The following is a 1153433-nucleotide window of genomic DNA, read 5'->3' on the forward strand; positions in this document are numbered from 1 at the left end:
AGAGGGTGGGAATGGGATTAAAAATAGGCCCTGGCATTTAAAGTACGCAGGCCCACCATGGTGACAAAAGTGAAGGATGTAGTTTTGCGCGCGCCTAAGGCGCGCTCCGGAAAATGTGGTGTGGCCACTCAACAGGGGGCATGTCCTTGAGTGTAGTGTACAACACCATATACAACTCTACACATTATGCAACAAAATACTAGACCCCATTATACTTGACCCTTACACATGATGCCAAATGGAATGAGCTAAAATTCACATAATGCCACACGGATTGAGCCAAAATTCAAATAAGGCCACATGGATTGTGTCAAAATTCACATCAAGCCACACGGATTGAGCCAAAATTCACATAATGCCACATGGATTGAGCCAAAATCCAAATAGTGCCACATGGATTGTGTCAAAATTCACATAATGCCACACGGATTGAGCCAAAAGTTACATAATAACACACGGATTGAGCCAAAATTCACATAATGCCAAATGGATTGAGCCAAAATAAACATAATGCCACACGGATTGAGCCAAAATTCACATAATGCCACACGGATTGAGCCAACATTCACATAATGCCACACGGATTGAGACAAAATTCACATAATGCCACACGTATTGAGCCAAAATTCACATAATGCCACACGGATTGTGACAAAATTCACATAATCCACACAGATTGAGCCAAAATTCACATAATGCCACACGGACTGAGCCAAAATTCACTTAATGCCACACAGATTAAGCCAAAATTCACAATACGTTTCATAAACAGGGACATTGTCCACCAAAGGCTCGCATTAAACATTTACACCATAATGTCCATTACATGTTAAGTTACACGCCATTATATCCATTATGTATTATGTCAAACACCATAATGCCTATTAAAAATTATGCTACATAAGTGCTGCTTATCTACATGCTCATTGCCAGGGGTTCCATGCTCATTGCCAGAGGTTCCATGCTCATTGCCATGTGGGATTACATGCTCATTGCCAAGGGGAATACATGCTCGCGGTAAATGGGGGACAGCCGCCAGGCAGAAGTGATAGCCACTGACAGTGGCAGAGCCTGGATGTATTCAGAGCACTGCAGGTCCAGGTTATTTGAAATAATACCCCTTTCACACCAGAAAATGCATTCCCAGGTTGGCCCCTTTTACACCAGCCTAGTCCCTGCATTTTCTTGTGTGAGGGGGAGAGAAAACCACCCCTCCCCCCTTTAACCAGTTATCTTATTTAACCTGCTATATCTTCAGAACCAGCTGATCCATTTACATGAAACAAGTATCATATTGAAGAACTTTTGAGTGGGCGTTGAATGATTTTGGTCCAGTGAAACTGGAACGTTTGGGTCCAGAGTAATCTGCCCTCAAAGAACATGAACAGCCATGAAATTACATTTCAAAAATAAAAAAATTTGTTTACACGTAATATCTCTGGAAGCGATTGACCGATATGGACCAGCCTGGTATCATATTAAAGGCCCAGCGATTTGGAATTGAATGAGATCAACCACAAGCTTTTGTGATGCCAGGGGGGGAACTGGCAGCCGTCGGAACCGGGTGGGGGTCGGAATTGACGGGCCCCATATTATCCTATGGGGAAAAAACGTTACAGCTTTGCCAGGCGATATCTCTGGTTCCCGGAGGGCTAGAGACACGGGGCTGGGCTCGTTGGAAAGCCCTGGTCCTCAGCTACAAATGAAATGACAGGGGGGGCACGTGCCCAGGTGCCCCCCCCCTGAATCCGCCACTGTTTGTAATACATGACCACAATGGTACATAACAATGACATCAGCCGCTCCCTAATAGCTAATAACAATGATGGCTGCTTATTAGCACACATTAGTAATACATATGACAGTACATACAAAGTTGTGGGAAACATGCTGTACATGGTTCAGTGACTGTGTAATGCCACACATGGCAATGTCACACAATACAAGTGTATCAGCAGCACACACCCTGCTATATGTATCCAGTAGCTCAGCTGAAAACAAAACCCCCACAGAGGCGCATTGGGAGTGTTCTGATAACGCAGGACTGTGAATAGCCCTTGTTGACTTGTTGATGCTCAGCGATAAGGGGAAACACTTGATTGATACCACAAACGGCTGAGAGCACAGCACGGCAGCACCTGGATCCTCACAGTCCGGACTCTGGGTGGGCACGATGGGGTCCCTGTATCTCGGGAGCTTGGTGGTGTTGGTGTGGAGCCTCACAGGTAAGCAGGGACAGGGCGGCGGCGCCCAGTGATCGCTGCTGGTGTCTCAGGCTAGACTCGTCTGGTGTATAACTATACTGCTGACTATAGCTGCACCGGATCGGAGTACAATGGAACTGGTCCCCAGTATGTGTGACACTAGTCTCTCGCAGGAAGCAGAGCACTCTCCCAGCAGCAGCAGGACCTGTATATCACTGACAGTGACTACATGGGGTGTTACATCATGTGCTCATTAATTCATCATTCTCATAGGTTTTATACTGTGTGTGTTCCCCATATGGTGACACTGTAATGCCGCCTGCTAATGCCCCCTGTATGTACTGTATATGGGACCGCTCGCCGATGCTGACAAGTGATTTCCCTTGATGTCACGTGCCGGGTCACACTGCTGCTGTGGGGGCTCCCTGCCCGCTGCCCTCTGCCTGATCACAGTGGGGAATGGATCACAGGCAGTCAAAGTGGGCAGTGCTGTGCTACTTGGGACTGTAGCCGGGACAGGAAGATCTATGCTATTTGTGAGTGTGGGGTTCCTGCATTGTCCCTCACTAGTCTAGGTGACATGTGATGTGACCACCTCTTGCAGTACATGCCACCACCCATTTGCAACAATAATACTAATTTCATATGTACTTACATATCTGTCCCAACTGCCCCCATTATATAGTGGGACAGTCCTGCTATTGATGGACTGGCCCGCTGGCCACGGTGTCATGTGGGCAGACAGGAGGTTCAGGGATTTGAGCAAAAGCGCCAGTGGCAGTTGTGAGTGGACACTGCATACATGTACACGGTGTCCATTCATTGCAGATTACAGTCTGGGGGCAGCCCTTTTTCTGCCAGAGTGCTTGTCTCACTCCTAGTCCTAGTCCTAGTGTGTGAGACAAAATGGGTGGGAGTCAGGCGGGTACTCCACCAAAGTATCAGGACTCGGGCCTGCAGTGGACAAAACCGTGCCCCCTATTTAGGCACATTGCATTGCAGGGGTCTTGTCTCAATCAAAAATGTTGTTAAGTATGTGATTAGTAACGCAAAGGGCAGCTCTCTTGATAATTGCTGCTCTTTGCGGTGACTGCCAGTCCCTGGCCTGAATGACCGCGTTTGTAACCTGCTAGTCCCTCTGCATCATATGCATACAGTGATGACGCAGGGGATGCTGGGAGGGATCCCTCGCACAACGCAATGCAGAGAAAAGCCCATAGGCTTCTATACGGGAATGCAAACTTTTGCTGGTGTTACGCTCCACATTGTATAAACCGCAAATGGATCCCGCACAGCATGCACAGATGGTCATAAACCAAGAAGTCCAGGGACCTGAACACATCGTAAAGGGCAGCTCTTATTGGGAAAGCTGTCCTCTACAATAATAATTATATATGTTAGTACATATCTGATAAGTATTGATGCGATGTGTGGTGGGATGTACACAACAAGGTTATTTAATTTGGGCGATGCATGTCAGCGATCACACTAGTGCTGATGCGCAACGTCTTCTCCCACTGGCTCCAGTGTGCATGCACGTGATCTCACAACTATCGCAAGATCTCCCATGCGCAGCTAGGAGCTTCAGCAGCCACTACAGTGGCTGCCAATAGGGCAACGACACCTGCAACTGTTGAAATCTATAACTACACGTGTTATAAGGGTCATTGCTACTGATCGTTCATACAGTGCCCTGCATATCAACGTGCTATCTTACAGAAAGCAGATTTAATAATGACAGGGATGCTAACGCCCTTGTCACTTTCCACACTTCTCCTACTTCATACATGGGGCGCAGTATTAGTGTAGATAACAGCGCTTATGCCACTTCTCCCCCCATATCGAACCTCCATACATGTACCCCTATATACATTTACCTACTGTATGCACTGACTATATACTGTATACACCTACCAGCTGTATAGTCTCACTATATACTGTATATAGCAGGTAGGTGTATACAGGTATGAGTCACTTGGGGTCTGACATCTAGAGTAGGGGAACTACTGTGTAGCATAAAGTGCTATAAAGGGTATTACTACTGTGTTGTATATTGTGTATAATGAATAATAAGCACTTCAGTGTCGGAACTTACGAGTGGTTGGCCCAGGTGCAAAACTACATTTTTGGGCCCTCCTATTCCCTTCCAACCCAAGTTCACAATATGCCACCCAGCAGTGGGTGTCAGAAATGGGCCCGATGCAATGCACCTGCTGCACCAAAGGTAGTTCCGCCTCTGAAGCACTTCTGTTTGACGGAATTGAATTTTTTTGGAGGGAGAAAGTGGAAGGCGAGAAATTACGGCCTTGTCCCTGGTGAGGAAATTCCTAGTTTCTGCCATGGTTTCCCAGCTCACTGTGGTCACATAGATACAATTTTGCAGTTTCATGTGACTTTTAATATTTCTCAGACATCCGTAGTGGATGTGAGAGAGCTGAATGGAAAATGCACGGACTTCGAGAAAACTATTTATTAACTTGTTACTTATATAGCGCACACATATTCCGCAGCGCTTTACACGTCATTCCCTGCCCCAGTGGAGATTACAATGTACTGTATGTTCCCTACCACATGTGCACGCACACATTCACTCTTGGGTTAGATTTGTTGAAAGCCCATTAACCTACCAGTATATTTTGGGATTGTGGGAGGAAACCAGAGCACCTGGACGAAACCCACGGAAGCACCGGGAGAATATACAAACTCCACACAGTTAGGGCCATGGTGGTAATCAAACCCATGACCTCAGTGCTGTGAGCCCCTGCTGCCCAACTAACATGTGCTATCTCTATTTTTAGGGTCCTTCCACTGTGCTGCTCAGGTGACAGTGCAAAACCCAGTCATTAATGTGACCGCTGGTCAAAGTGCCACTCTCTATTGCGCTTACAACTTTCCTGACTCCACAACAAACAACCTGAATATCCAATGGAGTCTTATAGAAGCTCAGTCACAGCAGCCGGTTGTTGTGAGTATACAAAAACTCCCCAGCTAATTGTTCTCTTTAGTTACAAATACATACAGCAGTATATAATCTGAATATAAAATTGGGGGAATTTATTTTGTGTTGTTACTATTCATGATATCGGTAATCTTTTATGTATGTGATTATATAAAGCAGGCATGTCCAAATTATGGCCCTCCAGCTGTGGTGAAACTACAAGCCCCATCATGCCTTACCACAGTTTTGCTATTAGGGAATGCTAAAACTATGGCAAGTCATGCTGGGATGTGTAGTTTCACAACAGCTGGAGGGCCATAGTTTGGACATGCATTGTTTTGACCACTCAAGGTCGACATGGCTTAGGTCCACATGAAATAGGTTGCCATGCCTACAAGGTACAGACGGGAGACATTCTTCACAGGAAGAGGAGCAACAGAACACGAGGACATGCACTGAAACTAGAGGGAGGAAGATTCCGGGGAAATTTGAGGAGGATTTACTTCACAGAAAGAGTAGTAGATAAGTGGCATAACCTCCCATCAGTGGTGGTAGAGGTAAATACAATATAGCAAATTAAACATGCTTGGGATAGGCATATTGATATCCTTACCAAAAAATAAGGATCAAATATGGTATGAGGTAACATGATTAAACAAGGGGCAGACTAGATGGGCCAAGTGGTTCTTATCTGCCATCAAATTCTATGTTTCTAGGGCTAAGGTCAACAGGGTTGGAAGGTCGACAAGCATTAGGTCGACAATGGCTAGGTCGAAAGGCAAAAAGTCGACAAAAGTTTTCAGTTTTTTGTTGCGTGACTTCCATTTTTTATTTATTTATTTTCTAAATATGCTGGTCCGAAATTGTGCCACTAATATAACATAACAACACCGATGAAAAGAAAAGTTCCATGCCATAAGGAAGTTACATTGATGATATAGCCACAGTAATTTGCCAAATTTATATAATGGCCTGATGATATTGAAGATTAATCTTGACACCATTTATATATTACACTGAAGCAGGGAATTCTATCGGTTTATGTTTTATCTGTATAATGTATATTTGGATTAATAGGTATATTTAGCAAAATTAGCTTTCCCCTAAAAATAAAGAAAAACTGACCAGCTCAGACGCATAACGGTTAACAATGTTTTGATTGACTACAGCAGTGGTTCTCAAACTTGGTCCTCAGGACCCCGCATAGTTCACATTATCCAGGTCACCCGACAGGTGCACTCATTACTCATTGACACATTTTAAATGAGCCACAGGTGGAGCTAATTACTTCACTTGCGATTCTGGGAGGAAACCTGCTAAACATGCACTGTGTGGGGTCCTGAGGACCGAGTTTGTGAACCTGTGGACTACAGTATGGGAAGACACCATGCACAATCGGTCAGTTATTTTTTCCTAAAACCTTTATTCATTTATAGGATACTTTTTATAGCATATTTTTTTCTATGCTATTTCTCAGCTACATGCTATTATTTTTCATAGGACTTGACTGAAAATCATTCAGAAATAATAGACCAGACCGTTCTAAAAATGTAATGAAGCATAGTTATTTATTTTTATTAAATTGGCGTTTAATACCTATTCTGCATTAATAAAAGATGACAAGATTTTTTGAACTATAAATGCAACACAATAGAAAACAAAGACTGTTGTGATTTTAATGTGTGTTTTTACATAGAAAATAGACAACTCGTATAAGTGATTTCCAATTCTCAGCTGGTTCAATCACATGATACTGAGAAGTCTATTTTAAAGTGAATGTTGAGCTGCTGGTACTGCATTACATCCTACATGGGTCATGTATAGGGGTTGGGTGGGGCGAGAGGACTTTGGACTTCAGTTTGCTCTAATTTAAGTTTGTATGCGCCCAGTGATGCAGAGGTTTTTGTTATTTACACAGTGTATTCAAATATAGCGTGGCGCCCTGTTAGCCGCCGCAACATAGAAGGGAGAGTACAGTGCATTAAAAAAAAAAAAAAATTAAAGGTGGTACAGGTTGAGTATCCCCTATCCGAAATGCTCGGGACCACGAGCATTCCGGATAGGGGAATTTTCCGGTTTTTGGAATAAATTTGTGTAGCCATACTTACCTGTCCCCTGAAGGTGTCCGGTGGTCCCTCGGTGTCCGCGCAGTCCCCGGGCGTCCACAGCAGGCCTCTGGCATCTTCTCCTGGTCTCCAGCGGTCCCAGGAATGCATTGCGCGAGTGTGCGCGCGCACCGGTGACGTCACCGGCGCGCGCGCACACTCGCGCAATGCATTCCTGGGACCGCTGGAGACCCTGGAGAAGATGCCGGAGGCCTGCTGTGGACGCCCTGGGACTTGGTAAGTATGAAAAGAGGGTTAGGGGGGGTTAAAAAAAAAAAAAAAAAATTCGAATGATTCCAAAAACCACGGTTTTTGGAATAATTCGGATAGGGGATGCACGGATAGGGGATACTCAACCTGTATTCTATAAGCAGCCAGACAAAGGAATCTTAATCCTTTGAATGCCAACATCTCTGTGAGAGACGTGCAAAATATCAGTTAAAAAAATGTGTCACTCACATTTGTTATATAAATTCAAATTACAAATGTGTAAAAAAAGATTGTATTTTCTATATAAGGTAAACATTACAGATCATTATGATGAATAAAATTGTTTGTTTGGCAATTTTCACACCAATTTCGACAAATTCACTTGGCATTCAAAGGGTTAAGGACATATTTATTATAGAGTGGTAAGGAATGTTCAAAGCATTACGAAGTGTAATTAAAAGTGATTGTTATCACTTGGAAACAACAGTGTTTAATGGTTTTGATTTAGTCATTTTGAAAAAAAAAAAAATTTTTTGTAAACAATATTGTTTTCTTATCCATCCACTGTGTAACGGAAAACCCAAGTTTGTCAAGCATGAACCAGCTACCTGGGGCCTGCACATGTAGTAATTTATGGGCATTTTTGTGAGCGATCTCACTAGAAAATTATCCCAATTAAGTGTGTAGGGGCATAGCTATAGCGATGCGCAGCTCCTCGCGATGCTATCGCCGGGTGACTAATATCCAGCATGCTGGATAAATCTAGTTAATTGCTGTGGTCGGGGCCAGTGTTCTCACTAGAGAACACTGGCCCTGACAGATCACTCGACACACAGCACTGACACATCGCTGTGTGCTGAGTGATCTTGCTGATCATTCTGAGCGATCTAGCAATCGCTCAGAACACTGTGTGTAGGCCCTTAAATTGGGATTTATCATAGCATACAAAGAAATAAAAAACTAACCAGTTAGCTACTAATTCTCATTTTACAGACTGAAAATGACAGTTGGGGGCTAATTGGTTGGTGCTTTATTTCTCTCCACTTTATCTCTTTATATTTGATATAAAGCAAAACAGTGCTACAGTATAAGTGAGTATCCATGAGGCAGCTGAATATCTCTCTGCTGCCTTGGCAAAGTTTTAGTGATGAATTGCAGCAATTGCAGGTTTTCTGCTGCTGTCATTGGCAGAGATAAAAATAATCTCTTTTCACTGCATATTTTAGATAGGCCCTTAGGGTCAGATGTATTAAGCTTCAAAAAGTGATAAAGTGGAGAGTGATAAATAGCCAGCCAATCAGCTCCTAATTGTCATGCTACAGGTTGGGTTTCATAAATGACAGATAGGAGCTGATTGGCTGGCAGTTTATCACTGCACTTTATCACTTTTTGAAGCTTTAAGATGCAATTTATCACAATACACATTTCTATTGCAGATGTGGTAAATATAACTCACTGGCAACATGAAAATGAATATTTACTAATTGTTTCTTGTCAGTAGAGAGGCTCCTGGTAAAGCGCTGGAAGCTGTGTGAGAGCATAACGCAATAACCCTGGTTTAGTACCTTGGTGGAAGAATTTCCCAGTTATAGTCAATCAGGATAATGCATCTGGAGATGGGGCCCAGCTCGGAAAATATGGCAGCATAGCAGCCCCTATAGAAAACTATGCTAACTGTATTAATGAACAAAGATGGCAGAATCACAGCAGATATTGATGTCTCCAACAATCCCCCATAGTACATATTGGGGATTATTATTATTTTTCATTTTTATTCATAAGACGCCACAATTTTTTTTTCTTCTATCGATATAAGTATTTGTAAATACCTCCCAGACTTCCTGAACCTATTTTTTCAGAAAAATAGTACCGAATACAGGGTACACAGGACTAAACATAACAGTAACTGAAGAACAAAAACACAGCACATGTAACAAGTAGCAGCACTATTCTTAGTAGACCAGTGGTTCCCAAACTGTGTGCCGCGGCACCCTGGGGTGCCTTGGGGAACTTGCAGGGGTGCCCTGGGTTGATGGTCCAGGGCCAATTCAAGTTATTTATATCTAATATAATAGTCAAATTATGGACAAATAGAAGTACATTTCGTCCATTACCACATAACTGATCCTAAAGATGAGATATAAACACAATTTATTTAATTTAATATTTGTTTCTGACTTTATCAATGAGAAACCTTTAGCCTAGGGGTGCCGCGAAAAAAATTCTGATGCTTTGGGGTGCCGTGAGTGAAAAAAGTTTGGGAAGCCCTGTAGTAGACAATACAGATGAGATGTAGGAAAGCAAGGGCGCAGTCTGCGTGTTACCAGGGGTAAGTGGTCAGTGGTAGAAATGAATGAACACAAGTGAGAAGAGATGCGGGTATAGCAGACTTGCCTACTTTTGAAAACTAGGGTACTTGTGGAGTATCACGGCTCCCATCGTATGCCATATGTAGTGGCATACAATGGCATACCATGGTATACGATTTGATGCGATTTTTACTGATTTTTGAGCATTTCTGGTCAAAAATCGTATGCGATCGCATCGGATGCCATACGATGGCATCCGATGCAATGCGATGGCATACGTTTTTAATCTTAAATGCATCCAAATGCATTAAAAATAGTATGAAACATGTTAATTGGCCCCAACTGTCATTTTTCACTGTGTACCCCCCCCCCCGAAGCGTGGCGAGCGGACGCGGATACCTGTGAAGCCCGCGAGGGGACGCGTATAGCTGTGAAGGTATCCGCGTCCGCTCGCCTCGCTGCGCTCGCCACACTTTCTATTCTCAACTCCGCGCCGACGTGGATAGTGGGGGTATGAAAAGGTCGTAGGATGCGTACCGCCACGCTTCGGGTTGACGTTGATAGTGGGGGTGGTACACTATGAAAAATGGCATTTGGGGGCATTTCACAAGTTTACTACACATTTCAATGCATTTTGATGCATTTCAGTGCAAAATCGGGTGCAATCGCATCGCATCGCATGCGATTTGATCGTATGCGATGCAATGCGATTTTTTAGCATACGATCAAGGTCGTGGGAGCCGTGATACTCCACAAGTACCAAAACTAGTTTCAGGGAGATTATAGTTGGTAGTAGAATTTTATACAGCGCCCCATTGAGGGGGCGTGTCATGCTCCACCCACAGGGCGTGTCCAGTTCCATATATGGAGAGATTGAGAAAAGAGATTGTGAACATGGCACCTAGAAGCGTGGGTGTGTACTGCTACATCTGAGAGGAATCTTTCAAAATGACTTATATATAAATGTAGATGAGCCCCAAAGCAGTTAGTAAGAGCTACTATACTTGCTACAGTGCTGGGAAATGGTGCTGATGCTTCAATGTAAATCATACTTGCCTACTTTTGAAAATCATTTTCAGGGAGATTTGAGCGGATCGAATCTTCCACAGCAGATGGGGGACATGGGGTAGCGGGCCGTGGACGCGGCCATGGGAACGCCCTGTGTTTCATGGGCGTTCCCATGGTAATTCACTGGCGATGTGGGTGGCGAGCAGCTGACATTGGCACCCACCCACGTCTCGCTGGCTCGCTGGCTGCAGGGGTCCACTGCAGGAGAAAACAGATCAGCAACATGGAGCAGCAGCTCAGCTTAACACAGCACCTGGCCTCCTGCCGCTGGTAAATTTGCCGACAGCCTGCACACACAAATCATTCCACTCCCATATGCTGTGGCAACAGCTACTCAGAACCTAGCAGTGGCAGTCATGACCCCAGCGCATGACATTGCCCATGCAGGCACCACTCCCCCCTCCCCAGGCATTCTGGACTTCTGCATCCACAAGTCCGTATTTTAGGGGAGCAATACACTAAAACTAAAGTGCGGGCAGCAGGTGGCTCATTCACAAATTTTAGGCAATGCTGACATACACCATTATATTAGACACAGCCCCCCAGATTACACACCACTATATTACACTACACAGCACCCCCATTACAATACACTCAGTCCCCCATATTACTCTTAGCACACACACAAAACCATATAAAATAGCACACAGCACCCCCCATATTACAATACACATAGCCCCCCATATTACTCTCAGTACAAACACCACTATATACCATTTGAACACAGCCCTCCCCATATTACACCGTACATACAGCTCCCCCCCCCCCCCCCCATATTACAGCCTGTACACACCACTATATTACACACAGCCCCCCTTACATTAAGCAGAACCCTCCCTCCCCCAGTCTATACCTTTCTGTATTGCTCTGTCTTCTTAGGAGGTGCAGGGACCCGGCAGCATGGTGAGGGAGGCAGCTGAGCAGGGAGAGGAGCAGGGAGAATAGAGCAGGGCAGGCCTGATCTGCAGATGCATGGAGCCAGAGCCTGCTCTGTGTGTGTGGTGGGCGGGGCCCCGGCTGCCGGCTCTCTCCAGCTCCTCTGTCAGTGTCCTGATGCAGCAGAGACTTCCTGTGCGTGCACACACAGCAGCACGGCCTCCGCTACCCGGCTGTGACCTCACGCCGACCCCTGCCATTTGCATACATGCGCGCATGCGCAGTCTGGATGGCCATGGAGGGGTCACAAAAACCGGGAGGGTTGAGGGGGTTTGCGGGGCAGCGGGAGGCTCAGGCAAAAGTCGGGAGCCTCCCACTGAATGCGGGAGGGTAGGCAAGCATGATGTAAATGTATCTATCTCTCATTCCTTTTCCCCCCCAAAATATTTACAGTGTAATGTGGGCTAGGTGACATGAGGGAGATTGCTGGACTAATGAGGAAGTGAGGGAGATTGCTGCTAGGAAGTTTCCTGCAGAATGCAGGAGGGGAGGCAACTATGGGGTATAGATGGAAGCTTGGTAAGAGAGCTGTAATTGATGTGCGAGAGAAGCGGGCCCTGCTCCAAGGAGCTTACAGTCTAGAGCAGGCATGTCCAAACTATGGCTATCCAGCTGTTGTAAAGGCTCATCATGCCTTGCAACAGTTTTGCTATTAGGGAATGCTTAGTCTAGAGGGAGGGATCCTTAATATTTGCAGGTGCCCCCTGAAAACATCCGTATTCAGGTAATATCCCACTAATACCCCATTCACATCAGAAATGCAGGGACAAACCCGGGAATTCAGTTCCCGGGACAAGCAGGGACATTCCCGGGTTTGGACCCATTCACACCAGAAATGACCCTGCATTTTCTGGTGTGAGAAGGGGGCGGAAAGGAGGCCGGCAGGAGGTGGGGAGGAGGCGGGCATGAGGTGGGCAGTCGGCGGGATGGCGGCGGAGGTGGGGAGAATACTCACCCCGGTTGCTGGTCCTCCGGGCAGGCCAGGGATCCACACAGGCGGCGGCGCAAATGACAGGACAGGCTGCGGATGAAGATGACGCAGCTCTCCGGCGTCCTCACTGCCGCCGGAGAGCTGCGTCATCATCATCCACCGGCTGTCTCGTCATTTGCGCCCGCCGCCTGCATGAATTCCCTACGGACAGGACACGGAGGACACGGCAACCCGGGTAAGTAAACCCTGTACCTTTCACACCAGCCAGGTCCCCGGGTTGAACCCGGGAACAACACTGGTACCTAGCCGGGTTGAAATTTGCCCGGGATTTTGTCCCGGGAACCTTTCACACCAGCGCTAGTACCGGGTTGTTCCCGGATTCAACCCGGGAATTTAGGCTGGTGTGAATGGGGTATAATATTTCATTATAAATAATCCTCTAATTATGTTCCAATGTTATTGGTAGGTTTTAAATTACGTTTGTTATTTTATTTGAAAAAAATACTTTTTATTCTGTCTGTGATACTGTAGTTTATTTCCTAATAAAGGAAATTCAGAAATTAATGTCAGAGCTTGGGATGAGCCTGATGGTCAGTGCTGTGGAGAAGTTTGCTTTACTCCAGACATGAAGTACAGCAGCCCCTCTTCCAAGCTGTGCTGAGTGGGCTATGGAGAGTGAAGTAACAGCAGAAGCCAGTCTCCTCTCTCGCTCTTTGATGTGCGTTGGCGGAGGGAGAGAGATCACACAAACTGAACACCCCTCTGATCTGCGCCCCTGCCCACCTTTGCGGCACCCCTCACATAGGGCCCGATTCAGACCTGTTTGCTCTTATGCGAATGCAGCACGAGCGATTATCGTATGGCCACTCATGCACACAGTACATTGTACGCATGCACGCGCCATCTGTACAAAGACAACCAGTGAAGGGTAGCCTTCGCTGCTCACAGGCTGATTGACACCCTGTGGCCATTTGCAGTGGTAACATACGATTTACGCAGCAATGAGTACGTCTAGACTTAGGAAAACCATTTGATTACGTCTAGACTTAGGAAAACACATTTGCAGCTGTGCACATAGGTGGGATTTCACTCGGGTGGGGCGGCCTTTACCTGCTTGTTGGGCTCCGAAAACTCACAGCCAGCAAGCAGTTCTGAATCAGGCACATAGTTTTTTTTTTTTTTTGCAGAGAGGGAGCCTGGCCATACTTCCCTGAGTTGGTCCATGTCCTCTCACAGTGAACCTTATTCTGTTCCACACGTAAAGCTGTGAAATTAGCAGGTTTACACATGGCTTAAATGCTGCCGCCCCCCTTCGCCCAAGTTCCCCTGCACGCAAGTGAATGGATGTTTAGTATAAACATACATACACAGCTTGCTAGCGGGGAGGAAATCAGTGGTGGCAGATGTAAGACACCTCTCTGGTGTCATACTTCTGCTAGTGCCCTGTACGGGAAGCGGGCGGGCAGCTGACATCAGATGCCCTCCCTCGGCATCGGCACATTAGCATGGGAACACCCAGTGTTTTCATGGGAAGGCACATGAAATGATGGGCATTTCCATTGGCGCAACCCCTCGCCACCCCCCCACGCTCCCCGCCCGCACTGCTTGTTCGCTGCCCATTCGCACCAAGCGGCTGCACATGCGCATAAATGCTTATGCACAATCGCTAAACATCGCTCCCCTGAATTAGAATAACCTCCAGTATCGGGGTCAGCAAAGCTGTTGGTGACCTGCTGATGGTGTCCTGTGTAATTGCTGATGTTGCATGTTGTTGGGATATACAAGGATAGAAAAATGACTTGATACCAGCACCGTTCATTCACTTTGGCTTTTGTCCTTCTGGTTTCTATATTAAGCGGAAGTGGAATTGGTTAAGTTCTTAGATACTTTCTACTTCACAACAGCATTCCCCGTGCTACAGTATGAAGGAAGGTTCAGTGAATCAGTGTATACAGACGGCGATTGGCAGAGATGCACGGGGAAGGTGTAGCTGGAAATTCCAGGTAAGCTCAGAATAGTAAATGCAAATAGAAGTAAGACTACAGTAATGATCAGTATGCCTGCCATATTTTGTATCATAACTGCAGAAGGACAATTTACCACATTGTATGTGAACATAAAATAAAAATAATCAACTATGAAGATTGTTTCCATAATTCTATGTTTTAGAATTAATATTCATCGACTCAATCGCACCTCATTTATAAAGTACATTTTATGCAAAACACGTTAGTAAGGTCTACTTGGTGCACATCATAAATCCCATTTATGAACCATTTTGTATTCAATAATAAATCAATAAAAGTTATATTTTAATGATTAAATTAAACAAGAGTGCCCCACAAAAGGAGTCTGCCTTCTCCTGTTTTGCAATAAATTTGTCTCTTCACTAATGCTGTGTCTCTATATTTAGCATAGATCCTCACCTGTTTCCCGTGAGGGGAAGCACAATCTGGCACCTCCCACCCCAATGTGTGAGGCGGTGCAGCGGCAGTACAGAAAAACTATGTCTGCTGTTATTGTAGAAAGGCAAAACATATTTTTGTTCTTGGAGAGGAGTGTGCATCTGTGCTGTCTCTTCCTCTTTGTCAGTGACACCTGGAGGATGATGTCACTGCACATTCACTTACCCACACACACAATGCTCTATTTTGAGTGCCAAGGTGCTGCACAGCTCTGCAGCACTTTGTGACTAGTGCCACTGTGCCGCCTAATATGCAGGTGCTATGACCATTGCTGTATGTCTCCAATACTGATGTGTATTTACTGTTGTGACATAATAAATCTGTAAGCTTGGTTATGGATCACTATGTGGCTTAAACACCATTTCCCTTTCTGCTGGTGCCTAGTACAAATTACCCAGGTTCTACACCAAAAGGCACCCCAGTACCCGAACTGTGATGTATACAGCGAAGTGAAGTCCCACATTTTGTTAGCTCTACAGGTAGTACATACTGTATTGTACCAAATTGAGTGCATGCAGGGACATGAATGCATACATAGAAATTTGCTGTTCATATCTCAGCAATTGATTTTTGTATAACATCTAAATAGATGGTGAGGAAGTGGTGGCAGCGATGCTGCAGAATAAAAAGTCTGAATTTGATTCCTTGGTTGTAGCTTTAGAATCCCGGCTAACCTGTATACAGAGATTGTGAGGGTTGAACTATTGCAGTTCCCGGAATGCTGACCATCGCCAAATCCCGGCTTCATGTCAATCGCATTGCGAACGTCCAACAATTAAATAAAGTAGCAGGCTTTCTTTGCAGGATGGCCATACACCTGTGCAGTCTATTAATCACCCAGCCTGCTAATTCACAGCCATATGATCTGAATGAGGCCCAAGATCCTTACAGCCACAAAAGACAGAACAATCACAGTACACATAGGAATAAAATGTGAAACCATAGTCAAGATCTGTTATTCAACCAGATATGGGGACTAACCTCATTGTGTTTAGTATCCTAGAGATGAAGGGTTGTTCAAGGCCAAGTTTGCAGAGGGCTAGCGTGTTGTGCAGAATAAATAAGAGACTGTGATGTCAACAATAACCTGGTGCCAACAACTATACGTCTTAGATACAGAGGAGTGTGGTGCGCTGCTGGCCAGTAATTCACCATCTCATAGATCTGTGGCACAGACAGCTAGGCCACCTGGGATATGATAATGTCTTCTTGGTGGAATGAAGAGATATATGAGAATAGATGCGAGTATTACAGAGAAACCGGTGTGTGAAAGCTGTATAATGGGTAAGCAAACCCGTTGTCCCTTTGCAAAGTCAGCAACCAGAAGTCAGCTACAGAGACGTGTGTTGCCTAATAGAGGTGAAATTGATAACTTATACAAATACTTCCTGACATTCAGGAAAAAAGCACATGTTCAAAATTCAAGAGACTGGTGAAAACTAATAAGAAGTCAAAAATCTTGAGATCTTTAATGACAGAGAATCCAAAAATATAATTTGTCGACCTCTTTATAAAGAAATATGGAATTAAAGATTTTATTGACACTTAGACATTTCATTAAAAAACACATTTATAGCTGTTTTAAAATGACACAGTGGGGGAAAGATGGGAGTTGTATTGCACATGGGATGTTGCTATGGCAGTGGTTCCCAAACTGTGTACCTAGGCACCCTGGGGTGCCTCATGACACCTGCAGGGGTGCCTTGGGTTGGTGGACTAGGATCAATTCATATTATTTATGGTCAATGTACCAGGTAAAACACGTACTGTTAGTTGCAAATCATAGTATATGTTGACAAATAGAAGCAAATCCTGTCCATTACCACATAATTGTGACATATAAACACAATTTACTACATTTAATATTTCTTTTCTGAATTTCATTTGACCTAGGGGCGCCTTGAAAACATTTTGATGTTCTAGGGTACCGTTATTCAAAAAAGTTTGGGAATCACTGTGCTATGGGAAACCAATCAGAATCTACTTCTGATATATTTAGCACCTTCTAGAGCAGTGATTTTCAACCTTTTACCTTACGGCACACTAAATAGGACTTTAAAATTGCCAAGGCACACCCTAAGATCCCCACAGGGCAAAACACATTGGCCACCACAGGAAAAAAAAAAAAAACCTATTGACCCCCACATTAAAAACAATCACAATGATACCCGCAGGTAGCAAAAATAAAATACATTGGCCCTTTACATGAAAAGAAGAGACCAGTAAATAACATTTGAACTGGTGGTGGCTGTAAATGGGTTTGGGCATCTCTAGATGTGGTGGCACACTTGAGAACAGCTCAAGGCACACTTAATGTGCCACTTCACACTGGTTGAAAAACACTGCTCTAGAGGATAAGACAGCTTGTGAAGTCGTGCTCATTCTGCCGAGATCCCCTGTTCAATGCTGTCGGGATAAACAGTATTGAATAGGGCCCCGCAGCCATCTACCCCGTCAGGAGATGGCTGTGGGTTATTGAATACCCACCTAAAACATTTTTATATGATCCTCCCATACAATTTAATTGATATCCTGTATTACATACAAGGCATTTTTGGAATACAGATGACTCCTGTCTTTCTTCCTCTTCTCTTTCTTCCTTTCCTCTCTTCTTTCTTTTCTTTTTCTTCTTCCAATATATATATGTTTTGCATCTATTTGATTTTACAATTGTGAATGGCAGAATGGTGTCAGTGAGCATGTCAACCACACAATTGTGGTTAAAGGGCCTAATTCAGTAAGGATTGCTAAGCAGAATCTTTTTCTAATGGGCAAAACCATGGTTCAATGCAGGTAGGGCAAATGGAAGCAGTATGAAATCCCGGCGGTTGAGATCCCGGCGTTCAAAATCCCGACGCCGGAATCCCGACCGCCGAAATCCCGTCAAGGGGGGGGACGTGGATCGCCCCCCCTTGCGGGCTCGCCACGCACCGGGCCCGGTGCCTCGCTACGCTCGGCACACAAATTTATTCTCCCTCCAGGGGTGTCGTGGACACCCCAGGAGGGAGAAAGTGTCGGGATTTCGGCGGCCGGGATCCCGACCGCCGGGATTTTAACTGCATCCCGGGCAAATGTAACATACAGAGAGATTTAGATTTGGATGGGGTGTGTTGAAACTGAAATCTAAGTTGCAGTGTAAAAATAAAGCAGACAGTATTTATCCTGCACAGAAACAAAATATCTCACCTAAATGTAACTCTACCTGCGCGTTACATTTCCCTGTGGTATGGTTTTGCCCATTGGGAAAACTTTTGCTTTGTGACCCTTACTGAATCAGGCTCAGAGCATGGACTATTATAAGTGACGCAGGTACACAGCTATGTGCAGGGGTGGGGAGCTGGCAGCGGCTGGATCTGGGAGGTGGGGCGCTTGTAGCTGCATTTGCTGGGTTTTGGGGCACGAAGTATCTGCTGAATTTAAAAAAAACATATTTTAAAGAGATTGTCCGGCCGCTGAATGGCCGAGAGAATTCTCTCAGCCAATCAGTTGGGAGGTCGCTGATTAGCTGAGATAATTCTCTCAGCCAATATCCACCCGGCAAATGCCGCTACCTGCTGGGCTAAAAGAAGGGATAATCCTGGGTCGGACCCAGGTTGCTGTGCAGTGTGAACGGGTAACCTGGATCGAGCAACTCGGGTCTCGTTCACACTATAGGGAGCTCCAAGTGCCGCCTCCTCCCCCACCCCTGATGATACACTACTGCTCTGCCCCCTTTCTGACATTAGCGAACTGGACGAACCCGTGTCCAAATCCTGGTTGCAACCCTTTCACACCTTGCAACCTGGGAATTTGCTAGGTAAAGCAAGATGGCAAATTCCAGGGTTGGAAACCCCAGACTTTAACACGGGTAATTTTCTTTTGCACATACAGAAAACCCGGGTCCATGTGTGTTCACGTACAAAAACCCTGGTTTTAGATGTACTGTATGTGTGAAAGTGGTGTGTGTGTTCCCTTTGTAGCAAGTGTAGATAATACTGCTGATATGTTAACAAAGGGACTTACGTCATATTTGCTAAAAGTGTTCCTGAGAAAATGTGAACTGTAATGTTTCTAATATGTTGATGTGTTTACACTGTGATTGAGCGCTGATCCGGCTACAATCCAAAATGCAGCTGTTTCTCCTGGTATACCTTAGATATTAGACCAAAAAAAAAAAAAAAAAAATTGAAACAGCGTTTCTTGGATTGAATTTTTTTTTTTGCAATTGTATTAATAAAACACAGTACAACTAAATATTGGCCGATATCATATATTAAATATAAAATTAATTCATAAAAAAATTTCATACACTTAAGATTCTAGTCTGCTATATAAAGCCCCGTACACACAGGAGAGATATATTGCTCAGCAATATATTGCTAGCAAAATATTGCTGAGCAATATATTGCTCTGTGTCTCCTGTTCATCAGCGACCAGAGATGGTCGCTGATGAAAAAGAAACTGCGGGGGGAGCCCGGCAGTGGAAATCAGCTGGTCGCAGGAGCATGTTCCTGCGACCAGCGATCACTACAGGGGTAAAACGGGAGCGCGCACCCGGCGATATATCGCTGGTGCACACTCCCATCGCGGGCAATATGGTCGCTCAGCGACCATATTGCCCGCGATATTACACAAAATCCCCCCATGTGTACACGGCTTAAGACTATCCTTGAAGGGTCCAAATGCTGTCACCCTACTCTGCTGGAACCGCTGTCAGAGTATAAAGTCTCTGTATACATCAGATCAGCAATGAGATAAACTTTTCTCTAGTTAGTAGGTTATACTTGTAATGCTTTTTTTGGGGGGGCACTTGTTAGTAGATGTTCATTAGCAGTCATTATTTGCATATTAGTATTTGTTATAAATTAGTCATTAGAATATTATAAAATAGATACTTCACACATGGACAGCGATGTGACAGTGCTATGGGCCTTATTCTAGTTAATTCTTTCTGACAAAATCCTTCTTAGATGGACAAAACCATGTGCACTGCAGGGGGGCAGTTGTAAAATGTGCAGAGATAATTAGATTCCGGTGAGTTATTTTGTTTCTGTGCAGGGTAAATACTGGCTGCTTTATTTTTACACTGCAATATAGATCTCACTTTGAAGTAAAACCCCACCCAAATCTATTTTTCTCTGCACATTTTACATCTGCCCCCCTGCAGTGCACATGGTTTTGTCCATCTAAAAGCCTGTACACACGTACAGATTTTCTGTCTGATCTATCTGGTGGGAACAAAAACCTGGAAATGAGTGGGAGCCACTGACAATCATAAAATTGTTCCCAAACACTTGAAAACAGACAATGATTAGTCAGACAAATTGTTTAATTGTTCTGAAATAACAAATTTATCAAAGCATATATATTTTTTCTGTTTTCCTGCATTTGGGTGGAAATTTTTGATTACCATATGCTCCTATACATTTCCAGGTTTTTGTTCCCACCAGATAGATCAGACAGAAAATCTGTACGTGTGTACGCACCTTAAGAAGGATTTTGTCAGAAAGAATTAACTAGAATAAGGCCCTATGTGCTGAGCAATCTGTCGGAGACAGTGTTCTCCAGTGAGAACACTGGCCCTGACTGGCAATTAACTAGATTTATCCAGTATGCTGGATATTATTCGCCTGGTCAGATTGCTTAGAAAATCCCCAGGGTTTGCTATGTGTGTATGCCCCATAACACCTTATACTCTGACAGCGGTTCCAGCAGAGTAGGGTGAGGGCATTTGGACCCTTCAAGGATAGTGTTATATAACATACCAGAATCTAATTAAGTGTATGACATTTTTTTTTTTCGAATGAATTTTATATTTAATGTATGATATTGGCCAATATTTTGCTGTAGTGTGTTTTATTAATAAAATTGTAATAACATGATTTCAATCCGTGCTGTTTACATTTTTGGTTTTGTTGATGTATTTCACTGTTTATTTTATTATATAATTTTGGTTAAAAAAAGACTTTGACAAAAGTGTAAAGTGTGTTTTATGTGACCGGTGACAGCCCTGGACTAAAGGATAGAAATATACTCCTGCACTGTCTCCTTCTCCTCAGTGTCAGTCACCCCTGCTGGGATGATGTCACTGCACACAACTCACTGTGTTAAGTGTCACTGTACCAACCAATATACTGATATTAACACAGCAGTATGTCTCCTATACTGCTGTTACTGCTGATCACTGTGCGGCCCAAACTCTATTGTACATTCTGCTGGTGCGTATTGCAAACCACTCAGGTTCTAAACATACTTTTGTGTACTCTTCTCCGGGAGAAGCCCGAAGAGGAGACCCAATATTAGCATGTCAGGGGGATGGGGCGGGACATATGTAATCAAGCCCCGCCCCCATGATCATCAAACAATGCAATTCACGGGTCCGCAAATTGGGGGAGGGGCTAAAATGACGCGATTCGCGTCATTTTAGCCCCGCCCCTGGCAGCAGACCCACGAAAACCGGCATTTTGTGCAGCAATGAAGGGGGCTGCGGGGGGCTGCCTGGGCAATGCGGGAGGATTGCGCACCTTCCCGGGGGGCCAGGAGGGGGACCCGATTTTCGGAAGCCTCCCGGCAATTCCGGGAGGGTAGGCAAGCAACGATTTTCTGGCACCTGAAGGTCGGTAACCTTTTTAAAATCTTGACACATCAGGTGCTGGGGGAATTTAGGCTAAAGGAGGGTTTGGGGCTGCAAGAGAGTTTTAAAGAGCAGCAGGAGGGGGAGGGAGCTTAGCTGCCTGCGGGGGAGCTGTGCTGCAGAGGTACAGGGGACACGAAACCAAGGTCATACAGATGGACCAGAAGGGATGAGGCAGCAACATCAGCCTTATTAGGGCTACCAGGACCACACACCACACTGGTGTACTCCATGAAAGCCGCAGCACACCACAAAACTCGGAGGCCAGCTGGTCAGGTAGAGAGTTTGCATCATCAAACCATTTTAAATGTAAAAAATAAATACATCATTGGTATAACAGTATGAGGCGCCCCCTTTGTCTATCTTTTTTTTATATCTATCAATCGATCGATATATATACTAATATAGATATATAATATTATATCTATTTATCACTGCACTTATATAAATAATCAGCATCTGGTATTTCATAATTGAGGCATAGGACCTGATTTCGAGATATCGCTACTGTGCAAAGTTGCAGATGACCAAAAGAAGATAGGCGCCACCCAGACAGACAGAAAACCCGTCCTGTGTAAATTTGCGAGCGGATCACTAATCGCAATCCACCTGCAAATCCATACGCAATGCCTAAACCAATCAGTGGTTTTTGCAGTGTGTGCAAATGTGAGTAGGTCTGACTACCATTAATCTGCAACTGAGACAGGCTGGAAGTGGTCATTGCTGATATCACAGACCCTCCTCAAATCTGCCTGGGTGCAACAGCACTTTTTCTGACACTCCCACCTCTGCAAATGCCACTGGCAAGGAAGTCCAGGAACAGAGATTTGTCCCTCTGGAATGGGTCCTGTTGGGAGGTATCTTGCATGGAGAACTGCTCAGCAGCTGCTCAGGTCATATACTCTGTATCCTTTGCTTTCTTAACAATATCAAAGTATAATCAATATGATCCAGCCAAAAATGCACAGAGTTTATTACAGGTGGTGTTCTGTATATTGAGGCAGAGTGGTGGCAGTGGAGTATTTAGTTTAACTCATGGTGATGACACAGTGGCATTACTTGCAGTGGCATCTAGGGGGGGCGGGTACTTTTTACCTGAGCCAGGTCTGATGGAGGGTCCCGGGCAGGGCCGGATTAACAATGGGCCTGATGGAGCTACAGCTCCAGGCCCACTCCCCAAATAGGCCCATTTTGTAGCTGAAGGCCAGGGCTTTCTAACGAACCCAGCTCCGCGTTGCTAGCCCCCCGGGAACCAGAGATACCGCTAGGCAAACCTGGAACGTTTTCCCCACTGGATAACATGGGACCCCCTAATTCTGACCTCCACCCGGTTCCAACGGCTGCCATTTTCCCCTCCAGCATCACAGAAGCATGAGGTTGAATCTCAGTCTAACCCAAATCGCTGGGCCTTCAATCTGATACCTGGTCCATATGGGTTCATTGGTTCTAGAGATATTGCAGGTAAAACAATTTTTTTTCATTTCTGAAATGTATTTTCATGGCTGTTCATGTTGTTTGAGGACAGATTTCTCTGGAACCAAACAGCCCAGTTTCACTGGACCAAAATTATTCGAAGCCTACATGTAAATGGATCAGTTGGTTCCGAAGATATAGCTGGTTGTTTAAAGGGAGGCGGGGCTGGTTTTCTCTCCCCCTCACACCAGAAAATGCAGGGACTAGGCTGGTGTAAAAGGGGCCAGTCCGGGAATGTCCCTGCATGATCCTGGGACCACATACCCTCCAACATGACCCATTGCATTCGGTACACAATGTTCTGTTCCTGGACGTCCCTGGTAATGTATGATTGTCATAACCTGTGTTGAAACACCATTCTTATCATTTACCTAGCTCCACACAGGTGATGGCAATCATACAATACCAGGGAAGTCCAGGAGCAGAGCATTGTGTACCGAATGCAATGGGTCATGTTGGAGGGTATGGGACCATATTACCGGGTAAGACCCTGCATTTTCTGGTATGAAAGGGATATTATTTCAAATAGCCGGGACATGCAGTGCTCTGAATACAGCCAGGCAGCCCCCTGCTCTCTGCCCGGCTGTCAATGGCTGTCATTTCTGCCCGGCGGCGTATGTCCCCCAGTTACAGCGAGCATGTATTCCCCCTTGGCAATGAGCATGTAATCCCACATGGCAATGAGCATGGAACCCCTGGCAATGAACATGGAACCCCTGACAATGAACATGTAGCTAAGCAGCACTTATGTAGCATACTTTTTAATAGGCATTATGGTATTTGGCATAATACATAATGGAGATTATGGTGTGAGGCTTAACATGTAATGGCCATTATGGTGTAAATTTTGAATGTGCTCCATTTGCGCGCAATGCCCCTATTTATGAAGCATATTGTGCATTACTGCTCAATCTGTTTGGTATAGTGCAGGCATGTACAAACTATGGCCCTCCAGTCGTTGCGAAACTTCAAGTCCCATCATGCAATGCCAATGCTAAAACTATGTCAAGGCATGCTGGGATGTGTAGTTTCACAACAGCTGTTTGGACATGCCTGGTATAGTGTGAATTTTGACTTAATCTGTGTGAATTTTGGCTCATTCCATGTGGCATAATGTGTAAGAGGCAAGTACAGTATAAGGGGGTTACTATTGTGTTGCATGATTTGTATAAGGGGTACTGTATATGGTGTGGTAAACTTAGGTGACCACATAAATGGTGCTGAAATGTTGTCTGCCAACTTTTGGCTTTCAGTATTTTTTTTATGACTGTTATGCCGCCTCACCCCACAAGTATCTTAGGACATTGGCGTCCTGCGGGTGCACCTATGGAGGGCACCCGCCAATATATCTCCCTGCATTTTTCCTATGACAGCCCCCTGCCTTTTCCAGGCATATATAAATAGTTGAAAGTATTTACACAATAGAGACACACCCATGAGCTGACCAACCAACTAGAACACTGGTAACACCCCCACATTATTAGGTGCTGGCCACAACCCCTATTATTGAGCATAATAGGCCCTTGATTATTTTCAGCTCCAGGCCCATTTAGACCTTAATCTGGCTCTGGTCCCGGGTCCCACACCCCCTCCCCTGCTGCAGTGTCGGGCAGAGGGAGTAGAGAGGACAGGCTGCCACTACAGCACAGCCTCTCTTCCCAGCTCAGCACATGCTGCTCAGTGCCTTGTGGTGATCTGGGGAAAAGACAGCTGCAGTAGCAGCCTGCCCTCTCTCTCCCTGAGTGGGTGTCCCACCCACTGGACAGTCAGCTGCCCACACACAGCCTGCATCCCCAAGGAGAGGCAATAAATCACTGCCTGGTAAAAAAAAAAGTCCTTTCACAATGGGGACTGGAGCGCAGTGGCACATCTTGGTTGGCTGGGATGGAGACTCCAGCAGTATGGGGTTTTGAGGCGAAAGAGAACTCCAACAGAGAAATACACATGGATATTATACTGTGTTTATGCACACCCAATGCTGTGTTGGGTAGTATGCCATTTAAATGTTTCAGACTCCTGTCAGGTGAAAGAGACAGTGGTAATATTTTTATTTCTATAGCACTCTAGCTCAAACAGGACTTTCCTTGCAAACTATCAGTTGGATAAACAGGGAGCTGAATACAGAAGAGTAGAGTTACAATAAGGGACCAAATGGAACTAGTTAAATAGGCAGCCCCATTTTATGTCATGCAGTCTTTGGGGTATATTCAATGCTCTTTAGCGAGCTGTGATGGCGAGCAGCACGGGTCAGTATTCAACTGACCCACCTGCACCCACTGTAACCACCTCGCTGGGTTTTTACAGCAAGTTTACAGCGAGGTGGAAACGGCGTGTGTGGCTGCCAAAACGGCGAGGCTCGCCGGTAACCTCATTTGGGGGAATCCTCGCAGTTCTCTGACAGCGAGGATTCCCCTGGAATGTTGAATAGAGTGAGCGGGTTAAACGGTGGGGATGGCTTGTTTTCGGCGATCCTCCTTGAAAACAAGCCATCCTCGCCGGCCACATTGTGTCATCATTCAGCATGTTGGCATTCACAATGTTGGTTCACAATGTTCACAAGGTCAATATTGATGACATTGACATGGTTAAAATGCCAACATCATGTAGTCAGAAATGTTGACATTGTCAAAATGTCAACATATGTTATGTTATTGTTATGTTGCATCCTGAAGGAAGCTTAAGAATGTGGCCAAACCTCCGGGTTGTCTTAGTGCAGGGGTGGCCAAACTGGTCCTCATGGTCTATCAACGGTCCACATTTTCCAAATAACCTAACTGGTGCACATCTGCAGTCATACATTGCCCATTAAGCTGCCTTGCTGCTTCACCAGCCCAGGGCTAGTGTTGTACTATTACCACTGAAGAGATACCGCTAGCCCATCATGGTGGTTCCACAACAGTGTTGTGTCGGTGTTCCCCTCCAGAATCTCCTGAAGAGCAATTTCATAAAGTAGTTTAGTGCAAGTGCACAAGCCTGTCAGATCTATGACCACTGTGAGCAGCAGTCCACGTTTTAAAAATGTAAAAACAGGAGATTACAAATGAGTAAAGCTGGTACACGCTAGCCAATACATTGTCCGTTTTATAGCAAGGCTGTTAATGACGTTGCTGTAAATGCTTGGGCATATTGGATATATTGTGACAGCCGATATGTCTTCAAATATGGGCGGTCCATACACTTTATGTGGGGGGGGGGGGGGGGGGGGGGCTGATGTCACAGCTCGGAAAAAGGAACTGAAATGCCTGACAAGCTGGGTGTCCTGACCACTAAGCAGGTGAAGAAGTTCATGCTCCAGGAGCTAGGCTTTGCTGGAAGCCACCTAGGGTGCATAGTTGTGTCCTCCCTATTTAGGCTTCAGGGTAGGGAAGCAGCATAACAGTTACTGCTCAGAAGACTTCCTGCTCATATGATTAGCTCATGTGACTGAAATCTTACTACCCAGAGGGCTGCTGGTTTTCCAGCCAGGTTCAAATTATGACAGCAGTGCACTACTCTGGTGGTGTGCACTGGTGGCATGTTGGTGACCAGACGGAGATTGTGGGATTTTTGGGTGAGTAAGAGGGGGGCATGTTATGATGCAGATGGGGGGCATGTTTGTGTGCAGAAGGGTGCATGTTGTTGTTGTGCAGCAATGGGTCATATTGTGCAGGGGGGGGTATCATGTTTTGTGAAGGGTGTCAGACTCATGTTGTGCAGGGAGAGGTCCTGTTGTGCAGAAGAGAATGGGCCTAATTCGGTAAAAATCAGTCCCCAGCGTATTTGCTCCAGGGACCAACATTTTGGCCCTGTGCATTTGTATATGCAAATATCCGCATGTGCGGGGACTCTGTGCGAACGCCTTTTGTGACTTTCACAGTCGCCAAGGCGTTCGCACAGGGGGGCAGGATGGAGGTGGTCAGAAGAATGTCCAGCATTCGGATGGGGATGTCCAGCGTTTTCTGTGCGTTCCCACACTGGGCGTCCCAATCTGAACGCAGGTGTGCCAAAACCTACACGGGGTGGGCGCCTGATATCACATGACGCCAGCGCCCGCCCCGTTCTTCACCATGTTCTTTGAAAATAAAAGTCAGCCTTTATTTACGGGCAGATCAAAAATCATTTGATGGTCGGCGACCATCGAATAAACTTTGGCCGTATGCTCCCATGTGTTCACGAAACATACATTCGCATTGCGGCGGGATGTACATGCGGCAGCGGTGGACAGGCATTCGCTCGCCCGGTGGGCAGCGTTAAAGGGCTCACTAAGCAGAGAATCTTAGCTGCTTGGCGAGCCTTACTGAATTAGGCCCAATATGAAGGGGGTATGTTGGTGAGCATAGTTGTGCATGTTGGTGTGCATGTTCAAAAATGTTTAAAAAAACTTGTAGCACTAAGGGTTGCTAATTTAAATGGTACCAAAGTGGATTGGGTCGCTGTAGCATACACTTGTGTCAGGCACTATGGCTCCCTGCTACACCTCTGATCGCATCCTCTCACAGGGCTACTGAGGGTCTTCTAATGGGCCAAATCCAGGTTCAATAATTCCAGCACTGCTGCTGGGCACAAATGAGATTGGGGACTCCCACCGTTATTAGTAGAAGCTTTTCATATAAAATACTACTAAATCTGGGGATCCGGACGGGTTCCCGACAGTCGGGATCCCGACGTCGGGATAATGACTGTAGGGATCCCGACTGTCGGAGTCCCATACCACACCCCTAAATCTGTACTATACATATAGAAAGTGGCAGGTGCTCAATTAGTTTAGTAATACCATTCAGGTGCATGGAAAGAAGGGGGTAATACAGAGTAAGTAAAAATCCATGGTTTCTCCCAGCTCACTGAATGGTATTAGTAACAGTCTAGAACACTGCATGATAATAGAATTCAGAGATATTAGTTACATATATTTGCGCAAATTTATGTGTAAGCCCCAAGCCATCATCAAGGCTTCTCTGTATATTGGGGGTCCCTAGTGCTATATCTAGGTGCACGGTGCAGCACCCCCAAAAAACAGCATAAGCTAGAAAGCCCAGTCGTCACCTGGGGGTGTGGCATGGAATCAGCGCATCATCTGGGGCGGAGGAGGAGGCAACGCTTAGAGCTGGCGCTGCTCCAAGCATTGCCTCCTCCATAGTGGCAACGGGAAATGGGTCACCTGACCCGTTTAACCTGTTCACACTGCCAAGCAACAAGGCAACGAACTGGTAAGAACCCTGCTTTTTACCGGTTCGTATTGCCATTTTGCTACCTGTTTACGGGACATGGTAACCCCTTTCACATTGCACTAATTGTCGGGTCAAACCGGCTTGTACCCAGTAATTAGTTGCGATGTGAAAGGGGTATAAGTAACAATCCATGGTTTCCCCCAGCTCACTGAATGGTATTAGTAACAGTCTAGGACACTGCATGATAATAGAATTCAGAGATATTGGTTACATATATTTGCGCAAATTTATGTGTAAGCCCCCAAGCCATCATCAAGGCTTCTCTGTATATTGGGGGTCACTAAACATCCATAATATATCTGACATTATGAATTATGACAGAGAGGAAACATTTACACCTTGCACTTCTGTGTGTATGACTATTTTTATAAGAATGTTCATTGTGTTTCAAGTTGTATCTTCTTAAACTACTGCTTAGTTTTGTATTCAGGATTTACTTACTGCCATGTCTCTGTTTTTGGACAGCTTGTTTCCTATAGACCTAATTTGAATTCTAAATCACACCTACAGCCATTTCCTTTAAAATAGTTTCAAATTACCACGTGCACCTGCAATAGTGTGGTGACACTATAGGCCAATAAACACAAAGTGCGATTTCAGCGCTATTTGTAAGCACTGTATGTGTGTACCCGAGTGGCGGCTGTGCGTTGCCATCACCTGATTAAGGGCTAGATTCTATAAGCTTCAAAAGTGATAAAATGGAGAGTGATAAACAGCCAGCCAATCAGCTCCTATCTGCCATGTCACAGACTGTGTTTGAAAAATGTCAGGTAGGAGCTGATTGGCTGGCTGTTTATCACTCTTCATTTTATCACTTTTGAAGCTTAAAGAATCTGGCCCTAGATCTTGACTGCATGCAGTCAAAATCTAGTCAGATTGCCAGTGTTGTCACCAGAGAACAGTGGTCAGCACAGGTCGCACAGCACACATCGCTGGTGCATTGCATGTGTGTCAGCAATGTGTGCTTAAGTACATCGCTCTGCACAGGGCTGCAGTTACCCCATATGTATAGGGATATACACACACTTCATGGTTAAGGGCAGATGTATCAAGCTTCAAAAAAGTGATAAAGTGGAGAGTGATAAACCACCAGCCAATCAGCTCCAACCTGTCATTTTTCAAACTCAGTCTGGCAGGTAGGAGCTGATTGGCTGGCTGTTTATCACTCTCCATTGTACCACTTTTTGATGCTTGATACATCTGGCCCTTAGTGAGGACAAGTTGACTGGTGGGATGTGGAACATCAGCTCAAATAAAGAATGGACAGGTGTGAGGTGTGAATGGGAGCTTTTATAGGAAGTATGTACAAGCATATATCTGCCCAATGATCACAGATTATCTCATGATGTCTTCTAATAGGATCCCAACTATTAAAGACGATTTGATTATGACCAGAGAGACAATGAGTGAAAAGTGCAGGTTACGTAATGTGTCCGTAACCTGCTTACCCTTTATACCTAACTACGTGCGAACAAAACGTAGCGCAGCGTAGCGTACCTTTTATTGTGTATTTTGCACCAAGAACCAATACCTTAATACGAGATCCTTTCGCAGTACTTTGTCTCTAATCTGTGAATATACCTTAAAGGACAGAGTCCGCAATATACCTTATCGCTATTATGCGAATAAACAGACACGACCACTGAATAGGAATAAGGAGATTAGAACTCCGTAAAAGGTTTGTATTTAAGTCCCTAATGGACAAAAGGGGGTTACAGAAATAAGAATAAACAGGTATAACAGGTGATACAATATACTAACAATGAATACTAAACAGACTTTACTAAGGGGAAAGAATACAGTTACAAGACACAACCAGCCAACAATACTTTAAGAATAAATACCGTAAAATGCAACCGTTTACCCGTCTCATCAAGTATGCAAAGCGCAGTCCGGTCAGAGCTCACTATCGTTCAGGAATGAACTATAGTCCGGTAGGAAGGTCCAGGGAAAGTAGATGTGCCGAAGAGAGCGAGCCTGCTCCGGGTCGCCTATCTTATAGGGTCAGAAGGGGGAGGTCAAAGGCCATTCTCATTGGTCAGAGATCATATGTCCGGTCCACTGTGATTGGAGGTTAGACGCTGTACCTGGTCTGACCAGGTGCAGGGGAGTGAACTTTAAGAGTCCTTTGTTTGGTGGTTTCGGCGTCAGCAAGGATAAGAACCGGTTTGAGCTAGTTTCCTTTGTTAACTACTTACAACAGAAACTGTCTCTGGAATATGGATTATGTCCATAACTATCGGGCAATGTACATTGCGACATATTCGCAATGACCGGAATACTTCGCATAATGAACTGAGCGGAACGGTACTAAACACGATACAGACAGGTGTGTGCAGGGCTAACTAAGCTATGTGTGGCGTTCTAAACCTTTTAACTATATTTCATTTCGTGTAAGTGTGTTATTATGAATTTATGTGTGATAGTATGTCTACTCTTCTGGTCCACATTGTCACACATACTCGGGTATGGAAACTTTATTTGCGCAACTCTGCGAACCAAAATGGCGGCCATACTATCACAAAATGGCGTGTGTGCACCTAGACTTTCACACAACATTCCTACATAAAATAATAATAGTACTTTCCTGCAAGTCTAACGTTAGTGGACTCCTAATAAAACTCATTTGCAGACTATGGATTAAGACATCCTTAACGCAAAATAGGGTAAAGGGCATGGTTCTACCACGCCAGTAGTTCTAAGGTGCTTCTAAAAACAGACATGCATGCCAGAAACACCCTTTTACCATGTTAATGTCCCCGCTGCAATGGTAGGTAATAGCCTACTCTGAACTACCTGCAATAAACTCGCCATCGGGTATCCCCAGGTCCACACTTTACAATTTAACTAATAAAACCTTAACTTGATATCCCTGTATTGGTCACATTTCTGTGGAAAACTGCTATGTACCAACCATTTGCCATTCCTTTATATTGTACGCAGCTGTGACTTAAACTACTCCACTACATCAATCAGCAAGGTGCTACATAATAATCTTTTACAGATATTGTATCTAACTGCGTTTCAATCCGTTACTAGCTACCAGCCATTGAATTTCTGAGTGCATGTTTAAGCTCCTATAATCTTCGGTGAGAGACTTATATACTTATACCTATACCTACATTTTACTAAGTGTGTATATATATATTTTTTCTGCCCCAACTTTTTTGGGTTCAACATCCATAATTTATGGTGATATTAAGCAGTTAACCTAAGCTGTCGGGTCGTGACCCAACTCACAACGAGTGTACCACCATACCTCACTGGAGTGCCCAAACCCATTTCGAACTTGGAAGCCAAGCAGTGAAGGGCCAGGGCAGTATCCAGGTGGGTGACCCCTGGAGAAGTCCAGGTGTGGTATTTTGTTTTAGGTATCCAAGTCAACTGACTGACAGCACAGGAGCCGCCTACTGCTTCATTTCATATTTGTTTGCCAATTCAGGCAGCAACTGTTTCAGTATATATGCCAACCTAGGCAGTAATTTTTGATTAGATTTACCTAGTAACGTGGGGTCACTGAAACCCCATCTGTTTCCACAGTTGGGGACCTATAACTCATTTTTGCCACCTTTGGTCACTCAGGTCACAATACCTTTGATGACTATATGCAATGAATGACAAATTATTGTGTGGCCATCTTTTTCAAATCATTGAGATATAATTTAATATCTTAAAGTACCACACAACAAAAACTAAACGAATCGCACATGCAGAACGATGTTTATTGTACTGATGCGCCATGCTGTCATATTTTAACAAGTCCACAATAAAAGTTATGTTTTAATAAAATCATCTATACATTTATCTAAAGAGTGCGCCCAAAAAGCGTTTGCTTTCTTTGTTTTGCTTCTTGCAAACAAAACAAACCCACCCTCAGTTAAAACCTTAACTTAACCTTAACAACTAACTTATCTAATAAAAAAGACACGGACACAAAGTGCTGGTGTTTCAAAAATGAATGTCAAATTTATTTTTGACAATTAACTATAACTATAAATGGTGGCGGCACCAAAGAACGGTCACTATAGGAAAGTGAGGGTTAAAGATGACTACACATACAAACCATCGCTGGTGATCACTCTCCCTGGTCATCCACCCAGGCTGGTGGTGGCCATCCCTCGGACAGAAGCATGGCCCATGACAATCAATGTCAAGAGAGAGCGCACCCCACTATCTACACACACACAGAGATCTTACAAGGATGACCGTTCTTTACCGCCGCCGAAGAGAAAAAATAGGGATGGGTGGGTGGGGCTTCGCAGGACAGAGAAGCTTCACATCTAGCATGTGACTTTTCTTACCCTGTCTACATCCCTCCCCCTGCTCTGATAGGCCTTGTGCCCATCCTAATTACAATATCCAAGTGTAACCTGGAGAACCCATCAGCGGTTTATGCTCTCTCACTGCTTACTCAGCCTTCGTGATTCTGTCTGGACATACAATGGGCCTTATTCTGATCGGAGCGGCCAAACGTGCGTACGTTCACAATTACCGCACGCTAGCCGTACGCGGCCGTTAGGGTTAAGTCCGCCCACAAATCGGCCGCTTGCGTACGGGCAGAAATAACGTAGAAGGGGAGTGGTGTACAAATGAGCGTACGGCAACGTACGCGGTCGGCCCAGCCCTTACTCTCCGTCGACTAGCGTACGACTGAGCGTACGGCGCCGTCTACGGCCGTCTTTCCTCCGTCTCCCCACCGCCTTCTTGCGGCGATCTGAGCGTACGCCAGCTTGCACGGACGGGTCCCTATTGTTTTCAATGGAAAACTCAGCTTATGTCACCGCTCGTGAGAGTGAGCGTACGTCCGTGCACGCTGGCATACCCTTCACATATATGGACCTGCAAATCTTGCCTCTCAACTACTAATCTGACAATTGATTAATTAATCTATTTGTTATTCACTTATTGTTTTCTATTAACTCAATTGTCTACCTTAATAAAGACCTAATAAAACTACATTTTAAACCACATTACATGTATATTTGTTATGTTCTAATGTGGCATTTTAATCACTATCTATGTGTCCCCATATTGCTGTTACTTTTAAATCAAGTTATGTTGGTGTTTCTGTATATGTACTAAATTATGTCCATAATTAGTTTGTCCAAAATGTGTAACATGTATACCTACCCTGATGTTATGTGTGATGTTTTAATCGAAAAACATTAAACATTCATGCATTTTCACTATGTGTTATTTTACTCAAAAACACACACATTTACACATCAATCATTACCCCTCACCTCAAATTACTAATATAACTTACATTACACATCTGTATGTACCTACCCTTACAAGCCCTCTAACATATTTATTATTAAAAACACAGGCAATTTATGATACAATATCAACTTTTATTTCTTACAAACATAATAAGGGGGGGGGGGGGATAAAAAAAAATTAAATGCGGGCCTCCAGTAGGCCAAAAAGAAGTTGAAAATAAAAAAGGGTCAGGAAGATCTCCCGAATAAGGGCTGCCACCTCCTCCTGCTGCTGTTCAGTGTCTGTAGTGAAGGGATAAAAAAAAAAATTAATATATAACATAAACAAATGTTTGTTGTATTTGTACATAATAAAAAGTTGTGAGTTATGTGTGAAGGGCACATACATTTTTAAACTACATTGAAGATGGGTCTGCTGTAAACACAGTACTAAAAAAAAATATGTTAACACACACATACTGTACATAGTAAATAACATTAATTCAATTACTCCTTCATCAATGAATGTATGCTGTATCCCAATTGGTACTTTGTTTTTGGGGGACTGTCCTCTAACCTCACAATTAGCCTGTGCTATTTAAGGGTTATGACATTGTTGTGGCTTAAGCACTCCTTACTATTTTAAATTTAGGACATTGCTGTACAAATTATAGGCCTACAGCTGTAGGCCTATAATTTGTACAGCAATGTCCTAAATTTAAAATAGTTTGTAAAGCATGCATCCGCATGGCCTCACACACTATTACCAAAACAATCTCGACATTTAAGTTGCACCAGTGGCAGATTAAGCCTTTGGGGGGCCCGGGGTACTTTAGAGCGGGGGGCCCCCTTGCACTTGTCATTACTGGCCGCACACTGCATGGCCGAATATTATACTGTCAAAACATAGAGTAAAGGCAGAATAAACTTGGTCAATGGTTACCTGCAGGGGATATATATATATATATATATATATATATATATATATATATATATATATAGACAGGGGGTTGGCGGCACTCGGAATAATAATAGACACCATATATATATATATATATATATATATATATATACACACACCACATGAAAAGCCTGTGTTTGTCCCTCTGCCCCTTACTCTGGAGGAGACCTCACAGTCCTAGTGCTGCCTCTGATTAAAAACCCTCCTATGACTAAGCTGCTGCTGCTGTTCTCCATGGACCTGAGAAGTATGTAATGAGCTCCACCAATCAGAGCTCAGCACAAACTTCTCAGCCTCTGTCCTCTGGTGCAAAGTGTCATGGGACTTAGTCAACTCCCAGAAAAGCACTGCACACTTGTGCAATCAGTGTGCCTTGCCTCCCGATGCTCAGCACCATAAATCATTGTCACATTGGCAGATAGGTGAAGCTGCAGCACTACCCCACCCATGCACAAAACATTTAGCAACAAAAAAAAAACATAACTTAAACATTGTCTTTTTAAAAAAAAAAAAATGACAACCACAGGGGGCCCATAGCTAGAGGGGGTCCCAGGGGCACTGACCCCTTGCGCCTCCATTATAATCTGGCCCTGTGTTGCACATCATGCTGGGAACTGGAGTTACCCAACACCACATAACTACCACACCACTAATGTCGGATATCTCATTGGATGTACTGTTATGTCAATTATTCAAGGGGTGAGGCATGGCCACACTCAAAAAAACCACCAAGGGGACCCTTGTTCCTGGAGAAGGACAGGACACACCTCATGGTCGCCCTGCAGTGATATGTTGCAACTAATGTTGATGTTGGATACACATATGTGGTTGTTGTGATTGCTTATGTGTAGAAATGTGTAGGTCAACATTAGACACATTATTTACTTACGGCTACTTGAGCCATCCTGGGCGCCGCTGGTTGGCTGTGGAGTGGTTGGGGAAGGCAGGAGCAAGGAGGATGGTCCTGGTCTTTGGCCCGAGGTACTGGGTGTTACTGGGGAGTGGAGAGGTTTGGGGGTGGGTGGTGGAGAGGTGTAGGGGGGTTGGAAATGGGGTGGGGAGGGGGGGGGGTGGGGGTTGTGGAGGGGGTGTGGGTTGTGGAGGGGGGGGGGGTTGTGGAGGGGGGGGGGGTTGTGGAGGGGGGGGGGGGTTGTGGAGGGGGGGGGGGTTGTGGAGGGGGTGGGGGTTGTGGAGGGGGTGGGGGATGGGGAAATTGTGTGGGTGAAAACTGCACCCTGGGTCTCCTCTTCTTCCTCCTCCTCTTCTTCCTCCTCCTCCTCTTCCTCCTCCTCCTCCTCCTCTTCTTCCTCCTCCTCCTCTTCCTCCTCCTCTTTCTTCTCCTCCTCCTCCTCCTCCTCCTCCTCCTCTTCTTCCTCCTCCTCTTCCTCCTCTTCCTCCTCCTCCTCCTCGGCTGCCTGGTCCCGGGCTGCCTGGTCCCGGGCTGCCTGCTCCCGGGCTTCAATGCGTGCCCTTGCCCGTGCTGAAATGTTCATGTTGATGGCATAGAAATCGAAGATTGGGTTTCATAAAAAAGGGGGAAAGAAAAATTCACATTAGTCATGCTCATAACCTTCAAAATTATCATTGCTGTGAAATTTCAGACATTTATCATGCAAACTATTTGATATCCTACACCCAAAAACTGATCAACTACTTAAACCCCCCTATACACCCCCATATACACCCCCTATACACCCCATATACACCCCCTATACACCCCCATATACACCCATATACACCCCCTATACACCCATATACACCCCCTATACACCCCCTATACACCCATATACACCCCCTATACACCCCCATATACACCCATATACACCCCCTATACACCCATATACACCCCCTATACACCCCCATATACACCCATATACACCCCCTATACACCCATATACACCCCCTATACACCCCCATATACACCCATATACACCCCCTATACACCCATATACACCCCCTATACACCCCCTATACACCCATATACACCCCCTATACACCCCCTATACACCCATATACACCCCCTATACACCCCCTATACACCCATATACACCCCCTATACACCCCCATATACACCCATATACACCCCCATATACACCCCCTATACACCCCCTATACACCCCATATACACCCCCATACTCAGGAACATATTTATAAAAAGTACACCAAACATTGCTAAAAAACGCTGACATACTAGTAATCAAAACTTACATCGGGCAATATGGCGGCGAAGGCTGCTGAGTAGAACCGGCTGCCGCCGGCGCAGGTCGGACCAGCGCCGCTCAACCTGTCCCAGGCTTCTGCGGACGCCGGTTGTTGAAAATATCAGGCGGCGGGCAGCATTATACGCCCGCCGCTTGTCCGCATTAGATACATATGGGCCCCTGGGCCCCAGGTGACGATCCATCACTTCCACCAGGGCCAAAAGCTCACATGTAGAAAAGGGCCTGGCTCTTGTAGAAGTCATATTGGCAATGGCGCAGTTATTAATTGCAGGTACATATATCACTTTTGGTGCTTGCTGATTGGTCGAAAAAATTGTTTGTTTGGTATTAACTTTATTAATCCCTCTTATATTAACAAACTGGATGCGAATAGAAACTTACGCGGACCGTTCCGATATACACACCACAACCAACAGCATGCATTCAATGAAGAGAGAAGTACTGTATTTACAGTGTGCGGAAAATAATACACGCACCCCGTCTACTCCTAACTACGCTGCTTAAAGGGGGCTCAATACACCAATTGCCATGAAGAGAAGTACTGTATATATATATAGTAAGCGGAAATTAATACACGCAACCGTCTACTTATAACTACGCTGCTTAAAGGGGGCTCAATACACCAATTGCCATGAAGAGAAGTACTGTATATATATATAGTAAGCGGAAATTAATACACGCAACCGTCTACTTATAACTACGCTGCTTAAAGGGGGCACGATACAGCGATATGCATGGGGAGGAGTACTGTATATACAGTAGGCGGAAAATGATACACGCAACACTCTACTTATAACTACGCTGCCTAAAGGGCCACAATGCAACATGTTGCTGTATGACAATTTCATACACATTACATATGTAAGGAAAGCATTATAACGTGATGTTTTGAAATGTGACTCACAAAGCATACACGAACTCCAACAGATACCAGCTGACAACACTCATCATTGGAATGACAGGTGCACACATTTCACGATGTAGCCCACAATGCTCCACAACCTGAGTAGATACATATACGGGTGATTGATCAGGTGCATTGAGACCTGCGTAATTTAAGCGGCAATTATCGGCGGGAAATATCGGCGTAAATTTGCATATACCTTGCGGGGAAAAATATACGCCCCCTTGTTCGTGGCGGGAGATTAACATATAAATATTCAGTCAGATGCAGGCCACAATTGCTGCAAACATGTCTGACTCTGACGATTCAGCAGCAGAGGACGCTCTGCAGAGAGCACAAGCCGAATCCATGCTTCAAGCATTACAGAAGAGGGAAGAGGAGCGGAGAAGGAGGGCCCAAGAGAGGAGTCGCCTGCAAGATCAAGCGGGCCCCTCAGTAACAGGCCCTGGTGAACCTCCACCAGCTCCACAAGGGCCAAGCAGCCAGCCAGAACAAGAGGTTGCATCTCTCCAAACAGGTGTGACCCAGCAGGTGCATGGTGAGAGAGCTGGGGCCACCAGAAAACGTGCTGCAACATCTAGGGTGATGACTGAGCAGGATACCACCACCAGAAGGAGAAACCCTGCATTTGTAGAGGCCGAAATGCGAATTCTCGTGCCCAGGGCACGCGAATGGATTGAATTGGCAACCAGGAAGCCAGGTGCCAGTGCAAGGAGAAACCTTTGGGACAAGATCACAGAGGAAGTGAACCAGGTGTCACCAGTGGTCAGAACTTGGGACGCGGTGAAGAAAAGGTTAGTGTGTTTGTCAGGGCAATTTGTTCAGCAGTCTCCAACAGGAACTGAGGCCCTTATTCTAGTTCTCTCTTTCTGGCCAAATATTTCTTAGATGGACAAAACCATGTGCACTGCAGGTGAGGCAGGTGTTACTTGTGCAGAGATAATCAGATTTGGATGGGGTTTTACACCTGCCTCACCTGCAGTGCACATGGTTTGGTCCATCAAAGAAATATTTGGCCACACATGGCACAAAAGATCACCCACACTAGGAAATGTCACGTAGCTAGGGGTACCACCTAGTCCCTTTAATTCCGGACACATATTAATTACACAGGTTCTGTGGCTGGCTGACTTCAAGACTCCACTTCACCTAATTTTAAACTGCCACAGAACCTGTGTAAGTAACATGTGTCCAGAATTAAAGGGACTAGGTGGTAACCCTACACGTAGCACAGTGGTGCACATATCTCATGGTGATATTTGTATTTTTAAACTTGTAGGTGGACTGACTTCAAAAGTGCCCTGAAGAGGAAGATGACTGACCGGTACAACCACAGCATGTCCACCGGGAGCGGTCCTATGCCTGACCATTTGGAGTTTACCCCCCTGGAGCTGGACTCCTGTGACGTGATCGATGTGGGGGAGATCAGGGGGATCTCCAATATGGACAGTGAGCTCCCGGTGGAGGTCTTTGCTGCTGCTTTTGATGGTAAGTCACAGTAATGCATTGTATTTAGAAAGATATTTTTTATTGCGTATGTGATGGTGACATTGTTTTCAATTCTTATCCTAGCAGAAGCAGAAAGTCAGGATGTACCGGCAGCATCGGCCTCTGCAGAGCCACAGGTGGAGCAGGTGGTCCAGCCTCCATCAAGACGTCGCCCCCAGCCCCAGCCACAGGAGACATTGAGTGAGAGCCTGTTGGTGACGCTGGACAGGATCGAGCAGCAAGGGGTGGATGCTGCGATCCGTCAGCAGCAGGTGGCGGATTTTCTGGCGGAGTGGAAGGCCACAAACCAGCTGCAGGTTGAGGCGTTGAACCGCATTAATGAAACTCTGGCGGCTGGCATGCTAAGCATTGGCCAACACCTCAGCCGCCAGAATGAACTTCTTGCGGAGCAGCTGTCCACCGCCAGGTCCCTAAGGGACAATCCCCCATCTGCTGCCCCACCCCAAGCTGCTCCCCAACCTTCCACCTCGGCTGACCCTCCTGTGGCGACTAGGGGAAGACGCCGAAAGCCAGCTGACCCAAAGGCCCCTGTCCCCAAGGCCCCATCTAAAAGGGGCAAAAAAGGGCCCAAATGAGACCTGGGTCACTTCCTCTGTGGTTGGAGGCCAAAGGTTTAAATTGCACTGGACATCCGCTTCCTGAGTTGCCCATCGATCCATTTGCGTGCCATGGGCATGAAAGTTCGTATTTTGACCTCTACAAATGCAGGTTTTTTTTTTTGGTGGTGTGTATCTTGCTTAGTAGTCACCCTGGTTGTTGCAGTACGTATTCTGGTGTCCCCATTTCTTTCACCATTGCATTTGCAGGGTAACACATGTTTGGAGATATGCAACCTCTTGTTCTGGCTGTTTTATTATTTGTGTGTATATTTTTTTTTTTTTTTTTGATTTCTCACATTAAAGTGTCAAGCTGTGATGCTGAACAGCAAATAAATTAATTTTACAAATTAAATCTAAATGGTGGTATGTGTAATTTCTTGTGTGAAACAAATACTAGATTTATGTGTACTTACTGACCAGGGTATTTTTGAACATTTGTTGAAGTGTGGTGGAAGTTTCCCATGTGTAACCCTCTCCATGGCCATTCCCATGTTCCTATCCAACTTTTCCCTGCTAATTAGTTTGTGTCAGCACATGTGCAGAGCAACTTAATAGGTGAGAAAGCAGTTTGTGTGCAGGTGAGGTAGCTCCTACAGTAGTAGGTAAAAGCAGGTCCAGAACAATGCTTTCCTCATGGAGTGGGTGAGGCAGACAAACAAGGGTGAAAAGGTACATTTGTGTAGGAATTCATATGTGTCCTCCCTAAAAAAAGATGTGTGAATGGGCCAAACATGATAAATTAGCTTGTGAACAAACATGCATAACTTTTAAAATATATATGATTTGACAGTGTCATAAGCAGATGTAGGAATCCTTTGTTAGAGAGATGAGAGTGCAATAATGTGATTGGTGGCATCTTACATCCAGAGTGTAGTGAAATCCAAATCATAGCAGATGAGATAGTGGTACAGGTCATAATTTGGGGTACTATACAAAGATTGTGTTGAAAATAGTGGTCATGTGCTTCAAACATTGCAGAAACATCGTTTGTAGGTGTTAGATGTGGTTTATGTTATTGTATCCTAAATACAAAACCTATGTTAGTATTAGAGTGAACACGTTGACACATGTCGACTTGTGTAGATTGAGTGTGCTACTGCGTAAAGTCTATGAAAGCAGGTAGTGAATGTGTCTGTTTATCAAATACCTACCTTAGCGTATAAAAAGATTCTTACCTTAAATTAAACAAACCTTTAAATGTGGAGAAGTATAGAAACATAAGCTTCCAATGTGTTTGCGTGCTGCATGTGTGGCTTGCAGGCAGTGAAATCATGGTTTGGAGTTAATAGACTGCAGCATTGCTTATTACATTCAGGTGTATGTGTTTGAGTACTAATCAGCGTTAATTAGCCAACTCAGGCGCACGCTGGCAAACGGTATCTGTAGGAGTGGTTTTAGCTGTCGGTTGGCGGCCGCCTGTTTGGTGTCCGAAACGAACGGTGCCTTAGTCGATCGTGCGGTAGTAGCACCGCTCATTTCTGGTGCACACCCCCGTGTACGCCCATATTTACGCCCATTTTCCCTCATTATTTCGGCCGCTCCCATCAACACGCCCCTATGCCGCCCCATTACCCGTACGCTCGCGTACAGGTTTTTTCGCACGTTGAGACACCGGCCGTAAGCGTTGTGGCGTGCTCGCGCCGGCGCATTAGCGTATCTGCACATGCGCAGATCGTAAAAAAAACCGGGACGTACGCGTACGGCCCGGACGCTCCAACCAGAATAAGGCCCATGTGTGCCAACTTATGAGACACTGGGAGAGTCCTGTCTTGCCTGAATGGGGACAGCTGGGAGGTATCGGTTAGAGTTGAAAGTTAATTAAAGATTAGGTTACAGTTGTAAAAGTACAGACTTAGTTATGCAACCTGTACACTGGAAAAAATATTTTATAGCGTTCTTTCAACTAATGATTCTGGGGATTTGTATACTGTAATTAAATCAGTCTATTTGTGTTTTGTGCTGTAGGTGTATGTTTATGCAAATGGAGTATCATATTCTATGGGAAGGTTTCAGAACAGAGTGACGGCGTCCAACGCTACCGGAAATGCTACAATAACTATATCCAACATGCAGCCACAGGATACTGGATTCTACTCCTGCGAGGTGTCCAAATTACCGCAGTTGGGACAAGCACATCTTCGGCTGGTTGTACTGGGTATTTACAGCATAGTGTATCCACCTTTATGTGCAATTCTTAGAAATATATGTATGGTACACATGTGCTATAGACAACTGTATATGAGACTTTAAATGGGGATAATTACAATATCCCGGCTGTCAAAGGACCCACCGTAGCATCTCGATATGGAAAATCACGACAGGTTCTCTGTAAGGGACTTAACCCTCTCCCTCTAATCCTTCTTGCTTACAGCCTAACTCTAACCCCCCCTGCTGCAGTCTGATATTACCCCCCATACCCCACAGCCCAAACTTAATCTTAACCCCCACACTCCACAGCTTAACCGCCCCCCCCCCCTTTAAACCTAACCTTCCCTACCCACAGCCTTAAAGTGCCCACACACTAGAACGATTTTTGGGCCGATTTTCGATAAATCGGCCGATATATCGTCCAATGTTTACCGATAATCCGTCGAAAATCGTCCGATTTTGTCCGATGCGCGCACCCGTGGATCTTTTGTTAAATGTTCTGATCTCACGTGCTGCACAAAACATCAGAAGATTTAACAAAAGATCCATAGGAACGCACACAGGATCTTAAGAAAAATCTTTGGTAAAGATGTGCGCTTGCCTGAAATCTTTTGTCCAGGACGGGCAAAAGATTTAAAGGCTAATTTATGCGCACATCTTATGATCGCAGATCTTTCTAGTGTGTGGGCCGGATGCCGACTGTTAGTATTCCGGTGTCAGCATCTTCATCCACTTGTAAGTTCTGGCGCCAGTGTTCTGACCGCAATCATTCTAGCATTGGGATTCTGGAACCCAGCATCCAGGATTATAACTGAATCCCCTTGAATGTTTCATATGTGCCAGGCTTTCATCAACCCCTAGTTGGTCATATCCTGTAATCAACTGAGTAAAAAATCCTCTATAGCTTTAATATTTTGTTCTGCCATTGACTTTTAATGTAAGATAACTCTGGGAAGAGAAATAAATGCAGAATTTCATCAGTAGGGGGAGGCATGCAACTTTTGACCTTGAAAGAACGTGTAGTTTGCAGACTTTGTCATTTTGCTAACACAGTACATATTTAAATATAGAAACTGGTGTAATGGAAGGTGGGAATAAGTAAATCCTGATGCAGGCAGTGTGCTACTAGCTTCTGTACATCTCTGCATGTGTAAAAACACTACAGTATCTACGGTATGTATATGAGCACGTGTCATTTGTGTAATATACCGCCACTTCCTACTCAACATCGGCCCGTTTGTTCTTCATTCTAAATAGACAAATCCATTCCCTTGTGAAAATCTTTATCCCGCTGATAAATACCCAAGGACCTTTATTACGATTTGGCCACTTTTCACCTGATTCTGATGGATTGGACCGAGAAATTGGGTGAAAAGTGGCCAAATCGCATGTGTTTGACATCCAAAGCATGGTCCAGCGTGCATTGAGACGGAGACGGGCCTGCCGCACGTCCGATCTTTGACTTGGACAGCCTCCCATCAGTAGGGAATGGGATCGCATATGATATATTGTATGCAGAAGGACCACATACGATCATTTATATATAGGGATTAATCCCTGGACACCAGTTGTGCTCTCGTTGAGGGGCTCCACATTTTGACCTGAACCTGCAGGAAGAAGTGGCAAGACTATCCAGCTGACCCTTCCCACAGATCACAATATTTTTGGGCCTTAGTTCCACTTTAAATGGTAATACGAGTGTCTTCAATAGGAATTACAATTTTCTGGGGTGTCTGCAATGTCTTACACCAAACCTAACTCTCTCTGCACAGGTTACATCTGCCCCACCTGCAGTGCACATGATTTTTCCCATTAGCAAACCAAATGTTCTTTGCAAGTGAACCAGAATCAGATCCAATGTTTTATCTATGAAATGAGCCATATTGTTAAAACGTTTTAATAATAGTAAATAATATGTATTATTTATTAACAGTTATATAGCGCAAACATATTCTGCAGTGCTTTGCAGAGACTATTAAGACATATATGTATGTAATACTTTAATCATCCAGCGCTGTTCATTCTTTTCTATTTTTGTTGAAATTTGACATCGTCCCTCAAGAACATATGCTAAGACACTGCCCCAGGATACCACATCATGCAATTTGTCTCACGTTATCCTCACACAATCAAGCATTTTCACATCTACTGTACCGTAGTATTATATATGTACATTGTCTTTATTCTAGCACATATTGCCCTGCATGAGGCAATAGAGAGGCGTCAGTAGTTTACAAAGTTTTTCTTAGATGTTTGATCTCATGCCATTTCCAATTTATCTTACAGCCCCGCCCTCTACTCCGCACTGCAGTATTGAAGGACACGCAGCGATTGGACACTCTGTTACGCTGCTGTGTAATTCCTTAGTGGGGATGCCTCTTCCAAACTACACCTGGAACATATTAGCCAATGGGGTTCTGAAGCCACTAAACTTGGGTGAGTAAAACTGACAGGATTGGATGTTATATGATGATAGCCCTCATGCACCACTGACTGATAAAGGTGGTGCCGGTGTAGCTGGGAAGATTGGACTGTGGGAACAGCAGCTGCTCATGCAGTAGTATGTGGCTGTCAACCAGTAGTAAATATTAGACCAATATTTGCATGACCATTATTAAATAGCCTAATGCAGCAATCCTCTAAAAACTGTTTTCAGAGTAGTGACAGAAAATGAGTAAATGGATGTCCACCGCTCTCTTCAGCCGCCCGCCTGTCTGCCACTTGGAAATCGGGAGCAGATTGCCAATCCCAATTGATTGGACGTGCAACACGTCAGATCAGAGGACCAATTCTCCAACCCCCGGGGCCGGCAATGCACGATTGTGTGCACACGGATTCGGTATGAAATCCTGACGGTCAAAATCCCGACAGAGTTGAACATCCTGGATGGGTCAAAATACTGACAAGGACAAAATCCCGACATGGACAAAATCCCGACATTTAAAATCCCGATGTCCCATTTGACCCATTCGTGATTTTGACCCTGTTTGGATTTTGACTGCATCCCGTGCACACGATGTGCAAACAATCTGCATACAATCTATCATACAATCCCTTGAGATTGTTTGATTGGATACAATGTCTGAATAGGGTTTAGGAGTCCTCTATGGTCAGTCAGGCTCCATGCCACTTGGAGGAGTTGGCTTAATCTGGGTGCACACCTGACCGGCATGTTGGCAGACCTGTCATTACGCAGAATGAACGGCCAATGTCGGTCAGATGCTCATTGTGTTGGTGAGAACACTCAGCTTGGTGGGCATTTCAGTTTGCCCAGCTGTGACGTCAGTGTCACTCAGCAAGTGTATGTACAGTCTGCAAACTGTCCTTACACATAGCTGGATGCGCTGATATACTATAGCTAAAGCTGCCCATACACATCCCGATTCCGGCGCCGCGATGTGTGCTTTGAGATGCGCCCTCCCACGGCATCTCATCGCACAGTACAAAAAGTATGTGCTGCACAAACTTTTTGTACTTGCTTTTTATCGCATTGCATGCACAACGCATGCAACGCGATGCAATGCTATTTAAGCCCAGAACACACACTGGGATCGGGACGTGTATGGGCAGCTTAAAGCTGATTTGGCCTTATGTTATGCTGCACAGCCCTATGCCATATGTCTGTTAATTACATCATTCCTTGATATATCGGGTTCTCAGTGTACATCCAACTTTAGCACATCTGAAGCACATGCTACGCTCCAGCGTGATATGACCATATATCCCCAGTGCATGACCCTACCCTATTTATTGAGGTGCATTGTTGGAATGTGCAGTCATTGAAGGATTATATTGCTGTTTTACAAAAGTAGGCTGATACTTAATCAAGTGTGAGGCAAGGTAAGCGCCCCTTAGTTTTTAAGAAAGGAAACTTGGCTTGCAGACTGGGATCCATATAAGGGGAATTAGGAATGTGAGGGGTGGAGAAGATGTTACCTGCAGGGCTGGCAGCCAATTAGAGAAAGGGAGGTAGAAGGGTCTGAGGATATACTTAGAGGTGTGGGAGGGGGAGATTTCTTTTGTTCCTGTGATCCAGCAAAGTGGATGGGGGGAGGCAGTGGCGGAACTTGTGAGTGGTGGGCCCAGGTGCAAAAGTATCATTTGGGCTCCACTCCAGTGGGTGGCAGGGGTACAAGCTGCTGGTCTGGGCAGCAGTGGGCCCCTTAGTACTCAGGGGCCCCGGTGCTATGCACCTGCTGCGCCAATGGTAGTTCCGCCTCTGGGGGGAGGCAAGGAGCTATGAGAGTATCGCCAGCTTCGTCCCGGGCTGGCCGCTACTGAATATATGAATTCTGCCTTAATACATACCACAAATATCTATTCTAATCATTGTGTGTTGGGTTGTGTAAGAATAACAAAGCAGCTCACAATAAAAAGGAACAATAAATATATATAGGTAAGCGTGGTATGGTTACTGCAAACAATACTTTATAAATGATTTAATGGTACTTATGTAGTATCTGGGCTGCCGATTTTTTGATTGTATGCCTTAAGTTAAGGCATACAATCAGATGCGATGCGATGCGATATCGCATCGCATCGCATACGATGTGATGCGATGCGATGCGATGCGATGGACCCGATTTTTCCATAGGATTCAATGTTAAAATGGACTGAGTCCATTTTAACATGGAATTCAATGGGAAAAAGGGGTCCTTTTCATACCCCTACTATCCAAGTGGGCATGGAGTTGGATATAAACCTGTGGCGAGCGTAGCGAGCCACCGAGCCCGAAGCGTGGCGAGCGAAGCGAGCCCCGCGAGGGGACGGTATTCTGCGTCCCCTCGCGGGGCTCGCTACGCTCGCCACGCTTCGGGCTCGGTGGCTCGCTACGCTCGCCACAGGTTTATATCCAACTCCATGCCCACTTGGATAGTAGGGGTATGAAAAGGACCCCTTTTTCCCATTGAATTCCATGTTAAAATGGACTCAGTCCATTTTAACAATGAATCCTATGGAAAAATCGGGTCCATCGCATCGCATCGCATCGCATCGCATGCGATATGGTCGGGTGCGATGCGATGCGATGGACCCGATTTCAAAATCGGCAGCCCAGTTACTACATAAGTACCAAAGACTATAAAACACTAAAGACTATTGTGTTACCAATTTTATTATAGTCATTTAGAAAGTTTTATTTGCAGTGTCCATACAGCGCTTACTAATATACTGTATACTCTACAGCAGTGATTTTCAACCTTTTTACCTTGCGGCACACTAAATAAGATTTTAAAATTGCCAAGACACACCATGAGATCCCCACATGGCAAAACACGTAGGCCCCCACAGGAAAAAAACAAACCGATTGCCCCCATATAAAAAACAATCACACTGGTCCCCACAGGTAACACAAATAAAATACATTGGCCCTTTACATGAAAAGAAGAGACCAGTAAATAACACTTGAACTGGTGGTGGCTGTAAACTAGTTTAGGCATCTCTAGGTCTGGGGGCACACTTGAGAACAGCTCAAGGCACACTAGTGTGCCACGGCACAGTGGTTGAAAAACACTGCTCTACAGATACCTTATACTTTGAACGGAAGGCCCCTGGTTGGCCCTAGATGTCAGGGGTGAGATTTAATAGGATGAGAGATTCAGAAAGTGAGAGATTTGGGAAGAAATCTCCAGGTTTTTTAAAGCGGCAATCATTTACACTGCAAAATCAGTTTGATTTTGCAGTGTAAATGATTGCCGCTTTAAAAAAACTGGAGATTTCTTCCCAAGTCTCTCACTTTCTGAATCTCTCATCCTATTAAATCTCACCACAGATTTTCAAAATCAGCCAAATAGTGACGACTTTGACTGATGTTTTTAAAATGCCAGCAGAAATCGATGTTAAGCAAGCCTGCTTTACCACTGATTCATGTTGCTGACGATGATCAGCATCTTTAAAAACCAACATATTTTAATAAGTCTACTCCTATGCCTTGGCTTGGGTACCACATGTACGTATAACTGTTCCCTTAACATGCCAGAGGGTATGCAGTCATTAGATCTACAGTCAAAAGGTCAACAACTATTGGTCGACAATCAAAAGGTTGAGAGACACAAAAAAACATGAAAACTTTGTCAACCTTTTCTTTGTTGATTTTTTGAACGTCGAACTTGTGTCTGTGTCGACCTTTTGAATTTCAACCCTTTGACCATGTCGACCTTATGACTGTCAAACTTTTGACCCTGTCGACCAATAGTGGTCGACATTTTGACTGTAGACCTAGACATTGTAGCTGTAATATACCGTAACAATGTCTTCGGGGTCCATGGCATTCCATGTACATTGTGGACGCAACATTTTGTTTTGCCTTGCAAGTCATTTATTCATATGTGAAATTCGTTGACAGTGCATGAGAACGGAGCTGTGACTATAGGCAACATGACTAAGGTTGAAGATGGATATTACCAATGTACAGCGAGCAACAGCCTGGGCAATGCAACCTGTCAGCTGGATCTGCATACAGGTGCTACAGCATTTGTGTCATGTTAATGTTCTTTATGTTTCACTTACTTATAAGCTCTCACTAGCAGGGCCCTCTTCCCTCATGTGCTTTTCCTACTCTTATTTAAACTAGCTTCTGCTCCATATTCCCTTCGGGGGCATTAAACCCCTCGGTTCCTGCCACCCTGATACGTATTTCAGTGTTGCCCTACTGATGTAACTTTATATACCCTGTACCTGTCCTACATTCTCTTATACTGTAACTCACTGCTATTTGGTTCTTCCTATTTGTTTATATACTCTGTAATTGGGCCTGTGGATCCCTTGTGGTAGCATAAAAAGGATAATAATATTATTAATAAACTAATACTACTTTTCCTACTACTGATATTATAATTAATACTAATAATAATACTAATAATACAAATATAATAATAATAATAATAAAAAAATAACTCAGTGCTTTTACTTTACTAGATCCAACATCCGATCTTCACCACAAAGGCAGGTTTTTTTTCTTTTGTGTGTGGCGTGGGGATGGGGGGGGGGGTTTGGTTTAGGGTTAACGAGACACTTAGGGGTTTATATATTTGACCAGTCAGGCTGTAAATATTCTCCTGTTTATGCATAAAACCTCAATACATTTGCTAACCATGTCATCCTAGTAAATTTTACTATATCAATCACAAAAAGCCTGAGAACACAAGTACATTGCTGTGTGAGTGTGTAGACCACACAGCAATTTAAATGTTAGGCCCTGCCGCTGTGAATCTGGCGGCGATTAATAACCTGCACGCAGGGTATTAATCGGCCCAGTGTTCTCAATGGAAAACACTGACCCTGACACCTCGCTCAGCACCCAGCGCTCTGCGGCGCTATGTGTTGAGAGAGACCGAGCGTTCTGAGCCAAGCAACATCGCTCAGAACACTCGTCGGCCCTTGTGTGGGGCCCATTACACTCACAAACTACACAGCTCAGTTAGTACATTCATTAATATTCTACAATGCTAGGTAGCACTATGCTGATCCAGTGTTTTCCTGCAGCACTATCAGCCATGCTGAACCATATGGTGTGCTGACATAGATTGGCTGGGTGGGGGATGATTTGGAGTGATTACCATAATGGGCGCACCTTTTATTGGACCCGGTGTCAGATTTTGTCTTTGTCTTACATTTCTTTCATGGAATCCCTGTCTTTGCAGCATGTCTCTGTCATCGTTACAAACATTTGATGAATCTCTGAGGTAAATGTAACAGATTGTGACCTACAGGCGTCGCTTGGTGCCACGCTAGGCTGGTCGGTGTTTTATAGTGGAAATCATTTAAATTGCAAAACTTGCCTGTAGTTCACAGTCTATTGCAGTCATTCAATTAACTGACATGGTCATTATCACACACTCCAATTACATTTTTTTTGGAAGAGAAATGTCTTATTTTCAGGCGATAACACATGGGATCCCGGATAAGTACAGTATCCAGATCTCATGTATTATTGGGACTCAGAGGGCGGCTTTTATGCGTAACCCTGATAAGTGCCAGCATCTGGGCTATTTGATAGCCCCCGGCAAATTTAGTGGTGATAAATGATATATTCTGTACAATTTACATGCCATACTTTTATTTGCTATATCTGTTTTAATACATTAATTTCATCTATCAGTCATAATTTTATAGAAACTTAAGCCCCATACAGAGCCTCCGCCACCACCGATATTGGCGGGAAAAGCGAGCAATGATCATGCTGCGACTGAATGGGCTCCCTCATCTAAACATGTTCAAACAAGGGAAGGGGTCGTTAATGATGCACCGGAGCACGCATTGGTAACGATGTGGAGTGTACACACCTTAAGTGATATTGTAAACAATATCGCTCAGAAAGCCCTTTCTAGCCTATTGTGTATGGGGTCTTATCACACATAAGGTCGCTTTTGTACCCTATGCTTTGTTTTATCCTTTTCCCCTATTTCAGTGGTTCCCAAACTTTTCACAGCGCCCCAGAGTATCAGAATTTTTTAACAGCACCCCTAGCCCAAAATATTTTTAGAAACAAAAATGAAATGAAGTAAATTGTGTTTATATGTCCTTAGGTTTAGAAATGTGTTGGGGGACATGATCTGCTTCTGTTTCTCCACATATTTTATAATTGTCGGCCACTAGCACTGGTTTTGGTTTTTTACATTGACCATAAATAATATGAATTTGGTCCTGTATCACCAACCCAAGGCACCGCTGCAAGTGTCCAGAGGCATCTCACTGTGCCACGGCACAGGGAACCACTGCCCTATATGCTTATGTAGTTTCTGGATTGGCACACAGTGCACGGCTCCAGATTACAATTTCTTGCTTTTGTATTATTTTTCAGGTGGTGCAGGAGGGATCATCGTCGCAGGAATTGTTGGAGCAGTTGTATTGGCAACAGTTATTTGTGTCACCATCTGGTTCCTTATTGCAAAAAAGAAGAGCAAAAAACATATAGCAAGTAGTGAAATGAAGTAAGAAACGTGATAAATGAATGACTTTGTCTGACACAGAATATACATTACTTTAAAGTAGAGGAAATAAATTCCTGAAAAGTGCTATCACCTACTGTAGTGCCCTTTGAGTTCAGGCTACTTACAAAGGCTATATGTCACAGTATGGTACATTATTGGGTAGTACTGTTGCTAGCACCAGCCAGTTGCAACCTCTTACTATGACTACACTGTTTCAGACTGACTGAAATGATACCCGAAAACAGCTGCTATTCAATGTACAGTACATAGTAACCATTTAGTTCCAAATGATTCTTTCGATTCCAAATACATATACTAAGCACCGTATGAACGATACCAAAATATTGGAACCAGCACAGCAAGGGCCAAATGTAAAAAAGGGTGTGAGGATCAGAAAGTGAGAGCCTATCACCCCTATCCCTCCTCCTCCTAACCTCCTTCGCTCCTCCTATCCTGCCTACCCTACCTCTCCATCTGTTCCCATCCATTCCCACTTATCCTATTGTTTTTTTGTTCGTTCACCCACCTCCTTTTAGTCTGTTAACTCTTATGAGTAGGGCCCTCCTTCCTCATGTACTCACCCTACCTCACCTGTGCTCCTGCCCTATTCTTCCCTTCCTCTACTTCATCTTCAGTCTCCTCGACAATTTCGACACCTACTTCAGAACTGATGCTGATTTTAGTTCCACCACCCTGTACGTTACCTTGTAATTTGTTTTTTTTGTTTGCTATCTATGGCGTTGCGGACACTTTGTGGCACCTTATAAATAAATGTACTACTACTACTAGAGTCTTCCTATTTTTTTCTTTTTAAAGCGGCAATCAATTACATGGCAAACTCAACCTGGTTTTGCAGTGTAAATGATTGCCGCTTTAAAAAAAATGGGAAAACTCTTCCAAAATCTCTCACTTTCTGATTCTCACACCCTGTTACATTTGGCCCCATGTGTGTCAGGAGACGATCCATCAGGTTTTAGGGCTGACAGTTGGGGCCTGATGCTGCGCACACACTACTCAATTATCAGCCCTGACAGATATCGCCATGTTGGACTGGGATTTGCATAGTGAGCCTAATTCATGATTGTACAAAAAATGCCATCGTGATTTTCTAGGCAATGGAGCTGCTACTGTTAGCAAGTGAACCTTGGGCCCAGGAATGAACAGAGATGTCCACCGGAGTCATATAAAACTCATTCACAATGACGTACACATTTGTTGAGGTTAAGGGTAGCCCTATGACTATGCAGACTGGACAGTAGCAGTAGCAACACATGAACCTTGTATTTGTACCTATGAGCTCACAGGTGATGGCAGATACCTGCCTTATGATAATGACGCACCTGCATTTGCCAGCCAATCCCCATAAATTTCTAATTGACACATCCAAATGGTCACTTCCTGTCATTCACTTTTTGCGTGTGGGGATTGCAGTAATAGTAATGGGGGGGGGGGGGCTTTTGGGGTTTCAGCAGGGCGAGTCACCAGAATCAGGCCCCAAATGTGCTCTGCAAACCAACCTGAATAACCCCTATATTTTACTGTGCACCCAGCAATAGTTTAGGAGCAGTAATAAAATTAGGAGAAATCTTAAATAATTTTTTTATACTGGATGTAGAATTCATCTTCACAGCAAAGTTTTAATAGATTTGAAGTACAATGTACAGATGTTTGTTATTGGACTGGTGTTAGTTATTGGACCGGAGGGGAAAGTAAATAAACATTTGTTTTATCTACAGAAAAGCTTCAGGCCAGTCGCGCCCAGAGGCAGATGAGCCAGTCCGTCAGACCCTGGTGGTTTCCGAGCCCCCAGAGGCCAAGGAATATAGAGACCAACCTGAAAATGTGCCTGCTGCCAATGGAGAAGCAGAAGATCCAGCGGTGTAAAAGGCTTTTTCTAGCCATGAGATGCAGATTTCTCAGTGCAAGTACAGATGCGCTGTACAATGGAGGCATAAACCCAGGGTGTGATTAAATGCCCCCTCTCATTGGAGAAATCTATTTTTTCAACTATTTTTTTTATATTTTTGGGATTGTTTATTGTTTAAACCAGTGGTCGAAGTGGGGCGGTATACGGGGGTATGGCATACCCCCACTTTAATCTGAAGATAAAAAAAAAAAGTTTTTTTTCCAGGATGCTCTCTGATCACTCAGCAGCACATATTGTGCTTTTGTAATACCCCTGTACAACGGGGCAGTCTGGCAGGGGACGTTGATGGACAGGGGGGTGTCCGAAGGTGCGCACTATATTCACTCTTTACTTTTCCATACCCCCACTTCAAAATTTCCATACCCCCACTTCAAAATTTCCACTTCGACCACTGGTTTAAACCTTGTATAAATAGTAGCATTTGTAGTGGTAGTAAGTATTGAAAAATGCCTTGTATGCCTAGCACCTCAGTCTCAAACATTGAGGTTGTAAAAAGCTATGAAATCAGATCGACGTAGTGTGTTTATATTCTGGCTGGAAATGGTCATGTTCTCACAAGCATTTCAGAAAATGAAGGTTTTACATTCGATTTCACCCCAAGCACTATAGGAGTTACAGGGAATCCAGGTTTCCATACGTTTAAATCTTTCAAAGCAATGTGGCTCTCGGATTAGACATCTAAGAGGTTCTAAACTGCTCATTCGCCATTGCTCTTCAGAAGCATAGTACAATATGTGCAAATAAATGAGTTAAATACATAGTACTGTGGTGTATCTATCAGTGGTGTAATACTGATAGAGTGTGGGTGGAATACGGTCATATTGTCTACAGCAACTAGGTCGACAAGCACTAGGTCGACATGCAGGTAGATCAACATGGATATAGATCTACATGGGTCTAGGTTGACAGGTCATTAGGTTGACACAAGCATGGGGTTTTTCACTGTTTTTTGAGCAGACATGTGCAGACAGGTGGTATTTCATGCCCTACCATCCACTAGGGTGTGGTGGGATAATAAAACCATGCCCGAAGCTTTGGGGGCACAGCGAGTGATGCGAGGGGATGCGGTGCACATTAAAATGTGTCCATGTCGACAGTGTCGACATTCAGGTCAAAAACCAGTGAAAAAACCCATGTTGACTTTGCCCATGGATGCATTGCTGCTTTCGTGGATTACGCTTCTCTTGCCGGAGGCAGGCAACACAAATCCCTGATAAGCCGCCGGCACCTGTCAGCGTAACGGGGCTACTAGGATAGCTCCTGAATAGACTATTAACCACAATCAGAACCGCAAGTATTAGGATAACACCCTTTGTATTACCTATGCATTTCCTGCCCCCACTATACAACATCCTCTCTTCTTACCTTGTTACTTATTGTGTACTTTTTAGCAGTAACACTACACCTAGGCAGATAACATTTTTAATTAAGCAAATGTTCAGAGAAAAACAACTCAAACAAGCATTTTCTCTTTAAAGAATACCAGGTATTGTAGAACATGTGAGGACTGACTCATTTCTAATACTCCTGTATAGAATATGCTGGAGTAAAAAAAAATAAAAAATAAAAACTATTACAACTTAAAAAAAAAAAAAAAGGCTGAGGCTTGTATTATAACCACTAAGAGTTTCTTCCAGAAATTAGATTCATGCACCTCTGTACCTCAGGCTTCAGTGTTACTGCAAGACATAAAACGTGGGCATCTACAGTATATACACATTCCTATTGGCTGGCCTTTGGGCACACACAACTGTAAGACCGATCAGTGCTGCAGTAACTACTTTGAAGAGGTTAGATAAAATGTGCATGTAAATGCGATATAAAAGCCACATCAGCGTGTAACCCGCTATTACTTCAGGATTAACCCATCAGTTATTATTTTTGTTCAGCTCCAAAAGTATATATCATTTGGTCCAGCTTTATTTTCTTTGTATATTATTCATCTGTGTATTACAGGTGCCACATTTGACATCTGTCTTTGATGGGTTTTCTTATGTTACTCATAGGGAACCTAGAAATGTATTTTCTTACAAAAGAGCAACTAAAAAGTTCACCATTAGCAGTATGGGAATGTGACTGCTTTCAGCCGGAGAAACAACCACAGGCACACTCACACGCCTATTCCACTGTTAGCTATAAAACTCCATGAGCATCCAAATATTCAAACTGGATGGCACAAAACTGGATGAGGGTTTTTTAAAAGCCAGAGCAGAACATAACAAAAGACCAGTTGCACTGTGCTTTCCTTATTAGTTCATTAAACATTGGCTGAGCCCACAAAATTGTTGCCGCCTTCGGACCTTCTTTGTAAGTCATTCTCGATTGTGTAACATAATACCAGTGAACAACTGGCAACCACGGAATTACAGCCACTAACTTGCCTGTAGCTGAATAGGGCCCAGAAATGCCAGGTCCTGTCCACAGACCTCTTCTGACCACATCCGCACTGAAGACGCACTTGGAGCATGCAGGCTCATAAGGAGCATCTATATTCTTAGAACAGTAGTGTGGTATAATCTGGTGTTACACAAACAATTTACTCTGGGGCCTGTGATGCAGTTTACAGCTCCTGTGGTAAACAAGGTCAATGCCTATTCTCTTTTCTTAAGAGATGATTCTTCAAAACAATAGGTCACCTCAGCGGATGGAGAGCTTATAAATCTGAAGATGGGTTTAAAGACCCATACACACTAGGCGACTTTCAGCTGAAAGTCGCTCAAAACAGCATGTTTAAGCGGCTTTCACCTCAAAGCCACCCATGTGTATGCCCCAGCGATGAGAGGTAAGCGCTGCTGCGCGCTCCATCATCATCGCGGGAAAGCCGTTCATCTGCTGGTATTTCAGCAGATGAGCAGCTTTGAGGACAGCTTTGCATAGCTCTGCGCTATGCAAAGCCGTCCTCCCCCCTCCGTCAGCACCGGGCAGGGGGAAAACCGCTCAGTGTGTATGGACTGAGCAGCTTTCCCCCCAGCAATGATAGTGATCATCGCTGTCGGAACAACTTTATGCAACTTACATCACCACTTTAATTCACATTTCTGTCCGAGTCTCAGCCATTTAGTACTTTGTATCGTATTGTAAGATTACAATTTCAACAACAGATGTCACTGAAGTCATTGTACCCAGAAAAACAAAGAAAACTGCAAATGTGAACAGGCCATAAATGTTTTTGTAATACAAAGTATATCTCCTTCCTAGAATGTCAGAAATGTCCCCATCTTTTATTTGATGTGTATTTATATATAAAAGTTTCCCTACCACATATTTTTAATTTGTATATATGTGACTAAATTGTACTGATGATTGTGACATTGTGAATTAAATAATTACAGTTCAAAATTTTGTTGGTCATTTTAGGAAGATGATGTGTTAAGATTCAATGTTACAATCAAATAAAGACTGTAGCTCAGCTGACCTACATACAGTACTGAAAGTACAGTACAGAGGCACTTGTGTTACATATTGTGCATTACAGAGGCACTTGCAAGAACAGAAGCGCTTGTGTTACACTGTGCATTACAGAGCCACCTGCAAGAACAAAGACGCTTGTGTTACACATTGTGCATTACAGAGGCACTTGCAAGAACAGAGGCGCTTGTGTTACACATTGTGCATTACAGAGGCACTTGCAAGAACAGAGGCGCTTGTGTTACACATTGTGCATTACAGAGGCACTTGCAAGAACAGAGGCGCTTGTGTTACACATTGTGCATTACAGAGGCACTTGCAAGAACAGAGGCGCTTGTGTTACATATTGTGCATTACAGAGGCACATGTATGAACAGAGTGGCTTGTGTTACTCATTGTGCATTCCAGAGGTGCATGTGTTAAGTTATGTGCATGTACAGAGGGGTTTGTGTTACATATTGTGCACTGCAGATCCACCTGCAAGAACAGAGGCGCTTTTGTTACACACTGTGCATTACATAGGCACTTGCAAGAACAGAGGCGCTTGTGTTACACATTGTGCATTACAGAGGCACATGTATGAACAGAGTGGCTTGTGTTACACATTGTGCATTAGAGGCACTTGTATGTATAGAGGTGCTTGTGTTAATCAATGCGCATTCCAGAGGTGCATGTGTTAAGTTATGTGCATGTATAGAGGCTTTTGTGCTATATATTGTGCATTAGAGAGCCACCTGCAAGAACAGAGGCACACGGTGCACACGGTGCATTACAGAGGCACTTGCAAGAACAGAGGCGCTTGTGTTACACATTGTGCATTACAGAGGCACATTTATGAACAGAGTGGCTTGTGTTAAACATTGTACATTGGAGGCACTTGTATGAACAGAGTGGCTTGTGTTACACATTGTGCATTACAGAGGCACTTGCACGAACAGAGGCGCTTGTTTTACACATTGTGCATTACAGAGGCACATGTATGAACAGAGTGGCTTGTGTTACTCATTGTGCATTACAGAGGTGCATGTGTTTAGTTATGTGCACCTACAGTTGCGTTTGTGTTACATATTGTGCATGACAGAGCCACCTGCAAGAACAGAGGCGCTTGTGTTACACACTGTGTATTACAGAGGCATTTGCAAGAACAGAGATGCTTGTGTTACACATTGTGCATTACAGAGGCATTTGCAAGAACAGAGACGCTTGTGTTACACATTGTGCATTACAGAGGCACATGTATGAATAGAGTGGCTTGTGTTACACATTGTGCATTGGAGGCACTTGTATGTACAGAGGTGCTTGTGTTAATCAATGCGCATTCCAGAGGTGCATGTGTTAAGTTATGTGCATGTATAGCGGCTTTTGTGTTACATATTGTGCATTAGAGAGCCACCTGCAAGAACAGAGGCACTTGTGTTACACACGGTGCATTACAGAGGCACTTGCAAGAACAAAGACGCTTGTGTTACACATTGTGCATTACAGAGGCATTTGCAAGAACGGAGACGATTGTGTTACACATTGTGCATTACAGAGGCACATGTATGAACAGAGTGGCTTGTGTTACTTATTGTGCATTACAGACGTGAATGTGTTAAGTTATGTGAATGTACAGAGGGTTTTGTGTTACATATTGTGCACTGCAGATCCACCTGCAAGAACAGAGGCGCTTGTGTTACACACTGTGCATTACAGAGGCACTTGCAAGAACAGAGGCACTTGTGTTACACATTGTGCATTACAGAGGCACATGTATGAACAGAGTGGCTTGTGTTACTCATTGTGCATTAGAGGCACTTGTATGTACAGAGTTACTTGTGTTACTCATTGTGCATTAGAGAGCAGCATGTGTTAAACTATGTGAATATCCATGTATATCAGGAGCTCAACAGGACTAGAACTTATATCTAGCCTGTAAATTATCAGTTCTAGTCCTGTTGAGCTGCTGATATATATGGATATTCACATAGTTTAACACATGCTCCTCTCTAATCCACAATGAGTAACACAAGTACCTCTGTACATACAAGTATGGAGCTCAACAGGACTAGAACTGATAATGTTCTATGTATGTGGCTTGTGTTACATATTGTGCATTACAGAGGCACTTGTATGTACAGAGGTACTTGTGTTACTCATTGTGCATTAGAAAGGAGCATGTGTTAAACTATGTGAATATCCATGTATATCAGGAGCTCAACAGGACTAGAACTGATACTTTACAGGCTAGACATAAGTTCTAGTCCTGTTGAGCTCCTGATATACATAGATATTCACATAGTTTAACACATGCTCCTCTCTAATGCACAATGAGTAACACAAGTACCTCTGTACATACAAGTGCCTCTGTAATGCACAATATGTAACACAAGCCACTCTGTTCATACATGTGCCTCTGTAATGCACAATGTGTAACACAAGCGTCTCTGTTCTTGCAAATGCCTCTGTAACATGTATGAACAGAGTGGCTTGTGTTACATATTGTGCATTACAGAGGCACTTGTATGTACAGAGGTACTTGTGTTACTCATTGTGCATTAGAGAGGAGCACGTGTTAAACTATGTGAATATCCATGTATATCAGGAGCTCAACAGGACCAGAACTTATGTCTAGCCTGTAAATTATCAGTTCTAGTCCTGTTGAGCTCCTGATATACATGGATATTCACATAGTTTAACACATGCTCCTCTCTAATGCACAATGAGTAACACAAGTACCTCTGTACATACAAGTATGGAGATCAACAGGACTAGAACTGATAATGTTCTATGTATGTGGCTTGTGTTACATATTGTGCATTACAGAGGCACTTGTATGTACAGAGGTACTTGGGTTACTCATTGTGCATTAGAGAGGAACATGTGTTAAACTATGTGAATATCCATGTATATCAGGAGCTCAACAGGACTAGAACTGATAATTTACAGGCTAGACATAAGTTCTAGTCCTGTTGAGCTCCTGATATACATGGATATTCACATAGTTTAACACATGCTCCTCTCTAATGCACAATGAGTAACACAAGTACCTCTGTACATACAAGTGCCTCTGTAATGCACAATATGTAACACAAGCCACATACATAGAACATTATCAGTTCTAGTCATGTTGAGCTCCATACTTATATGTACAGAGGTACTTGTGTTACTCATTGTGCATTAGAGAGGAGCATGTGTTAAACTATGTGAATATCCATATATATCAGGAGCTCAACAGGACTAGAACTGATCATTTACAGGCTAGACATAAGTTCTAGTCCTGTTGAGCTCCTGATATACATGGATATTCACATAGTTTAACACATGCTCCTCTCTAATGCACAATGAGTAACACAAGTACCTCTGTACATACAAGTGCCTCTGTAATGCACAATATGTAACACAAGCCACTCTGTTCATACATGTTACAGAGGCATTTGCAAGAACAGAGACGCTTGTGTTACACATTGTGCATTACAGAGGCACATGTATGAACAGAGTGGCTTGTGTTACATATTGTGCATTACAGAGGTACTTGTGTTACTCATTGTGCATTAGAGTGGAGCATGTGTTAAACTATGTGAATATCCATGTATATCAGGAGCTCAACAGGACTAGAACTTATGTCTAGCCTGTAAATTATCAGTTCTAGTCCTGTTGAGCTCCTGATATAGATGGATATTCACATAGTTTAACACATGCTCCTCTCTAATGCACAATGAGTAACACAAGTACCTCTGTACATACAAGTGCCTCTGTAATGCACAATATGTAACACAAGCCACATACATAGAACATTATCAGTTCTAGTCCTGTTGAGCTCCATACTTGTATGTACAGAGGTACTTGTGTTACTCATTGTGCATTAGAGAGGAGCATGTGTTAAACTATGTGAATATCCATATATATCAGGAGCTCAGCTGGACTAGAACTGATAATTTACAGGCTAGACATAAGTTCTAGTCCTGTTGAGCTCCTGATATACGTGGATATTCACATAGTTTAACACATGCTCCTCTCTAATGCACAATGAGTAACACAAGTACCTCTGTACATACAAGTGCCTCTGTAATGCACAATATGTAACACAAGCCACTCTGTTCATACATGTTACAGAGGCATTTGCAAGAACAGAGACGCTTGTGTTACACATTGTGCATTATTATATTGTGTGTGTGTGTCAGAATCATCTTTATTGGGCAGGTATACTTGCGTATGCTTGGAATTTTTTGTGGTAACAGTGCAGCATCAAACAGGGAACACAAGGGGGGAGGGAAGAGAGGCATAAACATACATCACATATATTTCACATATATCTAGAACAGTTCGAGTTAGTATTTAGTACGTTCAATACTGTTTAGTTGGTGGACAGCTATTGGGAAAAAGCCTTTTGTAGTTCTTGTCGTCTTTGCTGGGATAGACCAAAAACGTCTGCCTGACGGAAAGGGTTCAAACAGGTTGTGGCCAGGGTGTAGCTTGTCCACCAAGATCTTTCCTGCACGCTTATTGACCCTGGCTAGGTATAGTTCTTGGACAGTTGGGAGCTCCACCCAATGATCTTTTCTGCCATTCTCACCACTCTTTGCAACCTTCGTCTGTCATTCTCGTTTGCTCCTCCGAACCAGATTGTGATCGAGGAGCAAAGGACAGACTCTACTATGGCAGTGTAGAAGATGAGCAGCAGCTCCTTCGGGATGTTGAATTTCTTGAGCTGCCACAGGAAGAACAACCGATGCTGAGCCTTCTTGACAGTTGTAATGATGTTGGGACCCCATTTGAGGTCGCAGGAAATCTTTGTTCCTAGGAATTTGAAGGAGTCGACCCTCGACACTACTCTGTCAGATATTATGAGTGGGTGCATGGCATTTGGTTTCCTTCTGAAGTCCACCACCATCTCCACTGTTTTGAGGGGGTTGAGGTCAAGATTGTTTCCGCTACACCATTTAGTTAGCCAATCCACCTCCCGTCTGTATGCCGACTCGTTTCCATCCATGATTAGGCCGATAACCGTTGTGTCGTCTGCAAATTTTATAATTTTTACTGACTGTTCTGCTGAGGTGCAGTCGTTTGTGTAGAGGGAGAAGAGCAGGGGGGAGAGGACACATCCTTGAGGGGCACCGATGCTAATTGTGCATGTGTTTGACATGAATGCGCCTGCTTTCACCGCCTGTTTCCTTTCAGTCAGGAAATCAGTGATCCAGGAGCATGTAGGTTATGGGACTCCTAGTTAATGGAGTTTTGACTCCAGGATGTGGGGGATGATAGTGTTGAATGCCGAGCTGAAATCAACAAATAGTATCCTTGCATAGGTGCCTGGACTGTCCAGGTGCTGTAGAATGTGGTGCAGCCCTAAGTTGACTGCATCCTCAACACTTCTGTTTGCTCGGTAGGCAAACTGCAGGGGATCGAGGTGAGCATTTGTCACAACTCTCAGGTGGTTCAGCACCATACGTTCAAGCACTTTCATGACCACCGATGTTAGTGCAATCGGCCTGTAGTCATTGAGGTCTTTCGCAGTTGAGCTCTTGGGAACCGGGACGATAATTGAGCCTTTGAAGCAGGTGGGGACCTTGCACATTTCTAGTGAAATGTTGAAAATCCTGGTAAAGATAGGGGCGAGCTGTGTTGCACAGGTCTTGAGGGCAGATGGAGACACTCCGTCTGGGCCTCCAGCTTTCCTAGGGTTGACTCTCTTGAACATTCCTTCTACCTCTGTTTGGTCCACCCGGAGAGTCTGGGGGTGGTAGTTTTGGAAGGAGGGTGGGCAAGTCGTTTTGATGCAGGTAGCTTCCTTCTCGAACCTGCAGTAGAAATCATTCAGCTCGTTCACTAGTTTCTGGTGCATGGTGGAGGGGGTTCGAGAGATCTTGTAGTTGGTTATAGCTTGCATGCCTCTCCAAGCTGACGCGGGGTTGTTGGTTGACAGGTTGTCCGCCAGCTTGTCTGAGCATCTTTTTTTTGCCAGCTTGATTTCCTGTGTTAGGGAGTTCCTGGCCTGTTTGTACAGGACAATATCACCACTGAGATAGGCTTCTTCCTTTGCCCGACGGAGCTTTCTGAGTTGACCGCTGAACCATGGCTTGTTGTTGTTGAAGGTGCGTGCGGTTTTGATTGGCACGCACAGGTCCTCGCAGAAGCTGATGTAGGCTGTCACTGTGTCGGTCAGATCGTCTAGGTTTGTAGCGGAGGATTCAAAGACTCCCCAGTCTGTGCATTCGAGACAGGCCTGAAGCTTCATTTTTGCCTCGTTTGTCCAGCTTTTGACTGATCTGACCACTGGTTTAGCTGACCTTAGCTTCTGGGTGTAAGTTGGTAGAAGGTGGACTATGCAATGGCCAGAGAGGCCCAGAGCTACCCAGGGGATAGCCCAGTAAGTAGACTTGATAGTGGTGTAGCAGTGGTCTAAGGTACGTCCTTCCCTGGTGTGGCATCTGACTTGCTGTCTGTACTTCGGTAGCTCTTGGGACAGGCTGGCACTGTTGAAGTCACCCATCACTATAAGCAGTGCTTCCGGATATTTGAGTTCTGTGTCTATTATCCTGGTGGCCAGTTGGAGTTGGGCTTCTTTCGCATTTCCTTGGGGAGGTATATACACCCCCACCAGGACTATTGAGGCAAATTCCCGGGGGGAGTAGAATGGGTTGCATTTAATAATGAGTGTCTCCAGTTGGGGGCTGCTTGATTTACTCAGAGTTTTTACGTCGGTGCACCACCCTTCATGGTGTTTGTAAACCACTGGAGAAGTGCCATAGACTAATTTGGGGTCAAATTCACTCTTTTCAGAACTCCATCATACCCAAGTTATCCCATTGATTTACCTATATATTGAATTAATTAAGAAACCAGGTTATTACGATACTGTTTAGGATCAAAGTTCATATGCTATTCATATTCACAATTGATGATTTAATCTCTGTTCATTCAAAGATGTACCCTGATGAAGTCTTGGCAAGAGACAAAACGCACTGGGATTTTCTTACAATTGTGATCCCTGGTCTTCATAATGAAGTGGTGTGAAATATTTCTATCCCAAAAACAGACACTGTCCATGATGTATATGATTTTATGTGTAAAGGACTTTTAATAAATATGTTAAATTGGAACTTTTAATAGTTGTCTACTTGAATTCCAAGGATTAATGGTTAACAGGCTTTAGGTGACCAATACGTTCTGGTCTTAACCCTTTGCAGTCCAAATTAATTTTTATGCAATTCAAACAGTCTGATATAAAAGGTTTAAATATATAAAATTGTATTAATTTTTTTATTCAAAAATGGTCTACATTGAATGCTGAACGATTATTGTTTTTATTTGAAAGTGGCTCACCAATGGATCTGCAACTAGCGCTAGGGCTGTTGAGCCTGACTAGATGTTGGACCTGAAAGGGTTAATATATTGTATACCTCACTATTGTTGTGTATAATTATATAGAAGATCGATAGAAGAAATGTCACTAAACATAGAAAATAAACCACATTTATTGACTAAGCCATTGAAATAACATGAGGACTGTGTGGAGTTAGGAGTGTCCTGCTAAAACCAGCACAATTACAACTTTTTTTTTTTTTACTGCATGACATGCACATGTTTATGGTGATTACATATAACAGGGATGCGACAAGAAACAAATACAAACTAGTGCTAACGTTAGCATCTACTGAACTGTGCATAATACAGATCTGTCAGTTGCTGTGAAAGCGCAAATACCTACTGATATTACCACCAGACACTGCTTGGAATTGATTGAATGGAATTGAGCCGGATAATGGGCCTTATTTTGGTTCATTCTTTCTGACAAAATCTTTCTTAGATGGACAAAACCATGTGCACTGCAGGGGGGGGGGCAGATGTAACTTGTGCAGAGATAATTAGATTTGGGAGAGTAATTTTGTTTCTGTGCAGGGAAAATACTGGCTGCTTTATTTTTACACTGCAATATAGATCTCACTTTGAAGTAAGACCCCACCCAAATCGAATTCTCTCTGCACAAGTAACACCTGCCCCACCTGCAGTGCACATGGTTTTGTCCATCTAAGAAGGATTTTGTCAGAAAGAATGAACCAAAATAAGGCCCTAAGTCGGCACTGTGAAATGGTCGAGGTGACCAAGGTTGACAATGACAAAAGGTCAGCACAAGCTTAAGGTCGACCGGAATACGGTTGGCTTGAGTTTTTCACAGTTTTTGTTGTATGACAACATGGACGCCGTATCTGTGTACTGCTGTGCTCGCCATGTTTCGGTCATTGTTATTACCCACTTGGATAGTACATTATGAAAAACCACTTTAAAAAAAAAATGTATAAAAAAAAACTCATGTTAACCATCCGATTGTTACGACTTTTTGGCAATGTCGACATTGGGTATGTCTACCCAGTGACTGCATACCCATTACATCAGGCATTGGCCAAAGATTCTGCATGAAGGAGTTGCTTATATATACTGTACAGTGCACTGTATTCGGTAAGAAGCCTCCCTTACTGATTGCAGCATACACATCATATGGAATAAAGAGAACTGATCCTTGAGGAGCAGACCACACAGCAATCCCATTGAACACAGAAAGGAGAATAGTGATGAATGATCCCTATGTCACGTGTACTGCACTCAGCAAGTAGCTGAATAGAGCGGAGACTACATTTACTAAGATGGGAGTTCTATTAAAGATGGAACGTTGCCCATAGCAAACAATCAAATTTGACTTATTTATTTAGCACCTTCTAGAAGATAAAAGATGGGATCTGATTGGTTGCTATGATCAATATTCCATCTTAGTACATTTACCCCCCCGAATGTCCAATGGACATAAACACACAATAAGTACATAAACCACTATAGCTACTCTGTCTCATGGTTAATCTCTTGAAAATGTCCCAGTCACATACAAAGACCACAATATGTCATTCAAAACTCCTAAAAGGGTATTTGACCAGGCTGGAACATTTTCAGTAGACCTCTGCGACAATTATTTTCAACATGGCGTTGTCCTATTTTAATGAAAAATACTTCTTAACCCTCCACTATTCTCCTTAGCACTATGCCCAGCCCTCCTCTAGCTACTTGCAGGGGTGTCTTCTCCTCTTTGTTTTCTATATAAATGCTTGCTCCATGTTCAACCAAGTATTTGGCCTCTTCTATTCGCTCTTCATCACAAGCGAGATGGCTGAAAGAAACACACATACCATGATAGTGGGCAGTGCCGTTAACAATGAATCCTATTTATAAAGTTTCCCCACAATCAGACAGAACCTTATGTATGGGTGACAATGTATACTACAGTAACACAAAAACAAAAACTGCAATGAAACAAAGTGTAACTAACAACTAAGGGTAGTAAAGTTAGCCATGGGAATCAGTAAATGATTGCTTTGCTCATTGGGGTGTGAAGAGATGGCTGATCAGCGCTAAATCTCCCTGGTACTGGGGCAGATGCATTAAGCCTGGTGAAGAGATAAAGTGGAAGGAGATAACGCACCAGCCAATCCACGACAAACTTTGATTTTTCAAACACGGTTGATTGGCTGGTGCATTATCGCCTTCCACGTTATCTCATCACCAAGCTTAATACATCTGCCCCACTGTATCAGGTAAGGGAGGAACAGCTAGGTAACAGGAGAATGTAACAACTGTTTTATACAGATTTACAATTAGGCACTGAGTGGTTAGGATTAGGCACTAAGAAAGTGTTGGACCCTCAGCATCGTGATGCCACAGTCGGTCTCCTGACCGCTTGTAACCTTAGAGAAGGGATCTCGTGTACAATCCACATTATGAGGAAATAGCTGCAAAACATCTTCCATAAATATAAGATGTAGCCAGTACTTCTAAAACAGGGATGGGGAACCTTTGGTCCCCCAGATGTTGTTGAACTATACACCCCAGCATCCCCTGCTACAATTTTGCTATCTGGCTATGCTAAAACAGTTGCAGTGAATGCCGGATTATGTAGTTCAATAACAGCTGGAGGGCCAAAGGTTGCCAATCCCTCTTCTAAAAGCAAAAGAATAGCACAGGCCTGCAATATATACTGTGATGGCATGCCTAGTATTCAAAATCATTGATTTTGACATGAATTGAGATCGAAAGCAGGGTCTGACATTATACTTTGCTTTGAAACTCATACTGGAGCAGAGAAAAGGGTCTGGACATAGAGGGTTATTCTTGTTCACTCTCAGATGAACAAAACCATATGCACTGCAGGTGAGGCCGATGTAACATGTGCAGAGAGAGTTAGATTTAAGTAAGGTGTCTACTTCAAACGGATATCTGTATTGATATGTATATTGCAGTGTAAGAATAAAGCGCCAGTATTTACCCTGCACAGAAACAAAATAAGTCACCCAAATCTAACTCTCTCTGCACATGTTACATCTGCCCCCCTGCAGTGCACATGGTTTTGTCCATCTGAGAGTGAATTTGCCTTTGCGAGTGAACCAGAATAATCCCCATAGTATCCTCTTTCTACATCCTTTTCACTGCTTCCAAAGATGCTGTTCACCTCTGAATCAGGTCCAAAGTATACTAAACTGCTACATGATTGTAATGTAGCTCCTCCCCTTATTAACCCCTCCTTAAAATAGCTCCTTTATTCTTTTCTGTCAAAGTCTTCAGGAAATGCGATACTCTGATTCTGGGTTGGGAGTAAAGCAAGAAAGATCCAGTAACTGTGCACCTTTGCACAGCAGGTGGGGCAGATGTAACATGAGGAGAGATTTCTTGAAAATGGGCGTGAGCAAACTGAAATTGGAATCGCAGTGTTAAAACAAGGCTGTACAGCATGTGTGGGCTCCATGCAAATACAGCAGGTATTTACCTTGGAAAAAAAAAAAAAAACTTATTTGTATCCCTGAACCTACAACACAGTTTGTCATATGTACGGAGTATAGGTAGAGCAGGTGGGGCAGTTGCCCAGGGGCACCACACTGCAGCAAACATTTCCCTAGCCCATCCTACCCTGCACCCTACCTGGCTGGCTTCCAGCAGCAGTGTAATGCCATTACTTGTAGATGTAAGGGGAGTGCCCATCCACATCAGTAACTTGTGCTGTAGCATGTAACAGGTAGTCTCTCTTCCTCGTTCGACCCCCCCCCCCCCCCCCGCCATCTTTCGCTCCCTAACACTCTCCTGTTTGCTCCCCCTCTCTCCCTGACCATCTTTATCCTTCTTGCTTGATCCCCTTTCTCCCTCTCTGACATTCTCACTCTCTCTCTACTCCAGGCCTGGCCAACCTGTGGCTCTCCAGATGTTGTCAAACTACAAATCCCATCATGCCTAGCAACAGTTTTGCTATAAGGGAGTGTTAAAACTATGGCAAGGCAGGCTGGGATTTGTAGTTTCACATCTGGAGAGCCACAGGTTGGCCTGTCCTGCTCTACTCCCTGACATACTCTCTCTTGCTTCTATTGCGCCCCTTACCAAACACCATATCTCTATCCAATCCCCCCCCCCACTCCCTGACACCCTCTCTTTGTGTCTTTTCCCCTCTCCCTCTCCTTGCTTTCCTTTCTCACTATCTCTCAGACACCCTGTCCTTTTGTGCCTGATCACCTCCCTTTTGGTTGCGCCCCCCCTATTTTCTCACTGACATACCTGTGGTCTTTCTCTCAATCCCCTCACTCTCTCTCTCTCGTCAGCACCGCTAAGGGACTTAGTAGTGACAGCAGTGGGGGAGTCAATTTTAGTGGTGGGCCCCCACATCCTTGTTGCCCTGGGCCCCAATTAGCCTTAATCCAGCCCGGTTTGTCCAGGGGAACAGTCATTTTCTAGTTTGTTGCCAAATGAGAATCAGGCCCAGAGACAGAATGCTGGTGAAACATCATCTGCAGCCACGCCTGACTAAATTGTCTGTGGCTGCCTAATTTGGCCAATCATGGAGGGGATGCTATACGGTACCACTTTGTGAAATGGACAGCTATTTATATTTACATGGACACCATATAAGTGTACTGCGCTTGCCATGCTGTGGGCAATATTCTATTTTGCCTCTATGCCAAAAGGGATGGTAAAATATGAACAATATGGTAAAAAAAAAAGTTGGTTGTCGGGATATTAAGTGTGTCAGCCTGTCTAACATAAGGCATGTGGAACACTGTCCGTCAGCTGCCTGGAACCCAGATGTAGCACAGGGATTATTTAAACCTTTGAGTGCCAACATTTCTGTGAGCGATGTACAAAATATCCACAAAAAAATGGCAGCATTGCTCACATTTGTTATATAAATGCAAATAAAAATTGTGTGTGTAAAAAATATATATATATTTCCTATATAAGGTAAACATTAGAGGTCATTCTGATGAATAAAAATGTTTGCTTGGCAATTTTCACACCTATTTTGACAAATTCACTTGGCACTCAAAGGGATAACATGGAAACCTGTTGATATATGTGTAATATTTGTATGCCTCAAGATCTCCTGAATACTTACAGGGGTGTATTCCCTTCAGAGTCTTGGATGTTAGTGGACGCTTTGTGCTTTAGCAGGATTTCTATGATCTTTAGGTTGCCTTTAGATGCAGCACGATGCAGTGGAGTGGACTCCAGCTTGTCCTTGGCGTCGGGGGAGGCACCATTTTCCAGTAGCAACAGAGCAATCTGCAATGTAGAGACAGTGAAATAATATCTTCGATCATGTCAAAATAGGATCCAGACTATGGATCAATGTATATTTGGTCAACAGTCAATAGGTTGACCACTACCGATCGACATGGACTATATTTTGACACGCGCGATCGACATGGTAATGCTATTCACGTGAAAAGGTTGACATGAGTTTTATATGATTTCAATTTTTTTTTTCAAGATTTTCCCATCCAAGTGGGATACGACTGGGAGTGGTAAAGTGTGGCGATCACAGTGGTAGCGGAGCAGAGCATCTGGCGGGTGTACATGGAACAATAACTGGGGAGCCACATATTTAGAAATGTAGAGATGTCCCTGATGGTTTTGGGACTGTGCACGGTCTATTATGCGCATGTGCAGTCCCCCAGGCATCGGGTGGGACGGGGACAGACGGGGTGTGCGCACGGGGACACCCAGCGTTTTCTGGACATTCCCACAAAAACGGTGGGTGCACCCAGAAAAATGCTGTTGGAAAAAAATGGATGTTTATGCAAAACATCCATTGGCCCAGCGGCGGGGAGATTCACACGGTGGGAGGGGCGTTCGGACGAGCAGTGGTAAGCTCTTTGCAGTCAACCAGAATCATCTTTAAACAGGGGGAATTCATAGTTACAGCAAATATAGTAGTATTCAAATAAATGCATCAAATGTAGAAGTGCTGTCTGCAGCCACAGATATCAGTGGGTTACAAAATCTGTGCGTGTTACGAGGAGGCCCCTCCCAAAATATGGAATACAGTAATTTTCATTGCTATTATTAACAATACCTCGTACTTGTTCTTGGAAGCGGCATAGTGCAGAGGGGTGCAGCCATTCTGATTTGAAACATTCACTTGAGCTCCTTTTCCAATTAAGGCTCTCACAATATCAGTGCGCCCAGCAGAGGCAGCAATGTGAAGAGGAGTCCAACCTACCTGAGAAAGAAAAACACCCAGGGTATATTTATTAAGTGGCAGCAAACCAGCAGGCACACCTAACCAGCGACATAGCGGTTATACACTGGTTTCACTGCTGATCATCAATGTCCTGCCAAGAAGTCACCAAATCTTCGGACCGGAGTATTTTACAGAGTGGAAGATACAGAGACAATTTAATTTGTTCCTTGACCATAAAGTACCACTAGACAGGTATTTTGTAGGTGTAGATGTTCTTAAGTGTAACTGTAAGTGCAGTGTGAGCCATTGCAATGGGGCCTGAAGGCTTAGAGGGCCGGACTCAAAAAGTTTTAGTTATGCCCTTAGTAATCAGGCTTCCATTCTAGATTATGAATCACATGAGAAATCATTTGACTAAATGGTTCTTTTCACACTTTTGTACAAGCAATAAAGTGTGGAAACACCATTACTTGTACCAAATAAATCACAGGCTTATAGGCGGTATTCAATCTCCCGCCGCTATTCCAGACAGGGGAAATAGCGGCGGGACCCTATTCAATGCTGTCTTCCCCAACAGCATTGAACAGGGATCTCAGCGGAACGTGCCCGACTTTGCAAGCAGTCGGCATGTTCTGCCGAGAATTGTCGAGCTCTGCAATTTCTCGGCGCTCGGCAGGCAGGACATTGAATCCCGCCTGCCAAATCAGTGTCGAGTCGGCCGAGAATGGGACAGGGTGACGGCTGTCCAGGCTGCCTGACAGTCGTGACCTTGCATTGAATATCCCCCACAGAGTTATATTATCATATATATGTTTTAATCTAAAAGTTTCATCTTTTATATGACCTACTGCAGACTGAAGTGCATAAGTCTGCATCTGACCTGTCCATACAAGAATGATAGTGACATCACAGTGAGCTGCACATTGCAACATTTGCTGTGGCTAAAGCGGGCATACATCATCGCCATAGTTCTCTCATACCGGACAGTAGATATCGATGATCGGCAATCTGTCCGGGAATCTGAGAAAATGAGTATACTAAAAATTCACAACTCACAAACCCTATTAAATCTCTGGAATCAGCAAACCAGAAATTTCCAACATGTTAGATTCCCCCGATTACCTGAACCAATTGCAGGTGTGAGCATCCATGACAACACATTTTTCTGATGCTAATGCTAGTCACTGTCAGCAACTGATATCCCTTGGATAATACAGAGACGACAAAAACACTGTATAATGATAATGAGATAAGAAAGGTAACATCAACTTGCATCATCTTTGTCGTTAACAGCCACTCCTAGCCGCAGCAAATAATCAGCAATGTCCGTATGTCCTGCAGAACACGCCCAGTGCAGAGGTGTCCTGTCATCCTGGACCAGGAGAGAAACAGGAGAAAAAACACGTTACTAAAAAGTGCAGCAGCTATTGGTAACAATCAGCTAATAAAATTCCACAAGTACATTATGTTACAGGAAAGGTTAATAAAGGCAACTAAAATAATATAGAAAATAAATGAACCACTAGTATGGCCAAAGCTGCTGTATACGGAGTGTGTAAATCTCCCAAATTTGTTCAAGCCTCTAACACAGGGGTGGCCAAACCTGTCCTCAAGATCTACCAATGGTGCATGTTTTCCAGGCAACCTGTGGATCTATAGTAGGAATGAATGCAGCATGTTTTAAAATGTGACAGTTAGTAATGACTATAGCAGGCATGTCCAACCTGCGGGCCTCCAGATGTGCTAAAACTACACATCCCAGCATGCCTTGCCACAATTTGGCTATTAGGGAATGCTAGAATGATGGCAATGCATGCTGGGATGTGTAGTTTTAGCACATCTGGAGGGCCGCAGGTTGGACATGCCTGGACTATAGCTATGCACCAGCTAGGTAACCTGGAAAACGTGGACCGTTGGTAGATCTCGAGGATCGGTTTGGCCACCCCTGCTCTAACAGAACCCATTCATTAATTGATTTTAATATTGTTTGTTATGAGAATTCTCATTAATTATGCTATTATATTTGTATAATTTATAAATGTACATCTTTTTACCAGTGGTAGTGTGTATCTTTCAGTTAAACCCAAGCGCTGTAATATATATATATATATATATATAGGGACATGGATGCTTAGCAGCACCTTTCCTATAGGTAATTTATGGTGGCGTGGACACAGGGAGGTGGCGTGGACCCAGGGTGGTGGTGCGCAAAGATTTCTGACCGGATACTCGTAGTGGCCAACTAACTAGCAGGTGGGCACGCCCACCATTTTTTGTGGGCATGCTCTCATGAAAAACCAAGGGTCTACCCCTGAATGCCCCTGCCTGTCAGTCACCCGGTGTATGCAAGGGGAGCCCCAGCATGCGTGGTTTAACGCTGTTCGGATGGGCTGTGCAATCGAGCCCTAAGTTCAACAAAGACGCCTCTTTCACAATCATCCTTCATTTGGTGATAGACCCAGGTGCACCTCCAGATTCTGAAGCCCCTAGGCAGCTGCCTAATGGTAGAGCCAGCCCTGTCCATGCAAGTTACAACTTTTGACTTTTAGATTAAGACTGGCCTAATGGGCTACCTATGCATTCCGCCACCAAAACCTTTTCTGGAAGGACAGCGCCAAAACCAAGACATCAGTTTGCAAGGGGTTTGGAGGTGCTTGAACAAGTCGAGACATCTCCCACCTGCTGCATGCCATGAAAGCAGGAGCTTAAATAGAGAGGATTGGTTGGAAACCGTAACCGGACTGGACAGGCTCTACGTTTGTACTTCGAGCCAAACAAAAAATTAATTGGTACTTCCTTATCTTTGCGGCCACAGCTTTTGCTACAGAACTTACGTAGCGTATGGCGAGCCGCGAGGCTTATTTTCGGGGTCCACGCCACCCTCCTGTGTCCACGCCTCCATCTATTACCTTCAGTAAAGATGTGGTGAGCGAATCGGAGCGAGCCACCAAGCCCAAAGCGTGGCGAGCACAGCAAACCTGTGAGGGCATAATCGCGATCCACGTAGTGACTAACGTAACTGGCGTTGCAGTAGCGTAAAGATGAGGAAGTACCAATTCATTTCTCATTAATAAATACTTCTTCTGAGACCCTCAGTGTAGGGAGGTATTGCTTATGTCAGATGCTTTATAAGCCTAGATACGGCTCTCCGTGTAAAGCAAAGCTAGGGAGAAAAGGGGGTTTTCCAGCGCTCAGTTACCTGTTGAGCGAAGGGGCTGCACAGTAATGAGTTGTCCAGACCCACAGAGAATTAGTGGCAAATAAAGTAAACTATGCGCTCTCCTTCTGACAGAGTTCTGCCTGTGCTGTGTGCAGAAGTCTGCCCTGTGGTATAGCCGTGTGACACGGGACTACGTAAAAACCGGACCGGACTAAACTCCGGACCGCCGGACAGGACATCAAAATCTGCAGTCCGGAGCTTGTAGGGTCCGGTCCGGGGGTGTCCTCTCCGGGGGTGTCTTGTCCGGGGGGCTCCCTGTTATAGCTATCACCAGGGACATGGTGGAGGGGAGATTACAGCCTCCCCGTGTGGTCCGGACCGTCCGGTTTTTGCTACTTGCCCGGACCATACAGGGAGGGTTTATTCTACCCCCTCCTCCTCTTGTTGGTGACAGGTGACACAGGCAGCCCTCCGGACAGGACACCCCCCGGAACGGAGGCTACAAGCTCCAAAATGCAGAGTTTGTTGTCTGGTCCGGCGGTCCGGGGGTTTTGTCCTGGTCCGGTTTTCACCCATACCCGTGTGACACTACGTGCTGAAAGCTATTGGCTTAATGTAATGGAGGGTGGTGACCAAGTAATGATGGGTCAGGAGGCAGTATTTTGCAAAATACTGCCTCCGTCCTGACCTATCATTACTTGGTCACCACCCTCCATTACATTAAGCCGATAGCTTTCAGTAAAGCAAAGCTAGTCAATCTTTGGGAGCATGGCATGCTGATACTTGTAGTTCCAAACTTAGAGCTGGAGATCCAACGGCTGCATAAGGCAGTAGTCCTGTGATTGAAAGCACTTATAGACGTGTTGCACTGACCTGGTCTGTCCTGGTGGCCTCGGACTTATCTGCTAGGATCCTGTTCCTTATCTCCTCCAGTTCCCCCTTGTAAGCCAGGTTACACACCTCCACATCAGAGACTCTTAATTCCTCCATGCTGACTCAGGGTAAGAAGCCGCCTGGCACAGACGACCAATGACCACGTCCCGAAGATCCGACGTGAGAACATGGGTTAGACAATAGCGCGCTGAATGACGGGAAATGTGGTGCCTGCTTGGCGTGACGAAATCTGTTACAGCCCGGCTAACCTAAAGCCTGGACTACATTTCCCAGGGAGCATTGCGCTAACTGTTGTTGTGGATGAGGCTGCGCCGGTCCTTGGGTGACAGGGCAGGATGGAGGCCGGTAAGTAACCCGGTCAGGAAGGTGATCACATAGCCATTAACTCACACTATGTGGAGTAAAAGTGACACATATTACAGTCTGACAGTCAGGACCGAAAGATTGCCAGCTCTTGGGCCTAATGTGCCCTGCTGCCTTGTGTTGTAATCTAATGTATACAGTAAGTCCAGCCTCGTCCTATCTTTTATGATGTGGGCGATGCATGTAGTGTATCTATGTGAGAGCAGAAAGTGGTAATGAGATAATCAAGACTGAGGCCAGAACGTACCTAGTGCCCTAGTTTCAGGTCACAATACATAGGCAAGTGTCACTAGCAGTGAGAAAGCCCAGTGTTTGCAGCAATTGCAATAAGGAAGGTGGCAGAGGAGTTGGCCATTAAATCATTATGTTCTACCTTTGTCTGTGTGAGTGAGCATACCTGGTGAGCGAGTGAGCCCTGTAAATAAACTTGCTTTTTTCACTGTACCTTATTTACAGGACTGTTTTTTACTAGGGACTGGGACGGGCTAAATGGGCTTGTAGAGGTGGAAAAAGTATGGAAAGGGCATGGTGCAGATTGCATCAAGAATGGCCACCAAGTAGATGCGATTTGTCTGCCTGGATCCTTCAGAGAAATGACTTGTGGGCACTGAAACCCTGGTGTAAAAGTTGCAAACTAATGATGACAGATACAGTCTATATTTGATTGCCCATTGATAAGCCATTTATGCTACTTTAATTCATTTAAATGCTCATTTTACATAAAGCATGCTGCCATACCTGGTTTGTTTAGTGCTTCAGATACTCCTAGTCACTTGGGTGCTTATTGTCTGCACTATACTATATCGTTGCACACTTGTGTGTGTGTGTGTGTGTGTGTGGATGTCATTTATGGACTTCTAAACAGGGATTTTGCACTTTATGAAACCAATTGACAGCCCTTTCTTATTGTGCACATTGTTACACCCGTCTGACCGGGACCTGAACCCTTTATGGACCCATTGTTTGTACCATGGCCCTTATTCTGATTGAGTCGGACAGCTGCGTGTTCGGTCGGACGTCCGATGGTTGGTGTTTGCGCAATGTGCAGAGGCGTTTCTGCACATGTGCGTATGCCGCACACGTCCGAATACGGCGTGAATTCCGTACAGAAAACGATCGGTCTGAACAATCCGATCAGGGGGTGGAGAGGGGCGTGAAGGGCTGATTTTGCTCATTACCATATGCGTACGCCCCACGTTTCATGGGCGTTCCCATGAAAACGCTGGGCATACGTATGGTAATGCGGCCATGACTCAGGTGTGGGGGGCGGACATATGACATAGCCGGATGCCAGCTGCCCAACCATATCCCTGCTTTTGCGCAGAGAAAGTCCGAGTGGTCTGGAGCACTCGGAGCTGTCTGACCACTCGGTCCATCATTTGATGGTCGGCGACCATCGGAGGATGGGGGAGGTTCCCACAGATGGGGGAGTTGTTCGCATGAAACATCCACTCGCGGTCCGTTCGCTTAGCGTCTTACCGCATTCGGACGGTGTGAGCGATCCATACGGTAGGCAGGGCTAAGAAGACTCGGTGGCTACCTGAAAATACACATCCATCCAATTCAACTAGAATAAGGACCTTTGTGAAGTTTTCATCCAGAAGGCCCAGAGCAGGCTCACTGATTCAAAGTGCCTGGAGAACTCTTAATGGGAAATCCAACCAGTAACTCAACACCTAGTACGGACCTGGCCAACCTGTGGCTCATCAGCTGTTGTGAAACTACACATCCCAGCATGCCTTGCCACAGTTTTAGCACTCCCTAATAGCATAACTGTGGCAAAGCATGCTGGGACTTGTAGTTTCACAACAGCCGGAGAGCCACATGTTTGCCAGTCCTGGGGCCAGATGCACTAAGCTTCAAAAGAGATAAAATGGAGAGTGAAAAACAACCAGCCAATGAGCTCCTGCCTGACATTTTTCAAACACAGCCTGTGACATGGCAGGTAGGAGCTGATTGGCTGGTTGTTTATCATTCTCCATTTTATAACTTTTGAAGCTCAGTGCATCTGGCCCCTGGTATGTATTCTTTGATTCAATATTACCACAAGTTTTGGTATAATTCAATCCAGTGGATTGCTCAGAACAGACTCCCTGTGTCAAAGTTCTGCCGACCCTAAACTGACTGGAGGTATGACCAGGACCCTAACCACCCTAAAACCAGGCCAGGATTCAACTGGACCACTTCACTTTGGTTTTTTCCCAATAGGTGTAGGGGTGTCAAAAAGCACAACTGGACAGGCAAACAAACCAACAGACCAATGTAATTTCTGTATAGGATAATTGTCACCACAATCTCACGATAAATATCAGCCGCCTACAAACATCCGCTTGTATCGCATGCTTGATAATAGCCTTATATACTAAAGGTAATACTCCCATTAATGAGGGGCTATAAATACTGTAGAAAAAGAAGTAGGGTGTCACCCATATACCAAAGTCTGACTGTGATGTATGGTGTGAATAGTGTATATTCAATAACATCCACATCTGGACTTAAATATAATGTTTTGGTCAGTACTGCTATACCTGTATAATGAAATGATGGTGAATAATAAGCAGACCCAGTGGCTGTGAATGCCAGTAAGATAACTCAGGGTCACTGCAATGGGAACGCTGCTCCTGTACTGGTGAATTTGCGGCTTAAACTCCCCACAGGTTAAGCAGGTAACTCATTGCATGCTGTGGTATGCAAATAATGTGACACCATCTACATAAATCCCAATCAGGTGCAAGCACTTATGGTGCGTTGTTAGTACAGCACTTATAAGCAAGTTCCCTGTGGGTAGTCTCCCTACACTAAGATGTTATTGTTAAATAGTTGTTCCTAAAGTGGCAACTGTGGCTTTTTAAACAGGCAGACTTACGTGTAAGCACTTACTCATAGGTGATAACATGTAATGATTTACTTCTAGGTGCTTTTTATGTAATCCACACACGTGTTAAAATCAGCTGAACATTAGAACATACTTGCCTACTTTTGAAAACTAATTTCAGGGAGATTTGAGCTGCTAAAAGAACGCAACGTGTCGCTGAGAGGGTGTGTCATGCTCCGCCCAGTGGGCGTGTCTAACTTCACCTATGGGCGCACCTATGGCCACTATGGGGTTTTCGTGCAGTGGCAGAAGAAAACTTTGGACCACTTTGGGCCTGATTCAGTTACGGATGTTGCTTCTTTGTCACACTGCACTAAACATGTGAAAGACAACTTCTGCCTCTTTTGCTGCCTATACATATATAAGTATGCATTACATCCATCTACCCCACAACCCTCCCCTCATATTGCAGTCAGTACACACCACTATATTACATTACACACATTCCCCCACATTACACCCAGTACATACATGCTATTACATTACACCAGGGCTTGGCAAATGTTTAAAAATGTAGGAGCCAGGATAAAAGTGTGGGAACTAAACAAGGAAAAGACTGTGATAGTGCGCGCCGAAGGCGCGCAAAAAATTACACCGCAATGCCTATTATACATGCTACACACCCATTACATATTATACCACTTGCTTGATGCCAGGGGTAACATGCTCTTTGCCAGGGGTTGCATACTCTTTGCCAGGGGTAACATGCTATTTGCCATGAGGGATTACCCCTCCTCCTCTTCCCTCTCTCTTCCTCCCCTCCGTTACAATGTGCGGTAATGACAAAAGCCGGGCAGAGTAGGGGACAATCCACCTGGCTCCGGCTGTATTAGATCAGGTCTGCGTTGTGGCTATTTCAAAACTTTAGGGCCAATTGGAGCTTGTGGTCCTACAGCCAGTCAGGAGCCACCACTGTAGCTCCTGCTTGGCTCCCGAAGTGCGAGCTCCGATTGGTCGCAAGCCGTCTCCACACTGCGGACTTGATCTGACACAGCCGGAGCCAGGTGGAATCAGGTGGATTGTCACCCACTCTGCCCGGCTGTGGCATTAACACAAACCACCACTCTGCCCAGCGTAATCAGATGCCTGGCAAATCTGGTCACCAGCAGGGTCTGGTCGCCATGGCGACTTGACCCGGGGTTTGTCTAGCCCTGCATTACGCACAGCTCCCCCATACACACACTGCCACATAACACACATAATATTCAATTATACACAGCACCACATTATTACACTCACACCACACCATTACACAGTAATACATTATACACCCCCCCCCCCCCCCCCCAAAAAAAAATATCATATTAAAGCCATTAAAACCTCTGTTTTAAATTACACACAGCCAACTCCTAAATAACACACACGCACACCTTTTATACAGCCCACCCTTTGCCCCAGGAGAAACAGCTCTCACCTGGCTGTGTTCTCCCTCCTGTGGAAGTGCAGGGACCCGGCAGTGTAGTGGAGCAGGCAGCTGAGCTCTCCGAAGGCAGATATAGGAGCAGGAAGGAAGAGGCAGGAGCAGGGCTTGCTCCTGATACACGGAGCCTGGCTGCTGCTGCTGCTCTGAGTGTGGTGGGCGGGGCCAGCCTCAGCCGTGCAGAGTCCTGGCTGCTGTCAGTCTCACTCTCTCCTACTCCCGCTGATCAGCCGCACTAGACTGACTACCTCTCAGCTCGGCCACCGTTACTCGCGGTGACCGGCTGTGATGCGCGCATGCGCAGTCTGTCTCTCTAGGGAGGGGGTCCCAAAAACCGGGAGGATAGAGCCGGCTTGCGGGGCAGCGGGAGGCTCCTGTAAAATCCGGGAGCCTCCCGCTAAAAGCGGGAGGGTAGGCAAGTATGCATTAAAATACAGTAAATGTGCCTGGATGTATCTGGTACATCATGTGAGGCTGAAAGACATGTTGCTTCTTGCTACTTCTTGATACCTGACACAATATCAGATAACGTGCTTTAAATAGGCTAGAGTCGGTACAGATAGAAGATTTTAGAATACAGTTTGATCACTTTATGGGGCTGACACTGCTTAATGCATGTTAATAAATGTTCTGTGTAAAGTTATTGGACAACTGTAATTTGTTATCTTCGTGTATAATAAGTATCTCATTATGTGTTTTACTTTTTAATGTTCCATCAGATTCCTTTGAACTTGAAGAACTGCCAGACACAGATGAGCCACTTTATATTCTAGGAAGGCAATATGACATTAAAACAGGTTGGTAGGATCTCTTAAATGCTGCATATGAAAAACATGTCATTACCTAATTCTCATGTGGGAGCAAAGCAAAAAACACAGTGCACCAGGAGAGACCATATTGCAATGCAAGGGCTGCAAATATATACATTTTGTTGGACAGATGTATAGTTACCCTGCACGTTAAATTTAGGTTTGGACATCTGAATTTTTCTGCACATTATATACTGTACTTGACTTACCTGCAGTGCAACTTGGTTTTGTTGAGGTGCAAAGTAACGTGCCGCTTTTTTGCTTTACACCAAACTTACACCTTACCTGTGATTTCTCATGCTACGGACTTGCAGCACCCAGAAAACATAAGAGACATCGTAGACGCAGAAAGGGGAACTCTTTGAATGAGTCTATGGCCACTGCATTAGTGATGCCGGCAGCGCATTTCTCTGTGTGCACCATCGCAGCTAAAGCCAGAACTACACGTCCCTTTCTGTCAATCACTCTGCGGTTAACTACTCAATGCGAACAGCATTACAACGGTGCCTTGGCATAAGCAAGTGCTATCTATTGATGATTGGCCAGTTGTGTGAACATTGACATTGCATACAAATAACAATCAGGCCCTAGATCTGCCCTAATGGTTCTGAGATGCACTTAGGAATTTATTCAGGTTGACTCGCAAGTCTGCGAATTTCGCAGGCTTGCAAGTCCACCAGTCCCCGCACGCGCAGCCGACTGCCCCCCCCTCCTTGCATGGCGCAATTACCCCCAGGCATGCGAATGGATGATTTGCATACTCATCCTCGCGTGCAGGCACAAAATCATTTGATGGTCGCGGACTATCGAATGATTCTTCAAGCGTTCGCAAATGTAAGACACCTCTTTGGTGTCTTACATGGGCGAATCCCCTGGCCCACAACCCCCCTGCCGGCACTGATGTATGTGAGCGCCAGCGAATAATCTATTCGCTGTGGCCGCTTCCAGTTTTCAATGTCCCGATTCACCGTTTTTTTCGGCGAATCAGGCTGTTTTTTAATCTGATTCACCCTATTCAATGTTCACTGTTCGCCAAAAGCGACCAGTGAATGCCGGCCAGTTCTCCGTTTCATGCTCGCTGCAATTCACTGGTGTACTGTATTTCAATGGGGTTTTCACTGGGATTCGCCGAGAGTGTATTCAATGCTAGGATGGCGAATTGCTTTTCCCTGATTTTTGCCATGATTCACCGTTTTGCATTCGACATCTTTTTAAGGTGAACTGGAAAGTGATCTTTGAAAATAAAGGTTTTTTTCTTTGGTGTCAAAGAATCAGATTTTTTTTCTGAAAAGGGGCATGCTATTTTTATTCATGTGCTTGAAGCACATTAATATATATTTAATTTTTATTTAAAAAAAAAAAATTCTTACACATTCGCCAGCAGGGGGCCAGGAGGCGGGAGCCTCTCATTAGATATTCATACATTCACTGCACACTGGTCCCGGCTTCTTATGAGCGGGATCAGTGAAGCAGCTCCCTACCCCTGTCCCCTGCCTGTGTCCCCAGGAGCCCTCTCCCACAAATTGTGGGTCAGGCAGGGAGGCTTCCATCTCCCTGCCTGCCTCCGTCCCCCGGCTCCCTGCAGCATTAAACAGGATTCGCTGCACATGTAGAAAAAAAAACATTGAATGGTCAGAGGCTGCACATTCACATAACTGACTATGCGCATTCGCAGTTGCAAAACATCGCTCCCCTCTGCGAACACGCAGGGGAGCGAATGGATCTGAATAAGGGCCCTAATAAGTCCAGACGTGTGCAGCCAGGGGAAACTGGAAACTTAAAGTGGCGGTGGAAATATTGTCAAGGACAAAATAACTGTAGGTTGAACCAACACAAAAGTAGGCCAAGTTATAACACAGTTATCCCTGTCCTTATACAAAGGTATATTAGGTGACAATAAGGACTGACCTAAAACACAAGCTAATATACTGTACTGTACAAATAACTGTCTCTTATATGCCTTTATATACCTTTGCTGCAAGACAATCAGCAATCACTAGGGTGCTTGCATATTGTGAACTTGGCTTGAGGTTTAGGAAGGGCCCCAAATGATATTTTTGCACCCACAAGTTCCGTTACTGGTTCACTAATAAAAATATTTAACATCTTCTATTAGTACTGCTAGTACCCAATACCTGAGCATAGATGTTATACCTCCTTTATCTGTTTAACTGGACTGAAAGCATTCTGGACTATTTCCAGCATTTGTCTTACTAAATAATAAATTCTCAGCAAAACGCCTTTTGATTTATAGATTAAAATACTTGGAACTCATTCTTAGTTATTAGGAATGGTAATATTGATTTGTATTTTAAAGAATATCTCTTGTAATCTGCAAACATACTTTAACTTGCTTGAAAGATATTTTCTGGAGACATTTCTGGAAATGATTGATCTGTCTTTAATTACAGAAAAATGTGATTTGCTCTCTGATGTTACCTCCCGCATGTGGTTTACATACAGAAAGAAATTTTCTCCTATTGGTATGTATACAACGGCTCCTAGTCTAGTCCAAAGTAATTATCTCTGTTTAGGACCTTACTGGTTTTGTGTAGTAATGAGTGTACTGACCCAGCCATGAAATATTGTCCCCAGACCTCCTTTGCTGCTTGGAAATAAAAAATACAGTGCATATGTTTTCCAAGCAAACCACACATGGTGATCCTCACAGACCTGCAGAGACTTGCACTATGGTGCCAGAGCCTAAAACCCCATACATCTAGACAATTTGCCACAATTTCCCAATCCCTCCAACACCCGTGTCATGGAATCGGGAATAGTCAACAAGCTTAAAAATCTAATTTCCCTGTTTTGGGCCGTGATTGTCAAATTGGTTGTTTTTAACATGAAAACTATCCCTGATTCACTGTCAAATCATCTTACCATTGATGGCCACGGCTCGCTGGTTCCAATTAGCTCAAGAAATGGAGGTACAGTAGATGTACAATATGGAGGCCTTTAACCAGGCACCTCCAACAATGAAAATTCAAGATACAGTAAACCAACTCTCCATACAGGTGTTAGATGAGGTTCTGAACTGTCTCTTCTCAGGTGCAGGACCTCTGCTGTATATTTTTCAAGCTTTCCAGTGTTAAGTCAGCACAAGAGCTTTCATTTAGACAGGCTGCTACCCTGGTCAAACATCCATTTCTTATGAAGATCCGTAGGTACAATCTTAAGTATAGAGGTTAATGCTTCATAAGGAAGCAACATGATAGAAGCTGATTCAGGGGCATCTGCAGCATGCCGAGCTCCAGAGTCCTCCAGTCAGGCCAACATAGTAAAGTTTATTGATGTGAACCACCACAGTACAGTATGTTACTTAAAACAGGTAGGTGATACCTATCCTCTAGTTTGTGAGAATATTATCGTTTTGTCTTCACAATGAAAATGTTACTGTTCTATTAAAGTTATGAAAAATGTCACTTGATTTATAGTAATAACTGCCCTATTTGTGTGTCTGGAACAGGAGGAACTGGGCCATCCTCTGATACTGGCTGGGGGTGTATGCTGAGGTGCGGACAAATGATGCTGGCGCAGGCCTTAGTCTGCCAGCATTTAGGCAGAGGTAAGTCCAGATGTTATTTCTGCTATGAGGTATTACCCGATACAGTGCTGATCTAACGCAGTGGCGTAAAGATGGCTAAGAGGGTATTCAATCTTGGCCGTTATTTCCACGGACAGAAATAGTGGCCATCGCCTATTCAATGCTGTTTTTTCTGACAGCATTGGAGGCAGATTCCATCAGCTGCATCTGTTTTGTCGGAAAAGGCAGCGGATTGTCGAATTCTAAGCCATTTTTGACAACCCGCGGGCTTTTTCACCAAACCTTGGCCTTTCCGACACTTGACAGAACATTGAATTCACGTTGCAGATGAGAGAACCTAAAACGGCCCAGATTGAACCCCTTAAATGTTAATTTTAAGTGATTCATGTGATTCAAAGAACTTGCTTATCCCATTGAACATTTGATCAGAACTAATCAGATGTCACATGATTGGTGAGACGGAAGTTAACAGCAATGTGACTGTGCAACCACTCTAATTGGGCCCCGGCATTTCTGATTATGTAGCCCAAGCATCTTGATGTGTTACATGTGAACAGACTACAAAAAGATCCCATGTACATGCACTAGGAGTATACATAGCCATGGGGATGTCTGACGCAGCAACTGAGATCCAACACAAACCTGGCAACAACATGAGTATATTAGGAGGTGCATCATACACAATACATATTGTAATATACCGCTAATATGAATATTGCTGCCGCTGATAATCGCACAGCTTACATCACTCCATCTGTTGGGTTATTCTATAGCAGTGATTTTCAACCATTTTTCCTTGCGTCACACTAAATAAGATTTTAAAATTGCCAAGGCACACCATGAGATCCCCACATAGCAAAACACATATAAAAAAACAATCACACTGGTCCCTACAGGTAACAAAAATAAAATACATTGGCCCTTACATGAAAAGAAGAGACCAGTAAATAACAGTTGAACTGGTGGTGGCTGTAAACTGGTTTGGGCATCTCTAGACCTGGGGGCACACATGAGAACAGCTTAAGGCACACTAGTGTGCCATGGCACAGTGGTTGAAAAACGCTGTTCTATAGTGTAAAGAACATGAGGATGGCAGGTTACAGACGACTGGACAGTTACATGAAGTAGAAGCCTAGCCATCATATGTATTGGAAGACCAGAGCATAGATCATATATCCTTGCTAGAAGATTCTAGAATCTCTCATAGTTACAGCTGATGAAACTTCATTATGAACGTGTTTAGATTTGGGCACCATTTTATAGACTTACAATGGAATGAAGTGTGTTGTGGTAACAAGGCCGTGGTGTAGTTCTCCAGAATATAGTACGATGAATAAACTCAAATCGGTTCATTAGAAACAGACTCGCCCAGTTCCTCATCGTGCTCTTTACTGTAATCACATGAAATGAAGGATTCTAAACAAATGCACTATCCCTTCTTTTCTGCATTGTTCATTCATTTTTTGATATACAGTATATACTGTAGATGTGCAGTCATCCCAAACATCCTGTCTCAGTGCACCAGGTCCCGTGCAACTCAGCTGAGGCCAAGCGTCTTTTGACTGAAATGCACGTGTTCATTGCAGTGCGATGCAACAAACCTGCTTCACAAGGCTAGGCTGATTCAATTGATATATAACCGACTGAGTTCAGCCGGCGCCCCGCACAGCCACCAGACTCGAACCACAATATCCATCCAGATATACAAGTGTCACATGTATGTAATGGTTTTGTCGCATCACATTGCAACTAAGCTGCACATTTGAACAAAAAACTACAGTATATTAATGATTCACATACAGTATGCAACTATTATTTTACAGAATAGGTAGATAATTATATCAATAGAAAATAATAACAGACACTGCGCTAAAATAGCAAAGAAAGATTTAATATTCAGTTCAAACTTATAATATAATAATAAAATCTATGTATACACAATATAAAACAAGATGGATATTACGGATAAATCCTCCAAAGCAGAATATTAATATTAGTGCAGGCAAGATCCTCAGAGGTTATAGTACCACTTAGTGATGATCTAGTGATGCATGAGTCCCAGAAGATGGAATTGTTAATGATTTGTTAGATCATACCAAGTAAGAAGCAGTCCATGCAATAGCTCAGATATTAAGCAAACAAACAGATATACTGTAGCTGTTAGTTGTTAGTCAGGCCCACTGGGCTATAGCAGCGGCAGCTTTGAGTTGATATGAAGCATGTAGATATATATTATAGTTACCACTCCTTTTGGTGTAATTTGCAGTCACATCCAAGTTGTTTCTGCTCACTATCCACTACGCATGGAGTTGACTTTATATAGTGTGGCAAGCGCAGTGAGCCACCGAGCCCTAAGCGTGGCGAGCAGACGCGGATTACTGCCCTCGCCACACTATATAAAATTAACTCCATGCGTAGTGGATAGTGGGGTTATGAACAGGTAAAAAAATCGCATTGGATCGCATCCGATATATCGGCCGCCGTGAAACAAAACAAGTACCTGTAATTATTATTAATTATAATTGAAACAAGCATAAAAACCTTTTTTTATCCAAAGTTATATAAGAGAGCCCCTTTTATAGATATGTCATAGTTTTGTAATATTATGAGCATAATATTATGTAATATTATGAGCTGACTAGAAGCGAATCACCTGTAGAATACAGGACAGCCCAGTGTTCCAGGGCAGATTGTACACACAAGGAAGACATTTTCATTCTTCTGTTGTTTCTATTGTGGTTTATCTGCAGTCGAACAAAACTGTTCTCACACAGCTGATACACTGATACCATTATTTTTATATATGTAATGTAACATCTCTATTTACTATTTACCTTGTCCTTTAGAATGGCGATGGGAAACGCACATCAAACAGCCAGAAGAATATTACCAAATTCTACAGTGTTTTTTGGATAGAAAAAATAGTTGTTATTCAATTCACCAGATGGGTAAGCACAATTCTCCAGTGATAATGTTAATGTATCTCACATCTAATGCAGTAGCCAGGTGTAATTAAAGTATGTTTGTGTGTGTGTGTGTTTGTGTGTGTGTGTGTGTGTGTGTGTGTGTGTGTCTACATGAAAGAGAATTTTACAGATATCATTTGTGTGTCCTCCACTAGTGCTCAATTACATATCACCTCAGGTATGGAATACCTCCATACTGTTTGAGCAGAGCACTGGTGGATAGATACCGTGCACATGCACACAATGTCTATTCTCAGAGAAAGGGGCTGGGGGCATGGACAGCTGCTCACAGAGCGCTGGCCATGCTCCAACAGTGGTGATAAACGGAGGGCATGGCCTTGCGGGAGCGATGCGATTTCTAGGTCACGCCCCTGGCAGACCACACCCCCATATTCATGCATGCGCAAACCCCTAACATCGTACGGGGGAGCGAATTTGGCCCGCAACGAGTGGGTCTGAATTGTCCCCCAAATGTAAATGTTCTCCCATATACAGAGTTGTACACTATCCTGGATGCAAAGAATACATCTAAAAACAGACATAATAACAGTATGCTTCCAATCAACCAATCAAAGTCCACAATTCATTTGACCCTCCCTCATTGCAAACTGCCTACAAGAGAACCCACAGTTATGCCCCTTCATACACTAATGGAGGTGCAACTATGACTGCACCACATGCACTTCCCACACTTGTTCTGTAGTATATGCAGCGGGAAAACGCACAATATACACTTCGTAAGCGGGTGTACGTGTAACTCTGCATCATACCCACGGGATTTCAGTTGTAAACATAAATAATGTACATTTAAAGTTTTAGTTACAGACCAAATGTAACGGTCTGTTTCTGCTTCTCTCTGGTGTAATAAATCAGCACAGATGGGCGTAGGAGAAGGAAAGTCTATAGGAGAGTGGTTTGGACCAAATACTGTGGCTCAGGTTTTAAAGTAAGTAAAACATTTATCTTGTTGCTTCCATCTTTACCTCCGTTCTAGAGCAGCGGGTATTGCAAACGTTATATAAACCAAAGCATATTATTTGTTATTCATATTCCAGAAAACTTGCTTTATTTGATGAGTGGAATTCATTAGCCGTTTATGTTTCAATGGATAACACAGTCGTCATTGAGGATATAAGTAAGTTATACTATTTACTCCTCTGTATAGTATAAGGTGATTACAGTAAAGGAGTTGCAAACTTGTTACAAACTGCCTTCTTTTACTAACTACTCCCACAAGGGTAGCATACTATAAGCAGGGTTCCTCAACCACACCTGATACCATACTATACAGATTCACAGGAGGAGGAATCATTGCGCTCAGTGGGAGGTTCAGATGTCTGCATACTGGAAGCATGAAGTGAATATGGCATCTAATTGGCCAGGACTTCCAGCTAACCAAATAGGTTAAAGCATCTCCTTTCCTAGATGTCTAGGGTGTGTTAAATCCTGCACTCCTGAGTGGTATCAACTCCTTTCATCCAGTGAATTCTGTATGGTTGCTGATATCAGGTAAGCAGGGCCATAACTGGGTGTGTGTCTGCAGGGCCTTGCCTACAGCGCATCTGCACTGTGGGTGCACCGCTGGCACCCACCTAGTCTGCAGAGCATGGAGACTCTGGGCAGTACAGGCGCACTCCCCGCTCTGCTTAGTGCTGCTGTGTGGAGAGCAGCAGGCGCAGAGGAGCAGTACCGGCTGGGAACATGCTGCAGCAGTGGCAGGAGATTTCAAAAGTCACATTGAATCAATGGGAGGCCGCTGATTTCTGCTGTTGATTAGCTTTCAGCTAATCCACAGCATGCCTATTGATTTCAATGGAAAAGCCCATTGGCTGAGAGCCATGACAGACGATTCAGCAGCCACCCATTGACTCAATAGGACTTTTCAAATCTCTTGCTCTCCCGCCACTGCCGCAGCATGTTCCCAGATGGTGCTCCTCCTCTCCCCACAGCAAGATGGTAATACTGGCACCCTTGCACTGCCGACACAGTTACACACAGCACAAATACCACCGTTGGCGCTCCTAAACTGCCGACACCATTATTTCCCTCGAACTGAGTACACCACCAGCACACCTGTACTGCCGACATAGCCAGCTCTCCTGCACTGCTGACACCCCGCTCTAAGGAGAGGGACACTCCATGTCACAGTAAGTGTGCTATGGGTGTATCTGACCCATACTTTATCCATCCAGCACTGTATGCAACAAACACTGTATCCCGCACATGTATCCAACCTGCTCTATATCCCGCACTCTATCCAACTCACACAGTATCCAACCTGCACTGTATCCAGCACACGCTATATCCCGCACTGTATCCAACCTGCTCTATATGTGACCCTCACTGTATCTGACAGACCCTGTATCCAACCTGCACTGTATTGAACACACTATGCCCCACACTGTGTCTGATTCACACTGTATCTGACCCGCACGGTATCCGACCCACACTATATTCCGCACTGTATCTGACAGACAATGTATCTAACCTGTATTGTATCTGACCCACACTATGGGCCTTATTTTGGTTCACTTGCAAAAGAAAATTCTCTCTCTAATGGACAAAACCATGCCTCGCTGCAGGTGGGGCAGATGTAACATGTGCAGAGAGAATTAGATTTGGGTGGGGTTTGTATTTCAAACTGATATCTGTATTGCAGTGTAAAAGTAAAGCAGTACAAAATTTACTCTGCACAGAAACAAAATAAGTCACCCAAACGTAACTCTCTCTGCACATGTTACCTCTGCCCCACCTGCAGTGCACATGGTTTTATCCATTAGAGAGAGAATTTCAACCAGGATCGGGACCTATATCCCATGCCCTGTGTGCACCTGCAATAGAAGGTGGACAAGTGGCACTGTGTCCAGTAATGTGAATAACAGACACTACTGTACTGTGTGGTGCAATGTGAATTGGTACTGATATGTGGCCACGCCCCTTCACATTAAAGCCACGCCTCTAAATTTTATCTGCACGCCTTTGTCGCACACTGTCCATATTTTTCGAATGGGGCGGGACACCAATTCCCTTTCTGGAACACAGCTCCAAAATGTCTAGTTACGGCACTATAGGTAAGTGATAGATTTTCGACAGGACTCAACATTCTTACATTTGGCCCTCTATCAAAGGAATCGGTGTTATCTTTACTGAAACCTATACCAAGTCAGTAAACTGATTTGAAGCATTTGATTGGTTCATTCAGAATATAGCAGATGAACATTGAAGTGCACATAAAGAGATCAGTTTCTTGAGAACAGCGAATCCCCAACACAGCCCTGTTTTCAAATAAAGGGGCAGATGTATTAAGCCTTAACAAGAGATAAATGCAAGGGTGATAAGGAGAGATAAACGTCCAGCCAATCACCTGCTAACTGCCATGTTACAGGCTGTGTTTGAAAAAATTCAGTAAGGAGCTGATTGGCTGGACGTTTAGCTCTCTTTATCACCCTTGCATTTATCTCTTGTTAAGGCTTAATACATCTGCCCCAAAATGTTCAAGATTTTTTTTATTTTCAGGTGACCTAATAGGATAACATGAAATAATATATTGCAGAAACATCAGGATAAATCGCAAAAACCCAACATTTTTCTCTCCCAATTTTTTTTCTTCACAAATTAAATTCCTCCTTTAATATATTTATTAGACCAATGTGTGCTTATGGTGCACTGACATCATATAACCATATATTTTATTATTTTACCCACTGTAAAAAATATATGTACCGGTATATTAGAAGTGACTGACTTGTCTGACAATCTAAAAAGAATTATCTGTGGGCTGCTTGCTGTTATATAGGAAATGAGACTTGTATATTTATTATTTGTTTTCTTAATGAACCCTGTAGTCATGATATCACATATCACTAAATCCATACAATGATATCGGTATTTACATTTTATATAGATATTATCTACAAGAGTTTATACATATCCAAACATCATTTTGTATTGCTATTGTGTTCAGAATATTAAATGTTCCTTTTTTAGGAAGAACATAGGGTAAATTACAGCTTTATTTGAATAAACAAAACTATCGGAATTCTGGTTTCTATCATTTAAACAAATGATTATTTCTTGTGGGACTCGAGCATTCGGTCGGGTGAAGGGTGCAAGAAGGGGTGCAGTTGCCAGTGTTAAATGCTGCAGCAATGACAATTTGCACCCTTCGCCTGTAATTGAATTTCCCCACATAACTGTTCCAAGTCTGAGGCTTTATCATCCGTTTAGCCGTCTCTTACACCATATTGTACTGTAATTAAGCTTTGTATACAATATTTGACATGAGTACTGACTACTGTGGTTGTTTTATTGGTGTAGGGAAAATGTGCCGCTGTTCTCCTTCCAGCTGGAATGTGTCACGTGATGGATCTCACTCACACCAAAGTGCTTGGAGCAGATGCAGAGACACATCTGAGCAGTGCTCAGCGTGGAAGCCGCTTCTGCTCATAGTTCCTCTTCGTCTAGGAATAAACCAGATTAATCCTGTTTATATTGATGCTTTCAAGGTGCGTTCGCTTGCAACAACGTTCAGTGTAAAACTTGGATCAGCTTGAATAAAAGAAAGGCCAAAATATGTCCATCTCCTCTAATATACCTGCTGTCTGCCCGTATACAGGATTTTATATTTAGACACACACGGTAATACAATCTGTTTCAGTAATCTCTTTATAAACAAAGTTCATTAACCACACACAATAAACCAGTTCTCAGCTAGCTCCATTGTCTGTTTTCTCCTGCTTTTCCCTACATAAAGGTCCATACACACTGGGCGATTTTGCCCAGCGTGTACGGTGAGAGATGATGATGGGGAAAATCGGCCGTTTAAGCGATTTCTCAGGGGTCGAAGTCTTATCATAGTAGGATGCTATGGAAAACAGTCCACCCCATCTCTCATCTGCTGGTAATACCATGAGCCGATGAGCGTCGGCCACCAGCCATGATCAGCACTCACCTCTCATCGTTGGCCCATATACACTGCGCTGCTTCTGATCTGAAAGGACAAAGCTTAGCTGCTTTTAGCTCAGAATCGCCCAGTATGTATGGGCCTTAAGTCTTCAGCTGTAGGCTAAAGGGGCCTACACACCTAGAGATTTCCTGAGCGATGCTAGATCACTCAGAACGCTCAGCACACAGCGATGTGTCAGCACTGTGTGCTGTGCGATCTCTCAGGGCCAGTGTTCTGGCCGATTAATTTGTGACCGATTAATTTCCAGCATGCTCCGTGCACCGCTATCGCTATGGCCCCTACACATGAGCATTTCGTAAGCGATCTACCGAGATTGCTTAGAAAATCCCTCTAAATAGTTACGTGTGTAGGCTCCATAAGTAATACACCTTTTATACCAAACTATCCTGTGGTATTCATATAAAGACCTACAAGGTTACTGTCTCAGCTGGAAATAAATGCTACAAGTCATTGGTACAATGGGTGGACCTCATATTATGAAGTCCACCCATCGTATTTGGTCCATCCGTATTTAGTTTTGTTTGCTCAACTGCAAATCACCAGGCAGGATTCAATGTCTCGCCTGCCGATCGCCTGTGGATTGTCGAGGTTCGTCCATGATCGTGACAATTCAAGGCCGTTCTCGGCAAAACAGGCCTGACCGCTTTTAAAGTCGGGCCTGTTCTGTCGATCTGCCTCTTCAATGCTGTCGGGCAAGACCGCATTAATTAGGCGCCCGCTGCTATTTCCCCCGCCGGGGATTGAATTCCCCCATAAATGTGTAAACCTGGTCAAAACCTTAATCACAACATGTAGGAAACTGATAATACATGATTTCACTGTAGGTATTTAACATGTTATCTTTCTCATCTTTATAGGAATGTTTTAAGATGCCACAATCATTAGGAGCTTTAGGTGGAAAACCAAATCATGCCTATTATTTCATAGGTTTTTCAGGTAGGTTTCTGACCTTAAAACTATGGTACTGTACTTGATTCCAGTTTATTTACACAACTGTGTTATTGTTCACTGTATGGTGGCAGAGCAAATGACAAACATTTCCATGTTAGCATCTGCTGTGAAAGGCTGATTTGGTAATATTAGAGTGAAAGTATATGGAAATGTTTTACCCTCTGAGTTATATGTCGACATTGACCGGCACTCCAGGGATATAGATAAGTCAACTACCGGGGTGCATCACTCGGAGGGAAATGCAGAGATAAGAAGAAGAGGCACTCGCTCGGATTTCATAAATTAACAGGACAACAGGAGTTGTGACCGACGTTTCGGAGTTTAATTCGTTATCAAGGCAGAGAACACAGAATGGCATTACAGTACTTACATATGTAGCCTCGGTCCAGTACCTGACCTCGCGCTGCTCCCCCGTCACTCACTCTTCACCGTGCGACGCTTCCGGGTTGAACACGTGATTCAGAGCTAGACTCTGACATCAGCCTGGACTCCCTGGTTAGCGTCCATTGCTGGGCGACAGTGGCGCTTGGTGAGAGACAGCGGCTGAAAAAACATCTACGAAAACAGTGGCAAACAGTTATAAAAATACAGGTGGTGCAGGAGATCCAGTAGGAAGGAAGCGAGGGGAGACAAAAGAGTGGAAAGGAGCATGATACTGTAGATCAGGCATATAACGTGAGAATCAACAGCGGCATGAAATGGCAACAGTTTATGATTGCAGTACACAGTGGGCTCCGGATGAGGGTCAGGTGGGTATGCGGGATAGAGCATTACAGGAACATGTTGAATTTGTTGTTTGTTGTTGTAATTGTTCATTTAATCCTCTGGGATTGACAGTGTCCAATTTGTATATCCATTGGGTCTCAATTTGTAACAAGCGTTTACCCCTATCTCCGCCTCGCAAATCATCGGGTACGTGGTCTATTATGATGTATCGTAAGCTGGCCAGACTGTGTTTAGCAGTCACGAAATGTTTCGCAACTGGTTGGTCCATAGGCTTGAGGGCTAAGGCGGCTCGGATGGCGGTGCGGTGGAGTGCAATACGCTCTTTAAATGTTCTGATCGTCTTCCCCACGTACCCAAGACCACACGGGCAAGTTATAAGATATACAACGTAGGATGTAGAACAAGTGAGGACGTGTCGGATGGGGATCCTCCACCCCGTGTGTGGGTGATTGAAGGATTTGCTGGCAATCAGTGCGCTGCACGTAGTGCAGCCCGTGCAGCGGTAGCACCCTGCTGCTTTACATTGGGTACCAGGTGGTGTTCTTTTGGAGATGTCGGTGCGAACCACCCAGTCTCTAATATTTCTCCCTCTTGTAAAGCAGGACATCAATCTGGTATTTTTAAGGGATTTCAGTTCTTTATCCTGTTGGATAACAGGCCACAGTGATTTGGTTGTGTCTTTGATCTCATTGTCAGCTGTGTTGAAGGAGCGTACCCATCCCATGGTGTCAATAGGGAAAGCGTCACAACGTTTTTTCTTGAGAGAGTCATCTCTGGAGATCTGGTCAACTTTACTTCTTGCGGCTGCAAGTGTTGACGGTGAGTAGCCCCTGGCTAGGAATTTGGCTTCCATCTTGTCTAAATCTTGTGTCAGTCTTTCCTTAGAGCTGGTGATACGTTTCACTCGTAATAATTGAGAGAAGGGAAGGCCCCTTTTGAGAGCTGGTGGATCCAACAGGATAAAGAACTGAAATCCCTTAAAAATACCAGCAAATCCTTCAATCACCCACACACGGGGCGGAGGATCCCCATCCGACACGTCCTCACTTGTTCTACATCCTATGTTGTATATCTTATAACTTGCCCGTGTGGTCTTGGGTACGTGGGGAAGACGATCAGAACATTTAAAGAGCGTATTGCACTCCACCGCACCGCCATCCAAGCCACCTTAGCCCTCAAGCCTATGGACCAACCAGTCGCGAAACATTTCGTGACTGCTAAACACAGTCTGGCCAGCTTACGATACATCATAATAGACCACGTACCCGATGATTTGCGAGGTGGAGATAGGGGTAAACGCTTGTTACAAATTGAGACCCAATGGATATACAAATTGGACACTGTCAATCCCAGAGGATTAAATGAACAATTATCATTCAACATGTTCCTGTAATGCTCTATCCCGCATACCCACCTGACCCTCATCCGGAGCCCACTGTGTACTGCAATCATAAACTGTTGCCATTTCATGCCGCTGTTGATTCTCACGTTATATGCCTGATCTACAGTATCATGCTCCTTTCCACTCTTTGGTCTCCTCTCGCTTCCTTCCTACTGGATCTCCTGCACCACCTGTATTTTTATAACTGTTTGCCACTGTTTTTGTAGATGTTCTTCAACTGTGACCGGCCAGCGGCTGTCTCTCACCAAGCTCCACTGTCGCCCAGCAACGGACGCTAACCAGGGAGTCCCGGCTGACGTCAGAGTCTAGCTCTGAATCACGTGTTCAACCCGGAAGCGCCGCGCGGCGAAGAGTGAGTGACGGGGGAGCAGCGCGAGGTCAGGTACCGGACCGATGCTACATTTGTAAGTACTGTAATGCCATTTTGTGTTCTCTGCCTTGATAACGGATTAAACTCCGAAAAGTCGGTCACAACTCCTGTTGTCCTGTTAATTTATGAAATCCGAGCAAGTGCCTCTTCTTCTCATCTCTCTCTCTCTCTCTCTCTCTCTCTCTCTCTCTCTCTCTCTCTCTCTCTCCACTCGCAGCATAAGAAGACAACTTGCAATGCTTTAGTTAGCAAGTTGTCTTCTTATGCTGCGGGTGCCGCTCTCACCCCTGCGAAGTACCTTTTGTTTGTGCAGGAACCCAGCTGCTACTCAGCTTATTGCCGTGGAGTGTGCCGGTCTCTTGGACATTTATTTTTATATATATATATATATATATATATATATATATATATATATTCCATATAACAATGTATATAGTTCATGTTTGCCATAGTATTAGTGTTTGTATCTTTGTGAAGGGGATGAGCTCATTTACCTGGATCCTCACACAACACAGACCTTTGTGGACACAGAGGATGTCGGCATAATGCAGGACCAGACTTATCACTGCCAAAAAAATCCCTACAGGATGAAGATCTTAAATCTGGATCCCTCGGTAGCATTAGTAAGTAGAGCAAAATGTAATCCCAAAATCCTCGACTACTTTCATACATGCAGCACACAGGTGCAATAGTGTTTATTTGTACCTTTGATTTACATTACAGTTTTATTTAATGGTAAATTATAATGAAATATTGAACTCCCAACCTATAACAAACAGAATCCTGATACTAGAACCTGCTGCAGTGACATCCAGTGTCCCCCATACTCAAAAAAAACATTAAGGGCCCGGTGTTACATCTCTGACATTACAACAGACTCTGTATCAGGCACTAGATGGTGGTGCATTCCCTTTTCAGCATAATGCCTGATACATGGAACATTCAGCGGATGTACATTCTCATTCCAGAATAGTGTATATTAAACACTATGGTTGGAACAGATGATTGGCTACACCATATCACTACGTGTAACCAGTCAACTCTACAGAAGACTAAACTTGATACTTAATTATAAGCTGGTTATACCAGCAGATGAATGGCTTTCAGGATGGCTTTGCATAACTCTGCACTATGCAAAGCCATCCTCCCCCCTCCGTTGGTGCTGGGCAGGGGGAAAGTCGCTCAGTGTGTATGGACCTTAAGAGTAAAACAAAGATACTGTATGATATATTTAACCCAATGTCACAATGTTGTATCTTTCCCCCCAGGGATTCTTTTGCAAGGAAGAAGCAGAATTTGATAAATGGTGCACTACGGTAGAACAGGTAAGTGCTGTAAGTGTCATTGTTGGTGGGCTCTAGATTATGAGATAAGGAAGATATCCACCGTGGCGTTGCCCACGGCTGATGAGCTGTCAGTGCGGGAGGTAGATTTATTTTACATACTGTATCTCGCAGTATGTAGTGCTGGTGCGCGGACCCCTATTCCCTCCCCCCCCCCCTAATCTCTCCACCTCCTCTTCACTTACCGCCCAACTCAGCAGTCCCAAAGCACAGCCTGGCTTCTTCAATGCAGGATGCCGGCATCCAATTAAAATGCAGCACCGGCTGGTGAGCCAATCAACGGTACACAAGCTCTGATTGGCTCAAAAGCCAGTGCAGCATTTTAATTGTCCGTCGGTGTCCTGCATTAAAGAATCCTGCGCTTCGGGACCTGCTGAGTCCCGAGCGCAGAGCAGGCAGCACAACGGAGGGTTGCGGTGGGCAAAAGTAGCTGCCCGTGCCCTTTCAGAGGCCGGGGCCCAGGACAGCTGTACCCACAGCTACCCCCTGTCGGCAGGCCTGCTTGTTTCTAATTCTTTCTTGTCGCACCTGGTCCTGTGATACCTCGCTTTCAGTCAGGGATTACAGGGATGTCGCTTTTTTCACACCAAGTTGTGCTTCATACAAATATGTCCTCATACATCTAGCCTCAGTACTCCATGCATATCAAGCTTCATGGTGTGAGTGAGCAGTCTGGTCCCAGACAACTCAATGCGTCGACAGGAAAAGATGTCTAGCGCTAGCAGAGTCTTGCAGTACCTAGCCTGCTGTAAAGGGGCTGTTTGGCTTTTCTGCAGAACTAATATGAGGAGACCTGTACAGTATATACAGATTCAGACTCCGCTATACTTCGCTGCAATGCATATGAAATTAATCAGTGCAGTCTCCTGAAGTGGTTTTGTTGGGTTGCGATTAAGACACATCTGCATGAAAAAGATCCGGCCCTGCTTAGTGCACCTCACTGGTGCTGCATGGTGTATGGAAGCTACAGTACACATAGGAGGATAGATCTGTTTGTTGTGGAATGTGGCAACACTCTGAGCTTTAGTTCTGCACAGGCTCATGCTAGATGTCAGAGGGTGGATGGGGCACAAAGTGTCCCTTGAGGGCGCCTATAAATGGGTGGCTTTGCTAGAGCTGCGGTTACGTGAGTAAGGGAGTCAAGCCCTTACAAAAAGTGTGCAAGAAAAAAGGAGGGTGGAACCGCGCTTATACCTACTAACATGCAACAGGTGTGGAAAATATAAAATACATTTATTAAAAATACAATTTAAATATTTCATGGAATGGCTGGTACTGACATTAATAAAGATAAAAAATGGAGACCAAGATAGTCACCCAATTTTCCAAGGGTTAAAGTCTCAGTGTCCGTTCCTATAAAGCACTTCCTGGTATTGGTCCCAATGGATGTATGCCGATATTGGTAGGACAGTTGGGAGTGATGTTGACCTCCAACCTAGGGAGCCCCTGATGGTGTAGGGCTTGACCTGGTTTGTAAGTGCAGTGTCCTGATTTTGTGCGGCTGCTGGGATTACTCTGGAAACTGGTCCGGTCACAGAGGGAAGGCTGAGTCTGGATTCAAATAGTGGGTGTCTGGGCTCCACCACACCGACGCGTTTCGCTCTTAGGGCTTTTTCAAGGTGATGTCTAGTGTACCTTGTACCAACATATTTATACCCCAGGTATTAAGGGGGATGGTTTACACCTGTTGCATGTGTACATCAATTATTTAGGACATTCTTAGAAATAAATTTCGGCTTATATGTAGTGGAATAGGAGACAGAGCTATACATAATTCTGATATTTTCATCTGAAAACGAGCAGTGTAAATTAATAAAAAACACTTTTTGTTATTCCGGTTTGGTCATATCCGGTTCTCTTGAACCGAATATGCGTTCCACTCAGATTGATAATAGGGCGCTGTATTCAGGCTTCCCATGCCCTTACACAAAATGGCGATTTCCGTACTTCCGGGTTCCGGAAGACGGCGCTTCTATGGATTATCTATTGTGGAGTGCTGTGTTACGATTTGGAGCTTCCCTTTGTCAGAACCCTTGTATATAGGTTCCTCCTTCATATACACATGGGGATATTTCTGAGTGGTGCGCATGTGCGGCTCAGTTACTGGCTGCAGTGCAAAGATCATATAACATTTGTACATAATAGTAAAAAGAGTGTATATACAAAAATGGTGCAGAAAGGTAATGTTATACAGATTTATACAAAATAAAAAATAATAAATAAGAATATAGATACAGTATATATATATATAACGGCAGAGACTGGTCCTTATGAGGATAATAGTAATGATGATACTAGGATACAAATAATTTGATAAAGGGCTACAGTGGATATAGCTGTTTTCGTTTATATAGATTCAAAACAGTAACATAATCAATAGACAGAATATGGGTAATAACTGCTGTATTAAAAAATGGCATAGGCAGAGAAAATATGGACTTATATGAATAAAGGTAGGTATATCAACAGAATATTATAGACGTAATTTGTTACAGTGAAGATATGGCAGTTGGAGGCTGCAATAAATGAGTTCACTTTGTTCTAATCAGTTCAGAAAGAAATATATTACATATAATAACGACATAATATCGAGAGTACATATAAGACATACAGAGAATGATTTACTTTGTGTTAAATTGACACAGTACAGTGAATGCGTTTTTTTTGTTTATATGGTACTTCTGAGTTCTAACCAGACATATATCTCCAATGTACAGTGTTCCCTTGACAGTATAGACACAGCTTCAATAGACTGGTAGTTGTCTGTCGCTTCGTTTTTAGTTTGATACATACATTCATTGTATATTTGGTAATAAAATACACTCAAAGAGAATATATTAGACCAGAAGTGACACAAACCACCAAATCCTTAGGGGCACGCCCCAAAGACAATGCTTCGCAACCACTAAGGGATCAGGGACCCAGGCACACGGAGGTTTTTTTAGAGAAGAGACCCTATCTGAGGGAAGAGTACACAATAAATCATCTCAGAGATCACGAGACATCAAAAAGGGGGAGAAGCATAGATTCAGAGGAAGAAGAGGGGGGAAAAAGGCAAAACAGAAGAGTTTAAAGAAACAGGATACCCTTAAACAGAAGGAAATTAAGCGAACAGTGTACAATCTATCTTCCAAAGAACTGTCAAACTCAGACATTTCACTTATTAACAAGGGACTAAAATATGCACCCGTCTCTACACCTAACATCTTTAACCTATTTGTGGAGCTAAATAGGTTTATTAGAAGCCTGTGACGCAAGAGATATTTTGCCAAACAGGTCCTTAACAAAAACAAAAATGAGGCTGCAGCCATCATCCTAGATCAAGGTGATTTGCCGGCCCTCAACGCCTTAACCGAACTCTTGGAAGAATTTGAAACCGAAACCCCAGAGTCCAAGAAAATCTTTGATATCTCACGAGATAAGTTCCGAGCCAGATCGGAATTTTTTCCTATCAAATCAAAGGGCTCTTGTGTAGAAACATTCTACAAAACAACTCTTGATGATTTTAAAGATCTCTGCAAAAAAATCGAACAGAATCCACAACAACAAAAAAAGAGGCCAAATTTGAATAAAAAAGAAATTCAAGCTCTTAGGAGGCGCACCAAGGATACCACCTAGGTCTTAAAAGAAGCAGACAAGGGGGGAGGGATTGTCATCCAGGACAGACTGGAATACGTGAAGGAGGCACAGAAATATGGCCTCATATTGTTAAAACTACTAAGAGAGGCAGAACTAGATGGAGTCATTTCCAGGGAGGAACTCCGTTTCCTATACAATGAACACCCCACCACCCCCATCTATTATCATTTACCTAAAATACACAAGACCCTCACTTCACCCCCCCCCAGGCGACCTATATTTTCTGGTATACTCTCACTTTCATCCAACCTATCCTTTTATGTTGATTCACACCTTCATCCACGTGTCTCTACCCTCAGGTCCCATGTAAAGGATACAATACACTTCCTGGAACTAATAAATAACATCCAGTGGAAGGATACATATTCCTTCTTAACCTTAGACATCTCAAGACTCTATTCAAATATCCCCCACAATATGGGGATACAAGTGATTATACAGAGGCTATTAGAAGACGGAGACCTGGGGGAGAGACACCAACGTTTTATCACCGATTCCATTTCATACATAGTACATCACAAATATTTTCTTTTTCAGGACACGTTTTATTTGCAGGTGATGGGGACGGCCATGGGGACCAGGTTCGCACCGAGCTACGCGAACCTATATATGGGGGAGCTAGAAAAGAGGTACATCTGGGGTGGCGAGTTCGAGGCGAATCTGGTCCTCTATGGCCGTTACATAGACAATTTGGGGGAAATTTACTAAAGAAAATTTGTAAAAAAATAGGTGTATTTGTATCCAGAAATACACTTATTTTTGACATTTACTATCCCGAAAATACATCAATCCGTAGTCGTGTTGATGTGCTATCAATACGAATACGAATTGCCGTATTTTCGGGATAGTAAATGTAAAAAATAAGTGTATTTCTGGATACAAATACACCTGTTTTTTACAAATTTCCTTTAGTAAATTTCCCCCTTTATTTATTATTTGGGATGGGGACCTCTTCTGCACTTTCATTTGTTGACCACCTTAACTCCAACACTCTTAATTTACAGTTTACACACCACCTGGATAGGGAACGGAATACCTTCCTGGACCTGACTCTAGAGGCACAGGGGTCCATGATAACTACGTCTAATTTCATAAAAGAGGTCGACACGAATGCCTACCTTCACTACGACAGCGCCCACTACCCCCCTTGGAAAAAGGGCATCCCCAAAGGGCAACTATTGCGGCTATACCGCAATTGCTCAAATAGGGACACCTTTGAGAAACAAGCAGAGGATATGTTCGCATCATTTTCACAGAGAGGATACCCGGAAAAAATTACAACAAAATCTTATAAAGTAGTAGTATCCCTTGATAGAAATACACTATTACAAAATAAACAGAAACAACCCAATAACAAAAGTCAGCAGATCATTTACATTTCCACATACAATAGCCACTCAGATGAGATCAGAAAGATAATAGGGAGAAACTATAGGATACTGAAGCAGGATCATCTTTTGGCTAACGTGATCCCAGCCAAACCACTATTTGTATTAAAAAAAAATAGAACTATAAAGAATTCCTTAGCCCCAAGCTTCCTCAAAACCATCACACCTACTATTGGGGGTGGGGACTCCATCACATGCTTGGGGGGCAACCCAATGGCTTCTTTAGGTGCGGTGCTACCAGATGCATCACATGTGAACACATTCAAGCGAGGGGGCGCCACTCCTTAGAAGATAAAGAAGGTACCAGTATTAAGATTAATAGTTTTATAAATTGCAATACCAGCTATACAATATATATGCTGAGTTGTGAATGCAAACTATACTATATAGGACGGACAACCAGGAAGATCATAGTCCGTTTCCTTGAACATAGACAAAATATAATGAAACCCATACAGACACATAGTGTCTCCAGGCATTTTCATGAGTACCATGCAGGAGATCCGAGGAGCCTAAAACTGATAGGACTAGAACATATCAAGAGAACACCAGGTGGTGGGGATAGGTATAAAACCTTATGCAGACAAGAGGACTACTGGATGTATAGGATGGATTCTATACATCCAGGGGGACTAAATGAAGCCGACGAGCTAAATACAGTTATATAGCCCCCCCGATATGTCCTAGAAACCACTCATTTCACAGACCACTACTTGCACCCTCCTGTTTCCCACCGGTTCCGCAGCCCACAACTCCCCCCCCCCCTTTTTTTTCTGACTTTTATTACCAAATATAAAATGAATGTATGTATCAAACTAAAAATGAAGCGACAGACAACTCCCAGTCTATTGAAGCTCTGTCTATACTGTCGGTACTCTTTACCTAGAACGGCGCCAGCGATTGAAATCGCGGTCGTCGTGGGTAAAAATCGCGGGCATCGCGGGTAAATCGGGATGACCGCGATGACCGCGATCACCGCGATTTTCCCATAGGGAACAATGTTAAAACGGCAGATTGACCGCGATTTTACTGTTAAATGCCTCAATGGACCCGATTTGGGGCCAAAAAGGCCAAATTAACCCTTAAATGTCCCCCCAAATTTTTAACGCCACCCCACGATCCACGCCAACCCGAAGCGTGGCGAGCGCAGCGAGCCCGCGAGGGGCGGCGGTACGCGTCCTCCGACCTTTTCATGCCCTACTATCCACTAGGGCGTGGTGTGAGAATATAATAGTGTGGCGAGCCACCGAGCCCGAAGCGTGGCGAGCGCAGCGAGCCCCGCGAGGGGACGCGGATACCTTCACAGGTAGACGCGTCCCCTCGCGGGCTTCACAGGTGTCCGCCTCGCCACGGACACCTGTGAAGCCCGCGAGGGGACGCGCATAACTGTGAAGGTATCCGCGTCCCCTCGCGGGGCTCGCTGCGCTCGCCACGCTTTGGGCTCGGTGGCTCGCTGCGCTCGCCACACTATTATATTCTCACACCACACCCTAGTGGATAGTAGGGCATGAAAAGGTCGGAGGACGCGTACCGCCGCCCCTCGCGGGCTCGCTGCGCTCGCCACGCTTCGGGTTGGCGTGGATCGTGGGGTGGCGTAAAAAATTTGGGGGGACATTTAAGGGTTAATGGGCTCTGTGGCCCATTTAACATTGATTCCTATGGCCAAATCGGGTGGATTGAGGCATTTAACAGTAAAATCGGGTCCATCGCGCCTTTTAACATTGATTCCTATGGGAAATCGGGAGCATCGCGTCGCGGGCATCGCGGGTACATTTATGGCCGGCCGCGACGCGACCGACACGATTTTCATGTTTAACATTGGTTTCAATGGGAAATCGCGGGCATCGCGTCGGTCGCGTCGCGGCCATACATAAATGTACCCGCGATGCCCGCGACGGGCGCCCTTCTAGGTAAAGAGTACCATACTGTCAAGGGAACACTGTATATTGGAGACATATGTCTGGTTAGAACTCAGAAGTACCATATAAACAAAAAAAAACGCATTCACTGTACTGTGTCAATTTAACAAAAAGTAAATCATTCTCTGTATGTCTTATATGTACTCTCGATATTATGTCGTTATTATACGTAATATATTTCTTTCTGAACTGATTAGAACAAAGAGAACTCATTTATTGCAGCCTCCAGCTGCCATATCCATATCTTCACTGTAACAAATTACGTCTATAATCTTCTGTTGATATTCCTACCTTTATTCATATAAGTCCATATTTTCTCTACCTATGCCATTTTTTAATACAGCAATTATTACCCATATTCTGTCTATTGATTATGTTACTGTTTTGAATCTATATAAAGGAAACAGCTATATCCACTTTAGCCCTTTATCAAATTATTTTTATCCCAGTATCATCATTACTATTATCCTCATAAGGACCAGTCTCTGCCGTTATATACATATACTGTATCTATATTCTTATTTCTTATTTTTTATTTTGTATACATCTGTATAACATTACCTTTCTGCACCATTTTTGTATATACACTCTTTTTACTATTATGTACAAATGTTATATGATCTTTGCACTGCAGCCAGTAACTGAGCCGCACATGCGCACCACTCAGAAATATCCCCATGTGTATATGAAGAAGGAACCTATATACAAGGGTTCTGACAAAGGGAAGCTCCAAATCGTAACACAGCACTCCACAATAGATAATCCATAGAAGCGCCGTCTTCCGTAACCCGGAAGTACGGAAATTTTGTGTAAGGGCATGGGAAGCCTGAATACAGCGCCCTATTATCAATCTGAGTGGAACGCATATGCTGTTCAAGAGAACCGGATATGACCAAACCGGAAGTCCGGAAACGGACTGTTTATATCCTTAATAACAAAAAGTGTTTTTTATTCATTTACACTGCTCGTTTTCAGGTGAAAATATATCAGAATTATGTATAGCTCTGTCTCCTATTCTACTACATATAAGCCGATATTTATTTCTAAGAATGTCCTAAATAATTGATGTACACATGCAACAGGTGTAAACCATCCCCCTTAATACCTGGGGAATAAATATGCTGGTACAAGGTACACTAGACATCACCTTGAAAAAGCCCTAAGAGCGAAACGCGTCGGTGTGGTGGAGCCCAGACACCCACTATTTGAATCCAGACTCAGCCTTCCCTCTGTGACCGGACCATCTTCCAGAGTAATCCCAGCAGCCGCACAAAATCAGGACACTGCACTTACAAACCAGGTCAAGCCCTACACCATCAGGGGCTCCCTAGGTTGGAGGTCAACATCACTCCCAACTGTCCTACCAATATCGGCATACATCCATTGGGACCAATACCAGAAAGTGCTTTATAGGAACGGACACTGAGACTTTAACCCTTGGAAAATTGGGTGACTATCTTGGTCTCCCTTTTTTATCTTTATTAATGTCAGTACCAGGCATTCCATGAAATATTTAAATTGTATTTTTAATAAATGTATTTATATTTTCCACACCTGTTGCATGTTAGTAGGTATAAGCGCGGTTCCACCCTCCTTTTTTCTTTCATGCTAGATATCGGAGGGAAACCCACCAAAGTTTCTGGATGGCTGATGACTTACCTATTTATGGTCAATAGGTTGATGCAAGCAAAATGTCGACATGGCTGTAGTCAATACATTAAAAGATTGACATGAATTTTGTTGAACTTTTCACACTTTACCATCCACGTGTACTCAGATTGGGGGCAGTGGACCAATGCATGGCGCGCAAAGCAGTAGACTAATTGGGGGTCTACATGCTCAGGTGTCAACATTAACACCAAAAACCATGAGAAACTTATGTTGACCTATTCTGTGTTGACTTTTGATTGTGTCTTTCTTTTCCTATTGTCCTTGTGCATGTCGACCTAGACCAGTGGTTCTCAAACTCGGTCCTCAGGACTCCACACAGTTCACGTTTTCCAGGTCACCCGGCAGGTGCGCTCATTACTAACTGACACATTTTAAAAGATTTAGAGGTGGAGCTAATTATTTCACTTGTGATTCTGTGAGGAGACCTGCAAAACATGCACTGTTTGGCCTCCCGAAGACCGAGTTTGAGAACCTTTGATCTATACATTGTCTACCTAATGAACCACACCCCTTTTTTATCACTAGGAAATCTTAAAGCATCAGAGTTTGCGGATGTTCGAACTGGTACCAAAGCACCCGCCTCACTGGCCTCCTTTCATACCACCAACAAAACCAGAGGTCACCACTACAGGCGCAGGTTAGTCAGATTTAACCAGTGAAAAGTGACTGACAGTTATACAAATTTCAGTTTATCACACCTTATATTTTATCAAGAAAACATGCCGGTTGTGCGCCATAAATTTTTTTATCAATAATCTATATTTGGGATTCCAAAAATACAGAAGAACAAGTCTTAGGAGTAGGCTAGTACAATAAGTATAAGGATGGTGAGCCTAATAAGAAGATTAATGAACACATAAAAAAGGTATTAAACAAATTTTCATGCATAGCCATTATATTGAGGAAAGAAAATGGAGAGGTTAGGAGAGAGGGGAAATGGAGGCCAAACTCTGCAAAAGGAGCTCACAAATGGCCTAATTCAGACCTGTTTGCAGCCTAGCGAACAGGTCAGTGTTGCCAGCCAACCCGCCGAACGTCTGAGAACACATCTCCTCCACGACCATCGTATGATTTATCTCCCCTTTAGTAAAAAAAAGTCACTGAAAACGGACTTTTATTTCCATCGGAGATTGGCGAAAAGGGGACGGGGCCTGACGTCATGTCATGTGACATCATCTGCCCTCCCCGAGGAGGGAACACCACGCCTGTATTACCAGGGTGACGCCCAGCGTTTTCATGGGGATGCCGATAAAACACTGGGTGTTCCCCTGATGCTGATCCCCCTCCCTCCCCTACCCATGCAAACACCTTGGTGACTGTGATATTCGCCTAATGCTTTCGTACAGGCGGTCTGCATATGTGCAGACCCCCTACCACAGGACAGGGCCGAATTAGGCTCCTTCCGATCGGGCTTGAATGAGGCCCAAAGTACAGAATAATCAGGAGTAATAAATGTCAAAATTAAACCAGTTATTGTAGCTCGTCAAAGTAGACCTGGAGAGAATATGTATAGTCAACCAGATACAAACTTATTGAAAACAATACTAGGGTTCCATAATGTAAATATAAGACTAGGCATTAAAGTAGAACTACAGTATATAAACCTAGTAATAGTCAAAGAAACTCAGATAAATCTCAGAGATGGGGAGCAGAGCATAAACAAAATGAATCCGTGGGTCCCAAACCTGATTAAACCTGTCCACTTTATTCTGAAGAGGAAAAAAGTCATTTTCTCCATAGTAGCAATAAACAAAATGTTGGCTTTAACCCTTTCTGTACCAAGTTAATTTGTCAAAATAGGTGTGGAAATTGCCAAGCAAACATTTTAATTCATCAAAATGACTTGTAATGTTTACCTTATATAGGAAATATAATCTTTTGTTTACACAACATTTTTATTTGAATTTATATAACAAACGTGAGCGACGCTGGCATTTTTAGCGGATATTTTGAACATCTCTCACAGAGATGTTGGGTGCATGGGTGGAGGGGGAAAACTGTTTCCAAACCTTTGCTAAGGAGCATCTTGTAGCATGGAGCACATGAAGAATAGGTTTACTAGAAGAATTACTAAACTGGGAGTGCCGGCGAAGCCGTCAAGAAATTGGGGGAACTGATGTTGGTAGATTATCTCCCTATGTACAGTATTCCATCCCAAAGGTTCTGAACCTATACCAGTAACCCTAGGACAAGTCCACCAAATGTAAGCATGGTCACCCACCTGACCACACTCATGCCAACACAGTGGAGAGGAGGAGGGGGAAGTGTTATGAAGCCTGGTTGGAACCAGGTATCATACAGTATTAATTCTCATTATTTTACCTGCTACATTCTGTCTATTGATAATCTATGACTCCTGACCAGGGGCAGATCTGATTTCCATTCATGATTGAGCCATAGGAATGAATGTGGTTGTATATGACTGAAATAATACCTTTTTCCTGCATTTACCGTTTTCATTGTGGCCTCATACAATGTTGCTTACAGTGTGCCCTGGATACAAAATGAGTATTTTTGTCACAAAGGAATTGAAATAAACTCCGGGATAAAGCATAACAATAGGTGGTATGAGGCATGAGTCACACACAGACGCACATGAAATGCCAGCGCCAGTACTACCCTTGCAATATACTATTGTTGCATCAGTGATACAAATGAGAAGCATATATTAATGAAATAGTCTCTGGCAGCATGTTTGCCAGGCTGAACTGCAAAGTCCATGTTGCTTCAAAGGCAGTGGCGTAACTATTGTCCCGCAACCCCCGCGGTGGCGGAGAGGCACTGAGAGTGTGTGGGCGCCGGGGGGGCTGCGGGACTATAGTTACACCACTGTTCAGCGGGTGGTAAGGAGGTTGGGGGACATGGGGGCCGTTACCTGCCGCTGGCGCTCCTGTCTGCGTGGGTCCCGGCTACTGATGCTTATGAGAGGTGACACTCATTTTCTGAGTGTCACCTCTCATCAACAGTAGCCGGGACCCCCGCAGACAGGAGCGCCGGACTCAGAGGTAACGGGGGGGGGTTTGTGTACCCTGGGGGGTTGTGCACAGGGGGGTGGTGCACAGGGGGACGGGTTTGTGTGCCAAATTATTAGTTACGCCACTGTTCAAAGGGGGTTATTTGGCTTGTAAAACTGGTGTACAGATGTAGCCATGTTCAGCAAGTAGTCACGCCAAGCATGCCCACAGATGGTTAGGTGTGTGTGTATGCATGCGCACAGCCCTAATAATGAATGAAGAGATCACCGTTCCATGCACAAAATAGACAGAAGGAAGAGTATTTGGTTGCTCTACAATGATCCCAGTAGTTCAGGGATCTTGAGAGATATTCCTGAAGTGGGGCGTTGTACAGACACCTGTGAGTTGTTCTTCTTTCAGGGTCTCGTTAAGAGATGTAAGCAGTGCCGATATTTATGGTTATTGGCCAGCCAAGCATGTATCACCCTCGGACTGCGCACGCACCAAGGTACCTTTAGATATACCACTCGCAGTAAGGAATTCTTTACAAAGTAATTAACAGTCAAGGACCATTTGGGGAGGAAACGTGGAGTGGGAGCAAAAACATAGGCGTGTCATAACCATTTTTAGGACGTGTTTCATTGTACAACTGCGATTCTGCACAAAGAAAACTTGCTGAACAGCTGCAATGTTAATGCACTAATGCACAGGTTCTACTAAACAGAATACTGTTGTTCTTTTGGATGTATAAACTAGAAAAAAACTGTGTTCGTCTTATTCCATTGAAATGCAATTAAAAAAAAAGTTGTCTTTTGGGTACACGTCATATTTACACCTCAGCAAAAACTTACCGTAGGTGCTTTTTCCTCCTCCAAAATGGTTGACTATTGGATGTTTAATGTTTTCTTTTTCTTTCTGTAGAACTCATTGAATCTACTGATAAACTATTTGATATGGAAGAAGAGTTTGAAATCCTTAGTGTGTAATGGGGTACGCCAGTCTCTGCACTACCGATGGACTTATAATAGTACAAGCTTTGCTAACCAGAAAGTGCCTCAAACATCACCTCAGAGTACAGAGCACAATACTTGCAGCAATGGACTCTTGGCAGGACTGCCTGCTCTGTTTGGAAATGTCAAATGACAATTGCGCCTGTTCCCTGCAAGCTCCTATCTCTCAGACACACAGCAGAGTGTTTATAGTCTCACTCAGTGTGTCTCGTATTGAATGAAGGCATTGCCAATGTACTTTGCAGTATAATAGTAGCAACAGAACGGTTAAGTATCTAGTTTTTGCAATACCTTGACCTGTACCATTTTATGTATTTGTTTTGTCTTAACACTTCCATGCTGGGAAAAAGAAGACTGTATTTTTCTTGCAAGAATTTTAACACAAATGTGTTTATATGTGTATATATTATTGACCCTTTTTTCACTGAGGGCGACCTGTGGTCTTCCCTCTCTGGTAAGGAGTAATTCTATAAGCGTATATGTTAAGATCCAGCCAGCATTCTGTATTATATTTTTTATGTTGCAGTGTCTGAGAAATGTCTAATAGTCATTTTTTTCATGATTGGTAAGTAATGGTCTTTTTATAACTGTAACAGTTTGCATAACTTACTGACAATCACTTACTGCACTTGTGCCAAGCCTTTTACACAAACCCATTGCAACATGACACATGGGCATACACAAAGACAGACATTTCGTATGCAACAAATCAAAATGCACCAAATGCCTTTTACTTTTTCCATTTTCTGTTAAGCAGCAAAAGAGACAAAGGGCAGGGGCGAGCGGCTGGTGAGGGGTTAAATGGCAGGGATTGCAGAAAACCAGCGATCCTCGCTGGTTAACCCCCACACCGGCCACTCACTCTATTTATTTAATGTTCCAGTGGAATCCTCACTGTCACAGGACAGCGAGGATTCCCCCAAACAGGGAGCCTGCTGCTTTTAGCTGCGAGTCTTGCTGCTCCTGTTCCAAAATACGCTGATTCCCCCTCGATCCAAAAAACGGAGCGAGGGGGAATCGGCGTATGCTGGGGGTCAGTTGAATACTGATGGGGCGAGCGGTGACAGCGAGCAGGCAGCACTGCTCGCTGTCACCTCTCGACCCCAGTATTGAATTCTGCCCAAAGACTAGCTTTTTGTTCTGCTTTTATATATTTACATATTTATGTAAAATGCCCCTGTCTCCTACGTAGCGTAGGCAACCATTTTGTGAGTAGATGCAATATTATTACCTCCCATGTAATTGATAGGCTGCATTGGCATGAATATAAGATGACATCACAAAATGGCTGCCTCCAATATGTGTAGGTGATAAGTAAATTTTTTAGAGCTTGTTTTCTGCAAAGAGCAGTATAGTTAGCATGATTATTTATTGTGCAATATGATCTGTTTTCAACAGACTAGGACTTTTTCTCTTATAGCTACTTTGTAAAGCGTTGTGTTTATGACTGTATTGAGAGGAGACGGATTGGCGCTATGTGGAGGAGTGTAATGATGCTGTGGTTACATTTTATTTTTTACTACACAATAACATTTTCTGCACTCAGGTTTGGTATCGTATGTATGTATGTATGTATGTATAAATAAATAATTATTGCTCACAAGACACCTGTACATTACTGTGCAAAAAATGGCTGCAATAATATGAACAGTTAAGGTGCATACACACTGCGATTTTCGCTAGTCTGAACGATTTTCCCAGGGGTGGTAATACTAGCTTATGAGCGTCAGCGTCCGGCGATGATGCGGGAGAGCACATCGGTTCTCACCACTCATCACCAGGCCATACACCCTGGTCGGCTTTTGTGCTAAAAGCAGCTCAAACGGCAAACTGAGCTGCTTTTAGCTCAAAAATCCCCCAGTGTGTATGGGCATTAAGTCTGGTAAATGAGGCAGTAGAAAAGTAACGAAGCATTTGTAACACTTTATTATTCTATCACTGAGAGGTATACTCCTATGTCAGATTAACCACAAGACCTATTCCAGCAGCTTTACACTATGGGCCAGATTCTGAAGTAAAGCATAAAAAAGCAAGTAACTGCTTCTGGGCAAAACCATGTGCACTGCAGGAGGGGTGAAGTGACGTTTGCAGCTAGATTTAGATTTGGGTGGGGTATGTCCAAACTGAAATGTTACAATGCAGTGTACAAGTAAAGCAGTGTACACAATAGAATGTGGACAATAATGACAAATCACGTCAATTACCCACTGTGTATGTTCTTACACGATACCGATGTGCTTTCCCATTGGCCGTTTGTCGCTTTTACTGATCTTTTACACGTGCAGGGAGATTTTATGTATTGTTACTGGCAGCATACACCTGGGTGTGGCCACTTATTTCACAATGTGTATGCCCTATATCGTTTATCGCTGATGACTTTGCATGTCCAAGCTGTCTTTTGTTGGCTATATTACATGCAAAAGCAGCCAGTATTTACCCTGCATAGAGAAAATAGAAATTTATTTGCTCCTCATGCTTTGCAACATGGTTTGTTCCAGATACAAAGTTACTTGTTTTTGTTTTTTTATTTACTTTCAAATTAGAATCAGACCCTGTGAGTGATCCTGGCATGATGTAATGATGTCAGTAAGGATGGTATAGATATCCCTGACTGTCACTATCCTGACGGATAAAACTATCCCCAGTACTAAGGGATGCCGCCAACGATATTCTGATACGTGGGATGGTGAATTCTGGAATATTCACTACATCCCCACCAGTGCAGCATTCATAGGGGAAATACGTTTAGCAGCTGTTGAACTTTTGATACTTCTTTCGATTGAAATTGACAAATAACATTTTTCCTATGGAATCCGCTCCACAATATCCCATGCATTGCCACATTGTCAGCTCTAAAGCCCCATATACACGGTGCAATTTCAGCCATTATCGCATGGGGCCTTATTCTGGTTCACTCTTAGAGGCAAATTCCTTCTCAAATGGACAAAACCATGTGCACTGCAGGTGGGGCAGATATAACATGTGCAGAGAGAGTTAGATTTGGGTGGGGTTTTTCTTCAAAGTGAGATCGATATTGCAGTGTAGAAATAAAGCAGCCAGTATTTTCCCTGCACAGAAACAAAATAACTCACCCAAATCTAATTCCCTATGCACATTACATCTGCCCTACCTGCAGTGCACATGGTTTTATCCATTTGAGAAGGAATTTGCCTCTAAGAGTGAACCAGAATAAAGCCCATGGTCTCTGAGCGACCATATACCCGTGTATATGGGGCAACTGACGCCGGGAGCGCGCTCCCCCGACCAGCCCTGGGGTGGTTGCTGGTCGCAGGAGCATGCTCCCGCAACCAGCGGCTTCCCCCTGCAATCAGCTCTTTCCCTGTCTGGCTTCCCCAGGCAGAGTCTCCTTTCATCAGTGACCATCTTTGGTCGCTGATGAAAACGGGACACTGAGCAATATATTGCTCCGTGTGTACGGAGCCTAAAAGCCAGTGCTGGAAACATTTTTTATAGGCTTAAATCCCTAGTTCAGCAATTCCTAAACTCAGTCCTCAAGGCATCCTAAAGGCCCATACACACTGGTCGACTTTGAGCTGAAAGCCGCTCAAAACAGCCTGTTTGTGCGGCTTTTAGCTCTGTGCTATGCAACGCCGTCCTCCCCCCTCCGTCTGCGCCGGGCAGGGGGAAAGCCGTTCAATGTGTATGCACTGAGTCACTTTCCCCGCAGCGATGATTGACATCATCGCTGTCCATACACGCTGGGCATAGTCGCCCAGTGTGTATGGACCTTTACAGTCCAGGTTTTACAAAAAAAGCCATGCTTGATTACAGGATTTTGGAACCGCTGCCTTAGGGCTATTTCACACACTCCGGCTCCTGCCAGGCGGCGAAAACCCGCACGGCCAGGAAGCTGTGCCACACTCAGTAGTTTAGAATGGTGGGGATGGTCACAGCCCTGCAGCCGTCCCTTTCAGTGGTGGGATCCGGCTGCAGCCGGGCCGTGGCTGTACCATGTGAATGAACACAATAGTGTCCATTAACAACTACTGTGCACAGCACGGCTTTTGGCCGTGCGGGATTTCGCCGCCCGGCAGGAGCCGGAGTGTTTGTGAAATAGCCCTTAGGAGATTCAGTTGCTGTTGATTAGGCTGGTTCACATTTGATAGTCAAGCCTGACTATGCTGCACCCATAGGGGAGCTTAAAGAGTGCAGTCAATTTTCATACGCTGCTGTCCATATGTCCACATTTTAGGGCACGATTCTGATCTGGAAATAAAACCACAAAAGCGGCTTTGTATCTGGAACAAACCATACTGCAATGCAAGGGGTGCAATACAGTTATATATTTTTTTCTCTGTAGGGTAAATACTGACTGCCTTTGCATGTAGGCCACAAATGTTAGACCGCTTTATTTTAGATTTCAGCTTGGACATACCTCACCCAAATCCACATCTTTTTACACGTTACATCTGCCCACCTACAGTGTAACATGGTTTAGCCCATGTGGACAGTTACTATGTTACTATTTATTTGCAGTTTATTTTATAGCGCAGAATATTCCGCTGCACTTTACATTTGGAAACAACAACAATAAAACAAACTGGGTAATAACAGACCAATATAGAGGTAGGAGGGCCCTGCTCGAAAGCTTACAAATTTGATATTTTTGCTTTACATCCCTTAATCAGGCACTTGGGGTGTATTTTGCCCATTTAACCCTTGAAAAGACTCCATAAAAGTACAGTTAGCCTTTAAAGACACCATTTTAATTAGGGATCAGTTTTATTGAACATTTACACAGTGCATTAGAGCGCACCAGACTTTCCAGCACAATATTCCCTTATATGGCATTACTGTTCCTGTCATTAGACATTCCATGTGTTTGATGCTATTGTATAGTCATAGAGTACAACAGCGGTTCACCCAGTAGTCCTGCATGTGGACCTGTATTCAGAGGAATATATCTGCTATAATGCAAAACAATACAAATGGTTCTGGAATAAAAGCTCTATAAAGTAAATACTAACTACAGTAGGAGACAAATCTTAACTAAAATGTACATACAATATGGTATTATTTTTAGCTTGTACAGTGATCTCTGTGAATGAAAATGTATATTACTACAAAATAAATGCACCAAGGCTACCTCATAAAGACGGGGTTTTAGTGGTCAACAAAATGTAACAAAAATATATATCGTTGCAGGACAATGTTATATCAACTATAACTGCATATATGGAGAAAATGCTAATGTAACATCAGCTATGAACTGGCAGCAGAAGAGTCAATGACAACCATTTTAGGAGTTTTCTTATGGAACATTGATCATAAATGCATGTAACACTTCCTCATACTGTATATGGGCTCTGAAGGGGGGTAAGTGATGAGGTGTGACTTGGCTGACTGAATGTGCAGCACAGATACAATACAGTAGGCATCCAACATACCAGCAATATGCTGGAACTGCAATGCCTGCTGTTATGTGACAGGCATTCAGGCAGCACTGATATCCAGGGCACCATGTGACAAAGCCCTAAAGTACATTTCTACAACAATATAATGTGATGATTTGCTGTGCAACAATATATTGCTAGAAATTCTATTCATGTTTAAAGCAAATAATTTAATATAGTGTAAATATACTGTCGTCCTCAATACCAAGTACTATCACAACTCGGTCTCTTCAATTAAACGTAACTGCTTATGTAAGTAATGGGCGTGAGAAATGGTGGCAATGTTCTACCTTGAGGCTGCCCTTGAGCAGTCATGTAAGTGAATAGGATACTAGTTATCAGCCAGTCAAAATGGAGCAGCATAACAGTAATGTCTGCACCAGCGGCTGTGCGGGCTCAAATGGTGCAACACTTGAATTGCTACTGGCTGCCACCCACACACACACACACCACCCCCCTTTGAGGTCAGAACAATATATAGAAAAAGTGATCCAGGCAAAAGCCATATTCAAGTTCACTGGCATTTCGGCGCCAGATACTCCAAGCATAGCAGAATATCAATGTGAACATAGATGTGAAAATACAAGAGGCCTTTCTGAGGTAGCCATGAATATTATATCACTGGAAGACAAACAATAAATCTAAAAGGTTAGCACCATTTTTCTTTTAAAATATTTACTTTCCAAAATGTAACCTGTCCATACTTCATCATTGTACAGCGTTTCACTCATTCATTCAATGAGTTTACATAAAATATTTGTGTTATTCCCTAAGAAAGTGCCTTGCTGTCATCTCCAATCTCCGAGACAAACTTGCTGCAGGTTGGACAGCCTGGTAGCCATTTCTATACACCGACCAAGGCTGGAAATTTGGTAATGACGGAGTTCTTGGTAAGGCAAGAGTGCTACAAGTTCTTCATGCACACCTGACAGCGGCTCACGCGTGTTCTAAGCTGCCCAGCTTTCAGTGTTTCAGGTGGCGGAGCTCCACCAAACTGCTGTGTTTCTTCCACTGTAGTGAGCCAGAAACTGTACTTGTTTGCAAAGTAGTGGCAGGTTCCTCTAGCTCCATTACATTCAATGAATGGAGTGGCCCGAAAATCTTCAAGGCATGATCCAGGGGACACCAAGGACTGACCACCTCCCTCTGCACCGGCAGCTGTGTGCTATGGAAGTGAGAAATAATAACTGTAGTCAACATAGGCTTTAAATAGGAAACTAAAGCAAAACATAGTTTATGAGCAATAATTGAGATAGAAGTCTATACACAAGTGTAGGGTTATATACATATTTTGTTGTACATCCATTGGCTTCTAATTACCAAACTACCTTCCCATTTCTCAGCCCTCATGCCCCTACAAGCTACTTGGGAGAATTGCCTACTCTCGCCTCACAAACTATCTTAAATTGCACAATTTATTGGAGCCACTTCAGTCAGGCGTTTCCCAATGCTCCATAGAGAAGGGAGGATGGCTTTGTGCTATGCAAAGCCATCCTCCCCCCGCAGGCAGTGGTGGGCAGGGGGAAAGCGGCACAGTGTGTAAAAAAATGAACCATACTGTACATTTCCAACCAATCATTTTTCAAACACAGCTTGTGACATGGCAGTTAGGCTTGATTGGCTCGATGTTTATCACTCTCCATTTTATTACTTTTCAAGCTTAGTACATCTGGCACTTTGTCAGCAGTCACATTATCAATAAATACAATTTAACCAGTTTCATATGCAGCCATACATGCCCACGCCATGACGCTACCACCGCCATGCTTCACTGATGAGGTGGCATGTTTTGGATCATGAGCAGTTCCTTTCCTTCTCCATACTCTTCTCTTCCCATCACTCTGGTACAAGTTCATCTTTGGCTCATCTGTCCATAGGATGTTGTTCCAGAACTGAAAAGGCGTTTTTAGATGTTGTTTGGCAAACTCTAATCTGGTCTTCCTGTTGTTGACCTTTAGATCCAGGAAAGTCCACTTTTTTGACAAGTGATGTTGATCCTCACTATTTATCACGGAATAATGTAGGCCGTTTGGAGGAAAAAATGAACCATAGGCTTCCGCTTTTCTGCTGGTATTTTGCCCTAGTGGACTATATTGGGTTGTAGTCACCAGGGTAGTCCAGGATGCGGTGTCCGCCAGGAGATGGAATGTCACTGGAAAACGGCTTCTGCTCACACGGTCTTCCCACTATGTTGGCTGGATGAAATATGCTACTGGGGGACTTGAGGAACAGTGTCCGCCACACAATTGTAGTTTGCTATCAAACTACAATTGAAGGGCCGCGCCCCCTCACTGAGGCCACAGACCCTTTTTAGGTATAACAGCCACTGCCCCTGCTCACCCCGCATCCTAGCAGGATAGATAGTAATCCCAAATTGTTTTATGTACCATTCTACTAAGCAGATGGAGGGTATTTACGGTAGTTTGGAGATTGATAAAATTGTGAAATATAAAGTACCAACCAATTGGCTTCTAATTGTCATTTATAAAATAAAGGGCCTAATATGTAAGGTAGAAGAGATTATTTCTCACAATTGTATCATTCTCTGAGCTCTGAGAAATAACCCCCTATATAACATGCTGCATACGATCACTGTTTACCAATATAAAAAAGTACTGAGTATATCACGGAACGACCAATATATTTACCATTAGAAAAGAGTATCCTATCCAGAGACTTCTCCAGCCTTCAGGGCATTGTGGGATTGTGTTATCTTGGCTGTGAACAGCCACAGCCTGAGAAGGAGCCTCACACACAGAGCAGCGACTGATGTAGTCTCTAATTTGCGAGCTGGACACTGGCATCATAGGGATTGGAGCCGAGGTAGAGAGCCAGTAAGACTTGTCATTCCTGCTGGCGTAGTAGCACACCTCATTGATGTTGCAATAAATAAAAGGCATGGTGCTAAACCGGGGTAAACAGGAGCCGGCAAGACCTAAAACAGGAAACAGGGAAAGTCTGACCACCAAGAGCATTTTATACAACATGCATCTAGTTCAAAATGCATGCAATGCGATCTAGTTATAAAAGTACACGCAGCACATACTTTTAATGCTTAGCTATGTGCGATGCGCAGGAACCTGCATCGCTTCGCAAAGCAGGATCGCACCGTGTATGTGTACCTTAATGCCTTAAGCTCATCTGTGCAAAACTCTAGCACTGGCCCCAGCTCTGACTAATGGGGGGAGGAGAGGGGGAGGAATTAGGTGGCAGAGGGGAATGCATCCCAACACTTATCCAGGACCACTTTAAGCCCTGCATGTGTCTGGGCACAATACTTACATTCTCTGGGAAATAGTGTGCCCTTCTGTCTGCCCCCTGCTATCTGCATACTGCATATCGGGCTGTGAATACTCCTTTCATGCTGGAGGAGGAGATAGTGCACCCGCCTCTGTCTGCCCCCTGCTACCTGCACTTTACATGAATGCCGCATATTTGACAGTGCATAGTCTTTGCTAACATACTGGAGGAGATAGTGCTTCTCCTTCTGTCTGCGCTCTTTTCTCTCTTTCTACTGTGTGGCATAATGTGTACAGGGGGATTTCTACTGTGTGACATAATGTGTATGGAGCATTACTTATGTTGCCATGTGAAAGGGGCATTTCTACTCTGTGGTAACAATGGCCCTCATTCTAGTTGAATCGGACGGATGCGTATTTTCGGACGGCCACCGAGTGTTCTTAGCCCCGCCTACCATACGGATCGCTCACACCGTCCGAATGCGGTAAAACGCAGAGCGAACGGACCACGAGCGGATGTTTCATGTGAACACCTCCTCCATCTGTGGAAACCTCCCCCATCCTCTGATGGTCGCCGACCATCGAATGATGGACCGAGTGGTCAGGCAGCACCGAGTGCTCCAGACCACACAGACATTTTTCCGAATGAAAGCAGGGATATGGACAGGCAGCTGACATCCGGCTAGGTCAGTTGTCCGCCCCCCACACGTGCGTCACGGCCGCATTACCATACGTACGCCCAGCATTTTCGTGGGAATGCCCATGAAACGCAGGGAGTACGCATATGGTAATGAGCCTAAACAGCCCTTCACGCCCCTCTCCACCCACATCGGTTGGTTCCGTATGATCATTTTCTGTACGGAACTCACGCCGTGTTCGTACGTGTGAGGCGTTTGCACATGCGCAGATACGCCTCTACACAAGCGCAAACACCAACCATCGGCCATCCGTTCGCATTCGGAGCCATCCGACTCAACCAGAATAAGGCCCAATGTGTACTTCTGTCTGGTGTAATGTAAAGTGGGGGTACTGTAGTTTGGCCTTGGCCCTTCCCCGCTAGACCATGTACCACAAGACTGTCCCTTTACAATATTGGGGGGAGGCACCAATGCTCTTTCTGGAACAGGACACCATAATGAGTAGTTAGGGCACTTCTTCCCCTTGCCATTGCTTTACTCCAGGGTCTAACACTTCAGGTACAGTCACTCCTACAACAAATATGCGCCTTATTATGCCAGACACACCAAACTCTATCTGTGAAATAAAGTGAATGTTAAGCGTAGCTGAGGAATACATTGCCCTCAGTGTCTGGTCATTTACTCACCCAGATCTTGGTTGTGAGCCTTCTCCTGCCCTTCTACATACAGCAAACTGTATCCATCCCAAAGTTTGTTCATTCCAATAGGACACGGAGGAATCTGCTCAGCCTGGCTGTGTTTTACTAGAGTGTAACCAACACTCACACTCCGCCCAGGCATACCAGGTAATCCGGCAGTGCCCTGCTTTCCCGGGGAACCTGCAGCCATTAAACACACATGTATTGATGTAGAATTAATACAGTACTAAATATATAGCTATGATTTAATGCTACACATGAACGAAATCTTCGGGATTTAGGTTTGCTACTATCCAAACATGTCATACAGTACATCTAACATATGACATAGACGAACAGCAACAATGGCCAGTGTCTCCCCTTCTGTGCAGTGCAGCATCTGATCATCATAGAAATCAGAGATGTACAGCTGTAGCCACGCCCATCGCTGCCACGCCAATCACCCCGCATGACTTCCGTGGAGATTTAGACCTTTTGGCCATGTCGATCTAGCGCAGGTCCACCTTTTTCAGGTGTCGACCTTTTGCCTGTCGACCAGTGGTAGTCGACCTATTGACTGTTGACCTAATAACTGTCGACCATTTGCTTATTTATTTGTCAATTCTAATTATGCTTATACGCTGTATCAGTGGTTTATACGTATTCTTTTACTTGTATTTCTTTTATTTATAATGTAGGAATTATATTAATATTATATTAATATTATTATATTATACATACATTTATATTTTAAATAGTCAACTTCAAATCGACTTTGATCGTCTAAGTTGTATTGCCTCTATCATAGTCACGTGGCATTAAGCTGGAACAGTGACATTCCCAAACATCAGACCCATGTGGTAGTGACATCAAATTTCACAGTCGCCGAGCCGTTCACTCCAGAGGGGGCGGGCGGAGGCCGACGGGGCTGGAGCAGGGGAACACCCAGAATGTTATGGGCATCCCCATGAAAACACTGGGCGTTCCCCTGGGAACGCAGGTGTCCTAATGCCTGCTCGGGGCAGCTGGCTGATGTCACATGACATCAGAGCCCGCCCCCATTTGGGCCACCTCTATCTGAAATAAACGTCAGTCTTCACTGACTTTTATTTCCAAAAGGGGAGAAAAATCATTTGATGTTTGGTGACCATAAAATGATTTCTCTTCCCTTCAGCTGCATGTAAGCAGATGAGTTCTCATACACATCCCCATGCATGCTAGCCAGGGGATGCGGGTGGCGTGGGCGTCAGGGGCTGACCTATTCGCTAGGCTGCGAGTATATGCAGACTAGTGAACAGGTCTGAATAAAGCCATTAATCTGCAGTGACGTATGAGTCAGAGACCCCACCGCACCCAAGGCTTACCTGCTGCATGGGACACAGCCCTCACCCTGTCTACAACTGTCAGCAAAGTTCAAACTCACACATGACCGAATCCTGCAGGTGACCTTTGTCAGGCTACAAATCCCAGTATGGTTATGAGCATATTCCATTACATTTACATATATTAGATCAGATAAGGCTGACAAAACTTAAAATGTAATGTTCAGTAGACTGCTGCTCAAGACATTGGAATCTAGTAGTAACATTAATACTACTGATACCCAACAGTGAGCATCTTCAGACATACGCCCCAGACATGGAGCCCTCATATAAAAAAAAGCTTACCTTCAAATCCAGGGAGTCCAAAAGTGCCAGGATCACCAGGATCACCAATAAAGCCAGGGGCACCTGGTGACCCATTCCTTCCCATTTGACCCGGTCTGCCAGAAAAACCTTTTCCACCTAATGTAAAGAATAGCATGCATTATAATCGCCATATGCCACATGGAAAGGAGACAGTATTAGACAGGTCCTGTACAATACAGCAGACGGACATGGACTGATAAATATCCAGCAAGACACTTTGCATATTGCTGATGAGACTCTGCATATAGCATGAGAATGGCCATATTGCAATGATGCGTCTGTTCAAGAGCCATGCTGAGTGGTATGAATACCTGAAGACTAAGGGAAGTCTTCAATCCTGGGCGCTATTTCCGACAATGCTGTAATTTCCAACAGAATTGAAGGCGGATCTTGACAAAACAGATCCGACTTTAAAACCAGTCGGATCTGTTTTGTCAGAAACGGATGTGAATTGTCGAAGTTTCTCGACAATCCATGGACGTTTTCATCGGGATGTTCCCTTTTCACCACTCCACAGGCGGAAATTTGAATTCTGCCTGTCAAGAAACTGTTAAGCCATGCGAAAGTTGAGCCATTCCAACAGTTGGAATCTGACATTCGATACCGCCTAAGTCTGTTTGCTTTTCCACGTTGAGGCATGACCCCTAAAATATCATCATCCATCATCATTTTAAATAATACTTAACAAATCTGATTTTGTTAATGTACCATGAACCAATATCCAATAGTTGACTTGATTGCTCAACCAAAATTTAGCAGCATATAGGCAAGCGTTAGGCTTAATGTACATGTAAATAACGCAATGTTTAAATGTTACTCAGCATTCCATATCCTTACCAACTGGTCCTTTTGTTCCTTGTAAGCCACGGTCTCCTGCCCCACCATCAAAACCATTAATTCCAGGCAGACCTGGAGTTCCAATAGGAACCTGGAAATCGTCAAGTGGAGGTAGACCTGGAAGTCCTTCTGGGCCTGGTAAACCTATGAGAAAAACACAGCAAGAATTTAGGGAATGACCATTTCTCTTTATTATTTGATGGTCAATAAGATATATGAAGACTGAACATTACATGTATGAATTAAGTGCCTTTGTTCTCTGCTTACGCAATACATATTGTAAAGCTTTTGTATTCAAAAAAGAAAAAAAACAAGTGCGAAGTAAATAAAAATTATAGCTCGGAAAGATACAAATAGCAACCTTTATTTTATGTATAAAAATTGTTTTAAAAAAGCTCCAGTTCCATTAATTTCATTAATTTAAAAAATTGTATTACGTTTTACAATGATTTTGTTAGGTGATGTTATAATACCAACCTGGGTTCCCCTTTTCTCCTTTCGGTCCAGGAAATCCCATATCTCCTACAGGACCGTCCCTACCAGGACCTCCAATGAATCCAGGATCACCCCTAAGACCTAATCATGGCAAGAAAATGTAGTAAATGGTAAACTTCTGGCAGATACATAAATAAAATAATGTGATTACCCATTAGCTAATACTATATTTCCATTTTCCTTTATCCTGAAAACCGGCTGATAGTAAGGAGTCTCATTTTCTCCATCAGCCCCTGAAATTCAGTGTTATTCAAATCTCCTCATAGTCTGACGAGTATACGCTGAATAACAGGTTTTCAGATGAAAGCCCCCATTGTAAATTAGACACACATTATTTATTTCTATCCAATAACTCAACGTTGTCTTTATATGACAGCAATTGAACATGTTATTTCACCTATTGAATCCATAACAACAGTATTCCCTGCACTAAACTGATATTTCAAGCTCTTCACACTTTACTTATAATACAAAAAACATCTACAACAGGATGTTGATATAGACTAGACTGCAATATATATAACATGATGGTAGGAAGATTAATGACATGCAGGGACATGGACCTTGTACACATGCACTCACACTTACACACATTTTATACATACTTGTGTATACACATGCTGCACACACACCTTTTACTCCCGGGGCCCCAGAGCTTCCAGGACTTCCCGAAAACCCTTGTTCTCCATTTGCACCGGGTCTTCCGGGTGATCCAGGTATTCCGGAATCTCCCGTATCTCCTTGATTGGTAGCTGGACCAGACGGACCACGAGGACCAGGAAGGCCAGGCAATCCTGAAAACATGCCAACATTTACGAAATCAGTTATACATAATATTTTGTGGCAATTAGTCTTTTCAAATATATATATATATATATATATATATATATATATATATATATCCACTTCACACCTGTTGTGTTTATACTATATTGACATGAGTGATGCTTATATACATAATGAACAATAAAAGCACACATACAGTACATTAGCTGACAGTATATTGAAGCATACTATTCCTTGTATGGCTGGAATCCACCTTGGGCAGGAAATAGTACCCAGTCAGTGGTGGGACAGTGTCCGCGTACCAGCCTTAGCTACTTAAGATCTTCCTGTTATGCCTCTATGTGTGCCGTAGCACCCTGGGGTACCTTTGGGCAGAGCCGAATTTCCCATTAGGCACGTGAGGCACGTGCCTAGGGGCGGCACAAGTTTGGGGGCAGCACTTGGATGTCTGTGATGGTACTGTCAGCCCAAAATGTACCAATAACTGCAAAATATCCACTGTACTGTACTATATTCCATCTCAAATAGAGTGTAAATGGATAGCACTTGCAGATACTGCCCCTGTAAACTGTCCTACTTAGTAACTATGTATTCATAATAAAAGATCATGTCACAGTTAGTGGCTTTTTTTTATAAATCCGTTATATTGGCTATTATCAAATGAGGGCTTATAAGTAATCAATAAAAAAATATATACTTAGACAGGGGGTGGGGGGCGGCGTTATTGTTGTGCCTAGGGGCGCCGTCATCCCTAAATCCGCCCCTGCCTTTGGGGACTTGCAGGGGTGTCCTGGTTTGGTGGTGCATGACCAATTCAAATTATTTATGGCCAATATAATAGGCAAATTGTGGTTAAACCTCTGGAATCATTATGATTGTGGCCCCTTCATGATGTTCCTATGGGGCCAACAAAGTTCTGGCTAAGCCTCTGACTATATCCAAGTACTTTATGTACTCTAACAGTTTGTATTTTCCTATATTGTGCTATAAAAAAAATGTTCAAATTATAATTAGATACTTTTATAGCAAAAACAATAGGATCTCCATATTAATCAGTTGGATGGATGTATGATGTAGCTGATGATCAGGTGCTACACGTACCTGACTCCCCATCTCGCCCAGCAGGTCCAGGATCTCCAGGTAACCCAGGGATGACATTGGTGGTTCCTGGTGGCCCGGGGGTTCCAGGAGGCCCAGGAATACCAGGTAAGCCTAAAAAATACATGGTTTTGGTATTACTGTTAGATACAGACAGAAAATAATGGTACCACACAAAGTTTCACATCATTTATAATCATCATACATCAGGCCTGTGATAATTATAGACCCTATAATATATATATTTGTCCACAACTTTAAATATATATAACAATATTCAACATATCAAGCCAATGGGAACTAAGGGTTCTTGATGAAGTCTAATAGATGAAACGCATTGGGTTCTGCCTGCTGACTCCTCCACTAGATAAGTTATGTTATTACATTTTTAAAGTAACATATTTTTATATTTTTCTTATATAGTGATTTATTATATAAAGGTCATATATATGTTATCTCTCCTTTTTCTATGTAAAAGTTTCACTGTCTGTACCATTAAAAATTCTGTGTAGTGCTACTGTGCACATTTGTAATAAATATTTTTTTTTACAAAAAACACTGTTTCCTGCACATTTATATTTATTCGCTGAACCTCTATCCCTTGTTCTCTTCATATATAATAGTAGCAAGTATATCAATAATTTCCCATAATGCTCTAAGTGTAGAATAAAAGCAGCATGATGATGTTACAGCACTATTGGACCACAGTTCCCAGGAATGTTGTCTTACCTGAATCTCCACTGACGCCTTTCGGACCATTATACCCTGGTTGTCCGGGTACTGTGTTGGGAGTGCCTCTTTCTCCTTTAGGACCTGAAAGTCCAGGTGAGCCGGGCCGTCCTGCTTCACTTAACCCTTTGTTTATAAAATGACACGGTTATACAAGTAACAATGTACACAAAATGAGTGCATTCAGATTCACCACAAGCGGTACGCGTCCCCCGACCTTTTCATACCCCCACTATCCATGTCGGCGTGGAGTCGATTTTATATAGTGTGGCGAGCGCAGCGAGCCACCGAGCCCGAAGCGTAGCGAGCGCAGCGAGCCCTGCGAGGGGACGCGTAATACTTTACATGTCCCCTTTACATGTCCCCATGGCTGCTTATGGTGAATCTGCAGCTTGACGTCACACATATTCCCTTAAAACACCTGGCACGCGTGCCTTTTCCCTGACACTCCCCGAAAACAGCTTGTTGCCTCCCCCAAACTTTACATGTCCCCATGGCTGCTTATGGTGAATCTGCAGCTTGACGTCACACATATTCCCTTAAAACACCTGGCACGCGTGCCTTTTCCCTGACACTCCCCGAAAACAGCTTGTTGCCTCCCCCAAATGCCAGCTTTCTGCCAAATCAACTTGCCCATGGCCAGCAATCAGAAAAGTTGCCGGATTTTATCACAGGATGGCTTTGCACATGTATACTACATTTCATTAAGACCACTTTATTAACTGCAGTATATGCATATTTCCCTTTTTTTATACTTATTTTGTAGACAGCACCCTGCATGGATAATGAGTTCCGATGTATAGATAGACAGTGTCTAGATAGAGCATATAGTCCACATGCATTGGGTGGTCATGGTCAAAAGGTTGACAGGTAAAAAGGTACTTAGGGCCAGATGCACTAAGCTTCAAAAGTGATAAAATAGAGAGTGATAAACAACCAACCAATCAGCTCCTACCTGGTAGGAACTGATTGGTTGGTTGTTTATCACTCTCCATTTTATCACTTTTTGAAGCTTAGTGCATCTGGGCCAAAATTTTATAATTTTTTTTTATATTTTTTAACTTTTTGCTTGATTTACCATCCATGTATGCTACAATTGTGAATAGTATCCTGTGCCCAGCATAGCAGTAGCAGAGCGAGCCACCTTGTTCGAAGTGTGGTGAGCAAACCGAGCCCGTGATGGTATATGTTTGCGATATTTGTGGTCACATAGGATGAAACATAGAAAATGGCACATAATATAAACTTTTTTGTGTTGATCATTTCCACCTTTTGACCGTTGTACCTGTTGATCTTTTCCATGAAGACCTTTTGACCCTGTCAACCTTGTGGAAAACGTCCTTATGAGATTGACATAATGACTATTTATTTACTGTAGCTCTTCTATTCCACGCCCTATACAATAACCCCCTTACCTGCAGCCTTATCTGTACACATTTAGCTCAAAATTTTTGGTACTTGTGTATTATCACGGCTCCCACGATTTCCATCTTATGGGATCTTATACAATTTAAAATTGTATACCATAGTATATGGCATACAATGGCATACGATGAGATGAGATTTTAAATTGTATAAGCACACTAATGGGTGCTTTCAAGGTCAAAAAGAGGGGGGGTGAACAATCGCACTGGCAGTGTTTATAAGGTAACCCCTTGTTTCAATCAATATTCATAGACTTTATTATGTGGGGTGTGCTGTCACTTCAACAGTAATTTGAGCAATAACAAGGGAAGAGAAGAAAGACTGTTATGTACGTGACGCACTGTTAGGACAAGAAAAATTAATAAAATGTAACCTTTAATTGTTTATTTTAAGATTTGCGACATATAATTGCCAAGGAGGCAAAGAGGAAGAAACAAAGTGTTTTTAAAAAAAGGGGATATAGATCCTCTGAAATTGAACCCCAATGTCCTGTTCCCAGTGTAATTGCTAGATTAGGTGCGTGTTGCTGTATATCTTACAGTGTGTACCCACTCATGAAATGAACAAATCTGTGCAGTCTTTCTTCTCTTCCCTTGTTATTGCTTTCAAGGTCAATTGGCCCCCTATAAGATTTTTAATTGTATAAGCACCCTAATGGGTGCTTACAATGTTAAATGCACCCCCACGCCACCCCCACTATCAACGTCAACCCGAAGCGTGGCGAGCTCAGCGAGCCCGCGAGGGGCGGCGGTACGCGTCCTCCGACCTTTTCATACCCCCACTATCCATGTCGGCGTGGAGTTGATTTTACATAGTGTGGCGAGCGCAGCGAGCCACTGAGCCAGAAGCGTAGCAAGCGCAGCGAGCCCCGCGAGGGGACGCGTAATACTTTACATGTATTACGCGTCCCCTCGCGGGGCTCGCTACGCTCGTCACGCTTCGGACTCGGTGGCTCGCTGCGCTCGCCACACTATATAAAATCAACTCCACGCCGACATGGATAGTGGGGGTATGAAAAGGTCGGAGGACGCGTACCACCGCTCCTCGCGGGCTCGCTGCGCTCGCCACGCTTCGGGTTGACGTTGATAGTGGGGGTGGCGTGGGGGTGCATTTAACATTGTAAGCACCCATTAGGGTGCTTGTACAATTCAAAATCTTATAGGGGGGCCATTTGACCTTCAAAGCACCCATTAGTGTGCTTATCCAATTTAAAATCTCATCTCATCTCATGTCATTGTATGCCATATACAATGGTATACAATTTTAAATTGTATAAGATCAGGTCCCATCGCAGCACATCTCATCTCATTGCATACCATCTTAAGCCTTATGGTATGCAATGAGATGGGATGAGATGGGAGCCGTGATAATACACAAGTACCACATTTTTAATCAATATAAAGTTTGAACTTCCAGTAAAACACGGTGAAACGCTTTAAAAAACAATGCAGGCATGTGCGCTTGTGTGAGCAATAAATGATTGCATTGCAGACTGAATACATAGAATAAATACATAGAATAAATACATGAACAAATAGATCTACTGTAATAAGCAGTAATTACCAGGTGTTCCAGGTAACCCCCTGGTGCCAGGCAAGCCATTCAATCCATTCAATCCCCTAGATCCAGAAAAACCTGGGAAAGAAAAGTAAAAAAAAAACAGGATTACTTCCTTACTAACGCTATCTTAATAACAGGGGGGGGGGGAAACACAGAAAAACAAAACATAAATAAGAAATTATAACACGTTACATGTAGGCCAGAAGTGTTTGTGCAAGGGACACCTCTGAGCCATGAGTTCTCCAGTTATAGACCAACAGCAAAACATTTGTCAACTTTTACATAAATTACCTAAACTAACATATATGCAGGGGTGGATCCAGGATAAAATGACAGGGGGGGGCACCATGATAAAAGAGGGTGTAGGTGGGGGAGGCGCGGTGTTAGTGGTGCCAGTGTACATGCTTAGAGAGTGGCAGAGAGAGAGTGGGAATGGGATTAAAAATAGGCCCTGGCATTTAAAATACGCAGGCCCACCATGGAGACAAAAGTGAAGGATGTCGTTGTGCGCGCGCCGAAGGCGCTCCGGAAAAGGGGGTGTGGCCACTCAACAGGGGGCATGTCCTTGAGTGTAGTGTACAACACCATATACAACTTCTACTCATTATGCAACAAAATACTAGACCCCATTATACTTGCCCCTTACACATGATGCCAAATGGAGTGAGTCAAAATTCACATAATGCCACATGGATTGTGTCAAACATCACATAATGCCACACGGATTGAGCCAAAATTCACATAATAACACACGGATTGAGCCAAAATTCACATAATGCCAACAGGGCCATCTTAACAGCAGTGTGGGCCCCTGGGCAAAGCAATGCACTGGGGCCCTTACCCATTCTCCCCTCCTAGGGGTGGGGGGTGCTATCAGCAGCAGCTTTGATGTCCCACGGGTGGCAGGGGGTGCTCTATCTTCCACTCAACATGTAGGACCTGGAGCAGTAACTTCTGCTAATTACTCCTTTACTGCACAGGTGGTGGGAGGGAGAACACTAACGTGTGGAAGGTGGCACTGAGCTGAATGAAGGGTCCCTTGTAAATTACTTCCAGGGAGGTAAGGGGTGTTTTATACGCAGGGGAGGGTTGGATATTGGAGTGGGCTTAATATTCGTCATTGTCCGGTGGAAGGACAGCTTGTTTGACTGCAGATATCTCCATTATCTGGAAATAGATTACTTAGCCTTCAATAGTAGCCTTCAATAGTATAAAAACCTAGAGTCCCACCTTTCAGGAGGTGCTTGGGGCTTCGGGATCAGAGATCAGGACTGAGCCAAAGCAATCCATTGACAAAAATATAAAACTGTACACCAGACATTTGAGCTGGAGCAGGGACCGGCTGCTGGAAGGCTGATCTCTCTGGTTCTGGGCATGATAGAGACAAGCCGCTAGTGTCAACATAAAGGGAAGAGTCCCAGCTTTTGGAAAATACTCTCAGAAAAACTCTAAGTCAGAGAGAACCTGAGAAATATGACTGAGAAGTGCAATTAAGAGGTTGGATGTGGACTGCTGCTTTGAAGTTGGATATCTCCAGTTCCCCAAGGCCGATTTTTTAAATTCTGGTATCCCTGGAAAAAGGGGATCCTCAGCTATCAACATAGGGCCTTTATACACCTGAGGCCCCTGGGCAAGTGCCCATTAAGCCCATACGAAAAGACAGCCCTGAATGCCAAATGGATTGAGCCAAAATTCACATAATGCCACATGGATTCTGTCAAAATTCACATAATGCCACACAGATTGAGACAAATTCAAAAAATGCCATATGGATTGAACCAAAATTCACATAATGCCACATGGATTGAGCCAAAATTCACATAATGCCACACAGATTGAGCCAAAATTCACATAATGCCACACGGATTGAGCCAAAATTCACATAATGCCACACGGATTGAGCCAAAATTCACATAATGCCACACGGATTGAGCCAGAATTCACATAATGCCACACAGATTAAGCTAAAATTCACAATACACTTCATAAACAGGGACATTGTCCACCAAAGGCTTGCATTAAACATTTACACCATAATGTCCATTACACGTTAAGTTACATGCCATTATGTCCATTATGTATTATGCCAAACACCATAATGCCTATTAAAAATTATGCTACATAAATGCTGCTTATCTACATGCTCATTGCCAAGGGTTCCATGCTCATTGCCAGAGGTTCCATGCTCGTTGCCATGTGGGATTACATGCTCATTGCCAAGGGGGAATACATGCTCGCGATAAATGGGGGACAGCCGCCGCCAGGCAGAAGTGATAGCCACTGACAACACCCCCCCCCCCCCTTTAACCAGTTATCTCATAACCGGCTATATCTTCGGAACCAACTGACCCATTTACAAGTATCATATTGAAGAACTTTTGAGTGGACTTTGATTGATTTTGGTCCAGTGAAACTGGAACATTTGGTTCCAGAGTAATCTGCCCTCAAAGAACATGAACAGCCATGAAATTACATTTCAAAAATAAAAAAAAACGGTTTACACGCAATATCTCTGGAACCGATTGACCGATATGGACGAGCCTGGTATCTTATTGAAGGCCCAGCAATCAACCACAAGCTTCTGTGATGCCAGGGGGGGAACTGGCAGCCATTCGAACTGGGTGGGGGTCGGAATTAACGGTTCCATATTATTCTATGGGGAAAAACGTTACAGCTTTGCGAGGCGATATCTCCAGTTCCCGTGGGGCTAGAGACACGGGGTTGAGCTTGTTGAAAAGCCCTGGTCCTGGTCCTCAGGGAAATGTGTCTGCCCCCCCCCCCCCACCCCAGTGCCCCCTGAATCCGCATATGCATATATGTAAAGTACAAAATATCCATTCCCATATTAAAATGAGGTGAACAACTGTTGGAGAAACATCCCAGAGAGGGGACTTCTGTGTCCACCATGTGTTTAGTTAAAAAGGAAACTAGTGTCAACACTTGAAAGGAAGAAACTCGGTTATTGGGGCAGCCACCTTATAATGGATAGAAGATTGGTTTAATAACCCTATGTTCTCAGATCATTTATTTAAAAAAAAAAATCACTTTAGGAGTTGCTGGCTCTATAAGGAAGGTAAAACACTGTATACATTATACTGATATTGACTTAGTGTAACTGTAAACAAGATGATTGGATGTACTTTACCTTTTACACCAGGACTTCCTGCAGGTCCAGGGAATCCTGGAGATCCTGGGACACCTGAGAGTCCGACAAGCCCAGGGTTTCCTCTAAATCCCTGCATCCCCGGAGAACCTGAAAATGACCAAATAGGGGCTGATTACCATTCTGTATTGTTCACCTGCACTCTCAGGGGTGAATTTACTAAAGCTTCTGAAAATGAAAAGAGGTGACGTTGCCCATAGCAACCAATAAGATTATGTATATAATTTCTCTATTGTATCCTAGAAAATGATAGACAGAATCTAATTGGTTGCAATGGACAAGATCACCTCTCTTTATTTTTAGAAGCTTTAGTAAATTTAACCCTGTGTCATAAAGTCATTTTTTGAGAAGATTCCTCCCCAGTGAGCCCAAACAGCCCACCTAGTTACATAGTAGGTAGGGTTGAAAAAAGACTTGCGTCCATCAAATTCAACCTAGGTTTTAATAGCTTATCCCTTGCTGTATAGTATGTTGCTAAAGACAGATTATGATTACAAATTGTACCCATGGATGTTATTTACCAATAAATGTTTATCCAACCTTAATTTGAATGTATTTATTGTCTCCGCTCACACCACCTCCCCAGGAAGATCGTTCCAAAGTTTGACTGCTCTGACCGAAAATAAGTTTTTTCTTCTAAGGGAACAAAATCTTTTTTCTTCTAATCTAAAGTTGTGCCCTGGAGTCCTAGATTCTTTTCTAGCAGTAAAAAGGGTGTTTGACAGTTCCTTATATTGGCCCCTGATATCGTTGTACATGTTGAGCATGTCCCCCCTTAAACGTCTCTTCTCTAGTGTAAATAGTCCCAAATTGCTCAATCTCTCCTCGTAGCTTAAATTCTCCATTCCCCTACGTAGTTTTGTTGCTCTTCTTTGGATTTTTTTCACATCCAAACTGGCACTCCGTGTAACAGTTCAGTGAGGACCCATAATGCTGCAGCTTCAGGCACAGTTTTCCAAGCACCTCATTACATGGTTATTGGTGCTGCCTGCACATATAAATTAGTAAGGCAGTATACCTGGCTCTCCTGGGCGGCCATATTCTCCAGCTAGACCTTTTGGTCCCTGGTTTCCTGGATTTCCTATTCTCCCAACATCTCCTGGAAACCCATCAAATCCTCTTGCACCTGTAAATGGAGAATTAAATTATTTAAAAAAATGAAGCAAATTCTCTCCAGCCATATTCTTTTTGGATATGTATGTAACTTAAATTATGAAAGCTCCTTTCACACAGCACTTTCAACCCAGGGTTACTGCTGGGTTGCTGACGTCACCACTTGGGTCGAGGTGCGGTGTGAAAGGACCAAACCTTATAAACTGGGTCCTGCAGCCTGACAATTCGACCCGGGTTATAAGAAGGGTTAAACCTCGGTTGCCCTCTGTATAATGGGCGACCTGGGTTTAATCTAAAAGCGCCGGACAGAGTTGGATCCGGGATTACAATGTGAAAGGGGTATTAGAGAGGTTGGCAATCTTGTGATATAGAGATCAGAATGGTTCAAGTCCTTTAGCTTTTGATAGTTTTGAATTAAAGAAGGGCATTAAGATCCATTCAAATTGTCCAGTGTGTATGTACTACTGCACGCTCCCTTTGGGTCATTAATGACCACATTGGCTGTTGCTCAATGTGCGACGGTGGACTGTGGGTGATTAAACTACAATTGCCCAGCAACGGCATGCCGTAATCGGCTAGCCAGGCTGAGCAATGCCGATAGACGCTGACTGCTTTCACAGGCTTGTTTTAGGGAAAGGACCCTGCAGCTATATAAGGTAATTTTGTTCAATTGGTTCTTTTTATTTGCACTTTTAGCACTTGTGCTTTGCTTCACTGCCAATCCTAAGGAAAAGGCTTCAGCCTTGACATGTCGCTGTTACTATGTTGGTATGAGACCCTGGAAACAGCCAGAGATTTACACAAAGTAGGTGTTTCTAATTGGATTAGAGCTGATTGAGCTGATTGGATCGGGGCTTACTGACCTGATTTTGCATGTGTAAATGTTAGCAGGTATGGAGCTGATAGTAATTCATTCATTAGCATTGTGGCTTTTCAGATGACCTATTTGTGAGTTCCACTATGGTTAAGATACTCATTTTATATATAAAGTGGTAAATTACAGAGTGATGGCTGTTTGTTTTTTTATTACATTTTAGATGGAAAATGTAGCTGTCAAAGTATTATTCTCTCTCTTTTGTGTAGGACAAGACATATCTTTATATTGTATAAGAATAGATCATTGAAGCTTTCACGGGAACTAATAACACTGCAAAGATGGGTTATTGGCATCTATGCATGTGTACGCCTTATGGCGGATGCTGAAAACATTTCGGACTTATCTAGTGCCCAGACATGGGGAGATGAGTGCTAGGTGTGATGTAAGCTACACAATGTGTGCTATGCGATTTGAACTTTATACACTGTGCTATATGAACTACATGATTTGGCCTAGACTACAATATGTAATTTAAATATGTAAAGTACTGTAAGTACATTGCATGCTATTTGCTACACAGAGTGAGATATGGACTAGACCCGATGTGATACACAAATACAATGCCCACCACATTGTATTTGTGTATTGATATTGTATTGACAGGAAGATAACCCCTGTAGGTGGGCAGGCTGCTATTTTGTTTGCGCAATAGAAAACTTTTCCTCATTTTTGTAGTAGACCCGATGTGATGTAGTACACAAATACCTGCCTGCACGTACCATTTTGCCTTGCGATATGTTCTACACGGGAGCGCATCGCATCTCAAGGCAAATTAAACATGGTGCGATATGAACTAGAGGCGATGCGATTTGAACTTAAAAGTTGAAATCGCATGCGAGAATTGCACCGTGCGTGGGCACCTAGGATTCCAAATTTGTCTTCTTACTGTAGTTCATTCAGCACAGATATCGCAAATTCTGGCTCATGCAATGTTTTATCAGTGGGAATACACAGCAATAGTACCTGGCCTTCCTGGCTCTCCCCGTTCTCCCCTACGTCCTGCAGGACCAGGCTGCCCCAAGGACTCCCCGCGGTCACCTTTAATGAACAATGAAAAATTATTAGATCTACTAATAACTAAACCACAGGACAGAACAACACTGCCATTCTGATAATTTACATGGTAAAAATACACATACATAATAGATTTTCAAGGGGCTTTATGCATTATAGAATTCATATTTAGAATACACTATAGGGTTTATTTACAAAAATGGGAGTTCTACTGAAGATGGGATGATAGCAACCAATCAGAATAGATTTCTTATTTATGTAGCACCTTCTAGAACAGGGGTGGGGAACCTCAGGCCCGGGGGCCGTATGTGCCCCCCATAGCCGGTCTGAGTGGCCCGCCAACCCACCCAGTGGCTTTGCCGGGAGTCAAGTACAGGGGAATTCTCGCGAGAAGTCGGTAGTTCTCGTGAGATTCCTCTTAATCAACAGCAGCCGGAGACTGTCAGTCCTATTCAGTGGCAGCCGCTGGAGTGTGGGACGGCTGCAGCAGGACAATTTGTAAGAGAAATTTTTACATATGGCCCCCGAAGGATTTTTTCCCCATACAAATGGCCCTTGCCACAAAAAAGGTTCCCCACCCCTGTTCTAGAAGATAATAGATAGAATGTGATTTGTTGCCCATAGCAACATCCCATCTTCAATAGAACTTCCATCTTCCTGACGGCACCAACCCCCCAGGACTAATTAAGTATTTGGAAGTTTATAGCACTTAGGAGGAATCTGCAGCAGTGGTTAGTGAACCTTCTAACACCGCCCACCAAGCCTGCGATTGCCCTCCCTCCGCCACCCAGCAAATATCCCCACAGCACTGTGAATGAATGTTTTGAATATACCTCCATTAGGAGGGTAGCGTGTGGGCCTGAAATCATTTCTGACAGGCTTGCGGGATCCGGTTCCAAAAACCGGGTGGGTGGCTGAGGTCCTGTGATGTCAGTTGCCCACCTGGGACAAGCAGGTTCCAACCTGTGTTCGCATGGGGATGCCCAGCATTTTCATGGGTACACCCAGGAAACACAGGGCATTCGCATGCTCCACGGGATGCCAGCATCGGCATTCTGAATGCCAGCATCCCAACCCCCCCGTCATCTGTATGTACTCTGATGGGGAATGAACAGAAAACCTTGTCCTACTACTCTGCATTCTGCCAACTCCCCTGGAATGTCTCCAGAAAGAGTGGCCAGTCTCCTGCATGCTGCCTGTAAGTTTGATGATGTAATTTGCATTTAATGCTTTATGGTGCCCACCACCATCACCACCACCACCGTAAAATGGCATGTCTCAGTTAATAAAATATCCCAATTTTAAATACGACTTTAAATGCCTTGTTCATATACATAGGGATTAATTCAATTAGCAGCGATATAGTAGCATCCATAAGTGCAGTAGTGGGTTTCTGTCTGCAGGGAGTGAGTACAAGTCTAGGATTAGTTTGGGCAACGAGGGTGAGGATTTCAGCTGCCATTGTTGCAACAGCAACACCCCGCCCTTGTATGTAATTGCATTGACCCCATAATACCAATAGTGTTGATTAAGATTGCAAAATATGAGATGTCAACATCAATGTCAACAGCATTCCAAAACAGAGCGATGAGGTTGCTGGAATCTTCAGTCGTCCTCTTTTAGGCTTTATCATCATTAGGATGATATTAAAGTTAAATGTGTTACAGTTATGTTTTTAGGCGCCACTTAAAGTTGGTTCCACATTTGTGTAATTCAGCAATGAATTTATGGTTCAAGTTACTTTTTCTTTTTTTTTTAAACCATCTAAGTTTCATTATTATAGAAGTTAATAGTATGAGCTTAAAACGAATTCCCAAAAGAGTAATTAATATCCAACTACATAGTTCAATAACAAACAAAAAATGTATTGTATGAACCATGAGGTTTCCATTTTTATGACAACCTTTTTCATTTCATAGTCACCTTTACTGCCAGGTCGACCACTTGGGCCAGGGTAACCCGATATTCCCGGTAATCCTTCTGCACCCTGTGAATGACACATTCAATGAAGTCTTGGGTATAAATGTGTAACTGTGATGCTTGGTGACAACATAATATGGGCCAGATGCACTAAGCTTCAAAAGTGATAAAACTGAGACTGATTAACCGGCAGCCAATCAGCTCCTACCTGCCATGTCACAGACTGTGTTTGAAAAATGTCAGGCAGGAGCTGATTGGTTGGTTGTTTATCACTCTTCATTGCATCACTTTTGAAGTTTAGTGCATATGGCTCTATGACAGATATCTTTACATGGACACAAATGGCGAGTTTTAACATATGCAGATTTGAAATGATACATTTTGCCGGATCTATCTTTCTGTGAAATGGTCTTTTCAGTATGGGAATTAGGAGGCGACAATGCAATGCGTACAGAGAAGGGAAGCCTGACAGACTGCTGCAAGTACCAAAAAACTAATAATGGCTGTTGCTGCTGTGGATAGAGCAACTACTTGCCGTACACGCAGCCTCACATTAGCCCTGTGGAAACTAACACAAGGTAGAAAGTCAGGCTGACTATCCGAAAGTGATTCCAGCAAGTATATCCACTTTGCAATTGGCACAGAACCTCCAAGCTACAAAGAAGGAGAATCCATTCCATAAATAAATTAAATAATGAGAAAACATATTATTCCAGGTTAATGCTGCATCACGCACTAAACAACTCACATGCATACAAATGTAAAGACAGTAGCAACCATACAATGGGGATGTATAGGTTTTGATTACATGCCCTTCAATGTCCCTCAGGACTCTGGAATTGTCCTTTCCCCTGACAGGAGAATGCTTTTGACAGCATCCTTCTAACCAACGCCCCTCTTCTGACTGATAGTTTCTACTAAAACCTCGTTTTATCAACAATGAATTAGACAAGAGTGTCCTATTTTTCTCCTTAAAAATAAAATGATAGGGTGATAACATTTCTTGCATTTATGATTGCTTGTATTCTGAGAATTTCCCAGCAGTCTTTTACTGAAGCAAATCTGACCTAATTTCTTGAAACCTTTTTTATATATTGTAAATCATTGCAATTAACATGGATATCCCCTATAAACTTCTTTACCACTTTCGAACCCTCCTGGACAAGATTCTATACTGTGCACTCTATTACTGCCATCTGTAGATGAAGGACTTTTAGCCATGCGGCACCGCCTCTATGGAACTCACTTCTCCACACAGGCCCCCACACTAGAATCCTTCAAAAACTCACTCAAGACTTTCCTCTTTACTCAAGCATTTCCGTAATTCCCATCTCCTCACTGCCCTCCCGTGTTCCCATCTCCCTCCCCTCCAATCTCTCCTCAACAATGCAGCTAGACTTCCTCTCCCGCTACTACACATCCACCACTACCCTCTTCAAAAACCTGCACTGCCTCCCATTCTCCTACAGAATGTTCTTCAAACTCCTCATACTAACATACAAGGCCCTCTGTAAGGGGTACATTTATTAAGATGGGAGTTCTATTGAAGATGGGATGTTGCCGTAGCAACCAATCACATTCTATCTATTATCTTCCAGATGGTGCTAAAAAATAAGTAGAAGCTCTTCAAAGCATACTGTTCTACCAAATGACTTGTCACTAGGTTGCTCACCCCACCCAACTACCCTGGCTATCTCTTCCTCATCTACTTCCTACCCTCAGATTCCTATCCACAAGCTCATGCCTCATGTCCTCTGTCTTCCATCTGGACCATGTCCTCTGTGTTCTTTCAGGGCTAGATAGTAAGCTCCTAAGTGCAGGGTCCTCTTACTATACAATGCATATGATAATTAGTTGTGGGGATGCCAGCGGTCAGAATATGAACACCGAGATCTTGACAGTAGTCAGGTAAGACCCCCCACCACAGCCGAACCCTCCTGACTAGTGCATAACCCTAACCCCTGTATCCTGCTGTGTTAACCTAAACTACTTTTAAGTACCTAACCCTAATCCTAAGAATTAGCCCTCTGTCCTCTAGATGAAAAGCATTCCCCTTCAAACACACACTACCTCATCCAGTTCACTTAGAACACATGTAGGCAGCAGTGATTGACAGTCTGCTGCCATTGGAAGGTGAGTAGGGGGATGGAAGAGGCCAGGGATCTCTATTGTTGCACTGAGATTTATTGGCCTGTGCAAGTGAGTGATCCAATGCCTGTATCCTGGAATGCTGCATGGATCATTACGGCAGCAGGAGGCGTACAGTATGCTTGTAATAGATGCCTCCTGCTGCATCACCATACAGACCACTTACAAGGAAGCAGCAATGTCCATAACTCAAACCACATCTGAATCAGCCCCAGAGTATTCTGTGGCAACTTGTCTGTTCAGTCCATTTCTATCTCTCTGCTTTCTCTCCAACTCATACCATTTACCCCCTCTTTACCTTGGGTTTTCACTTGGTTGTCATATTGTTTATATGAATATTATAATTTTGAATTTAGACTCAATGTTCTTTCTAACTTTGTGCTTTTCTGAATTGCATTAAATTGTTTTTTGAGTTTTAAATAAGTAAAAAAAAATATGTATAACCCAATATGTATAATATGTATAACCCAATGCTGTATGCCTTTCATATGTGAAACACACACTCACTGAACAGCAATTAAATTAATAAAAACTTACAGTTGGTCCTGGCATACCAGGAAATCCGATGATCCCGGGTGCTCCCTTCAGCCCAGGAGCACCTGGCCTCCCAAATGATCCCGGCAAACCAGGATTGCCACGTGAACCCTTTTCTCTTCCAGGAGACCCTGGCAAACCAGGGAGCCCAGGTGAACCGGGATAACCAGAAAGGCCTTTATCACCTGTGAAAATTAAAATTGTTCACGCTTTACAGTGTATAAAATGAGGCTGTTTAAATATAGATTAACACCAGGGGAGGCTCCAGAGGTTGGCCTGCAGCACCATTCAAAATTCAAATAGGGGACCCACACCAACTGCCACCACCTGCCATTGCAAATTGACTCACTGGCAGTGGGTGTGAATTTTGAACCTCTGTAGCCTGCTCTGATGAACATATAATAAAATAAAGGGCAAAAGCCCTGCATATCAGAGTTTACACTAAGCTTATGTACAGGCTTTCATATGAATTCAGTGTTTAATGAAATGACGTTTCTAATTCAAGATACATCTCTTAAAATAGCAATGGAATTTAAAATAATTGCACCAATTAAACTATGGGGATCATTTTGAGTTGAGAGCAAAATATAAAACTGGGCATCATGTCAACAGTACTGAAATTGGGCCAGATGTAGCAGCGTTCCCACTGGCCAGTGGCGTAACAATAGTGCCGCAGAACCTGCAGTGGCGGGGAGGCGCTGAGTAAGTGTGGGCACCGGGGTCTGCGGGGGCTATTGTTACGCTATCGCTATCACGCTATCGCATTGTGTGTTGTCAGCTGCCTGCCCACATTACTGGGCAATTTCCATGGGAAGATCCAGCATTTTCATGGGAATGCCCATTATATGCTGGGCATTCCCATGGGCGAGTCCCCCGGCCAGCTGCCCCAAGAAACCCCACGCCCCCACCCGCAATGTTGGGTGTGTGCACCATGCGAACAGTCTGTTCGCCGTGGCCGCACGTACACCGTCTTATGCACACGTGCAGAAATGCGCATACACCCATCATTGGTCCCCCATGCAAAAGCACGGGGTATGTGAATGGACCTGAATAAGGTCCTTAGTGTAGTGCTTAATGTGCACCTGCATTTTCTTCTTCTTTGCTGTGTGGCACTACAAGTATCATCTAGTTGCACATTCTACCTAGGGCTAGAAACTCTCCCACCTGCCCTTAGCAGCTTTTAATTGCTAAGTATCCTTGTATTTGCAGTCTACATATTAGAATTGGCACTTAAAAAGGTAAGACCTGGATAAATGTATGTAGTATGTCAGTATTAGGGATGGTAGGTGAGATCACCTAGTCATGGTAGGTGGGCCCACATTTTTGGCAAAAAATTGTGCTAAGAACCTCAGAACCTTATACTGTATATAAGGTTTATATATAAACAAACTTCTAGACATTAAGTACTAAATACATGCACACATAACACGCTTACACATTTCTTATAGAAACCAAGCAGTGCTCAACAAACCGGCCTTGACAGAGCAGTAAGGAGCGCAATGTCTGACCTGACTGACCAAAGACAGCAATATAGGGAGCCATGCCCAAAATGCTCTCAGGAGAAGGGCTGAGGCAGATATCTAAAATGGCTGTCCAGCATGTCTATGAGGCTGTGCTGCTATCTGCTGTGCCCTGGGTGTCCTTTGTGTAGACACTAAACAGCATCACCACTGGTAGTCTACACTGGTGATAAACAGCTGAGACCTGTGAGTATGTAGCTCCCTGTAGGCAGGGAGCTACTATTTCTTGTCTCAACGTGTCTGGCTGCGGGACCTATTTGTGTGACAACCTTCTCAAAAACCCACGGCAGAAGTCTCCAACGCAGTAGCCGGTGATGCCTCCACTGGCACTGGGTGTTGGAGCGGCTGTGAAGACTTCCCATTGGACACCTTACATAGACTGCACTACCAAAAATTAAAATTAATTAAACTAAATTAATTAAACTAAATTACCACTTAATAGCAGCTACCCACAAATGGTGCATGCCCCTGGGGTATAGTGTAGAGAGAGTCCAGGACTGATAGGTAAACAGAAGTACCTGTTTGGTGCCCAGACTCTCTCCTCACTCCCCTAGTGAAGAAATAAGAAATGTTTTAATATTTTTTAAGAATACCAATTCTGTGTGTGGCCATGCTCCTTGTCCCTCTTACGAGACCTATGGCTTATTGCCTATCCCACTCAATGAAATAATATGTACAATTCAGATATTGATCACACAAATAAAGAAATGCAGCAAGTTGTTAATGCTACAAATGTTAGTGTTACCTCTAGGGCCAGGGAACCCAGGTTGTCCATTTCTTCCTGGAATGCCAACATCTCCTTTGAACTGACCTAGATCCACAGGTATTAGAGGACCAGGTGGTCCTATATCACCTCTATTGCCTAGAAATCACAAGATACATTTCCGTCACCCTAATATATATACAGAACATTTTCACTCATTCTTACTTAGAGCCATTTGAAGGCTAAAAAAATGGTTCTAACCTAAAATAGAACATTTTACTTCAATGTCTTTAGGTAATTTCCCCTACTACAAAAATATTGACCACATAAAATGTTATTTTCAAAAATACAAGGAATGTTTTATCGATTACCCCTAAAGCATATCCTTCTACACAGCAATGCCCCTTATACACAATACTCACAGTAGTGTTTGTTATATGATGTATATAATGTCCACAGTAGTAATGCCACACATAATGCCCACAGTAGTAGTACCCATTTTACACAGTGGCCACAGTAGTAGTGTCAACAGTATTAGTGACTACATAATGCCCACAACAGTAGTGCCCCTTACATAAATGTTCACAGGAGGGGAGGATAGAGAGAAGGGAGAGCAGTACAAACATGGGAGATCAGCAGTGGATGGACTGGGGAGTAAAAAGCCACTTCACGCGGCCAATGCTGCTGAAGTTATGCAGACATTGGGGAGGAGAGAGGTAAAGAGGTGACATCGGAAGTGTCACGCTTCAAGCTGCCGGCACTGCTGCTGGTCATACAGTAGTAGATCTGAGAGAACACCTCTCCAGCCCTGCGTCTCCCTGCTTTGCATATTCTGCCTAGGGGGCTGCATCGGCCATGCTAAATATAACTGTACGCAGTGCTTATACAGTGTCATGAATTTGTGTCATAGCTAAAGGAAATGAAATAAAACAACAAAACAAGCAGTAGTAGTGGGAGAGTCCCTGCTACGCGAGAACTTCAACTTTCAGAAAGCAAATCGCCTGGTGAGGTGTTTTATGGATATATTTTATAATGACATGATTATGTACTAAACATAACACAAACAGGAAGATAAAGAAAAACATTTAGTATAAGATGGAGGAAGAAACGTAGGTAGTAAAATACCCAATTACTTTAGCCATAATGATGAGGGCATCTCCTTTGCTGCCATCTCAGATTCACTTACAAATTGCTACCTGTCTACTGTATTTATGTGTGACACCAGCTGGGGTTCAGTATGAAGGGCAGCAGTGTTGGGACAATTACAATTAATCTCAATGCCATTGAAGCATTATAATTTTTATATACCATAATGAGATATCTTGGGGATGGGACCCAAAGAGGGTATGGGTCATAGGGTCGGCACTATGAAGGTCGACATACATTAGGTCCACCATTAAAGGTCGACAGGTCTTAAGTCAACACATAATATAGGTCAACATGGCTCCGTTCGACAGGGTCGGAAGATCGACACATGCATTAGGTCGACAATGGGATGGGCAACGGTGAAAATCCCATTATGAGTGTGTGTCATGAAGTTATTTTTCAATTTAACTGGAGAACCCTATTACCTATTGGGAAAAAATTGTTTGCATAGACATAGCCAGATTAAGGGGGGGGGGGGGGGGGGGGGATACAGGTGATATTGTACACCGGGCCCTCCTCTATCTGAGCACAGTGACATCACTAGTTCTCCCGTCCCCTGTCCCAGTGGAGGGGGGGGGGGATACAGGTGATATTGTACACCGGGCCCTCCTCTATCTGAGCACAGTGGCATCACTAGTTCTCCCGTCCCCTGTCCCAGTGGGGGGGGATACAGGTGATATTGTACACCGGGCCCTCCTCTATCTGAGCACAGTGACATCACTAGTTCTCCCGTCCCCTGTCCCAGTGGGGGGGGATACAGGTGATATTGTACACCGGGCCCTCCTCTATCTGAGCACAGTGACATCACTAGCTCTCCCGGTTCCTGTCCCAGGGGGGGGGGGGGGAATACAGGTGATATTGTACACCGGGCCCTCCTCTATCTGAGCACAGTGACATCACTAGCTCTCCCGGTTCCTGTCCCAGTGTGTAAGTAGACAAGTGGCTGCTGCTATTCATGCATGTGAGACTGACAAGGGGGATGATACAGAACATTTTATTTATCTGTGCATTTATTCATTACCAATCTCTTATATAGCGCACACATATTTCTTAGCACATCTATATTCCCTACCACATGTACACGCACACACAGAGATTCTAGGGTTAATTTTGTTGGGAGCCAATTGACCTACCAGTATATTTTTGGATTGAGGGAGGACACCGGAGTATCCGGAGTACACGCAAGTGCGGGGAGAATATACAAACTCCACACAGTTGGGGCCATGGTGGGAATTGAACCCATGACCTCAGTGCTGTGAGGCGTTGATGCTAACCATTACACCGCCCGTGCTTCCCTCCGGCTGTTTAAGCCTTGTCTTTGTTCCACAAGAAGAAAACTTTAGAAAATGGATCTATTACTCCAAACGTATAAATAATACCCAGCCATTATTCAACAATTAGTTTAAATCTAATATGCATAAGGCAATCACATAATATATATACCCCTTTTACCCGGTCCCCTATCTTAAGTGCCCCAGGCCCCCCAAGCCTTAATGCATATGTATTTTGTATATGGCACTCACCTTGTTCCCCTTTTCTGCCATCAAATCCAGGAGACCCATCTCTTCCATCAAGTCCATCAAATCCTTTAAATCCATTGGCACCGGGGGACCCTGGTGAGCCAGGCATACCGGGAAACCCAAGCAAGCCTGAAGAGCCTTTATCACCTGGAAAGTGTTATAGTAAGAGTATGTGGATTATGTTACGCAGTACACAGCCATTATTAAATGCATCATTTACCAATTTAAATAAAATTGTATAAAAGTAACAACCTTTAACTCCTGGGAAACCTGACTGGCCATCACGACCACTTGGCCCTGGAGGCCCGGGAGGTCCTAAGTCTCCAGGACGACCTGCATCTCCTTTAGGACCAGCAACACCCTTCGCTCCTGCTCGGCTGGGTAAACCTCTATCACCAGAAATACCCTTTGCTCCTGGGAAACCTGCAATGAGAGAAAGTTATTGGAACCAAAAAAGCAGAACAAGCAAAATACTTCCATCAATTCTGGAGGACAATGGAATGACAAGATCTAAAGAATCCTCCAGACCTGATAGATAGAAGGTGGACAGCAGAACACATTTTGAAAAAATAACAACTAACAAATAAGTCTCATATTTCACTAGCAGGAGGGACATTAGCTGCAAAAGCATTAGTTTTCTAACAACAGAATACCTATTGCAAGGGTTACTGCCAAGGACGTAACTAGCATAGTAGCAGAGGGTGAGGCTGCTACAGGGCCCAACGTTAAAGGGGGCACCTCCCTGTAAAAGCTCCATGCATATAAGTATTTTTATTCACCCCATGGGAATTACATGGAAGCCCTTGCCAAATTTTGTTATTGGCCCACAAATGTCTAGTTACGCCCCTGGTTCCGGCCTAAACACTACAACTGACTGCAGTGAAACCCCTTATAATGTTGCATGTTCCATATTGATGGGAAGATGAATTATGCCCCCCCCCCCCCAAACAAAAAAAGTTATTCTCTCTCTCTCTATATATATATATATATATATATATATATATATATATATATATATATATATATATATATATATATATATTACTTGAACCATTGTCAGAAGGGTGACACACATACTGTAAATTGAAGATTATATGTGCAATCTAGTACCTGAGAAACATGAGCAGTATTTCATACTCTGGGCAGAGTATAATCAGACCTGCATGTACTGTACAAGATGACATCACAGTAAAAGTAAACTATGCATATGATGCGACTACTGTACTTCAATAAGGAAACATACTGTACGGATGGTGCCTCTATTTTGGCTTATACAGTATGTGAAGGCAGAGACTTTGGGCCTGTCTGAGTCGCATATATTGCAATCACAATCTCTTGCAATCATAAGCCCCCTATGTAACTGCGCTTGCCGATGGGTGTGCAATTGTCATGGCTATTACTACAACTATTATCGCCATTTGCATTTATATATTTTTAATTTATCGTTGGAGCCCTTTTTTTCTGGACCCTGGATCTGCTTGTAGTTTTGTACAATATGGTAAATACACCAATGTGAAATGTCTGTGACTCCCTTGATGTCCTAAGCACATGATTATTTTCCTTAATGGTGATTCCACCCCTTTCTATTGGCATCATCATTGATCTGATTGATCTGAAAGATCTCTGTATATGCTCAAATCATAATAGGAGGCAACTCTGCGTACATGCCTAGTACATGCCCCGCTGCCATCCGGTAATGGCCATCCAGCAACTACTGTAATGACAAGCGCCCGAGGTATATAGGCATCGGTTGTACTGTATGATACATTTGCAACACATGGGTAGTGTGCTAATAATCTGGCAATCCATCTACATTCAGAATTGCAGTCACATTAGAATCAGGGGTATGGTATATTTGATTGACAATGTCTAGTTCAACACCAAATGGTGGACATGCACAAGGTAGACACTGGAAAAAGGTTGTCACAAGCAAAATGATGACATGAGATTTTCACAGTATTTTGGTGTCATTGTCGACAACTGAGCTGACATAATGTACAAGATTTATGTACTGGAATTGTAGAGTGAGCATGGGGTTAGTTAATGTTTTTCCAGGACAAAGCGGTATTATTCTATAAAAAATACTTAATATTATCGAAGCAAAAGTTACCCATCTGCCTGTACCATACATACTGATGGCGCTTGCCAATTAGAAAGGTAGACTACTGAAATGCCGGTGTTCCTATGTATAAAGCTTTTTTATTGAACTGGTTATGTTCCCTCCTGAAATTCAGACTGTGCACATAATTAAGAGACCATTAATAAAGCTCCCTTTATACCATCTAAGCTAGTGCCTTATAGCTGTGAAATTCTTACATTTGACATAAGGCGTAACCCTGATGAACTCTCTAAAGACGAAACGCGTTGGTTATTGCTTCTGTTATCTTGATCCTCAACAAATACAACACTGTATGCGCTGTAAGGAATTCAAACTCATTTAAGGATGTATCCTACCATCTTTACTATATGTTTAAGGACTTTTAACCCTTTGAGTGCCAAGTGAATTTGACAAAAGTGGTGTGAAAATTGCCAAACATTTTTATTCATCATAATGACCAGCAATGTTTACGTTATATAGGACATATAATCTATTTTTACACAATCATTTGTATTTGAATTTATGTAACAAATGTGAGCGATGCTGACATCTTTAGTGGATATCTTACACATCTATCACAGAGATGTTGGCACTGAAAGGGTTAAGGATAATAAAAATTGTTCTGAATTTGAAAAACAACACCAAACTTGGCGCTGATGTCACAAACCCTCCTATTAAACTCCTGGCCAGTCTGTATTTTTTCTGACACTCCCAGACAACGGCCGGTTACCACCACCAAACACCGGCTTATTGCAAGTCAACCTCCAACCACATTGCATTTACGATCCATACACATTTTCTGTTGCAACCTTACATAACACATGTTGCAGTCGTTTGATTATCAATCGATAAGCAAATTTGCTGATTAGGGATCAACTCTGAATCACGCCCTAAGCCTGGAAATGCTGGGCTTTGGTGTGGGGTGGGGTTACCCTATAGAAGCCTATGGGCTTCTTTCTGCAGTAGGCTCTAGAAGGATCCAATCAAATCCCTCCTACAACCCCTGCAGCCACTGCTGCCCTCTGTGCACCCTGCAGGAGGACTTCCGGGGCTGTAACCCGGAACTGCCGGAATGGTGCCTAAAAAATAAAGCTGACTTTGAAGAACCCATGCAATTAGTGTCCTGTAAAGTAGTAACATAGGTGAAACACTGCAGTCTGCCGCTGATACCATGTATAATCTCATCATTACCCATAAACTCATCTATTTAGGGCAGTTTCAGTCCCTCTCGTAGTGGCCCGAATTCGGTCTCTTTCCCGATGTTTGGGGTTTCGTATATGCTCATGTGCAAACCCCGAGAGGAAACGGCATCAGTGAGTTTCACACTTGCCGAGAAGCAACACACCAGAACGATGTGGCCACAATTCCCCCAACTTCAATACAATCTCGACCGATTGTATAAAAATTGGTCATATTATGGCATGTTTTAGATCAGATTCCAATCCAACACGCGTCCCCGCTGATCATTTTGGAGATCCTACATTCTGCAGTCAGGATTTGTCATTGATCCCTTCTCCTGGGTAGAGATCATGAGCAGATCATCTACAGATCATCTATAGATCGTGTGCTCCATACAGATCGTGTGACCATTGTACGATTGTCTCACAATCTGCTTACGATCATGATCATTCTGGTGTTTACCCTACATTCAGTGGCGTAAGTTCGTTGCAGTTGCCAGGAGGCAAGATAAATATTGGTGTCGTCCCCCCCCCCCCCACACACACCACCTTATAGAAATATATGAATGCATGTGTATATGTATATGTTTAGAATAAAGAGATTGTGAAGTGTCTATGGTCCTGCTAGGAAGGGGAATCAGCCACAGAAGTGACATTCAATTAACTGATTCAAACTCACAGGGGAGGAAAGGTGCCCCTTGGGAGCAGGAGCCCAGCGGCAGATGACTCCATTGCCTCCCAGAGTTACGCCTCTGTCTACATTAGAGACACTATTTATTTTCCACTAATATATTATACTTTCTAGCACTTCACTTTTTAACCTCTAGCTTCTGCTATTTTCTTATTAATACACCTTTAGCTTAGTTTTTCACCTGTGTGCTGCCCTGGGGTGACTGGCCTATGCCAAACTTTTTCGGGGTTCCGCGCCCCAGATTCAAACTTAGTATTAGGGACCCACCAGAAATGAGGCCACCGTGAAGCTGGTTGGTGGGCAAATATTTCTTGGCCAATTATTATACCAAGAGCCTCTATTATTGATTAATAATATAATGTGCATGTGCACCATGTGTTTTTCTTTGCAGAACTACAAGTCCCAGCATGATAGCACCTCATGTATCTTGGGTGTGCATTCTAAGATTCCCCCCCTCATCTGTATTAGTCAGATATTCACTTATTAAGGGGTGTATTCAATGCTGATGGCGAGCTGTGACAGCGAGCACTGCTGCCTGTTCACTGTCATAGCGAGCAGGGTCACTGATCCCCCTGCATACGCCGATTCCCCCTCACTCCATTTTTGGAGCGAGGGGGAATTGACGTGTGCGGCCGCTGAAACAGCGAGACTTGTGGCTTAATACAGCGGGCTCCCTGCAGTAGCCTCGCTGTTTGGGGGAATCCTTGCCGTCCTGTGACAGTGAGGAGTCCTCTGGAACATTTAATACGGTGAGCGGCCGGCGGCGGGGGGTTAAACAGCGAATATCGCTTGTTTTCTGCGATCCCCGCCCTTTAAGCCCCTTGCCGGGCCACAGTGAATACGGGCCGCCTAAGAATCACCCTCTAAATGAGCTACATTCTCCTTTTACAAAATGATTACCTACAGTATAGCTGGTAAAAACTCTGATGTCACACTGGCTATCAGTATGGCCGCCTACGCATTAGTACTGTATATGGCCATCGAGAATGGCTGCTTAATAATTGTCATGCCAAAGTGTGAATTACTGCTTTGTTTCAAGAGCAACAATTAATTTGTAGTAGTCATTGTATATGAATAATGCTCGTATAGGTCACATTGGTATTAATACTTTATTGTAGATGTGTTTGTCTTTAATAATTGCAGAGCACCCTTCACACAATGGTTCTTGTTAAGCCTTTAACAAAATATAAGGGGTGTCACTTATGGTCAACCGAATGCCCGCAGCATGAAAAGCTGGGCTGTTAGTCCATTTGCTTTTATGCTACAGAGCACTTTCTCACCTTGGCAGCCTATGTGCAGAAGTCGAAACCATAGAGCATGACATCGAAATATGGAGGATTGGTGGTATGTGGAATATAGGCATGATGAAGGAAAAACAGACAAAACGTATGAAAGATAGCTGACGGTGAAATGGAAACTGCCGACCAAGAGATACAATAAAACAAGTGGAATCAATTTACCGCGAGAACACCCCATGAAAGTTAGGTGATGGTGACAGCAGAAGGTTGGTTTTATAGAGAGGAAAGTGTGCTACATGAGCTGGAATGAGATTCAGCCACTTGATTGAGGTTTGGTTAATGATCACAGTTAGAAAATCATTACAAATCAGAAGCAGAAATGTCGATGTACAGAGTAAGAGATGAGGGGCGGAATCCTCCTCATTATCATGCACCTTGGACTTCCCTCAGCTTCAACAAGACCATTAAGAGACAACTGTAATTGACTTTCACATTATTGTCCTGATTGTCTTGTGATAGCTGCAATGATGCTCAGTCAGACAGGGTGGTTACACATTTATATCTAAGTGAAGCTTTTTATATAATAAAAGGTGACCTTCATCTTCAAAGCATTTTGTATCTGATGACTCTCTGCATCTATGCATGGAACAGCAAACCCAGAAGCTGTCCCACCACGGTCCTTAACCCTTTGAGTGCCAGCATCTCTGTGCGAGATGTGCAAAATATCCGCTAACATTGCCAGCGACCCTCTCATTTGTTATATAAATCCATATAAAAAATGTGTCAAAAAGATTATATTTCCTACATAAACATTACAAGTTTACAGGTATTATGATTATTAAAAGAGTTTGCGTGGCAATTTTCACACCTATTTTGGCAAATTCAATTAGCACTCAAAGGGTTAACCTAAATGGCAAGCACCTTACTGTAGAACAATATAGCCAGTAGTATATGACATATCTGCTAGTACAATTATATAATAGCAGTTGTCGTACATGGGTCCTAACTCTGAAGATTGTGTAAACAGTAAAGTTAACCATAGCGACCAACCAGCTTCTTCCTATCATTTTATAGAATGTACAAGATAAATGCTACCTTAAAGCTTATAGGTTGTGTTGCAACCACTTTCGTATACACATTCCTGTAAGGTTTACAATACATGACATTAGAGTAGGTCATGTGATTGATAGGTGTACTTACCAAGCAGATATGTTATCGCACCTGAGATACAGATATATACAGTTTATTGTAACACATGCCACACTTCAGGCTACAGCACTGAATTTATAACTTGTTAAAATGTTCTCATTAAGGCTCAAAATCAGTTACCGTAAAAAGAAAAAGCTGCATTATTCTTTCTCCCCAGCCAATACTGTATATCAGCAGGTTGGTCATCATTTATCCCAGATTGGTTTCACTGCAGAATACCGTATGTGATAAATCTGGTTGTCTGACGATAACAATGTACTTCCTGCATATCTTGTATAATCGCTAAACATGCAAATTACTCACTGTTTTATAAATGTTGCTTTACATACCTGGTGTCCCTGGCAGTCCAGTGTCACCCACGGGTCCTTGCCTCCCTTTAATGCCAAGTGCGCCTCCAAATCCAGGTTGCCCCCTGGGACCGGGGCTACCAGGGTAACCTGAATTACCCTTATCGCCTTTAGCCCCCATTAGCCCTGGTCGTCCTTCTAAACCTATAAGAGAAGGAGGGGAATTTGCCATCACAGAAGCAAATTACAAAGGATTGATCATCATCAACTGGGAAGTAAGCTCTGCTACAGCGGTCACAGGCATAACATGCACTTCATAACAAATCTCTGTTAACTTTTACTGCTATCTGAATACCATGTAAATACATGCAATGACTTTCTAGCATTAATGTTTTTATTACCTCTCTGTCCATCAAATCCAGGGTCTCCTCGAGGTCCCTTATCTCCTATCACTCCAGGTCTTCCAGGTTCACCAGGGGCACCAGGCTCAGCACCTAGAACCTCACCACGTGCTCCTTTCTGACCAGGGAAGCCAGGGATACCCCTTTTTCCTGCAGACCCATCATTGCCATCCAAACCGGGATATCCAGAAGGACCTTCCTCTCCACGGGGACCTGTAAATCCTGCAACAACATAAGCCACGGGTCTATGAGGAAAGAAAGGGCAACTATTTACACTTTTGTGGAAAAAGATATTGGAATAAATATACCCGCCTCTGTGTAAGTCTGCATCTGTTTGGCATTATGCCTAAAAAATCCCATAATGCAATTGAACTACATTAGTTTGCTCCTTCTCTCCGTCATCTCCAGGCACAAGAGAGACCACGGGGGGGTATTCAATCCCCCTGCCGCAATTTCCGACGGGGTAAATATTCAATGCTGTCTTCTCAACAGCTTTGAAGAGGCATCTTGGCAAACGAGACCAACTTTAAAAGCAGATTTATTGAGCTCAAGGCCGGATCTCGATGATCCACGCCCTTTTCTCGCGACCACCTTTTCGGCGCTTGACGGGTGGGACATTGAATCGCTCCTGCCGATTATCAGTGAGGCAGTCTGAGAACGGGACAGGGTCGCGGCTGTCGGGACGTCCACACAGTCGTGACCCGGGATTGAATATCCCCCCAAGTGTCCAATACATGCACTTACATATATCTTTGCGGCCTCTTTTCTGGGGAACTGCAGAAAGATTTTTAATATCTTATGCTGCTTAAACAGACATTTGTTCCTTTCAGCATGATCCTCATAGCGCCTTCATACCTGGTGGTCCTGGAAATCCACCAAATCCTGGACTGCCTGGCTGTCCTTTGGAACCATCAAATCCCCGTAGTCCTGGAATTCCTGGAAACCCTTTTTCACCCCTGGGACCTAAAAGGTTATATAATTTAATGTATTACACGCCACTTTATCAAAGATATTGAATGACTATACAACGCAGATTAGTGATGTTGCAAAACATTATACTATACAGACATAAAGAGCAATATCTCCATGAAAAATGAACAATTTCTTGACATACCTGTAATACCAGAATTGCCCGGGATTCCGGGATCACCTGGATCCCCAGCTATTACGCACGGCAGGGTCAGGCCTGGCAAGAGACACCTCAGTTAATATTAGAAAAATAACATATGTTACAGTAGGCACGTACATTTTGGATGCAGAGATGAAACAACATGCATTGGATGGATGATGCAAAAGCTACTGTAATGTCGGTGAAGACTGTGATTCAACGGAACATTGATGAATATGGACAAAGCTGGTCAGTCTTGTGATCACACTGGCTAGTCTTGCGGTCCATCCACTAATAAATGCACAAGCACTGCCAACTGCATACACATTCCTGATGGTGATCTATGTGCACAAGTTACAAAAAAATGGCACGTTTCTCTCTGTTAGTATTATAGGGCCTATTGAGTATTCAATATTTGCAGAATAACACCCATTTTCAGGGGATACCTACAAATATTAAGTATTGTTGAGACGTATGCAGGACTGGCTGCGGCAGATATCTCCTGAAGTCCCTCCTTTTTTCAAATGCAGCCACAGCACCCATAGGTTTCTATGTGGCTGCAAAGTTGTCAAATTAATAAGCTTTCGTGAGTTTGGCCCTGGCAGTTAATGCCATCTGAAGATGACATTATCCATTGTAGTCGGTTCCTACAATCTGCAAAAATTACTCAGCGACGGTTCCTCAGGAACCACCCCCAGCAATGGCTGCCACACGTGTGGTCAGTAGACCACTCACGTGCTGTAGCGCTGCAGGTTTCTGGTATACAACAGACATGATGTCTAATGTGATCAATTCCCTTATACACAGGTACAAGCTCCTATTGGAGCCCCTGCCCCTGCACGTGTTATTTGTTACATTCAGGCAAATGCTAATTTCTTATTGATCTTATCTTATCTTAATTGATACATATGCCCCAAAATAACATAACTCAGCTCTATGTGGCTGATGTACAGTAAAGTTATTAATATATTTATCTTAGTTTAGATACTTAATAGTACTGTATGTTTCATATATTATTTTTTCAGATGTTCTAGTGTCCTGGTGCATCCTAGTTGTCCAGCGTTGGGATTAAGACACATTTTTGGAAACAAAATGATGCCCGACGCAGTATCTCACTGGACCTGACATTCCAACAGGGACTATTTTGCATGACCGCAATAAAGATGTATGAGGACACATCTGTATCCCGACTCAATATGATTTACAGAATGCATTACATTATATAAATTTCAGTACAAAAAGTTATACTTTGAACAACTGCAGTGCCATCTTGTGTATACTAAAGGGTACTGCAGATTGTGGTTAAAATTCTAATATTATATATTAAAGTACCTGGAATATGAAAAGGAAAAGAAATGCTTTCTATTTAACTCAAGTTTTTTGTGTGTGTAGCTTTCTATGAGGTATGGACTAATGAGTTCATGAGTATGGACTAATGTCTAACTGATTTTGATTTAGAAAGTCATGTTTTAGCATAATGTGCACTAATCTGGAATAATTAGAAGGCTGTACGACACACCGGGTGACATTTACAAAGCTACAACAAAAGAAACTGTGCAAAAATTGTATTGGTTTTTATTTGCGAAACTGCACCAGGAAAGCTACAGGTTGTTACTGACATTATTGCACAGTTACCTTGTGTACATACTATATAAATGTCTCCCAATGTGTTTTATTGACTATGTTAGTCAATGTCTAATCACCTTTACACGCAACACCTGGCTCGTCCTTAGCAGCAATGATAACATGACTTATGCTAATAAATGACTTGTGCACATGTTAGCAAGCAGGCTGAAAGAACATGTCATTATCATGGTTCTAATCCTTTATCAATGGTGACAGTACTGAGCAACCTCATACACATAATGCTGCATGCATCTCTTTGACAGAATTATTTTCATACAGAATCTTCCAATAATTTGGAAATAAAATGAATGATTTGCAAACTATAATATGTTTCAGTGGCTATAAGGTTGCTCAAAACTGTAGACAAGATTTAACAATGGGTACCATGCTATGATGTCACCAACCAAATATCACATGCATGCAAATTAAGAATGCATCCAGCAAGAGGAGATCACATGGATCCTACAGTCTGCTGTCTTTGATCTCTAGGATCCAACCTCTCACCTCCCTCTGTGACTAAGTCTCCATTACCAACATTGTCCCCGCAGCAGCAGTCACCTATACCAGTTAAGCAAAGGAGGAAAGGTTAGACACAGTTGAGAGAAACCCACAAGAAAGAAAGCATTTGGCAGCACAAATATATTCACACTTTCACTATGATGATGGTGACACTGGGGGTTATTCAGACCTGATCGCACAGCTGCAAATTCGCAGGCAACGACTGCTCATGTGTACGGCTCGTAGTACGCATGCTCAAGGCCATCCTGCGATAAAATCCTGCTACTTTTTTTATTGCTGCCTGTATGCAAGTTGATTGACAGAAAGCCTGCGTTTGGGCGTGGTAACCGCCCGTTTACTGGTAGTGTCATGGAAAAAAGGAAGGCGTGCCCAGGCGTTTAAAGGCGTGAAGTCATGTGACGTTAGCTCCGGCTCCAATCAGCCTGTTTCTATTGCACTAAAAAAGTAATGCTGGCCACACATCAGACCAACTTTCCTCCAACCATCCAACTAGTTGGTTGGTTGGACTGAAAATCTGGTACTGTATGGGGGCAAATGCCAATAAGCAATGTGTTCACAAACTCAGGAGAATGGACAAAAACATTCAGTGAAATTGTTTAAATCAAATAGGTCCTACTACAGTACATTGTCTGAGTGACAGTTGTTGTCCATTTTCCGATTTGGGAAACAAATTACTTAATTACAAATTACATTTGCTCCTATCCAGTACCAGGTTTTTATTCCATCCAACCAACTAGTTGGTTGGTTGGAGGAAAGTTGGTCTGATGTGTGGCCAGCATAAGTCCCGGCCAACTCGAGTTGCAAATAGATCTGCAGCGTAATTTTCACAAGCCTTGCGCAGCAATTTGCAGGCTTGCACAGGGCAGGATTTCACTCTGGCTGGGCGGCGATTACCTGATCACAGGGCTCTGCAAATTAGCAGCTGTGTAATCAGGTCTGAATAATCCCCACTATTGTAAAGACTTAAACAATTCTCAAAGACAACGATCTCGATCTCCTATTAAAGGAAGCTTTGCAATATCTCCTATACTGTTTAATTACCTGCTGGGATTGGCTTGCTGAAGGGTATATACCTAATTTATAATATGGTAGCAAAGCTAGTATTGTCTAGTTATTGTCATGTTATTTATCTAAATGTGCAAGGTTGTCTCTTTAGATAAACACATTGTAGTTTTTACTTTCATATTTATTTTACTTCGCTTCAGTTTTGCCGTAAATGAGGTCATATTATTGCATCGCCCTATTAGTGAATATATTTTGCTGTTTTCATATGTTAAATAAGCAAAAAAGCAGAAATAAGAAAATAATTGATTAAACAAGCAAAAGCAGGAAGAATATGCAATATTAAAACATCTTAATAATTTGTAAAAAATATAGTAATTGCAAGATTGAAAAAGCAAGAGACCACAGCAGCCCCTCTGCAGCATATGTTGGAATGGATCCCATATCAACCAGGCTCACATATGTCACCACAATATTTGTGCTGCTTCACCACTGACAACCAGGATATAAAGATATAATACATATAATTAAAAAGAGATAAACAGTTCACAATTAATACATATATTTCAACAAAATGGTGTAAACTTGGATAATTTGACATAACTAAGCAGAAAACACCAGGAATCTTTTTCATAATCTCTCCTATTTCTTTCCAGTTTTTCACTCTTTAAATAAATAAATAAATATATATATATATATATATATATATATATGTATTTATATATAAGTACATTTGATGTCTGCTAGTAATTTTTTAACACAATATAATAAACTATATAAAGTAGCAAGATATTCAAGCATTAGTTCAGAAGAATATAAGGCTGAATCAATAAAATGCGAGATTCGGTGATGTGCAGTATTCACAGGAGAGAGAATAGAATTTTAAGATGTCCAATTAGGAATAAAAGTTGCTAGTTATGACACAGCTGTAAATCAACACTTGGATACAAACACTAAGCAATAAAATCCTAATAAGATAATACATGTTTCCCATACAAACACTATAATGTATATTTACTAAGTATCGGGTTGTAAAAGTTAGTGCTTCTAATTGTGTTTGTGCCCAAAATGTAAGCGTAATACTTTTAAAACCAAGTCTTCTTTATGCATAAACACAATCAGAAACACTGGCTTTTAGTTCCCAACCCTTATTAAATAAAATTTTAGCACTTAGTTAAAGTCACTGCATTCCCCCAGGACCACAGCTGGACGGATTTGTTAGATTGCAGCGCTCAGCGCCTGTCTCCGCATACACTGCTTAGTGTAAGACTTACAGTCTTCCTTTTCCCCCTTGCAGCCAACGTAGTTAAGCGTCACCCTGAGTGACAGGTCGCTTAAGCGAATAGCAGGGCAGAGACCCCTGACCCTGCTGGCAGCGTTACCTTTTCCTGTGAGGAAGTCCCCGCGTTAGAGTGTGCCTCAGATCGTGTGTGACTCCGTCCATGCTGTTTGTAGCTCCACGTGCACCGGAGCGCATAGGAGCAAGTCCCCGCTGTAAACCCGTTACCAGCGTGACCTTTTGCACAGGGAGATCAGTCATCATTGGCAGCAGCGAGACTGGGAGAGATACCGCAGCGTAAACCAGCAGACTGTCATTTACCCTGCACGCGCCAAAACGCTACAGCTAAGTAACAACCAGAGACTGTCGTTACCAAATGTACAAGTTGTATTACTGCTTGAAGTTAACTAATGAAGTACTGTTGTAACCTACAAGCCTGCCACTTGAATAAACCCTTCAAACTGGTTATATCTTCTAAGTGTGAGGTCTAACAACCACACTGCACGTACTTATATACACTCTGCCAATAGGTTATGGGCCCAGCACGTCACGTGCGCGAAGATTAACCCCCTGAAGACAAAGTGCTAGCGCAGTACATAAAAGAACACAAAGGAATTATTTCTAAATTGCCATTTGTGGAAGAGTTAACGAGAATGCACAGTACAGGGCATAGCATGAACTTTCCAAAGCTCAAAGGCTCAGAGAATTACACTACATGGAAGTTCGCTATGGAAATGCAGCTTAAGAGGGAGAAGCTATGGAAAGTCACAATAGCCCCAGGAGAAAGTCCAAACCCAGAAGAGGTAGACAAGGCCATTGGCACAATAGGCCTGGCTGTGGAGCAGCATGTTTACTCTACTATCTGTGGGAAGGAGTCCGCTAAGGACATGTGGACAACTCTACAAGGTGCTTATGAAAATAAAGGCTTAATGAGAAGGATAAGTCTGAGACGCACACTGTATGGAACAAAATTGAATGCATGCAAGGACATGAACGATTATATTGATAAAATACTATCGATAGCTCAGCAATTGGCGTGTGTAGGAGCAAAAGTGGATGAGGAAGAAGTAGCAATGGTAATGCTGCAGAATTTGACAGAGGAATTTGACTTTCTGGTTGTCGCACTAGAGTCAAATGAGACCAAGCTTACAACTGAAGTTGTGAGAGCCAAACTACTACAGTTCCAAGAGAGAATCCACAAGGATGCCATAGCTGAAGGTTCTGCCTTAGTAGCAAAGGGTGCGAAACCCAAGAAATGCACATTCAAATGTTATGTGTGCCACAAAGTAGGGCACAAGGCTTCAGAATGCAGGCTGAAGAACACTAGTGGCATGCACAAGCTGCATGATAAAAAGAACGAGTCAGCACTGAATGTAACAGACAAGCCAAGGAGGGATCTCTGGTACATGGACTCGGGAGCCTCTAGACACTTCAGCTGCAACAAGGAGTGGTTCAATTCTTTAACACAGTGTAACCCCACAACAGTTACCGGGATTGGTGAAAAGATCCTTACTGCTTCAAGTGTTGGGACAATCACAGTGAGACTAAGAATTGAGGGACAGACAGTAGTCACAGATATCCAAGACGTCCTGTATGTACCAGAATTGGGAAGTAACCTCATCGCTATCAGCGTACTCGAGGCAAAAGGCTACAGAGTCCAGTTTGCAAAGGGCAAGTGCATGGTGCATAATGAAAGAGGGACTGTAATTGCTTCAGCAACCCGATGCAACCAACTATACGTCCTAGACACAGATGAATGTGTAGCTTTGGCAGCCTCTGCTGAAAATGAGTCCATGGAGCTCTGGCACAGACCTTTGGGACACTTAGGATATGATAATGTCCAGAAACTAGCTGATGGGATGGCAACAGGAATCACAGTGAAAGACACCGGAAGACCTGTGTGCGAGAGTTGCATAAAAGGCAAGCAGACCCGCAACCCATTTCCCAAGTCAGCAGGCAGAGCAGAAACGCAATTAGCTCTGGTACACACAGATGTGTGCGGACCAATGGAAGAGGAGTCAACCAGTGGTTACAAATACTTCATGACTCTCATCGATGACGCCACAAGAATGACACACGTATACTTCATAAAGAAGAAAAGTGAGGTGGTCAAGAAAATTGTGGAGTACAAGAACCTAGTGGAAACTCAGACGGGCCTAAAACTAAAGGTCCTGAGATCCGACAATGGGGGAGAGTACGAAAATGAAGTACTAACCGACTTCCTAAAAAGGCATGGCATAAAGCATCAGCTGACGATGGCCTACACGCCTGAACAGAATGGCGTAAGTGAAAGGGCGAACAGAACAATCGTTGAAAGAGCACGAGCGATGGTGAACGATGCTGGCCTGGAGAAGAGTTTTTGGGCAGAAGCTGTATCTACTGCAGTATACCTGAAAAACAGAACACCTACAGTGGCCGTGAAGGGAAAAACCCCCTTAGAGGCCTGGTCTGGGAAGAAGCCAGACATCAGTCACCTCCGTGTCTTTGGGAGCAGAGCTTATGCACATATACCAAAGGAGAAAAGGAAGAAACTTGACCCAAAATCAAGACAGTGCATATTGCTAGGCTATTGTGAGGAGAGCAAAGGGTACAGGCTCTGGGATGCAGAGAACAGACGTCTCCTGAAATCAAGAGATGTGATATTTCAAGAAACAGCATCACCCACAAAAGCAAAAGAGCAAGAAAAGCAAGCACTAGTAGAGGTATGTGAAATAGAAAGCATACCTGCAACAGAAAATACTGAAGAAGGAAGCGAACCAACTAAAAGAGCTTCTGTGAGAAGAAACAAGGGCATACCAGCCAGAAGATATGAGGAAGAATATGCGAATATTGCTTTCAGTGAACCTCAGAGTATTCAAGAAGCGAAAGCGTGCAGTGATTGGGCGAAATGGAAATCTGCAATTGACACAGAGTTATCAGCACTGAGAGAGAACGATACTTGGACCATAGTAAATAGGCCAAGCAACCGCAAGACAGTCAAGAACAAGTGGGTCTTCTGCAAGAAGTTAAATTCAGACGGAGAAGTTGCCCGTTACAAAGCCCGTCTTGTTGCTAAGGGATACACACAGAGATCCGGAATTGACTATGGGGAGATATACTCACCTGTTGCGAGGTATAACACTCTCAGATTAGTAATTGCAGTCGCCACTTTACAAGACTTACTGCTATACCAATTAGACTTCGATTCAGCGTTTCTAAATGGAGAACTACTTGAAGAGATCTATATGGAATCACCAGATCATTATGATGAGAATGAACTTCAGACAGAGAAAGTGTGTCTTCTGAAGAAATCCATATATGGCCTAAAGCAGAGTGGTCGTTGCTGGTACATAAAATTGGACACAGTACTGCTTGAAATGAATTTTATTAGATCAGAGACTGACCACTGCCTTTATCACAAAACTCTGGGAGAAAAGTTGTTCATCATAGCAGTCTATGTGGATGATATACTTATAGCAGGTCACGAAGATCACATCACAAGTGTGAGAGATCAACTGAAACAGAGATTCAAGTTGAAAGACTTAGGTCCAGCCAATCATCTGTTGGGCATGAGGATTGTTCAAAACTTGCAAAAGGGAACAGTCACAGTCGACCAACAAATGTACATCGAGGCAACAATCTTGAAGTATGGGATGGCAGACTCCAAGTCAGTGAATACACCAATTGACAAAAGCGTCAAGATTACAAAAAGTATGTCACCAACCACACAAGAAGAAATAGAGGAAATGCAAGATGTCCCTTACAAGAACGTGGTTGGAAGTCTTATGTATGCAAGCATTGGAACTCGTCCAGACATCACTCATGCAGTCAGTCGGGTGAGCCAATTTGCAATAAATCCTGGAAGACAACACTGGATCGCAGTGAAGAGGATTCTGAGATACCTAAAAGGTACAAGTTCCTTGAAATTAAAATTCGCCAAAACAAGCAATTCAAATTTGAAAGTCTTCTGCGATGCCGACTGGGGAGCAGATGAAGATGATCGTCGTTCCCACACCGGTTACCTGTTCACACTGGCCGGAGCAGCAGTTAGTTGGGCGAGTAGAAAACAACCGACCGTTGCTCTCTCAACAACCGAGGCCGAATACATGGCTCTTACAGAGACATCAAAAGAAGCACTCTGGATCAAAGAGACTTTGTGTGAGTTAGGTCTACTTTATGAAGAAGAGACTATCAGTATCGCATGTGATAACAGGGGAGCAATAGATCTTTCCTGTACTACCAAGCACCATGGAAGGTCAAAGCACATCGCGATAAGACATCACTTCATCAGAGAACTAGTGGAGAACAAGTCCATCGATGTTGAATACATTGCAAGTGAACAGAATGTCGCTGACATGCTTACTAAAGGACTGTCGAGAAACTTGCTTACTAAGTTCGTGAAGGACTGTGGACTTGTCTAAGTTCAAAAATGTTGATTTGAAGTTTTTGATGTTCTGAATGTCTTTTTTCTCTCTAACCATATTTTCGGTTACAGGTATTACAAAAGGACAAAGCATTGTATTGAGTTCTTTTATGTAGCCGAAGACAGCCTTAAGCGAGGGGGAGTGTTAGATTGCAGCGCTCAGCGCCTGTCTCCGCATACACTGCTTAGTGTAAGACTTACAGTCTTCCTTTTCCCCCTTGCAGCCAACGTAGTTAAGCGTCACCCTGAGTGACAGGTCGCTTAAGCGAATAGCAGGGCAGAGACCCCTGACCCTGCTGGCAGCGTTACCTTTTCCTGTGAGGAAGTCCCCGCGTTAGAGTGTGCCTCAGATCGTGTGTGACTCCGTCCATGCTGTTTGTAGCTCCACGTGCACCGGAGCGCATAGGAGCAAGTCCCCGCTGTAAACCCGTTACCAGCGTGACCTTTTGCACAGGGAGATCAGTCATCATTGGCAGCAGCGAGACTGGGAGAGATACCGCAGCGTAAACCAGCAGACTGTCATTTACCCTGCACGCGCCAAAACGCTACAGCTAAGTAACAACCAGAGACTGTCGTTACCAAATGTACAAGTTGTATTACTGCTTGAAGTTAACTAATGAAGTACTGTTGTAACCTACAAGCCTGCCACTTGAATAAACCCTTCAAACTGGTTATATCTTCTAAGTGTGAGGTCTAACAACCACACTGCACGTACTTATATACACTCTGCCAATAGGATTTTCATCAGGTAATGGGCAGAATATGAAAATAACTACACCAGCATCCATGTACTTAGTGTAGTGCACTGCAGCAAAGTAGTCCCAGTGTGTAAGTTCTCTTAATTGTATAGCATCAACACTTATGGAAACACATATACATATATATATACTGTAGCTATGAATACCATCTCAGGAAAACAGTTGTTGTCAGGAAAACAGTTTACTACTCTGTCTTCTGCAATGATAAATATTTATATTGACAAGACATTATACAAAATGTAGGAATCAAAGTTTCCGTCTTGTAGAAGAAATGAATAACTGATATAATTAAATGTCACAGTGATCTCTCATATTTGTAAACACATACCAGGAGCTCCAGGTTCTCCAGGTCGCCCATCTTGTCCTGCTTGTCCTGGGTCACCAGGAAGCCCGCGAGATCCAGGTGAGCCTGGATAACCAATACCTGGAAGACCAGGTTCACCACGACTTCCCTTTTGTCCATACTGCCCTGGGAAACCTTTCTCACCAGGATAACCAACTCCACCATCCCCCTGACATTGATAATAGAAAACAGTGGTAATACAAAACATTAACATGCATCATTTCATGGATCCAATTACCTTTGTAAAACCAAATTTTTTTTTGATATTGTGTGTAACTGACTAAAGGCCATCTTGTGTCCTTGTAAATTCCAGTTAGAGAAGTTTGCAAGGAGCATGGCCAGGGGGTCTTTGACCAATTTTAGCTTACATACATCGTTGATAAATCCCATCACCTTGTCCCAATTCGCATGCGATTTATCGCATGTAAAAATTCTCCCAGGGAGCTGGCGGGGAGTTTATGGGAAATGTATGTTATGTGCATCACATCCGACCTCTTACTCCGACCCATTGCGCACAGGACCGCCCATCGGGTCAATATGGATATCAAACACATTTGGCACGATTTTACCAGATTTGTCGCCCCGATCCATTGGAATTGGGAGAATAGAGGCCAAATCGCATTAGTTTATGGGGGCTTTAGGTATCAGAAAGAAAGCAATCATCTAAAGCAATGTCATGTACATATACTTGTATTCAGTCACGTGAGGTTCCAATGACTCTGTCCGTTCTCTGCTTACGGCCCATCACACGGCATGACTGGCAAAGGTATTTTAAAAATCTTTAGCTCTAATGTGTTAAGCTGGCCATACATCTAGAGATTAAGGGGGAAATTTACTAAAGGAAATTTGTAAAAAAAATAGGCGTATTTGTATCCAGAAATACACTCATTTTTGACACGTATTTTCGGGATAGTAAATGTCAAAAATAAGTGTATTTCTGGATACAAATACACCTATTTTTTACAAATTTCCTTTAGTAAATTTCCCCCTAATTGTCAGATCTGGCTGGTTGGAAAAAGAATCTGGTAATATCTGAATTACCGTTTTTAGTAGTTTTCCAGCATTTCAAAGCAAACGGTCAACTGTCATTTGCTCTCATCCATTACCAGGTTTTTGTTGCAACCAGCCAAATCAGACAATAAATCTGTAGATGTATGGCCAGCTTTAAACACATTCCTACACATATTAAACTGTTTTACTACTTCCCAAAAATAGGACATGGCTGAAGCGGTGAACAAAATATGATTAGATAATAAAGTATGCGTAAACACCTAGGTAGTTGGGTAGCTTCACAAATGTCAGCCAGTGGTGTAGAACATAGGCTGACTTCAAACCAGAGAAGATTTACTATATTTGGATAGTACAGAAGATATTGTACAGAATAAAATCTGCAGTGCAAACAGTGCAGGAAAAACTTACAGATGGCCCTTTACGCCCGGGCCGCCCCAGAAGTCCATCTCTTCCTGGGCTTCCTGGAAATCCTGGGGCACCTCTAGGTCCAACGGATCCAGGGTCTCCGCGGGCTCCTCGCCCTGATGGGAAGAATGATTCTCCTTTTTCCCCTTTTGGTCCTGGAAAACCGGGTTGTCCAGAGAAGCCCTAGCATGAAGAAAAATTTGTGGAAACAACAAAACTTTACTCAAAGCTTGTTGTAGTCTATGGCTGAATCAGTAAAATAATATGTCTGTTTAAACTTTTTTTCCCTATCTGACTGACAAAGAACTTGGGGCCTTATTCTGATCGGTGCGGCCCGATCAGAATATGCGGCCGCAACCGTGCAGGCGAATCCCCGCCTTCCATACGGATCGCCACCTGCCGTCCGTACGCGGATATGTGGCGATCCGCATGAAATTGGACGGGGATACGCCTCCTCCGTCTTGGGAGCAGCCCCTGCATTCGATGGTCGCCGAACATCGAATGCAGGGCCGCACGCTCCACCAGGTCCCGCAACACAAGACCACACGGACACTTGTCCGTGTGAAATCATGTATGGGGGCGGGCAGCTGACATCCGGCGATGTCAGATGCCCGCCCCGTACCCACGCGTCACGGCCTCATTACCATGCATACGCCCCGCGTTTGCATGGGAACGCCCATGAAACGCGGGGCGTATGCATAGGGTAATGAGGCTAAGTAGCCCCTCACGCCCCTCTACGCCCCCTGTGCGGCGTATAAAGAATCCGTGCGGCGAAATCGCCTGCACATGCGCAGAGTGACCTCTGCACATGCGCAGACGATCAACATCGGCGGGACGAACGCATGCGGAGAAATCCGCACCGATCAGAATAAGGCCCTTGGTTTGAGGTATCTGCCCTAGCAAATGGCAATGTAACTTCTAAATACCAACAATAGAACAATATGACAAGTATCTTGTAACACGTATTATCATACAATTCTGGAAGAAGAGATATAAGGAATGACTCAATAACCATAATGGTCATGGCGCATTGTTTACCAAGGTATATATTGAAATTCATGCAATTATAGTACAGTACAATGGTCACAAAGCAGTAATGGGTGTAACGTCTATGGCAGTGATAGCTAACCTGGACACTCCAGCTGTTTTTTAACTACACATACCAGCAAGCCCTGCATCTGTTTTAGCATGACCAAACAGTAGAACTGTCCTGCTGAGAGCGGTGGTCGGCCACGGTGGAAGGCGGAGCGGCAGGTAGGGTGGAAGCCAGGAAAGAGCTCTCTGGCTGTCTGTGTGAGGACGCTTAGTGACCCGCCCCATGGGCGATTCATGGGGCGGGTCACTGAGCGTCCTCACACAGACAGCCGAGGAGAGAAGTCTGCATCCATATATTTTTAATGGCTGTTGCTGCAGATGGGACTGTCATTCCTTAGTACATCCCCTGCAGACTCCTGGTGTGGCATCTGACAGCCTCCGTGACCCTGCGCCCCTGTGGCGCCTGCTCCCCCCCACCACCGCTGGGGCTGCGGAGCGGTAGCTACGCCACTGACCATAAGGAAAACATACAAAATGTAGAACAAGCAGCACTATGGGCCCGATTCACACCTGATCACTGCTGTGTGAATTCGCGATTGGGTGATTATCGATATGCTACGTATGTGTATGGGCTGAAAATGTGAGTGCGCGACACCTGCTAGTGAAGAAATCCTGCTTCTTTTTTCCTTTGTTAGCTGTTTGCAAGGTGATTGACAGGAAGCTGGTGTTGGGGTGGTAACCAGTCATTCAATGGGATCACAGGCTTGCTAGAAGAAATGCTATGGATGTCTAGAAAATGTAGGCGTGCCTGTTTTAGGGGAGGGTGTGTGACTTCAGCTCCGGGCGGGTGAGCCAGTATTCATCACAGTCACCGATTAAGTCCCTGGCTACTCTGAACTTGTGATGACTGGTGACCAGTGGAGAAATCATTGGAAGTTGAGCATCTAGCAAATGGATTTTGACATATTCGCTCAGTTGTTAGCCATACACATCTATTCGTACAGCGTACACATTAATTCACAAGTTGGAATTTCAGTAGTAAAAGATTTCACCAAATATAATCTGTTACACTAATTTAGACAGTAGACCGTCTTGCCACAAAGTTAATGTCTACAAGTAATATTTTCACACTCTGTATAGTTGCTTACAGAAGGTCCAGGTAAGCCGTCTGATCCTCTTCTGCCTGGTTCACCAGGTTGTCCTTGCAGCCCAGAATAACCACTACTGCCTGGTATACCCGGTGGCCCTGGAGGTCCAACTCTACCGGTGCCACCACCCTCGCAAGCACAGTCACCAGAGTCACCTAAAATGCAGATTTATTGCACATTTATATATATATATTATCTCCATAATTACAATACAGTATACGTAACCTTGAGAAAAAAAAGAAAGAGTCACCTTGATATCCTTTGGAACCAAACCTTCCTGGAGGCCCTTGTGCTCCGTTTTGTCCTGGGTCTCCAGGTTCTCCATCTTGAAGACTACCAAAGGGAAAACCTGGGCATTTTAAAGAATGAAATTGAATATACATACTGTATACAAACTTCCTTACAAATGTTACAGTCTGGCTGCTCAACCAATGGTCTCTTCCTTTAATGTACAAAAGGGGTATGAAAGATAGTACTCTTTCTTCCCATTGCATTTAAAGAAGTAAACTAAAGTGACTCCACAGGGGTATCTTTTTTCATAATCTTTTTTTTTCCTATAGAAAATATGCCTATCGGCCCTCATTCTGGTTGGCTCTCTAAGCAGCATTAGTTTGCGGCCTTGTAAGCCTTGTAACACCGCCTGTCATGTGGATGAACACCCGCCCCCGCTAATCGTCGATTTTCCCTGCAGCGTGCAAATCGATGTTTTGCATAAACATCCATTCGCTGCCTTGCGTGGGTGCCCCAAATCATTCGATGGTCGCCAACAATCAAATGATTTTTGAAGAACTCACTAATCTAAATCACTCTCCAGTGGCTTAAATTAGCGGCGCCCTGCTCCGTGAACAGGGCGGGCATCTGACATGCGGTGACATCAGCTGCCCACCCACGAAAGCCTGGTAGCCACATCTGTTCACATGGGGATGCCCAGCGCACCCAGCGTTGCCTCCTGTACGCCTCCCCCTGAGCGCCACGGAGACTATTCTCCAAGGGCTCCCGCAGTGAAGACCTGCACATGCTCATAAGCGATCATGTGCAGGTAGTAAACATCGGTCACTGTTTTGAATTTGCAATGTAGCGAGCAGACCAGAATGAGGGTCATCAGTTGCAATGGCTGCCACTCTGTGTGCACAGAAGTTTATGCATATATTCACCCATATGCAGAGGTTGTGCATCTCTGCACCTTGAATGCCCCTGTACCAGCCAGTTACCAACTATCCCATCATGCCTTGCCACAGTTTTGCTATTAGGGAATGCTAAAACTATGGCAAAGCATACTGGGATGTGTAGTTTCACAACAGCTGGAGGGCCACAGTTTGGCCATGCCTGCTGTAGAGCATGTGCACTACACGAACAAGCACCCTACAGAACACAATTGTTGGCAGCTCTGCAATAGTCCTTTAACTCAGAACATGCCAGCAACTTAAGGTCCCCTAAAAATACATATAGGCCCTCCTTTTGGTTGATTCGGTCCCCGGTATGTTCACACTGGGGACCAATGTTTATTTCCTGTGCATGAGCATATTCGCAGGACTTGCATAGGTCTCCCTGTCACTCGCACAGGGGGAAGCAGGATGGAGACAGGCAAAGGGTGTATGCTGCGTTTCCTGGGCATACCCACCAAAATGCTGGGTGTAATAATGCAAGTGCGAGCGGGCACTTGGCTTTTGGGGGTGTCAACCACCCGCACAGTTCTCGGACCAGGACGCCGCAAGTCTAGATTTGGGAGCACTATAGAAATAATTCGATGGTTGGCGACCATTAAATGATTTCAGGTTCGAAAGCTACCCTGTGGGTAGATGCTTATGCAAAACATCCATTCACAGTGCGGCAAGGATATTCGCTAGGTGGCGGGGATGGACATTCGCATGTCGGACGGGTGGCCTTTGAAGGCTCGCTAAGCAGTGAACTACCGCTGCTTTGAGAGTCAACCAGAATGACCCCCATAGTGCAAGAACTGCTTTATATATCTTATTGTCAATCATATTATGGGTACAGAACATGTTTGATAAAGAATACATACATTATTTGTCACATTAGTGTGATGCCATGAACACACTTGTTTGTTTCTAAACTTGCACATGCACAGAGTAATCAACAGCTGCTGGGAGGGATCCTATCTCACTGTGGAAAGGAGCCCACAGGCTTCTACGGGGTAACGCCAGCTTCTTCCACACCAAAGCTAGGCTTTGCCGGGCCTAATATATTTGGTAAAATGGGCAGAATTTACTCTTTAGTACATTCCACCCACAGGGAATGAAGCGGCAAAGGAAGTCATTTGGGGGGGCATACTTCAAAGGAAGTTTGCACAAAAAATATGCATATATTTAACCCTATGGAGCATCTGCGTTTGCATCTGTATTACTATTGGTTAGCACCATCATTGACTGCTTGCACCTAGTCTATACTAGCTGCAACAACAAAAAAGCCCTATACAGCCCACATTTGCAAAACTATGCCCTTACTTAACTTTATTACAATACTGCAGGTATGCACTGGCACAAACCAGGTAAGACTTTTTGGTTGTAAGTAGTAGCATATACAGTGCTGTGAAGCTCAGCTCTGAATCAGACCGCTTCTCATTGATCACTTTATACTAGCAAATCATACTAACAAATACTAACATCTATCCACTGTTTCAACTAATATTCCCACTTTACAATATTTTTTAACCACTTGCATGAAAAGTCACAACCCCCCCCAAGCTGTATATCAGTGGTTCCCAAACTATGGGCCCTAATTCTGTCTGCAGATGAAAAATGTGCAGAGAGAATTAGATTTGGGTGAGTTATTTTGTTTCTGTGCAGGGTAAATACTGACTGCTTTATTTTTACACTGAAATATAGATCTCACTTTGAAGTAAAACCCCACCCAAATCTATCTATCTCTGCACAAGTTACATCTGCCCCACCTGCAGTGCACATGGTTTTGTCCATCTAAGAAGGATTTTGTCAGAAAGAGTGAACTAGAATAAGGCCCTATGTGCCGTGACTCCCTGGGGTGCCTCAGGACACTTGCAGGGGTGCCATGGTTGGTGGTCTAGGACTAATTCAAATTATTTATGATCAATTATTTAAGAACAAAACCAGTGCTGGTGGCTGTCAATCATAAAATACGTGTAAAATCAGAAGCAAATCCTGCCCTTTAACACATAACTGAACCTTAGAAGCACATATAAACACAATCTACTTATTTGTATATAAATATTTTTGAGCCATGGGGTGCCTTGGAAAAATTCTGATACTCTAGGGTGCCGCGATTCGAAAAAGATTGGGAACCCCTGCTGTATATTTTCAGACATGGCTGCAAATGATGCGGCCAGTTAGAAATGTAGAGTGGGGGGGGGGCTGTCACAAGATAATCTACTAGCAGCAGCCAACCACAGATTAATATACCGGCCACTTTGCATCCCCACCCGACTACAGTGTCTGGTGATCATTACTCACTAGTCAGCCCATCAGGACCCCACATCAAGCTGCAGAGAGGAGCAGAGGTAATGTAAATTAACCCCTCTCAGCCCCCCAGTGTGTACCTGGTGATTGCTCAAGTGAGCAGACAGTGGGGAAATAAAGATTGCGATAGTCGTAATATGATGATGATCAGTGTTTCAATATTTTACAAAAGTAAAAAAAAAAATGTTGTTAATAAATAGTTTCTGATAAGTTGTAAATAGATTTTTTTCTTGACTTTTAAGCATAAAAAACTATTGCCAGTTAAGGTTGGCAAATGAGCAGATTACTGGCAACAAAAAAAGTGAACATTTTGGCAAACTGGATACAAATTATGCATCCTATCTAGGAGTGTTTTACCTTCCCTGACATTTATACACACACACACACAGTATGTAGGTTCTTTATATATATGAAGACAGATTGTTGTGCTTCTTGCCTTTTCCAAATACATCTAAAAAGAAACAGAAGGTTACCAGAAGGTCCAGGTAGTCCGATGGAGCCAGGTGGCCCTGGAAGACCAGCATTGCCTGGAAGTCCTTTTGGTCCATATACTGTTCTTCCATTATCTCCCCTGTCCCCCTTAGATCCCAGAATTCCTGGAAATCCTGGCGTACCCGGAAAACCTGCCAAATGTATAATGACACATTTACATGTTGTTTGCAATATGGTTATACAAGATACAGTATGTTAATAAACTTCATTCAAATGTAAATACATGCTGACCACAGGGGGCCCTAGATAGAGGGGGGTCCAGTAATAATGACCCCCTAAACCCCCCCTTAATCTGGCTCTGTATGCATGAGAACTGAAGAAAATATTCATAACTTTGGAGGTAAATCCACAATCAGCTAATAATGCTATCCAAAACGTAATCGTCAGTAGCGTGTATTCGTACCAGGCTATAGAAAGCCTAGGTTAGGTGTGGCTCACAAGCCAGCCCTAGTCTGGATATTAGCACTGTACCTGACAGGTGAGTGCATTTCACTGCAGTATACTATAGAGGTGCGTTAAACAAATACGCTAGTGTCTGAAAATGAAGAGATTGGGGTCATGTAATGCAAGCTTAAATGTATGATCAATGTATAATACAATCTCCAAGCTTTTATTTGCTAGATACTGTACATACACATTTGCAATACTAATGATACAGGCCACAACAAATATCTGTTTTGTATTCGATTCAGCCCTCGGACCCTTATAAGTATCATGGATTTTGACAGGCATATCTTCATCTCTAAAAGTCCTTGCCAAATCATGTGGGACACCAGGCCTCCTGTAAACTATACTCTTGAAACTTAGTATAACTAATGGGGTCTAATCCAAAACTTGATTTTCAGTCTTTGCTTAGATGATACAACACAGTTCCTCAAGCTATAGTACATGTGCCCAACATCAGTACTTTAAACAATTGGTACATATCCTTATGTGCAAAAGTCTCCACATATGCCACTGAAGAAAGAAAATTTCTTACCTCTTCCAAATGCTGGTAACCCTGGTGAACCAGGACGACCAGGTGGACCACTGGGTCCATCATCACCTGGCATACCTTGAAATCCTGGAGGACCTGGATCACCTGGTGGGCCTAGAATACAAAAAAGTGTCAGTTGTCAACAGAAAACTCTCCATAATCAATGCAGTTAAATTATAATTAAGATGCAAAGGTGGCCAATCAAGAGGAATTGATGGATATTGCCATGCACAAAGCCAAATGGCTTTATCACTAAGGGGGTATTCAATCCTGGATGAAATTTGGGGGGGATTCGGTTTGCCTATTCAATCCCACTGGTGATTTTTTGTCTGGGTGAAAAATCCAGAATTGGAGAAAAGTGTATCTATCAGTGACATTTCTGCGAATTCACATGGTTTCGGCAAATTCGCGGCCATTTTCACCCATTTCTGCAGCCGTTTTCTCCATGCCATTCCGCCCCCCAAAAAAGTGAAAAAGGCATGGTAGAAACTGTACTAAAAAACAGGCGAAAATGCCTGTGATTGAATACAGAAAACGCAAATCTCGGTCTGTTTTTTTAGCATTAACATTTACATTCGACCTATTCAATCCAAGTGGTAATTTTCCGACTGTCAGAAAAATTGGCAAGGTTGGAAAACATGTGGATTGGCAAATTACTCGCCGATCCACATGTTTTATTTGAATATGCTGCCGTTTTCGACTATTTTCCAGACCAGCATTGACAAAAAAGCCTGGCGAAAACAGCCGCATTGAATTGGTATGTCAGAATTTTTCGACTACCCGAAAAATCTGGACAACATTGAATAGCCCCTAACTAAGGGCCTTATTCTGATCGGTGTGGCCGGATCTGAATATGCGGCCAGGACCGTGCGTGCGAAACCCCGCCTTCCATACGGATCGTCAACTCCGTCCGTATGCGGTAAGAAGCTGGCCGAACGGACCGCACGTGTATTTTTCATGGAATACGCCTCCTCCATCTCAGGGAACCTTCCCCATCATTCGATGGTCGCAGACCATCGAATGCAGGACCGAGTGGTCCACCAGCTCTCGCAACCTCAGACCACACGGGCATTTTTCCGTGCAAAAGCAGGGATCTGGGCGGGCAGCTGACATCCGGCGATGTCATATGTCCGCCCCCTACACGTGCGTCACGACTGCATTACCATGCATGGGAACGCCCATGAAACGCGGGGCGTATGCAAATGGTAATGAGCCCAAATAGCCCTTCACGCCCCTCTCCACCGGCCGTACGCCCCGCTCGCACATGCGCAGAGACGCCTCTGCACATGCGCAGACACAAAACATCGGCGGCACGAACGCACGCGGATATTACCGCACCAACCAGAATAAGGGCCTACTGTAAGTCCTGCTAATGCAGTCAGAAGATATGGCAAACACAGGCCAAGAGTTCTCATCTTACAGCCAGATTTTTCATTGTGCCTAATATTCAGCCCAATGATTTTGATGGGAATATCATAAGGCCCATGTAGGTTTTTATAAAGCTGAAATGTATATGGGGTTTATTTACGAAGATGGAAGTTTTATTGAAATTTTATTTATTGAAATATTGGGGGCATTTTCCTGGCATCAACTTAAAGACATTTACAACACTTATGAAATGACCAGCCTATATACAGGTCTTCACAAATCTTTGCTGCAGTCATGCCAAACAGCCCATCTTGGCATGCCAGGTCTCTTGAGAATGTAATGCCACGAGGACACACCAGGAGACTGTGCTGATTTATTTTCATATATGACACATGTATATATGTTTGTGATTGAGTCTTTCAGGGGTATCCAATTTCACGCCCACCCCCAAAAAAAAAACATTGGGTTTCCCAATGTTTCTGCAAAATTTATTTATGGAATATCCAATTTGGTAGCCTGAAGAAAAACATTCAGTGGAACCTGTGTCTTCGCTGCTTTCAGGGATTTGCCTGAGGCACGTGAAAAAAACCTCAGACAAGCTGGCTTATCCGGGCTAATTGGATAGTCCCAGACTGTCGCAGTACTTGGATACCCCTCTGAATCTGTACACAAAGTGCAACATTTTGCACAGTCTCATCGTGCATCCTAGACCCAAATATGTCTGACATTAGCAGACCTACATGGGACATGGTGGCACACTCATGCCAGACATCACAAGTTGTATGGCATATTGCAGCTAGATGTACTACATTAGACACATCCAGCAGGAGTGAGAAGTGAAAATACCTGTAGTACTATACAAAAAGCGGATGTAGGTTTCTTGTACTAACTGCACCAGGGCTTGGTGACAAGATGGGAAATGCTGGACAGTTGGGTATCTCATAGGATGTGCAGCTGGTCATCATTGCGTGCTGGGTAGCAAAATGTGACATACTTATGTATATATGGGGTCTACATCCAGTACCTCCAGATTCTGGGGGCCTGTTCCGCCGTCTCTTGATTTGGATGTCTTACTATGATGCTATTATGCCCGCCAGTCCAATGCTGAGAGGGATGTTTCTCTGTTGTAAGCTGGGTAGTTTATACTGTATTATGTAGTGGAAGGTTATGGGAATATGTTATGGGCTAGAAGATTGGGACATAGGGCCAGATGTATCAAGCTTCAAAAGTGATACAATGGAGAGTGATAAACAGCCAGCCAATCATCTCCTAACTGCCATGTCACAGGCTGAGTTTGAAAAATGACAGGTAGCAGCTGGTTGCTTATCACTCTCCACGTTATCACTTTTTGAAGCTTGATACATCTGGCCCTAACATTCTACACAGAGGACTAGATGGCTCTATCCACGCCAATACTGTAGACCATGCAGAGCTAATAACTCAAATACTGTACAAATGGCTAGGGCAGCCAACAACCACTACGTATGAACTGTCAAGAAGATTTTGTATTGTTAGACATTGTCATATTTATGAAGTGAAAAGGATTTAGCAACACCTGCGATGAGTAATAAAGTCTTTCAAATGTTGGCTGTCAACCTCAAACTCTTCATCTCCTGGTTAAATGACTTAAGGTTATGGGTTATGTACCCTGGTAAATATGCAGGTGACATTTATGGTGAAATTATATGAGAAAATAATAGTTAATAGTTTCTCTTTGCACATCTAGACTAAGCATAACACAAAAATATTACCTGGAACTGCCAAATCACCGTTATTTATATAAACAGGAGCACCAGGAAAACCGACATTGCCTTGTTCCCCCTAAAACATAAGCAAAGCAAAATTAAATAAAGGTACTAATACTTCTATGGTGCTACCTTTTGGGCCCCCTTCAGATGCAGCAAGAACCCAAACTCAATACCTGTTGCCGGCAGCGCCAATGGACAGCAAAGCTTCTGGTCTGCTGCATGACATAGCAAAGAGTCTTTTCTGAGTACAGTGGGGCAGATCTATTAAGCCTTAACAAGAGATAAATGCATGGGTAATAAAGAGAGATAAATGTCCAGCCAATCAGCTCCTAACTACCATGTGTTTGAAAATAGTCAGTAAGGAGCTGATTGGCTGGATGTTTATCTCTCTTTATCACCCTTGCATTTATCTCTTGTTAAGGCATTGGGGCAGATTTATTAAGATTGGAGAAGAGATAAACTGGAGATAAAGCGGAGAAAAGGTAAAAGGAGATAAAGCACCAGCCAATCAGCTGTGTTTGAAAAAGACAGTTGGGAGTTGATTGGCTGGTGCTTTATCTCCTTTTACCTTTTCTCCGCTTTATCTCCAGTTTATCTCTTCTCCAAGCTTAAAAAATCTGCCCCTTAATCCATTATATTAATACATCTACCCCAGCGTGTGGTGCGGGGGCCTTTTTCCCACTGAGCCCATGTGGAACGCACACCCTACACCCATTGTAGATATGCCACTGCATTAGCTCCTCTGTATATACTGTACCACTCTCTGCTCATTTCACATTGCATAATCTGAAATACCAAAAGTTAGGCACCTGAAGAGACACGTGGATCTAATAAAAGACCTGTTTCAAAACGCCTATATAGTATTCAAGGAGGTTTGTAGTGATCGCTTTAGGTAAAATAATCAACTACACTTGTGTGAGTTTATGCATCACATAAAAATATTCAAAGTTAATGTGCACAAAAGTTAGACCCTGCTATAAAGCTGGCCACTCTTCTCTTTTTTGGTCTGTAAGTTTGGTACTTTTTGACACAATTGTCATCTATTTTGCATGTGTGGCCCGTTCTTGATGAAATGGTTTAGGGAGGATACAGTTCAGGCCTCCATTGCTATCTGTGTGTGAAACTGCCTATTTAAGAGTGGAGGTGAGATCCAGGCAGGCAGATACACATCGTGACCCAGTTTTGCAACTAAACAGACCGTGGACAATATGCACTAATACTAAAATGCGGTAAAAAAACCAGTTATCCGGGTTTTTACTGCATTTCCGTATGCTGTAAACCTCCTCCGCCTGGTCAACACTATGGGCTTCTATCCGCAGCGCTGTGTGAGGGAACCGTCACAGATCCCTCCCAGCATGCCACACAGACCCGGAAGTCCAGCAATGGAGCTGCAGGGGCAAACGCAGGATTTTCAGAAGGGGGTTTCCAGAGGGGCGGAGCAAAGCACGGAGATGGACACTTAGGTGATCCAGTATATGCCAGGTCAGTTAAAGTATTATAGATAGACCAAATGTATATAAATAATAATAATAATAATTAAAAAAAAAAAAAAATATATATATACACACACACACACACACATATATATATATATATAAATAAACATACATATATATACATACAGGGGCATCAACAGCAGTGTAGACCCCTGGGCATAGCAATGAATTGGGGCAGCTACCGATCCTCCAGCGGTAGGGGTGGGGGAAGCTTTGATGGTGGGAGATGGGGTGGGAGAAGGGGGCATTGGGCTGAATGAAGGGGCCCTGACACATAAATTCCAGGGTGGTAGAGGATGTTTAATATGCAGAGGAGGGGTGTATAGTGGAGTGCGCTTATTATTCATAATTTTCTGGTGGGAGGACAGCTTGCTTGACCGCAGATATCTCCAGTTCCTGGAAATAGATTTATTAGATTTTAATGGAATTAAAAACTAGATAATCCCACCTACCAAATGGTATTGGGGACTAGGGGATTAGAGTTCAGGAGGCAGAGCAATCTGCCAACGAGTATATAAAACTACATACCAGGTGTGTGGAGCTGGAGCAGTAACCAGCAGCTGGAAGGCTGATATCTCTGGTTCTGGGAACAGTAGAGACAAGCTACTAGTGTCTATCAAAGGGGGGATAGTCCCAGCTTTTGGAATATACCCTCAGAAAAACTCTAAATCAGACAGAACCTGAAATATCTGACTGGGAAGAGCAATTATCAGGCTTGGATGGGGACCACTGGTTTGTCAGATATCTCCGGTTCCCAAGGGCCGATTTTTAAAACTCTTGTACCAATGGAAAGAGGGGACTCTCAGCTTTAAGCTGAGGACCCATAGACTCCTGGGGGGGTTTCTGGGTACTCAGAAACCCCCCTGCGTGCGCTACTGAGCTGTATCGCAAGGGACAGCTCTTATCGCAAGAGCTGTCCCTTGCGTTATTAATCGCATATGTTAGTGCATATACGATTAGAAAGAATGTGGTAGCCATCGGAGGGGGCAAAAATGGGCAGTGGATGTTAGTGCATCCAGTACCATGTGCAATATGACAACATACTGTACATATGCAGCAGAACTGCTTATAGATGTCTTCCTCAAATAATTGGAAGTGGTATTTATATATATATATATATATATATATATATATATGTACTGGATCTTCTTAAAAGTTATCAAATGGCAAAAAGCATTAAAAAGCAGTATTAAAAGTATAAAAAGCACATTAATTTAGCTTAGTTTCAAATGACTTACATGAAAAAAAAATAACAAACAAATTAGAGGTCATTTGAGGCCACTTTAAAAAATTGAACCCAAATTATAGCAAACTTATTTTTTTACAAAAAATATGTATTTTAATTAAGTTTGGGTTACATAAAAAAGCATACAAGTTTATTATAGGGTCATTTTGGCCCAATTAAAACTTTAAATTGCCTAATTAGTGATTAGGGGGTGTGCAAAGGGTCCTGAAGCAAATCCTGACATTTTTACCTTAAAATAAAAGTGTAATATTACCTTTTCACACCCAGGGCCGGTGCAAGGCACCGGAGCGCCCCAGGCGAGTCGGGGTGGGGGCGCCCCGGTGCCGGGGTGGGGGGGGGGGGTGGTACCTGTGAAGAATCTTGCATCCCCAGCGTCCCTGCTGAGTGATGGTGCATGCAGGGGTGTCCGGCGCTGTTATTGTGTATATAAGCTTGTCGCGGCTGGCGGGGTCCCTACAGTGAATAGGAAATAACTAGCGCTTCCCGCGCCGCCGCGCTCATAGCGCTAGTTATTTTCTATTCACTGTAGGGACCCCGCCGGCCGCGACAAGCTTATATACACAATAACAGCGCCGCAGGTTCCACCGGCGGCACGGACACCCCTGCACGCACCAGCACTCAGCAGGGACTCCGGGGACGCAAGATTCTTCACAGGTACCACAGTGCTGGGGGTGAGGGGCGAACTGCCGCCCTCCAGGTGCCGGCGCCCTAGGCAAATGCCTAGAGCTGCCTAGTGGTGGCGCCGGCCCTGTTCACACCTTCAAGGACAGGCATTTCCAAACTGTGGCCCTTCAGCTGTTGTGAAACTATGGCAAGGCATGATGGGACATGTAGTTTCACAACAGCTGGAGGGCCATAGTTTGGACTTGGGGATGTACATTAAAAAAAGCATTTTTTGTTTCTGAAAATGCTTAGCAATTTTGGAAGTGGATTGCAAACAATGGGCCTGATTCAAACTTGCGTACCGTATGCATCACAAAGTCATTCGTGACTGCATGTTACATTTGCCCCACCTGCAATGCACATAACTTTGCCTATTTGAGAGAGATTTTTCTTTTGCGATCAACTCTATATGCAGGACTTTCATTTGTGAGACCTAAGTACATGATTTAGTGTACTAAAAGTCAGATGTCAATCTCTTAGCCAGACCTAAGCTAACTAACCCACCAATCTGAATAAATCATCTTTTGCAAATGATTGGTGAGTGCCCTCCTCAGTGGTTCTATTTGAATACTGGACTGTGTTGCTATATATATATATATATATATATATATATATATAGTGTCCTTTTGTGTGTTTCCGACGAAGCACTGCCATCGGTTGGCAGCGAGTGAATCTACATCTCTCTCTCCCTCACACTAGCTTACATGTTTCAGATAATTTATCAATTTTCAAAGTAGAACTTTGCCTTCCCACTGTGATCTTTTATGTTAGTAACCCAGTAAAAAAAATATCTATTACATTTGTTTAACATGAACTCTCCCAAATAAATTTGTTTTGGTTGCTCTCAGATACAGCCTATCTTCATTTATTACCTTCACTCCCTTGAAGCCATCAAGTCCAATGAGACCAGGAAGGCCGGAAAGTCCCTGTGCCAGACAACAATAAGAAATATGAGTTGTGTACACAGTATAGACATCTGTCATAAAGTTGTGGTTCTAGTGTACTGTATACACATGTTGTTATGATAAACCTTTTAATGATTATTTTGATGGTGTTATTGCAGTAAGTAGATAGAGAATGACTATGGACCTAATTCATGTTTGCACGGAATGGCCGATGTTCATGCAACGGAGCGGTTATCGGCAGACTGTGCTTGTGCTGTGATCACACTGCGCATGCAACAACGGACCACTGCAGTCCCATGGAAAAGGGATTGACAGGAAGTTACTGTTTGGAGGCATTAACGGGGAGTGGCAACAAAAATGCAGGTGTCTCTATTGAAATATAATGCTGTTTTCATGTAGAAGCCGAGGCTTCAAACTGACTTTTGGAGCACGGGTTGGATCCTAGTAAAGATGAAATTCCGGGGGAAGTACTGTGTAAACTGCAGGGACATCTGGCTCAACCCAGGTCTTTACTCTGTGAGTCAACCGGGGTCCTTGACCCTGATTGCCACCAGAGGCGAAGACCCAGCATTTTCCGGAGCCCGAGTGGTGCTTCAACACGCAGTGCAGTGACCTAAACTGTGCATAGGGGGCGTACGTACGTATGGACCCTCTCCCGAAGGAGAAGGGCCCCGTTACTCCCCTAACCCATCTCAACCATAAGGCCCAAGAGGGGAAAATAGGGATAATTGGCTACATAAATCAGGTTCCAGTGAGGGATGTTATAAAGTGACAAGTGTATTTCTACAGAGGACTGGGTGCCTGCAGAATGTTACAGTGCTGCCAAAGAAAGGCCTTATGGGAAAATAGCTCCAATGTATAATCTGGGCAGACAAATCTAGGCATTTGAATATGCAGATACATGGAGAGTGACTACAGCACACAGACCATGCACAACCCAATGTTTTACTGTCCACTGAAAGGAAAAACGCAATTGCTTTACTTTACATTTACTCTACGTATGAATCAAATTGAGATGTTTAGCACACAGTACCGTATCACCAGGGATCCCATCAAGTCCATCTGGCCCGGGAAAGCCCTAGAAAAATAAAAAAGTTCATGAATAGAATCACAGTCCTATGTTTATACCAGATTTCCACAGGTGAAAAGTTAAAAGACTCTTTTATAAAGGAATAATTGATCTATTTAATATGATGGACTAAATGTAACAGCCAACGAGTTGCCTGAGGTGCAGGACTTTCTGGCAATCTGTCCGGTTTTTAAAGTAGCAATCATTTACAAGGCAAAACCAACCTGTTTTTTTCATGTAAATGATGCTACTTTAATAACCACCTACTACCTGGACTACTACCTGGACTTAAGGTGCCCATACACTAGTAAGATTTATCTTCAGATCTGGATGGTTGGAACAAAAACATGATTATGGATGAGTGACAGTTTGTCAGTTTTCCAGCATTTCCAAGCAAATGGTCAACTGTCATTTGCTCTCATCCATAACCAGGTTTTTGTTCCAACCAGACAGATCTTAAGAAAAATCTGCATGGACTTCCGGTGGGCGGGGCGCCTGGAGCGGCCGCATTTTACAAAGGCTCCCAGCTATACCACAGAAAATCCTCATCCATCGACCCTCAAGTGTCCCCTAAGAGGCATAAAACCTCTCCTATTGTGTTCCTTACATCGAGAGGAGTGCGGGGGACACTTTCTGGAGCCAAAAATTGCACAGACCACCGGAGTCCGGCTTTCGGCGCTGAAGGCCTGCATGACCGCCCAAACCCTGGGCGCGAAACCAGAACCCACCCCGGCGACACTTCGCTGACCGGCACCCCTACTAACAAACCTTCGGTCTGAAGGGGGACGACTGGGCTGGAGACGCGGAAACCTCTGCCAACGCGGGGAGCTGCCCGGGAGAGGACGCGGCGAGAGTTCCAGGCCGGAAGAGAAGGCGGAGAACGGACAAGGACCGCGCCGCGTGCTGCGCTTGGAGTCCCGTCACGGCGCACGGCTCAGCATCCGGGGCTCACGACCCTCCCAGCACACAGCCCGGGACGGAGAGACGACAGCCGGCGGTGGTCGAGGGATAGGAGGGTCCACCCTCCCCCGCCCCAACTTCGCCAGACCGAGCTGATACCCGACGGCATTGAGACCAGTCGAGGGAGCCGACAGCACGCGAGACCACCGGGCGCATCAGACGCCCCGCGTGAGTAACAGTCCCCCTCCCTCTACACATATTGGGAAGCCTGAGCCCCTGTCCGTGCCGTGTGGTGACACCGGGGAGGTACGAGATACCCAGCCCTACCCTGCCTATTAAAGAGACCTGACTGCCCGCACAAAGGTCCAGCCCAGAGGCCTGGGAACTGCCCAAGCAGGCCACACAGCCCACGTTTATAAGACCACTATCACCCCTGATCGGCTCGCTGTTAGAGACGACTCTGAGAGCAGGGCCCCGCAAGGCCACCTCAATTGACACGTGACTTGGAGACTCTTCACCCTGCCCTACAATCTCACAATTTCACAGTCAGGGAGTCTCCTGCCCCCCCCTCCTTTTTTCCCCTGCTACAAATCTGGACCCAGGGGTCACCCTGAGCCCCAGTAGGGAGCATTTGTCCTAGCCACTTCCAAGGCAGATATAAGCAGGAGGACCATTAAGGAGCACACCACCCTCCTTTACACCGGCCAGTGTCATTTCTGACTGCCTCCCCAGGCCTAGACTGAACTACCCTGCAAGGATATCTAAGGGAACCCCAAGACCCAGTGAACGGGTGCTTATGGACTGGGAGACCTGAGGCACCCAACACCTCATTAAGCCTGAATGAACTGCTCCCTGCCAAATACGGGGGATCATCTGACAGTAGTCACATTCACTACAACAGCCCAGCCGAGGGGACCCTGTCTTCGATTGAGTTGGATTAAAAGTTTTCCCTTGGGTTTTTTCCTGTTCACAAAACCCCCCTGCCTGGGAAAACCCCAATAGTGCTTCAGAATTATTACAGCGTTTTAGCTACTGTTTAGCTTGTAAGCCATATTCGTTTAAGCAACTCTGATCTAGATCTGGAGAGGGGTGAATCTCTATCCTGGACCAGAGGCGCCATCTAGAGTCAAGTCTGGTTATAGCAAAGAATTGGTTAATAGTGTGTTCTGAACTGTAATTTCCTGTGTACTGACATCAGTACGCCATCTAGGGTTCTGTATTGGAATTGCATTAAGGTGAACATTTCACCTAGACCTTGTTGATTTCTCACATTGATAACACCCTGCCTGACGGTTTTGAATGCTAGCACAGTGATCACCCACACGATTCTCTGAATGATTCAAGAGCATAACAACTAAGTGTCATTTTTGGTCTCAGTTAGTTACATAGATTTGGTGCACAGCTGTAAGGCTACTCTAACTCCAGAGATGTAAAGGGATAATGTGAGCCCACAAGGGGTAACTAGGCCCTCAGAACTTCTCTAGACTATCCAATAGGTTTACCATTCTTACCTGAACACTGGTTTTTGTCTATCGTTAGACACAAAACATAGTGACAATTGAGCTGCCTTGAGGGGTATGGACAAATTCCTTGAGAGGAATTCCCTTACTCAGCCCTCAAGTTCCTCTCAGGACTCCGAAATGAAAAAGAACCGCCAAAAGACAACACAAAATGCCTCCCCCCCCTCCCCCCTACTATTCCCCTCCAATACCCAGACAGGGAACCACTCCAGCTGTCCATCCCACTCACAGTCCATACCCTCCCCTGAGGACAATGCAAAGGTCACTATACAAATGCTGATGCCCTTGCTAGACAAGAAATTTGAAGACCTACATACTAGGCTGGAGGCCTCTCTAGCTAAAATTGACTCCAATACGGCCAGAATAGCCACAGCAGAACAACGCATCAGCGATGTAGAGGACTCAGCCCAGAGTATGCGGGCATTATTAGATAGGAGGGAACAGACCATAACCACTCTCGCAGCCAAAGTAGATGAGATGGAAAATAGAGACAGAAGGTGCAACCTCCGATTTATTGGGATACCAGAGTTGGTTAGGGGTCAACAACTGGAGGAATTCATAACTGTGAAGATAGCTCAAGCCTTAGGGATCTATGATGCCACTAAAATGCTACAAATAGAGAGAGTGCATCGAATAGGGCCAGAGAGGCAGGATCAGGCAGATAGACCTAGACCCACAATTGCTAAATTTCTAGACTTTAGAGCAAAGGAGAAAATGCTCCTGGCCTACAGAGCAGCTCAAACCCTGTCAATAGATGACCAGAGAATCCTGATTTTCCAGGACTTCTCGGCCATAGTGTCACAGAAACGAAAAGAATTTTCCCCGGTGTGCAAAATACTGATAGAGAGGAATCAGAGGTTCGCTTTAATGTACCCGGCTAAACTAAGAATTATGGAGAATGGGCGCCCCAGATTCTTTACTGACCCTAATACTGCCAGGGCCTTCCTGGAAAGAGGCCCCTCTCGTTCTCCTGATAGACAGCCAGATTAATAAATGATGGATAGTCAAATTCACTTCTCCTGTTTATTAAACTTTTGAGGGCCAGTTGCCCCTATAGATGGTTAAAATTTTGCTACTGTAATTTAGTCTGTTTAGGCTACCAGAGCACCTCATATGAAAAATTATGAGGTCCTCAGCTGGTTCAAAGAGTGGATCCCACTCTTTTTGGTTCAATATATTCAAAAACAAGAAACACCACTCCAATGTATGGTTTTATGTAACGTTGTTGTATTTCTTAATTTACAGGTTAATATGTGCAGCTGTATTGTCTTGGTATATCGTCCCAGGGCTGTCCCTCGGACACACAGTCTTCTTTGTTTTGATCGGCAATCTAATATGTGCTTTTTTCTCTGATAGTGCGTTGGCACCTCCCCCCCACAGCGTTGATCCATGTCTGCAGGGCTAGATAGTCGGCAACCGCAGCAAGCCCCTCCTCAACTGCACTTGCTATCATGGAATGTTAACGGCCTCAACACGCCCATTAAGCGTAAAAAGGTAACCTCCCACATCAAAAAATTTAGACCAGACATCACTATGCTCCAGGAGACCCACTGGAAGGGGGACAGTGATTCTACACTAAGGGCGCGTTGGATAGGGGACTGCATAGCTGCCTCTTACAGGACTAAATGCAGAGGGGTAGCGATCCTTCTCCACAGAAACCTCAGATACCAAATACATGATTCTTTAGCTGATCGGGAGGGACGATACTTGCTCTTAGATGTGGAGATCGAAGGAGCATATTTCACCCTACTGAATCTCTACGCCCCAAATGCCTCTCCCGAGCAATTCCTGTCTGGGGTCTCCCAGATCCTGGCGGGACGTACTGTTCATAAACTGATTATTGGGGGGGATTTTAACTCGGTGGATAGCCCCACATTAGACAAATCCCCACCCTTCCTGGGCCGCCCCCCGGCCTCATGGACCTATATCCAGGCTTTAAAAACTGACTTCCAACTCTGTGACCCCTGGCGCTTGCTCCATGACACAGAAAAATCATTCACCCACTTGTCCAGAGCACATCAAACGCTGTCTAGAATAGACTATTTTTTGATCCACAACAGCCTCATGTCAGAAGTGGGGAGGGCGGAGATACACGAGATTTTGGTGTCGGATCATGCCCCGGTATCTTTGAGCCTGCAGCTGAGGGCCGGGGAGGGGGCAGATCGACTTTGGCGTTTTCCAGATTACCTTGCTAAATCAGAACAATTTAAGAACTTCCTCAAACAGTCTTGGCATAATTACCATGATGACAATATAGAACATTGGGAGGACTCGGTTCTGTTCTGGAGAACGTCAAAGGCAGTAATGAGGGGATTGATAATGCAGTTCATATCAAAACGTAAAAAAGAAACAGCACAACAATACAGGGACTTACACAATGAGGTGTCCCGGTCATTTAGGGCATACCAGGCCTCTGGAGCCCCCCCTGACTTGGAGACTTACCTAAATAATAGGAAACTACTCGAATCCTTCCTCACAGCCCAGGCAAGACTCAAAATAGATTACACAAAACAAATGTACTACAAATGGGGCAATAGGTCAGGACGCTTATTATCCCTCATGTCAAAACCCTTTAAAAAGAGGTCCTTCATTACCTCCATAAGAGATCCAGTCAGTAATAGAAATCTGTTCACCACTAAAGAGATACTGACGCACTTTGAGGACTATTATAGAAATCTGTACAAAGACTTCCCAGTTAACAAGGAAAAACAGGAATCCCTGCTGACCGAGGCCAATCTACCCCCCTTATCTCAGACTCAAAGGGACGCTCTCATACGGGATATTACTCCGGAAGAGTTGCATACAGTAATAGCGGGTCTTCAATCGCATAAATCACCGGGCCCAGATGGCTTCTCAGGAAGCTATTATAGGCTGTTGGAAACAGAATTGACCCCCACATTAATAGAGTTATATAACAATATCCTTAAATCTAAACCCCTATTCCCATCATTCTCTGAGGCGTATACCACACTTATTCCCAAGCCGGGTAAGGACCCACAACTTGCGGACTCATACCGCCCAATTTCCCTCTTAAATGTTGATTTTAAAATTTTGACGAAGATAATTGCCAATAGACTGCAGCTGATAGCCGATGATTTGTTTACCAGCCACCAGATGGGATTCATACGAGGCCGTCATTCGGTGAGAGCCATAAGGATGGCCATCTCGGCTGTGATGGCGGAATCCTATAAGAAAACCCCTCAGAGTATGTTACTGAGTTTGGACACGAACAAAGCCTTTGACTCAGTAGCTTGGCCACACCTTTACTCGATCCTAGAGCGCAGGCAGTTCGACAACTCCTTCATAGATCTAATAAGATATTTCTACACTTTACCCACCACCTCATTGCTGATAAATGGGCGAAGGGGCACAAACATTCAAATGTCTAGGGGCACACGCCAAGGCTGCCCACTTTCCCCTTTACTGTTCAACTTATGCATAGACCCACTATTCCGAATTTTGCAATCTTGGCCAGAGTTTGGGGGAATTAAGATAGGGAACTCAGAATTAAAGCTCTCGGCTTTTGCGGACGATGTCCTGTTATATATAGGTAACCCGGGGCAGTCACTAGGGAAAATCCTGAAAAAATTGGACGACTATGGAGAAATTTCAGGTTATACAATAAATGTCTCCAAGTCCTCGGGGCTATTCTTGCACCCTCAGATACACATTCCCACCTGGGGTAGGGGCTTCCCGATCCGTTGGGAGAGGGCTTACATTGATTACCTGGGCATACACCTCCCAAAACGGGCCACGGACCTTTATAGAATTAATATAACAGAGGCGATCCAGACGACATCTAGAGAACTAGAGGGGTGGAAACATTTGAAACTTTCCTATGTGGGTAGGGCCAACCTGATTAAGATGGTGACTTTCCCGCGCCTGCTGTACTTGCTTCAAGCCCTCCCATTGTTACTACCGCAGAGAGATCTGCGACTGTTAGACTCACTGTTCAGGAAATTTATATGGGGAACTAAACGTCCCCGTATAGGACTATATAAACTGCAGCAGCCGGTTTTTAATGGAGGAATTAATTTCCCAAACATTCTACACTACAATCACTCATCTATACTCCGCTTTTTAAGGGATTGGCTACATAGCCGGGAGGTTTACGCTAATACCAGGGTTGAAGGGGAGTTTTTGGTCAACTGTGATCTGGTGGGCTTTCTCCACATGCAAGACGAGGAGGTGGATGAACAAATTAAACTTAACCCACTTCTATGGTCCACACGCAAGGTATGGCATATTCTTAGACATAGACTAAATCTCAATGCCCACAAATCTTTATTCTTACCCTTTATACACAATCCAGAATTCCAGGGAGGCCAGGCGGGCCAACCATTTGGGAGTCTGAGGTCTGAGGGTTTGTCCACTGTCAGAGCCCTGATTGACATTGACTCGAAAAAACCTATGTCTTTTATCAAAGCGTCAGAGAAATTTCCAACATTTGGAAGACACCCCCTGGCTTATATGCAAGCTACACACTATGCATCGCAAGTGATACGCTACTTCTCAGGGGCGGATTGGACAAACGCTCTAGACACGATGCTCCTATCTGGGGTGGCCGAAAGACGGGCTATATCTATTCACTATAATTTTCTCCGGCAAATTATAGACCATGACACTATCACCACAGGAATGAAAGCCTGGACACAGGCGATGCCAGACCTGACATGCCCGGTGCTAACCAAGGCACTGTGGGGCTCCAGGAAACTACTACCCGCCATACAATACCAAGAAATGTTTCTCAACATTTTCCATAAGGCATATTTCTCCCCTCGCAGACAATTCCTCGCTGGAATGGCCCCCACAGCGGCATGCCCGAGGTGCCAGGCCAGTGAGGCAAACCTATACCATTACTTCTGGGATTGCCCCATAATTAAACGATTTTGGCTTCAGGTTAGGAAGTTCGCACAGGACCACCTGGTGAACTATGTCCCTTTTAATGATCAATGGGCTATCTTTGGTATACTGCCTGAGGACCAAAGAATAACCAGAGGGTGTAGGCGGCTATTGGTGATTGTCAGCGCGGTCGCACGCAAGGCCATTCTGCAGACATGGATCGACGCTGTTCCCCCTTCTATGCAGTTATTTAAGACAAAACTGTTCCACGTATTTAACATGGAATGGATTGAGGGACTCTTAGATAAAGAACACCACACTAAGAAAATATTCGATACTTGGGAAAGCTATATAACTGTGCTCTCACCTGAAATCAGAACAAAACTCCATAATTCATTTAAAGACACCCAGTGGTACCTGATGAGACTTGTCTCAGGGGACCCCCCTATAACCATAGATACCTAAAAGTGAGGTGCTTTTACCAATCAGATTGACAGCCCTGGGACACCAAGGGCCAATGGACAGGTTGGATACACCTGAGGGGGGGGAGGAAGGGACGACTTAGACACAGGATATATTTTGCCGAGATCTTTAATATTGGAGGACAGTGCCTGATAAAGGAGATAATACTGCTCAATGACTGTTTCTTTCAAATGTCTGTTACCTGTATGGAAATTGTTATTCATACATTCAATCTGTAACATTGTGTTTTCTGGTGTTTCAATAAAAACATGTTAAAAAAAAAAAAAAAAGAAAAATCTGCATGTGTATGGCCACCTTAACAGTGCACAATGCTCCAATGATACCTTGTGCTGAGGTGAATTTGCTGCCAATAAGCTTCAACGGATCAGGGACTGATGTGAATACTTCACTGTAAAGTGCTACAGTATATAAATTCATAACACTGATCATATTTCTATACAACTTAAAACAAAATACAGAGTTCATTGGAACATGAGATTTTACAAACATCCGATATGGGAGATCTGCACATTTGGGAGAACTGTACCTGGACCACACTTGCCTACCCGCCTGGAATGGCCAGGAGGGTCCCGCAAATCTGGTCCCCCTCCCGGCCCCCAGGGAAGGTGGGCAAGACTCCTGCATCACCGCCACAGACCTACTCCCCCATTCCCCGCTGTATAAAATCCTGAATTTAGCGGGTCCGTGGGGAGGAGCTAAAATTATGCGAAGTGCGCCATTTCCAGATAGGAGTCATAAAAAGTAGGCAAATATGACCTGGGCTGCACTGCTTCCAGTATGTATAGATATTGCTAGACACATATGTAGAGTGGAATGTCTGGCTTCTTACATGATACACCTCCAATACTATCGAAGTAAACAGAAAACCTGCTTCTCTGCATAAGGATCAGTATCTCTTTGCACACTACATTACCTAAATGTTGCCCTCTAAGAGCCCTGCCAATGAGACAAATGAAACTCACCCTTAACCCAGGAAGTCCAGGAACTCCTTTCTCCCCTTTCTCTCCCAGGCCTCCGAATCCCTTACAAAAGACAAAACAGTACAGGTGATATAATATTTACACACACACAGCTATAAAAAAAAACGGTACTTATGTTATATCTGGGCTCCCGTTTTTCTTATGAGACCGCGTCCCCTCGCGGGGCTCGCTGCGCTCGCCACGCTTCAGGCACGGTGGCTCGCTGCGCTCGCCACACTATATAAAATCAACTCCATGCGTAGTTGGATAGTAGGGGTATGAAAAAATGGGGTGCATTTAACATGGGAGCCCAGATAATACATAAGTACCAAAAAAACATACATGGTTAAATTAAGAACTGATTAATCTCACCGGTAGACCAGGCAATCCAGGGTTCCCAGGAAATCCAAGTCGACCAATATCACCCTAAGTAGACACGATACAATATCAATGAAACATTTATCTTAATGAATAACATAAAAACATGCAGCAATCTGGGTGGGGTCATGCTACTGCTGATCCAGATTAATGTGTACATACTGCAAACCTCCCAAATGCCCTGGTGCAGTGGGACTGCCTTATGAACCAATCACAGATGGAAGATGTGTTGCGATCACCATGATCAGCACATTCTGCCTGTGTGAATGGGAGGGGGCTTTTGGTTCTTATTAAAACCCACTAGGATATTACTCAGCTTTAGCTAAAGACTCAGATTTCAACAGAGCCAGCAGGACCTATCTGACTCAGAGGCCGACTCCAGTGGCACAGCTGTATGCTGAATGCTGCAGCTGTGCAAAATTATGCAAATAAAAAGATGCACGCTGACAGCTTCTGTGATCAGCTGCTGTGTCCCAAGACACTGTGTGAACAACAAACATCTACTCCGGCCAGAGAAGCTGTGACCAAGGACATGACCACTGTTTTTAATACAACTAGAAAACAGGGTTGACACCCGTCCCCTCCCCATTTTCTGGATCACTCCCCATTGCCACCACAAGACACCAGGATGTTATTCATGTTCTGGTTTTTGGGGCACTGCGACCAACGAGTGCTTTCACTCATCCCTTAACTCACAGTCACATGGCATGCTCAATAGAGGTACATACTGGATCGCCTATGAAGCCTTTCAGAAGATATTGCTCCATTACTCCGGTAGATGCTGGGGGTCCTGGATCTCCTTGGCGACCAGTGTCTCCCTGTTTTAAATCACAATATGTGTATTTACACAGAGGAATGCAGTCGCCATGCATGGCAATAGTATGCAGAGTAAAATATAGTATCACTTAATGTAGTGTCTTAGATTTGCAATATAATTGGCACCTCTATAAGTGGTAACTTAAACTGGCACTCCATTACATTTTCCCTTGAATATCAGAGGGTTCTCAGAGGAATACATTAATGCAAAATGCTGCCATTTACTAGAAAAAAAAACCCAGAGATTTATGTCTTACTTGTAAAATCTCTTTCTTCGAGGACATCAGGGGCCACAGGCTTAACGCTGGGTAGTGGTGTGGTGAGAGAGAGCATTCCAGCACCATAAATGTTAGACTTCTTGCTGCCTCCCAGACTTCCAGGCTCCTCCCCTCCTCTACCCCGCCTCCAGGCCAGTAAGCTCCGTTTTTAACAAGCCAAGGCAGGAGACGAGAGAAGGAAGAGAAACACCATAGAGAAACACATTGTTAACATATGTGAGTTCACTCAACAGAGGAACCATTAACTTTAATATGTGTGAGTTCACTCAATGGAGGAACTATTAACTTGAACAAAACTAAAGCAGGCGGGGCAGGGAGGGATCCCTGTGGCCCCTGACATCCTCAAAGAAAGAGATTTAACAGATATGACAAATCTTGTTCTATTCTTTGGGACACGTCAGGCGCCACAGGCTTAATGCTGGGACTTAAAGGGTGGGGATGTGTCTGTGCTGGAGCCAGTACACTCTAGCCAAAAGCCAAGACCTGGGAGACAAACTTATCAAATGCGTAAAAGCGCAAGAAAGTATTGGGGGGCGACCAAGTTGCCGCTCCTCAAATTTGCTCAGCTGTTGCACCGCCCTGAACAGCCCAAGATGCCTCCACAGACCTAGTGGAATGTGCCCATACCCCCGCAGGAACTGGGAGGGAGGCACCCAAGTATGTCTAATGGATGACTGTGTGAATCCAGCGGGTAATCGTCTGCTTAGTAGCTGGCCAACCTCTCTAAAGAAACCCAAAAAGAGAGTCTCTGCGAAAAGACTTAGGGCCTTATTCTAGTTCACTCTTTCTGACAAAATCCTTCTTAGATGGACAAAACCATGTGCACTGCAGGTGGGGCAGATGTAACTTGTGCAGAGGGAATTGGATTTGGGTGGGGTTTTACTTCAAAGTGAGATTTATATTGCAGTGTAAAAATAAAGCAGACAGTTTTTACCCTGCCCAGAAACAAAATAACTCACCCAAATATAATTCTCTCTGCACATTTTACATGTGCCCCCCTGCAGTGCACATGGTTTTGTCCATCTAAGAAGGATTTTGTCAGAAAGAGTGAACTACAATAAGGCCCTTAGTGCGGTGCACGTAGATGGGCAATGCACAGAGGACAATCAAGGAGGACCGTTCAGGAGAAGTATGTTGCCCTCAACAGTCTGGAACCACAGTCTCCCGGTTGACGTGAAACCTGCATACCACCGCAAGGAGGTGAGAAGGAACAGTTCGAAGCATAGCCCGATCTTGGAGTATAGTTACCCACAGGACAGGGCTGACAGGTCAGACACCCTCCTGGCCAAAGCAATCTCCAACAGGAAAACTGTCAACAAAGGTCCACTAAAAGGAAGAGCTCAAATGGTGGGGCCTGAAGAGCAGTGAGTACCCGGGAAAGGTCCCACAGGATGACCTGGGGAACAAAGGGAGGCTGGCTATGTAGGAACATGCGGACAACCGGCAACAGTGCCAACTTCCGATGGAACAAGATGGACAAAGCCGAAACCTGTACCTTCCAAGTAGAGAAGCGCAACCCAGTCTCCAGGCCTTTTTGTAAGAAGGACAAAATCCTGGCCAGGCGGTACATCCTGGGATTGAAATGGCGAGCTTGACACCAGTAAAAGTAAGCCCGCCAGATGTGATGAAAGCACCTGCCGCAGAAGGTTTGTAGGTCCTGAGCAATGTTGAGATTACTCGTGTGTTAAAGCCTCTGGTCCGTAACAGGGAGGTCTCAACAGCCACACAGTCAAAGCCAGATGCTGTGACCTGGGTGTAAACATGGTCAGTGAGAGTGCAGATCTGAACGTAGAGGAAGACGGAACGGAGGGGCCATTGGCAGGGCCTGTAGTTCCCGCCTCCAACTTCCGGACTACTCGCCGCCCTTCGCCTCCAACTTGCGGACTACTCGCAAGAGGAGCAAAGTTGGGGGCAAGGCGTACAAGAGAGCAATTTGGCCCTAGGGCTGACAGGAAATCCACCATGCAAGCCCTTGGGGTCACGAGATCTGGGCCAGTACAAGTTGACCTTGAGGTTGTGGCACGATGCCATCAAGTCCGTCTCCGGGTCTGCCGCAATGACGAATCAGCATCTGGAACACCGCCGGATGGAGGGCCCATTCACCGGCATCCAGAGCCTGATGGCTTAGGAAGTCTGCTTCCCAACTGAGGATTCCCTGGAAAAAGATTGCTGAGAGAGCAGGGATCTTTATCTCCACACTGACAGATGCGGAATGTCTGCGCCATGGCAGCTGGACTGCGAGCGCCACCTGGCGGTTGATATAATTTACCGCTGTCGCAAGTCCGACTGGACCAGCAGAGTGGGACCTCCCAGCCAGGGGTCCGTTGGTGGATCCAAATAGGTCTCCTCACTTGCTGGGTCAGGCTTAGAAGCCACCAGTAAAGCAAGAGACGTACAGCCAGTGTTTAAGGCTATCATTTGTGACTGGATGTTGTGGTAGGATCCCGACCACTTGGTGAGGATCACCCATTGGGCATATTTCACTATGCTGGAGGTCAATACCATTGAATCTAGGACCCTCGTGCCGGTATGCACTGACACCCGGACAAGGTAGAGTAGACTCGAACGTGGTACTGCAGTGTCCCGCGGCGTTCCTCTGGCAGATAGATACTTTGATGTGTTTTATCTAAACGGGCTCCCAGATGGCTCATAGACTGAGCTGGAAGCATGGATGACTTGGACCAATTGATGATCTGGGACACAAATGTGGGCATATGGTCCTGGGGAACTTCTGCTGGGTGTGCCAGAAACAACAGGTAGTCCAGATACGGAAGTAGCTGGACTCCCTAGGTGTGAAGCCTGCTGCCCATCACTGCCATGACCCTCATACACACCTAAGAGGCGGCAGGTAGTCCCAAACGCAAAGCCTGAAAATGAAAGTCATGGTCTTGCAGTGCAAACTGCAGAAAACGATGATGTTCCGGCCCTATGGGGATAAGCAGATATGCATCCTGGATGTCCAGAAAAGCCATACAGTCTCCTGGTCATAGGTCCAAGACTATGGCTCACAAAGTTTCCATTCTAAACCTCAGGACAAACTTGTTGAGTCGTATTAAGTTAAGAATTTGCCGGCATGATCCGCTGGGCTCCCTACCCAGAAAAAAAAGCTGGTGTAGAATCCTGAGCCTCCTTGAGCCGAAGGGACATGTGTTATGACACCCTACCGTAGGAGCTTCTGGATGGAGTGTTTCAGAGCTCTGAACTTTTCCCAGTCCTTTGGAGAACCCATGGAAAAGAAAAAGTTGGGTGGGAAACGCAGAAAGGTTAGGGAGTAGCCTCGGGGACAACATCCCGAACCCATGAGTCAGTTGTGGTTTCCAGCTAGACGGCTGAGAACACCAACACACCTGGCCCGGAGAACTTGGCAGACTGGGACCGGCTTCTTGGAAAGGAATGTCCCCTAACACGTGGATGGGGAGTGGGTGGTAGGAAGCTGCCTTGGAAGCTGCTACCGTAGCCACAATTTTATCCAGTTCAGCCCCAAACAAGAGGGAACCCTCAAAGGGAATCACTTCTGAGGATTTCTCAGAGGCCTGGTCCTCCCTCTAAAAGCGCAGCCATGGGGATCTCTGTGCTGCAACAGGCTAAGCAGACATGCGGGAGGTTAGGGGATCAGTGTCAAGAACTGCCTCCCCCAAGTAGGGTGTGGCCTGCACACTGCAGATTAGTCAGTTTTGTACTATTGATTAATAGGTCAGAACTGACTAATCTGCAGTGTGACTTGTAAAGAATGTAAACCTGTCTGACTGAATCTTTCTGCTGTGAGAAATTTATATACCTATATCATGTATGCTAGCTTATATGAAGCACTGAAATTTACTGTATGTGTATATATAACGTCTCTCTCTAAGCCCGGATCCGAGGTTCAGAGGCAATTTCAGCCATAAGGGAATCTATATAATTCAAACGTACTTTTCAGAAAAATTACGAATATTTAATTTGTTTTTTTAAATTAGTAGATGGTATTGGGGGATTTGAACAGAGCCATTACAGTCGCACATCTGGATGGCTGCCTGTCATTTGTCTATTACCATCTATTTTGCTTTTTGTTTGTGTGTATCTTTGCTCATTATCAATATTGACCTTTTAAACGGATATTAATAAAAGTTATATTTTACTTTTTTTTGAGCGCACGTTACCAAAACATATCAGAGAACCCTAAAATACCTAAAAATAAGAGTGCCCCCAAAAAGAGTCATCTTTTCTCCTTGCACAAACATTCTACTATGATCTTAGCCACCCAGGCTGATGCCAGGGCATACCTAGCTATTGCATTTAAAGTGGTGCAAATAAGTTTTAGGAAGTTTTCCAACTTCTGATCTGCAGGGGCGCAGGTGGAATGGGCAGCGGAGATGATCAGACTAGCTTACCGACATGAGCGTCTACAGTCTACAGTAGGAGTAGGGCCAGAGGCTGTGGGTCAGCAGGGTCCTCTAAATTAAGGGCCTCTTTTAAAGCTGTGACTAAGGGTGCCACAGTGATGTGTAAAAGGGCAGCCCTAATGGTACCCCCTCATCAGCATTGGCATTGTTGTACCTAATCCTGTTCATCCTCCCAATCCATTGCTGAAGGAGGGGTTCCCTGACTGTAGCCCTGTTCTGTAAGGATTATGTAGATCCTGAACGGAAACAGAAAATGAGCTCACCCACGGTGGCTCCAACACCTGTGGGGGGATGGCGTAACAGGCTGTAGGGACGGTGCAGATGAGAGCCCACCTACTAGCTGCGCCATCATCTGAGTAAGTAACGTTGCCCAAGCAGGTTCCTGAGAGGAGGCTGAAGTTGTGCATAAACCATCCTGGACATAGTCCTGGGGGATTGGCCAGCATTACAGTACAAACCAGCAATGCTGGGGCCCCTGTCTTATTGGATTTATCCTTAGAAGACATTACCATTTATTTATTTAAAATTCCCCCCTTTTTTTTTTTATACCCTTTTCCCATTTTTTTTAAATGTTTATATAATGTTATATGTTTATATGTTTAGAAAAACTTAACAAATAATTTAATACGTAAAAAAAAAGAAGACACTACCAGGCTCTGTATGCATTAAAACAGTGAAATAGACAGGCAGCCTATATTGTACAGCTAACACAGTATACTCATACTTGCTGACTTTTCTGTTGTCCTCTCCAGGAGAAGCCGATAATGGTATGTCAGGGGGGCGGGGAGAGGCTAACGTCAGCAAGCCCCTACCCCCAAAGCAGTCAAAGAAAGCAATTTGCGGGTCCGCGAATTGGGGGAGGGGCTAAAATGACGCGAAATGCTGCGATTTGCGTCATTTTAGCCCCACCCCTTGCCGCGGACCCGCAAAAACCAGGTATTTTACTAATTTTAGTACAGCATGGAAGGGGGATGCGGGAGGGTTGCCCACCTTCCCGGAGAGGGTAGGCAAGCCTGAGTATACTTCTGACAGGCAGTAATAGTGTTAAAGCAGTACACAGTACACATACAGTGTTGCAATGAAACATGGCACTAGGCCAGTGGTTCCCAAACTGTGCGCCTAGGCTCCCCGGGGTGCCTCAGGTCACTTGCAGAGGGGCCTCGGGTTGGTCATCCAGCACCAATTCAAATTATTTATGGTCAATTATTTCTGGACAAAACCAGTGCTGGTGGCTGGCAATCATAAAATGTGTACAATCAGAACCAAATGCTGCCCTTTACCACATAACTGAACCTAAGAAGTACATATAAACACAATCTACTTAATTTGATATATATTTTTTGGGGCCTAGGGGTGCCGTGGAAAAATTATGATACTCTCTAGGGTGCCGTGATAAGAAAAAGATTGGGAACCCTTGCACTAGGCTCCTTAAGCAGCTATGGCTGACTGCACAATCTCTGTAACCTAACTCCTTAGAGGAAAGGTACAGGGAGGACTGTCTCTGGTAGTGAAGGAGTGGATCATTGGGTGGCTGATAAGCTCTCTGTGTCCCTCTACATGTGCTGCCAGGCAGGAAAAGATCAGTGGCGGGAACCTTTCTGGGCATGCCTTACTACTGTCCCCAGGGGAGGGGCTGTGTGAGGGGAGCGGTAAAATGGCAGGGATCTGATGCGCGTCAGGCGGCCCACTTACCGGCGCCGCTGCCCACACACTGTATCCCTGGTTGGTGCCCGGTCGCGGCTGTGGTCTCCTGAGTGCCCGGGGCCAGCTGCGGTCACTCACCCGTGAGTGTTGTTCAGCTGCTGGGCCCGGATGATGGTGGAGCAGCGCGGGTGACTAATAGACCCCCCAGCACTGCTGCCCTGTCACTGACACACAGTGTAAAAAATAGAATTAAAAAATAAAGATTTAAAAGAAGGCTGCATAATGCGCTGCCCCTCTCTAAGGTGCATGTTGGCTCCTGCCAGCACCGAACTTCCTGGCCCAGAGGCAGGGTAGACTAGGGGAGGAGCCTGGCTGTCTGGGAGGCAGCAGGAAGTTTAACCTGTCTGTGCTGGAACGCTCTCTCACCCCTCCACTACCCAGCATTAAGCCTGTGGCCCCTGAAGTGTCCAGAAGAATAAAAACACACTAAGGGCCACATTTAAAAGGGTGTGAGAATCAGAAAGTGAGAAATTTTGGAAGATTTTTCCCTTTTGTTTTTAAAGCGGCAATCATTTACACTGAAAAAAAAAAAAAAACAGGTTGATTTTGACATGTAAATGAAAACTCTCCCAAAATCTCTCACTTTCTGTTTCTCTCACCCTATTACATTTGGCCCTAAATCTGCCCTGGAAAAAAAGGCAACTAAATGGGCAAAATGAAAAACTCTTTCAATGAGAATTAATCTTTGTTTTCTGCTAAGCCCTATCAGGATTACGTTTTCTTTGGAGAAATGTTTTTTTTTTTTTATTTTATTTCTCAGTCCCCCTATCTGTAGCATCAGGGTCGTAGAAATGGGAATTTCACTTTTAAAAAATGACTATAATTCTTGTATGTAAATATAGCTAAAAAGTTGCTGCTCTTAATGGTCAGTGTCTAAACTAAAAAAGTTGACGAGGGAGTCTTTGAAGTCCCTTCTTCAGGCAGAGTCACGGTTAAACTGTACTACCATCAAGAAAGATCTTTTCATATTAAGGGACAGCGAGCATAATTGTGTATATTGTGGCTGCCGTAAAGTGCACCTGCTGTCGTCATGATTTTGGAGGTGCAAATCATCACGGCAGCAGGTGCACTTTACGGCAGCCGGAATTTGCACAAATGTGCTTGCTGCCCATAGTGCAGCGAAAAAATGTATGCGAATTCTGTCTGAAACCAGCCCGTGAATGGTTCAGGATCAGGTGCTGTTGCCAGCATTGAAACGCAATGGCAATGGCACATCACACCCTATGCAGTTAATAGGATCGACTGGATTGTCATAATGATATTGCATAGATGTCAAAATAATGGTAAATACCTTGTCACCTTTCTCTCCTGAATGATCTAAAGCGCTACCCTGCAAATGAAGACATAGATAGGAATTTCTTATACTAGGCAGCGGAAAGTGCTTTTAAAATAAACCTCTTCCGTGCACAAGAACGAGTTGGTGGGCAACGCCGAAAGGTTAGGGAGTAGCCTCGTGGGTCAACATCCCGAACCCATGCGTCAGTTGTGGATTCCAGCTAGACAGCTGAGAACCCCAACAGGTGGCCTCCCACCTAGGGAACCCCCAGGTGGAGGTCCGTTACGTCATTTGGAGGGTTTGCCCTCTGGCTGAGAGTCAGGGAGCCCATGTCCGAGGGACGCTTACACCTGGCCCGGGGGACTTGGCAGGCTGGGGAAAAGGAATGTCCCTTAACATGGGGACAGGGAGTAGGAGTGGGTGGTAGGAAGCTGCATTGGAAGCTGCTACCGTAGCCACAATTTAATCCAGTTCAGACCCAAACAAGAGGGAGCCCTCAAAGGGAAGCGCTTCTGAGGTTTTCTCAGAGGCCGGGTCCATCCTCCAAAAGCGCAGCCACAGGGATAACGTGCTGCAACACATGGGAGGTTAGGGGACCAGTGTCAGCCATGAGAGTAGTTTCCCATTCTAGCATGACCATAGCCACACAGATTGATGCCAGGGTTTACCTAGCTACCGCCTTTAAAGTGGGGCAAATAAGTTTTTGGAAGTTTTCCAACTTCTGATCTGCAGGGGCGCAGGTGGAGGGACATTTGAAAAAAGGCCCAGAGGCTCTGGGTCAGCAGGATCCTCTAAATTAAGGGCCTCTTTTACCGCTGTGGCTAAGGGTGCCACAGTAATGGGTGACAGGGCAGCCCTTCACCTGAGATGTCCCCCTCGCCAGCATTGGCATCCCTGTGCCTACTCATCATCCTGTTCATCCTCCCAATCCGTTGCTGTAGGAGGGGTTGGGATGAAGAGGGCTCCTTGACTGTAGCCCAGCTCTGTACGGATTATGTAGACCCTGAACAGAGGCAGAAAATGAGCTCACCCAAGGTGGCTCCAACGTCTGGGGGGGGGGGGGGGGGGTTGTTTGATGGCGAAACAGGCTGTAGTGACGGTGCAGATGAGAGCCCACCTACTAGCTGCACCATCATCTGAGTAAGTGACGTTATCCAAGCAGAGGAGGCTGGAGCTGTGGGCAGCACTTGTGCATTGTAGCAGCTTGCGCATAAGCCGTCCCGGACATAGTCCTGGGGGGATAGGCCAGCATTACAGTACAACCCAGCAATGCTGGGGCCCCTGTCTTATTGGATTTATCCTTAGAAGACATTACCAGGCTCTGTATGCACTGAAACAATGAAATAGACAGACAGCCTATATGTTACAGCTAACACAGTATACTTCTGACAGGCAGTGATAGTGTTAAAGCAGTACGCAGAACACAGCAAGCTTTTACAAGGCGTACAATGCAGTTTACAAGGCATACAATGCAGTGAAATAGACAGACAGCCTATATGGTACAGCCAACACAGTATACTTCTGACAAGCAGTGATAGTGTTAAAGCAGTACACATACAGTGTTGCAATGAAACATGGCACTAGGCTCCTTAAGCAGCTATGGCTGTCTGGAGCACAAACTCTTACCTGTCTCCTTGAAGCAGAGGTACAGGGAGGACTGTCTCTGGCAGTGAAGGAGTGGATCCCCGGTTGGCTAATAAGCTCTCCGTGTCCCTCCACACATGCAGTAGGCAGGCAGGAAAGGAGCAGTGGTTGGAACCGAACCTGTATAGGTATGCCTTCCTACTGTCCCCGGGGGAGGGGCTGTGTGAGGGGAGCCCACTCCCCCTGCTAACAAATGGCCACCAGGGAAGATGACTTCATGCAGCACAGGTAAAATGGCAGGGATCCGGTGCGGGCCAGGTGACCCTACTTACCAGGGCTGCTGCCCACACACTGTATCCCTGGTGGTCCAGCAGGAGCGGGTGGCGTGCTCGCCGCTGGGCTGTTACATTCACGCACGCTCCCAGCAGTGAGCATTAATGTTGGTGCCCAGTCACGGCTGTGGTCTCCCGAGTGCCCGAAGCCAGCTACTGTTACTCACCCATGAGTGGTGTGCAGCTGCCAGGCCCGGGTGATAGAGCAGCAGCGCGGGTGTCAAATAGACCCCCAGTGCTGCTGCCCTGTCACTGACACACAGTCAGTGTAAAAAATAGAATAAAAAAATTAAGATTTAAAAGAAGTAAGGCTGCATAATGCTCTATAAGGTGCATGTTGGCTCCTGCCAGCACAAAAAACTGAGCTTCCTGGCCTGGAGGCGGAGTAGAGGAGGGGAGGAGCCTGGCTGTCTGGGAGGCAGCAGGAAGTTTAACCTTGTTTGGTGCTGGAATGCTCGCTCACCACACCCAACCCATGTCAACCTAGTCCCTTGTCGACCTAGACACCTGTCGACTTTGACCCTTGTCGACCTAGATCCCTGTCGAACTTCCCGTTTGCTGACCTAACGTGTTGACCTAATGATTGTTGACCATCCTATGGTCGACCAAACAATCCCAACCCTATAGCTTAAATCTGTAGTATCAGGGTGGTAGAAATGGAAATTTCACTTTAAAAAAATGACTTCTATGATATTCTTTGTAAATATAGCTTAAGAGTTGCTGCTCTTAATAGTCAGAGTCTAAACTAAAAAAGTTGACGATATATATTATTACAAGATTCATAGTCCATTCAGCAGTACCTAAAGAGTCTTTAAAGTCCCTTCTTCAGGCAGAGTCACGGGTAAACTGTACCATCAAGAAAGATCTTTTCATGTTAAGGGGCAGCGAGCATATTTGTGTATATTGTGGCTGCCGGAAAGTGCACCTGCTGCTGTGATGATTTCGCAGGTACAAATCATCACAGCAACAGGTGCACTTTATGGCAGCCAGAAATTGCAGAAATGTGCTTGCTGCCCATAGTGCAGTGAAAAAATTTGTGCGAATTCTGTCTGAAACCAGCCCGTGAGTGGTTCAGGATCAGGTGCTGTTGCCGGCATTGAAACGCAATGGCAATGGCACATCGCACCCTTTGCAGTTAATAGGATCGACTGGATTGTCATAATGATATTGCATAGATGTCAAAATAATGGTAAATACCTTGTCACCTTTCTCTCCTGAAGCATCAAAAGTGCTAACCTACAAATGAAGACATAGATAGGAACTTCTTATAGTAGGCAGCGGAAAGTGCTTTTTGAATAAACATCTTCCGTGCACGAGAACGAGTTAAGCGGGCAATGCCGAAAGGTTAGGGAGTAGCCTCGTGGGACAGCATCCTGAACCCATGTGTCAGTTGTGAACCCAAACAGGTGTCCTCCCACCTATGGAACCCCCAGGTGGAGGTACGCTCCATCATGTGGAGGATTTGCTGAGAGTCAGGGTGCCCGGTGGTCCAGGGACGCTTACACCTGGCCCGGAGGACTTGGCAGGCTGGGGCCGGTTTCTTGAAAATAAATGTCCCCTTACATGGGGACGGGGTGTAGGCGTGGGTGGTAGGAAAGCTGCCTTGGAAGCTGCTACCATAGCCACAATTTTATCCAGTTCGGACCCAAACAAGGGGGACCCCTCAAAGGGAAGCACTTCTGAGGTTTTCTCAGAGGCCGGGTCCATCCTCCAAAAGCGCAGCCACAGGGATCTCTGTGTTGCAACAGGCTAAACAGACACCTGGGAGGTTAGGGGATCAGTGTCAAGAACTGCCTCCCTCAAGTATGGTGTGGCCTGATGTACCCTCTCAACAGGTACAGGTTCTCCGCAGGCACACCCTCGGCAGTGTCAGCCGCAAGAGTAGTCTACCATGACCTTAGCTACCCAGGCTGATGACAGGGCAAATAAGTTTTGGAAGTTTTCCAACTTTTGATCTGCAGTGACGCAGGTGGAATGGGCAGCGGAGATGATCACACTAGCTTACCGACAGGAGCGTCTACAGTAGGAGAAGTTTCCCAGCTGACCCTGTCCTCTTGAGGGAGGTCCTCTAAATTAAGGGCCTCTTTTACCGCTGTGACTAAGGCTGCCACAGTAATGCGTGACAGGGCGGCCCTTTACCTGAGGTTTCCCCCTCGTCAGCATTGGCATCCCTGTGCCTACTCATCATCCTGTTCATCCTCCCAATCCGTTGCTGATGGAGGGGTTGGGATGAAGAGGGCTCAGACTGTAGCCCAGCTCTGTAAGGATTATGTAGACCCTGAACAGAGGCAGAAAATAAGCTCACCCAAGGTGGCTCCAACACCTGGGGGGGGGGGGGGGGATGGTTTAACAGGCTGTAGTGACGGTGCAGATGAGAGCCCACCTACTAGCTGCGCCATCATCTGAGTAAGTGACGTTATCCAAGCAGAGGAGGCTGGAGCTGTGGGCAGCACTTGTGCATTGTAGCAGCTTGCGCATAAGCCATCCTGGAAATAGTCCTGGGGGGATAGGCCAGCATTACAGTACAAAACAGCAATGCTGGGGCCCCTGTCTTATTGGATTTATCCCTAGAAGACATTACCAGGCTCTGTATGCACTGAAACAATGAAATAGACAGGCAGCCTATATGGTACAGCTAACACAGTATACTTCTGACAGGCAATGATAGTGTTAAAGCAGTACACAGGAAGCTTTTACAAGGCACACAATGCAGTGAAATAGACAGACAGTCTATATGGTACAGCTAACACAGTATAATTCTCACAGGCAGTGATAGTGTTAAAGCAGTACACAGTACACAGCAAGCTTTTACAAGGCACACAATGCAGTGGCATAGACAGACAGCCTATATACAGTAGTACAGCTAACACAGTATACTTCTGACAGGCAGTGATAGTTTTAAAGCAGTACACAGTACACATACAGTGTTGCAATGAAACATGGCACTAGGCTCCTTAAGCAGTTATGTCTGACTGGAGCACAAACTATTACCTGTCTTCTTGGAGCACAGTTACAGGGAGGACTTTCTCTGGCAGAGAAGGAGTGGATCACTGGGTGGTTTATAGGCTCTCCGTGTCCCACCACATGTGCTGCCAGGCAGGAAAGGATCAGTGGTGGGAACCTGTATAGGTATGCCTTCCTACTGTCCCCGGGGGGGAAGGGGCTGTGTGAGGGGAGCACACTCCCCCTGCTAACAAATGGCTGCCAGGGAAGATGACCTCATGCAGCGCTGGCAAAATGGCAGGGATCTGGTGTGTGCCAGATGGCCCCACTTACCAGGGCTGCTGCGCACACACTGTATCCCCGGTGGTCCAGCAGGAGTGGGTGGCCTGCTCCCCCGCTGGGCTGTTACAGACGCTAACTGCGCGTGCACATTCGCACGTGCTCCCAGCGGAGATCGCGATAACTGATGTTGGTGCCCGGTCATGGCTGTGGTCTCCCGAGTGCCCGGGGCCAGCTGCAGTCACTCACCTGTGAGTGGTGTGCAGCTGCCGTGCCCGGGCGATGGAGCAGCAGCACGGGTGTCTAATAGACCGCTAGCGCTGCTGCCCTGTCACTGACACACAGTCAGTGTAAAAAATAAAATAAAAAAATCAAGAATTAAAAGAAGTAAGGCTGCATAATGCAGCCCCTCTCTAAGGTTTAACCTTTTTTGGTGCTGAAATTCTCTCTCACCACTCCACTACCCAGTGTTAAGCCTGTGGCCCCTGACATGTCCCGAAGAATAAAAACAAACTAAGGGCCAAATGTAAAAGGATGTGAGAATCAGAAAGTTAGATATTTTGGGAGAGTTTTCCCATTTTTTTATGCTGCAATCATTTACACTGAAAAACCAGGTTGATTTTGCCATGTAATTGATTGCCTCTTTAAAAAAAAAAGTGAAAACTCTCCCAAAATCTCTCACTTTCTGTTTCTCTCCCCCTATTATATTTGGCCCTAAATCTGACCTGAAAAAAGGCAACAAAATAAGCAAAATGAAAAACTCTTTCAAAGAGAATTAGGTGTAAATATACTAAGCCAAATACGGCTAAAAAAATCGTATTTGTATAATAAAATACGATTTTTTTGAGGCGTATTCATATTTCAGGATTTACTATCTCCTTCAGGCAGAATCACGGGTCAACTGTAATACCTTCAAGATAGATCTTTTTATGTTAAGGGGCAGCGAGCATATTTGTGTGAATTGCGGCTGCCGTAAAGTGCGCCTGCTGCCGTGATGATTTTGAAGGTGAAAATCATCACGGCAGCAGTTGCACTTTACGGCATCGAATTCTGTCTGAAACAAGCCCGTGAATGGTGCAAGATCAGGTGCTGTTGCCGGCGTCGAAATGCAATGGAATGGCACATTGCACCCTTTGCAGTTAATAGGATCGACTGCATTGTTATAATGATATTGTATATCAAAATAATGGTAAATACCTTGTCACCTTTCTCTCCTAAAGGATCTAAAGTGCTACCCTGCAAATGAAGACATAAAAAGAAACTTCTTATAGTAGGCAGTGGAAAGTGCTTTTTGAATACACATCTGTTTTCTGAACAATAATGTTGAACATACATATATTATAATAAATGTGCAGAAAAATTATAAAAATAGCAACTTACTTCTGGACCAGGAAGACCAGGTGGTCCGGGTAAACCCTAAAGTAAAGAGACATTCAGATATTTTGAGAATTTACAATGAGTGAATTTTGCGGAACTTATTTAGTATGAACACTATTATCTACTCATTCGGCCTTATTCACATGTGTACACAAATATGCTTATAAAACTCTTGGTCCTCTCCAGCTGTGTACAAATTCTTATGCTGCCCATACACTTGTGCAATTGGATTCGATGCGACATTGCAGTGCGATGTCCATCGAACCCGATCACATCTTGTGGTGCTAAAGTGCCCCCTTTGCAGCACCCAATGTCGCATGCCATCTTGAGATGGCACATCAGGTGCTGAAAGAGGGCGGGCAGAGGGCGGCGTTATGTAGGGCAAGAAGTAGCGCTAGTGGGCGGCGGGGGTCAGTCAGTGGTGGTGGCAGAATTGTTTAAACACTGGGCAGCCCTCTGATTGGCTGAGATAGCTCAGCCAATCAGAGGGCTGCCCAGTGTTTAAACAATTCTGCCGCCACAGTAGCACTATAGCAGGCGGCGGCAGTCAGCGGTGGCGGCTGAAGTGTTTAAACACTGGGCAGCCCGCTGATTGGCTGAGCTATCTCAGTCAATCAGAGGGCTGCCCAGTGTTTTAAACACTTCAGCCACCACTGCTTACTGACCCCCACCGCCAGCTAGCGCTACTTCTTGCGCTACATAACGCTGCCCTCTGCCCTCCGTCTTCCACGCCGCCAGCGGTCCCTCTGGCCCCCTCTCACCATCCCCAAGCCCCTGAAAAAGTGTTCCCTTTGCCCCCCACCAGCGGATTGCATTCGAGCATCGCATGTGGTTAAAAACCACATGCGATTCCTCCTGCAATTCGATAAATATTATGTGCAACACATAAGATCTTGAGACCCGACATTCAACCAGCGTGCCCGCACAACGCGTCGAATGTCCTCTTAAAAATGCATACAATCATTCGATTTATCGGCCAGATGTGGTCGAAATGGAATGATTGCATGCAATATCTCACAAGTGTATGGGAAGAATTAGTGTAAGACTGTGGCACACCTGCTGCCTCCCCCAAATGCTGACTGCCGGCACTTTGAATTTAAATCCTCTGTGTGTGCTACGCTTATAATCCCTTTCCATGTGTGAGCACTATGGTTTCGACAAGTGAGCAGTAGCAAAACATCACTTCACAGCATCTGCAATTGATGGGGCAACACGGACGTTGTAATGATTAGCATTACTGCCTCATAGCACTGAGGTCATGGGTTCGATTCCCACCATGGCCCTAACTGTGTACGGGGTTTGTATATTCTCCCTGCGCTTGCGTGGGTTTCCTCTGGGTGCTCCGGTTTACTGGTAGGTTAATTGGCTCCCAACAAAATTAACCCTAGAATGAATGTGTTTGTCTGTATAGCTTGTAAGCTCCACTGGGGCAGAGACGGATGTAAATGTTCAAATATTCTTACTAATACTACGAATAATAAATTGTGTGCAGCTCTGAATTATTGAGAGATGTAACCCTGGTGTCAGTAAGACTACCAACCTCACACTTGGCCTTGGAGAATAGCCCTTATCAGCTACAGTCTATATTTACAGCCAGTGTACATTCTGGTGGTCATTCTGGTTGACTCGCAAAGTTGAAAATTTCGCAGCTTTGTGAACTGACTAAACCCCACCCACATGAATGCCCTCCCCCCTCGCACGGCGAATGTCCCCACATGCAGACGAATGGATGTTTAGCATAAACATCCATTCGCAGCCTAGCCTGCGGGGCTGAATTCATTTGATGGTGACTCAGATCTGCGGTGCCCTGCTACAAGAACAGGGCGGGCAGCTGACATCCAGTGATGTCATCTGCCTGCCCCCGGCATGGAAACACCCAGTGTTTGCATGTGAACACCCATGTAATGATGGGTGTTCCCATGGGTGTGACCCATGCCCGCCGCCCCATGCCCCCTTGCCCACACTGCTCCCTGCAAATGGGCCAGAGACTTCTGTCCATTCGCAAACATAGACTACATATGTGCATAAATGGTTATGAGCATGCGCAGTAGCAAAATATCGCGCCCCCCCGTGCAAAATTGTGGGGGAGCAAGTAGTACAGAATGACCTCCTATATGTAATACACAACTGTATCTGTAGCTCTTCCCTGCATTTTACATTGCGGTACCTGGAGAGGTGGTAGACTCATTTCCCCTGCTCCCCCCCACCCCACCATTGGGTGGAAACCGGCCCCAGAGTTCAGCACCCCATGCTAACTATAAATTTGTGCCCTATCTCCCATACTTTATAAAGGTTCTGTGGTCTCACAATGAAGGAGTGCGGACACACAATAGAACCCCAAATTTAAATTATACACAATCATATTCACATTACACCACATGTAGTGCCCCTGATCCCTACAGTATTACACCACATAGTAGTGCCTCGTAATCACGTTATAACACACAGTAGTACCCCTTATTCATTTTACTGTACTATGTATTTACTTAGCCACACAGTAATGAAGCTTATACACAATGTCCACAGTAGTATTGCCTCTTGAACAAAATTTCCAAAGTAAGTGCCAATTACATATAATGCCCAAAGTAGCATTGCAGCTTATAAACATAATGCCCACAGCAGTAGTATCCCTTCCACATTATGCCCACGGTAGTGCCACTTATACACATAACAACCACAGTAGTGCCTCTTATACACATATTTGCCTCAATCTCTCCAGTAGCTGCAATACCCTGTGCCCCTCCTCTCCACCCCCCTTTCTCCTTGTCTTTAGCATGCACAGAGTCTGCTCCACTTAGTGCCTCTTCTTCATTCAGTGGCGGTGATAGGATGAAATCACATACCCTATGCCAGGAAAGGAAGCCACGGGGACAACCACCCCGTTCCCCCACACTTTAAACCCTGGGTACCTCATTACCTAGATAACCCCATGACTACTCAGTTGTATGAAAATATACCCCCCTTTCTTGCTATACAAATAATGGTCTATGAATAAAAGCAGTGACTCTTATCTGTAATATGGGAAAAAGGTGAATTTATATTCCAAAAGTGTCATTGTGTTAGTGATCTACTTACTTGTAATCCGGGTGGTCCTGCGGGTCCTGTAAGACCAGGAGGGCCAGGTGGCCCCCGTGCTCCCTATAATTTTAAACAAAGCAATGATTAAGTCAACAGTATCCTGTGTCATTGCAGCTAATGACAAATTCACCCACAAAGCTGAAAAACTTTTCATTAACCAATAGACTTTTTGAGTCTTCATAAAACTAATAGGGAAAAGGTTGACCACAGAAGAATGTTGGGTACTTCTTTACTTTCACGGCGCCAGCATGGCGCCGTGCTACTTCCGGGTTACGCTCGCCACAAACTAAGTAAAATAAACAAAGTTAACGCCATGCCAACATGGATAGTTCATACCTCCACTATCCATGTTGGCATGGAGTTGATTTTAATTAGCGTGGCGAGCGTAGCGAGCCACCGAGCCCGCAGCGTGGGCGAGCGAAGCGTGCCCCGCAAGGGGACTCTGACGCGCGGCGCCATGCTGGCGCCGTGAAATAAAAGAAGTACCGAATGTTGTTTTCATGTGTATAATGGAAAATAATGGCCATTATATAATAGAAACGGATTTAAAAATAAAAAATGTTCAAAGCTTGTCAACTGTTTATAATACAATCATTTGTGGTACATTAGCATGTTGGGAACATTATTCCATTAAACTACATGGATATTATTCATGTGACCTTGCACAGAATTATTTAGGTATATTTACTTAAATATAATTATCAGGTGAAATATAAGCACTAGCAACGTTTTCTATATCTCGCCTTTAACAAAGGCTGAACTTTGTAACCGAAGGTCTTTGTGACCCTTCTACGTAAATCTGAACAAAACTCATACATACATATTATGTAAATCTGAATGAAAGACAATATACATACAGGACGACCATCGGCTCCATTGCGTCCATCATCCCCCTAAGAACAATGCATAACACACAGTTGTAAGATTGTAGGGACATCCAGTCAGACTGACATTTTCTAAGAGAACGCAGAATCTTTATAGAGGAGCATCATGTAATAAAAGCTCATTTATTTAAATGGTATCCTAGAAACCAATTAGGTTCATCAGACGTGAGCTCTAGTCATTTGGCAGGGACTGTTGTGCCAGTGCCAGACTGCTGCACTGTTTCTGCATGTTCTGAAGACACATCAGCGGAAATGGTACAGTAAAAGAGTCAGAGAGAGACGCATGGTATTCAGAAGGAGTTGTAGGACAGTGAAGTGCAAACAGCCTACTCCAGAAGCCACCTACCCACACAGACACTTTCTGGGAAGGAAATGTCCACTAAACTCTGGCCAAAAATGCCCAACAGGAGTAAGTACCATAAAATATGTATAGGGCTTATGAGGTAGTAAGGGGCTTAAGATGCTCTCTGGGAGGATATGAGTTATATTAGGCCCAGACTAACTCTCTTAATACATCTAGTACAGTGGTTCTGGAACTCGGTCCTCAGGACCTCGCACAGTTCCTATTTTCCAGGTCACCACGCAGGTGCACAGGTGCATTCATTATTCACTGACACATTTGATAATATCCTCAGGTGGAGCAAATTATTACACTTGATTCTGTGAGGAGACCTACAAGACATGCACTGCGTGGCGTCCTGAGGACCGACTTTGAGAACCTGTGATCTAGAAAATGCCAGAAGGGCTGTCTCCCCTCATTGCATAGTCTGCCCATTATAAGCACACTTTGTTTGTGCTGCCATGGCAAATTGTTATCTACATTTCCTCTTACCTTTGGTCCTTTAATTTCCCCTGATACATAAGAAGGTTCACCTTTCTGCCCTTTATAGCCTGGGATACCCTAGAACCAGAAAATACACAGTCCTCTTACATACAGTATAAATTAACTTTTAATAACATTGTTCAGAAAAAAACACGTTAAAGTCATGTGTGGCTAGTATAAGCATTCCGAGCTATCTAGAAATTTATGGGTGACATTTAATAGGATGAGAGATTCAGAAAGTGAGAGATTGGGTAAGAAACCTCCAGTTTTTGTTTAAAGCGGCAATTATTTACACTGCAAACTCAAACTGGTTTTGCAGTATAAATGATTGCCGCTTTAAAAAAATATATATATTTCTTACAAAATCTCTCCCTTTCTGAATATCTTATCTGATTAAATTTCCCCCCACACAACACAATTAATTTTCTAAACAATAATATGTGTCTTATTAGACATTTTAGTAGTCGACAACAAATAATCTGTGAGTAGAACAGTTCTTCTTTATAAGCAACATACAGTGTGAGGATTTTACATGGAAGAGGACAGCTCATGCTGTATGCGGAAGCTATCCGATCCAGCACCCATATGTGGAACCTATCCGATCCAGCACCCATATGTGGTAGCTATCCGATTCAGCACCCATGTGCAAGCTATCTGATTCATGACCCGTATGTGGAAGCTCTTTGTAGAGTGCATGATCATGCCTTCAGCATCACTGGTATTAATAGCAAATAACTTGCTCTCCTATGGGTAAATGAGTGCTGAAAAAATAGTATCATTATGGAAAAAAGCCACTAGATGGCAGGCAAAATCAATGTGTCTCAGCTGGCAATAAAAAAGGTATAACTGTATAGTAACGGAAATTTCTGAAAACGTAAATCACACATCTCCTGCAGTGCCTATTATGTATCTACCTATAAGCGCATGAATGTCTAGCGGTTCTCAAACTGTGGGTCCTGACCCCAAAGTGGGTCCCGACCACCTCAGCATGGGGTCATGACTCTATGTTGCTGACCATCAGATTAATGTGTCTGTGGAGGGGGGGACAGGGGATAACACATTAAGTAAACACCCTCCGCTTCCCTCTTTCATCCCCCTTTTCCCATCCCCTTATTACCCACTGCATTCCTGTCACAATAGCGGTCACTTCACCGGCCATTCTGTCATAACCTGCTGGGGTCCTGTAATAATTTTTATGGTCTGATGGGGTCCCAGAGCAAAATAGTTTGAGAAGCCTGGTCTAAAGGATGGACTAGATCTTTCCCTCGCCAGCTTATACTTTTAATGAAAAATGCACTTCTTGGTGTGTTTTAGCCAATGTCAAAAAGTTCTGAAATGTAAAAATGTTATCCCTGGTGTCAGGAGGAGATGAGACTAAAGAGGTAGTAGTAATGACTTTGAAGTGACATTTTGTGGGAAATTTACAAAGGTCGGTACTTGTGTAGTTTCACGCTGTGGGCTCGGTGGTTGGCTCGCTGGGCTCGCCACGCTATCTAAAATCAACTCCATGCCAACGTGGATAGTGGGGGTATGGACTATCCACGTTGGCATGGAGTTAAGTTACTTTATTTTAGATAGTTTGGGGCCGTGAAACTACACAAGAACCCAAAGGTCGTGTTATTTCATCTCTTCTGGCACCCCATATCATTGGAAACTAGGGGAAATGTTCAAATAAAGTGCAACTACTTGTGCACTTACTATGTTATTGACTGTATAACAGTATCAAGACCCCACCTGATTGGATGACTGGCTGATAAGTGTGGGTGGGTGGGGGGGGGGGGGGGAGGCTCATTGAAAATGAACAGGTGGGAAGCTGCCTCTTCTGTACAAGGAGGAGTATTTTTAATATTTACATTGAAAGAAGAAAAAATGGATAACTATCAATTGTGGAAGCAACTTCTTACCTATTATTCATGGGAAAACTAGCCAATAACACACAATAAGATAAAACTTATGTGACACTTGGAGTAATGCTACCCATACACTTATGCGGTTGGATTTGATGAAACATCGAAGTGCAATGTCCATTGAATCTGATTGCATCTTAAGGTGTAAAACTTGCCCCCTTTCAGCACCTGATGTTGCATGCCATCTTGAGATGGCATATCAGGTGCTGGAAGAGGGTGGGCAAAGGCTGGAGGAGTAGCGTATCGCTAGAAGTAGGGCTAGCGGGCGGTAGGGTCAGCGGTGGCAGCGGAATTGTTTAAAACACTGGGCAGCCCTCTGATTTGCTGGGTAGTATAAGAACTGTATGAGGTAAAAGGTTACAATTTACAGGTAAATATTAGGAGGTGTGATATGGTTAATGGTGTTACTCTAAACCTGGTGTGTGTAGCTCTTAACAGGGAGAACATTTCTCTGGCAACTTGTAATACAGTTCAAATTACAATTAGCACAGACATTAATTACATTTGCTCCTCAATAGTATTTACTTAGCTGGAATGTTTCTTGATGACCTTTTCCCAACTGTAAAGCTTAGAAGTAGTATCAGAATTTACCATAACACTTTGTGTATGCAATATACATTAACACAAGACATTACAGAATGTACAGTATTGTTAATCGCCGACAATTGTATCAAACTAATAAATGCAAGGAAATACATAAATACATAGCTTAACTAATGGGGCCCAGTCGTAAGAGCTATAAAAGCAGATGTATTATAGCAGAGCTTATCGCTTATCATTACCGAGGCGAAGCAGGAAGGTACACCAACAAGATCTATTAACATATTGTCCACCGAAGTGGGGAAGCACAAACTCCCCCCTGGGAATGTCCCTTTGAGCAGACAGAGCTGGCTCTTCTGAGCATGCGCAAGATCTCGATACTCACGTAAGATCTCCAGCGCAGCCCAGAGCTGGCAGCAGGGACAAAGTCGATAGGTACATTTGTCCTGCATATCAGCTGCTATGTGCCCCTGTCATTTACTGCTCCCCGGTCCCATCATATATGGGGGAGAAGCGATATCAGCGCACATAACATTCACTGAAACCACTTCTCCCCAATTCCGACACTTTATACATCTGCCTCATGGCTCCTTATCCAGTGGTCCCAGTTTTGAAAGCTCCCAGTATTATATAAAACATGTAGACTAGACTAGACTAGACTGACTGTGTGACATATAAAGAGCAAAACTTGAAATACATAGTAACATAGTGTTCAGCTCACAGTCAGACAGCCCTGCTATCATAGGAGTGCGCAGCACATTTTATTAGGGGTGCACGTCAAAGGGGTGTGCCTAGACCCACTTATAGGGCATCTCTAAAACACCTCCCATTGGGTGTGTCTTATACAGCCAATCAGGCATGTCTACCATCATCTATTGGCACTGGCTACAATATAAAACGTCTCTCAGCCACACCATAATCTCCTGCCTATTTCAGTTTTAAGGCCCATACACACTTGAAGATTTTCATTTCAAAAGACTTTGCCAAAATCTTTGATAGATATATCTGTCACCAAAGTAGTGCGTACACACTGATCTATTTTCCCAAAAGAGCAAGAGATGTTCAGGAGGTGAAAGACTTTGCTGAAAATCTTTCATGTAAAAGGCTAATTACATAATGGGCTGGGTTTGATTTCCAAGGGTGGGAGAAGGGGCCATATTATTCTGTGCATTTCAGTTTTTGGGTCCTGATTCAGAATTGATCGCTGGGCGGAGTATATTCGGAGAAATGCGATTTTGCATGCGATATCAAACGCAATTTAATACCTCTTTATTTCCCGACTATCCACTACGGCGTGGAGTCGAAATTATATAGTGTGGCGAGCGCAGCGAGCCACTGAACCCGAAGCGTGGCGAGCGGACACGGATTATGGTACTTGTGTCGGTTGACGGCGACACCTGATATCGCATTCCTTGTCCCCTTGCGGCGCTCGCTACGCTCGCCACGTTTCGGGCTCGGTGTCTCGCTGCGCTCGCCACACTATATAAAATCAACTCCGCGCCACAGCGGATAGTGGGGATATGAACAGGTATTAAATCGCATGTGATATCGCATGCGATTTAGTGGCGCCGTGAAACTACACAAGTACCCGCCGGTCTATTGGATTATGTGTGTACGCAGCACGGGCTGAAAGATTAGCCACTTTCAGCCCGCATGCCGCCCCGCCGCCTCCCCCTGCTCCCTCCCCCCTCCCCCAACATGCACCTAAATTCCGGCTACAGTGCCCCTCCGAATGGCCACAATTTCGTCAGGCTGCTGGGCACCCCTCCGCCCGCAGGTCCTTCCGGCCACACGCCCACCTGACATGTCTGCCTGGCTGCCCCCGCACCCCCGCAGCAGCTTCCAGGGTCCCCAGCTGCCTCCTCATATGTTAAAAAAAAAGCAGTTGTTAAAACTTTTATAAAATGAGACCACTGCCACCAATGTGAGATTGCCCACAAGTGTATTTATATTATATATATATTTATGTATTTATATATATATAGATATATATATATAGATATCTATATATATATATATATATATATATAGATATCTATATATATATATATATATATATATATAATATATCTATATATATATATATCTATATATATATCTATATATATATATATAAAATATATCTATATATATATATATATTTATTATCTATAAATATAATATATATATATATATAATATTTATAGATAATAAATATATATATATATATATATATATATATATAGATATAGATATATTATATATAGATACAGTATATATATATATATATATATCTATAATATAAATACACTTGTGGGCAATCTCACATTGGTGGCAGTGGTCTCATTTTATAAACGTTTTAACAACTGCTTTTTTTTTAACATATGAGGAGGCAGCTGTGGACCCTAGAAGCTGCTGCGGGGGCAGCCAGGCAGACATGATGGTGGAAGAACGGGAGGACCTGCCGGCGGAGGGGTGCCCAGCAGCCAGACGAAATTGCGGGCATTAGGAGGAGTACTGCAGCCGCCCGGAATACAGGTGCGTGCTGGGGGAGGGGGGAGGGAGCAGGGGGAGGCGGCGGGGCGGCGGGGCGGTACGCAGACTCAAAGTGGCTAATCTAAACCGGCGTACACACACAGAGATGATGGCTGAATAAATCAGCCATCATCTCTGGCATGCTGGTAAAACCAGCAGATTAGAGACTTTGACAGCGATGATGCGGGAGCGCGCATCATCGCTAGTCTGCAATCTGGGAGGCATACACACTAGGCGATTTTCAGCGGAAAATCGCTCAAAACTGCTGTTTTGGCCGATTTTCAGGTGAAAATCGTCAAGTGTGTATGGGCCTTTAGTCTTCTAATTACTCTGTGTAACAGTACATGCAAATAAAGTCAAAAACATGCATGGATGACGCAGGTATTTAGTGATATGACAATGGCCTAGTACAATTAACTGCTTCTTTTAATGGAATACAGTTCTAAAACGCAAAAGTCTTTGGTAAAAGGTATTGCTGGTATTGCTAGCGGCAGGGAGGTGTTCATGAGGTTGATGGGCACAGCATTAGGGGGTGCCTGTGCACCCCTAACAATCAATGTGAGCATGCCTATGCCTGCTACCTTGTACAGTACAGTACCTGCAATTTTTCACAATACATATCCATGGCCCTTATTCTGAATCGTGCGGTACGGCCCGCGTGCGGCCGTACCGCCGATGTTTTCAGTCTGCACATGCGCAGAGGTCAATCTGCGCATGTGCAGCCCAATTCGCCGCAGACGTAGTTCGTCCGCCGCAAAGGGGGCGTATAGGGGCGTGAGGGGCTTCATACCCTCATTTCCCTATGCATACGCCCCGCGTTTCATGGGCGTTCCCATGCAAACGCGGGGCGTATGCATGCTAATGAGGGTATGACGCCAGTGATGGGGGCGGGAAGCTGACGTCGCCGGATGTCAGCTCTCAGCCCCCATACAAGCTATCACACGGACGATTGTCCGTGTGGTCTCAGCTTGCGGGACCTGGTGGGGCGTGCGGCCCTGCCTTCGATGGTCGCCGACCATCGAATGCAGGGGGCAGCTCCCACCATGGTGGAGGCGTACGCCCCACCATTTTCTTGCGGATCGCCAGCCGTCCGTGTACGGACGGCCGTGGCGATCCGTATCGTGGGCGGGGATTGGTTTGTGCGGCCGGAGCACCGTGTGCGGCTCCGGCCGCACAGATCTGAATAAGGGCCCATGTGATGAAATTCTTCTTGTGTGTTTTGCGCCTTATAGTATTGATGTAGAGAAAGAAATGTTAGCACCAAAAAGGTGAATGATGATTATTCTTACCTGAAATCCAGGAGTTCCTGGAAAGCCAGAGGGCCCAGAATATCCCTCATCTCCAGTAGTACCATTACAACCATCCAGTCCCGGCAAACCGCGGTTACCCGGCTGTCCGCTATGGCCCTAAAACACAAAGAAAAATGACTTGTCAATGGTTATGTAATGCTGCATAAGGACAAGAATAATGGCTCTATGAAGGGTGTCCTATACTGAACCTGAAGTGTACCTGTAACTTACTAATATGGCCATTATGGGACTTACCAATATTTATGGATGCCGCCTATCTGTCCCCGACTGGCTGTATTATCAGTACAGCATGAGAGACCATGTCGGCTTTTACTTTGTTGTGAGTCTCATGATAAATTGGTAAGAGTTAATACCATCTACATCTAAATAAAATCTATGTGGCGCACTGACACTAGACTTACTGTTATGTGCTCTTCATGGGAAGTTAATCATGGAATCAGCTGTGTAACTATCAGGGACCATAGCGATGTGGAGGAAAATCAGAGAACTGAATCTTCTCAGGCACTTTGCCTCACCCAGGATTTATTAGTTTTATCACACTCTCCATTTTTGCAGGCTCGTCTACTCCCCCATTATTCCTTTCAATTGCCTTTGAGGTTCGTATCTCAAAACTCATACAGTATAACCAAAAAATTGTAATCTGACAAAATAAGGCTCAGCCTACTGACTATGTCCATTAGATATTCCACAATTCAGGCCTCACGATGCCCCCCTTCCAACTCCCTTTGGACCAGATTCTCTAAGCTTCAAAAGTGATAAAATGGAGAGTGACAAACAGCCAGCCAATCAGCTCCTACCTGCCATGTCGCATGCTGTGTTTGAAAAATGTCAGGCAGGAGATGATTGGCTGGCTGTTTATCACTCTCTGGGGTAGATTTATTATAGCGTCGCCTATCGCACCACTATAACAGTTCCTGCTTCGCCTCATTAGCGAGGCGAAGCAGGAGGGGACACCGACAAGATCTATTAAGATCTTGCCGCCGGAGTGGGGGAGCGCTAACTCCCCCCTCCGGCGATGTCCCTCCTGGAGACAGCGCATCAGTTAATACTGATGCGCCGTCTCCTTCCCCCCCGGCCGGCTCACTGCGCATGCCCGGGATCTCGCTAGTCTCGCGAGATCCCAGCGCAGCTTAGCGCCAGCAGCAGGGACAGCGCTGTCCCTGCTGTTAGGTATAGGGCATCGCCGCCTGCAGCTGGCGAAGTCGACATAAATCTGGCAGGAGGCAGGGGCGCAGTGCAAAATATCGCCAATGCGCTATGCCTTCTGCCCCACACCGCCGGCGTTAGAGTAAACGCTCGGCGGGAGTGATAGATCAGGGGAAGCGCTATCCCCTGCTATAACGCACGGGGATAGCGCAGATTCCCCTGATCGCCTAGTAATAAATCTACCCCTCTATTTTATAACTTTTGAAGCTTAGAGAATCTGACCCTTTATCTTATAAGTGTTACTGAGCAAAAAAAAACATATAAAAAAAAACAATTGTGTTGAATCTGAGTATTACAGTTGATGCATAGAAACCAGAGACAGTAGTAGTGCTCTGCACTCCAATGTACATATATGATTTTTCACTAAAGGCAACAAATTGGGATATGCTAAGTAATATGACTACATAGAATAACTTTTTTTAATCCTTTATTTACATGAAATAAAACAGAATTTGTTACATATTTATCTACAGTAAGTGTTGCCCCACTTTGGCCTCCCGCAGTTGCAGAGGAGATCTGCAGGCAGAAAACGCGCTCACTGCGGAAGGACTTTCCAAACTCCCTCTATAGTTGAATATAATAGGAATGTTGGCTAAAAATCCAAATGAAAAATAATTATTAAAAAGTAGTATATATACATAGACCTAGTCCGTAGTGTTGGATAGAAGCAAGTATACTAGCTACAGACTTGGAAAACACGCAACACAACTTACTGGGATACCGTCGCCACCTTGGAACCCTGAAACTCCCATAGGACCCTGTGGAAAAGGAGAAAGGATATTCGGTTTAGATTACCAACGACAAAAGGAAACAGCATCAAATCAATCAATTATTTATTTTTTTTCAATTTAAAGAATGAAAAAACTAAATAATAAAGTTTATTTTTTTTCTTTTTCTTTACAGAACATAAGCCCTTGAAATGTAATCTCATTAGATGATCTTTGGAAAATCCCTGAAAATGTGATAATTTATGAGTTGAATTATAGGATAGCTCAGTTTGTATTTCCATCTAAAACCTTCGCCTATTTTGTCTTATTATGGGACTCATTTACTAATATTTATGCTGCAATTTTAAAACAGAATCCTATCCATGCAAAGGTGATGGTATAATGAAGAGTAATTCACCAATGAGCTTCTATTCGTGACTGCATATCTGTGAGTTTTGTATGAACTAAGCCTTGGATGGACTAAGCCTTGGAGAGTGATAAAGTGGAGAGAGATAAAGTACCTGGCAATCAGCTCCTAACTGCTATGTTGCATTTGCCCCCACCCCTAGGCTTAATGTTGCTATCCCACCCCTCCCACTGTTCCAACTCCCCTGTCTGCTCCCCACCCGGACACAAGCAGGGTTCTCTTTTCCCCTTTTGCTGTTACCTCCTTCACTTAAGGTCCATACACACTGGGCGACTATGCCCAGCGTGTATGGACAGCGATGATGAAAATCACCGCTGCGGGGAAAGCCGCTCAGTGCATATACACTGAGCGGCTTTCCCCCTGCTCGGCACAGACGGAGGGGGGAGGACGGCGTTGCATAGCGAAGCGTTATGCAAAGCCGGCCTGAAAGCCGCTCGTCTGCTGGTATAACCAGCAGATGAGCGGCTTTCCCGGCGATGTTACGGGAGAGCACAGCAGTGGCCATACACACTGGGCGGCTTTGAGCTGAAACCTGCTGTTTTCAGTGACTTTTAACTCAAAGCCGCCCAGTGTGTATGGGCCTTATGACCATCATCTCCTCACACTGCCAACAACAGCACCAAAACTGCATTCTGAGAGTCAGCTCTCCTTTTGTGGGTATTATGATTGCATATGCAACAATGTATATGCAGCTTGTATCCCATGCTATAGGACAGTGTTTTTCAACCACTGTGCCGTGGCACACTAGTGTGCTTTGAGCTGTTCTCAAGTGTGCCCCCAGATCTAGAGATGCCCAAACCAGTTTACAGCCACCACCAGTTCCACTGTTATTTACTGGTCTCTTCTTTTCATTTAAAGGGCCAATGTATTTTATTCGTGTTACATGTGGGGACCAGTGTGATTGTTTTTTATATGGGGGGCAATAGGTTTGTTTTTTTTCCTGTGGGGGCCAATGTGTTTTGCCCTGTGGGGATCTCATGGTGTGCCTTGGCAATTTTAAAATCTTATTTAGTGTGCCGCAAGGTAAAAAGGTTGAAAATCTCTGCTATCGGATAATTGGTACTTTAACCCCTTCCCGACATTTGACGTACATTTACGTCATGGCCGGGATGTACTTCCCGACACATGGCATAAATGTACGTCATGACTTTAAACTGTCACTGCGTCTAGAGACGCAGTGACAGAGGGACGATGTCTGCTGTCCCTGACAGCAGACATGTCCCTGCATGCCCAGGGGGGGCTGCGATGCCACCCGCCCGTCGGCGATCGCTGTGATTGGCTGTTCAGTGTGAACAGCCATTCACAACGTTTTCCTGTGTTACCAGCGAATCAGACGCTCGGTAACACAGGTGTCAATCACCGCCGGGCGTCAGGGGGCATGAGGGGGTCATCGGTGACGATGACACCTCACCCCACCCTCACCCCACCTGCCCCCAAGGCTGTGATTGGTCCGTGGGACCCACGGACCAATCACAGCCAAGGCGCGACATTTAAACTAACGGTGACTGCGCTGCAGACGCCATTCCGGTCTGGAATAGCGTGCAGAGCGGTCACCGTGCCTATCTGCCGTGATACTGACCTGATCCTTGCTAATACTTACCTGATCCTTGCAAATACCTTACCTGATCACTGCTTGTAGCGTGCTGGACGCTTCCTGGATCTGACTTCTTGGGACTTCCTGCTGCTGCTGCAGTGTGATAGAGAGATAGAGAGATAGAGAGAGAGATAGAGAGAGATAGAGAGATAGTGACAGAGAGAGCTATATTTTGTGTCTGCTACCCCCCCTTTTTGGGGGTGCAGGTTTTTTTTATATATAAATAACTGTCAGTGCTGCTGCTGCAGTGTCATAGAGTGATAGATAGTGATAGATAGTGATAGATAGTGAGAGATAGAGAGATAGAGAGATTTGTGTCTGCTACCCCTCCTTTTTGGGGGTGCAGTTTTTTTTTTTATATATATATAACTGTCAGTGCTGCTGCTGCAGTGTCATAGAGTGATAGATAGTGATAGATAGTGAGAGATAGAGAGATAGAGAGAGATAGTGACAGAGAGTGATAGAGAGTGTATATTTTGTGTCTGCTACCCCCCCTTTTTGGGGGTGCAGGTTTTTTTTTATACATATAACTGTCAGTGCTGCTGCTGCAGTGTCCTAGAGTGATAGATAGTGATAGATAGTGAGAGATAGAGAGAGATAGTGACAGAGAGTGATAGAGAGTGTATATTTTGTGTCTGCTACCCCCCCTTTTGTGCTGATCAGTATATCTGTGCTGATCAGCAACTTTTTGGGGGCGCAGGGTTTTTTTTTTATATATACCTGTCAGTTGCTGCCAGTTGCACTGTCAGTTGCACCAAAGGTTGTGCACCTGCTGCCCCTCACTGGTAATCAGTGTCGCATCACTGATCACCTTTTTTTTTTTTGAGGGTGCTGTGGGGTCTTTTTTTTATTTTTTTTTACACACACTGTGATTTTGTGGGTGTCCTGTGGCCACTGTGCGCTGATCAGTGACGTACATCACTGATCAGCTTTTTCGGCACAGGGTTGATCTATTTTTTTTTTTTTTTGATCAAATTCCTGTTGCCTTTGAGCGCTGTTCAGTGACGGACGTTACTGACCAACATCTGTGCTCAATTTTTGGCGCAGGACCTTTTTTTTTTTTTTTTTTAACCCCTTCAATTTTTTTTTTTAACCCCTTCAATTTTTTTTTTTTTAACCCCTTCAATTTTTTTTTTTTTATAAAGTATTTTTGGTACTCTTTACCTAGAACGGCGCCCGCGATCAGAATCGCGGGCGTCGGGGGTAAAAAATCGCGGTAATCGCGGGTAAATCGCGGGTACATCAAAATCGGGTACCCGCGATTACCGCGATTTTCCCATAGGGAACAATGTTAAAAAGTCAGATTGATCGCGATTTTGCATTCAATGCCTCAATGCCCGCGATTTTCCCATAGGAATCAATGTTAAATGTGCTACAGAGCCCAAATAGCCCCAATTAACCCTTAAATGTCCCCCAAATTTTTGTACGCCACCCCACGATCCACGCCAACCCGAAGCGTGGCGAGCGCAGCGAGCCCGCGAGGGGCGGCGGTACGCGTCCTCCGACCTTTTCATGCCCTACTATCCACGTCGGCGTGGAGTTGAGAATAGAATAGTGTGGCGAGCGCAGCGAGCCACCGAGCCCGAAGCGTGGCGAGCGCAGCGAGCCCCGCGAGGGGACGCGGATACCTTCACAGGTAAACGCGTCCCTTCGCGGGCTTCACAGGTGTCGGCGTCGCCACGGACACCTGTGAAGTCCGCGAGGGGACGCGTATAACTGTGAAGGTATCCGCGTCCCCTCGCGGGGCTCGCTGCGCTCGCCACGCTTCGGGCTCGGTGGCTCGCTGCGCTCGCCACACTATTCTATTCTCAACTCCACGCCGACGTGGATAGTAGGGCATGAAAAGGTCGGAGGACGCGTACCGCCGCCCCTCGCGGGCTCGCTGCGCTCGCCACGCTTCGGGTTGGCGTGGATCGTGGGGTGGCGTACAAAAATTTGGGGGACATTTAAGGGTTAATTGGGGCTATTTGGGCTCTGTAGCCCATTTAACATTGATTCCTATGGGAAAATCGCGGGCATTGAGGCATTGAATGCAAAATCGCGATCAATCTGACTTTTTAACATTGTTCCCTATGGGAAAATCGCGGTAATCGCGGGCATCGCGTCGCGGCCGTTTATGTGCTGCCCGCGATGTCGCGATCACCGCGATGGGCGCCGTTCTAGGTAAAGAGTACCGTATTTTTTTTTTCTGCACTACATACACACTACACACTACATACCCCCCGGGTTGAAATAAAGTTTGTACCCCCCCCTACACTATACACGTGTTGAAACATTTCACTACCAGTAACACAAAAATAAAAATGGCATCCCAAATGTCATCCCAAATGTCATCCCAAATGTCATCCCAGTCATCCAGAAGAATGTATTCAGCGGAGGAGGCATATGCCATGCTTGCCTCTGACTCTGACACAGCCAGTGATGCAAGCGGGGAATTTGAAGGATTTGTCTTAAGCTCCTCTTCCTCCTCTGGTGATGAGGGACCCCCTCAAAGACGCCCCCGTAGAGCAGCTGAGACCCCCCCCAATAATTGATCTCGTATGGACCCCACCACCAGACAATTTTGAGCCCCAGGTTCCTGAGTTTTTGGCCATGCCAGGAATCCAATTTGATTCCACAGGTCTCAGAGAAATTGACTTTTTCAAATTATTTTTCTCTGATGATTTTATAAATTTAATGGTGGACCAAACTAATTTATATGCCCAGCAGTTTATTGCTCAAAACCCCACGTCATCATTTGCTAGGTGGACCCCTGTAGATGCAGTAGAGATGATGACGTTTTGGGGTCTGGTGTTTCATATGGGCATAGTAAAAAAGCCAGAAATTAGGCAATATTGGAGTACAGATGTTCTGTACAGCACCCCATTTTACCGTATGGCCATGCCCCGGGCTCGATTTGAGACGATCCTTAAATTTTTGCATTACAACGATAATGCACAGTGCCCTCCCAGAGATGATCCCACCTTTGACCGGCTATTCAAAGTCAGGCCGGTCATTGATCATTTCAGTGCCAAATTTGCAGAGATGTACATCCCTGAAAAATTTATTTGTATTGACGAGTCCCTTATACATTTTAAAGGAAGGGTTAAATTCCGCCAGTACCTTCCCAGTAAGAGGGCAAGGTATGGCATAAAAATGTATAAGCTGTGTGAAAGCACCTCAGGGTACACCCACATGTTTAGGGTATATGAAGGGAAGGATTCAAGAATTGAACCGCCAGAATGCCCCCCCTCCCTCGTAGGTGTTAGTGGAAAAATTGTCTGGGATTTAGTGCACCCCTTCCTGGATAAAGGCTATCACCTCTATGTGGATAACTTTTACACTAGCATCCCCCTGTTTAAGGCCCTTGGTTCAAGAGGTACAGCAGCTTGCGGTACTGTGCGCAAGAACCAAAGAGGCCTCCCAAAAACGCACATTGCCCAAGTAATGAGAAGGGGTGAAAGCAGGGGAATATGCACCGAAAATATGTTGTTGGTCAAATATAAGGACAAGAGGGATGTCCTTATACTGACAACAATTCACGGAGACAGTACCACCTCCGTCCCTGTACGAGGTACCAGTACCCACACCTCCAAACATAATTGTATCCTGGATTACAATAAGTACATGGGCGGAGTGGATCTTTCAGATCAGGTACTGAAGCCGTACAGTGCCCTGCGGAAAACAAAAATCTGGTACAAGAAGCTGGCCGTGTATATCATCCAGATGGCACTGTATAACGCTTACGTGCTATTCCGTTCTACCGGCCAGAGGGGGACATTTATGCACTTTCAAGAGGAAGTCATAAAGGGCCTAATATTTGGGAACCAGCAGGCAGAGGGCCCCAGTACTTCTAGTACTGGCCCCCGTATTGTACCAGGGCAGCATTTTCCTGATGAAATCCCCTCCACTGGAAAAAAGGGCAGGACACAAAAAAGGTGCAAAGTTTGCTATAAAAAGGGAATAAGAAAGCAAACTATTTTCCAGTGTGACACTTGCCCCGACAAACCCGGCCTATGTATAAAGGAGTGTTTTAAAATATACCACACATCTATGGATTATTAGGTTCATAATTTCACCGTGCTTCGGGGGTCTTGCTAATGCCACATAGCACCCACCATTCATTCCACCAGAATCTGAGCCGCAAAATCCAAAAATCACTCCTTCCCTTCTGAGTCCTGCCATGCACCCAACTGGTATTTTTCGGTCACATGTGAGGCATTGCCGTACTCGGGAGAAATTGGGGCACAGATTTTGGGGTGCTTTTTCTCCTTCATACCTTCTGAAAATGAAAAATTTTGAGCCAGAACTGCATTTTTGTGTAAAAAAATGTAATTTTTCATTTTCACTGCCCAGTTGTACCACAATTGGTGAAACCCCTGGGGGTTTGAAATGTACACTATACCCCTAGATGAATTCCCTGAGGGGTGTAGTTTGCAAAATGGGGTCACTTGTGGGGGGGTTCCACTGTATTGGTGCTTGGGGGGTCTTGCTAATGCGACATAGCACCCACCAACATTCCACCAGAATTTGTGCTGCAAAATCCAAATATCACTCCTTCCCTTCTGAGTCCTGCCACTTTTTGGTCACACATGAGGCATTGCCGTACTCGGGAGAAATTGGGGCACAGATTTTGGGGTGCTTTTTCTCCTTCATACCTTCTGAAAATGAAAAATTTTGAGCCAGAACTGCATTTTTGTGTAAAAAAATGTAATTTTTCATTTTCACTGCCCAGTTGTATCAAAATTTGTGAAACCCCTGGGGGTTTGAAATGTACACTATACCCCTAGATGAATTCCCTGAGGGGTGTAGTTTGCAAAATGGGGTCACTTGTGGGGTCGTTCCACTGTATTGGTGCTTTGGGGGTCTTGCTAATGCGACATAGCACCCACCAACATTCCACCAGAATTTGTGCTGCAAAATCCAAATATCACTCCTTCCCTTCTGAGTCCTGCCACTTTTTGGTCACACATGAGGCATTGCCGTACTCGGGAGAAATTGGGGCACAGATTTTGGGGTGCTTTTTCTCCTTCATACCTTCTGAAAATGAAAAATGTTGAGCCAGAACTGCATTTTTGTGTAAAAAAATGTAATTTTTCATTTTCACTGCCCAGTTGTATCAAAATTGGTGAAACCCCTGGGGGTTTGAAATGTACACTATACCCCTAGATGAATTCCCTGAGGGGTGTAGTTTGCAAAATGGGGTCACTTGTGGGGGGGTTCCACTGTATTGGTGGTTTGGGGGTCTTGCTAATGCGACATAGCACCCACCAACATTCCACCACCAAAAATCACTCCTTCCCTTCTGAGTCCTGCCATGCACCCAACTGGTATTTTTTGGTCACATATGAGGCATTGCCATACTCAGGAGAAATTGGGGCACAGATTTTGGGGTGCTTTTTCTCCTTCATACCTTATGAAAATGAAAAATTTTGAGCCAGAACTGCATTTTTGTGTAAAAAAATGTAATTTTTCATTTTCACTGCCCAGTTGTATCAAAATTGGTGAAACCCCTGGGGGTTTGAAATGTACACTATACCCCTAGATGAATTCCCTGAGGGGTGTAGTTTGCAAAATGGGGTCACTTGTGGGGGGGTTCCACTGTATTGGTGCTTGGGGGGTCTTGCTAATGCAACATAGCACCCACCAACATTCCACCAGAATCTGAGCTGCAAAATCCAAAAATCACTCCTTCCTTTCTGAGTCCTGCCATGCACCCAAATGGTATTTTTTGGTCACATGTGAGGCATTGCCGTACTCGGGAGAAATTGGGGCACAGATTTTGGGGTGCTTTGTCTCCTTCATTCCTTGTGAAAATGAAAAAATTTTGAGCCAGAACTGCATTTTTGTGTAAAAAATGTAATTTTGCATTTGCACAGCCCAGTTGTATCAAAATTGTTGAAACCCCTGGGGGTTTGAAATGTACACTATACCCCTAGATGAATTCCCTGAGGGGTGTAGTTTGCAAAATGGGGTCACTTGTGGGGGGGTTCCACTGCATTGGTGCTTGGGGGGTCTTGCTAATGCGACATAGCACCCACCAAAATTCCACCAGAATCTGAGCTGCAAAATCCAAAAATCACTCCTTCCCTTCTGAGTCCTGCCATGCACCCAAATGGTATTTTTTGGTCACATGTGAGGCATTGCCGTACTCGGGAGAAATTGGGGCACAGATATTGGGGGGCTTTTTCTCCTTCATACCTTCTGAAAATGAAAAATTTTGAGCCAGAACTGCATTTTTGTGTAAAAAAATGTAATTTTTCATTTTCACTGCCCAGTTGTATCAAAATTGGTGAAACCCCTGGGGCTTTGAAATGTACACTATACCCCTAGATGAATTCCCTGAGGGGTTTAGTTTGCAAAATGGGGTCACTTGTGGGGGGGTTCCACTGTATTGGTGCTTTGGGGGTCTTGCTAATGCGACATAGCACCCACCAACATTCCACCACCAAAAATCACTCCTTCCCTTCTGAGTCCTGCCATGCACCCAACTGGTATTTTTTGGTCACATATGAGGCATTGCCATACTCGGGAGAAATTAGGGCACAGATTTTGGGGTGCTTTTTCTCCTTCATACCTTATGAAAATGAAAAATTTTGAGCCAGAACTGCATTTTTGTGTAAAAAAATGTAATTTTTCATTTTCACTGCCCAGTTGTATCAAAATTGGTGAAACCCCTGGGGGTTTGAAATGTACACTATACCCCTAGATGAATTCCCTGAGGGGTGTAGTTTGCAAAATGGGGTCACTTGTGGGGGGTTCTACTGTATTGGTGCTTGGGGGGTCTTGCTAATGCAACATAGCACCCACCAACATTCCACCAGAATCTGAGCTGCAAAATCCAAAAATCACTCCTTCCCTTCTGAGTCCTGCCATGCACCCAAATGGTATTTTTTGGTCACATGTGAGGCATTGCCGTACTCGGGAGAAATTGGGGCACAGATTTTGGGGTGCTTTTTCTCCTTCATACCTTCTGAAAATGAAAAATTTTGAGCCAGAACTGCATTTTTGTGTAAAAAAATGTAATTTTTCATTTTCACTGCCCAGTTGTATCAAAATTGGTGAAACCCCTGGGGGTTTGAAATGTACACTATACCCCTAGATGAATTCCCTGAGGGGTTTAGTTTGCAAAATGGGGTCACTTGTGGGGGGGTTCCACTGTATTGGTGCTTTGGGGGTCTTGCTAATGCGACATAGCACCCACCAACATTCCACCACCAAAAATCACTCCTTCCCTTCTGAGTCCTGCCATGCACCCAACTGGTATTTTTTGGTCACATATGAGGCATTGCCATACTCGGGAGAAATTGGGGCACAGATTTTGGGTTGCTTTTTCTCCTTCATACCTTATGAAAATGAAAAATTTTGAGCCAGAACTGCATTTTTGTGTAAAAAAATGTAATTTTTCATTTTCACTGCCCAGTTGTATCAAAATTGGTGAAACCCCTGGGGGTTTGAAATGTACACTATACCCCTAGATGAATTCCCTGAGGGGTGTAGTTTGCAAAATGGGGTCACTTGTGGGGGGGTTCCACTGTATTGGTGCTTGGGGGGTCTTGCTAATGCAACATAGCACCCACCAACATTCCACCAGAATCTGAGCTGCAAAATCCAAAAATCACTCCTTCCCTTCTGAGTCCTGCCATGCACCCAAATGGTATTTTTTGGTCACATGTGAGGCATTGCCGTACTCGGGAGAAATTGGGGCACAGATTTTGGGGTGCTTTTTCTCCTTCATACCTTCTGAAAATGAAAAATTTTGAGCCAGAACTGCATTTTTGTGTAAAAAAATGTAATTTTTCATTTTCACTGCCCAGTTGTATCAAAATTGGTGAAACCCCTGGGGGTTTGAAATGTACACTATACCCCTAGATGAATTCCCTGAGGGGTTTAGTTTGCAAAATGGGGTCACTTGTGGGGGGGTTCCACTGTATTGGTGCTTTGGGGGTCTTGCTAATGCGACATAGCACCCACCAACATTCCACCACCAAAAATCACTCCTTCCCTTCTGAGTCCTGCCATGCACCCAACTGGTATTTTTTGGTCACATATGAGGCATTGCCATACTCGGGAGAAATTGGGGCACAGATTTTGGGTTGCTTTTTCTCCTTCATACCTTATGAAAATGAAAAATTTTGAGCCAGAACTGCATTTTTGTGTAAAAAAATGTAATTTTTCATTTTCACTGCCCAGTTGTATCAAAATTGGTGAAACCCCTGGGGGTTTGAAATGTACACTATACCCCTAGATGAATTCCCTGAGGGGTGTAGTTTGCAAAATGGGGTCACTTGTGGGGGGGTTCCACTGTATTGGTGCTTGGGGGGTCTTGCTAATGCAACATAGCACCCACCAACATTCCACCAGAATCTGAGCTGCAAAATCCAAAAATCACTCCTTCCTTTCTGAGTCCTGCCATGCACCCAAATGGTATTTTTTGGTCACATGTGAGGCATTGCCGTACTCGGGAGAAATTGGGGCACAGATTTTGGGGTGCTTGGTCTCCTTCATTCCTTGTGAAAATGACAAATTTGGAGCCAGAACTGCATTTTTGTGTAAAAAATGTAATTTTTCATTTTCACTGCCCAGTTGTACCACAATTGGTGAAACCCCTGGGGGTTTGAAATGTACACTATACCCCTAGATGAATTCCCTGAGGGGTGTAGTTTGCAAAATGGGGTCACTTGTGGGGGGGTTCCTAACTTTTAACATCTTATGGTGCCTAGAAACCTACATGGTGCCTAAAAAATAATCTCATAAAAAGGAGGCTCCAAAATCAAGTAGGTGCTCCTTCTATTATGAAGCCTGTGGTTTGGTCAACGTGCACACTAGGGCCACATATAGGATATTTATGAAAACAAAAGAATTGGGGGAATCAATTTTTAGTCACATTTCTCTAGTAAAATGTACTGTGTTCCTTAGAAAAATGTATTAAAATTGCAAATCTGCAAAAAAATATGAAATTTTGAAATTTCACCTACAATTTGTTTTAATTCCTGTGAAACACCTAAAGGGTTAACAAACGTCCAAAATGCTGTTTTGAATACTGTGAGGGGTGCAGTTTTTGAAATGGTATCATTTATGGGGGTGTCTCACATACAAGTCCCTCAAAGTCACATCAGAACTGAACTAGTCCCTAAAAAAATCAGTGTTTGAAATTTTCTTGAAAATTTGAGAATTTGCTATTCATATTGTAAGCCTCCTAGTGTCCAAAAAAATTAAAAGGAAGTTGAAATAATGATGGAAACATAAAGTAGACATATGGTCTATGTTAGTTATTAACTATTTTGAGTGGTATGATTATTTGTCTCACAAGCAGAAAATTTAACATTTTGCAAATTGCTAAATTTTCCATTTTTTTACGACATTTTGGTATTTTTCACAAAAAAACACAGACTGTATCGACCCAAATTTACCACTAATTTGAAGTACAATGTGTCACGAAAAAACAATCTCAAAATCACTGGGATAAGTAAAAGCAAAAAAAAGTGAGGGGGTGATACATGTCAGATTTGAAAAAAAGGGCTCTGTCAGGAACGCAAAAACTGGCTCTGTCAGGAAGGGGTTAAGCTATTTGCACTTTTTTCTTGTTTTATGTTCTCTATTTCTACTTAAGTATTTTGTAAGGTGTTGCAGACCCCTTGTTCTGCTATATAAAAGCGTATATTATGAATAATAATAATAATAATAATAATAATAATAATAATGATAATAATAATGATAATAACAACATACATTTAAGGATACTTTATTGTCTATAACTATAACTCTGAGTAACCAGGCAGAGCACCTGTGATTAGCAGGGGAAGTGATTAATTTGGCTTTTTTGGATTTATTTAAATCTCACCTGGATTTATTTGGATCTACTTGGATCTATTTCTCACCACCAGAATAACCAAATTGGAATTACAGTAGATTCTGTACAGAATCATTTCCCTATAGATTGTAAGCTTGCGAGCAGGGCCCTTCTACCTTTTGACTGTCTATAAATACCCAGTTTGTTGTATCACTGTCTCCTTTTTAAAGCGCAACGGAATATGCTGCGCTATATAAGAAACTGTTAATAAATAAATTATCTCTAAAGACATATATACAGGGCCAGTGGAAGGTTTCTCAGTACCCTATGCAAAACATGAGCTTACTGCTCCCACCACGGCCCACATACCATTACTGACTTTCCAGAACCTGAAGTTAAAGTGTGGAGGTGGCGTATTTTAGAAGAAACACCTGCCGTTTGCATTAAGTTTAACAAGGCTGTCTGGCTGAGTTATCGTTAATTTTGTGATAATCAGAATTAGGGCCACACCCAGATTCTTGACCCCCTAGGAATCTGTCTACTGGTAGATCTGGTCCTGACATATATATATAGGGTATTGAGAACCAGTATGTATTTCTTCTTAAACCAATTGCTGTACTAGAAATCTCTTTTGATGCGTTTGATTTAAACATAATGACATTTAAAGAAGAATAAACCGGGGGATGTCACTAATTTCTTTCCCATGTAAAAATACAATTTAATTTAGTATAGAAAAGGCTTAATTGGCACTAATTACCTGAGATTCTGGTACCTTTCTCAGGTTCAGTTATGCCATACAGATTTCCATGTTTACATTTACATAGTCTCCAATTTACTGGATTTCAGTCAATCCCTCTAAAGGCTGACAGAAAATTTAGGACTAATATGTCTAAATTGGAGGGATATGGGTCTTTTACCTCACAGCTAAACCTACAGTGGGTCTGTTTTTCTTGGTTGAATGAGATATACAGTTATTCATAGAAAACGAACAATAGTTTATATTTCTGAATTAAAGCGATAAAACCGAACAAACCTGGTCCCCCTTTGGTCCAGACGGTCCTGATAATCCTTGAGATCCTCTTTCACCCTTTGATCCAGCAATTCCTTCTGGCCCTTGGAATCCTGGGGGACCTGCTCGACCCTGCATTCCAAGTTGACCGGGACGACCCTATAAAACAAATACACAGATATATAAAAAATATTTGGAAAAAAAAATACATTGATTCCAGCAATTAAAGTGAAATTTACCTTACTGAGAACGTAAAGGATTTACAACTTTACAATTCTATATAACAATAAAATACAAAAACATTAAGTAGAATAGTTACAGCAACAAAACTGATGTTATAGCAGTAACATTTATGCTGCTACGCGATAATAATATTGTCAGTGATATTTCTGTGCATATAGTCTAGTGTGTACGCACTATATCGTTAACGATGTGCACTCCCATGAGTCTTTGACGACCCCCTTTGCCGTCTGTATATGTAATAAAACCCTGACAGCTCTGAAATTGTGAGTCCTAACGCCAAAGTGGGTCGCATCCATATCACCATGGCCGTGGCGTAGCTACATATGTGGCAGACCCCGCAGCAGCTTGGGGGAGCAGCGCTAAAAGGGGTCTGTGGTGGGCGCCGCTGGCTGAACTGACAGGTGACCTAGCCAGCAGTGTGTGCTGAGCTGGTTCCGCACTGTACATATCTAATGAGCAGGGACCCAGCGCAGTGCATATTGAAGGAGCGGGTCCCCACCCTGTGCATAGGTAATGAGCAGGTTCTGCTCACTACCTATGCACAGGACGGGGACCCTCTCAATAAATATGCACTGTGCTGGGTCCCTGCTCATTAGATATGCACGGAGTGCCTGGGTCTGGTTCGCCTGTCAGCTCAGCCAGTGGCACCCATAGTCCATCACCTCGCCCCTTTATGGGGGGAAAGGGGGGGCGCCGGCATTTTTTTTGGGAGCGGGGAGAAAAATATCTGGCTACGCCACTGCACCATGGAGTCACAATTCCATGTTGCAACAGTCAGGTTGAGAGAGATTTCTAATATCTCAGTCAGTGATTCAAGGAGTCTGAAAAATCAGTTGAATTGTAAGTTACTTTAGGCTCCTCACCTCATTTGGGGGGAACTTTACTAAGATGTGTATTCTACTTCACATGTGATGTTGCTATAACCAATCAGATCCTTTCTACTATTTTCTAGAGGGTACTAAAAAAGTAAGAAGTAGATTCTGATTGGTTTTCCCCTAAGTGCCTCTGCAATAACTACTGTGCATATGCACTCTGATGCATAGGCAAGTGCAGGGGGGTTTCTGGTTGCCCGGAAACCCTCTCCTCTTGGCAAGTGCCTTAAATTATGACAATAGCACTGGTATATAATATGATCAACAGAGCTGCCACCACATCAGTGTAATGGACAAAGCAGAGCTGCGCAGCTTCTTCTACCAAGTTTGCTGTGTGTGTGTGTGTGTGTGTGTGTGTGGATCTGAGCCCTCAAACATTGCAATAGATCAGAGAGTAGCTGCCAGGAGGAAGAGACAGGAGCCTTAACATGAGGTGGGAGAATGTGAGCTTACAAAGTACTGGTTCTATTATGTCTGTGTATTTATTTATTATGGCATGTGTAACCTTTCCCTGGTCACTTATTTTATTTAAATGTTTGACACAGCCTATATTAAGACCATCTGTACTGTTAAATATTAATACTGTATTCCATACTGTATCCAGTGTATAAAAAGACAATTTTTTAGGGCTGTTACCACTCCCCCAGACTCCTGTACTTAATCCAATGTGTTGCAGAGTGGGAGACTATGGATTAAATCTGGAAACCCCCTCTAAAAATCCTGCGTTTGCCACTGTGATGACCACACATGGTGGGCATTCTGTGGTAACTTGCTGGAGTACTGTAATAATTTCTATTGTCTGCTGGGTCTCAAGGCAAAAAAGTTTGAGAACCCCAGCACTAGACGATTCGCTCCATAAGCGATAGATATCCTCAATGATTTTCATTTAACTCCCGGAAAAAAATTATATAGTTTATACACCATGAACACTACCATTCAGTGATGTCATCGGGTCCCTGTTCCGTACATGCAGTCATTGACAATATGGTCGTATTGAGCTGCATGTACAGAAGATGGTGAGGTCATTAACAACACGCAGAAGCGTGGATTGTTCATCTTACATAACGCACAAAGTAAGTGATATTTTAAATTGTCAGTCAAAAGGGCCTAAGGGGGAGATTTATTAAGCTCGGTGAAGTGACAACGTGTCTGTTTTTTTATCACCAGCCAATCAGCTCCTAACTGTGAAGTTACAGGCTTGGTTTGAAAAATGACAGGTAGGAGCTGATTGGCTGGTGATAAAGACCAGACACTTTATCACTTCACCACGCTTAGTAAATCTACCCCTGAATGAGCGATACCATTCAAGGGAAATTGTCCCGCGGCTCCTGTGCTGGCGAGTAACATACAATCCTGCCAGCTTCACAAGGAAGCAGGCAGGATGCGAGAGAGTTGCAGACTCTTCCGAAGCTGTGAGGGAGTACCCCAAAAATCAGGAGCCTACCGTGGGGAAGGTGACCAAGTATGATATCACATACTTGAAATGAAAGACTTGCTCATTTCTTACTTAAATTACCATTATATTGACATTGATTTACAGGAAAATATGTTGTGGTTGTTGTAATCGAGAATCCTAGGGCCTGTATTAAATGCGGCCGGCGAGGGGGTTAAACGGTGGGGATTGCAGAAAACCGGCGATCCTAGCTGTTTAACCCCCTCGTCGGCCACTCACCCTATTCTTTGTTCCGGGAAATCCTTGTTGTCACAGGACAGCGAGGATTCCCCCAAACAGCGAGGCTCGCAGCTAATGCAGGGAGCCCGCTGCGTTTAGCCGTGAGTCTAGCTGCTTCTGTGGCCGTATATGCCGATTTCCCCTTGCTCCAAAAACGGAGCAAGGGAGAATCAGCGTATGTGGGGGCATTGAATACACCCCTAAGGGCCTGATTCATACCTGTTAAGGTCCACATACACTAGTATGCCCTGTAGAGACCCCTGGCAGCTCCCGGGAGGCTGCTTACAATTTGCCACTTGATGTTCCAAATTATACATGCAATAAATCGCATGCGATTTATTGCATGTATATCACCGGGGAGCTGGCAGGGGCAGGCAGGGGGGTCTGTACGGCGCAGGGGTTCCTGCAGCATTGTGCATTGGTCCGGGCAGCGGTGGCTGGTAAGCAGCGTCCATGCGGGCAGCGGGGTCCCTGCAGCACTGTGCATTAAGTCGGCGGGGTCCGCGCGGTGACTTGGAAATAACTAGCGCTATTTGCCGGGGCGGTAACGCGAGAAGCGCTGCTGAGTTTGAAAACACTGGGCAACATTTTTAAATCAATATTGGCTGCCTTATTATTACACTGCAATTAGGTTTCAGTTTCAACACACCTCACCCAAATCTAACTCTCTCTGCACATGTTACATCAGCCCCACCTGCAGTGCAGCATGGTTTTGTTCATCTGCAAAAACTGCAGCCTTGCTAAGAGGCCCTAATTCACTAGAATGTATTTTGTTCGTATAAAACTACAAATAATATAGGGGGAAAAAAAGTTTGGAAATTGGGCGCAATGTCATGTAATGATTCAGCAGAGGGAGCTAAACTCTTTACCAAGCCAGGAGCCAAGGCAGATTGTAGGAGGTTACGCTGACAGATGTTCTCACTTCGGCTTACAGTATTAGAAGAAACCACTACACTTGTAGGAACCTGCCAAGTTACACTGTATTTATTCATTTCCTAGAAAATCTTCTGTAACTGGAAAGCTAAATGTACATTAGCGAGTGAAGGTATTTGTACTATAGATGGAACACCTGGACCTGAGCAGCACAGCGTGATGTCACACAGTAAATAGAACAGAATGTCACCTATCACCCATGTAATCTGAAATAACATTACCAAATATCGGGCCTAATTCAGACTCAGATCTCAGGACTAATTTGTTCTCAAAATGGGCAAAACCATGCTGCACTGCAGGTGGGGCAGATGTTACATGTGCATAGGGAGCTACATTTGGGTGTTTTGTTTCTGTGCAGGGTACCGGATGCTTTATTTTAACACTGTAATTTAGATTTCAGTTTGATCACACCCCACCCACTCTCTCTGCACATGTTACATCTGCCCCACCTGCAGTGCAGCATGGTTTTCCTGATATCAGGTCTGAATTAGGCCGATAGTTTCCAAGAGCAGTATGAAGGTTTTTAAAATAATTCCTTAACTAATATGTGGTTACAAATCTCGTCACACCACTGCGTCTTTCTACAGAGCGCTACTGCAAAATTATGCTAATGCAACAGTCAAAGGAGTTTGCACAGAGGCGTCCACCTGCAGCATATCTAATTCGGCGCTTGCAGACAAAGACCATCGGTTGCACCATCGAACATCTACCTTAAATGCACACTGCCTCTGAATCACTCTGTGCACAAGCTTTCACTGTGACTGGAATTGGTTATTCACATTGAGACTCATGCATACCTCCCAACTTCTGACCTGTAGAAAAGGGGGCGGGGCGTATGCAAATGAGGTTGTGGCTTATGCTAATTAGCCGCGACCTCATTTTCATACGAGAATAGACGCTGTGCGCATGCGCACAGCGTCTATTCTACTAGATTGGGGGGTCTCCCAACTGCCACCCCCCGCAGCGGGACAATGCCTGCCGCGGGTGGGACAGCGGGACAGGACCCGAAAATCGGGACTGTCCCGCTGTAATCGTGACAGTTGGGAGGTATGCTCATGCACATTACAAAATAAAATCAGTGAACTGTGCAAACATCAGCATAGTATCCACCTCTGCTTCAGGCACTGAGGGCCAAATGTACTAAGCTTGAAAAGAGGTTAAATGGAGAGTGATAAAATCACAAGCCAATCAGCTCCTACCTGCCATGCCACAGGCTATGTTTGAAATATAAGCAAAGGGTTTTGTTGAGTCCGCACACAATCTTATGAGGGTATTCTGTGATTGTTAGACCAACATTGTTATCATCAAAGGATGATCTATGGTATAGCCTGTTGGTGGTGCTCCCAGAACAAGTTTCAGAGAACTTCACTGGAAAGGGAGGGGTCTTACAACATACAACATACATCAAATTAAAGTGTGCCCCAGGTAAGACTGAATCAGTCTTTTCTTGCATCTTACCGCAAGACCCCTCCCTTATGTTTGAAATATGACATGTAGGAGTTGATTGGCTGGTGGCTTATCACTCTCCATTGTACCACTTTTCAATGCTTAGTACATCCCGCCCCGAAACTCTAAGCAAAAAAATATCACAACCTCTGCAGAGTATAGACATGACATATTTCTGTATATGTTCTAGCAAAACTCATTTTACTTGTTGGATTTAAGATGAAATAAATCAAAATGGCGACTGTGGCATGGTATTTCTGACTCTCCCAGATCTTGCATTGACTTCAAAAACTCCCTTTAACTTCTATTTCTATTCTGACCATGGAAATTCCTTAGAATATCTTTGTAGCTTTCCTCTGCTTTGTAGAAGTCAATTATGTGTATTGCTAAGTCATCAACCTATTGAGGATCCCATGATTGTTAAGAGTAGGAACATCATCCTGAGAGGTTAGAAGGGTCACAGAATATTTCTTCTGCTCCTAGGTTTATGTCTCCTTTTATGGATAGGAAGAACTATTATTATTTTTATTTATTTCCCGTTATTTATATAGCTCACACATATTCTGCAGCGCTTTACAGAGAACATTTGGCCATTCACATCAGTGGAGCTTACAATCTATATTCCCTACCACATGTACACGAGAATACATTCATTCTAGTGTTTCATTTTGTTGGGAGCCAATGAACCTACCAGTATATTTTTGGTTTGTGGGAGGAAATCGGGGTACCCGCAAGCACGGGAAGAATATACAAACTCCGCACAGTTAGGGCCATGGTTTGTATCATACCCATGACCTCAGTGCTGTGAGGCAGTAATATTAACCATTACACCATCTGTGTATCTATCTCATATTTTATAGAAAATTGCCATGGTCAATCCATTAATTTGCTCGGTAGTAGACATTGTTAGCGGTGGATACCGCCATCTAACATAGACCTCTAATCATGTAAAGAAATTACCAAATTTAAGAACCACCAAAACTAAGGTTATCAGAGTTGGCCCCTTCTTCACATAGCATGGGCACCAGTGGAAAAGCACAGATGACAGAGCTTTATTATTTTCAAATGCATTAAAAAGCAGTGAAAGTTATGGCGCTTGCCACCTCTTGTGCTAAGGGTGAAGGATTCTGATGCCTCACTATCCCTATTTAGTGTATCTGATACTATATACTATATGTTGAAACCAGAGTTGGTCCTCAGAGATACCACTAGTAGACTCTCCTCCGATACTGTTAAAAAATACGGAGCAGACTTTGAGAACCGTCCATTCATCTATTTGGCAAGAAATTCACATTAAGATCATTGGTCATAAATTTTGATTTCAGGCCGTTTTTATCAGCAGAAAACGGATTGCACCTATTTGGATACCCCCATAACACGGAGGGGGCAGAGGGCATTGCGTGGGATCAGATTAGGTTCACAACTACTTATACCCCAATCCCAACACCGCTGTGGGCCCAAAAAGGGGTCTCCCCACTACACAAAGTGGGTCAGGTAATTTGCATAACATAGGGGGTAAAGGACATTGATTGGGTCCACATTAGGTTCACAGCCACTAAGGCCCACAATCCCGACACCGCCAGGGTCCCGGGGCCCAAAAAGTGGTCCGGCCACTACAGAATGTGGGTCAGGGATGCAAGAAATGACAGGGTTGCATACCATAAAAGGGATAGAGGACACCACAGACAGGTGTATGCCGGTCTCACCATGCACATAAAAAAAGAACTGACTGTGGATTAATCTCACATGGATTTCACAACAATATCTAGAGTGTTTGAGTCACCGATCACTCTGCCAATGAGTCGCTTATTAATATCAGTTTGTCAAAAGTTTTGTAAAGTGAAAATGTTAGGCCTTTAAGGGTCCACTTAAGGGAGTCTGTTTATTGTGTTGTATTCAGAAAGTCATAAGCTTTCCAACGACATATCCCAATGCCTGAAAATAACAGAAATAGCATGTACTCTTATGACAGCACCCTTAAAGGCTTGTCCGATTTAGTTATTTGGTTCTTGTGTAGTTTCACGGCAGCAGTTTCGTTGTCAGAGTAGCGTCCCTGTCAGAATCAACGTAGTGTTCCCGCGGCCAGCGCAGTTAGTGTAGTCAGTCAGAAGTAGCGTAGTGTTCCTGCGGCTGCTTAGCGTGGTTAGCGTAGTCAGCGTAGTCAGTCAGAAGTAGCGTAGTGTTCCCACGGCCACTTAGCGTAGTCAGTGTCCCTGTCAGAAGTAGCCTAGTGTATGATATGGCAGGTGTGAATGTTTCTTTAAACACCTCTACTATCCACGGTAGCCTGAAGCGTGGCGAGTGCAGCGAGCTACGCGTCCTCCCGACTTGTTCATACCCCACTATCCACATTGACGTGGAGTTTATCTTATGAAGTGTGGCGAGCGCAGCGAGCCACCGAGCCCAGAACTTGGTGAGCACAGCAAACCCCGCGAGGAGCCGCAGAATACATGTAAAGTAACCCACATGCCCTTGCCTCCTCAGTGGCTCGCTGCGCTCGCCACATTTTATTAAATCAAATCCACGCGGACGTGGATAGTGCGGGTATGAACAAGTCTGGGGGGCGCTTAACACGTCCGCTCGCCACACTTCGGGCTGGCGTGGATAGTGGGGGTTTCAAATGGAGGCATTTGCCAGTATGTAACATGGAGCACTGGCAAATGCCTCCTTTATTGTGCATGAGACGCTCCTGCGTCTCAGACAGTTGGAGCACCTCTCCGCCTGCATGATCCCCTCTCCGCCGGCGTCCGCCAGCGGAGAAGGGATCATGCTGGCGCTGTGTGAGAGGCGCTCACTAGGCTTGTCAGGGATGATAGGGACAGAGCTGCAGCTCCCGGGGACAGTACGGTGACTTTGCTAACTACGCGGGGCTGCCGCAGAGACACTACGCTTGCTACGCTAGGCAGCCGTTGGGCTGCACTGACAACGTATCTTATGCTGCCGCCGTGAAACACAAGTACCATTTATTTATTTATTTACAGTTTATTATATAGCGCAGCATATTCCGTTGCGCTTCACAATTGGAAACAACAGTGATTAAACAAACTGGGTAGATACAAACCGACATGGAGGTGTTAAACCCATCTTCAAACTTAGGCCCTTATTCTGCATCGTGCGGTACGGCCCGCGTGCGGCCGTACCGCCGATGTTTTTAGTCTGCACATGCGCAGAGGTCAATCTGCGCATGTGCAGCCCCATTCGCCGCAGACGTATTTCGTCCGCCGCAAAGGGGGCGTATAGGGGCGTGAGGGGCTTCATACCCTCATTTCCCTATGTATACGCCCCGCGTTTCATGGGCGTTCCCATGCAAACGCGGGGCGTATGCATGGTAATGAGGCTATGACGCCACTGATGGGGGCGGAAAGCTGACGTCGCCGGATGTCAGCTCTCAGCCCCCATACAAGCTATCACACGGACGATTGTCCGTGTGGTCTCAGCTTGCGGGAGCTGCTGTGGCGTGCGGCCCTGCCTTCGATGGTCGACGACCATCGAATGCAGGGGGCAGCTCCCACCATGGTGGAGGCGTACGCCCCACCATTTTTATGCGGATCGCCAGCCGTCCGTGTACGGACGGCCGTGGCGATCCGTCTCGTGGGCGGGGATTGGTTTGTGCGGCCGGAGCACCGTGTGCGGCTCCGGCCGCACCAACCAGAATAAGGGCCTTAGATGGTCCCTTAAGATGAGAAGGTAGAGTGCAAAGTTTGAAGATGATTAGTTAAAGCATTCAAGAGCTACAACACAAACATTGTTCAATTATACTTACAGTATATGTAGATATATTGATACATGTAATTCAGTCTATTTGGCATCTGCAGAGAAGAGTCTTTGGACAGTTGAATCTGAGATAAAGCCGCACACCTGATCTAAGGGAGCTCAGATTTGGCCTATTTTCTTCATATACCTGTAGGTCTCAGGTAGAAAACAGGCCAAATCTGACTAGTGGATGGGCACCAGAGTTGTGTGTTTTCATTTTATCTGTGCTGGATTGTATTTCATTCATACCGGTTTTCCATTTTTATAATCATTATTATTATTATTATTATTATTATTATTATTATTATTTTTTGCTGTATCTGGAAAAAGTGCACTCCTAAATTGAGAGGAAATATAGAAGTTCAGCTATATAGAAGTCTATTACGTCAGCTGGTATGTACAGTATGTACAGTACAAGGCCTATGGAGACTTGTCTTGGCATGGGTGGGTTCGTTTGTGCACTATTTGTACAAAACATAAAGAAAAAGCTCTGTTTATTTAACATCACACACATGGTTGAGTGTTGAGAGATTTTGCTGCATTTCTCGTAAATAGACTAGTCAATGCAAGCCTCATTCAACCAAATAGTGCATGGAATCGCCATTTATCTTTTATAGAGTCTCCGACATTTAACAATGCTGAAAAACTCATCGCTGGCAAAGGGACTAGGGGCGTGCCAGCAGCTCACAGAGCACTGGGCATGCCCCCGCAGTGACAGCACATGGAAGGCGTGGTTTATAGGAGCGTCATCCCGTGAAGCCATGCCCCCTTTTTCTAAAATCATGCCCCTGTTTGGGGCCCACCGATTTTCACAATCATTGCTGCCCATACACGCTGGGCAAAATCGCTCAGTGTGTATGGACCTTTAGCCACCTACCAGATACTCTCCAGTGCGGTGACTGAGCAGTCAGATCAAGAAACACACACACACACACACACTGCAGTCTTGGTAGGAAAATATGCTGCCACTGGGCATGTGCTACTCCATTCCACCTTTTATACTGCATGTAGAGGGCGCTGGCCAGGCTGTGGGGAAGGATTTATTCCAGACAATTGGTACCCCCCCTCTGCATGCTCCACTTCCTATGAGGTTTAATACATCTCTGATGTTCAGGAAAAAGGCGTATTTAAGCTTCTGTCCAATACTATCCCGCAGTAATGTCAACATGCCCTCATCTCTATTTTCAGCTACATGCCATAAATCAGATCATTATCAATGTAGAGTTTGTATGTGCTCTCTGTGCTTGTTTGCATTGGATTCTTTCAGATGCTCAGATGCTACCGGACTGTGGGAAGTCTATTTGAAACACGTTATTATGCATCATTTGTACTTAAGTATCTGTATTGTCTGTATTACACTGCAAATTATATGGAGCCACACAATAAACAATAATTATCATGAAGTTAGACTGTTTCACTCAGGTAAAGACTGATGCGAATCATTGGGCATTCTTTCTAAAACATTGCATGATATTTTGGCACTATCTAAAATTATGCTTATTTACTAAAAAGACATGTTCAGATCAAATATTCAGAGCGGCACCTGTCTTCTGTATATGTGCTAGGTTCTAAGCATCCAGCGGACTACACAACCCCTATCCTATAAAATATGAAATGCTCTGATTTCACTAATTGCCAATCAAACTAAACCTAAGTTTCCACAGATTTCTATTGTTATTCTTTTCCCTTGGCTGTATTATGCTGCTAACGGGGCCCTTTAAATTCTGCATGTCCTTTCATTGAGAATCTGGCTTCCACTGTCAAACTCTATAAATATAGAATTCAAAGACCGTATAAGGCAGCAGTGTTTGGTGAGAGGGCAGAGGTTGGCAACTGCTTATTAATAAGTGCTGGGAAGAGGCAGAATGGGTGAAAATGGAAATGTAGTCATAAAAGGAACAATTAAAATGTCTGTCAGTTGCGATTTGTAACATACTCAGTGCAAGTTGCATACACTGAGTATTATAAAACTGCAACACATTTTTAGAACATGTCAATGCAGTGACGGGGATCAGTAATTTAATGTCAACTATGATTTATTAATTGAAGAGGTTAAATTAAACATATACACGGTAAATATATATTACCTTTATTTCATTAAAGAATGGGATTTATTTTATATGAAAATGTAACTATTATATTAGATATGTTATTGATTTAACAATTTGGGGGATGAATCAGGTTGGATTGCATAGCTTAGCTGGCGTTTCTGGAAATGGGGGCACTTTGCCCCATTTTCTGGGAGTGGGCAGGTGAAGGACTGTGCTGCGAGGTGCAGTTTCCTTGGCTTCGGAAGATGCCCTGGGACAGGCAGCCTGAGTAAGGTCAGACGCAGGGCCAGATGTACTAAGCTTGAAAAGTGATAAAAAAAATTGAGGGATAAGCCACCAGCCAATCAGCTCCTACCTGCCATGTCGCAGGTTGGGTTTTAAAAATAAGAGGTAGGTGCTGATTGGTTAGAGGTTTTTCACTCTCCATTTTATCACTTTTCAAGGCTTAGTACATCTCACCCTCAGGCTGCAGTTGCAGAGGGGTATCGCATTGCAGTTTAATGTGATCACAAATGCAGGTAGTGGGTGGTAAGCCCCTCCTTCTACATTTGCAGTGCTAAGGATCACATAGGCTAAGCTACTGCAAGCAGCTTATCATATTGATCCATGCGGAATTAGACCCTTAGCACACATTTTTAGTCCCTAACCAGTAAAAGGCCTTGTTTGGAAGGGTCCACCTGTACAATAGCAGTTAATAGCATTTTCGTACGTGAGCTATATAGTTAAGATGATAAAAATAACACACACACACACACACACACACAGCTGAATTGTTATTGGCTGCATGACCAAAGACATCTGGGTACCTGTTATCACTTGTTTGCTATTAAGACAGGAAAAGGAAGTCTGTGGCCAGATATTACTACAATATAATGTGAATATCAAGTGATAAAACAGACAGCCTTGGCCATTTAGTAAGCTGGATGTAGAAATGTCACCATCCAATATAGAATTGGAGTGAGATCTAATACCAGTAAAAGGCTTCACAAAGACACCTCAATGGGACGATTGTTTGCCCCATTGCAAGACTGTCCCGAAATGTCATGGGTGACCTCTTGTGGGGTTAGGGCAAGAAAGGGTTATCACAGCTGCTGTCCTCAATGAAGAGGTCATGAGGCCAGAGGGAAGTTTTATCTTCCCAAATGATGCCATGAAAGGCATTACAATACAGAGTAGAAGAATGGTGGGCAATAAAGGCTGTAAAAACATCAGGGTCCAATCAACAACCCATCAACTCTTTTACAAGTTTTTATATATCTATGGAAAGAACCATATACTCCTAAATTGGCGAGAAATTAACCCTAAATTAGCATCGTTGCATCGCTCAATGCCCACATCTAATGACAAAGATTCACTGGGAGGTTGTAGACGGACAATAAATCTTCTGAATTTCTCATGGTAACGACATACACTTGTACCAGGGGGTACAGCTCTGGGAGGAATGAGCATGTGACACATTCAAATTGATTATTGTGAGCGTCATCTCTTTATATGGCTAGTACAACTAGAAAAAGAGATACAAGATATGAAATATAATGCAGTAATTCTTAGGTACAGTATACGTCTGTTCTATATTACCCCATTTATGTGTTATGCTGCCAGATATTTCAGCAAAGGAAAGACAAGTTGTTGCTTTTTTTGTTGTTGCATTTCTTCCTCATTGGAACCTGCCCTGGATAGTCCTCTACAGGGGTGGTTACAGAGTGAGGGGGAGGAGTAGGAGACAAATTGCTTGGCTTTTGTTGGGGAGACAGTAAATTCTTCACACTAGTCACACATCACTCTGCATGAGACAGGTGAATCTGAACATCCCAGCACAGTTTAGGAAGGTCTCACTGCTGGAAAACAAGAGCCCCTGCTCCAAAAATCATTTCCATTTCAATGGCAAAGAAAAACCCTCTATAGGGATTTTAATCATCCAACTCCATACTGTGATGCTTCAAAGGGGGGAAAGTTTGCCCTCCCAAATCACTTTTCAGTCTCGATTATCACGGGCAAACATGACAACAAAAACAGTCTTCTGCTTGATCTTCTTGTTTTGTGCTACTTGCTGGAGTATTAATAGGGCGTAAGATTAGCATGTCATGGCGGCAGCGCCTACAGAAAGACGTTCTTATTCCCAGACATACATCTTATTAGTGGTGTGAACAGTTTTTCTTCAGCGAGTGAGCATTGATAACTTTGAGGATTTAAAAAAAAAAAAACAGATACCAGTGACATCGTTCTTCAATGTATATATATACATGTAAGTCACTTTTTACATAATAGAAAAATAGTGTCGGCCCAGTTAAAGGGCCAGATGCACTAAGCTTCAAAAGTGATAAAATGGAGAGTGATAAACAACCAACCAATCAGCTCATATACCGATATGCTGGGAATTTAACCGGTACCACTCTCAGGTCACCAGATGAGGCCCTGACGATTTGACCATCAATGGTGGTAACTATAGTTAATCTATTGGCCCAATGAACATCCTTTACTTTCCTTCCGGAGCCATGTGCATGCACTGACTGTTTTTTAAAGGCCCCCTCCTCTTTTTTATCCATTGCGCAATTTTTTCATTAGATATATATATTTTTTTTTTATATTATATTTTTTTCTTATAGAGAATTCTCTTTACTGTTCTCTTAAATGTTGTGTAATGAAATAAATGCATTTGTACTTTATGATATAATTGTGTTTGGTCATCATTCAGACTAACCCAAGCGCTGTATACTCCTTCTTTTGTTCATTTATTCACGGGGAGCCTTACACACTCCTATATACAGCAGCTTTAACTGGTTTCGAGGTTCACCTTTTTCTCTCTTTAACCAATCAGCTCCTGCCTGACATTTTTCAAAAACAGTCTGGGACATGTCAGGTAGGAGCTGATTCGCTGGCTGTTTATCACTCTCCATTCTATCACTTTTGAGGCTTAGTGCATCTGGCTCATAATCTGTAAAATGGAACAAACTGTGGATTTTGAAATATGTATGCACCAGTACCAGATGGAACAGGAAATGGCAGAATAACGTCATACCTGTCTACCTAAACCTGGTGCGAGCAGAGAATGAAATCTCTGATTTTGTTTTCAAATATTTGAAGCATTAGCATGTGTTTTTGCAAGTTTATTAGGGTGTAGGTCATAGGGTCGACAGTATGAAAGTTGACATACATTAGGTCGACCATAAAGATCAACAAGTCGACACATGAAATAGGTCAACAAGTCTAAGGTAGCCAGAGTCAGAAGGTCGGATCAAGCATTAGGGCAACAATGAGAAAGTCGGCAGTCAAAAGATCGACATTAGTTTTCCACGGTTTTTGTCCCGAATGTCGGCGTAAGTCGGCATGGACACTGTATCAGTGTACCGGGTCCCCTCGCATATCGCCTGTTTATTTTTTGTTTTTTTTTAAGTAAAACTCTTCATACTGTTGACCTAGCGACCTTATCCCGTTTATAAAAGGTTTTTCCTAGAGAGACGCAAATGACAAAGGTAGGAAAAGTCAGAAATGAAGCATTATACTTCTGTGCCATACACAACCGTTTAGAAAGCAGCTGCTCTGAGTTACTATGCAGTTTACCTCATATATGCACAACATCGCTGCATCTGTGCAGTTCCTGTTTAACACAGATACACTCATTAGCAGACATGATAAAAGGTAGGCTGCCGTAAGCATGAAATGTAACATTAATGACGGTGATAATTTAAACAGTTTATCAGACTTGTAAAGCAACTCTGGCAGGCAAAATGTGCTGTATTTGTACTTGGCTGCGTCGCATACACAGTCTGAGCACGCTTCCACTGCAAAACAGGAAAAGATGCATAACGAATGCTAGAAAACACGGAATATTACAGATACCATCTTATGAGATGAGATCAAGTAGTCTACCTTCAGCAGAGATGTCCCTGTTTCTTGGAGAAAAAAAAATGTGAATGCGATGCACAAAAATTATTGGGGACATGGGGGTCTGCTCCATAGCTAGACATTTCCAGAAGTGAACTATTAACCCACATAAATTTTTCATTGGCTTAAGCGCATAGAATAAACGATTAAGTCCGATGTTGCTTATCATCACTTAGATTGTGTGTTTAAGTCCATGGACAGTATTACGCGGCTATGTTAACACTCCACAAGGCCACAATCATTTGTTGGTATAAACTACACTTCCAGTCTGCTTAATCTTTGATGGACAGGTCCCATTGACTCTCAAATCTCTCTCCAAACAATACAACAAAGACTTAAATGACTATGTGGGTTGGTGAATCTACCCATGGTGCTTTGTGTTTCCTGCCAATGTATCCCTGGAATTCATGACCATGCAGATCACCAAATGGCACAAAGGGCCAGGGATTAAGCGTGGCTTTTTGTATGGGAGAATCTGAGGTCTGGAGGAAGATTTTACCTGTCAGGGTTTGTGTTCATTAGGCCTTGATGAGAGGCAGAAGGAAGCAGCACTGTAGAAGATCACAAACACTAGGGTGTGATAGTCACTGATCTGGACATGATAGCCTAATTCCAGCTGTCCTGGACACATGTCTAAAAAGCTTGAAATTATGGACAAATGTCTGCACTTTCTCTTCACCTGCTTAAGACACTTAAACCATGCAAAGTGTTTTCTTCAACATGACTGGAGGGAGAGGGACATATTTTATCTAAGATACTTCTAGAGACAATAAGCAACCATTTTATCCTTATACTTGGGGTTGTTTCAAAAATGTTTTGTCCGGGAAATATTATTACACAGAACACTTGAATAAATGTGAAAAGCAGTTGAAAAGATGTTATAGAAAGAACAGTACATTCCAGAATTTAAACGTAATTCCACTAAGTACCACTAGAGGGAACTGAATGCTAAAAAGATATCCATACACCAATCACAAGACACTAACTATTAAACACCTGTGGGGAAATATAACAGGGTGAGAGAATCAGAAAGTGAGAGTTTGGGTAAGAAATCTCCAGGGGTTTTTAAAGCGACAATAATTTACAATGCAAAACCAGTTTAATTTCTTACAAAAACTCTCACTTTCTGATTCTCTAACCCTAATACACCCCCACACACACCCCCACACACACCCCCACACACACACACACACACACACACACACAGTTGTTTGACCTCTGTTGTTGGCGATCCTTAATATAAAACCTCAAGGGAACCCTAAAAACACATATTATTACATTTATTTATGCAATGGTAACATATTAGGGAATGCCTTACAATCAGAGTTTGTTTATTCATTCATCTAGGTGCCTACACAAGTGGTGTTTACAATGTAATTCCCACTAGAGCCAACTTCAACAGAATCCAGGATTTCTGGGCTGTGGTAGAAAACCATAGGAAACCCATACAGACAGAAGGGAACACCGCAGAAACTCCATACAGATATGTCACAACCATTGATGAATTAAACAGAAGTTTCTTTATCTGAGCCATTCTGATTCATAGATAAATAAAAGATTTAAGAGTTGTGATGAGGATTTATCACAGCTCCAAGCAAAGTACTTATGAATGTCCACAGTTTGTAATATGCATTGATTTACAGTTAAATATATAATTGTGCGAACTAGACAAACAGATCATCAGTGAAACTCAGCTCAAAACTGAAGGGGTGAAAATCAGGGCAAGGGCTGAGTGCGGACACTTGGCTGCTCCTTTTCCTATGAGCAGTGATTAAGTGTTTACATAGTTATTGATGAAGAAGCCCATGTCCAAAAATGGCGAAACACCTGTCCAGACTCTTTCATTGGGACTGAGGACACAAATCACTTTTCTTGAAGGTATTTTCCTATCTCCTGAACAAATCACTACTTCAAAGTGACATAGTGCACTCCAGACATTTACAGAAAGGCGCCAATATCAAGTAAAAAAGAATTGGCTAAAGTCCTTCCAGAGGTTCAGCCATAAAACATGGTTATCGAAATATAAAATATCTGATGAATTGTACATTCTGGTTCAGCGGAGCCAAGCACCTTGCCCGATGCGTGACCAGCACAGCGAGCCATGTGAGGAGAAGCAGTATAGTAATTAGGGGTCCACGTGCTTGTGAGATTTTTCCAGTGTTGATCTTGTGCTTGTTGACCTTTTGGGGTTGACTATTACTACCGACAACATGCAGTTGTGCTGAGAGAGGGTGCAAGGGTGCACTAATTAGCTGGCCCAGGTCTGATAGAGGGGTCCAATGGAGTCCCCATTACCTGACAGCAGCAGCTGCTGCATTTCTTCTCAACCCAGCAGAGGCTGCTGTGTGCTGGACAGTAATGTACCAAAGGGGACCACAGCAAGACTCTCCAATCCCCTCTGCATCGCTGGCGGCCGCATCCCTCTTAGGTTTCTATGGGGGAAATGCAAAGCTGCCCAATGTATCAACATCTGGCAGACCGGCTTCGCATTCCTGGGCTATCGCCAGATGGCGAGAGACCATTGTAGCCTATCGGGCTCCTGATCCTACTGCCGCCGGGGCAGTGCGGTCAGCAGGGTTGGCGGGGTGTTGGCACTAACTCTGCATGTAAAGACCACCCGGCTTCCGGCATCGTAGGGACGGGCTTCTTTTGGAGCCTTGTTCCTGTGAGCAGGGGATGATACATCCCACTGTTAGGGCGGTAATAGTCCACCCAGATCGCATTGTAAATGCAATCAATGATAAATAGGGCCCTAAGTGTGCACAGCCAAGCCTCCCATAATTATCCCACACCCCCTGAAAAGTACCTGGGCCTGGCCAGGCTCTCTACTGCCATGATCCACACCCAAATATACAGATTGCAGCAGTTGCTCTTTAACAACACAATTTGCATAATAAGCAAGAACTCTCCAACAACTGTTTTATTGAAACTCTTCATACAAAATGCCATATGAGTGAGTAGGTGGCAGAAATGCTGGGTGTTGTAGTCCTGATGCAGATGGAAGCTGTACGGTAAGGGATTTTCATCTGTTTCTCAGCAACTGAACTTGGTAAGAAGACCCCAGCTAAAGTTCGCTGCCTAATATGTTAATACAGAACTACAAGCTGGAGAATTATTAACTATATTGGTCCGTTTCATGCAATTAATCTTACAGTTCTATTCATTGCATGCTGGTAAATCTAGTCTGCAAAAAGTGCCTATATAAACAAGTAGATCCAATCAAGATGACAAGAAAATGTTTAATTTAAACACAAAAACTAAAGGTACAGATGGAGCCCCTCTCATGCTTGCCAGAACGTCCTCGCTGGCGAGCACCAGTGGAGAGGGCCTCCATCAGACTGGGACGCGTGTGCGTCTCACGTGCACTCAAAATGGGTCCGGCCACTGCACAAAGAGAGTCAGGGAAGCAACATATGTCAAAGTTGCATAACATAGAGGGGGTAGAAGACATGGGGTTTAACCCCTTCCTGACAGAGCCAGTTTTTGCGTTCCTGACAGAGCCCTTTTTTTCAAATCTGACATGTCTCACTTAAGTGGGGATAACTTTTTTTTGCTTTTACTTATCCCAGTGATTTTGAGATTGTTTTTTCGTGACACATTGTACTTCAAATTAGTGGTAAATTTGGGTCGATACAGTCTGTGTTTTTTTGTGAAAAATACCAAAATATCGTGAAAAAATGGAAAATTTAGCGATTTGCAAAATGTTAAATTTTCTGCTTGTGAGACAAATAATCTTACCACTCAAAATAGTGAATAACTAACATAGACCATATGTCTACTTTATGTTGACATCATTATTTCAACTTCCTTTTAATTTTTTGGGACACTAGGAGGCTTACAATATGAATAGCAAATTCTCAAATTTTCAAGAAAATTTCAAACACTGATTTTTTTAGGGACCAGTTCAGTTCTGATGTGACTTTGAGGGACTTGTATGTGAGACACCCCCATAAATGATGCCATTTCAAAAACTGCACCCCTCACAGTATTCAAAACAGCATTTTGGAAGTTTGTTAACCCTTTAGGTGTTTCACAGGAATTAAAACAAAGTGTAGGTGAAATTTCAAAATTTCTTTTTTTTTGCAGATTTGCAATTTTAATACATTTTTCTAAGGAACACAGTACATTTTACTAGAGAAATGTGACTGAAAATTGATTCCCCCAATTCTTTTGTTTTCATAAATATCCTATATGTGGCCCTAGTGTGCACGGTGACCAAACCACAGGCTTCATAATAGAAGGAGCACCTACTTGATTTTGGAGCCTCCTTTTTATGAGATTATTTTTTAGGCACCATGTAGGTTTCTAGGCACCATAAGATGCTAAAAGTTAGGAACCCCCCCACAAGTGACCCCATTTTGCAAACTACACCCCTCAGGGAATTCATCTAGGGGTATAGTGTACATTTCAAACCCCCAGGGGTTTCACCAATTGTGGTACAACTGGGCAGTGAAAATGAAAAATTATTTTTTTTACACAAAAATACAGTTCTGGCTCCAAATTTGTCATTTTCAGAAGGTATGAAGGAGACAAAGCACCCCAAAATCTGTGCCCCAATTTCTCCCGAGTACGGCAATGCCTCACATGTGACCAAAAAATACCAGTTGGGTGCATGGCAGGACTCAGAAGGGAAGGAGTGATTTTTGGATTTTGCAGCTCAGATTCTGGTGGAATTTTGGTGGGTGCTATGTCGCATTAGCAAGACCCCCAAAGCACCAATACAGTGGAACCCCCCCACAAGTCACCCCATTTTGAAAACTACACCCCTCAGGGAATTCATCTAGGGGTATAGTGTACATTTCAAACCCCCAGGGGTTTCACCAATTTTGATACAAGTGGGCAGTGAAAATGAAAAATTACATTTTTTTACACAAAAATGCAGTTCTGGCTCAAAATTTTTCATTTTCAGAAGGTATGAAGGAGAAAAAGCACCCGAAAATCTGTGCCCCAATTTCTCCCGAGTACGGCAATGCCTCACATGTGACCAAAAAATACCAGTTGGGTGCATGGCAGGACTCAGAAGGGAAGGAGTGATTTTTGGATTTTGCAGCACAGATTCTGGTGGAATGAATGGTGGGTGCTATGTTGCACCAATACAGTGGAACCCCCCCACAAGTCACCCCATTTTGCAAAGCACACCCCTCAGGGAATTCATCTAGGGGTATAGTGTACATTTCAAACCCCCAGGGGTTTCACCAATTTTGATACAAGTGGGCAGTGAAAATGAAAAATTACATTTTTTTACACAAAAATGCAGTTCTGGCTCAAAATTTTTCATTTTCAGAAGGTATGAAGGAGACAAAGCACCCCAAAATATGTGCCCCAATTTCTCCCGAGTACGGAAATGCCTCACATGTGACCAAAAAATACCAGTTGGGTGCATGGCAGGACTCAGAACGGAAGGAGTGATTTTTGGATTTTGCGGCTCAGATTCTGGTGGAATTTTGGTGGGTGCTATGTCGCATTAGCAAGACCCCCCAAGCACCAATACAGTGGAACCCCCCCACAAGTCACCCCATTTTGAAAACTACACCCCTCAGGGAATTCATCTAGGGGTATAGTGTACATTTCAAACCCCCAGGGGTTTCACCAATTTTGATACAAGTGGGCAGTGAAAATGAAAAATTAAATTTTTTACACAAAAATGCAGTTCTGGCTCGAAATTTTTCATTTTCAGAAGGTATGAAGGAGAAAAAGCACCCCAAAATCTGTGCCCCAATTTCTCCCGAGTACGGCAATGCCTCACATGTGACCAAAAAATACCAGTTGGGTGCATGGCAGGACTCAGAACGGAAGGAGTGATTTTTGGATTTTGCAGCTCAGATTCTGGTGGAATTTTGGTGGGTGCTATGTCGCATTAGCAAGACCCCCCAAGCACCAATACAGTGGAACCCCCCCACAAGTCACCCCATTTTGAAAACTACACCCCTCAGGGAATTCATCTAGGGGTATAGTGTACATTTCAAACCCCCAGGGGTTTCACCAATTTTGATACAAGTGGGCAGTGAAAATGAAAAATTACATTTTTTTACACAAAAATGCAGTTCTGGCTCAAAATTTTTCATTTTCAGAAGGTATGAAGGAGAAAAAGCACCCCAAAATCTGTGCCCCAATTTCTCCCGAGTACGGAAATGCCTCACATGTGACCAAAAAATACCAGTTGGGTGCATGGCAGGACTCAGAACGGAAGGAGTGATTTTTGGATTTTGCAGCACAGATTTTGGTGGAATGAATGGTGGGTGCTATGTTGCACCAATACAGTGGAACCCCCCACAAGTCACCCCATTTTGCAAAGTACACCTCTCAGGGAATTCATCTAGGGGTATAGTGTACATTTCAAACCCCCAGGGGTTTCACCAATTTTGATACAAGTGGGCAGTGAAAATGAAAAATTACATTTTTTTACACAAAAATGCAGTTCTGGCTCAAAATTTTTCATTTTCAGAAGGTATGAAGGAGACAAAGCACCCCAAAATCTGTGCCCCAATTTCTCCCGAGTACGGCAATGCCTCACATGTGACCAAAAAATACCATTTGGGTGCATGGCAGGACTCAGAAGGGAAGGAGTGATTTTTGGATTTTGCAGCTCAGATTCTGGTGGAATTTTGGTGGGTGCTATGTCGCATTAGCAAGACCCCCCAAGCACCAATACAGTGGAACCCCCCCACAAGTCACCCCATTTTGCAAACTACACCCCTCAGGGAATTCATCTAGGGGTATAGTGTACATTTCAAACCCCCAGGGGTTTCACCAATTTTGATACAAGTGGGCAGTGAACATGAAAAATTACATTTTTTACACAAAAATGCAGTTCTGGCTCAAAATTTTTCATTTTCAGAAGGTATGAAGGAGAAAAAGCACCCCAAAATCTGTGCCCCAATTTCTCCCGAGTACGGCAATGCCTCACATGTGACCAAAAAATACCAGTTGGGTGCATGGCAGGACTCAAAAGGGAAGGAGTGATTTTTGGATTTTGCAGCTCAGATTCTGGTGGAATTTTGGTGGGTGCTATGTCGCATTAGCAAGACCCCCCAAGCACCAATACAGTGGAACCCCCCCACAAGTGACCCCATTTTGCAAACTACACCCCTCAGGGAATTCATCTAGGGGTATAGTGTACATTTCAAACCCCCAGGGGTTTCACCAATTTTGATACAAGTGGGCAGTGAACATGAAAAATTACATTTTTTACACAAAAATGCAGTTCTGGCTCAAAATTTTTCATTTTCAGAAGGTATGAAGGAGAAAAAGCACCCCAAAATCTGTGCCCCAATTTCTCCCGAGTACGGCAATGCCTCACATGTGACCAAAAAATACCAGTTGGGTGCATGGCAGGACTCAGAAGGGAAGGAGTGATTTTTGGATTTTGCAGCACAGATTCTGGTGGAATGAATGGTGGGTGCTATGTTGCACCAATACAGTGGAACCCCCCCACAAGTCACCCCATTTTGCAAACTACACCCCTCAGGGAATTCATCTAGGGGTATAGTGTACATTTCAAACCCCCAGGGGTTTCACCAATTTTGATACAAGTGGGCAGTGAAAATGAAAAATTACATTTTTTACACAAAAATGCAGTTCTGGCTCAAAATTTTTCATTTTCAGAAGGAATGAAGGAGACAAAGCACCCCAAAATCTGTGCCCCAATTTCTCCCGAGTACGGCAATGCCTCATGTGTGACCAAAAAGTGGCAGGACTCAGAAGGGAAGGAGTGATATTTGGATTTTGCAGCACAAATTCTGGTGGAATGATGGTGGGTGCTATGTCGCATTAGCAAGACCCCCAAAGCACCAATACAGTGGAACCCCCCCACAAGTGACCCCATTTTGCAAACTACACCCCTCAGGGAATTCATCTAGGGGTATAGTGTACATTTCAAACCCCCAGGGGTTTCACCAATTTTGATAAAACTGGGCAGTGAACATGAAAAATTACATTTTTTTACACAAAAATGCAGTTCTGGCTCAAAATTTTTCATTTTCACAAGGAATGAAGGAGACAAAGCACCCCAAAATCTGTGCCCCAATTTCTCCCGAGTACGGCAATGCCTCACATGTGACCAAAAAATACCAGTTGGGTGCATGGCAGGACTCAGAAGGGAAGGAGTGATTTTTGGATTTTGCGGCTCAGATTCTGGTGGAATGAATGGTGGGTGCTATGTGGCATTAGCAAGACCCCCGAAGCACGGTGAAATTATGAACCTAATATTCCATAGATGTGTGGTATATTTTAAAACACTCCTTTATACATAGGCCGGGTTTGTCGGGGCAAGTGTCACACTGGAAAATAGTTTGCTTTCTTATTCCCTTTTTATAGCAAACTTTGCACCTTTTTTGTGTCCTGCCCTTTTTTCCAGTGGAGGGGATTTCATCAGGAAAATGCTGCCCTGGTACAATACGGGGGCCAGTACTAGAAGTACTGGGGCCCTCTGCCTGCTGGTTCCCAAATATTAGGCCCTTTATGACTTCCTCTTGAAAGTGCATAAATGTCCCCCTCTGGCCGGTAGAACGGAATAGCACGTAAGCGTTATACAGTGCCATCTGGATGATATACACGGCCACCTTCTTGTACCAGATTTTTGTTTTCCGCAGGGCACTGTACGGCTTCAGTACCTGATCTGAAAGATCCACTCCGCCCATGTACCTATTGTAATCCAGGATACAATTAGGTTTGGAGGTGTGGGTACTGGTACCTCGTACAGGGACGGAGGTGGTACTGTCTCCGTGAATTGTTGTCAGTATAAGGACATCCCTCTTGTCCTTATATTTGACCAACAACATATTTTCGTTGCATATTCCCCTGCTTTCACCCCTTCTCATTACTTGGGCAATGTGCGTTTTTGGGAGGCCTCTTTGGTTCTTGCGCACAGTACCGCAAGCTGCTGTACCTCTTGAACCAAGGGCCTTAAACAGGGGGATGCTAGTGTAAAAGTTATCCACATAGAGGTGATAACCTTTATCCAGGAAGGGGTGCACTAAATCCCAGACAATTTTCCCACTAACACCTACGAGGGAGGGGGGGCATTCTGGCGGTTGAATTCTTGAATCCTTCCCTTCATAAACCCTAAACCTGTGGGTGTACCCTGAGGTGCTTTCACACAGTTTATACATTTTTATGCCATACCTTGCCCTCTTACTGGGAAGGTACTGGCGGAATTTAACCCTTCCTTTAAAATGTATAAGGGACTCGTCGATACAAATAAATTTTTCAGGGATGTACACCTCTTCAAATTTGGCACTGAAATGATCAATGACCGGCCTGACTTTGAATAGCCGGTCAAAGGTGGGATCATCTCTGGGTGGGCACTGTGCATTATTGGTGTAATGTATAAATTTAAGAATTGTCTCAAATCGAGTCCGGGGCATGGCCATACGGTAAAATGGAGTACTGTACAGAACATCTGTACTCCAATATTGCCTAATTTCTGGCTTTTTTACTATGCCCATATGAAACACCAGACCCCAAAACGTCATCATCTCTACTGCATCTACAGGGGTCCACCTAGCAAATGATGACGTGGGGTTTTGAGCAATAAACTGCTGGGCATATAAATTAGTTTGGTCCACCATTAAATTTATAAAATCATCAGAGAAAAATAATTTGAAAAAGTCAATTTCTCTGAGACCTGTGGAATCAAATTGGATTCCTGGCATGGCCAAAAACTCAGGAACCTGGGGCTCAAAATTGTCTGGTGGTGGGGTCCATACTAGATCAATTATTGGGGGGGGAATCTCAGCTGATCTACGGGGGCGTCTTTGAGGGGGTCCCTCATCACCAGAGGAGGAAGAGGAGCTTAAGACGAATCCTTCAAATTCCCCGCTTGCATCACTGCCTGTGTCAGAGTCAGAGGCAAGCATGGCATATGCCTCCTCCACTGAATACATTCTCCTGGATGACTGGGAGGACATTTGGGAGGACATTTGGGAGGACATTTGGGATGCCATTTTTATTTTTGTGTTACTGGTAGTGAAATGTTTCAACACGTGTATAGTGTAGGGGGGGGTACAAACTTTATTTCAATCCGGGGGGTATGTAGTGTGTATGTGGTGCAGAAAAAAAAAAATACTTTATACCAATAAAAAAAAAAAAAATGAAGGGGTTAAAAATAAAAAATTGAAGGGGTTAAAAAAAAAAAAAAAAGGTCCTGCGCCAAAAATTGAGCACAGATGTTGGTCAGTAACGTCTGTCACTGAACAGCGCTCAAAGGCAACAGGAATCTGATCAAAAAAAAATTGATCAACCCTGTGCCGAAAAAGCTGATCAGTGATGTACGTCACTGATCGGCGCACAGTGGCCACAGGACACCCACAAAATCAGTGTGTGTAAAAAAAAAATTAAAAAAAGACCCCACAGCACTCACAAAAAAAAAAAAAGGTGATCAGTGATGCGACACTGATTACCAGTGAGGGACAGCAGGTGCACAACCTTTGGTGCAACTGACAGTGCAACTGGCAGCAACTGACAGGTATATATATAAAAAAAAAACCTCTGCGCCCCCAAAAAGTTGCTGATCAGCACAGATATACTGATCAGCACAAAAGGGGGGGTAGCAGACACAAAATATACACTCTCTATCACTCTCTGTCACTATCTCTCTCTATCTCTCTATCTCTCACTATCTCTCACTATCTATCACTCTAGGACACTGCAGCAGCAGCACTGACAGTTATATGTATAAAAAAAAACTGCACCCCCAAAAAGGGGGGGTAGCAGACACAAAATATACACTCTCTATCACTCTCTGTCACTATCTCTCTCTATCTCTCTATCTCTCACTATCTATCACTATCTATCACTCTATGACACTGCAGCAGCAGCACTGACAGTTATATATATAAAATAAAACCCCTGCACCCCCAAAAAGGGGGGGTAGCAGACACAAATCTCTCTATCTCTCTACCTCTCACTATCTCTCACTATCTATCACTATCTATCACTGTATGACACTGCAGCAGCAGCACTGACAGTTATATATATATAGAAAACCCCTGCACCCCCAAAAAGGGGGGGTAGCAGACACAAAATATAGCTCTCTCTGTCACTATCTCTCTATCTCTCTCTATCTCTCTCTATCTCTCTCTCTATCTCTCTATCTCTCTATCACACTGCAGCAGCAGCAGGAAGTCTCAGGAAGTCAGATCCAGGAAGCGTCCAGCACGCTACAAGCAGTGATAAGGTGATCAGGTAAGGTATTTGCAAGGATCAGGTAAGTATTAGCAAGGATCAGGTCGGTATTCACGGCAGGCAGGCACGGTGACCGTTCTGCACGCTATTCCAGACCGGAATGGCGTCTGCAGCGCAGTCACCGTCAGTTTAAATGTCGCGCCTTGGCTGTGATTGGTCCGTGGGTCCCACGGACCAATCACAGCCTTGGGGGCAGGTGGGGTGAGGGTGGGGTGAGGTGTCATCGTCACCGATGACCCCCTCATGCCCCCTGACGCCCGGCGGTGATTGACACCTGTGTTACCGAGCGTCCGATTCGCTGGTAACACAGGAAAACGCTGTGAATGGCTGTTCACACTGAACAGCCAATCACAGCGATCGCCGACGGGGGGGCGACATCGCAGCCCCCCCTGGGCATGCAGGGACATGTCTGCTGTCAGGGACAGCAGACATCGTCCCTCTGTCACTGCGTCTCGAGACGCAGTGACAGTTTAAACTTATGACGTACATTTATGCCATGTGTCGGGAAGTACATCCCGGCCATGACGTAAATGTACGTCAAATGTCGGGAAGGGGTTAAGAAACAAAATTGTGCTCAGATCCGGAAGCCTAACACAGACAGGCGTATGCTGGTCACACCATGGGCATGAGGAGCGGTTAAGCTTTAAACGAAGCTAAAAAGTTCAAAATAAAGTTCTAGTAATGGCAATTGCACATCCAAACCTGGGCATTGCCAGGCACCTCAGCTAGTATGTATATATATATATATATATATATATATATATATATATATATATATATATATATATTATATATATATATGCACAATATATATATATATATACATACACACACACACACACACACACACAGTATATATATATATATATATATATATATATATATAATTTTAATTATCCATCTTCCTCATACATGTAATTATACACATATCCAGATGTACTGCATCCTTAAAGCAAATGTATTAGCTTTTAAGGACCAGAGTTGAAGTCTATAATTGTTATATAAATATTTAAACACACAATATACATTTCAAACCAAATCCATTGCTACAGGCATTTAGTCTGAAAGGACGTGGATTCATCATGTCACAGCTCTAGGAAAAAATGCTTGTATGCCCTAAACATGTGCAGCAAACACAGCATTAATTGTAAACAATAATGTGACAAGTGACCAGGTGGTCTGGGGCCACAGTGGTGGAGGGGATACATCAGCAGTGTGTTTACAAGTAATTATGATTCAGGGATTTGCAGATCGCATTGACACGACAGAATATCGTTAAAGCTGCTAACATTTGTAATGTCTATTTTAAAGGCCAACTTGTATTATGTCTATCTGACAGTTCAGTCTTATTAATAACCTAACTCTTACAGAACCAAATGGAACTACAAAACTGCAGAGCATTGGGCTACATCACTCCGCATAACTGCTAGGAGACTGGTAGAATATGACAGATCAAGTAGAAAGTCAATAGAACCAGATATTAGAATGTTTTATTGGAGTGCTAAAGCTGGGTACACACAGATTTATCTGCCCAATCTATCTGGAGGGAACAAAAATATGGTAATGTATGGGAGCAGGTGACAGTCCCAAATGCTGGAAAATGGATAGAAAAATTGTTCTGAGAAAATTGTTAAATCAAATGGCTTTATCCAATCTCTCTGAATGTCCACTGTCTTGCACTTGGGAGTAAATGGTTGCTTGTCATTGCTCCCATACATTACCAGATTTTTCATCCCACCACAGAGATTGGACAGATAAATCTTTAGGTGTGCAACCAGCTTTACACCAAGTTACTTAGATAATTGCACCTGGAATATAGCTTAAAATTGAGTTTCGTTGAATCTTCCCTTTGTCTGGGATGCTATGGTTATAAACCTGGTAAGACATTCTAACCCAGTGCTGATCAACATTTCATAGTTGTAGATGAGGTACCATTACCTTTGTGGTACAGATTACATGAGAAAACTACACATGTGAATAAGGATTCCATGCAACTCAAAGAGTTGGTAGGTTATGTCCTTAAGCATGTGAGAATGTATCTCATTCCAATTGTGCTCACACCTCTTACACACCATTGTGGCACTAGGCTAGGAAGAGGATTACTGTGGTGGGAAAAGTGCCTCATGCATGAAGACCGTGTGTGAGCTCACTGACATAACCACCATGGGTGTGGTATGCGCCTCTGACAGTGGGGATCCTGACAGTCAGTATCCCGGCGTCAGATACCGACTGCTGGTGCTCCGACAGGGGGGCGAGCGCAAAGAAGCCCCTTGCGGGCCCGATTGCTCGCTACGCTCGCCACAGGTTTTATTCCACCTCTATGGGGGTCATAAACCCCCACAAGGGAGAATAGCCCCTGTGATTTGGGAACCCCCTGTCAGAGCACCGGCAGTTGGGATCCCAACGTATCACTGTTGAGTGGCAGATGACATCCCAAAGGCTCAAGCTTTTGGCAGGTGCCATCAATAATGAATTAGTTAATTGATTAATTTGCCCAATTTGTTCTCACAACCTACATTACATGTCACTGTTTATGAATGTGCTAATATCTGTAGCATACAGAAAGTGTTGCACAGCTGGGAATGTACAGTCACATATGCATCTTCTGTGGGAGCCTGAATATACTGTATATGGGTTCTTTAAATATTTGTGTCACTTGATGAAGTATGTGTCAAACTTTCTGGTGGGGATCACTTGTGCATACAAATATATATTAGGGGTCTTACTTGAGAAATGTCTACTAGCAAATTGTGGGAGGTCTTATACTTTATTTAACCTTATAAACAAATAGACTTCCTCCATAAATCTACAGACTATTCCTGATTTTCCTTGCTCCCTTAATAAACCTGCCTGCGAGATCAATGTCCCAAAGGCAGGAAGCAGGATGGGCAGATAAGTGGAAATGTAGCATATGGTCCTCCTGGCATTCTTCCAGAAGAAAGCGGGCTAGGTTTTGAGTTCTTACTTTTCTGGGGCCACCATGAATTACTACATGCTCAGTTGCACTCTCAGCACCCCCTGGCTCAATGCAACTAGCAGAGACTTTAGATGGTACTGATATTATTTGGTAGCTAAACTTAAAAATGTTCCCAATATACCTAGTGAATCCATCTGCACAGATTTTTATAGCTATCCCAGCATGGGCGGGTTCATATATTTGGGTTTTCAGGAGAGAAATAGCACAAACTGGGGGAAAAATTAAGGAAGATAATATGGTCTGAGGAATTGGCCTTCACTATGCTCTTGACACACAGGCAACTATGCTAAAGCCCAGGGTGATTGTTTCCAACATTAAACATGGATGTATAATCTTGTATAGTTTATTTCCCTAACCTGGATTTGATGCAATCATTCCCTTAGATCAGGCATGTCCAAACTATGGTCCTCCAGCTGTTGTGAAACTTCAATTCCCATCATGTCTTGCCACACTTTTGCTATTAGGGAATGCTAAAACTATGGCAAGGCATGCTGGGATTTTTAGGTTTGCAACAGCTGGAGGGTCATAGGGCCTTATTCTAGTTCACTCTTTCTGACAAAATCCTTCTTAGATGGACAAAACCATGTGCACTGCAGGGGGGCAGATGTTACTTGTGCAGAGAGAATTAGATGTGGGTGAGTTATTTTGTTTCTGTGCAGGGTAAATACTGGCTGCTTAATTTTTACACTGCAATATAGATCTCACTTTGAAGTAAAACCCCTCCCAAATCTAATTCTCTCTGCACAAGTAACATCTCCCCCCCCTGCAGTGCACATGGTTTTGTCCATCTAAGAAGGAATTTGTCAGAAAGAGTGAACTAGAATAACCCCCACAGTATGGACATGCCTGCCTTAGAATGTGGGGTCAATGCCAACTAGTAGTACTGAGCAATTGCCTTCATCCCATGTTGCAGCATTTCTTTCCTGCCTCGATAGAAGGCATCTTTCATGATGACAAATTCCTTATTCACATACATAAAGTAGTTATCCTACCGTTTGATGGGCATTACACCAAAGTTATTTATGCCATATGTCAATCACTCATACAGTATCTTGTCCTAATCACACATTTATGGGCACAATACTAGGGACGGCAATGCATTTGCATCATTGTAGCAACACATACCGCTGAATGGGGACATAGCTATGATGAGGTTATATAGTACGAATCATGTCATCAGTTCCCCCAGACTGGCCATTTTACAGACAGCTGCAGAGGTAGGGGCAGATGCAGTGGAATATGGGCAGCGAAGGCCGGATCTGGGAGACTTACCCACTTTCCTGGGGGCAGAGAGCACCATCCTATTGTGGCACCTTCCTGGCCATCCCCGGAGAGTAGGCATGTATGGATGTATATAATACAGTCGACTGCTGATGAAAAATATGTAATCCCACTGGGACAGTTGGTCTGATTTCTGCCCTCCCCTGACTGTGCCAGTGATGCAAAGGAGAAAGTGCAGGGCGATAGCAAGAGAAGGTGGAGAGAAGGAGACGTGTTGAAAATGTGTTGGGAATGGGGAAGAAATAGAGAATAGGGGGCTAGAAAGGAGCGAGGTAGGGAGAGAGTGTCAAAGAGAGTGGGGTGGTAGGAAGAAAGTAAGATAAATAGGAATAGGGGTGGATACAGAGTTAAGAAAAGGATGGGAAAAATTGCATTACATTGGTCATGTATATCTATATCTTTACACTGTGGATACTTTCTCTCTATGCTCACCTTAGAAAGAGCCTAATTCAGGATTGCTAATTAGTGAAAAAGCAGTTGCCTGTGATCACAAAGTTGCTGCTTAGAAGAAACGATAAATGCCCCTTGTAAAATTGTGAATGCATCGCAAATACTGATGATCGGAGATCCATTTGCAAAAAATCAAACCATCCAACAGTTGTTTTCCATCTGAGTGAGTCTAGGGCTACCACTTATCTGCTAAAGAGCCAGGCTGGAAGTGGTAATCGCTGGCGTCAGAGACTCACCCAAAAAAATACCAGATCACGCCTGCATTTTGACAAAAACACCCAGAAAATGCCTTGTTTCGGCCCCTGTGGCTGCTCTGTGACTGCTCTGTGTATGGATATTAACTGTGGCGGTGCATGTGCACTGTGAATGTTGCGCACATGCAGTCCTTCAATAATCAACCGGATTGCAAATTTTCTAAGTAGCTATCCATGCTAAATTAGGCCCCACAGGATTTAAAGTTACTTTATATTACATTCAGAACACTCCTGATTTAGAATTTAATATGATCGCCCGGTACTTATGTATTATCTGGGCTCCCATGTTAAATGCACCCCATTTTTTCATACTCCTACTATCCAACTATGCATGGAGTTGACTTTATATAGTGTGGCAAGCGCAGCGAGCCACCGTGCCCGAAGCGTGGCGAGCGCAGCGAGCCCCGCGCGGGGACGCGGTCTCATAAGAAAAACGGGAGCATAGATATTACATAAGTACCGATCGCCCTTTTAAGGGGGTATTCAATCCCCACTGCTATTTCCGACAGGGTGAAAGCTGTTTTTCCCAACAGCATTTAAGAGGCAGATTGTCAGAACAGTCTGGCCCATTTTGTCGATAACGGACGTGAACTGTCGCGCTCATGTGGGAATCTCGACAATACCCGGCCGTTTACGCAGACCCGCCCCCCTTTTCGACGATCACCAGGTGGGACATTGAATCTCGCCTGGTGATTTTCAGTCGCACAAATTGAAAATAGGCCTGGGTCACGGGATGGATCAACAGTCGAGACCTGGGATTGAATATCCCCCTTTAAACCTATGGGCAGAACTGTGGCTTCAAAGCCGGAGCTTAGCAAATGTACACGGTAGTGTTCAGTAAAAAGTGGAGCAGATAAAAATAAGTTCACAATCGGAAAGTTTATGCAGCATCTCCTGCAAGCATGGAAAGTGTGTGTCTTGTCTCAGGACACATTTGTTTCTCCTTAACATCTATCCCAAGTTTATGTAGCAGTGATTTAAACAGATTATAGTGGTTCTGTGACATGTGATATTAAGCAGATACCGTCTATGGTTCTGCTGGCAGATTTGCAGCACCTCTCTTAAACTGCAAAACAAAAACCATGACAGAAAATGTTTGTGGGGAGATCTGTTAAACGCAGAGTAAATTGTTTGTGCAGGAAGGCTTAGGAATGGCACACTGGGTCTTCCTTATTCAGTGCAAAGCCGTTTCTGCAATGTTATAGAAATCATTCTACATTCAGTTTTCTGTTTCGATTTGTTTGGTTAATGAGCTCCTATGTGGTTCTTGTGGTTTCCCTTTATTATCAAATTGGCTAGGTAAAATATAAAAAAAATGTATGTGCTAAGTATTAATCTGACAGAAATATTGGTTCTTCTGCCCAAAATATCAAACCTCAAACCTTTTTTTTTTTAGTATTAATAGTTCTACAGTATTCTAAATATTCACTTGCAGGATCACACGAGCTTGCAAGTTGTCAAAAGCGTGCAGGATCACACATGCATGCAGGGTCACACAAGCATGCATGAATGATACCACAAGTGTTCAGGATCACACAATCATGCAAGATCACACATGCATGCAGGATCACACAAGCGTGAAGGATCACACAAGCATGCATGAATTATAACAGTTCAGGATCATACAAATCATGCAGGATCACACAGGAGTGCAAGAACACACATGCCTGCAGGATCACACAAGCGTGAAGAATCGCACAAGCAAGCATGAATGATACCACAAGTGTTCAGGGTCACACAATCATGCAGGATCACACAAGGGTGCAAGATCACACATGCATGCAGGATCACACAAGCATGCATGAATTATAACAGTTCAGGATCACACAAATCATGCAGGATCACACAAACGTGAAGGATCACACAAGCATGCATGAATTATAACAGTTCAGGATCACACAAATCATGCAGGATCACACAAGAGTGCAAGAACACACATGCATGCAGGATCACACAAGCGTGAAGAATCACACAAGCATGCATGAATGATACCACAAGTGTTCAGGATCCCACAATCATGCAGGATCACACAAGGGTGCAAGATCACACATGCATGCAGGATCCCACAAGCATGCATGAATTATAACAGTTCAGGATCACACAAATCATGCAGGATCACACAAGAGTGCAAGAACACAAATGCATGCAGGATCACACAAGCGTTAAGGATCACACAAGCATGCATGAATGATAACACAAGTGTTCAGGATCACACAAAAGTGCTGGATCACACAAGCATGCATGGACGATAACACAGGTATTCAGGATCACAGAAGTGTGCAGGATCACGCAAGCATGCATGGATGAAATCCCAGGTCCGACACAGCAATGTGATGTAAAAGCAGTATCACTGTTGACTATATAGTCAACGATGCATGTACAGAGTGGGGGTCCCGCTAACGTCACTAGTCAATATCGTTAATGATATTGGTCAATGTGTATGCATTATGTAATTCACCCAGGGGCACTACCGGTACAGTCAACTGCTTGAGAGTTCCATCATCTCCCACATTAGATGGTGTATGTGTAGGCATTATATTCAGCCAGCCAGTATCTCCATACCACACACCCAAGCCGCTCCCAGACCACAACCAGAGGTACAGTAGATGCACAAAAATCACCCAATGTGACAAAGTACAGTCCATTCTATCAGCCAGCTCTAGAACAGCGGTTCTCAAACTGTGGGTCCTGACCCCAAAGTGGGTCCCGAGCTGCTCAGCATGGGGTCACGACTCCATGTTGCTGACCATCAGGCTGATGACTTTTCTAATCTCAGTCAGTGATTCAAGTAGTCTGAAAAGTCTGTTGAATTGTCTGTTGTTTTAGACTCCTCACATATCTTTGTGCCTCCACAATGCTGCCATGTATGTGCTGTCTGCTGGCATCACATGTGATGTGATGACCTTCTGCAGTAACTTGCTGGTGTCCTGTCATTATTCTTATTGTCTGATGGGGTCCCAGTGCAAAATAGTTTGAGGACCCCTGCTCTAGAACAATCTTCCATATGGAAACAGTTTCCTCACCTGCACAATGCAGTCCCTAATTCCCTGCCAACATCACTAGTACATGGACCAGATGATTCAAGATAAAGGATGATGGCAGGTCGCTGATTTACAACATCTCAAACTGTTAAGGTTCAATACATTAGTCAAATTGCGTAAGACACGTACAGCCACAAAAATAGCATTCCTCAAATTATTTTATGAGCTCCCTAAAGCTAAAAAAAAAAAACAATAGAGGGAGACTGCTCCAAGTCAGACATTGACACATGTTTGAACAGGTCACCCCGTCTAACTACTCAATTTCCTTTATATTTTAGTGAAGAATACTGTACACCTGTATGGGCAAAAAAAAAAAAAAAACTAACTTTAAAAATGTTGTAGAAGTCAGTGACAGGCATTGTTTCAGAACTTGTAATGCAAATGTTTGGAAAGTGCTAAAATAATTTGGCCAAGTAAAGCCATGTAAGTAGGGCAATGAGAGCGGAGATGTAGAGATTCCTTCAGATGTCGTAGAATGTGAAATGTTAATCCGCTTATAATGCACAAGATGGAGGGTGTTTTACATGTGCTTAATGAAGTCATACTTTTATCATTATAATTCAAAGTACATGGTCTACATTTGACATGAGGGCTTAATCATGTTTGTGTGCAATGGCTGATTATCATGCAATGAAGTGATTGGCAAACTGCACATGTGCTTTTATAGCAGTGTGCATACGCGAAGGGCATCATCCATAAAGGAGGAATCAAAGTAGCCAAATATAATGTAAAGTAAAATAAAGGAACAATGTATATTATCATGTTGAAATAAAATGTATCTTGTCTTACACTACCAGTGTCAAACCCAGGATTTTTAGAGGGGGATTTCCAAATGTAATCCAAAATCTCCCACTCTGCAGCACATTGGAGTAAGAACAGGGATCTGGGGGAATGGTAAAAGCCCTAAAAATTGGTCTTTTTATACATGATACTGTATGGACTAGAGTATTAATATTTAACAGTACAGATGGTCTACTCCAAAGCATAGGGAAGGCTGTTTCAAACATTTAAATAAAATAAGTGGTCAGGAAAAGGTTAAACATATCATAATAAATAAATACACAAACATATAACCAGTACTGCACTTTCTAAGCTCACAATCTCCCACTTCATGGTAAGGCTCCTGTCTCTTCCTCCTGGCAGCTGCTCTCTGGTCCAGTGCAATATTTGAGGGCTCAGATACACACATTTGGTAAATGTGGTAGAAGAAGCTGGTACACTAGACATGTGCAGCAGCTCTGCTCTGTCCCGTACGCTGCATGATGTGGTGGCAGCTCTATTTATCATATTATATGCCAGTGCTATTGTCATAATTTAAGGCACTTGCCAAGAGGAGGGGGGTTTCCGGGCAACCAGAAAGCTGCTTTGCCTATGATTACTGTCCTGCCCTAACCTGCTATCACATCTGCTACCATGATGGCTATTATGGCTTACATCCAGGGGTGGATCTACTATGAAAGTAATGCAACATAAACTCCAGGTCCCCTAATCCTGAGGGCAACTGTTTTAAATTAGGTAATTTTTCAAGAAAATCAATGTAATTTTTAAGTGTGTTTTATGAATATAAGGATATTTTTATAGAATCATCACTTGTCTTGCTTGTGCTTTTTAACACCAAACATCAGATTTTCACCTCTTGTTTTCATGTACTGTATGGTTATAGCCGGTCACCAATAAGTCAGACTTCTAGTACAGCATAGTTGATATTACAGCTTGGATGCTCGCTGCTTAGTACAGTAGGAGCTACTGGGAGTTGTAGTCCAGCTGTGATTTGCGATCTGTGAATATTATGAAACGTGTATCCATTTTAAACAACAATCTCCACAGCCTGCAGAACTACTCTGTGATATTCCCAGAAATGGCGGCGGTTGAGAGGGATCAGCCCTAGGAAGAAGGCTGAGACCAATGAAAGCCTTCCATTTAATGGTGAGAAGGAGCCCGAGACAAGGAGGTGTCTAATATGGCAATTTTGCTGACGCTAACCAGTGTGCATTCAGGTGCTTATAGAAGAGATGGTGAGAAAAAGAGTGCTTTGAGTGGGGGATCTTTGAGGTGATTACTGTAGGGCAGTGGTGCCAAACTCATGGCCCTCCAGCTGCTGTGGAACTACACATCCCAGCATGCCGTGCCACAGTTATAGCAACCCATTATATAAAATCTGTGGCACAAGTTTCTTGTGCTTGGCTGGGCCTGGCGCACTAATGCTCCATGCACACTACCTGTGGGAGAGCACATTGGGCCTAATTCATGTTGGCTTGGTAAGCAGAGAATATCGCTGCTTACTGAGCGCTAAACGCAGAAAGCCCGCACCCCCACCGCCAAATCCCTCCGGTACCATGCAAGGGGATGTGTTTGCTAACACATCTGCTCGCAAGCCTCCACTAGTAGGTGAAATCTTTTGATGGTCGCCTACCATTGAATGATTTCTCCTGCTTCCGGAAATAAAAGAGGGGGCAGGCATAGGACCACTTGTGTTCCCATGGGAATACCCACCGTTCCTGCCCCCGTCCTCCCCCAGACCTCTCTCCCTGCAATGAAGAGCCCAGCCAGTGTGTAACTCGCCAGAGCTGTTCGTTGCCAGGGTTTGCAGATGCCCTGTTCTGTATCACCCCCATTGTTTACGATATTGAGTGTACACACTAGACGAAGGGTCCTTTTGAGCGATATCTTTTACTATTTCTTCTAGTGTGTAGTAGTATTAGTAGTACGTTTATTTATAAGGCGCCACAAAGTGTCCGCAGCGCCGTACATAGCAAACAAAAAACAAATTACATAGCTACAGTATATCTGGCCAAAGTTCTGATATTCAGATCTAAGACATCCCACAAATATAGTGACTAGCAGTCAGCCTCTCTTTCACTCTCTTTCTCTTTGATTGTCTGTTAGCTGGAAGCCAGTGTAGTGAGTATATGCATAGGCCGAGCAGATACGGCAAGTGTGGTAGAGAAATTCCCTTGCTTTATTAATGAGCTGCACAATTGTGGATAAATGATAAACAACATTGTATATTCCTATTTTGTGCATCACATAGAAGGAAGGTCTCATGGTAAAACTGGTCGATCATTGCAGCCAGAGACAGAACTCTAGGAGGCAATAGGGTCAACTGCCACCGGGCTCCTGCTCCCAAAGGGGCACCTCTCCTCCCCTGCAAGTTTAAATCCATTAATGGAAAGCCAGCGACATCACTTCTGTGGCTAAGTTCTGAAATATATATGTGTTCTCTCTCTCTCACTCTATGTAGCAATATATTTCAGAACAGACACACATATATATATATATATATATATATATATATATATATATATATATATATATGTATATATATATATATATATATATACTGTACATAAGGTTGTGGGGGGCACAAATATATATCTTGCCTCCGGGCAACTGGGAGGAACTTATGCCACTGGTTGCAGCCCATCTTACATGGTCATAGCAATACAATCAGATAGCATCATTGCAATAAAATCAGATGACATCATTGGAGTCTCGGGGGATTTGTGCAATACGGCTTCCATCGTGTGCACAATCCGGACGCACTTAACCAATTTGATGAGACTGCAATGTGTGAAGCCAGCATAAATGTCAGGGCTGCTGAGACTGCTGACATTGCAGGATCATGTCATTTTATTATTTTAATTCAAACCTAACATGATTTTAGTCAGCCGACATATTACATGACAGCCCGGTGGATGGAGGATATTATTGTGATAAATATTGCCAATGCAAATAATGAACTAGAAATATCCCATTTCATGCAAGTACATTCCTTTCAGTGAATTACTATTCAACTTCTGAATAAAGGCTAACAAAATAATAGCTTTATACAATGGTGTCAGTCTTGCTGTGTTGACCTTAGGAGAAATATGTCGGGTCTTTCTTCTAGTTGCCTGGACATGTTAGCTGGTGTCTGTCCTAAAAAAAATCAGTATTCAGGGGTAAATCAAACACCATGAGGATCAGAAATATGCTGTGAAGAATTTGAGAGCACAGAAAGGAATATCTTGTACCTGTCTTGCCTACAGCTTCGGGATTCCTATAGCATACTGACGTGTATTCCTTTTACAGGCAGTGTTCTGGCTCGTTCAATATTGTGAAAAATAAATGTACTGCACACTACAAATATATCTTTAATGTATGGCTGGAATGTAATTTTTTTTTCTTAAAAAGCTTTAGAATCCCTGGCAGGGTTTCTTCATTACTTATGTATAGCAGGGAAGCAGCAATAGCTTTAGAGTGGTGGTCAACAAACCGTGGGTCCTGGCCCCAAAGGGGATAGCGACCATGTAAGCATGGAGTCACGACTCCATATTGCTGATTGTCAGGTTGATTACTTCATTAGTCCCTCAGTCGGTGATCCGAGTCTGAAAAATCAGTTGAAGTACAGTATCTTTTAATTCAGACTCCTCACATCATATTGTGCCTCTAATGCTGGCGTGCATTTGCAGTGCACATGGTTTTGTCCATTTTGAGAACAAATATGTCATGCGATCAGGTCTGAGTTAGGCCCTTTGGGACCGATTTACACCTGATAGCATGGCTGCGAATTCGCACGATGGCCAATTAACAATTAACTGCGCACGTGTATGGCCGCAATGCACTTGTTCGATGCCCGCCAGCACTGAACTCCTGACATTCACACGATCACTGACTGGTGGTGGGAACCGGGTGTTTAGTGGGAGCGCTAACAAAAACACAGGCATGTCAGAAAAAAGCTCTGGGGGTGACAGGTAAACCGCAGGAGTGCCTAGAAAAACGCTAGGTGCGGCAAAGCCTGTAAGGGGAGTGTTTGTGCCGTCAGTTCCAGCAAGGATATGCTCTTCTGCATAGCACTGCTGAGTAAGTTCCTGGCTACGTGGCATCTGCAGTGACTTGTGCCCACTATAAAAATCATTAGATGGTGAGCAGCTTGCGACAGGATTTGAACTCATTCGCACGGGTGCGAATGGATTCCCAGCTGTGCACATCCATTCACACAGTGAGGACATTAATCTGCAAAACGGGATTACACTGATCACTGGCCTCTGCACATTCACAGCCGTGCGATCAGGCCTGAATCAGGTTCAGATGCGGGATTGTGGAGTAGAGAATCAGGGGAGTATGCAATCCCGGATCACGGCTGTCGATCCCTCCTGACAGCTGTGATCCTGGCCCGTTTACAGTTTGCCCGACAGCAAATCGGCAGATGGGATTCAATGTCCCGCCTGCCGATTGGCCACAAAAACGGCAGTGGATTGTCGATGTAGGTCCGGAATCGCGACAATCCACGGCTGTTATCGGCAGAACAGCTTTTAAAGTCGAGCTCGTTCTGCCGTGATCCCCCTTCAATGTTGTCGGTAAAGACAACATTGAATAGGGCCTCGCCGCTGTTTCCCCCTTTGGAAATAGCGGCGGACAATTGCATACCCCCCTAACTTGGTTTATTGAGCACACGTTTTTGGGACTTCAGAACATGACTGACTACACGCAACAAGATTGTGACATCATATAACAAATATTAAGACCCATTTATTATAGCAAGAAAACCTATTTTGGTCAGAGATCTGCCTACCAAGCCCTCCCTGCTGATAAAATCTACCAACTACAGAAGTTTTCGTCAGGGCTCTCAGAAGAAGGCTGCACTTGGCTATGTACCATGGACAGCGGCGGTATAAGCTGCTGTTCTTCTACTGCCATTGCAATTTTGGGCTATTTTAGGCTATTGTCATGGGATCAGTACCACATAAAATGCTTTCTTTGATTAACTAGAGCATTATACCTTTTCTTATATGGCACACAAAAAAATAATGGTTTTATACTGTTATTGTATTGTTACATTGTTTCCTGTGTACATGGCTCATCGTACCATGACATTGAAGGACTGTAAAATTGCATGTATGGACTATAACTAGCTGCAAGAGGCCATTATAGCCCTTTTCAGAAAATCTTCTTTTCCTGAAAAAATCCAGCACAGAGGGGGTTAATTATATAGGAATTCTGCCCTAGGCATATACCAAAATCGCTGTTGCCACGTGTTAAGGACAGAATTAAGTGTAGCCGGAAACTGACATGGTAGAAGAGGGCTACATCGGTATGTATGGGATGGGCTACATCGGTATGTATGGGATGGGCCAGGAAGCTCCTTAAAGTCGTATGCTGCTCCTGCTCCCCCCCCCCCCCCCCCCCTGGAGTGTAGACTAGCCCTCCCTGGAAGATGTCCTTAAAACTAGACGGTAGAGGGAGGTCAATGACATGACTTGCACCTTCGTAGCCCTTCTCCTGCTTTACAGTTCTATCAATCTGTAATTGAATAATGGGGGGGGGGGGGGATGCAAACATGTGTCCCCGTCCCACATAAACTACCCTTGTGAGTCCGCACCCCTTGTGATGACATAAAAATACACCCATGCCCTCCTTGAGATGTCATGGCCCTTGTTACACCGACCCATCTGCCCCCTCCCACAAGGGAGAGCCAGAAAGTCGGTAACTATGGTATCAGTATGCAACAAGATCTGCAGAGTAGCTTTCTGGAACTTGGACGCGTGGGCTAATGCCGTTAACTGCAATGGGGGCAGCCCTGCTTGTGAGGTATACTGTTGTCCCTCTCTGCTTGGCTGGATGTTTTTGCTTTGCACATGTGCAGCAGGATGGCTTGTTGGAGCCACGATATCGGAAACGAATTCGGCCCACACACTCCGTGTGTAGGGGCCACAGTGATAGCGGTGCCCAGCGATTAATATCCAGCATGCTGGATACATATAGTTAATCTGCGGTCAGGGCCAGTGGTATAACCAGAGAACACTGGGCCTGACAGATCGCTCAGCACACATTGCTGACACATCGCTGTGTGCTGAGCGATCTTGCTGAGCGTTCTGAGTGATCTAGCATCTCTCAGAACTCTCAGCAAATCTCCCCATTTGTAGCCCCCTTTAGATTGATTCATGGACTGGGTGCATTGGTTGGCACTGTCAGACTGGAACACGGAAAGTTTTATTGTATTATAATTGCTCTACACTGATGCTGCTTTCACATTGCCTAAACATTTGAGACTCTGTATTTTTAAACAGTATTTAAAACGGTATATTACCGTTTTAAACCCCTTTCACACTGCACATAAATACCGGGTCTCAAGCAGGTTTGCAGTGTGAAAGCAGGACAGACAGTAGCTATAAGAAAGCGTAGTACATATGTAATGAGCCGTTTATTACATATGCACATATGTAATGAGCGCAGTGCATATGAATGAGCTGTTCATTGCATATGTGCATATGTAATGAGTGGCTCATTACATATGCACTGTGCTCATTATATGCGTATATGTAATGAGCAGCTCATTACATATGCACTGCGCTCTCATAGCTACTGCCTGAGTCCTATATACCGGTTCAGAGCCGTTCACACTGCATAAAAAATGTCTCTGAACCGTGTAGGACTCTGCTTTTTACCCGTTTGCAAATACTGGTTATTTGTAACCGGTGAATGCAGACTGGTGCTTTCACACTGCAGCTCTAACCGTTTTAAAAGGCTAAAAAAAAATCGGCAATATACCGGTTAAGAGCTGCAGTGTGAAAGGGGTATGATATGAATGAGCTACAACAATTTTAGTTACTGTTTTTTTTTTTTTTCTAAGTGATATATTGACTAAATATGATAAAGATCAGTAAGTTCTATATATATATATATATATATATATATATATATATATATATATATATATATATATATATATATATATATATATATATATATGTATGTCACAGCAAATTGAGTATAATCTTAACATAGAATTTTCAATCATTTTCTTGAAGGGAGATTATAGATAAACAGATATCCAGTTTCCTTTTCACAAACTTCAAGTCAGTAGATAGTATGAGACATTACATAACATATTCAGTATATTGTAGGACAGTGGTGTCAAACTCATGGTCCTCCATCTGTTGTGGAACTATACATCCCAGCATGCCCTGCCACATATTTTATATAATGTATTGCTAAAACTGTTGCAGGGCATGCTGGGACATGTAGTTCCACAGCAGATATAGGGCCATGTATTTGACAGCATAATCTTTGCTTTTACATCTTTGTGTAACTTGTCTATCCTGCATGTTGCTATTTTATTTACCGTTTGTGCTTATTTCCCAATATCTAGTGATACTGAGCACTATTACAAATCAACAAAATATTCCAACACTCAGGGGGCTTCGTAACGCCTCTTAAACCAGACTGTCAGATCAGCAAGTGACCCTCTTTACTTGAACTGGAAAACTGGAAATCATCGATGGTTCATGGCCGATGTCGAATACTTTTGCCATCGATGGGGGAGAACCAGATGGTTTCCCTCTATCGATGGAATAGCAAAACAATGTTTTGCTTTATTTTATTTTTTGAAAGTGCCGGGACACTGAGCATAGCTCCGCCCCGGCCCCTGTGTTTTGATTGGCCCAAAGGCAAATTAATCAAACACAATGGATGAACATCGATATTTACAAATATTGATGGTCATCCATTGCATTGTTAAGCACTATCGATGGCCAGTTGCAGAATTGCCATCGATGGCAACCATCGATAGCAATGGCAACTGAGTTTGAGAACCACCGTTCTAGCCACAGCATCTGATTCATTCTCTCCTTTTGTTCTTCAATAACAGTGTTTCCCAACTCCAGTTCTCAGGGACCACTATAACGTAACAGTGCAGGTTTTACAGATTTTAGTTTCACAATTAAAAGAATTAGTTTTTAAAATGTGTCAGCCAGTCAGTGGCGTAAGTTCATCCAAGTTGCCCGGAGGCAAGATAAGTATTGGTGCCCCCCCAAATAGCTCAATAAGTAAGGTGTCTGTCTCCAGTAAGGTCATGGGATCTAATACAGGGTGTGATACTTGCAAAAATGATGTGAGAAGGGAGAGTCAGCCACATTAACAATATCAACTGCTTTCAATTAATTGATTCAAACTTGATGGGGAGGAGAGGTGCCCCCTTGGGAGCAGGAGCCCGGCGGCAGATGACTCCATTGCCTCCCAGAGTTCTGCCTCTGCAGCCAGTAATGAATGCAAGTGCTGTTAGGGGTCTCTGGAGTTGGTAAACACTGGCCGGTACTCTTTACCTAGAAGGGCGCCCGCGATTGGAATCGCGGGCGTCGGGGGTAAAAAATCGCGGGCATCGCGGGTAAATCGCGGGTACATTAAAAACGGGTGCCCGCGATGACCGCGATTTTACCATAGGGATCAATGTTAAAAACGGTGATTGACCTTGATTTTAATGTTAAATGCCTCAATGCCCGCGATTTGGCCATAGGAATCAATGTTAAATGGGCCACAGAGCCCTAATAGTCACCGTGAACTCTTAAATGGCCCCCACAATTGTTAACGCCACCCCACGATCAACGTGAACCCGAAGCGTGGCGAGCGCAGCGAGCCCGCGAGGGGCGGCGGTACGCGTCCTCCGACCTTTTCATGCCCTACTATCCACGTCGGCGTGGAGTTGAGAATAGAATAGTGTGGCGAGCGCAGCGAGCCACCGAGCCCGAAGCGTGGCGAGCACAGCGAGCCCCGCGAGGGGACGCGGATACCTTCACAGGTAAACGCGTCCCCTCGCGGGCTTCACAGGTGTCCGCTTTTCGCCACGGACACCTGTGAAGCCCGCGAGGGGACGCGTATAACTGTGAAGGTATCCGCGTCCGCTCGCTGCGCTCGCCACGCTTCGGGCCTCGGTGGCTCGCTGCGCTCGCCACACTATTCTATTCTCAACTCCACGCCGACGTGGATAGTAGGGCATGAAAAGGTCGGAGGAGGCGTACCGCCGCCCCTCGCGGGCTCGCTGCGCTCGCCACGCTTCGGGTTCACGTTGATCGTGGGGTGGCGTTAACAATTGTGGGGGCTATTTCAGAGTTCACGGTGACTATTAGGGCTCTGTGGCCCATTTAACATTGTTTCCTATGTAAAAATCGCGGGCATTGAGGCATTGAACACTAAAATCGGGTCCAATCTCATTTTTAACATTGGTCCCTATGGGAAATCGCGGCCATCGCGGGCATCGCGTCGCACCCGATTTTTAGTGCATTCGATGGTCGCGATGGTCGCGATGGGCGCCCTTCTAGGTAAAGAGTACCCACTGGCCCTTATTCTGGTTGGTGCGGATATTTCCGCGTGCGTTCGTTCCGCCGATGTTTTGTGTCAGCGCATGTGCGGAGGCATATCTGCGCATGTGCGAAAGGGACATACGTCCAAATTCCGCATGAATTGTTTACACTACGAACAGGGGGAGGAGAGGGGCGTGAAGGGCTGTTTGGCCTCATTAACATATGCATACGCCCCGCGTTTCATGGGCGTTCGCATGAAAACGCTGGGCGTACGTATGGTAATGCGGCCGTGACGCATGTGTAGGGGGCGGACATATGACATTGCCGGATGTCAGCTGCCCTCCAAGATCCCTGCTTTTGCACGGAGAAATGCCCGAGTGGTCTGTGCTCGCGGGAGCTGCCTGACCACTCGGTCCTGCATTCGATGGTATGTGACCATCGAATGATGGGGGAGGTTCCCAGAGATGGAGGAGGTGTATACATGAGAAATCCACTCGTGCTCCGTGCGGTCAGCGGCTTACCGCATTCGGACGGAGTGAGCGATCCGTACGGAAGGCGGGGTTTAGGACGCACGGTCCTGGCCACATATTCGGCTCGGGCCGCACAGACCAGAATAAGGCCCACTGTGCTATAGTATACCTCCCAACGTTTGAAACGTTGCCAGCGGGACTCCTGCACACGCCCGAAATTGTAGTTCTAGTGACTAGGGGGCATGACCTACAAATCGCGTCACTCCTGCAAGGTCACGCTCCCATTTTCACTGCTGAGGGAGCATGGGTGGGATGCAGGACTTTCCCAAAACATATGGAAAACTCAGATTCCAGAATTCATTTTCTGGAAGAAACAATTGATACATACACGCTGCATAGTGTCTATGAAGTGCTCAGTCAGCTTTGCCATGCTCCAGTAAGTACAGCTGCATAGCCCATAACCGACAGGCATAAAGTGTGCAACATTATGATTCACTTTATCCTGCGTGTGACATGCAGTATTTGCCATTGTAAGTTATCACTATAAGATTAATTCAATTTACATGAATACTGGCTAAACACTTTGGTTGAAGTCTAAATACCAGGAGGTTAGTTACAAGATAAGGCTTGTGATGATACCCTAAAGGGATGATAGCAGATTGAAATGTTCGTGCTCATACATGTTCTGTCATTTAAAAGTCATGTATTATATTGAGTATAAATCACAATCTACACATTTCATTCACATTTATTGAAAGTAATTATCTTTTGTACTTAATCATTTTTACATTTTCAGTTAAAAACAGAAGCACCAAGGAGGAAAAATATTTTAGGATTATTGCGAAAATTCATAAACCAGGCATGGCCAAACTACAAGTCCCATCATGCATTGCCACAGTTTTGCCATTAGGGAATACTAAAGCTATGGCACGGCATGCTGGGATGTGTAGTTTTACAACAGCTGGAGGGCAAGAAACATATTGATATTTATATATATATCTATCACCAGGAGATGTAGTAGTGTATGTTTTTTTTTTACTATTATTTTGTTTTTAAAGCTGAAAATGCATCCAAAACAGAATTCTACATAAAAGAAGCCTATATATGTATTTTCGCATTCTTCCGCGAAGGATCCAATTGGAGCTGCTGGTATACCTCCTGTCCCTCTCTCTCAATGAATAGATGATGTACGCATGTGTATGTCCTGTGAATAGATGCTGTGCCCATGTCCTGTGTGTGGTCACATGCCCTACCATCGGAGAAGTACGCAGACCATGGAAACCTTGGGACCATTTATGGAATATATTCATTTAGTCCTGCACAACAGCGACCCATGCAACAGCGTCAGTGACCCAGCTGAGTTCAACTCAGCATCAGCCCTTTAGTGACTCAATGACTCTGTCAGGTTATAGAGAAAATACAGGCACCAGATGTGGGCTGGAGGTAGGGAGGACAAAAATCTGTTCTTCCTCAGATCTCACGCCAAACTGATTTATAAATTAGGTACAATGTTCCCCCCAGAGGTTTACATCAACTATTTAGTCTGAGCTGCTTTCTCTAAACTACTCTCTCTTGTAATACAAACGCATAATAATGTGATGAATGTCTAACACGCTGGTGGATGTTTTACTATCTGTAGTGCATTTGATATTATCTAGTGAACATACTAGTACGGTGTCTTTACAGTAATAACTGAGGTTTGCACAACAATCCTCTTACTGTTTTCTAATACTCAGCGGCATCTGCCATTATTTGTCTGTGCTTGCTTATTATATCTGGCATTGATACTGTTACCTGATGTACAGCATCACTGTTCATTGTTTTTACACGTACAGGCCTCTCCTGGAAACAAAACAAAACACAGACCTTTCCTTTGTCATCCTACCTGCGGCAGCAGGTATTCGTGGCATATTAACTGTGATTAGTGTGCCCGCTGCTTGCGTGTACACTGGGTATGCGCTCATAATCCATAGGAACGTATGGTACGTACAACCTTGCCGTGGGCAGACGCCTGTAATAGCATGGAGGTGTATAGATGAGAGTGAACACACCTGCAGTTGTTACTAATAATGTTGATTTTTAAATCTGTTAATCAAATTACATTATATTGTTTTAAATGGAAGTAATATTACTGTAACATTCCATAGTCAGGTCTTATCCAGTGGAAACCCCTTAAACAAATAATAATAATAATAATAATAATAATAATAATAATAATAATAATAATAATAAATAACCATAAACAATGACAATTATAAAAAGTGTTGTTGTTTTTTTTTATGCATCAACATGTACTTTAAAAACTCTGTGGCCTAGTTGTATCATTGTGCACATACAGGGCCAGATGCACTAAACTTCAAAAGTGATAAAATGGAGAGTGATAAACAGCCAGCCAATCAGCTCCTACCTGACATGTCACAGACTGTGTTTAAAAAATGGCAGGCAGAAGCTGATTGGTTGGCTGTTTATCACTCTCTAGTTTATCACTTTTGAAGCTTAGGGCATCTGGCCCAGAGTATCTGTTCAGCTCAGCCACAATCAGGCTGTAAGGTATTCCCATAACAGAGGTTCATAGCGTTTGATAGGCTGGGACACACTGGATAATCACTGGATAATTGCTAGACTCAGAGATGAATTGTGGGGCTGGCAGCATTGCTTAATACAATTGTAAATAATAAATTTGTCCCTTTTGAGAGGATTCTCCTACTCAAGGATGGTAATGGGTAACCATGGCTATGAACACTGTATTGAAAATGTTAAACTACCTTGTATAACTTTACATTACACTCGAACCACCGAATGACGGTGCGCGTCCTCCGACCTTTTTATTCCCCTACTATCAACGTTGGCGTGGAGTTGAGAATATAAAGTGTGGCGAGCGAAGCGAGCCACCGAGCCCGAAGCGTGGCGAGCGTAGCGTGGCCCGCGAGGGGCCGCGTATTACCTTACAGGTATACGCGTCCCCTCGCGGGGCTCACTGTGCTCGCCACGCTTCGGGCTCGGTGGCTCGCTGCGCTCGACACACTTTATATTCACAACTCCACGCCGACGTGGATAGTAGGGGAATGAAAAGGTCGGAGGACGCGCACCGCCGCCCCTCGCAGGCTCGCTGCGCTCGCAACACTTCGGGTTCACGTCAATCCTGGGGTAACGACGGGGCCATATACAATATGAAATGGGTCATATTGGCCCATTTCACATTGTTTCCTATGTGAGATGGACTTAATCAAGTCCATCTCATCTTGTGCCATTATAATGGCACAAGACCGACGCGATGCTCCCGATTTCAATGTTAAAAATTATTTGCAAAATCGCGGGCATCGCGTCGGTCGCGTCTAGGGCCATGTTAATGGCCGCGACCGACGCGATGCCCGCGATTTTTCCTTTGCCGGCAAAATGGACCTGATTTCAAAGGAAATCGGGTCCATCGCGGGCATCGTGTACCTTAACTTTAAGGTACACGATGCCCGCGATTGTGGCCGTGCTAGGAAACAAGTACCATATGTATATATATATATATATATATATATATATATATAGTATAGGGTAAAAAAGTGGCACTCCTGCTATTGTATGCAGCGGTGCGGTGCAGGGTCCAAAAGTCAATTAATAGCAACACTTGTCTCCCTTAATTAGGAAAAAAGAACAAGCACTCATGGTTTTGTAGAAAGATAGGGTATATTTCAAGGACACATCATGTTCATATGTCTGTTGGCTGACCCAACAGCTGTTTCAACTGGCTTACTTGCATTCCTGCATGGGCCTCTCTGACAGGGAACAGGCCCTTACAGTACTCTCCCGGTTTGAGAATGGAGCATTACCCTCATGATGACTTTCCAGCCCTAAAAAGGGTATGTTCTAAACAGTGGTGGCATAGGGGGTGCGGGCCGTTGCTAGGAGTCACCCTCTGAGGGGTGACATCAAAATGCCAGATGCTCCTCAGTGACAGGAGGTGAGTGCTGCAGATCACCAAAACAACATATTACAAACTAAAGGGCCCTAAAGTGACAATTTTAATATAGAGTTGATAATATCACGGACCTATTTAATGATCAGCTATCCCGGGTTTCCAGCCTGCCGGATTCCAAGGATTTTGTATTTTAACTTTGATGGTTGTTTGATGATTACACTTTGATGTCAGACCATTTTTAACTAATAACAAATAAAGCAGCCAAATAGTTTGTAGCATGCAAGGGCAGTTTTACGGGTGTAGGAAATCATTAACAGGGAAAAGGGGACGAGGATAGTTTTCCATTTTATATTACTCATGAGTAAGTGACTTATTAAGTCTTGGTCTAAAGAATTGCATGCATAAGATGCCTTAAGAACACTTTGATTGTCTCTAGAAGGTAAGTATTGACCATCTTCTCCCTTTTTGTGATGTTAACACCCCCCTTACTACAGTACAAGGTATAACAGATCATACTTGCCTACTTTTGAAAAGGAGTTTCAGGGAGATTATATTTGGTAATAGAATATTGCAAAGCTGCCCCATTGAGGGGGCGTGTCATGCTCCATACAAAGGGCGTGTCTACTTCCATATATGGAGAGATTATGAAAATAGATTGTGAACATGGCACCTAGAAGCGTGGGTGTATACTGCTACATCTGAGAGGAATCTGGTAAAATGACGTATATCCAAATGTAGATGAGCCCCAAAGCAGTTAGCAAGATTTACTATAATTGGTAAAGTGCTGGGAAATGGTGCTGCTAATTCAATGAAACTGTATCTATATCTCATTCCTTTTTTCACCAAAGAATGTAACAGTGTTATGTGGGCTAGGTGGAATAAGGGAGATTGCTAGACTAATGAGGGAGGGAGATTGCTGCTATTTCAGGGAGTCTCCTGCAGAATGCAGGAGTGAAGGCAACTTTGTAACATACCCTTAAGGGGCCTACACACGAAACGATGTTGAAGCGTTGTAAGTGATACAAGATTGCTCAGAACGCTTCAGCATAATCGCTCAGCAGACAGCAATGTGTCATCTCTGTTTGCTGAGTGATCTGTCAGGGCCAGTGTTCTCCGGTGAGAACCCTGGCCCTGACCGATCAATTATCAGCGTGCTGGATATTAATCGCCGGGCGATAACGATGCACGGGACATGGAGCGATGTAGGGGCATTTTGTAATTGATCTAGTGAGATCGCTTAGAAAATACCTGTATATCGCTACGTGTGTAGGCCCCATTATTCTTTCAGGTGATTAGGATATAGATTTCCTCCAGCCCTGTAGATCTCAATCACTTACCATTAACTTATATTGATGTATTTAGCTGTCAACAGAACTGCAGTTGAGGAACAGATAAGAAGACTAGAGATCACAGAAAGGGTAAAAGTCATAAGCGCTGACATCTCCAGAAAAGTAACGGGTAAACTAGAGACCCAGGTGTTGATGTAACTAGCTAGAGTATTCCCCAGACCTCATCATTTATCACACTAGCTGCAGAGAACTCCAGGTGTTTTTCCCGCAAACAATGTAACATGCCACTAGCTCAAAAGAGATTATAATTAGAACAAAACACACTCTTGTAATACAGATTGGAAAATTTGCAGACCTGTTATTTTGGTCAGCTGAAGGAGATTAATCAATCCCACATGTTTGTCATTATTCAAATAAAGCTTGCATTTTGAAGCTATTCAACCATACTGAGGAGGAAATTTATCAAAGCTTGGAAAAAGTCAGGCGATAGATATACCACCAACCAATCTAATCCTAACTGTAATTTTTCAAACACAAGGTGTGATCCTCAAAGGTTCCAAAAGTGGCCAAACCTCCAAAAATGCAGTTTTTCAAAGCCCTGGAATATTATAGATTCCAGTGCTTGGATGAGGTGGACATTGCCATGTTTAGATAGTGTCAAGGGCGTACTTTACCCACCAGACACTTGGTACAGCTGCCGCTAAACAAGAAGTGTGGCTTTGAAGGAGGGGAATGGCTAAACATCTTGTTTCCATCACTCTTCTCCTGGATCTGGGAGATGAGGGCTGCCTCACCAGGAGAGAGCTTTGTCCACAGTCCTGGCTTCTAAATGGTGACAGTGGCCAGGTGCTGCATGTATTGGTCCAGTATAGAACCTGCTTTTGTCAATTATCAGGAGAAATCGCCACACATGCAGACCAGGTTCTGACAGGCGAATTTGCCAGAACCATGCACAGATCATTGAGATCTGTGCATGGTCCTGTCTTAAAAAAATGTGTAAAAGTTAATAAAACATTTTAAAAAATGGCGTGAAGAACCCCCTCCTGAGCATAACCAGCCCCGGGCTCAATGAGCCGGACCTGGTTCCAAAAATACGGGGGACAAAAAGAGTAGGGGTTCCCCATATTTATATATATAAAACATACCAAAGGGGGGGTGGCACTCCACTGAATAATGCAGCAGTCATGAAGGGTTCAAGCCAATGTTTCAAATTTATTTATAACATTTTTCATCAGGGTGTGATGAAAACTGTTATAAATACATTTGAAACGTTGGCTTGAACCCTTTGTGACTGCTGCATTATTCCGTGGAGTGCCACCCCCCCTTTGATATGTTGTGTATTATGGAGCAGGCTTTATCTCTCCTGGGAGGGCACTCAGATATTTATTCACAGTAAATGATGTGCCAGCCACCACCCGTGACTTGTTTATATATATATATATATATATATATACACCCTGGGTTCCACTGGTGTGGTTCCAAAAACGGCACTGCAGGGACTTCATAAAAGCATAACCTTTATTGCCTTATTGCCTCTTCATCTCTACGTTTCAGGGAACAACCTCCCCGTCGTCAGGAGGAGCACATACCTACGCGTATTACTTTAAATGTATTTCGTGTCCCCTCGTGGGGCTCGCTGCGCTCGCCACACTTTGGGCTCGGTGGCTCGCTGCGCTCGCCACACTATATATGATCAACTCCACACCGACGTGGATAGTGTGGGTATGAAAAGGTCAGAGGACGTGTACCGCCGCCCCTCGTGGGCTCGCTGCGCTCGCCACGCTTCAGGTTGGCGTTGATAGTGGGGGTGGCGTTGGGGGTGCTTTTAACATACTAAGCACCCATTACGGTTAATTATCTTATAGGGTGCACATTTAACTTTGTAAACACCCATTAGGGTGCTTATACAATTCGTATACCATTGTATATGGCATACAATGGCATACAATGCAATGGCATACAATTTAAAATTGTATAACATCGGCTGCCATCGCGTAACATCACATCGCATCGCATACCATCGTATACCTTATGGTCTGCGATGCGATGGGCGCCATGCTAGGAAACAAGTACCATGGGTTGTACAGTGAGGTTTGGTATGATTTACCTACAATCAAAATCCTGGCGGTCAAAATACTGTCAGCAATTGACCGACGGTCAAAATACCGACATGGTCAAAATACCTACATTTAAAATATAGACAGGTCAAAAATTAGACACATGTTTTTCATATTTTTTTGGGTCGACATGAACCCAGTGCTTTGGGCACGGTTCCTCACTGCGCTCGGCACACTATTATATCCCCCCTCCATGTCCACTGGGATGGTAAAGTATGTACAAGTCGGTATTTTGACCTTGTCGGTATTGTGACCATCGGTCAATGGTTGTCGGTATTTTGACCATCGGGATTTTGATTGTAGGTAAATTGACCACATTCCGTACAGTGGGCTGTGCTGTAAATTGTGCCGACATATTGTCTGTACATCCGGTTGGCCATATACACTGCACGATTGGCACCTAATCGCATGCAGCATCCAGAGGCAGATTTAGACCTCATAGGGCCCGAGGCAATATTCCACTTTGGGGTCCTCCTCCCTCCAACAATCCATAGCACTATATTTTTGCAGCTGATTGCAGGCGGCATCGCTAGAATAGCTTGGCACATTCACAGTCTACCGATACATGCTCAGCAGCGTGAACATCAGCATTGTGTACAAATCTAAATCAGGCTCTAGGCTTTTGGAAGTAGGTGTAATAGTCACATTTAAAGTAAACTGACTGCACACATACAGTGGATGAAATAATTTGTGTGTCCAAAAATGTTATTATCCTATCACAGTGACTTGGGGAGTGTGGGCGGGGCTATGTGATGTCATTATGTCGTGCATTAGTCACGCAATGCCCCTCTGGGAACACTTTGGATGACCAAGCTATCTTTATGGGTCCCCTAGACCGGCACCTAGGTTGCTGTGGTGAAAATCCACCTATGACAACATCCTCTGGTCAGTCATGCAGCACCAGAGGATGTCGCATACAACCCGTAGGAGACAGTAATTGTGCATACACACTAGAAGATGTAGACAATTGGTCAATGTGAGAACACTGGCCAGTGACTGGTGATCTGCCTAGATTTGTCCTGCATGCATGATCTTAGGGCAGGGGTGGGCAATAAGCGGCCCTCCAGCTGTTGATGAACTACACATCCCAGCATGCTTTGCCTTACTTTTGCTATTTGACCATGCTGGAACTGATGCAAGGCATGCTGGGATGTGTAGTTCCTCAACAGCTTTAGATGTCCTGGGCCGCCACCCCATGCCCCCGCCTGCAAACTTGGGTGCGCCCACCCAGCGAACACCTTGTTCGCCATGGGCGCACGTACCTGGCACGCAGAAATGACCCTGTACATGCGCATAAGCCCACCATCGGACCACTTGCGAATGAAGAGGTCCGAATGAACGGACCTGAATAAGGTCCTTAATCTCCCGATGATAGCGACGCACGGGGCCGTGCACTGCTATCACTACGGTCCCTACACACGGAGCGATGTAGGGTCATTTTCAAAGTGATCTAGTCTGAGCACTGAGAAAATGGGCTGAATATCGCCCTGTGTGTAGGCCCCATTAGTATTTGAAATTACACTGGAATATCAGTCACTGTAAGCTCTCTGTACTTATCACATTCTTAATCATGTTTAGATTGTTTCCTAACCAGACTGCAAGATCCAGAACCACTTAACTTTTTTCTGTTTAAATACTATTCTAACCTATCCAGCGCACTGCTCACATAGGAGACCACACAGGAGGTTGAAACACATCCTTTGTTAACTTTTGAAAAGCACAATTAAAGAGCGGTTATGTACAACCACTGTCTTCTCTCAAACACTCCGAAAATCAACTTGTATACAAAATCCTATACAACATTGTTCATTTGTTGGAAAAGATGGACAGCTTCCTCGATACTGAAATCTGAAAAGCAAAATCTGCAAATGGATGGGGGGTAGGGCTTTGTGCAATCATTGCATTGTCTTTAGTACTTTCATCTAGAAAAGTCTCTAACTGATGGATTTGACTACAGTCTATGAATGACACTCAAGCTTATAGACACATTTGCATGTCAAAAACGCACACATTTTGTTACTATACAGTACAGTACCTGTCACAAACTTGGGGTGCACTACCACTCGGGGATTGGCTAGACCTGACACAGGGGCGCGGAGTCTAACCGTGCCGGGGGTTTTCTGCCAGTGACCCCTCCAAGCGGGATATGGGCTTTTGCGGCACCCGACACGTCGGTCGCGGCCCCCTGGTCAGGTTCCCCGTATGAGTGGCGGTAGCTTGTGAAATATGGAAGCGTGGTTGTCTAGCCGAGTTGGTATCAGTGCGGGCAAGTAGGAACACAAGGGAAAGGCAAAGGAGTATCCAAGGACAGGCCGGGTCATACACTGGAAGGCACAGGATGCGGTACACAGGGAGCAGGCAGGAGGATGGTCACAGAACAAGCCAAGGTCATACACAGGAATCACTGGACACGGTACCAAAGGATCAGGCAGGAGAATAGTCAGGAAACAAGCCGGGGTCAAATACAATAATCAGAAGTCTGGAATAGTACAAGGCACTGGAACGCTGGAGCTGGTGTGAACCTATACTCTGGCAGCTTCTGTCTCCCAGAGGCTGCCCTTTATAGGAAGCACAGGGAACCCACAGGTGAACTAATCAGTGGGCTGAGCATGCTCAGTTTACACTGAACTCTCCTGCAGGAGAGTTACCCAGGTGTAACTAATTAGCTGAGCTCAGATCTCACAGCACAGTTCAACTATACAAAGCTGTCAGCAGCAAGGACTCCTCCAGGTGCTGTAATTAGCAAAGCTCAGGCCACACAGACTTTCCTTGCAGCATGGAGCAGGCTGAACAGACAGGAGAAGCCACAAACCAGGTAAGAAACAATACAATAACTGAATGTTGTGACATTACCCTCCCCTCTAGGGGTGGGCTCCGAACACCCCACATGGATACTTTCAAGGTCGCCTGTGGTGCTTCTTCTTTTTCTTAGAAGAACACTTAGATCCCTTCAAGGCTGGTGACGCCTCTGGCTCTTCAAAGTGGGCTCTGGCCAACACTAGACCACCCAAAAAAGGAGCAGCATCGTGTTCAGAATCATAATCTGAGTTGGAGTCTAGTTCTGGGGTGCAAATCAAAGATTTTTTAGCGGATGATTCTTTGAGACCATGAAGTGCTAAAGAGCCGACACGGATGCCCCTAACTATTGAGTTCTTCGATTCAGATTTTGGAAAAAAATTTTTTGCAGAAGCTCTAGTACTCTCGGTATGCCGTCTAGATGACCCATGGTTTTGAAGAGGCATAGGCAGACTTTTAGCCAGGGAGGATGAAGGAGTCTTAGATTCAAATTTCTCGATCACAGCCCTGGAGAATGATATCAGATCTTGCAGTCGAGGATCATTGGCTTCAACAAGTGGATTGACCCATTTTAGTGCTTCTCCCCGGAAGGATAAGATCATAAATCTTACAATATTTGCCATATTGACACTGGAAGATGGATCATGATTCATGGCATCTAAGTAGTGATCCGCTAAAGCCTGGTAATGGGCAAGGTTCCCATCAAAACAAATATCTTCAGAAGACTCTTCAGCTGGCTTTTGTGTACTAGCCAACTCTGGTGGGACCTTAGACACAATGGACGTCTCTTGAACTTGAGGCACTGCTGAAGCCTTATGGATGTCCAGTACAGTAGGCATCGGTACTCTAGAAATTTTTTCTTGGCTGATATGTTTAGGCCCAGGGGTCATGGAAGCAGCCCTGGAGACCGCAGAGGTAATGGAGACAGGCCCGGAGGCAACGGATGCACACCTGGAGACCATGGAGGCAGGCCCGGAGACCACGGAGGTAGGCCTGGAGGCCACGGAGACTGGCCCGGAGGCTGGCCCGGAGGCTGTGGAGACTGGCCCGGAGGCTGTGGAGACTGGCCCGGAGGCTGTGGAGACTGGCCCGGAGGCTGTGGAGACTGGCCCGGAGGCCGCGGAGACTGGCCCGGAGGCCACGGAGACAGGCCCGGAGGCCACGACACACAAGTCCACATGCCCGGGGGCAAGGGCAGATGGGTCCTCATGCCCGGAGGCAAGGGCAGATGGGTCCTCATGCCCGAAGGCAAGGGCAGATGGGACCTCATGCCCGAAGGCAAGGGCAGATGGATCTCTAATGGGAGTGACAGACTTGGAACCCCCACCTGGGGTGAGTGACTTGGAACCCCCACCTGGGGTAAATGACTCGGAACCCCCACCTGGGGTAAATGACTCGGAACCCCCACCTGGGGTGACTGACTCGGAACCCCCACCTGGGGTGACGGACTCGGAACCCCCACCTGGGGTGACGGACTCGGAACCCCCACCTGGGGTGACGGACTCGGAACCCCCACCTGGGGTGACGGACTCGGAACCCCCACCTGGGGTGACGGACTCGGAACCCCCACTTGGGGTGATGGACTCGGAACCCCCACTTGGGGTGACGGACTCGGAACCCCCTTCTGGGGCGATTGACTCGGAGCCCCCTTCTGGGGCGATTGACTCGGAACCCCCTTCTGGGGCGATTGACTCGGAACCCCCTTCTGGGGCGATGGAAGCCCCTTCTTGAGGCAAAGTGCTCAGTGGCCCTCTCAGAGACCCTTCCTGGGGTGTGGCTACCAGAGGATCCTTTTGGGGTGCAACTCTCGGAGATTCCTCTTGGGGTAGTGTACTCAGAGGCCCTTTTTGGGGTACCACTTTCAGAGACCCCTCTTGGGGTGCAGTGCTCGGGAAACCCTCCTGGGGCGCAATGCTCAGAGACCCTGTTTGGGGTGTGGTACATTGAGACCCTGCTTGGAGTCTGACAGTCTGAGACCCCTCCTGATGCACGACACTCTGAACCCCGTTCTGCGGCTTGAGAATTTGAGAACCCTCCTGGGAAATTACCCTCCGAGACCCCTTCTGAGGAAAAAGACTCTGTACCCCTTCTTGGGGTTTGCCATTCTGAGGCCTCTCTCGGAACTTCACACTGTGAGAGTCCACTTGGGGTGAAACACTTTGATGCCCCTCTTCGGGCAAGACACTAGGAAGCCCTTCCTTGGGCAAGACACTAGGAAGCTCCTCCTGGAGCACAATAATCGGAAGCCCCTCCTTGGGCAGGACACTAGGAAGCTCCTCCTGGAGCACAATACTCGGAAGCCCCTCCTTGGGCTGGACTAACAGAACCCCCTTCTGGGGCTGGCTGGACAGAACCCCATCTTTGGGTTTGATACTTGGACTTTCATCTCGGGTCTTGATACTCGGATTCCCCTCCTGGGGCTTGTGACATTCTGAAACGCCCCCTCCTGGGGCTGGAAATGAAGACTGTGGACCCTTACTCGGGGCCTGGATCAAAATTTTACTTGTTTTAGGTAAAAAGATCTTGGTTCTTGGACCCCAGTGATAGCCATGAAACTCTTCCTGAGTGGGCACAGAAGCAATAACCTTATTCCTGGCCTCTCGGAAGGAGCAATCCCCAATCAAATGGTCCTGACCTCCACAATAAAAACATAAATTTAAGGACCTGCGTCGCTGGCGTTCCTCATCTGACAACTGGGGACGAGGCCGACTCACGTACTTGTCCTTAAAGGGCACAGATGTATTTGCCAATGGGGTACCCGGAGTTGAATCTGAGGGTCTTGCAGGCACCAAGCCCACAGTAGACTCGCCGAGCAGTTTGGTGACAAGGGTGAGGACGTTAGACAGCAGCTCCTGTAACTGCTGTATTAGCAGGCGAGGCACCCTAATAGACTCCGGATCAGAAATCACTGGTGTTGGAGAGGGTGGAGCGAGATCCAATTGCTGCTGCAGAGTTTGCAAGCTTTGCATAATCAGAGCTTGGTACTGTCCTTGCTTGTCAACCCGGACCAGCAGGTGTTCCAGGAGTTCTTTATGAGACATGCCACTAACAGCATCCATATTCCAGTTTGGCCAGAGTATTCTGTCACAAACTTGGGGTGCACTACCACTCGGGGATTGGCTAGACCTGACACAGGGGCGCGGAGTCTAACCGTGCCGGGGGTTTTCTGCCAGTGACCCCTCCAAGCGGGATATGGGCTTTTGCGGCACCCGACACGTCGGTCGCGGCCCCCTGGTCAGGTTCCCCGTATGAGTGGCGGTAGCTTGTGAAATATGGAAGCGTGGTTGTCTAGCCGAGTTGGTATCAGTGCGGGCAAGTAGGAACACAAGGGAAAGGCAAAGGAGTATCCAAGGACAGGCCGGGTCATACACTGGAAGGCACAGGATGCGGTACACAGGGAGCAGGCAGGAGGATGGTCACAGAACAAGCCAAGGTCATACACAGGAATCACTGGACACGGTACCAAAGGATCAGGCAGGAGAATAGTCAGGAAACAAGCCGGGGTCAAATACAATAATCAGAAGTCTGGAATAGTACAAGGCACTGGAACGCTGGAGCTGGTGTGAACCTATACTCTGGCAGCTTCTGTCTCCCAGAGGCTGCCCTTTATAGGAAGCACAGGGAACCCACAGGTGAACTAATCAGTGGGCTGAGCATGCTCAGTTTACACTGAACTCTCCTGCAGGAGAGTTACCCAGGTGTAACTAATTAGCTGAGCTCAGATCTCACAGCACAGTTCAACTATACAAAGCTGTCAGCAGCAAGGACTCCTCCAGGTGCTGTAATTAGCAAAGCTCAGGCCACACAGACTTTCCTTGCAGCATGGAGCAGGCTGAACAGACAGGAGAAGCCACAAACCAGGTAAGAAACAATACAATAACTGAATGTTGTGACAGTACCATTCATTGAGGTGGCTAATAAAGGCTGTAAATAGGGGTTCTGTCCCTAAAGATTACATGTATTTGCCAGGGGTGCTTTAAGAGGGGAGGAGGTCCATGTGCAGCATCCTACATTTGGGCCCCCTCTGCTCTGCAGGCGAAGCGTTGCGCCGCCTAGCGCAATGGAGTACTTTGCACTAGAGCACTCAGACTCTAGCGCATGTGCAGACTTAAAAAAAAAATGCAGCTGACATTTTTCTGGTGATTCCGTCAGCACTGCTTTCTTCATTGCGGGACTCTGGAGGGTAAGACCAGATGCAGTGTGTGAGATGTGGACTTCAGGGTCCCGGGTGCACCATTCACATTGAACCCATTATAAATGGGTTTTTGCCCTCCTAGGTACTAAACATATTTTGCTAACTGTGACAGAATATATAGGAGTAGTAGTGGTAGTGATAACAATAATAAATATTATAATAATAAAAATAAATTATTATTATTATTATTATTATTATTATTAAAAGTGGTACTTTGTCCAACCATTGAACCTTCCTAACGTGATCAGGAGATGCCGCCAGAGATCTTTGACAACCATTTATTCTAAAGTACATGTAAATTATGGCAGATCTATACTCTTTAATAAAGTTCATTTGAATGCACATAACTCTCTTCATGTGGCCTTCTTACACAACCCAGACTTTCAAGAAGGCATGGATTCTTACCCCTTTACAATGTAGAGAGGTGAGGTTGATATCTCAACTAAGCCACCTCCCACATATAGAGTATTGATGCCTAAGACAAACGTGAGGTTTTAAGACCTTACTCTATCTCTTTCTTGCAAGTTCAACATTATGTGGGTCCAGGGGCGTAACTAACTATTTTGCGCCCCCCCCCCCCGCACATTTTTTCGCCGCCCCCCCCCCACCCCCGCACACACCTAACCTCCCCCCCCCTTCTTACCCGTACCTGCACCCGCGGTCTGCGTCTCGCCCGGCTCTCTGCCGGGACCTGCCTGGCCGTCACGGTCCCGGCCGGCTCCTGCTGCTACAATGAAAACTGACTCTTAGAAAATGGCTGCCCCCATACTGCAGACAGAAAACTGTCTGCAGTATGGGGGCAGCCATTTTCTAATTGTCAGTTTTCATTGCAGCAGGAGCCGGCCGGGACCGTGATGGTCAGGCAGGTCCCGGCAGAGAGCCGGGCGAGACGCAGACAGCTGGTAACTATAGCGCAGCCCCCAATTTCTCTGCGGAGCTATAGTTACGCCACTGTGTGGGTCATACCATTAGGGATTTATTAAAATGGGATTGGGATAATTCCCATGAATTTCTTTTGAGATAATCTCCATCTATGTGTACATACCTCGCCATTCATCATACATTCACTCATCAGAACTGGTATATCAGATAGGTTACAATACTATTCCTCTCTATTAATTCCTCAATTGATTCTTACTTTCCATTCCTCATGTAGCATTTCACCATCTACAGTAGTATGATTATTAAATTGTTACTTAACACTCTAGTCTACACCATCCCTATATTTCCACTGGAAGGTGCTAGTTGGTGGGGCTGACTGATTTTCACCAATGTCCAAAATGCTCAAATGAGGCTGAACTCTTCCATAATTTGTGGGAGTGTCCCTTGGTCAGACTTTTTTGTTTGCGGGTCTGTAATTATGTTGAAAACCAGCTGGTGAAATAAGTTTCTATGCTAAATGGGCTGTATTGGGGCTTCTTCCTGATAATCAGAGAATTACCAGGGACTGTGAGAAGCTACTGTTGGTCATTGGTACAGCAGGTAGAATAAAACCTTCTCACTGTCCCAGACAGATCGCTCAGCGGCATATCGCTGTGCAGTGCTGTGTGCGGAGTGATCCAGCATTGCTCAGAATAATGCTCATCGCTACGTGTGTAGGCCACATAGGATTAATCATAACTTTCTCTTTTGCATTACTACCATGGAACTGTGCAGACATAGGGCCAGATGCTCTAAGCTTCAAAAGTGATAAAATGGAGAGCGATAAACAGACAGCTCCTAGCTGCCATGTCACAGACTGTGTTTGAAAAAAATATCAAGCAGGAGCTGATTGGTTGGTTGTTTATCACTCTCCATTTTATCACTTTTGAAGCTTAGTGCATCTGACCGATACTCTGATGCACTGTGATTGAACCTACTGTACTGCCTCCTTTGCAAACTAACCAATAATTTCCCTGACACACAATTACAATGGGAATGGGGATAATTGGTAGTTATTCCTTTTCTTTTTTCTTTTCCCTCCAAATGAGCACTTTTGTAACATGAAACAAATTCCTTTCATTTTTTTTTCTTTCTATGGAATGGTAAATCTGTAAACTCAGACTGGTGCTAATCAGATTAAAGGGGTTTAGGGGAGTGAATCTTTGCTGAATGTATAATATTTACAATTCTGCAACAGTTCTTATATATTTACAGTCATGTGAACCTTTTTATGTAGGTGCCTAGGCTGTGGCGATCGCAGTACTTCAGAAATGATTGTGTGGAATCTCTCAACCAAAGCCTACTTCCCATGAGATCATTTGCTGGGGCTTACAATCAGTTTTACAGTGGATTAAGGTTAAGCAGTCAGTTAGAATTCCTGTAACAAGATGGAAGGTGGCTGTAAATGTGTCATACTGCATAAGCAAAATAAAATGTCTCTTAAGGTGCCCATACACGCTGTGATAATTGCATGCGTTTTTGTTCCCGATCGCATTGCAAGCAAATTGCATGCAATGCGATCGGGACTTACTGTAGTTCAAAAAGTATGTGCAGCACATACTTTTTTGATCTGTGTGCTGGGATGTGCGCAGGAGCACGCATCGCACCATTAAATCACAGCACGTATGGGCACCTATAGGACTTCAGACAACACAAAGCTCAAACAAACATGGGAGAATCACTATGGTTACCAGCACTGCTGTAACTAGTCATGTGGGGGACCCATCCCAACATATATTAGTACCAAGTGACAAAAAAAATCACATATACCCCTTTCAGATTGAAAACATGGGTCGCATACAGGTTCCTGATCCCGAGTCTGACACGGCTCTGACCCGGAACCAGCCCATTCACATTAAACCTGGGTTCCCCTCTATACAGAGGGTCGAATTGCTGGGTTGCTTGACCCGGAATATAAGGTTTAGTGCTTTCACATCGCAACTCGATCCGGGTCATTACGTCAGCAACCCAGAAATATCCTGGGTGTGAGGTGCAGTGAAAAAGGGGCCATAGAAACATAAACATGATAAGGAAGGCAGGCCAGCCCTCAGCAATGGGCCCCTTAACAGCTGCACACGCTGCACCTATGGCAATTACACCCTAGGTTACCAATGTCCTATGAACAGTGGCGGTTTTAACCTATGGGTGATTGAGACTAGAAGGTGGCAGGGGTGGTGGCGGGGACTGGTGTAGACCAGCAGTGGAGGGGGCGGCATCGTGGCAGCCCCTTTCCTCCGTCGAGGTAAGAGCTGCCACTGGTTGTTCTCAGGTTGAACCCACAAAAAAAAAGAAAAAAGAAAAGAAACAGACCAAACCTTGTGAGATAAGCCAACAGCTTCTAATGGATTTTCAACACCTCTAAAGCTAGTTCGAATATCCCTGCCAAGGCAAGCGATGAGAAAAGGGCAGATATAGATGTTCCTTATCTATCTCCGTCATGGGCAACAGCTGTGTGAGCTTTCACATCAATTCAAGCTGCCCTTACATTGTTTTAGGGTAATAAAGACATATTCATTCACTTGATACACATTTAGATGATAATATGCAGCTTAATTAATGTGAGCTTTCAATGTTAATAAATTGGACACAGAGCAGCTGGTACAAATATCTCTTAACTCAGAAATATTTTTCCATTTTGCTTGTATCCCAATAGGGGTTTAATACTCACACATGTGATGAATATAAAGTAGAAAACAAGTGGTGCAATGCCGGGTTTTCACTGCGGGGGGCGTATTACCAGCAAAATCCCCACAGCCCCAGCGACCAGCATCATCTTCCGCAGCTGGGTAAGGGAGGGAGGGGGAGCCACTCGAGAGCCGCCGGGGACCCGCTGCACATCGCTGGTTCATCGCAAAAGAAAGCTCTTAATGCCTGAGCTGTCCTTTGCAATAATCATTGCATATGTTAGTACATATGCGATAATTATCCCTGCGGTAGCCGTCGATGTGCAGTGAAGAGGGGGCGCGGATGTTAGTGCATCCCGTCCATAGTCTGGTGATGAGACTGATTGTCACTATTTAGACCAATGCTGGCCATACATTAGAATGATTTCAGGTCCGAATGCACGATTTGGACGGCTTGTACGGTGCATTGTGTAAGCATTTTGTGCACCTCGTGACGTGTTTTGGTATGATTACAATACGACGCACGGGCCCGCAAGTCATGAAATGGATCTTATGATGCTGCACACGCGATCTGAAGATGCTGCTAAGGACCAGTATGCTGGGAGTTGCAGATCTTACGATAGATCTTACGTGAAATTACACATATAATACCTATTGTGTGTCTTGGAAGCTGCTGGGGAGTTAAAGGTAAACCAAAGATTATCCCTGATTCTGATCTGCAATGCATCATGTTCTGACTAGATCATGCCAATAACTTAGGCACAATGGGGGGTATTCAATCCCCGACAGCATTGAAGAGGCAGATCGACAGAATGGGCCCGACTTTGAAAACTGTCAGACCTGTTTTGACGATTACGGCAGTGAATTGTCGCGATCAATCTCGGCAATCCACGCCCCCCTTTATCATTGATCGGCGATATGCTGTCGAGCAAACTGAAAATGGGCCAGGGTCAGGGCTGTCGGGACAGATTGACAGTCGTGACCAGGGATTGAATACCTCCCCTAAGGGCAGATGCAAAGTTCAGATGGTTTTGCAGATATATTGTGCATGTTTGTATACTGCACATTCTCCGCAGCCAAGCATATGCAACTACGGTTAGCAGTGAGTCATACTGTAGATAACTAAGCTGCAGCTGCACCTATTGCCAATGGTGCATAACTGATCATTTACATGAAGGCCAAGGGCAGATAGGGTGCATCAATGGAAATGTGGGTGCATTACATGCTTATACATGACTGTCTCCAGGTGGCTCTATCAGGAATAAAGCTGGTAATGATGATAGCTATGTAACCAAGTGTGGAAGCCTAGGTACACACACGCCATTTTGTGATAGTATGGCCGCCATTTTGGTTCGCAGAGTTGCGCAAATAAAGTTTCCATACCCGAGTATGTGTGACAATGTGGACCAGAAGAGTAGACATACTATCACACATAAATTCATAATAACACACTTACACGAAATGATATATAGTTAAAAGGTTTAGAACGCCACACATAGCTTAGTTAGCCCTGCACACATCTGTCTATATCGTGTTTAGTACCGTTCCGCTCAGTTCATTATGCGAAGTATTCCGGTCATTGCGAATATGTCGCAATGTACATTGCCCGAGAGATATGGACATAATCCATATTCCAGAGACAGTTTCTGTTGTAAGTAGTTAACAAAGGAAACTAGCTCAAACCGGTTCTTATCCTTGCTGACGCCGAAACCACCAAACAAAGGACTCTTAAAGTTCACTCCCCTGCACCTGGTCAGACCAGGTACAGCGTCTAACCTCCAATCACAGTGGACCGGACATATGATCTCTGGCCAATGAGAATGGCCTTTGACCTCCCCCTTCTGACCCTATAAGATAGGCGACCCAGAGCAGCCAGGGTCTCTTCGGCACATCTACTTTCCCTGGACCTTCCTACCGGACTATCGCTCATTCCTGAACGATAGTGAGCTCTGACCGGACTGCGCTTCGCATACTAGATGACCACGGTAAACGGTTGCATTTCACGGTATTTATTCTTAAAGTATTGTTGGCTGATTGTGTCTTGTATCTGTTTTCTCTCCCCTTAGCAGAGTCTGTTTAGTATTCATTGTTAGTATATTGTATCACCTGTTATACCTGTTTATTCTTATTTCTGTAACCCCCTTCTGTCCATTAGGGACTTAAATACAAACCTTTTACGGAGTTCTAATCTCCTTATTCCTATTCAGTGGTCGTGTCTGTTTATTCGCATAATAGCGATAAGGTATATTGCGGACACAGTCCGATAAGGTATATTCGCAGATTAGAGACAAAGTACTGCGAAGGAATCTCTGAATAAGGTATTGGTTCTTGATATACATAATACAATAAAAGGTACGCTACGCTGCGCTACGCTTTGTTCTCACGTAGCTAGGTATAAAGGGTACGTTGGTTGCGGACTTATTACGTAACCAACGCTTTTCACTTATTGTCACTCTGGTTATATTTTAATCACCATTAACAATTTGGGGGCATCGTCCGTCCGCTCCACATTCCAGAACTCAGTACCAGACGTGCGACCCGACCTATACCAGCAAAAGGGTGGAAGTATTTATTTGTTTCCATTGCTGGATAGGCCGAGTCCGCGGCGGTGCGGGGTTCGGGAAGTGCTAGCGCTGAACCCGGAGTACAATAAGTGAAAGCCACGTGTTTTAAAGCATATCATACCTAAGTGTTTAGTAAACTGTACTTCTGCCTGCCACAAGTAGTTTAACGGGGTATAGTGTCTTGGGCTGCTTGTTTATTATAGTATATGTACCACGTGCGATAAGGTTCGCACACGTGGAGTCTGTGTTTATTATAGTACATAGAGGATCCCCTCTGTGCAAAGCTATAACATTTTGTTAGTTACTGCAAAACCAGGGACTCAGCCACGTGGCGACAAGTCCTGGGCCTTTTGCAGTAACGTAAAGCGTCTATTGTGTATTACGCAAGGTGCGCGCGCACGTGCCCATATCGGGAAATTTTCGCATCTTTGTACGAGATTTACGGATTAAGTGCGGGATTTATTTCGCATCTTGATACGTAACTTTCGGACGGAGTTAAGGGATTTATTCCACATTTAGGCGCAATTACTGCGTATAGCGAAACCCGAGTGCAACCTTGCAAATACACTATAGAACACGTGGGTGGCCGATTCATCGGCGGCCTGTGAACAGTGCATGTACACACGTGGCTGTTCATTGGTACTGCACATGCAGCACACATAGGAACTCAAAGGTGAACAGTATTGAACCACTAGCTTTATTTAAACAGTATAGCAATATACTGCGAATAAGGCGGTGATTAATAAAAGAAAATAAGTTTTTTCTTTTTGTTCATTTTTTTTTAAACAAGCAACTCAAGCATTATTTTAATAGATTCCTATAGAGTATTATAAGGGATTTATACCTGCATAAGTATCTAGTGAAAAGCTACCAGCCTGGGAAGAATTTTCTGTACAGAAATATTTCAAATATATGCATAAGACCAAGGTGTAACCAGCGCCCAGTGTGAAAAATAACTGAGGCGAACGGGTGTGTGACGACACGACTCAAGCGCAGTGTAGCCAGTGTAGGACAGACCAGTTAGGACCGGGTTCACGTGACGACGTGCCCATAGGAACTGCCCCTTCCGTGGAACTACCTATTTTGATCCACTGGGAGGGTACAAGAGGCTAAATCGGAACCCAGTGATCCGATCAGCTACTTTAGAAATACCAGTTTTTGGGGGTACAGGAAAAACAAGTTTTGCTGTGCCCTGGAAAAACTGCCGCACCTTGCAAGTTGGCTAGCAGTTCGCTACTAGTTGAAAGACTTGGTGATTGAGTACATTACCTCGCATAGTGGGCTTCACGCTTGATTGCGGAATAGTGCCATTTTGTGGAGAAGGAGTGATTTGGGAGTGACTCACTGATAAACGGCCCTCCGGTTTCTGCTAGCTGTGAACGTTTATTCCTGTAATTATGGGTAATAGCGGTTCACACAGGGATACCGAGTCAGTTAGGGAGGAATCTAGTCGACCCAAAGGGTCGGCGGCTTTCATTATGTGCAGGAAGCACGGTGAACTCGCAGTTGTTTATCAAAATAAATGGAGAAGAATGACACAAGGCAGCAAGTTAGAATTTCCCAGTGTTGGTAGCTTTGATCCAGAAATCTTATCTGCAGTAAAGGATGAAATATGTCTACTCTCCAGTCGTAAGAAGAGAGTGAAGTACATGGAAATTCTTAAATTGTGGCAGAAGGAAGGGCAGGAACAATGGGGAATCAAATGTTTGGCAGTGCCAGATACAATCAGCCACAATAAAAATGCAACCGTAGCCGCAACCGCTCCCCCACCCCCATATGTGCCGAAGGGGTTAATGACTAATAAGCGAGACCTGAGTAGTAATTTACCTGTTGCTAACTTGTACCCTGTCTTATCCCCTTATAAGGAAACCCGAGAGGAAAACGAGCAGCTGTTGGCACTGGCCGTCTCCCATGCAATTAATATGATTAAGGGAAAAGCTCAACCCGCTGTTGAGGCTCTAGCACAGGAAGAGGAGACGGCTGATGCCAACAGCATAGTCTTGGACCCAGGTAAGAAGGCACTACACAGCACGGACACAGACGACTCCCAAGCAGGTCCCAGTAATGCGGATGTGGTACAAACATATCCTATGCGCACACTGGAAGTTCCCTATGGTAAGGCAGACAGAGAGGGTGTGATACCTACCAGAAAGATGACCATGCTAAACCCATGGACACGGGTAGAGCTGCGGTCCATCATTTTAGATTTCCCTGATCCTAGGAAAGATCTGACATTATGTCAGAAATTTGTAAGGGATCTGGGAAACTCTGATGAGCCCACCAACAAGGATTGGAGAATCATGTTGAGGGCCTGTCTCCCCACTCACATCGATATCCCGAAATTCATTCAGGATAGTGGATTGAAGGTGGACAAGGAGATAAATGATGAGATCAACCAGGAAAATATACGCCTAATCAACTTGCAGTTGGGAGTGTATTTTCCTGCAGCAGTGGAATATAGCAAGATATTCACTATCAAACAAAAAGATAGTGAATCAGCTAGCGAATATTTCAACCGGTGTTTGATGACGGTATCAAAACACACTGGTGTCGCCGATCTTAAGGGTAACCCACACCTGAGGGAGATGGTTGTCTCTGTGTTAGTGGAGGGGCTGAGAGAGAAATTGAAGAACAGGGTCCAAACATCGTTCCCAAATTGGCGAGGAATGACAGTAGATGCCCTACGGGAATCTGCCGTAGCCCACGACAAAAACATATCAAAGCACAGGGAACTGAAAACTGACAAACTGATGATGGTTAACATCCAAGCCCTTACTAATGCCCCAAACAAAACTGCATACCAACGAAACACCAGGGACACAGGTAGAAAACCAATTATCTGTTACAACTGCAATAGGGAAGGTCACTACTCAGCTCATTGTAGGTTAGGAAACCCCAGGAATTATCAGACACATAAGCGAGAATGGGAATCTCACAAAGGTGAGACACGGAGATACCCAGCCCCTAGACAATGAGAGGAGACAGACAGGTCACGCAACATGCCTCCTCCCCATCTGATGGCTGACACTGTGCTAAGGGCAACCCAGGTCAGACAATAGGAAACAGGTCATACCTGTATCCTACAGCCAGTTAGATTAACTCAACACCTTAGAGAGGAACCTCAGGTGAGGGTTGATATAGCTGGAGTAAGGCAAACCTTTTGGTTGATACAGGGGCGGCCAGATCTGTTCTCAACACTCCTCTTCACTTGGGTTTCACTGACAAACCCGTTAACAACATTCCCTCCTGATCTAGGTTGTGCCAAGCAATTAGTAGCAGCAATTGGGGTAACAGGAAAAATACAACATTACCCACTGACGAAACCAGCGAAGGTTACAATCGGGCCTCTGCATACCAAACACTCTTTTCTGTTGGCTGCAGCGGCCCCGACTAACCTCCCGAGTAGAGATTTACTATGTAAAATGGGATGTGTCATCTATTGCACCCCTAATGGGGTATTTCTGGACACTCCTAGAAATCTTACACAAGAAGTGCAAGATATGCTGGACAGTCCTCAGAGGCTAATGTTGTATTCCACTGTTATAGAGTCAAATCCATCTAAGGTAGCTAAAAACTACAGCACAAATACCGAGTTCCCTTTGAACTAAAGATGGGAATGACACAGGATCAATGGCAACCATAGCTTCGATAGAAACCCTGTTAAAAACAGAAAGTATAGCGCCCCAAAGTACAGCCTCACCATTCGAAATCTGAGGTTGAGCTGGAAAAATACCCAGTGAAATAACAAGGTTCCCAAAGGAGAACTTTTAGCTAAATACCCCTAGACACAGCCCATAGTCACAACCACACTGGGAAACAGAAAGAAAGGGAGGGCTTTACAAATCAGAACAGGAGTTGAAAAGGGTAAGAACCAAATAGTTGAGAGCCAATTCCCCCATAGTGCTAAATCCTGGTGTCATCAAAATAAAAGAAAAATTTTCGGTTGAAAATAAATGTACACATTACTGTCATTAATATTTTCTACCCTTTTTGAGTTTTTCTCTCTCTTTTTCCAATTTTTTCTCCTTTCCCTACTTTTCTGTTCCAGAAACCTCAGAAAGCCACCAAGCCCCTCCCCCGGGTTTTGCAAGATCGCACACTGTCCTTACGGCCCACAAATGGGTAAATACCAATACAATGGGTTAATGATCTATTGTTATGTCCTTTCCTCATCCACAGCACCAGCAGTTGGCGATAGACAACCTCTGGTGTATCCTCCTGAGGCAGGACATAAGGTATCTCAGGACGGATTGCGGTTGCGCCTGAACAAGGGGGGGAGGGGGAGGGAAATCTGGGACACATTAGTAACCATAAACCCACAAATCATAGAAAAATAGTTTGAAAAATCTGTCGTACTCCCAGCAGAGAAAAATACCCATTGTGAATATGCGATACCCCATAAAGCGAGTAGTCACAATAGAGATACTTTTCAGTAAATCTTGAACAAAGTCTCAATAACTTTAAGCATTACTCCTAACGTTACCCAGGGCAACCACAGCCACCATCTTGTGAAAAGCAGTCCAAGTAATGCACAAAGCATTCCCCCTCTACAAAGAATGAAAAGGGTTGTAAAACGCATTTACATATAAATAGGTGCAACCACAATACCCATGTCTTCACAAACAGGCCTGATTACAGCTTTTGGCCATGGGTAAAACTGACACAAGAGACCATGTGATTTAGAATATTAGACCTGCTGAGGGGGCGACAGATATAGTGACGTAAGAAACCTGGTGATGCCAGCCTGACCAATGTCGTACTGCAGTGTGCAATTAAACCCTATTACTTAAGCACTTCATACTTGTCTACACAGTGTAGTTGCCATAGCACTACTGGTAAACAAAACTGAGAATGTGGTGTTGGGGTGTGTTTTAACTGTTTATGCTCTTCATATAGTCTGGACACTCCTAAAATTCTGCCTAAACATGTGAAAGATATTCATCAGCCAAGTTCACTAAATGGGAACTTGCATTGATGTTACCATGTAAAATGGGTAATATTGTAAACCCAGCAACACTCTTACCAGGTGTGCCCGCCAAAGGCACAAAGGGTGGAGTGGTGCTTTGGTGCTGAGGTTGCTGGAATGGTGGAATTTAGTGGGAGCCGAGACGAATATGATTACATGACATGTTTGAGTCAGACCTTTTGCAGCATGCCCCCAAAGGGTGGTAACAACCCATTGGAAGAGGTAATTCATTTTTTTTTCCGTTCTTTCCACAACACCGAGAGGAAAAATTGTACACTGGCTATACCGTAATAGATGGAAAAGGCATAGTAGAGGCTGAACCCATTGGACGTCTCACTCAGCAACAGCAGTCTCATTAATAGTACTGCGAACTGAGAGAAAAACAGCCAATATTCATGCCGACTCCAAGTATGTTTGTTGGGGTAATACAGAAGATCTTAGGCCCTATGGCGCCTCAGATGTTTTGTTTCAGTAGCTGGCACTCCAGTGGCGCAAGCGTTGTAAGTTTAAAAGATTCTTGACAGTCACACAGCTGCCGGACAGAGTGGCTGTTATCAAGTGTAAAAACCACATCTTCAATGAGGATTCAGTGTCACTTGATGATGAACATGCTGGCAAGGCAGCTGGGTGAGCCATGCGCTCTGCGGATAATGTTTGTGTTCCCCCTATAAATGTCAGTATATTCACATAGTAATACAAGATTTGTGTCCCCTGCAGGAGAAGCAGTCTGGAAGCCGAAGGGATGTGGACAGGAATAGAAAGATGGACAAGGTAAACCAGTGACTCTAAGAACATGCCAAACTGTCAGGACAGAGATAGCCCATGGCCTGACTTGTCTTGACAGGGAAGGTATGTGGAAAAATTAGTCCAAAATTACTGGTGTGCCCACAGACAGGTAAGACGACAGAATCATGCCTTACTTGTCTGGGGGAAACAAACTGCAACGGCTGTTCCCACAGAGCCATCTCCACATCCCTCCTCCAGCAGGATCCTCTGCAGGTAATACAAAATTGGCTTTGTACAGTCCACTCTAGAAGCATTTAAGTTATTTATTTATTTTTATATATATATATATATATATATATATGTTGACGTTTGTGTGTATAGATATGGCAGCCCAGAAACACCCTTGAGTATGCAAATATATATAAAAGGTTTAAGTCATGTGTTAACCTTCAGGGACTGATGGTACACCCCATAATCTCTTTTTGTAGTAGTAAAATCACTCTCAGAACTCCACCTCATTGGTCCCCATCGAAACATTGCTTGGCGGGCAGCCACAGGTTATGGTAATCCCACAAGGAGATCCTAGACCACAAATGCAAGTGATGTATCCACACCTGGAAAACTGCAGCAAAAGGACTTTGTTGACACCTGTTGTGAACTGTCATAACCATGAACCAGGAGATGTTGTTGTTGTTTCCCCTGCTTTGCCATATACAGGTTGCTTGATAGACCTTTGGAAAGGACCACCCCAGATCTTGTTGACCAGCACTACCTCAATAACAAAGTCGCAGAGAGAGATTCGGGTACGTTCGTCCTACTGCCGAAAGAACTGAAAACCGGAAGGTCCCTACACTCGAGGGCGAAAGAAAGAAATCGCTAAGAGGCACCATTTCGGGAGGACTGGAGAGCAGCTAAGGTCAAGCAACCTGTACAAGCTACAAAAAGGGACTGTGACACACCCCACTGGTAACAGGTTGAAAGGATCACTAACAAAATTTTTCCTTTCTCAGTTTTCTCTATTGTTGTGGGTCCTATTCTTGTCTCCCCCCCCACTATCCGTTCTTATCCTCAGAAGCAAGGATACCGCTGCCGCCCTGCTGCCAGGCATTGGACGGACGATACAGAGTTCTGAGAGTGTGTTACCCGTCCCAGCTTAGGTTAAGGTAGAATCTATAAACTTGACACCTTACCCAGGATCGGATGTTTTAATACCATCATACTTAAAAGCATACCAAAAAGAGAGACAACAAAGAGTTCAAGGGTCTGTTGTCACAAACAATACCTACCAAAGGATGCCATATTTGTGAATGTGTATATGTTGTAACCACCCCTGTTTTTATTTTTATCCCAAAATTGTACATTATCCTTCGTGACCCTGAGTAGATTGTTCGATAAATGCGGCCCATCGTTTATCCATGATCCTGGATCGGCCGAGAGCAGATGGTTTACTCCCCTTATATGTTTATTTCATGGATCCCAATTTCTTTGTTAGGATTATGAATTTCTGTATTGTCGTGTGAAAATGTTTTTGTATTGTAACAGTTTTATATTTACTGTTAAAGGGTGGACTGTGGAAGCCTAGGTACACACACGCCATTTTGTGATAGTATGGCCGCCATTTTGGTTCGCAGAGTTGCGCAAATAAAGTTTCCATACCCGAGTATGTGTGACAATGTGGACCAGAAGAGTAGACATACTATCACACATAAATTCATAATAACACACTTACACGAAATGATATATAGTTAAAAGGTTTAGAACGCCACACATAGCTTAGTTAGCCCTGCACACATCTGTCTATATCGTGTTTAGTACCGTTCCGCTCAGTTCATTATGCGAAGTATTCCGGTCATTGCGAATATGTCGCAATGTACATTGCCCGAGAGATATGGACATAATCCATATTCCAGAGACAGTTTCTGTTGTAAGTAGTTAACAAAGGAAACTAGCTCAAACCGGTTCTTATCCTTGCTGACGCCGAAACCACCAAACAAAGGACTCTTAAAGTTCACTCCCCTGCACCTGGTCAGACCAGGTACAGCGTCTAACCTCCAATCACAGTGGACCGGACATATGATCTCTGGCCAATGAGAATGGCCTTTGACCTCCCCCTTCTGACCCTATAAGATAGGCGACCCAGAGCAGCCAGGGTCTCTTCGGCACATCTACTTTCCCTGGACCTTCCTACCGGACTATCGCTCATTCCTGAACGATAGTGAGCTCTGACCGGACTGCGCTTCGCATACTAGATGACCACGGTAAACGGTTGCATTTCACGGTATTTATTCTTAAAGTATTGTTGGCTGATTGTGTCTTGTATCTGTTTTCTCTCCCCTTAGCAGAGTCTGTTTAGTATTCATTGTTAGTATATTGTATCACCTGTTATACCTGTTTATTCTTATTTCTGTAACCCCCTTCTGTCCATTAGGGACTTAAATACAAACCTTTTACGGAGTTCTAATCTCCTTATTCCTATTCAGTGGTCGTGTCTGTTTATTCGCATAATAGCGATAAGGTATATTGCGGACACAGTCCGATAAGGTATATTCGCAGATTAGAGACAAAGTACTGCGAAGGAATCTCTGAATAAGGTATTGGTTCTTGATATACATAATACAATAAAAGGTACGCTACGCTGCGCTACGCTTTGTTCTCACGTAGCTAGGTATAAAGGGTACGTTGGTTGCGGACTTATTACGTAACCAACGCTTTTCACTTATTGTCACTCTGGTTATATTTTAATCACCATTAACACAAGCATACAGAAAGAGGAGGCCCACTGCAGACCTGTGTACAACTTTGTATACAGGCAAATAAACACATTTAGGGGAGGATTTTTTATGACATTTACCTGGTCGGCGATAACGCGCCCGCCAATCAGCTCCTAACTGGTATTTTCCAAAGCCAGCATGTATCTTGACAGAAGCTGACTGACTGGTGCGTTTTCAGCGGTTTCTTTAACACTTGACAAGGCTTAATAAATCTGCATGGCCAGAATGGTGCTATACTCCATATATATATATATTCCATGTTTATCAATATTTAGTCATAGCTCATCAACTATACTGCTGCCACGGTAAACCATGATAACTCGTCTATAGTCAGGAAGGTTTGTTTAAACAACAATAAAATCCTCATTTGGCAACCGACTCAACAATGGAACTTAAAGGCTCTTGGAAAAAACAGTCATAATTAAACATGTGTCCAGCAACAAGACATGTACAAAGGAGGGTGACACAAGCCAATGTCTTCCAGATCCCCTCTCAGGTCAGTAGACCACATGAAGACACAGCTGTTCCCCATCTCTTGCACAGATGCAGAATGTTTCTGGACTCATGTTACTCCAGATGTACTTTGTGGAAAAAGAAACTTAGAGATAAGAGTTGTTGCAAATGTTTCTATTCAATATGGGAAAAAAAAAAAAACACTTACCCGAGCTCCTTTCTCTGGAAAGCATTTGCAGCCCCCGCTGCAATCTCGTCCTGCACACGGCCCCTGATAGGTCTTCTTTCCTCCCTGGGAAAAGAAAAACATAAATATGAGATCATTTATGGCTCCCACAAACCTTGGATAAATAGATTACCAGCTACATTAATAACTGTTTCTCTTCATTCTGACAGTGATGTCCTGGGCTGTAAGCGCCTCTGACAAGTGTTTGGTAACGTATGACATAAGGATATACAGAAAGCAGCCTCCCAAGAAGGCCCTTCACGGAATGTTTCCTCCTCCTTAATGTATATATAAATGGATGACCTTCGGGCACTGACTATCCGCTAATCTTATAATTCAATAGATGGAACACACTTCTTTCTCCAGCTGGATGGGAGGTGAATGATGTCACACTGTAGTAAAAGCCGTGTCATGCAGGACTGTGTATCCGCTCCTCAGCTTAAACAGGTGTCTATTGTCATTTGTATAAGAAGTGAATATCCGGTACTCAGCCAGCCAATGGAATGCTGGTGTTATTCCTCAAATGTAGTATCACCAGCTTACACGCATAACAAACGCAAGCACTGTGTAATAATACTATATAGGGTTATCTCTTGGCTCAGTACCAGGTTGGTATCATGGCTCAGAATGTACAGGATGGTGAAAGTGAAGGGCACACACACAATGATTAGGATTGGTTGCTCAAAGCAACACCCCATCTTCAATAGAACTCTGATCTTAGCAAATTCCCCCCTTAGACTTGTATGTATCAATGCTTGTATGTAACTACCAATGCGATTGCCTTATAGCCGGCCCACATGACACTTTTACTATAAATATATGCATAAACACACTCCCTAAAGCTCCAATCACACAGTGCTGCAAAGATGGATAGCGAGCCCCCCCCCCCCAAAAAAAATAATTCTCATAAGGTAGACAAGTAGGGCTCCCATCTTTGCTCAAAAAGGTCTCTTATCGGCATATAGATGCTAAATCAGAAGTAGTTGGAGTGGCTATCCTGCTGCATGTATAGCCCTGTATATAAATGCAGCAGGAAGAGTCTAGTATAAATAGAAGCCTCCTGCTGCATTAGTGATCTAGGCCGTGTCCTATGCGCAGCATCGGTACCACAAGCCACCTCTTGCAGATCCTCAAAAGAGGTCAGGAAACCTCCATCCAACAACAGAGATCCTGATCTCACCCCTCCCCCTAAATGGCAGTGACAAGCCTATGGTTTTAGAAACAGAGGCCAGAACGCCCTTCCCAGCCCCAAATGGCATCAAAATGTTGGCATCAGACTGATGATGCCGGAGCTGATCACACAGGAGCGGATCAGAGTCCTGTGCATGCACACAGTACCGAACTTTGATACTCAGCGCATCAGGATGCAGATCCTTCAGGATCTGAATGAGCCCCATAGGTTGCAGAATCACAAATCAAAATGTAATAACTTTACACCTGAATGTAAACATGGTAAAACTCCGTATTAGTGCTACAGTAGGTTAAGCTTCCATTATGCTTTACCCTTGGGTTTAGCTAATATGTCTGATAGATAGGAGGAATACATTGGAGTGTGCAATGAATAGGTGACCATGCGGCTTTCTGCTATAAGCTGTAATTGTCTGACATAACAAGAATGGAAGCTCCTTTGTCCTGTCATGTCTTGCTGGCTCTTTGCCTTTAGGCACCTAAGATTACTAAGCAGATGACTGATGATGTATTGCACACATTCTTTTATTTTTACCTTAAGGGAAATTATATACATTTTATTATAAAATAAATAGAAACTCTACTATCATTCAATAAATGTTACATCATAATAAGAATTATAATAAGAATAATTATTATAATAATAATAGCAGCAACAACAAGAAACAAAATGGTTACGGCTTATAGATATCAAAGCATTTATTTCAGTCTGACGAAGTTGAAGGACTTAGGACCAGTGTTCCCTCTAAGCTGTGCGCACGTGCGCGCGCACACAACTCGAGGAGCGTGCGCACAGACATTACAACAGAGTGCACAAAGCAGCAGTGGTCCCTTTTTGCAGTTGTGGACTCAATTAATGTGTGTTTCACCCATTAACTACATTGTGTGCTGTGTTTTGAATGTTTAAGTGTTTATTATCATTTTGAAGTAAAGTTAACACAAATTTAACACAAATGCTGAACATCATTTTGCAGTTATATATAAGTGACGCACAAAAATGTAAATTTCCTTCCAAAGTTGCACAGCCAAAATATTTTGCCGCACACAGCCTTCGTAAAATTAGAGGGAACATTGCTTAGGACCTAATGCAGCATTAGTTACAGTTTGGCTAAAATAGCAAAACCGCAACGGGAAACGTTCGCATGCTAGGCAGAACGGAGCAAGGCCGCCCAGCATGAAAACACACACCTTGGTCTGTAATCGCAATATAATTGTGATCGCATCACAGAAATCGCCACAATTGCAGTGATTAGTGTTGCAGCACCATCATTTTGTATTTCGCAACAACTGTGTATGATGTAACACAGCCTCCTCTTAAATGCCACCCCTCAACACCCGCCACAGGAAGCCAACACACATTTCCAGGCTTCCCGCATGCCGGCTGTGCTAAGTGGAAGTTGCCTATCTGGGATTTTTGGAACAATACACAGGAATACAAACTATAAAAGGTAAGAAACCAATAATATGATCCTCATCGTTTACATATTCATGGCTATTTGCTTTCATTGGCAGCCATTTATTTCCTATGTACAACTCATTTCCATGCATACATACAACTGTACAACTGTATGGTATGGCAGTGGTGTGTCTGGATGGTCTACCCAAATCACTTTAATTTACAGTATACACCTATACTCTACATCCCGGACACTGCGCTGCTTTAAACTATACATTTCAATGCAATAATCACAAGTTGCAAGGCCTGATTAAGAAATAGACATAATTAATACAGCAGCTGAGTCTTTGAAGGCAGCACCAGCGCTAAATGCCACAGGTGGCATCTTGTAGAAATAAGCACCTCCTGACAGCTTCTGTGATCCGCTGTGGTATTCGAAGACACAGCATCGTGAATCATTCTGTGTGGACATCGGTCGTCTGAGTAACATTCAGCTTTATTGAGGACAGCCAGTATTTTACATATGGCCTAATTCAGATCTGTTTGCAATGCTGCAATTTTTACAGATGGACAAAACCATGCTGCACTGCAGGTGGGGCTGATGTAACATGTGCAGAGAGAGTTATATTTGGGTGAGGTGTTTTGAAACTGAAATCTAAATTGCAGTGTAATAATAAGGCAGCCAATGTTGATTAAAAAATGTGAGCCTCGCAGGCATTCACATAAGGGGATACAGTTGCTCAGAACGCCTGCACAAGTGGACTGCTGCCTTATGGGAACAGTTGCCTAAATGCTTCTCGCAACACGAACGGATGATACTGACCCGTTATTCCCTTACCTATTTCTTTTCTTCACTGCTGACTTCACACAAGTTGGGCACTTTAAATGACATGGAGCCCTAACTTCACCTAACTATATGTACCAACCATTTAAAAAAGGTTAATTTTAACATAGGTTGCTGTTTTCATATAAATGGCCAAACTGTAAATTTATTTTTACCTGCATGTCATTAAATACATTTTTTTTGTGTCAATCATGTTCCAAAATTCCAGATTGTAAATCAACTATTATTAATGTTATTATTCAACCAGCATTCTGTGTTCTTCAATAGAATTTCGTTTAGTTAACAAGATACATAAGCCTTGAGCCAGAGCGTAACAATAACTTTGTGGGATCCTTAGCAACATTTTTAAGGTGCCCCTGTCCCAGTGCTTCAAAAAAGAGACACATCTCTGCAGCAATTGTTAATGTTATGCCCCACAATAGTGCCCTAGTTACTTTATAACCTGTAGTAGTGCCTTAGTTAATGATATGCATGTGTGCCATCTCTGGCAGTCATGCCCCAATGCCACCTTTTTTGCTGCATCATGTCCCTACTACCACTTTTTTTTACCAAGCCATGTCCCTAACCAGCTGTGTTGACTTGGGAGCCACCTCCTAAAGTATCCCTGTTCATATTATGTCAACTACAGTGCCCACAGTTCATATTATGCCACACTATAGAGCAGGGGTGGCCAAACCTGTCCTGAAGATCTACCAACAGTTCATGTATTTCAGGCAACCTGTGTCTCTATAGTAGGAATGAATGCAGCAGGTTTGAAAATGTGACAGTTACTACTAATGACAACAGCTGTGCACCAGCTAGGTAATTTGGAAAACATGGACCATTGTTAGATCTCGAGGACCAGTTTGGCCACCCCTGCATTAGAGCATCCACTTCATATTGTGCCGCATTAGTTCTCCAGTTCATATTATGTAACATTAAAATGCCATTTTAATGATCGGGTCCAGTTTGTAAGGGCTTCTATGTATCACCCAATGGTGACCAATAACACATGTAACTTTAACAGGGATGGTGGACGCCTTTCAGCTCTAGGCCCCATAGTAGCTGCACTCTGTTCAGGTATGACAGCTACACCCTTCCCTGGGGCCCAATCAATGACAAGATTTACATTTACACTTTGGATAAATATTGTTTCCATATTATCAAACACGCCAACCTGTCATAGGTAGCACGCTATCGTCACCATCGTACATAAATATGTCAACATGTCATCATTTTTATAGAATTTTAAGCCCACATTTTTAATGTCAAACATATAATAAGAAATAAGTTTAAAAGTTCATTACTCTGCAAACATTCTCTGCTGAATGTTTGAGATACAGTCAAATGTTTGTATATTAACTTGGGTGTTCACACCAAAAATCCCTTTATAAATGTATAGGAATGCTATCCCATACATTTTGTCTTCTTTTCCTGTCACAACATGATGGTGTATTCTTTGTACTAAAGAAATATGATGGGTTATCATTTATAAGCACTTTCCATACACCAGAGGTATTTTATCAGTATAATCATTTCAACCTACACGGACCAACAGTTTGCTATATACAGGTTGGTACCAGGGGCGTAACTATAGCACCGCAGCCCCCGCCACTGTGGGGGGGCGCTGTGCATGTGGGGGCGCCGGGGGCTGCGGTGCTATAGTTAAACCCCCCCCCCAATCCCCCGCAGACTGTCACTTACCTATCGCGCTGGTCCCGGCGGCTCCGTTCTTCTGCTGAGGACCACCACAAAATGGCCACCCCCATATAGCACACAGTTCTCTGAAACTGTCTGCTGTATGGGGGCGGCCATTCTCTGGTGGTCCTCAGCAGAAGAACGGAGCCGCCGGGACCAGCGCAAAAGGTAAGGCTGTGGGGGATTGAGGGGGGGTTTGCATGGGCGGCGGGGTAGGGGTGCTCGGCGGGGCGGCGACGGGGGGGCGCCCCCCCCTAACGGCAGGGGGGCGCCCAAAACGTAGCTACGCCACTGGTTGGTACCATCCATTATTTTCTAGATAGCCTGTTTATTAGATTTGCTTATAAACCTACCAACCACAGCAAATTGAAAATTTCCTAATATTATGTTCAATAAATAAATTCAGTATTTGACCTTAGTTAAAGGATGTCATAATAAAATGCAGCCAATTTATCTTGTAATAAGGAAGAGCTCTCCAATATTATAGATGATTTTGCAGTACTCTGTGAAATAAACATCTATTATTATTATTATTATTACTATTATCTGGGGCCTATGTACTTTGCTTTGGAGAGAGAAACAAATGGACAGAGATAACGTACCAGCCAATACACTCCTAACTGCCATGCTACATGCTGTGTTTAAAAAATGATGGTTGGGATTCAATTTATTGCCCAATCTGGCTGGTTGGAAAAAAAACCTGGTAATGGATGAGAGCAAATGACAGTTGACCAATAGCTTTTAAATGCTTGAAAACCGTCAAACTCTCATTCAGATATTACCAGGTTTTTTGTTCCAACCAGCCAGATCTGACAATAAATCTGTTCATACAGTATATGGCCAGCTTTAGGGTGGCATCCCATTAACTTCAGTGACTTACCGTAGAGAATGGATTTACCAGGGTCTGTCCAATTAGCCCTATGATACAACTAAATTCATACTTTGCACGGTTGTTGTATTGCCTCTTATAGATAATTTGGAGTTATTCAACCATGTTGTATGACTTGTATGACATATTTTAGGAACCTGAAATATAGGGCCTAATTCTAGTTCACTCTTAGATGCAAATTCCTTCTTAGATGGACAAAACCATGTGCACTGCAGGGGGGCAGATGTAACAGGTGCAGATAGAATTAGATTTGGGTGAGTTATTTAGTTTCTGTGCAGGGAAAATACTGGCTGTTTTATTTTTACACTGCAATATAGATCTCACTTTGAAGTAAAACTCCACCCAAATCTCATTCTCTCTCCACAAGATACATCTGCCCCACCTGCAGTGCACATGGTTTTGTCCATCTAAGAAGGATTTTGTCAGAAAGAGTGAACTAGAATAACCCCCATAATCCTAAAAAATCAGCCATCTGAGCAGCTGCTTCAGCACAATGGATAGGGATCAATGTGTTATTGTCCAAAACCATTTAATATTTTAGGCAAGTCAAGATGGGCTATAATTGGATAGCCCGATGATCATTATCAGGCTATCCAATTATAGCCAATGTTTTCTTTGCCCAAAACAGTAATCGTTTCAGATGGTAACACATTGATTCTGGATACGCTCTTTATCCAAAATCGCGATAATAGCCATTTTATTTTATGTTTTTACGGACAACACACAATTTTTATTGCACCTAATGGATTGTGGGTTTTAGTATATAGACCCATTTATCTCTATGTACTATGCATCAAATTGATTCTCAACTCCAAAGATTGGTTGTTATGAAGAAAAATGTAAGTATAAATGTGCACCAACACAAATAGTAATAAATTAAACACTATGCAGTCCTTAAGATCTGTTTGAAATAATAGTGTAGTTTTAATGTTAGAAAGACCTCCATTTTGATTTGTCAATATTCAATACTGTTTTTTTATGTACTTCTATGATATCATATTGATCTCTATTCCTTTTAATCCAATAGGTTTATGTGTGAGTCTTGAACCCAAATTATTATTTGGTCTTAAAAGAATGGACTGACATACAGATGGAGCAGCTTCCGTCAGAGCTGCTCCTGGTAATAGAATCGGCAACCACCAGCAGCCGCCACCATCTGCCAGAAGGGGGCGTACGTGTCCCATTCCAATGGAGCCCTCTGCCATCCTCTACAGCTCCCCCAATGCCCCCCCCCCCCCCATTCCAGCTCTCCCTGATCCCTGCCTGTCTCCCTGAAGTGGAGACGGGCAGGGAAAGCGCCTCCTGCCGCTGTGTTGACGGGGATGCGCATGCGTGCGAGGCACTCGCGCATCCCTGTCATATGGATCGCCTCTCCGCCAGCGATCGTCAGCATGTCTGCTGTTCTTTAAGAAAAAAAATTGTGTTTATGATTTAAAAAATCACTTTAATTTGTCTCTTTGGCAATAAGTTGTGCACATCACTTTCAATACAGTAAAGGTTACTGGATATAGCTGTTATACTGACCGTATTTATAAAGACTGAGAACAATAATACACAGGTTCTCAATAATACAAGATAACACACAGGTTCTCAAACTAGGTCCTCAGGGCCCCACACAGTTTATGTTTTCCAGGTGTGGATTTTTAAAATGTGACATTTGGGTGAGGGTCCCGGAGGACCAAGTTTGAGAACCACAGATATAATACCGTATATACTCAAGTATAAGTTGACCCGAATATAAGCCGAGGCACCTAATTTTACAACAAAAAACTGGGAAAACGTATTGACTCAAGTGGGACCCTCACTCGAGTATAAGTCGAGGGAGGATTTTTCAGCATAAAAACTGTTCTGAAAAAGTAGGCTTATACTCGAGTATATATGGTATTTGAAAACATATGATAAAGAACACATTAACCTAAGTATTATTTTCCCAGAAACAATGTTGTGAGAATTGTCATCAGTCTTGGAAAACGTAGTGTAGACCTTATAGCATCTATATATAAAAGGCTAAATATTCCAGACCCCTGAGGTGAAGTTGCGCCAGTAACCACTAGAAGCCACTCGAAGAACCAAATGACTCCATAACAGAAAGCAAAATGATCTGTTTCAAACTTGCTGGATATGGAGAAAGGGAGCTGTAAAAACAGAGATTGGAGGTAGGAGTATAAAGGCGGGGCTAAGCTTTTTTGACAGGCTTTTAACTAGTTACTTGCTAAATGTACTCTCCATGAATCAACTAATTTCATCCACTGTGAGGTAAAATAAGATGGTTGCCATGTCTCAGGCATTTAAAACTGTGTGAAGGCTGCATAAGCCTGAACACATATAAGAGCCCTGACTTAGGTCAGATAAAGTTCAGGAGTTGAAAAAACTTAGCCTGGGGTTTTCCTGCCTGGATACAAGCTGGGATCAGGCAGGAACCTATCAGGGACTAGTGGGAGTAGCCAGGTAAAGGTTATATAGGGCAGATAACCATGTGACCTCACCCTTCTCTTTCCAGTTTGGAAGTGCTGCAGTCCTGCGCGGATCTGAGGTAAGTGAGACAATTTTCCTTGTGCATTGCTTTATAATTGAATATGCCCCGTCCGAGACGCTCTGCGCCCCCCCCCCGCCGCCTTGTGGATGCGGCCCGGCCGTTATCTGCGGCGGGGTACCGCCGTCCACGGGTGAGGGTGCTGGGGGCTCAGGAGGCCCCTGATGCCGCTGGCTCCCCTGCTGGGGGCCTAGCAGCGGGGCTCATGCTTCCTCCAAACGGTATGCCTTCCCCGGTGAGCGTGGTCAGCGCTTCACCGGGGGTCGTTCCTGCGGCTGCCTTAATAGGCGAGCCGTTGGGGAGTGACCCCGTCGAGGTCCGGGCCTTGCCGGGTCCCTCGGCGGGCGTGGATATGCTCCCTCTGCCTCAGGTCGCGTCCGTTGTGGACGCGACGCCAGAGGCTTCTGAGCCAGCGCCTGGGGGACTCGCTGTCCCTCAGGCGGCGGGCATACTGCAGGGAGCGGTACGGGTCGCAGCGCCGGCTGGCGCGAGACCCGTGCCGGAGTTTGGAGTAGAAGGCGGGCTGGTGGTGTTGTCGCGGGCCCCGGCGCCGGCTGGCGCGGGGGTCGCGTCTTCACAGGCAGCGTCGGGCGGGTCTCCGGGACAGGAGCAAGCCCCGGCGCCGGCTGACGCGGATGCAGCGTCATCAGTGCCGGCTCCGGGGGCGCAGGTGGCTCCAGTCCCAGTAACTCAGGCCGCAGCGTCAGAGGGCGCGCGGCCTGAGGGAAGTGCTGAAATTACAAACATGAGGGCTTCTTCCCTTGCGGGGGGAAGCTCAAGTCAGAACATGCCTGTTGGGGGTTTAGTGGAGGGAGGGTTAGGGGACAGGAGGGAGAGGGTGGATGTGGCGCTGGGAGTACCTCATGCCCCCAGTGGCTGGGGGGAGGGGCTGGGTGCATCAGCATCTGGGGAGTCTGCAGCTGCAGCTGCTGCAGGCTCTAGAAATTCTGTGCAGAGGCCAGCAGGCAGTAATGGCCTGGGGGGATTTAACCTTCTGCCCCCAGGTTCAGGGCCGAATGCCTTGGGCCCCGTGGGGAGGGGATTAGGGGTTAATCAGTCCTGGAACCCAGTATTGTTTCAGGGGGGCATGCCCATCGCCACGGGGGGCCTGGGGTTGGTATACTCTAGGAGCACAGTGGCGACGTCAGTGCAGTTGCAGGGTCCCCCCCTAGGGGGGCAACCCGTAGCATCTTGGGGGGGGGGGGGCTTGTCCACGCCTTCATGGCAGGGTGCTCACCCAGGGACATTGGGGCAGTTTTCTCCCGGTGGGGGTTTCCCCGGGCAGTGGCCCCCTGCGGGGTCCCCGTATTTCCAGTCTCCGTTGGGGGGAGGGGGTTATGGGGCATGGCCACAAATAGCGCCGTGGAGGCACCAGGCGGTCCCAGCAGGGGTGCCACAATTCTCTGCGGGTTTTCAGGGCGTCCCCACTAGTCAACCACTCCTGTGGTCCACGGGGGTTCAGGGGTACAGCCCACATAGCTCCGCCGGGTATGGATGGGATCCGTGCTTTGGTCCTCAGGGGCCCTGGTCTGCCTTGAGGGGGCAGGGGGTAACCCTGCCTCATGTTGGTAGTAATTCTGTGGGGGGGCAAAGCGTTTTTTCTCCGATGGGTGTCCCCCCGATGCCAAGGGGACCCCCACCCAGTGCCACAGTGTCAGCTCCACCTCCCCCGCCATCGGATGCGTCGGTGGAGGTGGGAGGTGGGGGCAATTTGTTGTCTTCTTCCCCCCTCCCAGTTGTGTGTTCACAGGAAACGAGTGTTTTAGCAGCATCGGTGGTTTCCAGAAGGAGAAGTCGGGAGGTCAGAGATGAGTCAAGGACGACTGCGGGGTCAACAGCAGCAGGTTCCAGGTTGGCTGTTGCGGCCGACGAAGTTCCAGGGACGTCTGGTGCGGGTGAGTGCACGGTTACTTATTCCACATGTGAATCATCAGATAGTGATAGCACCAGCGTGGGGTCGGATTCCCCGCGTCGCCCGCGTAAGCTGGCCAGGCTCATTGCGCGTCACGTGGCGAAGGCAACAAATAAGGATAAGGTGGCGAGTTCCGCACCTCCTCCCACGGATCCCCCTTTGTTTACTGAAATGGTGCATTGTGCCAATACAGCAGTTACCAGGGGGCTACGTAAGAGGATGAGGGAAAAGATTAAGAAAGGGAAGTACGTTGACATGTTCACCCTTACGGAGGACATGCGGCAGGCCTTTGAGAAGGCCAAAAAGGCAGATGGTATTGGGGAAAACGCCTTTAGGAACTTCCATCAATGGTTAAGGGGCTTTCTGGTTTTTGCGGCCTGCTATGCGGAGACTAGGCCGGCCGAATACCCAAATGTCGTGAAGTATTTGTTTTTAGTACACGAAATGTACTTGAAAACAAAGGGTTACTCCTGGAGGGACTACGACGAAAAGTTTCGTCGCAAGCAGGACGGGAATGCAGTGTTTCCCATGGGTTTCAAAGACGTGGAGGTTTGGTTGGAGGTTACACAGCAGACCAAACCCCCAGGGGAAGTGGTGGCGAAGAAAACAGTGGTGGCGGCATCCCCAGCATCCAAGATAGCAGGAAAGGGCAAATGTTTTGCCTATAATGACGGCAAGTGCGCCAGGGGGGCGAACTGTCGTTTTCGCCACTCATGCAGAGTGTGCGGGGGCAACCATGCAGCTAAGGACTGCTCCGCAGCCCCAGCTGGTAAGTCGACTGACGCCGGAGAAGCCGGTGGAAGTCACAAGTAAGGCGTATTCGCCGATAGTGGTTTCCGAGCTGGGTAGGTGGCTCAGGGGATACCCCGATGCCGAGGCGGCTCGTTTTTTATGGGAGGGTTTCAGTTGTGGTTTCCGGTTGCCCATTAGGGGTTCAGTTCATGTAGTGGCATCTAGGAATTTGAAATCTGCGAGGGATTTCCCCCACATTGTTAAGGAAAAAGTTGTGGCAGAAATTAGGCTGGGACGTATGTGTGGCCCTTTTAGTGTTCCCCCTTTGCAGGGTTTGTGTATTTCCCCGGTGGGGGTGGTTCCCAAAAGCACTCCCGGGAAATTTAGGTTAATACAGCACCTATCACATCCCCACGGGGGCTCGGTTAACGATGCCATACCTGAGGAGCTCTGCAGGGTCAGGTATCAGTTGTTTGAGGAGGCCCTTGGTCTGGTTCAGGAGTGTGGGCGGAACGCATTGATGGCGAAAGTGGATATTGAGTCAGCGTTTAGGTTACTTCCGGTCCACCCAGATTCCTTGCGGTTTTTGGGTTTTAAATTGAAGGGAGAATTCTTTGTTGATAGGTGCTTGCCTATGGGCTGCTCAATATCCTGTGCGTACTTTGAAAGGTTTAGCTGTTTTCTTCATTGGTGCATTCAGAGAGCTTCGGGTTGCCAGGGTATTGCCCACTACCTGGATGATTTCCTCTTCGTGGGCCCTGAGGGTAGTCCTGCCTGCAAGAAATTGTTGGAAACTACGGAGCATGTTTTAGGGGTGTTGGGGGTTCCGATAGCTGAGGGTAAGACTGAGGGACCCACGCACTGTCTGTGTTACCTTGGGATTGAAATTGACACAAGGGATGGTTGTTGTCGTTTGCCGGCTAACAAGGTCCATAAATGGTTAGGCTTGATAGAGGATTGTCTGGCAAGAAGGAAGGTTAGGTTGAAGCAAGTCCAGTCCTTGTTGGGTTGTTTTAACTTTGCATGCAGGGTTATCCCCATGGGTCGGGCCTTCAGCAGGAAGTTGGAAAGGGCGACCGCTGGGGTCGCCAGGCAGCACCATTCAGTGTATTTGTCCAAAGAGATCAAGGAGGATTTGGGGACTTGGGCCTCTTTTTTGGAAACATTTAACAGGGTGGTGTTGTGGCCAGCTCCTCCTTGCTATAACAGTGCTTTGCAGCTTTTCACTGACGCATCGGGCAGTGTAGGTTTTGGGGCTTTCTTCGGAGTGGAATGGTGCGCGGAAGGGTGGCCTGACTCATGGGTAGACAGGGGTTTCACCAGGAATTTATTACTCCTGGAATTGTTCCCGATTGTGGTAGCCCTGGAGTTGTGGGCTCGGGAGTTAGCGGACAGGCAGGTTGTTTTTCGGTGCGACAACATGGGGGTTGTGCACACCATCAACAATCAAAGGACCTCATGCCCTTTGGCCTTGCGGTTACTTAGGCATCTGGTTCTACAATGTCTGCGCTTCAATGTGGTCTTCTCGGCGTGTCACGTTCCTGGCATCGACAATAACATAGCAGATGCCTTGTCTCGTTTCCAGTGGGTTAGGTTTAGGGAGTTGGTGCCGGATGCAGCGGAAGTAGGTTTACCTTGCCCACCTTATATCTGGCAGATTGTCGAGCCGGTATAGTGGGATTGGCCAGAAATGCCCTGGCGCCTTCCACGCAGAAGGCTTATGACGCGGCTTGGAAGGATTGGCAGGCTTTTCTGAGCAGGTATGGTCAGGAAGGTGAGTCCTTGGAGGATAGATTATGTGTATTTGCCTGGGAGCATTTCCAGGCAGGAAGGGCAAAAGGGGCCATGTCAGCTGCCCTTGCGGGCATTGCTTTCCACTCCCGGATGCGGGGTCTGGAGGATCCCACACGGTCTTTTGTCCTAAGAAAGGCAATGAAAGGTTGGGCGAAAGTGGTTCCGGTGGGTAAAGACGTAAGGCGACCTATTGACTTGGCCTTGTTAAAGGAATTAGTTAGGGTTCTGGCAGAAGTTGGGGAGTCCGGGTACGAAATACTGCTTTTTCGCACCGCGTTTGTTATGGCATTTTTCGGGGCTTTCAGGGTTAGTGAACTGGTTGCCAAGAGCAGGACGGATAGTGAGTCAGGGTTGCTTTTCAGCGAAGTTCAGCTGCGCAGCGACAGTGTGTGCTGCAGAATTACTAGATCCAAGACGGATCAGGTTGGCAGAGGTAAGTGGGTTATTCTGCAGGCTCATGGCGAGGTAGAGATTTGCCCGGTGCAGTTGGCGCGGGCTTACTTGGGGATCCGACCAGTAGCAGTTGGGGGGCAGTTTTTAGTGCATAGTGATAAGGCTGCGCTTTCTAAATTTCAATTTGCTGCCGTTTTGAAGCGCTGTTTGAGTGTGTTGGGGCTCCCGCCTCAGGAGTATGGTACCCATTCCTTTCGGATTGGGTCGGCTACACAGGCTGCGGCAGCTGGGTTGTCCCCAGGGGCGATCCAGGCGCTAGGTCGGTGGAAGTCCGATTCGTATAAGAGTTATGTGAGATTAGATAAATTGTAGTTGCGCCTGTTGCGCCAACCCTAAAACGAAGTTTACTCCCGGTTTTTGAACGACAGCGTTCAGAAATCGTGGGTGTGAAGGTTGTTTTTACTTTTTCCTCCGAGGGGGCCTTTATTCAATTGGCAAACCAAGGTCCACGGGAGGTTTTTTAAGTTTTCTCCTTCACATGGGTTGATTTTAAAGTTTTGTGTTATATATATATATATATATATAGTTACTGACGGTAAGGATTCTTCTTTTTTCAGTTTCAATGGAATCCTCGGGAGAGATATGGCTCATTGGCCATTCTTTCATTTATTGGGCAGGGAGACACCCAATGGGCAGGAGGTCACATGATTATCTGGGAGACAGAACGGTCAGGTGGATAGGTGTGAGGGGCATGCGCTGGGGTGAGTTCTTGAACGAACTTTTCAGGCATGAGAGGAATTGGGGCCGCCCCCAATGGTTGGTCATCCACCTGGGCGGCAATGATATGGGCATGGTCAAAGGAATCGACCTGATTCTAAGTATCAAGTCCGATTTGGTGGCTGTACGGGCTCATTGGCCTGGTGTGAGGATAGTTTGGTCGGAAATTATCCCTCGTTTCCATTGGCGGGGTGCTGTTCGGACCTCAGCCATTGAGAAGGCGAGAAAAAAGGTTAACTCTGCCATAGGAGTCTTTGTTAGAGCTATGGGGGGTAGTGTGGTAAGACATCCTTCATTGGTGCTCGATAACGTGAGGTACTATAGAGAGGATGGGGTGCACCTTTCCCCTGCGGGAAATTGCATGTTTCTGGAGGACATCTACCGTTTGTGGGCTTGAATAGTTAAATAGGTTCCTTCCCGGTTGGTTAGGTTTTTTCTTTTGGGGATGGCGGCTGCGGTTAGTTAACCTTTGCGGTGGCGGGAAGTCGCTACCAGCCAGCGGTCAAAGGGGGGCACAAGCGGTCATCGTGGGGCACCATCCCTTTCGTAGGACGGCGGGTGGTCCTTCCCGTGCGGGTGGACAGGGGGCGTTCCCCTGCGGGACCGTCCGCTAAGGGCTCAGCCAGGTTAAGGGGTGGTGAGACCCTCACGATGCAGGTTGTGTCAGCAGGAGGCGGTGGTGAGCCCCTCCTGCAGTTTTTTGCTTTACGTATATCAAGTTGACTGGGCTGGCGTGTTGGTAGCGGCTTAGTCTTTGCCATCCTCCAACCTTTAGTTTAAAAGTTAGGGACTCAAAATCCAAATTTAAACCCAAATTTCTTAGTTAGCTTTCAAGGTCTCAATAAATATTCCTCTGACCTTTTTAAACTTAACCCTTGGTGTCAGTGTGGTTATTTCTTGTACGCGTGGTTTATTTAGTGTCGTCTCAAATTATTTTAGATAAGGTTTTGGTTTAATTTAATGTAAAGGTATTTTAAGTTATGGGCTACTTAAAACTGTGTGAAGGCTGCATAAGCCTGAACACATATAAGAGCCCTGACTTAGGTCAGATAAAGTTCAGGAGTTGAAAAAACTTAGCCTGGGGTTTTCCTGCCTGGATACAAGCTGGGATCAGGCAGGAACCTATCAGGGACTAGTGGGAGTAGCCAGGTAAAGGTTATATAGGGCAGATAACCATGTGACCTCACCCTTCTCTTTCCAGTTTGGAAGCCCTCCCTCCCTCCCCAAGAGCGGGCTCACTAGCGGGATGGTTATCCCAGTGAGCAATTTTTTGGTGTTTTGCAGAAGCGTTTCTGCAAAGAATTTTAAGTTTTGTGGCTTTCCAGCCAGCATGGCGGGAAGTCGCTACCAGCCAGCGGTCAAAGGGGGGCACAAGCGGTCATCGTGGGGCACCATCCCTTTCGTAGGACGGCGGGTGGTCCTTCCCGTGCGGGTGGACAGGGGGCGTTCCCCTGCGGGACCGTCCGCTAAGGGCTCAGCCAGGTTAAGGGGTGGTGAGACCCTCACGATGCAGGTTGTGTCAGCAGGAGGCGGTGGTGAGCCCCTCCTGCAGTTTTTTGCTTTACGTATATCAAGTTGACTGGGCTGGCGTGTTGGTAGCGGCTTAGTCTTTGCCATCCTCCAACCTTTAGTTTAAAAGTTAGGGACTCAAAATCCAAATTTAAACCCAAATTTCTTAGTTAGCTTTCAAGGTCTCAATAAATATTCCTCTGACCTTTTTAAACTTAACCCTTGGTGTCAGTGTGGTTATTTCTTGTACGCGTGGTTTATTTAGTGTCGTCTCAAATTATTTTAGATAAGGTTTTGGTTTAATTTAATGTAAAGGTATTTTAAGTTATGGGCTACTTATAAACAGAATGCTGCACAAATGTGCAAACACAGACAAACTAAATGACAACAACAGATGTTTTTCGATAGTAGCGCCATTTACAATGTATTTCCATCGCATGAGACATGGCTACTAACAGCACTATGCCTAATGATTTTGGCATTTAAATCCAGAGATTGCTTTGTTACACCAAATGGACTACAGCATGTGGAACTGATATGTAAGGATGCCTCCTATTATACTTTGTCTTAAGGTAGACAGGGGGAAAAAAACGAAAGAAGTAAATATTTATAGTTAAGACTGAGGCCAAGAAAAAAATGTTCCCTTCTACAAACACTGAACTCTCACAGATGTTCGGAACATTGTCCTGGAACAAGAAAATCTGCAAAGTGAGGCAAACATCTCATCAAGAGTCTCTCTTACAATACACAGCGATTTCTTCAAAAGGGCAAAAATGTTCTTAAACTGATGCAAGGCATCACATAACCAGAATAATGTTTACTTTAGTCCAATCTGGGGTGATGTCACTCATGGACGCAACTAGACCACGAGGAATCGGATGCAGGTGTTCTTGACTATAATTATTTACCTGCCAACCACAGAAAACCTTCTATATACTGTAGTTGCTATAGTCATAAAAACAACTGGACTATAATAAATTAGTACTGTCAACAGTCGCATGAGATCTAATATAGAAAATGTTCCTATCAACTTTGATGTAACCCAAATAAAACCTATTAGAACAAGACTAACTACAGTCGTTACTATCATTACACCAGGAGCCTGCTTATGGCCCTCCAGCTGTTGGGAACTACACATCCCAGCATAGTTTTAGTATTCCCTAATAGCAAAACTGTGGGAAGGCATGATGGGACTTGTGGTTTCACAACAGCTGGAGGGCCATAGTTTGGACATGCCTGTTAAAAAGCAATGAAATAGATAGCTGGTAACAGTCCATTTCATTGGGAACATTCTCTCTATTTTTAGTTTTCAGATACTTTTCCACTGTAACATTAACACAAAGAACTGTCTGTAAACATAGTTTAACATCACTTAAATAAAATGATGGAGGTCCAAGATGGAAGAAACCCGGCAGCAATTGATGGTTCAACAAGATTTGTAAACACCATATTTCTTATGAGGCCTACACATGGGGAGATGCGGCTGAGTGTTCTGAACAATGCTAGACCGCTCTGAATGCTCAGCAAGATCGCTCAGCACACAGAGATGTGTCAGTGTACTCAGCGTTGTGTCAGGGTCAGTGTTCTCCGGTGAGAATATGATTACAAGATTAATATCTAGCATGCTGGATATTAATCGATGGGTGATAGGGTTGCGCGGGGCCGCAAATCGCTATCGCAATCACTATGCCCCTACACACGGATCGATGTTGGGGCATTTTCTAAGCGATCAAGTGAGATCACTTAGTAAATGCACCTAAATTGCTACGTGTGTAGGCCCCATTACACAGAACAATATTTGTAAACACCATGGGGTCTTTGTACTAAGCCTTGGAAAGAGATAAGTTGGGAGGAGATAAAGTACCAACCAATCAACCAACTTCTTACTGTGATTTAGCAAACCCAGCTTTAATATGAAATAGGAAATGATTGGTTGGTGCGTTATCTCCATCTGCTTTGTCACTCTCCAAGGCTTTCTATATAGATTCCTGTATCTGTTGGATACTCTTCACTGGAGAGTATATTCAACTGAACAAGAACAGAGTCAGCAAATGACTACATAGAGGTGAGATTTGGTTGCATATTTAGGTGCCCAAATAGAACAGATCTGGTTCAGTGGTCAGGCTGGTGTGTTCATACACATAGACATCTCAACTATTAGGGTTTCGGGCACTCGCAGTACAGTAGGCACAGACTTTTATTGGGGCCAGATGCTTGTTTTTCCTCATTACCCATTGCCGTGTCTTCCTGCTAGTGGGGAGTGTTTTAGTACTAAAAATAACTTGAATGGAAATAGTAAACCAGTTATGTTTCTTATTAAGCCTAATTCAATCATACGTCCGATCAACATTTCTTTACAAGCTGCTACTCCAAAGAAAATATCAACCATATGAGGTGAATGAAAAGACGATGTTGGTGCCATCAGCCACAATTTACACTGCACACAAGTTATACAACACGGTTGTATGACTCCAAATTGGCAGTAAGAGGCATTACAACAAACCTGCCAAGTATGAACTTTGTTAGATCATGGGATGAATCAGTTGTATTGAAACATATGTTGAACTGTCTGAGTGGAAGAGAGAGACGTTATACAGCAGAGTTTCCAGCTGTGAAAGTTACATAGCCAATTACAATCGCCACCCATCACAGTTAAACCATCTACAAGCACCTACTGAACATAGAGGTTACAGTCTTGGCAGGCCTACACAGCAAAGGCCTGCGTTGTACAGGTGGGTACATTACAGCAGCCCCCCAGAACTATGAGTACACGTGTATGCATTGCTATACACCTTATATATTTAAACATTAACCAATACATTTTCCCTTAAACCTTCACGCTATGTACAGCTGGAACAGAACTAATGAACTTGAGTCTGTCTACTATTAGTGTCCATCTTTGTTTAGATATGGCATACTATCTAGTCTCTTTCCTGAAACATAAGTTTTTCTAGAATAGTGTTCTTGGAATTTACAAACTGAGATTAACACAGTACAGAAAATATGAACGAAGGGATTAGATACTATATCCTAATACATTTTGTTTACATAGCAATGTGAACTATCTTAGCTCTATATAAATAAGTTATAGTAATAAAATACCCATAGTTTACATTTTCTGTGTTGCAGTAAATAGGCTTCCATGCAGTGGGTTTTTGGTTACAGTGTCGCTGATTTTCTCAGTGACCGAACGCTCCTTTAAAATGGAAAAAAAACCCTTACATTAAAAGAAGTAACATTATGATGCAACATGCAAACAATATTCACTATAAACACATGCTGGGAGTCAGGAATATTACTGCTGTAGGTATTGCCATGTTTACACTACAGTGCTATGTCTCTCCGCTGGCAGAGCGATAGCTCTGTTGACTTGTGAATGAACACATATTGGGAAAGGAAAGAAACTGACACCATCTGGCTCGGAAACAAGTGTCACTGGAGGAAGTTGCTAAAATCAAACCCACTGAGCCTCTCTAGGAGTGAATGGCTTCAGCAACAGATTAAAGCCACAAGTTACTGCATCAGTGCAATGATCGGCAAAGTGCTAGCTCTTCTTATCGCCATGCAGAGAATAAGCAGCCACTCTACAAGGGAAGAGATTATAGGGAAATGTCAGTCACATCTGTAGGATTGCATTCACTTTAGTCTCTGTTGCAGTGGAGTTCACAGACATGTGCGCATGAACACACACACTCTGATGTTGCACAACTGATTTATTTCAGGAAAAAGTGGGTAGTCTGGGCAAGAGACAGAGGGCCAATACCCATGAGTTGCACCATGTAACATTATTCTTAATCTGCCTCATTTACCATTTCCATTGAGACACAAAAGAACTAATCCTAACTTCGGATGGAGCCTTCCTCAGCTAGCCTTCTCTGTATAGCCATGGCTCACCAAGGCCTATTGTTCTCAGCTGCAATACAATACATAGAACAATACATGATTAAGTCCAACAGCTCTGTCTCACTTAATACAATTAACGGGCTAAATGAGGATGGCTCTATCTGTGCAATACTCCTACTTACTACACGATTGGCAAAAAAGATGCAAAATTTGGGAAACCGTAGTCAAGAGTGACAATTGCTACCCACAGCACCTCAGTCACGTTAGGAGTCTTGTGCAAAAAGGATAGTTATACAGGGGGGGGAGGGGCTTTCTCTAGTGATATGCATTGTCCTTTGTACAGACAACAGAGCACATTGCTAAATACCCACGATGGCCTACATCGTTAATGATATACAGCCTACATTCTAGATAATATGCACACATTTGTGAATATCATTCGATGGCCCTTATTCTGATCTGTGCGGCCAGATCAGAATATGCAGCCAGGACCGTGCAGGCGAATCCCCGCCTTCCATACGGATCGCCACCTCCGTCCGTACGCGGATATGTGGCGGTCCGCATGAAAGTGGACGGGGATACGCCTCCTCCATCTTGGGAGCAGCCCCTGCATTCGATGGTCGCCGACCATCAAATGCAGGGCCGCACGCTCCACCAGCTCCCGCCACCCTAGACCACACGGACACTTGTCCGTATGAAATCATGTATGGGGGCGGGCAGCTGACATCCGGCGATGTCAGATGCCCGCCCCCTACACATGCGTCACGGCTTTATTACCTATGCATAGGGTAATGAGGCTAAGTAGCCCCTCACGCCCCTCTCCGCCCCCTGTGCGGCGTCTAAAAAAAACGTACGGCGACACCGCTTGCACATGCGCAGAGTGACCTCTGCACATGCGCAGACGAAAAACATCGGCGGTACGACCGCAAGCGGCAAACACCGCACCAACCAGAATAAGGGCCATTGTCCGGTGCATTTGCACCTTAAGGCCTAAATGAATACATTAGGTAATACTCAATTATATCCAGACGTCTTGGGCCTGTAGTATCACGGGATGCGGTCATTCGTCAGAATGCATTTAGGTCTACAGTCATTAGGTCGACCCCACTAGGTCGACTGGCAGGAAGGTCGACCTGACTTAAGGTCGACATGGGCCAAGGTCGACATGACTTAAGCTCGAATTTGCATAAAGGTCGACATGAGGAAGGTCGACTGGTCATAAGGTCGACATGGGTTTTTCACTGTTTTTTGAGCCGACATGTGCCGACAGGCGGTATTTCATGCCCTACCATCCACTAGGGCGTGGTGGGAGAATAAAATAGTGTGCCGAGCGCAGCGAGGCACCGTGCCCGAAGCATTGCGAGCGAAGCGAGCGATGCGAGGGTCCGATTCTCATTGCCAACTGTGTCCATGTCGACTGTGTCGACATTCGGATCAAAAAACAGTGAAAAACCCATGTCGACCTTATGACCAGTCGACCTTCCTCATGTCGACCTTTATGCAAATTCGACCTTAAGTCATGTCGACCTTGGCCCATGTCGACCTTAAGTCAGGTCGACCTTCCTGCCAGTCGACCTAGTGGGGTCGACCTAATGACTGTAGACCTAGAATCATTCTGACGAATGATCCCAACCCAGTATCACATGTACCCTCTATGCCAATGCATGTTTAGGACATGAGCTAACCATATTTACTGATTGTCATAACTCATGTCACTTGGAATACCACCAGTGTGACTTACCCTGTCAGCCTGTGTTTCTGTAGACTCAGATCACTACCCTAAAGGAAAGTGGATCCAAAACAAATGTAGGATACTAATCAACACATATTACATCTTATAGCTTGAGCTTTTAAAATCAGGAAATTAAAAAATATTTAATAAAACCTCAATATCCTAGCACAAATAAGAACCAAACTAGCACTATACATCAGAGGACTGATAAAATATATACAGTATATATATATATATATATCAGTTCTGCTCTGTAAAAGTTTATTAGTGTTGTGGTGCCACTGAGCTATTTCTGAATGTGCGCAGCATATAAGCAACTGTTCAGGCATATTATATTTCAGTCTTGGAATGGTCAGTGTATGCAAGAGCAGAACAATACTGAGAAAACTAGTGCCAGAGGGCCCAACTACAATGTTGTCAAGAAATCCATTCACCTGATATTTTTCACTACCAGTATATATGTGCTTCAGCCATCAGCTGTGCCTATATAGTATGTCACTTACACAAGTCACATTTTAGATTTAGATTTCTACAAGCAAATAAGCATCAAACTGTCTTTCCGCAACATATCCCACCCTGCTATAAGGTAACAGGTGTAAGTAGAACGTGCAGTTCTAGAAATTGGTAAATAATTAGGAACAGATCTATGGTACAGTACTGTGGTGGCACCAGGGTTAGTGACACCCAGTGCAACCAAGAGACTCCTCTGTGTGTGCTGGGAGAGGGAGAGTGGTTTCTGGAGAAAGGATGTGGCCTCACAGAAGTCCTGCTGATGTCAATAAATGGGTCAAGGCCTCACGGAAATCCCCTTAGAACTTCACTCTGGGGTTGTGTGGAACACCCCTAGGGCTCATCCAACCCTGCCTGTTCCTTATCAGTAGCAGGAGCCAAGTGCTTCACCCGCCTCCTGTCATTATAGATGAGTCTGCATTTTGTTGTCAACCCCTGGAAGGGTGACACCAGGAAACTGCCAGCACCCCACTTGTTATAGTCGGGGATAGAACTTTAATCCTCAAGTACCTCCAACAGGTCATATTTTTTGGACATCTTTAATGCATAGGGGAACTAATTTATTTAGCTCTTAGATATCAGTAATTAATGCATCTGTTTCCAGACAGAAGTCCTGTATACATGTCCTGACTTGCGGATTTGTGTTGAACACTCCTTAATTGTATGGATGGCCATTGGTGCAGTCACCATCGATGGTTGCCACCTATGGAAATTCTGCAACCGGCTATCAATAGTTGTAAACTATCTGATGGATAACCATCAATAGTTTTAGCTATCGATGCCCATCCATTATCTTTGACTGAATGGCCTGTGGGCCAATCAGAACGCAGGGGCCGGAGCTTATGGGTATAAGGGGCGGAGCTATGCTCAGTGTCCCGGCACCTTGAAAAACAATAGACACAGGAAACATCAGTTCTCCTTTGCCATCGATGTAGGGAAACCATCTGTTCTCCCACATCGATGGCAAAAGTATTCAACATCAGCCATAAACACAATGACTTCATATCATTGATGGTCAATGGCCATCCCTACTTATCTGTATTCTGGACTCTAAAATATTGGATGCATAATATGTTGCAGCAATTATTTGTGTATGCATATATATATATATATATATATATATATCTATATCTATATATATAGATAGATATATATAGATATATCTACATAGATATCTATCTATCTATCTATCTATCTATCTATCTATCTATCTATATATATATATAGATAGATATATATATATCTATCTATATATATATATAATAACAGGTAGAAGAATGGTGGCACTCGCAGGCTATGTAAAACAGTGTCCTTTATATCAACATTTTTTAAAAGTGCATACAAGCTCCGACGTTTCGGGGATACAACCCCGTTTTCACTATTCTGCACCTTGAAAACGGGGTTGTATCCCCGAAACGTCGGAGCTTGTATGCACTTTTAAAAAATGTTGATATAAAGGACACTGTTTTACATAGCCTGCGAGTGCCACCATTCTTCTACCTATCTATCTATTACATTGTGCCATTGGGAGGCACCGCAGCAGACGTTGTGTTAAGGACTGAGTGCCAGCCCGCGCACCGAATATATATATATATATACCAGCAGATAGGGAACACCAATCACCTCAATGTCCCCAAGCACGGCACTGACAGGACTTTCTCAAAGAGCTTCTTTATTTCTCAACGTTTCGAGGAACGTATCCCCGTCGTCAGGAGTAGTAGACACACTGACGACGGGGATACGTTCCTCGAAACGTTGAGAAATAAAGAAGCTCTTTGAGAAAGTCCTGTCAGTGCCGTGCTTGGGGACATTGAGGTGATTGGTGTTCCCTATCTGCTGGTGTATTATATTCGCAAAGGCACGCAGGCTATTACTGGAATATATATATATATATATATATATATATACTAAAGAGTTGAGAAGAACCATTAGCCTTTTATTACATATGATGGTAAAATCACCGCAACTTGTGTATGGTGGATGTCATTATGTTGCACCATATTGTAGTTAACACCTATGTTTAGCAATATAAATACCTTGTTTTTACATGGAACGTATACTCATCCTCTAAGCATCAGGTGTAGGATATTCTATAAAAGTGTAGTTATTATTAAGGCCAATCAGCGCAGTAGACTCAATGAATATCTCTCTATAATACCGCACGTATTACTAAGTACAGCTGATATCAGCTTTCTCTGCCTGCTGCTACATGCAGAGGGAACTTATGTATAAAAGCAGCAGCAGAATATAATATATGATATAGCCTTGGGAAAATGGTGTCGTTTTCACATTGACATGAAAATGAAAAACTGTGAAAATCTCTAGAAATCCACTTGGAAAATATTCCCACTTTATTAACACATCCAGAAATCTGCACCTGGTTCTGTCCAAACGTTGGTGAACAATTATTCCGCATGATTCTCTACCAACTCTGTGGATAAGGGCGATTAGCAAGACTGTAAGCTGTTCATCCAAGTAACCTCAGCTATTCCACTGGCCGCTAACACTTCAAAGTAAATATTGTCTCAGCACATTACACCAAAATGTCACCACTTGGACAAAGGAAAATGATTTAAACTTTGTGGAATGAGCATACCACTCGCATTCACAGAGCGAGCATTCCACTGCTGAAACACCCTCCATGTTCTTATAGATTCTCATAGCACCTAACTAAAAGACATACAGCGCCTGATTCAGTACCGCCCGGCCGAATACCTAACCCCACCCTGTCACCAAATCCCCTTGTTAACATGCAAGGGGAAGTATACGAACAAACTCCCTTGCATGTGGCCGAAGGTGAGAGAAAACACGGAATGATTTCTCTACCCTACAGAAAAAAAGTCAGTCTAAACTGACTTTTATTTCGGTCACAGTCCGCCGAAGAGGGGGTCGGGCGCTGATGTCCTGTGAAGTTAGCCGCCTGCCCCCAAACAGGCATCAGCTGGCCTGCGACCCCAGGTGAACCCCCAGCATTTTCATGTGGACGTCCGTAAAAATCTGGAGCAAACGGTTTGGCGAGTGTGAGACTCACAGAAGCTGTTCACTCCCAGAGTCTGCACAAGCACAAATACGCGCATGCGCAGACCCCCACCATTGCAGTCCCATCAGATCATTACTGAATTACCCCCACAGTGTAGTGTAGTAGTAACATTAATGTGGCTGTGCATACAGTATATTACATCTCTCATTGCGACGACCAATCACAGGAAAAAAGCCCAAATTGCAGGTGAATGACAGCAGGTCCAATGCAATGCGATGCGTGGCTCTGTACACATCACAACCAGAGCCTGTTTAATAGCTTCTCTAAAGAGCAAACCCATTTTCAGCTGTGCTAACATAATTGCACAAGAGTTTTCTAATCATCTTTTAGTCTTCTAATGCGATTAGCAAACACAATGTACCATTAGAACAGTAAAGTGATGGTTACTGGAAATAGGCCTACAAACACCTATGAAACCTAGGCCTAAAAAACCAGACATTTGCAGCTAGCATAGTAATTTACCACATGAACAATGTATAGAGTGTATTTCTGATTAATTTAATGTTATCTTCATCGAACAAAAAACATTGCTTTCCTTCAAAAAATAAGGACATTTCTAAGTGGAGTGGATCACATCCAAATCCATCACCAGGGGTTTAAGACCTTCTAAAAAAGGGATACAGGACAACACTATGTTTTGTCTTTAATGTTTCCCATTTTATGTCATAATCAATGGAACCTGGTGAGGACTTCCTGTTATACTTTGAATGGAGGACCAGAGGAGACCCCATCTAAGTGACTTTATACCTATAGCAATAGTAACACTGTTCTTGTTTAGTACCATTTGGTGTTTGTGGAGGTTGGTGACCTTCCTACAGTCTTATGTCGCCCAAGAAAACACCCCTCCTTTTTTTCTCATGGATGAAGCGTATACCTATTTCTGGGTAGGAACATGGATGCAACACATGCTTACCTATGGGTGGGATCATGAATGCAGTACATACCTACTGTAGCTATGGGTGGGATCTTAGATGCAGAACATACCTACTTTTGGGTGGGATCATGGATGCAGCATATACCTACCAGTGGGTGGGATCATAGATGCAGTACATATCTTCCTTTGATGTAGGTAATGTGATTGCAGGTAGGTGCAATTATAAGCTTCCATTAGTAGAATTGTCATTCATCAATAATCTATAAACGCTCAAGATTTTTGCCCTGTTATGACCCCCTGTATGTCCTTACTTTACAGAGTTAAATCTTAATACGCCCCCTTGGCTCTGTAACAAGAGTAAGTTCTGTCGAAAGAAGAGGTTGTCCGTTCTTTGCCAACAGACACAGAATTACACTGAGCAGGGGAGATAGGGTTACATTCGTCAACAAATGATTGTGATTTTACTATTCCTCTGTCTCATGTGCTCCCCCATTCTTGCAGTGCACACACACTTTCATATGTGTCATCACCCTGCCACTAGCTGTGACGGCTGATACAACATGGACAAACAACACTTTTTCAATGGAAACTGCATTCCATTCTCTGGGAATTCTATGCTAACGGCTGTATGATGGCTGTGTGTTTAACATTCATGTTGTCCCTTTAATCCATCTTCAAAGCAAATGTTCCATAATAAAAGAGACAGCAAAGAAAAACACAGTGTGATTTGTTGGATAGTCAATTTAACAAAATGCATTGGAGGGTGTTAACCAAATGAACTAGCTGTACAGTATAGGATGTGTGTGTTTGGACTCCCCATCAGAAAGATACCCCAAGAGTCTTTACTTACTTTGTTCAAATTTGTACTATTGGTTTTCCTATGTTCTGTACTTATCATTTACAAAGATACAGTATATACAGTAGATCTGAAGTTGCTGAGCCCAAGAAGTCTTTATTGTCCCAGCACACCCTTTGGCCAGAAGGACATGCTGTGACTTGAACGGTCACAAAAAATTGGCTGTCACATGCACCTTTGGCAGTGACACAGGTGCACTACAACATCTGAGGAACCCATTGGTTGCATATGAATGTTCTAGAGCAGTGGTTCCCAACCTTCTTTCTCTCCTGCACCAATTAATTAAGCTTTTCATTTATGTGTAACCCCCTCCTCTCAATTTGAAATAATCACAGTACTTATGAGTGGAGTAGCGGAGGAGTAGTGTGCGGTCAGGAAACGGTCCCTCTGTTTCAGGCCGCTGGCTGTGTAATGTGATGAGTGGAGTAGCGGAGGAGTAGTGTGCGGTCAGGAATCAGTCACTCTGTGTCTGGCTGCTGGCTGTGTAGTGTCTCCAGGGTTCTCATTAACACCTGTAGGATTAATGGCGCGGCTTCCTCCATCCGTGTCAGTGTGGTGCAGATGAACACTGATTTCTGAGGGCAGCGCGGGTAGCTCTCAGTGGATTGCTGGCCGGGCAAAAGCACAAGGAGATCCTGATGACGCTGCAGACGGCACTGGAAGTAAAGCAACAGGAAACTTCTTCCGCCATTATCAATATTATGTTTAATTATCCCCAATCGGCCTGCAGAGTACCCCCAGAGGCACGGGTAGCCCAAGTTGGGAACTGCTGCTGTAGAGCAAGACAAAGTAATGCCTGGCATCCCAGCTATAATAATAATAATAATAATAATAATAATAATAATAATAATAATAATAATAATAATAATGTTCTTCTATGCACAAGGCTCCATATTTAGAAGAAAATCTAAAATACTTTGATTCCTAAATGCAGTGAAATATCTGCTCCAAATAAGTTGACCCTAGAAGAAAAATAACAAAATAAAGCAAATAAACAAAACTATCTTTGGTATGTAGAAGAGGATGACCTGGTCTATCTTCACATTCCTTTAATGTCAGGATGACTCTGACCATATCATCGCGGACCATGATAGGTTAGAGTCTGTGCCACATCCAAAGTCATCAGCTTGGATTTAGAACTGCACCGTGGTACAGCAGCTTTTGTTTTTCCTGCTCAATTTATCTTCATATTATGACGCGGTAGGGTAATTTCCGATACACTGCACATGTTTACGGTTCGCAGTATGCATGCGCTGTCCTGAGATGAGCTCCTGCAACTAATTTTGTTCACAAGGTGATTCACAGGGAGTGGGCAGGTGGGAGTGCTAATAAAAATGCTGTGAGTGTCGGGCCAAGCCGGCTGTGAGTGGCGTGCCAAGCCGGCTCAGGGGAGGGTTTGTGACATCAGCTATAGCCCGGATGTGCCTGTTTTTAATTGCAGCGCCGAGTAGTCTCAGGTTACGCGGCGCCTTAGATGACTTTGTGCCCTATATAAAAACCATTCGATGGTGAACCTGTTATGCAGGAATTTGGACATATTCGCACAGGTGCGAACGGATGTGTACCCATACACATCTATTTGCACAGTGAGCACATAGATTCCCAGGGCGGGATATCCTACAGTCGCAGAGTCCCCGTGCGGCTAAAAACGGGTACAATTGGTATTAGATTTTTTAGGGGGTACAGACCATGAAAAAAAAAGGTACCAGGTAAATTGGTACAGATGGAGACTATGCTGTATCAGACGGAGTACCGCAAGTCATAGTCGCAGGTCCTCTGCTTTTTCAATCTTTACCAATTATCTTAGCAAACTGCTCTTTTGGATTCCAGTTTAATCTGTATGGGTGAAGGTCAAATTATCCAATCCTCAAATCTCTAATATGCCTTTCACTTGTCAAAACAACCCTGGTCGATCCCGGGTTGCTGCCAGGTAGACCCGTTCACTTCAATGGAGGATGCAGCAGCGTTGCGTCAGTGCTGCCTCCTCCCCCCACCTGACATGGTACCGCTCTGCCCCCCGGATGATGTTAATGAGTCGGCAAATGGTGAGTTACTCCCAGGATGGACCCCTGTCTAAATCTGGGGTGAGACCCGGCATTTGCGATGTTAGAGGGGTATCACTATCTGTGTTGGCCTGTGTTACTAAATGTCTTTCTGCTATTTTATCTTTGATTTCCTCTCATCACCTCAAATTCAGTTTCCAGAGAAGAAAATATTCCCACCAGCCACAATCTGACTATTTCTGTTGCCAACACAAAAATAAACCCCACCACTTAAACTCTCTGCCTTGCTAATAGTATGGTCTCAGAATGCTCCTTGGTTATCAACAACTAGTCTGTATCCAAATCCTGTTACATACATGTAATATACATTTCCTTAATGCACACATATCTCACACACTGCACTAAAGTTCATTTTTGCATGCAATATCTCTGCATTATTTCTGTGACATAATATGAACTGGTGGCTCTTAAGGCCCCCATACCTTAGGCCGACTTGTCCTTAGGACAAGTCGGACCCAATTCTCCTCTGAGCCGTCCCGGCAGCTCCCCGGGAGGCTCACATACAATTTGGCACTTGATGAGCCAATTCACATGTGATAAATCGTTTTTTGCCTAATTAAAGAACATTAATCAGAGTGGCAAGCTGGCATTGTAAGAGGGGTGGATTTAGACCTCATGGGGCCCTAGGCAAGATACCTGGGCCCTTCCTCCCTCAAATGATCCACAGCAATATATTTTAAGTGCTGATTTCAGCCGGCATCGATAGAGAACCTTGGCACATGCACAAACTATCGATAAATGCTCAGCTGCGTGAATATCGGTATAGAATACAAATCCGAATCAGGCTCTAGGTCTTCTGTCATAATACCTGTGTCATATTTAATGTAAATGGACTGTACACATACAATGAATGAAACCATTTTGAGGTAAATATACTAAAAAGAGTTCTATTGAAGATGGATGGGATGTTGCTATGGGCAACCAATCAGATTCTATATATTATCTTCTAGAATGTGCTAAATAAATAAGAAGTCGATCTTAGAAAATGTATCTGTGTGTCAAAAAAAATTTTTTATCCTATCAAAGAACATTGAAGGAACTTTGGGAGTGTGGGCAGTTCCATGTGATGTCATGATGTCACTCTGCAGGCATGCATTGTTCCTCTGTGAACATTTTGGATGGCCAGGATATCTTAATGGTACCAATATCTTGCCTTGTGGAAATCTGCCTCTGCATGGCAACACCAGTTTTGGCAAGTGGTTGACCACCTATTATTAAATGTCTTTTTTCCTCTATGACTACAATCTATTTTGAAAGCAGTGGGTAGCTGAACTGATTTTCCTTACAAGATCTTCCACTGCTGTTCTGTTCTTCCAGCCCCTACACTGATTGCCTGTACATTAACAACTCCAATATAAAATACTTCTAGTAATGCTGCTTTCACACCGCAAAACCTGCTTAGACCCGATATTTAAAACATTACTTAAGCAGGTTTGCGGTGTGAAAGCACTCTACCACTGATTGGCAATGAGGCCTTACCTAAGGTAAGGTTGCCCCGGCATTATGGCGGAGGGGAGTACGGACGCAAGTCCCGGGTGGAGCTGGCTAGCAGCGGTGACATACAGGAGGCAGAAAGGGCTCTGGCACACTTATCGACACTGAGGTCCCGCTCTGTGCATATCTAATGAGCGGTACACAGTGCAGTAAATATTTAATGAGTGGGTCCCTGCCCCCTGCATAAGTAATGAGCAGACCCGCTCATTTCATATGCAGGGGGCAGGGACCCGCTCATTAAATATTCACTGCACTGGCTCCCGCTCATTAGATATGCAGAGTGGGACCAGCTCAGTGCTCACTACTGCCAGGGTGATAAATACAGTTTCAGACCCGTTTACAATGCCAACAAAAAATGGTTCTAAGACACCGCTTTTTACCCATTTAAGAAATACCGGTATTTCTTAAATGGGTAAAGCACCCTGGAGCTTTCACACTGCAGCTCCAAAAGAATTAAAAGGCAAAAAAACGTAGATATACCGTTTAAGCTGCAGTGTGAAAGGGATGTAACATACAAGGGTATTCTGAAAGTCTGTGTTGGCACCCACCACAAAAAAAAAACCAAAATACCCTCTCTGTTCAATCACATTTTGTAGATATAAGGGGCCCTATATGTCTCAGACAGTTGTGGTACAATGCCAGCCAGAGCAACAGATGCATCACAGAACATAGTAGAAACAAACAAGAACTATTTTTAAATGAAACCCTTAGTATTGGTTAGCTGCTAATATGTATCAATTTTGTTTCTGTTTTTCTATCCACACACTAAATGTAGGCTATATCATGTGTAGTTTAACTGGGAAAAGCTACTTATATATAATTAATAGTAATCTGGGAAATTACTGAGAAAGCTCTTTGATGGTGCCCATGTTGACTATGTCGACATTCGTGAAAAACGTATGTCTTCCTTTTGACTGTCGACCTTCCATTGTCGACCCAATGCTTGTGTTGACCTTCCATCCATGTCGACCGTAGCCATGTCTACCTATTTCATGTGTTGACTTAAGCTGTGTCGATCTTTAACCAAATGACCGTATCCCCTTACAAGTTAACTAACTCAAATGATTTTTTACAACGAATAACTAAAGATAATGATCTACCCCATTCCTGAGCCGACTGTATATAACCGTGGAAGCACTTTTCATGAAATGAATACATGTAACAGAATTCTATCAGATTTTATAGAAGAAAAGCTGGAAAGCTGAAGAAGTCTGTCAGGCACGTACAGATTCATATGCCAGACAGAAAAGATGGAACCTTTGGAAGAAAAGATGAACAATAGATTTACCTTTATAATGATTAACTATAATTTGAATGGAGAGGCAAAACTACAGCCCTATACAGAGGTCTAACTGCCAAACAGTGACCCTAATCCACATTGAGAACACAAAACAAAACCATTAAAGGATCATCTGTGGAATATTTAGGGATCTCAGAAAGCGCTGTTATTTATAATAGTGATAATCATGTCACAGTAAATAGGATATATGTATCACAGCTGCGTTCTATCAATTTTATTTTGAATCTATTTTCCTGTGACAGACTTGGATTTAAGTTATCCTATTCTGAGACGCTCAACGTCAGTGTTCATGTTCATCGAGTCACATAAACAAAAGCCAACACCATCTCTGGGAATAAGCTCTGGGAACAGAAAGAGAAATGAATACATTGGGACAGGGCCTGCGGAAACTAAAATATGTGATACAACTGTTTCTAATTTACTAACACTAAATTAAACTAAAAAACAAAGGACAATTTAGTACAATAAGTGGAGTTTGGGAGAGTTCCAGGCGTTTGCTTTCTTTGGAGCGTGTACGGATGAGACATGTATCTGAAGATCAGCACAACTTCTCTGAAAGTCATCTGTTCCCCCTGGGGTATCGGCTGACCTCTAGGTTCGGGGAGGGATTTAGAACTCCCCCCACATGTTGGCCAATCATAGTCAAATTGATTTTGTTAAAGCTTAATGTTCTTCACGTCTTCCTTTCCCCTTTCACTCAAATTGTATTTCTGACAGCTCCCGGGGCATCAGCGTGCTACTACATGCAATGAAATTAGATTACCACAAATATATGGAATTGTTACATTTTTACTTGTGTTCAATCAAAATCACTTAAATTGTGAATGACCAGGTAGAACTAAATATACCCCAATATCATCCAGAGTAACAGCTTTCATTACAGTCAAGCCAATACACAGTCAGAACATATCAAGTACTAGTAAGCCTGCTCGAAGCAAATGCTTCGAAAGCTAGTCTGCTACCTTGTGATTGCCTCTGTGTTTCTGCATGTGTGAGAAAGAGATGTAGTTTTACTTGCTGCCAACAGAGACACACAAATGGACACTAGATATATATATATATATATATATGATCGTCTGCATCACCAAGCATGTATACCTTTATTATTTTTATAATAAATCATTTTCAAATGTTTCATTCACTGGGCCTTATACGGTGCATGGACAGGACATGTTCTGCATATGTGCAGAACGGGTCCTGAAATTGCATCTCAGAAATGTGATTGCCTCTGACGGGTAGAGCATTTTTAAAGGCAGATGAAGACAGCAGGAGCTGTTGAAATGCATCAGCGGCAGAGAGTGACTGATTAATTGGTGTCTCTGTTATCTACTTCTAAGCCATCTGGGTCATCGTGTAGTGGCCACCTATACCGTTTCCCAGTTGGCTTCCCTTCTCCTTTTATGTATTCCACCTCACACAATCGAGGCATCCAAATAAGGAGTGAAGGTTGGAAGCCAAAAGATACCTTGATAGGATTACAGACACATTATGCTGTGTGTACTATTGGATGACCATTTATTTGGGTACTAAGGCTTTCACTCAAGTTCACGTGGTCCAGTAAAAGATACCTTTATGCACCTGGTACCAACCAGCTCACTGTGAGTTTGGTATGCTATATTATTGGGGTGGACCCACTGTGGATTTCCTAGGGAGATTGGCCTCCCTTACAAATATATATTTTTTCCTATATTTTATATATGAACACCATCATTGAGACAAGGGGGTACCATCATCCACAAAGGAATCACCCTAAGATCTTCATTTGAAAACTGAATCCAGCGCCAATTTACACCATCCAGTTGACTGTATTGTTTGTAAGGATATCTGTGGTCCTTTTCTTGTATGGATTCTAGGGGTTGAATAATCTCTTGGCGCTAATATGACCAGGGTTTGCCTGTTTGGAGTAAGGGGATAGGTCCCTAATCCCCAAGAAAAAGGTAAGTAATATACTCCAAGACACACCTCTAAAAGTGTCCGTAAGAGGAGCGCCAGTATTTGGAATATATTACTTTTTTATATGCATAGGATTCTGGTAACGCCTTGGGACTTTTCTTGAATTGCATATTCGCTGGGCAGTTTATACTTTATCCAGCAAAAAGGATACAACATGTTTTGGCAACCTTGAATGATTCAGTACCGCTAGGAATACTAATCACAGTTTTACCAAACATCTAGAAAGACAAAACTCCATCAGGCTTAACATAGAAGCTATGCCATTAACAAACAGTTACTAAAACGTATACATTTATAATGATCTGGTTTTCAAATATATGATTACTAATAATTAGCGGGGGTCATTACATTGTACAGTGATGAGACAAGATAAAGATATGCTGTACTGTATATCCTTTCTTCATATTTCTGTTGGCTTACTGACTATGCGCTTGAATATGCTTGGCCATCTTGATACGGTTTATGTACTAATTTGTGACCACTGTTGACCTCTAATAAAAATACCATTAAAAAAAAAATAATAATAAGTCTCTATTCTGTAATTTATTTTATGTGTTTTTAAGTATTTCCAAACTAGCTTTGCCAAGAACATGGGAGACCCTGCACAGTGCATTATGTTCTTGCTTATCAAAGTGCGTTTCAACTAAGGTCACCTAACTTCAAGGTTCTGCCCATATCATGTAAGATGCCGGCTTGTCCCTCTAGAAAGAGCATACATATGAGAACCCAGCCCTACAATGCACACAGACATAAATACTATACAGCTCTCATTAAGCCTGCACAAACTGTGTGGTACCCATCAAAGGATTCCAGAGGCCTAGTGAGGCATGACCCTCTCTTCCTAGGTTCAATAAAGCAGCCTCTCTGTAGAGCCCTCCACATTTTCACACCATTTCCACAACCAATGTCTAACTACTGTAACTAATCTGCCACATCCCACTGTGCCCTGCATGGCTTTTGTTGCTTCTCTGAAGCACCTTTGTGTTCTTTTAGCGCACTCACACCAATGGAAAGGCTTTGTAGTCTGCCCAGTCGATTATTGGGAGCACAATGACCTATCCAAAATAAGATATAAAGGAGGGGAAATCACCTTGCCTGCTGCTATGACTGCTTCCTTATTTTCACTACACAAAATGGATGAAGTTTATTTTCAAAACCTATTGCAGTTAGTTAGCAAAGAACTCGGAGCTGGACAAAAAAAAGTCCTTTCCTAAAGAACAAACATGCGTGTGTCCAGGGCATTGCTGCTACACAAATACACATGTATGTACACCCAGCAAACTCATAGGTATATACCTAGAGTGTTTAAGGTCAGCCTCCAGAGTATAGGTCTGCACTTACTTCTACTAAATAGAAAAAAAAAAAATCCCTTTTTCCAATTTCTTAATTAATTTGTACTTTCATGTTTTTTTTTTTTATAATATACATTTATATTTAAACGTCGGGGACACAGCCCCTGTAACTATTACATAAGTGACTTTTGTGTGTAAAAAAGTTCTGCTGTATGATTGAAATACAAGGAACCTAATAATATGCTAAGAGGTGTAAGTCTCCCCCCCCCCCCCGTATTTCAGTATTCAATGGCAGGCGTTTACGTCCATTTCTAGGGGGGGGGTTGTCTATGTTGGATACACTTTTTTTGGTACTTTAAATAAATGGGTCAAAACTAAATTTGACTTAGAAACTTACAGCACCTAGCGAGTTCCAGATAAGTCTCATTAGTAGTTTGTGAAGGCTACTGATTACTGATAACTGCTGGCGATCATAACATATAAGTTCATTTCCCAGGAGAAAAATGCTGTATACTGACCTTTACAGAGAGGAACCCTGGATGTTTCCACAGCTCTATGGTACAGGTCATACGTTTTCAGGATTCTATGATAAGAGGCAGGTCAAGATACAGATTGGTGGGGCAGCTTATTTGTGGGAGACCCTACCAATGAGATTGCCAATACGTTATGCTAGCAAACCGATTAAAAAGTATAATGTGTAATTACTCCTAGCACAATATATGTGTTAAACACAAGGGTAATAGCCCTAGTTCATCTTGTTACCCATAATCCCCAATACATGAATGCCATGGTGCCCTTCAAGGTGGTCATATAGGGCCCTCTTGTTAATCTGGCAATGGAAATAGGATCTTTTAACATTAATAATACTGCTAAATTTCGAAGGCAATAACTGTAACAATAATCCAATGTACAACGTTGCTTGTGCACAGACATCACAGAAATGACCCTGGGCTTGCCAACAGTGATGAATATTTCTTCTGTTGGAAACAAATGTGTACTGCAGTGGTATTAGTGTACACACCAGCGGAATACCCAAAGAACCCAAAAGAACAGTCCAGCGGCTTAGCCAGTAATGCAGTTACTCTGATTGAAGCATGAAGCAGATGATTTTAGTGTTGGGGTTGCATTAGCTCATCAGCCAGTGACTGAGCCAAAGCTGCTGCTAGTGGTACAGGATGCTGAAACAGCAGTAATGTAGGTAAATCTGACAGGTCTTTTGAAACTAATGGGGAGACGTCCATTTCCCACTATATCACTCTACACTTGGCCTTGCACGTGTTCAGTACTGACTCTGGTGGCCATCTTGGTTAGGGAATGAAGCATCCCTGGAGGAGCCATATTGGGCTGTGTGCATGAGCGTCCTCCCGTTCTAGCAATATGTTGCTCTGTGTATAACTCTGGGTTACAGCTCGTGTCCTGTGTGCTGCAGTGAATCTCTATTATGTTGTGCAGCAATATCCCGACAGCCCTTTTACATTACAAGTACAATTATGAACAATATTATTTTTTCACGCAGATCCATGCAGTGTTAGGTAGTGTATCAAATAACACATATATATATATAATGTTCTGCACTTGAAAAATATAACGATATGCTTTTTCAGACATGGCTGCCGAAATAAAGCAATGTTCTTTAAAGTCAATGCTGCAGCAAACAAATTCAGCAAGGGGAATGTAGAGGGATTACCTGTAAGGGCAATGAGTCATTGTGAAGAAAGTACATATGTGCTCTTACAAGTAAAGCTCTGTGGACAGGGTGACGGACATGGTAACTAATATCCTATTTGTGTATTCCAGAATGATATAATTTTCTCACTTGGCTTCTAACATAACATAACATAACATTCAATATTCAAAAGTATTACAATGACGGTAAGCAAATAACTTGCTGTAATGCTATTGTATAAAGATCTATCCCGAGGCAAAGGAAGCCTTGTTTATCTTAGTCATTTCACAGCACACCTATGAAATCTGTCTCAGCCTTTTATTTGTGTACAGTACTTAAGCCTGGTGTATGACCTAATAGGAAACCATGCGGAGACATGATCACCCGCTCCATTGTTGCGTCAGTGTAGCTTATATTAGACTGCAGCTCACTGTCTGACATTCCTGTTTTATTGTGATAATGACAATACAAATACATGTAGGGGCTACATTTCAGGAAAGGAAATGTCATTGTGACAAATACTTGTCACTTAACGGCGGCATGTACAGCATACTTGCCTACTTTTGAAAACTAGTTTCAGGGAGATTATAGTTGGTAATAGAATTTTGCAAAGCGCCCCATTGAGGGGGCGTGGCATGCTCCACCCAAAGGGCATGCCTAGTTCCATATATGGAGAGATTGTGCACATGGCACCTAGGGTGTGTAATTTAAAATGACTTATAACCATATGTGGTACTTATGTAATATCTGGGCTCCCGTTTTTCTTATGAGACAGCGTCTCCTCGCGGGGCTCGCTGCGCTCACCACGCTTCGGGCACGGTGGCTCGCTGCGCTCGCCACACTATATAAAATCAACTCCATGCGTAGTTGGATAGTAGGGGTATGAAAAAATGGGGTGCATTTAACATGGGAGCCCAGATAATACATAAGTACCCCATATGTAGATGAGCCCCAAAGTAGTTAGCAAGAGATACTATACTTGGTAAAGTGCTGGGAAATGGTGCTGATGATTCAATGTAAATGTATTTACATTTCCCTTTTTCCCTAAAACAGTGTAATGTGGGCTAGGTGAAATGAGGGAGATTGCAAGACTAATGAGGGAGAGAGGGAGATCGCTGTTATTTCAGGGAGTCTCCTGCAGAATGCAGGAGGGTAGACAACTATGATGTACAGTAAGTTGTTGATAGGGTTAAAGCACATTTTCTTGTGCTGCATTTCCCAAAGGATTCCTCAGGACGTACCATGGTAAATACCAATGTTTTATCTCAGCTGCATTTCTTTTTGTATAAAGAACTCCAACAAACATTTAGCACATTAAAGGCTTGTTTTAAAATAACACCCAGGGCTGCAATCTCCTGGGATGGGTGATGAGGTGGAGGAGATGTTCGCAGTGTTAGGGTTAGGGATGCCTCTGTTTAGCATCTCATTCCAAGTCAGAGCCAAGTGATAAAGAGTTGTTGCTGGAAGGTAAGAGTGCAGCGATAGCACGCGGAGGAGGCCGCAAGGAATTGGACAACGTTCTAACTGGCACCCAATCATCACAATCAATCAGACGTCTAGATGTTTATACAGTGCCCTGATCACCTGACATATGTTTGCACGGGGCGATGATTAGAAAGCTGCAGCTTCTCAGACTACAAGTTGGCAGCACGATATAACATATATGCTGCTGGGCATTATACTCGTATATATATATCACTAATAGCCACTGTTAATGGGCAATATGTTTGCATAGTTATAATTGAAATACACCAGCACACCTCTCTGCTGCTGCCCACAGAGAATAGTAAATGTGATTTATAAGTCAGTAATCACAGCGGCACTCCTCTGGAGGTCAGCTACGGTTTATGGCTTATACATAGTACACCTGTCTAGGTGGAATTCTGGCTGATGTCAGAAGGTGATACATCTGCTAAGGTTGAAATTCTTTAGTTTAGAAATCCTATTAATACAGCATGTGAGAAAAGCCAGGCAGATGTCTTCAAATTCGAGCAATCACCATTTATTAAAATTCCCACTAAAAGAACAATTCTGCTTCTTTTCTATAGTGTGTTGGAAACATTGTGCTGCATTCAAAATGAGGAGATGATGTAAAATGTAGAATATCTTTTTGCACATGTGTATCTAGAAGTACAGCTGGAGCCCTTCTCATTCAGAGGGGGTCTGGTGGTCGGATCGCCAACTGCCAGCCCCCGCCAGCAGGGTACACGCGCGCACGAGATGTTCGCACATCCCCTTCTGTCAAAGCTCACCATCGGTCCCCGCAGCCTCCCTGTTGCTGTCCGCCGGACTCTAATGCCTTCCTGCAACCCCCCCCCCCTAACCCTGCCTGTTTCCCTGAAGCAGAGACGGGCAGGGTTCCCGTCCCCGACAGAGTGCCTCTCTGACGGTGATCGCCAACGGGGGCATTCTGGTGAGCCCCGGCACGGGCTGAGACTCGCTCCATCTGTATGCCACAGAACATAGGCTAACAGAGAAACATATTTGTACAAAGTTAAGGTGTTTCTTGGTAAATACCGAGCAGTGAAAAATAAGAGAGCCTACTGTGTTACTGTATATTATAGTGGTGATCACTGGACTTTAATTATACACCAGTTGAGAGATGGGGGTCTTATGTGCATTGTACACAGACCTCTTGTCCAGGGAGGACCACACTGCCAAAATCGGCACCAATAGATGATACCAACGCAAAAAATGTCAATGGTGCCATTTTCTGAAATTATGCCTGTCACTTGGAAAATGGGGTGGGTCTACTCAGTGCAAATGGTGGAGAGTGGAGGGGGGCCTACACAGAGACTACACGTGTGTCCCCTTCTTACTTGGGCTTAGGCAAATCAGAGTCGGAAAAAGGTCCTAGTGGTGCAGATAGATAACAAACTTGGGCTCAGTACCATGTAGCAGCTACTAAGGCCAATAGGATACTAGCATATATTAAAAGGGGAAGGGAAACTAGGGATATCAGTGTACTTTAGTTACGCCACTCTACAAGTCACTAGTTAGACCTCACCTGGAATTTGGGGTACAATTCTGGGCTCCTCAATTTAAAAAAACATTATAGAATTGGAAAAAGTTCAGCAAAGGGTACCAAACTAATAAAAATGATGGATCCCTTAAGCTATGAGGAAAGAATAGAAACACTAGAAATGTCCACCTTGAAAAAAAAAGACATTTAATAGGAGACATGCTCAACATTTTGTGCAGGGTAAATACTGGCTGCTTTATTTTTACACTGCAATTTAGATTTCAGTTTGAACACACCTCACCTAAATCTAACTCTCTGTTACATCTGCCCCAATAATCTTCAGATAGGTGCGTATTATTGCACCATTGTTAAGACTTGAAAATGTCCTATTTTTAGACAGTGATGTTGAGATGAGGCGCCCTTGTGGTTTACCACTTGGAAAACCTATGATCTATAGCACAATGTAATGACTAGGACAAGTCCTCTGCTACAGTCTGTCCTCTAAAGCAGCAGACACAACAGTGTCTGATTGTGATATGTCACACCACACTGTATCTTTTTTTGTTACACATTCCTTTAGGTAACAGAGCAATGTATGCACAAGTTAGGAGACACATTTAAGATTATCTGATAGCAAGTAAGTGCAGTGTGTTTCCAGTCCAGTCTCAGTTGGGATGTACAGATCGTTGTCTTTGTTACACTTCATTTTTATTGAGGCTTCATGACATAAAAGGGAAAGCTACCAAACATTACATCTTATTAACCAACCATGCTTGGATGGGCTGGAGGACGAATCCTATGGAGGGCATCTGAAGCTTAGACAAAGATTACTTTGGTAAGCTACAAAAGACAAGAAGTGGCTTTTAAGACAAATGTGAAATTCCCAGACATCCCAGTATACAATTAAACATCAGTCTTATTTATATACATGTGCTATTGGAGTGCATTGTATAATAGGACACAAAAACAACAAATATAAAATCACATACTCTAAAACATTTGAAGAAAAATTATACAAATTCAGAAAGGGGGTATGACCATGGGTAAAGGGGGCATGGTCATTTCCCCTTTACTATACTTGCAATGGTCAGTTGAAGATCCAAAAAAAAAGGTACGGGCCATCGGCCATAACAAAAATGGTACTGTACCTGCCAAAAAGGTACAGTTGGAGGGTATGACATAATGTTAAAAATGTAACTGTGCGTGAAATAGATTAGGATATTGGTTTCCAAACTTGGTCTTCAAGGCATCCTGACAGTCTAGGGAACAGATGGTTACATAAAAGGTACTAGCTAAGTCATCTGTGTCCAAGCACATTGGCGTTAATGTGCATAGAGGACTTTTGAGGTTTGGGAACCTCTTTACTATGATATGACTGGGGATTGGTTCCTTTAAATTAGAATTGTACCCTCACTGCATAAAAAGTCTCTGTTGATCAAGAAATGCTGCACATTTGTGGCTGACAATTTCTAAGCAGTTCTTACTGTATCAAGCAGAACATATGGTTGGTAAATGGCTTCCCTCAAAGACATCCTCATTTGACCAGAAAATTAAGTAGGACCAGAGCCATCCTAAAGATGGGCACATTGGAACCCATGATATTGATGCCCGGGCTGGTGCCTTTAGAGCTCTTTGGGAGGCAGGTATAAAATACTGCACAGCTTATCTGATTGTGAATTATACACAATCAGAGTGGCCTGCAGCCAGATGGTGAATGGTTGCCTGCATGCTGATTGGTGGATACCTGGAGCTAGTCACCAATCAGGGTGCTGAAAGCAATTCACTGTATGAGGAGAGACAATGTAAGGGGTAAGTTAAGATTTGGTTTTATTTATTCACATGGATGGGTGTGCAAGGGCCCCAGTGCATTGGTTTGCCCAGGGCCTATAATGCTGTGTAGCACCACCTACCATCTAAACCTTACAGAATATGAATACGTCACCTGTGTGACCTTAACCATATACTGTGGTATATTGTAATTGAACAATAGTAGAGACTACTATTGATATTTAAATAACAAAGATGCAAATAATAATCAAGTGTATCTAAAACAGGGAAAGGGAGTGCTAATGCTACCAAACAAGATTCTTTTAATCATTTAACTTTGAACCTAATGTATATGACAGACGCACACTAGTAAGAAAAAGATAGCTTGAAGCAGATATCTGCACATTTGACATCATGACCTCACAAAGGTCAAGCATGGGAATATAAGTGTAATCATTTTATTTCTGGCCTGGGCGTGCAAATTCCAACAAAATGCATGCTTTGGGGGTAAGTGTGCTAATTATTCCCTCCAGGCCATTCAAAAAACAAAAAAACAAAACCACCAGCAAAATGGCAGAACAACTATTCCATCAGATTGAAAAAGGGAAACTCTCCTTTCAGGTCCAATACAGCCCATGGGTGAATGTGTGGAATGTAAATCAGCAACTCCTAAACTTTCTACAGTACAGCTGTTCCATATAATGGAAAATGCTGGAAATGTCTTACACACAAGGCAGACATTGCTATTTGTTTAATTGGTACTTTTAATTATACAAGCAGGAGTGTAACTAGATATCCGTAGCCCCCATAGCAAGTTTTTAGGGGCCCCTATGTACCAACTAAAGGAGCCCATACACACTCCGTTGGGGTCCGGCTCCATTCTGTACTATGCGATGCGCGCTCCCACGTATCACATAGTACGGTACAAAAAGTATGTGATGCACATACTTTTTGTACTAGCTACACATCGTATCGGATCGCAGTGCATGCACAATGCATGCGATCCGATACGATGTGTACTTTAAAAGTACATAATGGAGCCGCAAAACGGAGCGTGTATGGGCTCCTTAAGGGTGATAAAATGTATATAGCCCATATAACTTACACAGGAATGGTGGGCCGCCCTCAGCAGCTGCACCCCTTGCATCTATGGCAGTTATGTCCTTGTATTCAAGCACCACTCTGATCAGCACTGTCCATACGTTCTAATCAGACATTAGTAGCCCAGCCTATATAGGTATACTTATGCGTTGCGTTCAGGATGACAAACAAGTAGGAAACGGGTCTGTGGTAACAGACCAATGGCAGGTACATGGTGACAGGCAACAGGATCAGGGTGTCAGAAAAGCAGCAGGCTCAGGGGGACAGCCAAGATGCAGGATCAGGGTGACAGACAGGCAGCGGCTCAGGGTGACAGACAGGCAGCAGGTTCAAGGTGACCGACATGCAGCAGATTCAGGGTAACAGACAGGCAACAGGATCAGGGTGTAAGCAAAGCAGCAGGTTCAGGTTGACAGCCAAGATCCATGATCAGGGTAATAGACAGGTGGCAGGATCAGAGTGACAGACAGGCAGCAGGTTTAGGACGACAGACTGGGAGCAGGATAATGGGGACAGACAGGCAGCAGGACCAGGGCAGCAGACAGGCAGCAGAATCAGGGTGACAGGCAGGCAGCAGGATCAGGGTGACAGACAGGCAGCAGGATCAGGGTGACAGACAGGCAGCAGGATCAGGGTGACAGACAGGCAGCAGGATTAGGGTGACAAGAAGGCAGCAGGAGCAGGGTGACAGACAGGCAGCAGGATTAGGGTGACAAGAAGGCAGCAGGATCAGGGTGACAGGCAGGCAGCAGGATCAGGGTAACATGTTCATGGTGACAGGCAGGCAGCAGGATAAGGATGACAGACAAGCAACAAGGTCAGGGTGATCTACTGCTAGGCAGCAAGTTCAAAGTGATCTACGAATAGGCAGCTAGTTCAGGGTGATCTACAGATAGGCAACAAGTTCAGGATGACCAACAACAGCAGACAAGCAGACAGCGTTTTAGGGGGTGAATGCCAAGCAGGCAGACAGTCGCAGTATTGGATTATGGGTGGCGGAACCAGTAATAGGAAATATAAAATCAGCTCTCTATTGAGTGGTGCTCATAAAATCAGCAAGTGCCACTCCATTTTCAAACAAACTTAGCACTAAATATATGAAGTACTGTCACATATTGCCTACTGACAACGTAGTTTTAAATTAATATACAAACATATATATAAGTAATAAATGGCAATATGCACTTTAAGGTGGCTTCTAACATATGCAGAGCATCTGTCTTATATGCATATAATACCCCTTTCACTCTTGCAGAGCCGGGTCATACCCTGGAATGTGTTCCTGAATGCTTCCCGGGACTCTACCCGGCAATGTACCCTTTCACACTGCACTCAAACCTGTGATTGACCCGGGACAGTCCCATTCACACTGATCCCGGGATATCCCTGCAAATACATATGCATGTCATTAGAAATGGACTCCAGGGCTCTGAAAGATGACATCAGCATTTGTGAGCCCAAGAAAGCTCCAATTAGCAGATTTTTAAAGTCCTGTGTACCCAATCTCGGGTATGGGACCATTCACACTGACCGCATCCCGGGTCAGGATGTTCATCCCGGGATATTCTTTCAAGACCCTTTCACACTGAGCTAAATCCCGGGTTGATGCGTGTTCTAATGCAAAAACCTGGGATATTTTTGAAAGTGTGAAAGGGGTATAACTTAAATTCTATGAATAAATGATTCTGTCCTTTTCACTCCTCACCACACTGAAACTCTCGTCTGTGTCCCAGACACACTGTGATGAGTTTCTTAACTAGCCTTTGTGTTTGAGCAATAACATGTGTGGAATGTGTCTTTTGCTGTCCATGATTCTGGGAGAGCAATTCTGACAAGGGCTAGGAATATAGCCCAAGGTGCCTGGTGTCCCTGGTCAGTTTCTTGCCACTTGGTTACTCCATCCCCATGGAATGGACATGTTCCCTGCAGATGGAATCATCCCATTAAGTTTCAGGTGGTACAATAAAAACAGATGGTATGAACATGCTTTTCACTTACCAGGTGTGTTGTTCCAACTACAAATCACAGTATTCTCAGACAGTGCACTTAAATATGCCTTTGCACTCTAAATGGCACTTATCACATGTCCAACAACAATCCCTGACACAAATCTTAGGATTGAAAAAGGTGTGTACACACAGTGCGATGTGGCAGTCGCCGATATCGATTCGATATTTGCGGCCATCAGGACCCGACAGGGAGGGAGGGGCGGCATGGGGTGGGGAGGGAGGCATGCTGCATTAAACTGAATGGACCTCATTTCCAATGTAGCAGTCTGCACAGTCTGCTTTCCATACCAATGCCGCTAGGCCACGCATTGGGATCAAATCTGGATTGAATGCGGCTGTACATGTGCGATTTAGGGTCACTTTCTATTCCATTTCCACTAACTATATACTCCAAATGGAATAGAAAGCGACCCTGAATCGCACCATGTGTACACAGCAATACTCTATCATAGCAAGAAGCTAGTGACTGAGGAGAAAACCACATTGGCCAGTATTCAATGCCGGTGCGAGCGGCCGGCGAGGGGGTTAAACTGCGAGGATCACAGAAAACCAGTGATCCTCGCAGTTTAACCCCCGCGCCGGCCGCTCGCACTATGCAACGTTCCTGCGAGGATTCCCCTAAACTGCGAGAGCCGCGGCTAGTGCAGCAAACTCGCTGTAATTAGCCTCGGCTCTCGCAGCTTTTGGAGGCACATTCGCAAATTCCCCCTCGCTCAAAAAACGGAGCGAGGGGGAATTTGCGAATGAGGGGTGTCAGTTGAATACTGACAGGGTGAGCGGTGACTGCGAGCAAAAAGTCCTGCTCGCAGTCACCGCTCGCCCACGGCATTGAATATATGCCAATGTGTTCCTTCTGATGGAATAAATTACATGTTCATTGCTGAAATTGGACCAGCCCAGTATTGCACTTTATTTGAACCCTAATGAAAACATCCGATGTGGGACAAAATGCTCTAATGAACCTATCTTATCTTTAAAGCCTTTTCAGAGGCACATACTGTAATGAGCTCTTTTAATGGTAAATGATAATAACACCCTTAAATAATCAAACTTAACATTGTGAGGTCCACTTTATTCCTTATTTAATACTAAAATAAGGCTCCAATAAGCAGTATTTTAGGTAAAAAGGGAAATGTGTAACTTCACAAACAATCTTGTTATAGGACACAAACCACCAACTACTTCACAGACCATTTACCAGTATGTATGTAACCTATTAGTATATAACACCAGTACATACATAGCCTATTAGTGTATAACACCAGCACATATGTAGCCTATTAGTCAGTGTATAACACCAGTACATACATAGCCTATTAGTGTATAACACCAGTACGTATGTGACCTATTAGAATATAGCGGTAGTATGTACTTAGCCTATTGGTATGTAACATGGGTACATACGCAGCCTATAAGTGAATAACTATAGTGAATGCTTTATTGATGAATTTATCAAGCTCCAGAATGCAACGGTACCTTACACCATTATAGCCTATGTATATGTATAGCCTACAGTCTGCAAAAATGAGCCAGCCATGCGGACACCATCCATCTGGGAGTCAGGGTCCGGGCACTACAAAGTGCCAGTGCTGCCTGCTGTATCCACTGCTGTCACAGCGCTATGGATTGTGGGCCAAGCTTCAAAAGTGATAAAATGGAGAGTGATAGACAAGCCAATCAGCTCCTTTCTGTCATGTTTTAAACCCAGCTTGTAACATGGCAGTTAGCAGCTGATTGGTTGGTTGTTTGTCACTGTCCATTTAATCACTTTTTGAAGCTTGATACATTTGGCCCCGTGTGAGGGAGGGGGCCCCAAAGCAGTATCTTGCCTAGGGCCCCATCTCAGCATCATTTTTAAATAACAACTACGTACTTTTAAACTTCACTGAAACTAAAAATATTAGCATAACCTCCAAATGATGAGTACTACTACTATTACTACTACAGACATTCTGTGTGATGACACATTTCTACTATTATATTGCTAGTGAAATGGACTTGGCATATGCTGCGACAGCTAATTAATCCAGCTGTCACAGTCAGCGATAAAAAAAGTAGCAGGGTTTTATTGCAGGACTGCCTTGCACATGCGCGCTATGATCTGTATGCAACCGCAGTCTATTGATAATCACCCAGCCTGCGGATTCACAGCTGTGGAATCAGGTCTGAATAACCCCCTATATTAATGTATGCATTAGTAGCTGAACCACTTCTACTTTCAGGGACACAGTGGGAATGTAGGGAAATACCCCAACACTTCTTGCGGAATGGTGTAGGCGAGAAGGGTTCGGGTTCTTAGCGCACTGGATTTCTCAGTCAAGGGCCATCTTTACGGAATAGACGGATTGTACCTGGATGAGGAGGGGCGACAGTGCTGGGGGACAGGATGGTTAGAAGGTTGGAGGAGTCTTTAAACTAGGCATAGGGGAGGGGACACAGATAACAACTACGGGCTAGAAGGACACAGATAACAACTACGGGCTAGAAGGACAGAGTATGAAGGAACTGGGTAGTAAGAGAAAGGAGGGTGGAGATGGTGGGATGGGGAGAGAAACTATAATTAGTAAGGAATCAGCATCACAAGCAGGAAACAAAAAAACTTGTTAAGGGAAAAGGGTGCTATAAATTGAAATGCTTACTGGCCAATGCACGAAGCCTGGCAGGTAAGATGGGTGAGCTTCAAACTTTGGCCTCAAGGGACCACTACGACAGAATTGGTATAACAGAGACATGGTGCAACGAGACACACGACTAGGCTTTAAATATGGAGGGATATGCCCTTTTCAGGAAAGCTAAGGAATGTAGGAGGAAGGGGGGAGGGAGGGTACCTTTATATAAAATCAAACCTAAAACTGTTTAAAGGAAATAGATTTGGGGGATAGTTAAGGATAACACTGAGGCCGTGTGGGCAGAGGTAATTGGAAATAGCAAAAAAATCTAATTGCTAATAGGGGTATGCTACAAACCACCTGATGTAAAAGAAAGGGATGAGGCACTACTTTAAAAAAAAAAAAAGCGGCAGAACAAGGGCTGGTACTAATTTGGGGGATTTTAACTATCCAGACATTGACTGAACTAATGAGAGTAATACTTCAGCTAAAAGTGAGGGGTTTCTAAATTTACCCAAGGACCAGTATATTACATAATCCATAGAAACACCTACTCGTAACAGGATCATATTGGACTTAGTATTAACAAATATTGTGGATTTAGTATCAAACACCAAAGTAATTGAACATCTGGGAAACAGTGACTACAACATGGTTTCACTGGAAATTAGCTTCTGTAAGCAGCAATATAAGGGACCATCTAAAACACTTAATTCTAGGAAAGCTAATTTTTTATTTTTTTGGGGGACTCTTATTAAAGGGTTCTTCCGGAAGTGAGGGAGAAATTAGAAAATCCTCTGTATTACATTTCTTATAAATCATTTTTATTTGGTATGGTGCTAAAGGACTGGAGAATAGCAGAAATAATACCAATATTCAAAAAAGGAAAAAGAGATAACACTGCAAATTTTAGACGTATGAACTTAACATCAATTGTGTGGAAATTATTTGAGGGAATATTTTGGGATAGTATCCTGAATTATTTAGAGGGGCATAGTATAATCAGTAAAAATCAGTATGGGTTTGTAAAAAAGTGTTCTTGCCAAACTAACCTAATAAGTTTTTTACAAGGAAGCCAGAAAGAACCTTGATATGGGGTATGCTGTATAAGTGATATACCTGCAGTTTGCAAAAGCCTTTTTATAGTGTACCACATAAGAGCTTGATCAACAAAAAGGAAGATTTGGGTCTAGGGGTAAACATTTGTAAACTAGGAACACCAAAATAATTATGCCACTTTAGAAGGCACTGGTTAGACCTCAGCTAGAATACAATTCAACAATAGGGTACAATTCTGGGCTCCTCACTACAAAAAGGACATTATAGAGTTCAGAGAAGGGCAACCAAGCTAACGAAAGGGTTGGAGCTATTAAACTATGAGGACAGATTCGCCGAATTAGGAATGTTTATGCTGAAAAAGAGACATTTATGGGGAGACATTATTAACATGTACAAATATATCAGGGGACAATATAACAAACTTTCAGTCACCTTATTTACTTGAGTTCAGAGACTACAACACGTGGGCATGCGCTCAGGCTGGAGGAGAGAAGATTTCATCCTCCAAAAGGAAAGGCTTTTTTTATGGTCAGAGCAGTAAAAGTATGGAACTCTCTTCCAGAAGAAGTGGTGACAGCAGACACAATAAATACATTTAAATAAAGGTTGGACAAGCATTTATTGGATAAAAACATCCAGGGGTACAACCGATAAACATCATTTAGCCCAAAGTGAAATTGAAGTAAAAAGTTCAAAAGGGGATTTAACATCTAGACAACACCCTCTAAGGCAGTGGTTCCCAACCTTTTTTCTCTCCCGTACCCCTTGATTAGGCTTTTAATTGATGAGAACCCCCTCCTCTCAATTTAAAATATAGACAGTACTTATGAGTGGAGTGGAAGTGAGCGGTATGCGTGTCCTTATGCATGTCCTTATAATAAGGAGTAGCGGACAGGAATCGTGCCCTTCTGTGTCCGGCCGCTGGTTGTGTATTGTCTCCAGGGTTCCCACTAACACTAACACCTGTAGGATTAATGCCGCTGCTTCTTCCACCCGTGTCAGTGCAGGGCAGATGATCGCTGATGTCTGAGGGCAGCATGGGTAGCTCCCAGTGGATTGCTGGTCAGGCAAAAGCGAGACGCTGATGATGCTGAAGACAGAACTATAAGTGACACAACATGGTTCTTCTCCATAGCAATGGGTCTTCTTCTTCTGCCATCAAAATACTTTTTTTTCTTCCGCCATTACCAATATTATTTTCAAGTACCCCCAGCTGGTCTGCAGAGTACCCCCAGGGGTACTAGTACCCCAGGTTGGGAACCACTGCTCTAAGGGGTCTGTAAAAGGTTAAACTTGTTGGACGTAAATCTTCTTTCAACCTAAACTACTATGATATTTGCAGGTACATAAATACTCTGCTTACCATTCAAAATTGTACAATTGCTTCAACAACATCAAAATATTTCAGAAATATTATGAAAAAAAAAACAAAAAACTTTTTGGGCATTCATACATCAGCATTAGAGATGGAATGTGGGAGTGTGAAGGCAGGGAAATGTTGGTTGAATTAGGATATCTGCAGGTGTGAGCTGCTCCTTTCTGAATTGCTGTCAATCCAACATGTAAATCTGGCAGCAATTTAGTCAAAAAAACACCACCCCACAAAAGTATTCACCACAATTCAGGTACAAAGGTGCAGATAGTTATATAGTAGCCTGTGTGTTTGTATCTGCTATATAACTAAATAATATTATATTGTCAGATGTACTCCATTCACACATGCAGCTATATCCTGTGTTTTTGTACGTGAAGGAGCATCAGCCCAAGTGTGACCAGGGTGTGCCCTCACACAGAGACGCAGAATATTACCCTGGACTACATCTCAAAGAAATTGCTTGTCTAGAGACCCAAGTGCCAGGGTCATCAACATATCAATTCTTATGGGAGAATCCCCCAAAGTCAATCTGTTCTACAATACAAAAGTATTTTTTTAAATTGTAATCAATATACGTTACACATTCCCCTTGAGTACATTGACAATGCATTTGCACATGTCTTCCAATAATTATCCAACTGTGTACAGCGCACTGAATATAACACGTTGAAACCCATTATTACCTATGTATTTACATTTTCCTGGTTCTCATCTTACCTATCTGATCGCTCTTTCAGCATTCGCTTCTCTGACTCTACCTATTCACTGCCTCTGTCAGTTGGAGTTCCGCAAGGCTCAGTCTTAGGTCCTCTGCTTTTCTCAATCTATACCTCCTCTGTTGGCAAACTAATCAGCTCTTTCGGATTTCAGTATCACTTGTAAGCAGACGATACTCAAATCTATCTATCAACCCCAGAGTTGTCAACAGTGGTTTTGGGCTGAGTCTCTGAATGTCTCTCTGCTATCTCATCTTGGATGTCTTCTCACCACCTCAAACTCAATATTTCCAAAACGGAATTACTTATATTCCCACCAGCCAAGAACAGTTACCATCTATCTCCATAACTGGAGACAGATGGTAACTATCTCCAGTTAAGGAGATAGTTAGCATCTATATTTGGGGAACCAGGACCGGCTCAATGAGCCCGGCTGGTTATGCTCGGAAGGGGGGACCCCACTTTTATTTCTTTACATTACAAAAATGCGCACACTGTCTAAAAAATTGCACATTATTGTTACTAAAAACCGCACATCTTTAAACTTGAACATTTCGTGACTTAAAAATCACATGCAAATTCTGACTTTACATTTGTGATTTTTCTTGTCAATTTTCAAGTAGGATTTTTTTAGCTGTCTACATTTTGCCCCAGGTCTTCAATACAGAATGTTGGTGGGAAGATCCTGTAATGGGGATGCTTTTCTTCAGCAGTGACTGCATATACATCAATATATAGAGAGGGAATAGTAATCCAATCAATAATTTTCTCCTTTATTGGACCTAATTAATATTCAGGACTGACTGGATTAGAACATGTTTTGGGGCACATTATCAAGTACTTTGTGTTGATTAGTAGGAATACTTTTAAATTAACTCCATCATGGTTCCAAGTTTTAAGACTGCAAAATGTGAAAAAAGCACAAAAGTGGGGAATACATTCTATGGCCACTGCCACCGCTGTCATCTGAATGCCAATATCAATTAATTTGCACAGATAGGTGTGACTTCATATAATGACTTATGTTCTATCAGTGTTAGGGGCTTACTCACTCCAGAATTTTTGAGTAGTCCCTGCACCCCTGGAAGTTTTTATTTTCTGCAGGCTGACTATTTTTATGTGAAGTGGGCAGGATGGGGAGAATAATCCTGCGATTCGCAGGTCCATATAGAGGAGGCATGGCCAATATGATGTGGTTCTATGAGAATCACATTATGTTAGCATTGTCTCCTTTCAACATTACGGAATGGGGCGTAATGATGTAAAGAGCACAGCTCCACCCCAGGACTCTCCTATCTATTGGAAAGCCAATAAGTATAGGGAGAAGTCCAGATGGATTAGCCAGTAAGAGAGGTTGTTGATTGCCATCACAATAAATAAAAAATAAAAATATATATCCGAAACTAAATGAGTTTGAAACTTAGGGTGAATGTGATGGGAGATACACAATAAACTCCTATGCATCAAAGATACACCAGGTTGGTTACGAAATCCCAGCCACCAATAGACAGACAGCAGAATCCTAACTGCCAGAATCCCAAAACATCCTGGCAAGCGTTTTGACCCTATCCCTACCACCCCTCCTGCAGCGTAACCCTAACCCAACCCTTCCACAGCGTAACCCTAACCTCCCCCTCCCACAGCCAACTCCTAACCATTACTTCCCTGCAGTCTAACCCTAACCTCCCCCACCCCCGCAAACTAACCCTTTCCCTAGTCCTGGAATATAACCCAGGGATATGTCAAGATTCTGGCTGTCAGGATCCTGTCTGTCGGGCTTTTGACCACATCCCGATAAACCTGTTCATGGTTTTCAGATTTTAAATCAAAGAAAGAGGAAAACAGATGGATTAATGATAGTGTATTATTTATTTACAGTTTCTTATATAGTACTAGTAATCAAGCTCAAAGCAAATCCTTCGAAAGCTAGTAGATATAGTTTCACTTGCTGCCAACAGAGGGCATTGTAAGCCTACTCTAAACAAATGCTTCCAAAGCTAGTAGATGTAGGTTCACTCTCTGCCAACAGATGGCAGTGTTTCGGTGCTGCGCACAAACACTAGACATCTATACACATAAAATGATTACTCTTCATTTGTAGGCAATGTCACTGCCAAACACAGGTAGGAGGTATGTGATGATGTTCGGAGAAAATACAAAGACAATACCCAGCAGAGATAACTCATACAGGCACTGATTATTTGGTTGAAAGACATCATTAAAAATAATAATCTTTGTTTTGACAGCTGCTAGTGCAAAATGCTGAGCCTTTGTCACACACAGATTATATAGAATGTCTGCAATGCACTGGAATTATCACCCATCTCAAGTATATGAGACAATTTGCCAAATTCATAAAGAGAATTATAGCTGTTTTTGTAATGCTTACATTTGGTTCAGAACAACAGAATTCCAATGCCTTCACATTCCTTATTAGAATAATACAATTGTCTTCAAAGTGAATTGGCAAAAACTATACACAGAATTGTGCTGGGGCCTGAAACTCAGTTGTACAGCTTAGAATAACATTCAGCTGTCATGTGGAAACCAGAATTTATGGCAGAAATCTAAAATTCTAGTTAAATAATGCAAGTATACAGCTGGGTCATACATCTAGCCTAAATACACCTCAATGCAGTGGGAGATGCCTGGTGTGAGTGAGCGGACAGGTGGGTGCTTTGGAACATAGCTGCAAAACAGAGAAACCAATTACAAAGTGGATATAATTCTGCAAATCTATGGACCAGGAGCTTTCATTTGGTATTTAATGTGCCTTACTCAACGGCATCACAGAAATAGGTCACTCATTAAAGTCGTCCTTTGTTATTAATATATAGAAAATATCTAGATTAATCAGTGCAGTCTGCTGGTACTAGGCACATTGCTTTACGTCTACAACGTCCACACAGCTGTTGTTAGCAGAGTTACACAGGACCTGGTGTGCCAAGAGGGGTTGTTTGTGGCAACTACAAGAAAAGTGTATGAGGACACATCTGTATTGGTTAATGTATGACAATACCATATCGGAGAGCATATAAGATGGCCATGGATAGCAGGCTTCATCACAATCCAGGGAGAATTTGTGACAGAAATGTGTGGGTTTATTATGATGAGATTTGTGTGCACCAATCAATTATTACTGTTGTCCAGAGAAGATGGATCAAAGTACAGTAGTTAGTAAGCACAACACAACCATGATACACATGTATTGTGTTTGCACTTAAACTGTGTGTGTGTGTGTGTGTGGGGGGGGGGGGGGGGGAATAATGTACCAACAGATCAGCTTCGAACTTTGAATTTTCTAAACAGTCTGTAAAATGGAAGATAGAAGCTGATTGGTTGGTTCTTTATCAGATTATCTCTCTCCAAGTTTTACTACATTTCCCCTTATAACTCTACAAAGCATGGCCAATTCAAGTAAAGTTGAATTCCAAAAATAAACAATTTTACCATATTATAAATGAAGGCATTTGACAATTAGGAATATTTTTTATTCACTGACTGATGTTCACAACATGAGAATGAGATATTATTATACAAGGCCTTATTCAGAGGTGGACACAGTGCTGATATTGGCACAGCTTAGAGTGCTGTTTTGTACTGAGCATGCATCACAGTATGTACGGGCAATCATTGATAAGCAATGCGGATGCAGTGAACATTTTGTCACAAAGTGAGTGACAGATTGTGACTGCTTGTGGTAGGTAATTGGAGGTGGATCCAGAAACGCAGGGGTGTCACAACCATTTCATGGATGTGCCGAGCATGCATATGTGGATTTTATGCAGTTGTGAAGGCTCCAGCGCAGTGGCATAGCCACCGTGCGGCAGCCCCCGCCACTGCTTGGAGGAGCAAGCGCTGCGGGGGGCGCCGGGTTCAGGATGCAGTACAGGCGCTGTCAGTGTGAGAGGTGCAGAGGTGGCCGGCAGCAAGATCAGCAAGGTGCAGAGTTGGACCTTGTTGATCTTGCTGCCGGCGCCTCTGTACTTCTCACACTGACAGGCAGCGGTGCCAGCAGCAGGAAGCAGGGGCGAAACCCTTCCCTCCCGGAGGACCTCACTGTCACTATGCGAGAAGACGCCTGACCCATTGCCAGGGAGGCTGAGCACCGACCTCAAGGCTCACATGCAACGGGTGTCCGTCTAGATGGGGCTGGACATGGAGCCGCTGCTCCAGGCTAGGAGCTACTTTTGCCACAGGAAGTTCGAGCTGTGCTCTCAGGCCTGTAGCCGGATCTTGGAGAAGGAGCCCTGTGACCAGGTACCATGGCGGCTGTGTACCATGGCCGGGGGTGTGATTGGGGGGGGGAGAGGGAATTTTTTTGGCTTGGGGGCGCACATTTTTTTGGCTTGGGGGCGCACAATTTGAAGTTACGCCCCTGCTGAAGCGGCTTACTTGCGAAGGACAATCTGAGAAGCCATAGGGTTTCTCCGTTAATCGATGGTGTGGCTGATGTGTGATAGATGGTGAACACACATGCTGTCTGGGTATTATATTGCATATACTTGATCTAAACGGAAGCATTTTATCCATTATGAATGTAAGTTATTTTTAGCAATTGTAGCGCCCTGATGTAGTTGAGTAGTAAATATGAGTAAGAAAACAAACATACAAATGAATACCATTGCCTCTGACAGGAAAAGGGTAGCCATATTTCATCTTAGATCTTCCACATTACAGATCTCTCACCTAGTTGATACATTCCACACTAGCAGTTCACTGTGGTTCTGTACCTAGATCAGGGCCCCTAATGCAAGGCTAATGTTTGACAAACCTATACATTTAAGGGAAATTAGAATGAATAAAGAGATTTTTTTATATACAGGAACAATGTGTCATTTTTCTATTCACAATAGATACCAACAATTAACTAATGCCGTGTTCACACTACGAGTGTGAACTACACGGCTTTTACCCGGCATTTAAATGCCAGGAGCTGCGGTGACGGACCCCCCATTCTCACTGCTAGGCAAATTCCCGGGTGAAGCAGTTCTACCCGGTAATTTGCCTTTTAACACCAGTTTTTTGGCAGTGTGAACGGTTCAACCTGTGTCTGCATACCCGGATCTCAAACACAGGTAAAGAGAAGGGTTGGAGACCCGGCAATTTTGACACGGTTTGACCCGTTCACACTGCCAAAAAACCTGTGTTAAAAGGCAAATTACCGGGTCAACATGCTAGACCTGGGAATTTGCCTTGCAGTGAGAATGGGATATAAATGTGTATCTATCTGACTTCTCAGAATAAATTCTCAGATCCAATTGGTAAATGCAAGATGGATATTTCCAGTCAGACCATGGCTGCAGGCTCATGCTGTCACAGCTGAGAGGATTTCCAATCAGAACTAATACGGATTGTTTGCAATGATGCCAGTTCAGATAACTTTTATGTAAAGGATAAAATTGTTAAACAAAATTGACACGTGTGGATAGATGTAAAGTACAACTCTGCCACATCCAACATTATGAAATATGGAATATTTTCATAGAAGGAATTTCATGGAGATGGTGACACCTTTACTTTCTGATGACAAAATGATAAAAAAATATTGTATACGATAATGTTCAGGCTGTATGTATAAGGAAGTCGTTCCCAAAGTGGGTTGTTTGTCCAGGACCAACTCAAATTTGTGTCCAAGGAAAACCAGTGGAAAAACAAAAGAAATTCCTGTCCCTCGCCACATAACTGAACCTACAGTAAGGATGACATATAAACACAATTTACTTCATTTAAGATTTTTGTTTCTGAATTTCTATAAAGAAAATTTCTGGTTTAGGGATACCGTGAATTTTTTTGGGGGCAGTACGGATGGTGTAATGGTTAGCAATACTGTCTCACAGCACTGAGATCAAGGGTTTGAATCCCTCCATGATGCTAACAGTACAGTGTTTATATATTTTCCCCGTACTTCCGTGTGTTTCCTCCAGGTACCCCGGTTTCCTTCCACAATCCAAAAATATACTGGTAGGTTAATTGGCTCCCAACAGAAATGAACCCTAGAATGTGTGAGCGTGTACATGTGGAAGGGAATATAGATTGTAAGCTCCGCTGGGGCAGGGTATGATTTGAATGTTCAAATATTCTCTGTAAAGTGCTGCGGAATATGTGTGCGCTATATAAATAAATTGTAGTAATAATAGTAATAATATTCTAGGAACCCGTGATTCAAAAAGTGTAGCAACCACTGGTATAAAGTGTATATTAGACATAAATGAATGTGTAGGTACACAAACTTTGTTTCATACAAAAAAATGATTAAAAATATTGAATAAAATTACCTTTAGGCTACTGTGGTATGAAATAGGGTGGTAGCCTTGAGCTTTTCTGCACTTTTTACCTTCAGGTTAATCATTTTTGTGCAATAACACATATATTCCTTGATAAGTTCACAGGCCTATATATATTAACACTGCAAGCTTTTCAAAAACAGTTTTTTTTCCAGAGCCTGCTGAGGTTCCTATAAAAATCTTAGATAATAGCTGCCTGCGGGTTGCATTCAATGCTTATTGATAGCTCCATAGAATAAATTAGCAGCACACAGTAAATTACAGAGGCTAACTAAATCCCCCCCCCCCCCCCCCCATTTGTATAAGGTGTATATGAAACAAAAATGTACCTCTAAGATATCTCATTGTGGTATGCAAATATTCTAACATATGGAATATCTGAACTACAAGCTGAAAATTGCAATATAGATTTAGGTATTTAATTGCTTTCAGTAGTATTTTATCAATAGTAAAAAATTGCTAAGAGTAGACCCTAACCAAACCTACTGTACATTTGAAACTTTTCCTAACCCACTCACTGGCGTAACTACCGTCCCGCAGCCCCCGCCGTGGCGGGGAGGCGCTGAGGGTATGTGGGCGCCGGGGGGCTGCGGGACGACAGTCACTGTCTGCCTGCCTGTCTGTGTGTGTGCGCACCGTCCGGGTCCCAGCTCTCCCGGCTATTGCCACAGCGCTGCTCTCTCACTGATACAAAAAGTGACACTTGGAAAATGGCTGCCCCCATACCGCAGACAGTTTTTCGTCTGCTGTATGGGGGCAGCCATTTTCCAAGTGTCACTTTCGTTAGCAGCAGTAGCCGGGAGAGCCGGGACCCGGCGCGGACGGATGCGGCCCAAGGTAAAACACACACGCACACAAACACACACATACACACACACACGCTCTCTCCCCTCAATCCCCTTCCCTCCCTCCCCCCCCCCCCCCCCGCGCGCCACGGCTCCACGCTGCTTGTTTGTTTGTTTTTTTTTTTAGGGGGGGGGGGGCGCCCCCCTGCATTTTCGGCAGGGGGGCGCACAATTATTAGTTACGCCACTGAACCCACTACTGAACTGAAGGTGCAGAATGATCCTGTCTTTCAAACAATACATCTGTATGGACACCAGGTCCAATAAATGTACTGCACAGAACACAATCTTTGTGATCTTCACCCACGTTATCCGGATAAATACAGTACAGCACAGTACTGTGAAAGACTACTCTAGACAGGAGATCAAAATATCTTTTCCCAACAGCCTGTCGAATCTGTCTTATTACGTAAAACTGTCTCCTTTACAGCTCTGATTTTAATCAGCTTTAAAAAAATAAAATAATTCCACAATGATAGACTAAAATAAATAGTTCTAACTGCCAAGGAAGACTATGTCTTTGATTTGGGTTTTAAAACAGACATGACCTTAAGGGTCAAAATAAAAACATAGCCAGGAGGGGAGGAGATAAAAATAAATCAAAATATTTGTATAAATATATAACAAAAAAACAAAACAAAACCAATTGTTTTGATTATATTTCAAATGTATTTGGGAACATTTTATCAAAGCGTGGATGGAGATAACGAGGAACGAGATATAAGCTGTGTTTGGAAAAATAGCAAATAGATATAAACTTTGATCTGGTAGATATACTCCGCGACTTCAAGTATCCACACAATTTACTGTAGGGAGTGCATATCTATCTATCTATCTATCTATCTATCTATCTATCTATCTATCTATCTATCTATCTATAGTATTCTACCATCTGCAACAATCGAGTAGTTGCCAAATGAAGAAGAGTCCTACTGCTAACGCTCAATGGTATACAGTATATTCAATTGATCCATTCCAAAATTATTTTTCATTATTCAATGAAGTGGACGCTGATTGATGCTTACCTGGCCGGCGCGGGGACCGGGTGAGCGTGAGCTGCTCTCACCCAGCGAGTGGGTACGGGAGTCGCCGTTTGGTTACGGGGGGTGGCGGGAGGGTGTTGGCGGTGGTGGGAGGGTGCGGGCAGCGGTGGACAGCAGGACGGTGCCGTGTAAGGTGCTGCTGCTCACCCGGCGCCATCCTCCCTGCCTCAATCCAGCATCCTTTATATCAGATTGAGATGATGGAAACACAGTCAAAACCTTTCGGTTTTGGCTGTGTTTCCGTCAAAAGCAGGTGGATTAGCAGCTATTCCGTTAATCCACCTGGTTTTCGGCAGGTTGAAACATTTTGAGCTGCCATAAAATAACAGCTAGCATTGAATAGATCGGAACCCCTTCCAATCTATTCATGTCAAAGGCCGCTGTCTTTTTGGCAAGACGGCAGTTTCGAGATGCACTGATTATACCCCAATGTCTTTGACAGTTGGCTATGGGTATACATAGTTTGTGAAATAGTAAAAAGTAAAGTATTCTGAAAAAAAACAAGGCAAATAGACAGAAGGGAAGAACAGGAGAATACAAAAGTGCATTGAAAGGTTAAGAAAATTGCACACACATAGTTATAATGAAGACTGATATTCAGCTGTCCCGCATAACAGCACAGGTAAAGAATAACTATCATTATCAAAACAAATCTAGATAAAATCTAACTAAAGCCCCCAGAAATCTTCTGTATGATCACATAGCATGACATGGTATGTAACTGATAAGCATGTTCCAGCGTTGTGCCCTGGAAAATAAAACATGGAAAAGAATGCAAGTACCTTTCAGGTTGTGGGTGAGTGCAGGGTGATAAAGTACCAACCACTCAGCTCTTAACTGCTATGTTATATGCTGGATGGCAGTATTTATGTTTATTTTTTGGTACTTGTTTCCTATCTGGGCGCCCACGATCAAAATCGCGGTGATCGGGGGTAAAAATCGCGGTGATCGCGGTCATCGCGGGCATCGCGGGTAAAATTGGATGGTCGCGATGCCCGCGATGACCGCGATCACCGCGATTTTCCCATAGGGAACAATGTTAAAAAGGCTGATTGACCGCGATTTCACTGTTAAATGGCTCAATTGACCCGATTTGGCCATATTAACCCTGAATTAGGCCCAATTAACCCTTAAATGTCCCCCCCAATTTTTGACGCCACCCCACGATCGACGCCAACCCGAAGCGTGGCGAGCGCAGCGAGCCCGCGAGGGGCGGCGGTACGCGTCCTCCGACCTTTTCATGCCCTACTATCCACTAGGGCGTGGTGTGAGAATATAATAGTGTGGCGAGCGCAGCGAGCCACCGAGCCCGAAGCGTGGCGAGCGCAGCGAGCCCCGCGAGGGGACGCGGATACCTTCACTGTGAAGGCCGCGAGGGGACGCGCATAATTGTGAAGGTATCCGCGTCCCCTCGCGGGGCTCGCTGCGCTCGCCACGCTTCGGGCTCGGTGGCTCGCTGCGCTCGCCACACTATTATATTCTCACACCACGCCCTAGTGGATAGTAGGGCATGAAAAGGTCGGAGGACGCGTACCGCCGCCCCTCGCGTGCTCGCTGCGCTCGCCACGCTTCGGGTTGGCGTCGATCGTGGGGTGGCGTCAAAAATTGGGGGGGACATTTAAGGGTTAATGGGCTCTGTGGCCCATTTAACATTGATTCCTATGGCCAAATCGGGTGGATTGAGGCATTTAACAGTAAAATCGGGTCCATCGCGGCTTTTAACATTGATTCCTATGGGAAATCGTGAGCATCGCGTCGCGGGCATCGCGGGTACATTTATGGCCGGCCGCGACGCGACCGACACGATTTCCAAGTTTAACATTGGTTTCAATGGGAAATCGCGGGCATCGCGTCGGTCGCGTCGCGGCCATACATAAATGTACCCGCGATGCCCGCGACGGGCGCCCAGATAGGAAACAAGTACCTATTTTTTTTATATACAGTTTCTTATATAGGGCAGCAGAATCCGTTGCGCTTTACAATTGTAGACAGTGATAGAACATACTAGGTAAAAACAGACAGACTTTGAGGTAGCCCTGCTGTAAGATTTCAATCTATAGGGATATAGGAGGGAAAAACAAGGACAGGCACCAGTAATAGCATAGCAATCCCACCAAGTTACAAGTCCAGAAGGGAAGCTATTTAATACATAAGTGCCTCAGAGGTTTATGTGTGTGCAGGGCTGCCGAGAGGGGGGGGGGGGGAGGGGCGGTGGTTACTAATTACCTGGGCCCAGGCTTGCTGGAGGGGCCTGGCGGGGGCCCTGGTCCGGCCCCCTTCATCTCTCCTAAGCAGCAGCAGCACACATGCACAGCATGTGGTGTGCTGACAGGAGACTCAGCATGAGTGTCTCAATGACAGCGTGAGAGCTCATGCTGAGCCTGCTGTCAGCACAGCACATGCTGTAGAGGTGGGGGGATAATAACACTCCCCCCTCAATTTTAGAGGGGTTTTTTTCACTCTCCCCGTATTTTGGGGGCATGGCTCAATAGTGGGAGGTGGCCACACCTCCCACGATTAGGTCACTCCCCCCATTTTACCGGGGCCCAGCATACCACTCGGCTGCCCTGTGTATGTGCTACCTAAATTTGATAGACTTGCCTGAAGAGGTGATTTTTCAGGGAAGGCTTGAAAGTTTGGAGGGTAATGGAGAGTCTTATTGTGTGGGAGGGCATTCCATAGGGTGGGGGAGAGTAGCTGATTGGCTGGTCATTTTTCACTCTCCATTTTATCATTTTTCAAAGCTTAGCACATTTGGCCCTGTATATAAAATGCCATGATTTAGGAAATGGAAACCCATCAAGCAGTAGATATGCACTACTTTTGTTAAGTAAAAGCTAACAAATTTGCTTACGCTAGTTTTATTCATCTTAAAAATATAAGTCGTGAAAAGATTAGAGAAGTGGACCAGTGGAGAAATTGCCCATAGCAACCAATCAGCTTTGAGGTAGCATTTATCAAGTATCTTCTATAAAATGAGAGGTAGATGCTGCTTGGCTGCTACAGGCAACTTCTTCACTGGTCCTCTTCTGTACTCTATACATCTTCCCCTATGTTACTTCGCTCATTATGTAGCTGTTATTTTTTTAGGAGGAAAAGGAAATCACAGATATATACATTCAAATGGGATCATCAGTACCATTTCCCTTTACTGGTTATAATGTACAATGATCCCTACATGCATTTTTGTAATAATGGTCCTCATGGCCCCTTATACTGAATGGCACCACTTGTAATACATGAACAAGACCTGAAAAGTATCAGTGTCTATTCATCAACAAGTAGCCCTTACTAACTGCTTTGGGGCTCATTTGCATTTGGATGTAAGATATTTTTATGATACGTCTCTTAGATGTACAGTACATGCCCACTTTTACAAGGCGCTTATAGATGTTGCTTTCACAATCTCCCTAAAAAGCTGTTTCAAAGTATGAATTGGGAAGAAGTCCAAATCAGTACAGAAGATCAAAAAATTAATTCTACACTCAGGTAACCAGGCTTGGCTGTAGCCAAGCAATTGAAATTAGTCTTTTAAATGTTATTTTTTATTATTATTATTATTGTTAATATTATTATTATTATTATTATTATTATTATTATTATTATTATTTGAACCATCTTAAAGGGCCCTATAAATATTTAAGGGTATAGTGCAAGTGTTGTCCATATCAACCAACCAACCAACCAACCAACCAACCAGATTCTAGCCTAATAGTAACTAGAATCTGATTGGTTGATATTAGCAATACTTCCAATTATTAGTAATATATATCAGTTGACCTCATTTTGAAAAGCTAATCTTATTTATTTTTTACTTTTTTCACCAAAGGGAGTCCTCTGGAAAAAAAAAAAAAAGACTCTCACAATTACAATATATTCTGAATGCTGTTGCAAGGCTAATCTTCTGCTGCTCTGTCAGTTCCTCCATTAGTTATCTATATGCTACTGTATTCAATACTACACCTACATATATCTCTTTGCTTATCTCGAAATATCTCCCAACCTGACCTCTTTACTTTCAAAAGATCTATGTCTCCCATCCACACCTTTCTTCAGGCTGCCCCCCACTCTGTGAAATGGCCTTTCACACAAAATAAGACTCCCCCTACTCCCCAAACCTTCAAGCTCTCTCTGACAACTCACTTCTTCAGGCAAGCTTATAATATTCCAGAACCACCCACATAACCCTCATAAACCATTCCTATCCAATTACATATCCACTGTACAGTCCAATCACAGACTCATTTTCTCTGTCTTTCTTTACTTTCCAATCTCCTGACCCCAGGCCAAAATTCTTGGGTAACCATTTCACACAGCCCACCAAGAACCTTTGTAATCTGGTGGACCATTATGTTACAGATAACACCTACCCTTGTGTATCAATGCCTGTTTCCCCTATATATTGTAATCTTGAGAGCAGGGCCTTCCTACTTCTAGGGCTGTCTGTTAATACCCAGTCTTGGTTTTTTTTTCACTGTTTTTTTCAGTTGTTTTGTTTTATGTTATTACGGTTTCCAATTGTAAACCACAATAGAATTTGTTGTGCCATATACAGAATTGTTAATAAATAACTAAATATGCTGTAATTGAGCCCATGCATCAGCGGAGTATCAGGACAATGCCTGGGTCAGGGGACTGGGGAAATCCAACATGCTGTAAATTGCTGATTCCAACCCACAAATGTATGGATTTTTAACATGCTGCATTTTGCTGACTCAGCAATAGACTGCCAATCACCAATGTCAGCTAATCTTAAGATTGCCGATTGGCATCAATGAATTGCAGAGTTGATGTTTAGCCCGCATAAGGCTGTATGCCTGTCACCAAGCAGAAGGATGCATATTTAGAAAAGGGGAAATTTAAAATGAAGTTTCAAGCTACAGTATATATTTAAAAATGTTCTGCACACATCTTTCCTCCCCCAGGATTCTGATGTATCTGAATATTATCACTGCAGAGAATATAACCCAGGCAGGACTGCTGTATTTGGCAGTAGCATGATGCTAATCCTGACTTCTTAAACCAATAAAATATATTTGCAAAATTAGTTTAAATTGACTTTATCTAGCAACAAGTAAATAAATCCTGTTTCCTTTTGTACAGACTAAATGGGGTGAACTGACTTCAAAGTCAATGGAGAGCGAGCGCACATTTTCCTAGCTAAATGAATAGGAATGTTTTATATTTGATCTAGATGAAGGCAGATTATCCATCACTAATTTAATGCCTTATTTGGGAACGTTTAGTTTATCTACCTCATGGAAAAGAAGAAGAAAACAAGTTTTAAAAATGTTTAAGAAGATATACTTTATTTTTAAAGTGAATGTATTACTTCAAAATTGCAGGTCTACTTCCCATTTGAAGCATGTGAGGTATTAGCACAAATAAAAAGTGATTTTATTCCAGGGTTGCCTACTTTTAAAGTCTCCTCTCTGGGTGGAAGCCTGGAGAGGAGACTGTCAGCAGTACGTCGGGGGGCAAAGCCTGATGTAGACGTCACCAAGCCCCACCCCCCAGTAGGTAAATCCCACAATTTTTGGGTCTTCTATAAGGGGGCGGGGCTACATGATGCAATTACCATCTTTAGCCCTGCCCAAAAAGCTGCGAATTGTGGGATAAGGGAGGGAGACCCAGTTTTTGGAAGCCTCCCGGCCATTCCGGGAGGGTAGGCAACCCTGTTTTAGTCTACATTTCAATTGGCTTCTACAAATTTTCTTCAGTTCATGCAGACTCATGTTACCATCGTGTTGCATAATTGCACAGGAACATTCCCCTCCCTTGACTGAGTAAAAAGAAATAACAACAGAATCAAATATTGACTGATCTGAACCTGCTATCATCAGAAACAACTAATGTGCATGCTCAAATGAAATTAAGCAACCCTGCATTATTTTGTTACATGGTACCATGTACTTTCAGTAATGCCCCTTTCAGACCGCACTTTAAAAACGGTATATTGCCGTTTTTTTACCGTTTTAAAACGGTAATGTGTGCGGTCTGAAAGGTGCAGGACCACTTAACCGGTTAGAAAAAAACGTTTTTTCTAACCGGTTAAAATGCAGGGTCCTACCCGTTTCAGAACCGGTATTTTAGGCTCAAAATCGGTTCTGAAACGGTATTTAGGACCCAGCCAATGAGCTGGGTCCTAAATTCAGCACAGTGAATACTTAATGAGCGCTCATTAAGTATTCACAGCACTGGAGCCCCCCCCGCGCGCGCCGACGCCCCCCCCGCGTGTCGGCGCCCCCCCCCGTGTCGACTTACCCCGTGCCGGTATCTCCGTTGTGGTTCCCGGCACTGCAGCTCAGTATGCTCAGAAAGCACTTATGAAAAAAGTGTCTTTCAGAAAATGGCTGCCCCCATACGAAAGACAGTTTTTTTAAACAGGGTTTCCTATGGGGCAGCCATTTTCTGGAAGACACTTTTTTCATAGGTGCTTTCCGAGCATACTGAGCTGCAGTGCCGGGATCCACAACGGAGGTACCGGCACGGGGTAAGTCGACACGGGGGGGGCGTCGACACGCGCGGGGGGCGTCGACACGCGCGAGGGGGGGGGGAGGAGGGGGGAGCTGCACGGAGGGGAGGGCTGAAGGCTGCACTGGCTTTGACCCTGTATTTGGAAAGTTTCCAAAAACGGGTCTGCCAGTGTCAAAAAATCGGCACTTAAACGGTAATATACCGTTTAAGTGCTGCGGTGTGAAAGGGATTTTATCTGGCAGACCCGTTTTTGGAAACGTTTCCAAATACAGGGTCAAAGCCAGAGATGCGGTCTGAAAGCAGCATAAATAAACAATAAAAAATTTGACTTTGAAATGTTTTACTTGCGTTTCAGCTATTATGACGTCAATGCTGATTACAATAATAGGCCAAATGCACTAAAAACCACCCCGTGCCACGATGCAAGCGGATGTGTATGCTTACTCATCCGCACGCATGCGCCCGCACAGAGGAAAAAATCATTTGCTGGTCAAAATCCTCAAATAATTTTTACTCTATTCACAGATAAAAGTAAAAATACAAGGAAAAAACACTCCTGCGCAACCCTGCACCATGGGTAGTACAAATGGCCATATAAACCTCTGTGTATACTAAACGTAAATTTATTGAACAAAATTAATGTCATAAAAAAACGGGAGATTTGTACAGTTTGTACTATTAATATTGAATAAAAAGTTGGGGGTGGTGTGGCCTAATACCGGTATACACTTTAGACATCCACTCAAGCGCAGTCAGTCATCCCCCATTTTTCTACCGATTGAATTAAGCCTGGATTTACTTTGGTACTGCACGATGATGACAAAATTGGGGGTAAGCGCTGATGTCATGTGATATAATCTGCCTGCCCCGAGCACACAGCGTTTCTATGGGCGTGTCCACCTTTTTCATGGGCACACAAATGAAATGTTGGGCAGACCCCAGCGACCGCCCCCTGGCTGCCAATCATTGTGCAAACGCCCTGAAGAGTGAAAAACTCGCTGAAGGTGATTGCTCCAGGGGTTTGCACATGAGCATGAGTGGCTAGGTGCATGTGCAAACCAACACCACTGGAGATGGGGACGAATGTGGACCGGTGAGAACAGGTCTGAACTGGCCACTGTTATGGTAATATAGAGTAAAAAAATAAAAAATAATATATATATATATAATCATAATAAAGTCATAAATAACAAAAGATTAGGAAACTCAGTGTCATACTGACTATACGCGTATAATCAATATCGACTAAGATGAATTGTCCATTATCTGTGCAACCCCAACAGGTGCATAACCCAAGTGGGTGGAATGTATACGTCCTTCCTTCAGTGAGGAAGTAACACCTTGTTGTCTCTTAGACAGAGACATTTCTACATGATTATATTCATATGTTGGGACATATGTTTGCGGGGGTGAGCTGATATTAATCTCTAAATGCTGGCTAGATAAAAGGATTCATGTTTTGCATGAATTTACAATCTGTTATATTGTTCTGTATTTAATCACTTTAGTTGCCCCCTTCCTTATTCTGTATCCCTTATTTCTTTCTTTATTTATTTAGTCTTTTTTCTTTCTCCCTTTTTGAATACCTTTTTTCCATTATTTTTTTAATTGTATGTCATATTTAAACTAACGTGTATAAATTAAATGTACGGATTCATTCTAAAGAGTTGGGTTCTGATAATCCTTGTTCCATGTATAATAGTGACTAGTGCAATGGACATCTTTGTGGTCCAGGACATTTTGGATAAGGGATACTCAACCTGTATTAAACTTGGGAATATTTAGCAGTTGGATCTGGCATGTCATACAGTACATGTCCATACAGTGTGTATCTTAGACTATGCTTAGATACCATACCCTCAAACATTTCCAACACGTAAACCGGTACAGGGGGTGTGGCCATATAAAGAGGGGCATGGTCATGGGTAAAGGGGGCCTGGCCTTGACTCTTCCACTACATATCCCATTACATGTTCCATTTTAAAATAAATGCTGCCCTGGCTGTCCCTACCTGGAGCAGTCAATCCTGCCAGCTGTGCAGGATCTTCCTGGAAGATTGGCCGCTGTTAGCCCACGCTGCCTGCGGGGTTCCCCATGCTGTTGCACATTGGGCCGCCCGCTGGTGATGTCACGCCAGCCACTCTTTGAACCCAACAGCGGCTTGTGTTATAGCAGCTGAGTGCGGTGTGGTGAAAGAAATCCAATTGGCCACACAATACGCTGTGACTTCTCCCCCAACCGCAGTCTCTACCTGAGCAGGGGGAGGCGGGACTGCTACGTCCCTTCACCTAGCACCCTGGGAGATGTAGTCCTGGCCGGCCGCTCTCCCACGATCCCTGGGGAGCAGTCGGCAGTGTTATGAACTACATCTCCCAGAGTCCCTCAGTCAGCAAGAGCTGATGTTTAAAAAAACAGTACAATCGGTACAGTTTATTTTAGCCGGTACAGACCTTTAAAAAAAAAAAAAAACGGTACTGTACCGGCTAATATGGAACAGTAGAAGGGTATGAGATACACATGGGCATTTATGACAGCTTAAGTCTACTACACTAAATTTATTTATTTTTTTAGGTGTTAATAGCTTAATGTTTGTAATAAGGGATATACAGTAATGTTCATAATATAAATGCAGTACTACTACTTTCTGCTCATGACGGAATACATCTGACCTGGAAAAGAATAGATAAGTAAAAACAAAACAAAAATGTGACAGATAAGCACATTGTTTAAAGAGCAGAAACATTTCCATAATGACTTGCTTGCCGTCCCCCTCATTATCCGACGTTTAACTAAAGAGCAGATTGACCTGCAGGGGCAGGAATTCCAACCTGCAGACACAGCTAAGGAGCTTTTGTACAGAACTGCCCAACTTTAATGCTGCATTAGTGTGGCTGTAATCGACCATTGTCAACACATTTTTAAACAATGTTCAGTTTACAAGAGTTCTTTTGTTTTGCTTTGTTGTGCTAAATAGAATTTGAGCAATTAACCCTGCTGTAACTAAACATGAGAGCCGAAGTAGAGAAAAGCAGCATGCTGAGTGAAAATGAGAACAGGTGTAAGCCAGTACATGCAATGAGCCAAGTGCCTGCACTGGAGCATGCTGTGTAATGAGTTTAAGTAAGAGAGAGTTAGATTAAAATTAACACCTCCACCCCTTCATACTTGTATACCTCAGTGGCCATTCTGCTTAGCAATTAACATGTAAAGGTGTTAGCCAAAAACATTCCTGAAAATCACTTATAGCAGAAATAGATGACTCAGTGCTTTTCAGTGCTGACAATATATGGGTACAAATGGCCATTTACTCCCAAACACCTGAAAAAATCAGATGGATAAGGTAATTCAGACAAGTTGGCTAAATCCGATTGATTTAACATAACATCTTTATCCACAGCATTTGGTAACAAACGGCCAATTGTCATATGCTTAGAAAGGCGACCAGATTTTAGTTGGCTGGTAGGAATGTGTAGCCAGCTTTATAAAAGTCTTAACATGATCTAACTGATGAAGGGAAACGGCATACTGTATGCCAGGTCATCTCAGTCCACTCTCCACCCCACCTAGCCTATTCCATACCGCTGCCTGCCCAGAGCCACCCTAAGCAAATGAATGCCCTAGGCAAGATTTTTGTTGGTGTTCCCTATAAGAACCCCAACACGAAGCTTAAGCTGTGTTCACACGGGGAGCAACATAGGCCTCTGTCCCGAGCGAGGTGCTAAGCACAGATCGCATAGCACATCTTGGTTATAGGCAAAACCACGTGATCTAGCAGGAAAGACAGTGCAAGCACTGTCTACTTAGTCCTTGCGCCCATCCAAACAAATGGCCGCCGCCACACGCTAGAGACACGCTAGAGGCAGGGGCGTAACTACCATAGGTGCAGGGGGTGCAGCTGCTATGGGGCCCAGAGCTGAAGGGGGTTATACATATATATATATATATATATATATATATATATATACATACATACATATATTTATCTTGCTGCTGGGCAACTGGGACGAACTTACGCCACTGGATGCAACAGAAAAATGACAGACAGCATCTGGTAGGTTGCTATAGTTAACATCATCTGTTTTCAATTTAGTAAATTTACACCATAACCCTAAAGTGGCCAACTTTATTCATGCCAATTGCCTAATAATTCAATATTGTAAAATATCTCGATATAGAAGTGAATGTACCAAAATATATAATAAATCCAGAAATGTAACACCAATATTTATAACTAACCATATATGTCATAATATATTTACATATTGCATCATCTTTTCAGTGTATCATTTTAAATCTTGAATGAATAATTTAACAAAAATGTTAACATAGACACATCACAGCTGTAATAGTAACATTTAGGGTGAGAATTAATAGGACGAGAGATTCAGAAAGTGAGAGATTTGGTAAGAAACCTTCAGTTTTTTTAAAGCGGCAATCATTTACACTGCAAAACCAGTTTGATGTTGTAGTGTAATTGATTGCCGCTTTAAAAATACTGGAGATTTCTTACCGAATCTCTCACTTTCTGAATCTCTCATCCTATTAAATCTCACCCATAGTATTTGATTCAATGTGTGTAATGCTGTAAAAATAGGACAATACCCTTTTTGATTTTTAGTTGATACCTTATTATAAAATTTGCAATGAATATAATATTTATTTTAAAGTAATTAAGAATGTTTCTTTTTTTTAAATGTCTCTTTAATCTCTTTAATCAATGATAAAAAGGATCTAGCAAGTACATGTGTGTCTCCATTCACATTCAGTGGAATTCCAGCCTGGCATCCCAACCCTCCCCCTCCATTCACAAAGATTATCTCTAGATACATTTCATGATGTCATAATTGCAAGAAATCCTATAGCTGGATTGCTTCAGAGAAAAAGAGTGAATAGGAAGTCAGAGTAACTAACAAAACATGTGTTATAGATCCCGAAACCATTCAAAAGAATAATGCAGTAAATGCTGCCACAATGTTCAAAGCATTTTATTATAATCAGTATGCATGGAAATATACATAATGACCATATCGATATATGGAACCCAAGCCCTTCAGTGATGAACCTGCAATCAGGAACACAACCCCTTCCTTCAGTGGCTAACTATCGTTGGTGACTGTTATCATCACCATCACTGTGTATTTGCCCCAGCAATTTACAGGTGTATGTGCAAGTCTGCATCTGTTCACAATTATGCAAACATGCCCTTACTATACTATACTATGCCTATGCTAAGCAGCCCCTTCCCTTCCCCGTTCAGTCGTGGATCATTTGGTGGACAGTAATTAGGATGACAGTCAATAGCTCTACTATTGGTCTAGAGGCAATTGTGATAGAGGCCGACAAGGTCTAGCTCGGCATTGACAAAAGGTTGACACAAACAAAAATGTCGACTATGATGGTAAAGTATGAACAAGTCTGTAAAAACATAATTTCAACCCTTTTTTCTGTGTCGACCATTGCCATGTCTATCTTTTGTTTGTGTCGACTTTTGCCAACATCGACTTAGTCCATGTCAAACTTTTTCATGCCTGTTGTCCAATAGTGGTTGGCTGGCTTCAGTGACAGTGGCAGCCCCTCTCCTACAATGAGGAAGGAGCCGCTGCTGCTAATTAAGTATTTTATTATTATTCGAAACGGTTACATAACGATATAATGTTATCTGGACCTGTCTACATTTTCCCTTCACTAAATCTTATGTGGTTCCTCTTAAGAATAGGTTGCAAGTATTGACAGAGATATAATATGGCAAGGGGTATTCAACTTGTGGCCGTCCAGCGGATGTGGAACTAGACATCCCAGCATGCACTGGCAAAGTTTTAGCGTGCCCTAATAGTAGACTGTGCAAGGGCATACTGGGGTGTGTAGCTGCATGACAGCTAGAGGTCTGCGTGCTGAATATCACTGTTATACAGTAAATATGAGAGGAAGTATGAGTAAACTCATTCAATTTTTGTAGTTAATATTTCTCCATTGCACCAGGTGAATAACGGTCCTCCTTTTAATATGAAAATACTGTATTGTGACATGGAAAAAATTGTTTCTGTCTTCCTTGTTGTATGCATTTCATTGATATCAATTCTTCCTCTCTACAGGTTTCTCTACACACTACTCATATCCCAAACATGTGCAGAAGCTCACTGAGGGGTGTGAAAGTGGAGGTTTAAAGTCACTTATCCTCCTTGTGTACCATTCACAAAGCCATGTTACCACATTAGGAAAACACAACTAAAGTTTTCTGTAGATTTCCATTTTGTATTGAGCTCTTTAAGCAAGGTCAGAGCCTCTGGCTGGCTTCTTGTGTAAAAGTATAGTAACTTCTTCACATGATTTCACTTTTTATTTAAGTGTTTTTTATCAACAAGGGCTGCTCAATCTCACATACTCATTTAGGGTCAGATTTATTAAGCCTGCCGATGCGATAAAGTGTGTAGCTTGACAGTTAGGAGTGATAAGGGAGGAGGAGTGATGAAGTGCCTGGTACTTTATCACCGACCAATCAGCTCCTGACTGCTCCTTTTTAAACCCAGCCTGTACCGGTGATAAAGTACCAGGCACTTTGGGGCAGATGTATTAAGCCTGGTGAAGAGATAAACTGGAGATAAAGTGGAAGGAGATAACGCACCAGCCAATCATCTGTGTTTAAAATATGACAGTTGTGAGTTAATTGGCTGGTGCGTTATCTTCTTCCAATTTATCTCCAGTTTATCTCTTCGCCAGGCTTAATACATCTGCCCCATTATCACTTCTCCTCCCTTATCACTGCTTGATACATCTACCCCTGATTGCCTTGTGCATTATCACCGGCCACTTTATCACTTCACCAGGTTTAATTAATCTGCCCCACAGTGCTTTGCAGCAACAGCAACTTTACAGCCATAACTAAATTACCACAGATAGTTACTATTGGGTTTTCTGGTTACAGAGTGGCTAGAGAAGCTGCTGAGGAGGCAGAAGGGTCAACACAGTGGGGAGAGTCGGGCATGTGGGGTGCATAGTCTGGGCATGGGTGGGCAGTGCAGGTGCACGATTAAAGCACTGTAAAGCACAGGCATAGCTATGAAGCTCTCTTTACTAGAGAAGTAGGTGGAGTCAGTCAGATGAGGTGCAGCGACAGGATACGTAAATTATCCTTCGGATGGCTGAGATTCGGGGATCCCCTGATCATCCCAGAAGAATAGGAAAGTATGAAAGTATGAGGAATAAGCAGGATTTATAATATTCCAATTATTCCTGTAAACAAATTAACTGTACCCACTTGTTAACGTATTCTATATGATAATCATGTGAGCATGTCTACTCTGCAGTCAAGTTATGAAGTAAAGAATGTGAAGCAGGAAGTATTAGTTGTCCAAAAGCAAGATCAAAGGGGCAGATGAAGACTGGAGATTACTGCAAAGTCATCTTCTCAGCAACAAGGTCTGGATTCCAGCCAAGTTCAGCCACTCTTCCAATGCTATCAAATCAGTGACAAATTAAATTAGTCTACTGGTAAAAACACACCTATCAGTACCACCAATTTCACCATGGCATACTGCCGTTCTTAATTCATCTGCAGTTACTTGAGCTAAATTAATTGATGCACAAAAAAATTAAACGTCCATTCATTAATTCTGCACAGGTTACTGCAACTAAAAATAGGTAGAACAGATCATTGTGCAAAATAAAGGTATAAAACAATCATTTTAAAGTTAATACAGTCTGTATCTGGAATAGAACCTGATGTCCAAAATATATATAACATTGTGCATAAGTTGTTGTTTATTTCTGGAGTAGTGCACAATCAGTACGCATGCTGAAAGTGTGCTATGGAAAATGTTGAACGCCATTAGCTTACAATTCTCTCAGTAAGATAAAACACAGCTGAAGGAATAGCTGTGAGGCATTTTAATATCAGAACAAGATCAGGACAAGTCTGAGCAGAACATGTAAAATAAATGAGCAAATGAAGCCAAGATTTGTATTATCCACTGGGAACTCATACAAGCACATAATCTAGGGGGCCCCACTCTCCCACACAGTTTCACATAAAAATAACCAAAAATGAGATTTATTTTTACGTTGCGGTAACTTAAGTTACAGGAGAGTCAATGAAAAGATAATTAGGGAAATGTTAAACACCTGGATCACTACTTCCTTTGAAGGTCTGCACTTGGGAAGATTTATTCAAGGTTAAAGAAAAGAACATCAAAAAGCAAGTCATATATGCTTAATACCGCAGCACTACTAATACATGTATCAATAAAAACAAGCACAATTACCTTAGTCTCTTTAGAACAAAAGGCAACAGAACAATTGTATATCTTTGTGCAGAGCCCTTTTTTACTCACTTTAATTTTTCAGGAGAGGTAGATTTTGCCAAATACTACAGGGGGTACATGGCGAAGCTATCCAATCAGGAGCTGCGTACAGTACACACCTACTATCCAAGGAAGCAGTTTAGGTAGGGGAATGGCTGAGGCAATGTAATAGTACCTTGCAAAGAAGAAAGTTTGTCTCATGATTATGCTTAGCAAGTAAAATAAACGTGCAGCTTGGCTGCACTGAACTTAGGTACAAGTGCAGCATGCCTGAAATGTCTCATTAGTCAGGAATGTAAAATGAAGCTTAACTAACTCCAAGGTGTACGTGTAGTGTCATAGGGCCTTATTCTGGTTGGTGCGGGCGGCCCGTACGCGTACGTTCCGGGGTTTTTTGTGATCTGCGCATGCGTACCATCTCCAATGCGCAGGCGCGAACACTCCACAACGCTTACGGACGGGTCTCTCCGTGCGAAAAAACCTGTACGCGAGAGTATGGGCATTGGGGGCGGCATAGGGGCGTGATGAGGGGAGCGGCCGAAATAATGAGGGAAAATGGGCGTAAATATGGGCGTACACGGGGGTGTGCATCAAAAATGAACGGTGCTACTACCGCACGATCGGCTAAAGCACCGTTCATTTCGGACACAAAACAGGCGCCCGCCAACCGCCAGCTCAGACCACCCCTACAGATACCGCATGCCAGCGTGCGCCTGGGTTAGCTAATTTACGCGGATTACTACCAAACACATACACCTGAATGTAATAAGCAATGCTGCAGTCTATTAAGTCCAAACCATGATTTCACTACCTGCAAGCCACACACAGCACTCAAACACATTGGAAGCTTATCTTTCTATACTTCTCGACATTTAAAGGTTTGTTTAATTTAAGGTAAGAATCTTTTTAAGACCTGCTTATATATGCTAAGGTAGGTATTTGTTAAACAGTTATACACATTCACTACGTGCTTTCATAGACTTTACACAGTAGCACACTCAATCTACACAAGTCGACATGTGTCAACGTGTTCACTCTAATACAAACATAGGTTTTGTATTTATGATACAATAACATAAACCACATCTAACACCTACAAAGGATGTTTCAGCAATGTTTTAAGCCCATGCCCACTATTTTGCACACAATCTTCAATTGAGTTAATAAAAAACAATAATTGAATAACAATTTGATTAATTAATTAATTGCCTTAATTATAGTTGAAAGGCAAGATTTGCAGGTCCATACATGTGAAGGGTATGCCAGCGTACACGGACGTACGCTCACTCTCACGAGCGGTGACATAAGCTGAGTTTTCCATTGAAAACAATAGCGACCCGTCCGTGCAAGCTGGCGTACGCTCAGATTTCCGCAAGAAGTCGGCGGGAAGACGGACGAGAGACGTCCGTAAACGGTGGCGTACGCTCTGTTGTACGCCAGTTGTCGGAGTCTAGGGGCTGATCCGTCCGTGTACGTTGGCGTACGCTCAATTGTACGCCACTCCCCTTAGACGTTGTTTCTGGCCGTACGTATGCGGCTGATTTGTGGGTGGACTTAACCCCAACGGCCGCGTACGGAGAGCGTACGTTAATAGGGAACGTACGCACGTTTGGCCGCTCCGATCAGAATAAGCTCCATAGTATGTGTAGCATGTATATTTTTCTATGTGCCCAGTTTTAAGCAGATGACCTGGTAAATCTACGTTAGTGGTTCTCAATGCCAAACCTTAAGTACCCCCAACAGGTCATGTTTCTGGATGTCTTTAGTGGTGCACTGGTGAGTTCATCAATTTTGCTGGGTCAGTAATTCCCCAACCTGTATCCACAGACCGGAAACAAACCTGTGGAGGTTCTGGGGGATTGTAGCAGAGAGACCACTGCACAATAAGGTAGAACTACATCCCAATTAAGATGAGCAGACCAGAGGTGTAACTCTGGGAAGCATGGGAGTCATCTGCCGCCTGGGTCCTGCTCCTAAGGGGGGCACCTCTCTCCCCTTCGAGTTTAAATCAGTTAATTACAAGCCATCAATATCGCTTCTGTGGCTGACTTCCCCTCCCAACATCATTTTTGCAAATGCCACACCTTGTATTAGAACCCATGACCTGTTTTACTGGAGACAGACACCTTACTGATTGAGCGGTACTTGTGTATTTTGGCGGCGCCCACGATGAGGATCGGGTCCATCGTGTGTGAAAAATCGGGTCCATCGCGTCCATCGCGTCGCGTCGTGTGCATTAACATGGCACACGACGCGACCGACGCGATGGACCCGATTTCTCCATAGGCTTCAATGTTAAAATATTTTAACATTGAAATCGTGTCGGTCGCGTCGGTCTTGTGCCATTATAATGGCACAAGATAAGATGGACTTGATAAAGTCCATTTTACATGGAATAAAATGGGAAATGTGCCAATATGGCCCATTTTTCATTGTATATGTCCCCGTCATGTCCAAATATAACTGCCCCCCCATTGTGAGCGGCACCCCAGTATTGACGTCAACCCGAAGCGTGGCAAGCGCAGCGAGCCCGCGAGGGGCGGCGGTGCGCGTCCTCCGACCTTTTCATACCCCTACTATCCACGTCGGCGTGGAGTTGAGAATAGAATAGTGTGGCGAGCGCAGCGAGCCACCGAGCCCGAAGCGTGGCGAGCGCAGCGAGCCCCGCGAGGGGACGCGGACACCTGTGAAGCCCGCGTGGGGACGCGGATACCTGTGAAGGTATCCGCGTCCCCTCGCGGGGCTCGCTGCGCTCGCCACGCTTCGGGCTCGGTGGCTCGCTGCGCTCGCCACACTATTCTATTCTCAACTCCACGCCGACGTGGATAGTAGGGGTATGAAAAGGTCGTAGGACGCGTACCGCCGCCCCTCGCGGGCTCGCCAAGCTTCGGGTTGGCGTCAATACTGGGGTGCCGCTGACAATGGGGGGGGCATTTATATTTGGACATGACGGGGCCATATACAATGAGAAATGGGCCATATTGGCCCATTTCCCATTGTTTTCTATGTTACATGGACTTTATCAACTACATTTGATCTTGTGCCATTATAATGGCACAAGTCCGACGCGACCGACAGTATTTCAATGTTAAAAATATTTTAACATTGAAGCCTATGGAGAAATCGTGTCGGTCGCGTCGTGTGCCTTAACTTTAAGGCACAGGACGCGACGCGATGGACCCGATTTCTCCATCGGGTTCAATGTTAAAAATATTTTAACATTGAAGCCTATGGAGAAATCGCGTCCATCGCGTCCTGTGCCTTAAAGTTAAGGCACACGATGCCCACGACGGGCGCCGCCAAAATACACAAGTACCGATTGAGCTATTTGGGGGGCACCAATATTTATTTTGCCTCCAGGCAACTGGGAGAACTTACACCACTGGAGCAGACAATTGGTGGCTTCTAATCCCACATAAATGTACCCCAATTGTACCAGTACAACGTCTTTGTGTCAGGAAACCTGATGAGGAGAACAAGAAATAATACTGTAAATAATATGGTCGGCTGATCCCCTCGGTAACTGCTAGAATATATGTGCAGGCTCGATGTCTTTACTATGACAAAACCAGCAGGAGATTTCCACCCCTAGATAGTAATATACAATATCTAACTTGGTTGTCTTTCCCAGATGGTACTCTCTGTGCGAGAATATAAGAAGTCTTTGCTATTATACCAACACAGGTGATCAATGTACAGCAGAACTGAAGACTAGCTACCCCAACCCTTGTAGGCTATAATATAGATCCATTGAGAAAGTCCTTTCACAGGATGAAACACGTTTGGGACAGCCACCCCAGCCCACACATTGGTACATACAAGCAATAGGCAGAGCGTTCACTGCACACCTATATGCTTTTCCCCTTTCTTTGCCTCTGTAATAACTACAGCAAAACTTGTTAATAAACTGTGCTTTTATTTAAGCACTAGCTCCCAGTCTTTATTTTCATTTCTATAGCATCAACTTTTCCCCCACATCCCCCAACCTCCACTACATGGAACACGTCGCAACCCAGGGAGGATGCTGATCGACCAACACCATCTGGTAAGAAACCACTAATTTGTTCCTGCACACTTACAACTGTACTGATTCATACCCTTATACCGGAGGTACATACATCCAGCCCAACACAGACACAAGGACCAGCAGTGGTGAACCCTCAGCCTCAAGTTTGCCAGTTGTGAGTAGCAGCCCGTCGTGGGACAGTTTCACTATTAATTCACCATTTCACAATACTGCATTGGACATCTAACCACAACACCCAGCCCACAGTTATTGTTCCAGACATCAATAACATCAATAACATTAAGCCAGGTTTCAGTTGGAACCAGCAGACATTTACCCATTGACTATCCCAACCCCTGAGCGCCAGTACTACCCCCTCTTTTCTTTGTTATTGTTGTATCTAGGGGGGAACAGGACTGGCCCCCACCAGTACAGGCAGCTAAAGGTTGCTCTCTCAGAGTGCCTTGTAATCAGCTTAATCCCAGTATTACAATATAGATGGCATTACATCATTTACAGATTAAATTCCCCGAATAAGCGCACTCAAATGCATGGTGGCAAAGGCAGATCCCACAGTGGACCGTAACCAGATGTTAGGTCATTGTCACATTTATTAGACTGAATGCGTGTGTGCACGTCATTTACAGCTAAGCAGTGTATTGTTATAAGGATGACAAGTTTATAACTTGCAAATGTTCTTCTTCATATATCGTTTGTTGTTCAAAGGAGAACACTAGAACATTTTGTGTCACTGTTCATTCAGTCGCTATGATCTGGTTCCAAATGTAGCTCATTGTCACGGGTTAACCACGGAACAGTTAATGAGACTATCCTCTGGGCCAGCAGCAAATCATTACCAGACTGTTTTTTTTATTCACTTCATTTTATCTCACTCTCTGACAAACACAAGGTGAATCCCAACATTTATAAGAAATAACAGTCTTAACAGCAAATAAGCCCTAATAAAACATTTTTATGACTAGATTATTCTAGTTATAATAATGTAGAACATTTATTGTAATATCTTAGTATGAATTTTCATTATAAGCTTTCAAGAGATGTTATTCCGTATTAACTGCTTGATAAATGTTATTCCATAGAGAAAAAGAATCACCACATACTGCATTATTCAATATTACCAGTAAGTAATAACTGATTGGTTTGAAGCAGGGTGATAATGTGACATTACTGCCCTGCCTGTGTTTTACAGTGACACAGATCAGCAGTATGGGATGTCACACTGGGCACATACATACTGTAGATCAGGGTTCCTCAAACATGTGTAGTCAGCAGACAGCACATACATGGCAGCATTGTGAAGGCACAAAATGATGGGAGGAGCCTGAAGTAACAGTCAATCCAACAGATCTTTCAGACTCCTTGACTGATATTAGAAAAGTCATCAGCCTGATGATCAGCAACATGGAGTCACCACCCCATGCTGACAAGGTCGGGACCTACTTTGGGGTCAGGACCCACAGTTTGAGAACCGCTGCTGTAGATGTACAGATTCACAACTTTTATGTATGGTAGTAGTGGCAGGGGAGTGGGAAAAATGAATTACAGGAGGAAGGAGAAGGAATGGTATACAGGGGTGGGAAGGAGAACAAAATGCAGGGGAAGAGTATGAGAGAGAGAGAGAAAAGTAAATGGAGAGGTGGGGGGGGTGGGGACTAAATTACACGTGGAGAGGAAGAATGAATTACAGCGATGGAGAAGAGATGGATACTGTGTTACATGAGAGATAAATGATTATATAACTGATTAATTACAGGACACTGGTGTGGAAGATACTGTACGGTGTATATGTTACAGCAGAGGAGTTGTATGGAGGACAATTGAAATTCTCAAGGGTGGGTCACTGGAAATAAGAAAGTGGGAAGGAAAAGAACAGAGAAGGAAACATTTATTACAAGGGAGAGATACCTATGAGTGCAGCTGGTTCATTAATTAGAGGGGAGGAGAGCCAAAAAAAATTGAAAGTCAAAAGACTGGAGGGAGGGGTGGGGTTTAATCATTTATATTTACAAGGGCTGAAGTGTGGCACTAAGTGGATAAAATAGTCTTAGAAATCAGGTTCCAACTTCTAACTAATTACAGATTTGACATTATACATTAAAATTATATATTTCATATTATTTATATAGCTCATACATATTCTGCAGGGCCTGACATAGAATATTATTCATTCCCATCACTCTGTCCCCTGGAGGAGCCTGCAGGCTACAACTAGTGCACAGACACACACTGGGGTGGAGATAATATTTGTCAGGAGTCAACTATATAATTTAGGATTTTAGGAGTACCCACACGGGGACATGGAGAATAGACAAGCTCTGAACAGGTCTGTGGTGGGGATGGAATCCACAACCTCGGTGCTCTGAGGCGGTAATGCCAACCATTACACGCCACATCCAGTGTTAGATTTGGGGCTTAGATGATATCATATACGTATACCAATGACATACTATGCTTAATCTGGAATGAACAACCAAGTATGAGCCAAGAGAAAACAGCTTGTATAAAAAGATAATGAGGCCTTAGATGTTACTATTAGCTGTGCAGAATGCTACATCTGTTGCATAACAATCATGCTAATTGTGTTATCATATTAAGAAAAAACATTGGCTGAACATGACAGTGGGACCAAGCGCATTGTGTTGCAGAGATATGGGTAGCACTGTGTAAATGAATCTAATTATCCCACAGTTACACCCTCGGTTTGGTAGGTCCTTGGTGATAGTGGCAAAATAACCAATTCCCATGCAAGGTGAGCGGTGACCACACTGCAGTAAGGAAGAGGAACATCATATGGACTTTAACTCTAGCAGAAACAAATAAGCTGTCAGGAGTCTTCCCTGTTATGTTTGTGAACCTTAAAGTTGTGCTTCCCTACTCTTTGTTAAATTTTCTGGCACTCAATCACATCAAAGACCAAAGTAATCAACCACTTTAAAGATCTCCATAGTACTGCATCCACCCACACATACTTATGCGGAGGGGCTGTAGACATACCAGTCATGCCTGCTCAGGGCATGACAGATGCTATGATTTCAAGTATAAACTACACTGACCATTTTAAGACCCAACAGGGAGAAATTCAGTGCAAGCAAGTGAAAAGTAAACCTTAAGAAAAACCCATTAACCTTCTCATCAGTAGTAAAGCATGCTAGCCATTTCATTCAGAATAATTTGCTTTTACGCTACTAGCCTTTCTTATCTTTCCCCTCCCATTCATTTGCTGGTAATGGATGTATTATGCCGCTGGCATACTAGAGAGGGGTAAGGGTAAGTAAGCTGACATTCTGGTAGGTCATACACATAGATCACCCTCAGGACATCTCAGCCCCATTCCCCCCCTGTGGTGTAAGAGGACAAATCTTGCTTTATACAGAGAAAAAATGAGGGATCGTTTATCGCTATGAACAGAATACAATATGCAAACATGGATTTCATAGGATGCAAAGTAAATATAATATTGCCAGTTATGGTGGTGTCTTCTATGTTTGTATGAATGGGCTCTTGGTTTTTCAAAGGGTTTACATTTTGGATCAAACACTGTTTGTGCCGTTTTCAGCATCTTCACAGTCTCTACTTAGTGATCCCGGCACAACTAGCATATCTCTCTTATCCTGACAGATGGTGTTGCCTGCTCTCCGCCGTAACCATTGGTACAGAATTAAGCATGCTGTTTCCAAGCAGACTTTCCCTCCAGAACCAAACATGGGTACAGCAATTTGGTCTAGTATTCACATTCTCTACAACCAATCCGCTGCAGCCTGCATCCTAGCTGATCCCAGCACCATCGGTGCTCTGTCATTGATATTCATCAACATCGGTTTTCAACCAATGATACTCATCAACCATCAGTATCTTCCTGGTCTCCTGCAGTCAGTAGGACTTCACCAAGCATGCATTGAGTTATCTGCTGTTGGTGCTATCATATTGGGACTTCTTCAGTGTTTTCGACATGCTTAGATGAAGACTTGTTTTACATACCATCATCTTTACAATTTTGGTCACACCTTTGGGCCTACAGTCTAGTTGCCATATCTGGGTTAAGCACAAGAGTCTCATCCAGGCTCCCATGTTGTGTTTCCCATCAGCCCGCACACCTGAGGTTTCAGACCTCAGACGTAACAAAAGGTAGGCCAGCATAGGGCTCATCTTTGCAATATGAAATGTGCTTTCTCCATGTATGTGCCACAGGCTGTCAAACACACAAAAAACTAAAACATATTTCTATTAATCTAAGTGCCTCTAGAGTCTGAGGTATAAAAATAAGTGTAAATGGAGCTGACTTCTATGGACAGAAAACAGGAATGATATGGAACAACCAAATACAGCTGAGCCCTACACTATGGCACAATATATCCCCCTGAAATTACCAGAGGCTCCGCAAAGGCTAATTTCTCGATTAGGTCCTTTACACAAATATAGCTATTGTGGATGCATGGGGTGCGATGAGGTTTTATGAGTCTCAGAAGTTTAAAGGGCCTGGACCAGGGTATATAGTTACCTACAAAGCTTCCAGACGTAACGGCTAAGCAATTGGGTCTGACCCCTTGCCTTACCCCTGTGTCCTCCTAGGTGGGTGCTTCGGGGGTCAGTAGCAGCACATAGCTTGCAGCTTCCATGTTATGGTACTGATGTGTAGTGGATGTTTTAATGGTAAGGGGCACTATAATGTGGCATAATCTAATCTGGGTACTCTAATGTAGTGCAGCATAATATTAAGTGGCTTCACTCTATTATTGCACAGTAAGAACTGTGAGCACAACAGTGTGGCTTAATATGAATCAAAGATGCTAAAATGGGGCATATTTATGAATCAGGGCCAAATGGCAAGTCAGTGTGTCATAACACATTCTGGGGACACTATGGCATAATGTGAATTGGGACACTATGTGGCATAATATGTGCTGGCGGCACTACAAAGCGGCATATTGTGAACTATGTCACTAGTGTGGTTTACAAAATAAACAACTTCTGGGGTGCCTCACTAGAAGTATTAGGGGGCCCCTCCAAAATATTGCTATGGGGCTCACAAAATGCAGTCTACACCCCTGGTCCTTTATTTAGTGATTTCCATGCCAACGTAGAACAACAAGTAACAGCATAACATTAATTTATTAGATGTAAAAAAAAATCTAACTGTCAGTGATGAGCTTGAGAAACATAAAACAGAAGTCAGGGCACATACAGGGTTTTACAGGGATAGAAACCAGCATTAACAAGAACATGCTGCTAAGGATTGGCTGCTTCAGACTGAAACACAGACAGGCACTGACTGGGATACAAATAGAAACACAGATATAGACAGGGACATAAAAATTCTGCACTGACTGGGAGTCACATAAATACACTGGCAATGAAATACAGATAAAGGAACGTAGAGAAGACAACAGACACTGGCAGGGACATTGAGGTGCAGACAGGTTTTGACAGGGCCACTCACACAGACATGTATTGACAAAAGCAGATAGATACAGAGGAGGCAACGGGACCCGAGGGTATAGATTTATAGAGACAATATGAGTGTGAGGGAGTGCGAGAAGCCATTTGACTGACGGGCAGATGTTAGTGACTTCATTATTGTTTGTTCTTGCAGCAAGTATATTGAAACTATTTGGCAGATACATCAAAAATAAACGGAAAAAGAAATAAAAGTTTTGCCATCCTACTCTATCATTTCCACATAATACTGAGGGTTTCAGTTTTTCCGTTTGTGAGAGAGAAGCCCATTAAGTATGGGGCCACTATTTTGTACAATATACAATCTTTGCTGGAACAATGGAAGTGGGAATAGAATACAGATTAAATAGTACATGATACCCCTGTGCAAGTCAGCGACACCATTACAACGTCAATAATTCACTGTTGTCATATTTTTGTGATCTTAAAGTTAAAAAGATACAACAACCTCCAAGATATAAATCAAGGGCCAAATGCATGTAATAGGGTATGAGAAGCCGAAAGTGAGAGATTTTGGGAGATCTCATCACAGTTGTCCCCAAATCTGCTCATGCTCTGGAAAATACCAGTTTATAATACACTTCTGTGAAGTCTTCCTTGCCCCGTATACAGCTGTGGCTCCACACTGATTGTAAGAAGGGTGTTGCCGTTGGCCATGATGCCATGCTCACACGCTCCCTGCTGCGGTCCTGGCATCTGTATAATGTAGACACGACCGGCGCATGTGCACAATGAGCTTCGGTACTGCATATGCGCATACCTCCCGCTTCTATGGGCTGCTTCGGCTGCAGTCCACAAAAGTGCCTATACAATGTAGATGACAGGCACTCGGATGGGTGCATGCACAGTATCGGCCTAGGTAGTGCATGTGCGCATACCCCAGGTTCTAGAAGTTAAAGAAGCAACCAGGATGGAGGGAACAACTGCCAATGGGACTGCCTTGGGTGAATGGCAGGTTGGCCTTCCAATAGGAAGTCACTGCCAGGCACAGTGAAGCCAGTGCAGTCTCACAGAATACACAGGAAAGCAATAGAGACATGTACATAGTTTGTAAATAGATGTATTATTCTGAAAGTGATAACTGCTAATGTACAAAGTTGCTGGGCACCATTAACCAGGGCAGCGCCCCTAGGTGCAAGCAGGGTTCTGCAAACTGCTCTCATGATGAACTTGGACCAAGAATTTGCAATTCTATTCCAAACTTCCATTGATTTTGGAAAGAGAATTCACATTTATACTGTATGTGCGTACCTCAATGAGCAGGCGAAAAGGTAGAAGAAATATTTACTTTCATTTAAAATTGTTGGGACTCGGTGCAGAACCTCTGGTACATTGATCCAAATGAATAATCAGGCACTTGGAAGCCGAGATATTTTGAAAGAGGAGACGGCTAAGTGTTGGTTCTGCGCAGGCCTCTTCTTCCCTGTGATGCATGAGACAATGGCACTCTAGCATTGTGTCAGGCTGGTCTACTGCTCATGCTCCTGTCTCCAGGAACTTCTCCACAGCATAAGAGAAGATCTCCGGGAAAATGACCGCTGCACTATTCTCCTGATGATTTCTACCATGGCTGCTGTGCCCACCTTAGAGTGTGTATTGTTGGTACCCTGAACCCAGGATCATGTACCCATTATAGATATGTCAAGTTTTGAGGGGTTTAAATAGCATACTACTGTAATAAGACAATGGGCAAGATGTACTAAGCTTCAAAAAGTGATAAAGTGGAGAGTGATAAACAAGCAGCCAATCACCTCCTACCTGTCTTGTTACAGGCTGGGTTTGAAACATGACAGGTAAGAGCTGATTGGCTGGCTGTTTATCACTCTCCACTTTATCACTTTTTGAAGCTTGATACATCTGGCCCAATGTGTCTAAAAAAAGAGTTAAATTATATGGAACAGGTAGGTGAATGTGTTGTATTGATTTTTTTTTCTTACTTTTTAAAATGATAAATAAAACTGTTTATTCGGTACTACAGTAATGGAAATTACTGAGCAGACATTTTTCTCTGCTATAAAAATGGTAATTTGATGGAAAACACTTACAGGTATTAAATCAGCAGCTTGGTTTATCAATGCGACTAGTTTCCAGAACCAGAGCTATTCATTTACGTGCAAGCCATCACAGTCCTATGCGCATGTACCCAGAGTCGGACTAAACCTCTGTGTAACCCCACCACCACCACCACCACCACAAAATCAGGTAGCGCGTTGGAAAACCCCACTGATCCTGCAGGATGGTTTGTTTCCCTCCCAGGATTAATTTTTTTTAGAAAAGTCACAAAACCTTGGCAAGAGTACAACAAATTGGCAATTATAAATGGCTCTTGCATTTCTGTGTGCATTCATGCAATGTATGTGGGTTTTATGAACCAAATTGATTTGACCACATACAGTAGTATTATCTTAGAGTACTAATGATAATAAATCAATCTCCTTCTGTTTGTTATCTACCTGGTAAGTCGATAAATTAAGTTGGTGTTTGCAGAATGATAATGCTGATGGCCATTTACACTTTTGTCTGCATTTCAGACATGAATAAGGAATGTGCATAATCATCACCAGTGGCGATTTTTACCTATTGGCTGCAGGGCTGCAGCCCCCCAAGGTAAAATCCGCCACTGTAGTGAAGCCAGATGCCGTCTGTGAGACTGCACTGGCTTCACTGTGACTGGCAGTGACTTAAAATTAGAAGTCCAACCTGCCAGTCACAAAGGCAGTCCTTTGTGCGGGCTGCCATGCAAAAACGGCAGATGCGTATGCGCAGTACCTACTGTATATAGGTTCTGCGCACGCGCTGGTCCCGGTGCCTGTAATGCCCCTTTCCCACTGCAGGCTTTACACGGTAAAATGCCGTTTTTTTAGCCTTTTTAAACGGCTAGAGCTGCAGTGGGAAAGCTCCAGGTTGCTTTACCCGGGTAACAAATACCGGTATTTGTTAACCGGGTAAAAAGCATTGTTTTACCCGTGTAAGAGCCGTTTTTTTGGCAATGGGAAAGGGTTTTAAACGGTATTTAGAAATAATAATAAAGGTTAAGAACATGATTGGTGCATGTGATGTTTTTAATGACAGGCAAGGTTTACTAGAGAGTTTAAACGTGTTGCTTTGTGGTTTACACGGGTAAGTGTGAATGGGACATTTACTGCTTTTAAACGGTAATTTACTGTTTAAAAGCTGCAGTGGGAAAGGGTCTTTGTGGCTCTTACCCGGGTAAAGACCCGTTTAAAAAAAACCGGTCTTTACCCGGGTAAGCAGTGGGAAAGCAGCATAACTTACATTGTACAAGAGCCGGGACAAAGATTGCTTCTATGGGCTGTTGCCCAAGCAGCCCATAGAAGTTGACTGCATGCCAAGTACACGTGTGTACTGCGCATGCGCCAGTCCCGGCGCCTGTGACTCATCACATCACAGGGGCCGGGGATGGGACAGGAGAGAAGGCAGCAGCAGCGGCGGCGACAGGGGGAGGGGGGTGCCTCAATTGCGGCACCCCCACTGCGGCCAGAGGCAGCCCCCCTCCCCAATAAGGTACGAGCCGCCGCTGATCATCATCTATATATATGTCTAGTGTCCATTTGTCTGTCTCCGAAACACTGCCATCTGTTGACAGCGAGTGAAACTACATGTCTTTCTCTCTCACACATGCACAAACACAGAGGAAATCACAAGGTAGCAGACTAGCTTTTGATGCATTTGCTTGGATTTCAAGTGCTTTACCAAATTTTCCAACACATATGTGAAAACTATTTTTGTGAAAACTAGTCATACTAGCTTCTTCCAATAAGCCAGCATTATGTTCTATAATATTTTTATACCTATGTTCTATTATATTTTTATACCATACTTCCAGTGCCAAGAATTAACTTCCAGAATTGTTTCAACAGGCTGGACAGCTGGTCTGACTTGACCACTTACACACTTTGTAATATAATTTTCCCTATACTTATCTGTACTTCCTTCTTCTTAAATATTAATAATTAAAAAGCAGAGAGGCAGTTTATGCTGTAATATTATTTGGGGCATATTGGAACAATATTTAGGTGCTTGGTTGCTATCTGATCACAATATACTTTTCCAATAAATGAAAGCATTATTGGGTCTTCTTGCTTGTATATAGCAATTTTCTTGATCATATTAATAGAGTTGCTTTTGATAGAACATAGATAAATAAAGATAGATATGTAGATGACATTATCTCCAAGCCCCAGAAAGTCTGTCTCTCCCCACACTGTAAACAGTTAGATGACCTGGGTTACCTGATTAGATCAAGCCTTCCCCGGGTCCTTCTCAGTACCATCCTGGGGGTTCAGTATGATTTGCCGGCAGCCGGGATCCTGGTGGTCCCAATCCTGACAACGGGATTCCATATGCCGGAATGCCAGCAGGGGAGCACAATGAGGCCTCTTGTGTGCTCACTGTGCTTGCCACAATGCAGTACGGTGGTTCCCTTTGCTTGCCACAATGTTCTATTCCCACTCTGTGGGGGTCATGGACCCCCACAAGGAAGACTAGACCCCGTGTGCTGGGATTTCGGCTAGGGGTAATGTCGGCTGTCAGGATTTTGCTGTCGGCATCTTGACCACCGAAAACCTGACTATCGTCATAGTAACTACATCCCATACCGAGTACCTAACCAGAAATGATTCCAGGGTCGGAATATAAATAAAGTGTTCATCTCGAACCCTGGATCCTGGGGCCTGATTCACACCTGATCGTTGGGCTGCCATAGTTCAGAGCCCAGTGAGCAGGTAAACTCTACCACACACCGCCCCTCATGATTGAAATCCTGTCCATGTTCACGGCTGCATTCACAGCCGCCCCAAAAAGGCCACAGGCTATCAATCACCCTGCAAGCAGCCAGGGAAGGCTAGTCTTTGCTGGCTGTCTTTGCATGTGCGGACGTCTGATAATCATTCATGCTGCAAATTCACAGCACAAGCCCATAGAGCTGAATATGACACCCAAGGAAAATGGCCCATGCATGCACTCTAAAATAAATGGGCGTATTCACAGAATCTGCATTGTGATTAAGGCCCTTATTCTGGTTCACCAAACAAACACAATTTGAGTCACAGACTTATCCGGCGCTTTGTAGCGTGTTTCTTCTGCTGAAATTCTTTCAGCACATACTCCACATGTAGGGAATATAAACAGAATCTCTCATGGTGTAGTACCACATGTAACAAATTTATTACATAAGAGACATAACGTTTAAAACAATTAAAACAATTGAACATAAAAGTGTATCCTCCGTTGTCAGCATATAAAGGGGGTAATTACCAGATCCAAGGGAACTGTAGACGCACAGTTCAAATGAGCATGTTATTCAAATTCTCTGGAGTCAGGATACCGGTTCTCCTTTTCTCCTCTGTTGTGCCGTCCTGTTCCCCAAGCATCTGGATCCCTCCTTCTGTTTAGCTGCTCTTTTCCTGTGCTTCCCTGCTCCAGGGAAGCACAGGAGAAGAGCATTTTCTCCCGCATGGAGAGGGTCAGCATCCAAGGCATAAACTGGATTAAAAGAGATGACAGACATTGCCTACAATAGAAGCACGCAGCGCCTAGATTGCATTCAGGCGTCTGCGGTGCTATGGTAACCCTGGACGCTGGAAAACACGTGACAACGCCAGCGACAGGAAGCCGGCAGCCGCAGAGAGGATTGTGGGACTTGTAGGATTCAACTGTCTAGTAATCCAACCGCGCTGCCGGAGTTCATTAGGATTGGCTAACACGGATTTAAAAGTCAGGTGCAGCGGGCAAAATACACACCTTGATAAAGTCCCCAGACGGTGAGGAAACGCGTCGGTGGTGGAGCCCGCACCGAATACCCGTTGTGCAGCTAAACAGAAGGAGGGATCCAGACGCTTGGGGAACAGGACGGCGCAACAGAGGAGAAAAGGAGAACCGGTATCCTGACTCCAGAGAATTTGAATAACATGCTCATTTGAACTGTGCGTCTACAGTTCCCTTGGATCTGGTAATTACCCCCTTTATATGCTGACAACGGAGGATACACTTTTATGTTCAATTGTTTTAATTGTTTTAAACGTTATGTCTCTTATGTAATAAATTTGTTACATGTGGTACTACACCATGAGAGATTCTGTTTATATTCCCTACATGTGGAGTATGTGCTGAAAGAATTTCAGCAGAAGAAACACGCTACAAAGCGCCAGATAAGTCTGTGACTCAAATTGTGTTTGTTTGGTGGTTTTGGTGGAGGTTTATAAGGAGAGCCTTTTTTCTGAAGTTGTGGACTATTCTGGTCGCTATTTGCGCACATCGACTATCCTGTATAATACACACAGCCTTATTCTGGTTCACTCACAAAGGGTAAACTCCTTCTCAAATGGACAAAAACCATGTGCAATGCAGGTGGGGCGGATGTAACATGTGCAGAGAGTCACTCCCCCCCCCCCCCCCCACACACATGGTTTTGTCCATTTAAGCAGGAATTCACCTTTGTGAGTGAACCAGAATAAGGGCCTAAATGTAAATCAAGGAAGCTTGCTTTCGGGTAGTGAAATCTGGTGCAAGTTGCATTTTATGATGCAAGTTGCATCTGCTTGGAGAATTTGACTAAAACAAACCCACACATACTGTAATCAGAAATTGTCATCAAGGGTCCCATCCTTCGCATGGATGGCCCAGCATGAGAACTTTGGGAGCTAAAAAGAAACTACCATAAAATGAAACCACCGGACACCACTCTAAAGATAAGTGATGCGCCCCACAGCAAACCAAGCCGCGCACTGTTCTTCTAGTGAAGGTATTGCTGCAACCCAAGACAACTGTATGTTTATATCTGCCGTACTTAGAAAAATGGAATGTCTTTTCACAGGTTATTCCATCATATGTAGGCAGACTGTAGGACTGTGGAACTACAAGTGCAAGCGCCTACTGTAGGAATGCTTAGAACTGTACTTCTGGGAAAACTGTGTAGCTACAGTTTACTTCAGCACAAGGCTGCATGTATCATATACTGTAGGGCCTTATAGGATAATTATATACATGCCCAGTAAGCATGTCACATCTTTCAGGGTAATGTATAAGTAGATTATATTATATATGTTCACAAACACCCAAACAGCAAACAATTCTGCATATGGCTCAACCTTAGCATCCAGCAAGAATCATTACATTAAACAACTGGTCTCTCCATTCTGGTTACATTCCATGTATAGTTTGTCCTCAACAAAAAAATGTTCACTATTAGTTGCCTAAAAGATACTCTTAATAAGGTTGCTCAAAAACCACTTATCTATAGTTTTTCTTTTTAATTATCTAAAGTTAAATTGAATGATAAGTTATACATACTGAGGGAAGTCTAATAAGCATTACATTTGTACTCCTTTATAAAACAAGAGTACATATGTAATGCTCAGAAGACTGCATTGCTGAGATGCTTCATGACTGGAGTAGATCTCATTCTCCCAGGTAATGTGGGTGGAGTCAGTATGCAAACAAGCTCCAGGCTGCTGTATACAGTTTATCACGGTCTGAATAATAATTAGCACTAGACCAAAGAGACCAATATGAACCAACTGTGAGAGGTGATATTGGGTCACATACATTAACCAACTGTACAGTACGAGCAAAGATTCTGACTAAGTAGCTTTGCATATATCATATCATGTTTACTCATGTTTTAGTTTAGAATGCAATCTCTGAGCAGGTTTCCTTATTGGACTATGCATGTACGTAGATTTTACTAATGGTAAATAAAAATAATGATACAGTGCATTAAGTAATATATTAAAAGTGCATATGGATTAATTATCATTACTATTAGTACTAATCACATAAAATTGTATCTTGCACAGATAACTTTTGACAGCAGCTAACATTCTAAAATATAGGATTATAGGAGTTGTATTTTTTAGGCTACTTGCACCCTAGTGGCTGCCTGTCTTAAACAGAGTTAACCCCTCATGTACTGCATGCTGTACAAACGACTGTCAGTGAATACAAAGTGTTACCCATTGTAACATGCACTTTCATTTTACTCATTATCTGGCATAATCTGGAACCAATAATTTATATTAAATCGTTCCAAACTCATCTCTGAGGTCGGCAGGGATGCTGCAGACGCCTTCCAGATAAAACAGTGGGCAAATAATGATAATAATACTATATATAGATTACATGATGTCCCCAGCCTGCAATTCTGTGTGTGCAACTATTGATTTCATGTCATGAATATCCCTTAACTTCGGAGCATCCCCCTCCATAAAAAGTATACAAACTATACAATCAATTATCAGAAAGTTACAAATCGATTATGCATCCTGCATAACTTAATAACTATTATGGAAATAAATAAATAAATAAATAAATAAAAGAGAGCCTGTGCTGCAGAACAGGGTTTAGCACAAATTTAAACAGTGTCTGTCAGTCACCGGTAACAAGTTCCTCCTAGTACTATAAAGTCATAGGAGAAACGCTTGGGGACAATCCCTCCGTGTCCCCAGGGGGGGATATGACAGTGGGGCAATAGGAAAACACTCACCGCTAGTACCAGGTCCGCAGTGATACAGGCAGCGAGCACCAGGCAGATTCTGCAAAGCAAACACAATATAACATATTACACCTTGGTGGGGGACATGACTAGCCACCCAGCACCACTCTTATCAATGTTAATGCACGGCCATCGTACTCACCGGGTTACCATGTCCCCTGATCTGTAAAGGGCAGTCTGCCCCCCCGCTTTCCTCTGAAGTTACAGTGGTCTGTGCTGGGGGCTCATTGGAAGCCTCTTGTCGGAGCTCTGGAAAGTAAGTCTGGCGGGGGTGTCCCACAGGAAACTGCAACAGAGACAGAAAGTGCACAGAGGGTTACACACTGCGGCCGGGCTCCAGCAGAACACACGGGGTTACTGGTACTGTGCTGCGGCACAATAGTGGCTTCTGCGAGTACCTGCACAGCCTCAGAGAAGGAGCAGGGATCGGACCCATGCACAGTGCAGGCTGCTGCTGCTGTTACTGCTGCTGAGATTAGGCATGGAGGAAGGGGGCGGGGCCAGGGCTTGTCAGTCACAACTTCAGCACTCTATCTAGCCTCATCATCATCAGACATAAGAATGCACTCCGCAAAATATACTGTACAAGTTATATTTGGGAACTATTGTATGTATGTATGTATGTATCTATACATATAGATATATCTATAGATCGAGAGAGAGAGAGAGAGAGAGATTGACCCTAATATCAGTGCTTTAATAGTTTTGTATTGTTTTATTATTTAAACAATTACTACAAAGACAAAATAAATAATTTTTCTATTTGATTTCGTTTGGTTTTGCTAAATTAATCTTGTTGGTGTGTGATATTATGCAGCTTGGACAGTGTGTAATATTCTGCAGTTTGGCCAGAGTGTAATATTTTGCAGTTTGGGAAGTGTGTCAGTTTTTCTAGGATATAACAAAAGCAAATTTATACTGCAACAAATGTTTCCACAAGTCCAATACATTTTACAGAACACTATATTACAAATCCATTGCTCAGGACCAAAATCACTATAAATCAATGAATTACCTTTATAAAAAAAAAAATGTTACCAAATTAACAAATAATGACATGTTTATCCACATATATCTATTTAACAAAATGGTCTTAATTGCTCAGTAAAGGGCAAATATTAGTTTTTAATTACAGGGTAAAGTAAGCAGGGTCCATCCGCAGGCAAATAAGTTCCACTCTTCATGGCATGCTGTCTCTGTATTAGATAGGGGGCGGGGGTGGGTGTTGGGGGGTGGGGTGTTTGTTGCTGGAGGAGGGGGGTCACTATCATCAGAAAAAAATCCAAGGAGTTTATCCATTAATTTTGCGAAAAGACAGCAGAGAGGCCACAGCTATCAGGGAGCAGATTTCTTTAGCCTAGGGAAAAGTTAGGGCGGAAGGATTCATTTAGGGAAAGTAGTCCGTCCCCTAACTTCAGTACGGAAAAGTTTGCAGATCTTTGCAGAAGGCAGCAGGAGTTGTAGTCTGGGCTTGGGGTGGCCCCTTTCAGTATATGCTGCCGCATCTTCTCTCCCTTGGCATTCAGCATAATATGTCAGATCCTCAGTGTTTGCTTTGTAGCTGGAGCCGGTGTTAAGTCATCTCAGGGGGTGCTTGAAGAATGAAGTTGGGGCATTTGCAGAGTTTGCCCAGACTGGCTGTCCTAGTTCTGCTGCTGGTGCACTGGGTACAGAATGCAGGATCTGCGGTAAGTACACCTCTCCCTCCACTCTCCTTTGCTTTGCATGAACCCATCTATGTTAGAACTGTGTACTGATCAGCCACTCTCTTTTATTTATAAACCCTGTAACTGAACCCTCTGTGATTCTAACAAACTGTTTAAAAATAGTGGATTGTGACCTCACCAAAGCAAGTAGAGGCACAAGTTATTTTTGTCATTTAATAAAATGTCACAATTGGCACATGCTTATATATTTATTTTAAATATTTGAAACTAAAGTTGAGGATGTTATAGATTTATTTTTATTAATGCATTACCACATGCTGACAGTTCTCACCACAGTGTCCATTGACTAAAAAGAAATACACTACAACTGACCATGTTTCTTTTGAATGACCAATGCTGGTTTTTCTCTGGCTGTTATGCAGGGTATTCCTGACTTAGTGCACTGTAACTTGCACTTTTAGCACTGCCTGGAGCTGGCTGCAGGAATCAGTGACCCCTAGGACATGGGGCTCAGTGTGTGCCTGTCTTGTTCTTCCTACATGCCTTTATCCTTCCTTATACTGACTTGTGATCCACAGGACAAAGAGAAGATCAGTCTTTCCTGAGAAATTGAGAAAAAGGACTGATACACTTCCCCTACCTGTATATACACTGTATTTCTATTGAAGCACTTCCAATACTTGAGATTATTTGTGTTATTATCATGAATAAATGACAGTCCTAGACTAAGTACAGTCTGTAATGGGTGCCCACATCAAACAAGGGTGTGCATTTGTTCTCTGAATGCATAGAGATGCATACACTGATAGTATGTGATAATAAATCACTGTCTGTGATCAGTGAAGGCAGATATCAAAGCATCTTAAGTTGTGAGTGTCAGTCTTGTGTAGTTAGCAGCAACTACATATAAGCTAAGGAACTGGCCAGAAATATTGCTGTGCACAGCTGCTGTTGGAATTCTTATCTACTCTATGCCATATAGGCTTATGGAAGTAAATTGCAGGAGGAGGAGACTCTTACCTGTATGGTACTTCAGATAGCTGAAAGCAGTGCTGCAAAAAGGTTAGGCCTCTAAATGCCACAGGGAAGCATCCTGGAGCAGTTGTAACATGCTGCAAAGATGCAAGAAGACGTAGAACCATTGCAAATGGCACAGGTCATGATATTGTCACTACACAGTGTATAGAATTTAGCATTTTCTCTTTCTACCTTCTATCTCTGCAAGGTTTCAGTGTTGCACAATTTTTTTTTTTTTTTAGCAAACTACAATTCTTACTCTATTGTACACTGGCCACTGATGCTTTGTTAATCTTTTTCAAAGTCATAATCTACTGATTGACATCAACAATGATATGTTACAAAATGAATGATTGCAAACATTATACACTGTTAAGTTGCTCTTTGTTAATTGTCCCAAACAGTCTAAAATCCAATCAGATTGGTTTTGATCCAACAGCTTAGCAGGTAAATTCCATCAGCCTGTGTATGATGTAACCCCCTATGATACAGAGATTTGTGTAGTAACTTCCATTGCAATCCAATCAAATGAGTTCATTGTTATCTCATCACATCTGTCCAATCTTCCTCTTGTGGAATAAAAGCGCTTGCACAGCCAACCTAAATGCAATGATCCAATCTGATCATGTTATAACATGTGCGCATATGATATTACTGAGTTCTCTCAGCATAGCCTGAATTACAAGCATCATAATTCATGTGAAAACATCTCTTATGATAGGGCTGTCTATTTTATGGCCTGTGGACCAGTGGCATTTATTACTCAGTCCGCCTACCCCATAACTTCTAATGCATTAACATCGGTATGTACAATGGCGGAACTTGTGGGTGGTAAACCCAGGTGCAAAAATATGTTTTGGGCCCCATTCCACTGGCAGTGAGTGATAGGGAGTGGCATGGGAATGCAGAGGGTGACAGGGAGAGGCAGAGTGTGACAGGGAAAAATAGTGGGAGACAGGAAGAGGGTGACAGGGGCAGCAGTGGGCCCACATGGGCCCTGGTACAATGCACCTGCTGCACCAATGGTGATTCTACCTCCGGGTATGTATTTCTTTCTAACTTAAGAGCAATAATTGCCCATTTTCTAGCTTTCTAACAAATATAAGGCAATCTGTATTATTAAACACAATATTCAAGACTATGACAAGACAGATGTATTAAGCCTGGTAAAGTAATAAAGCAGTGATAAAATGGAAGGTGATAATGTACCAGCCAATCAACTAATAATGGTCGTTTTTCAAACACAGCTGATTGGATTGGGCATTGTCACCTTCCACTTTATCTCTTTACCAGGCTTAATACATCTACCCCTATGGGAAGTATTTATCAACGCTCAGAAAGAGATAAAATTGTAAGAGATAAAATACAAACCAATCTGCCCCTAACTGTCATTTGTATTAATCAAATCTGCAAACTGTGGGGCTTGTACGTTTTAACGCTCACAATTAAATCACTGAGCTTTGATAAATATAAATACCCCACAACCCCCACCCTATATAATACTCTTGTTTCCTCTGTATCTCAAATGTAATACAGTAGTAATTGGCCAAAGAGGATCTCTTCTGAGACTGTATAAATAAAGGATAATAAAGTATTAATAGAAGTAAAACAAAACCCAAATCAGGGTTCTGTTATATACAATATCATTTTAGTAGTCTCATCATTTTCAGTCCAATGACTGCACCTCATTTCCTGAGTAGGAAGTGATTATTATCTATGTCAGTTACATTACCTTCCCAAAGGGCGTGGGAACAGGAGATGGCACCCGCTACTCACATTTAGGAGGGTATCTATCAAAGCAGGGAGAGTGATAAGTGGTTAAATACCAGCCAATAAGCTTTTGCCTTACAATGTACCCATTTCATATTTGAAAAATAACTGATATGCTGATTGGTTGGTATTTTATCTCTCAAAATTGTATATCTCTGCATGTTTTGATAAATATCCCCCTTATACACACTGATACAAAGTTTGTATGAACTGTGGCATTGATTCTGCCAAAATCTGATAAGATAGAGTGCCATTCAGCCATAAGAAATTCACTAGAAGATACTTCTCCCATCACTAAAAATATATTGCAGATATAACACTCAGTAGGGATGTGCATTGAGCATTGACTTTGAGTTCTTAAGGAATGAATGCACCCAGATGCTGGAGACTTCTTTATATTGGTGCCAGACGTGCACTTGTCTGTATCTCAAGTATATATGGAAGGATGTTTCTTCCAACCATATAAATCCATTGCCTGGTTGTCTACTGTGTATGTTCTTGGTTTGGCACTTCTGGGCTTCAAAACATGTAATGCTAGTTTTTCAACTATGACACGCTGAGCTGTGGACCACTAGTTAGACAGTTTTTAATGTAACTGTCTCCTACCATCATTGGTTGACATTTGTAGTCCATTGAGCTGCAGTTGTTCATAAGCTTTATACTACAGGTTACAGTAGTGCACAGATATCATGATCCTAAACTATTCTCTTCCGCTCAATGTTGCTTTTTGCTGATGATGATTTTCTCTCGGATTTCCATGATGACATCACCTTTGACACCGTCACTCATGAAACATTGCCAAGCTGAGCTGTCTTGGTCACCTGCCAAATGCTGGCCAACCATCACCCCTCTTTCAAAGATACTGAACAACACCAGTGTGGAAGCCCTCGCTTTCAATATATTTGGTGATCCACATACTAATTTAGGCATTTCAGTATTTTGTCTTCCACTGCATGGTTATGCTTTAAAGATGCTCTGTTTTGGATATAGCTGCTGTCCATAATATATAGGAAAAATCAAATCAACTGCATTTGAATATTTGCTGGGTAAATCCTTTCAGTGAAAGTATGCCTATAGTTATAGTTGTCTACTAATATTACTTTGAAACTAACTAAACATGTTCCTAGATGTAAAATATTCAAGACAACATCATTGATTTTCGGCTGTTGTTTCTCTGAAATCCTTGTTTCTTCACATGTTCAGCACTGTCTAGTCTACCTGTTCAATGGAAGTGGATAAGACCATATAACACTGGTTTGTTATTTTCTGGTTCCAGAGTTGCAAGACCAATATAGCATAAATTTAGCGGTTTCATTCCCTGCAAACCTTGGGCAGGGTGTTAAGTGCTAATGAAGTTTTCCTGTTCTCTAGGACACAGGAGCTGCCTAGTACCACTTATATGATATTAGCACATTCCCCAGTAGAAGCTCATCTGCATTAAGAATGCATACATACTGTATCTCTTGTGTAAAACAAGATACATAATGGTCACATCTGCTAGATCTAAATGATTTACAAGAGTCTATTGCTGCTTTCCCACCGCAGGAACGGGTAAAGACCCAGTATTCTTAAATGGGACTTTAAAACGGGTCTGAGCCTGAAACCCCTTTCCCACTGCATGTTGTAAACGGTATTTTACTGGTGAATCACCGTTTTTTGTACCTTTCACATTTAACCCGTTTTGAAAGGTACAAAAACTGTAATTCACCTGTAATATACCACCCATTCCCTGGTACCTGACCTGCCGCCCCCCCCCCCCCGGTACCCACGCTGCCTCCCCTCCCCTGGTACCTCCGCTGCCTCCCCCCCCTACTCCTCTGGTACCACTGCTCGCCCCCCCCCCTCCGGTACCCCCTGCTCGCCTCCCCCCCTTTCCTGGTACCTGGCAGCCTTGGATCCGGGCAGCGCAGTCTGCACTGTCCTCATCTTCACTGGTCACAGGAGCACAGACAGTAAGAGGATAGTGAGGTGGTCTGTGGGCGCATGGTGGCCGTGCAGTGCTGCTGTGTGCGGTGTTGACTTGTTGATGTCCTGAGCCAGTAAATAGAGGGAATCCGGGCAGCGCTGTCTGTGCAGGAGGAAGCGGGTCCATTAGGAGAGTGTGATTTCATCGGCGGGGTCCCTGCTGCAAATGGTAACTAGCGTGATGCTCATTACATATGTGCATATGAATGAGTCGTTTATTACATATGCACATGTAATGAGCGGGCCGCTAGTTCCCATTTGCAGCAGGGACCCCGACAATGAAATCACACCTCCTAATGGACCTGCTTCCTCCCCCTGAGCACAGACCGCGCTGCCCGGATCCACAGGATTGCTGCCAGGTACCAGGGGAGGGGGGGGAGCGGGGGTACCAGGTACCAGGGGAGGGGGGACGGGGGTACCGGCTGCAAGGTACCAGGGGAGGGGGGGCAGGACAGGTACCAGGGGAGGGGGGGAGACCAGTGTAGGATACCATTTAAGACCCTTTCCCACTGCCAAAAAAACGGGTCTTAAACGGGTAAAACACTGCTTTTTACCCGTTTAACAAATACCGGTATTTGTTAAACGGGTAAAGCAACCTGAAGCTTTCCCACTGCAGCTCTGCCCGTTTAAAGGGGCTAAAAAAAAATGGCAAATTACCGTTTAAGAGCTGCAGTGGGAAAGGGGTATCTGAAAATATCTTACATTTTCAACTGCCTGTATTTGCACAGTCTGTGACAATGTCGTGGTGTGTTTACATAATGGAAGACATGGCTTAATCCGCCTCATATTACATTGGTATTGTACATTTTCATTTTCCTCTACACTGTGTCAGGGCATTAGCAAAGTACATGGCACAAGACAACTCTGCAGGGGCGATTTATACTAGTCACCATAGTTTCAAAAGTAGGACAAGAAAACTGGTATCTCACAAATTCCACAGGAATTTACCATTCATATAAATTTGACTATTCAGGGAAATTTCCCACACATCTCATCAACATTTTCTTTATTAAATAATACATGCAAGTTCTCCATATGAGTGACAATTAAAAGCACATTTAATATGCATCTCTAGCTTATATAATGGACATTGTATAATGTATTCTAATTTGATGACATTTTCATAGAAGTAGGTCACTTGAAGCAGCTGAGTTTAGCCTATAGAACAGGGGTTCCCAATAGTTTTTGAATCACGGCACCCTACAGTACAAGAGTTTTTTCACCGCACCGTCACCAGAACTGTTTTTTTCCATAATTAATTAACCATAAATAAGTCTTGGACCACCAACCCGAGGCACCCCTGCCAGTGTCCCGAGGCACCCCAGGGAGCCACAGCACTCAGTTTGGGAACCACTGCTATAGACTATATAAGGAATATTGCACCATATATTGCATTCATGGTGCTAATGGTTGGCTATACCATAATTCTTTATTCTGACAGAATGAAAATATTTATTTATTAACAGTTTCTTATATAGCGCATACATATTACGCAGCGCTTTACAGAGTATAGTTGAACATTCACATCAGTCCCTGCCCCAGTGGAGCTTACAATCTATATACACTACCACATGTACACGCACACGCAGACAATCTAGGGTTAATTTTTGTTGGAAGCCAATTGACCTACCAGTATATTTTTGGATTGTGGGAGGAAACCGGAGTACCCGGAGTAAACCCACGCAAACACGAGGAGAATATACAAACTCCGCACAGTTAGGGCCACGGTGGGTAGTGAACCCATGACCTCAGCACTGCGAGGCAGTAGTGCTACCATTCCTGATGCCCCCCCCAAAAAAAGGTACTTATGTAGTATCTGGACGCCAGATTATCGCATCGCATCCGACCAAATCGCATGCAATGCGATGGACCTGATTTTCCATAGGATTCTATGGGAAAAAGGGTCCTTTTCATTTCCCCACTATCCAACTACGCATGGAGTTGGATATAAACCTGTGGCGAGCGCAGCGAGCCCCGCGAGGGGACGCGTATTCGTTAAAAAGTATTACGCTTCCCCTCGTGGGGCTCGTTGCGCTCGCCACGCTTCGGGCACGGTGGCTCGCTACGCTCGCCACAGGTTTATATCCAACTCCATGCGTAGTTGGATAGTGGGGAAATGAAAAGGACCCTTTTTCCCATAGAATCCTATGTTAAAATGGACTCAGTCCATTTTAACATTGAATCCTATGGAAAAATCGGGTCCATCGCATCCTATGCGATTTGGTCGCATGCGATGTGATGCGATGGACCCGATTTTTTAATCGGGCGTCCAGATACTACATAAGTACCAAAAAAAATGATTTGTATACTAAGTGTCACCCAAACTTGCATGCAATGTTGCCATTATCCTGAACTCGCTTACTTTAATAGGAACAGCTGATTTCATTGTAAACTTTCTTTCAAATTACGTCTCAAGGCAAAACTGTGCCGTTCCTTTCTTGCAGTTCGCCTGCATCACTCACACAGGGACTGGCTAAGGCTTGGTGTGGGCACGCAAATCCCGCCGCAACTGTGATTCCATATACAGTTACATCCCACAAATGCTCTCTGTCTGTAAATATAAAATAAATAATTGACGATAGTGCCCCTGTAATATTAGTGTACCTGTAATATTAGTGTACCTGTAGTATTAATGTGTTACCTCATGTTGGAATTTTTGGCAATCCTCTCTCTCACCTGGTTGTAGCCCTGGGAGGAAAGTCTAATTGATCTATATGACCTCTATGGTTTGTGCAAGGAATGCTCAGCCTAACGTAAATCACTTCGGCTAAGTCCAAGGTGCTCAAGTTGGCCCTCACTGTTTTATCCAATTTGCCTTGAAAAAGATCTTGATGGGGAAGGATTTATGTCTATAAAATTCTTGTGAAACAATTTGGATTTTGATTATTTTAGATTATTGATTATTGATCATTAGTTATTTCTATGAAGTTGGATTATATCTTTATTGTACATCTAAAGTAAAGCTGTAGGCTTCTGTATAACAGAAATACCATATTAACCCAAAGTGAACACTTGGATTCTTATTGCCCTGACACCCCTTCTCTTTTACCAATGAAATAGTCCACCGTGCGTATTTCCCAACATCAGACTACATGATGGAGAGAATCCATAATAGTTTTGTGCAGTTTATTCAATAAGGCTTCTTAAAAACACATATCAAGGAAGTTACTACTTACAATTCGCATGACAGTCTGCAAGAATTTTATAGACATAAATCCTTTCCCATCAACCTCTTTTTTCAAGGCAAATTGGATAAAACATTTAAATGGATTGGTTGGAAACAACTTTTCTAAAGTGAAACGGACCTCAGTCTTTTTGACACTTGGGAAAGTTATGCGGCTGCCTTCCCAAACTCTTTCCAAGGAAGATTAGATACTACCTTAAAAATATGTGAGTGATATTAGACTAGGTTGCTGGTGTGAGATTCCCCTATAATGCTCAATGAGTACATTTTTCGGGATACTGCAGTCCCCCCGGATGCCTCCTATTTGTTTTAGAAGCAAATTCACGATTATTGGTTGGATCAAATGATGGTTTCAACTGATTTCTCAAGAGGGATATGTATATCTGGAATGTTCTGATCTACAATCTTTTGTAATGATGTGGACCAATGTACACATAGACTTGATTTTATATATGTACTGGTCTATTGCAAAGCACTGTACTTTATGGCCCTTATTCAGAACTGATCGCAGTACAAATTTGTTCTCAAAATGGGCAAAACCATGTGCACTGCAGGTGGGGCAGATGTAACATGTGCAGAGAGAGTTACATTTGGGTGGGGTGTTTTGAAACTGAAATCTAAATTGCAGTGTAAAAATAATACAGCCAGTATTTACCCTGCACAGAAACAAAATAACTCACCCAAATCTAACTCTCTCTGCACATGTTAAATCTGCCCCACCTGGAGGGCACATGGTTTTGCCCATTTTGAAAACAAATTTGTACTGTGATTAGATCAGAATAAGGGCCTATGTGTGTAGTTTGATGTGATGCTTTTTAAAAAAAAACATATACCTTGCTTACATCAGCGCTTAACAGCTTAAAAGTTTAGGAGCCAGACTAATACAGAGTATTACCTAAGTCAGTGGTTCCCAAACTGTGTGCCGTGGCTCCCTGGGGTGCCTCGGGACACTTGCAGGGGTGCCACGGGTTGGTGGACCAGGACCAATTCAAATTATTTATGATCAATTATTTATGGACAAAACCAGTGCTGGTGGCTTCCAATCATAAAATGTGTACAATCAGAAGCAAATCCTGCCATTTAACATATAACTGAACCAAATAAGCACATATAAACACAATCTACTTAATTTTATATATATTTATTTGGGCCCGGGGGTGCCGTGGAAAAATTCTGATACTCTAGGGTGCCATGATTTGAAAAAGATTGGGAACCCCTGACCTAAGTATATATTATTCCACACCACAGTGCCCCAATACAAAATATGCCACACCACAGTAGCCACAATATATATGCTATACTGCAGCGCCTTGAATGCATAGTATGACATACCACAGTGCCTCCAATGCATAGTATGCCACACTGTATTGCATCCATTTCATAGCATGGCACACTGTAGTTTACCCAATAAATAGCATGCCACATCATAGTGCCCAAAGGTATAGTATGACACATCACAGTGTCCCCAGTATATAGTATGCCACACCATAGTGCCTCCAATGCCTTAGTATGCCACAGTGCCCTCAATGCATAGTACACTACAACACAGTAGTGCGCCAATATATAGTATGCCAGACCACAGTGCCCCGATGCATAATATTACATACCATAGTGCATCCAATGCGTAGAATGCCACACCACAGTATCCTAATGCATAGTATGCCACACCAAAGACCCCAATGCATAGTATGCCACACCACAGTGTCTCAGTGCAGAGTATGCCCATCACAATGCTCCTAATATACCGTATGCTACACTGCAGTGCCTCCAATGTATAGTATGCCACACCACAGTGCTTTCAATGCATCGTATGCTACACCAGACCCCATTGTATAGTATTCCACACTGTTGTGCCCTATATATAGTATTCCACACCACAGTGCAAAGTATGCAAAACCACAGTGCCCCAGTATTTGATATTCCGCACCACGGTCCCTTGAATGCATATCTTGCCATACCACGGTGCCTCCAATGCACAGCAAGTTACACTGAAGTGCCTATAATTCATAGTAGTATACCCAGTAGTAGTTTACCTTTAATACACTGTAGTTATCACAATACATGTATGCCACACCACAGTTCCTCAAGTACACCATACCATACCACAGCATTCCAAGTGCATAGTTTGCTATGCCACAGTGCCTCCAATACATAGTATGCCACACTGTAGAGCCCCCAATTGATAGTATGCCACACTTTATTTCCCCATTACATAGTGTTCCATGCCCTAGTGCCCCCAGTATATAGTATGCCATTCCACGGTGCATCTAAAATGTGTCAATGTGTATAATTTAAATAAATGTGCATGTCCACCCTGCTCTCAGATATGGGACACCAGCAGAATAATCTAGCTGGGTCTTACTGCCTCTTCATAGATGGGCAAGTACCCGACTTACTTGTAGCTGGACAGCTGCAGTATGAGATGATGTATAGCTTGTCTCAGGAGTCCTGGAAGCTGGTCTCATTCAGAAGCCATGGCCCAGTCTGCCCATGGTGTTGCTGCCAAGTGAGCAGCTCATAGAGCTTCATAACAAACCATCACATGTTGTCCAGCCTTTGGTCTGACTGACAGTCACACAGCAGCCCGCCTCACCACACATCTGATTTATGCAGCACCAGCCTACCGGTGACCCTGAGAGCTAGCCTTGCTTGTGATAGAAAAGAGTCCCGAAAATAGAGTCCCTGGAAATACCATCAAAGCAGCGCTAAAGCTGTGAGGAGAACCAACACAAATATTGATATAGGGTGCCGCTAATCACAAAATGGGTCTGGTTCCTCATTTGCAAGACTATCGCTGGATACTATACTTATGCAATGTGGATTCGACGGAGCAGAGTTTTATCACTAAACGGACTTCACTGTATCATTGACGGGCCGCAGTCTCTGCAAATCTTTTCGCCAGTTGTAAAACCTTAGTCGCCAAAGCGACCTGGAGCCAGGGGATTGTTTAGCCCTGGCTTAGATTTAGAAGATATAATAACTGCAGTAATTAAAAATATACATTTAAAAGTTGAACAAAACAAGCCACAACTATTCAATAAATATCTAAACAGTTATGAACTGAGTAGTACATATTCCCAACCAAGTTTCCTATAGATATGCAGACACAGTATACACACCCATTAGCAAGTAGCGGTATATTGTTTGATACTTGGTTCATTTCTTATAGACTTATGCTGGTATGTGAGTCCCTAGATGAACTGTGCAGTGAAGCATGTTATCACACAATGGCTGCCCAGTGCCCTCTCTTACATGAGTGTACACATGTGAAGATTGCAGGGGGGCAGACAAGCAGACAATTTGATTTTTATTCCCACTCTCGGGTGTTCGGTACCTGAGTAATGCAATGTCAACTTGCAGTATAATTTACAACCTTCAGGAATGTGTCTGAATAATTAACAGGCAAATTCACTTTAGGTTCCTTAGGCAGCCGGAACCCGACAACTGTAGAAGCCTCTTCCTGTGCTTCCTCTATTAGGGGTCTATCTATCTATCTATCTATTTATATATATATATATATATATATATATATATGTATGTATGTCTAGTGTCCGTGAGTCTCAAACACTGCCATCTGCTGGTAGAGAGTGAAACAAAATTTTTCTCGCACATGCACAAACACAGAAGGTAGCAGACTAGCTTTCGAAGCTTTTGCTTCGAACGGGCTTACTAGTTTATTCTAAAGTGTGTTGTGTACCCCAAATAAAAATGTCTTTATTCCACATTTCACTGCAATAAGGAATCCGTTTTTGGTTTAATGTATTTACAGATGGAGCCCCTCTCGTTCAGCTGGGGGCTGGCGATAGAATCGCCAGCCACCAGCCTTCACAAGACCCCGACAGCCGCCTGAAGGTTGCGCGTCCACGAGACGCTTGTACGCCCCATTCAGATGGTGCTCCACCCCTGGTCCCCGCCGGTCGTCACCGCCTCCCCGCACCCCCCCAACCCTGCCCGTCTCCCTGAAGCAGAGACGGGCTGGGTTACCGATCCCCACCGCCAAGTGACTGGGACACACGTGCATGTGAGACGCTCGCACGTCCCAGTCAGCTGAAGCATTCTGGCGAGCTCTGGAAATGAATGAGAAGGGCTCCTTCTGTAGGTACAGTGCAAGTGGCTGTGCGGATGAATGATATAGTGAAATATGGCTGAGAGAGAAGTTGCAGTGGCAGCCTGTCCTCTCTCCCAGAGCAAATGTCCCACCTGCTGCCTGGCTGCGCCCGCACTCCTGCTATTTTTTTTACAGGGGTGTGGCCACGAGCCACCCATTAGCCACACCCACTGTTGGTGCCCCTGGTCTCACCCACCGTGGGCTGTGGGTTTCTTCACAGTAAGGACAGTTAAGATATGGAATACTCTGCCAGAGAAGGTTGTGATGGCAGATTCAATTGATGCATTTATAAATGGGTTAGACACATTTTTAACAGAAAATAGTATCCAGGGATATAATCATTAATTATAATGTACTATAGTGTACTCATATTGGAGTGCCACTTTGGGTCATTATAATGAATCTCATCTGGGTCATTTACACCAAAGTAGATTCGTTATAGGTTAAATTTAATGGACTAATGTCTTTTTTCAACCTCAGAAACACTCCTCTGTACTTTGTAGCATCTGACTAATATGTGCCTTTCGGTGATTGTCAGGTTTCTGCAGAATATTGAAGTTACGTCACAGGTCTATACCACTCCATTGTTACAGACCTTCCAACTATCCCAATTTTTGCACATTAATCTCTGTATACAGTATATCCATTTCAATGGAATCTCATCTCAATTAGCAGCAGCAGCAGCAGCAGCAGCTCAGTGCCGTTTGCTGAGTTGAGGAGAGAGATAATTGCAGCAGCAGCCGCCTGTCATCTCTCTCCCTCTTGTTTTTTTTCACAGGGACATTACCACGCCCCTCCAGAGGCCACGCCCACCTAGTGGCCATGCCCCTCCTTCATTTAGCATTACTGCCTCACAGCGCTGAGGTCATGGGTTCGATCCCCACCATGGCTCTAACTGTGCAGAGTTTGTATATTATCCCCGTGCTTGCATGGGTTTCCTCCGGGTACTCCGGTTTCCTCCCACAGTCCAAATATACACTGGTAGGTTAATTGACTTCCAACAAAATTAACCCTAGAATGTCTGTGTGTGCATCTACATGTGGTAGGGAATATAGATTGTAAGCTCCTTTGTAAAGCGTTGCGGAATATGTCTGTGCTATATAAGAAACTGTTAATAAATAATAAATAAATAATAATAATATTGGGCAGCACAGATGGTGTAATGGCATTACTGCCTCACATTAATGAGGTCATTGGTTCAATTCACACCCTTTTACTAACTGTGCAGAGATTGTATATTCTCTCTGTTCTTGCATGGTTTCCTCTGGGTACTCCGGTTTCCTCCAACAATCCAATTTGTTGATTTTATAACAGAAAATGTGTAACTTCATCCAAAATTCCCAAGTCTTGGTTGTACTTTTGTAGCTCACGTTGGCAATTGTGCTTTTTTCCCCTCAAATTTTATCTTACATCATATTGCTTTACAAAATTATGAGAACTTGATGGAATTCTCCCGACGATGATGTTAATATTTAGACATGAATATCTAAGCTACTTGGTTCAAATTCATAACTGCAGCTATCAGGGACATCTTATTGGGCTAGTCATCATATACAAGCACAAGCATTGCAAATACGGCAGTGGATCCACTGCGCCTTGATTAATGTAAATGTGGTTAGATGGGTCAAGCAAAAAGAAAGAAACAAGATTTTATTTCTTTGTTTAATCATTATTAGGAAGTTGTGTACTTTTCTTTGGTGATATGGGCAGTCACCCATGTCTTTTATACTGGGACCACTCTTGCTAATTCACCTCTTCTTATAGTTCAGAAGGGTCAGGAGAAGCCTTGGTTCTGTTCATGGTTTCCACATCTTGGTCAGGGTGCCTTGGTACATGCTGCTGCCACTCAAAGGGATTTCAAATTCATCATTTATGTAGGTCATTGGGTTCTAAAAAGGAATATGCCGCTTTATATGAGAGGTAATCAGCTTGGGAAATAGCACTTGTCCTGGTTAGGCGGGTGGACATGCTTTGCTCCCTTTTAAGATTCTGCAGCTTTTCTCAGGCTTCATGCATTCTGTGGGGGATGTAGTCATAATAATTGTAAATTCATAGGGGGATATTTACTAAGATGGGAGTTTTATTTCAGATGGGATGTTGCTATGGGCAACTAATCAGATACTATTTATTATCTTCTAGAACAAAGGTGTCAAACTCAAGGCCCGCGGGCCGAATCCGGCCCGCCAGACCAACTCTACTGGCCCGCGCCGCCAGACCAAGTCTATTGGCCTGCGCTGCGCTGCCAGTCTATAAAGCCGGCTGCCTCCTGAGAACGCTGTGGTGCTGAGCGTTCCCAGGAGTCCATTGCGCTGCCCGGCGACGTGCGCGATTGCGTCATGCCGTCATGCCCGCGCAGTATGCTTTGCCTCTGGCAAAGGAGCGTGGGGTGCGGCTGCGGTGACGGCTGTCCTGTCCTGCCCTGCCCTGGCGCGCGACGGAGGGGGGATCTTTTTGCCTGCTGCCACATCCTTGCAGTAAGTGGCTCTCCCTCAAAAAAAAAAAATATATAATAAAAATGCACGAATGCTGGCTATGGTGTGACTCACCTGCTGCACGCTGCAGCACAGAGTCTTGTCACATGGTGGCTTGGTGGGCTGCTGGTGGCATATTGAAATAAGTATATTTAATGTACTTTTTTAATAAATAAGTATTTGAAATATGCTTATTTCAATATGCCACCAGCAATACAGCCCACCAAGCCACCATGTGACAAGACTCTGTGCTGCAGCTTGCAGTAGGTGTGTTATATATTAATAAATATATGAATGATGCTGGCTATGCAGTGACACACCTGCTGTAAGCTGCAGCACAGAGTCTTGTCACATGGTGGCTTGGTGGGCTGCTGGTGGCATATTGAAATAAGTATATTTAATGTACTTATTTAATAAATAAGTATTTGAAATATGCTTATTTCAATATGCCACCAGCAATACAGCCCACCAAGCCACCATGTGACAAGACTCTGTGCTGCAGCTTGCAGTAGGTGTGTTATATATTAATAAATATATGAATGATGCTGGCTATGCAGTGACACACCTGCTGTAAGCTGCAGCACAGAGTCTTGTCACATGGTGGCTTGGTGGGCTGCTGGTGGCATATTGAAATAAGTATATTTCATATACTTATTTATTAAATAAGTACATTAAATATACTTATTTCATATACCAGCAATACAGCCCAGCCCAGAGTCTTGTCACATGGTGACATGGTGGGCTGTATTGCTGGTGTATGAAATAAGTATATTATTTATATAAAATATATATATATATATATATATATATATAGTTATTTATTAAATAAGTACATTAAATATACTTATTTTAATATGCCACCAGCACCTAGTTATTACTTACAAAACAGTAATAATTGAATGCAGTGACAATAATTTATTACGATAATAAAGAGTGGACGCATAGTCCTATACAACCGGCCCTTTGAGGGTGACCAAACTGCTGATGCGGCCCCCGATGAATTTGAGTTTGACACCCCTGTTCTAGAAGGTACTAAATAAATAAGTAGATTCTGATTCTCATTCAGGGCGGGATGTACTAAAGGGAAAATGCGGTAAAACGGGGGTTTTATCGCATTTTCCTATGTACCAATACCCGTCCGCCCCGTTTTCGCTTGGCAGGGTATCGCCACCCAGAGGGTGGCGATACCCTATAGAAGCCTATGGGCTTCTATCGCCGCTCACCGTTCGCGCGACCCCCCCCCTCCCGTCCTCCTGATCTCCTCCTCCCCCAGCAGGTGTCACAGCCGGGAGGACATCCGGCTGCAGGGGGGAGGAGGAGACGCAGGGGGACACTGGCAGCCACCGGGATGTGACGGAGACCCCTGCAGACCACATCAAAGGTATCACGGGGGTCTCCGTCACCGCAACCCGATGCTAGCCGCATATGTTAGTACATATGCGGCAGCATCGCGGCGGCTGCCAGGCGAAGGGCGGCGATGTATATTAATACATCCCGCCCTCACAGTGTCCACACCTGATGACACCCAGGAAGCTGACCTTCCATCCAGTATAATAGTGTGACAAAATGACTGTATAGCTATAATCAGCACTAAATATAGCTATAATCAACCTGAATCCCCACTGCAGAATAGCAGAGGGCTGGTGAATGGGGATGCAGTCAGCAACCCGGCGGTCAGGATGCTGGTGATCAGTATACCAGTGCCATCATCCTGACTGTCTTCACATGACCAGTGGCAGAACTCATAATAATCAAGATCCCGAAGCTGGAATACCGGTATCTCGATTAGTAAGTAGGTGGGGTTAGCTTGCGGGAGGCTGAGGAAGGGGAGGGGATAGGTTTAGGCACTAGTGGAAGAACTTAATGTTTGGTTTTGGGTAGGGAAGGTTAGTCTGCAGGGAGGGGGGCTATGTGTAAGCACCTACAAGGGCGGAGTAGGGTTAGGCGGTGGGTGGGGTTGTGTGTGTTTGGGTTTAGGATGGAGGGGTTACAGTTAGGCACTAGCTGGGAGGGTTAGGATTAGGCAGAGGGGGGGGGGGGCTAGGGCTAGGCTGCTACAAGGGTGGGGTGAGGAAGAGGGTTGCTGTGCCATAGGAGCCCCTGCCGGAATTTCCACTATAGGGTTCCTGGGATCGGTATTATGACCACTGGCATCCCGAGCACCTAGATGCCATATGTATCCCGGCTAATGTACACTGTGGAAGCTATCATTCCTAATAAAACAATAGAATTGATCTGCAAAACATGAAATGTGGAATTTAATAGGATGAGAGATTCAGAAAGTGAGAGATTTGGTAAGATATCTCCAAAATTTTGAAAGCGACAATCATTTACACTGCAAAATCAAACTGATTTTGCAGTGTAAATGATTGCCACTTTCAGAAAACTGGAGATTTCTTACCAAATCTCTCACTTTCTGAATCTCTCATCCTATTACATTTCACCTATTGACTTTTTTTGTTAATGTGTTATGGTAGGAATAAATTGAGAGGAACTAGGTTTATTCCTTAACATTCCCTGCTTCTGTCTTACAAATTCCCATATTGTTCACACCTATTCAGCATACTGCTCACACCTATTCAGGTGTTCACTTAGAATCACCTATTCAGCATACTGCTCACACCTATTCAGGTGTTCACTTAGAATATGTGATTCATATGTGCACTCATTCTGTCACAACAGGTTCACCAATGCAGCCACAGAACTGTCTTCCCTGTCAGTGTGACCTTATGTTACCTTCTTTAAAGGGCAATAGCGATGGTTTATCATCAAAATAGAGTTGTTTTATATCTGCCAAATAATGTAACTTTTTAAATATTTAAATGAGGTACTATTTTGTTATTGTTTTATGGGAGGAGGGGGGAGTATCAAAGTTTGGAGAGAGATAAAGTACCAACCAATCTGCTTCTTACTACTGTTTGTAGTGTTGAAAAAAAAAAAAACAAGAGCACAAGGAGCTAATTGGTTGATTATTACCTCTCTAAAGCCCCATACACACAGGGCCTTATTCTAGTTCACTCTTAGAGGCAAATTCCTTCTTAGCTGGACAAAACCATGTGCACTGCAGGTGGGGCAGATGTATCATGTGCAGAGAGAAATTGATTTGGGTGGGGTTTTTCTTCAAAGTGAGATCTATTTTGGTGTAAAAAAAAAAAAGCAGTCAGTATTTACCTTGCACAGAAACAAAATAACTCACCCAAAGCTAATTCTCTCTGCACATGTTACATCTACCCCCCTGCAGTGCACATGGTTTTGTCCAGCTAAGAAGGAATTTGCCTCAAAGAGTGAACTAGAATAAGGCCCACAATACAATATAGGCAGACAATATGCATGTTGATATAGTTAACAATATTAGCGTGCATATCATTCAGTGTGTATGAACTATAATGATGCGCACTTCCATGGGTCTTTGTCTACCTCCTTTCTCGTCTGTACATAGTTATATTTTGCAGATGTCGTGAAAGTAAACAACCCTCCAGGCACGGGCCTAGGGGCGGCACCTATTATGGGCGGCAGGCAGGGCCATGTTTCGCCTCCTCCGGGCCCAGTGTGAAAGCTACTGCAGACTGCCTGCATGGGCAGTAGAAGGGAGCGGAGGGAGGCTGCCACTGGTGCTGGAGGCACACACTGTGAAGGAGGAGGGGAAGGGATGTCCCTGCCACACGCTGCAGCTGACGATGGCGCTGAAGGTACACACTGCGGAGGAAGGCTGCCGCTGCCACTGGAGGCACACACTGAGTAGCGGCTACCTCCCCTTCAGTGAAAGGACCTTCTTGCGTCGGACTCTGGGCGGGTTTGGGGCAGCGTGTCACACTCACCGTGACTCATAACAGAACAATGCAGCGCGGCAGTGGGAACATGGCACGCACCATGCTGCTGCCAGGAGGAAGTGTCCTTCCCGGGAGGAAGCTGATGAGGAAGCAGTGCAGGTGAAGGTTGATGGTAAGAGAGGTCCTCTCTACACATGCACCCTGTTAGGGTAATACACCCCCCTCCCCATACACTGGCACCCTGGGCAGGACAATTACCCACCATAATTATAAAAAAGAGAGGGGGGGGGGGGCGGCCAAACATTGTGTGCCTGTGGGCAGCTTGACCCCTAAATCCGGCCCTGCCTCCAGTAAACACTAAACAGTAATGTTCAGTGCTGAATCACCGATGATACCGTCAGATTGGACTGTGTGTTCAGATAATTGGCCATATCTTTAATCAACCGCAGAAGGATGCATCGTTAGCAATGTACCGGGTACAGACTGAACGATATACACTTTAGTATTGTAAACTATATTATTATTATTCGTTATTTAAAATTCTAAATTGTGTGCCCAGCTTAATCACCGGCCAATCAGCTACTAACTGTCCCTATTTAATCCCAGTCTGTAATTTAACAGTCAGGAGCTGATTGGCCGGTGATAAAGTACCAGGCACTTTATCACTTCTCCTCCCTTATCACCGCTTCATACCTCTATTCCTTATTTCCTGAAATATTTATTAGCAAATTCTGGTTACCTGAGAGGGAAACAAAGTTGGGGTAAGTCAAACATACAATTAACCATTCTCTTCCACCAAGTACTTATTGCATTGCAGAACTTTGTTTAATTTTATCTGGCATAAATAGTTAAACAGAAACACAAGCTGAGTCAGCGTTCTGTGTAATTATTGCCTCAAGAAGAGGAAAACAAGGAAATTGGTCGATGGAGATCCAAACAGAGATTCCAAGCCATTGTCTGAATTGGATTTGTAATTACACAATGATACAGAATCACAGTTCCCAAAGGAATTTGTACAAAGTAATAACTCTTGAATACATCCTGTAAAAGAGGAAACTGGTAATTCGTTTAACTAACATAATATAGTATAATTTAAATGTAAATGTACAGCTTTGAAGACACATGGCACGTTGGCTGACTTTTATGTTATAAAAAGGCTAAGCTGTAATGCCACTACATATATTTTCTTCAGCTAACACAGCTGCTCAGTATAGTATACATTTATTTACAGTGTTTCTTATTATTGTAACTATGAATCCAATCTAGATTACATTACACTGGTGGTTCCCAGACTTTTTTTTTAATCATGGTGCCCTAGAGAATTAGGACAAAAGATTTGAGAAATTTTAAAAATAAAATAAAAAAATTGGTTCTTGTTTAGTTTCACGGTAGCAGCATGGCCGCCCGCTACTTCCGGGTTCGACGCTCGGCAAACTTTCTAAAATACAGTCCATGCCAACGTGAATAGTTCATACCCCCACTATCCATGTTTGCATGGAGTTGATTTTAGATAGCATGGCGAGCGTAGCGAGCCACCGAGCCCGTAGCGTGGGCGAGCGAAGCAAGACCCGTGAGGGGACACAGACGCTGCTGCAACTGAGACGCTGCCGCCGTGAATCTAAACAAGTACCAAAAATGAAGTAATTAGTGTTTATATATTATGCTTAGGTTCAATTATGTAGGGAGGGATAGGATTCACTTCTGTTCTCCACATAAATTATAATTGGAAGTGACAAGCACTGGGTTTGCCTGTCACATTGACCATACAGTAAATAATTGGAGATGGTCCTGAGACACCCAGATCCAGGAATATCTTAAAGGGACATTGATACTCCTTTCTATACTCATAGACATAGAGCGATATTTACCAATAGAGGGTGGGATGTACTAAAGAAAATATGTTGTAAAACCCCTGTTTTCTGGGGTTTTACCGCTTTTTTAAATGAACTAAAGCCTCTCCTGGTGGAGCTTCATTGCAGAGGGTTATGCCAGCTACCCCATATAAGTCGAGTAGCATTGGAAGCATTGGAATTTACCCTTGTGCCCCAATTTCACCACAATCTCATGGATTTGTCTATGTCGGCTTATATGTGACAAATACCTGGACTTACTTCCAGTCATGATATAATAGCAGCTAATTGGATTGGGCCCTAAATACTGCATATTGCGCTGTAGTTATGGTGGGTACTGTAAAACTCACAACCTCAAGTAGGGGGAGATTCTCTAAGTTAAAAAAGCGGTAAAAACCCGTTATGGGTGTTTTTACTGCATTTACTGGCGATGCCCCATAGAAGCTTCTATGGGGTTCTACCGCAACCCTCCACCGCCCCGCACCGAACCACCGCCGCCCCGCACGGACCCCCGCCCCCCCCGCATCGCCCCCCCAATCACCTGTGTCCGGGCAGCACAGAGCAGCACAGAGCTGTTCTGCCCGGACCTGTGACCTCCTCCTCCCTGCACTGATCCTCTTCTGGGTGCAGGGAGGAGGAGAGCCCGGCGCAGCAGCAGCAGCGCTGGGTAAGGGAGGGAGGGGAGAGCCGCCGGGTCCCCATGGGACCCACTGACTCTATCGCAAAGGACAGCTCTTAACTAAAGAGCTGGCCTTTGCCATAGATATCGCATATGTTACAGCATATGCGATAATTATGTATGCGACGTGTAGCGATAGGGGGCGGAGCTGCGGTGCAGATGTTAGAGAATCACCCCCCCATTGTATGGCATACCTCCCAACATGACCCATTCCAGGAGGGACACAATGCACGGCTCCGGGTCTTCCCACTTTATTTATGATTGCGGTCACCTGTGTAGTACTAATTTGTCATGAGGGTTGTGTTGCTTATAGTGCGTACACACTATGTGATATTACAAACGATGTTACTCATTTTGGCCCTTCTAACCGATATATTTCATATCGCCCAGTGTGTACATTCAACATCATTAACGAAGCGCGGACCCGCAGGTTGTGAATGGCTTCTCGACGGGATCTGTACACATAGCTCAATCTCTATCATCAACAACTGCATGTACGGAGTGGGGACCTGATGACATCTGTGAATGATATTATTAGCGATATCCTTCAGTGTGTATGCACTATATCATTCGCTCGGGAGTCAACAGAAACCGTATAGTGTCCTCCCTAAATTGTAGTGTAGAATAGGAGCTGCATTAATGTGACTATTTGTTCAGCCCATAAATGTATTTATTACCAGTTATTTATATAGCGCACGTCAGAATACTTTCTATCGAGCATCTATAATAGTAATCAGCTGAAGCAGATAACGTATGCTATAACTTTTTATTATTTTCATTGCAAATTGATAAAGTCTCTGAAATGAATAACATGATGGAAATACTTTATCAATAACTGCAGTTACATATTTATCCACTGTTGCAGTCTTGATAGAGGTTGGTGCGTGCTAGCAAGAGAAAACCTATTGGTTTAGTTTTCCCTCTAACTTTCAAAACTGGGATTTGTTGGAGGAATGTACTGAGCGGGAGAGGTAGACCTCAGCACTGAGTCCTGTTGGCATGTTTGTTCATGCCTGAAAGTGAACTAGCCTTGGAATGCATTACGGAACACATACAGATTATAACAATCTTAAAGAGGCTCTTCTTAATTTAAGGGGTGGTGAGGTATATTTACAGTACTCCAGAACTTCAGTTTGCTGAGTATTTCTGATTTGGACATATTAAGAAGATGGTTTCTGAGGACACACTTGGGACGGGATGTGACTATTAAGGTCACACAATTCAGTACATGTAATGAGCTATAGTAACACCTGTTACGGCACTGTGTATACCCTTCTTATTGTGTGCCGACATTTACACTATATTAAAATATCGAGGTAAAAATGTCGACAGTGAAAATATAGGTTTTAGCACATAATTTAACCTACAGTCACTCTATATTTCACTGCAAGGTCCGGAGTAAAGTACTTTATAGTTCTGAGGGCCAGAGGACTATGTTTCTTTTAAATAGGTTGTCACATGCCATATCGGAGGTAATTCAGGTTGACTCGCAAAGCTGCAGAATTCTCAGCTTTGCGAGTCAACCAAATGCCACCCGCCGCGCGCACAACCGCCTGCTCCCCCTCGCACACAGAGTTCCCCTGCACGCATGCGAATGGCTGTTTTGCATAAACATCCATTCGCAGATTGCATGCGGGGCGGAAATCGTTTGATGGTTGCCGATCATCAAATGATTTCTACAGCGCTCGCAGGTGTAAGACACCTCTCTGTTGTCTGACATCTCCGAGCCATGTGCGGTAAGCAGACGGGCAGCTGACATCCGCTGAGGTCATCTGCATGCACCCTCGTCATTGGCAAATCACCATGGGAATGCCCAGTGTTTTCCTGGGAACGCTGGGCATTCCCATGGGCGCAACAATGTGCCATTGCCCCACAGCCCCCACCTGCAGTGCTGTGTGCGAGCGACTGGCGAATAATCAATGCGCTGTGCCCGCTCGCACCAAGCGGCTGCATAAGCGCATAAATGTTTATGCGCAATCGCGAAACAACACTCACCGTTGAGAATTTGCAACGCTTAGGGCAGTGGTTCCCAAACTGTGTGCCGTGGCTCCCTGGGGTGCCTCGGGACACATGCAGGGGTGCCCTGGGTTGGTAGTCCAGGACCAACTCAAATTATTAATGGTTAATTATTTATAAGCAAAAGCAATGCTGGTGGCTGCCAATCATAGAATGTGTACAAACAGAAGCAAATCCTGTCCTTTACCACATACCTGACCCAAAGAATCACATATAAACCCAATCTAATAAATTTATTTTTGGCCTAGGGGTGCCGTGAAAAAATGTTGATACTCTAGGGTGCCGTGATTCAAAAAAGATTGGGAACCCCTGGCTTAGGGAGAACCTGAATGACGTCCATTATGCGTTAAACATTAAAAAATATTAATGAAGGGGGAACATTGGAAGCTGCATTGAATGTGAATTCTGAATATGGAACTTAAAATAAGTGATCATTTAGACCAGGGGTGGCCAACCTGCAGCTCTTGAGCCACATGCAACTCTCTTCTTAATGAGATGTGGCTCCCACGGCACTGCCGCTTGCCTCCTCTGACTGTGGAAGTAAGCAGCAGTGCCATGAGTGCGGGAGCCGGCACACAGCATAGTAGCACACAATCACTGTGGTCTCTGTTACCAGCCTCTGACGGCTCTTCCAGCTGCCCCAGCCACGTTTTCATGCTGTTGAGCTCTCTGTTAATGGCGGCTGTCAGCTCTTCCAGCTCCTTCTTGCCGCCCTGGCACACCGCTGAGCTCTCAGTTTGGAGCTGATTGGTTGGTATTTTATCTCTCTATAAGCTATGAAAAATACCTTCTATAAAGAGTAGAGGTTATACCCATATTGACTATAAACAGCTACTGTAAATGTAAATTCAACTTGTTCCATGTATAATGTTTAACCAGTGAAGCAATTTTGGGCAAGAGTTAAGTCATGCATTTAATGCCTTAGTAATGTTTTAATTAAGAGATGGGTCTTCAAAGTAACATTACAGCAAATGGGAAGATTGTCTATATCTAAATGATGCAGTGGTTACATGTGAAAGATTGTGGACGTTATTTAAATTTATAAAGCCCCATACACACTAAGCGACCCCTGCCGGTGCTAATATCGGTGGTAGGGACCCAGCGGGGGGTGCCGGCATCGGCAAGTGCATACACATTTGTCAATGCCGTTTCCAAAGTGAGCGATGGTGGTCTGCTGCAGCATGGCCGTCACTAACGAGGACCTCTCTCACCCGAACATGCTGGACAAGGGATGGGGTCAATAACATTGCGTGGGAGCATGCATCGTTAATTGTACTGAGTGTACACACTAGAAAATGAAGTGAAAGATATCTTTCACTTTATCTTCTAGTGTGTATGGGGTTTAAGGATAATCTTTCTTCCTTGCAGAGGAATACAGTGGTTAGGTAGACTCATATTAGGTTGACATGCATTGGGTTGACCACTGAAGGCCGACATGGCTTAGGCAGGGTTACCTACCTGACCCTCTCCTTCAGGGAGAAAATGCTCTGTTCCTGGACTTCCCTGGTAATGTAGGATTGCCATCACCTGTGGTGAAACCCCTTCCTTATCAATAACTAGCTCCCCACAGGTGATGGCAATCCTACATTACCAGGGAAGTCCAGGAACAGAACATTTTCTCCTTGAAGGAGAGGGTCAGGTAGGCAACCCTGGGCTTAGGTCAACATGGCTAAGGTCGACAAGGTTGGCAGGACACAAGCATTAGGTCGACATTAGTTTTTGAGCCAACATGTGCAAAAAAGGCAGTATCTCATGCCCTACCATCCTCTAGAGCACTGGTTCTCAAATTCAGTGCATGTTTTGCAGGTCTCCTCACAGAATCAGAAGTGAAATAATCAGCTCCACCTGTGGATCTTTTAATATGTGTCAATGAGTAATGTGTCACATATGTGTCAATGAGTAATGAGTGCACCTATGCACATACCTAGAAATCATGAACTGTGTGGGGTCCTGAGGACCAAGTTTGAGGACCCCTGTACTAGGTCATGGAGGGAGAATAGAACAGTGTGCCGAGCGTAGCGAGCCCCAGCATGGTGAGTGTAGTGAGACATGCGGACGGTGTCCATGTCGGCCATGTCGACATTGAATACAAAAAAAACCCGTGCAAAAACGTGTTGAGAAACTAGCCATTGTTGACCTTATATTTGCGTCGACCTTCCAACCCAATGGTCCTTAGCCATGTCCACCTATTCAATGTGTTGACCTAAGCCATCTCGACCCAATGCATGTCGACCCAATGACCCATACCCCAAATCACTGCGTTCTATATTCCAGATACAATAGGAACAATAAACAGAATGTAAATTAGAAACAGAATGATTTCCGTCCCAGCAGATATAGTTGGGTGATGAACATTCACGTCTAACACTTCCACATTAAAGTTTGTAAAATTGAATGTAACCTTGGGTTTAGCATACTTTTTTCATTGATAGAAAACAGTCCTCACGCTTTGCCTTGTTGTATTTAGCTATTTGCGGTCAATGACACAGCTGCTACGTTTAAGCCTTGGCTGTATTGGCCAGCTGCTCTGATTTATTAAATGTGTTCATCAAACCCCCCAGATTAAAACCTCTATTTTGACCCACTTATACATACTGGCAATCCTACATTACCAGGGAAGTCCAGGAGCAGAGCATTTTCTCCCGCATGGAGAGGGTCAGGTAGGCAAGTATGCACTTATATCTCCCAACATGACCCTCCACAGGAGGGACACAATGCTCTCTGACATTAAAGGCCCATACACACTAGAAGATTATCTTTCCTATCTGGCTGGTTGGAATGAAAATCTGTAAATTTCTGGGAACAACTTTCAATCGACCGTTTGCTCCAAAATGCTGGAGAATGGACAAAAGTAGGGTACTTATGTAGTATCTGGACGCCCGATTAAAAAATCGGGTCCATCGCATCACATTGCATGTGACGCGATGTGATGGACCCGATTTTTCCATAGGATTCAATGTTAAAATGGACTGAGTCCATTTTAACATAGGATTCTATGGGAAAAAGTGTCCTTTTCATTTCCCCACTATCCAACTACGCATGGAGTTGGATATAAACCTGTGGCGAGCGTAGCGAGCCACCGAGCCCGAAGCGTGGCGAGCGGATGCAGAATACTTTTTAACAAATCCGCGTCCGCTCGCCACGCTTCGGTCTCGGTGGCTCGCTGCGCTCGCCACAGGTTTATATCCAACTCCATGCATAGTTGGATAGTGGGGAAATGAAAAGGACCCTTTTTCCCATAGAATCCTATGGAAAATCGGGTTTATCGCATCGCATGCGATTTGGTCGGATGCGATGTGATAATCCGGCGTCCAGATACTACATAAGTACCCAAAAGTAGTCATCTGTATAAAGGCCATACACACTAGAAGATATCAGGATCAATCTCATTCAGAAGTGTGTATGCGTAATATCTTTAACAATGCAACCCCCCCGCTCATTGTTATGTTAATGACATCTTCCGCATAACCTCCAACATGACCCATTGCATTCGGTATACAATGCTCTGCTCCTGAACTTCCCTGGTAATGTAGGATTGCCAGAACCTGTGGGGAACTAGGTCATTGATAAGAAAGGTGTTTCAACACAGGTGATGACAATCATACATTACCAGGGAAGTCCAGGAACAGAGCATTGTATACCGAATGCAATGGGTCATGTTGGAGGGTATGCTTCCGGACATGCAGGTCAATCTGCCAATATTGCCCATGCCAGTGTTCAGTGTGAATGCACAATATCTTTCATGATTAGCTCAAGGGAAATTGTTCACCAGTATCTTTCGTCTTTTAGTGTGTATGGGCCCTTACATTGACCAATTTGTCTGTAGGACCAATTTGTGTCTGTTTTTCATGTTTAGGAGCAAATGGTCAATTGCCATTTGCCCCCCAAAAATTCCAGATTTTCGTTCCAACCAACCAGATACTCTTCTAGTGTGTATGGGCCTTTACAGTGACTGCACCTTTTAGAAATGGCTGAGGTAAATATTCTAAGATGAGATTTCTATTGAAGATGGGATGTTGCCCATAGCAACCAATCAGAGTCTACATCATATTTCTTTAGCACCTTTATCTAGAAGATAAGAGATCTGGGGCCAGATTCTCTAAGCTTTAAAAGTGATAAAATGGAGAGTGATAAACAGACAGCCAATCAGATCCTACCTGCCATGTCACAGACTGTGTTTGAAAACTGTCAGGCAGGAGCGGATTGGCTGGCTGTTTATCAATCTCCTTTTTATAATTTTTGAAGCATAGAGAATCTGGCCCAGAATGTGATTGGTTGCTACGGGCAACATCCTTTCTTCAATAGAACTTTCATCTTAGTAAATGTACCCCTCAGACCTGCTGATTAGTAAATTACTGACAGCTGAGGTATAGTCGGAAACAATCTTTACCCTTTAATAATGTGCTACATTGATATAGCCGGTTGTACTCTTTTATTATTAAGAATAAAATCAATCTTAAAAATCTCCATTAGGAAAGATGTCAGAATCATTTTAAACATCCATTCCTCATTCACATGAGATGCCGCCACCTCAGTGCTTCAGCCCAGCTGCAGGTGATGACAGGGAAATTTCTTAACTGTTAAGCAGCAGTTCATTTTTAGGCATCTGGGAGCTGTAAAGCACTTTTATTAGTATAGCAAACATGAGCGGACAAACTCCCAGAACAGTGTTTTCATAGTATGGAAAAGCGCAGTGTGAAGTGGATGGAGCAGTAAATAAATACCACATGCGGTTTGATTACATCTGGAAATCGTTTTGGAAGAAAACCCCGAGGCTCATGGCGGGAGACCTGGGGAACATTAAAACAAAATCCGGATATCCTAAACCTTGAATAGAGTTAGCAGCCATGGTTCCCATTGATCTTACTGATCTACTTGTAAGTGTAGTTTGACAGTTATATGGATATTAAGGTGAACTGTTTGCTGACACAAGTGAATGGTAATTTACTCATTCTGTCTCCATAACTTCATGTAGTGAAACTGACAGATAATACCATTTTGAATCTATGCAAAGGCCTTTGTGTGTAGTCCTACATGTAAGAAATGAATGTCAAATGACAAGTAGAAATGCTCTGTTCCTGGACTTCCCTGGTAATGTAGGATTGCCAGCACCTGTGGGGAGCTAGGTAATTGATAAGAAAGGTGTTTCACCACAGGTGATGACAATCCTACATCATACCTCCCAACTGTCACGATTACAGCGGGACAGTCCTGATTTTCGGGTCCTGTCCCGCTGTCCCACCCGCGGCAGGCATTGTCCCGCTGCGGGGGGTGGCAGTTGGGAGACCCCCCAATCTAATAGAATAGACGCTGAACCCATTACCTCAGCGCTGTGAGGCAGTAATGCTAACCATTACACCATCCGTGCTTCCCCTATGCTGTGACACCTGTATGCTGCAATGCTGTAACCATCTTTGCGTGTGCTGATAAGCTGTGTACTGTACCTGCTACAAAATAAAGACCAAGACTTCATATTATCCAGTGTACAGTATGCGATTCCTTGACATAGTGATGCTTCTAATTTTAAGATTACTCTCAATCCATGCATTTTATATACTAATCTACAACGGTGCCCCTGTTGGCCCTGGAAGTTGCTTTTGAGAATATCTTGCCTTGCAGTGATCATTGCTTCCCAAGCAGCCATGGAATTTGCACACTCAATAAAGCCACCCATGCTTCTTCTCACATATAAAATGCTGTTACACATCCACAGGTAACTATGGATCACTCTTTTACGCCCGCTTAATACATATGGAGAGCATTCACACTCATTAGGTAGTTTGGGTTATTTCTGAAGTTGCAGGGAGCACAAATTAAACAAGACAGATCCACTATACGTAATGAATCATATGCAATGCATTGAGTAAATTATGGAAAGTGCATCTATTTTTTTTTTTTTTATATTGATCATAGGATAAAAGCTATGTTATGTTGGTGACATTATTCCTTATTCATGAGACCCAGTCCCTCTGTTCTAAGCTATCAATGAAGCTTTCAGTAGTATACATGAATGGTCCATGGCATGCATATTGGGAATGACTGTCTGTGGTTATTCCCACAGGACAGCAATGCATTACTCTGCATGTAGCTGCACCCCTGCAGTGTCCTGCAGTAAGGCCAGCTGACAAGTCTCCTTGTTTGATGTATGATATCACTGCAAGCCAGTCAACCCTGTGTGGTCTCTATAGAGACATAGCTCAGTGATGACCAGGGTTCTGGTAAAAAAAAAAAAACAGTGAACACTTTTAAAACAAAAACCAATATGTCACATCTGATCGTGCATGGTGTAAATTACTACTACTAAAAACAACTAAGCTTTGCGTTTATTTAGAGGGTTTGTGTGGATGGAACATGATACTTTTCTACACACAGTCCAGGGTTTTGAGCAGCAAAAGATCCTAATTTCACTTAATTGCTAGATCATATGCAAAGGGCTTTGCAGGCCAGTCTGTGCCAGATGACCTTTGACCTTCATGGGTCACATCACCAACTATTAGCTTCCCCCAAGAAACAATAGCATACATAATGTTCTTGCAATGCTATTGTACAATGCAGTTTTATCTGTACCATAGACACATATCCCTCAGTTATTAGCATGTCATCCCTGCACCGCAGTGTGACGTATGGGATATGGATGGTATAATAATGGCAGCTACACACACACTCACTGCATTTCAATTAGACTGCATCATTATAGTCTGATCCGATCTGAGATAAACCTGAACTCATGTGGAAGGCTGCCCATACATGCTGCGATTATTGCATGCGTTTTGGGCTATATTGCATCGTATGCGATTTGCATGTGATGCAATCAGAAGCTAGTTCAAAATATGGGCAGCACACACTTTTTGAACTGTGTGATGGGATTCCCCCCCCCCAAACCCAGTCTGTAACATGACAGGTAGGAGCTGATTGGCTGGCTGTTTATCACTCTCCATTTTATCACTTTTTGAAGCTTGATACATCTGGCCCATAGTCCTAAATATCCATACAACTTAGATGCTTATGAATCTGCATGTCCTGTATTTGAGTACACTCAGCTCTAAAGGATGCACAGTGCAAAACCTGCCATATATGTCCAGACTTACATGTGTGAAAGGGATTCTTTCTATACTTTCTAATAAGTACTTATACATTTTAGTCCACATTTAAAGTGAGTCGTACATGCACATACATCATAGTTGCCTACCCTCCTGCATTCTTCAGGAGACTCCCTGAAATAGCAGCAATCTCCCTCTCTCCCTGATTAGTCTAGCAATCTCCCTCATTTCACCTAACCCACATAACACTGTTACATTTTTTGGGAAAAAGTAATGAGCAATAGATAGTTACATTGAATCATCAGCACCATGTCCAGCACTATACCAAGTATATTAGTTCTTACTAACTGCTTTGGGGCTCCTCTACATTTGGATATGTCATTTTTAAAGATACCCATCAGATGTAGCGGTACTCGCCCACGCTTTTAGGTGCCATGATCACAATCTCTCCATATATGGAAATAGACACGCCCTTTTTTCCCCAAATCATTTTTATTTTATTTCGAGAGAAAGGCAGTTAACAATAAGAAATGTCTGTACACAGTGCTATTCCTTATGTATTTCCATGCAATCAGAACAGCAATAAAGCATTGTACATCAGAATACAACGTCGTCACTGTCTTTCTTACATTGAACATACAAAAAATATGAAACAAAATATAAACCCGACCTCCCTCGTACCCTCCCCCTTAACTCCCCCAACCCCCTTTATAGACACGCCCTTTAAGGGGAGCATGACATGCCCCCTCAATGGAGTGCAGTGCAAAACTCTGCTACCAACTATAATCTCCCTGAGACCAGTTTTCAAAAGTAGGCAAGTATGACATACATTAGTGTGTGAAACAATAGACGCCTGTATACCTAACATAACCACCAATAATACCCCCCACATACACAGCATGTATCTTTGCACAGTCTACACTGCAATCAGCTGTGCTACGTGTCAGGTGAAGCTGGGAGATCCTTTGGATAACTCTCGGAAGACTTTTTTTTTTTACTCTTTTCAAAATGTGAAAAATGTTCCTGGGAGAGATACATTCTTTTGAGCTTATGATTGACTAGTATGAGAAGCATTTGTGCCCTGAGGACACCTCTTGGAGGACTTATCCTGTGCTCACACAACTTGTCTTTACATTGTACAGGGCCAGCCTAATACAGCCCTTCATATTACACAGGCCATCCTTACACAACTTGCGGCAGGTGTGCTAAGCTTTGAAAAGTGATAAAGTGGAGATAGATACCAGCCAATTAGCCCCTAACTGTCATGTAACAGGCTATGTTTAAAAAGCTGATTGGTTAGTTATTTATCACTCTCCACTTTATTGCGGTGTACACACGGTGCTATTCTGGCTTATGGCCGATTTTGACTATCCAATTTTGGCTAACTGCATTTGTAATGTAGGGTACACACCAGGACGACCCGCTCACGATGCACATCGTGAGCGGGTCGTCAGTGTCTCGTCCGACCCGCTCACGGTGACGCCGGGGGGCACGACCCGCTCACGATGTGCACCGTGAGCGGGTCCGTTCCGATGGCGACCCGCACCCGGCTGTATGGTCGTCATTGAGATCCTACCTGCAGCAGGTAGGATCTCAATAACGACCGACCGACCCGCGGGACCGCGCATCGGATCGGTATCGGTCCACAGCAGGTCAGAAAAGGGCCCAATCAGCACACAATCTACATCCAATTGATCGGAATTGGATCTAGATTGTGGGGATCGGGCCCTAGTCGTCCTGGTGTGTACCCAGCATTAGTGTAAATCTTAAGGGACATACACACGGAGGAAATTTGTGCTATTTTCTAAGCAATCTGACTAAATTGCTTAGAAAGTAAGCACAGATCTCTCCGAGTGTATGCTCCGAGAGATTAAATATCTCTTGATATCTAAGTCAGTGCATGCAGTCAAATTCTATTCAGATTGCTTAGCTAATGACTGCAAATCTCTCTGTGTGTACAGAATGAGAGATTCTGACCGCAATCTCTCATTCTGATCCACTACCTTTTTTTGCTTAAGCAAAATTGCTCAGCAAAATTGCTTAGCACAAATCTCTGCGTGTGTATGTGCTCTCCATGGGAGATCTTGTAACCAGCAAAATTGCTTAGCAAAATTACTTACCACAGATCTCTACGTGTGTATGCCCCTTAAGGAATATCTATCTTGCAATTTGGCCCTAGGCCAAATACATTACACAGGTGAGATAGTCAGGATAGTCATGCCTGCACAGTCTATTTTCCTATGTTATACTGACTAACAGTGGCGCACATCAGCATCGCATGCGGCTGAACACTGTGCGATCCAAACTAACTTTCAATTTGATTTTGACTATATAGTCATAATGTATAGCCAAATTCACACCGTGTGTCCACAGCGAATCACTTTTCAAGGCTTAGTACATATGGCCCCTTGTACATTATACAGGTCCACCCTTAAACAGCTCTTTTTTATATTAGACATGGTTCTTCCTACATATCTTGTCTTTAAAATAAACGGGGCAAGCCATATATACCTGCACAAGGCCAGTCCTATACACCTGCACGGGTCCAGCCCTATACAACTACACGGGTCCAGCCCTATACACCTACACGGGGCCAGTCCTATACACCTGCACAAGGCCAGTCCTATGCACCTGCACGGGGCCAGCCCTATGCACCTGCACGGGGCCAGCCCTATGCACCTGCACGGGGCCAGCCCTATGCACCTGCACGGGGCCAGTCCTATGCACCTGCAAAGAACCAATCCTATATACCTGCACAAGGCCAATCCTATACACCTGCAGAGAACCAATCCTATACAACTTTTATCAACATTAAACAGGGCCAGCTCTATGCAACTTGCTTTAGATTACACGGGACCACCCCTATACATCCTGCCTTTACATTACACAGGGCCACCCCTATACAATTTGCCTTTACAACTCGCCTGGTGATGCCTAGTTCAGGAGCTGAAGGAGACATTATTCCCTTATGCAACACTGCTGAGGCAGGGGCAGGGCAATCAGTGTGTTCCCCTTAGTTGTAACTTTTCTCCTCTACCCACTAACACAGAATAGTAGTGCGGCTGCTGCACATTGGGCAGTAAGAGAGAGGAGACTGCTGCTGCTCATCGGGCAGTAAGAGAGAGGAGACTGCTGCTGCTCATCGGGCAATAAGAGAGAGGAGACTGCTGCTGCTCATCGGGCAGTAAGAGAGAGGAGACTGCTGCTGCTCATCGGGCAGTAAGAGAGAGGAGACTGCTGCTGCTCATCGGGCAGTAAGAGAGAGGAGACTGCTGCTGCTCATCGGGCAGTAAGAGAGAGGAGACTGCTGCTGCTCATCGGGCAGTAAGAGAGAGGAGACTGCTGCTGCTCATCGGGCAGTAAGAGAGAGGAGACTGCTGCTGCTCATCGGGCAGTAATGTAGAACAATACACAAGAAAAGAATGAGCAGAGCTACTATTGATGTTTAAAAAAAAAAACTGGTGGGTCTATTACAAGGTTTTATTTAAATACTAGAAATAACATACTGAGCCAGCATTAAAAACATTGATGTTGCAAATAAAAATAGGGAAGGTTAAAAACTCAAAAGTCCTTACCAAACCAGGCAGTGTTATTGAAGGGTGGCCAGGAGAGTCTCGATTTTAAGGGTCCATTTGGAACAACAGGAGTCCCCAAATGAGCGATCCAGAGGGAGAACAAGATGGAACATCCAGGAGTGGCCCAAGATGGCACAAATTACCCTACCACTGACTGTGGCAAAGCGGGATGATGTTCTCAACCTCTTGGTTCTGTGGAAGGTAAGCTTATTTGTATCCAAGATGGAAAGTGGAAGGGGAGTCCACTTGGAGATAGCCGGGTCTGCAATCCAAAGGCCTTTAGCTGTTAGGGGTGGTGAGTTCCTGACCGGTTTCGCTACTCCAGGTAGCTTTATCAACCTTCCCTATTTTTATTTACAACCGTCCCTATTTTTATTTGCAACATCAATGTTTTTAACCTTCCCTATTTTTATTTGCAACATCAATGTTTTTAATGCTGGCTCAGTATGTTTTTTCTAGTATTTAAATAAAACCTTGTAATAGACCCACCAATCACCAACAGCAATAGTAGCTCTGCTCATTCTTTTATTGTGTAATGTGTCTTGTACAGGACTGACTATCCTGTTTTAGAGCAGCAGCTAGTAAATACAACCCCTGTCAGGCGCCCGTGGCCCATTATTACCTAGTGTGACTTGGGCCTCAGTTTTGGTAATGGAGAACAGACTGCTGCTGCACATCTGGCAGTAAGAGATAGGAGACTGCTGCTGCACATCTTTCAGTAAGAGAGAGGAGACTGCTGCTGCACATCGGCAACCGCCTTCCTGGATACTTCCACAGCCCAGCATACAGTATCTGAGCTCACAATGGAAGGGCCAGACCTATACAATTTGTCTATACATCAGACATGGGTGGTCCTAGACATTACAGAAACTGCATTTGTAGGTATCCAAAACCCCTCTGTCTTAAACATGCAGCTTCTCATAGTGATTTAGTGGTCATTTGTACAGTGACAGCACAACTACTGATTTGTCCTCAATGCTGATTGCCACTATCTGTCTCTGCCCAGCTATCGGCGCCATCCAGTGTGTGTTCAGTATTCAGACTCCAACCGCTATCTAGCAAATATTCATCATCTAGTTTCCAGTTGCTATATAGCAAGTATTTATTATCCAGACTCCGGCGAACACTCATCATCCAGACTCCAGTCGCTTTCCATCCAGTAATCCGGATTCCACCAGCGTGTACCTGCTGCCTGAATCTCAGCCACTCATCTGCCATTTCCAGGCCTCCTGTGCCTCTACCAGTATCCAGACATCTCTTCAATCCATCGCTGCTGCACTACTAAGCTTTTTTCCATCTCCAGCGGTACATATCATCAGTTCACTGTTAGCTGCTTAGGCGCTCTTCAGTCTCCAGTCGACTTTGCCACCAAATTGCTAAGAGTGGTTTCCCTGGTTAACCAAGTTCCAGCCTCCAGCTATACATTCCGGCATCCCCGGATTCAGCCTTCAGCTACATATTCTGGTGTCTCTGGATTCTGCCTTCCGGCATCCCCAGATTCGAATACTTATTTGGTATCCCCAGACAAAGTCCTCCACTGACCTTCTGGTATTCCCAGATTCTGATCACTAGTATCCTATTAGCATTCTGAACTCCGCTTCCAGTTCTATTCTGGCATCCCCGGATCCAGCCAGTTTATTGTGCCAATGCCAACCCAGATATCAGACATTGTATTCACCTCAGCCTGCAACAGTCACCACCAAGTTCTCAAATCCCCGTTCCTGGCACCCTTACCTTATATTTTCTCATAAAATACATATTTTTCTTGTAGGGTAAAGTAGAAGTGTGCAAGGTGCTATTTATAGAACAATTTATAGCAAACCCATTACCGGGGAGCATAGGCGTGCGCAGCCCATTTCCTTAGGGGGTGCACCATTTGAGGGCCGTGTCCATCACCGCCTACTGGGTGTGTCCATCACCGCCTACTGGGGTGTGCACACTAAATAGAAGGTGACTTTTTTATGTACATGCACTTCAGAATCAATCATACCCCCCCACATGTACTAGAAGCAGGGAAAGTGCGCGCCGATAGCGCAGTGCATTTACACTGTTATGCCCATTACACATAATGCCACTTACAGTAATGCCCATTACACATAATGCCACTTACAGTAATGCCCATTACACATAATGTCACACACCATAATGCCCATCACACATAATGCCACCCAACATAATGCCCATTACACATAATGCCACACACTGTAATGCCCATTACACATGCAAGAGCTTGACACATTTTTGTAAAATAGGGACAATAGGCACAGTGCGCACCAAAAATTTACACCGTAATGCCTATTACACGTCACACAGCGTATACACATTACATAGTATACCACATGCCATAATGCCCATTACACGTTATGCCACACACCGTAATGGCCAATACACATTATACCAAACACTGTAATGCCCATTACACATTATGCCACACAGTGATAGTGAGTGATAGTGGCATATGGATGACAGTGGCATTTTAGTATCAGTGACATATGCGTGTGGGACAGGGTGTTGGAGACAAATATTACAGTTTACCTACCTTAACTGCGCAAAGCAACAGCATCAGCCATCTGGGAGCTGTAGATGGAGCAATCTCCTTCACCCCGTATCCTGCTCTCTATCACAATGACATGTTCCCTCATCCTGCGGCCAGCATTAATTCACACTGGCACACTCCCTTACCCTGCAGCCTGCGCTCTATCACACTGACTCGCTCCCTCACACTGCTCTCTATCACACTGATGCACTCCCTCACTCTGCGGCCTGTGCTGTATCACACTGACGCACTCCCTCACTCTGCGGCCTGCGCTCTATCACACTGATGCACTCCCTCACTCTGCGGCCTGTGCTGTATCACACTGACGTGCTCCCTCACTCTGCGGCCTGCGCTGTATCACACTGATGTGATCCCTCACTCTGCGGCCTGTGCTGTATCACACTGACGCACTCCCTCACTCTGCGGCCTGCGCTCTATCACACTGACGTGCTCCCTCACTCTGCGGCCTGCGCTCTATCACACTGACGCACTCCCTCACTCTGCGGCCTGCGCTCTATCACACTGACGTGCTCCCTCACTCTGCGGCCTGTGCTGTATCACACTGACGCACTCCCTCACTCTGCGGCCTGTGCTGTATCACACTGACGCACTCCCTCACTCTGCGGCCTGCGCTCTATCACACTGACGTGCTCCCTCACTCTGCGGCCTGCGCTGTATCACACTGATGTGATCCCTCACTCTGCGGCCTGTGCTGTATCACACTGACGTGCTCCCTCACTCTGCGGCCTGCGCTCTATCACACTGACATGCTCCCTCACTCTGCGGCCTCCGCGCTATCACACTGATGCGATCCCTCACTCTGCGGCCTGCGCTAAATCACACTGACATGCTCCCGCACCATGAAGTCTATCACATTGACATGCTCGCGCACAATGAGGCCTGCAGTCTATCACACTGATGCACTCACTTACCCTGCAGCCTAACCTTCCCTTTCCACCACCTAATTCAGCTAGCCCCCCCCCCAGCCTAACTCTATGTCCCCTCTAGTGCCTAAATCTAACCCTCCCTCCCCCAGCCTAATGCTAACCCACCTTACATACTTAATTTCACAAGAAAAATACACACACACAGTAGTACTCCCTCCACTCACTCTTGGGGGTGAGGGTAATCTCACTGATGGACAATGAGCATGCCCTGGTCTGGAAGGATGTCGAGCTGCACCTCCCTCCCTGACAGCAGCACCAGCAGCAGCAATGTGAGCACTATCCTGACTCCGTGTAGCCCCGCCCCCTGACTCCATGTAGCCCTGCCCACTGAATCCCGTGTGACTCTGCCCTCCCTCTGAGACAGTCCTCCTGCGTGGCTAACAATGACTAGGTTTGCCCGGCCAGGCAGGTGATCCAGCATAGTAAGCCATCACACACTGCCTGTGCCTGGATCTGCACATCATTAACTCATCGCTCCCGCAGTCTTCCTTGCCACTGCTCCCTCTCCAGACAGTGACAGGCTCTGTAAGAGCCGTGTCATCTGCCGTGCAACAGCGGGGACAAGCTGTGCAGCACCCCATGCAGTTGCACAGTTTACCCCCCTGTAAAATTGTGCGGGGGGTGCAGGTCATTAGGAGGTGCCTGTGCACCCCCGGCACCCCCCGTGCGCACAACTCCATCTCCCCTCGTCCTGCATACACATATGGTATAACATCAAGCACCCGGAGCATGCAACCCCATAGTGGTGGCCCTGGCAAACCCTTCAAGTGTTTTTAATATTTTAGACATTTCAAGGATTGACACCCGCTCGCTTTCCTGAAATACTTGTGTATTTGTGTACATTAATAGAATGCAGATGATTATTAAAACCAATGCACTAGACCAGGAGCCCTCAAACTATTTTGCTCTGGGACCCCATCAGACAATAAAAATAATGACCGTACCCCAGCAAGTTACTGCAGAAGGATATCACATCACATGTGCAGCCAGCAGACATGGCATGGCAGCATTGTGGAGGCACAAAATGAAGGGAGGAGTCTGAAGTAACAGACAATTTAACATATTTTTCAGAATCCTTGAATCACTGACTGAGGTTAGAAAAGTCATCAGCCTGATTGTCAGCAACATGGAGTTGTGACCCCATGCTGAGAAGGTTAGGACCCACTGTGGGGTCAGGACCCACAGTTTGAGAACCCCTGCACTAGACCAATTGCATATATAGTTTCATTTCTAATACTATGATCGCTAGTTACATTGCTGCAAGTTACAGTTAGATTGCACTTTATCTCATTTTCTAATGGCAATCTTGTGAGTTGGTTTTGTTAACTGAGGTTAAAAATGCCTTTATGTCCAGATAATTAACACAGTCCAGGTGATTACACTTGGAAAACAAGTGTGAAAAGCAGAAGTAGACTATTATCTCACTGTGAAAAGTAGTCTGTTTGGCAGTCATGCTATGTCACCCACTAGCACTTGCCTTGGCATGTGCCATTTGTGTGTAATGTAGACTATTCGTTCTTGTGGTTTTTACTGTGTGTAGTCTTGGTATGTTAGTTGACCTATTTAAATATTCATAAAACCTATAATTTGTTTTGCTTAATCCCCCCCCCCCCAAAAAAAAAACAAAAAAACCCCCCCAAAAAAAAAAAACAGGGACTGCTTAGGAACTAAGAGCCAGATGTATCAAGCTTCAAAAAGTGATTAGATGGAGAGTGATAAACAAATAGCCAATCAGCTCCTAACTGTCATGTTACAGGCTGGGTTTGAAATATGACAGATACAGTAGGAGCTTATTGGCTGGTTGTTTATCACTCGCCATTTTATCTCTTTTGAAGCTTAGTACACCTGGCCTTAAAAGTGGCCCTGGAAAAATTCTAGAAGTGACCTCATGTGAGGAGCACCAAATCAAATGTAGGCGGAGCCAACACCAAAATGGGCGGGATTAATACATCACTACACCTGTGTGGAAGTCGTTGGTTTCAATGTGCTTGGCTGTCTGATGACCCCCAAACAAACCACACACCTCCATATTTCAAATAATACCCCACTCCCCCCCACTGAGACTAAACACAGAACCCAAAATCAGCATCATGCAGACAAACAACTTGTGGAGCCCAGAAACACCCCAGAAATGGTTACAAGACCAGATAGAACTCACTCTTGTCCCTTTAAAATATGTCCCAATGTATATAAATGAGCACCTGCCTTAGATGAGTATTTGCAGCAACAGGTAATCTGCTCTGTTAACTGGCAAATGTGTGTGAGGGGGATGGGGTCACTACTCTGGACAGGGCCAGATCATAAAAGTAAGTGGCCTCACAGGTGTGTCGGCCTACTGGGAATCTTCCCTACAAGGTCTATGAACAATCTGCCCATGGACTCAATCCAATTAGCCGCAAAATGGGCTAGTTACCCTGTAACAGTGTGGACACAGCCTATTGTACTGTATCATAAGCAAACGCCAGCAAACTCTTGGCAAGTGGCTCAAATTCTGACAAAAGCAATGAGATATTATACGATTACTAGAGCTACCCCTGTTGCCCTCTTCCTGTCACCCCCTGGCCACTTGGCCATTGACCATCAATGAATCATAATCATTGATGGTTGATGTAGAATAATTTTGCCATCGATGGGGAGAACCAGATTGTTTTCCTCTATCGATGGCTCAGCATAACCAAATTTTTTTTTTAATTCTCCCGAAAGGTGCGTGTACACGGAGAATAGCTCTACCTCCAACACCCATGAAGCCATGCCTCAATGTTCTGATTGGCCCATGGGCTAGTCAGTCAAATAAAATAGATGACCATTGATAGCCAAAAACATTGATAGTCATTCATTAATATTATGCTGTTACAGATTACTATTTGTACTATTGCCATATATGGTGACCACAACGATGGCCATCCCTACCCACTGTTTTTTTCACTGTCACCCACTGCCGAGTTGCATATTGCGAACTTGGATTTGGGTAGAGGAGGGGGGCCCACATTCAAATTTTGCACCTGGGATTACCAGGGCTGGTTTAAGGCTCCTCGGCACCCTAGACAAAGCTTCTTCAACCTACTGAACACCCCCCCCCCCCTATACTGCCACCAATACCCCCTTTCCAACCCATTAAAGCGTACTTACATTCCAGAATGGCAGGGAGGCTCCCAAAAATAGGGTGGTCCTCCCAGCTCTTGGGACGTTGGACAAGTTCCCTGCTTTCTGTGTAAGTCTCCCTTTGCCACCCACAACATAGGAGTACAAGGAGGAGGGGGCAGAAAAGTAGAGAAGTACGCCTCAAGAGAAAGTATGGAGGTAAGGTCTTAAAAGTTCCACAGCTTCCCCCCAGATCCTGGTGCCCTAGTCAGCTGCCTAAAGCGGCCTAATGGTAGAGCCGGCCCTGGACTCACCACCCACAAGTTCCACCACTGGACAGAGAAGAGCTGCTGCTCCTGCCCAGTTGTAGCAGCTACTTCTCCGAGAGAAGCCTAACCACGAGGTGCAAGAATGTGAGCTTAGAAAGTGCAGTACTTCATTTATTATGTTTGTTTTAACCTTTCCTTGACCACTTATTTATATTATTTAAATCATGGTACAGCCTATACTAAAGACCATCTATAGGGGGAAATAGAGTGATAGAAGGAGAAAGTGAGAGATTTAGTATGAAATCTCCAGGTTTTTTTTTTTTTTTTAAAGCGGCAATCATTTACACGGCAAAACCAGTGTGATTTTCCAGTGTAAATGATTGCCGCTTTAAAAAACCCCTGAAGATTTCTTACTTGGGGGGAGATTCTCTAAGAATCTCCGCCCCCCTTCGCCGCCCATCGCATATTTAATTATCACATATGCTGTAACATATGCGATAATTAAGGCAAAGGACAGCTCTTGCGTTAAGAGCTGTCCTTTGCGGTGAGAGTCGCCGGGTCCCAGCAGGTCCCGGCGGCTCTCCCCTCCCTCCCACACCCGGCACTGCTGCTGCTGCGCCGGGCTCTCCTCCTCCCTGCACTCGGAAGAGGATCAGTGCAGGGAGGAGGTCACAGGTCCGGGCAGCACTGCGCTGTGCTGCCCGGACACAGGTGAGGGGGCGATGCGGGGCGGCGCGGGGCGGTGGAGGGTTGCGATAGAAGCCCATTGGCTTCTATGGGGCATCGCCAGATTTTTCTGGTGATGCCCCCCGCCGCGGTAACCCGGCGGGGGATGCTTACAGCATCCCAAAATGCGGTAAAAACCCCGATAACGGGGTTTTTACTGCATTTTTAGCTTAGAGAATCTCCCCCTAAATCTCTCACTTTCTGATTCTCTCATCCTATTACATTTCACCATTAGTGTTCTATATTAATACTGTATTTAATACAGTAAGTCAATGTTTACATTAATGTCCAGGATTGGGGCTAGGTTTTTCTTTTATCTTATAGAAGATGCTAAGATAATAGAATGTAATTGGTTGCTATGGGCAACAACCCATCTTCAATAGAACTCCAACCCCCCCCCCCCAAGACTTGCTCCAATGTTCCTCAGAGTGGGAGATTGTGGATTGCATTTGGAAACCTTCCTCTAGAAATCCGACATTTGACAATGAATATAGTAGCTAATGAATACATAAACAGCATGCTTTCCTAGGGATTTCCTAGGTATTTTGCAAGAGATATAAATGGTGATAAGGTGCTCCCTCTAGTGTTCATTTAGGCTTATTACATGTACTTGTTCAGGCACATCAACTTTTTCGGTAGTTTACCTAGAACGGCGCCCACGATTTTGGTCTTAGGCATCTCAAGGTAAAGAATCGCGTCGGTCGCATCGCATGCGACCAAAAAATCGCATGCGATGCGACCGACGCGATTACCATGATTTTACATAGGGAACAATGTTAAATGGCCCAATTGACCCGATTTTACATAGGGAACAATGTTAAATGGCCCACAGACCCCAAATAGCCACCCTGAAGTGTGAAATGGCCCCCCCAATTGTTAACGCCACCCCACGATCAACGTCAACCCGAAGCGTGGCGAGCGGCGGTGGTACGCGTCCTCCGACCTTTTCATACCCCCACTATCCACGTCGGCGTGGAGTTGAGAATAGAAACTGTGACGAGCGCAGCGAGCCACCGAGCCCGAAGCGTGGCGAGGGGACGAGGCTACCATCCGCGTCCCCTTGCGGGGCTCGCAACGCTCGCCACGCTTCAGGCTCGGTGGCTCGCTGCGCTCGCCACACTTTCTATTCCCAACTCCACGCCGACGTGGATAGTGGGGGTATGAAAAGGTCGGAGGATGCGTACCGCCGCCCCTCGCGGGCTCTCTGCACTCACCACGCTTCGGGTTGACGTTGATCGTGGGGTGTCGTTAACAATTGAGGGGGCCATTTCACACTTCAGGGTGGCTATTTGGGGTCTGTGGCCCATTTAACATTGTTCCCTATGTAAAATCAGGTCAATTGGGCCATTTAACATTGTTCCCTATGTAAAATCGCGGTAATCGCGTCGGTCGCTTCGCATGCAATTTTTTGGCCGCATGCGATGCGACCGACGCTATTTACATTTTAACATGCATTTCTATGTAAGATCGCGGGCATCACATCGGTCGCATCGCATGCCATTATAATGGCATGCGATGTACATGCGATGCCCGCGATGGGCGCCGTTCTAGGTAAACAGTACCACTTTTTCTTTTAGCAGGCAACACTCATTTCTCTGCTGTAGAACATTTATTGGTACTTGTGTAATAGCACAGCGCCCGGCTATGCTTCCTTTTCAGCGTAGGCTAAGCTACGCTGTCAGCGTTGCCCAATGGCTGCATAGCATACTTAGTGTAGTGACTCCGTGGCAGCCCAACGGCTGCCTAGTGTAGTTAGCGTAGTGACTCCGTGGCAGCCCGGCTCTGTCCCCGGCATCCATGGCAAGCTTAGTAAGCACTTCTCACACAGCGCCGGTAACCGTCGGATGCCAGCAGAGATGAGATCTTGCGGTCGACGGTGGAGAGGCGCTCCAGCTTTCTGAGACGCAGGTGCGTCTCAGATGCTCCTGCATCTCAGTAATTATTGTGGCAGTGTACGGCAACCCTGCCCATGTCCGCTTTAAGGAGAGCCTCCTTTTAAAACCCCCACTATCCACTCCAGCCCGAAGCATGGCGAGTGGGACGCGTTACGCATCCCCCTGACCTGTTCATACCCCCACTATCCACATCTGCATGGTGAGCGCAGCGAGCCACCGAGCCCGAAGCGTGGCGAGCGGACGCGGATTACTTAACATGTATTCTGCGTCCGCTCGCCACGCTTCCGGCTCTTTATAAAATCACTTTATAAGATCAACTCCACGCCGACGTGGATAGTGGGGGTATGAACAGGTCGGGGGGACTCGTAACGCGTCCCCTTGCGGGGTCGCTGCACTCGCCACGCTTCGGGCTGGTGTGGATAGTGGGGGTGTTTCAGGAACACATATCTGACAGGGGCACTGACTATGCTTACTATGGTAGCGGGAACACTACGCTACTTCAGACTGACTACGCTAACCGCACGAACACTACGCTGATTCTGACAGGCTGCTACGCTAACTACGTTATGGGCGCCGTGCTATTACACAACTACCCATTTATTTGTAAAGAGAGCAAAGGGAAATAAAAAGTATTCCATTACTTGGTGAGAATTGCTGGCTTCCTGAAAGCATGGCATTGTGGCAGCTCAGACATAAAGACACCAAGTTGTCTAGGGTCACATTTAACAAGAGATACAATTTAGACTTTCCAGTTCAGAGCCAGTGTCATTCTGAGTCAATGATTCACACATAAAGCCATTTATACCATACAATAGTGTGAGGGCAGATAGATAGAGCCTCTTGTTAATCTCCGTACCAGGCTACCAAACTTTTCTTCTTTTTTTTTTTTAAAAGAATCATATAATGTGTGCTTAGTGTTTACAGCTTACATTTACTGTTTGAATGCAGCTTAGATGTGTACTTAGTATTTAGGGCACCTGCCATTCCTGGCATTGGTATAATAATAAAATAAGGATTTGTTTGGTTGAGTGCATGTTTAAACCCGGAAGGAGTGATGTCATTCTCTTATCGATGTCTTTCTCCCTCCAAGCACAAAACAGAGGAAGTCTGTCTGCTTATGTTACTAGAAAGCTTCACCGCTGCCTTCATTCTCATTTGCATATGGATGGTGCAGATTTTAGCCTAATTCCCAACATTCTAAAATATGTATTATAGTAGAAATATACAAAAATGCGGCCTTCAGTTGCCCTATTTCTCTTTGTACAATGACGCCATTGCCCTGAACAGGATAATGGAATGATCTTGAACAACCGATATTAAACAATGGGTGCTTATAGAGAATGCTACCGTAGCCTCACCAATAGGCCATTACCCCTGGTGCTCAAGAATCCCTGCCGTCTCCCATCCCACTGCTGGCCCTACACTAACACTACGAGCAGGCTCTCTCATATGTGTCTTCTAAGTTCTCTCCCATGACCCCGCTGTTTAATCATTCTGATTTTACTCCCGGAGTCTCAAGTCAGGGGTTTGAAGCATGGATCTTGAAAGGGGTGTGACATGTTGGCCAATTGGTGGAAGATACTCCCTTTCCCTGTTTTGCAGGAGAAATGGAGTCTTCCGTCATTGGAAATTTGGAGGTATCTTCAGTTACAGTATTTCGTAGCGGGGAGTAAACTTTTTCCTGACACAACTAGGCCATTGACAGTATTTGAGTACATGTGTTTGGATTCTTCCCATCCAGTACATTTCCTTTCAAAATGTTACAGATTCCTGATTGAAAATACGTTCTCGGCTCTTCCTAAATACTGTACACTAGAGATTGGGGACAGGGCCTTCTGATTGATTTAACAGAGAAGGACTGGACAAAAAGTTTTCAGGACACCTTTGTTAGTTCAATAAGCTACTCAGTGACCGAGACGCAATTCAAATTTTTATCGTGTTGGCACAAAACAGGCTCCCCAATTCATATCTATAGGAATTGTCTCTTACTTTGCCCCTATTGGGATAACGGAATTTCCATTTCCAAATTGAACCTGCTTTCTGGCTTCTTAATTTAGTTGCTGGCTCTCCGACGGCATATATAAAAATTCCTTTTAAAATTCCTCAATAGTGTAAAGCTGTGATCCCTGTTCATTGGCGTAGTACTGCCCCTCCCATGGTGAAAGAGTGGTTCACTAGGATAGACATGTATATGTCAATGGAGGAAATACGGGAGACACCTGAAAGCCAACAGGCATTCACAGCTACTTGGTTTCTCTGGATTGACTTTTAGTCCTCCCAAACATATTTATTACTTTGATAATAGATCCCACTTATCAAAAAAATGTATTCTCCCGGTTGATTTACATTGAAAGACTGGAATACCAAACAATTCTTCCTTCTTCTACCTACGTCTTGTCCATCTTTCTTCTTCCTTGGTGTTTCTTTCCCCTATTCTTTCTTTCTTTGTTCTGTTTGTAAGTTTAGCCAGGATTTGCTGTATGTTTTACAGGTCGACTGTTTTATGAGAGATACTGGGGGTTATTCTGGTTGATTTGATCGGATGCGAATTCGCACCCTTGTGAGTCAACCAGAACCCGCCCTGTGAATGGTAGTATGCCTGCCCCCTCTAGCAGCTTGTGTTTGCATGCAGGGCCTGTGAATGGATGTTTAACATAAACATCCATTAGCAGCCTTTGGGTGAACAGCCACATCATTCGATGGTCGCCGACCATCGAATGAGGTGGGACATGCACGCATATCTAAGTGACTCTCAGGTTCCATGCAGATTTGCATGCATCCTTGGGAGGACGTGGGCGGGCAGCTGACATCCAGTGATGTCTGCCGCCCGCCCCTGGCTCCCACGTCACGCCCCAATTGCCATGGAAACGCCCATGAAACGTTGGGTGTGACTATACACCTATGCAAAAGCCCAGAGTTTCATGGGCATTCCCATGAAAAAACTGGGCGTTTCCATGGTAATTCGCTGGTGAGGCAGGTGCTAACGTCATGTACAAGGTAGCTGAAAATCTGAGACACCAGAGAGTGTCTTTGATTTGGGAGCACCTTAGAAATCATTCAATGGTCGGTGCACAAGCTGCAAAAGGATGTTTATGCAAAATGACCTCCTTGGTACCATGAAAGATGCTTTAAGTAAGAGAAGGAAAAATCCCTGCTTGTGAGAGTTCACCATTTAAATATAACAACACAATACATTGATGTTATTTAGGTTGTACATTAAATAAAGTGAACTAATAACACTGTGTGTTTTATATATGCTATAGGCCATGTGAAATGTCAGCGTTGCTTGTTCACCAGAGGGTAACCTAGATCTGCTGACGCGCCCCTTCCTCTGGCTCCATTGTAACTTCTTGCTCACAGATTAGCACAGCTGCTGAGTAAGCGTTACGTCCTGCTTTGAAGATTATAGCAGTAATCAATTTTCACATGCACTGGACTGCAGTCCCCATCATACCATAACCACATTGATTAGCATTTAGTATAAAATGCCTTGCAGAATTCCTTCCTGCGTAACACAATGTATATTGACAGCCTGCATCACTCAAGTAAAAATGAGTGTATGTTTTAATAATATATTATTTGTGTTAATAACAATCTTGCCATTTTTTCCGTATTTAGTACTGATATATTAAGCAGCACAGTACAGAGAGTATTTCTCATTGAGTCCCTGGCACTTTGGTGCTAACAGTATAAAGACCTGCACATGCACATATGACCCATGGCTATAGCACTGTGAGGCAGCAATGCGAACCACCTCTCACCCCTTTCTCTTATATGTAAATATTCAAAAATATTGTTGTGTTGCTGCAGTTGAACAGATTATGGGGTATATTCAATTGCTGTCAGAACTGCCATCTTGTCAGAAAGACGTCAGTTTCCGACTTGAATAGTTCTTAGGGGTTCTGACCTATTCAATAAAGTCTGTTTTTTTCTGACAGGTCAGAATGCTCCAACCTATCGGAAACCAGGTGGATTGGCGGAATAGACGCAGATCCACCTACTTTTGATGGAAATGCAATCCAGCAATCTCAATCCGACTTGAAAAAATGTTGGATTGAGGCAGGGAGGACGGCAGTAGCAGCAGCAATCATCGGCCAAATCCAACATTCCGATTTGGCTGCTGATTTATATAGGTAGTGTGGGATCCATACCGACAAATTAATTTCAGAATGGGTCCAACACTACTTGAATATACCCTTATATACTAAGATAACACATTTATCGTATCCTGTAGTGAATAGCAATAGATTTGCAAATACACATTTATTAAAAGTTAGTTATATAGTGTTAGCACATTCCCTTGTGCTTTACAATTGGGAACTAGTACTACAGATGTGGCAATGGGGATCCCTAAATGCTATTCGTGGCGAGCACAACTGTATGCGCTGCTTCCATAAGGAAAACAGGATTTGCTGTACATGCCGAGTATTCACATTGAATACTGCCCTATGAGTCGTAGGCATGCACAGTCTATCGATAAACGTCCGGCCTGAATAACCCCCCCCCCCCGTGCCCCCATGGTCTTACACGCTAATTTAGTTCACCTGTGTTACACCGGCTTGTGTATACCGCGTGGACAAAATAATTCAGACTAGTTAAAAATGTTGAGCTTAAAAGGTTGTATTACTATTTATAAAGCATTTTTATCTGGGTATGACAAAGTCATATTTAGAATTATGTATAAGATATATAATGTTTAATATTTATATAAATATAAAATGTATTTAGCACTTTATAAAGTACATACTTGTTCAAATGGAATTAAAAGCAATTTAAATATAAAAGAATAAAACCAGAATGTGTCACTAGACTTGTAGAGCTTACAATCTAATGTCAATTTCTACTTTCCACAGACTTGTCAAGGTTGTTCATCGGGATCAAAATGTGATTGCAGTGGCGTGAAAGGAGACAAGGTAAAAATGATCCGGCTAACTATATACAAGGCCCAGTTTTGCGCAATGTACAGTATGACATTTCAGAAAAAAAATATATAGCCAGATGTTCTAAGCTTGAAAAGTGATAAACTGGAGACTGATAACTAGAGACAGGATTATATGCATTTGCATATGCATTTGCATATTTTGCCCATTCTCACTGGTTATTGCATATTTTACCTAAAATCTAGTGATGGTGCATATTTTAGGCCCTCCCCCCTTTCCACCCGCGAATCACGGCACTGCTTTGCCCTGCTGCTGCTGGCCAGGTAGTGGTAGATTGTGCAGGCTGGGGCAATATGTGCGCAGTGTGGGGAACCTTGGATGTACGATGTGTCTGACACTGCTCTAGGCTGCCAATTTATGTTGATAAAAGTCAGTCGGGGCGGATGCCATTACGAAGCTCCTGAACCTTTGCCTGCCCCTGGCCTGGGACTTTACACCAAGAGGCAGACTTCTGCAGCAGAAGGCTTGTGACATCACGCGGCACGGAGGAAATGCTGTATCACAGTGAGTATGTTGCGCCCTCACACACTATGCTGACATTTGATCCATCGGCGCTGGAGATGAGGGTCCAAGTAGTTGATGCAAGAGCTTTGGACGATGCAGTCTGCTGTAGCAGCCAAAAAAAGTCCTGTTTATAGCACTAGACATCTGCAGATGCTGTGGGCCTATTTTTGAGGTTTATTTGCAACTAATTTTATGCTGATTTTTAAATAAATAAGTTAAAAATTACTTTTTTTATTATTTAATGTAGCATATTTTAACACTTTTCAAGCATATTTTAAGTATTTTTCATGCATATTTGCATGCATATTTCAGGCTTTTTATGGTGCATATAATCCTGTCTCTACTGATAACGCACCAGCCAATCAGCTGCTACAGTACCTGTCAATTTTCAAACACAGCCTGTGACATGGCAGTTAGCAGCTGATTGGCTGGTGGTTAATCACTCTCCATGTAATCACTTTTCAAGCTTAGTACATCTGGACCACAGAATTTGTTTATTTGCCTGACAGTAATTTAAATTCAACTTGTTGCAGGGTTGTCAGGATTTCCCAATATGCTGGGACCATAAGAATTTTGGATAACAGATTTTTTCATATCCTGCATAACAATAATGAGATATCTTGAGGATAAAGACAGAAGCATTTACGTATCATGTACACATTATACACATACAGCCTTAAGATCATTTTCTAAATGCATTTGTATAACTGAGATGGTAGCATACCTCCCAACTTTTGTCCTCGTCGATGCGGGACGCTGCTCCTTCGCGCCGGAGGCGCGTAGAAATTTAAGGGGGCGTGGCCTAATTTCGGGGGCGTGGCCTATACTCGCGGCTCCCCCGCGAGGCCACGCCCCCATTTTGCCGCTATGGGGGCATGACCCAGAGGCTCTGTGAGCCTCTAGCTATGCCCCCAGTCCCCTGGCTGCGGGAATATACGCTGTCCACATGCCCACAGCGTCTATTCCCCGCTGCTTAGCAGCCGACAGGGGGGACTCCCAACAGCCCCCCCACTCCGCGGGACACTGCCGCCCGCGGGTGGGACATCGGGACAGGCCCTGACAATCGGGACTGTCCCGATAAAATCGGGACTGTTGGGAGGTATGTGGTAGGTCTTGCCATAGGGACTTTAGCAAACTTTCATTTAGGTTAGTAACTCAGACCGCTTCAACAGAAAGAATAAAATGAGCTTTTTAATATTTAATTACAGCTAACCGCAAGCTGGTAACAACTGACACACTGCAAGTATGAGCCAAAGACAGTTACTCATGTAATTGCTTCACTAATAAATAGCTGCTTATCTAGGGAGTTACACAAGGCTGTTATACTGTGAGGGAACCTGAAAGGTGGCTCGGAGGGATGTACACAATGCTCATCTCCTTGGCAACAGTACAAGTCAAATTGAATGAATGCCATGTGTGCCAGCTTTACCACTGGTGATGTGCCTATTTGGGTTTTGTGTGTCATTTTCTATTTTTCCTGTATGGCAATGCCCAGAATGCCCAGAGCGCTGTAGGGGAGTGTACAAAATAGACAGTTATTATTTGTGTAACAGTTTTAATGATGACATAATCATCCTGAGGTGTTACTCAGAATAGGCGATTTAAAACGGAAATACATCCTCAATCCTGGCAGTTAGGATGCCGGCTGTCAAAAAACATGCTAGCCCACCCCGCATACTAAACGATCGGGATGCCGGCTGTCGGTATTCCAGATTCATCATCCTGATTCTGTCAAAGTTCAGGCGCCGGCCTTCTGATGGCAGCCCGGATGCCGACGTTCAGTATACGACACAGCATTTTGACTGCCTTCATGAGACCGGCCAACATAACTTTGATATAACCAGAATCACGCTGACCGCATCTCTTACAATGTACGGTTTCCTTAGAGGAAGAGGGTAGCCTTGAGGCAATGTGTTTTCCCTTGTACCCATGTGGGCCAGTACAGCCCTGCTCATGAGGGGTGTGGATTGAAAGGTCTACAGTCAATAAGTCGACAACAAAAGGTCAACATGCAATAGGTCGACACGGGCAAAAGGTTGACACAGGCAAAAAGGATGGAAACGTTCGACATCTGAAAAGGTCGACGTTTTTTCACAGGTGTTTTTTTTTTTGTGGCAATTTTAACACCTGTCGACATGGACCCCAAATTAGTGTAGCATATACCCTTGCATGACTCGCATTGCTTGCAATGTTTTGGGCACGGTGCTTCGCTTCGCTCAGCTCACTTTACCATGCCCAGTTGTAGTCCGCGTGGATGGTAAAGTATGAAAAAGTCCCCAAAAATGTTCAAAAGAAAGAAATAAAAAAATTGAGAAACTTAAGCTGACCTTTTTATATGTCGCCCACCGTCATGGCAACCTTTCTCTTGTGTCGACCTTTTGTCAGTGTCGACCTATTGCATGTCATCATTTTGGTGTCGACTTATTGCCTGTCTACCTAGATGCTGTAGACCTTTAATCTGCTTCCCCTCATGAGCATTGGTTCTGTCGACAAGTTGGCTGCATCTAATATTGTGTGCAGAAGACTTTTATATTGCAACCACAGATTGTGCAGCTGTATTGTGTATTTTGTTTTGGCATTGGTATAAATACCAATATATAATATCTCTATCACTGTTAACAACACCATCATCTCCCCCGTTCCCCAACTCCGCTGCCTGGGTGTCACTCTTGACTCCTCCCTCTCCTTTACACCCCACATCCAAGCCCTGGCCCATTTTTGCCGGTTCCAGTTACGCAACATTGCTCGCATCAGGCCCTTTCTCTCACAGAGTGCAACTAAGCTGATCATCCACTCATTGGTCATCTCACGGCTTGACTACTGTAATGCTCTCCTCACCGGCCTCGCTCAATCCCAACTAGCTCCTCTCCAATCTGTCCTCAACGCTGCAGCCAGGCTTATCTTCCTCTCCCGCCGCTCTAATTCTGCTACTCCCCTTCAACAAAATCTGCACTGGCTTCCATTCCCCTACAGAATCCTCTTCAAACACCTCACACTCACATACAGGGCCATCTCTAATTCCATTGCTCCCTATATCTCTAACCTCATCTCCATTCATACACCCTCCCGCCCTCTACGGTCAGCTGACGACTGTCGTCTCTCCTCCACCCTGATCACTGCTTTCCATGCTAGAGTACAGGACTTTGCCCGTGCTGCACCCCTTTAGTGGAACGCACTCCCTCGCTCCATTAGACTCTCCCCGACCTTGCAAAGCTTCAAACGGGCACTGAAAACTCACCTATTCATCAAAGCGTACCCTTTCACTGCATAAACCAGCTGGTTCTCTGACCCCTTGCCTGTTTACATCCTGCTATTTAACCACCACCCCCTCGCTTGCACCTCTTGTAACCTGTCTGTCTCCCCTTCCTACTAGATTGTAAGCTCCTCCGAGTAGGGCCCTCTTCCCTCCTGTTGTCAAAGCCTACTTCTCTTCACATTTCACTCACAGCTCTCCTATACTCCAACACTCAGTGACCATCTTCATACTCTTCGGCCTCCCTAAAACTGAAGAAGAGACCGTAGTATTCCTGCAGGACAAAGGGCTGCTTCCTTCTACAGCCACTTGTCCAAATGGCCACCCTATGCGCCTGTCTATAAAGGAGCGCAAATGGCGGTGCTACATTAAAAGTTGCGGGAAGAAACAGAGTCTGCGGGCCTCGCTATTCTACCCTGGGTGCAGGCTGCCGTTCATGACGATCCTGCGTTTCATCTACTGCTGGTGTGATGAACTCACTTCAATAGAGTTCTGTACTAAGAACTTGAAAATATGCAACAAAAGCACCGTATTTTATAACGCATTGATGCGGGAGGCATGCCAATGTGATTTGATGTCACAGCCTCAACGACAGATTGGAGGACCAGGGCAGATAGTGGAGGTGGACGAGACACTGTATGTGAAACGCCAAGCCAATGTTGGCAGAGTTCTCCCACAGCAGTGGGTGTTCGGAGGAGTGTGCCGGGAGACAGGGGACTGTTTCATGCTAGCAGTTGCCAAGCGAGATGCACCAACTCTCCTCAGTGCAATTGTGGAGCACGTGGCACCTGGCAGCACGATAGTCAGCGATTGCTGGCGCGCCTATAAAACTCCTGAACTGGAGCGGGCTGGTTACAGCCACTTGAGGGTCAACCATCGGTACAACTTTGTAGACCCAGAGACTGGTGCACACACCCAGAACATTGAGAGACTGTGGGGTTGTGCAAAATGGCGCAACAAACGCCAGCGGGGCACAGCCCGCCATCACCTTGATTCCTACATGCAGGAGTTTGTGTGGCGAAAGTGCCTGGCGGGAGACAACGCATTTGCCCGCATTTTACATGCGCTCACTTTGCTCGATAAATAATGATGGTGATTGATTATTGTGTGCTTTGTGATTGATTGTTCTTATAATTTATTTCTGTAATATGTTAATTACACAGTTATTCCCTTAAATTCAGTTGTCCTTAATGTGTCAGGTATGAATGATATTGATGAATGATATTGGATGCTCACAGCCACTCCACTATCAACGTGAACCCGAAGCGTGGCGAGCGCAGCGAGCCCGCGAGGGGCGGCGGTACGCGTCCTCCGACCTTTTCATGCCCTACTATCCACTAGGGCGTGGAGTGAGAATAGAATAGTGTGGCGAGCGCAGCGAGCCACCGAGCCCGAAGCGTGGCGAGCGCAGCGAGCCCCGCGAGGGGACACGGATACCTTCACAGGGAAGCGCGTCCCTTCGCGGGCTTCCCAGGTGTCCGCGTCGCCATGGACACCTGGGAAGCCCGCGAAGGGACGCGCTTCCCTGTGAAGGTATACATGTCCCCTCGCGGGGCTCGCTGCGCTCGCCACGCTTCGGGCTCGGTGGCTCGCTGCGCTCGCCACACTATTCTATTCTCACTCCACGCCCTAGTGGATAGTAGGGCATGAAAAGGTCGGAGGACGCGTACCGCCACCCCTCGCGGGCTCGCTGCGCTCGCCACGCTTCGGGTTCACGTTGATAGTGGAGTGGCGTTGACAATGGGGATGGGACTGACATTGTGTCACTTTTTGTGACACTTTCTGGGGGTTTTGCCCTGCTAAAATCGGGTGCTGTCGCATCGCATGCCATATGGTTAACATGCGATGCGACGTGATCACTTTACATGGTACCCGATGTAAAATCGGGTTTGGGTGGTGATCTCGTCGCGTCGCATCGCATGCCATTTGGTTAACATACGATGCGACGCGATGCAAAATCGGGTTCGGGTGGTGATCTCGTCGCGTCGCATCGCATGCCATTTGGTTAACATACGATGCCATGCGATGCGACGCGATGCCTATACGACCAAAAATCGGGCGCCCGGATAACTCACAAGTACCGGTTAGGGTTGGGGGAGGCCAGGGGGAGGATAAGTGTATTTACTTGACCCCTGTCGGGATTCCCTCCCTCAGGGTGCTTGAGTTTCGATTTTGTATTTTGAAAATGTAAATATATAGAAAACATGTTTCATTAAATGAAGTAGCCATGCTTGGCATTGCTACTATAGGAGACTCAGACTATTACCCAGGCTTGTTGATACCAATCAAACTATTGGGTGGTGCTGCGGTTCTGCTGCCTGAGCATGAATGCCATGTTATAATCCAGTCATCCGCAGGCAGGAGCCGGCATGTGTCCCACCTTGTTTGTTAGTTACAACATGCTCTGCTGCTCCGGCTTCCACTATCCAACGCTCACGTCTTTGATGAGCTGTTTAGCTAAGTCTGTTCTTTGTAACGACATTTAATGTGGGTCAGAAATACAACGGCATGCTAAGGGAACGCCCGACAGTCTGAGAGCTCTATTGTCTTTAAAAAAAGGATAAATGAAAATGTTGGCGCATGCCCCGGATGATGATGTCATAGGGACAAAGCTTGATATCACAGAGCAAACGCTGTAAAATCTGTCACAGTTATGTATTGCATTGCCACGTGATAAGGGTGTGGTATCTTGAGCCAGAATAGATTTGGCACCCCGGCCCCTGACTGTCCTCACTCAGAAGTTTAAAATAAAAAAATATATTTTTTTGTAGATCTAAAATGAAATAATGGCTGATGCTTGTACTGTATATACGGCCATAGAGCATTTTCATGGGCTCTATCTGAGAAAAAAATCTCAGTGGTTTTATGAGGAAATTATATCTACTGTGTAATTAGTCTAAAATACCTCCCTGGGGAGACGTCTGTGGTACTGCTCTGGATATTTGCCCAGCCAAAGCCTTGAGTCATATGTTCCCAGAGAGCCTGCGCTGGTTGCCAGTCAGTATGCTGAGACAACGTGTATCCATCTGTCACACGGACACCTGCCGGGGGGTTTGGTTTGAAAAAATGATTACATTTAATCTAGTAGTTCAGGGACCCAATCCAGAATTTCTCTAGTTCAGTGCTGCCAGGTAATTAGTAAAAGTCTGTGATAAAGTGAATCGATTGCTGTTCAGCTTCTGCTGCACTACATATTCCAGCAATGTATGGGATTCCTAGATAAGGGGTGATGCAAGCAACTGAACAAAGTCTGGCATTAGCTTTCATTTAGTAAAATATTGATTAATGGCAGTTAGGTCATGTTACCTGTATTTGCGTGTTTGCATTGATTATCCGCTTTCAATACAATACATGTTGGTCATATGTCATATGTGTGTCCTTATGTCATAACTTTACACCTACAGCCACTTGCTCTTGGAAATGCCTATGTGCAAGTGCAGGCAGTAAGGGGGCAAATGCACGTTACAGCACCCCTTTGCGATTGTTCCTGTTGTCAGATAAACAGATATTGAAATACTGTAAGCATATTTTGTCGACCCGACTTAGATCGACAGTCATTAGGTCGACATCATTGGGTCGACCGGCAACTAGGTCGGCATGGATAAATGTCGACATGTGTCTTGGTTGACATGGGACAATGTTGACATGGTTTTAGGTTGACAAATATGTTAGGCCGACATGGGTTAGGTCGACAGGTTGCGAGATCAACATGGGTTTTTTCACTGTTTTTTGAGCCGATATGTGCCGACAGGTGGTATTTCATACCCTACCATCCACTAGGGCGTGGTGGGAGAATAAAATAGTGTGCCGAGAGCAGCGTGGCACCGTGCCTGAAGCACCGCGAGCAAAGCAAGCCGTTGACTTCCAACTGTGTCGACATTCGGGTAAAAAAACAGTGAAAACCCCATGTCGACCTGTCGACCTAACACATTTGTTGACCTAAACCCATGTCAACCTTGTCCCATGAAAACCTTGTCCCATGTCGACCTAGTTGCCTGACGACCCAACGGTGTCAACCTAATGACTGTCGACCTAAGTCTGGTCGACAATACGATCCACACCCGTCTGTGCACGGCATGTAAGGCTGTGTATTTCTTAACTTGCTTGCCACTCACGCTGCCCATTTACAGAGACATCTCTGCTCACAATCAAACAAGAACTCAGCATTCAAATACACAAAATTGTGGCAATATATACGCCTAGATCTGCTTCACCCATTCCCAGACCCTGATCCCTATCCTCCCCAAAACTCCCACTTATCAAGTCTACCCACCTTAACATACGCTCTGCTCCTATTAAGATCCATATTTCTGGACACAAAAGCACAAAATAATTAGGACACATGTATTATTATCTTTGCAGGGTCCATACTTCCAAAGTCGCGAACATGTTCACATTGCTTTAATAATTTTATTAAAGTGCATATTTATTTATTATCAGTTATTTATATAGTGCGCCGCACACATGTTCCATGGCACTTTACAGAGTATAGTTGAACATTCACATCAGTCCCTGCCCCAGTGGAGCTTACAATCTATATTCTCTACCACGTGTACATGCACATACAGACATTTTTGGGTTAATTTTATTGGAAGCAAATTAACCTACCAGTATATTTTGGATTGTGGGAGGAAACCGAAGTACCCGGAGGAAACCCATGCAAGCACGGGGAGAATATACAAACTCCGCACAGTTAGGGCAATGGTGGGAATCGAACATATGACCTCAAGAAAGTCCAGGAGCAGAGCATTGTGTCCCTCCTGGAGAGGGTCATGTTGGGAGGTATGAGGCAGTAATGCTAACCATTACACCTTATTTCCAGCACCAGTATTACGTCTTACTATTTTGGATTATGCAGAACATATTTTGGCCACTAATATCTTATTCTTGATTTTTTTTTTAGGGTGAGAGGGGTATTGTTGGATTAGAAGGATCGCCTGGTTTACCTGGATTCCCAGGACCTGAAGGACCACCTGGGCCTCGGGGTTCAAAGGTGAGAAAACAATAATTTTTTGTGACCTTTACAGGTAGCAATGAATAATGCCAATGTGGCTCTCGTACTTTTTTCTTCACAATATGATGGTTAAAGGATTAACAAAATTTTTGCATAAAAAAATTGTGAGTTTCACTAGTGCTTTATATCCTGTCATTAGGTATTCACACTTGAAGGTATTCACACTTCATTTGATATTAGCTGGTAACAATTGGTGCTCTATTTTATAGTGCGACTGCAAAAATTGTTTAACACACTAGATGGCAGTAGAGTCATTTTAAGAAGCCACTAGTGCTCATAATTGCAAAATGATATTTTCAAAGTGACTAGTAGACCATTACTTGGACCAATCATTCTTTTATTTCCACGGATAGATAAAGAAAGGTAGATACAGAGTAGGTAGAATGTGTTATTGAAACAGATGTGCTCAATGTGGTATATCTATCCAAAATAGTAATGGGGGGGGGGGGGGGGGGCATTTTGCAGTGCTGGCGGGGTCATTCATAATCCAAATGTCATCCTGTCTTATTGATGTTTATTGATGAATGCTATATTACAGTACATACAGCTCTGTCAGTCTGCTTGAAAACATGAGATTAATAATAGTAAGACATTATATTAAGATTACCATCACTGTAGAATGTTGTTCAACAGGGGCTCTTTTCCCTCGTGGGGGTCCATGACTCCCATAGAGTGAGAGTAGAACCTGGGGCGAGCGCAACTTCAAAGCACTCACCCCCGCCCCTCCGGTCAGTGTACCGGCGGTCGGGATACCAATGTCGGTGTATTGCAATACTAGCACTGTGTTCTTGTCATTGCTGAATAGGTGTGACACCTGGTCCTAAAATTTATGAAATATAATGGATTTACGCATAGTACAGGTGGACATTCTTTGGGCTCATAGAATATACAGTAGAAAACAGCTCATACATTGACTACGTACTATAAACATCACAAAGACCCTTTGTGATATCAGTAGCAGTGGCTTATAGTCAATGCAAAGGCTTTATTGTAAGAGAAAATCAGTAAACAAATATATAAAACAATTAAAACTTTTTGGGATAAATTGTCAAAATAGTCTAAAGAAGTCTAGCAATCACCCAAGTTCCCATTGTAACTGTAGAACAACCAGTTCTGCTAATGGGGGCAGATGTAGCTACAGGAGGCTGTAAAATAATCATAGCTGCTTTTTATTTTTTTCAAATACTTTTAAACATTATAGTTGTTCCACAGAAGTAACAAGCTGTATATTTCATAGGACAAATGATCTATTTTCAGTATTATAACTTATTCTTTCTCTGCTTTTCTCTTTTCTTAGGGTGACGATGGATTTACAGGACCCGTTGGACCCAAAGGAATAAGGGTTTGTTCATTCCCATTCTTGTCATTGATATTAGAAACATAATTGTTATGCCATTGAATCTATTTTTATATTTTGCATTTATTTATTTATTTATTTATTAACAGTTTCTTCTATAGCGCACACATATTACGCAGCGCTTTACAGAGCATAGTTATGAGCAAAAACACATAACGAATTACAGCACAAGACAGTTTAGGACAAGTACATGGTAAATATGGATAGTTGCATCAGGGGACAGGACACTGAAGCAATCATCAGGGTGGCAGATGTTTCTATATTCTAAGAAAGGCACATGAGGAGAGAGGGCATTTGACCTCTTTAATATTGGTAGCATTGGGTATACTGATCTCTGCTGCCTTTTTTGACTCTTTTAGCTATATTAGTGATTATTATGAATGATCACATAAGAGGAGATGGGGAACACCATTAAAATGGCTGACCATACAGGGCCTGTTGATTATGGATTTGCTGTAAAATATTGTTAAGATGAAGGCAAACTCTTAGATAAGTATATTATTTTACTGTGAACATTTATTTTCAGAAAGAAAAAGAGATTGTAGAGGGAATCCAATCAGACCCAAAACAATTTCCTACATTTTGTGTAATTTTTTTCAAAAGAATTCTATTGACCTCCATTTTTTACAGCCAAAAATATAAAGTTTTTCAGGCAAAAACACAAGGATTGTGATAAGTTGACAGACCTAAGTGTTTTTACTATCACAGCCATGAATATCAGGATATCAGGGATTTTTTTCTCACCTGCTAATTGGCAGGTAAGAATAACTCCCCAATGAATGCCAGCTTTGGATAGCCACCAGGGGATCAATTAGCCACAGTAAATTACCATGTTTTGGCCCTGTATCTTTTTAATGAGCCGCTTTATAATACGTCCCCTGACTACAGAATCCTATCATTTCATGCAATTTTTCCTTTTGTTGAACTGAAAATGAACAAGTGGAATGGTTTTTTTGGATGCAAAATAAAAAGAGGCGTCAAAAAGCATATTTTGATTAATTAAATAATTTGGAAAATCATTCTCTTCCCAGGGACCACCAGGAATTCCAGGGTTTCCCGGAGCACCTGGGCTGCCTGTAAGTACTAGAGCATGTTTTTTGGGTGCAATTCCTACTTTTTAAATATTGCACAGTAGAATCTGATTGGTTTCTATGGACAACATCCCATCTTCAATAGAAATCCCATCTTCAATAGAACTCCCATCTTAGTAAATTTGGGTGCCGAATATCCTTCCGACAGTCTGCATTATGACGGTCAGTATACCCACATCAGAATCCCGACTGTTAAAAGCCTAAAAGTCGGAATTCCAACCTACAGGGGCTAGTCTCCCTTGCGTGGGTCCACAACCTGTAGAAGGGAGAATAGAACCTGTGGCGAGTGCAGTGATCCACCGAGCCCGCAAGGGGCTTTGTTGCATTCGCCCCATTGTCTGAGTACCGGTAGTTGGGATTCCATTGTCAGTCTACTGAATGTCGGAATTCCTACTGTACCCAGTAAATTTACCCTACAGAGTGGTTGGAGATACATGACCAAGCAGCTTCTTCTGTTTACATTTGTGCTATTACTAATGTTTCTGTTTTACAAATAGTATTTTATTTCTTTTTCAGGGCATTCCTGGCCAAGATGGAGCCCCTGGGCCTGCTGGTATCCCAGGATGCAATGGGACAAAGGTACAAAGCTGTATTTTATTTTATAAAGTGTGTTATTTAACTTATAAATTGAAATTGCACTGAAAGACCAACAACTGTCTGTTTCTGCTGATAATTAATAATAAAGTTTGTTGATAGTCTAGCAAAGATGACAAACAGACATGAATTTCGCTAATATGATAGCAATTCATTTAAACGAAAGCGCCACCTGAGCAACTTCTGGCAGCTTACTAGGATAATACCCCATTCACACCAGCCAAATTTCCCCGGGTTGGCCCGGGAACAACCTGGGTCTAGTGCTGGTGTGAAAAGTCCTGCACCAAAATCCCACGACCCATGCCTGCTAGCTACCAGGGTTGCTCCCGGGACCTTCCCGGGATACTGGCCGGTATGAAAGGTACAGGGACATGTCCCTCCTTCCCGGGTGGCCTCTGCTGATGCTGATTGGCTGTGCAGGGCAACTTGTGGTTTTTCAAAGGCACGCAGAAGCATCACACAGAGTGGAGGAAGATAACGTGCAAGCTCTGTGGCACAGTAGACCCCAGCAGTGCTTTTTAACCCCTGTAAGCCTGAAAGCATGCAATGTTTGCAATGTCTTGGATAAATGATGAGGTGAGAAAGTTTCTAAACATTAGAGGGGTGGAGGAGATTCAGAGCCAGATTACAGGCACTGTTATTGATGCCCAGGTATACCATAACATCCCTCTCTCTAATGACCTCATCTTTGTGGGCCTAAACAAAGCCATTTCTAATGATATTCTCATAAATATGCAGGGGGTACTTGTGTATTTTGGCGGCGCCCGATTTCTGCATCGTACGATGAACGTATCGCATCGCATGCCATGTACCCGATGGCATGCGATGCGATGCGATTTTGAGCCCCTATACGATGAAAAATCGTGTAAGCACCCTAAAGGGTGCTTTTGAGCACCCTAATGGGTGCTTACAATGTTAAATGCACCCCCACGCCACCCCCCCACTATAAACGTGAACCCGAAGCGTGGCGAGCGCAGCGAGCCCGCGAGTACGGTACGCGTCCTACGACCTTTTCATACCCCCACTATCCACGTCGGCGTGGAGTTGAGAATAGATTAGTGTGGCGAGCGCAGCGAGCCACCGAGCCCGAAGCGTGGCGAGCGCAGCGTGCCCCGCGAGGGGACGCGGATACCTTCACAGGTAAACGCGACCCTTCGCGGGCTTCACAGGTATCCGCGTCCCCTCGCGGGGCTCGCTGCGCTCGCCACGCTTCGGGCTCGGTGGCTCGCTGCGCTCGCCACACTAATCTATTCTCAACTCCACGCCGACGTGGATAGTGGGGGGATGAAAAGGTCGTAGGACGCGTACCGCCGCCCCTCGCGGGCTCGCTGCGCTCGCCACGCTTCGGGTTCACGTTTATAGTGGGGGGGTGGCGTGGGGGTGCATTTAACATTGTAAGCACCCATTAGGGTGCTTAACATTGTATAAGCACCCATTAGGGTGCTTATACAATGTTTAATCGCATCGCATCGTATGGCATTGTATGCCATGTACAATGGCATACAATTTCAAAATTGTATGCCATCGTACACTAACCACCGAAATCGCGTCGCATCGCATACCATCGCATTCGTTATGGCATGCGATGCGATGGGCGCCGCCAAAATACACAAGTACCATGCAGGGTCATCCCGGGTTCAGTATGAATGGTGCCGACCCAGGATCTCTCTGCTTCAAAAGCATGTGTAAATGAGGCCCGGCCTGGGAATGTATGCATTTGATTCCCGGGTTGGACCCTGCATTTTTGGTGTGAATGGGGTACAACTCATTAGTAGCACGCCAGGGTCTTTATACAGAAGCTGTCTGGCTGACAGCGGCATGACCGATCATGCCGCAGAGCACACGTTATCCTATTCATGTGGTTGAGTGTTGGCAATAACGCAATTAGATTGTGGTCACAAGTCAGTTGAATTTTCCAGAAAAGTGTGTATATATGGTATATTCCAAGTGAGCAGTGTTCATGCAATCTTATTACTGGTCTCTGATTGTAGGGAGAACGTGGTTTTACAGGAACTCCCGGTTTTCCAGGCGGACAAGGTCCACAGGTAAGAGCGGGCTTACTTAATGTATCTGGTTCATGCTATGTCCCACTTTTCTAAATACAGTATATTTATTTTAATTATCCACTACTGGTATTTTTGTTTGTTTCTAAAATCTCAACCTACACTAGGTACCTTATTATGTTTGTTGGCATTGCGTCTTAGGCAACTGTGGTAGCCACACTGTCCTCAATACACCCTAGATATCTACCAAAAATACAGTATCCAATTAAATAATTTTCAAAGGAAATTGTGCAGCAAAGCCCATTGAATTTTATATTTATTTATTAACAGTTTCTTATATAGCGCATACATATTACGCAGCGATTTACAAAGTATAGTTGAACATTTACATCAGTCTCTGCCCCAGTGGAGCTTACAATGTATATTCCCTACCACATGTACACACACATACAGACATTCTAGGGTATGGGAGCCAATTAGCCTACCAGTATATTTTTGGATTGTGGGAGGAAACCGGAGTCCCCGAAGGAAACCCACGCATGCACAGGGAGAATATACAAACTCTGCACAGTTAGAGCCATGGTGGGAATTGAACCCATGACCTCAGTGCTGTGAGGCAGTAATGCTAACCATTACACCATCCTTTCCACCCTTTTATATGGTAATGCAAGCAAAAGTTGGTGTTACCCACCTCATCTAACCCCCAAAATGCATCATTTTCAGGGTTTTGCACCTACAATCTCCATTTTGGACATTCTGCCCATGGTATTGTATGCTTCTTTGCTATACAATCCAAAAACGTCTTCAATTTGGTCAATGTGCGGAATGCAGCAAGCATAGCAATTTACTTGTGATGCATTCGTGATTCTCTGCATGGATATTGGCATCTAGTAACGCATTATCATAAAGTTTTCAGCATTGGACAGCTCTTGCAGTAAGAACTGTCCTTTGTGCTGATAGGACTTCTGGGTTTAGGACCCGGAGTACTATCTGTGCATGCAACGACAGAACGCATGCCATTGGCTGTCCAGGGAGGGATCTGGTTGGATCTCTCACAGCAGGAAGCCACGGTAGAAGCCAGTAGTCTTCTATAGAGCAACTCTGATTTAAAGATGGTGTTGCCAAAAGCATCCAAGCCACATAGTGTACGGATTCTGGGCTTGGTGCATATGCGGAGCTGGGCCAATCCTCTGAAAGATGCATCTTGGGAGTTTGGGCCGCTGGCTGCATCTCGCCCAATATGAGCAGTAGTTATTATGTAATTGCTCTTAATGGGCGAGATTCTCTAATATTCGTTGCTCAGCTCCGCCCCCCTTCGCCTCTCTTTGCATACATAATTATCGCATATGCACTAACATATGTGATAATTATAGCAAAGGACAGCTCTTGCGTTAAGAGCTGTCCTTTGTGATGAGAGTCTCCGGGTCCCAGCAGGTCCCGGCGGCTCCCCCGCCCTCCCAGCTGCTGCTGCGCCGGGCTCTCCTCCTCCCTGCACCCGGAAGAAGATCAGTGCAGGGAGGAGGTCACAGGTCCGGGCAGCACTGCTCTGTGCTGCCTGGACACAGGTGAGGGGGCAATGCGGGATGGCGGGGGTCCGTGCGGGGCGGCGGTGGGTTCGCGTTAGAAGCCCATTGGCTTCTATGGGGCATCGCCAGATTTTTCTGGCGATGCCCCCCGCCGCGATAACCCGGCGGGGGATGCATCATTTTTACCTTAGAAAATCTCCCCCAATATATGTATTGACCAAATATATGGAGACCTAAATTTACTGTTATAGTTTTTGTAATGATATAATGATAATGATTTGATAGAGTTATAATGATATATTTTTTATATTGTTTTCAGGGTCCTCCTGGATTGCCAGGTTTAAAGGTAAGTCGATAAAAATGTTGTGTCCAGGTGCTGATAAATCAGGTACACCAAAAGCCGCAGATTTTGGGATGGGCACACAGCATCCCTGAAAGGCTATGTGTTTATAATTGTATTTGTTGTAGGCCTCACATTGTATACAGTATATGTGACAAATTGTTTGAGGAGGTTAGCAAAAATCTTGACAACGGAAACGCTGTGGATGTGATTTTCCTGGATTTCGCTAAAGCCTTTAATACGGTACCACACAATAGGTTGATAAATAAAATGGAGGACATGGGATTTGGTGAAAATATCTGGGTAGGGAACTGGCTGTAGGGAACAAAAAGTGGTTGTGAACGGGGCCGTATCAAGTACAATACCAGTACTAAGTGGAGTGCTTCAGGGTTCAGTTTTGGGACCCATTTTGTTTAATATTTTTATCAACGATATTAAGAGGGGGTTGCTCAGCAATGTATCCATCTTTGCTGACAACACAAAACTAAGCAAAGTTATTAAATCATCGGAAGATGTCACCACGCTTCAAAAGGATCTTGCAAATCTAGAGGAATGGGCTAAAAAGTGGAAGATGAGGTTCAATGTGGATAAATGTAAGGTCATGCACCTTGGGAGACACAACCAGTGTGCAAGCTATAATCTGAGCTGGGAGGAAATGGGTAAGTCAGTACCCGAAAAGTATCTAGGAGTCCTAATAGATAGCAACCTGGGATGTAGTGGCCAATGTAATGTAGCAGTAAAAAAGGCCAACAAAACTCTAGCATGCATAAAAAGGGTCATGAAAACTAGGGACTCAAAAGTAATTATGCCCCTCTATAAATCAAACCCTGTTTTCTACTAGAAAGGAAGCAAGGACGCGGGGGCATGAGTATAGATTAGAAGTAAAAAGATTGTGTACAGTTAGAAGAAAAAAATTATTTACGATCAGAGCAGTCAAACTCTGGAACTCTCTCCCCGGAGAGGTGGTGTCGGCTTCCACAATAAATGCGTTCAAAACAAGGTTGGACAAACTCTTATTGGCTAAAAACATCCAGGGGTATTAATAAGAAACATAATCTGTAATATACAAACATAATATACACATAACTAGGTTGAACTTGATGGACGCAAGTCTTTATTCAGCCTTACCTACTATGTAACTATATGTAACTATGTAACAGCAAATTCAGATTGGACAGCAAAGCATAGTAGAATAGTGGCACCGGTGACATTAGTCATGTGAAGTTGATGAAAGGGAGTTGCCCAAATCGGTCATAGATATTCCAGGGAGTGTGGTGTTGAGTTATGATATCATACCCCTGTGCCACACCTAATGCCTATTACATGTATGAAGTGGCAGCTCCACAGGTAAGAAATCACCAGGTACTTGCCCTCCGTGTCAGCATCTGGAACTCAATTTGAATCAAGACACTTAGGTAGGCATAGTTGTAGCACCTGCCATTTACCCACAAGGTTATTGTTAGGAAGGGTGAAGCCTGTGTATCTTCCATCACTTAGGGCATTCAAGAATTTAGAGGTTACAGTATATGTGGTTGGGTGCCGGATCGGGTCCCGACAGTCATGATCCCCACAGTCATTGACCCAACGTCAGGATCTTGACTGTTAAAACACGGACAGACGGGTTCCCGACGGCCACCGGCTATTCTCCCTCGTGGAGGTTTAATATACAATTGCACTTACAATAAAAAGGGACGTGGAGAAGAGCATGAAACTGTTTCTCAAGCAAAACAGCAGTTGGTAACAGTGTCCATAAACCTAAATGAAATCCAATCTTAATGGAAGATCGGTCCACAGGAACGCACACACACACACACACACACACACACACACACACACACACACACACACACACACACACACACACACACACACACACACACACATGGTCAGAAGCAATGGAGCGTTTCAGTATTACCCTTCATCAGAAGGTTAAAACGGAAACGTGTTAAGTGTGGAGTTTTGATGGATCTTATCCCACTGGCGATCCATTGATTATCGCAATGAATTGCTCTTTGGTTTGCAAATTTGCTAGGTTTACTCAATCCAGCACCTAATTTCATCCAAACTTGTTCAGCAGTGTAATGACACCGCATCTTAGACAACAGCACAAGATGATTTTGATTTGCATGGAGTATACATTTCACTATACTAATAACACAACATTACAAATAATAAAATTCACCCTGAAATAAAATTGCAAATGTATATGAATACTGTTGAGTTACCATTCCTGAGTTAAACAGTCTTTATGATAAAATATAAATGTGATTATTTACATAATAGTTTAGTATTTTACAAGAGAAAGATAAGGTAAAGGAAAATTATAATTTGTAATTTGTATTATACTAGGGGGCAATGTACATATTTTGAGCAATAATTGTCATTCATGGAAGGACATTACACATCGTTTCTTGTCGCTTATACTGAAACAGATAGTGGTGTTAGCTGACCGGTTTAAGACTACCAAACCATTAGCTTATCTTGCACTTTATATTTTTGCCACTAGAGGTCACCTGTAAACGTTTTGAGTGCTTAAATCAAGCTACATTGTAATGCCATTTTTCCTTTAGGGGGAGCCAGGAGAAGTCCTTTCTATATCACAGTTTGGACAGAAAGGTGATTCCGGACTACCAGGTCTTCCAGGTTTACCCGTAAGTACCTGTGCAACCAATCATGTGGATCAGTGTGTCCCAATATATGAATTACGCTATAACAGACTATACTTATTGGTAAAAAAAAAAAAAGTAAAATAAATTTAATTTTCTACAAATCATTTAAACAACTTCAAATGCAATTTCATATACACTTTGTATTTTAATGTTATAGTTAATTTATTCCTGCAAATGTAAAATATATAGATTTAAATGTTAAGAGAAAAAAAGCTACTTCATTGTATTGATGGTATTGTCATATCTTGGTGTGTTTTGCCATCACTGTTAGTCATTCCTTTATGGAACATTGTTAATTCTATCCAAATGAGTAGTTAGTATTTTTAATACTATCTAGTATGGATGGGAGTATAGGGATATCTACCCTTTACTTATATGTTGATATTATATAGGATTCATACACAACAAATTGCTTCACTATTTTGTCCTAAGCTTTGGGACACAAGGCCTTACCAGCTGTGTCTGTAATAAAGCTGCAGTCCCGCATGGAAGAAAGTGCTGCATGTTGGATTGTAACTATACCTGTTGTATAAAAACCCCAAGAACATGGTTACTGACAAGGCAGAACAGAAGCCTGGTCATTCTGCAGGGACAGAGCCAACATTTTAATAGATATAACATCTTGGAGAAGGCCCTACTTTTTACTAGCCCTGGAGCCAAGTCATCAGTAATAGCCTCAATTCCCAGTACTATGGCATTTTCTGTGTTTCCCATTAATCTAATAATAATAATGTTTTATGTAGTATATAAAGATGTCCAATATCAGCTCTTTAACGCCTGTTGCCGCCATGAATAAAAAGGCTCAATACCATAGTAAATTGGCAAAGCCTAATAGATAAACTAAATGGGGCAAATACCTCACAGCCTAATTCAAATGCATCTACATTAGCTGTCATTAAAATAATAATATATAGTACTTCCAATGAAATTGAATGTGTATTTTCCTCTACAGGGTCTGCTCGGTCCACCAGGAGTACAGGGTCCGAGTGGGCGTCCTGGTCCCGCAGGTGTACCGGTAAATATTTTGTTACTGTGCCTAATAGTCATTTCCAATACTAGGCGGATTCAGTATAGAATCCCGGCGGTCGGGATCCCGGCGTTCAGAATCCCGACGCCGGAATCCCGACAGCCGAAATGCCGACAAGGGGGGACGTGGATCGCCCCCCTTGCGGGCTCGCTGCGCTCGCCACGCAGCGGGCCCGGTGCCTCGCTACGCTCGGCACGCTATTTTATTCTCCCTCCAGGGGTGTCGTGGACACCCCAGGAGGGAGAAAGTGTCGGCATTTCGGCGGTCGGGATTCCGGCGTCGGGATTCTGAACGCCGGGATCCCGACCGCCGGGATCTTAACTGCATCCCTACTAGGCTATGTCTATCAGATACCCTGTCATGTGTCTTATTAATGTACCTTGTATTTCATCACTGAGTTGTAGTTTAATACCAGCCTCCTTATTCTCTTAAATCGATTTGGCCCTTTTCTACACTATTTCGACCCATGTGAAAAGTGTCAAATCACATGTAATTTACATACCTCCCAACTTTGGGAGTTCAGCAGACGGGACGCTGTTGCTGTGCGCCGGAGGCGCGTTGAAATTTTCGGGGGGGGGGGTGTGTGACCTAATTTGGGGGCGTGGCCTATACTCGCGGCTCTTCCGCGAGGCCACGCCCCCATTTTGCAGCTATGGGGGCATGACCCAGAGGCTCCGTGAGCCTCTAGCCATGCCCCCAGCCCCCTGGCTGCGGGAATAGACGCTGTGCGCATGCGCACAGCGTTTATTCCCCGCTGCTTAGCAGCTGACAGGGGGGACTCCCAACAGCCCCCCCACACCGCGGGACACTGCCGCCCGCGGGTGGGACAGCGGGACAGGCCCTGACAATCGGGACTGTCCCGATAAAATCGGGACTGTTGGGAGGTATGAATTTACCTCAGATTCCGATCTGATGCGTGACTCGTGCACATAGGATTGGATCCGGAGATTGCCAGTGCTGCACCAAGGATACATCAGATCCCTGGGCAGTGAATGCGATCACATGTGATGCACAATATGCCAAAGAACCGCATGTGATGTATCGTACTTGTATTGGAGACTTTAAAGTATGCAATCATTATTATCTGCGGGATACTTATAGGGCAAGATGTACTTAGCTTGAAAAGTGATAAAATGGAGAGTGATAAACCAAAAGTCAATCAGCTCCTAACTGTCATGTTACAGGATGTGTTTGAAAAATGACAGGTAGGGGCTGAGTGGCTGGTGGTTTATCACTCTCCACTTTATCACTTTTTGCAGCTTAGTACATTTTTCCCATAAACTGTTATATCAGAATCAACTTTATTGGCCATGTATACTTGCATATACTAGGAATTGTACTTGGATTGCTGTGCAACAGCCAGTTAGGTACAGTTAAACTGTGACAGATATGCGAACACATACAGGTATAGGCTAGAAGTACCCTGGGGGATATAGACACAGGAAACACATACCCGCCGAGCTGCGCAGCGCCTAGGCAGCCATCAGCGGCGCCAATGGTCATTGCAGCAGCCAGGTAGGTAACAATATAAGCAGAGACAGTACAGTTATCACACAGGGAACACCTACCCGCCGAGCTGTACAGCGCCTAGGCAGCCATCAGCGGTGCCACTGGTCATTGCAGCAGCCAGGTAGGTAACAGTATGAGCAAAGACAGTACAGTTGTAGCAGGGACAGTACAGTTATCGGTACTTGTGTAATTTCACGGTGCCGCCGAGCGCACAGTCTGTCTCAGAAACTTGGCAGCTTGCCAGATGCTCTGTTTAACTGTGCGCGTACCGCTCTAGCTGTTCTCAGCATAGCGCGTGGCTGCTTTCCATATGTAAGCTACGTTATCAGCATAGCGCCAGGCAGCAGCAGCAGCACACTGCCCAGGCGCTGACAGGTCACTGTGGAACTTGTAGTTCCACAGTGAAATAGGCAGTCCTGCGCACCACTGACAAAGCGTCTGAATCCATACTCCCTGCAAGCCGCTAAGAAGGGGGGTATCTGGATTTAGATGCTAAAGCGTCTAGATTTACTAGGGTGTAGGGGTACATAGGGGTGCAATGTGCAAAACACTCTTAAACCTGTTCTAGTCGACGTAACAGCTGTCGACCTTGTTAAGTCCACTATCTACGCCAACCCGAAGCGTGGCGAGCGCAGCGAGCCCGCGAGGGGCGGTGGTACGCGTCCTACAACCTTTTCATACCCCCACTATCCACGTCGGCGTGGAGCTGATTGTATATAGTGTGGCGAGCGCAGCTAGCCACTGAGCCTGAAGCGTGGCGAGCGCAGCGCGCCCCGCGAGTGGACGCGCATAACTTCACAGGTATACGCGTCCCCTCGCGGGGCTTGCTGCGCTCGCCACGCTTCGGGCACAGTGGCTCACTGCGCTCGCCACACTATGTAAAATCAACTCCACGCCGATGTGGATAGTGGGGGTATGAAAAGGTCGTAGGACGCGTACCGCCGCTGCTCGCCACGCTTCGGGTTGGCGTGGATAGTGGACTTAACAAGGTCGACAGCTGTTACGTCGACTAGTGTCATTGTGAACAGGTTTAAGAGTGTTTTGCACATTGCACCCCTATGTACCCCTACACCCTAGTAAATCTAGACACTTTAGATACACCCCCCTTCTTAGCGGCTTGCAGGGAGTATGGATTCAGACGCTTTAGCGTCTAAATTCACCCCATTTGATAGCGGTGTGCCGGGGTGTCGCAGGGAGTCTGGATTTAGACGCTGATAACTTAGCGCTGTGTGAGAACAGCTAGAGCGGCATGCGCACAGAGTCTGGCAAGCTGTCAAGTTTCAAACAGACCGTGCGCGCGGTGGTGCCGTGAAACTACACAAGTACCCAGTTATCACACAGGAGACACGGGATACATATTGCTGAGTGCACAGTTCCTAGGCAGCCATTTGCGGCACCATCTTGAAGGGCTCAACAGGCCATCCTCCTGTAGGGAGAGCCAGCGTGGGTGCTATATTTATCAATCATATAGCAGTGATGTACAATGGGCCGGATTATAATGGAGGCACAAGGGGTCAGTGCCCCTGGGCCCGCCTCTAGCTAGGGGCCCCCTGTGTTGGCATGCATTTTTTTTTAAGCTAAGGGTTTTGTGCGTGGGAGTAGGGTAGTGCTGCAGCTTCACCTATCTGCCAATGTGACAAGGATTAATGGTGCTGAGCATCAGGAGCCAAGGCACACTCTATTACTTTCACTGAGCATCAGGAGCCAAGGCACACAAGTGTGCTGTGCATTACTGGGAGTTGACTTAGTCCCATGACACTTTGCACCAGAGGGCAGAGGCTGAGAGGTTTGTGCTGAGCTCTGATTGATGGAGCTCATTACATGCTTCTCAGGCCCATGGAAAACAGCAGCAGCAGCTTAGTCATGGGAGGGTTTTTAATCAGAGGCAGCACTAGGACTGTGAGGTCTCCTACAGAGTAAGGTGCAGAGGGACAAACACAGGCTTTTCATGTGGCAAGTGTGTATGTGTATGTGTGTGTGTGATATATATAATATATATATATATATAGACTTCTGTGGGGTAATGACGCGGCACTCCAAACTTGTAAATTTCCAATTTCTTTATTGAGACAAACAGCAACGTTTCAATGCAGGTGCATTTTCATACACACAGATGTGTCCACATACATCTTGGTTTTATTGCGCCATGTTTGGCACACTTTGGACTCTGCAAAAGTCACACTTTGTGATTTTTCTAAAAATTTCCATCTATTACTTTATACAAATTCTACTGCTGCAAACAATCCATCCACTTGTATATATACCCCCTGCAGTTGACCAAGTTTATTCTGCCTTTACTCTGTGTTTTGACAGTGTAATATTCTCCGATGCAGTTTGCAGCCAGTAATGACAAGTGCAAGGGGGCCCCCCTGTCTAAAGTACCCCGGGCCCCCCGAAGGCTTAATCTGGCACTGATGTAAATATATATATTTAGCTTACGAATCATCTTGTAGACCTTTATTCGAAAGAAAGGACACAGTCAACAAGCAAATAAGACAAGAACTTTTCTTTCTTTTTCACTTTATTTTATTGTTATAATCACATTTAGAGTGTCACTGTTTATTTATAATTCCATGTGCCTCCTGAAGAGTCTACTCCAAAAAAACTTCCTTTTTTACATCCGTCTCAAGGTGTTGGTGACACCTAGGAGGACTCTCTTCTGAAGCTGCATAGCGCCACCTGTTATTGTTGTTCACTCCCGTTTTCCATCTTGTATACCTCACCTTTCACTTCACAAAACTTAAGGTGCCCATACACACTTAGATTTATCTGCTGATCTGGCTGGTTGGAACAAAAACATGGTTATGGATGAGAGCAAATGACAGTTGACCATTTGCTTGGAAATGCTGGAAAACTGACAAACTGTCACTCATCCATAGCCATGTTTTTGTTCCAACAGCCAGATCTGAAGATAAATCTTACTAGTGTATGGGCACCTTTAGAGTTTCAAATATAATATAAATATCATAAGAAAAATGTAGTTGGTCAAAACAGTAAGATAAATGCTGATAGTCTGGTGTAGACTCATTTTTGTATCTTTTATTTTTAGGGGCCTCCCGGTGTACCTGGAACTCCAGGGCCCAAGGTGAGCAGAGCTTGTTACATCTTGATGATGTTTTTCAAGTAGTTCTTCTTATTATTAACTTAATTCTGTCTATTTTGTATAGGGTAACATGGGATTAAATTTCCAAGGATCAAAAGGACAAAAGGTATGCAAGCTGGCATGTTTTGCTATTGTTCCAATGCTTTTAGAATATTATTGTTATGGTGTCCTGCTTATATATGTACCAATCAGATGCTGAGCCACATATATGGTTTTATTTTAGGGAGATTCAGGACTGCAGGGACCACCTGGACCACCTGGGCAACAAGAGCAACAGGGGGAACCAGGAGAAACTCTGGTCCAGAAAGGAGAAAAGGTAATAAGCCATTCATATGTACGATTGTGTGTAGCCCAGGGCCTTATCTAACATCGGGTATTGCGTACATATGCAGCCTAGTGAACAGGTCTGAATCAGGCCGCCCCCTGTGTGTGCACCTTTATATGCTGCTCTGTGAATGGTGCGTCTGTGTTCTTCAGTATTACAGCTATCTCTTACCTCCTGCAGGGGAATTAAGCTTATTACTTTGCCATAAAGTGGGCTTTTGCAACACTACTACTGCAGATTTATACAAGCCAATTTGTCGGTCATGCATGTTTATTTGATGTGATCTGTGTCTTTTACAGTATATTGATATTTGTGTGGATTTATTTAATAAATCTAGATTTTAACATTCCATTTACAAATAAAAAACACATCTGTGATATTGTATATACAATGTGCTAGCTACATTGTGTTGATCTATAAACAGCCTGTATTCTGGTAGAGCAGATTAATATATTGCCTAAGTTTTGATACCTTCATTGAGAGGTTCTCAGATTTTAGTGGCTGCTTTCTGTTTAACCCTTTTTGCTCTTGAACGAGATCGCCATGCTATTTCCTTTTCATTTTCATATTAATGCATTTGGGAATGAGATTCCCATTTTCCTATGGACTCACCAAAGTTTAATGATATTTTAACTACCTTTCTATATTTCTTGATTTTTAATTATTTTAAATTATTTATTTTGCTAAGGAATACTCACGTGGACCACTACAGAATCCATTGTCCATAAAATTGTGTAGCATGTTCCCTGCTTTATGCACACACATTTCTGTGGTATGAAATAAGTTATAGGGGGACCAAGGGATAAGAGGACATAAGGCCCATACACACTGGGCGACTTTGAGCTGAAAGTCGCTCAAAATAGCAGGTTTGAGCAGCTTTCAGCTCAAAGCCCCCCAGTGTGTATGGCCCGGCGGTGAGCGCTGCTGCGCGCTCCCGCAACATCTTCGGGAAAGACGTTTGTCTGCTGGTTATACCAGCAGATGAGCAGCTTTCAGGACGTCTTTGCATAGTGCTCCGCTATGCAACGCCGTCCCCCCCCCCCCTCTGTCTGTGCCGGGCAGGGGGAAAGCCGCCCAGTGTGTATGGCCCGGCGGTGATCGCTGCTGCGCGCTCCCGCAACATCGCCGGGAAAGCCGTTTGTCTGCTGGTTATACCAGCAGATGAGCGGCTTTCAGGACGACTTTTCATAGTGCTCCACTATGCAACACCCCCCCCCCCCCCCCCTGTCAGCGCCGGGCAGGGGGAAAGCCACTTAGTGTGTATGCATTGAGCGGCTTTCCTCGCATCAATGACAGTGGTCATCGCTGTCCATACATGCTGGGTATAGTCGCCCAGTGTGTATGGACGTATACTGTATGTGGTGGTGTATTCCCTGTTTTGTGGAATTCCACACATCATTCCTCTCTCTGCAGAAAGGCTGGATTTTTATGGTTCCTTAAAGGGTCTTGATAACCAGCAGTTTCCTATGCTTCCAGTACCTTTTGCACTTTCTAAACATTATTTTTGAGGGTAAGCAAATTACTAACATTGTAATAAGAAAATCAAAACACAGTAATAACATATGAGTAAATATCCCGATAACGGGGGTTTTAACACATTTTGGCTTTAGAGAATCTCCCCCTATATATGTTAATGTATATTTGTATAGATATTATATACTTTAATAAACCAGTTTCATTGTCCAGTCTTTAGTAATATTAAGTTATCATCATTGATGGTCTTTCCTAGGGCTCGAAAGGTGAACAAGGATTTTCTGGCCAGCCAGGTGTTCCGGGTCCTCCGGTGAGTGCAAAAGTCTCTATATTACCAATTTGATCACGCTTATCTGTGTGTGTGTGTGTATATATATATATATATATATATATATATATATATATATATAAATATATATATATATATGAGATGTTCAGTGTTCACTAGTATAAATGTAACGCTGACATATTTCACTTGTCTAAAGTATATGGACACACCGGCAGAGGTGTAACTACTGAATATACCCCCCCCCCCCCCCGCCGCAAATGTTTTGGCGACCCCCCACCCGCATTATGCCCGTACCTGGCCTGCCTCATCTGTCTGTGGTCATGGTCCCATCTCTCCCGGCTCCTGCTGCTATAATGAAAAGGGACACTTAGGAAATGGCTGCCCCCATACTGCAGACAGTTTTTAAGGATGTTAGAGGAGGCCGCCGCCCCCTCTAGCATCCTCAAAAACTGTCTGCAGTATGGGGGCAGCCATACTTTTCATTATAGCAGCAGGAGCCGGCGCCGGGAGAGACGGGACAGTGACCGCAGACAGATGCGGCAGGCCAGGTACCGGCAGACAGCAGCAGGTAACTATAGCACCGCAGACCCCCCCCCCCCCCGGTGCCCACACTTTCTCTGCGCCTCCCCGACACCGCAGGGGCTGCGGAGCTATAGTTACACCACTGCACACGGGGCGACCCGGCCTCTGTGCTGCGTGACAGGCTTAAGCACAATTTTTCAGCACACATCGCGGTACATCCTCTGTGCACACTGTGATGTGTGCTGAGCAATCTGTGCAGTGCGAGGCTTTGCCTAATATTTATATGATCTAGCGAGAAATCTGTAGGTGATGGCGTCGCCCGGGTCTATAAACAGGGAACTATCGTGATCCATTTGTAAGCGATCTAGTCAATTTCTATTTGAAATATATGTTTTCCTCTTCAGGGTCCTGCTGGAGGTGCTAAGGGACAGAAGGGAGAGTCAGGAGATGCTGGGAAAATCGTAAGTATGGTTGCTGAATTATGGGAATGATTCAGTCCCTCTTGTAGCGGGCTGAATTCGTTTCCCTATCTGATGTAAGGGGTTTATGCATGCGTGTATATTTGCATGTGCAAACCCTGGAGCGAAAGATGTCTGCTGTATGAGATTAAGCACAGTGTTTCGCCGATATTTTTTCTTTGGGGACTATCCTGTTTTTTCATTCATGCCAATGGTGGTCACTGGGACAGTGGGGTGTGGGTGGAGCTTCAGCTACAGGCACCAAGTAGAATAGAGTTCTTCAAGTGCAGCCCAGGCTCCTCCTCCTCCACGCCCCTACAGGCTTCAGTTGTTTCTTGGTGCCTCAAGGCACAGGTACCATGGGACAGGGCTCCGTGCCCTGTCTGATATCTTCATTTTTATTTTTTTATTTTTTTCTATTTTTACACGGAGACAGCGTTACGCTGCTCCCCTGTGGCTGGCAGCGGCGCGCTGACTTCCATAGCCAGACCCGCCGCTCTCCTCATGACACGGAGGACGCCGCGCTCCACCACAGGTAAGCGGGCCCTCCATGTGAGGTGACGCGCGCACCTTTTAAGTGCGCACCGCTAGCGGTCGAGTCACCGGGCGGGGTGCAGCCCGGGTGACCCTGGCAGTGGCACCCAGTCCTTTCTGCGCGGCCACTAGACCACCAGGGAGCCGTACTGTGGAGCGCCATTTTTGTTAATGGCGCAGGGCACTGATGGTTCCAGGGGAGGCGGGACCTTGATCCACAGCTCCCCGCCTCCACGCTCAGAGCGGCATAACGCTGGTTTCCCGCCTGAGCTTAGCTTCCCCACGCCCCAGCAGCGTACTGAAGACGCCATTACGTGGGACTACACGGTGGGAGAAGTGCACCAGAATCCCTGCTCCTCTACACGCTACAGGAACAGGTTTTTCAGCAGCCCTCTGTACCTCAGTATTTAGCTGAGAGTCAGAGAGTATAGTGTCTTTTTTACTGTCATCCATCTGTATACCTTTATAGTTTCAGAGGGTGTTACTGTCCACTGTATTATTGTTACTCAGTGCACACAGGGCCTGTCTGTGTTAACATGTCACAGAAAAACCCCAAAGCAAAGCCAGCTAGGGATACACCTAAACTGCATGCTTATACATGCGCTAACTGTAAGGAGAATTATTCCTCCATACAGGAGCAAGCTGGTTTGTGTGAACGCTGTTCTGCACAGGACTCCCGGGGGGGCCCCTCAGTCCCAACACATGGGGAACCCAGTTGGGCTTCCACTCTCTCAGCAGCCATGAAGGAGTTAGCAACTCAGTTAGCTGCAAACAGAGAGTCTGCTGCGCAGCCATTGCCAGCTCAGCCTGCTGTTGCTGCATCAGAGCCATCCTGGGTACAGGGTTTATCCTCCTCTGTTCAGGATTTAGTCCAAGTGTCTGCTTCTCTGCAGTCTGCATTGAGGGCTCCACCTAAACGCAAAGCACAGGCCCCTTTAGCTTCTAATCAATCAGATGCTGGGGATGACTTGGACGACCAGGTGGGGGTCGACACAGACGATGATCCTGACATAGATGATGTCGACATAGATGAACCTGACAAGGAGGAAAGGATGACCCAGTCCAGAGTAGACTCCTTAGTTAAGGCTGTTAGGATGTCTCTCAATATTCAGGACACCCAGGCCACAACACCTGACACACTTCTTTTTAAAAAGAAAAAGAAGGAGTTGGCTCTTTTTCCCTCAAATTCAGACTTAAATGAGGTTTTATCTGAAGCGTGGCAACACCCTAACAAAAAGTTTTTAGTGTCCAAACGCCTGATTTCCTTCTTTCCGTTCGCGCCAGCGGACCGTAAGAAATGGGAGGAGCCTCCACAGGTTGATGCTCACGTGGCCCGCCTAGTTAAGGCTACTACCCTTCCCATTCCTACAGTGGCCTCTCTTAAAGATCCTACTGATAGGAAGATTGAGCACTGCCTAAAGTCTGTGTTTTCCAATGCTGGCGTGTCAGCAAGACCGGCTATGGCTTCAGCCTGGGTGGCAAAGGCGATTGCAGCTTGGGCTGACTCCCTACAGGAGCAGATATCCTCAGGTACACGTCGCTCTGAATTGTTATCAACGGTGGACCTCATTAGGGAAGGGGCCACATACCTGGAAGAGGCAGCGATAGATGCAGCGGCCCTCTCCTCAAAAATTTCTGCCTCTTCAATTGCTGCCCGACGTGCACTGTGGCTGCGCACTTGGAACGCAGATTCTGATTCCAAAAAGGCATTAGAGGCCCTTCCATTTTCAGGGGAGGTACTGTTCGGCTCTGAGCTGGACAAGATTGTAGCCACCATTGCAACGTCCAAGACAGCTTTTCTGCCTTCGGCACCAGCTAGGCCTAGATCTCAGTCCTTTCGGACCTTCCGTCCACAGGGGAGACCCAGGGGTCAGCCTTCATCAAGGGCGCAGCCCGCCACAAGGCGTCCATCCGCTCCCAAGACCAAACAGTCCTGGGCGGGTCGCCGTCAGGCCCCAAAACAGGCCGACAAGCCCTCAGCATGAGGATCAGGCGGCCCACCAACCACATCAGGTGGGCGGTCGCCTGTTGTCATTTGCCGGGGTTTGGCAGGCCACTACCACCGACAGGTGGGTAAACACCATAGTGACCCAGGGTTACTCCCTCTCCTTTCAGGGGCGTCCGCCATCTCGGTTTTTCACAACAAGCATGCCCCGGGAGAAGGACAGAGCGGCTGCTCTGACCAGCTCCATTCACTCCCTGCTGGCAGCAGGGGTCATAGTGCCTGTCCCGCTTTCTCAGCGAGGAGCAGGTTTCTACTCAAGCCTGTTCCTGGTGACAAAGCCGGACGGGTCATTCCGGCCCATCCTCAACTTGAAAGGCCTGAACAAACACCTCTGCATTCCCAAGTTCAGGATGGAGTCCCTCAGGTCTATCCTGCAAGCTCTGGAGCCGGGGGACTTCATGGCATCCCTGGACATCCAGGATGCCTACCTCCATGTGCCAATTCGGACGGACAGCCAGTGCTACCTCAGGTTTGCGGTCAAGAGCAACCACTACCAGTTTGTGGCCCTCCCCTTCGGGCTGTCAACCGCGCCACGAATCTTTACAAAGATTATGGCCACCATGGCAGCGGCCCTGAGGGCCCAGGGCGTTCGTCTACTACCATATCTGGACGACCTCTTGATACTAGCTCAATCCGCACAGACACTCCAGGGGCATCTGGAGCTAACGGTTTCCCTCCTGCAGACCCACGGCTGGCTCATAAATTGGAAAAAGTCCTCAACAACCCCATCACAGCGGATGGTGCATCTCGGAGCCGTGATAGACACCAAAACCCTCAGGGTTTACCTGCCGGAGGACAAGTGGATACTTCTCAGAGACCTCATCAAGCTCTTCCTGAAGCAGCACAGAGTCTCGGTGCACTTGTGCATGAAAGTCCTAGGCAAGATGGTCTCTTGTTACGACATGGCGGAATTTGCGCAGTTCCATTCCAGGCCACTGCAGAGGGAAATGCTGCGTCACTGGAACCGTTCCCAACCAGGCCTAAAGTCACAGACCTTTGTCCTGTCCAGGCAGACACGTCTGTCGCTCACATGGTGGCTCAGTCCTCTAAACCTTCAAAAAGGGTGCCAGTTTATCATTCCTCAGTGGGTGATGTTAACGACGGACGCCAGCCTCCGAGGGTGGGGAGCTGTTCTGGCAGAACACTCCTTCCAAGGCCGTTGGTCAAGGGAGGAGGCGCTGCTCCCAATAAACATACTGGAGCTAAGAGCCATCCTGCTAGCCCTCAAGTCGGCAGGCCCTCTGATTCACTCCAAACCGGTGAAAATACAATCGGACAATGCTACTGTGGTGGCATACGTCAACCACCAGGGGGGGACCAGGAGCCTAGCTGCCATGAGGGAGGTAACATCCATTCTGCAGTGGGCAGAACATCACCTGTTAGCTTTGTCAGCGGTACACATCCCAGGGGTTCAGAACTGGGAGGCCGACTTTCTGAGCCGCCAGGAGATACAGTCAGGCGAATGGGGGCTCCACGAGGACGTGTTCCAGGAACTAGTCAACAAATGGGGTCTCCCGCAAATAGACCTAATGGCCTCAAGCGTCAACAAAAAGTTACCCCGCTACGGGGCTCGCTCAAGGGACCCACAGGCATATCTGGTGGACGCCCTGTCGGCTCCATGGCCATTCTCCCTGGTCTACATCTTTCCCCCAGTAGCACTGCTTCCAAGAGTCCTCAGGCGCCTCAAACAAGAAGGGACCACAGCAATCCTTCTAGCCCCAGACTGGCCCCGCAGAGCCTGGTACTCGGACCTTCGGGAGATGTCTCTGCAGCCACCTTGGAGGCTGCCAGCTCGTCCGGACTTGCTAGTACAAGGACCATGCCTTCATCCGAATCTAGGCAGGCTAGCTTTGACGGCGTGGCTCTTGAAACGGAAGTTTTAAGAGAGAAAGGTTTTTCTTTACCGGTCATAAAAACCATGATAGCAGCAAGGAAACCGGCTTCTTCCCGGATCTACTATAGAATCTGGAATGCCTTTTTCGCCTGGTGTGCAAAGAAAAACCTTCCGCCTAGGGAGTTTCGTCTTTCCAGGATCCTGGCCTTCTTGCAGGCGGGCCTGGATTTGGGCCTTAGGTTGTCCTCCTTAAAGGTCCAAGTTTCCGCTCTCTCTATTTTGTTTCAGCGGAAATTAGCAAAGAGGATGGCTATACAGACCTTTTTACAAGGCGTCCTTCACATACAACCTCCCTTTGTGCCCCCAATCCAGCCTTGGGACCTCACAGTGGTACTCTCAGCACTGCAAAAACCACCGTTTGAGCCCCTAGAATCTGCAGAGCTCAGGTGGCTAACATGGAAAACGGTGTTCCTACTGGCTATTTCTTCAGCCAGAAGAGTTTCCGACCTGTCAGCATTATCCAGTGCATCTCCGTATCTGGTGTTCCACCCGGACAGGGCAGTCTTAAGAACTAAAAAGGAGTTCCTGCCCAAAGTTATTTCCAGTTTTCACATAAACCAGGATATTGTTGTCCCTGCCTTCTCCCAGTTGGAGGACTCCCCAGAGTTACGCTCTTTGGATGTTACAAGAGCTTTAAAAGTTTACGTTAATAGGACCCAATCCTTACGCAAGACAGAGGCCCTGTTCGTGCTCTATGATGCAAACAAGAGAGGTTGGCCGGCAACGAAGCAGACATTGGCTCGATGGTTGCGGCTAACTATAAAACAGACTTATGTATCTTCTAATAAGCCAGTTCCATCCTCTGTCAGAGCCCACTCCACGCGTTCGGTAGCAGCCTCTTGGGCGGCTCATCAGGGAGCCTCAGCAGAACAGTTGTGTCGCGCGGCCACTTGGTCCTCTCCACACACCTTTTTAAAATTTTACCATTTTGACACGTTCGCCAGGGCAGATTCTGCTTTTGGGCAACGCGTCATCAGTGCAGCTCAGGTGCGTTCCCTCCCGTAAAAGGGACAGCTTTGGGACGTCCCACTGTCCCAGTGACCACCATTGGCATGAATGAAAAAAGGGGATTTTGGTCCTACCTGTAAAATCCTTTTTTCTGAATCCATGGTGGACACTGGGCGCCCGCCCTCGCACACTGATCTACAGTAATGGGGGTCGGCTTACACCTTCCTGAAACTTATTCTTCCTTTGGGTTGCTGGTTTCTTTCCTATTTCTCTTCCTTTTCCTGTACCTTGCGGGTAAGCTGTTGAACAAACTGAAGCCTGTAGGGGCGTGGAGGAGGAGGAGCCTGGGCTGCACTTGAAGAACTCTATTCTACTTGGTGCCTGTAGCTGAAGCTCCACCCACACCCCACTGTCCCAGTGTCCACCATGGATTCAGAAAAAAGGATTTTACAGGTAGGACCAAAATCCCCTTTTTTTATATGGTATTTATTGTGCGACAGTAGCGGTAACTGATCACTCCCTTGTTGTATCCATTCTTGGATTACAGGAAATCCAGGAAATGGAAACCAATGAGTGTCCGGCTGTTGTGCGGAGTGATTCTCCTGGTGTTAGCATTTATTATACCCTTTTCTGACTTACGCGAAAATCCCAGGTTTTTTCACATGAACGCGCCCAGACCTGGGACTAGCGTATGTCTGAAAGGGTATACCCGGGATTTCACTCCCGGATACTGAGCACCTGCAATTGACCAGGGTTTTCCCCGGTATTTAACTCCCGGGTATAATACCCGGCTTATGTCTGAATGGGTTTACCCGGGTTTTTCAGTTTTAAACATGTGATGTTGCTTTTTTTTTGCTGCTGGGGCGTGTCCCATTTTAATGATGACACACTGAAATGCTTGAAAAGCCTGGCTTATGTGTGAAAGGAGTATACCCGGGTTTTTCCCGGATTTGAGGTGTAGTGTGAAAGGGGGTCTGTTACTAAAATCCCGGGAGTGACCTGGGTTGAAAATCCTGGGTAAACCTGACCAAAATCCCGGGTAGTATGTCTAAAAGGGGTATTATTTTCTCTCCTCTCTGACCTATTTGTTTCTCAATAGGGAAAGCCTGGTAAGGAGGGCAGGAGCGGGATCCCTGGTACTGAGGTTAGTGTCCTGTTATACCCATAACATTACCATATCTAAGGAGATGTATTACAATAACAGGGATACAATGCTTCTTTTACACAGGGCACTCCCGGTGACCGTGGTTTTCCAGGAAGTCCTGGCAGAGATGGCGAGAAGGTAAATAATGTTTTATTAGAGATGCATGTTCCTGCTATGTTATGTAACATGTTAATTACCTTACTTTACAATTGGCACAGAGAAAAACGTTTGTCACTTTGTCTCTTTCAATGGCAGCACAGCTGTCATTAGCTTTATATTTCTAATCTCTGTATGCACAGTCGTGCTGAGTCACACACTGTCCCGTGTAACACATACTGTATATCAGTCTTCTAGTTACTTCTCCAGGAAAAGTGGCTCCAAAATAGCATAGAAACCTTACCTATTCCCTCCGCACTCGCTATGCCCTCTGTGCTCTGTTTCCTCAGACCTTTTTCGGTACTTATGTATTAGCAGGGCGCCTATTACGTAGTTCGCGTATTGCGAATACCAATACACCACTATGCTGGCTACGTAACTTACGAAAACTATGTAACTTACGTAAACTATGAAATTTACGTAGTTGGAGCTGTGCTAATACATAATGGTAATATCCACACTATCCACATCATACCCCAATTATCCACGTGGGCGTGGAGTTCATTTTATAAAGTGTGGCGAGCCACCAAGCCCGAAGCCTGCTCGCCATGCTTAGGGCTCGGTGGCTCGCTGCGCTCGCCACACTTTAGAAAATTAACTCCACGCCCACGTGGACAATGAGGGTATGACGTGGATAGTGGGGATATGATTGTGTTAGTGGGTCCTCCATGACAGTCTCGGAGGCAACAATGTACGCAATTACCGTAGTGCTGCGTGGGCAGCAGGGAAACCATGTGATGCTCCCCCAGCGGCAGTACGCTGAATTACGTACATTGCTGCCGCCCAGCCAGGACGCCTCCTCCCCCCCCCCCGTCTGCCGGCTGTTGCGGTCCGCCGCCTGCTGGCGGTATCTCCGCCCGGCCGCCGATCAAGCCCCGCTGCCTTCAGCCCCCGAGGCCGGCACAGGCACATATTAACAGGTGCCCGGCTAGGCTACGCTGACATTTTAGCCTAAGGTACGTTATCAGCGTAGCGTAGCCAGGCGCCCTGCTAATACATAAGAACCCCCTTTTCTTCTGTAATGCTATAAAAAAGTACATAGGCAAGGAGTGTACATCTCTGCAGGGGCAAACTCAGGATTTCTACAAGAGGGTTCCATATGCTTGCTTTTAGAGTAAATGTGTTTGCCTACAAAGGGCTCCAACCTATTAGCTGTGATAAATACGCAGTTGTGAATCATCACAGTGGCAGACGGGTAGGGTAGCGAGCAATTCTCAGTGAATTCTGTCTGAAACCAGGCTGCAAAGGGGGCGTGATCTGGTGCCCTTGCCAGCATTTAAACACTGTGGCAACTGCACCACGCACCCTTTGCATTTAATAGGATCGACCCCAAAGTGTATGTGACATATACAGGGCAAGCGTAGATGCGGCAGTAGTGCCAGCTGAAAAGGTTGAACATCTCTTAATAGATATACATGCAATAAAGAACCAGTAGAAGACAGAACTGCGCTCCCTAAGCACACATTCTCCCACATAATGGTAAGGCAATTGTCTCTTCTTGCTGGCAACTGCGCTCTGGTCTCTATAGTCTTGTGCGTTGAATGATTCACACACAACTCACATGGGAGCGGAAGCAACAACTTCATTTTGGCATTTATGCTGCACGTTCTGGCTGTAGCTTTAGTGAAATTGTATTTTATACCTCTACTATGGTGATGATGATTTTAGCTGTTGGCTGGGAAGTTGGAGTTTCTGGGCACATGTAAATCCCTCCACATTTACCTATGCTGTACAATACACAATTGGCGCCTTTACATTTATCCTGAGCAATGAATTCTGGATCATTTGACGTAAATAATAGTACAGCTTGCAACATCACTGGTTTAGGGGGTATTTTTTTTTTACCTTCAATGATTTTTATTGAAAAAATTTCACATTATGCAAAACAAAACAGGGGGGAGACAGAAAGGAAACAAGGGGGTTGGGGGGGGGGGGGGGGGGGACAACGGTCACCAATACAGTCACATAATGTTAAAACAGCGTAATCCCATACACAAATTACAGTTTGTCTACATAGTGGTGGTAGAAAGATATTGAGTAACTCCTAGGGGATTGGATCTGGGAGGGGAGGGTCGCTCATACTTTGTTTTATAAGGTCAACACCCTCACCAGCCGTAACAAACACTCTCCAGGGGTTCCAACTAGCTGAGGAGGTGTGTGTAGAAAGGTGATTAGGGGGATAGTTTGTCTCCATTAAGAAGTGCAAGTGGATTTTACGCACAACTTTGAGATAGTTTAGGGGGTATTTAATCTGGCATTATGACTGTCAGGCTAGCCCAACAGCCATGACCTGGTCCCGTTCTTGGCCGGCTAGACGGCAGCTCGGCAGGCAGGATTCAATGTCCTGCCTGCCGAGCACCGAAAAGGGGGCATGGCAAGCGACATGCCGCAAGAAATCGTCAAGCTGGGGCTGGGAGCTTGTCAATTCCAAGCCTTTCTCGACAGAAAGTGCCCGACTGCTTGTGAAGTCGGGCACATTCTGCCGAGATCCCTGTTCAATGCCGATCCCACTGGCGCACCACCTCTAAGCCCCCCCGTCACTCCCCTCAAACACCCCCCCCCCCCATTACCTTTGCTCCGGCAATCGTATGCTGGAGCTGGCCGGAGCTCCCCTGACCCCTCCTCCCCAGCCGCCATGCAGTTTCCTGCAGTGACATAGGCGGCAGGCTCGTGGATGTTCGGGGCGGCTCGGGGGAACTTGGGAGAGTTCAGGCACCCGAGTCCTCTCGAGCCACAGCAAAACATCCCCAAGCCTGCCTGTGTGGTCAGTGATGACTGACAGGCGGTAGGGAAGCTCCGGCGGCAGGGAAGCTCTGGCGTACTAACGCCGGAGCAGAGGTAGGTGGGGGGGGGGGGGGGTAAGCGCTCCTGTGATCTGTGGTGGGTTTTGCTGGGGCAGGGCAAACCTGCCCTGGTAGGTTTGTCCTGCCCCAGCAAAACCCACCAATCAATGGGCTAAATCTTACAATGTATCATGAATGAATCCACTGCATTAATAAGACATTTAGATGTGTCCAAAATAATATTCAATTAGTACCAAGTCTGATTCCTGTAACGTCTTCATAAATGGGGGTTATTTTTCCTAATCATGATGAGACCAAATTCCATTCTTTGTGTTTGTTTAACTGAGAAGTAATGTATAGCCGATTAGTGTACACTACTAACCGTCACATTGGTGTTAGTATAGTAATATATATTGTTTTGTTTTCAGTGGTTTGCAAAAGTGAAAACTGGTACATTTAAAACATATATTTTTCTGCAATGAGTGGGAGATATACAGTAGATCTCCTTTGTAGCTCCATTATCTTCCCTGCCCAAAGAGAAAATCACCACTGTGACTGTTGGGATACCATAGGATTTGCTGTGATCAATGTTGACCTAGACATTGTCCATCATCTATACCTTAACCGTTCCCCTGAACCCAGTTATCATTGACTATATTAAGATGCCTGCACTTAAGATCATTCAGCCCAGGATCTGCCAGCCTTGGTCATAAATGTACAGCTGGTAAAAATGGGTTAACTACAGTCTTACAATATTGTATTTAAACACAACCCAAATACAGGTTGAGTATCCCGTATCTGAATATCCGTTATCCGAATTATTCCGAAAACCAGACATTCCAGAAAGTGAAAAAAAATCTTTTTTTTTTTTGCTAAAAACTCACTGGGGACATTTGTAACAGCACTACTGAGGACATGATATGTAACTTTCACTATATATGTACAAGAAAATGGTTGCTTGGCATTCAAATTCAATATCTGAGATAGTACACAAATTTTGTTTTATGTTTTGAAACCTTGTTTTTTGAACAAATAAAATATATTTGTTTGCATTTTAGGTGGTTGATGTGTTTATACAGCATAAATGCAAGATATGTAGTATGTCATGCTGTACATCCTTGCTGGCGGGTCGCCAGAACGTACGCGCTGGCGACCCGCCAGCAGCCTCGCCAGCGAGAAAACTGAGACGCGCGTGCGTCTCAGTCTCCGTCGCTAGCGCGACGGAAACCCTGTCCTTCTCCGCCTCAGGGAGACGGACAGGGTTAGGGGGGGTTAGTGGGGGGTGCGGGCAGTCGGCGGGGACCCCGGGTGCCCGCCGGCAAGCCGGCGGGCACCCGGGGAAACGTATGGAAGCGCCGTCGGAAGGGGACGCGCGCGCCTCTCGTGCGCGCGCGTCCCCTTCTCACGATCGCCATGGCGCTGGTGGGGGATGGCGGCTGGCGACACCAGCTCCATCCCCTGCAAAGATGGGAAAAGACCCATCTGTACTTCAAAATACATCATTGAAATATTTAAATATTCCAAAATACGGAATAATCCGTTATCCAAAATTCTTCTGGTCCCAAGCATTTTGGATACGGGATACTTAACCTGTACATACAAAAAGTATATATATATTCTATGCATCACTTCACTTTGAAGAAATCCTGTCTCTCTCTTGCTGTCTTATTCTCTTTGTGTTTGCAAGTGATGATTATAATTTTGTTTCAGGGTCAAAAAGGTGATCGTGGATTCCCTGGACCTCCCGGAGAAGTGAGACTTTTACTATATCTGACATTTTAATTCCCCACAAATAGTGTTTATGTGGTAAATAAGAAATACATACACAATAGGACTAATCTAGCTGGGTTCACATCAGTCTTTCAATAATCAAAAGGATTGCGAATTCACACAATTATTTATTTATTTACAGTTTCTTATATTAGATTCCGTTGCGCTTTACAATGGTAGACAGTGATAAAACAAACTGGGTAACAACAGACAGACTTGGGGGTTAGAGGGCCCTGCTGCAAGCTTACAATCTATAGGGATATAATAGCAATAGCACATGTCTTTCAGGATACTCTCTGTACATGCGGTTAAATTTTGAATATATCTTCAAATACAGCATGCTTCTGGATGTGGCGGCTGAACAATATTATTAACCAGGTCATTCAGTGTGTATGCACTTTTGGGCTTAGGGAGTTTAAGCCAATTCAAGGGAGATAGTTAAATTATCATTCATAGACTATATCGCATAATGTGTTCCCAGCCTAGAAGTATTTACAGTTTCTTATATAGCGCAGCAGATTCCGTTGCGCTTTACAATAGTAGACAGATTTTTAGTGGATATTTTGCACATCGCTCACAGAGGTGTTGGCACTAATTAAGATTCCTCTAAGGGTAAGAATATCGACATTGTGAGGAAGGAGAGCAGGTATGTTTGTAAGTATGGTAGTTTTGCCCTGCAATTTGTAGTTGCTAAAGCAGAATAGGCTGCAAAGTGCAGTACATTAGAGTCTGATGTCAGTACCTTATATCCTCCAGCTCTATAACTAATCTCCACAGTCTAGAAAGAAACGGAATATAGTAATGATGTCATACGGTATGCCACAGTCAAAAGCTGCATATACTGTAGCCTAAAAAAATAATACAATATTTACAGGTCATTGGAGGAGGCACCTCTGTTACCGTTGGACCAAAAGGAAATGCTGGTTCCCCAGGATCAACCGGAAACAAAGGAGATCGTGGTTATCCGGGATTAGATGGTCCTCCTGGTCTACCCGGACCACAAGGTGAGGTTCATATAGACAAAATACAAATATACAAAATCTGTATACCACACATAGTAATAATAATACCAACAACATGCTATGTTGAGTGGCTTCTTCTTTCTTATTCTTCTTTTTTTCTTTCTTCTTTCTTTTACTTCTTCTTCCTTTTAAGAATTACAACTGATACATTTTGCATTCACTATAGTTTACTTTACCTGAATCTTTGTCCTAAGAACATCCGTGTTGTAGTAAGCGTGTAAGCGTGTAAACCATGCTACACCTACTCAGCTACACTCTCCTATATGTTATAAACTAATTGTATGTAATGGATACTGTTTCCCAGAGCAGCTTGGATGTTGCCTTCAGCTTAGAAAGTGCTGCAGTTCTCTTCTACTAAATGTATTGGTGGTTGTGAGCAGCAGGGTCTGAAGAATCTCCATATCTTTACCTTATATGCTCCTCTTCCAAAAATATTTAAAAATAATCGGTACTTGTTTCCTAGCACGGCGCCCGTCGTGGGTCATCGCATACCTTAACTTAAGGTATGCGATGGACGCGATGGACCCAATTTTCTGTCTATTTTGAGCCTTTATTGGCAGCAATGAGAAAATCGCGTTGATCGCGTCCAACGCATGCCATTATAATGGCATGCGATGCGACCGACGCGATCAACGCGATTTTACATAGGGATCAATGTTAAATTAGCTGCCAATGATAAAATTGCGTTGATCGTGTCCATCGCATGCCATTATAATGGCATGCGATGCGACCGACGCGATCAACGCGATTTTACATAGGGTACAATGTTAAATGGCCCAATGGACCACATTTTTTATTGTATACCCACCCTTATGGGTAATTTATATGTGAAATGCCCCCCCATTGTTAATGCCACCCCACTATTGACGCCAACCCGAAGCGTGGCGAGCGGTGGTGGTACGCGTCCTCTGACCTTTTCATACCCCCACTATCCACATCGTTGTGGAGTTGATTTTATAAAGTGTGGCGAGCGCAGCGAGCCACCGAGCCCGAAGCGTGGCGAGCACAGCGAGCCCCAGGAGGGGACGCGTAATACTTGTGAAGTAATGCGTGTCCCCTTGCGGGGCTCGCTTCGCTCGCCGCGCTTCGGGCCCCAATAGTGGGGTGGCATTAACAATGGGGGGGGGAAGGGGGGGGGGCATTTGACCCAGGGGGGTATGCAATGAAATTTGGGGTCTAGGGTGTATTTTACCTTGGTCCCAATGTAAAATTGGGTCTCAGGGACCATTTTATATAGATTCCAATGTAAAAATCGCGTTGATCGCGTCGATTGCATCACATGCAATTTGGTTGCATGCAATGTGATCTACGCAATTTTTTGGGTCCCGATGCCTGCAATTGAAATCGCTGGCGCCGTGCTAGGAAACATGTATCTAATAATCCGACCCTGACCTAACTCCTGATCAGAATAAAGAAAGAAAAGGGTACTTGTTTCCTAGCACGGCGCCCATCGGGGTTCATCGCATGCCTTAAGTTAAGGTATTTAAGGCATGCGATGGACGTGATGGACCCGATTTTCTTACATTTACAAGCTCAATTGCCGGTAAAAGTGAAAATCGCGTTGATCGCGTCCATCGCAGCCCCTAATAAGGTGCCGCGATGCGACCGATGCGATCAACGTGATTTTCCCATAGGGAACAATGTTAAAATAATTTTAAAGTAAAAAACGGGTTGATAGCGTCGGTCGCGGGCCATTATAATGGCCCGCGATGTGATCAACGCGATCAACTCGATTTTACATAGGTGACAATGTGAAATGGGCCAATATGGCCAATTTCACGTTGAATATGTGTAAAAAGTATGGTTAATGCCCCCCCCAATTTTAACGCCACCCCGGTATTGACGAGAACCCGAAGCGCGGCGAGCGGCGGCGGTACGCGTCCTCCGACCTTTTCATACCCCCACTATCCACGTCGGCGTGGAGTTGAGAATAGAAAGTGTGGCGAGTGCAGCGAGTCACCGAGCCCAAAGCGTGGCGAGCGGACGCGGATACCTGTGAAGTCTGCGATGAGGGTATCCGCGTCCCGTCGCGGGGCTCGCTGCGCTCGCCACACTTTCTATTCTCATCTCCACGCCGACGTGGATAGTATGGGTATGAAACGGTCGGTGGCGTTAACAATGGGGGGCTTTTCAAACATGAGGGGGGGGGGGGTGTTTCTATGGAAATGGGGTGTTTTGGGGCATTTTACATTAAAATCAATGCAAAATCTGGTCTCAGGGACCATTTTACATTGATTCCAATGTAAAAATCGGGTCGATCGCATCGCATGCGATTTGGTTGACATGCAATGCGATCAACGCACTTTTTCCGACCCGATGCTTACAATAAAAATCGGTGGCGCCGTTCTAGGAAACAAGTACCAAGAAAAGTCCTCCTATGACAAGAATCACAGCAAACCATGCAGTGGAGTACTGTTAGACAGGTTTCACACTTCTGCACATGGGTAAGAAACTCTAAGTGCGATCGCATCCCTTAAGAATGTGATCGCAGTTGATGGGCAGTGGGGGTGGCATAGGCGTGTCCATACCATTTTTAGGGCAGCTGCGTGATGTCACGCACAGCCTCTGCTAGCTGAAAAATAGCAATGGTGTCTGCCTGTGCAGCCAGGCTGCGTAGGCAGGGAGCTGCGCTCATCCCTGTGTATCCAACCTTCTCCGGTCTCCAGCACTCCAGCTTCCACAGAGATAGTGCCCGGCATTATTAGTGCCTTTGGCGTGCACTATCCCTGCTGTCCCTATTTTAAAAAAAGTTGTCGAGCCCTGGCATAACATGTAAATGGGCATTATGGCATATACTACAATATGTAATGGGTGTGTGACATGTAATAGACATTACAAGGTCAATTTTTGGCATCCCTGTTGTCCCTATTTTGCAAAGATTTGTCAAGCCCTGGCAAAATGTGTAATGAGCATTACGGTGTATGGCATTAAGTGGAATGGGCATTACTGTGTGTGGCATTACGTGTGATGGGCATTATGGTGTGTGGCATTATGTGTAATGTGCATTACAGTGTCAATTTTGCAGCACGTCTTTGACACGCAATGTCCCTGTTTCTACTTTGTGATGGCGGAAATGATTCATTCTGAAACCTATATACATAAATAAGTCACCATTAGTTTGCATGGATGCCCAGTAGGCGTTGATGGAAACGTCTAGTAGGCGGTGATGGACACGCCCAGGAGGTGGTGATGATAGACCTTAATAGTCTGTGAAGTCTAGCACCTCAATCCTCAGCTTATTCACTGTAGTATCACAAGATGGAAGGATGGACGATGGATGGGGTAGGAGATATATTTCAGGTTAAGGATCCAATTCCACACAGAACCAGTTCCAAACTGTGGTTTCTTTGATAATGGTAAAAAAAAGTATAATAGAATGAGTTACTGCACATTTCACACGCACCTTGCACAATTCTTCAGAAATATTAAAAAATTCAAAACAGAATCCTGATATGTCATGGGATCCCTTGTGTGGTCTCCTGAGCAGTGCAGCTATCATTTTTCTTTAGCATGTCAAAGACCTAGTGTCTGAAATAAATCCATTTCAATTCAAGTATTTGGAGGCATTCTTGATAATTGTGTTGTCTGTCGACATAATATGTCACGTAAACATGTTGACATGTCAACACTGAAAAAGTGTCACCGGTTGACAATGTCGACAGGCAATTTTTATGCTTTATCTAACTCTACTGTAGCTGTAAGCAATGGTAGGGTTAGCTACATGTTGGATTTTGACATTTTAACCTTTTTGATGTAAAACTCAAGATTCTGGTGTTAACATTACAAATGTCCACAATCTGTCTGAATACCAGGGGTGACCTCAGCAGTGTATGCTATATAAGCATCAGTGATGACCTCAGCAGTGTATAACCACAGCAATATGAGCATCAATGCTGACCTTGGCAGTGTACTGTATAACCATAGCAATATGAGCTTTGGTGGTGACCACAGCATTGTATAACCACAGCAATATGAGCTTTGGTGGTGACCACAGCATTGTATAACCACAGCAATATGAGCTTTGGTGATTACCTCAGTAGTGTATAACCACAGCAATATGAGCTTTGGTGGTGACCACAGCAGTGTATAACCACAGCAATATGAGCATCGATGCTGACCTCGGCAGTGTATAACCATAGCAATATGAGCTTTGGTGGTGACCACAGCATTGTATAACCACAGCAATATGAGCTTTGGTGGTGACCACAGCAGTGTATAACCACAGCAATATAAGCTTTGGTAGTGACCTCAGCAGTGTATAACCATAGCAATATGAGCTTTGGTGATGACCTCAGTAGTGTATAACCACAGTAATATGAGCTTTGGTGATGACCATAATAGTGTATAACCACAGCAATATGAGCATTGATGATGACCTCAGCAGTGTATAACCACAGCAATATAAGCTTTGGTGATGACCATGGTAGTGTATAACCACAGCAATATAAGCATCGATGCTGACCTAGGCAGTGTATAACCATAGCAATATGAGCTTTGGTGGTGACCACAGCATTGTATAACCACAGCAATATGAGCTTTGGTGGTGACCACAGCAGTGTATAACACAGCAATATGAGCTTTGGTAGTGACCTCAGCAGTGTATAACCATAGCAATATGAGCTTTGGTGATGACCTCAGTAGTGTATAACCATAGTAATATGAGCTTTGGTGATGACCATAATAGTGTATAACCACAGCAATATGAGCATTGATGCTGACCTCGGCAGTGTATAACCATAGCAATATGAGCTTTGGTGATGACCTCAGTAGTGTATAACCACAGCAATATGAGCATCGATGCTGACCTTGGCAGTGTATAACCATAGCTATATGAGCTTTGGTGATGACCTCAGTAGTGTATAACCACAGCAATATGAGCTTTGGTGGTGACCACAGCAGTGTATAACCACAGCAATATGAGCTTTGTTAGTGACCTCAGCAGTGTATAACCATAGCAATATGAGCTTTGGTGGTGACCACAGCAGTGTATAACCACAGCAATATGAGCTTTGGTAGTGACCTCAGCAGTGTATAACCATAGCAATATGGGCATCGTAATGACCTCAGTATTGTATAGCCACTGCAAATTGAGCATCAGTGGTGACCTCAGCAGTGTATAACCACTGCAATATGAGCATCAGTGGTGAAGATGTAATCACTATTTCCATACTAATGCTATTCAGAATATTTAATCATATTGATATTTCACTTTGTTTACTGATATATTTATGTATGTACATATGTATGTGTTTTGCTCCCACCTTTCTTAATATTTAAATAAATAACATGTAGAAATAAAATCTACCTGAGAGGTATATAGTTGTTTTTGTGTATAATAGAGTATTATCAAATGATCTTGTTTCCAGGAATGGAAATGGGATGTATAGAACCTGTTCTAAATAGTATTTTGAAATGTGTAGTCTCTGCTCTTGTTTAGGTACCTCTGCATTTGGACCTCCAGGCGAGCCTGGCCTTCCAGGAGAAAGAGGACAGAAGGGAGATGCAGGCTTTGACGGAATATCCATACCAGGCTCCCCCGGGCAGGATGGCCGTCCAGGATTCCCTGGTCCTCCAGGACCTCCAGGTCCACCAGGATCATCAGGTGCTATGGACATTTAAGAAATTGTACCTTTTGTTATCACTTAGGTGCATTACATTTTTTGACTGTACTGGACAGTGGCGTAGGTTCAACTCCCCCCGCGAATAGATAGCGAGAGAGAAAGAATGTCAGGTTGGCGTCAGGAAAGTGAGGAAATGAGAGGGGAGAGCGAGATAGTGTCAGGGATAGTGTCAGGGCGCCACTGCATGCTGTAAGGGTACTGCCGGCAGCACCTTTACAAATAAGCATAACATAGTCGGCAATGGAGTCAGTGCCCCCTTTAAGCAGGGCTGTGGAGTCGGTAGATAAATGTTCCTACTCCGACCCCGACTCCTCGTACCCCTGATGCCGACTCCTCATCTCCGACTCCTCTGTATTAATATGCGAATGTATTTGATACATTCCTTGAAGGAAAGAAAGGCAACATACATATTATTACTACAGAAACTAGAGGCTGGAAAGCCAACAGTCTACTGTATTGAACAGTTTAAGCCAGGCATGTCCAACGTTGGCCCTCCAGATGTTTTGAAACTACACATCCCTGCATGCTTTGCAATAGTTTTAGCATTCTCTAATAGCAAAACTGTGGCAAAGCATGCTGGGATGTGTAGTTTCACAACATCTGGAGGGCCAACGTTGGACATGCCTGGTTTAAGCAAAGGACAAACACAATGAAAACAAAGTTTTATTAATTTTTTTTATTAACTAATTAAATGGCTGGATAGTAGCAGTAGGCATAAACATCAGGAACAGGAACTTTACCAGTTCAAAGATAAAAACCACATTATTTGGTTGTTTTGGGAACAAAAACAATAGGAAAGGTTCAGAAGTGTGGAGCATGAGTTCGGCATGCTTTGTGACAACAAAAATCAACGAGCCACAATCTCCGCTGGTTTGCTTGCTCGTCACTGTTCAATTCATGGACACAAGGAACGATTTCTTTACCGAATCGTTACTGGCGACGAAAAATGGTGCCTGTACATCAATATGAACCAGCATAAGGAATGGCTTAGCCAAGGTAAACAAACGACCCCGCGCATGAAACAAGATCTTAATCCGCGCAAAAAGATCTTGTGCGTATGGTGGGAGAGCTTGGTTGAATGAATTTTTAGAGTCTACACCAGGTGATTTCTACCAACGAGGTATTGAAAACCTTATTGAACGTTGGAAATAAGTTGTAAACTACAAGGGAGAATACATTTATAAGTATTGGTGCTCCGAATTGTGCGTTGCGTGCCATATAGTGAAGCACATGAAAAGCATGCTTTTTCACGGTCACTTAATGTGTTCGTTTTGCGGTTATGTGAGGCACTGCATGCATTGGTCTTTATTCTTACAGTAGAGAAGTCATTAATTATAATTTTCAGAGTCGGTGCATTGTTTGCCGACTCCGACCCCGGATCCAGGTACTCGAAATTGCCTCCGACTCCGACTCCAACTCCGACTCCACAGCCCTGCCTTTAAGGCTGGCGCCTGGCGGCAGATGACTCCATTGCCTCCGGGAGTTCGGCCACTGCTACTGGATTATGTACTGTTCAATCAAATTTCAATGAGCTGTGCCTTACATCGAATGGCTTAGCTGTTTTGTTTGTGGTGATACAAAATAGTAATTTAAATCAGAGGCATAACTCTGGAAGGCAATGGAGTCATCTGCCGCTGGGCTCCTGCTCCCAAGGGGGCACATCTCTTACCCTGCAGGTTTCTGTATCTGTTTCCCTCTCCTAGCAGGGAAATAGATGTCACACTCTCTTTATTCTAAGTATATTTTTGCAAGTGTCACAATCTGTATTAGATCCATGACTTGTTCCACTATAAGCAGACACCTTACTGATTGAGATATTTGCTCCTGCATAGGCAGAATGTGACTTCTAGCTATATGAGGTTACTACACTACATGCCCTGCCTAATAGCAATAGTTGTGAACCAAGAATTATACATAGTGAGAATCTGCATAAGAACAGCGCAGGAGCAAATAGCTCTATCAGTAAGGTATCTCCCTATAGTGAGACAGGTTACGGGTTATAATTCCTGGTATAACTACAATATATAAGCAATATATTTGGTTAAATTAAATTATAGATAGATAGCTAGATATACATATACACACATTCATACATATATTTATATAAGGTAGTGTGTGTGTGGTGGGGGACGACGACAATATTTATCTTGCCTCAAGTCAACTGGGATGAAGGTATGCTACTGATTTAAATTGTTACTTACACTTTCATTGAAAAATAATGACTTTAGTTTTCTTGTTCAGCTGGAGCCTTATGTGAGAAAGGTTCACCTGGCCTTCCGGGCCTTCAAGGCTCTCCAGGACTCCTTGGAGAAAGAGGACAGAAAGGTAGGTGTTACGCCATTGGCTGTGCCACCGCTATACATTTCCCAGGCTAAACCATGAATTCTCCTTGTTTCATCTTGTTTCTCTGTTTTCTCATTACTTCTCTCAACAATGTGCTGTAATTCTATATTTTTACATATACGTATACAAGGGTTAAAATGTAAAAGTAATCATGGGAATAAGAAAGATCACGTATGTATGTTTTTATTGGTTACACAGGGAATTTGTTGGTATTGAATCTATGTTACTGCATCACAGCATTTACTTTGAAATCAGCCTAAACCTAAAGTGATATTAATCCCTCATCTGTTTGTAGTTGCAGTGCAGTAATTGTACCATGTTACATATCTACAGGTGATAAAGGAGAAACCTGTTTCAATTGCATAGGCAATGATATTCAAGGACAAGGACCTCCCGGCCCCCCTGGTCCTCCTGGAAACCCAGGTAAATGCAGTCTTAATCTAAAACGTATTGGAAGAGATGCTGGTAGACATGGAATAAGTTGACATATTTCTGTTTTAATATTTGAAGTTATCAATAACAGCATTATTTTTAGCAGTAGATATTTAGAATGTGATAATTATTAATACATTTACCTATGGTAGATGTAACCATCAAAAGGTCTGGATGCTGCTCGTCCATCTTATCATGGGGTACAAGTTGTAGTTCTAAAATGGGGTACTAATGAGTATTCAGACTCGTGGGGCGTGATGTAATAGAGTGTGATTTTTAGGTAAAAAAAAAAGGATGAATTTGCACATTTTTCCAAAAATCGCAGATGTAATAGGGTGCGAATTACTGTTAAATTCACACGTTTTGACCTGTTGAAAAAAAATTGCACCTTAAAAATCACATCACGATGTTCTCTTATAGAAAACATAAAAACCGCAAAATAAATAGACCAGGTCCAGCCTGGCGAGTTTGACAGAACATATCTCTGCATGAATCTGTTGGAAAAAAAGGTGTGTTATAGTTAAACATTTAAAAAAAATTGGCATGGCGTCCCCCCGCCTGAGCATAACCAGCCCCAGGATCATTGAAACGGTCCTGGTTTCACAAATACGGGTGGGGGGGGGGGAATTAGTGGGGATCCCCCGTATTTAAGATGCCAGAACCAGGTTCTTGGACTTGTCCTGGTTCCAAAAAATACCAGCAGCAGGCTCCAAAATCCAGAGGTGTCATGCTGCAACCTGGGGAAACTTTTTATACAAGGTCTCATGGCCGAAACATGACTACCGTGACTGGTCAGCCCTGAGCGGGGTACCTAGGGGATGTGGGCACCTCCCCCAATAAAGGGATCCCTCTCCCCCAGACTTCACCCATCCAAGGCTAAAGCCCTGGGATGTCCCCGACACCCTTGGGCAGTCGGTGGCGTGCTGATTTTTTGGTGTTAAAAAGAAAAGAATAAAAAAATACATTGGTTTTCACAGTAGACCTCCCCCGCATGCTGGGACTCGGCGAACCAGCATGCGGGGCATTAATTGGCCTGCATAGACTTGTAGTTCTACTGTGAAAACAATGTATAAAAAAGAAAACAGACACAGAAAAGTATAACTTTAATACACACCCACTAACACACATACAGTGCACACATACTTTCCCTATCCATGTTCCCCTGATGGAGCGGCTCCTCTCCCGGCACTCTTGCCTGCAATATGCCATCTTCAATACTCCCATCCCAACTTCAATAGTAAATTTGTCCCATAGTCTTAAACTGTGGTTGAAAGCAATCTAAAGCTTGATCACACAAATAACATCTAGAAGTAATATACACAATATAATAGAAAGTGATAATAATGAATTACGATTATTTGCATCTAATTTATCCAATTGTTTTGTCCTCAATAGGGATGCCTGGTTTTCCTGGGTCAAAAGGGGATCCCGGTCTTTCTGGTTTAGCAGGTTCCCCTGGACCGCCAGTAAGTGTGTAATGTAGAGGGTCATTTGATAAAAATAAAAATGAAAGATAACGCAAGTCGACCGATTATCGGTTGACTCAAATTGCAAATGAAAATGCGAACACTTAGCAACCTCAGTGCATTCACAATTTGAGTGACAGTAAGCTGGTGTTTGGGGTTGGAAACATGCCGTTTTCTGGGTGTGTTTGAAACAACGCAGGCATGCCCAGATTCTTTTTGGGTAGATCTCCGTCCTCAGCACTGATGCTTTAAGCCCATCTCAGTTGCAGATTAGTGGAAGCCTCAAATTTTCAACTTGCACAGACAGTAAGTACTCTTTGGGCCTTATTTTGAGTTGCATGCAGATAGACACAATGCTATTCCTATTCCCTAGTAGCCATTTCACTGAACAAATTGAATTAACAATGTCCAAACCCAGTTCTTAGGGGACCCCTGACTTGTTTCATCCTACAGACTTTATCAAACTCCTCTCGATGGTTTGCTGAAACACCAAGTCAAATGTGTACTTTTTCTTATCAGAGAATATAAACTGTTGTGTACCACAACATTATCGGCTGGCAGTGTGTGCATTGCATCCGGGACAGGTAACTCACTGGACATTGGCGCTGTGCGTGACCTAGATGCATTTGGAGGGACAGTTCAGATGGTAAAAATGCAGACCTTGAGGATGTGCACTGGACCTGGAAGGTTCCACAATAAATGATAAACTAGATGGTGGAGGGAGAGTCATTCCCTATCTCATACATATGCTGCAATGCCGACCTGTAATGTGACAAATGCAGGGATATCAAGGAAATAAAGTCCTTTAGATAAAAAAAAAATGATACCTGAAATATACATAGTGATCATATTGGCCTCAGAGGCCACAGGGGATACACATACATGAGTGACTTGATTTGTTCTTTGTAACTTTTCACTAACTGTCCCATCATTGGTATCTTGGAATTCCACATGCCTTGTATGCCAGAGGCAGATCTTCAATAGCGCCCTTCATTTTGGATGGTGCTCATCTCCCTTCTCGGCATGGTGATTCAGCAGGAAACAAATCCCAATCCACTTCTGAATTCACCAAATCCTTGCTTTATTCAACAAATTTAGATTGTATAGGTCTTTGTCCCTTTGGTTCTACCAACTCTTTTCTCTATTTGTGTCAGACAATAGAGACAATGAAGCTGGGTATGATCATTTGTTGTGCTATAAAGTCTGCAAAAGATAAACATGCACTAACTTTTCTTCTCACAGGGATTTTCTGGTTCTCCTGGCAGCCCTGGCCGTCCTGGCCCTAAAGGTGATCCTGGTGATGGGATTTCACAGAAGGGAGATAAAGGTGACACAGGATTCCCAGGTCCAGCAGGCAGTCCTGGTCAGGATGGTAACCCTGGAAGGGATGGTAGTCCGGGATTTCCTGGTCCTAAAGGAGAACCAGTACGTTGTATTTTTTCCCATTATATTATTTAAAAACCGGTGCAATAAGCTTCTTATCTCCTCAGGGTCAAAGCCTGGTTCTCATAATGGAGTTCTTAAATCTACATAATATTTTTAAAAATCAACAATTTATGCCATACCACTGTCTCAGTACAGGCTTTTATTCTGATTCACTGTGACCAGGGCTGGCGCCACCATTACCCAGCTAGTTACAGTACGGATCACTGGAGGGCACGGCTGTGCTGAGTACCACATACATTCATCAGTAAACATCAAAAATAGCCCAAAACTTATGACAAAATATTGCGTATCACAGAGTAACCATTTATTTTTTTCATTTAAATGGGAAAGGTGAAAGGTGGGTGGACACCAAAGTAGAAAAATAAAAAAAGGAAGAGAAAAAAATACATAACCTATTTCAAATGGAGAAGGGACGTTTTGCGTGGCATGCCAGGGAACCCAGATTTTATAAAATGCTTTAGAAGAGTTTTGTATAACATTAGTCATGTATTCCATTCAGTATGTATCTCATATATGGAAAATGACTATGTTTAAATAAAGCTCTTAGGGCCAGATTTATTAAGCTTGGAGAAGAGGTAAACTGGAAATAAAGTGGAGAAAAGGTAAAAGGAGATAAAGCACCAGCCAATCAGCTGTGTTTGAAAAAAGACAGTTGGGAGTTGATTGGCTGGTGATTTATCTCCTTTTACCTTTTCTCCACTTTATCTCCAGTTTATCTCTTCTCCAAGCTTAATAAATCTGCCCCATAGCCTCTTTCCAATCCATGGCAATCTGGCAAATGGTTGCAGAAACAATATGCCGTATCAATTTATTTTAATTCTGTCTTGCCACTGGGAGTCCTTAAAGATGGAAGAAAAACTTAGGTTCATACAGGATGGGGATCTGAAAGACCCTAGAAATAAAATCAATGTGCTCAAAAAGTTTGGGTACTGTACGACCACCAAATGAGGCGGAAGGTGCCTTTAGAGAAGCAACCTCTCAAGCGTCTGTACGATGTATCAGGGAACATTTTACTTAGACGGGACTGAGAATATTTTACTAATTAACCGGTGCAGATATCACACTGCTTAGTACACAAATGTATGTGTTGTACTATAGTGTAGGTTTGCAGCTACATTATTTAGTTGTACACAAGAGCATTCCTCCCCTATGATGGCTTGCACAGAAAATATACAGAAATAGGGGTGATCCTTGCAGAGAGATATTGGTCGGGATGCACAAACAACATCTGATGCACACTTCCTTTTTGCATTAATATGGAAGCATGACTAAAGAAAATATACCCATTTTTACAGATGTTCATTCATTATAAATATATTATAGTGTAAGATATGTAATTACTATAAATGGATATTAAAATGGAAATGTAGACATTCATTAGTTCATACATATACTACTTTTTTTTTTAAAAAGGCCTAACAGCAAGTTTAGCACATTTAAAAAGAATCAGCTATGAAAACAAAGGTCAGGGTACAGTATGTTAATGTACCAGACACTTATATTACATTTACGTGTATTTTGCTCGGTGATGGCCATAATCGTAATTAAGGCAGTGCCTGAGCATTGTATCTATTGTAGGCTTACTACTTTAGATTAGAAGCTCTATTTATTGTTGATGAATTGGCCTGCTACGTTGCCTATGATATGTGTTGTTTTACCCTAGGATGCAGAGCTTAAAAGGAACCCCAATTTTTACCATGCATCCCTGCCAGGGATTAATACGTTTGGCTACCTTTGTAGGCCACAGTCAGGGTTACTGGCAGACATCCTAGTCCAGACATGCAAGGACACAGACAATAAAGACACATACACATTACCTGACAGCAGCCAATATACAGTAGTTAACCATATAGGCAGCGGTACCAACATTGTCGGTGCACACTGAGCAGTATCAGTCTCCCGATACCGTTCAGTGACATCACGGGGATGAGCCAAACATGAGGGTCATTTGGCTATATTGCAAAATTGACCTGCATGTTAAAAATAGGAAGCATATAGAACCTGTGCTCAGACACAGGAGTGTTCATGTGCTTCCTTGTAAAGAGATCCATCTATGTAGAATGCATTATGAGAGGCCCAGCCACCTGTATATAGACAAGGAGAGCCGCTCCTGGAAAGAGAAAGGATTGGGGGGTGTACCTGTCTCGTGTTTTAGATGGAGTTCTAAGTAATAATATTATTAAGCATTGGATATATTTTTGTTTCCTGTGTATGGTTATATATTGGTTAACTTTCTGTAGCATATGCCGTCAATATATATTTTTAGGATGCTAAATGTTTTTATATTTAAGAGGCTTCATTGCAATTCATTGCAATTCTAGGGTGGTCTGGCCTTGAAAGGTGAACGCGGCCCATCAGGTGAACCAGGCATTCCTGGTCTTCCGGGTGATAGAGGTCCTTTAGGGCCTCCAGGCTTTGGTCCACAGGGCTCTTCTGGAGAGAAAGGAGTGCAAGGAGTTTCTGGCCGTCCCGGAGCACCTGGAGCACCAGGTAACTCAATTTGTCAATGCCACAGGATGCAAGTTTTATTTTCTATTTCATGAGAACGTATATAGGAATTAGGAATTTAAGGATCTCCAAGGTTCAAGCTGTTTTCTATTAAAATCACTGTATTTCAAATTCAATGTTTAATTTAGCCTAATAATGGATATCCTAGTCTTATCATATTCGCTGTAAAGGATTTGAGCAAACTTCTGCAGCTGTGCCTCTAGCATCACTGCCTCCGTTTGATTGGCTGCACAACTGACTACTTCAGCATCATTATTCAGTGACTATTGCTAAATAATTGCATTAGCCAATCACAAAGGAAAATCAAGAAAATTTGGGTAGCCACATTAAGTTTATGTTTTAAACGTGATAAAAGTATTTTCTGTTGTCTGCATAACCGAGGTCTACATTTTGTAACCGCCACCTCCATCTCCACTTACAATTTTCTGAAGTCTTTTAGCATACAAATATACATTTCTTTTGTATTAACAGGTGCTAGAGGATCTCCTGGTCAAACAGTGACAGAGAAAGGTTTACAAGGTCCAAAGGGTTCGACAGGTAGCCAAGGTCCACCAGGACAACCAGGTGAGAATTCAGAACATTTATTCCGTTAATTAAGTAAAATAGTGCATTGTGAATGTAATTAGACATAACAGGGGAAATTTACTAAGCAGAAATGGCTATGAATACACCTATTCGTAGCCATTTCTGGCCATATGCGGCAGTAAATTTGTATTTTCCGAATTTACTATGGCTGATATACGGCCATTCAAAGTCTTTTGATAGGCGTATTTGTATTTCTATTCAGGATTCCGAATGCATATGCCATCGAAAGAATACGAGTAGGAATCTCCATTCATTCGTGATTCCTAATTTACTAACCAGTAACCAGTCTTACATAATATACGGCTGGTAATTGACCCGAAAATACGGCTGGAAAATACTCCTAATTTTCCAGTAATTTTGTCCCCAGTATTTTGGGAACCAGGGCCAGCCCTTGAGCCTGGTGCTGGTTTAAAAAATTCTGGGGATCCCCTATTTGGTTGAACCCGTGAATTTCTAAAACCAGGACCGGCTCTTTGAGCCCAGGGCTCAAGCCTGCACGGATCTGAATGCAGGCTGCTGATTCATATTTGTATTTGGCGGCCATATAGGCGGCCGCCAAATACAAATATGAACGAAAAAAATACTTCCGCCTCTGCCATCGGGACATACGAATCACATAAATACAGCAGATCTGCCCTATTTAAGAGTCATATTTTCCAGAGAATACGCCTGATGCCGGTCGTATGGAGTTGTATCCGACATTAGCCGTATTCGTATTTGTTAGTAAATTTCCCCCAATGTGTTCTGGAATTGGTTGTCTGGAGAGTGCTCTTGAGTGTACATTTTGTTCTAATATTTGTGCACCTTTGAGGCAACTCAGATCCTATCTATTGGGACTATTCAATTAAATGGTGTATTTGTCGACAGTCAAAAAATTTGCACTTTTTGACATTTTTAGGTCGAATTTACATTCCACCTATTCAAATAAAGTACAGATTGTTTGACTGTCAAAAAATCTGATATGGATGAAAAACACGTGTTTTTGTCGAAACTGCAGCCGTTTTCAACTATTCTTTAGTCTTGTTTTGCTGATGCAGTTTTGAATTTTAAAATGAGGAAATCGGCAATGGCAGAAAATGACTAAAAACCGTTGAAAAACATCCGCAATTAAATAGGAAAGTCTGTTTTTTACAAGCTAGCCTAAAAAAACTAACTAAATATCCTGTGTCTGCTGAAATATATTAGGCTGTTCACTGCTGAGACAATTCATTGTGAAGAACTGATACTAAAGTGGTTTGGGCCTGCTTGGGTGCATTTGTAGAAATGAAACGTGTTGATTTACATTTATTCAACGACATCTGTTATTAGGTGAACCTGGTCAGCCTGGACAACCTGGTCTTCCAGGCCTTAATGGAATGAAAGGAGATACAGGGATTCCAGGCATTGGGCTTCCAGGACCAGCCGGTCCGAAAGGTATGCATTAAATAATAGTATTAATAATAATAATAGTGGTTCATAGACTGCTACTGCATCTTCTAATATGTTTCCCAGTGGGCCAGTGCAAGGGAGGATTGGGAACTGAAAGTGTCCCTGGAATTTGTTTTAGAAGTGGCCTCAAGTGGGTTGCGCCAAATCAATTGTAGGCAGAACAAACACCAAAATAGGCGGGGATAGTACATCACTACACCTGTGTGGAAGATATTGGTTTTAATCTGCTTGACAGTCTATGGCAAACCTCAAACCTCCACATTTCAAATAACACTGCGCCTGCACCCGTTGAAACTGCATGATGGAGGTTTTGGGGTTTGTTTTTAGGCAAGCAACTCCTTTGCATAACCCCATGAAAATCACTAATATGGCCACCCCTTCCCCAGTGGAGCCCAGAAACCCCCCATAGATTGTTCCCAGATAGCACCCACTTTAGTCACAATGCATATAGATGGCCCCCACCTTAAGTGAGCATTTGCAGCATGGGTACTCTGCTCTTTGAACTGGCAAAGGTTGTTTGTGTGGGAGACAGGAGGGGGCGGGGCCACTACTCTAGGCAGGGCCACAAAGTCACTGGCTGACAGGTGGCCTCACAGGTCCTTGGCCTACCTGGAATCTTCCCTGTAAAGTCTATGGCCAATCCGCCCCTGGGCCAGTGTATCGTTACCACTGATGTGAATTTATGCCATCTGCTGTAGAAGCTTCCCCAATTCACCAGACCTCATCTTTTATTATTTATTGTGTGAAACAAAATTGACACAACGGCCCAAAAGAAACAGCATCTCACATTGACAGAAGTGCTCAGTTATAGTAAGATCAATCAAATGTCCTTGTAAAGTCATACAACAAAAAAAAAAATATATATAGTAATCATAATACAGGATATTCGATCTTGAATTCAGTATAAGAGCACTAAGGGCGGGATGTATTAACATACATCGCCGCCCTTCGCACTGCAGCCGCCGCGATGCTGCCGCATATGTACTAACATATGCGGCCAGCATCGGGTTGCGGTGACGGAGACCCCCGCGATACCTGTGATGTGGGCTGCGGGGGTCTCTGTCACCTCCCGGCGGCTGGCAGCGTCCCCCTGCGCCTCCTCCTCCCCCCTGAAGCCGGATGTCCTCCCGGCTGTCACACCAGGGGGAGGAGGAGATTTTGGAGGACGGGAGGGGGGGGGGGGGTGTACGGCATTTTCCCTTTAGTAAATCTCGCCCTGTAACCGATACAGTAAATGAACAGTCAGATAAGAATAAGGGGGTTTGATACCCTCTGCTGTTTATGTATTGCATGTAAGATAATGCTAAGATCTAGATTTAGTGCCCTCTATTGGTTTAATGTAGCACTGCAACTAAGTTCAGTGTAATATATTATTTATTATTATTTATTTATTAACAGTTTCTTATATAGCGCATACAAATTCCGCAGCGCTTTACAGAGAATATTTGAACATTCACATCAGTCCCTGCCCCAGTCGAGCTTACAATCTAAATTCGGAGTAAACCCACGCAAGCACGGGGAGAATATACAAACTCCACACAGTTAGGGCCATCTATCATCCATGCGTACACATAATTTGTGAGCTCCGTGTGACTTTGTAGCACTGTGTGTCTTTGCATGCAACTTTTTTCATTACAATACATCTTATTCGGAAAATAGTGTGAATAGAATGAACAATGACCATGCGGCATGCCTAGATACTGTGTGTGACTGCGGCTGTATCTGTATGGGAAATGCTATGTTACATTTTCCCTGGGATCCGCAGGGTACTAAGCACCCGCCTGTGTTGCCTAGCGGTACTGATTGTATTCCACTTTTAGCTGGGGTTCTAGTGCCCATCCAGTGCCCTTATATTGTGTCCAAGATCTGTTTTTTTTTTGTCCTATGGTTCTTGAAGGTAGGTGACATTGCGGTAGTGTCTCCTAAGAAGGCTGCTCATTTGCGCCACCTATTGGATGCCTGACAACCCTCATTCTTTCCCACTGATCCCTAAAAGAGTGCACCTCATCTGTATGACATTTGCCCATTTGTATTTTTACTTTGCTTGTGCCATGAAAACATGAACAGTGCATAAAGTAAGATTCAGATAAATAGCATATAAAGGTACACAGTTAGAAATTGTTATCTACAAATGATATTGGTTGTTATTATTAGTGTTCCCCCTTAATGTTTTATTGGAAGGGAGAATCAACATATATGTGAAGAAGAATTTTTCTATTTTATAAGGGTTCCCTGGCAGCCCTGGATCTCCAGGACCACCAGGTACATCAGGAAGGCCTGGATTAGACGGGGTACCAGGACAGCCGGGTTTTCCAGGACCAAAGGTAAAGGCTTGCGGTGTACTAGTGGATGGGATACGGTCAGAAGGTCGACACTAATAAGGCTGACCGTTAATAGGTCAACCACTATTGGTCGACACATAACAAAGGTCACATACCTTAGGTCGACTTGGTCAAAAGGTCGACAGAAGCAATAGGTTGACATGTGAAAGGTCAACTTGAAAAAGGTCGACATGAGTCTTTTATACGTTACTATCTGACATAGAGTCAGATGTGCCCGAAGTATGGCGAGCGAAGCGGTACACTTATATGGTGTCCATGTCAACCTATGTCGGCATAGCCACCGTAAACCGTGAAAACTCGTGTCAACCTTTTTCATGTTGACCTATTGCTTGTGTCGACCTTTTGGCCATTGCAACCTAGGGTATGTCAACCGTTATCATGTGTCGACCTATGGCCTGGCAACCAATAGTGGAACACCTATTGTCTGTCGATCTAATTAGTGTCAACTTTATAACCCATATCCCTAATGGATATAATGCAATTTATACTGTGCAATTCTAATTTACGTTAACACAAGGTTATAATAGAGACTTACAATATTTGCTATGTTTAAGTACCGTTTAGGCTATGTGTATCCTTTTCTATATGTACAGGGTTTATTCTTACACAAAATACTGTTGTATCATACCTCCCATGTCCCGATTTCAGCGGGACAGTCCCGATTATCAGGGCCTGTCCCGCTGTCCCTCCCACGGCCGGCAGTGTCCCGCGGTGAGGGGGGGCTGTTGGGAGTCCCCCCTGTCGGCTGCTAAGCAGCGGGGAATAAACCCTGTGCGCATGCGCACAGCGTCTATTCCTGTAGCCAGGGGGCTGGGGGCATGGCTAGAGGCTCACAGAGCCTCTGGGTCATGCCACTATAGCGTCAAATTGGGGGCGTGGCCTCTCTGGAGAGCCGTGAGTATAGGCCACGCCCCCAAATTAGCATTGGACTTTGGAGGAGTCCCGCATCCTACTCCTCCAAAGTTGGGAGGTATGTTGTATTGATACTAAAAATCAAATATACATGCGAGGGAGAAAGATCAGAAAATTAAAATTAACCTAGCTTAGTTAGTCATTAATTATTCACCACCCGAAGCCCCGTCTTTTCCTCCAGCGTCGGGGTCTGAACTCCCGCAGAAGCGGTGAGTGTAATGTACACTCAGTATGGTGCGTATGTGTGTGACCGCCAATTAGTGTGTGTAAACACCCTCCAAACCCCCCCCCCCCCCCCTAGAGTTTTCAGCTGGGAGAACTACATCTCCCAGCAGCCACTTCCCTTTCCATCAGCTCTCTCACCTTCCAGCAGCCCTTTCCCCAGTGCAAAGATGGAGGGTAGACCACATGGCAAGATCAATGGACCATTGAGTATCCTTTTTTTTTTGTACACGCCCCTGGGGTTTAATTTATTTTTTTTTTATTTAGAAAATTCCGTTCTCCAGTTGGGGATTTTTAAAAAAAATTGGGTGTAAGGATTAGCTCACAGGTGGACATTTCACCAAATTTCAGATTACTGCAGGGATAATGTATTTATTTTATTAACAGTTTCTTATATAGTGCATACATATTCCGCAGCGCTTTATAGTTAAACATTCACATCAGTTCCTGCCCCAGTGGAGCTTACAATCTATATTCCCTACCACATGTACACGGACACACAGACATTCTAGGGTGAATTTTTGTTGGAAGCCAATTGACCTACCAGTATATTTTTGGAATGTGGGAGGAAACCGGAGTACCCGGAGGAAACCCACGCAAGCACGGGGAGAATATACAAACGCCGCACAGTTAGAGCCATGGTGGGAATCGAACCCATGACCTCAGTGCTGTGAGGCAGTAATGCTAACCATTACACCATCCATGCTGCCACACTCCCAATACCCAAGGTAATCCATAATTGGGTGTGACTGAGGTACCCATATTTTATTTGCTGCAAGATAAACCTTGCTCCCAATTGAATTGCCTCCAAGGTCTGTATTTGCTCAGAGAATACAATGTATGTTTTGTATTATGTAAATTGTAGGTAATGGGAAATGGAAAAACTTGTGCGCAGGCGAGGAATTTAGATAAAAACATTGTTATGTCCACAATAGCAGGTGATATGTATAGGAATATTTCCTCATTAGAAGTGGAGGTGCTCCTCTGAGACTATACTGTATAACATAGAACATTGTCTTTGCTCCGTCTTTCTTTTCTATGTTTTGTATTATACCTAATCACATGTAAAACCTTCAGAAACTCTGTGATTTAATTGTCTTTTGTCCAATAAAAGGGTGATCCTGGATTTGGTTTACCTGGGGCTCAAGGGCCACCAGGCTCTTCTGGATTGAAAGGATCAGTAGGACCAAAAGGAGATTCTGGCTTCCCTGGGTCACCAGGGGTACCTGGACGAGGAGGATTTGATGGATCTCCTGGACCTAAGGGTAAGGTATATAAGTGCTGGTACTAAGTGGTGGCAGTGTGATGGGAATAGTCTTGAAGCTAAATGTGGCTTGCATCAACCCTTTCAGTATCGTGGTCCTATATTCATGTTTTCAGTTTTAAAAGGCTGTTCACAAGGTGTACAAAGATAAAGCTATAGCAGATGAAGTGCACAGCGCAGTCATGTGCATTCAAAAACCTGCTCTTTACTAGACTCTTGTTTGACTCATGGCTCAGCGGTATGCAGTGGTCATACAGACGTCATTACCTGTCATTTAATATAGTTGAGATGACAGCTATAATATTTTTTTCACAATATAAAATATAGTTTTGTTTTGCTTGAGGTCCATATACACTGGGCGATTATTCCCACTATGTATGGACAGTGATGACTGCTTTCATCGCTGGGGGAAAAGCTGCTCAGTGCATACACACTGAGCGGCTTCCCCCCTGCCCAGCCCTGTCAGTGGGCTGGTAATACCAGCAGATGAGCGGCTTTTCCAGCGATGATGCGGTAGCGCGCAGCAGTGCTCACCTCTCATCGCCGGGCCGTACACACTGGGCAGCTTTGAGCTGAAAGCTGCTCAAACTTGGTGTTTTAAGCGGCTTTCAGTTCAAAATCGCCCAGTTTAGTCATTTAAGCTATGTTTTGTATAACAAAGCAAATGATTTATTTTTCTCCTTAGGTGACCCTGGACAAAGTGGACTTCCTGGTCAGCCAGGTCAACCTGGCACTCCAGGAACTGGGTCCCAAGGTCCCCCTGGTTCACCAGGGCTTCCTGGGCCAGCTGGCCCTCCAGGTAAGACCTGTCCTATTTGTGGTATGTCTACAAGCTTAAACTTAGAAATATCAGTGGCTTTGCACACTAACAATGAAGCTATTGTGCTTATAGTTAAAGCTATTACAGTACGTTAATGTTATAGATCTGTAGTTATACTGTGTAAACCATGACAACACATGTAAAAGATTGTTGCTGGTTTAGCACTCATTATTATTTGATCTCATTGCTTTTTAAGAGTAAAGGGCTCACGTAGAGTTGGACGTATTTCTGTACCACCCATGCTCAGTATGCAGATGTTGCTACGAGTGGTAGTATGGGCTTGGAAAGTTTCTAGCAAGCCGCAGCTGAGTACAGCAAGGGTATGGTCACACTGCAGATGTAGACATGGACCCAGGAGGCATTTCTCTAGCAGGTGTTCATTGAATGGCACCCGATATACACTGGTGATTATGGCAATCAGCAGCTGCTTCTAGTTACCTGACAGGATCCCTCCTACTGATCACATCAAAAGTGTCCATCTAGCCTTATTACCTCATGCAGTGCGGGATGACTGGCGCGAGTGAGCTGGTGCGACTATAACTAAACTAAAGTGCATATACAGTACTGCTGGTGTAAACCTTCTGCCAACGCTACTATAGCATAGACCAGAATACACACACGGGGCCTGATTCTAATTGACTCGGTAAGCAGCTTACCGAGTCCTTGTGACGCCGCCCCTCCGAATACACGCACACCACCCCCCCCCCTGTTTCCCATCGCAGCTATGGGAGGGGATGTGTTATGAAAACACATCCCCTCGCTTGTGTCCGCAGCAGGAGAAAGGGCTCACAAATATGTCAGTGGAGACTCAGCGGGCTCTGGGACAAAGACAGGGCGGGCGGCTGACACCCGGTGTTTTCATGGGGATGCCCGTGAGATGCTGGGCTTTTCCATGCTCCATTGCAGCCACCGTCCGTCCCCCCCCCCCCCCCCCTGTGCAAGTCCAACTGTGCAGGTTGGTGAAGGTGCCCGCACAGACTCCCTGCACATGTGCATTTGACAATATGCGCATGCGCAGACGCTTACCGAACACACTGGGGGGACTGATGGAACCAGATTCAGGCCCTTAGTGCACCGTATTATACCTGCATATTTTTTACTTCAATTGGGTCCAACTCTACTTGAGCCTTATTGGTTTCCAAATAGTGTTTAACATGCATCCAGCGCTTTGTACAGGAGTCCTTAGAGCCTTAGAGCAAGATCATCGTATATTTATATATGAATGTAGTCAGCAATGTAATTGTTATTCTTATGCTGCAATACTGTATACTGTGCTTCTAGTGCCAATTGCTTATTGTTAGTGTAGTTATTTATAGCTTATTGTATTATATCAAACAACATATGTACTATATTATTATTATTATTTCAGTTTCTTATTTAATCATTTTGAATTTTTCATTTAATACAGTGTTAGGTTGAAAGATTGCACATTTCATCTGTTATGTTTAAAGGGGCTGTGTCACCTAGGGCCAAACGTAATCCCATCAGCGATACCCTGTCTAGATGTGAGCTAAATATAGAAACTGGAATCTGATTGGTTAATATGTGTTACAGCATATCTGGGGATAGACCGTCATTAAAAGTCCATACAACTTTGCCCAGCGTGTATGGATAACGATGATACTGTAGGGAAAATCACTGTGCTGAAAATCACTCAGTGAATATGATTTTTGCCCTTCTGAGCAATTTTCCTGGGGTGGACGGCTTTCCATAGCAGTACACTATGGAATGCTGTCCACCCCACCGCTCATCTGCTGGTAATACCAACAGATGAGTGGCAGCCTCTGGCGATGATGCAGAAGCGTACATCAGCGCTCACCGATCATTGCTGCCCTGCACACACTGGGAGACTTCTGAGCTGAAAGCCGCTCAAGCGACGAAACTGAGCTGCTTTCAGCTTAAAAATGCTCAGTGTGTATGGACCTTTAAGCCCCATTCAGGTACTGTATACTGCCCTTATCTCCATCACTGCAGAAAACCATAGGATCAGCCTAAGTGATACAGCCTCTTTAAGGTGCATATTTAATAATGGGGTATAAATAACAACAGTGCTGTAATCTACTGCAACCAAGGTATACATTTTCACCAGCCTGGTCGTATTGGCTTAAGTAAAGAAAGCAGAAATCTGATTGGGTGCTGTGGTTACAGGACATTTCAGTTATGTATCCTGTTGTTAAATAAGCCTTTGCAAATCTTATATGCACCTATAATGTGTACTAATCATCACGGAAAGCTCCTCGATATATATTTCCATCACTGCTGATGTAAAATTGAGCACATTTTCTTCCCAATCCGTCACTCTGCATGTCAACCACTGTCACAGTGCTGGGTGATTCCTCCCTGGCACCGAGTGGCATAGCATGAAGAGCACTACTGAACTACAGTATGCCATGTGATCACCATGCTGCGCTTACATCACATCCTTGCATTACACACCCCGCTGCACCCTGCTCACTGGCTGGATGAATTCAGGCTTTGTGAATGATTGTTACTAACTGCATGCTGATAATTCAGTTTAATACGGTACTCTAATATCACTGCTTTCACCTTTTATTTTATGCACTTTGATTTTTTTTTTAAACACTGCCATCTGTAAAAAACACTTCTGTTTTAAAAACAAAAAAACAAGTTTTATACATCTTTAAGATTAATCTGGTTTAATTTTTCTTATAACTGTTCCCTTTGCAAAATTTATGCCTGGCGTGAGTAAGCGAGGACAGGTACAATGCATCCGACAGTCTGAAAAATTATCGAGAACTGGGGCAAAGATTGATGTTGAGCATTAGTAACACAGTAACACAGACTCATTGGGGGCCAGATGTATCAAGCTTCAAAAAAGTGATAAAATGGAGAGCAATAAACAGGGAGCCAATCAGCTCCTACCTGCCATGTTACAGGCTGTGTTTGAAAAATGACAGGTAGGAGGTGATAGGCTGGTTGTTTTTCACTCTCCATTTTATCACTTTTCAAGCTTAATACATCTGGCCCTATGTGAGTAAAAGAAAAAGGGGTTTCATAAACACTAGCACTCATTGCCTAGACCAGGAATCTTCAACATATATTTTGCTTTGGGACCCATCAGACAATAAAAATAATGACAGGACCCCAGCAAGTGACTGCAGAAGGATATCACATCACATGTGTAGTCAGCAGACAGCACATGCATGGCAGCATTGTGGAGGCACAAAATGATGTGTCTGACATAACAGACAATTAAACAGATTTTTCAGACTCACTTGAATCACTGACTGAGATCAGAAAAGTCATCAGCCTGATGGTCAGCAGCATGGAGTCACGAGCCCTTGCTGAGTAGGTTGGGACCCACTTTGGCATCAGGACCCACAGTTTGAGAACCGCTGGCCTAGACTGATAGTGAGATAAACAGTGTGAGGTTCCTCCAAAAGGTAACTACCAGCACTAAGGTAGGATAGATAGGCAGGGTTGGTGAAACTATTACTTTAGTTACTGCTTTCAATTTCACTCTGAAGTGTGAACTCCTCCCATTCTATACCCCTGTGGCCTTCTGGAATACAATGCTTTTAAATATTGCCTGACAAAACATAAGTTTCTGGGGTTATGATGTTTGATAGCCAAAATATATCTATCACAGTGGTATTCTTTCCAGGGTTTCAGCACTGGGACGCAGGTGTTCTCAGCAGTCATGCCCTACACACCAGGGAAGAGTCTGTTTACTGTGAAGTCTTTTAGCAGATTGTGGAATGATGGGGCCAGCTACTATATGGATCACCTCTGCTCATGGACAAGGGTTCCATAGGCATTGTTGGTCAGCATCATATCTGTCTCCTGGAACTTTTATCTGATTTACTCTTTTCCTACAGTACCAGGGCTTCCCCTGGTCCTAAAGGTCAAAGAAAGATGGCATTCGGGTGGTTATGATGGCATCGGATTGGTCAAGAGGCCACAATGGCAGAGGACTCGTGGCATCTGCCTCTAAGACACGTGGCTAGATTTACTAAGTTGCAGGTTTTTCTAATTAAAACGATCCTTTATATGGCACCACTGGGGTTCTGCCGTGTCTAACAAAGCACATAAATGAGCAAACAAGAAAACAGCAACTTACAGCGCAACATGAATAAAAGATAAGCAAATGTTATATAAACAATGCTTCATCAGAAGTCAAAATACAGAAAGTGGCAGAATATAAGGGCGGAGTGTCATAGTAGGGAGTTTGGAGTAGATGATGGTGTAAGCGCAGTGGTAGCCAACCCTAGCCCTCGAGAGCTACTAACAGTTCACATTTTCCAGACAACCAAGCTGCTGCACAGCTGCACTCATTAATCACTGACACATTTTAAAAGATCCACAGATGGAGCTAATTAGCTCACTTGTGATTCTGTGAGGAGACCTGCAAAACATGCACTGTTGGTAGCTCTTGCGGACTAGGGTTGGCTACCCCAGGTGTAAGGCAAAGCACATGAGACAAGAGTGTCCTGTATGTGAAAGCTTAGATTCTACGATGAGTCTATAACTATTGAAATGGAACATTGGGATTCTGACCTTTAATGCACAAGTTCATCACAAGCTTTACATTCATCACCTTTGTACAGAAGGTGCTCAGCATCTCAGCTTCTGAACCAGTCCTGTTGTAATGGCATTTTGGGGTGATCCAGTGATCCCAATTAGGTTGACATTGGACTGCCGCCTTTGTCCCTTTTTTGCTCACCTTGTTACATACCTGAAGCTTGTTGTAATGTTCAGTAACTGTTGTAGCAGTTTCACATCCTACATGCAAACGCACACTGCTTAGCTTCAATGGTAAACTGACCATAACTAGAATAACAAAGCTTCCTATGCAGGGGCAAATAGCTCCTTGCGTCAGGTGTCTGACTGCAGTATATGATGCTAAAGGTTTGAGTCCCGAGTATAGCATGCTCAGTGAAATGTGTTTTAAGTGCAGGTTTATGTAACTGAAGGTGCACATATCTCCTGTACATATTGGGAGCATTAGAATCCCACCGCTACCATTATAGCTTATTGCATATGTGTCTGATCTAAAACTTTTGACCTACTGCACAATCCTAATTTATTATTGTAACATGAGGCTCTATGTAAAAATATTGTGTCCTTAAATCATTAAAATGAAGGAGATATTTACTTTCCTTAAAAAGATTTGTGATTTACAAGATGGCAGTTGTTTATGCACAAACGTCTTCTAATATTCTTTTTGCTGCATGTTTAATGTTTGTCAATTGACAGCTATAGACAGAAATATGGAAAACCAAATATGATAGGGGAGATTTGCTATCATTTTGAGTCCTTTAGTTAACAGGGTGAGACCATCAGATGCATTTATGTTTTTATGCAGCAAATATACATATTTATAAAATAATAGTTTCACCTTACGATAGTAACTGGTTTACTCCACACATTATTGTGTCACCACATTCTGTTCTAGTCCATAACTGTAATACAACCATAATAACATAACATTATAGTACAGTATGTAGCAAAGCAGAATTATATATTGCAGTACAGAATAATACAGCTTGTTGCATAATGGAATGGTATGTGGTCACTGGGTAGACAGTCACTAGTCAACACCTTGAAATGGTTACCATACCCAAGGTCGACATTGACAACAGGTCAACACAAGCTTATGGTCGACATGAAAAAGTTTGACATGAGTTTTTCACGTTTTTCCCCCCAAAAAAGGTGTTTTTTTCATACTTTACTATCCAAGTGGGAATATAATAGTAGGTTGTGCCCGAAGCATGGTGAGAGCAGCAAGCTATGCGCGGAAACACGGCACATTTTTACGGTGTTCATATTGGCATATGTCGACATAGCCAAAAAACTGCAAAACTTATGTCAACCATGTCATTGTCAAACATAAGCATGTGTCGACCTTTTGTCAGTGTCGACCATTAGTGGTCAACCTAGTGACTGTCGACCTAGACATTGTCTACCATTTATACCGTAACCAATGGAACAATTATTGCATATAGTAGAGCAAAACCTTTGCACAGATAGCAGAACAGAACCTTTATAGTATATAGAAGGACACTACTATATAGAACAAAACGGTAAAAATATTGCAGAACGGAATCAAACTGGAATCAAGCAGAACCGGACCGTATATAGAAGAAGAGAAAACGATAACTTTTTTGCAGAGCAGGACATTTTTAGCCTATTGCAGAACAGGATCACATTGCAGAACAGAACATTAAAGCTTATTGCAGAACAAATTGCAAAGCAGGATCATACTGTGATTAGCGGAACATAACATTATAGCTTGTTGCAGAACAGGAGGATATATCATATAGCATAACCGGATCATATTGAACGTAGAAGAACAGAATGTACAGTAGATTATTGAAGAACGGAACGCTATAGCAAATTGCATAAAATAGCCGTGCACCTCGTAACATAAAGCAGAATAGATTTAGCATATGGATTAGGCCTTGTATTCTTGTACAAATTATGCTTCATTTGTTTTTAATTTTCCCTTTCTTTAATTAGCACAGTCTTTTTTCTAACTTGTGTGTATGCTTGATTTTTTTTTTTTTTTATCTAAACCTAACATCTTCCTGACTACATTGTTTGCAACTCATTTCTTCTTGATGCCTCCTGATGATCCTAAACCTGATGACTTGTGACCCAAGGTCCAGCAGGTACTGTGGTTGCGCCTCTAATCTAATCTCATTCTGATTCAATTCAGCAATTTCCAAATAACACACGTACTTGCAGTGAGTTTGCACTGGGCTTGATTCTGAGATGGAAGTAAAGCAACAGAGAGCAAATAACTATGCACCTGGACAAACCATTGTGCAATGCAAGGCGAGCAGCAAGTACATATCATTTTTTGCATGCAGGGTAAATACTGGCTGTGCTTTCATGTACTGTAGTCCAGAAGTACTGTACAGCTGTATTCAACACTGCAATTTAGACTTCAGTTTTAACATGCTTCTCTCAAACCAAAGGGATTTATTTAGTGAGCATTGAGTTCTAAAACCCAATTGTGTTTATGCCCAAAATTTAAATGGGCATTGCTTTTACTAGCCAAACATGGCTAGTAAAAGCTTTGCCTTTTTCAGTATTCGGTATAGACACAATAAGGTGAGATTTAATAGGATGAGAGATTCAGAAAGTGAGAGATTTGGGAAGAAATCTCCAGTTTTTTTAAAACGGCAATCATTTACACTGCAAAATCAAACTATTTTTGCAGTGTAAATGATTGCCGCTTTAAAAAAACTGGAGATTTCCTACCAAAGCTCTCACTTTCTGAATCTCTCATACTATTACATTTCACCCATAGTTTCATGCCTTTTTTTGGTACTTGTTTCCTAGCACGGCCACAATCGCGGCCATCGGGTGTAATTTTTAGTGGCCTGCGACGCGACCGACGCGATGCCCACGATTGTTCCATTGAAATGCATTGAAAACAGTGGTCTTATGCGGCCAAAAATGCTTAAATGGTCCACACGCGATGGCCGCGATTTCCCCATAGGGAACAATGTTAAATGGCTAACTTTACCCCCGATGACCGCGATTTCCCATAGGAAACCATGTTAAATGGGTCAATTTACCCAAATCATCATAGGGAACAATGGTAAATGGGCCAGAAACCCCAAAAAACACCCCTGAACATTGACATGTCCCCCCAAAAGTATTTCACACCACCCCGCGATCAACGTGAACCCGAAGCGTGGCGAGCGCAGCGGTACGCGTCCTCCGACCTTTTCATACTCCCACTATCCACGTCGGCGTGGAGTTGAGAATAGAATAGTGTGGCGAGCGCAGCGAGCCACCGAGCCCGAAGCGTGGCGAGCGCAGCGAGCCCCGCGAGGGGACGCGGATACCTTCACAGGTAAACGCGTCCCTTCGCAGGCTTCACAGGTATCCGCGTCCCCCCGAAATCGTGGTCATCGCGGGTAAATTGAGGCATTTAACATTGGTCTCTATGGGGAAATCGCGGCCATCGCGTCTGGCCCATCGCACCCGATTTTTTAGTGCATGCGATGCCCCCGATTTTACACCCGATGACCACGATCATGATCGTTGTGGCCGTGCTAGGAAACAAGTACCCTTTTTTTTGCAATGCTCCTAATCAGAACCAGGCCCAAAGAGTTTCATTATCCTGCCATGCTAATAAATATTAATCATTTTTTGTAAGGCTCCCAATATTATGCAAGCCTTAACTTCTACTACAGTTTTTATTTCTGTCCCCTCATTATGCCAGTCACTGCCAAGTAGATCCGCCGCTTTCGGCAGCTGCCTAGGGGGCTGAGGTATTGGTGGGTGGGGTGGTGGAGGGGTAGGTTTTTGGCCTCTTGGGGTTGCGTCAAAAAAATTAAGGATGCCTATGAGAAAGATGCAGGTGGACCTTCTAAGATGCCATCACCACACTTTCACTTGAGGGTCTGGAAAGTGGGTATTGGTGGCAGTGTACGGTCCGGGGGAATTTGGGGTCCTCAGATTCAAGTCTTGCCTAGGGTGGTGAGAAGCCTTATACCAGCCCTGCTGCCAAGGATGATATTTGTGATGCTCTAGTCAAAAGTTTCAAGCAAAACTAATAACTGATAAGGTCATATCCGAAAGGAACTGTAGCATCTAACTATCAACATGGCAGCGCCTACTGATCTGGATGTCCTGTTCAGTAAACCGCCCCTTGGAGACTGCTTCATATGCATGCCTCTGCGGTTCCTGCATCCTATCCATCATAAGCAGGGATGCTGTCACCTTCTTTTATTACATCTTACAGTGAGGATTACAGGATTTAAGACTCATGTAATAAATTTAATAAGATGACCTAAGGGTAAAGAAAAGGGTTATCTGCAATCATCTCTAAAACTATTAGATCACCCCAATTATTGCAACCTGATTTTGTTTTGGTTTCTGTTAGCTCCAGTGCCAGAGAAATGCTATATTATTTTTAATCTGTAAATGATTGAAATTGCAATTTAACAGCTTCTTGAAAACAATTTCTAACAGGGTTGTACTGGACAGCAGACTTTACTAATGCCACACTTGCAGTCAAGTTCTTATTAGATCAACCCTTTAAATATCTAACACATGTTGGCCTTAAGGTTCCCATACACTAGTGCGATTTGGACACTTTTCATCCAATTTCAATCCGATGTGCAGTCCCGTGCGCATCGGATTGGAGCTGGAAATTGCGAGGCCTGTACTGGGATCGCATGCAATACATTGTATGCAAAAAGACTGCATACGTTGTATCGTATGAGATCCTGCCTCCCGGAAAGCTACTGGGCGGTTCAAGAGGATTGCGTGCGACTTCTCCCCTTATGTATGGGGCCTTATGAGGAAACTTTAAAGGAGAGCGCAAATGAGACTGCAACATGTGCGCAACTTCCTTCATTTATTTGTTAAACAGGAAATCATTATTTATATGACAAAAGTTAGAAATTACTAACAGCAATACTTATTCAGTTACGCTTTTCTTCCAGCCACTGTGAAGCTATACTTACTGTGACCTGTTATATAGCTGAAAGTTGTGCTTCTAGTATAATCTGTAGGAGAGGACAGGACAGGATCAGCCAACATTCCACTTTCTCCATTTGTTCATTGAAGGGCAGATGTAAAAGAGAGGATTATCCGGGCATACACACAGGGCAATTTCAGCCCCCTTTTCTAATCGACCTGACTAGATCGCTTAGAAATGGAGCACTGATCGCTCCGTGTGTATGCCCAGCAGCGATGGCAATGCTTGGTCCCGCGGGTCGTTATCGCCCGCAGGGAAAGACAGTGCTTAAGCCCATCGCTCAGCATGAGGGCAGCAGTCACCCCGTGTGTATGGGGCTAAAGCAGGATTTTTATTTGTGTATAAATGACTCACAAAGCAGCATACAATATTTGCAGATTATGCTGTTAAAGTATTTGCATGTAATTTATAATACGTTTATAGGATTTTTGCAAAACAAGCCTCCATTCTATGACAAGTTGGGAATGTGAGCAGGTTGTGGAGCAAACTGATCTAAAGCAAGTGTGTACCCTGCACAATGCATTTTTACAAACCTTTGTTGAAGTATACCTTTGTTTCTGTAAGTATAGACATTTCTACTATAGAAACCTGCAGTACTGGGAGATAATAGGAATTATACTGGTTTATTGATTTTAATGTTCAATAGCAATGCTGCATAAATGATCAGGACACGATTTGCGTTGCTGTTGCCTTGGAACTGGTATTTGCAGTATCTAACTAACTTATCCCTTTGCAATTCAGGGTTAACAGGTATACCGGGTGACAAGGGGGATCCTGGTCTTCCAGGATTTGATACTCCTGGGGCACCAGGAGATCGTGGTAGTCCTGGATTTCCTGGAGAACGTGGATTTTCAGGTCCTCCTGGACCACCTGGATTCCAAGGCCGTGATGGAGTATCGGGCTTTAAAGGTATTCTTAGAATACTGTATATGAGTGGTTCCCAAACTTTTTTGAATCACAGCACCTGACAGTATTAGAATTATTGTCATGCCCCTCTCCGCCCCTCTCCCCCCCCCCCCCCCCCCCCCCCCCATGGCCAAAAGCTTCTTATTGAGAAATTAAGGGGAAATATTACATTTAGTAGATTGGGTTTATAATATGTCATATGTAATCATTAGGTTCAATTATGCCTATTACATTGTCTACAAATAATGGTACTGGACCTCCAATCCAATGTACCCCTGCCAGTGTCTCCAGGCACCTCAGGGTGGTACATCACACAGTTTGGGAACCACTACTGTATATGAGTATAGAAGTGTATATAAATTTCATTAACACTTTTTCCCCCCACTTTCATGATTTGTCACCGATACATAAAAAAGATGTCAGTCTTGACCCCTATACAGCCTGATATCTATGCAAATCTAAAACAAACGACTATCAGAGCACAAGCAGAGTTTAATCTGGGGAATGATAATATACAAAGTAGAATATGGAATGTATCTTATATTTTAAACAAGACCCCTGTATAGAAACTAGTGTACAAGAATGCAGCTTATATCCTAATGACTTTGCTAACATTTATTTATGTTAATAAATTATTTATGTTAATCAGTCTGGTATTATTACTGCTGAATTATAAGGAGTAATGTTACCGCTAACATTACTACTGGAGACTCCGCTAAACATAATTTCTTCTGCTGTACGTTTTATGTAGATATAGTGTGATTGTTAGTACATATATCTGAATTATAGAGAATTTGGGGAAGCGTTAATGGCTCTTTGTTTCCTCAAATTATATAATGTAGCTTTATAATAACGATAAGCTTTATAGCTCTAACAAAGAACAGACCAACTAAAATGAGCACAAAATATTCATTTATCTTTCAGGGAACAAATTATGTATACAGGTTAATAATAATGATATCTTACTGGACATTCTTTGCAACCAATACATTCCTATAATTAAATTTATTAGCTTAGCTGTGTGATGAAATACTTTTTCTGTACTATTCTGTGTGTTTTGTTTCATTCAAATATTTTCATTAGTTGCATTATTATTATTATTATTATTATTATTATTATTATTATTATTATTTTAGGTGCAAAAGGTGAAATGGGAATAATGGGACCACCAGGACCAGTTGGACCACCTGGTAATCCTGGAAACCCTGGTTTCCCTGGTCCAAAAGGTAATGCTATTTTTACCCTAGTCATAAAACAAATTAATAGTATTATTATAACTAGTATATTTTACCAATCATTATCCGTGTTACTAGTTATGCAGGGTATTCTTCCTATCCCATCGCCTATTTTCCCATCCCTTCCATGTTTTTCTCCCTATTCCATTGCATGTGAGCTATACAGATGTTCCTTTTACCACAATCAAATAGGCAATGAAATTAAGAATAGGGTGAGTGTGCCCTCTGCACAGTATTTAGCATTGGAAAGTAATTAAACATAAAAGAGAATAACATAACTCAGAGGTAACATACAGTAATAAGAGGCAACACATGTAAAACGTGAATACATCTGTTCCTCAATAAATGGAGGAAGCCGGCAGACTTGTGACCAAAGAGTGAAGAGAACCGGATATGTCTAATGTAGGTCTGTGGTTTAGATGCACACAGTAGTACATGACGTATTCTAGCCTGCTATTTATTACTCTTGTATCATGCTGTAGGTCTTGATGGATCTCCTGGACAACCCGGTTTCAATGGTAATTCTGGACCTAAAGGTGACAAGGGAGAGCGTGGCTTAATGGGGCCCCCAGGAATTGGCCCTGGTGGTATAGGCAGTAAAGGAAGCAAAGGAGAGCCTGGACAAGATGGTAACTATGGATGAAGAAGGGTAATGTCAGATGACTGTATGAATAAACCAATGACACTAAGATACAATACATTTGGGAGATAAATGCTAAATGGGGATACATATGGATGACCGGCAGTTATCATGCCGGCCGGCCGTCAGAATACCGATGCCGGCATACTGATGGAAGTAGACCTGACAGGGGTCAGGTAAGTATAATTATCCAAACCCTGCCCATTAGTGACTAATCCCATTGCCTCGCAGCCTAACCCCCTTGTCAGTGGCTAAACCCAACCCCCTCCTTGCAGCCTAATTCTAATGTTTCCCTCCTCACAGCCTAATCCTTAATTCCCCCCCCCCCCAGTAGTTCCTAAACCTAACCCCCTCCCTGTCCAAAAGCCATCAAAGAGTCACCTGCTTACCAATGTGAATGCTGGGTTTCGGTATTCCGGCATAATTACTCTGATTCTTTCTTATATTTGGCACCGTCTTCTGAATACAGTTGGGATGCCGGCGTCGGTATAGGGAATGCTGGAATCCTGACTGCCAGGATGCTGACTTTGTCCGCTAAAACAGGGTCAATTTTGAGGGTTTACCAGCGCTCACTTATTCATAAAAGTGTTTACGGTTAATAAAACAGTAGACTCATGTGGGTTACTGTGTTACCACTGTACACTTTTCTTTCCCATTAAACTAAATGGTTTTGTTTAAAATCACATGCTAATTATTTGTTATCTCTCTAGATCAGGCATGTCCAACGTTGGCCCTCCAGATGTTTTGAAACTACACATCCCAGCATGCTTTGCAATAGTTTTAGCATTCTCTAATAGTAAAACTGTGGCAAAGCATGCTGGGATGTGTAGTTTCACAACATCTGGAGGGCCAACGTTGGACATGCCTGCTCTAGATGTATACACATTTCTACAGTAGAAAAATCTATATATCACTAGGCTAGGCTTGTACTTTCCCCTCATTCACCTCCTGAAATTCCCCATATGGGTAACAATGCCACCCCAGCATTCACCTCACAAGCACACAGCCTTGGGCTAACATTTGATAATTTCTATTGAGCTTCAGATTTCTAAATAGCATTGTTGCACTCCATCCCACACAGAATACACTATCCCCGTTGCATGTGTAGGCTTTCTCTGTACACCTGCTCATTCTGTGGTGGAGAATCATGTGACACAAATTGATAGAACTTTTTCTTCATGAACAAATGAACAGAATATGGGACATAGAATAAGTGCTTTTTTGCCTTTAGTATATTGCTGCAGGATGTAATAAAGGACTGTACATTTTGGAGCATGACTTATAAGCACATGGAAAATGTTTGATATTTGGCAGTATTATATACAATGTCCTACAAGGCTTTTATTTTCTTTCTTTTTTATCTTTTAAGGTCCACCTGGGTTAAATGGAGAGAAAGGCTTCAGTGGTTTGCCTGGTTCTCCAGGAGGACCGGGACAAAATGGCCTTCCAGGATCTCCAGGACTTCCAGGTAAGGCCATCATTTGGTTTTAGTTTGTCTGGTTGTGCTTATAAGGACTATCATTTTAGCATGCACCCGTCACCTTCATGGCATTTTCTGCCCCGTTCCTGGGTGCGGCAGATTAAGAACCAGTATTGTCCCTGATGACCAAATTGCTTCAACCCACTCAACAATATGGCTGACCGCTCTGTGTAGATGACAGGCACACTGTTAGATAATCAACTCGCCAACAAAACCAATGTGTTTTTATTTTTTCTCCATTGTAACATATGGTTTAAACGATAACTCAAACTCTTACATCCACAGGACCTAAAGGAGATCCTGGCTTTCCTGGGCAGTCTGGTTCCCCTGGATCCGCTGGACAAAAAGGGAATATGGGAGAAATGGGATTTCCTGGTACGCCTAAAGCTATGTTATGTATTGTAATCTTGGGTTGTTTTCAGGGCAAGGAAACAGAAAGACTCTTGTGGGGAAAAGGGAAACATTTTTTGAGCATTGTTTTGGTCATGAAGGAGTTGGACTTTTTAATTGACCAATCAGCTCGTAAATGTCACTATTCAAGGACAGCCTGTAACATGGAAGATAGGAGTTGATTGGTTGGTAGTTTATTTCTCTCCAATACTTACACCTGCCCCTGTAACATAGTAATAAAACAACACAATTCAGCTTGTCCAATCTTATGCAAGTAGAGTTGGAACAGTGCATTATTAAGGTAAATAGGCTATTTTGGTTAGACTCCCAGCATTACTACATTTGTCTCAATGTTTCACTGCTCTGATCTGGATCTGGTGCATCCTTTGAGTGGGGTGGGGACTTTATTTTAGGCAGCTGGACAAGCTGGTATTTCCACAACTTCGGGGTCCTGTAGTAGCTGCTTGCCCTGTAATTCCTCCACTGGCATCAAGGTACCATTGGTCTAGTATGTCATTTTTGAACACGAAGGCAACTGGTTTCATGTAGCAGGATCTGATGGGCTGCTAGTGCGCTGTGCAGTAGAAACATTATGGGTATACTGTATATATATTTCTGTTATATATTATATATTTTCTGATATTTGACTGACTGCTTCTGTGTTACTACTAGTTAGATTACAGAACCACTGCTCTTCTTGTGTCATAATCTAATTTGCAATGGTTATGATCCAAAATATATTACTTGGAACCTGAAGAAATAGTTCCTAGCAATACCTTAATAACAGCACTTGCTATATCGGGTAGAGATCTATAGGGATTCTGCATGATGGAATAAATTGAGATATCCACAAAAAATGCATCGTACCCCTTTCACAAGCGGCTATAATTTCTGCACGGAACGTGCATCAGTCCAGGATGTCTGCACTGTCTATCCTGCTAGATCGCTTTAGCACCTTGCTCAGCACGGAGGCAGCATTGCGCCATGTGTACCGGGCTATAAGATCAGCAAAATATAATGTGTCTCTTAATGCAGGATTGTGCAAAGAGAAGGGCCAAGCAAAATTAAAATCATTTTTCAGAATCATTTTGAAAGCCTGTATTTGAAGCAGGATTGCAGCAACATTATGGAGCAAATCAATTATTCTAGGGGGTTATTCAGAGTTGATCGCTGTTGCACAAATTCTCAATCAGTTCGATTATCTGCAGGACTGCAGATGCTTTAGGATCATAGCACGCATGTTTGAACCAAAATTGTTACTGAAATAGGGAAAATATCTAATTGCAATGCCTTCACAATTTGACGGACAGAAAGGCGCTGTTTTGGAGTGGTAACCGTAGATTTTCAGGGAGTGTCAGAGAAAATGCAGGCGTGTCCAGGCGTTTTCGGGGAGGGCCCGTGATGTCAGCGCTGGACTCAATCAGCCGGTCTCTGTCCCAGAGACTTACTCACATTTGCCCAGACTGGGAAAATAATTAGATGGTGTGGGAATTGCGAATGGATGTGCGCAGGATAGCGTATTGTGAAATTTTCGCAAATCGCTCGCAGATTTACACAGGGCAGGTGTCCTTTGTCTGGGTGATGGCTTACTAATCACAGTCATCTGCAAATTTGCAGATGAGCGATCAGGTCTGAATAAGGCCCTTGGCATGCCAGATTGCCCATAACTTTATATGGAGCAATATTCAATTGTTTTTTCCAATGCTAGGTGCACGAATATACCGGATTTAGATATGTAAAGCAGCTAAAATGTGCGAAAAGCAGGACTTTTTTGCCCATTTCTCCCCACCACCTCAGGAAGGTGTGAGCAGAAATAATGAGCCTGTGGTATTCACACCTGATTGGAGGAGCAACAGTTGAAATGCTACATTTGACGCAGAGCACACAGAAAACAATTGAATTCCCCCCTATAAAACTGATATATGTATTTTAATGATTGTTTTTAAAAGATGATTATGACATGTGGCATCAGTAACACGTATTTGCTTCTGTAGTTAAGGAATATATATATATATATATATATATATATATATATATATATATCCCCCAATGTTGTCAGAAAGACTTGAAAAGGAGTCTTCAGTAACTGTTGTCTTAAATACCATTATACACATCACTGTCATCATAGGACCATCTGGTGACAAGGGCTCATCTGGACAACCAGGTCGACCTGGATCACCAGGACCTTCAGGATTTAGTGGGTCAAAAGGTGAAAAAGGTGAACCAGGAATATCAGGCGCTGGACAACCTGGCCTGCCCGGACAAAAGGTACACATTCATTTCATATTGTTTATATTCTGCTTTTAATAAATAATGACTGGAATGTAGTCAAATGGCCATTTAAATTGAAAGAAATATAAGGCTATATATTTTCATTGGGTATTTTACAGTAACTAACATGGCTAAAATGCTTAGACACTTCCTCAATCCTATATAATAAAAGGCTAATGCTGTCCTCACCTCTTTGATGCGAATTTGAGTGTTGTGCATGTCGGCTGCAACTAGATGGCATCCAACATAGCAATTCAAGTGTTGCTCCATACAGACATGCAGAGTTGATGGCGTTGGGATTACTGTTATGGTGCTCTATCATTTTGACGGGCTGGTAACTAATTCCATCTGTCTCTACCGATCTGCATATGCCTGGATTCCACTAGACTCTGGGACTAATAACAATACTGCAGCTGAATTTACAAAAAAATTGCATTGGAGTTTATGCTAGAACTCATTTATATAACATACTGGGGAGATGTAGTTAATATCCAGGTGGTCAGCAACGGTCAGAGTCCTGGCAGCAGTATCCCGACGCTCAAATTTCCATCAGATCCAGAAGGTGAGTATTGGGATTAGAGGTAGGGTTAGAGTTTGGCATTTGGGGGAGGGTGGGGTATGTGAATATTCCGGGCATACCACTAATATAGAATAGGTGCGCGCCAGTGGTGTCCAGGTGTGCACCACTGGCGCAGCACCTCTTTGGCCACATACAGATAGCCAAATGTAAGGCAACCTGGTTGCAAGGCCTGCCAGGCCTGATATTCATAGTCAGTATAGGAAGTCCACTCACCTATGCAGTCTGGGGGGGTTGTCTGCCCCCCGTCCTTGGCTTTACCTTTAGCAAATTTTGCTCTCCTATAGTAAAGAGACCTTAGAAGGTCCTCCATATTGAGCAGCCATTTCTGTGACTCTCATACTGAATTTGCACCGGGGTTCCAACACACTGAATTCTCATCGAAATGTGTCCTCTATTTCTGCGGTTTCCTACTAGGTAACCTACTATCATTGCTGAGCAGTTTCATGAGGCATCTCTTTCTTGCTTTGGGATAGTTGATTCAGATTGGATGGGTCAGTAGAATAAGTCCGTTTTCCGATCATTCTGGGTTTTGTTGCGTTAGACTTTAGTGTACGGGGGGGGTTACTAAGCCAGTGTGGTTTGCGAAGTTCAGATGCCTTTTTTTCACCTTTTTGTATATCTTGGCTAGCCATGATTTTTTTCTGTGATTTCTGACAGAGGCCACCCATCCTGGTGTTGAATCTGTAACACCTGTATGGGAGTTTGTAGCTGTCAGCAAATTATTTATTTATTTATTTACAGTTTCTTATATAGCGCAGCAGATTCCGTTGCGCTTTACAATAGTAAGCATCAGCTGTTCTTCATTGTGGCTGCTGGGTACGGGGCTAATGTACTTAGACCTGTGCAAATATCAGATAGATTAATTTTCTGCCGCTTTTGGCACAAACTCTGCCCTCTGTTCCAGTTGGGCCATGTTTTTCTCCTCACTAAGCCTACTTTACAAGCCAGTGTTGTTTCTTGTTTTATTCTGAAAAAGGACATTGTGTTTCTGGCTTTTTGTCCTCCTGATCCTGACATTCCTGCAAAATATAAAAGCTTGCATTTGCATGTGGAGTCAATACAAGGCAAATTTGTCACCAGTTATAGTTGTAACTAATACAAAAAAGGGCAAGTAACAATGGGACAAAAACATTACCCAGGACTGCACTGGTAGATTGTCGCATATCAACATAAGTAAATCAGTGTATGAATCTGTATACCAAACACAACGGAACTTGTTGTGGAAAAAAAGCCACGGATGCTTCATACAAATTCATAGTTGCACAGAGATAACAAATCAATCATTGCATTATACTTCATGAAATCATATTGTGATTAAGACTCACATTCAAGACACATAAAAGATGCTCAGTCCAAGCTAGATCGCACGGGACCTGGCGTGCCAAGATTGCTGCTTGTCCAAGTGTATGGAGGACACATTTAGGGGGGTATTCAATCGCTGTCGTATTACTGGTTTTGTCGAGATCATCTTCTTTTCCGACAGAACAAGTTGTCATATTGCCTTTGCCTTTTCATTGTTTTTCGGACTGAATCCATCTGCCAGTTTTTGGTTTTCGTATCTCTCGACGGTCGAAATGTATGTTTCTCAACTCTATTTTACCATTTTGTCGAGTTGGAGTTTAGAAAATTGGCATGAACCTATTCAATCTGAAGTTGTCGAGTTGGTTTAGACAGTTTTTAGTCATGATTACGACAATTTGAACTAGACAGTTTTTTCTTTTGGGAGCAGCCTTTGTACATCAAAATCTTGATGGATTTTTATTCTCCGACCTCTCCTGGTCCCGGTTCTGAATCTGGTTCTGGTCCTTGTTGTGGTACTGGTTCTGGTATCCATTCTGGTATCAGAATATGGTTCTGGTCCTTGTTCTGGTACCGATTCTGGTTCTGGTATCAGTTCTGGTTCTGGTGCCGGTTCTGGTCCCTATTCAGCTCCTATTACAGCTCTGCAGTTAGACATAATGGCACCAAACCCATACAGAGCAGGGATTTATATAGAGCAGGGAAGGTGAGTTAGGGATGACTATTTTTCGCAACATTGGTCCAAACTCGATAGGAGGCATTAGGACAGTTTCAAACTGTGAATAGGTGGAAAACGTGACTGTCGAGTTAAGAACTGACAGGCAAGCAAAAAGAACCAGTACGACCAGGATTGAATACCCTTAGCCTTTAACCCCTTCCTGACAGAGCCAGTTTTTGCGTTCCTGACAGAGCCCTTTTTTTCAAATCTGACATGTCTCACTTAAGTGGGGATAACTTTTTTTTGCTTTTACTTATCCCAGTGATTTTGAGATTGTTTTTTCGTGACACATTGTACTTCAAATTAGTGGTAAATTTGGGTCGATACAGTCTGTGTTTTTTTGTGAAAAATACCAAAATGTTGTGAAAAAATGGAAAATTTTGCAATTTGCAAAATGTTAAATTTTCTGCTTGTGAGACAAATAATCATACCACTCAAAATAGTTAATAACTAACATAGACCATATGTCTACTTTATGTTTCCATCATTATTTCAACTTCCTTTTAATTTTTTTGGACACTAGGAGGCTTACAATATGAATAGCAAATTCTCAAATTTTCAAGAAAATTTCAAACACTGATTTTTTTAGGGACCAGTTCAGTTCTGATGTGACTTTGAGGGACTTGTATGTGAGACACCCCCATAAATGATACCATTTCAAAAACTGCACCCCTCACAGTATTCAAAACAGCATTTTGGAAGTTTGTTAACCCTTTAGGTGTTTCACAGGAATTAAAACAAAGTGTAGGTGAAATTTCAAAATTTCATTTTTTTTGCAGATTTGCAATTTTAATAAATTTTTCTAAGGAACACAGTACATTTTACTAGAGAAATGTGACTAAAAATTGATTCCCCCAATTCTTTTGTTTTCATAAATATCCTATATGTGGCCCTAGTGTGCACGTTGACCAAACCACAGGCTTCATAATAGAAGGAGCACCTATTTGATTTTGGAGCCTCCTTTTTATGAGATTATTTTTTAGGCACCATGTAGGTTTCTAGGCACCATAAGATGCTAAAAGTTAGGAACCCCCCCACAAGTGACCCCATTTTGCAAACTACACCCCTCAGGGAATTCATCTAGGGGTATAGTGTACATTTAAAACCCCCAGGGGTTTCACCAATTGTGGTACAACTGGGCAGTGAAAATGAAAAATTACATTTTTTACACAAAAATGCAGTTCTGGCTCAAAATTTTTCATTTTCAGAAGGTATGAAGGAGAAAAAGCACCCCAAAATCTGTGCCCCAATTTCTCCCGAGTACGGCAATGCCTCACATGTGACCAAAAAATACCATTTGGGTGCATGGCAGGACTCAGAAGGGAAGGAGTGATTTTTGGATTTTGCAGCTCAGATTCTGGTGGAATTTTGGTGGGTGCTATGTCGCATTAGCAAGACCCCCCAAGCACCAATACAGTGGAACCCCCCCACAAGTGACCCCATTTTGCAAACTACACCCCTCAGGGAATTCATCTAGGGGTATAGTGTACATTTCAAACCCCCAGGGGTTTCACCAATTTTGATACAAGTGGGCAGTAAAAATGAAAAATTACATTTTTTTACACAAAAATGCAGTTCTGGCTCAAAATTTTTCATTTTCAAAAGGTATGAAGGAGAAAGAGCACCCCAAAATCTGTGCCCCACTTTCTCCCGAGTACGGCAATGCCTCACATGTGACCAAAAAATACCAGTTGGGTGCATGGCAGGACTCAGAAGGGAAGGAGTGATTTTTGGATTTTGCAGCACAGATTTTGGTGGAATGAATGGTGGGTGCTATGTTGCACCAATACAGTGGAACCCCCCCACAAGTCACCCCATTTTGCAAAGTACACCCCTCAGGGAATTCATCTAGGGGTATAGTGTACATTTCAAACCCCCAGGGGTTTCACCAATTTTGATACAAATGGGCAGTGAAAATGAAAAATTACATTTTTTTACACAAAAATGCAGTTCTGGCTCAAAATTTTTCATTTTCAGAAGGTATGAAGGAGAAAAAGCACCCCAAAATCTGTGCCCCAATTTCTCCCGAGTACGGCAATGCCTCACATGTGACCAAAAAATACCAGTTGGGTGCATGGCAGGACTCAGAAGGGAAGGAGTGATTTTTGGATTTTGCAGCTCAGATTCTGGTGGAATTTTGGTGGGTGCTATGTCGCATTAGCAAGACCCCCCAAGCACCAATACAGTGGAACCCCCCCACAAGTGACCCCATTTTGCAAACTACACCCCTCAGGGAATTCATCTAGGGGTATAGTGTACATTTCAAACCCCCAGGGGTTTCACCAATTTTGATACAAGTGGGCAGTGAAAATGAAAAATTACATTTTTTTACACAAAAATGCAGTTCTGGCTCAAAATTTTTCATTTTCAAAAGGTATGAAGGAGAAAAAGCACCCCAAAATCTGTGCCCCAATTTCTCCCGAGTACGGCAATGCCTCACATGTGACCAAAAAATACCAGTTGGGTGCATGGCAGGACTCAGAAGGGAAGGAGTGATTTTTGGATTTTGCAGCACAGATTTTGGTGGAATGAATGGTGGGTGCTATGTTGCACCAATACAGTGGAACCCCCCCACAAGTCACCCCATTTTGCAAAGTACACCCCTCAGGTAATTCATCTAGGGGTATAGTGTACATTTCAAACCCCCAGGGGTTTCACCAATTTTGATACAAGTGGGCAGTGAAAATGAAAAATTAAATTTTTTTTACACAAAAATGCAGTTCTGGCTCAAAATTTTTCATTTTCAGAAGGTATGAAGGAGAAAAAGCACCCCAAAATCTGTGCCCCAATTTCTCCCGAGTACGGCAATGCCTCACATGTGACCAAAAAATACCAGTTGGGTGCATGGCAGGACTCAGAAGGGAAGGAGTGATTTTTGGATTTTGCAGCTCAGATTCTGGTGGAATTTTGGTGGGTGCTATGTCGCATTAGCAAGACCCCCCAAGCACCAATACAGTGGAACCCCCCCACAAGTGACCCCATTTTGCAAACTACACCCCTCAGGGAATTCATCTAGGGGTATAGTGTACATTTCAAACCCCCAGGGGTTTCACCAATTTTGATACAAGTGGGCAGTGAAAATGAAAAATTACATTTTTTAACACAAAAATGCAGTTCTGGCTCAAAATTTTTCATTTTCAGAAGGTATGAAGGAGAAAAAGCACCCCAAAATATGTGCCCCAATTTCTCCCGAGTACGGCAATGCCTCACATGTGACCAAAAAATACCAGTTGGGTGCATGGCAGGACTCAGAAGGGAAGGAGTGATTTTTGGATTTTGCAGCTCAGATTCTGGTGGAATTTTGGTGGGTGCTATGTCGCATTAGCAAGACCCCCCAAGCACCAATACAGTGGAACCCCCCCACAAGTGACCCCATTTTGCAAACTACACCCCTCAGGGAATTCATCTAGGGGTATAGTGTACATTTCAAACCCCCAGGGGTTTCACCAATTTTGATACAAGTGGGCAGTGAAAATGAAAAATTACATTTTTTACACAAAAATGCAGTTCTGGCTCAAAATTTTTCATTTTCAGAAGGTATGAAGGAGAAAAAGCACCCCAAAATCTGTGCCCCAATTTCTCCCGAGTACGGCAATGCCTCACATGTGACCAAAAAATACCAGTTGGGTTCATGGCAGGACTCAGAAGGGAAGGAGTGATTTTTGGATTTTGCAGCTCAGATTCTGGTGGAATTTTGGTGGGTGCTATGTCGCATTAGCAAGACCCCCCAAGCACCAATACAGTGGAACCCCCCCACAAGTGACCCCATTTTGCAAACTACACCCCTCAGGGAATTCATCTAGGGGTATAGTGTACATTTCAAACCCCCAGGGGTTTCACCAATTTTGATACAAGTGGGCAGTGAAAATGAAAAATTACATTTTTTACACAAAAATGCAGTTCTGGCTCAAAATTTTTCATTTTCAGAAGGTATGAAGGAGAAAAAGCACCCCAAAATCTGTGCCCCAATTTCTCCCGAGTACGGCAATGCCTCACATGTGACCAAAAAATACCAGTTGGGTTCATGGCAGGACTCAGAAGGGAAGGAGTGATTTTTGGATTTTGCAGCACAGATTTTGGTGGAATGAATGGTGGGTGCTATGTTGCACCAATACAGTGGAACCCCCCCACAAGTCACCCCATTTTGCAAAGTACACCCCTCAGGGAATTCATCTAGGGGTATAGTGTACATTTCAAACCCCCAGGGGTTTCACCAATTTTGATACAAGTGGGCAGTGAAAATGAAAAATTACATTTCTTTACACAAAAATGCAGTTCTGGCTCAAAATTTTTCATTTTCAGAAGGTATGAAGGAGAAAAAGCACCCCAAAATCTGTGCCCCAATTTCTCCCGAGTACGGCAATGCCTCATGTGTGACCAAAAAGTGGCAGGACTCAGAAGGGAAGGAGTGATATTTGGATTTTGCAGCACAAATTCTGGTGGAATGATGGTGGGTGCTATGTCGCATTAGCAAGACCCCCAAAGCACCAATACAGTGGAACCCCCCCACAAGTGACCCCATTTTGCAAACTACACCCCTCAGGGAATTCATCTAGGGGTATAGTGTACATTTCAAACCCCCAGGGGTTTCACCAATTTTGATACAAGTGGGCAGTGAAAATGAAAAATTACATTTTTTTACACAAAAATGCAGTTCTGGCTCAAAATTTTTCATTTTCAAAAGGTATGAAGGAGAAAAAGCACCCCAAAATCTGTGCCCCAATTTCTCCAGAGTACGGCAATGCCTCACATGTGACCAAAAAATACCAGTTGGGTGCATGGCAGGACTCAGAAGGGAAGGAGTGATTTTTGGATTTTGCGGCTCAGATTCTGGTGGAATGAATGGTGGGTGCTATGTGGCATTAGCAAGACCCCCGAAGCACGGTGAAATTATGAACCTAATAATCCATAGATGTGTGGTATATTTTAAAACACTCCTTTATACATAGGCCGGGTTTGTCGGGGCAAGTGTCACACTGAAAAATAGTTTGCTTTCTTATTCCCTTTTTATAGCAAACTTTGCACCTTTTTTGTGTCCTGCCCTTTTTTCCAGTGGAGGGGATTTCATCAGGAAAATGCTGCCCTGGTACAATACGGGGGCCAGTACTAGAAGTACTGGGGCCCTCTGCCTGCTGGTTCCCAAATATTAGGCCCTTTATGACTTCCTCTTGAAAGTGCATAAATGTCCCCCTCTGGCCGGTAGAACGGAATAGCACGTAAGCGTTATACAGTGCCATCTGGATGATATACACGGCCAGCTTCTTGTACCAGATTTTTGTTTTCCGCAGGGCACTGTACGGCTTCAGTACCTGATCTGAAAGATCCACTCCGCCCATGTACCTATTGTAATCCAGGATACAATTAGGTTTTGAGGTGTGGGTACTGGTACCTCGTACAGGGACGGAGGTGGTACTGTCTCCGTGAATTGTTGTCAGTATAAGGACATCCCTCTTGTCCTTATATTTGACCAACAACATATTTTCGGTGCATATTCCCCTGCTTTCACCCCTTCTCATTACTTGGGCAATGTGCGTTTTTGGGAGGCCTCTTTGGTTCTTGCGCACAGTACCGCAAGCTGCTGTACCTCTTGAACCAAGGGCCTTAAACAGGGGGATGCTGGTGTAAAAGTTATCCACATAGAGGTGATAACCTTTATCCAGGAAGGGGTGCACTAAATCCCAGACAATTTTTCCACTAACACCTACGAGGGAGGGGGGGCATTCTGGCGGTTCAATTCTTGAATCCTTCCCTTCATATACCCTAAACCTGTGAGTGTACCCTGAGGTGCTTTCACACAGCTTATACATTTTTATGCCATACCTTGCCCTCTTACTGGGAAGGTACTGGCGGAATTTAACCCTTCCTTTAAAATGTATAAGGGACTCGTCTATGCAAATGAATTTATCTGGGATGTACATGTCTTCAAATTTGGCACTGAAATGATCAATGACCGGCCTGACTTTGAATAGCCGGTCAAAGGTGGGATCATCTCTGGGTGGGCACTGTGCATTATCGTTGTAATGCAAAAATTTAAGGATCGTCTCAAATCGAGCCCGGGGCATGGCCATACGGTAAAATGGGGTGCTGTACAGAACATCTGTACTCCAATATTGCCTAATTTCTGGCTTTTTTACTATGCCCATATGAAACACCAGACCCCAAAACGTCATCATCTCTACTGCATCTACAGGGGTCCACCTAGCAAATGATGACGTGGGGTTTTGAGCAATAAACTGCTGGGCATATAAATTAGTTTGGTCCACCATTAAATTTATAAAATCATCAGAGAAAAATAATTTGAAAAAGTCAATTTCTCTGAGACCTGTGGAATCAAATTGGATTCCTGGCATGGCCAAAAACTCAGGAACCTGGGGCTCAAAATTGTCTGGTGGTGGGGTCCATACGAGATCAATTATTGGGGGGGGGGGGTCTCAGCTGCTCTACGGGGACGTCTTTGAGGGGGTCCCTCATCACCAGAGGAGGAAGAGGAGCTTAAGGCGAATCCTTCAAATTCCCCGCTCGCATCACTGGCTGTGTCAGAGTCAGAAGCAAGCATGGCATATGCCTCCTCCACTGAATACATTCTTCTGGATGACTGGGATGACATTTGGGATGACATTTGGGATGACATTTGGGATGCCATTTTTATTTTTGTGTTACTGGTAGTGAAATGTTTCAACACGTGTATAGTGTAGGGGGGGGGTACAAACTTTATTTCAACCTGGGGGGAATGTAGTGTGTAATGTGTATGTAGTGCAAAAAAAAAAAATACTTTATACCAAAAAAAAAATTGAAGGGGTTAAAAAAAAAAAAAAATTGAAGGGGTTAAAAAAAAAAAATTGAAGGGGTTAAAAAAAAAAAAGGTCCTGCGCCAAAAATTGAGCACAGATGTTGGTCAGTAACGTCTGTCACTGAACAGCGCTCAAAGGCAACAGGAATTTGATCAAAAAAAAAAAAAAATAGATCAACCCTGTGCCGAAAAAGCTGATCAGTGATGTACGTCACTGATCAGCGCACAGTGGCCACAGGACACCCACAAAATCACAGTGTGTGTAAAAAAAAAATTTAAAAAAGAAAAAAGGTGATCAGTGATGCGACACTGATTACCAGTGAGGGGCAGCAGGTGCACAACCTTTGGTGCAACTGACAGTGCAACTGGCAGCAACTGACAGGTATATATATAAAAAAAACAAAACCTCTGCACCCCCAAAAAGTTGCTGATCACCTCAGATATAGTGATCAGCACAAAAGGCGGGGGCAGCAGACACAAAATTTAGCACTCTCTATCACTCTCTGTCACTATCTCTCACTATCTCTCACTATCTATCACTATCTATCACTATCTATCACTCTAGGACACTAAAAAACCTGCACCCCCAAAAAGGGGGGGTAGCAGACACAAAATATACACTCTCTATCACTCTCTGTCACTATCTCTCTCTATCTCTCTATCTCTCACTATCTATCACTATCTATCACTATCTATCACTCTATCAGGTCAGTATCACGGCAGATGGGCACGGTGACCGCTCTGCACGCTACTCCAGACCGGAATGGCGTCTGCAGCGCAGTCACCGTTAGTTTAAATGTCGCGCCTTGGCTGTGATTGGCTGTCGGTCCGACGGACCAATCACAGCCTTGGGGGCAGGTGGGGTGAGGGTGGGGTGAGGTGTCATCGTCACCGATGACCCCCTCATGCCCCCTGACGCCCGGCGGTGATTGACACCTGTGTTACCGAGCGTCTGATTCGCTGGTAACACAGGAAAACGCTGTGAATGGCTGTTCACACTGAACAGCCAATCACAGCGATCGCCGACGGGGGGGCGGCATCGCAGCCCCCCCTGGGCATGCAGGGACATGTCTGCTGTCAGGGACAGCAGACATCGTCCCTCTGTCACTGCGTCTCTAGACGCAGTGACAGTTTAAAGTCATGACGTACATTTATGCCATGTGTCGGGAAGTACCTCCCGGCCATGACGTAAATGTACGTCAAATGTCGGGAAGGGGTTAATGATGTATCAAAGCTTCATCTAGTTTATTACCTATATATGTAATTGCTTACTCATACTATTTTTTGGAAGTGAATGTACTGTATTTACTCATATGCTAATGAGGAGCACCACATGTGTCCACTGCACTTGTTCATATTATAACTAATTGTTTTGGTCCTTTTAGGGTGATCCTGGACCACCAGGTTTTGCAGGCAACCCAGGCACTAAAGGGGATGCAGGAAACCCTGGGTTGCCCGGTTTACCAGGAGTTCCAGGACCTAAAGGCGATGCAGGTGTCCCAGGATTTTCAGGTATCATCACTTTGTTTAAATCACAAAATATCTGATAGACATGATGTCACTCTGGTCTGTCCTGGTTTGTATGGGTCCTGTCTTCACCTCCTGATTACAGTACTTACTGTAAGTGTCACTGTATTCCTTATGTTTTGATAATAAATACTAACCTCCTGTGCAAGAGTCAGATCAAAAGACAATTCTTGAAAATATCTATTATTCAAAAATGAATGTATATTGTTCCAGAGTAGCTCAAATAGCCATCCAATAAGGACCTATTGACTTTACACAATAGTCTAACCCCAAATGTCTTTCATCTTCATATTATCTTGAGTTGGATATTCACAACATTATTAAGAAAATCTATATTGGTCGTGTTTATAATATATCGCATTCATAAGTCACCCTCTGACATCACTGTCATTTCTTCATTTTCATTTTTTAGGTGCTCCAGGACTTCCTGGATCAAAAGGACTCGATGGGCCTCCAGGGAACCCTGGTGGGCCAGGCTCTCCAGGACCAAGGGGTAAGAAATGAGAAAAAGATGTAATGTTAGTGGTGATGCTGTCGACATTCAATATGTTGATGGCTTGATACCGACAACAGATTGGCAACACTGTTATAATGTTATTTAAAGCATTGTAATGGTGTAAACATGTTTGTAAAGTTTCATGTATAAGCTATAATGCCAACACTTAAAAGGATTTCAATAACATTTTAAATCTCCATTTGATATCATGCTGCTGACCTATTGATTGTCAACAGCATGAACTTTGACAAAGTAAATACTTACCATAAGCAATAGCTATAAAGTGACAAGTAAAACAGTGTTTTTCAACCGCTGTGCCATCAAGTGAGTGGGACACTTTGGGGCAATCCACATTGAAACCAGTCGACACTGGCATACATTCTCTCCTTTGTTCTGCCTGGCACAGACTCTGTTCTGTACTTAACTGTGTTCATCTGGGCACCATAGAGGACAGTGCACTTCCAGGCATCTGCAGCATTAGCATATTTTTGCACATCCCCTGCATACAGAATCATAGATACAAACGCATCAGGATACATCTCTGAATCAGCATGCACACAATGTATAATCTGCTGCTAGGCCAGAAACTATGCACCTCTGTCACTGTCTGCACATTGTTAATGTCTGTTGAAACCATTCAGGTTTTTTCTGGTTCTTGCGCTAGCCGGCATTGTTCTCTCTTTCCATATACACTCTCTCGATTTGCTTACCAAAAACTGTGTCATCATTCAGCAAAGGGTACTGTATTATACATCATTGCTGTAGCTCATATATGGAAAATACACAGAGTACTGTTATGTGCATAGAGAGGATTTGGTAATCCGTCTCTCTGCCATTCAGTTCCTGACCATTATATAAAGGAAAGACTCTGATACTCCATAGAGAAACAGAATAGAGACCGTGGTACAGTCCACAAACATCTTAGTGAATAGCATGGAACGTGGACTGGGGAATGAAGGATCCTGCAGAATGCCTAAAAAGTCATGTACGCATATAAGCGCATTGAGTCCTAATGGAGAAAGTGCTATATTAAAAACATTATTATTATTTGAAAAGCTAATAGACATTCCACTGAGTTGATTCTCTAAAATAGTTTCAGAAGTTGATCAACACGTATTTTTTATAGGAAACAAACCTGGTGGCAACTGGCAGTAACACTTACATGGCAAAGTAGTCATCTTTTCATTGGCACACTATAATAAAGCATGTTCATTTTGGGTAGGGTGCGGCTGGACTTACACGTGTTGCCCCTGGTTCTCTTGTGCAGTAACATAGATCTCTAATCTTACTGGAAATTCCATACTGTTACCAATATGTTTCACTACTTTGCTCTGAGGTTTCTGAATGTGGGAGTAAACCTGTGCCTTGTTCCCTTTCATCTGATATTCTTGCCACATTGCTTGAATAGTAAAGGTCTGGTATGGGTAACCTATTCTAGACTGACGTACATACGTAATGTTTCATTTACCCAATTTTTATTTTATTAATTGTAGGAGATTCAGGTCGTCCTGGGCCTCCAGGAGCTCCAGGCGAAAAGGGTCAACCGGGCCAAGACGGAATTCCTGGGCCTGCTGGTCTTAAAGGAGAGCCAGGTCAGTATTTGTCAAGCATGTTTTCAATGTATTATACGCCTTGAGCTTTTATAAATGCATATGTCTGTGTTTCAGGATTACCCGGATTCGGGTCACCAGGCCTTCCAGGAAATCCTGGTAGTCCAGGTAAGGTTTCTGCTTCATTCATTTATATACTGTACAGTCCCATAATTAGTACACTATGCTTTTACCCTGAAGCCAATGGGTATTTTTTATTACATTGTATTTGTTTTTGATTGTGTAGCAGCCATATCTAATTCATTCAGTGGTAAAAGACAAAGATGCTCTATCATTTCATCAGTGTATAACTAAGGACAAGAGGAGTGTGATGGGAATAGGACTTTACTTCAGCTATAGACATATAATTACAACTACTTATTGACTAGATGTTACACTATTGCTTTAAGTAAAAACGTTATGTGCTACTTGCAGGTGCAAAGGGTGACCCAGGATTTTCTGGATCTCCCGGATCTCCTGGATTTCCCGGCCCCAAAGGAGACAGTGGTTTTTCTGGGCGCCCAGGTTCCCCAGGACCACCAGGACAACCAGGTCTCCCCGGACAAGCAACACAGGGTCCTAAAGGGAATCCAGGACCTGCTGGACCTCCTGGACGACTAGGTAAGAACATTTATTATCACATGGACATGGATATTACTTTTGCTGCCAGCTGCTACTTCTCAGACTTGTTTAAACTTAAGAAATCATTTCTAAAACTCTAGTGGTCTCATCAATGCCTCTCTGTAATATTTTCATATGCATACATTTTCTCTAATTCCCCAAAACTATTTTGAAGCAGTCTGTATTGTATTGCTGTACTTTGATTGCTTACACCATGCTGCCTGTACTTTATTAGTGATTGGCCTGCATTCTATTGCATTTCATGAACAAGAGACCACTGATGACTGTTTCTGATATAGCGGCTGCCTGTATTTGGCACCATCCGTAGCGGGGTTCTCTCTTTCCTGCTCTGAAACAGTAACAGCTGCCAGCAAAAGACAGAGCACTTGTTTTTAGCATGATGTCACTGAAATGAGCTAGTGAGCACAAATATAGCCTTGGCACAGCCTGTGGCAACTGAATGTGTTTATGGTCACCCAGTCAATGAATATAGCGAGCACGTGTGTCAACAAAATCATTGTCTTCTTCACTGTGAAATCATATCCAGGGGGGCACTGAAGCATGAGCAAATTTGGACCTCTGTCTCTGTGAATCTCATTCCTTCACTCCATTGACTTCATCCCATTGCATTAGATGGCGGAATCCAGAGAACATCAGCCTCTCGCCTTGTGTTCTGTTTATTTGCGCAGCATCTGCATATGTTTGTGATCTATGTCATACAAGGAGAACATGACTGATTATATTGGCTGATTTTGGCACTGTGCGTACAGGATACTGTTTATAAAGGATACCTTCATTAGCACCATGTTAATTAAAAAGACTGGTGATATACAGAACATGCTGATAGACCAGGGATTACTCATTTACAGTGTATAGCAAACAAAACTCTTGATACTGCTATTCGCTACCTAGATTAAATTGTTAACATGATAAATCAAAAAATACAGCCACTAATGGAATATATTCTACTATAAATATCATCCTAACAGCCCCACAGCCTAACCCTAACCTCCCCCACGCCTGCGGTAAATTCTAAACCTTCCTCTACTCTCTCATTTGGACCATTGGATTTCACTGTTGGCCTTCTCACTGTAGGGATCCTGTACCACATCTATATAATCATATAAATCATAATATAATACAATATAATATGATAGTCATTCAAAATATAATTATAGTAAAATATTTATTTTCACCTTTTTTGTTCCCATTAAATTCATTTTGTTTATTAGATGTTCTTAATTTTTCAAACATATATTTAAAATATAGTTTAATAATGAGAGCAATATTATAACTGTGGCTGTGTGATAACTGTGTCACTGTATGGCAGTGTGATAACTGTGTCACTGTACGGCAATAAGATAACTGTGTCACTGTACGGCAGTGGGATTACTGTGTCACTGTACGGCAGTGGGATTACTGTGTCACTGTAGGGCAGTGTGATATCTGTCACGGTACAGGAGTGTGATAACTGTGTCATGATTTGGAAATGTGATAGCTGTGTCACTGTATGACAGTATGATAACTGTGTCACTGTACGGCGGTATGATACTTTGTCACGGTGCGACGATGTGATAACTGTGTCACTGTATGGAAGTGTGATAACTGTGTCACTGTATAGCAGTCTGATAACTGTGTCACTGTAGGGCAGTCTGATAACTGAGTTACTGTATGGCAGTGTGATAACTAAGTCACTGTATGGAAGTTTGATAACTGTGTCACTGTACAGCATTCTGATAACTGTATTACTGTATGACAGTGTGTTAACTGTGTGACTGTACGGCAGTGTGATAACTGTGTCACTGGATGGAAGTTTGATAATGGTGTCACTGTACAGCAGTGTGATAACTGTGTTACTGGATGGCAGTGTATTATCTGTGTCACTGTACGACAGTGTGATAACTGTGTCACTGTACAGCAGTGTGATAACTGTGTTACTGGATGGCAGTGTATTATCTGTGTCACTGTACGACAGTGTGATAACTGTGTCACTGTACGGCAGTGTGATAACTGTGTTACTGTACTGAAGTGTGATAACTGTGTCACTGTATGGCAGTGTGATAACTGTGTTACTGTACGGAAGTGTGATAACTGTGTCACTGTATGGCAGTGTGATAACTGTGTAACTGGATGGAAGTTTGATAACTGTGTCTCTGTACGGCAGTTTGTTAAATGTGTCACTGTATGGCAGTATAACTATTTCAATGTACGGCAGTGTGATAACTGTGTAACTGCAAGGCAGTAGGATAACTGTGGTCAATTTGGAAATCATGCTTCCCCCTTGTATAAGCCAGCTGATTATTAGCACTCTCACAGTCAATAGCACCCATGTTAATTGGGAAAGCTCTAGCACACGCCTGCTCAGCCATGCTCTCCTTGTATGCCTTGTATTTTTTTGCATGTATTGTGGGAAAGACCTATTTTGTTTTGTTTACTTGTGCATGTGCTAATGTGGATAAAGCTATTATCAGTGTTTCACAAATGTCAGCAATTTGTTCCTTTGTCCCACAGACTAGTAGGAGACATTGTTTAAATGTTGCGTGTGTCACACTTCTGTGCCAAGTCCCCCTGCAGAGAGATTTTGGAGTTTGTTTACTAAGATGGGTGTTCTATTTCAGATGGGATGTTGCCCATAGCAACCAATCAGATTCTACTTCTTACTTATTTAGCACATTCTAGAAGATAATAGATAGCTATAATCTGATTGGTTGCTATGGGCAACCTCCTATCTTCAATAAAACTCCCATCTTAGTAAATTGACCTCTTTGTGTCCCGCAGTTGCTTTACTACAACATTTGCATTCTACGGACAAAACCTCGGATACTGTCAATAGACAGACAAGCTTTAGGTAGACATGACAGAAGGTTAACATGGGGTTAGGTCGACAGGGTCATTAGGAAGAGGCATGAGGTGCAGGGGCTCTCATGCCTCCCTCCCCCTCCTCCTCCCCTAGTGTCCAGGGGGTCAGAAGGCACCATGCCCCCAAGCAACCCTGCCCAGCCCCCCCCCCCCCCCCCACAGTGCTCCTCCCGCCCCCCCCCCCCCCTCCCCTCAGACGAGTTTGGGATTTTGGTGTTGCTGGCTGACTCTACTCCTTCCCTAGTTGCCACTACCCTCTGTCCCTGCTCCTGCCTGGTGACCCCAGCGGCAGACAACTCTGTTGGCATCTCCCCTCTCTCCCCCTGTGTTACAGCTGCATCTGTATGGATGAGGGTGTAGAGTGCCCCCCTTGCACTTTATAAGTGCCTAAACCTATCCCCCCCCCCCCCACAGTCTGACCCTAACAGTCTCTTTCATGCAGTAAACCCCTAAAGGTGCCCATACACGTCCCGATGCGGCCGTGCGTTTTGAGCTTAAATAGCATGCATCGCATTGCATTGCATTCCTTGTGCATGCATTGTGCATGCAATGCGATGCGATGAAAAGCAAGTACAAAAAGTATGTGCAGCACACACTTTTTGTACTGTGCGATGAGGTGCCGCGGGAGCGCGCACCTCAAAGCACAGATCGCACCGCCCGCATCGGGACATGTATGGGCACCTTTAGTCCAGCCACTAGTGCTGAAACCTAACCCCCCCCCCCAACTGTCAATATGCCAGTGGCAAGTCCTGCTACTTGTGTTGTGAACAATCGGAATGCCAGCTTCGGTACACTGACCGCTGGCATCCTGACTGCCAGGATGTTACCCGTAATATATATATATATATATATATATATATGTCTCCCTCAAGGTGGGTATTGATGCATATGTGTGTGTGTGTGTGTGTATGTGGGGGGGGGGGGTTGTGTAGGCAGACAGTTTGCCTAGGGCGCTGAGGAACCTAGCACTGGCCCTGCCCAGGTGTACACTGTACCCCAGACAGATCTGCAGGGTAATCTCCAGTAGAAACACTGATAATAGTTTGTTCCCACTGGTGAATTTGGGTCTTGCTGAAGGAAAAGTTTAAATGTAACCAGAACGTTGAATTTTCTAACAATCTCGATGTTTCCCCCTCTTACATCTAATGATCAATATGGAAATGGATAATTGAATTGTGATCTCACTTCCAGGCCCTCAAGGTCAGCCCTTAAATCTGAGATTATTGCATGTAAATTTACAGTGTTAAATGTCAGGTTATTGTCCAAATTAGAGGGATTACATTATGCCAAGTTATTGACTCGATTACTATATTTAAATTGGTTAAACGTCTGGATAAACAAGTTTCCTGTTTGTAACAGAAAGGGCGAAATTCTATGCAAAAGATATCTCATAATAAATGACTCCTATAAAAAGATCATTGTAGTAAATTAGGCACAGTTACCTTAGTGTGGCCCTTCTCCCTTTTACCACCTCCCCAAACATTGCCCGAGGAAGCAGTCATATGCGTGTGTCCGTGCATGCTGATGTATCAGCGGGCGTTCAGTAGCAGGACGGCTAGCTACTGTATATCCTGCCAGAGCTAGGCAGCACTGCTTGCAGAAACTGTTCTGTAATCACGCCACCTGACTGGGAGGGAACTGCGTGTTCCTTTTGGAATTATAGGTCATCCTGGAACTTTTAGATTTACACAGAAATTAGTATCATGCCATGGCCATTCCCTCTTCACATTTGTCTGGGCTCCGTAATTGCTATAATTAGGTTGTGCAAATAACCTAGTTAATGCAATTATAAGCTACAGTTTCAGCTCATAAAGTACAGTATGTGATTTACTCTGCACAGTTCTTAGAAGCTGCTTCCTTTGCAAACCATGGAATAAGATAGCTATACACAGCTGTGACAGGCAAAGCTTGCTGGGAATTTGATTTACAGAACACATACGACTCTCTTTTCATTTGCACTTAATGACCAACAAAAACCAGTTACACAGTCCCTATTCTAAACCCTCAAAACACTGCAATATTAATTTAGTATTGCGGTAGAGATGTACTCAGTGTATTTACAATCCAGCTATTGCTCAATCACAATTGTGAAGTGGTGGAACTCCTTTCCCCTAACCTTTCCCCTGGTGAGCCAATCAGAGCTCGTGTACCGGCAACCACTCTGATTGGCTAATGGTACACAAGCTCTGATTGGCACAAAAGCTGGTGCAGCATTTTAATTGGCCACCGGCATCCTGCATTAAAGAGGCAGGCAGCACAGCGGAGGCAGGTTGCAGTGGGCAAAATGAGGCCGAGGCCCGGGACGGCTGTACCCACAGCACCCCCCTGTCGGCGGCCCTGGAACTAAGTTCCCCCTACCATTAGATGTGGTGGAACTCGGTTCCACCCTGTTCCCCCTCACAGTATATATGCTGTCTCTGTGTCCAGAGCTCTCCAGCCTATGCATTGCAAGTTATTTGTCATTTCCCTCTATTGGAGATCTGTAAAGCAATGACTTGGTATACTGTCTGAGTAAGCAGGGATGGGCTACCTTCCACACATCGCCCATGACTGAGCTTCATGTACAGTGCAGCTCAGCTGATGTGCTGGAAGATGTCTGTACCTTGGTAGGGTTAACGCTAGAGGACTTTTCTAAACATAAGCAAATGCGTTACATTACAGTAGCTTTTATGAATAAGTGATAAAGTCAACAATACTAATGAGTATATAGTATGTAATCAGTGTGTGTGAGCCACATGCATTATTTATATGGCGTTTTATGATTTTGTGCCATGCATAAGAAGCATTTTCATATAATGTGTGAAAATTATATTATAAATCATTTAGACCCTTTATATGCTGTATTGTTGCACTAAAGCAGTCGGAAAATATTGTTTCAAAGGGCAATATAACATTATAATGGCAGTAAATGACAGTGTGTGGGAGCACCTGTACTGTTCATTCTACCCAGGTAACATAAAGCATCATCCACGCGTGAATGTTTAGGAAAGTGCCACATGTGGCGCAGACACTAAATCTGACTTAGCGTGAGGGTAGCAAAAATTATGCACATTGGTTCTCCACATGTTTAGAATACACGGCGCACCAATTCAGCTCTATTTTTTAGTTTAGTTTTTTAGTTCTGCTTAGGTCTGGAAACTATAAGCTTCTAATTTGCTATATTGTTTAATATTTGTACAGTGCGGTGTCCCTAAATCATATTTTTTAACGAAATAAATAAATAAAATAAATCAATGCAAATGAATATCTGCTTCTAAGGCGAGATGTAATGCAGTCCGAAACTGCTGGCTGTGGGGGATGCTGGACAATCTCTGATTGTTTTTTTTTAACCCTTTGAGTGCCAAGTGAATTTGTTAGAATAACTATGAAAATTGACCTGTAATGTTTACCTTATATAGGAAATATAATCTTTTTTACAGAACATTTTTTATTTGAATGGATATAACAAATGTGAGCGACGCTGGCATTTTTAACGGATGTCATGAACATCTCTCACAGAGATGGCACTGAAATGGTTAAAGAGGCAATCATTTACAAGGCAAAGCCATGCCTTGTAAGTGATTGTTCGTTTTAAAAAAATGCCTGAGATTGGCCTGCATCTTTCATGGCCGATGATCTCGGACTGCAATAGAGTACATCCCATCTCTAACATCAGTGTTACATAGGGATGGTTTATGACAGGGGCCTTGTGGTCGATGTGGCCAAATTTTTGTAGACGGGGCAAATCAACAGGGAGCTGGTCATCGGTCTGGTTGCTGCCATGCACACACCCCAACTCCACACATTACATCAATAACAGCACTACCCCACTACCACTCAAACACACTTACATTATCACTGGCCCAGCCTTCTACTGCTGTGCCTGATAATAAACTGCCCGTCACTCTGCACTTCCTGCTCAGAGAGGAAGGGCACATTAGAGTTCCCAGCAGGCTTTCGAGCTGTGTTAGCAGTCACATAACCGTGACCAAAGGACATTGCTGCTGATCACTTATATTTTGCCAAGGAAGAGGTCAAGCAGAGGGTGGGAGGCCTTGCTGAGGGACAAGAGGGGGAGAGAGGTGAGGAACATGAATGGCAGGGTCAACCCAGGACTGATGCACATGGTACATGCATTGAAGTGGATAGTCTGTAGTTGGGGCAAGCCACTAAGAAGCAGATTCATGCCGATACCTGAGCCATGATCCTTCCTACTTGAAAAACCCTCAATGGGGCCTATGGCCAATCCACCGCTGGTATTATTTATCTTATCCATTTTTCTGGGTACTGCAAATAAAATTGCCTTTGTATCTGTTATGTTTAGTTCGCTCAGGATAGAATTGAAGAGCTTTAGAAAATGGAACTGCTTGACCTTACAATGGCAGTGGCTCTATTGTTTAGATTTACTTGTCCTTCTATTGTTTACTCTGATGCACTGCAATAACTGCTCTGATGCACTGCAATAACTGCTCTGAGATAACCGTTTTCTGGGCGCAACAACATTGTTTCAACAAAATTAAAACTAATTATAGCTGTAACCCCCTGGCTGGCTATAATATAGTTAATAGGGAAGGGAGAAGGAAGCCCATATTTGCAAATCCACTTTATACATCACCAGCTTATAAGTAGATAGGTGAAAAACAACAATAATTCTAATTTTACTAGAGGGTAGCAGAAAATGTAATTACAGAAATCGGCTAATCACCTTATCTGCTGGGATATGTGAAATGCATTATGCTCTTTTTTAATGTGATGTAGATGTAGCAAAAATTTTTAGAGAGGGAATCATTGGTACTTCAGCTGTGAGGTACATCATCCATTGCCTCCATCCACACAATGGCTGGCTGAGAACAATAGATTTAAGAAAGACCTGAAGTGGTGAGGTGACCTACTTCAGCTGTAGAGGTTATATAGATATTTTGTGTATGCAATATGTTTGGGTCACTAGCTAAATGTGTCTACAAACCCTTGCAATATGAGAAAATGTGTATTGCGTTATAAACTATTCACTGACTCAATGTATACTGAATCAACCTTATTAATGCACTAACGATAAAGCAGACACAATGCCATTATTCATGTTATTCTATACAGAGAACATGTTGACTTTGGTCCAGCAGGCTGTGCCAGAATACATGTTCTTAGATAAAGTAGATACATTGAAAAAGGAAAATACTCTTTCCAGGAAAAAACGTCAACATTCCCTTAGAAAATGATAGCATGAAATTGGATCAGTCATCAAAAACAGATTCTAAATAGCATATAAATGCATATAAATGCAGTGACTTGTTTGGCTAAATATAAGTAAGAACAACTACAAAGACCGTGAAATGTTTTCCAATTTAGACAGGAGGGCATTTGCTCCAAGTCCCATTTTTATATTACAGATCAGACCGGGCACATGGAGTTGCACAAGACATCGGCCTTTTAAGCAAGGCTAATGGAAGTAGCATTAATGAGGATAAGGATAAAGCAGAACTATTTAATTCATTTTTCTTATTGGTTTTTACAAGGGAAGAGCAGGCAGTGGAACCAACAGGAACCTCAAAAGGGATGAGCCCACTAGAAGTAAATACAAAATTCACCACAGAGGAAATCCTCAAGAAAACTTAAACAAAGAAAACCAATCAGGCTCAAATATTGATCTGATTACTTTAAGATCATATTCAAATTAACAGTCTAATTAAGATGATTGGATGGAAATAAATGTGGCTGTTCCCAGTGGCAAACTGGAGGTTGTTCAATGGAACACTATAAAGGACAAATTAGATATATACGCACAGAGATTTTACGCCTGTGTATATACCTCAGAGAGCGCCACACAATAGGATAAGTAATTAGTATAAAATGTATTATTTGATTTGCATGAGCAATATAAATTTCATAAATAATACATATACATTAAAATTAAATGCAAATATAAACATACAAACTCATACACTCCCTTTGGTTTAAAATTTATGTTATAACCTGAAGTCCAGAACAGAGATCCTGAGATGTTAATCGGAACTGAAGTTCCCAATTTTGCAGTTAGTACAAATGGTTGAACCTCCAACTTATAATTTCATTTGGCCCACTCACCTTGAAATTACCTTTGTGGTAGAAAAATAATCTTAATGGAAATATGACAACCTGGGATCTTGTGAAGAAAAAAAAATCTCTCCGTATCTCTGTAGCTGGAGCTGTCTGTGGGTTTAGATCCTTGTCGTGGCCGAAGAGATTTATTTCTTCACAAGATCCCAGGTTGTCATACTTCCATTAAGATTATTTTTCTACCACAAAGGTCGTTTCAAGGTGAGCGGGCCAAATTAAATTATAAATTGGGAATTTAAGCTGGCCATACTGTACATCCAATGTTCCCTCTAATTTTACAAAGGCTGTATGCAGCAAAAAATAATGGCTGTGCAACTTTGGAAGGAAATTTATATTTTTTGCATCACTTATATATAGAACTGGAAAACGATGTTCAGCATTTGTGTCAACTTTACTTCAAAATGATATTAAACATTCAAAACACAGAAGACAATGTAGTTAATGGGTGAAACACACATTAAGTCCACAACTGCACTCTGTTGTAAGGTCTGTGCGTGCACTCGGCGAGTTATGTGCGCACGCACACGTGCACAGATTATTTATCAGATTTATTTTCAGATCTGGCTGGTTTGAACAAAAACTTGGTAATGTATGAGAGCAAATGACAGTTGACCATTAGCTTTGAAATGCTGGAAAACTGCCAAAAACAGTCAGATACTACCGGGGTTTTGTTCCAACCAGCCAGATCGGACAATCAATCTGTAGATGTATGGCCAGCTTTACTTATCCAATTGTGGCACTCTCTGAGGTATAAACACAGCGGTAAAACATCTGTGTGTATATATCCAATTTGTCCTTTATAGAAATCCTCAAGAGGCTGTGCAAAATAAAAACAAATAAATCACCAGTTCCTGATGAGATACACCCAAGGGTTACGATGGAACTAAAGGAGGAGATAGCAAATCCTCTGCTCTACATTTTGAAAACATACATATTCAGTAAAACTGCAGACCCCCCACAAAACGGCACTTATTGTGGATTTTGTTTTGCCTGCCTGAGGAAAGTGAAACAAAAACTGTAACAAGTTGCGGCATGCCCACGGCTTATCAGAGTTAATTGGATAGGCCTGGATAAAGCAATTAGCCGCAGTCAATGATCAGGAGTAATTGGATACCTACCAAGTCAGTAAGTTTATTGATAAACATTGAAAAGAGACTATTGGAGAATTTTTGGATATGTATTTTTGAACTTTGCAGGATGTCTTTTTATTCTGTATATCGTTTCAATCTAAGATTGGTGTCTATGGGGGATATTCAGAGCTGATCGCTGTTGTGCGAATTCGCACGGAGATCGATTATCGCACGACTGCACATGCGTTCGGACCACAGTACACATGTGCAATGCCAAACAGTAACAAATTTTTTAAAAATATTTTTTGAATTGCACTCCCCTCGCAACTTGATTGACAGGAAGCCGGCATATGTGGGTGGTAACCTGCCATTTTCTGGAAGTGTCAGGCATGCCCTGGCATCTTTTAGGGTGTGTGACGTCCACTCCATCCTCGATTAGCCGGTTTCTATGGCTCACTTGTGGAAAGGTCGGGGTTATGCACACATGGAAAAATCTTTCGATGGTGATTGAGTTGTATATGGATATGCAGCTAGATGTCTATCGATGATATTTGTTCGCAATGTATTCGCAGACTTGCACAGGGCAGGTGACTATCTAAGTGCAGGGCTCTGCAAAATCGCACAGCAAGGATCAGCTCTGAATTATCTCCTATGTTTGGTGGTTTTCTTTAAATAGATCAGTAAACTACTTGCATGGCAAATAGGACAGCCAGCAGTATCATTGGATATCCAAAAGTTAATCGTTAGAAACGTATGATATTACTTAGTGTTTCCTCATCCCAGCGCCGCCATGATATGAGATGAGAATCCTATTAAAATATCAACTGACTATAATGTCAGCTTTCCCTGAAGCCTGCTAATTCATTTTCCCATGAAAGAAGTCTTCTGCTCCACAATTAATTCATAATTCACGCTGATGTCAGTGAATAGCTTATATCCTTTTTAAATCAGCCATCAATGAATCCAGCATGCCTATCCAGTTACCATGTTAAATGTGTTTAATTATAGTTGAATGACCTTGTATATTTTTGCCGGCTTGACATTGAGAACAATGATCGTGTATTGTGCATGCCTGTGAATGCAATGAAAATCTCCTGTTATGTACATCTTTTGGTGACGATGTTTCCTTGTAATATGTATTAACTGGTGATTTTGTTTTGTGCTGTTTTGTTGTGTGACCTTTCTAACATCGAACACTGGGCATTGGTGAACCTCTCCCAGGTCCTCAAGGTTAGATCTTAACAGCCGCCATATTGTTTGATTGCATGCTATTTATTTATGGTGTATATCTGTTAATGTATTTCTTTGTAGCTGTAATAAAGAATAAAATAACATTACAGAGTTACGGATCAATGGAGGTTATGAAGAAACATCCAGACCACTTGTTTTGAAGTCTTGTTTCCTTCTCCACTTACCAGTCACACTGACTTAAGTTGCCTTTTGTTCTCACTAAAATACATCATGCCCCCTTTGACATAAGTAGAAATATATTCACTGTAACCACTGAGAATTTTTACATGGGATCTGATTTACAAAATTGTGATGGTCAGATTGTAACTGATATAATGGCTTTGAATTTCTATGAATTTGATATTTTCGATTACCAATAACATTTTTCATCCAGTTAATATTAACAAATTAAATTCTATTGTAACAAAAGTAAAAAAAAAAGTCTAAACTTTACAATAAAAGTCGAAAGATAAAGTAAAACTACTGCAACCTAGTAATACACAATACCTGAACCACACCAAAAATATCGTATGGTTTATATGTGCATAAAATTAGATAAAAAAGGTATTATTATTATCATATTATTATTAGTGTATGTATAGGGAACGCAACATTCCACAGAGCAGGACACTCTTTGCGTGAAATGGGCATCTCAGGGCGGCAAGTGTGCAGCAATGCAGCGGTCTTACATAAGTGCCTGGATGTAATGCAGTGCGATCCAGTGGCCATGCGGGATGTTAGCCAACCTTGAAGGTTTTTTTTTAAGGAACAGTCATTTGCAAGGCAAAACCAAGCCTTGTAAATTACTACCCCTTTAAAACAAACTCCTGCACGGCTGCCAGAGCCACACCGCAATTCATTCTTGCATTATCAGCACCCGATTCTCAAATAAGCAGTACAAATACTCACATTACTAACAAGGTATCTTGCATTAGAAGCATTCCGCTCTCACATTAGAAGTATGAATATTTGCATTACTAGAACCTATCCCAGTATGGATTTTCACATTATGAGTATGGATTCTCGCATTCGTAATACATATTCTCAAATTAGCATTCCGGATTCTCGTATTAGCAATTGGCATTTATGCATTAGCAGCAGTAAGTCTGGCGTTAGCAGCATGGGTACTAGTATTAGCAGAATGGAATCTCTCATTAGAAGGACTTATTCTCGCATTAGCAGCACGGATTCTCGCATTAACAGTAAGGATACTTGCAACAGAATCCTGGATTCTAGTGTGAGCAGTACGAATTCTCACTTTAGTATCCAGGATTCTCACATTAGCAGCATGGCTTTTCACATTAGCAACAAAGCTTCCCACATCAGCAGCACGGATACTAACACTAGCAGTATGAATTCTAGTATTAGCAGTGTGGCTGTTAGCATTAGCAGCACAGATACTCGCATTAGCAGCAGGGATACTCACATCAGCAGCAAGGATACTCGCATCAGCAGCACGGATACTCGCATCAGCAGCAAGGATACTCGCATCAGCAGCACGGATACTCGCATTAGCAGCAAGGATACTCGCATCAGCAGCACGGATACTCGCATTAGCAGCAAGGATACTCACATTAGCAGCAAGGATACTCACATTAGCAACACGGATACTCGTATTAGCAACATGGATACTCGCATCAGCAGCACAGATATTTGCATCAGCAGCAAGGATACTCGCATCAGCAGCACGGATACTCACATTAGCAGCACGGATACTCGCATCAGCAGCACGGATACTCACATTAACAGCACGGATACTCGCATTAACAGTACGGATACTCACATCAGCAGCACGGATACTCGCATTAACAGCACGGATACTCGCATTAGCAGCACAGATACTCGCATTAGTAGCATGGATTCTTGTGTTAGCAGTATGGATTCTTGCAATAGCAGTGCAGATAATCGCATTAGCAACACAGATTCTTGTGTAAGCAGTACTGATTCTCATATTAGTAACCCAGATTTTTGCAATAATAACAGCATCCTATAAATGCAGCAAATTTGGGTCTGACAATGAGTAAAGAAGTAAATACTTTTTTTTGTTGCTCATTGTATATCCCTGTCTTAAAATGTAATCCTGTTTTAGCATCTCAGGTGCTTAAACAGGGAATAATTCTCCAAATCGAACTATCCATAAATTGTTGCCCAACCCAAGCATGTACCTGTCATATACCCCATCTGGTTATATAACTCTATAGCACAGTATGATTGGGTTGCAGTCTTGCATTTGCATTAAAAACATAAGCCATGATCAGTAGCAAGGTGTTTGTCCTGAGATCCCATGTGAAAATTATTTTAGAAATTCCCAGGATGTTCCCATATATACAGTACATTGGAACCTTCCTGCTTTGTGCAGTGGAAATTTAAATCATCTTTTCAAATGTTTCCATCAAACTCCTTACATAGCCCACTGGATAAAGAAATACATATTCCTCTCTCTCTCTCTCTCTCTCTCTCTCTCTCTCTCTCTCTCTCTCTCTATCTATCTATCTATATATATGCTAAATCTGAAATTCTTGTGTCAATTCGATTTAGGACGACTCAAACCCAGAAATGTCAATGAACGAGTTGTGTCAGTGGATTAATATCTTATTCTATGACTTTGACATTGTTTTATTTTATATGTCATTGCCGTTGTGTGTATGCTACTTGTGAGAGGCACTATATAGAATACAAATTATGTAACCAATTGTGTACTGTAGTTGTTAAAGTAAAAAAAAATGATATAATAAGAAAATTCAGTACATATAATAACAACAACAATGTAGCACAGACAAGCAGCAGCCAGATGTACCTAGGTCAGCTTGACATATGCTACAATTACTGTATGGTTCCCAGATGCACGGTGATGCAGTAGCAAAAGAAGAACACAATTTATAGTGAAATGTACTGTATGCATTATCTGGGCACCAAATATAGCAGTGCCCTAATATACTGTACATATTACTATTTCACTAGGTTTATCATAAGACATAGATGTTCATTGCTATTATGCAAAGAATGTTACATTGTATGTTAAGCTGACCAACTCATGGTGTTCTTTTTCATAAAACATGTAGCAATTTTTGGGAGGGTTTGATAATTGCAATTCCTAACTTTTGTTTATGGTTCTACAAAGGTGCACCTGGCGCAGAAGGTCCACGTGGCCCAGCAGGAAATGGTGGGTTTAAAGGCGAGAAAGGAAACTCTGGAATACCTGGACAGCCTGGATTCCCAGGAGCTAAGGGAGACCCCGGTACACCAGGAATTCCAGTAAGTCAAAGGGATGTCTTCTGCAGCAAAGTGTATAGACATGGCAAACCAAGGGCTTGCTTTACCAGCTGCGCAAGTGTAACATGGATGTGGCCATGCTTGAAGGCAACTGAAGTATGCATTCAAGAAAGCACAATTGTAGAATGAGAGTCATAGTGACATATTTATGAAGCCAGTGAGCTGCCGCAAAGCTCAGTTCTTTGAGGAGTAGAAATAAGAGTATAGCCCACCCTACAGTAATGGCATCCCTTAAAAATGGTTCAACTCCTGCCTTGTATCTCATTACATTAATGTGCTTCTGCAAAAATGGAAATCTAATTTCTGTACTTTTAGTTTACAAATAACTGCCTCGCTTTGTCCACTTTTACGTGAAGCTAGAAACCGTACCCAGTTATTGTTAAACTTTTAGTTATATACTACATTGGTTTAAATGTAATAAAAACAATCTATACCTCCCAACATGACCCATTCCAGGAAGAACAAAATCCTCTCTACCCTCTTAATTTATGATGGCATTCACCTGTATTGAAATAATATTTTAATTGAAATACAGAATCACATGCGCCGTCCCCCCCAGCCACCAGAGTCCATCAGACTAGGGCGCACTCGCATGAGACACTCACGCGCCTTATTCTGTCGGAAGTCCTATAGCCGGCTGCCCACTCACCCCCACTCCCTGCCTGTCTCCCTGAAGCGGAGACGGGCAGGGAAGCACCAGGTTCCCGCTGCCTTTCAGAGTAAGATGTGCGAGCAAGTGAGCCGCTTGCGCATTCCCGGCAGCTGGCCACACCCCCCGGCTGCCTCCGCCAGTGCTATGGATATGTCACGCTGGGGGGCTAGCAGAGGCTGGCTCCATCTGTAATTCAATACAGGTGACATATATTAAGAGGAAAGTCCAGATAGAGAGCATTTCTCTCCTGGATTGGGTCATGTTTTGAGGAAATATACACCCCCCCCCCTCCTTCCCTTGGGTCCCTAATTTAAGTGCCCCAGGCTCCCCAAAGCTGCCTCATTTGTTCCTGCCTTTCCACCTGTACAAATTTCTGGCAACACTGCAGTCTTGCTAAATGGCCTCTTGTACATTGGCAACAGTGGTGTAGCTAGGCGCCACGGCGCCCGGAGCAAGGGCATGTTTTGCCCCCCCCCAATTTGTAGTAGGTGAGGCTCCTGCGCAGTGAAAAGGGGGCATGGCCTAACATTATACCACACATCGTAATGCTCATTGCACATTTTAGCGAACTTTGTAATACCATTTACACATAAAGCCACATGCCCTAATGCCAATGACACATAAGGCCACACATAATGCACATTTCATGCTATATAACAAACCGTAATTCCAATTACATACTATATAACAAACTGTAATGCCCAATACACAGGCTGGCGGCACCCTGCATGTCACCCGGCAGTGGGCAGGGGAGCAGGTGGGGCTGGGGGTGCAGGGGAGTGCAGGGCTGGCGGCACCCTGCATGTCACCCGGTCCCCGGCACAACGGTGAGTGGTGAGCGTGCGGGGGAGCAGGCAGGACTGGCGGCCAGAGCCGGCCCTAGCCAATTTGATGCCCTAGGCAAATTTTATTTGGTGCCCCAAGCACCACCGCTAGTTCTGATTCTGTCCCACCACCTATCTCCTGGCACAGCTCCATCAGCACAGATCACCGCAGCAGGTAACCACAGCAGCAGCTATCACCCCTCACCCATAGCATTACTCATAAACAGAGCCATAAGTAGACATTTTGGTGGTCTGTGCCAGCAAGAGTATCAGCACCCCCATCCCGCATATTTTAAATATATACAAAAAATAACATTGCATTGCTTGGAAGTGGTGTGGCCAAACAATAGTATCCCAAGTCAAATTATTCCAAACAATAGTGTCCTTTATACACATTATATGGATTCATTTAGGGTATTGGGTTAGGATATTAGGTTTGATAAGTGTGTGTAGGGCCATTATTATTATTTTATTTATAAGGCGCCACAAGTGTTTCGCAGCGCCGTACAAAGGAACAATACAGGGAGACAAAACCTGGCATAACATTGAATAAATAACAAAAATACAGTACAAATAAAGAGCGACACAGTTCAATACACATTACAGCTTAAATATAAGTAGTGAGGACTCAATCAACATACAACTAGAGGCTTGAGGCCAATGATGGAGATGAGTATGCAGACGAAGATGGTCACTGAGTGTTGGAGTATAGAAGAGCTGTGAGTGAAATGTGAAGAGAAGTGGGCTTAGACGACAAGAGGGAAGAGGGCCCTGCTCGGAGGAGCTTACAATCTAGTAGGAAGGGGAGACAGATTACAAGAGGTGCAAGCAAGTGGGTGGTGGTTAGATAGGATGTAAACAGGCAAGGGGTCGGAGAACCAGCTAGTTTATGCAGTGGAAGGGTATGCTTTGATGAAAAGATGAGTTTTCAGTGCCCGTTTGAAGCTTTGCAAGGTCGGGGAGAGTCTAATGGAGCGAGGGAGTGCGTTCCACTGAAGGGGTGCAGCACAGGCAAAGTCCTGTACTCTAGCATGGGAAGCAGTGATCAGGGTGGAGGAGAGACGACAGTCGTCAGCTGACCGTAGAGGGCGGGAGGGTGTATGAATGGAGATGAGGTTAGAGATATAGGGAGCAATGGAATTAGAGATGGCCCTGTATGTGAGTGTGAGGTGTTTGAAGAGGATTCTGTAGGGGAATGGGAGCCAGTGCAGATTTTGTTAAAGGGGAGTGGCAGAATTAGAGTGGCGGGAGAGGAAGATAAGCCTGTCTGCAGCGTTGAGGACAGATTGGAGAGGAGCCAGTTGGGATCGAGCGAGGCCGGTGAGGAGAGCATTAGAGTAGTCAAGCCGTGAGATGTCCAATGAGTGGATGATCAGCTTAGTTGCACTCTGTGAGAGAAAGGGCCTGATGCGAGCAATGTTGCGTAGCTGGAACCGGCAAGAATGGGCCAGGGCTTGGATGTGGGGTGCAAAGGAGAGGGAGGAGTCAAGAGTGCCACCCAGGCAGCGGAGTTGGGGAATGGGGGAGATGATGGTGTTGTTAACAGTGATCAAGATATTAGTAGGGGGCATAGCTCTGGGTGGGGGAAAGATAATAAGTTCGGTTTTGTCCATATTCAGCTTCAGAAATCGCTCAGACATCCAGGAGGAGATTAGCTTAATGTTATGACGGTGGAGTGTTATAGTGTTTTTAATAGGTGTTAAGAAAACATATGCTCTGCACCTATGTGTCAGTTTGAAGTGGAGAAATGATTCGGTTTAGACCAGTGGTAGCCAACTCTAGCCCTCGAGAGCTACCAACAGTTCACATTTTCAAGACAACCTAGCTGCTGCACAGCAGCACTCATTAATCACTGACACATTTTAAAAGATCCACAGATGGAGCTAATTAGCTCACTTGTGATTCTGTGAGGAGACCTGCAAAACATGCACTGTTGGTAGCTCTCGAGGACTAGGGTTGGCTACCCCAGGTTTAGACACTACTAGGGGGAAGTTAGTGTTTGGGGGGGGGGGGGGGGGGTAAGGTTAGGCTGAGGGGGGAGTTAGGGTTAGACACTAAAATTGGGGGGGGGGGGGGGTACGATGAAGTTGCAGGTGTGAATAGGGTTAGAAAATAATGGGGGTAGGGGAGAGGGTATGTATAGGGTAGAGTGAGTGCAGTGAAAAATTTTTTTTTTTTTGCACTGAGAACTTTCACTGCACTTTGCACTTTTGCTCCCGGAAGTCCGCCTCCACAGCCACTTGCACCCCCCCCTCCTCCCATGGGGAAAGCACCTCACCAGCCTGCCGTAACACACATAATATATGCGAGGTGCACACTGCATGTGATGCCTGTGCTGCCCGATTGCAGCAGCCTCCGCAAACACTGTGATGCGGCCACAATCCAGCGCTGCTACCCACTGACAAAGTAGCCGAGACCTGTCTTCTTGTCAGCTGCGGACCGGTCCGTCATCCGTCCGCATTAGGAGCTGGTCGCGTGAGGCTGGAAGCAGTGGCTTGTGGTCACAGTTGCAGCCACAGCAGGGGGGCTTCTTTTCCCCCTGCACAGTGGTGAGCGGGGAGCCGGGAGCAGGCGGGTGAGCAGGCAGGGCTGGCAGGCGATGCAGACACGGCTCCGGCGCCCTTTGATCTTCCGGCGCCCGGAGCTGGTGCTCCGCCAGCACCACCCTCGCTACGCCCCTGATTGGCGCATATGTACTAATAGATCTGCACAATGAAATCAATGCTGGAATTGCAGTGAGCAACTCCTGATTTTAAACCAACTGCTTATATGCCTAAATCGTAAAGGTGTGTGTGTATGACTGCACGGTATGTCTGAAGTAGCAAATAGGTGCGGACGTCTGTATCACATCTTCTGCCAATGGAGACAAATGTCACTAGGTATTTCTGGACAAATTGCTTAATACTGGCATACCTCAGGGTTTGCTGCATCACTTCATGGCAGAAGTGTGCAGATAAACATAGTAATATAGTAGTTTAGGTTGAAAAAAGACTTATGTCCATAAAGCTCAGCCTTTCTTGTTTAATTCAATTCCCTTTTTGGCTAAATGATGTTTATCGGTTGTACCCCTGGATGTTTTTACCCAGTAAGTGCTTGTCCAACCTTAATTTAAGTGTATTTATTGTGTCTGCTGTCACCACTTCTTCTGGAAGAGAGTTCCATACTTTTACTGCTCTGACCATAAAAAAGCCTTTCCTTTGGACGGCACGAAATCTTCTCTCCTCCAGCCTGAGCGCATGCCCACGTGTCCGTGTCCCTGACCTCATAGGGTGTCTGACAGTTTGTTATATTGTCCCCGGATATAGTTGTACATGTTAAGCATGTCTCACCATAAACGTCTCTTCTCCAGCGTAAACAATCCTAATTCAGCTCATCTGTCCCCATAGCTTAATGAATCCAAGCCTTCTATTAGCTTGGTTGCCCTTCTCTGGACTTTTTCCTTTTTGTAGTGAGGAGGCCAGAATTGTACTCCAAATTCTAGATGAGGTCTAACTAGTGTCTTATACAATGGCATAATTATTTTGGTGTCCCTGGATTCCATGTCCCTTTTTATACAGCTAGTATCCTGATGGCCTTAATGGCTGCCCCATGACACTAAGCACAACCCCCCAGTTTGTTGTCAATTTGGACTCCTAGGCCCTTATCCTATTCTGATTTACCCTATTCTACCCCATTTAGATTGTAAGCAGCACACTGGTTATGTCTCCCAAGATGCATAACCTTACATTTATCAACATTGACCCTCATATTCCATTTTTATGCCTACTCATCTGGTTTATTTAGATCTCTCTGTAGCGTGGCGACATCCTTATTCTAATCGCCCTACACATTTCTGTGTTATCTGCAAAGATGGATACTTTGCTTAGCATTCCCTCGTCTGTATCATTAATGAATATATTAAATGGAAGTGGCACCGATCCCTGTGGTACGCCACTTACGACACGTATCCAACCTGCAAATGCTCCGTGTACTACCACCCTCTGCTCTCTATCCTGCAGCCAGTTTCTTACCCAGCTACTAATTTTCACCTCTATTTTTGTTGATCAACCTCTTATGTGGCACAGTATCAAAGGCTTTTGCAAAGTCCAGGTAGACCACGTGTACAGCATACCCCATATCTAGGTTCTTTCTAACTTCCTCGTAAAAACTGTGCTGCTGCAATCATTGAAACAGGTCCTTCTGCATGACAGTGCTACATGCCGCAAGGCACAGGAACCCCCGGTAAGGTTGCAGGCATGGTGGAGAAGAAATATTTTTTTTTGCAGCAAACATTTGAAACTGTGGTTGGCATTGGGTATGCAGAGGCTATTGTAGTCATGTGTTAACGTAGCAGTTTAAATGGAACGTGATGTGTTAAATGTCAGTTTAAAGTTTGCTATACCGGTATATTATCTAGGCATCCCTTCTAGTGTGAAATGAATAGTACTATTTCCACACTGTTTGCGATAGGGTTTGGATCCTAGATTAAACACTGCCTTTTGCTTTTATTAAGTCATTTTGTCTATCATTGCATTGTAAACTCTCTGGGCTTTGGCTCTCCTATTATATATGCTTACTTTAATCTTAATCTTCTACCTTGCACATACAGTACGCTCTTTTCTCCTGTATGTGTTGCGTACAGCTGGCAGTACACACAGATATATTTACATAGTAATCAGTGTGCAGTTTATTCTAATAATATGCCATGTCTTATTAGCATTGGAAGAAAAATCCGACACTAGCTGTAAGTCAGTGCTCTCTGCAGTGAAATTCATTGTCCCCCTGTATTCTGGAACCAGGCAGATCTTGTTCTATGGAGTTATTGGGATATTTGGGCTTAGCAGAGCCCAGCCTACACATCTGTATTGTAATGGGGAATTTATTCTTGAGTTTCCATGGTAAGAACAACCTAAGCGGCTTACCTAATAATTACATATGTGTATGTATACTCAATAAGTAGGTGTTCCCAAGTTGTGACATCACTGTCAGGATGAAAATGTGATCCGTCTTGCATGGCAGTAAAAGAAAACCTAGCCACAACTTAAGGCCCCCATACACTACCGCAATTTGTGCCGATTTCACCCGTTCCTGACGGAATGGGCCAAGAAAGAGTCCCCTCAGGTTCGATGTGCAGCCCCGTTTGCAGGTCGGGGAACAGGGGTCGCAAGGTCCTGGGTGGCTTGCAGGGCACCGGCTGGCCATACACTGCTGCGAGAGATTGCAGTAGTGTATGGCCAGCTTTACTTTTACTCAGATTTTAAAGGTCAAGAAAATAAACACAGAATAGACCAGTGGTTCCCAAACTGTGTGCCGTGGCACCCTGGGGTGCCTTGGGGCACCTGCAGGGGTGCCTTGGGTTGGTGGTCCGGAAATAATTAAAATCCAAATTGGCCAGTGTACTAGGCAAAACTAGTGCTGGTGGCTTCCACATATCATAAAATATGTGGACAACCACAAGCAAATTCTGCCTCTCACCACATACAGTAACTCATCCTAAGAATGATGTATAAACACAATTTACTTAATCTATTATATCTTTTTTAATTTCTTAATAAGAAATGTGTGGCCGAGAGGTGCCATGAGAAGCATTCTGATACTCTAGGGCGCTGTGATACAAAAAAGTTTGGGAACCACTGGAATAGACTGTTCTGGTCTAAGACAAATAACCCAATTTTGTGCTTGTCAACAGGGTGATCCTGGAAGGCCAGGTCTGAATGGAATGAAAGGAGATCAAGGGGTACCCGGTGTCCCAGGATTCCCAGGTAATACGGATGGGGGGCTGGATGAGGCTCTGTAGCTATCCCAGAGTGCACAGATCAACGTGGAAAGTTTTAATCTCCTAGACAATGGACAGAGCCAAGAACCAGAGAACAGCGCGAATTAACCTGAACAATACTCTATATAATCTATATTATATACAGGCATTTGATATTTTAATCCTCTGTGAGAGCTTCATTTTTATGTTCTTTATACCAGCTGCCTGCCAGACGTAGACAATGGTAGGTGCTGAGTTACATTGCTCCCTAATGCACAACTGGCCATAGCTGTCAGCAATGAGACTTGTACATTGCATCCGCTCCCAAGGCCAATAATACAGCATTAGGGTCATGTAGCTGAACAGCAAGTGAACAATATGTAATTTGGTTATTTATCTGTTGCAGGTATGAAGGGGCCCAGTGGACCTCCTGGTTTGGCAGGCTTTAAAGGGGACCCAGGCAATTCAGGTCTTCCAGGTGAGTAGAACTGCCTTCATCATATATAGGGGGATGTTTAGCAAAGCTTGGAGAGATAAAGTCGTCAGAGAAAAAGCACTAACGAATAAGCTTCTGTCATTTTTCAACAGAGCCTATAAAATTGCAAGCTGATTGTATAGTACCTTCTCTATCTCCAAACTTTGGAAAAGCTCTCCATAATATACCATTGTCCCTGAATCCTCTCTGTACTTAAGCAGTATTCTTTTGTCTAATGTAAATCATTAATATGACTATTATTAGTTTTTATGTGAATAGACTACTTTTGTCTAATCTACTAACAGGTTCGCCAGGACAACCTGGTCCCAAGGGGGAGATCAGGATTGTGCAAGGGCCTCCTGGTTCTCCGGGGCGCCCAGGAAACAATGGACCTCCAGGACCACCGGGACCCCCTGGATTGCCAGGTAATTCATTGTTAGATGTCAGTGACAGCTTCCTTGTTTCCATTCACAATGTATCCATGTTGTTTGTCAATCAGATCGATTTCATATCAATGTTATCATAGCTAATGATTATTAGTAAACTTAGTAGAGTGTATATTTGTATTGTATTGCTGGCTTTGATTAATGCAATCCCACCAGATCTATTATGAATGGGTCTACATGTGTAGAGAGACAGATTGAACAGATCCAGTGAGAGTCCAGTACTCTGATACAATTGGAATGCAATGTAAATGAATTGTAACCAGTAGCCTACTCTGCTATTTAGTGATGACCTCACACCCGACACCCTGATTTGCTGTTCTGCTGGATCACCTCCAAACTGTCGAGGGTAGAACTGCACAAATTGATGAACTTAAATCTTACTGTGTGCACCATCGCTTATAAAACTGCAGTATTTATGTTTTCATTTCCATATTTCATACTTAAGCCGCGTACATACGGGGCGACTGAGCCTCCCTGCACAAATTGCTCAGCACAGATCGCTCAGCACACAGCGGTGCACCAGTGATGTGTGCTAGCAGTCTGCACGGCCAGTGTTCTCTGGGAAGAGAACTCGGGCGATGACTAGATTTATACTGCATGCAGTATAAATCTAGTCAGGTGATGGCGATGCACGGGACCGTACATTGCCCTCACTGGGGTGTCTATACACGGAGCTATCCATGCCTAATTTCTAAGTGAGTAAGTCTAGTCAAATCGCTTACAATTAGTAATCGCCCCCATGTGCATGCCCCATTAGTGTGAAAGTCATTCTTTGTGCCTATTGCCAGCTGCAGCAGGTCCGATTGCAGGGTTTCTTCCCGGGTTAGAATGACTTGTCAGCTTTTGTGGTTCTGCACTAGTAGGTAGTTGTGTTGTCAGTAACAGCTAATGGTGCTGTCTGTGTAGATCAGTCAGTCTGTCAGACTAAATGCATGAATTGTGCGAGCAACAGCAAAGTGAGACGTAGCTGCTGTGACTACAGCAATAGAATGTGCCTGCACACTGAGCTTGGTATATTCGTTCCATGTGTGTTTTATAATTACAGGACCCTACCCTGCAAGTGCAAAACATTCTCTTTCATATCATAACACAAAATAAATGATTGTAAGCCCAAGAAAATTTTTTTTGTAACTTAAAGGGAATGACCTATGACCTATATAACAGGCAAAGCTCTTTTTTTGCATATATTAATATTGCATTTACAAAGGAGGTATAAAAGTAGCAAGTGCATTTTATAAGTACCTAATTCTGTCCCTGTATCCTTACCTAAGTAGCTTCCACCGCAACTAGTGGCCCTTACTAACCCATTACCAGTAGTTAAACAGGGGATTGTTTTCCAGTTTCCTGTATTTGCAGCTTTGCGTGTCCTCTACGTGCCGCCCGCACAAACGCCTGTCCCTGCTCGCACGCCAAATATCCCCGCACACATGCAAATTGATATTTAGCATAAACATCCATTTGCAGCCTTGCATGCAGGGACAAAATCATTTGGTGGTTGCCAACCATCAGCTGCCCGACTCCCCAAACCCACGTCATGGGCACATTTACATGGGAACGCCCAGTGTTTCCATGGGTACACCCACACTGCTGGGTGCGAACGGGCCTTCGAATAGCCATTCACCGCGCCCGCTCCCACCAAGCAGCTGCACATGCGCATAAAAGTTTATGCGCATGCACAGTCGCGAAACATTGCTCCCCTGTGTAAATGCGCAGGGTAGCGATGCAGTCAGAATAACCCCCTTTATTTTTAGAAAATTTAGTAAATTTACCCCTTACTGGCTGTGTCCATAGACATTGAAAAACCAATTGGTGCAACTTTAAACACTGCACCTATTGCACCAGGGAGACTTGCATCAGCCTATGGTAGGGGCTTTTTCTCTGTCCAAGTACATCCTCCTGTGCTGCGCATCTCCGTATACTAATTACTAATAATCTTCACAAAGTTGCTACTGTATATTTTTTATTTCATAAAGTTTTCTTTATTGATGACAGGTGAACACATTTTTTTTAAGAAGTACACTCATTTGTTGGTACAGTATAACACACATCGTGGGCGATTTTCTATTATATAATAAGAATAAATCAACAATATGTTTCGGTCCTCTAGACTGTAAGCTACTTGGAGCAGGGCCTCTTCACTCCTGTTTTACAGCTGTCTACTCGTGCACCTAAATTACAGCTCTCTCTTACTCAGCTACCATCTAGCATACACGCAGCTCCATCTCTCACCTGTATTTATTTATCTCTACCTACAACTACCTTCCCCTGGTAATATGCGGACAGCTATTTGCTTTCCTACACCTCAGCTGTATTGTGTGCTCAGAAATATAATAATAATAATAATAATAATAATAATAATAATAATAATGTCATCCAAAAGAAAAGACAGATAATATGGTGTGAGCACTGGACCATTCTGTTTTCTATTGTCTCTATTGCACCTTAGCCAGCTTTGTGGTTATGCTTCTAATACTTTACAACGTCAGCTGTTCTTTTATGCTTTTATGCTAAGGAAACAATTGTTGTACATTGGAAACCCCCAACAACAGCATTATACAAGTGGAGACAGCCTCAAGAGAAAGGTTGCAGTTCTTACACGACTTACCTCTTATGCTACAGTTATCATCATTATCATTACTGATCATTACTTATATTTCCACCATTGCTTGTTGCTTTTTGCCTTATGTTCATATATGTTATAATATTGTTATAACATATCAAGGTCATTTTGCAATTTGGTAATAATTATAATTTAGATTTGTCAATTTTATTCTGATTTCCATTTTTATTTTTACATATTCAATATTATATATGTGTATCTCCGAAACACTGCCATCTGTTGGCAGTGAGTGAAGCCACATGTCTTTCTCCCTCACATATGCACAAACACAGAGGCAATCACAAGGTAGCAGACTAGTTTTCAAAGCATTTGCTTTGAGCAGGCTTACTAGTACAGTCATATTGCTGAACTGCTGCTGACCACCCCCGACTGAAATGTGTCCTACAGTAATGAGGGCCCCCCAACCATTGTATTGTACTGGCTGCCATAAAAGTGTTCCGAAGTCAAATTCCAAGTGTACATAGTATACCTGGTCAATAAAGATGATTCTGATTCTGATTGTCTGTTCAGTTTAATGCAGTTTAGGATATATGACTGTAAATTAAGTTTTCATAACTTGCACTAATGGAATAACATATTTGTACAGTTTTCTAGGCATGGTAGTTATTGCAGATTACACCTGTGTTTAGCATGAAGGGGGAAATTTACTAAAGGAAATTTGTACAAAATAGGTGTATTTGTATCCAGAAATACACTTATTTTTGACATTTACTATCCTGAAAATACAGCAATTCGTACTCGTATTGATAGCACATCAATATGACTACGAATGGCCGTATTTTCGGGATAGTAAATGTCAAAAATAAGTGTATTTCTGGATACAAATACACCTATTTTTTACAAATTTCTTTTAGTAAATTTCCCCCGAAATGTACTTATATTCCTTCAGATATATTCTTATTGTCTGGGATTCCTATATTTTATTTATTTTAAGGTCCTTTGGGGCCTCCTGGTGATTCTGGCAGAGATGGGCTTCCAGGGTTTGAGGGGCAGCCAGGACGCAAGGGTGACAGAGGTCTTCCAGGCCAACCAGGTAGGTTCTATATGTACTATATACATATTAAAATGACCAACATGTTCAAACCATTGCTAAAAACCGGTGTGGTAATAATGTTTATGTATTTGGATTTCTAGTGGCTTTGAGTGGTATTTATGTTATTTGGTTGGGAAAAAATGCCTGATTAAAGTTCCAGCAGCTCTAAGCTAATGTATTCATAGCCACTTCGAAGCACAATCACCTAGGAAAGGATTTCCACACCATGCATCATACAAGCGGTGGCTATCACTATAGACCGTGCTCACCATATACTGTAAATACCTGCTAAATAATACAGCAATCTTCTAGGGACTTTAATACAATACAGACATCATGCATATCGTAGAATACAATACAGGGATCATCTGAGTGACAACATTAAAATACAGAGAGCATTATCCAGACTAATCAGATTAAAAGAGCTCAGCAGTTGGTGACTATTCCAGAAGTGAAGTGGTAAGTGTGGCACCACGCACCCCTGCTATATACACTAAGGTGGCGGTGCCACAAGACACATTAGTAAATGGCTAACAACTCTACCTGACACTGCAGTGTACACACCTCCACTGTCATAGGAGGGGAAGTGGATGGGAGTAGTTGGAGATGCAGAGCAGACAGACCAGCTGATGCTGATGCACAGCACATATTAGAACATGTCTGGACCCTAGAGAGAGGCAGCCACATATTTACAGAGACCAATTCACCCTGGGTGTCCCCTCCCCAAGTCCTGGTACACTAGGTTGCAGCTTAATAGTTGCTTAGGTGCTGAGGGCATACAATAGGTTGTTATACAATTGCATGCAAAGTATCCCTGTGCCAACCTAGGGAGTCTGAGATTAATTGTAAGACATTCCATACTTCCTTACTCACAATTCTCATTATATGGAAGTCAATATCATCAATGGTATTGGTATTATAATCTATTCTGATGAACCATCAGTGCTACAAGTAGAGAGTCCGCATAAACTAGTTTTAGAAAATATCTGAATTCATAGTATATTTCTATTTATAATTACTCATGACATTACTTGCTCACTCGTCTGTGTGCATCGGAGGGCTCTCACAAGTCTCCATATACCATGGCAGTCAGTGAATGGGGCAGCTGCAAAGTCTAATGGGCACTTAAAGCGACATTGAAACATTATGTGCATCTTCTCATATGCCTGATACATTAAAGGACTGATATTTAAAATGGCAATGTTGCAGGTATAAAGCATTACCATGCTTTCTGATGGCACATCACCAACACTACATATAATTCTATTGCCTCCTACGTTTGCACAAAAATTGTATTAAAACTTACTTTCCAAAGTAAATCCATAAGCATTGCTAGTGTCACTGAAAAATAGTTATCAGCAGTGTCACTGTGCAGGGAATGACAGGTGCTGACCACAGCTCAGAATAAGCACAGTGAGATCAGCTGTCTAGGCTGTGTGCTGATGAGCCAGTATTCCTGTAACTGTAAGACTCATGTTCCCAGTAGCACTGCATGCTGGTCTGTATAGCTCTTCTGCCAATGCTGACGCAAGTAGTTACAATGACATAGCCACTATCTTTATACCCAAGGGAAATATAATATAAGCAATAAAGAAAAATGCAGTTGTACTATGCCTACCCTTGATGTGTATATATAATCCAGTTCTGCCACATAGTAGTGTCTTTGTTTATATTATGAACCATAGTAGTGCTCTAGTTGACATTATGTCACATTTCAAGGCTATGAGTACACATTATGCCACACAGTAACCCCAATTCACATTATGACATATAGTGTCCCCAGTTCATATTATGCCACATTTCACTGCCCTCTGTTCATATAATGCCACACTATAGTGTCACAGCAGAGAAGTCAAGGAGATCTGCGTATGTGCATTAGACTCTGGCACAATGCCAAAGTCTACTGCTCAATAGAGAGGAGAGGAGGAGGCCTGCACAGAGTCCACACATGGGCCGCCTCCTCTCTTAAACCACCTCTACGTACATAATTTTACCAAATATATTTGATGTTGCGATGCTTTAAAGACATTTCTATTTTTCAATGTAAAACAGGGTCAAGAGGGAACCAAGGTAATCCAGGTCCAGATGGATTGCAAGGTCCTCCTGGTGCTCCTGGCTTAGGGTCTGTGGCACATGGATTCCTTATAACCCGCCATAGCCAGTCAACAGATTCTCCAGCTTGTCCTCAGGGAACCACCAGGATCTACGATGGATATTCCCTTCTCTATGTTCAGGGAAATGAAAGAGCACATGGCCAGGATCTGGGTAAGATACTCAGTACTTGCTTCATGCAGTTTGATGGTGACAATATAGCTCATTAATAAAATACTCAGATACTGATCCAATAGGACTGTCTTACCAGATGGTCTTAACTGTAACCAATCATATCCCTAGTGGGGCCTACACACGTAGTGATTTAGGGGCATGTTCTAAGCAATCTCGCATGATCACTTTGAAAATGCCCCAATATTGTCGGGCGATAAATATCCAGCATGCTGCATAAATCTAGGTAATCACCGGGGTCAGGACCAGTGCTCTCAGTGGAGAACACTGGCCCTGGCAGATCGCCCAGTACACAGTGCTGGCACATTGCTGAGCAATCTTTCTGAGTGTTCTGAGCGATGTAGCAATGCTCAGAATGCCAGGCAGTGTGTAGGCCTCATCATACAACACTAAATGTGGCTGTGTGATGTCCATAGTAGTTTACATATAGGGCCTGATTCTGGTTGACTCAGTAAGCTGTGAAGAACGCAGCTTACTGATTCCCAGAGTGCCCGCCCCGGTGAACCCCCTGCATCCCCTCGCATGTGCCGGTGGCAGGAGAAATCATTCGATGGTTGTCAGCCATCGAGTGATTTCTCCAGGGCTCGCAAATATAAGTCAGTGGAGACTAACTTACATTTGCGGACGCTGGGACGAGGATAGGGCGGGCGACTAATGTCATGTGACGTCAGCCACCCACCCCTGGCACACTTCGTCCTGCCCGCATGTGCATGGGAACTGCCAGCATTATCATGGGAACGCCGATAAAACACTTTGCGTATCCATGTCCTATCACACCCCCCCCCCCTTCCACACTGGGAACGGCCCGGCGACATTGCAAATCGCTGAGGCCATTTGCAGTTGGGGTTTGCACAAATGCACATGCGCAAACCACGACCTTTGACCATGACCTTTATAGCGAATGAACCAGAACCGGCCCCATAGTGTATATATGTTAATGACCTAGACTGTAAGCTCTCACTATCAGGACTCCATTGCTGTGTTCGTTCTCACCCTGCACTGTCGTTGTCTCCAGTGTGCTCCCACTCACAGCCAGCTCTCTGAGGCTTTCTGCCCGCCCTTACGTGCTACTGTTAATAGCAGACTCCTGTTTATATTACGCTGTGTTTTGTATCCTTGTTCTAGTGCTCTGAATGTGTCTATTACTGTATGCTATGGACACTCGGTGGCACTGTATAAATAAAAAGCTAATACTAATTGTATGCAGCAGTGGCGCAGTGCATTGGAAGCCTTTTACCACAACATCTTTGTTTTATTTCCTCAGGTACTGCTGGCAGCTGTCTTCGGCGATTCAGCACCATGCCTTTTATGTTTTGTAATATCAATAATGTCTGCAATTTTGCTTCAAGAAATGATTACTCTTACTGGCTATCCACACCGGAGCCAGTGCCTCCCAACATGGAGCCACTAAGGGGGAGAGAGATTCAGCCATTTATAAGTCGGTAAGGTTCATCTTCTCCTTACTTACACATTTCGCCATAAGAACATCGGATTGTTTCTTTGCATTCATGTATGTGTCAATAACATGTATTTGTAGGCGTCTGTCTATTGAAATTAGGAGCACACAGTCACCCAGTCTAATGGTGTGTACACACGGCAGATATGCCGTGCTATGCGAGTCCCGATACGATCAGATCGTATCGGGACTCGCATAGCACGGCATGCTGCAGAGGCACAATTTACGATATATAGTGCAGATCTGCACTATATAGTCTTGCCTGCCCTCTCTATTTGGCTGCCGATTTTCGCTCACACGGGAGGGGGCGGCAGCGCCCCTGCTCCACAGATGTAAGAGCCGCCATTGTTTGACACCATATAGATTGTCAGCTTTCCAATGCCACTTAATGATCACATGACATTAGTGTCTCCTGATAGTCAGCCCACAGGTAAAAGAAGAGATCAGTTATCTTTAAAATCACTTAAATATTCATGGCTAGGTTAAGAATATATTTTAGATTTGCAGACAGGTCTTCATAGGAAATATACTAAAATGATCTGTCCTATTATTTATGCCTAATATCTGGAGAGCAGGACTAAAAATGGATTTAAGGGCCAGGAAACCCTTAGGGCTGTTTCACACAGTACGGTTCCTGCCGCACGGTGAAATCCCGTACGGCCAGGGAGCCGTGCCGCACTCAGCAGTTGTGAATGGACACTATTGTGTCCATTCACACGGGACGGCCACGGCCCGGCCGCACGGCTGCAGCCGGATCCCCCCACTGGAAGGGACGGCTGCCGGGCTGTGGCCATCCCTGCCATTATAAAATTCTGAGTGCGGCGCGGCTCCCTGACCGTACGGGATTTCACCGTGCGGCAGGAACCGTACTGTGTGAAACAGCCCTTAGCCCCATCAAAAAAAAATTAATTTGAAGTGGTTCTGGTATAAAACAGCTACAGTGTCTAGGTCTACATTATATGGTCAACCACTATTTGTCGACAGTCACAAGGTTGACAGGGTCAAAAGGTCGACAGGGGTTAAAGGTCGACAGGGTCAAAAGGTTGACAGTTAAATGGTCGACATGGTCAAACGGTCGACATATTTTTTTAAATGTTTTTAGGGTGTCTATGTCGACATGGACACTGTCTAAGTTTACCGAGTCCCCTCGTGTGCTCGCCATGCTTCGGGCTCACTATTTTATACTCCCTCCATGCCCTAGTGGATGGTAGTGCATGAAATACCGCCTATTTGCACGTCGGCTAAAAATGTAGTAAAAAGCATGTCAACCTTTTTCATGTTGATCTTTTGACCATGCTGACCTTTTTGACCATGTTGACCTATTGCCTGTCGACCTTATGACCATGTCAACTTATTGCGTGGATGACCTTTAAACCCGGTCAACCTTTTGACCCTGTCGACCATTAGTGGTCGACCATATGACTGTCTATTATGAGTCAGTCTATGATCAGTCCGGATACCATTTGAAGTCTGGGTGTGGAAAAACACCATATACCACCAGTCTAAGAAGATCTGGCACTCAGGGACTGCCTCTGCTGCCAGATGGGTACTGCTGTGGTACAGTCCTCTGGCAGAGACTGAGAGGGTTTCAATGATTTGTATCGGGATGTCTTCTAGTAATGAGTGAATATATATATATATATATATATATATATATATATATATATAAGCATAGTGTCATGTAGAAAGATATTGCAGTGGTCTATTACTTACAATAACATGCATGTGATTGTAATCTAGCTGTATGCAGACGATTCCAACATGTTTCTTGCCAAGTGCTCCATTCAGAGAGGAATTTGGCAGGTCTTTCACAGATATATTGTTTTCTACCTTTTTTAGCATATGGGAAAAGCATTGGCGCAGATGAATTATTTGACATACAGTCATCCATTCTGTTATCATATAGCACAAGGAAGTTCAGTGATATAAGCCATGCCACTCCAACGTGCAATAAACTAAATATACTATAGCACTTGCTTTAAGATTTAAACAGATTATTGCATATTGTATCCGCAGATTATGTCATTTTGGCTCACATCCCTCATACAATGGTTTTTTTTTTAAATTGTATAGCAAACTGTCTAATGACGGGAAGGCAGCATTAATTAGAGATACTGCAATCTGCCACTCAAGATGGCTATAGAAATAATGTGCCATTGACTAGGCAGCATCTGTAGTACATGATTAATTGTTCTGTCAGGGCTGTGTTCTCCATAACCGTGCTGTTTCTTTGCCTCTACACTAGGATGCTCTATGTATTGTATTATGTTCTACCGAGTGCAGGATTTGGGATAAAATGTGAAATGGTTAATCTAGATAAAATTAGCAGAGGCTTTGTGGGATGATACATTGTTTCTCTGCAATAATCATAATCAAATATCATTTCATTCTTTCAAACTTTTAGGTGCTCGGTTTGTGAAGCTCCTGCCATGGTAATTGCTATTCACAGCCAAACCATACAGATTCCACCCTGTCCACAAGGCTGGTTTTCTCTCTGGATTGGATACTCATTCATGATGGTAAACTTTTAACCACTATGTTTTCAAGGAGAAATGTATCCATGGAAAATAACCCCAAAGCAAGCATGCCCACTATGACCGGTAGAACAATGGGGAGGCCCTACTCTTGATGTCCACCAATACCAATCATTTTCAGCATAGTCACCACAGAGTTCTGTCCCATAAGTACAGAGCACCACTAAATAACAGTACAAAACACTTTTCAAAACATCTCTTATTATAACTTGAGTGCAGGTACCGTGCGATTGGACAAGTCCTGTTTGGGTTTTGAATCTAGAACAAGGCTCTCTTGTGGCTGGACAGCATTGGTGACATAGACCCTACCTCTTGCATGTTTAGGGTTAAAGATAGCAGGTTTATCCATTAATTAACCTAAATTTTAGGCAATTATACATATGAATTTGAGTTGGCTTAGTCAAATAGTTACCTCTAGTGCATATCTAAATCAGATCATGTGGAGTAGACATGCATTCTGTGTGATTGCACCATGGCTAGAAGTACCTGGTGCCTTCAGTAATGGGAGCCCAGTGGCTCTGTTTGACGGAAACAGTGATGTGCCTTGTTTATATTATTATTTGTGTAAAACATGGTAGAATGGTAACTTCATGTTCTTGATCAGGTCCCATGGTGTAGATTGTTTTTCGTGTGCAATAAATCCACTAAACCTACGGGAGGGCTCTGTACCAAAGGGGAGGCAGGAGCATAGCCTGAACTGAACTGAAAATGTTGACATGGCAATGGTTGACATGAAAAGGTCGACATGAGTTTTTCTTTTATTGGACTTTTTCATGCTTTATGATCCATGTTGACTACAGTTGGCCTGGAGCAAGGTCAGCGAAGTGAGCCATGCAAGGGTACATGCTACACTAATTGGGGGTCCATGTCGACAGGTGTTGACACACAAAAACAGACCTTTTGCTTCTGTCAACCCTTTGTCTATGTCATCCATTTCCATGTCGACCTTTGAGGATTGATATATTTACTTTCAGCCTAGACAGTGTTGGCCCTTTGTTCCCTGGTGCCCCCACTCTTGCATCTGAAGAAGCATATTCCTTTAATAGAATGAACTACAGCCCTTTAATCACACACGTTTAAATGCTCCTCTGCACTAGCTGTCAGCGTTGGGCCATAGTGCTTAGTAACCACACTTACATAGTGAGATATTAACACAATGAAAATCAAATTGAAAAATCATTGTGCTAAAATGAATAGATTCTATTTTAATTGAGTTCCCCAGTCTCTTTTAACCACTTACACTTAATAGTTGTAAAAATAAATCGTTTTATTCTGTAGAATATTAATATATTAAGGTAAAATATGTTATGGAATACATTATTGACTGTGTATGCCCGTCCCCTCTTTCCAGCATACCAGCGCAGGCGCAGAAGGCTCAGGACAAGCCTTGGCATCTCCGGGATCGTGCTTAGAGGAATTCCGCTCTGCTCCTTTCATTGAATGTCATGGCCGTGGTACCTGCAATTACTATGCCAATTCATATAGTTTCTGGCTGGCCACCGTGGAAATGGCTGAAATGTTTAGGTAAGACCGTGCATGAAATCCGGTATAAGACATATCTGCTCCTTCCCACAGTCCTTGCTAGCTATTGGTTCTGATCAGGATATGTGCAGTTGGTAGCCATCACTTCAATGACATTTCTTCTTTTCCTCTTGACATGCCGACAAGAGACTCACAGCCAATGTCAGGCCATTAATACAACTATTCTTGAGCTTTTGATTGACACTTCAAATTGCTTTGGGGAATCAATGTATGGAAAATATGACATTACCAACGTTTATTCTATCAAATTCTGGCACCAAAACTAAAAATGAGACACATCTAACGCTCAGCAGCTGAACTGAACACCCCCCATTGTCTGAGCATGCAGCTCAATTTGAGATATTGTCAAACGACTGCATGCTTAGCTGGAGGAGCACGGTGACATCACTGAATGATGTCATATGCACAGTATTGTTCACCCGGCAACACCGCCAATATCATTAGCCATTATCGGTCAGTGTGTACGCACGTTAAGGATTAAAGGGTCTATTCATGAAGCAGTGAAAATAGTGGAGAAGTTTGCCCATGGCAACCAGTCAGACGCTATATATCATTTATATAATTTTATAGTGTGCACTTTAAAAATGTTACTTCAAATTGGATTGGTTGCCATGGACAACTTCTTCAAAGTCTCTTTTTACTGCTACATGAATAGACCCCTTTGTTTTTGTATCTGGGATCATTACTAGGAGCAGTGGTAGTTCTTACCCTTGCAGAGGAGGGGCGCTGCCATGATGTGCTCCCTGCTGCTGGTCCCCTGCATGGGGCCAGCGCATGCACAGTAACTTCATACAAACTGCGCATGCGCTGGCCCAAGCCTCCAGGGGGGCTGCCTTTGCAGCAGCTCCTGGAGGCTTAATCAGGTTCCCGAGTCCGGCGCATGCGCAGTGTCGTCCGCGATACTGCACATGCACACAACACGTTTTGGGGGCTGCCCCACCTCTGCGCACAGAGAGGCATCCCGGAGGGAGGGAACGCCTCCCAATTGGACTGCCTTGAGTGACTGGCAGGTCAGACTTCCAATAGGAAGTCACTGCCAGTCACATTGAAGCCAGAGCAGTCTCACAGACTGCTTCTGGGTTCATAGGCAGATAACAGAGGCAGATTTTACCTGCGGAGGGCTGCAGCCCTGCAGCCAATAGGTAAAAACCGCGCACTGACTAGGAGTGTTATGTTGGTTTACATTCACCCAGTTTATCAAAAATAGCAAAATTTTACCTCTTCAGCTGCTACCTACCTGTAAAATGGGGAAGTTACTTGGGGGGCACATGGCAAAAGCAGAAAACCTACCTTTGCAGATAATGAATGACTACATCAGCTTGTATCCAGTAATCTATCTATACTTCCCTTCATGTTATTAGTGATCGCATGTTTCTGCCATATGGCAATATTTGTGTTTTTTATCAGCAGAAAACCATAGCATTTTAAATCTATACAATTTATTCACATTTTACTATTTTCTTTCCCTCACCAGTAAACCTCAGTCTGAAACACTCAAAGCCGGCGACTTAAGAACACGTGTCAGTAGATGTCAAGTATGTATGAAGAGGACGTAACATTTTAGAGAACTGGCTACCTGTGGAAGAAAGCTTAGGTCGGAATTGTCCTTTGTGACAATGGTGCTACTGTGTAGATAAGGCAAGAACCAGATACTGTTTTAAACAAATTCAAATGTACCTCACCAAAGTGCCATATTGTGGATCGTCTGGTGCATTTTAACGAATGGACTGAGAAACGAGATTAACCTCTTTCAAGACAGAAACCTGAGTTTTGGCGAGAAACACATGAAGTTTTTTCCCCAGTACCAAAATGGCACTTTTTTTATCAGCTATACAATGAAACGCACTGAGTATGTTTAAAATAACAAGGCTGCAGTTTTGAGAAAAACACTTTTTCATGGTGCTACTAACCCCTCCGTATTCTGGGTTTCAAAGTATAAAAATGCTAAGCTTATTTCTCTTTGTAAGTAATGAAATGTGTATATTGTGTAAAACACTATTTTTTTTTTCATTTATCCATAAAATTATTTAGGAAAATACAAGTATAAAATCACAGTCTCAGTTCACAAATGTATAAGAATAATATTCATAATATATACAACAGTATTTTCTATGTATTTTAAAAATGACAACGTTTAACTCTCGCATCAGCATACTACTGATTTTGTAGCTTGCATTATCCCTACTTGTCTCAATTGAACTATGTGCGATGTACGTCTGTAGCCATGCGAATATTGTGTGTGTACCGGCACCATTCAATCTCAAATTCATTCGGATATTTTTTTTTAACGTTTTGTTTTTGTACACTGAACATGTGATATTTAGCCGTAATCTTTATAACATTTTAAATAAAACACACGCACACACAAAACATTCTGATTATGCTAGTTTACCTATCATAAGAAGCCCTAACAGGAATCACCAAAGTATTTACACATATGAAAAGTGTCATGTATATTATTGAAACTAGCGTGAATGAAATAAAGAGAGATTGGCTATATTTGTTTATTTCTGGTCTTCTTGTGAGAGGAATCCACTCAATTCATTCCCAAGGATACACAGGATATTTCAGCGGCGTAACTATAGCACCGCAGCCCCCGCCACCGCGGGGGGGCGCTGTGCATGTGGGGGCGCCGGGGGCTGCGGTGCTATAGTTAAACCCCCCTCAATCCCCCGCAGACTTACCTATCGCGCTGGTCCCGATGGCTCCGTTCTTCTGCTGAGGACCACCACAAAATGGCCACCCCCATATAGCACACAGTTCTCTGAAACTGTCTGCTGTATGGGGGCGGCCATTTTCTGGTGGTCCTCAGCAGAAGAACGGAGCCGCCGGGACCAGCGCGATAGGTAAGGCTGTGGGGGATTGAGGGGGGGGGTTTGCATGGGCAGCGGGGTAGGGGTGCCTGGCGGGGAGGCGATGGGGGGGGGGCGCCCCCCCCCCTAACGGCGGGGGGGGGGGCGCCCAAAACGTAGCTACGCCACTGGGATATTTACACTTTAAAAACTGAAGGCTCTAGTTTGTACTGTATAGGAAAGAACCTTTGTTTAATAGCAAGGATGGTTTTACCCATGTTTCTTGTTAAATAAGAAATGTTGTTACGGAAATGTTTAACAAAGTTACATTTGTATCTAAACTGAACAACTTTGCTCAATAGAGCAACTGAAATCACCATGTTCTATCTGTATAGCATTGTGATACCAGCCTAATATTCCATTTGTTTTGTATGTACATTTGTGTACATTAATGTACATGATTTAGAAATGTGTGTTTTATTGTCTGGCTTCTTTTATGTCATGCAAAAATGTATTTGTTTTAGTTTTTATGTTATCAGCATTTAAAGTACTGTAGCTCTAACAAAAGGGGGAATTTGACAGAAGTATAGAGAACTTGGTTGTTTCAAAATTCTGACCAACAATGGTCATTAGGAGATGAGGTTGTGTAAATATGTATAACCTTTACAATGGTGAATTATTACCTTATTACATTTGGAAATCACATTAACAATTCTAATCTCAATAAACTGCTATAGATATCAATTACATTCCTTTTCAACTGAAACAGGCTAGTTATTATCAAAGACAGAGGGAAAAAAACCATGATAAAAGAAAGGATGCAGCGCCTAAAAGTCAGAAAAAAATAATAAATAATAATAGAATATACATAATAAATAAAAACCATGTATGAGCCTTTTAGTTGGAAGTTAGAGAACTGTTGTTGCATATCAATATAAAGCCTGGGACTATTCTTTGTTTTGACTTTCTATAGGAGATAGATTTTTTACTACACAGCCTTGCATTTTATAGCACTGATTTTTCCTTTGTTTATTCACAAGTGCTACATTAATAGTAGTAGCACATTCGAATAAGAGTTTATTATATAGAGTTTAGTATATAGATCAGCATAGCACATGGCATGTCACTCCTAGCAAATGAGTATGAAAAATGAACTTCCAGAAGAGGGCACTATTGTTTGATAAAAGAAGCAAGTAAGACATATGTAAACACATTGTGTAATATGGTCATCTACGAAGATAGAAACACTTATGTTGGGTTATGGTGTAGTACTGTACTATATAAAAAATACTTTAACTCAAAACCATAGCACACTTCACAAAAATGATTCCTATAATGGTAGAGATACTTTTTCCTCTGATTCACTCAGTGAGAATGAAGGCTGTCCCAATACATTTTGCAGTACAGTTAATTATACAGAACTTGGAACCTGCATCAGGTCTTCCCAGGTATGCTACACAGTAGGAAGAAAGTAGAGCATTTCCCCAATCCCTGTGAGTTACAGCATTCCGGAGTTTTTCTTGTTTGTGAAAGACTCCTCCGGAGAAATGGGATACTGCACATGCCCACAGTGTCAGTCTCTGGAATCTGAGCCGTTGCTGGACAGAGAGTCTGGGAGGGGAATTGCAAGAACCCTCTCCTGCTACAATGCCTCCACCACATGAGGATCATGTAAACTAATGTGGCCAAATTTTGTAAAAGCTTTGCTTTTCTGGGTTTAGTACATAGGGTTTGTACTCCCCAATAAGATCACTGGGGACTCTAACAAGTAGGGTACTTAGCCTTCTGCAGGATGGCTGTGAAATCTTCTGCATTAGGCTATTAGTACATAGCTGAAGATATAATTATGCAGAAATTGCAGTTTTCATTCCTGGGTTGAATTGCCTAGACAAATTCCTAGGATTTTTGGCCCGGGACCCATTTACACCAGCACTAGACCCGGGTCGACCCGGGAATCTACGCTGGTGTGAAAGGGGCAAACCCGTGAATGCCCGGCTTGAACACGGGACCAAACTCCTGGGTATGTCCCTGCATTTTCTAGTGTGAAAGGGGTATAAGTGCTGCAGTTTGTGTCACCAAAGCTGCCTAGGGAATGTACAGTATGGGTCAGCTCTATATCAGTCTGATGAGACTTCTCACTGGGTTTTGTCTGTATATAGACTCTATTAATTAAATCTACTTACAGCAGATACAGTATTTTCAACCTTATAAAATAGAACTATTTATTTGGAAAAATTAGCCAACCTGTGTTTCTTTCCATGTGGCTAGTTATAGGGTTTAATTGCTACACCATGGCCATATGTGATGTGTGGCACCTGTACACTGATATGTCAATAAAATAAAAAAATCAACATATCGGAAAACATTTTGCTGACCATTATTCTTCATTTACCAATCACTTCTCATACTACATTTTAAACAACTGCAATTAAATAAACATACTTTACCATTCAGAACTGGTTACCTCTTTTATTTTGGGGACACACTTTTGTTTTGTTTTTCCCTTAAAATGTTCTTCCTTCACTACTTCTGCCATACAGAGTACACAACAATGACTGCGCTAAATGCTTTCCCTGTCTCCTAATGCATTTCACTTATGTTATTCCCCATATTCATAAATGAAAATCTCCTACACTTTGCATTGCAGACATACCCTGTAGCCCTGCACACTAAAGCAAGTCCATGGTCATAGTGGTCTGGGATTCTGTTCTCATCCCTGCTGACAGATTTTAGGGTGTGGCTGCAGTGGATACATATGTGGACCAGCGACGTGGACACCAGCATCCCGGTACACGAAATCCAGCCAGGAGTAAATTTACTTTCCCCTGCCCCCTCCTAACCCAACCTCCCCATAGCCAAATCCTAACCTCTCCCCCCACTGCCTAACCTTAAGTCCCCTCTACTAGTGCCTAAACCTAACTGCCCCCTTTCCTGGCCAAACGCACCGCGCATGCATACGCTTGGCCTTCTGGCAGTCAGGTCTTCATTGATGTTGGGAATTCCAGCACCGGTAGCCTGGCGGTAATCGGTATCTGTATTATGAACACCAAGATCCTCAACACATTTAAATAGATCACACAACTGGGCTTCACATCAACCATGTATAACAGTTGTAGCCAACTCGAGTCCTCCAGAGCTACCAACAGGTCACATTTTCCAGACAACCTAGCTGCTGCACAGGTGCACTCATTACTCGCCGACACATTTTAAAAGATCCACAGGTGGAGCTAATTACTTCATTTGTGATTCTGTGAGGAGACCTGGAAAACATTAACTGTTAGTAGCTCTCGAGGACTGGAGTTGGCTACCCCAGATGTATAATGAAGGAGGAAGTCGGGGAAGAGGACTCACAGCATGGGCTTAACACCAGACCGTTAAAATAAAGCTGGAGTGAAGCTTAGTGTTTACAGGGGCTGTTTTTCCTTTGGGTGGCGAAATCAACACTAGACAATCTAATAGAGAGACAGTATTTATGATCAGCCTATGGCCAAGAGGAATTGGTTGTGTATAAAGATTGTGTAATATCCTGTCAAGAAAACACCAGCTGTTTTACCAGAAATATGTTGCTGGAATTGTTCTGAAAGTATCATTGTCATGTAACTGGAACTGAAGGAGAATCCACAAATGGGGGAAAAAAAGCACAAATTATAGACAAGGATCATCAACATATCACTTTCTACTTATATATACTTATCCCGGTACTCTTTACCTAGCACGGCACCCACGATTTTGATCGTGGGCATCACAGGTAAAAAAATCGCGGGCATCGCGGCCATTGAATGCACTAAAAATCGGGTGCGACGCGACCGACGCGATGCCCGCAATTTCCCATAGGGAACAATGTTAAATTTCTCAATTGACCCGATTTTACTGTTCAATGCCTCAATTAACACGATTTTTCCATAGGAAACAATGTTAAATGGCCCACAGAGGCCAAATAGCCACCCTGAAGTGTGAAATGGCCCCCACAATTGTTAACGCCACCCCACGATCAACCCGAAGCGTGGCGAGCGCAGCGAGCCCGCGAGGGGCGGCGGTAAGCGTCCTACGACCTTTTCATACCCCCACTATCCACGTCGGCGTGGAGTTGAGAATAGAATAGTGTGGCGAGTGCAGCGAGGCGAGCCCCGCGAGCGTCCCTTCGCGGGCTTCACAGGTATCCTCGCTGCGCTCGCCACGCTTCGGGCTCGGTGGCTCGCTGCGCTCGCCACACTATTCTATTCTCAACTCCATGCCGACGTGGATAGTGGGGGTATGAAAAGGTCGTAGGACGCGTGCCGCCGCTCGCCACGCTTTGGGTTCACGTTGATCGTGGGGTGGCGTTAACAATTGTGGGGGCCATTTCACACTTCAGGGTGGCTATTTGGCCTCTGTGGGCCATTTAACATTGATTCCTATGGAAAAATCGTGTCAATTGAGGCATTGAACAGAAAAATCGGGTCAATTGAGAAATTTAACATTGGTCCCTATGGGAAATCGCGGGCATCGCGTCGCACCCGATTTTTTAGTGCATTCAATGCCCGCGATGGGCGCCGTGCTAGGTAAAGAGTACCCTTATCCCTGCAACTAGATTTATATAGTATTTCTATCACCGGGAAATATTTTGTTATTAGCAAATAAAATGGGGTGTAGGTCGACAGAAACTAGATCAGCCACTATTGCTCAACAGTAAAAAAGTTGACACAGGAAGGGTCAACACAAGCAAAAGTCTATTTTAGTTGTCATGTTTTTGGTGTCGGTCAAGGTGAGCCCACAATTAGTGCAACGCGTACACTCCATGCCTCGCTCCGCCACTTTACTTTACTTTCCACGTGGACTACTCTTGGGAACGGTAAAGTATGAACAAGTTATCTTAATTAAAGAAAAAAATGTAACTTTCATGTGTTGACCATTTACATGCTGACATATTGCTTGTGTCCACCTTTTGTCAATGTAGACCTTTTGTCTGTCCACCAATAGTGATCACCCTATTGAGTGCCAACCTAACAACCGAAAATCATGACAACTCCCACATAAGTAAACCACTAGTTATTCAATAAACACTCATTTCACACAAATACATGAAGAGGTATTTCTGGATCTTTTGTTCACATATTATCAGAACTGTAAATCATACAGCTTGCACTTCCAGATGAATGCTCAACACTCACAGCAGTCTCTACATTTGTACTATGTTTCCACTGCAGAAGCAAGAATATACTGTACACCAGGGCTGGCCAAACTGGTCCTCAAGATCTACCAACAGTTCATGTTTCCCATACCCCGTGTATCTGTAAAATGTGTAATTAGTAATGAATGCATCACGCTTGATTAGGTGTGTGCTCCAGCTAGGTGGTCTGGAGAACATGGGCTATGGGTAAATCTCAAAGACCAGGTTTGCCAGCCCTGCTGTATACACGTTTCTAACTCCAATTTTGACAAGTGTTTTTATTTGTTAGTATTGGGAAATCATCATGCATTAGATAATGGAAGAGCACCAAATCTGACAATTTTCCATAATAGGGTCTTGTGGTTTCTCTACTGTCAAAATGTAAGTCTATGGATTCAGTATTGAATCCCGGCAGTCGGGATCCCGGCGTTCAGAATCCCGACAGCCGAAATGCCGACAAGGGGGGGGGGGGGGGGGGACGTGGATCGCCCCCCCTTGCGGGCTCGCTGCGCTCGCCACGCAGCGGGGGCCCGGTGCCTCGCTACGCTCGGCACACTAATTTATTCTCCCTCCAGGGGTGTCGTGGACACCCACGGAGGGAGAATGTGTCGGGATTCCGGCGTCGGGATTCTGAACGCCGGGATTGTAACTGCATCCCAAGTGTATATATAAGCATATACTCCGACATTTACAAGAGACATGTTACAGATGACAGATTCTGAGCCGTCATTCATTTATCAATGCAGTTTCCCCAAACTCCAACATTACTGTCCAGGTTTTAAAACTGTCCATGCACGAGTCCAGATGGTTAAATCCAATTCACTGAAGTACTAATTACAACATGTAAATCCACAAAAAATTCCTAGTGTGCGCAAGCATACATGGCCAATAAAGTTGATTCTATTCTATAACAAAAAGGTAACCACAAGTTTAGTAAAAAAAAAAAAAAGTACATGCAATATTTATTGTATTTATATAAAAAAAAAAAAAAAAAAAAGGATTAACACCCAAAAGATATGTAAAAAAAAACCCACTCCCACCAATACTGTTTTTTACAACTAATGACATACAGGATACATATGAAATAAATTTGAAAGATGCATAAAAAGGAGGAAAATATAACAAACAGTACCAACCATGTTTTATTAATTTGTACAGACAAAATAACTTTCCAATATGAAATTAAAATATACAGGACAATTCTTCCATCATTGGTAATTTTATACTATACAGCAGCATTATCTGACAGCTGGAAGATATTATCTAGTGATATGCTTTACATATTCCAAAAGGTATGTTCCAGCACAATACTGAATAAATTAGTTTTGTTTGTAAACTAAGATTGCATATTTAATGCTGTACCTGTTTATCTGACATATAACTAAGGTTGAGGTTATCCATATTAAGATCAAGGAACTGGCAGCTGCAAGATAGCATAAAAAAATATATATGTAAAACAAAATAATTGTATTTATGGCATCAAGGAAAGGACTAAAGTCCATGTAAAAGCTGGTGTTCAAATAAACTAGGTGGCATTGAAAGGAGCTCCTTTATTTTATTATTATGTATTCTTATACTGGATGTTCGTGTTGGGCTGTATATAATGCATGCAAGTGTAAGAAAAAGATTAAACATAGCAAATGTTAGAGAGAACGAAAATGAAGTTTGAGAAGTAGGTTTATTTGCAGTGTCGGCAAATTGGCCGTTTATTTAATAAACAGAATTACATGTACACCAACACTTTCCCACCCAAATCACAACCAACTACGATGGCACCTATCACTTACTACAGGGGTCCACACGTGTCTAACATCGGCTTTAGCCAAGCCTCAATCCTCTTACGACTAGCCATTTAAGTTGTTTTCCCTTTTAAAAGTAAAATGGAGTCTACCAGTGTAAATGTAGAATGAAAGTTATAAAATGCATCAACACTGGCCATAAAAAAAGTGCACATCAATGAATAGGGCGCTACGGGTCTGTGTTCCAGCATGCAGCTTTTACAGTAAAAACAGTCAAGCTTTGACCGGAACATCATTCTAGATAAATGGCGCAGTTACATACATGGGAGGGGAAATACTAGTTAAAGCAAAAAGTTTACAGATTATCATGCAACACAATACTTATTGTAGGCAGATTGCCCATAGTCTAAGAGCAACACAGGATCAGTTAGTGTCTTGTTAGGTTTATTTTATTTGCTGTGGTGCCATAAATAAGATTTAGGTTTTTTTTTACACTCTTGTCATTCAGAGGGAACAGAAAGTTCTACAAAAAATGAACACTTTTTAGGGGGACACCAGGATGTATGTTTGTACCTTGCACATGCCAGAAATGAAAAGACTTAGGAAAATTAATACTGTACCTTATGCTTAAATAAAATTAATATCGTCACTTACAGGAAGGGACAATAGTGCAGCAATCTAAAAGTGTAGGGTGCATAAAGTAAGGAATGCAGAAAAAGGAGACTCATGTACCATAGACAATGTATCTTTGTTCACTGAAAGGAGGTTCCCTTTCATAAAGTAGATAGAATACATAGACTTTTGACTTAAAAAAATTAAACTTTCAAAATATTTCTTAACTTTACATATTTAATAGTTTGCTTTTGTACCATAAAATTAGAACTCATATATAGATCAACAAACAAGCTGAAATTGACTATCCTTTTAGGGCACTCCCTTAAAGCATAGGATTTACACTCTCCCAGGTGCTACATTATTAGCACTTATATTAAATACACGAGGAGCAGGTCTGAGGTGCAAACTGGCGCCAAGGTGCAACATGGAAGCCAGCTATGAGCCGTGTTACACGTCAGAGATGCTCCATAAAAACACAGCAATATCTCATATGCAATTTGTAAAACATGCCATGAGAAGTCGTCTTTATTCCCCCTCATAAAAATATATTGACAAAAAAAAAAAAAAAAAGCTTCTGCCAACACATAAGCTGTAAATAGCTGTACATTTAATCTGTGTGGGAAAGCAGGTACATGTCCATTTGAAACTCAACAAGGATTCACGCTGTAGCTTTGCATTCTCTCTTCCAGTCACCTCATTCGCTTTTACAGCAGAAAGGCTGGGGCGACAGTCTTCTCTATGGTTTCCATGGCAGCGCACTCAGTCTCTGGAAAATAAAATACAAATAAAGTCAATTAATGCTCAACAATGAAATTGTACAAAATGTAAAAATGCAGTGCTTGATTGTTCACCAACAGTTTTACAAGGTTACGCATCAATGTCTTACTGAACCATGTAATTATTACTATTATCATACTTTATATGGCGCCACAAGGGGTCTGTAGCACATTACAGTGACATTCCAAAACATTGCAGCATATGGATGAGGATTATAAACATCTCTGCAAAAGCATTCATACAGATGTGTCCTCACATGCCACCATCCAGCCTCAATACACCATGTGTTGCCAGGTCCACTGCAACTCTAATGGCGGGGGGGGGGGGTGTTGACTTATTATGGCGCTTCCTGTGTCACCCCTTTTTCCAGTGGCAAAGCCATGGCAGCTAGATGTAAAAACTTCTCATTTACTGAAGTGTGAAGAGTGCCCCCCTCCCTTCCCTTTCCTCTGCAGATCCCTACTAGAACACACTCAGCCGAGTGCTGATGTGCATTTGTATGAATGCAGGCATGAGATATTACAGCTTATGCACTACATTTTTATCATCTCTGGGGACATTTGAAATCCAAGGTGTTGTATTTATCAGAACAGCAGTCAGACGTAAAGCTTTTATGATATGTAAACTCAGGAAGATAAATATTTAAATCGCAATAAAAAAAAAATAATAATAATAATTTGGGAAAAAAGATATAAGTATTCATGCATTTGTCCTGTAAAATGACTGAATGCACCATCTACTCTACAGTATCTGGTTGAGAGCTTAATAAAACAGTCAAAACAAAAAAAAACACAATCCAACACCCCACTTGTGTTGACCCCTCCTCTGGAGCCACCACTGCTTTTCAGCATGAAAAAAGCTCAATATCAGAATGAAAGATGGCTGAATTTGGGGACACACATAACCATGTTAGAGTTATCTCAATTATTAGTGCCTGTGAACTAGGGGCCTAATTCAGACCTGATCGCAGGGCACATTGTGTTTGCAAATGGCCAAAACTAGGTGCACAGCAGATGTAACGTGCAGAGATTTGGGTGAGTTATTTTGTTTCTGTGCAAGGTGAATACTGGCTGCTTCATTTTTACACTGCAATTTAGATTTCAGTTTTGAAAAACTCCCACCGAAACCTAACTCTCTCTGCAACGGTTACATTTGACCCACCTGCAGTCCAGCATGGTTTTGTACATTTAGAAACAAATTGTGTCCTGCGATTGGGTCTGAATTAGGTGTAGAGTCAATGAACCTGCTTCCAAATGGGATCAAAGCAAATAACTTCACATTTAGAAAAAAGTTAAGTACATGTAAAATCGGATAACAACTATCGGTATCCTTATAAGAAAACAAAGGGGATCACAGAACTGCAGGGAGTTCGAAACATGTGCAAATATCAGTTTATTAATACATTTTTTATCTAAACAGACTGTTCTGAAAGATGGCTTGGAGAACCAGTGTTCCGTAGTGTTCATTCTAGCACCCGCTAGCTTTGAAAACCCATGCAGTTCCTGTTCCCTGCCTGGGATGTCGCTGTCTGCTGTGGTGCTTCTAGCACAGTGTGGTCTGTATATCAGCACTGATATGCAAACCAGACCTGTGTTAGAAACATCACAGCAGACAGCGACTTCCCAGGCAGGGAACAGGAACTGCATGGGTTTTCACAGCTAGCGGGTGCTAGAATGAACACTAGTTCCGGATGGTGTCCCAGGACACATTTGGTAGAGCTGGGGCATACACTGGGGGAAGGAGCATTTAGCACAGCTTATATAGATGCTCACTTTAAACCAGTTTTTAGAGTATGTGCATAGATGACAATGTATTACATGGCAATTTCCATCATCACAGAAAAGAAGGCGTAATGCAATCAAGGGATCATTTCAATTAGATGCGACTTCGTTGTACCCAAGTGTATGTTTGACTATATACAGTACTTAAGGCTATGTACACATTAAGGTGTGCACAATATGGTGTGAGGTGCGATCTGGCTGCCGCCAATATCAATTCAAAACCAGCAGCTGGCAGAAGGGGGGGCATGCGTTGAGCAGCATGGCCGTCCTTCCGATCTAGCAGAAATAGACTTACCTGCACAGTCTATTTCTGCTTTCAATTCTGATGCCACGATGCGCGAATCAGGATCGTATCTAGATCAAATGCGGCTTAGTACTTTTGACTATATGGTCAAAATCAAATAGAAAATTAGTAAGAATCGCACCATGTGCGCACAGCATTAGAATGCTGGGATATGATAACATTGTATAGAATTTACACGCAATATCTTATGTACACACACTATACAATGTGACATAAGACCGTAATATGTGCAGGACATCACCCAATATCTTACCATCAAGCCTGCATGCAGGACTACCATACGAATTCTCATAAGATGCACAGGTGTGTGCATCTTACTACTCATCATCTGTATACATTATACAATATAGTGCTGAACTAAATCGTTACAATATCTCATAATGTGTATGCGCCCTGAGGTACCGCTGGACCTACGGATTTTTTTGATTTGAGAGTATAAAAATCTACAGGTCTGGGTGGGACTGATGTTGTGTTTTGACGCAGTTACAATGGCATCTCCATCCTGGCGCATAACTGAACTGACCTACAGGACTGTCAACTTGGAGTAGCAGTGAATAGATGCAAACAATTCCAGAATGAAAAACGGCCAATCACAGCACTTTCTAAAGTTTGCAACAAACCGAACACACAAATTATGTATAAAAAAAAAAAAAGAAAAAAAAAAAAACCTTAGTACGTCATGCGTAGCACTATCCTTTGCATCTTTTTACTTAGATAAGTATACGATATAAATGTTCAAGCTAATAGCTCTTGCATCATTAATGTCATTTTTTTTAATGAAACAGTTTTGTGAATGAAAGACTAGCAACCATTGAAGCAGACAGAAAGCTTACTATAACTACAAATCGATGGGATATTGATAAGAAATGATAAAAAGGGAGGGGTTTGGTGGGGGCTAAAGAACTCTGAGTAGAAGCCAAATTTCTTTCCAGTCAATACTTAAGTAATCACCTATTACCTTACACGAGCTTTGTAGAGCAAGTCCCCATAATGTTCCTCTGCAGTTTCTGATGGAGCGGTTTAAAGCCCCAATTCACAAAGAGCCTTCATTAGACCCATCAAGTATAAGCCTCAGCATGGGCAGTAGACACATTTTTTATTACTACCGATTAGCTAGTATGATCCAGTCAAATGGCAGTGATGACAAAGGACCCACTCTTGCCTTCTCCACAAACAAGAATAACTAATAGTGCAGAGTAAAGATGTTCCCCAAAAACATTACAGTGAGGTGCATCAATCCTGCCCTATGCTAAAGCTCTACCAGAAAAAAAAAAAAAGCATAACTGGCAAGACACGCTGGGTTGTCTAGTTCCACACCAGCTGGAGTGCTACAGATTACCATCCCTGGGGCAGTATCTCTGGTAGTTTGTACACAAGTCAACAGGCAATAGGTCAACATAAAAAAGGTTGACGTGTTTTTCATGATTTCATTATCCACCCCCCAGTGTCTCCACCTTTTCGCATTAGGTTTGCTTCATCTACATTAATTTGAATTATTTTGGATGTATAAGAACATAGTTGAAGATGTTCCTTGTGTGTCCACAATAACACTAACAGCCAGGGTTTTTCATTCAATTTAAACAAAGGGTCATTTCTTATTTATTTCTAACTTGCAGGAACAAGGAATATGGCTGCCGCTACCATATTTGCCTTATGATTGTTACTCATAGGCCAAAATAGTAGAGTAGCTATACACAGTGCAATGTGCTCCGTGTGTTTTGAAGTAGATCGCATTGAGGCAAGAGTATTGCTGTCCTTAATACAGAAAATATAGAGCTGGACTGCACTATATACATATACACCACCTAAATGAAAAACAGTCTGCAACATTACACAATACCACATTGATAGCTGGGGAAATAAAGGTGAAACATGCATTATCGCTGCCAGATCAAACAAAATGCCCAGCTACAAGCTGTACTACTACATTGTTAGCTATATAAGAGATCAGTCTGCAGAGCATTATACCACACTAAAATCAGATAAAGTTTTCATATTATAAGTTGCATTATAATATAGATAATACATGTATTTTACAAATGGGGGCCACACACACACACACCACTTACTAGTTCATCTCTGCTCATGTAAGCCATCTGTGAGATACAGCAATGTATAGACCTCAGAAGAACGTGTATAATTAGATACAGTGTGCGGTTCAGTGTTATTCACCAATACAAACCTTTTCTGAAGGCAGAACAGTTCAGACAGTCAGACCTAGTGAAGTTGATGCTGACATAAGCCCCACTTTCCAGATTGCTGCTTCCATGTTGATGCTGATTGCAAGCTGGTGATGTAGATTCACGGACACCATCGTGCATGGTCAGAGCAATGTAGTTTAAGCCATTCTGAAAACCTGTAGAACAGTTTCTGGACATTTTTCTCTCGTGATCAGAACTGCTTTCATCAGGCTTCAGCCAAACATTGTCAAAAGAGGCAGAACTGTGTCTTTTACCACTTTCAGTAAAGCAAGAGGAAGAAGTAGTTACTGTGCTGGTTGAGGAGAAAGTCTCAGAGCTGTGCCTCCGCCTTCCTTGTTGATCTGCACGGATAACCTTCGGGCCAACAACCAGTTCAGGCAGGGGATTGAGAACAGGCGGGAAACCACCATTAATAGAGGACATATCGCCAATGCACAAGCGGTTCACAATAGATGAAGGACTATCCAACTTCGTACCATTTTCAGTCTCATTAGAAAAGGGTCGTGGTGGAGTCATTGCCATGTTAAAAGTCATTGAGGTGTAATCATCATTCCTATTTGTTGCGCTGACGCAGGCTGTACCACACGGGAGCTTCGCGTAATCAACACCGGGCTGAATTCTAGAAATACTGCTACATGAATAAGATGAAATGTCAGTTAAAGAGTTGGACAGCTCTGTGGAGGCTTTTGGAGACTGTACATCAATATCTACACTCATGTAGTCAGATAGTGGGGATTGTCTATGGTCACAACTTGACCCCAACGATGATGGTGACCCTTCTGCTGACAGGGAATAGGGAGTACTACTTGCCTTATCACTGAAGTCAATATTTATATATTCACCAGGACTAGTAGGCTCAGCAGAGTTTGAATGATCAAAAAATCTTGGCATCGTACTGCTACCTTTCATGGCCAGCATCAGCTTGGTTGGCCTTGTAGCCTTAACTTGTTGATCTACTACACTGCTGGAAGATTTCAACTGAGTCTTTGACAGACCATTGACATCTCCGTCCTTACAGTCAGATATACTTTCCAAACCCACATGTAACAGCTTTCCAGGAGACGACATGGGAACATACTCATTGTTATCACTACTATGCTTTGATGAACTTTTAAAGCTTCTGGGTAAAGAAAAATAAGAACTGAAGCCTCTGGAATTGCTTACAGTAGAGTCATTAGTCTGTTTAACTGTAGCAGAGCTTCCGTAAGACATGTCCATGTACTCACCATTGGGAACTCGTTCTTGGTTACCTTTAGAAAGGCCTAGTACCGAATTTTTATTGGGTGAACTGGCAACAGGAAACATCATCATATACCCTTTTGAATCCGCCTGAGAGGGACACCTAGAAACTATTTGTTTTGGTGCTGAAACACTTGTAGGAGCCATTGGCAAATAGTCATTGTCAAATGACATAAAAGGCATCATCGGCATGTAGCCATCATCTTTAGCTTTGCTCCTGCTTTGGTTACAAACTGAATCGACAATACCGTTACTGTAATCCTCTGGATGAGCACAGTCTTTCAACTTTGGCGATTCAGAATAGGCAAACTGCTTGTTCACCTCTTCAGAGTCTTCATCTAAGGACACAGCAGCCTGGGACTTCTGCTGTAGTGTGGCATTAGAGGGCTTTGTTAGAGAGTAGGTTCTTTTTCGAAAACTTTTATCAGCCTCCATATAATCATCCCTACCATTGGGGTTGTTTTTCATGCTCATTGACATGTAGTCGCTCAGAGTGTTTTCCTCTTGTATTGGTGGTGTATTCCCAAGGGAATCGGGAGTATTACTCCTGACACGAAAGTACCTGAGGTCACCTGGACTTGAACCACATTCATCTGATGAAATGAAGCCACCATCACTTGGGGATCCACAGACAGAACTTGAAGGTCTGGTAACGGTATCAGAAGCAGACCCATGGCCACTACTAGAACACACACTTATGGGGCTTGTAGCCGATGGAAAATGTGAGACTGGAAGAGATGCAGATCTGGAGTGGTAACCAGAGTTAAAAGGTGCTCTGACATACCGCCCAGCACCTTCCTGCTTGCCAAGGTTTAAACGGGCAGTGTTTAAATGGATCAAGCTGCCAGTCACCGACCTGAAGGGCCTGGTCATGGTACCTTCACCCTCACTGGAGGTCCTGAAGCGGTAAGAATTACTCTTTGCAGTAGGAGGAGTACCAGCCACACTCTCCGTCCGCGACCTCCTCTGCAAACCAGTTTGGCTGGGGGGCAAATTGCCCAGGTACCTCCTGGTGGTTATGAAGGAAATGGGATTGGTACCCGAGGACTGGCTCTTGCTCCTGGGCCGGAACTCAGAAAAAGCTTTCAGGGCTTTCATGGTCTCCAGGAACGTTTCGTGCATGTGCTGGGCCACCACACAGTCATCCACCTGCATCCACAGCTCACCTGCCCCGGTGGATGAGGAGCGGCCGACCTCGATGAAGAAGTAGTTCTCTGAGTGTCCACAACGGCGGATGTTCATGAGCAGCAGGTGGACACAGGCCACATCACAGTTCAGTTTGACCAGGTGCACGGCCTTATTTGACAGGCACAGCCGGTAGACCCCAGACAGATTCTTGCTCTGGCCCAGCCCCCGGGGTTTGACGTTCACCTGCCAGACCTCCTTGAACACGAGAGCCGCCCTCTGGCCGCCGTAGCTCTCCTCCAGCTCCTCGGGCTCCAGGCACAGCCGCTTGTTTTCGTTGATGAGCTGACTGAGGGCCTGATACCAGGAGTCCTGCTCCGGCTCGCTCTCAGCTGCCATGGCGAAGTACTCGTCCTTGGTGTAGAGGGCTAGCAGGTGCTTGTGCTTGGCGTCTGCCCGGCGGCTGACGGTGAAGCACTGCGACAGGAAGATCACCCTCTTCGGGGGGCAGCCTGCTCCGCCGCCGCCCGGCCGCTGCCCGCTCCGGAACTTCTTCTCGTTATCGTAGTACTCCAGGCGGGCCGGCCCCAGGTGACTGTGTGCCCGCAGCACGAAGTAGCGCTTGTGACCGTGCTTCTGCTTCCGCAGGTAGCCGCGCTTCCGCACGTCCTCCTCTCCGGACACGCACTCCTCCCGCACCTGCGACAGGGTCGGTCCGGACAGACGCCGGTAGCAGCTCTCCTCCGGGCACGGCTGAGGCGGGGACGGCGGCAGCACCTTCATGACTGCCCGGCCGGCTCTTTCTTCCTCTCCGCTGAGGACACCCGCCATGGAAGGATGGGGAGCCCCGGGGTCTGCACTCGCCGAGATACCGGGGGAGACCCGGCTCTATCGCCTCCGTCACTGAATGAATTACCGCAGCCCAGCCGCACTCTGGAGCGACTTGCAGCGTGGACTAGCAGTCGGGCATGGTGGCTGCCGGTGTGTGCGGGGCTCCTCTCACCTCTGCTGCCGGCGCCGCCACCGTACACATTCACCACAGTCAGACAGACTGGAGCGGGGGAGGGAGAGCGGCACGGCGAAAACAACACGTGACCCCGCCCGGTCGCGTCACCCAGGAACCGCCCGCCTGGCATCGGGGCCCGGTCGCTGTGGATGAATGACGGAGAGCTGCGCCAATCACAACGAAGCGTAGCGAAAACTTCTCACAGAGTGGGCGGGAAACCCGCGCTGAGAGGATCGCCCCTCCCTCTATCTTTACTCACGCTTTGATGTAAACAGCGGCCTGATTGGCGAGTACGGGGGCGGGGCGCTATTCTCGGCTAATAGACGCACAGTAGTAACGGGCGTGATCAGGGAGGAGCTGGCTGTGTAACGATTGGCCACATTCAGAATCATTTAGAGTTTGACGTGATCTGATTGGCTGGTCCTCGCGTCTCTCCATCCTTCCCTCGCAATGGGCGGTAGCTGCCGCCTGGTTGTGAAGAGAAGTAAACAACAGTCTGGGAGTGACGGCTGCAGCGGCGGCGGCGGGGAGACCCGGAGCTGCGCTGCGTGATACCTGTCACATATGGGTAGCAGCTAGTTCCCCTTCGCCGTAAGGACCTGGGGAGGAGAGGGGGCGGGAGAGGGGGCGGGAGAGGGGGCGGGAGAGGAGGAGCAAGGTCAGAACAAGACAACTTTTTTTTGAGCCGACATGTGCCGACAGGCGGTATTTCATGCCCTACCATCCACTAGGGCGTGGAGGAGGTTATTAAAGCTGTGGCGAGCGAAGCGAGCCACCGTGCCCGAAGCATTGCGAGCGAAGCGAGCTATGCGAGGGTCCATTTGGGTCCCTTCTTCTGAACTTGCTCCTCCTCTCCCTGCCCCATCTCCTCCCCAGGTCCTTACGGTGAAGGGGAACTAGTCTCAACCGTCACATATGTACCCGACACACGTCCGCACCTGTGCCCCGGCAATGCCACTCACCCGGGGGACTGCGGCACCTCCTGGCAGAGCGCCTATATGTCTATATATGTATAGTGTGTTTGTGGTGTGATCATACGTATACTAATGGAGAGCATACACCGTGCACTCCCTATCATATAGGTAATATATAGATATAAAGAATAGGTTTTATATATATATATTAATATATAGCTTTATATATTCTATTTATATAGATATATATACACAAATAGGTAAGTAAATAATATAAATAGCTAGTTATAATTATGTAGATAGTAGTACTTTCGTGCTTGTTACATAAGGGAGGTCACAGCACTATGGGCCTGATTCTGGTTTGATCGGTATTCTCACTGAGGACCGATATTTGTCCTCTGCACATACGTATATTCTCATGTGCAGGGCTGCTGTGTGGATGCCTTCGGTGACTTGCACAGTTGTCCAGGTATTCCCACTGGGCGAGACGGGCAGGGGGCTGACATACAGGGTGCCCAGTGTTTCCTGGGTGTACCCACAAAAACGGGTGTGCCCAGGAAAACACTGGGTGTCCCCATGCAAATGCAGGCGGGCCGATGGCTTCCGGTGGTGTGGGGGCGGCTGATGTCACATGACATCACTGCTCGCCCCGTTCTACGAGCCGTATGCTGAAAATATAGGTCTGTCAAGACTGACATATTTGCGAACGGGAAAAATCATTAGATGGACGGCGAATGACAGTTGGGAGTGTATTGGCTGGTGCTTTATCTCCTTTCACTTTATCTCCAGTTTATCTCTTCTCCAGGCTTAAGACAGCTGTCCCAATGTATCATATGCAATCCCAGCAAGTGCTACGGGATCTGAGGAATTCTTGGTGCAGCACTTGCGATCTCCGATAAAATGCACGGTCCTGACCATTACACCATCCGTGCTGCCCCGTGCTATTTGAACTACTTTACATAAGATTTGGACTAGACTACAATATGTAATTTAAATATGTAAAGTATGTGTATCGCATGCGATTCCCTATACAGGGGGCGATTTGATGTAGACACGATGTAGTACACAAATACCTGCTTGCACATACTATTTTGCCTTGCAATATGGACTACATGGGCCCAAAAATGCTAATTATATGATTCAAGTGATTAGGTGATTCAGGTTGGTTTGCAAAAGCAAACTTCTTCTTTAATAGAAAAACTATGTGCACTGACATCGACATCTGTGACCAAAGGAACAAAAGAGCACACCTTAAAACTTTTTATAAACACCTTGTCACTTTTGTATATCTTGCAGTACTTTCATTAGAATCACAAATAGGGAACAGAGTGACTACACTTACAATTGTTATGAGATCATACAAAATGTATATTTTGTAGGCAAACATAATAAATAAGAGAAAATTGGTTTTGGTAACAAGGAAAAAATAATGGACATTAAAGGGAGTATTTATCAAATCTAGTCAAGTCAGTTAACTGACGACAAGGAGCACTTGAATTTGATAAATCAATTAATTCTAATACACAACTCATATAAATGCTAAGAACGAAGCAGTAATGTATATATAACAAATGCAATTAAAACATAAAAAATAATGTGTACAGAAAATATACAAAAAAAAGAATATAAAATCATCAGTTTTCACTTGTTTCTTGTCCCCCCATCTCCATGTGTTTGTGTTACTGAGATAATTTATAGCACAATATACACTGCTCCTTTTGTATTTTTGTTCTGTAATCAGATTGAGTACCAACAAATCAGCTCCTGTAATTATTTAAATACATCCTGTAAAATGTAAGACAAGCTGATTGGCCAGTACAGTACTTTGTCTCGCAATTTAATCTATCTCCAAACTTTGATAAATACCTCCCTAAGCATTAGAAGAAAATACACATTTATAAGATTCCAAAACACCAGCCAAGGATACTAAACAGTTTCAAATGTCACAAACGTATCTGCTGTGAGGTTCCCTGTATCAACAATTTGCCATATACAGTAGATGTGCAAGCTGGAAATATTGAATGCAAACTACCAAGAGTCCTGCATACAGTAGGTGAAACTGAAATTTAGAAACACTATTATGTACTCAAAAACTAATACCAGACAACTAATATAGGAAAATGGGCTTTACATTTTTGAAATATTTGCAAAATGATTATGATAAACATGTATATGAAATTATGCACGGCAGTAGCAAAGGCTGATAGTATATACAAGAATCACAAGTCTGTATGTAGTGCTAATTGTTAATAAAAGGTATGTTGATTTTAAACCCCTTTCTATTGAGTTCTTATTTGTTTGGGAGAGAGCCTGCATTAGCCTATTGTTTAGGTGCTTATGTGCATCTATAATTGTGTCTTAGAAGCACATGTCAGGGCTGGTTGAAGCCCTATTTAAAATACGCTATTACAATTACTCTCTGACTGAACATTTGGTTCCTTGGTATACCTAACTTGTAATCTCAATCAGTTATTGGGGATGCAGGGAATTTGCCAATGGACATTTGACCGATGGTCATTATACTGACACCCATTGACTGAAAATCAAAATAGCGACACAGTCAATATACCAACATTCATTATACCGACATGTTAAATTGACTGTCATTTAACATGCCATGTCGGTAAAATGACTGTGGGTCAAACGTCCATCAGTAAATCATACTGAACCCATTTATTGCTATATGCCTAGTCTATATGACTATACAATTATATCAGTACTATAAACCAGTTAATTTTTCAGTTTACAAACATGTTCATTTGCATGACCCTAGCTTTGATTGTGCTTCTGCCCTAATAATCAATCATAGCATTTACATTGCATAGCCCATAATAAAAGCCGGATATTGTTACTCAACATTTCACACAAAAGGGCTGCTGTCATTTTCTCCAAAATGTAAACACAGTCTAACCCCCAAATGGAAACTACTGTAGTTCTCTGCTTGTGGGAAGAAGTGTAGATAGAGGAAGAAAATGTAATATAGTAGGGATATACTAAATCTTCAATACTGCAGAAGTAAGTAGAAAGCTCTCTTACAACTAACTAACACAGTAGTGGGTTAGTCCAGGAGACCAGATCAATGCTTGCCATTGGTTCAGGTTCTGTGTTTTTTTTAAATTCAATCGTTTTTTATTGAGAAATTTTGTTTACAAGTACAAAAAAGAGAAAGAACAAGACTAATGCTGCCCATACATATGTGCGATCATATGTGCCCATACATATGTCCCATCGCATCTGATCGCATCAAGTGGTGCCCAGTACAGCACCCGATGTCGCATGCCATCCTGCGATGGACATCGGGTGCTGTAGGGGTGGTGTGTCGGCTGTGTAGGCGGGACCGGAGCTGGGGACCATAGCGGTGGAGCTTTCAGGCGGCGGGACTTGTCAGCGGCAGCAGTTGACTTTGAAACACTGGGACGGCCCTCTGATTGGCTGAGGCCACTGAGAGAGCACTCTTTCAGCCAATCAGTGGCCTCACATTCAGGTGGCCGCTGATTGGCTGAGAGGACTCTCTCTCATCTGCTGCCGCTGCCGAGTCCTGCCGCCTGAAAGCTCCATGCTACACAACCGCCATGCCTCCCCTGCTGCTGCTGAGTCCCTCCGGTCCCCAGCATTAAGGTACCGGCTCCCCGCCAGCGCTCCGGCACCCATCCCGGCCCCGCTCCCCAAACCCACCGCTGATTGCATTCCTAGAAATCGCATGTGGTTAAAAATCACATGCCATTGCTCATGCAATTCGATAAATATTATGTTCAGCTCATAATATCTATCGATGCGACATTCGACGGCGTGCCTGCGCATCACGTCGATTGTCAGCTTAAAAATGCATGCAATCATTCGATTTATCGGCCAGATGTGGCCGAAATCGAATGATAGCCTTCGATATCTCACGTATGTATGGGCAGCAATACAGTGAACCGTTAAACAATGCATGTACATGTCATTATGCTAATAATGATATCATACTAATTAAGTCTCATGTGTTGCTTATCTGAAAAAGGAATACATTTATATATTTATTACCAAGACCATCATATTAACAGAATGAGCTCTGCTATGGTAGATAGGAGCAGTGTATAATGATTTAGTTACTTTAGTAGTGAAGACTGATACCACAATCCAGGAGGTAGATTTATCATATCAAGTGGCTGGGTGATAGCTGATGCAAACTATATTTCTAGAGAAGCATTCGTTACCCTAGCCCGGATCTCTCTGGGTTTTGTAAACGGATGATATGAACCATCTAAAGTTCAGGTTCTGCTTTAATGCTGCCCATACACGCTGCTAAGCGTACTGAGCCGATGTGTGCTTTGAGGTGCGCGCTCCCGCGCACCTCATCGCACAGTACAAAAAGTATGTGCTTGCACATACTTTTTGTACTTAGGTTTCATCAAATTGCATTGCATGCACAACGCATGCACATGCAATGTGATCCCTGCTATTGCAGCCCACAACGCACGCCCGCATCGTGACGTGTATGGGCTGCTTAACAGCTATGGTGAATGCCCTAGTTACAATTTATTTATTAACAGTTTCTTATATAGCGCATACATATTCCGCGGTGCTTTACAGAGAATATTTGAACATTCACATCAGTCCCTGCCCCAATGGAGCCTTCAATCTATATTCCCTACCACATGTACACGCACACACAGACATTCTAGGGTTAATATTGTTGGAAGCCAATTAAACTACCTGTATATTTTTGGATTGTGGGAGAAAACCGGAGTACCCGGAGTAAACCCACGCAAGCGCGGGGAGAATATACAAACTCTGCACAGTTGGGTGGGAATCGAACCCATGACCTCAGTGCTGTGAGGCAGTAATGCTAACCATTACACCATCCGTGCTGCCCCAATAAGATTTCTCTTATGCTGTGTGCACACGGTGAGATTTGACATTAGATTTTGACTATATAGTCAAATTGCATACAGTTTGTATGCAGATCGCACAGGTTTTTTACCTTGCGATCCCGATGCGCGCTCCTGGGACAGCACAAATCGAAACCCAGATAGACAGGGCTGCAATGACTATATAGTACAAATGAAATTGTATGTAAATAGTACAGAGTTATGGTGTACACACAGTGAGATCCCCTTGCTATTCGACTTAAGATTCGAGTGCTATGCAATCTTTGCTATCTCTGTACTTTTTACATACAATTCATACAATCACATGTAGACAGGAGCGTGCATCGGGATTACAAGGGAAAAAGCTGTGCGATCTGCATGCGATTTTGACTATATAGTCAAAATCTAATGTCAAATTTCACTGTGTACAACATTAGCAAAGATTGCATAGCAATCGAATAACAAGGGAATCTCACCGTGTGTACACACCATAAGATACATAGGGCCAGATTCTCTAAGCTTCAAAAGTGATAAAATGGAGAGTGATAAACAGCCAGCCAATCAACTCCTGTCTGACATTTTTCAAACACAGTCTGTGACATGGCAGGTAGGAGCTGATTGGCTGGCTGTTTATCACTCTCCATTTTATCACTTTTGAACTTTAGAGAATCTGGCCCATAGTAAGCCAATAGTAATGGCTAATGAGTAGTTCCTCAACTCTATTTCTTATAAGGAAATATATATCTTGGCATAAATGGTATGAGAATCTTGTACAATGCCACATGAATCCAGTTAGGAGTTAATGTAAACTTAGTTTTTTAGTTGGACACAGAGATACATATTTGTGCATCGACCACCAGTATTATCTTTTGTAGCAGGCTGTATTTCCCTGAGTTTAAAACTAAGCCATGGACCATGGTTATCACAGTTTATGGCAGAAAGGTGTACAAACATTTCACACATTTTTATTTTCAATCCTTTTGGTCTTCTTGCTTGTCCGCATAAAAAGTTAGCAGGGTTTCCTTTGCTTAAATAAGTCTATTCGATATTTTGGAGAACATGTTGCCCTATTACTCTGCTTACTGCAATGTTTGTGGCGTTTCACAAAGTGTTCTAAAACAAATGATATAACAGCTGCAAAACTGAATTACATGTAACAATTTATATAATGATTATGTAGACATCTTTTTTGTCTCTCCAAAATACAATATGAACAAATAGTGGAGCGGGCAAAACAAAAATGGTCATGGTATTTTAGATCTACAATGTCAGGTCTACAGTTATAAGGTCGATCCCTATAGGTCGACAGTCAAAAGGTTGACAGGGTCAAAAGGTCATCAGACAAACGGTCGACAGGGCCAAAAGGTCAAGAATCAAAAGGTCGGAAGGGTCAAAAGGTCAACATGAGTTTTCATGTTTTTTTTGTGTCTATGATGACATAAGTCAGTATGGACGATGCCTAAGTGTACCATGGCCCCTTGTATGGCTCGCTACGCCCAACATGCTTCAGGCACGGTGCCTTGCTGGGCTCGGCACACTATTATAGTCTCCCTCCACAATGTAGTGGATCGTACGGCATAAAATATCACCTGTCAGTATATGTCAGCTCAATTTTTTTTTCAAACTCATGTCGACCTTTTCAAGTTGACCTTTTGACCTTATAGTTATAGTGGGATGAGCAGTCCGAAAGTGAGTCAGAGGGTCCTGAGCCCACATAAGGGTCTTGTAGAAAGGGGAAGAGGCTCTTCCATGTTTCAAAGAAATGCTAACTGAACCTCTATTTTTGCATGCAGGTGGTGGAAGGGACCCTGCCGCTGACTGCCCATCCGCTGCAGGGACCCCGCTGCCTCCCCAGCTCCGCTGCATGGACCCCGCTGTGGAGCTGCACGGATCCTTGCTGCATGGATCCCCTCTGCCTGGATCTCACGCTGCTCAGGTACCACCTGTGTCCGTCAGCGCGAAGGCTGTTTTTTTTTCTTCTGCGCATGTGCAATCCGTTGGTAGATACTGTCATGTGCAGTGGGGCTCTTTTCCACTTCTTTCCTGTCCCTGGGCTGTCCTCGATTTCTTTTAAAATATTTGCTTCCTGTTCTTCTGCCTCTTGAGAGTGTGACACTGCTGCAGAGGGGGGCTGGGGGTGATCTGTGATTCCCTAATGGCAGCAAACAGTGCATAAAAATTTAATTTGCCAGATAAATGTGGCAAAATTAAAATTGCAAATGATCACTGCGATCACTGCCCACAATGTGTACAGTCATTTGAATACCGCAACAGAAGTCTTGCAGTATTTCACGCAGGGGAGGAGATGCATTTTTTTTAGGCTCCGGAACTGACAACCTGCCTCCTCTGACATGCGTGCTGCTTTTCAGAGGAGGCTTTACTATCTGGAAGGAACATGATTTGCTCCATGAGCAATGAGATCTCATGACATCACATTACATGACGAGAGGTGGAGCTTAAGGCGTTCACATGGAGGATGTGGTCATGGATGCAGTCTCAAGGTGAGAACTTATGTGGTGGTGGCATGGTTGGGGGGGGGGGAGCTGCCTACAGAGCTGGGGCAGGCTGGAATGACACATGAAGTAGCTGTAGTGTATTATGTGAATCTGGGCTTTTCAATATATTGTGGGGTTTATTCCAGCTATAACTGAGATCAGATAGCCGCCACCTAGACAATGTGAAATACCACCCTGTGCAAGCGAGCCTGCAAATGGCCTGCAAAAATCACACCGACTGGCATCTAGCTGCAAATCCATGTGCAAATTACTCACCATTGTATAATTTTCACAGTGTGTGCAGCCTGTGCATTACCCAGAACCTACTCTGCCTGGGCGATAGAATAACGCTGATCGAGGCTCCCCGCTGACATCACAGACCCTTTACTGAAACGCACTTACATACTTACATTTTCCTTGACGCTCCCAGAAAATGGCCAGGTGACACTCACACTTTACCAGAGGAGGGGGCCCATGTGCAGACTCTGGATGGGCCCCCCTCCTCTATGCAGTACCGTAAACACTGGCATTGTGCCAGAGTCTACTGCGCATGCACTGGTCTCTGGAAACATGTTGCCTACTCTGTTCCGGAGACTATATTCAGTACTGCGCATGCGTGGTGGTCATTTTGGTGAATATTTTTACGGCGGTACAGCTCCTGCCATGGGACTCCGGATAGGTAGTATCAAAACATTGGTGAAATGTCTGTGGTCTGTGTTGTGGGATCCACTGGTCTCAGGGGCCTGTGTACCCATTATAGAAATGCCTATGAGCTAGCATTAACCACTTGAGTGGTGTACCCGGAAATTTTCCGGGCATACCACCAATATGAAGGTGTGCACCAGTGGTGCCTGCAGCAGTGCACTACTGGCACATCACCTCTCCAGGCACCCCCCACCTCTCTCATCCCCTTCCGTTGCTCCCCCTCACCTCTCAGCTTGAGCGATCATACTCCGGAGCTCCCCTGTCGCCATCCCCGCCACCATTAGTTGCAGGGACGCGACTCGGGGGGACTCGGGAGATCGGACGCCCGAGTCCTCCCAAGCCGCCCCAAAGATCCCCAAGCCTGCCACCTGTTGTTAACGGTGGCTGGGGCAATGGCAGGGCCCGGGAGCTCCGGCATACGATCACCAGAGCAAAGATGTGGGGGAGCCACAGAAGGGGGAGAGCGATGGGGTGTGTGTGTGTGTGTGTGTGTGTGTGGACTACCGCTCTGTGGTGGGTTTTGCTACCAGAGCTGGTGCCTAGTACTGCCGTATCTACCTGTCTGGTGCCTAGTACTGCCGTATCTACATGTCTGGTGCCTAGTACTGCAGTATCTACCTGTCTGGTGCCTAGTACGGCCGTATCTACATGTCTGGTGCCTAGTACTGCAGTATCTACCTGTCTGGTGCCTAGTACTACCGTATCTACATTTCTGGTGCCTAGTACTGCAGTATCTACCTGTCTGGTGCCTAGTACTGCCGTATCTCATTCTCTATATATACTACCTGTCTGCTGGTGCCTAGTAGTGCCGTATCAGTCCAGGAGTGCCCCCATATGTGTTGTATAATTATATGGGTGCCCCCATGTGTCCCGTATCAGTCCAGAGGTGCCCACATGTGTGCTGTTTAATTCCAGGGGTGAGCCAAGTCTGACGTATAATTCATGGGGTGCTGCCAAGTGTGCTGTATTAGTCCAGGGGTAATGCTAAGTGTTCCGTATCAGTCTAGGGGTGATCCTAAGTGTTCAGTATCAGTCCAGGGGTGATGCTAAGTATGTCGTATCAGTCCAGGGGTGCCTGCATCTGTGCCGTGTAATTCCATGGGTGCCCCCATGTGTCCCATATCAGTCCAAAGGTGCCCGCATGTATGCCGTATAATTCCAGGGGTGAGCCAAGTCTGCCAAATAATTCATGGGGCGCTGCCAAGTGTGCTGTATCAGTCCAGGGGTGATGCTAAGAGTTCTGTATCACTCCATCGGTGATGCTAAGTGTTCCGTATCAGTCCAGCGGTGATGCAAAGTGTTCCGTATCAGTCCAGGGGTGATCCTAAGTGTTCAGTATCAGTCCTGGGGTGATGCTAAGTGTGCCATATCAGTCTAGTGTTTGTGCCGCACACTCGTAGGGCTTAGCATAGTTATCCAGCTACCTCGGTGCAACCTTTTGGCCTAAAAGTAATATTGGGCCTTATTTTGGTTCACTCTTAGAGGCAAAATCCTTCTTAGATGGGTAAAACTATGTGCACTGCAGGTGGGGCAGATATAACATGTGCAGATAGAATTAGATTTGGGTGGGGTTTTACTTCAAAGTGAGATATATATATTGCAGTGTAGAAATAAAGCAGCCAGTATTTTCCCTGCACAGAAACAAAATACTCACCCAAATCTAATTCTCTCTGCACATGTTACATTTGCCCCCCTGCAGCGCACATGGTTTTACCCATCTACGAAGGAATTTGCCTCTAAGAGTGAACCAAAATAAGGCCCATTGTGAGGTGTTCAGAATAGACTGGAAATTAGTGGAAATGAATGTTATTGAGGTTAATTATAGCGTAGGAGCAAAAAAAACTTAAAAATTATGCGATTTTAGCAGTTTTTATGCTTTTTTTTTTTTTAACAAAATCAGAACCCAAAAACCCAAAACGTTTAGGGGGTGTTTTGGCAAAACCCATTAGAACCCAAAACCTGAAGGTAATCAGAACCCAAACCCAAAACGCGAAAAATTGGCTGGTGCACCTCCCTAGTATCAATAAGAAACATTTAGACAATTGGGAAGGAATGGTATGTGGTGGAGGCCAGTTCACACATTGGATAGTTTAATCAGGTTTTTGGTTTATTAACCGGATAGAACAACATAGCTAACATAGGGTTAATGCAGCAAAACTGAGATACACGCAGTATGATATACAGTAGATTCAGCCAGGAGTGGGTTAACAGATATATAGCCGGTTGTATCTGGACTTTGCACAGGGTGATATACAGATAATAGTAGCAGTGGCACTTGTAGTTCCACACTCGGTGGGTACACAGTAGTAAGCAGTGGTGACATAGTGGTAAACGATGCATCAAGTTGCCAATAGTTAAAATGCAATGTAACAACCCCTTATTATATATTATTATGTAATATAACATAAATGGTCAGGGCGGCTCAGCTTAATGCTCTTTCAAGGGAGGTTACATTTGTTTATAGTCTGCAACAATAAAAGTACAAAACATAAACATAGCCACTCAGTGAAGGCAATAAAAATATATTTTTGCTAGCATTACCATCACCATAGCAACAAACGGAAGACAAATCAACAGAAGGCTTTTCGAGCTGAATCTGAACAATTTATTAGCAGCTGTGACATTTGGTTAAGAATTCACTATGGAGGTTGTTGCAAGTTTACATTAATTGCTTTGGTGCAAGCCTGTAAATAGTGTTCATATTATAACGATATAAATATATTTTCTGCCACACTGTCTTGCATTTCTAAAAATTTCCAGAGCTTTAGTACGATAAATTAATCAATGAAACAAGACCTAGTTCACCTAGTTCAAACTGTGCTCATTTATTCTAATTATTTTTCGATAGAAGAAACTTAAGCCCAATCATTTAACTATTGTGTAAAGCGTTTGTTCATCAGCCTGGTGCAGCAAATGGCAAATAAATAAATAAAAAGTGTGGAGTGAGGTGGAATAGTGGCACAGTCTCTGAGCATTGCTTCCTCACAGTGTAGACAATGCTAACCATAATCCAAATGATATATATTCATCTATATCAGAGGTGGATTAAGCACGGGGCGACACACACATAAGGGGCCCCCACACTGGCCGGTGTGGGGCTCCTGTCGCCCCGTGCTCGGGCAGTGGGGTTGGGCAGCGCAGGCGGGTGGTGCAGTGCAGGCGGGCAGGGGGTCCCTGCTGCGGGCTGGGCATTCAGTGCTGGGGTCCCTGCCGCTGATGGGAAGTCAGCAGCGGGGTCCCTGTGGCAGATGGCTACCCACACTGACTACCTGACTACCCACACCGCTGCAGGGACCACCTGCCTGCTGCCCAGGTACCAGCCTCCCCTGGGGGGGGGGATGTCTGTGGGGCACCCACAATTTTGTTGTCCAGGGCTCCCACAGATCTTAATCCGCCCCTGATCTATCTATATACATATATACACACATTATCATGTATGTAATAACTGTGATTGTATCAGCATAAGCCATTACACACTATTAAGCTCACCCCGGACTCCAATTGGACAGTTTCACAGGAGTGTGGGGTAGTGGTGGAACTTGTGGGTTGTAACCCAGGTACAAATATGTAATTTTCACAACCAAGGTCTGATTAAAGGTTCCAGATGCCCTAGGCTTAAGGTGCATACACACTGGCTGATATATCAGATGTTCAGTTGAATGGCCAATATATCGATGCACCATCGGCCAGTGTATACGAGCGATATATCTGTGAACAGAGTCATTCACAGTTATATTGGCATCAGGGAAATGCCCAGTGTTTTATGGGTGTCCCCATTAAAATGCTGGGCGTTACCCTGGGAACCCTGGCATGGCGAACAGCGGCTATTTAGACTGACTTTTATTACCGAAGGCAGGAGAAATCATTCGATGTGAGAGTGACCATCGAATGATTTGTCCTGTTAGTGGCCGCAAATTATTGCCAAATTGCAAGGTGTTTTGTGATAACGTCATGCCACGGAAACCAGTTTAGGGTCGACTCAAAAACAGGTTGTGGCAGCTGTGGGCATAAACATCATGATTTTTATACTGGCAAAAGAGTTGAGTAATAAACCTATGGCTCTGTTTTCATCTCAAGGTGGTCAACGCTTAACATATAATAACCATTGTTAACTAAACTATTGTCTATCACATTCCCATTCCACTTGTTATTTTGTATTAAGCACCCAAGTATTCATTGGCCTTTAGAAGCCCCAGGAGGTTTACAGCTGTCTCTCTTTCAACAAACAGATGTTCACCTATTCAAAGTATTTCCTGGCATTCCTTCTGTGTAATGTCAATGGTGTTCTTGACACACTGCAAATATAATACAGACTACAATACTGTACTGTATATCGTATACAGTTTTTACTTAAACTGACTCTTTTAGTGCAACCACAATAAAATAACTAAGGTGTAATCTGAATATGCCACTCCATTTGTGAGTGAGTGGTGTGTACTGTGACATTTGGTTTCCAGATTGTCTACACACGTATATGTATACAAGAATCTCTCTGACATTTCTGGGCCACATGTATGTATTAAGCTTCAAAATGTGATAAAATGGAGATTGATAAACAATCAGCCAATCAGCTCCTACCTGTCATTTTTCAAACCTAGGGCCAGATGCACTAAGCTTCAAAAGTGATAAAAAGGAGAGTGATAAACAATTAGCCAATCAATTCCTCCCTGCCAAGTCACAGACTGTGTTTGAAAAATGTCAGACAGGAGCTGATTGGTTGGTTGTTTATCACTCTCTTTCTTATCACTTTTAAAGCTTAGTGTATCTGGCCCCCAGCCTGCAACAGCCAGAAAAGGTGTGTTGATGATTTTTTTTGTTTACATTTTTTACTGTGGAGGGGACCCAAATGCATTGCTTTGCTTGGGGCTTGCAAATGCTGTTAAGATGGCCGTGTAACTGCTCATCCCCTTAATGAAGTGGATCCGGCTACTTATCACACTAAATTAAGGAGACACCTACAAAACCTACACATAAAGTAGAACGTCAGTGGCATAAATCTCATACTCTAAGCAACTTCCTCATACATAAGATTATAAACTTCTATAAAAATGCCCTGGATACTTCCAAACAAATATATTTCTGATTTTCATCTCTGCTCAAGCCTCCAACCCCAAGCAGCTTTTTAATACATTTGGGGGCCCATTTATCATGATCGCATTTATAATGCGATCTGGGCGGAGTATTACCGCCCAGGATCGCATTGTAAAATGCGAACATATCGTCGCAATGTATCAATATTAAGGGCGCAGGGACAGGGCTCCGATAGGAGCCCGTCCCTGCAAAGCCCTAACCCAGAAGCCGGGAGGTCAGCGAATGCGCGGTTATGCGCTGACCCTCGCCGACCCCTCTTACCTTGGCTACAATGGGCTATAGCCACATTACAATGGCGATAGCCCAGGGGTGCGATGCCGGGCTGCCCGATGTTAATACATCGGGCAGCTTCGCATCCCCCATAGAAACCTATGGGGTTGCGGCCGGCGGTCCCCCTTTAATACATTTGGGGGATACTAAATATTTGCGGTGAACCGCAAATATTGCTTGATAAATGCAGCCCTTAAACACTTCTTAGCCCTCCCTCACTGAACCCACCATACACTATCAATGTATCAATGAGCAGCATATTGATCAAAAAGATCCAAAATTAAATGTTATGCTTTCCTCAGTCAGTAACCAGCTAAGTTCCCTTCCCGAACCATCTGCTCTACTACCTCTTCTTTTGATCCTATACTCTTTCAACTCATAAATCTCTCCCTGTGCTCATCCCAACCTCAGAGCCGGCGCCACCACTAGGCAGCCTTAGGCATTTGCCTAGGGCGCCGGCCACTGGAGGGAGTCATGGGAGCAGTTTCCCCCCCCTTCCCACCCACTTGGAGCCATATGAGCAGCACCCCCCCCCCCCGGACTCTGCGGCGGCGACCGCTTCAAGCTCCCCTCCCCCTCTACTCGGCAACGATGGCCGCATCCTCCTCCCCCCGGACAAGCTTCAAGGTCCCCTCTTCCCTCCTGGACTCTGCAGCGGCCGCTTCAAGCTCCCCCCTCCAGACTCAGCGGCGAACGCTGCATCAGCCCCCCCCCCCCCCTGTGAGCAGGTAAGCTGCAGGACACCCACTCCCCCCCCCCCCCCCGCGCGCCTGGGACGCTACGGACCCTGCCCATCACTGTTCAAGCATGCACCTACAAGCTACTTGAGAGAATTACCTATATTCGCCTCACACATTCTCCTAACTTGCAGTCCTATTGGTTCCCACTTCAGTCAGCCTTTCGTTCCCAACACTCCAGAGACAGCACTGACTATTGTAGTGGATGCTCTAAAGGCCATTACTCAGTACTTATTCTCCTAGATTTATCTGCTGCTTTTGACACCATTGATGACTCTCTTCACATACAAACACTGCAATCCCTTGGTCTTCAGGACACAGCCATTTCTTAGTAATCATATCTAATTGTTGTTTTAGTGTTTGCTTAGCTATCTATCTATCTATCTATCGATCGATCGATCTATCTATCTATCTGCAAGGCTCCGTCTTAGGCCCCCTATCAATCTATATAACATCTGTTGGCAAACTAATGAGCTTTTTGGATTTTAGTGACATATGTCTGTGGATGATACTTAAATGATATACCTATCCTCCCCATATTTGCCACCTTCTGTATTGGTCAGTGTCACTGTCACTATCTCTATTTGTCCTTGCAAGATTTCTTACCATCCATATTTGTCCACATTAGGGATGAGCGGGTTTATCCCTGGACACCCCCTAATGAACCACTTTCCGAGCCTGTTTGAGATTTTCTGCCCAGGGTCGGAACGCGGGTCTCTGGACCTTACAAAATCCCGAGGTCGGATCTTGCGAGATCCGAACCTCGCAAGATTCCTCCTTCGGATCTCACGAAGTCCGGATTTTGTGAGGTCCGGACCAGTGCCGTAACTATGAATTAGCCCCCCCCCCGCCGTTAATGGGGGGCGCACCCCCTCCCCCGTCCGCAGCCTAACCTTTCTTGCTGGTCCCGGCTCCCTTGCTGGCTTTATTCTTCTGCTATGGAGACAGACCAACACAAAATGTCCGCCCCCATACAGCAGACAGTTTCAGAGAACAGTCTGTTATATAGGGCGGACATTTTATTGTGGTCCGTCGCACTAGCAGAAGAATGACCGTCCACCACTGAAGACAGGTAAGGCTGCGGGCGGGCGGTGGGAGGGCAAGCGGTGGATGGGAGGGGGCTAACTATAGCACCACAGCCCCCCAGCGCCCCCACATGCACAGCGCCCCCCCCCCCGCGACCGCGGGGGCTGCGGTGGTATAGTTACGCCACTGGTCCGGGCCTCACAAGATCCCACCGTCGGATCTTGCGAGATCCGGACCCTATATATATGCGGGCGGGCGGGCGGCGCCATTTCCTCTCTCCAGCTTAAGAGAGGAAATGTTCTGTGCTGTCCAGTCCAGTGATCTGACACTGCTGCCATTACTGTCCAGTCCAGTGATCCCGCTGCAGTTCCAGTCCAGAGATAGTGCTGAGTACAGTCCAATGATACTGCTGCCATTAATGTACAGTCCAGTCCAGTGAAACTGCTGCATACATTCAGTGATCCTGCTGTATAAGTCCACTCCAGGGATACTGCCTTTAAAGTCCAGTGATACTGCTGCAGTACCAGTGATAGTGCTATATATAAGTCCAGTCCAGTGATACTGCATTAAAGTCCAGTCCAGTAATACTGCTGTATAATTCCAGTGGTGCTGCCATGGATTGTATATAATACCAGGGGTGCTGTATAATTCCAGGGGTGCTGTCATGTATCGTATATTATTCAAGGAATGTTGCCATATGTCGTGTATAATTTCAGGGGTGCTGCCATGTATTGTGTATAATTCCAAAGGTGCTTATGTGTGTCAAATAATTCCAGGGGTGCTGTCATGTGTCATGTATAATTCCAGGGGTGAGCCAAGTGTACGTATAATTCATGGGGTGCTGCTAAATCTGCCGTATCAGTCCAGACGAGCTGCCCTTTTTTTATTCAAAGAATAAAAAGGCTATTTTCATTTTTACTGCAGGATTGTCGCCATGTATTCTGTATAATCCCGCGTCAGCCGCCATGTGTGCCGTATCAGTCCAGGAGTGCCACCATCTGTGCCGAATAATTCATGGGGTGAGCCAAGTCTGCCGTATAACTAAAAACAGATCTGCCATTTCATCTTGGATGTCATTTTACACCCTCAAACGTAATATTTCTAAAACAGAATTAATTCATAGTAGTTAAATATAGTGGGCCATATGTATGAAGCTTAAATAGTGATAACATGGAGAGTGATAAACCATCAGCCAATCAGCTCCTAACCACCATGTTATAGACAGTGTTTTAAAATGACAGTTGGGAGTGGATTGGTTGATGGTTTATCACTCTCCATTTTATCACTCTTCAATGTTTACTACATCTCACCCAGTACCTGAGATCTCTATCACTGATAATTAATTGATCAACCATACGGTCCATACCTCACAAGCTCGCTGCCTAGGTGTCATCCTTGACTCTGAACTGTCCTTTGTTTCCTTTGTGTAGTCTTACACAAGACACTGCAAAAATTGTAACGGTACTTGTTTCCTAGCACGGCCACTCCGATTTCCATCGGGTGGTCGTGTCGGAAAAATCGCGTCGATCGCATCGCATCGCGATTTTTTAATTGAATCAAATGTGAATAGGGTCCTTGGGACCCGATTTTACATTGGATTCAATGTAAAATATTCCCTAGACCCCCAAATTTAACCCTGTGAACCCCACCCCACGATAGACGCCAACCCGAAGCGTAGCGAGCGCAGCGAGCCCGCCAGGGGCGGCGGTGCGCGTCCTCCGACCTTTTCCATTCCCCTACTATCCACGTCGGCGTAGAGTTGAGAATATATAGTGTGGCGAGCGCAGCGAGCCACCAAGCCCGAAGCGCGGCGAGCGTAGCGAGCCCCGCGAGGGGACGCGTATAACTTCACTGCGCTCGCCGCGATTCGGGCTCGGTGGCTCGCTGTGCTCGCCACACTATATATTCTCAACTCCATGCCGACGTGGATAGTAGGGGAATGAAAAGGTCGGAGGATGCGCACCGCCGTCCCTCGCGGGCTCGCTGCGCTCGCCACGCTTCGGGTTGGCGTATATCGTGGGGTGACGACGGGGCCATATATAATGTGAAATGGGTCATATTGGCCCATTTCACATTTTTCACATTTTTTCCTATGTGAGATGGACTTAATCAAGTCCATCTCATCTTGTGCCATTATAATGGCACAAGACCGACGTGATGCTCCCGATTTCAATGTTAAAAAATATTTTAACATTGAAGCCTATGGCAAAATTGGGGGCATCGCGTCGGTCGCGTCGGGACCAATGTTAATGGTCCCAACTGACGCGATGCCCCCGATTTTTTCTTTGCCGGCAAAATGGACCTGATTTCAAAGGAAATCGGGTCCATCTCGGGGATCGTGTACCTTAACTTAAAGGTACACGATCCCAAAGATTGTGGCCGTGCTAGGAAGCAAGTACCATTGTAACATATGCTCTCATTATCTCCTGCATTGATTATAGCAGTGGTTTCATTATTGGTCTTATCAAAATCACACTCTCACCACTACAATCCATTTTGAATGCAACAAGAATTATTAAGTAACAATCATAATTGTTGTTTTCGAGAGGCTCACAATTCCTCTGTGTTAGAGGCTGCAGCTGCATCTGATTTTTTTCCTACATGAGAAAGTTTTAAAGAATTGTTTTGCTCACATCAGTGGGACCAGTGCTCTTAGTGTGACCTTGTGTCACAAAAATTAATTTTGAATGCAGCTGCGAGGCTGATCTTCCTCGCTAAATGTTCATTATCTGATGATCCACTTTGTCACTCCCTGCATTTTGCTAAATATATTTACTTACACACAAGGCCATTAACCAAACTACACCAACATACATCTCTTTGCTCGTCTCATATTATCTCCCAACCCAACCTCTCCACTCTACATATGATTTGCCTCTCTTATATCCACCCATTATTTGCTCCCATTCATGATTGCAGGCATTTTGTGCCCATGGAATGCCATCCAATGCATAAGAATCTTCTCAAGTCTACAAACGTCATTCTGCTTCATTCACTCCCCCGCGATAATGATTTGCGCAGGGTCTCTTGGCGAACGGACTCGACGACTTGCATAGTCGCCGGCCCGTTTGCACAGAGCAGTGCGGGCTGGGGGCGTGGGTCGCGCCCACGGGAACACCCAATGTTTCATGGGCCCCCATGAACATGCTGGGCTTCCTAATGGGATTGTAGGCGGGAAGAGGAGTGCTGGGCGCGGGCAGCTGATGTCACATGACACCCGCCCTGTCTTCATCCTGCTGTCCGCAAATATAAATTAGTCTCCATTTACTTATATTTGCGTGGACTGTAGAAATCATTCGATGGTCGGCAACCATCGAATGATTTCTCTGCTAGCAGGCACATGCGAGGGGATGTGTCTTAGTGGGTGGGCGATTTGGTTAGCGGCAAGCTTTACAGCTTACAGAGTCAACCAAAATAAGGGCCTTTGATCAATTGTTTCCTGAAAACTCACCTCTTCACGCAATTTTATAAATTCTGGAACCGCCCACATAACCTTCATGAGCTATCCTATCTACTTACATTCCCTCTGTACAGGCCACACATATCCTTACATATGTTCCTCTTTCAAATTCTCCTCACCCCTGTACAACAATGCTGTGGGACGCAATAGATAGGCATTGTTACACAGGGATAGGATGCTTTCCCTGTGGATTGTAAGTGTACAAGCATGGTCTTCCTACCTGTATGTCTGTTATTATTATGCTACTACTGTTGTTTCTGATTGTAAAGTGCAACAGAATTTTCTGGATTTGAGGTGTGGATATCTCTGGACCTGTGTCAGAGCTGCCTGTGACTGGAGTAATGCTGTGCTTGAATCTTAAAGGTTTAATGTAGTTCCTCCTCATAAAAGAAGTTAATAATTCTGGACTGGAGTAGGGAGTAACCAGATTCTAACACTAGCACCAGGAAGTAAACTAGAGCGAGAACAGGGTAGCAGAGTCTTACCCACTGGTCGTCTTTTCTAGAAAACCCTGCAAGAGGATTTGAGCTTTACTGTACCCGGCAGGCCGATTGAAGCCCCCTGACTGGGTCACCTGGCTGAGGCTAGAAATGGGTACTACTGATATCAGAAGGAATGATGGACTGGAACTGATGGTAATGTATTTTCAGACTGGAACAATGTATTAATGGACTGGAATTGATAGTGATCTTTTATCCAACTGGAACAGTTGGGGTCTGCAATGGAACTGTAATGCTGACCAGGCTGCATCTGGAGTTATGACACTGCAGGTCTGCCCGGGCTGGATCTACAGAATTGTCTGGAAGCGTCAACTGACACACAGGTTGCATGGGATTGGTTAGAGATGGATCAGCTGACACCAAGAAAGATGGTGCCGCCCATACTCCCAGACCGTCTGGCATAATGCGCACAGAGGACTGAGGCCCACTACCGCGGCTGTGTATACAGCACGCCAATGGACTCTCTGTGCCCCGTGCTCTCTGGAGAGGGAGGAAGATTCAGGAGAAATTTGAGAAAAAGTTACTTCACATAAAGAGTAGTGGATAAGTGGAATAGCCTCCCATCAGAGGTGGTAGAGGCTAAGACAGTAGAGCAATTTAAACATGCTTTGGATAGGCATATTGATATCCTTACAAAGAAATAAGGATCAAATATGGTTTGAGGTAACATGTTTAAAAAAGGGGCAGACTAGATGGGCCAAGTGGTTCTTATCTTATCTTCATAATTCTATGTTTCTATGACCCTTATTCTGATCGGTGCGGATTTTTCCGCATGCGGTCGTACCGCCGATGGTTTTCGACTGCGCATGTGCAGAGGTCACTCTGCGCATGTGCAAGCGGTTTCGCCGCACGTATTCTTTAGACGCCGCACAGGGGGCGGAGAGGGGCGTGAAGGGCTACTTAGCCTCATTACCCTATGCATACGCCCCGCGTTTCATGGGCGTTCCCATGCAAACGCAGGGCGTATGCATGGTAATGAAGCCGTGACGCATGTGTAGGGGGCGGGCATCTGACATCGCCGGATGTCAGCTGCCCGCCCCCATACATGATTTCATACGGACAAGTGTCCGTGTGGTCTAGGGTGGCGGGCGCTGGTGGAGCGTGCGGCCCTGCATTCGATGTTCGGCGACCATCGAATGCAGGGGCTGCTCCCAAGATGGAGGAGGCGTATCCCCGTCCACTTTCATGCGGACCGCCACATATCCGCGTACAGACGGAGGTGGCGATCCGTATGGAAGGCGGGGATTTGCCTGCACGGTCCTGGCCGCATATTCTGATCTGGCCGCACAGATCAGAATAAGGGCCTATGTTTCTATGCCCGCCAGACCCTTACAAGTGGCTTAAAGGGTAGAAAATAGGACCGCTTCTCAGCAGTGAGCCCTAGGACTGTGACAGTGTTATATAAGAAACTGTTAGTAAAGTAAATGATATTATTAAATAATGCTGCAAGATCTAGAACTATCCTTCCCTTTTGTATCTTACACAAATGTTAAGCAGAAATCCTCTTGATCTGTGAGGTTAATTAGAGAGTGAAATTATTCCAAAACAATACATAGATAGATTACATTTTTAAACTGCCAATCAAACTGTACGAACAAATCCAAATGTTTATCCTGCTAAAACATTGACCGCGTACTGAGTGCTTTACAGAACCGGCCAGCCCACCATATGCTGCTGGGAGAGAATTAACATTTGTGTTGTGAGAACAACACTCTCATTCTCTACAGACCCCAATAAACCAGGATTATGTTGGTGCTCACTCACTTGACAAAATCCTTTTGGTACTTGTTTCCTAGAACGGCCACAACGATTTAGATCGTTGTGGTCGGAAGATAAAAAATCGGTCGGTCGCATCGCATGCGATTTGGTCGCATGCGATGCGATCGACCGATTTTTCACCCGATTTTTTATTTTTTTTCACCCGATTTTTTGGAATTGCCCCCCCAAATGTTAGTAAGTGGGCTAGACCCCACGATAGACGTGAACCCGAAGCGTGGCGAGCGCAGCGAGCCCGCGAGGGGCGGCGGTACGCGTCCTCCGACCTTTTCATTCCCCTACTATCCACTAGGGCGTGGAGTGAGAATATAATAGTGTGGCGAGCGCAGCGAGCCACCGAGCCCGAAGCGTGGCGAGCGCAGCGAGCCCCGCGAGGGGACGCGTATAACTTCACAGGTATACGCGTCCCCTCGCGGGGCTCGCTGCGCTCGCCACGCTTCGGGCTCGGTGGCTCGCTGCGCTCGCCACACTATTATATTCTCACTCCACGCCCTAGTGGATAGTAGGGGAATGAAAAGGTCGGAGGACGCGTACCGCCGCCCCTCGCGGGCTCGCTGCGCTCGCCACGCTTCGGGTTCACGTCTATCGTGGGGTCATGGCGGGCACATAAAAAATGTGAAATGGGTCATATAGACCCATTTCACCTTTTTTATCATTTTTCCCTATGTGAGATGGACTTAATCAAGTCCATCTCATCTTGTGCCATTATAATGGCACAAGACCGACCGATTTCAATGTTAAAAGATTTTTTAACATTGAAGTCTATGGAAAAATCGGGTGAATCGGTCGGTCGCATCGCGGCCGATTTTAATTGGTCGCGACCGACCGATTGACCCGATTTCTGTCAATCAAAGTGAAAAATTAGTAAAAAATCGGCCACATCGGGAGGATCGTGTTCCTTAATTAAGACCCACGATCCCTCACGATTGTGGCCGTTCTAGGAAACAAGTACCATCCTTTTTGTTGCTAATTGCCTTTTTCTTTGTAACCCAGTTCAAATGTGTAATTATGAAGTCATCCTGCAGTTCTGCGTTTTGTAAAAATATTTTTTGCACTCAAAAGTGGCTACTGGGGTCATGCTTTCTACTTTACTTTCAACAAAGGAATTGGGAGAAATTTACTAAGAACACGAATATAAAAAAATCGTATTTGTATTCTTTTTTTTTTTTTTTACTTTCTTTTTATTAATTTCTCATAACCATTTCACATTCAATTTACATTGTGTAATTAATAAATTCCGATATCAATAGAACAGTACAAAATCAATACTTTACATTCCCCCCCCCCCCCCCCGCTATCCCCCTAACCTCTCTCTTCAAATTAACACTTAATTAATATTTCACAGATTCTCCTCTTCTGGAGCAAATCAAATTAGCCGCTTATAATTTCAATATAGCAACGAAGCGAAAAAAAAAAAAAAAAAAAAAAGGGAACCCCCTCCTTATTAACACCACGTGTCAAATTATCTTGTACATTATAATGTGTGCTGTGCTTGTGAATACTCCAAGTGCTAGGTTCCGAATAGGTGTTATCAGTGCTAAAAAAAAAAAAAAAAAAAAAATGAGATTTAAGAGCAGTCCCTAAAATCTTACGGTGTCTGTGAGTGGGGAAAGAGTATTTGTATTCTTAATACAAATGAATACGACTGGTGTGGTCGTATTGCATGGATCAGTCAGATCCGTGCTGGCTGCAGTATATATAATTTTAAAAAATGGCAAGGGGTCCCCCCCCAGGGGCATAACCAGCCCCAGGTTCCAGGCTCAAAGAGCCGCTCCTGGTTTTAAAAAAATCAGAAAACCATTTAAATAGGGCTCCGCTGATTTTTTAAAACCAGCCCCAGGGCCGGGCATGGTTCCCAAAATAGGGGGAACACCTACACTTTTTGTCTCCCATATTTTTGGAACAGGACACTGAAATGGTCTGTGAATGCAAACCTTGTGCCATGTTTGAAGCTGAGAAGTGTGTATGTGTGCTTAGTGGCCCTTTATAAGTCACACATTTGTGATTTTGATCAGCTGGGGGTTATTTTCTGATTTTTTCCTCATGTGTAAAATTCTAAGATGTGAAATACACTTCCAAATCAAGGTGTATTTTTTTGGCGTATTTCTTTTACGATTCGTATGCGTTTACGATTCATATTTGTAAATGACTAAAGTATGTTGTTTTCATGGTAAAAAATAGGCGTATTCTATCGTATTGGTATTCAAAAATACGAATACGCCATGTATACACCATGAATACGAATACACATCACCGTATTTTCAGCATAGTAAATCCTGAAAATCTGAATACGCATAAAAAAATCGTATTTTGCAGTACGAATACAAATTTTTTATACGATTTTACCTTAGAAAATTCCCCCCATTGTCCAAATGCTGCAATTTGAAAGGAGGATGCATTATGCATTATATATATAGAACACTTATATTCGCATATAAAGCTACTAACCATACTGCACCAGCTTATATCTCTATATTTTTTTTCAGGGTTGCTAGGCAACCGCTCCGGGAATCTGAGCGCACCGGCCGGTGCGCGTCGCACATGAGTGACGTCACAAGTGACAAGACGGGGGTCGGGAGCCTGGCAGCCCAGCCGCACGGTGATGGTGGGTGTCTATATAGGTGAGTGATTCTTGCTGTAACTTTTGAGCCTGATGACGTGCATTAAAGCACAAAACGTTGCTAACTAGACCTCCGTGTCTGAGCCTTATTGATTGTGATGTTGTAAGTCCCGTGAGTGCTGTTGCCTACATTTTATGCATACCTCGGATGTCCTCCGACCACTCCAGCACCCAGGCATATTGCTTCTAAGGAACACTGAGTGCCTTCAACATACGTGTTTACTTATCACAAAATATCTCCCATCTCAACCACTCCGCTCTGCTTAAGATCTGTGTCTCTCTTCTGCACGGATCACTATCTCCCATTCACTATTACAGGACTGTCATTGGACTGCTCCCACCCTATGGAATGCCCTTCCATGCACAATAAGACTCTCCAATAGCCTCCAAACTTTCAAGCGTTCCCTGAAAACTCACCTCTTCAGGCAAGCCTATCATATTAAAGTTCTACACGCATAACCCTCTGAGGCACTTATGTATTATATAGCTTCCCTTCTGGACTTGTAACTTGGTGGGACTGCTATGCTATTACTGGTGCCTGTCCTTGTGTTTCCCTCCTATATCCCTATAGACTGTAAGCTTGCAGCAGGGCCCTCCTACCTCCATGTCTGTCTGTTGTTAACCAGTCTGTTTTATCACTGTCTACAATTGTAAAGCGCAACGGAATCTGCTGCGCTATATAAGGAACTGTAAATAAAGAAATAAATAAATTATGTCAAGGTAAGCATTAATTCAAAGTTAGAATCCTTTTATTTATAAAAAAAAAGCGAGCCACCGAGCCTGAAGCGTGGCGAGCGTAGCGAGCCCCGCGAGGGGACACAGAATACCGTCACCCTCGCGGGGCTCGCTTCGCTCGCCACGCTTCGGGCTCGGTGGCTCGCTACGCTCGCCACAGGTTTATATCCAACTCCATGCCCACTTGGATAGTAGGGGTATGAAAAGGACCCCTTTTTCCCATTGAATTCCATGTTAAAATGGACTCAGTCAATTTTAACATTGATTCCTATGGAAAAATCGGGTCATCGCATCCGATGATCGCATGCGATGCGATGCGATATCGCATCGCATCGCATCTGATTGTATGCCTTAACTTAAGGCATACAATCAAAAAATCGGCAGCCCAGATAACTCACAAGTACCCTACATTCTTTTATCCACTTAACATCTGCCATTCAGTTATACTTTTACCAAATTAATTTAGCCATACCTCCCAACTGTCCTGCTTTCAGTTGGACAGCCACATTTTTCTGTCTATCCTTTGGGCTGTAGTGTCTACAGGCGGGGAAGAGTTGGGGGGAGCACTGTCAATGCTGTTTTTTTGCAGAGCAGTGTGTGAATAATTGCAATGTGATGCGCACAGTATCTATTCATAGTGCAAGGAGAGCGTGGAGACAGCCCAGCATCTGGAAAGTTGCACATGCCCCGCCTGACAGGGTTACAGTGAAGCACCACCCCCTTTATTTGGACAGTCCCATATCCACCTTCGTCAGTGTTTAGAGATATGATTTAGCCGTTCACCCGCAGCAGCGGGTTTGGCTGTGTAAGAGGAGATGCGGGCTGTGGGGATAGCGGCCCAGTCCTTACCCTCTGTCAGAGTGGCTGGGCCAGGGACAGTTGTCCCCATAGCATGCCCTGATGGCGGCCCTGGATTTACTAAGCATTCTAGCCTACTTTGCTAAATGCCTCTCAGAGAGAAGCCCAGAGAGGAGACCCAAATGGTGAGGGAGATGGCAAGGAAGAGGCTGACGTGATTAAGGCCCTCCCCTTCCCCATAAAACAAACTCAGTCATTTTCGGCTCTCCTGGGAGGGGGCGGGGTTAAAATGATGTGAAACGGCGCGGTCTGACTACTCTTTGCACGCTTCAGCCCTATACGCCTGGAAAATGAGTATTTTCCAGGTGTATTTTATGCTGAATTACCAGCTGTATTCGGTATATGACCTGTTAGTAAATTTGGATTCACCATTCAGGTGAATGGTGAAATACATATGTGTTCTTAAGATGGTGTATTGATTCACAGAAAAAATTACAAATGAATATTCCAGTCGTAAAACAGAGAACACAGACATATTTTAGGCTTAGTAAATTAGCAAAAGCTAATTTACAGCTGGTATTTCACATAAAATGGCTATGAATACGCGCATTAGTAAATTTTGTGGGTTTAGTCTCACACTGTGGAAATCTATCACCTGGCAACCTGAGTAAAAATTGCAATAGGACCACCTGTTAAAGCTTGTTTGTATTTATATGACTGTAGTAGGTTTTCTGCAAGCTATCACTGAGACAAGTTCCTACTCATTAAACAGATTTTTCCATTTTAAATGGCTTAAGTGGGACACTGGCAATTAGTGAGAAATGTTATTCAAAAATCCAAACATACTAGATACAATAAGTATAAAGTTTACAAAGCTAATGCATAACGCACAAAGCAGATATGACAGTTATATTTTAATAATTTAATAATAGACAGAAAAGTGGGACAGCTACAGTATGAGAAGAATGACCAGGTAACGGGCCCAAAGTTGTACGGTTGGAGTGTGGTATAATAGATCAACAGGTTTTAAACAGTCAACAGGCCAACCCCATGTGGTCAACATGCAAAGGGTCAGCGGGGTCAATAGATCGACATGCAAATGGCCAACACATTTTTTTTCTTTTTGGGGTGTTATTTTGTATGTTTCAACATATGTGACCCTAATTAGTGTACCGTGTACCCTCGCGAGGCTCACTTCCCTCACCAAGCTTTAGCCAGGTTATTATTCCCAATCGTAGTCCACATGGAAGGAAAATTAAGCAAAAGTTGCAAAAAACTGTCAACCTATTGTACCTGTCGACATTAGACAGTCGACATTTTCGGCAATCATTTGACCAGGTCGACCTATTGCATGTTGACCATATGGCACAAACTTTTTTGGTACTTATGTAGTATCTGGGCTGCCGATTTCTAAATCGGGTCGGATCGGGAGATCGCATCGCATCGCATGCGACCATGCGATTCGATGCGATGCGATGCGATGCGATGACCCGATTTTTCCATAGGAATCAATGTTAAAATGGACTGAGTCCATTTTAACATGGAATTCAATGGGAAAAATGGGTCCTTTTCATACCCCTACTATCCAAGTGGGCATGGAGTTGGATATAAACCTGTGGCGAGCGTAGCGAGCCACCGAGCCCGAAGCGTGGCGAGCGAAGCGAGCCCCGCGAGGGGACGAATACCGTCCCCTCGCGGGGCTCGCTTCGCTCGCCACGCTTCGGGCTCGGTGGCTCGCTACGCTCGCCACAGGTTTATATCCAACTCCATGCCCACTTGGATAGTAGGGGTATGAAAAGGACCCATTTTTCCATAGGAATCATTTTAACATTGATTCCTATGGAAAAATCGGGTCATCGCATCCGATATCGGATGCGATGCGATGCGATGCGATATCGCATCGCATCGCATCTGATTGTATGCCTTAACTTAAGGCATACAATCAAAAAATCGGCAGCCCAGATACTACATAAGTACCACTTTTTTTAATCACAGCCCCTTAGAGCAGTGAATTTCAACCTTTTTACCTTACGGTTTGAACACACCCAATCAAATCTAAAGCTGGCCATACATCTACAGATCGATTGTCAGATTGGGCTGGTTGGAACAAAAACCTGGTAATGGATGAGAGAAAGGGGGAAATTTACCAAAATGGATTAGTAAAAAATAGGTGTATTCGTAGGCAGAAATACACCTATTTTTTACACATTTGTATTTTCGGGATTTACAATCCCGAAAATACAACAATTCGTATTCCTAATGATGGGACATTCATATTTGTATTTACAAATACGAATGTCTACACCATCGATAGAATACGACAGAAATCACCATTCAAAAGAATGGTGGTTCCTTTTTTACTAAGCAGCCGTATTGATAATACGGCTGCTAATTGGTGTAAAACACCCACGCAAATACGACAGGAAAATACACCTTGCTTTCCCTGTCGTATTTGGCTTTAGCCTGCACGGATCAGTCAGATCCGTGCAGGCTTCAGTGTAAAAAAATAGCAAAAAAAATAAATATTAAAAAAAAAAACGGCGTGGGGTCCCCCCCACAGCCATAACCAGCACCAGCCTGAAAGAGCCGGGGCCGGTAATTAAAAATCAGGGAACCCGACAAATAGGGGTTCCCCGATTTTTAACAACCAGCCCCAGGCTTGAGGTCTGGGGCTGGTTCCCAAAATACGGGGGACAAAATGACTAGGGGTCCCCCGTATTTTAAGAACCAGCCCCAGGCCAAACCAGCCAGCAGGGTAATGCCACAGCCGGGGGGAGACTTTTTATACAAGTCCCCCTGGCCAAAGCATTCAGCCCTCTGGCCAGTCAGCCTGGCCAGGGGTCCTGGGGGAGTGGGGACCCCCCCAATAAAGGGGTCCCCCCCCCTCCAGGACTTACGTGACCAGGCTGAAGCCTGGTGCTGTCCCCGATGCCCCTGGGCGGTGGGCATCGGGCTGATTCTGGTGTAAAAAATAGAAGAATAAACTATTGTTTTAAACTGTAGAACTATGAGTCCCAGCAAGCCTCCCCTGCAAGCTGGGACTTGGTGAACCACAAGTCCCAGCCTGCGGGGCATTAAATGGCCCGCTGGGTCTTGTAGTTCCACAGTAAAAAAAATAGTTAAATAAAAACACACTGACACCTGTAAAATAAAAGTTTAATACATACATTACACACACACTGATACTTACCTATCTTGATCCCGTAGGTAGGTCCCAGAGTCTTGATCCGGTGCCTTGTCCTGGTTCCGGATCCATGTCGCCATTCTTCTTCATGTCGATCTTCATGTCGGCGTCGCCGTCAGGTCCAGGTCCGAAGAAATCCATGGTGAACCTGTGGAAGGAAATTCAACTCACCCAGGTCCTCCATGGAAGTTCTTCTGGCTTGGTCCAGGGCTTCTTCCTTATTCTTCCATCTTCTTGCTTCTTCTTTAAGCTGCCGGGCGACTCCAGCAAACTCCCCGTCTGTCAGAGCTGCAGAGATGTTTCCTCCTCGGCGTCTGGACTAAGAATGAATTCTAGCCAATCAGGAGCCGCCTAGCGGCCAATCAGGAGCCAGTAAAGTCGGCTCCTGATTGGCTAGAATTCATTTTTAGTCCAGACGCCGAGGAGGAAACATCTCTGCAGCTCTGACAGACGGGGACAGGGGCATCGGGGACAGCACCAGGCTTCAGTCTGGTCAGGTAAGTCCTGGAGGGGGGGTACCCCTTTATTGGGAGGGTCCCCACTCCCCCAGGACCCCTGGCCAAGCTGACTGGCCAGAGGGCTGAATGCTTTGGCCGGGGAGACTTGTATAAAAAGTCTCCCCCTGGCTGTGGCATTACCCTGCTGGCTGGTTTGGCCTGGGGCTGGTTCTTAAAATACGGGGGACCCCTAGTCATTTTGTCCCCCCGTATTTTGGGAACCAGCCCCGGACCTGGAGCCTGGGGCTGGTTGTTAAAAATCGGGGAACCCCTATTTGTCGGGTTCCCTGATTTTTAATTACCGGCCCCGGCTCTTTCAGCCTGGTGCTGGTTATGGCTGTGGGGGGGACCCCACGCCGTTTTTTTTTTATATATATTTTTTTAAATATTTTTTTTACACCTTGCAGCCTGCACGGATCTGACTGATCCGTGCAGACTGCTAGAAAAATTCGTATTAGCGGCCATAGATATGGCCAGCTAATACGAATGAATACGACATCGGAGGGTTACAAAGCAGTCGTATATGCTTTGTAAATCCCCCTCCGGAACACGACTTTGCATCCGACTGAAACAGTCGTATGCAGTCGTAGGGAAAATACTAATACGAAAAACTAGGTTTTTCATATTAGTAAATTTCCCCCAAAATGACAGTTGACCATTTGCTTTGAAACTGCCAAAAACTGTTACTCATCCATTACCAGGTTTTTGTTCCAACCAGCCCAATCTGACAATTGATCTGTAGATGTATGGCCACCGTAATGCTGTGGACACACGGTGAAATTCTGGCTATATATTCAAAATCAAATAGAAAGTTAATCGGAATTGCAAGTTAATCGGAATTGCACAGTGTTCAGCCACATTTGCCGATTCAATGCCAATGTGCATCACGTTTAGTTAGTATTGAATAGATAAATAGATTGTGCAGGGAAGTCTATCTTGAATATCTCACCTGTAGAATGTATTTGGCCCAGGGCCAAATTGCAAGATAGTCTAAAGCCCCATATACATTACCTGATCCCCGCTGACACTGATATTGGCAGTGGCAGGGGCCCAGCAGGAGGGCGGCATCGACAAGGGCATACATACTTACCGATGCCGGGCACAAGGGGGGAAAAAGGTGGGTGAGCGATGGTCATGCTGCAGCTGCAGCATGAACGTCATTAACGAGGACTCCTTCGTCCGAACATGTTTGGACGAGGGAGGGGGTCGTTAACGACGATATTGTAAACAGTATCGCTCAGAAAGCCCTTTCTGACCTATATTGTGAACACTATCGCTTAGTGTATAGGACTTTAATCTAAAGTACATCTGAAGTGCAGTTAGCCAAAATCGAATAGTCAAAATTGGATAGTCAAAATCGAATTGAGCCTGAATCGCAATATGCGTCCACTCCTTGACACTCTGCACATGTTACATCTGCCCCATCTGCAGTGCAACATGGTTTTGATCATTTGCTAAAAAAAAAAGTGGTGTGTGATAAGGTTTGAATGACCCCCAGAGGGGGAAATTTACTAAGATGGGAGTTTTATTTCACATGGGATGTTACAATGGGTAACCAATCAGATACTATCTACAAATGTCACACTGTCAGATACACCACACACCATTCACACCCACTTATCTAAAATAAAGACACGGACAACAGAAATATGGTGAAATGGGGATAGCTTTTTATTAGCCTATTTAGAGAGGAAGGCCTATTTAAATCTAACTAAAAAAATTAAGAAAAAGTTCCCTTCCTTAAGCTAAGGTGGCGGGGAGAAGAACGGTTTCAAAATAGCTCAAATATATATTTAAAAAATATATAAACGCAAAGTATTTTCCATGATTTTGCTTATTGGCATGAAAACGCATGTTCTGACCCTTATCATTAGAGGATCTTGAAGCATGCTTGGAGGCCAACCACTCTGATGAAGCACTGGCCTACGGCGTGACCTCGACAAAAAGCTCTACGTCTTTTCTACCAAAGTCAAAAATGTTGCGCCCATGTTGTTTTCTGCGAAACTCTTCATCATAGGTACATCAAGCGAAACCCCTATATTTAGTAAACAAGTGATGAACTAGGAACTGGTAAGGAACCAAATTCATATGCTCATCTGGCCTTGTTTCCAAATATGCTGCAGCAAAAATCAGCATACATCTTGTCCAATTGTTATAGGACTGGAATGCATCTTCCTGGTCCCTTCTTCCGAGTGAACAACAATGCCCTAACATCGCGTGTGAGAGAGAAAATATTGACATACCTTCCCTTGTTCCCTTGTTCCAGGAAGGTTTGTAGGTCATCAGATCTCCACATAGTAGAGAGATCCAAATAAGCAGCTGCATCATCAGGAGCCACAGCAGTTACACAGAATCTGATCTGATGACCAGCCCTCTCAGATCACCAATTACCAGTCCCTAATTCTGGTAAGTATAATCAGCCCTGGTAGGCAGTCCAGCGGTATCCAATAACAGTAATGGTGGCAACGCATTCACGCAGACATGCACTTGAGTATTTCTTCATTATTCACTGCCCTCTTCTAAACACATGTGAGCTCTACTTTCACATCCACATCCCACCACCAATACAACAAAACACAAACATCCACCTATATCTATATCTCCTTTCTAATCTTATTAGCTGGTGATATATCATCAAACCCAGGCCCCAACCACCTGTCCCACTCAGATTTGATTGGTTGTAAGATTTATAGAAATTCATCTAACCTCATAAATATCACATGCCTCCCACCACATACCAAACAACTTAAATGTGCCCTATTGAATGCATGCTCTGTTTTGTTTGCAATAAATTAACATCCATCCATGACCTCTTTATCTTTCACAACTTCAACCTGATGGCCAATACAGAAACCTGGCTCACACAATCAGACATGGCCTCGCCAGCAGCACTGTCACATGGTGGTTTCCACTTCACTCGCATCTCTACCACTCATACTACCAATCTCTCATCTCTTCTCATGCCACCAACCCTAAGCAACTTATTAACACATTTAAGTCTCTTCTGTACCCTCCTCCTCCTCCCCCACCGGCTACTATCAGTGCACAAGAACTTGCCTCCTACTTTAAGGACAAGATAGATAACATCCGAGATGAAATGGTATGCTCTTCCTCTACCTCTAACCCACTTTTTTCCCATGATGAACCCTCTGGCACTTTCTCTTCATTTGAGCCCACAAATGAAAAGGAAGTATCCACACTCTTCTTATCCTCTTACTCTACTACCTCTCCTCTTGATCCTATACCTGCACAAGTCATTAAAAATCTATCTCCTGTGCTTATTCCAGCCTTAACTAAAATCTGCAATCTCTCTCTTACTACTGGTACTTTTCCTTCTCTGTTCAAACATGCAGTGATTACTTTTATGCTAAAAAAATCAGAACTCTCAGCTCCCATGCCTATCCAAGCTACTGGAGAGGCTTGTCTAGCCTCACAAACTTTCTTAACTCTATCACCCTATTAGACCCACTTCAGTCTGGCTTTCGCTCTCAAAACTCCACTGAGACAGCACTGACGGGTGAATGATCTGGTAACTGCTTAGTCTAAAGGCCATTACTCACTACTTATTCTTCTAGATCTTTCTGCTGCGTTTGACACTGTCAATCACACTCTTCTCTTACAAAACTACACTCCCTAGGTCTTAATGATACAGCCCTTTCCTGGTTCACATCTTACCTATCTGATCACTCTTTCAGTGTTCGCTTCTCTGACTCTACTTACTCTTCATTACCTATGTCAGTCGGAGTTCCGCAAGGCTCAGTCTTAGGTCCTCTGCTTTTTTCAATCTATACTTCCTCTCTTGGAAAACAAATCAGCTCTTTCGGATTTCAGTATCACTTATATGCGGATGATACTCAAATCTATCTATAAACCCCAGAGTTGTCACCAGTGGTTTTGGGTCGAGTCTCTGAATGTCTCAATGCCATCTCATCTTGGAGGGGAAATGTTAGAAAGAATAACTCCACAGAAAGGGTAGTGGATAAGTGGAACAGCCTTCCATCAGAGGTGGTAGAGGCTTAGACAGTAGAACATTTTAAACATGCTTGGGATAGGCATATGAATATCCTTACAAAGAAATAAGGATTAAAAAGGGTTGAGATTACCTGAAGGGTAAAAAAAGGGGCAGACTAGATGGGCCAAATGGTTCTCATCTGCCATCAAATTCTATGTTTCTATGTTTCTATGATGTCTTCTCGCCAACTCAACTCAATATTTACAAAACAGAATTACTTATATTCCCGCCAACTAAGAACAGTTACCTTCCTTACATCTCCATCGCTGTTGACAACTCGACAATCTACCCTACCCCACAAGCTCGTTGCTTAGGGGTCATCCTCGACTCTGAACTGTCCTTTCTTCCCCACATTCAATCTGTCTCCAAATCATGTTACATGCATCTAAAAAAACATATCCAAAATACGACCGTATCTCACACAACTCACTACTAAATCTCTTATCCATGCACTCATTATATCCCGCATTGACTATTGCAATAGTCTTATAACTGGTCTTCCCAAGAACAGACTCTCGCCACTGCAATCCATTTTAAATGTGGCTGCTAGGCTGATCTTCCTTGCAAGACGCTCATCGTCTGCTGATCCGCTCTGCCAGTCCCTCCATCGGTTGCCTGTATCTTACTGTATTCAATATAAAACACTTCTACTCGCATATAAAGCTATTAACCATACTGCACCTGCATATATCTCATAACTTATCACAAAATATCTCCCATCTCGACCACTCCGCTCTGCACAAGATCTGCGTCTCTCTTCTGCACGGATCACTATCTCCCATTCACTATTACAGGACTCTCATCGAGCTGCTCCCACCCTATGGAATGCCCTTCCACGCATAATAAGCCTATCCCATTTAAGTTCTACACGAATAACCCTCTGAGGCACTTACGACCTTTTCATACCCCCACTATCCACGTCGGCGTGGAGTTGAGAATAGAAAGCGTGGCGAGCGCAGCGAGCCACCGAGCCCGAAGCGTGGCGAGGGGACGCGGACACCTGTGAAGCCCGCGAGGGGACGCATATACCTGTGAAGGTATCCGTGTCCCCTCGTGGGGCTCGCTGCGCTCGCCACGCTTCGGGCTCGGTGGCTCGCTGCGCTCGCCACACTTTCTATTCTCAACTCCACACCGACGTGGATAGTGGGGGTATGAAAAGGTCGTAGGACGCATACCGCCGCCCCTCGCGGGCTCGCTGCACTCGCCACACTTCGGGTTCGCGTTGATAGTGGGGGTGGTACAGCCTCAAAAATGATATTTGGGGGCCATTGAACATGTTTGATACTAATTTCAATGCATTTGGATGCATTTCTGTTAAAAATCGCATGCGATCGCATGCGATGCGTTCGCATGCGATGCGATTTTTTTACTATATGATGGACATCGTGGGAGCCGTGATTGTACACAAGTACCTCACTGTCTACTATTGTAAAGCAAGGAGAAGAGAAAGAAAAGTACTCTCTTTTTCTGAGGGCACTTGTTTTGAAAAAAAAGGTTGTTTCTTTTAAAACTTAACTTTTAATATTATAACAAATAAAGAATAAAATTGACACACAATGACACTAACAACACATAAAAAACACACACACAGAGGGAGTAAATAGCACTAAGGGAGTGCTCCACCCTCAATACACCATCAGCAATATGGCAATTTTTCATATACGATGTGCATAATAATTCAATATGCACAATTAGAAATTGAATATAGATCTGACTAGGTGAAGAAGCACTAATCAATGGATATCCAAAGAAATCACTAACTGAGCATTACGAAATATTTCTCAATTGTGCATAATGCGTTGGAAAGTATAATTTTGCTGGTTCCAACTTTAACAGTTTGAATCCCTTAGAAAATATGACACTACTGTTATTGATTAATAATACAATTGCAAGGTCCTGATACCAACAAGTATAGTTAGACATACACAATCAGGTCAATCAGGAACTGTAAAGCTCTCAATTTTTTGCAAGTGATAATTAGTATAAAGGCAATTGACCAGGTCCTGATACCCACAATTTATATTTAATTATGAAAGTATAATTTGATTTCACAGGTCCCGATATCAGCAGTCTCCTGATACCATTGAATCAGTTTAGGAAATATGACACTTTTGTTTAATCATTGATAAGACAATTGCAAGGTCCTGATACCAACACTTTAAATGAATTAGGATGTATGATTTCACTGGTCCTGTTAATAATTGATGAGTGCAACGGAATCTGCTGCGCTATATAAGAAACTGTTAATAAATAAATACATGAAAGATACTGTGAAATGTGTGGTAACTGGATGTGCAGGGACAGAGATTTCTCACAAGCACTGTCTCTCTTTGCAATAATTTCATACAGGGACAAAAATTTGCATTATGGATCGCATTGTGGATTTTCTCTCATCACATCCACATCCTCAGTTGTGGATTGTGATAACTGTCCCTAAAGGTGCATATACACACATGCTTGAAACATATCACCCACAGCCCTGATAAGTTTTGATAGGGGGTGTTCAGTTATCGCACAACAGCAATCAGGTCTGAATAAACCCCTTCATTTGTTTCTCATTCTGCAGCAATTTGATAGCAGCATGTGCACCCTATTGGATGTCAAAACATTTGCAGGGAATAAAATATTCTGAGAATTACATCAAATAATTGATTTGGTGAAACCTGTTTTACAAGGACGTGGCAGGGAGCAGTAATGTTCTATTTGTTTTATTATATTATATTGAAAGCTTTATACAAAATACATCATTCTCACAAAGAGATCCAGGCAAAAGCAAATTAAACATAGCCTATTGCTTCAGTAATATTAGACAAAATCCTAAAGAATTCTGATTGTTAAAGGATTGTGAACTTTATTTCAGTAAAGGTAACACTGAGCATTGCATAGATTAGCACAAACTTCCCGTGACTAGGCATGACAGGGGGTACGATGTCACCCTCCCACGTTGCTTTGTCTGACAGTAACACAGCAGTGTGAAGGGAACTTATGCAGTTCTTTATACTTTTGTAAAACATACCCTCAATTTCAGCTTCTCTCAGTTTGCTGAGCATTGCAGAGATGTGAGATATATTTAGGAGAACTTCAATTCCTGCAGCCTAAAGGTGTGTTTTCTGATGCCTTGTATCGACTTTTACTATATTGGGCTGAGGCTGATTCGCCATGTTTTATGGCGATCTTGTGCTATTTTCGTGCTGTACCGCGATTTTTTGACTAAAATGGTGAATCACCCTATTCAATGACCAGATGGCGAATACATTTCAAGGTTTTTATCGCCATGATTCACCGAGTAGCAATCGCTATCTTTTTATGGTGAAGTGGAATGTGAACTTTAAAAATAAAGTGTTTTGTTTTTTACATTTGGTGTAAAAAAATCAGGAATTTTATTCTGAGGAGGGGCATGTTATTTTTATTCATGTGCTGTAAGCACATGAATATATATTTCAATTTTAAAAAAAATATTTGCCTAAAGCTGCCTTATGGTGGCGTCGGCCCTGGATGTAACATGTGCAGAGAGAGAGTTAGATTTGGGTGGGGTGTGTCCAAACTGAAATTGCAGTGTAAGAATAAAGCAGTCAGAATTTACCCTGTACAGAAACAAAATAACTCACTCAAATCTAACTCTCTCTGCAGATTTAACATTAGCCCCAACTGTAGTACCAGAGGCGTAACTCTGGGAGGCAATGAGTCATCTGCCGCCGGGCTCCTGCTCCCAAGGGGGCACCTCTCCTCCCCTGCAAGTTTGAATCAGTTAATTGAAATATGTCAATATCGCTGCTGTGGCTGACTCCTCCTCCTAGCAGGACCATAGACATCACATTTAAACATAATATAGATATCACACATACATACATTCATACATACACATGCATGCATACATATAATGATATAAGGTGATTTGTGTGTGTTTGGAGGGGGGGCACCAATGTTTATCTTGCCTCCGGGCAACTGGGACGAATTTACGCCACTGTGTAGTACACATGGTTTTGTCCATTAAAAGAGTTTGCTTTTGCAAAATAACCTGAATCACCCTACTTGTATACACATCTTTAGAAGTCTTTTTTAATTCATATAACAAAATAAACTACAAAACAACTGCTTTTTATAACAAAAAAATTAAAAAATACAAAAAAACAATAAAAAACAACAACACATCTGAAGATAATACACAATTACATCAGACAAAGGGATAAATCCTTTCGTGGGTACAAATAAGTGCTACAGTGGCTTCAGTTTACAGTGGCACAAACTTGTATAAAAGTGCTGCTGTCCCTTAGGACAGAAAGCAATTTTGTGCAAATTTGGGCTGAAACCAGCCCGCAAAGGGTGTGAGATCTGATGGTCGGGAAAAGGCACCGGACCATGGCCCTTATTCTAGTTGACTCGGGTGGATGCGTATTTTTCGGACGGCCACCGAGTGTTCTTAGCCCCGCCTACCGCTCACACCATCCGAATGCCGTAAGACGCAGAGTGTCAAGTTTCATGTGAACAACTCCCCCATCTGTGGGAACCTCCCCCATCCTCCGATGGTCGCCGACCATCGAATAATGGATCGAGCGGTCAGACAGCTCAGGCAGGTGGCAGGGCAGCTGGCTATGTCAACTGTCTGCCCCCCACATGTGCGCCATGGCCAGATTACCATATGTACGCCCAGTGGTTTCATGGGAAAGCCCATGAAAGGCGGGGCGTATGCATATGGTAATGAGCCCAAATTGCCGTTCACGCCCCTCTCCACCCCCTGTTCGGATTGTTCCGACCGATCATTTTCTGTACGGAATTCACGCCCTATTCGGACATGCGCGACGTTCGCACATGCACAGAAACGCCTCTGCACATGCGCAAACACAATACATAGGCCACCCGACCGAACACGCAGCCGTCCGACTCAATCAGAATAAGGGCCCATAAGAGCAGTGTGTTATCCCAGCTTGATCTCCTGTTAGCCTCCTCACAGTCCAGTACAAACTGTTAAAATAGCTCAGTGTGTATGGGGGCTTCTATGGAATCGGGAGGTTGGCCTGACAAATATTAAAAAGTATATGAGATGTGATTTCACAATCCCGACCGTTGCATGAGCTTCAAAGGTCGGTTATTGTCCAACACTCCTGCAATGGTACAAGATACAAACTCACACCATGGTCAGCCCGATCCCCTGATATCGGGAGAAAAGGCAGACAATTGTATAGGTGTGCACCCAGGGAAATGAGTTTCAGATAAATTACCTCCTGAATGATTTTTTTGTTTTACAATTGTGAGTTATTTAAATGTCCTACCTATTGTTAAGGATGCTGCTTTGTTTTAAGTCTATTCAGTGGTTACTCTTATCCACAATAAAACAAGGGCATGCTATTTTCTCTAGCTTTGTTTGACAAGTCATATGTTAAACATACTTGGAACCTTGACCTTTTTGTATTTTCTGCTTTGAGTGTTGTTCATTACCCAGAACAATGACTGTACTTGTAATATTGCCATTAAAATGCAGGTAAGAAAAGAAAGTTTGCGGAATTGCTGAATTAAAGGTTCCTAACAGTCACTCTGCTGGTGGCTTTCATTGTTTTCTTTTGTTTAATCCTCAATAAACTCTGTTGGGAAATTTACTAAAATGTGAGTTCGGTACTTGTTTCCTAGCACGGCCACATATCTTATGGATCGTGTACCTTTAGTTAAGGTACACGATCCATACGATGGACCCGATTTCCTTTGAAATCAGGTCCATTTGGCCGGCTAGGACAAAATATCGGGGGCATCGCGTCGGTCGGGACCGTTAACAATGGTCCCGACGCGACCGACGCAATGCCCGCGATTTCCCCATAGGGTTCAATGTTAAAAAATATTTTAACATTGAAATCGTGTCGGGAAAGGTAAAATATCGGGGGCATCGCGTCGGTCGGGACCATTAACATTGGTCCCGACGCGATGCCCCCGATTTTTACATAGGCTTCAATGTTAAAAGATTTTTTAACATTGAAATCCTGAAAAAATGTGAAAAATGTGAAATGGGCCAATATGACCCATTTCACATTTTAGATGTCCCCGTCGTCACCCCACGATAGACGCCAACCCGAAGCGTGGCGAGCGCAGCGAGCCCCCCGAGGGGCGGCGGTGCGCGTCCTCCGACCTTTTCATTCCCCTACTATCCACGTCGGCGTGGAGTTGAGAATAGAATAGTGTGGCGAGCGCAGCGAGCCCCGCGAGGGGACGCGGATACCTTCACAGTTATACGCGTCCCCTCGCGGGCTTCACAGGTGTCCGTGGCGACGCGGACACCTGTGAAGTCCGCGAAGGGACGCGTTTACCTGTGAAGGTATCCGCGGCCCCTCGCGGGGCTCGCTGCGCTCGCCACGCTTCGGGCTCGGTGGCTCGCTGCGCTCGCCACACTATTCTATTCTCAACTCCACGCCGACGTGGATAGTAGGGGAATGAAAAGGTCGGAGGACGCGCACCGCCGCCCCTCGCGGGCTAGCTGCGCTCGCCACGCTTCGGGTTGGCGTCTATCGTGGGGTGGGGTGTACGCCGTGACATTTGGGGGGGTTGGGAATATTTTACATTGAATCCAATGTAAAATCGGGTCCCAGGGACCCGATTTACATTTAATAAAAAAAAAAAAATCGGGTCCAAAATCGGTCGGTCGCGACGATCGCATCGCATGCGACCAAATCGCATGCGATGCGATCGACCCGATTTTTCCGACACGACCACCCCGATGTAAATCGGTGTGGCCGTGCTAGGAAACAAGTACCGTGAGTTCTATTTCACATGGGATAATGCTATGGTCAACCAATCTGTTTCGTAAATAAATCACATAAAAGTTCAAGTACAGGTTGAGTATCCTGTATCCGTGCATCCATTATCCGAATTATTCCAAAAACCGTGGTTTTTGGAATCATTCAAATTTTTTTTAATTTTCTTTTTTTTACCCCCCTAACCCTCTTTTCATATTAACCAAGTCCCAGGGCGTCCACAGCAGGCCTCCGGCATCTTCTCCAGGGCCTCCAGCGGTCCCAGGAATGCCTTGCGCGAGTGTGCGCCGGTGACGTCACCGGTGCGCGTGCACACCCGCGCAATGCATTCCTGGGACCACTGGAGACCCAGAGAAGATACCGGAGACCTGCTGTGGATGCCCGGGGACTGCGTGGACGCCGAGGGACCACCGGACACCATCAGGGGACAGGTAAGTATGCCTTAAAAAATTATTCCAAAAACTGAAAAATTCCCCTATCCGGAATGCTTGTGGTCCCGAGCATTTCGGATAGGGGATACTCAACCTGTATAGCAAAATACAATGACAAGTACAAATATAAATCAGCAATAAGTTTGCTTACAATAAAGTGATTAACCATTTTTAATGAGAGAGAAGGAAAGAGAACCTCCGGATGGCAGCGTGGCAGATCACCCGTAGAGCAGACCTATGAGGTAGTAAGAAAAAAAGAGAGGGAGTAACAGAGAAATAGAGGAAGTAGTGAGAAAATAGACAGACAAGAGAAAGTGGGTGAAAAAAGAAAGGAAGAAAGAGGACAAGAAAGAAAGAAGGGGTGACCTCCAACCAGGTTAACATATAAAATAAAATTTAAAAAAGGGAGGGGAGGGAATATGTCAAGGTTAATGGTGTTTCAAAAACCAAGATGAGGGGGAGTATTTTGAGACGTCAACCAAGTTTTATTAAGCTTTTTAGAGGAGTTTAGCGGTCATATACTCCATTTTTATAAACATACCAAATCCAGGATATAATCGCTTGCATGGGGCTAGGGAGGGCTTTTTCCAGTCAACAACAAGTTGGCATGTCACAGCCGATGCTATGTGACGGAGTAGTTTATTCTGATGGTGAGTAAGGTTGGGGAGAGATAAGGGAAGCAGGAAATATCTGGGATCATTAGGTATAGTAATATCAAATAGGTTCAAGAGTAGGATGATATTTTCTCTCCAAGAGTCTGTAATTTTCAGGCAGGACCACCAAATGTGTATAAATGTACCCTCCGCTGTGCATCCCCTCCAGCACCTATTTGAAGTGTCCGGGAACATAGTTTTTAAAAGAGAAGGCACATAGTACCAGCGATATAGCAGTTTATATAAGTTTTCCTTAATTTCACACATATTGAACTGGAAGTAGCATTGTCCCAGATTTGAACCCATTCTTTGGAATCCATAGAGTGCCCTAGGTCTCGTTCCCATGCCAGCTCATGTGACGGTCGAGTAGAACTCAAGTCCCCTCCCAGGAGACTATAGATAGTAGATATTAGTCCTCTAATGGAGGAACGTTTCCAGCAGATATATTCAAAGATTGGGATTGCCGTACCATCGCGAATGTCTGAAAACTGAGGAAAAGCAGTATCACTGGCTATATCATTAAGGTAATAAATATTCTCTAGTATCCATTTATCAAAGGAGGATATACAGAGGCCAGGGGGGAATCTGGGTAATGAAACAAAGGGATCAATGGTGAGGGGTTTGGGGCTAGGTTAAAACTTTTATTAATAAAGTCCCATATAGCTAGTGATCGAGAGACCACTGGGTCGCATGGGGGGCGCTTAATCCTAGGGAGCCACAACAGGGAAGACATTGTGGCCAAGCCCAACTCCTCCATCTCAACTTTCACCCAGACCTTTCCTGCACCCCTAGGGTGGGAAGGTAGGGAGGTATATTGGGAGGGTTTGAAATAAATAAAGAAGGTAAGGGAGAATGTAAATTTTAACAGAATTTATTCGGTACTTGTTTCCTAGAACGGCGCACACTAAGCAATTTGCTTAGTGGGGTATTCTGCATAGGAAAATCGCATCGCATCGCATGGACCATTTTAGGGCCATGTGATGTGTGATGCGATTTTCCTATGTAATTTATTCACTGCTCTCTCTGCCCCGGACCATTGCATCGCATCTGCCGCAAAATCGCATGCAATCGCATGCGATTTTATAGGGTGTGTGATACCATGACAATAGGTATACAATAATATGATTGTATGTCCCCAAGATAGGTGTAACGCACCCCCCCAGGCGTGGTTAGTGGGGGGGTACATTAAACCTTTTTTTGGGACATACAATCATATTATTGTATACCTAATGTCATCATCGCACAACCTATAAAATCGCATGCGATCGAATGCGATTTTGCAGGACATGCGATGCAATGCAATGCGATATAGTGGGGTACAATGAGCATAGAAAAAATGTCATTAAAAATTTGCATCGCATGCCGTTATAATGGCCCATGCGATGCGATTTCCCTACGGTGCCGTACGTAGGAGATCTGGGCACCGTGTTAGGAAACAAGTACTATTTAATTTACCTATCCAAGAAATGAAATAGGTAGACCACAAATTAAGATTAGTTTTAATGGTATCTAAAGGGCGGGGAAAGTTTGCCTGAAACAATTGATGGTGGTGATGGGTCAGGAAGATTCCGAGATATTTAATTTTCTTTTTATGCCAAGGGAAGCAGGGCTTCCATATCGGGTCTGAGTGCGTGTGGAAAGTGAAAATCCAGAACCTCAGTCTTCTCTACATTAATTTTATAACCAGAGTGATGAGAGTAAAGTCGAATTTCAGAGAGAAGGGAGGAAAGAGATTGGGCTGGGTCAGAAAGGGATATTAAAACATTGTCCAAATACAATGCAATTTTATGTTCAGAGGGGCCTACACAAATACCGCAAATAGTGTTATTGTTGAGTATCCTTGCCGCTAGAGGTTCCATAATGGGTGCAAAGATGACAGGGGAAAGGGGACAACCCAGATTGGTGCCATTGGCAATTCCAAAGCTATCAGAGACAGCACCATTAACAGAGATCCGAGCTGTAGTGGTACTATATAGCCCTCGAATGTCATCTAAAAATCTACCAGCAAAACCCATTCTCTCAAGGACAGCAAAAGCAAAAGGCCAGAATATACGATCAAAGGCTTTCTCTGCGCCTAGCCCCAGAACAAGCGTGGGGATCTTCTGTTTTTGAATCTACTGCCCATCTGGTATTATCGGATGCTTGGCGTCCTGGAATAAATCTAACTTGGTCTGGATGGACTAGGTGTTGGAGTAGGAGAGCTAAATGACAAGCCAGGATTTTTGAATACATTTTCAGATCAACGTTTAATAGCGAAAGCCTATAGTTGGAACATCTGGTAGGGTCTCTTTCAGGCTTTGGAATTACCACAATATCTGCCTGTATCGTTTCAGGGGCAAAAGAAGCACCCTTTAAACCTTCCTTAAAGAGAGAAGTAAGGTGTGGGGCCAATTCTGTCGCAAAGAAATGTAATACTGGGCCGTAAAACTGCCGGGGCCTGGGGCAGCAAAGGTGCAAATGGAACGTATATCAGTTATTGTCTCTTTCTCTGATATACGAGCATTCATTGAGGCTCAGTGAGGATAGGCAATGAAGTAGCATGTAGATAGGAGTATAAACCCTCAGCTCCTGTAGGTAAGGTAAAAGATGAGTCTGTTAAATTATAAAGAGAGCTAAAAAAGGTTCGGAATTCCTGAGCCATCACATCAGGTATGTAAGGGAGTCTAGCTTCTGTGAGTATAATTTATCAATAGCACTCAATGCTTGCTGATGCTGCAATTTATTGGCCAGCAGGGAATCAGTTTTATCAGCTTTATCATAGAACTGTTGGTGCAGTTTTTGTAGGATAGTTGCAGCATGGCTTGATAAGAGGGTATTTAATTGGCCTCTCAGAGACTCTATTTGCAAAAACACAGAGGCGCTAGGGCAGGGATGGGGAACCTTTGGCCCTCCAGCTGTTGTTGAACTACACATTCCAGCATGCCCTGCTACAATTTTGCTCTATGGCCATGCTAAAACTGTTGCAGGGCATGCTGGGATGTGTAGTTCAACAATAGCTGGAGGGCAAAAGGTTCCCCATCCTTGCCCTAGCGCCTCTGTGTTTTTTGCAAATAGAAAATGTACACAAATGTTTGGTACAGTGTTTAAATTTTTACTGAATAAAATCAAAATTGCAGTGTTATTGGACCGGATCACGTGATCCCACTGATTTGCATACTACATCTCTTTCTTATTTATTGCAAGTATTTTTGTTAAAATTGTAAACTAGACTCATGATATCGTACGTCTGTCTCCTACTAGAATGTAATTCATGGAATTTTATGTATATTAGGTTAATTTGTGTTAATGTTTGGTACACACACATGCTGATCATTGGCCTATTAGGGATGGTATATATACCCATACTTGAGACACTGCAAGACACCTTTGATAAAGCTGCAGTTGGCCGTGAAACGCGTCAGGTGGACTGCCTGTTCTTCACCTCCAGGATCATCAGTCTGGACTTTATTTCCCCGTTTGGACCAACTTGCTCCAGGTGTACTACCACCCACGGTTCCACTCTGCTCCCCCCCCCACACACAGTTTTTCTCCCTTGTGTTTGGTGGATACTGCTCCTCCCAAATACCCAGTGGCAAAGTTCCAGCCAGCCATCAAATGGAGAACACTGTCTAAGTGAGCAGATACCACCATTCCACTTGCTTCTGGAGATCATTGGCGGACACCGCTTCTTGGACCCCCTTGGTGTTCAATTCCCCCCCAAGATCACACAGACGAGGGGTACAAATATAAGCGGAAGCCTATTCTCCTCCAACGGCTGATCAAGTGCTGCACTCAATTATGAGGATTTCACCACCAGATAAGTGGAAACCATTGGACATCAAGACCTCCAACAAATTGGTAAAGTGCACTTACCTGCAACTTTCTCCCCCCCCCCACTTCCCAATTGGGCCCAATCCACATTGAGTTCATGTTCCTGTGATGTGAAGAACCCATTAATTTATGTCAGTCAGTATTTGTTTTTATGTATTGTGATTGATTTTATGTTTGATTTTATTCGGTAAAAATATATACACTGTACCAAACATTTGTGTAAATTTTCTTTTTTAGCGCTGCTCTCATGCCCAGTGTGTGATTGGTGTTTTTGGTATTCTTTTCGGTGGGGACTGACTATCCCCCATGTTGAGCAGCAGCTAAACTAAAGAAAGACAACTCCTGTCAAGCGCCTGAAACTTCCTTGGAATCTTTCCTTGGAAACTTTCTTCTTTTGTTTTTGCAAATAGGGTCTCTGAGAGGCCAATTAAATACCCTCTTATCACGCCGTGCTGCAACTATCCTACAAAAACTGCACCAACAGGATGCAGGATGCCCGTCTCCGCTTCAGCCTTCAACTCACCTTATGCAGGCATGTGGTAGCCAGCGACTATGTCTTGCTACAGTTGCACACATGTTCAGATGGACTTTGTGCACCTCCATGCAGTTGGTGCAATGGCTAATGGTACAACTGGATGGTGTGTTTTTATGGACAGAGTGTCAAATGACCACCACGACCAGTGTGTGGGCCAGATGTATCAAGCTTCAAAAATGAGAAAATGGAGAGTTATAAACAACCAGCCAATCAGCTCCTACCTGTCATGTTACAGGCTGTATTTAAAAAAATGACAAGTATGAGCTGATTGGTTCTTATCACTCTCCACTTCATCACTTTTTGACGCTTGATACATCTTGCCCTGTGTCTCCGTAGGAAGACCATTTGTATTAGCATAAAGATGTGGTTGCACTGTGACATACTGTATAGTGCACCTTTGAATCAGGCCCAGAAAAGTCATATATCTTGTCTATATTATATACTACTAAGCCCGCTCAAAGCAAAAGCTTAGAAATCTAGTCTGCTACCGTCTGTGTTTGTGCATGTGTGAGAAAGAGATGTAGTTTCACTCTCTGCAAGCAGATGGACTCACGGACACTAGAAATATATATAGATGATAGATGTGTAAATGCTGCACCCGCTCAAACTTGTACTGAGACGCCCACCGCCTGTGTTTCAGATCTGCATCTTGTGTACACCATCAAACTTTAGAATATCCCCTACTATTAGGGGTATTCAATGTACTGACAGCAAGCTATGATGGTGAGCAGTGCGGACAGCTCGCCGTCAGAGTATTTTCGGCGAGGTGGAAATGTCGAGTGTGCCCATCAAAACAGTGGGACTTGCCACAAAATGCAGCATACTCCCTGCATTTGCGGCAAACCTTTCCATTTAAGGGGATCACAGGAATCCGGCCAAGCATTGAATACAGCGAGGGGGTTGGATGGCGAGGATTGCATTTCTTCGCCAAAAATAAGCCATCCTCGCCGTGGCATTGAATACCGCCCTATATGTTCCAAAATCGTGGCTCATGGGTACAGCATTCCCTGTGAGACCACACCCCTTGTTATGAGGTCACTCTACACCCATCAACATACTCCACCCCGACAAGGACTGCTTCCAAAAATTTCCTGGGCTAGTTTTCCTGCCCAATCCGCCCCTGATCACCTGTAATGGTAGATGGAACTATTTCCATCTCCACCACAGCCCTGCACAAGAATGCCAACAGAAAAGCAACACATGTGTGGGCATAATGTGTAGAGTGCAATATTATTGTAGGCATTTTGTGTAAGGGACACTGTTGTATAGCATAACATGAATAAGGGACACTACTATGTAGCATGACTTGAATAAGGGGCACTACCGAGTGTGCAGTTGCAGTGCAGAAAGGAAATGGGGGCATGGCCAGCAGTTTTCACAGTCCTGACCATGCCCCTAACAGCAGGCAAAATGGGTATGAGGCCTGACTGGGAGACCATGCCCCCTAATGTACCTCCACTGCCACCAATGTTGGGAGATACTGTATGCATATATCATGATATATTTTATTGTGAGTCCATAAGCTAACTTTTTACTATTCAGTTTATAGTGCTCTGTGAAATGTATATGTGACTATTTCCACTTGTTTTATTACCTCTATGAGAACATTGGCATATAATGATTAATCTTTAAAGAAGCACAATCTTACTAAATGCCCATTATTAACTCTTTTGTACTAAACTGTTACATGTATTCTGCTAGCAGCAGCATATACATGATAAAAAAACAGGAATTTTCTGTTATCAGTTCTCCCCCAGTGTGAATTTTCCGTACATGCTGACAACCTTTTTCTGGCTTCTGTGAGTCACTGTTTATCATTATCACTTGTGCCTGAATTCAGGATGCCATAGTGCAGAAATGTCTTCCCTCAATTATATTTGGAACATGCAGAACTTCCTCTATTGTGGTGTGAGGTACTTTCCTGGGCAAGTGTGGGGAACTTTCTTGGGTAATTGTGGGGTACATTTCTGGGATAATTATGTGGTACTTTCTTGGGTAATTTTGGATACTATCCTGGGTAACTGTGTGGTACTTTCTTGGACTAGTGAGGGGTACTTTCGTATGCAAGTGTGAAGTACTTTCTTGTGTTAGTGTAGGTTACTTTCCTGGGAAAAGTGTGCAATACTTTCTTGGGTAAGTGAGGGGTACTTACTGGGATAATTATGAGGTACTTTCCTGGTTAAGGGTGTTGTGCTTTCCTCGGTAAGTGTGGGATACTTTCCCAGGTTATTGTGTGTTGCTTTCTACTTTCTTGGGCAGGTTTGCAGTACTTTCTTGGGTAAGTGTGGGGTACTTTCCTGGGTAAGTGTACAGTAGTTTCCTGGGTAAGTGTGCAGTTTTTAATACTGATATAAAAGAGAACTAAGCCACTTTATGTAAATACCTAAAGCCACAATCAAATCATCATTCTATCATCTGATCATCCTCTACTGCTCCTGATGAAGATGTGTTTAGCACGTCGAAACGCGTTGAGCCCTACCTTTTGATTGGCCCTGAGCCCTACCATTTGATTGGCTCCATCTTATAGCCTATATAGAAGCCCGACCAATTGTTTGGTATCTACCTGAAGCTTTTACGAACACCTTGCTCCAGTCTCCATGTGGTGAATTCTATTCCGGACCAGTCTCCATCCCCCTGGGTTCTACAGGTCCACACCTCCGTTGCAGTGACTCTCGGCGGTGGCATTTACATCACTCCACCAACCATTCCTGCTCCATTTCCATCTGAGGCCACCTGGATCCACATGCTGGGAAATTGACCGGAATTATTCTTTGGTCATTGAGACCCTGAAGTGTGATCACCACTGGCGGTAATTATACTCAACCATTTGGGCCCAAAGAACTGCCTTTTCTTCTTCTTTGGAGCATTTTGCATGCATTGACTGTTTTTACCATTCCCCCCCCCCCCCCCCCCCCATTTTTAATTCATTGCGCAATTTTTTTCTATTTTTCATATACAGAGAATTCTCTTTAAATTGTATTATATAATAAATGTCTTTGTAATTTTTCAACCTATTTGTGTTTGACCATCATTCAGAATCAGAATAACCCAAGCGCTGTATACCCTTTTCCTTTTGTCTAATTAATTAACTGGGAGCTTTACACACTCCCACATCAGCAGCTATAACTGACTCCGTGATTCATATCCTTTTCTTCCTTCTATCATCTGATCAGGCTTGGTGCTAGGAGGTGTATCCCCCCCCCCCCCTGCAAATAATACATTTGCACCCTACCTCCCATATGTTATAAAGGGACAGTGCATGCTGAAGGAAAAAGGAGGAGTGGTCTAACAAGGAAGGGGCGTGATTACCAATAATGCCACCAATTCAAATTATACCACACAATCATATTCAAATTAAACTGCAAAAAGTGGCCGTGGTGATGCCACCACATAGTAGTGTACCTTATTTATGGTACAACACACAGTAGTGTCCCTTATACAAATAACAGCCACAGTAGTAATGCCCATTAGGAAATGATGCCCACAGTAGTAGTAGTAGTGCAACACATAGTGCCCACAGTGGTAATGCCCCTTACACATAACACTCACAGTAGTATTGCCACACATAATGCCCACAGTAGTAGCACCCCTTACACATATAACCCACCATAGTAGTACCACACAGAATGCACACAGTAATAGTGCCCCTTACACATAATGCCTACATTAGTAGTGCAACACATAATGCCTAAAGCAGACATGGCCAAACTATCATGCCACACAGTTTTCTATTAGAGAATGCTAAAACTATAGCAAGGCATCTTGGGATGTGTATTTTCACAACAGCTGGAGGGCAACAGTTTGGCAGTGCCTGGCCTAACGTAATAGTGCCCCTTACACTTCTGTCTACAGGAGGGGATGGGATAGAGGGGGGTGTCCAACATGTGAGATCAGCAAGAGACTGAAAAGCTGCAGCCGCTATTTAAGACTGCTGGTGCCCCTGCCAAAGGAGCCAGGCTTCACACTGTTAGTGCTGCCTGTTATACAATGACAGACACAGCAGCAGCCAGCAACAATAGGAGACAAGCAGGGTGGGGAGAGCCCCTATTCAGCCTGCTGCCTCAGGATCTGCTGAGCAGGTTGCACTGCAATGTATCTGAGGAACATACTCAGAAACAAGTACTAAATTCCCTGTGAAGATCAGGAAAAAGATACACTCCCTTCACCGGCTATCTATCAGATTGTGAATAGTTTTCAAGTTTGTGTTACTGGCTTTCAAAGCTCTACAAAACCAGGTCCCAAGGAACCTGAAGCGGGTGCTGATCCCTTTCTTCCCCACTCAAGTCCTGCGATCTGTTGATGAAGCAGTAACTAAAGCTTTCAGCCTTTTGACTCTGGAACTTACAGATCGAGAAGGCTCCATCCTTCAGTAATAGAGTCAAGACTTTCATGTTCACCCAAGCATTTCACTAATGTCCCTTGTATATTCCCATGATAATCCATGAATTATTTGAGCAGGTTGCAGTAGGTATATGACCATGAACACCAATGGAATGCACCGTGTCTCCCGTAATGAACAGGACATTGACAGCCAAACGACTGTCAACTGTTTACCTCAGACTCGTGATGAGACTTTCTCCATATTTACAACCATTTACTCACAAGTCAAGTTCATGTCTCTGTTGGTGTTGGCTTTTCAGATCACCTCAGCAGTTTCTATTTACACCTCCCAAACTATTGCAAATAATTAAAAATGAAAGCTGACAGAGAGTCCAAACTTGACTGCCTGTAAGATAACAATGAAGTTCTCTCTGAAGTATCTGTTGTTTCCCTGGGGAACTGAGAAGAGGAAATAGATGATGTCAGTATTTCCCACGTGTATTATATTATTGTCTTCCTTACTATAAAGTACCACTCCCTCCTCTCTAATTATTGTTTTCTTCTCTTGTAGCACATCTGGTGCAATAAAAACAAACACTACCCAAATAAAAAAAGGGTAAGGTTGATTCCAGTGGTGTAATTGGGCAGTGCTTGTTGTTTGCTGCTATTACAGGTTTCACTGATCTATGCCAGCTTTTACCAGATTATTTAATTGTCCATGTGCTATTATTATTATAATCAGCTGGAAGCAGTACTTAACTTAAGCCATTCATTTTTAGGAAGTTCGGTAATATGTAAAACAAGTCTGCCGTAGAAGTATACAGTTGCTCTTATTATACAAGTGTCAACCTTAAATCCAGTGTTCACCTGTTAACCATAAATCACTGCACTCTTGCCCAAAATGCAAAAATAAGATTACAGTATATAGCAGGACCGTATATAGCAGGACTGTATATAGCAGGAGAATTTTCCTCGGGATTGCCACTGTTCAGCCCCCGGCTCCCTCTCCTCCGCTGCGCCTCCTCCTCCCCCTGCCTCCCCCTGCCCCCCCCCCTGGCTGTTGTATTACAGCCTGCGGCGCTGGCTACTGACACGCCAGGTTGCCGGGGGAAGAGGTGTGTTGCCGGGGGCAGGGCCAGGCAGCAGCTGACATAGTGCTCAGCGGCGCCGCCCGGTCCGGGAGACAGCATGGTGGGTTTTTCTAGGGAGTGCTTCCCCCCAAAAACTCGCCCAGTGGGTAGCGCCCCCTGAAAAAAAACACTGAAGGTCTTGGAGAACACTGCCATACCCACCCCCCTTCCACTTCTTCTTTTAGTATAGCCCTAAATGCACCTTAACTATAATTTCACGTGTTGACATTTTTTCAACAATGTTGACATTTCCAAAATGTTGACGTGTCAGTCTTGTGAGACAACCAGTTGTATGTAGCAGCTGGATTGTATGACGGATTGTATGATGGATTGCGAGTACATTGTGTGTCCAAAAACCACCGAGGACTGCCGGGGAGTTGAAGGGAAATTGGACACAATCATGATTGTAAGACCGGTCTTTCTGATGTATGTTCACCTTTACTCTGCGATGGAATAACTGCGAGGGGGATCGTGGCCAGTGATGACTGATTTTGCATCAAGGAATGAGTTCTGCCTCACTGAAGTGTTACACATGAATAAACTCTCATAGGGGGACATTTACTAAGATGGGAGTTCTATTTCAGATGGGATGTTGTACTCTCATCTTAGTAAATTTCCCCATCCAGGTGATGAAAATGTAATCATTCCGAATCCAGTGCTCTCCAACACACTGCTGTCCTGACAGCTCCTAGGAATAATATAGCACATTTATTTATAATCTAGGGCTGTCCATTCACTTTCTCGTCAGCCTCAATAATGCTTTATTTGCAGAGCAGACATCATAGACATCATTCTATGACTCTGTCAGAGCTTGCACTCCTGGGATGAATATACAATTGGAATATCAGATAGAGCAAATGGTGATTCATTCTTTCCAGGCATGTATCCTCTCTTAAATGGGGATGATTAATATCAATGGAGCTTTACAGGGACACACTGTTTTTTTTTATATGCTGGCACAACCAGTATGAGTCACCAGTGCAATAGGTGTTCCAGTCTCTTTACTTAGATAGTGAGCACACTTCAGTAAAAAGATGTTTATGTCCATTCAAAATGCAATAAATGTATCTCTAGCCACAAAAACCATGAGGATTAACTCCAGGACTTAAGTCTCTAGTTATCAAAATTCACCCATAAGGACATTTCAATGCTCAATGCAAAAAATAATAATTTATTTCTACAATTTACCAATAAAAATAAACGAGACACTGGGGCTCCAGTGTTTCCTGTGAGTTTAATAATAATAATAATAATAATAATAATAATAATAATATAGATACCAGCAAATAATAGGTGTCACTCCGGATCTTGTATGACAAAAACATGAGTTTACTTGTGTCTAACGGTCTACGCCATTTCGGCCATGCGCCCTTCATCAGGACCAAACACAACCTTGTGTTACAAGACCCAGAGTGACGCCTATTATTTGCTGGTGTACATACTGTATATATATATTAAATCTTGAAAGATCTTGAACCTGTGTGGTCTCCTATTATTTCAAGTCGTCTGAGTGCCGCCAGTCTTCCAGTTTATATATATATATATATATATATATAGACTTTGTGTAGGGGTGATCCGGCTCTCCCTGTATTCAATACTACTGCGCCGGGTGCCCGCTCCTAATAATCATACAAAAGAAAGGGGGGGAAACAGCACTCCCAGAGTGTTGAATAAATGAGACTCTCAGGCCATCCTATATGGACAACGTTTCATTGCTTTTTAATAAGCAATTTCTTCAGGTCATGGCATCAAGAATAACATTGTACAGGTCCTACATTATATCCCCCATGTGAGGATCAGCGTCTTCCGGAAGCGGGACCGCACGCCCGGACGGTTGGCGCTGAAGTGTGACGTCCCTGGCGTGTATGTCCTAGCTGTGCTCCCATCACCATAGCACATGACAATTCTCAAGCGCGCCTATAAATAACTGTATAATGTATATTCAAAGGGGTAGCCTATCACACACGGTTTCCTGTTGGCATGGAAACTACAAGAATACAACAACAATGGTGAGATGGCGTGCAATGGTGTGAATCCTTATTCAATATAACCTTATAGCGAGCGACACAGCTTTGAAATTTAATACATTTAAACTGCCTCTGAATTCATACAGACGAGGGCGGAATTTATAACAAATGTTGATGAGCCCCACTCTATATCCGCCGTTAGAGAATAGCCAGTCCGCAAGGACATTAAGGGGAGGCTGCTTTCGCTGTACTGGGTGTACGATGTGCCACGCGATGATTAGCAGACCAACGATTGGACATCCTCACAATGGCAATAGGATAAAAATCCGACACAGATTGACATGCACTAGCACTTTCGTCATCTATGTGCTGATCTGTCCGTGCACATTGTACTATGTCGGCATCACAAGTTGAACCTTCCGCGAGCGCATGGCGAATCATCGCTATTCTATCAGGACGGCTATCTTATCTGGTATGTCGGATAAACTAGTAGCCACACATAATCTGGCGGCCGGACACCAGATTGCCACATTGCGATGCATGCTTGTGGATCATGTACCTAAACCCACAAGAGGAGGTGATCGACATCTTTGTCTACGCCAACTCGAGGCACGGTGGATTCACCAACTAAATACAGTCGCCCCTCGGGGACTTAATGAGCATAACCCACTCAATTGTTTTCTGTCACCTTGAATAGTGATATATTGTTGGCTGTGGGCAGAAGTAATCGATGGACACGGAGTTACCCTAACACTGATGGTGATCACATGATGTGTGATACTCTGACCATTGGTTAATATTAATATTAAGTATGTCTATCTGTATCTGTTTTATGTGATGTAAATACTGTATATGTATGTTATGTTATGTGTTTATTGGGCAATTGTTGTACTGTATTATAATGCACTTTATTATATGGCACTTTATTGTTATGGGCTCTAGGTGTAGCCTGATTGCGTCTCTATATTGGTCATGGTGTGGGTACAATCTGGTGACACTGCCTCCTCACTCAATCATAGCCTCTTTCCCTTTAAGAGTGTGATTCTGGCCGTTTCATTGGCTAGAGTTATCTGTACCCACTAGATGCAGCTGACATCAGTAGATGTTGCAGTTTCCACTATATAACTAATAGTTTAGATGATGCGCCCCTATGAGACTTGAAGCGCTTTACTCCCTGCTGTATTTTGAGCTATTAGGCTGACAGCACCGTCGGGACGCTGTGGAACACAAATACAGGAAGTGGAGAGTCAGTGGAACGCACTGATGTCACTTCTGGGACGGCGCTACCGGGTTTACACTGCTGAATAACCGGCGCCGCAGACACGCTGTATTACACGCTGTTTGGTCATTGGGAGGCTGCATTAAAGGTATGTAGGGTTGAGCCTTGTGGGCACCCATATGTTAATTGCTCCTATTAGCTCAGGTGTCGGTAGTTTGAGTGAGTATTGACCTTTATAAGGGGCGCACCAGGCACACTATGTCACATTACCTCCTGTATGGCTGTGGAGCTGTGTTGCTGTCCCAGATGTCGTCTTGAAAAAGGATTGATTTATGTCAGAAACGTCGACTTAATGACTGGTCTCACTTTAGTGATGTATTGAATAAAATTATATTGTTGGTACTTTTGGAGTGTGCACACTTGGTTGATTTACCTGTATCAGCCCCCTGGAACTATATATGGTACACTAGTGGTACTTTAAGTGGAGCACCCTGCTGTTGTTATCTGGATTGGGAGTGCGGATTCCTGCATCATATATATGATGAAGTCTTAATCGACGAAACGCGTTGGGTACTGCCTGCTGACTCCTCCACAAATAGATAAGTTCTATATTTTTTATAACCTTTTTTATAAACTTCTTAATATATCTCCAATTTTTTAGCGATAACACGTGTAGGCATTTTTTATACAAGCTTCGCATTTTTTTACACTGCTGTTTTTTCTATACTAAATCTCTTGTACTGTTTGTTCTTATATTCAATGCTATTGTGCATTTTTATATGTATAAAATAAAATTTTTATATGCTTTAAAAAAGAAATACGTTTCTTATACAGGTATTTTGTAGTCGCTTAGACCTCTATCCAATCCATTGTATTTTTTACACTACACCCCTTACCAAGGTGTTTATTACTTAGAGGTTAGCTTACACCCTTTTTTTCTTAAAGGTATACCTGTTTTTACTATATACAGTAGAACTAAGTTGTTCAGGACACAAGTGGCGCCTTGCATCCCCCCCTTTTTTCATATATATATATATATATATATATATATATATATATATATATATATATATATATATATATATATATATATATATAGCAGCAATGGTGCAGCATTCTGAACTGTATCCTTAAAGAATCAGGCAGGAGCCAATGTAGACAGACAATGTTTCAGTTGTATTTAGCAACTTTTTTCAAGTCATACATATAAGAGACAGTGAAAAGCATACCTTTATAGTACAGACAACCAATGTGCAGTGAATCGCGGCATAGGAGATGGGGGCCGGACATCCGCCCGGCAGCCTCGCCGAGTGATGACGTCATAATGCTCACAGCATCCCTGCGTCAGTGAGAATTGAACCATCACCATGGAAACTCATAACAAACGGCGGAGCCGTGGGACGGATGGGTTAGGGTTAGAATACTCTCAATACTTTTTTCAGGATTTTGACTGACGGTATTCCTCTGCCATTTTTGTGACCATTGAAAAGACGACTGCTGCGATATCATACTGTGTCAGTTTTAGGTGATGTTTTTTGTAACACGCAGGCTATTATAAAAATTCCCTGGTCGTAGCTGTACAAAGGCCCTTATTCTGGTTCACTCGCAAATGCATATTCTTTGTTAAAATTCCCTGGTCAGAGCTGTACAAATGACCTTATTCTGGTTCACCCGTAAAGGCAAATTCCTTGTCAAATGGACAAAAATGTGCCCTGCAGGTGGGGCAGATGTAACATGTACAGAGGGATTTAGATTTGGGTGAGTTATTTTGTTTCTGTGCAGGTAAAATACTGACTGTTTTATTTTTACACTTTGAAGTAAAACCCCACCCAAATCTAATTCTCTCTACACAAATTACATCTGCCCCACCTGCAGTGCACATGGCTTTGTCCATTTCAGAAGGAATTTGCCTTTGTGATTGAACCAGAATAAGGACTAAAGCCCCCTCCGGTAAGAGTTATTGGGGCAGATGTATTAAGCTTTAACAAGAGATAAATCCAAGGGTGATAAGGAGAGAAAAACGTCCAGCCAATCACCTGCTAACTGCCATGTTACAGCCTGTGTTTGAAAAAAGTCAGGAAGGAGCTGATTGGCTGGACGTTTATCTCTCCTTATGACCCTTGCATTTATCTCTTGTTAAGGCTTAATACATCTGCCCCATTGAACCTTTTATTTTTGTTTTTCTCAGCTATATCTTTGAATGGACTAGATCCCAGAAATAGTTTTGGTTGCACAAGCTTTATACAAGTTTTTGTGATGTCTGTCCTTATCCTTGAGGCATTCTTAAAATTCTTAGCTCTTCTGCTTATTTGTTTTGTGGAGTAAAAAAAATAGCCTGTTAAATTCTTATTTTGTACTAGCAATTTGATAGCATCTTTGTGCTGATGCGTTCAGAAGGATAAACTAGTATTAGCCTTCATTTGTCATATACACTGCAGGAGTAATTTATGAACTGAATAAAGGACTTGCAATGAAAAAACATTTTTTTTCCTGTTTTGCAACATCAAGCTCCTATTTTTTGTGATAGATTACAGAGGCAAACAGCTATGTGCGAGCTCCGCGTTACTGCTCATTACAAGGAATGTTCACTCATTTTCCTGCACGTAGCTATGTGTATAGAAGTTTAAGCACGTCATTATAGAGTGGATTTACAGATTTGCGGTGATTTGAATTGCTGCCAAAATAACAGAAATTAAGATTGGAGAAAAATTAGTTATGGCTGGCCACAAAATTGTATGATGCTGCGCATAAAAAAGGGAATATAAATAAACATGCCATAAGAAGAGGAAAGCTTCATTGAGGAGTTAACTGGGAAAGAAGCATACAATATGGGCCTAGGTATTAATAATCCTTATTGTGTCATGTATTAGGTATTTAAAAAAAAAAGGAACCAAACTTTGGGCCGTATTCAGCTTTGTAGCAAAGCAAAAAAATATGTAAAGGGAAAAACCATGTTGCTCTGCAGGTTGGGTAAAATGCAGAGGGCTGTAGATTTGGTAACTGAAATTTAAATTGAAGTGTAAAAATTAGGCTGTCTAACATCTGTGGGCTACATACAAAAGCAGCCAGTATTGACCAGTGGCGTAGCTTTGTTTGGGGCGCCCCCCGCCGTTAATGGGGGGGGCGCCCCCCCACTCCCCTCCCGTCCGTCCGGCCGCCTGTGCCCCCCCCGCTCGGCCGCCCGTGCCCCCCGTGCCTCCTCCCCCCATTGCCGCATGCTTACCTGTCTGCGCGTCCCGGCTCCCCTCCTGGCTTCAATTAATTCTATGCAGACGGACCACGATAAAATGGCAGCCCCCATACCACAGACAGTTTCAGAGAACAGTCTGCTTTATGGGGCGGCCATTTTATCGTGGTCCGTCTCCATAGCATTGATTGAAGCCAGGAGGGGAGCCGGGACGCGCGGACAGGTAAGCCTGCGGGGATGGGGGGCGGGGGGGGAGTACTATAGCACTGCAGCCCCCCCGGCGCCTCCATATGCACAGTGCCCCCCCCCGTGACCGCGGGGGCTGCGGTGCTATAGTTACGCCACTGGTATTGAGACTGCAGTTTCTGCATGATTTTATGTAAGTAACGCTTGATATATGCAATACAAGTGGTAATGATTAACCTTGTGCTAATCAGCAGCTAATTTGTCTCCTGGTGTCCACCCTAAGACACCAATACCCACAAGTGGGACATAGATTTCCAAAATATACAAACACAGCACTTGAAATCCTGAAGGGTCGGGAGCTTAGGAGGTTCTAAACTACAGCTCCCGGTCCTTCAGGATTTCAAGCGCTGTGTTTGTCTCAATTTGTATATATTGGAACGCTTGATATATGTTCCGCTTTAAGTTATCCAGGGCCAGATTAACAATGGCATGGATAGGACAAACTCCAGGTTTCAACATACCAGAGAGCATGATGATGACCAGCCATCTGGCTAAGCCATAATCACAAAATTGAACGTCTGTCTCCCAAACAAAATGATGCACTATTTTTACATTTAGTAATGAGAGAGACATTGGGGTTGATAGCGTACAGGTCCACATGACACTGACCACATCCATACAGCGCCACTCCTCTTCTCACAATGGGCAGGATGTGCCAAGCAGTTGCGGTACATCCTGCTACACATCGCAAAAATACTAATCGCATATATACTAACATATGCGATTAGTATCGAAAAGGGCAGGTCTAGCAATAAGAGCTGCCCTCTGCAAAACCGCAGGCATGGTGTGAGCGGGTCTCCATGAATCTCATCGCCCTGCTGAGCCCGCAGCCTCTTGCTCAGATAGGTGCATTGGCTGCTGGGCTCCACCTCCTCCTCCCTGCACCTGGAAGAGGTGCAGGGAGGAGTTCACTGGTCAGGGCAGCACACTGCCTGAACACAGATAAGGGGAGGCGGCACAAATTGATCGGGGTCAACGCGGAGCGGAGGGGGACATGAAAAGAAGCCCATAGGCTTCTATGGGGTTACGCCAGCTAGAGCTGGCATAACCCCCACGGTAAAGCCCAGGTGGAGGGGCTTTAATACATATGAAAATGCGGTAAAACCCCTAATAATAGTGTTTTTACAGCATTTTCAGTTTAGTACATCCCTGCCCAATGGGACTTTGACCATTTCAGCCCCAGGCCTATGTAGGCCTAATCCAGCTCTCATCTTATCTCTATCATGGGCCCTATTCAAGTTGATGCTAGTGCATATGAGACTGCACCTAAGATTGATAATGCCCCAGCTAAGACACCCAATGACTGCTGCACCAATCCATTGCTTCGTATCAGCAGTTGCATCCTGGACAGAGCAACGGGTGAAAGGGGGTCTCCCAACTACGCCCCCCAACCACCACAGGACACTGCTGTCCGTGGGTGGGACTGTGGGACAGTTCAAAAAAAGTGTGACTGTCCCATGAAAAATAGGTCAGTTGGGAGATGTGAGGCTGTATATGAGGAAAATGACGGCTTGCTGGTCAGTCAGCCCTGTACATACATGCAACTACAACTTATTGCCGCATATAACAAAGATCCAGCTTAAATAAGCAGCTGGAGAAAAGTGACAAACTTAAGTTACAATAAGTAGTTATAGGGGAGACTTTGTAATAACGATTTGATTCTGTTCTTGCACATTTCCAGCCAGATCCACAATCTTACAAAGCAGGTGTTGAGCGCTATTCTGGGACAGTTCCTAAATTTGGAATGTGGGTGTTTAGTGCTGAATGTACGAGGAAGATAAATAAGATAAACATGTTTGCAGAAATGGAAATTCAGGCTGGGTACATTTTTAACATTAAATTAAGTGCAATATGTTTTATGTACTAAAATAACAAGGAAATCCTGCGTGAATGATATGGGTGAAATGAAATTATATGTGAACTAAAGACATTAATAATCAGAACTCAAGCAGATTATTTATTTATTATTTATTAACAGTTTCTTATATAGCGCACACATATTCCGCAGCGCTTTACAGAGAATATTTGAACATTCACGTCAGTACCTGCCTCAGTGGCGCTTACAATCTATATTCCCTACCACATGTACATGCACACAGATACCCAGACATTGTAGGGTTCATTTGTTGGCGCCAACTACCCCTCAGCTCCCCCAGCAGCTCCCCAGGAGAACTTGATAAGATTTGGCACTTGATGTGCCATTTTTTACATTTGATAAATCGAAAACGAATTAGAAATAAAATCTATTCAAAAGACTGGGCTCTCAGCCAATCAGCGGCTGCCCAGTCTTTTGAATAGGATTTTTTCTATTATCCCGCCTGCCGCTACCCCAGACCCTGCTCTCCGGTCCCCGTCTACCGCAACCCTGGACCCTGCTCTCCGGTCTCCACTCCCCACCTGCCGCTACCCCAGACCCTGCTCTCCGGTCCCCATCTGCCGCAACCCCAGACCCTGCTCTCCAGTCTCCACTCCCCACCTGCCGTTATCCCAGACCCTGCACTCCGGTCCCCGCCAGCTGCACCAGAGGCCCCGCTCCCCTGGACCTCACTCCCTGCCACTCTGACGGCTGCACATAAGATTTATCTTATAAGATTTATCTTATGTGCAGACCGTGAGACCTCCGGATCTAATCCGATGCGCACGTGACCGCTCATCAGATCAGATCGGATGTGATACACTGCACAGTTTGGGCTATTTTGCCCGATTTCTCGGCCCCATCCTTCAGAATCGGATGAAATCGGGGCCAAATCGCGTAGTGTATGGGGCCTCAAGGGTCAGACAAATTCACATTTGCACAGAATGGAAAAATCATTAATGGTGAATGAATTGCATATGGATTTGCAAGTGGCTAGTGAACAGCGATCCATTCAATATTCTCATGCAAATTTAAACTGGGCGAGTTTTCATTTCATATATCATTTGTCAGGGAGTTCCAGGCAGTTCAAGGAAAATTGTTGGTGACATTGCATCGTTTGTGATGACATCTATTATGTACCCAGCTTTAGTCATTATTACTCTATATAGTAAATCATTTGTAAAGGGCTACATTCATAGCTGTAAACAACTTGGTAAGTTAGACGCTGGCAGTTCTATACAATGTTCTATATTATATATTACACAATCAGGAAGTAGGAGGGACTGTCCCAGCGAGAGCTGTACATGTTAAGACACACATACAGTACATTATACAATAATGCTTAAAGCTTGCAAGCTCATTTTTGTACTCAGTAAAAAGTCTTACAGCATGTACACATGGGGAAATACTGTATGCACTATTTTTCTACTAGATTTTGCTTATGGAAGCAAAATTGAATCGAAATCGAATGCACATTGAATGCTTTTAGCTTCAGTCGATGCAGATTTGATTCCGATGCGCGCTCCCATGTAGGGTAAATCAAATAAAAAAAGCAGGCAAGACTATACAGTCCAAATCAAATGCGTTTTGCTTGCTGTTTGATTCAATCCCAATCGAATTGGGATCGAATCGCAAGTAAAATTGCACCGTGTGTACACACAATAGGGTACAGGGCCAGCACTACCCACTCAGCAGCTCCTGCAAAGCAGGGAGGCGCCATGCTGAAAAGGCGCTGTCTCCCTCCCTGCTCTGCTAAAGCTGCCTCAGCCCTCACTGTCACTGCCTCCTGCACGCCACCCGCAGCTCCTGTCTGACAGCGGGCGGCAGTATGGAGAGGCTGAGCAGTATCCCTCCTGCTCCGCGCACACACTGTCCTCCTCCTGCGACCTGCCCCCTCTCCCTCACGGACACTTGCGCTGAGGCATGTAGCGCTGTCTGTGAATGCCTGGATGACATGTCCGGAACCGCCCCCTACCCATTGCTCCCTGCTCCTGTCAGCTGTCAATCAAATGACGAACAGGCTGCAGCACCGCCTCCCCTTCCTTCCCTCTTCTCAGTGTGCTGTGCCAGTGCCACTACCAGTCCTCAACACTCCCCTTCCTCTATCTCCTTCCTCCTTCTCTCCCCTCCTTTCCCCCTCAGTTACGAGTGCTGCACATACTTTTTGTACTGTTTTCGGATCGCATCGCACACACATTGCATGCATGTAGTGCGATGCGATCTAGCCCATAACGTATGTGATTCTCGCAGCGTGTATGGGCACCTTTAGTGCCTGCAACATTTTGCGGACACAGCACTGAGATTGTGTATGCATACATGAACATGCACCCGAGATTCTCCATAGGATCGCATGTTGCATACACTCCCACAATCGGGCTGCAGCTTGTTGCAATGGTAATGTGAAAGGGCGCAAAATGTATGGTTTGCAGGAGGGCGCCGGACACCCTAGCACCGGCCCTGATAGGGTATATGCTATGCAAGGGGCGAGCAGCGAGCAGTGCTGATAGCTTGTGTGTGTGAGTGGTGGGGCAATATATATCTTGCCTCCGGGCAACTGGGACAAACTTACGCCACTGCCCTGAGACGAGGTGGAAACAGAGAGTGCCGCCTTCAAAACAGCGAGGCTCGCTGCTATATGCATTTGTGGCGAAGAAAAAGAATTAACACTATGCGCTGCTAAGTGGATATTGGTGGTAAGGTTATACCTTGCTGAATCAAATGCACACTGGACACACTGTAGAATTTTCAATTTTTATGTATAAAAGAGTAGCAAATTATTGAAACAATTAAGCACATAAAATGTAGCACATACAGTATAGATCACAAATATAGCATATAAAATCAATCATCTAAGAAAGCACGTCTGCAAGATTACTCCATTCAATAATCAAGTTTGATGGATAGTATGAAATCAAATGAACGATTTAGTCCAGTAGCTGGTAATGGTTAATAGTCAGGGTTAGTGGTCAGACTATATAAATGATGAATAAGAGTTAAGGCCCCCATACACTATGAGATTTGTCTGACCTGGAAAATTGCATCTGATTTCCCCTGAACTTCCCTGGCAGCTTCCCAGGAGGCCTACATACAATTTGACACTTGACGTGCCATTTTTTACATCCAATTTGCATCAGATAAATCACATGTGATTTATCACATGTGATTAATCACATGATTTATCTGACGCAAATTGGATGTGCCATGAGATTTATCTGATGGGATGGCTCTAGGGAGTGGCCTGAACAGTGCTATACCTTGCAGGTATTACTGTTCTGAGAAAATGAGAATGGCGGTATATGTATATATAGTATATAACGGAATCTGCTGCGCTATATAAGACACTAACGGAATCTGCTGCACTGTATAAGACACTGTAACGGAATCTGCTGCACTATATAAGACACTATAACGGAATCTGCTGCGCTATATAAGACACTATGGGCGGGATGTACTAACGGGAAAATGCGGTAAAACACCCGTTTTACCGCATTTTCCTATGTATCAATACCCGTCCGCAGCGTTTTCGCTAGGCAGGGTATCGCCACCCTCTGGGTGGCGATACCCTATAGAAGCCTATGGGCTTCTTTCGCCGCCCGACGTCCGCGCGCCCACCCCCTCCCGTCCTCCTGTAATCATCTCCTCCCCCTGGTGTCACAGCCGGCAGGACATCCGGCTTCAGGGGGGAGGAGGAGACACAGGGGGACGCTGGCAGCCGCCGGGAGGTGACGGAGACCCCCGCAGCCAACATCACAGGTATCGCGGGGGTCTCCGTTACCGCAGCCCGATGCTGACCGCATATGTTAGTACATATGCGGTAGCATCGCGGCGGCTGCCGTGCGAAGGGCGGAGGTGTATGTTGATACATCCCGCCCTATAACGGAATGTGATTTTGATAAACATATACATAAATTGAGGATTTGCAATGCCCTGATTATTTACCAATAATGCTTTAGCACGATCACTTTATTTCCACCACTGACCCACCCCATCGCCCCTATGTGTGCTCCTGCCCAATCCCTCTAATTCCACCAATGTCCCACCCCATTGCCCCTGTGGGTGCTCCTGCCCGATCCCTCTATTTCCACCACTGACCCATCCTTTCACCCCCCATGTGTGCCCCCACTCCTGATCCTCCCAACCACCACCGTGTGTGCCCCCACTCCTGATCCTCCCAACCACCCCCGTGTGTGCCCCCACTCCTGATCACCCCCATGTGTTCTCCCATACGACCCCTGAACACCGCTGTATGATCTCCCACCCTTATCCCTCTATAACCACCCCTGACACCACCCGCGGGCCCTCCTGTGTTCTCACCCTCCACATCATCCTGGAAGCTGAGCAGGCTGGCCGCCTTGGACCGGCCAGGCTCTCTGGCCGCTTTCAGAGGCCGGGCCGGCTGCAAGCCTGCAACCCGTTGTCGTGCTGCTGCAGCCCGGGTATGAGAGGCGGGTGGATCGCCTAGCTGATGGCGGGGTGCTTGGCCGGGGGCGCCGTCTCCTGCTCCCGCGCTTCCTTACATTCACCCGCCGGGCCTTGCGGAACATGACGGCGGGGACAGGCGAACCAACAGCCGCCGCCAGCAGCAGCAGAAGACAGCACTGAGCGATTCGGAGGAGACTGGTGACAGCGAATTTAAATGTATCCCAATTCTGCATCCCCTGCACCCTGGGGTATCTAACAAGCAGTGCTCCGTCACCTCCGGGCTGAATTCCAGCAGCGTGCGGTGTCTGCGCGGCTCTCTGTGGACTCCCGTGTGTTAAATTCTTCTAACACTGGAGTCTACAGAGAGCCGCGCAGGCAATCAGGTGCCGTACACTGCCGGAGCTCAGCCCAGAGGCGACAAATGTAGTGACAGCACTGAGCGGTAAAAGTGCTCCACTGCTTCTTTTACCGCTCAGTGCTGTCACTACATTTGTGACAGCCTGACAGGACGCTGCGGCTGCTTCTCTCCGGCGGCCGTTTCCCGTGACGTACACGCACTGCTGGGGGGGTCCAAACATATAGATGTATCGGATCTGATACATCATGGGTGCAAAAGCACCCACGATGTGCCCATGATGGGTCAGATTCCGATACATCTTATGTTCTGCAGGTCCGACGCCCTGATCCGATGTGATGCGCACGGGACCGCGCATCAGATCAGATCAGATGTCAAACACATGCGATTTTCGGCCGATTTCACCCGATTTATCGGCCAAAAGGGCCGAAATCGGGTGAAATCGGCCGAAAATCGCATAGTGTATGGGGGCCTTAAGTCAGGCAGATTTAGGGTTAATAGAGCATAGAGTTGTGTAGAGCACTGGGCCGGTTTAGCATGTAAGAAGTCCACCCAAAATAATCAGAGCATTCACCAGCCCCTCTCTCTGAGACGAGGTGAAAACAGAGAGTGCCGCCTTCATAATGGAGAGGCTCGCTGCTATATGCATTTGTGGCGAACCTCCCATTACAGGGAATCCTCTCTGCCCTCTGGCGGCGAGGATTTCCCCAGAACATAGAATACGGTGACAGCGCCGCTCGCTCCCCCCCCCCCCCCCGCATTGAATACCACCCTATAAGTTAAGTCGCAGTAATTGTGTGTTTCCTGGAACACTGCTTGTGACTCTGGGGAGTTATTCAGACCTGATCGCTGGGCTGCTAATTTGCAGAGTTCTTTGATCAGAGAGTTGCCATTATTATTAGTATTAGACATTGCCATAGTCAATATGCACCAGCCATATACAGATGTAGTGCCGCTCATTCATCCTACCTATGGCGATTGTACCACCAGCCCGCCATGGCGGACCACGGCGCACGGCGTCGCAATACATTTTAAAAACTTGGCGAATTGCAGTGGCGTCTCCGGATGAGTGCAATACCAGTGATCATCCACCAGATGTCACTTTTTGAAATCCTCATTGCGCATGTGTGAAATTTGTGCTGCAGCGCGTGCATGAGGCGCAGGAACTACAGTAAAGTACTTTGCTAGTATTGTATTATCCAGTAAGCTGTACTGTACTGTTCTGTAGATAGTGTACACAATAATAAATAAAGATATATTGAACTGCGTACAGTATCATTACACTACTTTATAACTTGGTACAAGCAAGGGCAAGTTTCATTACACTGTAATGTGCCGCTAATGTGTCTCATTGGTTCGTCGGAAGGTGCTGGCATGAATCTGGGTGGAACCTGAGTTTGAAATACTGTACTGTACAGTACTTTCTATTTCAACACATGTACAGTAGGTTAGTACAGTATTGTAGTTTTAACACACAAAAAATTCCGGCTTCCCAGTAAAGCTTTCTGTGCGTCTAAATTTGCACGGATGCTAGTGCGTCTACATGGGCGCTACACTGGAGTGGCACGGACGCTAATGCGTCTCATTGTATTGTTCTAAAGTTGGCCACATTTTGGTTTCATGACATTCACAGTAAGTTACTGTACTGTATATTTAACAAACAAGAAAAAATTCCGGTTTCCCAATAAAGCTTTTCATGTGTCTAAATTTGCATGGACACTAGTGTGTCTACACAGGCGCTACACTGCAGCGGCATGGACGCTAATGCGTCTAATTGTTTTGTTCAATAGTGTACAGTATGTGCTACAGTAGGATGCACTGTTCAGTACATTAAAGTCCAGTTTGCCTATGTTCGATTCGTAAAGGGAACATTTTAATTTTACACACAGTACAGTTAGTCATGTACTGTATACAGTGGTACTGTAGATTTAGTAAGCTCGGTGAAGTGATAAAGTGTCTGGGTTTTATCAGTGGTCAATCAGCTCCTACTGTATAGTACTGTACATTACTGTACCTGTCATTTTTTTCAAACCAAGCATACTGTATACAGTACAGTAACTTCACAGTTACTGTATGAGCTGATTGGTCGGTGATACAAACCAGACACTTTATCACTTCACCAAGCTTAGTAAATCTGCCCCATACTATTTCATACACTAAAAAAATCCTGCTTTCCCTTATAATGTACAGTACAGTACAATACTGTAGCTTTCCATGTGTGATTGTGCATGGCATGGACGCTAATGCAATTCAATGTTTTGGTTTTCACTACTCACTGGCGGCGCATAGAATGCGACGCTTGTTCCGCACAGGATGCACGTGGGCAGGGAGCACGTGGGTGCCATTTTTATTATCTCCTCTCCACTACACTAAACAGTATTGTGCACAGATCAGAGCTAGGCCCTTCGGGAGAGGAAAGCTCCTGATCCTGGTGGCGTGGCGGGACAGGCCCCTGGCCTCCAACCGAGAGGTTGTAGAGGCATACCAGGGGGCAAGCCTCGCCATCAGGGAGCGCTTCAGGAGAGTGCGGACTGTGAGGTCCCTACAGCGCCGCTGGAGCGACCTGGTCCGTCGGGACCCCCAACTGCTGGACTACCTAAGGGGAAGTAAGTACTGTACAGCATTGGGTGCTGTATTTTCTGCTTGTTGCCATGGGGGATTTCCTACTTGTTTTATATGTGGTGATATCTGTACAGTACATGCCTGTTGCCATGGGGTGATTACATGCTAGTTGGCACGAGAGATTTCCTACAGCATTTGTTTTCAATGTGGTCATTACATTCCTTTTACCATGGGGTGATTACATGCTAGTTGGCACGAGTTATTACACATGTCGGCCCCGCCGATAATATGCGGGAACCCAAGTACTGTATTATTATAGGATACACATGGTGGGCCCCACCGGTATTATGCGGGACCCCAAGTACTGTATTATTATATGATACACATGGTGGGCCCCACCGGTATTATACAGGACCCCAAGTACTGTATTATTATAGGATACACATGGTGGGCCCCACCGGTATTATGCGGGACCCCAAGTACTGTATTATTATAGGATACACCCCACTGGTATTATGCAGGACCCCAAGTATTATTACAGTATACGATACACATGGTGGGCGCCACCGGTACTATGCGGGACTCCAAGTACTGTATTATTATACGATACACATGGTGGGCCCCACCGGTATTATGCGAGACCCCAAGTACTGTATTATTATAGGATACACCCCACTGGTATTATGCGGGACCCCAAGTATTATTACAGTATACGATACACTTGGTGGGCCCCACCGGTATTATGCGGGACTCCAAGTACTGTATTATTATACGATACACATGGTGGACCCCACCGGTATTATGCGAGACCCCGAGTACTGTATTGAGTGAACACAGGAATTAAAGGGTACACTTGGCGTTACTATACATTTGTACTGCAGTCACCACTTTATTAACACTTTATTCTGGTACTCTGTACTGTATCTTCACATTACAGTACTTACAGCGCCTGATGGCCTGAAGTCTATCAGGATCTCGCCTGACCAGGTTGCTCCAGTGGTGCTCTAGGGTGTGTCCGCCAAAATGGCCCTCCAGAGCTTTTGCTTGTTGCTGGCGAGAGCAACGTCTCGCCAGCACACCAGGTGCCTAAGCTCCCGGGTGCTGTATGAGCCTTCCCTGGGCTGCGCCATTGTACTGTATATTTGAGTAGTCTCAAAATGGTGGAGCGGATGTCCTAGTCACACGCTGTGTGCGACACATGACTTTCATCATGCGTCCCAAAACTTTATTTGAAAGAGTTTTAACATACTGAATCACTATGACAACTACTGTAGTTATGGAAGCTGTTAGTTTGTGTGTACAATCCTATGAGATGCAACTTTATTAAATAAAACTTTTATCCCTAACCTTCATCTTCCATAATAATACAAAAATAATAATACTGTATCTCCCACGGCACACACATGAGTCGCATTAGCGTCTGAGACGAGAGTCGCATGAGCGTCCAAGATGATTGTCCCCTGGGGGAGGGGAGGCGGCGGTTGACCAGCTCAATACACATTACTCCCTGGAAGAGACAGTAATGCAATGCAGTTCATCTGGGTCACCATGTGCAAAATGTGTAATAGACAGAAGGAATGGAAGCAACAAGTTATTATGGAAACAAGTTATTTTATGTACTGTATGTCTAGTTTTATTAAAATATCACTTTCCAAAATAATAGAATAAAAGAAAAAAAAATTGACACCGTAGTTGAACACGGGTTTCCAGCATGTAGAGCTGTGCAGCTATCCACTACACTACGCCAACTGATGATGTGTGGGATCATTAGAGTGCTGGTATAATCAATGGCATCCGTAGCGCTATTAGCAAAACCCGAGTCGCGGCAGCATCTGTGATGGTCCCTTTGTGGATTAGCACTGCTGGAGATAAAGTAATGTACTGTTTTCAGGTCAAGTCGACCCCCTCCACCCCTGGGGGCGGGGAGGCGGCAGTTGACTTCAACTGAATACACATTACTCCCTGGAAGATACAGTAATGTAGTGGTAGCCAACTCCAGTCCCCGAGAGCTACTGTACAGTACCAACAGTTCATGTTTTCTAGAACACCTAGCTGGGGCACAGGTGTACTGATTACTGACTGACACATTATAAATGATCCATAGGTGGAGCTAATTACTTCACTAAAGGTGCCCATACACGGTCCGTTTAACGGATCCGTTTCGGCACTTAATTAGCACGCATCGCATCGGATCGCATCCCTAGTGCATGCCTTGTGCATGCACTGTGATCCGATGCGATGTGTACCTAGTACAAAAAGTATGTGCAGCACATACTTTTTGTACCGTACTATGTGATGCGCGGGAGCGCGCATCGCATAGTACTAAACGGAGCCGGCGAAAACGGACCGTGTATGGGCTGCATTACAGTATGATTCTGTGAGAAGACCTGGAAAACATTAACTGTTTATTTGTCTAGTTTTGTTAAAACTGTTACATTTAATGGTCTAGTTTTATTAAATATCACTCTACAAAATATTCGAATTAAAGAAAAAAAAAAAAGAAATTTAACACTGTAGTCGAACACAGGTTTCCAGCATGTAGAGCTGCGCAGCTATCAACTACACTATGCAACACGGTGATGTGTACAGTCTGTAGAGTGCTGGTATAATCAGTGGCGTCCATAGCGCTGTTGGAGAAACCCTAGTTGCATGAGAGTCTCAGACGATTCTGATTAGCGCTGTTGGAGGTAAAGCACTGTAATGTACAGTGTTGAACTCGTCGCCTCCCGCCTCCCCTGGTTGGTCTTTTTTTTTACTACACTAATGTCCCAATGTTCTACTGTACACTGCTTTAATGCCTCAATGTTCAAAATATTCAGCATCGGCTACGTGAATGCGAAGGTAAATATTTGCCTACAGTATAGGATCATTACACTACATAGCCCAATTGCTCGCAGTGATGTTCATGGGCGTCTCATTACGCATGAGCGTCTCATTACGCATTCAGCTGTTGGTGTGGCATATCTAGTGTAGTATGTTGAAACAACTGCAGGCTATGCAGAGTTGGAGGAAGACATGAAAAAAACTGATGTGGTTGATCTCTTTTGCACCTTATACAGATGGAGCTGGCCTCATCATTTCCCCCAGCTTGCAGTGGCGGAGGTTCTGGCGTTCCAATTTTCTTCTTGCGCTCCCATCCACCAAGGGGCATGGGCGAACACCATGCAATACAATCCGCCACCACTGGGTGGCTAATGCTCCATCAATCTAGCGTCAGAGTCATATATTGTAATGTGCCAATGGAACCCCAACATTTGCTCATTATGCACAAGTGTCTCATTACGCACGAGCATCTCATTACGCACAAGCATCACATACTGTATTGTAAGCGTGCTCAGTTCGGCAAATGTTGGGGTTCCATTGGCACATTACGGTATATGACTCTGACGCTAGATTGATGGAGCATTAGCCACCCAGTGGTGGCGGATTGTATTGCATGGTGTTCGCCCACGCCCCTTGGCGGATGGGAGCGCAAGAAGAAAATTGGAATGCCAGAACCTCCGCCACTGCAAGCTGGCGGAAATGATGAGGCCAGCTCCATCTGTATAAGGTGCAAAAGAGATCAACCACATCAGTCTTGTTCATGTCTTCCTCCAACTCTGCATAGCCTGCAGTTGTTTCAACATACTACACTAGATATGCCACACCAACAGCTGAATGGTCAACTCAGCATCGGCCTATGATCAAGTATGGAAGCAGCGTACACATCTGCAACACTTTACCTAAAGACTTATTCAGACCTGATTTGTGATCTGTGCAGAGCCCTGCAATCATATAGCCACTGCCCCACCAGAGAGAAAACCCATCCTGTGCAAGGCTGTGAACAGTTTGTGCAAATAATGCTGATTGGCCAAGTGCTGTAAATCCATTCGCAACTCACTCACTTTCTAATGATAAGGATTTTTCAGTGTGTGAAGTCTGTGTGGAACCCAGAACTTACTCTTCCTAGGCCAGTACTAAGCTTGAAAAGCGATTATATGGAAAGTGATAAAACACCTAGCCAAACAGCTTCTACCTGCCATGTTACAGGCTGGGTTTGAAAAATAACAGGTAGGAGCTGATTGGCTGATGGTTTATCACTCTCTATTTTATCACTTTTCAAGGCTTAGTACATCTCACCCTCTGTGTGATAGAAACAGGTGAATCAAGGCCAGAGCTGTCGTCACACACCCTCCCTGATAATGGCCTCACACATGCATGTTACCATCTGTACCCATACGTAGTCTAATTGGCATTTTCCACACCCACATTAGATACACCCTTCCACTTGGACACACTGTTGTAAAAGCCTGTCTCACTTCCTTGTGTTTGACAGCCAGCCCTTCAGACATGCACTGTTAGGCAGGTTTCACACACTCCGGCTCCTGCTGGACGGTGAAATCCCGCATGGCCAGGGAGCCGTGCCGCACACATTAGTTGTGAATGGACACTATTGTGCCGCACGGTTGCAGCTGGATCCCGCCCCTGGAAGGGGCGGCTGCCGGGCTTTGGCCATCCCCTCCATGATAAACTACTGTGTGCTGCATGGCTTCCTGATCGTACGTGTTTTTGGCCCCCGTCAGGAGCCGGAGCGTGTGAAATAGCCCTTAGGGTCACTGTTGCAGAGATTATTTTAATTTTTTAGAAACACAGGATGACATCACCAGTACTTCCTACTGTCAGATGCAATTTCTGTTGCTATCTCATCATCAAACATGTCATCATGTTTTATATAATATGAGCAGAAGCTAACGTGAGCATAGGGACACCTACTGCCGTACATCATTACTACCTGATGGCGTACAACTACGGATACATCAGTACCATCATTGCAAATTGGGTCTTGACACAGATTCTGAGTGCTTCTGTAGAAGTGCCGGCTGAGCTTCCTGTGACGATCCTTCGGGTGCCCTACCCCAGATCGTCAGTGGGTAGTCCCCCCCAAAGCCCTACAGGCATGCACCACAACACAGGGGGGCGGACACCCACCTATTCCTAAACAGCACCCAGTGACTACCAGGCATTTTCAGGCATGGGAATGCCATGCCGGGTGCAGGGCTGTACTATTTCTCTAAGGGTGTATGAGACAAGCAGGAAATGCAGACAGCTAACACCCCCTTCACAGGAAACATCAGCCACCTGAATGGTCTGCGACCTCACAACCGACAACACTGGTCTGTTTTAATACCCATCTAGTCCACCCACATATCAGCACAATTACCTGGCTTACAGACACCCAGGCACCAGTCCAGCAGGGAGCCAAAGAACTCCAGGGACCTTGGATATTTCTAGGTTTCCAGCAGCCGTCAATCCCTACACAGAACTCAGGGGTCATTTACATCTGAGCTTTCAAGAAACAACCAATCCCGGCACAGAATTCAAGGATAAAATGAGCTGGGTAGAACATCTTGCATCTTTTCCCTGATCTTGAGAGGCAGGGCAGACGGGAGGAGAATGAGGTCCCTCCAGACCTTGCCAGAACATCACCATCATCTTCAGGGCCAACAGCCAGTGTTTACATCTAGCTCACCAGGGCCCCTCCAGCACCAACAGACCAAGCAGCCGGGACTCCTCATGCCTTGTTTAAGCTCAAAGACTGCCCGAGGTGACTACTGACTTCTTAAGGGGAGGAAAGTGTTCATTTTGTGTGGTTCTTATAGCAGTTAGTATGTGCTGTGTTATATAGTCATGCTACCTGTACTGTGTAGTGTTAGCAGTGTGGTTATGGTTTTCATATGTACTGATAATATGAAATAAAGGTGTGTTTTGTACCTTGCTATTGTGTTCTTACTGTGTGATCCGAGAACCGATGACCCCGGGGCACCGTGCACACCTGTACGCACTGCCTTTTTCAAGGTGGATACGAGCGTTAGGTGACCTTGAATGCACCCATGAACCCAGGATCATCACACTGCCCTCATGGGAGACAGAGTTAAATTGCAACTAAAAATGCTATCTGAACGTGTTAAGCCGACCACTTCGTGTTACAGTACCTCCACCAAATGCTGTCTTCTTTTCATTTAGCAGCCAATTCCTCCATACAACTCACAACGCAAATCAATTGTGCATGCCTCCCAACATTGTTTGTACAGGACGGTTGCGTGGCGAAAGGGGGCGTGGCATCTGCTTTAATCACGATGGGGGAATGGCCAATGCTGCTGGCCATGCCCCATCCCCTCTATTTCACAGAATGGTAGCTGTGCGCACTTCGTCTAATCCCTTCTGCTCTGCTGAACAGACCATTGGCAGGCAGAGGGGGTTCCCAACTAACCCCCCCCCCCCCTCTGTGGGACACTGCCGGCCTGGGTGGGGCAGGGGACAGTCCAAAGAAACCAGGACTGTCCTGTGAAAATCAGGACAGTTGAGATATATGGCACACTGTGGTACTGAAGCATGCACAGTCACAAAATGTTGTCTGATTTACTCACAAAAGCCAATGTGCAACCACATCTGAATTAGGCCAAATGTGTACTAGGCTGGATATAAGGGAATGTACACCTTTGGGTTTCGCTGTCTTAAAAAAAGTACAGTAGAAAACAGGGCCGTCTTAACAGCAGTGTGGGCCCCTGGGCAAAGCAATGCACTGGGGCCCTTACCGATTCTCCCCTCCTAGGGGTGGGGGGTGCTATCAGCAGCAGCTTTGATGTCCCACAGGTGGCAGGGGGTGCTCTATCTTAGATTCAACATGTAGGACCTGGAGCAGTAACTTCTGCTAATTACTTCTTTACTGCACAGGTGGTGGGAGGGAGAACACTTATGTGTGGAAGGGGGCACTGAGCTGAATGAAGGGTCCCTTGTAAATGACTTCCAGGGAGGTAGGGGGTGTTTTATACGCAGGGGAGGGTTGGATAATGGAGTGGGCTTAATATTCGTCATTTTCCGGTGGAAGGGCAGCTTGTTTGACTGCAGATATTGCCATTATCTGGAAATAGATTTCTTAGCCTTCAATAGTATAAAAACCTAGAGTCCCAAGTTTCAGGAGGTGCTGGGAACTTGGGGATCAGAGATCAGGAGCCAGAGCAATCCATTGACAAAAAAATGTAAAACTGTACACCAGACATTTGGAGCTGGAGCAGGGACCGGCTGCTGGAAGGCTGATATCTTTGGTTCTGGGCATGATAGAGACAAGCCCCTAGTGTCGACAGAAAGGGGAGAGTCCCTGCTTTTGGAAAATAGTCTCAGAAAAAACTCTAAGTCAGAGAAAACCTGAGAAATATGACCGGGAATTGCAATTAACAGGTCAGATACGGACTGCTGCTTTGAAGTTTGATATCTCCAGTTTCCCAGGGCCGATTTTCAAAATTCTGGTATCCCTGGAAAAAGGTGATCCTCAGCTATCAGCATATGGCCATTATACACCTGGGGCCCCTGATCAAGTGCCCATTTAGCCCATACGAAAAGACGGCCCTGGTAGAAAACACTGCACGTTTCTTCAAAGGCAAGCCCTTGATAAATGTAATAACTTACAACATAAGTGCAAGTAAAGCATTGATAATGTATGCAATAATGGCTGTAACTGTTCTTTCAATTTAACCTTCATTTTTTCCACCACAATTTGTAATAAAATGCCTGCAGCATGATCATCCCAAAGCATTTCTGCACAGAGATGCAACATCAACGTTTTGTGTGTATTTAGTGACAGCTTCCCCTGAAGCTAGTTTACCGACCTTTGAAGTGTTTCATAACTTTCAGAGTTTTTTCCTAGGTTCATTGGGTTTTTGCTGTAGATTATTCTACTTGTTAAAAACAAAGTGTTTGATTAGGTTGTAACTGTGCTGAAGGTTTCTTTACTGTGTTTTGTTGTATATTTAGTTATCATTATTATTTACATTAGCATATAAACATGGAGCGGTCCAAATACATTTTTCTACTAGGTAAAACCTAATGATAAGTAGTTTTATATTCTGGGACAAAGGAAACTAAGTGACTTATCCAAGATCAGTAAGTCTCTCACTGTCATTGTTACACATAGGTAGGTTCCACGTTCCATCAAACTATGCTCAGTTCCTTCATTTCAGACACAGATTATTGATCACATGTAGACCAATGATGCCACTGAATAAATGTAATTGCAAGCACTTGATATTTGCAATAACATGGATGATTCCAACTTGGGTTGAGGGTCGCAAACTACATTTTTTGCACCTGGGCTTACCATCCACAAGTTCCGGCACTGGGTCAAGTAATAGTATAATAGCAAAAGAGATAAAAGAAAATGAATGCAAAAAGAAAAGGCACCAATGAGGGTCACTCGCACAACTAGAATATATAAAATACTTCACAATGTATTCACAATGCATCACTATGACTGCCATACAGTAGGTTACAGACAGCATCCTGATGACCTTCATATCACATATTTTATATATACATCACGCACACACACACACACACACACACACATATATATATATAGTAATATACAGTATATTAGTGTGATCCACGTTAACATTGACAAAACCAAATTTGCTATACCAATGCCTTTATATAGACAATTTTTGTCCATTATAATGTAGTGACTAGTGTACCAAATTTAACTTTTGTTTCTTGTAGTTTAGTAGTCACCCCGAAATTTACGTTGACATCATTTTTTTTATTCTTTACAGGTATAAAGGCCCCAGCACACTTATGCGATATGGGCCAATTTCACCCATTTCCAATTAATCTGGCCAAGAAATAGGGTGAAATAGGCATAAATTGCATGTGCTTGACATCGCATCCAATGTGCGTTCCCATACGCATCAGATTGGAGTCTGAGTTCGGACCTGCTTGCATTTGTGACCTTGGACTCGGATCCCCTACCAACGACCGGGAACGGGGTCACATGCGATACATCACATGCAAAAGGACCACGTGTGATGTACTGCATGCGATCCTGCCGCCCACAAAGGGTGGATTGGATGGCCATACACCTCTGTGACTTTAATCTCTAAATCGAATCTAAAATAGCTTCAGATTTGGTACTATTAACTGGCATTTCGGGAAAACAATTTCTAAGTTATCAACAGCATGAGGATTACATGTGCTGCAACTGGCCTAGTTTTACCATTTAGAAGAGGGAAATACCTTGTCATTGAGATACAAAATGCTTCTCACGGGGAGGTTAGGGGTGCGGTGCGGGCAGACCCGCTCGCTGGTGGGGAGCGCAGACCAGTTGATGGGGGGGGAAGGGGTTGTGTGCAGACCCGCTGTTCTGGGCGGAGGTGGGGGGTTTTGCGCTCAGACCCGCGGGGGGGGGGGAGGGGTGTGCGATTAGACCCACTGCGGGGTGGGGGTGTCCTGGCAGACCTGCTGCTCGCATGGTGGGATGCGTGCAGACCCACTCATGGGGGGGGGGGTGCAGGCAGACCCGCTTGCGGTGAGGGGGGGGGCAGGCAGACCCGTTTGGGGGGGGTAAGCTGGCAGAACCGCTTCTCGTGGGGGGTTATGGGTGTGGGCAGACCCGCTCTCGCGGTGGTGGTGGGTGCGGGCAGGCCCACTCTCACGGGGGGGGGGGGGGGGGTGGTGTGGGCAGACCGGATGCTCACCTGTTGGCTGTGGTGTATAATGGTGGATGGTGGGCGTGTGCTGTAGCCCTGGCTGGGGGGTGTTTTCCAAGGGGGTGGGGGCTGTATAATGCTGGTCTATCCCTGGGGGGGCAGGTTTGTGTATAACGCTGGGTGGGGGGTGTCCTAAAGCAGAATCTATGTGTGTATAACGCTGTCAACCACTCTTGTAACCCTGCCCAGCGTTATACACACAGGGGATGAGTGACAGAATCTGGCTAAATATATAAGATATATATATATATATATATATACACACACACAGGTATATATATATATATATATATATATATATATTTCGAAATTCCGCACTCCCAGCCAGCTTTGAAAAAATGTGGGGTGCTCCTTTAAGGCAACACAGATGTGTCCCAAATATAGAGCAGGGTAGGATTGTTTAAATCCAATAAGGGCACTCACCAGTAACTGGTGAGTGCCCTTATTGGATTTAAACAATCCTACCCTGCTCTCTATATATATATATATATATATATATATATATATATATATATATATATATATATAAAATATAGTTTCTAATTCAGCACAGCATATTCTGTTGTGCTTAGTATATAATAAATTTATCAATAAAAAATAAATAACTTAATCCTCAAAATTAGAACCCACCATAAGCAAAAGAATGCCACACATATATAATATTAATGAATCCAAAGATGTAAATTAAATGCAATAAAAATCTGTAATGCACGAGACAAAGCCGCAAAGAGAAATGTTTAAAAAATAACTGACAACCAATAGAGAAGTATCTAAAAGATGTGATTTTATAGATCAGTAGAACTTACACATGACCAAATGGAGAGAGCACACTGAGCTTTGCTTATGAACTGTGAAATTGGAAATTACTGCTCAATTATTACGTGTCTGAGCTACGTATATATTTTCTTTAATAAAATACTAACATTTTAAATTTGTTTTGAAATTAAAATATTTTCTCTGTTAAATAATTAACTTAGGTAGGACTTGCATCCCTACTTGACAGCTTGTTAGATATTACCGCCATCCTAATGTACAGTATTTGCCATTAGAAGGACTGTCCATTGTGGCTCCTTATTTGAAGGTACAGGAGCTGAGGTCGGAAGTTAATCAATTACTACTAATCTTCCTACAGACACAATTCAGAGATTGGTGAAACACTTTAATGTGAATAACATCTATACTGTACATCTAAATGTTTTGAATGTTCCCAATTAGGAACCCACTGTGATGCTGAAGGGGCCTCATAAAATGGGCCGTGAGTTGGAGAGCACACTGTAAAGGAATTTTCTATGGCAGGAGGCCCAGAGAATATCTTAGTTCATTGGATAGGTCAGGACTATTCTCAAATTTGGCAAGTGCCCATCTCATAAACCAGGCATGGCAGCAGCTGTCATTAACTATGACAGGAGGCCCAGAAAGTACCCTTATGAAGACAACATCAGTCTCTCTTCAACTCCTATCCATTTTAGTTTGGGAGGAAGAGATTATGGAGGCAGAAGCCAGTTAGGTGGCTACATCTGACCTTGAACAGTGTCCCTCACTCTACTCTGTTGTTTTATATTTCATCAGCCGTTTATGAGCAATTTAAATTACTTAAATTTTTAATTGAAACATACATGAAAACCATTACACTGAAGCAATGACGTCACTATGCAGTAAGGGTCGCACCTGGGTGTCACTAGTCAACAGGTGACAATAAAATGCTACTTCCTCCACTACATGCCCTCCTTGTCAGACTGTGATGTTAAGGGCCCACCAGGGGATACTGTGGGTGGGTTCAGTGCGTGATGTCATGACGTGGTGTCGGCAAACACAATGAATACAGTTAAAATAAGGTTGGACAAACATTTACTGGAAAAAAAACATTCAGGGGTACAACCATTTAGCCCAAACTTGAAACAAAGTAAATAAATTAAATTGGGGATATTACATTTAGACCATATACTCTAACAGTTTCTTTAAAAAGGTTAAACGTGATAAGCGTACATCTTTTTTCAACCTCAACTAGTATGTTACAAATGTTTGTGTCAGGCCCCGCCCCTAAAAAATTAGAAACGGTCATAAATCACGGGGGACTACCAGTGAATCTCACGGTACCCCGGTGGACCAGTCCGATCCTGCTTAGCTAATGTCACATTGTAGTATCAAGCACTACAGAAAGACAGTCTCTGGGGTAGCCTGCATCCCTGGGACCCCTGCAGGGATAAAAAAAGTGGATCTGGCAGTGAGGCCAAACGCAAGTCACACTGCCTAGTGACTCCCCTTCTTTGGGTTGTATCCCTACTCAGGACCAGATGTATCAAGCTTCAAAAGTGACAAAATGGAGAGTGATAAACAATCAGCCAATCATCTGCTAACTGCCATGCTGCAGGCTGGGTTTGAAAAATGACAGGTAGGAGCTGATTGGCTGGTTGTTTATCACTCTCCATTTTATCACTTTTTGAAGCTTGATACATCTCTTATCCCAGTCACTCTGATAGTCTGAAAGACAAAGCATTAGGTAAAGTGATGGCAAGGATGTAGGTATAGCAGCCCAATTGGTGCGTTGTTTTTTTTGTCACGTTGTAACTGTGTTTTCTCATTTCTTTTATGCTTATTCTAATTATACTACTGCAGGAAAATGGATACACATTGGATTAAGCAGTAAATGATGGAAATGATAATATTTGAAATAGGAAAACAACTTATACTGTATATTCATTAGTAACACTGACAATATTTTGTTGAGTATATGACACATCATTATACTATGTTGCACTGTATCACACGATATTATGTGCAAATAGGCTATTGTGCATTTATAACCTGCATTGTTGCTTTACATATTTACACTATTGTAGCAGCATTTGATTATATTAGCATCTCAGTGCCTGATATATAAATATTGCTTTGTCTTGAGTTGGATGCATCGCAAAATACTCATATAAAAATACCATGGATTTAAATGGACCTACTGCTTCATTGCTTAATGTGCCATGTTGCAAGCCTCTCATCAAGAGTACCATTAATCATGCTTGCCGACATCTGGTGTACCCCATCTGAAAGGGGGTACCCATATCGGCAAGATGCGAGGCATGGTGGGGCTGAAGTGGGCAGAGTTATATAATATCATGTTTAGTGGGGGCAGGACCATGATGACACCGGAACACCACTGGAGGGCTCTGGACAGTCTCTAGAACACTTGTCTACTATTACGGATGTCCATGAGCGCCGCACAAGATTTGGGAATCTCACGGGCATTCCAGGAGATAAGGCAATTATGCTTTTAATGATTTTTTGTTTTGTTTTAATAATTCAGTCTCATTGCATATGCTTCAGACTGTGCCGTAGAATATTCTAGGTACTTTCACTGACATATTTTTTTATTACAGTTGGGAAAAAGTTCTGTAATGTTAAACTAAAAGTTCAAAACACAATTAGAGCGTTTGATGTATCGCTGTCTGCATATTACAAAAGCCTGGCTGAACAGTTACACAATAGAACCACGCTTGAGGCATTAAGGCAAATAAAGCGGTGCAGTATTGTCATCTCAGACTGAACATGACCTGAAACACGTTGAGGTATTGATCAGTGTGGTATACAAGGCTTGCTGTGAACATTTGCCTGTCTCCTGTGCCCCCCTTTTCTTTTTTCTACAAGGACCCTGTAAACAGACATCGGTCGCCAGGCACAGTCATTGCTGAGATTTCCAAATCCTTTCTTTCATGTCACATTAGTGGAAAGTGACCTGTTGTGTTTGTGGAAGCTCTGGAATCCCGCAGGAGAAGGATCACTCAGTCCTCTGGCTGGCAGCCAAGTACAACTTGTACTGTAGCAGAGAATCTCTATGAAGCAGCATTATCAAGTGAGACAGGTCATGCTGGCAGGAGGTGGCTCAGACTGTTGATTAGCTGAGCTGTTACTGAACAGGCTGAGGCAGTTTGTGGCGGAAATCAAATTAATTGTTTCTACTGTGTACATTAAACAAGCATTAGGTCTTTTCTTAATATTGCAATTATATCTCCGTTTAGCAGAGCACGATTTAATGCGCAGGTACGATTTCATCCTTTTTTCTGCCTGTGTGTCAAGATAGCGTTTGAAAAGTTAAAACATAACTCGGCTTAGTTATAAATGGCCAAGCAAGCAAATGAAACAACAGTCAGCTGTCAGAAGGTGCAAAGTGACAAAACTTTAATGATGTTGTTTTCTATTTTGCAACTAGGAACTTTTAAGAATTTAATTGTACTCAGTAGGAATGAACTGGGTAAAGGGTATTTTTTGCACATGCAACTTTGAGTAGTATTTATTTATACTGTTATCCTCCCCAGTTTATCTTACATCCTACATTTTGGTGGCACAAAAAAAAATGGATCACAAGATCGTGCTGTGGTTTAAACGGGTGTGGTTTGACGTGCCGAGGGTCAGGATCCCGATGGTCAGTATACCGACATCGCAATCCCATGCACCGTTATTCTGACACTGGGGAGTGCTAATAAGCCCCTCGACAAACTATGGCTTGGGGTTTTGCTTTGCTTGACACAAGTTCTAATCTCCCTCTATGGGAGTCGTGGTCCCCCATGAAAGAGAATAGCCCCTGTTAGTTGGAATCACGACTGTTGGCTCATTTAACAGTTGGGATTCCGGTGTCAGTAAACTGACCGTCGGGATCCCGACTGTCAGAGAGTCATCAAGCACCCGGCAAAAACTGGTGTTCCCAGCACACCTTTCAGCGGAACTATTAAAATTATAGGGGAGTATTTACAAAGCCCCAAAAAGTCTTTTCTCTGGCCTCTTTAAGAAGAACTGCGAAGCATGTTCTCTTTTCTTGTTTATAATTTATAATTGAATGTGCAACTGGAAGCACAGGTTTGGTCTTCCATTGCAGTCAGGGCTGTCGAGAGGGGGAGGAGTGGGTACTAATTGTTGGAGGGGCCCGGTCCAGTAGGTGGTATGGGAGTTTTACGGAAGGAAGATGGTGACAGGGGAAGGCAGATTGTGACAAGGAGAGGCAGTGGGTGATAGGGAGATGGTGGGTGATTTGATAAAGAAGAGGGTGAAAGGAGAAGACAGAGGGTGGCTGAGAGATAGTGGGTGACCGGGAAGAGGCAGAGGATGACAGGGAGATAATTTGTGATTGTAAGAGGCAGATGATGACAGGGAGATAATGAATGATGGGAAAGGTATTGGGTGACTGTGAAGGCAGTAGATTAAAGCAGTGAGGTTCCTGCAGGCAGGGACACTCATACAGTTTAACCATGCCTGGGTCCACATCCGCACAGTGTGGGTGGCATGGCTAGCTCAGTTAGTGAGCTAGGCTGGCAATGCAGTCAGGACTGCTACTTCTATCTGCCCTGCCAAGATTGAAACATCATCCCTGGTGGCTCCCACTAAGTTACTCAATGGGCAGAGAGGAGGAGCTGGTGAAAGATGATGGAGAAGCCCCTCCTTGGACCCTATCATCTTATCCAATGCTCACGGAGCGGTGGGACAACGTACTAATGTGTCAGTTTGACTCATTATAAAGAAACCAGTTGCTGAACCTGGTACAATGCACCGACTGCAGCTCCAATGGATTTGGAGGCTTAGAAAACAAATGCATTCATTTCATATTTATGTTTCTATAATACATATGTAACATTTGTATGCTTGAAACTTTTTATGCTCATTTAATATATACTATCTACTGTATTCATATTGCAATGTGTTGTCATACAGTTTGACTCTTATTTTAGATTACATTTGCAATCTGGTTTTAATACAGGTTGAGTATTCCTTATCCAAAATGTGCGGGACCAGAAGCATTTTGGATAACGGATTATTCCATATTTCTGAATATTTTTATATTTCAATGAGGTATCTTGCATGTTGTATAAACACATGAAATGCACACACATATATTTTATTTGTGCATGAAACAAGATTTTAAAACATGAAACAAAGTTTGTGTACAATCTCAGGCACTGAATTTCTTTTTAAAATGATGCAAAAGCACTGATTGCTGTAGGATGTAGGAATCGTGGGATGAGCCAGGGATGCCAGTATCTTCTGTTGGCATCTCACGCAACCTTTACATCAGTAAGTTTTTATGTGTTACTTATTAAAGTAAGAAAAGATAGCATCTCAACATATCTTTCCACATCTCATAAAAAATGTTCTTTGTACTCAGGAGTGAAAGGTATATAACTGAGGAATCAAAACTTACACATCCCTTGCTGCTTCTAGGGTACCCCTGAAGGTGGGGATCCCCCTTATTTCTTCCACTGCTGCCTCATGCTGTTGCCCTCACACTACATATCTGGAATTCTCTTGCTCTTCCTAGCAGCACTCACATGCTGCTGACCATAATGTCAGGGACTGTGAAGCCTGTCCAAAGTCCCAGGACTTGCTTCTCGGTCCTGGACACACTTCTAGTCTGTGTCTCTCATCCTTACCTTAGCTCACACTCATTCTACAAAACAGTCCTTTGTTCTCAAACGTCCTGTCCTAAAACAACCCCCTCGCTTCCTTTCCTATCCCCCTACATGTGGTAGGATCTGAAAGAACTGGTCCAACTGGTTTGGGTCATAAACTCCCAAACTCAGTGATAAAGCTGCATAGCTATTCTAAAACATTTCACTAAATTAACCCCTGCAGTGCCTGCAGCTCAGCTAAAGGCTGGGTTGCCACACAATCAGAGGTAATGGACAATCCAAGAATATGTCTTCTGCAAAGTTAATGTTCAAAACATCTCTTATGTGGAGGTAGGTAGTCATTTTAGGGAAGAGTATATGGATTTTTACAAACATTACATATAAAGCTATGGAAAATGGAAAACCCACTGGGTAAAACCAGCTGACAATTTGTGTAATCTAAGGGGTCACATAAAAGGTATCGGATGAGATGTACAGTAATATGCGTATGCCATACATCCCGCCACCTATCGGTAACATACCGGCGTTAAGAACATTTGTGTGCCTTTGTAAAGATAGGACCTCTGGGATTATGACACTGGAGTCTTTCTGCATATGTGCAATGTATGAGGTGCATGCCACAGGGGACATTGGGAGGAATCTGATTGGATCCCTCTGTTAGGAACCTGAACAGACACCTGAAGATGGCATTGCCCAGTGGGCCCAACCAGTTGAAGGAGAAGGATGCCATATCATGTTCAAAATCAGGATTTCCCAGAAATGACAAAAGGACTGATTTATAGGGATTTAGTTTATATTTAGTCATTAAGAGTTGGTTAGCAACTGCAGCTTCCCAGTCCACCGTCATTGCTTCTGGCCACAAGCATGTTGTTTCCAAACAAACTTTCCCAACAGAGCCAAACATGGGGACTACCATGTTTTGTCTGGTCACCTGTTCTCCTGCGCCAATCCTGTGGGACCTGTTTCCCTGCCACACTGCCTCAGTCAATCCCTGCTTCCCAGTGGGTATAAGTATCAGGGAAAACCGAGTCTTAATTGCTAGTGCTTCAGTTGTCTGCTGCTGATACAGTTGTGTCTCTTTGCTGCAGTGTGCTTACTTCCAGGTATTCCAGCACCTGCGATCCTCTGCCCAGTGGAGGATACTTAACTCAGCGCAGTCCTGCCTAGCTGTCGATGTTCCGCCACCTGAATTACTGATGTTCTACCATCATTCCTGAATTCTCAATGTTCTACCATCGTTCCTGAGTTTTCGATGTTCTACCATCCTTCCTGCATCCGACATCTGCAACTACAGTAACGTACCCCTCTGCATATTGTGGTTGGCAGCCATTGCCGCATTAAAGAACTGCATTAGTGTTTACACTGCACCTGTTATCTTGATCATAAAACCTCCCTAGTTTATACATTGGTCAGAATCAAGGCCTGTGGCCTTTGTCACCCAGACTCAGACTCTAGGCATGACATGATCCATATGAGGTAATTGACTGATATAAGGACCCCATTTTGTATAGAATCTCTCCGCTCCTTTCTTTATGTCGGGGAGTACAGACCTCCTGTTGAAATATAATACCTGTAACCTCTGCAATGGAAGGAGAGGATTTAGAGGTCCAGTGAATCAGAATATGTCACTAAGGTAGTAAGAAGCGGGAGAATATCATTTAAATTTGTCCCCAAAGAACAGATGCACATAAACATGCCAATTGATCTGGTGACAGTTGGGAGGAAAATAATGAAATAATAAATTTTCCTAGTTTAGCGGTTCTCAAACTGTGGCTCCATACACCAAAGTGGGCCCCGACCTTCTCAGTATGAGGTCGCAACTCCATGTTGCTGTCCATCAGGCTGATGACTCTTCTAATCAGTGATTCAAGGAGTCTGAAAAATCTGTTGAATTGACTGCTCTTTAGACTCCTCCCATCATTTTTTGCCTCCACAATGCTGCCATGCATGTGCTGTCTGCTGACTACACATGTGATGTGATGGCCTTCTACAGTAACTTGCTGGGGTTGTGTCATTATTTTTATTGTCTGATGGGGTCCCAGAACAAAATAGTTTGAGGACCGTACAAGAAACAGTGAAAGAACAAGGCATTTGAGAGATGACACTTGCAACAGTCTTCTGACTACAGCATGTCTCCATTGCAACCAGTGTATATATATATATATATATATATATATATATATATATATATATATATATAGGTTCTATGTGTAGTTTTGATATTTGTTGAGGCATAATGTAATAGTAATTCATCAATCTGATGAATATTGGGGACATCAACTGTATTTGCCAGGATAATACACATTTTCCAAAGACAAGGTATGTGTATGTATTATTGTGACAACAGAGTACAAGAACCAAGTTTTGTGTGGTGTGTAGTTATAACCTGTCAATAAAGTACCCATAGGGGGATATAGACAATATATACTGACGCCTGAGATACAACGAAACCTGCTTGTCCCTAACCCTCCTCGCTAGTGCCTAACCCAAACCCCTGTACCCTGCCACCTAACCCTATCCCCTTGTAAGTGCCTAAACCTAATCCCTCTCCTTGCAGCCTAAGCCTAAATCACCCCATAGTGCCTAAACCTAACACCCCCCCCACACACACACACACACACCCATGCACACACACTTCCCCATCCTGATTCTAACCAGCCACAGCATACTTACGTCCCGGATGATGGCTATCGGGATTCCAGCATTTGCATCCTGATCTATTTTGAAATTCCAGCACTGATTTTCAGGAGAGAGAGAGAAGATATAATACCTGGTTTGTAGGTATATAAAAAAATCTCTATGAGGTAGGTGGAAACAGGTTTGCAAATCTCGTAGGAAGGGGAGAAAGACAGATTACAAGACGTGCAAGCAAGTGGGTGGTAGCTAGATAGCAGGATGTAAACAGGCAAGGGGTCGGAGAACCAGCTAGTTTATGTAGGACTAGTTTATGCAGTGGAAGGGTACGCTTTGATGAATAGGTGAGTTTTCAGTGCCCGTTTGAAGCTTTGCAAGGTCGGGGAGAGTCCAATGGAGCGAAGGAGTGCATTCCACTGAAGGGATACAGCGCGGGCAAAGTTCTGTACTCTGGTATGGGAAGCAGTGATCAGGGTGGAGGAGAGATGACAGTCGTCGGCCGACCGTAGAGGGCGGGAGGGTGTATGAATGGAGATGAGTTTAGAGATATATGGAGCAATGGAATTAGAGATGGACCTGTATGTGAGTGTGAGGTGTTTGAAGAGGATTCTGTAGGGGAATGGGAGCCAGTGCAGATTTTGTTGAAGGGGAGTGGCAGAATTAGAAGGGAAAGATAAGCCTGGCTTCAGAGTTGAGGACAGATTGGAGAGGAGCCAGTTGGGATCGAGCGAGGCTGGCGAGGAGAGCATTGCAGTAGTCGAACCGTGAGATGACCAGTGAGTGGATGATAAGCTTAATTGCATTCTGTGAGAGAAAAGGCCTGATGCGAGCAATGTTGCGTAACTAGAACTGGCAAGAATAGGCCATGGCTTGGATGTGGGGTGCAAAGGAGAGGGAGAAGTCGAGAGTGAAACCCAGGCAGCGGAGTTGGGGAACGGGGGAGATGATGGTGTTGTTAACAGTGATAGAGCTATTAGTAGGGGGCATAGGTCTGGGTGGGGGAAAGATAATAAGTTCGGTTTTGTCCATATTCAGCTTCAGAAATCGTTTAGACATCCAAGAGGAGATGGTAGAGAGGCAGTTGGAAACCTGAGAGAGAACAGTGGGGGACAGATCAGGATAGCAGAGGTAGATTTGGATGTCATCAGCATAGAGGTGTACAGGGAGAACAGAAGGGGGCCAAGGACGGAATCCTGAGGGACCCCGACAGGAAGATGGAAGGTGGTGAGGTGGAGCCAGATGCAGAGACATAGAAGGAATGGTTGGAGAGGTAAGAGGAAAACCAGTTGAAGACCGTGCCAGAGAGGGTGATCCACAGTGTTAAAGGCAGCAGATAGGTCCAAAAGGATAAGCAGGGAGAAGTGACCCTTGGATTTGGCTGACAGCAGGTCATTGGTGACTTTCACTAGGGCAGTCTCAGTGGAGTGAAGTGGGCGAAAGCCAGATTGAAGGGGATCAAGGATGGAGTGGTCAGACAGGTAGCTGGTGAGATGCCTGTAAACCAGCCATTCTAGTATTTTAGAGGCAAATGGGAGAAGAGAGATAGGGTGGTAGCTTGTGGGAGATAAAGAGTCCAGGTTTGTTTTTTAAGAATAGGTTAGACCAGAGCATGTTTGAATGGTGAGGGAAAGATGCCAGTAGAAAGGGATAAGTTAAAGAGGTGAGCAAGGTGGGAGCAGCCAGTGGGGGAGAGGGAACTGAGGAGACAGGAGGGGAGAGGGTCCAAGGGACAGGTATAGGGGGGAGAGGATGAGATGAGGGAGAGGACTTCCTCAACTGTAGTAGGGCAGAAGAATGATTGAGTTGGGTAGTTGGGGGGGGGGTGATTGGGGTGGGTGGGCAGCAGGTGGGTATGGGAGGAGATATCATGTCGGATTATCTCAATTTTAGAGAGGAAGAAGGAGGCAAAGTCAGGGGCAGTAAGGGATGAAGGGAGTGGTGTAGGGCGAAATAGTGTGTTGAAAGTTTCAAAGAGACGGCAGGAATTGGAGGAATGAGAAGAGATTGGAGATTTGAAAAAAGATTGTTTGGCAGAGCAGCGCTGTAGGAGGAGAGAATAAACTTGAAATGAAGGAAGTCTGCCAGAGAGTGAGATTTCCTCCAGAGGCATTCAGCAGAGCGTGCACATTTTTGCAAGAATCATGTTAGTTTGTTGTGCCAGGGTTGGGGTTTAGTGCGTCGGAGAGGGACAGTGTTGAGGGGGGCTACAGAGTCGAGAGCAGAGGTGAGAGAAGAGTAATAGAAAGAGATAGTCTGGTTGGGGCAGGTCATCGTGGAAAGAGGAAAGTTTCCAGGGAAGACAGGACAGTAGGGTCAAGAGACCCGAGGTCACGTCTGGTGACTGTGGGTCTGGGCAATGAGGGGAGAGGGGAGGATGAGAGGGCGAAAGAGAGCAGATTGTGGTCAGAGAGTGGGAAGGAAGAATTAGAAAATCAGAGAGATTAAAATGGTGGGTGAAGACTAGGTCAAGGGAGTGTCCGAGATTATGAGTGGGGGTGGAGGACCATTGAGAAAGTCCAAAGGAGGTGGAAAGGTCAAGAAGATTAGAGGAGGCAGCATTATTGATGTCAATAGGAATGTTAAAATCACCGAGGATGATAGAGGGGAAGTCGGAGGCAAGAAAGTGTGGAAGCCATGTATGCAGTAAAGTTAGAGGGGAGCAGGGGCCTGGGGGGTGGTAGATTACAGCCACAAGGAGGTGAATGTGGTAGAAGAGGCCAATAGTGTGTACCTCAAAGGGGGAGAATGTGAGGGAGGGCTCAGGTGGAATGACACAGAAGGTGCAGTTGGGGGGAGGGGAGGATGCCAACTCCTCCACCATGGCGGCCATCAGGTCTGACCGAGTGTGTGAAGGAGAGGCCTCCATAAGAGAGGGCAGCAGGGGAGGTATAGTCAGAGGTGGAGAGCCAGGTTTCAGTGATGGCGAGAAGGTTAAAAAAGTGGGAGATAAAGAGGTTGTGGATAGTTGGGAGCTTGTTGCAGATTGATCTAGCATTCCAGAGAGCACAGTAGAAAGGAAGGGACAGGTGAGATAGGAATTAGGTTTTGTGGGTTGTGGGTGCGTGTGAGAGGTGTAGCAGCTGAGAGGGGGGTGAGACCTGACAGTGAGGATTGGTATGGGACCGGATCGAGGAGCCATATTTCGGTATAACGTTGTTCAGAGTAGTGGTATAGAATGAGGTTGGAGTGGCCTAGAATGAGCAGTGAGAAGGAGATGTACTGGAAGCATGGAGAGCCTACAGGAAGTATAGTTAGTGTATAAGTGAGACAGAATATATATATATATATATATATATATATTGTCACAATGTGCAAAACTATAATAAAGCAGTCATATAAATATTTCTAATACATATGTAACTATACTAAACATACACATATAAACTACATAATATATAAAACATGCACTAACGCAGAAAAAGTGAATTGAATGAAGAACTTGTACGTGCATAAGAAAAAAAGATACTAAAACAATACAGGAAATATTTAGGTAATCCAGATCTCTAGGGCATACTCCTTCCTGTACAGCAGGATAAACGGCTCCTAATATAGTTGATGTATTTGTATCCTTGTACTGAATCATTTATTTACACACCACGGCTATGGATGCTGCTTCCCAAGAGACCAATACATGACAAAAGTCTGCATGCATTAACTGCAGAGACCTCAAGAGTAATACAGATAAACATGTTTTATTGGTTATGTGTTGCTAGACCACTTATTGCAATTAATTACAGTAGTGTGCTAATCCCGTGCTAATGTATTTTCCCACTGGGGCCATATCGCATTATTTTCTATATAGAAATACTAATAAAATTCACAAATGTGCTTGTAAAAATGGCAAGAGATTGTTGAAGTTATGTGAAATAAAACTGTCCAGCAAGCCCATACATTAATATGGCCCTGTTTAGGGGCCACACAAGTTAGTTGCCATTGTCCCCCCACAAACCTTCATATGGGCCTGCACATATACTGGATGTGTGTATTTATGAATGTTATTTTTTATATCAAGTGAACAGTATTTTAGTATTTTAAACTTACATACTATGTATATTCTGTATTTCAGCATGCAGTTTTCTTTAGAAACAGTTATTGTTCTATAAGATGCGATGTCTTTTCTGGAGCTTACAATAACAGAATAGCATTGACATAGCTATGTCTGAATTCTAAGAGTGTTTCATCATTAACAATAAGTCTACTGTGGAAACTGCAAAAGCTGCTTGTTCCTAACGCCTCTTGGTGATTTTCGTTCTATCAGGGACTGTCAGAGAAACAGAGTTTGTTTATTTTAAGACTGGGATGGAATAGATCCAAACAGATACACAGTAGCAAAGGAAGGAAGTAATTGTGTTCTATTGTTCTGCAATCCTCACTGCTTGTGCGTGTGTGTGTGTGTGTGGGGGGGGGGGGGATAGAATAAGGAAGTTGTTGATATTTAAGGAGAGAAAAAAATGGAAGTCTTGGAACATAGATAACGTTGATTTACTGGGTGTTTTTTATGAGGATATTGTTTGCCTTAATTGCAATTGAAAGTGATATTTCAGCCGAGTATTTTAGTTATCAACCATACACTTTAGTTTTTTTTAAACATGACTTCTTATTAAAAAGATTTTCACAAAAAATATGTGGTACAGAGAGAAGAAAAGGGCGAAAACATTGAGGGAGCCAGGTACAATGAATAATGCACAAATACGACCAAGTTGGCATCTTACTAAAATTAACAAAATGAAAACAAATACAGTAAAAGAGTGAATATTACCAAACTTAGGGCCTTATTCTAGTTCACTCTTTCTGGCAAAATCCTTCTTAGATGGACAAAACCATGTGCACTGCAGGTGGGGCAGATGTTACTTGTGAAGAGAGAATTAGATTTGGGTGGGGTTTTACTTAAAAGTGAGATCTACATTGCAGTGTAAAAATAAAGAAGCCAGTATTTACCCTGCACAGAAACAAAATAACTCACCCAAGTCGAATTCTCTCTGCACATTTTACATCTGCCCCCCTGCAGTGCACATGGTTTTGTCCATCTAAGAAGAATTTTGTCAGAAAGAGTAAACTAGAATAAGGCCCTTATATATATATATAATATAATACAGACAGGTCAGTCGGAGAACTGTATATAGCCGAATTACAAATTTGTTCTCTCCAGCTTAAACATTTCAAAAGAATAGAAGATGAAGAGGAGGAATATCTGGCCCCAGACAGTTCAAACATGTAGGCCCAGATGTATCAAGCTTCAAAAAGTGATAAAGTGGAATGTGATAAATCTCCAGCCAATCAGCTCCTACTTGTCATTTTTTAAACCCAGCCTGTAACATGACAGGTATTAGCTAATTGGCAGGTGGTTTATCACTTTATGAAGCTTGATACATCTGGCCCGTAGTGTTTATGAATCTTATTCTGAATAACTACCAAGGATGGGATCGCCTTCAACTTCCAGAGCTGAGCAATCGCAACCTTGTTTTAAATCAAGATGTGTCCCATAACATATACACAACTTACCATAGGCAATTGGTCTGCAGGGACAGTCACACCCACAATTGTACTTATCATCTGAAACACCTCACCCTGGAGTAGTTTTATATGCGGATAGCCCTCCCCCTGACACACACACACACACACACACACACTTCTTCCAACAAAATTTGATTGAATTTATCTTTTTTTTATTATCTAGAAATTGAAATTGATACCACCACGAGATTCCTATCCAGTTTGAAGGCAAGTCAAGTTTGGCTTTAATAGAAGCTGAGGAGACTGGTTTCTTCTGGGGAGTGGGCAGGAACGATTGAAGCCAATGTGGAATTTGTAAATACTTGAAGAATTCTGGTTTTTGGATAGCGTATTGAGTTTTCAGCTGATGAAAGGACATTAAACTATCTCCAGTAAACAGATTGGTACTTATATGTTAGTTGGGCGCCCACTAAGCTATTTGCTTAGTTTTCCGCATCCCCTCGCCACCCTTCTGTGTCACCCCTGTCTGTCTAACCCTCCCCTTTAGAATGTAAGCTCTCACGAGCAGGGCCCTCTCTCCTCATGTGCCTTTCTTAGAATATATAAACCTCTGCCACCCTGATGATTGCTTCAGTGTCCTGTCCCCTGATGCAACTATCCATATTTACCATGTACTTGTCCTAAACTGTCTTGTGCTGTAATTTGTTATGTGTTTTTGCCCATAACTATTAACTATGCTTTGTAAAGCGCTGCAGAATATGTATGTGCTATATAAGAAACGGTTCATAAATAAATAATAATAATAAATATATATCTAAGTAATATCTGGTTGAATCTATTGTATAATTGTTTTGGGAGAAGTCGAGGAGTAGTACAAAACAAATACATCAGTTTCGGCAACAAAACCATTTTGGCTGCCACTATCCTACCTAGCCATGAAACCTCTTTTAGTATCCAGTCTTCAGTCAACCCCTTTGAAAGCCTTCAATAAGGGGCCATAGTTACAATCAATTAAGTCATCTGCTTTTGCTAAGTGAATTCCAAAGTATGTAAAAGAGCGCCCCTGACAGGCATAATTTTTAAGTTTAACTAGAACCTCTGCAGGGATGTTAAAGGGAAGTGCTTCTGTTTTATAAGTGTTTAATCTATATTAGGAGATCTCTGAATAGAAACTGAATCTCTGCAAAATATTATGCAGTTCCGGTAATAAGGACTCCGGATCCTGTAGGCACAGCAAGATGCCATCTGCGAACAAACTAATTTTATGGGAGTCGCCCTCTATCATGGGACTTATTAATTATGTTCATTGTCCTAATCCTTTCCGCCAAGGGTTCGATTGCTAAGGCAAAAATAAGAAGGGACAACGGGCACCCCTGCCGTATGCCATTAGAGATATCAAAGCCTGAAGAAAGGCAACCATTCACATAGATTTTAGCTGATGGTGTCGAATAAAGTGCCATAATTGAATCTAAGCTATGTCCTGTGAAACCAAAGTTGCGTGAAAGAACCCCCAATACAATCTATTAAATGCCTTTTCGGTCTCGATTGATAACTCTAAAAGGGGTTCCCTCTCAGACAAGCAGTATTCAATGACATTGATCACCCTTCTCGTATTATCTGGGGCCTGTCTGTTCATGACAAAGCCTACTTGAGCAGGTTTAATGAGGGATGAAAGGAGGGGGAGAGGCGATTGGCTACTAATTTGGAAAATATTTTAACATCTGAGTTAAGAAAAGCTATTGGCCTATAATTCTGAACTGATGTTTGACTCTTTTCCTGTTTAGGAATAGTGATCTTTTGCGTTTTTTTAGCATTTCTTTTGGAAAGTGTTTTAACCAGAAGACTCATTAACCACAGACAAAAAGACCAGGGTCAGCTTGTCTTTAAATGTCTTATAAAGGTTAGATGGGTAACTGTCAGTGCCCGGAGCTTTGTCACTTGGCAAAGAATCAATAACCCGATCTACCTCCTTCAATGTCCAAGGAGCAGGCCTCTGTCGACAATGAGGGGAGATCAAGATTGCTCAAAAACGTCTTGCAGCAGGTTGACTGGTGGAGGAGTCGTCCTTTAGATTGTAGAGTTTAGCATAATAAGACGCAAAACATCTGTTATTTCATTAGGGTCAAAAACTTTCATTCTCTTGTCTGAATACACAGTGTGACTCTTTAACTTTATTTTTTACCTCGTAGTTTTCTAGCTAACAGAAGCTGGCACAATTTCCGTAGACATAAAACTTCTGATTAAAGCTAGGTACACATACATACAATCGTCGGGCCGTTCTTCCATTCTGGGTTGGACGGCCGTTCAATTGTATAGGTGTGTACACTGTCCCGTACGAGCGATAACCTGCCAAAAACGGTGTTGTCCGTCCATACCAGGTCGGTCGAAGGTTCATTGCTGTTTAATTTTCATCCGACCGGCCGGGTCCATATACGCACGTTTGATCGATATGCTGGACGTTCTTGCGACTATACGTTCCATAGCTGCATGATCTCTCCTACAGCACAGCATGTAGTCACTCTCTCGATTGTCATTGCATGATGGTTAACACCCCTGCTGCACAGGTACTTGTAGTGCCGCGTAAAAAGTTGAGTCCGGCAAACCGCTCTAAAGAACAGTGTATCTGGCCGTCTAGATGTAGTCAGCCGGCAGGTTGACTAGAGACAGACATACGGCAAATAGCCGGGGTGCGCGTCTAGATGTAGTCAGCCAGCAGGGTGACTAGAGACAGACATACGGCAAATAGCAGGGGTGCACGTCTAGATGTGAGGCTTATACGGCACAGTCTCATGAATACAAAAGACTCTAGATATCTTTATGCCAAACCATGGCAACCCAAAATAAAGTATTGGGGGGTAGTGACTAACCCACCTTCCCCTGAATATTAACATAGTAAATTCAAGTTCTATATTATTGAGGATATGTTGCTTCAAAACACAAAGACAGGTGAAAAGGGCTGAATAAACCAAACATTCATCTGGTGCGGAGCCCCACCATACATTTTTTATAAGTTATATTATATGTTTCTTCCAACATATGGTACAATGTGGCTTCATTTTATTTGCATATATCATTTTTCATGGGCTGGCAGTGCTTGGGGATTGTTGATGTAGAGCAGGTTGCTCAATACTTTATTTTATTATGTAACATATTAAAAGAATGCGAAATAGATTTACCATAATATTACATAACATATGGAATATTAGTACCTTTTAATACATACTTTGCAATTCATGCTCTTGTGGGCATGGCCTTGCAACAAGGGTGTGACCTCAAAGGAAATGATGTATCCATATGACAGGGTGATGCCTTGACAGGTCTAGACAGTGGATGACATAGAGGATAATGGGCAGAGGTAGTGGGTGGCAGGAAGATGGTGACAGGACAGAGATTTTATGTGGAGAGATGGAGAGACAGTGGATGATGAAAAAAGGCAGTGCGTGACAGAGAGAATGTCATGAAGAGAGGTAGAGTGTAAAAGGAGAGACACCCTATGTCCCTAAAAAAATGGCTGCCCCCTTACAGCAGACAGTATTTAGTGCTAGAGAGGGCAGCAGCGGCCTCCTCTAGCATCCTTCAAAATGGTCTGCTGTAAGGGGGTGGTCATTTTTTGAGGGACATTGGGGGAAATTTACTAATATGAATTCCCTAGAAATTCGTATTAGTATTTTTCCTACGACTGCATACGACTGTTTCAGCCGTATGCAAAGTCGTGTTCCGGAGGGGAATTTACAAAGCAGTCATATACGACTGCTTTGTAACCCTCTGATGCCGTAGTAATTATTATTAGCGGCACATATCTACGGCCGCTAATAATAATTTTTCAGGCAGTCTGCATGGATCAGTCAGATCTGTGCAGGCTGCAGTGTGTAAAAAAAAATATAGAAAAAATAAATAAATAAAAGAACAGCGTGGAGTCCCCTCCACAGCTGTAACCAGCACCGGGCTGAAGGAGCCGGGGCCGGTAATAAAAAAACAGGGAACCCGACAAATAGGGGTTCCCCGATTTTTTACAACCAGCCCCAGGCTCCAGGCCCGGGGCTGGTTCCCAAAATACGGGGGACAAAATGACTAGGGGTCCCCCGTATTTTAAGAACCAGCCCCAGGCCAAACCAGCCAGAAGGGTAATGTCACAGCCGGGGGACACTTATTATATAAGGTCCCGCGGCCAAAACATTCATCCCTACTGACCAGTCAGCCTGGCCAGGGGCCCTGGGGGAGTGGGGACCCCCCAATAAAGGCCCCCCCCCCCCTCCAGGACTTACCTGACCAGGCTGAAGCCTGATGCTGTCCCCGGTGGCCCTGTGCAGTGGCCACCGGGCTGATTGAAGTGTAAAAAATAGATGAAAAACTATTGTTTAAAACTGTGGAACTATGAGTCCCAGCAAGCCTCCCCCGCAAGCTGGGACTTGGAGAACCACAAGTCCCAGCCTGCGGGCATTAAAGGGCCCGCTGGCACTTGTAGTTCCACAGTAATAAAAAGAGTAAAATAAACACACACTGACACAATGAAAATAAAACTTTTAATTCATGCAGGCTAAAGCCAAATACGACAGGAAAATAAGGTGTATTTTCCTGCCGTATATTCGTGGCTGGTTCACGGCAATTAGCAGCCGTATTTTCAATAGGGCTGCTTAGTAAATCAGGAACCACCATTCTTTTGAATGGTGATTCCTGTCATATTCTATCGATGGTGTAGAGATTCATATTTGTAAATACAAATACGAATGTCCCATCAATATGAATACGAATATTTATATTTTTGGCATAGTAAATGCCAAAAATACGAATACACCCCAAAAAATTGTATTTTCCTAGGAAAATGCAATTTTTCCCCCACAAATTCATATTAGTAAATTTCCCCCATTGTGTCATAAGGACTCGGAGCCCGGAGTAGGCTAGGATTGCAAAGTAGATCTGTAGTCCCGACTCCCGGCCACGAACGTGGACAGGTAAGACATGGGGAGAGGGGGGAGGGAGAGAGAAGGAAAGAGGGGGAGAGGGGAGGAGCGCCAACATTTTACGGCGGGGGGGGGGGGCGCAAAATATTGGCGCTACGCCACTGTATCTGCTGTCAAATTCTATTTTTCCGATGGTGAGGTCAGACCCCCTGTGTATCACTCTCGATGAGGCATTTGCACCGGCGGGGGGGCAACAGGGGCCGGCGGCAGGGGAACGCCCAGTGTTTTATGGGCATCCCCGATAATGCTGCATCACACAATATCAGCGCCCACCCCCTTTTCGCCATCTTCGGTGGAAATTATAGTCAGTTTAGGCTGACTTTTATTTGTGGATGGGGAAAAAAATATTTGATGGCCGGCGACCAGCAAATTATTTTTCACTTGTGCGGCCGCAAGTGAGGGAATGTGTAAGTGTACACATCTCGGATTCACATAAGGGTGTGCTCAGGAGTTTCAGGGAGGGTGTGTGACATCGGCTCCTGCCCTGCTCGGCCTGATTCTATCACACAGGCAGACTTCATAAATTGGAAAATTCATTTGATGTTGAGCGAGTGGCGAATGGATTTGCAGCTATTCACTGATCTGCGATATTTTCAACGGCCATTCGCAACCTTGCACAGTCTACGATTTTATTAGCGGAGAAGCTACAGTATCAAGTCTGAATAACCCCCAATGTGTGCATGTGTGAGAGAGAGTTACATCGGGGTAAATATACTAAAATGGGATTTCCAATAAAGATGGGATATTGCTATGGGCACCTATAAACCTGGGGCATTATGTATATGGAACTATGATGGGCACTAAGTGTATGGCACTACTACGTGGCATTGCCGGTTATTCTGGTTGATTCGCAAACACCAGAGAGGTGTCTACCATATGCGAGGGCTGTAGAAATAATTTGATGCAAAACATCCATTAGCATTCGGTAATGCTGGCGGCGTCTGGTTGAATTTTGCAGCTTTGCAAATTAACTAGAATAACCTCTAATGCCCCATAGTGCCATTTACATAATGCCCCCCATATTTACATAATGCCCCCCATATTGCTACTCACATAACGTCCCATGTAGTGCTATACACATAATCCCCACCATAGTTGCATAAACATATTCCCCCTGAAGTGCCATAGACAATAATACAGCTCACGGGCGGAGGTGATGCTGCCAAGTCACTACACGGAGGGGGGGTGGGGGTGTAGCCTGGCGAGTGGCGGAGTCAGACCGCATGGGAGCATAAGAGACATCGGCAAATGCATCTTCATGCCACTGATTTATCACTCTCCTGTCTGTTAACATAGGAACTATGCCCTAAATCAGGCATGTCTAACGTTGGCCCTCCAGATGTTGTGAAACTACACATCCCAGCATGCTTTGCCACAGTTTTGCTATTAGAGAATGCTAAAACTATTGCAAAGCATGCTGGGATGTGTAGTTTCACAACATCTGGAGGGCCAACATTGGACATGCCTGCCCTAAATTATATGAAGAGAGAAAGTGGGGAGTGCAGATATGACTACATATATATGTGTGGCCATCTGTCTCTTCCACACTTATATAGCAAACAAATAAAAAATAAGAAAAAATTAAATGCAATATACAAGTGCATATCCCATTAGCAGATTAGCAAATCTCCTGTGAATTCTGGCTCAAATTCTATGAAGCAGGTCTCAGTACTTTCACATAGGTAGAGTAATACAATAATTATTTGCATAACCCAGTAAGGTACAGCTAGTTCAACAGTTTTTCCCTTGTGTGGATGCATGTTTCCCAGTATATAAAGGAAAGACTTGTCCCCTGAGAAATGGGCTCTTTTAGTGCTACAATACAGTAGAAAAAAATGTTCTTTTGTAGCTTTGCTTATTGGGAAAGTCAAATTGTTGTTCACAACAAGATGTTCCTACTCGAATGCCTTAAGGGCTGCAATCAATTTCAATAGGCTTCTAGTAATCTGGAATTCAGCTGTAACGTGACTGAAAAAAACAAACCAGTTAGCTCATGTTAACTCGTGTTTCTCAGAACCTGTAGAACAAAAACATCAAAACTCACAGGGTCAAAGCTTGGGCAGAAAGCCAGAATGAGTGCAGTAAATGAATACGTATGAGAAGGGGTGTTTCCTCCTCCGCCTACAGTATGAACAGATTTTACAGCATGACTGTCAGCTGCCACAGATGACAAATGACAGGGCTGGCCCTGACCAATTTGATACACCAGTGTCAGAACCGAGACTGATTGACCGACAGGATTCCAACGATCTATTCTCCGATATCCTAATTCCGAGTGCAGTAGCCCGATGGTCAGAATCCCAAGTAGCCCGGCAGTGGGAATACCAACTTACACAGGCTATTTTCCCTCTTGGGGGTCCAATACCCCCATAGAGGGAGAATAGAATAGGTGGCAAGTGCAGCTCGCCACTAACTCCACAAGGGGCTTGATTGCGCTCAGTATGCATACGGCCAATAGTATGCATGCGCAGGGCCATCATACAATAAAATCCTGCTTATTTGTTTTATCACTGGCCGTACGCAAGTTGATTGACAGAAAGCCAGCATTTATGGGTGTCACCCAGCTGTTTTTCACAATGAACCAAAATTTGATAAATGATTGCGAATTGATTTGCAGCTAATCGCAGATCTTTGAATTTTCTCAAGGTTAACTAAGTTGGACTTACAAGAGCTGGATTTCATTCTGGCTGGGCAGTGTTTCCCTGATTGCAGGGATCTCCAAAGAAGCAGCTGTGTGAGCAGGTCTAAATAACCCCCATGTCCTTGTGACAGTGGGTGACAAAGGAGGCAGGTAGTCTCAGTATCTCCAGCCATCAAATCTTGTCCTTGTATGTCTCCAGTCATTGAGTCTCCCCCTACTTTGTGTCTTCAGTCATCAAGTCTCTGCCCCTTGTTTGTCTACAATCTCTCCCCACCATGTGTCTCCAGCCATCAAGTATCTCCTCCTTGTTTGTATCCAGCAATTAACCCCTTGAGTGCCAAGTGAATTTGTCGAAATGGGTGTGACAATTGGCAAGCAAACATTTGTATTCATCATAATGACCTGTAATATTTACCTTATATAGGAAATATCATTATTTTGCACATTTTTGATTTGAATTTATATAACACATGTGGGCAACGCTGGTATTTTTAGATGATATTTTTCACATATCTCACAGAGATGTTGGTACTCGAAGGGTTATATATGCCCCTTTGTGTGTCTCCAGCAGCTAAATCTGTACCCCTTGTTTTTCCAGTAATTAAATATCTTCCCATTGTTTGTCTCAACAATCCAATCCCCAATTTTTTTTAACAAGCTCTCAGTTAGGACCTTTGATGTCTTCTCTTACCTTTGGCGTGATGCACTAAAGGAAAAATGGGGTAAAAAAGAACTGGGTCTTGAATGCCCGTTTGAAGTTTTGTTCTGAGGAGAGATGGCTATCATGGGGGAAGTGAAGTTGGTGGACAGGATTGTGAAGGCAGAAGATATAACAGACGTAAGTAGGAAATAACTGTGAGGGCTTTGTGTGAATATTGGTTTCTGTAGGGGAAAGGGAGTCAGTGTAGGGCATTTGGAAGAGGGGATGTGGTGCTGTTAGAGAAAAAGATGAGTTGCGCAGCAACACTAAGGAGAGACTGGAGTGGAGATAGTTAGGAGATAGGGAAGTCCTATAAAAGGAGGTGGCAAGAGTCCAGTATAGAGATGACCAGTGAATATATGAGAATCTTAGGGCCCCCATACACTAGTAAAATTTGAGCTGATTTCACAAGATACAGACGGATCGTGATTAGAAATCAGCCCAAATTGGATGTGTTTGACATCCCCTTTGACCTGATGCGCAGTTCTGTGCGCATCGGGTCAGACACTACAGATTGAACCTGCTGCAGGTTCAATCCAACAGATCGGACCCATCTGCGGCACATCGCGGATGCTTTTTAGCACCCACAATGTGATGGGTCCAATCCGTAGGTGTGTGCCAGCGGTGAAGCACCACTGGCACACACCTATGTGCAGGTAGCGGCGCTGAACACCTGGGGGTGGACGAGCAGTGGCAGGTCCCGAGCATCAGCGAGTGCTGGGCTGCGCTGAGGTGGGGGTTGACAGTGTAGCAGCGGGTCCCGGACAGTGTCAGGGCGGGCAGTGTCGGGAAGTACTGAGTGGCAGGTGTCGGGCAGGGAGCATCAGCATAATTAAAAAAAAAAATTCAAAAGACAGGCCGGACGTTGATTAGCTGAGAGCACTCTCAGCCAATCAGCGGCTGAGAGAACTTTCAGCCAATTGATTGCCGGCGCTTAAATTTATGCTGCCGCTTCCAACCCGGCACCTGCCGCTCACCACTTCCTGACACTGTCCGCCCGACACTGCCCGGGACCCACCGCTGCACTCCCGGGCACTCAACGCAGGCCAGCAATCGCTGCTGCCCGGGACCCGCTGCTGCATGTTTACCCCCAACCCCTGGGCACTCAGCACAGCCTGGCACCTGCTGCTGCCTGGGACACGCCTCTGCCGCCCCACCGCTCACCAGTTTGTTTGTTTTTAAACTTCTGCTCCTGCAGCTTCCGGGACACTGGCAGATAAATCAAATGATTGTATGCATTTTTAAGGGACCATTCATCAAGATGCGCAGGTCTGCCATAAAATTTTGCGTCAATAGATATTATGTACTGCACATAATCGAATTGCAGGAGCGATCGCATGTGGTTTTTAACCACATGCGATCGCTCTAATGTATTGTGCAGGTGGGGGGCAGGGGAGAGGGGACCGGAGGGATTGCTCCTGGTGTCTGTCTGTGTAGTTTAGCGCTGTGATGGACCACTAACTGGCAGCACCTGATGTGCCATCGTAAGATGGCATGCAACATAGGGTGCTGTAAAAGGGCACTTTTTGCACCATAAGATGCGATCGATTTTGATAGACATTGCACTTCGTTGCATGAGTAGCATAACTTTTAGGCCATTTGTGTTAACAATCTCAGGGATAATAATAGAATTCACAGGTTAATTAAATCCGGCAGTATTGTCTCCATATGGTACAGTCTTTTTAATGCAAAAAGATCCTTTTATGCTACTTGCTGCTAAAGTCGGATTGCGCTCATAAATTTAAGATATCGTCTTAATTTAGCAGTTGGTATCCCACCATTATGTTCATGAAGCAGACGTTTTAGGCAGCGAAATAGTTAGACAAGTCGGGAGCAGTGGTTGGTTCCCAGTAGTTCCCACTGGCTGGGCCTCCCGCACCAGGCTGCGACTTAGTGGTCCGAGCAGCCGGTGATTCAATTCTCGATGAATATAGACAAATTCTTACATGGAATTTCCAACTGCTGTAAGCAAAGAGAATTGCAACTGGATTACATGTGACTCAGTATCAGACCCTTTGGGGATTATTTACTAAGATGCGAGAACTATTAAAGATGGGATGTTGTTATGGGCAACCAATCAGTTTCTATCTGTTGTGTTCTAGAAGGTGCTAAATAAATAAGAAGTAGACTCTGATTGGTTGCTATGGGCAACAGCCCATCATCAATAGAAGTCTCATCTTAGTAAATAAATCCCTTTGTGTTTAGTCTCTGGTTGCAGGGTAGACTCATTTTAGATGGGAGAGCAGTGAAGAACTCTATGGATAAATGTCACATCCCGCAGTATGTAACTGGTCACAAAGTGGGGGTGCGGTGGTCCTGGGGGCAGCGGTAGCCTTGGCAATGTCTCAGATGTGGATGATGATAAGTCATCCCCATAGAGTTAAATATAGTTCCTGTTTCATTATACTTTATGCTGCTACATAGCGTATATGCTAGCACATATCCCCATGTTCTGGGGATGAGGACGTATGGTCGACAGTAAAAAAAAAAGATTGACAGTCATTTGCTCGACCACTATTGGTCAACAGGTCAAAGGTCAACACACCGAAAAGGTCGACATGCATTAGGTCAACATAGACACAAATTCAACATGAGCAAAAGGTTGACATGATCAAGGTCGACAGAGTTTTTTTTTACAAATTGTTTTTTTAAGAGGACTTGTTCATAGTGCTGGTGTACAAGAATTTATAAAATGTAGTGAATTGAAGAAGTGGTGAAGTTGCCTATACAGTAACTACTGTACCAATCAACTTCTACCTGTGATTTGTAGAATGTACTTGATAAATGGCAGCTACAAACTGATTTCAACTCTTTAGGAGGCATGCTACATTTCCCCATTAATAAACTAACATGGATGTGTCTACCCCAGGACAGGCTGCTGCCATCCTGTGAGATATAGAGACCTGGGGTACCAGGCTAGATGTAAATAGTTACAATTTCAAAGTGGGACCAATAATTTATCTTCTTCTTATACAGCTTCATTTGACCTTGTTCACTATGCAAGCAGCACAGCCTGTACTTAAGTAAATATCCCATTATAGAGTAATAAATATAATGATTCAATTAATGAAAATGAGTATAATATTATTCCTTGCACATTCACAAGACATTATATCATTTCAGAAAATAAATGAAGGTCACTGAATTATGCACATTGCTATTCCATGTTTCTCATCATGATCTGAAGAATAAAACAACACCATGTACATGCCAAACACACCCCATTGCCTTAGGATATATATAAAAGTCAAAATATAGTTTTGCTTAATTTGGCACAAACATTGTTCCCATACCCGTTCCTCACAGAAGGAATTGCAGTCTATAAAAAAGCAGTTGCCTACTATATTCTGTTAACAATATGCACTTCCGCGCATCATTATCGCCCCCTTACTCTTCCAACATGTTCAGGTGAGGGAGGCAGCATAGGCAATTGTGTATGCATTTGCCGATGCCAGCACCCCCCACCCGCTGTGTCTCTGCCACTGCCAATAGTGACTTTTAAAGGTGAGACAATCACCCACACAAGTCCCGAATTAGTATTAAAGGAGCAGCTGTCACAGGTTTCAGATAAATGAGCCTGTGACAGCTGTGCCTTTGATACTAATTCAGGAGTTGTGTTGCTGATTGTCTCACCTTTTTTTGTAACATTTGTTTATTGGTTTTCAAAACATTTCAATACATAGAAGATTTAATGTGCACACATACAAACAGTTAATCGGTTAACATCTAGTAGGGATGCCAACAGTGTTACAGTATTGCAATAACATGTAGATCTCCGTCTGAGATCCGTATGCAGGGGTGTTATTTGGGGGTATCTAGATATTCAGAACCTGTGATGTCCTGAGTTTGGAGTCTAGCATGTACACTCATGTATATTCAGGAGAGAGGTAATGCAACCATATACATATTAATAATAAACAACAACAGCAACAATTGACATATAGACGAGACTTGTGGGTGGGGCATAACACTAGGGAGTTGGGAGGGGGGGGTGCATCCGAGTAATCTTTTCTGAACCGTTGTGAACCAGGGTTCGCCTGTGTGGGTCTAGGTTGGTATTCCCATTAGCGTATCTCCAGGCAGTACTTGAATCAGGGGGGGGAGAAGCTTGTGTCTTGGGCTTATGTTAGTTATCGGCTCATATGTCGTCCCTTATCCGTGAATATTTGCTTTATCTGATCTTTTGTGGTTTGAGTTAATGTGTCGATATAGCGTCCCCATTTCATATAGAACTTTATTATCCCAAGCTCGTTGTCAGGTAGGGTGGAATGTCTGTCATAGAACAGGAATTTTAATAGCATGTTTTGTACCTCGCCTATCAGGGGGGTAGATGACGTCGTCCAGTGCTTCAGTATTGTCTTCTTTGCTATTGTAACTATTAATGTAAGTATCGGGATTAGGTCTTTATTTAGATCCGTATTTATCCAGCCCTCGAATAGAAGTGCAAATGGGTCAAGGGTGTAGTTAGTCTTGAAGGAGGAGTTTATGAAGCTTAAGAGTTTGAACCAAAAATTTGTAATTTTCCTACATTCCCACCATCGGTGGATATATGGGGATATGGTTGTATTACATTTGGGGCAAAGTCCTAGTTCCTCTGGGATGAAATGTTTGCGTTGAGCTTGGGATAGGTATGCTCAATGTGTAAATCTGAAATGCACTTCTTGAAGGTAAGCCGAGCCTAGGGTTTTCATTATGTATGGTATTTTTTAGGTAAACACCTTGAGATTGAAGGAGAGGCAGGTCTTTTTTCCATGTTGTTAACATATTAGCCCACATCTTCTTGAAAGATGTGGATAGGAGGGGATAGTACAGTGCTTTGATTTTGTAGGGTGTTTTTTCTGTTTTGTTTAAGATTGTAAGGATTGTGTCTGTTTGGGGGGGTTCGATGCCCGAGGGTGGGATCGAGTTTATATAATGTCTGATCTGGAAGTATGTAAATAAGTGACGGTTAGATAGATCAAATTTGTCTTTAAGATCAGTGAAGGTGAGGAGATTGCCTCCTGGATCAAACATATCTGATGTGTCCTTTATGCCTTTATGTCTGAGGTCGATGCCTGGGAGGAAGGTTGGGTTTCCCCAGAGTGGAATATTAGTGTTGTGGCCTGGGTGACGATGGAGTAGTTTGTTGATATTTAGCCAGGTTAAATAAGTATCGTGGAATAGTGGGTTGAGCATAGCTGTTTGCGGAATTTGGGATTTCGGGGTATGAAGCAGTGCTTTTGGGGAGTAGGGATAATTTAGCGCGTCGTCCAATGTTGTGATAGTATATGTATTCGTGTTCTTCTGCCAGTCTAAGATAAATCTGAATAAAGTAGCATGTGAGTAAAGTTGGAAATTGGGCAAACCCAGCCCCCCCCCCCCCCCTCGTCTTTTGGACAAGCTGCATACGTCCATGACACAGATGATGGTGCCCTCAGGTACTGTCCCAATTTAATTGATTTTATTAAGAAAGTCCGTTGTATCTTTTATATAGGACTAAATGAAAGGTATTAGTATGTTTATTTGAAAAAACAGCGGGACACTTCTATTGTAAAACATTGCAAAAAACTGTCCGGTCCATAAACTCAACTATCGCTACAACATGGAGTACATGCAGCTACTGGCCAGCTCTGTTCATTCATTTCTTTTTAGGATTGTTGCATGATTCCTAAATACAACTGCTTTTTATCAACGTTTAGATATATACACATGTATTTTTAAAAGTGTTTTTTTATATATGATTAATGTCTGTCCACAAATTCATCCCAGCAGAGTCTGTCCGCCGCCAGCCTGAACACCGTGAATTAGAGCCCTAGCAACCAGTACACCACAACAAAGGGGTTGCCTAGCAGCATCACGCTGACGTACCATACACGTCTGTTACCTGCGCCCACCCCCCGCCACCCGGAAGTTCGGCTGTACGCTGCCGACAGACGCTGCAAACGGGATCACCTGCACAACTCTTACCTGTATATAAGGTAAGACCTATTACTGTGTTTTTGTTATTGTACACCTTGAAAAAGGGGCGTTTTGTAGCCCCGAAATGTCGGATCACCCATTAAATTTATGACTTTTTGCACCAAGACCGCTGGAGTGACAGTGCTTGTTTGAGCTGAAAATATATATATATATATATATGTAGAAACAAAAAAGGGGTTTATCGGAATGCGGTAGACCTAATACCACCTAGCCAACAATATAATCATATATAGTAGTAGTATTTTCCAAAATAAAATGTATACTCCGTTCAGATAAAAAATCATTTATTAATGCCAATGTGTTTTGTCAGAATGACTTCATCAGGGGTATTGCTAAAAAGTGGGACATAAAGAAGAAAAGGGCACACTTTTAGCATTTATAATGCCAAATAAATATGTACAATATACAGTAAATAAAAAAGTTATACAAAAAATGTACATACCAAGATTTGGACCTTATATTTGGGTCTGTACAATGGAAGAAATTGGACGATGATAAAACATCTAAAATATAATAATAAATAAATATATTCAACAGGGAGAGTGGGAGAAAAAAAGCAAGCAAAGCAATTGGAAACGGGAGGTTTTAATCACCTACCAATAAATGGAGGTCCTCAGAAAAACGATTGTGACCTGTTAAACGAGGTCCTCAAAGATGTGGTCATTAAGACTCCAGAGCTGTATGAACCTACAATGGGGATAACACATCCCAGGGTCAAAAAATCTGGGGTAGTTGTAATTTTTTGTAAATGTTTTAGGAGTTATGATAATAATAATAAAAAAATAATAAACACCTACCATATCCACAATTTACCGAGAATGATAGAAAGGGTCTAGATCAGATTAAAGAATTACAGAAAACAACCGCCTTAAAAAAAAAAGGGGGGGGGGGGGTGATTATGTTCCATGACAAATGGCAGAATATTTAAACCATATTTAATAAAAATAGAGGTTAAATACATAATCATAAAACAAATTTCATTTCATTTACCTCACTAATAAGAACATTGACAAAAAACTCATGACAAAAATCCCATTTAGGAAAATTTATGCTAGCAGCAGTATGCAAAGCTGTCTCAATGGTTAATAACCCTCATATCAAGAATATCTGAACATGGTTACAATAGTATTAAGACTGCCCTTTTCTTCTTTCTGTTCCACTTTTTAGCAATACCCCTGATGAAGACATTCTGAAGAAACGCGTTGGTTTTAATAAACAATTTCTTATCTGAACGGAGTAAATATGTTTTACTTTGGAAAATAACAGAAGACTACTGCATGAAGTGTGATTGGGACATCACATGGTTATGATTATATTGTTGGCTAGGTGGTACCAGGTCTAACGCACTCCGATAAACCCCTTTTTTGTTTCTACATCTTTGTATCCAGGCTCTCACTAACAGGAGAGTCTTATCGGAGTTGCAGCTGTGTAGGATTAAATTCTAGCGCATAACTGAGGCCATATTGTGTGAGATATGTGTCCTATGTACATATTGAGCACACATTGCATAGTTACATAGTTACATAGTAGGTAAGGCTGAAAAAAGACTTGCGTCCATCTAGTTCAACCTGGTATAGATATCCATTGCTGATTTGGTAGGTTCTGGTATTTTACAGACAAATTATATTTCTTATTTGTACCCATGGATGTTTTTCTCCAGTAAATGTTTGTCCAACTTTGCCTTGAACGCATTTAATGAGCCAGCTGTTACCACCTCTCTGGGAAGAGAGTTCCAGAGTTTGACTGTTCTGACCGTAAAGAAATTCTTTCTTCTAGCTGAATGAAATCTTTTTTCTTCTAATCTATACTCATGCCCTCGCGTCCTAGATTCCTTTCTAGTAGAAAAGAGGGTGCGTGACAGTTCCTTATATTGGCCCTTGATATACTTGTACATGTTGAGCATGTCCCCCCTTAAATGTCTCTTTTCTAATGTAAATAGTCCCAAATTGCTTAATCTCTCCCCGTAGCTTAAATTCTCCATTCCCCTAATAAGCTTTGTTGCTCGCCTTTGGACTTTTTCTAATTCTATGATGTCCTTTTTATAGTGTGGGGCCCAGAACTGCTCTCCGTACTCGAGGTGAGGTCTCACCAATGCTTTATACAGTGGCATAATTACCCTCGAGTCCCTAGTTTCCATTCCCCTCTTAATACATGCCAGAATTTTGTTGGCCTTTTTTGTAGCTACATTACAATGGGCACTACATCCTAGTTTGCTGTCTATTTGGACTCCTAGATCCTTTTCAAGTATGGAATTACCCAGTTCCTCTCCGCTAAGGTTGTAACTTGCACACTGGTTGTGTCTCCCAAGGTGCATAACCTTACATTTATCTACATTGAACCTCATCTTCCATTTTTTTGCCCACTCATCTAGAATTGCAAGATCATTTTGAAGCATGGTGACATCTTCTGATGATTTGATGACTTTGCTAAGTTTTGTATCGTCCGCAAAGATGGATACATTGCTGAGTAACCCTATCCCAATATCGTTAATAAAAATGTTATTATTATTATGCACTTTATTATGATACACTTTATTGGTATCGGCTTTAGGTGTAGCCTGGTAGCGCTCCTATATTGGTCAGGGTGCTGGACCAGTCTATGGTCTCGCCCGCCTACTCATTCATAGTTTGCTTGTATTAGAGCTGTTCCAGCTGTATTAGAGCTGTTAATAGCCCTTAACTAGTTCCCCTCCTGTTAGATTCATATACACCCAGCGTATTTGATATATGCTTGTGAGGTAAATGCTGCCCCCACTCTATTTGTTTGAGTATTTGGATGTTGCCTTTTTGAATAGGACATATATATGGGAAAAAGGTTGGTGAACCCTCGGCACAAATAAAGGCTATTTTGCACTCCAGCAGTCAAAGGACAATCAGCCAATTAGTAAATAATTGCAGCTGGTCACACTATATCCATGAAAGGGATGCAGCCTCCTCCAATACTCCCAGGACTCACAGGAGAAGCACAGATAATCTTTTAAAATAAAGAACAGGAGGGGCGCTCCATAGTGTATCACACAAGGTTTTAATAAAGAGGTAGTATAAAACATATCCAGATGAGGCAACAGTGTACTCGTACCAAAGGTAAATCTGCTGTGGGCTGGGTACCACAAGTTTCAAACTGAAAATGCCAGGCAACCTCCCACCGCTGATCCAGGGCACTGCCGGAAACCACGATCTCCCGCTGAAGCAAGCAGCGTGTCGGGACAACCATGCAGGAACAGACGCGGTGGGGGAGCTGGACAACGCGTTTCGTAATGCAACTTCATCGGAGGGCGTGGCTTGTGACTGACGGCTCTCCATACTTAAAACACCGATCCACCAATTAGGGCACAGAGGCGCTGCTAAACACCTACTATAGTAAAACATATTAGTTATAAATGCAGATGTAAAACATACCCACAAACAAGATTCTTACTGGAGCTTATTATAGACAATTCTTTGTTTAAAGAATTCTTACTTAAAACTATACAAGTTGAGAAACTTTTAGTTCCTGAAACTAAATTGTGGTGGGACCTAAAAGGTCTGGACAACTATATAACCTGTGGGAGGATCCCATGAGGTCTCAGATTGAATAAACTGCCCACTAGTGGCCAAGAAAATGAGTAATTTATGACCGAATGGTATAAGGTTTTAGACGATTGCTCTATTGGTTTGATGAAGCTTTTGGTAACTGAGAATAAGAAAAACCTCAAGGATGTGGAAAAACAATGAGATGATCTTAAACCTGAGATTGATAAAATTAAAGACAATGAGCTGTACAAAAAAAGCAAAGTAGAGATTGATAAAAGAGTCAATAACATCGAGACTAAACAAAAAAAATTCCAAAGGGATAAAAGATTATGAAACCGATAAAGTTAGAACCTGGCATTTAGAACATATGCGAAATTAGAAATGTGGAGAGGCCAGAGGTAGAAAGAACTACTAAGCATGAAGGGAATCAGCGCCCTAGATATCATAATCACCCTAATCCCCACCAATGGCAGAATGTCCCTTATAAGAATAAGAGGACCCCTTTTAAAAGAAACCAGCAACAGAATAATTACAGACACCATAGAAAGAGAGCTCAGGATAGACATCCGATGGGGATCGTTCACAACAATCGTTTTGAAAGGCTTCGGTCAAACACTGATGATTTTTTAGGTCAGGCTCAGACCCCAGAGGGATCCTCTTCTCCAAATAACAGATAGCAAGGGTTAATAACCATGGACCATTTTCGTAATCCAAATCCGCACACACTCCATCAACAATGGATATCCCACATAGGAAGAGAGGAGAAGAATATTGCGCAATACCACTTTTTTATTTTTGCACACAAAATGAAACAAATCTTTTTTCTCCAGCCCCTGGTTTTAAGTAATAAATCACACCTGAAAGATACGAAAGACCTTTTAAATATTTTAACAACCATACCATGTGAAGAAGACATGTGGGTGATTACAGCGGACGTTAAGTCCCTGTACACGATCATAGATCATCAAATCGGTATCCAGTCAGTGAAAGAATATCTAAGAAAAAGCACTTTAGAACCTGACCTACAGGAGTTTTTATTGGAAGGGGTGGAGTTCATTCTTAAAAACAATTATTTTATGTTTGAATCCGGCTTTTATATTCAGAAGGTGGGGACCGCCATGGGCACCAGGTTCGCCCCGAGCTACGCCAACATCTTCATGGGTAAGTGGGAGCAGGCCCATGTTGGGTGTTGGTTGGGTGTCGGGACGGGCCTGGTGTCCTGGGTGCGATACATTGATGATATTTTATTTTTTTGGAAGGGAAATGAAGAGGATTTGGATGTTTTTTGTACATTTTTAAATGACAATGACTGCAATATAGAGTTGACTTTTAATAAAAGCCAGTCATCGGTGGACTTTCTGGACATAACCATTGAGAAGGGGGAGAATAAATGGGAGACAAAAACCTTCTCAAAGCCCACAGATACCCACTCATATATTCACAAGACCAGCTGTCATCATCACAACTGGCTGGATGCCATCCCGGGAGGACAAATTAAGCGTGTGAGACGGAATTGCTCCAGAAAAGAAATTTTTGATGAACAGGCTGATGCTATGGCAAAAAAATTTATTTCCAGTGGGTACAACCCCGAAAAGATCAACTCCATTGTCCTAGACGTTGGATCAGCTGACAGGAATGATCTTTTAGTAACCAAGATTCCTGAAGATGGTCAAAAAAACAGATTTTAAAATGTCTTTTATAACAGGCTATAGGGCACAACACAAAAGCATTGAACACTCTTTTAAGAAAAATTGGGACATTTTGAAACATGACCCAGTCCTTGGTGAACATCTACCTCCGCACCCCAATTTTATCTATAGGAGGGCACCCAGCATTAAAAATAAGGTGGTCAGCAGTTCCCTCCCCACAGCTAAACGCCCAGGTAGAATACTCACCAAGGGGTTCCACAGGTGTGGAATATGCAAAGGGTGCAGAGAGGTTGGCAGCAATGGAACCAGCAAAATGTCGGACATAACCATAAATGGGACCAAACATACAATAAGTGATTTTATCACCTGCAACACCAGGGATATAGTTTATGGAATTGAATGTACTTGCCATAAATTCTATATCGGGCGAACTTCACGCCCTTTTAAAGTCCAACTTTGTGAACATCTCAACAAAATTAAGAAAGGGTTAGAATCCCACTCTCTCTCCCAACATTTTAAAATAGCACACAATTCCTCTACAGCTGGGATTGTCAGGTTTTTCGGCATTAAGATCGCCCAGACTGGCCCAAGAAATAAAAATATAGGGACGTGTTTGGCTAGAGAGGAGATGAGACAAATTTACAAGTTCAACACTCTCAAACCCAACAGTCTTAATGCCGACTTTGAAGTGAAGTGGTTTTTATAAACAATATTTATACAAGTGATTTTTTTATTGCTGTCATGTTTTTATTGCTGTCATTTTTTGTAATGTTTTAGGAGGTATTCTTATCATGGTATATATATATGCATTTTATATATTTCTTATCGATATATGTTTTTTAATAGTTTTATCCTAATATATGCACTTTATATCTGTAGTGCTGTTTACAATGGAAGTGTCCGATCATATACGAAAAATCCAGTGGGCGAATGTATCCACATGCCTTGCACCAATAGATCTCCGTGCCAGACCGGAAAGACAGGTCACCATGGAGATGTAAACAAACTCCGTTCAGACCTACTAGCCGCGCACTTTCAATGTGAAGCTACGACATGAAGCAAGGGATCCGGAAGTGTGGCATAACAACATGACGCCGCTACCGGAAGTGGATGTCCGATCCGGAAGTGGGGCATGATCATTCTCCCACAGTACCGCGACCGGAAGTCACAAGCCGATACTGGAAGTTAACACCGGGATCACGGGCTGACGCCTATGACTGGACCATTTTGGTGGATGGTTCTCCAATAAATAAGGTGACCAGAGTTCCTGCAGCCATACTCCTTGAAAAAGGACACATTGGTGTCCGAAATGCGTTGGAGCGGCTGCACCTACAAACTGGGGGATTTGGAGAAGGAGAGACCTCTCTGTTGACTGACACTGTGGCTACCCGGGTTCTTAACATCTGTCACCGTCTATGCCCAATCTGAGAGCCTTTTACCTGGTTCTCCATCATTTATGGTAAATTCTACCCCTTCTCCTCTCGCCTGGACTTGTGTGTTTTTATCATCATTTACTTTAAGGGTGTATCAAAAACCTTACTTACAAATAAGTGATTGTTAAAACCGCCGCTGCGCGCATAGCGCTAGTTATTTTCTATTCACTGTAGGGACCCCGCCGGGCGCGACAAGCGTATACACAATAACAGCGCCGCAGGCTCCTCGGCGGCACGGACACCCCTGCACGCACCAGCACTCAGCAGGGACACCGGGGACGGAAGTTTTTTTTACACAGGTACCACAGTGCTGGGGGTGAGGGGTGAACTGCCGCCCTCCAGGTGCCTAGAGCTGCCTAGTGGTGGCGCCGACCCTGCATGTATATGTATATTTTGCTCTGTGTATAATTGCAGCACCTGTTGTACTTTTTGGGTGCACGGAGCGCACCTTAGCGCTATACTCTGTCTGCATTTTACACAGTATTAAAGTTAATTTATTATGGCTGGATATGCGGCCGGTTTAAATATATTTTTTATTAAACTTGTATACAGATGGAGCGGGACTTACCTATCCAGGGGATGGCAATGGCGACGCCAGCTGCCATCCCCTGCCCCGCACCATCTGTATGCCGGAAGGGGATGCGCGCCGCCCGGATACTGCGTGGGGGACGCACGCCCGTCTCAGTCAGATGGAGCACCGTGTTGCTGGCGGATCGCCAGCAACATGCTGCTGGCGATTCGCCAGCAACAATAAGACCCGCTCCATCTGTAGGTTTAAGAAAGAATTATTTTAACAAAGAATTGTCTATAATAGGCTCCAGTTGGAATCTTGTTTGTGGGTATGTTTAACACCTGCATTCATTACTAATATGTTTTACTATAGTAGGTGTTTAGCAGCGCCTCTGTGCCTTGATTGGTGGATCGGTGTGTTAAGTATGGAGAGCCGTCAGTCACAAGCCACGCCCTCTGACGAAGTTGCATTACTAAACGCGTTAGGGTGGTGCTTGTCACGGCATCTCTCACCTTGTCCAGCTCCCCCACTACGTCTGTTCCTGCGTGGTTGTCCCGACACGCTGCTTGCTTCAGCGGGAGATCGCGGTTTCCAGCCGTGCCCCGGATCAGCGGTAGGAGGTTGCCTGGCATTTTCAGTTTGAAACTTGTGGTACCCAGCCCACAGCAGATTTACCTTTGGTACGAGTACACTGTTGCCTCATAGAAAGACAGTTTTCTGTGTTTTGTACTATAGCTATAGCTGGTATTACCCTATAGAAGCCTTTGGGCTTCTTGCCACATCACACTGTGTACCCCCTACACTCCCTACGTATGCCATTGAGCTACAGCCTGTATCAAGAATTGGTGAGAAATAAAGAGGGAAGTTCTCCAATGCAACCAAGCAGCCATTGCAAATTCTTCACTTTACCAATGTGAAAGGTTTCATTAATTTTCCATTTTGTGTTCACAGCATGCTACAATTCCGTTTCACAGGACAGCTATATAAAATAAATTCATACAATGGGGCAGATATGACAACAAGCGATATTCTTGTTAGGAATGATAAATTATGCTCCAGCTAATCAGCATCTACGCTTCTAACTGTCATTTTAGGAGCTGATTGGCTTCAGCACCATTCATCATTTGTAATAAGTGATGCCAAGATTATCATTTGTTGTTTAACCTTCCCCAATATATTTTGTTTTTGAACTGATGTACCACAATTAGTGTCATATTCATTAAATGTGCTATTTATTTTGCATATGAGAGGAATCTTCATTTACAAATGTTCCCTAGTGACTGATTGCTAAAAGTATACAACTGAGAATTAGTCCCTTATTCTGGTTCACTCGCATAGGCAAATTCCTTCTCAAATGGACAAACCCATGTGCACTGCAGGGGGGGGGGGGTAGATGTAAAATGGGCAGGGTACATACTGGCTGCTTTATTTTTACATTGCACTAAATATCTCCCTTTGAAGTAAAACCCCACCCAAATCTGAATCTCTCTGCACAAGTTACATCTGCCCCCCCCCCCCCGCAGTGCACATGGTTTTGTCCATTTGAGAAGGAATTTGCCTTTGCGAGTGAGCCACAATAAGGGCCATAGTCTAGTCATGTTTTGCAACATTTCACATTAGATGGGAGATTGAGAGTACTTGCAAGGGGGGACCCAAATATGCGGCAGCGTTGAAATGCTGGAACGAGCACTGCATCTGGTACCCCTCACCCCAAATTAGCACACTTTTGTGCAAAGCCCTATGGGTAGGTGCAAGTTGCTGTAAATTGCTGTTGCCGCACTAACTGGCAGGGGTGAAGACATCTCCTGCAATTAGATATGATCCACAGATGAATTAAGATCAATAAAATATTTTGAAATCTGGAGTCAGTTAGTTTAAAACTGTGTCACCATCCCATGTCACCATCATTCAGTGATTATGTAACATCAGTACCGTTATTATTGCTGTGATGATGATGATATTATTATTACTACTGGTGTTGTATTACTAGGCAGTGCAGCTACTGAAGATGACAAATGATTAATCAGCTAGTTTTAAAATGAGTCATTGTACTTATGCTGCTAATAAGTTATTCTCACTCCAGTCAGTTGATGATACATTTTTATGGATAGGGTAATAATGACTAAAGGAGAGTGGCATAGAAAAGTACTACAGAAGCTGTAACTAGACTCTTGAAGGTATTTCTAGTCTACAGCTGTGGCATATTTATAATGGGTGCAATTTGCACAGTGCACATGTGCCCCTGAGTCCCAGGGGGGCACACACTGCACACATTTTTAATACTTACTTGTCTGGAGTCCCGCGATGAAGGCACCGCTGCTGGAATCCCCCAAAAACTGTCTGCCGTGACAATTTTTCAGAGGTTAAAGCACTGCTGGTCTACATTATGCAATCTTTCCAAAAAGAAAACTATTCCAGCTATTACCTATTACGAGGCGCAGCTGTGCTCGGTGTAATATTCACAACAATTTGTATAGCTTAATATTTTTAATAAAAAATTTAAAAAAATAATAATAATAATAATAATAATAATAATAATAATAATAATAATGAATCAATATAAATTATTACAATTCTCAAAGTGCACTTCCTAACATAAAATCTAAAGGGACATACAACATATAACATGCATTAACTGGCATTATTAATTATTTTTATGAGGCTGTAATGGCTCATTGGAATATAGTCTCAGATCTTATACTGAATTTGTGTATTTGAGGCAATAATTTCTGTAGTTACCAGTCCTGCATTATGATGTCACATCTCCAGTGGCCATATATTTTGTAGGTACCGGATCCTTTCCTTGATGTTTGTAGCATTCTCTTAAATACAGTGCAATTCTCCCTTTTATTAGGGGTATGCTCCAGATGCTAGGTTTCCGTAATTCATGAGTCAACAACAATGGAGTTAATAAACTTTTCAATTTGTAGTCCCAGCGGTGTTTAACAAGTGACCGAACTGTGCAGGGCTTACATACGCGTTTCTCTGCCTGTCAGTTTGAGTCAGTGGCTTCCTCAGATGAGGCTTCCTCAGATGGTTCCAAATATAGATAAAAAGCAAAGGTATATGTTCTAAGAAGAGGGTCACCTCAATGGGATACCATATACTATAGGCAGGTTGATTGACAGTGTCATAGACATTGTCTAGCTTTGTACTACAAATGTGTCCACATTCACCTTTGCTGCAGTCATACCAGGTCACATGAGAACGGTAAGTCAGGTCAGAATGCTCTAGCGTCGGGCATATTTTTTGCTTCTTTGACAAAAATGCATCTTAGTTGCAGTGTACTAGGACGCAAGAGGAGATTGTGCTGATTCATTTGAAATTTGACACTTGTATATATATATATATATATATATATATATATATATATATATATATATATAACTCCAATAAATAGAGGCACACAATCCAGGTAATCACATCCAGTGTATTGGGCAGATGCACATCGAGCGCTTTCGGGGGATGCAACCCCCGTCCTCAGGATGACAGCCCCAGCAACCAAAAGTGTAATCAACTTCCCAATCCCCAACATACACATATATAGAAACATTAATTACTCACCTGTCCTCACACCCGGCGTTCAGAGCCGCCCATCCTCCGGCAGGAAGCGCATTCACTCACTTCCTGTGAGCGCGTCAGGAACTGTGTCTGGAACGCATCTCCTGCGCTCCAGACTCTCACTTCCGCGTTCCACTAGGTGTTTGAAGTCTTTACATTCGATCATAAATTTGCAAGTTATGCAAATACCACAACTATAGCACCCAGGGGGTTTAAAGTAAACATTAGGCAGTACTGTTTCATAAAAAACGGAAATGTTCGCATGGACCAAACGGTCCCTCAGGTTTCTACCCCTAGTGTATGCCAGGAGTGGTCTGTGTTCTTTAAGGCCAGGTAACTCGTTGTCCATCCGAATAATGGGCCATAGTGCTCGGGATGCCCTTCGGACAATCGGACTGGATACAGAAAATTCATGGACCCACGGGATCAATTTTTTCTTCTGTTTCTGTTTTGGACTCCACAGAAGTTCTGGATCCATGTCTAACACTTGTTGTTTCTGTATTAGAAGCAGGTTTCTATCGTACCCTCTTACCAAAAACCTATCTACCATCTGATCTAGTTCAATAGGCAGCTTTTCCTGTCACTAGTCAGCCGTGCCACCCTCAACATTTGTGACAGGGGCAACCCCTTCTTGAGGCAAGGGGGGGTGATGACTTGAGGCCTGCAAAAGGGTGTTCCTATCGGTACTTTTTGAGAACATGCTAGTAGAAATGGCTCCTTCTTTGATCTCAACGGTCACATCAAAAAAATTGGCCCTACACTCACTGTATTCAAATGTAAATTTAATGTGTGGACTCCTCAAATTAATGTCCTGCATCAGGAACAGGAACCCCTACTCCCCCCAGTCCAAATGAGGAACACGTCATCTATGTATCGCAGGTACAACATGATGTGCCCCCAGATGACCTGGTCCTTGAAGAAGAGGTCCTGTTCCTGTGCCAACATATATATGTTCGCGTAAGAGGGGGCAACGGACGAACCCATTGCACACCCTCTACGCTGGATGTAAAAAGCTCCATCGAACAAGAAGAAATTTTGGCACAATGTTAATTCTAGTAATGAAAGAAAAAAATCATGATCAAATACACTGGGGTCCAGATATTTTAACAAAAAGTCCCTCATAGACCTTAATCCCCCCTCGTGGGGTATCGATGTATATAAACTACATACATCTAGGCAGCATAGTAATGCACCTCTGGGGATGGATCCAATCTCTTTTAATTTAAGGAGAAAAGAGTTAGTATCTTTGAGGAACGTTTTTTCCTGGGGAAGAAATGGTTGTAAAATGCTATCAAGCAATTGGGATATAGGCTGAAGCAGGGACCCACGGGCCGAAATAATTGGATGTCCCGGTGGTTTCACCGGGTTTTTGTGGAGTTTCGGTAACGTGTACAGAACTGGGATCACTGGGTGCTGGACTTTCAAGGTATGTACAACTTTATCTGGGAGGAGCTTGGCAGTTTTAGCTGCATCCAACATCGAAAATAGTTCCCTCTGAAAACCCAGTGTTGGGTCTCTAGGAAGACGGTCATACACCTCGACATCTGATAGCTGACCCATGATCTCCTGTCTGTAATCCTCCACATTCATTATCACCGTGGCTCCGCCCTTATCCGCAGGGCGAATAATTATTGATCTGTCCCTCTCCAACGTTTGCAGAGCATTGATTTCCTCCCTGGACATGTTTGGTTTAATTTTGTACGGGGTGGCCAGAAAACGGTTTACTTTAAACCCCCTGGGTGCTATAGTTGTGGTATTTGCATAACTTGCAAATTTATGATCAAATGTAAAGACTTCAAACACCCCCATTGTAACAAGAAGTATGATATTAGATCAGTCCTTACTTGCTCTTCCACAAACGTGGTGTATGCCATCATCTGCCCGTGTGGCTTTGGTATGTATGACAAACTACACGCAAGTTCAAAGAGAGGATGGCGGCCCATAGGTCTTCCATCGACCTCAGCTTGAAGAGAAAAGATGTGGACCAACCGGTCCCACGTCATTTTAAGAGCATGGGGCATCCACTATCATCCCTTAAATATTTTATCATGGACCAGGTCCCACAAAATATCAGGGGTGGGGATAGGGCAAAAAGATTGCTTATTAAGGAAACTCAGTGGATTCTGAGGTTGGGGACCACCAAACCGGGTGGCCTCAATGATAAAATTAACTGGAATAGCTTAACTTAAATTGACCCCATTAATATAGTGGAGCTTATTCTCCTTAGCTCTGTGTATGCTTATAACTACAGTTAGTGGAGTGTCAGCCTAGGTGGTGGATACCACTGTGGTATGTCAGGGCTCAGTGGGTTGCAGCCGACATTGATAAATGTATATGTATATATTGGTTATGTTTTTTTGTATTTTTTTTGTATTTTATTATTTTTGCACTATTTTTACAGATGTGGTCTTTTGAAAGGGTTTCCATATCTGTTATTGTTATTTGTTCACATTTCTTTGATATATAAGAAACTGTAAATAAATAAATAAAACATTGTTGTTTTTTTTATTCTCTTATTTTGCAGCACTTTTATTCACATTTATACCCCTTTCACATCGCACTTTTAAAACGGTATATTGCCGTTTTTTTCCCTTTTTAAAACGTTTAAGGGTGCACTGTGAATGCACCACAGCCGATTTACCGTTTTAAGTTAACTGGCATTTCGAACCGTGTAAAAAGCAGAGTCCTACACGGTTCCTTGCCGTTTTTTGTGCAATGTGAATGTGTGCAGTTTGTCTGAAACGGTATTTCAGGCAAACAACACAAGCACAAGCACTGATAGCCCCCCCCCCCCCCCCCTTAAATGCTAGGGGTGCTGACAATCGCATTAACTAAAACTAAATAAGACTGAGAAATGACATGCAGATACATGACTGCGGACTGCACGTAGACTGGGGTCGCTGAATCATCTACAGAACTGTCTCCTATGCTGTGTCACATTCCCCTGTTGGCAGCTTATGTCTCCCCCGTGTTCAGGCCATACTCACTCCCGCTGCTGCTTCTGATGTCTCCCGTTAAAAGACCTCCCCGGGAGCTGGCAGGGGGGTCCGTGCGGCGCGGAGGTACCTGTTAAGGGAGAGCCTGGAGGTCCCTGCGCCGCCTAGTATGATGCTGCCGGGGTCCCTGCAGTGAAGTGGAAATAACGCGCTATCTCCAGCGGAGATAGCGCGTTATTTCCACTTCACTGCAGGGACCCCGGCAGCATCATACTCAGCGCCGCAGGCGCAGGGACCTCCAGGCTCTCCCTTAACAGGTACCTCCGCGCCGCACGGACGAGCACCGGGGATGGCGCTGATCAGTGCATAACACTCTGCCTTGAAACGTGTTCAGAATGAAACGTTTCAACTGCAATGTGTAATGACACTGAACCTGCATTTAAAACGTTAATCTGGCCACTATTAAGGCTCTGACCCGTTTTAATTACCGGTTTAAAATACCGGTTTTTAAAACGGGTCTGCGATGTGAAAGTGGTATAACTTTAATCTACACAAAAAAGATTTACTGAACAGTTGATCCGCATGTATATTTGTTTTACATACATTATAATTCATTCGTGCTTTCATTTCTATTGAAACTTACTGAATGTTATTTTGAGGCGTGCTTACATTGTGCTATATAATACTGAATGAATGCTTTCAGGGATTTACTAAGTGATGGCTTTTACAAAATACTGATTCTTTCTCTTTCATTGTAATGGGGATAAAAAGGCAAAATGCTGTTAGATTTTTTATTATTAATGCCATTTTACTTTTCCATTGTGAGTCAGTGGCTTAGTAAATTCAGCCCCTAGTGTCACTTTTTACATTGCTTTATAGGTATCTATTCTGTGGGTATAGACATCGACATTGAAATGGGGGCAGCACGGATGGTGTAATGGTTAGCATTACTGCCTCACAGTGCTGAGGTCATGGGTTCGATTCCCACCATGGCCCTAACTGTGCGGAGTTTGTATATTCTCCCCATACTTGCATGGGCTTCCTCCGGGTATTCCGGTTTCCTCCCACAATCCAAAAATATACTGGTAGGTTAATTGGCTTCCAACAAAAATTAACCCAAGAGTGAATGTGTGTGCGTGTACATGTGGTAGGGAATATAGATGTAAGCTCCACTGGGGCAGGGACTGATGTGAATGTTCAAATATTCTCTGCAAAGCGCTGCGGAATATGTGTGCGCTATATAATAAATACATTTAATTGAAAATGTAATGTAGCAGTATGTATTTGACAATGAGCAGGGCTGCAACTAGGGGGATGGTTGGACTAGAGGTGCTGGATGTGATACCTATATGAGCATGCATGTTGAGGAAGGGGAAGGGGAAGGGGAAGAGCCAAATTGTTGCTGTGCCCCTGTTGTAATGTATATTATTAATAATTTTTCAATGTCAAGAAATCGGCAGTTGGGTAAATGGTAGATTGAGAAATGCATAGCTCCCTACTGTCCTGATTTTTGCTGAACAGTCCTGTATTTTTGGGAATGTCCTGCCCAGGGCCGTCAGTGTTCCAATGGTGGGAGGGGCAGTTGGGAGTCCCCCGGCATGCTGCTGATCTGCTCAGCAGAGCAGTGGGGAATAGACGCTGTGCGAAATGCACATAGGTTTATACTGTCAAGCAGAGGGGCTGGGAGCATGGCCAGCAGCTTACACAGTGCTGGTCATACACCTATAGTGACGAAAACAGGGACATCCCCCTAGATAGGCTATGCCCTCATTTAGGTGAGCGCGTGGCTCCACCCCACAGGCGTGTCGATCAGCATAAATTGATAGTTCGGAGGTATGGATTGAGAAATTTCAGATATACGAATGATTGTAAATTTGCCAATCTGATAGAACTCTATGGCATATACCACCGAGTTCTATCGATGCTGTATTAATTTGTACACCCGAATTTTGCTGAGCTTGCCGTACATAAATACAGCAAATCAACCAAATTCGGCTGATAGTAAATGAGCTGATCAGCAGGTCCTGGACATAATTAAGATCGGAAGGATACAAATAGGTGTGATGGGGTCAGGATCTGATTTTCTAGCTTCCTGGCTTCAGGACACAGCTCGGATTAATAATGCAGGTACTGTATGACGCATCTTGCTGCATTTCTATTTAGTGCTATTGCTGCCGCTTTCATGTAAGCAGCTTTGATAGCAACTCCAACCACACCTGAATCAGTCCCAGCATTTGGTATGTTCTTAATGATAACATAATTCTACTGTATGGTTTTGAAAGCTAGTTCCAGGTTTTAAAATGACTTGCACCATGGCCTTCATTGAGAATGCATGGCCTATGTCCGTGGTGCCCCCGTTTTTTCCACTGTTGGAGGCATGGCCAGCGCCGTTAGGGCTGCTGGACATATCCCATCCCCTCTTTGTAGTGAACAGACACAGTGTGCATGCTTGCCCCATTCTGTGGGTGTGCTATGGTCAGTGGCTACATCCTTGAACACAGCTTCACTGGCCCCGGCAGCATGAAAACACCTGAGTACCTGGAGGGTTACTCAGATGGCCCATGTGCAAGCAGATGATCGAGTGCTCTGTCTTTGGACTGGCAGGTAGTGTCTATTTACACAAGAAGCCTCCTGTGGCATTAGCATAATATTGCAAAGCTACTGCGTACAAAGGGGCTAATTCATGTTTGTATGCAATGCCAATGTTTTTGCAACAGAGAGATTATCAGTAGACTGTGCATGTGCTGCAATGCTTACAATTGCGCTTTCGCTGACATTTTATATGCAGTGTGATTGACATGCAGGGACCGTAATCTGAAGTTAACATTGGAGTGGCAGCAAAAACACAGGTGTGTAATGCAATTTTTAAGGCATATATCTCACTTCAGCTGCGATGATGTGTATTGAAAAACATGGTGCCAACATCGCAACTTCATCTGCAGTATCCTGTTATTGCATCAGTGCTGAGTACCCAATTGCAGAGGACTTTGTAAAGGCTCCAGTGAGCGTCTATACTCTTTCCATGTCAACAGCTCCACCTGCGCTTATCAGCAGCTGTGTATGCATTTGTGTACAAACATGAATTGGGCCCAGTCTCAGTGGATGTACCCATCTGTGGATCAGACTCATAAACAAATCGGAGAAGGTTATTTAACCAAAGAATTCTAATTATGTGATAATAAGCTTGATAGAAAATTGCTGAAAAATCATAACAACATATTTCCTAAGCATTGTGCTTACCTAGGGAGTGATATTTAGAAATACCACATTTTATTTATATCTCCCCTTGTCACTTTCACATATTATCAGCTTCTAAAAGTTTATAACTCACTTTTGAATTGATTGGCTTAGTGGGACCTATCATCAGAAGGGGTATTCATATTGTAGCTTGCCTGGCTTCTTGGCTCAGACTGAAATCATACAGGACTGAAAAACAGGTCTCATGAGATCTGGCTCCTGCATAAGCAAGAAGCGAAAGCGGAGGACTCAAAACTTTATTGAACATCCAACATCTCCAGGACTTCTCCCCGCATCTTGGCTCACAGCTTGCGTGCTGCCCTCAGGTATTCCAACGCGGTTGATTGAATGCTCAACCAGTAACCCAGCACTACTGAACATGCCTTCTCCAAGATATCCTGACACTGATCCCCTACATACTAGAGGCCAGATTCTCTAAGCTTCAAAAGTGATAAAATGGAGAGTGATAAACAGCCAGCCAATCAGCTCCTACCTGCCGTGTCACAGACTGTGTTTGAAAAATATCAAGCAGGAGCTGATTGGATGGCTGTTTATCACTCTCTATTTTATCACTTTTGAAGCTTAGAGAATCTGGCCCAATATCTGGCTGTGTTGTACTGGCTGTGTAGTTCTGGCTATGTGCTCCTGATCATCTATGGCTGAGCTGCCTCCAGTGTTGGACAGTAGTTAGGGGTCCTCATTACTCTAGACCAGGGGTGGCCAAATCGGTCCTCGAGATCTACCAACAGTACATGTTTTCCATGCAACCTGTGGATCGGTAGAATGTGTCAGTTAGGAAAGAATACAGCACATGTTTGGGAATGTGACAGTTAGTAATGCCTACACCTGTGCACCAGCTGGGTGGTCTGGTGAACGTGAGCTGTTGGTAGATCTCGAGGATCCGTTTGGCCAACCCAGCTCTAAACCATGTGGTTGGAGGGGAAAATGGTGATTATGGAACCATCTTCATTGTGGAACTCACTTCCCTTTAGCTCAGTTTTATTATTGTATCAATAATGTTTACAAATAATAACTTTTAAAACTATGCAGTCAATAAATATTTGTATGTGAATTGTGGCTAAATTAATTAATTAATTATAGAAGCACATGTTATATTACAAACTTTGGCATTGTGCCAGCATGGATATACTTTTATCATTAGTTTATTTGTATAGCTTAAATTGACATAAAAATATTATTGGCAATATAATTTAAAATGTTCTTATTTTTAACACTATTGGCAGTGGTACTGTACCTCTTTTATTTAGCAAGTTTTTCTGCTGTATTTCAAGTTTACGAGTTCCAGGATATTACATCTGATGACTTGTATGATTTACATTAAATACTACGTAATTACATTATACATTCATTATTGACTTTTATGTACTTAGTATGATCACCCATACCTGCAATTATTTCACTCATGGTTGTAGTTCTCATTTTGGGCGGGATGTTCTAACATCAGCAGCCCAGCTCCGCCACCCTTCGCTGCCCTTCGCCGCCCATTGCCGCCCATTGCCTACATAATTATCGCATATGCTCTAACACATGCGATAATTATGGCAAAGGACAGCTCTTGCATTAAGAGCTGTCCTTTGCGGTGAGTCAGCGGGTCCTGGCAGCTCCCCCCTCCCTCCCTCCCTTACCCGGCACTGGTGCTGAGGATCACAGTGCAGGGAGGAGGTCACAGGTCCGGGCAGCACAGCTCTGTGTGGTCTGGACAAAGGTGAGGGGGGGTCGGTGCAGGGCGGCGGTGGGTCGCGGTAGAAGCCCATTGGCAGGTTTTTACCGCATTTTTAGTTTAGAGAATCTCCCCCTTTAACTGTAATAGATTGCTTTTTTGTTAGTTTTACAGTTCCTCCCATTTCTAGAAGACCGCAGCACACAGATTTAGAATAAGTCAGTACACTACCACTGGGCTGGCTAAGTATCTTTGTAAGTCATCATTAGTAGTTTTAGCAATATAATGCCAGTTCAGGGTGTTGTTTGATTGTTGTGCCCATGCATTCTCTTCTATTTGGGTGGCACAAATCCAGTTTTAGATTTTTAATAATGTTGAAACACTAGATTTCCTGACTGAACAGTATCCGAAAGTTATTTATGTATGCTATCTGGCTCCTAAATTTGAAACCATAAAACCTTACTTTGTCCCAATTAATCTGCACATCCCACTGTTCTAAAAGAAGACAGCACCTAAGTCATGGAAGGATTGATAACTTGGATCAGTACCCAAAGGTCACCTTATCATGAATAATAGAAAACACTTTTGGCATAAAAGCAAACCAGTACCTCTTGTAACACTGTACAACTTACTTTTCTGTTTGTGTCCTGTTGCTTTTGCACACCTCAATGTGTTCTATGGGCAGAGTATTGAACATCACCAGCAAAGTAATCCATTGCACAAAACGGTATGAGCCCAGCCTAGAATTATCAAACAAACACTAGACCTGGTAGATGTCAAGTGCAGGCCTGGGGGATCCATGATGTCTTCAACCCAAGACTTGACCGATCACCAGTGCAAGCCTGTGATCTATGGTGTTGTCAACAAAAGACTTGGTATATTTCTAGTGTAGGCTTGGGATCCATGATGTCATCAACGCAGTACAGTATTTTGCCAGATTCCCAGTGCAGGACTGGAATCCATGATGTGTTCAAATACAAGGCTTGTCAGATTTCCAGTGCAGGTCTGGGATCCATTATGTCATCCAGATAGACAGTGAGACTCCAAGTCAGACACCCTGTTGTTACAAATAACAATACATTTAGAGTCATCTACAGTTTTCTATAGCTATTATCTTGTGATCCAAATATCCTTTTGACTGAGCAATATAAACAACATTCACTATTATGGGAAACTTTTCTGCTGGCCTGAGTACTTCATAACCGTGAAAGGTGCACATCCTCCTCTTCCATGGGAATCACTGCTTTTGCTTTTACTATAGAATGACCTATAGCAGTGGTGGTGTCCAGAACATTAGCAGTGCACTTAGATGGGCATCATTTTACTGCCATTTTTTATTTGAAATAAAATATGACTTCAATGTTCTAAAGAAGATTCTTGGCTTTTTATCTTTATAAAATAAAGATACTAGGTCATTTTATGTATGAGACAAGTCTATTTTCCTGAACTTACAAAATAGATACTAGCATTTACAGCAACATGTTATAGTTGTCACACATAATTCCATTGACGTTTTTACAATGTTGTTTTGTTCTTTCTTCCAGTAGTACTTTTGTACTTTTGTGTTTTGCAGGGTTTTTTTTGACAGCAGTTAAATGCCGTAAGGGTCATGCTCATGTTTGTATAAGAACACTGCAGAACCAGAATTCTTCAGTATGAGTTCAGTGCACGTACTTGCCTGCTAAATGCAATTCAAGGTACAGTACATACCCTCTTTGGGGTATTTGGAGGTGCTATTAAAATGTAGAATAATTATTAAAGATCAATTTACTGAGTTTCAAAGCCCTACATGACCCAAGCCCAAGGTACCTGAAGCAGCTTCTGATTCCATACTGTCCCACCGGATTACTGCGATCTGTAGATGAAGGACTTTTGGCAGTACCTCCCATAATTCATCTGGTGGTTGAGCTTTTAGCCATTCAGCTCCGACTTTATGGAACTCACTTCCCCGCACAGTTTGACAGGCCCTCACTCTAAAAAAAACAGACTCAAGACTTTTCTGTTTACTCAAGAATTTCCTTCAGTCCCTTAAGTACTGTTTATGAAAAGCTTTTCTGTACTTCATTGTTTCTATACTGTATTACATTAATTCTATCTGTTAAGCACCTTGAGTCCTATATAAATTATTATTATTATTATTATTATTATTATTATTATTAATGAACAATTTTCACCTAATGTACCAATGTAGTTTTACAGTATGATTAAAACACACACTTCAATCAGCTTTAGGACACAATATCTAGATCTATCTAAATGAAACGATCATTTAATAATCAGATTATATGACCATTGTAACTCTGGGCTTTTCACCGGCATATCCGAGTGTATGTATGTTTTATGTTAATGTACTTTATTACCAAAGACCATGGCCTCTAACTCTATCCCTTTTACATGAGTAAAATTTCAGAAAGCAAGGTTTGATGCTCTTCCTCTCTGTATCCTTGATAAGATGTGAAGTGTTTACATCCCCTCACTGGTATGATAACTATAATGCAAACAACAGCTTTATTAGCTGTATTTATCAGGAGCTCTTGTGAAGACTTTGTACCTGCTGCCTATATTACCTTAGCAACAGCCATTATGGTAACGCATGCTAATGTTTGCTGAGACCTGTCATTGTTTTCAAAGATACTATTAAGATACTATTATTCTGGTGATAAATCAAATGGAAATTAGAATGTGTGAACCAAACAATGGGATTATCATTCCCCTTTACCAAATAGGCTGGTCCTTATCATATACACTTGAGTAGTTGGAACAAAAGGGCATTTTCCTTTATTCAGACATATCCCTGTCTCCTTGTTACCCAGTTACTCAATCTATCAATGCCCTGTTAAAGGCAGAAGGTACAAAGTCCGGATATCTACTAGGTGGTGGTGCACTTTACTTGACACTAAGCAACATCCTTAAAAAAGCTGCTATTTGCTGAGCTGAGTGTCAAAAACTTGTTAACTCTCATGACAATCACAGCTCCATTTTGTATTCAGTGACAACTGGCTATATGATTTATTTACTATAAAAATGTAGTTGCTAAGGGTTATTTACTAGAGTTATTGAATGGTGCCATAGTAACAGTTTCAACTGTTAGCTGTTATCGGCCTATTACATACTGTACTTAACAATAAAAGCATAGGTCTGATTATCTGCAGATGTGCCCATTTGAGCAATAGTAGTAAATAGCACAGTATGTTCCAAGGACATTTTAATGTACTTTGTAGATGGAATGATGCCCACTATGTGGTTCTCTCTAGCTGTCCACTATGACATTATACAAGTAAAGGTCCTCTGCTTTTCTCAACCTATACTTCCTCTCTTGGCAAACTAATCAGCTCTTTCGGATTTCAGCAAGACTTATATGAGGGTGATACTCAAATCTATCTATCAACCCTAGAGTTGTCACCAGTGGTTTTGGGTCGAGTCTCTGAATGTCTCTCTGCAGTCTCATCTTGGATGTCTTCTCGCCAACTCAAACTCAATGTTTCCAAAATGGAATTATTTATATTCCCGCCAACTAAGATTAGTTACCATCCTGACACCTCCCTTGCTGTTGACAACTCGACAATCTACCTTACCCCACAAGCTCATTGCTTAGGGGTCATCCTCGACTCTGAACTGTCCTTTCTTCCCCACATTCAAATCATGTTACATGCATCTAAAAAACATATCCAAAATACGACCGTATCTCACACAAGCCACTACTAAATCTCTTATCCATGCACTCATTATATCCTGCATTGATTATTGCAATAGTCTCCTCACTGCAATCCATTTTAAATGCTGCTGCTAGGCTGATCTTCCTTGCAAGACGCTCATCGTCTGCTGATCCGCTCTGCCAGTCCCTCCATTGGTTGCCTGTATCTTACCGTATTCAATATAAAACACTTCTACTCGCATATAAAAATATTAGTCAGACAGCACCAGCATATATCTCTTTACTTATCACAAAATATCTCCCATCTCGACCACTCCGTTCTACACAAGATCTGCTTCTCTCTTCTGCATGGATCACTAGCTCCCATTCACTATTACAGTACTTTCATCGGGCTGCTCCCATCCTATGGAATGCCCTTCCATGCACAATAAGACTCTCAACTAGTCTCCAAACTTTCAAGTGTTCCCTGAAAACTCAACTCTTCAGGCAAGCCTATCATATTCAAGTTCTACACACATAACCCTCTGAGGCCCTTATGTATCTTATAGCTTCCCTTCTGGACTTGCAACTTGGTGGGACTGCTATGCTATTACTGGTGCCTGTCCTTGTGTTTCCCCCCTATATCCCTTTAGACTGTAAGCTTGCAGCAGGGCCCTCTAACCTCCAAGTCTGTCTGTTGTTACCCAGTTTGTTTTATCACTGTCTACTATTGTAAAGCGCAACGGAATCTGCTGCGCTATATTAGAAACTGTAAATAAATAAATAATAAATGACCATTATAATGTGAACATTTAGAAATAAAAATCTTATGTTGATTTCCTTTCATGACTTGTTTGGTTTATTTACTAACATTTTTATATTTATAAATTGGATTGCTGCAGTAATAAGGTCTATTGTGGGTCATTTATTGTCTCCTGTCAGTGGTCAGTTATCAAGTGGCCACAAGTGGTTAAGCATTTAGGGATGTATCAAGCTCCAAAAAGTTATAACATGGATAGTGACAGTGGCGTAGCTACGTTTTGGGCGCCCCCCCCCGCCGTTAGGGGGGGCGCCCCCCCCGCCCCGTCGCTGCCCCGCCAAGCACCCCTACCCCGCCGCCCCGCCGCTCATGCAAACCCCCCCTCAATCCCCCACAGTGACAGCCTTACCTATCGCGCTGGTCCCGGCGGCTCAGTTCTTCTGCTGAGGACCACCAGAACATGGCCGCCCCCATACAGCAGACAGTTTCAGAGAACTGTGCGCTATATGGGGGCGGCCATTTTGTGGTGGTCCTCAGCAGAAGAACGGAGCCGCCGGGACCAGCGCGATAGGTAAGTCTGCGGGGGATTGAGGGGGGTTTTAACTATAGTGATATAGTTGCGCCACTGGATAGTGATAAACAGCCAGCCAATTAGCTTCTTACAGGCTGGGTTTGAAAAATGACAGATAGGAGCTGATTGGCTGCCTGTTTATCACTCTACACCAGGCATGTCCAAAGTCAGGCCCGGGGGGCCAATTGTGGCCCGTGCTGTCATTTCAAGCGGCCCGCAACTTCCAGCTGGAAGATTGCAGAGCATCAGATATGGGAAGCACCGGTCATTAAAGGTGGGGCCCCGGCAAGCACACCTTTACCTTGCTGTCTGCTGCAGTGAGGAGGTGTCGGCCGCAACAGTCAGATGTGTTTGGCATCCTACCCATGCTGCTGCAATCGTATATCACCCTACTCCATAATCACAGTGACATCAGTTGTATACAGGGGGTGAAGGAATGACCCTTCAGGTAGGATTTGCGCTAAGGGGGAGCAGCTTGATGTACGAGTTTAGATATAATGGGAGATTGTGTATACACAATTTTGGGTCAAACGCTAGGGAACAAGGGTGAGGACAGACTTGGGAGCACAAACAATTTGTAGGGAGAGGTGCACACACATGCGATTAGCTTTACATAGAGGGTGCAGGAAAGGAGTGGAAGCGTAAGAAAAATAAGGAAAATAAAATAAAAACTGGAAAGAAATGAGGAAGAAGAGAGGAGGATAAATGGTGAAAAAAAAATTAAGATAAAAATTAAAAAAATAAAATAAAAATAAAAATAATAAATAAAAATCAAAATCAAAGTAAAAATAAAAATAAAACAATAATAAAAACGAACCAAAATAAAATCAAAGACCAATATGTTTACACACTTTTGTGTTGATGTGGGAGCAACAGAGTCTCGGGAGAAGCTATCCCTATCTTACCCTGATGTTCTTGCTGAAAGTTAGCAGCGTTTGTGTGAAGCTGCGGGACTTCGCGGCCGGGTGCTGTGACGTCACCCGCCGGCTCCGACTTCTTTGTCAGATGAGCGGCAAGGTTCTGGCCTATCCAACGCGTTTCACACCGCGTGCTTGAAAAAGCACCCATGCGGTGTGAAACGCGTTGGATACGTTAAGGAGCACCAGGAGAGGAGTACCAAGCTTCCCCAGCCACCCAGAACCATGCCGCACATCTGACAAAGAAGTCGGAGCCGGCGGGTGACGTCACAGCACCCGGCCATGAAGTCCCGCAGCTTCACACAAACGCTGCTAACTTTCAGCAAGAACATCAGGGTAAGATAGGGATAGCTTCTCCCGAGACTCTGTTGCTCCCACATCAACACAAAAGTGTGTAAACATATTGGTCTTTGATTTTATTTTGGTTCGTTTTTATTATTGTTTTATTTTTATTTTTACTTTGATTTTGATTTTTATTTATTATTTTTATTTATTTGTTTATTTTTTAATTTTTATCTTAATCCTCTCTTCTTCCTCATTTCTTTCCAGTTTTTATTTTATTTTACTTATTTTTCTGACGCTTCCACTCCTTTCCTGCACCCTCTATGTAAAGCTAATCGCATGTGTGTGCACCTCTCCCTACAAATTGTTTGTGCTCCCAAGTCTGTCCTCACCCTTCTTCCCTAGCGCTTGACCCAAAATTGTGTATACACAATCTCCCATTATACAGTGACATCAGTGTTTGGGGAGGGGGGCAGCAAGGGGGAATCTTGCTCCCATAACATGCAGATCAGGGGAGGGCAGCAGTGGGAGCCCAAGCATCTCCTGTCCTTGCAGTGCCTGCTTTGCCTCTCCTACCTCTGGCTCACACAAGTGGCTGGGAAACATACAGAGAAGAGAGGGGGCAGAGTGGGGGACATACAGTGAAGGAGGGTCAGGCTGGGGGACATACAGTGAATGGAGGCAGTGATGGCCATTCAGAGAAGGGGGAGCAGGGGCAGGCTGGGGGACATACAGTTAATGGGGGCAGAGTGGGGTACATAGTGAATGGGAGTCATACAGTGAAGGAGGGTCAGGCTTGGGGACATACAATGAATGGAGGCACTGATGGACATTAAGAGAAGGGGGCAGGCTGGGGGACAGAGTGAATGGGTGCAAAGTGGGGAACATACAGTGAATGGGGGCAGTGGCAAATGCAGGATTTTCAGAAGGGGGTTTCCAGAGGGGCGAAGCAAAGCATGGAGATGGACACTTAGGTGACCCAGTATATGCCGGGTCAGTTAAAGTATTATAGATAGACCAAATGTATATAAATAATAACAATAATATATATATACAGTATATATATATATATATATGCCTCACTTTTACCAGAACATACAAATTTTATCTGCGATGTAATGTTTTTTATTCTGCACCACAATTATTTTAAATTTCAAGACCAATTTTATTTGCAACAATGCGGAACTGCAATGGGGACTATATTTGCGCCCAGCTTCGCAAATCTTTTTATGGGACACTGGGAGAACCTTTATATCTACAATAACCAAGTTTTTAAAAGTGCTATAATACTATACAAAAGGTATATAGACGATATTTTAATTATTTGGGACGGAACAAACGCACAATTCGAAGAATTTTTTAAAAACCTGGACAGCAACGATTTGAACTTGAAATTTACTTCCAATATACAACAAGAATCCATAGAATTCCTGGACCTGATCCTGACGCACGAGAACAACAAAGTTATAACCAAGAACTTCGTAAAAAGTGTAGACAAAAACAGTTACTTACACCATAAAAGTAATCATTTGAAGAGATGGAAAGAAAACATCCCATATTCTCAATTCCACAGAATTAAACGCAACTGCAGTAAACAGGAAGACCTGGAAGAACAACTTACCCTGTATGGTCAGCGTTTCATGGAAAAAGAATACCCAGCGGGCCTTATAGAAAAAGCAGCAGAAAAGACAAGGAACACGAGCCGCACGTCATTGTTGACATACAAAACCAAGGAAGAAGACAAGAGAGAATCGGTAGCATTCATTACTACTTACAATCGACACGAAAACACAATCAGAAAATCCATACAAAACCACTGGGGGATCCTATTGATGGACCCAATCCTTAAAGAAATCTTACCCCCAAGACCGGACATTGTCTACAGGAAATCGAAAAACTTAAAAGACCTACTAGCACCCAGTATGCTAAAAACATCTAAGCCCTCCTCAAAACTACCCAAATGCAAAGGGTCCTATAAATGCGGGAAATGTGTGATCTGTAAATACCTCCATCCTAACAGAAAACAATTCACAGACATTGGGGACAAGAATGAATTCCAGATTAAGGATTTTATGAACTGCAACTCTACCTCCGTTATATACCTACTGGAATGTACGTGTGGAAAGAAATACGTAGGGAAAACCAAACGCCCACTTAAAATCAGGATTCAAGAGCACGTAAGGAGCATCAAAAACAAACTTGACAACCATGCTGTTCCCAGACATTTTTTAGCAACCCACAAATCCAACCCGGAGGATATGACATTCAAAGCGATTGAACATGTCCAGCTGGGAGAAAGAGGAGGCGATCTGGCAAAGAAACTTTCCCAAAGGGAGATGTATTGGATATTTCAGCTCCAGACACTACACCCCAATGGTCTAAATGAGGGATACGAAATTGCCCCGTTCCTGTAAAGGTCCTGTAACCTTCCCTTGAGATGAACCTTACCCCTTCCACACAAGCACACCACACCCCACTCTATCCTTCTTTGTTTTTCCTCCTTATTTCTTCATCCTTTATCCTTCTATACACCATAGTCACTCTCTGAGCAAATAGGTACCCAAGTCCGAGAGGATTCCAGAATCAAAAGAGATTACAGTCATACCACACTGGCAATGCCCAATCTCGTCCGATCTTGGCAGCCAAGCAGTGTCTGGGCCTGTCCAGTATCAGGACAGGAGACTACCTGAGAAGAATAGGTACTGTAATGAAAGAAATAAGGAACCTCGAGATAAGGACAAAAATTAAAGTACCAAGGCTCAGTGCACACATACTTGCTCACCTCTTTATATATCTCACCTTTATACCTGTCACCTAAACCACCGATCTCTCTCACGGATAGATATCTTACAAATAAATAGTCATATATAGACACTCATCAAATTAAGTCTAATCACCTGGTCCACTCACACCAGTGTCATTTATAAGCACTTCCTATTATGTATTTATTAAATATTTATATGTAATATTTCCTCTACATCACTCATTATAATTTATTAAACACTCTGTCATATTAATTCGCTGCTTATGTAAATATTGTTTACTTATTATTTTTTACTTATTTATTCACATCAAATACTGTTATAATCATGTAAAGAAATTTTTGTGTACAATGCTGCTGCTAGACATCGCTATTAATATTGGTATATACTATGGTTATAAATATTGCTACTAAGTCAGATGAAATTAACTTGTGCAAACGTCCAAAATACAAATACTAACTTGATACATCTTATATTTTCATGTACCATACGAAATCGATATAAAACGAAAGTATGAACAAAACCCAGTGAATCCAAATGTCCGCATAAAGAACCCACTAAGATGGCTGCTTCTCAATGCATAAATCCTTAAAAGTCCCCGGAAAAATGGCCGCCGAGCAGAGACAAAATCTATCTCAGAGCTGATACAGCGTGCATCACAACTACGAATCTGAATGACAGCCGCCATAGCCAACCCGTGCACAGCGCTCAAGACCAGGAAGTGTGGCAGAACAGCACATCCGCTGTAGAAGGGCGGAAGACGCCCAGTGAAATGAACTATCCCCACACAGGAAACGGGGCGGAAGTGACGTCCGCCTACCGGAAGTGGGGACGCGCATCCCCCAATCAAGCAATATGTCTCATTTCTTTTATGTTTTCTATGTTTATTTCGCGGTTTCTGTAACTATAAGCTAAAGGGCAGATAACCTCCCTAGCAACTATGTTAAGAGGATGAAATTCCGTCTGATACACTTAATCATGAAAACGGAGGCCACATCCTACAGGATGTGACCTCATTACCATGTGCACTAGGCATAGTAGTATAAATAGAGCCCCATACACATCTCTCCATCACCCCTTGAAGAAGTCTTCTAAGACGAAACGCGTTGGGCAGAGCCTGCTGACTCCTCCACTAAGTTAAGTTATTCACTTTTTAGACTTTTTAAAGTGTATATCATATATAAGAAAAAAAATTTTTTAAAAAAATTTTTTTAGCATAAAAATTTCCCCTCCTTCATTTTTTAGCACTAATTTTTTAGCACTCACCAAGTGTAGGCTTTTTAAGTAACATTGCCGCATTTTACCAATTTTCTATTGTTTTTTCTATAGAACTTGTATCTGTATTATTGCCTGTTCCCCCCCTTTTTTGGTGCTATTGTGCACCTTTTTGTATCAAATAAAACTTTTTTATTATAAAAAGTTTCCTAGTACACAGGTATTTATTGTCGCTGTTCCTCTATTCCAACCATTTGTAAATTTCTATTGTGGCACCCCTTACCAAGGTGTCCCTTTTTAGAGGCTAGCTGACTTCCCTTTGTTTTTTAACAAGGGATACCAGTGTACATTAAAACTGTATCATATCCGGACAGTCTGAGGACATAAGTGGCGCCATACATCTTTTCTTCCCCATATATATATATATATATATATATACACACACATATACATACATATATATATATATCTATATATATATATATAGATATATATATATATACACATACAGGGTCGTCAACAGCAGTGTATACCCCTGGGCATAGCAATGTATTGGGGCACCTACCGATCCTCCAGCGATAGGGGTGGGGGAAGCTTTGATGTCCCCCAGGTGGTAGGGGGTATTATATCAACCGCTCAGCATGTAGGGCCTGGATCAGTAATTTCCACTAATTACCCCTTTATTGCACAGATGGTGAGAGATGGGGTGGGAGAAGGGGGCATTGGGCTGAATGAAGGGGCCCTGATACATAACTTCCAGGGGGGTAGAGGATGTTCAATATGCAGAGGAGGGGTGTATATAGGGTTGCCACCTCATCCCTTTAAAACTGGAGACATATTAATTACACAGGTTCTGTGGCTGATTAAAAAAAACACAGTTTGAATGAAGTCTGATGGCTGTTTAAAAAAAAACAGTTGAAATTGAGTCTTGAAGTGAGCCAGCCACAGAACCTGTGTAATTAATATGTCTCCAGTTTTAAAGGGATAAGGTGGCAACACTAGGTGTATAGTGGAGTGGGCTTGTTATTCATAATTTTCTGGTGGGAGGACAGTTTGCTTGACTGCAGATATCTCCAGTTCCCAGAAATAGATTCCTTAGATTTTTATGGAATTAAAAACTAGAGAATCATCCCTTGTTAATTGCATTTCTAATTTAAACTTCCATATCTGATAGTTTTCATTAGAAAGCTTGCTTGCAGCTAGTCTGAGATCTGAGTCTTGTAAAGGTATAACTTCTTTATGTAGAGCTGGGTAACAGGATCAATGAAACATGACAAAACATCAGCATTCAGTAACAGCATATTAAACTTAACATGTCTGCCACATGTGCTTCTTCCTTCACTTCATCAGAGAAAAATAAACACGAAGCATCAGAGAGATACAGGAATATAACAGCAGATACACAATACATTTCACAGTATATCGCCATCTACTGTCCCTCCACTGTACATGCATAAATACATGCATATGAATGAAACCCACAGCCTGTTGCATGTATTCCAATACGATCCTCAAAATAACCGCTAAAAATGCCAGCATCGTTTAGAGTGACTGTGACTTTTAGTATAAATAAATACAAATACAGCCAAGTCAATTATTTGAAGACTCATTAAATATTGCAACCCCAAAAAAAAGAACAGTCGCTGTGAGGGCCGCTGGCATTTTTAACGGATATTTTGAGGATCTCTCACAGCAATGTTGGCACTCAGTGTTAATTAAAAGGTTTGCTTGGAATTTGTCACACCTTTTTGGGGGATAGATTTCCTTGGCACTCAAAAAGTCCCCCCCCCCTGTGTGTGAGCAGCTAGCTCAACTTCCCTTCCTACCCGCGCCTGTATTGTTTACTTAGGTGAATAATCTTTTCCACAGTATGACATTTGCAATGGGAGAATATGTTTGTAGACCATATTTTCCTAACCTTTCAATGGTATGTGACTATGTGGCGCTGCAAAGCATGTCACTGGGGCCCCATCCCTATGATGTAACGCTGTGGGGCCATTGTTATGGTAGTCACTGTGAATTACATGGTCACAGCCTCATTTAATTCACTGGAGCAGAAGACAAAATCATGGAGGGTTACCTGCTCTGCCAGGAGGACTCTTATACATTCATAAGTTTTCTGGACATTACAGGAGAGTAGAGAAGCATGTTGTAGACTACAAACTAGAAATGGGCAAAAAAGGTTTTAGACCTGAAAGTATAAGATGATCTCAGATTACCAATCATCGTGAACTGTTAAATGTATGCACAATTCAAAGTGCAGGACTGCACCCCGCCCATATGAACACATTAATACCCTGAGCCATCTAGCGAGGATGCATGATTTGTCACCATGTAGAGACAGGTTGTCACATATAACATAGTTAGGGGTTAGAAAGTGCTTAATTGAGCTGTCCAATTCAGAAATTGAGGGAGGATGGGTATCCTCAGTGTATACTTGGTGTATATGAAGGCCTCCATATTTACCAAAATAATTTGGACATTGATTGAAAACACCAGTAGTTTTTATGTTTGAGTGAACATATGAATGATATGAGGGTATCTTAACAAATGAAGTTCTATATCACATAACATTGTCCAAACCTTAACTGTTACTGAATATGGAATGATATGCAATATTACTTGGGAATTGGGAATGACTATAGTCCGGGTTTAGAGTTAAGTTTAGTTTAAACTTTAGAACATCAACAGTTTTGTCAGAAAGCAGGTACGGCCTGCACCCAGATGGGATGACACCAAAGTGACAGCTCTTCTGAAGTGACAGGAGCTGCAGTGTAAAAATTAATGAGACCAAATTTGGGAAAAATATTTATTGAAAATATCGCTACAAACTATTAAAATTATTCAAAATAAGACCCTTGTGCATCGACACACTTCTGCCAATGAGTTTTCCACACTTGGAAGGCACCCTAAAAGTCCTTTTCCGGAATGTCTTTCAAGCAGTGCGTCAAAGCCCTACTACGATCCCATGGCGGTGTCCATTGATGGCCGTTTTTACTCTGGGGAACAGGAAAAATTCAGCCCGGGCCAGATCGGGACTGTAGGAGGTCTAGGGAAGCGTTGCGATGCCATTCCGGGACAGGTAATCATTGACTACGAAGCAGGTGTGGATTGGTGCATTGTCATGATGCAGCTTCCAATTGGTGGCAATACATTTTCTGGATCATGGCCAATGTTTCCATAGCTGATTTTCTGAGTCACACACAGAATTTAATGGCATAGCGCTGTTCAATAGAACGTCGCATTTTTAAGCCTTAACCGAGCCTAGGGACAGGGGTCCACTAAAACCAAGATACGAACCGCTCGGAAGCTCCTAGGCAACTTACGCTCAGTGTGCATTGAAGCTGACTTCCCCCTGCACCCACCTGGAGCATGCTTGCTGCGATGTACAGACGCGTCAGAATAAAATTAGGTCTAATTACTTTTTATACAAACCCTGTAGCTCCTAAATACAAAGTAGGATTGAAGGTGAAAAAATAACTAGCAAGAATTGAATTTCCAAAAGATATGCCATGTCCAACTAATTGCGTCAAAAGTAGTTGGACAATTTTCCTTTGTAAAAATGTATAATTTTTTTTATCTGCAGGCATCGTAAATGTGAATACATTGCTTTTGAGCAAAGGTGTGCCTAAAACATGGAATGCTTCATGAATTTGCTTGCCATTCTTGTGAAGGGGCCATTCTAGTTTTTGTTCCATTTTTAGTATAGGCCCTGCTGGAGGAAGAATAGCTGCCACCTTTAGCTGGCGCCAACCAATGACCCAATTCATTTCTGCAATTAAGAAATGGGCCAAATCATAGAGATTCACAAATTGCTCCTGATGCTTCAAACATTTCAAGGACGAGTAACATGCAGCGAGAAAGTTAAATATCTGTAAACAAAAAATGCGTTTTGGTACAGTACATGGAAGAAAGACCATAAGGGTTGTGTATATGCAAATACAGTTCATGCAGACCAGCAAAAATATCCATATACTGTACACCTGTTCGAGGTGGATATCAGCTTGGAGCGAGATAAAGTGAAGAAGTTCCCAAAGCAATTAATCAGATACCGTGGGGGAAATTTACTAAGATGGGAGTTCTACTTTACATGAGATGTTGCTATGGGCAACCATTATCTTCTAGAAGGTGCTAACTAAATAAGAAGTAGATTCTGATTGGTTGCCCATATCAACATCCCATGTGAAGTAGAGCTCCGGTCTTAGTAAATCCCCCCCCCCCCCCCCCAATTGTACTTTAATGGCCTGCCAGATAAATGACAGAAGCTGATCAACTGCTTTGGGCATTTTCTTTACTGTATATCTTTCTAAAGCCCCATTCGCACCAGAGTATGTTGTAAAAGATACATTCTGAATAGGGATTCTGAGCAATATCTTTTACAATATCCTCCAGTGTATACACTCAATATCGTTCATGATCGTACCCAATACAGTAAACTTCAAAAGACCATATTTTGCATAACCACCAATATCCGGCTATTGGTGGTTATGCAAAATATGGTCTTTTGAAGTTTACTGTATCGGGTACGATTGGCAAAGTGATACTATACTATTTTATATGTATTCATTTGATTATTTAAAGATGTATGTATTCATGTTTACTATATGTGTATTTTATTAACATTGTATGTGTTATAGATTATAAATAAATAACAATCTTTTTAGAAACATTTAATTCTGAGTATTTCCTGCGCTCTCTAGATAAGAGTTTCTCTTTCTTCTATAGTGTTACTTACAACCATTTTTTTGATGATGATGATGTTGTTAAATTGACATAATACATATATTAATGTAACTCCGCTACATAAACTGATTGCATTTAGAACAACTGTAACCACTTTATATCTTTCCCCTAGATCAGGAACATTATATCCGCTATGACATGACAGCTCAGCCTCCAATGCCAGCACACAGCTCAGATACAGATCACTGTATATGCATTTAGAATGTAAGTACAGTATTTGAGAATGTATTTGCGAGAAATGTGCATATGGCATAAGGCACGTTTTACTAGCTTCGCATAACATGACACAGTGACGGTACAAAATAATATAAATCAAATAGACTTGCTTATTAATGGAATCCACCTTAGTTAAATGTTATCTGCACAACCAGATGTAGGCTGAACTTACTATCCACTCCCTGCTAAGTGCTCATCATTAAAATGTTCTCAGAGTGTTTGCACAATTAATATGTTTGAATTAAAGAACGTTTTAAAACAATCTGAACATCCTGTCAAGGATGCTCCCTGCAGAAATTATTCATATATCTTCCCACTGTTTTTCATCATATGTCTGTGCAATAAATGCTTGTAAAGCCCCATACGCACTAAGCGATATTACAAACGATGGCCCTTGTGATGTCGTTTGTATTATCATCACTCAATATCATTACTAATGCTCCTGTGGGTCTTTAAAAATGTCATCTGTGAAGCTCAGTTTTGACTATATTGCCAACAACAGCAAGTACGGAGCAGGGTACATGATGATGTCACTGAAGGATATCGTAAACTACTATTGAGCATGTGTGGGGGCCATCTTGTGATCAGTCTGTGTGTGAGGCAGTAATGTGATATGGTGGAGACACAATTCTCCATGCTAGCTACAGAGAGACTTGCATTCTAGTTTCCCTATATCCCTACCTGCAGACAGCATATACTAACCGGATGGTGAGCTGTATAAAACCATACTACCCATTACTTGTACCTGTTATACTTCAATAAACAACACCATTGGCTAAGTGACTGGGCTGTTCATAGCTTGAATTATCCACTGGTGTGTTCAGCAAATATCTCCTTAACACAGCATTCCCACCAAATAATGCAGACAGGAACCCAGCTTGTTGATATATTAATTACAAAACTACAATGGACTGATGATGTTGGTGTGGTGTGGTAAGTGGTAATGTACTTAAATAGAAGAATGACAATATACAAAACAAAGGGGTGGGTTACACAACTCCATAGTTTTAAGGGTACTCTTTACTTAGAAGGGCGCCCATCATGGCCATCTCGGGCATTGAATGCACTAAAAAATCGGGTGCGATGCGACCGACGAGATGCCCAAGATTTCCCATAGGGAACAATGTTAAATGTCTCAATTGACCCGATTTTCCTGTTCAATGCCTCAATTGACCCAATTTTTCCATAGGAAACAATGTTAAATGGGCCACAGAGGCCAAATAGGCACCCTGAAGTGTATAAAAGCCACCCGAATTGTTAACGCCACCCCACGATCAACGTCAACCCGAAGCGTGGCGAGCGCAGCGAGCCCGCGAGGGTCGGCGGTACGCGTCCTACGACCTTTTCATACCCCCACTATCCACGTCGGCGTGGAGTTGAGAATAGAAAGTGTGGCGAGCGCAGCGAGCCACCGAGCCCGAAGCGTGGCGAGCGGCCGCAGATACCTTCACAGGTATCCGCGTCCCCTCGCGGGCTTCACAGCTGTCCGCGTCCCCTCGCGGGGCTCGCTGCGCTCGCCACGCTTCGGGCTCGGCGGCTCGCTGCGCTCGCCACACTTTCTATTCTCAACTCCACGCCGACGTGGATAGTGGGGGTATGAAAAGTTCGTAGGACGCGTACCGCCTCCCCTCGCGGGCTCGCTGCGCTCGCCACACTTCGGGTTGACGTTGATCGTGGGGTGGCGTTAACAATTCGGGTGGCCATTATACACTTCAGGGTGCCTATTTGGCCTCTGTGGCCCATTTAACATTGTTTCCTATGGAAAAATCGGGTCAATTGAGGCATTGAACAGGAAAATTGGGTCAATTGAGACATTTAACATTGTTCTCTATGGGAAATCGCGGGCATCTCGTCGGTCGCATCGCACCCGATTTTTTTGTGCATTCAATGCCCGAGATGCCCGAGATTTTTTACTAACGATGCCCACGATCAAAATCGTGGGCGCCGTTCTAAGTAAAGAGTACCGTTTTAAGTACAGAACATAATGCTATAAAACACAACAGTGACTAAATATATAACACATTGCTAAATTCAAGTAAACTGCAGCCATGTGGTAGGAACACTTTTTCAATCAGGCATATTGATCAATATTATTGAAAATGTCTTCACAACATTTACATGTTATTTTAGTTTCTCAAATTTATTAACCTGCAGAAGCAAAAAAAAGCCTAGTGATAACAGTGCTATTTCTAGATAGCATTATCCATGCTTTCTCCTGTCTGCTTTTATGATAAGACTGAGTTTCCTTTAGTATTGAGAGCACATAGCAGCTCACTGCCCCTCTGCCAATGCTCTCTCTCACCTGTGTTTACTCAGCAGCGGCACTAATACCCCTTTCACACCAGAAAATGCAGGGACTTACTTAGGTATACGGTCCCCGGATCATGCAGGGACATTCCTGGGTTGGCCCCTTTCACATCAACCTAGTCCCTGCATTTTCTCCGTGTCTCCAGAGCAAGGGGCAGCGGCGGGCAGGCGGAGGGAGCACCCGGCAGCTCCGTGTACCAAGAGCGATGGGCAGCGGCAGGCGAACAGCACCCAGCAGCTCTATGTACCAACAGCGACGGGCAGCGGTGGGTGGGGCGGGGTCCCCAGAGCGATGGAGAGTGACAGGCAGTGGCACAGCAGCAGCAGCAGCAAAATCATGTCCATGACCGGGAAGCCGGGTAAGTCCCTTTCACACTGGCCTGTATCCTGGGCTGGTCGCAGGATTTTAGCCCAGGAAACTTTCACACCAGTGCTATTAGCGGGTTGTTCTCGGGCCCAACCCAGGAATTTAGGCTGGTGTGAAAGAGGTATAAGAGGACTCCACCGTACCCGACACTGTATGGCATTACACATTCTGATAATATTATTAGTGAATGAAAGAAGAGACACCCAAGAGGCGGCTGCAGGGAACATACAGTTATGCGGCAGAGAGCGCAACGTTAATGATATTCTGCATACACACTACATGTTTTTTTAATCGATAATGCACAGAAGGCCCTTTGCGAGTGATTTCATTAAAAAAGTCGTTTGTATGAGGCTTCCAGAGAATTACTCCATAGAGTGATGGTAATTTCCGTGTAACCTGTTTTGCGTAATAAAGCCTGAGATTCTCTTGTGGAAGTGACAAGTAGCCAAGCGGAAAAAGGTGTAATATATTTCCTTTAAGGTGTGCAAGAGAACGCCCAATGACAGAACAACAGCCCAAGAAAACAAATGATAAGTATACTTGTATAATGAAATGTTTTCAATTGAAAACTGTTGTCAGTGTCTGTAAACAACTTAGTGAAATCCTCTAATATGCCCTTAATTACACTCCACGTCAGCTCCGCGCCTTTCCTGATTCTGTGTAAACAGAGCCACACCCGTACATCTTACACATACTGCAGACATTCCCAGGGAGCAGAGTGTAAGGTTATAATAGTAAGATGAGAGGATGAGCATGTGCGAATGTAGCATACTGTCTTACACATAATATGGTCAGGTTTAGCCTTAGTATAAGACAGGCGGCTCCTTTTCATCCTTCTTGTTTTCCAGTTGTAGAAAATTTATGTTAAGTGGAAGGAGATGTCTGTCATTAATGTTTATGTCTTTTAATATAGGCTAAAAACTAATTTTAACCTACAGAGTATAAGAACTAATTAAGTACTTCTCAATGAGCAGAACATAGTAAAATAGTCACACGCACACACAAGACTAGCTGCATAACTATAGGCACTGAACCTCTAACTATGAAGTTGCCCCTTAGCATGCTTACTTCTTCTTCTAACAAATCACACACAAACATATGTCTTGCTTTGGCCATGTTTCATTTCTGTCCTTATTCTGTATAAGATAGAGCTTTGGCAATTGGGCCAACAAATGAGGCTGACATCGAATTGGGAATTGATCATCTAGCACAAAGGAAATCAGTTCCAATGAAGAAACATACAATGGAGAAGATAAAAATTCCATCAGATCGTTTTTTACATACAATTGTGTTTTTATAATTCACATTTAGTTTGCTACTAGTCATCATCATCATCTTCACACTTGCACGCTATACTTAATGTAAAGATACTCCTGGAAACAGGCATATTTATGTTACCATCAGATTCAGCAACATGATATACTTTGTGGTCTGCATTGGGAGACCATCCAACTTTTTTTAATAACAGTAGCAAGTTGAGACTATGGGGGGTATTCAGAGTTGGTCGTTAAAGCGTTGTTTTCGTTGCGGAACCCTTCACATTTTTGGCATTATAAAAACTCAAAATGTTATCGCCTATGCATACCTTGTTTTTTCGTCTGACTAATTTTTTTTCGAGTCAAACTGTTTTGTTTCTTTCGACTGCCTTGAGCGTAAAAAACAGAAATCTTGTTTCGACTAAATGTTCATGTGAAATTCACTTGTGTCTGATTTTGCATATTCACCCTCTGGTTGTTATTTTAGCTGGGACCCCCACGACGCCCTCCGACACGCTGAAGGCAAGCCCAGCACCTGGGAAAGCTGCTGGGCTGCCACTAGCCACCGTGCGCCCCCAGCTTTGTTCTGTGCGGTCAATAGATGCCACATACAGGCATCCATTCACCTCCTCCCAGCCTCCGCTGCTGTCTGCATAATACAGCAGACAGTAGCAGAGGCTGTATGCGGCCCCTGCCCAACCTCCAGACTGACCGCAGAAGCCGGAGTTATGAGCTTCCCTATTGGTGGAAATGGGTCCCCGGGTCGGATGACCAGGGTTACCCATTTACGCAGCCCCTGACACCGGGTATGCCCTGTGTCCGACCCTGAGCATTTGCAGGGTCGGACACCCGGGGATCAGGACCCGGGTTATATTTTTTACCCCATTTACACCAAGCCCCGGCCCGGAGTGGAACACCAATAACCCCGCTTGAGGCTCTGGTGTAAAAGGGATATTAGTGGGCAGCTCACATGTCAGAGCACTGTGTAATTGTATTCTCTGGGTCTGATGCAAGGTAAGAAGTGTAGGGATTAAGCAAAGCAAAGTCCAAAGTCAGTACAAAACTGATCACACACACCATAGGTAATCACAGGCCAAGTACAGATCTGGTTTACACCTTTTACACCAACCAAAATAAACCGGGTTTTTACACATGAGCGTGCAAAAATCCGGGTTTGCAGGCAGTGTTAACGCCCCCATTTGAAATAACCCAGGTCATGAGACCCTGCATTTCAACCCAGGTAGTGAGCAGGGTTGAACACAGGTTCAACCCGACTTGCTGTACCGTGTAAACGGGTAACCCGAGTCGATGGGACCGATCATTGCAATGCAATAGCCGATGCTGGGAGATACACTCATTTCCTAGCGCCGGTTCAGCACCCACCTCCGGCGATGTCACCCATCCAGCATTATGCTGGGTGGGGAGACTGGGTTAAAGGGGTCTCATCTTGGTTGGAGCTGGGTCTAAAATCCTGGGTGCGACCCTGGAGACCGGTGTAAAAGGGGTAAGTCAGTACACAAATAGTCCACACAAGGGATCTGGGGAATACTAGTTTTTTACTTGCCTACAATTTGTGTCTAAGAACAAAACAATAGGAAATTCCTAACATGACTTTAAAGTGTGTTTTATGGTTAAGAGAACTTAGGTTAAATATAACATGAAGAAAGCAGGCCAGTCTGTATCCTGCAGTTCAAAAATGTTACTATCAATTCTGATGTGATCATTGTCAGACATCACAATTGTTCAGGGTTAGACACACTTCCAAATGACGATACTGGCTGAGTTATGTGGCCGATATAATTTTAGTAAATGTGTAGTAAAAGTGTAACACCTAAATATAATCAAGGCAATAATTAAATCTAATGTTGTCAAATTAAAGGAAAATGGGTAGATTTACTATGGCTGGGCATGCACTTTGCTGAAGGATCTGCAGACCACCAGATCTGCTGACATTGGCCGATTTGGCTGCTCATTTTGTATGTCTAGACATCACAACTGGGTGGGTATCTTAATTTGCCCACCCAGCTCTGATGTCATTGTTGACGGTTCCAGGCCAGCATATGGGACTGTCTGCAGGTTGGCCATAAATGATATGTCTGAAAACTATGTTGTACACAGATATATTGGGAGTACACACCCGCCAATGACCTCCAGATAGATAATTTGTACTTTAAGTTGAATTAACTCTATATTGTGTTCATACAGCTTAAATGTTCATTTTTCAAAGTTGTCGATGATCAACAATTTTGATGGTTTTTAAATGGCAACAGAATAAATGTTAATCCAGCCCAGTATAGCATTTTTTTCTGTATTCTGTTTTAAGTCCATTAGTTAAAGCTGGCAATTACTGGTGGCTTTGAAAAATGGTCATTAATTAGTGTATCTCCTCCAATGTATTGTCAATCCTTATCTGCATAGTGGTTCATAATCTAAAAATTGTCTAGATCTTCAAAGTTATAATAAAATACCATCATTCCTTTAATATATAACCGTGTGCTGGTGAATTTGCTGTACTTTTGCTGTTTGTACCTGGAAGGTAAATAGATTTCACTGATGATTCTGTCCTTTTAAACTTTACTCTGACAGTGTGCAAGCATTGCAGAGATGTTTGACCCCGAGAAAAAGTCTGTTTATGTCAGGTTCTCTGGCAGGGAACAAAATCAATGAAACGAGTGGAGACAGTAGCACAAAATAAGTATTGGAAGGGCTGGGTGTGTGGTAGCTGCAGCTTGTGCACCACCTGTTGGTCAATATTTGATCTACAGTACATTTGGCTTTCTATGGGCATTCCTGAGGAAGAATTAATTACACATTTGACTATTACAAGATGAGGGTTGTCCACTAGAATTAGTTATTTATTTATGAAGACCACTACATTACTGTAACAATATAAAACTTAGACTCGGCATCTGAGCAGTTCCCCAGTGACACAGGTCTGCAGAGTATTTTTACCAAGCCAGTTAGTTGTTAGTCTCTCATATGCAGGGCCATCTTCAGCATTATCCAGGGGCAAAGCATTGCAGTGGGCCCATGCCTAATATATATATATATATATATATATATATATATAGGTACATTTGCTGCCAGGGAGGTGGGGTAAGGGGGGACTGCTTCCCTCTTGTCTCATGCTGCCTGCTGCTGGTGTGCACCACCATCTAGGCGCAGCTGCTGTCAGGGAGGCAGGGGAGGGGGGTGAGACTACTTCATGTTGATCTCCTGCTGTGGGCTGCTGCTCTCACAATCTGGCACCCGCTGATGCACTGCCCACTCCCTCGGATTTATGCTGCACGCATGCAGCAGGAAGTGCCCGCTGGCCATAGCAGCAGGCAGCTTCCACCAGCAGCAGGAGTGAGACTGTGACCTACTATACCGGCCGAGGGGGCTTTGAACTGGCTTGGCTGGAGGTTGAAGGGCCAGGCCCACTAGCAAACTGTCCCATGAGAGATGGCTTTTCCGATCACCCACAGTAGAAGGCTTGGACCCCTAGGATAATGGGGTTCTTGGGCAACTGCCCATCAAGCCAATGTGTTAAGACGGCTCTGCTCGTGTGCACATTGGGGGCTAGATTCAGGAGTTTATTTACGGAGATGGGAGTTATATAGAAGATGGGTTGATGGGATGGGCGCGCGATCAGATTCAATCTTTTATATTCTATCTAGAAGATCATTTGTGTAGAACTAGTCTTTTTAGAGAGAGAGTTTCTTTCCAAAGGCAATACGTAGTGTAAATAATTAGTGGGAGTACAAGTGGTGGAGTGCGGTTCTGTATTCCTGATGTTGATTTTCTTTTCGGTTTTGTCTTTGCTGTATTGTTTACATCTTGAATTTCGTTAATTATTCATATTTTCATGTAGGCATTTGACGACAAAGATATTATTCTTAGGAATACACAAGTGGGAGATTCTGATGGCTGCTGTGGGCAACATCACATCTTTAATAGAACTTACATCTTAGTAAATAAACCCTTCAGGTTCGCATTCAGCATGCTGCATCTGCAGTTTGTTGTGAACATACGTATCTCTATTTATCTATAGCCTATTCAGATGTAATAGGATGTTCTTATGTGGAATAAGTTTCTGAGCATGTTGTGGGTAGGTAGAGGAAATAGCAGCCGATTCAGAGGTGTGTTCCCCCCTTCCCTGTGTAGACAGCAGCTGGAGTGAGAGGCAGCTGTAGAAGCAGTCACTGTGGGGGGAGAGGAGAGTGATCCAGTGGCAAACACAGGATTTTCAGAAGGGGGTTTCCAGAGGGGCGGAGCAAAGCACGGAGATGGACACTAAGGTGGCCCAGTATATGCCGGGTCAGTTAAAGTATTATAGATAGACCAAATGTATATAAATAATAATAAAAAAAAAAAATATATATATATATATATATATATATATATTTTCAACGTATGGAGGCACTCCGGAAATAATAACACACTGGCACAGGTGTATAATAGAGTAACGTTTCGAGGTTTTTAATACCTCTTCATCAGACTGATGAAGAGGTATTAAAAATCTCGAAACGTTACTCTATTATACACCTGTGCCAGTGTGTTATTATTTCCGGAGTGCCTCCATACGTTGAATATGTGGTGAGATCTTGTGAAATCGGGATCCCTGGCAGGCACCCTTCCAAAAGTATCTGTGTTTTTTGCCGGCTGTGCTGCTCCAAGGAGAGTGTGTATATATATATATATATATATATATATATATATATATATGTGTACAGGGGCGTCAACAGCAGTGTAGACCCCTGGGCATAGCAATGTATTGGAGCATCTACCTATCCTCCAGCTTTGATGTCCCCCGGGTGGTAGGGGGTATTATATCAACCACTCAGCATGTAGGGCCTGGATCAGTAATTTCCACTAATTACCCCTTTACTGCACAGATGGTGGGAGATGGGGTGGGAAAAGGGGGCATTGGGCTGAATGAAGGGGTCCTGATACATAACTTCCAGGGTGGTAGAGGATGTTTAATATGCAGAGGAGGGGTGTATAGTGGAGTGGGCTAATTATTCATAATTTTCTGGTGGGAGGACAGCTTGCTTGACTGCAGATATCTCCAGTTCCCAGAAATAGATTTCTTAGGTCTTAATGGAATTAAAAACTAGAGAATCCCACCTACCAAATGGTATTGGACTAGGTGATCAGAGTTCAGGAGGCAGAGCAATCCGCCAACGAGTATATAAAACTTCATACAAGGTGTGTTGAGCTGGAGCAGTAACCAGCTGCTGGAAGGCTGATATATCTGGTTCTGGGAACAGTAGAGACAAGCTACTAGTGTCCATCAAAGGGGGAGAGTCCCAGCTTTTGGAAATTACCCTCAGAAAAACTCTACATCAGACAGAACCTGAAATATCTGACTGGGAAGAGCAATTAACAGGCTTGGATGGGGACCACTGCTTTGAAGTCAGATATCTCTGCGATTTTTAAAATTCTTGTACCCATCGAAAGAGGGGACCCTCAGCTTTCAGCCTAGGGCCCTTAGACTCCTGGGGGGTTTCTGGGTACTCAGAACCCCCCCCCCCCTGCGTGCGCTACTGTGATCAATCACACCTGCCAACACATCATCACCTGGCATGCCGCACTATGTGAACACATACATTGTAATGTATGTGTTCACATTAAAATGCGGTCGTCCCGCCGTCCAGTCTGCGGTATGACCCAAGGGCTGTGGCCGCACCACTAATGTATGGCCAGCCGCATAGGATCCTGTGTGCAGGTACCTTGTGGCGCAGTGGGTCACACGGAACGGGACTTGCTGTACCCCTATATGTGGCCGTAGCCTAATGGGGGATGGCCATACCTCCCTGCATTGGCCATGCCCTCGTCCAGTACTTGGGCCCGGCACAGTAGTCAGTGCCCCTGATTACATACACAGATGTGGTTGCTATGGACTACATCCAGTGAGGGTGCCATTCTCACATTACACAGTTTAAAAATGCATTCTATGAAGGGTTGTTAGGATAATATGGTCAGTAAGGCAAAACACATTATACAACCCTGGGTCTTTTTCCTCTAATACTTTCACCCTTTTGCATTGGCTCCTTGGATTTCTGGTAGGTATTCAGCAGAGAATAAAACAATTTTTTTTATCTGCTCCATGGACCATTCTCATAATTCAGCATTTGGCTGTGGAATTTGTACTATTTTGCGTATTCCTTATCCAAAATCCTCAGGACCAGAAGCATTTTGGATAACGGATTATTCTGAATTTTTGGAATATTTTTATATTTCAATGAGGTATCTTGAGGACGGGACTCATGTGTGAACACAAAGTACATTTAAGTTGTATAAACACATGAAATACACAAATATATTTTATTTGTGCATGAAACAAGGTTTCAGTACATGAAACCAAGTTTGTGTACCATCTTAGGCACTGAATCTGAATGCTAAGCAATCATTTTCTTTCACATATTTAGTGAGAGTTACATATAATGTCCCCAGTAATGCCAGTTACTTATGTCCTCAGTAGTGCAAGTTACAGATGTCCCCAGTAGTGCCAGTTACATATCATGTCCCGAGTAGTGCCAGTCAGGGCCAGATTAAGGGGGGGGGCTCAGGGGGTCAGTACTCCTGGGCCCCCCTCTATCTGTGGTCAGCATGTATTTTTCAAAAAAATATATTTTATTTCTAAAGGTTTTGTACATGGTAGTGGAGTAATGCTGCACCTTCACCTATCTGCTGATGTGACAATGATTAATGGTGCTGCGCCACTGATAACTAGAAAGCCGCTGTTAACTAGAGAAGGTGGAGAAACGGGGCATCTTTGGCTGCATACAGACTGGAACCAGTGCTTATTCTTGGATAAGGCCACATATAGGACTGCACCAGCGGGCAGAGAAAATCACTGGGGACTGGAAGCTGGACTCCTTTGTAACTGCTTGAACCCAATTAAGTATACCACTATAATTATGTGCACATAAGGTGGGGACTAAATTGCTAGTACCATCAAGCTAATATACTAACCGGGTAAACAGAGGACAGTCCACAGGATATTGCATGCAATTACTAACCATTAACCACTCTAACCATAAAAGTTGTGGAGTAAATACTATAATAGGGAAATTGATATCTTAATTGTATTGTTTATCAGTTTTTGTCTGTTATTATTGTTGGCCACATTATGTTTTAATTAATATTAAATAATTTTTACTATTCTGTACAGCACTATTTCATTCCATTTCTTTGCTTGCTTGCTCCATAAATAGCTAAGCATGTGATTAAAAGTTCTCCAGATTGTGACCCTGAAAAGATTATCGGTATATTTAATTGTAAACAACATATTACAGGTACAATATTTCATTTTGACAAGTTCTTCTGGGAAATGACTTACATTTGGTTCACACTCTATTAAAAGACTTAATTTGAACTATTGGCTCTGTCATAAAATGTCATCTTTTGCTCGATATTGTGAAATCTAGTATGCTAGTACAGTTTATCCTAAAATGGAAAATCTGACCATAGGTTGTTTATTTAGAATAGAGATAGGAATAATTTCAATGAAGCTACTGGAAAAAAATGTGTTTCTACTTTATAATCTTATTTCACTTTGATTTCCATATAACATTTCACTGACAAAAGTCAAACCACTAACAATATGGGGAAAGTAATTACACATGATTATATAAAACTTATGCCAAGCTCACATGGGATTTCCAAAATCAGACATGACCCCCTAGTGTGAGGTGTTCCTTCATAAAAAGAGACCATGAGCAAATTAGGCTGCAACTTAGATAGAATATAACCACATCATCCTATTGCATTAGCCTAATAATACTGTAGATCCTCGCACCAACTGTACCATGTAAAGGGGGAGAGGGTGCAGAACTTTGCACCCTAATTTCAAACAGACCCTTGTTTAAACCGCCTGGCATTTTTTCCTGACACTCCCAGAAACTGATAAAGAGAGGTGAGGAGGGAGGAGTAAGAGGGTTGATAGAGAAGGGGCAGAAGGGAACGAGAAAAGGAAGAGAGATCATGGCTTAGGGTGGAGAGAGAGAGTGCGTGAAAGAGAAAAAGAGGAGAGAGAAAATGGAACAGAGAGAGGGTGAAAAAGAGAAGAAGAGATGGTCTGAGGGGGGGAGAGAGGGGAGTGGGTCAGGGATGAGGTGAGATGACGAGGGATTGAGATGATGGGGTGGGAGAGGGGTTGAGGTGACGGTGTAGTGAGAGGAGGTGGGGTGATGGGGCGAGAAGAGGCAGGTCTCGTTCTCACCACCATTTACCAGCGCCGGCATACTCTGGGTCTCCTGCTCCCATGGCCGCAGTTAGGGGTCTCCTCGGGCTCTGGCAGCCGCTGGGTCTCTTGCTTCAACCACTGCGGTGTTGGGTCTCCTGCTCCCACCACCTCTGAAGGGGGTCACCCGGCCTCCCCCTGGGACGCTTAGTTATGATAACATAACAGTCAGTGCAGTCCAGGCAGCGGATGTAGCATAGGGAGCCTTGCTACTACATAGTTACATAGTTACATAGTAGGTGAGGCTGAATAAAGACTTGCGTCCATCTAGTTCAACCTATGTTTATAATAGTTTATCCCTTGTTGTATAGTATGTTCTGATATTTTAAAGACAGATTATGTTACTTATTCATACCCATGGATAATTTTAACCAATAAATGTTTATCCAATATTATTTTAAACATATTTCTAGTGTCTGCCGACACCACTTCTCCAGGAAAAGAGTTCCAAAGTTTGACTGCTCTGACTGTAAAGAATTTTTTTCTTGTAGATAAACAAAATCTTTTTTTTTCTAATCTAAACTTGTGCCCTTGCGTCCTAGATTCCTTTCTAGCAGAAAAAAGGGTGTTTGACAGTTCGTTATATTGGCCCCTAATATATTTATACATGTTGAGCATGTCCCCCCTTAAACGTCTCTTCTTTAGTATAAATAGTCCCAAATTGTTTAATCTTTCTTAGCTTAAATTCTCCATTCCCCTAATAAGCTTTGTTGCTCTTCTTTGGATTTTTTTCTAATTCTATTATGTCCTTTTTATAGTATGGGGCCCAGAATTGTACTCAATATTCGAGGTGCGGTCTATCCAATGATTTGTACAGAGGCATAATTACTTTTGAATCCCTAGTTTCCATGCCCCTTTTAATACATGCGAGAATTTTGTTGGCCTTTTAGTTGCTATATTACATTGAGTACTACACCCCAGTTTGTTGTCTATTTGGACTCCTAGATCATTTTCGAGTACTGAATTACCCAATTAATCCCAGCTTAGGGTATAACTAGCACACTGGTTATGACCTTGCATGACCTTGCATGACCTTGCTATATAAGAAACTGTAAATAAATAAATAATTTGTCCTCATTGAACCTCATCTTCCATTTTTTTGCCCACTCATCTAGATTGTCAAGATCATTTTGAAGCGTGGTGACATCTTCTGATGATTTAATAACTCTGCTCAGTTTTGTATCTTCCGCAAAGATGGATATATTGCTGAGTAACCCCATCCCAATATCGTTAATAAAAATGTTAAATAAAATGGGCCCTAGAACCGAACCCTGAGGCACTCCACTTAGTACTGGTATTATATTTGATACTGCTTTTAATCATATTTTAATCATATTTGTTTTTTACAACCAGTAACAAATATATTTTTCAATTGATGCAATAATGCTGCAGCGTGTGGGTTGCCACACAACTTGTGAGCAAGTATCATCCCTGGGAATACAGTCTGTGCTCCCCTGTAAGCTAGTACAGAGGAGGTAATGCAACTTCTAGGTGACAGTGCCATCACCACAGAGAATGACGGCGGAGAACGAGGCTGAAGTTAACTTCTTATTCAGCCAGCTGGAGCTTGAATAAGAAGCTGGCGAATAAATGAACTAGTCGGCGGAGAGGTGATGAATTTGCTTTGTACAGTTTGCACTGCAGTGTATACCACATGCAAAAAGCGCAGCAGTCAACCTACCCAGATACACGATTGCAGAAGTCTGGGTTATTACCATCCACTGGGGCATGGCGGCGGCGCTGCGATGTGTCGCTGTCACTGCCAGGCACAGGTACAGGACGGCTACCGCTATTCCCTGCTCACACTGATCCGTGCACTCGCACCCGCTCACTAGAGCACAGCCACTCCGCTCACATGCTCCCACCGAACCAGTCGTCTGAATACATTGCATCCCGGCATCCGCACTCCGCACCCTATGCCCTCTCCGCTGTCAAAAGCAGACTTTAGTCATCCGGGCACATTCCTCCCGCACACCAGCCCCGGCCCAGCTGGCGGCTCACACCACGGATATAAAAATAAAAAATACATGCAGCTGCCTCGTCAGGGCCATTGGCCATGGCACCCCTGTGACAGCACTGCGACACCCTAGGAAGCCGCGGCACACAGTTTGGGAACAGTTTTAAGCACATGTTTGGCCATAAAAATGCTCGCCCACTTAACACGTCATGGTGAATCCCTGATACTGATAAATATATGTTTATTCATGACTTACCTATAATAGTGCTCATTCTATTATGAATAAAGCGATGAAAGGACCTATTCTAATTAATATCACCTAAGGGTAGACAGTCTCATGTTGACGTTATCAATGCTGCCAACCAGATGTACCATGACTTATCCCACCATATTTAACTTGTTTGAAAAGAAGAATGCCATCTTTTGGGCCAAGTTGCAGCCTACAACATGTGTTACTAGGGAAGAATTATGGTCCCTCTTCTCCACACAAGTACAAATGTTGCTTCCTAGACACAGCTCCTATACTTTGTAGATCAACCTCATATGAGGCACGGTATCAGTTGCCTCAGAAAAATGTAAGTAGACCACATATACTGCACTGCCCACTAATTTCCTCATGTAATCTAATTAAGTTTTTTTTTTTTTTTTTTTGCGTTTTTTTATTTACTTTTTCCATAATGACAACAAATAACAAAAACATAATTACATTACAATCACAGACATACATCACAACAGTAAAAACAAAAAATTTTTAACATAAAACATTTTACCCGGCCCTCTCTTAAATAAACGACTTCCTCATTCTAGCTGACTCGCCCTTTGCAGAGCCAACATATTAACACAAAACCCCGCTCCCTGTCCCTCGTCTTATCTCGAGGGGAGTAACAACCCCTCATCACATCGCCCTCTCCTCTTGTTGCGCCTCGCCCTTTCTTCATCCCGATCCCCTTTCTCAACTTGCAACCTCCTATTCCCGAGCCCCGGTCACCCACGAAGCCCAGTACCGTACACCCCCAGGACGTCTCTACCACCCTATTACATGCTTTATATCCTATGGTCCCCCGTATTCAAAGTTCCCCACCGGCTAGAGGGCAAATTTCCATAGTTCCATGGTAAGGTCACACGCTTGGGGGAAAAGAAGGAAAGAGAAGGAAAGAGAAAAAAAAAAAAAAAAAAAAAAAAAAAAAAGAAAAAAATTTTAAATAAAAAGAAACCACCCTCCCTAACCCACCTATATTAGTGTTAATTGACAGGCCGACACAAAATTTGTATCCGCCTGTACATTACATTCCCATGTGACCGTGAACCCTTCACTCACTCGAAAAACATTCTATTTGAACCTTCTGGGCTCGCTATGTGGAAAGTGAATGATTTAAGACCATACTGCTTTCCTCTCCCTCTGGTATGGATTAACGTGCATCTCATATCTCGTGCCATCCTACCCCCATTAATGGCGCTCCAAAAGGGAGCCCCCCACCCCACCCTATCGTACTTATCATCCTCAATTCTCTTCTGCATCTGCATACACCCGTGCCTTCTTAACTGTGGCGCTATACTGTGCCTCCATAAGTATCCTTAACCCTTATTTACCCAATACTTCTACAAGCTGTCTTACCCTACAATGCTCTATTACTATCTAACGTGTCGCTTGTAGACCCATATCCAACTACCCCAAAGGAAATGAGAAAAAAAAAAAAAAGGAAACCTCCCCCTTTTCCCCCAAATTATCGATTTGCCCTCTCACTGTTGGAAATCCTAAAATACCCTGAGTTGTTCCAAGGGCCCCATATTCCCTGATACTTTGCATAGGATCCTCTAGATGCGAGTACATATTTTTCATGTTCACTAGTCTGGTTAACGACGTTAACCCATTCACCATGAGTCGGGGCCATAGGGGACATCCACCTCCGGGCTATTATCACCTTGGCTAAAGCCGCAACGCTTCTTGCCAACTGCCTCAGCTCCCCATTTATTGCTACTTCCTTCCAAATACCCAGGAGCAAGTTTAGTTTAGTTAGAGCCACTCTCGGGACCCCTATCTGGGCTAATGTTTCCCTTACCTCCCCCCAGAACCTACTGATATCCCTACAGCTCCAAAGTAGATGGTCGAGTGCGGCCGGCCCTTCCCCACATCTAGGGCATCGATCAGATGCTGACCCTGAGAATTTTTTAACTTTGACCGGGGTGATATAGATCCTGTGAAGGATATTAAATTGGACCTGTTGTGTTCGCATTAAATTGGTCGACTGACGAGGACTTGCCAGAGCCGATCTCCACCCTTCTACATCCAATTGGGGGATGTCCTCGGACCATTTGGCCCGCAGGGCCCCCAACTCCTCAATTTGAAAAAAAGAATGAAGATACCGATACATTTTAGACATTCGCTTCCCTTTTACAAGTTGTTTTATAAAAATTTTACAGGGAGCCTCCTCCACCTCCCAGAATTCTACCTTGCCCCCTTGGGTCATAGCACTTCTAACTTGCAAATATCTGAAAAATACTTCCTTGGGCAACCTATATTCTTCTTGCAACTGGGAGAAGGATTTCACCCTCCTGTCTTGGCACCATTGTCCCAAACTCATGATACCATACCCCTGCCACACTTTCCCGGCATGTTGTTCTTTAAGTTCCCTCATTCCTGGCAGAGACAGGATAGGAGTGTCTGGATCCAGACCCTCTGCTTTCGTTAGTTTGCAGGCCCATCTCCATACCCTGACCGCTTGACTAATCAGCGGAGGGAAATTTCGACGAAGCCCCCTCACAAACAATCTTTGGAGAGGTGAGAAGTCTGGATCCACACACTCCACCAGGCTTTGTAGTTCAACGGAGACCTCCTCTGGCTTGACCCACCCACAAATTTGCACCATCTAAGGGCCATATAATATAATTTAAAGTCTGGAAGGGCCAGGCCCCCTTTTTCCCTGTCCCGGCACACAATATCCATTCTAACTCTAGGCAATTTATCCCTCCAGACAAACGAGGAGACTATACTCTTTATCTTCCTAAAGTGCTCATCCCTTATGAAGACAGGGGAGTGTTGGACAATATACAAGAATTTAGGCAGGATTGCCATCTTGACCAGGTTAACCCGGCCAAGTTGTGAAACCTGGAATCTTGACCAACTCCTACACTTTGACTTAAGATCGTTAATAAACGGAGTAAGATTATCGGTGATAAAATCAAATGAGTTCCTGGCCACCACAATGCCCAAATACCTAAATTTTTCCACCAGTTTTAACCGTGTATCAATCGCAGGACTTATCCCTCCGTTTTTTCCTAACTGAATATAGTTGGATTTACCCCAATTCATTGTAAGCCCGGAGTATCCCCCATACTCCTGAATAGATTTTATCACCCTTGATAGGTCACCGGGTACTGCCAATCCAACCAGCAGGTCATCAGCATACAACGAGACTAAGTTTCTACTGGGCCCAGCTCCCCCCCTCCCTCCCCCCAGGGCCGCCCTCAGGACACACGCGAGCGGTTCCACCACCACCGCGAACAGCAGAGGGGATAGAGGACATCCCTGGCGCGTGCCCCTGGAGAGAGAGAATGGGGAAGACGTGAACCCATTTATGGTGACTCTGGCTTTAGGGTTTTGATACAGCAATGATATCCGTTTAATATACCTTTCCCCGAACCCAAATGCCCGTAACACCCTCCATAGAAATGGCCATTCGACCGAGTCGAACGCCTTGTTCGCATCAAAAGACGCGAGCAAGGCGTCCGACCCCCCCATTTCAACCCCCTGAAGATAGGTATACGCCCTTCTGAGATTAATCATGGTGGACTTCCCGACCATAAAACCAGTTTGGTCTGGATGCACCACTTGATGAATAACTGTCTGTAGCCTAGATGCCAATATTTTAGCATAGATCTTAGCATCAGCCGTTATGAGTGATATAGGCCTATATGAATCGACACGGGTCGAATCTTTCCCACTTTTAGGGATCATTATTATTGCGGCCTCAGTCATTGACTGGGGGATACACTCCTCGGCCTCCATGTGCTGAAATACCTGCAGCAGACGCGGGCCTAGTTTATTTATATATTTCTGGTATACTTCACCAGGAAGACCATCCAACCCAGGGGCTTTACCCCCTGGGAAGGAGTTAACTGCCGCTTTCACTTCCTCTACTGACAGAGGGGCATCAAGTACTTCTCTTGATAGGGGCAACAAATTTGGGAGATCAAGCTTTGCCAAGTACTCGTCAATTTCTTTGTCGCTACGAGCTAATTTAGATTTATACACTTCTACCAAATGTGTAGAGAAGAGCTCTGTAATTTCAGGGGTCTTAGTCACCACCTCGCCTGTTTCTAATTTAATCAAGGGGATAATATTAGATGGGCTGTCCTGCTTCATTAGGTGGGCCAAAAACTTCCCTGTTCGATCAGAGTTCGCATACCACTTATGTGACCCATCCCCCAACCTCCGACAGGTCACCTCCTGTAGATACTCCACCCATTCCTTTTGAGCAGAGTACCACAGGGACCTGGCTTGATCGGATTTACTTGACAGAAAAGCATTCTCCAGATCCACCGCTCTTGCCTCCAGTTCCTTAGCCCTTTTTCGATTCAAACCCTTTAGATATGCTATCCTTTTGATGAAAACCCCTCGTAGATAGGCCTTAAACGCATCCCAGACGAAAATGTTGGGGGAAGATCCAACATTGCCCTCAAAAAACTCCTCTATCATTACCTCCATCCCCTCCTGTTCTCCCAGTTGCGCTAACCAATATGCCTGTAGTTTCCAGTATCTAAACCCCATCGGGGTCTCAAGATCCATCTCCATTAATACCGGGGAATGGTCAGAAATCCCTCGGGCTTTATAGTCTACATGTTTAATTATGGTAAGAGCTTTGTCTGAGACAAGAATCAAATCGATCCTGGAAAATGCTTTGTGGGAGGGGGAATAGCAGGAAAACTGCTGTACCTCGGGATTTCTCATCCTCCAAGGGTCCTTCCATCCTATCTCATCTATTAGCTCAGCAAATCTAATTAAGTTAGTTTGATATACAGATGGGCAGGTTCGGATTTACTCGGTTCTTATTGCCAAATAATTGCAAGTTCAGATTTTTCCTATTGGCTGTCAGCTGTCATGTGTTTTGGATAGCCAATAAGATCCCAATGTGAGAACCCAGTAAATCAGGAGTAAACTTGGCAGTTGCTTTAAGCAGCGTAGGCTAAGTAGTACCAGGCAGGAACCATCCTTTCCATTATTGCAGGTGTTAGCAGGACTCCTGGGACAGTGTCAATTAATTCTTCTGTAGTAACAGGTACACCACAGAGATCCATTATAAGAGCACTTGGATCCTGCTGTGAACCACACAGGTGCTACTATATATGCAGGTGCCTTTTTAGGGCCTTGAGGCAGGAGTCTCTATTGCCTCTGGGAGTTATTCCCCTGCTTAGTAGTTTTAATTGCCTATCCTGTGATTTCCCTTAAAAAAAATTAAGAATGTAATATCCAGATTTTAAGTTATTAATGTATGACATCCAATGTACCTTTGAAATGAGGTACAAATACTGACACTGGTCAGTATTTGTGCCTCATTCATTATCAGTATGGGCTAATTCTGTGTTGCACGTAAACCTTATTGAATGCCAACATTCACGTACTTGAGTAACTTACGCAATCACATTTCATGGAGGGACCCGGTATACGGAGGGAGAGGCTGTCCCTCCCTCTTAATGGTCGGGGAACAGGGGACAGGGCATATATTTATATATTCTATTTTCAAAATCACAGTTATTATATTTACAATAAGATGGATCTTATCATTGCAGGTTTCATTATTATCAGGGCTGCTGACAGGGGGGTGCTGTGGGTACAGCTGTCCCGGCCCCCGGCCTCTGGAAGCATGTGCTTCGGGACTTGCTGAGTTGGGCGATAAGTAAAGGGAGGGTAGAGAGATGAGGGGTGGAGGGGGGGGGGGATATGGGCGCACACTTACAGTTCATCCGCTGTGAAAATCAGTCCCGAGCCCCGACATTTCCTAGTGGCAGCCCTGATTATTATTGTGAATCTGTGCCCACAAACATCACAATGGACAAGAGAGCAGCTGCTAGTAGGAAGAGATAGGAGCCTTATCATGAACTGGGAGATTGTGAGCTTGTACTGGTTCTATTATGTTTGTGTATTTATTTATTATATGTTTAACCTTTTCCTGACCACTTATCCTATTTAAATGTTTGAAATAGACTATACCATAGACCATCTGTACTGTTAAATATTAATATTGTATTTGTATTCCATACAGTATCTGTAAGCCCCAGAACTATCAGTGGCCAGCACACCTAGAGTTAACCCGGCTGGCAGCCAGTGACTGACAGGCCAGGAGCGCCCCTGATTGGAGGAGAGAAGGGGGAAGAGGAGGCCGTGGGGAAGAGGAAGGGAAGGACTTACGTGAGTGCGGGGGCAGCGTGAGGAAGACGGCAACGTGGAGTAAGGGAAGAAGGACCGAAAAGGCGGGTGTGCGCTGGGGAGGAAAAGAGCAGCGTGCAGGAGGGTGCGGAAGCCGCCAATCAAGCCGCAGAGAACAGGAGCCCGAGACACGAGGCGCCAGACTGACCGGGCGTAGCTCCGGGGGAGACGGAGCAGAGAGCAGAAGAAGGGGAGTGACGTCACCGGTGCGACGTCTCCGAGAGCCGCGCTGTGACTCCCGCCGGACCCTGAGTCCGCAGCGTGACGGAGCCGCTGGCAGGACCAAGGAGGGGGGGAGACAGAGCCACCATCCGCAGCACAGGGACCAGCGCGACAGAGCTGGCACCCGTCCAATGGCCGCAGACAAGAGGGAGAGACCCTGCAGCCTACTGCCCGCAACTGCCCAGAGCTGCAGAGCGGCTGAGAGTCTGACGGCCGCCATCTTGTCACTGATGCACCTAACCATGAGTTTGCCTTTGAGGCATCCAGAGGCCTGACGCCACACCAGCCACAGCCCCATTATAATTGTACCCGGCACAGAGACAGCCCCCTTTACCCCTGAGTCAAGCACCTCCCTGTCAGCCGCCTACCCACACCTGCCAGGCTAACGGCCGCTATATCCCCTAGACCACTAGACACTTACCCCAGTAAGGAAACAGCGTAACTATAAGGGCCAAAGGCCTCCTTACCAACCCCCGAGACTGACCTAACCCCTCCAGGACTCCAAGTGGGGTTCACCCACGCCCCAATCAACCGACCCCTCTTCAGCTAGGATCACCGCTTGGGCCCCACCGAAATCCCTGTGCACGGGTCAGGTCAGTAGGACCTGTAATTCGGGACCTTAGTTAGTGGTAATGGTTACCGGTAACCTTAGTTTGTGTGAATGCCAAGAGTCTACCCTGAATAGAGGTCAGAAGCACTGATTGGCTTTAATGGTAATGAGTATTGTTGAGTAACACTGCAAAACATTTCCTTCTGTGTAATGTCTGATAGTTTGGTAAAACATTTCCTTCTGTGTAATGTCTGATAGTTTAGTAAAACATTTCCTTCATGTTGTACTACTGAAAAGTATTGGGAACATGTTTCCTCTCCTAGCATTGTAAAGGAATAATCCTGGCAACATTGCCTGCCGCTTACATTTACCGACGGTATGGTGCAATGTCTACCTTTCTTATATTGTTGATGGATCTGGTAAAACGTTTCTACATATTCAGTGTTTAAAAAGCCTAATTCTCAGGGCTGTTACAACTCTCCAGACTCCCGTACTTACTCCAATGCACTGCAGAGTGGGAGACTTTGGATTACCCCCCTCCAAAAATCCTGCGTTTGCCACTGCTTGTATACGCAGTGAACGGCAAACCCCCAGTAGTGTGTGTATGCAACCTGGCATTCTATAATGGTGCAACAACAAAATTCATTGCAGGACCCATTCACGCACATGCACAAAGCACCACTCATACCCTCCAACATTTGAGGAGTACAAATCGGTACAACTGCAGAAAAGGGGCGTGGTCACGAGTAAAGGGGGCGTGGCCACAACCCCTAAACTTAAAAACAAAACACTGCATCTGTATGAGGTGAGTAGAATGCCCAGTGCCTACCTGTGTCCATCAGGCTGAGAGCAGTCAGCGGCAGTCGGTGTGCAGGGGCTGAGAGTTTATTCATGCAGGTGGCCTGAGACGAAGCCTGCTAGCACACACACGTAGGGGGAGAGAGGTGGTAGAGGGAGAGAAATGCTGCTGCTTACTGGACACACGGCACATAGGAGGAGGGCGGGGGTGGCTCTGTCATTAACAGTCAGAGAGAGGGTGAGCTGCTCTTCAAAGTGTCTCCTGCGCTGCACTATCCTGTCATATACTGTGTGTGACAGGCTCAGCACAGCCAGTAGCAGCAGCGGCGGGGCACATCAGCAGAGTTGGCACTCGGCAGGGCAGGCACAAAGTGTCTTGCGTCATGATAGGGTGTGTGACATGGCACCCTAAGCAGTGTTCCCTCTAAGCTGTGCGCACGTGCGAGCGCACACAACTCGACGAGCGTGCGCACAGACATTACAACAGAGCGCACAAAGCAACAGTGGTCCCTTTTTGCAGTTGTGGACTCAATTAATGTGTGTTACACCCATTAACTACATTTTGTGCTGTGTTTTAAATGTTTAAATGTTTAATATAATTTTGAAGTAAAGTTAACACAAATGCTGAACGTCATTTTCCAGTTATATAGAAGTGACGCACAAAAATTTAAATTTCCTTCCAGAGTTGCACAGCCAAAATCTTTTGCCGCACACAGACTTCGTAAAATTAGAGGGAACATTGACCCTAAGCCCTCTGGGAGTTGTAGTTTGGTCGGCAACTCCCCGCCCCCCGAAGAGCAGCCGGCTGTGAAAGAATGAAACTACAAACATATGCATGCCAGTTTGCCGGAAGCCAGAGGAGGAGCCAGTTATCAAAAAAACTGTACATTCGGTACACTTTGATTTAGCCGGTATAGACCGTTAAAAAACCGTACTGTACCGGCTAAATCGGTACAGTTGGAGGGTATGCACCACTTATCTTTTGCGATAAACAGAACAACTCCAACCACTCCAGTAGTTAGAAGTGCATCATATGGAAAGAATGAAGGTTGTACTTCCGAGAGTATAAAAAGTATCTCATTCTTCTTTACAAAGTTCTAAAATAAACCTCCCCGAGTGGCATGCTAATATCAGACCTGTACGGCTTTGTTTAGAAAATAGTCATTAAAATGAATGGGAGTTTATAACAGCTTACACTTAGCACCATTTCGGAAATAATTTCCGGTCAGCATAACATGCCTTAACAAAGAAATACCTGTGAGACTAATTATCTGTCTGATCTAATAATCGACTGAGCAAGAGATATTAAATCACTTCTGGAGTTCCATGTTATTGCTTTGTTTGCATTAGTGTGTAATATTATTTGTTAGGAATGTTATTATACTATAACCCATAGCAATGAATCCGACCTTTGTTCCAGTAATCTATGGTGCTAGATTCAATAAAGTAACCATTCATGGACGAGATAGCCAAAGTTGTAGTCACATTCCTGGTGACTGTCATTTTCCATTATGCTTAGGTGAGAGCTAGCAATACCATATGCAGAGTTGTACCCATTCTGGGGTGTGGCTGCCCCCTATCTGTACACTTGGGGACTGATTCAGAGTCTGACACTTCTGCAGCCCAGGAACCTGACTTACATCTAGTCGGACCATGCAATGGCATACCTCCCAACATCTGGGGCTTGGCAAGCGGGACACTCACGCAGCAGAGCCGCGTGTGCATGCCCAAAAAGGGGTGTGAGCTATGGGAAGGGGCATGGCATCGCAAGGTGACACATCATGAGGCCTCATTTTATGCCCCCTCTGCAGCGCTGAATAGACAGGCTGGGGGGACTCCCAACTGCCCCCCTTCCCCCTGGTATGGGACACTGGTGGCCCCGGGCGGGACGCAGGAACGTCCCCAAAAACCGTGATGTTCCCGTGGAAGGTGGGACAATTGGGAGGTATGCAATGGTAACACTAAGTGTCTTTTTTGCAAAATAGAATGTTTTTCCAGTAAATAGCATCCAGGAAAACACTCCACCATTTCTTATACAGATACAGTGGCAGCCACACACTAAATATAGACATACCGCATATCATTTTCATCAGCAGAAGCCATCCGGCGAGTCACACGGAGGTCACATGTTACATATAATGTAACTTGTATCACATGAAGGATACATGTATGTTTTACTGCAAAACACTTTTACATTTTAATATATAATTACTATGGACAGTACAGATACGTGTAAAGCTGGGTACATACTGTCAACGAGGATTTATTCAGACATTGGAATTAATGCTCGTCAGTAGGGTTTGTCAGTACACACTGGCATGATGTTAATGAAGGACCGAACCAGTGGTGTATCTATAATGGGTGTAGGCACATGGGCCGTTGAGTCCCGGGGGGCCCACAACGTGTACACTGCACCCATTTTTGGTAATACAGTATTTACCCTCTGGAGTCCAGCGAGCACTGTTTCCGGCAATCTGCACATGCATCTGAGTGCCCTATTGCTCACACCCTACTGCTCCCAGTGCCGCTCCCGGTAGACCAGCTGAGGAGGTTGCACACAGGTCTCCTCAACTCTTAAGACGCCCCTTGTGTATGTGATTTTCATAGGGCAGATGTATGATGTATGTGGATACAAAAGGAGGCTATATGTACATGGACACGAATGGAGGCTAGATGTACGTGGACATAAATGGAGGCTAGATGTACATGGACACGAATGGAGGCTAGATGTACGTGGACATAAATGGTGGCTAGACGTACATGGACACGAATGGAGGCTAGATGTAAGTGGACATAAATGGAGGCTAGATGTACGTGGACACAAAAGGAGGCTAGATGTACGTGGACACAAAAGGAGGCTAGATGTACGTGGACACAAAAGGAGGCTAGATGTATGTGGACACGAATGGAGGCTAGATGTACGTGGATATGAATGGAGGCTAGATGTATGTGGACACAAAAGGAGGCTAGATGAACGTGGACACAAAAGGAGGCTAGATGAACGTGGACACAAAAGGAGGCTAGATGTATGTGGACACAAATCGTGCCAGGAGTAGTTCTCATGAGAGTGGATCCATCTGTATACACAGGAGTGGTCGACACACAAAAAAGTCAACATGAATTTTTCACCTTTTTGTTTCAATGCTGACACCTAAGCAAGGGGAAGCACAATTAATGTTCCGCATTCCCTTACCTGGTGAGCAAATTTGTAACTTTACCGTTCCCAATCAGATTCCATGTGTACGGTAAAGTATGACATTTAAAAAAAAATTAAAACATTTCCCAAAGACTCATGTGTAGACCATAGTCATGTCTACCTTTTGACCATGTCGACCATATGATGTCAATCTGTTGATGGACGATCTATCATCCAGATGGTAAACATAGCTACACAAATGTATTTATGTGGAAATTAACCCTTTGAGTGCCAAGTGACTTTGTCCAAAACAGATAGAAAAAATTACCAAATGTTTTTATTCATCATATGACCTGTAACGTTTACCTTATATAGGAAATATAATCTTTTTTTACACAACATTTTTTTATTTGAATTTATATAACAAATGTGAGCGACGCTGGCATTTTAGCAGACATTTCGCACACCTCTCACAAAGATGTTGGCACTCGAAGGGTTTAATGAGTTAGGGGTTTATTTACTAAGATGGGAGTTCTATTAAATATAGAATGTTACTATGGGAAACCAATCAGATATTATTAAAATAGGATAAAAAGAAATCTTATATAATATAGCACCAAGCATCTCCCCACCTCATTATAGAAATGAGATTTGTTTTAGCGATGCAGGGGTTACACTTCTTGAATTTGCAGTTGTGAAATGAAGGATTGCCCAAGTGTATGTGCTTTTAAGGTTACATTTCTATAACTTTTCAACAGATCGCAGTACATAATAAAATTCCAGAGGCCATGAGAGGTGAGATGAAATACTGTAGTTCTGCTGTGATCGGGGAGGATTTTTCCATAGAAGGAATGGGCTTACCGCGTGTAACACAAAGAGAAGCCTTTCTGCCAGATAACACATATCGTGGGTTGACATGGAAACAGTTGATCTCACTATCAAAACATGTTAATTGTGAAATATCTTTTCTGGAAACACTACTACTACAGTACGCTTATGAGCCCAACTCTGTAGTAAACATAGATATAGGATAGAGTGAGAGATATTATTATTATAATTATTGTTGTTTATTTATATGGTGCCACAAGGGTTCCGCAGTGCCTAACACTACATAAATGAGCAAAAACAAACAAACAATTAAATATCGAATTACAGTACATTTTAGGACAAGTCTATGGTAAATATGGATAGTTGCTTTAGGGGACAGGACATTGAAGCAATTATCAGGGTGGCAGAAATATATATACTCTAAAAAAAGTACATGAGGAGAGAGGGACCTGCTTGTGAGAGCTTACATTCTAAACATCTACATTCTAGACATTGAAAAGTAGTAAGGTGAGATTTTCTGACAAATGCAATTTTTAGGCAAAAAATTGCCAAAATCGCACCTTTTTTTCCGAAAATCGCACATGTAATAGGGTGCAATTTGCAGTACAAATTACACGTTTCATGGTAAAAATAGCACGTTTTGGCCAAACATAATAGGGTGCAATTTTTGGTAAACATTAGAAAAAATCTCAAACAAAATAGGCCAGGTCCAGGCAGTGAGCTTGACAGAACCATGACAGAACTATGCACAGGTCACTGAGATCTATGCATGGTTTTGTCCGAAAAAAATGTTAGAAAAAACTCATGGTGACCCCCCTCCCGAGCATAACCAGCCCCAGCCTCATTCCCTCTTGGTTCCCCAAATATGGGTGAAATAAATTGTGGGGATACCTTGTATTTAAGAAACCAGTACCGGGCTCTTGGACTGGTTGTGGTTACTAAAATACTGGGGATTTCCCCTATTTTGGAACCAGTACCAGGCTCCAACAGCAAGGGGTGTCATGCCACAGCCGGGGGACACTTTTTATATAAGGTCCCCAGGCCAAAAAATGACTGCCGTGGCTGGTCAGCCCCGGCCTGTGCATCTTATCAAAGGCCGCTCTCTGCCACAGTTGCCACTGCCGCTGACAGGGAATTCCTTGTGACATCACTAGGATACCCAAAAGGGCTGAGTTCAGCCCTGATTGCATGTAGCCATATACATAAAGACAACAACATCCAATCAGGTGGGGAAATCCCCTGGAACGCATAGGGGGAGATTCTCTAAATGAAAAATTGTGGTATAAACCCCATTATCGAGGTTTTTACTGCATTGTGGGACTCTCTAAAAAACCCTGCTGGGTTACCGCGACGGGGGGCATCACCAGCAAAAGCTGGTGCTGCCCCATAGAAGCCTATGGCCTTGTACCGTGACCCACCGCTGTCCTGCACCGACACCCGCCGCCTCGCACTCCCCCTCATCTGTGTCCGGTCAGCACAGAGATGTGCTGCCCGGACCTGTGACTTCCTCCTCCGTGCACTGTAATCCTCTTCCGGGTGCAGGGAGGAGGAGGAGAGGCCACCAGCAGCAACTCCAGCGCCGGGTGAGGGAGTGATGGGGGAGCCACCGAGACCCGTTACACATCACCGGACAGATCACAAAGGCCAGCTCTTAACGCAAGAGCTGTCCTTTGCCATAATTATTGCTTATGTTACAGCATATGCGATAATTATCTCTGCGGTAGCTGGCGATGTGCGGTGGACCAGGGGCGCGGATGTTACAGCCTCCCGCCCATAATATGATATGAGTTTATGCCGTATCTTTCTATTTTATATTATAACTTTTGTAAATAAATTCACACTTTTAGAGATAAGAAGTGAACACACAGTGCAATTGCTTTGCTATTCGATCCTGATTTGATTGGGATCGAATTGCAAGGCAAAGCAAGCGCATTCGATTTGGACTATATAGTACAGATCTGTACTATATAATCTTGTCTGCACAGTCTATTTTTCTATTCATCGGGGTCAAATCTAAATTGAATGCGTTTGATTACCATTAGATTCTCGTCCGGTTTCGATTCAATTTTGCTTATATAGGGATGTGCACCAGGCACTTTTCATGTTCCGTGAAACAGGTTTTGGGTCTGTATCTCGGGCAGTGTTTTGGATCTGGATCTGTTCCAAAACACCACCATTTTCGTGTTTTGTGTTTCGTGTTTTGGGTTCTGTTGTTTTTTTTGAAAAGCATAAAAACTGCTAAAATCTTAGAATTTTTTTTTTTTGTTCCTAACCTCAATATCATTCGTTTCCACTCATTTCTAGTGTATTATGAACACCTCACACCTCACAATATTGTTTTTAGGGCAAAAGGTTGCACCGAGGTAGCTGGATAACTATGCTAAGCCACACAAGTGTGCGGCACAAACACTTGGCTCATCTCGGAGTGGCACTGCAGCGGCAGACAGGATGGTTGTTTGAAAAACTAGGCCCCAAAAAGCACATAATGGCAAAAAATGTGCAAGATGGCATTGTCATTAGGCCACCCTTATGTTGCGGAAATAAGACATGCACACTTTATCAAACCAATCATTTCAGCGACAGGGTCCGCCATACAACTGTGGCTGAAATGATTGGTTTGTTTGGGTCCCACAAAAAAAGAAGCAAGTCACCTCTCCCTGTACAAACTGGCTCTATAGAGGCAAGATGTCGTCCTCATCCTCATCCATCTCATTTTGATGAACATCATCTTCTTCATATTTTGCGGAAGCAACCTTCTACACTGCTCACTGATCAGGTTCCACGCTGCACTAAAAACTCTTTCAGAGTACACACTGGAGGGGGATAACTCAAGTAAAATAGAGCCAGTTTGACTTTGTACTGGGGCTTCCAAACTGCCTTTGGCCTCCCAGTACAGGTAAGGACGGTCTGACATGTCTACTTGGATGCTGTCACCAAAGTAATCCTCCATCACAGTGAAGGGAAGGTCCGGCATCACAACCACCAACACCCTTTGACTCTCCTTGGGGATTTGTGATAAAATATCTTTAGGAGGGTGCGGTTGTTTGCAGTTGCTGCCGGCGGTGTGCACTGTGCTCGTTCCTGTGCCCTTAATACATGTTTAGCATGGACGTAATAACTGATACCAGCTTCCTAACGAAGGTCATTGGGAAGAATATCAAATTTGTCTTTGATACACAGGTAGGAGATGTATACCTGTTCTTCATAGAAACTGGGGGCTTCCTTCCTAATCGTATGTGTTCACTTAAGGAATGTTTGACTCGACATCTCAACATGCCATCTTCACAAGTTTCATTCCTGACTTACAAGCAAACTTTAATAAAGGATAACCCCAATATATGGCTTGATCGTCCAATGTCTACACATTTGCAACTTTCTGTTTTACAGCAAGTTAGGTGAGAGGAGGCAATACACGAATACATTGTCAATGGCCAAGGGTTTCTTACCCGGGTGGAAAAGAAAAGCCAATGAATGCACTGAGGAAGCTGGCTTTGTCTCACAGCAGTGGGATTGCTAAGCTCTGTGATTATTACCAACTGTCTCACAATACATTGCCGAAGCAAGAAGTGGAGTGCAAACAGTTGTATGCAATTAAAGATGAGTCCACTTATCTAAACTTACATATCATTGACTCTTAGCAGTGGGATTGCTCAGCTCTGTGATTATTACCAACCGTCTCGCAATACATTGCCAAACCAAGAAGTGGAGAGCAAACAGTTGTATGCAATTAAAGACGAGTCCACTTATCTTACATATCAATGACTCTCAGAAGTGGGATTAATGAATGGTGATGCAAAATGGAATTGTCCTTGGGCCCTCCCTCCCACCCTTATGTTGCGGAAATAGGACAGGCACATGTTAGCTGATTTTACATCATTGGTTGATAGGTATTTAAATACATATAGCCAAGGAGCAGTGGATGATTTGGGCCACACTGAGATCTGCTTGGAGCTTCCAAAAGAAATTCAGCAACTATGTGTTTTCCATCAAATTAGGCGAGACTTACAAGCTGACTTACAACTACTTAAAACTACTATACCACACAGGTTGCACAGCAGGCGGGAGAAAGACCACGTGGGCAGGCACCAGGGAAGACAGGCAGACGTGCACACTGTTCAATCTCCTAGACTGGAATGAACATGGCGCCTGCCCGGCCGCCCTTATATACATATAGTGACGTTGTCCGGATCTCGCGAGATCCGACAGCGGGATCTCGCGAGCGCTGGAAAGATGCGCTCCAAGTCTGGGTGGGAAAACCCAAACAGGCCTGTGAACGCATTCGGATAGGAGGGTTTTCGGGGGTGTCGCGATACCCTGAATCCGGATGCGCTCATCTCTAATATAAACAAAACTAAATAGAAAAATAGACCAAATCGAACTGTGTGTACAGGGCTTTACTTAAGGCCCATACACACAGGGTGATTTTAGGCTATTTCTAAGGACTAGATCACTTAGAAATTAAACACACATCACTACGTGTATATGGCCCCTGTTGACGGCAATGCCAGGCCCCACGCGTGGCTATCGCCTGACTAGATGTTGACTGATCTAATCATGATCATTGTTCTAGAGAAAATAAAGATATGGGTGGTGGAGCGCTTTAAATTTGGAAACAAATATATATTGTTTGACCAATTGAGTATTACATTGAAAAGTATTTTTAATTATTACCACATAAAAAGGATAATAAAATCACAACATACAATTAGCATGCTATATACAATACACTGAAATAAAAATACAGTAAAAGAATTGGCAATAATCACCCCTGTATTTGTGGACCTGGTTGGAGAATTATGGTGGATGTGGTATCTCACTTGTTCCTAGTGTCGCTCTCTTGGTATGGCAAGATATTACTGTATTGGCGGGTGTCCATGAACCTGATTGGTAGCCTGATGGTATCAGCTCCCATCGCGAGGAAAGGTGGTACACGTCTCACGGAATGGAGGGCTCCAAGAGTTTGGCAGGTGGTGGTGTCCCTTTATTGAAAAGTCCAGTTCGTGCAATTCGGGTCAGAGAGCTGGTCCAAGTTGGAGAAATTATTTGTAATCCAGAAAAGGTCCTGATTGGATGTGTAAGCCTAACGTGTTTCGTCATCCACAGATGACTTTATCAAAGGCTTGATACTGTTAGGGCTGACTTGAGTTTTTATACTGTCTAACAGGAAGTACAACATTTGACCCCAATTGCAGGGTACCCAATTGGTCATTTAAAAAAAGTGTGTAAAATTCACTTTAATATTTGTTATATAATAGGAGGACATAGGAGGCAATCTTATTATAAATCCTATATCAAGAGGAAACATCAAAAACATTCTCTATAGACATAGAATAACACAGTTCATTACCTGCGCTCCCTTTCTGGTTGCTGGAACGCACGCCGCGTTCAGCTTCCGGTATGTGGAACGCAGGTGTCCGTTTTGTTAATTGGTGGACAGTGGGTGTCTATTTGCTTAATAGCAAGTAAGAAGAGGGGGGCGGGCGGCAGTCAGTGTATCCTGGTGCCCGGCGTGTAGCGCTTCCGTCGGCTCCCTGATCAAGCACAGCACGCTGATGTAATTTCCTGTGTTTGGAGCGCACCGTGGATAGCCGGAACTTCCGGTCTCCACTTAATAGTGTTTCCCCGCATGTGGGGATTTTTAGTGGCTTATATTTTAAACAATATTCGGAAATTATCCACAATCAATAGAGTGGGGAAACACTATTAAGTGGAGACCGGAAGTTCCGGCTATCCACGGTGTGCTCCAAACACAGGAAATGACATCAGCATGCTGTGCTTGATCAGGGAGCCCGACGGAAGCGTATGCCAGCGATGTGTGCTGAGCAATCTGTGCACTACATAATTTTACACATTTGTTCACGTTATAGTCTTATCATTACTGTTACTCTGCATATGCATCACCAGTACCTCTTTGTGTGACTTTATGGAGTTTATCAGCTAAATAAGAGCCTTTTGATTAAGAAGGCTCTTACAAACTGTAAGTTGTATGGTCAGGGTGAAATCAGGGGGTGCTGTGGGTATAGCTGTCCCGGGCCAGGCCTATCTGACAGAGAGGGAAGGGCCCGTGCCACTCATTCTGCCCACCGCACCTCCCTGACTGCTCTCAGAGCCCAGGCTTCTTCACCTCCGGATGATGGTGGGCAATTAAAATGCGCCACCGGCTGGTGAGCCAATCAGAGCTTGCACTCTGGCAGCTGCTTGGCTTACAAGTCAGCACCATATTTTAAATGTCTGCTAGTGTCTAGAGGTGAAGAAGCTTGTGCTCCGGGAGCCGTGGGCTTTCATAAGTGCAGGTAGCAACGTGGAATGGGGGGGGGGTCGAGTCTGCATTTCGCTCAGCTTCCTCCAAGTAGAGCCAGGCGGTAAGTGGGGGGCGACAACGCTAAGTGAGGGGAGGGGAGCCCAGACTGAAATCAGTCCCGGGCCCCACAATATCTAGTGGCAGCCCTGGGTATGGTCCCAGCATATGGTCAATAGACATGCATTTGAATCCATGTATTTTGCCTGCTACACCCCCTTCAAGTTTATGATTTTATTTCGCTGGGTTTTAAAGCTGATGGTGCCTGCCAAATCCATGGATGGGTCACAGCCTTATTGGTATGTGCTGTTAAGTGCTGAATGGTCACTTTGCATTTTGCAGCACTCCAAGACAGACCCATTGTATAGGTACTGTATAAATAGGTATTGTTGGCACTAGAAATGAGCGGGTTTGGATCCTAGAGATGGAACTTACCTTATCCGAGGCCGGATCTGAGGAGTTTGCCGGTTCCCGCCATCTTCCTGAGTCCAAAACGAGGCCAAAATGTCATAATCCCGCGTTGGATTCGGATTTCTATAAAAGACCTGGCTCCGGCGCCATCTTCATTCTGCAAGTGGAAGTCAGACAGCACGGATGTGTCCAGCTATGGGGGACAAAATACCACAGTGGGGGGAGAAAACTGAGCGGGGAACTAATAATTGAACAAACAAAAGCTGCTTAAGGGGGACAACTGTATATATCGGGGAACATAAAGGTACATTTACTAAGGTGGAACTAATAGTGCAGGAACTTTTGTGCATCTCTACTGTACATCTACTAGGGGGGAACTACTGAGGGGGAAACAAACTATACTAAGTGAAAAACTATTCAGGTTACAACTACTAAGGGGGCATTACTAAGGCTACTTTTTTTGTTGTTTTTTTTACTACAGGGCTGCCCGAATTAGTCCAGCTGTGCTGTCCAGTGTCCCGTATCAGTCTGCATTTTTTAATTGAATAAAAAAAGTTTTTTTTATTTTCTTAACCTGCAAGGGGTGTTAAGTGTGCCATATCAGTCAAGCTGTGCTGCCCAGTGTCCCGTATCAGTCCAAGGTTGCCCGCATGTGTGCCGTATAATTCCAGGGGTGCCCAGTGTCCCGTATCAGTCCAGGGGTTCCCTCATGTGTGCTTTTTTAATGAAAAGAAAAAAAAGGTGTTGTTTTTATTGTTACTGCAAGGGCTGTTAAATGTGCTGTATGAGTCCAGGGGTGAGCCAAGAGTGCCGTATAATTCAAGTGGTGTTACTAAGTCTGCCATATTATTCCAGGTGTGCTGCTCTTTTTTTTATTAAAATAATAAAAGTTTTTCTTTTGTTTACTGCAGGAATGTTGCCATGTCTGCCGTATAATTATAAGTCTGCCGCCATGTGTACTGTATCAGTCAAGGGTGCCGCCATCTATGCCGTATAATTCCATGCGTGCTGTATCAGGTCAGGAGTGCCCGCATGTGTGACGCATAATTCCTGGGGTGAGCCAAGTGTGTCATATAATTCATGGGTTGCTGCCAAGTCCTTTGTATAATTCATGGGGTGCTGCTAAGTGTGCTGTATCAATCCATGGGTGATGCTAAGTGTGTCATATAATTCCAGTGTCATATAAATCTGCCGTATAATTCATGGGGTGCTGCCAAGTGCAGTAGTGCACGCAGGGGGGTTTCTGAGTACCCAGGACCCCCCCCAGGAGTCTAAGGACACTAGACTGAAAGCAGACGGTCCCCTCTTTCCATGGGTACAATAATTTAAAAAATCGGCCCTTGGGAACCGGAGATATCTGACTTCAAAATAATGGACCCCATCCAAGCATGTTAATTGCTATTCCCAGTCAGATATTTCAGGTTCTGTCTGACTAAAGGTACCCATAGACGGTCCGTTCCCGGACCGTCCGTTTTGTACTATGCGATGCGCGCTCCCACGCATCACATAGTACGGTACAAAAAGTATGTGCTGCACATACTTTTTGTACTAGCTAAACATCGTATCGGATCGCATTGCATGCACTAGGCATGCACTAGGCATGCGATCCGATACGATGCATGCTAATTAAGACCCAAACGGATCCGTTTAACGGACCGTGTATGGGCACCATTAGAGTTTTTCTGAGGGTATATTCCAAAAGCTGTGACTCTTTTCCTTTGATGGACACTAGTAGCTTGTCTCTTCCCAGAACCAGAGATATCAGCCTTCCAGCAGCTGGTTATTGCTCCAGCTCCACACACCTCGTATGTAGTTTTATATCCTCATTGGCAGATTGCTCTGCCTCCTGAACTCTGATCCCCTAGTGCCCAATAGCATTTGGTAGGTGGGATTCTCTAGTTTTTAATTCCATTAAAATCTAAGAAATCTATTTCTGGGAACTGGAGATATCTGCAGTCAAGCAAGCTGTCCTCCCACCAGAAAATTATGAATAATAAGCCCACTCCACTATACACCCCTCCTCTGTATATTAAACATCCTGTACAACCCTGGAAGTTATGTATCAGGGCCCCTTCATTCAGCCCAATGCCCCCTTCTCCCACCATCTGTGCAGTAAAGGGGTAAAATATTATTATTATTATTTCTATACATTTGGTCTATCTATAATACTTTAACTGACCCGGCGTATACTGGGTTACCTAAGTGTCCATCTCTGTGCTTTGCTCCGCCCCTCTGGAAACCCCCTTCTGAAAATCCTGCATTTGCCCCTGAAGTGTGCTGTATAAGTCATGGGGTGAACCAAGTGTGCTGTATAATTCATAGGGTGCTGCTAAATCTAATGTATCAATTCAGGGGTGCTGCCATTTTTTTTTTATTAAACTAATAAAAAATATATATATTTTTTTACTGCAGGAGTGTCACCATGTGTGCCATATAATTCTATGTGTGCTGTATCAGTCCGGGGGTTCCGCCATCTGTGCCATATAATTCCATGTGTGCTGTATCAAGTCAGGGGTGCCACCATCTGTGCCGTATTATTCCTGGGGTAAGCCAAGTCTGCTGTATTAGTCCAGGGGTGATGCTAAGTTTGCCATATCAGTCCAGGGGTGAGCCAAGTCTGCCAAATAATTGCTGGGGTGAGGCAAGTCTGCCGTATAATTCATGGGGTGCTGCCAAATGTGCTGTATTAGTTCAGGGGTAATGCTAAGTGTGCCATATCATTCCAGGGGTGCTATTAAGTGTGCCGTATCAGTCCAGGGGTGATGCTAAGGGATAGATTTATTACCTATCTATCAGGGGGATATGCGCTATCCCCGTGCATTGTGGCAGGGGATAGCACTACCGCTGATCTATTCCACCCGTCGAGCGGGTGTCTAGCGTGCGGCGCTGTGGGGCTGGAGTCATAGCGCAGCTACGATATTAAGTAATGCGCGCCTGCCTCCTGTCTGATTTATGAACAGTCAGCATCGCAGCTATCCACCTGCAGCTATCGACTTCGACAGCTGCAGGCGGTGATGCCCTATGCCCACAGCAGGGACAGCACTGTCCCTGCTGCCGGCTCTGAGCTGAACTGGGGATATCGCGAGAGTAGCAGTCAGCCGGCCGGGGGGGAAGGAGACGGCGCATCAGTAATAACTGATGCGCTATCTCCAGGAGGGACATCCCCGGAGGGGGAGTTAGCGCTCCCCCGCTTTGGCCGGCAAGATGTTGATACATCTTGTCGGTGTCCCCTCCTGCTTTGCCTCGCTAATGAGGCAAAGCAGGAACTATTATAGCGGCGCATTTAGCGCAGCTATAATAAATCTACCCCTAAGTGTGCCATTTCAGTCTAGGGGTGATGCTAAGTGTGCCGTATCAGTCTAGTGTTTGTACCGCCCACTTGTGTCACTTATCATAGTTCATACTTGCCTACTTTTGGAAATGAGTTTCAGGGAGATTATAGTTGGTAGTAGAATTTTGCACAGGTTGAGAGAGCGTGTCATGCTCCACCCAAAGGGCCTGTCTAGTTCCATACTGTATATGGAGATATTGTGAAAAGAGATTGTGAACGTGGCACCTAGAAGCGTGGGTGTGTACTGCTACATCTGAGAGGAATCTTTTAAAATAGTCATTTTATAATGTACAGTATATTATATCCAAATGTAGATGAGCCCCAAAGCAGTTAGTAAGAGCTACTATACAGTATGTGATAAAGTGCAGGGAAATGGCGCTGATGATTCAATGTAAATGTACAGTATCTTTCTCTCATTCCTTTTTCCCCAAAACATTTAACAATGTAATCTGGGTTAGGTGAAATGAGGGAGATTGCTAGACTAATGAGGGAGAGAGGGAGATTGCTGCTATTTCAGGGAGTCTCCTGCAGAATGCAGGAGGGTAGGCAACTATGTCATAGTTATCCAGCTATTTCAGTGCAACCTTTTGCCCTAAAAACAATATTGTTAGGTGTAAGGTGTTCAAAATAGATTGGAAATTAGTGGAGATGAATGCTATTGAGGTTAATAATAGCTTAGGAGCAACAAAAAAAAATTCTGTAATGTTAGTGTTTTTTATGATTTTTAAAAAAAAACCTTGATGGGTGTTTTGGCAAAACCCAGTAGAACCAAAACCCGAAGGTAATCAGAACTCAAAACCCAAAACGCGAAAAGTGGCCAGTGCACATCCCTAGTTGGCATCTTGTGAGGATACTTGGATCTGCCTGGCATTTTTGGATTGTCATCCCCCTATGGGAGGTGCTAGTCTACTGCATACGAACATTTTGTTCATGACAAAATATCAATTTGGTTCTATTTTGCAATTTTTTTGCAAATTGTGGTTTCATCGGGGTTGTCCCTCATGGTATGCACTCCTTCTACATTTCAATCAGCCAGTTTCTTAGTTGACAATATTCAGAGCTGGATTAATAGATGGTTGGCACCTCTGTAGGTTTTTTTGTTTTCATCTTGAGCCTGGGTCTCACACACACAAGCACATTCTTGGAAAAACAGTGGGGGCCGGGCAGTGGCTGGAAACACAGGGGTTTCAGAGGCTGAAAGGACAAGGGTGTCAGAGGCTGAAAAGACAGGGGTCAGAGGCTGGAAAAACAGTGGGGGCAGGGGCTGGAAAGAAATGTGGTTCAGAGGCTGGAAAAGCAGAGGATATCAGAGACTGGATAAACAGAAGGGCAGGAGGGTGACAGAAACTGGAAATACAGTGGGCAGAGATTGGAAAGTCAAGGTTGCAGGTGGCTTGAAAGAAAGTGGGGACAGAGGCTGAACAGATGGGGGACAGGAGGTTGGAGTAACAGGCTGTAAGCCCAAGTGACATTGGACAGTAGGAGACACAGGGAGCAGGAGGCTGGAATGACATGGGGAGCTGGAGGTGACTTGGGGCAGGAGGCTGGAGAGACAAAGGAGACTGGAGGGGACAATGGGCTGTAGGAGACACAGGGAGGAAGAAAGATAAAATGTTGCAGGGATCTAGAGACACAGGGAGTAGGAGGCTGGAGGCAACAGAGGGCAGAACATTGGAGGGGACATGAGGCAGGAGGTGACAGAGGGAATACTCAAACATCCAGAAGTACTGCTTATAGTGATGGGCGACTTCAACAGTGCCAACCTGTCCCAAGAGCTACCGAAGTACAGACAGCAAGTCAGATGCCACACCAGGGAAGGACGTACCTTAGACCACTGCTACACCACTATCAAGTCTACTTACCGGGCTATCCCCCGGGCAGCTCTGGGCTTCTCTGACCATTGCATAGTCCGCCTTCTACCAACTTACACCCAGAAGCTAAGGTCAGCTAAACCAGTGGTCAGATCAGTCAAAAGCTGGACAAACGAGGCAAAAATGAAGCTTCAGGCCTGTCTCGAATGCACAGACTGGGGAGTCTTTGAATGACATGGGGAGCTGGAGGTGACTTGGGGCAGGAGGCTGGAGAGACAAAGGAGACTGGAGGGGACAATGGGCTGTAGGAGACACAGGGAGGAAGAAAGATAAAATGTTGCAGGGATCTAGAGACACAGGGAGTAGGAGGCTGGAGGCAACAGAGGGCAGAACATTGGAGGGGACATGAGGCAGGAGGTGACAGAGGGAATACTCAAACATCCAGAAGTACTGCTTATAGTGATGGGCGACTTCAACAGTGCCAACCTGTCCCAAGAGCTACCGAAGTACAGACAGCAAGTCAGATGCCACACCAGGGAAGGACGTACCTTAGACCACTGCTACACCACTATCAAGTCTACTTACCGGGCTATCCCCCGGGCAGCTCTGGGCTTCTCTGACCATTGCATAGTCCGCCTTCTACCAACTTACACCCAGAAGCTAAGGTCAGCTAAACCAGTGGTCAGATCAGTCAAAAGCTGGACAAACGAGGCAAAAATGAAGCTTCAGGCCTGTCTCGAATGCACAGACTGGGGAGTCTTTGAATCCTCCGCTACAAACCTAGATGATCTGACCGACACAGTGACAGCCTTTATCAGCTTCTGCGAGGACCTGTGCGTGCCAATCAAAACAGCACGCACCTTCAACAACAACAAGCCATGGTTCAGCGGTCAATTCAGAAAGCTCCATCGGGCAAAGATAGAAGCCTATCGCAGTGGTGACATTGTCCTGTACAAACAGGCCAGGAACTCCCTAACACGGGAAGTCAAGCTGGCAAAAAAAAGATTCTCAGACAAGCTGGCGAACAACCTATCAACCGACGACCCCGCGTCAGCTTGGAGAGGCATGCAAGCTATAACCAACTACAAGATCTCTCGAACCCCCTCCACCATGCACCAGAAACTAGTGAATGAGCTGAACGATTTCTACTGCAAATTCGAGAAGGAAGCTACCTGCATCAGTCCTACCCCTGACCGGGGCAAAACGGCTTGCCCACCCTCCTTCCAAAACTGCCACCTCCAGACTCTCCGGGTGTCCCAAACAAAGGTAGAAGGAATGTTCAAGAGGGTCAACCCTAGGAAAGCTGGAGGCCCAGACGGAGTGTCTCCATCTGCCTTTAAGACCTGTGCAACACAGCTCGTCCCTATCTTTACCAGGATTTTCAACACTTCACTAGAAATGTGCAAGGTCCCCACCTGCTTCAAAGGCTCAATTATCGTCCCGGTTCCCAAGAGCTCAACTGCGAAAGACCTCAATGACTACAGGCCGATTGCACTAACATCGTGGTCATGAAAGTGCTTGAACGTATGGTGCTGAACCACCTGAGAGTTGTGACAAATGCTCACCTCGACCCCATGCAGTTTCCCTACCGAGCAAACAGAAGTGTCGAGGATGCAGTCAACCAAGGGCTGCACCACATTCTACACCACCTGGATAGTCCAGGCACCTATGCAAGGATACTATTTGTTGATTTCAGCTCGGCATCCAACATTATCATCCCTCACATCCTGGAGCCAAAACTCCGTTCACTAGGAGTCCCAGAACCTACATGCTCCTGGATCACTGACTTCCTTACTGAAAGGAAACAGGCGGTGAAAGCAGGTGCATTCATGTCAAACACATGCACAATTAGCACCGGTGCCCCTCAAGGATGTGTCCTCTCCCCCCTGCTCTTCTCCCTCTACACAAATGACTGCAACTCAGCAGAACAGTCAGTAAAAATTATAAAATTTGCAGACAACACAACGGTTATCGGCCTAATCATGGATGGAAACAAGTTGGCATACAGACGGGAGGTGGATTGGCTAACTAAATGGTGTAGCGGAAACAACCTTGACCTCAACCCCCTCAAAACGGTGGAGATGGTGGTGGACTTCAGAAGGAAACCAAATGCCATGCACCCACTCATAATATCTGACAGAGTAGTGTCGAGGGTCGACTCCTTCAAATTCCTAGGAACAAAGATTTCCTGCGACCTCAAATGGGGTCCCAACATCATTACAACTGTCAAGAAGGCTCAGCAGCGGTTGTTCTTCCTGAGGCAACTCAAGAAATTCAACATCCCGCAGGAGTTGCTGCTCATCTTCTACACTGCCATAGTAGAGTCTGTCCTTTGCTCCTCGATCACAATCTGCTTCAGAGGAGCAAACGAGAATGACAGACGAAGATTGCAAAGAGTGGTGAGGATGGCAGAAAAGATCATTGGGGCGGAGCTCCCCACTGTCCAAGAACTATACCTAGCCAGGGTCAATAAGTGTGCAGGAAAGATCTTGGCGGAACAACCTGTTTGAACCCCTTCCGTCAGGCAGACGTTTTAGGTCCATCCCAGCAAAGACAACAAGAACTACAAAAGGCTTCTTCCCAATAGCTGTCCACCAACTAAACAGTATTGAACGTACCAAATACTAAATACTAACTCGAACTGTTCTAGATATATGTGAAATGTATGTGATGTATGTTTATGCCTCTCTTCCCACCCCCCTTGTGTTCCCTGCTTGATGCTGCACTGTTATCACAAAAAATTCCAAGCATACGCAAGTATATCTGGCCAATAAAGATAATTCTGATTCTGAATAGGAGGCAGAAGCATGGGCAGGAGGTGACACAAGGAGCAGGAATCTGAAATGATGCAGGGATCTGGAGGTGACACAGGGAGCAGGATGCTGGAGGAGGCATGTGACACAAGGTTTGAGTGACACAGAGGGGATGTAGCGGGAAAGACACAGAAATTAATGGGAGATGGAGATGACAAAGGGAGCTGGATGTGACACGGGGGACAGAAACATGGAATGATGCAGGAATCTGAAGGTGAAGCAGGTGGCTAGAGGTGGCACAGCAGGAGGATGGATGGGATATGGGGCAGGAGGTGCCAGGAGGTGCAGGAGACAAGGGAATATGGGGCAGCAGGTGACGGGGGAGGCCGGAGATGACATGGGGCAGGACACTAAAGAGGATATATGGGACATGATGTGACAGAGGGAGCAGGAACATGGAGCAGACATGGAGGAACATGGAGCAGACCCAGGTTCTAGCTATCATTTATCTATTAAATTCTACAAAATGATAGCTAGAATATCATTGGCTGCTATTGGCAATCCCTCTGTTTTGCTCTGTAGAGAGTTAACCTTATAAGTAAACAGATTAGTCTGTTATGCTGAATACACATAATGGCATCTGTCTTGTGATTAACTGGGTGATCTACATAGAACCTTTTTTTTTCCGAAGGAGCGATGTTTATGGAAAGATTCCTTCATACAAAATGATTTCATAATTACCAATTATTCCTGTAGTGTATAATGGGAAATTCCCCTGCCCCCAGTCACATATTCTCACAGTCCATGCTGTTGTTAAGGTGAAAGGCTTCAGAGTGCCAACAGGGATTAAAAGAATATGTAAAATATGACATTGATAGATGTAATGTATATATACAGTATGGGGTTTATTTACTAAGATGGGAGTTCTATTGAAGATGGGCAACCAATCAGAGTTTACATTTTATCTTCTAAATGGTGCTAAATAAATAAGTTGAATCCGATTGGTTGCACTTGCAACGGGCAACATCCCATCTTCAATAGAACTCCCATCATAGTCAATTTACCCCTGTGTGTGTGTTTACCACAGGTTCGGAGCACGCAGCTATAAACGAAGACCCTTAACCAATGAATACCTTTCATAAAGTGTTAATATATAAAGATATTTTTCTTTTATTTTTTCATTTTACACAAGAACTATCAACCTGCAGAAGTGCGATTACTGCAAAACGTCAATTTTTTAATCATATATCTTATATGTCCGATTTGTGAAAAATGTGCGATTCGCCGATGAATAGGCCAAAAATCGCTCTTTTTCAAAATCACACCCTACTACATTTACCTCCATAGGTTTTGTGTCTCCACTTTGCAGGATTAGAGAGATATTCCTTATCCTCCTAGATGGTAGGTAACCAGATTTTCACATAGACAGGTGAATATACTGTAGCAGATATTTTTCAATCATCCTCGTCCTTTCTTTAATAAATAACTTAAAATGTGTTACCAGGTTTAACCTCATTCATACGGAATGAGGTTAATTAGTGTCCCATGGCTTGTCATGTTTTGGGCCAGGTGCCTTGCTCCGCTACTACTGCGCTCGGCACACCTTATTGTTCCCAATGGGAGTCCATGTTAATGGTACAGTACAGAAAAGTACATAATTTGGCGGATAAGCAAATAAGTTATTTGTAGGTAAAAATACCTCAGTTGATAGATACACACCTTTTGGGTAGACATTTAAGGGGAGGACCCCCCCACCCTGAGAAAATAAAAGGTACAAATATTGCAATTTTCCATGAAATGCCATCTCTGAAATTTTTTGGCGTATTCTAGGGAGTAGGGACGGATCGGAAGCCGAATACAAAATGATGTCTGGAGATCCACCATTAAATCTTTCCATGTGTAATTGTGGGGGGAGGGGGGTGGATCTTCTTTTAAGTAATTTCACCATCAAACAACTTAATTGCCAAAATATGCTAATTTCTAAAAATGTCAGCGCTCGCTGGGTATAGTATAAAATTATGCAACCAAGATGAAATCCGGCACATGAGGTACTGTTATGTGGCTTAATTCTGTATGTATTTTGTAAGTGTGGAATTCGCTAATCGGGAAAATATAGCCAAAGCCTAAGGGCCAGTGATAGGGTGGCTACACTGCACTTTTGGGGCGCTGACTCTGTGTTGAGGGGGGCAGGGAAGGCAGGCATTTCTGGACATCACACACAACCACGGTAACGTGGTGGCCCAGCACCTGCCTTAAGGTATAAGCGCTTTGCTGTACAGTATCTGTGCAATACAATTTTGCAATCATGGGGAGGGACTGGGCATGTGGGACGGCCTTGCCTGGCATAATGGTGTGCTATTTCGTAGATAGCAGGACACACATGATACTGTGCTGATACCGGTTCTCCCTTATGTCGCCTGTTCTTAAATCGTCCACATCCTTCTTTTTCTATTTAAATAAAATCTCCAGACATACAGTATGCTTAAAAATTCCAATATACTGTAGTGTAATGGACAGGTATACTTAAAGTGAGGATGCATAAAATGTACCCATGCTTCGACCTTCCTTGAGGGCTTGGCATATACTATTATTTTATATCTGAGTATGATAGTATAGTGCGGTATAACATATGCCACATTGTTGCTGGTGGGTAATGTTTATCCGAGACATTAGGTGCACAATGTGTGTGGGGCCATTAGAAGGTGTGTCGCTATGTCCCTATTGTGTGCACTACTGCAAAGCTCTCCCTGGCCTCTACACAGGCCTGGGCCCAGGTAATCTGCACCCAGTGTTGAAATGTTGACATCTAATCCTCAGAATGTCAACAATTAACACTGAAATATTGACCTGTGAAATGCAGACATTCTCAGAATGTTGACATTAGGGTTAGGCTGCAGGGCAGGAGGGTAAGGGCCGGCACTAGAAGGAGGGTAAGGGCCGGCACTAGAAGGAGGGTAAGGGCCGGCACTAGAAGGAGGGTAAGGACCTGCACTAGATGGAGGGTAAGGGCCGGCACTAGAAGGAGGGTAAGGGCCGGCACTTGAAGGAGGGTAAGGGCCGGCACAAGAGGTAAGGGCCGGCGCTAGAAGGAGGGTAAGGGCCGGCACTTGAAGGAGGGTAAGGGCCGGCACAAGAGGTAAGGGCCGGCACTAGAAGGAGGGTAAGGGCTGGCACTAGAAGAAGGGTAAGGGCCGGCACTAGAAGGAGGGTAAAGGCCGGCACTTGAAGGAGGGTAAGGGCCGGCACTAGAAGAAGGGTAAGGGCTGGCACTAGAAGAAGGGTAAGGGCCGGCACTAGAAGGAGGGTAAGGGCCGGCACTTGAAGGAGGGTAAGGGCCGGCACTAGAAGGAGGGTAAGGGCTAGCACTTGAAGGAGGGTAAGGGCAGGCACTAGAAGGAGGGTAAGGGCCAGCACTAGAGGTAAGGGCCGGCACTAGAAGGAGGGTAAGGGCAGGCACTAGAAGAAGGGTAAGGGCCGACACTAGAAGGAGGTTAAGGGCCGGCACTAGAAGGAGGGTAAGGGCCAGCACTAGAGGTAAGGGCCGGCACTAGAAGGAGGGTAAGGACCTGCACTAGAAGGACGGTAAGGGCCAGCACTAGAAGGAGGGTAAGGGCCGGCACTAGAGGTAAGGGCCGGCACTAGAAGGATGGTAAGGACCTGCACAAGAAGGACGGTAAGGGCCGGTACTAGAAGGAGGGTAAGGGCAGGCACTAGAAGAAGGGTAAGGGCCGGCACTAGAAGGAGGGTAAAGGCCGGCACTTGAAGGAGGGTAAGGGCCGGCACTAGAAGGAGGGTAAGGGCTGGCACTTGAAGGAGGGTAAGGGCCGGCACTAGAAGGAGGGTAAGGGCCGGCACTAGAGGTAAGGGCCGGCACTAGAAGGAGGGTAAGGGCCGGCACTAGAAGGAGGGTATGGGCCGGCACTTTAAGGAGGGTAAGGGCCGGCACTAGAAGGAGGGTCAGGGCTGGCACTAGAGGTAAGGGCCGGCACTAGAAGGAGGGTAAGGACCTGCACTAGAAGGACGGTAAGGGTCGGCACTAGAAGGAGGGTAAGGGCCGGCACTAGAAGCAGGTTTTGGTCAGTGACCATAGTTGTTTCAATAATTATATCAGTTTGTTTTCCATTTTAGATATTAAACATCTTTATTCTGATGATTACATATTGATGGAACAGAATGATATTTGTACTATAGAATTTATTAGCTATGGTTTTATTTTTGCATTTGGTCTAGGTTGTAGTAAAGACAAAGTTATATATTACATGTGATATATGGGTATGAAATCATGTATTATAGAGAGCATTTTTGACAACACCCCAATTCTAATCTCTGGCACAAGGGCCTGTGTGGCACAACAGAACTAGCCCATGCCGGGATTCTGCTCACCAAACCCATTTATGGGACACAATTTAGCCTGTATTCCACTGTATTCCACAGCAGCTTGTATTCCACAGTATTCCACAGCAGCCTATATTCCACAGTATTCCTGCAGTGTTGACTTAGCATATATCAGAGACTGGAGGTTGGGAAATGCAGGGAGTTCCATCTGTAGGGGGTTTATCCAGTGTAATATGTAAATCTTGTTAAGGATGACCTGAAAGGTGTCCTTCTTTACTGATTCAGAATTGATTTAATCCATCAGATTAAGGTCACCATCTGTAGCTGCATTCATCCACTTTCTGTTTCAGGTGTCATGAGAGATGTAATGTGCCGGGCCTGTGCTATTTTCCTCACTGCTGTTTTCAGGAGTCGCTTTAGATCTCGGAAGGCTGCCTCATCCCTGCAAATACAACATCGAAGACATTACGTACATCAATAGACTCTACATACTCTATAATATTCTCATATACCAACGTTACATTCAAACATGTTTCTGCAAATATTTCTGTCTGCTGTCACAGTAGGTTCACTCAAATATTAAAGTGCAACTAGCTTTCTACATGCAGTTATTTATTGGTAGTTCTCTGTTTCCTTAAAAGGATAGTACATGATGTGGGTAGAGATCATGCTTTCTCCGCCTGTCTGACTTTTATATGCATGACATGTGACAAGAAGCTTCTATGCTTGTAACCGTATCATTAATATCAATAGCAACGCTATCGGTCGCAATTTAAATGCGCCATTATACTTTAGCCAGTGAGAATGTTCTTATACTGTAGTATATAGCATATAAATATGGTGTTAAAATGGGCATACCTCCCAATGTTACGCAGCGAGGGGGGGGGGGGGATTTGGGAGTCCCCCCTGTCACCCGACAGAGCAGCGGTGAATAGAGGGGCCAGCAGCTCACAGAGCCTCTGGCCGTGCCCCCACAGCAGTAGAACGGGGGTGTGGCTTTGAGGAAGTGTCGTGATTTATAGGCCACGCCCCCTTGCAGCCAGGCCATGCCCACATATTTCAGGCTGGCACCGTCTCGCCAGCCATCATTTCAAAGTTTGGAGGTATGTAATAGTAATATAGCAATACTGATCCAGGTTGAGTTTCCCCATATCCAAAATGCGTGAGGCTATTAAAGTATTTTGGATATCAGATTTTTCTGTAGCTATACATTTAATAAAACTGTAAGGGTTGTGTCTGGATGAATTTGGATGGCATTTTTACTATTGTATAGCATAGTGACCTGGAAAGAAACAGAAATATGTATTATCTCTTTGGGGGTTATTCTAGTTCACTCACAAAGGCACAATCACTCTCTTATGAACAAAACCATGTGAACTGCAGGTGGGGCTGATGTAACATGTGCAGAGAGAGTTAGATTTGGGTGGGGTTTGTACTTCAAACTGATATCTATTTTGCAATGTAAAAATAAGTGGACAGTATTTACCCTGCACAGAAACAATAAAACACCCAAATGTAACTCTCTCTGCACATGTTACATCAGCCCCACCTGCAGTGCACATGGTTTTGTCCATAAGAGAGTGATTGTGCCTTTGCAAATGAACTAGAATAACCCCCTTTGTGACAACTGGGAGAGGAACAATAAAGGAGAAAAAAAAAGATGTTTTACACTTGGTGTGTGTTAATTGAGCAATAACAGGCATACGCGTGAGTGAAGACCCATGTCTTATCACAGAATGCATTTATGTTTCATATACACATTGTACACACAGCCTAAAGGTAATTTTATGCAATATCTTTAATAATTGTGTGCAATAAACAAAGTTTGGGTATATGTAGACATCAGAATTTAAAGGTTTCACTAATTTAGTCACGCTCAGTATTTTGTATATGGAAGACTCAACCTGTATTATTTACAATAGAAATGATGGTGTTCACTCTAAGCACTGTGGGCGGGATGCTATATAGCAGAAATGCGGTAAAAACCCCGTTTTCGGGGTTTCTACCGCATCTCTATATGCTATATGGCGCCTCCGCAGTGTCAGCGCTGCGGAGGGAATCGCCAGCTAAAGCTGGCGAATCCCTGCAGAAGCCTATGGGCTTCTTACCGCAGCGCTGTTTGAGGGATCCGTCACGGATCCCTCCCAGCGTGCCCTGCGGCCGGCGCCGGGGTCTGCGCATGCGCAGATGGACTCCCGGGTCACAGACCCGGAAGTCCAGTGCCGGCACCGCATCGCAAGGGACAGCTCTTACCGCAAGAGCTGTCCCTTGCATGAATAACGGCATATGTTATAGCATATGCCGTTATTAAAAATGCGATGTCCGGCGAAGGGGGCCGCGGATGTTACAACATCCCGCCCTGTGTCACAATTCACAGCTATGCCCCAATGAGCTGTCACATCTTTGAACACTATAGAAATATAGTTTGTCACATTCTGTCTTCAAGGCAACCAATCAGTCCAAGTTTTAAGTACAGTATATACATTCGTTTGCACAGCTGGTATAAACAGCTGACTGCGATACTAATTAAATCAGCTGTTTTTAAACTGGACTTCAATGATAAGAACCACTGCTATAGGACAATGTATCCTCTCTAACATTTGGACATGCTATCACTTTACACACAATAAGAATTTTATGCCACAAATGGGCCTGATTCTGAGTCACATGAAAATACGGCCGAATATTGCGAGTTGTATGTATCTCAGTTGCTTGAGTATGGAGTGTATGGAGTGCTCACATCTTCTAAGCGAGAGGTAATGCAGGTGTAAGTGCCATTACTAGAAATAGGGGGCCATAGATGTGTATCACTAAAGCTGGGTACAAACTATGTGATGTGTAGCCAGCCCAGTGGGCAAACATATCAGATCCTGGGTACACATCAGTACAATCTAAGGAAGGCCGAAACGGTCACTGTTCCGTCATTCATTAATGTAAACCAGGTCGCATGCAATATTGTGCTGCGCGTTTGATGTCGCATGAGACCGTGGGCAGTCGCATATCAGGAATATACACTGAGTGATATGTCTGATATGTATTTCCAATTCAACCGGAAACCACATATCGATAATCGGGCTGATATCATCTCAGTATGTACCCAGCTTTAGAATACAGGAAGATAGTAATGATGACCATGTGAGTTCCGTATGACAGCCACATTACGAGCTAAGACATACCTCCCAACATGACCCTCTCCAGGAGGGACACATTGCTCTGCTCCTGCACTTCCCTCTTAATGCATGATTGCCATCACCTGTGTTGAAGCACCTTTCTTATTAGTAAACCTGTTCAACACAGATGAAGAGAATCATGCATTAAGAGGAAAGTCCAGGAGCAGAGCAATGTGTCCCTCCTGGAGAGGATCATGTTGGGAGGTATGGCTAAGAATCAGGCCCTAGACATCATTATTCCTTTAAGTATACTGTAAGTAATTTATTAAAAAGTTTTATTTTCCAAGTAGACAGTTGTATACAGTTGTAGACAGTTGTAGTCAGTTGTATACAGTTGTAGACAGTTGTAGACAGTTGTAGACAGTTGTAGACAGTTGTTTAGAAGTATGCATAGAATAGCAACATGTTTTCAATAATGCTTTACCAAAGTACTGCTAGTTTCGGTTATGGTATAAATGGTCGACATCATTTAGGTTGACATGGAGAAGGTCAACATGGACAATAGGCCGACATAAAAATGGTCTACAATTGAAAAGTTTGACCTGAGCATTTCATTTTTTTTTGTGTGTGGATTTCGGTACATTAACCCCAAATTAGTGTAGCGCTTTTCTCGCCATGCTTTAGGAAAGGCTGCGCTACCACTGTGCTTGGCACATTTTACCAGCCATGGCATGCCAGATCTTGGCTTCATACCAGATAAAGCACCACTGGATCTCCACAGAGAGCGGTCCATGGCACACCTAGCTTTTTGCCAGAATTGTACTGGCAGTCATGTGATGGCTGACATCACACTGACATCCTGCTGATGCCAAATTCAAATGGCCCTGCCTATTTATCTGATCTAGCAATGTGTATTACTGACAGAGTTTTAGGCTTTCTCCTGCACTCCAGCACTTATGTGCCAAAGTATCTGTGCAGTACAATTGCAAAATTTAGCAATCATGGGGATGGACTCGGCATGCGGGGTGGGCTTGCCCGGCATAATGGTGTGCTATTTCGTAGATAGCAGTACTGATAATGACAGGGGCACGTGATACTGTGCTGATACCGGTTCTCCGATATATCGTCTGGTCTAACATCTACCCATTACATCTACCCCTCTGGCTCTCATAACTCCTGTCCATCCTGTTGGAGCCTCATCAATATGTATACCCAATCCCCAGAAATGTATTAGATACCCCAAAGAGGCTGCCAGTGTTTCTGTCAGGAATCACGGCAATAAGGGTAATAGCACTGTCCGTGCACGTCACTTACCGGCCTCTGTGGTGCACTCTGTGTCACAGAGTGACCACTGGAGGTGGTTGGCATGATGTCCCTGTGTCTGTTCCTCACATGGGGCAGATGTATTAAACCTTAACAAGAGATAAATGCAAGGGTGATAAGGAGAGATAAATGTCCAGCCAATCACCTGCTTAATTACTTTTTTCAAACACAGGCTGTAACATGGCAGTTAGCAGGTGATTGGCTGGGCATTTATCTCTCCTTATCATCCTTGCATTTATCTCTTGTTAAAGCTTAATACATCTGCCCCACTGTTACATGTCACTCTGTATTGTCTATAAACAGTTCTGAACATGGAAGCGCCATGACACCTGTGATCAGCTGACTTCTACTCACCTATCCATCAACCCCAGTGAGCTCAAGTGTGATCACATGACACAGAACCAGGTAAACTATCTTCCTGGTTCTGCTCTAATTGCTGCTGCAGCCAGCAGCCAATCATCAATCACTCAGGGGGATATAAGCAGGCCTCCCAGAGTCCTCCAGTGCCTTGAACAATTGTCTGCTCCCTGAGTTTGAACTCCTGAGATTGCTCCCAAGGCTCCAGGCTTTTCCAGTTTTACCAGTTAACCAGATTCTGCTGCTGTTTGTTCCTGGTTTTTCTCCTGTTGCCAGATTGACTCCTGATATTTCATCTATAGCTTCCATCTACATGTCTCCCAGTACCCAGTCCAGGATACCTCAGCACAGACCAGCCTGTACCATTGGTTCCAGATCGGCCATCGATAACCAGTCCGATACTCTCTTGTACCATCTGTTCCGGACTGACCATGTGTAACCAGTCCGATACTTTGCTGTACCATTTGTTCCTGACTGACCATCTGTAACCAGTCCGATACTCTCCTGTACCATTGGTTCCAGACCGACCATTGGTAACCAGTCCGATACTTTCCTGTACCATGTATTCCAGACCGACCATCTGTAACCAGTCCGATACTCTCCTGTACCATTGGTTTTAGACCGACCATCGGTAACCAGTCCGATACTTTCCTGTATCATCGATTCCAGACCGACCATCGGTCACCAGTCTGAAATTTACCTTCACCATCAGTTTCCAGATCGACCATCGATATTCATTCCGATACTTACCTTCACCATCGGTTTCTAGACCAACCATCGGAAACCAGTCCAATATCAAGCCTGTATCATTAGTTCCCAGACCGACCACCGGTAACCAGCTCGATACTCCAGTACCAACAGTACCAGTGGCCAGCAGCCCCCCCAGGTAAAATCCGCCACTGTAGTGAAGCCAGATGCAGTATGTGAGACTACACTGGCTTCACTGTGACTGGCAGTGACTTCCTATTGGATGTCTGACCTGTCAATCACCAAGGCAGTCCAGTTGAGAGGTGCTCCCTCCATCTGGGACACCTTGCTGCGGGCTGCCATGCAAAATCAGCAATTGTGCATGCGCAGTACCCATATCGGTACTGCGCACGCGCTGATCCCAGTGCCTGTCATTTATATAGTACAGGCGCCGGGACCAAAATTCCTTCTATGGGCTGTTGCCAAAGCAGCCCATACACGCTAGCTGCATGCACAGTACATATATTTGTACTGCGCATGCGCCAGTCCTGGTGCCTGTCATCATAGGACAGACGCTGGGAACCAGGAGGAGAGGTAGCGGCGACAGGGGAGGGGGGTGCCTGCATCGCAGTACCCCGTGGTGGCCAGAGGCAGCCCCCCTCCCCCAAGAAGGTAGGAGCCGCCACTGATCGGTACCCAGTCAGATAACACTCAACACCATCGGTAACCATTCCGATAAATACTTGTATCATCGGTTCCCAGAATATCATAGTCTGAATAAGGGAGATTCTGGTAGAGGGCCACGACCTGCCTGTTGGGTGTAGCAAAGCCCATAGTCCCTTGCAGTGGGTTTAGACTCCGCACCTCTGCCATTTCCCTGTTCGCCTGTGCCCTCCGTGTTCCTGTACTCATCTCCTGCATATGCACCACTTTGTAAAGTCTCCCCAGTTCCGTTATCCATCAGCGTCTACAGACCCACTTTGGTCACAGCCGGGAACACATCTACCGCAAGAACTGGCAGTTCCCTACAATTTGAATTGCAAGCTGCAAACTACAAAGCCTTTGATGAGCCTGGATTGGTAATGTCTGCAGCCTCAGCAATATTGTGTCTGAAGCAAGGTACCAGTCCATAGGACAACATGCAGTATACTTCAGAAACTCTGAGCTTCACTGGAATAACGTGGCCCTTGGTGCTGCCAACTGCATCAGATGGAGTTGAGGAGGAGTTAGCTGCATTATGGCATCCTCATCGGGATCCCGACAGTGGGAATCCCGACAGTCATTTACCCGACATCAGGATCCCAACTGTTAAAACACCGACAGCTGGGTTCCCGACGGCCACTGGCTATTCTCCCTCGTGGGGGTCCATGACCCCCATTGAGGCAGAATAGAATAGGTGGCAAGTATGCATTTATCATCTTTTCCTACTAACAGACATCTCTGACATTACTGTTATGTTGTTCCATCATTTTGACTGGCTGGTAGAATGAATGACCAATATTTAGTGTCCAACACCTGTGCCAAACTAATACAGTATGACCACTCTAAAATCTTTCAGAACAACATTGAAATGGGCATCTTGGAGCCTAAGAAAGAACAATATCTTTCAGAGAGGTTTAACAAATAAGTCAAATATATCAATATATGTCATGGTACAGGTCATATACTCATCATAATTTGTGCTATGCTCACCAGATGGTGATTATATCATGAATAGACCTTAGAATAGTGTCTAATAGGTCACTCTCTATAATTACATACCAGAGGAACCAAACTGTAACAAGTACAGTAGGTTCCATCCTGGCTTAGAAATCAGTACCATGAGTACTCATGGTGCAATATATACAGGGCACTACTGATTGTGACATCCATTCAAAATACATTCCCCCACCAGCCGATGCAAAGAAATGCTCTGCAAGTAGTGAATAATCTTTTGTAGAGCAACTATTGATAACAAACACCTCACTAGCTTTCTGTGCTTCCATGTATCTTTAAGCATCATCATATAACACAATATATGTGGATATAATAATGATACATTAATTATTGAAGAATAAATACTTTTTATACATAGTAACATCTTATTGCCCCTTTAAATTAGAATATTATAAGGCTAAACACAATGGGGGAAATTTACTAAAGGAAATTTGTAAAAAAAAAATAGGTGTATTTGTATCCAGAAATAAGCTTATTTTTGACATTTACTATCCCGAAAATACGGCAATTCGTAGTCGTATTGATGTGCTATTAATACGAATACGAATTGCCATATTTTCAGGATAGTAAATGTCAAAAATAATTCTGGATACAAATACACCTATTTTTTACAAATTTCCTTTAGTAAATTTGCCGGAAACATTCTTATAGTTTCTCCAGAGAACACAGCAAAACATTATATTCTATAATATAAATGCCAGTAGTGATATAAATATATAATGTATAACATTATTTGTCCACTACCTGTATGCTCACTTGAAATATTTTGAGATTTATTTAGTATGGTGCTAAAAAATTCCATAATAATGCATCAACAGGAAAATGTGCCCGACATACATTTAACCCAGGGTCAGACACTGCATCCTTTGGTTGTTATGGCAGTCTAGAATCGCCCAAAGCATACACTGTAGGTTTATCGAATCCAGCCTAGCATTTGCCTGTTTGCAACACAATGGGCCTGCAACAGTTCATATGACTTGTAACTCTTAACTCAATAGATATGTTTCTCCTCCACTCATAGCTTTCAGATCTGATCCTTTGAAAACACATTATTATGCCTAACGTAGAGTTAAATGCAAATCTGGTATAGATGTTCCAACATTGCATGCATGGAACTAAATTAGTCTATGTGCTCACACGGTATGGGGAGTTTAAAATATCTTTGTGATGAGGAGACTCCTTAACTAGTTCCAAACAATCCATCTGAAAACAGATACTAACACTTCTGTCCAACTATGCATAGCCAACAGTTAAATAGAGGTGTCAACAGGGAACCTTGCAGACAAGAGTGTGCTCTTTAACAACCGGTCCTCAAGCTCTACCAACGGTCCACGTTTTCCAAATCCCCTAGCTGGTGCACGACTTTAGTCATTACTGTCACATTTTCCAACCTGCTGCATTCATTCCTACTATAGATCCACAGGTGGCCTGGAAAACATGCACCGTTGGTAGATTTTGAGGAGAGGTTTGGCCACCCCTGCTCCACATCATGCCCAATGTGTACAAATTTGGCCATGCCAAATATAGCTTGCTAATGGACACATTTATTCAAATAAGAGAGAGACTTTCAGGACATCATGAATCCCTGCAATATAAAAACTGCCTGTGCTTGTCCAAATGTTGTTAATTAAAACAATTCTCTTGCTTCCGGGATCATATAAACTGAGCAGCCTTCACAGTAACAGAACAATATTAATCACACTTTTTCCAACCTAATATCTTCTCCTTAATTTGGGATATCAGGAAGCATACTGAAAGTACTGTATATTAAGCTGTCATTGGCACTTATTGTGTTCACAAGATGTGCATAAAAAAATGGGGGAACAGATACGTGGAATTGAAGAAACTTGATTGGCAAAAAGTCTGAATGTTTTTGATAGTTGTCCACTATGCCTTAGATCATGGCCTTAGAATCTGCTCCTCTGTTCTTTTCTCAGCTAGCCGCATCTGCAAAAGCTGAGCAAACAACAAAAGATATTGTGGACAATCAGTTTAAAGCACCAGCTCCTCCCACTCATCTTCTTAGGCAAATACAACTGTAATTGAACATACCATTGGTTGTTTTTTTTCCCGTTTTTTTCTTCGTCAGTAAATTGTGCACATCATGAGGTGTTTAGGTACAGTATGATGCGTTTTGCCGCGGGACTTGAGGTTGATCCTGTGATCTTAAGTGCTGCACATAAGATCTGAGGATGCTGCTAACGACCAGTATTCTGGGAATTGCAGATCTTACAATAGATCTTATGTAAAATTACACACAGAAGATCTATGGTGCGTCTGGGAAGCTGCCGGATAAATCGTGAGATGACTTGGATCTGATGCTGGTCGTCTTGATGTATGGTCAGCTTAACTTTGTCAAAAAGTCTTTAATATGTAGTAATAATAATAATAATAATAATAAATATTGATAATATAGGTTTCTTTTTAATAGGGTTGTTTCAGAGACTGGTGCTTTAAGAAAAATAACGGTTTCCCCAGCACTTTACTTATTGTATCTTATACTGCTATGTTTGGCCAACAAAAAGAAAATCAACTTGATACAAAGGTTGTAAATAAACTCTTGCATTATGAACCTCCTGATTATTGCCAAGCAATTAGGAGAAGCGATGCCATAAGACTGCAGGAGGAGTCATTTAGCATTTGACACAGATAGCATGTAATGTTATACATTTTCATGCATAACATTACCTCAGATATTCTTCCTTGCAAGTTGCTTTTCTGCTTTTCTTCGTTTGAAAGCGGTTATCTCATCCTGCAGAAAACCATGACCCACTTGCCTGTGAACGATATCAAAATAGTGACGACAAAAATAAACAAAAACAGTTAGGTGGACAGCAAGAGGATATCCTGCTCCTGGGCTGCATGGTCTCTCCGCTTACCCTGGCTTGATCACTGGAGGGACAGGTAACGGTTTTCTAAAACCTTCTTTTCCAACCAGCCAGTATGTCTCTTCCATACCTTTACCCTTATCCAAAAGAGACAAAGGACATAATTACCAGGGGGCTTTGGAAGATCCCTAGTGACCCACCACTTTTGGGCTAAAGAAGCCTTTAATCCAGTTTAGAAGTCTTTTGGAGCAAAAAAGAGTAATTTTTGAACTGTATGGAGCTGTAATGTATACTGTAATGTATCTCTGAAATGTATATTATATGGAGATGTTTAAACTACAAATCAGTGTTTTTGCTCAATCCTGACATTTAGGTTTAATATCATGATCTAACATTCAGCATACAATAGAAATTCAATGCTTAACATGCAAAAGGTCAATAGGGTCAAAAGGTTGGCAGGTAAAAGGTAGACAGTACAGGTTGAAGGGGTAAAGAGGCTCATAAAGGTTTAAAAGGTTGACACAAGCTTTTAAGTAAAAAAAAAAAAACAAGTTTTTCATCATTTACCATCCACTTGGACTAGTTTCTGAACTTTCATTAGCAGAGCAAGGCACCTAGTATGATGTGTGGCAATGGAAGCAAGGCCATGAGGGTACATATTTTCACTTATTTGCTCAGAAATGGTGAAACATACAAAATGACATAAAAAATTTGTATTCACCATTTTTGCGTCGACCATTTTAATGTAAAAAAATTCCACATCAATCTTTTGACCCTGTTGACCCTGTGGACCTTTCCAAGTGTGTAACACTCTCCAATTTAGCACTTTTCAAGCTTAGTACATCTGGCTTGATGTGAAATATTATATCATCATAATAATGCAATACATTAATATTAGAACACAGATAAAGGTCCATTAAAAATCTATAACCCATATCAACCTATCAAATGTCTTCTTTCATTGGGTACTGGTAAAGTAACAGGTATTAGATTGGGTGCTCTGGCCTGCGACACTGTGTTTCACCCCACAGCTGACCAGTTGTAACTTGTGACTGGAAATATTATATAAGCCAAAAATCTAATATATTTTTTTCTAATACTGTGGAGCACAGGTTCTCAAAGTCAGTCCTCAGCACCCCACACAGTGCATGTTTCGCAGGTCTCCTCACAGAATCAAGTGAAATAATCAGCTCCACCTGTATATCTTTTAAATTGTGTCAGTGAGTAATGAGTGCACCTGACGGGTGACCTGAAAAACGTGAACTGTGTGGGGTCCTGAGGACCAAGTTTGAGAACCACTGCTGTAGACTCAAGAGATATGGTGCGTACATCTTCGGTCTTCAAAAAAGTAATATTTGGTCCCAGAGTTACAATATCAAAGTGTAGACTCAAGAGATATGGTGCGTACATCTTCGGTCTTCAAAAAAGTAATATTTGGTCCCAGAGTTACAATATCAAAGTATCTACTGAGTTCCATATCTTGTGGTCTACCCTTATCATAAATTGACTCACCATGTAAATTGCTAAATATAATGTGTATTTAAATGCTGTTTAGTATGCTTTACTTGCAAAAAGTAATTTTCCTGCCAACTAGGATAATTAGGGTTTTCTAGCCCAAACATGAGACTGGTCATAACATATGTCTTATGGATAAATTAAATTAACATATCAGCCAAATATGCCTGAAAAACATTGAGGGGTAGATGTATGAAGCAGTGATAAGGGAGAAGTGAGCCAGAGGGAAGTGGCCCATGGCAACCAATCAGCTGTTCTGTATAATTGTATATTATGCAAATGATACTGTAGCTGTTACTTCAGTTCTGATTGGTTGCTATGGCCCACTTCTCCTCTGATGATGTAATCTGTTTTGGGAAGGATTCAACTCTGTAGAACCTTCATAAGGGTTAAAAGTACAGCTCATAATAGGAAAAAAATCCCTCAGCAATAACAGTATTTTAAATAAACTGCTTTCATTCTCTTGTTTATTGTTTGTGTCAACATAGAGCCAGCTGTCCTTTACATCATATACTGAGCTTTGTATTGCAGTTATGAAGAGAACAGTGTGTTTCTCTAAACAACAAGATGTAAATGAACAACAGAGGTTTTCCTAATAGCTCTGGCATAAAGCAAGTTATATACAATAAAGGAAAAAACGCAGCGGACATGATTAATGTCAGACTATAATGAGATGCTTATAATGACTGATTGTTTCCAGAAATAAGTATGCGACAAAAACAAGAAATAACAAAAAAACGATGGTAAACTTTCGTAAATAATGCATAAAACATAACAATAAACAGACCTGAAATCATATTGAAAATAGAAATAATAGGATGTTGAACTGTGCATCAATGGCTGTTATGAAATGTTAAATGTTAATAATTACAATTCGATTGACCTATGAATTACCCAGGAATGATGCTTCATTTTTATACTGTGGTAATAAATTATGACCAATGTATAATAGCTGCCAATAAAAACTGTTACATTGTTTTTGATTCAAAGCTAACAAATAGCTATAAAAATTAAAAACACAGAGCTGTGAGCCCATTCAGTGTCGGTGTGGAGCATAAAGAGGGAATGCATGTCTAGGGGTGTGGCTCATATCCATAGAGGGAGTGGCCAGCCACCATAGAGGTTTGGATAACCATTATAGCGTACATGGACTGGTCCCCTTGATAAATATATCTGTAGTAAATAATGCTAGTGCATACTTGAAATTTTACTAAATTAATAACAGCAATGCATTGTAGGAAACACACTGTAGTCTTGTTCAGTATAAATTAACATATGCATAATTCAAGTACACCATCCACAACTCAATCCCTAGAGAAGGAGGAGGGGCAACTATGCGGTGGGGCCCTCTGGTGTTTCTCCTGTACCCCAGTCCAACCCATTCTATTCTGATAGACATATTGCATTTCATTTTGCATATTATTGCATTCCTGGTGTAAACATGCAAGCAGTCATTTGGGAAATAATAACTTACAAGATGTATGAATTTATGTTATATCTCTTCAATACAACCTGGATGTTTCTTAACCAACATTAATAATCTAGTGGAGTATAAACATCTTGGTTGTAGTTATTAAATCAGATATAAATTAATATGATTCTTTTACCAGATATCCTACCCTCTAAAAGCCTCCAAAAGCCTTTACATTGCAGTATGGGCAAGAATCACGATCACTAGATAGTACTATTTGCATAAAATCGAGTTAATAGTTTCCACAGGTAAAATGGAACAGTGAAATATGCGCACGTTATATATGTGAATACGGCAAGAATTCATCTCTTGTTATTTCCTAGGGATTATTTAAGATGTGACCTCAGCGCTTAATTTAAACAAACAACTCACATGTTAGAGAGAAACAGGCCACTTACCTTCAGCTCTGTCCTTCCTCTTAATTCCAAAAGATATCCCTCATTTAAAGATCTAAGTGTTTTGACAGTGCTCTGACTGACATGAATTCGATACGCTGCAAAGGAAACAAGCATTTACTATCTCTGTGAAGGTGACAAATAAGAAACTCAAGTGACTTATACAATAAGTGTTTTTCATTTCTTATAATATTATAAACAAGTGATGTTTTTACACCCTAATGAGGACTGACTATTTTAAATGAAGAGAAATAGACAAGTGAAAAATTACATAACAAATTCAGTCAGGTTTTCTGTCATCATAACTCAGATACAGAAATACATAGAAATCTTATTAATCCTTACATAGATGATAGCAATACCCAGGGCGAGGTATTGCTTTCAAACCTCGCATTCATTACCCCACAAACTCACCCAGAAGCTTGCTGTATGTAATCCCAGTCATGGCTGCAGAATATGTTCTGCAACTCTGATCAAAGGAGCACAGGAAGAAAACTATATGCGAAATGGTCACTTTTCATTCGAACCCTCGTTCCGGAAGGTCGGAATCGGATGAAAAGTGGCCATATAACACTAGTGGATTGGGGCCTTAAAACACAGAGGGCAGTATTCAATGTCAAAGTTCTCCGTGCATGGAGAGCGTTTTATTTCGCTCTCCATGCACTCTCCATGTTCCGGAGCCTCCTGCTCCCACTATTCAATGTTTTGAAGACTCGCCGCCACTCGCGGCGAGTCTTAACCCCTGCAGCGGACGAGCGTCCGCGGCAGGGAGCTTTCAGGGAGCCGGGGGACGGAAGCAGCCAGAGAGATTAAAGTCTCCCTGGCTGCTCCAGAGGTCTGTGGAGGGGAGGGGGGCTCTCCGGAACCCAGGCAGCACAGGCTGCCCCCCCCTATAGCCAGCGGGGGACCCAATATTCACTGCACCCGATCGTGCATATTAACGATCGGGTGCAGTGAATAAATGAATATCTAATGAGCGGCTCGAGCGCTCCAGCGCCCCCTGCTGGCTGCACTGTGTAAAAAAAAAATAAAAAAAAAATTAAAAAAATATAATTTTTTAATTAAATATATATTCATGTGCTATAAGCACATGAATAAAAATAACATGCCCCTTCACAGAAAAAAAAACTGATTTTTTGACACCAAAATTAAAAAAAAAAACCTTTTAGTTTAAAAGTTCACATTCCAGCTCTCCATCAAAAGATGGAGAATTTCTACACGGAGAGAGACGGCGAAAATCACTTAGAAAGACGGAGAATATTTCACATTGAATAGGGTTGCTCGCTTTTGGAGAGCAAAATGCTCCGTCCAAGGCAGTGGCGTAAGTTCATACCAGGTGCCCGGAGGCGACAATGATGGTAGTGCCCCCCCCCCCCACACACACACACACAAACGCACCACACACCCGTACATAGCGTAAGTGACCATCAGATCTACAGACAGCACCTACGACCCATACATAGCATTGATTACCCACCAACATACCCTACAGGTAGTATCGGTGGCGCCCAGATCCTACAGACAGCATTTTTGACCCCAAGATGCCACAAACAATATTGGTTTTGCACACCGTAATGCCAGGGGGTACATGCTCTATGCCAGGGGTTACATGCTCTCTGCCGCAGGATACATGCTCTCTGCCAGGGGGTACATGCTCTATGCCAGGGGTTACATGCTCTCTGCCGCAGGATACATGCTCTCTGCCCGGTATGTACATGCCTCTCTGCCAGGGGATACATGCTCTCTACCAGGGGATACACGCTCTCTGTCAGGGGATACACGCTCTCTGACAGGGGGTACATGGTTTCTGTAAGTGGATACATGTTCCATGCCAAGGGCCAAGGCTCCACTGTTCCCCCCTTTTCAATTTTGTGCTCACCTGAGTCAGCTGAGCTGCTGCTGGCCTGGCTGGGGCCTGGTCATTGCACAGGGTACACACATGTGCATACATACAGCTATGCATACATTCACTCACATATATACATAGTCAAACACCTGTATGTATACATATAGTCACACACTTATTTACAGTCACACCCATGCACACATTTATACACTATAATAGTTACACACAGAGAGTCAGAGACAGATAAATACATACAGTGTACCTTCTAGTCACAGTGTCACACTCCCCATGCTGCCAAAGTGCCTGTCGATTAGCTCCGCCCCCTTTTCGGACTGCATCTGTGGAGCTTGCTTGTTTCATGTACTGTTGGGAGCCTAGGCTGGTGAGGGGTTGAGCTGAGATCACCAGCTCCCTCTTCATCTGGCAGCACTGCCAGAGGAACTGACTGCAGTGCACTGAGTACAGTGAAGAAACTTAAAGTAAACGAAAGCTTCCAGCAGCCTTGAGCCTCCGGCAGAAAGGGCTGCTAGGACCTGTGCTTTTACTTTCAGTTTCATACCTGCACCATGACCCGGCTGCTGCACGCACTGACTGGCTCCTTCTCTCCTGTGACAACTGCAGCAGCAGGTATGTTTCTGCTCACTGCAGAAGTCACAGGCTCCTGCTGCCGGCTCCTCTGTGCCCCCCCTAGTGGCTAACGCCCGGCGGCCAATGTCTCCATTGCCTCCGGGAGTTACGCCACTGGTCCAAGGCGAACAAAGCACAAATTCTCCACAAAACACGGAGAACTTTTCTCATTGAATACTGCCCTAAAGGGTATCCAATTACATTCAATAGTTTGCTGGACAGTAAAAACATGCTTTTTAGCTCGATAGTATTATTATCAGCAAGTTCTATCCAATTAAAGCCTGTTTTTACTGTGTTAATGCCCCTTTTTCAAACGATAACTCAGGGTATCCGGGATAAGTTGTGAGGCCTATGTGTCTTCAGATGAAAAGCGGGTCTCCTGGGGCTGCTTATCAGGCATTCTGCTTTGCATGCCCCAGAAAAAATCCCCAATAAGTGCTGGCTTACGGGGCTAAATTGATAGCCCTGCCAGAATCTATTAGCAGTGGTATTGTAATACAGCTAATACCCATAGGACACCATTCTAATAGTTAACACTTTGTGGACATGCATTGAAATGATAGGAAATACAATGGGTACTAAACTGGGACCACAATTTGCAAATCTTTATAATCCACTTGCTTAATACATCATTTTAGACAACAATAATACAAAAAAATTGTGAAGTTTCATAAGTTCCTGATTTAAATTCAAAACAAAATAAATCAAGTCAATAATGATGTAGTGATGAGTTGAACATGATGAATAGGGAGTCTGCATCATTTTATTTACTCACGTGACCCTGTAGATTCCATGCGGGATGCAGTATTTACTGTATCCCCAAAGAGGCAGTACCTTGGCATTGTTAGTCCCACAACACCAGCAACCACAGGCCCTACAGGAGGAAGTGCAGAAACTCTTACAGAATAAAATCACCCATGACATACGTACACATTGTTATTACGTTTTTCTATGTTATATACATCACAAAAATAATTTAATAGGCAAATTCTATATCTGAACAACTAGGCTTATGTTGCATATGCAATTTTGTACTGTACACGTGCATCAAACTGTATACAGTGTGTATTCTTGTGACCACAACAAAAATTTAGGCATTGGGTTTGTGGGGTGATGTTGATGATAGGATGTCATATGTATGTTAGACAGCAGCAGCTAATGCATACATACAGTACATGCTGACATTTTTAATGATCATTCCAGGATCATTTTCCATCACGGAGGGAAATGTGAGAGTTTGGTGCAGTAAATTGCTTCACAACATCCCTGTCTTGGCAATACAATACTACAATTAGCTGCACTGAACATACACTGGTCTGGGATACACTGATATGATTCTCCGCAAAGCAACTGGCAACTGGGAGAGATCCGGGAGGCTGGTCTACTCTCCTGGAATCTCTTTGGAATTTGGAAGCTTCCCAGGACATTCCGTGAGAGTAGGAAAGTATGTGCTTATCTGATGCCAGAGAATACTTCCCAGGATGAGTAAAATGATCTCTTTTGTTCCTTGAGGAAAGCACGTTACCTGTATGGAGGCCTATACGGATCCTTACAGGGACATCGGGCATGTGACGCATTTTGAAAGATCCTACTGAGCTGAGGATATCCAGGGACATGTTAGAAATCTCTGCAGCATGCCTATTGCCATTCTTCTTTGGAAGGCCCGATGCCACCATGTAGGCATCTCCTATGGTCTCTACCTGTCATCACAAAACCAAGACAACAATTCTTACATATGGTCATGACCGACACTCAGAAAATCAGGTATGAAATGATAACATTAACTCATGTAAGAAAGTTAGGTCAACATATAGTATATGAACAAAAGTATTTGGACACATGACCGTTACACCAATGGAATGGAATAACTGAAATGACATTGTTTTCAAGTGCTCAGTGGGGTTTAGGTCAGAGTTTTGTGTGGGCAGTCATGTTTTTCCACACTGGACTCCGTAAACCATGTCTTTATAGTCCTGCTCTGTGCACTGGGGCACAGTCATTTTGGAATAAAAAAGAGCCTTCCCCTAACAAATTTGGAAGCATAGCATTGTCTAAAATGACATGGTATGCTAAAGCATTTAGATTGCCCTTCAATGGAGATACGTGGTCTAGACCTGGGGTAGCCAACCCTAGTCCTCGAGAGCTACCAACAGTGCATGTGTTGCAGGTCTCCTCACAGAATCACAAGTGAGCTAATTAGCTCCATTGTGTATCTTTTAAAATGTGTCAGTGATTAATGAGTGCAGCTGTGCAGCAGCAGGTTGTCTGGAAAATGTGAACTGTTGGTAGCTCTCGAGGGCTAGGGTTGGCTACCACTGGCCTAGACCAAACCTTGAAAAACTGCCCCGTACCATTATCTCTCCTCCACCAAACTTCGCAGTTGGCATAATGCAATCAGGCAGGTAATGTACTCCCGGCACCTGCCAAACACAGACTCGCCCATCTGCCAAAACGAGAATTGTTTTTCATCACTGCATGGAACACGTTTCCACTATTCTACAGTCCAGCATCGGTTTGCTTTACACCACTCCATCAGATGCCTGAAATTGGTCTTAAGCTCCCGCCACATAATTTTTGGGCTTACATTAATGCCCGTGGAATTTCAGAAACTCTTCAGCAATGAAATCAACAGAGTGGATGGCGACTTACATGCACTATGTGCCTTAGCAGCAGCTGACCAGTAGTGGGACAGTGTAGTTTAGTTAAACTGTGGTGGAATGCCAGTGATAAATTCTTTCTATACAGAGATGAGGATACAGATTTAACAGTCATTCTACTAAGGGGTATATTCAATTGATGTTGCAAATGCCGTCTTTCTGAAAAGATGGCAGTTTTCGACAGGAATAGATCGGAGGGGGTTCCAATCTATTCATGCTAACTGTTTTTTTCGGCAGGCGGAAATGTTCCGACCTGCTGAAAACCAGGTGGGTTGACGGAATAGCCGCTAATCCACCTGCTTTTGATGGTAACACAGCCAAAACCAAAAGGAAAAGATGCCGGATTGAGGCAAGGAGGACGGCGCCGGGTGAGCAGCAGCAGCTTACATGGTGCCGTCCTCCTATCCGCAGCCGCCCACACCCTCCCACTGACTCCCGTACCCACCCGCTGCACTCACCTGTCCTGCCACAGGGCCAGGTGAGAGCAGCTCACCCGACCACATCCCCACTCCCGCTGCCTCCCACCGCCTCCCACCACCGCGCTCACGCGGTCAAAGCGCCAGCCCGCTGAGTATCAATCAACGGGCAAATCCAACATCCAGATTTTGCTGCTGCATTGAATAATGGATGCCAGATCCATTTCAGGAAAATAATTTCGGAATGGATCCGGCATCAATTGAATATACCCCATAATGTGAAAGAAGCACTGACTTAGCACAGGACGGCTAAGTGGAGATATAGTATATTGATTTAATTAAATGTTTACAAAAACAAGTGGGTAAATGACCAGAGACAAAAGTGTAGTGCAGGAGTAAATGTTTCCTTAGTAGGCTAAATTGTTAATTTAGGTTGTGCCACTAATTCTCTTCATGAAATACTTTAGTAGCAGTGCATCTGGTATTGTTTCCTGGAAACAATCTGAAGCTATTTAACCTCTAAACTATGTATTATTAATTAAGGTCAACAGAGCAATTGCGATGATAACATGCTTCCTCATGCTGCCCATACACTTATGAGATATTGTATATAATCATTTGATTTTGACCACATCTATTCGATAAATCGCATTGTATGCACATTCTATGTACCATGCAACATGATGTGCAGGAACGCCAGTCGAATGTTGTGTTGATAGATATTATGTGCTGCATGAGCGATCGCATGTGGTTATTAATAACATGTGATCACTCGCAATCAGGCGGCGGGCGGTGCTGTGGTGAAGTGGGCAGCATGAGGCCTGGCTTGTGGCGGGCGGCAGAATTTGAACTTTTTTTTCAAAAGACTGGGCGGCCCTCTGATTGGCTGAGAGCCAAATAGCAGCTGTCTGAATGAGAGGCCACCATAAGATGCTATCGGATGCAAGTAGAAGAGAGATTAGCAAGTACTTAACCAACATTTCTATATTGTATGTATGAGGCAATATGCATTTCCATTCTCACCACCAGCAGTGAAAATCATTATACTTAAAATTAGATGATCGATTCAATATTAAAATAATATATCTTACAAGTCCAAATTTTTTATTATAATATAGTAAATATTCACCCACCTTATACACATCATGATTTCCTATCACAGCATCAAACAATGTGTATAGGTCATTGAGAAGATCTACCACTTCAATGGGCTCACTCATTGCTGATATGGTAGTAAAACCCACAATATCACTGAAGTATAGTGTAACCTCATCAAACCACTCTGGTTCCACCGTACAGCCCATTTTTAATGCTTCTGCAACAGATCTGAAAACCAAGCACATTGTATATTATCAGACAGATCTGAAAATCAAGCAGAATGCTAAGTATCAGAATTACTATACAATACAGCTAACACATAGGATACCCTGAAAATGTATATAGGAATCCAGTCTGAAATTGCCTGTTGAACACCATGGGTGAAATTTAATAGGATGAGAGATTCAGAAAGTGAGAGATTTGGTAAGAAATCTCCCGTTTTTTTTAAAGCGCCAATCATTTACACTTCAAAATCAAACTGGTTTTGTAGTGTAAATGATTGCCGCTTTAAAAAAAACCTGGAGATTTCTTACCAAATCTCTCACTTTCTGGATCTCTCATCCTATTAAATTTCACCGCCTGTGTCTGATATTTTGCCAATAGACTGAGAATAAATGACCCACAGTATATTACCAACATTTATCATCATGAAAATAAACTGTGCTGTTTGTTTCCATGGTTACATATGTTGTTAAGGATGGTGAGCAATTCAAAAGCCAAATAACAACAACAGTTTATGGGTCTCCAATGATGGGTAATCTCCCTGAATTGTGTAATGAGAACAAGGCCATGATGATGCTATTGCATGGCACCGCCTCACCTCCCAAACCTATTTTGTATCCCCTGTATCCACTTTATATATATTTTATATATTCATTTTTTTTTTTTTTGTGGATGTATATTATGTCCTGATTTTATATCGGTTGTGGCCACATACCTTATGTATCTTTATTATTGTATAGAATAAAATCTATTTAATATTAGTGTTTCCCATTGCGCAGTTTTTTTTCTTTCTCTTTGTCTGTATCCACTTTGTCTGAGAACGCCACCCCTTCGGACTGTCCGGAGTAATCCCAGAGGAGTGGTGACCCTATGTGCAAGTACTGCATTTGTGCTGCCCTTCATGTAATACGCCCATTCAGAGGGAGTCTGCACTGTGGGCCTCATTACGATTTGGCAGGAAGAAAATTAACCAAGTAACTGTGTGTTTGGGCAAAACCATGGAGCACTGCAGGTGGGGCAGATGTAAAATACGTAGAGAGATTTAGATTTGGGTGGGGTATGTTAAATCTGAAATCTAAATTGCAATTTAAAAATAAAGCTGTCTAACGTGTGGACTACATGCAAAAGCAGCCAGGATTTACAATGTACAGAAAAAAAATCTAAACGTATTTGCTCCCCTTGGTTTGTTCCAGCTATAAAGTTACAGTAATTGCATGTTTTGCTTTACTTCTACATCAGAAGCAGGCCTTGTGTTCACCAATGTAAAGCTGCTAAAACACAATCAAGCTAAAAACAAAAGAAAACACTTACGGAGGTAACATTTGCGTTAAGAGCTTTTCTGTTTTCTGTTTCTCTATCTCTAGTTCCTCAGTTCTCTCGCGAATTAAGTCCTCTAGGTTACTCGAGTATTGTTCCAACATGCGCAGCATGGAATCAATAATGTTTGTTTTCTTCCCTTTATTTATATTTTTAAACTGCACATTGTGGAGATGAAAAAGAAAACAAATATTTTGCAGGTAAAATCAAGACAAAAAAAAATATTTTTTAAATTACTATCTTTCTACATTTCCCTGTACAGTAGGAGCAAGTTTCATCTTTGCTCCTTTGGTCATGGCTAGCCATGGCTATTCTATTGTTCTCAGCTGCAATACAATACGTATTGCAGCTGAGAACAATAGAATAGCCATGGCTAGCCATGGCTAGCCATGGCCAAAGGAGCAAAGATGAAACTTGCTCTACTGTATATACAATTCTGCTCTGATGAGGCTTCAGGAAAGGTCTGGATACGACTTATCTTTTACACATTATAGCTTGGTAAGTAACTAACACTGACATGTGCAAAAGAATGTTAGCATTTTCTGGTATTCAGTATTTGCCCATGCACTCTAGGTTTGAGTACTATCTATGTGCTCTTGACTGGAACCTCCATAAAGTAATTTTCTTAAAGTGCTGCTTTATTGAAGGTTTCAACCAATTTAGGACTGTTATCCAGATGGAAGATATTGCTTTGGCTGTCTGTAAATACTCTGTTTCTTTTGTCACTGTCTCCTATTGTAAAGCCCGACTGAATATGCTGCACTATATAAACGGTTAATAAATAAATCTAGTACCAGATTTTTAGTCCAACCAACCAACTAGTCGGATGGTTAAAGAAAAGTTGGTCTAATGTATAGCCAGCGTATGGCTTTGATGAAGAAGTGGGTCTTATGCTGGCCATAAATCTGGACTGTTGGTGTGCCTTGTGGACCGTAGATCCATGGGAGTACCACAGACTAGCAATCAGCATTTATATGTGCAGCATTTTTGGTATACAAACATTTACAAGATAAAGTGAATGGTAACCAGATGGCTGACATACATATATTAGACATTGTCAAAAAGTAACCATATGCAAAATGTCGACATGGTTATGGTGGCCACATGAAAGGTCGACATAAATTATTGGGGATTTTTAAAAATGTTTTTTTTTTTTTCCAATTTATCATACTTTACCATCCACGTGGACACCAATGTCCCCTAGAGGCTATTTCTTGGCCAATAAATATATAAAGAACCTCAACATTGCAAGTTCATTAGAATTATTGCAGTGTGCATCAGCACTATTTTTTCTTTTCTTTGTAGAACCCCAAGTCCCATCATAATGGCATCTCCTACAGTGTGTGTGTGTGTGTGTGTGTGTGTGTGTGTGTGTGTGTGTGTGTGTGTGTGATTATGGTGCGCAGTTTAAGATACCCTTCCCAAGTAAACCTCTCACCTGATCAAATATTTCATCAAAAGTAGGTCGTCTGTCTGGGACTTCATTCCAGCATTGTTTCATCAGTACAATGCATTCCATGGGGGCATGGTCTGGAGAGACCACGGGGCGACACAAAGGAGGGGGCTTTTTAATCTTTGGGATGATTTCTGAAAAACAGAGAGGTAATGCTAAATAACACTGGATTGTTGTCTTCCAAATTAAGTATATATAAGTCATATAATCTTGAGTTCACACATACGTCTGGTGCCATCGCCATAGTAAATACCCAGCATATTTATAATAGATGCAGAGTGAGAGTTGCACATGGACCCATGGGTCAGGAAAGATTCACCCTGCACAATAATACATTCCTGAAAGTATGGATTGGTCTGACACTGGTGACATTGTTTTGGCATTTTCAAAAATATGAGCTGGCACCATATTTACAAAGACATCACTGGTGGCATTGTGGGAAAATGACACATGCCAGAAGACAGATAACTTGTGCCATGAGACATTGTGCCTGTGAAAAAAGACACCATTCCATCAAGTTCATCCTATATTGGATTTCCTAATTTCCTATTTATATATTGGTAATTAAAAAGGTGAACGTAGGTGCTTGGTTTGTTTATATAGAAAAGACACCAACATTCGCGGTCCTATCGCTCAACATAGGCAGTTGGGTTAAAAGAGCTAATATCTTTTTGCATAAATGCAAATTTTAAGGGGGGTATTCAATGTCAGGGGAACGGCTGTCGAGCAAGCTCGACAGCCGTGCCCCTGTCCTGTTCTCACTTTGCTCGACTGGAGCTCGGCGGTCAGGATTCAATGTCCCGGCTGCCGAGCGGCGAGAAGGGGGCGTGGCCGCGAGTTGATGACGGAAACAGTCGAGCTCCGGCCGGGAGCTCGCCTATTTCCGGCTTTTCTTGGCAGAACGAGCCCGACAGCTTGTGATGTCGGGTTCGTTCTGCAGAGAAACCCTGTTCAATGCTGTCGGGGAACACAGCATTGAATAGGTCCCCACAGCCATCTCCCCCGTTGGGAGATGGCTGCGGGAGCACGACAGTGATTGCATACCCCCCTTTATATAGCATATTGCAAACTAAGAAAGCAAACTGTAATAATTTATTAATACTGGTGTATTATCTGGGCGCTCGATATATCGCATCGCATGCCACTAGTTAAGGCATGCAATGCGATTGGGCCCGATTTTGAGCCTTTCCCGGCCGGAGTGTACAATTTTAATATCGCGTCGCATAGCATGCCTTAACTAGTGGCATGCGATGCGACGCAACGCGATTATACCCGATATTACATTGTACAGGCACCCTGATGCCTGATTACAATGTTAAATGCACCCCCAGACCCGATTTTTAATTGTACACCCACCCTGATGGGTAATTACTATGTGAAATGCCCCCCCCCCCCCCCATTGTTAACGCCACCCCAGTATCAACGCCAACCCGAAGCGTGGCGGTACGCATCCTCCGACTTTTTCATACCCCCACTATGGAGTTGATTGTATGATTGTATATACCGAGCCCGAAGCGTGGCGAGCACAGCGAGCCCCGCAAGGGGACACGTATTACTTCACATGTATTCCTAGGCCCCTCGCGGGGCTCACTGCGCTCGCCACGCTTCGGGCTCGATGGCTCGCTGCGCTCGCCACACTATATAAGATCAACTCCACGCCGACGTGGATAGTGGGGGTATGAAAAGGTAGGAGGACGTGTACCGCCGCCCCTCGCGGGCTCGCTGCGCTTGCAACGCATCGGGTTGGCATTGATAGTGGGGTGCCGTTAACAATGGGGGGCCATTTAACATAGTAATCAACCATCAGGGTGGGTGTACAATCAAAAATCGGGTCTGGGGGGGTATTTAACATAGGAATCAGGCATCTGGGTGCCTGTACGATTAAAAATCGGGTCCAATCGCATCGCATCGCATGCGATATGATTGTATGCGATGCGATTTTTTAACGTGCGATGAAAAAATCGGGCGCCCAGATAATACACAAGTACCAATTTATTTTTTATAGATAGGATCTCATCATGTTCTCTATTATTATATATTATATTACATTGTACTGCATTACAACACTATGATGTAGTCTCTACAGTACATTATAATACATAAACTGTGAGTATTTACTACTGTATATAAAATTTTGAAGGGTCCCAAACTGTGAGGTGTAGTATCCAGTTTGTCTGTATGCAGTGGTGCCGAGAGGGGGGAGGGGTATGCTTTAATTGCAATTAGTAATCTAGGTAGGCATTGCTGCCACCAACTGTCCTCCACCCACTGGCCGCTGCAGTGTATAATAGCAGCAATGCATCTGGCTTCCTTTCTGCCGGATGCACTACTACTCGTATACACCACCTGCTGGCCATTGCAATGGGTGCACCACTAGTAATATACATTACAGCAATCCCTATAGCAGTGGTGGAACTTGTGGGTTGTGGGTCCAGGTGCAAAAGCATCATTTGGGCCCCCCTCCTGAACCCCAACCTGAATTCACAGCATGCAACAGGGCAGTGGGTGACAAAGAGAGGCAGAGTGTGACAGGGAAAACAGTGGGTGACAGGAAGAGGGTGAGAGGGATAGCAGTGCACCCATTAGTCCTCAGGGGCAACGGTGCACTGCACCCGGTGCACCAATGGTAGTGCCGCCTCTTCCCTATACATTGCAAGCTTGCAGCTACCTCCAAGTGCGTCTGTTGTAACCGTTTGTTTTATCACTGTCTACAATTGTAAAGCGCAACAGAATCTGCTGAGCTATATAAGAAACTGTAAATAAATCAAATAAATAATAAAATTACAGCTGGCAGCACTGCTGCCACGCCACCTTGTGCTTCTCTGCTGCTCCCACCTTTGAAGTCCCGCCTCAGTAGCCTTATCTAATCAAAATGTCCTCAGACCTAACCTTTCCAATTGCAGCCCTTGGTAAAATGGCATGAGTATCTTCAAATATATTGGTCATCCGATACAGTTTTTGTTTGAATAGAGTTATCGATAGTTAGTGGAGTGAAGCACCCCACTACTCCGCTGGCGCTAACTTTGAGGAAGTGGTGGGTACCTTAATAGCTCATTTGTCAGGGAATGTTTTCCCGCTATGGTCCAGTGACGGTACTTGCCGCTGCAGTGATTTTAGGGGTCTCTGGGCTGGTTGGAGTCTGGCGGAGACTTGCTAAATTTGTTTGTATTTCCTGCCGTTACCTGGAGTAGGATGTCCATCACTTGCCTGGGGAGGAAGCACTAGTGACTGGTACATCAGTTACCATGCACCTCCACTGCAGAGACTTACATACTAGTCCTTTAATGGCATGCTCTCGGTACTGAATCATTGTCAGCCGGTGTAGCTAGTCCAGGCTGACAGGCTTGTGAAGGTAGTAGGTGCAGATGTTCTTTTTTCAGTTGGCAGTATGTTAGCCTTCCTTGAGTTTAGATAGTCTCCAACACATACTGGACTCCTGGCCTTTATCAGCGATCATATATATTGAGATCTTATCTATAATTAGCACATTCGGTTCAGATATACCCGCAGTATGGGTTTTTTAATTGTATTAAATTACCAGATTTACCTCTTTTTAGTAATTATTATCAATGCGTATAGAATAATAATTATTTTTTAACCAAACCAAACAGTTGAGGATGGTTTTGCCAGTTCGCCATTCTTGGAAATTTACTAAACAAAAAATTGCCCAATTTTGCTAATTTACGAATGAAAGTCACGGTAGAACTCACACGTACAAATCAACAGACCATTGGCCAAATGTGGCAGGACTTTCCATAGGCACCAAGACAACACTGGAATTTACTATCATTCGTTCGAGCAAAGTCAGATGATAATTCAGCTCAACATCCTTTGGCAGCCGAGATTTCAGAAGCATGCATGGATCAGTACGATCTGTGCAATGTTTTTTTTTGTAAAAGTAAAAGAGTTAAAAAATGAAAAACAAAAAAACATCTTGGGGTCTTCCTCTTCTAAGCACAACCTGCCCAGGGCTCTTTGAGCCAGTGCTGGTTCTAAAAATACAGGAAAAATTGGGTAGGCTAGGCCTGTATTTATATGGGGGTTTGTGAGATTGACACTGCGCTCACTGATGTGGTCTATGGGTAGCTGCTGGTCTCCAAAAGGGGGGGGTGGCCACCCTCCAAATACAGTATGAGAACGGGGGTTGCGGAGATCTGCGCTTGTGTATGTTCTTTATAATTGGTGCGATATTGCTGTACAGCACTATATGCTGGATGATATCTAGATGCCCCTGTGTGCTGATCCTGCAAGTGGAATAAAGGTGCTGTAACGATTGAGATAAAAGTTAAGTACTTTATTTGCTGGATTGCAAGGAAAATAAACAAAGGGAGGTGGTGTGGGACTTGGGCTGAGGACAGGGGTGGAGCGTGAGGGCAGGGGGGGCAAAGTCACTCAGTGGGGCTGATGGAGGAAAAAGTTCCACTGCTGATGAAAAGTTCCAATGCTGAGGTACCGTGGCGCGGGAGGCTGGCGTCCCGTCCTCCGCGCGGTACACGCTTACCTTGGTTCCTAGGTCCCTCGATGTTAAGCTCTCGTGCCTGTGTCAGTAGATGTTCCCCACTGCTCTCACGGATCAGAAGCGGCTTGCAGAACAGGACGGCGTCGTCGGACTCCGCCTGCTTGCTGACCGAATCCCGAGCCGGGTGCTGTGCGCTCGACTCCAAGGATGGAGGAGACTTAATCAGGAAGTAGGCTGTGGGCTGTGTTTCTCTACGCGTTGGAGAAACACAGCCCACAGCCTACTTCCTGATTAAGTCTCCTCCATCCTTGGAGTCGAGCACACAGCACCCGGCTCGGGATTCGGTCAGCAAGCAGGCGGAGTCCGACGACGCCGTCCTGTTCTGCAAGCCGCTTCTGATCCGTGAGAGCCGTGGGGAACATCTACTGACACAGGCACGAGAGCTTAACATCGAGGGACCTAGGAACCAAGGTAAGCGTGTACCGCGTGGAGGACGGGACACCAGCCTCCCGCGCCACGGTACCTCAGCATTGGAACTTTTCATCAGCAGTGGAACTTTTTCCTCCATCATTCCCACTGAGTGACTTTGCCCCCCTGCCCTCACGCTCCACCCCTGTCCTCAGCCCAAGTCCCACACCACCTCCCTTTGTTTATTTTCCTTGCAATCCAGCAAATAAAGTACTTAACTTTTATCTCAATCGTTACAGAACCTTTATTCCACTTGCAGGATCAGCACACAGGGGCATCTAGATATCATCCAGCATATAGTGCTGTACAGCAATATCGCACCAATTATAAAGAACATACACAAGCGCAGATCTCCGCAACCTAGGCCTGTATTTAGAAAGAACCAGCACCAGGCTCTTGGACCAGCTCTTGGACGAGTTCCAAGATACATGGGACAAAAGATGTAGGGGTAACCAGTATTTTTAAAATCAGCACCAGGCTCCACTAATCAGTAAGGTAATACCATAGTCGGGGACAGTTTATGTTTGTCCCTGCAGCCGTGGCATAAAAAAGAGTTATATTACATTGGGGCCAAACAGGGTTTGTGCATAACTTTGTCATAACTTTGCTATTTAAAATGAAGTTATGCACGGAGCCTGTTTGGCCCCAGTGTAATATAACTCTTTTTTATACACCCTATTTTTTACCTGTGTAGACATAGTTGGTTAAAAAAAATGCAAAAAACACAGTCCATCCAAACATAAAGAAACATATGTATTCACATGGGTTCCCTTCCCCTTCTATTGGGGCTCCGTGTGACTTCTGTCACTTAGAGGACCCAGCAGCCAATCAGGGAAGCACCACATTTGTAGCAATCCTCTGATTGGCTGAGCTGCCAGTCAAGGCAGAGCTCATTAAGTACCTACAGTATAATGGTGACGAAATCCATATAAGTATACATGAGAACTAGCTAAAACCATACAGATCAATTAGGCCTGTGGTTACTGGCAGCCAAATACAAATGGCTTCACCATTGGGAAATACGAATCTTGAGAACATAGCAGCTTAGTAAATAAGCTGCATCCTCGGACAAAAAAGAAACCCCGATCCTGTTCCTAACCAGCTGAGTTGCTAAAAACGGGCCAATCTAAGTAAATTTCCCCAATACTGTATAAAATGAAAGGATTTGTGTGTGAAGAGGGTCATACGTTTCATCTCTTTTGTTTGAAAATAATTGAAACATAATGTTTATCAGAGCCAGGTTACAGGCACAGTTCCCTTACTACTTCTTCAGCTCAGCCATAATAATTTGTGCAATAATAATTGTATGATAAATGTCTACATTTTTGTACCTTTCGAAATCCCTTTATTTAAAATTCACTAAAATGTTTTAAACAAGCTATTTAAACCATTTGCCCTCTGTATGCATTAGCTTCCTTTCATTTACTTTCTTAATAATCATTAAAAGCAGTGCATGAGAGGTCAGTGGTGAACTTTGACTGGTATTGCAAAAAAAAAAATCAACCAACCATTTCCAATACAAAACCTTGGAACAGGTAATGGCAGTAAACATTAATCCTCGTAAACATGTTCTTTCAGAGTGTTTTCTTACCTTCTGCGGATTGTTCCAAAGTACAAAACGGGGGTCCACGCACCACTACCTCCTGCATAATGATGGAGAAACTGTAAACATCTCCAGAGAAGGTGCCATGCAATGCGGCGTGTGGGTCCCTCAGTAACTCGGGTGAGGTCCATAGTAACTCTATAAGAACAGTCATACATAGTAGGTACAGGATGATTAGTATGAACACCTCAAGTTATTATTACATATTTATTAATGGACCTTTACACCAATTTTGAAAGAACAGTGAAAATTACTATTGAACTTTAATGTACATTATATCCTGTGGTGCTTATCTAAATAATATACTTTAAGTAAAACAGTTAAAACTTTCCTATTTTAAATTTGTATCACTGATAACCCTTTTACACCCGGGTTTTTGCCTCATGGACCCAGGTCAGTGTCGGTGTAAAAGGGCTAATTGAAAAAAAAAACAGGTGGTGGGGCAGTGTAAATGGGTATGCCGGGTCATCTGACCCGGCTCCTGTTTACATCAATGGGGGAGCCCAACCTCCTGACCGCAGCGTCCTGCAGTGAGTATGGAGGATGGGCGCACACAGCCTCCGCTGCTGTCTGTACTGTGCAGACAGCAGCGGAGCCAGGAAGAAGGTGAATGGATGCCTGTTTTTGGCATCCATTCACCTAGTGGACAGGGGCTAGGGGTGCACGGGGGCTGGGGGCAGCCCAGCAGTTTACCTTGGTGCTGGGCTTGCCCCCAGCACGGCGATCGGTGATCCCGGTGCTCTTCAAGCGATGCCCCTTGCACCCATTTGCGGTGTAAATGATGCCGGCATGGGAATATTCCGGGTCAGCACTGGTGTAAACAGGGCAAATCCTGGATCCGACCCGAATTTGATCTGTGTTCCAAATACTAGTTCAGATCTGGGATTTTGGTGTAAAAGTGGTATAAATGATTTCCTCTATAAGCCCTTTACTTTGGAAATATGACATTCAGAATTCAACCATAATAAAGGAGTCTCCAGCCACATATTGCTCAACTCAAGCCAATTCAGAACAGTTCGTTAGGGTCCGAATTCACCCCCCGGCCACGATGTTCGTGGGTTTGCACATGAGCGAAGAAGTGCACGCACATGCGCTAGGCCGTTCGCTCAAGGAGAGGAGAGAAGGGGGTGGGCAGGGGCCTGGAGCAGGGGAACTCACAGCGGTTTATGGGCATGGCGATGCCTGCTTGAGGTAAGCGGCTGATGTTAGTGCCCACCCCCGGAGTACAGCGGCTGCTAGAAAAGGTAGTCCAGGCTGACTTTTCTTAGCGAAAGCAGAAGAAATCCTTCCATGGTGAGTGACCATCAAATGATTTCTCCTATTTGCGACCGCATTTGAGGGGATGTGTTAGCAGCCTAGCCAACAGGTCAGAATTAGACTAGCCCTCAATGCAGCAGATTAATCAATTTGTTTATTTCAGCCATAAATGGCAGCAAATAATAGAACAATGAGGCTAGGGATACAATACAATGGATGGGTTATACCTGCTGCCTCATCAAACACTATGTGCTGCAGTATCTGTCAGCCCCAGGACTTGGCACAGAATGACTATGATTTTCAGTGACATCTTGCTGACAGTATAGCACACTGATCTATGTTAAGCATTGGAGATGCACCATACCTTCCCGGAGAACACAGAATACCATAACACAGTAAAACATGACTACCGGAAAAGATTTTAATGCTAATACCTTTTATTTGTGTAGTTTTCTTCTAATTATCACAATTTTGCACAAACATTAAGCATAACAAACAATTTACCGAGTGCGGAAAGGTCATCATATGGAATTCTTTGGGCCTGTAAAGCTTCATTGTACCCATAATCAGTCACTTTTAACACAAAGCGCCCATCTACCACACAGTTCCGAGACTTGAGCCGACCATGGACGAACTTTCTGTGGTGCAAATATTTCATGCCCTGTGCACGACACGTATGTACAGTTAAATACAATGTTATCTCTTCCATACATATATATTTTATTTCGACAATAACATCAGGCGACTAGCTCTGCACTCTGGCAGTTTAAAGTGTTTACAAGAGACACAAAAAAATTCCATTGTTTGAGATGCAATATAAGAAGATATAGGGGACTTTACGGGTATCATATCTGCATGCACCTATTCAGTAGCCTGGAGCACAGGAATTGCTAGAAAGGTTAAATTTAAGATGTACATTAGTAGAGTCAGTAAAAGAATAGATGTCTCACAAAATGTGCAGTCAACAATATCAGTACAATACTGGAAAGGGCTAGAAATGTGGTAGTAGGGTTGTAACAGGCAACATGTTTGTAGGGATGTGGTAGTAAGATATGTGGAAGCAAGGGCTACAGTAGTAGAGAATCAGTAAGGATGTGATAGCATGGATGTACTGGTGAAAGTAAAGATGTGTCGGGGGAAGTGGCAATAGATATCCCTATTAGTTAGTAAGAGATGTAGTAGAAGACACGATAGTAGAGATGTGATAGTAAGGGAAGTACTAGAAAGGGACATACCAGTAAGAATTGTGGTAGGAATTTGTTAGTAGGCATGTAGTAAGAGAGAGTATGGATGTGGTATTAGGAATATGGTAGTAGGGCTGTAGTAGGGTAATGGTAATAGAAACCTGGTACTAAGGATGTGATACTAAGAGGTGAGGTGGTAGCTGCAACAGTGGTACAATTTATTAGGTCATTATGTAAAACAACAAATCACCAAGTACTAAGGATTCTTATTGATTGCTCACCTTAATGAGATCCAACAGAAGAGAAGATTTAAACATCCAGTCAAGCTTTACGTCGTCATTTCGAAGGAGATCCTCCAAACTGCCTCGCGAGCAAAACTCTGTGACAATGGCGAAGACGCCGCAGTCATGGAAGAACCCTAGGAAGGGGTTGACATTTTCATGACGCATGTCCTTCATCTGTCCATTAGAACAAGCAGCAAAATAAGTGGGAGGTATAGCAAAATGAAACATCTAAAAATATACCATTGTTATGATGGTGTATCATACCATTTCAAAAACATCGCTTGTGCCAGGCTTTATTTCTCCAAAATCACCAGAAGGGAACTTCTTCATCCATACCCAGTCACCCTTGGTAGAAATAGTTATATAAATATGCATATACTCATGAGTAATGTGGTAGACCATATATCAGCACCTCAATCCAACCACAATTCCAACATCTTGGATTTCCTTGACCATGGCGTCGACAGAATGGGGAATTGGAGCAGCCTATCACTTACGGCACCTGCTTGCCCTACTGTCCAAGTTTACAGGCTTGGGTTTTTTGACAAAGGGCCTGATTTAGACCTAATCACTCATCTGCAAATTTGCAGATGACTATGAGTGGTTAATGAAAACCCACCCTGTGTTAATGTATGCGTGAATTGCAAAGATGTCACAATACGCTGTCCTGTCACACATCCAGACGGAATTCACTCACCATTGAATGATTACACCAGTCTGTGCAAATATGAGTAAGTCTCACGGTAAGTCCTTCCACAACTGATAGAGACCAGTTCTGAGGTCACATACCTCCCTGAGCATGCCTGCTTTTTTCTGACAATGACAGGTTACCACCCCAAACTCTGACTTCCTGTCCATACAATTGCGAGTGGATTGGGATAAGATATCTTCACCATTTCTGTCACTATTTGAGCTCGCACATATGCTCTACTATCGGTATGCATGCATAGACAATCAATAATCGAACGGATTGCGAATTTGCACATCAAGGATCAACTCTTAATCAGGCCCAAATCCTCTAGGCTTCAGCCTTGGACACATTGGTGAAAGGGAGAGTGGTCAGCTGACTGCAAATCCGTAATAATGCATTATTTGTATATTGTATACATATAGAAATCAGCTCAATTCATTTTATTTTACACAATAGTAGGCTTTATGACTGGGAGCCTGGAATGCTCTGGTAAGGGGAGTTGCAGAGGGTAGGAACAAGTGTAAAGGTGCCCATACACAGTGTGATGATCGCACCCGTTATAGGCTGCATCGCATTGCATCGCATTGCATCGCATTGCATCGCATTGCATCGCATGCATTTTGCAGTAGATTTGCATGCAATGCGATCCGTGGGCAGTACAAAAAGTATGTGCAGCACATACTTTTTGTACTGCGCAATGCGATGCCCACGGGTCTGGTTCCTCAGTGATTGTTCCCTGATGATTGTGCCCAGGGCCGGTGCTAGGGTGTCCAGCGCCCTCCTGCAAACCACACATGTTGCGCCCTTTCACATTGCCATTGCAACAATCTGAAGCCCGATTGTGGGAGTGTATGCAACATGCGATCCTATGGAGGATCTCGGGTGCATGTACATGTATGCATACACCATCTCAGTGCTGTGTCCGCAAAATGTTGCAGGCACTAAAGGTGCCCATACACGCTGCGAGAATCGCATACGTTATGGGCTAGATCGCATCGCACGGCATGCATGCAATGTGTGTGCGATGCGATCCGAAAGCAGTACAAAAAGTATGTGCAGCACTCGCGATTGAGGGGGAAAGGATGGGAGAGAAGGAGGAGATGGAAGAAGAGGGGAGGAGATAGAGGGGGCGGAGTGTTGAGGACTGGCAGTGGCACTGGCACAGCACACCGAGAAGAGGGAAGGAAGGGGAGGTGGCGCTGCTGCCTGTTCATCATTTGATTGACAGCTGACAGGCGCAGAGAGCAATGAGTAGGGGCATGAAATGTCATCCAGGCATTCACAGACAGCGCTACATGCCTCAGCGCAAGTGTCCGTGAGGAAGAGGGGGCAGGTCGCAGGAGGAGGACAGTGTGTGTGCGGTGCAGGAGGGATACTGCTCAACCTCTCCATACTGCCGCCCGCTATCAGACAGGCACTGCAGGCAGCGTGCAGGAGGCAGTGGCAGTGAGGGCTGAGGCAGAGCAGGGAGGGAGACAGCGCCTTTTCAGCATGGCGCCTCCCTGCTTTGCAGGAGCTGCTGAGTGGGTAGCGCCGGCCCTGATTGTGCCCTTCACAATTGTGAAAGCAAAGATGTAAAGATCGGCTTATATGTTAATATTTCTTATATTATATAAATAGTTCATACTATATTGCTTGTATATTATTATGCTGTACAAGCAACTTCTATCTCATAACCATGCTCCATATCTGACATGATAATAGAAGAATTGCAATTCCTGTTGACTTTCAGCTGCAGAGCAGGATGATGTTCTGAGGAGAAATGTAAGCGGGCACCAGTACAGTACATGCTTGCATTATGCCTAACTTCACAGCTGAGGGACTTTGTAATACATTAGCAGTTGTACATTTAGGGGACAATAAAACCTGCTCATTGTCTAATGAGCTATATTTTGAAATGATACCTACCTCATAAACAGCAACATTGGAATTCTCATAGGTAGCTGGGGTCAAACTCTTCATGGAACCAGACCTCATTGGAGACTTCATACTTCTGGCATCTGACATCATCTGTACACTGTCACTGGTGCGGCTGCCATCACTGCTTATTTTCTGAAAAAGAGTTTCTTACAGTATATTATATTTGACATAAATGAAGGCTTCAACATTGCAGCAGAAGCAAAATAGCATTGTATGTACATACATACATATATTTTATATACATTTGGAATATTCCTGCTCTCGTGAAATATGAAGGTAACTTGCTGTGTGCCCTCCATAGGCGGCTTGTAAGAACCATTATCAATAAGTACCAAACATAGCCACACTCCGGACGAAATGAAGACAACGAAAGCAGCGTCTGTCAAGTCAACATGCTGGTATTAGGATGTGCATCTTCCTGGAACTTGCGGGCTGTTCATGGTAGCACAGAAGTCATCTGGATTTCCAGTTGTAGCTAAATGGGTATACGCACTTAGGCTATGTTTTCTTGGGCATGTAGCAGAAACCGGGGCCTATTCAGAGGATTTGCATGCAAAGATTCTGAAATTTCAGACAGATGTCTTGAACCCAATATAAACTCTTAGAGGTATATTTCATAAAGCAGAGGCGGAACTAGCGAGTTGTGGGCCCAGGTGCAAAAATATGCTTCGGGCCCCCCCATACTCAAAATAGGGACAGTGTGCACCGAAGGCGGGCACCAAATATTTAGGGCATAGCTTTGTGGGAAAGTTGCGCGGGCAATAATAGTGTCACAGTAGTGTCTATTATTCACATTACACCACCTAGTAGTGCCACTTGTACACATTGCGCCAGGTAGAGCCCCTCATTACCCCATTTATAACCCAGGTTATTGCCGGGTTGAGATGCGATGTGAAAGCAACAAACTGGCATTTCAACCAGGTTATAAGATGATTTCAATTAAATTAAAATACATACACAGTGTGTGTGTATTTATACTTTTAGGGTCCAATTCAGGATTGCTCATGGTGATCCAAAGTTGGCCCCAGACCCATTGGTTGGGGTTTGCGGATGCGCATTTTTGCACATGTGCAAACCCCAGCACCAAACGGCTTTGGCGAGTTGCACACTCACAAGTCCGTTCATTGCGGGGAGGGAGGTTCGGGGGTGGAAATGGGGCTGGAGCAGGGGAACGCCCAGTGTTTTATGGGCATCCCCATGAAAATGCTGGGTGTTCCCCTGGGCATGCAGGTGGGCCGATGCCTGCTCGAGGTGGGCAGCTGACGTCACAGGATGTGAGCGCCCGCCCTATCTTCGGTGATTTGCGGAGGAAATAAAAGGCAGGAGAAATCATTCGATGGTCGGCGACCATCAAATGATTTCTCCTGCTAACGGAGGAATGCGAGAGATGTGTTAGCGAACACATACCCTCTCATGGTACCAAAGGAATTCGGTGGCTGTGGGGGGGCATGCGTTCGATGGGGAGGCATATCAGTGCTCAATAAGCAGTAAATTTCGCTGCTTACTGAGCCAACTAGAATTAGGCCCTTAGTAGAAATTACCACATTTCTTTATAACATAAACATTACATTTAATAATAAATAAAACACACAACATAGAGGAGATTACATTTAAATATACAGCCCCACTATAACATATATAACATTTACACCTACCCTAGGAATTATAAATAACAACCACCTTCACCAATATTACATACCCCCACATATTAAACTGTAAATAATGGCCACCATTACAAATAGTGTCCACCCTGCATATTATAGTGTAACACTCACTGTATTATAAGACACACACCGCCATGTAGATACCCCATTACTCACTCTCTTGTGTTCTTCTCAGTTCTCATTGTCAGCTGATGGAGGAAGCCAGTCAGCCATGAGGACAGGAGGAGTGGCAGAGCCTTGAGCAGAATCATGGAAAAGGGGGTAAACAGCAGGAAAGCAGGGGGACTGGAGAAGACACATGAGAGGGTAGGGCATCTGAGGGGGAGGGCAGCGGAGCAGAATATGAGAATTGAGAAGAGGGTGACTGGAGGACAGAACACAGACAGGGAGAAGGCCAGAGGACAGGAGAAGGGGCGGGACAGGAAAGAAGGCAGCTCAATGGTGATTGGTCCTTGGGTAAGGAGGACCAGTTGCTAGAAAGAACAGGCACTGATCCTAATGGAGGGCTATAATGCCGGGCACAGTGAGTGACACTCCTCCTACTACCCCCTCCCTCCCCTAGGCCACTGCAGAATCACTCAGCCTTCACAGCCTGCACTGCCGCGCCGGCGGCTGTGACAGCTGTCACTAGGGGAAGCAGTGCCGCGGATCTGTATCAGAGATCCGATCGTCACCTCCTCCCGCTGCGCAACATTGAACTCCATCCTTTAGCCTGACCCGCCCCCCGCATCCAGGCCGCCGAACTTGTTTAAAAATAAAAACACGGAAAAGGCGGCATGTGGTGCAGACGGCAGCGGGCCCCATGAACTAGATTGGGCCCCGGTGCACTGCACCGTCTGCACCGCCAGTAGTTCCGCCCCTGGTGGCGGGGGTTACAGTGGCGGGGGTTGGGCCCCCCTGGCTCAGGGGAACGGTCGCAGGTGCGACCGCTGCGACCCCTGTAGCTACGCCACTGTCATAAAGGACTATTTTGATGCTAATTGATGTTGGACTTCTAGAGAATCAACACACATTTACTAACAGATGACTTTTTAGATTACATTTTAAATGTCAGTAAATGTTCTAGCCTTGGAAGCCTAACATCCAGGGGTTAAAGTGAGGGGGAACAGGGTGGAACTGAGTTCCACCACCTCTAATGGTGAGGTGGACCATTTTAACCTCCTGCACAGTAATTCTTACAGGAAAGCATTCTAGTTTGCAGGGGGATGCCAAAAACCCCACCATTGGCCCTATCTCTGCCTAATGGGGGGAGGGGATGGGGTGTAATTAGGTGGCATAAAGAAATGAGTTCCCCCACCTCTGCATGACCACTTTATGCCCTGAGTATATGCAAGTATACCTGGCCAATAAAGCTGATTCTGATAAGCACAGCGCCTAGGCAGCTGTCAGTGGCGCCACTGGTCATTGCAACAGCCAGGCAGGTAACAATATAAGCAGAGCCAGTACAGTTATCATACAAGGAACACAAATCAGCCAAGCTGCAGAGTGCCCAAGCAGCTATCAGCGGCCCCTCTGGTCGCCGCAACAGCTAGTCAGGCAACAATACAAACAGGAGAGTACAGTTATCACACAATGAGTCTTTCCTCCAGTCAGCTGGTTTGTAACCCCAAGCAGCTGTGCTTTTAAGTGAGATGCCAGTTTACATGATTGCTGATCACAGCAGCTGTCTCTGAATTCTGCCTGTTAGAGCTGGAGCAGGGTAAATATCAGCTTAACGCCAATTCCATAGAGCGTTGTTATCGCAGGGCTATCCTCTGCCCACTGACTCGTTTTTTTTTTTTATACATTTTATTTTACAAAAATTGGAAATGCAGTCTGCTTACTTAAGGGCTTGGAGTATATTTTGGAGTAGTTGGAGTAGCCTTAATTAAAGGGCTTGGAGTAGTTTTTCACAAAAATGTACTTTGTATGTAAATAACAATGAAAAACACACATTTGCGCATTATTTTAGTAAAAATAATTTTGATAAATATGCCCATAAGTGTGGATTTTATTAATTAAATGAAAACCAGGATATTTGCTGCCCGAGCCCCGCATCTGTTGCTAGGTGCCAATCCTATTCCCTATAACATACTAGTTTCCTTAGCCCATTTTATTTGTGTATTTATAGATATATAACTAGCTGAAGTACTTGGCGTTGCTCGGGTTTAAATATTAAAGGTATTAAGTTATCAATGAGTTGAATGTAACTGTCTAGCAGCTCCCCAGCATAGGTTTTTTGAGGGTGTCCCCAGTAGCTCTGATCCCCCACTTTCCTCTCTTTCTCTGTTCAGTTTTATAATCACTTTTCCATTGCGAGATGGGTTTGAAGTTTTCCTTCTGTTATCAATGTTGCTGTTACAAGGCTTTTGGGTAAACAATTTTTTTGTCTTCCCATCTCCCACCTTAATTCAGTTAATTGATTTATGGTTATTTTTATCCAAATCCATCCAAAGGAAGACCCAGAACAGGCTTCCTGTGTGAATGTTCTGTCTGGCATTAACCAACGGGAGGTCTGACCAGGACCTGAGCCCTTTAGTAAGTCTTCTTGTACCCACTGTTATCACTCTGTGATGTTTTCATCCAAATCCATCCAGTGGAAGGCCCAGAATAGGCTCCCTGTGTGAATGTTCTGTCTGGCATTAACCAACAGGAGGTCTGACCAGGACCTGAACCCTTTAGTAAGTCTTCTTGTACCCACTGTTATCCCTCTGTGAGGTTTTCATCCAAATCCATCCAAAACAGGCTCACCGGGTCAAAGTTCTGCCTGGTGGACACTAATAGGAGGTCCATCCAAGACTTCAACCCTTATTTTGTCTTCTGGAATCCAATATTACTACTCTGTGAAGTTTTCGTTCAAATCCACACAGTAGAAGGCCCAGAACAGGTTACCTGTGTTTATTTTCTGCCCAGCGTACACCACCAGGAGGTTCCCCCTAGTATGTCTTATGGGATCCAGTGTTACTACTCTGTGATGTTTTCATCCAAATCTATCATGTGGGAGGCTCAGAAAAGACTTTCTGAGACAAAGTACTGCCCATCGTACACCAATTGGAGGTCCAACCGGAACCAAAAACACTCAAAAATCTGTCCGGGATTCAACTGGACCACCTCACATTGGTTTCATCCTAATTGATGTAGGGGTGTCTGAATGCATAACCAGACACAAAGACCAATATATTTTATATATACAGTAAGATTGTTGTCTGCTCATTGTTAAACTGTGTCATACTGTATGTTCACATCTTGCATGGTGCTGAGGAACACATAACATATAATAATGACCAAAGCACTGTGGCACCTCAATAATAATAATTATCACTGCAGCTGAAGTGCTTACAGTTATCAAGGACTTAAATTATGTAAAACAGAATCATAAACAAGAGCAAAGTAGTACCGTAATAAGAATGTATGTCCAAAAAAAAAACACTTTACATTTCTTTATAATAATCTGACTATATTCAATGATTGTGATTTTCATTTTAAGCCTACTGATTTTCTTGAAAGTTGTATTTGGAGTAATTTCAACAAAATATGCTTTTATTGAGTATCATGTAGTAAAGGTGGTGATTTAGATAGATATACTTTTTTCATGCATTATTTAGAAAGGAGATGTTTTGCTAACCCATTTTCTTAAATGCACTTTAAATCCTGTAGACATGTTACTGTTGTTGCGGTCTATGTACATGCTTTATGTTGCTTCTTATGAATCATATCTTATGGTATTTTCTATTATTAATATAAATATTCTATTAGCATAAATCAGGGTTGCCTACTTTTAAAGTCTCCTCTCTGGGAGAAGTCTGTCAGCAGCACTTCAGGGGGGGCCTGATGTAGACGTCATCAAGCCCACCCCCCAGTACTGCAAATCCTGCAATTCGCGGGCCTTCAAGGAGGGACTAAATTACGCGATTGGTGTCTTTATCCCCTCCCCCCAAAAAGCCATGAATCACGGGAAATGAATTGTGCTGCGAGGTGGTGCGGGAGGGGGGCAGTCTCCGGGAGGGTGACACACCTTTACGGGGGGGGGGGGGCGGGGGGGATTTTTGGGAGCCTCCCGGCCATTCCGGTAGGGTAGGCAACCCTGGCATAAATAAGAAACAATACTTATTAAGCACACTGTATATATTTCCCAGGAAAGACTATGAGGTTATTTGATACATTTAAGTAAAGCCACAGACATAAATTGGTCCAGTAACAGCTGAAAACATGGGGCTGATTCAGACAGGTCCAAGTTTGGCCCCGTCTCCGATAATGGGGGTGTGCACAAACCCCGAAGCGAATGCCGGGACATTCACACAATGAGATCTCACCAGGCAAGCCGCGGGTTCAATGTAGAGGTTGAGTTGTGCGGCCAGTGTTGCCGACACCGTACATCTCACCAGGCAAGCCGGGGTTCAAGAAACGGAATAGGGGGCCCTGCCTATTTTGTTAGTCCCGGGACCCACGATTTCTGATAGCAGTCCTGGGTAAGGCCATGTAATGCAGCTACTCAGGAGGAATGCCAACTGGTGCCCATCCAGATTAAGGGATACATTCCGCTTTGCTGCAGAAAGTGGAATGTATCCAGATCTAAGATCAGATCTAAGATGACATCTAATTTCCCATATTTGAAGTGAACTGAATTCAGGCCCTGCCATGATGGCCGGGATTTGCTCATGCACAAACCCCGATTACAAACAGCCGTGGAAAGGCCGCGGCAATGTTGCCAGGGCGGGATCGAGTGTCGCGCCCATGAGAACGCCCAGTGTTTCATTAGTGTACCCATGCTGCTGGCTCTCCACGCTGGTTCTGGTTCTCCTACAGGAAGCTGGCACCGCAAATGGCTGCCTAGGATCTGTGCACTCAGCATATGTAACCCCCTGTGTCCCCTGTGTTTCCCCTGTGTGATAACTGTACTGTCCCTGCTATAACTGCGGTATCTTTGCTCATAGTGTTACCACCCGGCTGCTGCAGCGACCAGTGGCGCCGCTGATGGCTGCCTAGGCGCTGTGCAGCTTGGCGGGTATATGTTCTGTGTGATACTGTAATGTCCCTGCTTATATTGTCACCTACCTGGCTGTGCGGTGCCTAGGCGCTGCGCAGCTTAGCGGGTATATGTTCTCTGTGTGATACTGTACTGTCCCTGCTTATATTGACACCTACCTGGCTGCCGCAGCGACCAGTGGCGCCGCTGATGGCTGCCTAGGCGCTGTGCAGCCTGGTGGGTATATGTTCTCTGTGTGACACTGTACTGTCCCTGCTTATATTGTCACCTACCTGGCTGCTGCAGCGACCAGTGGCGCCGCTGATGGCTGCCTAAGCGCTGTGCAGCTTGGCGGGTATATATTCTCTGTGTGATACTGTACTGACCCTGCTTATATTGTCACCTACCTGGCTGCTGCAGCGACCAGTGGCGCCGCTGATGGCTGCCTAAGCGCTGTGCAGCTTGGCGGGTATATATTCTCTGTGTGATACTGTACCGTCCCTGCTAAATGTGTCAATGTAACCTATGTAATGCCCCCCCCCCCCCCTCATCCCTGCTTGATGCTGCACTGTATATCCAAAACAAATTCCGAGTGTGCGCAAGCACACCTGGCCAATAAAGTTGATTCTGATTCTGATTCTGATGAAAAAATTGCGGGTGGGATGAAGTGTTCCGGGTAGCAGGTGGTTGACATCACATGATGTCAGCTGCCTGCCTTGTCTTCGTCCCGCTGTCTGCAAATATAAGGCAGTCTCCACTGAATTATATTTGCGAAGGTAGGAGAAATCATTCAATAGTCATGGACCATCGAATGATTTCTTCTGCTGCGGGCACATGCGAGGGGATGGCTGTGACCTTAAGTGCAGTAAAGTGAGGCTAAGAAGCCAACATTTCCCTTTACAGCTTCAGGGGTCACAGTGGAGCACAGAATCATATCACAAAAATAAATAAACATACGGTATAAAATAAATATCTGCCATCCTAGATCATTTGTCCTGGCTACAGGAAGCTGTTTGGAAAATCCCAGGTCGATCTCGGGTAGGAGCTGTTTCCACTGCAGATAGCCCAAGAAAGAGCCGCTAAAAACCCTGCGTGTGACCAGTGTAATAATCCCAGGTTACTTTACCTGTGATTTTTTATTTGAAGCGATTTCCAATGACAAAAATTACAGGTAATTGCACGTTCATTAAAAACCTGGGATTTTCATATCAGTGGCATATGGGTATAAGTCACAGAAGGATAAGGTTGCTAGGATAACACTATGAAGATCAACATACATTAGGTCCTCCACTAAAGGTCGACGGGGCTTTGGTCGACATGGCTAAGGTTGACAGGGTCAGAAGGTCGACACAAGCATTAGGTCAGCAATGGGAAATTCAACAGTGAAAAGGTCAACATGAGTTTTTCACGTTTTTTGGAGCCGTTTTGTGTCAACAGGCTGTATTTCATACCCTAGCATCCACTAGGGCAAAATCGGAGAATGTAATAGAGTGGCGAGTGCAGCGAGGCACCGTGCCATGCGAGGGGATGCTGTACACTGGTAAGGTGTCCATGTCGTCTTACATCCAAATTTGTGAAAAAGAGCGTGAAAAACTAATGTCATTTGTTTGACTGTTAACCTTCTCATCAATGCTTTTGTCGACCTTCCGATCCTTTCAGCCTTAGCCATGTCGACCTATTTCATGTGTTGACAATAAGCCCCGCCCACCTTTAGTGTATGTAATACAATAAGCCCTGTCAACCTTTAGTGTATGTAATTTATGTCCACCATCATACAGTTGACCATATGATGCATACCCGTCACAGAGGCTTCATTTTCTTCAATCATGTATTTAATAACTGTGACATCTCTAAAGTGAAGTTGTCTGTAAATAATAGCAGAGGAATAACAAAGCAACTATTTGCATAGCATCTATAGGCACAGGTATTGTAATGTAATTCAAAGAAAGAAAAGGAAAGTGGGTAAATATAATGAAGGTGTCTATAGTCAGCTCACATAGGACATTAGCAAGACTTTCATGCTGTTAAATGTCCTTACCTAACAGTATCCATTCAGAACAGCAAGTGGTACCTAATATCATCTATATATATACTGTTGTGCTCATAAGTTTACATACCCTATCAGAATTTGTGACTTTCTGGCCGTTTGTCAGAGTATATGAATGATAACTCACAAACTTTTTTTCACTCATGGTTAGTGGTTGGGTGAAGCCATTTATTGTCAAACAACTGTGTTTATTCTTTTTAAATCAAAATGACAACAGAAACTACCCAAATGACCCTGATCAAAAGTTTATATACCCCAGTTCTTAAAACCGTGTATTGCCCCCTTTAACATCAATGACAGCTTGTAGTCTTTTGTGGTGGTTGTGGATGAGGCTCTTTATTTTCTCAGGTGGTAAAGCTGCCCATTCTTCTTGGCATAAATCCTCCAGTTCCTGTAAATTCTTGGGCTGTCTTACGTGAACTGCACATTTGAGATCTCCCCAGAGTGGCTCAATGATATTGAGGTCAGGAGACTGCGATGGCCACTCCAAAACCTTCACTTTATTCTGCTGTAGCCAATGACAGGTCGACTTGGCCTTGTGTTTTGGATCATTGTCATGTTGGAACGTCCAAGTACGTCCCATGCGCAGTTTCCGGACTGATGAGTGCAAAAATTTCCTCCAGTATTTTCTAATAACATGCTGCATTCATCTTGCCATCAATTTTGACCGTTTCCAGTGCCTTTGTAGCTCACACATCCCCAAAACATATGATCCACCACCGGGTTTCAGAGTAGGAATGGTATACATTTCATCATAGGCCTTGATGACGCCTCTCCAAATGTAACATTATGGTTGTGGCCAAAAAGTTACATTTTGGTCTCATCACTCCAAATAACTTGGTTCCAGAAGTTTTGTGGCTTGTCTCTGTGCTGTTTGGAGTATTGTAAGCGGGATACTTTGTGGCATTTGCGTAGTAATGGCTTTCTTCTGGCGACTCGACCATGCAGCCCATTTTTCTTCAAATGCCTCCTTATTGTGCATCTTGAAATAACCACACCACTTTTTTTTAAAGAGTCCTGTATTTCAGCTGAAGTTATTTGTGGATTTTTCTTTGCATCCCAAACTATTTTTCTGGCAGTTGTGGCTGAAATTTTTGTTGGTCTACCTGACAGTGATTTGTTTTCCACAGAATCCCTCATTTTCTTAATTAGAGTTGAACACTGCTGATTGTCATTCTCAATTGCTTGGATATCTTTTTTTATATCCCTTTCCTGTTGTATACAGTTCAATTACCTTTTCCCGCAGATCCTTTGACAATTCTTTTGCTTTCCCCATGACTCAGAATCCAGAAATGTCCGTGCAGCACTGGATGAAAGATGCAAGGGTCTTTCAGGAGACCAGAAACTCACTGACCATTATACACACACACTGATTAAAAGCAAAAAGATCACAGGGGAGGATGGTTACCTTTAGTAGCCATTCAATGCTGTTTGTGCCAACTTGTGTGCATGTTATCAGGCCAAAATCTCCAGGGTATGTAAACTTTTGATCATGGTCATTTGGGTAGTTTCTGTTGTCATTGTGATTTAAAAAGAGTAAACACAGTTGTTTGACAATAAATGGCTTCACCTAACCACTAACCATGAGTGAAAGAAAAGTTTGTGAGTTTGTCTTTGACATATGGCCAGAAAATCACAAATTCTGCTAGGGTATGTAAACTTTTGAGCACAACTGTATATGTCTAGCGCCTGTGAATATCCATAACACTGCTATCTGCTGGCAGAGAGTGAAACTACATGTCTTTCTTACACAAACACAGAAGGTAGCTGACTAGCTTTCGAATCTTTTGCTTCAAGCTGCCTTACTAGTATATATATATATATATATATATATATATATATATATATATATATATATATAGCATTCGGTGTACCGTGGTACAGGGGTGGCACTCGTAGGGCTTAAACAGTCTTTGAAAACGGTATTAAGATGATATTAAAAAAAAAAGAAAACAGTATTAAATTAAAGAAACGTCAGAACACTTGCTGCTGGTGCGGTCTGCAATTATTCATGTTGTTTAAGCCCTATGAGTGCCGCCCCTGTACCACGGTACACCGAATGCTGCATTAACCATTGGAGGGCACCATAGGCGGTTGTGCCATTGAGACTGGAGTGCCAGACCCTGCCTCCTTATATATATATATATATATATATATATATATATATAAGGTGCTAAATCAATAACAAAGCAAAGATAATACTGCATTTTATAATGTGAGCTTACATAAATGTAACTGTATGTGTGTAACGTGGATCACTGAAGGACCATGTTTCCTTACCTTCATGCTAATTTGCGGATTTATAAATGTGACATCATCCAGAGTCAATAGGATTTTGTTAGGTCCTCTAACTAATTTAATTTTATTGATGCGACGTCTGTAAAACACAAGAACATAAGTAGTTGGATAATGCCGTGGCTTGGATTGGCAAGAAGAAAGTTAATTATATAACATTATTAGGTCCTGAGGGTGATTCTGTAAGGCTCGATAAGCAGCGAAAATAGCTGAAATGCCACACCATCGAACACCCCACTACCCTGTTGCCAAATCCCCTTGGTACCATGGGAGGAGAAGTTTTCGCTAACATATCCCATCGCATGCGACGCCAGCAGGAAATATCGTTCGATGGTCGCTGACCATCAAATGATTTCTCCTACCATCGGAAATAAGAATCAGTTTGAGCTGAGTTTTATTTCACTCGGAGACCGCCGAAGAGGGGGCGGGCACTGTGTCCTGTGATGTCAGCCGCCTGCTCCCAGCAGACAAAGGCTCGTCTGTGTTCCCATGCCCATAAAACGCTGGGAGTTCCCATGGGCAAGCCCCGTTTCCGCTTCCATCCACCCCCGTCCCTTCCTCCCTGCAGCGAACAGCCCGGTAATTGTGTGACTCGTCGACTGTTGCCGGGGTCTGCAAATATGCGCTTGCGCATGCACAGACCCCATGACATTGGATCGGGGCTGAATTCGGCCCCTTCCAATCGATACAGAATTAGGCCCTAGGAACGATATTGATATATATTGCAATTTTGATTCTGTGTATTAAAAATTGTGACTTTATACTGTTGGTTATGAATATCTATAGTGTTGACAATGGATAAAAATGTGGTGAATTTTGGCATTTGATATACTGATTGTTTTATGCAGGTATAATGTGATCATCGGCTTATATTAAAATAATTTACTCTGGGAGTTGGACATTGAAAGGGAAACAAAATAAGCAAATAGAAAACTCAAAGTACAAAGAGCTTTCATCTCCCACGTCATTGAAGACTTCAAAGGTAAGTGCATTGCTTCCTGTCCTTCTGGCCTTTGCTCCAGCAACCATCACATTCAACCCTACAAATTATTTTAGCCATTTCTTATTTTCACTGACGTCAAGTGTTCATTTTTACTGTTCTCGGTTCATACATCCAGATTCTTCTCCCCTTCAAACAACTATCTGTGTTTTGGACTTAAACATAGGTTGTAATTGAAAGAAATACTCCAAGATTTTATTTTTACTTTCCAATATTCTTTTGTGGAGTCTTTTGGTAACATAAAGTAGACCAAATATATCATACATAAATTCAGCGCGGTGCTTCCACCCTTCCATTCCAATTCTTACAAATTGACACTGCTTGCACCTGAGAGTCTAAGCAGCGCCAAAATATTTAGTGTGTGGGCATTAACACACTAGAAGCCTGCAGCTTTTAAAACATTTAGAAATTATATCTTCATATATAATTTAATTATTATATTATTTTTGTCAGTCATAATAAGCGCCCAATAGTCTAGTGCAGGGGTTCCCAAACTTTTTTGAATCACGGCACCCTAGTGTATCGGAATTTTTTCGCGGCACCCCTAGGCCCAAAAACAATGAATTAGATTGGGTTTATATGTGATTCTTAGGGTCAGTTATGTGCTAAAGGGCAGGATTTGCTTCTGTTTGTACACATTTTATGATTGGCAGCCACCAGCACTGGTTTTGCCCATAAATAATTAACCATAAATAAATTGAATTGGTCCTGGACCACCAACCTGGGGCACCCCTGCAAGTGTCCCGAGGCACCCCAGGGAGCCACGGCACACAGTTTGGGAACCACTGGTCTAGTGTATATTTCAAGACAAGAATATATCAGTCTTGCACTGTCCATCATTATAAACTACACAGCTAAAGGTGCCCATACTCTTATCTGATTTTGCCCGATTCCGATGGATCAGGCCGAGAAATCGGCTCAAATCAGGTGTTTTTGTCACCCCCTCTGACCCGATGCGCAGTCCCGTGTACATTGACATGTTGAGTCCTAGGTGTGTGCCAGCGGTGAAGCACCACTGGTGCTTGTAAGGTATATGCCGGGTGGCGGGGCAGGAAGCAGCTGCTGAATGTGAAAAAATATTTTGAAAAGCCTGGCTGGACGCTGATTGGCTGAGAGAATTCGCTCAGACAATCAGATGAGCGGCAGCTGATTGGCTGAGGGAATTCTCCCGGGGAGCTGCAGGGGGCTCTCAAGGGCAAACTGGTCCAACTTGTCCATAGGACAAGTCGGACTAGTGTATGGGTGCCTTAAGACAACCCACTTCAGGCACTGCACTCTTTCCCAAGATTTCTATTTTCATGTCTTTATTGATGAATATTTGATATGTGCCCCAAACAGAGGAACAATTTATGGAATCATACATGTAGAGAAAATTACCTGTGAAGCAGACATATTTTATTGTAAATCATATTTTATGTCTAATGAATTACCTTATAACATAAGCAAGTCCATTTATGGAGATGATGGCAACAAGTATGCATAAAAACACCATTAAGGCAAAGGCAGGATCAATACCTGTAAGATAAAAATAAGACAGATTACAAATAAATGTTCTTCTATGCTCAATACTGTCATATAATCTGCATGTTAAAAGAATCAGAGTTGGAGAACACTACTGCACATACTGCTTCTTTATGACGATTATCCCAATACCAAAGAAAAATCCCCCGAAGGGTCTGGATGACTATCGTCCCATCGCCTTAACATCATTGGTGATGAAATGCTTTGAGCGCTTGGTTTTGGGACACATTAAGTCTCATTTTGCTGCAAATTTTGACCCATTCCAGTTTGCCTATAGAGAAAATAGGTCTACGGATGATGCGATTCTGCTGGTTCTGCACCAAACGTTGGGCCATCTTGAAAAGAAGGACTCCTATGTTAGAATTTTATTTGTGGATTTTAGTTCTGCTTTTAATACCATTATTCCTACTTCGTTGGTTTCCAAACTTTTTAATTTGGGGTTAAATGGGTATCTGTGTAATTGGATCCTACAATTTTTAGTGAATAGACCACAGGTAGTGAAGCTCGGAAATCATATCTCCGGCGAGGTCATGGTTAGTACAGGCGTACCACAGGGCTGTGTCCTGAGCCCGTTGTTATATTCTTTGTTCACGCATGATTGCGTGTCAACCTCAGAATCCGTGCAGATGGTGAAGTTTGCGGACGACACCGCTGTGGTTGGCCTGATAACAAATGACGACGAGGTAGCATATAGGTCTGAGGTTTGCAGACTGTTTGAATGGAGTAGGCAAAACTGTCTGCACCTTAACACAAATAAGACCAAGGAGATGAAAATAGATTTTAGGCGAGGCTGTGGTAGGCCAATACTTCCCATTTTTATTGAGACTAAGCCTATTGAGGAGGTGCAGGTTTTTAAATTTTTGGGGCTACTCATTTCAAATGATCTTACGTGGTCTCTAAACTCTACCACGGTGATTAAGAAAGCTCAGCAACGGCTTTTCTTTTTGAGAAAACTTAAAGCTGTATGCTCCGACATTAACACACTAACTAGATTCTATAGAGGCATTGTGGAGAGTGTCTTAACCTATGGAATCATAGTTTGGTTCGGGAGCTGCACCGTGGCTGAGAGGACCGCGTTAGATCGTGTGATTAAAATTGCAGGTAGAATTATAGGGGTGTCTTTACCATGCGCCCATGACTTATATAAAAACAGATTGCTAAAGAAGGCAAATTGTATTTTAGCAGATCCTAGCCATCCAGAATACAAGGCTTTTGAAGTTTTGCCATCGCAAAAACGTTATCGCAGTATTTTGGCACGTACAAAGCGTATGACAAATAGTTTCTTTCCCACTGCTGTTCGTATGCTAAATGCTGTTAAGTGACATGGGAATTGCCCCTAAATGTTTTTCCTTTGTGTAGGTTTTTGTGTTTAAGTTTTGTTGACGGTGCATTGTTGTGATGTATTGTCAATAACAATAAAGTATTCTTATCTTATCTTATCTTATCTTTAGGTCCCTACAGGTAGGCTTCAAGTCTCTAACCAAGATGTAAGTCCCTAACCAAGTCCCTAAGCAAGTCCTTAACCAAGATATCTGTATTGCATATGGGCGCATCATCTTCTCACTGTGGTGTATTAAGCCTGGTGAAGAGATAAACTGGAGATAAAGTACAAGGTGACAACGCACCAGCCAATCAGCTATGTTTGAACAATGACAACTTGGACTTGATTGGCTGGTGCATTATCACCTTCCACTTTATAGCCACTTTATCTCTTTATAGACACATTCCAAATGAGGATGACATGCTTGCGATTTATCAGAGGAGGCTAGGGATTTATAGGTCCCGGTGACTGGCAGCTTGTGCGGCACCATGGGTGCTGTAAGTTGGGTGTGGTATGACTGCCGGACAATGGGGATCCCGACAGTCAGTATACCGACATCGGAATCCCGACTGCCGGTGCTCCGAATATCAAAGTCGATTCAATGCCCCAATGACTTCAAAGTCCATTCTCTATCACGGGCAATACTTCATATCCCAGCAATTTTCAAATATCTAATTTCTCATCAATAGAACTTCTTATTAAGCATCTACATTGTAATTTTTCATTTTCATTTTGAATGTGATGAGGAAATGTTTACTCACCTCCAGTGCAGATTTTTCCATTTGCGAACCAGCAGTAAGAGTCTGACTTTGGGGAGACACCGTTTGGAAAGTGAATAGGTCTTCCCATGTATCTGACCATATCCGTTTCCATATCTACAAAATATGTCCGATAAAGCTCACAGGTCTTTATGTCTGTGTCCAGAATGACGTAGCCAGTGAACCCATTCCCACTCAGGTCAGTCTTTATCCACTGGTTGAACCCATAAAACTGCATGTTTTTGGAATGTTTGACTAGGCTGGTGCCAGAGACCCAGTTATGGTGATTTCTGCTGCTATTCATAGCATGTGCCGTAAAATAGATAGCATTGTATATGGTTCCAAATAAGGGAGACACCTAATAATGAAAGCAGAAATATGTAATAATTACCACAAAATAAAATTGTAACTCTATGCAAACTGTAATAACTAGAGATAAAACAAAGCAAATGGATGTGCCAGTTACAAATGGGGAGATATATCAAATCTTCTAAAGTGGGGAGAAGTACACAGCTGGAGATGTTGTCCATAGCAACCTATCAATTTCTACCTAACCTTTTTCAAAATATACTTGATACTGATGGAGCCCCTCTCTTCTTTGCCCAGCGCTCGCCAGAACAACCCCGCTGGTGAAAGCCGGTGGAGAGGGACTCCATCAGACTCAGACGCATGTGCGTCTCATGCACACGCACATCCCGGTCTCTCGGTGGCGGGACCCTGCCCGTCTCAGCTTCAGGGAGATGCTATGGTGGCATGATTAGTGCTCTGAAAGCACCTGGTCATGCCCCTTGTCCCTCTCTGCTGTGAATGGACAATGTGCGCATGCACTCAGGACGGTCTATCGATACACTTTGGATGTGTATAGGACGTGGTATGGATGCACAATGCCTGCTAGCAAAGAAATCTTGCTACTGGTGGATCGGGCTGAGAAATCGGGTGAAATCAGCCCATATACCATGTTTTTGACATCCGATGCATGGTCCAGAGTGCTCCACATCGGAGATGGAGATCATACGTGCTGCACGTATGATCTCCAGGTCGTACACCCTCCTGGTGGCAGGGATGGGGGATCGCATGCAGAAGGACCACATGTGATGTATCCCATGCGATCATGCCGTCTGGGAGGGTCCCAGGCCGCTCAAGGGAAATTAGATGCGACTTCTCCCATAGGAGAAGTCGCATAGTATATGGGGTCCTTAAGAATTTACAAATGATTGGAAATGAAAAGGTTTACTGTTTTACAATGCACTGTATCTTGTTACATTTTCTGTTTAATTTTTTTGTATCCAGCTTAAATAGGTATAGCCATATATACCATATACACTTTTGACTATACTATGTAATTTTCTATAGTGTTAACTTCAATGTAAAATTGATATTTGCTACCAAAATATGTATTCCATGGTCCTTGAAGCTCAGGCAACAGAGACAATGTCAGTTCTTGGGGAGATGTTGCACTACGCACCTGTGTGGGATTCACCTTGGTAACAACCTCTCCACTGTCCTTGGCTTCCTGGAATGCTTGATAGAAGTTTTTGTGATCTGATTCCACTGTGATCGTGAGCACAGCATCATAAGCAGCTCTGAGCTTAGAGTTGTGCCTCAGTGCCTCATATGGTGTCTTGTCATAAGGTAAGCTATAGTAGAGAGTGTCATATGGGATAAACACATATGTGCCATCTGTCATTTTCATGTCATGGGCTATCTCCAGAAGTTGCCTCTGTGGTTGGCCCCCGATCAGCACAGAATGCATGCACATGATGATCACTGCAAAAGATTAACAGCATACGTGTTACATCAAACCTTATGCTATACACCTTCGGTACTTGTTTCCTAGCACGGCGCCCGTCGCAGGTGATCGCATACCTTAACTTAAGGTATGCGATGGACGCGACCGACGCGAATTAAAAAATTGCGTCCATCGCATGCCTTAAGTTAAGGCATGCGATGCGACCGATGCGATGGACGCGATTTTACATAGGGAACAATGTTAAATGGGCCAATGGACCCGATTTTTCATTGTATACCCATCCTTATGGGTATTTTACATGTGAAATGCCCCCCCCCATTGTTAATGCCACCCCCACGATGAACGCCAACCCGAACGCTTCGGGTTGTCGTTCATCGTGGGGTAGCGTTAACAATGGGGGGGCATTTGACCCATCAGGGTGGGTATACAATGAAAAGTGGGGTCTGGGGGGCATTTAACATTGGGCCCAATGTAAAATCGGGTCTCAGGGACCATTTTACATTGGTTCCGATGTAAAAATCGCATCGATCGTGTCAATCGCATCGCATGCGATTTGGTTGCATGCGATGCGATCGACGCGATTTTTTTGGACCCCATGGATACAATCAAAATCGCAGGCGCCGTGCTAGGAAACAAGTACCACACCTTCTATTATCTGCAACCTTTATAAGTTGTCATGAGATGATAAATATTCTATACTGGAATTATATTTTTGGTAAATCTTGTACTGTGTGTTGAGATTGTAGTTTAACGTTTAATTACTTAGTGCTACCTCTTTTATGTGTGTTATTGTGCATGACTCATTTGTCCAAATAACATCACATGTCTGAGTAAGTATTATTTTCCAAAGTTAAAGGTCAGACTGGGAAAACTCTGTGTGTAGGTATTGGTGGACTGAAATGAAGAGAACAAAATTAATTGTTACCATTAAGATTGGTATGTGATTGCAGACTTTTTCTTATTCACTTCTAAATAGCGTATTCACGGTATAGTAGTATAATAAGAGTTCACTTTCACCCTTATAGGCCATATGTATGGGACATAGTATAAATTTATATGGTATGTAACTCTAGGTAATATGAGTCTCCTTTATAATAAAAAGCCCTATCTAAGGGTCCACCTCTGATGTTTAATTATTATTTTCATTAATATAGGTTTTTAATATTTATTCACCGGCATAATTTACATCTACCAACGTTATAGGTATCACATTGAAAATTGGATATATCACTTTAAAAGTAGTTAACGCTATATATTTCTTAATTATTTAAATTTTAGAAAAAAAAATCACTCAAAATTATTTCTCGGGACCATAAATTGGTTGTTTAATAACATCATTGATTAATATTTGGGGATCTTAACAGGTCTCATCACCACCTTTTTGTTCTCTTCATTTCAGTCCACCATCACCACTTTCTTCTCTTTTTCTCTTATTTCTTCTTCTATTTTCATTTCCAATCAGAGTTTAAGTCCATATGTCATGGTTATGTATTGAAACATTGTTTACCATTGTAGATGTTATTTGCTCCCCTGATGAAGTCAATGTAGATGAAACGTGTTGGGATTTCATTACACTGCTGTAAATTCAATCATTATTCATTGAAGATCAATCAAAATAAATTGTTACCTTTGAAAATACTTTTTCTCACAATGGAAAAAATGTAAAACTGATATGGCCAATAAATATAAACTCAATTAATCCATTGGTGGCAGTGAGACTTATCTTGCCTACTGATGCACTATAGCGATTATCCACTGCTTGCTATGCCATTGGCGAGTGGGGAAACCGATACTTCCGGCTTGCATTCCACCGCCAGCCGGAAGTGCGTATCAAACCTCCGCCATTTTGTGGCGATGCAATATGGCAATGTTATCTGAGTCCGGCCTGTGTATTCTGCAATTCAGTCACTGCTGTTCAAGAGAAAGTGAGGAACAAACACCAGCCAATTAGATCCTGCAGATTGAGTGACAGACAAACTGTGGGATGTGGGGGGCGGACTCAAACACTGGACAGAGAGAGATTGGAGACTATAGTGAGTGACAGACTGCAGGGGGTGGGGCCAAAAGTGTGCAGGCAGAAGCCCAGAGAATAGAGCAATTGACGAGCTATGTGTGGTGGGGTTGGAGGTAAACACTGTGCTTATACAGTAGGACTCCTTGGTCTCCAGGATATTTCTTTCTTTTATCCAAATTAACAAGTAATTAAAAAGTGTGTCAGCTAGATGCTGGGTGCAGGGCGAGAGCCACTGTGCCCTGTTGGTCAGGGCTCAATTTCATCAGGCTCACTACCAAGGGATTGGCGAATAGCAGATGAAACTACTGGAGGGTATATTAAGGGATAGTATTCAGGATTATTTGGCGTGCAATAATACTATTAGTGGTAATCAGCATGGATTTGTGACAGATAGGTCATGTCAATCTGATCTAATTTGCTTCAATGAGAAACTGACTGGGAACTTAGACCATAGCAGCGCAGTAGGTGTGGTCTACTTAGATTTTGCTAAGACCTTTGATACCATGCCATACATGGACCCTTATTCTGGTCGGTGCGTATATTTCCGCTTTATTTCGGAGAGGTCCGCACGCCCCGCTGTGCGGACATTGTACGAAAAACCGTCCACCGGTCCTCCGCATTCGGACGGACTCACTCTTTAAGAAGAGGGCGTGTTTACGGACGACATCCAAACCTTGCGTGTGCGGTGGACACACACATATTCCGCACGGTCTTACAGCGTATGCACGGTCTTACCGCGTCAGAACGGACGGGAACCTGTCACACTATGTACATCTTTACATTACCCTTCACTTTCAACCACTTGTATGCAATAAACCCATCTATATACTGTATATACCTTTTGCACCTTACATAAATAAACAGCACTATTTATACTTATACTGTAAAATAATACAATAACACACAGACCACTTCTAACTTTCATGGAAAAATTTATTTACATAAAAAAAAAAAAAAGGAGGTCCTGCACATCTGCAGCCATGATCAGAAGGTGCTGCCGCAGCCTGAGGAGGGCCCCTCTCACTCCCTCGCCTTCTTCCCTCTGGTCATCTGTGGGCATGTTAAAGGGGGTTCAACATTAATTATGCTATTCAGGTAGACATTGTACAGTCAATCCTACGTACCTACAGCATGATAAATCATACATACAAACAATTACATAGGCAATAGTGTTTGTAATGGGAAAATAAATATGATGGTGCCACACACACACACACACAGTGGCTTACACTACAGAATATGTGACTGATAAAATTGCCAATGTATGTATCAAAATCACAACAACACTTGAGCCTCACTCACACTTCTCCTGCCAAAACACTCACCAATCTACTAGAAAGCTACATCCACTAGAACATGCCACATTTTGCCATACATATATACCTGCATGTCACTGCTTAATAGCTAAACTGCATGATAGATAGATAGATAGATAGATAGATAGATAGATAGATAGATAGATAGATAACACATTAAAAGGCTAGGCTAGTCCCTCTTCCCCTTACTTCATTATTTAATTGTCACATTGCCAGATAGGTGAAAGTGCAGAACTAATCCGCTTCCATACACCAAACAATTTCTAAGGTCAATCCATCCTACATAATAGCTTTCAAAAATACATGAAAACGGGAGAAAGAGGAAATACACCCCTTAGTAATGGAAAGCGGTCCTCTTCTCCCAAAACTGGACAAAGCTATTGTATTGAACCACAATACCGTACGTCCCTCCTGGTAAGGTGGCGTCTCCTCTTCTCCCAAATTAGAACACAATAGCAATGCTCATCAACTTCTCCGTGGAGGATATCAATCAGCGAATACCAGACAGCTTATTCCCAAGGGGTTCACTCCAGAGAATACCCAAAAATAAGGGAACAGATATAGTGCAACTCCACTTTTATTTTTTCAAACACACAAATGAACGTTAAAAAAAGGGGACAAATGATAAAACAATGGCCAATTACCAAAGCTGGTGGAGATATGGACGAACACAGCTCTCTAACTGCACTTTTTGGAGGAGGTCAACCCGGAATCGGCCTCCACAGACAGGCAGGTAGGTAAAAGGTCCAAAGTCCTCTCAAAACGACCCCTCAAATGGTAGCTGGGAACTCCGAATGGTTCTCCACCAGCTTTGGTACCTTCACAGGTATCCGCGTCCCCTCGCGGGCTTCACAGATGTCCATGTCCCCTCGCTGTGCACACCACGCTTCGGGCTTAGTGGCTCGCTGCGCTCGCCACACTTTCTATTCTCAACTCCACGCCGACGTGGATAGTGGGGGTATGAAAAGGTCATAGGACGCGTACCGCCACCCCTCGCGGGCTCGCTGCGCTCACCACACTACGGGTTGACATTGATCGTGAGGTGGCGTTAACAATTGGGGGGGCCATTTCACACTTGAGGGTGGCTATTTGGCCTCTGTGGCCCATTTAACATTGTTCCCTATGTAAAATCGGGTCAATTGGGCCATTTAACATTGTTCCCTATGTGAAATCGCGGTAATCGCGTCGGTCGCATCGCATGTGATTTTTGGTCGCATGCGATGCAACCAACGCGATTTTTTTATTTTTTGGTCGCATGCGATGCCCATATCAAAATCGTGGGCGCCGTTCTAGGTAAAAAATACCAAATAAAACTTTAATACATCCAAAGCCCTTTCATACAGATACTTACCTATCTTGAGCCCGTAGGTAGGTCCCTGGGTCTGGGGCTCCAGGGTCCGGGGTCCAGGGCTCCAGGGTCCGGGGCTCCATGGTCCAGGATCCGAAGAAATCCATAGGGGTACCTGTGGAAGAAAATCCTACTCATCAAGGTCCTCCGGCGAAGATCACTATTCTGACTATTCCGGCCGGTACCCGCTGCCGGACAGAGGGGAGACGCTGATGTTTCATCTTCAGCGCCTCTCCTCCAAATGGTTCTATTGGCCGCCTAGCGACCAATCAGGAACCGGCTTTCTCGGCTCCTGATTGGCCGCTAGACGGCCAATAGAATCATTCGGCCCTGGTGCCCTTGATAGTGAGTTACCAGATATATCCAAAGTTGGTAAGGGGTTAATGATTAGTTATCAAGCTGATTATCAAGCTGAAGTTAGTAAAAGCAGTGGGTTAGTAACGCACCAGGTTAATTCGCATGTAAGTAGTCCACGCATAGAGAGTTTAAAAACCAATAGTGCGTTATTACAACAGGATATAGTTAATTAGTAAGAATTATGTGTCTCACCCTCCAATCGAATGTAGATGAAGGGGAGGCGCAGGTGAGTCAAGTGGAGTGAAGGCTCAACCCTGCACTGACAGCTGTAAAACAGATCCTGAAGGTAGCGCCTGTAGTTGGTATTGGGGTTGGCAGGCTACTTCCCTCCAATAGGTGATGAATGGAGGGAGCACAGTAAAGCCCGATGAATGCGTGGCTCAAACCTGTGCTGTGCGCTGTTTGTCAGGATCCCGGGTATGTGTGCCTGTAGATGTTATCCGGCGGCCGGGTGGTTAGCTCTGGCCGCTTGCAGATTTGCAGATCCATGCTCCATCAATCAGCTGATTTGCTGCCCGGCTTTCCATTCCATGTGAGCCATTCCCCACAGCCATCATTGGTGTCTTTTTTCTGCAAATGGGCTGCTTCGGCAAACATGGTCTCAGCGCCTGTATAATACAAATGACAGGCACTGGGACCGGCACGTGCACAATACCGATGTAGGTACCGAGCATGCGCAATCTGGAAATTTGCTTGGCAGCCGGAGGGAGGGACACCTCCCAACGGGACTGCCTCAGTGACTGACAGGTCCCACAGACTGCATCTGGCTTCACTACAGTGGTGGATTTTCCCTGGGGGGGGGGGGGGGGGGGCTGCAGCCCTGCTGGCCGCAGGTAAAAAACGCCACTGGACTGTATACAGGACACTCAATCATCCCATGATGTTAGAGGAAATGTTGGTTTCACACCCATCAAAGGAACAATTTCTTTACAGTAAGGTCAGTTAGGATATGGAATACAATGCCAGGGAAGGTTGTAAAGGCAGTCTCAATTGATATGTTTAAGAAAGTAAAATTACCAGACCACTGTCAGGGTTCCCTCTATCAGCTCTCTGAAATGTATTTGTTCTATGATTTACATATTAGCTAGGGTTCCAATAATGCACAGTTTATCGCCGGTTCAAACTAGTTAAGTAACAAGTGACCCATTTTCTTCTGAAACCCAATAGTTGCCTAATTTATTCTGGTTACAGGAAATAGAAAGTGACCCATGCTGCCCCTGTTTTAATCTCTTACAGAAACAAAGACAGAGAGGTGTATTAAACCTCGCAATCAACCAGCTTCTAGCCATCATTTGTTAGAATGTACTAGATAAATTACAAGCTGATAGATGCTACGGGCAACTTGTCTTCCTTAAAAGGTATAATATGTATAAATCACTGCTAAAGTAAACCAATTTAACCTGCCCACTTCTCCCATGTTTCTGAAAGCCTATTTGGAATACAGCCACACTGGCTGACTTTGCAGGGCCACATTTAACAATTGGGCTGAGAAGGGAAATACCATGGGAGCTGCATTGGGTCTAATAGATGTAAAGAGATCATGTATATAGGAAATAAAATTAGGCCTGGAATAACAATGCTGCTAGTCTATATGGGACAGTCACCCGTCAGGGTTTTGCAACAATGAAAGACAAAGGATGCAGTGTAGTGAATTGATTAATCTGGTGGCAATAAAACAATACTGAAAAATGATATCTAATATATGTAGAATATTCTATAGTAAAAATATCATCAATAATTTATTGATACAGCCTCACATATATTTTTTTTAGGAATATCAATTAGGAGCACATAAAGAATATTTATAGATCACCTATAAAATATAGTCATACTACCTTCTGCGTGCAAGGGGAATGGTGTTGAGGGGGGATACTAATTACCCATGTCTGGTGAAGGGTAGCTGGTAGCAGCATACCTGGTAGCAGCAGCCTATTCTGTATTTTATTGTAAGGGTGCATGGCCACACCTCCTGTGATATTCATTATGATGAATAAAAATACATGAAAGGAGAGTTCCATAGATTACCATGGTATTTCCTAAATTTTATACAGCCTAATGTTTTTCCCTGTTTCATCAGAGATAAAACTATGTTTTGACGTAGACTTCCCTAGCCTATGAAAAAAACACAAGTGCATCCTCCACTGTCTGTTGCATATGTTGCTTATGAAAAAACATGTAATCCCATGACCTAACACAAGGGGCACCCTGCAATATAGAAATCACCTCTATCATATAGCGGAGCAGATAGGATTGTTTTAACCCTTTAAGTGCCAAAATCTCTGTAGGAGGGGTTAAAGGTCAGTGTTGCTCCCATTTTTTATATAAATAAAAAATGTTGTGTAAAAAAGATAATATTTCTTATATAAGGTAAACATTACAGGTCATTATGATGAATAAAATGGATTGCTTCAGCGAGTTTTACACCAATTTTGACAAATTTACTTTAAGGGTGCAAAGATTCTCGCATGTGATTTATACTTTTTTAGTTCAAATCGCATCACGTCTAGTTAATATCGCACCGTGTCTATTTTGCCGTGTGATGCGATGCGCTCAGGCAGGTATTTTTGTACAACATCACATCGTGTCTAGTTCAAATGGCACCCTGTATAGTGGTGCCTACACACCGTGAGATGTGTGCTAGGTGCGATTTGAGCTATACAATATGTGCTATGATATTTGGACCTTATACACTGTGCTATTTGAACTACATAAGATTTGGACTAGATTACAATATGTGATTTAAATCTATAAAGTACATATCGCATGCGATTCCCTACACAGGGTGTAAGGAAGGTGCGGTTTTTCACATTGAAACACATAGAGCCTTCCACCCACATTCTGGACCAGTTTTTTCAGGGAGGATACTGTCACCCCATCTACATTAGTTCTTCTGCATCTTGTGCAAGGACTTTTGCTAAAATGGTTACGACCAGAGGGACTGACCCCCATCCAGGGTAGATAAACCTCCTGCTAGGAAATATACCGGGACATTCTACATGTTCAATGGACTTCACATACTGGAATTATTGCCACCAGTGGCGTAACTAGCAATTTTGCTCCCCCCTGCCAAAATAAATTCTGGCGCCCCACCCCCCTCATTAATTTTTTTTAAATGCCAGCAGCCACCGAGGGAGTGGGGATCAGGGGAAGCGGGACACTGACATGTGTCACATTCTCCATCTAATAGCCAGCGGAGGTGAGCGTGATCTCTCTCCCCTCCTTCTTACCGCATCCTGCCAGGTCCTTACCCCGTTTTCCACCTGCCACGCTGTTCCAGGCCACAGTGAACAGACAGCCTATCTGATCGCTGTGGCCAGGAGCGGCGAGGCCGGCGGAAAAACTGTAAGTTCTCAGCGCTGTCCTGCTAACTTGCCGCCTGAGATCCCGGAATACACAGCAGCGCTGCACGCAAGTTGGAAGGGTAGCGGGCATGGTGGAAGGGGGGAGCACTCTCTGGCGAGTCTGGCTGTCTGTGTGAGGACGCTCAGTTAGCCTGTCACTGCGTCCTCACACAGACAGCCAGAGAGCTCCCCCTTCCACCATGTCCGCTACCCTTCCAGCTTGCGTGCAGCGCTGCTGTGTATTCCGGGATCCCAGGTGGCGATTGTACAATGCTGTGGTGTACAAGTCAACCCTTTAACCTGCGCCCCGGTGGAGCCTGCTCCCCCCCGCCATCGCTGTGGCTGCGGACCCCAAGTTACGCCACTGATTGCCACGACCACCCCTATTGGGAACTTTGCAGTGAACTCACCCCCTCCATAATAGATAGCATATTTATACCCACTCAGCAACACTAAGGAGCGGAAGTATTTGTGCTATCATCTTGTAACAAGGGCTGGTCACCCTCATCCATGCTTTTAATTTATTATATTTTCATTTTTATGAAATAAATTGTAATATTATATATTATGTGTTCATTTGTGTGTTTTACATAAACATCCATTTGCAGCCTTGCATGTGGGGACAAAATCTTTCGATGGTCACCGACCATCGAACGATTTGCAAGCGCTCACAGATCTGAGATGTCAGCTCTGCGGGCACCCTGTGCGGGAAGCGAGTGGGCATCTGACCTTCCGCACCCGCATCATCAGGGAATTACCATGAGAATGCCCAGCCTTTTCATGGGAACACCCATGAAATGCTGGACGTTCCCATGGGCGCATCTCCCGGCCCTCCGCCCCACACAGTTGTGTGCGAATGCCCGGCAAATAATCTATTCACCATGACCACTTGTACACAGTGGCTGCGCATGCGCATAAATAACTATGCGCAATCGCAAAAAAATCCTCCTCTGCAAGTTCAGGCAGGGGAGCATGTCAATCAGAATAGGGGCCCTTGTTTCATGCACAAATAAAATATGTTTGTGTGTATTTTATGTGTTTGATGTGTTTATACAACATAATTGCAAGATACCTCAACATACCTCATTAAAATATAAAAATATCCTGTAATATGGGATATTTTTATGCTGACTAGCACTCAATAAGTCATGTGATACATAGATTGTGAGAATACCGGGTAATGTAAAGTCTAAATAGAGTAACTTCAAAAAATATTTATATACTATTATTTTTTTAACAAAGAAAACTCATTTGTAATTAAATTATTATAGTGTAAGTGTTGTGAAACTTTTATGGACAATAAACAAGGACTAGTTCACGTCTGGTAGAAATTTTTTAATGCAAGTAATCATTACCCTGTAATAAAAATATCATTGCCTGTCATCCAGTCTACTGACTTTTTGCAGATGACTTCCAGCAGATTAACCCCTTCCCGACATTTGACGTATATATACGTCATGGCCGGGAAGTACTTCCCGACACATGACGTATATATACGTCATGACTTCAAACTGTCACTGCGTCTAGAGACGCAGTGACAGAGGGACGATGTCTGCTGTCCCTGACAGCAGACATGTCCCTGCATGCCCAGGGGGGGCTGCGATGCCGCCCCCCCATCGGCGATCGCTGTGATTGGCTGTTCAGTGTGAACAGCCATTCACAGCGTTTTCTGTGTCACCGGCGAATAACGTTCGCCGGTGACACGGGATCGGAGGTGATTGGTGCTGTAAAGTACAGCACCAATCACCGCGGGGTGTAAGGGTGACACTGGTGTCACCCCACCTCACCCCGCCCGCCCCCAAAGGCCGTGATTGGTTCGTCGGACCGACGGACCAATCACAGCCATGGAGGGGGGTTTAAACTAACGGTGACTGCACTGCAGACGCCATTCCGGTCTGGAATAGCGTGCAGTGCGGTCACCGTGCCCAGCTGTCGCCATTTACTGACCAGAACCTTGCAAAATACTTACCTGATCACTGCCTGGATCTTGCTTCCTCTTGTGACATCCTGTGCTGTGTTGTGCTGTGTTGTGCTGCTGCGAGTTATTAGATAGAGAGATAGAGAGAGAGAGATAGAGAGAGATAGAGAGGCCTAGTGACAGAGAGTGCTATATTTTGTGCTGCTGCAGTGTAATAGAGTTATAGATAGAGAGATAGAGAGAGATAGAGAGAGATAGAGAGAGAGAGATAGAGAGAGATAGAGAGATAGTGACAGATTGTGCTATATATTTTTTATATAACTGCTGCCCCCCCTTTTGTGCTGATCAGTATAAATTAACTGATCAGCAACTTTTTGGGGGCGCAGGGTTTTTTTTTATATATATATATACCTGTCAGTGCTGCTGCTGCAGTGTCATAGAGTGATAGATAGTGAGAGATAGAGAGATAGAGAGAGATAGTGACAGAGAGTGATAGAGACTGCTATATTTTGTGTCTGCTGCCCCCCTTTTGTGCACCCCCAGCAACTTTTTGGGGGTGCAGGGGTTATTTTTCATATATATAACTGTCAGTGCTGCTGCTGCAGTGTCATAGAGTGATAGATAGTGAGAGATAGAGAGATAGAGAGAGATAGTGACAGAGAGTGATAGAGAGTGCTAAATTTTGTGTCTGCTGCCCCCGCCTTTTGTGCTGATCACTATATCTGAGGTGATCAGCAACTTTTTGGGGGTGCAGAGGTTTTTTTTTTTTTATATATACCTGCCAGTTGCACTGTCAGTTGCACCAAAGGTTGTGCACCTGCTGCCCCTCACTGGTAATCAGTGTCGCATCACTGATCACCTTTTTTTTTTTTGTGGGTGCTGTGGGGTCTTTTTTTAAATTTTTTTTTACACACACTGTGATTTTGTGGGTGTCCTGTGGCCACTGTGCGCTGATCAGTGACGTACATCACTGATCATCTTTTTCGGCACAGGGTTGATCTATTTTTTTTTTTTTTGATCAAATTCCTGTTGCCTTTGAGCGCTGTTCAGTGACGGACGTTACTGACCAACATCTGTGCTCAATTTTTGGCGCAGGACCTTTTTTTTTTTTTTTTTAACCCCTTCAATTTTTTTTTTTTAACCCCTTCAATTTTTTTTTTTTTATAACCCCTTCAATTTTTTTTTTTTGTATAAAGTATTTTTTTTTTCTGCACTACATACACACTACACACTACATACCCCCCGGGTTGAAATAAAGTTTGTACCCCCCCTACACTATACACGTGTTGAAACATTTCACTACCAGTAACACAAAAATAAAAATGGCATCCCAAATGTCATCCCAAATGTCATCCCAAATGTCATCCCAGTCATCCAGAAGAATGTATTCAGCGGAGGAGGCATATGCCATGCTTGCCTCTGACTCTGACACAGCCAGTGATGCAAGCGGGGAATTTGAAGGATTCGTCTTAAGCTCCTCTTCCTCCTCTGGTGATGAGGGACCCCCTCAAAGACGCCCCCGTAGAGCAGCTGAGACCCACCCCCCAATAATTGATCTTGTATGGACCCCACCACCAGACAATTTTGAGCCCCAGGTTCCTGAGTTTTTGGCCATGCCAGGAATCCAATTTGATTCCACAGGTCTCAGAGAAATTGACTTTTTCAAATTATTTTTCTCTGATGATTTTATAAATTTAATGGTGGACCAAACTAATTTATATGCCCAGCAGTTTATTGCTCAAAACCCCACGTCATCATTTGCTAGGTGGACCCCTGTAGATGCAGTAGAGATGATGACGTTTTGGGGTCTGGTGTTTCATATGGGCATAGTAAAAAAGCCAGAAATTAGGCAATATTGGAGTACAGATGTTCTGTACAGCACCCCATTTTACCGTATGGCCATGCCCCGGGCTCGATTTGAGACGATCCTTAAGTTTTTGCATTACAACGATAATGCACAGTGCCCACCCAGAGATGATCCCACCTTTGACCAGCTATTCAAAGTCAGGCCGGTCATTGATCATTTCAGTGCCAAATTTGAAGAGATGTACATCCCAGATAAATTCATTTGCATAGACGAGTCCCTTATACATTTTAAAGGAAGGGTTAAATTCCGCCAGTACCTTCCCAGTAAGAGGGCAAGGTATGGCATAAAAATGTATAAGCTGTGTGAAAGCACCTCAGGGTACACTCACAGGTTTAGGGTATATGAAGGGAAGGATTCAAGAATTGAACCGCCAGAATGCCCCCCCTCCCTCGTAGGTGTTAGTGGAAAAATTGTCTGGGATTTAGTGCACCCCTTCCTGGATAAAGGTTATCACCTCTATGTGGATAACTTTTACACTAGCATCCCCCTGTTTAAGGCCCTTGGTTCAAGAGGTACAGCAGCTTGCGGTACTGTGCGCAAGAACCAAAGAGGCCTCCCAAAAACGCACATTGCCCAAGTAATGAGAAGGGGTGAAAGCAGGGGAATATGCACCGAAAATATGTTGTTGGTCAAATATAAGGACAAGAGGGATGTCCTTATACTGACAACAATTCACGGAGACAGTACCACCTCCGTCCCTGTACGAGGTACCAGTACCCACACCTCAAAACCTAATTGTATCCTGGATTACAATAGGTACATGGGCGGAGTGGATCTTTCAGATCAGGTACTGAAGCCGTACAGTGCCCTGCGGAAAACAAAAATCTGGTACAAGAAGCTGGCCGTGTATATCATCCAGATGGCACTGTATAACGCTTACGTGCTATTCCGTTCTACCGGCCAGAGGGGGACATTTATGCACTTTCAAGAGGAAGTCATAAAGGGCCTAGTATTTGGGAACCAGCAGGCAGAGGGCCCCAGTACTTCTAGTACTGGCCCCCGTATTGTACCAGGGCAGCATTTTCCGAACGAAATCCCCTCCACTGCAAGAAAGGGCAGGACACAAAAAAGGTGCAAAGTTTGCTATAAAAAGGGAATAAGAAAGGAAACTATTTTCCACTGTGAAACTTGCCCCGACAAACCCGGCCTATGTATAAAGGAGTGTTTTAAAATATACCACACATCTATGGATTATTAGGTTCATCATTTCACCGTGCTTCGGGGGTCTTGCTAATGCCACATAGCACCCACCAACATTCCACCAGAATCTGAGCTGCAAAATCCAAAAATCACTCCTTCCCTTCTGATTCCTGCCATGCACCCAACTGGTATTTTTTGGTCACATATGAGGCATTGCCATACTCGGGAGAAATTGGGGCACAGATTTTGGGGTGCTTTTTCTCCTTCATACCTTATGAAAATGAAAAATTTTGAGCCAGAACTGCATTTTTGTGTAAAAAAATGTAATTTTTCATTTTCACTGCCCAGTTGTACCACAATTGGTGAAACCCCTGGGGGTTTGAAATGTACACTATACCCCTAGATGAATTCCCTGAGGGGTGTAGTTTGCAAAATGGGGTCACTTGTGGGGGGGTTCCACTGTATTGGTGCTTTGGGGGTCTTGCTAATGCGACATAGCACCCACCAACATTCCACCAGAATTTGTGCTGCAAAATCCAAATATCACTCCTTCCCTTCTGAGTCCTGCCACTTTTTGGTCACACATGAGGCATTGCCGTACTCGGGAGAAATTGGGGCACAGATTTTGGGGTGCTTTTTCTCCTTCATACCTTCTGAAAATGAAAATTTTTGAGCCAGAACTGCATTTTTGTGTAAAAAAATGTAATTTTTCATTTTCACTGCCCAGTTGTATCAAAATTGGTGAAACCCCTGGGGGTTTGAAATGTACACTATACCCCTAGATGAATTCCCTGAGGGGTGTAGTTTGCAAAATGGGGTCACTTGTGGGGTGGTTCCACTGTATTGGTGCTTTGGGGGTCTTGCTAATGCGACATAGCACCCACCAACATTCCACCAGAATTTGTGCTGCAAAATCCAAATATCACTCCTTCCCTTCTGAGTCCTGCCACTTTTTGGTCACACATGAGGCATTGCCGTACTCGGGAGAAATTGGGGCACAGATTTTGGGGTGCTTTTTCTCCTTCATACCTTCTGAAAATGAAAAATTTTGAGCCAGAACTGCATTTTTGTGTAAAAAAATGTAATTTTTCATTTTCACTGCCCAGTTGTATCAAAATTGGTGAAACCCCTGGGGGTTTGAAATGTACACTATACCCCTAGATGAATTCCCTGAGGGGTGTAGTTTGCAAAATGGGGTCACTTGTGGGGGGGTTCCACTGTATTGGTGCTTTGGGGGTCTTGCTAATGCGACATAGCACCCACCAACATTCCACCACCAAAAATCACTCCTTCCCTTCTGAGTCCTGCCATGCACCCAACTGGTATTTTTTGGTCACATGTGAGGCATTGCCGTACTCGGGAGAAATTGGGGCACAGATTTTGGGGTGCTTTTTCTCCTTCATACCTTATAAAAAGGAAAAATTTTGAGCCAGAACTGCATTTTTGTGTAAAAAAATGTAATTTTTCATTTTCACTGCCCAGTTGTATCAAAATTGGTGAAACCCCTGGGGGTTTGAAATGTACACTATACCCCTAGATGAATTCCCTGAGGGGTTTAGTTTGCAAAATGGGGTCACTTGTGGGGGGGGGTTCCACTGTATTGGTGCTTGGGGGGTCTTGCTAATGCAACATAGCACCCACCAACATTCCACCAGAATCTGAGCTGCAAAATCCAAAAATCACTCCTTCCTTTCTGAGTCCTGCCATGCACCCAAATGGTATTTTTTGGTCACATGTGAGGCATTGCCGTACTCGGGAGAAATTGGGGCACAGATTTTGGGGTGCTTTGTCTCCTTCATTCCTTGTGAAAATGAAAAATTTTGAGCCAGAACTGCATTTTTGTGTAAAAAATGTAATTTTTCATTTGCACAGCCCAGTTGTATCAAAATTGGTGAAACCCCTGGGGGTTTGAAATGTACACTATACCCCTAGATGAATTCCCTGAGGGGTGTAGTTTGCAAAATGGGGTCACTTGTGGGGGGGTTCCACTGTATTGGTGCTTGGGGGGTCTTGCTAATGCGACATAGCACCCACCAAAATTCCACCAGAATCTGAGCTGCAAAATCCAAAAATCACTCCTTCCCTTCTGAGTCCTGCCATGCACCCAAATGGTATTTTTTGGTCACATGTGAGGCATTGCCGTACTCGGGAGAAATTGGGGCACAGATTTTGGGGTGCTTTTTCTCCTTCATACCTTATGAAAATGAAAAATTTTGAGCCAGAACTGCATTTTTGTGTAAAAAAATGTAATTTTTCATTTTCACTGCCCAGTTGTATCAAAATTGGTGAAACCCCTGGGGGTTTGAAATGTACACTATACCCCTAGATGAATTCCCTGAGGGGTGTAGTTTGCAAAATGGGGTCACTTGTGGGGGGGTTCCACTGTATTGGTGCTTTGGGGGTCTTGCTAATGCGACATAGCACCCACCAACATTCCACCACCAAAAATCACTCCTTCCCTTCTGAGTCCTGCCATGCACCCAACTGGTATTTTTTGGTCACATATGAGGCATTGCCATACTCGGGAGAAATTGGGGCACAGATTCTGGGGTGCTTTTTCTCCTTCATACCTTATGAAAATGAAAAATTTTGAGCCAGAACTGCATTTTTGTGTAAAAAAATGTAATTTTTCATTTTCACTGCCCAGTTGTATCAAAATTGGTGAAACCCCTGGGGGTTTGAAATGTACACTATACCCCTAGATGAATTCCCTGAGGGGTGTAGTTTGCAAAATGGGGTCACTTGTGGGGGGGTTCCACTGTATTGGTGCTTGGGGGGTCTTGCTAATGCAACATAGCACCCACCAACATTCCACCAGAATCTGAGCTGCAAAATCCAAAAATCACTCCTTCCTTTCTGAGTCCTGCCATGCACCCAAATGGTATTTTTTGGTCACATGTGAGGCATTGCCGTACTCGGGAGAAATTGGGGCACAGATTTTGGGGTGCTTTGTCTCCTTCATTCCTTGTGAAAATGAAAAATTTTGAGCCAGAACTGCATTTTTGTGTAAAAAATGTAATTTTGCATTTGCACAGCCCAGTTGTATCAAAATTGGTGAAACCCCTGGGGGTTTGAAATGTACACTATACCCCTAGATGAATTCCCTGAGGGGTGTAGTTTGCAAAATGGGGTCACTTGTGGGGGGGTTCCACTGTATTGGTGCTTGGGGGGTCTTGCTAATGCAACATAGCACCCACCAAAATTCCACCAGAATCTGAGCTGCAAAATCCAAAAATCACTCCTTCCCTTCTGAGTCCTGCCATGCACCCAAATGGTATTTTTTGGTCACATGTGAGGCATTGCCGTACTCGGGAGAAATTGGGGCACAGATTTTGGGGTGCTTTTTCTCCTTCATACCTTCTGAAAATGAAAAATTTTGAGCCAGAACTGCATTTTTGTGTAAAAAAATGTAATTTTTCATTTTCACTGCCCAGTTGTATCAAAATTGGTGAAACCCCTGGGGGTTTGAAATGTACACTATACCCCTAGATGAATTCCCTGAGGGGTGTAGTTTGCAAAATGGGGTCACTTGTGGGGGGGTTCCACTGTATTGGTGCTTTGGGGGTCTTGCTAATGCGACATAGCACCCACCAACATTCCACCACCAAAAATCACTCCTTCCCTTCTGAGTCCTGCCATGCGCCCAACTGGTATTTTTTGGTCACATATGAGGCATTGCCATACTCGGGAGAAATTGGGGCACAGATTTTGGGGTGCTTTTTCTCCTTCATACCTTATGAAAATGAAAAATTTTGAGCCAGAACTGCATTTTTGTGTAAAAAAATGTAATTTTTCATTTTCACTGCCCAGTTGTATCAAAATTGGTGAAACCCCTGGGGGTTTGAAATGTACACTATACCCCTAGATGAATTCCCTGAGGGGTGTAGTTTGCAAAATGGGGTCACTTGTGGGGGGGTTCCACTGTATTGGTGCTTGGGGGGTCTTGCTAATGCAACATAGCACCCACCAACATTCCACCAGAATCTGAGCTGCAAAATCCAAAAATCACTCCTTCCTTTCTGAGTCCTGCCATGCACCCAAATGGTATTTTTTGGTCACATGTGAGGCATTGCCGTACTCGGGAGAAATTGGGGCACAGATTTTGGGGTGCTTTTTATCCTTCATACCTTCTGAAAATGAAACATTTTGAGCCAGAACTGCATTTTTGTGTAAAAAAATTTAATTTTTCATTTTCACTGCCCAGTTGTACCACAATTGGTGAAACCCCTGGGGGTTTGAAATGTACACTATACCCCTAGATGAATTCCCTGAGGGGTGTAGTTTGCAAAATGGGGTCACTTGTGGGGGGGTTCCTAAATTTTAGCATCTTATGGTGCCTAGAAACCTACATGGTGCCTAAAAAATAATCTCATAAAAAGGAGGCTCCAAAATCAAGTAGGTGCTCCTTCTATTATGAAGCCTGTGGTTTGGTCAACGTGCACACTAGGGCCACATATAGGATATTTATGAAAACAAAAGAATTGGGGGAATCAATTTTTAGTCACATTTCTCTAGTAAAATGTACTGTGTTCCTTAGAAAAATGTATTAAAATTGCAAATCTGCAAAAAAAATGAAATTTTGAAATTTCACCTACACTTTGTTTTAATTCCTGTGAAACACCTAAAGGGTTAACAAACTTCCAAAATGCTGTTTTGAATACTGTGAGGGGTGCAGTTTTTGAAATGGTATCATTTATGGGGGTGTCTCACATACAAGTCCCTCAAAGTCACATCAGAACTGAACTGGTCCCTAAAAAAATCAGTGTTTGAAATTTTCTTGAAAATTTGAGAATTTGCTATTCATATTGTAAGCCTCCTAGTGTCCAAAAAAATTAAAAGGAAGTTGAAATAATGATGGAAACATAAAGTAGACATATGGTCTATGTTAGTTATTAACTATTTTGAGTGGTATGATTATTTGTCTCACAAGCAGAAAATTTAACATTTTGCAAATTGCTAAATTTTCCATTTTTTTACGACATTTTGGTATTTTTCACAAAAAAACGCAGACTGTATCGACCCAAATTTACCACTAATTTGAAGTACAATGTGTCACGAAAAAACAATCTCAAAATCACTGGGATAAGTAAAAGCAAAAAAAAGTTATCCCCACTTAAGTGATACATGTCAGATTTGAAAAAAAGGGCTCTGTCAGGAACGCAAAAACTGGCTCTGTCAGGAAGGGGTTAAGAAAGAACAGATTGTGAATATTTGGCAATTTAAGGCTAATGAAATTAAATAGGAATGAATATAATGAGGTTGTTCTTCCTTCGGTGTGTGGACATTAACATCTATCAGAGCCATCACTAACTACTTTTTATGCCCTAGGCAAGATGTGGTTAGAGCCCATTAGCACTGTTACTAGTACCACCCATGACCCATTGCTCCTTATTTACATTACACCATACTGTATTGCTTCTTATTCACACCGCACCACACAGTAGTGCCCTTTACACACATTACACCACACTGTAGTGCAATTTATACACATACCACACAGTAATAGTGATCCTTATACACATAATGCCACAAAGTAATGCCCCTTACACATAATACCACACATTAGTAATGCTCTTATACACATAATGTCACATATTAGATCCCCTTACAGGTTATACTGCACATTAGTAATGTCCTTATACACATAATGCCACACTGTAAAGCCACCTACACAAATGCCACACATTATTACAACCCATATTTCCCCTCCTCATTCTCTGCACCCATTGCAGATGACTCACCAGGCTTGCACTCTCAGATATTGAAGCCTTAGCTGACTGAAGGGAGTCAGTGAGTGCAAGTTCATTCTGCTGGACTCGCAAAGACTCATAAGAGGAGGAGTTGCTGCAACTGGGCATGCACAGCAGCCCTCCTCCAGGGAAGGCAGCCCACTGCTGCCTCCACTGCCTCTGCTCCCAGCACTAGCTGGGAGAAATGTGACAATTAAACAGCTAGCGTATATATGGGTTACATATGAATGACCGGTGGTCAGGATGCTGACGGTCAGAATACCAACCCTGGCATCCCAATGGAGAGAATCCCAACAGAGGTCATCCGATGATACAATTTGTGATATATTACATCATTATGGAAGGAGGTAACACACCAGCCAATCACCTCCCAACTGTAATTTTTCAAACACAGTTGATTGGCTGGTGCATTATCTCCTTCCACTTTATTTCCACTTACTTTCTTCACCAGGCTTAATACATCTACCTCAGTGTTTGTCGCAAACATTGAAGGAGTGGTTACACTCTCTCCTGCACTCGATCAACGCTAGTCTTGGTGATGAAACATGTAGGGACGTGGCCTAGCATCGATTGAGTGCAGGAGAGAGTGTAACCACTCCATCGATGTTTGTGACAAACACTGTTATTCATGCTGTTATCACTGTGGTTGTGTGAACCGCTTTCTGGTATATGACCCATCACCTTTTCCTAGAGTGGATTTTAAAAATAAAACTTCTTTTTATTGTGATAAATGCACCATGGAGCACTCCTGAAGGTGGAGCTGCCAGTCTCAAATTGTGCACTATCTTTCTATTTCTGCATTTATATATATATATATATATATATATATATTAAAATAAAGAACATAAGGGGCGCTCCATAGTGTATCACACAAGGTTTTATTAAAAAGGTAGTATAAAACACATCCAGATGAGGCAACAGTGTACTCGTACCAAAAGTAAATCTGCTGTGGGCTGGGTACCACAAGTTTCAAACTGAAAATGCCAGGCAACCTCCTACCGCTGATCCGGGGCACTGCTGGAAACCACGATCTCCCGCTGAGGCCCTTTTTATGCATGCCAGTGTTCGGTTTTCTTTTGCTGCTGCACTTGAGCAGTGTGCACTATTACCCAATTATTCATCTATGATGACCCCCAAGTCCTTCTCTACTGCAGAATTCCCCATAATAACTCAATTTAGACTATAAGTAGCTTGTTAATTTTTGTACCCATAATTAATGACTTTACATTTTTCAATGTTAAACTGCATTTTCCACCTTTCCGCCCACCTTTCCAGTTTATTTAAGTCACTTTGTAGTGTTTCCACATACTCTCCTGAGTTAATTTCCTTACTCAATTTTGTGTAGTCTGCAAATATTGCAATTTTACTCACTATGTCACTTTCAATATCATTAATAAATATATTTAACAAGGTGGGTCCCAATATTGAACCTTGCGGGACTCCACTTTGGACCTTACTCCAGCTGGAATGTATGCCATTTACCACTACTCTCTGTCCCCGATTGTGCAACCACTTTTTAATCCAATTACTAATTTTATCTCCTAACCCTAATTACCTAGTGTCATTAATAACCTTTTATGAGGCACCGTGTCAAAAGCTTTAGCAAAATCAAGCAGTATTACATCAACAGATTTCCCTAAGTCCAGCCCCCTACTGACTTCCTCATAGAAGCTAATTAAATTAGTCTGACATGATCTATTTTTGACGAACCCATGCTGAGCCTTACTTATGACTTTCTCCTGTTCTAAGAAATTTTGGATACTATCTCTTATTATTCTTTCTAATATTTCCCCCACAATGGATGTAAGGCTGGTCAGTCTATAATTTTCAGGCTTAGTTTTGCTACCTTTCTTCCATATTGGTACTACGTTAGCTATGCGCCAGTCCATTGGTACCATCCCTGAGTTTATTGATTCCTCGAATATCAGATATAATGGTAGTGCTATGACAGAACTCAACTCTTTTAGCATCCCAGGGTGTATTTCGTCCGGGCCAGGAGAATTGTTACTATTTAGGTTCTGTAATCTATTTTTGACTATTTCCTCACTCAAACATACAGTTTGGGAGCAATCAAAAGCCGAGCATTTAATCTGTGTGAGATTTTCTGAAGATTCTTCCCTTTTAAATACCAAAGTAAAAAATTCATTGAACAATTCCGCGTTCTCTTTTACTTCTATTACCAGGGTACTCTGCTTATTTTTTAGTGGGCCAATATGTGATCCCCTCTTCATTATAAGCTGCACATATAAATTTTCTTAATAGACATGGTGTCTGCTAAGTGCTGCAATAATACCACAAGCAGTGGTTTAACTGGGCAAGCCGCTCTGATACCCCAGTAACATTTAAAAGGCTCTGTGTGCGTGCATGGGTCCAATCACTGTTGCCGTGAATTGTGTCCGTGGTAGCACACCCCTGGAACCAATCCATACAATACTCATATAGGCCCTTATTCTGATCGGTGCGGATATATCCGCGTGCGTTCGGCCCACCGATGTTTTGTGTCTGCGCATGTGCAGAGGCGTCTCTGCGCATGTGCGAGCGGGGCGTACGGCCAAATCCCGCATGATATGTGAACACTCCGAACAGGGGTTGGAGAGGGGCGTGAAGGGCTATTTGGGCTCATTACCATATGCATACGCCCCGCGTTTCATGGGAGTTCCCATGAAAACGCTGGGCGTACGTATGGTAATGCGGCCGTGACGCACGTGTAGGGGGCGGACATATGACATCGCCGGATGTCAGCTGCCCGCCCAGATCCCTGCTTTTGCACAGAAAAATGTCTGTGTGGTCTGAGGTTGCGGGTGCTGGTGGAGCACTCGGTCCTGCATTCGATGGTCTGCGACCATCGAATGATGGGGGAGGTTCCCTTAGATGGAGGAGGCGTATTCCGTGAAAAATACACGTGCGGTCCGTTCGGACAGCTTCTTACCGCATACGGACGGAGTTGGCGATCCTTATGGAAGGCGGGGTTTCGCACGCACGGTCCTGGCCGCATAATCGGCTCCGGCCGCACCGATCAGAATAAGGGCCATAGTGATTAACAGGGGGCCAATGTTATACTGAAAATTTGCATACGTAATCCTGTGCGACAGGTTTTTGTACTCTGAATAAATTTATCAGTGCCTTCCAGCAGTATTTTTTAAAAGTTTTCCACCTTTTAGTGGTATCCATACCTCTAATAATTCCTTCCAGTTTATATACGTTAAGGACTCCTCAAACTAACCAAAGTTTGCTTTTCTGAAATTTAAGGACCTAGTTGCTCCAATATAATTATCTTTGTTAAAATCTAAATAAAATGTGATTATTTTGTGATCACTGTTCCCAAATGTCTCCCTTATGGTTATGTTAGTAACAATGTCCCCATTGTTGCTTATCAAGAGATATTGTTATTTCTGGTTGGACTTTCAATAAATTGATACAAATAGTGGTCATTTCGGGCATCCCATTACTAGTTGACCTAGCCATCCAATTTATATCTGGGTAGTTAAAGTTACCCATAATAATAATGTCCCCTAAGCTGGCCACTTTTCCCACCTAGCAAGAGGCCTTTTTCCTCCTCCTTATTTATGTTGGGTGGTTTATAACATGTTCCCACTATAAGTTTTTTTAGCCCCTTTAATATTACCTGTGATTTCTACCCACACCTATCCTACCGACTCCATTGTGCTCTCGTTTATGTCTTCCCTTATGTATGGTTTTAAGGATGGTTTAACATATAAACAAACCTCAGTGCCGGTCATTTGTACCGGTCATTTGCAGAGGCTATATATATAGGAGTGGCGATGGGATCGCACGTCGCTCCGACCTATGCAAATGCATACATGGCTGTTATTGAGAAAAACTTGTTCTTTGGTAGAGATGTCCGTGACAGAGTGCTGTTTTATAGGCGCTTTATCGATGATCTGTTGTTGTTGTGGACAGGGAGTTATGATGAATTCCATAACCTCATGTCAGACATCAATAGTAGAGAAAGTCCGATTAAATTCACATTTTTGATGAACAGAGAGAGTGTACCATTCCTTGATGTCAACATATGCATAGAGGAGAACAGGATAGTAACAAGTTTGTACAGCAAGCCCACCGATAGAAACACCCTTCTCAGAGCTGATAGTTTCCACCCCAGATCAACCCTGGATAGCCTCCCCTACTCACAATTACTTAGGGTTAAACGCATTAGTAGTAAAGAAAGTGAGGGAGAGGTACAGATGCAAAAGATGATAGAGAAATTCAAAAAAAGAGGTTATGCTGATCACACTTTAAATACAGCAAAAAGTAAGGTTGACAAATTGACTCGACAGGAGACACTTGTCCCCAAAGTCAAGAATGTCAACCCAGATGATGTGATCAACTGGGTACATAATTACGATGTGGCACATAAAGAGGTGAAGGAGATCACACACAGTTTATGGCCTATTATTCAGAATGACAAAGACCTGAAATGCCTTAAAAGAACTAAAATCCGATCTTGTTACAAAAGAGGCAAAAACATCAGGGATTGGGTCATCAGATCAGATGTCACTGAGCATGTTAATAGATCTAAAGGCATTAATATCAAGCCCAATGGGTGCCATAATTGTTCTGGCTGCACAACCTGTGGCCATATGATAGCTGGAAAAGTATTTCATCATGCACACAATGGCACAAAATATACCATAAGACATTTTTTGACATGCAGTACTACACACGTCGTATATATGATCAAGTGCCCGTGTGGCATGACCTATGTGGGTAAAACCATCTTACCCTTTAAGGAACGGATGGCACTCCACAGGTCGGCCATAAGAGCAGCCCTAAGTGGCAAGGGCAATGACCAACCTGTGGCCAAGCATTTCCTTAATGAACATCATTCTATATCCAGCTTAAAACACATGATCATAGATCATGTTCCTGATGACCACAGAGGTGGCGACAGGGGAAAGAAACTACTATGTCTAGAATCTAAATGGATTCATATTCTAGACACAGTACATCCGAGGGGATTAAACGAACAATTGAACCTGAGTATGTTCTTGTGAACACCAGGTTATAATATCCCATACTTTCTAGAGAAACCAGTTAGGTTATGCTGTAAATGTGTTCCTATATTCCATTTATTGTAAATATGTATTATAATGTCACTTTTTGTAATTATTCACAGGTGTATGTATTGTATGCAGCAAAACCCGGCTGAACGCGTCTGGTAACCATGACGATGCGTCATACTCCGGGAGCAGGTGGGAGTGTCTGAAGCCCCATGCTTCCTGTGGAGGGCGGAAGTCAGGGACCTGGACGGACCGCGAACGGGGGATACAACTGGTATAAAGGTATGTGTTGTACATTACTTTTTTGATCCTGTACTGCCTGACGACGGGCTGAATAAAAAAGCCCGAAACGTTGCAAATATGCACCTCTGAGTGTCCTTGAAATTATTTTGGAAGGAGTCAGTGCCGGTGTTCTACTTCATATATATATATATATATATATATATATATATATATGTATATATATATATATATATATATATATTGTCCAAGAATCCGCACACTCATCCAGGGATTTGTACAAATACGGGGTGCTCCCCTAAGGAAGAAGTTTTCCAATAATAGCAATAAGTCCGGTTTCTTAGGCCAGAGAGGGCACTCACCACCACAGCAGGTAAAATTGCTTTTTAATCAAAGATGTACTCAGGCATAGTTGTCAACGTTTCAACCCCGGAGGGCCGTTTTCAAGACAGGTACAGATTTTCAATGTGTCTCCACAGCAAGCCAGACATAGACTGAGACTACCATAGAGGCCATTTATACCTTAGCCAATTAGGGATCATTGCCCATTATCAACATTAATTATCAGGTGTGCAGGACTTCCCCTGACACACCTTCATCTTAGCAATTAGTCCAATCTCATCATTGACTCGCTTACCGAGTCATGACTCGGTAAGCGTGCAGTACTGATACTGCACTAGATGTTTGTATGTTATATGTGCCTGTATGTTTGTCTTGTTTGTCTTTAGGCTGGATAGGGTATGGTATTTGGATTGGACTACTTGCTAAGATGAAGGTGTGTCAGGGGAGGTCCTGCACACCTGATAATTAATGTTGATAATGGGCAATGATCCCTAATTGGCTAAGGTATAAATGGCCTCTATGGTAGTCTCAGTCTATGTCTGGCTTGCTGTGGAGACACATTGAAAATATGTACCTGTCTTGAAAACGGCCCTCCAGGGTTGAAACGTTGACAACTATGCCTGAGTACATCTTTGATTAAAAAGCAATTTTACCTGCTGTGGTGGTGAGTGCCCTCTCTGGCCTAAAAAACCGGACTTATTGCTATATATATATATATATATATATATATATATATATATATATATATATATATAAAAAGAAAGAATAGAGGTGCGCTGGTGTAGGTTTCACCTTAATTTCATACACAATGGTAGAATAAAAATAATTTATTTTATACAATAATATAAAAACAGTAGATTCTCACATAAATGTTCATATCAAATAGATACCATTTCTAACAAGTATGTTTTCCTGATAGACCCTACGCGTTTCGTCCCGGAGGGACTTCTTCAGGGGTAACAGGGTATCTATCTGAATTGTGTTCACTCTTGGTGGATGGATGGACCGATAGAAGTCCGCCCCTTTGAATGGGGTATTGGCTACCTGAATGTCCTCAGCTTGGGGAGGTGAGTAAAACGGGTCCAACTGATATCTTCAATAGATATATGGAAGGACTTATGAGGGTCCACCCTTATTGGAGGGGTATTGGCGCTCTGAATATCCTCAGCTTGGGGGGGTGGGTAGAACGGGTCCAGCTGATATCCTCACCAGATCTACACTCCGCAGATGGGTTAGGTGTGTCCAATCAGTTAGGTAGTTAGAGGTGCAGCTAACCTCTTAGCGCAGAAAAGGTCACAACCCCCCATTTCTTGTGATATATATATATATATATATATTCCAGGGGTATCCTCCACACTGAAGGTGGGGGATGTCAGGCACTCACCCTTTATAACAAAAGATATCCAATTCTGTTATAAAATCCAATCCAGGTTTTTATTTTTACATCCAGTGATTTTAAGTCAGCATAGATCACAACTGCTGCTCCTTTGACCATGGGCTTCCTTCCATGACATCGTTGATTGCTGTGATTTCGTATTGACCAAGCTCCTTGATAAAGGTCCGCCATTTTGGACCGAAACGTCGGGGCACACATGGAAACATTACAGTTGTGATCTATGCTGACTTAAAATCACTGGATGTAAAAATAAAAACCTGGATTGGATTTTATAACAGAATTGGATATCTTTTGTTATAAAGGGCGAGTGCCTGACATCCCCCACCTTCAGTGTGGAGGATACCCCTGGAATATAATTGGGACTGTGTCTTTAAAACACATTTCCCTTGCCAGGCACCCCGATAACTGACTCTAATATAGTGTGAGTGCGGTCTTTTTCTGGACTATATATATATATATATATATATATATATATATATATATAGTCCAATCCAGAAAGAAATGGCACTCACCAGGGCTTTAGTGGTTTTGTAATTTCAGCAGGATTTTTTTCCATACTATATCATCTCCATCACAAACAAATGGTCAGGTCGACGTTTCAGACACAGAACGCTGGTCACTTGTTTGTGCAGGGCTGTTATCCTGAAGATGGGGTGGTGTCCCCGAAAGCGCTTGATAGTGATATGCCCAATACATTGATTTGAATTTGCTGACTGGTGTCCGTGTGCCTCTGTTTCATGGATCTGTATGGAATTTATTTGGAGTGCACCGGATCAAGCTGTCTGGGAGTGCCAGCATAGAAGGAGCATATATATATATATATATATATATATATATATATATATATATTTATATATCTCTTATATATTTAGCCAGATCCGTCACTCAAAGCAGTGTGGCAAACGGTGGGCGGGGTTACACGGGTGATTGACAGGCCCGTCCACCGTCAGCCACACTGCAAAACCTGGCCACTTCCGTAATACACACCACCCCCCTTGGCCTCTGTTCTCCACACAATCCGCCCCCTCCTCGGCCACCAACCCCGCCCCACGGCTAAAAAAAACCCAGTGACTGCGCATGCGCAAGTTACAAAGCGCAGGGGCTGACGGTGACCTCGCGGCTTTCCTATTACATGCCGGCTGGGGTTCTGTACTACCGGACGTGGTCAGGTCACCGTCAAAGCCCTGGCAGCGGCAGCACAGTGACAGCATGGGGCAGACACGGGAGCAGCAGAGGAAGCAGTACGAACAGCAGAGGGCAGCGCCGCAGAGTACATGGTAAGCTAGCGGCAGGCTTACCTCCTGCTTCTCTCCCTCTGCTCCCCGCTGTTTTCTTTAATAGGGCTCGGGCTCAGGCTGTCTCTTCTCCCCCCCCCTCGCTACAGACCCCCACGCTGCCGCTGCAGCTTAATAAAAATTGCTCCCCTCCCCAGTCCCCACTACCTTATAACATATAAGGTGCAGGAGGAGAGGAACATTTCTTTTTATAAAGCAGCAGCGTCGTGGAGGGAGGGAGGGAAGAAGGAAAGATTTTCTAATTTGCAAAATGTACCTATAAAGTACACTCTGAAATGTACTTTGCATAGCTCCGCCCATGGCCCGCCCCATTTACATGCCGTAAATGAGGCGGGACCATGGGCGGAGCTATCCAAATTACGTTTGAGAGCTCCCACGCCCCCTATTTCCTCTAACAAGCTGCTCTCTCCCGCAAAGCCCAGCTCAAAAGTCGGCAAGTATGCACTACCCACCCCCTCCAAGCCCAACACCCCCCCTATGGCCGCCCATACACGGCCAGCCCCAAGGCTACACACCGTGCTCCCCCCGACCATACACTGCCACCCCCCCCCCGCTACACACCGCGCGCCCCTTCCCCCTCACTCTCATAACAGATGTAGTTGCTAACGAGCGGGGGAAAGGGGGCAGGATCGGGGCGGAGTGCGGACTCCTGCGCCCGGAGCAAGGGGGGAGAGAGGCAGCTGGAGGGTGAAAGATGTCAGCAGGGTGCAGGTGGGCAGCAGGGTGCAGGTGGGCAGCAGCACGGGGACGCAGGTGGGAGAGACCTGCACTCCGCACAGCGCCGGTCCCCGCCAGCAGCAGCACGGGGGCGCAGGTGGGAGAGACCTGCTCTCCGCACAGCGCCGATCCCCGCCAGCAGCAGCACGGGGGCGCAGGTGGGAGAGACCTGCTCTCCGCACAGCGCCGGTCCCCGCCAGCAGCAGCACGGAGGCGCAGGTGGGAGAGACCTGCTCTCCGCACAGCGCCGGTCCCCGCCAGCACCAGCAGCACGGGGGCGCAGGTGGGAGAGACCTGCTCTCCTCTCCGCACAGCGCCGGTCCCCCCCAACAGCAGCAGCACGAAGGCTCCCATGTGCTGGCCACCCTAACCTGCGCTCTCACTGCTGCCAGGGAGAGGAGGGAGCAGCACCAGCACATAAGGAGGACGCTGTAACAGCACAGCACAGCAACGGGGGCCTTATACACAGCCCTCACCCAGCTCCAGCACATAACCGCCCCCCAAACAACACTTCCACCCCTCAGCAAGCACCACTCCCCCTCTCAGCACAAACACCGCCATACCCCCCGCCCCACCGAAGCACAGCACGCCCACACCCGCACCCCCTTCACCACTAAGCCTGCATCTCCCTCGGCCCGTCCTCACCACCCCTTCCAGCACTACACGCCCTGATACTAGCTGCCCCCCCCCCCCTGCCCTCACTGTCGGAGATCCCGTCCCCCACACCCGCCAGCATCACTCAGACGCACAGCCTTGGCGTGCGCCCGCCGCTGGCACCTTCTTTACCCAGCCAGCCAACCAGTGCCTTCGCTCTGTCGGAGGAGCCGTCCCCCCACACCCGCCCGCATCTGTCACAGACACACAGCTCATTGCCGTGCGCACGCCACAAGACCCGCCCCTGCCCACCCACTGCCGTCTCCACATACCCGGCAAATCAAGACATTGCCATGCGCCAGCCGCTGCCCTTACACTGCCATGCTCCAGAGGAAGACCCGTCTCCCAACACCCACCAGGATCTACAGAGCCGCACACTACATTGCCGTGCGCCCGCCACTGCCACCTTAATCACACAACAAGCCACCCATAGATGACGCAGAGCAGCACTCTCCCGGACCCACGGACTGCTGCTGACCACCACTGCTGACCAAGACTGTAAGTACTATGCCATCCACCCCATACCACTACACCACCATGGGGTAGTGGGTGCCATAATATGTGTGCTAAAGTAGTAAAACAGCAGCTACCCCTTAAACATTACCGTGCTGCATTTACTACTTTAGCAGACGTATGGCAACCAACACCCCATACCACTACACTACCAACGCCTCTCTATCTATGGGGTGCCGGTCAGCCCCACCCTCCATAACCTGATCACGCTGCACTCTCACTAACCATGTACTACTTGGGCAGGCTTATGGCACCCAGCACCCCATACCACTACACCACCAACGCCTTTTCTAACACAACCTCCCTTAAACATTTCATCGCACACTATATTGTGTGCGTTTAGCCACACACACACACACACTTATGCCTCCAATACTCACAACTACTCACACACCCCTCCATGCCTCCTATATTCACAACTATACACACACCCATCCGTGCCAACAATACTCAAAACTACACACAGACACACACACATATCAATACACATGCACCTCACACTACTTCAACTAACACATCCCCACATCTATTTACACTCTCCACCCCGTGCTGCCACCAATCTTCACTCTCCAACACCATATGTAAGTACCACCCAGCAGCCCATACCACTACACAGCCCCACATCTATTTACACTCTCTACGCCGTGCTGCCAACAATCTTCACTCTCCAACACACTCACAACTACACACCCACACACCCCCATCAATGCCTCCAATACTCCCAACTACACACACACCCATTCATGCCTCCAATACTCACAACTACACACACCCATCAATGCCTCCAATACTCACAACTACACACACACCCATTCATGCCTCCAATACTCACAACTAAACACACACACCCATTCCCATACATGTCGCCAATACTACCAACTCACTCACCCACACACACACACCCACCCATCAATGCCTCCAATACTCCCAACTACACACACCCATTCATGGCTCCAATACTCCCAACTACACACACACCCATAACCATACATGCCTCCAAAACTACCAACTACATACACACACACACATCTATGCCTCTAATACTCCCACCTACATAACACAGCCTTCACACTACCTACCCTATATCTCTATTAACTCCAGCACCCTACACCACTCACTAAACCTCACATTTTACACTCACATCTGCAATACGCATGCACCTCGCACTACTGCACCTAACACATCCCCACATCTATTTACACTCTCCACAACCTGCTGCCACCAAACTTCACTCTCCAACACCATATGTAAGTACCACCCACCACCCCATACCACTACACCACCAACGCCTTTTCAAACACAGCTCTGCTCCCTTAAACATTTCATTGCACACTATTTAGTGTGCGTTTAGCCACACACTCACTTATGCCTCCAATACTCACAACTACACACACACATCCATGCCTCCAATACACACACCCATCCATGTCTCCAATGCTCACAACTATACACACACACACACACACACAGCCATGCCTCTAATACAAACAAATACACACACACACCCCCATCCATCCATGCCTCAAAAATACACACACACCCATCCATGCCTCCATTACTCACAACTACTCACACACCCCTCCGTGCCTCCTATACTCACAACTACACACACACACACACACATCCGTACCTTATATGCACTTTCATTAAAAAACATTTATGCTCTCAAATGCACTTTAAGCACATTATTCAGCAAATTACACTACATTTCACACTCACATATATTCCTACTTCTAATGGGGCAAAGCCCCTCACGACGGTGTGAAGAGCGCCCGGAGGGCGCGATGAATCACCTAGTATATATATATATATATATATATATATATATATATATATAGTCCAATCCAGAAAGAAATGGCACTCACTAGGGCTTTAGTGGTTTTGTAATTTCAGCAGGATTTTATTCCATACTATATCATCTCCATGGTCAGGTCGACCATATCATCAAATGGTCAGGTCGACGTTTCGGCCACAGAACATGGCCTTAATCATGATCTTCTCCAACAGGACACACAGAGCCCTTCATGTGTACACATCTCCAGTAAGTGAGAATTGTACCCCGAGTCACTCAGATTCTGTGCAGAATACACCTGTATCTTAATCAAGCATAGAGACAATATATCCTACTAGGAATATTATCTGGCTTTAAGATAAATCAGTTGTCTGATTTAAACCAAGAAATGGTGATGTCTACAGACTTTTAACCTTTTTAAGGCAAGACCATGTATGAATATTGAGATGCTCACACACGGACTCAACATCTGTATGCAATTAGCCTGTCACTATGTATCCCGGAGTTTGTGACATTTAATGATCAAATTGAACCTTCCTATTGCGGATTTACTCCATCTACGAAATCTGTTGAAAGTAACTTCTGTGAAAGCTGTAGAAAGTTTTTACACAATCTGTGAACCCCTGATGAAGTCCCGTGTGGGGACAAAACGCGTTGGGTATATTTGTTTGCTATCTTTAAATATCTGAACCTTTTAATGGTCTGAACCAACCACCAATACCAAGTGGAAAAAGAGACTTTTAATAAACGTTTGAAAATTCATGGACTTTACTTTATGTACTTTTAGAAAGTTTAAGGATTACTTGAAGGCTTGTTTGACCTAATCCGTAAGGTCACCTTAAAGGGCGCCATCTTACAATTGTTTACCACATCATATCCATCCCCCATCCAACAGGGGAATTTGTAAGCCAGGCAGCCCAACTAAAATATCCAAAGTTCTGTGGCGCGAAACTAGAGTCTGTTCTCTCTCTCTCTCTCTCTCTCTCTCTCTCTCTCTCTCTCTCTCTCTCTCTCTCTATATATATATATATATACATATTTATACAATAAAGATTGCTGTGCATATATTGGGGATGAACAGGTGCAACAAGGGGAGAAATAGAGAGGAGCCACTGCCAGGTAGAAAGGAAGAGAGCTATGTAGCATACCAGACAGGGGCAGATTTATAGATAGCTTCCCCCATAGCTTGCTGCCATTACCAATGCTGTGCCTTGTACCTCAGCCCCTGGTGGAGCTCTTGGAGGTACTGTACTAGCAGCACCAGTATTTGCAGATTTAGGTCACTGATATTCGGGGGAACCAGCAGTGCACTATGTGACTCAGTCCCCATCCCGTCAAGGCTATCCCATGCAACACTCACTCACCAGAAAGTAGGAGGTGTTCCTGCTGCCCCACTGCTCGATGGGTGACCCAGACCTTAGATGGTGCACTGGACTACAAGTGAAAGCTGCTCCTGGCCACAGAGGCAAAGCAGTAGTAGTAGCATCAGTATATGTGCCGATAGTTGTAATAATGGGAATAGAAACATGATAAAGGTGGGGGTGTGGCATCCTCTCACATTGGTTGTTTCTGCTCACCATTCATGCCCCCCCCCCTCTGTAATTGTCATCATGGTTAGTAGCAGCACAAATATGGGAGCTGGCAGCCATGGTGTTGTCAGCAGTAGTGCAACAGGCTGTATTGTGTGGCAGCGTGTGTGCAATAGAGGGCCCAAACACAATACACAAATACCATTGATGTGTAATAGCCGTTTAGTGCATATTGTGTATAATTTGTACTAATACAGTGTGGCATACTGTGTATAATGGACATCACTACTGTCTGGCATAATGTGTGTAATGGTTAATACTAGTCTAGCATAATATCTTTATTGGGCACTACTACTCTGTGGTGCAACATGTACTTTTACTGTGTAGCTTGTGTATAATGGGCACTGCTACTCTGAGATGTAACATGTACACAAAGTACTACCAGGGGCAGCAAAAGCAGTAAAAAAGGGGCATGGCCAACTGGAGGGGCATGTTCATGTCCCTGTAAAAAAAACTTAAGCAGGGAATGCGGGCCAGGTGCTGGCAGCTGACCGTCTGATGGGTGGGACACCTGCTGAGTGAGAGAGAGGACAGGCTGCCACTGTTTCTCTCCCCAGCTCAGCCAATGGCACTGAGCAGCATGTTCTTGGGGAGAGAGGCTGTGTTGTGGCAGCATATTTTTGGAGGGTAGGGCGCCATTTACATTGTGCCATGGGTGCCAAAAACCCTAGTTAGACCTCTACACAGTAACAGCAACTGGAGTTATAACGTATTACCTTCACAATAGACAAAAGTTAAAAGTTCTCCAAACTTACAGCGCAGGTTGTCCACCTTACGGACTTTCTCCAGAGCTTGCCAAATGCTCCGATTGTTCTCTCCCATTGACACAACAATCCCCACTGGCAAACCATTGCTTCTGAGGGCATTTGCCACTTTCCTACCAGTATCCTTCCAAATATCTTCATCTGATGAAATCACCCCAACATGTGCCCACTGGAAATACTTCATCACATTAAAAATAACCCTGGTGGGCGAAGGTAGTGTTCTGGCAAAGGTGGGATAACTCTTCACATTGTCTAACTCATAGTTGATGCAGGCCCAAGAAAACACAGCCTTGTTCCAGTTCTTTCCTAAGAGGGTAGCTGAATCGCAATACCCTGGATTGGATGGGCCAATAAACCCCGATGCAACCCCAGAGTATGAAAGGAATGTAGAAAAAGCTTTTGAGGTTTGACAGTCTTCATCAAGTACCACATAGTTGAATGGAAGTCCCAGGTCTAAGGTAACATCTTTGTTGATGTGCTCAATGGCTAATTTGGCAGCAAGATGTGGAAGAGCTTTGGCAAATAATGGGTCACATGTCCAAGGTCCAACAACACCTACTTTGTAAGTTACAGCATTCACAAGTTGTGGGAAGACCACAACAGACCAATAGATGAGAAGCTTGGATTGAATTAATAAAAATGTAAGGCATTTCCGATAACTGGTACATTTTGATACAAAGCTGTGAATGGGCCGAGGCTCCTGTAGCATTGCACTCCAGCTTTACTTTACATATATCCCCAGGTGATTATGTCTGCATATCCAGTGTATGCCTGCAATAAAGAAATAAAGATAGCAAATGTCATTTGTATAGTTTATTTAAAGCAATCTTCTTTATCTTACATGTAAGAAAGCATTTATGGCTATTCAATGGATTAAAAATATGGTAATCAATAAATGTTGCTGCAGTGAAATGTAAATGTTATATATCTTCCTAATATATGTAGAATATGGATATTGCACAATTATTTGATTGCAAACAAGACTAAGATGACCTAAAACATTTAACATAAGAATTACACATTTCATTTATTTAAAAAACTAGTAAGCCCACTCGTAAGCTAGTAGATGTAGTTTCACTTACTACCAACGGATGGCTGTTTCGGAGCCACACAGACACTAGACATATATATATATATATATATATAGAGACCATGGGGATGGCACTCCGATGCGTCAGAATAAGTGCTTAAAGTGTCCGGTGCCTTCCAGAATAAGGGAAGCAAGGTCCCCTCAGGATATGTGAGCTGCGCGGCGGCACTCGGAAATAAATACAGGACAGCAGGCAAATGGGGTGCCGACGTTTCAAAGCCCGCAGGCTTTTTTATCAAGGTGCTGGTGAACAAAGAAGCTGTGAGTGAGGCTTACCTTTATGCTGGGCATCTCTCCGTCCGTGACTCCGGCACACGCCCGATGGGGAGGGCGCTTGGGGATGACGTCACTCCGGCTCGGTCTGCGTGACGGAGGCACAGAGGGGGCCCGATCTAAAGGGACCAATCACAGAGCGCATAGTGAGTACAGATTACATGGATATGCAGCAACTCAAATCAATACGTGAAAAATTCAATTAATAACAACAAAAACAAGGTGACACAATTACATATAGGCTGCATACTGGATAGTGATGTGAATAAGCGATAATGAATATATAAAAAAATACAGGATAAAATATGACAATTAAAGTGCAAGTGCATGGCAGTTTTGTCATGTGACCAACGACTGACATATCATGAGTTATATACCGTCTGCAGTGGGGATAATAAGCCCTAATTAACAAGATGTTGTTATGTCGTGACCTGTGAAGGTCTTAGTGGTGCCATATGGCTATAGTAATAAATTATAGTACACTGCAGATTATCGGTAAGTCATTATATTTATAAGAAACAGGATAGTCCAAGGTTTTCGTTTAAGCCTCTGGGTGCCAATGTATCTAACATAAATATCCAGCGACTCTCTTTTTGTAGGAGGCGTAATGATCTGTTGCCACCTCTGGACATCGGTGGCACGTGATCGATGATCTTATAGCGTAAGGTGTTTAACGCATGTTTGGCCTCAAAAAAGTGTCTTGCCACGGGCTGTTCACTTTTGCCCGTGGCCAGTGCTGTTTTAATTGATGATCTGTGCCCCGCTGCTCTCTCTTTAAATGCTCTGTCGGTCTTGCCGACATAGTGTCGACCACAGGGGCAATAAATTAAGTATATTACGTACTGAGAAGTACAGCTCAATCGATGTCTGATATTATATTTTTTCCCAGTATGAGGGTGGTAAAAGCAATCTCCTGGAATTAGATGACTGCATGTGATGCATCCGCAGCAGCGGTAGCATCCAAGTTTGGGTTTCCCCAAAAAGGTGGACTGGGGAATGGGATATCGGATATCATTGCGTACAAGGTGGTCTTTAAGGTTAAGGCCTCTTTTGTAGGCACTCATCAGTGTATTCGATTTAAAAGTAGGTAAGTTTTGATCGGACTGTATAATCGGCCAATGGTGTTTAGAAATCCGATCAATATCAGAGCTACTTGTGTGGTACTTTTTGACCCAAATGGTTCTGTTGGATTGATCTTTTTTAGCTTTAGAAGTGAGAGCCTTGGCCCTCGGCATTTTTTGAGGCCAAACATGCGTTAAACACCTTACGCTATAAGATCATCGATCACGTGCCACCGATGTCCAGAGGTGGCAACAGATCATTACGCCTCCTACAAAAAGAGAGTCGCTGGATATTTATGTTAGATACATTGGCACCCAGAGGCTTAAACGAAAACCTTATACTATCCTGTTTCTTATAATCATAATGACTTACCGATAATCTGCAGTGTACTATAATTTATTACTATAGCCATATGGCACCACTAAGACCTTCACAGGTCACGACATAACAACATCTTGTTAATTAGGGCTTATTATCCCCACTGCAGACGGTATATAACTCATGATATGTCAGTCGTTGGTCACATGACAAAACTGCCATGCACTTGCACTTTAATTGTCATATTTTATCCTGTATTTTTTTATATATTCATTATCGCTTATTCACATCACTATCCAGTATGCAGCCTATATGTAATTGTGTCACCTTGTTTTTGTTGTTATTAATTGAATTTTTCACGTATTTATTTGAGTTGCTGCATATCCATGTAATCTGTACTCACTATGCGCTCTGTGATTGGTCCCTTTAGATCGGGCCCCCTCTGTGCCTCCGTCACGCAGACCAAGCCGGAGTGACGTCATCCCCAAGCGCCCTCCCCATCGGGCGTGTGCCGGAGTCACGGACGGAGAGAGGCCCAGCATAAAGGTAAGCCTCACTCACAGCTTCTTTGTTCACCAGCACCTTGATAAAAAAGCCTGCGGGCTTTGAAACGTCGGCACCCCATTTGCCTGCTGTCCTGTATTTATTTCCGAGTGCCGCCGCGCAGCTCATATATATATATATATATATATATATATATATATATAGTCAAAGTAGGAAGAAGTCACTCTAAGAATAATTCAATGCTGCACGGCGGCAGTCAATGCAAAAAATGGGAAGACACTGGTATAGTGCAAAGCCAACGTTTCGGGCGGGTAGCCCTTTATCAAGACTTGTCTTGATAAAGGGCTACCCGCCCGAAACGTTGGCTTTGCACTATACCAGTGTCTTCCCGTTTTTTGCATTGACTGCCGCCGTGCAGCATTTAATTATTCTTAGAGTGACTTCTTCCTACTTTGACTATTTCTCTCCTCCGCGAGATAGAAGGGCACCTAAGTCGCTGTTTCCTTTCTGCCTGAGTGCCGGACCCCTTGCTTATATATATATATATATTATATTGACACAATTAGTTTTGTCCAAAAACTTATTAAAGCTCTAGGTTAGATTTATCATTATTAAAATAATCTCCAGGTGCACAAGGGTATGAGTCATTAGGTCAACAGTCAAAAGGTCGACACGGTAAAAAGGTCAACATGAGGTTTTTGCGTTTTTTGTGTCTATGTTGATATAGGTCAACATAACATGGACACTGTATAAATTTACCGCATCTCTTTGCATGGCTCCCTGTTACGGAAGTCTCTAATAGGCGACCAAGGTGAAACTGGTTGCTTTGGATGCTATTGGAACAGCAGGCCTTGTGAAAACTGCTCCTAAACCTTTAATTCTCTTTTTTAGTAACAGATCACATTTCCCATACTTATAATAAGAAATGCGATCTGGTCAAATTAACTACAAATAAAATCTGAAGAAAAAAAAAAATAACACAGTGCGAATTCCCACCCAAACACAGCTTTCTTTGCCCCTAGGCAGAGAAAGCTGTGCGGGGACCTGGCAAGTGTGATGGACACACAAGCTGATTGCTGTGTAATATAAAAAAATAAAAAAATTACACTCCCCTGATCGGTGCTCCTGTGAGGGCTACCAGTCATCAGGGCTTTGCGCTGCTCCTGTGACCCCCGGTGCATTAAAGTGATGCAAGTGGCGCATGCGCAGCATATAATCAAAATATTGCAGAAAGCCATCGCAGGGACAGAGCTTTCTCGCAAGCTCTGTCCCTGTATGTGTTAATTGATATATATATATATATATATATATATATATATATATATATATGGAATACAAAAGGTGGTACCCGCGCTAGTCCAACTGTCTCCTAAACAAGTCTTATCGTAGTGTCAAAAGATGGCCTCTAGAAGGAACACAGTCTCTTCTTTTACAACACTCTCCCTTTTTCTTTAATAGGGCGGCAGCTCTTTTCCAATGGGCTAGTCCAATTTAGCCCAGTTCATGTAGAATCTGGAAAAAAGGGTGAAAAGAGCGCCTCCTGGTGTAGTAATTTAGTATTCAAAAAAGACACTTCCACCAATTAGGTATCACCCCAAATCGTGAAGGTGTACCATTGAGGGTGGTATCCAACCACCTTGTATGTCACGTTCAATTGCCACTTCCAAGTTGCAGGCAGCACATCAATGGAGCCCCTTCGGTCCACACGACCACAGTATTGTGCCCTCAAAATACACAGTAGAAACAGAACAAAGAGGAAAATCCTAGTGTAATATTGTAAATACAGAGGATTTTATTCAAACAAAAGACAAAATTTGCCCGTACATGAAATAAAAACAAGTAAAGCTTATCTGAATCTGCTTTTTCAAAAGCAAGTACTGGAAACTGGGGTCACTTCCACGGTGTTACCTCTTCTGCCCAACGCGTTTCGTCCTTTGAAATAGCCTGGACTTCTTCAGGAGCATATATATATATACACGCAATGTAATTAATTATCACATTGTGAATCTGGATGATTTTATCACATCCCATCTGAGGATGCGGATGGTGATAAATCATCTGTTTGTCTTCACCTATTGTTGTTTATCTGTACGGAGCTGGCAAAGGTTATCATTATATATATATTTTATATTATTATTATTACTGGATTATTATTATTATTTTTATTATTATTATTAATAATAATAATACAAATAGTAATATAAAAAATACCTTTTAATACCTTTTAATAAACATTACACAAACCTACTCTGAAGGACATACTAAATTAATTTTCTATATACGAAGTTGTACATTATTACAGCGATCTAATGATACAGCTACAACATTTTTGCCGAGCTGTGGAACCATAAAATTGTTAGCAAAAATGTTTGCTTGATGTAGTTACATTTAAGTGCATGAAACAGACCACACGAGAGAGCGCAGAATTGCTGTTTAACAGGAACATTGTATAGTTTGGGGGGAAAAATCACCAACATTATCCCATTTCCTGAGTCCACTGTGGAATGAAAATGCATCAAGCAGTAATAAAACTGCATAAATTTGCCCCGTTGAATGATTCAATAACAAGATTGTTGTGAATAGTAGTTTCTGCATCTCCACTTTTATACAGTTTATGAACATTCTCTCTGTTATTACTGCCCTGCTAATACTGGCAACCAGATTAAATATTACCCATTATGTCTCAATGCCTGTTGCCTGCTGTAATTCTTATAGACCTGTGGGCTCTTGTTTCATGTATTTCCTATTTCTATCAATTTCCATCAATGACTCCATGGGTTACTGTTGAGTTCCATTCATTAAAGTCAGAATTATTCCATTAAAATGTAAATTTGTGTAGTACACAAATGTGAAATCTCAGGCCTCTGGGTCACTGAAGCTGTAAAGCATCATGAGGTTTTACCATTCAAAGTACACAACACAGGAATAACAACATTTTTAGTCCCTTTAATCTGATTGTTTTAGGAACATTTAATCATCCTGACATACAAATGCAACGCAATATTTGTACTCATTACATACTCCGATGTCATTTCTTATAAGAGAAAACTGTTATCAAAATTGCACTTTCAATAATAATATATTTAATAAAAAAAAGGATTTTTTTTACACTGCTTGCTGTTTAGTAAAGATGGTCCTGTGCTATGTATGATATTACTTTTCTGTATGTGTTTTTGTTATATCACTTAAAACGGTATATACCCAATTTTCCTCTTAAAATTATTTAGAAATCATTACTTATTTACATTTTATTTGACCACTTTTGAAACACAGTTTACAGCCAGTTATTGCAATGTGCAGTAACACAACATATTGGATTGAATTGATTTAGATTTAACTTTGCAATTTGTTAATTGATCAAAATAAACGACCAACAATAGTTTTTAAAGCATTCTTACTTTGCAGCATTTTATCCACAGCTGTATATAACTGTTGCACAGTGCTGTGTGTGTGTGTGTGTGTGTGTGTGTGTGTGTGTGTGTGTGTATATATATATACAGTATATGTATATATGAAACTTTACTGTTCACAAGAGGCTAAAAAAAGGTGTCAAGCATAGCAGTTACAGGAACACCAACGATAATCCAGCACCCTTTGTTCCAGCACTGTGCCAGATAATCCATTTGCTGGATTATCTGTGGTACATACAGTGGCATCCCAACTGTTTTTCCTCACAACCTCCTACAGCCTAACCAAGCCCTCCTGCAGCTTCTTATGAAGCACAAAGAATTCCAAAATTCAATAGGCTAGTGTCAACTGACCTAATTATTATAGGTATATATATCCAGTTAGTGACAAGCAGCCATTCACTTATCATAAAGTCACCAGGAGTGGCAAAACGCGTCAGGGACGCCCATTATTACTGGATTTGGACTGGAGTCCGAACCAGCCCCTTGGACAGGGGCTGGCTGGCAACTTTTAGCCTGGGGGGCAGTACAGAGCACCGGCCCATTAGTAAATGACGAAATAAAATATAATATATTTAAATTTTTTTAATATATATATATAGTGATTGAAGTAGATATTTTTAAGTGGGGGTATGGCAAAGTGATGGTTCAGCGTGCACGCTGCAGGGAAAGATGTGTGGCCGCTCAAAAGGGGGCATGTCCTTGAGTGTAGTGTACCCCACCATATACCTCTTACGCAAATTATGCAACACAATAGTAGACCCCCTTATACTGTACTTGTCCCTTACACTTTATACCATATGGAATAAGCCAAATTTCACAGAGATTGAGTAAAAATTCACATTATGTAATGTTACACAGAATAAGCCAAAATTTGCATAATGCCACACACAATAAACCATAATTCACAAAGAAGGAGTCAAAATTTACGTTATGCCACCTGAATTGAGCCAAAATTCACAATATGTCACACGGAATGGTCCAAAATTCACATTCTGCCGCATAGTAGGAGCCAAAATTCACATTATGTCACATGGAAGTGGGCCACAATGCAGGGATATTGTCGGCGGGGATGCAGGGACAGTGACGGCAGAGAGAGACGCAGAGACAGTGACGGCAGGGAGAGACAGATCAATAGGGAGGGATAGAGAGATGTAGGGTGGGATAGAGAGACACAGGCACTAGGGAGGGATAGAGAGAGACATAGGGCACTATGGAGGGCAGAAAGATGCAGGGCGCTAGAGAGGCATAGGGCGCTAGAGAGGGCAGAAAGATGCAGGTTGCAGTGGAAGCCGGGGAAAGGAGAAATGGGTACTGTATTAGGAGGAGTGCTGCGTATTAGAGGAGAGCCAGGACGGAATAGCTGGGAGCTGGGGACAGCAGGAGTAGGTTGGCACAGGACAAGGACATAAGGAAGCTGGGTACTGCCCCACTCATTAAAGAGAGTAAGGGGACTGCTTGTCCCAGGGCAGGTGTGCTGTGATTCTGACACATCCCTAGGGAAGGTAGATGGGGAGGAACATATAATAGAGAGGGGGCGGAGCCATGTGTGCACCTGGTTCTTGCAGGGGCTGGGGTGGCTGTCATAGGTGCGGCCATAGATGCAGCCAGAGCTCAGCCCAGCCCCAGCCCAGTCCAGAGCTCAGCAGAACCCAGCCCAGAGCTCAGCACAGCCCAGACCAGCACAGAGCCCAGCCCAGAGCTCAGCACAGCCCCAGCCCAGCGAGCCCAGAGCTCAGCACAGCCCAGAGAGCCCAGACCAGCACAGGGCCCAGCCCAGAGCTCAGCACAGCCCCAGCCCAGAGCTCAGCACAGCCCCAGCCCAGAGCTCAGCACAGCCCCAGGGAGCCCAAAGCTCAGCACAGCCCCAGGGAGCCCAGAGCTCAGCACAGCCAAGACCAGCACATGGCCCAGCCCAGAGCTCAGCACAGCCCCAGCCCAGCATTGTGTAATGTGTAGGCAGTTTAAGATTTAAAATTTTTAATTGAAAAAAAAAATCAAAAAACAGTAGCTTACTGTGGCTTACTTACTGCATGGGGTACACCCCTTGCCGCTAAAAGATCCCTCTTTCCAGGGCTGCAGCAGCTGTATAAATCCTGTGGCTACTGAGGGAGGGAAGGAAGGTGTGAGCCGCACAATCAGAAAGGCTGCTAGCTTGTCTGCACCCAGCAGTGCAGTCACCTCAGCTAGCAAGTGGCCATTTTGTCAGCGTCTCCCCCAGCTCAGCCCGATAAGCCCCGCCCCCTCCACGGAGCTCCGTGAAGCCCCGCCCCCTTCACGGAGCCCAGCTAAGCCCCGCCCCCTCACAGAGCCCTCCGCCTCCTAAGCATCTGCACAGTGCACACAGCAGTGAGCTGAGCAGCGGCCGCATCCTCCTGACACTGACAGCCGGGGAGGCAGGCAGAAGATCCTTCCCGGCTGTCAGGTATGCGCAGCACAAGCGGCCCTAGTGCCGCATATATGTACTGGCCCGGGGGGCATATGGCACCCTGCCCCCCGGCCCAGCCCGCCCCTGCCCTTGGAGCACCTTTACCCATTTCCTGCACAGGTGATTTGGACTTTGTGGCACCACCTTCATTCTGCCCTACTCTCCCCTATTGGGGCGACATAAGACTCAAGCGATACACTAACCTTGCCATAGCCCCAGTGGAAATTCGGTTATTACGTTCTGCTACAGGTCAACCACATGGAGCTCCAACAGACTTGGACGCCTAGCTCTTCTTCTTTTTTGGATATCCATAGTGTCCTACTATGGAAATTCATTCACCCGTGTAAAAATCGCTCATGGTGTATGCACTGAGCGCTTTTCTGACCAGCGATTCGCACTTATTCGCTGGCCATACATACTGGGCCTAGGGCGAGATGTACTAAAGGGAAAATGCGGTAAAACCCCCGTTTTACCGCATTTTCCTATGTACTAAAACCCGTTCGCAGCCGTTTCGCAGGGCAGGGTATCGCCACCTTTGGGTGGCGATACCCTATAGAAGCCTATGGGCTTCTTTTCGCCGCCCGCCGCGTCGCCGCAACCCGCCGCCTCGCCGACCCCCCCTTTCCCCCCTCCCTTGGGCTTACCTTCTTGCAGGTCCTCCTGGACCCCGGAAGGTAAGCCCTTCCTCCCCCTAGCAACGCAGCCGGACGTCCTTCCGGCTGCAGGGGGAGGAGGAAGCGCCGGGGACAGCTTGCTTAGCTGTCCCCGGCGTGAAAACTGCAGAAGCCGGCTGGGAGGTGACGGAGCCCCCCCGCAGACCACAGTACAGGTATCGCGGGGGGGCTCCGTCACCGCATCGCGATGCCAGCCGCATATGTTAGTACATATGCGGCGGCATCGCGGCGGGGGGGGGCGCGAAGGGCGGCGATGTATTTTAATACATCCCGCCCCTAGTGAGCATGGACTTTCAGCCTCACCTCAGAGAGAATAAATATTTATTTATTCATTCACATCAGTCTCTGCGCCTAGTGCACCAAATCATTTCCTAAAACAATGTCTTTTTTTATTCTTTTAGTGTGTTTTTTTCCTCGAGGCCTCACTTCACAGAGAATAAGGACAATACAGTTGCCAATGCCAAACACAAATGAATTAATGAATCAATTTTTGATTCTTTTATTACTGTGTTTTTGCCGCTAGGCCTCACCTCATTGAGACTTCAATCTCATACTAGTGGACCATACACTTGCCAATGCCTACCACAATCAGTCAATCAATTTATTTTATTCTTCTTTTTACTCTGTTTCCCAGATGTGTCATATTTGATGGTGAACAGCCACATGTGTGTGCCACTCGCTGCTGTCGCTTCACTCAGTCTGCTATGGGGAACATCCCATTTTTTATAGAACTCCCATTTTAGTAATATTAATCCTGTGTGGCGCTGCTAAGTGGAAAGCTCCCAGTGACAGAGCACACCAAAATTATTCTGAGACTTTGCAATGGCAAGGAGAGAGTTTTCATCACTACAAATGGCTGTACGCAAGGAATTTCCACCTGTGCTTCACCTGCTGACAGGATATACCATCCGTGTTATTTTAGATAATAAGCTTTCTCCCTGCCAAACTCTTATTACCATGAGGGAACTGCGCATCCTCCCCTTATTGATGGATTTCAGGCTGGGCCAAGTGGTTCTGTATGTCAGCAGTAGGGCCAACCATGCAGCCTCCAAACCATTTAAAATAAAAATAATTATGTGTTTGATTAAGGACATTTTAATGCATATATTTTTTTTCTTGCAACTTAATAAGGAACAGAAGACTACAGGGCCGAAGATGGGGCAGGCGCTGAAGACTGAAATCACCTGGCCACTCCTCATCCTCTGTCCTCATCCCCTGTCCAATCATATGTCCTGTACCCATTTTCTTGCCCACTTAATTTATATTTTTTTGCTTTAAATTTTAAAAAATTCAAACAAAACTGATATTTTTGTTAATATTTAAAACAAATTGTTCTTTAAAACAATGTGTTGTGCTTTTAATTTCTAAGTGTAAAGTTAAATATGTAAACATACATGTCTATTTCTATATCTAGACAGGGCCGGATTAAAGCAGGGGCAAAAGGGGTCAGTACCCCTGGGCCCCCCTCTAGCTAGGGGCCCCCTGTGGTCGGCATGTATTTAAAAAAAAGTTATTATTTTTTTTTAGCTAAAGGTTTTGTGCATGGGAGTGGGGTTGGTGGAGCTCATTACATGCTCCTCAGGCCCATGGAGGACAGCAGCAGCAGCCTAGTCATGGGAGGGTTTTTAATCAGAGGCAGCACTGGGACTGTGAGGTCTCCTACAGTCCTACAGAGAAAGGTGCAGAGGGACAAACACAGGCTTTTCATGTCATGTGGTATGTATATATGTATATATATATATATATATATATATATAAATATCCCCTGCAGTTGCCCATTGACCAAGTTTATACTGCCTTTACTCTGTGTCTTGTCAGTGTATATTCTCCCTGCAGTTTGCGGCCAGTAATGACAAGTGCAAGGGGGCCCCCTTGTCTAAAGTGCCCCGGGACCCCCAAAGGCTTAATCTGGCACTGTATCTAGATATTAATATAAGGCAAAGAAAACTATTTTGACTAATTTAAAACTTAACTTTTATTAGTATGAAACTAGACTTACAAAACACAAAGGGGGTGTGGCCATGGGCAAAGGGGGAGTGGTCACACCCCCTTTCCGAATAATGTCACGTTAAATTTCTGTGTATGCCAGCAGCCATTGCCCACTCACTGTGTGCCGCTCACTGCGTCCTGACTCCTGCCACCTGCTGCAGGTGCTCCACAGTCCTTCTGCTCCTTGAATACTCTGCAGAGTATGCACCCGCGGAGGAGTGCGGGAGGTCCTCCTGCTCCATGGTGCCTCAGCAGAGCATGCGCCGACAGAGGAGTGCGGGAGGGTACGCGCCGGAGCCGTGTGATGTCAGCGCGACTCACGCTGGCCGGGGCCCGCAAAGCACCACTGGGAACGGGTGCTACAGTTTACCGCCCGTGGCCGGGGCGGCAGAAAATTGGTACATCGGTACACTTTGTATTTTGCCGGTACAGATCGTTAAAAAACGGTACTGTACCAGCAAAATCGGTACAGTTGGAGGGTATGCAATGTCAGCCCACTTCATCTTGCACAGCCAATGGTCGAACAGCTCTGTCCTATGGGTCATGCTGCTGGGAATGAAAGGAGAGCTCTGATTGGCTAAAGTCGCTGTTGCATTTGTTTACAATGTTGTACTGTGCTGTCCCCATATGTGTGGTTGTGGATAAATATTGTGTAAGACACATACTGTGGTCGATAGCAGTAGCAGTAGATTGCCCAAACGCTGCTGTAAATTTATACCCTTTCACACCAGAATTGCAGAGACCAACCTGGGAATTATATTCCAGGGACATACAGGAACATTCCCTGTTCCTGTATGTTGGGACCCATTCACACATGCTTTTGAAGCAGGGACAACCCGGGTCGGCACATTTCACACTGAACACAGGATGACCCTGCATTTCTATGAGAATATCATAGAAATATGAGGTAATTAGAGAGAGGGGTAAAGGGAGAGAGGGTGGCCTTTGCAGACATTGCAGACTTTCAGGGGTGAAATAGCACTGCTGGGGTCTGTTGTACCACAGAGCTTGCACAGTGTCTTCCTGTATGCTGTGTGATTGCCAATGCAGACATTTCTGGCTTTCAGGGGGTCAAAACGTACTTCTGGGGTCTGTGGTGCCACAGAACATGCACACTGTCTCCCTGCACGCTGTATGCTGCCTCTGGGCATGTCTGTGAGAGTCCACCACAACAGGAAGTTGCCCTGCTAGCAAATCAGCATTAACAGAGGCCACACGGGAAGCAGGGACATGTCCCTGCACCTTTCACACCATCCAGTAGTCCGGAGAAGGACCCAGAAGCAACCCTGCTACCTAGCAGGGTTGAATTGATGGCAAATTTACCCGGGAATTTGTCCCTGGAACCTTTCACACCAGCGCTAGTCCTGGGTTGTTCCCGGACCCAACCCAGGAATTTAGGCTGGTGTGAAAGGGGTATTATGCTGCTAATGGCAGTATATGTATCCAGGGTGCCTGCCTGTCACATACTGGGAATAACTGTCACATGGAATGGCTTGGCTGCAGCTTGATGTTTGCCATGCATGGTGCAAGTCTTTCTTCACATGTAGCCAAACTCAAAGCATGCAGAACAGACTAGTACTAATTATGTAGGCACAGTGTATAATACCTGATTAATGTGCCCAGCATTGCTGCCCAGTTTACAGAAATCTATGGGGCTTATACAGACCTGATATCTGGGCTGCTGTTTTGCAGAGCTCTGCAGTCAGATAATTGCCGCCCAGCCCTGTGCAAGCCTGCAAAAAGCTTACAACAATATTGCAGGCCTGTGATTAGCAGCAAATCCATTTGAATGATTTTTCCACTGTGCAGTCTGTGCCCAGGACCTACTGGTGCGATAGGAACAGGCTGACATGAGGACAAGTCAGCCGCGGCGGCGGTGCTGCCGTGACACAATGTGAATCCCCACTGATTGGTTGAACTGTATACAGAGCCTATTGGCTACTGTATACAGGATTAGTGGGCTGGGGCGGGCTGGGACGGAGGAGAAGCAGCAGTCAGCTGGTCTCTCTGCCTCCCTCCAAAAAAAATAATTTATGTATTATATGTGTGTGTGTATATATATATATATATATATATATCCCCAATATTCCAACTCGCGCTATGCACTATTTTTCAAGTTTAAATTTCAATATTTGGCAGCCTTACCACTAAGTTCCCTGAGGTTTAGGGAATAGACAGAACACAATATTTTTACCCAATAGTGGTGTGGCGCCCAGGGTTAGAGTATAAATGTCCAAATACAATCTATGTAGTCCAAATCCAATAAAGCAAAAATGAGATATCTTCCAATATTTGTTTATTAGTCTTCACAGGATTATCAAGAATAAAATCACATGTAGGCGCCACAAACTTTTTGGCAGGGGGGAGCAAAATTTATAGTTACGCCACTAATGCCGACATATTGACTGTGTGCACTACGCACCATTCCAGTGTCTACACAGCTAAAGTTTAGTGCAAGAAAAAATAATATAAAGGAGCTTTAAAGACTGCACAGTATACAAAAATACTTATTTCTCTTAACATATCCTTTTTTAATGAGGACCAATTAGAAGAATAAAAAAATATGATACATTCATCATATACACTGCATCATCTTTTTTCTGATAGCTAAATAACATGTGCTCCAGATCACCTTTCATTATATATAAAAGCTTATTTTAGAATGGAAATATCCAGTGTATGTTCTTTTATTAGGTTTCAATGTTTTTCTCTTGATCCCATGTGACACATATCCTTGTAAAGTACATTGTTCCAGTGATGTCACACGATTCATGGGTGCATCAAAGAGAGTGAGTGCACTTCAAGGCTGTGCGTGCTGTCTCTTAATAATATTGAATTGGACATTGATGCAAGCAGAGAAAAACAGAAATTGCAAGGACAAAGTTTTGCAATTATTTTCATGTAGGAGGGAGCACACAGGGCTGCTACCCAGAATGCTTTCTGCTATGTCTATTTTCATTCCTCTTGCTGTTAAAGCTGGGCTATCATAAACCGTCAGTTCTAATCATGCCTAATCCTATTGTGTGCTCTCATCTTAGTTGCGCTCTGTCACTTTGGATAATAGCGAAAATAAGTAATAAGGAACAAGCATTTGAGAGTCCAACATTTACAGTTTGAAGCAAATGATCTGATGCCAGGGTAGCCAAAACTTTGTAAATTAAAGCTCTCTTACATCAAGGGGGTATATTTACTATTAATTGGGTTTTAGACCCGATAATTGGAATTGATTGTTGCCACTGTTTTCAGCAATAAGCATGAATATTCATTAGTCTTTGCCATGTTTAAAAAAAAAAAAAACAATCATTTCACTTTTATTAAAGATCAAGGCCGTTCTGAGCATTCACGGTTTGTTGATGATAGAGTTAAGCGCCGGGCCGGATTAAGCACGGGGCGACAGGGGCAGTCACACTTCAGGGGCCGAAACAAGGTTTGATACTTTGCGCTGATTGGTATTAAGCACTGCAGCTAATACCTAGGGGGATTTACCAGAACCCCTAATACTATAGGCAAGGAAAAAAACGAAATGGTACAGCGCTGTGCTTAATATAATTTATAAATTTATTAAAAATTCATTTGCAAAATTATAACATTGATATTAAAAAAATATTAGTATATTCAATGTGGCCAACATTGGGACAAACAAGACTAACAAACATAAATTGAAGAACAACTTTCCCTCAAAGCAGACCCCTTGTAGGTGTTAGTGGGGGTAATTAGTAGCAGCATGCGGTTAATGGCAGTTTTTGGAGGGTTAGAAATAGTTTAAAAAGTCATAGGTGTATTTCTTTCTTATTCAAGACCGGTAAATTATTGTATGGTAATCCTTATGCCAGTTCAAGTAAGATTAGTGCACAATTGTAAGTATACTTAAGTGGGCATCCGGACAAGCAGCAGGGAGCTTTGTTTGTAGTCTCCTACAGGGACCTCTCCGACCACCGATTTTTGATTGTTAGTGGTCCTATCTGAGACTGGTCCAGTCGTGCTGTCAACAGGTATCAGCTTCAATCCCAATCCTCTACGCGTTTCTCCGCCTTTAATCACCGTCAGCGGCTTCCTCAGGAGGAAGCCGCTGACGGTGATTAAAGGCGGAGAAACGCGTAGAGGATTGGGATTGAAGCTGATACCTGTTGACAGCACGACTGGACCAGTCTCAGATAGGACCACTAACAATCAAAAATCGGTGGTCGGAGAGGTCCCTGTAGGAGACTACAAACAAAGCTCCCTGCTGCTTGTCCGGATGCCCACTTAAGTATACTTACAATTGTGCACTAATCTTACTTGAACTGGCATAAGGATTACCATACAATAATTTACCGGTCTTGAATAAGAAAGAAATACACCTATGACTTTTTAAACTATTTCTAACCCTCCAAAAACTGCCATTAACCGCATGCTGCTACTAATTACCCCCACTAACACCTACAAGGGGTCTGCTTTGAGGGAAAGTTGTTCTTCAATTTATGTTTGTTAGTCTTGTTTGTCCCAATGTTGGCCACATTGAATATACTAATATTTTTTTAATATCAATGTTATAATTTTGCAAATTAATTTTTAATAAATTTATAAATTATATTAAGCACAGCGCTGTACCATTTCGTTTTTTTTCTTTACACTTCAGGGGCCGCCACATCGGCAATGCTGCGGCAGTGGCGGGTGCGTGGCAGGCAGCGGGGTCGGGCAGCGTGGGGTGGGCAGGGGGTCCCTTCAACTGCTGGGCACTGCAGCCAGTCGCGGGATCCCTGTGGTGGATGGGAAGTAAGCAGCAGGGTCCCTGCCGCAGATGGGAACTAGCAGTGCTAATAGTTCCCATCTGCCGCAGCGACCCCGCCTCAGACTACCCATCCACCACAGGGTACGGACCCTGCAGCGGCACGGCCCGGATCCCCGCTGCTCTCATCCCCACTGCTGCCCAGGTACCATCTGCCTCCAAAAACCGCAATTTCGTTGTCCAAGGCCCCCACAGATATTAACCCCTTCAGTGGTGTTTGTTTTTTAAGGTAGTGCTCCCCACTGGGCGAGTTTTTTAGGAGGAGCGCTACCTAAAAAAAACCACCATGCTGTGCCCAGACCCACCATGCTGTGTCCCACTGCCCTCTCTGCCCCCAAGTAACCAGCATGAAATCACCGCAGGGACGCAGACTGTCACTTAGCCGGGGGGGGGGGGGCGTGGATGGGGCATAGGGCGCCAGGTAGCGCTGAAGCTGAGTTCAGCCATCAGCTCAGTGGTGCTGCCCGGCACTAACCAGCAGCAATCCCAATAATTTTGCGCTTGCCAGTCTGGGTGTTGAGGCATAGCCTGGAAAGTTCTCGGGATTACCACCAAAGGGGTTAATCCAGCCCTGGCTACATGGGGCCAGCTCCTCTACAAACCCAAGAGGGCTGTGGCTGCTGTGGGAAATGGAGGGACCATTAAAGCTATCAAAGATATCTGCTGCGGTCCCTCATTCATACATTCATATTTGCAGGCAACCCCCAGGTAATGGGAGTTCCAAGTAAGACAATGAGTTACCATATGCGGGATGTTGTAACAGCCGCAGCCCTGTTCGCCCCCCTTCACCGGCTACCGCATTATTAATAACGGCATATGTTCTAACATATGCGATTATTAACGCAAGGGATAAGAGCGATAAGAGCTGTCCCTTGCGATGCGGCGCCGGCACTGGACTTCCGGGTCTATGACCCGGGAGTCCATCTGTGCATGCCGCAGTGACGCGCCGGCCGCAGGGAATGCTGGGAGGGATCCGCGACGGATCCCTCAAACAGCGCTGCGGTAAGAAGCCCATAGGCTTCTGCAGGGAATCGGCAGCTTTTGCACGTACTTTCAGCCTTATACCAAGGTTTGTTTTTTAGGGATGAGCTGACACCTTATATATTTTTAAGGTTATTGCATTTCAAGACAGTTCCATTATAGAGACATTTTTTTTATTGAATAATTATTGACTGAATTAAACATTGTACTCAAGTGGCGCCCGAGCACTCACTTGTTCCCGATAGATAGATAGATAGATAGATAGATAGATAGATAGATAGATAGATAGATAGATAGATAGATAGATAGATACATATATAGAAATACTGGCTGGCTGTTTACATAATACATATACCTAATACTGTTACCTAAGGCTGGCTGGCTGGGCTGGCTGGGCTGGTGTGCAGGCAGGAGACCAAGAACCAGGAGGCAGCCAAATGATCATGCAGGCAGGTTACTCCGGGGTCCGGGCGCACAGCGCTGGGCGGGCGGCGGGCCTGTAGAAACCCGCGAGATGATGACATCATCATCTCGCGGGCGTGTCTGCTCTGGGTAGCTCCGCAGCAGCGGCGGCAAGCGGGGATTATGTGAGGGGCTGGACCGGAGGCTTTTTAAGACAACCGGATTCGGATAAGCCTCCAGTAAGGTTGCCATCAAAAACGGGAGAATCCCGGAAATCCGGGAGAGGTGGCAACCCTAGATACAGTACATAAGAATACAGTATAACTAAGCTACACTATAGCATAATTCTAACCCTTGTGTTCTTGTAATCAGGAGTTGCAGCACCAAAGAACCAAAAAGGGAGCAGAACCAGGGGGATTGGACATGGCCTCGGGTGTTCTCTAGCACAAGATCCTCTGTTTTGGTCAATTTGGGGGCAGCACACCTGGATCAACTTGGCATCCCGTGCCTCTCCTCCCTGCACTATAGATGCTGTGTGCATGCAGATGGCATTTATTTACTGATCAAGGGTATATATCAGTGTATGCCTAAAAGTGAATGGTTTGTTATACCACTTTTATACCAGAACTGCCGGGTCACACCCAGGTTTCAGGACTCGAATCCAACCAGTATGCGACCCAGCAGTTGTTCCCTTATAGACCGACGTCCCCCTGGCATTATGCCAGGTGGGCAACCCAGCAAAGGCGGGCCCTAACCCACCAGCCTGGACCCCCATGATACCGACATGCTGGGGGTAAGCTCTTTTGTAAAAGGAGTATAGATCTACTGATAGTTGCACATGTTTATTCATCACTGACTGGCACAAATGGTGCTAATTATTTCATTTGTGCTGCTGGGATCTGTAAAAAGTGCACCTTTAGTAAAAATCATATGATGCTATTGTGGACAGTGAGGAGCAGGTATTGTGGTCAGTGAGGAGCAGGTAATGTGGTCAGTAAGGAGCAGGTATTGTGGTCAATAAGGAGCAGGTATTGTGGTCAGTGAGGAGCAGGTAATGTGGTCAGTAAGGAGCAGGTAATGTGGTCAGTAAGGAGCAGGTAATGTGGTCAGTAAGGAGCAGGTATTGTGGTCAGTGAGGAGCATGTATTGTGGTCAGTGAGGAGCAGGTAATGTGGTCAGTGAGGAGCAGGTAATGTGGTCAGTGAAGAGCAGGTATTGTGGTCAGTGAGGAGCAGGTATTGTGGTCAGTGAGGAGCAGGTAATGTGGTCAGTGAGGAGCAGGAAATGTGGTCAGTGAAGAGCAGGTATTGTGGTCAGTGAGGAGCAGGTATTGTGGTCAGTGAGGAGCAGGTATTGTGGCCTTAGCTGAGGATAAATCATTCTTGCCAATAACATCCATGATAATTGTTGGTACTTGTTTCCTAGCACGGCCACAAATCTTGGGCATCGGGGGTAATTTGAGTGGCCAGCGACGCGACCGACGCGATGCCCCCGATTTTTCCATTGAAATGCATTGAAAACAGTGAAAAATCGGGTCGGTCGCGTCGTGTGCACCTAAAAATGCTTAAATGGTCCAGACGCGATGCCCCCGATTTCCCCATAGGGAACAATGTTAAATGCCTCAATTTACCCGCGATGACCACGATTTCCCATAGGAAACAATGTTAAATGGATCAATTTACCCAAATCAGCATAGGAACAATAGTAAATGGGCCAAAAACACCCCTGAACATTGAAATGTCCCCCCAAAAGTAGTTGACGCCACCCCGCCATCAACGTGAACCCGAAGCGTGGCGAGCGCAGCGAGCCCGCGAGGGGCGGCGGTACGCGTCCTCCGACCTTTTCATGCCCTACTATCCACTAGGGCGTGGAGTGAGAATAGAATAGTGTGGCGAGCGCAGCGAGCCACCGAGCCCGAAGCGTGGCGAGCGCAGCGCGCCCCGCGAGGGGACGCGAATACCTTCACAGGTAAACGCGTCCCTTCGCTGGCTTCCCAGGTGTCCGCGTCGCCATGGACACCTGGGAAGCCCGCGAGGGGACGCGTATAACTGTGAAGGTATCCGCGTCCCCTCGCGGGGCTCACTGCGCTCGCCACGCTTCGGGCTCGGTGGCTCGCTGCGCTCGCCACACTATTCTATTCTCACTCCACGCCCTAGTGGATAGTAGGGCATGAAAAGGTCGGAGGACGCGTACCGCCGCCCCTCGCGGGCTCGCTACGCTCGCCACGCTTCGGGTTCACGTTGATGGCGGGGTGGCGTCAATAACTTTTGGGGGGACATTTCAATGTTCAGGGGTGTTTTTGGCCCATTTACCATTGTTCCCTATGATAATTTGGCTAAATTGAGCCATTTCACATTGTTTCCTATGGCAAATCGTGGTCATCGCGGGTAAATTGAGGCATTTAACATTGTTCTCTATGGGGAAATCGCGGGCATCGCGTCTGGCCATCGCACCCGATTTTTTTAGCGGCCGCGATGCCCGCGATGGCCCCGATTTTACCCCCGATGACCGCGATTCTGATCGGTGTGGCCGTGCTAGGAAACAAGTACCTAATTGTTATTTATTTTATAATATTCCTGTTGTGGGCGATATTGAGGATTCTTGTTTCTTACTTATGTGGATGCGTAGACATCACCGGGACCCTATAGTGTATTTTCAAAAACAGAAATGCTGTCACATTCTCCACTCTCAGCAAAATGATGTGGTGACAGAGGAATGCTTTCAGAGCTCACGGCACAGTGCACAACTAAACCTACATTCATGTTTTACAAAACCTACAACAGTCTATGCCTGAATTTAAAGGGGACACAGGAGTAATCATGTTTAGTTAGAGCAGGTCTGACAAACCAAAGTTGCCATTTCATGCTGAAGGCTTAATGTATTACAGTATTTAAACCCAAATGGACCATGAAGAATTATGACAAGAATAGAACACGTTTAGCAATAAAATCTGTAACAAAGAACCTACAGTGTCGTTGTGGACCGTGCAACAGGAGACAAGATTGTGTATGAAGATCAACCTTTTTTGTTTGGGGTCTTCTTTTTGTAAATATACTAAACCCAGTGATGTCTATTTCCTTAGAAAGTGTTGTTTCTGTTGCTATGTTATATCAATGTAATACATTCCATATTTTAGTCATAATAGCCATTTAAATTCTCCGGATTGAAAGCATTTCTGAATTTTTTTACAAGGAAATACGCAAAAGGATATATTAGGGGTATTCAATCCCTCGCCGCTATTTCTGACGGGGAAATAGCGACGGGTGCCTATTCAATGCTGTCTTTCCCGACAGCATTGAAGAGGCATATTGGCAAAACGAGGCCGACTTTAAAAGCAGTCGAGCTCGTTTTGCCGAGAACGGCCTTGGATTGTCGAGCTCATGCCCATTTTTTTTGCGGCCACGCCCCCTTTTTGGTGCTCGGCAGGCGGAACATTGAATCCCACCTGTCGATTATCAGTCGAGCAGGCTCAGAATGGGACAGGGCCTGGCTGTCAGGACGTCCAGACAGTCGTGACCCGTCATTGAATATCCCCCTTTGTCTGCATAATGATATTTTTCTTTTAACGATATTGCTGTGATTGAGCCTGTGTTTACTGTCGCTTATTGCAATAACTGCTTCGGAGCTAACGTATAATACTGATCAATACCTACCGGCATTAGCATGTCTTCATCTGACATGTTAAGTACAAAACATACAATCTAAATATCTAAATACATATATATATATATCATATACCATACATCAGTGTGCTTTAGTCTTACAGTATATCCTCACCATGGATCATTTGTAAGTAACCAGTGTGGTTTTGGATTGGTATATGTCATAGGATTGACTCTATTAAGGTCAACATACATTTGGTCCACTACTGAAGATCAAGCTTAGGTCAACACCTAAAATAGGTCGACATGACTAAGGTTGACAGGGTTGGAAGTTCGACACAAGCATTAGAGGGCAGCATGAGTTTTTCTAAAATTTTTGGACATAATGTCAACATAGTCAACACGTACATTGTGTAAATGTACCGCGTCCCCTATCTTATCATGCTTTGGGCATACTATTATATTCTGGTACCCTGCCGTAGTGGATGGTAGGGCATGAAATACTGCCTGTCAAAAAGGCATGTCCACCTTTTAACTGTCAACCTTTTGATTGTCGACCTAATGCTTGTGTCGATCTTCCAACCCTGTTGACCAAAGCCATGTCGACCTATTTCAGGTGTCAACCTTCAGTGGTCAACCCAATGTATGTTGACCTTAACTGAGTCGACCTTATGACCCTATCCCGTTTTGGACTGTGTGTGTGGAAACCAAAAACCTTCGGGACAAACATATTTGAACCTCTGGAGACTATGCCAATGACTCGCAGTAATGGAACAAAAGCTGTAGGTAACGATGCTAACCACTGCTACATAACCCAAGGTTGTCTTATACTTTCCATAATACAGAGCATATTCCACCAATAAGCCAATATACATGCAGCGCATTCACTATTCTTGATCAAGGAAATCACTTGTTTTTTACAGTGCAGCAAAAAATGCTAGCTCAGTGTCTCATCATACAATGAATGTTCCCACCAGTGACACAAACACTCCTAATTGCTTTAATAATTAAACAGTGGAAGCTTCCTGTTGTTTCCAGTAGCTTTTACATTCCATTAAGTCATAACATGTTAGTTATAGTTTTATATGAAGACATGGGCAGGGATCAATGAAAAACAATTTCTGAAATAACTATTAATGCAAAAGTACTTACTGTTGTCCGGTCAAAATGCTTATTACTTCCCAGTCTCAGAGTGTGTAATGTAACCATTACTGTCTATTTGCAGGGCCAAGCATCCATTGTATCCCGCTCAGCATCAATGCGTGCAGGGAGGTGGTATAATAATGTCCGTTACATATTCTGCTAGCTGTCCTGGGGCTCTCATACGTTCACAGCAAAGTAATGTCACTTGCTCAACATAATTGAGACGTGTCATAAACCTTTCAAATCGCTGTTCAGCATGTTGACCAAAAGCACGGATTAAGACTTACATTTCAATGACGCCTTAAATCCTTTAAACTAATCTGTCCCTATCAGCATTAACTAGCGACCTATATATGACCTGCGTGGGAATAACATTTACAATATTTGTATTATGTTGTTCCCTACATAGAAAAATGTATATATTATATATTGCAAGGAGCACTCTTCCAATCTACCATGGTTGATTTATTAGGGAGTTTACAGTCAGGGTGACAACTTGACACCTATGCGTAGCAACTATCGATGGTCTGAGATTTATGGTGAATGGTTTCACCATCAACAGGAGGCCACTGATGGTAAAACATCAGTGGTTGATCCTCAATGGTGAGTGCGGGCACTGCTATGTACCGCTGTACATAGCCTACTTGTAAATCAACATCGATGATCAAATCATACACTTTAACGGCAGATAAGAACCTACTTGGCCCATTGTGTCTTTGCTATTTTCTCACCATTTAGTAACCTCAATACTGTTTGGTCCTTGGATCGCTCAGCAGGGAAAGAATGTTCCATATTTCCAGAAGACCAATGTGCCCATGGTGCTGGCAGTGGCCTTTCCAGCTGTGCTGATGCTGGCAGTGGGCCCTTCTATCAACTGCAAACAGTTAAACTCTGGGAGTGAGGGACACATTGCTCCTCTGGGAACATTTGTAGAGGAAAAGTAATGGAGCTCAATGCAAGTATTACTTATATTAATACTGGTCTGAGACTTGTTACTGAGTCTCTAAAATGAAATCAGTCTTTTGTAATGGGTCATGGTTGGGTCAGATTTTGGTTGGGTCAGATTTTCTGTGAGACCCTTTGGGACCTACTGTGCCCTAGACTGCTGGGAGGCTCTCGTAAATTGTATGGCACTCCCTTTAAGCAGCCTTTAAGTTGGCAAGTAAGACTTTCAATATTGGAATTTATAGAAGGATACCAAGTCCGTGCTAATGGGATTTCCTGTAATAATGCTGACTTATAGAAGAATGCTTTAAGCTGAGATTCCAAACATTACAATTTTATTAAAGAAAGACCATTCAATACATTTTGACATCAACACTGTAATTACAGAAATGTGCAGAGTGATGGCAAAACCCATTTTTCCAGGTCAATTCATTAAGGTGACAGTCCCTGCTGCATTTATTCTAATTCCAGCACAAAGGTCAACACCATATGATAGACTTGCATATTGTTGACATGGTTAAGAGATCGACTGGTTCAAATTGTTGACATGACAACGATCGACACAACATATGGTCAACATGAGTTTCTTTGGAATTTTTTGTGCTATTTCAACTTTTTTTTTTACTTGACCATCCACATTGGACTATGATTGGGAACAGTAACCTCTGCCAAGTGCAGCCATATTGGAGAAAGGCACCTTGCCTGAAGCATAGTGAGTGAAGCAAAGCATGCAGATGAATATGGGGCCTAATTCAGACCTGACTGCGGCTATGCGAATGTGCAACAGTTAGCAAATAGGTGGATGCCGCCCCAATATAGTGAAATACGGCCTTGCAAACAAATGTGAACGCTGTGCGATTAGATGTACGGCTAGCAAACAATTTGCAGCTGAGCAAAAATGTCCATATCCTGTCGTAAGCCTCTCGCCATCGAATGATTTTTACACTGGTCACCACTCACCGTAAGTGCAGCATAGACCTGGACTTACTAGGTGGCTGCAACAAATACAGGCATATCTAATAATACAGGTGGGTGTGTGACGTCAGCCTACAGCTGACGTCACACACCCTCCTCTAAAACGCTTGGGCATGCCAGTGTTTTCCCTGACACTGCCACGGGCATGCCAGTGTTTTCCCTGACACTCCCACGGGCACGCCTGCGTTTTCCCTGACACTCCCACGGGCACGCCTGCGTTTTTCTTCACACTCTCAGCATTAGGCTGGTTACCACCCCAGACGCCTACTTCCTACCAATCACCTTGCAAACGAATAGCGAAGGAAAAAGTAGCAGGATTCATTTGCTAGCTAGCTTTGCACACATTGAGGCCCATTCACATGCGCAGTTCAACGATAATTGGTGTGAAAATTCGCACAGCAGCGATCAGGTGTGAATTAAGCCCATGGTACAATAATTGGGGGTTTCATATGTTGAAACCTACAAAATGACACCAAAAATTTTTTTATGTGTTGGCCATTTCATTTCAACAATTTGCTTTTTTCCACCCTTTTCCCATATTGATGTTGTGCATGTCGACCATTTAGACACTGTCTGCCTTTTCATTGTTGACCTATTTTACCACACCTCATTTATTCTAGGGTTTCTTTTCAATTCAGATGCCACTGTCTCAAGACTTAGGGGTCGATCAAATTAGGCGGGAAGAAAGCGATGTACCACTGGCGTGGTGTTTTAATGCTGGAAATGGAACCCAGCCTTTGCACACAATTGCTCAGAGTCTTATGGGGCAGTGAGCACTCTTGTGCGAATTCATGCAGGTGCGAGTTTGTTGCATATAATTGGTTTGACCCCTTATAAATGAAGTGTCACTGCCAGTGCCTTTACTACACTACCTCATCAAACACAGAGTAGTGACCGCTGTGTAATGTCCCAGTGACTGCCATATACTACAGAAAATATCACGGTGACCACAATTTAATACAGAAATATCAGTGTCAGACAATACAGTGAGTAGTAAGTAGGAGTTGCCATAACCGTTGCCCTATGCAGTGGATAATGGCACAATGTATTGTTAACCGATGCATTTAAAATGCATGCCGTCATTGCCTGGATGTGAATACCTCCCAACTGTTCTGATTGTAGCTCTGCTGCTAAGGTTGCATACTGCATTGGCTGCTGGTCTGCAATCTCTGATTGGCTTGTGGCTGGCACTGCATTTGAAATGCCACCTGTGTTGTCTGTGACTGTATGACTGCATGGCTAAGCGCCATATACTCTGAGCCAGGTGCTGTTAGTGCTCAGTGCTGCCCTGCGAAACTGCACATGCGTAACCTAAACAGAGGCTGAATTTCCATAATTAAATCTAGGTGGCTGTCTAGGGCCCAGCAGGTCCCAAGGGGCCCCATACAGATGTCTTGGCTGTCCAAAACATTCCAGAGGAGCATTGCGCAACTATGTCATGACATCACATAGACCTGCCCACGCACCGAAGAGTACTCCTACCCCTTCCACACCAGCCAGGACAGGTTGAACTTGGGAACAATCCTGCTCCATAGCAGGGCTGAAATCCTGGAAAATTTTCCCGGGATTTTGGCCCGGGAACCTTACACACCAGCGCTAGTCACTAGCGCTGGTGTGTAAGGTTCCCGGGCCAAAACCCCGGGAAATTTTCCAGAATTTCCGCCCTGCTATGGAGCAGGATTGTTCCCGAGTTCAACCTGTCCTGGCTGGTGTGGAAGGGGTAGGAGTACTCTTCGGTGCGTGCTATTAGGGCGGGGATCCACACAGGGGGCGGGTGCAGATGACAGGATAGGCGGAGTATCATCTGCGGCTGCCGTATGACCTGTCATCCGCGCCGACCGCTTGTGTGGATTCCCGACCTGCACCGAGGACCAGCAACCCGGGGTGAGTACTTTTCACCTCCTGCCTACCACCTCCTTCCCACACCAGAAAATGCAAGGACTTTTCTGGTGTGAAAGGGGTCAAACCCGGGAATGCCCCAGCATGATCCCTGGGCCATATTCCCAGGTGGTCCCTGCATTTTCTGGTGTGAAAGGGGTATAAGAAGGATGTCCAAGAGCAGAGAATTCTGTCCGTCCTGGAGAGTGTCATGTTGGGAGGTATGAATTGAACCACTGACTCAGTGTGCCAATGGGGAACTCAATACATTACCATTTTTTGGGGGAAATCATCTTCAATAGAGATTTGTCCCAATTTATCGTAGATGGGAGCTTTAATGTGCGACAAACTTCGGGCTATGACCACTGCAGCTCATCGCACAGAGTGCAGCAGCGCCACCTAGTGGTCATCGTGCAATTAGCAGCCATGCGGAATCAAATTGGTATGTGCTCATTTTCTGCGAGAATTATTCCCCGTGACACAGGAAGAGGCGGGGCGCAGGCCCGGCGTAAGCTTGGCGACGGAAGTGCTGCGTGCAACCTCTTGGTGTCATGGCTGTTTCGGTGAGTGTAAGCTTTAATCTTCTGTAATCATATATCGGGCTGTTCTTTTAGGTTTGAGGTCTCCGCAGGGGCCCCGAAATATGCCCCTTCCCCTCATTAATGCTATCACACGTGTATCTGACCCCGAATCAGAGGGTGCAGCATGCATAACCTCCCAACCATCACCCGTTAGCAGCAATGCACATTGTATATACGGCGTTCTCATATCCTCTTAATTCTGGACACGTATTAATTACACAGGTTCTGTGGCTGGCTGACTTGAAGACACAATTTCACCTGGTTTTAATCCGCCACAGAACCTGTGTAATCAATATGTGTCCAGAATTAAAGGGATGAGGTGGTAACCCTAGTGTGTGTCCTTGCTGATTTAAAATAATGTAACCTTGCAGTTGCATATCCCACTGCTGTGTCTTCCCCCTGTGTAACCTTTTCTGTCTCTGGGTATGCTATAATAGTGTCTATGTCATTGTCTGCCAGGACTTTCGGTCGGATGTGGATCTGGCGTGCAGGGCGGCAGAAGAATTTGTTACCCTCTATTATGAAACCATTGACAAAAGGAGGATGGTAAGCTGTTCTGTGTTTGTATATTGTGCTACTGTTATTGCTGTATGAAGGCACGACAGCCTTGTTAACTGTTCTTGGCCATAGTTCCAACTGGGGCAGAAAACCAGATGGTTTCCCACCATCAGTGTCAAACATAAACAAATGGTTTTGTTTTGCTTTTTTTCCCCAAGGGGCCGGGACACGGAGCATAGGTCCGCCTCTGACACACATGAAGCCCCACAGGCCAATCAATCAAAGAAAATGGATAACCATTACATTTGTAAAAATATTGATGGTCATCCATTGCATCCACTATCGATGGCAAAGGCATCGATGGCCATCTCTAGTTCCAACATGCCTTCTGGCACATAGTCATCAGTGTAAAGCCCCGTACACACAGGGCGACTGGAGCTTTGTGCTGTGTAATCCAGTTAAGCACAGATCGCTGCCTGTGTTCTCAATAGAGAGAAGATGGGCGATGACTAGATTGACTACATGCTGTCAAAATCTATTTAGTCGATGGCGATGCATGCCTGGGACTATACACAGAGTCTGTGCTCCATTTCTAAGTGATCTAGTCATATCGCTTAGAAATGGGGCTGAAATAACCCTGTGTGTATGCCTGTGTATTAACAGTCCGATATATAGATATCTATCATACAGCAACTTAAGTTAAGCATTATAATATATGAAATATGGACACACAACTTTTATATTGAGTCCTAGTACCAAATATCAATATTAAACACTATAGTCCAAATACACATTGTGACACAAATAGCATAACTAATAGAAGTCTTGTTAAATTCTGTATCCAATTACATTGGTAATGTAAGAATTGTGTATAGAATACAATGTAGTATATTGGTAATACAGTGCTGATAATGCAAACTGTCTGTCTAATCGAATAATGGTCGTCTCCAAAGTGCAGCGGTCCATATAAAATGAGATACTGTAAGGGCAACCCGGGTTGCAGTACCTGGTAATACTCATCTGCATACAGATGGAGCGTCTGTCATCATTGCAGGGGCTGGTGGTGGATTCGCCACGCACCAGACTTCGTAAGGGGACACACATGCGAGTCCGCTTGCAACTGAGCTCCTCTTGCTGCTGGTCCTCGCCACGTTCCCCCACCTCCCCGCCCCCCTCTAACCCTGCCCATCTTCCGGAAGCAGAGACGGGCAGGGTTCCCGACCCCTGCCGACGGGAAACTGGGACGCACGTGCATGTGGGACGCTCTTGCGTCCCAGTCAGATGTAGCGTCCGTTCCCCCACCTCCCCGCCCCCCTCTAACCCTGCCCGTCTTCCGGAAGCAGAGACGGGCAGGGTTCCCCTGCCGACGGGAAACTGGGACGCACGTGCATGTGGGACGCTCTTGCGTCCCAGTCAGATGTAGCGTCCGCTCGCCAGCGGGGGCATTCTGGTGGGCCCCGGCGCTGGATGAGCGGCGCTATATATTAGCATGCAAAATGAAATGCACTTTAAAGCAGTACCTTTAGGATTCTGATGCTGCTTGATCTCATGGATTAGAGCCAGCTTTAGGGGGATATTCAATCAACGGCGAGCATCTCCCGTCGGGCCCTATTCAATGCTGTCTTCCCCGACAGCATTGAGCAGGGTATCGCGGCAGAACGAGCCCGACATCACTAGCTGTCAGGCTCGTTCTGCCGGGAAGTGACGAGCTGCCGGCTGCAGCTCGCCTCTTCCCGGCCGCAACTCGTAGCCACGCCCCCTTCTCGCTCCCTGGCAGGCGGGACATTAAATCCCGCCTGCATGTTCTCGGTCGAGCTGACTGCCGTTACCCTCACATTGAATACCCCCCTTAGTCCCTACACTCCTGCTTGGTTTTTCTATTTCCCCACACTGTGGTACGTGTGCTGTTAAATAAACAAAAACACTGAGCAGGAAGAAAGGCTGCATGTGACTGTAATGCAATTACCATCTACAGATGGAGCCGCCTTCAACTAGCCTTTTTGGTGAGCCAGAGCTCACCAAGGCTTGTACTGTTCTCAGATGCAATATAATATACAGAACAATACAGTAGGGCAGTGGCTCCCTGGGGTGCCTCGGAGCACTTGCAGGGGTGCATCAGATTGTTGGTCCAGAAACCATTCAAATTGTTTATGGTCAATGTAATAGGCAAAATCAGTGCTTGTGGCTTCCAAATATAAAATATGTAGATAAACAGAAATGAATCATGTTCCTCACCACATAACTGGACCTAAGGATGACATTTAAACTTATTTAATTTCATTTTTTTTTTTTAGTTCTTGGTAAAAAAAAACTTTTGGCCTAGGGGTGACCTAACAAATATTCTGATACTCTAGGGTACCGTGATTCAAAAAAAGTTTGGGAACCACTGCAGTAGGGGAGTAAATCCGACAGCTCTGGCTCACTTATCCTATTAAAGGGCTAATTGAGGATGACTCTATCTGTATCTCTGTTCCCCTATTGAGCAGTATGAAACAGTCCAATGGCAACTACAGCATAGATGGCTAACTGACACTCCAGCTGTTCTTGAACTACACATCCTAGCATGCCCTGCTACAGTTTTACTATTTGGCATTGCTAAAACTGATGCAGGGCATGCTGGGATGTTCAACAACAGCTGGAGTGTCAAGGTTGGCCATCACTGGCATAGACTCTCCAGTTATTATATGTGTATTATTCAGTTCAGTCTGCTGTTATGCAAACACATGTTAAAGTGCTTTCTTTTCTAAGAAAAAAAAAACCATACATTACTCTTCTGCTTACAGCAACTGACTAAGTTGTACATGGACACGGCTACATTGGTGTGGAATGGCAATCCTGTATCGGGGCAAGAAGCGCTCGTTAAGTTCTTTGAAATGTTGCCATCCTGTGAATTTCAAGTCAATATGATTGATTGCCAGCCTGTTCATGGTAAGAGCTGTCACATCGTATTCCTTACCTAGCCAGGTCCTGCATTAGAACTACAGAAGAATTAGCATGCTTATCCTATAACCTTTCCATACTATACTGTACTTATTGAGTTTGTCCTCATTCTGAGCAATATTTAAACAAAATACAGAGCACCATTGTGTTACAAATTAATTTGACCATTAGATGGAGCCATAATCCATGGTAAGTGTATTTATTAGAGAAATGGCAAAGGCATAAAAGTCTTGCAAACATGCAATGTACTTGGCTAATGGACAGTCACAATGTTGGTAAGTAGAACCAGACCTCAAGCTAGTACTGTGCTAAATTTACTCTACAATTTTAATCTTGATTCTTTACCAACTTATTTCATCTTCTAAAGCCAACACAATTACAATAGTTTCTAATGCAGTACAAGCTTGTTAGCTGTATAAAATTTTTATATACAGTTATAGGTTCAACAGCTTAAAAAAACACCAAAGTAATCATAAAATAACCATAATAATGAAAATATATATATATATATTTGTATTACGCCTCAGTGACTGTCATCAACTTGTGGCATAAAGCTAATCTTCTCTGGTGCAAGACCATGACCCCCTTTTTTTAAGGGAGGGAGGGGGGGGGGGGTCCGATTTTGCTTTACCTTCCGGAGGTGCCAGATAAGCCAGCGCATGCAGTGGCTTAAATGTGGGTAATTGAGTATCGGTTCATATTCATTAATACTATGCTCTTTATTTATCCTAAAGAACTAGCTACCCAAGGCCAGAAGACTGTGTTGGTAGTTACTCATGGCTCAGTAAAGTTCGATGGAAATAAGCTTCATTACTTCAACCAGGATTTCTTATTGACTCTACACACCACCTCATCCAACAGTGTGTGGAAGATTGCAAGTGACACCTTCCGTTTCCAGGACTGGGCAGCATAATGCAGAGCAGGAATAGCCCACGGAACCTCTAGGAAATCTGCCTTTATCGTATTCCTTTGTACAGGACATTTTCCTCTGAATGGCATGGTGCGACATCAAGGACTCACATGGGATGGAGATACATTTTCTTAATGATCCAAAGTAAAAAAAAAAAAATTGACCTTTTTTACCATTTTGCTTGTTTTTATCATTTTGAATAAGTACACAGTGTTTATTTGTTTGTACATACGTTTAATCAAGGCTGTTTTTTATCTTCTAAAGGACTTGTTTTGTTATTGATAATACTCCAGTCATAAAGATGTTTCAGCTAATTACAACATGATGTAGCCCATTATTATAGGGAAGCGGTCATCTATTAGAATGAACTTAGGTCGACCCCACTAGGTCGACTGGCAGGAAGGTCGACCTGACTTAAGGTTGACATGGGCCAAGGTCGACATGACTTAAGGTCGAATTTGCATAAAGGTCGACATGAGGAAGGTCGACAGGTCATAAGGTCGACATGGGTTTTTCACTGTTTTTTGAGCCGACATGTGCCGACAGGCGGTATTTCATGCCCTACCATCCACTAGGGCGTGGTGGGAGAATAAAATAGTGTGCCCGAAGCATTGCGAGCGATGCGAGGGTCCGATTCTCATTGCCAACTGTGTCCATGTCGACTGTGTCGACATTCGGATCAAAAAACAGTGAAAAGCCCATGTCGACCTTATGACCAGTCGACCTCCCTCATGTCGACCTTTATGCAAATTCGACCTTAAGTCATGTCGACCTTGGCCCATGTCGACCTTAAGTCAGGTCGACCTTCCTGCCAGTCGACCTAGTGGGGTCGACCTAATGACTGTAGACCTAAGTTCATTCTGACAGATGTACCGCTTCTTATTATATGCTCTGTGTGATGGACAGTGGGATTAGTTACTGTAAGAAATAACTGGGTTTATCTCAATAATTAGCTATATTTTGGTATTAAATGACCGGTTTACAGGCTATGAGTCAATGCTACAACCAATTGTACTAGCAACAATTAAAACTAGTTATGTAACAAATTGTGATTTGCAATCGTCCTAACCATTCAAAGTAAAAATTAAATTTTTGTGTAAGAGGAGCTAAACCTAATTACCCATCAGATTGGTATACATTGTCATGCTGACCGTGTGTCTGTAGCCATTAATTATATAGACCAGTCACATTAAGATGACCACCTCCTACATTGGCATTCCGTAGTCCATAGTACATCACATGCCATGCAGTGGGTATATAAAGTGTGTAATATGCCGTCTGCACATGGGTTAAAAGGGCAATTTATCTGTGTTGCCAAAATAGATGATTATCAGCTTTTGGGAAAAAGGTGGCAGTATTGTGAAACAGTTTGTGACATGTTCACATGCTGCTGTGGTTATGGTGTATTATAACTCAACACATGGTACCATTGCGTGAAAACTGCGGAGCACCATGGTTATGACAGGTTAATGTCTGCTACGAAGGTGTGTGGGACTAGATGTGTGTCTAAAGCGACAGATCAGTAAACCCTGCAGTGTGTGGGGCTCAGAAGCAAACAGATGTTCACTGCACTGCAAGGTTCATTGGTGGAAAAAAAGGAAATAAATTCAAACTGCGTTATCAGAATTAGACCCCCGCTGATTGACAAAAGATCGCCTTCTCTGATGAATCACGTTTCCTGCTTCATTAAACTACGTGGGTATTGGCGTATCAGGCGAGAAACGTCAATGAACACCCTGCAATCATTATTGGAAGAACACAAGCTGGGGGTGGCAGTGTTATGGTCTGGGGAATGTTCTCTGGGCCCACTCATTCATGTGGAAGGCACCCGCAACCAATTTGATGATGATTATTATTATAATTTTATTTATAAGGCGCCACAAGTGTATGCAGCGCCGTACAAAGGAATAATACAGGGAGACAAAACATGGCATAACTTTGAATAAATAACAAAAATAGAGTACAAGTAAAGAACGCCACAGTTCAATACACATTACAGCTTAAATATAAGTAGTGAGGACTCAATAAACATACAACTAGAGGTCAATGATGGAGATGAGTATGCAGACGAAGATGGTCACTGAGTGTTTGAGTATAGTAGAGCTGTGAGTGAAATGGTTATGAATCCATCCTTGCAGATCACATTAACCCAAACATGCTGATGTCTTCCGTGGGGCGAATGGGAACTTTCAGCAAGACAATGTGACATGTCTTAATACCAAAAGGTTCCCCAAGCAGATTGATGTTTGTGGCAGACATATGAAGACCACTAAAAAGCTATAGGGTTAAGTATGTCTTATGCCAGGGCTCGACAAACCCAGGTCACCACGGCAACCAGAATTTCCTCCCTGGCAAGCAGATCCTGAGAGGGGTGCGGCCTGCCGAGGAGATAAGACGCAGTGATGCAGATGTATTAAACCTTAACAAGAGATAAATGCAAGGGTGATAGGGGCTGATTGACTGGATGTTTATCTCTAACTGCCATGTTACAGGCTGTGTTTGAAAAAAAATCAGTAAGGAGCTGATTGGCTGGATGTTTATCTCTTTATCACCCTTGCATTTATCTCTTGTTAAGGTTTAATACATCGGCCCCAGTGTCTCAGCTTCTACCTATGCCTGAAGAAGCCACACAGCTGCTGATAATAGTGTGACAACCCCTCCTCCCCTCATAGGCAGAATATCGGAGATCCAGACCCCCCCTGCAGCATTTCTTGAGCCAACTGGTGGTATTTAATGCCCTACCAGCCACTAGGGCATGGGGGGAGAATACAGTGTTCATGTCAACTGTCGACATCCACAGCAAAAAAAGTGAAAACCAGTGTCACGTTTCTGTCGATCTTCCAACCATTTCCACCTATTCCAGGTGTCTACCTAAGCTATGTCAACTTTCAGTGGTTGACCCAATGTTTGTCGACCCAATGACCCATACCCATTTGAATGTGGAAGCAGGTCAATGTCACCTTAAGTTGGGTACACAATAGACAACCTGCAATCTTGACGCTGGTCTGGGCAATTTTACTTCCGCTCTGCACCATGCAAGGTTCCCTGTTAGGAAGTTAGCCAATGTAATGAAAGAAACAACATCTCATTCCGTTCTTCATTACATTGCATGGCTCTGCTAAAGATATCCTCAGATCTGCAGTGGATAACTTTGGGCAGTTGTACTGGGAGTAGCTAAAAGACACACTTAAAGAACAGCACATACATGACATTCTATATCAGGGTTAATCTACTTCAGAGCAAGGATTGGACAAAAGATTTCATATGTACAGTAGTAAACAAAAGATGGTATAGAGCCATAGCTTAAGGGACAAAGACTACAATAAGCATAAAACCTGTATTCTGATTAAACATAATATAATAATGTGTATAAATGGTAGTTTAGGCACATGCAATAGTAGTATAGCAGGAAAGTGAACCATAATGTGTTTTTTTAAAGCCAGAGTTCATTTTTTGTTTGTTTGTTATGATCCCCAGATCAAGTACATTAAAAAAATTACTGAAAGTGTTCTGGCTGATTTAGCCTACTTGTACAGAGGGGATGCGGTCATTTGGTCGAATGCATTATGGTCGAATGTCATTACATCGAATCCATTAGGTCGAATTGCTAAAAGGTCGACATGGGAAAAGGTCGAAATGATTCTAGGTCGAAAGGTCATTAGTTCGACAGGTCATTAGGTCGACAAGGTCATTAGTTCGACATTGTCTAGGTCGACATTCACAAAGTCGACATGGGGTTTTTCACTGTTTTTTGAGCCGACATGTGCTGACAGGCGGTATTTCATGCCCTACCATCCACTAGGGCGTGGTGGGAGAATAAAATAGTGTGCCGAGCGTAGCGAGGCACCGTGCCCGACGCATAGCGAGCGCAGCGAGGGATGCAGTGCACTTTAAACTGTGTCCATGTCGACTGTGTTGACATTCAGGTAAAAAAACAGTGAAAAACACCATGTCGACTTTGTGAATGTCGACCTAGACAATGTCGAACTAATGACCTTGTCGACCTAATGACCTGTCGAACTAATGACCTTTCGACCTAGAATCATTTCGACCTTTTCCCATGTCGACCTAGAATCATGTCGACCTTTTAGCAATTCGACCTAATGGATTCGATGTAATGACATTTGACCATAATGCATTCGACCAAACGATCCCAACCCGTACAGAGGGGCTAATACCGCTCTGTTCCAGCTGGTGAGTGAAAGCGTGCATATAGTATTAGTATACTAGAGCAACTCTTTGGTAAAGCTCCTGTGTACAAGTGAAACGCATCAGTGATACTACTTCCGGATCCCCACTTTGTTCGCTGACCCGCGGGTAACTCTTCTGTGGACCTAGATATAGCGCTAGGGACCCGCAATATACAGAGAAGCCTTGACGTGGCTTGGGGGCATATCATACACCTGCGCAGGTATATGTAACCAATATCTCTGAATTCTATTATCATGTAGTGTTCAAGATTGGTTACTAATACTATTCAGTGTGCCGGGGGAACCAATGTCTTGCTTTACTTACTTAGTATTAACCCCTCCCTTTCATGCACCTGAATGGTATCACTGAACTAATTTGAGCAGCTACCACTATCTGTAACTTTTCTGTGGAGCGTGAAGTGGAGGAGCGGCCAATCTTTGTACCTGGAGAGTCGGAGATCTGCTTCAGCCTTGCCGCACAGCCCCGAGGATGATCTGGGTGGCAGCAGCATTATGCTAGCACTGCCTCCATCAAACGGGAGCGCTAATGATACAAACCTCCTCCACTTTGTATGTGTCTCCCGCAGTGGAGAGAAGAAACTAATACAGCATTGCCTATTTGAACTATGCCAATGCTATACCTAGAGCTCCAGATATAGGGGGTATGCAATCACAGATCACGGCTGTCCATCCCTCCCAACAGCCATGATCTGGGTCCATTTGCATTTTGCTTGATGCCAAATCGGCAGGTGGGATTCAATGTCCCGCCTGCCGATTGGCAAAAGTGGGCGTGTTTGCATAAACTACCGCGGATTGTCAATCTGCGGCCAGGATCGTGACAATCGACGGCCTTTATCGGCAGAACAGGCCCGACAGCTTCTAAAAGCTCGTTCTGCCTTGATCCCTCTTCAATGCTGTCTGTAAAGAATAGGGCCCAGCCACTATTTTCAACCAGATGTGTTGGAACATCTGGTAAAGAGCCTTACAGCCGTTACCCATACAGGGGAGACTTTTTTGTGTTGTGTGCTCCCTCATTGTATATTTTGCATCTTCTTTTATGTGATAGATTTTATATGTATTAAGATTTCTGTGTATTAAAAAATTGAAGTACACTGTGATATCCATTTCTCTTGCATATGGACCAATAATGTGGATGCATACCTGAGTTTTACAGTGAAATACTCTAAAGACCCTTTTCAATATATCGGAAGGTAACTATTAAAAAGGTATGTGCTGGCGAAGGGTTCGAAGCACTTATCTCTCTTGCCTTTTTCTATGTATTAGGAGTGCTGAAGAACACTCCTCGCTGAGAATCCACTCCAGCTGCTGCCTTTTGCAGATTTTGATATATTCCTCCCCTTTTATACAAAATATTTAGAGACAAAGGTCTTAATTAATGTTTGTAAGTAAAGGGGGGGGGGGGGAGAGGAGCAAGTAACTTTGTGTTCGTAACAATCCATATTGCCATGCAAGGGAAGCAGATACATGTATATTTTTTTCTGTGCAGGGTAAATACTGTCTGCTTTTACATACAGCCCACAAATGTGACTGTTTACCCCCCTCCATTTTCTTGTTAGTCTAGCACATTTGTTGCCTTTTATTATGACACACAGGGCGAAATGTAATAGGGTGCGATTTTCTTCGTAAGAAAAAAATTGCATTTTTAAAAATCAATTTTTTTTGCCGCGAATTCGCATATGTAATGAGATGCGAATTTGCGGCAAAAAAGTGCGATATGGTGCGATTTCGGGCGATTTTTAATTCCTGAAAATGTGCGATTTTCAGTCATGAAAATCGGCACATTTTCAGTACTGTGCGGTGTGTTAAAAAAAAAAAAAAACGGCGTGCGGTCCCCCTCCTAAGCATAACCAGTCCCGGGCTCAAAAAGCCGGTGCTGGTATCATAAAATCAGAGGGACAAACAAATAGGGGTTCCCTTGATTTAATGAAACTAGCACCAGGCTCACGGTCCAGCGCTGGTTCCCAAAATACGGGGGACAAAATGACTAGGGGTCCCCCGTATTTTAAGAACCAGCACCAGACCCAACCAGCCAGCAGGGTAATGCCACAGCCGGGGGACACTTATTATATAAGGTCCCGCAGCCAAAGCATTATCCCCGTGGCTGGTTAGCATGGGCAGGGGTCCTGGGGAAGTGGGGACCCCCCAATGAAGGGGTCCCCCCCCCTCCAGGACTTACCAGCCCATGCTGAAAGTCCGGGGCTGTCCCCGTTGCCCCTGGGCGGTGGGCATCGGGCTGATGAAAAGTGTAAAAAAAAGAATAAAAACTATTGTCTTATACTGTAGAACTATGAGTCCCAGCAAGCCTACCCCGCATGCTGGGATTTGGAGAACCACAAGTCCCAGCATGCGGAGCATTAAAGGGCCCGCTGGCACTTGTAGTTCCACAGTACAAAAAATAGTTAAATAAAACACACTGACATCCAGAAAAATAAAAGTTTAATACATCCACAGCCCACACATACTGATACTTACCTACCTTGAGCCCGTAGGTCGTCCCTGGATCCTGGGCTCCTGGGCTGAAGAGTCCGGTTCCGGGGCCTTGGTCCTGGTTCCGGGGCTGGTCCGGGGTCCTGGGCTCCAGGGATGATGTCTCCGGGGTCCAGGATCCGAAGTAATCCAAAAGGGGTACCTGAGGATGGAAATCCTACTCACCTGGTCCCCGGCAACGACCCCGACATCTTCTCCGGCAGACGCGCTGCTCCCGGCTGGTACCCGCTCACGGACTGGAGAGACGCAGAGATTTTCATCTTCCGCGCCTTTCTATTGGCCGCCTAGCGGCCAATCAGGAGCTGACTTTCTCGGCTCCTGATTGGCCGCAAGGCGGCCAATGGAATCATTCTGAGGAGAGGCGCGGAAGATGAAACATCTCTGCGCCTGTCCAGTCCGTGAGCGGGTACCAGCCGGGAGCAGCGTGTCTGCCGGAGAAGATGTCGGGGTCATCGCCGGGGACCAGGTGAGTAGGATTTCCTTCCTCAGGTACCCCTTTTGGATTACTTCGGATCCTGGACCCCGGAGACATCAACCCTGGAGCCCAGGACCCCGGACCAGCCCCGAAACCAGGACCAAGGCCCCGGAACCGGACTCTTCAGCCCAGGAGCCCCGGACCAGCCCCGAAACCAGGACCAAGGCCCCGGAACCGGACTCTTCAGCCCAGGAGCCCCGGACCAGCCCCGGAACCAGGACCAAGGCCCCGGAACCGGACTCTTCAGCCCAGGAGCCCCGGACCAGCCCCGGAACCAGGACCAAGGCCCCGGAACCGGACTCTTCAGCCCAGGAGCCCCGGACCCAGGATCCAGGGACGACCTACGGGCTCAAGGTAGGTAAGTATCAGTATATGTGGGCTGTGGATGTATTAAACTTTTATTTTTCTGGGTGTCAGTGTGTTTTATTTAACTAATTTTTGTACTGTGGAACTACAAGTGCCAGCGGGCCCTTTAATGCCCCGCATGCTGGGACTTGTGGTTCTCCAAGTCCCAGCATGCGGGGTAGGCTTGCTGGGACTCATAGTTCTACTGTATAAGACAATAGTTTCTATTCTTTTTTTTACACTTTTCATCAGCCCGATGCCCACCGCCCAGGGGCATCGGGGACAGCCCCGGACTTTCAGCATGGGCTGGTAAGTCCTGGAGGGGGGGGACCCCTTCATTGGGGGGTCCCCACTTCCCCAGGACCCCTGTCCATGCTGACCAGCCACGGGGATAATGCTTTGGCTGCGGGACCTTATATAATAAGTGTCCCCCGGCTGTGGCATTACCCTGCTGGCTGGTTGGGTCTGGTGCTGGTTCTTAAAATACGGGGGACCCCTAGTCATTTTGTCCCCCGTATTTTAGGAACCAGCGCTGGACCTTGAGCCTGGTGCTGGTTTCATTAAATCAAGGGGACCCCTATTTGTTTGTCCCTCTGATTTTTTGAGCCCGGGGCTGGTTATGCTTAGGAGGGGGGACTGCACGCCGTTTTTTCTCTTTTTTTTTGTTTTAACTATTTTTTTACAACAGAACCATGCACAGATCTCAATGATCTGTGCATGTTTCTGATAAAATCGCCAGTCAGAACCTGGTCTATTTTTTTTTGCGATTTTTAGTAACCTTTACTAAAAATCGCAACCCATTAAATATGCGAGTTCTATACTTTTTAATGGGAAAACATCTGGATGCGATTTTTAGTCTAACTAAAAATCGCACCTTTAAAAAATGCGATTTTTGACGCAAATCGCACCCTATAAAATATGCGATTTTCGGGAAATGCCCGAAAATGGCATATTTTGCGCAAAAAAAGCAAAAAAAAAAAAAATCGCCTCCCATTACATTTCGCCCACAGTGTTCTCTTGCAATTCAATACAACTGTAGCTAGTGATTAGTTCTGTCTCAGAATAAAGGGCAACAAAAAGCGTTGTCTGCCAAGATCAGAGGGCTGCACTGAGAGTAGAGCTTGGGGTATCCTAACTTTGCTCTGCCCTGTAATACTTCCACCATACACCATACCTCCAATCTGTCACCAATTGTACCTCACAACTGGGGGGAGGGGGGGGGGGGAGAGTTAGTAGTCAGTTCCCTTGCCAATTGCTCCTTTGCTCAGAGCAGCAGAGAATATACGCTGTGCGCATTTACACACCATCTATTTATGAGAGACAGAGGGACTCGGGTGTAGCCAGCAACTCCCAGATCGCTGGGAATGCCACCATAGTGACAAAATAAGGGCTTTATACGTTAACAATGTTGGGAGGTATATACAGTATGTAAAGTAATGCATTTAAAATTATATAAAAAAAAAGATCACAATTCATCCTGAATGTTAGGGCTTTTCTATAAATTTGGTTACAATATGGAGCAATGTTGCACTAAATAATGTCCCTTCAATGAAAGCAGCTGCCAATGCATGGTGTGTTTTTGGGAAGGAGAAGGGGTGTATGTGTGTGGCATAGCACTTCTGAAATACTAAACATGCCATGTTTTCTATATATTCTAAATATTACATTGCCAAGCCTATTTTATCATGGCTATGCCCTGTCTCTTGCAAAATTTGGAAGGTAAGTACAGACCAAGACTGTCTATATAAAGTAACATAAACCCATACTGCGCTAAGGTTGGTAACATAATTCCCGGCAGTTGGGATTCCGATAAACAGATTCCTGACAGATTCAGATTCTGGCAACTACTTTGTACCTACCTCTAATGCTGTGTACACACGGGGGAGATATATTGCTCAGCCATATATGGCTGAGCAATATATGGCTGAGCCATATATTGCTCAGTTTCTCCTGTTCATCAGCGACCAGAGATGGTCGCTGATGAAAAAGAAACTGCCTGGGGGAGCCCGGCAGTGGTAATCAGCTGGTCGCAGGAGCATGTTCCTGCGACCAGCGATCACCACATGGGCAAAAACGGGAGTGCGCACCCGGCGATATATCGCCGGTGCACACTCCCATTGCGGGCAATATGGTCGCTCAGCGACCATATTTCCCGCGATTTTGGACAAAATCGCCCCCGTGTGTACGCACCTTTATCTTAACACTAATCCCCCACCACCATCACCACCGGCAGCCTAACCCAAACCATTTTCCACCCACAGCCTAAATCTTTACAATTAACCACAGCCTAACCCCTAGTGCAGTGATTCCCAAACTGTGTATCTAGACACCCTGTGGTGCCTCAGGACACTTACAGGGGTTTCTTGGGTTGGTGGACCAGGATCAAATCATATTATTTATGGGCAATAAAGAAAAAACAAAGGTACAGCGCTAGTGGATATTTTTAAAAGATTGATTTACAATTGGATGATTTTTACGTAAAAATTTTAAGAACCACAATACCGGATGGTATAAGCTGTGGGGTACAGAGTCCAAGTGGTCGGCCCAGATGTTGGCAAAAATTACCAGTCCCACTGGATAGATGTTGGAAATGGTATAATGAGATGTCCTTGATTACCCAATTCCGAAGTGCCTAGGGAGCGGTAGTCTGTATATTCCAATTGGCACAAGTGGGGTCAAGATGTGGATCCTGAAGGGCTGGTCCGCACTACAATCCAAAGCATAAAGGTGGGAAGCAGGTAGCAGCAGTGCCTGTTTATGGGCAATGTAACAGTCAAAACCAGTGCTAGTGGTTGCCAATCATAACATATGTAGACAAATGTAGACGGTCCCTCACCACATAAATGTGATATATAAAAACTTAATTTAATATATATTTAATATATTTTTTTCGTTTACTTTCTCCATAAGAAACATTTAGCCTAGGGGTGCCTTGAAAACATTTTGATGTTCTAGGGTGCCGTGATTCAAAAAGCTTGGGAATCTCTCCCTAGTGCCTCCACAGTACTTACCTTTGGGATTCTGACCTTTGTAATTCCATTTTATTGCTATTCCAACTGTTGGAATCCTGTCTGCATCCTTTTACTCAACATACACAATGCAATATATGGATATAGTAACAAAATAAAACATTGCAACTTTAAAATGGAGAACCTTAACTATAACTACTCTTAGCAACACATGTATTTTCGAAAAACCGTATTTGAGAGGTTGTATGATGATTTTGAAGCCTCCTGTATTTAATTTTTCATAAATCCACTATAATACCTATTTTTTGTCCCCACCCCTTTATTTTCTGTATCCTAAACTAACTTGTTTGCAATCAATAAAAAGGTAGTAAAATTAAATAAATAATAGTTATTAGTAATATATTGCATCTGTGTGAATCATTAATGAAAGCACTAACAGCGCGTGGTAATTAGAATTAAAAACAGCGAGTTCAAGGTTTGTTTTTGTTTTTAACAATCATAAATGCTTGCAGGCTTCCTTCTTTCGGAATGTTGCCATGGATATCTGTTTGCCCATTTCCTGCAATGATGTGTCTCTGCATCCTTCTGATAGAATTAATCATAAAGATACAGACGCAAGAATGGGCTTAGACAAAATATCTCTAGAGCTTAAAAATATCCATGACAAAGACAGCAAGACACGGAGAGAACATTGTTTTTATTACTGTTCAGAAATCAGAGAGGCTCTGAAACAAATGACAATTTTCTAACATTGCTGTAGTATATTAAAACACAGAAATAGCTTGGAAACCCAATACCCAGCAGATGTAGGCAGAACATAGCTTTCCTGTTGCTGAGGTACAGTCTGTCTCTGCATGCTGAAATTTGTAATTTGCACACACTTTACCTGATGAACTTTATGACTTAAGCACTGAACATACTGTATGGCATAAGGTGTGAGGGGCATTACTACTGTGGGCATAATGTGCAAGGGGTACTACTTATGGGTGGCATAATTTTTAGGAGGCACTACTAATCTGTAGAATAAATTTAATTTGTGGGGTACTACGGTGTGATTCTTTCCCCACATGGCCATACACCCTTTTGGTGTGTGTGTTCCCTATTAAATATGCACCAATGCTCTTCCTGGCTCTGGGCACCAAAATGTCTAGTGAAGGCTGTGCTCATCTGTCCTTGCAACTGTTTACTAGTAAATAAGACAGAAAAACATAACTCCCGATTTGGCTAAAGAGGCCCTAAGCCTTTCTCATAAAGATACATTTTAAAGTAAACCTATGACTACCACAGTTGTACCATTGTACAATGTTAAAATATCAGGGTCTTAATCTTTTAGAGACAGGGTACGCATATAGTCATATTTTGACAAATCAGTAAGAAATAGAGAGAGTGTGCATTGTGTGAAAGAGTGTAGGCCTCTATGCAAAACAGTAGGTGTGGCTATGCCAAATAGTGTGTGTAAGAGAATAGAAAGTACGTCCTTTCTAAACAGGTAGAAAATGTTCTTAGTTTCAGTGAAATAAAATCAGGAACAGTAAATAGAGTGGTTCCACATATCTCCATTTACAGAAGAGAAGCGATACTTAACAGTTAACTATATAAAGAGAATAAGAACCAAGGCTCAACATAGAATTCCGTTGGAGCACGGGGATGGTCACATGCATGTGAGCTCCCATCCCCGGCTCCTGGGGAAGGGGTGCTTCGGTGAGGGCGTAGGAAGGGTTAGAGTGCAAAGGAGGGACAGAAGACACTCGGCGCAGAACGCAGCCGCCCCCGGCCGGAAACAGGCAGTTGCGCAGCAGTGGACATGACCTCCAGCCATGGCCCTGGTGCTGAGATGCGGCTTCATCGGCCTGGAGGATACCGACCCCCAGGTGCATCCCTGGCAGCTGCTGTGATGCCACCTTGAGGATGGATCCCCCGCCAAGACAGCAGAAGAGATTCCTGTACCTGCAAGCCTCGGTGGAGACCTCCGGTGGACTGCAAGAACCTGTTCGTCCCCACTCGATGTCCCAGCTCCGGGTGAACCCAACAGCGCCCCCCCAGCTCTAGCATCAGGGGCCAGTGGCAGTAGACCTCAGCCCAGAGAGGGCCCAACTCTGGCTCCCGGCCTCAATGACTCCCCACCCCACACACACTGGCTCTCCTCCCCCCTGCCGTGGCTCCAGCCAGGGTCCCTGACACTCTGGCCCACCTCCAGCCCCACAGAGGTACAGCCTCCGGATCCATTCACGCTGGCTGTCTCCTGTGGTGTGCGGAAAGGGAGATGGCCTGTTGAGCAGTGTTGCCCTGTGTTCTGAGTAGCAATGATCAAGATGGTGCACTGATGGCTGCCTAGATGCTGCGCAGTTTAGCAAATATATGTTCCCCGTGTCTCCCCGGTCCTTGTCCATCACCCCAACCAGGGTACATCTAGGATCTGCATGTATTAAATACATCTGTACTGTCACTGTTTACTTGTTACCTATCTGGCTGTTGCACAGCAATCCAAATCTAATTCCTAGTACACGCTAGTATACCTGGCCAAATAAAGCGGATTCTGGTGATTTCTCTAATACACCTGTCTGTCTTCCCAAATGAAAAGTGAGAACAAAGTATGTCCGAGCCTTTATTACATCATATTTCCATATGCATTATCCGCTGTTTGAAAAATTAGCCACCCTCCACCTTCTGATCATGCACATCCATATATTACTTTAGAGATCAGATCAAGGACAATACATCACCATTTTTAACATTGTAAATTGAGAACATCCAATTTCCCTTCACAATGCCCTCATCACAATGAAGTAAATTAGAGAAGTGTCAGGGCTTGGGTCTCTGGTGTTCCCAGCTGTGGCAGCAGTGGACCAGAGGTGGATGCTGGGCACTAGAACACTGGGGGTTTGAGGTATGGACAGTTCATAAAGCACTGGCACTGCAGGCACAGCTAGGTGGAGGAGTTGACGAGACTCTGATCAGAGGCGCGGAGTCTAACACCACCGACTATTTTCACCATGGACCCCCGCAAGGAGGTTTGGACTCTGCTGCGTTCGGTGGTGAGTTTGTGGCCCTCTGTCCCGAGTTCCCCCACCTAACTGGCCAGTCACAGGAGTTGGATGGTGACTTCTTCCAGTGTGCTTGGAGCTTGGACCTGAACTTGGTAAGTGGACTGCGTTGGCCTGGAAGGCTGGAGAGATGACGATGGCTTGGGAGCCAGTAAGAAGTTGATGGCCTGGGAGCCAACACGGAGTGTTGACAGTCTGGGAGCTGGTAGAAGGTGTTGAAGACATGGCAGTCGACACAGTCTGTGGATGGCCTGAGAGCCAGAGGGATGTTGACGTCCTGGGAGCTGACACAGAGTGTTGCCGACCTGGAGTCGACATGGACTGTGATGGCCTGGGACCCGACATGGCTGCTGACAGCCTGGGAGCCGACGTGGGGTTTGACAGGAATTTGTAGAGTCAATGCGGGATGCGGTCATTTGGTCTACTGCATTATGGTCGACAGTCATTAGGTCGAATCCATTAGGTCGACATGCTAAAAGGTCGACATGACTCTAGGTCGACATGGGAAAAGGTCGACATGATTCTAGTTCGAAAGGTCATTAGTTCGACAGGTCATTAGTTCGACAAGGTCATTAGTTCGACATTGTCTATGTCGACATTCACAAGGTCGACATGGAGTTTTTCACTGTTTTTTGAGCCAACATGTGCCGACAGGCGGTATTTCATGCCCTACCATCCACTAGGGCGTGGTGGGAGAATAAAATAGTGTGCCGAGCGTAGCGAGGCACCGTGCCTGACGCATAGCGAGCGATGCGAGGGGATGCAGTGCACTTTAAACTGTGTCCATGTCGACTGTGTTGACATTCAGGTAAAAAAAACAGTGAAAAACCCCATGTCGACCTTGTGAATGTCGACATAGACAATGTCGAACTAATGACCTTGTCGAACTAATGACCTTTCGACCATAATGCAATAGACCAAATGATCCCAACCCGTCAATGCCTATGTCAACTAGGGAATTGATGATGGTATGGCCCTTTTAGGACCAGTTGCAAACTCTGCTGAGGGATGCTGGAGTGCTCTATCCTCTTCCCTTGGGAGCTGGAGATGGTAAACAGCTTTGAAGGTGGAAAGTACCAGGGAGCTTTAATAGCAGGATACAGCAGAAGCTGAATGCACAGGTGAAACACAGGTACTCTGGACAGGAACCTGGAGCCTAGAAAGCGGACTTCTGGATGAACACAGGGATTAGACTAATTGTTCAAGGGGGAAAGGATGGGCCTGAGGCCTCAGCTATATCCCTCCTGTTGGTCTGTGATTGGCTGCAAGTCGCAGTATCAATCATTTCCAGGAAGTACCTTTGCACACCTTGATCACATGGGTCAGTGCACAAGTCAGATTGTCAAGGTCACAGGAAAACCATTGAAAGACAGAGTCATGTGATCACAGGTGTCATGGCGGTGCCCATGCGGCGTGGGACCAGCATGGGCCGACGACCAGAATCCAGGGTAATACCACCCAGATCTTGCCAAGGAGAGTACCCGGGGAGAGCGCAAGACAGGGACCTGCGCCGCATGACACACCAGCAAGCGGGTAAGGAACACGGATGCGGTCGCAGATGCGAACGCGCACTGAGATCTCTGACAGAGAAGTATGCTCTTTAAGAAAGATACAGGATCTTCATGTGTGATCCCTGTGTGCACTTAATTTCTGCCAATGTGCCCTACATTTTTGTCATGCACTTAAGTTCTAATATATTTTTGATTCAAAGGATCCCACCTTAGCAGATATCAAAGTCATGAACAACCGAAATACATGTCTCTTAGTAACTGCTAAAAATGGCAACGTCCACTGGCGCAGTGGTTGGTATTGCTGCCTCACAGCACTGGTCATGGTTTCAGTTCTAACCTATGCACTATAGGGCAAATGTATCATTAAAAATGAGTCACATATTTCCTGAAAATATGTTTTTGGGGTGAGTAAATCCAGAAAACACCCACTATTCAGGGTATACAAATAGGTTCAAAGGAAATGAAGGCCACATCATTTAGAGATGAAGTACTGCTCTATGTATCTGAGCTTCTTTCCTAAATATTGCAATTTGGGTGATATATCAGGTCTTCAAGGTAATCCAGAAAAACTGGTTGCATTATATTTGCGGACAGGGATTGCCCATCTATTTTGTCATGCTAATGTACCCTTTACTTTATTTAGGAGTAGATTACTAAATTACTAAAAATCCCTCTATAATATAACTGAGGTTATTACAGCTTTGGTTAGGGACTTAGATGGGCGGTGTCATCTCCAGCTCTCCTATTTGGGTAGGGCCAGTTTGCCTAAAATTATAACTTTCAGAAGACCTATCTACCTTGTATTTACTTCAATCATTGCATTTATTACTCACAATGGCTGACATTAAATAGCTTAATTTATAGTTGAAGTTAATTTGGAATTCCAGTTCTAGTTGTATAAACACTATTGGTTGTCTATTAGAAACTCCAGGAGGCCCTTCATGTTCCATCAGGCATTTGAGAAATATGATTTTTTTGTTCCACTTTTCCATTCGCTTATTATCTGGCTCAACATTATGTGGACCAAAATTACTAAAAATGCCTCCTCATAACTAAGGCTTATACAAACTGGCAAACTTGTCTTATCCTCCACCAGTACATAAGACAATTCCTAATCATCTACTTTTTACACAACAATTTACATTATGTGAAAGTTCGATCTGGTCTGCTACAATGGCGGCACCACTTCCCTGATCTTACATACCCTCCAACATGACCCATTCCATTAGATACAAAATGCTTTGTTTCTGGACTTCCATACCAGTGACAGTTACAGAGGTGTGACTGCACCACTGTCCAATATTCAAAAAGGGGAGCCACACCTACTGCCACCTCAAACATCACTGTCCGGGACTCACTGGCAGTTAATGTGACACCCCAACAACCCCTCACCCCCCTCTTTGAATTTTGGACTGTGCTGGAGTCCCACCTCTGTAATTGCCACTGGCAGGGAAGTCCAGGAATAGAGCATTTGCACATAATGCAATTGGTCATGTTGGAGGGTATGATTGAATATACACCAAAGAATGTATAGAAGTCCACATCTGGGTTTTTTAATGGTGTCTTCCTCTTCACATACATCATGGCCCTTATTCAGATTTGATCGCAGTACAAATTTGTTCTCACAATCTGCAAAACCATGTGCACTGCAGGTGGGGCAGAAGTAACATGTGCAGAGAGAGTTTCATTCGGGTGGCATGTGTTGAAACTGAAATCTAAATTGCAGTGTAAAAATAATGCAGCCAGTATTTACCCTGCACAGAAACAAAATAACACATAAATCTAACTCTCTCTGCACATGTTACATCTGCCCCACCTGCACATGGTTTTGCCCATTTTGAGAACAGATTTGTCCTGCTATAAGATCTGAATAAGGGCCTATATGAGGTGTGGGAGAGTTGTATATCTGTCCTCCCTGCACAGACACCAACTGCATGCACAGTGTTTTTCTTCTACCTCATGGTACATAGCAAGGCTTTTAAACTATCTCCAAATGGGATGGGTGTGGTATAGGGTTCCGACAGTCGGGATCCCGACTGGCTGGACTCAGACAGCATTGCGAGTGCAACAAAGCCCCTTGTGGGCTCGCTACGCTCGCCACCTTTTCTATTCTCCCTCTATGGGGGTCGTGGACCCCCACGAGGCAGAATAGCCGGTGGCCGTCGGGAACCCGTCTGTCTGTTTTAACAGTCGGGAACCCAACATCGGGTAAATGACTGTCGGGACCCCGCCCGGTACCCAACGGGACACCCATCTAACTTTCATTTCTCCATGTATTTGTTTTGTTAGTGGTGTTTTATGTATGCTTCTCAGATTCAATGTTTTGTGAAGAGCAATCACTATTTGTCACCACGTCATCTCATTTATTATTGTGTCAACTGTAATATATATTTATTATGCTTCAAAATTAACACAAAGAAAAACAAATATATATATGTAAAAAAAAAACAATATAGGATATATAGGTTTAGTAAAGCCTAAAATCACATTCTTAATCGAATAGTCCCGTACATAAGTACCTATGCTGTACACACAGCCTGGTAATCTGGGGTACCAAGTTTATCACAGACCTGTTATTTTCCCTATCAACCGCCTGGGGTTCCACTGCGACTTAGAAGTGCTGAGTGAGGAACTGATGCATGTAAATGTGGTAAAGCAGTGTGGTAATGAGTGAGGAGCTGCTAATAAATTCAGGGATTAATTAGATAAAGTTTAAAATTAAATGATAGCATTGGAGGTTAATGAGAAATGGATAACAATGATGCATAGTGGAGGGATTATTAATGATTGATGTAGGATTGTGGATAATGATGATTCAGGACTGAGGGGCTAATTAATATTACAATGATGGATGGGTAATGATTAGGGAGACAGGATAGAGATAATGATTAATACCACATTAATGGGAGCGAGGAGTGAGCAGGAGCATGAGAATAACCAGAGACAGGTATACAGCAGTGAGATGAAGGAGTGATGTGGAATAGGCTATAGAGAATGGTTATAATGGGAAGTCTTATGACTGTAAGGAAATAGTCTGCATGTACAGTGGTTGGGGCAATGCGTATGATTTGCTATTTATTAGCACATTCCATATGCATATGTTTTGCAATGTGTCTACATATTTAGGCACATATTTATCACCGTTTTTTATTTAAAGTTATTTTCTTAAATTTGCAACGTGAAACTGTAAATTTACACACACATTTAATATCAAGCACTTGACTGGACATGGGCTCCAATAAGAACCTGTCCCAGTAAAGACCTAGACGCAGAAGGATATCTATGGTGGTTTGACATCTGTGTGGGCAGGGCCAGATTAAGGTTTGTGGGGGCCCAGGGAAACTAAGTTGAGAGGGCTCCCACCAATAAAATGTCTGTGTCCCTCCCCCCCCCCCCAACATAGCTGCCACTACTTTGCCCCTACATTACACTAATATTGAAGAGGTGTGGGGCATACATTCTTTCGATGTGAGCTCCTAGATATAGAGACAAAAGGTGGCATTTGTGGGGTACTTTGGGGGGCAGTAGTGCCATCAGGGATGCACCACCATGTAGGGGCAGTTTGCTGACTGGAAGACAAAACAAGAAGCAACCTGGGCTGGAAGAGGGAGGGAGCCAAGCGAGTAAAGCTGTGTACACACGGGGGCGATAGGGGTTGAAATCACTGGCAATATGGTCGCTGGCGACCATATTGCCAGTGATTGGAGTGTGCCCCGGCGATAAATCGCAGGGTGCGCGCTCCCGTTTTCAGCCCCGTTCTAATCGCTGGTCAGATCCTCTCTGAAAGGTCCATAGTGGGATGGGCGACTACCCCTCCTGCACTAGCTATAGTCCAGCCCTGTGTGTGTACTGAAAATGCATGAGAGGTGGGTGCAGGAGCAGGATCCATAGCATATGAAAAATTGTAATACAGAAATACTATTTGTAAGTAGGGAGCAGAAGAATAGGTAATCTCTTTCTAGAGCCAAATTTATCTCAATGATAAACTTGTGGGTTTATTACTATGCACGTTACTGGGCTATACAAATAATCGCAAAATTTACTCTGAAACCATATGACAATGCACATTACACTTGGCCAGATCCGGTTCTGCACATTAGTCTTGGCACCATATGAATACTGCACAATATTCTTGGCTCTAGATATGAACACACATTAGGCATGGATATGCAAATTATGCTTGACACAATCATACTTGTGTTATAGGCCACCTCTGGCGGGTCTGTGTAAATGCAGCCTGACTTTTGTATTTGTTCTGTGTGCAGTTTCACCTGTCACATAATTAGGCAATTAAGTACTCTGCATTGTGTGTCAAGCTATTCACCTGCAGTGACTTTCCTCATTAAGGGGGCTTGTCCATTTTAGCTGTTCTGATTGGATATTGCCCAGTTTGCCCTAAATTCTGTGCTGGTTATACTGCTTGTTTATGGCTATTGCAGCAGATCATACTCAGTCTTTACTGACAAACCCTGATCCTGATCTAATTCTGTGTTACCCAAAGATACGCCCAGCTTGCTGTTGCTCTGCAAGAGCCGGTTCCTGTATTCTTCTCCTGAATATTCCAGGCTGTACCTCAGGCATTCCCAACCACAGTCCTCAAGGCACACTAACAGTGCAGGTGTTAGTGATAGCCAGGCTTGAGCACAGGTGATGTAAGTAGTACCTTAGTGATTCTGATTAAACCATCTGTGCTGAAGCCTAGATATCACTAAAACCTGCACTGTTGGTGTGCATTGAGGACTGTGGTTGGGAATGCCTACTGTACCTGCTCTAATATAGCTTCTGCTTTAGTCCTATGTAATATACCTTGCCCTGTCTGTCCCTGCTCATACTGAGCTTCTGTTTATGGGGGGAGGGTCCCTGTTTATGTCTTGTGTACATATTACTGTCTTATTGTGTTCTCTATGTACTTGCTCCTATTGAGCTTCGGTGTGTATATACCTGTGCTTACATGTCAGTTTCACCTGTGCTGGTGCTGCTCCACAGTCCAGTCCAGTAGTCCATTTGTCTGCCTGTAACCGGTATTGCTTTGCATTCCGGTTCTGTCTGTTTGTCTGCTCACATTGTACTCTACAGCGACTGCATTGCTTACACCTTAGCCATTGTTATTCACTGCCCATCTCCAGTGCTGTGGTGCTTGTGTATACTATCTGCCGCATTGGTCCTGTGCTAGTCGCACACAGTAGTGTGCTAGTGTCTTTTGTTTGTCCTGTGTATCTGGTCCTTCTTTTTGTGTCCCAGTCTGACTCCAGTCCTGTATTTGCCTTGCCCAGCCTCCTGTAGCAGCCTTGTCCCTCTGTAAGACCTAGTGTCACCGGAGTGGGGGCGGACCTAATTTGCCCTCACAAACGTGGCTGTTAAAGGTGAAGCCTTAGACTGCAGGAGACTTTAAGGATTGCTGGGCAAGAGCAACAGTGCCACCTATACCACCTTGGTGGCATTCCTAACAATTTGCCTACTTTAGAAAAAAAATTCAATAGAGAGTATGCAAGACGTGATACATATGGATGACCTGCGATTGGAATCCAGGCAGTCAGAATACCGATGATGGCATTTAGATGCAGCCTAATTCCCTTTCTAAGAGTCTAACAATCCCTCCTTGCAGCTTAACCCGAACACCCCGCCCCCCCAGCCTAACCCAAAATCCCCCACTAGTAGCTAAACGTAACCAGCCCTAACTTACGATTGAGATGCTGGCGTAGGTATTGTGGCTGCTGACATCCCATCCACCAGGCTGCTAACTGCATCCCATGCATGCAAGTTATGGCAAAACTGTAGATAGAATTGACCAATGAAAGTTCAATACCTGCAGTAATCTTCTCTAACTAGCTCCTGGTTCTGAGTTTGGTGTTACAAAGTATTCCAATAGCAGGTGTGAGAGGTGCCGAGGAGCACTGCGGACTAGTCAGGCACTGACATCACTCCACCTTCAGACCTCTGAAGAGGTGCACCCTGGGTCCAGGAATGCAGATCACTCAACTGGAATGGGAAAAGAAAGTTAACACTGCACAATACAAAATAGAACAGGGAAGGAAATACAACTACCTACCTATTTCCTGGATTGTGTATTTGTCATTGCAGGTGCAAGTACTGCAGTCTGTCTTAGCACCTGTGTGCCACCCACAACATTCTAAATAACTGTAGTACACAGTAATAGGTAGAGACTAGAGTATAAACATAAACACACCAGTTTAATACTGCTTGGAATTACACTATGGGCCTTATTCTGGTTAATGCGGTCCGTTTCGAATTCTTTCGAAGGGCGATTTGTAGCTACCTGCGCATGTGCAACGCAGTGTCTTCGCACTCGTTCTCACCAATACGGTCTACAAATCATCTCCCTCTGGAAATATGGGCGTAATATGGGCGTCATATGGGCGTCATGTGGGCGTACACAAGGGCGCGGTTTCAAAGTGGGCAAAACTGGGCGTAAATCTGGGCATACACGTGGGAGTGCCTGAACAGTGGTAGGCGTGCATTCGGACCGGACACCCAACGCGGCAGAAATCTGCGGTGTCCATAAGCACGTTTCAGTTCTCGGAAGGCAATGGTTCATGCGCTAGGCATTCGGATCGCCCAATTAGTGCAGCCGCACCTTAAACACTCGCAGCTGACCACAATACAATCCAGTCCTCTAGTCATTAGTGATTAATTTAGCTTTTTTCAGAGGTTCAATTGGAAGCATTGCTGGCTAAATGGGCCATTACAAAATACTAGAATATATGCTGCAAACACAACTGTATTGTTGGTATCTGACCCACATACACCAACTCGGTACGTATGGTCAGATTCACGTCCGTACGGACGCAGTAAGACCGTGCAGATTCTTTGAGTTCCCACCGCACATGCACGTTTGGATGCAGTCTGAAGACACTCCCTCTTCTTAGCGAGTCCGTCCGAACGGATGCGGACGAGCTGTGGGCGTGTATTCTTAGAATGTCCGCCATGCGTGGCATTCGGTCATTTCCGAAAGAACGCGCTTCCCAAAGAACCAACCAGAATAAGGCCCTATGTGCTCTTAGTTTGTGGCCTAGTGCCATGTATACAGATTGGGCCTATTTTTTAGCAAGGGCAGGGGAAACCGTGCCTAGTGCCACCATTGTGCATGGCCATATCACCCAAATATATATGTGTGTGTGTGTGTCCAGATTTTACTCAGCCTCAGGCCTAGTTACCAAATGAGTATCAGAATCGGTTTTATTTGGTCAGGTATACTTGCTTATACTAGGAATTAAATTTGGATTGCTGTGCAACAGTCAGTTAGGTAACAAGTAAACAGTGGCAGTACAGATATATATAGGACTTACAGATATTTACCCTGGGGAGGGTGATGGACACAGACATGGGGAGACACGGGAAACATATATTGGCTGAGCTGTGCAGCACCTACGCAGCCATCAGTGGCACCACTTGGTTGCTGCAACAGCCAGATAGGTAACAAGTAAACAGTGGCAGTACAGATATACAGGTATGTATAAGACGGGGGACCAATTTGGCTGAGCTGCACAGCTCCTAGGCAGCAAACAGTAGCACCAACAGGCCATTTTTCTTGTCAGCATGTTATTTGACTGGCAGCATTTGACTGAGTCCCGGGGATTTGATCAGTGACCCAGCGTTTTCGGGGGTCTTGGTTGAAGCTGTGACTATGGGGTGAGCTAGTGTGAGGGGGCTTCTGCTGGGCTGCAGGCCCATTGCCGCTACCCCCCCCTTCCCCTCCCAAGGCAAGAGCCTTACCTTCACCACCTACTTCCCATGAGGGCCACTGCTGTGGAGGTTGTGGCCGGGGATCCTGCAGGCTGGGATACTCCAAGGGGAGCTGCTCTTGAGGTCTCAGTTGGTGATCTCCAGGCCAGCGGGGCATCGTGTGTCACAGGTCCAATATCTGAATGTACTGTTTTTACAAATTTGCACGCAGTTACATTCTAACAGCTGGACTTCCAGGACACAATGATGTAAAGACCACTGGCGGGTATCAATGCAATTTTACCCATGGCACAATTCTCGACACCAATGTTGGCATTCCGCTTGCTGGAATATTGTTTCCTTTATACTACACATATACATTTATTTTTCCCTCAAATGAACTGTTGGAGAAGCGCTCTAGAATTATACAGTAGGTACTAGGATATATGATGCAGATAGCTTTGCACTAGGGTGGTAGTAACTGGCATGTGTCTCTGTAAGGAACCCAGGAGTAGATGTATGAACCAGTGATAAGAGTAAAGTGTGCAAGTGGAGGTGTGCGCGATGGCAGCCAATCAGCATCGAAGTAACATTTTATAGTGCAGGCTTTAAAAGTATGCTTAGCAGGTGATTGGTTGCAATGGACTCTCATCACTGCCTGATATATTTATCCCAGAGAGCAAAAGAAGCATCAGGGTCTAAGTGAATATAATTAATCAAATGCTGCTCTGCATCCTGTCTAATAAAGTATTTAACAAAGGGACAGCTCTAGAGACGATGAAAGATTCCAGCTTCTGTTTGATTGCATCAGGTATAATTCATGAATCATTTAGCCATGCCTCCAGCAATCTTTGAGAGATCCAATAATTCAGTGAGGAAGGTATAATGAAATAGAAACAGCCCTGCAATGAGAGGGAGGTTAAGCTAGATATGGATTCCACCAAGCTGACAAATGCGTATAACCTGACTTAATTAATATAAGGGACTGTAAGACAGCAGAGTAAAGCAGAACAGTTTCCAATTTGAAATCTTGCCAAATATACATTATAAAATACTATTTTTTGTGTGTGTGTCCTTTTAAGTAAGTATACATGAGCATTGGAAATGGTACGTTAGACAAGGGAAGTATATCATTTTTATCATGTTTAACAAACACAAATAAGAAAGCAGGACATGGTCCCAACCCTTCAGGTCATTAGATAAATCCTGGAAAGTTGCCGTAGTGTTTAACTTCCTTTAAGTCAAAGGGACGTCTGAGTATTACAACACCCACACTAGGGATACTCGATCTATCCCACTCTAAAGCAGAGTACCACCCCAAGATGGATACTACCCTCCAGTGTGGCGCATCATAGATTTGTCTACAGTGATAATGAAACCATCCGTGGAACTAAATAGATTGATCTGACCTAAAATCATGCTCTGTATGGGATATATAAGAGCATTTCACCAGCAAAGGCCGACCATTTACCTCCCTTCTGACCAGTTCGGATACCCTTAAATGTTTCCAGCTTTGGAATGAACCAAATAGGAATTTGGGCCACCCTTCCATTGATCTATTGTACTTATCATAGTTATTAAAAGTGAGGTGGATGCAACATCAACTCATTCCCACATTTACAATAGCATGTGATTGACCCAGGGGTATGTAACCCGTATCCTGCTCGGTGATCCCCCTATTGGGTTATCCAGCAGGTGGGTGTCAGATCCCCCCCTCTTATTCCCCTTTTCTTTTTGTATTACATTGTATTTTACATATGGCAATACTTAAATATTATGATGTATGTGTTAACGATATACATAGTGAACCATTTGTAAGTCAGCATATTAGAATGGAGTGCCATGGAACTGCGCTGATTCTAGGGTCATTGTATCTCATTGACTATTGCATGTACTACTTGTTATGCTCAATTCATACTGTATGTAAACATTGCACAGTTGTGCTCAATGTTTTAGTGTCGATAAAATACATTTACAATGGATTAGAATAAAAAAGATTGGATGAAATGACACTTTATAAAATGTTCACGTTTTTGTTAGTGTATAGTTCTTCTATTGCCTATCTATGTTATACAGTCATATACTGTACATCCAACAATGTAGAGGCCGAATAGGGCTCAAGCTGGACCAATCCCAAATTGTCCTCATATGTTCCCATGCCTTAAAGTTTTGGTTATGGTATACGGGATAGACGCCTATACTTGGTCATCGCATTTAGATAGACAGGGACATGAAATCGATGGAAGGTAAACATCGCTGGGAACCTGGTCAACGTTTGGGATGAAAAAAAGTAAAAAAAAACCCATGTCAACCATTTGAATGTCGACCTTCCCTATGTCAACCTAATGCTTGTCGCCCTAATGACCCTGTCAACCTAACCCCATGTCAGCCTAACAAATGTTGACCTAATGCTTGTCGCCCTAATGACCCTGTCAACCTAACCCCATGTCAACCTAACAAATGTTGACCTAATGCTTGTAGACCTAATTTCTGTCTATTTAATGATCCATACCCACAGTCTGAAGGGGGTGTAACAAATCAGTGTGAGACGTCCGCCTATGCAGCTGCTCTAGTCCCTGCAGATATGAGAAGTAAAAGAGGGGCGAGGATAGACAAATCCATATGCTCCTCTCCCACCAGTCACATCAGGGCCATCTTAAGGCATGGGTTTGATGGGCAGTTGCCTAAGGGTCCTATAACCCTAGGGTCCCAACATCCAAGCCTTCCACCCCGGGCCATCGGAAAAGGAGCCCCACAATGCTCTTAAGATGGCCCTGAGTCAGATCACAGCTTCTATATGCAAGAGCTTCTGTATTATCCTTTTGATAGCATCACTGATTATATATATATATATATATATATATATATATATATATATATATATATATATATATATATATATATATATATATATATATATACATACATACACATACATACACACACACACACACACACACACAGAGTATTAGCTACAGAGGTGATCAGGTGTAGCGAGAGTATGCAGTACCTTAAGGTGCCCACAGACGCATCGATCCCGGCGTGCGTTGTGGGCTTAACTAGCACACATAGCATCGCATCGTATGCCTTGTGCATGCGATGCTATGCGATAAAAAGCTAGTACAAAAAGTATATGCAGCACATACTTTTTGTACTGTGCGACGAGGTGCCGCGGGAGCGCGCACCCCATCGCATAGCATCGCACCGCCAGGATCGGTGCATGTGTGGGCACCATTAGAGTAATATATCTGTACCCTATTGTTGTTTATTTACAACTTCCCATGTGACAGGTCAGGCTCTGATGATGGGCCAGGGGTGGGGGTGGGGGGGGGGATGCATGCTGATTAATAAAAAAAATACTGCATGGTCTTGCAGCAGTTTCTGTGCCGGTCCCATGTATGAGGAGAACTATGATAAAAGCCCATATATGGAGATACACAGAGTTGCAAGCAGCAAACATTTATAATGCAAACCAGATTGATTTCATTTTTCAAATTATCACCATTTTAAATCAATAGGCAAATTAGCTGGGAACTTTCAACGGGACGGACAACCTACATACTATTTAATATGGGCTATGTTCTTTTTCTAACGAATGAAGTGTAAGTAAAAAGTATGAAACGTTTAAAAAACACAAACTCTGCCATACAATACATTTCTGAGAACCGATAGGTTTATTTATTAATTCAAGGCAGAAACATAACTTTACAAAAATATGGCAGCATGCAATGAACAATACCAAACATTTCTAAGTAGAAATGTCTCTTAATAACACAATACATATGTATATATAACTCATCTACAACATGAGCCACCTAGAGAGATACCACTAAAAATATGTATGAATGTGTTTCATCTTCATAGGCTCCCACATGGCCTGGTAGATCTAGACCAAACCTGGCACACATACCCTTAATTATTAAAACTTAAAATACTGTCAGGGTTTACAAAAAAACAAACAAAAAAAACACACACCTTTGGGGTCCAGAGCCGTATATCTACAATAGAAAATTCAGTGCTCGGTTTGTCACCCCTGTACAGTTTGGGATGAAACACACACGGGGTGGTCTAGTTGGATCCTGGCCACAGTTTAGGGCAGGCATGGCCAAACGATGGCCCTCCAGCTGTTGTGAAACTACAAGTCACATCATGCCTTGCCACAGTTTTGTTATTACGGAATGCTAAAACTATGGCAAGGCATCCTGGGATGTGTATTTTCAAAACAGCTGGAGGGCCACAGTTTGGACATGCCGGTTTAGGGGGTAAGGATTCCAGTTGGACCTCATAGAGCAGGCATGTCCAAAGTCAGGCCCGGGGGCCAATTGCGGCCCGTGCTGTCATTTCAAGCGGCCCGCAGCCTCCAGCTGGAAGCAGAGCATCAGATGTGGGAAGCACAGGACACTAAAAGGTGGGGCCCCAGCGAGCACGCCTTTACCTTGCGGTCTGCTGCAGTGAGAAGGTGCCGGCCACCAGAGTCAGATGTGTTTGGCGTCCTTCCCCTGCTGCTGCAATTGTATATCACCCTACTCCACAATTACAGTGACAGCAGTGTTTGGGGATGGGGGCAGCAAGGGGGAAGCTTGCTCCTGTAACATGCAGAGCAGAGGAGGACAGCAGCGGGAGCCCAAGCATCTCCTGTCCTTGCAGTGCTTGCTTTGCCTCTCCTTCCTCTGGCTCACACAAGGGGCTGGGAAACAGACAGAGAAGGGAGGGGGCAGAGTGGGGGACATACAGTGAAGGAGGGTCAAGCTGGGGGACATACAGTGAATGGAGGCAGTGATGGCCATTCAGAGAAGGGGAGCAGGGGCAGGATGGCCATTCAGAGAAGGGGAGCAGGGGCAGGCTGGGGGACATACAATGAATGGGGGCAGAGTGGGGTACATAGTAAATGGGGGTCATACAGTGAATGGGAGTCATATAGTGAAGGAGGGTCAGGCGTGGGGACATACAATGATTGGAGGCACTGATGGACATTAAGAGAAGGGGGGCAGGCTGGGGGACAGAGTGAATGGGTGCAGAGTGGGGAACATACAGTGAAGGAGGGGCAGGCTGGGGGAAATACAGTGAAGGGGCAGGCTGGGGGACATAGAGTGAATGGGGGCAGAGTGGGGGACCATTCTGATGTGATTAATGATTCAAAGAATGTCAGGCTGAATGGTCGGCCCCCACACATTTACACTTCACCAAATCTGGCCCTCGTCGCAAAAAGTTTGGACACCCCTGTCATAGAGTAATTTGCCAGGCAAAACTCTGACCTAGTGAACCTGTTCTTGGCATCCACTGTATGGACTTTGATAGAAACTTTAATGAACTGAAATAGCTTACAGAAATAACCATCATTTTATTACATGAAATAACTATAAATCAATGAACTAACAACTGACAAGAAATGGAGGTGGTAAGACAAAAATGCTGTGTACTCAAAAGCCTTGTCATAGCAACATTAAAACAGAAGGAAAACTTCAAACCCATCTCTCAGTGCTAAAGGGATTATAAAACTTAACAGGAGGAAAAGCTGGGGATCAGGGCTACTGGTTGCACCCCCCAAACACAAAAACGACACTGGGCAGCCATCTCATGGGTGTGTTGGAAGAGCTACTAAATTAATATTAAATCTAAAATCAATGATGAACTTAATAACTGAAAAAGTTAAACCAGAGCAATGCCTGGTTCTTCATTTAGTATGTTTATTATAATTTAAAACAAAGCTAACATTAAAAAAAAAAAATTGTGTCTATTATATTAGCAGTTGATAATAGTTTGACAATTAAAGGTCTAAAAGGTGCCCATACATGGTACAATTTAATAGGTGCGATGCAATGCACGCTCCCAAACACATGACATCGCACAGCAAAAAAAGTATGTGCTGCAAATACTTTTTGTACTAGATTGCATCTCATTACATTGCATAACGTATGCGATCCAGTCCAAATTGCATACAATAATTGTACTGTGTGTGGGCACCTTTAATCTCAGCTACACACTGTTTTAGCCAGTAAATAATACCATTTAGGAGACTATGCTCTGCTGGTCAAAACATTTTACTCACTTAAATAGTTTTGGTACCGGAGCAATTTCAGCTGCTAAATTAAAAACCACAATCATTTATAAGGCAAACCCAACTGATCGCAGCTTTACATTCTGCATCAAATTCGCCCAAAAACATTTGTTGATTTATTTTGACAATTCTCCCCAAAGCTTCCCTACAATTGTAACTTTGTTATTGCTTACATTAAAGTTTAAGAATAAAAAAGTAGTAATTATTTTGTAAGTATCTGAAGTGATACATGTAATTTAAGTCAAATAGAAACATTTAGACGCTGACAAATCCCCAAAATATATTGTGTGAAAATAAAATCTTAATGGTAACCCTCTTTAGTCAGATTCCTAAGGTCCTTTGGGCTGTTCTAGCATTTGGCATCACATCATGAAGAATGCCAGTAACTTCTGTTCAGGAATTATTTGCCAGGTGCTGAAATCACAATCTCATGTCACGCAGAGAAGTTCATTGCTGAATACAAAATAGACAGATCTGTTTTTGCAAAGTTAAAAAAAAAATCACTTTCACACCCACTTGACACAATTTCCCTTGCAAACATGAGGCAGTGCTGATTGGTAATGTGCTGCAGTGATTGCACAGTGTGGAATTTACATGAAAGCATCTATGGAGACTCCCAGCACTTGTTGGCAGGATATCACTGCAATAAGTCACGGTGTCTGTATTGGTCACTGGGGAGGAGAGAACTCAAGGGTGTTACAGAATAGGTATAATGGAGACAGTACTTTATTACTACAGCTCCCAGCAGCGGGTGTGGACGTTCTCAGTTTATAGATCCTGTGCAAGCTTTCCTGGCAATGTACAGCTTAATGCTTTCCAGAAGCCTTGTGTAGTTCCTTTGGAATTTACATCCATATGGTTCTCCTTATAGATCCACTTTCACAACAACAATTCACTTTCTATGCTACCCCTGGCTTGCCCATCAATGTTCTGGGTTTTTTTCCCCCACTCTCTCTCAATATAGAGATGGTAAGGGTCATTTTTGGACTCCTGTTTTCTGGATCTAGTATAAGCCAGGATGAGCCCTCCTGCCAGGCAGCCATAGAAGATCATTATGAGTAGGATATACAGGTAAGCATCATCACTGTCATCCTCATTATTAGGAGGGGGGCTGGTGCTATTGGCCTTATTCAGTTGCTCCAGGAATTGAGTGAGGAGTTTTTTGAGGAGCGAGGTATCACTGCAGTTCAGGTTCATCATGAGACTTGTCCTTGTTTGAGGATACAAAAATCAACAAAGGAAATCCAATAGAGTTTCAGAGAGCTGGGACATCACAGGGAGCGAATCTTCTGTATGATCTTCCGTGTGCCACACAGTAATCCCTGTGCAATACTGTTCTCCCAGTTATCTCAGACTGTGCTTCCTTAGCTCCTAATATAAAAGTATATCACACAGGACACAGCATTAGAATAATGAGCAACAGTGCATACATAGGCCCTTATTCAGATCTGATTGCAATACAAATTTTTATGGAAAATGGGCAAAACCATGTGCACTGCAGGTGGGGCAGATGTAACATGTGCAGAGTTACATTTGGGTGGGGTGTGTTGAAACTGAAATCTAAAAATTGCAGTGTAAAAATAATGCAGCCAGTATTTACCCTGCAAAGAAACAAAATAACTCACACAAATCAAATTTTCTCTGCATGTTACATCTGCCCCACCTGCAGTGCACATGGTTTTGCCCATTTTCCAAACAAATTTGTACTGCGATCAGATCTGAATAAATGCCAAATACCTATCACAGTAATGGAGAGGTTTACAATCCTATATAATGGAAGACTGATTTCTATAAACGGATTTACTTGGTGTATACCATCCTTAGTCAGAATAATTTATAAACCACATGCTTACCAAGAACACAAGTGACTCATCTCTTTCCGGGATGATTAAGGCACATATTAATTAATTTATGCTTCCCCAATAGTAATATGCCTTCTAATTGCAATAAGGATTACTTATTTGCGTTAATGTATAATGTATAATTAGTGAGCTACGTGTATAGGAGCTCTGAAGGGGGGGCGCGTGTTGAGATTTTTTTCTTTTACATTATCACCAGAGCATACACAGGATCTAGAATAAGTTCAGGGGCGTATGTGTTTTTTGCAAAAAAAAAAATAAGAAGAAGAAATAGGGGGAGATAGGACTCATCCTACATGTCTGACTACAGAAAGGGAAAATACATTTGCAATATCTGCCCGCTTTCGGGGCCAACTGTATAGCCCATGGGGGAACAATTAGCCACAGTGAATTACCGCATCCAATTGGATACCACCCTTTAGTAACTTTTTGAACTGGTTCACCCTCACATCCTCTCTGTTGTGTGTGTGTGTGTGAATTTACTGCATTGGTTCAGCTCACGTACATGAAAACTACAAACAACAAGAATGTGGATTAATACCAGTGGGATTCCCTTATTATTGGCTTTTTTTTTTTTTTAAGAAGTCAAAATACTGCAACTGTAGTAAGACCATAATGATAAAAACAAACAAGAAAACGGCCAACTCTGTATAAAACAAATAATAATCATATGTAAAATTATCTTATTCTTTCTTGAGTCCTGTTGGAGAAAGTGCGCTATAAAATAACACTACAATTTCTAAGCGTTCTGACTAGATTGCTTATGCTCCGTACACATGGGGTGAGTCATTTGTGCTGAGTGATCTAGGCAAAACCCTGCTCAGCACACAGCGTGGGTACAACGCATGTGTGCTGAGCGATCTCCCTCACTCAGCACTCCATGTGTACGGGGCATAAGGGATACGATTAGTGGTTTGGGACCAAACAAACGTGTATCCATGCTGTTTATGGCAGATTACCATAATTCTTTCTTGCAAAACTATTGTAAAGTGACATATTAACGGGGTACTACAGTCTGACCCTTATGTACCAATTTCCAAAAAGCGTTTCTTTTTACACCAGTGGTTCTCATACTCAAGGCCAGATGTATCAAGCTTCAAAAAGTGATAAAACGGGGAATGATAAACAACAAGCCGATCAGCTCTTACCTACCATGTTACAGGATGGGTTTGAAAGATGACCGTTAGGAGCTGATTGGCTGGTGGTTCATTACTCTCCATTCTTATCTCTTTTTGAAGCTTGATACATCTGGCCCACAGTTCTCCGCACCAGGGCTGTAATGTCCCATACACACTAAGCTATATTACAAACAATCTCACTCATTTTGTCCCTTCTGAGTGATATTGTCTGTAATACTGATTAGTGTGTACGCTCAATATTGTTAATTATGCCCTGCGTCATCTGTACATGCAGCTCAATTTTACTATATCGTCAACAACTGCATATACGGACTGGTGACCCGGTGACGTGTAGTGTATGTACTATATTGTTCATATGGGTGTTAAGGGAAACCGTTGACAAGGGGTATTCAGCATACATCGCTAATCAGAGAACTCACAATTCATTTGATTACCAAAGGACTGCACGTTCGCCAATTAGCAAATAAATATAGATACAAATAGAAGTCAGAGCAGCTGCAGTTTGATTGACAGGAGTTTAGGGGCGAAAACATGGTGTACTCTGTGTGGATCAGAGACGACCACTTACAGCCTGGTTCTTCAGCAGATTAGTGAAAGCCCTAGACTTGCAAATGGATCTATGAATGTATCGCTATTTTTTCGCAATTTGCAAGGGACGGTTTTTCTTTAATTCTGGGCGGTGACTATTTGACGGCAGACAGCGGCTTTTTCTCTAACTAGCGATCCGTACTGAGTTAGGCCCATGGGTGTGCGACTAGTGCCGCTGTAAAGAGCACAGGGCTCTGTACAGCACCATTGATGCCCAATGCCTTTGCTTCTGGCTAATCTGATTAAACAAAAGCTTGATAAATGGAAAATCACATTTTCCTAAATCTACATTAAGCTTGCAGTGTGTATATATGACCAACAATAGATTGCTAATTCTAAACCGAACCTGGAGCCCCTCTCTTGTCTCCTAAACTTAGTATGGGATGGAAATGGTTAAGAACCCTCTTGCGTTATTATGTAAATATTCCCCAGACAAACCCTACACGAATACCAACATATATATATATATATATATATATATATATATATATATATATATATATATATATATATATATATATATATAATTTGGAACGAGGGTCCGGTTTTTACATAGTCCCAACGAATAACTAACATAACAAGAACCAGCTGAATCCGGAGCTCCAGGATGCAATAAAAGTGTATGGGGCACCAGGGGCAGAGACTCAGAGTAGATCCGTTCCAGTTCTGCGTGCAGGAACAGAGATGCAGAAAGAAGTCACATCAGCATGTGGCTCTGAGCTAGTGACTCAACATGGGATGGTTTAGCCCAGGAATATTAGGCGGAGGGGAGAGACTGATCAACACCGTGATAGCTAGGGGAAAAGTTACACGAGGGTTACCTACCTGACCCTCTCCATGAGGGAGAAAATGCTCTGTTCCTGGACTTCCCTGGTAATGTATGATTGCCATCACATGTGGGGAGCTAGGTAATTGATAATAAAGGTGTTTCACCACAGGTGATGGCAATCATACATTACCAGGGAAGTCCAGGAACAGAGCATTTTCTCCCTGAAGGAGAGGGTCAGGTAGGCAACCCTGAGTCACACTCACCTTCACTCTGCAGATCCGGAATCCCTCTCCGCGTAGCTAGTGCTGGGGCCGGGGATCTGTACTAGAGAAACCAGTGTGGTCACTAGTGGAACATTCCCTCAGCAGCAGCCAGCAGCAATCGGAAGAATGAATCAGTCATCAGGCAGCCAGATCCTCCCTACACAACGAGCAGCCTCAGCCTGCTCCCAGCCCAGTGCATTGAGGAGCATGTGGTGTCCAATAACAGATGGGAGCCCAGCCCAGCATAGAGCCAGCACTGCTCTCATCTCCGGAGCCTGGGGCTATGCAATCATGCAGCAGCACTCACCACACCCCTAGCATTGCTCCTACATGGGGGTGGGGGTGAGAAGGGTCCCGTTTGTCGGGGTCACGTGGTGCTCCCTATATTCTTCTATAAGGACTCGGAGCCCTGGGTGGTAGTGGATCATGGACCTGCTCAGACTGGTTTATATGTTATTGTGGGTTTTGTCTACAACTTGCACGCAAGGAAAATCAGTGTGTAGCTACTAATGATGAGTTGTAGCATCCTACAGGGGAAACAGGAGCAGAGCTTATTATGGGGCTGCCCGTGTCGCTGTATAAAAGCTGCAGCCCTCAGTGATGAAAGGCTCCTTCACATCTGCAGGCTGTTCATTCATGCATGGGATACTAAGACAAAATCTAAAGCTGGCTACAAACTGGGCAATATTTACCTAACAATATTGACAATATCGTTCACAATATCACATACATATCGTCCAATGTGTGCGGTCAATATCGTTAACAATGTGCGCGACTGTATGCCGTTAGCGACTCCTCCCCTGTCCTCTGTACATGCATCTCAATCTGACAATCTTGTCAGAGATTTCATCTACGGAGCGTGTGGGTGGGGGGGGGGGTGTCGGGGGCAGGTGACGTCACTGAGTGATATCGTGAACGATTGTTAGCAACTAGCTAACAATCTAATTGGGCGAGATGTATGACATATTGTATTTTTTATGTGATGCATCTTGCCAGTCAGCGTGTGCATGCCAGCATTTATTAATGTTGTATGCTTGAAGAAATTCACAAAGAACAGTTCTCCCGATGAGGGGTGAGGTGTCCATTGTGATAGGACACCCCCCCCCTCCCCGGGGTGCACAAATACAGATGTAGTGCAGGGGCTCGCCAGACCGCCCCCACTGAGGAGCGGACGGTACATCTGGATGGAACGCGCGAACGTCCCAGTTTTCCAACGGCGGGGGAAGGGAACACTGCCTGTCTCCGCTTCAGGGAGGCGGGCAGGGTTAGGGGGGAGCGGGCAGGTGGGGGAACACGTTGGGGACCCGGGGGAGCTCTTTTGTAAGGAGACATGCAGGCGTCCCCTTCCGACGTCTGACAGGGGATGGCGGCTGGCGAATCTACCGCCATCCCCTGTCTGAATGAGGGGCGCTCCATCTGTACATGAAAAGTACCATTACCTACAGAAATGTCTTTATAAAGAGAACACTTAATAATAGATCTACAACCATGTAGTGAATATGGCATTCACTGCCATAATGTGTAATGTAGCACAGTAAACATTAGAGGCAAAATTGATTCATTCTTATGGGGCCTACACACAGGGAAGTGAGCGTTCTGGGTGATTCTAGATCGCCCCGACCGCTCAGCACACTGCGCAGCACAGCGATGTGCTGCTGAGTAATCTGTCAGGGAAGTGTTCTCCGTGGGTGTTCCTCTGCAGGCTGTGAATGGATGTTTATGTAAAGCATCCATCCGCAGTCAGTGTGTGCGAACACACGCTGTGAATGGGTGGCGGCCAGGCTACCATTCGCAAGGCGGGGTTTGGTGGACTCGCAAGGCTGTGAATTCGCAGCCTTGAGAATCAACCAGAATAACCCCCATTAATCGACGGGGCAATAGGGCCGCACGGGACCACACATCGCTATCGCTATGCAGATGGCAACTACTGTATGTCTAAAATATGAAACCGTGTCCAGTAATATAAGGACTCATGCAAGCAGACACTGATAGAACTAGTTTCCATAGTATTTACCATTGTTATAAAGCAGAGAATCCACTTTTTTTAAAACTGAAAATCATATTTAAACGGCATCTGTAGATGACATTAGCTGCTTTATACCTATGGAGTATAATAATACTGTGTGTGCGCTGTCAGAAAGGGCACAGTTATAGTTATATTAGAGGCGCCTTAAGAGAGGAGGAGGCCCATGTGCAGCCTCCTCCATCCAGGCTGCCTCCTCTCTGCTCTAGTGCACAGCACAGTAGAGTCTGAGCACTAGAGGACTCATACTCTACTGTGCATGTGCAGAGCTAAAAAAAATGGCCACTGCAGCAATTTTTTCGTTTATTCCAGCAGCGCTTCTGCCTTCATCACAGGACTCCAGAGGGGTAAGTATTAAACTAGGGTGCGGTGTGGGCCACCCTGGGACTCAGGGTCCCTTGTGCACCGTGCACATGGCACCCATTATGGATACGCCACTGTATATCTCGCATATTGCTGCCAACCTCTGCCCTGGGACAGGCGGCTGTTTGAGCTGTTGGCACAGCAAGGGTTTTTTGAACAATAATTTCTTACGGCGGTGATAAGCGGAGATACGACTTTGTAATCTTTGGGAGTCATATTGTAAAATATGATAAAAAAAAGGGCTCCTTATGGTGAACACCCTGTGGTGATACTCAATACAGAAGTGAGATGTGTATAGGCAGGGGCGTCCCGGCTAGTTTAACCCTTGTTCTGAGGCCATTTTCTGACTTTAGTTATATTCGAACAATGGGCCTAATTCAGAGGTGATCGCTGATGTGGGAGTTTGTAATCCTTTCGATAATTGAATGACTGCACATACGTACGGATCATAGCGCGCATGTGACATAAATAGTGAAAGGATCTAATTGCAATTCCCTTGCAATTTGATTAACAGGAAGTCAGTGTTTGGGGATAGACACTACTTTTTTGGCCTAAATAAAGGTGTATTGGGAGGGGGGGGGGGGGGTCTGTGACATCAGCGCTGGCCTCGGTCAGCCTGTCTCTGTCGCAGAGTTGTGGAAGGTCCAGTGGTCAAAAGCATAACATTTGTGCTTAAAATAACTTACAATGTGCATAAGATATCATATACTATATGTCGTCACAGCTGTACTACCAGGGCCGGCGCCACTACTAGGCAAATCTAGGCATTTGCCTAGGGCGCCAGCCACTGGAGGGCGGCACTTCGCCTCTCGCATGGAGGCTGCAGGAGTGTCCGTGCCGGGTACCTGCGGCACTGTGTGATCTGGCGGCGGGAGCGCGCATCACTGCAGGGACATCAGGCGGCGGCGCGGGAAGCGCTGCTGGGTTTCAAAACATTCCGCATGCTGATTGGCTAAGATTCAGCCAATCAGCGTGCGGCGAGTTTTCAAACTCATCAGCGCTTCCCGCGCCGCCGCCTGGCTGCTGGATAGCGCGCATCACTGCAGGGCCCACGCCGCCAGATCACACAGTGCCGCAGGTACCCCCGCCCCCGTAGGCACCGGGGCGCCCCACCCCCCCTCGCCTGGGGCGCTCCGGTGCCTTGCACCGGCCCTGTGTACTACACTATACTATCTTATGCTTTCTAGACAGAATTGGGTTGCATGCTCACCTGAGCAGCTCCCTCCCAGACGACCGGCAGGAGCAAGCATCATACGTCGGATAGTGCATACACACGGTAAGATATAGTGCACTATCTAGCATGCTATTCAAAACTGGCTAGATAGTGTGCTCGATTGTGCACTATATCTTACCTTGTGTACGCACCTTAAGGGATACTCAACCCTTAGGAAAAAGAAGACCTAGAACACAAAATAAACAGTGCTGTGGACTATAACAAACAACAAATCTAGTCTTTTTATGTTAAAACATTTGAATGTTTATTACAATGCAAAATATATAAATATACATCAGCCGGCGAGACATACACTTCAATAAATTCACATTCAGTCAGTCGTGACTCCATGTTGCTGACCACCAGGCTGATGATTTTTTCTAATCTCAGTGAGTCAAGGAGTCTGAAATATCTGTTGAGTTATCTGTTACTTCAGGCTCCTCCCATCATTTTGTGCCTTCACAATGCTGCCATGTATGTGCTGTCTGCTGACTACACATGTGATGTGATGACTTTCTGCAGTAACTTGCTGGGGTCCTGGAATTATTTGTATTGATGGGGTCCCAGAGCAAAATAGTTTGAGGACCCCTGACATAGATTGATAGAACTCACTATGAAATGAATAAGCAGCACATAGGTTAATTAAGCAAATAATGGCTATATGCAAATTAGTTTTAATAATCTGCATATAAAACATTTTATAAGGCCCCTATTGCATAGATAGAGCACTCCCCTTCAGCAGCCGCAAACAGTTCCCCACAGCCAGAGGGGGGGGGGGCATGGTGACACGATTTGCGGTGGAGTCATGGTGGTCCCTGCCCCATGTACCACAATGCCTGTAATCTTGGCATTGTGGAGTGGGGGCAATTCTGCGATGACACAATGTTGAAGACACCGTGCATGAACTGCATTATTCCCCATCGACCACACCCCCAGCATAACTCAGCCCAGATAGGGCTGCCAACATATCGGCAGGTAAGATTTTATTAGAAGTGCATAATGGAATAATCACCAACAATGAGCCATTTGCTGTACTCCCTGCAATAATCATCCTAATTATTCAGTGTCCTCTCAAAGTAAGGGAACAGTGTTTTGTGTACACCGTCATGTAAAACAACAGCAGTTGCTACAATTTTCCTGTTTACTAAACAACCTTGTGGATAATCCATGTAACACCCTATTCACACCGCACTTGTTAAACGTTATATTGACGGTTTTTTTTCCATTTTAAAACATTTAAGGCTGCAGTGGGAAAGCACCAGAGTTCATTTACCGGTTAAAGATAACCAGTATTTCAAAAAGTTTCAAGTCCTACACGTTTCAGAGCCGTTATTTATGCAGTGAGAATGGCTCTGAAACGGTATTTAGTAAAAACAATAGATTACAGACCTGTGATAGGCTGGCCCCTGCATTCTGCCTTGAAATGTGTTCAGGGGATTAAACGGGTTGACTGATGTGAATGGTACTTAAACGGTATTTAATACGGTAATCTACTGCAATGTGAAGGCTCAGACCCGTTTTAAATACCGTTTAAGAATACCAGTTTTTAAGACGTTTAGGCAGTGTGAAAGTGGTATTAAGGTATAAGCATGACAACAGTCTTCAGAACTCATTTGCAGGATAATAATAATACAACAGCGTGTATTTCCTGTTAAACCACAACTGCACAAATGTTTGTTTCTATTCTGCTTTTACATAACAATTAAATATGCAAAAGGTGAACTACAGTAAATGTAGCAATCACAATTTGTGCATGGCTGCTGACATAGACACTACATACAGTATAAGAACCAACTTCTTGCTGCTGATAGACTATTATTAGTATGTCATGGATATACGGTTTTACTACTATACTCTGCATTGATTTACTGCTCAGCATTCCTACTACAAGTAATAATAGCTGTGTTGAAAAGAGAAGGGAGTAATAATAGATAGCACTTTTGGGTACTTGTGTATTATCACGGCGCCCATCGCATCGCATACCACTAAATAGTGTATGCGATGCAATGCGATTTTCGGTGAAAAAGGCAAAATGTACAATTAAATATTGTATCGCATGCCAGCAAATTTTTAATTGTACAAGCACCCTGATGGGTGCATACAATGTGAAATGCCCCTCCATTGTCAATGCCACCCCCACTATCAACGACAACCCGAGGCGTGGCCAGCGCAGTACGCGTCCTCCGACCTTTTCATACCCCCACTATCCACGTCGGCGTGGAGTTGATTTCAGATAGTGTAGCGAGCCACCGAGCCAGAAGTGTGGCGAGTGGGCGCAGAATACGAGCCCGAAGCGTGGCGAGCACAGCGAGCCCCGTGAGGGGACGTGGAATAAATGTAAAGTCATTCGCGTCCCCTCGCTTCGGTCTCGGTGGCTCGCTGCGCTCGCCACACTATCTAAAATTAACTCCGCGCCGACGTGGATAGTGGGGGTATGAAAAGGTCGGAGCATATATCGATACTGTTGCATGTTTTAATAAAACACATAGTAAAAGTTTGAGAAATTGTGGGGATTGGGCCCCCATAGCTAATGCACATTTTCTTGATATTCCCTCAAGCTCCAAATGCACTAGACAAGTGCCCCTCTATGCCAATGGTTTCACCAAGGTACCATTTTTGTCTGAGTTCCACAGGTTGCTGTTTCTCCCAAAGTACACCAAGATGCCATTACCCACACGGGATACAGTCATTGGGTCACCAGCAAGTTGTTACACAGTCATTAGGTCAACACCATTAAGTCAACATGCATTTAGGTTGACATGTGTCTAGGTCGACATACAGGAAGGTTGACATGAGTCTAGGTAGACATGGGTTAGGTCGACAGGGTCATTAGGTCGACATGGGTTTGGTCGACAGTCAAAAAGGTTGATATGGGGTTTTTCACTGTTTTTTGAGCTGACATGTGCCAACAGGCGGTATTTCATGCCCTACCATCCACTAGGGCATGGTGGGAGAATAAAATAGTGTGCCAAGCGTCGCAATGCACCGTGCCTGAAGCATGGCGAGTGCAGCGGTGCACTTTAACCTGTGTCCATGTTGACTGTGTCGACATTCAACCCATGTCACCCTTTTGACTGTTAACCTAATGACCCTCTCGACCTAATGCCCATGTCGACCTTATGACGCTGTCGACCTTCCTACATGTCTACCTAATAGTGTCGACCTAATGACTGTCTAACAACTTGCTGATGACCAACTGATCCACACCCACCCACACACGGTCATTATATGCCATAGTTCCTCCCAAGTGTCATATAAGCCAGTGACCCCACAGTAAGATGGTTAACCACACAAAAAAAAATGAATAGGCATCGTGAGTATGTTCCATAGAGAACCATCCGCAGTGACAGTCCCTCGGAGTCCATCAGCCCCACAATGCACACCCATTGGTGTGGTGTCCCTGTTTGGCTGCATTGGTTAAGAGACCCTTTAGCGAGCCCAGACCACTGCTCAGATACACCCCCCAGCAAAAGAACACGTCTTCACACTCTTTTCACATTATTTCAGCATCATTTAAAATTTAATTTAAAATATAATTATAGTGGGGGCCAAAGTATACGTTTACTTACTGTGTGTGTGTGTGTGTGTGTGTGTGTGGGTGTGGGGGGGGGGGGGGGGATCTATTTGTTTAATTATTGTGGGGGACAATTTGTATTACTTTGGGAGCCATTGTGTTTCTTTAATTACTATGGGGGGCAATATTTGCAAAAAAAAATATTATATATGTATATTTGGGCAGTACGGATGGTGCAATGGTTAGCATTACTGCCTCCCAGCACTGAGGTCATGGGTTCGATTCCCACCATGGCTCTATGTGCAGAGTTTGTATATTTTCCCCGTGCTTGTGTGGGTTTCCTCCGGGTACCCTGGTTTCCTCCCACATTCCAAAAATATTTTGGTAGGTTAATTGGCTCCCAACAAATTAACCCTAGAATGTCAGTGTGTGTGTACATGTGGTAGAGAATATAGATTGTAAGCTCCACTGGGGCAGGGACTGATGTGAATGTTCAAATATTCTCTGTAAAGCGCTGCAGAATATGTGTGCGCTATATAAGAAACTGTTAATAATATAAAAAAAAATATATATATATATATATATATATATATATATATATATATATATATATAGCAACCTTCTAATGTGCGGCACTCGGAATTGAGGTAAATAACGCAGGGTAATCAGCAACGTTTCAGTTTATTTAAAACTGTTTTCAAGCCCAAGTTTTAAATAAACTGAAACGTTGCTGATTACCCTGCGTTATTTACCTCAATTCCGAGTGCCGCACATTAGAAGGTTGCTACATCGATTTACAAGTGAAGGCACCGGGACCCGTCGCTAAGGGTTGTATGGTTATTGGGAGTGCCGGACCCTGGATTATTTATATATATATATATATATATATATATATATATATATATATATATATATATATATATATATAATACAAGTCCAGTAAGCGGATTGCACTCCATGCAAAAATGAAGGACACGACAGTCAAGTTGTGGTCCTACAACTTGACTATCGTGTCCTTCATTTTTGCATGGAGTGCAATCCGCTTACTGGACTTGTATTACATTTATTTTGGAAAGGCACCGTGAAAGTTGTTTACATTGTGGAGTGCCGGTCCCTGGGGTTGACCTTCACTCACATTCACATTCACATCATTTGAAGTTCACTCTATTGGGTTTTATCCCCATTTCTCTCTGCGTGTTGCTGCTATCTAACGCTCACATGGGCTTCCCAAACCTCAATTTCTGGAAGATTTATCTGCCTAGTTCCCCCACTTCTTATCCTCTGACATCTTCACCATCATCCTGGGTGACTTCAGTATTGCTATTGACAGTCCACAATCTCTGCACACTTCCAAACTCCTCTCTCTAACCTCCTCTCTGGGGCCTCTCACAGTGGTCTGACTCCTCTACTCATGAGGAAGGCCACTGCCTTGACCTTGTTTTCACCTGGCTCTGCTCAGTCTCTGGCCCTTATGCTGCCCATACATATGTGCGATCGGATTCGATGCGACATCGCAGTGCGATGTCCATCGAACCCGATCGCATCTTGTGGTGCTAAAGTGTCCCCTTTGAAACAGCCCTTGATGAAGTGGCTCCAGCTTCCCATTACGCCCCACGCAGGCTTAGATGCCAGCCGTGGCACTCCAAAATAACAGGACAACTACAAAATCAATGACGTAAAGTAGAACAACATTGACGTAAATTTCATAATCTGAGTGATTTCCTCACATATAAGACTATCTACCACTCCTACTGCAATGCTTTGGACACTGCCAAACAAACGTACTTCCAATCTCTCATCTCTTCTCATGCCACCAACCCTAAGCGACTTTTTAACACATTTAAGTCTCTTCTGTACACCCCCCTCCCCCACTAGCTACCATCAGTGCACAAGAACTTTCCTCCTACTTTAAGGACAAGACTGATAACATCCAAGATGAAATGGTATGCTCTTTGCAGCCTCTAACCCACTTTCTTCCCCACCTGAACCCTCTGGCACTTTCATTTCATTTGAGCCCACAAATGATAAGGAAGTATCCACACTCTTCTTATCCTCCTACTCCACTACCTCTCCTCTGCATCCTATACCAGCACAAGTCATTAAAACTCTATCTCCTGTAATTATCCCAACCTTAACTAAATCTGCAATCTCTCTCTTGATACTGGTACTTTTTCTTCTCTGTTAAAACATGCAGTGATTACTCCCATTCTGAAAAAACAATTCTGACCCCAACTCTCTCTCTAACTACCATCCTATCTCTCAGCTCCCATGCCTCTCCACGCTACTCAAGAAACTTGTCTACTCTCGCCTCACACACTTTCTTAACTTTCACACCCTATTAGACCCACTTCAGTCAGGCTTTCATTCCCAACACTACACTGAGACAGCACTGACTAAAGTGGTGAATGATCTGTTCAGTGCTAACTCTAAAGGCCATTACTCACTACTCAGTTTCTAGATCTCTCTGCTGCATTTGACACTGTTGATCACACTCTTCTCATACAAACACTACACCCTAGGTCTTAATGATAGAGCCCTCTCTTGTTTCTCATCGTACCAATCTGATCGCTCTTTCAGTGTTCGCTCTACCTCCTCTTCACTACCTCTGTCAGTCAGAGTTCTGCAAGGTTCAGTTCTCTGCATTTCTCAATCTATACCTCATCTCTTGGCAAACTAATCAACTTTTTGGATTTCAGTATCACTTGTATGCGGATGATACTCAAATCTATCTATCAACCCCAGAGCTGTCACCAGTGGTTGTGGGCCGAGTCTCTGAATGCCTCTCTGCTATCTCATCTTGGATGTCTTCTCACAAGCTCAAACTTAATATTTCCAAAATGGAATTAAGTATATTCCCACCAGCCAAGAACAGTTACCATCCTGATATCTCCATAACTGTTGACCACTCGACAATCTACCCTACTCCACAAGCTTGTTGCCTAGGGTTCATCCTTGAATCTAAACTGTCCTTTGTTCCCTCATTCAATCTGTCTCCAAACCCTGTTACATGCATCTAAAAAACATATCCAAAATGCAACCCTATTTTACACAAGACACTACTAAATATCTTACCCATGCACTCATTATATCCTGCATTGATTACTGCAATAGTCTCCTAACTGGTCTTCCCAAGAACAGACTCTCGCCACTGCAATCTATTTTAAATGCTGCTGCTAGGCTGTTCTTCCTAGCAAGGCGCTCATCGTCTGCTGATCCTCTCTGCCAGTACCTCCATTGGTTGCCTGTATTTTACCGTTTTCAATATAAAATACTTCTACTCACATATAAAGCTATTTAACCATACTACACCAGCATATATCTCATTACTTACTGTATCTAAAATATCTCCCAACTCAACCACTCCTCTCTGCACAAGATCTGCATCTCTCCTGCACGGATCACCAGCTCCCATTCACTATTACAGGACTTTCATCGGGCTGCTCCCACCCTATGGAATGCCCTTACACACACCATAAGTCTCTCCACTAGCCTACAAACATTCAAGCATAACCCTCTGAGACACTTATGTATTATATAGCTTTTCTTCTGGACTTGCAACTTGGTGCGACTGCTATGCTATTACTGGTGCCTGTCCTTGTGTCTTATGTCCCTATAGATTGTAAGCTTGCAGCAGGGCCCTCCTACCTCCAAGTCTGTCTGTTGATACCCAGTTTGTTTTATCACTGTCTACAATTGTAAAGCGCAATGGAATCTGCTGTAAGAAACGGTAAATAAATATATTTTTTTTTAAAACAAAGCAATAAACCATGTAATACAGCAGGTGGCAGTAGAGTGTCATTTTCAAGTACAACACACTACAGCTACCGTGTTTCCCCGATAATAAGACAGTGTCTTATTTTTTATTTTCAGTCCAAAAAACACCATAGGGCTTATTTTCAGGGTAGGGCTTATTTTAGCCCCTCAGTCCCTGCTTTTATCCATATCATGCTCCTCAATCACCTTATACTTTAAGCACAACTGACGCTTTCCTTTCCTTCTGCATTTTTCAGCCACTCAGCCTTTCCGGCGCCGCTCAGTCTCTCCGCTTTCGCCTGTGTACAGATGCCAATCAGTCCCTAAAGTGCGCAATGACGTCACATGCCCAATGCATCCTTGCATCAGCAAAGGCTTCAGAGCTGCAGCAGCATCCATTTCATGTGGGGGGGGGGGGGGGGGGAGCTGGAAGTTTTGCACAGGGACTGGGCAAAATGGGGATTTAGCTAGGGCTTATTTTAGGGGTAGGGCTTATTCTGGACCGTTGTCCAGAAGTGAGGGTAGGGCTTATTATCAGGGTAGGTCTTATTATCGGGGAAACAGGGTATGAGCTTTGTCTGAATAGCAGGAAATGTGGCATTGAACCTGTATTTTTCTTCTTCTATTACTGCATTTAGTAGTATGTATCAGACCTGTCAAATTACTTGAGGTACCTTGAAACTGAACTGTATATAAGTATTATTCATGAACACCACAATTAGTATAATCTCATGAACTAAATAATTCTATGGACATGCATGCAATACAGTTAGTGCGCTTACAGGTGTAGATTTACAAAGATAATTTATATTATTTGCACTGGGTAAACTGTTTATTAGATAATTATTATTGTTTTTTAAACTAAATGATGTGCTCAGAAGGGGCCACTAAATTTGAGGCAGGAAAATCTATAGATAAGCTGAAGGATTCCATAAATCCATGATATTATGTGTAAATAATTATATCAGAAGTTACATCTATTGTATTAATAGCAGCCACACACCACATGCCTTCTTCCTCCTAGGGAACGCTTCTGTTTGGCCCAATAGCATTAGAAAGAAACCTTTATCTAAGGGAGAGAACAAATCCCAAGGAATTAAAAGGTGCTTGAGCAACTTCTAGTGGTTATGACAGTGGTTCTCAAACTGTGTGCCGTGGCAGCCTGGGGTGCCTCAGAACACTTTTTGTAGTGCCCTGGGTTTGTGGACCAGGAGCAACTCAAGTTATTTATGGTAAAAGCAGGGCCGTCTTTTCGTATGGGCTTAATGGGCACTTGCCCAGGAGCCCCAGGTGTATAAGGGCCCTAGGCTGATTGCTGAGGATCTCCTTTTTCCAGAGATACCAGAATTTTTAAAATCAACCCTGGGGAACTGGAGATATCCAACGTCAAAGCAGCAGTCCACATCTGACCTGTTAATTGCAAATCCCAGTCATATTTCTCAGGTTCTCTCTGACAGAGTATATTCCAAAAGCAGTGAATCTCCCCTTTCTAATGACACTAGCAGCTTGTCTCTATCATGCCCAGAACCAGAGATATCAGCCTTCCAGCAGCCGGTCCCTGCTCCAGCTCCAAACGTCTGGTGTACAGTTTTATATTTTTGTCAATGGATTGCTCTGGCGCCTGATCTCTGATCCCCAGGTCCCCAGCTCCTCCTGAAAGTTGGGACTCTAGGTTTTTATAGAATTAAAGGCTAAGAAGTCTATTTCCAGATAATGGCGAAATCTGCAGTCAAACAAGCTGCCCTTCCACCGGAAATGACAAATATTAAGCCCACTCCATTATCCAACCCTCCCCTGAGTATAAAATACCCCCTACCTTCCTGGAAGTCATTTACAAGGGACCCTTCATTCAGCTCAGTGCTTCCACGCGTTAGTGTTCTCCCTCCCACCACCTGTGCAGTAAAGGAGTAATTAGCAGAAGTTACTGCTCCAGGTCCTACATGTTGAATGGAAGATAGAGCACCCCCTGCCACCCATAGGACATCAAAGCTGCTGATAGCACCCCCCCCCACAACCCCCACCCCTAGGAGGGGAGAATGGGTAAGGGCCCTAGTGCACTGCTTTGCCCAGGGGCCCACACTACTGTTAAGATGGCCCTGGGTAAAAGTGATAGGAAGCTACCAGCAATAATGTATGTGGATTATCAGAAGTAAACACTGTGCCTCCCCACGTAATTGAACCTAAGAATTACATATTAACACAAATTAATCATATTTAATTTTTTCTCCAAAATTTATAATAAGCTTTCGGCCTAAGGGTTGGCCATTTTGATTCTCTAGTATTTCCTAAATCATGTTGTAATTATATATCAACATTGCATATAATAATATTTGAAAGATAAATAAAATAAGAAATAAACATATACCATATTTTTCGCACCATAAGATGCACACAAAAAATAAGGGGGGGGGGGGGGAGAGAGGTGTGTGAGTCTTATGGAACGAATACTGCAAAAAATGCAAAAACTCCTGGATGCTGCTGCACCAGCATCTCAGGAGCTGCAGCAGAGCCCGCTCCACCCCCTCCTCTGGTACTTGTCAGCAGCTCACAGAGGTCCGGGCAGCGAGCATACAAGTACCAGGGGAGGGGGGAGTGGGAATACAAGTACCAGGGGAGGGGGAGCAGGCAGCAAGCATACAAGTACCAGGGGAGAGGGGGGAGTGGGCAGCGGGCATATAAGTACCAGGGGAGGGGGGGCGGGCATACAAGTACAAGGGGAGGGGGGGAGCGGGCATACAAGTACCATGGGAATATTTTTTTTCCTGTTTTCCTCCTCTAAAACTAGGTGCGTCTTATGGTCGGGTGCGTCTTACAGAGCGAAAAATACGGTACACAAATAAGTATATCATTATGTCAAAAAGCGCAATCTTTGTTCTCTATTTCTTATAGCGCCGCTTGCTATGATTCCATACACTCAGCTTGATAGCGCTTTTTGACATAATGATATGCATATTTGTGTATGTTTATTTCTTATTTTATTTATTTTTGATAATATTATTATGAAAATATTATTATATGCGATGTTGATATATAATTACAACATAAAATGTATATTTGAATCATTTCCATCCTTGTTCTAAGAGATTTTATGTATATATATATAGTCCCTTCTGTATTATTATGTATTTGTATATTGTTTATATATTTTTTGTCTGTTCATGTGATAAAGCAAACCACAATAGTGAAATGGAGCTGCAAGGACAATTAATTATATTATGCCAACCTGATGACCCTTCTTAGTGACTGAACTGAGTATTTAAATGTGAGCCCAGTGGAGATAGCCACACCCCCTGATGAAGTCTGACAGAGTAACGGAAACGCGTTTGGCGTGTTCAACCAGTGACGTGTGACGTATTTGGAGCTGGGAAGGTCCGACCGACTGCGTGGCTCCAGTGCGGTGTGAGAAACGGTCATCCCGTGTTCCACCATACCATGCTGGCAAGCTGTTTACCCTAAATTGTAGTTGTATGAGAGCTTTTTTTATTACATAAAAGTGTTGTCACATTTATAGCTCATTGTGCGCGCTGTCTCTATTGTTTGCATAAATAATTTACAGCAGGTAGATGTGCCAAAAAGCCCCATGCTGACAGTTGCAGGGCCAACATGCCAGGGTCAGCTTGCTGGGACCTGTAGTCCAACTGTGAAAATATTATTTCTACTTTTAAAACTATGAATTCCACACTCACCAGTTTGGGAAAAGATTGTGTGAAGCCAGGGGGAACCCATGATGTGTGTCTCCGACATGGCATTACCACCCAGGTGTTGGTTACTGGATATGCAGCACAACCCCTATATTACCCTTCAGGTTACTCAGATTTCCATCTTGGGTCCACAGCCGAGGCCAGTAAATCTGCACATCAGACGCAGACACGCACATCAGCTCTCTCTGTTTTGAAGAACTGACCCATTCGCCGCCTCTTCCCAGCGCCAAACACCCTCAGACTGTCAATCTGGCTGGAGCTCAGGGGGCATTGCAGGACCCCATTGGGTATGTGTACAAGTATAAATCATGTCCACTAACCGCAACATTTACATCAGGTCTTTGCAAACTGTTTGTCCAGAACAGAGCTTCATCCATACACGTAACTGGTGGATTAGTTTATTTGCAGCCCAAGGACAAACTATAGCAAGATACTATATAGTTTCCATATTTGGGATCCCAAGACATTAAATTTATCCAGTATAGTTTTATACAATGACCCTTATTCTGGTTGACGTGCAAGGTTGCGAATTTCACAGCCTTGTGAGTTCACAGAACGCCACCCGCACCCTCCGCGATCCCCCGCAGGTATACAGATGGGTGTTTTGCATAAACATCCACTTGCAGCCTTGCGTGTGGGGACAAAATCATTCGAAGGTCCCTGACCATCGAATGATTTTGCAAGCGCTGGCAGATCTGAGACACCTCTGTGGTGTCTCAGATCTGTGGACTCCCTGTGCGGGAAGCGGGAGTGCAGCTGACATCCTGACGTCGCCTGCCTGCCCCCGCACCATCAGGGAATTACTATGGGAACACCCATGAAACGCTGGGTGTTCCCATGGGTGCATCCCCCGGCCCGCCGCCCCATGCCCACGCTGTTGTGTGCGACCGCCCGGCGAATAATTGTAAAGCGCAACGGAATATGCTGAGCTATATAAGAAACTTTAAATAATAATCCATTCGCCATGGGCGCTCGCACACAGTGGCTGCAAATGCGCATAAATGACTATGCTCATGCGCAGTCATGAAAAATTGCTTCCCTGTGCGTAGACAATGGATCATTGGATGGACAGCAACTAGGTTGACAAGCATTAGGTCGACATGGTCATTAAGTCGACACTGGGTTCTTCACATTTTTGTCCCGAATGTCGACATGGACAAAAAAGTGCACGTGTCCCCACACGTGGCTCCCTGCACTCGCCATGCTTCAAGCATGCTATTTCCTTCTCCCACCATGCCCTAGTCACTAGGGCCTAGTGGATGGTAGGGCATCAAATACTGCCAGACGGCACATGTTGGCTTAAAAAAAGGTGAAAAACACTATGTCGACCTTCCCCATATCAACCTAATGCCCTGTCGACCTTAGCCCTTGTCGACCTTCATTCATGTCAACCTAGTGATGTCAACCTAATGGTTGTCGACTTAGTGACGGTATCCTGTTGCAAGGGACCAATAGCTGCATCAGTTGTTAATCAAGGCGCATTGTTAACAAGTTTGTGTTTTCATAAGTGCAGTGGAAATCTATCATCATGCAGGAGAATCGAACACACTGTACCAAGAGTCTTCTATCTTGCCTTTCCTAGTAAATGTGTGTTTATGTTGTGATAAAGCCAAAAAATGTAATAACATTTTTATCAATCATTTTCCTTTGATGCAAGGCTGCAATTTTTTTAAATCACAGTAGAATTGTGAACGTCATCTACTTAGACCAGTGGTAGCCAACAGTTCACATTCTCTAGATCACCTAGCTGCTGCACAGGTGCACTCATTACTGACTGACACATTATAAATGATCCACAGGTGGAGCTATTTACTTCACTCCTGATTCTGTGAGGAGACCTGGAAAATGTTAACTGTTGGTAGCTCTCGAGGACTGGAGGTGGCTACCCCTGACTTAGACCATAATAAAGTGCTATATGAGCATATGGGCTTTTAGTGTATTGGTAAATACGTTTTTTCCATGCTCACTTGTTTATGAAGACCGTTACAAACACTTTTAAAAAATATCGTGCAGGATTGAAATCCCTGCATGAAGTACTAGGGGCCCGATTCCGATTTTATTGCATGACTGTAAATTTGCAGCCCGAGCAATGATCAAATGATTGCGCATGCATACAGGTTGCAGTATGCATGCGCTCTGCCTCTGTGCAATGAAATCCTACTACTTCTCTTCATCACGGCCCATTCGCTAGTTGATTGACAGGAAGCTGCCGTTTCTGGGTGCCAACCTGACACTCCCACTTGTGGGAGTGTCAGGTGTGCCCAAGCGTTTTAGTGGAGAGTGTGTGACGTCAGCTCTGGCCTCGATCAGGCCGACTCCATCGCAGCCACCAAGTCCAGGGCTTCTCAGAGGCTGCACACAGCGGGATATGCTCATTGGGTCACCATAGAGTAGGTCGACAAGCATTAGGTTGACACCACTAGGTCAACATGCAGAAAGGGCAACAAGACTTTAGGTCCACAGGGTCATTAGGTCAACACGGGTTAGGTAGACATGTTTTTTTTTTTTTGGGCCGACAAGCGGTATTTCATGCCCTACCATCCACTAGGGCGTGGTGGGAGAATAAAATAGTGTGCCCGAAGCATGGCGAGCGGACGCTGTGGTACGTTTTGGTGTCCATGTCGGCACGACATGTGCCAACAGGTGGTATTTCATGCCCTGCCATCCATTGGGTGTGGTGGAAGAACGCGTTGGTTCGTTTCGGTATCCATGTGGACACAGCAAGTGCCGACAGGCGGTATTTAATTTCATGCCCTACCATCCACTGACTAGGACATATGGGTAAAAAAAAAAAAAACTGGGTTGACCTTTTCACTGTCGACTTTACCCATGTCAGCCTAATAACCCTGTCGACCTAATGACTGTCTAACAACTTGCTGGTGACCAACTGATCCACACCCCACACAGCGGTGAAATCATTGCATGGTAAGTGATCTACAAATGGATATGCAACTTTTTGCTTGGCTGTCACATATTCGCTACCCATTTGCAGACTTGCAAAGGCCAGGATTACACTCTGGTGGGGCGGCAGTTTAATATCCGCACAGCGCTGCTAATGCGCTGCTAATTCGCTGCTGTGCAATCAGGTCTGAATCAGACCCTAGGAGGAAAAACAAAATCAAAGCACATTAATAGTGAAGTCCACTTGTAAACCGCTGTAGGGTTTATACATTTCACATTCCAGGAAATTGCGTTCATTTTGTTCCAGCTGGAAGGTTCCCGATTGCCTGGTAACTGTCGGCTGTGCAGGAAATCCCTGAATGTTTTGAACATTTTGCTATTTTACTGGAATGTAGTCATGAAATGTATCACTTCTGATTATACATCTAGCAATTTACTTACCCAGTTGTTGTTCTAGGACCTGTAATAATCTCTGCATCTGCTGGAAATTTCTCTGCAATGTCACAGCCTATCACTTAAGCATGTTTTAACACAAAAACTTTTACATCACAGTGTTGCTGTTTTTTTTTTTTTTATCTTTAGAATATATGGGCATAGGCACTTGCAGATACACAAGTCTAGACTGGGGTATTCCCCACAGAATTGAAACATTTCGCAACATAATAGTTTATGTCAGAATAGGAGATAGTGATCTCTAAAGGCCCGTACACACTGGGCGATTTTGCGCTGAAAGTGGCTCAAACTTGGTGTTTTGAGCGGCATTCAGGAGATGAGTGGTGATGCGCGCTTCTGCATCATCGCCATGTAAGTCGCTCATCTGCTGGTATTACCAGCAGATAATCGGCTTTGCATAGTGCTGCACTATGCAAAACCGTCCGCCCCCCCTCAGTCGGCGCCGGGCAAGGGGAAAGACGCTCAGTGTGTATGCACTGAGCGGCTTTACCCCCAGCGATGACGGCGGTCATCGCTGTCCATACCCATCGCCCAGTGTGTATGGACCATAAGTGCTATGTACACTGTACTGACTAACTACCCCATCTGAGCAAGCCTTAATAATCTGCAATAGCAAACCAAAGCTATGTGTGTACAAACCAATCAATGGAAGTGACATTATAAATTCAGTTATACATAGAGAGTAATGTGGCCTACACACGGGGCGATTTCAGGACATTTTCTAAGTGATCTGACTAGATCGCTTAGAAAATGCCCCTAAATCGTTCCAGGTGTAGGGGCCATGTGCATCGCTATCGCCGGCCGATTAAGATCCTGCATGCTGGATAAATCCCAGAGAACACTGGCACTGACAGATTTCTCAGCACACAGCGCTGTGCAGCCCTGTGTGCTGAGCATTCTAGCATCACTCAGCCAAAGCTTACTTTCTGAAATTTAAAGGAATACAAAAGATGGAAATCCTATTCCTCTATATTCATAAAAACATAGGGGTAGATTTCTTGAATAGCAACCATATTCTATCATTTCTCTATTGCATCCTAGAGAGACCGAATCAAACTGGTTGCTATGGGCATCATAATCTCTGCATTTTTAGAAGATGTAGTAAATGTACCCCATAGAAATTGATAGCAGATAAGAACCACTTGGCCACTCTGGTCTGCTCATTTACCCCTTCTACACCAAAGCCTTGACCCAGGTTATCGCTGCGCCACTCCAGGTTGGGGCTTGGGTGTAAATGAAGCCCCAAAAAATAATCCAGGTCCTTTTACCCGGGAATCTAACCCTGCAAATGCTCAGGGTCAGACACGGGGCATACCTGAAGTTAGGGGCCGTGTAAGTAGGTAACCTGGGACATCCGGCCCTGGGACCAGTTTTCACTAATTGGAGAGCCCATTCCACCGTATCGCAGAGTCCTGCGGTCAGTCCAGAGGTTGGACAGAGAGATTATGTCATCGCAAAGCACTGGCTCAGGGCCCGTCCTTTGCCGGCATCACCGGGTGCGACACAGAATTTTTGATGGTATTACATTTGTGGATCATTATATATTTGGCCTGCAGTTGTGCAGGGTGTACAAAAGAGAACAATATTGACAATAAGGATATCAAATAAACACACATTTGTGCTTTGTAACCAAATGTAACATTTTATTCATCCTGGTTTGAACACATTTTACTTTCCTGTCCTCAATGGAGGCATTAATCCTGAGACAATCAGAAATAGACACACAAAAGGCAGTTTTTAATACACAATTTGTAGAAAAATAAAACAAACAATCAAAAAAAACAAAAACCACACCTCTCAAAAAGAGTTAAGCATTTCACACTATCAAATACATGTCACATCATTGACATGTTTAACATCTGTTCTGCCAAAGCTGAAAAATTGTAATAAATTAACAGGTAGCAAAAGACGCCAATAACTCGATATGTTCAGAAAACAAAATACACAAAACCATAAACCCTTTTGTTGTTTTCCCCTTAAAGGTTAAAAGTGGTCCCTTTACTGTGGCAGTGATAAATATAAAAGCAGTTCCATTTATTATATATATAAAGAAAAGAGAAAGTGTCTGGCTGTTTTTCTTGCAGCTCATAAGAACATCAATCATTTATACACAATGGAAGCAATAGCAATAGGATTACACATTGTTACACCAGCAATTAGTGACATCACCATGGCACTGCCTGACTAAATAATTAAGAGGCCGGACATTCATGAGTCACTGGGTCCTAGGTAACAGACACATTTTCAGGTTGTTTTTTTTTTTTTTTTAGAGAAGACCACAAAATGGATGCCTCCATTATGGATAAACAACTGATTAATTTTAAGTGCTGACTGACTGCGGATTTTACACCTTTAGTCACATGTAAGGAATGTTCAATTACACCTTATAAAAGGTACACAGATTTATTCAAATTTTCATGTACCAGACATCCTCCACGGACTAACCAATTCCTTTAAGGTCCATCTAAATGAACTTGAAGTTCCACACAGTTATAACAGACATCAAGAATGTCTTTTGACATGTTTGCTCACAATACAGTATTACTGGATTATCAGTAGGAAAAATTAAGGCCGCAGTATGTTTTTTCAGGATTTCTGGTTACTAGTCTGTTATGCTGGGTACACACTAGGACAATGGATCGGCTGTCAGTCTGATCCACCAACCTATAGTATTGAACGATTGGTTAGGGCATACACACTTATCAATCGTCATCCCAACCAATGTGTTGTTCTTGATATCAGAACTGGACGGGCATTTACATGTACCAGCTCAGTTGTGATGTCAGTAGCTGGCGGGATCTGCTGAAAGTGTACAGGCCGTGTTGCATAGCTGACGTGATGTGTCTGAACAAGTTTGTTTAGACATATTTACAGTACACACCCACCAGCAAGCCTATAATATCAGCCATTTAGCTGAACGGCTGATGTATCGGCCATTGTGAAACCAGCTTATGAGAGAGGTGCAGCTATGGGGTAACTTCAGGAACACCTAGGCTTAGCCAATGGTGCACCAGGAGTTGTAATAAACAACTTCAGTTTACCAACAAAGACTAGAACAAAGCTTTATATGGAGGTACAGCACAAATATTCTAGTTAAATACTGTACGGACTATAGCAGATACCATACAAAATATGTTCTGTTTCAGTAACAAATAAAGTACAAAAGAAAAAAAATTAAAAAAATAAACCCCTTAAAACCCGTTTTCCATACAGTGACAATAAAAGACATTTGAAAACATCATATACATATGCTTTTAAATAGGTTTCAGAATATACTCACCCTAATAAATAGTTTAAGATCTTACAAAGGAACATGTTCTGCGGTTAGCGGACAACTGTACAAAGAATTACAACACCAGTAACAATCCAACATTAGAAAAGTGTCAAGTAGATCTACATCAAGAATGATCCTGTTCTATATCAGAGTTAGGCTAGCAGTGACTCTAGCTTCTGTTGAGTGTCTGGTTTGCAGGGTAGGTTGGGAACTGTAGTTCCCCAGCAGGTGAACGTCAGCTAGTTCATCCTTTACATTTTTCACGTGTAAACCACTAACTACAGTACAGATGATGGCTAGATTAGACTATTGGAACCAATAAGGAAAATAAATAATCCCATGAACAGGGAGAATTGTTGGCCTATAGCCAGCAGCACAGCAGCCCCTATTAATGTGGGATTGTCTCAATGTACAACACGCATAGAAATTCCAGTACATACAGTAAATACACAAAAGAGAAGAAACATTCTAGTGATTGAGCTTTTTAGCAACACCTGTAGCAGTCTCTTACAATTTGAAAACCTATATTTGGGATATTTTGGTTCATATCATAACCACGTTAGGGGCATCACCAGTTAGCGGTGGCTAATTATCGGCTCGGACCTATTCAGTAATGTCCTGCTTTCCCGTACACACTAAGGACTCTTCATAGCAGTCTTAGGACATGTGTGAAGAAAAACCGAATGTAAATGTACCTGCTGGGGTATAACATGCAGGGCAACCCATACATTCCAGCACTTTAGGTTGAATCTACATGATAGGGCAGGGATGGGGAACCTTTGGCCCTCCAGCTGTTTTTGAACTATATATACCAGCATGCCCTGCAACAGTTTTAGCATGGCCAAATAGCAAAACTGTAGCAGGGCATCCTGGGATGTGTAGTTCAACAGCAGCTGGAGGGCCGAAGGTTCCAAATACCTGTGCTAGGGCAGGTTACCGGTGGGTACACAGTGTGAGGGAAATACAGGATAATTGAATAGCTTTGGGTGTTAAAACTGAAGCTTTACCCAAGCAGTAAACCGCATGTGTAATTGGATCTAAATGTAGTACTAAAGACAAATTGTCAGTCCCAATATGTAAAGTCATAATAAATACAGAAACACAAACACAAATTGGTTCCGACCTTATCTTGAATTTGTATTTTTTTTTCTTGGTTTCAAGGTTTTATCTTGAAAAAGTTACTAATATTTTTGCGCATAGAAAAAAAAGTAGTAAATGGGCTTTGGGATGAACACTAAAGTGGGTTTTTAAAAGCCTTTAAAATAAATAATCGTTTTCTATTGCACTCTGCAGCACTGGAAGCCAACGCTTCCACGATTAATATTTGGTAGCATTGGCAGCAGGAAAAATAGCCATTGCACAAAAAGTTCTGATCAAATAGGAATCCACAGCTGAAAAAACATGGCAAATTCTATGATCAATTCATCTCCAGTCAGTACACGAGCACTGATTATCTTCCATATACAATTGCAGTAAAAGGCCATACCTTGTACAGCACAAGATTATCCATTATGCCGCCAGTGATGGCCAGCACTGTTCAATATGATAATCTGCATATCATAGGACAGGTAAGCACAGGGTGTGTTATTATAAAACAATTGAATCACAAAGAGTGAATGTTTGAGAACACCGCCACTGCATACATAGTAATTAAAGACAAACAGGCAAGAGTTGGTCAGTAAAGGTTTTGCAATCCATTTGTCCCTTTAAGGAGATAGACCTAAAACAGATTGAAATGCATGTAGAACACTTTTTTGTTTTTAGTATTCCACCTACATTCGGAGGTGTTCGGTAGATGTAAATGAGAAAAAAATTCCCATAATGCCACACTCCTGTTTTTATCCCCTTAACCAACCAATTATGTTTAGGACTGCAGAAATAAAATGTCCCTTTCATAGTGGTAAAATGATAACAAGTTAAGGTGGAGGGTGCGGTGTGTAAATGATTTGTTCAAATAAATAACAGTTGACTAGTTAATTATTCAGAATTCAGGTGAAATCGTTTTACATTTCAGTCATTAAAGCCAATAAAAATAAGAATTCTTCACTTTTAACTGCACAAACATGCATAGTCACAACTATCCCAAAATAGGCTATGTATATCCAAGTCTGAAGAAAGTCACATGGTGTCACTTTTCTATTTCCCGCCGTACATCCGCTCTATGTCTGTTAAATAGTGGTTTTTCAGTTCTTTTCTCTTCAGTTTGAATGCATCTGTAACCAGACCAGTTTCAGGAGTCCAGGGATCTGGGCTTAATCGTACCTTGATTGGAATCTCAAACCGTTCCAATTTCACTGCAATACAAGATAAATACATATTATTAAGAAGCTAAAAATTGTTTACAACTCACTGAGGTACAATTTTTATCATAAACTATTCTGATATATGTTTGACTAAGAAAACTTAATGTTAACTACGTTTATTCCATAAAGACAGTTGGGCTCTTTTGTTGACTGAACCACTGTACACAAAGATGACATAAGCATTAATCACTGATTTACAAAAGTTGTATAACTAATGAATTAGGAGAAACAAAGTAGTTTGAGTAAATTAAAACAGCTGTTTGAGTGGCCAATGTAGGTGACAATGTGACCGTATTAAGGTACATACACAGGGTGCGATTTTGGCTCTGTACGATTTCCTTGACCTAAACAATCTTGACTATATTTACTTGAGATTTTGACTATGGACAATTTTAACTGTAGTAGTACACAATATAATCAAAATTGGCTGGCCTGCACAATTTATTTTTTTCGTGTATCAGCATCTCAAGCTATATACACACTGTGCGATTTGTGCCAATGTTTCTTCCAATTCTGACTATATAGTCATAAAAAAGAGCTTAAATTGCACCCTGTGTATGCACCTTTACAATGATGAACTCAGATACTCTGAGCGCCTGCTTTTATTCATTTTTTTATTTTGAAGTTTCATGTGGAACTTTTCCTGCAAGCATCTGCTTGGAATAACCAGGCTAAATTATGCATGAGATGGAACAAACAGGATGTCACTTACTTGAACTTGCTACCTCTGTAATCTCCTTTAATACCTCTGCCTCCATTGTCGGATTGTTACAGATTTCCTCCCAGGTTCCTTCGATCGCTTTCTGTTGTGCTAAACTAGTCAGCTTCTTCTGATTAGGAACAACAAAGCTGATCACATAAGACTGGTAACTGAAACAGGATACACAAGTAGATTAGTCACGGCCTTCAATGCACAGATAAAGTGTGAGAACATCCCGCTGTGTAAAGAAGAGCGAAATCATGGAAGGTAGGAAGGTGCATTTTTTTAATCTTAAATTTTATCACCTACAGGTGTCCATAATTATCAAAATATGAAAAATGAAAGAAATTATGTTGCTTCTTTTATAACCTGCTGCTGTGCTGTAACTTAAAACAGCCAATCACGTGTTTTCTTTTTCTAAACTGCGCTACAAAAATGACATTTTGGAACATAAATTTTAAGAAAGATCCAATACAGCTTTCGCGGTAATAAATAATTTGAGAGAATTTCATATCACATATGCTTTATATTTTCGGGAATGTTCAGAATTATACTAAATAAAGTTTAAGCAGACTAATACCTCTTTTACATTACAGCTAAAACACGGTCTATTGCCGATTTTAAATGGGTTTAAAACGTTTCTAGCTGTAATGTGAAAGGTGCAGAGAGAATTTACTGGTTTTAAAATAGCAGTAATTCAAAACGGGTTAAAAGCAGTGTCCTACCCGTTTCAGAGCCAATCCATTTGTAGTGTGAATGGCTCTGAAACGGTATTTACAAGTCATGAGCAGGTCACAGAGGGTGATAGGCTATCTACCTTGTGATCTCACCAGGCACAGCCAGGAAGTAAAGAGCAGAGGGGAGAAGTTTTAACCCAATGCATACTGTGCAGGTGTTGGGATCATTTGTTCAACAGTCCTTAGGTCGACACTGTTGGGTCAACATGCTGGAAGGTCGACAGGTGTCTAGGTCAACATTGCAGAAGGTCAACATAAGTCTAGGTCGACGTGGGTAAGGTCGACATGGGGTTTTTCAGGTTTTTTTTTTTTACCTGCACCTGTTTTAAGTGCACCGTGACCCCTCAAATGGCTCGGTGCGCTCGCCATGCTTTGGTCACGGATGTTTTTTTTTCTCCCACCACTCCCTAGTGGATGGTAGGGCATGAAATACCACCTGTCGGCACATGTCAGTTAAAAAAAACAGTGAAAATCCACACATCGACCTGACCCATGTCGACCTAACGCATGTGTCAACCTAGACTGCTGTCGACCTTGCCCCCTGTCGACCCAATGACTATCGACCTAAGTATGGTCAATAAAACGATCCACACCCTTTAAAATAACATCCACTGTTTTCTATGGGTTGACTGTGAAAGGTACAAAAATGGTATTGAAATGGTAATATACCAGTTACAACATGCAATGTGAAAGGGGTTTAACTGGCTTTAGACCCGTTTTAAGAAACGTTTACAAAAACGGGTTGAAAGCAGGTTTGTAATGTGAAAGCAGCGTAAGGAAAGTGCGCTAGCAATTTATCATTTTACAATGCCAGGTTTTATGTGCACTATTTCTAGTAACGACTGTAATGCAGGGCTGGAGTAAGGGCAAGATGCACAAAGCTTCAAAAGTGATAAAATGGAGAGTGATAAACAGCCAGCCAATCAGCTCCTGCGTTCCATGTCACAGACTGTTTGAAAAATGTCTGTCAGGAGCTGATTGGCTGGCTGTTTATCACTCTCCATTTTATCACTTTTGAAGCCTAGTGCATCTGGCACTTTAAACCACACGGGTCTTGAGCTGGATATGTTGAGGACCTATACTGAGAAAAGGAGAAGCTAGAGCAGCGGTTCTCAAACTGTGGGTCCTGACCCCAAAGTGGGTCCCGACCTTCTCAGCATGGGGTCACGACTCCATGTTGCTGACCATCAGGCTGATGACTTTTCTCATCTCAGTCAGTGATTCAAGGAGTCTGACAAATCTGTAGAAATTGTCTGTTATTTTAGACTCCTCCCATCACTCTGTGCCTCCACAATGCTGCCATGTATGTGCTGTCTGCTGACTACACATGTGATGTGATGACCTTCTGCAGAAACTTTCTGGTAATAATTTTTATTGTCTGACGGGTCCCAAAGCAAAATAGTTTGAGGACCCCTGAGCTAGAGTGATTGATTTGTGAGTGTGGGCAGAGCCACATGGGTGTACAAACCCTCCCTACACGATCAGCCAAAATGTCTTCCTAAATACATTAAAGTAAACTAAAATTGCAGAACTTTGGGAGAAAACAAAACAATTGTAATACTTGATGATGGGCATATTTGTAAATAGAGGCCTGGAGCTCCATCTGCCCCATTGTTTATCTGGCCATGCTGTAATGTTTGATGGAAAGAGACAATACATGCTTTCCTATTAGGGGTGTAGCTACCTGTTGGCGTAAGCGCAAATATTGTCAATGAGTGGACAGTTTTTCAAAGCAGCTTCCACTTTGCCCAAAGACACATATTCTCCAGCTTGCAACTTCACCAGATCCTTCTTCCGATCTATAAATAAATATACAAATGAGGAGGTAAGTTTCTGCAGTGTATACAAATGAATAGCAGATATTGGTACAGCAGGATGACATACCGATTATCTGCAAGCAGCCATCGGAGTGAATCTCGCCGATGTCCCCAGTACAGAACCATCGCTGCCCGTTTTCATCCACATAGAAATCTTCTAAGCTTTTTTCTTCATTTTTAAAATAACCCATTGAAACATTGTATCCTCCAATAACAATCTCTCCCCGTGGGTGTGGGGTGTCTCGACTCGTATAGCCTCCTATGAGATAGACAATCAGCAGAAGAAAGCAGAAAAAATAAATAAAAAAACACTATTTAGTTATAGCAAAGTAAAACAGAAGTATATCATTACCGGTTAGGTGGTTTTTTTTCCCCCAGGGTTCCTGCACATCCCTCTTAATGTATGATTACCATCGCCTGTGGTGAAACACCTTTCTTATCAGTTAGCCTGTTTAAAAACAGGTGATGGTAATAATACATTAAGGAGGAAGTCCGTAAACAGAGCATATTGTCCCTCCTGGAGAAGGTCATGTTGGGAGGTCTGTATTTATCGTCAGATAAGGTTATGTAAGGCACAATAAGTCGAGGTATGGCCTATTGACTGTATGTACATAATAGCGGACAGTCACCCCGAGCCTGCCAGGAAAGCTGTTTTGCAGTCCCCTAAGGAAGTAAAGTTGATACAGCACCAGCAGAGCATGGCTACAAACCGTCCATGCATCAGAAAGAGGAAGAGGAACATAACCAAGCAATGACTAAGCAGTGTCTGTTTTATCAGAAAAAAAGATTCAGCCTTTATATTAAGACTGTGTGTGCAATCTCTGTATATACAAGTGCTTATGTGGGAAAAAAACAAAAATGCAAATGTATCTTTACGTTATCTCATCAGAAAGGAATAACCAATGATTGATAGCTGTGTCACAACTGGGGCTCACTAGAATACATAGATTTCAGTAGGGAGTTTACAATAAAGTTTAAGAAACGCTGGACACTTGACCTGGTTTTCACACAAGGGTATTCTGTTCAAAATCAATCCATTATAGTAGATGTGTTTGTTCTGTGTAACCCTGCACCACTAGTGTTAACCTGATACCGTCCCGATATCTACACGCACACAGCTCTGCCTGTGCCAGCAGTGCACTTAGACCAAACTCACCATGAGCATGTGTATCCTCCTATTTCCAGTTATCTACAGTACTGTATGTCCATAATCTGAAGACTACACAATTGTAGTGTCCCCCTGATATTTGGATCTATTCCACCCTCACCATCTCAATTTCTTCTGTCTAACTTGATAGTTCAAAAAGAAATACTATGGCCTACCTTCCCAAGTACCTGTCAATAACACCAGACTGGGCTATGGAATAACACTCCCAGGTTCTAAATACACTCAAGGGAATACAAATGTGGGTACTTGTGTATTATCAGGGCGCCCCTTACGTAGTTAGCATAGCGTCCCTGTCAGTATCAGCGTCCTGTTCCCGCAGCCAGCTTAGTCAGTACGTTTGCGGCTAGACGCAGCGTTACGCAGTTAGCGTAGTCAGTCAGCGCTTATTACATTGTGTGGGAACCATTGACCATTTTAACCTGCGTGACATGACAGGTGCGAATGTGTTCCTGAAACGGGATGCAGTCAAAATCCCGACGGTCAAAATCCCGAATGGGTCAAAATCCGACAAGGACAAAATCCCGACATTTAAAATCCCGACATATACAATGTACAAGTGAAACAGTCTACATGCCTTTCGGGCGACGGGTTTTTTCACTGTTTTTTTGAACCGACATGTGCCGACAGGCGGTATTTCATGCCCTACCATACACTACGGCGTGGTGGGAGAATAAAATAGTGTGCCGAGCGCAGCGAGGCACCGTGCCTGAAGCATCGCGAGTGAAGTGAGCGATCCGAGGGGCTGTGGTTCACTTGCAACTGTGTCCATGTCGACATTTGGGTAAAAAAAAACTGTGAAAAAAACCTATGTCGACCTCGCACCTGTCGACCGAAAGGCATGTAGACTGTTTCACCTGTACCTTCTATATGTCGGGAGTTTGTCCCCGTCGGGATTTCAAACCGAATCCCCTGAAACACCCCCACTATCCACGTTTGCCCGAGACGTGGAAAGTGAGGGTTACTTTACTGCGGTACGCGTCCTCCCGACCTGTTCATATGTCGGGTGTGGAGTTGGGAGTCTCCCCTATCACTCACTGAGCAGCGCTAAATAGATGCTGCCAGAGGGGTTGGGGGCATGGCTAGAAGCTCACAGAGCCTCTGGGCCATGCCAACACAGTGTCAAAACAGGGGCATGGCCTCACGCAAATAATGCGACTGACAGGCCACGTCCCCTCATTTCGGTTGGGCAACTTAGGTGCGCATATGTCCCTCTTCGCTGTGAGGTATGCAATCCTCCAAGTTTATCTCTTCTAAAAAGAAAAAAATATTTTTAAATTTAAAAATAAATTGGCTTGAGGCCTTCCTTCATCGGGAAGCTAAGATTAAAATATTTTTTGAATTATGGGAAAGCTATGTGAACACATCTTCCATACATTTACAAGTTAAGACCTGCTTCCAACATACAAGTTGGTATGAGTCCAGAGTGTTACTGGAGGATAAGGCTGTTTGGGTATAATTGACGTGTCTTATACAGTTTTAAGGCTATTCCCTTGGAGGGCTGGGATACGATTTATAGTTTCTTACTGTATATGCTAAATTGCTTATGCTATATTTTGTGCATATTGTAACTGCATCGATACTCCGTTTTTTCTACTATTCTGTTCGTAATAATAGTTGATTGTAGATTGGGAACTTGCAATGTGTTTAATAAAAACATTAGGAAAAAAAGACATACTACACAAAATAAATAAATATTAAACCTTACACTTTTTGTATGAGCCTATGAAATCTAGTATTTTCTTTAACACTACAAATCTGTTTTTCTTCACTGGAGCACATATGTCAGTATTAAAATTATGAAAACAGAGGGAAAATGGCAACCCAACAGTGGTAGATTAGGAAGATCTGCGGATTTACTGTAATCTATACGTGACACACCAAGTCATCCCTATACTGTATGTGGCTGGTACGCACATCAGGCAACATGTACAGGAAATGTGCATGGTACTGCTGCATGCATCTGTCCCCTGGTAACAGGATATAAAATAGAAGCATCTCTCTACATCTTACATATGCTCCAAGACCTCACCTTCCTGTACAGGGATCTCCTTAACACAAACCTTCCCACCGCTGCTGCATCATGTGAGAAGGAACTCTAGAACCCCCTAATTTGGGCATTTGTCTCATTGGTCACTGTTATGATACATTAATGAATACTCTCAGTGCTACCAATTAACAAGTAGCAAAAAAGGCAACACAATAGGCCTCATTTACTAACAATGCACCAAGGTTTCAATTCAAATACATGAATTGCAGATTGCCAGTTATAGTTCATTACACATTTTGGGCCTTTTTGGTTCATTCGCAAAAGCAAAATTCTCTCTCTAATGGACAAAACCATGTGCACTGCAGGTGGGGCAGATGTATCATGTGCAGAGAGAGTTATGCTCCTTCCAGACCGCACATATTACCAGGTATTTCGCAGTTTTTTACCATTTCAAAACGGTAATATGTAAGGTCTGAAAGGTCCAGAGTGAATTTACCATTTTAAAATAACTGGTATTTTAAAACAGTAAAAAAGCAGGGTCCTACCTACTGAACGGGTCTGAGGGAAGGAGAAGGATGCCTTCTGCTTACACACCAGAAAATCTGTTTAGACCGGGTTTATGTGCGGTCTAAAAGGGGCATTAAGCCTGCTTTGACCTGTTTTAAGACCAGTTTTAAATACCGGGTCTGAGCAGGTTTTTGTGGTGTGAAGGCAGCATTAGATTTGGCTGTTATTTTGTTTCTGTGCAGAGTAAATTCTGGCTGCTTTATTTTTACACTGCAATGTAGATCTCACTTTTAAGAACAAACTCCTTCCAAATCTAACTCTCTCTGCACAGGTTACATTAGCCCCACCTGCAATGCACATGGTTTTGTCCAATAAAGAGAGAGAATTTTATTTTGTGAGTGAACCAGAATCAGGCCCTCTGTACCTTCTAGCAAAGTTATTTAACGGACAGGTAAAAAACAACCACAGTATGTATTTACAAGACACAGTAACACCAAGAGCAGCCTACCTTCCAGCCAGTCTCGCAGTTTAATTTCACAGCATGTAAGAGGCGCACCCACTCTCCCAGTGCTGTAGTCACATACTGAAGATAAAAAAAATAAAAATAAACGTTTTAGCAAATCGAAACATGCAAAAGAATAATATCAAATAATGCAGACCCCTCTGCATACATTCTGCCAGCAAGGTATCTACTGATCCAGATGCCATGCAGTGTACATTATATGAAACATTTTTACCCAATTACTTCTATGTCAGTTTTACAGTTCATGAGAGGTATTCAATGCTCTGATGGCGAGCTTTGACGGTGAGCACAGGCGAGAGCTCACCATCAGAGTATTAATCTCCCTTTCACTTGCCGTTTCCACCTCGCTGGTTCCTTTCGGCAAGGTGGAAAATGAGTCTGGCCATTAAAACAGTGGGTCTCGCCACAAAATACAGAGGACTCTCTGCATTTGTGGCGAACTTTACCGATTAGGGGAATCTCGGACAGCGAGGATTTCTTCCTAACATTGAATACGACGAGGGGGTTTGATGGCGAGGATGGCTTTTCCTCGCCGAAAATAAGCCATCTTTGCCGTAGATAAGCCATCTTTGCCGTAGAAAACCCCCTCTCCGCATCATTTACTACCGTTCCATGTGGACACTTTACAAAAATCAGTATCTTTCTTGCTGAATGTATTTACTGTATATGATGTTATAGGGATGGGAATCAAATGATGTATCATCAGAACCACTGATAAATGGATTCAAGTGGCTAAACTGCAATGGCAATGATCCAATGTTAAATGAATGTTCTGTCCATGTATTGGGGGTGACCCAGGTGCACAGGGTCATGCTCTTTACAGCTTAGTTTGCGTGTACAGGAAATATGTGCACCCTTCATTTAAGCCTATTGTTAAAACTTACAATTACAACTACCTTCATATAATTAGAGTATATAACCTTGCAACACAGAACCAAAATAGCTCATGGGTTAAGTGTCTGACTGTTGTGTATGAGGTTGGGAGTTTAAGTCCCACGGGAGGAAAACTGAGCATTAAGTGAGTGACAACATACAACACAAATGACACTATACCTAATAGCTTACAATATAACAGTTTAAATATGGTGGGGGTTCAAATCCCTTGCTTGAGTTTTAAGTAGCTAGTTTATTTCAAACTAGTAAACACACTGGTTAAACATCGTAAACTGTAAATCTTCCCGAATTAATGTTTAGGACTAATCACATTGTTTGACTAATATTAAAATCATCGGTACTACCAATTTTTTCTTTTGAAGTCCCATCCCAAGGTAGAATGCTTCCAACACACTCTAAGCCCAAAATTTGAATGGTTTCATAGGAATGACAAATTATAGTGACTGTAAACAACATCTTTATTAATACTAGAACGCCAGAATATTTAGTTTGATTTACATATTTGAGACAGGTTCACCTAGTGCCTGGAGCGTGTTTCCACTGCTAGTAGCAGGAAGTGAAGTATTATTAATTGTATTTTTTTTTCTATAACCAAATATCATAGTAGGAAGCGGTTACTAATCATTAAACAAGGCAGTCATTGTTAGCCAAGTCTTACTGGCAGTGCCTACAGAGGCGTACTCACCTTCAGTGATAGTACCAGCTCCACATGTCTCTGTTAGTCCATAACCCTGCCCGACAGGACAGCAAAAACAGATATTCATAAATCTCTGTGTCTGTGGAGATAAAGGAGCACCGCCACACAGCATCATGCGCACATTCCCTCCTAATAAAGCTTTCACTTTTTTGAACAGTATTCTGAAAGGAAAAATACAATGAATAAGATACAAGTGCTGCAGTTCAAACAATAAACAACATACCAGTTATCATTTCAGTAAACAAATATATAATCCAATCCCAATGTAAAAATAAAAACTTGTTATAGTGCTGTATTGTAAAAACCACAAGACAATATTTAGGGGGGGTATTCAATCCCAGGTCACAACTGTCAATACGTCCTGACAGCCGTGACCCTGCCCCATTTTCTATTTCGACAGCATATCACCAGATGGGATTCAATGTCCCGGTTGGTGATCGGCAAAAAGGGGCATGTCCATGTAAACAGCCGTGGATTGTCGAGATTTGGCCGTGATCGCGACAATTCACGGCCATTTAGCGACAAAACGGGCCTGTTCTGTCGATCTGCCTCTTCAATGCTGGTCGAGAAAGATAGCAATGGATAGGCACCCGCTGATAATTCCCCTGTCGAAAATCGCGGCGGGGATTGGATATCCCCCTAAATGATAAAGCCAAAACAAGCGCCTCAGTGTGTGTGGGGTGTAATCTGGAACAATCCAATTGGCAAATAATGATTTTGCTTACATATTGCATAATGGGGCATCATATCCCTTCTTTATCTGCTCCAGCTTGTAATCATAGCCCAGCTTAAACAAGGTCCTCTGTAAAACATTCATTTCTTGCACTTTGCACATGACATTCTTATAAATGCGATCCATGATTTCCTGAAAGAGAACAGTAACTTGTAAGAGTTTGCAGACCGTTATACTGTACGCAAGACACATGAGCCCACTGACCGATGACCATGAACCATCAATGTGTGGGTAATGAACATATGAACACAGATGTAGGAGTCTGCCAATGTAGCAGCATGTATGGCCTATGCATTAGCAGTTCCTACCCAACTACTCCCACATATCAAAGATGTGTTCCCTTACAGGAGTACCCGATGTAACCTTAATTCCTTTACTGGGGAAGAGAGGACAATAAGGCCACAAACAGTCATGGTTCATTTATTTTGTTAGTGTTCAGATCAGGACAGTGGCTCAGTGGTATCCAGAAAGCCACTATGTAGGTAATTATACCCTGATAGACAATACACACATTATGCACTTACAGGTACGGCAGCCATCAGAGTGGGCTTCAGAACTGAACAATCACCTTTGCTTCCCTTCTTAATTTTACTGGACTGCAGAGACAAAAGAAAAATATAGAAATTGAAAACCGTATGTAGCAGTTTAATAGTATTGTGCGCCGGCCAGATAGCTTTAGGAATCACGGATCACTGGCTCGGTCCATCATCCCATCTACCATCATTTCAAATGGTCTCAGAAAATCAATTGGGATAGGGCATCTTTCTTATATACTATATAACATTGAGACAGGGGTTGGGCTGGCACAGGCTTGGAGGACAATTATTAAATATGATTTAGGTGTTATTAATTAATGTGAACCAACATAAGCAAAAGGCCATGCGGGAAAAACCCTGACTGGCTGTTGACGGTTGGTGGTGCTCCCAAACAAAGTTCAGAATATACACTGAAAAGGGATGTAGTCTAAAAGAGAAGACTAAAGAAGAACCAAAAAGGTTTTTGGGGCACACTTGATATGATAAAATACAGTTTAATTGATGTACATATGATATAGCAATAAAACGTAACTTTTAATGGAAAGCTTAGTTAATAAAATAAATTCCTATTAATATATCCACACACCGTTTATGTGATTATTGGAGAGCACCATATATGGTGGACTCACGCCAATTATTGTGACAATATCAGAAATCAAGTTATTACAACCCTGGGACTAGGCAATTTATTACCTTAACATTTTCGCTCTTGTTGTAATAACTTGATTTCTGATATTGTCACAATAATTGGCGTGAGTCCACCATATATGGTGCTCTCCAATAATCACATAAACGGTGTGTGGATATATTAATAGGAATTTATTTTATTAACTAAGCTTTCCATTAAAAGTTACGTTTTATTGCTATATCATATGTACATCAATTAAACTGTATTTTATCATATCAAGTGTGCCCCAAAAACCTTTTTGGTTCTTCTTTAGTCTTCTCTTTTAGACTAGACTACATCCCTCTTCATACTATATAACATATAAAACAAACTAAAAGCCTAATAAATCACATAATCAGCGCTACACAAGCAGACATTTCTAGCAGATAATCACACTTCTTAACTGTACGAATGCATAAAGAGCATAGGCCATTTTGTAGCTGAGGGATGGGGCTTTCCAACGAGCCCAGTCCCGTGTCTCTAGCCCCCTGGGAACCGGAGATACTGCCAGGCAAATCTGGAACGTTTTCCCTATAGGATAACATGGGACCCGCTAATTCCGCCCCCCACCCAGTTCAACGGCTGCCAGTTCCCCCTTCGGCATCAATGAAGCTCGAGGTTGATCTCAGTCTAACCCAAATCGCTGGGCCTTCAATCTGATACCAGGCTGGATCCATATGGGTTAATTGGTTCCAGGGATATTGAGGTTAAACCATTTTTTTCATTTCTTAAATGTCATTTCATGAATGTTTATGTTCTTTGAGGGCAGATTTCTCTGAAACCAAACAGCCCAATTTCACAGGACCAAAATCATTCGAAGCCAACTCAAAAGTTCTTCAAAATGATACTGGTCTCATGTAAATGGGTCAGTTGGTTCCGAAGATATAGCTGGTTGGTTAAAGGGGGTAGGGAGAGGGGAGTAGTTGTCTCTCCCCCTCACACCAGAAAATGCAGGGACCATATTCCCAGGTAAATCCCTGCATTTTCTGTTGTGCAGCAGCAGCGAAGGCTCATATAAAAATTTACAGTAAGTGGCACTTTTGGGGGCATTGCTTAAGGGACGCTACAAGTGGGGGCATTACGCATAATGTGTGGCTTAATGTGTAAGGGGCATTACGGTGTGCAGCATCATGTGTAAGGGGCATTATGTGTGCAGCATCATGTGTAATGGGTACTATGGTGCGCGGCATCATGTAATGGGTACTATGGTGTGCGGCATCATGTGTAATGGGTACTATGGTGCCATCAAGCAAGAACCCCCTAGCAATGAGCACGTAGGTAAGCAGCACTTATGTGGCAAATATGTAATGGGCATTACGGTTTGTTATATAGTATGTAATGGGCATCATGATGTGTGGCACAATGTGTAATGGGCATTATGTTGTGTGGCCTTATGTGAAATTGGCATTACGGCGTGTCGCTTTATGTGTAATAGGTATTACGGAGTTTGCTAAAAATGTGTAATGGGCATTACTGTGTATGGTCTAAAGTGTAATACCACGCCTCCTTCCCATGATGCCACGCCCCCTTTTTGCTGCGCAGCTACGCCGCGCAAAGGTCCTCCTCCTGTTAAGTCTAGTTCTGGGACCACCCATTACCATAATTCTAGATTCGCCTATGATAAAGAGGTCTAGACACCATCCAACACATCTGTAACCCACTAAATGTTATCAATGGCCAATATACAAGTTACAATTATCAGACCGGGGGGTTCTGTTTGACACGCAGTGCCGCACACTTCGCAGCACTGTATGTCATTTTTAGCCTAACCGCCGCTTGCACATGCCGCCACCCCACCTTCACAAGGCAAATTCGCCCGCATGTATGTTTTGCATAAATATCCATTCGCAGCCTATGGGGCGACACCCACATCGTTTGATGGTCGCCGACCATCGAATGATGTGGAGCGCACACGCAAATCTAAGATACTCTCAGGTGTCTTAGGTTTGCATGTGCCCTGACCAAGGACAGGTCAGGGAGCTGACATCCGGTGAGGTCAGCTGCCCGACCCCTGCCTCCACGGCGCTGTGCGCCGTGGCCGCTCACACCCGGCACATGCACAGTAAGAAAACATTGTGCACCGCTGCGAATTCACAACAGGGCGCATGGACCAAAATAAGGTCCCATGTGTAGTTCAAAATCCAGTACTATAAATTCAGTAACCCAATTTCAAGGAAATGAGTGGTGGCAGTTGAGTCCCACTTTGCTTGTGACTAGGGAGGCCAATCCCGGGATCGGGATCGGCGGGATCCCGGGATTTGAATCCCGGGATTGAACCTTTCAATCCCGGGATTTCGGGATAAGTATCCCAGTGCTAAATTTAATTTTTTTTTTCAAAACCGGGCAGCGCTGAGCACTTTAGAATGGCTCAGATGCTGCCCGGCTGTCTGCTGCGTACTGAGGCGGGACCCCCTGTGGCCAATTGGTCCGCTGTCACTGTGTGCAGGTGCTCTGTGATGACAGGCATGACGGCGCCCAGGCTGTCACCCCTTACATCACACCACGCTGCGCAGCCCGTCTGTCGCCATGCCTGTCAGTGCACTTCAGAACAAGCACACTCGCTCAGCCACATGCCCGCTGTACTGCTACCGCCTGCCCGCCCGGCCACTGAATGGATGGACATCGCTCCTGCTGCTGCCTGTCACCACTACCTCTGTAAGTGACAGTGCAAGGCAGGGGGATGGGGAAGAGTGGTGGGCAGGCAGGCGGAGAGGAGTAAGTGGGCATTTATATTGATAATTGGGGGCGGGTCATTTTTTTTTTTTTTTAATAGGGAGGCCAATCCCGGGATTCCCGGAATCCCGGGATTCCCGGAATCCCGGGATTGAGCATTTTTCAATCCCGAATTCCGGGATTGAAAAAATGCCCCAGGATTGGCCTCCCTACTTGTGACGGCCAACCGGTTAATGTAAGCCACGGCAAGTCTTGTATGATGTGAACAACAGCAAACGCGTCCATTGAAAGCAATGACTAGTTCCGTTTAAAATCAATATTTGCTATTTGGTGGAAAAGCAGATCAAGTCTCCCCCTCAGTTGGGACATGGGATCCCTCTGTAAAGGAGACATGACCCCGTAGAGAAATTAGGCATTTGTGTGGTTGTGACAATTTAAATGGACAGAAATAATGCAATTGTGACTAAACGTTCATTAGTATTTATTGCCCAACTTTTCATACACAACTGAAAGTATTGTCTAGTGTTACACTCTTCAATCTTCTTTTCAGGAAAAGTAAAGTGGTTCGTATTATGGACCTTATTCTGATTCGCTGAAATTCGCCGCCTTGCGAGTCCATCAGACGCTGCCCTCCTCCCGCAGTGCCGGCTGCCACCCCCCGCACGGCTGCGAATGGATGATTTAAAGTCACCGACCATCAAATGATTTCACTGGCGCACGCAGTTCAGAGAGACCTATATAGTCACTCTAATCTACGGGTGCTCTGTGCAAGGACAGGGCGGGCAGCTGACACCCGGTGAGGTCAGCTGCCCGCCCCCCACATTTCCGTCATGGCTGAATTAGCCTGAGACGGCCCAACTCTCTCATAGGAACACCCATGAAATGCTGGGCATTCCTATATGCTAATGGGCTGCTTGGCGTGTTGGGTGCGTGCACCCGAGGAACCGAAAGTTCGCTGTAGGTGCACACACCCTGTGTCTGCACAGAAACACACCTGCGCAGACAAAAACATTGGTCCTCCGAAGGGATCTGAATAAGGTCCGATGTCTCTCGACCTGTCTTGTGTACACCAGTAACATGCAAATATGTTTTGGAATGTTATAGAAATCTGAGGGGCAGATGTATTAAGCCTGGCGAAGAGATAAACTGGAGATAAAGTGGAAGGAGATAACGCATCAGCCAATCAACTTCAAACTGTCATATTTCAAACACTGCTGATCATTATCTCCTTACACTTTTTCTCCACTTTATCTCCAGTTTATCTCTTCCCCAGGCTTAATACATCTGCCCCAATATCGGTTGAAGTAAAAGTCTCGGATCTATAGCAAGTTTCGATCCACAGACTTCACGATTCACAGCCCAGCACTTGGCTATCCGGCATAGTGTTGGGAGCAATGATTTGGGAGCGATGATTTGGGATGAAGTATCCCAACAGTGTGTGTGATCAAGTTTCTCTCAAGTGTACTTTAGTGCACTTCTGAAAGTGCATACTTTATTCAACGTAGAAAACGCAACTTAAATATGTGAACACTTCCAAAGAAACACAAATACACTAACACAAGTCACATCTATTTTTTTTGTGAATAGATGTCGTCTCCAGATAACATATTATAATGCCCGACAAAAGTTTCTAGGACAGCAAAATGAATATTGTGCAAAAAATCTGTACAACTGACACTAGTCAGTCCAAATGTTGAGTTGCTGGTCTCTGTTCTTTCCTTTTTGTGATAACACAAAATTTAATCATCACTTCCTCTAACGCGAGAATATAACCAGGGATCATGTCTCCAAGGGGATCAACTGTCACCACTCTCATATATATATATATATATATATATATATATATATATATATATATATATATATATATATATATATATATATATATATATATATATATATATATATATATATAATGCGCAAACATACACACACGAGATAGAGAATCAAATCTAAAACATTATTAGCATTTCCGCTCTTTGTTGACAGCTCTATGAATATCACCCCTCGTAACCGCACTGAAAGAATGTTCTAAGCAAGTCTCAGTAAGCAAAAAGCGGACAAAGGTGTAACAATATTGCAGCATGGGGAATGGACAAGTACGCTGACATTCTCTAGTGGCCGTAACATTTTACAAAGTGCAAATGTTTAGTAATCGCATTAGGATATCAGTTTTCTGATGAGCTGCCATTAGTGGATCACTTGTTCCTGTTACGTCCTTTGTGTAGACTGAGATACGCTATTTATAAACCATTCGTAGTGAGGTTAGACACAATCCAGGCTATTCAAAGGGGGTTGTGGTATGCATCATAGACTGACTCATGATAGACAGTCATATGGTCAACAGGGTCAAAATGTCGACATGACTTTTTAATGTTTTTATGGACACTGTTTAAGTGTACTGCTGCGCTCGGCACACTATTTTTTTCTCCCTCGATGCTCTAGTGCAGTGGTGGGGAACCTCAGGTAGCCAGTCTGAGTGGCCCTCCCACCTGCCCGGCGGCTTTGCCAACAGTCAAGTACAGGGGAATTATCGCGAGAGGTCGGTAGTTCTTGCGAGATTCCTCTTAATCAACAGCAGCCAGAGACTGTCAGTCCTATTCAGCGGCTGCCGCCGGAGCGTGGGACAGCTGCAGCAGGACAATTTGTAAGAGAAATTTTTACATATGGCCCCTGATGGTTTTTTCCCAATACAAATGGCCCTTGGCACAAAAATGGTTCCCCACCCCTGCTCTAGTGGATGGTAGGGCATGAAATACTGCCTGTCGGCTCGTCGGCTGAAAACGTAGTAAAAAAAAAATGCATGTCAACCTTTAAACCCTGTCGACCTTTAGACCCTTTCAACCATTAGTGGTCGACCATATGACAGTCTATCATGAGTCAGTCTATGGTCAGTCCGGATACCTTTGAAGGGTTGCTATTTAAAATAGCCTTAATTTAAGTTTCACTCTAAAAAAGGACCAAATGCTCCCACTGTCAATGTACAGGAACGGGTAAGCATGCCATTTTCTAACTATCGCAATACAACTGGCTACAGCAGCATTAGCAGTAACTTTTGTAACCATTTGGTAACGGAGATGTAAACACGTCAGGAATTCCCCCATCTGCTCTAATTTGTGTGTGCCACATGGATAAACACCCTGGAGCTAGATTACCATTTTAAAATATTTATATCCTCCCCTTCTTGGCTAGTTAAGAGTGTAGTCTGATAATTCTGCAGGTTTGGCTGAAACCTAAGAACTGTGCGGAGAACAGCTAACATTACACACACACACACACACACACACACACACACACACAGAAAGAAAAAGAAAGACGGATTATTCAGAGGGCTAGTCAATGAGTAAAGACTTTCTGCTGGGTAAATTTGGCTTTGCGCCCTGAAGCAGACACTTGCCAACGCCTGGTGTAGTGTTCGAGAACAATTATTCAGTTCAGGCAAGAGAGCATTGTAAGGGTACAGATCAGATGAGGTTAATCAACCTTCTCCTACACAAGTAAAAATTATAAAGACCATCAAGTTCCTCAAAGACTAGACTACAGTGTGTCACAATTGTACATGGTGTATCCTGGACATACGTCAACACTAAAAACCTGATTAGTGTTTTTGCTGGGAAAGGGATACATTCAGTATACACCTTGTTCCTGCTTTGTGCCTGGCAAGAACAGTACATACACAAGCTCAGTGGCGTAACTAGGATATTTGCACCCCCTGCCCCCTAGCCCTCCCACCCACCTTCCCAAGTGAAGTTAAACACCCCCTTACCCCTCCGCATGCCGCCGCCGCATTCAGGGTCCCGCAGCACATTTCTTGTCCTGGCTCCCTCTCCTCCTGCAGTTCTAATGAAAAATGACCATCACAAAATGGCTGCCCCCTAATAGCAGACAGTTTTTAAGGATGCTAGAGGAGGCCCACGAAAAGCAGAAGCACATTTAAGCCTTCTTATTACCGAGGTGCGCTCTCATCTAACGGTGGAATTACTGCCATACATCACTGGTACGCCTGATTCTCATTCCGAACTCAGAAGCTAAGCAGTGATTGGCCGGGCTAGTACCTGTATGGGTGACCGACAGGGAATACCCGGAGCTGTAACACATTAGACCGCAGAAACACCATTATCCGGCTAAAGGAGCAATCTATTTCTTCCTATATTTTTCTTATATTTCTCTACATTAAGAAATTGTGACTGGGACCACACCGCACTAAGTATTACACATATAGGGGATTAAATTTCATGCGTCAAATATTCCCATGTGAGCAAGGATTATTTCTGAATTTGTTCCCCAACTCGATATGTTGAAAGATTTTACCTTATTTGCTTGCATATCTTACTTACTCTAGTAATTATTCTGTGACCACTAGATTATACGTATTATATTTGTTTCTTTTGTTTATTATTGTATCCTTATGTTTTGCTACACATACTGATATTTTAGCAAAGATAAATTTTAAACACCATTTTAAATTTTAAACACCATAAATAATTTCGGTACTTGTTTCCTAGCACGGCCACAACGATAATAATCGCGGTCATCGGGGGTAAAATTGGGGCCATCGCGGGCATCGCATGCGCAAAAAAATCGGGTGCGATGGGCCAGACGCGATGCCCGCGATTTCCCCATAGAGAACAATGTTAAATGCCTCAATTTACCCGCGATGACCACGATTTCCCATAGGAAACAATGGGAAATGGCTCAATTTACCCAAATTATCATAGGAACAATGGTAAATGGGCCAAAAACACCCCTGAACATTGAAATGTCCCCCCAAAAGTAGTTTACGCCACCACGTGATCAACGTGAACCCGAAGCGTGGCGAGCGCAGCGAGCCACCGACGCGACCAACCCGATTTTTCACTGTTTTCAATGCATTTCAATGGAAAAATCGGGGGCATCGCGTCGGTCGCGTCGCAGGCCACTAAAATTACCCCGATGGCCAAGATTTGTGGCCGTGCTAGGAAACAAGTACCATAATTTCATTTCATAAGTGTGCCCCAAAAACCTTTGTTGTTCTTCCTTTGTCACCCTCGTGACTCAATTCTCTTCATCCCCAAAAAACTGTCTGCTATATGGGGGCAGCCATTTTCTGATAGTTATTTTTCATTAGAACTGCAAGAGGAGAGGGAGTCGGGAGAAGAAATGCGCTGCGGGACCCTGAATGCGGCGGAGGGGTAAGGGGGGTGTTTAACTTCACTTGGGAAGGTGGGTGGGAGGGCTAGGGGGCGCAAATATTCTAGTTATGCCACTGAGCCTGTGTATGTACTGTTCTTGCCAGGCACAAAGCAGGAACAAGGTGTATAGTGTTTTCGCTGGGAAAGGGATACATTCATTAATCAGCTTTCTAGTGTTGACGTATGTCCAGGATACGTTAAGAGGCAGCAACCCAATACCCCAATTACATGAACAGCAAGCTGCCATTTGCAAATCATGAGCACTTAAATAAGGTGGTCACTCTGTGGTAGAACTGGTTATGGGGGTAGCACAGTCAGGCATTGTGGTCACTAGGTCTACAAATATTAGATTGACCACTATAGGTCGACAGTCACTAGGACGACACTTGATATAGGTTAACCTAAGTACAGTCGACCCTATCATCCATACACAGACAGTCAGGCTAATGATTTGTTATGAGGAAAATAGGGAAGCAACCAATAGCTGATTATCAAGAACGGATCCGATACGAAATGCCGGCGGTCGGGATCCCGGCGTTCAGAATCCCGACACTGGAATCCCGACCGCCGAAATCCCGACATGGGGGGGGACGTGGAGCGCCCCCCCCCCTTGCGGGCTCGCTGCGCTCGCCACGCAGCGGGCCCGGTGCCTCGCTACGCTCGGCACACTATTTTATTCTCCCTCTATGGGTGTCGTGGACACCCACGGAGGGAGAAAGTTTCAGGATTTCGGCGGTCGGGATTCCAGTGTCGGGATTCCAACCGCCGGGATCCCGACCGCCGGCAAATTGACTGCATCCCTCAAGAACATGAGAAGGGTCATGCATGAATAACAGAATAAAGTATACTAGATCAACATCTTTCACCCTGGAACACCTTCACAACACACCTGCCCCATAAAACAACACTGCGTGAGGAATCATAGATTATTATGACCTTGTTTTCTCCAACTTCATTTCCCTTGTGTTGATTTTCATTACCAGTCTACAGCAAATTGAGGTGGGGCAACCATATCTAAACTGATTATGGAAATTCAGGGTTTAAGAGGCAAGAAGAAACCTGTCCCTAAATATTTCTCTGGAACGGTTGTTGTTTCTTCCCTCAGGGAGGTGTCGCACAGGCGCCTTTACTAACATGGCTAACTCACAGCTTGGAACAGCTCAACACTAAAGTAATTCAGGCGTGTAGTGAGGAGGACGTCACATAAGCATTAAATCACTGGAACCGTTTTAAACACTAATAAAAGGGTTTAAGACAATTCTGTACTTCATATAGAAAACACACTGACAAAAGGATAGAAAGGGGTAGCTTTATTACAAGAGGAGAGGTTTTCTATAGGGGAAGAATTTTCTTGTTCTTGGTTGTCCGATGGAGCACCTGACCATTATTTTTGATCTCCCCCTCCTGACAGGTCGAGCAAAAACAGTGCAAAATGTGTAGCTATTTGCACATTTTCTATGGCGCACCCAATATTTTTGTCTATGTTAGCAACTTTACGTGTCACAGTCTAAACCGTCTTTTTGGGTGATATAAACAAACAAAAAAAAAAATCACTGGGCACCCAGTTAGTTACAGTTGCAAAAAAACACTGAATCAATAGTAAAATAAGCGCTAGAATCTGGTTGCTAGGGGCAATAAAACAGATTATTTTTAGAATCTTTAGTCATGAGTTGCTAGTTAAGTACTCGCCTTGTGCTTGTAATGTCACTGGTCACTAGGCACACAGAACAAAGGCCTTAGTATCTGCTGCTCACCATGGCCGCTAATTATCTAGCCATATCCGCCAATTATCAGACTTTATTAGGGAGACGCTGCAAATATTCTGTACATTATACTTTTTTCCAAAAGAAAACTTCTGTCATAGGGGTATGGAATCCAGACACCAATGCAGTCACTAAATATTCCAGTGGCCACTAAAGCAGAAATGCTAATATCCCTTTCCCTATTACATTAGTCCAACAAACCACTAGTAGCAGATTTTCCAAGCAACACAGTACTATATAATATCACCTATCTCCAATACGCATATTAAAAGGATCAATGATGGAAAATAAAAATACAAAGAGAAGCAAATAACTTTGAAAAGTCCAGAACATGTTCTTACCTGGTCTGACAGGGTTAGTGGAGAGGAGTATCCAATCCTACAGCCATAGGTAACGCATGATATCTCTGCAGTCATCTCTAGTACATGCGCTAGAGGCAAGTAGCCAATGTAGGTGTCTTTGGGCCTGTAATAAGGGTAATAGTTTACATTTATGTGCTTAAAATAATAAGAGAAGAGCATAAACAAGTAAAACAAAGCTAGAACACCGACTGATCATTTTGTATAAACAATCAACATTTTAAAAAAATCATCATCTAGTCATTCCTAATATTTTGGAGAAAGAGCTAATCTGAAATTAGGGTAATTCATGTTTGCTCAATAAGCAGTGAAATACCACAACGACCCCCATCCCTCCGCTGCCGCCAAATCCCCTTGGTACCATTCAAGAAGATATGTTTGTATGCGAAACACAGGAGAAATCATTTCAATACTTTCTCCTGGCTTCGGAAATAAGGGTCAGTCTCAACTTATTTCCGTCCGTGTGAGCCGAAGAGGGGGCAGGTGCGGCCGTCAGCTGCCCGTCTCTGGCAGGCATTGTTCTGCCCAGCGGTTTCATGACACACCAATAAAACGCTGGTGTTCCTATGGGCGAGCCCCGTTAACGCCCCCGGCCCTCCATCCAACGAACTGCCGTCGAGTGTGTAAATCGCTGAAGCCGTTCGTTGCCAGGGTCTGCACATGTGCAAATACGTGCTTGTGCATGCGTAGACGTAACTATGGTCCCGCATGTTATCTTTAATACCTCACATTATTGTCAGTTTAGAAGAAAATAGACTCTAAAATACACACACATGATATATTTAATAAAAATGATGTAGACAAGCAGAAGTGAAAATTTACCCCAGCCCAGGTATCCGTTCACATTGTCCGGCCATGCCAGCGATTAAATTACTATGAACCATCATCACTCCTTTGGGTCTGCCAGTGGAGCCACTGGTGTACATTACAACGGCAAGGTCTGTAGGCAAGGGTCTGCTTGGAGGATTGCTTACTGTGGATGATCAAAGTAAATATCCCCAATTAGTGCTATATATCACATTTAACTTAATGGGTCATTTAGGATACCTAAGGTCACAAACTGAATAAATGCATACATAGCTTTACCAAGAAAGAACATTTAAAATAAAACTTGACACAAAAGTACTGCATAATTACATAAATCCATATATCGTAGTAGATACGATATATAGCAAATAAAAAAATGTTTTTGTTTTTTTAAATATTGTATTTATTTTTCTTTGTTTATACATGGTGACCCACAGAAGTATTTCATTTTTATACAAATCATCTATTCATAAATTCTGAAGATGGCGAGAAGCAAAAACCCCTAGGGGAATGGCACTACCTTACTGAGCTGCCGCTCCTGCAAATGAGTTTACCGGCCCAGGTGCCCATCCAAAGAGAGAATGATCCTCTGATGTGCATACAATAGGGAGAGGATGTCACTCCAGGACTTTGAATAGAAAAAGTTTTTACTGTTTGTGCCTAAGGCATTTTGGGCCGGGGGCCCAAAACAACAGTAAAAACTTTGTCCTGGAGTGACGTGTGTGTGTGTTATATCTTTGCGGTTCTAAAGAATTCGATTCTGCCAACGCTTATTATGAATTGTTTTTAATAAATGTTATTGAGAATGTCCGATTGTCTTTTTGCCTAATAACAGAGCACATGACAAGGTGGTGGGAATTCTCAATCAGCGCCCTCTACATCTATCTATCTATCTATCTATATATATATATATATATATATATATATTTATATATATTTGTTAATTAGAGATATAATCATACGGGCTGTTTTGTATGGCATGTACACGTGTCTGTAGAATAAATTTGGTTTACACTAACCAAGGTGTGCATTTACTAAACAAATCCAGGCACACCTAGTGGATGTCACACAAAGCAAGAAGTGTTGCTAGATGCATGTATGTTTCAGTGAGACTATTACTCTTCTCCTTAATGGCCCTACCAAATGTTTATATAATTTACTTACAAAAAAAAAAAAAATGGGTGCAGATATCTATTTAATTATATTTTTAAGCACTTCCTACTCCTCATATGTTAAACTCACTTTCCAGTTACAGAAGATTAGTGGTCTGATAGCAAGCCACAGGCAAAGTGAACACAGCTGCGAGCACAGATACAATGTATGTTGTGACACAGAACAGTACAACCACACTTACAATTCTCTGCTTTGGCGCCCAACTCTTCCACTGCTTCCATGTTATGAATCTCTAAAGTGGCAGGATATTCAGATTTGGCTAGGTTTTTCTTTCCCACGTAGATAATGTGCTTGATGTTGGTTATTTGTGACATTACATTCTGTGAACACAAAATAAGGACAATAAAGTAACCAGTATACAAGAGACTGAGTAATGGGAACAAGTAACGCAACACACCTTCAGCTTTGTTTCTAGCAGCTCCGCACTGGTTATGAGGTGGGTGGCTCCAGATTCATTCAGACCATAAGTCACTGCTTCCTCTCCAAGTGTGGCGTACAAAGTAACCACTATATAAAGAAATATAGCACCTCAGTCATTTCCTAAAGCTGTCAGATATACAGTATAACTAATAACGTGTAGCACTTCAAACTACAAAAAAAATTAACAGGTTGGTTGATATCCCCAGCACAAGCCCATTCCTGTTACTGGACTAATAACTTGTGTATATTGCTTTGACCGATTTGATCCCTTGTGGGATATTCGTAAGAGAACAGAATCTAGGGAGCTGTTGCAATTTAGGAGATCTATATCAGTCTGAATGAAGTAAATTGTTCAAGAATGCAAGGGTTGCATCATTTTCCATGACTAGTCATGCTAGACTACATCAGTCTGATCAGAATTCTGAGACTGTTCATCTTCACACAAAAATCAGCTGCATTTCTTAGGAAAAAGGAGTCACCCACAATGTTTAAGGATCCTGCTCTATGTGACCGTCCGTGCAGATGGAAACTTCACTTTACTTAAAAACTCTAATTCAAAGAATCTAAAAAGGGAACTAAAAAGACTGATAACAGCATTGTGCTTTCTTTTGAAAAAAAAAATGAGGAAATCCGTGGGAAAAGAATGAGGCAGTTCTTCAGCACTTTTTGCATGTCGACATTTTGTCAGTGTCTACCTAGACTCTGTAGATCTTTCCAGCCACAACCAATCTAGCAGGTGTAGTGGATATATGGCATTTCAATTGAAGCCAAGTGAGTAAATGTTTGTACACTAGTCCAAGTTGGACCCTTTTCACCCAATTCCAACGGATGAGGCCGAGAAATTGGTACCGGATCCTGTGCACATCGGATCGGATCGGAGGCCAGACCTGCTGCAGGTCTGACTTCCGACCCCCTCCCGGCAGCAGGCAACAGGGTCGCATTCGCTACATCACATGTCAAAGGACCGCATGCAATATATCGCATGTGATACTTCCTGTGCGGCTCAAAGGAAATCGGCTGGCCATACACTGCTGCTGCAGGAAGTCGCAGAAATCCATTGCCACCTTAACAGTAATCTTGATAGGGTAGGCAAGCATTATTTTTGTGTGCTGATTGTATTACAAAAAAACAGAAACGGAAATTATGAGAGTTTCCCTTTTACATCACAACACTACTGTCACCTTGTGACTCATCCAGTTAAGGCAATAACCAGAGATCCTGGAAGCAGTGATTAATAAACTTCTTGAGGACGTACTGTTGCAGTCAGCACATACATCATTTTCTAGTAAAATGTACCTTACAAATGGACTAATACAGGAATCACTATAAGGTAACGTTAGTCAAGATATTTCAGATTATCAACTGCAGTGGAGACTATGCACAATATACCCTGCAAGCGAAGGTATTTGCTACAAATTGGGGCATAAAATGGCATAGTTATTTAAAAGCAATTGTTCAATTGTTCTATATCACCTGATCTTCACTCTAAATTGATGGTAGATTGTAGGGCGATATTCAATTGATCTATTTTTTTTGCCTATATCACGCTCATTATGGTCAGGTTTAGCCAGGCATTCGCACATGTCACCTTGCAACCCCTGGAGATAGCGAGCCGAAATGTGAAAAATACCACCCACTATGCTAGATAACGGGTATTTATCAGAGTTCTGGTACAGATAAAATTGTGAGATGAAGTACTACCAAATCAGCTTCAGTCTTGCATACAGGCTGGTTTTTTTTAAAATGACAGTTAGGAGCAGATTGGTTCATACTTGGGCACTCACAATTTTATCTCGCTACAAGCTTAATACCCCGCTAACAAGGAGAACATCTTGAAAGATTGTAACACAAACTGGGTGGAGGAAAAAAAAGAAAAACAGTAGTAGACTTCGAGTCCTCTCATAATAAAATGCTGCATGTATTTCTCACACTCAGAACTGCTGTAATAGGGGATGCAGTTACCATCCCGGCGGTCGGGATCCCGGCGTTCAGAATCCCGACGCCGGAATCCCGACCGCCGAAATGCCGACACTTTCTCCCTCCGCGGGTGTCCACGACACCCCTGGAGGGAGAATAAATTAGTGTGCCGAGCGTAGCGAGGCACTGGGCCCGCTGCGTAGCGAGCCCGCAAGGGGGGGCGATCCACGTCCCCCCCTTGTCGGCATTTCGGCTGTCGGGATTCCGGCGTCGGGATTCTGAACGCCGGGATCCCGACCGCCGGGATTCAATACTGAATCCCTGAAATAGGAATACCCACAGCAGTTAGTCAGGTTTTTACCCAAGTAGTATTTCTTTACTTTCAGCCAAAATAATTTAAGCAATGTAAAGGAGTTGCCATCTTGTTCAAACCTAGTCAATTGTCAGGAACCAATGTCATAAAGGGTTAAATGTAATAGTGTGAGAGAAGCCGGAGGTGTGGCAGTCTGGGTAATATTACCACAGGAGCAACAAATAACAGAACTGATGACACACATGTCTCTAGTACAAAGAGAAGTGGTATAATAGTGTGCAACATTTCCATTGGGCATGACCACCACTACATCCAAATATAGCTCTAGATCTATTTTCCTCCAATTTAAAATTTACTTTGCTACAAAATTACTTTTTTTTTTCAGCAGAATGATCAAGTTATAAATAAAAAGATGTTGACACGCTTATAATTGCCATGAGCAACATACGTGGTCACTGGCACAATCTCGTCACCATGTGCACATGTCTCTAATTTGGCTCATAGAAAGGCATCGAAGGGCAATACCACGGCGTAGCATTTCAGCGCGGCGGGTGCCACATTGGTTTGCCAAACAGGCACGAGTGACTGCAGCAACAATAAGCATGGCTATGTATGTACCCTCTCAGTGCAACAACATATACACATAAAGAGCAGAGCACAAAATAAAGCAGGTCATCGCGTAAGACTCCGGTGAATGCTGACAAGACTGCAATAGCTTGTTTAGATACTGGTCCTAAGGAAAACCATTGAAGGGGTTTGTTTTATTAATTAATAGGTTCAAGCATGGGCTCAGTGATACTTACAGGGAAAATTGTATTTAAAACAGGCCTGTGCGGTTATCATCCACTCTGCTCTGGTCTCACAGAATATGGCAACGGTGCTCCTTGGTTTCAGGCCCAGTGCAGCCAGACCGCTGCCAAGGTGGTTGACTCTGGTGTTAACCTCTTCATAAGTCAGCCATTTATACTCCCCTAAAATTAACTGAAAGGACATTATAACAATTGTTTAGATACACTATATACATGTATTTTAGGTCACTCATTAGCATACATTATTGGCAATTCTTCACAAACCGATTCACAACTGGAAAGACCACTCCGTAAACTGCGATCTTCACAGCTTACCAAGCCAACCTGAACTGGTCTTATTGTGTTTTACTTTAAACCATGCAGATGCATAAGGAGCCACCAGTCTATAGAAAGGTGTTGCTTTAATAAGGTTCGTTATTATTCTTGCTATCCAAAGTAAGAATGAAGCAGGTCTATGCCTGAGACAGCTACTCAGAATTACTTCATCATCCAATCCTAAAGAAACTAAGGGGGGTATTCAATCCCGGCCACTATTTGCGACGGGGGAAATAGCGGCGACCGCCTATTCAATGCGTTCTTTCCTGACAGCATTGAACAGGCAGATTGACAGAATGGGCCCGACTTTAAAAACAGTTGGGCCTGTTTTGACGACTTCGGCCGCGACGTCACGATCGCAGCAGAATATCAACAATCCAGGGCCGTTAATGCGGACACGCCCCCTTTTTGCCGATCTTGAAGCAGGACATTGAGTCCCGCCTGGCGATCTGCGGTTGAACAAAACTAAAATGGGCCAGGGTCACGGCTGTCGGGCCGGATCGACTGTCGTGACCCAGGATTGAATAATGTTATTTAACACTTCACTGTACTTTTGATACCATGTAAGCTCCCAGTTCCTTAAAAAATACATATGACAGCAAGGAGATTGCAGCTATTACTGTTACACAACATTAGTAGGACACACACACTAGTTTATTTTGCACGCTCTCTCTAATCTGTACAGGTCGTCCTCCGCGCTCTCTCTAATCTGTACAGGTCGTCCTCCGTTCCCTTCTCAGCAAATAGTGAGCGATGGTTCAGCTCAGCCTTAAATCATTGCAGCCAAACCATAAGCAACATAAAGCAACACTGGGCAAGTCTTTCCATAGAAAGCACAAGATATATTTAGGACAAGATCTTGATCTTCTGTGAATGACGGTCACCCATTGGAGGCTCTCTGGCATGCAAGCCACTCAGGGCCATATTCAATGAGAAAAATTTGCCGTGTTTTATGGCGAGTTTGTGCTATATTCGCGTTGGAAGGAGCATTTTGCTCTCCAAAAGTGAACCACCCTATTCAACGTGATCGCCGTCTTTCTAAGTGATTTTCGCCGTGTCTCTCCGTGTAGCAATTCTCCATCTTTTCATGGAGAACTGGAATGTGAACTTTTAAACTAAAAAGGTTTTTTTTTAAATTTTGGTGTAAAAAAAAAAAAAATCATGATTTTTTTTTCTGTGAAGGGGCATGTTATTTTTATTCATGTGCTTATAGCACATGAATATATATTTAATTAAAAAATATATATATATTTTTTTTACACAGAGCAGCCAGCAGGGGGCCGGAGCTCTCGAGCCGCTCATTAGATATTCATATATTTACTGCACCCGATCATTACATATGCACGATCGGGTGCAGTGAATACTGGGTCCCCCGCTGGCTATAGGGGGGGGGGGGGGGGGCAGCTTGTGCTGCCTGGGTCCCGGGGAGCCCTCCTCCCCTCCACATATGTTCTGGGGCAGCCAAGGAGACTTTAATCTCCCTGGCTGCCACCGTCCCCCGGCTCCCTGCCAGCTCCCTGCCGCCGCAGGGGTTAAGACTCGCCACGAGTGGCGGCGAGTCTTAACCACATTGAATAGTGGGAGCAGGAGTGGCAGCGAGCCCTCCGGAACAGGGCGAGTGCATGGCGAGAGAAAAAAAATCTCTCGCTATGCAGGGCGAATTTTTCTCATTGAATATGGCCCAAAGACTCTCATTATCCAGGAAAGCGTCATTACCAGTTTGTTAGCTCATGGCAAAATAGTCATGTGGCTGAAATTGAGAAAACCATTTAACAGCTATACCATAAAAAATGTCCTCAATTGTAAATACCAGGACAGCTTAAGTTATTGATGTCTCTCTTTAAATGTGGTCAGGCATTAGGATCAAAGCCGAGTACTACAAGCCTTTGCTATGAAATGACATGTTGGAAAGTTTCTGAATGACAGCAGCTATTTGGTTACAGGTTAACTACACTGCAATGTGTAAGCACCCTGTAGACACATTCCAATGTTCTATTATGCAATAACTTCTGTACCTATAGGTCAGGCATAGCTAAACTATTGCCCTATGGCTGTTGTGAAACTACACATCCCAGCATGCCCTGCCATAGTTTTAGCATCCCCTAATAGCAAAACTGCGACATGATGGGACTTGTAGTTTCACAACAGCTGGAGGGACATAGTTTGGCCATACCTGCTATAGGTCAACAAGTTGTTAATGCAAAGGAAATAAACATGTACTGTACCTTCTTAAACACTTTTCCATTCGGTTGCTTCTCATTTTCCTCGTTAAGCAGCTCCCGGGTGCCCAGACAATCTTTTGTGCCAAACTTGGATACAGCATGTTGAAACAGTTTGTCCAGCGTGTCCACTCCGGGAATGTCTATGGTGGCCAGAGAGTCGAAGTGGCTAACAGCCCGGTAAGGGCTTCCAGGTGTGTCCGAGACAGGTTTTGCTTTTACTCTTTTTGCCATAGCCTTTCTCTTCTTTGCATTAGTGAGAAAATACCATGGTATAAAGGTGAGAGTGCTGTACACAAACATTAACAGGTAGATAGGCAGCAATACAAAGGTGTACACTTCTGCTTTAAGCTTCATGATGGTGGTAGTGGTGGTATTAAAATATGGGGTCTGTGCTTGCCTCCACCGAATATTCTTTGGGTTCGTAAGGAAATACTGTAAAGCAGCGGCAGTAGTTTATCAAAGGTAGCAGTACAAAAATATAAGCATTACTTATCACTCTGCATGAGCGGCAAAACTACTGTGTTAGTTTTTGGAAGCCAAGACGTGTGAGCATCTGTGCAGTCAGCCAGAAAGCAGAAAAGAAGAGAGGGGAGAAATTAGTAAAACTGTGCCCATTAATAATCAAACAAAAAGGTGAGGGAGGTCAACATAACCAGGCTGCGGTTCTAAAGAGTTATCAGCACAGGTGGCCTTGCTTTTCTTAGCATATATTTACACTCGCCGGTGCGGTCCCATTTCTCATATTGATGCTTTATAAAAGCTCCTGTAAACGGTGGAGGAGGCAAACGGATGTAGTTGTGATCTCCAGGCAGGGATAAATACTGACAAACTGGTTAATATTAAGCCAAATATTTATTCTAATCACAAAATCATGTGGTCATGGAACTCCATTTTAACTCATCCGAAAAAGGAATGTTTCTTCCTCATTCGTTTACTGAAAGAAGTGCCTGAAGCTGTGCTCCTCCGAGGTACAGAGGGAGTTAACAGCCACCTCCAGTTTTGCATGTGCAGTAATACTAAACAGGACAGCAGATGTACTTCCACCCTGCATTGTGTAAACACATTCTCCCTTTCTATGCTAGCACATCTGGACGCCTAACCGTGGTTTTAGCCCCGCAGCTGGTGTGCCCCAGTCACGGCAGAACAAGCGCAATGTGGTGCATCCTTCTCAATGCTATACCGAGAAAGGAGCCAGCATTTACAATGATTGGGACCAAACAAGACTTTTCTTTTCCTTCAATCTCAAGCACCATAACCAAATAATAGCATGCAGCTGTCCAGGTTCCATTTACATTGGGAATAGTTTAATGTACTTGCCGGATATTTCATAAAATGAAAAAAGCCCTTTAAAACAAGGGAGCTGGACATTTTATTGTACAATGTAAACGCATGACACATTACATGATGATACATTAGGTCGACCACTAACTGTTGACACAGCTTAGGTCGACAGGGTCTGATGGTTGACAATGGGAACGTCAACAGTCAAAAGATTGACATGAGTTTTCACATTTGTTGTGTACTGCTGCGCTCGGCACGGGTGGGGGTGGGTTTCAACATAATGTAGGTCAACCATTTATAGTGTCGACCTAGTGACCTTATCCCCATTACGGAACCTAAGTGTTCTTCAGATCTGTAATTAAATGGAATTGGCTGTCTGATTCCAATTAAGATTGGCCAAAAAAGTGTTACTTGGAAAGGACACACAATAGTTTCTTTGCTCTCACTAGATGTGAAAAGCAGCTTTTAGAGGAAAACATTCAGTAATGGGTGGCAGAGGATAAGCTAGTCCTACATCAGCAGTATTTTGTTGTGTGTGTGTGTGTTAATCAACAGTGTAGCTAAGCTATTTTGAACTGGCCACAGATTGCACAATATAGTGCAACCGACCAGCAGCCATGTAGGAGAGCAAGATACACCGCATGATAATTGTATACACGTTATTGTGTACAGTCCATGTCCAATTACTCTCATGCTAGGTACACACCAGAACGATCATGATCGAGAGAGGACCATACGATGGTCGCACGATATGCAGGGGCAGACTATAAGCATCCAATCCAATTGCGATCTGTACCCAGTTAAGGGGGCATTTTCAAATCCTGAAAGGATCTGAAAAATGAGCAGCGGGGACGTGCATCGGAGCGGAATCGATTCTAAAACATGCCCAATGTACATACAATCGGTTGAGATTGTATCGAAATTGGGGGAATTGAGGTAAAATCATTTTGGTGTGTACCCAGCATTATTTAGATTAAACCAATTGGACAGGGACTGTTGAGGATATATGGACTGCAACTAGAATTTCTATATCAACAAATATTAAACCAAAGAAGCAACTGATCACATAAATGCATACTAACAAAAAGATATATTTGTATTTACTATAAGCGGTGATGTTGATATAACCAGACAGTTATATTGTATTATTATGAAAGTTCCATATATACTCGAGTATAAGCCTACTTTTTCAGGACATTTTTTATGCTGAAAAAGTCCCCCTCAGGCTTATACCAGAGTTGAGAGTCGATACGTTTTTCTCAGTTTTTTATTGTCAAATTAGATGCCTCGGCTTATATTCGGGTCGACTTTTACTGGAGTATATACGTAATTAAAATAAGTAAAAAAAAATGTTGAAATTTCGAAAAGCGCTGTTAGTTCTAGATTACGATTTTTAGCAAACAAGAAAAAAATTGTTATATTCATGTCAAAATATAGATAGCGATAGAGCTAGAGAGAAATATATATAGATGAATAATATACCTCTAGGGACTATTTATGAGCTATGGAGGTGAACACAATCTGAATTTTTGTATTGGTAGTTCCAGCATCACGCAAAAACTACTTTGGATGGTGTATTGTATACATATATATATATCAAGGAAAAACCAGGTGTTTGAACACCAACTTTCAGTGTGCCAGGTATCAAACATTCATGTGAGCGATGGTGCAGGAAAATGATAGTGTATAATAAACTGAGCATTTCCAGTCCTGGTTATGCTGACCATCCCATCAAGCACATTAACCCTCAAAATTGACAAAACAAAACACAAAAAAAAGCACACCAGTGTAACATGCTTTTGTTATACAGTATACAATGCAACACAAACAAAAGAGCCCAAAGCCCACTCGGGTATCAGGTAGGAGTCAGTCAGCAAAAGAAGACGGTGAGCAGTCCTAGGAATCAGTGAATGGGAGCAGTGTCTGGAAAGGAGCCCATACAGACTGTGACACTGTAGTTGTTTTCGTCCATTACATGATGCAATTTATGACAAGGAGCGTGTAACTTTCGATTTTAGGGCCTAATTCAGACTGGATCACATTTTCTCTCTAATGGGCATAACCATGTGCACTGCAGGTGGGGCAAATGTAACCGAGTAAATACTGGCTGCTTTATTTTTACACTGCAATACAGATATCAGTGTGAATATATTCCACCCAAATCGAACGATCGCTGCACGTTAAATGTATCCCCACCGGCAGTGCAACATGGTTTTATCTATTAGAGGAAAAAAATATGTGCTTTGTGATACAGTCCGAATTAGGCCTATCGTGGGAAATGCAGTTAGAAGAGGACAATCAATAGCCCACAGTGCCTGTGTCTGCTCCTCTTGTATTGATGCACAGGCCAGTCAAGAAGCCAATCACATCACATTCCCCACCCATGAGTTTGGCTAAATGATCTTGTTACTGAACACTAAGATAGTCCCAGGTGTGACAAGCTAAACAAACAATCATCATCAGGCCTGTTATATGCAGGTTTTCATTAAGTCCAGTTCCTCCATGTTATATTTTTATTTTATCCATTATCCTTTTTCTCCCCCTAAACAAATATTGGGCTATATAAAGGCCCAATTAACCATATAAATAAAATACATTTTCACCTAGCATTACCCTTTACCAATAGCATTACATAATTTGCAATTTATATAAGAGACCTGCATGTAACAGGGAAAAACAGACAACACACACATGCACACTCATAATACTAATCTGGCATAACACAACCGTGCTTTGCCACATGAGATGAAAATCAGTGCCAACGTCAATGGGGGCTTGTCCCTGACTTCAAACAACTTAACTAGAACATTCCTTCATAATAAGGGACACAAAGAGATATGTATACACATTATTATGTACAAATAGATTTCATGTCACTGAGCATGGCACATTTCCCATAGTATTCTGCCCAAATCAAGTCATGCAAAGCAAACACAATGGTTAAGATTTACTTACAGAATTGTCTGCACAGAGCAGTGGAACCTGAAAAGAAACAAGAAGCCGGTCAGATGTTTGCAGAGAACCTACAGTAAAAATACACATTCACATCTGCAAATACTAAATAATAGTAGTAGTAAGGAACTTTATTGGAAGACTTGTATACTGTAATTTACAATGTCAGGTATATTAGTTCTAGCAAACATAGCATTGTAAATACTCAGTATCTATAAGTAAACTGGTGTATCAGGTGACATTAACCCAGAGGTGGGGAACCTTTTTTCTATCCAGGGCCATTTGGATATTTATAAAATTTATCAATTTAAAAATTACATTATACACACAGGCAGCGGCATATATATGTGGGCATCATATACATGCGAACATACACATAACAGTTCTGCCCACCACTGCCGAGACACCAGGGCTGGCTAATTAATGCGCAGCAATGTGAGGGTGATATGGATGACTGATGCTGTATACACACGGTCCGATTTCCTTTCCGATGTTGACGATATAGTCAACATCGGATCAGAATCGAATGCAGATCGCAAGGGTTTTAACCCTTGCGATCCCGATCCGATCCGCGTTCACGTATCGCAAGCCAGAAAGTCTTGGCTGCCTTGACTATATAGTGCAGATCTGCACTATATAGTCAAGATTGTATGCAAATCGGATATGCCTTGCGATCCGATCCTGATCCGATCGTGGATCGCATCTTAAGGCACATCTGACCGTGTGTACACACCATGACCGATCCAGGGGTCGCCCCCAAACAGGTTTATGTGATTATGTCTGATTATGACAATCAGACATAATCACATAAACCTGTTTGGGGGGTGAATCCAGGGGTAAATGACAACCCCTGGATCTGTCAGTCACTGGGGAAGGGAGTGGTTGGGTGAGAGGAGCGGCACAAGAGTAACAGCAGTTACCTTTATTTTTTACAGTACACTGTTTTAGCTGCGGCAGCACAGCGTGATGGAGGCTGCTGCGGCTGATGGACTCTGTCCTCCAATGCTCCCGCCCATGCAGTGCATGGCGGGCGCTTCCAAAAACTCGCAAGAGTCCCACTCCCTACCGCCTGCATCACACCTGCCAATCACTGCGGGCGCATCACCTCCACAGCCCCTGTGATTGGCGGGCACGTCTTCTGCATGATCTCCCAGTTATCTGGGCGGGCGGCCGGCGCATCACCTCTACCCTGGAGGGTAAGCACTAAGCAGGCATGCATGCAGTCGGGCGGGCAGGCAGGCCGGACAAACTGGGTGCAGGGGCTGTATCTGGTAATACCAGCAGATAAGCGGCTTTGAGGACAGCTTTGCATAGCTTTGCACTATGCAAAACCATCCGTCCCCAGCTGTCGGCGCCGGGCAGGGGAAAAGTGGCTCAGTGTGTATGCAATGATGGGCTTTTCCCTCAGCGATGTAAATCATCATCGCTGTCCATACACGCTGGGCAAAAATCGTCCAGTGTGTATGAACCTTTATTCTAACAGGGTGCTACAACTGAGGGATTGTAGTTTCACAAGACCTGGATAAGTACCGGTTGGCCAGGCCTGATCTGGATGCTTCTCATCTTTGATGGAAAATATTGTGGAAGGTTAAGTAGTGACAGTAAGTTATGCTCTAAATCAAGCAGAATCACATCTGATAAAGAAAGGCCAAGGATCAATTCAATGTCAGCCAAACACAGATGACAAATGCACACCCACAGGTCAAGTGATTCAAGAACAGCTATTTAGTCACGGTCATTTGCCCCCGTATTGAAATGGAAATGTAGAAATGAACCATGAACGGATTTACCCATGATCTGGATAGCCCAATTGTTCATAGTGATTGCTTACATATACACATTCTCATTGGATGAAACCATGCATGTGTTTTGAACTTAAAATAGTTTTGTGGTGACTTTCTGTGGTTGCCAAAACACTAGACATCGGAGTAATATACTTCTGTCTAGTTGTCATAAGTAGTGTAGGTCATTGACCTGAGAAATCAGACCACCTGCCAGCAGTATGCACGAGAGCCGCTCCTTGTACCGGTGATTTAGGAGTTTTTGCCACATCTAGAAATCAGAATTGCGTAACATGCCTCAATGTGGGTGGTAATGTGCTATGTACATGGAAAGTAAAAGGAATTCAGATCTGGATACTTTCATTCAAGCATGAAAAGGTGAGCAGCCTGAAGACCAGAAATGGCTACTACTGTAATGCTCCCTTATAGCACACAATGGGAGCAACTGCTCAGATCGCTCCAATAATCAAGCCAATTATTTCAGATTGTAAACCAGATGTAAGTGAAACATCCCACATGCCACACAAGAGGAGCAACACGTGAGCTAGTGGAAGTGTTTGATAAATAGATAGATAGATAATTATAAAAAAAAAAAAAGACCTTAACCCAGTGGTTCCCAAACTTTTTTGAATCACGGCGCCCTAGAGCATCAAAATATTTTCAAGGTACCCCTAGGCCAAATGCTTCTTATCGAGAAATTCAGAAAAAAAAATATTAAATGAAGTGCATTGTGTTTATAGGTCACAGTTATCTGGTGAGGGACATGATTTGCTTCTGTTTGTCCACATATATTATGATTGGCAGCCACCAGCACTGGTGTCGCCTGGTACGTTGACCATAAATAATATGAATTGATCTTGGTCCACCAACCCAAGGCACCCCTGCAAGTGTCCTGAGGCACCCTAGGGTGCCTAGGCACACACAGTTTGGGAACCACTGCCTTAACCAATGGGTTTGTGGTGGTTGACGTGAGGGAATGTCGTGGGATTTAGCCAGACATTTGTACAGTACCATAAGCTTACCATCATTCATATACTGTACCAGTCTGCTGCGATCACTATCTGCAAACATTACACAAGTCCTGTGTACATTAACACCTTACACCCTCCATACAGGTGTGCTGATCGTAATGTACTACAGACTATTTGATCATTAATGCTTTATGTACAAGGTCATAAGGTTAACCCTCACCTTGTATGGGTGTGGATCAAAGGGTCGACATTGACTAGGTAAACATTGAGAAAAGCAAAAGGTTGACATGGAAAAGGTCGACATGAGTCTTTCATGTATTTTGGCGTCAATGTCAACACCTGAGCACGTGGACCCCCATTAGTGTAGCGTGTAACCTCGCATGGTTCGCTATGCATTGAGCGTGGTGCCATTGCGCGCTTAGCACACGTCATCGTTTCCAATCAGAGTCCACCAAGATCACAAAGCACGAAAAAGTCCCCCCCAAAAAGAAATCATGAAAAACGCATGTCGACCATTGCAATGTTGACATTTTGCTTGTCTCGATCTTTTGTCAATGTCAACCTAATACAGGTTTTGTCTTTGGTATCACCCTATTGACTGTTGAACGATCACCTGGATACCCTATGTATACAGTGAATATGCCATGGCTGGGATCCGGTCAGCCTTTAACCTGTGCAGGCGTTATACCTTTAAGCTGTGTAATAAATGGCATGTGTAAAATTATAACACCTGCGAGGGCAATATGTCCTAAAGGAGCCTTAAACCCACTTTGGAGTTCTGGTGACGACCAGTTGACATACTCACTCTACCCATAAGGCAGTATTCAATGCGGCCGGTGAGGAGGTTGAACGGTAGGATCACCGAAAACAAGCGACCCTTGCGCCAGCCGCTCACCGTATTCAATGTTCCCGGGAGCTGACAGCGAGGATTCCCCCAAACAGCAAGGTTTGCGGCTAATGCAGGTAGCCCGCTGCATTTAGGCGCGAGGCTTGCTGTTTTGGTGGCCGCACACACCGTTTCCACCTTGCTGTAAAAACCCAGCGATGTGGAAACGGAGTGTGCAGGGGGGGTCAGTTGAATACTGACCGTGCTTGCTGTGACAGTGAGCAGTCAATGAAACAAAAGTGAAACCAAAATGTAACTATTGTGGTCTGGTCCAGAGAAATCACTTGCACAGTTTACACAACAGGTTAGTAAAGCTTTGTCTCCCCAGCCTGCTATACATCAAAAACACTGAGACTTGGGTCTCTCCCCCTGAGAGCGTCCAGCAGCAAAGCTAAAAAACTTGTTTTACTGGTCTACAATAGAGTCTTAAAAGTAACTGCCACATTTTCCTTAACTGCTGAAAGGCACAAAATAAATCACAGAACGAGAACAGACAAGAAGCCAGACTGACTTGCTCCTACGATTTGGTTTTAAATGGAATGGACAACTGTATCATTCTGGAATCCAGGTTTCCAAGATGACGTACTGCAAGTGTGACAGAAGTTAGCGGCCAAACAAGCTTTTGTCCACTTACAAGTGGTATACTGGTTACAATGTTGGCACCTAGATTTTGTTATTGTTGTTTGAAACTAAACTAAAGCAAATTCGTTTAGATATAGACAAACACGTGAGAGAGACAGAGGCATAAGACCGCACTAAATGCATCCACTGTCAGATTTCAGAACAACGTATTACCTCCTCTAGTCACCTAACAAACATGTTAATCAAATCATACTGAAACCCAAGTTTGTAGACAGCAAAAATGTGCAACAGTCTCAAGTTTAGGAGCGGGAGAGAGAGAGAAAAGCAGAGACGTCTACTCACCGATTTCTGGGTACTGACTGAGTGTAAGCTGACAGTGACCAGCCTCTGACATGGAGAGACTTATAAGGGAAGGGGGCCGCCCACTTCTGCACAACTCGTAAGACTGTTTAAAGAAACATTACCCCAACTAGGTGAAAGGCCAGCAGTGGAAAAGTGTTAAGGGAAATGATTCACTAGTTTTTACCAGTGACGTCAAAAGTGTAGAGAAAGGATTACCAGTCACAGAATGTAACCCTCAGTAACTGGGATTTGTACTTTTATTAGTGACCTCTATTTAGCAACAAGTACAACACTTTACACAAATTAACCCTTTATTTGGCAGGCAATCAAAATTCCAAGAACAAAACTAATTATTGTTATCTTATTTTGGCTCTAAAAGACCAGACCAAAAGGGGCATGCATACATACGGAGCTATTTTGTGCTCTTTTCTAAGCGATCTGACTAGGATTGCTTAGAAGGTAAGCACAGATCGCTCCATGCATAGGCTTCTGAGCGAAGTCCTGTACGTTAAGTCAGGACACAGTCAAAATCTAGTCAAATTGCTTAGCAGGTGACTGCACATCTCTGTGTGTACAGAATGAGCGATAGTGATCGAGTATTACATCATCTTGAACCACTACTTCTTTGCTTAAGTAAAATCACTTAGCAAACGTCTGCATGTGTATGGATTTTTGATGGGCAATCTAGACAACGGAAAATGGTCTACCCTAAATATCTTAGCAAAACGGCCTGGTACACATCTCAATGCGTGTATGCCCCTTAATGCTGGGAACACATTTAGGGAGTCGCATGGTCGCAGATATAGGGGTATTCAATCTCTTGCAGATATTCCCAATGGGGAAAATAGCGGCAGGGCCCTATTCAATACGGTTTTCCCAGACATCATTTAACAGGGATCTCGGCAGAATGTGCCCGACTTTACAAGCAGTCGGGCATGTTCTGCCGAGAACGCTGGGAATCTCGTGGCCACACCATTTCTTCGCCGCACAGCAGGCTGGACATTGAATCCCAACTGCCGATTCAGCTTTGAGCCGGCCAGGAACAGGACAGAGTCACGACTGTTGGGCCAGCCGGACAGTTTTGACCTTGCATTGACTACCCCCCATAGTGGGAGAACGAGATTGACCACATACACACACACACACACACACACACAAACTCGATATCGTTCGCTATATTGGTTAGTGAGGTCACCCTCTACATAGTCGCTGACAGGGGGTTGTTAATGACCCATGGATCATTAACTATATTGACTTTACACACTTAACGGTATAAATGCGATACAGTCAACAATATCGTCCATATCGTTGACTATACATCACCCAGTGTGTACCCAGCTTAACACTTCACGTTCTGCAGACTATACCACTAACAGCATATTTCAGAGACCACAGATACATCTATGAGCACGGTCTGTGTACGTTTATATTTTCGTTTTCTGACCGCAAAATGAGATCATGAAGTGTTTTTGGCAAGGTATTTGGGAAAAACAATGAAGTGTTAAGAGGCAAAAAAACAGCTGTAAATCACAGGGTGAAATGTAATAAGGTGAGAGAATCAGAAAATGAGAGATTTGGTAAGAAATAACCTTTTTTTTTTTTTTTTTTTTTTAAACAGCAATCATTTACACTGCAAAACCAGTTTGACTTTGCAGTGTAAATAATTGCCACTTTAAAAAAAACTGGATATTTCTAACCAAATCTCTCACTTTCTGATTCTCTCACCCTATTACATTCCCCCCAAGGAATCCAGATTATTGCCACTTTTTTTTTTTATTTAGTTTTTTCCAACTTTAAAATATAAACAAATATCTAAATCAGTCGTTATACAGATACGTAAAGAAAGCAAGGCAAGCGAAGAGTGCAGTAAAGGTAGAAGTTACACTTATTGCGGGACCATGTGATCAGGTGTTGACATTGACAATAAGGTCAACATGGGAAAGTTCAAACTGAGTTTTTCCAGACTGCTTCAGTGTCAATGTCCAACTAGTGCATGTTGACCTTTTGTTAATGTCCACCTATTGATTGTCTACCTAGACATAGTCTGTGAGCTAATCCACACCCTTTTATACTACAATTCCCTGCAGTATTACTTAGCTTCTCTGATCAGACTAAACGCCACAGCTGTCTTGGCAGTCATAGTGAAGCTCGTCACATTCTTATTCCCTGCCAGAGTGACCGCACAAATGCTGGGTCTCACCATGGGTGAAGGAACGCAGTGTGCAACCCAGTACAATACGCCTTATAACAGGGCATCCAGGACAGAAATGCTGCATATGAGTCCTAGGACTGCATATTACAAGCTATAATGCTTAGGATCTTGCATGACCACCATTAATGAAAACAACATCATAAATATTATAGAACTCAGGGATTACATTTCAGTTTCAAGATCAGTAGGATCTACCTACAACTGAATTACCATCAATTACTGGACCGACATGGTTATACCGGCATGCAAGGGCGTAACTACCGTAGGTGCAAGGGGTGCAGCTGCTATGGGGCCCAGAGCTGAAGAGGGCCCATCTTTGCTATCTAAGTATATGTTTTACATACATTTATGACAATCAGTTGCTAAATAGGGGGCCCTTACAAACTTTTGCTATGGGGCCCACGATTATCTAGGTAAACCTCTGCCGGCATGGTTTAAATACCTATGGTCAATATCCCAACACATACAGAATACCGACTGTTGAAATGCCTACAGTCAATTTATCAACATGAGCATAATGCTGAACGTGTTAAAATCCCGACACATTTATAATATCAAAATGGACAATGTCGATAATACCATGTCAACGTGGACATCGACATGGTATTAGTGTACTGTGTCCCCTCACACAAGGACCGTGCTTAGGGTAAGGTACTTTGCTGTGCTTGGTACACGATAATATTCTACCTCTATGCCCACTGGGATGGCAAAGTATTAAGTCGGATGTAGGGAGTATGTCAATCAGTGTTCTGTCCGTACGCAAATTAACTACAAACCAATACGTTACATGTATGCTGGAAGAGCATAAAAGAGAAAGGGTGGCCATGAGAACGGATTCAGATGTAATGTGTAAAACTCTGATGGTGAGATGGCAGGTTGGAAGTGGAGTGGGGAGCACTGCAAAAAATGGGGGCATAGCACCTTTGTTTTCTTGTTCTGAAGCCATTGGATGCTTTCTTGGATCCCGCTTCACTGGCTTCAGCTGCTGAATGTAATGTGCAGGCTTCAATTTTCAGTGCTCTGGACTCTCTTGTGAAGAACCTTGTTGAATACTTATACCCCTTTCACACTGGCCACCTGGTAATTATCCGGCATTTTGAGTGCCGGGTCATTTTGCCGGGTGCAGCCGGACCCCATTGACACCACTCACAAATTGCCGGGTTAAAGCTTTTAAACCTGGGAATATGCTGAAAAACCTGGGTTTTTCAGTGGTATGAAAGGGTCAACACAGTTCTTAAATCTCGGCACTCAGACCCTGGGTCAAGAGCAGGGACGGAGTTCCGGGATTTAAGACCCATATGTTGACCTTTTCACACCTCGAAAAACCTGGGTTCTTCAACAAATTATCCGGTAATTTGCTTCTTGATGTGAAGGGGGCAATACCTGCATATTCATCTGACCGCATTTCCCATCACTTTTGGAGTACCACTGCTACTGGATATGGACAATCAGCTGTATACTAGTGAGGAGTTGCCACCTTGGACCAATTGGAAAAATTATTCCAGATTCCTTCCTCCAGTGGCATCCAGAGAATATATATCCGTGACTTTGGACTCCAGCCCAATGGGAACTTTGCCTACTGGTACAGTGCAGGTTTTTACATATCTATAGGGAACCTTTTAATTTATGGTTCTAAGCTAATTACTATATTCCTCGTTTTTATTCATTATTTGATATAAAACTTGTTTATGGATTCACTTGTAGCATAACAATTTTTGTGCGCTGCTTTTTTTCTTTTTTATGAAGTATGTTTTGTTTGGGATTTGGCTACTCCTCTAAGCAGCTGCTCTCTTAAAAAGCACCAGTGTCAAGCATATTGTTAATCTTTCTTCCCTCTAGCTGTAATGCTCTGCAAGGTGCCGTATAAGTTAAAACAAAGTCTTTGGTATATCTTAGATTGTCCTATGGATATAGGGTTGTACCAAACATGACATACTAGGCAGTGTTTCCACTACACCAAACAAAAAGCTCCAACCCCTTATGTTCATAACACTCTTAATGGACACGTCTAAAGGAATTTAAAGAAAAAAAAAAAAAAAAGTCTGCTGGTGGACGCTTTCAAAATCGTCGGTACACATTAAGCAATTTTTTTTTTTTTTTACACAGCCTACCAATTTTCTGTTGAATTTGCATAACTACATCCACATTATTATTGGAATGGCCCACATACTACACGATATCAAGACATTTAGGCCAACATTTTTGTAATGTGCGAATGATATTTAGTTTTGAGAAGTTGTATTGGAGTTTATCCAAACCAGTCATACCTACACAGCACCAGTGACGTGCGGTGAGGTTAGTGACAGGTGAGGCAGGAGCTTTTGCGAAATGGGAACAAGTCCTGCCAGTGCCGTAACTAGACATTTTGGTGCCCTGCACCAGAAAAGGAATTTGTGCCCAAAACAAGAATTCATTTGGCTTCATGGAAAAGGTGCGTGGTCACATAATAGTACCAATACCACCGTAATGCCCCTCATACATTATGCCGTACACTTTAATGCCCATATTACATTATGCCGCACATCGTAATGCCCATATCACATTATAATCGCACACCATAATGCCCATGTCACATTATATTGCACACCGTAATGCCCATGTCACATTATACCGCACACCGTAATGCCCATGTCACATTATACCACACACCCTAATGCCCATGTCACATTATAATGCACACCGTAATGCCCATGTCACATTACACTGCACAACGTAATGCGCATGTCACATTATATTGCACACCGTAATGCCCATATCACATTATACAGCACACTGTAATGCCCATGTCACATCATATTGCACACCGTAATGCCCATGTCACATTATACCACACACACCATAATGCCCTTGTCACATTATACTGCACACCGTAATGCCCATGTCACATTATATTGCACACCGTAATGCCCATGTCACATTATACCGCACACTGTAATGCCCATGTCACATTGTATACCGCACACAGTAATGCCCATATCACATTATATTGCACACCGTAATGCCCATATCACATTATGCTGCACACCGTAATGCCCATGTCACATTGTATACCGCACACCGTAATGCCCATATCACATTATATTGCACACCGTAATGCCCATATCACATTATGCCGCACACCGTAATGCCCATGTCACATTATATTGCACACCGTAATGTCCATGTCACATTATACCGCACACCATAATGCCGCCCATGTCACATTATGCAGAGGCGCTGTGACTGGTGGATATTTCAAATATGGGAGCGCCAGGTCATGAGCCAATCGGAGCTCAGAGTCTGGTGGACAATCACTAACTGTGGCTACTGCTCTGCGAGCTCTGATAGGCTGCCGGCCTGCACCACATTTAAAATATATGCCACTTTCAGCAGAGGAGCAAAGATTGGGGGTGGTGGGCAACAGGCTGGCAGAGCAAGACATCCCCAATGATGATATATACAGTATATATACTGTACACCCCAAAAAACACACATTGTATTACAATTTTGTGCACCCCCCCCCCCCCCAATACATAAAAACCTCACACAACTGATGCCTATCACTTATCAATTTCCCTCCCCAAAATATCCTTACAGTATATACATCCATCACCCTACCCATGCCCATATAGCTTTACCGTTTTTAGGCGAGGTGTAGAAAGGCAGGAATCGGAGCTGGCCGAGGTTAGGCAGTTAGCGTGGGACAGCTGTGCGGCTGCTGTATGAGAACTGTGTGTCGGGTCAGCTTCCTCACCTCCCTGCCAACATCCATGACAGGGGCTGCAGGCGCGCGGAGCCCCGTCACCCTGGCTGCCAGTACTTGTAGATAGTGTGTAAGGAGCCAAAGCTCAGTTAGAGCAAAGTAATAATATGCAGGGGCAAACTGGGATGGAGGGCGAGAGTGGGCGCTGCCTGTCATAGATCTTGACAAGAGCAGCGTGCCAGCGGCGGCCGCCAGCACAGTATGCAGGGACAAACTAGGAAGGAGAGGAAGGGTAAGTACTGCAGGGATCCCTGGCGGCGCTGTTGGTCATAGAGCTTGACCAGAGCATCGGCGGCCACCAGAAGAGTATGCGGGGACACATGGGGAAGGGTTCCCGGACAGCGCTCTCTGCAGGGCCGGTGCAAGGCATCTAGGCGCCCTAGGCAAACCTACAGGATACCGCCCCCCCCCCCCCAAAAAAAAAACACATTACCCTAGACTCAAATCCTGATAACACAGTCAGAATGAACAAAACCACCTTGTAAATGACTGCCACCATATATGATGCAGACTGTCTGCATCATGCAGACACACACCGCACCCGGCCACCCCCATGAGCAAATGCAGGTTCTTTTAAAATTTTAGATCCACTGACTCACTGTTTAACACACAGAGCCGGGACTATGTAAAAACCGGACCGGACTAAACTCCGGACCGCCGGACAGGACATCAAAATCTGCAGTCCGGAGCTTGTAGGGTCCGGTCCGGGGGGTGTCCTCTCCGGGGGGTGTCTTGTCCGGGGGGCTCCCTATTATAGCTATCACCAGGGACATGGGGTAGGGGAGATTACAGCCTCCCCGTGTGGTCCGGACCGTCCGGTTTTTGCTACATGCCCGGACCATACAGGGAGGGTTTATTCTACCCCCTCCTCCTCTACTTGGTGACAGGTGTGACAGGCAGCCCCCCGGACAGGACACCCCCCGGACCGGAGGCTACAAGCTCCAAAATGCAGAGTTTGTTGTCTGGTCCGGTGGTCCGGGGGTTTTGTCCTGTCCGGTTTTCATCCATACCCCACAGAGCCCGCCCGTGTACCAGCTAGCCCCTGCGCTGACAGACAGACAGTTCTGAATCCCCAGTTATCAGGCCTGCCTGCTACAGCGGGAAACTTTGTTGCCCCTGTCAGTCAGTCAACTGCCTGTCAGCGTTACTTAATCCCCTGGCCGCCTCCCCACCCTGGACGGTCTGGACCGGACACCGACACACACAAGCGGGCGGCTGAGCAATGTACTGACTCCGGCAGGTGGAGGAGCGCCCGCCCACCCAGCAAGCTACTTAGTGAAACACATTCGCAAAGTAGCTGGGCGGGCGGGCTGCGGCGGCTCCTCCACTCGCCAAAGTCAGTACATTGCTCTGCCGCCCGCATCATCATGTGTGTCGATGTCCGGTCCAGACCGTCCAGGGTGGGAAGGCGGGCAGGGGATTAACGCTGACAGGCAGCTGACTGACTGGGGCTACGAAGTTTCCCGCTGTAGCAGGCAGGCCTGATAACTGGGGATTCAGTTATCAGTTATTAACTGGGGGTCTGTCTGTCAGTGCAGCAGCTGGCTAGTACGCGGGCGGGCTCTGGCGGGGGGACGGTGGGGGTCCAAATAAGTAGAGTTACTCACAAAATGCTTTGTCTCTGCAGGCCTGGCAGCTTTTCCGTGCTCTCCTCTGCGGTAGCGTCAGCAGCATAGCTTCCTGCTGGCTGCTGCTGCTTCTTCTCCCCGGCTACAGCTCACTACCGCCCCCCAGTGGCCGGCGCCCTAGGCAAATGCCTAAACTTGCCTAGTGGTGGCGCCGGCCCTGGCTCTCTGTAATATACTGTAGCAGGCGCCAGCACGGTGCACCACTTGTCCATGCACTGCAGACTCAGTGACAGCGGATACAGGCTGTCAGTGTGTGACAGCCTGATCCGCTGTCCTATCACATCTGCCTCAGTGACAGGGGTGTGCTTTCATGTGGGCTGAAGGCACGTCCCTGTCACTGAAGCAAATGTGTAGGTGCCGCTTCCACATTGCTTTTCAATGAGCTTCTCAGCTCTTTTTGTTCCTGCAATTTAGGCCCGCCCCCCGCTGCTGACAGTTTGTAATAGTCAGCGGGAGGCACGGCTCCCACTGCCTCGTAACCTCTCGCACATCGTCTCACCACATAGATTATAAAAAAATGCCAAGAAGATATTTATTTCACAGTATTTGTGATATAAATATCTTAGCATTTTTTTTTATAATCTATGACAGGCTCTGCCTCCCCTGACTGCACGTCCCTGCACAGCACACAAAACAAGCAGGACAATCATTTATTGGTAAAAATCGGCCCAATACTTTTATAGGGCAGTGGTACACAAACTCAGTCCTCGAAACCCCACATAGTTAATGTTGTCCAAGTCACCAGGCAGGTTGAAAGTTGTAGGACTGTCACACATTATAAAACCACAGGACCTGGAAGCTATGAACTTGTGTAGGTCCAGCATTTCAATATACAATGCTAAATACCCCTTTTATACTACCAAACCATGTCCAACCCAGACCAGTGAACATGGGTTTTAAGCCGTGTCACAAAGGTTAGGAGCCATGTTTATACTTCAGGCTGAACCCAGGTTATTGTGCTTAGAAAGAACACCATCTTTAAGATCCAATGAGCCAGGACTCTCTAAGCTTATATATTACTACCAGCTATTTACATAACACTTTCCAGAAAGACCATTTGGCAATTCACATCAGCCCCTGCCCTAGAAAAGTTACAATATATATTCCCTAGCACATGTACACACATTGATTCTAGGGTTCATTTTTTGTGGGAGACAATTGATTGGATTGTAGGAGAAAACGGAGTACCCTGAGGAAAGCCTCGCAAAGCATAGGGGGAATATACAAACTCAGCAGTTAAGGCCATGGGGGTAAATCAAAACTATTACTTCAGTGCCGTGTGGAGGTAATGCTAACCATTGCACCCTCCGCACTACCCTAAGCTTGTGACGGGACACAGGTGGTACGATTTGGGCCACCAGTTTACACTGCACCTTGGTCCAACCCTGCTTGCTACCCGGGTTGGAATGCTGGGGCAGTTGACCTTTGTTTTTTTCCAGGGACCCTATTGCAATGAGGCATGACTTGGGTCGACCTGGCAATAGCCTGGGTTATTTGTTCAATATAGAAGTGGTATAACAAAGATGCCAGTGAAGTTCCTTCTAGCGGTGCACATAAGAGCTACTAATTCAGTATGAGAATCCCTCTATGAATACAACATATTTAAAACAAAAATAAAGTTCCTAGAAAATGGAAACTTTATTAAATAATGTTCATGTAGCATACTAAGCATTTGTCAATATGTTCGCTACGGTTTAGCAAGCAGTAGCATACTGTACATAAGGATGGACAAAATGTAGTTACATCGTGATGCCTGTTCATGTGGACCAGTATTACAATGGTGGGCAGGTCTCCTCAATAGAAATGAAGGGAAACCAAGCTACAGAGAATGGATAAACAGTCAGTCATTGTGAGCCAAGATGCCATTTTCCACAACCAATCCAGGAGCAAACAAACCAGCTGCCTTCAGAAATATACACACACACACACACACACACACACACACACACACACACACACACACAAGACTTCAGATGTAAAAGGAGTTGCAGGGTAGGCATGACTACAGTACTGCATGTGCAATTTTAACAGGTCATACATTAAACACACAAGGGGGTATTCAATGTTGAATCCAACTGTCAAAAAGTTTCAGAGAGTCAGAATATCGACCAATTGGACAGTCGGAATTCAATCTTCCGACATTCGTAATACATGTGGATTATGGCATCCACCTGTTTTATGTTGAAAGCCCGCAGATTAGTCAATACATTCGACAATGCAGATTGGACTTTAAAAAGTTGTACGAGTCATATCCCATGATCAAAACACTCCCACATAATGCAAACTATTAAGCAAGCATTCAAAAAAAATCAACTTCCAAATCCATTTATAATATGAAAGCTTGCAAATGTAAAGTGAGCAGATGGAAGAACAGCTCTTTACAAAAAGCTTTAAGCATTTGTATTCGATTATAAAAATGATTGTAAATAAATCTTATTACTGCACCTCATCAGAAACAATTCCAGGAATAGAATACTTTGAAGTATGATGACTATACAGGTAGTAAAAAGACAAAACGAAAACAAAAACAGCTACTCTTCAATGTAAAGCTATGTACAGAATAGCAGGTCACCAAGTTCTTATGCACACTGTGGCACAGAGTCCACCAATGCTGGTATTGTGCAGGAAGGATGCTGCACAATTACTCCGCTGATACATGATCGAGGTAGTGATGTGCAGTCAGGGTAGGCAGAGCCTCTCTTGTCATACATCGGTAAACTCCAGTGTTCCAGTGTTGTGACTATAAAAATGATTTGAATGATACAAACATAACCATCTTAATTTGTATGATCCTATATAATAGTCACCTTTGTAGAATTCCTATGTTTAGTCATATTATTCTAATAATTTGTTTGTGGAAATTTGGCTGTGATACTAGCGGTGCCTCCCCAGCCATTGACGTCACTGCGCGTGGTGAGTTGAGGTAGTCTCAGGTTGCGTTTCCAAGTATCCCAAAAATGCTTGATTCGGTCAAGATCGGATGACTCAGGGCCAAAATATGCTGCTTCCAGACTATTCAGTTTTCCCTGAAAAGCAGCATGCCGACACACAACCTTCGACCATATTCCACCAGACAGTGGCCCTTATTCACATCTGATCGCAGTACAAGTTTGGGCAAAACCATGTGCACTGCCGGTGGGGCAGATGTATCATGTGCAGAGTTATATTTGGGTGGGGTGTGTTGAAACTGAAACCTAAATTGCTGTGTAAAAGTAATGCAGCCAGTATTTACCCTGCACAGAAACAAAACTCACACAAATCTAATGCTGCCCATAAATATGTGAGATATTGCATGCAATCATTCGATTTCGACCACATCTGGACGATAAATCGAATGATTGCATGCATTTTTAAGCTGACATTTGACGCGATGCGCAGGCACGCCGTCGAATCGATAGATATTATGAGCTGCACATATTTATCGAATTGCATGAGCAATTGCATGTGGTTTTTAACCACATGCGATTGCTCAAATGCAATCAGCGGTGGGTTCAGGGAATCTGATCGCATAAGTGTATGTGCAGCATAACTCGCTCTATACAGGTTACATCTGCCACACCTGCAGTGCACATGGTTTTGCCCATTTTAAGAACAAATTTGTGCGATCAGATCTAAATAAGGGCCAGTGTGAGGAGAAAGTACTCTCATTTGATTGGGGGCACTCTTGTCAATTACAATACTTAACTTTTAATAACATTAATTAAAATTGAAAAATAGGGGTAGAAGGTTCCCTATTAGAACGTATTACCAACATAACACAAGTATACATATAATACAATTATACACACACACAAATTATACGTTGAGAAAATGCAGATGAGTTATTCTCATAAGATATATTTAAATCAGCAGACCATGAGACTCTCACCAGGTAACACAAGCCAAATCAAGCAAACCACAAGAAGGAATATATTACAATAAGCGGTTTTCTCCTATATGTACTAGACATTGATGGGAGAGGAGCGGTATACATGCAGAAGGGGGCTGCTATAAGAGTATATCAGATGGGCAGCATTTCTGTTATATGCTGTCATAAATTAATGCCATAGCCCAAATAAGTTGAAAAGTAGAAGGAACAGTCTATGGCATTGATATTATGAAATTCTAATATTTTGCAGGCTTTGTTAACAAAGAAGGATACAATTCATACAGAAAACTATTTCATAGTTACATATTAAGTAAGGCTGAATAAAGACTTGCGGGTACTTATGTATTATCTGGGCTCCCATGTTAAGTGCACCCCATTTTTCATACCCCTACTATCCAACTACGCATGGAGTTGATTTTATATAGTGTGGCGAGCGCAGCGAGCCACCGTGCCTGAAGCGTGGCGAGCCCCTAGAGGGGACGCGGTCTCATAAGAAAAACGGGAGCCCATATATCACATAAGTACCGACTTGCGTCCATCTAGTTCATCCTATGGTTAGAATAGCTTATCCCTTGCTGCATAATAGGTTGAGATATTTTAGAGACAGATTATGTTTCTTATTCATACCCAAGGTTGGATAAACATTTATTGGTTAAAAACATCCATATTTTAAATGTATTTATGGTGTCTGCTGACACCAATTCTCCAGGGAGAGAGTTCCAAAGTTTGACTGCTCTGACCGTAAAGATTTTTTTTCTCCTAGATGAACAAAATCTTTTTTCTTCTAATCTAAACTTGTGCCCTCGTGTTCTAGATTCTGGTCTAGCAGAAAAAAGGGCGTTTGACAGTTCTTTATATTGGCCGCTGATATATTTGTACATATTGAGCATGCCCCCCTTAAACGTCTCTTCTCTAATGTAAATAGTCCCAAATTGCTTAATATCTCCTCATAGCTTAAATTCTCCATTCCTCTAATAAGCTTTGTTTGCTTTCCTTGCAATATATTCCATCTTTGGTTTGCTTGATTGGCTTGCGTTACCTGAGGATTGAATCTATAATAGGAGTCTCATGGTCTCTCTTCTGATTAAACATATCTTATGAGAATGACTTATCCTTAATTTCTCGGTTTCAATTTTGTGTATAATTGTATTGTATGTTGTGTTAGGTCGGTAATATATGTTATAATAGGGAACCTTCTACCCCTATTTTTAAAATTTTAATTAATGTTATTAAAAGATAAGTATTCTAATGGACACAAGTGCCCCCCAAAAAACGAGAGTACTTTCTCTTCACCCTGTCTGAACTCTAACCTACTCTCTGGGAGCATCTCCTGACCGGTCATTCTGTACTAATAAAATCAAGAAAAGCGGTCTTGTCAATTTTGAGGTTTATATGATTACGGTTTCAAAGTATAATATTCTAAATGTTTTAATTGTTTAGACATATCAGTGATATGGCTATCCACCATATAAAAGGACAGATTTTGAAGTCGTTTTGGTTGATGTAAGTAAATAAGAGGACTGTCCTCCTTATACTGATGCAAATGTTGTACTATGTGTTGTCCCAATCATATATTAAATCTGTACTGTCTGTAACAATTTTATCTTTCTCTGAAAAACCAAAATAAAGAATATATAAAAAAAAAAAAAAAGTGTAGATGTCACATACACAGAATTTCCAAATATTGAATGTGATACTGTGGGTTCTTCTTCCCCTTTCCCCCTATGCCTCATCTTGATAACCATATTCCACCTGTCAACCCTTTTCCAGTGACCAAGTTCACGTTTTGCAGCTGTCCCAACAAGAAGTATAAAGTACTCCAACACAGACGATATTCTGCTTTTTATTCACAATTATGTTAATTCTCTTCCCAAAATATTTGATATTAATAAAATACCTTTGGCCAATAGTCTGGTTTATTAATTACTTTAATGACTATGTCCTGTAGGGAGAAGATTCAAACGACTTATATTGCACTCCCGCTTAAATGGGCACACTACGGTGATCCCGCCGACGTTGATGGTGAAGGGGACCGGCATGGGCAAGTGCATACACACTTGCCAAGCCGCACAGGAGGCGACTGAGGGGGAATGAAGGTAATGCTGCAGCATGGCCGTCTTTGACGATGTCCTCCCTCGTCCGAACATGCTGGATCAGGGAGGGGTTAGTAATTTGGATATCAAATAATCCTCACCAACATATCCCTTTAAATATAAACACCGCAGATAACGTACCTCTGTTCTTGAGTTCTGATATTGGGGAAATTGTTGTCAGTTACTGGAAGAATTAATTTAATAAATATGGGTTTTCCAACCCAAACTCTTATATGTCCTACAATAACCAATTTACATTCCTCAAACATCCTTTAAACAAATTGATAGCCTTTTGACATCTGTAATCTGGGCCAATAAAAGACTGCAGGTGAACCTTGGTATATTGACTAGATAAAGGGCTGACTGGGGATTAGCTCTCGTTGCATTCAGGCATTATTATTATGCAACACAACTAGCTTTTCTCTGGGGATGGTGGAATATAATTGAAGAATATATATATATTATGTTGCAGAAATCACTATTGCAAGAATCCTAGCAATGAAATGCAGTCTGTAGATTAAATAATAGCACTATGCTTCAGTGTCACAGAGTTAAACTTGGATATTGTGTCGCCTTTCATCCTTGGTCCTCAAGTGTCCGCAACAGTTCACGTTTTCTAGGTCTCCACACAGAATTGCAGAGTGAAAGAATTAGCTCTACCGGTCGATCTTTAAAATGTGTCAGTGAGTAATGAGTACACCTGCTCACCCGACGATGAAAGTGGAAAATGGGAACTGTTGGGGGTACTTAGGGACCGAGGTTAGGAACCATTAAACCCATTCATTCAATTGCTCTGAACAGTCATTAGAAAAGTGATGCAACTAAACTAAACATAGCAGAACTGTTGTGCAAAATTCTAACACCACTAGGTGGCAATGTTGCCAGATTCTTGTGCTCCCTATGGGGCAGGTTCTGAAATGGATTGCAAAAAAAATAATTTTACACTGCAGGTGGGGAAGATGTGTCCAAACTCAAAAATAAATGGTGTCACGCAATTTATATTTATTATATTTATGTGTCACGGATTGAGTTTGTCCCGTTAGGGTGACTTGCTCTGGGGCGTTAATGAAGTTCACCCACATAGGTGGGTAGTCCACAAAGTGGGAGGCACAGTCTCAGGCTGAAAGGCATGACTAGGAAAGGGAGAGATAGTACTGGTAAGTATTGGCCCACAGGGACCGGCACCGTGTCTGCGGATCTGTTGGAACTCAAGGAGCTCTGACTGGTCTGTATCCGGGACAGGATTCTGGAATCAGCTGGAACACAGTGAGGTTACAGGGTCTGACCGATGTTGACCATCAATGGTAATGGAGAGGATTGCGAAGCGGTACTTGGAACTGCACATAAGTATGTAGAGCTCAGGTGATGTACGAGTAACACAGGCACAGATTAGGAGTTACTGATATCGATGTTGGTTGGTATCGATAGAGACGGGTTATAGCACATGGTACTTGGGAGACCAGCTAGAAAGCAGGTAGAAGTCAGCAGTGGTCAATGGTACTAGGTGACAAGCTGGAATGCTTGGGAGCAGACAGCAGTGATCTATAGTGACCCATGGTTACTGATCACCATGAGTACAGTAGAAGCCAGTAGTAACTGGAGGAAGCCAGGCTGTGCAGCAAGATGGTACAATGCACTGGAGGGTGTAAAACAGAGTAATTCCCACAGGAGCTGGAATACAATGTGCAGCTATGCTGAGAACATCATTGTACTGCTCAGTTGGGGGTGTTTTCCCAGGATCCTTATAGTGGCCAGTGAGATCTAATAGACTTCAGCAATTAGGCGTCATGCCTGGAGTAGCAGCATTGGTAGCAAAGAATCATGTGACTGCATCCAAGATGGCTGTGTCCATGTCTGGAACTTTGAGGGAAAACTGCTGTGGTAATAGCCATGCCAGTGGCCTGTAAGCATGGCTAAGGATCCAAATGCTATGGAGTGCCAACATCAGAGGATGGTGGTAGCGGAGAGGTTTGCAGGACTGCAGCACAATGACAGAGGCTGGATGGATACGGGAAGTGCCGGACAAATTCTGGGCTGCACACTGAGTGAACACAGTGCAGGTGACTTTTGGACATTGCCCACAGAGCAAGCCTGGCAAAGCACTTTAAAGAGAGTTAAATGGTCCATTTATTTATTAACAGTTTCTTATATAGCGCAGCATATTACATTATTTATCATCCTATAGAATGAAAGGCTAAAGCTGTTCCTCACCTCTATGTGGAGAATTTGAGCGGTGTGCATGTAGACAGCCACTAGATGGCACCCGACTGAGCAATTGAAGTGTTGCTCCACTGGGGCACTCTCAGTTACCAGCACTGACATTACTGTCATGTTGTTCCGTCTTTTTGACTGGCTGGTAACTACAGTAGTATCAAGATGAAAATAGCAGGGAAGTGGACCAGTGGAGAAGTTGCCCACACAGCTTCTACTCATTATTTAGGATGCCACTGATAAATGCTACCTCATTGCTATGAACAACTTATCCACTGGTCAACTTCTTTTTACTGTGGGATACATCAATGGCAAATTAACTTGCTTTTTATCCTTTATTTCAAACTCAGAACAATCCCTTACAGTATCAGTCAGTGATCTGCTTTGTCCAACCTCCTGTGGAGACTATGAGCTAGCCAACAACCTCCTTTAGTGTAAATCTACCGGCTTATCTGCCTGACTACTCCACAGTATCCAGCTATCGCTAGCTCCTTGTATTACGGTTACATCCCAACAGCATTCATTAGGCTTAAGAAGCATTAAATTCAATTTAATGCTACTTAAATTAAATTGTATAGCAATTAACTGTATAATTAATTGCAATAGCAATTAGTTGTATAATTAATTTATATAGCACATTTAAATATAAAAAAATTGAGACAACTGAAATTAATAAAAAGAAAAAAGGAAACTTCACACTGTAAAGAACCTGATGTGTAAAAGTTTAAGGCCCATTGGGGCAGATATATTAAGCCATAACAAGAGATAAATGCAAGGGTGATAAAGAGATATAAACGTCCAGCCAATCAGCTCCTTACTGACTACAAACAGAGGCTGTAACATGGCAGTTAGCAGGTGATTGGCTGGACGTTTCTCTCTCCTTATCACCCTTGGATTTATCTCGTTAAAGCTTAATACATCTGCCCCATACACACTGGGCGACTGAGCTGAAAGCCGCTCAAAACAGCCTGCTTGAGCGGCTTTCAGCCCAAAGCCGCCCAGTGTGTATGCCCCAGCGATGAGCGCTGCTGCGCACTCCCACATAATCGCCGGGAAAGCCGCTCATCTGCTGGTAATACCAGAAGATGAGCGGCGTTGAGGACGGCTTTGCATAGCGCTCCACTATGCAATGCCGTCCTCCCCCCGCCGTCGGCACCGGAGCGGTGATTGACATCATCGCTGTCCATACACGCTGGGCATAGGTTGCCCAGTGTGTATGGACCTTTAGACTTACAGCAAATGTTTTGAAGCAGAGACATTAGGTAAAAGCGTATTTATGAAAATCTTGTGAGCTGTTGAAATAGCTGCATCGCTGATACATACTGTGTTGTACAAATGCCAACACGCGTATAGCTGGTTGTAGACTGTACGGTCCCATAGCTCAGGAAGAGGTATGCACCAGATTGTGTAAACGGCAACGTAATCAATGATGCAGGTAACTGATCTTGGGGCATTTGGGTGACGGAAACTGCTGACAAAATGCTGAGGAAAGGAACATATCACAACATCCTGCCACAAGATGGACATATGAAACCAATATAGGTCTTGCATATATTATGTAGAGAACATGAATGATGTTGGTGACAAGTGGCGCTGTGGCCTTTTACACACTGCATCATTTGGAAAGCGTTAGGTGGTGTTTGAGGAGGACTATGACTATTTACCTAGCTCTCACAAGTCAATGATTACAGTTCAGACAAATCAATCCAGTTAGCACTTTTTATTTTTCTATATTCTTCCTTAAACATCCGATATCTTAGTCAGCAATTAGGCAATCAAGACTCGCAGTTGTTAATTATATGTATGCCAAAGGGCATTAGAAGTAAAATTAGGCTACAGGTCATGGCCACATTGAAAACAATACAAAAGATTATTTCCTTTTGCAAATAACTTGCAACATTAGTAAAGGACTTTTATGGCCTAGTGATAAAATGTCTAAAGCTGGATACACATTATAATATTGCCTTACCAATGACTGGTTGGAATGAAAATCTGGTAATGTCTGGGAACAAAGTACAGTCAACCATTTCCTTCCAAAAAGGTAGAAAATGAACAAAAAAAAATTGTCTGAATGACCTTTTTTGTCTGTTTTCCATGTTTGGAAACAAATGGTTAATTGTCATTTGTTAACAGAAATGACCAGATTTCATTCCAACCAGTCAGATTGGAAAGATAATCTTATAGTGTGTATCCAGTTTAAATACGGCAAAGAGAATGGAGTAAGCTAGATAAGTAGATCCCTTTTGAAAATAATCAGGTTGCTTGGAAGAAGAGATCACTAATATGCTTTACGGAATTAAATTATTAGCTGTGCTCCTATTATTAATGCGCTCTTAAAAATGTTTGGGAAGGCCATATAGCCAATGGAATGGGAAATACCGTCCTGGACAGGAAGGGGTGTATGTTAATGATACATGTGATTAAGAGCAGTGAGCATTACTTTTCTAAATAAATGTATGTTATGCTGCCAACACAACTACAAACTAATGCAGTTTATACCATTGGTTTCCAAGCATTTATTCTAATGTGATGCATTTTTAGAGTGACATCCACATATGCAGCACAAATAAACCTAAAGGCCCATACACACTTGACGATTTTCAGCTGAAAATCGGTCAAAACAGCCGTTTGGAGCGATTTTCGGCCGAAAATCGCCCAGTGTGTATGCCCCGGAGATTGCAGACTAGCGATGATGCACGCTCCCGCATCATCGCTAGGAAAGTGGTTCATCTGCTGGTTTTACAAGCAGATGTGGCGATGATGGATGGTTTTTCATCCATCATCGCCATGTGTGTACGCCTGCCGGGCTGAAAGATTAACCACTTTCAGCCCGGCGGACCGCCCCCTCGCCCGTCATACTCACCCCTGTGCTCCGTCTGGCTGGCCGCCTGGATGCTGCTGCTGCTGCTGCAGAGACCTGCTCCCCGGCCAGGCTAGCCCCGCCCCCAGCCTAAACACACGGAGCAGACAGCACTGCTCACTGCTAACACCTGCTGGGCACCAATGGTTATATTATTCTGCCCACTGCCACCAATGTATTCATTAAATGCAACAATATATATATATATATATATATATATATATATATATATATATATATATATATATATATATATATATATATATATATATATATATATATATATATATATATATAAAAAAAATATATATAATATATATAATATATATTTATAATATATATATATATATATATATATATATATATATATATATATATATATATATATATATATATATATATATATATTAATTTATATTATAATATATTGTTGGTGCATTTAAATGAATACATTGGTGGCAGTGGGCATATAAAATATAAACATTGGTGGGCAGCTGTGTGCGTCGCTATCTGCTGGGGACGGCTATGGATAGTGTAGGGCACGGGGCGCCCCAGGCGGGGAGGGAGGGCGCTTTGGTGCTTACCCGCTTTGCTCCACAGGGGAACTATGCGGCCACATCTCACCGAGGGAGGGAAGGGGCTGGAGGGGGATGTGGTGACGGCCGCCGAGTCACTCCAGGGGCACATGGGGGGGGGTTGCATTTAAATAAATATACATTTGTGGCAGTGGGCATATAAATATATAAACATTGATGGGCAGTGTTGGCTGTAACATATACATTGCTGGTCTGTGCCAGCAATGCATAAATCATAAATTAGCATCAACACTGCCCACCAATGTTTATATATTTATATGCCCACTGCCACCAATGTACTGTGTATATATGGAACCCTTGGAATTCAAACCCAGCCCATTTATAATGAAAGATTTTCAGCAAAGTCTTTTGCCTCCTGAAAATCTCTTGCTCTTTGGGAAAAATAGCTCAGTGTGTACGCACTACTTTGGTGAAAGATATAGCTATCAAAGATTTTGGCAAAGTCTTTTGAAATGAAAATCTTCAAGTGTGTATGGGCCTTAAGTCTATCCAGATTTTGCACCAAGCAGTTCTTTACATATCCCTCCACTCCTCTTAACCATGGGAAATGCCTACCTACTTTCCTGAATTGGCCTTGAGGCTCCCATAAAAGAGGTGGCACTCCTGGCCCCCCAGTCGAATAGGCAAGTCTACCGGAGCCAGCCTTAATAAACCCACCCTCTTGCAACCTGCTCCCTGCTCAACAGTCCAGGTAAGATTTATGTCAGGGTAAGCAGATGAAGCGATTCGTGCTGAACGGCATCATTGTAGTCCCGCCCCCACTATTTAATGCCATTCATCTGTGGATTGAAGAGAGAGGGCAGGACCAAAATGATGCAATGTTCAAGCATCGATGCCAGCATACCACTGTCCAGGATGAGGCCACGCCTCCTGTTTTACCAACCTAACTACCCACACCTGCATTGGGCAGCCAGAATGAACAGTAGGTACCTATGCCATAGGACTTTTTTTTTCCGGTACTTATGTTAGTTGGGCGCCACTAAGCTATTTGCTTAGTTTTACGTGTCAGCTCGACACGCTTCGGGCTCGTGCGCTCACCACACTATATAAAATCAACTCCATGCCGACATGGATAGTGGGGTATGAGCGTACTAACTATAGTGGGCGCTAGTGTTCCCTCTAAGCTGTGCGTGCGTGCGCGCGTGCGCACACAACTCGACAAGCATGTGCACAGACATTACAACAGAGCGCTCAAAGCAGCAGTGGTCCTTTTTGCAGTTGTGGACTCAATTAATGTGTGTTTCACCCAATAACTACATTGTGTGCTGTGTTTTGAATGTTTAATATAATTTTGAAGTAAAGTTAACACAAATGCTGAACGTTATTTTCCAGTTATATATATAAGTGACGCACAAAAATAAAAATTTCCTTTCAAAGTTGCACAGGCAAAATCTTTTGCCGCACACAGCCTTTGTTAAATTAGAGGGAACATTGGTGGGCGCCCAACTAACATATAAGTACCTTTTTTCTCTTTATTTGCTTTAAAAGGGTGTTCACACAGCGTGATTTGATTTGGGATCAAACTGAAAGGCAAGCAAAACGCATTTTATTTGGACTATACAGTAGAGATCTGCACTAGATTGCCTGCACAGTCTATTTTTATATTCGACTTCAATGCCACGCATCAGGATCGAATGTGGCTGGTTTGGTGTCCATTCAATTTCGATTCAATGTTGCTTATACAGTATAAGCTAAATTTTACCAAATCGAACCGGTTGTACAAGGAAATAGTCTCCGACTTCCTGCTCATCTCCATCATCATCTGCGGGAAATCAGTTATTGTTATAGCAGCCTGGGGGGGTGGGTTGGTGGGATTTGCCCATGTGCGATGCAGCTGGGCATAAAAAGGGAAAGCACACTTTCCTGCTCTGCTGTCTGCCTGAAGAACAACCTCACAGAGCAAGCCCTTTTCTTTTTGTCACCCCACTGTCATTGCACATGTCACATTAGTTTAATACAGGGTTGCCGACTTTTTAAATCTCCTCTCCGGGAGAAGCCCGGAGAGGAGGCTTTCAGCTGGAGTTCGGGGGCGGGACTTGAGCATGACGTCATTAATTCCCACCCCCATGATGGAAAATGACCCGATTTGTCGATCGCCGTCGAGGGGACGGGACTAAAATAACGGAATTCTGTCACTTTAGCCACGCCCCCTCACCAGAGATCGGGCAATCCGGTTATTTAAATGGCTCGGGCAGGGGTGAGGTTGCGGGGTCCCCCAGAAACCGGGAGGCTTTCTTCTCACATTACTTTGTCTCGTTAACATCATTATGATGGGTAATATCACTTACTGTAATAAGTACTGATATTTAAAATGGGACTTGTGCTTGAAGTCACCTATTATAACCTGAAAGACTGCTGCTCTAGTGAGGGAGATCGGTTGAGGATATAGTATATAGTAGACTTTCCTTGGCTCCAGAGGTACCCATATAATAGATGCCACAATCAGAGGACCATACTGAAGTCACACCGGCTGACTGGACGCATCAGGAGTCATTCCAATAAGTTGAATTACCCAACATCCGCTTCAGCTGAAATCGAATAGCCAAATAGACAGTGCCACCCTTGTGGCGTCATCAAAAAATAAATGAAAAAAAAATTACTCTTTCAAACACGGAAAAGGAACGGACTAACTGGAGCACCATTTATCATACACAATTGAGTTTAAATAGCTACACCTCGTTGATAAAAGGAGTGGATACAAATAAAAAAACTGATTATAAAACCAGCAGCATTTGAGTGAATAATTTATTATTATTTATGACAGCTATTTAAAAAGAAAATCAATTTCTAATCTATGAAATATACAGATTTTGGGTGTTGCATGTAGTAGCAGTTGTGTAATGAACAATAAACACAGTTTAGTGTTTTAATGAAGTCACAGCATGTTACAAGTGGAACATACATAATCTGCTGGTTCAGTGGCCTGCAATAACCCTCCCGAGCTGGCAGACAGGGTGCATGCTTCAGTGTTAATGGCTTTTCCTGCAGCAGCTTGCGTTTTACTATTATACATAGACTACAATATCAGTATCTCATATTGTGTTGTATAGACGTGCAACGCGGGTAACTAACATTTGCTAAATAAAAATAAAGTTTGTAAGGGTGTAGCTCACAGACTGGGTCTAGGTCAGCAGTCATTGATTTGCACAAGGTCGACCTTGACAAAAAGTGAACATTGAAAAGGACGATCCATGCAAAAGGTCGACATGAGTTTTACTTTCTCGGTTGACACCTGCATCGGGCCCAGTGCCTTGCTGAGTTTGGCACACTTTACCATTATCAATCACAGTCCACGTGTATGGTAATAAGGAAGAATTAAAACGTTTAAAAAAAAAAAAAAAAAGGAAAAAAAAAAACCTTAAAAATCCATGTTGACATGTTGGTGTCAACCTACTGACTTGTCAACCCGATTGATACCAGTTATGAAAACATTACCTTTTATTTATTAGCCCTTGTTTACAAGAATGAAAAAAAGTCCATGCAGGTAAACCAAATCAATATATAAACCAGTAATGTGGATATTTTGGAAACCAAATTCCCAGAAACCCCAGTGAGGTAGCTGCGAATCTTCTAATTACAGATATTATTCCCTTCAGATCCCATAAATCATAGGTCTTCAACCTATGGCCCTCCAGATGTTGTGAAACTACATGTTCCAACATGCATTGCCACATTTTTTCCTATAAGAGCATGCCAAAACTGTCAGGGCATGCTGGGAAATGTAGTTCCACAACATCTGGAGGGCCACAGGTTGAAGACCTGTGCCATAAATGGTATAATTTCCTGAATTAGACACATTAATGCATTCTTTTAAATTGTATTTCTAGGTGCAACTGTAAAGAAAACATCCAATCCACTTGGATATCTATGGAATGAATTGGCTGCAGTGGCGTATCTACAGTGCAGCAGAGTCTGCAGTAGTTTGGGGGAGCCAGCACTGCCACGGTCTGAGGGGAGCGATGAGAAGAACAAATGATTCGCTGCTGCAGGGGACACCAGATGCTGAGGAAGTTCCCGCATCCCCGATTCCTCCCCCTGCACTCAGACTCCTTTACCTAAAAGCAAGCATGTCCAAATTGTGGCCGTCCAGCTGTTGTGAAACTACAAGTCCCATCATGCCTTGCCACAGTTCTGCTATTAGGGAATGCTAAAACTATGGCAAGGCATGCTGGGATGTGTAGATGCTCAACAGCTGGAGGGCCACAGTTTGGACATGCCTGCCAGCGCCACCGCTCCCTCGTCGCTGAGGATAGTGGCTGCTATAGCGATCCGCCCACCTCCCCCTGACCATACGCAGTCCAGAACTCCACCTCGGTATGGAGGTAGTGGTCACATGTCACTCGCCCTGCTCCCGGCAGCCCTCTGTCTAATCTATATAACCCCTTCCAGTGATTAACCCCTTAGCTGTCACAGAAAATTTCCAGACATACCACTAATATGCAGTAGGTGCACGCCTGTGATGTCCAGGTGTGCACCACCTCTAGAGCCCCCAGCTCCGGCGATCGTTCGCCAGTGCTCCTCCCCTGCCCTGTTAGGTTTGTTCTGCCCCAGTAAAACCCACCAGTCAAGGGGTTAATAAGGATGCCAATCTCAGAACCCTCTAAATTCTGTAATATCCTTATGGGGCCTACACATAGCGATTTGCACTACCACTTCAGCATGGGCAATTCCCCTTGAGCTCCCCGGAATTTAGATCACTCAGAAAGTTCGTCGGCGATTGTGATAAGTGATTAAGCATAGGCAATTTCAGTTAAGCAAGGGAATCGCTATTACTTGTTTCACAAAACACTAGCGATGTGCAGTCTCTTTCCTAAGCAATCTGATTACATTTATCCAGCAGGCTGGTTATACATCTCCCAGCGATATCGACGTGCGGGGCTGCACATTGCTATCACTATGGGCCCTACACACACACAGAGATGTATGCTTAATGTCTAAGCGATCTAGTCAAACCGCTTAAAAGATAGCCCATTCCCTACGTGTGTAGGCCCCATTACAATAAGAGGGGCCCAAAAATAGTTTCTCATTCAAGAAGAGTTCTGACAAGCGACTTCACCATCAGTCTATATGGTGCTTGGTGGGTGTCAGTACTACTGTCTATTGGACCCGGTTCAGACCTGATAGCTGGGCTGTGATTAATCTGAGCCCAGCATGGCTGAACGGTTGCAGTCTAGTCTTATTCAGCGCTGCAATGGCCATGGGGAGGAGGTGGTAATGGCCAGCCAGGTAACGCCTGTGTTTTCCAGGGCACTCCTAGAAAATGCCAGCGTGGCGCCCCTGAACGCCCATCACTCAACTTACATCTGTGGCTGCAATTGCACGGATGGCTCTCGCACATACTCGGTCCTTCCATAAACGAGCGACTGGGTCTGAATCAGTCCCATTGAGCAGGGTTCCAGGATAGCAAGGACATTAAGTTTATGATCTGAAACCTAAGTGCTGGAATTGTACAGTTCTTATTAGTCTTTTAGAGACCTGATGAGGTTTGGTCTTTGGCGGCTCCTACCTTACGTCCTTGGGGGGAGGGGGGCTGTCTGTGTCATCTTCTGCTCTATCCACTGCCCGTCGCAGCATAATCAAATCAACCAATCACAGTAAGTGCCAGGGAGAAAAAAAAAATCCCAGACAGCAGCCGCACGCATGTGCACTAACGTCTATAAACTGCATGCTGTGTAGCATATAGAGGAACCTTACAGCTGGCAGGGGTGTATTTGCGCATGCGAAGCCACAACCCCGTTCTCTTCTATGCAGCTTCTACAGACTGCATTGGATGCAGTCCTAGAAGCCCAACGCTAGTAGAAAGGCTTCTCATTGGATGATGTATGGTCCGATCACAGTATAATAGGTGATTAGCAGATAGTGGCTTCAAAAGGAAGCCACTGCAATCATTATGCTTACTGTTGATGGCGGATTTTTACTGGGGGGGGGGGGGGGGGGGGGGGCGCGGCGGGTGCTTCACCACACACACATATCATTAATGATATTAACTGTACACATTGGCCGATTGTCAACAATATCTATATCATCCATTCTCTTCGCAATCAAGTTAAATAATGCTATTAGTATGAGTGGGGCTAGTCACACTGCATCAGTGTAATCACCTTATCAGGAACATCATGTTCAAGAACAAACTAAGTGGATAGCACAGGGATGCCTAGAAACAAACTTACAGTAATTAACTGCAAAGTTATTACATTTGGCAAAAAAATAAAGGGCAAATTTGCTTGGCTTAAAATAAATATATGTCAAAGTAACCTGAACATGATACATTTTGATACGTTTTATCTAGGAGCGGTTACAAAATGTATAGGAAATTTACCCTGTCTATACACTGGCTCCATGAGCGATATTGGCAGTGCTCTCCCTTGCAATACGATGGGTCCCTTTGCTGCACACTCAATACTGATTCAGCTTCAATCCCCTTGTTAAGTACCGTCCAGGGTCAAAATGTTACTATTGTAAAGCGCAACGGAATCTGCTGCGCTATATAAGAAACTGCAAATAAATAAATAAATAAATAAATGTTGAAACTTGATTGAGAAGCTCAACACATGCTCCCTTGACCCTTGAAATGACGTATGCTTTGGGAATCCTCTGCACAACTAGAGGCAGCAAGTGATACAGGCTCTTCCTGTGTACAAGAGCAGCCCCTCACTACACCTGTACCCCTACATTTGGCAAACAGTTCCTGGCCATGTCTCTTGTCCACCTAGCTTCCTGCATTGTTGCATGTCTGGGAGTTTGAGACCCCACCAGTAAGGGATTCATCATTGAAGATTGATCAAAAACTATGGGTGTGGCATTGCAATATACAAAATTAGAAAGGTTTACCAAAAATGTGAACCATGCCATCACCAGCAATAGCTCCATAGGTGAGAAGAATGTGGATTAATCCCACTGATTTTACTATGCTGGAGTATGCATTTTCGCCAAATGTTTTCCCCGCAGAGCCAATGCGGACATTACATTATACAATTGCTATGAAACATTAGCAAGCTGAACTCTTCTTGCCACTGAGGCTACAGACAAGGGACCTTATTCTAGTTCACACCCAACGCTGAGAATTTTGCAGCGCTGCGTATGGATTTAACGCTAAATCTCTCCCCCCCCCACATGGCCACAAATGGATGTTTTGTATAAACATCCATTCGCAGCCTTGGGTGCGGGGGACAAATCATTTGATGGTCGCAAACCATCAAATGATTTGGAAGGAGCACACAAAACGAAGACACTCTCTGGTGTCTTAACTTTGCGTGCTCTCAGTACAGGAAGAGGACGGGCAGCTGACATCCAGTGATGTCAGCTGCATCACTGCCAAATTTCCATGAGAACGCCCAGCGTTTTCAAGAGAACACCCATGAAACACTGGGCGTTCACAATGGGCACAGCCCGTCACCACAGCCCAAAGCCCGCACTGGTAGGTGCGAATGAGGCGGCAAACTGTGCCTGCTCGCACCAAGCGTTTGCACATGGCAAAACATCGCTCCCCCATGTGAACACACAGGGGGAGCGAATGATCCAGAATAAAGCCCAAGGTGCCCAATAATTAGTTATGCTCAGTCGTTAGTGTCTCCTCTTGTCACATAAATGTATTATAGATCTACTATTGCAAACTATTTTAACCAGCGTCACCCAAATAGGCCACCATTACTCACAGTGTAGTTGCCAAACTCATGCAGAAGTTTAAAAAAAATGGATCTGTTGCAGATGAACCAAAAAGTGGATTACCAGAAGAGTGCTAGAGATGAAACAACTGCTGTGCTGGCATCATTTTCATAGAGCTAATATCGTAGCACTCATGTGTCTCGTGAATGTGTGGTTAGTCGTACTTTCAATTTAACAATGTCTACACCTAAAAGGCCTATTCGAGAATGAATAAAGATATGTTAAAATAAAATAAGGACACTATTGTTTTTGTTACGAAACTCACTTGTTTGATGTCACATGATTACCATCCCAATTTAAAATAAATAAATAAAATAGAGTTGCATCCAAAATGGCCGTCATACTGGTGATATACTGTACAACTACAAAGTTTTCTTTAAGGATGCTTCCATCAATATGGACCAACCTGCACTATAGTCAGATTACAGAAACAAAAAAGGTTGTACTAAGAGATATGCACTTTCCCATGAATTTAGTTTGTGCTCCATTTTTAATTTTACTTACAAAATACAAATAAAGGCATTCACAGTAATTTTTGTAATAATGCCCACATTATATGGCCTTATCGCGCCTGATCTCCCACCCAGTCTAAAGCAATGGGAGATTGTGTCTGTGTGTGTGTATGAAGGGGGGTAAGAGGGGAGGTATGCAATCGACCATTTTTTTGAACCAATAGCGCTCATTATGGTCAGGTTTAGCTGCACAGCAACAAAAATCGACCAAACTAATGGGCTGCTCAATGGGTGAATGTTTGGGGAATTCAGCACACGATCCCATTCATGCCTAAATGGAGCTTTATTTAAACTAGTAAGCCTGCTAAACCAAATGCTTCGAAAGAAAGTATACTACAGTACCATGTGATTGCCTCTGTGTTTGTGCATATGTGAGAACGATGTAGAGGCAGTGTTTCGGAGACACACAAATGGACACTAGACACACACACACACACACACACACATATATATTAGCGCTAAGGAACGTCCCCTAGTGGCTGCTGGCGCTAAAACATTTAAATACAGCCCAAGGTAGTGGATCCCAAGGTTAGAGTATAAAAAATAAAATAAAAATTCACTGCACCCCTAACTGAAATGTTACTTATTGAGAATTTGAAATGGTCATAGGTGCCATCAAGCCAGGGCACCCCTGCAAGTTCTCCCAAGCACCCTAGGGTGCCGCAGCACAATTTTAGAACCCCTGGCCCAACGAGGTATGAGATGATATACGATCATTGGGTCACCACCAAGTAGGTCGATAAGCATTAGGTCAACACCACTAGGACGACATGCAGATAGGTCGACATGCGTTTAGGACGACATGGGTCGTTAGGTCCACATGGAGTTTTTTTGCTGTTTTTTTAGCTAAGAGGCAGTATTTCATGCCCTACCATCCACTAGGGCATGGTGGGAGAATAAAATAGTGTGCCGAGTGTAGCGAGACGCCGTTCCCGAAGCATGGCGAGCGCAATGAGCCATGCAAGGGAACGCTGTGGTACGTTTTAGTGTTTATGTTGACTGTGTCAACTTTTTCACTGTCGACCTAATGACCCAGTCAACCTTCCTGCATGCTGACCTCCCTGCATGTTTAACAACTTGCTGGTGACCAACTGACCCACACCGAGGTATAATTTGCAGAAATATCATGCTCATTACAAAAAAGAGGTAATTCCAAGTAAACAAATTACAAAAACCTTCACCAAATGATGGACAATAGGAATTAGGGATGCAGTTTAAATCCCGTCGGTCGGGAACCCGGCGTTCAGAATCCCGAACGCCGAAATTCCGTCACTTTCTCCCCACGTGGGTGTCCACGACACCCTCGGAGGGAGAATAAATTAGCGTGCCGAGCGTAGCGAGGCACCGGGCCCGCTGCGTGGCGAGTGCAGCGATCCACGCCCCCCCCCCCCCTTGTCGGGATTTCGCCGTTCGGGATTCCGGCGTCAGGATTTTGAATGCCGGGATCCCGACCGCCGGCTTTTCATGCCGAATCCAGGAATTATTATACCAGACTTTTATAGGAAGTGTATTGCCTCAATGGTTTCTCATTCCTGGGTTATGTATTCAATCAACTGGGTATACGTTTAAATACAGTTACATTACATGCAGTTACACAATGGGTAGAAACGCATAAAAGCAATGCAGTTCATATCCATTTTTCACTGTGGGCATGTGCATTTACGCAAAAAAAAAAAACAACAACATGAACATTGCAAAAGTCAAGTGTGTACGTAGAGAATTCCAAAAGCAGCTGCTTTTTGTCTAGGGATACATGCCGTGCTTACTCACACTACCGGATTAGCCGGGCGCAGCATTAGTAATGTTTACAGAAATCGGCAGAACTACTGGTAGATTTATTTGCTTTGCAACAGTATACAGTTGACTATTTGGATGCATAAATAGACTATTACACATAAAACCACCTTTGTATACATGTCATCTTTAAAAAGATCAATACGATCTGCCTGGCATGTTCCCTGTACTAATAGAGGAATGTGTAATATGCCAGCTGCTATTAGCACATGCTTCTTTTGCAGGCGGGCAATGATAACCTTAAGCACTTGTGGAGGTGGCTTGCCAGACAGATCTTGATATGTAACTAGATACGACTATGAATCGCAAACTGCTGTCTCATCAGTATATAGACAGACATACACAACAGTGTGACCGCAAAATGTGACGTGTTACTGTAGTAACACACTTTCGTGAAGCACCCACACTTTGAATTTGCCCACTTCGTTACTGCAATATAAGTGATACCATATTTACCAGCCACAACCCATGTTCAAGGTCATTTACTTGTTTTCAAGCCTTGAGAAGGTCACTCAATATGACCTTGAGAAAGTCACTCAATTTGGCCTTGAGAAGGTCATTCAATATGGCGTAAGTGTAAAATATAGGCTTAAAAGGGGTGGAATAGCAGTGATGCAAGAGACGCTACAACAGTGGTTCCCAAACATGGCCCTCAAGGCACCCAAACAGTCAAGGTTTAAGAATATCTATGCTTAGAGCACAGGTGACCAAATAGCCCTCTTATACCTAAAAGCCAGGTCGCACTCGGATTTTCAGACCCATCTTCAACCCGGGTGCAACACGGATTTTGACCCAGTTAAACCTGTCATCTCCACCCGGCATAATGTCGGACAGGTGATGTCACTGGAGGTCGGGGCCTGAGTCAGCGCTGGGAGATGACAGCATCTCCCAGGGCCAACTATTTCATTGCAGTGAACGGGTCCCATCAACCCGGTTTACCCTATAGCGGCTAGCCCAATATGGGTTGAACCATTGTTCAACCCGAAACATTTATTGAGTTGAAATTCTGGTCTCACAACCCGGTTTAGCGTGTTTACACCACCTGCAAACCCATGTTTTTTCATGATCCCATGCAGAAATCCGGCTTATTAGGGCTGGTGTAAAATGGGTATTAATATGTTCCTCAATAGGTTTGATTATGCCATCTGTTCACAAGCAGGAATATCCCTAAATCCTGGACTGCTTGGGTGTCTTGAGGGCCGCGTTTGGCTACCACCGCTCTGCACAAGGCACATTGGCCACAAGAAAATAGAACAATGAACATACTAAAACTGCATACACATTTGACAACAAAATAAACAATATGCGCAATGACAATTGTTAACAAAATTTTCGTGCTTATCTAATGTGTATATGGTTAACAATGCCCACTCCCGTGATTCATTAGCACTGTCAGTTGTTGTCTGTATTAGCAGGATGTCGGAGACAATTGCTCCCTTGCCCCGCCCCCCTATCGGACTGATTCAGATTGGATCACATAAGCAATTCAACCCACACACAGGACCCATTCAGCGCATGTGCAGAAGAGGTCCTGCGATCGCAGCGCAGAATACCACACACCTCTGTCTAATTGACAGGCAGAGGCGTTCATTGGGAGAGACAGGGGCAGCTGGTCCTTTGCCTCCAATTTCTGGGAGTGGCCAGGCCAAGGTACAGTGTTCTTGGCCTCACAAGCTGCCCTGTGACGGGAGATTAGACTTTAAAAAGTCCCAGCACAATTCATGCTTTTCAGCTCCCCATATACCTCCCTACATAGCATCAGATCAGCAGACGTGTGCGATACACTGCGGAAAATCAAACTCATATTTTTAGTACAGCTACTGCTTATAATTGCCTTGATCTCCTATAGCCAACAGATGCAATGCAGGGGCAGTAAAGGGGGTGAAGGTAGGCAGCGGGTAGAAAGTGCTGCAGGCAGGTAGAAGATGGGGTAGAGGAGTTAAAGCATCAGCATAAATTTCCCGGCCATCCTGAGTAGCATGTTACTCAGCTGATGGAGGTTCATGTAGATGATCTGATTCTAATTCCTCAGACGCAGCAGCGGCTCAGAGAACTGGTGGGAGGAGTCTATTAACACAAGATGCCTCCTGCGGAATTAGCATATTATCACACAGCGCTGCATGATCTGCATCTATCTCTACATCAAGCCCATAGTGCCTTGTGGCGGGTGTTGTGTATGTGCAAAACAAGCGTACGTTTTTCTATGCCCCATTATCCTGTGAGAGTACATGAAACCTGCCGCATGTACTAGGACTTGCCTTGACAGCTGGATGCCTTAACTATGCTCACGCCTGGACAGCTTCATTCATTTCCTCAGTCTTACAAAGTCTTGTGACGCAAGAAGAAAATTCACCAGAAAATGTGATTGTTGTGCAGGAAAGCCACGGCTAATGCATTATATCGCATAGTTCCTGACACAGCAATGAAAATCTGCATAAGTGCACAGGATAATACTGTAACTAACAATCTGTCACAGAGTATAGATCAGCACTGGGCTGGGCTACAAAGTTGCCATGGTACCGTAATATTGCAAAGTGTTTCTCTATACATCTCTACCAGTTATTTAGAACCTAGTATCCCCCTCCCCTACACCGATTAGTTGGTACTGTACATTATCACTAATGTAGGTTACTCAGCAAAAAGATTTGGCCCAAAAAGAGCCAATTTAGATTCAATCTTGACAGTTTCTATGTAAAATGGGCATGTTTTGGGCCCCACAGGCCGTTAGGTCATTTCTCAGATCCTACCTGCAGCAGGTAGGATCTGTAAACGACCATTCTAGTGGGTACAGGTCACGGTCGAATCGGGCCTGGATCGGATGCAGATCATGAGCGGGTCGAGAGCTCCGCAGATCTTGAGTGGGTCGTACGATCGTCTTATGACCTGCTCTCGATCTGCATAGTTCTGGTGTGTACCCAGCATAAGGCTTCATTCATCAGCCCCGTTATCTGTAGAATATAGTCAGGTTTTTGGCTGGTGCCATATATTTAAAGTTTTCAAAGATTCTTCCATCATATCTAATTATACATATTTAATATATGTATTATATATTCATACCTCCCAACATGACCCATTCCAGGAGAGACACCATGCTCGGTTTCTGGAATTCCATCTGAATGTAGGATTGCCATCACCTGTGTTAGGGTGCCCATACATGCTGCGATGCCTTATGGGTTGGATCGCATCGCAATGCATGTGTTTTGCGTGCGATGTACGGGCAGTACAAAAAGTATGTGCAGCACATACTTTTTGTACTGTGTGATGCAATGCCCGCATTGCACGCTGCCATCGCAGCGTGTATGGGCACCTATAAACAGGTTGATTGATAAGAAATTTGCTTCACCACAGGTGATGGTAATCGTAGCCATGTGTGTATGGGTGATCTGTGCTAACCAGTGTTCTCTGGTTAGAACACTAGCAATTTGGCTAGTTCCTGAGTACATGTAGTCAAGATCTGAGCAGACAATGGTGGTGGTGTGCAGGCTGCGCATCGCCATGGGTAATATAAACTAGAGATGTGCGGTTCAGATTTACTCAGATTTCAAATCCGAATCTTGTTCGCTATCAGCTGTCACATGTTGTGGATAGCCAATAAAATATCGCTTTGAAATCCGAGCAAATCCAAACCGCACATCTCTAATATAAACAAAATAGTGTTCATTCTATTACTCGCCAACTTTGAAAACCCATGCAGTTCCTCTTCCCTGCCTAGGGTGTCGCTGTCTGTTGTAATGCTTCTAGCACAGTGTGGTCTGTATATCAGCACTGATATGCAAACCAGACCTGTGCTAGAAACACCACAGCAGACAGAGACACCCCAGGCAAGAAAAAGAAACTACATGGGTTTTCAAAGATGGCGTGTTCTAGAATGAACACTATATTATTGCTGTGTGTGTGTGCCCATTTAAAGTGACAAATGATAGAGCCTCGTACAACCACTAACCTGACGCGGCTTTGTTTATTTTGATTTATTTACCAATTTGGTAAGCCAAACATTGATGAGAACATGTAACGGTCACCGTGACACAGAGCTATAAAAAATAGCCTTGGTTACCAACACAACAATGCTGCAATAGCTTACAGTATATGTAATACTTAACAGAACTTTGTTATAGTGGTACAGTATATTCAACTAATTACATATGCACAACCAAGCCCGTTTGATTATTCCATACTTTAGTAAACCACAGACACAAGAACACATTACCACGTGGTCTACTTGTGTAAGACTTCCATAAACAAGTGCTGCAAGGAACAGGCTTTCCACACATGTAGTCGGCACAAAAAACACCCACAGGGAATTTTTATTGCACAATTGTAGCAGCCGTTTAAAGCAGTTTCTCCATTACAAAAGGAAAAAAGCAGGAAATGTCTACTTTATATTCTAATGTTAAACAAACAGCAAGATATGGAAATACCAAAATACACAAAAACAAACTGGGTAGAAACAAATCAACATACAGGTAGGGGGGCCCTGCTCGCAAGCTGTCAATCATATTATAACACCTATATTCGTTGCCTAGCGAGTAGGTACACGGTGCCCCGCTGAATGCACCCCCCAGTCAAGCGAATCCCCACGCTAGCATGCAAGCTGATGTGTACATTTACAAATCCGCTCGTATGCGGCCGCACGGTGGAAAAATCATTCGATGGTGTCACACCATCAAATGATTTTTCCAGCCTTTGCTCTGTAAAGTAAGTCTATAGTTACTTTTCAGATGGCCACTTTCTGACGAATTGGGGGCACCGCTGAGGTCATGTGACATTAACTGCCCGCCCCAAGGATGCATGGTCACATCTGCGATTGCAGGGGTGCGTCCGGTGTTCCTACGGGCATGCCCATAAAACGCTGGGTGGTCCCCTGCTTGCCTATCATGCTGCGAATGCCCCTGTGAGCGTATAACTCGCCAAAGGCGTCCGCTCAGGTGCGCAAACCCACACCATCGTCCAAAGGGAGGTGAATCCGGACCTGACCAATCAAGTCTGAATCACCCCCTTTGTGAGTGTGGGCCGGTCCATGTAAGGTCATGACATCACAGTTGCAGTGTTCCTCCTCACTGATGTATGTAATGGAGTTATTCTAATGCTACTTAAACGTGGCATCTTGTCGCTAATCCAACAGCTCTGATATTTAATGTGCAATCACCTTTTGGAGGCTGTATGGTCAGCAATACAACTGGGAGGGATTTACCTGACACACACACACCATCTGTGATATGAGTGACAACCTCCAGGATATCAGAAGAGCTTGACTTAAGGGATAAATGGTACAACCCATTCATTTGTAGCCTGTATTATGTATTCAGACCCCATGAATAAACCCAATGAGTCACTCGCTCTGTTTTGCATTCAGGAACTTTTGCTTATAATACCAGAACAGCAGCCAAATATGAAATGCTAGCCAGTAATAATAACTCACATCATTAGTTAAATCCACATTAGCAAGCAGTACATATACGGCACTTATTGAGAATTTAGGGTAGATCCCATAGTGTACAAGGAGTTGAGAACTTAGGGCACTCAGGCTTCAGCAGCACTGCATAATATGTTGGCACAATAGAGGGTATTAAACAGCAAGGTTCTGTTGTTGCTGTGCACACAATTAAGATATTACATCATACTTAATTAGGTAATTTTTTCTCACCCCTCACAGGGCTTCCAGGAAACTTGACTACCATCATGTGTGCAGAAATATAATGTAGCAGATAACTAAAGTGTAGAATATATAAAAGGTGTATTATTTAATGATATGCTTTGTATTACTACTAGTACTATACGATTACTATTAGCATTTCTCCAAAATGTCCATACAGAGAAGCAGCAGGCAACATGTGGGTACCAGTCACTGCTGTAAGGTCTGTGCAGTTGCCTGGCATCACCCAGATATGGCACAGCAGGCAACTCAGTCCTCTGTCACCAATATCACCCTAGTTTCACACCAGCCACCAGGACAACCCCCCAACAGCATCATGTGGGTATCTACAGTACCAGCATCTTCTACAGAGTAACCCCTATCAGTATCCTTCTAACCCCGCCATCAGCATCTGCATTAGCATCCTCCTACCCCCGGCATCAGCCATACACCGGATAACTGCCCTCCGCCCACACCCTTCTCACACCGCCATGTGAGTAGTGTATGGCCGTCACCAACCCGGGTCACACCGCCCTGTAAAGCCAGCCCCTATTTACTCACCTATCTCACAAGCAGTAGCTCCGTATCGTGGTCACGCCGATCTCCCGGTTTCTCAGCCGCCGCCTCCTCCTCAGGTAAATGACCGACAGTAACCCGAGCTCCGGAAACCCGCCGGCACGTCATCTGATTCGATGGGGGACGGCCAATCATCGTCATCCCCTCTCTACCGCCCTTTTCCTTGACATCGTCAGCTATGGGGGGATTCTAGCACGCGCATGCGCGGTCCCGTTAACACAGACATGAGCTGGGCTGTCAGTGAGTGGCTGCTGTGAGTGTAAGCAACGTGCTGTAGTACGAGTACGGTCCACCGTCTCACTGACTGTCCAGGCAACAGCAGACTACGGGTTCTGGGCTAGGGCCTTTATTCTGATCTGTGCGGAAATTCCCGCATTCTTACGGAGCGGTCCGCACGCCACGGTGTTTTGCCGCATGCGGCCATCGTCCGTAGAAACGCCCACGTGTCCTCCGCATTCGGACGGACTCACTCTTTAAGAACAGGGCGTGTTTACGGACGACATACAAATCATGCGTGTGCGGGAGAAACACTCCGATTCGGCACGGTATTACAGAGTATTACAGAGTATGCTCGGGAATACCGCATCCGAACGGGAGCCAAGCGGTGCTACCGCACGTAAGCGGAGGATTTACGCCAAACAACCCACTATGAAGTATCTTCTGCAATACATCACATGACCCACTTATTCAATTACCTATCCTCATAAAAAACTGCTTATTTGGAATTGGAATCAATTAGATTCCAATATATCCTTACAAGCATGCCTAACACATGCATTGCACACATTAACCCTTACAGCAATTGAAGTGCAATGCTTTGTATTACACCCTGTGTAAAAGATTATAAACAATCTACACATATACTATTTAAAGTGCAAATAAAACCAACAACTGTGAACTTGCATAAAGAATTTTATTAACGACACAATAAACATAAATAAAAAAATATAAAATTAGAAATTAAAGAAGAAGGACTTTCAGGTCCTGCAGGTCTGCTTGCGCCAGGCGCAGATGGTGCTCCAGTCGCCGGAGGGCCCCATGCACACCCTCATCTGCCGGTGTGGTGTCATCTGTGGGCATGTCAAAGGGGCAACAATTAGTCATGTTATTCTTGCATACATTTCACATACTGCGACATAAATTGCACAAATGCTAGGTGACATGTGTGTATATATATATATATATATATCTATGTAGAGCATGGCTCCTCAAACTGCGGCCCTCCAGATGTTGGGAAACTACAAATCCCAGCATGCCTTGCCACAGTTTTGCTATAAGGAAGTGTTAAAACTGTGGCAAGGCATGGCGGGATTTGTAGTTTCACAACATCTGGAGGGCCGCACTTTGAGGACCCATGATGTAGAGAGATAGAGACACACATAGATAAATAGATATGACACATATATACATACATGCTAAGTTATTTACTACATACTGTATTTTTTGGCCTATACACTTTACTCTGCAGAAGACATAACAGTCATATTGTTTCTTCTCAGTCACAACCCACCCATGACTAACCAATGACAAGCAGGTCATGGGCTCCGTCAATAAGAACTTGTCACAATCTGCTCAGTCTAAGTTCAGTGATGGTTCGTGGCATGGGAGTTATGCAAATGTCAGGAATGCACAGTACACATCCTCAAAATCCTAATTCTGTCTAAACCAACCTACAATTCTGTGACGGCCAAAAAAAAACCTGAAGTACAGGGGGTGTTTAGGTAGAGGAGGCTCCTGGGACACTGGCAACTTCTGACTCCATTCCAAGGTAGGCCGGGCCATACTCCATTTATAGCATACATCCTAGAGTTTATAAATAACATTCACCAACAATATAGATTCCACTATTTGATGGGTCATAATCCACGCTTGCAGCAGGTGAATTTAAGCCACAAATGATCCACTCATCCCTTTACTCCAGGATCCTGTTTAACTACAACGGTTATGTGGCAGTCAAAATGGACCTCCAACCCATCCCACAAACCGGTGTAATTCAGAGGTGTCCTGGATGAAAGGGATGCCTTGGACACCCCATCTAACCCGTACCTGTATCTGTAGCTACCCACTTTGGGGTCTATATGAATAGTATGGCAAAAAATTTTTTAACCAACAGTGCTACATAACAAATACCAGTACAACTACTTCATGAATGATGCATTATGTTAACATACCGATCTGCTCATATTCCGGGGCCTGGCACGCCTCCTCCCCATCGTCATCTGACTCCTCCGGGGCAACCGTGGCCTCCTCCGACCCCTCCTCCGCAAGCTCCTCTCCACCAACAACCTCCTCCTCCAACTCCTCCTCCTCCAACTCCTCCAACTCCTCCTCCTCCTCCTCCTCCTCCTCCTCCTCCTCCACCACCACCACCTCCTCCACCTCCTCCTCCGCCACCAACACCTCCTCCTCCGCAACCAACTCCTCCTCCTCCACTTCCTCCTCCTCCACCATCTCCTCCTCCTCCACTTCCTCCTCCTCCACCATCTCCTCCTCCTCCACTTCCTCCTCCTCCACCATTTCCGACACCTCCTCCTCCGGCTCTTGGGCCTCCTCATGTGCCAGGGCTGCCTCCGCCTCTTCCTGGGCCTGTTGTGCTTGGGCTCGTGCTGTGTGTTAGAAAAAAACATCATGGTCAATGTGGGGTCATTGGGGCACATGTATTAATCCATAACAAGACATACATGGAAGGGTGATAATGATGGCAAACGATGCAGGAAAGTAGCTCCTTACTGTTAATGGATTCCAAATAGTGACATTTAAATTAGTATGTGATTGGTAGTAATTTGTTCACACATTACAACCCAGGCATTTATCAATGTGTAACACATATTAGATCTGGCACATTGTATGCATCAGAATCCTCAATGCTATGCCATTACATATAAAAGCCACATGACTGCATGTTAACCAGGAAGAAGCACACATAACAGTCTATGGACTTTTAAACCCATGGACACCCACTTATCATGAGACACATTTTATTGTTTATATATGCTATGTTGTAAGTGCGAAATTTCATAGCTAAAATACTCACACTCAGCTATTTCGCCCCTGAGTTGGTGAAGCAGCTGGGGCTGGCGCCTGCGGAGGTCCGACCACCGCCTCTCCAGCTGCCCGAGGGACCTCCGCACCCGAGTGCGGGCGTAAATTCGGCGCCCTGCCGCAGCATAGGCCCTCCGCTTGTGCCTGTTGGTTATAAAGGGCCCTGCACGGCCCAGCCTTGTCTCCATGACGGAGACAAGAACTCGCAGCTCCTCATGCGTGAAGGGTTCTGCCCTTCGTGTCTCCGCCATGTTGACAATGGCATCTATCAACCAATCAGGTGGTGGCATTGGTTGATCACAGTTATTTGTGATAATAACTTTATTGTTCATTTTTACATTAACAGCGTCTCTGCGCCAACACAAATGGTGACAAATTCGCATGCCTTCAAAACCGTAGTGTTGATGTATGGCAATGAACAAATCTGATATATATAAAACACAGTGTGTATGCCCTTAGCAAATCCAATAAGGCCGCGCTCCGCCAAGCAACGCGTGCTATAGCTTAGCAACGCATAGCTGTAGTTAGCATTAATTACTCTATGCATCTATGTGTATGCGTACATTTATGTGTAAAAGACACATACACACACTTGCAGGTATCCTGAAACCAGCATTATACACCAGCCCTGCCTGCCTGCCTGCCTGCCTGCCTGCCTGCCTGCATGCTCCTTGAAATGTTGAAACATGTGAATAAATTCCAACATCATATATAGATATATATCTATATATGCAAACAAATCATACATCAACACAGGAAATAATCCCCAACACATGATAGAATAAATCAATGTACTCACCAGTCATCAGGGATAGTATCAACTACAATAATGAAGATATAACAAACACATAAGATCCCTTGTCCAAGGTATAATAATTAGCACCTATATTGAACTTCCCCCCAAACTAAGCACATATGATAAATATCTCCTATTTCTTTGCCATTAGGAGGGCAGGCTGGCTAATTTTCGTGTTGTAACACTGACAACTAACACACTGTACTTATTTGAAGGGGTGATTTGTACAATAATTGGTGTGTTCTGTCAACTCAATAACATGTACCTGAAGTATCTTTGCGCCACAGAGTCCCGCAGCTGGTATCCCCTCCGGCATTCAGGGGCGCGGGATGGGCGCATGGGCGGATCTTGCGGCTCAGATGGTACCTCCCACTCATCAAAGGGTATCTCACGCCGCACAGCAATGTTGTGGAAAAATATACACAGGCCCACGATCCTCGACACCATTTCAGGCGCATATTGTAAGTCACCACCAGTGCGGTGGAGCACTCTAAATCGACCTTTTAAAAGCCCAATTGAGCGCTCCACCACTTGCCTGGTGGCAACATGCGCCCGATTGAATGCCTCCTGTGGGCCCGGTGCTGGGTAGCTGTACGGCGTAAGTAGCCAGGGCGTACATGGGTAACCGGAGTCACCCAGAACCCACGCATCACGGCCTTCCAGCTCTTGGAGTCTATGCCATATCCCGGTTTGTCGGATGACATGAGAGTCATGGGCACTTCCGGGAAACTTCGAGTTGAAGGCGAGAATCTCCATGGATGGGCCACATACCACCATCACGTTCAGTGAGTGGAACAATTTGCGGTTCCTATATATCTTCTCACTTCGAGATGGAGGCACAAATGGTACATGGGTGCCATCCACAGCCCCTATCACATTAGGGAAGCCAGCAATTTGATGGAAGGCCTGCTGGCTTCTGCGCAGGGTCTCGGTGGCAAATGTCATGGCCATGAAGTGCCCCTTGCGCCTGAACATGGCCGACGTCACACGCCTCAGGATTCGGCAGAAGGCCGGCTGAGATATTCCAGCAAGTACTGCCACTACTTGTTGGAATGATCCTGAGGCGCAGAAATGCAACACCGCCAGCAGCTGTGTGTGAGGCGGAATTGCTGTCGTGATCCCGTGTAGAGGTTCCAGATCGCTCTGAATTAAGGTGAGCAGATCCAGAATGACATGTGGCGGTAACCGGTACCTAGTAAGTACCTCATCATCGGGCATAGCAAACAGAGTCACCCGTGTGCGATAGATTCTAGCACGTCCTGGCCTCCTTGGCCGACGAGTGGGGAGAGCCGCAAGTGCCCTTAGCCTCCTCTCCATGTAGCGCATAATAGCTTCTGCAACCTATAAAGAAATGAACATAAATACTGATGCACCTATGCACATAATGGCCATATCCCACTACAAATAGATTTGTAGCCTTCAATACGTACAATAGATGGCCGCCCCATGAAATCCCGCAGATCCATTTGACTCTCTAATGATGACACAATAATATGAACTCAATACACACCGTCCAAAACACACAGATAAAGGTGTCAGCATTTTTTGCAGACATCATGTACTATGACACATTTCATCTATTGCTGGGACATGTTGTCCTGCAATAGATGAACCCACACAGGTTTAAGCCCTGTGAGTGAAATAGTGAACATGTGACATGTTGCAATAATAATACACCACTTTGCTGGCCCAACAATCTGTAGTCAGTGAGGCAATAGTGCATACATTCATACACTTACATTGTTAATGGATATCATATCTACAAGGAGCATGGAAGAGCTTACCTTAGACCCTGACAAGTCCAGATCTGAAGACAAATGATTCTAGCAGGAAGACATTATTTATAGGGCTCTCACATGTGTGGTCTATAACAGTAGAGATGAGTATTGCATGACTTGTGGCCTGGATTCTCTAAGGGAATGGGCTACTTTTAGCTTGCACTAAAACGCCACAATACCACAGTAGTCATGAATGAAATGTCATGTCATGCTAGCAAATAGCATGTGTATTGAGCAATAGTCACAGGTGTATCAGAAGATTCGATGCAATGTTAGCATTGGTGACCAGTATTTCATGTCGAACTTTCGCCAGGTTTTACACAATGGAATTTCCGCCACCGTATGCGGCGCGAAAAACCAGCGACGTACGCTCACGCACGGAACGCAGCTGCCGCTGATGTCCGCCAAACAGATTACACAAACAGTATATAAAGGTGTATTAGAAGGTGACAATGTTGTTGCTAACATGTCTGGAACCCAACCAGAGGTGGACCCAGTGCTGCAGCAACTATTTGACCAGATGGACTCCAGCACCACCTATGTGCCACTGCACATGCGGACAGTGGGTAATGAGGAGGCTGCTGGCCCTTCTCCAGCAGGGGAACCTGCACCTGACCATTCTACAGCAGGGCAACCTACACCTGGCCCTTCTGCAGCAGGCCAACCTGCAGCTGGCTCATATCCACCATCAGCAGAATTGTTTGGAACACAACAGGGGACTTCACAAGGTAGTACCATGGCCAGCACTTCAAGTGCAGCGACTGGTGCCAGGGGGCGTGGCCAGGGACGTGGCAAGGGGCGAGCCAGTGCAACAGCGGAACCACCCAAAAAAAATAAGGCATATGAAGCACAGGAGCTGGCCATCCTGGTTCCCCGAGCACGTGATTGGATAGAGTGTCCATCCGAGAGGCTGACACACACACGCAGATGGAAGATTTGGGAACAGATAACGGCAGAGATTAATGAAGTAGCGCCACAAGTTCGTGAGACGGACCATGTGAAGAAGAGGCAAGTTGTTTTGTGATACATGTGGCCAGTAATAGCCAAGTAATGATTGAATTGATGCTTAGATGCATTTAGCAAATGGCCCGTGAGGTTGTTACAATACACATACATTATTGCCATGTAATTTCATTGTGAGTTAGAGTACGGTGATTGTGAATGTGTATTGTAACGGTTGATATCATAGTTGCATGTAAAATTATATATGGGACAATAATCACATGTTGTAATATGTAGCACAGAGCAATGGCTGCAACAGCTAACATTGGGAGTGACATGTATTAATATGTCAACTTACATTGCAGGTGGCAGGACTTCAAAACCAACCTGAAGAGGAAGCTGACCAAGCGGTGGGACCACAGCCAGACATCTGGGGCCGGCCCCATGCCATCAGGGCTAGAGCTCACCCCCCTGGAGGTGATGGCCGAGAGCTGCATATCAGTTGAGGAGATCCGGGGGGTGAGCACTATGGATAGCGAGGCCCCAGCTGAAGTGTTTGCGTCTTTTCTGGAAGGTAAATATTGGTCATGCCATAAACTTGTGCAAGTAATTATCGTAGAATGTCTCCTAATTGTGTTTATCTTTGCCCACAGACACCCCACCGCTTGGTGACGACTCTGTTCAGGAGGTGGAGGAGTCCGTGCCACCTGGCCCCAGAGGTAGGCCTGTGCAGCAGCAGGCATCGGGCCAAGCCGATTTGGCCGCCTTGGCCGAGGTGCTTGGGGACATCAACCAGCAGGGAGACTTGGCATCAGAACGGGTGCGTAGGACCGAGGAGATCCTGGCGAGCTTGGTCAGCACCCAGCAGTCCATGGCTGCGAGCATGCAGGCCATGGCTGCAAGTGCTCAGGTGCTGGCCGAGCAAGCCACCCGCCAAAATGATCTCCTCCTCCACCATAATGAGCTTATGGTGGAGCTGGTTACCAGCAACAGGGTCCTAATGGCATCCGTTTCTGGTGCATTACCAGCGGCAACACTCCCTGCTGGCAGGAGGGGTAGACCAGCCAACCCCTCCACATCATCTGCTCCACCTGCCCCAGCATCTGGCCGTCCCCGAAGAGCTGCTGCACAGGCCAAGGAGCCTACCAAGGCCAAACGTGGTCGGAAATGAACTTGTGGCTGCATTAATCTCTGCCGTTATGTGTTCCCAAATCTTCCATTGTGCTGTGTGTGTCAGCTTCTTGTGTCCAATCACGTGCTGAGGGGAACCAGCTGAGGCCTTGCTTCATATGTCCTTTGTGGTTCCCCTGTTGCCCTCTTTTGCCTGGCATTACTGTCAGCTGTACTTGAAGTGATGGCCATGGTACTATCTTGTGAAGTCCCCGGTTGTGTTCCAAATGATTCTGCTGATGGTGCATATGAGCCAGCTGCAGGTTGGCCTGCTGCAGAAGGGCCAGGTGTAGGGTGCCCTGCTGTTGAATGGTCAGGTGCAGCTTGCCCTGCTGTAGAAGGGCCAGCAGCCTCATCATTTCCCACTGGCTGCATGTGCAGTGGCACATAGGAGGTGCTGGAGTCCATCTGTGTGCAATTATATTTGTTTTGTATTATTATTTATTTTGCGGCATTCCTGCCATGTTGTTTATTGTTTGTATGTATTATTTTATGGTCATTGCATCACACTGCCATTGACTGTGACATGAATATAAATAAATATGTTTACTTTACCCAAAATGTGTGGTTTCATGAGTACATGTCAAATACACATGTGTATTGCTAGTATTAATATTCTGTCATGTCCATTGTTAGCAGTTTGAAAGTGTCTGACAAGTACAGCATATGTGGGTGTTTAGTACGGGTTCCTTGAAGCAGCAATGGTTTCAATTAAAGCACTGACAAGCGTCCTATTAGTGAGTAATGAGTAAAGGAGTAGATTCTATTGGGTTCAGGTGTTAATGGTTGTAGTCATTAGGCGTACGTTCGCCTACCGCATGAACGAGTGGTGTCCGCAAAGCAATAGTACACTTGTGGACACCGCACATTTCTGCCCTTTTTTCATCGCGTGCATTCGGAGTGGTTTCCGAATGTACGCCCCCCAACATAAGTGTACTCCCCCGTGTCCGCCCATGTTTCCGCCCCGTTTTGCCCACTTTGAAACTACGCCCATGTGTCATTCCGCATGACGCCCATAATACGCCCCTATTTCCCGACTGATAGCGGTGAACAGTTTTGGACGGGATTTGGCCGAACTGGTACCGAGTCAAGGCGTGGCACATGCGCGTAGCGTTCTCCACGCATGCGCAGACGTCATAAAGACGCGATCCGTAAGTACGCGGTAAAGTCCGCATCAATCAGAATAAGGGCCTAGATGCGGGTAATGTGGGATATATACATGCCCGGAAACTGAAATATTCCCTAGAGCAGGCATGTCCAACGTTGGCCCTCCAGATGTTTTGAAACTACACATCCCAGCATGCTTTGCCACAGTTTTGCTATTAGAGAATGCTAAAACTATTGCAAAGCATGCTGGGATGTGTAGTTTTAAAACATCTGGAGGGCCAACGTTGGACATGCCTGCCCTAGAGTTTGTTCACTTGTTGTCAATGTTATGTTACTGGTATTTAATTCATTGTTCACAGGGACAACTGCATGTAACAACTAGCTGGTAGCTTCACCTCATGGCATTGCACACGCTGACACTCCACAGGAACCATGCTCATTTCCAGCTCTGAGTCCACTAGCACCCTGTGAGAGAACTTGTGTATATTGTATAGTAGACTATATATTTTTTATTCTGTAGCGCCCCATAGGTATGTCTCCTTAATTGTGCACCGCAGGGTAGTATAGAGCAGGGCCGTTTCTATACAATTTAGCTCCCAGGGCAAAGGAATAAAAATGCACAAAAATGTGGCTTAATATAAGGGCGTGGTCTAGCAGGAAAACAATTACCTTACATCTCACCTTTGCAACCTGCTTGTCCGCAGGAATTGTTATTGTACTCCCGCACTTTAGGCTACTACTTAAATCATTAAACACTATTTATCCGTGATGACAATTACACATTACGCCGCACACCGTGATGACAATTACACATTGTCGCACACCGTGATGACAATTACACATTATGTCGCACACTGTGATGACAATTACACATTACGCCGCGCACTGTGATGACAATTACACATTACGCCGCACACTGTGATGACAATTACACATTACGCCGCACACCGTGATGACAATTACACATTGTCGCACACCGTGATGACAATTACACATTCTGTCTCACACCGTGATGATAATTACACATTACGCCGCACACCGTGATGACAATTACACATTGTCGCACACCGTGATGACAATTACACATTATGTCTCACACCGTGATGACAATTACACATTATGTCTCACACCGTGATGACAATTACACATTACGCCGCACACTGTGATGCCAATTACACATTACACTGCACACTGTGATGACAATTACACATTACGCTGCACAATGTGATGAGCCCACCAATGTTCGATGCCCAGCAATGTATATATTTGTATATGCCCACTGCCCAGCAATGTATATTTTTATATGCCCACTGATGTATATATTTTTATGCCCACCAATATTTATATGCCCACTGTCACCAATGTATATTTATTTAAACACCACTGCCCACCAATGTTTATTAATAATAGGCAGTAACATATATATTGCTGGCCTGCGCCATTAATTTATACGTTACCACCTATTGTTAATAAACATTGGTGGGCAGTGGTGTTTAAATATACATTGGTAGCAGTGGGCATATAAACATATATACATCAGTGGGCATATAAAAATATCCACATTGGTGGGCAGTGGATATATAAAAATATACACAATAGTGGGCATATAAAAATATATACATTGGTGGGCAGTAGGCATATTAAAATATGTACATTGGTGGGCAGTAGGCATATTAAAATATGTACATTGGTGGGCAGTGGATGTATAAATGTATACACATTGGTGGGCAGTGGGCATATTAAAATATATACATTGGTGGGCAGTGGATGTATAAATATATACATTGGTGGGCAGTGGGCACACTTCGCACCCCCCCCCCCCCCCATTCCCTCCCCTTACCTTAAGCGGTCAGGGTGGCTGTCAGGCAGCTCCTCTCTCCATGGCATGCAGCAAGTCTTGCTGCGCTGGCGCTGCTCCTTGTTTATCGAGTGCGGCGTGACGTCATTATGTCACGCCGCACACATCAGTGGGGGATTGTTTAGACTGCAGCAGAGTCCCGGCGGCCAGCTTGTTGCTGGAGCCAGGACTCCATTGCGCAGTCGCAATATCCCGCCGCGGCCGACGGACCTGTGATCGTGATGATCTCGGAGTCGGGCGGCGGGCGCATGGGATAGGAAGGGGGGAGGCGGCGTCGGCAGCGCTGGAGAAGCTGCCGGGAGCCCCAGCTAATTATCAGTGGTGGACAAGCCGTGCGGCGCCCCGGGCTGGTGCACGGCTTGTCCGCCTCTAAAAACGGCCCTTGTATAGAGGCGGAGTTGGGCAGTACCACTACCCGCTCTTGGATGCAGATCGTGCCCTGCTCATAGCTCTCAAGGGGTGCACACACGGGCGTGGCCATATCACTTGTGTGGGTTAACATGGGTCTAGGTCAACTTGACATTAGGTCGACATGGGGTTTTCCACTGTTTTTTGACCATTTATGCGCATGTGAAGCCGCTTTGTGCACCTGCTGCTTCACCTTTCACTGACGTTCAGTCCTCCACATCCCCCATTGTGAATGGGGAATGTTTTGGTGTTGGCACCTGATTTTAGCGCTCATGTATGCAAGCCTTTACTTACAATGTAGTGAAGAGAAAGCCATAAGAGAAGAGGAGTAGGTAGCTTGACAATGGGCAGTATTCAATGAGAAAAGTTCTCCGTGTTTTGTGGAGAATTTGTGCTTTTTTCGCCTTGGACGGAGCATTTTGCTCTCCAAAAGCGAGCAACCCTATTCAATGTGAAATGTTCTCCGTCTTTCTAAGTGATTTTCGCCGTCTCTCTCCGTGTAGAAATTCTCCATCTTTTGATGGAGAGCTGGAATGTGAACTTTTAATCTAAAAGGGTTTTGTATTTAATTTTGGTGTAAAAAAATCAGGAATTTTTTTCTGTGAAGGGGCATGTTGTTTTTATTCATGTGCTTATAGCACATGAATATATATTTAATTTAAAAAAAAATATTTTTTTTTTTTTTTTTACACAGTGCAGCCAGCAGGGGGCCGGAGCGCTCGAGCCGCTCATTAGATATTCATATATTCACTGCACCCGTATGCACGTTCGGGTGCAGTGAATACTGGGTCCCCCGCTGGCTATAGGGGGGGGCAGCCTGTGCTGCCTGGGTCCCAGGGGGGCCCCCTACCCTCACATATGTTCTGGGGCATCCAGGGAGACTTTAATCTCCCTGGATGCCACCGTCCCACGGCTCCCTGCCGCGGACGCTCGTCCGCTGCAGGGGTTAAGACTCGCCGCGAGTGGCGGCGAGTCTTAAATACATTGAATAGTGGGAGCAGGAGTGGCAGCGAGCCCTCTGGAACACGGAGAGTGCATGGAGAGCAAAATAAAACGCTCTCCATGCACGGAGAACTCCGTCATTGAATACTGCCCAATGAAGGAAGGTAAAAAGCGATGACTCTTGGATTGCTGCAGGAGCATTCACATTGTAAGACATTTGACATATTTTGGTTAATCTACAGTTTCATAATGAAAGTACCTGTATTTTAAATGTAAACAACAGTATGAACATAAGAGAGGGACAATTGTGATGTATCTTGTGTCACTGTGTTTCCTGCTATCCTAAATCATCATGCCATATGTCATTCCTTATTGTCCCAAACTCCTTTGTTCTGGGCATGAAAGAAGGCACACGTGACCTAACCTAATACCATCTATAAGGCAGGACAGCAGCTCTCAGTAGATTCTGGCTGTCCCAGCCCCCACTAATCCTTTCTTCTTTACTTATTAACTTGAGCCTGATTTTTTTTTTTAAATAAAAGTCATTTGATTATATAACCATAAATGGTTACTAATGTGTGCATGTGTAGAAGCAGTCAGAGCTTTGCTCTGTGCACAGAAGCTGAGCTGCATACAACCATCTGCTGCAACTATATGCTGCAATTTATTTATTTACAGTTTCTTATATAGCGCAGCAGATTCTGTTGCGCTTTACAATTGTAAACCGGGATAAAACAAACTGGGTAACAACAGACAGACTAGAAGGTAAGAGGGCCCTGCTGCAAGCTTACAATCTATAGGGAAATAGGAGGGAAACACAAGGACAGGCACCAGTATTAGCATAGCTTATAGGCCCAGAAGGGAAGCTATATGATACATAAGTGCCTCAGAGGGTTATGCGTATGGAACTTAAATATGATAGGCTTGCCTGAAGAGATGAGTTTTCAGGGAACTCTTGAAAGTTTGGAGGCTATTGCAGAGTCTTATTGTGCGTGGAAGGGCATTCCATAGGATGGGAGCAGCCCGATGAAAGTCCTGTAATAGTGAATGGGAGCTAGTGATCCATGCAGAAGAGAGAAGCAGATCTTGTGTATAACGGATAAGTAAAGAGATATATGCTGGTGCAGTATGGTTAATAGCTTTATATGCTAGCAGGAGGGTTTTATATTGAATACGGTAAAACACAGGTAACCAATGGAGGGACTGGCAGAGCGGATCAGCAGACGATGAGCGTCTTGCTAGAAAGATCAGCAGCATTTTTAATGGATTGCAGTGGTGAGAGTCTGTTTTTGGGAAGACCCGTTAGGAGACTATTGCAATAATCAATGCGGGATATAATGGGCGGTATTCAATGAGCTGAATCGTTGGTCACAACGATTCAGTTTTTTCATTCGCCAGCCAATCGCCGGTTTTTTGCTGCCAATCGCCATGCATGGGGATTCGTGTGGAGTCGCCGAGTCACCCTATTCAACGTGGCTGAGAATCGCCGGCCCTAACGGCGATTCTCAGCCAACCCTGCGTTTCCCTAAACAGCTTCATTAATGTCGTCAGTGTTTAAAAAATTGCAGTGAAATGCAAGACAAATGCAAATTACCCTGAATAAACGCTTCCAATACAGCAGACGGCAAAATCTGGGTAATCTGCACAAAGGCCAAACGAAGGAGTGAGGTGGGGAGGAGAATCATGGGTAAGTGAGGTGCACCATGGGTAAGAACAGTGCTTTGTGGGAGAAAAAAAAAATACCTGAAAAAATTAAATATATATTTGTATAGCACTTCTACGACCATGACATCACACAAGGGCAGCAAATAATAATACATTAGACTTGCATAGTTAAATAGAACACTTAAAACCAATTATTTGACATGTTCCTATAAAAGTTCACCAGAAAAAGATGACGAGGGACACTCGGTGAGGAACGGCGATATGTAACAAGAAAAAGGAATCGCCAACTTCTCATTGAATACACTTTTGGCGATTCCCCTCGACTACCGTCGATTCCCCATGAAAAATCCTATAGACTAAAAACGGCGATTTGTAGAGAATAACATTTGGCGATTGGTGCTTCATTCACCGGTCCTCATCGGCGATTATAGGTCATTGAATAGGGTGATTCGCATTTGGAGCTCCAAAAATCACCGTCAGACACGAAAAAAACACAGAATCGCCATAAAACTTGGCGATTCTGGCTCATTGAATACCGCCCAATGAGTGCATGGATAAGATATTTAGTAGTGTCTTGTGTGAAATACGGTCGTATTTTGGATATGTTTTGTAGATGCATGTAACATGATTTGGTGACAGATTGAACGTGGGGAGCAAAGGACAGTTCAGAGTCGAGGGTGACCCCTAAGCAACGAGCTTGTGGGGTAGGGTAGATTATCCAGTGATGGAGATTTCAGGATGGTAACTGTTCTTAGTTGGTGAGAATATAAGTAATTCCGTTTTGGAAATATTGAGTTTGAGGTGGCGAGAAGACATCCAAGATGAGATGGCAGAGAGGCATTCAGAGACTTGGCCCAAAACCACTGGTGACAACTCTGATTTGAGTATCATCCGCATATAAATGATACTGTTTAATGACAATTAATGGCAACCTTAAATACACATTGGCCCTTATTCTGGTTAACTCGCAAGGCTGAAAATTTCGCAGCCTTGCGAGTCTCCAGATGCTGCCTGCCACCCGTTCCCTCGCACCTGCGATTCCCGCACGGCTGCGAATGGATGATTTGCATAATCATCCATTTGCAGCCTTGGGTGCGGGGGAGAAATCACTGGATGGTTGGCGACCATCCAATGATTTCTCCAGTGCTCGCAGATCTGCACAGTTGTCAAAAATCACCTCCACAGTCAACTGGTCAACACCAAGAGCTGGACATACACAACGCAGACATTGAAAAACTTTTACATGGGAATTTTTTTATCTTTTTAAAACATTTTAATACATTACAATGAATGCCGATTCTGATTAAGTATAGTAAAGTGTATAGAGAACAGCAGTAGCAGAGCAAGGTACCTGGCCCTGAAGCATGGCAAAGTGAGCCATACAAGAGGACACTGTACAGTATTTGGGGGTTCATGTGCTCAGTTATGAACATTTACACCATAAAAATCAAGCGGCTCCCCCCCCCTCCCCCCAGCGAAAAGAGTCTCCTATTTGGATCATGGAAATTCCAGTTGGACCTAAAGCCGTCTTCTGCAGCGACAGAAAAATCTTCAAACCAGAACCAGAGCTCAGGACCAACATTTTAAGGACAACAAACCTTTCCAAGAACTCCATCTATACTCCAGGGATATCCACTCTTAAATGCGAGTTACCCTGTACGTGGGTTCCTGTTCTAGTGAGTGTAGAGACCACTGAGAAAGGGCTGTATTTCCAATTTTCCAACACTTTCATTATGGGACTGTGTATGACTACTTATTGCTCAATTGGTCCATTATTACACAGAAGAGACTTTGGCCACCACACCAATTTTCACCATGAGAATATGTACATTCATAAATTGTAGATTTTCTGTATGATGCTAAGAAATAGTTTTTAAACCCTTCACCCCTTGAATGATATTGTCTTCCCCTGAAATAGCTCTGTTTTTATCTCTTTTCTTTTTATTATTGTCTATTGTGGGATTAACTATCCCTTTTCTACACAGCGGCATGAAAAAGAACCCATATCAGCACCTGTACTATCCCCTAGGCTGCCGGACGTGGTCCCGACAGTCAGGAACCCGACAGTTATTTACCAGACGTCGGGATCCCAACTGTTAAAATACAGTTGCACGGGTTCCCGACAGCCACCGGCTATTTACCACACCCATCCCCTATTAGGGTATTTTTCTCTTTGTGGCTGGAGAGAATCCATCCTAGGTATCTGATCTGATGAAGTTTAAGGAACAGCAAGCATGATTGTAGACACCTGTCAGCTTGTGTAGAAAAGGTATTGGACAGAAGGAACAGGACTCCTGGTAGTGAACTAGTTATCCCTGTTATAGGACAGGGGGTGGCTACTGTTTTGGGTCCCGGATCTCAGTGGTCTCTGGAAAATTGACACTTCTGTCTGCAAAGATCCGCTGCGAACTTGTGACCTGTGACTTGCTGTTGACGTTCAGCTGTGAACTGCCTGTGGAGAAGCTGTGGAAAGATAACAATTGCATTTAGAACTGTTAAGGCCCCCATACATTAGGCCGACTTGTCCTAGGGACAAGTCGGACCTAATTTACCTGCGAGCCGCCCGGCAGCTCCCCGGGAGGCTCACATACAATTTGGCACTTGATGTGATTTATCCCATGTAAAAAAAAAACCCGGGGAGCTGCAGGGCGGTAAGGAGTAGTGGGGGCGGGCAGCGGCGGCGGTGGTGGGGGCGGGCGGCGGGTGCGGTGAGCGCTGCTGACCTGGCCGGGCAGTGTACTTACACATAGCAGCAGGGTAGTGGCGGCTATTAGATTTTTAAAATACTTGTCAAATGACCGGCCGCTCTCTGATTGGCCGGAGAGCTCTCAGCCAATCAGAGAGCGGCCGGTCATTTAACAAGTATTTTAAAAATATAATAGCCGCCACTGCGCTGCCCGTCCCCGCTGCTGCTATGTGTAAGTACACTGCCCGGCCAGGTCAGTCAGCAGCACTCGCCGGCGCTCAGGGACCCGCTGCCCACCCCCCTGCTCCCCCGGTGTCTGCATGCAAATGCCTGTCAGGTGGCAGGCATATGCATACAGGGAGGTCGGACGTGATCGTATATACAGACCGTCCGACCTCCCTGATCCGGTCCGATGCGCACGGGACCGCGCATCGGATCGGATCAGATATCACACACCTACGATTTTGGGCCGATATCACCCGATTATCGGCACAAAGTGCCGAAATCGGATGAAATAGTCCCAAAATCGCATAGTGTATGGGGGCCTTTACTCAGTGCATGTGATCCTTGTAACACATTGTTTATGCTTCTGCATAGAACTCAGAAATCTGCGAGTCCTGAGAGAAAAATTGTCTTGGGCTACATACAATTGTAAATATACTCAGCGCTTAGATTCTACAAAATAGGAAACGTGCAAATGGAGCGCCTCTCACCTAGCACCGGGCCTCGTCAGAATGTACCCGCTCCTGAGCGGCGGCAGAAAGGCACTCCATCTGACTGGGACACGCGAGTGTCTCACACGCACGTGCGTCCCAATTTTCGGGTGGGGGGGGGATGCTGGATGGTGGCGGGGACCGGCAGACAGCAAAGGGGAGGCAACAGGGACCGACTGGGAGCTCCTATGGAAGGGGATGTGCAAGTGTCTTGTCTGCGCGCATCCCCTTCCAGTGGCTGATGGTTGGCGATCCGACCGCCAGATCCCCGATGAATAAAATGGGCTCCATCTGTAATATCAAGATAAACTTCCTGTTTTATTTTTTCTTTATCCGTTGAATTTAAGTGACAGTAACACAGCTAACTTCCTTAGCTGTATATCTAGCATCCTCCATGTGCACACAAGAAAGGGGTTGATACTGTACATGAGTCACTATGTAACCAGAGGTCAGAAATGACTTGTGGTCTGTGATTACTCATCTGCAGCCATGTTACAGGAATTGCTATTTTTTAGCATGTGTACGCCTTTAAAATGTCTGTTTTAGTACACAGAAGTGATGGAGTTCTATAAAAAGGGCTGGGCACTGGGTGGGTTATTTCACTAGGATATGACTTGTCGTATCCTGAATTTTGATTCACCAATTCGGGTTCCGGATGGTCAGCATGATCTAAAGGTCAACATGTGGAAAAGGTTGACATGGCTATGGTCAAAACCTAAAAATGATTACATGAGTTTTGGGGGGATTTTAAAACTCATGTTGACCTTTTCATGTGTCAACCTTTTCTGTGTTGACCTTATGCTTGAGTCAACATTTTGTCACTGTTGACCTTGCGCATGTCGACCTTTTGGTATTGACCTTGACATTGTCGGCCTAATGAACCACACCCTACCAATTCTAGGAGTTATGTTGGGAGCAGGGCTGCCACTAGGAATTGTGGGGCCCAGGACTGATTTCCAGTCTAGGCCCCCAGGGACAGAAGCAGCCATGCTGGGCACCATGGAGTTGCCCACGGCGGATAAACTGTCAATGTGCTCCCATCTCCCCCCCCCCCCCTGCCTTCACTTACCACCCGACTCAGCAGGTCCCGAAGCACATGCTTCTTCAATGCAGGACGCCGGCGGCTAATTAAAATGCAGCATCGGCTGGTGAGCCAATCAGAGCTTGTGTACCGGCAGCTGCTCTGATTGGCTAACGGTACACGAGCTCTGGGTAGCAGAGGGTAGCTGTGGGCAAAATGAGCTGCTGGGGCCCGTGACAGCTGTACCCACAGGAAATATTTTCATTTCAAGAGATTCAGGGGTAAATGTATAAAGCTTGAAGAAGTGGTATTTATCCCCATAAAGCACATTGGGGCAGATGTATTAAGCCTTAACAAGAGATAAATGCAAGGGTGATAAAGAGAGATAAACGTCCAGCCAATCAGCTCCTTACTGACTTTTTCCAACACAGCCTGTAACATGGCAGTTGTGATTGGCTGGATGTTTATCTCTTCTTATCACCCTTGCATTTATCTCTTGTTAAGTCTTAATACATCTGCCCCAATATGTGTAAGGTGATACTGCAACAGCCAATCAGCCCCTATCTGTCAATTTACATATTGGAGCTTATTGGCTGGTGCATTATCAGCTTGCACATAATGTTCTTTATGGGGGTAGATACCACTTCTCAGAGCTTCATACATTTACCCAAATACCTGTTTATGAATACTTTTAAAATACCTGGAATCTCTTTGATGTATGTACTTTCCTGATGATATCATGCAGACATGCAGATAGATAGACCCTGCTACATTATACATCTCCTCTATAGTTATCACTATGGGACTATGAAATGCAAGAGCTTCGGCAGCCTGAAGTGGTGTGGTGAAGCATTAAGTAGTGACATCATCACAGCTCTAATGTGGGTATTGAGGAGGGGGAGGTTATTTGAAATAATAATAATAATTAAAAATAATTAACCTTTAAGACCATTCAAGGATAGACTTGTCAGGCTGTAATCTGTAGATGCTATTTTGTAAATCCACTTATTAGCGGTTTTAAACTCCATTGCTGACTGTAACCATTTTCTTCTTCAATCCTCTACAGTCTTCAGCTTTCTTAAGCCCACACGGGGCGATTTCAGCATGATTCGCCGGGGATATGGTCGCTGAGCGGGGCGACTGTCGTATGGGAGCTCCTGCGACCAGCGGCTTCCCCCCGGCAGAGTGTCTCATTTTTTCATCAGCTACCATTACTGGTCACTGCTGAAAACAGGACACTCAGCAATTTGGTCGCTGAGCGATATATCGCTTAACAACCAATCGCTCCATGTGTACGGAGCTTTAATTCTTTATTAATTTCATTAACCCCCCCCCCCCCCCCTTGCTGTTATTAGTAACTTTGCAGGAACTACAGTATTTGTGCACATTTTGTAACAAAAATCTAGCTAAATGGAAACTATGGGGCTAGTCTCCTCATCAAAAACCATCTTCTCCTCTAGTGTCATGGTCCTGTTGGCGGGAATATGTGGCCACTCCAGAAGGGGCAACACTAATATACGACATGGCCTAATGTACTGCTAAACCTATCTAACCCACTCCACTCCACCGCCAAACAATTCTCGGTATTGCATTGTGCTTATCTGTAATCTCATTGTAATTTTTGTAAGTACTGGCACTCATGTATGCAATTGTAAAATCTGTTGTATGTTGGATTGTACCCCCCCCCCCTCCTTTATTCTGTACCCTTCTCCCCTTCCGTGTGAAACGGAACAAATCCCTTAATAAAAAATTATATTGCAAAAAAAAAAAAAGCTAGCTAATGCCCCTTTCAGACCGCACTTTGTAAACGGTATATTGCCGTTTTTTTACCGTTTTAAAACGGTAATCTGTGCGGTCTGAAAGGTGCAGGACCACTTAACCGGTTAGTAAATACCGTTTTTTCTAACCGGTTAAAATGCAGTGAATATTTAATGAGCGCTCATTAAATATTCACAGCACTGGAGCCGCCCCGCGCCCCCCGCGCGCGCGTCGACACCCCCCCGCACGTGTCGACGCCCCCCCCCCGTGTCGACCTACCCCCCGTGCAGCCGGTACCTCCGTTGTGGATCCCGGCACTGCAGTTCAGTATGGTCGGAAGCACTTATGAAAAAAAGTGTCTTTCAGAAAATGGCTGCCCCATAGGAAAACCTGTTTAAAAAAACTGTCTTTCGTATGGGGGCAGCCATTTTCCAAAAGTCACTTTTCTTATAAGAAAAGTGACTTTTGGAAAATGGCTGCCCCCATACGAAAGACAGTTTTTTTAAACAGGTTTTCCTATGGGGCAGCCATTTTCTGAAAGACACTTTTTTTCATAATTGCTTCCGACCATACTGAACTGCAGTGCCGGGATCCACAACGGAGGTACCGGCTGCACGGGGGGGTAGGTCGACACGGGGGGGAGGCGTCGACACGCGCGGGGGGAGGCGTCGACACGCGCGGGGGGAGGGGGTGTCGACACGCGCGCGGGGGGGGAGGGGGGAGCTGCACGGAGGGGAGGGCTGAAGGCTGCACTGGCTTTGACCCTGTATTTGGAAAGTTTCCAAAAACGGGTCTGCCAGTGTCAAAAAACCGGCACTTAAACGGTAATATACCGTTTAAGAGCTGCGGTGTGAAAGGGGTTTTATCTGGCAGACCCGTTTTTGGAAACGTTTTCAAATACAGGGTCAAAGCCAGTTATGCGGTCTGAAAGCAGCATAAATGTACTTTGATCCACATTTTTTTGTATCTGTGTTAAGAATACATGAGTCTTCTATATAAATATTTTTTCATTATTTGTAACTTTTATTTTTAGTCCGACAGATGTTACAAATGTTTTGCTAAATAGTCATTATCTAACAGTGTCTAGGAGAACATATACCAACGTATACAGTTACAGTAACCTATTTAAAGATCTGGATTATTTGCGAACTCCAGAGATGTACAGTATGTAATGTGGAAAACATCCACGGCACTGACACGGCTAAACTCACAATGTGAAATAAAGACACGTTGGTAAAATAGATCACATGAATGTGCCTTGAGTTGAGTGTACTGTATATTCTTTTCCTACACAGTTCTGTTTAATGTTTCACTACTGAAACAATCTCCTAAGCTTGATTTCTTAGTAAACTTTGCAGAGAGTCTATGAAACCCTCTTGCCCCACAGTAATGTCAACTACTGAGACTTCAGACAAATTTAAATACTCTGTACCTCCCAACATTTTATGTGTCGCACATAGGTTCTGGTATAAAACAGCTACAGTGTCTAGGTCTACAATCATATGGTCGACCACTAATGGTCGACAGGGTCACAAGGTCAACATTGTCCAAAGGTTGACGGGTAAAAGGTTGACATGGTTAAAAGGTCAACATTAAAAAGGTCGACATGGTCAAACAGTTGACATCCAAAAAGGCGATATGGAAAAAGGGACAGCATGATTTTTTGTAAACGTTTTTAGGGTGTCTATGTCGACATGGACACTGTCTAAGAGTACCGCGTTCCCTCTCATGGCTCGCTGCGCTGGCCATGCTTCGGGCTCGGTGCCTCGCTGCGCTCATCAGAATATTTTATTCTCCCTCCATGCCCTAGTGGGTGGTAGGGCATGAAATGCCGCCTGTGTGTACATGTCGGCTGAAAATGTAGTAAAAAAAATGCATGTCGACCCTTTGACTGTCGACATTTAAACCCTGTCGACCTTTGGACCCTTTTGACTGTCGACCATTAGTGGTCGACCATATGACTGTCTATCATGAGTCAGTCTATGATCAGTCCGGATACCCACACATAAGGGTTGGGTTTGGTTAGCAGTAACATGGCTGTTGTAGCAGTGACGTGCGGTGAGGTTAGTGTCAGGTGAGGCAGGAGTTATTTGGGACAGTGACAATGGGAAAGTGGAGAGAGTGACAGCGAGGAGAGTAACAGCGGGGGATGGGGGAGAGTGACAGTGAGGGATGGGAGTAGTGACATTTGGGAGAGAGACAGCAGGGGATGGGGGAGAGTGACAGTGGGGAGATTGATAGTGGGGAGAGTGACAGCAGGGGATGGGGGAAGAGTGATAGTGGGGGATGGGGGAGAGTGACAGTGGGGGAGGGGGGAGAGTGATAATGGGGAGAGTGACAGTGGGGGATGGGGGTAGAGTGACAGTGGGGCATTGCAGGAAAATGACACTGGGGAGAGTGACAGTGGGGAATGGGGGAGAGTGACACTAGGGAGAGTGACAGTGGGGGATGGGGGAGAGTGACAGTGGGGGATGGGTGTAGAGTGACAGTGGGGGATGGCAGGAAAGTGACACTGGGGAGAGTGACAGTGGGGGATGGGGGAGAGTGACAGTGGGGGATGAGTGACAGTGAGGGATGGGGAGAGTGGCAGTGGTGACAAAGGGCTGAAGCATTACTTACTTTTTAAGTATACTCGGGCTCCACCAGCCATGCCACCAGGTCGAAAGGATACAGCTGGCCCAGGCTGTAGTGGCAGGAGGAGGGAGGAAAGCCATGCCTCCCGGCGGGGTCCAGAGATACAGCCACCGCAGCATGAGCAGAGAGCTGGCCACGGCAGCTGGAGGAGGGAGGAGAGCAGGGCCTCCATGCAGGAGCCGTGACTACCGCCGCAGCGTGAGGAGAGCCGCAGCTGCTGGAGGAGGGAGGTAAGCCAGGCCTGTCCTGCTCAAGTTCCCCGGCCACCCTCCGCTCTCAGCGCTGCAGGTTAACACTGGGCTCTGCTCCAGCATGAGCAGAGAGCTGGCCGCGGCGGCTGGAGGAGGGAGGAGAGCCGGGCTTCCATGCAGGAGCCGTGACTACTGCCGCAGCGTGAGGAGGAACTGCTGGAGGAGGGAGGTAAGCCAGGCCTGTCCTGCTCAAGTTCCCCGGCCACCCTCCGCGCTGCAGGTTAACGTTGCGCAGCTGAGCATTCAGGCTCTGCTCCAGCCATTGCTTCTGCCCCAGCCACGTTTGACAGTGGATCAGTCTGTCAGTGTGTGACAGACTGATCCGCTGTCCTATCACATCTGTCTCAGTGACAGAGGGCGTGCTTTGATGTGGGGTGAAGGCACGTCCCTGTCACTGATGCAGATGTGAAGGTGCGCTTCCCTGTTGTTTTTTAATGGTCTTTTCAGCCTATTTTGTGCCCACAACATATACCCGCCCCCCACTGCTGACAATTTTCAACTGTCAGCTGGAGGCACAGCTCCCGCAGCCTCCCAGCCTTCCCACAGCATCTCCCACCATAAATGATATAAAAAAAATACAAATAAGATATTTATAACACAGTATATGTGTTATAAATATCATCTTTGTATTTTTTTTTATGATTTATGGCAGGGGAGGCTCTGCCTCCCCTGCCTCCCCTGACTGCACGTCCCTGTGTTGTAGTCATATGGCTTAACTAATAGCGAGCGATCTGAAAAGTAGTGAGTTTAGTGCTAAACTCATGTATTTTTTAGAACTCACTCATGTAAAAAAAAATTATATTTTCCCATTTCAAAACATACAATTCGAAGAATATGGTAAATTAAATTCACAGCACTGTGAGTAGCAGCCAGAGGTGCTGAGAAGGGTACTTTTTACCCGGGTCTGATGGAGGGGACAGCTACTCCTCTCTACACAGTACAGCCTCTCTCCCCAGCCCAGCACATGCTGCTCAGTGCTGTGTGCTGAGCTGGGGAGAGACTCTTTCAGCTTGTTGTAGTTCAAAGAATATGGGGAACAAAGGCCTAATTCAGACTGGTTCGTAAAGCAAATTTGTTTTCAAATGGGCCAAACCATACTGCGCTGCAGGTGGGAAGATGTAAAATGTGCAGAGAGATTCATATGGCCTACACACGGGGTGATTTCTGGGCATGTTCTAAGCCTGGGGTAGCCAACCCTAGTCCTCGAGAGCTACCAACAGTGCATGTTTTGCAGGTCTCCCCACAGAATCGCAAGTGAGCTAATTAGCTCCATCTGTGGATCTTTTAAAATGTGTCAGTGATTAATGAGTGCAGCTGTGCAGCAGCTAGGTTGCCTGGAAAATGTGAACTGTTGGTAGCTCTCGAGGGCTAGGGTTGGCTACCACTGTTCTAAGCGATCTTCTGAGATCATCTCAGTAGATTGCTTAGAAGATGCCGCTACATCGCACTGTGTGTAGTGGCTATGGCGATATCGATGTGCGGCCCCGTGCATCGCTAACACCCAGCGATTAATATCCAGCATGCTGGATAAATCTAGTAAAATCGCCGGTCAGAGTCCGTGTTCTCACTGGAGAACACTGGCCCTGACAGATCGCTGTGTGTGTAGGCCCCTTCAGATTTGGGTAAGGTGTGTTCAAACTGAAATCTAAATTGCAGTGTAACAATAATGCAGCCAGCATTTACCCTGCAAAGAAACAAAATATCATCCAAATCTAACTCACTCTGCACATGTTACAGTTGGCCCTTCTGCAGTGCACATGGCTTTTCCATTACATGCTTTGCGATCCAGTCTGAATTAGGCCAAAAAATGTAACATGCCCCACCCCCCTTCCATTTTTATTGAATCAGCACCAAGCTCTTGGTTCTAGCAGGGAAGTAATGCCACAGCCAGGGTATATACTTGATGGGGTCCCCCATCCCTACTATTCAGCCCTATTCTTGGCACCCCTTGGAGGTTGGGTGCTAAAGTTATAGCAATCAATGAAAGTTAAGGTGCCCATACACTCTCCGATCCCGGCGTGCGTTCTGGGCTTAAATAGCATCCATCACATCGCATTGCATGCCTTGTGGCAGGGTCGCACCAGGGCTTAGAAACGGTTCAGTCCCAGTGCGACCCTGCATTTTGGTCTATTCAGACTTCCTCGGCGAACCGGCAATATTGGTGGTTTGCTGACGTCAGGTGGGGGCAGGGCAAAGCGGCGGAGCATCATCAGGGGCGGGGGAGGAGGCAGCGCTTCGAGCTGGCGGTTCAATGCACTGCCTTCTCTATTGGTGTGAACGGGAAATGGGTCAATAGACCCGATTAAACTGTTCACACAATAAAGCAACATGGCAACGAACTGGTAAGAACCCTTCTTTTTTACCGCTTTGTATTTCTGTGTTGCTACCGGTTTGTGGGACTCTTTCACATCGCACTAATTACCGGGTCAAATTAGCTATTCCCTGTGTGTTTGATTCTTAATATTCTGTAGATTGATAAACTTGCTTTTCCGCCTCAGGAATATTTCAGTTGTACCCGCCACTCATATTATCTAAAACTAATCTCAGATAAATTTAGGTTGTCTGTTTTCCCTTCTATGAGCCTTGTTTACTTGTTTTAATGTGTAATCACTGTGGGCTCTTCTACTCATATGTAACAACATTTCTAGCAGCATTGGATGGTTTATGAGATATCAATCGGCCAGGTAGATGCCGTCTTGCTAGAGTGCATTTTCGCCTTGCAAATGAATATGCTCGCTGTGCAAATGGATGCGTACAGCTACAAATCTATTTGCAGCGTGCAATCATGTCTTAAACCCATCATGACAGGCTCCTCGCCATGTAATGATTTTTACACTGGGCTCCGAGTAGCCAAAGACTTACTCGGCGGTGCAATGGACAATGGCATATCCAGCCTGACGCGGACATCACACACCTTCCTCTAAAATGTTCAGGTGCGCCTAGCCTTTTCCCGGACACTCCCAGCAATTTCTTATGCATGTTTCTTGGCACTCTCACTGATACCCGTTTTACACGAATTTGGAAGAAGGATCCAAGCCGGGTCGGATCCAGAATTTACACAGTTTACACTGCGTTGCCCACCCGCAGTGTAGTGGGACCGCGGTGATCCCCACTGTAAACACCGATCGCCGTGCTGGGGGGCAGCCCAGCAGCAAGGTAAGCTGCTGGGCTGCCCCCAGCGTCGTACACCCCCGAGCCGTCATCCGGGAGGTGAATGGATGCTGCACACAGGCATCCATTCACCTACTCCGCTGCTGTCTAAAGAGTATAGCAGAAAGCAGCGCAGGCTGTCTGTGCCCCCGCGTCCAACCTGCGGACGCTGCGGTCTGCAGGTTGCATGTCCCCCATTGATGTAAATGGGAGCCGGGTCAGATGACCCGGCGTACCCATTTACACCGCCCTCTACCCAGGTCCTAGCCGTGTTTTACCCAGGTCAAGACCTGGGTAGAAGTTCCATGTAAAGGGACATGGCGTGTCCCATTTACACCACTGCTGACCCGGGTCTGACCTGCCGAAGACCTGGGGTTTTGCGGCGGTGTAAAAGGGGTATACATGTCCGGTTTCCACCCCAGATGCCTACTTCCTTTCAATCGCCTTACGAATGACTTGCGAAAAGAAAATACAGCAGGATTTAATTATAGCACGGTCTTGCGTATGCGTACTTCAGGCCATACGTATGCACAGTTGATCTATAATCGTCCGCCATGCAAATTTGCATCCATGTGATCAGATCTGAATATCTGCTCTGTTATATCATCAACATAATTATAATATTTCTTTAATTATCAACCAACTCTGTGTTCTATCTATTAGATATTGGACGGAATTTGATTTAAAATTCAGTACAAGTTTTACAAGTAAAACAGAAATAATACCGAAATAATTACACTTATTAAAAGGAGTCTATCTCTGATAAGTGGAACATTATGAAACTGTATGTTTGACGCAATATATACAGCAGCTCTATATATATATTTAATGGCAAGTAAAATTAAATGCATTACTCACGGTATGTTTCTCTTATTTCCACCTACTCACATCTGGGCCCCAGTCATCTTTTTCCCATCGAACATTTAATGCTACACAAACCCCATACACTTATGTAGTAAGCATTAATGAAAGATTAAATAAAGTGTTTTTTTGTTTTATTAGGTTTAGGCAGTGGGGATGTACTAAACAATGCAATAAAACACGCCCCCAGGGTACCGCTGTGGGTGGTATCACCAGCAAAAGCTGGAGATACCCTATAGAAGCCTATGGGTTTCTCTCTGTAGCGCTGTGTGAGGGGTCCATTACAGATCCCTCCCAGAATGCCCAGTGGCCGGTGCCGCCACTCTGTGTATGCGCAGAGGGACTTCCAAGTCTCAGACCCAAAAGTCCAGGGATGGTGCTGCATTGTAACGGACAGCTCTTATGGCAAGAGCTGCCCTTTGTGCTTTAATAATCGCATATGTTAGTGCATATGTGATTATTATGAATGCGGTAGCCGGCTGAGTGGTTCCACAGAAGTTAGCACATCCCACCCTGAGTCTGTTATGATAACTAGAGACACATGCTGAATTGTTGATGGCTAATGTGTTAGTTTTAGCTAAAAGTAAGGTTATATCATCATTTGTGTTCTCCTAAGATGATCACTTGGTTTGATTGTAGTTGGATAGATCTAGATTTTAGTGACCTCATGGGCTATCCCATGTTGTGATCATTTGTCAGGAGACAAAATGGTACATATACTAACGCTTTTAAAAATGAAAAGAGCTGATGTTGCCCTTTGTAACCAATCAGATTCTGTCTATCATATTCTAGGATGCAATCGAAAAATTATAGACTGAATCTAATTGGTCGCTATGGGCAACCTTACCCTCTTTTCATTTAGAAGCTTTAGTAAATTTACCCCAGAGTGTCCATGTAATCCATTTGTTCATCAATCCCACTGAAAACTATATGAGTGGAATGTAATAGGGGCGAGATGTACTAAGCCTTGAAAAGTAATAAAATGCAGAGTGATAAACCACCAACCAATCAGCTCCTACCTGTCAGGTTTTTAAAACAGCCTATGACATGGCAGTGGTGAGCTGATTGGCTGGTGGTTTATTTCTCCTTATTTTATCACTTTTCAAGCTTAGTACATCTGGCCCAGGGTGTGAGATTTTGTCTGAGTTTTCCCGTTTTTTAAAGCGACAATCATTTATTTACATTGCAAAACCAGGGTGGTTTATCCATGTAAATGATTGTCGCTGGTCACAGGAGCATGCTCCTATTATGGCTAAAGATCGCTGGTCCTTGGTACACAGGGGCGGGCTGGGCCGGGGGGCAGAGTGCCATTTGCCCCCCGGGCCGCTTACCCACCCACTGGCTGCGGGCCGCACTGGATTAGCTCCTCCAGCGCTGGCCGCGGCTTCCTGAACACGGCCGCGGCTTCCTGAACACGGCCGCGGCTACAGGAAAATGGCCGCCGGCCTCCTGCACAGAGGATGTCCTCAGTGCAGGAGGCCGGCGGCCATTTTCCTGTAGCCGCGGCCGTGTTCTGGAAGCCACGGCCAGCGCAGGAAGCCGCGGCCAGCGCTGGAGGAGCTGATCCAGTGCGGCCCGCAGCCAGTGGGTGGGTAAGCGCTCCCCCCCCCTCCCCGCAGCATATGTGTTTTCTGGCACTCTGTGGGGGCATATGTGCCTCTGGCACTCTCTGGGGGCATATGTGCTTCTGGCACTCTGTGGGGGCATATGTGCCTCTGGCACTCTGTGGGGGCATATGTGCCTCTGGCACTCTGTGGGGGCATATGTGCCTCTGGCACTCTGTGGGGTCATATGTGCCTCTGGCACTCTCTGGGGGCATATGTGCTTCTGGCACTCTGTGGGGGCATATGTGCCTCTGGCACTCTGTGGGGGCATATGTGCCTCTGGCACTCTGTGGGGTCATATGTGCCTCTGGCACTCTCTGGGGGCATATGTGCTTCTGGCACTCTGTGGGGGCATATGTGCCTCTGGCACTCTGTGGGGGCATATGTGCCTCTGGCACTCTGTGGGGGCATATGTGCTTCTGGCACTCTGGGGGCATATGTGCCTCTGGCACTCTGTGGGGGCATATGTGCTTCTGGCACTCTGTGGGGGCATATGTGCCTCTGGCACTCTGTGGGGGCATATGTGCTTCTGGCACTCTGGGGGCATATGTGCCTCTGGCACTCTGTGGGGGCATATGTGCCTCTGGCACTCTGTGGGGGCATATGTGCCTCTGGCACTCTGTGGGGGCATATGTGCCTCTGACACTCTGTGGGGGCATATGTGGCTCTGGCACTCTGGGGGCATATCTGGCACTGTGGGGGCATATCTGGCACTGTGGGGGCATATGTTTATTTGGCACTGTGTCGGAATATCTGGCACTGTGGGGGCATATCTGGCACTGTGGACATCACATTGTGCGGTGTAATGGGCATCATGGTATGGGGCGTAATGGGCATTACGGTGTGGAGAGCATTGGGTAATTACCATCACAGTATGGGGTGTAATGGGCATCAAGGTATGCGGCATAATGTGTAATTAGCATCACAGTGTGCGGTGTATTGAATAATTAGCATCGCAGTTTTGGGCGTAATGTGTAACTGGCATCATGGTGTTCAGCATAATGTGTAATTGGCATTACGGCATGTGGCTTTATGTGTAATGGGTATTACAAGGTTCGCTAAAATGTGCAATCTGCAGGTAGACAATACAATCATGGTACAGGCCACGTCCCCTTATGATAGGCCTCGCCCCTAATTTTCCTGCGCGCCTTCGGCGCGCAAAAGCATTCCGTCTCCCGGAAAGTTGGCAGATTATGGGCCAGTGCTCTGGACTTGCCCCCTAGGCTAAAAGTTGCCAGCCAGCCCCTGTTGGTACACAATGCACCAGGCGAGCTCAGGGAGGGCATAAACCTCCCGTTGAGTAGAAGGGCCAGCTGCCAGCGATTTCTAGTCAAAATAGAATAGGGGTCGCTGATGAAAACAGTGGAAGAACGGAGCATTTCCCAATTGTGGCTTTGGACGGATATAAGTATGTATACTCCAGCCAGAAATTTGTCATTAGTTGCCATAAGTTTATCTGACTGTGGTAGCCATAAGTCTAGCATATACAGAGGATCATGGAAGCGCCGATGACTTTGAAAAGACTTGCCGGATGCTGATTGGCTGAATTCAGCCAATCAGCGTCCGGCAAGTCTTTTCAAAACCTGCTTCCCGCCCACCGCCCGGCAGCGCTAGTAGGAGCTAGAGTTAACCCACCAGTCCCCGGGACCCCGGTAGGAGCCAGCGTTAACCCACCAGTCCCTGGACCCCCGCTGCCCATCCCCGGCTGCCCATTTCAACCTAGCCTACGTGTTCCCTCCGTTCCCTATGATTTTGTGGGTCCTGAAGAGAGTGGGGACGCAGGAGGTACAAGTCATTCTGACTGCCCCAGAGTGACCCAGGAGGTCCTGGTACTCCGACATACTGAGGTTGTCGACGGACTCTTGGCGTCTTCCTCTTTGACCGGACCTGCTCAGACAAGGACCGTTTCTACACCTGGACCTAGCTCGTCTAAATTTGACGGCCTGGCTTTTGAAACCTCCCTACTAAGGAAGAAGAGTTTTTTGGAAGCGGTTATCCAGAACATGCTCAGGGCTCTCAAGCCTGTTTCAGCTGCAAATTACCATTGTGTCTGAAAAATTTATATCAGGTGGTGTGAGCGTCAGAAGGTGCACACTTCTAGGTTTAAGGTCTCTAGACTGTTAGAATTTCTCCAAGACGGGTTTTTAGCAGGGCTCAGCCTGCAGTCTTTAAAGGTAAAGTTGTCGGCCTTATCCATTTTCTTTCACAAAAGGGTAGCCCTATTGCCTGGTACAGACTTTTTTACAGGGAGTCATGCGGCTTAAACCCCCATATAGGCAGCCGGTGGCGGCGCCTCGGGACCTGTCTGCTTTTGTCAGTGTTACAAAAACCTCCTTTTGAGCCTTTAAGGTCGGCTGATCTTAGATTTTTGTCTTGGAAACCTTTTTGTTGGCTATAGCTTCGGCTAGGTGAGTGTCCAAATTGGGGGCCTTGGCTTGCAAGTCTCCGTTTCTGATTTTCCATGAGGACACGGCTGTGCTTTGTACAGTGCCTAAGTTTCTACCTAAGGTAGTCTCAAGTTCAGTCAGAAAAGGGGATTTTTGTAAGAACTTACCATTCAAACCCCTTTCTCTGAGTCCATCCTGGTGACACAACGATCCCTCCCTTATGCTCAGTAAGTTAAACCATTTCATGTGTTGTCAGGTTATAAGGTTATTATTTGATTGTGCATATTAATATGTTCAGGCGTTGTACTGAGTAATTTATCCTAGTGTTCTTTAGAAATTGAACTGAGGAATTCTGGGATGCAGAAGGGAGGAGCCTGCCTCTCAAAAGAAGTCAGTATAGGTGCCTTGCTCCTGCGGACCCTCCTACATCCCATGGTTGAGCTGTGTCACCAGGATGGAATCAGAGAAAGGGATTCGAACGGTAAGTTCTTACAAAAATCCCCTTTTTATTGGTGAATAATATCCTTTCTGAATGGTACCATTCTTTCCTGATAAATGATCTGGTGTTTATTCAACTTTAGAAAACCCTTCAAAGCGTGAATGAAAGTTTTGATTGTCAAGTCAACTTTATTATCATCACCAAAAAGACATGCTCTTTACAGACAAAATGACAGCGTAAATAGAATATCAGTGCAGTAAGAACAGTATCCATATATAAACAACATAAAAAAAAGATAAAAGATATTTTAATTAGTGTGAATCTCCTGTAAAATACAATTTGTTCTTCACCATTGGAACATGACCTTCTGGCAGATCTGCTGGAACAATTGAACTTTTTGGGACTGGATGGGTGGCTTTGAAGACATCAGACTTTGTAACCTTCATGTGCACAAGATTTGGAACTCCCAAAGAAGTCCCTTAGAAGATCTGTGGAACATTTTACATGTTTAAAAAGTGTATACAGTACATATAATACCCATAATTTCCACAAATGACCATGTATTATAAATTGGCTGCTAGCTCGCTTGCAGACAGCCCCACATCAAAAACTTACTGCAGGATTATGCTGTCACATATCAGTCACAGGTCCTTTGGTCTGGTTTATTGTAGGCATATAAACAATAGTTATACCTGTAATCAGCATTCCGGGTGGGAGAAAGTGATTGTTTAGGTAGAAGAGATCATCTAAATAAACATTTCTATTTAATCTTTACAGTTGAAAGAGAAAGTAAGGAAATCATATTAAGAGTGCGATTTTTTTTTTTGTGTGATTTTTTCTCTCAAAAAACACAGTTTCTTTCATTTTCCAAAAATTGCATATTTTATAAGGTGTGATTTGCGGTAAAAAAAAAATCATACTTTTTGCTGCGAATTCGCACATTATAAAGTTGCGATTTTTTAGTAAAACTTGAAATCGCATCCAGATAAAAAGTATACAAATCGGCTATTTAATGGGATGCGATTTTTAGTAAAGGCTACTAAAAATCGCAAAACAAACGAATTTGTCTGAAACATGCACAGATCCTTGGTTCTGGTTCACGACTAAAAATCGCACTATATCGCACTTTTTTGCCACAAATTTGCATCTAATTAAATATGCGAAAATAGGGCCAATACGATTTGCGCCGATTTCCAAAAGTGGGAGAAAAAAAAAATCGCACTTCACTAAATCTCGCCCTAAGTATCAGTAATATAATTGATGCAATGCAAAAAAAGTAGTCACAAGTCCATTTACACAGCAGAGGTTATTGGCAGGACTCACATAATTCATAAGCAGGGATCTGAATTATTAACGGGACCAGTCACAACACTGTATGAAAAAGAGGAATTAGAGAAGAGACTGGTAACTACAGAACAATGCTCCTGTACTGGGGAATCTCTGTTGAAACACAGAAGTGGGGGAAGTGAAAACAGAATTGTCACTTTTACTATATATTGCATCAGTTCGATGCAATATATCGCCGATTCAGACTTGTTGGCATCGTTCCAATTTCAGCCACTTCCCCGATGGTGGGGGCCGCATGCGTGCGTGATAATGCACATTTTTCGAAAGCCTCGGAGTGAACGCCTTCAACGAGTTTTTCAATAGCCGAGGTGTTCGGAAAATGATTGGCAGCCAAGGGGCGGTCGTTGGGGTCTGCATGCCGGAGTTTCAAGGTAGACATGGCCATAAAAATGCGTGTACCCCTGCGAACACAGGTATCCCCCTACTAGCTTGGGGTGGGCGGATGATATCACATGACATCAGCGCCCGCCCAAAATTCATCGGAAAGCGTACATCAGAAAAGTAAGTATAGGCTAACTTTTCTGTATGGACAGAGGAGAAATCATTCGATATATGGTGAATAACCATCCATGATTTCTCCTCTGCGGGAACGTATGTGAGCAGATATGTAAGCATACACATCCGCTCGCATTGTAGTGCGGGAATTGAGGCGGTAGGGTGAATGTGGATCGGCGGGGCGTTGTTTACCTGCTCGCTAGGAAGCGAATAAACGCTGCCTAGCAAGCATGTCTGAATGACCCCCTTAGTTAAGTAACAATTCATGCACAATTTTCTTTACAGTGGCACTATCTGGTATCCAGGGCTCCGTGGCTCTCGGAATATACAGCGGGAGCAAACATTGAGCTTACCTGCTTTTTTCACATTTCTGTTAAGATTATGCCATCCTGAACTGGTGAATCTGGAAACCAAAGGAAAGCAGGGCTTTGCATCCTATAGCAGTGACGGGCGGTTAGGGTCAGGTGAGGAAGATGCTTTTGAAGTCAGTGGAGACAGTGACAGCGAGGGACACGGGGACAGTGACAGCAGGGGGCATGCGGGCATAGTGACAACTGGCGACACAGGGACAGTGAGAGTAGGGGGGCGGGGACAGTGACAACGGGGGGTGAGGGGACAATGACTGGCAGATGTGGGGACAGTGACAGCAGGGCGGTGCGTGGACAGTGACAGAAGGGGATGCAGGAGAGGGCTTAAGCACTACTTACTTTTGAAGCATACCAGGGCTCCAGCGACAGGAGAGCTGGGCCACCCGGTGGAGTGTATACAGCTGAGCCAGCACAACATGAAGAGAGCCAGTCTGGGCTGCAGAGGAGGGAGCGGAGTCGGAAATCCTTCACACTAATCCCCGCTGACCTTCTATGCGCTGTCACATCCCACAGCAAGGCACAAGGTAAGCAGGAGCCGGACAGTGAACACACTAATCCCCCATGGTCTCCTCTGCGCTGCCGGACAGCCAACACACTAATCCCCACTGGTCTCCTCCACGCTACCACCTCCCAGAGCAGGAGTTCTACCGACCTGTAGATGCGGCAATGCTGCTCTCTCTCACAGTATATGTGTTATAAATATCATCTTTGTATTTTTTATTTTATTTTATGTTTTATGACAGATGAGGCACTGCCTCCCCTGACTACATGTCCCTGGCCTATAGTGAATCACATCCACCATACTACAGTATGACATTGAGATTCAGGCACAGAGCAGGGGTGCTGCTGGAGAAGTCAGGAACTTTACTCCGCATTGTTTTCTGCACTATGAATAGATTCCATAGAGGTTACCAAATCCAGTCATTTACACAATTCCAAGCAACATGGATTTAATAGGGAAGATCATTCTAAACATTTTCTTTTTTCTTGGATGATTAAGATACTGTAGTAGATCATGGAGGAGCCATAGATTATCTAGATTTTAAAAAGACAATAGATCAGAAGTTCCCAAACATTTTTCTCCCCCTGATTAGGCTTGTAATTTATGAGTACCCCTCCTCTCAATTTAAAACATCCACAGTACTTACGAATGGAGTGGAAGTGAGTGGTAAACGTATCGTTATATTAAGGAGGAATAGTGTGCGATAAGGAATTAGGGCCCTCTGTGGCTGCCGCTGGCTGTGTACTGCCTCCGAGGGTTCCCTCTAACGCCTGCAGGATTAATGCTGCTACTTCCTCCAGATGATGTCTGAGGGCAGGGCGGGTGGATCCACCAAGTGGATCCACCAAGTGGATTGCTGGTTGAACAAAAGCACACAGAGATGTCGATGATGCGGCAGACTGAACTGGAAGTGACATGTCATGGTTCATCTTTACAGCAACGGGAGACTTCTTCCGTCATTGGGAGACTTCTTTACTCGATTTGGATGGATGGGGATGATATATATTGCACCTACAATGTACCAAGGGCCTTTTTCTGTTTTCATCGCTCTCCCGCCCGTTCGCACGGGGAGCGATGTTTTGCATCTGCGCATGTGCAGACGCTGGGTGCGAGTGGGCACGGCACACTTCTAGTTCACCGTCCCGTTCACACCTAGCAGTGCGTGCGTGGGGTGGCGGCTGGCTGCACCCATGGGAATGCCCAGTGTTTCATGGGCATTCCCATGCAAACGCTGGGTGTTCCCAGCCGGGGGTGGGCAGCTGACATCACTGGATTTCTGCTGCCCATCCTCTTCCCATACAGGGAACACGCAAAGCTAAGACACCAGAGAGTGTCTAAGCTTTGCATGCACCTTCCAAAACATCCATTTGCAGCCATGCGGGAAACTTGGCAGGGGGGGGGGGGGGGACGACAGCGGTACATACACACGAAGCACTGCGAATTTCACAGCATTGCGTGTGTGCCAGAATAAGGTACCAAGTCTGATCTTCCTTTAAATCCCCCGCCAACTCCCCGGGAATACTTTCACATGTAATACAGTAAATTTAATTGAATATATCACATGTAAAAAAATGGCAAAACATCAACAATCAAAATGGCAATACCAAATCATACTAGGGATGTTCACCGGCCACTTTTCGGGTTTTGGGTTTTGGGTTTTGGGTTCTGATTACCTTGAGGTTTTGGGTTCTAATGGGTTTTGGCAAAACACCTCCTAAGTGTTTTGTGTTTGGATTTATTTGGGTTTTGGGTTCTGATTTTTTTGTTAAAAAAAGCCTAAAAACAGCTAAAATGGCAGAATTTGGTGGTTTTTTTGCTCCTACGCTATATTGACCTCAATAACATTCATTTACACTCATTTCCAGTGTATTCTGAACACCTCACACCTCACAATATTGTTTTTATTGCCAAAGTTTGCACTGAGGTAGCTGGATAACTATGCTAAGCCACACAAGTGTGCGGCACAAACACGTGGCTCATGTAAGAGTGGCACTGCAGCGGCAGACATGATGGCAGTTTAAAAAAATAGGCCCATAAAAGATACCTATCTGGCTTGATCATGCACTGTTTACCATGTGCAGCCAAGGAGCGGTGGGCATTTTGTGCAGCACAGAGTTTGTCTGCAAGTGTGTAACTGTTTCGATCACTTTAACATCCAACAAGACCCCTATCTGGCTTGATTGTGATTATGATTATTTATAATTAATTTCATCTGATTTTTAATTTGGTGATTAGTAATATTATTCATTTATTATTTATTATTACCATTCGTCTCGTCAATCATTGCCTAATGGGTGGAGGGGAGGGGGCTAATCAATGACTAGGTGGCAGCTGGAAGAGTTCTATCTGGCTGCGACTTCTGTAACTCTATTGATCGCTAGGGTGGATTCAGGTGATCTGGCTCGCTAGGCGGGTGTTCCCTTTGCTCACTGCTTCACATGCGTCCCTCGTGAAGCTGTGCGCTCTGTCGAGGAGGATGTCCTTTGCCGGTAGAGAAGTACTGATCTTCTCTCAAGGTGTTACGACTCGTAGCTGCACTCCCCTGCTACAACCTCAAAACAAGCACCAAGACCCCTATCTGGCTTGATTGTGCACTGTTTACACAGTGCAGCCGAGGAGCAGTGGGCGATTGGTGCAGCAATCAATTACTCTCATTAGTGGAATGCAATCAGTTGTATGCATTTAAAAGACAAGTCCCTCATACGAATGACTCTCAGCAGTGGGCACCAGACCAGACAGGTAGATGAAGCAGTACTAGACACCACACGGTAGATAAGTCAGTACTAGGCACAAGACCGGTAGATAAGGCAGTACTAGGAAGTACTAGGCACCAGACGGTAGATACGGTAGTACTAGGCAGTGGGCACTAGACCAGACAGGTAGATGAGGCAGTATTAGTTGTGTGTGTATCTGTTTTGGTCAGTTTAATATTTAACAAGACCCCTATCTGGCTTGATTGTGATTATGATTGATTGATTATTAATTAATTTTTTGATGTGATTGATTCATGGTCGAAACCCCGTTTAACAACCTGGTTGATCCTGACCCTGATGTGCAGTTTGTCTCTGTGCTGAAAGATCCCAATCTCAAATGGCAGACTGAACAACCTGTGGATAGCCATATTTCAAAAAATGTGAATGGGCTTGTGTGGCAGCCCACTACAGGATACCCCCTGTGCCCCTGGAGTGCCCCCAAAGAAGTTTAATTGCAGCCAATGCTGCTCAGAGGAAAACTGCAGGGATGTGAGGGGTTAAACAGCCCCAGCTCAGTCCACGTGCAGGGAGCCTGACACCCCCGATTGGCTGCCCAGGGATTGTGGCAGTCCACCCCTGGTGTACTCTTGTGCCCCCAAAGAGATTTTAATTGCAGCCAATGCTGCTCAGAGGAAAACCTCCTTTGCTTGTGGAAGCTGCAGGTCTGTGAGGGGTTAACAGACTCAGCTAGTGTCCTAGTGTCCCAGCTCCCCTGCACATGAGACAGGAAGCTGGGAGGTCAGAGGTGATCCCAGCAGCAGTGTGTGAGAGAGAGAGAAAGTGTGCAGAGGGGTGAAGAGCTTGTATCCTGAGCCAGGAAGCATGCAGACAGAGATGCTGTGCAGAGAGAAGCACACATCTGAGACCAGGCACTGGGAGCAAGGACCCAGCAGTTAATGACAGCCAGCACTGCTGACCAGAAGAAGGGGTGAGCAGCATGTGAAGGGAGATAGAGCCCAGTAGGAGTGACTGCAGAGACCTACAGCACGGAACTAGGCAGAGAGGGACATTGCCGCCCATCTGGGAGTCACCCAGAGGACCACACAGCACCCAAGACAGGCAGTGGCCAGCCAGGAGTCGTGACCAGCAGGAGCTGGCAACTGCAGCTGATTGTTCAGGTACTGGGGTGTTGGATACCCCCACTAACAGGACTGCCTGTTTGCCTCTGATACAGGAGATTGCCCTAAGGGATGGGAATCTGCCTGCCCCTCTTAGAGAGGATTTTTGATCACTTTTGTTATACATAAAAGTAGTGTGCACACTAAGTTATGGCCTAATCACCTTGTGAGGATTTCCTTCGCGGGACCGTTATTCAAATTCAGGAACTGTGTTGTTTTGCACCAGGGACTACCGCGCAGTGTATATAGGGTGCATAGCGCCACTTGGCGGACATGTTGTGACGTAATATTATTCTGTCATATTGTTATTGTTGTGATGTAATTTTTTGCGTAATCGTTCTCTCTTTAATCTGGTCATTGATTAGTTATAGCTTTAATTACTGAATGATATAAAGTGACTGTTTTGCATAAGTACGTGAGTGTATTGCAGCAACCCATTTACATATCTCCTTTAAATAAATATTTGTTGCTGCTAGCCGTAGTAGCCTTGTCTTTTGTGGGTTCTCCTTGGGTTGTGCCATTCCCTGCCACAGGTTCTCCGGAAGAAGCCGTGAGGAATCCAGAAGCTGCCGCCGTAATCAGCTCCAGATTCAGGTACTATTTTGCACCACACTGTTACAGGGGCACTGGCACAGGAGCGCAAAAGGAGAGGTCAGAGGTGAAATGAAACTGTGCCGGAGGAGGGTTTGCAGCAGCGTGAGAGAGGATGACACGTGCTTAGAGAGAGAAGACAGGCTGGGCACCCTAAAGATCCACAGAGAGGAGAGCAGCAGAGTGCGCAGCCTGGAAGCGTGCAGAAGTGAGACCCGCTAGAGAGGAGAGAGCCGGGCAGCGTTTCCGTGCAGGAGACCCGGCGGTGATGGACAGCAGCGCACACAGAGAGAGCCAGCAGCCAGCATCATGAGGGAGGCAAGAGGGAAGCCGTGAGGAATCCAGAAGCTGCCGCCGTAATCAGCTCCAGATTCAGGTACTATTTTGCACCACACCGTTACAGGGGCACTGGCACAGGAGCGCAAAAGGAGAGGTCAGAGGTGAAATGAAACTGTGCCGGAGGAGGGTTTGCAGCAGCGTGAGAGAGGATGACACGTGCTTAGAGAGAGAAGACAGGCTGGGCACCCTAAAGATCCACAGAGAGGAGAGCAGCAGAGTGCGCAGCCTGGAAGCGTGCAGAAGTGAGACCCGCTAGAGAGGAGAGAGCCGGGCAGCGTTTCCGTGCAGGAGACCCGGCGGTGATGGACAGCAGCGCACACAGAGAGAGCCAGCAGCCAGCATCATGAGGGAGGCAAGAGGGAAGCCGTGAGGAATCCAGAAGCTGCCGCCGTAATCAGCTCCAGATTCAGGTACTATTTTGCACCACACCGTTACAGGGGCACTGGCACAGGAGCGCAAAAGGAGAGGTCAGAGGTGAAATGAAACTGTGCCGGAGGAGGGTTTGCAGCAGCGTGAGAGAGGATGACACGTGCTTAGAGAGAGAAGACAGGCTGGGCACCCTAAAGATCCACAGAGAGGAGAGCAGCAGAGTGCGCAGCCTGGAAGCGTGCAGAAGTGAGACCCGCTAGAGAGGAGAGAGCCGGGCAGCGTTTCCGTGCAGGAGACCCGGCGGTGATGGACAGCAGCGCACACAGAGAGAGCCAGCAGCCAGCATCATGAGGGAGGCAAGAGGGAAGCCGTGAGGAATCCAGAAGCTGCCGCCGTAATCAGCTCCAGATTCAGGTACTATTTTGCACCACACAGTTACAGGGGCACTGGCACAGGAGCGCAAAAGGAGAGGTCAGAGGTGAAATGAAACTGTGCCGGAGGAGACACCAGGGACACCAGGGAGACACCAGGGAGACGCTACCGGCCGGAGCCGGCAAAAGCAGCAGAGTACAAGGGTGCCCTACCCCCACTCAGCCTGTACCCTTCCTGCCCCAGCCCTGACTCCCCCAAGTCAGGGAGATCACATTCTCACCCATAAAGATGGTGACACAATTTTAAAAGAGGACAGAGAACAATCTCATGCACATGAGACCACTGTGCTTGATACAAGACAGACCAGAGTCCACCTAAAGGTGTCGGCTAGTACAGCATCCCTAAAAGTCTCAAGGCTCCAAAAAAAATTAGGCAGTGAGCCCCTGACCAGACAGGTACAGCAGTATTAGGCAGTGAGCCCCAGATCAGACAGGTAGATACGGCAGTATTAGGCAGTGAGCCCCAGACCAGACGGTAGATATGGCAGTACTAGGCACCAGACAGGTAGATAAGACAGTAGTACTAGGCACAAGACAGGTAGATACGTCAGCAATACTAGTATTGTGCACCAGCAGAATTTATAATAATTAATTTTCTTATTAGGTACTGTTCGGCCGTGGCACTCAGTGGCAGACGTCAGTGCACAAGCAGCATGGAATTCTTTTTTACAGTCCCACACAGCACAAGTATTATTTTTATTTTTATCAAATTAGATATAGCAGCTGTGTGGTTGGAGGAATATGGCCGACGTGTCGCTGGATGAACTGATCAGGAAACGGGGAATGTCCGTGGGCACCGGGATGTACCGCAGGGTCAGTAACAGGGGAGGTATAGGAAACGTGAGATCCAGACTCCAACCATCTGTGAACAATCGTCCACTTGCCACCAGTTTTCAGAGAACATTTGATGCTCGTCAGAAAATTGGTGTGACTGATGCACGCCAAAAACTAGGGATAAAAGATGCCCGTGAAAAGTTGGTGGCCAAAGATGCTCGCTTCCGCATAAGGGGTAAAGTGCAGGACGCCCGTGAAATGCTGAATTCGAATAAGCAACAGATCATGGCAGGAGACAAGCCTATCAAAGTGATGGACGCTCGTGAAAAGATTACTTTAAGAGGAGTGCTCCAACAGTGGTCGAAACCCCGTTTAACAACCTGGCTGATCCTGACCCTGATGTGCAGTTTGTCTCTGTGCTGAAAGATCCATATTTAAAAAAATGTGTGGCAGCCCACTACAGGATACCCCCTGTGCCCCTGTGCCCCAAAGAAGTTTAATTGCAGCCGCCCCCAAAGAAGTTTAAATGCAGCCTCCCCCAAAAAAGTTTAGCCGCCCAAAAAGATGTGTAACTAATTGTACCCAACTGGTCATCAAAAATAAATCAATCTTTATTGTGAAAACAAGGTATCAAGTGGCAAAGAAAAGGAAGCCAGTGATGAGAATTTTGTGAGCTGTGAAAGTATTATCAAGGAAACATAACTTTACTTAAGTTTTGAGGAAAGGCTTTATCGGACCATTTCATGAATAAAGAACAGTTGATGAAGAAATTAAAGAAGTATTCATCGTTCTTGTCATTAAATAAAAAGGAGAGAGATGCGAAGGTCAAATCATTACAAAGGTTATCTGATGAGGAAAAAGCAGTTCTCTCTAAAAGGCTATGCACATATGACAAATACTACAAAATGTTTGCAAATCAATTAAAAATTGAAAAGGGGGGCCAGAAGGTTTGTACAGCTTTATCTCCTAAAAAATTTCCAACAACTTGTTCCGAAGCAACTGTGTCTGTTAGTAGGTCAGCCTGTACAACTAACGGCAAAGAAAGTGACTATCTTCAAAACAAAAGGATTTTTGCCGCTTCAGAAACTGATCATGCTCAAGGTGAAGGCAGTCAGTGTACACCTCAGAATGCTAACCAAATACACAAAGTCCATGCAAAGATAAAGGATATTGTAAAAGAAAATTGCACTGACAAGTCTTCAACTTACAAAAACCAAGCTATGTATAAAACTGCAGTAACTGGAAAACTAAAAAAAACTTTAGCCGCCCACAAAGAACTTTAATTGCAGCCGCCCAGGCTTGATTCTGATTATGATTGATTGATTATGATAGATTGATTGATTATGATTGATTGATTATGATTGATTGATTATTAATTATGATGTGCCTGATCCTGACCCTGATGTGCATTAAAAATGACTCTCAGCAGTGGGCACCAGACCAGACAGGTAAAAAAAGGTTAGCCGCCCAAAAAAAGAAGTGTAATTGAGCCTTCCTGCCCCAGCCCTGAGTCCCCCAGGTCAGGGAGATCACATTCTCACCCATGAAGGTGCAGCAATGAGGTGGAATGCAAACAGCTATATGCATTTGAAAGACAATACCCTCATTAAAAATGACTGTCAGCAGTGGGCACCAGACCAGACAGGTAAAAAAAAGTGTAGCCGGCCAAAAATAAGTGTAATTGAGCCTTCCGGCAACAGTCCTGACTCCTCCAGGTCAAGGAGATCACATTCTCACCCATGAAGGTGCAGCAATGAGGTGGAATGCAAACAGCTATATGCATTTGAAAGACAATACCCTCATTAAAAATGACTGTCAGCAGTGGGCACCAGACCAGACAGGTAAAAAAAAGTGTAGCCGGCCAAAAATAAGTGTAATTGAGCCTTCCGGCAACAGTCCTGACTCCTCCAGGTCAAGGAGATCACATTCTCACCCATGAAGGTGCAGCAATGAGGTGGAATGCAAACAGCTATATGCATTTGAAAGACAATACCCTCATTAAAAATGACTGTCAGCAGTGGGCACCAGACCAGACAGGTAAAAAAAAGTGTAGCCGGCCAAAAATAAGTGTAATTGAGCCTTCCGGCAACAGTCCTGACTCCTCCAGGTCAAGGAGATCACATTCTCACCCATGAAGGTGCAGCAATGAGGTGGAATGCAAACAGCTATATGCATTTGAAAGACAATACCCTCATTAAAAATGACTCTCAGCAGTGGGCACCAGACCAGACAGGTAAAAAAAAGTGTAGCCGGCCAAAAATAAGTGTAATTGAGCCTTCCGGCAACAGTCCTGACTCCTCCAGGTCAAGGAGATCACATTCTCACCCATGAAGGTGCAGCAATGAGGTGGAATGCAAACAGCTATATGCATTTGAAAGACAATACCCTCATTAAAAATGACTCTCAACAGTGGGCACCAGACCAGACAGGTAAAAAAAAGTGTAGCCGGCCAAAAATAAGTGTAATTGAGCCTTCCGGCAACAGTCCTGACTCCTCCAGGTCAAGGAGATCACATTCTCACCCATGAAGGTGCAGCAATGAGGTGGAATGCAAACAGCTATATGCATTTGAAAGACAATACCCTCATTAAAAATGACTCTCAGCAGTGGGCACCAGACCAGACAGGTAAAAAAAGGTTAGCCGCCCAAAAAAAGAAGTGTAATTGAGCCTTCCTGCCCCAGCCCTGAGTCCCCCAGGTCAGGGAGATCACATTCTCACCCATGAAGGTGCAGCAATCAAGTGGAATGCAAACAGTTGTATGCATTGAAAAGACAAGTCCCACATATGAATGACTCTCAGCAGTAGGAATAATGAATGGTGATGCAAGATGGAATTGTCCTTGGGCCCTCCCACCCACCCTTATGTTGCGAAAATAGGACATGCACACTTTAACAAACCAAACATTTCAGCGACAGGGCCTACAAAACTGTGGCTGAAATGATTGGTTTGTTTGGGCCCCCACAAAAAAATAAAACAATTCATAATATCTCCCTGTATAAACTGGCTCTACAGTAACAAGATGTCATCGTCACTCATCATCATCATCATCATCCTCCTCCTCCTCCTCCTCTGATTCCTCGCCCCCTTCAGTGTGTACTTCCTCATTCTCAGAGATTATCAATTCGTCCCCACTGGACTCCACAATCACAGGTCCCGTTATAATCTCTGGAGGCAATTCCTGCTCTTCATTGAATAAGTGATAATTCATTTTTATAAACATCATTTTCTCAACATTTTTCGGGAGCAACCTCCTTCGCCGCTCACTGACCAGGTTCCCCGCTGCACTGAATACTCTTTCGGAGTACACACTGGAGGGGGGACAACTCAGGTAAAATAGAGCCAGTTTGTACAGGGGTTTCCAAACTGCCTTTTTTTCCTGCCAGTACAGGTAAGGACTGTCTGACATGTCTACTTGGATGCTGTCACCAAAGTAATCATCCACCATTTTTTCAATGTTGACAGCATCCAATGCACCGACAGTAGACATGTCAGCAATCGTTGGCAGGTCCTTGAGTCCAGACCAGATGTCCAAACTCCCTCCTGCCTGCCCTGCATCCCCGCCAGCGGGTTGTGTGGGAAATCGCAGCTGTTTCCTCACAGGCACAGGTGGGGGAGAAAATGAAGGAGGAGCTGGGGCCATGTCACGGTCCCCTTCAGATGACAATCTCCTGACCAGCAGGTCTTTGCACCTTTGTAGACTTGTGTCCGCCGGAAACAGAGACACAACATACGCTTTAAACCGAGGATCGAGCACTGTGGCCAAAATGTATTCCTCTGACTTTAACAGACTGACCACCCTCGTATCCTGGCAAAGCGTATGGAGGGCTTCATCCACAATAGCGACATGCTTTGCGGAATCGCTCCGCTTTAGCTCCTCCTTCACTTTCTCCAGCTGCTTTTGTAACAGCCTGATCAGGGGAATCACCTGACTAATGCAGGCAGTGTCGGAACTGACTTCACGTGTGGCTACTTCAAACGGCTGTAGAACCTTGCACAACACGGAAATCAGCCTCCACTGCGCTTGAGTCAGGTGCAGCCCCGCTCCTCTGCCTATGTCGTAGGTGGCTGTGTAGGCTTGAATGGCCTTTTGCTGCTCCTCCATCCTCTGCAGCATATAGAGGGTGGAGTTCCAGCGCGTCACCACCTCTTGTTTCAGCTGATGGCAGGGCAGGTTGCGGAGTTTTTGCTCCCGCTCCAGCCTTCGGCAGGCTGTGGCAGAATGCCGAAAGTGTCCGCAAATTTTGCGTGCCACCGCAAGCATCTCCTGCACACTCCTGTCATTTTTTATGAAATGCTGCACCACCAAATTTATTGTGTGGGCAAAACATGGCACGTGCTGGAAATTGCCCATGTTTAATGCCCGCACAATGTTACTGGCGTTGTCCGACACCACAAATCCCCAGGAGAGTCTAAGGGGGGTAAGCCACAGGGAGATGATTTCCCTCAGTTTCTCTAAGAGGTTGTCGGCGTTGTGCCTCTTCTTGAAACCGGTGATACACAGCGTAGCCTGCCTAAGAAGGAGCTGACATGCAGGAGATGCTGCTGCTGCGGAAGGCGATGCATCTACCCAGTGGGCTGTCACAGTCATATAGTCCTTAGTTTGCCCTGATCCACTTGTCCACATGTCTGTAGTTAAGTGTACAGTGGGTACAGCCGCATTTTTCAGGGCACTGAGGACACTTTTTCTGACCTCCCTGTACATCGCGGGTATCGCCTGCCTAGTGAAGTGGAATCTAGACGGGATTTGGTACCGGGGACACAATACCTGCATCAACCGTTTAAATCCCACTCCATTGATGGCGGACACCGGACGTACGTCTAACACCAACATAGCTGTCAAGGCCGCAGTTATCCGCTTTGCCATAGGATGACTGCTGTCGTATTTCATCCTCATGGAAAATGACTGTTGGACGGTCAATTGCTTAGTGAAAGACGTAGCGGTCTTACGACTTCCCCTCTGGGATGATGACTGACTTCCCCTCTGACTTCCAGGAGTAGCAGCAGCAGCGGCAGTAGTAGTAGTAGTAGGCGTAGTGCTGCAGGATCCTCCGGAGGAATCTATGGAGTCATTCATGCAGGTGAGATGGACTGCAGGACTCCCCCCTATCCGGATCGAGGAGGAATTTGTCGAGGAGGGAGTTGGTGGTGTGCTTTTCAGGCATTTGGCTCCAAAAGGAGGACCAAGTGATTTAGGTGTCGCTGGACTGCTAGCCACACTTTCTGGACTAAACACTGAACCATGACGCTTCTTTAGGTGACGTTGAAGGGAGGTTGTCCCTAGGTGGGCAAGATCCTTACCCCTGCTTATTGGAGTTTTACATAAGCTACAAATGGCAATACTTTTGTTGTCCGGATGCGGATAAAAAAAATTCCAGACCGCAGAGGTGGATTTATTGGTCCTTTGTCCAGGCATGACGATGGGCTTTTTCATCCCATGGACAACAACTTTTTCCACCACAGGTGCCTCATTCCCCCCTGGTGCGTCATTTAAGCAAACCAAGTCTCCATCCTCCTCGACAACTTCCTCCTCAGTGACAGCTACATCAATATCCTCCTCCTGGTGTACAACATCATCTTCACTAATAAAATCTGGAACTAGACTGTGGGTCATCCTTCCAGCATATGCAGAGGGCATACTGCAAATGGTGGAAGGAGCCACCTCTTCACGTACAGTGATAGGAAGGTCCGGCATCACAACCACCGCCACCCTCGGACTCTCTGTGGGGATTTGGGATATGTCTTTAGAAGGATGAGTTATTTCCAGATTTATTTTCTGAATTTTTTTCTGTTTCTTTTTCAGAAATTTTGTCAGACTTTTTTGAGTCGGTGTCAGCCTAACTCTCTTTGATTTCCTATTGGGCGGGGAGAGAGGAGGAGGAGGACTTTCCTCGTCATCTGAAGCTGCACCACTAGTCATGAAGTTAGGCCATGGCCTTAGACGTTCCTTGCCACTCCGTGTCGTAAATGGCATATTGCCAAGTTTAAGTTTCTCTTCCAACGATTTACATTTCATAGTTTTATTCCTTTTACGGAAGTTTGGTTTCAATTGTACATGCCCTCTGCCTTCACACTGGGCATCGGCCGTGGCAGACGACGTTGTTGGCATTTCATCGCCTATGTCATGACTAGTGGCAGCAGCTTCAGAACTATGAGGAAGTGCATCTTCATCTTTCCTTTGTTTGTTAACCTCCATATTTTGGATCTCCATTATTATTGTGGAGTTATGTCACAGAACAGCGCCACTGGTGTGCAATTATATATGTCAGTGAGTATGCACCAGCAGGCAGTTATACAGATACAGCAGTATTAGGCAGTGAGCCACACACCAGACAGGTACGTCAGTATTAGGCAGAGAGCCCCAGACCAGACAGGTAGATAATGATATACGGCAGTATTTAGGCAGTGAGCCCCAGACCACAAAGGTAGAGATATACGGCAGTATTTAATTATTTATTAGGCAGGCAGTATTTAATTATTTATTAGCCGGTGAGCCCCAGACCAGACGGTACATACGGCAGTATAGCCAGTGAGCCCCAGACCACAAAGGTAGAGATATACGGCAGTATTTAATTATTTATTAGCCAGTGAGCCCCAGACCAGACGGTACATACGGCAGTATAGCCAGTCAGCCCCAGACCACAAAGGTAGAGATATATGGCAGTATTTAATTATTTATTAGGCAGGCAGTATTTAATTATTTTTTAGCCGGTGAGCCCCAGACCAGACGGTACATACGGCAGTATAGCCAGTGAGCCCCAGACCACAAAGGTAGAGATATATGGCAGTATTTAATTATTTATTAGCCAGTGAGCCCCAGACCAGACGGTACATACGGCAGTATAGCCAGTGAGCCCCAGACCACAAAGGTAGAGATATACGGCAGTATTTAATTATTTATTAGGCAGGCAGTATTTAATTATTTATTAGCCGGTGAGCCACAGACCAGACGGTACATACGGCAGTATAGCCAGTGAGCCCCAGACCACAAAGGTAGAGATATACGGTAGTATTTAATTATTTATTAGCCAGTGAGCCCCAGACCAGACGGTACATACGGCAGTATAGCCAGTGAGCCCCAGACCACAAAGGTAGAGATATACGGCAGTATTTAATTATTTATTAGCCAGTGAGCCCCAGACCAGACGGTACATACGGCAGTATAGGCAGTGAGCCCCAGACCACAAAGGTAGAGATATACGGCAGTATTTAATTATTTATTAGGCAGGCAGTATTTAATTATTTATTAACCAGTGAGCCCCAGACCAGACGGTACATACGGCAGTATAGCCAGTGACCCCCAGACCACAAAGGTAGAGATATACGGCAGTATTTAATTATTTATTAGGCAGGCAGTATTTAATTATTTATTAGCCAGTGAGCCCCAGACCAGACGGTACATACGGCAGTATAGCCAGTGAGCCCCAGACCACAAAGGTAGAGATATACGGCAGTATTTAATTATTTATTAGCCAGTGAGCCCCAGACCAGACGGTACATACGGCAGTATAGGCAGTGAGCCCCAGACCACAAAGGTAGAGATATACGGCAGTATTTAATTATTTATTAGGCAGGCAGTATTTAATTATTTATTAACCAGTGAGCCCCAGACCAGACGGTACATACGGCAGTATAGCCAGTGACCCCCAGACCACAAAGGTAGAGATATACGGCAGTATTTAATTATTTATTAGGCAGGCAGTATTTAATTATTTATTAGCCAGTGAGCCCCAGACCAGACGGTACATACGGCAGTATAGCCAGTGAGCCCCAGACCACAAAGGTAGAGATATACAGCAGTATTTAATTATTTATTAGCCAGTGAGCCCCAGACCAGACGGTACATACGGCAGTATAGGCAGTGAGCCCCAGACCACAAAGGTAGAGATATACGGCAGTATTTAATTATTTATTAGGCAGGCAGTATTTAATTATTTATTAGCCAGTGAGCCCCAGACCACAGACCGCCAGACTGGCAGATTCAGTGCAGGCAGCAGTGCAGCACCAGTGGACTATATATATATTTATATTTAATATAATTAATTAATAATTATATATATAATAAATGGCACAGCACAGCACCAGAGGTATGCCCCAGCACAGAGGAGACAGTACTACAGGCAGGTACACAGTTAGACTGTTCTCCTAAGCAGAGGAGAACATAGTACACAGCAGCACTGAGGGAGACAGCCCTAGCAAATAAAATAATTAATTACAGCACAGTTCACCAGAGGTAGACCGCACAGAGGAGACAGTAGTACTACAAGTACACAGTTAGACTGTTGTCCTAAGCTGAGAACAGAGTACACAGCAGCACTGAGGGAGACAGCCCCAGCAAATAAAATAATCAATTACAGGCAGCACAGCACACCAGAGGTAGACCGCACAGAGGAGACAGTAGTACTACAAGTACACAGTTAGACTACTACACAGCAGCACTGAGAGACAGCACCAGCGATTGCAAAAGCTCAAGGACAAGCTCAAGTTTAAGCCCCAGCAGCAGCACCAACACACCCTCTCCCAACCCACTACTTAACTGGAGTGAAGATGGCGGGGGCGCGGCAGCTGCTTATAAAGCCTCGCGAAATCCGACGCCGGGAGATGACGTTCTAATCACGCGGACGGACCGAGTCAGGCGGGAATCTCCGAGCGCTGCTCGGAATCGGGCTCGGAATGATGACGTCCGTGGGGGCTCGGATCTCTGATATCCGAGCCCGCACATCTCTAAATCATACTGTATGTAGAACTCCTGGGAAGCTGCCAGGGAGGTTGAAGAGAAATCAGCTCCAACTTGTGTATGGGGGCCTTAAGGGTGCAGCCGCTGAGATTCCTGACAATGCCCACACATTGCCAGAAATCTGGCAGAGCTTGTGTGAGGTTATGCATCACATGAATCTGCAGAGCATGTATGAGGTTATGCGTGAATCTGCAGAGCATGTGAGGTCATGCGTCATAAGAATCCCAGGGCCAAATGTATTAACCCTTAACAAGTGATAAACCACCTCCTAACTGCCATGTTACAGACTGGATTTTAAAAATAATAGCAGCTGATTGGCTGGCACTTTATCTCTCTTTATCATCCTTTACGTTACCACTTTAAGGCTTAATACATTTGGCCTCAAGATCGGATTGTGCACAAAAAAATGCATGGCCACAGCACACATGTGATCCCACATTCATGTAAACAGCAATGCAAGGTCTGCTGGGAGGAGGTACAGATCTGAGGCTTTACAGACTGTAACTTAACCCAACTTGCTCTCTCTGAATATCGCACCACAGTTATCTGATGTCAGGATGTCTTCTGCATTCTTCCCAATGTACCCTGCATATTTATGCTGCAAGTATTTCTTTCCCAAACTAAATCTGCAATTTTATACTGTAGTAACTATCTGATTTAAGGTGCCCATACAAGTTACAGTTATTGTATCCAATATCGCATCATGCACATTGCATCGTGCTCCACATACTTTTTGTACTAGATCTCATCGCAAAACTGAGATGCGATATTGTATCCAATATTGGATACAATAATTGTAACGTGTTTGGGCACCTTAAGTCATTAATTTGGTAATATATTAGCATTAAATTTACTCTACAGCCCTGATATCTTTTTGTTTCTCACTGCAATCTACATAATGTTTTAATAATTAAACGACCTTACTAACTTACAATTCTGTTTAAACCTATAAAAAGATACAACTTATTCTGAAATACTTGTGAAATATTACCTTGAAAGGGGCTTCTGACCAATATATCATAAAACAAGGCACCGCGCGAGTGATAGATTTCGACCGAACATGCAGATCTATTATGGTGGTGCTTGTGTAGTTTCACGGCGCCGCCGCGCGCACACTCTGTGTATGAAACTTGGCAGCTTGCCAGACGCTCTGTTTAACTGTGCGCGTGCCGCTCTAGCTGTTCTCAGCGCAGCGCGTGGCTGCTTTCCTTATGTAAGCTACTTTATCAGCGTAGCGCTGGCCAGCAGCAGCGCACGCTGCCCAGCGCTGACAGGTCACTGTGGTTCTTGTAGTTCCACAGTAAAAAGCCGTGGGGGGTGCCTGGATTCAGACGCGAAACCGTTCGAAACTAGGCGCCTTGCAAGCCGCTAAGAAGCCGGGGGGTTTCTGGATTCGGACGCATAAGCATCTGAATCCAGTCGCCTTGCAAGATTTAGCTGGGTCTAGGGGTACACGATTAAAACCTGTCCACAATGCCAATAGTCGACGCAACAGCTGTCGACCTTGTAAATTCCACTATCATAAGCGTCTGAATCCATGCGCCTTGCAAGATTTAGCTGGGTCTAGGGGTACACGATTAAAACCTGTCCACAATGCCAATAGTCGACGCAGCAGCTGTCGACCTTGTAAATTCCACTATCCACGCCAACCCGAAGCGTGGCGAGCGGCGGTGTCCTACGACCTTTTCATACCCCCACTATCCACGTCGGCGTGGAGTTGATAATAGAAAGTGTGGCGAGCCCGAAGCGTCGCGAGCCCCGCGAGGGGACGCGGACACCTGTGAAGCCCGCGAGGGGTGGATAGTGGAATTAACAAGGTCGACAGCTGTCACGTTGACTAGTGTCATTGTGAACAGCTTTAATAGTGTACGGGGTGTCCAGTTCAGGGAGTGTGGATGTAGACGCATTAGCGTCTAAATTGCCGGGGTGTCCAGTTTACATGCCCCCGTTGTCAGCGGTGCGCACGACTGCCTATTTCACTGTGGAACTACAAGTACCACAGTGACCTGTCAGCACTGGGCAGCTTGCGCTGCTGCTGCCCAGCGCTACCCTGATAACGTAGCTTACATAAGGAAAGCAGCCACGCGCTGCGCTGAGAACAGCTAGAGCGGCACGCGCACAGTTAAACAGAGCGTCTGGCAAGCTGCCAAGTTTCATACACAGAGTGTGCACGCGGCGGTGCCGTGAAACTACACAAGTACCGTTATGGCTAATATAGTTCAATGTGTACCGACAATACTGGCCGCCCAAGGCTGATATGGTTAACTTAATGGCCGCGGCTACCGTTAGGTAATATGTATGGGGCTTTATCCCTAACTACTGTATACTATAAATAAATAACTGGTAATAAATACTGGGCGAAATGTAATAGGGTGGGATTTTGGTACTTGTGTACTAGCACGGCGCCCATCGCATCGCAGACCATAAGACATGCAATGGTATGCGATGCGATGTTACGCAATGGCAGGCGATGTTATACAATTTTAAATTGTATACCATCGCATTGTATGGCATTGTATGCCATTATATCACATATACAATGGTATGCGATTTAAAATTGTATAAGCACCCTAATGGGTTTTTCCATGTTAAAAGTGGCCCCTATAACTTAATTAAACATAATGGGTGCTTAGTATGTTAAAAGCACCCCCAACCGCACCCCCACTATCAACGCCAACCCGAAGCGTGGGCGAGCGGCGGCGGTACACGTCCTACGACCTTTTCATACCCCCACTATCCACGTCGGCGTGAAGTTGATTTTTATATATGTGGCGAGCGCAGCGAGCCACCAAGCCCAAAGCGTGGCTAGTGCAGCGAGCCCCGCGAGGAGACGTGGAATACATGTAAAGTAATACGCGTCCCCTCGCGGGGCTCACTGCACTCGCCACACTTCGGGCTCGGTGCCTCTCTGCGCTCGCCACACTATATAAACTCAATTCCACGCCGACGTGGATAGTGGGGGGTATGAAAAGGTTGTAGGACGCGTACCGCTGCCCCTCACAGGCTCACTGCGCTTGCCATGCTTCGGTTGGCTTTCACCCATTAGGGTGCTTATACAATTAAACATCGTATAGGGGCTTATACAATTTAAAATCGCATCGCTGTGCATCGGGTGTATGCCATGCGATGGCATGCGATGCGATTATATGTCGTGCGCCCTAATATCGTGGGCGCCGTGCCAGAGGCGTAACTAGAACTTTGTGGGCCCCATAGCAAAATGTGTAATGGGGCCCCCCTGGCAATGCCCATTACACAATGTGCAACAAACCACAAGGCCCCTTAAACATTATGCGACACACCGTAATACCCTTACACAATATGTGACACACCGCAAGGCCCCATACACATTGTGACACACCGCAAGGCCCCATACACATTATGCGACACACCGCAAGGCCCCATACACATTATGCGACAAACCGCAAGGCCCCATACACATTATGCGACACATCGTAATGGGATGCAGTTTAAATCCCGACGGTCGGGATCCCGGCGTTCAAAATCCCGACGCCGGAATCCCGAATGCCGAAATGCCGACACATTCTCCCTCCTGGGGTGTCCACGACACCCCTGGAGGGAGAATAAATTAGTGTGCCGAGCGTAGCGAGGCACCGGGCCCGCTGCGTGGCGAGTGCAGCAAGCCCGCAAGGGGGGGCGATCCACGTCCATATTGCCCATTACACAATATACCAAACACCGTAATGCCCATTACACATTATGACACACACTGTACTTCCCATTATATATAATAGCACACACCGTACTGCCTATTACATATTACGCCACATAAGTGCCACTTACCTACATGCTCGTTGCTATGGGCTACTTGCTCGATGCCAAGGGTTTCATGCTCTGACTGGCAGAGTAGGAGGGCCCTGCTAGGGCCAGGCAGCAGGGGCCAGTGGGGCAACGTAAGGCTCATCAGAGACAGCCACAGGCCGCAAGGGGGTGGGGCCAAAAACACATGACTGGAGCCTGTCCAGGCCCTGCTAGAGTAGCCTGACCCCCGTGCAGCAGCAGGGACCAGGGTTGCAAGGGCTCCTCACAGCCTAGCAGTACCACACGGTAACGGCAACTGAGCTGAGGCACTGGGACTTGCTGGCTGGAGACAGTGACAGAAACGCTGTGTGTGTGCAGCCCCAGCATCCGCAACCTTCTGCGCATGCGCCGCCAGCCTGGCCTTTTACGCACAGGCTGATTCACAGATCCTGAGTGCGATCCCACACAACACTCTCTGCCGCGTCTCAGCAGCAGCACTGAGCCACACATGAACTGTGAGCGGCCGCGCCAGCACCGCCGCCGCATCGGACAGTGAGGACGGAGACAGAATCTGGCAGTGGCACTGTGCCTCCTACCATGCCCATGCTCAGACGCTCCCGGGTTCTCACCAGTGGCGTAATTTCGTCCATGTCGCTCGGAGGCAAGAAAAAAGTTGGTCCCCCCCCCCTAGATAGATAGCTAGAGACAGAGGTGAAACTAGAGAGTTGTGGGCCCAGGTACAAAAATATGCTTCCTCCCCATTCTGAAAATGAGAACAGTGTGCGCCAAAGGAGGGCTGAAGGTGGTGTGTGTGTGTATGGTTAGGGTTATAGGCTGCTGCAGTGTGTGTGTGTGTGTGTGTGTGTGTGTGTGTGTGTGGTTAGGGTTATAGTCTGCAGGGGGTGTGTGTGTGTGTATGGTTAGGGTTATAGGCTGCAGTGTGTGTGGTTAGGGTTATAGGCTGCGTGGTGTGTGTGTATGGTTAGGATTATACGGGGTGTGTGTGGTTAGGATTATAGGCTGCTGTGTGTGTCTGTGGTTAGGGTAATAGACTGCATGGTGAGTGATTGTGTGGTTAGGGTTATAGGCTGCGGGATGTGTGTGTCTGTGTATGGTTACGGTTATAGGCTGCCGGGTGTTTGTGTATGGTTAGGGTTATAGGCTACGGGGTACGTGTGTGTGTGGTTAGGGTTATAGGCTTTGGGTGGGTGTAGAGTTAGCATTAGTCTGTGGGGGATGTAGAGTTAGGGTTAGTCTGTGGGGGATGTATAGTTAGGGTCAGGCTACAGGGGGGTGTAAAATTAAGGTTAGGCTATTGGGGTGTATGGTTACAGTTAGGCTGAGGGGAGGGGGTGTATAGTTAGGTTGCGGGAGTGGGGGCATATAGTTTGGCTGTGGGGGTGGGGGGGTTGAATAGATAGTTAGGCTGCTGGGGGTGGGGGGTGTATAGGTGGGGTGGGGGTGTATAGATAGGCTGTGGGGTGTATAGGTAGGCTGTGGGGGTGTACAGTTAGGCTGCAGGATTGGGGGGTGTATAGTTTAGACTGCGAGGGAGGAGGGTTTATAGAGTTGTTAGGCTGCATTAGAGAAGGTAACTAGAGAGTTAGGCATCTGAGCTGTACTCACAGTGCCAGGGGCGGAGGTCTACGGTCCATGCGGCAGAACTAGTGTCCTCAGGGAGGTAGAAACAGTTTCCTCAGCTGTAGGCCATCTTGCAGGACAGGCGCGCCGCTGGTGATAATAGCCCATAAAACAGGCCGCTGGCACTGCTGGGTCTAGGCGACACTAAGCCACACCCCCCTCAGCTGGGACCGGCACCGCTACTCTCCCGCTCCGCTCCCTCCAGCAGCCTCAGGTGGCTTTTGACTAGCGGCAGTGTGGGAAAGCCGCGGAAGGGAGGTACTGCGCACCTGGACGATGACTGCCTCCTTCTCCCCGTACAGCTCACGGGCCGGCAAGTGCCTGCGGATTCCCTGTCAGCTTCTGCGCCTCAGCCTCCAGGTCTCACTGAGTAGATGGGTCACGGGCTGTCACCGTAAGAAAGAGGAGGGGGGGGGGGGAGCCGGCTGCTTTCAGGCACTTGACTAGCTGCGGTAACCCCCACCCTTGCAGCAAATCTCGTCCTGTGTGGTGAGGTCAGGTGTGGTGAGGCTCAGTGGCTCCTACTGCACGGCGCTGCTTCCCTCCGCCCGGCTACTGTACTTCTCCACGGCTGAGGCACGCTAAAGCAGACGGCCGCGGCGGCTCTATACTAACAGAATGAAACTACTGAGGGTGCAGGGGACTGCTTGCTGTTCACGGGCCCCCCCAGCCGCCGGGCCCTGTAGCAGCTGCACCCCCTGCACCCTCGGTAGTTCCGCCACTGTATCCAGTGTCCAGTGTGACATATATCCTGTGTCCAGTGTGACGACATATATCCTGTGTCCAGTGTGACGACATATATCCAGTGTGACATGTAACCATTGTGTGACGGCATATATCCAGTGTCCAGCGTGACATATATCCATTGTCCAGTGTGACGACATATATCCTGTGTCCAGTGTGACGACATATATCCTGTGTCCAGTGTGACGACATATATCCTGTGTCCAGTGTGACATGTAAGTTGTGAAGTGGTGAGGAAGGTAAGGGAACACACGCCTAGCCAGTCATATCGAACGAATTAACCTTAGCGGTAAATTGGGTGACAGATGTTGCAGACTGATAGACCTCACAACCTAGATAGGGGTCTATAAGGGTAGACTAGATAGGGATCTCCAAACCAGGGGTCCTAGAGAGGTGGAGGAACTCGGTTATCTGCCACCAATTACCTCCCTCCCCTCCACCCATTAGGTGATGGATAAGGAGGCAACTGGTAATGTTTCGAGAGTTCATCAACCTGATCACGACAGATAGGGGTCTTATTAAATTTTAAACTGATCAGAACAGATAAATACTTGCCGCAGATTAGAAGTCAGTCTCTGCACAGACCGGCGGCTGCGCAGGAAACTCATACAGGGGAAATTGGGCCAACTACAGTAAATGAAAACAATTTTGAGCTGTTGAAGTGATCAAAATTGACTAGAAATGAGTGGAAACTAATGTTATTGAGGTTATTAACACTTTAGGGGCAAAAACAGGCCCAAATTCTGTTATTTTAGCAATTTTTAGCATTTAAAAAAAAAAAAAATCCAGATCCAAAACCAAAACCCGCAAGGGTGGTTTTGCCAAAACCAATCCAGATCCAAAACACGAAGGGAGATCCAGATCCAAAACCAAAACACGAAAAAGTGCCCGCCGCTCATCTCTAGTAGTTTCACAACAGCTGGAGGGCCACAGTTTGGACATGCCTGGCTTCAGTGCTGGAAGAAATAATTAGGTTGACAATTGTACCGATAACTTTCCTGAGACTGAAATAAGAAAAAAAGCGCTGTCATTTACTATGACTAACAGGGAGCGCCATCGCATATCACAACTTATATTGCCGCCAGCAATCTGTTCCTTTCCGCCTCTGACATTTTTGATTTGGAGGATTCCTCCATTTTCTTTTTCAAGACTGCATCTTGAGTTTTTCCAATTCATTGTCTGATTTCGGGATGACAGATCGTACACCGAGCTTGTTCTTGGAGTCATGTTTTCTTTCTAAAAGAAAGAGTGCAGACACCATAAAGAGAGCAACTTAAAACACATTTCTCAGCAGGAAACATGCAACAATAATAAAAAAAACAGTGCATTTGGTTCCAGCTACATATAACAGCCATAAACACAGAAAACGCCTCAAAACGACAGATGTACGTAGTAAACATGATTACGCTTAAAAGCGGAGAACGTCGATTCTACTAGGGAACTATTACATTATTTAAGGAGCAAGAGTCTGAAATCACAGTAATAAATACATCCTTAGATTGTAATATAATAAAGTAGCTTTCACTAAGCGAGATGTGGCCAGCATCACGGCGGTCTGAAGACAGGCAATGGAGCCTAGAAAGGATCAGTATGCTGACAGCGGAATACCGACAGCTGGAATCCTGGTTGGCTAGTATTCGCACAGGCTAGCGTACAGCCGCGAATTGGGGGAGGGGTGTAGAGATCAGTTCAGGATTAGGAGGCCGGGTATGCGGGTTAGGCACTAGCAAGACAAAAAGTTAAGATCAGTCTGCTGGGCAGAGGTCTGGAGTGTTATGGTTAGGCTGCTGCAAGGGAGGGGTAGGGGGAAAGGTAGGGGGGATAGGGTTCAATCCCTCATGGAGCCCATGGTTTTTTTTTTTAATGCCAGCATTCCGGCTGCCGTGATATTGTATGTAACGCCACTAAACAGATATACTAAAACCCATGTACACAATAAAAATTCACATTTATTGTTAACAGTAAATTTAATTATGCGAAACAACTGCTTTCAAAATCATACATTTTTGAGCATTGACCATCCAGGGTTCATTAAGTTCAGGGGCACATTCATCGGAAAGAATACAGTGGCTCCAGACATTACTAGCAGAACCAGATAACTAATGTGACTAAAGCGGAGCATCCATCAGACCAACTTTCCTCCGACTGTCCAACTGAACGATATTGTTAGTGTTCCAATATGCCGTTTGCTCCCAAAGTGGCTACTCTAACTAGTTGGGAAGATAGAACAGGTTTAATTTTCTCCAAATAGCAGTTCAGGTGTAGATTAAAGTTCCCCCCAACTGACCGATATGTAGGCGGACACTGATCAGCAGGTGATGAGCACCTACAACAGCACCATCTTCAATATCCCCTGCACCCGGCTTCCCCCCCTTCAACCATGGTGAGCACAGTAACCCCCACTTGGGATGTGCAGTCACCTGAGCTACCATAATTAATAATGAATGTATGGTTATTCAGTTGATAGTTAGCAGCACGCGTGATCTTGGGGTCTGCGACTGTATACTAACTCCACTTTGTTCATGGCACCCATAATTACAGTGTTTGTGAGCAATGACCACACTCAAACTGTGTCTGAAACATAAGTGACACCACTGGTTGTTAGTGGTACCGGCCCTGTACCCATATCTGCACGCTGTTCGAATCTACTTATTGTTCACTGCATCTCGATTACGAGTCCACGGGCAATACTTACATCTGAAATTCTGTGTCTAATGGGGGCTAAACATGTAGCGATTTTGGGTAATTTTCGAAGCAATCCGTGTGTGGGGGTGATAGCGATATGTGTCCCAGAGCAGAGCTTTTACCCATCTAGATTTATACAGGATGCAGTATAAACCTAGTCAGATCGATCATGTTCTCACCGGAGAACACTGGCCCTGACAGATCACACAGCGCTGTGTCCGGAGCAATCTACATTGCTAATATCGCTGGCACACATCGCTCCGTGTGTAGGCCCCATAACACAAGCGATATTACTGATCATTAGCAGCACCCACAATTACAGGGACACAGATTAATATCCACATCTGGACTGTGTATAGTATAGGCCCTGCCATTCATTAACGGCACCTGCTACTAGTGTGTCAGTGTGCCAGCGCTCGCCTGACACATGCAGAAGTTTTTTTATTTTAAATATTGGAAACATGCCGGAGTAAGCAGAACCTGTCCGCCTACTTCTGTGACATGACAAGTTGGAGAGAAGTTGGCTGGTTTGAGGAAAAGGTTCGCAGGTTGGCCGGTCTGATGAAAAAGTTGGTTAGGTGTGTGGTGTGGGGTGGTGTGTTGGTTGGACAGACAACAAGTTATGCTGGCCATACAACAGATGTAGGCAAACAGGTTCTCCTACTCCTGCATGTTTTGAACATTTAAAACAATAAGACATTGACACACACATACAAAGACACATGATGGACAGACAGATGCTGACAGGATGACAATAACATGCTGAAACACAGGTGCTGACAGACTTTGACACACTGGGGGGAGTGCTGCTACCGCTGATGATGGGTGGGCGCTGATTCCATTGATGATGGGGCACTAATGATGGTTAGATTGTGAAGGGGTGAAAGCGCATGGAGTGCTGACAAATTGGGTTGAGGAAAAAGTTTGCGGGTGCTACAATTGCTGGGGGTGGGGTCCAGCAATTTTGATTACAGGGTTGGAGGGATGCGGTGATCCAGGCTGCCCCTCCTGCTGACAAGCAGCTCCTTGGAGGCTGTGACAGTGAAGTAGGCTGACACTGTTGGCTTGCGCTCACCAACTAACGGTTCAGTTGGGGAGTTAGCTAGACTGTTTGTCAGCATCTGGGAGAAAATGGCTGGTAATGGTTTGCTCTCACACACTGGACCGATTATTATTCAACTAGTTGCCAATGGACCTAAGATGAAGGCAGGTTATATGACATTAGCAGGGTATATGTGAAATTATATTGTATAAAGTGAGATGGTAGAGTGTGAGTATACTTTATATACAGTTTATCACCTCACTTATATGTGTATACATACACTCACACTGCTATCATTTCACTTATACCTGTATAATCTACACTATTCGGCTATTAACCCTTTGAGTGCAAACATCAGAGAGATGCTAAAAATACCAGCATCGCTCACATTTGTTATATAAATGTAAATGTTACAAAAAATAAAAAAAATAAAAGGATTATATTTACTATATATAAAAGGTAAACACTGTAGTACGGTCTCATGTGCAGATTATGTCATGATCAGTATGACATCACACACACTAACCACAGGATGTTTTGAGCTGTTGCCGTGGAATCCTCACTTCTCAGTACGAGTTGTTGGAAAGTGGATGCATTCCCTTTTTCAGAAAGAAAAAATATATAAAGAATATATTAAAATGTCTGATTGGGAGGAGGAGCTTCCTCCCAATGTGATTCTCGTGAAAGAGGCCTGCGCTAAGAATCAGTTTATCAGCTGGACACGTGATCCTGTGCGACCAGCGAGGGTAACACCAGATTTGGGAGATGAGCTTCCTCCCAATGTCATCTTAGTGAAAGAGGCCGTGGATAAAGTACCATTTGCCAAGTGGATACGTAACCACTCATGGATCCCACCAATAGAAACACCTGTAGTGGAGACCATTCCTGGCAGAGTGACAGTTGTGAAAGAGGCCTGCGCTGAAAAGCGGTTCATCAACTGGACCCATGATCCTGTGATCCCATCAATGAAAACACCTGATGTGGATGAGACAAGTCCTGGCCAAGTGATACTTGTGGAAGAGGCCAGCACTGAAAAGCGGTTCATCAACTGGACCCATGATCCTGTGATCCCATCAAAGAAAACACCTGATGTGGATGAGACAAGTCCTGGCCAAGTGATACTTGTGGAAGAGGCCGTGGCTAAAATACCATTTGCCAAGTGGATACGTTACCACTCATGGGTCCCACCAATAGAAACACCTCGTGTGGAGACCATTCCTGGGCAAGTGATACTTGTAAAAGAGGCCTGCGCTGAAAAGCGGTTCATCAACTGGACCCATGATCCTGTCATCCCATCAAAGAAAACACCTGATGTGGATGAGACAAGTCCTGGCCAAGTGATACTTGTGGAAAAGACCTGTGCTGAAAAGAGGTTCATCAACTGCACATGTGATCTTGTAATCCCACAGATGGTACAATCATCAGTTGAGACGGCCTTAACCCCTAATATAATACCTGAGCCAGTAACAGCCAGCAGTGTAACATCTGATAAAGCTGCCAAGCCAGGGAAAGGAAAGTGCAGAAAGTGGATACTCAGGTGTCTGCGGTACATATTCTGCTGCCATCCAATTATACCTGAGGACTAATGAACTCTGCTCGCCGCTCCTGACCGGCCCCTCTGTGACCCTCTGTGTACCGACCCGGCTTGTTGTAATTGGATTCTGCTTCTGTCTCACCCTTGTCTGCCTGTTACAGTGATACCTGCTTACCAGATCCCCCTATACTATAATCTTTTCCGATTGAAATGGACATTGGGCTGGTACCTATGATGTACATTGTACAATAAATGTTACCCCTTTTTACACCTTTATTTGCTTATCCATCCTATCAGTAAGCTAGGCGAGTGTGTGTGTGTGTGTGTGTGTGTGTGTGTGTGTCTGCAAACAGAGCAGGTTTAGCTGAAGAGGTAAAGTGACCCCTGCATACCAGATGCCCGTGCAGGTAATATTCCCGATTGTATTGGACATTGGGCTCTTATCTATGCTGTATGATATAACACTACAACACACGGCACTAATTCAGCATTTCTGTTCAAAAATATTTGTAAAAAGGAAAACTTTGCTATGTGTCAACCCGCACTGCTGTAGTGGACCCCGTAGGGTGAGAGGAAATAATTACAGTGTCAAAAACTGTTAGATTGGTAACAACAACAACAAAAAATTACTGTTGGTGCTAAAATGTTCACACTGATTCGGGGTCCCAGCAACCCACCTCATCCATAAATCTGACAAATTGTGCAGATTTATTCAGAACTTCCCATTCATCCTGCCTATCCCAATTTGCAGTCTGTAATTGTAATGGTCACAAAGGAATCCTGCACTCTTATTAGCTGAAACACTCACTACCCTGACCCAGGGAGCGCAAAACAAAATATATTTTATATATTAACAATTATGCACACAGAGGAATTGTGTGTATGGGGGAAATTAAAGCCCTGTACATACACATCGAGTTGCTTTTGATTCGATGTTAGATTTGATTTTCTATTAGATCTGGCATTAGATCTTTCCATTCGATTTGGCATTAGATCTGTACTTTTGCATTAGATATCGAATTCGATATTCATTCATGGTACATTGAACACATTTGATTTACTAGATCGAATTCGATATTTCCTTGGCTAAACAGTAGATTTTTCTGTTTGATTTTGTGAAAACGGGAGCGCGAATCGAATGTAGATCGAAAGTGACACAAAAACCATTAGATTTAGTTTAGGATTCGATTCGATTTTACTTCTATAAGCAAAATCGAATTGAAAATCGGTAAAAAAATAAAAAAAAATCGACTAATCTACTAATTTAGCATCTTCTAGAAGATAATAGATAGTACCTGATATACTCCCACCTTAGTAAATTCCCGCAATGACTTATTTTGTGTGTTCATAAATGACCTTACATAGTTATATATAGGGGGCTATTCTGATTCAATCGGAAAGCCACAATCACTCTTAGATGGACAAAACCATGTGGACTGCAGGTGGGGCAGATGTAACATGTGCAGATAGAGTTAGATTTGGGTGGGGGGGGGGTGTACTTCAAACTGATATCTATATTGCAGTGTAAAAATGAAGCAGCCAGTGTTTACCCTGCACAGAAACAATAAAAAACCCAAATCTATCTCTCAGAATAACTCCCATAGTTACATAGTTGATGATAGTTACATAGTTGATGAGGTTGAAAAAAAAAAGCCAATAAGTTCAACCTATATTGGATCTTGTTGCCCTTCTCTGAACCCTTACTAGTTCCAAGATTTGTTTTTCTTATGGAGTAGTGTCCAGAACTGTACACTGTATTCTAGATGAGGCCCAACCAACAATTTAGGTAGTGGCAAAATGACACTGTCTTCCCTAGCCTCTGTGCCCCATTTTTTGCATGCTTATACTGTATTAGCCATTGCAGCTGCTGGTTGACATTGAGCAGTAAAGCTGTGTACACCCGGGCTATAATCGCTGAGCGACCATATTGGCAGCGATTGGAGCGTGCACCGGCAAAAAAAATCACCTGGTGCGCGCTCCCGTTTTTAGCCCCCTTATGATCTCTGGTTGCAGGCTTGCTCCTGCGACCAGCTGATTCCCTCTACGGCTCCCCCGGCAGAGGTTCCCTGTCATCAGCGACCATCTCTGGTAGCTGATGAAAAGGAGACACTGAGCAATATATTGCTCAGCAATATATCTGCCCTGTGAGTACACAGCTTCAGACTACTGACATTGACCACCCCCAAATCCTTCTCCATTAAAGATTTACCCCATTTAATTTGGAGATTGCATGCTTATTTTTAGTACATAGGTGCAGGCATACTCCCTGAGCACAACCCCCCCCAGAGAGAGAGGGAGGAGGAGAAAACGTAAAGTAGCAGCCACATCACATGAAGAGAATTTGGGGCTCACTATATCTAATCCCAAAATATAGGCATTAAAACAAGCAATATCTTCTCTTCCCTATAAGTGCACAGGAAGTTAGAAAATACTGCAATTTTTGAAAGCACATATTTTATTTGTACTACCAACTTTTCTATATAGTTTGATCAATATTTTGCTTCTGTGGCGTAAGTTTGTCCCAGTTGCCCGGAGGCAAGATGAATATTGGTGCCCCCCACACACACACACACACGTTATTCAAAATATATATAGCCTGTTATGAAATATATATTGTATACTGTATGTATATACAGAAAGAGAGGGAGAACACATATATATTTCAGAACTCAGCCACAGAAGAGATTTTGATGGCTTTCAATAAATAGATTTAAACTGGCAGTGGAGGAGAGGTGCCCCCTTGAGGGCAGGAGCCCGGCGGCAGATGACTCCATTGCCTCCCAGAGTTCTGCCTCTGTTTTGCTTTACAAAAGGTCCTGGTACCACATTTTAATTTTTTTTTTTAATTCAATGATTTCTGTAGAAATTTTTAGAATACAATAATCAAAAAACACGATATAGGCAAGGAGTGAAGCAGACATACAACACCAGGCCCGACACAGTTCCCGAAACGACAGACGTAGGGTACTTATACAGTACAAAATAATCAAAATGTTGTTAACAATAAAATACCATACAGAGACAAAAATGTATTAAGTGTGAGCATTCCAAACAAAAGCTTTTCATTGCAGGATATGTGGACTACCATTACCCAAAGGCGCCATTTGGGTTATAGATACTAGCGGATATATAACGCACATAAATTTAAGGTAGTATATCACACTAAAATATAGCACATACGAATAAAGAAATATAGACTATCAGCATAATACCCATTGGAAAAAAAAAAAGGAAGGAAAAAAAGATTGTTGCAAAGTCAGGTGTCCGGTCAAACAGGGAAAATAAGAAATAAAAATTAACTAAACCCACCCATAAAACCCAAAACAAACCAACCCTATAACCCCCCACCCTGTACAACCCACCCACAACTAAGGCGTACTTGGATCCCTTAACCATAACCCCTTTATTCTAAATTCTACTATTCTATGCAAACTCCCCCCTCCCCCTTTATTTACAGGATATTATAACAAAGATATATCAGGGGAAGTGGACTTGACCTTTATGTGTAGACAGATCAAAATAAAAAAAAACTCACCCACCATCAAATTCATTGACAGTGCGTTCACCATACAGAATCAGTAATGCAGCATCACATAGTATACATTAAAAGTACCTATAACAGTAGTAAAATCAGGATGGATATATATGCATGGTATTGCATACGGTATTACTGAGGAAAAATAATAGTGCTGCTAAAGGAAAATGGGTAGAAACGGTGGAAGAGATCTCACAAAAAGCAATACAGCGTAAATGATCAATCCGGCCAGTCCTTAGGTCCATATAATATAGGAAAAATAGCAATAAGGTGTTTGTCTCCAGCGTCTCGGGGATAATCCAGGCAGCATTCTGGACATGCGAACATAGCTTCCCAGAGACTTGAAGCAACCAAGGCAAGTTTTACAGCAGACAGGCCCATAAAGGTACGTGTATCTGAGGCTGGTACAGGAGCAGTAGCGTTCACATATGTAGTGTATATAGGCAGGCTGCCCTCCACAACCTCTGCAGTCTCCACCGCACCATCAGGAGTACAGACAGGAGACAGGCCACCATAGCAAACATCATCAAACTTGCTTAAAAGCCTGGTAGTAGAGACTTAGAATCGCCAAAATAATTATTTGTGTGGAGAGTTCCATGATCCTGTATAATGCTCAGTATATATAAATATTATTGTCTCTAATTCAATAAATCCTCAGCTGTAAAATAGCCGCACACAAGTGGAAGGGCGATGGCTAGCACGTCGCCAGCAGAGGCGTAACTACTACCTTCTGGGCCCCATAGCAAAATTTTGAAAGGGCCGCCCACCACAGAAGGAGAGGGTGACAGGTGTGTGTGTTTGGGGGGGGGGGGGGGGGAGGGAGATAGAGAGAGATTATATGGAAGGGGCTGAGGTGTAAAGGGGGGGGGGGTTGTAGCAGAAGAGAGGGAGAAAAAGAGGAGAGACATGGTGGGGAGGGAGTAAATGAGAGGAGGTGGAGAGAGACAGACATAGAGACATAGACAGAGAGAGAGAGACAGACAGATAGAGAGGGATACATACAGAGAGAGAGAGAGAGTGAGTGAGAGACATACAGAGAGAGAGAAAGACATACAGAGAGAGAGACAGGCAGAGAGAGAGAGAGACATACAGAGAGAGAGACAGACAGAGAGAGAGAGACAGAGAGTGATACAGAGAGAGAGAGAGAGAGATATACAGAGAGAGACAGACAGAGAGACAGAGAGAGAGACACAGACAGAGAGAGACAGACAGACAGACACATACAGACAGAGAGACATACAGACAGACAGAGAGACAGAGAGAGACATACAGACAGAGAGACAGAGAGAGAGAGAGACGTAGAGAGAGAGAGAGAGACATACAGAGAGAGACAGACAGACAGACAGACAGAGAGAGGCATACAGACAGAGAGAGACATACAGACAAAGAGAGAGACATACAGACAGAGACATACAGAGAGAGAGAGACACACAGACAGAGAGAGACAGACATACAGAGAGAGAGAGACACACACACAGTGTTTCTCCTATTCACATCCTCTCCCCTCCGACCCACAGTAAACCCTGTCCCCCCTTACCAATATAATTCATGCTGTCAGTGCCGAGTCTTCCTGCACTGACAGCTCCATGTCTCCTGTTTCCCAGGGCCAGGCAAGCAGCACAGCGTGTGTCACGCCGGGGCTGGTCACTAGATAGTGACGTCAGTCTCCGGCAGCATCAAAGAAGGGAGAGGGGGGAAGGCTGCAACAGCCGGACCACCACATTCCCCTTCATATGTAGCGCATCGTCGCTAGCGGGGGAGGGGGCAGAGGCACCACTGACACTCCCAAGCGAGCGGCACTAATAAGGAAAAAGGGTGCAGGGGATGCCTGCTGTGCTATGGGGCCCCCATAGCAGCTGCATCCCCTGCACCCTCCATAGTTACGCCACTGCGCCGTGCGAGTACACAAGTACCGGGATTTTTTAGACATGTGCGATTTTCGGTTAAAAATGGGTAAATTCGCACGTTTTTTGAAAATCGCACATGTAATTGGGTTTTTCGAAAATCGCACATTTTGAAGTGGTGATTTTTAGTCACACTTCAATTCGCATCCAGATGTTTTCCCATTGGAAAGCATCTAAAAATCGCAAAAAAAATTAGTCCAGGTTCTGGCTGGCGAATTTGACAGGACCATGCACAGATCATTGTGATCTGTGCATGGTTCTGTCCAAAAAAAGGGTTAAAAAAAAACAGCGTGGGGTCCCCCCTCCTGAGCATAACCAGCCCCAGGCTGAAAGAGCCGGTCCTGGTTTCATAAAATCACAGGGACAAACAAGTTGGGGTTCTCTGGATTATACAAAACCAGCACCAAAATACCTCAAAATACGGGGGACAAAATGACTAAGGGTCCCCCGTATTTCAAGAACCAGCACCGGACCCAACCAACCAGCAGGGTAATGCCACAGCCAGGGGGAGACTTTTCATACAAGTCCCACCGGCCAAAGCATTCACCCCCTGACAGGTCAGCATGGGCAGGGGTCCTGGGGGTGAACAGGCGTTGTCCAATGAAGGTTAATGGGAAACCGCTGATTGGCTGACAGCCGCGATAGACGTCTCTCTTGCCAATCAGCAGCCGCTCATTGATTTTAGTGGGACTTTTACAATCTCCAGCCCACCCACCACTGCCTGTCCCCCCCCTCCTCCCCCCTGCTCCTCTGCGCCGTCCTCTCTACTGCAGCCCTTCTCCTGCCTGACTCCTTCCTGGCTCTGCAGGCTAAGGGGGTCATTCTAATCTGTTCGGATGGGTCCAAATTCGGCCCCATTCCAATGGTTGGTGAACTGTGCATGCATCATCATGAGCCGATCGCAGGCAGCGGGGCGGGGAGGACAGCAGTGGGGTCGGTGTCACCCATGGGAATGCCTAGCGTTTCCTGGGCATCCCAATGAAAATGCTGGGTGTTCCCATGGGTGTGTGGATGTGTGCCTGTGGCTAATGTCACATGACATTAGCCACCCACCCTGTCTTCATCCTGGCACCTGCAAATATAAGTCAGCCTCCACATATTTGCGAGCCCTGAAGAAATCATTTGATGGTCGCCGACCATGGAATGATTTCTCCTGCTGCGGGCACATGCGAGGCGATGTGTTTTTATAACACATCCCCTCACATGGTTGCAAGGGCATACAGCAGCAGGAGGCAGTTTTTCGCCGGGGCGACGGTGCGGGCACCCTGGGACACGGTAAGCTGTTATCTTCGCAGTTTACCGAGTCAACCAGAATCAGAACCTAGGTGTTTGCCAGCGGATGCACCCACAGTGCAGATGCGCTGTGGGCAAGGCACCACTGAAACACTTCTAGTTACGGATACGAAACTGGAGACTAAAAGACAACTGCGCAATCCACCCGTATATAGAAATAAACCTATTGTAATAAATAAATATAAGAATCTTTTTATTGAATGCAAAAAATAAATTAACTATGAATAACTCATATTTTAAAACATGTATATCCAATAGATATATAGGGTGAGATTTAATAGGACGAGATATTCAGAAAGTGAGAGATTTGGTAAGAAATCTCCAGATTGTTTTAAAGCGGCAATCATTTACACTTCAAAATCAAACTGGTTTTGCAGTGTAAATGATTGCCGCTTTAAAAAAACTGGAGATTTCGGTACTTGTTTCCTAGCACGGCCACAATCTTATGGATCGTGTACCTTTAAGTTAAGGTACACGATCCATAAGATGGACCCGATTGAAATATCGGGGGCATCGCGTCGGTCGGGACCATTAACATTGGTCCCGACGCGACCGACGCGATGCCCCCGATTTCCCCATAGGCTTCAATGTTAAAAAATATTTTAACATTGAAATCGTGTCGGGAAAGGTAAAATATCGGGGGCATCGCGTCGGTCGGGACCATTAACATTGGTCCCGACGCGATGCCCCCGATTTTTCCATAGGCTTCAATGTTAAAATATTTTTTAACATTGAAATCGTGAAAAAATGTGAAATGGGCCAATATGACCCATTTCACATTATAGATGTCCCCGTCGTCACCCCACGATAGACGCCAACCCGAAGCGTGGCGAGCGCAGCGAGCCCGCGAGGGGCGGCGGTGCGCGTCCTCCGACCTTTTCATTCCCCTACTATCCACTTCGGCGTGGAGTTGAGAATAGAATAGTGTGGCGAGCGCAGCGAGCCACCGAGCCCGAAGCGTGGCGAGCGCAGCGAGCCCCGCGAGGGGACGCGTATAACTTCACAGGTATACGCGTCCCCTCGCGGGGCACGCTGCGCTCGCCACGCTTCGGGCTCGGTGGCTCGCTGCGCTCGCCACACTATTCTATTCTCAACTCCACGCCGACGTGGATAGTAGGGGAATGAAAAGGTCGGAGGACGCGCACCGCCGCCCCTCGGGGGCTCGCTGCGCTCGCCACGCTTCGGGTTGGCGTCTATCGTGGGGTGGGGTGTACGACGTTAAATTTGGGGGGGTTGGGAATATTTTACATTGAATACAATGTAAAATCGGGTCCCAGGGACCCGATTTACATTTCATTCAATGAAAAAATCGGGTCGAAAATCGGTCGGTCGCGTCGATCGCATCGCATGCGACCAAATCGCATGCGATGCGATCGACCCGATTTTTCCGACACGACCACCCCGATGTAAATCGGTGTGGCCATGCTAGGAAACAAGCACCGAGATTTCTTACCAAATCTCTCACTTTTTTGAATCTCTCATCCTATTAAATCTCACCCATAATGACTAGAGACAGGATTATGTGCAACGAAAAAAGCTTGAAATATGCATGCAAATATGCATGAAAAGTGTTAAAATATGCTACATTAAATAAAAAAAAAGTAATTTTTAACTTATTTATTTAAAAATCAGCATACAATTAGTTGCAAATAAAGCTCAAAAATAGGCCCACAGCATCTGCAGATGTCAGGATGCTGGCTGTTACAGCATACTGCAGCATCCAAAGCTCTTCTTGCATCAACTGCACAGACCCTCATCTCCAGCTCCGATGGATTAAATGTCAGCATAGCGTGTGAGGGTGGCGCAGTAGAAGGCTTCCTCCCTGCGCCGCATACTCACTGTGACACAGCATTTTCTCTGCACCGCGTGATATCACAACCCTTCTGCCCGCCTCCTCTACTGCAGAAGTCTGTCTCTTGGTGTAAAGTCCCAGGCCAGGGGCGGGCAAAGGTTCAGGAGCTTCATAATGGCATCCGCCCCAACTGACTTTTATCAACATGGATTGGCAGCCTAGAGCAGTGTCAGACATAGCGTACATCCAAGGTTCCCCACACTGCGCACATATTGCCCCAGCCTGCACACTCTACCACTACCTGGCCAGCAGCAGCAGGGCAAAGCAGTGCTGTAACTTGTGGGTGGGAAGAGGGCGGGGCCTAAAATATGCACCACCACTAGATTTTAGGTAAAATATGCAATGACCAGTGAGAATGGGCAAAATATGCAAATGCATGTGCAAATATGCAAATGCATATAATCCGGTCTCTAATAATGACTAAGAAATAATATATTAAAAGGATATATACAGACAGGGATAGACATACAAACATACAAAACAAATGTATCAAAAATGTCTATTAAAAATATATACTTTATTTATAGAGGAAGAAAAGTATGAAAAATTCCAGTTTAAAAATAGGAAGTTAAGAATAAGTCTGTGCAGTTGGAGACTGTGGGCATGTAACACAGGCAGGCAGTGGGCGGGAGTATGCAGCTGCAGTATTCTCCTATGTCCCGATATTACATGTCCCAGCGTGAACCATCAATATACAGTTAATGCAACTTATGCTCAGTATAGATCTGGGATTCCTCACCCGGTGCTCTAGTTACAGGACGTCAGCCCACCCTGTCTTTGTCCAGGTGCACACAAATAAAAGTCAGCTTAACTGACTTCTATTTGCGAAGGCAGGAGAAATCATTCGATGGGGAGTGGGCAGCGTCTCCGGTGCTCTGTAAGCTGCAATTTTTTTGCAAACTTGAATCAGGCCCTATATCTCTCTCTCCCTGACATTCTCTCTCCCTCTTGTATAAAAATGACCAGGATTAAAGACTGACTTCTTTAATGATAGTTTTAGTCAATAGTAAATCACCCAGATAATTACAATTTATGGCAGGTGCAGTATGGACTCCTTTGTGAGCAGCTGTGCATCTTTGAATGCAGCCTCTTTGAACTACGTTCTCGCACCAGCTCCGACATCCCCATGGTTTCCTACTAGACACACCAACTAAAATGCCCAAATCCGGTTTCCAATTCTGTGCTGTGCGCAAGCGCATATGCTGTGCGACTCATGTCACCTGGTTATATCAGCACTGCGTCCAGCTCTGAATCCGACATATAAGCAGAAAAGGTTGCTCAGTTGCCATAGGATTACAGATGCTAAAGAAACCAGTATGACACTATAGAGCCAAATATAGAGTTTCCATTATATCTCAGTCCCGACTCCATTTACTTACAATATCAAGTTCTAAAAAACTGGCCCCAATATCCCCTCTGTCTTCTGTGCAACACAAGTAACATGATCAGCAGCTAATTACCTAATGCACGGTGCGTTCATACATTCTTTCCTCATGGTGAGTTCCAAAGAATCCATTTGAGTAATAGGTGAGAGTATTTCAGTTGAAAGTCAGTTGACATTACATATACTTCTTACATGGCGGCTTTTCAGTAATTAGATTACAGACAGAAATTAGACAAAAACATTCATCTACAAATTCCCTGGAAAAATGTCTGGATATTGCATATAAAGTCATATACATAAATAATAACTAAAACTAATACTAACTTGTATAAGCAGTTATGTTACAGATATTACAACTAGACGGGTGTGGTATGGCGGTCCGGCAGTCGGGATCCTGACAGTCCGTTTACCGACATCGGAATCCCGACTGCTGGTGCTCCAGCAGGGGGCGGGTGCAAAGAATTGGGCTTAGTGACTCTATTCGCTCGCCACAGGTTCTATTCTTTCTCTATGGGGGATCATGGACCCCCCACAAAGGAGAATAGCCCCTGTTAGTCGGGATGCCAATGTCGGCGTACTGAAGTCTAAATCCCGACAGCCAGATCAAGGTTGAAGAACAATAATGCAAGCCACAGCCAGTGACACGCCATTGTAAGGGACTAGTGGTCTCCAGTGACATGAGTACCGCCAATACCTTTAAAACATTAACCCCTTCCCGACATTTGACGTACATTTACGTCATGGCCGGGATGTACTTCCCAACGCATGGCATAAATGTACGTCATGACTTTAAACTGTCACCGCGTCTATAGACGCGGTGACAGAGGGACGATGGCTGCTGTCCCTGACAGCAGACATCTTCCCTCGTAGCCCAGGGGGGGCAGCGATGCCCCCACCCATCGGCGATCGCTGCGATTGGCTGTTCAAATGTGAACAGCCAATTGCAGCATTTTCTGTGTTCTGTGTATAATTTTGTCTCTGCTGCCCTCTAGTGTCCAAAAAAATTAAAAGGAGGTTGAAATAATGATGGTAAAATAAAGTAGACATCTGGGGCGAAATGTAATAGGGTGGGATTTTTAGACTTTTGCGATATTTGGTCCAAAACGGCCAAAATCGCAATTTTTCTAAAAATCCCACATGTAATAGGGTGCGATTAGCGGGAAAAAGCGCATTTTTTCCCGTGAATTTGCACATTTAAAAGATGCGATTTTCAGTCACACTGAAAATCGCATCCAGATGTTTTCCCATAGGAAACTATAGAACTCGCATATGTAATAGGATGCGAGTTCTAAAGTCGCATATGGGACCTTACCGAAAAGCGCAAAAAAAATAGACCAGCTTCTTGCTGGCGATTTTTACAGAAACATGCACAGATCATTGAGATCTGTGCATGCTTCTGTTGTAAAAAAAATAGTTAAAACAAAAATTAAATTAAAAAAAACGGCGTCCGTTCCCCCCCTAACCATAACCAGCCCCGGGCTCAAAAAGCCGGTGCTGGTATCATAAAATCAAAGGAACAATCAAGTTGGGGTTCCCTGGATTTTATAAAACCAGCACCAGGCTCAAGGTCCGGCGCTGGTTCCCAAAATACGGGGGACAAAATGACTAGGGGTCCCCCGTATTTTAAGAACCAGCACCGGACACAACCAGCCAGCAGGGTAATGCCACAGCCGGGGGAAACTTATTATATAAGCTCCCGCGGCCAAAGCATTAACCCCCTGGCTGGTCAGCATGGGCAGGGTTCCTGGGGAAGTGGGGACCCCCCCAATGAAGGGCCCCCCCCCCTCCAGGACTTACCAGCCCATGCTGATAGTCCGGGGCTGTCCCCGATGCCCCTGGCCGGTGGGCATCGGGCTGATGACTTGTGTAAAAAAAAGAATGAAAACTATTGTTTTACACTGGCGAACTATGAGTCCCAGCAAGCCTACCCCGCATGCTGAGACTTGGGGAACCACAAGTCCCAGCATGCGGGGCATTAAAGGGCCCGCTGGCACTTGTAGTTCTGCAGTGAAAAAAATAGTGCACAAAATCACACTGACACCCTGTAAAATAAAACTTTAATACACACAAAACACACACACACTGATACTTACCTACCTTGAGCCTGTAGGTCGGTCCCTGGATCCTGGGTCAGTCCTCCGGGGCTCCAGGGCAGAAGAGTCCGGTTCCGGGGCCTTGGTCCTGGTTCCGGGGCTGGTCCTGGGGTTCCGGGGCTCCTGGCGTGAAGAATCCGGGGTCCGGGATCCGTGGTAGTCCCCAGGGGTACCTAAGGAGGCAAATCCTACTCACCTGCTCCCCGGCGGCGACCTCCGGTGACAGCACTGCTCCAGACTGGTACCCGGCTTGAAGGACTTTGCCCGGCGCTGAGATGTTTCCTCTTCCTCTTGGGGACTACCACGGATCCCGGACCCTGGATTCTTCACGCCAGGAGCCCCGGAACCCCAGGACCAGCCCCGGAACCAGGACCAAGGCCCCGGAACCGGACTCTTCTGCCCTGGAGCCCCGGAGGACGGACCCAGGATCCAGGGACCGACCTACGGGCTCAAGGTAGGTAAGTATCAGTGTGTGTGTGTTTTGTGTGTATTAAAGTTTTATTTTACAGGGTGTCAGTGTGATTTTGTGCACTATTTTTTTCACTGCAGAACTACAAGTGCCAGCGGGCCCTTTAATGCCCCGCATGCTGGGACTTGTGGTTCCCCAAGTCCCAGCATGCGGGGTAGGCTTGCTGGGACTCATAGTTCGCCAGTGTAAAACAATAGTTTTCATTCTTTTTTTTACACAAGTCATCAGCCCGATGCCCACCGGCCAGGGGCATCGGGGACAGCCCCGGACTATCAGCATGGGCTGGTAAGTCCTGGAGGGGGGGGACCCCTTCATTGGGGGGGTCCCCACTTCCCCAGGACCCCTGCCCATGCTGACCAGCCAGGGGGTTAATGCTTTGGCCGCGGGAGCTTATATAATAAGTTTCCCCCGGCTGTGGCATTACCCTGCTGGCTGGTTGTGTCCGGTGCTGGTTCTTAAAATACGGGGGACCCCTAGTCATTTTGTCCCCCGTATTTTGGGAACCAGCGCCGGACCTTGAGCCTGGTGCTGGTTTTATAAAATCCAGGGAACCCCAACTTGATTGTTCCTTTGATTTTATGATACCAGCACCGGCTTTTTGAGCCCGGGGCTGGTTATGCTTAGGGGGGGGGACCGCACGCCGTTTTTTTTTTTTTTTTTAAACCAAAATCGCATATATGAAAATGCGCACATTTTCAGGACTGAAAATGCGCACATTTTCAGGACTAAAAATCGTCCGAAATCGCTGCAAATCGCATTTTTTGCCGCTAATTCGCATCTCATTACATATGCGATTTAGCGTAAAAAAATGTGATTTTTAAAGGTGCGATTTCTGGCGAGTTTGGAACTCATCCAAAAATCGCACCCTATTACATTTCGCCATGGTCTTTGTTAGTTATTAACTATTTTGAGTGGTATGATTATTTGTCTCACAAGCAGAAAATTTAACATTTGGCAAATTGCAAAATGTTCAATTTTTTTACGACATTTTGGTATATTTCACAAAAAAAAACAGACTGTATCGACCAAAATTTACCACTAACTTAAAGTACAATGTGTCACGAGAAAACAATTTCAAAATCACTGGGATAAGTAAAAGCAATAAAAAGTTATACCCACATAAAGTGATACATGTCAGATTTGAAAAAAAGGGCTCTGTCAGGAAGGCAAAAACAGGCTGCGGCGGTAAGGGGTTAATTGCTATTTACCGATGTTTACATTAATAAAGCAGACCAATTTGTATTGTGCCACTCAAATATACCATTTGTGCCACTCAAATATGCAACTAATTTTGACTGAACTTTTAAGCGTTCCCTGAAAACTCACCTCTTCAGGCAAGCCTATCATATTTAAATTCTACATGCATAACCCTCTGAGGCACGAATGTATCTTACAGCTTCCCTTCTGGACTTGTAACTTGGTGGGACTGCTATGCTGTTATGGTGCCTGTCCTTGTGTTTCCCTCCTATATCCCTATAGACTGTAAGCTTGCAGCAGGGCCCTCCTACCTCCATGTCTGTCTGTTGTTACCCAGTTTGTTTTATCACTGTCTACAATTGTAAAGCGCAACGGAATCTGCGGCGCTGTATAAGAAGCTAAATAAATAAATAAGTTGGATTTTGGTCCCCAGTACTTTGGATGGTGATAATATGTTCATTTTAAAACAAGTCTTAAGAAGATGGAAATAATTAGATACTTGTATTCATACTATGTATCAGATACAATACCGGTACTAAGTGGAGTGCCCCAGGGTTTGGTTTTGGGGCCCATTCTGTTTAACATTTTTATTAACGATATTGGGATAGGGTTACTCAGCAATGTTTCCATCTTTGCGGATGATACAAAACTTAGCAAAGTCATCAAATCATCAGAAGATGTCACCATGCTTCAAAATTATCTTGCAATTCTAGATGAGCAAAAAAATGGAAGATGAGGTTCAATGTAGATAAATGTAAGGTTATGCACCTTGGGAGACACAACCAGTGTGCAAGTTACAACCTTAGCGGAGAGGAACTGGGTAATTCCATACTTGAAAAGGATCTAGGAGTCCAAATAGACAGCAAACTGGGATGTAGTGCCCATTGTAATGTAGCTACAAAAAGGCCAACAAAATTCTGGCATGTATTAAGAGGGGAATGGAAACTAGGGACTCAAGGGTAATTATGCCACTGTATAAAGCATTGGTGAGACCTCACCTCGAGTACAGAGTGCAGTTCTGGGCCGCACACTATAAAAAGGACATCATAGAATTAGAAAAAATCCAAAGGCGAGCAACAAAGTTTATTAGGGGAATGGAGAATTTAAGCTACGGGGAGAGATTAAGCAATTTGGGACTATTTACATTAGAAAAGAGACGTTTAAGGGGGGACATGCTCAACATGTACAAGTATATCAAGGGCCAATATAAGGAACTGTCACACACCCTCTTTTCTAGTAGAAAGGAATCTAGGACACGAGGGCATGAGTATAGATTAGAAGAAAAAAATATTTCATTCAGCTAGTAGAAAGAATTTCTTTACGGTCAGAAAAGTCAAACTCTGGAACTCTCTTCCCAGAGAGGTGGTAGCGGCTGGCTCATTAAATGCGTTCAAGGCAAAGTTGGACAAACATTTACTGGATAAAAACATCCATGGGTACAAATAAGAAATATAATCTGGTTCAATTGTCAAGGGGCAGGGGAAAGGGGATGGCGACCGGTGCACAGGTTAGGTTGAGTAGAAAAATAAATAAAGTATAGAAATGTTAGATTCCACTATAGTATAGTAAGGGGGTTAGCCCTTCTCCTAAAGTTTAAGATGTGGAGGTGCACCCAGGAGAGTAATTGAAGTTTATAGAAAAATGGAGAAGAAAGACTCTCTTTATCTCAGATTACGCAAGGTAATCTGTGTGTTCAAAAAGTAATATTTTGATTGTAGTTACATGGAGGTGTCAATTGAGGTGACCACACATTTCACTTGTTTGTGTGATGCCAGATTGGCTGATTGGTACTCCTCATGGATGAGAAGCACGCTAATGTTGAACTGCTGGTTGATTGGTAGTAAACAATGCAAGGGGAAAAAAGGGGAGCCTACAAACGAGTTCCCAATCCCCAGTTGAGGTATGGTTTTGATAGTAAAATATAGCTTTTAAACAATACATGTTAAAAAATGAACTAGACAGACATTTAAACAAAATATTTACACACATACATATAGACAAATGTGTATATATACGGTAACTCAGACGTTGTACGGCAGATTTTTGACAATCCTCTATTGATTTCGAGGAAATTGTCTATGTCGGCCTGTATTGATCTCTACCTATTATAGGTCCCAGTGGACTCAGGCAAATATTCTGGTGCTTATATTCCTTCTGATTTAACAGAAAGGAGAAAAGGGAGAGATCCGACCAGTCCCAGAGGCAGAGTAAAGGGGAAGCAGTCTATTAGCTTGATCTGACTCCTCCCAATAAGGTCAGACCCCTTTATGAATAAATTGGGCTCCTAGTCTGCCAAAGGAATATAGCAATCCTGGATACCTGTAGAGAAAGTGTGCTTAGGCTATTCAGGGTTACACTTTCAATTTTTTGTTGCCAAAATCTTGCAACATTGTTTCTGCTACAGTACTTCTTAAATACACAGAGTATGCTGGTCTTATGTGTACACTGAAATCATCTTACACATTTACAGTCCTATATCTGCCACGGAGGGCGTATACATGTTATAATTACACTGTTCCAGTACATTTACATTTGTCACAAATCGCACAGTGGAGTTGATTGAATGTGTTAACAAAGTATTGGGGTATTTGTACTGTGTTAATGACACCCCATCACTGTTGCCAGTGTTCTAACACATTCCAAAGCAAGTGCAGCAGAGCGTGAATAAATATTTAGAGCAGTTGTGAATACCCAAGGGGTATGGGTTGGATATTCACATTAATATTCCCGGCTCTCTTCCTCTGTCTCCTGTCCCTGTACTAGTGTTGGTGTCAGTGTTGGGACCGAGATAAAGAGGAGAGAGGTAGGGTAGTCTGATTGCTCCTTAGGGGTTTAAATGAGGTGTTCCCAACCCGACTTTATATACCCAGACAAAAAGGTAGTGGGGTCTGGTTAAGACAGGGAAGGTCCCCCTTCCTGTCTGGCAGATCCCTCGAATCCAATGGTCAGCTGCCACCTGGGTGGGCTTCTATGGGTATTGTGGGGGAGCACCTCCCCTAGGAGTGTCAGAAGAGGTGAAGTTGGCTTCTGGGGGCCCTTAAGTGACAGGCGGCTGCTGCCCAGCTTTGTATACCTACTGGTCAGGGTGGAATTAGTACATTTGTTTCTGAGGAGGTCACCCTTCTTCAAAAGATGTTTTCAACGCCTCTGACAGGCTGCCACCAGATTAAATTAGGTGGGCCCTGTGGGTATTGCGGGTGAGCGGGCCTGTGTGCACAAAAAGGGGGTTCCTAATTTGGAAGCCAATAAATTGGGGTACTGCTGCCCAGTATTATTCCTGTGTCCCCCTGTTTAGAATATCTCCAGTGCAGGGTGGTACTACAGGAATAGATTATGGGTGAGTGGCCCCTGAAATGGTATAGTGGCCAAGAGGGCCTGGGTGGTAGTGCCGGGTAGTATGCTGCTGTCCCCCTACTTGTAACTGGGTACAGTGGTGGGGGATGAGCGGTACTCAGAGGATTACTCCGGCAGAATGAGTAATAGTAATGAAAGAGAGAGACAGAGAATTCTGGCCAAAATAGAGGTCCCAGTCTTGACTGGGGCTGTAGGGGTTAATAGTATTAACCTTTTAAATCATTGCCGGTTAGGCGAGTAATGGTAATAAGAGACAGGCAGAGAATGCTAGCCCAATAGAATGTCCCAGTTTCGACTGGAGCTGTAAGGGTTAATAGTATAAACCTTTTAAATTATTACCAAAATGGTTAAATCTGTATGGGGTACCTGTCAGCGCGCTGGTGCGCTGCCGGGGCCGTGTCAGGGCGACTAGTACTGGGGTACCTGTTAGCGCTCTGGTGCGCTGCCGGGACCGTGTCAGAGCGGCTGGTGTTGAGGTACCTGTCAGCGTGCTGGTGTGCTGCTGGGACCGTGTCAGGGCGGCTGATGCTGGGGTCCCTCTCAGCGCGCTTGTGCGCTGCCGGAACAGTGTCAGTGCGGCTGGTGCTGGGGTGCCTGTCAGCGCGCTGATGCGCTTGTCACTGCTGGTCCCGTCTATACGGCTGCTGATTCCCTCAGGGTATGTGCGCTGATGCCGGGTTGTGCCGGGTTAGGGCGCTGCTAGCTGCTGCTGCTGTGGGGAGACGCACTGTGAAGGCGTCACTCCACTATCACCACCAACGATCGTTTCACCTTGGGGCAAGGCTTCTTCAGGGTTAGTGTGTGTGTGTGTGTGTGCAGGGTGGTAGTCCGCCCTTTTACCTGTCTGTGCGGTGTCCGCAATTGGTTAATTGTTTAACCATTGTGTTACAGGACCAGTAGTTGATTTGTGGACGTTCAGTCTCAGTTGTTAGTGTTTGCTAATTAGGTGGCAATTGGTTAATTGTTTAACCATTGTGTTACAGGACCAGTAGTTGATTGGTGGACGTTCAGTCTCAGGTGTTAGTGTTTGCTATTTAGGTGGCAAACACTAGTGTTGGCTAATTAGGTGGGAGTCTGTGAGATATTCTGTTCTCAATTGACAGAGTTAAATTGGGAGTTTGAAAGGAGCAGGGAAGATGGGGAAAGAGATACTCAGTGGGGAGAGAGAGAAAAAGTAGCGAGCGCTGAGGTATGCAAATTTTGCAGAATTACATCAATATACTTATATCAATGAGGCCTATAGATACATGGGAAGTCCTGCATAACATCATGTATCCAAGGGTGCCATCTGGACCGGTGACATTATGATGTGTTTGTGTTATTTCACTATTGGAGGGTGAAATGTGGAAATACTGGGGGTGATGCCCTAATGCGGCCTTGTCCTGCCACTGGATGGATCTTCTCTTCTCAGATTCCAAGAGACAGACCATCAAGGAACCAGTCACAAGATTTATAACTAATTTTTGTGATGAGTGGAGAGACCTACAGGATATAATCCGGAAAAACTGGCACATACTGGTCATGGACCCCGACCTGAAGGACATCACATCGGTCGGACCACAATTTAGCTGGAGGCGGGCCAAGAACCTGAGGGATAAACTCACCCGGAGTCATTTCCAAAGGACACCAAAGGTCAAACCTAAAGTAATGGGCACATTCCCATGTGGCAAGTGTAAAGCTTGTATACACATCATCAAAAACAACAAAGTGACAAACCGGTTTGGCAAAACCATACTCGTAGAACAATTTATTTCTTGTGAAACCTCAGGAGTGATATACTGCCTGGAATGCCCCTGCGGGCTTCAATACGTAGGGATGACGAGCAGGAAACTCAAACTTCGCTTACTGGAACATGCCAGTAATATTCGCAATGCAGAAGCAGACACCCGCAAGTTCAAAAAATTGACATCGGTGGCCAGACACTTCCTTACCAAACACAGAGGGTCACCTCAAGACTTGAAGGCCTTCGGACTGGAAAGTATCCGAATGGGAGTAAGAGGTGGAGATCTAATTAAAGAATTACAACGCACAGAAAGTAAACGGATCTTCAATCTCAATTCAGTCAACCCACACGGTCTCAATGAAAATAACAGCTTCGGAGCATTTCTGTAATCCTGCAACCCACCATTATGACAGAGTGACAGCAATTCAAGCATAAACCCTCAAGCCACTGAAAATACCCCCCCCCCTTTTTTCTGCACACCGTGCAAGGTACCCCCAAAAAATCAACCCCCCTTCCCCCCCCCTTTTTTTGCCATACGCACGCTAATCATGCTGAAGCCCATATTTATGGATTATATACCTAGATAGGCACCACGCCGCTGAAGAGCACTAACTCAGCAGCACCAAAATATTCTTATATTTCTTTTCCCAAAAAGATTCTTTCCCCAAACAATTTTTTTCGTCACCTTCACTATACCAGCACTCAACCTGGGGTGACTCGGATCCAATTACCCGGACCCAATTACCCCCCTTCCCAACCTTAGTTAGTCAGCTTCATCTTAGGTTGTCACTTGGTTTTGTCACATTTTCACTGTTTTTTCATGCACAACTTTTTTTCACAGCTTCTTTCTCAAGATGAATGTCCCCTGACACCTACTCACACATACTATCCTTTATATTAATTAGTATGTATTTATTTATATATATTCCCCCTAGACAAGTCACGGTCGCATCTAAACCTGCGGCCATTTACACACCGAGTACCACATAGCTACATGTACCCCAAGCACCCAAGAGTACACAATACATACCCCTTCCTCTCTACACCCCTTGAAACGGGTTTTTTTTATTACCTTGACTAACAATATTGCCCGTAATAAAATCCAGGCAGCTATTAGTTCCCCCCCCCCCCCCCAAATACAAATGTATCCAGTGGCAGGACAAGGCCGCATTAGGGCATCACCCCCAGTATTTCCACATTTCACCCTCCAATAGTGAAATAACACAAACACATCATAATGTCACCGGTCCAGATGGCACCCTTGGATACATGATGTTATGCAGGACTTCCCATGTATCTATAGGCCTCATTGATATAAGTATATCAATGTAATTCTGCAAAATTTGCATACCTCAGCGCTCGCTACTTTTTCTCTCTCTCCCCACTGAGTATCTCTTTCCCCATCTTCCCTGCTCCTTTCAAACTCCCAATTTAACTCTGTCAATTGAGAACAGAATATCTCACAGACTCCCACCTAATTAGCCAACACTAGTGTTTGCCACCTAAATAGCAAACACTAACACCTGAGACTGAACGTCCACCAATCAACTACTGGTCCTGTAACACAATGGTTAAACAATTAACCAATTGCCACCTAATTAGCAAACACTAACAACTGAGACTGAACGTCCACAAATCAACTACTGGTCCTGTAACACAATGGTTAAACAATTAACCAATTGCGGACACCGCACTGACAGGTAAAAGGGCGGACTACCACCCTGCACACACACACACACACTAACCCTGAAGAAGCCTTGCCCCAAGGTGAAACGATCGTTGATGGTGATAGTGGAGTGACGCCTTCACAGTGCGTCTCCCCGCAGCAGCTAGCAGCGCCCTAACCCGGCACAACCCGGCATCAGCGCACATACCCTGAGGGAATCAGCAGCCGGCAGCCGTATAGACGGGACCAGCAGTGACAAGCGCATCAGCGCACTGACAGGCACCCCAGCACCAGCCGCACTGACACGGTTCCGGCAGCGCACAAGCGCGCTGAGAGGGACCCCAGCATCAGCCGCCCTGACACGGTCCCGGCAGCACACCAGCACGCTGACAGGTACCTCAACACCAGCCGCTCTGACACGGTCCCGGCAGCGCACCAGAGCGCTAACAGGTACCCCAGTACTAGTCGCCCTGACACGGCCCCGGCAGCGCACCAGCGCGCTGACAGGTACCCCATACAGATTTAACCATTTTGGTAATAATTTAAAAGGTTTATTCTATTAACCCTTACAGCTCCAGTCGAAACTGGGACTTTCTATTGGGCTAGCATTCTCTGCCTGTCTCTTATTACTATTACTCGCCTAACCGGCAATGATTTAAAAGGTTAATACTATTAACCCCTACAGCCCCAGTCAATACTGGGACCTCTATTTGGGCCAGAATTCTCTATCTCTCTTTTTCATTACTATTACTCATTCTGCCGGAGTAATCCTCTGAGTACCGCTCATCCCCCACCACTGTACCCAGTTACAAGTAGGGGGACAGCAGCATACTACCCGGCACTACCACCCAGGCCCTCTTGGCCACTATACCATTTCAGGGGCCACTCACCCATAATCTATTCCTGTAGTACCACCCTGCACTGGAGATATTCTAAACAGGGGGACACAGGAATAATACTGGGCAGCAGTACCCCAATTTATTGGCTTCCAAATTAGGAACCCCCTTTTTGTGCACACAGGCCCGCTCACCCGCAATACCCACAGGGCCCACCTAATTTAATCTGGTGGCAGCCTGTCAGAGGCGTTGAAAACATCTTCTGAAGAAGGGTGACCTCCTCAGAAACAAATGTACTAATTCCACCCTGACCAGTAGGTATACAAAGCTGGGCAGCAGCCGCCTGTCACTTAAGGGCCCCCAGAAGCCAACTTCACCTCTTCTGACACTCCTAGGGGAGGTGCTCCCCCACAATACCCATAGAAGCCCACCCAGGTGGCAGCTGACCATTGGATTCGAGGGATCTGCCAGACGGGAAGGGGGACCTTCCCTGTCTTAACCAGACCCCACTTCCTTTTTGTCTGGGTATATAAAGTCGGGTTGGGAACACCTCATTTAAACCCCTAAGGAGCAATCAGACTACCCTACCTCTCTCCTCTTTATCTCGGTCCCAACACTGACACCAACACTAGTACAGGGACAGGAGACAGAGGAAGAGAGCCGGGAATATTAATGTGAATATCCAACCCATACCCCTTGGGTATTCACAACTGCTCTAAATATTTATTCACGCTCTGCTGCACTTGCTTTGGAATGTGTTAGAACACTGGCAACAGTGATGGGGTGTCATTAACACAGTACAAATACCCCAATACTTTGTTAACACATTCAATCAACTCCACTGTGCGATTTGTGACAAATGTAAATGTACTGGAACAGTGTAATTATAACATGTATACGCCCTCCGTGGCAGATATAGGACTGTAAATGTGTAGGATGATTTCAGTGTACACATAAGACCAGCATACTCTGTGTATTTAAGAAGTACTGTAGCAGAAACAATGTTGCAAGATTTTGGCAACAAAAAATTGAAAGTGTAACACTGAATAGCCTAAGCACACTTTCTCTACAGGTATCCAGGATTGCTATATTCCTTTGGCAGACTAGGAGCCCAATTTATTCATAAAGGGGTCTGACCTTATTGGGAGGAGTCAGATCAAGCTAATAGACTGCTTCCCCTTTACTCTGCCTCTGGGACTGGTCGGATCTCTCCCTTTTCTCCTTTCTGTTAAATCAGAAGGAGTATAAGCACCAGAATATTTGCCTGAGTCCACTGGGACCTATAATAGGTAGAGATCAATACAGGCCGACATAGACAATTTCCTCGAAATCAATAGAGGATTGTCAAAAATCTGCCGTACAACGTCTGAGTTACCGTATATATACACATTTGTCTATATGTATGTGTGTAAATATTTTGTTTAAATGTCTGTCTAGTTCATTTTTTAACATGTATTGTTTAAAAGCTATATTTTACTATCAAAACCATACCTCAACTGGGGATTGGGAACTCGTTTGTAGGCTCCCCTTTTTTCCCCTTGCATTGTTTACTACCAATCAACCAGCAGTTCAACATTAGCGTGCTTCTCATCCATGAGGAGTACCAATCAGCCAATCTGGCATCACACAAACAAGTGAAATGTGTGGTCACCTCAATTGACACCTCCATGTAACTACAATCAAAATATTACTTTTTGAACACACAGATTACCTTGCGTAATCTGAGATAAAGAGTGCCCCAAAAAAAGAGAGTCTTTCTTCTCCATTTTTCTATAAAGAAATATAATCTGTCTGTAAAATATCAGAACCTACCAAATCAGCAATGGATATCTATACCAGGTTGAACTAGATGGACGCAAGTCTTTTTTCAGCCTTACCTACTATGTAACTATATATGTAACTATGAGATACTGGAACTATCATTTATAGAGATCCTGGTAGAAGCTGAAGTCCAATCCCCTCTATATCCCCTAGCTTGGAAATCCCAGTAATTTGACTGACACAGCTCTAGGGCATGAGGAATAGGATCAAAGTGACAGCAAGAAGAGGCCCAAAATATGAAATGTTCTTAACAGAAAACAATGTATAACAAGAACAACACCAGCGAGGAAAGCGAGGGCATCCACTGCCACCCACTGGACTATGATGGAAAGGATTTAACACATTCCCTAATTAAACACTGAAATTGCAGGCTACACGTTTCATACAAAGGAAGCATCTTCTGATTCAAAATCATTGAAATGATTTTACATTGCAGCCTGACACAATTGTGTAAGACCCACTGCCACACCACACAGGAGGAACTCACAGAATTTGCAGAATGGACACTCAGGTTACTTACAACAATTGTTCTAATATAAGAAATGTAAGTTCAAAGGTAAAACAAATGGGAATTGATTTTTTTGGCTGCTGCCAACCTCCCCTTGTGTATGATACAGGACTAGAAGACTATAGGCCTTATTCTGGTTGCAAAGCGTTTGCACGGTGTCTGAAGGTGGCACTGTGCTCATGCGCATGTGCGTACGCTAGGTGCATGCACCCACGTGAACAAACTGTTCGCTAAGTGCACGGACCCAGGACAGGGCGTGGGGTGTTTCATTGGCGTGCCCATGAGAACACTGGGCTTTGTCATGCTAATGAGGACATGACGTGGGTGCGAGGGACAAGCAACATCAGTAGTAGATTGAATGTCGGTGTCCAGCAATCTGGGACTAACTAACAATTTATCTGTGAGATATATCAATATTCTATCACCGTATTAAGCAGCTCCCAAATAGTTAACTGGACCACTAAACAAAGACAATTACTAATAAACAAAGAGAGGGCTATTGTAAAATATGTATCAATTTATTATATATAAAAGAACAACCTTAATATGCCAAACAATCTTGATAAGAATTGCAGCATATAAAAACAATAGATACAGGTACTTCTTTTTCACCAGGATATATTCACTAGTAGGAGCTTATCTAACTGAAATGCCACCTAAAGATTTCACTGTGTTCTGATTAGGGATATCCTTGTTCTCCAGCAAGAGTAGCAAAAGCTTTGGACAAGTGTCATTAATCATGAAACTTTGCAATAAAGGTACTTGCAATAAATATTCAAGTATGCACTGGTGAAATAAGATCTCTCAAATCACAGTCTCTGTGATATGAAAACATACAAGCAGGTCATTCAGATGCACTATATCGATATGGGCCCGTGCCCAGTCAGATTAGGCTTACACTCATATCCAAGTGCAGGTAACTTTGTTTATGACAAACGGTTATGAGTCCTCCAGCTGAATCGTTACTCACGCGGTGTATATGGCTGTCCCGAATAATGCTCTGTCAGTTGTATACCTTGACCCGCTTGTAGATAAAGGTGGTGATAGGAGAGCCGGATATGTAGTATAGTTTATCCAGGTAAGAAAGACATCAAAGAAAAAAAAATCACCGGATGTGAGCTGCCCGCCCATTTCCTTCCCAGCGTGCACGCCTATGTAAGTGACTTGAAAGTCACTTTTCTATGTGTGCACCTTCCACATCTTTCGATAGTCGGCGACCATCAAATGATGTGGGAGGTTCCCCCTGCCCTGTGAATGGATGTTACTGTGTAACATCCATTCGCAAACTCCTGTGAGTGAGTCGCTCTTGCAAATGGGTGGCCCCAGCCAACTATTCGCAAGGCGGGGTTTGGTGGTCTCGCAAGGCTGCGAATTCGCAGCCTTGTGAATCAACCAGAATAACCCCCTATCTGTGTTGCCAATCTTGTTGCAATAAATGAAGGGCTCTCTAACCACATCCAGAAGTGTAACTGACTGCTGTAGGAGGAGGAAATGGAACCATTTAAATTTCATTTTGAGAAAACTTTATCAGCCCCATTTATCATTGATCGCATTTACAATGCGATCTGGGCGGAATATTACCAAATGTATCACCTGCTAGGCACAGGGACAGGGCTCCGAAAGGAGCCCATCCCTGCAATGCCGGAAGCCGGGGGGGTCTGCGCATGCAAGGTTACGCGCTGACCCCTGCGGCCCCGCTGACCGCTCGGGCAGTGCGATGTGTAGGCATAGGCTAGAATGGGCTATCGCCATATCAGAATGGCGATAGCCCAGGGGTGCGATGCCGGGCTGACGATGTTGATACATCGGGCAGCTTCGCATCCCCCATAGAAACCTATGGGGTATGCGGCCGGCGGCGCTGCAGGGGGGATCGCAGCAGGGATCGGAGATTCCTGCTGCGATCCCCTGTGATACATTAGGCGGATACATAATATTTGTGGTTAACCCCCAAAAACGGGTGCTTTCGGGAATTTAGCCACAAATTAGTTATATATGCGGCCCTATGTTACAAGGATGACTTTGTTCATAGAACAGCCTATCTCATGAAAAACAAGGGGCTGATTCATACTCATTCGTAGCAGGCCGAGTTCAGTCCTGTGCCCTATAGTCAGGGTTTGCACATGTGAAAACCCCAGGATTGAACGACTTTGGTTTCACACTCACGTTCATTTTGGGGAGGGTTGGAAGGGGGCAGGCAGAGGGCGGCAGCAGGGGAATACCCAGCGTTTTATGGGCGTGCCCCTGCAGATGCAAGCATGATGATGATGCCTGCTTGGGGTGGGCAGCTGACGTCACATGACATCAGCGCTCACCCCAAATTCAGTGCTGGAAAAGTGTGTGTGTGTGTGGGGGGGGGGTCATCAGGGCGGCATTTACCTGATCACTAGGCTACAAATACACACAGCCTAGCGAACAGTCATGAATCAGGCCCTATATCTATGACTGCAGGAAATACTTCTCAGTAGTGGAACTCTTCTAGCAGTTGTGATAGCCAGAAATCTGTTTTGAAGGAAAACAATGTAACATCCACAGACTGAAAAGGGTCAAATGAAGAGTTTTGCACTGCACACAAGAGTAATGCCCCCTACACACATGCCGATATTAATAAGTTGCTTAGAACATGCCCCCTGCAGTGGTGTGTGTGCGTAGGGGCTATAGCAACAGTAATGTGCGTCCCCACTCGTCGCTGTCTGAGATGGATGGGCAGCGAGCACAAATCTCACTGATCCTCAGTACACAGCGCTGACAGCTCGTGCTGTTTGTGTGCTGTCAGCGCTGGGTGTTGAGCTGATCTAGCACACATCGGCATGTATGTAGGGCCTATAAGATTAAATACAATGAAGCCACCAGAGGAATATATGGAAGCTGAACTTGTAACAACAGGAAATTTGGTAATTACTTTTGCACCGGGTGTGTTATTATGTTTCTATATATGCTTCAGGTAGTGCTGATGGTTTCTTAGGGCTGTTCTCCTGGGATCAGTATGAAATCCCGGTGGTCTGAATACCGATGATTGAAATACCGACTGCAATGCCGACAAGGGGGGCCATGGATCCCCCCCTTGCGGGCTTGCTGCGCTCTTCACGCAGGGACAAAGTTCCGGCATTTCGGCGGTCGGGATTCCGGCGTCGGTATTTCGACCACCGGGACTTTGACCGCATCCCGTTCTCCCTGATTTGTTAAATAGAAAAAGTTTGTTGTGGGAAACAGCGCTCAATACCCTATCTCTAATGTGCTGTAGTGGTGCAGAGTAAACCAGTGTGTGTTGGTTTCTGGTGCAGACGGGGGCATCCCGTCAGTTGCATCCAGATATTGATCATTAGTTGCATACAGATTATGTTAATTGATCAGTCAGATTTGACCTGGGATATTATATCCCCTAGCTGCTGCCACTGCACCACAGGCTCTACTTGTGGTCTTAGTGTTGGATTTGCACGGCCCCAGCTGGACCGCTGGTCGCCTCTCCCACCAACAGACCTTGCTTTAGTTACTGGCTCTACCCGTTAGTCCTCTGTTCATACCTTGGGCGCTGCTGCTGCTTGTGCTTCTTAGTTCATCTTGGTCAGGTGACTCTGCTTTCTTTGTCCTGGGACAAATGTGTACTTTTACTATATACATTGAAAAACTAAATAAACCTAATAGAACAAATCTGTTAGGTGAAAATAATCAAAATTCCTAAACCATACCTCCCAACATGACCCTCTCCAGGAGGGACACAATGCTCTGCTCCTGGACTTTCCTCTTAATGTGTGTTGAACAAGTAAATTGCTAAGAAAGGTGCTTCAACACAGGTGATGGCAATTATAAATTAAGAGGGAAGTGGAGGAGCAGAGCAGTGTGTCCCTCCTGAAGAGGGTCATGTTGGAGTATATGCCTAAACTTATCTAGAGTATGTTTGTTTAATTGCACAAAATTGTAATTATATTATGTTGAAAAAATACTCCACTTTACAGTTTCAAAGGGACAGATTTTTAGACAAGAAATTGTGTGGTATTTATTAACAAAAAAAATGGTGTTGTGTGCCCCCTCCTGAGCAGAACCAACCCCAGGCTCATTGAGCTGGTCCTGGTTCCAAAAATACGGGGGACAAAAAAACTGGGGTCCCCCATATTTTGAAACCAGCACCGGGCTCCAACAGCCCACAGTGTCATGCCACAGCCGAAGGACAATTTTTAAATAAGGTTCCCTGGCCGTACCATGCTCACCTTGTCCGGTCAGCCTTGGATGGGGCTCAATACCACCTCAATAAAGGGGTTCCCCCACGCTTCACTGTGTAAAATTTACATTGCCATTCCTGGCTCCAGCGGTGACTCTGTGCTGCAGCTTCACCCCGCACTGACTGCGGTGTGAGCTGGCTCCACCCGCACTGACTGTGGGGTGAGTTGGCTCGAATCGCACTGACTGAGAGGTCAGCCGGCTTCCTCCACACTAATGACAGTGGGTATCTTTGCTGTTATCCTGTGCTATAGAATCACTCAGCCTAGGACGGGTGAGGCCTGGGGGAGAACACCTTTATTGAGGTGTCCCCACTCCCCCAGGTACCCCGTCCAAGAGTAGCCAGTCACAGTGAGTGTGGTACAACTGGGGGACCTTATGTAAAAAGTGTCCCCTGGCTGTGGCATGACAACACAGGCTGTTGGAGCCCAGTGCTGGTTCCAAAATATGGGGGCTCCCAATTTTTGTGTCCCCCATATTTTTGGAACCAGGACCTATCCAAGAGTCCGGGACGGTTTCAGAAATATGTGGGGACCCCTACGCTTTTTGTCCCCTGTATATTTGGAACCAGGTCCGGCTCAATGAGCCCGGGGCTGGTTATGCTCAGGAAAGGGGACCCCATGCCATTGTTTTATTTTTTACACATTTTTTTTAAGACAGAATCAACCATGCACAGAACCTTACATATGCGTGCACCTTCCACATCTTTCAATGGCCCGCGACCATCGAAAGATGTGTTAGGGTCCCACTGACATGCGAATGGATGTGTATGTAAAACATCCATTCACAGCCAGTGCGAAGTTACGCGGCTTGCAAATGGTGGGATGGCGTACCACCATTCGTAAAGCGGGATCTGGTTCACTCGCAAGGATGCGAATTTGTATCTAAGCGAATGAGCCAGAATAACCCCCTCTGTGTAGACATGCTCTGTGTGCAATAGCATAGCCTTGCTCAGGAGGACAGTGGTCAAGAAATGTACATCTGATGATTCCGCATTTGCATGTATGCATTGGATGGGAGAAGCCAACAGTGGGCATGTCTAAGCACAAGATGCCTTCTGAGTCATTAAGATATTTTGCACAGCAAGCAAAATTGCATCTGCGTTCTGCAAATGCATTAGCGTACAATTATGAAGCAAGTCCTTAAAGTACCAAGTTGGTTTTGCCTTTAAACTAATTGCCACTTTAAATCTAATGACTACCTCACCAAAATTGCGACAGCTCCCACAGTTCTCAAGCTATTGCATTTGGCAAAGCGTTTTCTCAAGCATGCTTAACAAACACTTCAATAAATAGGGAAAATAGCTTATTTGATGGAATTTTGAAATTACTCCAAGGAGACCTTTCTTAAGAATATCCAACAAGTGTGCCCAAAGATTTCCAGTGCAGAAGGTCCGATTCAGTAATGTTCATACAGGTCCAAATTCAGCCCCATCTCCAATGGTGGGGGCGTGCGCATGCGCATAGTCGCTCATGCTTCAGTGAGTTTTTCATTCGGTGGGCTTTAGCATTTTGGTCATGTCGACCATTTTTTTTGCCGTGTCGACCTTTTGCTTGTCGACCAATAGTGGTCGACCTAATGACTGTCGACCATTCTACACAAAACCACACAAAGCAAACCTTTTTTGCTTTAGTTAGCTCTTCAGCAACACTGTATGCTCAGGCCCATGGAAGAAACAGCAGTGGCCTCATCATGGGAGGGTTTTTAATTAGTGCAGCGCTAATCCTGTGAGCTCTCCTACAGAGTAAGGTACAAACACAGGCTATTCATGTGGGATATATAATATATATATATATATATATATATATATATATATATATATATATATATATATATATATATACATACATATTTCAAATCCGCGCAAAGTCAATTACTATGACTTTAAAGGATTGGTCCATCTCCAAACATGTAGTGCTGCTCACTTCACCAAAGGCTTGTCTCAGCCTCGAAACCAATGGTGCATGTAGAAAAGAACAAGAAGGAGCGCACACGTGAGTAAATTTATGACAAATTTACTTAAAAAATGCAATATCTCACATACATCTCAGTAAAAGACAATCAGCATGGAGGTCACCGTATCACACAGCACACTGCGATCTGGAGGCTGGAGAGCAACTCCGGCAGATGGACAGCAGAAGGACAGCGGCGTCCGCGTGTTCAGACAGGAGAGCTCAGACGGGACAGCGTACATGATCCTGTACGTCAGAAGACCCCGCCCCAACGCGTTTCGTCATTCAAGACTTCGTCATATATATATATATATATATATATATATATATATCTATCCCCCTGCAGTTACCCAAAGTTTATACTGCCTTTACTCTGTGTTTTGACAATGTAATATTCTCCCGTGCAGTTTGTAGCCAGCAATGACAAGTAGGAGGGGTCCCCCCTGTCTAAAGTGACCCGGGCCTCCCGAAGGCTTAATTCAGCACTGCCTTAAACATTTCTACTACTGTTTGGCATCAGAGAGATGCAGGGGAAGATTAAGGTCTGTGGGGGCCTTGGACAACAAAATTGTGTTGGCCCCCACAGACACCCCCCCCCCCAACCCTGCAGACACATTCCCCCCCTTCCCCCCGCACACTGCTGGTAATAAGCCCCGATAGCGGGAAAAGGCATTCTGGTCACCCATTGGGTTCACTGACAAAGCCAGATAAGGAGGGATTCTAAACCATAGAACATAGACATTCACCTCCTGAAGTATCTTTACAGCTGCGTTACGTGGACATTGCCTCCTAAGGTAGCCTTGCATCTGGGTTACATGGACATTCGCCTCCTGAGGAAGCCTCACAGTGGTCTGAGCAGTCAGCGCCGTGGTCCCTGCAGTGTATGGGAAGTTAGCGGCGGGGTCCCGGCAGCAGATGGGAACTAGTAGCGGTATTGGCTACTAGTTCCTATCCGCTGTAGGGACCCCGCCGCTGACTTCCCATCTGCAGCAGGGACCCTGTCGCTGACCACCCAGACCGCTGCAGGGACCCCCTGCCAGTCTGCGCTGTGCCACCCCGCCTGTGCTCCCCAATCCCACTGCCCAAGCACTGGGCAACAGGAGCCCCACACCGGCAGCAGTGCCGGTGTGGGGGCCCCTTATGTGCCGGGGCCCCCGGGGCGACCGTCCCTGTCGCCCCATGCTTAATCCGCCACTGGAGATATAGGGGTTCTCTCACTGAAAAATGCATCTGATTTTTGTTGTGAGCCCATCCAAGATTGATGAACGTGGTGGCATGGAAGATATTCACTGTATATTGAGGTTCAGTGACCAATGTACATCCTAGGGTTACGCGAGTTATTTAGAGGATGTTATATTCTTCATAGTTATTTAGATTTGTGTTTAAATAAAAAAAGCAGTGCAGTGCATTGTGTAGACTTTATAGAGCAAAAAAGGAATATGCTATGATCTGCTCAGACACTGCCAAGTTCATACAGTGACAGTGCTGAACAAGCATTGCTAAAATCCCTGCAGAATCCTAAATTTACAGCTGCTGCAGTAATCAGTGAGGATACAGCTGGTCACTCTCAGATTTTTTTGCTCAGGTATTTTTTACTTCTGATTAATAACTGCAGCATAATAATCACAGAAAGAAATGTACACTATATTCTGTACAATGTTTAATACCACCTTCCACCAAATCCAGGATGTTTGACCTGGGATTATGTCGGGTCTCCACACTGGGGTCCCCGTTTCCACTGCACTGTGTTCCCAGGTAGACAATGTTTCTACTGAGGGGGAAAACATGGGAAAGCAGGGCAGTGCGCGGAGACCAGCATTTATCAGTGGGGACCAGGGGTGGATCCAGGATAAAATTACAGGGGGGGCACCATGATAAAAGAAGGTTTAGGTGGGGGAGGGGCTGTGTATGTGGTGCTAGTGTACATGCTAACAGAGCGGCAGAGAGAGGATGGGAATGGGATTAAAAATAGGCCTTGGCATTTAAAGTACGCCTGCCCACCATGGGGACAAAAGTGAAGGATGTAGTTGTGCGCGCGCCGGAGGCGCGCTCCGGAAAAGGGTGTGTGGCCACTCAACAGGGGGCGTGTCCTTGAGTGTAGTGTACAACACCATATATAACTTCTACACATTATGCAACAAAATACTAGACCCCATTACACTTGCCTTTTACACATGATGCCAAATGGAATGAGCCAAAATTCAAATAATGTCACATGGATTGTGTCAAAATTCGCATAATGCCACAGGGATTGAGCCAAAATTTACATAATAACACACGGATTGAGACAAAATTCACATAATGCCAAATGGATTGAGCCAAAATTCACACAATGCCACATGGATTGTGTCAAAATTCACATAATGCCACACAGATTGAGCCAAATTCATAAAATGCCACATGGATTGAGCCAAAATTCACATAATGCCACACGGATTGAGCCAAAATTCACATAATGCCACATGGATTGAGCCAAAATTCACATAATGCCACATGGATTGAGCCAAAATTCACATAATGCCACACGGCATATGGTGCACATTTACACCATAATGTCCATTACACGTTAAGTTACACGCCATTATGTCCATCATGTATTATACCAATCACCATAATGCCTATTAAAAATTATGCTACATAAGTGCTGCTTATCTACATGCTCATTGCCATGCTCATTGCCAGAGGTTCCATGCTCGTTGCCATGTGGGATTACATGCTCATTGCCAAGGGGGAATACATGCTCGCGGTAAATGGGGTACAGTTGCCACCAGGCAGAAGTGATAGCCACTGACAGTGGCAGAGGCTGGCTCTATTCAGAGCACTGCAGGTCCTGGCTATTTGAAATAATACCCCTTTCACACCAGAAAATGCATTCCCAGGTTGGCCCCTTTTACACCAGCCTAGTCCCTGCATTTTCTGGTGTGAGGGGGAGAGAAAACCACCCCTACCCCCCTTTACCAGTTATCTCATTTAACCGGCTATATCTTTGGAACCAACTGACCCATTTACATGAGACAAGTATCATGTTGAAGAACTTTTGAATCGGATTGGTACTTGTGTTGTATCATGGCTCCCACGATGGGCATCGTACAGGAGAAAATCGCACATTTTTCACTGAAATCATGGACATTTGTTAAAATCATGTAAAATGCACCCCAAATGTAATTTTTCACATTACCACCCCCACTATCAACGCCAACCCGAAGCGTGGTGAGCGCAGCGAGCCCGCGAGGGGCGGCGATACGCATCCTACGACCTTTTCATACCCCCACTCAGAGCCGGATTATAGCGGGGGCACAAGGGGTCAGTGCCCCTGGGCCCCCCTTTCTGATGGGGCCCCCCGTTCCCCGCCCGGATTGCTCTTACCAGCAATGAGCAATCCACCGCTGTCTAGAGCTACAGATCAGATCGGTGCTCCGATCTGCTGCGCTCCGGGGCCCGCCTTAGCAGGGCTGGTGTTGATGCACACAGTGCGGTTGCCTGGCAGCGGCGGCTGCCGTAAATGATTGACAGCCGCCGGAGCCCGGTGTCCGCACGTACAAGTACAGGACAGCTGAGCGACGGCTCAGCTGTCCAATGGTTTTAGTAGATGCAGCCTGCGGCTCAGGGATTGGCTGAGCACGCAGGCTGCAATGAAGCAGAGGCTGCAGAGGCGTGATTCCGGTCCGGCCTCAGACAGAGGAGCCGCCGGGGAAACGCAAGTGAAACAGGCAGGGGCAGCCCAACGCTCACCAGGCACATTATCATATCAAGGTAGCTGCTGTAGTCTGGAGTATATACATATATATCTATATATAGATTTATATCGATATCTATCTATCTATATATATATATAGATATATATATATATCTATATATATATAGATAGATAGATATATATCTATATATCTATATATAAACATGTGCCTAATATGTTTATTCATGTAAGGAGAATCTTTCTCCTGTATTATGATAGGTTGAACACATATTTATCACTATTTCGCCGTGTGCCACACTGACAGATATGAGTGTTGGGCGCAGGGTCGGAATCCAGATATAGGCTGCTTCTTGATTGACATGTATGTTAATAATACCCGATGTGGCCTCGCCTACAATGGTGATAGGTGGAAGGCAATTGGCTATCCATCTATGCTGGCACTTTTGACATTATCTATCCCGACCGCTGTGGAGTGCAATGCCATGTTTGTTGAGTGTGCGCTCCAGGTACAGCATCCCCGGCTGCCGCGGAATGCACGGCCATGACAGCAACGACCCGTGGAATGCATCCGCGTCACTTCTGGGTCTGGAGGCGCTGATTCCCCTGTAGTGAAGGGCGCCAATTTGAACACACATGATGGTGGTTGCGGTGGCATGGCGATTTTTACTATGGAGAGTTGGCTACTTTAAGGCCACTTTAATTTAGTGATTACAGGTGTTTTGACACCATGTTTGTTCTTTGACCTTTAAAAGGGGCACCCAGGCATAGCACACTATGCTGCCCACTGCTCTGCTGTACGGTTGTATTTGATGCTGTCTTGACAAAGGGCCATGTTTGGTCCAAAACATTGACTATTTCTTTGGTGATGTATCAATAAATCTTATATGGATTGCTTTTTGAAGTCTGGAGTGTGCTCTGTATGTGAATATTCATTTGTCTGCACACGGACTATATATTTGTTACACCTAGTGTGTTACTTTAAACGGAGGACCCCACTGCTGTGGACTATTCTGGATTGGAATGCGAATAGCTAGATAGATAGATAGATACACATATACATAGCAGCATATGCCCCGGCACTAGTAAAGTTGTTATACCAGTAATGAGCTCCAGTGCCCTCCATGAACCAGAGTTCCATGTAATACGTGAAATAGGGATAGGCATATTAATATCCTTACAAAGAAATAAGGATGAAATATGGTTTGAGGTAACATGTTTAAAAAAGGGGCAGACTAGATGGGCCAAGTGGTTCTTATCTGCCGTCACATTCTATGTTTCTATGTAAGGCGGCACTCATCAAACTTCCTTGCAGTGTAAAAAGTTAGCGTTTATTTCATTGGAATAAACACTAACTTTTTTCACAGCATGGAAGTCCGATGAGTGTCGCCTTACTTTATGTAATATATATATATATATATATATACATGCAGTATTAGGACGCCAGCAACATCCAATATTCCAAAAATATCAAAAGGTTTTATTTATAGGCATAATAAAGTGCATAGAACAGACAAAAACATGAAAAAAACGGTCATGAAAAAAGCAGGAGAGAGGGTGTACTTAGCATATCGGTAAGTGAGAGTATTCCACCCATCAAGTTCCGCATCCAGACCCGCCAATTGGCGGGTCTGGATGCGGGACTTGATGGGTGGAATACTCTCACTTACCGATATGCTAAGTACACCCTCTCTCCTGCTTTTTTCATGACCGTTTTTTTCATGTTTTTGTCTGTTCTATGCACTTTATTATGCCTATAAATAAAACCTTTTGATATTTTTGGAATATTGGATGTTGCTGGCGTCCTAATACTGCATGTATTTAACATATAAGAGCCTGGCACTCCCCAACTGGATCTTACAAGTGTGCAGCCTAGCCTCAAGACCTCTCTCTCTCTCTCTCTCTCTATATATATATATATATATATATATATATATTATATATATATATATATATATATATATATATATATATATATATATATATATATATATAGTGATGCAGAAGCCTGGCACTCCTATGCCAACAGGGGGTGGCTTTAGTACTTGGCCCGTGTGCCAGCCTGGGGAGTGTTAATCCCCTATGTACAGTATATGCCAATTGGAAGGAAGGCGTCACTCCGGGACTATGTGAGAAAATATTTAATATAGCGTGCCTACGCCGTTTCGGGAATACTCCTGTCCTGAAGAAGTGTCCTGAAGACGGGAGTATTTCCAAAATATATATATATATATATATATATATATATATATATATATATATGCAGCGCAGATCCCGGCACTCCTTACTGTTTTGCAGGTGAACTGCTCCGGTGCCCTCTCAGGTGTTATGACCTTGTATAGAATCCTCGAATAAGCTGCACTCTGAAGACTTCTCTTTGCAAGTGAAAAAAGTGACTTCTTGAATAAAGTTTTTTCACTTGCAAAGAGAAGTCTTCAGAGTGCCGCTTATTCGAGGATTCTATATATATATATAGATATATAGACGTAGTGTTGACAGGCACTCTCTCAATAACAACTGGTCCAAAAATTTATATATATATAGATATATATATAGATATATATATAATCCCAATATTCCAACACGCGCTATGCTCAGATATATGACACAAAGTAGAAATGTTAGTAATGACTTCACTAATGGCAGCCTTTCCACTAAATTCCCTGAGGGAAGGGAATAAAACAACCAAGATACTACACAATAGTGGAGTGGCGCCTTTCACACAAATGTAAGATAGTCCTGATATAATATCCAATTTTCAGATCCAAAGAAGCAAGAAGTGAATTCTTCCAATATTCATTTAATATTCTTCAGTGGATAAGAGTATAAAACAACGAGTAGATAACATCCCAACGCGTTTCGTCTCACAGAGACTTCATCAGGAGAATATGTTGTATCAATCTTCTATAGGTGAATTCTACTGCTTAACTGCGTAACTCCTATTAAAGTATATGATAACGATGGTTTTAAGAGATAATCTCCTTGATCCTGTTTAATATAAGGATTTCCCATATATATTGCGGATAATTTTTAGTTAGAAATGCCGGATTGTGATAAAATATCTTCCAGAAGAATAGAAATAGAATATGCCCTCCAGAGAGCTTCCTTTTCCTTCTGAAGAGACCAGCAGAAAGACGGGAGTATTTCCAAAATTTATATATATATATATATATATATATATATATATATATATATATATATATACACTTGTAAGGGAACCGCACTCAGTCCAATAAGGAGAAACAGGGTGGTGCTCCACTCTAGAGGATTTCCATCCCAAATCATAGCATTTTCATAAAGAAGTAGGCACTCACCAGCACTGAGAATTTGTGCAAAACGCAGATAAAGTTTTTATTTCAATTCATCATCAGGTCATCAATAATGGTCGACGTTTCGGCCCACCACAGGGGCCTTTGTCAAGACACCAACACCTGGATACAGCAGCAGACAAAGTATACAGCTAGCCTGCCAGTCAGCTATTTATGGTCTGAACCTCAATTACCTGTTAACGCCCACTCACCTGTGTGGCTGAGACAGGAAATATTCCAAAGTCACATAAATATTATAAATGCACTTACCATATAACAAGGGCAACAGTGCCCATCGCGCGGGGCACCTCATGTTGAACGCAGTAAGCCTATACTTGTAAAACTGAGATGCAAAAACCTTAATTGCGGCTAAATGCCGCAGACCGGAAGTGCCTTGCGTTCCATAGCTTTGGAACGCACCTCCCGGCCGGAAGTTGTCATAGAGAAGCGGAAGTGTGCGCTGCGCGCAACACAGAAAAACGACATACACCCAGCACACAGCTGGCTGCCCGGGGGGGAAACTTTCACTGCAGCACACCCGGAAGTAAGGTGTACTACTTCCATTTATGCTCTCCACACAAAGGTCTTACTGCGTACAAAACATGGTGCGCCACCAGCGCCATCTAGTGGCTAATGGGCAAATCTATACAGAATTTAGATATATGATATATTTAGAGGATTCAGACCACAGGTAGCAAAACTAGCGGACCACTTGCATTTACAATAAATGGTACTTATATCTACCTATATTAAAGAAAATAAACTGTGAAATTTTCTTTAATATAGGTAGATATAAGTACCATTTATTGTAAATGCAAGTGGTCCGCTAGTTTTGCTACCTGTGGTCTGAATCCTCTAAATATATCATATATCTAAATTCTGTATAGATTTGCCCATTAGCCACTAGATGGCGCTGGTGGCGCACCATGTTTTGTACGCAGTAAGACCTTTGTGTGGAGAGCATAAATGGAAGTAGTACACCTTACTTCCGGGTGTGCTGCAGTGAAAGTTTCCCCCCCGGGCAGCCAGCTGTGTGCTGGGTGTATGTCGTTTTTCTGTGTTGCGCGCAGCGCACACTTCCGCTTCTCTATGACAACTTCCGGCCGGGAGGTGCGTTCCAAAGCTATGGAACGCAAGGCACTTCCGGTCTGCGGCATTTAGCCGCAATTAAGGTTTTTGCATCTCAGTTTTACAAGTATAGGCTTACTGCGTTCAACATGAGGTGCCCCGCGCGATGGGCACTGTTGCCCTTGTTATATGGTAAGTGCATTTATAATATTTATGTGACTTTGGAATATTTCCTGTCTCAGCCACACAGGTGAGTGGGCGTTAACAGGTAATTGAGGTTCAGACCATAAATAGCTGACTGGCAGGCTAGCTGTATACTTTGTCTGCTGCTGTATCCAGGTGTTGGTGTCTTGACAAAGGCCCCTGTGGTGGGCCGAAACGTCGACCATTATTGATGACCTGATGATGAATTGAAATAAAAACTTTATCTGCGTTTTGCACAAATTCTCAGTGCTGGTGAGTGCCTACTTCTTTATGAAAATGCTATATATATATATATATATATATATATATATATATATATATATATATATATATATACTTTCTTTATGTCGGCACTCCACTGATCAACTGCCCCGGTGCCATAGCCAAAAGATCAATACAGAAGTCCAGAAAAGAAGGCACTCGGAGACTTTGTTAAATAAATAAAGTTACATCTGTATTCAGGTTGAGTACTTTCGGGAACTCAGTCCCGTCTTCAGAACCCTCTACAGTCACAGTGACTGTAGAGGGTTCTGAAGACGGGACTGAGTTCCCGAAAGTACTCAATCTGAATACAGATGTAACTTTATTTATTTAACAAAGTCTCCGAGTGCCTTCTTTTCTGGACTTCTATATATATATATATATATATATATATATATATATATATATATATATATATATATATATATATATGCAGCGCAGATCCCGGCACTCCTTACTGTTTTGCAGGTGAACTGCTCCGGTGCCCTCTCAGGTGCTATGACCTTGTATAGAATCCTCGAATAAGCGGCACTCTGAAGACTTCTCTTTGCAAGTGAAAAAAGTGACTTCTTGAATAAAGTTTTTTCACTTGCAAAGAGAAGTCTTCAGAGTGCCGCTTATTCGAGGATTCTATATATATATATATATATATATATATATATATATATATATATATATATAGTTGCTGCGAGTCGGCACTCCAGTGCAAAGTAAGCAATAGCCCCGGTGCCTTTAGCAGGATGAATATAGTACAAATGGGTCCAAAGGGTCCAAAGGAACGGCACTCGTGGGTCTTGATAAAGCAGATTTATTAAACAACAACGTTTCGTGGACCCTCGAAACGTTGTTGTTTAATAAATCTGCTTTATCAAGACCCACGAGTGCCGTTCCTTTGGACCCTTTGGACCCATTTGTACTATATATATATATATATATATATATATATATATATATATATATATATATATATATATATATCTATATATATATACTCTGTAGACGGAGGCACTCCAAAAAACGACAACCAAGCACAGGTGTTTCCTGTGCTTGGTTGTCGTTTTTTGGAGTGCCTCCGTCTACAGAGTGTGTGTTGAGATTGCGAGAGATTGCAATCCCTGGAGGGCACCCTTCAACAGTATCTTCATTTGTGCCGGTAGTGCTGCTTCTATGAGACACTATATATATATATATATATATATATATATAGATATATATATAGATATATATATATATAGATATATATATATATATATATCTATATATATATAATCATCGGGAAGGAGCGGTACTCAGAAAGTAGACACAGTGAAACAGCTTACTGCAACATTTCAAAGTTTAATCACATCGTCGTCAGGCAAGTATTTTCCTGTAAATAACTTTGAAATGTGCAGTAAGCTGTTTCACTGTGTCTACTTTCTGAGTGCCGCTCCTTCCCGATGCTTCTATAGTGGGAGCGGGAGCAGCCTGTGGTGTCATTGCATTATTATTATACAGCGGGAGCAGCCTGTTTTGTCATTGCATTATTATTATACAGCGGCCCTTTGAGGGTGACCAAACTGCTAATGCGGCCCCCGATGAATTTGAGTTTGACACCCCTGTTCTAGAGAGACAGCTGTTATTCATTTTCTGGCCTATAATTTAATGGACGTACGTTAGTTAATCTGATGCCACATATATTATTTTATGAACCATCTTAGTGCCTCAGTTTATATTATGTATTATTGTAGAGCTGCCACTTTACATTTTGCCACATAGTATGCCCAGTTCATATTATGCCACATTACTGTACCCCTTTATCTTTATAGCAACCACTATATACTACTCATTCAAACTGGAGAATGAGTCAGACCCAATTGCTTACAGGTACACCTGGGAAATTCTAACCATAAAACCAGATCCAGGGCTCCTTAAGCCTTTGGCCCAATAGCAATGGCACCTCTTGAACCCGCTATAACTACACACATGTTGGCAGTGAAGGCAAATCCATGTTGATGTTGTAGGGAAAATCCAGATATTAAGGGGGAAATTTACCAATATGAAAAACCTAGTTTTTCGTATTGGTATTTTCCCTACGACTGCATACGACTGTTTTAGTCGTATGCAAAGTCGTGTTCCGGAGGATCAGTTACAAAGCAGTCATATACGACTGCTTTGTAACCCTCCGATGGTGTAATGATTCGTATTAGCGGCCGTATATACGGCTGCTAATACGAATTATTTCTAGCAGTCTGCACGGATCAGTCAGATCCGTGCAGGCTGCATGGTGTAAAAAAAATAGAAAAAAAAATAAATTAAAAAAAAAAACGGCGTGGGGTCCCCCCCACAGCCGAAACCAGCACCAGGCTGACAGAGCCTGGAGCCGGTAATTAAAAATCAGGGAAACCGACAAATAGGGGTTCCCCGATTTTTAACAACCAGCCCCAGGCTCCTGCTCCGGGGCTGGTTCCCAAAATACGGGGGACAAAATGACTAGGGGTCCCCCGTATTTCAAGAACCAGCCCCAGGCAAAACCAGCCAGCGGGTAATGCCACAGCCGGGGGGAGACTTTTTATGCAAGTCCCCCCGGCCAAAGCATTAACCCTACCGACCAGTCAGCCTGGCCAGGGGCCCTGGGGGAGTGGGGACCCCCCCAATAAAGGGGTCCCCCCCCTCCAGGACTTACCTGACCAGGCTGAAGCCTGGTGCTGTCCTCGATGCCCCTGGGCGGTGGGCATCGAGCTGATGGTTTTGTGTAAAAAATAGAATAAAAACCATTGTTTTTTACTGTGGCACTACAAGTGCCAGCAAGCCTCCCCAGCAAGCTGGGACTTGGATAACCACAAGTCCCAGCCTGCTGGGCATTAAAGGGCCCGCTGGGTCTTGTAGTGCCACCGTAAAAAAAATAGTTAAATAAAACACACTGACACCCGTTTTAAATAAAAGTTTAATACACACATTACATACATACTGATACTTACCTTTCTTGATCCCGTAGGTAGCCCTGGTCCTGATGTCCTGTGTCGTCCTCCAGGTCCATGTCGGCTGTCTGCGTCGTCCTCCAGGTCCATGTCGACGGTCCGTGTCGTCCTCCAGGTCCATGGCGGTGTCCGGGTCCGAAGAAATCCATGTTGGAGCTGTGGAAGGAAATCCTACTCACCTGTTCCTGCGCTGAAGAAGTCTTGTATTGATCCGACGTAGTCCAGGTAATCTTCCTGCTGTCGCCGGTCCCCGCTGTCTGCGCTGTCCGTGCATCGCGCTGAGGAGAGATGCTGAAGTTTCATATTCGGCGCCTCTCCTCAGACTGAATTCTATTGGCCGCCTAGCAGGCCAAAAGTCGGCTCCTGATTGGCCTGCTAGGCGGCCAATAGAATTCAGTCTGAGGAGAGGCGCCGAATATGAAACTTCAGCATCTCTCCTCAGCGCGATGCACGGACAGCGGAGACAGCGGGGACCGGCGACAGCAGGAAGATTACCTGGACTACGTCGGATCAATACAAGACTTCTTCAGCGCAGGAACAGGTGAGTAGGATTTCCTTCCACAGCTCCAACATGGATTTCTTCGGACCCGGACACCGCCATGGACCTGGAGGACGACACGGACCGTCGACATGGACCTGGAGGACGACGCAGACAGCCGACATGGACCTGGAGGACGACACAGGACATCAGGACCAGGGCTACCTACGGGATCAAGAAAGGTAAGTATCAGTATGTATGTAATGTGTGTATTAAACTTTTATTTAAAACGGGTGTCAGTGTGTTTTATTTAACTATTTTTTTTACGGTGGCACTACAAGACCCAGCGGGCCCTTTAATGCCCAGCAGGCTGGGACTTGTGGTTATCCAAGTCCCAGCTTGCTGGGGAGGCTTGCTGGCACTTGTAGTGCCACAGTAAAAAACAATGGTTTTTATTCTATTTTTTACACAAAACCATCAGCTCGATGCCCACCGCCCAGGGGCATCGAGGACAGCACCAGGCTTCAGCCTGGTCAGGTAAGTCCTGGAGGGGGGGGACCCCTTTATTGGGGGGGTCCCCACTCCCCCAGGGCCCCTGGCCAGGCTGACTGGTCGGTAGGGTTAATGCTTTGGCCGGGGGGACTTGCATAAAAAGTCTCCCCCCGGCTGTGGCATTACCCGCTGGCTGGTTTTGCCTGGGGCTGGTTCTTGAAATACGGGGGACCCCTAGTCATTTTGTCCCCCGTATTTTGGGAACCAGCCCCGGAGCAGGAGCCTGGGGCTGGTTGTTAAAAATCGGGGAACCCCTATTTGTCGGGTTCCCTGATTTTTAATTACCGGCTCCAGGCTCTGTCAGCCTGGTGCTGGTTTCGGCTGTGGGGGGGACCCCACGCCGTTTTTTTTTTTAATTTATTTTTTTTTCTATTTTTTTACACTGCAGCCTGCACGGATCTGACTGATCCGTGCAGGCAAAAACGCAAATACGACATGAAAATGGTGTTCTATTTTCCTGTCGTATTTGCGTGGGTGTTTTACACCACTAAGCAGCCGTATTATCCATACGGCTGCTTAGTAAATCAGAAACCACCATTCTTTTGAATGGTGATTTCTGTCGTATTCTATCGATGGTGTAGACATTCGTATTTGTAACTACAAATACGAATGTTCCATCTTTAGGACTACGAATTGTTGTATTTTTGGGATTGTAAATCCCGAAAATACAAATTCGTAAAAAAAAGGTGTATTTCTCCCTACGAATACACCTTTTTTCTACGAATCCATTTTGGTAAATGTCCCCCTAAACAACAAACCGTGTCAGACACAAGATCAGCACACAGTGTTGTAATAAACCAATATCTTTATTAGCAGAAAATTCATAAGAAAAATAATATTAAACTGCTATGCAATATTGCTCTCTCTCGCGCTCTCTCTCTCTCTCTCTACTAGTAAGCCCACTCGACGCAAGTGCTTCCAAAGCTAGACTGCTACCTTGTGACTCTGTGTTTGTGCATATGTGAGAGAGAAAGAGGTGTAGTTTCACTTGCTACCAATAGATGGCAGTGTTTCTGAGACATGCAAATGGACACTAGACATATATAGATGATCCATATATGTCTGTCTTATCTATATATTTTTTTTCAGGCCTTTAAAATGCCAAAAAGACTATTAGCTTCAGGAGCTCAGAAGCGCAAACATGCAAGAGAGAAAAAGCGAAGCAGTGATGCAGTTTTGGCTAAAATGCCTAAGTTAAATTATTTCTTTTAACCAAGTACCTCAACTACCAGTCCAAGCACTTCAGATCTTCCCATCAGGCAATCAACAGAAATAACCGAACAACATAATTTGAGGTGTACAGAGTCAAATATTGCAATATCTTTTGATGAAGAATGTGAAGACAGTGTACATGAAAGTAGTCACAGCAGACAATCAACTGAAACAAATGACCCCCCTAATCAGATAGGAAGAACAGAGTCAACTATTTCAGAATCTGTGGATGAAAGCGTAGAAATTGGGCCAAGTCCTTCTGAAGGCATGGATAATGAAACTCAACAATTGACAGAACTTGATGAACCTTCAACTAGTAAAAGTACTGAAGACCAATGTCATGCCCTCACTAGAATGCGTGAATACCAATCTACAGATCCTGCAATGTGGTTTCCAGTTAAATCTGAAGTAGTTGATTATTGGCTAAAACAAGGATTAGAGACCTGTCAAAACAAATGTGAGTCTGACGAATATCCCAAATCCTCACGCTACTATAAACCTTTTCAGTCCAAACCAAAAGGATATCATCGTTTCTTTAATAACACCATGTTTTATGGATGCTGGCCTGATGGTGTAGCCCATCACAGAAAATGGATGTCATATAGTGCGTCAAAGGGATCAGTTTACTGTACTTATTGTACGCTGATGGAAAGTAGAAAAGACAAATTCTCACTTCCTGATGGATTCTCTTACTGGAAAAAAGCACAAGAGAAAATAAAAATCCACGAAGAAAGTGAAGCACATCGGAACTGCATTTTACAAGTCCGTGGTCGTAGTGAAAAGTCAGGTCATATTGACAGCTATATGGAAAGACAGTTCTTGGAAAGAAAGCAATACTGGTTTGAAGTACTACGCAGAGTTGTCGTAGTTGTAAAACTGTTAGCAGAGAGAGGGTTAGCTTTTCGCGGGAGTGATGAGACTATTGGCTCAAAGCATAATGGTAACTTTCTTGGGATCATAGAAGTGAATATTTGACCCCTTTCTTACAAAACATATCCAAGACTTTGGAAATAGTGGACGTGGCAGGACAGGCTATCTATCATCAACAATTGTTGAAGAGTTTATCAAACTTATAGCAAAGCAGGTGAGGGGTCAAATTGTGAATGAGATTTCTAAGTATTTCTCAGTGTCAGTTGATTCAACACCAGATGTAACCCATGCTGATCAGCTCAGTATTACTGTGCGTTATGTGTTGAATGGCGTACCTATTGAACGTTTTCTCACATTTTTAAGGATACATAGTAATAAGGCTGCAGACCTCACAGAAAACTTGCTGAAATATTTGAAGTCTGAAAATATTGATATCATGGATTGCCGTGGACAGACCTATGACAATGCAAGCAACATGGCTGGGAAATATTCTGGTATGCAAGCAAGGGTGAAGGTAGTTAATCCTCTGGCTGGGTTTGTGCCATGCACAGCACATTCCTTAAACCTTGTTGGATCAAATGCGGCTGATTGCTGTACACAAGCTGTAAAGTTCTTTGGTTTCCTCTCAAGTGTTTACCAGTTCTTTTCTGGTTCCCCCCACGTTGGTCTGTATTAATGAAACATCTGGGAAAGAAGGGACTCACTGTGAAGAGTCTTTCGGAAACAAGATGGTCTGCTCGTGCAGATGCAACTTCTGCCTTAGCCAAAGGATACAAAAACATTCAAGATGCCTTTAATGAAATTAATGATGATGTAAATCAAACTGCAGCTACAAGAAACGAAGCGGATGCCTTGTCTGAGGCTATGGATTTACTGGAACTCGCATTCCTCTGTCACTTTTGGAACACCATTCTGTCCAGATTTAATGCAACAAGCAAAGCACTGCAATCCACAACTATTGATCTCAAAGTTGCTGTAGACTTACTAGAATCTCTTGTTCTTTATTTAGATTCACTGCGCGGAAGTTTTGATAACTTGGAGAAGGAGGCACAAGCAGCATGTGGTATATCAGACTATACATAAACTCGAGCAAGAACGAGAAAAAGGAATGTGGGTAGTGTGGAGTCTGAAGAAACCATATTTTCCGCAAGAGAGAAGTTTCGTGTGGAGACATACTTGCGCATAATTGATTGCCTAAAAATGGCATTGAATGATAGAATTGTTGCTTACTCTGTGGTAAATGATCATTTCAATGTTGTGCTAAGCTCTTCCAAAATGGCGGAAGGAGAAATAATTGCAGAGGCTACCAAACTGGCTGAACATTATCCCCAAGACCTAGACAAAGAAGTGTTTCCTCAAGAAATGGTCCAGTTTGTGCAGTTTGCCAAAGGGAGGAGCTGTCAGACACCATCATCACAAGCAAAGCTATTGTATGAACAAAAGATTGAGGATTCTTTTCCAAATGTAGCTGTTTCTCTAAGAATGTACCTGTGCTTTATGGTCACAAACTGCTCCGGAGAACGGTCATTTAGCAAATTATCTCTTATAAAAAATAAACTGAGATCGACAATGCGGGATGAGCGCCTAAATGCATTAACTCTTCTGTGTACTGAAAGTGAACTATTGCGAGGCACCTGCTTTTGAAACCATTATTGAAAACTTTGCCACTTTAAAAGCAAGAAAACAGAAGTTTTGATATAAATGTTATCCCACGTTTGTTGCATTTGTGTTAAAATGCAGCCCAATGTTATAACCTGCCAGCATAAATCACAATAGAATGTCAGGTTACTTATTTCAGCTAAGATTTTGCACAGTCTTTGAACATGTTTTATTTGCACTTTATATTTATACTGGGTTTTGTTTAGCAGCTGTTGAATAGTCTGCAAAGTTTGTGTCGTTACTTTGAAATCTGTTAAAAATATTTAAAATAATAAATATTCCACTTAAGATGGCATTGGTCTGAAAGATTCTTTAACATTTACCATATAATTGTAATTTTTTTTTGTAATGATTAATGACATTGTAATTTTGATATTAGACCTTAGGGCCCCCCTATCTTAAGTACCCCGGGCCCCCCAAAGTCTTAATCCAGCTCTGCCCCCACTATCCACGTCGGCGTGGAGTTGAGAATAGAAAGTGTGTCGAGCGCAGCGGGCCACCGAGCCCGAAGGGTGGCGAGCGCAGCGAGCCCCGCGTGGGGACACGGATATCTGTGAAGCCCGCGAGGGGACACGGATACCTGTGAAGCCCGCGAGGGGACACGGATACCTGTGAAGCCCGCGAGGGGACACGGATACCTGTTAAGGGATCCGCGTCCGCTCGCCACACTTTCTATTCTCAACTCCACGGCAACGTGGATAGTGGGGGTATGAAAAGGTCGTAGGACACGTACCGCCACCCCTCGCGGGCTTGCTGCGCTCGCCACGCTTCGGGTTGGCGTTGATAGTGGGGGTGGTACAGTGTGAAAAATGACATTTGGGGTGCATTTCACAGTTTGCTACTAATTTAAATGCATTTGTGATCAAAATCGCATGCCATCGCATGGCATGCCATGCGATGGCATGCGATTTTTATCACTAATGCATAAAAACCCGGTAAAATCGCATCGCATGCCACTACATATGGCATGCGATGGCATGCGATGGGAGCCGTGAAGGTATACAAGTACCGAATGATTTTGGTCCCTTGAAACTGGAACGTTTGGTTCCAGAGGAACGTTTGGCCCTCAAAGAACATGAACAGCCAGAAATTACATTCCAAAAATAAAAAAATCTGTTTACATGCAATATCTCTGGAAACGATTGACCGATATGGACCAACCTTGTATCATATTGAAGGCCCAGCGATTTGGAATTGAATGAGATCCATCACAAGCTTCTGTGATGTCAGGGGGGAACTGGCAGCCGTCGGAACCGGGTAGGGGTCGGAATTGACGGGTCCCATATTATCCTATGGGTAAATAACGTTACAGCTTTGCCAGGCGATATCTATGGTTCCTGGGGGGCTACAGACACGGGGCTGGGCTCGTTGGAAAGCCCTGGTCCTCATGAAATGACAAGGGGCATGTGCTTGGGTCGCCCCCCCCCCCTGAATCCGCCAATGGCGGGGACCGGCAGGTGGGAAGTGGCTAGCATCAGACAGCAGGGATCGGCGGCCATTGGCAGCAGCATCCAGCTGGGATTAGCAGCCAATAGTCATCTGTAGGTGGCTGCGTAATGGCCAGCCTCTCCTGCCTGGCTCGAAAATCCCAGGTAAGAGCCATTTCCATAGCTCTTTACTCAGGTTTTACCCGCTAAAAACCCTTTTTGGTTCCCGGGACACTTTACCCGGGATTTTTACCCTGTACCCCAGACCTGGCCAAAAGGTAGATCCTGATCTACCAGTAGATCATGGGGCATCCGCTGGTAGATCACAGCCAAATTAACAAAATACACGTGAACTTGAACATCTGACGTTTCAGAACGCCAGCTCCCGGTAGTGCCCCTGATGTCATGACGTCACCGGAACGCTGTGAAGAGCCCTCTGCAGCTGCTATATATCAGTCTGGCCCCACACCCACAGATTGTAATGCTGGGCTTACCGCTCTGTACCAGCACAGAGGCTCCTCACAGCACCAAGTACACCCTGAGCGACTCCTGGATGTAGTGTGTGGGGTGTAATTGTCTGATATGGGTGGTACAGTGGCTGCAGGCTGATGCTGCTGGAGTACAGCCGCCGCCTGCTCCGTTATATGATACGATACCCGAGTGGTTCCGTGCTTGTGTCCTGGTTATCAGTCGCTGGCTGACTAATAGATCCTAGAACAGAAGAAAATGGCTGCGCCCTGTCGGACCACGGTGTAACAATTTATGAGCAATCACAAATATTCTGTTCAGGCAGCAGTCAGATGCGGGTACTTGGACCACATATAGAAAGATCACAAAGAGAGAAAAAGACAGACTGCGCTAAAATAGAAATCAAATGCAATCCAAAAATAAACATAAAGGTATCAAAGCAATTCAAATACAAAATAAAATATAACAATATAAAACCAATTTCATTTGAAGGTCACTATGGCCAGTATTAGTAATACTATTAGTAATCCAATCACATATAGCATCTACCATTCTTATATATGTGATTATATAACTAATAGTAGAGAAACTTGTATGCTGCATGGGTGCATATTGTGTGTAGGTATTTTAGCAATTGTCCCTGCGAATGTGGGGCAGAGAAGCGGCTGGCCTGCGAGGCGTGAGACTTACTTTTACCGAGCGAATGATTTTAAGCTCAAACAGTCCGAGCGCTCTCACAGTGGAGCGAAGCCACCGCCCAGCACATGTAGTCACCACCCCAGTATACGCCCTGGTTACCGCCTAGTTGTGCCCAGATTTGTGGCCGCGCCAATCCATACGCCCACATTACGACTACTCTGCACGAGTTTGTTCGCTAGCGTATTTCTACTTGTATGGTCGCGAGTGTGCACGGTTGCCCAAATCTACACATGCGCCTTGCGAATGGTACGCATGCGCAGTGGGCTAAGATACACTATGCAAATGAATTGGTGTCCGAGCGAGGCAAGCAGAATATGGCCCTATGTGTGTAAGAGCGGTCAGCAAAACAAAATCTATTGTGGGAAACATAGGGACTGTGAGCCTGGTTCAGAGGTGGATGCTATGTATGTATGTAAATATATATATATATATATATATATATATATATATATATATATGTATGTACTGTATGTATGTTTGTGTATGTATGTATGTATGTATGTATATGTATGTGTGTGTATATGTATGTATGCAGGGCCGGCCACTGGAGGGCGGCAGTTCGCCCCTTGCCCCCCGTGCAAAGGGGGTCCATGCCGGCTTCTGACAGGAGCCTGCAGTGGTATCCTTGCACGCGGTGCTGAGTATAAAGCTGGTGGTCCCTTCAGTGAATAAGAAATAACTAGCGCTATGCGGCGGCGCGGGAAGCGCTTCTGTTTTGAAAACACTGGCCGCATGGCGCACGCTGATTGTGCGCCGACTGACTGGCTGAGATTCACGCTGATTATGCAGTTGCTGATTCTTATGTATTTATAACTACAGAAATATACAGTTACCATCTCTACTGGCAGCAATGCCATGTGCAACTGTGCCCGCCATCGTACAGTTAGATTTACGGGTCTGCAGTTTCCGGTACTTTCATGCATGCGGAAAATAGCAAAACAAAATATCAGTACATGGGCCACCTCCGAATCAGGCCCATTGACAATGGTAGATCTCTGCTAAATATGTGAACTAAAAGTACCTCCCAACATGACCCATTCCAGGAGGGACAAAATGCTCTGCTCCTGGACTTGCTGCCAGTGGTAGTTGCAGAGGTGGGGCTGCACCAATGTCGCAAATTTAAAAAGGGGAGCCACACCTGCAAGTAAGTCCAGACTGTGATGTTTAGGGTGGCAGTTGGTGGGGCTCCCCTATCTGAATTGTGGACTGTGCTGCAGCCCTGCAACTGCCACTGACATGGATGTCCAGAAAGAGAGCATCTTGTCCCTCCTGGAATGGGTTATGTTGGGAGGTATTATCCCGGGACACAAAAATCTGGCCACCCCTGCTAGAAAACAATGTAACTACAGTGAAAATTGTGTTCATATAAAACCTCACATTCCCAAAGATTTATAGGGAAATCCTGCCGCCATCAAATAATACATTAGATTCTGATGTGAATGTAATATTTTAAAGTGAGAAGTGAAATCACATTTCCCTCAGGTCAGCCATGCAAAAGACAAAGGAGCTGTGATGTCATAATGGGCCTCAAACCACAAACTGGCCAATCAGGTGGGGTCTGTGAGGTCATAGTGATGTCATAATCAAGGCTGTACTGAGGCTGTCTCACTCATTCACCTCACAGGACTCGGGCAGTACGCAGCTCACCGACAGGAGGACATACTCACATAAGGTTAGTGACTGGACAGAGATAAGGGCAGATGCGGCGGCAGACTCGAAGCGCGACTACTGTAATATATGACTGATCACCTGACCGACAGGACAGTATTGGATAAAAACAGAATCTCACACCTAGGGAGGCAGAACCGTACCTAGCAGCCACTAGGACTGTGACTGGGACACCTAAGGGCGGTGTCTGGATGGCGCTGGATAAACCCTGTATGGAGCGATTAGGACGTGTCGCAAGGCACTAAGGTGTCCTATGCTGCATCAAGTCCCCCATTCGGATCCCTACTTATTAATGTGCAGGAGTGTGAGAGATGTATATTGTGCTTTAGCCATTACTTTGTTATTATCTGATACTGTTGTTATAGCTTTATCATAGTTTGGGCTCCATGTAAGAGTGATACTAAATTCTGGCAGCATATTGTGTTAGTGTCAGGGTGATACGCAGGATATGCCGCTGGTATTTACCATCACACACAGTATCTTTCCAGCGAGGACCAGCGGTGTCCCCTCCTCCGCTGTATCCTCTGCTGTGTTGCCAGCAGCCTGTTGGCAATGGGTTACTGATTAGTGCACATACATGACGGCCGTCTGTGTATGTGTATAGAGATCAGACCCGGTGGGGACATAGGAAACAGAGTTAGAGCTGTCCTATATATATCATTGCAGCCCTAACCCCTTATAGCACCAGAGACGAGTCCTAAAGGGGTTCTGGCTGATTCTTACATGGAGTCTTAATACTAATGGGTAGCTAGCTACCTTGTCTCTTTCCCCCTACCTTGTCTCTCTCGCCCCCTACCTTGTCTGTCTCGCCCCTTTACCTTGTCTGTCTCTCCCCCCTACCTTGTCTCTCCCCCCCATTACTGTGGACATGCGCGTGCCCCCCCGGTGCCATCGGGTGCGTTCTTCATCATCTGGGGAAAAAGTTAAAATACAGATTTGGGGTGACAGAAGGGATGACGGGTTATATAAGGTTAGTGGGTGGGTGGTTTGGGCAAACTCTGCAAAGTCTCTTAATGCCTAGAGGGACGGGCAGTCCGTCAGCCATGGGTCCCCAGAGGTTTCCCCCACAGGGGGTTTTTCCTCTCCTGAGTGCTGATGGATGACTCCACCATCTTGTTCCTCTTATAGGACAAGCGTGTAAGAGTTCTGGAACAATCCTGTTCCAGTATTCCCTATTTTATAATGCAGAGCAAAAATAACATATACATTTTACTTAAAATAAAAGTTTGAATTTATTTATTAAATATATTTTGTGTGAATTTGTCTTTATTTATATTAATAAATGCTCCAAAAGTTCAGGAGGTCGCAATGAGAGCTGGTGGGTAAATGAGATTAGAGGTGGTAATGGAAAGTAAATGGAGTAGGCTTAAACCCTGATCTCTGAGGTAACCATACAAATGGGAGGGGCGTATGGAGTAGGCTTACACCCTGATCACTGAGGTGACCATACAAATGGGAGGGGCTTATGGAGTAGGCTTACACCCTGATCACTGAGGTGACCATACAAATGGGAGGGGCGTATGGAGTAGGCTTACACCCTGATCACTAATGTGACCCTACAAATGGGAGGGGCTTATGGAGTAGGCTTACACCCTGATCACTGAGGTGACCATACAAATGGGAGGGGCGTATGGAGTAGGCTTACACCCTGATCACTGAGGTGACCATACAAATGGGAGGGGCTTATGGAGTAAATTTACACCCCGATCACTGAGCTGACCATACAAATGGGTGGGGCTTATGGAGTAGGCTTATACCCCGAACACTGAGGTAACCATACAAATGGGCAGGGCTTATGGAGTAAGTTTACACCCCGATCACTGAGCTGACCATACAAATGGGTGGGGCTTATGGAGTAATGAATCAATGCCTCCGACTAATATGTGCTCAAGGTTTGGTAGGGAAACATTATATTTGTATGTGTTGCATGTGAATAATGCAAGTCGGTTATATGATATATGGGTTATTAACTCCTGATAAATAATAATAATAATAATAATAATAAATACAAATAAAAACAAGATTTAACAAAGGAAGAAGAAGAAAAAGAAGAAGAAGAATTATATTTCTACAATATTTTCTCCAATTCGGCACAGGACACGTTACAGATAACATGAACGTATTACAGAAGTTTAGGTTTTCAGAGAATACAGAAATAATGAATAAAATACAAAGGTGTGACAGACATTTTGTGTTATCGATGCCAAGGATTATTCCTCCTACGCACATTGGTATTAGGAGAGATCATTGCATAATTATCAGAACCAGTCACGGCTCTTTCTATACAGGAGAGTCCCAGGCGAGGAGACCATCTTGGACGCACTACGTAGGTTAAAATGTGCAATTAGCAATACATGACAATAGGACATACAAGGGTAACATAAAAAGCAACCTATACCCCTTTCCCATCGCATCTACTGTGATTACCAGGTTCATGCCGGTTTCTTGCCGGTTCGACCCGGTAATTGGTGCGATGTGAAAGGGGTTACTGGGTCCTGCAAAGCGGTAGCAACACTGCAATATGAACCAGTAAAAAAGAAGGGTTCTTACCGGTTCGTTGCCGTGTTGCTTTGCGGTGTGAACAGGTGAATAAGGTTGAGTGACTCGTTTCCCGTTCACACCAATGGAGGAGGCAGTGCTTGGAGCAGCGCCAGCACTAAGCGTTGCCTCCTCCACCTCCCTCGATGATGCTCTGCCACGCCCCTGGGTGAGGTCAGCGAACCAGCAATATTGGCAGTTCGCTGAGGGGATGTGAACAGAGTAAAATGCAGGGTTGTCCAGGGACTGAACCATTTCAAAGTCCCAGTGCGACCCTGCATTTTGTGATGTGAAAGGGGTAGAACAGGATTCACACTGCAGAGGTTCCAATCACAGACAATAAGTACATAACTGACCGAAAGTAAAAAAAATAAATAAGAAAAACGATATTAATTCCGTGCTACATTTGGAAGATGTTAAACTCTGAATTGCATATAATATAGGCATGATCCCACGTGGATTGCTGACAGCTCAGGAGTGATAACTGTTCGGTAGGTTGTGTATGTTAGCAGCCTAGCGAACATATGTATGTATGTATGTATGTATGTATGTTTGTGTATGTATGTGCAGTTGCTGATTCTTATATATTCATATCTGCAGAAATATTCTTACCATCTCTACTGGCAGTAATGCCATGTCCAACTGTGCCCGCCATCGTACAGTTAGATGTATGGGTCTGCAGTAAGGGGTTTCCGGTACTTTCATGCATGCGGAATAGCAAAACTAAATATCAGTATATGGTCACCTCTGAATCAGGCCCATTGGTAGATCTCCGCTAAATATGTGAACTAAAAGTAGATCCCGGGACACAAAAATCTGGCCACCCCTGCTGTACCCCTTTCCACTGACAAAATCCCGGGTAGGTGCACGTTCAAAATCCTGGGTAGGTGTGCAAATACAATTGAAACATTGTATTACAGCATACCGCTTTGTGGTTGATTTCTATTAAATACCCTGTGAGTGCCGCAATGTTGCAAGTATATGAAGGACGTCCAAATTGGCTTTTCCTGAGAAAAGTTGGGAGGTCAGACATTTGTCAATCTTAAATGTTTCTTAAATGATTCTTCTCCACCAGCACATTCTTAAAGCGCAGTCTGCTGCTTTAATGGGGACATACCCTATACAATGCCTAATATCCAGTCTGCCTCATTCTCTGCTCCCTAACGAGTGGGCGTTTAGCAAAAAACAACCAGTGTGAATTGAGGCATTCACAATACCAATGGCAGCATCCCAAGTACCATCAGGAGATACCATAAGGAGGACTGTGCCAGAATCGCCACTGCCAGGACATTGAACATAAGTATGCAGAGTGGGTTAGGTTTGAGCCAGGGAAAGATGGGGTTTCGGTACTGGGGGGGGGGTTAAGGTTAGATGTGGGGGGGGGGGGGGGAAGGTAGAAGGTTAGGTTATGGGAAGGGATGGTTAGGGTTCGACACTTAAGGGAGGGTTAGGCTGTTGGGCATTGGGCGGGGGGGTTTAGGCAGCAAGTTGTGGGGGTTAGGGTTAGTCAGCGACTGGATTATTTATACTTGCTGACAGATTTATTCTGGCCCAGGTACACAGGGAGATCTGCAAAGTGGGAGTACTATAATACGCAGTAATGACTGAATTGCCCCCACAGAAGTGAGCACAGAAAATGTGACGAGAAACACCAGAAAAGAAACAATGTGAGAATGTGGAGAAGGCCAGGGCTATGCCTAAGAGATGCTTTCACATCTACCAAACATCCTTACATTATTCACACACAAGTGTCATAGCTAATAAATAAGTAACTACTGAAAGTGAGGGAGAAATATAGGATCACAAGCATCAGTTTCATCATCAGTATCTGTTTACATTCTCCTTCACTAAATTATAGCACAGATTCCTTACAAAACTGATAAAAACTGTAAAAATACCCCTGACTGAATACCTTGGTGGTCTATGCATATTTACATACATATTGTATGGTCTGAGGTGTCTTTAACATTGCGGGAGTTGGGGAATATAAAATAAAAAGTGGTTCAGTCACAAATGTGGATTCTTGCCATGTAACAAGAGTTACAGTAGTTAGTGTAGAAGAACATCTTTTTCAAAATACGGAGAATCCGACAAATATATTTTACTTGATTTCTCAATGGAAAGAACAAATATGGATGCAGCAGCATTGACAGATGTAGCACCATTCAAAGTCAGATTAATAGGGGGCAGGTGGTATGTTAACCCAGCCCCTCTAGTCTCAGGGGCTCCCCGTGCCTGCCATCAGGTACCAGACTGTCACAGGCTGATTTTGTAGATCCACTCAGGTGGTTCTGAAACGGTTTAGCAGGAATAAATTTAGCAGGGCGAATGTACTGCCTTTGCAGGGCGAATGTACTCCCATTTTTTTAAGGGACCAAAAGTAATGGGACAAACAAAACAATCCTAAATCAAAACGTTCACTTTTTAATACTTTGTTGTAAATCCTTTAAAATCAATTACTGCCTTAGGTCTGGAACGCATAGTGACAATCACCAGACGCTGGTTTTCATCCCTGATGATACTCTGCCAGGCATCTACTGGAAATGTCTTCAGTTCCTGCTTGTTCTTGGGGCATTTTAGAGTCAGTTTTGTCTTCATCAAGTGAAAAGCATGCTCAGTCGGATTCAGGTCAGGTGATTGACTTGGCCATTGCATTATTGGTTGGTTTTGCATTATGCTTCGGGTCATTGTCCATCTGCTACAATGAATGAGTCAAAATTCACTCAGAATGAGCCAAAATTCACATATAACACTTGAACTAAAGCCAAAATTCAGGGACATAGGGACAGTGTCAGCAGGGACAAAGCAACAGTTAGTGACAGCAGCGACAGTGAGTGACAGTAGCAACACAGAGAGAGTGACAACAGGGGGGACACAGGGACAGGGTTAGTGACGGGAACACGGAGAGCGAAAGTGACATCCCGTTGTATACTGGCCCACTTTGAGCACTGTACCCCATTCATGTCACCCTGTCTGTCTGCCCCTCCCTTTAGTATTTAAGCTCTCACGAGCAGGGACCTCTTCCCTCCTGTGCCATTCCTTCTGTTACTTAAAATATCTCCATACTTACTTCGGTGGCATCTAATCCCTTGTTTTTATGCTAATACTTATTTCAGTGTCATCTGCTGATACAGATGTTTATATGCCCTGTACTTGTCCTATAGTGTTAAATACCCTGTACAGTTTTCTTGTTTTGCTTATTTGTTTATGTACCCTGTAACTGGGCGCTGTGGATCCCTTGAGTTGCGATAAACATAAAAGGATAATAATAAATATAGAAGTAATAGGACGTTGATCAATTTAAATCCCTTAAAATGTCCTATTACCAGCCAGCTATGCCCCGTGGCCACAAATGGAGGTGACTATGACTTTGAATCACATTTAGACGCATGGGCTTGGCTATGGAGCATTCACAGCTTAAAAACACTCAAGAGCCATCTACAAATGGCCCAAGAATTTTATATAATTTATTATTCAGATTATAAATTAGACTAAACACTTACATTGTAAGTATAGCTTAAAATCTCCAAATTCTCCCAACACATCAACCAGACAATTGGATGAATGTTGTATTCAGACCCGAAGAGAATGTCCATATTCAGGTATGCAGTCATTAGGTCGACATGAAAAAGGTCAATGGGGGAAAAGGTCGACGTGTTTTTCATGATTTTTTTAACCCACTTGTTCATACTTAAGTATGGCAAGTGCAGAGAGCCATGCGAGGGGACGCAGTACACTAATATGTTGCCCATGTCGACCTATGTCGACATAGACACAAAACCCCTGAACAAATCATGTTGACCTTTTGCTTATGTTGATATTTGGACCATGGTGACCTAACACATGTCGACCTTTTCATGGCATCTTCAATTACAACCGTTTCTATGTGCCTCCCATTTTTTAAGGGACCAAAAGTAATGGAAAAACTAAACAATCCTAAATCAAAACTTTCACTTTTCACTAATACTTTGTTGTAAATTCTTTAAAACCAATTACTGCCTGAAGTCTGGAACGCATAGTGACATCACCAGACGCTGGTTTTCATCCCTGGTGATGCTCTGCCAGGCCTCTACTGGAAATGTCTTCAGTTCCTGCATGTTCTTGGGGCATTTTAGAGTCAGTTTTGTCTTCATCAGGTGAAAAGCATGCTCAGTCGGATTCAAGTCAGGTGATTGACTTGGCCATTGCATTATTGGTTGGTTTTGCATTATGCTTTGGGTCATTGTCCATCTGCACTGTGAAGCGCCACCCAATGAGTTCTGAAGCATTTGACTGAATATTAATTGACTGAAACACTTCAGAATTCATCCTGCTGCTTTTGTCAGCAGTCACATTATCAATAAATACAAGGGAACCGGTTCCATTGGCAGCCATAGATGCCCACGCCATGACACTACCACCGCCATGCTTCACTGATGAGGTGGTATGTTTTGGATCATGAGCAATTCCTTTCCTTCTCCATCACTCTGGTACAAGTTGATCTTTGTCTCATCTGTCCATAGGATGTTGTTCCAGAATTGAAAAGGCTTTTTTAGATGTTGGTTGGCAAACTCTAATCTGGTCTTTCTGTTTTTGAGGATCACCAATGGTTTACATCTTGTGATGAACCCTCTATATTCACTCTTGTGAAGTCTTCTCTTGGTTGTTGACTTTGACACATATACACCTACCTCCTGGAGATTGTTCTTTAGATGGCCAACTGTTGTGAAGGGGTTTTTCTTCACCAGGGAAGTAATTCTGTCATCCACCACAGTATTTTTCTGTGGTCTTCCGGGTCTTTTGGTGTTGCTGAGCTCTCCGGTGTGTTCTTTCTTTTTAAGAATGTTATAAACAGTTGATTTGGCCACACCTAATATGTTTCATATATCTCTGATGGGTTCAGCCTAATGCTTGCTTCACTGATAGTGACAACTTTTTGGATCTCATATTGAGAGTTGACAGCAACAGATTCCAAATGCAAATGTCACACCTAGAAACAACTCCAGAGGCCCCTTTTACAGAGGCCAAGAAGCCGTACCGTGCACAGAAGTTTACAATGGTCAGGATGGCCACAGCCCAGCAGCCGTCCTTTCCAGTGGTGCCAGCCAGCTGCAACTGGGCGGTCGGGCCGTGACCATCCCGTGTGAATGGACACAATCCTGTCCATTATTAACTACTGTGTGCAGCACAGCTTGTGGCGGGTTTTTGCCTCCCGGTGTATGCCGGAGCGTGTGAAACAGCCCAGACCTTTTACCTGCGTAATTGATGATGAAATCATGAGGGAATAGCCCACACTTGTCCATGGAATAGCTTTTGAGTCAAATGTCCCATTACTTTTGGTCCCTTAAAAAGTGGGAGGCACATAGAACATATAAACCATTGTAATTCCTAACAAAGATACCATTACGGGCACGCCTGAATGAATTTCATTGTAAGTTCACTTCCTTATAACATCAGGAAGACTATTTGAGGAGAGATTTATAGAAATCTACATTGAAGATACCCTTAATTGGATATCCACCACAGCGCTGGTCACCTGTTTCCCTTTCTCTCTTGTTTGCAATCACTGGGGTTTTTGCGTTAACCCTTTACAAGAGACCAGCTGCTAAATCATCTTTTCAGCGCTGAGTACACACCAAACCCACCCTTCTAGTACCTGTTATTACGCTCCGGTGTGCATCTAGCAGCAGAATTTGTCATTTAATATATACATTTAAGTGTTGTTATATATTTGTTCATTTTTTTAAATTTTGTATATTAGTAAAATTCTATATATAATATGTTTTCCCATCGGAAAATCAGAGAAGAATGCATCCGCACTCTCTTTGACAGGGAGGAAAGTGAGGCTTCCTTAGGAGATGAAAGTGTTGATAGCATTATGTTTAAAATTGAAAAACTGCTTATCTCTGAGGGGAAAACTTGGTGGGAGATTGTCACCCTTGAGAGGTATTTAAAAGAAAAACTTATCCCTAGGGGTTTAAAAATTGACAAAACCCCGTCCTTCCTAATAGAATCAGAGGATTTTAAGATTGAATGGCAAAAGATTTTGGACGCATGTTCATTTTCTCTTATGGAACACATAGTGCAAGAAAAGCAAAAAATCCTTAAAGTCACGGAGCAGGAAATAGATGTATTATACAGCCTTGCACAACCATTCAAAAACTCTGAAGAATATAAAGAATTAGAGAAACGTATTACTTACAAAATAGAAAAAAATGAAAAAGATCTAAGAAGTAAAAAACAGAAAAAATATAATAGAGATAAGAAAGATAAAAATAGTGATAAAAAGGAGAAATTTATATCTTTGCCCAGGAGAGAAAAACCATCCATGATACAAAATAAAACAATAAATAATACCACCAAAATTACATCCAATACCCCCCAAAAAAGGAGGGAAAATAAAAACCATCAAGAAATAACATCTAATGGTTCAGAGAGAAATAATCGTAATATTCCTAGGCAAAACAGATTTAAATCTCATCCCAAATCCAAAAATTATAGAGACTCCCCTAAACCTACATGGAGGGAAAAGAGGTACAATCATTATAAATCTACCCAAACTCACCCAGATACTGATGAGTTTGAGGAAGACCAATGGTATGACTCACCAGAAATAAGAACAAATAGGAAACAATGGCGCAATAAGGATACCAACAGGGATTATTTTTTAGAGAAGCGCCCCCAAAGAAATCGTTATACGTGAAAAATGACGCAAGTAAAAGAGGTAAAAGAGCAGGACGTAAATTAGGTCTGTCTAAAAGTAAAAGACAAAAATTAAAAAGACAGGAATCCAATATTATACAACCTGACTCTCCTAATACCAATACAGCAAACTCTAATGATGATAAAAATGAGAATAAAAATATCTCCAAAATATACAATCTCAGCAATTATACCCTCACCACAGACGAGAAGGATCTTCTTGAAAAGGGACTTAAATTCTCACCCTCTAATACCACCGATAAATTTGAGGTGTTCACAGATCTGCAAAGATTTGTGAGAAAATTAGCTCTCAAAAGGTTCTTTCTTGAAAATAATAAAGAAATCGACCAAATTCCAACTAATGCCATTAATGTGTTTAGACGTAAATCCAAATTCTATCCACGTCACAAACGAGGTAGTTTTGTTGACGTTTTTGAAAATTTAGTTAAAGAAGATCTGAACAAAATGTCCTTTAAAAGTAAGGAAAAGAAAAATCTGACAATGGGCCAAAGGAAGGCTATAAAAACTTTGAAAGATAACGAAAATATAGTGATCAAACCGGCAGACAAGGGCGGTGGGGTAGTTATCCTCAATAAAACAGACTATCACAAGGAAATCGCCAATCAATTGGCTGATAGGTCAACTTATAAAAAACTTAGAGGGGACCCCACCGCCCAAATCCAAAAGAAAATGGAGGTGTTCATCAATCTGTACCTTTCTCAAGGTAATATCACAGAGGAAGAGGCAAAATACCTCAATATTGAACATCCAGCTGTGCCTGTCATTTACATTTTGCCTAAAGTGCACAAAAGCACTGTAAACCCTCCCGGCCGCCCTATTGTAGCAGGGGTGGGATCTATCACCTCTAACCTATCCCACTTTATAGATTCCAAAATACAACCCCTAGTTAAGGACACCAAATCTTATACCAAAGATACTTCTGCTGTCATAGAAAAATTATCTTATGTGACATGGGAAGATGGCGATCTACTCGTGACCGCCGATGTAAAAGCACTTTATACCATAATCCAACACCATCATGGTATTACAGCCACAGATTACCATCTCACCAGGGCAAAAATAGATGGTAAAGAAAAAAATTTCATTTTAGAAGGTATTTCTATGATTTTAAACAACAATTTTTTTTGGTACGAGGGGGACTTTTACCTCCAGACGGCAGGGACGGCGATGGGCACCAGGCTGGCACCCAGCTATGCTAATTTGTTCATGGCAAGGTGGGAGGACCAACAAGTTTGGTCCAACCACCCATGGAGTGCCAGCCTGGTGCTATGGGTCCGTTACATCGACGATCTCCTGTTCGTCTGGAGGGGGGGTCATGAAAAACTGGATGAGTTCTGTACATATTTAAATAATAATGACCAAAATATAGAGCTCACTTACAGTATCAGCCCCTGTACAGTCAATTTCCTCGACCTTACTATTTTTATTGATGAGCAAAAAATTTGCACAAAAAACTACACTAAGCCCACGGACTGTTGTTCTTACATAGGCAGTACAAGCAATCACCACGCTAACTGGATAAAGAGTATCCCATCCAGTCAATTCTATAGATTAAGAAAGAATTGTACCAAGACCACTGACTATGAAGTTCAGGCGGAAGATATGAAAGAAAACTTCCTACAGAAGGGATATAATCAGTCCTGGGTATGTGAAGCTTACAATAAAAACCATGAGATCATTCCCATCAATAAAAATAAAATTGAAAAACCTGAAAGTGGAGAAGTGAGATTCATTACGAAATACACTTCCCAACACAAACAATTGGAAAGACTTATTAGCAAACATTGGGGTGTCCTCATCAAGGATCCTCTTTTGAAAGATTATATAGGACCTCGCCCCAAATTCACATACCGTAGGGCTGATAACCTTAACAACATTCTGGTCAGAAGCGCACAAACAGTCCCTAAACGCACTACTAGAGTGCTATCTAAAGGGTTTTATCGTTGTGGTGCGTGTCAAATGTGTAAAGCATGTAAGACGGCACCTAAAATCACAGAGTATAAGTCCAATGTCAATAATGAAATGTTTGCCATAAATGATTTCATAACTTGCCATTCCAAGAATGTGGTGTATCTTTTGGAATGTCATTGTGGCAAACAATATGTCGGACGGACAGGAAGACATTTTAAAGATCGCTCATCTGAGCACATTCGCAATATAAAAAAAGGCCATGAATTACACAATGTTTCTTTGCATTTTAAGGAAACCCATGGCTGCGATGTTAAAGGACTGAAATCATTCTGTGGTATAAAAATCTGTAAATCGAGCTGGAGGAAAAATGACATAGAGGAGCGTTTAGCCAGATTAGAGATGAAATGTATATTCACTCTTAATACTATGGTCCCTAATGGACTAAATGTGGATTATGAATACAAATGGCTTATATGATTTAATGTGGGGGAGTGGATGGTACCATATAAATATACCACTAACTTTGTCTTATTCTCTCCCTCTTATTTTTCCTCTCAAATGTCCGGCTATCCATGAGTTCTAGCTAGTTTTACAGTGCAATAAACATGCTGCTTCTATCTATGTGCAATATTTTTAAATATTTTATCAAATATTTTTATCAAGCCATTTTAACCTTTATACACATGCCTGTTTTATATGTAATTTTATATACATGCCTGTCTTATATGTTTTTATATACATGCCTGTCTTATATGTATTTTTATGTACCTGTTTATGTTTCCGGTTATCAAATACATTGTTAATACTTTGTAACATGCATAGCACTTTACTCTAATTAATGTAGTTAGACAAGTAGCCATCTGAATATAGCCGGACACAGGTTACGCACTATTGGCCGGCTGAGAATCACGTGATCGACTCAGGCTGTGCTATAAAGATAGCTCCCGGCTTCATGGCGGCACATCTTGAAAAAGGATATTGTTACATATCCGAAACGCGTTGATGACCTACCGCCCACATTCCAGACGCAGTGAATAGGATCTGCGCGGCGCTTCCTGCTACCTTGGACCCCCAACCTGCGGTGTTGTCTGCAGCACACTCCAGCACGAGGGAGAAGCTCAGCCGGCGATCCACCCATCTGCACTGTCTGGATTTTCCATTCTATTTTTTATGCCTGTTTGTCGTGTCTTGGATTTGTGAAAGTGTCAGAATAAAGACCTTGTTACCTGTTCCCTGACGTCCACGCTGATTTGGCTAACAAAGAAACCTTTGATGTGAACGCGAGACTGAAACTTCATGTAAGTTGATTCTATGTCGTCACTTCTGCATGTCGATTCCTGTTCTCATGTGAGGGCTGTCTAACAAAGATACCATTACGGGCACGCCTGAATGAATTTCATTGTAAGTTCACTTCCTTATAACATCAGGAAGACTATTTGAGGAGAGATTTATAGAAATCTACATTGAAGATACCCTTAATTGGATATCCACCACAGCGCTGGTCACCTGTTTCCCTTTCTCTCTTGTTTGCAATCACTGGGGTTTTTGCGTTAACCCTTTACAAGAGACCAGCTGCTAAATCATCTTTTCAGCGCTGAGTACACACCAAACCCACCCTTCTAATTCCTACACCGTTCACCTGATTTGGATGTAAAAACTCTCAAATTGAAGCTCGAAGTCTGCTGTTAAAGGACATCTTGTTTGGTTCATTTCAAACCCATTGTGATAGTGTATGGAGCCCAAAATATGAGAATTGTGTTGATGTCCCAATTTTTATGGACCTAGTCAATGTGTAATACTGCTTTCACATTGCAGAAATGGGTAATGACACGGTATTCTTAAATGGGACTTTAAAACGGGTCTGAGCCTTGAGACCTTTCACATTGCAGGTGAAAACCGTTTTAAAAATCATTTAATACCATTCAAACATTCAACCCGTTTAACCCCCAAGGGACACGTTTCAAGCCATTGAAATAGAGCTGTTCAAACTGCAAAAAAAATGGCTTTGAACCGTGTAGGACTCTGCTTTTTAACCGTGTTGAAATACCGGGTAACTTTAACCGGTAAATCAACTCTGGCACTTTCACATTGCAGCCTTAAACGTTTTAAAATGGAAAAAAACGGCAATATGCCGTTTTAAAAGTGCGATGTGAATAATACTTCCGTAACTTTCTCACAAGTAGGACCCTCTCTCTTCATGTGCTTTTATATATATAAATTAATAAATATATAGACATATATATATATATATATATATATATATGTGTGTGTGTGTGTGTGTGTGTGTGTATTGTTTTATTTTTTTGCTCATTTATGTATTGTTAGGTGCTGCAGAACCCTTGTGGCCCCATATAAATAATAATAATAATAATAATAATAATAATAATGGCAGCTAGAATACATTCAAAGCTGAATTTCACACTAAAGAAGTTAAGAGATTATGTACTATGTGCAATTTTAATAGGTATTTCAATCAAAGTTTTCAATTAAAGTAAATCATTATAGAAGATAAAGGGACTCAAGCTGTAATTTAAACTTCTAAAAATAAAATCAGTAGACATTGCAGAATCACTTAAATAGTTTCTGCAGTAATAACTATAAAACAGTGTTAGACTGTGAAACTTTGATATATTATTTGATTTTGCTGTGTTAGTGGACATTAACCACACTTCTTTGGGGGACTATAATAGTGTGCCCTGCTCCCTAATGCCCATACACATGGGGAGATTTTAGGGCCGTTTCTAAGCGATCTGACTAGATTGTTTAGAAATTACGCACACATCACCCTGTGTGTATACCCCCCAGCGATGGCGGTGCACGGTCCCATGCATCGCTATCGCCTCACTAGATTTTGAGTGCATGCAGTCAAAGTCTAGTCTTCGCCATCTCGGAGAGTTAAATGACAGTCCTCAGCAAGGGACTGACCTTTGTCCCCTTTAACGGATTCAACAACTTCCAATGGCAGGTTAATTCCCACTGCTTTGCACTCCAACTAAGACTTAAAGAATGTTTTAGCAAGCAGCCACCACCCACACAGAGCGATCAACCAGCGATTCCAGCCTGCATCAAGAAAAAATCCAACTTCAACCCACCGTCCAACATTACCTCCATTAGATCGTTTACCTGCACCTTGGAACACCAATCTTGCCCAAAACTCACCCACACCAATGGACACGGACCTAATCTTACACAAGTCAAGAGACATGCACTTAAACAACTGCAACCATACAATGATGTGGTCATACGGTATGTCCAGCAGACAAAGGTGAGGTGTTGTTGTCATGGACTTAAGCTATTGCAAAAAATATGTATATAAACAGCTAAGTGATGAGACTGTATATGAAGCTCTTACAGAAGACCCCACCTCCATTTACAAGAAGGAGCTTGATCTAATGCTTCTGCAGGGTGTACAAAATGGGCACATTACTCTGGACCTTGTCAATCACCTGAGATGCGGTCACCCTACAGCGCTTGCTCTCTACACTTTTCGCAAACTCCACAAGAACACAACTACACCGCCAGGCAGACTCATTATTGGTCTCTCTCTCTCTCTCTCTCTCTCTCTCTCTCTCTCTCTCTCTCTCTCTCTCTCTCTCTCTCTCTCTCTCTCTCTATATATATATATATATATATATATATATATATATATATTCCAATATGAACAAACAATGGCACTCCAGTAGTCTTTTTTATGTGTACAATTTTTTTTGCCGGAGGGCATACATATAATATAATATATATAAAAATAGGTCCGGGAACTCCAGGTCTGGGGGCGGATCAATTAAATAAAAATATATATATATATATATATATATATATATAAGAGAGAGGGAGAGAGAGATAGATCTATATATTGTATTTACAAACAAAGGCACTCACAGGTGACTTTAAAATAAAACTTCTCTTATGGAAAAGTAGATTTTGAGTTCCTGATGCTGTCATATTTAATAAGAGGTTCAGGAACTGAGTTCCTGCTGGTTCCTGCTGAAAAATAGCACTGTATATATATATATATATATATATATATATATATATATATATATATATACATACAGGAACAGAGGTGCGGCACTCGGGACTTTCAAGTAGAATAACGACAGTACATTGTCATAAAGTCAACGTTTCAGTGCTCTTTTTATTGGCACTATCGTCAGGATGCAAATATAAAAGTGAAACAGCCTTAAATAGCATTACAGGTGATCAGGAGGAGGGAGCAGCAGACGACGCCCGCCAATCATTTAGACCTGACGTCAGCTGACCGCCCACTCCACATTGTGCATATATCACACCAATAAAGATTACAAAAAAATACAAGAAAAATACAAGAAAAATACAAAAGTAGAACCAATAGAAAAAATTTAAAAATCGCTAGACATTATGATAGAAGTATAATGTTACCCATAGAGCAGTATGTTACAAAGTGTACGTTATCTGATCAACAAATAGCAATAAATGCATAATTTTGTATCATAATCAAAAAGCAACAAATGACAGATATTCATTGAGACCTCTTGGCGAGATCACATCTAATCTATATATCCACTCTGCTTCTCTTTTGAGTAATAATTTATTGCGATCACCGCCGCGACTTGGTTTGTCGACTTGATTAATCATGCGGTATCGCAAACTGGTGAGTGAATGTTTGTTTTCAAGAAAATGCCGGGCTACAGGCTGGTCACTGCTTCCATTCTTTAGAGCAGCTTTAATGGAAGATCGGTGACCAGCCATTCTGTCCTTAAATTTACACTGCGTCTTACCAATATAGGTAAGTCCGCAAGGGCAGACAATTTGATAGATAACGTAAGTGCTATTACATGTGAGATGTTGCCGGATCATAATCTTTTTGCCAGAGTACGGATGGTTGAAGCTGTCACCTGCAATCATGAACTGACAGGTGACGCATGCGCACTTGTAACACCCTGGACATTTCACAAGAAAATGTCTATCAGATTGTTGCACAGAAATATCAGAATGTACTAATAAATCACGGAGATTAGATCCCCGCGAATAGCATGGCATTAAAGTGGTATTTGTAAATGGTAGCTGACTGTCAGTTTTTATATATGCACAGAGTTCACACAATGTTTTCATCTCGCTTATTTCTGTAGAAGGAGAACAAGAGGGGATTGTGGCTTGCACTGATGATTAAATCAATTTTTAAATTAATAGATATACCAACATGTACATGAATATGGGTCTGAATACCTCACAAAAATTTGTTGGTGGTGCTCCCCAGAGTTATGGATAACCATAAATTTAGAGAGAAAAAGGTAACTCTTTTTTAGGGGGCCCTAACTTTTACTGTAAAAATTATTTAATTATTTTTCTGTAGAACGAGCCAAGCTCTGCCTCTCCTTTGTTTATCAATGTCAACATATGTATCTTTTTCTATCTTAGTGAAGATAGATATCTTTACTATATCTCTATGTCCTGCGGGCCATGCACCCCAGCCCTTCTGTTTCTCGTGAACAGATGCTGTGCAGAGCAGCAAGTGACCCACCCCCCTCCGTGGGACAGTGTTGCCCACAGATTGGACAGTGAACCAGTTTTCAAAAAATTGGACTGTCCAGGGATAATTGGGACAGTTGGAAGTTTGTATATCACCAGTCAGTGTGTGCCTCCCCTCAACCGTTATTGGAGCAGGCAGGTGTTATAAACAGTACTAAAAATAACAGTGTACAGTACTCTGCTCAGTTGTGGCTGCTTTGGAATAATCATGGGCTGGACTCTTTGCTGGATTGTGACTGGCCCATGTTTCTGTTATAAGTAGAGACAGGATTATATGCATTTGCATATTTGCATATGCATTTGCATATTTTGCCCATTCTCACTGGTTATTGCATATTTTACCTAAAATCTAGTGGTGGTGCATATTTTAGGCCCAGCCCTCTTCCCACCCGCGAGTCACAGCACTGCTTTGCCCTGCTGCTGCTGGCCAGGTAGTGGTAGAGTGTGCAGGCTGGGGCAATTTGTGCGCAGAGTGGGGAACCTTGGATGTACGCTATGTCTGACACTGCTCTAGACTGCCAATCCATGTTGATAAAAGTCAGTTGGGGCGGATGCCATTATGAAGCTCCTGAACCTTTGCCCGCCCCTGGCCTGGGACTTTACACCAAGAGACAGACTTCTGCAGTAGAGGAGGCGGGCAGAAGGGTTGTGACATCACGCGGCGCGGAGAAAATGCTGTGTCACAGTGAGTATGCGGCGCAGGGAGGAAGCCTTCCACTGCACCACCCTCACACGCTATGCTGACATTTGATCCATCGGCGCTGGAGATGAGGGTCCATGCAGTTGATGCAAGAAAAGCTTTGGACGCTGCAGTATGCTGTAGCAGCCAGCATCCTGACATCTGCAGATGCTGTGGGCCTATTTTTGAGGTTTATTTGCAACTAATTGTATGCTGATTTTTAAATAAATAAGTTAAAAATTACTTTTTTTATTATTTAATGTAGCATATTTTAACACTTTTCATGCATATTTGCATGCATATTTCAAGCTTTTTTTGTTGCATATAATCCTGTCTCTAGTTATAAGGCAGTCAGTCCTGCACTTCATTGCTGGTTTCTACCTGAAGCTTAGTCAAAGCTCTCTGCTTTAGTGCTCTTAGCAAAGTGCATTTATCTTTGTATATATTATCCATGGAATGCATGCAACAAATATACCTTATTATTGCTACTTCATTAATAGTCGCTATTGTTAATGGTGACTATTTTCCTTACTGTAGATACTAACTGTGCCTTGTGTAAATCAAAATACATTATTAGTGCTGGGAAGAAATGTGTTTATTTCCTTAGCTGTGTTAACTACATGTGGCTTATCCACATTTTCATATTACTCCACGGAAATTCTGATTACTATTTGTGTCTTTTTTTACCCCTTTCACATCGCAAATGCCTGGTCGCACCTGGGATGCATGGTCCCCCACAGCGGCTTGACAATAAGCAGTGTCGCTCACATCATTGGGGGAGGGGGGGGCCCAGAGGTGCATCACCAGGGGGTAGGGGAGGAGGCAGCGCTTGGAGCCACTGCACAGCATCCTGGGTCCGACCCTGGATTAGATCTTCTTTTAACCCGTGTTGCTGGACTTTTGAAATGGCCCTTTCACACTGCACATCGACCCGGGTCTGACCTGGGTTATTTGTGCGATATGAAAAGGGGTACTTGTGTACTAGCACGGCGCCCCGATAATTAGTCGCCCGATTTTTTAATCGAATCGCATCGCATGCCATACACCCGATGGCATGCGATGCGACACGATTTTAACTCAATATTAAATTGTATAAGCACCCTAATGGGTGCTCACAATGCTTAAATGCACCCCCACGCCACCCCCCAAGTATAAATGTGAACCCGAAGCGTAGCGAGCGGAGCGAGCCCGCGAGGGGCGGCTGTACGCGTCCTACGACCTTTTCATACCCCCACTATCCACGTCGACGTGGAGTTGAGAATAGAAAGTGTGGCGAGCGCAGCGAGCCACCGAGCCCGAAGCGTGGCGAGGGGACGCGGATACCTGTGAAGCCCGCGAGGGGACGCGGATACCTGTGAAGGTATCCGCGTCCGCTCGCCACGCTTCGGGCTCGCTACGCTCGCCACACTTTCTATTCTCAACTCCACGCCGACGTGGATAGTGGGGGTATGAAAAAGTCCTAGGACGCGTACCGCCGGCCCTCGCGGGCTCGCTGTGCTCGCCACGCTTCGGGTTCACGTTTATACTTAGGGGTGGCGTGGGGGTGCATTTAACTATTGTAACCACCCATTAGGGTGCTTATACAATTTATAATCGCATTGCATCGCATTGTATGGCATTGTATGCCATATACAATGGCATACAATTTTAAAATTGTATGCCATTGTACAACATCGGCCGATATCGCGTCGCATCACATGCGATATGGTCTGCGATGCGATGGGCGCCGTGTTAGTACACAAGTACCAAAATGGGTATTAGAGAATCCTGCTATTACTGAAAGTTTTATTCCTCCACCATATTGGAATAATCCTACATTACTTCTCCAATGATATCCTGCAATCGTCTGACAGTTATATAAGCCTGGCAGCCCACAGATGAAGTGTAAAATTATATTATACTCAAAATAAAAAACTTTATCGCCATGCTCATTACTGGTCCCCCCTCCCCCCTATAGCACCCCTTCCCAACTTCCCTAACTGTCTCTTTCTTTCTTTTATTTCCTTCTTTCAATGTATATTTCTGGTTTGATATGTGTACATTTATGGAGAAAACAATGTCAGTTTATAAAGTGAACTTGGATTGGACATGGTTATATTATACGTTACCTCCAAGACAATATGCAGGACTTCCACACTCTACCGCTCAGCTAATGAGCTCTCAGAAAAAGTGTCTTGTGACAAGTCGACCATGCCTGCTTCTTTATACTCCTTTGTACACATATATTTCATTGTCTACTTTGATGTTTGTCATAAATAACGAAAAAAAAACAATAAAGTTTTAAAAAAAAGCACTAAAGGAACAACAGTCAGTGGTTATAGGGGTCTTATGTTATTGCGCAGAAGTTGTAAATAGAGATAATAATAAATAATGTGCAGCAGTTCAAAAATCCAGTAAGTAAGGGCCCCTCAAACTATTTAATAAAGTAGTAACGTAGCCCCCCTGTAAAACAAGAATAATTAGAATCAAACCATTATAAAAAATGAATAGTCTGAAGCAAAAACTCTGACACAATTATCAAAATGTGGCATTACACACTGTCCTGCCTATAATACTGTAGCTAATGAAAAACATGAAATCTGTTCTGAATTAGAACTAGCAGACTGTTGTCATGGAGATGAAACCTTACTAAATATAACATCTATGTGAGACAAATACTATACAGATTAGCTCACAGATAATGAATGTATCATATGGTGGAGACAAATACTTGACGTAAATGTCCCGCTGGCTCCTAAATATAGACATCACTTAAAAAAGTACATTATATATCGGAACTGACTCGCAGAAAGTATGAGTGAGAAATTTGGTTTTCATGTAATAATCGAGGCATCACTTGCCCACGTGACACCCAATGCAGCTGTGAGATCACACTGCGAAATTGGGTTGTGACTTTGTGGGAGGGGCTTGGCTTTGCAAAAGGGGGCATGGCTTTATGTCTCAAACCCCGCAGTCTGGGAGATGCTGGCTGCCCCCAGAGACTGCTGTGGTTGCAGTGATAGAAGCCAGGTGCATTCATGTAATGTTACAGTACAGCACCCAGAGCCGGCCCTAGCCTAAATGACGCCCTAGGCAAGATTTTGGGTGGTGCCCCCTAGCACCGCCACTAGTTCCGCCTCTGACCCTGCTCCCCTTTCCCAGCACCATCAACCCTCATCATAGCAGTCATCATTTTGGTGCTCCTACCCGCAATATTTTAAATAGAAACAGTGCACACATTCGGTGCGCAGCCCAAACAGGGGTGTGTTCTTGCTGGGAAGGGGCATGGCCACACAATACTACCCCCAATTCAAATTATGCCACACAGTAGTGCAACTTTATTCACATTATATCATGCAATGGTGTCTCTTATTCACGTTACATCACACAGTAGTACCACTGTACATTACTCCTCACATTATTCACATTATACCCTTAGAAAAAAATCCTGAGAAAATATTGTATTTTAACCACCTCCATGGCCACACTGCAACCCATCACAAAGCAGTGTGTGCTGGGCAGAGGAGAAGAGCTGCAGCTGCTGCTGCCACTTAAGGGGAGGGGGCCCGGGGCCCCCACTGGGCCCTTCCATCAGACTTTGGCCTGGGTAATTTGTACCCCCTACCCCTTTCTCTCGGCACCCCTGATAATACCACACAGTAATGCCCCTTACACATGACACACATTATTAATGTCCTTATAACCATAATGCCCCTTACACATTATGCCAACCTTTATTAATGCCCTTCATACACATAATGACACACATAATGCCCCTTACACATATGTTGCACATTATTAATGCCCTTATACACATAATGCCTGTTACACATATGTCGCACATTATTAATGCATTTATACATGACACACATAATGCCCCTTACACATATGCCGAATACTATTGCACAACCAACCGACCCGCAGACAGCACTCGCACAGCCGCTAACACTGTGACCTCTGCCTCTGCTTGGATGTTTCCTCATACATCTTGTCTCAATAGGCCATGCAGCTCCTAGCCAGTTCTGCTAACGTTGGGTGACTTTTTTGCTGACAATTCATCTTATTTGCATTGTTATGACCAGCACACACAAGGAGCTTCCGATGATTAAAATGATATGTGGCATGCCTATATTCTGTGTGTGACTGTGCCTGTACCTGCATACGGAATGCTATGTTACAGTGATTTCCATGAATACACTATTTCATATGCAGATACAGCCTCACTCACACACAGAATATAGGCATGCTGCATATCATTTTAATCAGCAGAAGCTTCTGATGCGCCTAGGCATTCCAAATGCCCTAGGCAATTGCCTAGTTTGCCTATGCCTAAGGCCGGCCCTGACAGCACCTGTCTCTTGTCACTTAGCAAGAGATGGCATTTTGGTGTCACTCATCGGCGGGTGACAGCCTTGCGCGGCCTGCACCCCCATTGTGACACACTATGTAATAGTTACAAACATACCTCCCTATATCTTTTCCCCCATGGTTGAGACTTGTTCGTGGTGCGAAGCTTAGTATGAATGCAGCTTCTACATTCCCACCTACCATTTGTGCTGAAGGATGAGTAGGCATGGCCAGAGCTCTGTGAGCTGCTGGTCATGCCCCATGTCTACTGTGTATAGATGCTGTACGCGTGCATCGGGGACTCCCAACTCCCCCCCCCCCCCAACTTAGGACACTGCCGGATGCGGGTGGGATGCAGGACATGGTTGTTCTAGCTCAGCTAGAGTTTTTACATCACTAGCATTGACAGGTCAAACTGGAAAAATGTTTTTAGGGGTTTTTCATAGGAAGGAGATTTCAACACAACAATGTTATCGGAGACTGTGGGGCCCATTTATTATCGATATTTACCTACAGATGGAGCGCGGGGGTCTGGCGTTCAGATCACCAACCTCTAGCCCCCGCCAGTTGCCAGAAGGGGACACGCTCACTTTTCACCTTCTGACGGAGCTCCCCGTCGTTCCCTGCTGCCACCTGACCATTCCCCGACGATTCCCGGCAACCCCCCTTAACCCTGCCCGTCTCCCTGAAGAGGAGATGGGCAAGGTTCCTATCCCTCGCCGCTGAAAAACTGGGATGCATGTGCGTGTGAGAAGCTTGCGCTTCCCAGTCAGATGGAGCACTGACTGGTACTGAACGAGAGGCGCTCCATCTGTATGTCATGTGTTTGGTAAATGTCAGTTATAAATTGATTGACAAAGTGCCATGTATTATGTACAACAAGTTTTAAATAGCAAAAACTTGTTGATAAATAGGTCCCTCAGTCCAGTCCAAATGAATAGAAACACAGATAGAAGCATTATGGTGTCACTGTGACCTCTCCTGAATAAGACAAGGGGCCAAATGTGATAGGGTGAGAGTTTCAGAAAGTGAGAGATTTTGGGAGAGTTTTCCCCTTTTTTTTTTAAAGCAGCAATCAATTACACTGCAAAACCAGGTTGATTCTGCCATGTAATTGATTGCTGCTTTAAAAAACATGGGAAAACTCTCCCAAAATCTCTCACTTTCTGAAACTCTCACCCTATTACATTTGGCCCAAGATGTCATTTAGGTACATCCTGATCCTTAACCCCTTCCCGACACATGACGTATATATACGTCATGTGTCGGTTGCGGGGGAATCAAGCCAGCTCACGGAGTGAGCTGGCTTGAAAGAGAGCAGGTAATGGCTGTATATTACAGCCAGGTACCTGCTCTCACGGCCACGAGCGGCGAGTTTGCCGATCGTGGCCGTTTAACCCTTTAAGCACCGCGGGCAAAGCGCCCACAGTGCTTAAATAGCTGATCGGAGGGGGCCCCCGCGGCGAGATCGGAGGGTGCCGATCGGTTGCCATGGCAGCCAGGGGTCTAATGTAGACCCCTGTGCTGGCCATGTCAGCATACCTATTACATCCTGCCTGAGGCAGGATGTAATAGGAAGTGCTGAAAATCACTATGTTCAGCCATAGAGCTCTATGGCTGAACCTAGTACAGGCAATCGCGCCCCATAGTGGTCAAGTACACTAGGGGGCCTTGTAGTAAAAGTAAAAAAAAAAAAAAGTAAAAAAAAAAAAAATGTTAAAAGTTCAAATCACCCCCCTTTCCCCATTTCACAAATAAAAATAAATAAAAAAAAACACAAAAAAACACATATTTGGTATCGCCGCGTTCCTAAAAGTCCGATCTATTAAAATATAACATTAGTTATCCCGCACGGTTAAAGGCGTAAACGGAAAATAATTCCCAACGCCAAAACTACGTTTTTTGGTCGCATCGCCTACCCAAAAAAATGTAACTAAAAGAGATCAGAAAGTCGCACATATCCCATAATGGTATTAATTAAAAAGTACACTTCAGCCCGCAAAAAATGAGCCCTCACCCAGGTCCGTAGGTGGAAAAATAAAAAAGTTATAAGCCGCAGAACATAGCGACGCGACGCAAATTAGAAAAACCGTAAAATTTTCTATTTTTTTTTTTAGTGCTAAAACGTAACGAAAACTATATAAGTTTGGTATCACCAGAATCGTAACGACCCATAGAATAAAGATAACCCATCATTTTAAACGAACTATGAACTCCAAAAAAACCGTAACCAGCGCAAAATTGTGGAATGGCGTTTTTTTTTTTTTTTACCCCACATTGAATTATTTCCTGATTCCCCAGAATATTATACGGTATAGTAAATGGTACCATTAAAAAGTACAACTTGTCCTGCAAAAAAAAAGCCCTCATGTGTCTATATAGCCGGAAAATTTAAAAAGTTACGCTTATTTGAACGCAAGGAGGAAAAAAAAAAAAATTAACAAAAAAGGCCTCGTCGGGAAGGGGTTAACTACAAAGTACTGTGTGATGTTCACTGGTTCTCCGAGATATTGTCACAAACAGCAAAGTTCTCAAATGACATCCTAGTCAACCAAAACTGCTGCAGTTACTCAAATTCCTGCTTCTTTCATACAATACTATAGGTACATATATTAAACTGCAGTGCACACCTGCTGGGTGCGGATTATAAGATAGTGTTTAGATAGACAGTCAATAGGTCTACCCCAAAAGGTTGACATGCAATAGGTTCACAGGGTAAAAATGTTGGCCGGATCAAAATTTCTTATTTCTTATAAAACGCAGCAAATTCTTTTGCGCTTTACAACTCGATGCACAGATGGGTAATAATAACAAACAGTATAAGAGGTAGGAAGGCCCTGCTCACAAGCTAACAAACACATTGGATGAAATGTGATAGGGTGAGAGAATCAGAAAGTGAGAGATTTGGTAAGAAATCTCCAGGTTTTTTAAATCGGCAATCATTTACACTTCAAAGTCAAACTGGTTTTCCAGTGCAAATGATTGCTGCTTTAAAAAAAATGTAGATTTCTTACCAAATATCTCACTTTCTGATTCTCTCACCCTATTACATTTCACCCATTGTTTTACTTAGTACAACCCACCCTATGGTCAAAATATGATAGGGTTGTGAGAATCAGATAGTGAGAGATTTTGGGAGAGTTTCCCATTTTTTTTAAAAGCCTTAATCACATGGCAAAATCAACCTAGTTTATTACATTTGGCCCTGTATGCGCTAAGAAAACCGAGGGCTGACTAAGCTAGAGGTGACATAAACTACAGAAGGAGTCTGAGATGCCTGCACTTTAGGTTGTGGTTTTTGTTAAGGGCTATGATGCTGCAGCAATAGCCAATTAGGGAGCTAGGGAGGAGTTTCCTGTAGTAGGAATAGCCAGAGAGTCAGGTGATCTGCTCTCTGGCCCGGTTTTCCCCACCCTCCCTCCCTATTTTCTATCTTTTCTTGGCGGCGGTAAAGAACGGTCCTTGTTCAAATGGAAGTGATATGAGGATAGTGGGGTGCGCTCTCCCGTTAATGATACGCTTGTAGCCCATGCCCCTTGGACAGGGGTGGGATACACCATCTGCCTGGGTTGGTAGCGTGGGAGAGTTGAACACCAATGATGTGTGAATGGTGTGATGTCATCTTACCCCTCTTTTCTCTATGACCGTTCTTTAGGGCCGCCACCCTCTTTTATAGAATAATATAAATAGTTGTCAATCAATAAATTTGACATTCATATTGAAACGCCAGCACTTGTGTCTGTCTCTTTATTTGTAGTGTTAAGTTAGATAAGATTAGATAAGTTATTAAAGTGTTAGGGCATAAAGATTGCCGATGGTAAGTTTAATGCATGAGCAATGAAGCAACCGCTTAGCATAGTTAGTGCTCTCATGGATGGCTCAGTGCAGGCATGTCCAAACTATGGCCCACCAGGTTGAAACTACAAGTCCCATCATGCCTTGACACAGTTTTGCTATTAGGGAATGCTAAAACGATTGCAAGGCATGCTGGGATGTGTAATTGCACAACAGCTGTAGGGCCGTAGTTTTAGACATGCCAGGCTTAGTGCATCTTCCCTTGTGCAGGGTAAACAGCCAGATACACCAGGACAGCGTCAAGGGAAGTAATTTGTAAATGTACTAAGCGAACAGTGGTAGGAATCCTTGAAAAAGTCATTAATGGAGATGGAACATGTTGGGACATCCCAACAATGGACACTTTCATTTATTGCCTTTATAAATAATATGTTTCCACTGCCTTCTTGGAGTGTACACTTTTTTTTATTAACAGTATCCAAGTTGACATGTAAAAAATGATTCATGTTAAATAAAACATTCCTGCACAGATTATATCTGCTTATACATACATTTATCTTTCTTGGCACCAGGGGCGGCTCGTACCTGGGTATAAGAGGGGGTTGCCGATGGATGTGCTGCCGGGTCTCCCCGATCCAGGGTCCCTGCAGCTGTACAATACACTTGACAGGCGTCACACCCGGTGCATGCGCAGTAGCGGCAATATTCATTATTCTGCCATTTGTCGTTGAACCGCGCTCATTGATCAGCTGGGACCGGGTAAAATACTGGGGGTGTGGCCTATTTTCTGGCATGTGCAGGACTGAGCTCCTGCTGCTACTGCCCGATAATGATGGAAAGGGGGGGTAGCTACTGCCAGGCCCCTCCATCAGGCCCGGGGACTCAGTGCTGCCTTTCTAGGCTCTGCCGAGTCCCCGCTGGGTGAAGGAGCCACCTGTTGCCCAAACTGCCTGACACTGAAGGCTGTCCTTGAA

At 44.1% G+C, this 1153433-nt stretch overlaps 9 protein-coding genes and 4 pseudogenes across 20 annotated transcripts; 7 read left to right on the forward strand and 6 right to left on the reverse strand.

Annotated features, from left to right (window-relative positions):
• Nucleotides 1–1997: 1997 nt before the first annotated feature.
• VSIG1 (V-set and immunoglobulin domain containing 1) lies at nt 1998–53369 on the forward strand. Of its 3 annotated transcripts, XM_083159353.1 has the most exons (9): nt 1998–2225; nt 5003–5169; nt 14606–14704; nt 41821–42010; nt 44290–44439; nt 48347–48463; nt 48919–48945; nt 50804–50933; nt 52670–53369. In XM_083159353.1, exons 1-9 carry the CDS (start codon nt 2174–2176, stop codon nt 52815–52817), a joined length of 1080 nt encoding a protein of 359 aa, XP_083015479.1. In that variant the 5' UTR covers nt 1998–2173; the 3' UTR covers nt 52818–53369. The 3 variants fall into 3 exon arrangements, with proteins under 3 accessions (XP_083015479.1, XP_083015480.1, XP_083015481.1); XM_083159354.1 differs by lacking the exon at nt 48919–48945; XM_083159355.1 differs by lacking the exon at nt 14606–14704 and having other exon boundaries at nt 2000–2225.
• Nucleotides 31705–31823, forward strand: LOC146039879 (5S ribosomal RNA; annotated as a pseudogene).
• A 10338-nt stretch (nt 53370–63707) lies between the features above and the next one.
• On the reverse strand, nt 63708–73990 carry PSMD10 (proteasome 26S subunit, non-ATPase 10). Its single transcript, XM_083159357.1, has 5 exons — nt 73770–73990; nt 71010–71108; nt 69629–69775; nt 68669–68835; nt 63708–65407 (listed from the first exon to the last, which is right to left on the reverse strand). Exons 1-5 carry the CDS (start codon nt 73884–73886, stop codon nt 65254–65256), a joined length of 684 nt encoding a protein of 227 aa, XP_083015483.1. The 5' UTR covers nt 73887–73990; the 3' UTR covers nt 63708–65253.
• Nucleotides 73989–109712, forward strand: ATG4A (autophagy related 4A cysteine peptidase). The gene is made up of 13 exons (XM_083159356.1): nt 73989–74135; nt 79168–79245; nt 81669–81740; nt 82727–82825; nt 85651–85752; nt 86644–86716; nt 86826–86905; nt 90088–90275; nt 91594–91672; nt 94663–94808; nt 95454–95510; nt 104671–104782; nt 108021–109712. Exons 1-13 carry the CDS (start codon nt 74126–74128, stop codon nt 108083–108085), a joined length of 1161 nt encoding a protein of 386 aa, XP_083015482.1. The 5' UTR covers nt 73989–74125; the 3' UTR covers nt 108086–109712.
• A 3121-nt stretch (nt 109713–112833) lies between these two features.
• On the reverse strand, nt 112834–392779 carry COL4A6 (collagen type IV alpha 6 chain). Of its 5 annotated transcripts, none has more exons than XM_083159358.1 (48): nt 392664–392779; nt 392408–392551; nt 392257–392305; nt 301441–301524; nt 227355–227489; nt 214535–214579; nt 212595–212711; nt 206354–206422; nt 205495–205530; nt 204635–204697; nt 201563–201598; nt 201380–201418; nt 195060–195098; nt 187317–187406; nt 186583–186636; nt 186214–186273; nt 177471–177515; nt 176405–176458; nt 172131–172200; nt 169015–169125; nt 168017–168166; nt 164342–164440; nt 164092–164246; nt 161912–162091; nt 160478–160661; nt 152694–152747; nt 150570–150641; nt 150311–150418; nt 149456–149677; nt 149097–149258; nt 142606–142776; nt 142357–142500; nt 139730–139846; nt 137468–137649; nt 134786–134849; nt 132812–132886; nt 130877–130984; nt 129841–129948; nt 126699–126770; nt 123711–123836; nt 122985–123095; nt 121730–121891; nt 121080–121178; nt 120603–120746; nt 119745–119861; nt 118087–118278; nt 116172–116458; nt 112834–114688 (listed from the first exon to the last, which is right to left on the reverse strand). In XM_083159358.1, the coding sequence occupies exons 2-48, from the start codon at nt 392416–392418 to the stop codon at nt 114428–114430; spliced, it is 5133 nt and encodes a 1710-aa protein (XP_083015484.1). In that variant the 5' UTR covers nt 392419–392551; nt 392664–392779; the 3' UTR covers nt 112834–114427. The 5 variants fall into 5 exon arrangements, with proteins under 5 accessions (XP_083015484.1, XP_083015485.1, XP_083015486.1 ...); XM_083159359.1 differs by lacking the exon at nt 195060–195098 and adding an exon at nt 198158–198196; XM_083159360.1 differs by lacking the exon at nt 195060–195098.
• A 790-nt stretch (nt 392780–393569) lies between these two features.
• On the forward strand, nt 393570–569279 carry COL4A5 (collagen type IV alpha 5 chain). The gene is made up of 51 exons (XM_083159363.1): nt 393570–393953; nt 441685–441744; nt 450432–450521; nt 451840–451884; nt 452931–452975; nt 453507–453569; nt 455576–455629; nt 457433–457459; nt 460024–460104; nt 461075–461137; nt 465708–465743; nt 465826–465867; nt 465985–466077; nt 467816–467869; nt 468775–468831; nt 475309–475353; nt 475438–475491; nt 480003–480044; nt 480937–481066; nt 486522–486686; nt 488947–489030; nt 489382–489471; nt 490876–490946; nt 492189–492371; nt 494714–494882; nt 495372–495464; nt 496794–496898; nt 499140–499237; nt 501504–501654; nt 502339–502452; nt 512678–512845; nt 513979–514068; nt 514560–514706; nt 516087–516185; nt 516483–516572; nt 518716–518855; nt 529631–529757; nt 530185–530265; nt 531762–531860; nt 531936–531986; nt 532293–532478; nt 546831–546964; nt 554127–554199; nt 554599–554670; nt 554973–555092; nt 558668–558766; nt 560819–561031; nt 562314–562491; nt 564910–565024; nt 566391–566563; nt 568056–569279. Exons 1-51 carry the CDS (start codon nt 393867–393869, stop codon nt 568135–568137), a joined length of 5028 nt encoding a protein of 1675 aa, XP_083015489.1. The 5' UTR covers nt 393570–393866; the 3' UTR covers nt 568138–569279.
• Nucleotides 569280–575646: 6367 nt separating this feature from the next.
• IRS4 (insulin receptor substrate 4) lies at nt 575647–585484 on the reverse strand. Its single transcript, XM_083159364.1, has 2 exons — nt 581921–585484; nt 575647–577642 (listed from the first exon to the last, which is right to left on the reverse strand). Exons 1-2 carry the CDS (start codon nt 585132–585134, stop codon nt 577581–577583), a joined length of 3276 nt encoding a protein of 1091 aa, XP_083015490.1. The 5' UTR covers nt 585135–585484; the 3' UTR covers nt 575647–577580.
• Nucleotides 585485–717938: 132454 nt separating this feature from the next.
• Nucleotides 717939–718058, forward strand: LOC146039891 (5S ribosomal RNA; annotated as a pseudogene).
• Nucleotides 718059–722953: 4895 nt separating this feature from the next.
• Nucleotides 722954–723048, reverse strand: LOC146040011 (U6 spliceosomal RNA; annotated as a pseudogene).
• A 45193-nt stretch (nt 723049–768241) lies between these two features.
• On the reverse strand, nt 768242–881694 carry GUCY2F (guanylate cyclase 2F, retinal). Of its 5 annotated transcripts, none has more exons than XM_083159368.1 (20): nt 877527–877685; nt 854868–855647; nt 821218–821519; nt 819756–820110; nt 817583–817667; nt 815138–815234; nt 804190–804333; nt 801855–801935; nt 801588–801764; nt 800627–800783; nt 798854–799003; nt 792321–792469; nt 790877–791040; nt 789379–789571; nt 786698–786872; nt 785948–786046; nt 782703–782797; nt 779370–779455; nt 779179–779267; nt 768242–769739 (listed from the first exon to the last, which is right to left on the reverse strand). In XM_083159368.1, exons 2-19 carry the CDS (start codon nt 855583–855585, stop codon nt 779180–779182), a joined length of 3315 nt encoding a protein of 1104 aa, XP_083015494.1. In that variant the 5' UTR covers nt 855586–855647; nt 877527–877685; the 3' UTR covers nt 768242–769739; nt 779179. The 5 variants fall into 5 exon arrangements, with proteins under 5 accessions (XP_083015494.1, XP_083015493.1, XP_083015492.1 ...); XM_083159369.1 differs by lacking the exon at nt 768242–769739 and adding an exon at nt 777229–778446; XM_083159367.1 differs by lacking the exons at nt 779179–779267; nt 877527–877685 and adding an exon at nt 881589–881694.
• Nucleotides 881695–881758: 64 nt separating this feature from the next.
• On the forward strand, nt 881759–886558 carry NXT2 (nuclear transport factor 2 like export factor 2). The gene is made up of 4 exons (XM_083159371.1): nt 881759–881878; nt 882356–882442; nt 885178–885322; nt 886069–886558. The coding sequence occupies exons 1-4, from the start codon at nt 881867–881869 to the stop codon at nt 886245–886247; spliced, it is 423 nt and encodes a 140-aa protein (XP_083015497.1). The 5' UTR covers nt 881759–881866; the 3' UTR covers nt 886248–886558.
• Nucleotides 886559–941974: 55416 nt separating this feature from the next.
• On the reverse strand, nt 941975–1016363 carry ACSL4 (acyl-CoA synthetase long chain family member 4). 2 transcript variants are annotated; one of them, XM_083159372.1, is made up of 16 exons: nt 1016221–1016363; nt 976288–976314; nt 972055–972604; nt 969509–969686; nt 966453–966562; nt 966237–966375; nt 964898–965048; nt 964058–964181; nt 953431–953502; nt 952899–953038; nt 952162–952334; nt 950568–950642; nt 946465–946656; nt 946265–946379; nt 943856–944013; nt 941975–943134 (listed from the first exon to the last, which is right to left on the reverse strand). In XM_083159372.1, the coding sequence occupies exons 3-16, from the start codon at nt 972403–972405 to the stop codon at nt 942977–942979; spliced, it is 2136 nt and encodes a 711-aa protein (XP_083015498.1). In that variant the 5' UTR covers nt 972406–972604; nt 976288–976314; nt 1016221–1016363; the 3' UTR covers nt 941975–942976. The 2 variants fall into 2 exon arrangements, with proteins under 2 accessions (XP_083015498.1, XP_083015499.1); XM_083159373.1 differs by having other exon boundaries at nt 972055–972294; nt 1016221–1016362.
• LOC146039904 (5S ribosomal RNA) lies at nt 960759–960878 on the forward strand (annotated as a pseudogene).
• Nucleotides 1016364–1153433: the final 137070 nt, after the last annotated feature.

This window comes from Crinia signifera, chromosome 9, assembly GCF_055691185.1.
Source record: "Crinia signifera chromosome 9, ASM5569118v1, whole genome shotgun sequence".
Taxonomy (NCBI): Eukaryota; Metazoa; Chordata; class Amphibia; order Anura; family Myobatrachidae; genus Crinia; species Crinia signifera.

Excerpts from the sequence above, each read along its gene's own strand:
- ACSL4 (XM_083159372.1), bottom strand. The coding sequence starts at position 972,405 with ATGAAGCTTAAAGCAGAAGTGTACACCTTTGTATTGCTGCCTATCTAC. Across the intron at positions 969,687-972,054 it reads ATGGAAAAGTGTTTAAGAAG|TTAATTTTAGGGGAGTATAA; the intron begins GTACAGTACATG and ends ATGTCCTTTCAG. Across the intron at positions 966,563-969,508 it reads TTTTAAATACAATTTTCCCT|TGGTTACTTTGTACGCCACA; the intron begins GTAAGTATCACT and ends TTCTTTATATAG.
- IRS4 (XM_083159364.1), bottom strand. The coding sequence starts at position 585,134 with ATGGCGGGTGTCCTCAGCGGAGAGGAAGAAAGAGCCGGCCGGGCAGTC. Across the intron at positions 577,643-581,920 it reads CTGTTCTGCCTTCAGAAAAG|AGACTGAGTGCGCTGCCATG; the intron begins GTTTGTATTGGT and ends TTTATTTTCCAG.
- NXT2 (XM_083159371.1), top strand. Across the intron at positions 882,443-885,177 it reads CCATTGACAAAAGGAGGATG|CAACTGACTAAGTTGTACAT; the intron begins GTAAGCTGTTCT and ends TTCTGCTTACAG. Across the intron at positions 885,323-886,068 it reads TGATTGCCAGCCTGTTCATG|AACTAGCTACCCAAGGCCAG; the intron begins GTAAGAGCTGTC and ends TTTATCCTAAAG.
- VSIG1 (XM_083159353.1), top strand. The coding sequence starts at position 2,174 with ATGGGGTCCCTGTATCTCGGGAGCTTGGTGGTGTTGGTGTGGAGCCTC. Across the intron at positions 48,464-48,918 it reads TCAGCTGGATCTGCATACAG|ATCCAACATCCGATCTTCAC; the intron begins GTGCTACAGCAT and ends TTACTTTACTAG. Across the intron at positions 48,946-50,803 it reads ATCCGATCTTCACCACAAAG|GTGGTGCAGGAGGGATCATC; the intron begins GCAGGTTTTTTT and ends ATTATTTTTCAG.
- ATG4A (XM_083159356.1), top strand. Across the intron at positions 86,717-86,825 it reads ACTGTGGCTCAGGTTTTAAA|AAAACTTGCTTTATTTGATG; the intron begins GTAAGTAAAACA and ends TTCATATTCCAG. Across the intron at positions 94,809-95,453 it reads TGGATCCCTCGGTAGCATTA|GGATTCTTTTGCAAGGAAGA; the intron begins GTAAGTAGAGCA and ends CTTTCCCCCCAG.
- COL4A6 (XM_083159358.1), bottom strand. Across the intron at positions 149,678-150,310 it reads TGGATTTCCAGGACCACCAG|GATTTACAGGTCCCCGTGGA; the intron begins GTATGAAGGCGC and ends ATGTTGTTGCAG. Across the intron at positions 114,689-116,171 it reads TAGGATACTCTTTTCTAATG|CACACAGCTGCCGGTGCAGA; the intron begins GTAAATATATTG and ends TCACTTCCATAG.
- COL4A5 (XM_083159363.1), top strand. The coding sequence starts at position 393,867 with ATGAAGTTGGGGCATTTGCAGAGTTTGCCCAGACTGGCTGTCCTAGTT. Across the intron at positions 481,067-486,521 it reads TGGTCTACCCGGACCACAAG|GTACCTCTGCATTTGGACCT; the intron begins GTGAGGTTCATA and ends GCTCTTGTTTAG. Across the intron at positions 531,861-531,935 it reads TGGTCTTAAAGGAGAGCCAG|GATTACCCGGATTCGGGTCA; the intron begins GTCAGTATTTGT and ends TCTGTGTTTCAG.
- GUCY2F (XM_083159367.1), bottom strand. The coding sequence starts at position 855,585 with ATGCTACAGGAGCCTCGGCCCATTCACAGCTTTGTATCAAAATGTACC. Across the intron at positions 820,111-821,217 it reads CCAAGGTGAATCCCACACAG|GTGTCTCCCTTATTTGGAAC; the intron begins GTGCGTAGTGCA and ends TTTCATTATTAG. Across the intron at positions 779,456-782,702 it reads GAGGAAGGACAGAGCTGAAG|GGTAAAGGTATGGAAGAGAC; the intron begins GTAAGTGGCCTG and ends CTTTTGGATAAG.
- PSMD10 (XM_083159357.1), bottom strand. The coding sequence starts at position 73,886 with ATGGAGGAATTAAGAGTCTCTGATGTGGAGGTGTGTAACCTGGCTTAC. Across the intron at positions 69,776-71,009 it reads CTGTTAACGACAAAGATGAT|GTAGGTTGGACTCCTCTTCA; the intron begins GCAAGTTGATGT and ends TTTCTTTCTCAG. Across the intron at positions 68,836-69,628 it reads CTTCCAAGAACAAGTACGAG|ATTGCTCTGTTGCTACTGGA; the intron begins GTATTGTTAATA and ends TCTACATTGCAG.